Here is a 1,153,433-nt window from a genome sequence, read left to right on the forward strand (position 1 = left end):
ACAACCTTACTGACACTTGTTATTATCTGCTTGTGTAATTTTAATATAGCAATGGAATAGGTGTGAAGTGGAATAACACTGTGGTTTTGATATGCATTTCCATCCGTATATGTGCTTTTTTACCACTCTTTAATCTTTTTTGGAGAGGTGTTTATTCAAATCCTTTGCCAAAATTTTAATTGGGTTATTTGCATTTTATTATTGTTACTGAGCTGTAAGAGTTCTTTATATAGTCTAGACACAAGTCCCTTACCATATTTACAAACATTTTCTCCCATTCTTTGTCATCTTTGTACTTTCTTGATGTTATACATTAAGCAAAAACAGTTTTGAATTTTCATGAAGTGCACCTTTACATTTTCTTTAGGCACTGGGGTTTTTGGTATTATATATGGGAAGACTTTAGCAAAATTGAGACTATGGAGATTAAATCTTAGTTTTTCTTCTAAGAGCTTTAGAGTTTTTGCTCTTACTACTAGGTCTGTGAATTTTAGGTATGTGGAGTTGATGTGTGTGTGTGTGTGTGTGTGTGTGTTGTGAAGTCAGGTCCAACTTCATTCTTTTGTATGTTGGTTTTCAGCTGTTTCAGCATTATTTGTTGAAAGCACTATTCTTTCCCTCATTGAATAGTCTTGACATTCTTGTTGAAAATCAATTGACCAGAAATGTAAGGGTTTATTTCTGGACTCTAAATTCTATCCTATTGAGCTCAATGTTTATCCTTACACCAGCACCATACTGCCATGATTATTGTAGTTTTGAAATTAGGAAGTATGAGTCCTTCAACTTTTTTCTTCTCATTTAAGATTTAAGATTGTTTTTACTATTCTTCGTCCCTGTGTCTCCCTACGATTTTAAGGGTCAGCTTTCTAATTCTGAAAAAAAAAAAAAAAAGTCAAGTTGGGACTTTGTTTTTTTCTTTTCTTTATATATATATATATATTTACATCATTGTTCATTTTTAAACAATGTTTGTTTTGCTTCTCCCTCCTCCCACCTCAGGTGTAGTCCCTATAGAATTTCCTTCACCAATGCACCCGTGCACCATCACCACAGTCCCCTGTGCTCCTCCCTCCCTCTGATTCCTCTCCCTCCTCCTCCCCTGAAGGATGTCTCTGGTTTATAATTGTCTGTTTGTTTTTGTTTTGTTTTGTATTGTTATTATTTTTTCCCTGATCTTTGCTTTGTTGCCCTATAATTCAGCCTATAATTGAAACCATCCAATATTTTTCTTTTTCCTTCTGACTTATTTCACTGAGCATAATTCCTTCTAGCTCCATCCATGTTGTCGTGAATGGCATTAGTTTGTCCGTTTTGATTGCTGAGTAGTATTCCATTGTGTCTATATACCACATCTTCTTGATCAAGTCATCTATTTTTGGGCATTTGGGTTGTTTCCATAGCTTACCTATTATAAATAGTGCTGCTATAAACATAAGGGTGCAGGTGCCCTTTTGAATTAATGTTTCTGTGTCCTTTGGGTAAATACCTAGGAGTGGAATTGCTGGATCAAATGGAAGCTCCATCTTTAGCAGGTTGAGGAATCTCCACACAGCTTTCCATAGTGGTTGGACCAGGATATTTGGGAGAATGAAATGAGATACTGTGGATGAAATGCTTAGTACTCAGCTTGGCACAGAGTCCGTGCTTAGCAAACGGTAGCCTCTGTTACTTATTTTGTGCCAGGTCCTCTTCTTGGCACTTTATCTATGTAACACCGTGATTATCCTCCACAGTGTCTTGCAAGAATATAATCAATTATAAGATTAAAAAAATATCTTTCACTTATGGCCAACCCAAACACGTTTGAAATCTAGTAAATTATATAAACCATCTATAAAATATTGGCAGCAAATTGTTCTTTAATCCATAGAGTATGTCTTAGGTGGGCCTCGAAGGTTGTCATTCCTGGGGCCCCCTACTTCTTTCCTCTGTTTGACCCTATTTCCACCCCTAGGGTCTTGGCTCTATCTTGTTGTCACTTCTTGGGGTCAAAGATGGCAAGATCCATTGGCCCCTTGTGACTAAAATCAGCAGGAAGGGTTCTTGACTGTGGGAGAAGAAGGGAATCTGCTATTCTTCAGTTGGTACCTTCCAGACCAATAAGCTTTTCTATTTGTTTCTATCCAGCCCTCTCGTGAAAAAAGTCACTGGACTTTTACCCATCTGAGATGAAGCTGGATGATTTATGATGCAAAAAAAGACCTGCTCCCTTATTACAAGGACTAAGAATGAGAAGGAACAAGCATCTTAGTGGAATCCTTTGTACCCTTGCACAGAAGTGTACAGCCACAATCCTTTCTCCATGAGTTTGAAGAGACTGGGCGATATCAGGGATCTCTGCACACAAAGCAGCAGCATGTTACACAAGACAGAGCTTCCCCGAGCATTATCAGATGAATCCAGTTTATTAATCATGTTGGACTTCCCAGCATGCTCAAGTCCTTGATCCACCAATTAGGCACTAAGAGCATCCTCTTCTCAGCATTCCTATCACAGAAACATCTTCCAGTTCCAAAGACTCAAACTCTGAGTTATCTGCACAATGTTTTGTGATAGAAACCTTGCTAATTCCTGTTGCTTTGGAAAGAAAGAGCTGCCCACTCCCATCAATGACAGAGGTAGTCAAAGTTTATCACACACACTCCACTATCTGTCCCCATGTTCTCTTTTCTTTAGCAGCTTTCAGAATAAACCACTAATCTGGTCAGCATCATTCTTTCTTTGAGTTAGAAATGTCCCCTAGCCCAAATACTTCCTTGATGGGTAAATGTTATTATGATGTATTATGCAGGGAGTCTCAAAGTGTGATCCCACGGCCAGTGGCAAAACATTAACCTGGGAACTTGTTGAGAATGCAAGTTCCTCACCTTACCCCAGACCTACTCAATCAGAAATTCTGGAGCAGTCCTCAGCCATCTGTGTTTTAACAATTACTCCAGGCGATGCTGATGCCCGCTTGAGTTTTGAAAATCATTACATTATGGGTCTAGCTTCTGTTCTCCTTCCCAGCTGCATTTTGTAAAGGGGCAAACATTCTAACCAGTTCACTACCAGATAAGAATTGCTTTCCAGCAGTACGGTAGCTTTCACGTGCTGTAGCCAAACCTGATCTCTGAACAGTCATTTGGGTGCCTTAAACAGGTGTCACAGTATTTTTCCTTTGTGTCTGGGATGTGGTGTTGCCTCCACCATCTGCCCATCAGCAGATGGGAACAGGCTCCTTAGCTTATCTGAAAACCGGATCCTTATCTACCCATTTCTTTTTTTTTTTTTTTTTTTTTTTTAAATATTTTTTTTTTTTTTTTTAATAGAGGCATGTTTTTCTTTATTTGTTTGCTTGTTTTTGTTTTTTGTTTATACATGCACTGGGTACAGTCAGAGGGGCGGGAGGGTGAGAGAATTCACCAGAGCCAGAGCGGGGAGCAGAGCAGGCAGAAGGACCGAAGTACACTGCTGAGGGGAGCAGCGGGCGGCAGGAGAGGTCTGCGCGCCATGTGGGACCCTCCTCCGGTGGCCGGGGAGCAGCCGGGGATTGAACCGGCGCCGCAGAGGCCGCGGGCAGCTTCGCAACCCAGCGCTCTACCGCTGCGCCACCGGGGAGGCCCCTTATCTACCCATTTCGACCCTTGCCACTGATCCCAAAGAGATGCCAACGGTCCGATAAAGCTCTCCTCCAAATATTAAGAAGATAGATGGGAAAACAGGGACATTCTTCTCATAGCATATATATGTGTGCACTCAAAAGCCCACATATCCATTCAATCTACTGTTATGGCCAAAGGACTCCTATTATGTTTATTAAAGTTTTTAAAATTTCAATTCAGGGTTTTTTTGGATAATGACAAAAGTTTTTCCGCTTTTTGATTACTGCCAGTTGAAACAGTTTCCATAACAACCAACTCTCAAACTCTCTTTGACTGAATACACCCAAGCAAAAAATATCTTCCAGCATACCTATGCCTTCATGGATGCTGGCTAATTCCAGGTAAAGCTCACTAGGCATGATACCAATATGTGGCCCAGGTGAGGACTATCTTAGAGAAAAATAATTAATTCTAGGGATTTGGTGTGTTGATTTATTTCTTTATAGGATACTTAGGTGGGCAATGATTTTACTGAATACTTGAAAGGCAGTTGTCACATTTTGCCTGAATGTCTATGGTTATTATGGGCCAAAGAATCTTAATGATCCCTATACCCATCCCTTCCACCAAATTATTCAATGTTGTAGCTGGCCCACGCACCTTAGGGTCATCTCTCTGTTACTCCACCCACTCCTACAGCATATTAAAGGGTATTGTATACTATATGTAATTCTCATTAGTGGGCCTTCCTGGAGCTTAATACTCATGCTTTGGGAGGCAGATCTCGTGGTTCCCATCAGCAGGGCTTACTCTTACACCACTTCTATGGCTGAAGTTCCAAATTATAGCATAGAAATTTCTCTTCCATTAAGGGAAGTGAAACTGGCTTAAACTGATGGAATTCATAACAACTCTGGACTACAGATGTTAACTTGAGCTTGGAGCCATGCCCTTCCTGTTCAGAGAACAGCCCCCTTTCTATCGCAGATTGCTGGTAACCTTTTGCTAGATGTGTTTAGTGCCCACCAGGCGGGCTTTATAGGGAAGAAACTCTCCATTTCTGTTACTTACTCAAATGATAATGAATTACTGCCAAAGGAGCCCTACTAGTTTTATTCAGTTTAGCACCATTAAGGACACATCTTAGAGAGTCAATACCCAAATTTAGAAGGGTAAGGATTTACCCAAGATATTTCACTCACCAGAAAAATTCAAGTTTTTCTAGTTTCTTCAGTTGTAAGCTCTGTTTATTCTTAAACTTCCTTGTTAAGTGTCTTTATAGCTATAGCTTTAATTGTCAGCATGCCTTTGGCTACTTCCCACAAATCTTGATATTTTCATTACCATTAATTTCCAAATGACTTGCAATTTTCCTTTTGATTTTCTCCATAACCCATGAATTATCTAGCATATGTTTCTTTTAAATCCTAACGTTTGTATATTTATCTTTTTATTTTTGATTTTTTATTGTATGGTAAATATGCTCTGTGTAACATGAAAAATTGCTTAATTTATCAAGATAGTCAATTTATATAAACATTCCATATGCATCTAAAATGTGAATTTTTTTAGCTGTTAGTTAAATAGATTTATATCTATACACAGAAGTGCATACACACTGTTTCTATCATCACATCGGTTAATATTGAGATTCCTCAACCTGCTTAAGATGGAGCTTCCATATGATCCAGCAATTCCACTCCTAGGTATTTACCCAAAGGACACAGAAACATTAATTCAAAGGGGCAACTGCACCCCTATGTTTATGGCAGCACTATTTACAATAGGTAAGCTATGGAAACAACCCAAATGCCCAAAAATAGATGACTTGATCAAGAAGATGTGGTATATATACAAAACTGGATATCACTCAGCTATCAAAAAAGATGAACTCATGCAATTTGCAGCGACATGGGTGGAGCTGGAAGGGATCATGCTCAGCGAAATAAGCCAGAAAGAAAAAGAAAAATACCAGATGGTCTCACTCATAGCAAGAGTTTAGAAAACCTAACTAAGGGACCACGAAAAAGACTAATTATAATAAAGTAAAAATCAAAATCAACAAGCAACTATAAACCAGAGCTACACTACGGGGGTAGGAGGGGGAGGTGGGATTAGGATCAAAATAAGGGGGAGTGGGAATTGTATGGGGAATATAACCAAGATGAAAATACATACATTGTGCAAAAATGAAAAATGATGTAAAAATATATATAAAATAAAAATATATAAAAATATTGTTATTCAATAGCTCTCTATTCTTGTTTTTTATCTAATGATATTTTAATTCCTTAAGTGTTATGTCAGAATCTCCTGCTTTAATTATGGAGCCATCTATTTCTTTTTGAAATTTTTGTTTTATATAACCCAAAACTGTCTCTTTAGGTGTATATTATTCTTTTCTGCCCCTATTATATCTTCTTAGTGAATGCTTCCTTGAATCAATCTGAAATTTCCCTTTTTGTCTTTTAATGTTATTTCATTTACTTTCATTTCATTATTTGTCTGGTATATGATTTTATATCCCTTTATATTTTAAACTTTCTGTTCCATTTTGTTTTAGATATAATTTTCCTTCTATATCTAAGCTAGAAACTTTTTGATTTAAAAGGTTAATTTTATCTTTTCACATATATTTTTATTACTGAAATGTTTGAACTTCAATGTGACTTGTTTTTTGTTTTCTACTTAACTTAATTCCTTTTTGTTTTTTTGAGCTGAAAAACATTTTATTATCTCATTATTTTTTCTACTGATTTGAAACCTATACATTTGGAAAAAAACAAATCAAGGCTCACAGACATGAAGTGTTTAGTTCAAGATTGCACCGTTAAACAACTATACTAATCAAAACAGTATAGTATCAGCATAAAAAAAGACACATAGCTCAATGGAACACAACTGAGAGCTCAGAAATAAGCCCATATATATGAATATATACATATGTTTTATATATACATAGATATAGTCAATTAATTTATGACAAGAGTCAAGAATATACAATGGGGATATCATAGTCACTTCAACAAATAGTATTGGGAAAATTGGGTATTTACATACAAAAGAATGAAATTGAACCACTATCTTATGCTTTGCATAAACATTAACTCAAAAATAATTAGATTTGAACATAAGACCTGAAACCATAAAACTCCTAGGAGAAAACATAGGTGGCAACTTCCTTGACATTGGTCTTGGCAATAATTAATTTTTTGGATCTAACTCCAAAACAAAGGCAACAAAACAAAAATAAACAATTGGAACTAAATCTTGGAATTTCTTCGCAGGGGAGAAATCATCAACAAAATGACAAGGCAGCCTATTGACTGGGAGATGATTTGTAAATCATATATCTGATAAAGGTCAATAGCATATACATGCGTGTATGCCTACACACATACATATATAATGGAATGCTATTCAACCACAAAAAGTAATGAAATCTTGCCATGTCCTGCAACATGTATGAACCTTGAGGGCATTACACTAAGTGACATAAGTCAGAGAAAGACAGGTGCCAATGATATCTCATACATATGGAATCTAAACAAAAAAACAAGCAAATTTAGAGACACAGAGAAGAGACTGTCATCGTCATCGTCAGAGGCAGAGGAGTGGGGGTAGACACAATAGGTGAAAGGGGTCAAAATGTACAAACTTCCAGCTGTAAAATAAGTCCTGGGGCTGTAATGTACAGCATGGTAACTATAGTTAATAATACTGTGCTGCATATTTGAACATTGTCAAGAGGGTAGACTTTGAAAGTCCTCATCACAAGAAAAAAAAAAAAACTTGTCACTATGTGACGTGATGGATGTTAACTAGGCTTACCATGGCGATCATTTTGCAATATATACAAATATCAAAACATTATGTTGTATACCTGTAACTAATATAACATGTCAGTTATAGTTCAAGTAAAGGTCATATACTTAAGTGTGTCTTTAGTGATGTTAAGTGGCTTTGCAAAGTTTTTTTTTATAATTCTTTTAAAATTTATTTATTATTATTATTTTCTAAATTTTATATATTTTTTACATGATTTTTCATTTTTGCACAATGTATACATTTTCATCTTGGTTATAGTCCCCACACCATTCCCACCCTCCCTTGTTTTGATCCTACTCCTGCTTCCTCCACCCCCCCCCCGTAGTGTGTCTCTGGTTTATAGTTGCTTGTTGATTTTGATTTTGATTTTTACTTTATTATAATTAGTCTTTTTCTTGGTCCCTTATTTAGGTTTTCTAAATTCCTGCTATGAGTGAGACCATCTGGTATTTTTCTTGTTCTTTCAGGCATATTTCGCTGAGCATGATCCCTTCTTGCTCCATCCATGTTTGTTGCAAAAATTCTTAATAAAATTTAAGCTAACAGAATCCAACAATGCATCCATAAGATAATTCACCACGACCAAGTAGGATTTACTTCAGGAACACAAGGATGGTTCAACATCCAAAAATCAAACAATGTAATCCAACACATCAACAAAAAGAAATATAAGAACCATATAATAATATCAATAGATGCTGAGAAAACTTTCGACAAAGTATAACACCCATTTATGATAAAGTCCCTTGAAATTCTCAGGATACAGGGAACATACCTTAACATCATAAAGGCCATGTATGACAAGCCCATAGCTAATATTATTCTCAATGGTGAAAAGTTAAAAGCATTTCCATTAAGACGGGGAACAAGAGATCGATGTCCACTCTCACCACTGCTTTTCAGTATAATACTGGAAGTCCTAGCCAGAGCAATAAGACAAGAGAAAGTTATACAAGGAATCCAAATAGGGAAGGAAGAAGTCAAACTATCACTAAAATTCCATAGAAAAACTAATCAAACTAATCAATAAGTTTAGTGAAGTAGCAGGATACAACATCAACACAAAAAAAATCAGTAGCCTTCCTATGCACAAACAATAAATCTGAAGAAGAAAAAATCAAGAAAACCATTCCTTTTATTATTGAAACAAAAAAAAAATCAAATACTTATCCCCTGCTCATGGATTGGAAGAATTAACATTATCAAAATGGCCATTCTACCCAAAGCAATTTACGGATTCAATGCTATTCCAATAAAAATTTCAATGTCATTCTTCAAAGAAATAGATCAAATATTGATGAAATTCATATGGAGCCACCAAAAACCCCAAATAGCCAAAGCTCTCCTGAAAAAAAGGGGGGAATAGAAGTATCACACTCCCAGACTTCAAACTATACTAAAAAGCCATAATAATCAAAACTTCATGGTGTTGGAACAAGAACAGACACACAGACCAATGGAACAGAATAGAAAATCCAGAAATAAACCCACAGATTTACAGTCAACTAATCTTTTACAAAGGAGCAAAGAATATGCACTGGAATATGCACTTGTGCTGGGAAAACTGGGTCACTACATGCAAAAAAATAAAGCTTGAATATTACTGCACATCATGCACAAATACCAACTCGAAATGGATTAAAGAACTAGACATAAGACATGAAACTATAAAATATATAGAAGGAAATATAGGTGAAATACTACAGGACATACACCTCAGAAACATCTTTAAAGACACATTACCCAAAACCAGTGATAGTGAAGGCAAAGATAAACAGCTGGGACTACATCAAATTAAAGAGCTTCTGTACAGCAAAAGAGACAGTAACCAAAAGAAAGAGACACTCCACTGACTGGGAGAAATTTTTTGATAAAGGACTGATCAAAATTAATGATAAAGGACTGATCACAAAAATCTACAAAGAGCTGATAAGACTCAACAAATACAAAGTAAATAATTCAGTCAAAAATGGGCAGAAGATTTTCTAAATTCTTGCTATGATTGAGACCATCTGGTATTTTTCTTTTTCTTTCTGGCTTATTTTGCTGAGCTTGACCCCTTCCAACTCCATCCATGTTGCTGCAAATGGCATGAATTTATCTTTTTTGATTGCTGAGTAATATTCCATTTTGTAAGGGACCAAGAATAATTTTGTCAGTTTCTTTTGTTCTATTTCTCTATGTAATACATATGAGTGAAATTGTCTGATATTTTTCCTTCTGACTTACTTCGCTTAGTATAATGCCCTTCAGTTCCATCCAGTTTATTGCAAATGGAAAGGGTTCATCTTTATCACAGTTGAATAATACTCCATCATCTGTAGGTTACACAACCTCTTAATATACTTATCTGTCATTGGGCACTTAATTTGTTTCCATAACTTGGCTACTGTAAATAGTGCTGTCATGAACATAGGAGTGCAGATATCTCTTCAAATTAGTGTTTTTGCATTTTTTTTTTTTGGCAGATACTTAAGAGGGGAATTGCTGGATCATATGGCAGATCTATTGTTAATGTTTTGAGGCACCTCCATACTGTTTTCCACAGGGGATGGATAGTCCATATTCCCAACTGTGTATGAGTGCTGTTTTTTCTCTGCACCCTCACCAGCATTTGTTGTTGCTTGTTTTTGTGATATGGGCTATTCTCAAGAGTGAACTGGTATCTCATTGTGGTTTTGATTTGCACTGCGTGGGGACTACTTTAGATAGGATAGTTAGATAGGATTATCTGTAGAAGAGACTCTGTCTGTATTGACAGATGGTAGACCTATGTATCTCACTATCTGCGTGCTTCTCTATGGTAAGGTATTCAGATAAGACTTCTCTAAGGAAAGAATTTTAGATCTAAGGAACTGGATAATGAAAAGAAGCAAACCATGTGATTTTAGAAGTAGGCATGCCAGTCAGAGAAAACAGGCCTTAGAGTATATTTTGGTGTGCTTAAGGTACAGCCAGAGACCAATGAGGCTAAAGGAAAATAGATAGGCAGGGAAAGTGATGGGAGATAGAGAAGTTGTTAATGGCAAGATTAAACAGGGACTTGTAGGTCATGGTTATGAGTTGATTTTCTTCTAAATATGAAAAGAGGCCATTGGAGAGTTTTGTTGCTGCTGCTTTTTTATTGTTATTGTTTTGTTGTGTTTTTAATAATGCAAATTTTCACAGATATAATAAATTAGAGAGAATCATATAATGAACCTTCTATGTACTTGTCACCCAACTTCTAGAATTCACATATGGTCAATCTTATTTCATCTGTACTCTCTGCTCCTCCAATACACACTGAATTATTGAGCAAGGTCCAGACATATCTTTTCATCCATAATTTATATATAGATCCAGAAGATGAGGACTCTTCATTTTTTAACATAACCATAGATATTAGAAGGATTTATGCATGAAAGTGGTAGATATGTATTTAAAGATCACTTTGGCTACTTAGGGAGAATAAATTATAGGTATTCCAGGGTAGCAATAAAAACATGTTTGGCTAGTGCAGTGGTCCAGGAGGCAGGTGATGGTTTGGACTGAGGGCAGCACTGGGGATATAGTTAAGTCAGGTTACTGTATTTAGAAGGTAATAGTAGGGCCTCCCTGGTGGTGCAGCAGGTTGAGTGCAGAGCTGTGAAGCTGTCTGCAGCCTCTGTAGCACAGGTTCGATTCCCAGATGGCCAGGGAGCTACCCACATGGCGCGGCAGAACTCTCCTGTCTCACCCGCTGCTCTCCTCAGCAGTGCTTTCGGCCCATCTGCCTGTTCTTCTCCCTGCTCTGTCTCTGGTGAATCCTCTCACTCCCCATGCTTCTGGCCTGTACCCCAGTTCTTGTATAAATAAATAAATCTTTAAAAAAAAAAAAGGTAATAGTAGCCCACAAAGCTAAGAAATCTTGCAAAAACAAGGTTCTAAGGGAGCTCCTGCTCCAAAACCACAGTCATCTTTCTCAGCATTATCAAAGTACTTTGAGAGAGAGATGATGGTCCCAAGGAAATCTGGCATGACCAGCGATGGCTGCTCTGCAGGTCACCTAAAACACATGGGTTGAGGTGTAAATAAGCATGCTCCCCAGATATATCTCAGCTTTATAGTTTCAAAGTACATGTAAGATGCTGACCATGAAATGGTAGAATCTACCTGTGAGGCTGCTGCAAATTTGCTGAGATCACTCCTTCTACAGGCCTGAGTCAGGGTGGAGTCCCCAGGATCACTGTTTGCCAGACCGGTCTGCAGTTCCATAGCCACAGAAAGACTTAGCTGTGGTCAGAGGGATAGGCCAGGTCCATGCTAGAGAAGTGGGGTTGAATTTAAGAGTTTGTCTGGGGATTAAACTAGGCCATAAAATAACGTGGGTGCTGGGAGGGGAAGGAGGATGTGAACAAATAAATAAATAAATACATCATGAATTTGAGGTAAAAAAAATCAGTAACAAGTTGAAAAGCAGGGCCTCCCTGGTGACACAGGCAATTGAGTGCCGCACTGTGAACCTATCTGCAGCCTCTGCAGCGCAGGTTCCATCCTGGCTGGCCAGGAAGAATCCCACACGGCACGGCAGACCTCTCCTGTCTTGCCCGCTGCTCCCCTCAGCAGTGTATTTCGGCAGTCTGCCTGTTCTGTTCCCCGCTCTGTCTCTGGTGAGTTCTCTCACCCTCCCACACATCTGGCCTGTACCCCAGTTCTTGAATAAAAAGTAAATAAATCTTTAAAAAAAAAAAACAAATTGAAAAGCAGTACACATGTTGGGTCAATGAAGGTGGTTCAGAGTATAGGATGCAAATCATTCGGGGGTGTCAGAGTCTGACTCTAGCTACATGGTCTTAGGTTTGAGGAGATAGGAGTGGTTGATAAAGGAGTCCCATAAGGCAGGATGAGACACTGGCAGATGATCCTCCACTTCTCTGCTCTTGGGGGGTTACAGACAAAGGTCCATGCCATTTGAGACCTTTAGCTTCCTGAATACCCAGGCCCCTATGAGTTTACCCAACAGAAAAAGAATGAGTGCTTGTGGGATCAGTCTTGTGTGGTCATAATTTCTAGGCCTTGGTTGTCCTAGAGGAGTCCAAGCTTGCTATTTTGAAGGGTGGGTAAAGCCTCCTCCCTTTCCCCCAGAGATTTCTGTCAATAGCATTTCTGAGCATATACATCTCTGAACCTGGCACAGAGCAGAACCTATTTCATACAGAACAAGGGCCTGAAAATGACTGTCCTTCCAATCCTAGAAGACAGAACTTCCTCAGCTTAGAGATAATTCCTTTAAGAATATCTCCCCAGAAGTCATAATTGACTGCTGGCAGGGGGTGCTGGACAGCTGCCTGAGAATCCCACGTCAAGTGCTGACAACCATAATCAAGGTGAAAGTCTCTGCTCCACAGTAGGGAAATGAGCAATGAGTGACCAGAAAAGTCAGCAACTTATCCCAGTCTCGCTGAGAACCATGGGGAAGAATTTCACATGTTAACAGGCCTCTTAGCAGTGCTCATGATGGTGATGATGGTGGTGTGATGGTTATCACTTATTTTGTGTCAAACATTACAGTGTTTTATATTCATTATCTCACTTAATAATCACAGCAATCCTAAGAGGCTCTAATTAATATCCTACTTTTACGGCCAAAAATATCAAATCTTAGAAGAGTTCAGTATTTGTCCAGGCTTTCTAGCTAGTATGTGACTGAGCCCAAATTCAAATACATGCAATCTGACCTGAGAGCCTGAACTTATAAGGTCTTTGCTATAGAAGGTGCTCATTCAGAATACAGTAATTTTGGGGTGGGGAATAAATAAGGCCTGCTGGGCTAGATCCATGTGGATATTCTGAATGAAATTCTGGAATATACTGTGGCCTGGATTGTCAAACATGCCCTGATTATGAAAATGGGGCATGAAGGTAACGATGAAGGAAAGAGCAGTGCCAGGAATTCAATTCCCTCATGGTGCTGATTTAATGATGCCTCTCCAACACCTATGCGTGGCCACATGTGCTTACCCAAATGCATGTACTGTCTTTGGCTATAGGAAAGGACCCATGCAACAGTCCTAACCATGCTGGAAGACATATGGAGTCTCCACTTAACATTCTATCCATATCCAAAGGGCAGCCATTTGATGAGCTTTCCCACTCCAAACACCAGAGACAGTGCATTATGTCTGTCAAAACCTTCTAAAAATATGCACCAAGTAATCAGCATCATTCTAGATATCATTTAGATAAGACTGGAATTCAAAGCATAGAGGTCAGCTGGTCCTACCTTCGCTCTTAATGGCAGGTCAATTTCAATAAGGACTGGTACATCAACCCCAGCTTAACAAGCATGCAGGGGAAATTTCCTGATCATGCACATGGAAAAACCAAAGCTTTGTCCCCTCTTATCAGACTAGAAATCCTTCAGCTTTGCTCCTGCACTGTAAAATTCAAGATAATTTATAACTATCTCAAATTCAATCACCCACAAGACTATTCTCTTGGAATGGCTATAGATTTAGGAATATTCATTCTAGGTGACTGAAAGTATTCACTCTGCATTTCCTGTAGATTCTCAAACTAACCTGATTGGATGTTCACAATTCAATTTCTACTAGTTAATCCCAAGATATTGATACATGCTGTTGTGGTAAGCTTGGAAGACACACAAACCAATTTTTCTGACTCTAAACTACCTGGGATACACAGCCTTTGAAATAGTAGAAAAGAAAAAGGCAGACAGAAAAATTGTGTCTACACTAAGATTTAGTCTATCCCCCAAATTGATTATTAGGGCCCATATGATGATAAGCTAAAATGTTTGTTATAAGTGCTGTTTACCAGTTATTTCTGGCTTTTTATCCTTCAGAAACAGGGTAGAAATGCACTTTCCTAAACCCTTCAAGGTTAAACATATCCATGTGACTTGTTTTGACCAATGTAAAATGAGTAGACTTGATACAGGTTACTTCTGGATGGAATTTTTTTAAAGATTTATTTATTTATACAAGAACCGGGGTACAGGCCAGATGTGCGGGAGGGTGAGAGGATTCACCAGAGACAGAGTGGGGAACAGAACAGGCAGACTGCCGAAATACACTGCTGAGGGGAGCAGCAGGAGAGACAGGAGAGGTCTGCTGCGCCATGTGGGATTCTCCCTGGCTGGCCAGGATCGAACCCACGCTGCAGAAGCTGCGGACAGCTTCACAGTGCGGCCCTCCACCGCCTGCACCACGAGGGAGGCCCTGGATGGAAATTTTAAGGGTCAATGAGTATGTTAGTTTTTTCCTCTCCCTTGATGCAACAATCAGGGAAATGGGCTGAGATGGAGGCTCCGCCAGCTTGGATTTTTGATGACTAGCATGAACAGAGCCCTCAGCTCACCTGCAAAGGACATGCAGCACGAGCAAGAAATAAACCTTATTGTTTTAAGCTCTAATATTATTTGGGAGGGGTGGGTGGGAGGTGTTTGTTACAGCTTTGTACCTATCTTGACTGAAACAAAATATTCCCTCCCACAGAGTTGAGAAAGATGTTTTAGAATTCCAGAATGGAGATTAATACCTAGGATTTCAGTTTCTCTGGTCCTCCCCACTACTCACTGAGACCTCAGATCTTTGAGTAAAGGAAAGGAATGGGAAAACATATTTTTGGTAGAATTACTTAGCCTCAACATGGTGACTCTAAGCAACCTCTCCCTGTTTTGATTAGCCTTAGCTTTTTGGGCCAACTCAGATGGTTTCTCACAAAGCGGAGTCTTTGAGATGTTTGTGACTATAGGAAGATGGTGAATGGAAAATAACCTTCCAATTTTCTCTGAGGACCTTGCTCTTCAAGTCAGCTTGAATTACCCATGGGGCATGTGGACAATAGCCAATAATAGTGGTCTTCAGCACTCCAGCTCCTATTTTTTTTCCTTCCTCCTCTCCCCAATTTTCTATTCTGAGTTTGTCTCCAAATTCCAGTCTTGCTTTTAGTTTTTGGACTTACTTTCCTGAGTATTTTTGCCCTTGGCATTTATTCACTGGCTCTTGCCAGTCCTGAGCACCATGAAATAATAGCAGCCACAACAATATCTTTCATTATTGAGACTCTATTATGTGCTGGGCACTGTGATAGGCATTGCCTCATTTAATTTAATTCTGACAAAGACCCAAGAAGTAGGTATTACTAGAATTTCCATTTTATAGAGGAAAAAAACCATGAGGTTCAGAGAGAATGTCAGCTAGTGAATGAGAGTTCCAGGATTTCAGTCAGTTGTATCCCATGCTTATCTTAACACAAAAGCCATGTTTTATCACCTCTGCAACCAACCGGCGGTAGCCCTTGGAATGTAAACTATAGCAGCTATCCAACTCCTGCCTGGTTTTCCAAAGGGGCCCATATGGGCACCCACTAAAGAATCAGACACTACAGGCACTTTGGAAAGTTTAAAAAGTCAAGGTTACCCTTCGCAACGTTTTTTAGATTGACACCCCCGGCCCCCTGATCCAAGAGGCAATGAAGGAGCTGGAGCACCTGCTCATTTTCTCTCCAACATCGCCCCCAGTTGTCTCCGTTTGGGGAAATCCCAAGTCATCTCTGGCAGCATCACCTTAAATCAACTCAGTTATATACCTGAAAGGCCCCAAATCACTTTCCTGGGCTCGGACTTGTCAAAGCTCCGCAAGCCACCCAGAGAACATTTAGGTTTTAGGGTATGGTTAGATTGTAGAGGCTTATAATCCATCTCTCTGTTTCTGTGATCTACACAACAGATGGGTTTCCCAGTAGAGGGCTTCCCAGTAGAGGCTCGGAAACTATCTTTTAATAAAAGGCCCCTGTACACTGGTACAAGGTGCTTTCACTCTTAGACCTGTTTTCTAGAAAGCTGATTGCAGCCAAGATAAACTTCACAGGATGGGAGCAAGAAATGCTTACCTGCAAAGCCACTTCAGATATTGCAAGCTTTACCTCAATAGAGCTCTGGACAACTCCTGATCACAAGGTTGAAACATCACACCCCTGAGTAGCTTCCTCTCAGCCCACATCAGTGCGGTTGGTCAGCCTCCTTGGATATTTCAGTTGTAGATCACAACCTGGTTGTGTTTCTCCTTCATGAGATATTGTGCTTCCCACAAAACAGGAGGAGCTATGTAATAAGATAAATAATCATCATTAAGCAGATGCCTACACCATCAGGATAAGGTTCATAGCTTCCCAGAATATCTTCCAGAGACTAGAGTAGAAGAATGAGAGGAGAAATGTACTTCTATAACAGAAAACTGAAGCTGATGCTATCATTAGAGGATTTCAGATGTACATTTCAACCACTATGCAGCCCCATCTGGCCACTGAGGTCCACCCCAGGCACTAGCTATGCTTCCCAGGACTTCTGGTGGCCACAGATGAGATTTGCATCTTACAAGACATTGAATTCCACAGGATTTTAGAAATTCAGGAGATCAGGCCTCCCTGGTGGTGCAGGAGGTTATGCACCGCACTACGAAGCAATCTGCAGCCTCTGCAGCAAGAATTCGATCCCCGGCCGGCCAGGGAGATACCCACATGGCACAGCAGACCTCTCCTGTCTCTCCCGCTGTGCCCCTCAGCAGTGTACTTTGGCCAATCTGCCTGTTCTGTTCCCCATCCTGTCTCTGGAAAATCCTCTCAACCCCCACATCTCTGACCTGTACCCCAGTTCTTGTAAGCATAATAAATAAATCTTAAAAAAAAAAAGAAATTCAGGAGATCATTTGGGCTATTGAAGTTATGGTAAGAACTTTTGGTCACTTCCTGACAAGAGATGATCACACCATGATCTGTGTGGAAGCTCACCTCCCTTCCAGGGCAATGGGGCTTTGTGTTGGTGGGTGCCCTCTCCGTGGTGGCATTTCTTGTTCCAAATTTTCATCTAGCCACTGTTGCCTTGTGAACATGCAACTTAAATTCCATCTCTACATATGTAGGAGTGACAGTCTGCAACCTCTTCTCTGTCCACAATAGATTATCTATCACCAGTCACCCATAAGCCAGAGAACATGCTGAACCCAACAGCAGAACCATGGAAGGGTAATTCCTGGTCTAGACACTACAACGTCCACAGAGTCTCCTCTAACTCTGGATCAAAAATCCAGTCTTTCTTTCTCCTTCTCCACCCAGAACATGTCCTTGCCCTCTAATTACAGGCTTCACTCTCTGCTTCCTCAAGCCACATTGTACCATCCGAGCCACAGACCACCCAAGAAAACCTAATAGAAACTTTATGTAACACAGCAGGAAAATATGCCAGGGCTATAGCAACAGACATCAAACACCATCCAATGCTCAGCTTGTAGGAAGAAAACTCATTCAAAAGACCGAAGTAATGGTCCTCTATGGCACTGGATCAGTAAGGACTTATTAAAAAAAAACCAAAAAAAACATTTGCTGTGCAAATTCTTTCTGGGTATATCTTCTGGCACTAGCTTGCATTTACAACATTTTTGGAGATTGTCCTTTTAATGATGCATGAGGAGTCAGATTTTGTTAGTCCACAAAGATGGCCAGGGCAAACCATCTCAAGTCCCCTGAGAGACTTGCACTTTTATAGAACCCCTAACAGAGGCTTTGATCATCTTTGGAAACCTCAACAAAGAAAGTAAGTTTGATTGGAAAGCGGTAGCTATAAATATGTATGTATGCTATGCAAACCCCTGATAGTCTCCATGGGTCATAGGCTGGGCATTCTAGAAATTAGGACAATGTGATTGGCATTTTCCTACCATCCCTCTTCTATCCTGAAAGCCTTTCACCAGATTGTTCTACAGTAGTCAAGGACCACACGGACCATTAAAAATTGGAATTTGTTCATGTATAGTCCTCCTATTTACAGAATAACAGTTCACAATGCTCATGTGGGAGGCAGGTCTGGGGTTGTGTTAACATATAATGGAATTAGTTCATCTCATTCGGTCTAGAGGGCATGGGGGATATACTCTGCTTTGAAGTGTTTACATCCTTCATATTTAATGTTAACATTGAAAAAATAGAGCCTCCCTTGTGGCGCAGGTGGTTGAGCACAGCACTGTGAAGCTATCCGCACCCTCTGCAACACTGGTTTGATCTTGGCCGGACGGCGAGCATCCCATATGGTGCGGCAGACCTCTACTGTCTCGCCCACTGCTCCCCTCAGCAGTGTATTTCGTCAGTCTGCCTGTTCTGTTCCCCGCTCTATCTCTGGTGAATCCTCTCATCCTCCCATGCATCTGGCCTGTACCCCAGTTCTTGTATAAATAAATAAATAAATAAATAAATCTTTAACATTGAAAAAATAATGTTATAAATGATTTGATAGGATTCATATCATATGTTTCATTTTGCTATTTGTTTTCTGTATGTTTTATTGTAGGATGAAACTAGGTAATGGGTGCAGGTAGTCAGTTTGGAACAGGGTTCCTCAAGCCCCTGAGTTCATTTATCAACCTGATTGAGAAATACCTGGGAGGAACCAGGAGGCCCCCCTTCCTCTGCCCTCCCCACACCCCACTCTAAGTCTTTGGTCCATTTATTAGTCTGATTGGAGAGTTCAGAACACCAACACAATAACACAATGCTAAAACAATGAACCAAGGCTAGTTTGAGGAAGGTAGGCCAGGTAACGTGGGCGATCTCAGTTGGCCTGGGTAGCCTAGGAGAACCCCACAAACTCAGTAGCCTAGGAGAACTCTGCAAACTTAGTGGACCTTGGTAGCCTAGGAAGCCCATACAGGCCAAGCCAATCATCAAGAGACACAATGCAGAACCACCCTATGGCCATTCCCCCCAGTCCTTGCTCACTGTACCCATATAAGCACCTGCTTCTTGCCACCATAATCAGCTACCCAGTTGGGACCCCTCTCCACTTGGAGAGCTTTCTTGTTCTTGTTCTTCTTCCTTCCTACCTATCAAAACATCTCTTGCTTTTCTCTGACTTTGGTCTCAGCATTGAATTCTTTCCTTGTTGAAGACAAAAACCGAGAAAGAGCCTGCCTGGGGTCTTCAGACTCCAGGCCTTCTCCCTAAAACCCCAATTCATTCTGTTTTTTTTGTTTGTTTGTTTGTTTGTTTCAGTGTTCTTCCACTTCTTCCTTCTTTTTTTTCATTAAATACAAATTTCTGAGTCTAAAATTGAAGTTCCTTTGTTATTATTGTTTTACTATATTGTTGAGTCATTTTCTTAATGATTGCTCTGGGGATTTCAATATGCATCTTAAATGAAAACATACTAGTTTATATTAATAACAACTTAATTCCAATAGCATATTGATAGGAAATACTCCAATATAACTCCCTTCAACCCCTCCTTTTGTGTTATTATTTCCATTCCTCTTTATACATTATAGTCCCATTAACACAGTTTTGTATTTGTTTTATGTGTTTACCTTTCAAATTAATTAGAAGAAAAAAGAAAAATGATATATTTTATACTGTCTTTATATTTATCTATGTAACTGGTGCTCTTTGTTTCTCCAAAAGAATCCAAGTTACCATCTAATATCTTTTCTTTACAGCTTTAGGGTCTACCTTTAATATCCTTATAGTGCATACTTACTGCTGATTAATTTTCTCAGTCTTTGTTCATCTGAGGATATATCCATCTTTCATTTTAGAAGGATAATTCTGCTGGATAGAGAATTCTTGATTGACAGTATTTTTCTTTCAACACTTTAAAGCATGCCATCACACTGTTTTTGACTTCTTTTGTTTCTAATAAAAAGTCAAGGGTCCCTTACATGTGATAAGTCAATTTGCTTTTGAAGTTTTCAAGATTTTCTCTTTGTCATTGGCTTTCATCAGTGTGACTGTGATGTGCCTAAGCCAGAATCTCTTTGTGCTTCCTTTATTTGGAGGTGATGACTTTTTCCTGGAAATATAGATGTGTTTATTATCAAATTTGTGAAGTTTTCACCTATTATTTTTTTTTCAAATATCTTCCTGCCGTTTACTCTTTTATCCCCTCCTTTAGACTTTCCTATTATGCATGTGTTGATATATTTTATGGTGTCCCCCAGGATCCTTAGGCTTTGTTCTTCTTTCTTCATTCAATTTCTGTTGTGTTTCTGGACTAATTAATCTCAATTGACCTATGCTCAAGGTCATTAATTCTCTCTCTGACAGATCAAAACTGTTATTTTCCCCTTCTGATGATTTTTCATTTCCATTAGCACATGTCTTTTTGAATTAATATTTTATTTTATATAATTCTTACATCATTTTTCATTTTTGCACAATGTATGCATTTTCATTTTGGTTATATTCCCCATACAATTGCACCCCCCTTTATTTTGACCCTAGTCCTTCCTCTCCCTTCCCTCTCCCAGCCCCCCGTAGTGTGTCTCTGGTTTATAGTTGCTTGTTGATTTTGATTTTTACTTTGTATTAATTAGTCTTTTTCCCAGTCCATTATTTAGGTTTTCAAAATTCCTGCTATGAGTGAGACCATCTGATATTTTTCTTTTTCTTTCTAATTTATTTCGCTGAGCATGATCACTTTTAGCTCCATCCATGTTGCTATAAACTAAACTGCATGGTATTGGTACAAGAACAGACACACAGACCAATGGAACCAAATAGAAAATCCAGAATTAAACCCACAGATTTATGGTCAACTAATCTTTGACAAAGGAGCAAAGAATATGCACTGGAGCAAAGAAAGTTTGTTTAATAAATGGTACTGGGAAAACTGGGCCGCTACATGCAAAAGAATGAAGCTCAACTAGTACCTCACACCATGCACAAAAACCAACTCAAAATGGATTAAAGAACTAGACATAAGACCTGAAGCCATAAAATACATAGAAGAAAATATAGGTGAAACACTACATGATATGCACCTCAAAGATCTCTTTACAGACACATCATCCAAAGCAGTGACAGTGAAGTCAAAGATAAACAGCTGGGACTACATCAAATTAAAGACCTTCAGCACAGCAAAAGAGACAATAACAAAAACAAAGAGAAACCCCACCAACTGGGAGAACATTTTTGCACACAACACTAATGATAAATGACTGATCACAAAAATCTGCAAAGAGCTGATGAGATTCAGCAACAACAAAGAAAATAATCCAGTGAAAAAATGGGCAGAAGAGCTAAAAAGAAACTTCTCTGAAGAGGAAATGCAAATGGCCAACAGGCTTATGAAAAAATGTTCAACATCACTTGTAATCAGGGAAATGCAAATCAAAACTACCAAGAGATACCATCTTACACCAGTGAGAATGGCACATATTAAAAAAACTAGCAACAACAAATGTTGTCAAGGGTGTGGAAAAAAAGGAACTCTACTGTGCTGTTGGTGGGAGTGCAAACTGGTCCAACCACTATGGAGAGCTGTGTGGAGATTTCTTGACCTACTAAACATAGAGCTTCCATATGATCCAGCAATTCCACTCCTAGGTATTTACCCTAAGGACACAGAAACATCAATTCCAAAGAGCACCTGCACCCCTATGTTTATAGCAGCACTATTTACAATAGCTAAGCTTTGGAAACAGCCCAAATGCCCAAAAACAGATTACTGGATCAAGAAGATGTGGTACATATACACCATAGAATATTACCCAGCATTCAAAAAAGATAAACACATGCAATTTGCAGCAACATGGATGGCGCTGGAAGGGATCACGCTCAGTGAAATAAGCCAGAAAGAAAAAGAATAATACTGGATGGTCTCACTCATAGCAGAAATCTAGAAAACTTAAACAAGGGACCAGGAAAAAGAATAACTATAAGAAAGTAAAAATCAAAATCAACAACTATGAACCAGAGACACTCTATGGGGGGTAGGGTGTGGGGAAGGGGGGATGGGGTCAAAATAAGGGGGTCGCAATTTTATGGGGAATATAAAAACAAAATTTATAATAAAAAATTTAAAAAAATAAGAGAAACACCTGCATAGATACAGGTAAGCAGGAGAGCTGCCTCTTGCCAGGGCAGAAATTGCACTGATACAGTGTTCTCCTCTTGGTTAGGGTTCTTATGAAATTTGTTATCTGTTATTAAATCAGTTACTTCTGGGATGTGACTAGGTTGATTTGTAAGGACCTGTGACTCTACAATGGCCCCCAATCTCCATATCCCCACCTCTGGTATGTGCCTCCAAATACTTTCTACAGCAGTCTGATACTTGCTACAGTATTTTGGACCCAAGGATTTTAATTTCTATAGCTAGTTTAACAACTACGTTCATCATGTCCCCCATTTTCTGGTCTAGTGAGACCCCCATCCTAAATGTTCTCCTCTTAGACCCCATCACTATCACTGGTTCGTGAGGTTTCTGCACATGACTTTGCTCTGGTAAGTCATTGTAAGGACAGGAATGGACACAGTGCAGGTTTTCTATGATCCAGCAGACCGGGTAAAGGAGGAGTCAGGGTCCTCAGCGGATTTTGCAGGTCTTTTATTGGGATTTACCCGGTACACAACAGGCAGGGGTGCTGAGGGGCCGGGAGGCTGGCAGGCCTCCCAGCCCCCAGCAAGTCTTCACTCTATCTGGGCTCTCTGGCGTTCTCGGCTTTTCTCTCAGCTTCTCTTTAAGCTCCTGCTGGAGTCCCTGTGAAACCGCCCTTAAAAGCCCTGTCTTAGCCCAGGTGAATCCCACTTACCTATGCCCACACCCTACTCCAGGTGCCCACCATCAGGCATGCATTCAGGATCGCAAGGATCCATCATCCATCCTGATGGCGGGAGGGCAGAAAAGCGTGACATTTTTTCCTTGCCCTACAGTCGTGATGTTCTGTTTCCACCTCTCTGTCCAATTTCCGGGCCAACAGTTTGCCATATGACCTCACTTCTCTGACGGCTCTAAGAAGAGATGTTGTTTGTCACTTTGTGCAACCCCCCCATTCTGACCCCGATCCCTCCCCTCCCATCCCCCATCCCCCAAAAAGTGTCTCTGGTTCATAGTTTTTTGTTGATTTTGATTTTCACTTTCTTATAGTTATTCATTTTCCTGGTCCCTTATTTAAGTTTTCTAGATTCCTGCTATGAGTGAGACCACCCGGTATTTTTCTTTTTCTTTCTGGCTTATTTCGCTGAGCATGAGCCCTTCCAGCGCCATCCATGTTGCTGCAAATTGCATGTGTTTATCTTTTTTGAATGCTGAGTAATATTCCATGGTATATATGTACCACATCTTCTTGATCCAGTCATCTATTTGGGGGCATTTGGGCTGTTTCCAAAGCTTAGCTATTGTAAATAGTGCTGCTATAAATATAGGGGTGCAGGTGCATTTTGGAATTGATGTTTCTGTGTCCTCTAGGTAAATACCTAGGAGTGGAATTGCTGGATCATATGGAAGCTCTATGTTTAGTAGGTCAAGAAGTCTCCACACAGCTCTCTATAGTGGTTGGAGCAGTTTGCACTCCCACCAACAGTGCAGGAGAGTTCCTTTTTCTCCACACCCTTGACAACATTTGTTGTTGCTAGTTTTATTAATATGTGCCATTCTCACTGGTGTAAGATGGTATCTCATGGTAGTTTTGATTTGCATTTCCCTGATTACAAGTGATGTTGAACATTTTTTCATATGCCTATTGGCCATTTGTATTTCCTCTTCAGAGAAGTTTCTTTTTAGCTCTACTGCCCATTTTTTCACTGGATTATTTTCTTTGTTGTTTGCTGAATCTCATCAGCTCTTTGCAGATTTTTGTGATCAGTCATTTATCATTAGTGTTGTGTGCAAAAATGTTCTCCCAGTTGGTGGGGTTTCTCTTTGTTTTTGTTATTGTCTCTTTTGCTGTGCTGAAGGTCTTTAATTTGATGTAGTCCCAGCTGTTTATCTTTGCCTTCACTAGCACTGCTTTGGGTGATATGTCTGTAAAGATGTCTTTGATATGCAAATCACATAGTGTTTCGCCTATATTTCCTCTATGTATTTTATGGTTTCAGGTCTTATGTCTAGTTCTTTAATCCATTTTGAGTTGATTTTTGTGTATGGTGTGAGGTAGTAGTTGAGCTTCATTCTTTTGCATGTAGCGACCCAGTTTTCCCAGTACCATTTATTGAACAAACTTTCTTTGCTCCAGTGCATATTCTTTGCTCCTTTGTCATAGATCAGTTGACCATAAATCTGTGGGTTTATTTCTGGGATTTCTATTCGATTCCATTGGTCTATATGTCTGTTCTTGTTCCAATACCATGCATTTTTTATGATTATGGCTTTGTAGTATAGTTTGAAGTCTGGGAGTGTGATGCCTCCATTCCCTTCTTTTTTTTCAGGAGAGCTTTCGCTATTCGGGGTTTTTTGTGATTCCATATGAATTTCAGCAATAATTGTTCTATTTCTTTGAAGAATGACATTGAAATTTTGATTGGAATAGCATTGAATCTGTATATTGCTTTTGGTAGGATGGCCGTTTTAATAATGTTTATTCTTCCAATCCATGAGCAGGGGATGTCTTTCCATTTCTTTGTGTCTTCTTCTATTTCTTTTAACAGTGTTTTATAGTTTTCTTTGTATAGGTCCTTTACCACTTTTGTTAGATTTATTCCCAAATATTTGATTTTTTGTTTCGATAATAAAAGGGATGTTTTGTTCTTTTATTTCTTCTTCTACAGATTTATTGTTTGTGTATAGGAAGACTACTGACTTTTGCGTGTTGATTTTGTATCCTGCCACTTTACTGAATTGATTGATGAGTTGAATTAGTTTTTCTGTGGAGTTTTTGGGGTTCTCTATGTATATTATCATATCCTCTGCAAATAGTGATAGTTTGATTTCTTCTTTTCCTATTTGGATTCCTTGGATGTCTTTCTCTTGTCTTATTGCTCTGGCTAGGACTTCCAGTATTATATTGAAAAGCAGTGGTAAGAGTGGACATCCTTGTCTTGTTCCAGATCTTAATGGAATTGCTTTCAGCTTTTCACCATTGAGAATTATACTGGCTGTTGGCTTGTCGTATATGGCCTTTATGATGTTGAGGTATGTTCCTTGTATCCCAAGAATTTCAAGGGCTTTCATCATGAATGGGTGTTGCACTTTGTCAAAAGCTTTCTGAGCATCTATTGATATTATCATATGGTTCTTATATTTCTTTTTGTTGATGTGTTGGATAACGTTGATTGATTTTTGGATGTTAAACCATCCTTGTGTCCCTGGAATGAATCCTACTTGGTCGTGGTGAATTATCTTATGGATACATTGTTGGATTCTGATAGCTAAAATTTTAGTGAGGATTTTTGCATCAGTGTTCATTAGGGAGATTGGCCTGTAGTTTTCCTTTTTTTGTGTTGTCCTTGTTCGGTTTTGGTATTAGTGTAATGCTGGCTTCATAGAACGTGTTTGGTATTGTCCCTTCCTTCTCAATTTTTTGGAAGAGTTTGTGAAGGATAGGCACTAATTCGTCTCTGAATGTTTGGTAGAATTCATTTGTAAATCCATCAGGTCCTGGGCTTTTGTTTTTGGGTAGGTTTTTGATTACCATTTCAATTTCGCTGCTTGTAATTGGTCTGCTTAGGTGTTCTATTTCTTCTTTATCTAGCTTTGGGTGATTGTAGAGTTGTAGGAATTTGTCCATCCCCTCCAGATTGTTGAACTTGTTTCCATATAACTGTTCATAGTAGTTACTGATTATTCTTTTGATTTCTGCTGTGTCTGTTGGGATTTCTCCTCTTTCATGTATGATCCTGTTTATTTGTGCTTTCTCCCTTTTTTTCTTTGTGACCCTGGCTAGGGGTTTGTCTATTTTTTTGATTTTTTCAAAGAACCAGCTCTTGGTTTCATTGATCTTTTGAATTTTTTTTTTTAGTTTCAATTTCATTTATTTCTGCTTTGGTTTTTATTATTTCTTTTCTTCTAGTGGTTTTGGGTTTTTTCTGTTGTTCTTTTTCTAGATCTTTGAGCTTCGAGATTAGGTTGTTTCTTTGAGTTCTTTCTTGTTTCTTGATGTGAGCTTCTATTGCTATATATTTTCTTCTTATTACTGCTTTTGCTGCATCCCATACATTTAGGATATTGGTGTCCTCCTTGTCATTCAATTCAAAGAATTTTTTTTTTTTTTTTTTTTTTTTTATAAATTTTATTGTTATATTCCCCATACAATTGCAGCCCCCCATTCTGACCCCAATCCCTCCCCTCCCGCCCCCGCCCCACTAAAAGTGTCTCTGGTTCATAGTTTTTTGTTGATTTTGATTTTCACTTTCTTATAGTTATTCATTTTCCTGGTCCCTTATTTAAGTTTTCTAGATTCCTGCTATGAGTGAGACCATCCGGTATTTTTCTTTTTCTTTTTGGCTTATTTCGCTGAGCATGATCCCTTCCAGCGCCATCCATGTTGCAGCAAATTGCATGTGTTTATCTTTTTTGAATGCTGAGTAATATTCCATGGTATATATGTACCACATCTTCTTGATCCAGTCATCTATTTTTGGGCATTTGGGTTGTTTCCAAAGCTTAGCTATTGTAAACAGTGCTGCTATAAACATAGGGGTGCAGGTGTTCTTTGGAATTGATGTTTCTGTGTCCTTTGGGTAAATACCTAGGAGTGGAATTGCTGGATCATATGGAAGCTCTATGTTTAGTAGGTCCAGAAATCTCCACACAGCTTTCCACAGTGGTTGGACCAGTTTGCACTCCCACCAACAGTGCAGAAGAGTTCCTTTTTCTCCACACCCTCGCCAACATTTGTTGTTGCTAGTTTTTTTAATATGTGCCATTCTCACTGGTGTAAGATGGTATCTCATGGTAGTTTTGATTTGCATTTCCCTGATGACAAGTGATGTTGAACATTTTTTCATGTGCCTGTTGGCCATTTGCATTTCCTCTTCAGAGAAGTTTCTTTTAAGCTCTTCTGCCCATTTTTTGACTGGATTATTTTCTTTGTTGTTGTTGAGTCTCATCAGCTCTTTGCAGATTTTTGTGATCAGTCCTTTATCATTAGTGTTGGGTGCAAAAATGTTCTCCCAGTTGGTGGGGTTTCTCTTTGTTTTTGTTATTGTCTCTTTTGCTGTGCAAAAGCTCTTTAATTTGATGTAGTCCCAGCTGTTTATCTTTGCCTTCACTATCACTGCTTTGGGTGATGTGTCTGTAAAGATGTCTTTGATGTGCAAATCACGTAGTGTTTCGCCTATATTTCCTTCTATATATTTTATGGTTTCAGGTCTTATGTCTAGTTCTTTAATCCATTTTGAGTTGATTTTTGTGTATGGTGTGAGGTGGTGGTCAAGCTTCATTCTTTTGCATGTAGCGACCCAGTTTTCCCAGCACCATTTATTGAACAAACTTTCTTTGCTCCAATGCATATTCTTTTCTCCTTTGTCAAAGATTAGTTGACCATAAATCTGTGGGTTTATTTCTGGATTTTCTATTCGATTCCATTGGTCTGTGTGTCTGTTCTTGTTCCAATACCATGCAGTTTTGATGATTATGGCTTTGTAGTATAGTTTGAAGTCTGGGAGTGTGATGCCTCCATTCCCTTCTTTTTTTTTCAGGAGAGCTTTGGCTATTCGGGGTTTTTTGTGATTCCATATGAATTTCATCAATAATTGTTCTATTTCTTTGAAGAATGACATTGAAATTTTGATTGGAATAGCATTGAATCTGTATATTGCTTTTGGAAGGATGGCCATTTTAATAATGTTTATTCTTCCAATCCATGAGCAGGGGATGTCTCTCCATTTCTTTGTGTCTTCTTCTATTTCTTTTAACAGTGTTTTATAGTTTTCTTTGTATAGGTCCTTTACCTCTTTTGTTAGATTTATTCCCAAATATTTGATTTTTTTTGTTTCAATAACAAAAGGGATGGTCTTTTTGATTTCTTCTTCTTCAGATTTATTGTTTGTGTATAGGAAGGCTACTGACTTTTGCGTGTTGATTTTGTATCCTGCCACTTTACTGAACTGATTGATGAGTTGAATTAGCTTTTCCGTGGAGTTTTTGGGGTTCTCTATGTATAATATCATATCGTCTGCAAATAGTGATAGTTTGACTTCTTCTTTTCCTATTTGGATTCCTTGGATGTCTTTCTCTTGTCTTATTGCCCTGGCTAGGACTTCCAGTATTATATTGAAAAGCAATGGTGAGAGTGGACATCCTTGTCTTGTTCCAGATCTTAATGGAATTGCTTTCAGCTTTTCACCATTGAGAATGATACTGGCTGTTGGCTTGTCATAGATGGCCTTTATGATGTTGAGGTATGTTCCTTGTATCCCAAGAATTTCAAGGGCTTTTATCATGAATGGGTGTTGCACTTTGTCGAAAGCTTTCTCAGCATCTATTGATATTATCATATGGTTTTTATATTTCTTTTTGTTGATGTGTTGGATAACGTTGATTGATTTTCGGATGTTAAACCATCCTTGTGCCCCTGGAATGAATCCAACTTGGTCGTGGTGAATTATCTTATGGATACATTGTTGGATTCTGATAGCTAAAATTTTATTGAGGATTTTTGCATCAGTGTTCATTAGGGAGATTGGCCTGTAGTTTTCCTTTTTTGTGTTGTCCTTGTTCGGTTTTGGTATTAGTGTAATGTTGGCTTCATAGAACGTGTTTGGTATTGTCCCTTCCTTCTCAATTTTTTGGAAGAGTTTGTGAAGGATAGGCACTAATTCGTCTCTGAATGTTTGGTAGAATTCATTTGTAAATCCATCAGGTCCTGGGCTTTTGTTTTTGGGGAGGTTTTTGATTACCATTTCAATTTCGCTGCTTGTAATTGGTCTGTTTAGGTGTTCTATTTCTTCTTTATCTAGCTTTGGGTGATTGTAGAGTTGTAGGAATTTGTCCATCTCCTCTAGATTGTTAAACTTGTTTCCATATAACTGTTCATAGTAGTTACTGATTATTCTTTTGATTTCTGCTGTGTCCGTTGTGATTTCTCCTCTTTCATTGATGATCCTGTTTATTTGTGCTTTCTCCCTTTTTTCCTTTGTGAGCCTGGCTAGGGGTTTGTCTATTTTATTGATTTTTTCAAAGAACCAGCTCTTGGTTTCATTGATCTTTTGGATTGTTTTTTTAGTTTCAATTTCATTTATTTCTGCTTTGGTTTTTATTATTTCTTTTCTTCTACTGGTTTTGGGGTTTTTTTGTTGTTCTTTTTCTAGATCTTTGAGCTTCGAGATTAGGTTGTTTCTTTGCGTTCTTTCTTGTTTCTTGATGTGAGCTTCTATTGCTATATATTTTCCTCTTATTACTGCTTTTGCTGCATCCCATACATTTAGGATATTGGTGTCCTCCTTGTCGTTCAATTCAAAAAATTTTTTAATTTCTTCTTTGATCTCCTCATTAGTCCAATGGTCTTCCAGTAGTGTGGTTTTTAATCTCCATGAGGTAGGAAAGTTCCTTGCCTTCTTTTTATGGTTTATTTCTAGTTTGATGCCTTCATGGTCAGAAAAGATGGTTGATATGATTTCAATCTTGGTGTATCTGTTGATGTTTGTCTTGTGCCCCAGTATGTGATCGATCCTGGAGAATGATCCGTGTGCGCTTGAGAAAAATGTGTACTCCGTTTTTTTGGGGTTTAGTGTTCTATAGATGTCTGTTAAGCCCAATTGCTCTAGGTCTTTATTTAGAGCTTTGGTTTCTTTACTTATTTTTTGTCTTGTTGATCTATCCATTGTTGATAGTGGTGTGTTGAAGTCTCCCACTACGTATGTGTTTTCTCTGATGTCTGTTTTCAGAGAGGACAACAGTTGTCTGATATATTTTGGTGCTCCTTCGTTTGGTGAGTATATGTTAATGAGTGTTATTTCTTCTTGAAGTATTGTCCCCTTGATCAGAATGTAGTGACCATTGGGGTCTCTTTTTATCTTTTTGAGTTTGAAATCTGTTTTATCTGATATAAGTATAGCTGTTCCTGCTTTCTTTTTTGGTCCATTTGCTTGTAGGATTGTTTTCCATCCTTTAACTTTGAGCCTATTTTTATCTTTTGTAGCTAAATGTGTTTCCTGGAGACAGCAAAAGGTTGGGTTTTGTTTTTTAATCCAGGCTGCAACTCTGTGTCTTTTTATTGAAGAGTTTAGTCCATTTACATTTAGAGTTAATATTGATATGTTAACATCTGTATTTGCCATTGTGTTTGTCTTTCCTCAATTCAAAGAATTTTTTAATTTCTTCTTTGACCTCCTTATTAGTCCAGTGGTCTTCCAGTAGTGTGGTTTTTAGTCTCCATGAGGTAGGAAAGATCCTTGCCTTCTTTTTATGGTTTATTTCTAGTTTAATGCCTCCTGGTCAGAAAAGATGGTTGGTATGATTTCAATCTTGGTGTATCTGTTGATGTTTGTCTTGTGCCCCAGTATGTGATCGATCCTGGAGAATGATCCGTGTGCGCTTGAGAAAAATGTGTACTCCCTTTTTTGGGGGTTTAGTGTTCTATACATGTCTGTTCAGCCCAAATGCTCTAGGTCCTTATTTAGAGCTTTAGTTTCTTTACTTATTTTTTTGTCTTGTTGATCTATCCATTGTTGATAGTGGTGTGTTGAAGTCTCTCACTACATATGTGTTTTCTCTGATGTCTGTTTTCGGAGATGACAACAGTTGTCTGATACATTTTGGTGTGCCTTCGTTTGGTGAGTATATGTTAATGAGTGTTATTTCTTCTTGAAGTATTGTCCCCTTGGTCATAATGTAGTGACCATTGGGGTCTCTTTTTATCTTTTTGAGTTTGAAATCTGTTTTATCTGATATAAGTATATCTGTTCTTGCTTTCTTTTTTGGTCCATTTGCTTGTAGGATTGTTTTCCATCCTTTAACTTTGAGTCTATGTTTATCTTTTGTAGCTAAATGTGTTTCCTGGAGTCAGCAAAAGGTTGGGTTTTGTTTCTTAGTCCAGCCTGCGACTCTGTGTCTTTTTATTGAAGAGTTTAGTCCATTGACATTTAGAGTTAATATTGATATGTTAGCATCTGAACTTGCCATTTTGTTTGTCTTTCCTTTGATTTTATTTATTTATTCTTTTAATAACTTTTTTTTTTGGCCTTCTTTCGTTGTTATTCGTCCCTCTGAGTTTCTGGCTTTAGGATTCCTTGTAGTATTTTTTGGAGTGGGGGTTTTTCGTCATGAAATTCCAGAGTTTCTGTTTGTCTGGGAAGGTCCTTATTCTTTCTTCATAGAGGAAGGAGAGCTTTGCGGGATAGAGTATTCTTGGTTGGCATCTGTTTTCTTGGAGTCTGTTGACTATGTCCCTCCACTCTCTCCTTGCCCATAGTGTTTCTTCAGAGAAGTCTGATGTCAGCCTGATTGGTTTTCCTTTGAATGTTATCTGTTTCTTCCCTCTTGTTAGCTTCATTATTTTTTCCTTGTCCTGGATTCTTGGGAGCTTTACTATTATGTGTCTTGCTGTATTTTTCTTTTCGTCGTGGATGTTTGGTGTTCTTCTTGCTTCTTGTATATCAATTTTCAGCTCCTTCTTCACATTTGGGAAGTTCTCTTCAATTATCTCTTTGAATATTTTCTCTGTTCCTACATCTCTCTCCTCTCTTTCTGGAATTCCTATAACTCTTATATTTCCTTTCCTCATGGAGTCAGATAGTTCCTGAAGTCTTTCTTCGTTCTTTTTCCTTCGTACCTTTCTTTCCTTTTCTGTTTTGGTTCTTTTTATTTCTGTGTCTTCAAGAGTACTTATTCGTTCTTCCATTTCATCTATTCTGCTTTCATTGCTTTTACCAGAGTTCTTTAGTTCCTCCATTAATTCTTTGATCTCCTGCGTTTCTTTTGCTTCCCTCTTTAGGGACTCAATTTCCTTCTTCTGATCATTGTTTTCCTTTATGACTTCTGTCAGTTTTTTAATCAGGGCAATTTTAAATTCTCTTTCTGGAAGGCTCGGAAATTCTTCCAAGTTACTGTCGTTGTAATCTGGGGGGTGGTTTTCTTTTTGTGGTGTGCTTTTTTCCTGAGGATTTGTTAGGTTGCCTGTGGTTCTTCTACTCCCCACTGTCTGTTTTCTAATTTTTCGTATGCATTGGGACACTGTGTTGCTGGGACTGGCCGGCATCTTGGGTGAGCTTCTCTGCTCCCCTCTGGCTCCTCCAGGGGTCATCTGTTGGTTTCAAGCAGTCTTTACTGAAGAAAGGTCCCTGTTCTAAAATGCCAATGTGGGGACACACTCCCCTGTGTGCTTGGTCTGCCCCGGTGGTGGGTTCCCGCTCCCCCTCTGGGTTTGGACTGCAGGCCAGAAGGGGCCTGGCATGGGCGAGCTTCCCCGCTCACCTCTCGCTCCTGAGGGAGCCCTCTGCAGGCAGTAAGACTGCGCTTTTAAGGGCGGCATCACAGGGTCGCCAGTAGAAGCCAACAACGAACAAAGCCTAAAGAGAAGCCAAGAATGAGCAGAAGCCAAGAGAGAGAGAGAGAGAGAGAGAACACTGGAGAGCCCAGATAGAGTGAAGACTTGCTGGGGGCTGGGAGGCCTGCCAGCCTCCCAGCCCCCTCAGCACCTTTGCCTGCTGTGTACCGGGTAAATCCCAATAAAAGACCTGCAAAAACCACTGAGGACTCTCTGAATCCTCCTTTTCCCAGTCTGCTGGATCAGAAAACCTGCTCAGTGTCCATTCCTGCCCTTACAATTGGCTTAAGTAGGCAAGATAATCATGCGGATGGGTATGGAGCCCCCCGAAGACCTGGAGGGACTAAGGAGTAGCAGACTGAGCCTGTGACAGCGCTGGAGGTGCCACGGTTGCACAGAGAGTGGAAAAGGTCCTGGAGCTACAGGGTAAGACCACAACTAGAGGAGGAGATGCCCGAGAGGACCAGCCAATGACTCCTGAGGCAGCAAGAATCATTGGGGAAGAGAGGACCACGATTCGGAGCTCGCCAGTTCTGATGGCAGGGAGAGGCCTAATGGACTTGGACTAATGGACTTGGACTGTCAATCCTGCTTGAAGGTGGAGGAATCTTGGCAAGTTAAGTTTTTGGGACCCTGGGGGGATGCTATTGTTTGTACACCCCGGGAGATGGGAATCTCGGGGTGGCCAGTGGGCCTTGATGGCCAAAAGCAGCCTGTGTATGCCCAGCAGCTAGCTAGAGGAGAAAAGCCCACTGAGAAGGGAAAAGCTGGTGCTGATGCTACGTTTGGGAAGCCCTGAGTGGATGCTAAGCACTAAGTAAACTGATGAAGGACAGTAAGTCTCGTAAAATCACTTGTGGGTGATGCCCTGCTCATGGTCAAGTGAGGATGAGGAGCTGAGCAACTCATCCTTGGGGGACGGGTGGGGAACGTAGCTTGGGGTGGAGCCCAAGCCGAGTGTAGAGTTTGTATCCAAGGATCCCCAACCCATGTGCTTGTGTAGTGGGTTGGCCTGAGTGCAGGGGTCTGTGAGTCGCATTGGTGGCTGTGAAAGCCGAGTGTTGGAGCTACTGCAGACAGAAACCCTGAGGGTTGGCGATTACCCCCAACAGAATAGAATCGCCAATCCCAAAGTGAGTGCATCCTGGGGGTGGATGCGGTGTGTGGCTTGTAGCAGAGACCACAGCCAGAGAAGGCTAGGAAGCCTGACAGCTCCTGGTGTGTTACAGTAGATGTCGTGAGTGGTTCCCCTCCCTCGTATGAGCAGTGCCTTCGGCAGCAGATTTGGTGGCTTGTCTGCTGGTACCAATAATTGTCTTTTGCCACTAGGTTGGGGCCCTGCCTGGACTTATTTGTGTTCTGTTTTATTTTGTTATATTGTGATGTATTTGCTTTTGTGGGCCATGGCTGCATTGTTTGTTTGCTAAGAAAATTGTATATATGAAGACTATATGGCAGAAAATCCTGAGGGGATGGACTGTAGGGTAAGGAAAAATGTCAGACTTTTCTGCCCTCCCACCATCAGTATAGATGATGGATCCTTGCGGTCCTGAATGCATGCCTGATGTCGGGCACCTGGAGTAGGGTGTGGGTATAGATAGATGGGATTCACCTGGGCTGAGACTGGGCTTTTAAGGGCGGCATCACAGGGACACTAGTAGAAGCCAAGAACGAACAGAAGCCGAGAGCGAGAGAGAAGGCCGGAGAGCCCAGATAGAGTGAAGACTTGTTGGGGGCTGGGAGGCCTGCCAGCCCCCTGGCCCCCAGCACCCCTGCCTGCTGTGTAACGGGTAAATCCCAATAAAAGACCTGCAAAAACCACTGAGGACTCTCTCACGCCTCCTTTTTCTAGTCTGCTGGATTAGAAAACCTGCTCAGTCGTCCATTCCTGACCTTACAGTACTTATTAGGACAATGTGGCAACTTCTAAGTTCTTTACATACTGGACTAGAATCCAGAAGTCCTAAGGGCTAAAATTTTTCAAAGAAAAAGATATTAGCTATATTGCTATATATATATAGTCCACACAATATTTCACTGCCTCGTGCAAATGATTGTGAAAGGCATGATTAATTAGGCTTGAGACCAGGGTTATAAACTTGCCGTGATGGCCTGTAAGACCCAAGCTTGTCTGTATGTCCTTGGCCATTTAGAGGTTTGCTGCCCAAGAACTGTAGGCTCTGTTTACTATCAAGTAAACCAGTGGTTCCCAAAAGTCAGTGGGATTTGAAAAAAATCAATCCCCCATTCCCAGAATTTCTGATTTAAGAGGTCTGAATGGGGACTGAGTATTTGTTTGTTTGTTTTGCTCTGCTCTTTGTTTTTTGTTTCTTAGCCATTCTGATGTATAGCAAGGTTTAGGAAGGACTTAGTCTAGATCTCTTAATCAGAAATCTAAGATTGGAATACTCTAAGCTATCATGTGCATTTCTTTGATGTGACCTGCAGGTGGTGCTGCTGTAGTATGCCAACATAACTCAGACCAAGAACTAAACAGAAATGGGTTTAGGAAGAAAATTAATAAAAATTTAGGGCACTCGAGCCAACAAGAATAGATGATCTCATTATTTAGGGTACAGAACGGCAAAGGTGGTATTATTAATATAATAGCTTATATTACCCCAGAATGAATCCAAAATGACATTTTTCTCCCTTGTAACTCAAATGAGGCTGTGTGTAGGCACCTAGTAGGTCCAGGTTCACAAATACCTGAGCCACTTTCATAACACCCGTTGCTTTCAACTACAGGATACATGCTATCACCTGAAATTTCCTTTAACCTTTTACGAAATTTCCTTTAACCTTTTACGAAGAAAACCAGTTTTGCCCAAGAGGCAAAACTTGAAGATTTAATAAGCCTCTATCATAGATTTTACATAAGGAGTTCTTGAACCTTGTCTCAAATGAGTATTCACTTTTCAAGGATAGGTTTCCTGACCATAAGACACAAAAAAACAGTTGAAGTTATGATACAGGACTAGAATGTCCATCTCCTGTTCTGAAAACACCTCTTGGTAGGTGACAATTTACTTGGCAAAGTGGGTTATCTGGCCATAAACTTAACTGAAAGATTATTTTGCCAGCACTTACAGGGAAGCTTAAGGTCTCAGTTGCTCCAGGAAATGATAAATTTGTAGGTGTTCAGATAGGTATGTCTAAGGTCAAGCAGGTATAAGGCCAGGGAATGACAGTTTATATTACTTATTTCTGAGCTTAAAAAGTATAGCCATTAGAAGCAAATGTCCTTCAATGAAACAGAGGTTCCTAACTTGTTTTCTGCAGCACAGTTGTTAGTCACATAATAAGCCACAGGTGGCTGGGCAGAGCCTGATATAGCTGGCACCTGCAGCAGTCACCTCTTCCTATGGGCAGTCTCTTCTATTTATTGCACTATACAGATGTTACCACCTTCTATGTGTGCTATGGCATGAGAAAGACTGGAAAGATCTATAATAAATTCTGCCAGGACTAGGGCAGTCTGGGTCAGGTATCTAGCTGGGTCTACTAAACCCAATTCCCCAATAGCCCCAAAGACTACTAAGACATTAGTTTTTAATTGGATGCTACCACATTCTATATTTTTTTTTTGATAGGCAAGACATGTCCTGACTCAGCGCAAATCACAGATAAAATGCCTGAGTTATGCCTGAGCCTGCCCCCATTTTTCCTATCAGTAACAGCAATAGTGCTTTCCAGTTATGGGTGCAAGCCATGCACCACAGCCCCCCTTTGAGGCCTGCTAGCTAAACTACTATGAATTTATAAATCTCTCCAAACCATATTCTCACCCACTGGCTTTTCCTCATCTGCCTCAAATGTGGTTTCCACTAAACTCTGCATCAGTGGGACCAAGAGATAAAGTCAGGCCTACCTAGTGGTCTAGGGATTAAGTCTCAGTGCTTTCACCACTATGGCCTGAGTTAGAGCCCTGGCCAGAGGGCTAACCCACATATGGCATGGCAGACCTCTCCTGTCTCGCCTGCTGCTCCCCTCAGCAGTGTATTTCAGTAGATCCACTGCTTCAGATAGATCTATTCTTCAGTAGATCTATTCTGCTTCCCACTCTGTCTCTGATGAATCCTCTCACCCCCTGCACCTTTGACCTAAACCCAGTTCTTGTATGCATCAAAAAATAGAAATAAATCTTTTTTTTTAATAGAGACATGCTTTATTTATTTATTTATTTATTTATTTATTTATTTATTTGTTTGTTTGTTTTGTTTATACATGCACTGGGTACAGTCCGAAGCACGGGAGGGTGAGAGAATTCACCAGAGCCAGATAGGGGAGCAGAGCAGGCAAAAAGGACCGAAGTACACTGCTGAGGGGAGCAGCGGGCGGCAGGAGAGGTCTGCGCGCCATGTGGGACCCTCCTCCGGTGGCCGGGGAGCAGCCGGGGATCGAACTGGCGCCACGGAGGCCGCGGGCAGCTTCTCAACCCAGCGCTCAACCGCTGCGCCACCGGGGAGGCCCTAGAAATAAATCTTAACAAAAGAGATAAAGTCAATTGATCAACAAGCTCTTAAGTCTAGGGTGTGTAGAACTTCTGTTGGTTTCAATGATTTAGGCTATTTAGTCTCAAATTAGATTCCCTCTTGGAAACGTGGTCTCTGGATGAGATTGTTCCTGATGGAGATGGATCTTCAGGATGTGATATAATCATGGACTAGTGAGGTCATAGTAGAAGCAGAAAATGGTTGTGTTGACCTTTTCTGTCAGGGCATGGATGTGATGTGACTAGAAATCTCATGGACTCTTTCCTGAAGGGACTACCAGGCTATATGTAAGGAACAAATTATCTTTCAATTACTTATATGCCTCCCAAATCTATCTCCACCCAGGGTAGGAGATGTGTGAGAAAAGTAGCTCAGAATTTCAATGAGGGCCTACAGCAACACAGAAAAAAGCAATAGTCTGAAGGTTGGGATGAACAGCACCACACGGGACACTGGACCAGACAGCAATGGAGGCAGCACCAGGAAGTGGTCGATCCGATCAACAGCTATTTGAGACACCAGGCCTGGGGCCTTTGATGCTCTTTTTGGGCAGTGACAGTGGCGGGACCAGAGGCAGATTCAGCTGCTTGGTCACTGCAAAACTCTCCAGCTTCTCTCTTCAGAGGTCAGCTGCTGGATGCTGCTTTTTTCAGAGGCCAGAAACAGAGTCCAGGGAGTTTCAGCATCTTGAAGTCTGGGAGTCTGGGGATCTGGGCATTCCCAAGATGGTTCCTGCACTGTTTTATATCTTCTTTTAGGGTCCCCCACCCTGATTGATATCTCCTGATTGGGCCATTTAACCTGACTGGCACCCAAGGGAGAGGCTGCCCAGAGGTAGCAACTTTTGGAGCTGGTGGGGAAAACTAACACGTTTTTCCAAGGTCTCCCACTGCTTACGTGGCAGTGGGAAAAAGCCAGTCTTTCCTGGCTGTCCTCACTGCAGGGCTCTGTTTTTGTGTTGAATAATGTGGACAGGGTTTCAAAGGAGGTGTCTTGTGCCCTGTTCTCCCACACACTGAGGTCCATGCAGAGGTATCAAATCAGGAGGGACTTTCGTTCAATTCTTGTAGGTTGTGACAGGGTAAAGAAAAGGGAGACAGTAGCAAAGTGGGGATAAATAGGTGGAACAGAGATGCAGTACCCAGTGTACCACTCAGTGGTAGACACAGTGCAAATGTCCTTTCCCCCCAGAAAATATACCGGAGGGTATGGCTCTTGAGGAGAGAATTTTGACACTGGAGAAACAAGCACCCATGACAATATTTTTTTGAAAATATTTAATGATTTATAAACTGTCACCATGTAAAATGAAACAAAATTTCATATACATTATTTACCATTTTGAAGTTGCATATCTATATCAACAGCTATCTACCAACAGATATGAGACACAAACTTTGCCAAAATGCAGCATCTATTACTTTGAGGTACTAGAATATTGAGTGATTTTTATTTAAATTTTATATATTTCTTACTTTAAAGTAATAGCTTTATTAATATGTAATGTGTATACCATGAAATTCACCCTTTTAAAGTATACAAATCAGTGCTTTTTTAGTATGTTGTGCAACTATTACCACTATAAAATTTAGAATAGTTATCACCTCAAAAAGAAACCCAGTGCTTACTAGCAATTACTTAAAATTGGTATCTTATACACTAAGTATTGATGGCCGAAACTTTCTGACCCACTTCATCATTCTGCTCCTGTTTATTGGTGAGTTCAGGCCATTCACATTTAGGTTGATTATTGATATATACAAAGTCGTGTGTAAGAGATCCATCTTATTTCTATGAATATGCATCTTCTTAACATCTTGTGTACATGGGGTCATAAAATATGTGGCTTTTTGTGACTTGCTTCTTTCATTTAGTGTGATGTTTGCAAGGTTTATCCATTTTGTAGCATGTGCCAGTACTTCATTCTTTTTTATGGTCAAATAATATTCCACTTTGTGGATATACCACATTTGCTTATCTAAGTCATCTGTTGATAGACATTTGGATTGTTTCTACAATATGGCTATTATGAAATATTATAAATGTAAATAGTTATTACTATAAATATTAGTGTACAAGTCTTGGTTTGGATATATGTTTTTATCTCCTTTGAGCAGATGCTTACAAGTGGAACTGTTGGGTTATATGGTAACTCTATATATAACTTTTCAAGGAATTGACAGACTGTCACATTTCTTATTATCCAAACTTTTTTTAATTAATCTCTATTGCTTTTATGATCAAAAATAAAAAAAATTCACAATGAAAAAGGAAATCATAAAAGCTTCTATAGTGTATCATATTCTAATTAGATAATCACTTCAGGCTTAGCCTGCCACCATTTTCTTCACATCTTTCTTTTCAACTGTCTCCCCTCCCCAACTCCCTCAGTTTCTGTCCCACTGGTATTGTACTTAAATGAAGGCCATTATGCCTTTGCCTGGAGCAAAGAAGGTAGTGTTAAAGGCCCTCAGGTGAGAGTACACTTGGTGGACTCAAGGGACATTAGCAAGTAGGCCAATGTTTTGCTGCAGTAGAGCAAGCAAAGTGAGAATGCTAGGTGAGGACAAGAAGAAATTGTGTCTGTTGGTCATGGAGGACCTAGAGAACAAGACACTATTTGAGCAGATACCTGGAGGAAAGCATTTTAGACAATGGGAAAAGTCAGAACAAAGGCCCTGTGGTGTGAGCATGCTTGGCTTATTTGAGGAATAGTCAAGGAAGCTGGTATGGCTGAAGAAGAGTAAGGGTGAGAGTGATAACTGAGGAGGGCAGAGAGGCATGAGAGGGGCAGATACTGTAGGGCCTGATGACCATCAAGTAAATATTTACTTTTCAAGAAATAAAGAGCAATGGGAGGTGAAAGATAGGAGGGACATGATCTGACATATTTTGGAAGAATCCCTCTGGATGCTCTGTGAGGGGAGTCAGTAGAAGTGAGCTGGGGCTCTCGAACGACCCTGACTTTCTAGACACACTCCAAGGAAACCTGGGCTGCTAATTTTCAGATCCAGGGTACATCAGAAAGAGGATTTTTTTTGACTGTGCAAAAATTAACTATGATGTAAGAAAATAAAATAAATCAGATTATAGTATCCCTGTTTAGCACCTGCCTCTATTTTCCCCTCAAACACAACAAACTCCAATGTCCCTGCTTAGTGACTTCTTTATCCTCATCATGTACCACTCTTCCCCTTCTTTCCTCTGCTCCAGCAACTTTAGGGTGCTTTCCTCGTTGCCCAAATTCTTCACTCATCTGGTTCATTCCTGCCTCAAGGTCTTTGCACTTGTTCCTTGTGCTGGAACACTTTCCAAGCTTTTTGATGCCTTGATGCCTTGTTCCTTCTCATGATTCAGATCTCAGCCAGAATGTCACCTTTTCAGATTTGCTTTCCCTGATCACTCACTCCCCTAGCAGCCAAGTTTCTTTCCTGTCAGAACTTATCTCTCCTTGTAATTACCTCTCGACTATTTACTTATGGCTTATGTTCATTACTAGAATGTGAGCTCCATACAGATAGGAATTTCATTTTATTCAGTGTTGTAGCCCCAAGAATGTAGGGCAGCATTGGCACATAGTAAGTATTTAATAAATGCTCTCTAAACAGATGAATGAAAGAAAGCCTTTTTCCAGTGTTTTACCACTATAGAGGCAGGTTAGATTTTTTTTCAAGTAATGGAAACTAAAAATAAAACAGAAAGAAATGCAAAACATTGAGCAGAGCTTTAAAATAAAACGTGGGTCACTGTCAGAAGCAGTGAGACTGCATCTACATGAAATCCACAGCTAACATATTTAATAGTGAAAGGATGAAAGTCATGCTAAGATCAAGAACAATACATAGATGTCCACTCTTGCCAATTCTATTCAACACTGTACAGAGAGTTCTAGGGCAACTTGGCAAGAAAACAGAATTAAATACACGCAGATTGGAAAGGAGAAGTAAAACCAACTCTATTTGCAAATAACAGGATTTTGTATGTAGAAAATCCTAAATGATTCACTAAAAAACTATCAGAACAAATAAACAAGTTTACAAGTTTGCAGGGAGCTTCCATTGGCAATATGGATTGGCAGATGGGCTTTCCTACCCTTTCTAGAGACCAGGGCAGGGAGTAGCCTTAACACTTCCTGTGGTACCATTTCCATGGAACGAAACAATCCAGACACACAGACTCTTTCAGTGTTCCTGCAAGGCCCTCCCCCGCCCCATCCCCATCACCCCTTGCGGAAAGGTTAAAGGACAATATTCTCATATCCTGAGTGCCCTGTTAGCTGTGCCAGCCAAGCCAATATGCAGTCAGACTATAGTTATCTCTCAGGATAAGGAATCAAGGCTCTGTTAGGGATCTTTTCCTAAGCTTTTCTATTCTTTTTCCCTCTCTCCCTCCCTCTCTCCAGTTTTGTATTTCACTTGGTTTCCTAGCAAATTTCCTTTTGAGAAATTCCAATACTGTCTCATCTGAACCAAGGGAAATAGAATTTGTCTACATCTCAGCTGCTGCAGGGCTAGCTTGAGAGGTCAGAGGCCCCTTGAGGCTAGGTGTGGGGGTGGCTGCAGTCAGCACAGCTGGAGGAGTAGGGAAGGGTTGGAGCTGTGCAGATTGTTTCTTTTTTCTGGATGATGGCTTAAGATACTGGAATGATAGGCTTTTGGCTAAGGATCGAGTGCATCTCACTAGGGAAGAATGTGGTTGCCTGGAGACTTGCCGATCTGATCAAAATGACTTTAACTGGAAATGGTGGGGGGTGCAAAACATGCCTTATCAGGTTGTAAGGCTAGATACTATAGTCAACAACCAGTGTGCCAGCAACAAAAGAATAGCACTGGGAGACACCCAGTGATTTGCAGGGAAAGTGACCAAGAAGGAAATTGGGAATGGCGCTTCCACTCTCAACTGTCAATATGCCAGTGCGAAGAATGCAAACAGAAAACAAAGCAAATTGGGATTTTTAACACAAAGAAATTTAAAAAATCAAACCTATGACTAAAGCATAGATGAAAGGGATTCACAACTGAAATATACTTGCAGGCTTTTCTAAAGATACCAATCTCATAGAAGAATTTCTGGAGAAAGGTGTCATTACAGTGACTTAGTGGCATCCTGAGAGTCAGCTTAAGAATAGAGATCAAATAGGGAGTACCGTGGAATGAATTTCCCAGAAGAGTGGAAATTCATCATTTGCTTATTTATTGAGTGTCCTCTGCACCCTCGTTAGACAGTGAACAAGTCAGCTGAGATCATTGTTCTCGTGGAGCTAATACTGAGGGTAGATGGACAATAAACATGTGAACAAGCAAATGTTAACTTCAAGATAACTTCAGATAGTGAACAGGTCTCAGAGAAAATAAAACTAATAATAAAAGGGAAGGACTATTATAGTTTGGCTCCTCTTGGGCAGCCTATTTCTAGAATTGACTTTTGAACTGAGATGAGAACAAAGGAAGATGAACCCTGCAAACTGAGGTGACAGTAAAGGAAAAGGTCTTGCCGCGAAACAAGCTTGACCTGTTGGAGAAAATGGAAGAAGGCTATTTTCTTAATTTTAGTTCTCCCAGACACAGACCACGAGACAAGGATTTGAGTGCAGCGAGTTTATTAGAAGAGGTAGGTAATACTAGTAGGTCAGTGGGAAAATGATCCAGGAAAAGAAAGGCAGCCAATAGAGTATGTTAACAAGCTAACTATAAACTACACATTGGGCAGCACTCCCAAGGGAAACTCTTAGAACTGGGCAAAATACATGTCTCAAAATTACCCCATTCAAGCAGCAAAGGAGTTAAAATACTTATGCTCCAGTCTCTGGAGTCATTGGTTGATAATTGTTCTCCATGAGCAGAGTGACCTTCTGGGACTCCAGAAAAAGCAGCCAAGCACACAGATGCAGACGCTATTGGAAAGAGAGAGTGCACTGAAATAACAACTTTGGGTGATGTGAGATGGAATTGATCATGTCTGCTATAGCTTGGAAGCTGGGCAAGAGTCAAAGAGAGGGCCAATTGGAGAGTCAAGCAGGGGCCAGATCACCTAAGGTCAAGGCTGCTTGCAAACTAGTAGCTGGCAGTGCTTGAATTGTCCTACACAGCACTTTCTCTTGTTTCTGTTTGATTTATTTTGTTTTCACCCTTAATTGCCAATAATACAAATCAGAAGATCTCACATTCAGACTTAGATTTCTATTGGGAGAAAAATCAAAAGATGTTTTGATTAGCAGATCCTCATTTGGCAAGGAGACAAGCTGTTGGAACTGAGTGGTGGATGCACCATTTATAGAAGGCCCATGTGCTTTCCAGTTAACCAATCCTCTGAGTTTTGGGTCAGTGGTTGAGGGTATTGTAAGCCAGGATAAGAAGTTAGGCTTTCATTCTAGAAGAATAGGTAGGTTTTAAGCAAGGGATTGATACAATCAATCCACTCCATGCACTCTGAGTCGTGAGTGGAAGCAGGTTAGGAAGGAAACAAGTCAGGAAGCTATGGGGGTGGGACAAGGGGATTCTTAAATGGGCCTGCTTCATCCTCTTTGCAGCTTGTCCTGCAAACAAAAGCTCTAACAATTGTGCTTATAAATCTTTGCTAAATGATTAACTGCAAATCATTACTTCATACTCTGTCCCTAATAACTTCTTTGTTTTAGCCAACAGTCCAGTGACTACAAGGCAGAACAGTTGCTGACCCTCTCCCAGACCAGTCACACCCAGTTAATGGCTCATGTGTCTTGAGAAGAACCCTGAACCTCCTCTGACCTTATCTTACTAGCATACTAAATTCTCCACCTCTGGGTGGGACTTTTCCTCCATTTTCTGACATGCAATGCATTAACAAGCATGTTCTCCTACTGTGGCTGCACCAGTTGGCCTCAAAGTTCCTCCCTTCCCCTGCATGTAGAATAACATCATCCTTCGCATTCGGTTCCTGGTGGCCTGTATAAGGAGAGGTAGTTGCCCTTCAGAGAGACACCCAGCCTGGAGGTGTCCTTGGCGCTTTCTATTGCTTTGTGGCTTCAATAAATCTCAGCTTAAGAATCAACTGTTAGGGGCCTCCCCGGTGGCGCAGCGGTTGAGCACTGGGTTGTGAAGCTGCCCACGGCCTCTGCAGTGCCAGTTCGATCCCCGGCTGCTCCCCGGCCACCGGAGGGGGGTCTCACATGGCGCGCAGACCTCTCCTGCCGCCCGCTGCTCCCCTCAGCAGTGTACTTCGGTCCTTCTGCCTGCTCTGCTCCCCGCTCTGGCTCTGGTGAATTCTCTCACCCTCCTGCGCTTCTGACTGTACCCAGTGCTTGTATAAATAAATAAATAAATCTTAAAAAAAAAAAAGAATCAAATGTTAGGGGACCTCCCCGGTGGCGCAGCGGTTGAGCACTGGGCTGCGAGGCTGCCCACAGCCTCTGCAGCACCAGTTCAATCCCTGGCCACCAGTGAGGGTCCCAAATGGCATGTAGACCTCTCCTGCCATGCCCGCTGCTCCCCTCAGCAGTGTATTTCGTCAGTCTGCCTGTTCTGCTCCCTGCTCTGGCTCTGGTGAATCCTCTCACCCTCCCGCGCTTCTGACTGTACCCAGTGCTTGAATAAATAAATTAATTAATTAAACTGTTAGGGCCTCCCCGGTGGTACAAGAGGTTAAGCACCGCACTATGAAGCTGTCTGCAGCCTCTGCAGCACGAGTTTGATCCCTGGCCAGCCAGGGAGCTACCCACATGGTGCGCAGACTTCTACTGACTTGCCCGCTGCTCCCCTCAGCAGTGTATTTCAGTCAGTCTGCCTGTTCTGTTCCTCACTTTGTCTCTGATGAAACCTCTCACCCCCTACATCTCTGGCCTGTACCCCAGCTCTTGTATACATAAATAAATATATTAAAAAAAAAAAACCAAGAATCAACTGTTAGAGTCCTTATTTCAATCTTGAGTGAGCAACTCCAGAACCCACTACCACTGGTCATAAACAGGGTACCCTGGGTAAGAGATGATGGCTCTTAGAAAATGGGTTACACTGATAGATAAAAAATAGTGAAGAAATTAAGCATATAACTGGGAATGCACTTGATAGGGTGCTGATGTAGGGCGTGAAGCAAAACAAGACAGCTAGGATTTCACTCAGGTTTCTGGCTTTAGTATTTATTTCTATAGTGCTACAATTCACTGAGGTGGGGAAGACAGGGGAGTACCTGGTTTGAAGGGGAAATCAAAAGTTCTATTTTGAATGCTGTAAGCTTGAGATGGCTATTAGACATCCAAGTAAAAATGTGAAACAGAACATATGATATATCTCTTAGATATGAGTCAGGAGCTCAGAGGTGATGTCAGGGGAGAAGACAGGAATTTGGGAGTTATCAGACTATAGAAATGGGAGTGCACTTTTCATTTCTGGCACTTTTGTATGTAAGATATCCTGTCAATAACTTTCTCCTACAAAACACCTAGAACTACTGGATAAAAGATATCAAATAACTTTTTAAATACATTGCTAAGCGCAAAAAGAAGGGAGTGAAATCCCCAAGAGCCCAAACCAAGAACAGAGCTTAAAAAAAGAGCCCTGGGCTGATACTGCTTTATAAATGCCCCGCAGGCAACTGTGGATTACTAACCAAGTAGAGGTTGAAGGGTTTTGAATTTGCTTATTTTGAATCTTCTTTTGGGGGATTGGAAGAGAACTACTCCACCAAACACGTTTATAATAAAAAAGCCCATATGTAGTTTTGTCTTTTGGTTTTACTTTTACTTTTTTATTCATTAATCAAATTTTTTCTCCCATCATTGTAGTACCCATAGTCCTCCTGCCACCATATCACCTGTGAACCATCACCACATTCCCTTGCATTCATCCCTCTCCTGTTTTGCTTCCCTTCCTGCCCCCTCCTTTGTTGTGTGCCTCAGTTCTATGGTCAGTTTGCTAGTTTTGACTTTTTCTTGACCTTTTGTTCGGTTTTTCTATATGCTACATATAAGTGAGACCATCCGGTATTTTTCTTTTTCCTTCTGACTAATTAGCTAGCATACTCCCTTCCAGCTCCATTCATGTTGCTACTAATAGCATGCATATGTCTCTTTTGATCAATGAGTAGTATTCCGTTGTGTAAATAAACCACAACTTTTTGGTCTATTCATCTATTTGGGGGCATTTGGATTGTTTCCATATCTTGGCTGTTGTAAATAGTGCTGGAATAAGCATAGGGATGCAAGCTTCCTTTTGAATTAGTGTTTTTGTGTCCATTGGATAGAATCCTAGGAGTGTAATCACAAATCATATGGCAGATCTATTTATAGTGTTCTGAGGAACCTCCACACAGTTTTCCATAGTGGCTGGACCAATTTACATTCCCACCAGCAGTGGAAGAGGGTTCCTTTATCTCCACATCCTTGCCAGGTTTTGTTGTTTCCTTTTTTTTTTTTTTTTTAATGTGGGCCATTCTTACTGGTGTAAGGTGGTATCTCATTGTGGTTTTGATTTGCATTTATCTGATGATAAGTGATGATAAACATTTTTTTGTATGCCTGTTGGCCATTTGCCTTTCTTCTTTGGAGATGTCTCTTTTTAGTTCTTCTGCCCATTTTTTGACTGGGTTGTTTGCTTTGTTTTTATTGAGTTGTGTAAGCTCTTTGTAAGATCTTTTATATCAGTCCCTTAGCTGTTGTGTGGTGTGCAAAAATTTTCTCCCATTCAATAGGTTGTCTTTTTGTTTTGATTATTGTTTTTGTTTTTGTTTTTGTTTTTTTTGCAGAACAGAAGATTTTCCAGCTGTTTATTTTCTCCTTTGTTTTCCTTGCTTCTGGAGAAGAATCCCCAAAGATATTTCTGAGGTTTATGTCATGGAGTGTTTTGTCTATGTTTCCTTCTATGTATTTTATGGTGTCAGGTCCTGCATTCAAATCTTTTATTCATTTTGAGTTGGGTATTTTTATATGATGTGAGACAGTAGTCTAGCATCATTATTTGCATGTTTCATTCCAGTTTTCCCAACACCATTTATTGAAGAGGCTTTCCTTGGTCCAGTGCACATTCTTTGCTCCTTTGTTGTAGATTAGTTGACTCTATATATGTGCTTTTATTTCTGGGCTTTCAATTTGATTCCATTGATCTTTGCTTCTGTTTTTGTTCCAATGCCATGCTGTTTTTATTATAATGGCTTTCTAGTATTGTTTGAAGCTTGGGAGTGTAATGCCTCCATTCTTCCCCCTCTTAGTCAGGAAAGCTTTTGCTATTCAGGGTTGTTTTTTTTTTTTTTTTTGTGGTTCCATATAAATTTCTATATTTGTTCTATTTCTTTGAAGAATGCTGTTGAGACTTTTATTGGAATTGTATTGAATCTGTAAATTGCTTTTTGTAGGATGGCCATTTTGATAAGTAAATTCTTCTGATAAATGCGCAAAGATTATCTTTCCAATTCTTTGTGCCTTCTATTTCTTTTAACAGTGTTTTGTAGTTTTCCTTGTATAGGTCTTTCACCTCCTTTGTTAAATTAATTACCAGGTATTTGATATTTTGGGTACAATTGTAAAAGGGATAGTTTTCTTAATTTCTTCCTCTTGAGACTGATTGCATAAGAAGGCTACTGATTTTTGTGTATTGGTTTTGTAACCTGATATTTTACAAAACTGGTTTATTGCTTTAATTAGTTTTTCTGTGGATTTTTTAGGATTCTTTCTGTATATAATGATAGTTTCACTTCTTTTTTCCCTATTTGGATTCTTTTTATGTCTTTCTCTTCCCTAATTGCTCTAGCAAGGACCTCTGGTACTTATATTGAAAGCAGTGGTAAGAATGGTCATCTTTGTCTTGTTCCAGATCTTAATGTTATTGCTTTCAGTCCTTCACCATTAAGAATGATGTTAGCTGTGGGTTTGTCATGACTTTTATCCTGAGTTTTTTGAGGGCCTTCATCATAAATGGATGTTGGACTTTATCAAATGGTTTCTCAGCATCTATTGATACGATCATATTTTTTTTCTTTTTTTTCATATGGTGAATTACACTAATGATTTTTGGATGTTGAACCATCCTGGTGTCCCTGGAATAAATCCTTTTGATGCATTTATGGATTTGGTTTGCTGAGATTTTATTGAAGATGTTTGTATCTGTATTCATTAGGGAGATTGGTCTGTAGTTTTTTTTTTTTTGTGTGTGTGTGTGTTGTTTTTGTTTGATTTTGGTATTAGTATATTGTTGGCCTCATAAATGCATTTGGTAGTTTTACTTCTTTCTCAATTTTTTGGAAGAGTTTCTGTAGGATAGCCATTAGTTCAACTTTCAATGTTTGGTGGAACTCATTTGTGAAACCAACTGGTCCTGGGCTTTTATTTTGGGGAGGGTTTTGATTACTGTTTCAATTTCACTGCTTGTAACTGGTTTGTTTAAGTTTCTTATTTCCTTTTTGCTCAGTTATAGGTGGTTGTACAGTTCTAAGAAATTGTCAATCTCATCTAGATTGTTGAACTTGTTTGCACATAGTAATCATAGTAATCTCTAATTATCTTCTGGATGTCTACTGTGTCTTGTTGTAATTGGATTTTCTTTTACTATCATCTATATTTTAAGTTATTATTAATAATATTATTATTACAATGAACCAGTTTAAAATTAAAATATCAACAAAGTCAGACATGACAAATAATTTAATGGTAAAATATATCCTGTATGCTAGAATGTCTCATGGTTTTTGTCCATTTTCTAATTGGATTGCTTGCTTTTGTTTTTACTGTTGAGTATTAAAAGTTCTTTATATATTCTAGATATATATTTTATTAGATATGGTTTGCAAATATTTTCTCCAAATCTATAGCCTTTATTTCTTTATTTTTTTTAAATAATAAATTTTATTTCTATATTCCCCCATACAATTGCAAACCCCCAATTCTGACCCCAATCCCTACCCTCCAGCCCCCCATGCCCCAAAAAGTGTCTCTGGTTCATAGTTTTTTGTTGATTTTGATTTTCACTTTCTTATAGTTATTCATTTTCCTGGTCCCTTATTTAAGTTTTCTAGATTCCTGCTATGAGTGAGACCATCCGGTATTTTTCTTTTTCTTTTTGGCTTATTTCGCTGAGCATGATCCCTTCCAGCGCCATCCATGTTGCTGAAAATTGCATGTGTTTATCTTTTTTGAATGCTGAGTAATATTCCATGGTATATATGTACCACATCTTCTTGTACCAGTCATCTATTTTTGGGCATTTGAGTTGTTTCCAAAGCTAAGCTATTGTAAACAGTGCTGCTATAAACATAGGGGTGCAGGTGTTCTTTGGAATGGATGTTTCTGTGTCCTTTGGGTAAATACCTAGGAGTGGAATTGCTGGATTATATGGAAGTTCTATGTTTAGTAGGTCCAGAAATCTCCACACAGCTCTCCATAGTGGTTGGACCAGTTTGCACTCCCACCAACAGTGCAGGAGAGTTCCTTTTTCTCCACAACCTCGCCAACATTTGCTGTTGCAAGTTTTTTTAATATGTGCCATTCTCACTGTGTAAGATGGTATCTCATGGTAGTTTTGATTTGCATTACCCTGATTACAAGTGATGTCGAACATTTTTTCATATGTCTGTTGGCCATTTGCGTTTCCTCTTCAGAGAAGTTTCTTTTTAGCTCTTCTGCCCATTTTTTGACTGGATTATTTTCTTTGTTGTTGCTGAGTCTCATCAGCTCTTTGCAGATTTTTGTGATCAGTCCTTTATCATTAGTGTTGTGTGCAAAAATGTTCTCCCAGTTGGTGCGGTTTCTCTTTGTTTTTGTTATTGTCTCTTTTGCTGTGCAGAAGCTCTTTAATTTGATGTAGTCCCAGCTGTTTATCTTTGCCTTCACTATCACTGCTTTGGGTGATGTGTCTGTAAAGATGTCTTTGATATGCAAATCACGTAGTGTTTCGCCTATATTTCCTTCTATGTATTTTATGGTTTCAGGTCTTATGTCTAGTTCTTTAATCCATTTTGAGTTGATTTTTGTGTATGGTGTGAGGTAGTGGTCAAGCTTCATTCTTTTGCATGTAGCAACCCAGTTTTCCCAGCACCATTTATTGAACAAACTTTCTTTGCTCCATTGCATAGTCTTTGCTCCTCTGTCAAAGATTAGTTGACAATAAATCTGTGGGTTAATTTCTGGATTTTCTATTCAATTCCATTGGTCTGTATGTCTGTTCTTGTTCTAATACCATGCAGTTTTGATGATTATGGCTTTGTAGTATAGTTTGAAGTCTGAGCGTGTGATGCCTCCATTCCCTTCTTTTTTTTCAGGAGAGCTTTGGCTATTCGGGGTTTTTTGTGATTCCATATGAATTTCAGCAATAATTGTTCTATTTCTTTGAAGAATGGCATTGAAATTTTGATTGGAATAGCATTGAATCTGTATATTGCTTTTGGTAGGATGGCCATTTTAATAATGTTTATTCTTCCAATCCATGAGCAGGGGATGTCTTTCCATTTCTTTGTGTCTTCTTCTATTTCTTTTAACAGTGTTTTATAGTTTTCTTTGTATAGGTCCTTTACCTCTTTTGTTAGATTTATTCCCAAATATTTGATTTTTTTTGTTTCGATAATAAAAGGGATGTTTATTTTTTGATTTCTTCTTCTTCAGATTTAGTGTTTGTGTATAGGAATGCTACTGACTTTTGCGTGTTGATTTTGTATCCTGCCACTTTACTGAATTGATTGATGAGTTGAATTAGTTTTTCTGTGGAGTTTTTGGGGTTCTCTATGTATATTATCATATCATCTGCAAATAGTGATAGTTTGACTTCTTCTTTTCCTATTTGGATTCCTTGGATGTCTTTCTCTTGTCTTATTGCTCTGGCTAGGACTTCCAGTATTATATTGAAAAGCAGTGGTGAGAGTGGACATCCTTGTCTTGTTCCAGATCTTAATGGAATTGCTTTCAGCTTTTCACCATTGAGAATGATACTGGCTGTTGGCTTGTCATAGATGGCCTTTATGATGTTGAGGTATGTTCCTTGTATCCCAAGAATTTCAAGGGCTTTTATCATGAATGGGTGTTGCACTTTGTTGAAAGCTTTCTCAGCATCTATTGATATTATCATATGATTTTTATATTTTTTGTTGATGTGTTGGATAACGTTGATTGATTTTTGGATGTTAAAACATCCTTGTGTCCCTGGAATGAATCCAACTTGGTCGTGGTGAATTATCTTATGGATACATTGTTGGATTCTGATAGCTAAAATTTTAGTGAGGATTTTTGCATCAGTGTTCATTAGGGAGATTGGCCTGTAGTTTTCCTTTTTTGTGTTGTCCTTGTTTGGTTTTGGTATTAGTGTAATGTTGGCTTCATAGAACGTGTTTGGTATTGTCCCTTCCTTCTCAATTTTTTGGAAGAGTTTGTGAAGGATAGGCACTAATTCGTCTCTGAATCTTTGGCAGAATTCATTTGTAAATCCATCAGGTCCTGGGCTTTTGTTTTTGGGGAGGTTTTTGATTACCATTTCAATTTCGCTGCTTGTAATTGGTCTGTTTAGGTGTTCTATTTCTTCTTTATCTAGCTTTGGGTGATTGTAGAGTTGTAGGAATTTGTCCATCCCCTCCAGATTGTTGAACTTGTTTCCATATAACTGTTCATAGTAGTTACTTATTATTTTTTGATTTCTGCTGTGTCCGTTGTGATTTCTCCTCTTTCATGTATGATCCTATTTATTTGTGCTTTCTCCCTTTTTTCCTTTGTGAGCCTGGCTAGGGGTTTGTCTATTTTATTCATTTTTTCAAAGAACCAGCTCTTGGTTTCATTGATCTTTTGGATTTTTTTTTTTGTTTCAATTTCATTTATTTCTGCTTTGGTTTTTATTATTTCTTTTCTTCTTTTGGTTTTGGGGTTTTTTTGTTGTTCTTTTTCTAGATCTTTGAGCTTCGAGATTAGGTTGTTTCTTTGAGTTCTTTCTTGTTTTTTGATGTGAGCTTTTATTGCTCTATAGCCTTTATTTTAATCATCTTAACATCTGTTGCAGAGCAAAGGGTCTTTAATTTTGATGAGGCACAATTTATCAATTTCTTTCTTTGGTGCAATTCTAAGAACTTTTGCTTTGCCCTACATATGGAATATTTTTCTCCTTTTTTCTAACAATTTTACAGATTTATAATTTCATTTAAGTTTTAAGTGTATGATTTATTCTGAGTTGATCTTTGTAATGTGAGGTTTAGCACCAGTTTCTTTTGTTTTGCCTAATTTTGCCTGATTTTACTTTTGCCCAATTATTCCATCATCATTTGTTGAAAAGTCCCCTTTCTCCAGTAATCTATGTATCTACTTTGTTGCCAGTGTCACACTGCCTTGACTAGTATACCTGAACAATAAGATTTAATATTGGATAGAGTGTTTTTACCACTTTATTCTTCTTTTTCAAGATTGTATTAACATTTCAACATTCTGTCCTTTCCACGTATGTTTTACAGTAAGCTTCTCTATATTTATAAAAAGCCCTAATGGCATTTGCATTCAAAATGCATTGAATCTATCAATTTGAGGAAAACTGACATCTTTACTCTGTTGAATGTCCTAACCCATACACATGGTTTGTGTCTCTACTTATTTAGGTCTTCTTTCATTGGCATTTTGTTGTTTTCAAGTATATATGTTCTACACATTTTATTAAGCGTAAAACTATTTTATTTCCTATGGAGTGATTATAAATGGTACCGTGTTTTAAATTTCAATTTCCACACATTCATTTTTGGTATACAGAAATTTGATTTTTGTGTATTGATCATGTATTCTGTGATCATGCTGAAGTTACTTATTAATTTTTAGAAATTCTTTTTGTAAATTCCCTAGGATATTCTATGTAGGCAATCATGTTATTCCTTCCCAATCTCTATGTGTTCTATTTCATTTCCTTGCTTCATCATGCTGACTATTATAGTATGGTGTATATGAGTGGTAAGAGTGCCTTGTTCCTGATTCAGTATTCCACCATAAAGTAGGCTGTTAGCTATAGAATTTTTGTATGCTCTTTACCAAGCCTAGGTAGTTTCCCTCTATTCTTAACTTAGTGTAAATTTTTATCATAAGCGGAGGTTGAAATATTTTTTCTTCTTCAATTTGTAAGATTATATATTTTTTAACCTGTTGATATATATATTTTTTCACTTATCTCAAATGCTGAACCAGGCATACATAATTAGAATAAACTGGTTTTGGTCCTGGTATATACTTTAAAAAATTGTTGGGTTCACAATACTGATATTTTGTTGAGGATTTTTGTATATAAGTTCATGACAACTAATGGTATGTAGTTTTCTTGTTCTGTCATTTTCTAGTTTTTGGTGTCAGGGTAATAATAGCCTCATAAAATAAGTTGGGAAGTGTTCCCACTTCTTTTATTTTTTTGGACTGCATTGGTTAAACATGGTGTTAATTTTCATTTAAATTCAGTAAAATTATCCAATGAAACCAACCGGGCCTGGAGATTTCTTTACTAGGAGTTTTTTATATCATTAATTGTTACAGGGCTATTCAAATAATTTCCTATTGGATTAGCAATGGCAGTTTGTATTTTTTAAGAGACCGGTCCATTTCTTCTAAGTGGTTGAATTTATGAATACAAAGTTGTTAATAGTATCCCCATGCTATCCTTTTAATAACTTCAATGTCTGAATTGACCTCATTTCTCATTCTTGATATTGGTAATTTATATATATATTTTTAAAAAAATCAGACTTACTAAAGGCTTATCACTTTTATTGACATTTTACAAAGAACCAGCCTTTTGTTTATTGATTTTTTGTATTGTTTTCCTGTATACAAACAATTGATTTATGTTCCTATCTTTTTGTTTCCCTCTCTGTTTGCTTTGGGTTTATTTTGCTCTTATTTTCCTACTTTCTTGAGGGAGGAACTAAATTATTGATTTGAGATATTTTTCTAATATAAGCACTTAATGCTAAATATTTCCCTGTCAGCACTACTTTACACTATATCCCATGTGTTTTTGACATGTTATGTTTTTTTTAATAATAAATTTTATTTTTATATTCCCCATACAATTGCAACCCCCTTATTTTGACCCCAATCCCTCCCCTCCCGCCTCCTAGCCCTCATAGAGTGTCTCTGGGTCATAGTTTTTTGTTGATTTTGATTTTCACTTTCTTATAGTTATTCATTTTACTGGTCCCTTATTTAAGTTTTCTAGATTCCTGCTATGAGTGAGACCATCCGGTATTTTTCTTTTTCTTTCTGGCTTATTTCGCTGAGCATGATCCCTTCCAGCGCCATCCATGTTGCTGAAAATTGCATGTGTTTATCTTTTTTGAATGCTGAGTAATATTCCATGGTATATATGTACCACATCTTCTTGTACCAGTCATCTATTTTTGGGCATTTGAGTTATTTCCAAAGCTTAGCTATTGTAAATAGTGCTGCTATAAACATAGGGGTGCAGGTGCTCTTTGGAATTGATGTTTCTGTGTCCTTAGGGTAAATACCTAGGAGTGGAATTGCTGGATCATATGGAAGCTCTATGTTTAGTAGGTCCAGAAATCTCCACACAGCTCTCCATAGTGGTTGGATCAGTTTGCACTCCCACCAACAGTGCAGAAGAGTTCCTTTTTCTCCACACCCTCGCCAACATTTGTTGTTGCTAGTTTTTTTAATATGTGCCATTCTCACTGGTGTAAGATGGTATCTCATGGTAGTTTTGATTTGCATTTCCCTGATTAAAAGTGATGTCGAACATTTTTTCATATGCCTGTTGGCCATTTGCATTTCCTCTTCAGAGAAGTTTCTTTTTAGCTCTTCTGTCCATTTTTTCACTGGATTATTTTCTTTGTTGTTATTGAGTATCATCAGCTCTTTGCAGATTTTTGTGATCAGTCCTTTATCATTAGAGTTGTGAGCAAAAATATTCTCCCAGTTGGTGGGGTTTCTCTTTGTTTTTGTTATTGTCTCTTTTGCTGTGCAGAAGCTCTTTAATTTGATATAGTCCCAGCTGTTTATCTTTGCCTTCACTATCACTGCTTTGGGTGATGTGTCTGTAAAGATGTCTTTGATATGCAAATCACGTAGTTTTTTGCCTATATTTCCTTCTATGTATTTTATGGTTTCAGGTCTTATGTCTAGTTCTTTAATCCATTTTGAGTTGATTTTTGTGTATGGTGTGAGGTAGTGGTCAAGCTTCATTCTTTTGCATATAGCGACCCAGTTTTCCCAGCACCATTTATTGAACAAACTTTCTTTGTTCCAATGCATAGTCTTTGCTCCCTTGTCAAAGATTAGTTGACCATAAATCTGTGGGTTTATTTCTGGATGTTCTATTCGATTCCATTGGTCTGTATGTCTGTTCTTGTTCCAATATCATGCAGTTTTGATGATTATGGCTTTGTAGTATAGTTTGAAGTCTGGGAGTGTGATGCCTCCATTCCCTTTTTTTTTTTTCAGGAGAGCTTTGGCTATTCGGGGTTTTTTGTGATTCCATATGAATTTCAGCAATAATTGTTCTATTTCTTTGAAGAATGGCATTGAAATTTTGATTGGAATAGCATTGAATCTGTATATTGCTTTTGGTAGGATGGCCATTTTAATAATGTTTATTCTTCCAATCCATGAGCAGGGGATGTCTTTCCATTTCTTTGTGTCTTCTTCTATTTCTTTTAACAGTGTTTTATAGTTTTCTTTGTATAGGTCCTTTACTTTTTTTGTTAGATTTATTCCCAAATATTTTATTTTTTTTGTTTCAATAATAAAAGGGATTTTTTTAAAATTTCTTCTTCTTCAGATTTAGTGTTTGTGTATAGGAAGGCTACTGACTTTTGCGTGTTGATTTTGTATCCTGCCACTTTACTGAACTGATTGATGAGTTGAATTAGTTTTTCTGTGGAGTTTTTGGGGTTCTCTATGTATATTATCATATCATCTGCAAATAGTGATAGTTTGACTTCTTCCTTGCCTATTTGGATTCCTTGTATGTCTTTCTCTTGTCTTATTGCTCTGGCTAGGACTTCCAGTATTATATTGAAAAGCAGTGGTGAGAATGGACATCCTTGTCTTGTTCCAGATCTTAATGGAATTGCTTTCAGCTTTTCACCATTGAGAATGATACTGGCTGTTGGCTAGTCGTATAAGGCCTTTATGGTGTTGAGGTATGTTCCTTGTATCCCAAGAATTTCAAGGGCTTTTATCATGAATGGGTGTTGCACTTTGTTGAAAGCTTTCTCAGCATCTATTGATATTATCATATGGTTTTTATATTTCTTTTTGTTGATGTGTTGGTTAACGTTGATTGATTTTCGGATGTTAAAACATCCTTATGTCCCTGGAATGAATCCTACTTGGTCGTGGTGAATTATCTTATGGAAACATTGTTGGATTCTGATAGCTAAAATTTTATTGAGGATTTTTGCATCAGTGTTCATTAGGGAGATTGGCCTGTAGTTTTCCTTTTTTGCATTGTCTTTGTTTGGTTTTGGTATTAGTGTAATGTTGGCTTCATAGAATGTGTTTGGAATTGTCCCTTCCTTCTCAATTTTTTTGGAAGAGTTTGTGAAGGATAGGCACTAATTCGTCTCTGAATGTTTGGTAGAATTCATTTGTAAATCCATCAGGTCCTGGGCTTTTGTTTTTGGGGAGGTTTTTGATTACCATTTCAATTTTGCTGCTTGTAATTTGTCTGTTTAGGTGTTCTATTTCTTCTTTATCTAGCTTTGGGTGATTGTAGAGTTGTAGGAATTTGTCCATCCCCTCCAGATTGTTGAACTTGTTTCCACATAACTGTTCATAGTAGTTACTGATTATTCTTTTGATTTCTGCTGTGTCCGTTGTGATTTCTCCTCTTTCATGTATGATCCTGTTTATTTGTGCTTTCTTCCTTTTTTCCTTTGTGAGCCTGGCTAGGGGTTTGTCTATTTTTTTGATTTTTTCAAAGAACCAGCTCTTGGTTTCATTGATCTTTTGGATTGTTTTTTTTTTTTTTTAGTTTCAATTTCATTTATTTCTGACTTGGTTTTTATTATTTCTTTTCTTCTACTGCTTTTGGGTTTTTTCTGTTGTTATTTTTCTAGATCTTTGAGCTTCGAGATTAGGTTGTTTCTTTGAGTTCTTTCTTGTTTCTTGATGTGAGTTTCTATTGCTATATATTTTCCTCTTATTACTGCTTTTGCTACATCCCATACATTTAGGATATTGGTGTCCTCCTTGTCATTCAATTCAAAGAATTTTTTAATTTCTTCTTTGACCTCCTCATTAGTCCAGTGGTCTTCCAGTAGTGTGGTTTTTAGTCTACATGAGTTAGGAAAGTTCCTTGCCTTCTTTTTATGGTTTATTTCTAGTTTGATGCCTTCATGGTCAGATAAGATGGTTGGTATGATTTCAATCTTGGTGTATCTGTTGATGTTTGTCTTGTGCCCCAGTATGTGATCGATCCTGGAGAATGATCTGTGTGCGCTTGAGAAAAATGTGTACTCCGTTTTTTTTTTGGGTTTAGTGTTCTATACATGTCTGTTAAGCCCAAATACTCTAGGTCCTTATTTAGAGCTTTAGTTTCTTTACTTATTTTTTGTCTTGTTGATCTATCCATTGTTGATAGTGGTGTGTTGAAGTCTCCCACTCCATATGTGTTTTCTCTGATATCTGTTTTCAGAGATGACAAGAGTTGTCTGATATATTTTGGTGCTCCTTAGTTTGGCGAATATATGTTAATGAGTGTTATTTCTTCTTGAAGTATTGTCCCCTTGATCATAATGTAGTGACCATTGGGGTCTTTTTTTTATCTTTTTGAGTTTGAAATCTGTTTTATCTGATATAAGTATAGCTGTTCCTGCTTTCTTTTTTGGTCCATTTGCTTGTAGGATTGTTTTCCATTCTTTAACTTTGAGTCTATTTTTATCTTTTGTAGCTAAATGTGTTTCCTGGAGACAGCAAAAGGTTGGGTTTTGTTTCTTAATCCAGCCTGCAACTCTGTGTCTTTTTATTGAAGAGTTAAGTCCATTGACATTTAGAGTTAATATTGATATGTTAGCATCTGTATTTGCCATTGTGTTTGTATTTTCTCTGATTTTATTTATTTATTCTTTTAATAACTTTTTTTTTTTGCCATCTTTCATTGTTATTCGTCCCTCTGAGGTTCTGGCTTTAGGATTCCTTGTGGTATTTTTTGGAGTGGGGCTTTAGTCGTCATGAAATTCCAGAGTTTCTGTTTGTCTGGGAAGGTCCTTATTCTTTCTTCATAGAGGAAGGAGAGCTTTGCGGGATAGAGTATTCTTGGTTGGCATCTGTTTTCTTGGAGTCTGTTGACTATGTCCCTCCACTCTCTCCTTGCCCATAGTGTTTCTTCAGAGAAGTCTGATGTCAGCCTGATTGGTTTTCCTTTGAATGTTATCTGTTTCTTCCCTCTTGTCAGCTTCATTATTTTTTCCTTGTCCTGGATTCTTGGGAGCTTTACTATTATGTGTCTTGCTGTATTTTTCCTTTCATCGTGGAAGTTTGGTGTTCTTCTTGCTTCTTGTATATCAATTTTCAGCTCCTTCTTCACATTTGGGAAGTTCTCTTCAATTATCTCTTTGAATATTTTCTCTGTTCCTACATCTCTCTCCTCTCCTTCTGGTATTCCTATAACACTTATATTTCCTTTCCTCATGGAGTCAGATAGTTCCTGAAGTCTTTCTTCGTTCTTTTTCCTTCGTACCTCTCTTTCCTTTTCTGTTTTGGTTCTTTTTATTTCTGTGTCTTCAAGAGTACTTATTAGTTCTTCCATTTCATCTATTCTGCTTTCATTGCTTTTCCCAGAGTTCTTTAGTTCCTCCTTTTATTCTTTGATCTCCTGCGTTTCTTTTGCTTCCCTCTTTAGGGACTCAATTTCCTTCTTCTGATCATTGTTTTCCTTTATGACTTCTGTCAGTTTTTAATCACGGCAATTTTAAATTCTCTTTCTGGAAGGCTCGGAAATTCTTCCAAGTTACTGTCGTTGCAATCTGGGGGGTGGTTTTCTTTTTGTGGTGTGCTTTTTTCCTGAGGATTTGTTAGGTTGCCTGTGGTTCTTCTACTCCCCACTGTCTGTTTTCTAATTTGTCGTATGCATTGGGACACTGTGTTGCTGGGACTGGCCGGCATCTTGGGTGAGCTTCTCTGCTCCCCTCTGGCTCCTCCAGGGGTCATCTGTCAGTTTCAAGCAGTCTTTACTGAGGAAAGGTCCCTGTTCTAAAATGCCGATGTGGGGACACACTCCCCTGTGCACTTGGTCAGCCCCGGCTGTGAGTTCCCACTCCCCTTCTGGGTTTGGACTGCAGGCCAGAAGGGGCCTGAGGTGGGCGAGCTTCCCTGCTCACCTCTGGCTCCTGAGGGATCTTTCTGCAGGCAGTCTTTACTGAAGAAATGTCCCTGTTCTAAAATGGCGATGCGGGACGCACTCCCTGCGAGTCTGGTCTCAGGCACACTCTTCTGCGTGCCCGGTCTGCCCTGGCCGTGGGTGCCTACTCCCCCTGTGGGCTCAGACTGCTGGTCTGAAGGGGCCTGGGGTGGGCTAACTTCCCAGATGATCATGGGCTCCTGCTGGTTTCAAGCAGTCTTTTCTGTTCTATGGGGTGTTAGTGTCTTTTTTTCTGGTCGCTAGGTGGCGCCAGAGATCTCTCCTATTGTCCTTGGTGAGCTGCCTTTTTCACCCTGTGGGACAGGGAACAGAGCCGGAATGGTAGGGAAAACCTCAAGAGCTTTGGGGTGCTGTGTCTGCCCTGTGCCCCACCGACGTGGAGGACCCACGCCCCGAATTTCGTGCCTCGGGTCTCAGTTCCAAAGCCCTCAGGTCCAGGACAAGGGCTGTCGCCCAGTTCAGTGGCTGCAGGAATGGCGCCTTTTGCACCCCGCTCCCGTGCCTGGGCGCCTGGTTCCTGCTTACTCAGTGAGGGACTTTCACCTCAGTGAGGGCCTCTGCGTGTCTCCCCGCAAGCCTTCCTCGCAGGCGCGGAGACCTGGGCAGTCATGATCCGCGTTTGCTTTTCAAGAGAGCCATGCTGCTTTTCTGAGCAAGTTTACCGGCTGGCCGGGGGCGGTGTGCAGATCTCCAGAGTCTCTGCTGTTCTCTAATGGCGCCTGGAGCCGTTAGCTCACCTCTGCGGCGAATCCTGCAGGGTTCTCCACAGCTCCCGTTCACGGGGTGTGGTGGCTGCAATAGTTCCTTTCCACTCCCAGTCCCGCTTGATGTGTAGTTTGTTCTTGCTGGTCGTTTTAGTTTGTTGTTTTCCTCCTCTCTGTGGGTCGGAGAGTGCTGACTCTGTGGGTGGGGGAGGGGAGCAGGATTCTGTGCTTTCCTCCCTTCTAGTCCTCTTTTTATGGCCACTTTCTTCTTTGGGTAGTTTGCTGGAGTCGTCCGTTTATCTTCCGTGTCCCACTTCTCACTGGGACCTGCCGCTTTTCCTCCCTATTAACTTTTTTTAATGGGAGATCTCACTCGCAGCGTCTCCTCGCCGCCATGTTGCTCCACCCTCTGAGGCTTTTTTATTATGTTGGTGCACGGTGGAATCACTCTGTCTTTTTGATCCATTGATCCAATTATAATTATGTGATATACCTTCTTTGTATCTAGTAATTCTTTTGCTATGAAGTCTACTTTATAAAATAGTACTATAGCTAACTCCTTCCTTTTTCTGTTTGCTTGATATATCTTTTACATTCAACATACTTATATTAATGAATTTGAGTTTCTTGTAAAAGGCAAAGTCATGTTTATGTTTTATCTACTCTGCAATTTCTGCCTTTTAATTGATGTATTTAGGAGATTAACATTTAAGATAAGTATTGATATGTTCGATCTTAAGTGTGATTTTTATTTTTTTCAGTTTTCTATTCTTGTTTCTCATTTCTTGCTTTCTCTGTGTTACTGAAACATTTGTACTTACTTTATTAGTTCCTATCATTATATATATATATATATATATACACACAGACACACACACATACACACACACAAATAGGTAACTTACAGGATACTGTGATATCAACAAAAGTTATGGTATAAACTTTTTTCCTTTTCAAGTTGTTTTAAAATGTACCTGGGATTCTGCTTTATTCGGGGGTGGTGAGGCCAAGGTGAGGAGATGAATCCACTGAAAACCTAGTTTGTTATACTCAGTTCCCAAGAGGAGGGGCATGTTTTGTCACACAGAGCCATAAAGAGAAGTGCTAGAGTCAGTAAGGAGGCAGGAAAGCATGAGCAAAAGCCTATATTGTGGTTTGTTTGGAATACTGAGTGAGGCGAGTTAAGCCAATTAGCAGGCTTCAAATTGGATAGTTTGAACAATTTCAGTGGGTTCTGGGCTTAGAGGTGGTCTCTAGTTGTCCAATACCTGGTCCTGGTGTGAATAAGGCCGAGGACCATTGCTTCTTAAGGAGGCAGTTAGAGGACCTGGTTTGGAGTATGGGCTGTATATGGGTTGAATCATAATATGTACTGTTGGGGAAAAAAATGACCTGTTTAATTTTCCTCCAATGTTTTAAATTATTTTTCTCCATGTTTTAAAGATTTATTTATTTATACAAGCACTGGGGTACAGGCCAGAGGCACAGGAGGGTGAGAACATTCACCAGAGACAGAGCGGGGAGCAAAACAGGCAGAAGGACCAAAGTACACTGCTGAGGGGAGCAGCGGGCAAGACAGGAGAGGTCTGCTGCACCATGTGGGACTCTCCCTGGCCGGCCAGGAATCAAACCAGCGCTGCAGAGGCCGCAAACACCTTCACAGTGCTGTGCTTAACCCGCTGCGCCACCGGGGAGGCCCTATATTATGTAATTCCTTGAATAATTTTAGCTTTAATTTTACTACTCTCATCTTTTAAACATCTCTCTACTTTATAGGTGGCTGATCCATCTATTTCACAGTAAATATGTTATTTAAAGTAAGATTTTTTTTCTTTCATATGTTTTCTTTTGTTTATTTTGTGTCTTTACAGTTTAGAAAAATTCCTTTAGCATTTCTTGCAATGTCAGTTTAGTAGTGATGAACTACTTTAGCTTTGTTTTTCTGGAAAGATCTTGATCTCACCTTCAAATTTGAGTGAAAAACTGCCAGGTATAGAATTATTGGTTAACCTTAGAGGAGAAAGCATACATTGTACAAAAATGAACAATGATGTAAAATATATATAAATAAATTATTTTAAAATATAACAAATGTTTTTGGGCTCCCTGGTGGCGCAAGGGGTTAGGAACCACCCTATGAAGCAATCTGTAGCCTCTGCAGCACAAGTTCAATCCCCACTGGTGAGGGAGAAACTCACATTGTGCAGCAGACCTCTCCTGTCTCACCTGCTGCTCCCCTCAGCAGTATATTTCAGTCAGTCTCCTGTTCTGCTCCCCACACTGTCTCTGAAGGATCCTCTCACCCCCCACCCCGCATCTCTGGCCTGTACCCCAGCTCTTGTATGCATAACTAAATCTTAAAAAAATAATATGTTTTTTTTCTTTTTAGTACTTTGAGTATGTCATGCCACTCTCTTCTGGACTGCAAGGTTTCTGTTGAAAAATCTGCTGGTAGCTTTTTGTTTGTGACACACTGCTTTTTCCTTGCTGCTTTTAAGTACTTCTTTTGCCATTTTAATTGTAAAGTGTCTTGATATGGGTCTCTTATTTGTAACTCCCTGAACTTCCTATATTTGCTTGTATGCTCCCTCCCTCATAGTAGGGATATTTTCAGTGATTATTCCCTAAAATATCTTTTCTGGTCTTTTCTCTCTTCTTCTTTTGGGACCCATATAATGTGAATATTATCCCTCTTTTTGTTGTCCCAGAGGTCTCTTAATGGTATCTTTTTTTTTTTTAAATTTATTTTGCTGCTCTGTATTGGGTGAGTTCTGTTGTTTTGTCTTCCAACCCACTTATTCATTCATTCATTTCTTCCTCCCTCTGCTTTATCCAATCTACTGTTGGACCCCACTATTGTATTTTTTTTTTTTTTTAGTTTTTATGTTCTACATCTCTGTGACTTCTGTTTGGAAGTTACTTAATTTGTCTATTTCATCTATTCTCCTGAGATTGGTGGGATTCTTTATGGCCATTACTTTGACTTCTTCCTCAGGTTGTTTCTTTATCTCTATTTACTTAAGATCTTTCCCTGAAGTTTTGTTTTGTTCTTTTATTTGGATATGTTCTTCTTTTTCCCCATTTTGCCTAGTTCTCTGTGTGTACTTCTGTTTCAGGCAACACTTTTGCCTGTTTAAGCGCTGAGGGTCTTATATATCTTCCATAGTCTGATCTAGTTTGATTCAGGTGATGTGCATGGAATCTAGGAGCATCACCCCTCCCAGCTTCCAATGTTAGTTGCTCAAAGTGTGTCTCCTTTTGTGTGTTGCCACCTCAGGCCTTCTCTTTTGGGTAACACTGTGGGTGGGGATGTCAGTTATACCAGGCAGTGTCATGTTGGTTGGGTTTGGCCTTGTCATGGATTGGGGTGTATTCACTGAGTAATGCTGTTGGCCCAGCCTCGGTGTCTAGAATTTCTGCTGGGTGTGCATTGATGCTTCTTGGCTACCATTAGCATTCTGACCTGGAAACAGTACACAATGCTAGCAGCAGCCCAAGTTGTCAAGAGGGTGGATAGCTGCTAGTAGTAAGGCTTCCAAGTAGCTAGACAGACTGGGGAAGTTACGTTGGTGTGGCTAGGTTACTGCCTATAACCCCATGCTTGCACCAATGAGGCCTAGTGGCTGGGGATCTTGCAGGGAGTTGCTGGGGGATGCAGGAAAGGACATGCAAAGGGCATAGCCAGCAAGTTGGGTCATATGGAGGCAAAATGTGGCAAGCTGTGGGTTGGCAGGACAGCACAGCAGACAGCAGAGACCACTTGCTGACTATGTTTTGGGAGGTTCATGGGGGTGATTGTTGATTATAGAGGTATAGCTTCCTTGCTAACAGACCGATGGAGGTTAGCAGAGGAAGTGTCTGTTTGTCTGTCAGAGGTAGACCCTCTTAATTGTTGTCTCTCAGTCCCTAGCTAGTTTGGCTGCTTCCCAAGGTTGGGCAGAGATCTCAGCAGGGATTCTAGTCCTTAGGGTCTAGTAGGTCCGGTAGTATGGAGGCTCGGTTCCAGGTTGGCGTCCAGTTATGTTGTTATCAGCAAGGCTGTGAGAGGTTGCCAGTGACTGTGGTACCTGTCAGTAACTCTAACCATTAATCATTCCTTAAAGTTTTTGCTTCCCAGGCCAATATTATAAGGATGGTGTCTGGGATTCCTTCACCTATGAGTTTGTCACTGTTCAGACCCAGACTGGTGTTACTGCTTTGGCTGTCAGGGCAAGTGAGTCTGCTCACAAGTTCCTTAACAGTTGGTTCTTTTTTGTTTCTTTCTATATTTTTCTTTTTATTTTTTCAAGATATAATTTATTTATTTATTTTAATTAATTATTTTTTATTTTTTTACATCATTGTTCATTTTTAAACAATATTTGCTTCCCCCACCCCCTCAGGAGCAGTCCCCATAGTTTCCTTCCCCAATGCACCCGTGCACCATCACTTCAGTCCCCTGTGCTCCTCCCTCCCTCCCTCTGATCCCTCTCCTGCCTCCTCACCTGCAGTATGTCTCTGATTTATAACTGTCTGTTTTTGCTTTGTTGTGCTTTGTACTGTTATTATTTTTTACCCTGATGTCTTATTGGGTTCCCCTATGTTCCTACTACAAGTGAAACCATGTGTATTTTTCTTTTCCCTTCTGGCTTATTTCACTGAGCATAATTCCTTCTAGCTCCATCCATGTTGCTGTGAATGGCATGATTTTATCTTTTTGGATTGCTGAATAATATTCCATCGTGTATATATACCACAACTTCTGGATCCAGTCATCTATTTTTGGGCATTTGGGTTGTTTCCAGGTTTTGCCTATTGTAAATAGTCCTTCAATAAACATAGGGGTACAGGTGGTCTTTTGAATAAATATTTTTGTGTTCTCTGGGTATATCCTTAAGAGTGGGATTGCTGGGTCATATGGTAGCTCCATTTTTATTAGGCTGAGGAACCTCCAGACAGCTCTCCATAGTGGTTGGACCAGTTTGCACTCCCACCAGCAGTGCAGAAGAGTTCCTTTTTCACCACATCCTCACTAATATTTGTTGTTGCTTGTTTTTTTTTGATATGTGCCATTCTTACTGGTGTAAGGTGATATCTCAGTGTGGTTTTGATTTGCATTTTCCTGATTATCAGGGATGTTCATCATTTTTTCATATGCCTGTTGGCCATTTGCATTTCCTCTTTGTAGAAATGTCTTTTAATGTCCACGTTTTCTTCAGCTTTCCAAAGTTTACTCCACTTTGCCCCTTACTGCAGGGGTTCTAGGAGCTTATTGCCTCTATGCAGGACTGTATGGTTGAAATGCCAGGTATTAGGCACAACCCTACCCCCACTCCCCAAGCAGAAGTTTCATACCTTAGGATATCTTCCCAATGGCACCTTGATACCCCATGATGGGTTTCTTCCATGGCAAGAACATCTATCCATCTTTTCTCTCCATTTGGGTGTTGCCTATTTTTAAAATCTTTTGTTCTTCAAGCTCTATTCTTATGGATTTCAGAGTGTTTGTGTGTAGATTAATACCTTTTTAGGTGTACATTTGTTGTGATCATGGGAAGAAAGTAAAAGTACTCACTATTCAGCCATCTTGAACCACACTCTCACGGTTCTCATTTTACCAGACTTCCCTCTGCAATTTTCAGCTGCTCCAACAAGTCCACACTCTGTCCTCTGACAACTCAAGGCAAAAATAATGTGACTTTATGCTTAAATGCAAGCTATCCTGTCACACAAGAATTGGGGGTTGTTCTCAGGGGAAAGATATATATTCGTGTATCTCAACCAGTAGGGTTCCCCTTTTTTAAGATTTATTTATTTATACAAGCACGGGGTACAGTCAGAAGCACGGGAGGATGAGAGAATTCACCAGAGCCAGAGCGGGGAACAGAACAGGCAGACTGACGAAGTACACTGCTGAGGGGAGCAGCGGGCAAGACAGGAGAGGTCTGCACACCATGTGGGACCCTTGCTGGTGGCCAGAGATCGAACCAGTGCTGCAGAGGCTGCGGGCAGATTCGCAGCCCAGTGCTCAACCGCTGTGCCACCAGGGAGGCCCCAGGTTCCCTTCTTTTTAAGGATCAAATATCTTCCAGTTTCTTCTTGGTTTTGTCCTATCTCCAATATATTCAAGCAGTTGGTTGCTTTTCAAATAGTAGTTTAAAAATATTTTTTAAAGATTTATTTATATATGCATACAAGAACTGTGGTACAGGCCAGAGGTATGGCCAGGGACAGAGTAGGGAACAGAATAGTCAGACTGACCAAAGTACACTGCTGAGGGGAGCAGTGGGCAAGACAGGAGCGGCCTGCTGCACCATGTGGGTAGCTCCCTGGCCCACCAGGGATTCCACTCATGCTTCAGAGATGGTGGATAGCTTCACAGTGCTGTGCTTAACCCCTTGCACCACTAAGGAGGCCTGGTTTAAAAATATTTTGTCCCAAGTTTATAATTGCTATCTGTGGAAAGGTTGTTCTATACAACCTATTCTGCCATTACTAGAAACAGAACTCTCCCACACCCTCTCTTTTAACGCAATCTCATTATCTCTGATCTAGGTTATTGTAATAGACTCCATACTGATTTCCATGCCTTAAGTTGCTCTTGTAATCCATACTATGAACGACTGCCAGAATGATTATTTTGTACATACAAATCTGATCCTGGTATTCTCTTATTATCATTCTTCTGTGCCCTTCCCCCTCCAATATATACAGAATAAAATAAAATTTCTTTAACTTGATCAGACCCTTTATGATCACATCAGCTTTATACTTGAACAGTTGCTCAGCCCCCTTGATATCTACTCTCTAACCACACTGAATTACTTGCAGTCTTCTCTATTATGCTTGCTATCTTGTTTTGTAGCCTTGTACCCTGCCCCTCCCTGATATTAAAATGAAAAATTGAAGAAAATATACTGTGATAATAATGATAATAGACAGCATTTACTGAGTGCATTTTATGTGACATGCTAGGAGCTTTTGAAGTATTTAATCATTTATTTTTTAACACTTATTTATTTATGCATACAAGAGTTGGGGTATAGGCCAGAGGTGCCGGTGGGGGGGAATGAGAGGATTCACCAGAGACAGAGTGGGCAACAGAACAGGCAGATCTACTGAAATACATTGCTGAGGGGAGCAGCGGACGAGACAGGAGAGGTCTGCTTTGCCACATGGGTCAGCTCCCTGGCCGGGGATTGAACTGGTGCTGCAGTGGCTGCCAATAGCTTCATAGTGCTGCGACTTAACCCCTTGCACCACCAGGGAGGACCCCTTATCTTTTAGTTTTGCAACAACCTTATGAGGTAAATACCTTTGCAATCCTCATTTTACAAATGATAAAACTGATTCAGCAATAGTGAGTGGGAAGACAGGATTATCCTAGAATCAGATTATGCTCTCCTGTCTCCTGCTCAAAAAAAGTATACTTATAGTGCTTGAAAATGAAGAACTAAGATTGCTCTTGAGAGTTAAACTGTTTTAATATAAGATGAACATTAGCAGATTGCAATGACCTCTGAATGAGACAAAATGGCTCCCTTGTCAACAAGATTTGACTGTAACCTGATGGAAATCATTGGAATATCTAAGGAAATAATGTGTAAAACAGAAGAGCAATTGATCAACTATGAATGCACGCGTGCACACACACACAGAGACAAAAATAAGCATCTTCCTCCAGACACTTTCAAAAGACTTTATTCTCCTAGCCTAAGGACCTAACCTTGATAACCAGCACATTTATTGTGATGTTGAGACTTCTAGGTTTCTTGGTCAAATGTTTTTTTATATATAAATTATACAAATAGTTCCCTCTACTTTTATTTCATGTTTACTAAACAAGGTCCTCATTAGAATTTTGCCTTTTAATCCTTGATTATAGGTAAGAAAATGCACAGGTAAGATTTACATATATATTTACAACCAGGAAGGGCACCAGTGTAAGAGAACAAACAAACAAGGATGGTATTGTTTCAGATGGCAGAGAAAAAGACAGACACATCAAGATCGTACATGATATTATGGAGTCACTGAATTAAGTGACTCATCTCTAGATCTCCTGTTGTGGGTGAGAAAGTACATATTCTATATTGTTTATTGTTTACATCAACTGATTTTTGAATTTTGTTATATGCTGCCAAAAGCAACCCAACTTATAGAATGAAGCAGATGCTAAAGTCTTTAAGTATTGTGGGCAGAAGGGAATTACTGGCATATTCACAAATGATAACAGTGAGAAGGGGAAGGGTGATATTGATGATGAAGGCATGAGCCTCATGAACAGGGATTATAACCAATGATTGAGATTAATGGCTTGTAAGGGAAAACAAATAACAAGAAATACACCTAACTCACATTCTTGATGTTTGTAGTATGAAAGAAAAACCATCTATAAGGGAAGTGGCGTGCTAGGGAACTTCTAGGTTGTAGCTATTACAGTAAATTGATGGAATATCTCAATAAGAAGCTGAGGGGATTTGGCTGATCATAAGGTATGAGTTTCAGGGGTCACAGTGGGAGGATTTAGGCTGGATGAAAAGAGAGGAGGAGCTCAAGGTCTTGTTGGTTAAGAGGTATGCAGAGTAGCACAGGTTGAGCATCCTGGTGATAATGATGTACTGGGTATTACCTGTTTGCTCTCAGTTTCATTCCATGCACTTCTCTAAATATTACTCAGATGTCCTTACAAACTGACTTTGCTAGTGGGAAACGCTAGTCAGGGGTTGGAGTATGGAAGAAAGTGCAAGCTAGGGTATTTTTTTTTTTCTCTTTTCTGGCAGTGGCTGCATCTTGCTCCATGGTTTCAGCTCCATCACAATTCAGATCCCCTTCTCACTGTTATCATTTGTGAATATGTAAATTAGCTTAAATTTACCACCTCCCTGTGATCCTCTAGTGCTAGAGATGATAGAGTCTTTATGCTATGACTAATCTATGTTGTTTTGCTATCCTCTCTTTGGATTCAAAGTTAGTCTATAACATGTGTTACCAATCCCATATATTAAATTGCCTTTGTTTTAAATATATAATGTCCTTTGTTTTTTCCTCTGGCTTTTTTATTTTCAGTGTTTACAGTGGCTGACTCTGGTTGGTGCCACACCCTTTCCAAAAATCTTGTTAAACTTTTGAATGCAGTGCTTGGGCCAGGAACTCCACCAACATGGATTAGTCCTCAGATTTCTGGTTTATTTTTTTAAATGTTTAATTTTTTTTTACACCATTGTTAACTTTTGGACAAGTTATGATTTCTTCAGGTGTAGTCACCATAGTTGTCCCACCACCAAAGCACCCAAAGCCCATCACCATATTGACCCGTGCTAGTCCTATCCCCCTCGCTTCTTCACCACTTCCCCACCCTTCCTGTATGCCTCACATCTATGGTCAACTTTCAAGATTTGTCTTTTTCTGACCTTTTGTCTGTTTTTTCTATATTCACATATAAGCAATACCAGTTCTATCTATGTTGCCACAAATAGCATGAGTTCTTATTTAAATTTTTAATCTCAATTTTCTGTTCTTTGTGTTTCATAGTTTCCTTTTCCTTTTCTGAGTTTTCTGTATATCTTTTTTAAAAGATTTATTTGTTTATGCATACAAGAACTGGGGTATAAGCCAGAGGTGTGGAGGTTTGTGTGTGGGAGGATTCACCAGAGACAGAGTGGGGAGAAGAACAGGCATATCTACTGAAATGCACTGCTGAGGGGAGCAGCGGACAAGACAGGAGAGGTCTGCTGTACCATGTATGTATCTCCCTGGCCAGTTGGGGATCGAACTCATGTTACAGTGGCTGGTGATAGATTGATAGCACTGTCTTTAACTCCACCACCAGGGAGGCCCCCAGTTTTCTGTATATCTATGATTGTTTTTCTGAGTTTTCTTTGTATGGCTTTATTTGTTTTTATTTTCTTAATTATGGCAATTTTGAAATCTTTATCTGATATGAAGAAAAGCTCTTCTATGTCTGTGTTTTGGGTTCTAGAGATTGATTTTCTTTCTGTGGTATAGTGTTCCCCTGAGAACCTGGTTGGCCATGTGTATTTTTCTTTCTCCCCATTGTTTGCTTTTGTGTTTATTATAAATGAGGCTTCTATTGGATGTGGAATTTCCTCTTCTATTGTTCTGAGCATTTGCCATGTGGTAGGTATAGTAGCTGGGGCCCTCCTTGCACCAGATCTGGGTATGTGGTGTGGTCTTGGTTGGAAGACTGGGACCAGAATGTGGGACTTCCGATGGAACCAACCCCCTTCCTATACATGTCTGGGGTGGGTGCTGTGTCCATCCTAGCTTTCTGGGTGAGCAGCTGGCAGCCCAGAAGTCATGAGGCCTCTGGTCACTCTGTTTTGATCTCTGATGGTGATCTATATTCTCATAGTCAGTGTGGGTACTGGGGGAACTCTTGTGAAGTAACAAGGCCTCTGTAGGTCTGGGCAGGCACTGGCATGGTCCTGAAGAAGGTCATGAGGCCTCTGCTGGTCTTGGCTGGTGATGGCGGGATCTTGTAGGATGCTCAAGGTATTTGTGGATCTGGGAGGGTGCTGGCGGGCTATCTCAAATGGTCACAAGGCCTCTGCTGGTCCAGGCAATCACTGGTGGGATCTCATATAAGGTTGCAAGACCCCTGTCCTTTTTGGCACCCTCCCTGAGATAGGTTTGGCATCTCACTGATCTGGGAAGACCTTGGTGGGGTCTCCCTTAAGGTTGCAAGGCCCTGTCAATCCAGGAAGGCACTTGTGGGATCTTGCAGAAGGTTACAAGACCTCTGGCCACTCTGGCATCCTCCCAGACATGGTTCCATGGACTCATCAGTCTGGGTGGGCACTTGGCTTTCAGATTTCACTTTCAGAAAGAATATGTCTTATGGGCAATGCTTTCGTGGAATGTGTTAATACTGATTGTGCAATGTATGCTTGTATGCTTTCTCCTTTGAGGTGTATTCCCCACAAAATTGCCACCACTATTTCATCCATGAACCATCACCATAGTGCCTTATGCTCTTGTCTTCCCTGTTTTGGTCCCTCTTCCTCACCCTCCCCTGAAGAATTTTCTCTGATTTATTGTTGCCTGCTAATTTTTTTTTTTTTAAAGATTTACTCATTTATACAAGCACTGGGTACAGTCAGAAGCGTGGGAGGGTGAGAGAATTCACCAGAGCCAGAGTGGGAAGCAGAACAGGCAGAAGGACCGAAGCACACTGCTGAGGGGAGCAGCAGGCGGCAGGAGAGGTCTGCGCGCCATGTGGGACCCTCCTCCGTTGGCCGGGGAGCAGCTGGGGATCGAACCGGCGCCGCAGAGGCTGCGGGCAGCTTCGCAACCCAGCGCTCAACCGCTGCGCCACCGGGGAGGCCCCTGTTTTTTTGTTTTTAATTGTTATTATTTTTCCCCTGATCCCTAATTTGGTTGCCCTATATTCCTCTTATAAGTGAAACGATCTCATTTTTTTCTTTTTTCCTTCTGACTTATTTCAATGCATATAATTCCTTCTAGCTCCATCCATGTTGCTGCAAATGGCATGAGTTTATCTTTTTTTTTTGATCGCTGAATAGTATTCCATTGTGTATATGTACCACATCTTCTGGATCCCATCATCTATTTGGGGGCATTTGGGTTGTTTCCATATCTTACCTATTGTGAATAGTGCTACAAAAGACATAGGGGTGCAGGTATCCTTTTGAATTAATGTTTTTGTGTCCTTTGGGTAGATTCCTAGGAGTAGACTTGCTGGATCATAAGGAAGCTCAATTTTTAGCAGTTTGAGGAACCTCCACATAGCTTTCCATAGTGGTTGCATTCCCACCAGCAGTGTAGAATTCCTTTTTCTCCACATCCTCACCAACATTTGTTGTTGCCTGTTTTTTGTATTTTGTTTTTTGTTTTTAAATATGGGCCATTCTCACTGGTGTGAGGTGGTATTTCGCTGTGGTTTTCATTTGCATTTCCCTGATTATAAGGGATGTTGAACATTTTTTCATATACCTGTTCGCCATTTGCATTTCCTCTTTGAAGAAGTGTCTTTTTAGCTCTTCTGCCCATTTTTTGACTGGATTGTTTACTTTGTTTTTCTTGAGCCATGTGAGCTCTTTGTAGATTTTTGTGATTAGGCCCTTATCAGTTGTATTGTTTGCAAAAATTTTCTCCCAATCAGTGGGGTGTCTCTTTGTTTTAGTTAAGGTCTCTTTTGCTATACAAAAGCTCTTTAGTTTGATGTAATCTCAGCTGCTTATCTTTCCTTCACTTTCTTTGCTTTGGGGGCTGAGATGTATGCCATGTATTATTTTGTCTATATCTGCTATATATTTTATGGTTTCAGGTTTTTAAATCCATTTTAGTTGGTTTTGGTGCATGCTGTGAGGTAGTAGTCTAGTTTTATTCTTTTGCATGTGGTAATCCAGTTTTCCCAGCACTATTTATTGAAAAAACTGTCCTTGTTCACTGCATATTCTTTGCTCCTCTGTCAAAGAAGCATTGTCCATAAATATTTGGGTTTATTTCTGGGTTTTCTATTTGATTCCATTGGTCTGTGTGTCTGTTTTAGCATACCGTTTTAATTATTATGGCTTTGTAATATAGCTTGAAGTCTGGGAGTGTGATATCCCCATTCTCCTTCTTTTTAGTCAGGAGAGCTTTGGCTATTTGAGGGTTTTTTTGTGGTTCCATATGAATTTAATCAATATTTGCTCTATTTCTTTGAAGAAGGTCATTGAAACTTTTATCAGAATAGCAATGAATCTGTAAATTGTTTTCAGCAGGATGGCCATTTTGATAATGTTAATTCTTCCAGTCCAAGAGCAAGGGAGGTATTTCAATTTCTTTGTGCCTTCTTCTATTTCTTTTAACAATATTTTACAATTTTCTTTGTATAAACCCTTCCCCTCCTTTGTTAGGTTTATTTCCAAGTATTTGATTATGTTTTTTGTTTCAGTTATAAAAGGAATGGTTTTCTTAATTTCTTCTTCCTCAGATTGATTGTTTGCATATAGGAAAGCTACTTATTTTTGTGTGTTGATTTTGTACCCTGCTATTCTACTAAACTGGTGATTATTTTGATTAGTTTTTCTGTGGAGTTTTAGGATTATCTATATATGTTATCATATCATCTGCAAATAGTGATAGTTTTACTTCTTTCTCTATTTGGATTCCTTGTATATCTTTCTCTTGCCTATTGCTCTGGCTAGGACCTCCAGTACTATATTGGAAATCATTGGTGAGAGTGGATATCCTTGTCTTATTCCAGATCTTAAGAGAAAGGCTTTCAGCTTTTCACTGTTGAGGATAATGTTGGCTGTGGATTTGTTGTATATGGCTTTTATTATGTAAGGTATGTTCCCTCTATTCCAACAATTTTAAGGGCCTTCCTCATAAATGAATATTGAATTTTGTTAAATGCTTTCTCAGCATCTGTTGACATGATCATATGGTTTTTGTTTTTCTTTTTGTTGATGTGTTGAATTACATTAATTGATTTTTGGATAAATCCCACTTGGTCATAGTATATTATCTTTTGAATGTATTGTTAATTCTGCTGGTGAGGATTTTATTGAGTATTTTTGCATCACTGTTCATTAGGGAGACTGGCCTATAGCTTTCTTTATTTGTGTTGTTTTTGTTTGTTTGGTTTTGGTATTAGTGTAATGTTGGCTACATTAAACATATTTGGTAGTATTCCTTCCTTCTCAATTTTTTCAAAGAGTTTTTGTAAGACAGGCACTAGCTCACTTCTGAAGTTTGGTGGAATTCATTTGTGAAGCTATCTGGTCCTGGGCTTTAGTTTGGGGGGAAGGTTTGACTTCTGTTTAAATTAAACTGCTTGTAATTATTCTGTTTATGTGTTCTACTTCTTTTTAATCTAATTTTGGATGATTGTATAGTTCTAGGAATTTATCCATCTCTTCTAGATTGTTAAACTTGTTTGCATATAACTGTTCATAGTAATCTCTGATTATTCTTTTGATTTCTGCATGTCTGTGGTAATTTCTCCTCTGGCTAGAAATTTGTCTATTTTGTTTATTTTTTTGAAGAATCAACTTTGGTTTCATTTATTTTTTGATTTTTTTAAAATTTCTATTTCATTTATTTCTGCTTTGATTTTTATTATCTCATTTCTTCTACTAGATTTATTTTTTTTTTTACTGGCTTGATTTTTTAAATTCTTTTTCTACTTCTTTGAGATGGGAGATTAGGTTGTTTCTTTGAGTTATTTCTTGTTTCTTGATGTGAGCCTGTATTGTTATATACTTTTATTACTGTTTTTGCTGTGTCCCATACATTCTGGAAAGTTGTGTCCTCATTGTAATTCATATCATTTTTTTATTTCTTCTTTGATCTATTTATTAATTTAGTGGTATTCTGGTATGTGTTTCAATCCTCATGAAGTAAGAGAATTACTTGCTTTCTTTTCATGGTTTATTTCTAGTTTGATGTATTTATGATTAGGGAAGATTGTTGGTATGATTTTGAAATTAATGTATCTGCTGATGTTTGTCTTGTGTCCCAATATATGATCAATCCTGAGAATTATCCATGTGCACTTGAGAATAATGTATACTCAGATTTTTTTGGGTGCAGTGTCCTATCAATGTCTGTTAAGCCCATGAAATCTAGGTCCTTATTTAGAGCTCTAGTGTCCTTGCTTATTTTTTGTCTTGTTCATCGGTCCATTGGTGAGAGTGAGTGTTGAGATCTCCTACTACCTATGTATTTTCTCTAATGTCTGTTTTCAGAGCTGATAATAATTGTTTCATATATTTTGGGGCTCAAAGGTAGAGTTTTAGTTTAAAGAAAACACATCAGGCAGCTCTCATACCAAGACTGCCTAACTGTATCTATGTAATCATGTCTTTTTAACAACCTTGCCTTTTTAAAATGCAGCTCTTTCTACCCAGTCTGTGTGTGCAAGTGTCTTCTCCTTTCCTTTTTATTTCTTTCAGAAAAATAATCAGTTCATTAGTCACATATTGTGTACATGCAGCCTAGGCTAGTTTTGTATATGCAGATTCCTATACTAGGCTTGGTGCCCTTCCCTTCCCCTATAATGACCCATTAGGCTTTGTCTATGAGTTGGTTTGAGTTGTCTATGAGTTCTATGAGGTGGACCATTTATGAGTCCTATTTATGAGTTCTATGAGTTGGACCACACCTGTGCGGATGTGTTTAAGTTACCTGTGAAAAGAGGGAATTTAATATTGGATATAAAATGGTCATATGCTTTTTTTTTCTTCTGGTCCAGCATATCTTTGGAGTGTCATCCCCTGTTGATTCTCAATTTATGTGATTTGGATTGGGAAAACCATCTCATTTGTTACACACACAGGGCTGGGAAAATGATCTATGCTTGACTAATTAAGGCCACCTTTGGCCGCAGTAATTAGTCCAATGTGGGTTATTAAAATCTGGCCAATGAAAGTCCTCCTTGGTAATTTTGCTGGAACTATAGGGAAAGAGGCATCTTATTGGGCCTCCCCTGGTGGTGCAGGTGCTTGAGTGCCATGCTGTGAAGCTGTCCACAGCCTCTGCAGTGCCGGTTTGATGCCTGCCAGCCGATGAGGGTCCCACACGGCATGACAGACCTCTCCTGTCTTGCCCGCTGCTCCTCTCAGCAGTGTATTTCGTCAGTCAGCCTGTTCTGTTCCCCACTCTGTCTCTGGTGAATCCTCTCACCCTCCCGCACATCTGGCCTGTACCCTGGTTCTTGTATAAATAAATAAATCTTTTTTAAAAAAGAGCCACCTTACTTCTGGTTCTCGATGCTTCTCTGATTCCCGGGGTTTCCGCCGCTCGCCTACCCTTCCCCCAGCCCATGACCCGCCTCCGGCCCCCGCCCTCCCGGTCCAGCCTCCCGTTGGTGTAGCGAGAAGGCGCCTGTGTCTGGCGGAGCCAGTACAAGACGGAGAGACGACCCTGCCCGAGCCCGGAGAATCCAGAGCGGGCCAGATCTTCGGGAGCAGCCGCGAGTGAGGAGCCGGACGAGCAGCACAGACCATGGCACTCAAACGGATTAATAAGGAACTTAATGATTTGGCCCGTGATCCTCCAGCACAATGTTCTGCAGGTCCAGTGGGGGATGATATGTTTCATTGGAAAGCCACAATTATGGGACCTAATGACAGCCCATATCAAGGCGGTGTATTCTTTTTGACAATTCAATTTCCTACAGATTACCCCTTCAAGCCACCTAAGGTTGCATTTACAACAAGAATTTATCATCCAAATATTAACAGTAATGGCAGCATTTGTCTCGATATTCTAAGATCACAGTGGTCTCCTGCTTTAACTATTTCTAAAGTTCTTTTATCCATTTGTTCACTGCTATATGATCCAAACCCAGATGACCCCCTAGTGCCAGAGATTGCACGGATCTATAAGACAGACAGAGATAAGTACAACAGAATATCTCGAGAATGGACTCAGAAGTATGCCATGTGATGCTACCTTACAGTCAGAATAACCTGCATTAGAGCTGGAATAAACTTCAAATTACTGTTAAAAAAAATTTAAAAAAAATAAAAAAGAGCCACCTTACTCTCTGAGATCAAAGACACTAATAGACCATGTAAATCAGGAGCTAATAGACAGTCTTTAAGTCCACAAATCCAAGTACAAAACCCAGCAAAGTAAAAAGCAAATCCAAGAGATTGAGAGACACAGACACTTGGTGATATTTGAGGACTTCGTCAAGTCATACCTGTTGCCAGCTGTATTTCTGTACTTCCCCATTTGTCTTATACTACATTTGGTTGGACTTCTATCACTTGCAACCAAGAGATTCCTGAATGTGGCATTCAAACTCTTACTTTTCAAATTTAACATAAAGAACATATTGATGCAAATAGGTCAGAAATTTAAACATATTCACCTTAGGTGAATTGATGGAATTTATGAAGATGTGATTAAGGGAAATTATAACTTTCTAACCCTCTCCTCCTTCCCTATAATATTTAATAAATTTCTGGAAAACCAAAGGTAAATAGCAAAGATTAAATCAGTTTGGGCTGCATGTGTCTGATCTGGAACTCACTCATATTTCTCCTAGATCACTTGGCTATTTTTCTTGATGAAGATTTGGCCTTTGTGAAAGTAGTCCAAACTTTAAATCAGAAGCCACACGTCATTGTTAAGGGCCAGAAGTATAAATAGTGTACAAGGAGGTAATGTCACCAAGATGACAATAATGGAGATTCCTTGGTTCACTTTCAAGTGGGAAAACTAGCAAGTAAACAGAAAGAAGAGAGGACCCTGAGAGAATCAGATAGCTTGGGGTAAGACTAAAACAAAACTTGCACCTCATAGACTAAGACAGACTGTACTAGAGTGAATATTACAGAAGATTAACACAGCATTGGACAGAAGGAAGGTAGAAAGAAATGCCTGAAGTCCTTGGTGGAGGACAACATGGCAGCACCAATATGCATGAAACAAATATTAATACACCTAAAGAGAGACACCACAGCAACAATATAATAGGGACTTTAACACCCCACTTCCATCAATGGACATATTTAGATGGAAAATCAAAAAGGAAACAGTAGCTTTAAATGACTGATTAGAAGATATGGACTTAATAGAGCACCCACAAAAACACTATAATACATATTCTTTTCAAATGTGCACAGAACATTCTCAAGGATAGACCATATATTAGGAAACAAAACAAGTTTGATATGCCTGTTGGCCATTTGCATTTCCTCTTCAGAGAAGTTTCTTTTTAGCTCTTCTGCCCATTTTTTGACTGGATTATTTTCTTTGTTTTTGTTGAGTCTCATCAGCTCTTTGTAGATTTTTGTGATCAGTCCTTTATCATTAGTGTTGTGTGCAAAAATGTTCTCCCAGGTGGTGGGGTTTCTCTTTATGTTGATTATTGTCTCTTTTGCTGTGCAGAAGCTCTTTATTTATTTTTTTAATAATAAATTTTATTTTTATATTCCCCATACAATTGCAACCCCGCATTTTGACCCCAATCCCTCCCCTCCCGCCCCCCACCCCCCAAAAAGTGTCTCTGGTTCATAGTTTGTTGTTGATTTTGATTTTCACTTTCTTATACTTATTCATTTTCCTGGTCCCTTATTTAAGTTTTCTAGATTCCTGCTATGAGTGAGACCATCCAGTATTTTTCTTTTACTTTCTGGCTATTTCACTGAGCATGATCCCTTCCAGCGCCATCCATGTTGCTGCAAATTGCATGTGTTTATCTTTTTTGAATGCTGAGTAATATTCCATGGTATATATGTACCACATCTTCTTGTACCAGTCATCTATTTTTGGGCATTTGGGCTATTTCCAAAGCTTAGCTATTATAAACAGTGCTGCTATAAACATAGGGGTGCAGGTGTTGTTTGAAATTGATGTTTCTGTGTCCTTTGGGTAAATACCTAGGAGTGGAATTGCTGGATCATATGGAAGCTCTATGTTTAGTAGGTCCAGAAATCTCCACACAGCTCTCCATCGTGGTTGGACCAGTTTGCACTCCCACAACAGTGCAGAAGAGTTCCTTTTCTCCAGACCCTCGCCAACATTTGTTGTTGCTAGTTTTTTAATATGTGCCATTCTCACTGGTGTAAGATGGTATCTCATGGTAGTTTTGATTTGCATTTCCCTGATTACAAATGATGTTGAACATTTTTTCATATGCCTGTTGGCCATTTGCATTTCCTCTTCAGAGAAGTTTCTTTTTAGCTCTTCTGCCAATTTTTTGACTGGATTATGTTCTTTGTTGTTGTTGAGTCTCATCAGCTCTTTGCAGATTTTTGTGATCAGTCCTTTATCATTAGTGTTGTGTGCAAAAATGTTCTTCCAGTTGGTGGGGTTTCTCTTTGTTTTTGTTATTGTGGCTTTTGCTTTGCAGAAGCTTTTTAATTTGATGTAGTCCCAGCTGTTTATATTTGACTTCACTGTCACTGCTTTGGGTGATGTGTCTGTAAAGATATCTTTGAGGTGCATATCATGTAGTGTTTCGCCTACATTTCCTTCTATGTATTTTATGGTTTCAGGTCTTATGTCTAGTTTTTTAATCCATTTTGAGTTGATTTTTGTGCATGGTGTGAGGTAGTAGTCGAGCTTCATTCTTTTGCATGTAGCGACCCAGTTTTCCCAGAACCATTTATTGAGCAAATTTTCTTTGCTCCTTTGTCAAAGATTAGTAGACCACAAATCAGTGGGTTCATTTCTGTATTTTCTATTAAATTCCATTGGTCTGTGTGTCTGTTCTTGTTCAAATACCATGCAGTTTTGATCATTATGGCTTTGTAGTATAGTTTGAAGTCTGGGAGTGTGATGCCTCCAATCTCTTCTTTTTTTTTTTTTTCAGGAGAGCTTAGGCTATTCGGGGTTTTTGGTGATTCCATATGAATTTCATCACTAAATGGCCAACAGGCATATGAAATAATGTTCAACATCACTTGTAATCAGGGAAATGCAAATCAAAACTACAATAAGAGGGCCTCCCCAGTGGCACAGCAGTTGAACACTGGGTTGTGAGGCTGCCCACAGCCTCTGCAGCGTCAGTTCGATCCCCGGCTGCTCCCCGGCCACCCGAGGAGGGTCCCACATGGCGCGCAGACCTCTCCTGCCACCCGCTGCTCCCCTCAGCAGTGTACTTCGTCACTCTGCCTGTTCTGCTCCCCGCTCTGGCTCTGGCTCTGGTGAATTCTCTCACCCTCCCGCGCTTCTGACTATACCCAGTGCTTGTATAAATAAATAAATAAATAAATAAATAAATAAATAAATAAATCTTTAAAAATAAAAAACTACAATGAGATACCATCTTACACAGTGAGAATGGCACATATTAAAAAAACTAGCAACAACAAATGTTGGCAAGGTTGTGGAGAAAAGGGAACTCTCCTGCATTGCTGATGGGAGTGCAAACTGGTCCAACAACTATGGAGAGCTGTGTGGAGATTTCTTGACCTACTATACATAGAGCTTCCATATGATCCAGCAATTCTACTCCTAGTTATTTACTGAAATGTCACAGAAACAGTAATTCCAAAGGGCACCTGCACACCTATGTTTATAGCAGCACTATTTACAATAGCTAAGCTATGGAAACAACTCAAATGCCCAAAAATAGACGAATGGATCAAGAAGATGTGGTACATATACACAATGGAATATTACTCAGCAATCAAAAATGATAAACACATGCAGTTTGCTGCAACATGGATGGAGCTAGAAGGGATCATGCTCAGCAAAATAAGTCAGAAAGAAAAAGAAAAATACTGGATGGTCTCACTCATAGTAGGAATTTAAAAAAACCTAAATAAGAGACCAGGAAAAAGACTAATCAATGCAAAGTAATAATCAAAATCAAGAAGCAACTATAAACCAGAGACACACTATGGAGGGGGCGAGGGGGATTAGGGCAGGGCAGGGAAGGGAAGAACTAGATTCAAAATAAGTGGGGGGGGTGCAGTTGTGTTGGGAATATAACCAAAATGAAAATGCATACATTGTACAAAGATGAAAAATGATGTAAGAATTATATAAAATAAAATATTAAAAAAAGAAAACATTGTTTTGGATCATAATTGTATGAAACTAGAAATCAACCAAGGAAGAAATAGGGGAAAGCCATAAATTTGTGTGGAATAAACAATATGCTTTTGAAAAGCTACTAAGTCAATGAGAAAAATTAAGGTGAAATCAAGAAAATACCTGGAGATAAATGAAAATGAAGACTTGACTTACCAGAACTTATAGGATGAAACAGGAGAATTACGAAGAGGAAAATTTACAGCAGTATAAGGCTATCTCAGGAAATAAGAAGAATCACAAATACATTGTTATTTTCAATTGTGTTGTTTACTTCTGTGGGCCATGGCTGCAGTATGTATATTCGCTGAAAGAGAAAGAGAGAGGGAGGGAGAGAGAGAGAGAGAGAGAGAGAGAGAGAGAGAGAGAGAGAGAGAGAGAGAGAGAGAGACAAGAAAAGAGTGAAGATTTGCTGGGGACTGAGAGGCCTCGTCCTCCTGTCCCCCCAATACCCCTGCCTTCTGTGTGCCTGGTAAAATCCCAATAAAAGCCTGAGAAAGCCACTGAGGGCTCCAGGACTCTCCTTTACCCATCTGCTCGGATCATAGAGGAACAGCTCTGTGCCTTCCTGGCACTACAAAAAGGAAAACCCAAAGTCAGTAGATGGAAGGAAATAAGAAAATTTAGAGCAGAAATTATTGAAATAGGGAATAAAAAAGATCAGTGAAGCCAAGAGCTAAGTTTTGAAATTAACGAAATCCACAAACATTTAGCCAGACTCATAAAGAAAACATAAGTAAATAAATCAAAACTGAAAGGTGAGAAGTTACAACAAACACAACAGAAGTACAGAAGATCATAAGAGAATATCATGAGCAATTTTATGGCAACAAGTTGAACAACATAGAACACATAGGCAAAGTCTTAAAAATATACAACATTATTTTTAGCTCTTCTGCCCATTTTTTGACTGGATTGCTTACTTTGTTTTTGAGGTCTTTGTAGATCTTTGTGATCAGTCCCTTATAGTGCAAAAATTTTCTCCTAATCAGTAAGTTGTCTCTTTGTTTTGGCTAATGTCTCTTTTGCTGTACAGAAGCTTTTTAGTTTGATGTAATCTCTGCTGTTTATTTTTTCCTTCACTTTCTTTGCTTTGCAGGATTGAGTCTTTAAAGATGTTACTGAGATGTATGCCATGTACTGTTTTACCTATATTTTCTCCTATATATTTTATGATTTCAGGTCTTATGTTCAATTCATTTATTCATTTTGAGTTGATTTTTGTGCATGGTGTGAAGTAGTAGTTTAGTTTCATTCTTTTGCTTGTGGTGGTCCAGATTTCCCAGGACAGTTTATTGAACAAACTGTCCTTGTTCCATTGCATATTCTTTGCTCCTTTTTCAAAGATTAGTTGTCTGTATATGTGTGGCTTTACTTCTGAGTTAAAAAGACACTTCTCCAAAGAGGAAATGCAAATGGCCATAAGGCATATGAAAAAATGTTCAACATCACTTGTAATCAGGGAAATGCAAATCAAAACCACAATGAAATACCACCTCACACCACTGAGAATGGCACACATTAAAAAAACTAGCAACAACAAGTATCGGTGAGGATATGGAGAAAAAGGAACTCTCCTACATTACTGGTGGGGGTGCAAACTGGTCCAACCACTATGGAAAGCTATGTGGAGGTTCCTCAAACTACTGAAAATGGAGCTGCCATATGACCCAGCAATCCACTCCTAGAAACCTACACAAAGTACACAAAAATATTAATTCAAAAGGATACCTGCACTCCTATGTCTTCTGTAGCACTATTTTTTAATAGGTAAGATAAGGAACAATCCAAATGCCCAAAAATAGATGACTGGATCCATTGTGTATATATGTGGTATATATACACAATGCAATACTATTCATGGATCAAAAAAGATAAACTCATGCCATTTGCAGTAACATGGATGGAGCTGGAAGGAATTATGTGCATTGAATTAAGTCAGAAGGAAAAAGAAAAAATGATATTGTTTCACTTTAAGGGGAATACAGGGGAAACAAATAAGGGATCAAGGGGAAAATCGTAACAGTAAAAGAATTAACAGGCAACTATAAATCAGATTCAATCGCAGGGGAGGGAAAAGGAGAGGAATCAAAACAGGGGAGGGAAGAGCACAAGGGACTGTGGTGATGGTGCATGGGTGAATTGGTGGTGGGAATTCTATGGTGAGTACACCTGAGAGGAGAAAGCAAATATTGTACAAAACTGAACAAAGATGTAATATATATATATATATAGATAGATAGATAGATAGATAGATAGATAGATAGATACAGATAAATTATATTATAAAAATATGCAATATTCAACTGAATTAGGAAGAAATAGAAAACCTTAAGAGGCCCATCATGAGTAAGGAAATTGAAAGAGTAATCAAAAGTCTCCCACAACATTAAAGCCCAGAACCCAATGGCTTCACTCATGAATTCTACTAAACGTTCAAAGAAGAATTAATATATATCCTTTTCAGAATCTACCACAAAATTGAAAAGGTAGAAAAACTTCCAAACACATTCAATGAACCTAACATTACCCTGATTACGAAGCCAGACAAGGACATCACAAAAACGAAAAAATAGAGCAATGTCTCTGATGAGCATAGATGCAAAAATCTTCAATGAAATTCTAGCAAACCATATTCAATAATACATTACAAGAATCATATACCACAATAAATTGTAATTTATTCCCGGATGCAAATACGGTTCTCCTCTGGTCTTCTCTATGTTCAAGGAATCTATCAAACCCTTTACCACCTCTACACTTTTGCTGTTCTTCTTTTGTTTGTTTTTAACAACTTTATTCTTTTTTTTACACTTTTGCTGTTCTTTTCTGTGCTCCATCTTTACCCAATTATAATCACTTCACTGTCTTGTCAGTTTTCAGCTTAAATGCCACCCCATCAGATAAATCTTCCATGACCATCTATCAAAATTATCTCCCCTGATTACTCTTTCTTTCTACTCTGGTACTTTCTTTCACAATCTTTATCTTATTTAATTGCTTATACGAACTATTGTTCTCACTTAGTTGACTATAGTCTCCATAATATAGAGATCATAAACCTTTTGCTCCTCATTATAACCATGGTGATTATCACATAATAGGCTCTCAATAAATAATATTGAATTACTTAATGATGCATTAATATGCATAGAAGTGTGTGGTGCACATAATGTATATGCAACAAATATTTGTTTCCTATAAATCTGAGTAGTATCTACTATGGGCACTAACATGGCATCTTTCGCATGAAGGTACATACCAAGGCTAGAGGATTGGACCAAAAGATGAGGCTGGATAGACTAAATTTGGGACCAGATTATCTAGACTCATGGTATCCTGCTATTTTTCTTTTGTCATACTGTATCTCCAACCAAACATTGTTGAAATATTCTAATTCACTTCTGCCTTGTTTTTGTACTCAAAGGAGGGACTGGCAGGTACAGGAGTCTTTATAGATAGAGTAGCTGTACCATACTAGTCAAGTAGAGTGGAGTCTGTTATAATGAGTCCTCAATGAGGAGAGAAATAATATTTGGGGACAAGCCTCCTAAGTCATCTTGAAAGTTTCTTGATATTTGCTTTTGAATTTAAGGGAAAATGACTTTTGAAAAAAAATGGTTTCCTGCCCAAGCTCATAGCTCACCTTCCTTAACATAATAAAGGCTATAAATGAAAAACTAAAAGCTAACATTATAATTGAAAGACAAAAGAGTATTCCTCAAAATCAGAACAAGATAAGGATGTTTGTTTTCACCACTTCTACATAGTATTGAAATATGTAGCCAGAGAAATTAGACAAGAAAAATAAATAAAAGGCATCCAAATTGGAAAGACACACAGAGCTATTAGAGCTAATAAATGAATTCATCAAAATTGCAGGATACAAAATCAACACACAAACATCATTTTCATTTTATACGCTAGCAATGAACAATCCAAACTGGAAATTAAGAAACAATTACATTTATAATAGCATTAAAAAGAACAAAATATTTGGGGATAAGTCTAACCAAAAGACATATATTTTGAAAGCTACAAAACATTGTTGAATTAAATTCTTAAAAATAGAGGGGCGGAGGGCCTCCCCGGTGGCGCAGCGGTTGAGCGCTGGGTTGCGAAACTGCGCGCGGCCTCTGCGGCGCCGGTTCGATCCCCGGCTGCTCCCCGGTCACCGGAGGAGGGTCCCACATGGCGTGCAGACCTCTCCTGCCGCCCGCTGCTCCCCTCAGCAGTGTACTTCGGTCCTTCTGCCTGCTCTGCTCCCCGCTCTGGCTCTGGTGAATTCTCTCACCCTCCCGCGCTTCTGACTGTACCCAGTGCATGTATAAACAAAACAAACAAACAAACCAGCAAACAAATAAATAAAGCATGCCTCTATAAAAAAAAAAAAATAGAGGGGCGGAGCAACATGGTGGCGAGGAGACGCTGCGAGTAAGATCTCCCATTAAAAAAAAGTTAATAGGGAGGAAAAGCGGCAGGTCCCAGTGAGAACTGGGACACGGAAGATAAACGGGTGACTCCAGCAAACTACCCGAAGAAGAAAGTGGCCATAAAAGAGGACTAGAAGGGAGGGAAGCGCAGAACCCTGCTCCCCTCCCCTGCCCACAGAGGCGGCACTCTCCGACCGGCAGAGAGGAGGAAAACAACAAACCAAAACGGCCAACAAGAACAAACGACGCAGCAAGCGGGACTGTGAGTGGAAAGGAACTATTGCAGCCACCACACCCCGTGAATGGGAGCTGAGGCGAACCCTGCAGGATTCGCCGCGGCGGTGAGCGAACGGCTCCGGGCGCCATTAGAAAAGAACAAAGACCCCAGGAGACGCGCACACAGCCCGGGCTGCCGGTAAGCTTGCGTGCTTGAAAAGCAAGTGCAGACCAGGATTGTGGCTGCCCAGGTCCCCGCCCCTGCGACCTAGGCTTGCGGGGAGACGACCTAGGCTTGCAGGGAGACTCGCGGAGGTCCTCACTGAGGTGAAGGTCCCTCCCTGAGTAAGCAGGAACCAGGCGCCCAGGCACGGGAGCGGGGTGCAAAAGGTGCCATTCCCACGCCACTGAACTGGGCTACAGCCCGCGTCCTGGAACTGAGGGCTTTGAACTGAGACCCGGGGCACGAAAATTCGGGGCGTGGGTTCTCCACGACGGTGGGGCACAAGTCAGACACAGCACCCCAAAGCTGTTGAGGTGTACCCTACCATTCCCGCTCTGTTCCCTGTCCCACGGGGTGGGGGGAGGCGAAAAAAAGGCCCCCAAGGACAATAGGAGAAATCTCTGGCGCCACCTAGCGACCAGGAAAAAAAAGTCACTAACACCCCATAGAACAGGAAATTTCTTAAGACTGCTTGAAAAGGGCAGAAGGCTTCTGGAGGACCCAGTGGCCAGCTGGGAAGTTATTCCACACCAGGCCCCTTCCGACCAGCAGTCTGAGCCCACAGAGGGAGCAGGCACCCACATCCGGGGCAGACCGGATACGCAGAAGAGTGTGCCTGAAACCAGAGGCGCAGGGACTGCATCCCGCTTCGCCATTTGAGAACAGGGACATTTCTTCAGTAAAAACTGCCTAAAACCAGCAGAAAGCTCCCCCAGAAGACAGAGACGGCTCCTGGAAGAGCCAGAGGGGAGCGGAGAAGTTCACCCAAGATGCCAGTCAGTCCGAGCAACACAGTGTCCCAATGCATACGACAAATTAGAAAACAGACAGTAGGGAGTAGAAGAATCACACGCAACCTAACAACTCCTCAGGAAAGAAGCACACAACAAAAAGAAAACCACTCCCCAGATTGCAACGACAGCAACTTGGAAGAACTTCTGAGCCTTTCAGAAAGAGAATTTAAAATTGCCATGATTAAAAAAGTGATAGATCAGAAGAAGGAAATTGAGTCCCTAAAGAGGGAAAACAATGGTCAGAAGAATGAAATTGAGTCCCTAAAGAGGGAAGTAAAAGAAATGCAGGAGATCAAAGAATTAATGGAGGAACTAAAGAACTCCGGGAAAAGCAAGGAAAGCAGAATAGATGAAATGGAAGAACGAATAAGTTCTCTTGAAGACACAGAAATAAAAAGAACCAAAACAGAAAAGGAAAGAGAAGTACGAAGGAAAAAGAATGAAGAAAGACTTCGGGAACTATCTGACTCCATGAGGAAAGGAAATATAAGATTTATAGGAATTCCAGAAGGAGAGGAGAGAGATGTAGGAACAGAGAAAATATTCCAGGAGATAATTGAAGAGAACTTCCCAAATGCGAAGAAGGAGCTGAAAATTGATATACAAGAAGAAAGAAGAACACCAAACTTCCACGACGAAAGGAAAAACACAGCAAGACACATAATAGTAAAGCTCCCAAGAATCCAGGACAAGGAAAAAATAATGAAGCTGACAAGAGGTAAGAAACAGATAGCATTCAAAGGAAAACCAATCAGGCTGACACCAGACTTCTCCGAAGAAACACTACGGGCAAGGAGAGAGTGGAGGGACATAGTCAACAGACTCCAAGAAAACAGATGCCAACCAAGAATACTCTATCCCGCAAAGCTCTCTTTCCTCCATGAAGAAAGAATATGGACCTTCCCAGACAAAGAGAAACTCCGGAATTTCATTATGAATAAACCCCCACTCCAAAAAATACTACAAGGAATCCTAAAGCCAGAACCTCAGAGGGACGAATAACAACGAAAGAAGACCAAAAAAAAAAAAAGGTTATTAAAAGAATAAATAAAATCAAAGGAATGACAAACATAATGGCAAATACAGATGCTAACATATCAATATTAACTCTAAATGTAAATGGACTAAACTCTTCAATAAAAAGACACAGAGTTGCAGCCTGGATTAAGAAACAAAACCCAACCTTTTGCTGTCTCCAGGAAACACATTTAGCTACAAAAGATAAAAATAGGCTCAAAGTCAAAGGATGGAAAACAATCCTACAAGCAAATGGGCCAAAAAAGAAAGCAGGAACAGCTATACTTATATCAGATAAAACAGACTTCAAACTCAAAAAAATAAAAAGAGACCCCAATGGTCACTACATTATGATTAAGGGGACAATACTTCAAGAAGAAATAACACTCATTAACATATACTCACCAAACGAAAGAGCACCAAAATATATCAGACAACTGTTGTCCTCTCTGAAAACATATCAGAGAAAACACATACGTAGTGGGAGACTTCAACACACCACTATCAACAATGGATAGATCAACAAGACAAAAAATAAGTAAAGAAACTAAAGCTCTAAATAAGGACCTAGAGCATTTGGTCTTAACAGACATCTATAGAACACTAAACCCAAAAAAAATGGAGTACACATTTTTCTCAAGCGCACACGGATCATTCTCCAGGATCGATCACATACTGGGGCACAAGACAAACATCAACAGATACACCAAGATAGAAATCATACCAACCATCTTTTCTGACCACGAAGGCATCAAACTAGAAATAAATCATAAAAAGAAGGCCAGGAACTATCCTACCTCATGGAGATTAAAAGCCACACTACTGGAAGACCACTGGACTAACGAGGAGATCAAAGAAGAAATTAAAAAAATCTTTGAATTGAATGACAAGGAGGACACCAATATCCTAAATATATGGGATGCAGCAAAAGCAGTAATAAGAGGAAAATATATAGCAATAGAAGCTCACTTCAAAAAACAAGAAAGAACTCAAAGAAACAACCTAATCTCGAAGCTCAAAGATCTAGAAAAAGAACAACAAAAAAACCCCAAAACCAGTAGAAGAAATAATAAAAACCAAAGCAGAAATAAATGAAATTGAAACTAAAAAAACAATCCAAAAGATCAATGAAACCAAGAGCTGGTTCTTTGAAAAAATAAATAAAATAGACAAAACCCTAGCCAGGCTCACAAAGGAAAAAAGGGAGAAAGCACAAATACACAGGATCATAAATGAAAGAGGAGAAATCACAACGGACACAGCAGAAATCAAAAGAATAATCAGTAACTACTATGAACAGTTATATGGAAACAAGTTCAACAATCTAGAGGAGATGGACAAATTCCTACAACTCTACAATCACCCAAAGCTAGATAAAGAAGAAATAGAACACCTAAACAGACCAATTACAAGCAGCGAAATTGAAATGGTAATCAAAAACCTCCCCAAAAACAAAAGCCCAGGACCTGATGGATTTACAAATGAATTCTACCAAACATTCAGAGACGAATTAGTGCCTATCCTTCACAAACTCTTCCAAAAAATTGAGAAGGAAGGGACAATACCAAACACGTTCTATGAAGCCAATATTACACTAAAACCAAAACCGAATAAGGACAGCACAAAAAAGGATAACTATAGGCCAATCTCCCTAATGAACACTGATGCAAAAATCCTCAATAAAATTTTAGCTATCAGAATCCAACAATGTATCCATAAGATAATTCACCACGACCAAGTTGGATTCATTCCAGGGGCACAAGGATGGTTTAACATCCGAAAATCAATCAACATTATCCAACACATCAACAAAAAGAAATATACAAACCATATGATAATATCAATAGATGCTGAGAAAACGTTCGACAAAGTGCAACACCCATTCATGATAAAAGCCCTTGAAATTCTTGGGATACAAGGAACATACCTCAACATCATAAAGGCCATCTATGACAAGCCAACAGCCAGTATCATTCTCAATGGTGAAAAGCTGAAAGCAATTCCATTAAGATCTGGAACAAGACAAGGATGTCCACTCTCACCACTGCTTTTCAATATAATACTGGAAGTCCTAACCAGAGCAATAAGACAAGAGAAAGACATCCAAGGAATCCAAATAGGAAAAGAAGAAGTCAAACTATCACTATTTGCAGATGATATGATAATATACATAGAGAACCCCAAAATCTCCACAGAAAAACTAATTCAACTCATCAATCAATTCAGTAAAGTGGCAGGATACAAAATCAACATGCAAAAGTCAGTAGCCTTCCTATATACAAACAATAAATCTGAAGAAGAAGAAATCAAAAAAAACCATCCCTTTTATTATCAAAACAAAAAAAATCAAATATTTGTGAATAAATCTAACAAAAGAGGTAAAGGACCTATACAAAGAAAACTATAAAACACTGTTAAAAGAAATAGAAGAAGACACAAAGAAATGGAAAGACATCCCCTGCTCATGGATTGGAAGAATAAACATTATTAAAATGGCCATCCTACCAAAAGCAATATACAGATTCAATGCTATTCCAATCAAAATCTCAATGGCATTCTTCAAAGAAATAGAACAATTATTGATGAAATTCATATGGAATCACCAAAAACCCCGAATAGCCAAAGCTCTACTGAAAAAAAAAGAAGGAAATGGAGGCATCACACTCCCAGACTTCAAACTATACTACAAAACCATAATCATCAAAACTGCATGGTATTGGAACAAGAACAGACATACAGACCAATGGAATCGAATAGAAAATCCAGAAATAAACCCACAGATTTATGGTCAACTAATCTTTGACAAAGGAGCAAAGACTATGCATTGGAGCAAAGAAAGTTTGTTCAATAAATGGTGCTGGGAAAACTGGGTCGCTACATGCAAAAGAATGAAGCTTGACCACTACCTCACACCATACACAAAAATCAACTCAAAATGGATTAAAGAACTAGACATAAGACCTGAAACCATAAAATACATAGAAGGAAATGTAGGCGAAACACTACGGGATTTGCACATCAAAGACATCTTTACAGACACATCACCCAAAGCAGTGATAGTGAAGACAAAGATAAACAGCTGGGACTACATCAAATTAAAGAGCTTCTGCACAGCAAAAGAGACAATAACAAAAACAAAGAGAAACCCCACCAACTGGGAGAACATTTTTGCACACAACACTAATGATAAAGGACTGATTACAAAAATCTGCAAAGAGCTGATGAGACTCAGCAACAACAAAGAAAACAATCCAGTCAAAAAATGGGCAGAAGAGCTAAAAAGAAACTTCTCTGAAGAGGAAATGCAAATGGTCAACAGGCATATGAAAAAATGTTCAACATCACTTGTCATCAGGGAAATGCAAATCAAAACTACCATGAGATACCATCTCACACCAGTGAGAATGGCACATACTAAAAAAACTAGCAACAACAAATGTTGGCGAGGGTGTGGAGAAAAAGGAACTCTTCTGCACTGTTGGTGGGAGTGCAAACTGGTCCAACCACTATGGAGAGCTGTGTGGAGATTTCTGGACCTACTAAACATAGAGCTTCCATATGATCCAGCAATTCCACTCCTAGGTATTTACCCAAAGGACACAGAAACATCAATTCCAAAGAGCACCTGCACCCCTATGTTTATAGCAGCACTGTTTACAATAGCTAAGCTTTGGAAACAACCCAAATGCCCAAAAATAGATGACTGGATCAAGAAGATGTGGTACATATATACCATGGAATATTACTCAGCATTCAAAAAAGATAAACACATGCAATTTGCAGCAACATGGATGGCGCTGGAAGGGATCATGCTCAGCGAAATAAGCCAAAAAGAAAAAGAAAAATACCAGATGGTCTCACTCATAGCAGGAATCTAGAGAACTTAAATAAGGGACCAGGAAAATGAATATAAGAAAGTGAAAATCAAAATCAACAGAAAACTATGAACCAGAGACACTTTTTTGGGGGTGGGGGGCGGGAGGGGAAGGATTGGGGTCAGAATGGGGCGTTTGCAATTGTATGGGGGAATATAAAAATAAAATTTATTATTTAAAAAAAAATAAATAAATTCTTAAAAATATATAAAAATAGAAAGACATCCTGTATTCATGGCTTGGAAGACAATATTGAAATTATTGTATAATGGGTGTAAATTTTCTGCCTGAGTTGATGAAAATGTTTTGGAAATGTATTTGAAACAATGCAAAGTGTGTTCAAACAGTGCTGAGACAATTAGCAATAATGGGGACATGCCATTGTCAGTGGTTCTCACCCATGAGAACAATTGCAAGACCACTCAATATCGAAGATGATCTACAGATTCAATACAATCTCAAAATTCCAATGAGTCTTTTGCAAAAGTAAAACTTATCTTGAAATTCATATGGAATCGCAAGGGACCCTGAATAAGCAAAATACTCTTGAAAACAAAGGAAAAATTTGTCTGGGCCAGCCGGGCAGATCAACGCGGTACCCGGGGGAGGAAGCAGGGGCTTGGTATGGGACAGGGGTACGCGAGGAGTGGAGACAAAGCCAGGATCATCGCCAGTCTCATTTATTCAGGAACGTGTACAAGGTTATATAGGGTTCAGAGGGGGAGGTCTCTCGTTATCTCGAACAAGGAGAGACCACCAATGCAAACAAGCCACAAGGAGCAAGCAGGGGGAAGGGGTCAGTCGTCACAATAGGAAACTTGAAACCTTCCCTGGAGCTAACATTCAGTACCTGCTTCAGGCAAGAACCCGGATGTTCAAGTCTGGGCCCCAGGTCTGGGCCCTGACAGATCCTCCTTTTCTATTATTTCTAATGAGAGAGCGAAAAGACAAAACCCCTTGGGGACTGCGCCTGTCTTAGGTCGTCAGGAGTCACAGAAGTGTGGCGATTTAGCACCTCAAGCCATTTTGAGTCTGCCCCCGATCTTACCCGTCATTGGCTGACCAGTCCATCACACAGGGGAAGGGGGTCTTATTTCTTTAGACTGAGCATAAGTCTGAGTAAGAGCCTCCCTTATCTCGCATCTCCAACTTATATAGGGGACCCATGAGGGGAAGAAGGTAGGGTAAGAGTCCATTGAGACCAGTCCAGAGTGGATTTTCAGCTAGTTCCTGGCGTCTTCTTTCCAGGTCATCTTGTAACTGTAGGATTTTATTGCGGACGGTTCCTGATTTGTTGGCGTAGAAACAGCATTTCTCCTGCAGTGCTTCAGTCAAGGACATTAGTTGGCCTGTGTCTCCGAAGCCGGCGAAGGCCGAGTAGAAAAGTAGCACCTCAGCACAGAGGATGAGCCAGGAAGCGGTCACCATACGGTAACAAATCAAAAGTAAAAGATACCTCAGGGAGGTTGAGTGTCCCTGGGTTGGTGCTTGTGATCAATTTGTCTGACAAGCTGTTCAGGCAACCATCGGGCTGCATCATGAGTCTGTGAGAAGACACAAACAGATCCCCTTCCCCAGATCAGAACTGGGTCAGGGCCGTACCAAGTATTGTCCAAAGGGTCCTTCCATTTTACCATTGCTAATTGATTTTGCGTTTCCGTATGCCAGAAACGATCGGCCACACTTTTCGCCTGAGCGTCAAGCCTTAAGAAATTGAGGATGAACAGAGCATGGTTTAGCGTGTTGCGGGGGTTACCTTTAGAGGGGTACCAGGAACCATGTAAAATCTTTTGGATGGTGGTTTTTAACGAAAGATGGGCATGCTCAACTATGCCTTGTCCTTGAGGATTATAAGGGATGCCTGTGATGTGGTGAATGGACAGGGTAGAGCAAAAATTTTTGAAGGCCTTTGCAGTGTAGCATGGGCCATTATCTGTTTTAATACGTTTTGGGATCCCCAAAATGGAGAAACAGTGGAGCAGGTGTGCAATAACATGTCTAGAGGTTTCACCTGTTTGAAGGGTGGCAAGGAGAAACCCACTAAAGGTATCCACAGTAACGTGAATATACTTAAAATTACCGAATTGAGAATTATGGGTTACATCCATTTGCCAGAGGGCGTTGGGGACCAGGCCCCTGGGATTAACACCAAGATGGGGCACAGGAAGGCCTGTAGCGCAGGTGGAGCAGATTTTTACAATTTGTCTGGCTCGGTCACGAGTAATTTTAAATAAAAGCCGCAATGAGCGAGAGTTGAGATGATGAAGCTCATGAGCAGCCTGTGAGCATTTCAAAAGTCCATGGGTTTCCAGCCCATTTATTTTCTCGGGCCAGGTCCCTACAGAGATCCTGAAATTCAGTTCTCCAAAGTAAATGATCTCCGCCGTCAAGGGCAGCCTTTACTAAAGTTTGCCAATCTAGGGGAGTGAGCCACCCTTCTGCGATAGAATCAAGAATTGTGAGAGTGAAAGGGGCACTAGCACCACATTGGGTAACAGCGGTATTTAATTCCTTTAAATGTTGGAAATTATGTGGTTGGTGATAGCGGCGGAGGTGGCCTTGAACATCTGGAGCTTCGATAACAGGAAAGACAGAAGCTGCAGAAAAGGGCTTCTTGGGAGGCGGGAAAGCAGACAAAGCGGCGGGAGCCATGGGGGGAGGAGATAAAATGGCGTTGGCGCTAACTCCACCCCATAATGGCGGCTTTAAGGTGAGGTCGGCTTCAAGCCCGCCCCGTAATAGCGGCTTTGAAGTGGCCTCAGCATCACCCCTCCCCCGTAATGGCGGAGCGGGATCTGAGTTGGATGAAGAAGTTAATTGGATCTGTTGAAGCTGAAGGGAAAGTTTATGATAATGAGCCTGTAGGCGCATGCGCTCCTCAAGGTGGGCGATTTTGGTTTTAAGGTAGAGATTATGGTCAGCGAGTTGTGAGGGCGCAGAGGCAACAGTGGCCGTGTAATAAGGAGGAGAGTGGGGATCGTAACGTGCAGCCTCCTCCTCGAGGTTGCTCCAATCTACTTCGCCCGCCTCAGGATCCTCCCCTTTTGCAATAGTGGGGGGAGGTTGCGAAGCAACTTTGATTTCGCTGTTGGAGTTAAGCAGTGGAAAAACTCCGTCCTCTACTTCAGAGGATCAAGGAGGGTTTGTAGCTACAGAAGTAAACTTGCTCAAAGAAGGATAAATTCTGTTTTTCTTTTCTATTTTGGGCCCTTTCATTTTTCTCTAAGGGTTCTTTTTGTTCTTCTTTGGATGGATTGTCCTCCGCATCACTGTGAAACGGAATTAAGTCCTCACAGTGATCGTTGGGGGATGGGGTCCCTGCCGTGCTGGGGGAAGCACTTCTAAGCAGTTGTTCTGTTTGGCAAATGGTATCTTTAATATCAGGGTAGGCTTCCTTTTTTGAAATTAAATCATTAATTAGATTCCAGTATGAGAATGTCGTCACTGGAATTTTTTCGGGGCCAAAGTCTTCATAGAAGTCATTTAAAGCATCTCCTACCCGTTTCCACCTTTTTTGATCTATTGTGCCCTCTTGAGGGAACCAAGGACACAGGTCTTGAACAAAATAAAAAAAGTGGAGTAGATCCTTCTTTTTGACCCTGACTCCTCGCGTCCTGAGTGCCTCCTTTAATTGCTTCACATATATCTCATGCTGGCTTATTGCCTGTCCCATGATTCAGACGCTGTACCTGAGCTTACCTTATCCACGACCTAGCAGGGTCCCACGTCGGTAAGGCTTCCTCCTGAGCTAGCTAGCTTCCTTTTCAGGCGTCTTCTCCCTCTGTAGTTCTTCCTCATACCCGGGCCCCACGTTGGGCGCCAAATGTCCGGGCCAGCCGGGCAGATCAACGCGGTACCCGGGGGAGGAAGCAGGGGCTTGGTATGGGACAGGGGTACGCGAGGAGTGGAGACAAAGCCAGGATCATCGCCAGTCTCATTTATTCAGGAACGTGTACAAGGTTATATAGGGTTCAGAGGGGGAGGTCTCTCGTTATCTCGAACAAGGAGAGACCACCAATGCAAACAAGCCACAAGGAGCAAGCAGGGGGAAGGGGTCAGTCGTCACAATAGGAAACTTGAAACCTTCCCTGGAGCTAACATTCAGTACCTGCTTCAGGCAAGAACCCGGATGTTCAGGTCTGGGCCCCAGGTCTGGGCCCTGACAAAAATTGGAGGTACTGAACTTCCTGATCTCTAAGCTTACTACAAAGCTGCAGTAATCAAAACAGTGAGATATTGGCATCAGGGCAGACATATAGACCAATGAATAGACTAGCGATTCCAGAAATAAACCCTCACATATATAGTCATAATATCATTTTTTACTTGGATACCAAGAACATTCACAGTAGAAAGGACAGCTCCCCACCCCCCACCATGGATAATGTTGAGAAAACCAGATATCTACATGCAAAAGGATGAAGCTGAACCCTTACCTTACTCAGAATGAATCAAAGACCTAAAAGTAAGACCTAAAACTATAAAACTCTTAGAAGAGATATAGGGTAAAATCTTCATGATAAATCAGACTTCATCAAATTTTAAAACTTTTGTGCATCAAAGAATACTATGAAGAGATTTAAACTGCAAACCATTAGAAAATCATATATCTGACAAAAGGGGGAAGGGAGGGGATAATGGAAATAAAGGGGGCAAGTGGCCTTATGGCTAGGGTAAAGGACTATGGGTGATTTGATGGTGGTGTGGTAACATACATCTGAGGGGGTGTAGACCTAGTCCCCTAAATCATGTACAGCGTTGTAAACCAACACCTTGATAAAGAAAAAAAAAATATGTATTTTTGCTAGTGTTGGGGAAGAAAACAAAGAAATTAAAACCTTTATGTATTGCAAGTGGGGAAAAGTAAAATGTTGCCAGAGCTGTGGAAAGCAGAATTACCACATGATCCAGTAACACCAATCCTGGGTATGCTAGAAGGAATTAAAAGCAAAGGTACAAACATATTACACAAGTATATTGTACTCCAAAGTATATAGCAGCATTATTCACAATATTCAAAATGTACAAATAAGTCATCAACAGAAGAGTGGATAAACAAAGTGGTTAATACACACAATGGAATATTACTCAGCCTTAAAAAATAATGAAATTCTGATATATTTTACAACATGGATGAATCTTGAAAACATTATATTAACTAAAGCAAGCCACACTAAAATGGACAAATATTGTATTATTCCATTTATAGGAGATATTTAGAGAAATTTATAGAAACAGAAAATAGAATAGGGGCCAGGAAGATTGGCAAATTTGAAATTATTGTATAATGGGTGTAAATTTTCTGCCTGAGATGATGAAAATGTTTTGGAAATGGATATGAAACAATGCAGCAATGATGGGGACATGTCACTGTCAGTGGGTTCTCACCCATGAGAACAATTGCAAGACCACTTAAGCTCAGGGCCCAACAGCAACAGGGTTTATTTAATAAACAGGAGATTGGGAAAAGGAAAGCATCTCTAAGGCCACACGTGGCTGGCTGTCTCATCCCAGACAGTGTCTGTGGTGTCTAGAATTCCCAAACAAAGGCCACTCATGGTAAAATAAGGTGACCCTGCAGCAGTCTGAAGTCTGGACTAGATGCTGGGCCAGACAGTGACAGACTCAACAACACCAGGAGGTGGTGCCAGAGAAGCAGATGCTGTTGTCAGCTCTTTGAGACAATAAGCGGGCCAAACAGTGCTCCTTGCATGTGATGTCAGTGGCGGTGCCAGAGACAGGTGCAGTGGCTGAGTCTATGGAGGGTTGGACGTCTGAGAGTTCTACTGAATCCCGCAGATGTTGACTGCTCTATGCTTCTCTTGCTTCAGAGGCCACCTGTTGAATCCTTCTTCAAAGGTGGTCCAACCTATGCTTCCTCTTTTAAGGTCAGCAGCTGATTTCCTTCTTCAAAGGTAGACCAACAAATCTTTTTCTCTCCAGAGGCTGGATGAAGACTGACTCAATCTGGTTCTTGCTCCACCTTATATCTCCTTAGGGGACACCTACCCTACAAGTCTGATTGGATTGTTTTCTATCTTAAGCATCTGATTAGATTGTTTAGCACGAATCAGCTAATTTTCCATTTTCAATCCAAATAATTAACTAATAAACTGAGGTTGAACCTGATTGGTCCAATAACTCACAACTAATTGGTCTATTTAGAAACCTACAGCCAGAAATAAAATGGGGAAAAGCATAGTCCAGCCTGCATTCAGCTCAAGGCAGGCTTGTGGGCCTGTTGACTCCAGGGAGCCAAGGCCAGAGCAGGTTTTGCTGGGCTGGTGGAGGGGCTACTGGCAGTGGGCTGAGGATGGCATACCTCAACCTCAACAAAACCTCCTTACCCTGCAACCTCTGGGCCATGGTGATCTGGTTACAGATAGTAGTGATGGTTGCACAACATTGCAAATGTCCTTAATGCCACTAAATTGTACACTTAAATTTATGAACTTTATGTTATACACATTACAGACATTAGAAAACACACAAAAAAATAAATCTACGACTGCTAACTTTAGAAAAAAAAAATGATCAGGTGGGGATAAGATATGCCAGACTAACACTAGTCAAAGAAGCTGGAGCAGCTACCTTAATTTCCAATGAAAAAGACTGGAACAAGGAGAAGTATCAGCAATAGAGTTATTATATGATAAAGGAATCAATTCTCAAAGAAGATATAACAATCTTTAACACATATAAATCTAACAACAGTGTCAAAATACATGAGGCAAAAACTGATAGAGCTGCATGTGCAAATAGACAATTTCACTTATATTATAGTTGCAGACTTCAACAGACTTCTTTAAATAATTGATAGATCAAGCAGGCAGAAAATCAGTAAGGATATAGTTGAACTGAATAGCACCATCAATCAACTGGAACTAATTGACATTTATAGAATACTTCATCCAACAATAGCAGAACACATATTCTTTGCAAGATCACAAGGAACATTCACCAACACAGACAATATTATGGCCCATAAAGTACATCTGAATAAATTTTAAAAATAGAACTCATACAAAGTAAGTTCTCAGTCCCTAGTAGGATTAAACTAGCAATCAATACCAGAAAGATAACTGAAAAAAACTTAAAATATTTGGAGCTCAAACAACACATTTCTAAATAACTGATGGATGAAGGCAGTCTCAAGAGAAATTTTTTAAACATTTTGAACTAAATGAAAAAGAAAATATATCTTATTGAAATTTGTTGAATGCAGGGAAGCTTAGAGGGAATTTATAGCACTATATGCATACATTAGAGAAATATCTAAAATCAATTATCTAAAGTTCTACCTACAAAGCTAGAGAAATTTGAACAATTTAACCAGAAAGCAAACAGATAAAAGACACACTAAAATTAAGCATAAGTCAGTGAAGTTGAAAATAGTAAAACAATACAGAAAATCAAGATGAATAAGATATTAAACCTCTAAACAGACTGACCAAGGGAAAAAAGGAGGGAAGACACAAATTTCTAGTATGAGAAATGAAAGAGGAGTCATCACTATTGATCTATGCACAGTGAAAGGATAATAAAAGAAAAACATGTACATTACTATTCTCACAACTTGATAATTTAGATGAAATGGATCAATTCCTTGAAACATCAAAATAGAAAAATTACACAAGGAGAAACTGATAATTTGAATAGACCAATATCCATTAGAGAAATCAAATCAATAATTAACAGCATTACAAAAAGAAGTTCCAGAGAAACAGGGTTTCACTGCTTAATGCTACCAAACATTTAAGGAAGAAATTATAACAATTCTCTACAACCAATTTCAGAAAATAAAACAAAGGTAGCACTTCCTAACTCAAATGATGAGGCCAGCATTACTCCAACACCAAAAGCAGATAAAGACATTACAAGAAAAGAAAACAACAGATCGATATTTTTAGCAAAAAAGCAAAAATTCTCTATAAAATATTAGCATGTCAAATTCAACAATGAATTTGAAAAATCCTAAAAGAATTTTACACTATGACTAAGTAAGATTTATTCCAGGTATGTGAAGTTGTTTCAAAATTCAAAAATCAATTAATGTAATCCACCACATCAACAAGCTAAAGAAGAAACACGATCATAATAATAGATGCAGAAAAATCATTTCACAAATTGAAAACTCATTCATGATAAAAATTCTCAGCAAATTCTCAGAAATAAATAAGAATAAATAAATAAATAAGTATTTTCTGATTCTTGATAAAGAACAGTCTCATAAATTCAACAACAAACATGTTTAATTACTAGAAAATGGACGCTTTCTTCTTAAGACCAAGAACCAGGCAACAAAGTACTGCCTCATCATTCCTAGTCAATATTTTATTAGAAGCCCAAGCTAGTGCAATAAGAGAAGGAAAGGAAATTAAATTATATAAATTGGGGCAAAATGATTAAATTCTCTTGTTTGCAGATGACATTATTTTCCCTTTAGAAAATCCCAAAGAATAGGAGGAAAAAACGTCCTTGAACTAATACATACAAAAATTTAATAACTTCCCTATATAACAGAAATAAACCATTAGAATTTGGAAATAAAAACACAACACCACTTACAATAGTACCAAAGGGGGAAAAATACTTAGATATAAATCTAATGAAATGTGCATCAAATTTACATGGAGAAAACTAAAACTTGAATGAAAGAACTCAAAGATCTAAATAAGTTGAGAGATATTGTGTTCATAGATTGGAAGGCTTAATACTGTTAAGATGTCAGTTCTTTCCCATTGATTTGCAGATTCAGTGTAATCCAAACAAATTATTTTTTAAATATATATACACAAATATACATATATATGTGTATATATGTACATATATATATATATACACACACATGCTTTATATCATTGTTCATTTTTGTACAATATTTGCTTTCTCCTCTCAGGTGTAGTACCTGTAAAATTCCCATCATCCGTGAACCATCACTATATTCCCTGTGCTCTTCCCTCCCCTGTTTTGGTCCCTCTCTCTCTTCCTCCCCTGAAGAATGTCTCTGATTTATAGTTGCTTGCTAATTTTGTTTTTTCTAATTTATTATTATTATTTCCTGATCGCTTATTTGATGCCTCTATATTTCTCCTACAAGTGAAACCATCCAATATTTTTCTTTTTCCTTCTGGCTTATTTCACTGAGTACAATCCCTTCCAGCACCATTCTACTGGAATGGCATGAGTTTATCTTTTTTGATCACTGAATAGTATTCCAGTGTGTATATGTACCACATCTTCTGGAGCCAGTCATCTATTTTTGGGCATTTGGGTTGTTTCCAAATCTACCTATTATAAATAGTGCTGCAATAAATATAGGGGTGCAGGTATCCTTTTGAATTAATGTTTATGTGTCCTTTGGGTATATTCCTAGGAGTGGAATTGCCAGATTCAATGGTAGCTCCATTTTTAGTAGTATGAGGAACCTCCACACAACTTTCCATAGCGGTTGGACCAGTTTGCATTCTCACCAGTGATGGAAGATAATGCCTTTTTTCTTGACATCCTTGGCAACATTCCAACAAATTATTTCGTGAATATCAACAGTTTCTTAAGTTTATATGGAAAAACGACAAAAAAAAAAAGCAAAACAAAAGCAATATAGTGAACACAATACTGGGGAACAAAGTTGGAGGACTGACATTACTCAACTTCAAGACTAACTGTAAAGCTACAGTAACCATTCTTTACCAGTTTAGTACTGGTAAAGGATTAGACATATAGATGAATGAAACAAATAGAAAGATCAGAAATAAACCCACACAAATATAGTTAACTAATTTTTGACACAAGTGTAAAGATAATTTAATGGAGTAAGGATAGTTTTTTCAACAAATTGTGCCAAAAAATTGAACAAAAATAAAACTAGATACTTTCCCCTAAACCTTTCACAAAGATATAACTCAAAGTAGATAAAAAAGTGATTACATAAAGTGCAATACCGTAAAATTTCTTGAAGAAAACATGGAACAAATTCTACATGACCCTGGGTTTTATAGTGAGTTTTTAGAGAGAACACCAAGCATACCACTTATGAGAGAAAAAATATGGATAAATTATATTTTACTAAATTCAAAATTATCCTGTGACACTTTCTTTTTTATTGAAACACAATCATTTACAATAGTACATGAGTTTCAAGAGTACAACTTCACAGCTTAATAAATGTATACACCACACCACACCTACCAACTAAGTTCGAGCTCCATTCACTCTCAAAAGACCCTCTCTACCCATTCCTCCCACTACAATTGCCCACCAGTAACTGTTAAGAGCTGTCTTTATTGTGTTTTGTTTGTTTGTTGGAAAGACAGTATTTAGAGACTCAAAAACTAAGCCACAGACTGGTAGAAAACATATGCAAACCACATAGGTGATAAAGGACTTGAAAACAAAATATACAAAGAAAACCTAAAACCCAACAATAAAAAAATACAATTAAGAAATTGACACTGCTCCTCCTCATTACCTTTCACAGACTTTCCCACAACAACTCACTTAAAATATAAAAAGGGGGGGGAATGTAAATAGATATCCTGCCACGTAAGATATTTGGATGGAAAATAGGCATTTGAAAAGATTTTCAACATCATACATCATTAGGTAGTTGCAAATTAAAATGAGATACCACTACACACCAATTAGAATGGCTAAATTTGAAAAAAATTGAAAATACCCAATGCTGAGGAGGACGCAGAGCACTGTCATTTAAAATGGTAGAGATGACTGGATCAAGAAGATGTGGTACATATACGCAATGGAATATTATTCAGCAATCAAATTAAAGAGCTTCTGCACAGCAAAAGAGACAATAACAAAAACAAAGAGAAACCCCACCAACTGGAAGAACATTTTTGCACCCAACACTAATGGTAAAGGACTGATCACAAAAATCTGCAAAGAGCTGATGAGACTCAACAACAACAAAGAAAATAATCCAGTCAAAAAATGGGCAGAAGAGCTAAAAAGAAACTTCTCTGAAGAGGAAATGCAAATGGTCAACAGGCATATGAAAAAATGTTCAACATCACTTGTCATCAGGGAAATGCAAATCAAAACTACAATGAGATACCATCTTACACCAGTGAGAATGGCACATATTAAAAAAACTAGCAACAACAAATGTTGGCGAGGGTCTGGAGAAAAGGAACTCTTCTGCACTGTTGGTGGGAGTGCAAACTGGTCCAACCACTATGGAGAGCTGTGTGGAGATTTCTGGACCTACTAAACATAGAGCTTCCATATGATCCAGCAATTCCACCCCTAGGTATTTACTCAAAGGACACAGAAACATCAATTCCAAAGAACACCTGCACCCCTATGTTTATAGCAGCACTGTTTACAATAGCTAAGCTTTGGAAACAGCCCAAATGCCCAAAAATAGATGACTGGGTCAAGAAGATGTGGTACATATATACCATGGAATATTACTCAGCATTCAAAAAAGATAAACACATGCAATTTGCAGCAACATGGATGGCGCTGGAAGGGATCATGCTCAGCGAAATAAGCCAAAAAGAAAAAGAAAAATACCGGATGGTCTCACTCATAGCAGGAATCTAGAGAACTTAAATAAGGGACCAGGAAAATGAATAACTATAAGAATGTGAAAATCAAAATCAACAAAAAACTATGAACCAGAGACACTTTTAGGGGGGCGGGGGCGGGAGGGGAGGGATTGGGGTCAGAATGGGGGGATTGCAATTGTATGGGGAATATAAAAATAAAATTTATTAATTAAAAAAAAAAAAGAATTTCAAGAACAAAGACCATGACTGGGAGAATAGGAGAAGACAATGAAAAGAAGTACTTGATTTAAGCAATAAAAACGATGACTATGGGTGCTTTGGTGGTGGGGAAACTATGGTAACTACATCTGAGGAGAGAAATTCTATATTGTGAAAACCTAACAAAGATGTTAAAAAAATAAAAAGGAAATAAATAAAATTGATGAAGGACCCCACAGAGACCTACAAATAGCCCAAGCCCAGCCAGTAAGATTGTGCAGAAAAGTGCTCGCTCTCTGAAAAGCATATGCAGATCACAGCTGCCTAGGTCCTGGAGCCTGTGACCTAGGTTCTTGGGGAGACACGTGGGAACCGTCACTAAGGTAAATAACCCTCACTGAGTAATCAAAAACGAGATGCTTGGGCATGGGAGCAGGGTGCAAAAGGTGCCATTTCTGTGGACACTGAATTGGGCTACTGCCTGCGTTCAGGATCAGAGGGCTTTGGAACTGAGACTGGGGCATGAAATTCGGGGCGTGTGATTCCCAGGACTCTTGGCACAGGGCAGACACAGCACCCCCACACCATTGAGCCATTCCACTCCACCCCCACTTTGTTCCCTGGAGACACACAGGGTCTCTAGAAAGATACTAGGAAAGATCTCTGGCGCCACCTAGTGATCAGAACAAAATCACCAACTTCCTAATAGTTGGAAGCCAGGCTTTCCAAAACCACCCTCAGGCTCTTGTGAGGGGTTGGGCCACGCAAACGGGGATAAGAAGGGAAACAAGGCATGGAGCAAGACCCCATTCTGGAACTGAGAGCTAGTCACAGGATTCAGAGCGTGGGGTGCATTATAGCAGTGGGCACTGCACAGGGTGACAGCCATTGTTTTGGATCTGAGACCCTGAGATTGAGAACTAAAGCACAGAATTCAGGGCACGGGATCCACACAGCCGTGGGCACAGCACTGGGTGAACATGGGGCAGACACAGTACCCAGCATCAGTAATAGCCCCTGTGTGGAGGTGCTCCCCTGTCCCCCTTCATTTCTCAGAGAACTACAGGGGAAAAGCACAGGTCAGCAAGTACAGGTCTCTAGCGCCACCTAGTGACCAGAGAAAAATCACCAACTAACTGATTCCTTGCTGGAACTGAGTAAATATGGAGGAAGAGAACTGTAAGAGACAGTGCTCAGCAACACAGCCACAACATCAACAACCTCGCGGATTTTGGGCTTACCAGTGCTGGTCTCAGTCTGGTAAGCAGTTTTCAACACCCCTGAAGGAGCAATGCAAAGAGATGCCCGCCAACACCACAATGTCCCAACACATAGAACAAATTAGAAAGCAAACAGCAGGGAGAAGGAAAAATACAAATAACCAAGCAAGCCCACAGGAGGAGGACACACCACAAAAAGAAAACCAGTCACCAGAGTTCAACGAGATGGAAGAACTTCTCTGCCTGTCAGATAGAGAATTTTGAATCACCATGATTAAAAAGTATAATGAGATGAGACAATCAATGAACTGAAGAATGAAAATGAGACCTTAAGAAAAGAAATAAAAGAGAAGGAGGAAACAAAAAGATTGCTGGAGGAGACAAAGAGCTCTTGGAATAGCATTGAAAACAGGACTGAGGAAATGGAAGAATGGATCAGTACTCTTGAAGATACAGAAATAGAAAGAACCAAAAGAGAAAAAGAGAGAGAAGTGCAAAGGAAGAAGAATGAGAATACCCTTAGACAATTATCAGACTCCATGAAGAAAGGTAATATAAGAGTTACAGGCATTCCAGAAGGTGAAGAGAAAGACGAAGGATCTGAGAAATTATTCAAGGAGATAATTGAAGAAAACTTCCCAAGTATGAAAAAGGAGATGGATGTAGACATACAAGAAGTAAGAAGAACACCCAGTTACCCCAATGAAAAGAAAACTTCAGCAAGACACATAATAGTAAAGCTTACAAGAGTCCAAGATAAAGAAAAAAATAATGAAACTGGCAAGGGGGAAGAAACAGATAACCTATAAGGGAAAATGAATAAGGTTAACCTCAGACTTCTCTGAAGAAACACCATGGGTAAGAAGAGAATGGAGTAACATATTCAACAAACTTAAAGACAGCAAATGCCAACCAAGAATACTTTACCCTGCAAAGCTCTCCTTCCTCTATGAAGAAAAAATATGGACCTTCTCAGACAAACAGAACTCCAGAAATTCATTAAAACTAAACCCCCACTCCAAAAATTTCTACAAGAAGTCCTAAAGTGAAAACCAACAGAGGAATGATCAATAAGAACAGAATAAAGTGATGAATAAAATTACAAAAAAGAGAAAAAAATGGCAAATACAGATGCCAATGTATCAATATTAACTCTAAATGTAAATGGATTAAACTCATCAATAAAAAGACACAAAGAAGCATGCTGGATTAAAAAACAAAATGCATCCTTCTGCTGTCTCCAGGAAACACATTTAACCACAAAAGATAAACACAGACTGAAAGTAAAAGTTTAGAAAACAATCCTACAAGCAAATGGACCAAAAAAGAAGCAGGAATAGCCATACTTATATCAGATGAAATAGACTTTAAATTAATAAAAGTTAAAAGAGACATAGACAGATGCTATATTATGATCAAGGGGACAATACATCAGGAAGATATAACACTCATCAACATATACTCACCAAATGAAGGAGCACCAAAATATATTAGACAATTATTATCAGCTCTGAAAATGGACATTAAAGAAAATACATACATAGTGGGAGACTTCAACACTCCACTCTCACCAATGGACAGATCAACAAGACAAGAAATAAATTAAGACACTAGAGCTCTAAATAAAGACACAGAACTCATGTACTTAACAGACATCTATAGGACACTGCGCCCAAAAAAATATCTGAGTACACATTTTTCTCAAGCGCACATGGATCATTCTCCAGAATCAATCACATACTGGGCCACAAGACAAACATCAACAGATACATGGAGATCAAAATCATTCCAACTATCTTCTTGGATCATAAAGGTATCAAGCAAGAAATAAATCACGAAAAGAAAACAAAGAACCCTCCCACCTCATGGAGATTGAAATCCACACTACTGGAAGACCACTGGACTAATGAGGAGATCAAGAAGAAATTAAAAAAATACTTTGAGTTGAACAACATGGAGGACACCAATTTCCTAAATGTATGGGATGCAGCGTAAGCAGTAATAAGAGGAAAATATATAGCAATACAGGCTCACATCAAGAAACAAGAAAGAACTCAAAGAAACAACCTAATCTCACAACTCAAAGAACTAGAAAAAGAACAACAACAACAAAAACCATAAAGCCAGTAGAAGAAATGTGAAAAGCTTTCAATGGTGAAAAGCTGAAGGCCTTTCCTTTAAGATCAAAGCAGAAATAAATGAAATAGAAATTTAAAAAAAAACAATCCAAAAGAGCAATGAAACCAAAAGTTGGTACTTTGAAAAAATAAATGAAATAGACAAACCTCTAGCCAGGCTCACAAAGAAAAAAACGGGAGAAAACACATATAAATAGGATTGTAAATGAAAGAAGAGAAATCACAACAGACTCAGTAGAAATCAAAAGAATAATCAGAGATTACTATGAACACGTATATGCAAACAAATTCAACAACCTAGAAGAGATGGACAAATTCGTAGAACGATATAATCATCCAAAGCTGGACAAAGAAGAAATAGAACAACTGAACAGACCAATTACAAGCAGCAAAATTGAGGCAGTAATCAAAGCACTCCCCAAAAACAAAAGCCCAGGTCCAGAATTCAGAAATGAATTCTACCAAATGTTCGGCAGTGAATTAATGCCTATACTACACATATTCTTTCAGAAAATTGAAAAAGAAGGAATACTATGAAATACGTTCTATGAAGCCAACATTACACTAATACCAAAACCAAACAAAGACAGCACACGAAAAAGAAAATTACAGGCCAATCTCCCTAATGAACACTGATGCAAAAATCCTCAACAAATTCCTTGCCAAAAGAATCCAACAATGCATCGAAGGGAAAATACACCACGATCAAGTGGGATTCATCCCAGGGGCACATGGATGCTCCAACATACGAAAATCGATCAGTGTAATCCAACACATCAACAAAAAGAAAAATAAAAACCATATTATCATATCAAGAGATGCTGAGAAAGCATTCGACAAAGTCCAACATCCATTAATGATGAAGGCCCTTGAAATTCTTGGGATAGAAGAAACATATCTTAACATGATAAAAGCCATATATGTCAAACCCACCACCAATATTATTCTCAAAGGTGAAAAGCTGAAGTCCTTTCCTTTAAGATCAGGAACAAGACAAGGATGACCTCTCTCACCACTGCTCTTCCATATAATACTGGAGTCCTAGCCACTGCAATAAGACAAGAGAAAGACATACAAAGAATCCAGGTAGGGAAAGAAGAAATAAAACTATCACTGTTTGCAGATGATATGATAATATACATAGAGAACCCTAAAAACTCCACAGAAAAACTACTCAAAATAATCAACCAGTTCAGTAAATAGCAGCATACAAAATTAACATGCAAAAATCCCAGTAGCCTTCCTATACACAATCAATCTGAAGAAGGAGAAATCAAGAAAACCATCCCTTTTATAATTGAAACAAAAAAATCAAATACTTGGGAATAAACCTAACAAATGATGTGAAAGACCTATACAAAGAAAATTATAAAACACTGTTAAAAAAATAGAAGAAGACACCAAGAAATGGAAAGACATCCCCTGCTCATGGATTGGAAGAATTAACATTATTAAAATGATCATCCAACCAAAAGCAATATACAGATTCAATGCTATTCCAATAAAAATCCCAATGACATTCTTCAAAGAAATAGAACAAATAATGATGAAATTCATATGGAACCACAAAAAAACTATGAATAGCCAAAGCCCTACTGATGAAAACAAAGGAGAAAGGAGGTGTCACACTTCCAAACTTCAAGCTATACTAAAAAGCCATAAGAATTAAAACAGTTTGGTATCAGAACAAAAACAGACACACAAACTAATGGAATCAAACAGAGAGCCCAGAAATAAAACCACACTTATATGGACAACTAATCTTTGACAAAGAAGCAAAGACTGTGCAATGGAACACAGTTTGTTCAATATATGGTGCTGGGAAAACTGGACCACCACCTGCAAAAAAATGAAACTAGACCACTACCTTTCACCATGCACAAAAATCAACTCAAAATGGATAAAAGAACTGGACATAATACCTGAAACCATAAAATATATATAAGAAAATATAGGTAAAACAATACAAGACATACATCACAATAATATCTTTAAAGACTCATCACCCAAAGCAAAGAAAGTCAAGGAAAACATAAACAGTTGGGGATTACATAAAACTGAAAAGCTTCTGTACAGCACAAGAGACATTAACCAAAACAGAGAGACACCCCACTGATTGGGAAAAAAACCTTTGCACTCCTGTCAACTGATAAGGGACTGATCACAAAGATATACAAGTAACCCACAGGACTCAACAAAAACAAAACAAACAATCCAGTCACCAAATGGGCAGAAGAACTTAAAAGACATTTCTCCAAAGAGGAAATGCAAATGGACAACAGGCAGATGAAAAAATGTTCAAAATCCCTGATAATCAGGGAAATGTAAATTAAAACCACATTGAGATACCACCTTACAGCAGTAAGAATGGCACATATCAAAAAAAAAAAAAAACAACAAAAACAAGCAACAACAAATGTTGGCGAGGATGTGGAGAAAAAGGAACTCTCCTACATTGCTGGTGGGAGTGCAAACTGGTCCAACCACTATGGAGAGCTGTCTGGAGGTTCCCCAGTCTACTAAAAATGGAGCTACCATAGGACCCAGCAATTCCACTACCAGGGATCTACCCAAAGGACACAAAAACATTGATTCAAAAGAACACCTGTACCCCTATGTTTATTGCACCACTATTTACAATAGGCAAAACCTGAAAACAACCCAAATGCCCAAAACTAGATGACTGGATCAAGAAGATGTGGCATATATACACAATGGAATATTATTCAGCAATCAAAAAGATAAACTCATGCCATTCACTGCAACATGTATGGAACTAGAAGGAATTATGCTCAGTGAAATAATCCAGAAGGAAAAAGAAAAATATCAGATGGTTTCACTTATAGCAGGAATATAGTTGAACCCAATAAGACATCAATGTAAAACAATATTAACAATACAAAACACAACAAAGCAAAAACGGACAATTATAAATCAGAGACATACTGCAGGGGAGGAGGAGGGAGAAGGATCAGAGGGAGGGAGAGAAGGAGGGATCAGAGGGAGCAGCACAGGGGACTGAGGTGATGGTGCACAGGTGCACTGGTGAAGGAAACTCTATGGGGACTATACCTGAGGGGGTGGGGGAAGCAAATATTGTTTAAAAATGAACAATGATGTAAATTAAAATTTTAATTAAAAAAAGAAATTGATGAACATCTCTCAAAGAGAAGGAATATAACACATGAAGATATCTCTAAAGACTGATGTGAATTATAGAACGCAAAATACCTCACTAGAAGGTAGTGTTAAAAATACTTCAAGTGACGAGCAAAGAATTCAATCAAGGGCCTCCCCTGGTGGCGCAGTGATTGATCGCGGGGCTGCGAGGCTGTCCGAAGCCTCTGCAGCGCCGATTCATTCCCTGGCCACTGGCGAGGGTCCCACCAAAAAAAAAAAAAAAATTCAATCAAGTTCGGTTCAAACTGCTGGGAAGTTTTTATATGGTGACAGAAAGCCAACGATTGATGACTTAATAATATGTGGGCTATTGCCTATTTTAGTCCATCGTCTTCAGTGAGAACAGTCTTTCTTTGTAATTCAAAGTGCATGGGCTTGAGAAACATCACATCTGGAACCTCTAAACAGTCCAAACAGTAGTTCAATGCAATGCTGTGACACTTCTCTGGAGGCTTCTGCATTCATCCCCATCAAAATGTCTGGGAGCAAGCATTGTAGGTACTGGGAAATAGAGGCGATGGGCCATAGTATAGAAACTAGGTCACTGTAGTGCCAGCAAGGCACAGAGCAGGATTTCTATGATCCGAGCAGACAGGTAAAGGAGAGTCTTAAAGGAGAGTCCTGGAGCCCTCAGTGGCTTTTTCAGGCTTTTATTGAGCTTTTTACAAGGAGGGGGGTGATGGAGGGCAGTGTGTGTGTGTGTGTGTGTGTGTGCATGTGCGCGTGTGCGTGTGTGTGTTGGGGGGCAGGAGGCTGGCAGGCCTCTCAGCCCCAGGCGAGTCTTCACTCTTTCTGGGCTCTCTGGCATTCTCTTGTGGTGTCCCAGCTGTCTCTGCTTCTCTGCTGCTTCCACCACTACTACTCTCCTGCTGGTGTCCCCGTGCTGCGGCTCTTATAAGTCCAGTCTCTGCCCAGGTGTGCCTACCTATGTATGCCCACACCCTACTCCAGGTTCCCACCATCAGGCATGCATGTAGTACCTCAGGGATCCATCATTAATGATAATGGCAGGAGGGTGGAAAAGCCTGATAATTTTTCACTTACCCTACAATAATAAATCCTGAAGTCCTGAAACTCTAACTTTCTGTCATAAATCAGTTTATTCCAATGACATTTTAATAAAATGTCAAGTCATGATGGTCACCTTCTATCACCTCAAGACCCCACCACTCCCAACAGAAACCAGTCAGGAGATTTTTGCAGCACTTGATTCATCACACAGATGTAAATTATTAGTAAACAAAGTCTTGGCTCTCTTTCACCTTACTAATGCTGGAAATGAACGAATACAGATGGTAATAGACTCATTTGGTCTCTTTGCTCAGCCACCAGAAAGCTAAAGTTCAGACTGTGGCAGTTAGAGCTGTGTACAATGATGTTACTAGAACTGATGAGCAAACACATGTAGTTTTGAACTGTGATGCTCTTTCACACTTCCCAGCACTTGTAACACATCACAAAGAAAAAAGTAATAAAGAAGCAGTGTGGTTCCTCTCTAACATCCCCACAGGAAATCAGCAGGTTCAGGCAGTAATTGATGACAATCTTGTGCCAATGATAATACACTTTAAAAAAAATACACCTTTCAGATAAGGGGGAATTGGGCACTTAGAAGCTGCTTCAGCCATGTGTAACTTAACAATTAGAGAAAGGAAAATCAAGAGGCTTACCTATTCCAACAAAATGTTATTCCACCTTTTTGCAATTCACTGGCTGTAAAAGATGCACTCTTTGTGTAAGTATCCTTGCTGTAATGTATTAAAAATTGCTTAAGATGAGGCAGAAACTGTAACCAATCTTATAGAAGAATGTGAAGGACCTGAAAAAATTGAACAACTTCAAAATCATGAAAATGAAGACATCTACAAATTGGTCTATGAAGTAATTGATGGGTTAGTCTCTTCAGATGATACTGATTAAGACCATAGCCTGGTTTCAAAGGCATTGCAAGGTAGAACATTTAGTTTCAATTCATCTGTCAGTTTTATTAAGATATTGTGGAAGTTAGGTGTAATGCAGCATTGATAAGTACATATAATCATTTGACCCATCAAGTTTGGCTCAAGGGATCTGCTGCTGCATTAAACTGGGAAAGAAAATGTGAAGATGGTGAGCAGGTAGGAAGTGAGAATGAGTGACAAATTGCAACATATACTGTGCATGAATGATTATTTAGCTTATTCAACGTAAAGAGGGCTACAAGTCATAGATATTCAGTGCCTGCTGGGAAACAATTATTTACTCTATGTCAATTAGTGCAGTACTGTCATCTTCAAGCCTTATAAACACAAAGGGGAACAGGATGCCAGGTTCATCTTCCAAACCTAAGACTCTTCACTCCTGAAACAGAATCCTAGTCCTGGGGTGACTTTGATGCTGATTCTAATCATTTGAAAAAGGAAAACTATAAATAAAATGGTGAGTGGTTACCAGAGACTGGAAGGTGGAAGAATGAAGTACAGGTAAGTTTTAGGGCAGAAAATATCTATATGATAATACAGTGGTATATAGGAGGCAATATACCTTTGTCAAAACACTTAGAAATTGTCTAGAGCAGAAGGCTCCCGGAGGAGCCAGAGGTGAGCTGGGAAGTTCGCCCATGCCAGGTCCCTTCTGGCCTGCAGTCCCAGCCAAGAGGGGGAGCAGGAACCCACCCCCGGGCAGAACGGGCACACAGGGAGTGCATGCCGAATTGCCATTTTAGAACAGGGACATTTCTCCAGTAAAGACTGCTTGAAACTATCAGAAGGCTCCCTGAGGAGCCAGAGGTGAGCTGGGAAGTTCGCCCATGTCAGGCCCCTTCTGGCCTGCAGTCCTAGCCCAAGTGGGAGTGGGAACCCACCGCAGTCAGAGCCCAGAGTGGGAGTGGGAACCCACTGCCAGGGCAGACCAGGCGCTCAGGGGAGCATGTCCCCGCATCAGCATTTAAGAACAGGGACCTTTCTTCAGTAAAGACTGCTTGAAACCGACAGAAGGCTCCGGGAGGAGCCAGAGGGGAGCAGAGAAGTTCACCCAAGATGCCGGCCAGTCCCAGCAACACAGTGTCCCAATGCATACAGCAAATTAGAAAACAGACAGTAGGAAGCAGAAGAACCACAAGCAACCTAGCAACTCCTCAGGAAAAAAGCACACCACAAAAAGAAAACCACCCCCCAGATTGCAACGACAGTAACTTGGAAGAACTTCTGAGCCTTCCAGAAAGAGAATTTAAAATTGCCATGATTAAAAAACTGACAGAAGTCATAAAGGAAAACAATGATAACAATGAAACAATGATAACAATGAAAAATAATCAACAATCAGAAGAATGAAATTGAGTCTCTAAAGAGGGAAGTAAAAGAAATGCAGGAGATCAAAGAATTAATGGAGGAACTAAAGAACTCTGGGAAAAGCAATGAAAGCAGAATAGATGAAATGGAAGAACGAATAAGTACTCTTGAAGACACAGAAATAAAAAGAACCAAAACAGAAAAGAAAAGAGAAATATGAAGGAAAAAGACCAAAGAAAGACGTTGGGAACTATCTGACTCCATGAGGAAAGGAAATATAAGAGTTATAGGAATCCCAGAAGGAGAGGAGAGAAGTGTAGGAACAGAGAAAATATTCAAGGAGATAATTGAAGAGAACTTCCCAAACGTGAAGAAGGAGCTGAAATTGATATACAAGAAGCAAGAAGAACATCAAACTTCCACGACGAAAGGAAAAATACAGCAAGACACATGATAGTAAAGCTCCCAAGAATCCAGGACAAAGAAAAAATAATGAAGCTGACAAGAGGTAAGAAACAGATAACATTCAAAGGAAAACCAATCAGGCTGACATCAGATTTCTCTGAAGAAACACTACAGGCAAGGAGACAGTGGAGGCACATAGTCAATAGACTCCAAGAAAACAGATGCCAACCAAGAATACTCTATCCTGCAAAGCTCTCCTTCCTCTATGAAGAAAGAATAAGGACCTTCCCAGACAAACAGACACTCTGGAATTTCATTAAGACTAAACACCCACTCCAAAAAATACTACAAGGAGGCCTAAAGCCAGAACCTCAGAGGGACAAATAACAATGAAAGAAGGCCAAAAAAAATTATTAAAAGAATAAATAAATAAAATCAAAGGAAAGACAAACACAGTGGCAAATACAGATGCTAACATATCAATATTAACTCTAAATGTAAATGGACTAAACTCTTCAATAAAAAGACACAGAATCGCAGGCTGGATTATGAAACAAAACCCAACCTTTTGCTGTCTCCAGGAAACACATTTAGCTACAAAAGATAAAAATAGACTCAAAGGTAAAGGATGGAAAACAATCCTACAAGTGAATGGACCAAAAAAGAAAGCAGGAACAGCTACACTTATATCAGATAAAACAGATTTCAAACTCAAAAAGATAAAAAGAGACCCCAAGGATCACTACATTATGGTCAAAGGGACAATAATTCAAGAAGAAATAACACTCATTAACATATATTCACCAAACTAAGGAGCACCAAAATATATCAGACAACTATTTTCATCTCTAAAAACAGACATCAGAGAAAACACATATGTAGTGGGAGATTTCAACACACCACTAATAACAATGGATAGATCAACGAGATAAAAAATAAGTAAAGACACTAAAGCTCTAAATAAGGATCTAGAGCACTTGGGTTTAACAGACATCTATAGAACACTAAACCCAAAAAAAAATGGAATACACATTTTTCTCAAGCGCACATGGATCATTCTCCAGGATTGATCACATACTGGGACATAAGACAAACATCAACAGATACACTAAGATCAAAATCATACCAACCATCTTTTCTGACCATGAAGGCGTCAAACTAGAAATAAACCATAAAAAGAAGGCAAGGAACTCTCCTACCTCATGGAGATTGAAAACCACACTACTGGAAGACCACTGGACTAATGAGGAGATCAAAGAAGATATTAAAAAATTCTTTGAATTGAATGACGAGGACACCAATTTCCTAAATGTATGGGATGCAGCAAAAGCAGTAATAAGAGGAAAATATATAGCACTAGAGGCTCACATCAAGAAACAAGAAAGAACTCAAAGAAACAACCTAATCTCGAAGCTCAAAGATCTAGAAAAAGAACAACAAAAAAACCCCAAAACCAGTAGAAGAAAAGAAATAATAAAAACCAAAGCAGAAATAAATGAAATCGGAACTAAAAAAAGAATCCAAAAGATCAATGAAACCAAGAGCTGGTTCTTGGAAAAAATTAATAAAATAGAAAAACCCCTAGCCAGGCTCACAAAGGAAAAAAGGGAGAAAGCACAAATAAACAGGATCATAAATGAAAGAGGAGAAATCACAACGGACACAGCAGAAAACAAAAGAATAATCAGTAACTACTATGAATAGTTACATGGAAACAAGTTCAACAATCTAGAGGAGATGGAAAAATTCGTACAACTCTACAATCACCCAAAGCTAGATAAAGAAGAAATAGAACACCTAAACAGACCAATTACAAGCAGCAAAATTGAAATGGTAATCAAAAACCTCCCCAAAAACAAAAGCCCAGGACCTGATGGATTTACAAATGAATTCTACCAAACATTCAGAGACGAATTAGTGCCTATCCTTCACAAACTCTTCCAAAAAATTGAGAAGGAATGGACAATACCAAACACGTTCTATGAAGCCAACATTACACTAATACCAAAACCGAACAAGGACAACACAAAAAAGGAAAACTACAGGCCAATCTCCCTAATGAACACTGATGCAAAAATCCTCAATAAAATTTTAGCTACCAGAATCCAACCATGTATCCATTAGATAATTCACCATGACCAAGTAGGATTCATTCCAGGGACACAAGGATGGTTCAACATCCGAAAATCAATCAACATTATCCAACACATCAACAAAAAGAAATATAAAAACCATATGATAATATCAATAGATGCTGAGAAAACGTTCGACAAAGTGCAACACCCATTCATGATAAAAGCCCTTGAAATTCTTGGGATACAAGGAACATACCTCAACATCATAAAGGCCATATATGACAAGCCAACAGCCAGTATCATTCTCAATGGTGAAAAGCTGAAAGCAGTTCCATTAAGATCTGGAACAAGACAAGGATGTCCACTCTCACCACTGCTTTTCAATATAATACTAGAAGTCCTAGCCAGAGCAATAAGACAAGAGAAAGACATACAGGAATCCAATAGGAAAAGAAGAAGTCAAACTATCACTATTTGCAGATGATATGATAATATACATAGAGAACCCCAAAAACTCCACAGAAAAAATAATTCAACTCATCAATCAATTCAGTAAAGTGGCAGGATACAAAATCAACACGCAAAAGTCAGTAGCCTTCCTATACACAAACAATAAATCTGAAGAAGAAGAAATAAAAAAAAAATCCCTTTTATTATCGAAACAAAAAAAATCAAATACTTGGGAATAAATCTAACAAAAGAGGTAAAGGACCTATACAAAGAAAATTATAAAACACTGTTAAAAGAAATAGAACAAGCCACAAAGAAATGGAAAGACATCCCCTGCTCATGGATTGGAATAATAAACATTATTAAAATGGCCATTCTACCAAAAGTAATCTACAGATTCAATGCTATTCCAATAAAAATTTCAATGTCATTCTTCAAATAAATAGAACAATTATTGCTGAAATTCATATGGAATCACCAAAAACCCCGAATAGCCAAAGCTCTCCTGAAAAAAAAGAAGGGAATGGAGGCATCACACGCCCAGACTTCAAACTATACTACGAAGCCATAATCATCAAAACTGCATGGTATTGGAACAAGAACAGACACACAGACCAATGGAATTGGATAGAAAATCCAGAAATAAACCCACAGATTTATGGTCAACTAATCTTTGACAAAGGAGCAAAGAATATGCATTGGAGTAAAGAAAGTTTGTTCAATAAATGGTGCTGGGAAAACTGGGTCGCTACATGCAAAAGAATGAAGCTTGACCACTACCTCACACCATACACAAAAATCAACTCAAAATGGATTAAAGAACTAGACATAAGACCTGAAACCATAAAATACATAGAAGGAAATATAGGTGAAACACTACGTGATATGCACATCAAAGACATCTTTATAGAAACATCACCCAAAGCAGTGATAGTGAAGGCAAAGATAAACAGCTGGGACTACATCAAATTAAAGAGCTTCTGCACAGCAAAAGAGACAATAACAAAAACAAAGAGAAACCCCACCAACTGGGAGAACATTTTTGCACACAACACTAATGATAAAGGATTGATCACAAAAATCTGCAAAGAGCTATGAGACTCAACAACAAAGAAAATAACCCTGTCAAAAAATGGGCAGAAGAGCTAAGAAGAAACTTCTCTGAAGAGGAAATGCAAATGGCCAACAGGTATATGAAAAAATGTTCAACATCACTTGTAATCAGGGAAATGCAAATCAAAACTACCATGAGATACCATCTCACCCCAGTGAGAATGGCACATATTAAAAAAAAAAAAAAACTAGCAACAACAAATGTTTGCGAGGATGTGGAGAAAAAGGAACTCTCCTGCACTGTTGGTGGGAGTGCAAACTGGTCCAACCACTATGGAGAGCTGTGTGGAGATTTCTGGACCTACTAAACATAGAGCTTCCATATGATCCAGCAATTCCACTCCTAGGTATTTACCCAAAGGACACAGAAACATCAATTCCAAAGAGCACCTGCACCCCTATGTGTCCGAGCCCACGGACTGGTCAACGAGGTTCTCGGGGGGAGAGCAGCGACCTGAAAGAACAGGGATACACCACGGAGGGAGACACGTACACTCGGTTCAGCTAAAGCATGTCTCATTTATTTTTGGTTTCAGCGGGGCTTTATAGCTGGGGAAAAGCGGAAGAAGCAGGCCAACAGTGCCTAGCCAATGATTACACACATGACCTTATTTGGTGCACCGGAGGTCGTCATGCGCACTGGACCGGAAGGAGCACAGCTAATCCCGGAAGGGGGAAGTATCCTGATGCCATGAGGCAAGGCGCCAACAGATCCCCCTTTTCTCTTTATTAGTGAGGAAGAATGTGCCTGTCTTAGGTTGCGGATTGCAGGGATGAGCCTTACCCGTCATCACCTCGACAGTCCTAGATGAAAGGTGAGCGCGGGCTGTCTTAGGTTGGTCTCGTCTGGCATTCCATCTTACCCGTCATTGGCTATCCATTCCAGCATCCTCAAGGGGGCCCAGCCAGGAAGCTGGATAATGACTGACGTTTAAAGGCTACCAAGGGTCAGGACGGTGGGACTCCCATAGCATGTAGGCTGTTCTACCTACTGGCCAGGCGCAGACGGCCACCGGAGATCCGTATATGCGTCCCCACTTTCCAGCATTTCCAGGCGGTGATAGTGCACCTGGATAGGTCTCACCTGAAGGGACTGTGTTTAAAACACAAGGACCTATAGCAAGTAACAATAAAAGGGATAACAGGGGACCCAATAGGGGGAGCAGATACAGCAAAAGTCCGTTGAGGCCAGTCCATAAGGGGTTGGCTGCAAGATCCTGCCGGCGTCTGTCTAGGTCTTCTTGGAGCTGGCGGATTTTATTGCGTACGATGCCGGACTCATTGGCATAGAAGCAACAACGCTCCTGCAGGACCACACAGATGCCCCCTTTTTCAGCGGCGAGGAGGTCAAGACTGCGTCGGTTTTGGAGGGTAACTTCGGCCAGAGAGTCTAGTTGGTCCTGAAGATCTTGGATGGTGCTAGATAGTGCCTGTACATCATCAATGAGTTGTTGAGACAAGGTATGGTATTGAGAAACGGAGATGGCCAAACCAGAGGCACCCATGGCCAGGGCAGAGGTAATGCCTTGCAGTTGCAGGGCGAATCCAAGGAAGAAGACGCGGATGCGAGAGAGGCGGGTGGTCCGAGGCCGGCTAAGACACAGGCGACAGGGTACTGTTGAAGAACCAGGAGAATCCAGGTGGCCACAGGCATCCTGAAAAGGAAACAAAAAGAGACGCCTCAGAGGGACTCGGCCACCCTGGGCAGAAGGGGCGGACGGGGCGCCTCGGCGGCGTCCAGAGGTTTTGCAGTGGCGCTGGGTGGCGCAGGTACAGCGCGAACCAAGTGCTCTAGGAGCCAGCAAGGAGAGTCAGCGTCGTGGGGGTAGACACAAACTGCTCCACGAGCCCAAATCAAAACAGGGTCTGGACCATTCTAAGAGCCGGTAAGTGGGTCCTTCCATTTGACCAACGCAAACTGAGTGGAGGTGGAGGAGTGCCAAAAGCGGTCAGCTGCACTTTTACCAGCATCATCCAGGTGGAGGAAATTTAAAATAAACAAGGCATGACACAGGACATTGCGGGGCGCCAACCGGGAGGGGTACCAGGAAGATTGGCGGATTTTGTGAATAACGGTTTTGAGTGTCTGGTGGGCTCTTTCAACGATGCCCTGTCCCTGGGGATTATATGGTATGCCAGTAGTATGAGTAATGGAAAGGGTGGCACAGAATTCAGAAAATGCCTTGGAAGTGTAGCCTGGTCCATTATCAGTCTTAAGGGCCTTAGGCACGCCTAAAACAGAGAAGGCATAAAGGAGATGGGAGATAACATGTTTGGTGGCCTCCCCAGCATGGGGAGAAGCCACCAAAAATCCACTGAACGTATCAATGGAAACATGGACATACTTGAGATTACCAAACTCAGAAACATGGGTGACGTCCATTTGCCAGAGGTCTCGAGGGGCCAAACCACGAGGGTTGACACCCAAGTGAGGGACAGGAAGGGAAGTAGCACACGTTGGGCAGGAGCGAACAATGTGCCTGGCTTGGTCTCCGGTGAGACGGAACAACACACGCAGGGACCGGGCATCGAGATGATGGAGGTCATGGGCTTGTTGGGCCTGGGTGACCGAAAGAACGTGAATTGTCTGAGTGGCCGCATCGGCCAAGTTGTTTCCATGTGTCAAGGGTCCTGGAAGACCCGAATGGGCCCGAAGATGGCCGAGGAAGAAAGGAGCAGTACGGTTCTGGATGGCGGCCTGGCACCGCTGAAAAAGAGCAGCAGCCATGGAGGATGTCTTGATAAATGGGGCGGTTTCAAGTAGGGGGACCGACTGGGCGATGTAAGCACTATCCGTATATAAATTAAGAGGTTTATGGGCAAAGGAAGAAAGAACAGTGATCACCGCCTCAAGCTCTACAAGCTGGGCCGAGGAATGCCGGGGGAAAAGCTGGCTGGACGCGCGGCGCGGTGGGAGGGGCTGCGAGTGGGTCTGGTTTGGCTTCCGTTTCCCCTTTTTCCCGTTCTCCTTCCGCAAACCGGAAGGTTCAGGGACAGGAGAACTGGGGGAGCCACCTGCTCTGCTCCAAAACGTTTATGGCCTCGAGGGCACCCCTTCATTCCAGGGCCCCACGTTGGGCGCCACCTGTCCGAGCCCGCGGACTGGTCAACGAGGTTCTCGGGGGGAGAGCAGTGACCTGAAAGAGCAGGGGTACACCACGGAGGGAGACATGTACACTCGGTTCAGCTAAAGCATGTCTCATTTATTTTTGGTTTCAGCGGGGCTTTATAGCTGGGGAAAAGCGAAAGAAGCAGGCCAACAGTGCCTAGCCAATGATTACACACATGACCTTATTTGGTGCTCCGGAGGTCGTCATGCGCACTGGACCGGAAGGAGCACAGCTAATCCCGGAAGGGGGAAGTATCCTGATGCCATGAGGCAAGGCGCCAACACCTATGTTTATAGCAGCACTGTTTACAATAGCTAAGCTTTGGATACAACCCAAATGCCCAAAAATAGATGACTGGATCAAGAAGATGTGTTACATATACACAATGGAATATTACTCAGCATTCAAAAACGATAAACACATGCAATTTGCAGCAACATGGATGGAGCTGGAAGGATTCATGCTCAGCAAAATAAGCCAAAAAGAAAAAGAATAATACCGGATGGTCTCACTCATAGCAGGAATCTAGAAAACTTAAATAAGGGACCAGGAAAATGAATAACTATAAGAAAGTGAAAATCAAAATCAACAAAAAACTATGAACCAGAGACACTTTTTTGGGGGTGGGGCGTGGGGTGGGGAGGGATTGTCGTCAAAATAAGGGGGTTGCAATTGTATGGGGAATATAAAAAAAATTATTTAAATATAAAAATAATAATAATAATAATAATAAAAAGAAAAAGAAAACACTTAGAACTTGTCTTACAGTACAAAGAGTGAAACGTAAAGTGTGCAATTTTAGAAAATCACTTGGGAGGTCATAAATTCCATGAAGGAATGCAGACTATCACTAGAATCTAACTATATTACAATATGAGAACTTCACTGAAGCAAGTGGGGGGACTAGGTCTTGACCTAAGAAACTTTGGAAATGAATGGAGTAAGACTAAAAACACAAGGTACTGTCATAAGCATTGTAATCTGTTTATAAAGTCTGTTTCCCATGAAGTTATGACTTAACAATTCCTGATGGTGCTATACATGTATACTGGAATTGAAGAATTAAATAGATGACAGATGTTGGGAACCAAGTTTTTCACTTTTGGCATGGAAATTTATAAATAAACAAGGGTGGAAGGCTAAAATGATTCATGTGGTAATGGATTAGAGTTGGAGACATCAGTAAGAACTCATGTTTATTTTTTTGAAGATTTATTTATTTGTGCATACAAGGGCTGGGGTACAGGCCAGATATGCGGGGGGTGAGAGGATCCACCAGAGACAGATTGGGGAACAGAAACAATCTGTGAGGCAGATTGACTGAACCACACTGCTGAAGGGAGCAGCGGATGAGACAGGAGAGGTCTGCCTTGCCATTTGGGTTTCTCCTTGGCCGGCCGGGGATCGAACTCATGTTGCAGAGGCTGTGGATTGCGTCATAGCGTGGTGCTTACCTCCTTGCGCCACCAGGGAGGCCCAGAACTCAAGTTTAATTTAATGTAGATACAGGTGGTTACATATAGAAATGTTTGTAGATATGTTTATATACTTGGGTTAATCTATACACACTTATTTGCTCTGCCAGCTAAGAGGATCTAGCAGCAATGAAACCACAGGAACAAAGAGCACATCTAGCTTCCAAATAATGGTTTTTACAATAAAAGGAATGAGGGGTCCTTGGAGAAATGGCTGGTTCCAGAAATGGGGCAGGAAATATACAAGATGAGCCTAGCATCTGCTAGTGCTAAAAAGTAAAGAAATGCTTAAAAACACACACACATACATTTATGGAGGTCTGTCAAAGGAATACAGGAGCCAAATGAAAGAGTGCGTAATGGTCAAAATTAGGATAATTTGAACAGTAAAATAAATCAAGATGTACATACTTAATAACCCAAAGTAAAAAATGAATATCCATAAATGCATACTGATAGAAAGAAATCACTGAATTAATAGATGGGGAGAAGAAATAAATATCTCATGCACAAGAATTCCAGATAATGTAGATACTTTTTCCTCAAGGAAGGGGAATAAAGTAGTCCATGCCTTTTTGTTGACCTAACGTTGTTTTACAATACTGCGTATGCTTTAGGTGTATATTTCACAAAAGTATGTTGCCAAACCCACCAACCAAGCACCACAGACCTCCACTATAGTCCATTGGGCTCCCTCCACATTTAGTCCCACCCTTTCACACGCCCTTCTTAGTGGTTTCACGTCTGCACTCAGATTTCAGGTGTTTGTTTTTGTTTTGTTTTTGTCTGTTCCTTTACTTTGTTTTTATATTCCACATACATATGAAATCATGTATCCATGTATTCCATCATGTATACATAAGTCATATCTTTCTTAAAAATATGTATTTTTAAAAGATTTATTTATTTTTATATAAGAGCTGGGGTACAGGCCAGAGGTGCAGGAGGGTGAGAGGATTCACCAAAGAGTGGGGAACAGAATAGGCAGACTGACTGAAATGCACTGCTGAGGGGAGCAGCGGGCAAGACAGGAGAGGTCTGCCATGCCATGTGGGAATCTCCCTGGCTGTCTGGGAATTGAACCCGCTGCAGAGGCTGCAGACAGCTTCACAGCGCTGTGCTCAACCCACTGCACCACTGGGGAGGCCCAAAAATATGTATTTATTATTAATTGAGCTAATATTAGGATACCAATGTCAGGTATTCCTACTGTATTGCATTCACCAACAAGTCAGCCCAAATCCACTAACATAGTCCATTGTGCTTATTTCCCTCTTTGTTATTACCCTTCCCCTACCCATTACAAATCTGGATGCCTCCGTTCTGTAGTAAGATTTCAAAGGTTAGATTTTAAGCTAGTCTTTATCTGACTCTTAGTCTGTTTTTTATATATTCCACATATTAATGACACCATCCTGTATTTTTCTTTCTGACTTATTTTACTTAGCATTATCGCTTCCATCTCTATCCATGCTGCCACAAATCATGAGTTTATATTTTTGATTGATGAATAATATTCCATTGTGTATGTAGACCATGTGTTGATCCACTCATCTGTTTTGGGACACTTAGTTTGTTTCCATAATTTGACTATAGTAAATAGCACTGCAAAAACATGGGAGTGCAAGTTTCCTTTTGTTTTTATTCAATCTTTTAATATATGTATTTTTTTTACATCATTGTTCGTTTTTGTACAATATTTCCTTTCTCCTCTCTGGTGTGGTTCCTGTAAAGTTCCCACCACCAATTCACCTGTGAACCATGACCATAGTCTCTTATGCTCTCCCCTCCCATTTTGATCCCTCTTCCTCCCCCTAACCTAAAGAATGTCTCTGCTTTATAGTTGTCTATTATTATTTTCCCCTGACCCCTTATTTGGTTCACCTATATTCCTCCTGTAAGTGAAACCATCTGATATTTTTATGTTTTCTTCTGACTTATTTCATTGAGCATAATCCCATCTAGCTCCATCCATTTTGCTGCAAATGACATGAATTTATCTTTTCTGATTGCTGAATAGTATTCCACTGTGTATGTATACCACATCTTCTGGATCCAGTCATCTATTTTTTGGGTTGTTTCTATATCTTACCTATTATAAACAGTGCTACAAAAGACATAAGGGTCAGGTATCATTTTGAATTATTTTTTGTGTGTTCTTTGTGTAGATTCCTAGAGTGGAATTCCTGGGTCATATGGAAGCTCCATTTTCAGTAGTTTGAAGAACCTCCACACAGCTTTCCATGGTGGTTGGACCAGTTTGCATTCCTACCAGCAGTATAGGAGAGGTCCTTTTTCTCCACATCCTCGCCAACATTTGTTGTTGCCTATTTTTTTTAATATATGACGTTCTCACTTGTGTGAGGTGATATCTCATTGTGGTTTTGATTTTTTCATATACCTGTTGGCCATTTGTATTTCCTCTTTGGAGAAGTGTCTTTTTAGCTCTTCTCTCCATTTTTAAGTGGTTGGTTTGCTTTGTTTTTGTTAAGTCATGTGAGTTCCTTATAGATCTTTGTGATCAGTCCCTTATCAATTGTATGTAGTGCAAAAATTTTCTCCCAATCAGTAGGATATCTCTTTGTTTTGACTAATGTCTATTTTGCTGTATAGAAGATTTTTAGTTTGGTGTAGTCCCAGCTGTTTATCTTTTCCTTCTCTTTCTTGGCTTTGCGGGATGAGTCTTTAAAGATGTTACTGAAATGTATGTCATGTAGTGTTTTACCTATATTTTCTTCCACATATTTTTTTATGGTTTCAGGTCTTACATTCAATTCTTTTATCCATTTTGAGTTCATTTTTGTGCATGGTGTGAGGTAGTGGTCTAGTTTCATTCTTTTGCATATGGTGGTCCAGCTTTCCCAGCACCATTTATTGAACAAACTTTCCTTGTTCCATTGCATATTCTTTCTTCCTCTGTGAAAGAGTAGTTGTTCATATATGCGTGGCTTTAATTCTGGGCTTTCTAAAGGCTACATGTGTATCTTAACCTACAATGCTGGATGTGTTCTGTGCATGAGGTAGGGGTTCACACAGATTCTAACACTGTGTGGGGACCAAAAGGCACTCTCCCAAGTGGTTGCTGTTCCTCAATAGAGCTGGTCCCTCCCTGTACTTTACTGACTTTACTCACTGTTCCAGATGGGGTACACAGGTGCAAGTGAGTCACCAGCAGCCTACCACAGCCATGTGCTGATTGAAGGGCACTGTCCTGGACCTCGCTGCTCACCTTTCTTTGCTGGGACCTCTCTCTGCCTTTACTTGGTTCCAGGAGGGTTGCTTGGGAGTCACTGGCCTCCAACAATCCTGTGAGCCAGCAGGTGCTTCCCTGGGACTTGCTGCCCACCTTTGTTTGTGGGGCCCTCCCTCTGCCTTTATTCAGTTTCAGAAGGGGTGCTTGGGGGTCACCAGCCTGCAACAGCCTTGTAGGCCAGCCTGAGCTCTCCTGGGACTGGCCTCTCACCTTTGTTTGTGGAGCTCTCCCTCTGCTTTTACTCAATTCCAAAAGGTGGCGCGTGGTCACTGGCCTCCAACAGCCTTACAGGCCGGCCTGCAATTTCCTGGGACTGGTTGCTCACCTTTGTTTGTCCAGGTTTCCTTTTGAATTAGTGTTTTTGAATTTGGGGTAGATGCCTAGAATTGGAATCATTGGGTCATATGGCAGATCCATTTTTAATCTTTTGAGACACCACCATAATGTTTTCCATAAGGGCTGGACCAGTCTGCATTTCTTTTGATAGTGTGGGAGGGCTCCCTTTTCTCCATATCCTGACCAGCATTTGGTGTTTCTAGACTTTTTGATATGGGCCACTCTCACAAGTGTGAGATAGTATCTCCTCATGGCTTTCATTTATATTTCCCTGATGATAAGTGATAATGGACAGTTTTTCATGTGCCTGTTTGCAGTCTATATGTGTTCTTTGGAGAAGCGTCTGTTTAGTTTTGCCCATTTTTTGAGTAGGTTATTTGTTTTCTTTTTGTTGAGTTTATGAGTTTTTTGTAGATCTTCGATATCATTTCCTTGTCAGATGTATGATGTACAAATATTTTCTCCCATTCAGTACGGTGTCTTTTAATTTTTTTAAAGGTTTATTTATTTATTTTATTTATTTATACAAGCACTGGGTACAGTCAGAAGCACGGGAGGGTGAGAGAATTCACCAGAGCCAAAGCGGGGAGCAGGCAGAAGGACCGAAGCACACTGCTGAGGGGAGCAGTGGGTGGCAGAAGAGGTCTGCGCGCCATGTGGGACCCTCCAGTGGCCGGGAAGCAGCCGGTGATCGAACCGGCACTGCAGAGGCTGCTGGCAGCTTTGCAACCCAGCACTCAACTGCTGCACCACCGGAGAGGCCCGTCTTTTAATTTTAATTACAGATCCTTTTGCTATGCAGAATTTTTTAGTTTCATATAGGCCCAACTGTTTATATTTTATTTTGTTTTCCTTGCTGTTGGAGATGAATCCCTAAAAACATTACTGAAATTTATGTAATTAAGTGTTATGCCTATGTTTTCTTCTCTGTATTTTATGGTTTCAGATCTTACATACAAGTCTTTCATCCATTTTGAACTGATTTTTTGTGTAGTGTGAGAGAATTTCATTTTTTTTCCATATAACTGTTCAGTTTTGCCAACACCATTTTTTGAAGACACTATCCTTGTTCTAGTATTATTTCCTTTGTCATAGGTTAACTGTCCATATAGATTTATCTCTGGGCTCTCAATTTTATTCCATTGGTCTGTTTGTCTGGTTTTGTTCCAGTGCCAGGCTGTTTTAATTATTATGACTTTATAATACAGTTTGAAGACTTGAAGTGTGATACCAACATTCTCTCTTTTTTATTTTTATTAAAATTTTCTTTTTTTTTTAAAGATTTATTTATTTATTTATACAAGCACTGGGTACAGCCAGAAGCAGGAGGGTGAGAGAATTCACCAGAGCCAGAGCAGGGAGCAGAACAGGCAGAAGGACCGAAGTACACTGCTGAGGGGAGCAGCGGGCGGCAGGAGAGGTCTGAGCACCATGTGGGACCCTCCTCCCGTGTCTCTTTTTTTTTTTTTTCCAGGATTGCTTAGGCTTTTCTGAGTCTTTCATGATTCCAGATGAATTTCAGTATTGTCTGCTCCAGTTCTTTGTGGAATGTCATTGATATTTTTATTGGGATTTCATTAAATCTATATATTGCTTTCGGTAGGATGACCAATTTGACAATGTTGTTTCTTCCAATCCATGAGCAGGTACTATCTGTCCATTTCTTTGTATTTTCTTCTGTTTCTTTTTTTTTTTAAGATTTATTTATTTATTTATACAAGCACTGGGTACAGTCAGAAGCGCAGGAGGGTGAGAGAATTCACTAGAGCCACAGCGGAGAGGAGAACAGCCAGATTGCTGAGGGGAACAGCAGGCAGCAGGAGAGGTCTGCACAACATGTGGGACCCTCACCTGGCGGCCGGGGATCGAACCAGTGCTGCAGAGGCTTCAGGCAGCTTTGCAAACCAGCGCTCAACCGCTGTGCCACCGGGGAGGCCCTTCTTCTGTTTCTTTTAATAAAACCATATCTTCTTAATCCGCTCATCTGTTGTTGGCACTTGGTTTGTTCCCATAACTTGCCTATTTTAAATAATGCTGCAATGACATAGAAATACATATAAACCTTCAAATTAATGATTCTGTATTCTGTGGGAAGATACCTAGAACTGGAATTGCTGGGTTATATGGTAGATTTTTAATGCTTTGAGAAACCTCCCTACCATTTTCCACAGAGACTGAATTAATCCACATTCCCTCCAGTGGTGTATGAGGGTTTTTTTCCTCCATACCCTCATTAGCACTTGTTTCCAAAATTTTTGATATAAGCTGTTCTCCCAGGTATAAGGTTGTATTCTATTTCCTTGATAGTAAGAGATAATGAGCATTTTTTCATGTGCCTGTTGGCCATTACATGTCTTCTTTGGAAAATTGTCTATATTTAGTTTTTCTACATTTTTCAAGATTTTTTTTTAAATATTTTAGTCTTATTGATTTCCATGAGTTACTTGTAGATTTCAGATATTTGCCCTTGTCAGATGTATGATGTGCAAATATTTTCTCCTTTTTGATAGGGTGTCAATTTATTAATTTATTTTAATGGTAGTTTCATTTGTTGTGCAGACTTTTTTTAATTTAATGTAGTCCCATTTGTTTATTTTGTGCTTCAGTTTCTGTTGCCATTGTAATTGAGTCCTCAGAGACACTTCTGAAGTCAGTGTCTCACATAAATGGGAAAGCTCTGTAATATATTCTCAATTTTTTTCTGTAAATTAAAGCTGTCCTTTAAATTCTATTTTAAAATATTGTAAGAGCCAAAAGGTGACAAAGCCCATCTTGTTGTTGTTCTTATCTGAATTTGTTTGGTTAAAAATCATGTTGAACAGCTATTTGTAGGTTTATTTTCCTTTTTTTTTTCTTTTGTGACATTTCCTTTTCCTGTCCTTTGCCCATTTGCTACTGGAGTATTTATTTTGTCACTAATAGATGTTATATCAAGGAAATTATCCTCTGTCATATGTGCTCTTTTCCAATTTGTCATTTGTCTTTCAATCTTGTTTATGGCATTTTTTGTTGTATAGAAATTTTTCGTTTTTATGTTTTTATGACAGTCAAATCTGTCAAACTTCCTTTTATGGTTTGTAAATTTCATATAATGCTTGAAAATGCCTGTTCTACCATGAAATTATAAAAATGCTCACTCATATTTCCTTCTACTGTTTATATGGTTTCATTATGTTTCATATGTTATATTGTTATACCAAAAATTTTGTGGTATGAAGAGCTAGGCAAAATCCAGTCCTATTTATTTTTGAAATAATAGGTTATCCCAATGGTGCTTTATTAAACATTTCTTCTCCCCAATATATTGCAATTGATACGGGAACCAAATCACTTCAGTGATGGCGGCCACCTTAGTGGCACGAGCTGGCCGCAGCAGTGGTGGTCTCTCACCCATCTTCTCACCACAAGCCACTTCTGTCTGAGGCTCCTCAGAGCCCAGCAACTGTCCTTTTATGCATATTTCCTGGATTATGGAATGGATCGATCAGGTGCGAGCTATGAGCTGATATGTTCAATCAGCCAGAGGATTGAAAAACAGTCCAGTAAGATTTGTAGGCAGGGCACCCTGAAAGAGGATATAAACCAGGGCCAGAGGGAAATGAAGAGACTGTTTCTGCCTCCCAAGAAAGAAGCTGATCCCAAAAAAAGAAAGAAGAAAAGAAACATCCAGCAGCCAACCTCCAAGGAGGAAAGAGAAGCCGAAACCTGAAATGAGACTAAATGCTCCAGGCCTGGTGTCTCAAAGACTTGTTTGTTGTTGGTGTAGTTCAACAACTCACAAAGGGCTGTTAATACTTGGTGTATCTGACACTGCCTCTGAGGGATCAGTAGTGACTAACGCTACTGGCCAGTGCTGTCATTCCGGCATCCATTCATCTATCCTCCCGCTGTGTCACCCTGACTGAGTGCTCCTGTTTCACAATGACTTTTATAACAAGTTAATTGTATATTTGGTTAATTTCTGGATTCTCAATTTTGATTCTACTGATGTATCTCTCTGTTCCTAGGATGGTGCTACAACATTTCAAGTACTGTAACTTTGAAATAAATTTTAATATCTGGTAGAGCAAATTCTCTTATTTTTATTTTCAGAATTTCTTTGTTATTTCTTAATATTCTTCCAGATAAACTTTAGAATAATTTTGTAAAGTTTCAAAAACTTAAACAATCTCCAAAACTCTTGAATTTTCTTTAGGGGTGTATTTAACTTATAGGTTAACTGTGAGAAAACTGGCAGATTTTAAAGTGTTGAGTTTTGCTGTCTAAGACAGAAGTATTTTTCAAGGTCTTTTTTTTTTCTCATAGAAGTTTATGCTTTTCTTCATATGAGTCTTAAATTTTCTAAATTTGTTTTCTGAGGTATTCTATTACTATTGGCAATTAGATTGCCCCCCCCCCATATCTTACTAAGCTCGTATGAGAGATTGGTCTCTAGCTTTTTTAATCTTTTAAAATATTCTTGTCAGTTTTGTTATCAAGATTACAAAGCCTTGATTCGTAAATTCATAAAATAAATTGGAGGAAATTTATCTCATTTTGCTATTCCCTAGACAAGTTGTTGTGAGATTGGATTTACTGGCTTCTTGGATGTTAATAGAACTCGCCCGTGAAATCATCTGGGCTGTGGGGTTTGGAGTAAGGGGTGCAGTAGATTTTTACCTATTGATTCATTGCTTTGAAGTTTATAGGTCTATTCAGGTTTTCTATTTCTTCATCTTTGTTGTAAAATCATATTTTCCTAGGATATTGTTCATTTTGTTTTAGATTTCAGTTTATTGGCATAAAATAGTTTATGGTATAACATTTTTAATCTTTTCTATATTTCTAGTGAACTTTTTTCTACTTTTACTTATGTCTTTGATTAGTGTTTTTGAAGGTACATTTATTTTCAAAGAACCAGTCTTTTCAAAGAGCAATTTGATAACTACTCCCTACCATAGCTTAATTTTCTATTGCCTTAAATCTTGTTCTTATCTTTGTTATTTCCCTCCTCCCATTTTCTTTGGGTTTAGTTCATTACTCTTTTTTTAACTTCTTAAATTGTATGTAATGTATAAATGTTCATTCTTATTTATTTCCTAATAAAGGCATTTAAGAATATAAATTTGTCTCCAAGTAAAATAGTCCTTTGATGCATCACACAGATTTTGGTATGAGGTGTTTTTATTAACATTCAGTTTATGAATATTTTCTAATTTATCTTATGGCTCATTTGAACAATGAGTTAATAAAACAAGTGTTTTTAAATTTCTCTCTATGTTTTTTTTTAAGATTTATTTATTTATATGTACAAGAGCTGGGGTACAGGCCAGAGTTGTGGGGGGTGAGAGGACTCACCAGAGACAAAGTGGGGAATAGAACAGGCTGATCGATTGAAATACACTGCTGAGGGGAGCAGTGGGCGAGGCAGGAAAGGGATGCTGCACCATGTGGGTCACCTCCCTGGCCAGGGATGGAACTTGTGCTTGTGCTTCAATAGCTGCAGATAGCTTGATAGTGCTAACACTTACCCCCTTGCACCACCAGGGAGGCCTCTCTCTATATTTTTAAAGGTTTTTTTTTTGTTTTTTGTTTTTTGTTTTTTGTTTTTTTTGCTATTAAATTCTAAGTTAATTGTGCTGTAACCAGAGACTAGGGCTTTTATGTTAAAAAATGCGTCTTTTGTAACAACATAAAACTGAATTTTGAAAAAAAATAAATCAATGCGCAATTTCCGTATTTTAATAGGTGGATTACCCAACTATATATTTATTTTGATCACTGGTGTGTTTTTTATTTATTCGGACCATGTAATTTTCTGTTTTATATCTAATCTGATTTTATGATTCTTTTTTCAACATTTTGTACCTTCATCCCAAGTAGTTGAACTTTTACTATTCAATTTTTTCTTCTACTGGTTAACATGTAGTATATTTCTATTCTTTTTGTAGTTACCCTTAAATTTAGTATTATACTGAAAGGAACCAAGTCTAAATGTTGCCAATGTCTCTACCTTTCTCCTGAACGATACAAGAATTTTCTAGCACTTTAATATTTATCACATCTTCATCTTGCTTATTATTGTTGTCCAGTATTTTTTAATAATAAATTATATTTTTATATTCCCCATACAGTTGCAACCCCCCCTTTCTGATCCCAATCCCTCCCCTCCCGCCCCCCAACCCCCCAAAAGTGTCTCTGTTTCATAGTTTTTTGTTGATTCTGATTTTCACTTTGTTGTCCAATAATTTAATTCCACCTTTTTTTAAAGGAATTGGATTTCCCAAACTCAGTCATTATATTGTTTCACATATGTAATGGTTGTTTATATTTATTGAAACTTCTTTGCTCATTATTTTCTTTCATCTCATTCTCCTTTCAGGAAATTCATTTTAGATGTTTCTTTATTGAGGATCTGATTACTGATGTCTGAAAATTATTTACACTTATTTTTCAATATTAGCTTTTCAAGAATGAATATTCTAGATTAAGAGATATTCTCCCTCGGCACTATGAAAAAATTATTACTCTATCTTCTGATTTTGATTGTTGCTTTTCAGAAATCTGTTCTCAGTTTAATAACAGCATTTCCTTTGGAGGTAATCCATCATTTCTGTCTGGTTCTTTTTAATACTTTCTTTATCTTTTTTACCACAATATGTCTATGAGAGGTTTCCTTTGTATTTGTCCTGCCTGGGATTTGTTCTAATTTCCAAATCTAATGATTTATGTCTTTCAATACTAAGAGAAATTATCAGCCATTATTCTTTGTATGTTGCTTCTCTCTCATTTCCTGCATTCTTTCCATCTGGCAATGCAATTAGATTCATGTTAGCTTTTCTCTATCTTCCATATCTTTTAATTTCTCATTTATAATTCCTATACCTTTCTCTCTCTGATGCATTCTAAGCAAATTTTTAAGTTCTACTTTCAGATCATTGATATCTTTTTAATTCCTGTTTAATTTGCTATTTATTCACTATCCATTGAGTTTTTAAAATGAAGAAGTACATTTTTATTCTGGAAAAATTATTTAGTTCTTAAAAAATCCACCAGGTTTCCAGACCAGACATGATAGCATGGACTAATTTCATCTCTGCAATCCCTGCCATTATAAATCCTATAAATAATATAAAAGGCAAGTAAAAAGAACTCTAAGAGATAGGAACAGAACAATGAATATAGGCACATCAGCAAGGCATATAACAATCCATTACCCAATGGAAGTTGACTCGGTTGGGCCTATCAGATACTTATCCTCAACCTACCAACTCAAGGTGGCCCAGGTAGGTTCATTTCTCCCCTGGAGGGAAGGAGCATTCCATTGACAACCCCAGGTGAAGTTAGTAGCATTGTCAAAGAAGAGCAATGGGAATCAACTTTGACAGTATGTGACCAGAGCAAGCATCTCCATCCACACCACGTCCAAGTCTCTCTTTCTCCACAGAGAGATAATAAGTGGTCATGCAGCATCAGTGAGGGGTACCCAATATAACTAGTGACTTAGACAAGGAACTTTTTTGTTTCCATGGGCCTGAGACTTGTATGCTCTAACCAGAGATGTGGGGGATAGTAAATAAGAGATACCAACAAGGAAAATCCCATTGCAATAAGCTGAGCTATCTGGATCTGAAAGCATTCTCAGTCTTCCATAGATGCTTCTGCTACAAGAAGCATCTGATCAGAAATAATCACCTTCTACTAAAGAACCAGAGACTTCCATCCACAACTTGTGGAAGATAGTACCGGAGACAAGGGGGATTCCACCACAAGTACCTTGGATCAGAAAGCATTCATAAATTCCTGTGAACAGAGAATCCATTACACTACCTATTGTATTACAGATGTACCAGACTGCCAGGCCAAACAGCACCAGATAAACCAAGCAGAGGAAACAAGAATAGCAAAGGCTATGAAATTAAGTTATCATTGGAAGTAGAGCCTACAAAAGTAGGCCAGGATATGTGTATTATACTTAAATAGGAACAGTATCTGTTAAAGTAAAAGATTTAAATAGAACCCACAATCTTCTTAACATAATAGCAAAAATGTCTAAGAAGGAGCAATAAAAAAAAAAATCATCTGGCACCTTATAAGAAGAAACAGCCAATAAAACCACAACATGAAAGGGAAAAACCAATAAAACAACACTTTAGGCAAGAAGAGTCAGTGAATGCTAGAAGATATCTCAACACTCAAAAGGTGGCTCTTATAAAAATTTTTCAAAAAGCAGTTACAAATTCACTGGAAAGAAATGAAAACAGAAAATCCCAGAAAAGATATGGAAGTTATGGGAAAAGAAACAAATGGAAATTATAGAACGGAAAAATACAATGCAGAAATTAAAAAACTCACTGCATGGCTCAATAGTGCAGTGCTGATGATGGAGGACACAATGTGTGAACTTAATTTACTATATCTAAAAAACAGAAACAAAAAGGGTTGAAAAAATTGAAGAGAGTCTCAGTTATCTGAGGGATAATAACGGAAAATCTGGAGTCCCCAAATGAGAGGGAAATGAGTGTGGGACTGAAAGGGTATTTGAAAAAGTGATGTCTAAATACTTTCTAAAATTGGTGAAATGCATAGACCTACAGACACAGAGAGTTGAGCAGTCCCCATAAAGTATAAACCCAAAGAAATCCAAACGCAAACCATTGTATAAACACCAAAAGCATAGTTATTAAAAGGAATATTTGATACATTGAAGCTCTTCAAAATAAGAAAAACTTTTGCTGGGCATAAGATACTTTAAAGAGGATGGAAAAACATAGACTGGGAAAATTATTTGCAAATCACATAACTAACAGAGGATTCATATCTAGGGTATATAAACAACTCAAAACTCATTAATAAAACAAACAATCCAATTAGAACATCTGCAGAAAACATGAATATACATTTTCTAATGACTATCTTCTAAGGCATTTTACCAATCTATCTGTGTCTATGCCTTTAACTGTCTTCTTTCTTTTTTAGGTGAAAATGTATTTAGCATAACAGTTCTCTCTTTAGTATTTTTAAATGTACATTTCAATAGTATTAAGTACATTCACAATGTTGTGCAACCATCACCACTCTCTATTCCCAGGCCTTTTATTGTCTTTATTTTTTATTTTTTTTAAAGATTTATTTATTTATTTATACAAGCACTGGGTACAGCCAGAAGCGCGGGAGGGTGAGAGAATTCACCAGAGCCAGAGCGGGGAGCAGAGCAGGCAGAGGGACCGAAGTACACTGCTGAGGGGAGCAGCGGGGCATGGCAGGAGAGGTCTGCGCGCCATGTGGGACCCTCGCCGGCTGCCTGGGATTCAACCGGCGCTGCAGAGGCTGCGGGCAGCTTCGCAGCCCAGCGCTCAAATGCTGCGCCACCAGGGGAGGCCCCTTTCATTGTCTTTAAAATTACCAGAAAGTAAAGAAATAGAACTTGCAGTGTTTTATTTTATTTTTACCTCTGCAATTTTCCTTTGGCTTAGAAGAAGAGATATCAATTTATCCCTCATTCTAAATTCAGCCTTCCCTCCTAGTGATTACATTTAAAAATTCCTGCTTTTTGCCACTATACAGCAAAATTTATTGACTATCCACCAGGTGCCAGCCATTGTCCAAGGCTCCTGGAATACAGCAGACATCAAAACAGACATCAGTACTGCCTCTGTGAGTCTACATTCTTTCTTTTTTCTAGAATCTTTGAGATACTTTTTCCACACCATCATTCTTTGTATCCCATTGTCCATTTCCCACTCCCATCCCTCTTAGCCTCAGAGACTTCAGGATATTTATTGATGTCCACTGGTTTGTTTGTTTTTTAACGATTTATTTATTTATTTATTTATTTATTTATGCAAGAACGGGGTACAGGCCAGATCCTCGGGAGGGTGAAAGGATTCACCAGAGACAGTGGGGAGAAGAACAGGCAGAGCTACTGAAATACACTGCTGAGGGGTGCAGCAGGCGAGACAGGAGAGGTCTGCTTGCCATGTGGGACCCTCGCCGGCCAGCGGGGATCGAACTGGCACTGCAGAGGCTGCAGGCAGCTTCACAGCGCAGCGCTCAACCACCTGCACCACCAAGGGAGGCCCGATGTCCACTGGTTTTTTAAAATGTTTCATATTATCAATTTGCCTGCTATGTAAATGTCAAGTTTTGTTTGTTTATATTGATGCAACATTAGTTTACATCATTGTTTGTGTTTTAGAAGTATAGGATCTCCCTCTTCAGGTGTTGTTACCACACTGCGCACACCACTGAAACACCCATAGTCCACCACCATAGTCCACTGTGTTCCCACCCCCACTTCGTTGTCACCTCTTCACTCCCTTCTCATAGACTCAGTTTTATGTTCAGTTTTCTAGGGTTAGTCATTAGTTTGTATGTATCTGACCTTTTGTTTGGTTTCTCAATATTCCACATATAAGTGACACCACGGGTATTTATCTCTCAACTTCAGACGTATTTGCTTAGCATAATCCCCTCCAGCTCCATCCATGTTGTCACAAATGTCATGAATTTATCTTTTTTTGATCACTGAGTAATATTCCATTGTGTACATATACACCACATCTTCTTGATCCACTCACCTGTTTTGGGGGCACTTAGGTTGTTTACATAATTTAGCTAGAGTAAATAGCACTGCAGTAAGTTTACTCCTAGGAATTGTTTTTCTGGTGTAATTGTAAATGGGATTGTTTTAATTTCTTTCTGCTTCTAGTTCATTGTTTACTTATGGGAAGGCAGCTGATATTTGTGTATTGATTTTGTAACCTGCCACTTTGCTGAACTGATTTATTGTTTCAAGTAGTTTTTCACTGGAGGTTTTAGGATTTTTTTTCTATTTATTTCTATTTTTTTACATCATTATTCATTTTTGTACAGTTTGCTTTCTCTTGTCAGGTGTAGTTCCCATAAAATTCCCACCACCAGGTCCTCCCTGGTGGCACAAGGGGTGAAGACTCAGCACTATGAGGCTATACGCAGCTACTGGAGCACAAGTTTGATCCTGGCCAGGGGTGACCCACATGGCACTGCAGACCTCTCCTGTCTCTCCCACTGCTCCCCTCAGCAGTGTATTTTAGCCAGTCTGCCTGTTCTGCTCCCCACTCTGTCTCTGGTGAATCCTCTCACCCCCAGCACCTCTGGCCTATACCACAGTTCTTTTATGCATAAATAAATAAATCTTTAAAAAAATTTCCCACCACCAAGTTACCCATGAACCATCACCATAGTCTCTTGTGCTTTCCTGCCTCTGTTTTAATTGCCCTCCCTCCCCCTGCCATGGTTTCACTTATAGGAGGAATATAGGGGAAATAAATAAGGAATCGGGTAAAAAAATAAGATTCTTTATGAATATTATCATGTCACCTGCAAATAATGATAGCTTTGCTGCTTCTTTCCCAATTTGGAACCCTTTTATATCTTTCTCTTGCCTAATTGTTCTAGTTAAGCCTTCCAATACTATATAAATAGTAGTGGTGAAAATGAACATCCTTGTTTTGTACCAGGTAATAATGGGAAAGATTTCAATTTTTCAGCATTGAAAATGATGTTTCTTTGGGTAATACCATATATGGCCTGTATTATGTTGAGATATGTTCAATTTATCGCCAGTTTTTCTAGGTCTTTCATCACCAATGAATGTTGAATCTTTTATCAAATGCTTTTTCAGCATCAACTAATATGATCGTATGGCTTTTATCTTTCCTTCTATTGAAATGGTGAATTATGTTGATTGATTTTTGGAAGTTGAACCATCCTTTTGTCCTTGGTAAATCTCATATGGTGGTGGTGTATAAGCCTTTTAATGCATTATTGGATTCAATTTGCTAATATTTTGTTGAGGATTTTTGCATCCATGTTCATTAGGGAAATTAGTGTGTAGTTTTCTTTTTTTCTGTATTGTCTTTTTCTGGTTTTGGAAATAGAGCAATGTTGGCCTCATAAAATGTGTTTGGAAGTATTCCTTATTAATCATTTCCTGAAGGAGTGAATAGGATAGTATTAGCTCATCTTTGGAGGTTTGGTAGAACTCATTCATGATGCGGTCTGGTCTTGAACATTTTTGGGGGAAGTTTTGATCTCTTTCAATTTCCTTGCTTGTGATTGCTCTACTCAGGTTTTCTATTTCTTCCCAATTCAATCTAGGTGGTTCTATAATTCTAAAAATTTGTCCATCTCTTCTAGGTTATTGAACTTTTAACATATAATAATAATAATAATAACAATAATAATAATAATAATAGCAATCTCCTATTATCCTCTGAATTTGTGCAATGTCTGTGAAACTTCTCTTTCATTTCTGACCCTATTTACTTGAGTTTTTCCTTTTTTTTTACTTTGTGAGCCTAGCTAGATGTTTGTCTGTTTTATTTATTTTTCAAAGAACTCGGTCTTGGTTTCCTTGATTGTTTGGACTGACTTTTGAATTCCATTTCTTTTATTTCTGCTCTAACTTTTAAAAATTTTACTTTTTATTGAAGTATCATCATTTAGATACTTACTAGAGTTTTGACAGTTTAGGATTTGCCCCCTCAATGTAGTCATTGTAGCTTCTGCTCTAATTTTTATTTTTCCTTTCTTCTACTGACTTTTGATTTTATTTTTTTTTCTTTTTCTAGTTCCTTGAGGTAAGAGATAAGGTTGTTCATTTTAGAGCTTATTGTTTCTTGATATGGGTATGTATTGCTATATACTTCCCTCTTAGTGTTGCTTTTGCTGTGCCCCACAAGTTCTGGAAGGTTGTGTCCTCATTGTCATTTTTCATGGGATATTTCTTGAGTTCTTTAACTCAGTAGTCATTCAGTAGTGTATTGCTCAGTCTCTGTGTATTAGAGGTTTTTCCAGCTTTCTTTTTGTGGTTGATTTCTTGTTTGATACTCTTATGGTCCAAGAAGATGCATGTCATGATTTCTATCTTCATGAACTTGTTGATACTTGTCTTGTGACATAATATGTAGTCAATTCTAGCCAATGTCCCATGTGCACCTGAGTAAATTGTGTATTCAGCTTGTTTGTGGTGCAGTGCCCTATAAATGTCTGTTAAACCTCATGCAGTCTAATTCTTTGCTTAAGGTTATTGTATCTTTATTTATTTGCTGTCTAATTTATCTGTCCATTGGTGAAAGCAATGTGCTGATGTCTTCCTCCATGACTGTGTTTCTCCCAATGTCTGTTTTCAGATTTGATAGTAATTTCCTTATATATTTTGATGCTGCTTCATTTGGTAAGCATATATTGAGGACTGCTATGTCTTCCTGATATATTGTTCCCTTAATCATTATATATTATCCATTCCTATCTCTTGTTACCCTTTTTATCTGGAAGTCTATTTTATCTGATATAAGTATGAATGTTTCTGCCTTCCTCAGTTTCCTTCATTTGTAGGGATGTTTTCCAACCCTTTACTCTGAGTCTATACTTATCTTTGTAGCTCAGGTGTGTTTCCTGTAGACAGCAGAAAGTTGGATTCTGTTTCCCAATCCAACCAGACACTTTGTTCCTTTTAGTTGTTGAATTCGATCTGTTTACCTTTAGATTAATTACTGACATATGAGAGTCTGTGGCTTCCATCTTGTTCTTAATTTTTGGCTCTACATATTTCCTTATTTCATTCTTTGTGAATGTTCCCTTTGGTTTAGATATAAGAGCTGCTTACAACATTTTGTGGAGAGGGGCTCTCATGTTTGCAAACCCCTTCAGCTTCTGTATGTCTGAGAAGGCTTTTATTTCTCCCTCTTACTTGAAGGATTGCCTTACAGGATAGAGTATTCCTGGCTGACAGCTTTATCTTTTAATATTTTGATCACATCATTCCATTCTCTACTTGTTCATAATGTTTCCTCCTAGTCTGATTTTAGCCTAATCAGAATTCATTTATAGGTTGTCTGCTTCTTCCTCCTACCCATCTTCATATTGTTTGTCTTGAACTCTTGGAAGTTTCACTACTGTGTTTCTTGGTGAAAATCTTATTTTGTTTAGGTACCCCATTAATTTTTTTTAGCTTCATGGACTTGTATATTTAGTTCTTTCTGCAGGTTTGGGAAATTTTCCTCTACCATTTATTTAAGTAAGTTCTCTGTTCTCTTCTCTCTCTTTTCCTGCTTTGGGATAGCCATTATTTTTTTTATTCTCTTTCCTTATGGAGTCAGATAATTCTGAAAGTGTTTTATTTCCTTTCTTTCCTCATATCTCTCTTTCTCCTTCCACCTGTATCTTTGTGCATCATCATCTTCAAGGTCACTGATTCAATCTTCCATATGGTTCATTCTACTTCCATAACTTCCTCCAGAATTTTTTTTCTATTTATCTCTTTACATCTTTCATTTCTGTTATTTACTTATCGAAAGTTTTATTTTCAATCTTCTCTTCATTAATTTTATTTCTCAGAACATTATTTGTTTTTCTGAGTTTTCTTATATATCTTTGGTCACCTTGTCTGCGTTTTCTCTGTTTTCTTCCATTTCATTGAATTTCTCTATTATAGCAATTTTGAACTCCATATCTGATAGGGAAAAAAAAGATCTTCCATGTCTTTCTGATCTGGACATTTGTTCTCTCTCTGTGGTGTAGTACTCTCCTGAGGACTCAGGTATCGATTTGTTGTGTTTTGTCTTCACCCATTATTTGCTTTCTAAAAATTAAGAGCACAGAGCATCTACTTTTCCACTAGATGGCACTGCATGTCAGAAAGAACTAATCTGTAGCTGGGTCATCAGTGAGTAGTGGGAGGTATTGTCTGCAGGTGGTCTGCATTGTGGGATCACCTGCAGGCCCAATCCCAGAGTTGGACAAAGACACATTGATACCTACAGGGTGAGAAACCTCACGTTCATTCAGGGAGCTTGTGCGGCCAGTGCTGATGTCAACATTAGGGCTTCCACTGGACATTATTCAGCTCCCTCTGCCGCCCCCCCGCCATCATCCTGGGTGCTTACCAAGACCAGGACTGATGCCAGAAGCAGAGCTTCCACTGGGTCTCAATATTTGATATTATTCTGACAAATATTTGTTATTATCCTGACTTAATTTGCTACATATAATTCTCACAAATTCCCTCCATTTTCTGAAAAATGGTTGCATTTTACCATTTCGTATGATTATATAGTACTCCATGGTGTTGATAGAACACATCTTCTAGATCCAATAATCCCTCATCGGACATGTAGGCTGCTTCCATATCCTAACTATTATAAAATAATACTGCTATGAACATTGTTAAACACATTGGATTTTTTTGTTGATGATGTGGATTTATGTGGATTTATGCCCAATAATGGGATTGCTGGATCATATGGTATATCAATTTTCAGCTTTTTAAAATAAATATAGATTGCTTTCCATAATGGTTGTACCAGTTTACATTCCCACCAGCAGTGTAGTAAAGTTCCTTTTCCTCTGCATGCGCTCCAGCACTTGTACTTGGGAATCACTTTAATATGTGCTGTTTTCATGGATGTGAGATGGCATCTCATTGTGGTTTTAATCTCTATTGTAAGTGATGATGAACTTTTTTTTCATATTTCTTTTGACCTGGCTAGCCTCTTTGGTAAATTGTTTATTTATATCTGCTACCAATTTCATTATTTGGGTTATTTGTTTTCATATTGTTGAATTATATGAGCTTTTACATATATTTGGTATTAATCCCTTATCAGTTACACATTGTGTAAATATTTTCTCCCAGTCAGTAGGTTGTTTTTTAATTGTCTTGTATTTTCCTTCTCTGTATGAGGTATGAGGTAATCCCAATTGTTTACTTTTGTTTTTAATTCCCTTGCCATAGGGGTTGACTCACCAAAAAACATCTTTATTGTAGATATCATATACTGTACCACCAATGTTTTCTTCCAGGCATTTTATTGTTGTAGGTCTTACATCTAAATCTTTAATCCATATTTGCTTATTTTTGTTGATGGGGTAAGTGATATTCTCCAACTTAATTCTTTTATGTATAGCTTCACCAATTTTCCAGGCACCATTTATTTAAGAGACTGTCTTTCTCCCCTTTTATTATCATAAATGTTTTATCATAGAAAAGGTGTTAGTATGTACATGATTTTATTTGGGGGTTTTCATTTGGAGGTTTTCAATTCTATTTTATTGATCAATTTATCTATTTTTGTACCAGTACCATATTATTTTTAGTACTGTTGCTTTCTAGTACAGTTTGAGGTCAGGTAACATGATACCTCCATTTCTCTCTCTTTTTTTTTTTTCTCAAGTTTGCTTTTCCCATATTTGTCTGATAGCTCTGGTCAAAATCTCTAGTATTAAGTTAAACAGAAGTAGTGACTGGGCATCCTTGTCTTGTGCTGGATCTTATGGGAAAAACTTTCTGTTTTTACCATTGATTATTATATTGGTTATTGGTTTGTGAAAAAATACTTTATTATATTGAGATAGGTTCTTTCTGTCTTCTGTTCCCATCTGCTTAGAATTCTTTTTTTTTTTTTATAAAGTTTCATCCATCTATGCATGTAAGAGCTGGGGTACAGGCCAGAGATGCAGGGGGTGAAAGGATTCGCCAGAGACAGAGCAGGGAGCAGAACAGGCAGACCAACTGAACCACACTGTCGAGGGGAGCAGTGGGCAAGAAAGGAGAGGTCTGCCTCACCATGTGGGTTGCTCGCTGGCTGGCTTTCTGGGGATCTAACTCACACTGCAGAGGCCGTGACCACCCACAGTGCAGTGCTTAACCCCTTGCACCACCAGGGAGGCCCCATATGCTTAGAATTCTTATAAAATGGATGCTAAATCTTATTAAATGCTTCTCTGCATCTATTGATATCATTATATGAATTTTATCTTTACTTTCATGGATTTGTTGTATTACATTAATTGATTTACATATATGAAATCATTCTTACATCCTTGGGATAAATCCCAGTTAATCATGCCATATCATCCTTGTTGTATACTCTTAAATTTTATTTGCTAGTAATTTTTTTTAAAATTGCTTTCATTTCTGATTCTGTTTATCTTTTCTTTGTTAGTCTTGTTAGTTAGTCTAGCTAGTCCAGCCATTTGCTTGTATAACTGTCTTCTAGCCTGTAACTTTAAGTTCATGCTTGCTTTTTTTTGGCAAGATGAGTTTCTTGTAAATAACAGAAGGTTGGACTTTGTTTTAAAGTCCATTCAGTCACTCTACATCTATTGATTGGTAAGTTCAGTTTTAATTGGTGAGTTCAGTTTTTTTTTTTTTTGAGGGCTTCCTGTTATGTTTTGTTTAAGTGCTATTTCCAATGTCTTATGTGTTATTTCTGTTATTTTTTCTTTGAGGGTTCTACTGAGTTTAATATATGATGGTTATTTGTGTGGACTTCTGGACAGTCAGGTGTCTGACTTGTTCTCAGGGGCTACATTGTTACTTCTCCATATTAAGTGATTTAGATGTTTATTGCTTTGATATTCATTTTTTGTTTCTTTGTAATAACCTCTTCAGAATTTCTTCCACCTGAGGTTGGGTGTTGATAAATTCCTTTAGTTTTTTCATTTCAGTGAAACTTCTTACTCTTCTCCTGTCTTGAGTGTTTATATTGCTGGGTAAGGCAGTCTCGGCTGGTAGTCTTTTTATTTAAGTTCTTTAAATATGTCTTTCCAGTCCCTCCACACTTTTGATGTTTCTTCTGAAAAGTGTACAGGTAGTCTGATTGGTACCCCCTTATATGTTACCTTTTTCTCTTAATGATTTTAATATTCTACCCTTGTAGTTGGTTTTCAACAGCTTTATTGCAGTGTGTCTTGGTATATTAGTCTGGTGCTATTTTGTTTAGAACTCTTTGGGCCTCTTAGATCACATTGTCTTATTCATTATCCAGATTTAGATGATTTTCAGTGACTATTTATTTAAATATATATTTTTCTATGCTGTTCTCTTTCTCTTCTCCTTCTGGGACCACCATGGTAAGGATGTTATTTCTCTTTGAATTGTCTCAGAGAGTTCTTATACTATTTTCATTATTTGCATTCTTTTTTCTACATTGTTCTATTCATATGTTCGCCAACACTGTGTTTTCAAGTTCATTAATTCTCTTCAATGCTTCTATATGTCTGCTATTGAGGCCCTCAATTGTATTTTTTAAATTAGCTATAGTGTCTTTTAGCTCCATTATTTCTAATTGTAGTTGTTTCATATTTTACTTATCTTGATTCTGTTGTTTTATAGTCTCCGGTTTGTTTGTTTTTTTTTTTTTTTGAGTGTTCCATGACCATTGCCAGGACCATTGCCTTGAATTATCCTTTGCCATGCTTCCCAGCTCCTCTGGGTCAGGGCTCCTTTCATGTTTTCTGTTTTGTTTTTTGCCCCCCTGACACTGATTACTTGTTCTTTTGTCTCTCATTTTTAATTTTGTATGAGTTGTAAAAGGGATGGTTTTTCACACTATTGTCTTTGCACCTGTTGAGATAATCTGAGGACTAGCACTGGTGGGTGAGTGGTAGTAGGTGCAAAATAGGACTGGGGCAGTAGGGCACCAAAGAAGCACCTGTAATAGACTCAGGAACTTCAACTTCCTCCTGTGCAGTGGGTGCCAGAGTTGTGTGTCCCTTCCTCTAGGTAGCTCCTTTGACTTAGTGTCTCTTATCGTCTTGTGTCCATACCTATTCTAAACTATTTTTAATAACTAAGTGTAGCAATGGGCATGGACTATAGTTGATATTGAGTCACTGGCCAGGAGTTGTTCTTTTTTCCAACAGAGAGTCTTATCCTGGGGTATCTCCTTCTACTATTGGTAGGCGCTTTAGTTCTAGTTAGTTCAAGCATTTCTTTGTTTTGTTTATATCTGTGAGGTGGGGGTAGGGGAGGCAGTTCAAAGAGACTGTGCACTTGCCTAAATCTGTTGCCCTGAGGAGTGACATAATAGGCCACATAATGTGGAGGAAACAGATATCACTGAAATAGTCCAGCCAAGTCACTAAGCCATAATAAAAAAACAAACAAGCAAACAACAACAAAAGAGCTCTGGGGAACAGAAGGATGAATATTTAGGGTTGTTACAATGTATTATCTAAAATATCCAGTTTTTAAAAAAGAGATGTGAAAATATCAGGGAAGTATTGACCCATAAACAGCGGGAAAAAGCAGGTAATAAAAACTGACTGTAGGGAGGTCAGGTGTTAGAATTAACACACATGGACCACCCAGGTGGCACAGCAGTTGAGTGCTGGCTTGCGAAGCTGCCCGCAGCCTCTGCAGCACCAGTTAGATCCCTGACCACCTGCGAGGGTCCCACATGGCACGACAGACCTCTCCTGCTGTGCCCCCTGCTCCCCTCAGCAGTGTATTTTGTCGGACTGGCTGTTCTGTTCCCCACTCAGGCTCTGGTGAGTTCTCTCACCCTCCCACACTTCTGACTGTACCCAGTGCTTGTATAAACAAATAAATAAATCTTTTTTTAAAAAAAGAATTAACACACAGGCCTCAAACTAGCTTTTATTACTATGTTTAAAGACCTAAAGGGAACAGGGATATGCTCAGTGAAATAAGTCAGAAGGAAAAAGAAAAATATCAGATGGTTTCACTTATAGGAGGAATATAGGGGAACCAAATAAGGCATTAGGGGAAAGAAATAATAACAATAACAAACAACAATAGGAAGCCAAAATAAACTGACAACTATAAATCAGAGACATTCTGAAGGGGAGGGGGAGGGAGAGGAATCAAAACAAGAGAGGGAAGAGCACAAGGGACTGCAGTGATGGTGCAAGGGTGAACTGGTAGTGGAAATACCATGAGGACTACACCTGAGAAAAGAAAGCAAGCATTGTAAAAAAATGAAAAATTATATAAAATATATATATATAAATTTAAAAAATAAATAAAAAGTAAAGTGAACTATAAAAACAATCAGTCATCAAATAGAAAATATCATTAAAGAGATAGGACTTATTCTTTTTAAGAAACAAATGGAAATTGTGGAGTTTAAAATTACAATAACCGGAATGAAAAATCTTACTAGAGGGGCTCCAGAGTAATTGGAATTGGTAGAAATGAAAATCTTTGAACTTGAATATAAATTATTAGAGATTATACCATCTGGGAAACAGAGAAAAAAATAAATTAGAAAAACTAGCAGAGCCTCAGGGAAATGTGTGATACCATTAAGTGCATCAACATGTAATGGGAGTACCAGAGAGGACAAAGTGAAAGGAGTCAAAAAAAAAATACTTAGAGATAATGACTGAATAATTCCCAAACTTGATGATAAATACTAACCTACACATTTCAAAAGATCAATGAATTCCAAGTAGGATAACAGCAAAGAGATTTACACCTAGACACATCATCAGCAAAATCTTAAATGACAAAGACAAAAAGAAAGTCTTGAAAGCAACAAGAGAAATATAAATCACCACATTTAAGGGGACCTAATAAGATTAACAACTGACTTCTAATAATAACAATGAAGACCAGAAGGCAGTGGGATGACATATTCAAAGCGGTGCCCCCAAAAATGGTCAAACAAGACGTTCATTACCCAGTCTGACAGTCACTCTAAATGTAAACTTGGAGCTACTGTATGAGACAACAATTCCACTCCTAGGCATATATCCAAAAGAAATGAAAACACATCCACACAAAGACTTGTAAGTGAATACCCATAGCAATATTATTCATATTAACCAAAAGGTGAAAACAATGCTATCAACTGATGAATGGATCAGCAAAATGCATGGCCATGCAATGGAACATTGAATGAGGTACTCCGACATGCTACAGCATGGATGAATCTTGAAAACATTAAGCTAAGACAAAGAAGTTGGTCACAGGAAAACCACATTTTATGATTCCATTTATATGAAATTTGTAATAGAAAATTCTATCGAGATATAAACTAGATAAATTTCAGGTTTAGAGATGGGGTAGAAACTAGGGATGGCTGGAAAATGATAGCTAAATGGTGTAGAGTTTCTTTTGGAGCTAAAGAAAACATCCTAAAATATATTGTGGTGATGGTTGCATGACACTGTGAGTATACAAAAGCAGTGAACTGTACACATTTATGGGTAACTTATATGACATGTGAGTTAAAATAGTTACCCAAGAGAAGGAAATAAAATATACACCACAACCTCAAACAATTAAGTAGCCATTTATTTCACCAGATGTGTTTATTTAGAAATAAGAAGAAAAAGCAGTTAGGAAGTGCAGTCTTAGGGCAAAACACATGCAAACTTTCCCAGAACAAAAGAAGAAACCTCTTGCATAGATCTTAGGGAGCTATTGTAAATGAAGAGTCCATTGAAGAAAGTGGATGTTCAGAGTGTGGTGGCTTCTCATTTGCTGGTTAGGGCATCTCTCATTGGCTGAGCTGTTGCTGGGCAGAAAGGAGCCTTTTCTTTCTTCCTGCTGGGGCAGCAAAGCAGCATCACTTCCAGTGAAAGATGCCCGGGCTGTCTTTTCTGACTATATTCTGTGGTGTGTGGGCAGAGATGGGTGGGGAGAGGGAGAGGGAGGGGAAGGGGAGTGGGATTTCTTAATCTCATTTGAGTTTCTATATATTATTTACCACAGCAGAACAGCATGTAGAATGTAAAAAACATGGACAAAAGAAGTAGAACCCAGAACTTGTATGTGAGATTCTAGGACAGGAAAACTAATCTTTAATGACAGGAAACATATACAGGGCTGCCTTTAGGGGCCAAGGATTGACTGCAAGCAAAAATGAGAGCAATTTCAAGTGTGATGGAAATGTTTTATATCTTGATTTAGGGTGATAGAAATATGGTGGATATGTTTGTGAAAACTCATCAAGTAGCACAGTTAGGGTGTGTGTATTTCACTGTATATATATTTTACTTTGATTAAAAGAGAGGATATAGGGCCTCCCCGGTGGCGCAGCGGTTGAGCGCTGGATTGCAAAGCTGCCCGCAGCCTCTGCAGCGCCAGTTTGATCCCCGGCTGTTGGGCCAGGGTCCCACATGGCGCGTAGACCTCTCCTGCCGCCCGCTGTTCCCCTCAGCAGTGTACTTTTTCAGTTTGCCTTTTCTACTCTCCGCTCTGGCTCTAGTGAATTCTCTCACCCTCCCACACCTCTGACTGTACCCAGTGCCTGTATAAATAAATAAATAAATCTTTAAAAAAAAAAAAAAAAGGAGGTATCCTATATTTTTTAAAAAAGAGAGGATATAGGAGAGAGGAGAAACAAAGAGAGAGGGAGAGGAGAGAGCAGATAGAGGAGCTTTTGCTAAAGTAGAATCTATCGATTTGGCATTTGGTAGGATATAAATGATCAGGAAGAGGAAGTGACCTAAAACAATACATGACAAGTGATATTCTCTAAGAATCTGACTGTAAAGCCAGATAGATGTGTGAGACTGAGACGCCTTCAAAACCTAGCTGTGGGAGCCCATAACACTCACCTTGCCTCTCAGAGCCTTCGTTTATTCATCTACAAAAGTAATAACAATCTGTCATTCACAAGGTTTTAATAAGGATCAATTAAATAACACATGTAAAGTACGCAGAGGACTTTATTGTGATGACTCCTGATTTTTACCTAGGCCCCTAGATAGTTCAAGCTCTGCCTCATGGGATGGGATAGAGGTCTCTGGTAAAGGAAAGAGTTTTACAGGGGATCCCGAAAGAAAGGAGCTAGTCGTGAAGCTGGGCATCTGTTTCCCAGCTTGTTGGTGATGAACGTGGCACCCAGGATGATAGTTGCAAAACCTACTCTGAGGTTCTCTCTCCTCACCCAGTTCTCTAATTGTGAATTGGGATGCTAGTGGGATCTTTGCTGTGCCAACTCATACTCAGAGGGCCATAAATCTTCTAAAACAGTCTTCTTATCTCAACCTGGGTCATCGGAATTAGCCATGGGTGCCATTTCCCTGACTCTGTAATCTCTCTTTGAGAACAATGAGACATTTCCCTGTTGTCTGTGGGGGATCCTACATGTTTTTCATCAGGTCAAAAACCTGCTTCCTCTCCTACCCATGCCCTTATACCTAAAGGTATGCAGAGCCCAGAGGGTTGAAGGTGGGCCAGCTGTGCCCTGGTTCACCTCTACCTTACAATGAACAGGAGAAGCTAAGCCATGGCCCCTAGGTTAATTTTGAGGTATAGATGGGGAGAATCATGCTCTTAAAGTTTGAGATGTGTACTTGAAGAGCTTAGGGGGTGTCAGGCCGGTACACACTCTGAGAGGAAATCTTGTGTTCCTAGAATCTTGAATACCCTTTTCTCCATTCATTTTCTATATTTCTAGAACTCTGAGGTGGGGAATCTGCATACAGGCCAATGTGGATGGAAGCACATCCCAATCATGGCCCAGAACTCCCCAGTCTCAGGACATGGACAAATTGTGTCCTGTCCTTATCACAAGAGAGATACATGTTTCTGGTAACATCTCAGAGAGAGTCAGGTGGCTCTAAGGGACTGGGGAAGGTGTCCAGTAATTGGGAAGTGTGACAACCTTTTTCCAGAAATCCTTCTGAGTTGAAGAAAAGTAACCTTAATTACCATGGGGAATGTGGGAGCAGCAGAGACCAATGCACAGATTCTTAGCCCAAACTCAGAACTCCTGTCTTAGAACAAGTTTGGGTCCAAACATGGAGTCATAGCCCATATCAGCTCAATCCCAGGCAGCCTCACCTCCCTGAAGGTCAGTCAGACCAAAAGAGAGGGTGGGGGCATTCCAAAGAGCAACCAGGAAAGCGGAGGAAAGGCAAAGCAACAGGGCAGCTTTGGGGACCCAAAATGGCCCAGCAGACAAGTCCAAAGCATGGCAAGGAAGGAAAGCAGTTTTTGCCTATACTTTAGTTTAGTCCTTACTGTGCATACAGAAATCCTTCCCTCCCTTACTGATTGTCACATAAAACATTCTTCCCCCATTTCTTATATTCTGGACTGAGCTCTACCAGACTAGAAGAACTCCTGCTCAGAGCAACTGGCTCAACTCCCCCCACCCCCATCACTGTAATGATGTCTTTTTTCTATGTCCATCTTGCTGGCCTCTCTGGAAGAGCCACCTTTGTACTTTTATGGTCCATAAATTTAAGATATTCAGACTTTGTAAGTACGCAATTCAGGGACTCTATGTAGGAAGAGTTTCACTTTCTCCTTGGATATAAAAAAGGGTGAGTCATCAGTGATTTCTTGGGGAAAAGGGTGAGTCTGGTGACCAGGGTTAGCTTGCCTAGTTACTAAATTCAGATGGCATTGGGCATCCACATTGCAAAAGAGCTGAAAGCTGGAAGCACTCCTGGAGGATGGGTCCTTACTGGGAAGTGTAGACGCATTCTCAGATAACAGAAAGAGAACATGTTAAGTGATATAACAGAGCCAAAGATGGCATCCCCTCTGGAGACCACACTGCTGGTAGAATAGACTGGCCCAGGTATGAGTTTAGACCAACCCGTGAAGGTTCAATGTGTCCCAGAGGGATGCCCTAGGGAACCCTCAAGAGTTTTTCCTCATAAGTTCCCAGACCCTGTGTCAGGTTCAGTTCCAAGTGATCTGGCTTCTGGAAGGCCTGGGTGTCCTTCCATTCCTCTCTGTAGGTGCTGTTGGCAGTCATCCCCTGTGGTGGTGCACACTTCCCTTTCAGCTTGGCCAAAGAGTGAGATAAAGTCATCCTGCCTCTCCCCCCAAAGATAAATCTAAAGACTACCCTAGGATAAAGTGGTCTACTGACCACCACTAAGCAAAAGAGTACAAAGGTGACAAAAGCAGTGCATTGTATGCTGGCTTGGCACATTATTACAGTGGACTTGGAAACCTCGGAGGCCCCCTCTTCCTGTATTGTATCTCCTGACTCCCTTCTCAGAGGGCCGCTGGCTTTGTGTGAGGTTATTTCACTCTACATTCCTTATCCTGAGGGTGGGGATCACTGCCTCCTAACACCCTGTACCCATGTTTCTCTCATTCATACCTGAAGCAAGGCATGCAGTCCCCCTTCTCTGCATGGGCAATCCGAATCTTTGAGGATGTTCACCCCAGGGGATGAGCATGAGCACCCAGCCCACAAGCTTCTGCTATGTACAGAAATCGTCCCCTCTGGGAATTTCCTCCCATTGGAGATGCAGACTTAATAATCTGCTGGTGAATGTGTCTCAAGCAGCAGAATAGAATAGAAAGACATCCTAAGAGAACAAAAAGGGAATGCTTACTTAGTCCTACAAAGAACAGTTCAGGGTGGACTAATATATACTAAGAGCCATGTAGGAGGCACTTCAGAGCATAATGACATTTTATCTACACAACAACCTTATGAAGTAGCTATTTTCCCCATTTTGCTGAAAGAAAAACAGACTCCAGTCACTTGTGCTTATAAGTGTTGGGCTGGGTTGCAAACCCAGGCTTGCCTACCTCCAGAGCCTGTGCTGTCTCCCCAGCTGATGTGCTGCTTCCCAAAGACTAGAATCTGCAAGGCCAGCTGAAGAGCTTCATACTGTGCCCCAAAACTCAGGAGGGGAAGCAAGAATCCTCCACAGTGCAAAATATGCCAAGGTGTGGGCCACTCACCCAGAAGCAGGGCGGGAGCAGGTTGTGGAGGGATTGTGGGAGAAACCCCAGAGTTCAGGCAAGTCAGGCATTCCTTGGGCGAAAGCCCCAGTTTGTGAACAGGTCAGCATCTACTATGGCTTGGACGCCCACATCCAGCCAATCTTTCGGCCCTCCCCTTTGTTTCCTTCTCTACCCAGCTCTGCCGGTTGCAGGGGATAAGGCCAGTTACAGGGGAGGAGATATGGAAGACATGGTTCTGTCCTTGCCTCCCGACCTATCTTTCTTGTTTCTTCTCTTTTCTAAAGATTTTATTTATTTATCTTTGCTTAGAAGACCTGGACCTATCTTTCCCCACCTTCCCTAGGTGGCCCCCTCTGGCAAGATAAAGCAAGAATCTTCAAAGAGAGGGTTTCTAGACTTTGCAAGCAACCTGAACCAGATGGCTGACCAAGAGCTTCTGGCTCTGGCCTTGTCTCACCTTGGGGGCTGGTTCCAGAGAAGATATAAGGAGCACAGAAAGGCCCCATCACCCACTGCTAGCTGAGAAATCGACCTCTGTCTCTACTGCTAGGTCCTGACCTATGTGTAAGAACCCAGTGAATAAGGAAATTGCTTCCCTTGTTAGGAGAAACCCATTGCACAGAAGAGAGGCCTCCACAGGGGAAGAAGCTGTGGTCACTTCCCACCTCTGGCCCATTGACTCTCAACTTTCCTGCTGAGGCCCTAGGTCTCACTCTGATTTTACCTCTGTCTGTCCTTTAGTGAAATAGAACATGGAGTGTCCCAAGTTGGAGTGAAGAAGACCTTGGCAAGAAGGGCAGGCAGGAGGGAAGCTCTCACTCTCAGTATCCCCCCATGTGATAGCTCCCATGGCAGGGCTCTGCCTCTTCCTCACTGCCCCTGCTACTACACACCCAGCTCTAGGTACATGCCACTCTCTTTTTAAAACTCTGGATTAGAGGGCTACAAAGCCCATCTTTGGTTTTCTCTGGGCACAGGAGAGGTATCGAGAAGCATCTACACAAATAACTTCCTGGAGCATGTGAGTGGAACACGCGGAAAGGCCAGAAGCACAAACAGCCCAGATCCGCAGCGCCAGTCTCGGAGCCAGCCAGGTCTTCTCTGGGACTCGGGCATTTTGTCTGTACCACACCCAAGCTCCAAAGTGACAGAGTCCCTGCTCCTTCCTTTCTCTCCTTTGCCTGTGTTCATGTGGCAGGCACCTCTTAGCCCCAAACTCAGTGAGCAAGTGTCTGAGGACTCGGTTCTCTCCCCAGTCAACACTACAGAAACCTGAGTCCTAGACTTCCTAGAGGCTCATCCTCAGCCACCATTTGAACTCTGAGGAATACATTTTTTTCTCAGGTGATCTGCTGGATTTTGCTGTTTATCAATACCATCTGTTATCCCAACAGTGCAGGTGAGAGCCCCCAACTACATAAAAAGGTATAGATTTTGATCTGTAAGGGTCGCATAGTCTGAGAACACTTAGGCCTTACAAGACTCTTGACATCTAGATACCATGAGTTGTCCACATATAGTATTATAAGGAACTGATTCTGTCACAGATGACACCTAAATTCTCTGTAATGTTAAATGTGGGGATTTGCACTTGACCCAAAACAATAACCTTTGTTAAAAACTCTTGATACAGCTGGGGCCCTATACTTCCATTCTTGCTTAAGAAGGAAGCAGGGGGCCTTCCCTGGTGGCGCAGCAGTTGAGCACTGGGCTGCGAAGCTGCCCGCAGCCTCTGCAGCACCTGTTCGATCCCCGCCACCGGCGAGGGTCCCACATGGCACGACAGACCTCTCCTGCCATGCCCGCTGCTCCCCTCAGCAGTGTATTTCATCTGTCTGCCTGTTCTGTTCCCTGCTCTGGCTCTGGTGGATTCTCTCACCCTCCCGTGCTTCTGACTGTACCCAGTGCTTGTATAAATAAATAAATAAATCTTTTTTTTTTTTTTTAAAGAAGCAAGCAGGAAAAGCTTTAAATTTAAGCAAGACTGCTAGTGAATGATTAAAAGAGCTTTGGAAGTTGAAGAGCCTCTACCCATAGGAATCTTCAATGTTAGAAAAACATTCAGTCCTCTCAAACATGGGCAAGAGAACTCCTTTTTTTTTTTTAAAGATTTATTTATTCATGCATACAAGAACTGGGGTACAGGCCAGATATGCACGGGGGAGGGGTGAAAGGATTCACCAGAGACAGAGCAGGGAACAGAACAGGCAGACTGATGAAATACACTGCCAAGGGAAGCAGCCGGCGAGGGGAGAGGTCTGCTGAGCCATGTGGGATTCTCACTGGAAGGCTGGGATCGAACCCGCACTGCAGAGGCTGTGGGCACCTTCACAGCGCTGCACTCAACTGCTTGCACCACCAGGGGAGGCCCTGGACAAGAGAACTTCTTTAGGAAAGGAAGGAAATGAGGTGATCTCGATAAGACTAGAATCCTAGTGATTTATTCTATGTCTTTTCTATTTTTCATACCAGAGGATGTCTGAATCCTCTTTGCTCAAACCATTTTGTCTATGTACCAAACCCTAGCATCACACAACTTCGGATGGTAAAAATTTTGGAAGTTATACAGTCTTCTTGTGGCTGTTTAACCATAAGAAGTCATTCATTCTATTTCTGCTTAAATACCTGCTTGAAGGTACTTGCATTGAAAGGAATTCACTAAGTCTCATGGCAAGTATGAGGGAAAGGCCCTTTCTCATGGTTCAAGTTTGCTATTAAAGCACAGTTGTACTAGCAGATCTGCAGGCTCTGCCCCTGTGATGGGGTGGGATGCTCTCACCTGAGTGTCTATTCATTCACTTACTCACTCACTCAACTACTCGGCCATTCATTCAATTAATACCAAGCATCTGTGTGCTAGGCACCATGCTTGCTGCTAAAGAAATAGAGGGAAACAAAAGCAGACATGAATCCTGCTGTAATGGAGTTTGGAGTACAGTGGTTGAGACAGTAATAAACGAAGAAATCACACAAACAAGTGTGAATTGCAACTGAGATAAGTGCTATGAAGAAAGGAACACAGTTCTGTGAGAGCTATAACAAAAGAAAGTGACCTAGCTTGGAAAGAAGAGTCCAGGAAACCTTCCCTGTGGGAGGGATGCTAGAACTGATATTTGAGTGTTAAGTAAGATTAGCCAAGTAAAGTTGGGGGAGCGGGGAAATAGAAAGTATTCCAGGAGGAAGAAATAACATGTACAAAGGCCCTGTGGGGAATAAAGATGGCATAATTGGAACTGAGAGAAGGACAGTGTGAATGGAGTATAGACCATAAGGGATAAAGTGATGTGAGCTGAGGCTAGAGATGTAAGTTTGGACAAGACCTCACAGAACCTTGTAGGCCATTTTAACCATCCATCTTTCTTGTGTGGGTCATAGGAAATTATTGGAGGGTTTTTATACAAGATAATAACACAATCAGATTTAACTTTTGAAAACATCATTCTTGTTGCTATGTAGAAAGTGGGTTGGAGGGAAGCCAGCATGCATGTGTAGAGGTCAGTCCATTATAATTGATAAGATGAGATGTGATGGTAATGTGGACTGGCGTGATGGCTGGCAAACTCATTGGAAAGATGTATGGTATCTAAGAGATTTTTAAGAAGTAAAATGGATAGAACCTAGTGGGGAGAGGCAATAGTAATGATACCTAGTTTTCTGAATTGTATAACTGTAAGGTTAGGGTGCCATTCACTGAAAAAAGGGACACTGGTAGAGAACCAGATCTGAGAGAATAGATTGAAGGTTTGGTCCTGGATGTACCAAACATAAGCAATGTTTCAGTCATCTAAGTAGAGCTATAAATACAGAATACACACCATAGACATGAATGAGGTTTCCTAGTAAGAGAGTAAAAGTGAGAAGATGAGGCAGTTTTGAGGAACCCCAATGTTTAAAAACCAGTTACAGAAAAAATGAGCCTCAAAAAGAAACTAATAAGGATTTCTCTGGAAGCTAAGAGAAAAACAAAGAAAAGAGGCTAATAGAAGAAAGGAACAATAATGTCAAATGCCACTAAGAAGACAAGAATTGAAGTTGGAATTAATGGCATGAAGGTCATTGGTAAACTTAGTGAAAGCACTTTTAGAGTAACGAGGGGGCAGGAGCATGATTGGAGCAGCTTGAGATGAATATAGAGCACTCTTTTGCGAAGTTGATTTGGAAGGAAAGAAGAGAGAGTGATAACTGGTGGGGAGGTGGAGTTGAAAAGGACATTACCTTAAGATGGCAGTGATTGTTTTACTGCCCAGTTGGGCAGTAAAAGGCCCAGTTGAGGGCATGAGCTTGAATAATAGGAGAGAAAAATGGTAGTTGATAGTATGAGAAGGTGGGAAACAGTAGGTTACAAAGCACTGATGCAAGTAGTGGTCCTCTGAGAAGAAAGGACACCTCCTCTACTGTTACAGGAGGAAAGCCCTGCAGAGAATGTGATGAGGGGATGTGGCCATCAGGTTCTGCCTGATGCTTCAGCATTCTCAATGAAGTAGATGAGGTTATCTGCTCTGAGTGACAGTGAGAGGGTGGACAGGGGTTGATGAGTCATGTAAAAGTGGAGATTTGAAACAATCACCCCAGAAAGTGAAAGGTACTAAGGAAATTTTGTACCTACTATGACTGTGAGGCAGTATTGATGGCTCAATTGAGATAGGTGATTTATAGTGGAGCAGGTTACTTTGTGACAACGGTGGTAGGTGGCAGCAGTAGAGTGGAAAAGATGAGAATGTTTAGGGACCAAGAGGTCAAAGTGAGGGCTGGGTCATCTGCATGGACACTAAAGTCTTCTAGGATGCTGGTAGGATGTGCAATGGAGGGTAGGGAAGCCAATGAGACATAAACCAAAGTCTTCAAAGGTCCAAATCAAGGTGTCAGCAGGGTTATTTCCTTCTAAGGGTTCTAAGGAAACATCTCTTCCATTTATCTCTCCTATTTTCTGCTAGTTGCCAACAATCCTTGGAGTTCTTTGACTTGGCTTGTAGACTATCACTCCTATCTCTGCCTCCATCATCATATGGCCATCTTTCCTCCACATGTCACTGTTTCCTCTGTGTCTGGGTGTGACAAAATCTCTCTCTTCTTATAAAGACACCATCTTAACTAGGTTACAGCTACAAAAACATTCAAATACAGGTACCAAGGGGGGGAGGACACAATTCAACCCACTACAGAGAATATCACCAGGAGGTCTATACATGATAGCAATTAGGAGGAGTGATATAGCTAAATGATGTGAGTCTCCAAAGAGTTGTGGTTTTTTGTAAGATGGAAGAAAACAAATGGTCTGGAAGTAGTAATAGGACACAAAGAAGAAGGCTACTCAATCTTCTGAGCCTGAGGTCTTGGAGAAGGCATCCAACAAGCCGCCTTCACATAAGAAAGAAGAGCAGATGGAGCCCTCTGGGTAGAACTAGATTTCCATTAAATAAAACAAGGTGAGAATGCTGGTTAGAGAGCAGCTGGACAAGCAGGCTCTGCCAGAAGACTCAAAGAGTTGCAGAAAAACTGGAGGGAAACATTGGGTAAAGAAGAAAGCAGAGCTGTATGAGAATCAGCATAAGGGTGAAGCCGTATGTAGTGATTATGAGACTCAATTCAGGATGAAACTTAACATTATGGGAATGGGTGGATGGCTTGAAGGTATGAGGGGCATTGTTCTAGTGTCTTTGAGGAGTTATCCTGCTCTGGGCCTGGTGGTCACAGCCCTGACTCTCTCCGCTTGAGTGGGTGATAGCGCCAGGAGCTGCAGACCAATAAGTTCTCATCACTGTTGGCCCACACACTACAAGCTTCAGAGTAGCAGGATCTCAGAAGTAGCCATCTCTACCTTTGTGGACCAGAATGGAAAGAACTCTAAGGTGAGGTCACTCTGTCAGTGACTCAAGGGGGAGGCTGGATTCCTCATACTAGAAGTCAGGAGTGGAAAGTAAAGCACCAGGTGGACTAAAATGTAAACATTGGTCTCTCTTGATTTTGGCTGCAAAGGTATGGAATCACTTGGGTTGTAGGTTTTAAATGAAGCGTTACTCCTCTCTGCCCTATGTGTGTCAGCTCAGCCATCACTGCCACAGGATCAAGCAAGTTTCAAATGCTACCTGGCGTTCAAATTAAGTCAATTACCTAAAATCAACAAGCCTCTTCTGAGAGGAGGTAAGGTAGGTGTGAACTCTTCAAATTCTGCCTCAGCCACTTGTAACTGTGTGACCTCAGATAAGTTACTGTGTGGCCCTCATTATCTTCATCTGGAAAACAGAGACAGTAACAGTTCCCACTTCACAGAGCTGTTGTCATAGTCACTTAATATATGCAATGGTTACAACAGTATGGTGCACACTAAGTACTATATGAGTATTTTGTTTGTGTTCATTGAGGTTTGTTTCATTTTATTTCATTAGTTTATAACACAGTAACACCATACAGTGTTTTTATTGTTGATTCTTTCTCCCATCCTTCCACCTAATTTCTTGAGACTGTTCTACTTGCTCTAATCTCCCTGGCTCTCTACCTTAGCATGAATAACTATTTCTGGTCCTTCCCCTATGGGGGAACGTCCCTGGGTCTGTTTACTCTAGACCAAATAAGCCCAGGACCTTCAACTATTGCTCAGATGTCATGGTTGCTGGTGCTGTACTTTGGCATTGTATCCCTGGTTGAATGGTTTGTCCGGAATGGAGCATGTTGCTGTGGTGGGATGGACAAGTGTAAAGAAGGGCAGAACCATCTTTTCCCTCGTTCTGGTTCTATACTTCTATTAATGCAGCCTAAAATCTAATTACCTCTTTTGGCAGCATCATCACTCTGTTGGCTCACATTGACTTTACAATCAAATCAAGGTCTTTTTCACATGACCTGTTGCTACCAGGCAGGTCTCTTCAATCGTGTGCTAGAGGAACAAGCCAACTGTATTTTCTGGGAGAAAGTTAAGTCCAGCAGTCAAAGCTCATTCTCTGGTGGGTTTAGTAATAAAGGAAAAGTGACCCAGGCAAGCGGTTAGTGATTGGAATTCATGGAGGATGCTATGTTTTGCCTGCCTGGTCAAGACTGCCCTCTTCTTCCTTATTTATAAAAACTCAACTTTGGTCAGAGCAGCCATGTGCCCAGCTAAATGAGTTGGATTTCTCAGCTTCCTTTGCATTTATCAGTGTCCATAGGTATATGGATATCAATGGAATGAGTGTTCCATCCATGCTGAATAAAAAGGCAGAGCCTCTAGAAGTTCCTTGGTCTCTAGCCTTCTTGTCTGTAGCTATTTTCCCTTCCACCAGTCTATAATACAGAGATGAGGCACAGACCTGTAGCAGCTGTCTGATAATCATGAGACAAAAGGCAGGTGGATGAAAGCCTCCCTTAGTAATGGTGGGGATAAAAAGCCAGGTGTCAAGAGCAGTGTAAAGCTGACATACTAACCCATTTAAGCCACTACTGTAGAGTTATCTATACCTCTGTCTACACCTAAATAACATAGAGTTACAATGTCAGAAAACTGGGGACCTAAATGAAGGGCAAATATGACTGGAGGAATTTAGACATTTAGAAACACAGGTGGGAGTTGGGATGGGAGGAGTCCATCGTGAGCCATCAGACCTCAGCCCCTGGATCAGGGCTTGGTTTCAGGACTCTCCCTAGATGGTGGACTAAAAACACGACTGAGCCTAGGCCTTCATAGGGGACAAGTGGTAGGTAGGGCCTTTGACTAGGGGATCAGGCACAGGACATGAGATGGAAAGCCAGGGGCAGAACAGGGCAATGAGTAGAGGCTTGGTGAAACGCGAGAGCAGACTCAGACTCGTGGCAGAAGGACTGCTTGATGCTGAGTTCCAGGGTGTAGGGTAGGGGTACTTTAGTCTTTCTTGTCTTAGGACAGTGGTAGGCTGCAGATGAGTGGAAAATCACTTCAACTACAGAGAGAGAAGGGGGCAGAGGTAGGACCTAGGCAGAGCCTGACAAGCTTCAGCTCAAGCTGTGCTTTAGCCATCCTGACACAATTCTTACCAGTTCTTAGATTCATCCCTAATTACATGCTCTTCTTTCCATCTTTTGCTTGTGACTGAGCATAACAGAAAGCTTCCTATGTAACCACGCTGGTCTCTTTAAATGGCTCCGGCTTTTTCTTCTTAACTGTCAGAATTTCACAGGAGAAAGACTCTTCCCATCTCCCTCCACTCCAAGTTGCCTTCCCTCTGCCTGGTTGAAGGGCATTCTATCACTCTTCCCAGGCAGTCTGGGTCCTCTCAGAAATGTCCCACCTTTGTTCCTTTATCCTCCTGCTTTTTAGCCTCCACTGGCCTGGGAGCAGATAGAGAGAAGAGGCTGGTCAGGGCCTGCCATCTCTGGGGAGCAGCAGCCCAGCTCTCCACCTTGGCTATTCTGCTCCAGGGGCCTGATTAGATGGCAATGGCTTCCCTTCCCCCACTCCATTTTCTTGTGCAATCTAGATTGAGAGAATGAGTGCTTCCTCTGACTGCTGATCTGCTACCATTTCTCCTTTGTGTACATTGAGTACTGTGTGAGTAAGTTTTTGCTAAATTGTGTTCCTGTAATAAATGGACCCTTGTGAGACACTTTTTGCCTTGTGTGTGCTGGGGGAGAGGGAGTGAGTCTTGCCTGAATGACTTCCTACAGAAAGCTCCAGAGGTTCTCAGAGCTGATAGCCTAGGTCTGGCAAGCTGCTCTTTCATTGGCACTCAAGGGTGTCAATCACGGTGGCCCTTCCAATCAGCTCTGAACTAGGTATCTGTGAGCGATTAGCCTTCTTTGTTAAAGAGAACACTGAACCCTCCAAGGACTAAACAAAGAATGGCTCTGGACAATTGCTAGGTGTGCAGGGGCAATCCCGCCCATGTCACTAATGTTAACTCTTTGGTTTCATCCTTCTTCAGGTGCTATGTCTACTTTATTCCCTTATTCCTACCTCGGGGCCAGTCCTAGGTCCCTTTCAATTTGACCTCTGTTATTTTCCTCCCATATGTATTTCTTCACTTCCCCCTACCGCTGCTCTCTTTGTTCAGCTTCCGAACACCTCTCACCTGGACTACTAACCAGTCTCCTAAATAGTTTCTCTGCCCTCAGGATCCCCCTCACCCCTAGCCCATTTTCCATCTTGCAGCCAAATCAATTTTGTAAAGATGCAAATCTGATTGTGTCACCTGCTGCAGAAAACCTTCAGCCTCTTCTGTGGCTTAGTACCCTTGGGATAAAGTCCAAACTACTTAGCATGGCGCTCAGGGCCCTTGATGATTTAGCTCCTGCCAAATCCCCAGCCTCCTATTTGGCAGTGCTCCCACTTCACACCTAGTTACAATGAACTACTTTGCAGGTTTCTGAACATGCCATTCCTGGCTTTACTTCTGGGCTTTTACATATGACATTCCTTCTGCCTGGGACATCCTTCACACACTCCTATCTGTCTAGCCAATTCTTACTCATCCCTTAAGACTTCAAATAATCTCCCTCAACCCAAGACACGTATTTTACTCTGATGCCAAGTACCGCGTCTGAGATATAATAGATCTTCAAATGATGTTAGCTGAATGAATGAATGCCCCCAACTCAAGTGACTATGTACAAAATCATTTCTGAGGAAGCTGTTGGAATTGATCAATCTGCCCCTCTGCAAGAGGGAAACCTCTCCTCAATATCATCATTATGACTCTGTGTTATAATTACTTCTTTAACATGTTTGCCTCCCTAATTCAGCTGTGCTCATCTCCAGGGCAGAGCCTTGTCTGACTCAGTCCCTGAGTCCCCAGCATAGATCTTGGAACGTAATGAATGATAAAGTTTCCCTTGTCTCATATCCCTGTACTCTCCTCCCCACGAGCTCTCACAGCCAGTGTAGCCAAATTGTCACAGTCTTGGTTTCACAACCATACAAGGTCCCTCCTACTCGCTGAGGAGGAACAATTCTACCACCCACCCACCCACCCACCCAAATCCCTATACTTTTTAGGAACCAGTTCAAATTTTCTCTGTTCAACAGACTGTGGTGGAGGAGCACAAGTCCTCCTTTGGTGGTGGGAGAGCTACAGGGACTATACGTGACAGAAGAAATCCTACATACTCAAAATATTTACAAGGATGTAAAACAACAGTACTTCATTAATTTTTTAAAGAGGATAAAATGTTTCCCTCTTCCTGAAACCTTTCATGCATCTCCCCTCCCCCAGCCTACCTCTGAGTAGTGCCCATGAATCCCACTTACCTCATTTAGCCTCGGGTGTCCCCTCATCTCACTGAGGGGGAAATCCAGATTCGGAGAGAGAAATGACTCTCTCAAGCGCACATGGTGCGTTCGGTGGTAGAACTATTCCTAAACTCATTTCCAGTCCATGAATCCCCCGACTAGCCAACATGTATGTGGACCATGATTTCCCCTTAAGGCATGATTAAGTCTTCTGCCCCTCCGTCTTTCCAGGGGTTTATGGAGAGTGTTGAGAGCTCTAGAGCCAGACTGCCTGGGTTTCTATCTCGGCCTGTGATCTTAGGCGTCTTAACCATGCTAAACCTCGGCTTCCTCCTATGTAGATGAAGATGACAGCAGTGTCTATCTCATAAGACAATTGTGACAAGTAAATGAAATAATGCCGGTAAAGTGTCTACAGCATTACCGAGCACCTAGTACACATTCATCAAACGTTATTATTTTATTGTGATTATTCTTCACGGGAACACATACCTGCTGGCAATGGTTAATCCAAAATTAGAATGTGGGAGTTACTGGGAGTGGGAGGGAGAGAGGAAAGGAAGTAGACAATCTGCTCTGCCTGAGATTTGGTGGAGTCCAAAGAAGGTTAGTGGCTCGGCAGGACGTTTTTACGTCTGAGTTCCTGGTGCCATGTGACTCGGTGAGGGTCTCAAGCACACGGTTCCGTCAGGGCGGCGCAGCTTCCTTAACTCTCGCACAGCTATTCTCAGCAGCCGGTAGGGGGAGCCAGGAAGCTAGGACAGGGGAGAGGCTGCTGGAAATCTTACTAAGGGCAGAAACGACAACCCATCACTACTACCCATTTTAGCCTCCTGTTTTGCCCTCTCCCGGACACTCTCCAAGCTATCTCCTCATCCACAGCTAAGGTGGGAGCTGTCCTTCAGCACCAGGGGCCGCTTTGGCCTCAGGCAGGACAGTGAGGGCACAGCTGAGTTAGGGACGCGGGACTGGTCCAATCCACAGCCGGCTCCCGCGTCGCCTAGTCACTGGGGCGAGGGAGGTGATCCAGGGAGGCAGCGAGACTCTAAGGAGCTGCCTCCGGCCTCCAAGAATCACCCCCAGAAGTCCCCTAGCCCTCGGGGGAGTGAACGACTGGAGAGGGTGAAGGGCGTCCGGGTGGGCGGGGGAGGGGGTGCGCCAGGGCCTGGGACTCAGCGTGTGCCGGCGTGTGCACGCGGGGAGCGGGCCGATGAACGGAGGCGCTGAAGTGAATGGAGTTGGGGGAGGACTGGAAACATCCCCAAACAGCACAGGCTGCAGCCGGCGGGGGCTGGGGGGGGGGGGGGGAGTACTGAGGCGCAGGCGCAGTCGGGGCCCCAGTCCCGCTCCCTCCTCCCCTCGGTGCCTCTTTCTCCGCCCAGCTCCCCCTAAACACACTCGCACACGGGCTCTCAAGGTGTTCTCCGCACAGCGGAAGATGGCGACAGACTGAGGGGGCATGGCCAGCGGGAGCCACGGGGCCGTGCCGCTCGGCGGCCGCCACAGTGGAGCGAAGGAGAGGCGGAAGCGAGAGGCGCACTAAGTAAACCCGGGCGTCCGCGTTCGGCGCCTGTGGCGCTGCCGAGGAGCCAGGTGGCCCGCCCGAGCCGGAACTCCGGGAGCAGCCGGCGCGGAGCCGGAGCGCAGCCTGCCCGGACTGGCCCCGGAGGACCATCGGAGCGCGAGCGAACCCCGAAGGGCCGGGCAACGGGCCGGCGGGCGGGCCTGGGAGGGCGTGATCGCGGCAGGGAGCGGCGCGGAGCGGGCGGCAGGCAGTGGGGCGGGCGGACGGGAGGGCGGGAGAGGAGCGGCACGGGGCGAGCGAGCGAGCGAGCGAGCGAGCAGAGCGGAGCACCGCGGCCGGGCCCGCACGGCGGCGCTGAGGGGCGCAGAGCTGCGCCAAGCCAAGACGGCCGGAGCAGAGTGCGAGCCGAGCGGCCGCCGGCACCGAGTGGAGTGGCGCGGAGCCCCGGGCAGCTGAGGGGCCCGACACTATGAGGAGCGCGGCGCCGCCGCCGCAGCCGCCACCGCCCCAGTGCCCCGCACCGCCCCCCGCCGGGACGCCGGGCAGCGCCTAGCGGGCCGGCGGCCGCGCCCGGGCAGCGAGCAAGGGAGCGCGGGAGGGGTGCGGGGACCGCACAAGAGCGCCCCGCGACTCCGGCCTGAGAGGAGCCCCGGGCCGGCCGGCTTCAGCATGCAGCCCCCAAGGTAGAGCCTGGACGGCGCCGAGGAGCTAGGAGCGGCGCGCAGCCTGCTCGCCCGCCCGAGACGGCCGACCGGCCTCGCGCCCACCTGCTCCCTCCAGCCCGGACCCCCCCCCCTGAAATATGTTCAGGGGCGCTTGGATGTGGCCCGGGAAAGACGCCGCCGCGCTGACTATCTGCTGCTGCTGCTGCTGCTGGGCTCCCAGGCCAAGCGACAAACCTTGCGCCGACTCCGAGCGGGCGCAGCGATGGCGACTGTCCCTGGCGTCCCTGCTCTTCTTCACCGTGCTGCTCGCTGACCATCTGTGGCTGTGCGCGGGGGCCCGGCCCCGGGCCAGGGAGCTGAGCAGCGCCATGCGGCCGCCCTGGGGGGCCGGCCGTGAGCGGCAGCCGGTGCCTCCCCGCGCGGTGCTGCCCCTGCCGCTGCCTGGCGAGCCCAGCGCGCCCCCGGGCACTTGCGGCCCCCGATACAGCAACCTGACCAAAGCCGCCCCCGCCGCCGGTCCCAGGCCGGACTGCGGCGGCGCCCCAGAGCCCACGGGGCTGGACGCAGCTTGCACCAAATTGCAATCTTTGCAGAGACTTTTCGAACCGACGACCCCAGCCCCCCCTCTGCGGCCCCCTGACTCCCCTTCCCGTACCCCGGCGCAGTTCCCCTCCGCCAAAAAAAACTTGCTCAAAGGCCACTTTCGGAACTTCACTCTCTCCTTTTGCGACACCTACACTGTCTGGGACTTGCTGTTGGGCATGGACCGCCCCGACAGCCTGGACTGTAGCCTGGACACCCTGCTGGGAGACCTGCTGGCCGTGGTGGCCAGCCCGGGCTCCGGGGCCTGGGAGGTGTGTAGCAACTGTATCGAAGCTTACCAGCGGCTCGACCGACATGCTCAGGAAAAATATGACGAGTTCGACCTCGTGCTGCATAAATACTTACAGGCAGAAGAGTACTCAATCCGGTCCTGCACGAAAGGCTGTAAGGTAGGGACTGGCGTCCGCGGCCACGACAAGCTGCCTTGGTGGCGGGAGCGGTGGCGATGGGACCTGGAATAAAAAGGTTTCCCCCACTCCCCCCACCCCACCTCCCCCCATGGTTTTCAGTTGGGCAGCACTACGAGTGCTACTTGGGACCCTCCCCTAAGACAGCATCTCAGGCATTCGGGTCAGGTAACCACCTGGCCAACTTCTATTAATAATGGGTTTGTGCACCATCGGACTGGGACGCCTGGAGCCCCGCCCCCGCACGAGGAGGGAGGGGTCACGGGGCTTTGGGCTGGCAAGGGGGTGGAAAGAAAGAGCGGGTCCCCCAGTCTCCATCCCCAGCCAGCGGTGCCCCCTTTCTTTCCTGGGCCGAAATTGAAAGCCCTGGTGCTGACTGAGAGTGAGAAGGAAGGCCAAAATGGGGAGCAGAGTATTTGGCCACCTAACCGTCACCCTTTGGGCCCTGCCAAAGGCTGAGAGGAGGGCCACTCCTGGTAGCTGGTTGACCTTACATGACCTAAGTTGGCTGGCCAGAGCCCAGGCAGGTGCAGCTCAGGAGTGTCTCTCTCCTCCCAAGGAAGCCCTGCCAACTCCTCTCCCCTGACAAAAGAAGGCGATGGGAATAGGGCACAGTGGCTCATGGGAGTGCCACTGATGGTTGGTGCATTACCAAACTCCAGTGCCTTCCCAGTGCCCTGGGGTAGCAGTGGAGGGAAAGCTGGCTTTCTGGCTGCTGGGGACAGACACCCAGAGGAGAGGGGAGGCTGCTGCAAAATAGGCCTGCCTAGGGCAAAGTTGAGTGCTAAGAAACTTCTTGACCCTCAGCAGGGTCGTTCTGGACAGTAGGTATGGGGGGTCTCTGAACATTTGGGATATGCTGCTATTGCCCTGTTCACCCAGCCTGGCCAGGTGGCCTGCCTTTGGGAGAAGAGAGAACAGCAAGGTCAAAGGGTCAAGTGACGAGGAGACCAGGTGGGGTGGTACCTCATCCATCCTCAAACCAGGAGCTGAGAGCTGGAGAGGGAGACAGTTGCCTCCTAGCCTAGCTCATCTCCCTCCAAAGCGTTGGGGAGGGTCAGAAAGCGTCCCTTCCCATATAGCATAACCCCTGTGGTCTTCTTCAGGTTTCTGTGCTCTTGGTGGGCTCCTTGCGGATTTGAACAGGAGGTTGGGGAAGAAAGGGATAGCTCCTTGCTCCTGACTTCACTTTCTCAGTCTCCTTTTTCCTGTTCTCGTAACCTAGCAGTCTCCCTCCCGCCTCCCTCAGCCTCAGCTGACTCACTGCCTCACTCACACTACCAGATGAGATATTCCACTTCTTAAAGGTGTACAGACACACACACACACACACACACACACACACCTTACCCCACCACCACCACGCAGGGCAAAGTCACACAGAGATTCAGAGAGGTCGTCACACCCACAAGCAGTGCCAGAGAAGCAGACACTGTGCCACACACATGCACATCTCCCTACGATGTCAGAGACATACCTGCAGAAGACATACCTGCAAAATGTGTCACATGAAGGACACATTTTGTCACATAGAGACACACACCATCGATGGCATTGGAAGCAGAGGAAGTGGTCCACTAACAGATGGAATAAATGATGTTCTGTCTTTTGTGGCCCTCCCTCCAACCCCACAGCTGGGACTGCTTCCCGCTCACTCACCAGGATGAATGAGAGACCACACCACAACTTCCCCATGGGGTTTTCTCCATGTTAGAGTTGGCTTTAAACAGTTTCCGATTTAGCACTAGTGATCCTTCGTGTTGATTGCATTTACCAAGCAGTTGGATGTAGGAGAAAGATAGCTGATGTCTCAGGTTCCAGAGGCCTCGTCACCTCTACCACTTGTTAGCAGTGTGACTTTGGGCATGTCACTTCACTTCTCTAGGATTCAATTTCTTAATTTTTTAAACAGGGATAATAATCCATGCTCTTCCCACATCCTGAGACTTTCGTGAGATTTAAGCAGGAAGGGGGAGTATTTTGCAATACAAGTTTCCCTGCCTTCTGAAAGTAGTTTGTTCCTGTTTGATATGATTTGGTAGGTGACTTTTTGGATCTGGGAATGCTATTACCACTAATTTATATGGAAAAAAATTTTTGAGTATTCTTAGACCCAAACAATAGCCTACCAACTCAAACCAAATGGGAAAACTCTACTTTTAGGTGAGGTGAGGGGAGCGTGTGTGATGTAATACCCAACGTCTATGTAATACTTCAGGTTTCCAACCTCTCTCACAAATATTATGAGATCACAGCTGCCAGGGAGGTTGGTAGTACCAGCCTCCCATTGTATAGATGAGGAAACTGAAGTGCAGAGAGATCAAGCAGTTCACCCTAAGGTCACTCAAAGAAAGAGCCAACGTGCCAGGTCTCCAACCTGCTAAGCCTGTGTTTTTTGCTAGGCCTCCTGTCAAGATCCCCATGGCCAGGGCCCTCCTGCCTCTCCTTTGTCTCCTAGCTGTGCTCTCAACTCTCCAACCAACTCTGCCTGCTGTCTTGCTGCCTGCTGTGCCTGGAGAAGGGCAGTGCCAGCGCCACAGCTTTCTTCCTATCATTCCCAGCCCTGTTCTACTGCTCTCACCCTCAACTGAGGCCCAATGGGGCCCTTCACTCCATGGCACTATGGGCATGCAGGGAAAGACAGCACTTCTCTCCTCCTTCCTGCAGTCCCTCTCTCCCCACCCTGTCACCCCACCTCTATCCTACTATTTTCTGACCCCTGAACCTGATCCCAGTGCTCCGAACCCTTCTGTCCAGCCCTCACCCAGAACAGGATCCCTTGGAGAAGATACCTGGTCCTCAGTGCTTCTCCTGGGTGGAGAACCAATAGTTCCAGGCCAGGATGAGGAAACTTCCTCTACTTCTAGAAACCAATGCTGGAGGCTCTGCTCCAGGGCCAGGTGACCCCTCTACCCTCCTCCCCCACCCCAGGCTCTTTCATGAGTGTCTCAGTCAGATCAAAATTCCTGTGTGGTCCCAGAGACCCTGTTCTCTCCCTTGGCAATGTCTGTCCCTGTTTCAGGCTACTCAGGGCCCCACGCATCATACCTGTCCTCACTGCTGCCTGTGACACCTCCCAATTTAGTACCAGCTGCGACGTTTCTTTAATGTGCGACTGACTTCCTCTTGCACAGCAGGGCAATGTTAACTTAGGCTGGCCCTGCCCACCCCCGCCCTGCCCTCTCCCAACCCCAGCAGCCATGCCCTACCCCTCCCTTATCTCTCTGGGCACACACCCCTAAAGCCCTTACCTCCATCTCCACTTGGCCTGCCGACAGTTTCTGGACAACCGCCTCACCCCCTCCACATCTCTCCTTTCCAACCCTGCCGTGCCCCTGCCTGGTTCTGATCGCTTCTTTCCCCACCCCTGCCCTTGCCCCTTCTACTCTCAATTCAGGGCATTTGCACTGGAGGTATTTGTGGAGAGGGAAGTCAAACCCTGGCTTCTTCTCTCATAGCTATGCTCCAAGAAGGGAGAGAAGCCCATGAGGACAGTTCCCAGCTCTTACCAGTCAAAGGGCCCAGTTAGTAGCTGTCAGTGCTGAGGAAGAATAGAAAAGTTCTGCTCTATTCTGGACTGGCCCAAACCCGCCTGGGTAGCCTGTGTGTTTGGTTCTGGTGCTCACACAGCAGGTTGGGAGGAGGCAGGAACTCATGTTTTCCTGGACTGAGTTGAAAGAGCTGTTTCACCTGGAGAAGAGGAGACCCCGGGGGATGTGGCTTCTTAGAATTATCCCAATGCAAGAGAAGATGCATGTCCCACTTAGCCCCAAAGGGATTTCATTGTTAAGAGAGTTCTGGGTTCAAACCCAGCTTTTTGAATTTGTTACATGTGTGATCTTGAACTATGGATTTCAACTCCTTAGCCTCACTTTTCTCATCCGTAAAATGGAGCTCATTCATCATAATAGCCCTGTGAAGTTGTTGTTAATGAGAAGTATACATAATACCTAGGAGCAGATGAGCTCTTGTTCCCAGAAAATATCTTGCCTGACACAGGTGGACCCCTGGAGGGAATTCTATGAAGGTGACTAACTCCAGATTTTGGGGGGTGTTGTATAGGGGACCTCTGAGGTTTATTTAAGCCCAGATAAGCCCAGAGTTTAGGCCTGTGAGCAGTGTCTGCTCCCTGAAAGGCAGCATTAGATGGGGAAGGATGCTTAACACCCACACACAGGGGAGTGGGGCTGCGAGAGCCAGCGCCTTGCCTTCTGCCCATACCCATTGGGGCCCTGCTCTTCCTCCACTCCGGCTGGCAGCTGTTTCTGCCTCACCGCCTTCCTCTCTCCTCCCACCTGCCACAGCTTTCCTGCCAAGCAGGACTCCTGGGCTAACACTTGTGCTGAGAGCATGACGCTCAGGGCACTGGGCAAAGGACAGGAGTTGGCTGGTGGTCCCCATTGTCACCCAGACTCACAGGCAGGGAGCAGCATCCCACAGTCCACCTCCCTGATTCTGCTTGGGGGTGGAGAAAGGGAGAAGCATTCAGAAGGCAGCCTCCTGAGAACCACTGCAAAGCCTCCCCTGGGAAGAAGCCTCCAGATCCACAGACCCTCCTTGCCCAGGAATGTGGGCTTTGGGAAGCGGCATGGAGCATGATTCCTGAAGCTGGGATGGAGAAGAAACAGTGCTTAGAGCTCCCATCAGGTTATAACATATTAAACATGAGACTGGAAAGGTGACTTCAGGCTACCCACATCTCTCCAGAATCCCTCACCCCCATACTGATCCACGCCTGCTCCCAATGTCCACATTTCTCCCAAATTGTAGTGCACACCCACACCTATACCCACACACCAGTGGTGACACAACCCTCCCAGACTTCTACTAGAAAATCACCTTGGACCCTTCCCAGACCACACCCCAGTCTACGCTTAACCCATCTCCAACCTCATTTTTCCCAACAGTTACTTCCACCCCTCCTAGGCCTCCCTTTTCCCCTACTCCATTCTCCTCACCTCCCACCTCTACCTCACACTCCTCTCACCCTTCACCCTCTGCCCTGTTTTCCTTCCCCCCAGCATTGCACCTCTTGCTTTTGACACCTCAGTGCCCCCTCACCCCTCACTTTCCTTACACCCCACTCACACTACACCTCCCTTAGCCCCATCCCTCTTCCGGGCTGCTCCCCTTGCATCTTCTAGTCCCCTTTCCTTCTGTCCTATTTCTTCCTCCCCACTCCTCTCTCTGCTTTCTCCCTCCCTTCTCTCCTCCCTGCCCAGGGTGGACTTGCACATGTGTACATGCTCACACAGACACACAGACGCACACTTGCATGGACACACACATCCCCCAGTCTTCTTTATGGCTACTTCCCATCCTTCCCACGGGCTGGTGCCTGACTACTATAGTCACCATAGCAACGGGAACCTCCAGGAAGGATACACTGGTATCTCCTGAAAGTGGGGGTTGGGGGAAGTTAGGTGGAGGAAGGGAGCCCAGCAACCTCCCACCCAATCTCATGGTCTGACTGGAAGAGTCTGCTGTATGGTGGACGTAGAGGTGAAGAAAGGGAAGGCAGTGGGTGGGACAGAGATTAAAGGAGGGTCACGGATCTCTGAAAACATCTCAAGCCTGAGAGGGTGCTTCTAAACCATGTGGGTGCAGATTGGTCTCTTCCCCGGGTGTCAATACCTCAGGGAAAGGGCACACCCACCCTTCTGTGTGTGGGTGGGTATGTAGGAAGACACATCAGACTCAAGGGTCTGATGTGCCCTAGAAAAACTTCTCCCTGGGGGCAGTTCTTTTGTGTACCCACCCTCTGAGGCTATTGGGCATCAGACTTGTTCCCACCCCCATCTCTCAGCCACCTAAGTATCCAGCTGCAGGTGCTGCAGGTGTTTGCTGGAAAGCCAGGGGCAACTTCTGGGGTGGGGCAGGGATTCTAGACAAACAGCCTGCTGAGAGCTCAGAGCTGATGCTAACCTGGGAAGGCCTGGGCAATCTTCCTGTGGTTACGAGCAGGCAGGCCAGAGAGGGTGCAGGTGACCAGGGATGGTGGACCAGCCTTTTCGCTCTAGACATAGGAAGGGCTTCAGAAAAACATGAATTTTTGACACCTGCAGTCATGTAGGTTACTTAGAGGGAAGAGCAGGGGCACAAGGTGAGTTGCAGCTGGCCCAAGGAGGGAAGGAGTTATTACAGAGTGGACAGGGGTCCCAGGGCCAAAGCTCCAGCTTGCATAGAATCTGGAGAAAGGAACTGAAAGCTGAGCTACAAGTCTCTGGGTTAGAAGACTGGGCAGGCTGACTCCAAGGAAAGCATAGAAGGGGAAAAGAAAACTGCAAGCTTTTGAGTATCTGAGAGATGCCGTGGGTTTTATAGGTGTCCATGAGCTCGTTTAATCCAGCAGTCATCCCAGCTGGCGGTACTGTCACTACCCGCATTTTATAAATGAGACAGTTGAGGCTCAGTGAGGGCTAGCACCTCCTCAGGGAAAATCACTGAAAGCTGGGAGGACTGGGATACAAACCAAACACTGATGTTCTCTCCCCAGATGTACAAAGAAAATGTTAATAATCCCCTCCAACTGTCAGAGACAACACCCCAACTGACTGCTGAGAGACTGGGGTGAGAAGCTGCACCAACTGGTAGGAAAGTCCAGCAGAGTCAATTGGTAGATTGTAGGAGTCCCTGGGATGACTCAGATTCGAAGTGGGGACCCACAACATCCTCTTTGCTCAGTGCCCCAATCTCTAGTAGTTGAGATGCAGTGACAACCACCAACCAATGTCCTCTTGGGATAGGGTCAGAGGATGGGCCTGAAGAAGGTTTGGGACAGGCTGTTTGGGACAGGCTCTGTAAAGAAGATATGAGGAGCTGGTCTCGTCTTGCCTGGAGGAAAGGTGCCTGCCATATTCTCAGCCTCCATCTGCTGGATCAGCCAGGGCAAGAGGGGGAAGGCCCCATAGGCAGGCCCCACCCAATACCTGCTAGGAGAGCAGGAAGGGGAAACAGTGAGATCCTGTCACCTGAGCATACTACTCAGGTGTGGCCTGTGCTTTGCACACCCAGTTCCCATGTCAGGGATTTGAGGAACCCCAGCCTAGGATGGTTAGGCTTCTCTTGAAGGTAAAAGGAAGTACCAAAACCACATTCTGCCTGGAGAGGGACTTGGGGTGGTGGGTGTTGCCAATGTTTCCTGCTTTTTTTTTTTTCCTTTTCCTGGTCTCTTATTTAGGTTTTCTAAATTCCTGCTATGAGTGAGACCATCTGGTATTTTTCTTTTTCTTTCTGTTCATGCTGAGCATGATCCCTGCATGTGTTTATCTTTTTTGATTGCTTGCAATCTGCATGTGTTTATCTTTTTTGATTGCTGAGTAATATTCCATTGTGTATATGTACCACATCTTCTTGATCCAGTCATCTATTTTTGGGCATTTGGGTTGTTTCCATAGCTTAGCTATTGTAAATAGTGCTGCTGTAAACATAGGGGTGCAAGTGCCCTTTGGAATTACAGTTTCTGTGTCCTTTGGGCAAATACCTAGGAGTGGAATTGCTGGATCATATGGAAGCTCTATGTTTAGTACGTCAAGAAATCTCCACACAGCTCTCCATAGTGGTTGGACCAGTTTGCACTCCCACCAGCAGTGCAGGAGAGTTCCTTTTTCTCCACAACCTCGCCAACATTTGTTGTTGCTAGTTTTTTTTAATATGTGCCATTCTCACTGGTGTGAGATGGTATCTCATGGTAGTTTTGATTTGCATTTCCCTGATTACAAGTGATGTTGAACATTTTTTCATATGCCTGTTGGCCATTTGCATTTCTTCTTCAGAGAAGTTTCTTTTTAGCTCTTCTGCCCATTTTTTGACTGGATTATTGCACTGGAACAAAAAAATTTTGTTCAATAAATGGTGCTGGAAAAACTGGGTCGCTACATGCAAAAGAATGAAGCTTGACCACTACCTCACACCCTACACAAAAATCAACTCAAAATGGATTAAAGAACTAGACATAAGACCTGAAACCATAAAATACACAGAAGAAAATATAGGTGAAACACTACATGACATGCACCTCAAAGACATCTTTACAGTCACATCACCCAAAGCAGTGATAGTGAAGGCAAAGATAAACAGCTGGGACTACATCAAATTAAAGAGCTTCTGCACAGCAAAAGAGACAATAACCAAAACAAAGAGAAACCCCACAGACTGGGAGAAAATTTTTGCACACAACACTAACTATAAAGGACTGATCACAAAAATCTACAAAGAGCTAATGAGACTCAACAAAAACAAAGAAAATAATCCAGTCAAAAAATGTTTTTTTTTTTTTTGAGATAATGTTAGGATACCCCCATCAGGTATTGCCACAATAGTGCACCCAAATGCTTGTCTTTTTGTTTGGTTTTCAGCAGATAGCAAGGCTACCTGATTGATCTGTAATAGGTGAGCATGTCTGTTGAATACTGAACTCGAGTAAAACTCACAGCCAAGTGAACTCTTCAGTATTATTATAGACTTAGAATCTTTTAAAAATACCTTTTCTTTAATCCATTACAAACAAATACGGTCTTTGAGAAATTTTGGGAAAAATTTCCAAGATAATCTTAATGTTATAGTGTATGTCTTTTTATGGAGATGGATGGATGGATGGCTTAATGTAGGTAGATATATGAGGATATACAGCTATCTTTTTAGATTTGTTATTGTAGTAAAATATGCATAATATAAAGCATATCCTTTTAACCACTAAAAGCATACAACTCAGCTGCATTAAGTACATTGGCAACCATCACCATTATTTCTAAAACGTTTTCATTCTCCTAAATGGAAACTATATCCATCAAACAGAAACTCTCCATTCCCCCGTCCACAGACCCTGGTAACCTCTACAGTCATGCATTGCTTAATGACATTTCTGTCAAAAATGGACTTCATATGGGGCGCTGGTCACAGCAGGCTATGCCATACAGCCTAGGTAGGCTAGATCTTGTAGGTTTGTGTGATAATACACCATGATGTTTGCCCAGTGATGGCATTACATGTGGTATACTTCTCAGACTGAATCCCCTTGGTTAATCTACACCTGACTGTATTTTACTTTTGATCTCTGTGAATTTGACTATTCTAGGTACCTCATTTAAGTGGAATCATCACAATTTGTCCTTTTGTGTCTGACTCAACTTCATTTAACAATGTTTTCAAGATTCATCCATATCGTAGCATATATCAGCACTTCATTCCTCCTTATGGTCAAATAATATTCCATTGTATGGATATGCCACATTTGTTTACCCATTCATCTCTTGATGGACACATGGGTTGTTTCCACCTTTGGGCAATTATGAATAAAGCTGCTATGAACATTCATATAAGCAAGCTTTCGTGCGGAGATACGTTTTCATTTCCTTCAACCTTTTGGCTATTGTGAATAATGTGGCTATAAAAATCATATATAAGTATCTGTTTGAGTCCCTACTTTCAATTCTTTGGGGTATATACCTAGATGTGGTTTTGCTAGATCATGTGGTAATTTTATATTTAAATTTGTGAGGAATGGCCATACTGTTGCCCATAGCATCTGCACCATTTTACATTCTCCCCAGCAATACACCAGGGTTCCAGTTTCTCCACATACTCATCAACACTTATTATTTTCCATTTTTTTGGTAATAGCTATTCTATAAATGTGACTACAGATTTTACACAGTGGAAATATTTTTTTTGCCCCGCTCTTTAACTTATTGTTAGTTACACTGAGTATCTTTCCATGTAATTAAATATTCATAAACATCATTTCTGATGAGTGTACAATGTTCCATTAATAGTAGTTAATTTATTTAACTACTTCCCTATTAGATGTTACTTTACTTCCAACTTTTATTATTATAAATAATGGTGTGATGAATATCTTCGTAAATCTTTGTCAGATCAGATCTATGACTTTTTTTAATAAATGCTATCTCAATAATTCTTTTCTTATTTCTCTACTTTGCTGAGTTTCTTAAATAACAAAATAATCCATGCTTATTGTACCAAATCTAATGATACAGAGCTTATAAAGAAAACATTAATAATATTCCCATTCCCTCCCTTCCTAGTCTCACCGCCCTAAGGTCACTGATATTAACAATTGGTGTCTATCCTTCCAACCCTCTTTCCAGGCTTATGTAAACATTTGCACACAAAATGACTTTTCTTTGTTTTGCATACAAATGGGAGCATAAACTTTAATTCCACAGGATGAACATTTGGGATTAGTCTTACAGAATCAAAGAGTGTTAACCTTTTTAAGGCTCTTGACATACATATTTCTTTCTTACCAAGTTTCTTTCCAAAAGGATTACTTGTTTATGCACTCACCAAAAGTTTGGGACTAATTAACCACCCCTTTCCTGTACTGAATATCATATTAAAGCTTTACTAATTTGGGGCCTCCCGGTGGCGCAGCGGTTGAGCGCTGGGTTGCAAAGCTGCCCGCGGCCTCTGCGGCGCCGGTTCGATCCCCGGCTGCTCCCCGGCCACCGGAGGAGGGTCCCACATGGCGCGCAGACCTCTCCTGCCGCCCGCTGCTCCCCTCAGCAGTGTCCTTCGGTCCTTCTGCCTGCTCTGCTCCCCGCTCTGGCTCTGGTGAATTCTCTCACCCTCCCGCGCTTCTGACTGTACCCAGTGCTTGTATAAATAAATAAATCTTTTTAAAAAAAAAAAAAAAGCTTTACTAATTTGGAGTTGAAAAGTGGCATAGCATTAGCTTTTGATTTGCATTCCTTAGGTCAAACATTTGTTTTTCTTGTGTATAAACTACTTGTTATTTCTTGTTTTATGGATTGTCTGTTCATGTTCATGTGTTCCTCTTATTGATTTGTATACTCTTTTATGTATATTAATGATTTTAACCTTTTTCTGATCACATTTATGGCAGTTTTTTTTTAATTTGTCATTGGCATCTTAGAGCTGAAAGGAAGGAATGGGAAAGAAGGAAACTACCTAGGCACTTTTGATGTATAGTATAGCTCACTCAGTTCTTACATCTGCCTTGTGAGGCAATTATATATATTTATGACCATTTTACATAGGAGAAGGCTCAGAGAGGTTAAATAACTAGTTCAGGGTCATCCAGCTCTAGTAAGAATTGGAGCTGTGATTTGGATCCAGGTCAAATCTAGACATTTGACTACCACAAGGCAACAGTACAATCCAATTTGTGTCCGTGTGATTATACTATAGGAAAAGCTCTGTGCTAATTGCTTCACAGACACTATTTACAGAAAGGAAAGGGTAAGTGCTTTTACTATCTCCATTTTACAGATGAGGAAAAATTAGATCAGGAAATTAAACATGCTTGAAGTATAACTGTTAAGAACAAACCTAAGATTTAACAGCGGGACTGTTAGAGTTTAAGAATATTTGGCCTTGTCTTCTTTCCATAGATGCTGTTTCCCTCAGGACATTTTCTTGGTTCCAAATTGAAGCCCAGAGAGGAAAGCACTTTGCAAACAGTCACATAGCATAGTAGTGGCTGAGTCCCTGCTTCCTTACAAATGACTTGTGCAAGCTCACACAGCTAGTTAGTGGCAGAGCCAGAATCTGAAGCTAGCTGTGGCTAACTCTCCAACTGACTGGAACAAAGACTTTACAGTGAAGAACATTTATGGAACAATCTGGGGGAAAGGAGCAACTAGAGTACGTTGCCATCCTGAGACTTTTCTGAAGGAATGAATTCTGGCATTAGAGTTTTCCAGAACAAAGCAGTTCCAGAACCCCTTAAATGATAAAATCTGGGACAGGAAAACTCCTATCAGAAGGCAAGACAACTTTCTACAAGGAGACAGCGTCCCATCATTCACAAGTTGTCAAAGATTAGAGCAGGATTAGTAAGACTTGGACTGTGGGTAGGAAGCTGGTCGGTATGGAAGAAACAAAGCAGTAGTTGCCTCTTTTCACACCTCCATCTCTAAGGCTAGTCTCTCTCTCTCTCTCTCTCTCTCTCTCTCTCTCTCTCTCTCTCTCTCTCTCTCTCTCTTTCTCTCTGTGTGTGTGAGAGAGAGAGAGAATGTGTGTGTGTGTGTGTGTGTGTGTGTGTGTTTGATTAAAGGTGGGAAGGAAGGGGTTCCGTTATGGGGTAATAGAAATAATCATTTGTAGCCTCTAGTGCCTAAAGATTCTTCCCCTCACATCACACCACTTACAATGAAAACCTTACTCATACTTACTCATGTAAGGAATGGAATGAATACATTGATTGTAGAAAATCACTCTCCCAGCTTGACCTGAAATTCCATTACAAATAATCTTTTCCGAGTAACAAGCTAATTACTTTGATGGTGACAGTGAAATGGAAAGACCATCTGAGGGGCAATATAGCATGTAAGAGCTTGGGCACTGATGTCCAAGCCAACTTGGCTTCAAATTCCAGTTTGAAATCTGTCTTTTCCATAAAATAGCTAATGAGTCTTTGAACATACTCTTTTGTCTCTCTTTGAATCTCACTTTCTCTGCATTTGAAACTAAAAAATAGGGTCATGAGGCTTAAATGACACAACATGCTAATCTCTTAAGTGCTGTGAGATAGAAAGTGCTCAAGAAATGTTAGCCATCATTATGACCTTGGATGTGTTATTTAAACTCTCTGGTCCTTCCTGTCCTCATCTGTACATATCTGTCTCCATTTTAGGGACTGGTTAGGAAGATTCAATGAGTTCGTAAGTGTCAGGGACTTAGAGCCATATATATATATATATATATATATGTATATAATATATACATATATTCCTATATATATGTGTGTGGTGGTTGTTATTATTCTTACCTTAATTAGATGCATTTAATCCAAATTACTATTTAACGCCCAATTGAGATTGACAATGCTGGGTTGGACAGCTTAAGAGAAGGGGAAGGTAATTTGGAGCTGGAGGTGAAGTCTGGCATGGGAATGGGTGTTAAGGAGCCAGAAGACAGCAGAAGTGATCCTAGCAAGAGAAGACGCAAAGGCATGCTTAGTGAGGGAAGGACTCCAAAGCCTTGATTTACTTCACCACCAGAGACCAAGCACAGCTGACAGTAACCTTTTATCAGTCCTCTGTTATCCCCAGATGCATCTGTCTAGTATGGCAGGTGTTTGCAGAAGGAGGTAAGGCAAGGGCAAAAAACTGGTTTCACAATGACCCCTGCAGAAGGCTGGGCTGGTGACTGCTTCCTGAACCTGGACCCAAGACTAGAGTATGGCAGACAGGTGTGCCTGGAAGTGGGAAAGTAAATTTTATGCCATGCATATCTGTGTGTAACTCCGAGAAAGCTATGATTGTCACTGGCATATTGGCACTATTCCTGTGGTGGCCTACACAATCATTGGGCACAGAAGGCCCCAGTGCTCCCCTCCTCTCACCTTAGTTCCTCTCTTTGGCTATGGGATCACTCATTTGTTCTGTTGGCCTATTAAACTTACCTGACGGAAGCCCATGACCTAGACTGTGGTGATGGAGTAGATAATCCAGGATGGAATAGTGCAGGGCCTGGGGCTTTGGAACTGAGAGTATGGTGAGGTTGGTCAGGTCAAATCTTGAGGGTTTTGTTCTGTTGTTTATAGGCTCATCGCTGCAGATCAGTTTATATTTATATTTCATTTTCATTTTATCAAAGTAATATATGTTCATAATTTAAAAAGATAGGCATAAGTTACATATTTATTGTTCTTCAGTTAAACACTTGAAACCCTCTTAGCTTTTTCTTCTGATATTTATCTCCATATTTCTCAGTGGTACACCAGTACTGCTATTTTTTTACTTTTCTGTTTTAAATGTCGTATGTGTATAGATATAAACACTTATTCAGATAGATAGACACATACATGTGTGTATTTATATATATATGTATATATCCCATCTATATATCTGTATACACACATATACACATACATACATACATACATACATACAGATAGATAGATAGATAGATAGATAGATAGATAGATAGATCTCCTTGTAGCTTATACTTGTCTTTTAAGTTATACAGATATATATAATTTATTGTTTTATAAATGATAGAGATTTCAATTCTTGTAATGAAAGCAACATCTCTCTGCTCCACCCCTGAGCCTCACTCTTCAGAGTTAAATATCTCCAAATCTTTTAGCTGTTTCTTCTGATATTTACGTCTGCATCTCTAAATGGCATGCCAATAGTGTTATTTCCTGATTTTTCTATTTTAAATATCTATTGACTTTTTATCTTATTAGAGGAGGATTTAACTCTGTTACTGCCAATAGCACCATATATGCACACATACTTCCACTTTCCTCATACATGCTTCATTGGCATATCACAGTTTCTGGTTTCAACAGTATTCCATGTTTACATTATTAGAATTATAAATATTGTTCATAGCTGAGTCATACATAATAATGTGATTACATTTCCTTCCTTGGTCAGTTTGTTTTCCCAGAGTTAATAATTGCCTACCCCCCCACCCCCGTTTGCTTAGTTTTCTGTGACATTTTGTTAATGCATGTCCAATTTCTCCATCAGAGTTGTAAAATTCATGCAAACACATTATATAACTCATTACTTCTACCTTTTTATTGGCGCTCTCTATCTCGTTCCAGTCTGGACTAGTTGCTAGATGCTAGGCTTTCTTTTTCTTTTATTTTTGAGGCTAGATTTTCAGGAGTTTGGATTTCAAGTATTTAGTAAGCACCTCTTGAAGACCCAGCTCCGTGTGAAACCCTAAGAGTAAGATACAAGCCTTGTTTTCAGGGAGCCTGTGATCTCATGGATGCTTAGTTTATACAGATGTCTCGCCAGCAGGATTGAGCTCCACATCTGGTCTTTGATCTAGACTGTGTCTTTGATTCCACACTCCAGGCAGGCATTCCCTTCTCCAGCTCCACTGAATAACCAGAATACAATACAGTCCCCCAGAAAGCAAATGTGGTCTTAGCTTTCATTATCATAGACGGGGCTTCTAGTACAGGAAGGCTGATACTTCTGGACTCTGTTGGTAAACCCTACCTAGGGATTGCATTTAGTTGCAAGTGACACAGATAAGCAGGAAATCTTCTGATAATGAACAACCAGGATAAAAGAGAGACCTGGAAACCCATGAAATAGTTGGAAAAAACTAAGAATTTTGGTTTCTTGGAAACAACTATCTCCATTTTCTTCCTTTATAGTCCCTTTTAAATTGGCTATGCTCTGGTTTCTGCCCCCACTGCACCACTAAAACTATTTTCACCATGCCAGCTGCCAGCACATTCCTGTCTAAGCTCTTTGCTCACCAATCCCTAATCTTTGAAAAGCTTTCCTTCACTAATTTTCAGAATAATACTGTCTTCTGTTTTTCCTCCTTTTAAACCACTTCATCTTCATCAGATCCCTTTCTTCCAACTGCACCTTAAATGTTAGTGTTGGGGCCTCCCTGGTGGCATAGGCAGTTGAGCGCAGCACTGTGAAGCTGTCCACAGCCTCTGCAGTGCGGGTTCGATCCCAGCCGGTGGCAAAGATTCCCACATGGCATGGAAGACCTCTCCTGTCTCACCCATTGTTCCCCTCAGCAGTGTATTTCAGTCAGTCTGCCTATTCTGTTCCCTGCTCTGTCTCTGGTGAATCCTCTCACCCTCCCACACATCTGGCCTGTACCCCGGTTCTTGTATAAATAAATAAATCTTTTAAAAAATGTTAGTGTTTTCCAGATATCCACTATTGATTCTTTTCTCTCTGTGTCCACTGTCCCTAGACAATATAATCTGCTTCCTTGGCTTCCACTATTGATTGCTGTATCAATCAGGATGAGCTATTGAGCTAGGTCATGCTGTGATAACAAACAACTCCCAAATATCAGAGGTTTAACGCACAAGTAGTTATTTCTTGCTCACAGTACATGCCCAAAAGAGGTCAGCAGAGAGAATCTGCTCATGATAGTCACCAAAAGACCCAGGAAAGTTAGATGCTCCATTTCAACACTGCTTCCACAGTCAGCAGCAGAGGTAAGAGAATATGGCATGGAGTATACCAACTCTTAAAGCTTCTCCCAAGAAGTAATCCATATCCCTTCAACTCACATTTCCTTGGCCAAAGTAAGTCATACAGCCAAGCTTAACTTCAAAGGGTATAGGAAAGTATAGTCTTGCTATGCTCCTAATGATTAACTCCTTAACATTTGATGACTCCAAACCTTTACCTCTAGCCCGGACACACCTTTTGAGCTCAGAGTATTATGTCCAACCACCTCCTTGACTTTTTCACCTAGCTGACCCACATATGCTTAAAAATCAATATGACCAAAAACTGAATTCATCTGCATGCCCCCAAATCTACCCCTCCTCCTGTTTTCCTCTCCTCAATGAATCAAACTACTATTGATTCTGCCACCCAAGCCCAAAACCTGGTAATCATTCTGGACTCCTCCCCTCTTCCTCATTCCCCACATCCATAAGGAATCCCTTTTTTTAAAAAAAAAAAAAGATTTATTTATTTATGCACACAAGAACTGGGGTACAGGCCAGAGGTGTGAAGGGTGAGAGGATTCACCAGAGACAGAATAGGGGACAGAACAGGCAGACTGACTGAAATACACTGCTGAGGGGAGCAGCAGGCGAGTCAGGAGAGGTCTGCTGCACCATGTGGGTAGCTCCCTGGCCAGCTGGGGATCAAACTCATGCTGCAGAGGCTGTGAACAGCTTCACAGTGCTGTGCTTAATTGATTCTACCTCCTTGACATCTCACATACAGTCTTTCTTCTTCATTTCTTAACTCTGTTTCTACTGCCTTAGTTGAAGGCCCCATCATCTCTGACTCAGATGGTTGCAATAGTCTACTAACCGGTCACCCTGCCTCCTGTAATGATGCCTATACTCCATCATCCACATTTTCAGACATAAGCCTGAAAAGTTAGTCACAGAAGCAATCAGCAGTATTTCAAAAAGTAATTATTTAAAACTTGTTAGTGGCTCTTCCCTGTCAGAGAATATCACCTTTGGGTATGTCCTTCCTGTGCAGCTTCATCTCTCATCATGCCTCCCTCTGTTCACTCTAACTGTGCTTAACCACCTCCAGTGTCTGAACCCAGCATTATTCGCACCTCCAGTCCTTTGCATATCTCCTGACTACATGGCTTGAAGTGCACTTACACTTGTCCTGTTCCATCTAGTCAACTTCTACTCATTCTTTCTAAACTCCAACTCAAGTCATTACCTTCAGGAGACGTTTTCCTGTCTTCTGCCCTCAAAATACAGTTCGGTCACTCTTCCCTTTATGCTACCATTGTACAAAGTACATATTACTTATCACGGTGACTTTTTTTTTTAATAATGAATTATAGTCATTTGTTGACCATTTTATTCTTTTTTTAAAGATTTATTTATTTATACAAGCACTGGGTACAGTCAGAAGCTTGGGAGGGCGAGAGAATTCACCAGAGCCAGAGCAGGGAGCAGAGCAGGCAGAAGGACCAAAGTACACTGCTGAGGGGAGCAGCGTGCAGCAGGAGAGGTCTGCACGCCATCCGGGACCCTCCTCCGGTGGCCAGGGAGCATCCGGGGATCGAACTGGTGCCACAGAGGCTGCAGGCAGCTTTGCAACCCAGTGCTCAACCGCTGCGCCACCGGGGAGACCCATATCACAGTGACTTATAATGACTGATTTACATGGTTGTCTTTCTTGCTCCTTGAAGGTAGCCATCTTGTCTCAGTCATCTCCATCAGCTAGCTCCCTGCATACCAGAAGATGTTCAAAAAGTAATCACTGTATGAACAAATGAATGGGGAAGTCTTGATTGGGAAAGTCTTCAAATTCCTGCAGGACTCGTGTGGGGGACAGGAAGCTGTCTGTTCTATTTGGTACTAGAGTTGCTCGTAGGAGTCATAAGTAAAGCCACAGACACACATTATCTCAGCTCAGAAGGAAGAGCCCCTTTAACTGCTGAGTTTGAAGATAGGGGTTGCCCTAGGAGAGAGTGACCTGTGACCAGAGGCTTATAATCAGTAACTGGATATCTCTTGGCAGTGATGCTGGAGGGGAGATTCCAACAGCAGTTCAGGAGGTGGAGTGGTGACTCTCATAATCCCTTCCATTCTGGAGTGCTCAGTTACTGGCCTTCTCCACTACAGGCCACCCCTGGTCAGTCCAGGCCCATCAAGGCACTGACCTGAGCAGATGATCTAAGAGGCTCGGAGGCATGAAGACCCACTGGGGCCACACTGGCTCTAGGTCTTTACCCACCTCTGCAGCCATCTCCCCCACCTTTCAGTCAGACCAGGCCAAGCCACTTTGACTGAGGATTGTTCATTCTCAGAAGCAGAAAAGCTGTTGCTTATTTTTACAACCACTTAAGTAAAGCCATATCATCCAAGTGGATTTGCCCTGTAATGCTTCTATTCCATCTTTGACTCTGCCAATTCCAGTGAACTGTTGTCCCCAGAGTTATGTCCACGATCTCCTTCCCCTGGGTTGGGGAGACTGCGTTTGACCTTCCCCTCTTCTGATCTAACTTTGAAAGTCCAGAATCAGGAATAGAAGCCATGGCCCTACTTTCAGACCCTGCCCAAGGAGGCCTCTCAGACAGTACCCCGTGTGTTCACGGGTGCAGTACAAAGAAGCATGGGATTAGCAATCAGTGTACCTCTGCTCTAATCCCAACTTTGTAGTCAGTGCCTTGCATGCCTCTGATCTGGCTGAAACAATCCCCTTTTCTGAACCTAAGTTTGCCCCTAGGTAAAATCTGGAGGTGGGATGACTACTTCTGGCTGTGGACAGTGGGTTTCATCCCCAAGCCCAACCCAAATTGCTATTATAACTCCACAGATACTGCAGTTGCAACTCCTGGCCAAGGGCCCAAGGTGTATATTAAGGAAACAAGCAGTGATGACGAGGACGTCTCTAGAGAGGATTTGGATGGTCAAACAGACCCTAGGGAAGGAAAAAAGTTTGTATCCAACCAGGAAACCACTGCTTTCCTGGTTGGCAAGAATTGAAGCTCGCCTCCCTGGGGGGATTTCCAGCCCCCAAACCAAGGAGCCCAGAGTAGCCTCCTCTTTTTGAACCCTCTGGCCCTGAGGCCTGACTTTGTTCTATGTGCATATGTGTCCACTTGTGTGCATTCACACAGCACTGGAGAACCCAGGTGCTGCCTCCCAGAGTGTGGGGATAAGAATGCTCGAACCAGTGCTGCAGGCTGGGCAGCAGGATGGTAAGCTCCTCTGTCCTCCCCACTCCTTCCTCAACTGGCAGCTGCAGAGCCTTAGAGGGATGGGGATATCCCCTTTATTTTGCCCGCTCCCATTTTAAGAGTGGCTTAGCAGCCCAGCTGGGGGGAGGGGTAGGACAGCCTTCCCAGCTTCCTTTTTGGGTTAATTGGTGTTCCCTCTAGTTACTCTCTGCTTCCTTCCCCTCCCAGTTCCCATAGCAACAGGACTGTAGCAGCAGGAACTTTACTGAGCCCAGCAGTGGCCTGACTGAGGTGGGGAAAGGGGTTCCAAAGAGAAAGGAAACACTTCCAGGTCAAGGTTTCCCACCTCACCCATGCCATCCTCTGCAGCTGCCTGGAGGGTCTAGGATGATTAAACTCAAAGGACAGGGCTTGATGGACAAGTCTCTTCTGCCAGGGCTGGAGTCTGAAGTTCCTGAAGACCCAGAGCAGGCCTGGATCTCCTCAGCTCTCCTTCCCAGCCACACTCATGTTGCCAGCCTGCTCTGACTTTGGAATATGAAGTATTGGTAGAATTGTCCAATAAGAAAAACCCTGGAGTTGGAGCCGAGAAGCCGGGTTTCCAGTTCCCCTCTGACATTATTTTATCACTACAGACAAGTCTTTTCCCCCTTCCTGGGCTTCCGCTTCCTCATCTATAAGCTGGATAGACCTCTGCATATTAAAATTATCTGAAGTGTTCTTCTACAGCTGTGTGGGCCCCACCCACAAGGATTCTGACTTACTGGGTCTGGAATATGATGCAGGCCGCACAGGAGCATTCTTAAAAGACTTACTGAATGACTGACATGCAGCCAGAGTTGAGAAGCTGCAAAGATCTCTAAGGGTCTCCAAACTGACTGTTGTCTGGTTCTCAGACTTTTCTTCCTTTTGCCTGCGTGCCCTGGTTCCTGCAGACTCCACAGCACTCCTAACCCTGGCTATCCTGGCTCTTCCCCATCCTTGTTTAGTGCCCACTGTGACTGCCTGTGACTCCCTGGCCCCCTCTGGCTCAGAACCAACACTGATGAGACAGGTCAAGGTACTTACACCGCCATAGGGAAGAGGACTCTAGAGTCTAAGGTGGGCCTGGCGCACAGAGTCAGACTTTTCACCTGAGGAGGACTTTAGGCCACCTCTGAAGCAAGTGAACCAGCAGTGGCCTCAGCTGGCCATCTGTGGGGCCAAGGAATTGGATTACCTCTCAGCCTCATGTGGCTCTGCTTCCTCCATTCCCCTCATTAGCTCCTTGCCTGTTCCTGCCTCGCCACCCACAGGCCTGGTGTCGTCCTCAGACAATCTGTTCACCCACTTGTTGCCATGGTGACTCTGGATGGGGGTGTGGGGCCTGAGGGAGGGTCTCTAATTCAGGAGAAAGGCCACCATCAAGCCACCCTTCTCTCCTCTCCTGCCTCCCTCCTCTCATCTCTCCTTCCAAGAACAGAGGTGGGGAGTGTCCGCCACCATAACCATTGTTAGCAGACTAATTGCTGTTGCCTGAAAGGAGGGCCAGAGCACCAACAGGGCCTTCTTACCTAAGAGCAGGAATGTTGACCTGAAAGAGCTCAGGGGGCACCCCCACAGGGGTCACCTCTGACCCCACTGAAGAGGGGGTTGATTCCACACAGTGTTGGGGGAGTTTGAGGTAGACTCTGGGTCCAGGCTGCAGAGATTGTGCACACAGCCTCATCTTGGTGCTGTGGAGGCCAGAAGATGGAGTGGGGGTTGTCTCTGAGGCACAGGGCCCTTGGCTCATGGGATTTCCTTTTCTTTCCAGTCTTGTTTGTATTTCATTCTCTGACCCTCCTTCTGCTTTCTTGTCCCTTATTCATACCCCTGCTTTCTTATACTCCTATATTCCTCATCCACCTTCATTACCCTGCTCATCCTTACCCTCATCTCTACTCCCTTCCCTATGACCTCCTCTTCACAGCTCTCTGAACCCTGCCTTACCTCTCTTCTGCCCCCCATGTTCTTAACCCCCTGATCTCTCCACCCATCTTCTCTCACCCTCATTAAAACCCTTCACCTCTCTGCCATTGTCCATATTCTACCCAACTTTTTTCCCCACTTCCACTATCACCAACATTCCTTGCTCTCCAATTCCTTATTCTTTCCTACTGTCTCTTTCCTACACACCTCTCCCCCACTGCCCTCCCTCACCCCTGTCTTACCCTTTAGCTCCTTCTTAACCTACTTTTTACCCGCACTGCTTTCTTACCCTCCTTTCAATCCCTTCTCATTCTTTTTATCCCAATCATTTCATTTGTAGTTTGTATAAGTGCAATTTAACACATGTGTGTAAGAGACATCTGTACTAAGATATTCACTGGTATATTATTTATAATAATGAAAACATGGAAATGACTTAAATGTCCCTCCACAGTAAATCAGTCCCCTTCTTACTCTATTTCAGACAACTTTTGTTTCTGTTCTTTCAGCACCAGCACATTCGCTTACCTCCATACCTTTGCTTAAGCTGTTGTTTCAGTTGGAATGTCCTTTTCTCTCATCTCTACCCATCCCATCTGAAATCTCAGCTCAACTGGAATCACCTCTGTGAGCTCTTCCCAGCTTCTCTTACTTCCCAGCTTCCCTCTAGTGATGTCAGTGGTTTAGCCTTTCTGTAATGTAGATTGAGATGCCATAGAGCCAAGTTTCTTATGTCCATGAAACTGGAATTTCCCTGACTGTAGGGACATGTCCTTATTCTCTCATCCCATTCATTCAATATTGTAAGTATATTGTGCTGAGTATCAGTGACCAAATCAAGAAGACATTGTGAGATGTCTTTACACATTTCACATTTTAGTGAGGTTGACAGAGATGAAACAAGGATGCAGACATGGTCATACTGATGGTGAGGAAATAATTAAGAAGAAAAGAGAATAATGAGGGTGTGTCTAAAGAGGTAATGTTTAAAGTGAGACCTGAAAGATGTGGAGGACCCTACCCATGCCAGAAGTAGGGCAGAAGCATTCCAGGCCAAGTGAACAGCTCTGTGCCCAGACCCTACAGGGGGCCGAAGTAGGGCATGCACAAGGAAAAGAAAGAACCTCTGCATGCGAAGAAAATGAGACTGGATTTAAAAATGAACAATGATGTAAAAAAATTTAAAAAAATAATATAAAAAAAAAAGAAAATGAGACTGGAGAGACAGACTGGCCACAATAAGTGGTGGCTTGCAGTGGGTGCTGGAAGTAAATATTTCATTCTAGGGCCATGGGACGGTTTGAAGCATGGGAGTACCGTGAGCGGAAAGTGTTTGGAGATGGCTCTTTTTCCTGAGCAGACAGCAGATTGGAAAGTGCACAGTGGAAGCGGGGAGGCCAGAAATGAAGCAGATAACGGCAGCCTGCACGAAGATGTGGAAATGAAGCGAGCACTGGCATGCCTTGCCGATAGAGTGAGTGTGGCATGTTGGCAAAAAGAGCAAGGAAGGCTGACTCCTGTTTCTGACTTGAATACCCAGAGGGCTGGACATGGCCCTAAACTGAAATGGTCAAGACTTGGTGTGGGCAGTGTGGGCAGATCTGGAGTAAAACAAATCAAGAATTCCATTTTCAGATATGAAGCCTCTTTAATTTGAGACTTCTGTGATGCACTTTCGTCCTCGGGGAGTTGATCTACAGTGTCATCACCACCCCCTGCTATGGGAAAGTCCATCGTGGTATTGCATTGCCAAAGTTCTTGTTCATGGTGGAGTTCTTGTATTTTAGTGTAGATGTTTAAAGTCGATGTAAGAAGCTGTGACCAGGTTGCTCGGAGTGCTGTTGAAAGGCCTCCAGCCTCAGAATGCCCTGGATCCTTGGCCAAAAAGCAAATTCCAGAGCCAATTTCAGTCCTCCTGAGGCCCAATTGGAGGTGACCATCAGAATATTTAACAGGTGCCAGGGGACTCGGACATACTGAAATCTGAGAACCATTGCTAGGAGGAGCAAGTATGACAAGATGTAGAGAGCAGAGGTGGACAGGGCCTTGATGCCATGTGTAAGAGTTGCTTGCACATTTTGTTTAAATTCAGGTGCTGACTTGGCCAGTCTGGGACATGGCCTGGAACTCTGCATTTCTAGTGAGCGCCTAGTGATGGTGTTGGCTGTTGGTCCAGGTCTGCACTTTCAGTAGCAGTGGTTCTCCATGGGAGATGATTTTCTTGCCCCACAGGGGGACATTTTGCAATGGCCAAAGGTATTTTTAGGTTGTGACAGTTGGGTGGGGAGTGGAGAAGGATGCTATTGGAAACTACTGGGTAGATGCCAGAGAGGATGTTCAATATATTACAAGGCACAAGAAAGCCCTACTATAAAGGATTACTCAGTCTGGAATGACAGCAGTAATACTGTTGAGAAAGCCTGGGTTCTCTGAGAGCTGAAGGGGATAGATCAGGAACGCTGTCTTAGCTAGGACTGAGCTAGCACTTGCTAGAGGTGTACTTGGTGGGGGCCAGGAAGTATACCCATGATGTGAAACTGCAAATCCAAGGTTTCAAATGGAATGTGCCTGCTCCACACCAGGGCTGAAGCCAGCAGGACATAGCATGGATTAAGCAGAGCTTGAAGGCACATGTAGTGCCTGGTAAGGCAGATTCTTGTTTTTATTAAAAATAACCCCTCACATTTGTATTGTACTTCAGAGTTTCAAAAACATTTTCTTATGTGTCATATTATTTGATCCACACAACACCCTAATGAGGTAGTGCAAAGATTATTCTCTCCATCTCTTTCCTGAATTTAGAAATTTAACACCATCAGCCCAAGAAATGTTTGCTGAACTGAACAGAATGGAAATTACTTCATTATAGGTGATATCAGACAAGTCAGGACACCTCATTGGGCCAACTGTAAAATCTAGGGTTGAATGGGATGATTGGTAAGCCTCCTCCAGCCCTGACAAAGAAGTCATTTTGTGATTTTGCCGACGCATGAATTCTAAGTCTTGAATGATGGCAGATGGAGGGACTTGGATGTCCTGACTATGAGATGGAAGATCTCAGGGTAGAATGTAGTAGCCTTTACCTTTCTTCTTCTTTACCCTCTGGATCCCAGGAATGGGTAGGTGCATCCCTCACCCAACAGGCTAAAGATACTCCCTCCTCATCCCATTCCTTTGAGGTGGGAAGGGGCTGGCTCCTAGTCTGACTCTCTTTCCTCTCCCCACAGGCTGTCTACAAGGCCTGGCTGTGCTCAGAATACTTCAGCGTGACCCAGCAAGAATGCCAACGCTGGGTGCCCTGCAAGCAATACTGCCTGGAGGTGCAGACCCGGTGCCCCTTTATACTCCCCGACAATGAGGAAATGGTGTATGGAGGGCTCCCTGGCTTTATCTGTACAGGTAAAGGCAGGGCACTGGGGAGGAGGGAGGAGGCCAAGGGCCCAGGACAGGCACTGAATTGGGGGTGTGGGAGCAGAGCGGACAACAGCGAAGTCAGGTTAGCAGGAGGTTGATTAGTGGCTGATAGAGCGGGCAATGAGGTCCCCGGGTTGGGATAGGGCCAGGTGGAGCAGGGGCCGAGAGAAGAGCAGCCACCTCTATTCAGAACATGCTTGGCTGGGGAGTCATCCCAGAGAAACCATCTGGGGTCCCTGGGAAAGAAGTGTCCAGAAAGGGAAGGTACTGAGTAACAGGGGGAAAGGAATCTCGGACAGGGCTACCCTAGCAGCCCAAGCTCTGAAAAGCTCCTGTCTAGCACAGGCATAGCTATCAGTCCCTGAGCACCCCACCACCCCTTCCTTATCCATTGGCAGGGTTGCTGGATACTTCGCCAAAGCGACCGGAAACCAAGTGCTGTGACGTGCAGTGGGTCTCCTGTGAGTCGGAGAAGAAGAAGTTCAAGGAGTCTGAGACCCCCAAAACCCACCACCAGCAATTCCACCACTCCTATTTCCACCACTACCACCAACAGTACCACCACTACCACCCCCACCATGACCCCCCAGGCCGCATCAGCCACAAGCCCTCCCTGCTGCCGGTCTCTGGGGGCTCTCGCCTCAGCCCCAGCAGGATCCGGCTCTATGTCCTTGTTCTCATGCTCCTCCATACCATGGTGTCCTTCTCTAGCAACCAGGGTGGTGGGGGCCTGGGGCTGGAGGCACTGCCTGCCCTAGACGAGGGCCTGACTCGGGAAGAGTGACAGCAGGGAGGGAGGACAGACCTCCACCACACACTGGCATCAGCTCCAGCCCCCCCAGGTGGAGGGGGAGGGGGCTCCTCCCACGGGAGGTATAGGTCCAGGTGGGGGGCGGGGGGATATGGGGGACCACACATCGCCCCCAACCTACCCCCACCCCAAGACCAGCTCCAACAGAACGGCCAGAAGGCCCAAGGAGCTGCCAAACTCATCTGGGAGGAAAAGGCAGGAGCAGCAGGTGCCCCCTCCCAGGCCCCCATCTATGGGGTTTAGCAAAAAAAAAGGGGGGGGGAAAGTGGGGCTGGAAATGCCCACCCCTGCTAAGAGCCCTGACCCCAGGGAAGGAGGCTGCTCACCCAGCCTTGTCCCTGCAGGGAATGTTGGGGGGCACAGAGGGGAGAATCTCTTCCCCTCTCCGCATTCCTTTTGTTGCCAAGATCCTTAATTCCCTCCTGCCCATACCCCTACAGGCAACGGCAGACGGTGCAATTGCCCTCCTCCCACTCCAGCACACCTTGCCTCATGTGGGGCCACCACAGGGAAGTGCCAGGTTGGGAGACAGGGTGCGCACAGTCACTACTAGGCCCCAGTTTAGCTGTGCCCCACCACCCTAGGCAACGAGGGGTGGGAACGGGGTACAGAATGAATGGTGAGAGAAGCATGGAGATAGGGAAGAGGGAGGGGAGAGGAGTGATGTAGGCAGAGGGCTTAGAGAGACCCCTGAGTGGGCTGCTGCCACCTGGCTTTGGGGAGGTGGGTGATCATTGTGGAGGCAGGCTGGAGGACAGCTCCCCAAGCCAAAGAGGGTCACACAAGGAGCCCTCTGAGGAAAGAACAGACACTGGGTTCTTGGGCCTTGAAACAGAAGGCTGAGGGCACACGGTGAGACTGCCGCTATCTGAAGGGCCATATCTTACAGAAGGTGCACATACTCCCAAGGGCCGCTCTTGCCCTGGAGAACTTGGCCTTGGGGCCAAAGACGTTTCCATTTCTGATTTCCATGGGGAGGAGGGACTTAAGCCCAAGTGGGTCAGGCCTGGCCTGGGTCCCCATACTCCCCCATCTTGTCCTAGCCCAGGCCTCCATGAAGGAGACCCTGGTGGCGTGGCCCCAGTGCTCTCCAGAGATGAGCCTCCCCCATCCTGACCCTGTCCCTATCCCCAGCCTACCAAAGAGTATCCACCCCTTCCCATCCCCAGCCCTGTGGGTTACTCTCCCATTTGTGGAACAACCAGACTTCTCACCCTGTAGTGGGTGCCCTGATCCAACCATCCCTGTCCCTTGCTGGAGAAAGTCCAGAGACCAACAAGAGGACTCGCTCAATAAAGATACTGTGCTGCCGTCCCTTGGCAGGGAGACCAGGGCTGTTTAGTCAGGTCTGGACCACAAAAGGGGCATTGTGAACCCCTTGGGGCCCATTAGACCTGCTGGGAGGGGGATGCCATGTTGCCTGGGACGTCTAAAAGCCAACAGGAGCAGATGAGAAAAGGACGCAGAACTGTGTTCCTGGGGCAGGCCCAGGGACTTCAGTGCCAGGGAGCCTGGGTCCAAGGATGCGATGCCAGTGAGTTAAAGGGAGCTGCATTAGAGTGAAGCCAAGAAGGGATGGGGTGGGGCCTACTGGCATGGCTGACTCCAGAATGCGTGGAAGACCGCCTCTGCTGGGTCCCAAATAGGCTCCGTGAGACTGAGGGGTCCTTCCTGCCGGTTGTCTCACTTCTCACAGCCTGCCCCCTGCCCCCATCCTTGTGCCCTGCCCACACACTCCTCTGTTTGGCCCTCAGCACTTCGGGCCTAGCCACATACCCCATCCCTAGAGTGCTCTTTTCAGCTGGGGAGGGGAAGAGGTGCTGGCTCCTTTCCAGAGATGCTTATGTAGACATGAGACCCTAGGTATTGCCTTCAAACTCCTGCATCCTCAGGAGGGGAAAAGGGACTGGCAAGTAAAGGGGGACCTTAGGGCCCCAGGGAATGGACCCTTGGAGACTCCCATCCTCTCTTCCCCCTCACCAAGTGCCCAGGAGACCCCTGGCTCAGACCAGCCCAGGGCCTTGCCCAGTGGCAGGGGAAAGGGGCACCTCACTCCACCTTGAAGTCATTTGACTGTCCCTGTCCACCCCACTGCCCAGACCTTCCACCACCCCTCTGGCTGCCGCTACGCCATCATAGGCAGCAGAGCGGGACAGCTTTCTTATGCCATTTTCTACACTGTGCTTCATGAGTAGGACTTTCTTGCACTAGTTCCTATGACTGAGTCTCCAAGCTGGATTCCTAGTAGTCCCCTGTCCCTTCCTCCCTCACCCCGCTATGATTCAGTTGTTTCTACCCTCCCCTTCCCTGCCTCTGTGTTTCAGTGAGAGTCTCTGTATGTGTACTGCTTTCTGTTTTGTTGCATTGTGGGGCAGAGGCCTCTCTGCTCTTGTTTAACCCCATAAAGAAATAAATGGTAAGACTTGATAACGCTTCCTTCATGTTTTTGTTCTGTGGAGTCCAGGGCTGCTCTGGCTGTCAGAGGAAGGACTGTGGCTTGGGGAAGGGGTGGGACCAGAGGCTGTTGCTAACCCTGTACCACACTTGTTGGCTCAAGTCACTGGAAAAAGGAACAACTCCACAGTAGGCCATTCTAGACAAGGAATCACAAACTCAACCTCCCACAGGGGTCAGACAGATGAGAGTGAGGGAGTGAGGGAGTGAGTGAAGTGCGCCAGGCTGGGGAGAAGTGCAAGCTCCAGTATCGTGAGTGGTGAGAATGGCAGGGTACCTGAGGGAGCAGCTCATGCCCAGTGTTGTCTCACAGGAATGGAGTCCCAGTGCTGCCATATCTCAGTCTCAAGGGAAGTTAGGATTCGGGATTTTTCCCTCCAATTTCCAAATGTTGGCTCAAGTCTAAACAAACAGGCTGATGCATGGGTAAATACGTGTGCAGACCCCATATGGCCTGGGGGTAACCAGTTGTCCACCTTGGTCACAGCTTTTGGCTCTAGTTTCCCTGTCTGATCTCTCCTTGAGGCTTCTCCAGCATTCCCCACACCTTCACAACACTGCCCCCCCCTGCCCCGGCCCCAACACCATGATGCACCCCCAGGAAGAGCTGGCAGGGACAACATGAAAAGGAAGAGCATGAATTAGTATCCTTACTGAGCAACCGAATTTCTTTGCCAAGAAAACACAAGTCCCCCAGGTCCCTCCAAAACAGTGTAGCATGGAGGTTAGAGCATGGCCTCTGCAGCCGGAGCATAGGAGTTCAAAGTCTAGCACTACCATCCACTCCCCATGTGACTTCGTGCAAATTTTGTGACTTCTTTGATGTCCTCCTCCATGAAGAGGGTTCTTGTGGGAAGTAGGTGATGCACATGAAGCACTCGGCTGGCACAACAGCTGGCACAAAGGGGCTGCTCAAATATTGATGATCATTTTCGTCATTAATCACTCGGTCTTTCCTTTCCTTCACCTCCACCTATTTGGACACTGAATTCTGTCAATTCTCCCTTTGTAATACAAGTCATATCCCTCCACTCTCTCCAACCCCACCCCCAGTCAGCTGATTCAGCCCTCAGGAGCTCCTGCCTGCCCTGCAATGGCCCACCAACCAATCTTTTGTTCAGTGACTCCAACTCCCATCCACCTTCCCGCTGGCACAGCGCCATGTACTTGGGAGACACTCCATAGAGGTTTTGTGAAAGAGCTACTGCTATAAAACCAACATGTTACGCCCGCAATTGAAAACATCAGATGGTTACACATCACCAGTAGAATCAAGTGTCAACTCTTTATATTCTGACCCTAGTCAATCCGCCTGACCTTGCACGGGAGGCTATCACATGCTCGTGTTCCAGCACATTTCTCTGCTGGCTGCTCACTTAGCTCTGCACCTTCTCAACCTTCTCCTTCCCTTTGCTCACATTGTTTCTTCTGCCTGGAATGCCCTCTCTCCATCTCTGCATACAACTGCATTGCCTAGTTTCGAAGTCCAGTTCAAATGCCCCCTCAGCTATGAAGAGTTCCACATTCCCCCTTTTCCAAAATGAAAGCAACCCCCCTGCTCCCGTACTTTCATAACACTACTTTGTACCTTAATGACAGTGCTTATTGCATCCTTTTCATGTTCAACTTAGTCATCCATTCATTTAAAACATACCTATTGAGCAATTACTATGTGTCAGGAACTGTGCAGGCTGCAGGGAATACAGCAATAGGAGATAAACCATGATAGTTCCATGAGATAACACGGCATTGTGTATTTGGCCACATAACCTAACATCAGAGTTTTTGTGTCATCGCATGTCCATGAGGGTAGAGCCAGGCTCTCTTGGCCTTGGGCTTAGGAAAGAGAGGTGAGGACAGGGCCACACAGCCCGAGTGCTAAGGGGGTAAATTGCACAATGTCTGCACCAAGAGGGCAGCCCAACTCACCACTTGTTGCACTTTGATGTCTGGGCCCTGCCATGCAACTTCCCTCAGAGCTACCCCTGCCTCCCAGATCCAGGCCCTGGTGCGCTGCCCTCCGGTCATTCAACTGTCTCTTCCAGCCTTAGCATGTGCAGGGAAAGGTGGAGGCAGTGGCTCATCACCTGGCCAGTGTTCTCTGTGGCCTCGCCAGCAAAGATGCGTATTTAATCAGTTTGGGGTAGGGTTCCAGATTCGGTAATGTTTAACAAACTCCACAAGTGATTCTAATGTGCAGCCGGGCCTAAGAGTCACAGGCTGAAGAGAAGGTGGGGGCTACACGAAGTCTTTATTATTTGAGGATAAGCGGTGCTTAGAAAAGGCTACTTACAATGAATCCACTTGAAATGGGAACTGACATTTCTCAGTAGAGTCAGGGGAAAGGGGAAAAAGGTTGATTGGGACTTTGTCTTGATAAATAAAATTGAAAAATGTGGGAAATATTTTTGTTTAAATTTCAAATGTGTAAGTAATTGCAAATATGCAGTAGGTCTTAGAATGAACAAAGAATGAATCAAGCATTGGGGGATAATATAATTTTCCTAGCCAAAGTGCAGAAGAACACAATATTGACTTTTGCAGCACAATCATAAACAGTTTTGTTTTTCCAAAATTAGAGAGCTTCTTCAATTATCCCAAGGACTTCTTGTATTCCTTTGAGAGTTGAATCATTCTCTTTGAAGTCTTGATCCTGTCATTATCCAGGTCAATTTTCTCTTCTGACAATAGTAACTGCTCTATCTCTGCCAAATCTCCATTTATCAAGGACTTCACATGACAAGAGAGATGGTCTTCAATGTCACTTTCATTGACTTCATGAAACCCTGAATCTGTTTCAAGACCTGCAGTTTTACTCTGAAATGCATTTGCTTTGTGTTCTACCTACTAACAACTAACAAGGGGTTGAAGAAGACCTTAGCATAATCAGTATGGATAAAGAGTATTAGGGTGTGAAATGGGGGGAGGGGTCATATAAGGACTCAAAACAGAGTATTTTGTGCTATGACAACTTTACCCCTTTAGCTAACTTCATAAAGTCCCTTTTCCTTTTGGGGTTTTAAATCTGCTTATCTCTAAAATGAAGGTGTAGGGTTATGTATTGTTGTACAGATTAAATAAATTAACTTCAATGAAGTAATATTTGTGAAAGTGTCGAGCACAGAAGAGCACAATATTGTTCCTGATTTTCCTTCTCTCCCAAACATTTTTAGATTCTTTTAGGATGCACTGAGGAACAAAGAAAGAAGACTGCAGAAGTACATCATTGTAACTAGAAAGAAGACCCTGAATTTCTGCCCCAGGCCAAAGTTTCTGTCTTCCTGCCAAACTTATGGCCACATTCTCTGTGGACAATCAGCAATCTATTCACTAAACTATGAACACCTATTAGAGTAACTGCTTAGGGGTGTGTAGGTTGGGAGTCCCAGATCACTCAAGGATTCTGCCCTCAAGAAGTTCCTAGTTTGATTGGGAAGAAAATACATGAATGGAAATTGCTCAAAATACTCCAAGAGTCTGACAATTTCTCACACCTCCATTGTCACCATTTGACCAGACCATCACTTCCTAACTAGTCTCCCTACTTCCAATCTTGTTCACTCACTGCCCCCCCAACCCTCTCCCACAGTCTTACTCAACCCAGAGTGATCTTTTAAGTATGCAAATCAGATCACATCTCTCCCCTGCTGCAACCCTTCATTTCAAATCCAAACTCCTTCCCATGGCCTCACGGCCCTGTCTACATGACCAGTCACTTGCCTGCTTTCACTGTCCTCCAGTCACTGTGACTCATTTCTTTTCCTCTGATCTACTGTTTGTTTCTATATCAAGATTTTTGAACCTGCTATGCCATTCCTCAGCTTGAAATGTCCTTCCCCTAGATTTTTGCAAGGCTGATTCTTTACCACTGTCAGATCTCAGTCCACATGTCACTTTCTTAGAAAGGCCTTTCCTAACTATTTGAGGTGTGACAGTGCTTTTCTTGCCCTGGAATCTCTATCACACCACCCTGCTTTTTTAAATATCGAGCACTGGTAACTTTGAAATGATATTGTTTACACAATGGTTTTCTGGTTCATTGCCTCTCCATCTCTGCTCTCAGCAGAAAAGGACCCCTGCCCTGTCTTCCCTGTCTCCCCGGTGCAGTAGTAAATGTTCACTGCGTAAATGAATGTAGTTACATTTGGGCAGGAAAGGTAGTAAGATATGAGAATGGGTAGCTGGATATAAAGCTCGAAAGTTAGTCTGAGGTGGAACCATGGGAAGCTTTGAAGTCCAATCAGTCAAGAAAATTTGGGTTTTATACAGAGACCCATTGGGAGTCACGGAATACTGTTGAGCTCGAGCAGAATGTTATTACCTAGAACCATGGGCCAACTGGTTTGGTGCGTGAAGTGGACGGAGGGTCTAGTTTAAGAGACCATCAACCATTTTGTGCCCCGCTTTCTCACTTCCAGCCCTCCAGGCCCTCCTCCGCTGTTCTGTTCCTCCCAGCTCCCCACCCCACCCCACCTGTCCCCTCTTTTCTGGGGTCAGGCAAGAGCCCTCACTGCCATTCCTGGCCACCGGCCGCTGGGTGGCGCTGTGGCTCCTCCTACCCGGTCTGGAGGCGCCAGGGAGGCGGAGGCAACAGCCACGGAACCCGGACTGGCGCGGGGTCGGTGGGCGCCTGCCGAGCTGGCTAGTCCTAGCACTTCTCTTTCTCCTACCTCTGCGCTTTCCCGCGTCCAGGCCAGTTCCTGCTCCCGCCCTCTCCTCCACTTCCAACCCCACTCCAGCCTGCCATTATCTGCTTTCCTCCACCTCTGGCCTTTCTTTGGCCAAAAGGAGCCACCAGGCCAAAGAGGAGCCAGAGGCAGAGGAGGTAGGGCAAGGGAGAGGCCAGGGCCTTTTAGCACCCTCCCTTTTCAGTCCATTCAGGCCTCCGGCCTCCCGCCACCCAGAACCTCAGGGACATAACAGCGCTCCCAGCCCAGAGCCTAGCCAGGCTCCAACTTAAGAGAGGCCAGGGCTGCAGGGGCAGCCTTTTGATGGAAAGGGCCTGGGACATTAAGGAACTAATTAGCTGGTTATGTTAATAGTCCTGCCTTTCTTCTAGGCCCCTGGAGCAGGAAACTCCACCTTTCCTCCCTACCATTTCCCTCCCATATGACCCAGATATCCCCACCACCTCTTCTATATCCTAAATTGATTCCTCCATCCTGACTGCTATTGTGGGCCCAGATCCTCCTCATTACCTCTCACCTGGCCTTCATGCCTCCAGCCTCCACTTTTGCAGCTGAGACTTCCTCAGGCAAGGCCACAAGGCCCCACGCTGGCCTGGCTTCTGCTGCTTGGGGAAAATAATCAATATCTGGTGTTCACCACCCTCCACACTCTGACCTCGCTCACCTCCACTCATATCCAGAGTAAAAGTCTTACCCCTGGGTGGGTTGCCCTTACTAGAAAAGGAGCTAGAACAGGAATGGAACACAGTAGGAGGCTCTGTGAGACCCTGTCTGGGGCTCTATAGGCTTCTGTGTGAATAACCCTAACTGATTATCACACTGTCACATGACTAGGGAGACTCTGAGGACAAATAAAGTGTCTTTCTCCCCTAGAGCACTGGAATGCATCCATGTTTATTCCTTTGCAGCCTCTCCTCCCCTCCCCTGTCCCCTGGATTTGTTTTTTTCTCCTGCCATCTCCCTGCCCCCCTTCCCTCCCACATTCCCTACTCTCTTATGCCCCTCCCGCTGGTACAAGAGGTATTTTTTCTCAACAAGTACACACCATCCTTTCACAAAGTGATTGATGACATGCATGACCAGGTTTCTCCATAATGTTGACTCACTTTCAGCGGTTTTTTTCTTGAGGAACCTAATAATCACAGATGCTAAGCTCTTCGTGAGGAGACTTTATATTGAATTCAATTTATATTGAATTTAGCCTTGGTGAACCCGGCACACAAAATTAACATGGCAAAGCATACAAGTGAACAGGGAACTTGCCAAAGGCAGATTTATTGGCAAACAAAGCACTGGTGGTTAATTCCAGACTGCCCTGTCCCTTTGGACTCCAGGGATCCATGCCCAGAGCCAGATTTGGCTCATTCGTGACTTAGATGAAAGAGCTCGGGAGAAAAGAGAGAGCCCTGAGAAGGGTGGGAGAAGAGGGGACAGCTGATCTTCCCTGGTTCCATCTCAGGATAGCTCCTCTAAGAAATGATAGTTTCCTGTCCCCCAAACAAGCTCTACTGCTAAGAATATCCTCTTCCATTTGCACTGCACATCTACACACATTGTCTTGCTGCTCCTTACGATAACCCTGTACAGTAGGGATTATTAGTTTGCATTTACAGATGAAGAAACTGAGGTTCAGAGGAGCCAAAGACCAAAACCCACCCTGAAAGAAAACCATTTTAAAAACAACACAAATCAGAAGGCCAGACTAGGAGTCAAGAATTCCAATTCCAGGAACAGGGCCAGTGTGCTTCATGCAGTTATGACCCATTGAACATCCCAATGCAGGGCAACTGGCCCAGGTCTCCAGGCAGTACAGCAGAAGGAGTGGGACTAGCTGTCCCCTGCTTCCAGGCTGTGCTAACACCCAGCCTGGGCAAGGGGACTGGGTCAATGTCGGGGTTTGCAGGACCAGCAGAGCCAAAGCCAGCCTCCTTCCAGAAACCCTGGAAAGCTTGGTTTCCTACCGGAAACTTTCAGAGACATTTTGTTTGGCTTGGCAGTGTTGCACTGTGCCGTGTTTAAATTTGACTTAGGTTTCCTCAGTAAGAGGGCATGAGTGCTTAAGAAAATTGAATGAGAGTATAGTCATGAAGAGCATGGCCTCCGTTTACATCGTGACTCTGACACTTGCTCTCTGTGAAAGCTAACTTAAACTCTGGGAAGCTAACTTAAATTCTATGCATCACTTTGCTCATCTTTAAAATAGAGGTGGAAAAGAGTCCCCTACTTCATAGAGTCATAATGAACATTGAGTGGATACTATCTAAGGCACTTAGTGTCCGACACACAGTAAGTGCTGTACAGATGTTTGTTATTTTTATCATAAACAACTTGGAGAGGGTTCAGGTAAAATCCAAATGTCTAGCTTCTTAAAAAATTTGGATATCTGACAGTAGTGGGTCCCCACTGCCAATTGGAATTGAATCTGCTCTATAGACGGAGCGTGCTCTCTCCCAGTTAGCCCCACCCCTGTGACTCCCCATTTGGTCCTTAACACTGAAACAAGGTGTCAGTTGCCATTTATTGTCCTATATGCAGCTGGTTTCATGGGTTTCTATTGTCTGCCTGCTTTCTAAAACTGGTGTGTCATCCAGCTACTGTTTAGATGATTCAAAGGGCAAAAAATGCCCCCAAGTAGGAATTGTTAGCCAATGGGGACATTGTTAGCCTATGGGGATTAGACCCTTACCAGGCCTTTTCTGACCTTAATGGATGAGAAAGGCACTGAGCTGCACCAACTGGAAGGTCAAAGAAAGCAGCAAAGTGACAAAAGGGGACAAGATTAGGCCATGACATTCCATGGCATTCCCTCCTGCAGCCTTACAGTTGGGTTTTAAATATGACTCAAGGACTCTGTAGTAAGATAAAACAACACCTCTGCCACATTATGCATGTACAAGAATAGTTATTGCAGCATTGTGAGTAATAGAAATGATTATAAGCAACTCAAATGTAATCAATGGAAGACTGGTTAAATATATTTTGGTGTACACATGCAATGGAATACAATGCAGTTGTTAAAAAGAGCATGAAAAGCAGTATGTGCAGAATACTTCCACTTCTGTGGGAGGGGGAATGGAAATAGAAATAGAAACATATATATATTATATACACATGCTTTTATTTGTATAGAATATCTCTGGACATATAGAATATGAAGAGTATAAAATATCTATGGTGACCATGGTTATCTCCAGGAAAAGGAATAATGTGACTGGGGGAGGAAGAAAAAGTACTTTTTTCACTCTATACTTCCATATTCCTTTTGAATTTTGGACCATGAGCTTAATAATATATGTGTGTGTGTCATTTAAAAAAAAAAAAACCTGCAGTAAATATAAAAGGGGAAAAAAAACAATGAACCAAAAAAAACACTAACTCTAGTGTCTCTCAAGAGACAACCTGAAATCACCTGCCAGTCAAGGACAGCTTCACAAGAAACAACCTGGTACCTGTGGTGCCCAAATCCTTGCTTGATAAGTAGCTTTGAGAAGTTGTTTCTATGCCATCATTCCATGTTCAAGTATACTTTAATCAGTTTCATTCTGTTCCTTGTTGCCCAGGCCATCTTTTCTACTCTGGTCAGCTGGTTTTACTCTAGAAAATCCATGTTCATGGCTACCTCATTGGTACCCAGAAGGGGCTTATCCTGGGCATGCCAGCTGAAGGGAAATGAGGTAGGAGCAATGTATCTGAAGACCAATCTTTAAATCCTGCTTCTTCAAAAGTGCTTCTCCCAGTCATGTGGGAGGAACTGTAAGTGAGCAGAACCCTGGCATCTGGATAGGGAACCCTCCCCACCAAGACCCATTTCCTTTACCTGCATAAAGTTTCCAATTCAATTTAAGACTCCTCTTACACTAACTTTAAAACAGGATAAAAAAAAAAAAAACCCTCTGTAGAAGCTCCAGGCCAGGTGTAAAATTGTAAAGATCCTAAGGTACTGGGGACTCAAGGTAAAGGAGACAGTACCTGTCCGTTAGGGATGCCCAGTCTAGATTCTGAAAAAGTCTGAGTTGGAGAGCCTTCCCGGTGGCGCAGGGGTTGAGCACTGGGCTGCAAAGCTGCCCGTAGCCTCTGCAGAGTCGGTTCCATCCCCAGCAGCTGGTGGAGGGTCCCACATGGTGCGCAGACCTCTCCTGCAGTGCCTGCTGTTCCCCTCATCAGTGTACTTCGTCAGTCTGCCTGTTCTGCTCCCCGCTCTGGCTCTGGTGAATTCTCTCACCCTCCGTCCTTATATAAATAAATAAATAAATAAATAAATAAATAAATAAATAAATAAATAAATCTTTTTTTAAAAAAAGGTCTCAGTTGGAATGAATCTGGGGATTGGATAACTGAGATAATGGCTCTACCCCAGAGTTCTGTAGCCCTCTGGCTTTATATCAATAGATGAGTTTCAGAAGCTCTGTAAACTTTGGATGTATTGGCAGATTTCCGACAGCAACCAAGAGCAGTGACCCTTTATTTCAAACCATTGATTTTACAAAAATTGCCCCATATTTCATTTACTTTATAATAAGGTGAATGATATAAATTTGAACTTGATAAACATTTCTATGAACAAAACAGTTTTCATCTGTTTTATATAGCAAGTTTTATGTAAGATTTCATTTAAAGGGAGGGCTTAGCAGAATTAAAAGTTTCTTCTTGTTTGACAGAGGAGAAACAGACCCAGAGAAAGGAAAGGACTTGCCCAAGGTCACATAGCCTGGCAGAAGCAATCCAGTTCAGAAACAGGGGGTCTTGCCAATCAGTGCTAGGCTATGCCACAATATCACCTAAGTATTGAATGCAAAATATGAATTGAGAATCTCATTGGCTTAAAGGCATCCTTCACTGTGGGATATTAGCCTGGCTGGAACAGGTATCCCAGGAAACTTTGGAGCCCCCCCAGGCCAGTAAACCACCATGTTTTCTAGCATATGATCTTCTTATGGGGCCTGAGCTTTCACCAGACCCTGGTCTAGGCTTCTTTCTGTCAGAGGCCATACCTCACTACTTCTTCAGTTCTGTATGTCTTCTTGGATTTCCCTCAAGCCAGGTCCTGGTTGAGGAAAACTGGAAATTATTACTTACTTACTCAACATGGCTTAGCTCCCAAAGACAGTCTCTGAGCTCTGAATCTCTTGCCTGCCCTTCTTAGGTGCTCACAGCCTTAGCCTAGTTCCTGCTCATTCTGCCCCCTCCCTCCCAGGTGCTCACCCCCTTCAATGCTCACTTGTTGGCAGACATTCTTGCAGGCCCTCCCCCTTAGTCACCACTCCCCCTGAAACCACTACTGCTGTCTCAGACCTCCTGCCTTTTATCTTGCCCCAGAAGCTGAGCCCTCCGGTCCCTTAATTGTTCAGGTTGCTCTTTTCTGAACTCACTCCAATTGAGCTTCATAAATTGAAGATAATTGGACTGTCTCGCTCAGGTTATGAGCCCCTGGGGCAGTGTCTTCTTAGTCTGGTACAGCCCTGCCCAGAAAGGGGGGAACAGGAGAGAGGCACAGACCCCTGGGGAGAAGGTACAGGGTCACAGTATAGACATTCCTCCACCACTAAATTTGGCAGTCTCAATCCCTGCTGCCTGCCCTAGGCCTCACAGGTCAACAGCCGTGTGCAGGAACAACCTTCTCCGCCATTGGTGTTGGGAGCAATTGTCTGATATTTAAAGTGGTTTTTCAAATGTCATCCAAGAATTTCTAGAATTCTAGATAAAAGACCCTCCTTTAGAGGCACCCAAGTGAGTCACAAGTGAAGAGCTTCGGGTTTATGGGGGTAAATTCAGACTGAGGAGAACCCATGCAACTTGTACTGCAGAGGACATGCTCCATTCCACACAATGACATCTTTCCAGGAAAGTGTATGGTGCCACACCTTTGGGACACTGCTAGGAAGGCTGGTGTGGCCACATCCAGGGTATCCAGGGAAATGTGGATAGGTGTTGCTCTAAGGAGTGGTTAGGGTAAGGAGTGGTTTAGAAAAGCTAAAGCAATGATGTTTTGCCCTGTATTCCCATTGGTCTGGTGCTGCAAGTTAACAGACACATCCTGGAGCAGCTGGCAATTCATCACAGACATGGGAGACGCTCTCTCCCCACTCCCACCAAGGTTATGCTCCACGGGCCCACCCCCTTCTACTTCCCACTATGTCAAGAGCTCTCATCACTGTCCATCAAATATTGTGAAAACATTGGAGTCCACTCTCATATCCTTGAGACCTGGAAAGTAAAGTGCCTGTTGAGTAAAGGAGTGAATTAATGAATGCAATAATTATGGTCTGACTTTTTCTATGTTTTAGACCACTACAGAATCTACCTCCTTCCTTCCTTTGTGTGTCTAACATCAATGCATTCCCTCATAGGAAATGACAAAGGAAGGTCATATTGTCAGTCCTCTTGCCTCCCATTGGGACTGCATCCAAATGCTTCAATGCAGGTTTTTAAGACTTCTATAAAATGAGACTGAAATGGAAGCAGCTGGGCTGATATTTGAAAAAGCTCTCAAACTTGGAATCAGAAGACCTATGATGAGATCTGTTCTTGCACTCATTAGCAAGAACCTAAATTGCAAGAGAGGAAATGAAGCTGGAAAATAGGAACAGACTTGTATATCAGTCCAGAAAGCATTTGTATGTCCATTAACTCAGCAAAATGTTACTGAATACCTACTATGTGCCGAGTACTCTGCTGGGTAAAGCAATCATTGAGGAGCAAAATGGAAGGCAGGAAGACAATGTAGAAGGCTAGATCACAAGTTGTGGTAAGAAAGACCTGATGAAAGGCAGTAACAATGGAGAGAAACACAGTTAACTCTTGAATGAAGTGGAGCTTATGGGAGCTTCTCCTGCACACAGTGGGAAATTCACTTATAACTTACAGTTGGCCCTCCATGACCATAGTTCCACATCTGTGGATTCAACCATCTGACAACCAAGGTTGATTAAATCTGTAAATGTGGAAACTCTGGGTAGAAAAAAAAAACAGTATGTAAGTGGGTGCAAGCAATTCAAACCCGTATTGTTCAAGGGTCAACTCTAGACACATTGGAGGGCTTTTAGGAAGTGCAATTGATAGGAGTTGATGATTAATTGGATATGGGAGTTGAGGCAGAGAGGAAAACTCTAGATAACTACACCCAGGATTCTATTGTGAGAGACTTTCTGTTGTGAGTGGAGAATGATGTCACCAATAAAGAGGACAAACACTGGGTACTGGTTGATGGAAGAGGGTTCAGAAAGATAATGAGCTTGGTTTGGGACACGTAAAATTTGAGGACTAGGAAGAGGAGAGTTCAAAAAGACATCTGGATATATAGATCTAAAATTCAGCAAAGAGACTTGACTGAGAGTTGTGGCAGTCCTCAGTCTAGGTTATGTAGAGAGTAAGTATTGAAGAGAAAAGATGAGGGTTAAGGACAGGAGCATCAAATCTGCCAACTTTAAAAATACATATAAAATTATAATATTGTATGTCAATTATACCTCAATAAAAATACATCTAAACGATAAAATGAAGACAATGAAGCAATGAAGACAGAAGCAGCAGTCAGAGAGCTAAGAGGTGGGCCATAGTAGAGAATATGAAGACCAACATAGGTTTCCAAAAGGCAGAAGTGTTTAGCACAGATGGTGTACAAATGAGTTCTAATAAAAGAAAGATCGGGAAGTGGCCATATGAGTTCTCCCTTAGCCATTGTCCACTGCAGTTAGAGGAGTGGTAGAGGCTTGGAAGCTGTGATTTGAAGAATAAGTGAGAGGTAAGGTAAGGAAATGGGAACATTCTTTCAAAAAGCTGGGCTAAGATCCAAAAATGAAGATAGGAAATGACAGATACCTGTCGTGTGTGTGTGTGTGTGTGTGTGTGTGTGTGTGAAAAAGAGAGAGAGAGAGAGAGAGAGAGGTCTTAAAGGAAGAAGCCAGCAGATACTGAAGATTCAATAATCATGGAGGCAGGATGATAGGATCCAAAACACAGAAAAAATAATCTTGTGCAAGACAGGGAACATCTCTCTCAGAGCAAAAGGACAAAAGGAGATCTGAATAAGCAGGTAGTTGTGGGAGGAGAGCTCATGTCCATGGCTTCTATTTAAAAAAGGGGCAAAGGATTAAAGTAGTAGTTACAGGAAATGGAAGAGAGGCTTGAACTGAAATGAAAGGATCACCAGTGTTCAGAAACTAATGAAAATTAGAAATCAGATATTTGTAGTGGTACCCAAATGACTGGCATTCAATTTTTCCCCAAAAGTTTTGGTAGAACAGAAGAGACATTTTCTGATTGATTTCAAGGTAAGTGCAATAGATAAGCAGGAGAGCTTTTATCAACCATTAGAGCCAAGATATGTTGATAGAGAAACAAGGATGGGGGAATTGTTAATAAATTAGGAAAAATTGTGAGGCCAAGGGTCTGAGTTGTAGTGATGTGGAAGCAGTACTAAAGTAGGAAAATGAGGACTGGAGGTGGTGAGATTCGAGGTAATGTCAAGATCAGGATATGACAATGAAGCTGGTTTTCTGAAGTGTAGTGGAGGTGAAAGTCATTACAATTGAAGATGTCAAGAATCCGTGAGGCCAGGGCAATAATCTTCAATTCTGGTTTGCAGTAGAAAACTTAAAAATTTTCATTGCAATCCTGGCACACTAGAATCACCTGGAGCGTTTTTAAAAATATCTATGCTAAAGCTGCATTCCCAGAAGTTCAGATTAGTTGGTTTGGGTTGGTCCCCTACATCGGCATTTTTAAAAAAGTTTTCCAAGTGATTCCAGGTTGAGAACCACTGAGCTACAGAAATGGGTGATTTCAACAAGAATGGTGAAATCAGTCAGTATGACAAGAATTCAACAGAGATGGATATGTATGCCAGAGGCATCCAAAATCCTCTGAAAATGTGGGAAAATGGCTGACAATGATAGTGGAGGGAGGAGGAACAGGGTGCATTCTGAGGAGAGGGGGAGAGCATAGGGGAGTCTGCTTAATTACCTAAGAGTAGCATTTCCAGGACACACATTGGAATCAGGGTTGCTGCTCAGTTCCAGAGATGCCATTCTCATCATGAATGATGGGCTGCTGAAAAAGAAAGTCCAGAACAGAATGGGGAGGGAGAGGATAAGAGAGTGGTTTTGACCAGATGAAACTTCAATGCTTCTCCTCAATCCTCCTGCTTCAGGTTTTTCTCTGGCTTCAGGAAGGACAAATAAACAACTTTTGGATCCCACTCATTTCAGGTGGGTCTCTTCTAATGGCCTTCCTCTGACATTTCTCAATTCATGTTTTCTCTTGAATCTTTCTCAGTGCTCTTGGCCACTCACTCCTGATAATTTCCTCATGGCCCTAGCTAGAAAGAATGACATTGTTTACTTGATTTACTCACATCACCTTCCATTAAACAGTCAGAGAGTCAACCCAGGCCCTCTGTGGTAGTGAATGATCTATAGATTCAGAGAGGCTGTCAGGTCTTTTACCACAGGGTCCAGTTAGGCATTCTCTTCTGCAAACCTGATTCTTTCAGGCAGAAGAGATGTGACAGAAGTCTCAAAGAGAAGTGCAGTGGGACAAGAGGAGTCCCATGGCCAATTAATGTCACAGCTAAAAGAAGTTTCACCTGTGGGCTCCAAATACTGCCTATTAGCTGAATATGAGTGTCAGAACACTGACAGTGGTGAAGGCTGGAAAACACATTGCAAGAAAATGGACATTTCCTACATTAATTGGGTCTAGGACAAGCTTCTGCTCTGAATTGCCTGATCCAAGCTCCATTTTTTTAAAAAAGGGCTCATGAAATAGTGCCCTTCCCCCACCCCATGTTTCACCTTCTCATCAGAGCTGTTTAGTCTAAAGAGCATCCAACCTTAACTCTGGGAAGGAACAATCAAGTCATATTTTGCTTGGACTTGGCATGTACACGTGTACCCATACCTAACCTCAGCTCCCCATAGAACTGCCCAAACCAGTCCATCCTCACTTAGATGAAACTAGGAAACTAGGAAGTCTTTCTCAAATTCAAGGCAGGAAAATGGGTGTGAATGGATGTTCTAATATGTGGTATACAGAATTCCAAGATGACTCCCCCAAAGGATCCACACCTTTATAAATCCCCTCTCCTTGAGTGTGGGTGGGACCCTTAAACATGATTGTTTCTTACCCCCCAGGATTATGCTACTATATGGAAAAAGAAATGTTGTGGATGTGTTTAATGTTCATAATCTGTTTACTTTGAGTTAATCATATTGTTTAAAAATGAACAATGGGGCCTCCCCTGGTGGCACAGGCAGTTGAGCACTGTGAAGCTGTCTGCAGCCTCTGCAGTGCGGGTTTGATCCCTGCCAGCCGGTGAAGGTCCCACACGGCACGATAGACCTCTCCTGTTGCACCAGCTGCTCTCCTCAGCAGTGTATTTCATCAGTCTGCCTGTTCTGTTCCCCGCTCTGTCTCTGGTGAATCCTCTCAACCTCCCGCACATCTGGCCTGTACCCCGGTTTTTGTGAAAATGAATAAATAAATCTTTAAAAAATTTAAAAAAAATAAACAACAATGTAAAAAATTTTTAAAAAAATGAAAAAAAAGGGAGATCATACTGTGTGGGCCTGACTTTGCCAGGTAATCCCTTACAGAAGTCAAGGAGTCTTTTAACAAATGCTGCTGCTATATCTGGATATCCATTGGCAACATTAAAAAAAAAAAAAAAAAGTTGACCTAAACTTTTTCCCTTTACAAAAACTAACTCAAAGTGGATTGTAGATTTAAATATAAAACTTTTTTAAAGATTTAAATATAAAACTTATTTAAATATAAAACTATAAAACTTTTAGAGGAAAACATAGGAGAAAATCTTTGGGACCTAGGGATTGGTCCTACCATACTTTCATGGTGACATAAAAAGTATGAACCATAAAAGAAAAAAATAATAAATATAACCATCAAAATTTAAAACTTTTGCTCTGTGAAAGACTTTGTTAAGAGGAAAAAAAGGCAAGCCACGGATTGGGAGAAAATATTTGCAGCTACATACATGATAAATGAAAGGTATCTAGAATATATAAAGAACTCTCAAAATGCAACAGCAAAAGGCAAACAATTCACTAAGAAAATAAACAAAAGGTATGAAGAGACACCTTAACGGAAGAGAATACACAGATGGTAAGTAAACACATGAAATAATGTTCAACATCATTAGCCAGTAGGGAATTATTAATTAAATCCACCTATGTGAAAGGCTAAAAATAAAAAAAAAAGTGACATCACCAAATTCTGATGAGAATGTCAGAAAGTAGATCTCACTTTGCTAGTAGGAATTTAAGCCACTCTGGAAAAGAGTATTACAGTTTCTTTTAAAACTATACATACACTTACCATATAACTCAGCAATTATACACTTGGTCATTTATCCCAGAGAAGTGAAAACCTATGTTGCCACAAAAATCTACATACAAGTATTCATAACAGCTTTATTTGTAATAGCCAGAACTTAAGACAACCAAAATGTCCCTCATAAAGTGAATGGTGAAACTGTGGGATACTACACACACAGCAAAAAGAAAGGATGACTTTTTGATACATGCAACAGCTTAGATGGGTCTCAAGATCATTATTCTGTGTGTGGTGGGGGTGAGGTTTCAAAAGACCACTTACTATATTTTATATAACATTATCAAAATGACACAATTGCAGAGTTAGGGAGCAGATTAGTAATCTCCTGGGGTTAGAGACTGTGAGAGGAAAAGAGGTGGTTGTGGCTTAAAGGACCAGCAGAATGGAAATCTCTGAAGTGAAGAAATAGTCCTGAATCTTGACTGCAGTGATGGTTCCATAAATCTATACATGTGACACTATGGCACAGCACTACATGCACACATGTGCAATGCAATTGGCCAGATTGGAAATTGTACTAGGATTATATGAAATGTGAGCACTGGATGTGAGTATTTACGAGCACTGGATATAATGACTAGGAGACATGGGACTTCTCTGTACTATCTTTGCAACTGGCTATGATTCTATGATTTTATTAAAAGAAAAAGTTAAAAATGAGAAAGAAAGAGAGGAGAGAGAATGAGAAAGAGAGAACAGACAATTTTTTTTTTTTTGCAGGTTGGGTAAATTTTTTAAAATAAATTTTATTTTTATGTTCCCCCATACAATTGCAACCCCCTTATTTTGACCCCAATCCCTCCCCTCCCTTCCCCCCTCCCCCCATAGTGTGTCTCTGGTTCATAGTTTGTTTGTTGATTTTGATTTTCACTTTCTTATAGTTATTCATTTTCCTGGTCACTTATTTAAGTTTCCTAGATTTCTGCTATGAGTGAGACCATCCGGTATTTTTCTTTTTCTTTCTGGCTTATTTCGCTGAGCATGATCCCTTCCAGCGTCATCCATGTTGCTGCAAATTGCATGCATTTATCTTTTTTGAATGCTGAGTAATATTCCATGGTGTATATGGACCACATCTTCTTGATCCAGTCATGTATTTTTGGGCATTTGGGCTGTTTCCAAAGCTTAGCTATTGTAAACAGTGCTGCTATAAACATAGGGGTGCAGGTGCTCTTTGGAATGGATGTTTCTGTGTCCTTTGGGTAAATACCTAGGAGTGGAATTGCTGGATCATATGGAAGCTCTATGTTTAGTAGGTCCAGAAATCTCCACACAGCTCTCCATAGTGGTTGGACCAGTTTGCACTCCCACCAACAGTGCAGGAGAGTTCCTTTTTCTCCACACCCTCGTCAACATTTGTTGTTGCTAGTTTTTTTTTTTAATATGTGCCATTCTCACTGGTGTAAGAGGTATCTCATGGTAGTTTTGATTTGCATTTCCCTGATTACAAGTGATGTTGAACATTTTTTCATATGCCTGTTGGCCATTTGCATTTCCTCTTCAGAGAAGTTTCTTTTTAGCTCTTCTGCCCATTTTTTTCACTGGATTATTTTCTTTGTTGTTGTTGAGTCTCATCAGCTCTTTGCAGATTTTTGTGATCAGTCCTTTATCATTAGTGTTGGGTGCAAAAATGTTCTCCGAGTTGGTGGGGTTTCTCTTTGTTTTGGTTATTGTCTCTTTTGCTGTGCAGAAGCTCTTTAATTTGATATAGTCCCAGCTGTTTATCTTTGCTTTCACTATCATCACTATCTTTGCTTTGGGTGATGTGTCTGTAAAGATGTCTTTGATGTGCATATCACATAGTGTTTCACCTATATTTCCTTCTATGTTTTTTATGATTTCAGGTCTTATGTCTCGTTCTTTAATCAATTTTGAGTTGATTTTTGTGTATGGTGTGAGGTAGTGGTCAAGGTTCATTCTTTTGCATGTAGCAACCCAGTTTTCCCAGCACCATTTATTGAACAAACTTTCTTTGCTCCTTTGTCAAAGAATAGTTGACCATAAATCTGTGGGTTTATTTCTGGATTTTCTATTCGATTCCATTGGTCTCTGTGTCTGAGAACAGACAATTTTTGTCCTTGAAAAAATAAAACAACCAGGTTGTGTGCAGCCTATTAAGGCTATGTGGCAAGGGTTGCCCTATAAGGGAAGCCTCTAGGAGCTAAGACAAATCCCCTTCCAACAACTAAGAAGAAAATAGGAATCTGAAGTTTTACAATTGCAAGGAACTGAATTCTGCCAACAACCAGTGAGCTTAGAAGAGGCCCCCGAATTTCAGATGCGATAGCAACCCTGTGGACACCTTAATATTAAGTGAGACCTTGAGCAGAATACCCAGCTAAACTGTGCCCACATTTTTGATGACTGGAAACCATGAGATAATACATTTGTGTTGTTTTAAGTCACTAAGTTTGTAGTGATTTGTTACATCAGAATAGATAACTTAGGAACAGCCCAAGGGTAAGATGCCTTTCAACAACTGAGAAATTTTCCTCCAAGGGCCACAGCTAAAACCTACACATGTTGAGAAAGAAAACACCAACATCGGTGAAGAGGAACCAGTTTTGGAGTTGAAATAGATGTTCATGGTCTTTCCCCAAAAATATAGTTTTTCAGTTCAAGTCTTGAACTGCCTCCAAGTCAACCCAGCTCTGATGGTTGCTTGATCCAAACATGGTGCTTACAATCACAAATGAATTGCACATTGATGGCACTATGCACTTGCCCTGCTTCCTGCAGCAGACTTTCAGCAGTAGCTAATGTCACCTGTTGCCTTCTTTGCCTGGCCTGGGGATGTCGCCTCACAATCAAGCCTACCCACACCTGCTCCTTGCACACATACCAGGTTTATGGACAGCCGCAATAAGGGGACCTAGGCCTCAGAAACTGACCATTTCACCCTTCCTTCTAGGCCCCTGAACCAGAGCCAGCAGGACATGCAGGCTGGCACTCAAATGCTAGAAAGGTCAAAGATATAGGGTAGGATTACACAAGTGGGTTGGGAGGGTCCATTCAATTTTGCCTTTTGCTGCTTTATATCATAGTCACTATCTTAGTCTACTCATGGGAAACTATCATAGACCATGTGTCCTAAATACAGAACTTCATTTTTCTGGAGGTTAGGAAGTCCAAGATAAAGGTGCCAGATGATTTGGTTCCTGGAGAGGGTTCTCTAGCTGCCTTCTCATTATGTCCTCATGGGGAGACAGAGATAGAGATAGAGACTGATAGAAAGATTAAAAGAGCGATGAGAGACTGAGATCTCCTTCTCTTCTTACAAGGGCACCAGTCTATGTGATTATGACCTCACTTAACCCTTATCACCTTCCACAGACTCTATCTCCAATTACAGTTTCATTGGTGGTGAGGGCTTCACGGTATTAATTTTGGGGAGACACAAACTTGCAGTCCATAACAATCCTTCTGCTGTGCTGCCAGCACTCACCGGTGCAGGTGGGAAGGTTTGGGGAGAGGAGGGAGCAACGATCATTAGTCGTACCCTCATAGACTTGAACACCCTCACTTCCAGTATTGGAAGGTGGTGTGGTACGGCAGAAAGAGCATGGTCCATGGTGTCATACACATTTACTCTTACTGGTTGTGAGAGCTTGGAAAAATCATTTACACTCTCCAAGCCTGTTTTCTCATTTGCTAAATGGAGGTTATAATCTATATGATCAGGGGGTATTGTAAGGATTAAATGAACTAGTGCATTAAAAATACTTATAGCATCTAGGACATAGTGGGTATTTAATAAACATCAGCCCCCTACCACACTGGATCTCTCAGCTCGTTCCCCATACCACTCACCCTCACCTTGTCCAAGGCATGCTCTGGCTACTACACACACTGTCCTCCTTTGTTCTGGGTAGAGGTCAGCAATGCTCAACAGCCCTGCCCTAAGGGATGTGGCAGGTAAAACTGCTAATGACCTCCAGGATTCCATGTTCTAATTCCCAGAACCTGAGTTAGCACTCCTGCAGTCGTATTGTGTTATAGGGCCCAGTCAATCTTGAAAAAGGGAAATTCCATGAAATATTATTCTGCCATTAAAAAGGAAAGAAATTTTGACACGACTATAGCACAGATGAACCTTGAGGACACTATGCTAAGAGAAATAACCAAAAACAAGTATGACTCCACTTACATGAGTTGCCTAGAGCAGTCAAATTTGGTGGTTTCCAGGGACAAGGGGAAGAAGGAATGGGGAGTTAATGTTTAGTGGATATAGAGTTTCAGTTTGGGATTAATGAAGAGGATTTGGGAATGGAGAGTAGTGGTGTTTGTATTGCAGGCAGAATGAGGAGGCCCTCAGGACTCCCAAATCTGCCTGGGCTAAATGCATTCTATCAGCTGCCACATAAAGACAAAACTTACTCTAGTGCATAAGACCTTCAATAGATAAAAACTTTAATAAATATTAGTGTGCAATGAAGAGAAGAGAAGGGAAGGGAAGGGAAGGGAAGGGAAGGGAAGGGAAGGGAAGGGAAGGGAAGGGAAGGGAAGGGAAGGGAAGGGAAGGGAAGGAAAGGGGAGGGGAGGGGAGGGGAGGGGAGGGGAGGGGAGGGGAGGGGAGGGGAGGGGAGGGGAGGGGAGGGGAGGGGAGGGAAGGGAAGGGAAGGGAAGGGAAGGGAAGGGAAGGGAAGGGAAGGGAAGGGAAGGGAAGGGAAGGGAAGGGAGGGGAAGGGAAGGGATAGAATATAGTTAAAATTTTCCCCATGAAATACCCAGTTACCCATCCCTCATGGGCAAATACCCAGCCAAACAGGACTGGCCCAAACCAGGGCCACTGAAGTCTGAAAGCCTGCCACAAGTCTAAGGCACCTTCTTGGCGGGGACCCAAAAGGAAGGGGCAGAGAGTCCAGACAAGTCTGGAAGGAAAAGAGCAAAATCAAATTCCAAGGCTGCCATTGTCAGCCTCCCCATGGGTCTCTCAGCCATGTCTCTGTCTCTTTCAAGTGTCTCCTTCCATGTTCCCCAAGTCCCTGGTACAAATCTAAGGCCAAGAAGTAAGAGCAACTTCTTCACATGTCTCTCTCTGCTCTATCTGCTTCTTCCAGGTCTTCTCCTAGTCTCATTCTTCTCTCTCCTTCCTTCACAAGCCTTTCTCCAAGTCTCTTCTAGCTTCTCCATCCTGCTCAGCTCCACCTTCCTTGGGTGAGGCAGGGGACCTGCAACCTCCTTTTCCACGTGGAAAGGGAATGTGCTCAGTGTGACTGAGTCATACCCATAAAATGGTTACTATGCTACATTTTATGATATGCATATTTTACCACAATGAACAAAAGATTTTCTTGATGGACTTATTCTAATCACATGAGCCTTTAAAAGCAAAGAACTTTCCCCAGCTGGTAGTAGAAGAGGAAGGCAGAGGGAAAGTCAAAGTTGACATGCTACTGCTAATTTGAAGGTGGAGGGGGACACATGAGAAGATAAGCAGGCCACCTCTCTCAGCAGTAAGCTGACTGCTAGCAAGGAAATAAGGCCTTAGACCTACAGCCACAAGCATGTGGATTCCGTCAATAACCTAAATGAACTCGGAAGTGCAATCTTAATTTCAGCCTCGAGATAAAAACCCTGGCCGATCAAACCCTTGCTCTTGGTCTTATGAGACATTGAGCAGAGAACCCAGTGGAGCCCACCTAAAATTCCAACCTACAGAACTATAAGCTAATAAATTGGTGTTTTAGACTGTGAAGTTGTGTTAATGTGCTATGGCAGCCGTAAAATAATACAGAAGCCTTGGGATCATAGTCACATGAGGAGGCCCCATTCACAGCCCTAAAACTTTGTTGCTAGAAGCTTTATTCTTGTAGATATTTATGCATGCGCTTCCCTACCTAGTTGTTGAGTACATCCTCTGTGCCAGTCACTCTGCTGGGCTTTAAGAATGCAGATGCAACCATGACAGAGCTATGGCCCAGAGCAAGTACACCCTCCCTCTGGCTGAGTCTGGAGGCATGAGTTCCCACCTCAATCAGGATCTCCTTGGGTCCTCTCAGTACCTGAATGCTTGCTTGGTGTTATCCCCAAGTGTTTTTCATGGGAGTGACAGAAAGGGGCCTTTGCAGACAGCTACAGTTCGGGAAGATGATCTCTCTGAGGCCCATAGCCTGGACACTGTCATTCCACCCCACAGGATGGAGATGCTCTTCAGCAGTGCTTGTGAGTGTTGGGCAGGGCTCTCAGCATCTTGGGACAGACTGCGGTCGAAACTACTTAAATAGAAGGCTCTGCTTGGGTTTCTGAAAGAGTAAGTTCATAGTAGGTGTTTAGAAAAGAAGCCCTGAGAGGGAGACATATGATGTTATAAATGTACTTGAAGGGTATTGGGAAAATGGCTGGGGCAGTGAAACACTGGTCAGAGATAGCAGAATTGCACAGGGGAGATGAACAAGAACCCAGGCTGGAGAAGCCAATGGATTTGGAGTGGAATTCTGGGTGAAGAAGCCAGGCATAAAGGTGCAACAATGAAGAGAGGCCCAAGCCTGTCCAAGCTCAGGACTTCCCTCAGCAATGGGAGGATGGGTGGGGCCTAGGCTTTAGAGACCCCATCCCTCTTCCAGGCCCTCCTGGGCAGAGCTGGGGCCTAAACTTTGGGGGAAGTACAAGGGGTGGGGCTGGGGACAAAAGCTTAGCTCTCCAGTCCCTTAGCAGCCTTTCCTAACTCACTGGTAATCTGTGTTTATTTGCAAGATTGGTTTCTGCTTCAGTGAAGGGGAGCTTGACTGGGGTCCTCTTGGCCCCCAGTCCTGAATTAAACTCCTTTACAGGGCAAGCTGACTGCTCCCTGCCTCACTTGGCTGACTTTTCCTTGCTCTCTTTTCTCCTTTGACCCTTGACTGATGGACAAGGAAGTTCTGGGGGACTGGTCCTCTGGGACTGGCCAGGGAAGCAAAGGCTCTGTTTCCCTACAGGCCCAGACATCTGGGGTGGGGGTGGGGTGGGCCTGGGCAGGAACTCAGACTCCATAGGAACCCTGAGAACATCACACTGAAATCCTGCCCAGGGAACTCTGCAGTTGTCCAACAAGAGCTTCAATTTAATACATGTAGTAATTTTTTTGTGTGTGCTTATTCAGACTGTAGCAGCTGCAGAGGGAGAGGCCCATCAGGGGGAAATGAGACTGGAGCAGGGTGGCAGGGTGGGAAGAAGGTAAAGTCTAGGCTGTCATTGAAGGCTAGAGCCTAGTACAGGGAGAAGGGAGAGCTGCCAGTAGTTAGGGTGTAAGAGAGGAAATCCTCAGGAATGCAGGATTGTGTCTAAAAGGAGAGAGGAAGGAAAGTCTCAGTGGCAGCCAAGGGGCAGGTTGAGAGTCTTATTGGGGTGGCATAAGGTGTGGATGACCTGTATGGGGTAGAGGAGGGAAGCCATGAGAGAACAAAACACCTTTTTACTCTAGATGAATATTGTCTATTATAATAACTCAGCATTTGAAATACTTTTCTGGTGCAAAACAGGAGACAGAAAATGCTGGAAGGTCATTCCCAAAGATAGGAGAGGGACACCTGAATGAATCATCACAGAAACCCTGGGAAATAGGTGGGGTTTGTAACCTGAATGGGAGAGGCCTAAGAATTCATTGGGATGAAGATCTGTTGATCCACTCCTCTGCCAATAGACTAAGACTTGAAGGCATTCCTCAGACAAAGCACAGAAACTGAGTGAGAGCTGTAATAGGGGAGGGGAAAAGCTTTGAAACCAGAAGAGATGGGGATTCTGCTACTTCAAAAGGGCTTGACCCTTTCTTAGAACTAAGAAAGGACCTCATGACTATTTGACCCACCCTCTTTATTTTACCCTTAGTAAACTGGAGTTCAAAGAAGGAAAGTGGCTTGTCCAGTGTCACAGTGAAGAGCACAGATGGACAGGCCTCAGAAAGAGGCCACATAGGTTACTAGAGAGAACAGTTGTGGATATTAGCCTATATAGGGTCTGCAAATCCTTGGTACCTCTTAGCCATTCTGTACCTAACTGGACATTGCTAAGTAATTATTGCACCCCAACCTTACTGCTGACTTTACCTCAAAGTTCTTCATAACTGGAGTGCTCTAGGCAGCCACAACAAATAGATCAGCATGGACATGGAAATGAAAGCAATTTGGAATTTCAGGCTTAGAATAGCAGCTGTCTGTCACAAATGGGTAGAAGTAGTCCTAACTTCTAAATCAGTTAGATGTCATTATCAAAGCTCTCTTGATTGCAAGCAATGGAAGGAAGGGTTGCTCTCAGGAAGGGCAGGAACCAGGACAGCTCTGTGGACCTAAATAGCACAAGTTTGTGACCCTTCCTCACTAGAGCACTGCCACTCATCAGGCTCTGCTCCAAAACCTGACTCCATATTTTATCTCTCTCACTACCAGTTTCAAATTCCCCAGAGAATGAAGTTGATTGGACCAACTTGAAACAGATTTTAAACCCTGGAGCAATAAGTGATGGAGGCAGGACAAAGTCATATAGTATAGGCAGACTTGACCATTGGGCCTATGAATTGGGGTATTACCAGAGATACTTTCAAATTTAATTAATAGAAACACATCAAAAAGTGACTAAAGTTACAAGGGAATTATGTTGTCTTGTCAATATGATGTCCAGAGAAGTGAGTTTCTGGGATAGGTTACTTCATCAGCAGGGACATAACATATTTCTATTTATTAGCAAAAGGAGTAGGGAAGTAGCTGTTGGATAGACCATCAGGATTGTCTGCCACAGGGCTGTTGTTGTGAGTCAAACCACCATTCCAAGAGGCATCTACCCCAGATATGCTTCAGGAAAACCAAGGGGAACAAAGAGAATCCAAGGCTGTGTTCAAGGTGAGCTTTTCAGAGACCAGAGACATGGAGACCTCTAAGAGGAGTTACATAAACACCTGTGAGGCCTCCTGAAGTGCAAGGAATGCCTTTTTAGGGCTGGAGATGGGCTTTCTCATTGATGGGACCAGGAACCAGAGTAGTTCTCACAGTGGCCAGGAAAGCTACACAGGACAAATGCAGAGTTTCCCAGGGCTGGGAGGTAATCTGGAAACATTTCCCACCTGCCCTACCCCCAGAGTTAAATTAATAAAGTAGGGTCTGGAAAGGACAGGGAATCCCACCAGCCCTAATGGTGGCACCAACCCAAACTTTCCAGGCAATGAGTCTGAGTAACATGGTTGAGCATCCAACTGTGACAGGATTGAGGCCAAGAATAGGGTTGGGGATTGAGTGCCCTATAAATTGTGCCAGCCAAGTCCATCAGTGGAAAGATCTGAGTTCTGTTAGAAAAAGGAATCAGCAGTCTCCTGTAAACTCACTTATTTCTAGAGTCTTGTAAGTGAAAAAATATTTTAACTGTTGTCTTCCCCTCAACCTCTGAGAAAAGTGCCTTTTTCAGAATCCCATCTTGTCTTATCATTTGAATGTAAAGACATCTGGTCACTGAAGGGTCAAGACTGGAACAAGCTCAAACTTCCAGAGGGGAGGATTAGAGGTGGCTGTGCTGGATTGCTTGAAGTCTTGGGATGAGGAAGTGGGAACTGAGGTAGATCAAGGGGTGACAGTTCTATGAAAATTATAGGTCTTTTCTGAATTGTTCTTTATGGAAAGGGGATATAGAGCACTGTGGTCTGTAGATAGGATTCTATTTGTTGGTTTTGGGTCTGAAGGCAAGATGAAGTTGGTGAGGATTCCAGCTGGGGCTATTTTGAGAAAAGACTAACCCTAAAGAGGTTCAATTATTTTCGCTGTTTGTCTCCATTGCCTCTGCCTTGACTTTATATGTGAAAATGTGCCTATTGCCTAAACTCAAAAAGCAAAGTTTCCTTATTTTTAAGATAGTAATACCAGCTAGGATGCTATGAGGATTAAGTGAGATAATATACAAAGTGTTTGACATTCTCAGCCCAGAACTGATGGTCAGGAGCCAATAAGTCAACAAAGCATGTTTTCTATTTTCCTTTCTTCAGTAGGTATGTGTGTATGTGTGTGTGTGTGTGTATATTTCTGTCAGACTCTGGAAATTTTGCTGGTGGCTGGACATTCAGAGATGGAGTTATACAGCCCCTTCAGTCAAGTGTCTTCCAGTCTAGAGAAGAAGATAGTTATGGATGCTTTGGTGGTGGGTGTGGTGTGATAATATACATCTGAAGAGGTGTGAACCTATACCTCTAAATCATATACAGTGTCATAAACCAAACGTTGCCTCATTAAAAAATAATGCAACTAAAAAAATTAAGTGGCAATTGAGGACCAAAAAACCCCAAATAAATAAAAGGATAGCTCTAGTAAAGATATATATATATATTTTATATATATATATTTATATATATTTTATATATATATATATATATATAAAATCAGTGGAAATATGGAAAAAGTGAGACCAGACCAAATTCCTCCTGAGGAATTCAAGGAAGTCTTCACAGAAGAGGTAGAATTTGCCCTGGACTCTCAAGGCAAGTAAGAATTTACTCAGTAGATAAGCATGAGGAGAGACTTCAAGGCAGAAGAAATAGGATGTGTAAGACACAGAGGTACAAGAGGGCACATCTAATTCAGTGTTGCTGGAACATGTGTTGCTATATCAGGAAAAGGAGGTACTTTTGATACTGTAGTCTGACGTGTGCTACTGAAAATTATTGAGCAGGAAAGTCAACTGAAGTGCTGATCGCAGTAGCAATAATATTAGGATGATTAAAAAGGGCAAATTAAAGGTTAAATAGAAGACTACTGTTTGGGGTGAAACCAGAGCTTAATTGGAGCAGTACCAAATGAAGATGAAGAAGAGATCATGGATTGGAGAGTTACTGAAAAGCCAGGACCTCATGACTTGGTGATGAGTTGGATGTGGTGAATGAGAGAGGAGTCCAGTACTTAGTGTTTGGGCAAGTGGGTAGATTATGGTAATAGAACTGGGATAGCAACATGGGGGTGAGAAGGAGCACAGTGCGCATTCCATTTTTAAAATGTTAGATTGAAGAACCTGTGGGATATCCAGATAGAGGTGTTCATAGGCAGTTCAAGAGAGAAACCTGAACTAAAAATGGAAATTTTTCAGATATCAGCAGTGGTTAAGAGGAGAAGAGAAATGCTAATATTAAAAGGTGGACAGAGGTCCATTAGAAGACAGATATATGCTCAAGAGAAATGATAACATATACACACGCCAAAGCTGGTACATATGTGTTCACAGCAGCACTATTGACAAAAACTAAAAGTTTGAAACAAATGTCCATCAGCTGGTTAGTGGATAAATGAATTGTGGTATATTCATAGAGTACAATATAATTCAGCTATAAAAAGGAAAGGAGTACTGACACATACTACAATATAGATGACCTTTGACAATTATGCTAAGTGAAAGGAGCCAAGTCCAAAAAGCCAAATATTGTATGATTTCATTTATATGAAATGTCTAGAATAGGCACACCCAGAGAGACACAGTAAACTTGAGGTTGTTTAGGGCTGGTGAGAACTGAGAAATTGGAGGTGATGGCTAAGGGAGAGGGGATTTCTTTTTGGGATAATAAAAATGTTCTAGAATTACACAGTGCTGAAAGTTGCACAACTCAGTGTACACACTAAAAACCACTGAACTGGGCATTTTAATTTGGTGAGTTGTATGAAATGTAAATTGTATTTCAATAAAACTGCTATTTTTTTTTAAGGAAAGGCAGAGAAAGAAAGGCCCTCAGAGGAAACTATAAAGGGAATGTCTCAGAGGTAGGAGAATCAAGAACAAGTCCAGGGCAGATCCAGAGAAAATAATAACAGGTCAAGTGAGTATTCCAGAGCAATGGAATGCCATGGACTGGCTGTGTAAGGTCACACCTGCCTTACTCATTTCCTCCTCTTAACCCCTCTCCCCCACTACTGTCTGGATAAAAAGATGTCACGGCTTTCTTGGCTCCAATGCATATTCTTTGCTCCTTAGTCAAAGAATAGTTGACCATAAATCTGTGGGTTTATTTCTGGATTTTCTATTCGATTCCATTGGTCTGTGTGTCTGTTCTTGTTCCAATATCATGCAGTTTTGATGATTATGGCTTTGTAGTATAGTTTGAAGTCTGGGAGTGTGATGCCTCCATTCACTTCTCTGTTTTTTAGGAGAGCTTTGGCTATTCAGTGTTTTAGGTGATTCCATGTGTATTTCATCAATAATTGTTCTATTTCTTTGAAGAATGACATTGAAATTTTTATTGGAATAGCATTGAATCTGTAAATTGCTTTTGGTAGGATGGCCATTTTAATAATGTTCATTCTTCCAATCCATGAGCAGGGGATGTCTTCCATTTCTTTGTGTCTTCTTCTATTTCTTTTAACAGTGTTTTATAGTTTTCTTTGTATAGTTCCTTTACCTCTTTCATTAGATTTATTCCCAAGTATTTGATTTTTTTTTGTTTCGATAATAAAAGGGATGGTTTTTTTGATTTCTTCTTCTTCAGATTTATTGTTTGTGTATAGGAAGGCTGCTGACTTTTGTGTGTTGATTTTGTATCCTGCCTCTTTACTGAACTGATTGAGAAAACTGGGTTGCTACATGCAAAAGAATGAAGCTTGACTACTACCTAACACCATGCACAAAAACCAACTCAAAATGGATTAAAGAACTAGACATAAGACCTGAAACTATAAAATACATAGAAGGAAATATAGGCGAAACACTACATGACATGCACCTCAAAGACATCTTTACAGACACGTCACCCAAAGCAGTGATAGTGAAGGCAAAGATAAACAGCTGGGACTACATCAAATTGAAGAGCTTCTGCACAGCAAAAGAGACAATAACAAAAACAAAGAGAAACCCCACCAACTGGGAGAACATTTTTGCACACAACACTAATGATAAAGGACTGATCACAAAAATCTGCAAAGAGCTGATGAGACTCAACAACAACAAAGAAAATAATCCAGTCAAAAAATGGGCAGAAGAGCTAAAAAGAAATTTCTCTGAAGAGGAAATGCAAATGGCCAACAGACATATGAAAAAATGTTCAACATCACTTGTAATCAGGGAAATGCAAATCAAAACTACAATGAGATACCATCTTACACCAGTGAGAATGGCACATAGTAAAAAAACCAGCAACAACAAATGTTGGCGAGGCTGTGGAGAAAAAGGAACTCTTCTGCACTGTTGGTGGGAGTGCAAACTGGTCCAACCACTATGGAGAGCTGTGTGGAGATTTCTGGACCTACTCAACATAGAGCTTCCATATGATCCAGCAATTCCACTCCTAGGTATTTACCCAAAGGACACAGAAACATCCATTCCAAAGAACACCTGCACCCCTATGTTTATAGCATCACTGTTTACAATAGCTAAGACTTGGAAACAACCCAAATGCCCCAAAATAGATGACTGGATCAAGAAGATGTGGTCCATATACACCATGGAATATTACTCAGCATTCAAAATAGATAAACATATGTAATTTGCAGCAACATGGATGGCGCTGGAAGGGATCATGCTCAGCGAAATAAGCCAGAAAGAAAAAGAAAAAATACTGGATGGTCTCACTCATAGCAGGAATGTAGAAAACTTAAATAAGGAACCAGGAAAAAGAATAACTATAAGAAAGAAAATATCAAAATCAACAAACAACTATGAGCCAGAGACACTCTGTGTGGGGTGGGGGGTGGGGAAAGGAGAGATTGCGGTCAAAATAAGGGGGTTGTAATTGTATGGGAAGTATAAAAATAAAATTTAAATAATAATAAAAAAAGAAAAAAAAAGATGTCACTGCTATTGATTTGCAGGAGGATCTGGGCCCTCTCATACTCAGGCCCTAGGACCTGTACTTATGCAAGAAACTGAGAGTGTCTGAACAAAACAGAAACTTATTTAAACAGAGGCCAGAACCAAATGGGAGGGAAGGACAAGACCTTTACCAATGAGAAATTTTGGGCCAATCATCCAGTCTCTTCCAGGTGAACGGTTTGCTCTTGGAAAGTATGTGAACCCTATTAAATGCTTGTCCCACAAAACTAAATGCCCGTGGGACATGGTATGGTGAAAGAATAGCCCTGAATACACTTCACTTTGGCAAAGTCATCATCAAAGAACACTTAATAACACATTCTGTGCAAGACTTGACATAAACTTTTTTCACCAACTGGGTCTTCGCCTTCAATTTTTCTTAGAAAGGAGCTTATGACTCAAATCCATGAAGGACATGTGTGCGCTACATGATGAGTTCCACCAGTGTCATTCATTTCTATATGTCCAGCACCCTACAGGGGACCTCACAAAATGTAGGTGCTCAGTGCGGGTTCTTTAACTGACTGACTAAATTTGTTGAGTGAAGCAAATGGACATAAACCAACAAAACAGTAGTGTGTGTAAGATTGGGATATAGGAGAAATCAAATTCCCATGGTAGAAGGTTAAAGTAGTGAGGAAGATAACGAAAGTTCTCGGTGTAATTGGGGGACCCTAGTATGCCTTGCTAGTTCAGATGAGGCAGGGACGATTCCTTTGTGGCACTTCCCTGATGAGACAGTAGGGAGTGATCGAGCTGGAGAGAAGCAGAGAACCCATCCAGGGCATAGGCATTACAATTCCAACCTTTGAAAACACTGTGCCTTACCAGAAACTTACATAATGTTATAATGCAATGTTACTGCAATCAAATTTAAAAAATAAGAAACATGGGCCTCCCCGGTGGCGCAGCGGTTGAGCGCTGGGTTGCGAAGCTGCCCGCAGCCTCTGCAGTGCCAGTTGGATCCCCGGCTGCTCCCCGGCCACCAGAGGAGGGTCCCACATGGTGCGCAGACCTCTCCTGCCGCCCGCTGCTCCCCTCAGCAGTGTACTTTGGTCCTTCTGCCTGCTCTGCTCCCCGCTCTGGCTCTGGTGAATTCTCTCACCCTCCCGCGCTTCTGACTGTACCCAGTGCTTGTATAAATAAATAAATAAATCTTAAAAAATAAAATAAAAAATGTAGAAAAAAAAAAGAAACAAAAGACGGTGTACAGCAAACAAAATTGAAGTCCAATGTGGCTTAAGAACCACATTTTATACGCTTTGAGAAAACATCTTAAGGGGGAATAGCTTTTGACATATGGGGAGTGTGTGTTCCAGGGCCCAGTTGAGGGCAGATTGCTCAGAGGAAGGGAACTTTGAGTTAGAAAGATGATGAGGCCTGCCAAGGGATAAAAAGGGACTGGAGAAATGACTTAGCTGATGTTGCTGGGTAGCAGAAAAATTTCAGCATGAGAATAATGAGAAACCTGCCTAGGGGAAAGAGACAGAATTTGTCACTCCCTCCACTAGCCACTGGTATCACATAATATCACAATTACTTCCTGAGGGGCTTGTTTTACCACTAGACTGGGCACAAGGTCAATGTCTAATTATTCTAAACATGTGCCCTGATGTCCTGGCAATGCTTGCAGACAGAATAATAGTTGGCTGAATTGATGACTGAATGAGAAGGAAAGGTGTATTTAACACGAAAGACAGTTTGGGGGACCATCCAAAAGAAGAAAAAAAGCTCTCTATATAGGAATGCTTATTACACTGTTATCTAAAATAGTAAAAAGTTGCAAATACTTAAGTAAATGATGGTGCATCCACCCAATGGAATATTATGTAGCCATTAAAATGATAATTATGAAGGTGTTGTAGCAACTCCGCAAATGATTATGATATAATGCTAATCACACAAGAAGAATATGAAATTGCATCTACGCTCTGATTACCAGCATGTAAAAGTGATATATGCATATGGTTAAATCCTGCAGATGGGTACATAAAAAATGAAAACAGATGACTCATTGGGATGGCAAGATTATCAGTGAATTATTTTCCTTTGATTTATGTTAATGTCACTTATGCCATTGCAAAGGAAAAAATAAAGTTGATAGGTGGTAGACAAATTGAATCATGATCTTGAAAATTGGAAAGACAAGGCTGGTGCCAGAGAGAGGGATCCCCACAAAACAATGTTGCTGAGGTGAAAGAAGTCTGAGGCTGTGACTGAGGCTGCTGGAGTGGAATTTGGGAGATATGTGTAGTTCTTATCTGCCTGCTCCAACATCTGCAGATCTATGACTTGTGCAGTCTATGCTGATGATGGAATTGAGAGAGTTCGGAACTTGAGATCAGAAGATCAGAAGCACTGTTGCTTACAATGGTGTGATCGTTTATTACTTTTAAAAAGTTAACATTACTGTGGGCCTCCCCTGGTGACACAGGCAGTTGAACGCAGAGCTGTGAAGCTGTCCACAGCCTCTGCAGCACTGGTTTGATCCCGGCTGGCCAGCAAGGGTCCCCCATGTCACGGCAGACCTCTCCTGTCTTGCCCGCTGCTCCCCTCAGAAGTGTATTTCATCAGTCTGCCTGTTCTGTTCCCCGCTCTGTCTCTGGAGAATCCTCTCACCCTCCTGCATATCTGGCCTGCACCCCAGTTCTTGTATAAATAAATAAATGAATCTTTAAAAAAATAAAAATAAATAAAATTTAACATAATTTTTTTTCTTTTTGATTTCTCCCCTCAAGTGTAGTCCCTGTTATTCTCCCACCACCATAGTACTTATGACCCATCACCATAGTCCCTTGTGCTCTTCCCTCCACTGTTTTGACTCCTTTTCCTCCCCTTACTCTATGCCTCGCATCTACAGTCAGCCTGCAAGTCTTTTTTCTGACCCTTTGTTCAGTTTCCCTATATTGCACATATAAGTGAAGCCATCCAATATTTTTATTTTTCCTTCTAACTTATTTCACTTAACGTAATCCTTTCCAACTCCATCCATCCATGCCACAAAAATATCACGAGTTTATCTTTTTTGGTTGCTGAGTAGTATTCCATTGTGTGTGTATATACATAAAGTCTTCTAGATCCATTCATCTGTTTTGGGGCATTTAGGTTGTTTCCATATATTGGCTATTTAAATAGTGCTGCAATAAACATAGGAGTGCAGATTTCCTTTTGAATTAGTGTTTTTGTGTCTTTTGGGTTGATTCTTAGGAGTGGTATCACTGGTCATGTGGTAGATCCATTTTTAGGACTTTGAGAAACCTCAGCACAGCTTTCCACAGTGACTGGACCACTTTGCATCCCCCCCAGCACTGTAGGAGAGTTCCTTTTTCTCCACATCCTTGCCAGCATTTGTTGTTGCCAGTTTTCTTAATATGGACCATTCTCACAGTTTTGAGGTGGTATCTCACTGTGGTTTTGATTTGCATTTTCCTGATGATAAGTGATGTTGAGCATTTTTTCATATACTTGTGAGCCATTTGCATTTCCTCTTTGGAGAGGTATATTTTTGGCTCTTCTACCAATTTTTTTTGACTGGGTTGTTTGCTTTGTTTTTACTGAGTTGTGTAAGCTTTTTTGGATCTTTGGTATCAGTCCCTTATCTGTCATATGGTGTGCAAATATATTCTCCCATTCAGTAGATTGTCTCTTCCTTTTGGTTACTATCTCTTTCGCTGTACAAAAGCTTTTTAGTTTGATGTAGTCCTAGATTTTCCTTCACAATCTTTGCTTGTGGAGATGAGTCCTCAAAGAAGTTTTTGGAGTATATGTCTTGGAGTGTTTTGCTTCTGTTTTTGTCTATATATTTTATGGTTTCAGGTCTTATATTAAAGACTTTTATCCATTTTGTGTTGGTTTTTGTGTATGGTGTGAGGTAGTGGTCTAGTTTCATTCTTTTGCATGTGACAGTCCAATTTCTCTAGCACCATTATTGAAGACACTTTTCTTGTTCCATTGCACATTCTTTATTCTTTTGTCATAGATTAGTTGACCCTATATGTGTGACTTTATTTCTGTGCTTTAAATTTGATTCCATTGGTCTGTGTGTCTGCTTTTGTTCTAGCATCTTGCTGTTTTATTTATAATGACTTTGTAGTATGTAGTTTCAAGTCTGGGAGTATAATACTTCCAACAGTGTGATCTTTTGAGCAAGCTTCTTAACCTCTCTGAGGTTCAGTTTGAAAATCTGTAAAATGGAGCTGACAATCACTAACTCATAGGATTGTTGTGAGGATTAAATGGAAGAGAATGCTCATGAAAGTCCATTGTAAGTGACAAAACCTGTATAGCTATAAAGAGTTATTATCATTATCATCATCCTTGTAGTTATTATTATGTCTCCCAAATTGGTCTGAAATTCCATACCTAAGAAGTTTGTTTTAATAACAAACATTTCCAGAAGAATTTAAAGGAGGAGTTATCAGTTATTCAAGAGTTAATGCAGCCTAGTTCAGTGGTTCTCAACTCTGAATAGAAGATATTCTTAAATTGATTCCCAGGCCTCACTGCTAAACAATTAAAGCAAACTCTGTCGACCTGGAACCCAGGCAGGATTTTTTTTGAAGCTCCCAATTTTCAGTGGGAATTGATAGCCACTTGCAAATGCCCCCTGAATCTACAATCCTGACCTCGAATTCCAGACTGAATTTGTCTCCTCCATTTAAGTAAGTGTTTGACTTTGGAGTAATATATAATCTCTTTAAGTCTCACTTCACTAATTTTTGAAGTGGAAGTACAAAAGATACTTACCTCTTATGGTTTTGCCAAGAATAAATCGACTTAATACATGTCAACCACTTGAGAACAGTGCCTGGCACACACTAAGTGCTATGAAGTGTTAACTAGTTACTTTGATATTTGTAGACTTCACTCCCACCCCTTCATTGGGGATCAATCCTGAATGTGCAGCATGGATTCAGCCTTATCAGCTTTGCTCTGATGTTCTAATGCCTGTGTTCTTCACCTAGCTGTTCTAACAATTTAGCTTTCAGTCCCTGACACATTAACACAGATTTTGGATCTGGCCCTTTTTGATTAAAATTGGCACCTATTTGAAGAGTTTCCTCTTCAACATCCAGGCCTTCTGTGTACTATGGACTATTTTTTTTTAAATAATAAATTTTATTTTTATATTCCCCATACAATTGCAGCCCCCCCATTCTGACCCCAATCCCTCCCCTCCCGCCCCTCACCCCCCAAAAAGTGTCTCTGGTTCATAGTTTTTTGTTGATTTTGATTTTCACTTTCTTATAGTTATTCATTTTCCTGGTCACTTATTTAAGTTTTCTAGATTCCTGCTATGAGTGAGACCATCCAGTATTTTTCTTTTTCTTTTTGGCTTATTCCGCTGAGCATGATCCCTTCCAGCGCCATCCATGTTGCTGCAAATTGCATGTGTTTATCTTTTTTGAATGCTGAGTAATATTCCATGGTATATATGTACCACATCTTCTTGATCCAGTCATCTATTTTTGGGCATTTGGGCTGTTTCCAAAGCTTAGCTATTGTAAATAGTGCTGCTATAAACACAGGGGTGCAGGTGTTCTTTGGAATGGGTATTTCTGTGTCCTTTGGGTAAAGACCTAGGAGTGGAATTGCTGGATCATATGGAAGCTCTATATTTAGTAGGTCCAGAAATCTCCACACAGCTCTCCATAGTGGTTGGGCCAGTTTGCACTCCCACCAGCAGTGCAGAAGAGTTCCTTTTTCTCCACACCCTCGCCAACATTTGTTGTTGCTAGTTTTTTTAATATGTGCCATTCTCACTGGTGTAAGATGGTATCTCATGGTAGTTTTGATTTGCATTTCCCTGATTACAAGTGATGTTGAACATTTTTTCATATGCCTCTTGGCCATTTGCATTTCCTCTTCAGAGAAGTTTCTTTTTAGCTCTTCTGCCCATGTTTTGACTGGGTCATTTTCTTTGTTGTTGCTGAGTCTCATCAGCTCTTTGCAGATTTTTGTGATCAGTCCTTTATCATTAGTGTTGTGTGCAAAAATGTTCTCCCAGATCAAAGAAGAAATTAAAAAATTCTTCGAATTGAATGGCAAGGAAGACACCAATATCCTAAATGTATGGGATGCAGCAAAAGCAGTAATAAGAGGAAAATATATAGCAATAGAAGCTCACATCAAGAAACAAGAAAGAACTCAAAGAAACAACCTAATCTCGAAGCTCAAAGATCTAGAAAAAGAACAACAAAAAAACCCCAAAACCAGTAGAAGAAAAGAAATAATAAAAACCAAAGCAGAAATAAATGAAATTGAAACTAAAAAAAAATCCAAAAGATCAATGAAACTATGGACTATTTTTTTTTAAAGTTTTATCTATCCATACAAACACTGGGTACAGTCAGAAGCACAGGAGGGTGAGAGAATCCACCAGAGCCAGAGAGGGGAACAGAACAGGCAGAACGATGAAACATACTGCTGAGGGGAGCAGCGGATGAGACAGGAGAGGTCTGTTGCGCCATATGGGACCCTTGCCAGTGGCCAGGGATTGAACCAGCGCTGCAGAGGCCGTAGACAGCCTCGCAGCCCAGCACCCAATCACTGCGCCACCAGGGGAGGCCCTATGGGCTATTCTTTGTTGCTAGAACAATAAACAACAGGGTCAGTTAGCTAGGGCAAATCACACCTGCCAACTTTCAACTATGCATTGGCCAGTCAAGTCTCTCACAACCTGAATCTTGCTCTTGAAGCTTTTCTGAAAAGAAATCCCACCAACTGTGTAGACTGTCTTTTTGAACAAAGGAGAGACATAAGTGACCCCAGATTTCTCATCTAATGAGAATATAAAAACATAGTAGAAAGAGGCTGGACATCTGTCTTCATGTATATAATCTATGTTGGTGAGAAAATATTTGCAGTAACTTAAAATGTCCTCACCAGGTTTCGTACTCTCTATTAGTTTCCTGTGGCTGTAACAAGTTACCACAAAATTGGTGCTTAAAACAACACACATTTTATCCCAGTTCTACAGGTCTGAAGTACAAAATTAGTTTCCCTGGGCCCAAATCAAGGAGTCAGTATGGCCATGCTCTCTCCAGAAGAAACTTTATTCTTCAGTTTCTGGGATGCCAGCATTCCTTGGTTTGTGGCTGCATCATTCCAATCTCCACCACTGTGATCATATTGCCTTCTCCTCTTCTCTATGTTTCAGTGTTCTTTCTGACACCCTCTGATAAGGATGGATGTGATATTTAGGGGGTACATCTAGATAATCCAGGATAATCTCCCCATCTCAACATCCTTCACTTAATCCCATCTGCAATATTCATTTGTTTGGATTTTTTTTGTTTTCTTTTTTTTTTTTTTTAGTTTTGTCATATAAGTAGCATTTACAGGTTCAGGGAATTCAGACATGGATATCTTCTGAGGAGCTATTATTCAGCGTACCACAAATTCCAAAGTATTTTCTCTGATAATTCCCCTCAAGGCTTCTGCCTTGTTTCCTCTTGCTTGAGAAATGAGGAGTTCAAGTTTCACAGATTTTCTTCATGTGTTTTCTGGATAATGTTTATGCTCAATTTGCTGTTGTTTATTTGTTGAATGCTCATTTCAGGCCTCTGTCCACCCAGTAGCCTAGGAATTCTATCATTTTTTGTGAAACATTTCCTTTCTATGGCTGTATGGATTTGGGCCTTGCTGGAGCAGGTCTTAAAGAGGCCAAGTGGTTTATTTATCTGGAAACAAATGGTTGGCCAGAAGTTTCTTGCCTTTTCCTGAGTCGCATGCTCTCTGTACCTTTTTGATTCAGCTCTTTCCTGTTAGACACAGTCCAAGAGCCCACACTTTGCATTGCACTGACTGCTGTGCTGGGAAGTTAGTAACCACCCTTATTCACAGGGCATATATTCCAGAACACCCAGCAGATGTCTGAAATTATGGGTAGTACTGAACCCTATTATACTGTTTTTTTTTCTATACACACATTCATAGAATGCAATTTAATTTATAAATTAGGCACAATAACTAATAATAAAGTGGAATGATGATACTGTAATAAAAGTTATGTGAATGTTCTTTATCTCTTATCTCTCTCTCTCTCTCTCTCTCTCTCTCTCAAAATATCTTGTTGTTCATAGTATTTTAAGAGCACAGTTGACCACTGATAACTGAAAGCACAGAAGCAAAACAGCAGATGAGGGAAATTATATATATATATATATATATGAAAGATAGAGCAGAGGGAAGAGAAAAGTAAGCATGATTCCAATGTAGCATGTTGGGTGTCATACTAGGGACCCTAAGATATTATGAGGCCACAAGGAAGCACCCCGTCCCAGATACGAAGGGGGTGTGTGTGTGTGTGTTTGTGTGTGTCAGAAATGCCTAAGCTGTCTCAGATAGAATGAATATCTCATTTCCTTAATTTTCCCTCTCCTAAGATACTCTAGGGCATAGTCCAGGTACAGGAGTTGGTGCATTTGAATAGGAAGTCCTGGGTTTCTCATTAGATTGTCTATGACTTTTTGCCAGGGCCCTCCAGCTGCTGAGTTTCAGTTTCCTCTTGTGCTAAAATGGGGAAGTGAACATTTAATCATAATAGTTATATTAGAGGGTCATTGTGGATTCTGTGAACAGTGTATATGATGGGCTTTATAAAATTTATAAAGCACCATAACCTGTTCTACTTGTTATTCTGAGCTCACCACTCTCTCAGTCTTTTTATTCTTTGCCCACTCTCTAACTAACTGCAGGCTATTTCATGCTAAACTTTTGTTTTAGCTAATTCAATCCTGATTCTTTCATTGTTTCCTGACTCATTTCTTGCTCTATACTCACCAATGAACAATGTTTCTCACCTATTGTTCTACATCCAGTCAATCTCTTGCCAGTCATAGATTAACATTTATAAACAACCACATTTACAGAGAAGGACTACTTTATGATATAATTTCTCGAATGAGCTCCAGGCACTTGTGCAGTCAACTGATACTTATTGAGCCCCAACTATATGGCAGGTACTGAGGTTAAACACTTGGGGTACAAGTGAAAATAAGACAATCTTGGTCATTAACCTCAGGGAATTCACAGGATAATGATCTCACAGGCTTGTGGAGGAGTCAGATAAGTAAATAAGTGATTCATGTTTAGTGTGAAACTAGAAGAAGCACATTTTGTGGGAGCAAATGAAGGGACAGCAGAACTCAGACTCAGTGGGTAGATGTAGCCATGAGAGGCCTCCAAAAGGGAATGGTAGTCCAGAGAAGAAACCTCAACTGAGGCCAAAGGATAGAGAGTTTTCCAAGAAGAGGAAACTGGAAGAACTGAAAGAAGTTTAGTGTGGCAGGAGTATGGCAAGAGCGGCTGTGTCTGGTGAGCCATGGAGCCTGAGGCAGGACAAAGAAGCAGCAGCCTGATTTTATTGGTCCATAATCAAAGTCATATTTTGACATTACTTCTAGGGAAAATGGGAAGTCAGTGAAGTATTTTCAAGAATTACATTACCTGCATTAAAAAAAAAATGCTTCTCACTACTGTTATGGGGAGCAGACTGTGGAGGAATAGGAACTGGATGCAAGGAAAACCATGAGGAGATCCAAATGAGATAGCTAGGGTGATAGAAGTGAAGATGGAGCAAATTGGAACAATGCTAGAAAGATTTAAGTGGTAGAATTGACAAGATTTGCTTGGTGATTGATCACATGCAGGGGCTTAAGTGGAAGGAGTGTGAGTTCCCAGATTTCTGACATAGTCCCTTGGATGGACGCCATGCCATGCACTGGCTGGGATGGGAGACATAGGAGGAGGGGCAGGTGCAGGGTGGAAGAAAATAGCTGATTGAGTTTTGGGGCATGTTGGTTTTAAAGTACCTGCAAAAGATCCAAATGAAAAATAAGGGAGAGGGTAAGCAAGAGGGGAAGGGGAAGGAAAGATGGAAGGAGGGAGTGGAAGAGAGCATGAGCAAGAGAAAGCATGAACACAACAGAATAGGGCTGATCATTGAAGCCACATGGGTGAAAGGGATGACCCAAGGAGAATGTACAGAGAGAGCAATGAAGAAAGGGTTTGAGGACCCCAATTTTTATGTATTACAGTGAGGAATAGGAATACAGCATCTGCTTGGTAATAAATGCACAACAAATGTTGCCAAATGAATAAAAGGAGACTGGGAAGACTAGCCTGTACATAGATAATTAACCCTCCTGGGTATGGGAAGAAGGAGAGACATGGCTTCAGTAAGGAGGTCAATCTTGAGCTAAATCATGAAGGATGACTAGGAGTTCACCAGGAAGACAAAGGAAGGAAATTTCACTTCAAGAAAAATAAAAAACATGTTTGAAGTTTTAAAAACATAAAAAGTCATGACCTTTGTACATATATTTCTCTAGTTTTCCCCTGTTTTTTCTCCCTTTGTGATGTCTATGCACTCTTAATAAATCTTAATATACTTAATATATTTCTTTAATAAATATTAGCTATGAGTATACAGAAAAGCAAAAGTCATGGTGCACTCAGAGAGTTTCTGACTTAATACACAGGTATCTTAGTTTTCTTTTAGACTTGTGTTCATGGCTCCCTCTAGAACCAAAGGGATAGGTTCAGGATGATAAGCACATTTGATGTTGCACACCAAGTTAAGTGATGGGGATAGCATGGAGTTGTATGCTTAACAGTCTGAGGCTGCAAGTGGACTCAGTGGTAGAGTGTGATGATTGATTAGCATTGTCTGTCATGGGTAAAAGTCAAAGAAGTTGTACTACGCGTGCCTTATGTTTGTCACACTGGCCTAGATTTTCCCTTTTGCTTTCACCGCTTCCTCACCATTTGAACTCTTGTGTATGAATACCCTTGGGACCTCCAAGAATGATGAACTGGTAACTTTCTACTCTTGAAGAATATGGTCTTCCTGAGAGAATATTTGCTCAGAAGTATCGACTGACCATGTACTACATACCCAGAACTAAAACTAGCCCCTGGGAGTCCCATACAGAGCACATGATTGTTCTGTTGTCAGAAAATGTTATCCCAAAACTCCAGCTCCCTTTATGGCAGCAGACTCCCAACAATTGTCCACTGAGCCACAGACTTCATTGTGTTGAACCGACGGAGTGAATCCTAGATTTGAGGATGTGTGTTGAAAGATAGCATGTCCATCTTTATTCTGAGAGCATGGACAATGTCCAGATTTAACTCTAAGGCACTGTCACACAGTAAGAGCTTGTCTATTACAATCTGATTCCACTTCTTAACCTTAGCTTATGTTGTGTTTACTGGCCCAGTGAACACAGATAAAGGAGCAGCTTGCTCTTATAGAAACTTGTAAAATATACAAGCACAGTCAGCTTAAGGTTGCACACTTGTCCTCACACAGCAACTGCTCAAAGCTTGTTTCATGTTCCCTTCTTATTTACACTGCCCCCCTCATCTCTCTGTTCTTTCACAAACCTGTGTACTGGTTCTAATACTCACTGCAGGACTATTCTGAATAGTGTGTGGTGAAGGTCTTGTTACATTGCACATCAGAAGTGGGTGATAAAGAGGCTTACCTGAACTGTTGTAGAAGGCTCCAGGGCCAGTTCTGGAAACTCAAGGATGGCAATCATTCCTCTCCAGCAAACTAGCTATAAAATAGGTAATTGCTACAGGCCAAACACCAGAATTGAACTGTGAACCCTTCAAAGCCTGGGAAATTTGAAGCAGCAGAGTGAGGTTTTCAGCAGCTGCTAGTTGGAAATGTGACGGCAGAAATGACAGAATTTGGGGGCTGAGACATCCAGAGGGCCTCAACACTAAATAACAGGCAGGGTGTGGAAAGAGAAAGGAACACCAATGAAACTGCCTGCCAAGTCACATCAACTCCTCATTACATCCCAGTTACCGTTTGTAAAGAGAGCTGTTATTGATTGGAGTGTGTAAACCATGACAAAGGCATGGAGACAGAGGAAAAAAACTGAGAACTACTGGCCTAAACAGTAAATCTATTCCAAGGGAAAGGATCTGAGGACTTTATAAGGAAAGCTTTTCACTACATTTACTGAGATTGTAGAACTAAGAACCTGTAGGAGAGAAACCTAACTCTGTCCTGTTACTCTTTTCTATAATTATTTTCTGTTTTCTCTTAGAATTTAGTAAAATTCCTCTGGAGAATGTAAGTTGTACTAAGGAAGACAAGAAAATGGGACTTTTTTTTTCAATGTGGGCCTGATTTCTAAAGGCACCATGGAAAACCCCAAGAGGTCGGGTATCTTGCATGTATTTATTAATTCATCAAATGGTCAAGTACTTAAATGTGTTAAGCACTGCATTAGATGCTGTAGACTCAAGGGAACTAAGACACACCAAGGAATTTAGATTGGAATAGAGGAGGGAAACATTCATATAAACAACTAGGTGCACAGAGTGATTTTGAATGGTGCCAAAATATAAATATTATCAAGGGTAGAGGATAGCTTAACAGTTAAGGAAAGAAAAAGTAGCTGTGGTAACTGATGAACTCCCAAATATAAGGGATGTAACACAACAAAAGTGTAATTATTGCTCACATTGAAGTTTATTGTGGACCAGCTTGAGGAGGGAAGCTCTGTTCCACACAGTCAATTAGAGATCCATTTTCCCTGTTCCATTTCCCCCTAAAGATCATTAAGCATAATCTAGCTGGCATAAGGGAAGAGAGAGCAAGAGTGGGAAAATACAACCTCTCATGATCTTTTTATCCCAGAAGTGACACAGCATGAGGTCGCATGGTCCCATGTAGATGCAAAAGTGTTGAGAGCTGTATCCCAGTGAAATGCCTAGGAGGATACTTGAAAACAGTCTTTGATGAGCATGTAACTAGAGGGCCTCCCCTGGTGGCACAGCGGTTGAGTGCTGGGCTGCGAAGCTGCCCGCAGCCTCTGCAGTGCTGGTTTGATCCCCGGGCGCCAGCGAGGGTCCCACATGGCGCGACAGACCTCTCCTGCCATGCCTGCTGCTCCCCTCAGCACTGTATTTCGTCAGTCTATCTGTTCTGTTCCCCGCTCTGGCTCTGGTGAATTCTCTCACCCTCCCGCACTTCTGACTGTATCCAGTGCTTGCATAAATAAATAAATAAATCTTTTAAAAAAAGTTTAAAAAAAAAAGAACATGTAACTAGACTGCCCCGTATGGAATGGGCAATCCTATCTGGAAGAGGCAGGAGAGACTTTAGATATTGAGTGCAATAGCTAAAGAGAAATAAGTGTTGGATATTAGAGTGAAATAATGTCATGGGAAACAATGAAGCCCCAGATAATGAAGTTGCTGTTGCTATTACAGTCATTGCTTCCCATCTGGAAAGGCTCTTTTCAGAACTTATTTAACTTAAATCATTTAATTCTCCCCCACTCCCTACTGATCTCTCCTAGTCATCCTTGAAAGTCTCCATCTAAATGTCACTTCCATACAATTGCAAACCCCCCATTCTGACCCCAATCCCTCCCCTCCCGCCCCCCACCCCCCAAAAAGTGTCTCTGGTTCATAGTTTTTTGTTGATTTTGATTTTTACTTTCTTATAGTTATTCATTTTCCTTGTCCCTTATTTAAGTTTTCTAGATTCCTGCTATGAGTGAGACCATCCGGTATTTTTCTGGAATATAAAAATAAAATTTATTATTTAAAAAAATAAATATATATACTTAAAAATAAAAAAATAAAATAAAATATATAATAATGAAAATATCGTAAATTGTAAATATAAATTCGCGTATATAGTTACTATTTCGTTTGACCTTCCTGAGTCAGTGTTTAAAAACCACTTTCACGTATATACAGACCTATGGGGATGAATTGAAACAAATTCATAGAGAAATAGCTTTTCTAAGCAACAATCACCACTTTAAAAATATAGTAGGGGAAAAGAGCACATTCAAAACCAGTAGAATCAAGTTTGTGTTTATAAGGAATCACAATCCCTATTAAAGAAATAAGAATTATAGATGGGGAAAGGGAGGATGGTGGGACTAACAAAGTTTATTGTGGCACTGGCTGCATGTATATCAAAGATCAAAAATAAATAAATAAATAAATGTCACTTCCTCCAGGAGAGTCTTACCTTATCAGTAGATGGGGGGAAGGCTCCATAGTATCCACGGTTTTTTGTTCTATTTAAATGTCTAACTTCCTTCTTATACTGTTAATAACAGAAGGGCAGAAACCATGTCTAGGTGTATTCATCATTGTATCCCTAGTGACTGGCACTATGCTTCTGACATAGTAGGCCCTTGATAAGCATTTGCTGGATAGTGAAACTGCCTTCCCAAAGCAGTCTCTCTTATAGCACTTTTCTCATTCATTCACGTGGTTGATTAGTCAATGGATAGTCATTATTAAGTGCTAGATATTCTTTTGTATAATGGAACTAATGACAAATGAAACACAGTCTTTTTTTGTTTGATCATAATTCCCTCTGTCCCCATCCCCTTGAGAGAAGGGTTTTAGCTTTCCTGGTTTTAGTATTCAAAGTGTCATAGTCCATATAAAAAATGAAAGAATTAACACACTTTTGTAAGATTGTGGTAAAAAAGGAACTCTCATCAACTGTTGGTGGGAATGCAAGCTGGTACATCCCTTATGGAAAACAGTATGGAGATTTCTCAAGAAAATAAAAATGGAGATTCCATATGACCCAGAAATACTGCTACATAAAAAATCTAATACAAGAAGGTTTACCTCCACTTATGTACATAGCAGCAAAGTTTACAATTGCTAAATCATGGAATCAACCCAAGTACCCTTCAACAGATGATTGGCTAGAGAAACTATGGAGCATATATTCAATGGAATATTACACAGCTGTGAGGAAAGATGAAATGGTGGCATTTGGCAGAAAACAGATGGACCTTGAGGTGATTATGTTGAGTGAAATCAGCAAAAAAGTGAAAGACAGATTTCAGATGGCTTCACTCATCTGTGGACTATAAATACTCAAAAAACAGTTATACACAAACAATGGAAGAAATAAAAATTTGAACTCAGCGAAAAAGATGTTTACCAGAGGGAGGGGCCTCGCTGGTGGTGCAGGGGATTAAAATGCAGCATTATGAAGGTATCTGCAGCCACTGCAGCACAAGTTCGATCCCTGGCCAGGGAAGTGACTCACATGGTGCAGCAGACCTCTCCTGTCTCACCTGCTGCTCCCCTCAGCAGCGTATTTCAGTCAGTCTGCCTGTTCTGCTCCCCACTCTGTCTCTGGTGAATCCCCTCCCCCCCCCCACATCTCTGGCCCACACCCCAGCTCTAATTTATGCATAAATAAATAAATCTTTGAAAAAAAAGTTTACCAAAGGGAACAGTGGAAAGGGTAGAAGGATGGGACATGGAGGCAGATGGGGTATGGGCATGGGTGATTTGGTGGAGGCAATAAAAATGTGCCATATCCCAGGACCCCACCTGCAACCAAAGTCATAGGCAATCCTTGTCACTCTTGGTAGGGTCTGTTTCTTATCTCTATCCCAGCTTTCTAGCATTATATTTGGAATATGGTAAGCTTTCAATGATTACTTTTTGAGTGTTGATGGGTGGGTTGGTGGATGGATATGAACACGAATTTGGATAAGTGAATTGATAGTTAAGTGGAAGATGGATATGATTTAATTGGGAACTTTTCAGAATCTGGAGGAAGGCAAAAAAAAACATTCAGGAAATGTCTATAGCAGAGGTCTGGGAGGGAAGACGGAGGCACACAGTATTCCAAGAGTTTAAAGTAGTAACACTCTCCTTGGACCACTTGTCTGAATGAAACTGACTTGGAGATTTCTATGACTTGAAGGTGGGGAATAATTGACTACAGAAAGAAACCCCTGACTAGAATGGCAGATGTCGAGGTGACCTAGCATACAAAGTCCTCATCCTGCTTTGCCTGTCACTGGGCTCAATATCCACTGGTTATATCCTCAGAAAAGGGTAAGGTATAAATTCATATTTTCAGGACCTTACTTTGGCAGAAAAAATGTGACAAGCTTTGAGACTATCTTATGAGAGAGAGATGTGAAGAGATGAGAAAACAGCCAGTACTTTATAATAGATGCAGCTAATTATGTTTTCCCAAATTATTTAATAGATATAAGATAGCTAATAAAATTATGTTTATTTTTTCCTGTTTGGATTTCAGGTAGAGAGGGATCAAAATTTTCAAAGCATTTTAAGGACATTATAGTAGTTGCGAATTCTAAGAAATCCATTCTCTTTTGTCTTCTAGAATGCCCCTCAGACTCAGCTCCACCCTTATTCCTCAAAGATGAGTCACTTTTGGGAGGTCCTCTTGGATTCTTCCAAGCACATACAGTACTCTGTTCAGATCCTTTTATGGCATGTATCCTTGAACATCTCTGTGAGTTATAAAGACCTGCTCTTCCCATTAAGTCAACAATGCCTTGAGTGTAGAGATAGATTCAGTTATCTACCCTGCCAACTATTATCTGTGTAACTTCCATCTAGTTACTTAACTTCTCTGAGCTTTAGTGTCTTCTTTTATAAAAGGATAACTTTATTTATCTCATAGGGTTGTTACAAGAATTAAGTAAGACATCTCCTAGCATGCTGCTTGGATCAAGTGAACCTTTGAGAAATGTTAGTTGCCTCTCTCTGCTCCTTCTCTGAGGAAAGAACTGTGCATTTTTAATATATTTTTTAATCTCTAGCACAGGGCTTGGCACATAGTGGGCCTAAAATATTTGCCAAATTGAACTGTCAAAGAACAGTGGTTATTTGAGGGAGGATTGATGTTAGGCAGAGACAGTGACATCGTAATTGGTGTAAAATGTGGTAAACAGAAGAGGAGGCTGGCCCAAAACCATTTTTTCCCCAAAAGATTTATTTTATTTATACAAGAGTTGGGGTACAGACCAGAGGCACGGAAGAAGGGTGAGAGGATTCACCAGAGAGAGCGGGGAGCAGTACAGACAGACGGACAGACCGAAAGCACTGCTGAGGGGAACAGCAGGCAAGACAGGAGAGTTCTGCCTTGCCATGTGGGTATCTCCCTAGCCAGCCAGGAACCAAACCCGCACTGCAAAGGCTGCAGAATGCTTCACAGCGCTGTGCTAAAACCGCTGCGCCAACAGGGAGGCCCCCCAAACCATTTAGAGTTAAAAATAAGACATGTCCAACTCCTTGATATCTGTCTTTGCCAACTCAGTATTAACTACATCTTTTATTTATGTTTTCATTCACATCACATGAGTGGCATACTTGGATCTTAGTAGTATTGTCACAATGAAATTATACATTTGTACTTTGTCTCCCTAACTGTATTATAAATTCCTTGAGTACAGAAAATGTCCCTTATGCATGTTAGTATCTCTTGTACCTAGAATAATTCTTGGCATTTAAGTACCCAGCTGATGTTTTAATTTTTTGAACAGTTGAGCTGTTTTCACCTACCTTGACATAACCACATTTGGTGAGAAATTTCTTCTGAATATGAATCTTATCTCTTTGACCAAATTGAAAGTGCTTTTGAGAGAGAAACCGTGTTTCTCCTGTAGAGTCTAGCACCACAGTGGATGCTGATAGCTTATTTAATTAACCAATGCATATTCTCCTATAGCAGTGTGATGTCATTCCACACCACAAAGAACATTCCCATATGAACTAAGATATACAAGGTTCTACTGTGGTCCATTAATGTCATGCCACATCAGATAAAGTTGGAATCCTGCACAACCAAAGAACAAATATGTCTTCTTTATTCTAAGTAAAGAAAAACGATGTTACTTATTTTATAAAAATAAAAATCAACAGATAACCCCAAATCCTTCCATCCAGATATAATCAGTGTTAAAATTTAGTGAACATCATTTCAGACATCTTTCTATTCACATATTCAGAAAAGAGATGGGTGGATAAGTAGATAAAATGATTTTATGAAAATGGGATCATAGTGTGCAGGCCAGTTTTATTAAAATATTCAAATCTAATTTTACTTGAATATAGCAGAAGGCCAAAATGAAACTGAAAGAATTGATAACCTTTGGATAATTTTTTTTTTTACCTCAAAAGATATTGACTCCACACTATGGAAGATACGATTATCACCATTAGAAATCTTCTCATCTCTTTCCCCCAGCCTCCAGATTTTTATTAGTTATAGCATTACTCTGCCAGTGTTATTAACTATTATTTGCCCTACTCCTGGTAACTACCACCAACATTACTCCAGTTATTTAGAGGGGTGTAAATGTAGTATAAATATTTGTTTACTTAAATTACTTCAATGTTCCACCAGTATTCCTCTGTCATGTCTTATATATTCCCACATTTTTAAATTGGATTTTTCTCTTGCTTGCCTGGATTTCTTAAACAGTTTTATGGTGCTATTTTCCTTGGGTTCTGCTTATTGTCTTTTTATTTGAAAAAGTGGTTGACTGGGTCTGGATCCTTTGAGATGCTCAAAAACTTTCTCTTAATATTTTATAGACCTGCTCTGTTGTCTTTTGGTATAAATATTGCTGTGAAGTCTGAAGACAGGCTGGACTTTCTTCTTCACATAAACATCTTGCTTTCTTCTCTCTATGCAAGAAGAATCATTTCTTTACTGCTGATGTTAAAAATCTTACTTATGATAAATCTCAATAACAGCCACACTAATTTTTTTCTGGAGCATAGTATGTTCTTTCTGTCTACAAATTCTGTTCCTCTTAAATTTCAGGGAAATTTTTCTCTTTTAGAACTGAGTGTTCTTTGATGGTCAGGTCATGTGAACCTATTCCCCTAAATCACCTACAGTGTTGTAAGTCAATGTTACCACAATGAAGAAAAAATAAGTAAATGACCTTTAAAAATTCTCTTTTATGAGCACCTGCACCCCTATGTTTATAGCAGCACTGTTTACAATAGCTAAGACTTGGAAACAACCCAAATGCCCAAAAATAGATGACTGGATCAAGAAGATGTGGTCCATATACACCATGGAATATTACTCAGCATTCAAAAAAGATAAACACATGCAATTTGCAGCAACATGGATGGTGCTGGAAGGGATCATGCTCAGCGAAATAAGCCAGAAAGAAAAAGAAAAATACCGGATGGTCTCTCTCATAGCAGGAATCTAGAAAACTTAAATAAGGGACCAGGAAAATGAATAACTATAAGAAAGTGAAAATCAAAATCAACAAAAAACTATGAACCAGAGACACTCTATGGGGGGTGGGGGAGCGGGGAGGGGAGGGATTGTGGTCAAAATAAGGGGGTTGCAATTGTATGGGGAATATAAAAATAAAATTTATTTAATTAAAAAAATAAAAAAATTCACTTTTATATTCCTAAATAACTTTTCTGCACCATGTGTTTAATTATCCATAAACTGTAGGGACTTTAGCCAGCCTGGTTAGATTGTCTTCATTTTCCATAACTATCATACTATCTATGATTGAATTAGTGTATCTGTCCTTTAGCTTTGATTCGCTACAATGATCACAATACTTCCTTTCATGTCTGTGTTTCTATTTGCAGACATGGCTATTTCATGCCACACAGTTCTGATTAGTTTATGAGTGCTGAAATGGCATTTTTGGTTCTTACTATGTTTCTTCAGCTCTGCCATCCCCTCATTCTATTGTTTACCTTGTCTTTGAGTTGTTTAATTCATTTTTTATTGAATTATAACATGTGAAACAGAATTTTCTTGTGTTTCATGGGTTATGTTTTATTCCATATGTTTTTCTTTTTGATTGAATTTTATATTAATATCATTGCAGCTTCACATGTAGTCATAAAAAATAATACAGGGAGGTCCAATTTCCCCCAAAGGTAACATACTGCAAAATTATGATACAAGTTTCAACCAAGATACTGATATCAATAAAATCCATCCATTTTATTCAGATTTCTGCAGTTTAACTTACACTGTGCGTGTTTGCCTCTATGTAATATATCACATGTGTTAGAAGGAAATACAGGCGAAACACTACATGATATGCACATCAAAGACATCTTTACAGACACATCACCCAAAGCAGTGATAGTGAAGGCAAAGATAAACAGCTGGGAATACATCAAATTAAAGAGCTTCTGCACAGCAAAAGAGACAATAAAAAAAAAAAAACAAAGAGAAACCCCACCAACTGGGAGAACATTTTTGCACACAACACTAATGATAAAGGACTGATCACAAAAAATCTGCAAAGAGCTGATGAGACTCAACAAAAACAAAGAAAATAATCCAATCAAAAAATGGGCAGAAGAGATAAAAAGAAACTTCTCTGAAGAGGAAATGCAAATGGCCAACAGGCACATGAAAAAATGTTCAACATCACTTGTAATCAGGGAAATGCAAATCAAAACTACCACGAGATACCATCTTACACCAGTGAGAATGGCACATAGTAAAAAAACTAGCAACAACAAATGTTGGTGAGGTTGTAGAGAAAAAGGAACTCTCCTGCACTGTTGGTGAGGGTGCAAACTGGTCCAACCACTATGGACAGCGGTGTGGAGATCTCTGGACCTACTAAACATAGAGCTTCCATATGATCCAGCAATTCCACTCCTAGGTATTTACCCAAAGGACACAGAAACATCAATTCCAAAGAGCACCTGCACCCCTATGTTTATAGCAGCACTGTTTACAATAGCTAAGACTTGGAAACAACCCAAATGCCCCAAAAGAGATGACTGGATCAAGAAGATGTGGTCCATATACACCATGGAATATTACTCAGCATTCAAAAAAGATAAACGCATGCAATTTGCAGCAACATGGATGGCGCTGGAAGGGATCATGCTCAGCGAAATAAGCCAGAAAGAAAAAGAAAAATACCGGATGGTCTCACTCATAGCAGGAATCTAGAAAATTTAAATAAGGGATAAGGAAAATGAATAACTATAAGAAAGTGAAAATCAAAATCAACAAAAAACTATGAACGAGAGACACACTATGTGGGGTGGGGGAGGGGAGGGGAGGGGGTGGGGTCAAAATGGGGGGGTTGCAATTGTATGGGGAATATAAAAATAAAATTTATTAAAAAAATATATCACATGTTTAAGTTTGTGTGCCTGCCACCACAGATAATTATTACACAGAACACTTCCAACATTACAAGCATCCCTTGCATTGAGCTTTTATGCCCATATCCTCCCACCAAGCCTTCACCATTCTTAACTCCTAGCAACCACTAATGTGTTCTCCATCTCTATAAGGTTGGCATTTTGAGAATATTATATAAATGGCATTCTATAGCATCTGGCTTTTTCTCATTCAGTATAACTTCCTAGATTTATAGTCATAATTTCCTGTACCACTATTTAACTTGTTGTTAGTTTTTCATAATATGGATGTACCATAGTTTGTTTAACCATTGACCTGTTGAAGTACATACATATGGGTTGTTTCTAGTTTGAGGTTATTGTGAGTAGAACTGCTAGGAACATTCACACATAGGGTTTTCTCTGAATGTTTTCTTTCCTGTGGGATAAATGCTCAAGACTGAAGTCATTGCTCCGTATGGATTCAGTCTCGTGTTTGCTTGGTATGCTTCTTCCCTTTTCTCCTTTGATTGTGGTGGTATGTTGGCATGGTAGCCATGCCATTTCCTTTCCCTTGCTTGTTCTTAACGTGGCTAGATCTGGCCAGTGTGTTGATGTAATGTGATTGAATATTCCACGGCACCCTTTCTAGCTTATCTAGAACCTTTCCATGCTCTCCTCTAAGATATTGTTGAAAGCAGAATAGTTCTGCTCAATCCATTATCCTACAGTCTTCAGGCAAATTGTGGGAAGGAGGAAAGTCCAGCTAAAGCTGGATCTTTCTGGGTAAGGCACTTAGATTTTGCTTTCTGTCTTCTGAGGTTTTGTTAAATGTCCATATATGACCCATTTCCACCCGCCAGAGGTATTTTCCACTCTCAGAGCTTTGACTCAATGTTCCGAATAAATAGGGAAGTAAGGAACTTCCACAAAATGGCAAGTCTTGACAGCACCCCCCTGTCTTCACTAGGTTCCTGCAAGCATGTAGGGCTTCTCCTCTTTAATGTATTTTATTAATCGCTCCCCAAATGCTCTTGTTCTTCAACTCCTCCTCCACCTATTAAAACTCTTGTGGACTAGTCTCTAATGTGGTGGATTTAAGTGATAATTTATAAGATTTTGTTGACGTTCCTTTATCCTAAAGTATTGCTTCTAAGGGTGGGAACACAATTAAGAAACTTACAGTGCTGTCCCAAGTTATTCATTTTCATTCTTTGCCTGCCATTTATGGAACTTTTCACTTTACAAAGCACAAGTTTTACTTTTTTCTCGTTTGTCTCTTACTATTGATAAGGCTAGGCTTTTATTATGATTTATTTTTGTTCATTTTGTTAGGTATTTGGCAGCAGTGGTAGGGTTTTGAGTAAGAGTCTCTAGATGGGCTTTTTTATCCACTTTCTCAGAAAACCTTAGATAGCATTTCATTTTAATTGAGGTAGCATTGGTTTATAACATTGCATCAGTTTCAGATGTACAGTTTTATCCTTTGAAATCTGTATGTACTACAGTATGGTCACCACCAAAAGACTATTTTTCATTCACCACCGTACCATTGACTATTTTTACCCATTCTACCCACCCCTCTCCCCCTTTCCCTCTGGTAACTACCAGTCTGTTGTCTGAATCTAAGTGTTTGTTTTCATTTTCTTGTGTTTGTTTTGTTCCTTTGTGTTTCATGGGTGAGTGAAGTCATATGGTATTTTTCTTTCTCCATCTGACTTAATTCACTTGGCAAAATCTCCTCCAAGCCCATCCATTTTGTTGCAAATGACAAGGCTCTATCATTTTTTATTAGCTAAATAGTATTCCATTGTGTGTATACACCACACCTTCATTCAGTCATGTGTCCTTGGGCATTCAGGTTGCTTCCATAGCTTGGCTATTGTAAATAGTGCTAAAATGAACATGGGGTACATATATCTTTTCAAATTAGTGTTCTCTTATTCTTCAGATGACTATGCAGAAGTGGAACAGCTGGATTATATGGTAATTTTTTAAAAGATTTATTTATTTACTTATACTAGCACTGGGTACAGTCAGAAGCGTGGGAGGTTTGAGGATTCACCAGACACAGAACAGGGAGCATAACAGGCAGAAGGACCGAAATACACTGCTGAGGGGAGTGGCGGGCACCGCAGGAGAGGTCTGCGCGCCATGTGGGACACTCGCCAGCGGCCAGGGATCGAACCGGCACTGCAGAGGCTGCAGGCAGCTTCGCAGCCCAGCACTCAACCGCTGTGCCACCAGGGGAGGCCCTTATATGGTAATTCTTTTCTAAACTTTTTGAGATATTCCCACACTCTTTTTCATAAGGGATACACCAGCTTTCATTTCCACCAGTGTATAAGGATTGCCTTTTCTTCATATCCATGCCAATACTTGCTTCTTCTTTTCTTTTTGGTAATAGCTATTCTAATGTGTGTGAGGTGATATCTCATTGTGATTTTGATGTACATTTCCCTAATCATAAATAATAATAAACATCTTTTTCTTGTACTGGTTGGCCTTCAGATGTTTTTTTTTTAACCTTTTTTCATGCTAATGGACCTGAGGTGGAGAAGGACAGCATTTTTATGAAGGAATTATAACAGAATTGTGTATTCATATTGTCCAGGATCAGGGCATATGTTAGGAGAGGAGAGGAAAAATTAGCATGACACACACCAACATGGAACCAAGGGACTTGTGACTGACCATGGATCTCCTTCCTTCACTCCTAATACCAACTCTTTCCAAGTTCTATCAATTTGCTTCCAAATTCTTTCTCATGTGTGTCCCTTGCTCTCTATCTTTTTATTTATTTGTTTATTTATTTATTTATTTATTTATTTATTTATTAGTATTCACCAGCCTTTTATTGGACTGAGAAGTAGAAATGGGTGAACAGGCAAATAGAGCAACAAATTATGATATATTCACAGGTCACAATAGATGTTTAGTGTAATATCTCAAAATACAAGATTCCATGATGTAAACTTGTGACCCACTTGTAAAATTTTATTTGCTTTCATAATTCAATGCTAGGGTTTAGCATGTACTTTTTTTAAAAAAATATTTTATTTTATATAATTCTTACATCATTTTTCATTTTTGCACAATGTATGCATTTTCATTTTGGTTATATTCCCCATACAATTGCACTCCCCCTTATTTTGACCCTAGCCCTTCCTCTCCCTGCTCCTCCCCACCCCATAGAGTGTCTCTGGTTTATAGTTGCTTGTTGATTTTGATTTTTACTTTGTATTAATTAGTCATTTTCCTGGTCCCTTATTTAGGTTTTCTAGATTCCTGCTATGAGTGAGACCATCCGGTATTTTTCTTTTTCTTTCTGGCTTATTTCGCTGAGCATGATCCCTTCTAGCTCCATCCATGTTGCTTCACCCTTGCTCTCTATCTTATTGTCACTGCCTTTAGTAAAGCCCCCATCTTTCTCCTTTCTGCAACAATCTCCTAATACGGTTTCCATATCTCTAGTTTCTTTCCCTTGCAGATCATCCTCCTTACATGCAACTGAGCCAATTTTCCTAAAATACCACTTTGTGTATGCTCTCTCTATTCAAAAGGCAGCCATACCAACCTACTGGAAGTTTCCCAAATACGCCGTTCTCTTCTACATCTTTATACTTTTGTCCATGTTCTTCTGATTGGAATTTCCAGACAACACACAAAACTCCTACATATACTTCAAAACTCAGTATAATCAGCTTCTCTGTGGTGAAACCTTACCTTCCTTCCCCTGCTATGCTTTGCCTGTCCTGCCCTCATTTATTCTTTTTAAGCAGAATTTGTTGTTCCTTTCTCGGTGTCAACCAAGTACCATGTACATTACTTCCATTATAGCATTTATCACACCATTGCACAATTATTATTTTTAGTTTTCACTTTTATTAAACTTTTTGAGTGGAATGATGATATTTTTATTTCCTTAAAGTTGACTCTAGCTTATACCTGGGAGTACATAACAGGCACTCCCCAAATATGAATGAAAGAGTCCTAATCGCACAGTGTCTAACACAATGTTAGGAGATGGTAGGCTCTCCATAAATAGTTCAGGTAATAAATAAATGCTTGCTCCATTTTCTTCCTATATGTACTCTCTTTCTAGGCACTTTCTTATTTCTTCAAAAAGATTGTTTAGTGAGAATCTTACATGCCTCTGAGTCAACTTGTGGGTCTGCCTTCAGAGCAAAGAAATACCTGGGAAGAAATAACATGGATTAAGGAAACAAGGCTAGAGGAGATAGGCTAGGTCAAACTGGGAGGAGCAAAGAAGGGTCGAATATTTGCCAGTACCAAACAGGTTTGTGTGTGTAAGGGTAGCTCTATAGATGACTAAGTCTTCTCAGAGTAATGATTCCCAAACTTGAAGGGACATTAAAATTGTTGGGAAATAATTTTCCATGGGTACCTTCTGCATGTCTTGTGAACAAAGGCACCAACTGCCTTTGCTACAGACAATCTTTTCAAGTGTGTTTGTACAGTGAACAGCCTTGGAGGCTATAGTGTTTCCCTCCAGAACGACACGTTTATTTCTATCCTGTAAAATAAAGATAATCTTTCCTTCTAGAGTAAAGGCCAGATATGATTACTGTCCATTATAAGAGATTCAGATTCCCTAGGTTGCTGTTCGTCTGTACCACACCCTACTCTATGTGCTTATATCACCTGGGCCTCTTCATGGCAACTTGTGAGAAATTGGGCACATGTGATGACACTTTGGCTATATTATTGCTGAGAAATAACAATAAATAATACTACGAATAGCAATAATAACTCCTGTCTCTAACTCAGGAATTTCCCCTTCTGCCAGCATCAATGAAGCCATGACAGATTAACTGGTTAATGTGAAAGTAGGACAAAATCTCAAATTCTTCACAATTCTTGACAAGAATAACCCAGAGAGCTTGTTTACAATATAGGTTCCTGGGTTCTTGCTCAGATTATGATTTGATAGTTCAAGAATGAGGCCCAGGAGTATGCATTTTTGCTAAGTGATTCTGATGTTGGAAGTCATTAGAGTTCTATTTCGGACACACTGTCTTCAATATTATGCTAATTTAGATCTGACTATGGAAAGAAGGCTATCCTTTCTTCTAGCATGGATAGAAGTAATTAGCATATGAGGCCCTTTGGGATATGCTAATCTATGATTTTCTGGTTTAAAGGAAACAAAATAGAAAATACATGCAATCTATAAAAGATACTTATGTACTGACTATAGTAAAATTGAAAGAAGTAAAAACAGAAGAATAAACCTTCGTTACTAAACTCAATTGCTTAATGACAGTAAAGTAAGTGAGCTTTTCTTTCCACTCTGAGAAAAAGTGGGATGTTGTCCTTACATTCTCTTTATTAGACTGGTTCCTCCAGCCTGAGTTCCAATAAACATTTACTGAATATCAATTATGTGCAGAGAACTGTTCTAGGTGCCAGAAATACAATGAGACAGTCTCTGTTCTATATTCTAATGGAAGGACACAAACATGAACCCATAGACAAATCATATATTGTCAGATGGTGAAAAAAATAATACAGGGTAATTAGATACAGAATGACTGTGGAGGGACACCTTGGCTATAATGATTAGAGAATGTCTTTCTGAGGAGGTAGCATTTGAGAAGATACATGATTACTGTCAGTCTCTGCCTGCTAAAGCCATGTCTATTTGTAGGAAATGGAACTTTTTAGCTTTCTTGTTCACACTCACTCAGTTCTTGCCAAGCCTGAAAATATCAAGAGCTCCTTCTCACCAATGGCTGAAGTTCAGAATTAAGCCTGCTTTTTAAGGACATGATCTGGTATATTGGAAGAAAACCCTTATGCAAATAAGTGAATATCATTCATCTGACACATATTTATGGACAATATACCTGTGTCAACAATTATTCTAGATGCTGGGAATAAAACAGTGAATAAGAGACCCTAGCTCTTATGGAGCTTGCATGGAAGGTGCTTGTTTGAACTCCACCTTCCCACAATCACCAGCTTACACCTTGCCTAGTCCCTCTTCTTAGGTTAAGAGGGGAACTGGACTAAGTCATGATTCTCCAAATGTAGGTGTGAATCCTCTTCAAACCAGATCAACCCCTAGAATCTATAAATTGCCACCCAAATTTCTTTGATCATTAACATTCTACAAATGCTACTCTTCTTGGCCCCCAGACTTCAAATTGGCTCTCAAAAGCAATGCAAATAAGACCTGCAATAACCCTGTTTCCTTGGACCCTACTACTTGGAGTTTCGGTCATCTCCCTTCTCCAGGTTGGACTCTATATCCCAGGAGTTACCTTATTCCTGTATCTGCCATTCTATTCTGTCATCTCTTCCCACAAAGGTCTCAGCATGCCTATTGCTGTAGTTATGACACTCCCAGAACTTATTCTAGCTTGCTTGCTCATTGCCTGATGATCAAATCTAATTGAAAACAAAGATGATGGTGGCAGCAGTGTCTGTATCAGCAGCCCCTCTTGAATGAAGTGTTCCTTCCAATAAGGAAGCAGTTATTCTGACAACCAGATTTTCCATTTCCAGCTTACTCTAACCCCTCTCTTGTCAATTTCTATTACAATTGAGTTGAGTTTTCTTTCCTGAGACAAGTTTCTCAACCATTTTTATAACCTGTTTTGTAGCATCAGTTAGCTTATTCTTAAAGGGAACAAATCTTCTCTCTTTCTGGATGTTTTCCAACAATTATTTCAGTGCTTATTTTACATAAGCTAGCATGCTGGACCTTTGTGGTAGAATACAACAATGGGCATACATTTATGGTGTATGAGAAAAAGCATTGCATTTACGGTCAGAATACTTGATGTTATTAAATATTTTTTTTAATAGAGGCATGTTTTTATTTATTTATTTGTTTGTTTGTTTGTTTGTTTTTATACATGCACTGGGTACAGTCAGAAGCGCGGGAGGGTGAGAGAATTCACCAGAGCCAGAGCGGGGAGCAGAGCAGGCAGAAGGACCAAAGTACACTGCTGAGGGGAGCAGCGGGCGGCAGGAGAGGTCTGCGCGCCATGTGGGACCCTCCTCCAGTGGCCGGGGGAGCAGCCGGGGATCGAACTGGCACCGCAGAGGCTGCAGGCAGCTTCGCAACCCAGCGCTCAACCGCTGCGCCACCGGGGAGGCCCTATTAAATATTTTTAAAAAATTTATAGATGTCATGTGTATTCATGGCCCAAAGCAAAAACATCACAGAGGAGCACAGAGTGAAAAATAAAAACATTCATCTCTCATTCCCATTTTTCACATATAATTAATATATTTCTTCTGTTCCAGTAATTTTCTGTATATATAAAGATATGTTTTCTTCTTTTTCCTCACAAGAAATGTTTCCTCCATACTATACATATTATCCTATTTGATATATCGAGAACTTTTTTATCAGCAAGTGGCTAGCATAGTCTTTTTAATGGTTGCATAGTATTCTGTCATATGGGTATACCGTAACCTGCTGAAGACTATTTATTTGCTTGAATTGCTTTTATTACAATGAATTTTAAATAGGTATCTTAGTAAACATGTTTTTGTAGAAGTCATAGTATTCATGTTGGATAGGATTCTAGATGTGAAACTGCTGGGTCTTGAGTGTGCACATTTTTAAATTTTAAACTATCGTGCTAAATTTCTCTCCAAAACAAGTGTTTCAATCAACTGTTTTGACAATGCTATATGAGAGTGACTATTTCCCAAGAAAATCTAGATTTGAATTATATTACTTTATGATAGTGCAACTTTGGAAAAAATACTTAGCCTAGTTGAACTTCTATGCCTCCTTTGTGGAATGGAGATTAAAATGTCTTCCTTACAGAATTTTGAGGGTTAAATTTAACTAAGATAGTCTCAAAGTGACAGAGATACCATATGACAAAAAATTCTACTTTAGGATATTTACCCAAGATAAATGAAAGAATATGATCACACAGAAAATTACATGTGAATATTCCTAATAGCATTATATATAAAAGCCAAGAAGTAGAGGGTCTCCCCGGTGGCGCAGCGGTTGAGCGCTGAGTTGCGAAGCTGCCCGCGGCCTCTGCGACACCGGTTCGATCCCCGGCTGCTCCCCTGCCACCGGAGGAGGGTCCCACATGGTGCGCAGACCTCTCCTGCCACCCGCTGCTCCCCTCAGCAGTGTACTTCGGTCCTTCTGCCTGCTCTGCTCCCCGCTCTGGCTCTGGTGAATTCTCTCACCCTCCCGCGCTTCTGACTGTACCCAGTGCATGTATAAACAAAACAAACAAACAAACAAATAAATAAATAAAACATGCCTCTATTAAAAAAAAAGCCAAGAAGTAGGTACAACAAAATGTCTATCAGCTGATGAATTGAGGAATAATATGGTGTAGCCACATAATGGAATATTATTTGATAATAAAAAATAATGATGTCTTACATGTTACAGCATAATCCTTGAAAACATTATACTGTTTAAAAAAGTCAATCACAAAAGACCACATATTGCAAAAACTCAGTTATGTGCAATGGTCAGGATAAACACATCTATAGAAACAAAAATCAGACTAATGTTTACCTAGTGCTGGTGAAGAGAGAGTGCGGAAAATGTAGAGTGACTGCTAACTGGTATGGGGTTTCTTTTGTGTGGTGAAAATATAAATTAATGATAGTAATTGTTGTTCAACTCTATGAATATACTAAATACCATTGATTTGTACACTTTAAATGGGTAAATTGTATGGTACCTATATTATATCTCAATAACATATATAAAATACTAAACATGATAAAATAGTGATTCATGAGAAATGAATGAAATTAGTCCTAATGAAACAAATGAAATGAGCCCTAAGATTGCCCATCTTACTATTATAATAGTCTTCAGGTCATGACACAATGAAAAGGAGTGCAGTCAGACCCCAACACACACTTAATTGAAGAGTTGGAGTGGAGAGTATGGGAAACTAAATAAGCTAGAGATTTGTAGAAGCTCCCCCTCAAGTATTCAACAGAGCTTTGATCAGTGAATGCATATGAGAAAACTACACCAAGACAGGAAAACACACACAAAAAGACTAAAGAGAATGCAACACTTACATGGAGTCATGAATAGTGCCTGTTCCCAACAGTCCGAATGGAATAGCTCTTAATTCAAAGGACATTCGGTAGAGTGCTCAGGGAGTTTTTACATCAGTAATGAGAAATAATTAACCCTAGTTTGAGTACTATTCCAAATTCACATAAGAAATCATAAAAGCAAAACTTGTAAGGGTCAAACTTTTTCCAAATAATGCAACTACATTCCAGGGCAAACTTCAAGATTTATAGGAATGTAAAAATATCCAGCATACAACGAGATGAAATTCACAATTCCTGGCATCCAAGCAAAGATTAGTGAACATGCAAATAAGCAGGAAAACACAATCCATAATGAGGAAAACAACCAATCAATTGAAAACCAACTAACACAGTTTTTGCAGATAACAGAGAAGTCACACAAAAAAATCACTATCTCCATATTACATGTGTTCAGAGTCAATTAGAGACATAGATGATATAAAAAGGAACCTAACTGAACATCTAGAGATAAAAAATACAATGTGTGATATGAAAGATACACTAAATGCGATCAACAACAAAGTAGACATTGCAAAAGAAAAATTAGTGACCTTGAAGGCATAACAACAGAAACTATCCAAAATTAAGCACATTAAATAGAGTATTTTTAACAATTTTAAAAATATATGTGAGCTATAGACAATTTCCAGCAATGTGATCAATATGTAATTGGAATCCATGAGAAGGAGGGAAGCAGAAAAATATTTGCAATAATAATGATCAAAATTTTGCAAATTTCATGAAAAATATAAGCCCATAGGTTCAAATAGTTCAAGGAATCTCTAGAAATATGAAGAAAATCAAGTCAAAATACATCACAATCAACTTGCTCAAGGCCAGTGATAAAGAGAAAATATTTAATTCAGCTAAAGCAGAGGAAAATGTTAACAGCAGTCAGAGGAAAAAAAGACGCATTGCATACAATAGTACAGAGAATGAAAATGGACTTTTCATCATCATCAAAAGACAAACAAAGAGACAATGGAGCAACATCTTCAAAGGACCAAAAGAAAGAAGACGTGCCAATTTAAAAACCTCTGCTCAATGAAAAAATCTTTCAAAACTGAGGATAATATAGGCTTTTCAGAAGTACAAAAGCCAAACAAACTCATCACCAGCATACCTGCACTACAAGAAAAAAATAAAGTTCTTCAGGAAGAAGGAAAACGAAACCAAATGGAAATATGAAATGAACCAAAGGTAATGAATAGCCCTGGAAATGGTAATTATGTGAATTAATGCATAAGTTCTTGTTGTATTATTCTATTTAAAAGGAGCCACGCAGAAATAATAAAGTATTGTGGAATTTTTAACATGCTTAATAGTAAAATGTATGGTAATAGCACAAAAGTCAAGAGGGGAGAAATAATAATATAAGATTTTAAGGTACTTACATTATTCTCATGAATGTGGTATATTATCACTTAAAAGTACTTATAACTTAAAGATGTATACCACAAACCCTAAAAGAGCCAGTAAAATAAAAAAACAGATTTATAGCTAATAGGAAATAAAAATTAATCATAAAAATTTAATCCAAAATGAGGCAAAGAGGGATAATGAAATAAAAAAAAAAAACTAATGGCAAGATATAAGCCTAAGTATATCAGCAATCATATTCTACGCAAATGACCTAAGCATCCCAATTACAGGGCAAAAAATATCAGATTGCAAAAAAATACGGAAGCAGGAGCCTCCCTGGTGGCACAAAGGGTTAAGAAGCAGCAGTATGAAGCTGTCCACAGCCACTGCAGCACGAATTCGATCCCTGGCCAGGAAGGTGACCCACATAGCGCAGCAGACCTCTCCTGTCTGTTCCACCGCTCCCCTCAGCAGTGTATTTCAGTCAATCTGCCAGTTCTGTTCCCCACTGTCTTTGGTGTATCCTCTCACCCCCTACACCTCTGGCCTGTACCCCAGTTCTTGTATGCATAAATAAATAAATCTTAAAAAAATGCACAAGCAAATTGTGATTACTATTTTAATGTTAATTTTTTTCTAAATAATGCCATATATTATTACAGTTTTTGGTATTTGAAAATATTAAGTACTGGTTACTAGTTATTCTTATTAGTTTTTTTTTAACTTTTAGAGTTCACATTTCTATTTAAAGATTTAATTGCAGTAAGAAGACACATGTGATCTACCCTCTTAACATATTTTTTGACAATTTAGAATTGTATATATTTAAGGTGTATAAAATCACTATTTGACATACATACACATTGTGAAATAATTACCTCAATCAAGCTAATTAACATAGCCATCACCTCACATAGTTACTATTTTTTGGTAGTAAGAATACTTAAGATTTACTATCTTAGCAAATTTCAAATATGCAATATATTATTATTGACTATAGTCACTCTGCTGTATTTTAGAAACCCAGAATTTATTCATTTTACAACTGAAAGTTATACCCTTTGACCAACATCTCCCCATTTTCCCGACACCCTGCCAAATACTATTCTACTCTCTGCTTCCATGAATTTGATTTTTTTAGATTCCACATGTACGTGAGATTATACAGTGTTTGTCTTTTGGTGTCTAGTTTATTTCACTCAGCATAATGTCTTCCAGGTTTATTCACTTTGTTGCAAATGGCAGGATTTCCTTCTTTTTTATGACTGAAAAACATTCCACTATATACCACATTTTATCCATTTATCCATTGACAGACATAATGTTGTTTCTATGTCTTTGCTATTACAAATGATGCCACAATGAACATGGGAGTGCAAATACCCCAACAGAGTGATTTTATTTCTTTTGGATATATACCCAGGATGGGATTTGCTGGATCGTATGGTAGTTCCATAGTTATATTTTTAATTACTTGAAGAACTTCATACTGTATTCCACAATGGTGGTGGCAGCTTACTATCCTACCAACAGTGTACAAGGTTCCATTTTCTCTACAACCTTACCAACACATTATCTTTTGTCTATCATCGGAGCCATTATTGTGGTTTTGATTTGCATTTCCTTGAAGGTTAGTGATGTAGAGCACTTCTTCATATAACTTTTAGCTAGTTGTATGTTTTCTTTGGAAAAATATTCAGGTTCTTTCCCCATTTTAAGATCATGTGTTTTGATATTGAATAGCAGAAGTTTCTCATACTTTGGGTGTTACCTGGTGTCAGACAAATAGTTTGCAAATCTCATCTCCTATCTCTAAGCTGACTTTTCACTTTGTTTCTTTTTGATATACTGAAGCTTTTTAGTTTGGTATAGTTATATTTGTTTATTTTTGCCTTTGTTGCCTGTGGTTTTTATATTATACAAAAATAATCATTGTTGATGCCAATGTCAAGAGTTACCTGCTTAAGTTTTTGTCCAGAGATTTTAAGGTTTTAGGTTTTACATTTAAGTTTTTACTCCATTTTGAGCTAATTTTTATGTATAGTGTAAGGAAAGGGTATAATTTCACTCTTTTTAATAAGAAAACAACCATTTATTATTTTTTTCATAAATCTATAGGACTACTGAAAGATTTTACAGATCTGGTCAGAGCTGAGCTAATCTTTCCAAGGTTTATGGACACATCTACAATCAGATATCAGGTTGGTTGGTGGTTGGCTGATCCTTGCATGGTCTTTTCTGAAACATCGAGCTCTCGTATATGTAATATGTTATCCTTCCAGCAGTATATTCAGGTTTCTTTTCATTGTATTGTCAGGATTAGGATTTGGAATCTGTGCATTGTAGGATTCACTGTCAAGTCCAGGGTTTCAAGATACTGTTTCCCAGCAGGAGATGAGCAGATCCTTCCTGGCCTTTCCTCCTCTCCCCCACCCTGCCTACCCACACATGCCCACACCCCTACTCACTCCTTCCTGTATCTCTCCCTCCTACTACCACCCACAGCAGCCCTGCCCCTGCCCCTCTAGCCACAATGTACATAGCCAGGCTCAGGTCAGATGGAGTTGGCAGGTGGAGGCCAACAGGCAGTTATACTCCACTTTGAGAACACAGGCAACTACACTCCATTTTCATTCTTATTTATTTTAGAGAGACGATTTTCAAAGATTAACTGATCATAATGTGTAGGTTTATTTGTGGGGGATCACTTTTGTTTCATTGTTCTGTGTATGTCTTTGCATGATAACACCATACTGTTTTTATTACTACAGCTTTGTTAGTATATGCTGAAATCAGACATGTGATCCTTTCAACTTTGGTTTTCTTTCTCAAGATTAATTTGGCTATCTATAGTATTTTGTGATTTCATGTGAATTTTTGGATTCTTTTTGGTTTCAATGAAAATGTCATTAGAATTTTGATTGGAACTGGAATTTTGATGAGGATCACACTTGATACAAATAGAAAATAAATAAAGTTAAATTGTCTCTATTTTCAGATGACATAATTTTATATATAGAAGACTCTAAAGACTCCATCAAAAAACTGTTAGAACCAACAAAAACAGTACAGTTGCAGGATACAAGATCAATTTACAAAAATCAATTATATTTCTATACACCACTAAAAAACTATCTGAAAAAGAAATTAAGACAATCCCATTTACAAGACCATCAAAAAGAATAAAATAGTTAGGAATAAATTTATCAAAGATGAAAGATTTGTGCATTGAAAACTGTAGGAAATGGAAAGAAATTAAAGAAGATACAAATAAATGGAAAGATATCATGTGTACATGGAACATTCAAGTTAGACCATATTGAAGACAATAAAAGAAACCTTAAGGAAATTAAAAGGATTGAAGCCATATAAAGTATGTATTTTTCACCACAATGGAATTAAATTAGAAATCAGAAACAAAAAGTTACTTTGTACACTTTTCAAAAAGCCCACGAGCCAAAGAACAAATCTAAAGGGTAATTAGAACATATTTAATTTTAACAAAAACTAAAGCACAGCAGAATTTGTGGGATGCTGCTAAAGCACTAAATGGGGGGAATTTATAGCACCAAAACAGCTACATTAGAAAAGAACAAAAGGTTTAAACTCAGTGGTTTTAGGGTGCTTAACCTTAAGAAACCAGGAAAAGGCTTTTGCTGGGGCGGGATCCTGGAGTTGTCTATTCCTCTCTGTGCATGTGGACCGGCATCTGGCAAAGGAGCAACTACACTTGGAGGAGAGCTTAAGACATGACTCTCAGCTCCTCCACAGGGAGGTGATATAGCTTCCATCAGAAAGGTAGATAAACCTGAGACATGGAAAAATCCTGGAGTACTGGGAGAAATATTTGACCCTCCCACACAGATTATGGAACTTCCAGCAACTCCTGGCTTGCTGTGGTAGGCCAGCACACACCTGCACAGAAGAAAACTAACTGCAGAACAGGTGCGGATCTGATACACTTGGGATAGCTCAAGTTTAATTTGATGGTTACAAAAGACACATGTCCCTTCCTTACGAAAACCCCTGGGAACCTAAACCACTGAAGTGAGCACATGCCAAGTGAGCACATGCATCCTTGAAAGAACACTGACTGCTGGCCTGACCTAGAATGAACCAGTCCCTACACCACCAGAACGTGACAGGCCTCAGAACAGCCTAATACTATATAGTCTGAAATTTCCTGCTGTGTCTACCTGCAAACTGACCTCCTAGTCCCCCTGTCATTCTGCTGTACCTGAGCCTCAGAGTACCCCTCTGCTACTCTGCTCATGCTTGAACCTCAGGGGAAAAACACCACCTACAAAAACTATTGAGATCAGAACCAGTCAGCAGTTGAAAGGTCAGTTGCAGTCTGGATGTCCAGAGAGAGCAACACAGTTGGAGCCTGTATTGATAGGATTGTGATTACAAATACCACCCTCAACTCAAATGACTGCAGCACCAAAGGAAGCTTATGTCCTTGGAACTCTACTACAGCAACTTCTACACCCCCACATTCCTGTCCTCCACCCAGTAGGCTGGGTTTTTGAAACTGCACTAAGTCCTAAACTCCAGTCATCATGATAGGTGATGAGGTCTCAACCAATACAACAATAGAAAGCACAGAATTCAAGGTCAGCACATTAGGTGATTATCATGTGACTGAAATTCTAAGACATAACTGTTAAAGCAGGTCTTGGATGGAAAGTAGTCTCTTTTTTTAAGATTTATTTATTCATTTATACAAGAACCAGGTACAGGCCAGATGTGCGGGAGGGTGAGAGGATTCATCAGAGATAGAACAAGGAACAGAACAGGCAGACTGATGAAATACACTGCTGAGGGGAGCAGTGGGCATGACAGGAATGGTCTGCTGTGCCATGTGGGACCCTCACCAGCTGGCCAGGATCAAACCAGCACTGCAGAGGCTTTGGACAGCTTTGTAGCACTGCTCTCACCCGCCTTCGCCACCAGGGGAGGCACAATGGAAAGTAGTCTTGCTTAACCCATAGAAAGAATTACAGAACACTAGACAAAGTAAGGAGGGAAAGGAATTCACCCAAATAGACTGGTTAAGACAAAAACCTAAGTGAAGCACCCTAATAAAACAGAATTAACCAAGCTACAGTAATACTTCAGAGCAACAGTCTTAATAATACTTTCTAAAATCAAAAGAACAATGGATGAACAAAATAAGGATAGAAAACTATAATAAGGCTCCAAACAGAAGTCACAAAGATAAATAATGCAATGATTGAACTTAAAAAAACAGCAGAGAGGCTCAGCAATAGACTCAATGAGACCAAGGAATGAATCAGTTAGGTGAAAGATAGAGAAGTGGAAAATATCCAAAAAGACAAGTAAAAAGAAAAAAGAATTTTAAAAAAGAAAATAACATAAAAGACTCCTGGGACAACATTAAGAAGAACAACGATCATACAGTAGGGGTTCCAGAATGAGAAGAGAGAAACAGGCATAAATTCTATTTAAAGAAATAATAGTTGTGAATTTCCCAAAATAGAGGAAGAAAACAGACATCCATATTGAGCAAGTTCAAAGAATTCCAAACAAAATAAACCCAAATAGTTTCACACCAACACATATTATAATTAAAATAGCAAAAAAATGAGGATAAAGAGAGGCTCCCAAACACAGCTTGAGAAAAGAGTGACAAAAAAAAGAACCCCCCATAGATTATGATTTCTCAGCAGAAACCTTACAGGCTAGAAGAAAATAGAATGAAATATTCAAGGTGCTGAAAGGAAAAGAACTCCAACCAAAAACATCCTACCTTGGTAGGCTAACATTCAGAATTAAAGGAAAAATAAGATGCTTTACAGAAAAACAGTAATCGAAGGCACTTATCACTTCCAAGCAGACCTTGAAAGAAATATCAAAGGGAGACAATCATCTCCTCATAACCTGCCTCACAAGAAATACTAATGAAAGGGACTTTATAATAAGAAAAGAAAGCTCACTGAAAATCAACAAGACTCTAAACACATAAAGTATGTAAGGAAGGAGAGTAAAAGTGGAGATTGGTTTAAGGAGCTTGAGACTAACTGGCTTTCGTTTTAAGATAGGTTATAAATATACAATCCTGGGCCTCCCTGATGGCACAGGGTGTTGAGACGTAGACTATGAAGCTGTCCAAAGCCACTGCAGCATGAGTTCAATCCCAAAAAACTGAGTACACATTCTTCTTAAGTGCAGCTGGAACATTATGCATGGTAGATGACAAGTTGGGTCACAAAACAAGTATTGATATATTCATGAAGATTGAAATCATATAGAGTATCTTCTTTGACAACAATGACATCAAACTAAAATCAAACAAGAAAAGAAAGAAGATAAAACTTCAAATATGTGGAGACTGGGCCTCCCCGGTGGCGCAGTGGATAAGCGCTGGGTTGCAAAGCTACCGACAGCCTCTGCAGTGGCAGTTTGATCCCCGGCTGCTCCCCGGCCACCAGAGGAGGGTCCCACATGGCGCGCAGACCTCTCCTGCTGCCCCCCTGCTCCCCTCAGCAGTGTACTTCGGTCCTTCTGCCTGCTCTGCTCCCTGCTCTGGCTCTGGTGAATTCTCTCACCCTCCCACACTTCTGACTATACCCAGTGCTTGCATAAACAAACAAACAAACAAATAAATAAATAAATAAATAAATGAAAATAAATAAATCTTTAAAAAAATGTGGAGACTAAACAACATGCTACTGAATAACTATTGAGCTAATAAGTAAATCAAAGGAAAGATTAAAGAAAATACTTGGAGACAAATGAAAAAAAGACCTGAGTTATCGGGATATAGCAACAACAATTTTAATAGGGAATACAGGCCTACATAAAAAAAAAAACAATAAAAATCTCAAATAAAAAAGTTTAACCTTTTAACTTAATGAAATAGAAAAAGAGCAAGTGAAACCAAAGTCCCTAAGAGGAACAAAATAAAACAAATTAGAAAATACAAAAGGTCAATAAAACCAAGATCTGTTTCTTGGAGAGATAAGCAAAATAGTAAAACTTACAGCAAGGTCCCCTAAGAAAAAGAAGGAGAAAATATTAGTAAGTCAATTCGGAAATGCAAGAGGATAAGTTATAATTGACATCTCAGAATTATAGAGTCAAAAATGAGTACTATGAGCATATTTACACCAATACAACCTTTCAAGAGTGAATTAGGAGTTCACCCATGCCAGGCCCCTTCTGGCCTACAGTCCCAGCCCAGAGGGGGAGCAGGAACCCACCATCAGCGCTGACCGGGTTCCCAGGGAGTGCGTCCTCTCATCGCCACTTTAGAACAGGGTATTTCTTCAGTAAAGACTGCTTGAAAGCGGCAGAAGTCTCCCGGAGGAGCCAGAGGTGAGCAGGGAAGTTCGCCCAAGATGCCGAGCAGTACCAGCAACAGTGTCCCAATGCATACGGCAAATTAGAAAACAGACAGTAGGGAGTAGAAAAAACACATGCAACCCAGCAACTCCTCAGGAAAAAAAGCACACCACAAAAAGAAAACCACCCCCCAGATTGCTACGACAGTAAATTGGAAGAACTTCTGAGCCTTCCAGAAAGAGAATTTAAAATTGCCATGATTAAAAAACTGACAGAAGTCATAAGGGATAACAATGATAAGGGAAAAATAATCAACGATCAGAAGAATGAAAGTGAGTCCCTAAAGAGGGAAGTAAAAGAAATACAGGAGATCAAAGAATTAATGGAGGAACTAAAGAACTCTGGGAAAAGCAATGAAAGCAGAAGAGATGAAATGGAAGAACGAATAAGTACTCTTGAAGACACAGAAATAAAAAGAACCAAAACAGAAAAGGAAAGAGAAGTACAAAGGAAAAAGACTGAAGAAAGACTTCGGGAACTATCTGACTCCATGAGGAAAGGAAATATAAGAGTTATAGGAATCCCAGAAGGAGAGGAGAGAGATGTAGGAACAGAGAAAATATTCAAGGAGATAATTGAAGAGAACTTCCCAAACATGAAGAAGGAGCTGAAAATTGATAGACAAGAAGCAAGAACACCAAACTTCCACGACGAAAGGAAAAATACAGCAAGACACATAATAGTAAAGCTCCCAAGAATCCAGGACAAGGAAAAAATAATGAAGCTGACAAGAGGGAAGAAACAGATAACATTCAAAGGAAAACCAATCAGGCTGACATCAGACTTCTCCGAAGAAACACAAGGGGCAAGGAGAGAGTGGAGGGACATAGTCAATAGACTCCAAGAAAACAGATGCCAACCAAGAATACTCTATCCTGCAAAGCTCTCCTTCCTCTACGAAGAAAGAATAAGGACCTTCCCAGAAAAACAGAAACTCTGGAATTTCATTACAACTAAACCCCCACTCCAAAAAATTCTACAAGGAGTCCTAAAGCCAGAACCTCAGAGGGACAAAAAACAACCAGTAAAAGAAATTAAATAATAAAAACCAAAGCAGAAATAAATGAAATCGAAACTAAAAACACAATCCAAAAGATGAATGAAACCAAAAGCTGGTTCTTCGAAAAAACAAATAAAATAGACAAAGCCCTAGCCAGGCTTACAAAGGAAAAAAGGGAAAAATCACAAATAAACAGGATCATAAATGAAAGAGGAGAAATCACAATGGACACAGCAGAAATCAAAAGAATAATCAGTAACTACAATGAACAGTAATATGGAAACAAGTTCAACAATCTAGAGGAGATGGACAAATTCATACAACTCTACAATCACCCAAAGCTAGATAAAGAAGAAATAGAACACCTAAACAGACCAATTACAAGCAGCAAAATTGAAATAGTAATCAAAAACCTCCCAAAATCAAAGCCCAGGACCTGATGGATTTACAAATGAATTCTACCAAACATTCAGAGACGAATTAGTGCCTATCCTTCACAAACTCTTCCAAAAAATTGAGAAGGAAGGGATAATACCAAACATGTTCTATGAAGCCAAAATTACACTAATACCAAAACCAAACAAGGACAACACAAAAAAGGAAAACTACAGGCCAATCTCCCAAATGAACACTGATGCAAAAATCCTCAATAAAATTTTAGCTATCTACACCAGTGAGAATGACACATATTAAAAAAACTAGCAACATCAAATGTTGGCGAGGATGTGGAGAAAAAGGAACTCTCCTGCACTCTTGGTGGAGTGCAAACTGGTCCAACCACTATGGAAAGCTGTGTGGAGATTTCTTGACCTACTAAACATAGAGCTTCCATATGATCCAGCAATTCCACTCCTAAGGATTTACCCAAAGGACACAGAAACATCAATTCCAAAGAGCACCTGCACCCCTATGTTTATAGCAGCACTGTTTACAATAGCTAAGCTTTGGAAACAGCCCAAATGCCCAAAAATAGATGACTGGATCAAGAAGTTGTGGTACATATATACCATGGAATATTACTCAGCATTCAAAAAAGATAAACACATGCAATTTGCAGCAACGTGCATGGCGCTGGAAGGGATCATGCTCAGCGAAATAAGCTAGAAAGAAAAAGAAAAATACCGGATGGTCTCACTCATAGAAGGAATCTAGAAAACTTAAATAAGGGACCAGGAAAAAGAATAAGTATAAGAAAGGAAAAAATCAAAATCAACAAACAACTATGAATCAGAGACACTCTGTGGGGGGTGGGGGAGGGGAGGGATTGGGGTCAAAATAAGGGGGTCACAATTGTATGGGGAATATAAAAAAATTATATATATATATATATATATATATATATATATATATAGTGAATCAGAAAGAAATGGGAAAACTGAATAGACCAGCTACAAACAAGAAACTTGAAAAAAATAATCAAAAGTAAAAAAAAAATAAAACCCCAGAACTAGATTGTCTCACTAATAAATTCTACAGACTCTTCTCAAACTCTTGCAAAAAAAATGAAGAAGAGGAAATACATCCAAACACATTTTATGAAGCTTATATTACTGATAGCATAAGCAGGCAAGAACATAACAAAAGAAATATGAAACCACAAACTGATATCCCTGATGAACACAGATATAAAAATCCTCAACAAAATCTAGCAAACTGAATTCAACAATACATGAAAAGAATTATATATCATGATAAAGTGTCATGTATTCCAGGGAAGTGAGGATGTTTTAACACAAACAAATCAATCAATGTAATTTACCACATCAACAAAAGAAAAGATAAAAATCATATGCTCATATCAATAGATGTATAGAAAGCATTTGACAAGATTCAACATCCATTTATGATTTAAAAATATCAATAAAATAATATAATAAATTCCATATGTGGCAAACATACTCAATGGTAAAAAACTGAAAACTTTTCCTCTAAAATCAAGTACAAGGCAAGGACGTTCACTGTCACCTTTACTATTGAACATAGTATTGGCAATACTAGCAACAGTAATTAGGCAGGAAAATAGTATAAAGAAAATCCAAATTGGAAAAGAAGAAGTATCACTATTTGAAGCTGACATGATAATACATAGAAAACCCTAAACACTCCACTAAAAAGCTTTAGAAATAATGTCAAAACAATAAGGTGACAGACTAAAAAATCAATATACAAAAGAAAGTTGGGTATAGAATACCCAAACAACAAGCTATAAGTGAAACATATCAAGAAAATAATCTCTTTTGCAATCGCAAAATAAAATTAATTATCCAGGAATAAACTTTACAAAACAGGTGAATGACCTATACAAGTAAAACAATGATACTGTTAAAAGACATAGAAGATACAACGAAATGGGAGGATTTTCCTTGCTCATGGATTGGAAGAATTAACATTGATGAAATGGTAATCTTACCCAAAGCAATATGTAAATTCAATGCAATCTATTTCCAAGATTAAGTGGCATTCTTCAAAGCAATATGGCAGAAGTCCCTGAATAGCTAATGCGATCCTGATAATAAAAGAAAAAGTGTGAATTCTCATGCTTCTAGACTTCAAGTTAAAATACCAAACTATGGTGTGAGGAAGTGGTCAAGCTTCATTCTTTTGCATGTAGCGACCCAGTATTCCCAGCACCATATACTGAACAAACTTTCTTTGCTCCAATGCATAGTCTTTGCTCCTTTGTCAAAGATTAGTTGACCATAAATCTGTGGGTTTATTTCTGGATTTTCTATTCGATTCCATTGGTCTGTGTATCTGTTCTTGTTCCAATACCATGCAGTTTTGATGATTATGGCTTTGTAGTAGAGCCTGATTGAAGTCTGGGTGTGTGATGCCTCCATTCCCTTCTTTTTTTTTTCAGGAGATGTTTGGCTATTCAGGGTTTTTTGTGATTCCATATGAATTTCATAAATAATTGTTCTATTTCTTTGAAGAATGACATTGAAATTTTGATTGGAATAGCATTGAATATGTATATTGCTTTTGGTAGGATGGCCATTTTAATAATGTTTATTCTTCCAATCCATGAGCAGGGGATGTCTTTCCATTTCTTTGTGTCTTCTTCTATTTCTTTTAACAGTGTTTTATAGTTTTCTTTGTATAGGTCCTTTACCTCTTTTGTTAGATTTATTCCCAAATATTTGATTTTTTTTGTTTCGATAATAAAAGGGATGTTTTTTTGGATTTCTTCTTCTTCAGATTTATTGTTTGTGTATAGGAAGGCTACTAAGCTTGACCACTACCTCACACCATACACAAAAATCAACGCAAAATGGATTAAAGAACTAGACATAAGACCTGAAACCATAAAATACATAGAAGGAAATATAGGCGAAACACTACATGATATGCACATCAAAGACATCTTTACAGACACATCACCCAAAGCAGTGATAGTGAAGGCAAAGATAAACAGCTGGGACTACATCAAATTAAAGAGCTTCTGCACAGCAAAAGAGACAATAACAAAAACAAAGAGAAACCCCACCAACTGGGAGAACATTTTTGCATACAACACTAATGATAAAGGACTGATCACAAAAATCTGCAAAGAGCTGATGAGACTCAACAACAACAAAGAAAATAATCCCGTCAAAAAATGGGCAGAAGAGCTAAAAAGAAACTTCTCTGAAGAGGAAATGCAAATGGCCAACAGGCATATGAAAAAATGTTCAACATCACTTGTAATCAGGCAAATGCAAATCAAACCTACCATGAGATACCATCTTACACCAGTGAGAATGGCACATATTAAAAAAAAACTAGCAACAACAAATGTTGGAGAAGGTGTGGAGAGAAAGGAACTCTTCTGCACTGCTGGTGGGAGTGCAAACTAGTCCAACCACTATGGAGAGCTGTGTGGAGATTTCTGGACCTACTAAACATAGAGCTTCCATATGATCCAGCAATTCCACTCCTAGGTATTTACCCAATGGACACAGAGACATCAATTCCAAAGAACACCTGCACCCCTATGTTTATAGCAGCACTGTTTTCAATAGCTAAGCTTTGGAAACAGCCCAAATGCCCAAAAATAGATGACTGGATCAAGAAGATGTGGTACATATATACCATGGAATATTTCTCAGCATTCAAAAAAGATAAACACATGCAATTTGCAGCAACATGGATGGCACTGGAAGGGATCATGCTCAGCGAAGTAAGCCAGAAAGAAAAAGAAAAATACCGGATGGTCTCACTCATAGCAGGAATCTAGAAAACTTAAATAAGGGACCAGGAAAATTAATAACTATAAGAAAGTGAAAATCAAAATCAACAAAAAACTATGAACCAGAGACACTTTTTGGGGTGTGGGGGGTGGGAGGGGAGGGATTGGGGTCAAAATGGGGGGGTTGCAATTGTATGGGGAATATAAAAATAAAATCTTTTATTTAAAAAAAAATAAAAAGACATAAAAAAATAAAATAAAATACCAAACTATAGTAATCAAAACAGTATGGTATTAGAATAAAAATGGGCATTCAAATCAATGGACTAGAATTGAGATCCAAGAAATAAACTCACAGTTATACAGACAGCAAAGTTACAACAAAGTGGGCATGGGTATTCAATGGAGAAAGGAAAGTCTCTTAAAAAATGGTGTTGGCAAAACTAGACAATCACAACAAAATAATGAAACTAGACCACTATCTCAGTTGCACACAAAAATCAACTCAAAATAGATTAAAGACTTATATAAAACCTGAAACTATAAAATACATAGAAGAACATATAGGCAAAACACTCTATGACATAAACACAATTATTTTTGTGAATTTGTTACCAACAACAAGGAAAACATAGGAGAATATAAACACAGACAAAATAATGAATATAAACATAATCAAAACCTCACACCAGGGCCTCCCCAGTGGCGCAGTGGTTCAGCGCTGGGCTGCGAAGCTGCCCGCAGCCTCTGCAGTGCTGGTTTGATCCCTGGCCTCAGGGGTGAGGGTCCCACATGGTGCGCAGACCTCTCCTGCCATGCCCACTGCTCCTTTCAGCAGTGTACTTAGGTCCTTCTGCCTGTTCTGCTCCCCGCTCTGGCTCTGCTGAGTTCTCTTACCTTCCCATGCTCTGACTGTACCCAGTGCTTGTATAAATAAAATAAATAAATAAATATTAAAAAAAAAACCCTCACACCTGTGAGAATGGCCCATGTTAAAAAAAAATAAAAAAAAAAACATAAACAAGTGCTGGTGAGGGTATGTTGATGTTGATAGGAATGTAGATTTGTTGAGCCCCTATGGAAGCAGTGTGGAAGTTTCACAAAAAACTAAAAATAGATATATATGTGCCATAGACCCCGCAATTCCACGCCTAGGTGTCTACCCAAAGAACACAAAAACACTAATTCTAAAGGAATTATTGCAAAAATTTTTCCAATAGTCAAGATGTGGAACTAACCTGTGTCCCAGAACAGATGAGTCAATCAAGATGTGGTATATATATATATATATATATATATATATATATATATATATATATACACACACACACACACACAGTGGAATACTATTGAGCAATCAGAAAAGATAAAATTCATGTCTTTTGCAGTAACATAGATGGAGCTAGAAGGGATTATGTTAAGTAAAGTAAGTCAGAAGGAGAAATATAAATACGAGATGGTTTTGCTTGTATGTGGAATATAGAGTAACCAAGCAAACTATAAAACCAATCCTTGAAAACCAGCCATCTATCTGAGTCATTCAAGAGGGGAGAGGGTGAGGGAAGGAGGGTGAGGGCTGAGAATATGGCCGGGGGAGGGTGCAATGGACTACAGAGGGCTATGGAGGCTTTGGTGGTGGGAGAGATATGATGACTACACTTAAGGGGAGAAATCTTATATTATGAAAATATTAACAAAGATGTAAAACAATAATTCCTCATTAAATTTTTTTAATTAAAATAACTTATAGCAAAGTCCCCATGAGTAAACAATGGTGAAATGAAAGTCTCTTCAACAAATGGTTTGGGAAAACTGGACAACCATAGCAAAAGAATGAAACTTAGAACATATTACACACAAAAAGTAACTCAACATCGATTGAAGACTTGAATGTAAGACATGAACCATAAAATATATAGAAGAAAACATAGGCCAAAACTCTGCAATATTGGCTTAGTGATGTCTTAACATCATTTGTCAGTGGGGACTTGACAACAATAGCAAGAGAAACAAAAAATGAACAAATAGGACAACATAAATGAAAAGCACCCTATTAAATTGGAGAAAATATCTGTCCATTTAACATCCAACAAAAGCCTTATATCCAAGATCTATAAAGAAATTATACAACTGATCAAGAAATTAAAATAGCAGTCAAAAACTGGACAAAATATGTAAATGCCATTTTTCCAAAGAAGACATATAGATGACCAACAGACACAGGAAAACATGCTCATCATCACTTTTCTAGGGAAAAAAATCAAAACCATAATGAGATACCACCTCACACCTGTGAGAATAGCCCATAACAAAAATACCAGAACCAAATAGTGTTGAAGATGTGAAGAAAAAGGAACCCTTCTATACTGTTGGGGGGGATGTAGAGTGGTCTATCTCCTATGGAAAATAGTATGGAGGTTTCTCAAAATATTAAAAGAAGAACTATCAAAAAATAAAAGTAGAACTAGCATATGATTAGCAATTTTACTATCAATAACTATCTTAAGATACAAAAACAGTAATTCAAATGGATATATGTACTCTTATGTTCCTTGCAGGACACTTTATAAGAGTCAAGTTATAGAACAACTGAAGGATCCAATGACAGATGAGTGGGTAAAGTAGATGTGGTACATATACACAAAGAAATATAACTCAGTTCCTAAAAAGTTGAATTGTTGCTATTTTTTGACAAAATGGATGTAACTAGAGGGTGTTGGTCTAAGTGAAACAAGTCAGAAGGAGAAAGACAAATGCCAGATGATTTCACTCGTATGTGCACTATAAAGAAACAAAATAAAGGAACAGACAAAACATAATCGATATGTACCTGAGAAATCTGATTGCAGAATTGAGGTTACAAGAGGGGAAGGGGAGAGTGGAGAGTAAAGTGAGGCGAGGAGACCCAATGCATTATGGTGGAGGACTGTTGGTGCTTAGGGAGTGGTGTGGTGTGGTGTGGTAATATACTTCTGAAGGGGTATGAGCCTATACCCATAAATCACATACAATGTTCTAAACCAACGACACATCAATAGAAATTATATGATAAAAAAGAAATCAGGAAAAAAAAAAAAAGCACCTGACACCAAAGCAGATTTCAATAAAAGATAACAATTACTTGTAAAAAAAAAAAAAAGAAATCAGGAAAAGAAGAGCAAATTAAACCCAATGGGTCATTAGAAAGGAAACTAATAAATAATAAAGATCAGAGTGGAAATCAATGAAAAGAAACAGGGAAACTGTAGGAGGAAACCAACGAACAAAGAAAAACTGGTTCTTTGAAAATATCAATAAAACTGATAAACCTCTAGCCAGACTAACCAACAAAACAGAGAGAAGACATGCATTATAAACACCAGAAACGAGATATCACTATGGATTCTACAAAATCTCAAAATGATAATGGAATATTATAGGGAATCATGCCCATTATTTTGACAATTTAAATTAAATAAACAAATTATTTGAAAGAAACAAACTGCTAAAGCTCGTATGAGGAAGATTCAATAACCTGAAATAGCCTTATATTGAAATTGAATTAGTAATTAAACAGCTTCTGACAGGAGATAGTTAATAAAAGGAGGAAGAACAAAAAGGAAAAGATTCTAAATATGAAAAAAAAAATGTTCTCATAAAGAAAATGCCTGCTTTCAGACCTCACTGGTTTATTCTGTCAAACAGTTCAGGAAGAAATAAAACCAGTTATATACTAACTCTTCCAGAAAATTGAAGATGAGGTAATATTTCCCAAATCATTACCCAATAATAAGATATTTTCTATAGGCCAGCACTAACTTGATAGAAATCTTTTCTTTAAAAATATATCAGCAGATTGAATCCAGCTTTATATATTTAGGAAAATAATGCAAGAATGTAGGCGTGGTTGAACATTTGAACATCAGTAAAGGTATTTCACCATATTTTCAAGCTAAAAAGTAAAAATCATAAGACCATCTTAATAAATGAAGGAAATGACTTGACAAAATCCAGTTGTACTTCTCCTATAAGTTCTCAGCAAGATAAAAGAGAAGGAAGCTGCTCTCAACTTTCTGAAAAGTATCCATCAAAAACCATACTACTAATATCATATATATTGATGAAGAACCAAGAATAGAAAAGGAAATGACAAGTTTTACCCTTCTATTAAACATTGTATTTGACATTTTAGCAAGTGCAATCAGGTACAACAAAGAAATAAAAGACATTCAGATTGGAATTAAGAAGTAAAATTGTTTTTATTCAGAAGCATAATCATTTATGTAGAATATCTGGTGTAACTGAATATTTTTTATTGAACCATTAAATATGTTAAGAAAGATAGCAGAATGCAACATCAGTATATAAAAACTGTGTTCTGGGGCCTCCCCGGTGGCGCGGCGGTTGAAGCACTGGGTTGCGAAGCTGCCTGCAACCTCTGTTGAGCCGGTTAGATACCCGGCTGCTCCCCAGCCACCGGAGGAGGGTCACATGGCGCGCAGACCTCTCCTGCCGCCCGCTACTTCCCTCAGCAGTGTACTTCGGTTCTTCAGCCTGCCCTGCTCCCCGCTCTGGCTCTGGTGAATTCTCTCACCCTCCCGCGCTTCTGACTGTACCCAGTGCTTGTATGTATGTATGTATAAATCAATCAATCAATAAGTAAATCTTTAAAAATAAATAAAAATAAATAAAATAAAAATTGTGTTCTGTATATTTGCTATGAAAAAACAATGATAACAAGTTAGAAAGCAATACCACAATGGCCTATGTTGAAGGTTGAAGGACTTTCAGGGTCTTTGTGGTAGGTATTGTGTGGTAACATACTCCTGAAATTTGTGATCCCATACCTTTAAACCATATACAATGTTGTAAATCAAGGTTACCGCAATAAATAAATAAATAAGTAAATTTAAAAAGAAAGCAATTCCATTTATAATAGCATTAAAATACAAACTAAGTACAAACGAATCCAATAATGAAGGACTTATGCATTAAAACCTAAAAAAAACCTTGCTGCGAGAAATTGAAGAAGACCTAAACAATTGGGGAGCTATATCATGTTCATGGATCAGAAGACATAGACATTCATGGAGAACTGATTTTTGACAAAGATGAAAAAACAGTTCAGTAGAGAAAAGACCATCTTTTCAATAAATGATGCTCGAAAAATTGGATGGATATATGTATGCAAAGGAAAAAAGAAAACTTCTATCTAAAATTTACAGCTATAAAACATTAATTCAAAATGTATCATAAAACTAAATTTAATATTTCTAGAGTAAAGACTACTAGCCTAAATACAAAACTTCTTGAATAAAAGATATATCTTTGTGAACTTGGGTTAGGCACCAAATAATAATCCATAAAAATGAATAAAAAGAAATCTTCTGTTCTTCAGAAGATATGATGAAATAAATGGCAAAATACCACATGGAATGAGAGAAAATATATGCAAAGTATATATCTGATAAAGGACTCATACTCAGAATATGTAAATAATTGTTGAAACTTACCACTAAGAAAAGAACCCAACCTAAAATGGTGCAAAATATATGAACAGGCATTTTACCAATGATGACATATGGATGGTAAATAAACACATTAAAAAGATATTCAACATTATTTGTTATTATGAAAATGTATATAATACGGCGAGATACACATTATTAGAATGGCTAAAATTAATTTTTTTTAACCATACCAGGAATTGGAAAGAATGTGGAGGAACTGGAGCTCTCACAGCTGCTATTGGCAATAGTCTATTTTAGAAAAACAATTTGACAGCTTCTTAAAAAGGTGAACGTACATTTGCCATGTGATTCAGCCATAATATTCAGGTTTTGACCCATGAAATGAAAATATGTCAAATTTCCCTCAGTTGAGAAATGGATACATTCATGATGATACTCCGTGACATACACCTCAGGAACATCTTTGAGGACTCAACTCCAGAGGCAAGGAAAATGAAGGAGAAGATAAACAGCTGGGGCTGCATCAAACTAAAAAGCTTCTGTCCAGTAAAAGAAAAAAAAATGGAAGAGATACCCTACTGAATGGGAGAAAATACTTGCACACCACACACCTGATAAGTGGCTGATATCAAAGAGCTACAAAAACTCACACAATTCAAAAAAAATCAAACAACCCAGTCAAAAAACGGGCAGAAGTGCTAAAAAGACACTTTTCCAAAGAGGAAATTCAAATGGCCAACAGGTATATGAAAAATGTTCAACATCACCAGTTATCAGGGAAATGCCACAATGAGATACCAACTCACACTTGTGAGAATGGTGCATATTAAGAAAACTGGCAACAACAAATACTAGTGAGGATGTGGAGAAAAAGAAAGTCTCTTCCACTGCTGGTAGGAATGCAACCTGGTCCAGTCACTATGGAAAGCCGTGTTGAGTTCCTCAAATCCTACAAATGGATTAACCATATGACCCGTGATACCACTCCTAGGAGTCTACCCAAAGGACACAAAAGCATTAACTCAAAACATACCTGCACTCACGCCTATGTTTATTGCAGCACTATTAAAATAGCTAATATATGGAAACAACCTAAATGCTCCAAAATAGTTGAATGGATCAAGTATATGTGGTATATATACACCATATTACTCAGCATTCAAAAAAGATAAACTCATGCCAGTTACAGCAACATGGATGGAGCTGTATGGGGTTATGCTAAGTGAAATAAGTCAGAAGGAAAAAGAAAAACATATGGTTCCACTTACAGGTGCAATACAGGAAAACCAAACAAAGGGTCAAGAAAAGCCAAACCTTAAGTTGACTATAAATCTAAGGCATACAACAGGGTAGTGGGAGGGAGAGGGGTCAAGCCAGGGGAGGGAATTGCACAAGGGAATGTGGTGATGGGTTCCAGGTGCTTTAGTGCTGGGAGAATTACAGGGACTACAGCTGAGGGGAGAAATCAAATATTAAACAAAAATGAACAGTAATGTAGGAAAATAAATAAATAAATTTAAGTAGAAAAAATATAAAAAACTAAATAAAACCAAAATAAATAAATACATAAATTCATTATGATATGTCTATACACTAGAATACTGCTCAGTATTAAAAAGGAATTTACTAGTCCATATGACTTCATTTTTTAAGATTTATTTATTTATGCATACAAGAACTGGGGTACAGGCCAGAGGTGTAAGTGTTGAGAGGATTCTCCAGAGACAGAGTGGGGAACAGAACAGGTGGATTGACAGAAATACACTGCTGAGGGGAACAGCAGTTTAGTCAGGAGAGGTCTGTTGCACCCTGTGGGTAGCTCCCTGGCCTGGTATCAAACTATTGTTGCAGTGGCCGCAGATAGCCCCATAAGTTGCATCTCAACCACCTGCACTATCAGGGAGGGCCCATATAACTACTTTTACATAAATTGCTAAGAAACGCAAGCTAATGTATAATGACAAAAATCGGATCATTCATCTATTACAAGGCTGAATGAGGAGGGATTACAATGGAGTATTAGGAAATTTTTCAGGGTGATGAATATGTTCAGCATCTTAATTTTAGTAGTGTATGTATGTCAAATCTTATTAGATTTTATATTTTAAATATGTTAAATTTTTGGTATGCCAATTATATTTCAGCAAAGATGTTAAATGATCCCAACAAGTTTTTTCATAGATAAGCTTATTCTAAAATGTATATGAAAAGCATAGGAACCAAATTAACTAAAGCAATAGGGAAAAAGAAGAATGAAGTGGGAGAAATCACTCTACCCAATATTAAGACTTGTAATATGGTCACAATAATGAAAGTAGTGTATTTGAGGATAGATATATAAATAAAAGAACATATTAGACAACCCAGAAATAGACCCACACAAATATGCCTCGTTTATTTTTGACAAATTTGCAAACTTAATTCAATTGAGAAATCATAGACTTTTCAACAAATGATGCTGGAGCAAAGGAACATCCATAGGCAGAAAAATGATCCACATTCGAACCTCATGCACCTTATACAACATTAAATCAAGATGAACCTCAGTCTTAAATGAAAAATATAAAAGTATAAAAAAGTTAGTGAAAAATAGAGAAAAACTTCAGGATATACAACTAGTAAGAGTTATTAGATTTTATACTAAAAGCATGCCCCATGTAGGAAAAAAATGATAAATTGGACAATTTTAAAGTTTAAAAAACTTTTGCTCTACAGGCCTCCCTGGTGGCGCAGCGGTTGAGCGCTGGGTTGCAAAGCTGCCCACAGCCTCTGCAGCGCCAGATCCATCCCCGGCCGCTGGGTGAGGGTCCCACATGGCGTGCAGACCTCTCCTGGCGCACAGATCTCTCCTGCCACCCACTGCTCCCCTCAGCAGTGTACTTGGTCACTCTGCCTGTTCTACTCTCGCTCTGGCTCTGGTGAATTCTCTCACCCTCCCGTGCCTCTGACTGTACCCAGTGCTTATATAAATAAATAAATAAATAAATAAATAAATAAATAAATAAATAAATCTTTTTTATAAAATTAAAAAAAAAAAAAACTTTTGCTCTGTTAAAGACTATGGTAAGAAGTTGAAAAGCAAGCTACTGAATGGGGAAAATATTTGCAAACCACATATTTGAGAAAGGGCCTTGTGTCTAGAATATAAGAAAGAATTCTCAAAAATTAACAGTAAAAATAAAATCCCACAACCTAATAAGAAAATGGGTAAAAGACAAGAAGAGATCAAGAAGACACTCAGATAGCAAATAAGCTCAGGAAAACGTCAGCATCATTTGCTATTAGAGAAATAGAAATTGCTCTAAGTTGTGGGCACAATGAGATATCACGACACACCTATCAGAATGAGTAAAATACAAATAATTATGATTACCAAGTGCTGATGCATATACAAAGAAATTAGATAAAATCATACATTGCTGGTGGGAATGTAAAATGGCCCAGCCAATCTGAAACAATTTGAGAGTGTCTTATAAAACTAATTATGCAACTACCACATGACCTAGTAACTGCAGTCCTAGGCAATTTATCTTCCAGAGAAATGAAAATAATGTGCTCACAAAAACCTGTATTTGGCATGGTGGCTATAGTTAACAATACTGTATTTTTTTTTTAATTTTTTTAAAAAAATATTTTATATATTTTTACATGATTTTTCATTTTTGCACAATGTATGAATTTTCATCTTAGTTATAGTCCCCATACAATTCCCACCCTCCTTATGTTGACCCTACTCCCTCCTCCCCCCCAACCCCATAGTGTGTCTCTGGTTTATAATTGCTTGTTGATTTTGATTTTTACTTTATTATAATTAGTCTTTTTCCTGGTCCCTTATTTAGGTTTTCTAAATTCCTGCTATGAGTGAGACCATATGGTATTTTTCTTTTTCTTTCTGGCTTATTTCGCTGAGCATGATCCCTTCTAGCTCCATCCATGTTGCTGCAAATTGCGTGAGTTTATCTTTTTGATTGCTGAGTAATATTCCATTGTGTATATATACCACATCTTCTTGATCCAGTCATCTATTTTTGGGCATTTAAGTTGTTTCCATAACTTATCTATGGTAAATAGTGCTGCTATAAACATAGGGGTGCAGGTGTCCTTTTGAATTAATGTTTCTGTGTCCTTTGGGTAAATACCTAGGATAGGAGTGGAATTACTGGATCATATGGAAGCTCCATCTTTAGCAGGTTGAGGAATCTCCACACAGCTGTCCATAGTGGTTGGACCAGTCCTGATCACAAAAACCTACAAGAGCTGAAGAGACCCAACAAAAACAAAGTAAATAATCCAGTCAAAATATGGGCAGAAGAACTAAAAAGGAACTTCTCCAAAGAGGAAGATGGCCAACAGGCATATGAAAAAAATGTTCATTATCACTTGTAATCAGGGAAATGCAAATCAAAACTACAAAGAGATCCCACCATACACCAGTGAGAATGGCACATACTAAAAAAACTAGCTACAACAAACGTTGGCGAGGATGTGGAGAAAGAGGAACTCTCCTACACTGCTGGTGGGAATACTGTACATTTTACAGTTGCTAAGGAAGTAGATCTTTTAAAAGTAGTTGTCATCAAAACAAAAAAATATTGTTAACTATGTGTAGTGATGCATGTCAAGTAAACTTATATGGTAATCATTTCATCATATATACATATAGGAACTCATTATGTTGTATCCCTAAAATTAATACAATGATATATGTCATTTGTATCTCTGTACACAAATCGTCATGGCCACTTTATTTATAATGATGAAAAACTAGGAAAATACAGACAGCCTTCAACAGATGAAAGATTAAACAAACTGTGATGATTCATACCATGGAATACTATTCAGCAATAAAACATTGTGAACTATTGTTATACAACTATTGATTCAATTTGGATTAATATCCAAATAATTATCTTGAATGAAAAGCTAATTCCACAAGGATTTGTACTGTCTGATTCAATTTATATAATATTGTTGAAGTGACAAATTATAGAAGCAAAGAACAGATTTGTGGTTACCCAGGGTTTGAGATGAGATGAGGAATAGGCTGTCTGAGAAGATGGTTATGTAGTTTCAAAGATGCAACATGAGAGATTTATGTGGTGATGGAACTCTTCTGCAGCATGACTTTGGTGGGAAATACATGGACCTACACAGATGATAAAATTGGACACAAGTAAATAAATACACATGCATGCAAATAACGGAGGTCAAGTAAAACTGAGATATCTGAATAAATTTGGTGGCTTATATCAACATCAATATCAAGGATGTGATAATGTAGTATAGTTTTGCATGATTTTATTATTGGGAGAAACTGGGAAAATTGGTATGTGAATTTATAATTGCGTCAAAATTGAAAGTCCAATTTTAAAAATCTCTCCTTAAAAAAACACCACCAAAGGGGGCGGAGCAACATGGTGGCGAGGAGACGCTGCGAGTGAGATCTCCCATTAAAAAAAGTTAATAGGGAGGGAAAGCGGCAGGTCCCGGTGAGAACTGGGACACGGAAGATAAACGGGTGACTCCAGCAAACTACCCGAAGAAGAAAGTTGCCATAAAAAAGGACTAGAATGGAGGAAAGCACAGAACCTTGCTACCCTGCACCCACAGAGGTGGCACTCTCCGACCAGCAGAGAGGAGGAAAACAACAAACTAAAACGACCAACAAGAACAAACTATGCAGCAAGCGGGACAGTGAGTAGAAAGGAACTATTGCAGCCACCACACCCCGTGAGCGGGAGCTGTGGAGAACCCTGCAGGATTTGCCGCGGCGGTGAGCGAACGACTCCGGGCGCCATTAGAGAAGAACAAAGAGACTCTGGAGACGCTCACACAGCCCCGGGCCAGATGGTAAGCTTGCGCGCGGGAAAGCAGCATACTTGGCGCGCTTGAAAAGCAAACACGGATCGGGATCACAGCTGCCCAGGTCCCCGCGCCTGCGACCTAGGCTTGCGGGGAGACACGCGGAGGCCCTCACTGAGGTGAAAGTCCCTCACTGAGTAAGCAGGAACCAGGCGCCCAGGCACGGGAGCTGTGCAAAAGGCACCATTCCCGCACCACTGATCTGAGCTACAGCCCACGTCCTCGACCTGAGCCCACGTCCTCGACCTCGACCTGAGGGCTTTGAACTGAGACCCGGGACAGGAAGTTCAGGGCGTGGGTTCTCCACAACGGTGGGGCACAAGGCAGACACAGCACCCCAAAGCCGTTGAGGTTTACCCTACCATTCCCGCTCTGTTCCCTGTCCCACGGGGTGGGGGTGGTGAAAAACAGCCCCCCAAGGACAATAGGAGAGATCTCTGGCGCCACCTAGCAACCAGAAAAAAAAAGTCACTAACACTCCATAGAACAGGGAAATTTCTTAAGTCAGCTTGAAAAGGGCAGAAGGCTCCCGGAGGAGACAGTGGCCAGCTGGGAAGTTAGCCCACGCCAGGCCCCTTCCGACCAGCAGTCTGAGCCCACAGAGGGAACCCACGGCCGGGGCAGACCGGGGGCGCAGAAGAGTGTGCCAGAGACTGGATGCTCAGGGACTGAGTCCCGCGTTGCCATTTTAGAACAGGGACATTTCTTCAGTAAAGTCTTCCTGAAACCAGCAGAAAGCTCCCTCAGAAGCCAGAGATGGCTCCTGGATGAGCCAGAGGGGAGCGGAGAAGTTCACCCAAGATGCTGGCCAGTCCGAGCAACACAGTGTCCCAATGCATACGACAAATTAGAAAACAGACAGTAGGGAGTAGAAGAACCACATGCAACCTAGCAACTCCTCAGGAAAAAAGCACAACACAAAAAGAAAACCACCCCCCAGATTGCAACGACAGTAACTTGGAAGAACTTCTGAGCCTTCCAGAAAGAGAATTTAAAATTGCCATGATTGAAAAAATGACAGAACTCATAAAGGAAAACAATGATCAGAAGAAGGAAATTGAGTCCCTAAAGAGGGAAGCAAAAGAAACGCAGGAGATCAAAGAATTAATGGAGGAACTAAAGAACTCTGGGAAAAGCAATGAAAGCAGAATAGATGAAATGGAAGAACGAATAAGTACTCTTGAAGACACAGAAATAAAAAGAACCAAATCAGAAAAGGAAAGAGAAGTACGAAGGAAAAAGAACGAAGAAAGACTTCGGGAACTATCTGACTCCATGAGGAAAGGAAATATAAGTGTTATAGGAATACCAGAAGGAGAGGAGAGAGATGTAGGAAAAGAGAAAATATTCCAGGAGATAATTGAAGAGAACTTCCCAAACGCGAAGAAGGAGCTGAAAATCAATATACAAGAAGCAAGAAGAACACCAAACTTCCACGACGAAAGGAAAAATACAGCAAGACACATAGTAGTAAAGCTCCCAAGAATCCAGGACAAGGAAAACATAATGAAGCTGACAAGAGGGAAGAAACAGATAACATTCAAAGGAAAACCAATCAGGCTGACATCAGACTTCTCTGAAGTAACACTACGGGCAAGGAGAGAGTGGAGGGACATAGTCAACAGACTCCAAGAAAATAGATGCCAACCAAGAATACTCTATCCCGCAAAGCTCTCCTTCCTCTATGAAGAAAGAATAAGGACCTTCACAGACAAACAAAAACTCTGGAATTTCATTACGACTAAACCCTCACTCCAAAAAATACTACAAGGAATCCTAAAGACAGAAACTCAGAAGGACGAATAACAACGAAAGAAGGCCAAAAAAAAAAAAAGTTATTAAAAGAATAAATAAAATCAAACGAAAGACAAACACAATGGCAAACACAAATGCTAACATATCAATATTAACTCTAAATGTAAATGGACTAAACTCTTCAATAAAAAGATACAGAGTTGCAGCCTGGATTAAGAAACAAAACCCAACCTTATACTGTCTCCAGGAAACACATTTAGCTACAAAAGATAAAAATAGGCTCAAAGGTAAAGGATGGTAAACAATACTACAAGCAAATGGACCAAAAAAGAAAGCAGGAACAGCTATACTTATATCAGATAAAACAGACTTCAAACTCAAAAAAATAAAAAAGAGACCCCGATGGTCACTACATCATGATCAAGGGGACAATACTTCAAGAAGAATTAACACTCATTAACATATACTCACCAAACGAAGGAGCACCAAAATATATCAGACAACTGTTGTCCTCTCTGAAAATAGACATCAGAGGAAACACATATGTAGTGGGAGACTTCAACACACCACTATCAACAATGGATAGATCAACAAGACAAAAAATAAGTAAAGAAACTAAAGCTCTAAATAAGGACCTAGAGTATTTGGGCTTAACAGACATCTATAGAACACTAAACCCCCAAAAAAATGGAGTACACATTTTTCTCAAGCGCACATGGATCATTCTCCACGATCGATCACATACTGGGGCACAAGACAAACATCAACAGATACACCAAGATTGAAATCATATCAACCTTCTTTTCTGACCATGAAGGCATCAAACTAGAAATAAACCATAAAAAGAAGGCAAAGAACTTTCCTACCTCATGGAGATTAAAAACCACACTACTGGAAGACCACAGGACTAAGGAGGAGATCAAAGAAGAAATTAAAAAATTCTTTGAATTGAATGACAAGGAGGACACCAATATCCTAAATGTATGGGATGCAGCAAAAGCAGTAATAAGTGGAAAATATATAGCAATAGAAGCTCACATCAAGAAACAAGAAAGAACTCAAAGAAACAACCTAATCTCAAAGCTCAGAGATCTAGAAAAAGAACAAAAAAAAACCCAAAACCAGTAGAAGAAAAGAAATAATAAAAACCAAAGCAGAAATAAATGAAATTGAAACTAAAAAAAAAAAAAAAAAACAATCCAAAAGATCAATGAAACCAAGAGCTGGTTCTTTGAAAAAATCAATAAAATAGACAAACCCCTAGCCAGGCTCACAAAGGAAAAAAGGGAGAAAGCACAAATAAACAGGATCACAAATGAAAGAGGAGAAATCACAACGAACACAGCAGAAATCAAAAGAATAATCAGTAACTACTATGAACAGTTATATGGAAACAAGTTCAACAATCTAGAGGAGATGGACAAATTCCTACAACTCTACAATCACCCAAAGCTAGATAAAGACGAAATAGAACACCTAAACAGACCAATTACAATTAGCGAAATTGAAATGGTAATCAAAAACCTCCCCAAAAACAAAAGTCCAGGACCTGATGGATTTACAAATGAAATCTACCAAACATTCAGAGACGAATTTGTGCCTATCCTTCACAAACTCTTTCAAAAAATTGAGAAGGAAGGGTCAATACCAAACACGTTCTATGAAGCCAACATTACACTAATACCAAAACCAAACAAGGACAACACAAAAAAGGAAAACTACAGGCCAATCTCCCTAATGAACACTGATGCAAAAATCCTCAATAAAATTTTAGCTATCAGAATCCAACAATGTGTCCATAAGATAATTCACCACGACCAAGTAGGATTCATTCCAGGGACACAAGGATGGTTCAACATCCGAAAATCAATCAACGTTATCCAACACATCAACAAAAAGAAATATAAAAACCATATGATTATATCAATAGATGCTGAGAAAGCTTTCGACAAAGTGCAACACCCATTCATGATAAAAGCCCTTGAAATTCGTGGGATACAAGGAACATACCTCAACATTATAAAGGCCATCTATGACAAGCCAACAGCCAGTATCATTCTCAATGGTGAAAAGCTGAAAGCAATTCCATTAAGATCTGGAACAAGACAAGGATATCCACTCTCACCACTGCTCTTCAATATAATACTGGAAGTCCTAGCCAGAGCAATAAGACAAGAGAAAGACATTGAAGGAATCCAAATAGGAAAAGAAGAAGTCAAACTATCACTATTTGCAGATGATATGATAATATACATAGAGAACCCCAAAAACTCCACAGAAAAACTAATTCAACTCATCAATCAATTCAGTAAAGTGGCAGGATACAAAATCAACACGCAAAAGTCAGTAGCCTTCCTATACACAAACAATAAATCTGAAGAAGAAGAAATCAAAAAAACCATCCCTTTTAATATCGAAACAAAAAAATCAAATATTTGGGAATAAATCTAACAAAAGAGGTAAAGGACCTATACAAAGAAAACTATAAAACACTGTTAAAAGAAATAGAAGAAGACACAAAGAAATGGAAAGACATCCCCTGCTCATGGATTGGAAGAATAAACATTATTAAAATGGCCATCCTACCAAAAGCAATATACAGATTCAATGCTATTCCAATCAAAATTTCAATGTCATTCTTCAAAGAAATAGAACAATTATTGATGAAATTCATATAGAATCACAAAAAACCCCCGAATATCCAAAGCTCTCCTGAAAAAAAAAGAAGGGAATGGAGGCATCACACTCCCAGACTTCAAACTCTACTACAAAGCCATAATCATCAAAACTGCATGGTATTGGAACAAGAATAGACACACAGACCAATGGAATCGAATAGAAAATCCAGAAATAAATCCACAGATTTTTGGTCAACTAATATTTGACAAAGGAGCAAAGACTATGCATTGGAGCAAAGAAAGTTTGTTCAATAAATGGTGCTGGGAAAATTGGGTTGCTACATGCAAAAGAATGAAGCTTGACCACTACCTCACACCCTACACAAAAATCAACTCAAAATGGATTAAAGAACTAGACATAAGACCTGAAACCATAAAATATATAGAAGGAAATATAGGCGAAACACTACGTGATTTGTACATCCAAGACATCTTTACAGACACATCACCCAAAGCAGTGATAGTGAAGGCAAAGATAAACAGCTGGGACTACATCAAATTAAAGAGCTTCTGCACAGCAAAAGAGACAATAACAAAAACAAAGAGAAACCCCACCAACTGGGAGAACATTTTTGCACACAACACTAATGATAAAGGACTGATCACAAAAATCTGCAAAGAGCTGATGAGACTCAACAACAACAAAGAAAATAATCCCGTCAAAAAATGGGCAGAAGAGCTAAAAAGAAACTTCTCTGAAGAGGAAATGCAAATGGCCAACAGGCATATGAAAAAATGTTCAACATCACTTGTAATCAGGGAAATGCAAATCAAAACTACCATGAGATACCATCTTATACCAGTGAGAATGGCACATATTAAAATAACTAGCAACAACAAGTGTTGGCGAGGGTGTGGAGAAAAAGGAACTCTTCTGCACTGTTGGTGGGAGTGCAAACTGGTCCAACCACTATGGAGAGCTGTGTGGAGATTTCTGGACCTACTGAACATAGAGCTTCCATATGATCCAGCAATTCCACTCCTAGGTATTTACCCAAAGGACACAGAAACATCAATTCCAAAGAACACCTGCACCCCTATGTTTATAGCAGCACTATTTACAATAGCTAAGCTTTGGAAACAGCCCAAATGCCCAAAAATAGATGACTGGATTAAGATGATGTGGTACATATATACCATGGAATATTACTCAGCATTCAAAAAAGATAAACACATGCAATTTGTAGCAACATGGATGGCGCTGGAAGGGATCATGCTCAGCGAAATAAGCCAAAAAGAAAAAGAAAAATACCGGATGGTCTCACTTATAGCAGGAATCTAGAAAACTTAAATAAGGGACCAGAAAAATGAATAACTATAAGAAAGCGAAAATCAAAATCAACAAAAAACTATGAACCAGAGACACTTTTTGGGGGGTGAGGGGCGGGAGGGGAGGGATTGGGGTCAGAATGGGGCATGTGCAGTTGTATGGGGGAATATAAAAATAAAATTTATTATTTAATAAAAAAAAAACCACCAAAAAATAAATTGACATAATTTATGTAAAAGTATCAGTCATGTTTTATATACTTAGCAAACATTCAGAAAAATAACTCCTGGGCCTCCCCTGGTGGTGCAGCGGTTGAGCGCTGGGCTGTGAAGCTGCCTGCAGCCTCTGCAGCACCGGTTTCATCCCCGGCCACCGGCGAGGGTCCCACATGGCGCTACAGACCTCTCCTGTCTCGCCCGCTGCTCCTCTCAGCAGTGTATTTCGTCAGTCTGCCTGTTCTGTTCCCCGCTCTGGCTCTGGTGAATTCTCTCACCCTCCTGCGCTTCTGACTGTACCCAGTGCTTGTATAAATAAATAAATAAATATTTACAAAAATAATCCTAATCATAATATGATAGTCAGTCCATTATTTGACATACATTTCATGAGGGTTTATTACATATCAAGTTCTGTCCTAGGCTCCAGGTTATATGGCTGTTGGCAAAATAAAAATGGACTCCATCCTCTTGGAACTTATAATGAAGAGGATACAGTAAACTAGCAAGCAAAGAAATAATTGAAAGTGCACATTTTGAGAGAATTGTGAAAGAAATGGACTGGTGCTATAATAGAAGACAACATGCATGGACCTCCTTTTGATAGGATGATTTGAGGAGACCTCTGTAAAGAAGTAATATTGAGACTGATAACTAAAGCATGGGAAAGAAGAAACTATATTTTCTCATGTAGAAATGTGGGACTGAAGGGGTAAAGTAGACTAAAGGGCAGTCAAGGCAGAGGGGACAGTACATGCAACAGACCTGAAGCAAGATGGAAGTTGCATGGGTTTTCATTGTGGGGTAAAGAAAGAAGACAGTTGAAGCAGACGCTATCACCAGGGCATGGAGATGAGTTCAGAGATATAGCTAAGATCAAAATGATGTAGTTCCTTACAGACAATGGTAAGGTCTTTGGATTTTATTCTGATTGAGAGGGCAATTATTAATGATTTTTATGGAGGGAAGTGCTATGATTGCTTCTTATTTTAAGCAGAACATACACACTGGTATACGAATAGAATAGGAAGAAAGTGGAAAGGTCAATCAAGTTATTGAAGTTATCTGACTAAGAGATGATGGTTTGACCTTGGGTGAAATGAGACTAACTTCAGCGTTGGGGCATGAAGAAATGGCCAATGTTATGGATATGTTAAGGTTACTTATTAATGTTGCAGGTAGAAAAGATGGTATTGAATGTGAAGCAGTAACAGGTGTCTCCAGATGGTACTTTCCAGCAGAAGTAGACATCAGTAGGTACCAAAGATATAGATATGAAAGTTATTGGCTTCAAGGTATGATTGAGTACATGGGAATAGATGACATCACCAAGACAGAAGCAAGAGAGAGAAGAGAGGACTAAATGTAGAATCGGGGATAGTATCCATATTTATTGAAATTTTCTGTTAAAAACTACTTTTCATACACAAGCAATATAATCACATTACAAGATTTGGAAGATAGAAAAAAGACAAAAATCTAACATCCTTAATGAACCATTTTATTATTTGGAAGAATATCTTCCTCTTAGGTTTCTCATATTCGTCTTTTAACTAGCATGCATGCAATCTTATATTTTACTTCATCTCATCACTTAACAGGATGTTTCAGAATAATTTACTATTAAAATGGAGAGAAAAGTTCCTACCAAATCCTCAGAAATAGTTAGCATAGGATAATAACTTAAGGTGAACCATGGCATTAGACTAATATTATTGAATTTTAGAGGAACTACAGATATGTGTACAGAAGACAATTTGGTGGCAAAAGGAACATGAAGGACAAAATCTTGAAGTACTAATTGGATCCTAGGAGGGTTTTTAGAATGAGGACTATCTGAGTATGTTTACAGACAGAGGAAGGAAGCAGAAGAGAGGGAGAACTCGAAAATGTCATTGACAAGATGTAATTAATGGAACATAGTCTCTATAGAAGCAGGAGGGGTTGGGATTCAAAACTGGAAGTGAGAGCAATTTCTTTCCCTACCATAGGAGAGAAGAAGAGGCTGGGTAAGGTAGGAATAAAATAGCTCATGCTGGAAAATCACTGGACTCTCGGTCATGTAGAAGGTGAAGTCAAGCTCATTTTCTGCGAGTAAGGGAGGTGCAAGTAGATTAGGGGCTTTGGGAAGTGAACAATGTTTGGATTGGTTAATCCAGGAAATCACCAAGATTGCAGAGCAGATCAATGGAGAACTGGAGTCTCATATTATGTAGTTCAGGTCTTCATTTACAGATGGGAGGCTCAGTTTAAGAGAGGTATGTCAAATACACAACTACTGAGGCTGGGATGTAGACCTAGGTCTACCTAAACCCCTATAGAGCCCAGGAAAACGAGTTCAATGCTTTTCCTTCTGGCCTACCCCAAGGTAGGACCTTTCCCTTATTTATCGAGAAATAGAATAAGGCAGAACCCAACAACCTTATTCCAATGGTCAGCACTCTCCCAAACCTGCAGATTGGCTGCCTTCTATCCCACATTCATCTTAATGGATATTCCCTGGTCTAGAATTCTGGAAAGCCATATATAAGTCTTGGGGAAAAAAAGATATATAAGGCTTTTTGCCTTAATAAGTTAGATAATATCCTTCAAAAGAGCTTCCTTGCTTTTCATCATAATATAATGTAGCCTAGCAAGAAATTGGAAACAATAAATTAGACAAATATTAGGGACCTGGCTTAATAAATGATACCCCATTAAAAGTAAGGAGCACTATGCAGTCATTAAAATGATAATTATGAAGATGCTTATGATAAATATTAAGAGAAAACAGAATTCATAATGGGTAATTGCAATTATGTAAAAGTCATTTATGCCTCTTGAACATGCCCAGTGTGAAAACTGTGCATGTGATGGAATTATTACATTATGATTTTTAAATGTTCTTTGTTATTGTTATAACATCTGTTCAAATAGACATTTTTAAAAACCTGTTACATCCTTGAAAAAGAAATACTTATTTTCACAGTTGTTAAAAATGAAAGCTTTGTATTGTTAAATGAACTTAAATGGAGGAATGGATGGGAACCTAGTCCATTGGAATGCTCAACTTCTTCAGCATGGTATGCGGAGGCATTCATCAGCAATATGTCTTCTGGCTGTCACACGCACATTTTCTTAGGTACCTCTCCTTTAGCAGCACCCCTTTTTCTCCCTTTCCCTCCATGGGGCTTAGAAGCAGATGGCAGGAGCTATTAGACCTGGATGGGTAGCCCAGGGAGAGAGGATTCTAATGTTAAGTTCCTAGGTGTTAGGCCAGCAATTGTATCATATATTTTATTTGCTTTAAATTTATTTTTAACTTAGTTTAAAATAAAAAAGAAATCATTTTTGATGTATTTCTTTTTTATGTTTTTTATTTATAACTATTTTACATCATTGTTCATTTTTTTTAATTTTATTTTTTAACATCATTGCTCATTTTTAAACAATATTTCCCTCCTCCCACCCCTCAGGTGTAGTTTCCATAGAATTTCCTTCACCAATGCACCCATGCACCATCACCTAAGTCCCCTGTGCTCGTCCCTCCCTCCCTCTGATCCCTCTCCCGCCTCCTCCCCTGCAGTATGTCTTTGATTTATAATTGTCTGTTTTTGCTTCACTGTGTTTTGTGCTACTATTATTTTTTTACACTGATGTCTTATTTGGTTCCCCTATCTTCCTGCTATAAGTGAAACCATCTGGTATTTTTCTTTTCCCTACTGGCTTACTTCACTGAGCATAATTCCTTCTAGCTCCATCCATGTTGCTGTGAATGGCATGAGTTTATCTTTTCTTGATTGCTGAGTAATATTCCATGGTGTATATGTACCACATCTTCTTGATCCAGTCATCTAGTTTTGGGCATTCGGGTTGTTTCCAAGGTTTTAACTATTGTAAATAGTGCTGCAGCAAACATAGGGGTACAAATGTTCTTTTGAATCAATGTTTTTGTGTCCTTTGGGTAGGCCCTTAGGAGTGGAATAACTAGATCGTATGGTAGCTCCATTTTTAGTAGACTGAGAAACCTCCAGACAGCTTTCCATAGTGGTTGGACCAGTTTGCCATCCCACCAGTAATGTTCCTTTTTCACCACATCCTCACCAACATTTGTTGTTGCTAGTTCTTATAATATGTGCCACACATCATTGTTCATTTTTAAACAATGTTTGATTACCCCACCCCAGGTACCCACGTATAGTCCCCATAGAATTGCCTTCACCAATTCACCCGTGCACCATCACCACAGTCCACTGTGCTCCTCCCTCTGTCCCTCCCTCCCTCCAATCCCTCTCCCTCCTCCTCCCCTGCAGGTTGTCTCTGAAATAAGTCAGAAGGAAAAAGAAAAATATCAGAAGATTTCACTTATAGGAGGAATATAATATCAGAAGATTTCACTTATAGGAGGAATATAGGGGAACCAAATAAGACATCAAGGGGAAAAAAATAGTAACAATACAAAACACAACACAACAAAACAAAAACAAACAGACACTTAAAAAGAAATCACATTTATCTGTAATCCCACCACCAGACACAATTCTTCCTGAAGATATGTTCTTATAGAGTTAAAATGAAAATGTCTATACATTTGTGTGTTTTATTTTTGCTTCTTAATATTTTTGCATTTAGGATTTTCAATGTCTATTGCAATCTTCAGAACTGTGATTTTTATTACCTACATAATATTCCATTCAATACGTGTCCTAATTCACTTAACTATTCTGGTTTTGTTGGACATTTGGTTGTTACCATTTTTTGATTATGTATAATGACACATAAAATATATTTGTATATAGTTTTTCCTACTTTTGAATGATTACCTTAATGACAAATTGCCAAGAGTGGAATTACTACTTGAAAGGGCTTGAAGATTTTTTAATGACTTCTGCTGTGTATTGCCAAATCTCCCTTCAAAAGAATTGTCTTAATTTATCCTGCCGCAAGAATAGCATGAGGATATCTTTCCATCCTCTCCCTCTGAGCCAAACCAACATTGTGTTTAATAATATTTGCTACACTTAGATCACATCATCTAAGAACCAGAAGGAATCTCAGGCCTGGGATTAGATTTGGGTAGTTCTGGAATCCTATTTGTGTGTGTGTGTGTGCGAGAGAGAGAGAGAGAGAGAGAGAGAGAGAGAGAATTGTCTGCTTCATGCCTTCTCTTGTTGCCCAATGCTATAAGTTGTTGCTGGAGAGCTTGGGGTGGGGGAAAGGGGCAACCACATAAACGTTCAGGCTATCCCATGCCATATGTTGCAATTCCATACTACATAGGGGATGCCAGGATGCCTGGTATCTACAAGCTAGTCATTGAAGGGATGAGGAAAAGAAACACAAGCTGGTAAGTACTGTGAGAAATGAAGAAAACCATCAAAGAGAGGACTCCAGCTTGTTTTTGATTTCTGGACCTCTACTGGTTTTCAGTCATACATAAAGCCCAAAGGTGTATAGGAACTTAATAGAAAATCAGTTACACAATACGTGAAGTGCTTGGAGAATTGGTAAAATTCTTCACAATCTTCCCTAATGTGTTCCTGAAGTTTCCCAGTGGGCCTGCTCATAGGGATTGTATTTACTTGTACTTTGTTGCCAAGCAAGCATCAAGGTGTTGTATTTCAACCAGATGTCCTGAGTTGGGTTCTGCAAGATAGAGTAGCAAAGGGAGACATGTGTTTTCTTTTACAGACCTTAAGCCATCACCAGCTGCTTTCAGTCTCATGGGTGGATCTCTCCACTTGTCAAATTTTTTTAGCTCCTGAGGCTTTGGAAAAGCCACCCTTGGTTTCTTTAATCCAACTTGGGCACTGCTAATTCTCTTCTAAGTGTCAAATTACACTTCCAGCAGTTTTCTTAGGCCATCTCATTCTGTCTCCTGACTTGGGCCCCAAGGGTTATAAGGCTGCTAACCTTAAAGCAGTCAGATGGCAACTGTTCTTTCTAGCGTCAAGAAAATTTGTGAAATATTTTGAATGGGCAAAAGAGATTACTAGATATCTTGACTTGCACACTTTTCTTGAGCTATTTAAAAACTACAAATTATAGAAAACATAGAGTAATGCAAAACATTCTTATCTAGAAATGTAAATGAATTTTGCCCAGCGTAGTGCAATAAGTTATTGTCAGGTGGATATTGACCAGCTTTGCAGTTATTTGAAAATTCACTCCAGCATTCCTAATTGTGTATGGGAACCTATGTTTTTTGAATTCTGTCTTGAACTAGTTATAACATCTTACTGTTTCCCTCATTAATTAATTAAGTAAAAATTTTTGACATGTGTTCCTTTTATATTTGCATGAGTCATGATTTCACCTTTAAAAAAGTATCCTTTAACACTAGTTTGCCTTTCCACAGGGGTTTGCAGGCTCAAATAGCCTGCTCCTTTTGCTTTTTTGTCTGAACTGGAATTAATTCAGTTCTGTTTACCATGATATTTTCAATTTAACTTTGTTTTAAGGAGGAGAATTCAAAGCAACAACTGTATTAGCTATATCTTCAACCAGTTCTTCCTCCAGCCAGCTGTTCTCAGAATTCTGTTCTCCAGCTTCCTCAAAAGACATTTTTGGAAGAAGCAATTTACTTTGACAGCAAGTTTTAGCCTCATCAGAATCTGCAGAAAGAAGCTCCCTGACTTGTCAGAATAGGTCTGGTCACCGGCTCCGTGGTTGGAGCTCCTTATAAGTCAAGTGGTAGTTTCACAGTGGGTTTTAATCTTTCCAAAAGGGTGGTTTTATGTAGAAACTATTCGCACTGGAAACTTTTCATTTCTCCCTCAAATTGCAAAAATTTAAGAGTGTTTTCAAGGCGCAGCGTGGCAGCTACTTCTTTAAAAATAAATGTTATTAAAAATCAAGATCAACTGATGTTACATAGACCATTTTGATGGTGCGTTCTGAAAAAGTCAAGGTAAGATAAGGACTTTCTCTCAGTGGGTTGAATAGAAGAATGAGACTGGCTAAACTGGAGGAACACCTGAAGGCAAAGTACAATCTAAGAAAATTATTGGGGTTTGATAGGGAATGGCACTAGGAGTCAAAAACAAAGCTAGGTATCTCTAGTCAATTTCCTCTTTCATGCTTTTGACTCAGCAGAAGTAAAATAAAAAAATAATTCATGAGATTTGAAAAATGCTTTAAGATGGCCAGGGATAGATATAAAGCCAGTGGCTTGGGAGAAAGGAGGGAGAAGCAACTTGTTCTAGTCTACCTCATTCATTAATTAACTTGAGACACGATCTTTAGCTTTTCTAGTCTTCAGTTTACTCTTCTGAAAAAATGAAAGGGCTGGCTAGGTCTCCAAAGGGCCCCCTAGTTATGATCTTGAGTCAACTGTAGAGGCTGAGAAGGAAAATGGTTGTGACTTTTGCATCTTTGAGAGTTAAACAAAATGGAGTTCTGCTAAACTAGGAGTATTGAACCTGGTCTTCATGGGTTTACATCTTTCAGCCCAAACGTCCAAGTTCTGGTGGGTAGTAGTGACACTTAAATAATGTAATTCCTCAGAGTTCCACCTCCTTCCTGCTCAACTGCCAATCTCCCTTTCCCAGACAATTTGATGCATTCTACTAAGGGCAGCTTCATTTCCTCAGGCATGGACTTAGTGTCTTTTTTCCTGCTTCTATGGATCCTACTTTCTGTTGCTAGGTAGTACTTAACTTCTAGCCTCAAAGCAGTTTGTGAAAGCTTATTTTCCAATGGCCATTGATATAAAGGACATTTCAACCAAGCAAAACCTGTATTCCTGTAGTTCATTGGCAATAGGTTCCCACAGGGAAAACAAAATTCCTAAATTGTCTGAGCTGAATTTTTATGAAAAGAAAGGTTAATATTGGGCTTCCCCGGTGGTGCAGCGGGTTAAGCGCAGCACTGTGAAGCTGTCCGCAGCCTCTGCAGCTCGAGTTTGATCCCTGGCCGGCCAGGGAGCAACCCACATGGCACAGCAGACCTCTCACGACTCACCCACTGCTCCCCTCAGCAGTGTATTTCAGTCTATCTGCCTGTTCTGTTCCCTATTCTGTCTCTGGTGACTCCTCTCACCTCCCACACCTCTGGCCTGTACTCCAGTTCTTGCATGCATAAATAAATAAATCTTTAAAAAAAAGGTTAATATTGTGGTCAGGATTGCCACAGGCCTATGACCTGGTGAATTCAGCCTCCTGAGTATTGCTTCATTATTTCATACAGTTCATGGAAGTTTTGTGAGTTGTGAATGCCCAAAGCCAGTGCTCAAAAACTCAGAAAAGGGGAGAGATGACTGAATGCAGTTACAAATGAAAGAATCTATACAAAACCTTGGAGGTTTTCACCAAGACTATACTTTTGAGCTAACACTTTATAGACCTTCTACCACCAGACACACCACTATTTCTCCTTGGCATTATCTTATCTGATCTCCTGGGCTCCTATTAGTTGCTGCTAGATTTTTCTTATTTACTTTTTTTTCTCTTCAAATTTAAAATTTTTGTTTTTCTAATGTATTGTTTTTATTTATATATTGTACATCATTGTGTAATCCCCATAAAATTCCCACCACCAATTTACTCATGAGCCATCACCATAGTCGCTTTTTAAAAAATTATTTTAAAAAATTTACCCATTTAAGCATACCAGAACTGGGACACAGGCCAGAGGTGTGGCAGGGGTGGTGGTGGTGAGAGGATTCACCAGAGACAGAGTGGGGAGCAGAACAGGCAGATTTACTGAAATACACTGCTGAGGGAAGCAGTTGGCTAGATAGGAGAGGTCTGCTGCGCCATGTGGGTTGCTCCCTTGCAGGCTAGGGATTGAACTCATGCTGCAGAGGCTGCGGATTGCTTCATAGTGCTGTGCTCAACACCTTGTGCCACCAGGGAGGCCCATCACCATAGTCTCTTTTGCTCTTCTCTTCCCTGTTTTGACCCCTTTTCCTCCTCCCTCGCAGAATGTCTCTGACTTATGGTCACCTCCTAATTTTGCTGTTGTTATTATTATTATTGTTTTTTCCTGATCCCTTATTTGGTTAACCTATAAATGAAACCATTCTATATTTTTCTTTTTCCTTCTAGCTTATTTCTCTGAGCACGATCACTTTAGTTCTATCCATGTTGCAGCAAATGTCATTAATTTACCTTTTTGATCACTGAGTAATATTCCATTATGTATGTATGTATGTATGTATGTATGTATGTATGTATGTATGTATGTATCACTTCTTGATCCAGTCATCTTTTTTTGGCCATTTGGGTTGTTTACATATCTTTCTTATTGTAAATAATGCTGCAATAAACATAGGGGTGCAGGTATCTTTTTGACTTAATGTTTTGTGTCCTTTGGGTAGATTCCTAGAAGTGGAATTGCTGGGTCTTATGGTAGCTCCATTTTTAGTAGTTTGAGAAACCTTCACACAGTTTTCCATAGTGGTTGGACCAGTTTGCATTCCCACCAGCAGTGCAGGAGAGTTCCTTTTTCTCCACATCCTCACCCACATTTGTTGTGCCTGCTTTTTTAATGTGTGCCATTCTCACTGGTGTAAAGTGGTATCTCAGTGTGGTTTTGATTTGTATTTCCCTGATTATGACGGATGTTGAACATTTTTTCATATACCTGTTGACAATTTGCATTTCCTCTCGGAAGAAGTATCTTTTTAGCTCTTCTCCCCATCTTTTGGCTGGATCCTTTACTTTTTCTCGAGTCATGTGAGCTTTCTGTAGATTTTTTGTGATCAGGCCCTTATCAGTTGTATTGTGTGCAAAAATTTTCTCCCAGTCAGTAGGGTGTCTCTTTGTTTTGGTTAGTATGTCTTTTGTTGTACAGAAGATTTTTAGTTTGATGTAATCCCAGTTGTTTATCTTTTCCTTCACTTTCTTTACTTTGGGGTCTATGTCTTTAAAGATGTTATTGAGATGTATGTTGTGTAGTATTTTGCCTAAATTTTCTTCTATATATTTTATGGTTTCAGATCTTACATTCAGGTCTTTTATCCATTTTGAGGTTTTTTTTTTTTTTTTTTTGTTCATGGTCTGAGTTGGGGTAACTGGTACCTTTTTGCAATGTTTGGACACCCTGAAACTATTAGGACATGGTACTTCCCAACCTTTACGAGTATGCCTTGAAATTTGCCCAGCTCAGAGGTGTGGTGGGAAGAGGGATGAAGACATTTTGCTATTGCATTGTTTGTGAAAAACAGTTATTTATTTTTTTTTTAAAAAGTGTACTAACTATAGATTGTATTCATTCTTTGTTTTGTCCATTGTTGTAACTCTAACACTTAGAATGGTGCCTGACATAGTAGGTTCTCTGTGAATATTTGCTGACAAATAATATTTACCCACATTAACAATATTCTCTCAATATAGTCTAGTGGGTGGATGGGGAAAGCTGAGGTGAATTTGGGAAAGTTAAAACTCTAAAGTATTGCAAGTCCTGTCACAGGTTGCTTATCACACAGTTAAGACTGCATCCCAAAATGCCTGACTCTCTAGGGTTCATATCCTTAAGATGTGTTCCCTAATTCTCTTGACCAGGAAATACAGATTATGGGAACAGTTAATAAACTATTTGGTTAGATCAGCTAGGCAAACATAAATATGATGGACAAATATGACATTTTACTAAGAAAAATAACCTTAAGCTAACAGTCATTTATCTTGGCTGTGTGACTTTGGATAAATCATTCTGTCTCTCTAAGGTTCAGTTTCCTCCCCTGTTAAATGAAGACCAGTGGCCACTCTACCCACTCCACCACTCAAGAGAATATGAGAACCTCTAAGGATACTGCCATAGATTCTCCTAAAGCCCTATTCTGCTGAAGCTGAATGCGGACTCTCACTGTAGTCCTGATGTGACATGTAACAATGATTATGTGCAATATTCAGTCTGTTTCTAAGTTACTTGCTGGCCTCAATGGTGGGACTGACACACATTGCAAGGGACATAGATGCAAATGACATTCTGCCAGTAACAAAGTTTTCTATCTTTGAATGAAAAATTCCTCTCATGATGTGAGATCCTCCCCATATGCTCAACCACCCATGAGTAGCCAAAGACTTCATTGCAAAAATGAATATTCTATGTTAATGTTGTGGCATCTTGCTCCCTTACAGAAAGAAGAATCATTATCACCTGATCATTGGTTCATGGATTTCTGCAAACATTTCTATGCTGGCCATGGCTATAATTATTTCTTCCAGCATGTTAGAGCTCTGCTGCTCTTCTCCTTCAGTGTGTACTTTACAATTTTTTTTTCTAAATACTAAATGTACTCAGCATTTTATTTTACTTTGTTTTCCATCTAGAACAAGATCCTTCTTTCCATCAAACCCAGACCCCTTCTGACTTCAAAATCTTACTTAAAATCCATCTCTTCATTCTTTAGTCCATTAGCAAAGGATTGGTAAGTGCTTTCCACAGGGGGACCTTATTGGGGCCAAGACAGGATCCTACCCCTCCATTGTAGGAGCATTGTCTATTAGGTGGGGGAAAAGAGAACCTTTCACAGAATGGGGAAAGAGCTAGCAAGGATGAAAGGCACACTCCAAGTACCACAGGAGTTGTATAGGCAATCTGTCCTGGTGGAGAGAGCTCTGAGCAGGCAAGTTCAGGAGGGGGAACTAGAGCTGGGCCTTGGAGAAGGTGCTAATTTTAAATAGGCAAAGGGATAGGATGTTGTAAAGAGGAAGGAGGTAATGTCAGCAAAAGGAAGGAATGTAGATGTTTGTTCCTGGATGTGGCTTCTGCCTTCCCTTGTAGGAGCATTGGCTATTAGCTGGGGGAAAGGAGACCCTCACACAGAATGGGGGAGGAGCTAGCAATGGTGAGAGGCATGTGCATGAGCTGGATGCATAGATCTGTACTTATGTAGAATTGCGTGGAGGCCTAACAAGAGCACAACTGCAATGTAGTTTAGGGCCAGATTGGAGGGCCTTGGATGTCAAGTTAAGGAGTTTGTTCTGCAGTTACTGGGAAGTTATTGAGGGCTTCCATACAGAGGAATGATTTGATGGACCCAGATTTAAGCACATTCATGTAACCATAACATGCACTGTGGTCTTGCAATTGAAGAAAAAAAAAGTGGTGGCACAAGAGGCCAAACAGGAAGGAGAAGAAACTGACTTCCAGCTCATTTATCACACTACCTTTCTGGAATCTCAGTCTCTGCCTGTCTAACTCCATGAAGTTGAATTTTGGATCTGTCTGCCTGTGTCTGGAATGAAATTTTGAGAACAGAGTAAATTTTTGTACTTGTCAGACTCCACTACTCAATACTAGTTGCTATGAATATTAGGGCCAGTCACTTAACTTTCAAGAGCCTCTCCTTCCTCATCTGTGAAATGTTCATAATACTAAGTTTACATACAAGTTAATAAGAAAGTCTGCTGCCTACAAAAGAAATGTTCAACCAATGTTCCTTCCTTTCCTTACCCTGTGTGGCCTTTGCATCTCTTTCTCTGGGTGAGATGTCTCATGAAAAAGGGGAGAAACATTTATTCCTGTTTTACCATCCAGGAAGAAAAGTACATGCCTATCCAGTAAGACATATGGCCAGATCTTTCCTCTTACTCCACCAGGGAAGGGGTTCAATTATTCCTTCAACAAACATTTACTGAGCATCTGTTATACGTGTCTGGCATCGTTCCTTGTCCTATAGATAAAAACAGTGAACAGACAAAAGTCTCTGTCCTCATGGAAGTGACATTCTAGTTGTGGCTATAGGGGAATGGTACAATAACGAAGCACATATATAACATGTCAAATGATGATAAGTGCTAAGAATGAAAACACAGCAAACGCAGAGAACAGAGAGTGATGGGAAATTGGTTCAGGAAAGTTTCTCTGATAAGATAAGGTGACATATTTGAAGACACCTTGAAGTAAAAGAGAAGTCATGTGACTATCTGGGTGACTAGCATTCCAGACAGAAGGAAATATACGGAAAAAGGCCCTTAAGTGAGAGCAGGCTTTGCAAGTTCAAAGAACAACAAAGAAGAGGTCCATGTATCTAGAAAGTATCTAGAGCAGAGTGCAAGCAGAATAGTAGTAGAGAGGAGCCCAGCAGGGTGGCCAGCAATCAGATCATTAGGGCTTGTAGGTCAAGGCAAGGGCTCAGAGAGACACGAATGAGTGATAGGATCTGACTTATATTTTAAAAGAAAGCCTCTGACCAGGGTAGACACTAGATTTTAGGGTGGCAAGGACAAAAGTAAAACACATGGACACCTGGTGGGAGGCCAAAGTAGTAATCCAGTGAGACCCCAGGGACTTGGAGTAGGGTTGTCACAGGGAGGTGGTGAGAAGTAATCAGGGTCTGGGTATATTTTAAAGGCAGAACTGATAGCATTCGCTGACAAATTGGATGTAGGGTATTCGAAAAAGAATTCAAGGATGACTTCAAAGCTTTTGGCCTGCACAATGGGTTGTGATGAAAACAAAGGGCACATTTGGTGGGGGGGGGGGTGCGGGGAGGAGAGTCATGTTGAGTTGAAGATGTCTTTTCAACATCCAAACGGAAAGGGGGAGGTGGATACAGGAATCAAGAGGCCAGGAAAGGTCAGGAAAGGGTGGTAGGTTCATAAGGGTACTATTTCAAACTCAATAATTCAAAAAAGGAGGGCAGACATTTGGCGAGTACAAAGTATGTAGATGTGCTTCTGCATTTCTGCCATCTTCATGAGCACTTTTATAAGTTTTCCTTTAATGACTTTTTAAAAAATGATTTATTTATTTATGCATACAAGAGCTGGGATGCAGGCCAGAGATGCAGGGGGATTCACCAGAGAGAGTTGGGAACAGAACAGGCAGATTGACTGAAATACACTGCTTAGGGGAGCAGCAGGCAAGACAGGAGAGGTCTGCTGGGCCATGTGGGTCACTTCCTTGGCTGAGGATCAAACTCAGTGCTGCAGTGGCTTTGGATAGCTTCATAGTGCTGCATCTTAACCCCTTGTGCCACCAGGGAGGGAGGCCCTTTAATCACTTTTTTTTTTCCAATGGAGGTTTACTCTTTTTTTATTTAATATATTTTATTTTATGTAATTCTTACATCATTTTTCATTTTTGCACAATGTATGCATTTTCATCTTGGTTATATTCCCCATACAATTCCCACCCTCCTTATTTTGACCCTACTCCCTCCTTTCTTCCCCCATAGTGTGTTTCTGGTTTATAGTTGCTCGTTGATTTTGATTTTTACTTTACTATAATTAGTCTTTCTCCTGGTCCTTTATTTAGGTTTTCTAAATTCCTGCTATGAGTGAGACCATCCGGTATTTTTCTTTTTCTTTCTGGCTTATTTCGCTGAGCATGATCCCTTCCAGCTCCATCCATGTTGCTGCAAATGGCATGAGTTTATATTTTTTGATTGCTGATAATATTCCATTGTGTATATGTACCACATCTTCTTGATCCAGTCATCTATTTTTGGGCATTTGAGTTGTTTCCATAGCTTAGCTATTGTAAATAATGCTGCTATAAACATAGGGGTGCAGGTGTCCTTTTGAATTGATGTTTCTGTGTCCTTTGGGTAAATACCTAGGAGTGGAATTGCTGGATTATATGGAAGCTCCATCTTCAGCAAGTTGAGGAATCTCCACATAGCTTTCCATAGTGATTGGACCATTCTGCACTCCCACCAACAGTGCAGGTGAGTTCCGTTTTCTCCACATCCTCGCCAACATTTGTTGTTGCTAGTTTTTTTTGATGGAAGTCTCCTAGACAGCAGGGACTAATATTTCTTGTGAATTTATTATGTGTCATACACTGTGACATGTAACATTCCATTTAAGCCTTGCATATCTTACAAAGCAGATGCGGTCACAGATGAGAAAACTGAGGTTCTGCAAGACAGGGAAAAACTACTGGTCTTCAGTCACGAAGCTGCTAAGAGATTCAGCTGGGATTCAAACCAGGATATAATTCCTAAGTGTGTTCCTCCTGATTTTTTATCTGCTTTTCACTAAATGATTTTAAATAACTCTGTGATCTTTGTGTCAATGATTTGTTGTTTAGATTAATGAGAGTAAAAAGTCATTTAAAACCAGTCCCTGCCCAACTCCTTATCATGTTCCTAACAATTCAGAAGTTGCCAACTTATATTGAATATTTATTATACAGGTGTTGCCAACTAATATTATCTTGATAGTACACCCAGACAAATAGAATTAGGAAGGGAAATTTGAATGGACAGAAAGTCAACGAGGTACTACAAAGCACCTATGTTTGAATTTCCAGATTATTTACAACTGCCACTGTAGCACAAACAGGAGAATAACTGCAAAATTGTCATTCACTCGTATTTCCTTTTATATTTCTATAATGTGTTAGCCAGTTCTGCACATAGTAGTGGCTTCATAAGTGCTATTAACAGACATCTCTTGGTCCAGTACATTTTGGGAATTACTGGTAGTCTAGGTTACTGTCTCTGATTTCATGCCCCAGTCATTGCATGGTACTGGTCTCTACAATGTGGTAGGTGTTGTCTAGGTACTGGGATACCAAAATGGAAATGGACACAGTTCTTACCATGAAGGAGCTCACTTGAGTGGTGAGAAAACATGTGAAAAATAAAAAATACAATGTAGTAAGTGATTTCATTGAGATATGCTCAGGGTGCAATAAAGGAAAATATGTTTGGTGTGAGTTGTAGGACTATACCAGAGTGAACATGTGATTTGATTCCCGAAGAATTGATCAGGTCTCCAAGGCAGGGGCATTCCTGCCAAAGAAAGCAGCTTGTACAAAGACATAGGAGCGTGAGCATTATTAATGAACTTAGTATTGTGGGTATATGGGCTCCTTGTAGGATGATGGAAGATAAAGTTGGAAAAGCTAAGGAGCGGATATCTTCCTCTGATAACACACAGGGCCAGACAGGTACAGTGAATGGACAGTGAGGACAGTATTGGAGACTAAAGGATGGAGGTGGGGATGACTGTGTGGAACATGATGGCTCTTACTTGTCTCGAGGGGGTGGTTCTAGCTGATGGCAGCCATATGAGAATGTGGATCCAGCATTAACAGGTTTCCTGATTTTATTTTTTATGGAGGAGCAGGAAGTCTGGACTTTTAATATGAAATCTTCTGATCTCTATATAAATGCTGGCGATTAATTTTTTAATTCAAGGTTTTAGCCAATAAACAAAACATGACACATCTGTTCACTGGATGTGGCCTGCAGGCTGTCATTTTGAAACCTGTTTAAGACCTGAATAGAAATGGTGAGCTGAGACCAGGAAGGTCCCTGAATACCACCACACCAGGGAACTGGCTATTATTCATTCCTTTTTCACTTTAGGAAAAGAAGGGACAACTTCCTTGAACTGTGTGAACAACCAAGTCAACTCAGGACTGGTGATAAAGCAGATAAAGAACAATGTTGCAGTCTTCATTTCATAGTTGGAGAAACTAAGGTCCCCAAAGCACCAGGACTTGCTCAGAGTGACCTAGCAAACCAGTGTCATGGTCAGGTGTACTGACTCTGAATCTTCCATTCTTTCTAGTAATCCTGGGCTGTGATAATTAAGGCAAATCAGTCTGGCAGTTCCCTTAGTATCTAGAATTCCTAAGCTGAACAAACAAGACTTGAGATCAACTGTTAAGCACACCCTTTTTCATCTTATCTGTATGATGGTGATTTCCTTGGCAAATTTCATTTTGTGTGGCAAGAATAAATGAAGGGGACACCAAGATTTTCCCAAAGCACTGAGACCATTCAAAGTGTCCAGAAGGAAAGTTGGCTTTGGCTAATATATTTAAGCTTTCTGAACTCTGTGCTCTCTGGACTGACTACTCTACCACATGCTTGGCTTTTGTTTTGTTGTTTCTCTTCTTTTTTGTTTCCCTTTACTTTTCCTTCTTTCCCACCAGCCTAGGTCTTAGGCCTTCTTTATACAAGTTAATAAAACTGCTAATTATTGTTAAAATGGGAATGAAAGTGCATCCTAACCTAGAAGCATACATATTTGCCCTGCTCTCCTTATTTCGTTCTCTATAATCTCAGTCTAGTAATTTGTCAATTGTGACTCTTAACTAATCCTTTTCATCTTTCATTTTGGGGTCTATAGTTCTGACATTTGCCACTTAAGTTTGTGTGTTTTCTTCTGAACCTTTTTCTGATTGGTGCAGTTGTTGAAGATGCTGCAGTTGCATCAGTGTACATCTGGCTGGAACCTTTGGCTGACTTGTTGAACTTCCCCCAGGAACACCTCCAGGAGAGGTTGGGAGAGGGGAAAGAGGCCAGAACAGTTACCTGCAAATAGAGATGCCAACAGTCTCTGGCCATTCTGTGGACCACCCTTGTAAAAATCCACCTATTCCTGCCCTAGACTTCCTTGTTTGCTCATTGAAGGCCCAGGTTCTCCACTCAAAACTTCTGCTGCAGCGGAAGATGTGAAAATATACTGGCTAGGGATACTCTCATGGCACTTTCTACATTGTAAAGGGATCGATACTTACCTGTTGAATGAACTGATCAATAAATCCTGGGAGACTGTTTTACCCTTCCTGGAGCAATATCACTCAGTTTTGTGTGGTACTGGTGGCTTGCTTCCTCACTAGGATTGAGGCCCAGACTCACTCCAGGAGAGGGGCTGCCTCAGTCCCAGCCCAGCCTCACTGCCTTTGGCTCCCAGGCTCCGGGTTTCCTTTACTTTTGGCGCGCCATTGGATTGCAAACACAGCAGGCATGGTTTCATTCCAAACCCAGAACTGTTTTAATTAGTTTAACGTCTGTTAAACGCTTTGAAGATTGAAAGCAACAGATAAGTACTGGATGATGTTATTAACAACTGCAGTTAATTGCAAACATTTCTATTAATACGAGTTTCCGCCTCCTTTTCTTTCCTCCACTTTCTTTCCAAGGTTCCCCAATTCGCCTCAGTCCCCCTCCCCTCCCCCATCCTCCCCTCCCCCATGCTCCCCTCCCCCTCCCCTCCCCCTCTCCCTCCCCTCCCCCTCTTGCTTTCGCCAAAGGGTTAAATTGAGGCGGAGTTGAGGGATGAACGACAGCTGAAGTCACCAACTGGAAGGGCCGAGCTGGAAGAGCTGGGTGGGGCCTCCAGGCCCGGGCGAACACACCCGCTCTCAGGCCCCGCCCCCCGGCCAAAGGCCCGGGTTGGAACGGCCGGGGGCGGGGCGCCGAGGCTTGGCGGGCCCGGTGGTAAGGCGGCCCGGCAGCTCTGGAGGGATGGGGCGGGGTCGGCCGGCGCCTCCTCCCTCCTTCCCTCCGCCGGCCCAGCCGCCCCTCTCGCCCGCCCCTCCGCCTCCCTTCCTCCCCCCCCCACAGTGGAGCTGCACATGCGGCTGCTCCCTGCTGCGTCCCGCCCAGCCTCGGTCGCGCAGGAACGGGTCCCTGCAGCCCCCGGCCGATGGCAGGACAGTAGCCGCCTGTCAGGGGTCGTGAAGGGCTGAGGCCGACGCTGCGGCTCTCAGGCCTCAGAGTGGGTGTCTCCGGAGGCCATGGGCTACCCGGAGGTGGAACACCGGGAACCCCTGGCCGCGGCAGCGCGGCGGGAGCGGGGGAGCCAGGGCTGCGGCTGTCGCGGGGCCCCTGCCCGGGCTGGCGAAGGGAACAGCTGCCGGCTCTTCCTGGGTTTCTTTGGCCTCTCGCTGGCCCTCCACCTGCTGACGTTGTGCTGCTACCTAGAGTTGCGCTCCGAGTTGCGGCGGGAACGCGGGACTGAGTCCCGCCAGAGCGGCCTCGGCACCCCGGGCACCTCTGCCACCCTGAGCAGCCCTGGTGGCCTCGACGCCGACCGTCCCCTCACCCGCCACTTCGGGCAGCCGTCACCTCAGTCGCCGCCACTGGAAGCGGGAGAAATCGCACTCCCCCGAGACTCCCAGGACGGGCACCAGGTGAGTCACCTCGCTGGGAAGGCGGTGGGGGCCCCCTTTAATGGTGGGCAGGGCGGGCGCCCTGGGGAGGGCTCGGCTGCCCCAGCCAAGTTCTAGGACAGGATCTGGAGTGGACGGGCGGAACGGGATAGATTGCCGCGGGGCGGCGGTCTTAGGTCCCTGGCCCTGCTCCCCCAAACCCTCTCGGGACCCCTGGACTGGGGAACGCTGGCCCGCACCCCCCGCCCCAGGCTCTGGGCGGCCTCGGGAAAAGTTGGCTGCGCTCCCGGCGGGCCCGGCGCGGAGGTGCCGGCGTGCCCTTCTGGCGGAGTAACGGCAGTGGCTTGGCCCCTGGGCTCCTGGTGAGATTCTCTGCCCGCGGTGCTTGTTTTTTCGTGTCCAGAGCCGGTGCCAGCACTAGCAGGCACTCCTTTGGAGTTGGAGCTGTAAACAGCTGTAATAACTGCTCCACGCCTCTTGAAACGACTTTTAACCGCACTTAAAGCTCAGGGTCCTTGTGCGCTGACCAGAACATGGGCTTGTTCACCCTTACCTGCAATTTGAGACTGATTGTCCTCGGTGTTCTAGTGAGGATCAGCGCCCCAGAGGAATTCTGGTAGAAATATGCCGTCTTGCTAGGCAACTTCTGAAGAGCAATTTAAATACTCCATGGAAATAAAACTCACCCTTTGCATGCCGGTCCTGAATTTTGTTGTTGGTTTTTTTTTTGGGGGGAGGGGGGTGAGTGTGAAGTTTTTTCCCTATTGGTAGCTTGAACACAGGGATCTACTGATGAAATACTTAGGATTAGCCTCTGGAGAGCAGTTTTTGTTTTGTTTTGTGTCTTTATGGAGTTTGTGCCCTTATTACCAATCGTTGACTTTAGTGTATGTCTAGGCTTTTTCCAGCTCTTTATGCAAGTAAATTTAGTGCACTTTAAAAATAAGTATCTCTTGACTGCCACATTTTGTCCGATGTGAAACTTAAGAGAAATATCCAAAGAATCCATTTGAAATGGTTAAAAAATCATAGTGAATTTTTTCCTCTTAGGTAAGAGAATGAGTTGTGCAACTAAGTTCGTTGAGGTGATGAAGGACCCAGACTTTTTATATTTACTACCTCGTGCAGAGTCATTGTCATAACTCTAAACAGTACTTGTGCTACTGTGACTACCCAGCCAAAGCCAGCAGCGTCATACTCATGATAACACCACAATGTTAGGACTGACGCATTTTCTACATGTGCATGGTAAAGTTGTCCTGAGCCTTAAAATACCTTGGTAGCACACTCCAACTGATATAACAGCTTATCAAAGAATTGAATCAGGATACATGCTTCTCATTCTTGGAACTTGAAACATCGTAGTTAAATGATAATTAGCTAGGATTCTGGCTCCCTTCATCTGTCCCCCTTCACCAGCACCACCAGTGTCCAGTAGAAATACTTAGCGGCTAAACATTGATATGCTGTGAAAAAATGAAGGAATTAGACTGCCTTAGTCAAATGATGGCCAAGGCTTTTTGGCATTCAAATTGGACAGACCCATGTTAATAGACTGAGGATTATCAGGGGAGCTGTACTGTAGAGCATAGAGATGGTGCGACACTCTGACAGGTCTATAGTAGTGTTTAGTTTTGCCTGACCTCTGCAATAGTTCTGTCTAGATTTAAATACAACTCCCCAACTCCTGTCCTTTATTCTTTCTGTTGCATTCTTTGCAACCAGTAGAAGCAAACATACAGGCTTTTTACATTTACTGACTCAGTCAGAATTATTTTTGTTTTTAGAGTTACAAGGGACCCCATGAGTCCATTTTGTTTGATTCTCCTTGGGGAACACATGGGCTCAGAGAGAGGGAGTGACTTGTCCAAGATCACACAGCTACAGTAAAAATCAGAATGAAAGTTAGTTCTCTTGACTTCGAGTTTGGCGCCCATTCCCCTATACAGACTATCCATGAAGTGTTTTGGGGGAAAGCAGGACGGAGCTCCATTATAAATTTTTTACAAAACAGAGGGCTCAGATCTGCATGATTTCTTCTAGTCCACCTATATTTTGGCCACAGAGAGTTTAACCATGTATTCCTTATTCTGCCCTAACTTCACTCTCAGCACAATTGGAGTAAACTTTGAAGGAATTTTAGTCCAGATTCAAATTAAATTTAACTTGAGGATATTAGTTTTATTATACGACACACATATGCCACAAAGGAAAAGTGAATTGGCTGTTAGAGTTAAACTGATATTGCTACATCTTGGGTAAAATTTCTAGTGCCCTGGTGCACCCTCTGCTGGCTTTGCAGGGATATTTAATTGCAGTATCTGCTGACAGTCAAGATTCTAAGTTGTGCTGACAGATCCTGATTCATAAATAAGGAAGTAAACAGCCTTGTGGGATTTGGCCACGTAGGTCATAGTTTTATATTTTAGTTTTTCAACACAAACAGCTGCTGTTACAGCAACTCTTAGATGGAGAGGGAGAAAGATAAAAATATACACCCTTCAATAGCCAGTAAGTACATTCAAGTTTCTTACCAGTTTATCTGAGAGCAGTGAAGGCAAACTGATGAGAACAAATTGTAGGAAGAGCTCATGAGATCAAGGGACCAGAACAGTCAGAGGCATTTCATTGTATAAGGTCATGTAAACCTACCCATGTTTATGAGATGCTCATTAAGACCTCACTGAAGATGTATGTATGTCATCTCTCAATTTAAAAACTTCAGAACACGATACAGAAATAAATCGGGGCAGTGAGGATACATAGCAGAGAGATCAGCAAAGTTCTCTAAGGGAAATAAAGGAAATGTTGGAAAAGCCTGGACAGTGGGGACACAGTTGCTGGTGATAAAAGGTAAGAGGGTAACTTTGGACCTTCTGGAATTATCACTGTCTCCTTCATCTGGAATAGCCAAATACCTGTAGATTTATCTGGATACTCATCAGAGATGACATAAGGAGCTAGGCACATATTATCAGCCTCTGACTTAGATATATACAATATGATTGTTAGAGAAAAAAAATAAATAAATAAAAATTGCTATTGATCATTCTGTGGAGAAGTTGGCCAAGTTGTGATTTTGGTTTTCAAAGCCAAAAATATAGTAGGCATCATCAGGAAGGGTGTGGAAAACAGACAAAACAAAACTCATAGTTTTCATGTAAAAGATCAAAAATAGATTTCTCTCCACAATAGAATAGGAAGTTCTAGTGACAGCGCCTCAAGAAAAAGCTGACAGCTGATGAAAGTCCCCAGAAACCCAATTCAATTAATAAAAAAAGGGGAAACTTTCTAGTTTTTTCAGTCCAAAGAGAGAGAAGTTGAGGGAGGGTTATGATCAAAGTTTACCAAGCCATGAGTAAGGTTAATACGTTGATGTAATTTAGCAATCTGATTCAATAAATAGAACACCTACTATAAGCCAGACACTATGTTAGGTATCGGATACCTTTCAATATACACTTGAAAGATTATTTGGCCCAGTGAGAGGGGGAGGGAATATAGGTAGTATCTTACTTAAATTATTGCCTTGAGATAGTCTAAACAAAAAATTGAAGGTTTAAGAAGTGTTCCAAAAATTAGTATGGGTAGAATAATAAGGGTTTATTCTAGACTGTAGGGGATATTTAGAGTTTCTTCTTAATTATTTGAGATGTTATCACAGAAATCAACCTTAACTTTCCACAAAATATTGCTTGGTTTAACTAGGTAGAATATTAGTGTATCCAAGTTTGGCATTCCTTCTTAAGACTAGTTGATCAAGAAAATGACTAGGACTCATTAAATCTAAGACTTATTTTTTAGGTGAGGAGTATCCAGATAAAATATTTTCTATAAGTTTAAATCCAGACATTCAGGTTTTTGATAAACTGGCTCCATAATACCTATCCCATTTTCTCTTTCACTAACTGCTCTTGCAACCCACTATCTATATTTCCTGTCTTAGAATAATTATCTACATATTAATGCCATTGTTGTATTTATAAATTTTCTTTATATTAGAGCTCCTTGGAAATCTGTCTACTTTTTTTTTTAGTTTTTTCTCATAATGCCTGACACAGTGCTGGTTACAGCTAGTTAAATACTAGTTGAGTTGAATGTTTTTTTTTTTGGGGGGGGCATTTGGAGATGTTTACGTAAAACAAGAACATTTTCTCTTTATGTAACAGGCCTGTTATCCTCAGGTCTTGCTAAGCCTGTGACTTGTCAGCTATGTTTAGGTGAGTAAATTGTTCCACCAGCAATGTTTCATTGGTTTCTAGAATGATTAGAAAGTGTACTGGAGAAGATCCCTGTCTACATTACTTCTAAGATAGGGCACAAATTTTCCTTAATGTATGGCTTGATGTTTGGTTTTATTTGCATTTGGGTCTTATCCCCCCCCCTCTCTCTTAGGTCTTGTGGAAAATAATCTGTATTTTATCTGTAACTGCCTTATAGAGAAGATCTCTTTATATTAGAAAACTAAAGCCATTTATTCCCTAAGAACATTACCAAGAGAAATCACTTGCCTTGTTTGCAGAGTTGCCCTTATAGAGCACCATCATTACCTGATTGTTCTATAAATATTCAGCACTTAGCTCTTTATCCCCCACCCCCCACTTTTCTATTGAAGTATAACATCATACAGAAAAGGTCACAAATCATAACTGTACAACTTGATGCATTATTACAAAGTGAAATACTAGTGTTACCAGAACCCAGGCCAAGAAAGCAAGCTAGCATCTCAACTGCCACTTATGTTCTCTTCTGAACACTACCATCCTCCTTCTCTGAAGTTAATAACTGTCTTAATTTCTAACATAACAGATTAGTTTTGCCCATTTTGAACTTGATATAAATCTCATCAAACAGTATGTTTGGGGAAGGGTCTGTGGTGTTTTTTTTTTTTTCTTAGTGCTATATTTGTGATATTTATCATGTTGTAGCATGCAACTGTAGGTTTTTTATTTGTATTTTGTGTATCATTCCCTTGTTTGAATACTGCTCTCTGATAATGAATATTTGGACTATTTCTTGTTTGGGATTATAATAAGTAACAATGCTTTGAATGATATCACACATGTCTTTTGGCTCTATGTACTTGAATTTCTGTTGAGCATATATCTAGGACTGAAATTTCTGGGTCATAGGAAATGATGCATATTTTCGCTTTATTGATAATGAAAGTATTTTCTGAGTGACTGTACTAATTTACTTTCCCACTAGCAGTGTATGAGAATTCTAGTTATTCTACATCTTTGCTAATAGTTGTTGTTATCACTCTTTTAAATCACAACCATGATGATGGGTGGATTTGAAGTAATGTCTCTTTGTGATTTTATTTGACATTTTTCAGAAGACTAGTGAAGTTGTATTCCTTTTTGAAGCTTATTACTTATTTACATAACTTCTGTGAAGTACCTTGAACAAGTCCTTTGCCATTGTTCTGTTTGGGTTGTTTGTTCTTTCCCTATAGATTTGTAGGAATTCTTTATATACCCTGGCTGTGAACCATTTAAAACTTTTTATGTTGTAAGCCCTTTCCAAATCTCCTTATAGTAGACTTTTATGAACAAAAGTTTTTAATTTTAATATGTCTAGTTTTTGAGTATTTTCCTTTATGGTTAGTGTTTTTGTTTTTTTTTTTTTTTTGTGTGTGTGTGTTCCATGTAAGGAGTATTTTCCTACCTTGAGACATGTTGATATTCTTTTATATTATCTTCTAGAAACTTTGTGTTTTTGACAGTCACATTTAGATCTAGAATCTACCTGGAATTGATTTGTGTGTGGTGAGATATAGGGGCCAGGCTTCATCTTCTCCACAGAGATGTTCAACTGACATGGTGCCACTTGTTATAATACATGTCTTTTTCTTCACTTCTCTACTGTGTTGCTTTTGTCATAAGTCAAGTGTCTGTATATGTGAGAGATTGTTTCTGAACTGTTATGTTCTGTTATTCCACTTTTCATTGCAGCAATGCCATAATTTTCTTAATTACTGCACTTTATAATTAATAAGCCCTTGAGATTTGGTAAAGCAAATCCTTCCACCTTGTTCCTCTTCTTTGAAAGTATATTGGATGTTCTTGGTCCTTTGCATTTCTCTCTGTATATTTTAGAATCAACTTATCACATTACATACACACACGAAAGATTCATTCTGAAGAGAATGACGTCAGGAAAATGGTGGATTATGTAGTCCAGGACCTTAATTCTTCCCACAAACATACCAATTCAGCAACAATTCATGGAAAATTCCCTTTGTGAGAAAACTAGAAACGAAATGAAAGACTCCTGGACAGCAGGCACAAGTGAAACCAGACTCATTGAAGTCTGTATAGAGATTTGAGACACCTTCTAACCTGCATGCCTGCCCTAGCACAGCATCATATGAGGAAGAGAATCCACAGCTTCTGGCTTCACTGAGGGGAGGAAAGGGATTGGTTCATGTGTCCAGAAACCCTAGTTTTCTCTTCCCCCTCCCCCACCACCATCTCTTGATATTTCTTTTGAGTATTTCTCCCTATCATATTCCCTTTTGATCTCAGAAACCTCACTTCATTCAATAGTGTCCACTTGTTTTTAAAAATATTTTGCTTAGTTAAATAATCACTATGTAAAAGCCCAATTGTTGTCTTTGTCATTTTGACTTGCTTTTTTACTACACACAATTGTGTTTTGCTATAAATGACACTATTTTGTCCTCTTTGTGATTGAATACTAGGCCATTGTGTAGATATCCCACATTACCACATCTTTTCTTATTCTATTATTTTTAATGGAAGTATCATTAGTTTACAGTGCTGCATATGATTTAGAGGTATAGATTCATACCTCTTCAGATGTGTTTTATCATATGACACCTACCACAAAAGCACTCAGAATCTTCCACCACAGTCCACTAGGCCCACTACCTTCTTTGTCCCCACCTTCAACTCTCTGGTAGTCTCAGTTCTACAGTCAGATTACGTGGGTTTGTTTTGGTTTAGTTTTCTCTGTTCCCTTTGTTTACTTTCTCTGTATTCCACATATGAGTGAATATTTGTTTCACATATTTGTTTTCTCCTTACTTATTTCACTTAGCATAATCTGCTTCAGTTTTGGGCCTTCCCTGGTGGCACAGCGGTTGAGCGCTGGGCTGCGAAGCTGCCCGCAGCCTCTGCAGCGCTGGTTCGATCCCCGGCCACTGGCGAGGGTCCCACATGGCGTGACAGACCTCTCCTGCCGCGCCTGCTGCTCCCCTCAGCAGTGTATTTCTTCGTCAGTCTGCCTGTTCTGTTCCCCGCTCTGGCTCTGGTGAATTCTCTCACCCTCCCATGCTTCTGACTGTACCCAGTGCTTGTATAAATAAATAAATAAACAAACAAACAAACAAACAAACAAACAAATAAATAAATAAAAACACTTAAAAAAATCTGCTTCAGTTTCAACCATGTTGTTACAAATGGCAAGATTCCATATTTTTATATAGTTGAATAGTATCCCTTTTTGTACACATACATTTTCTTTATTCACTCATCTGTTATTGGGGATATAGATTGTTTCCATAACTTGGCTGTTGTAAATATTGCTGCAATGAACATAGGATGGAATTGCTGAATCATGTGCTAGGTCTACATTTAATATTTTGAGGAACCTCCATCCTGTTTTCCATAGTTACTAGACCAATCTATATTCTCACCAGCAGTGTAGGAGGGTTCCTTTTTCTCCCCATCTTTGGCAATGCTTGATGTTTCTGGTCTTTTTGATATGGGCCATTCTTACTGATATGAGATGGTATCTTGTTGTGTACACCACATATTCTTAATCCAGTCCTCTATCAGTGGGCACTTTTTTCTATGTCTTAGCTATTGTAAATAATGCTGCAATAAACATTGTAGCGCATACAGTTATTTGAGTTGATGGTTTTGTTCTTTGGATAGATCCCCAAGAGTGGTATTGTCAGCCCACATGGTATTTCCATTTTAGTATTTTAAAGTAAATGCAGACTGTTTTCCAAAATGGCTGCACCAGTTTACATTCTCACCCAACAGTGTAATAAGATTCCTCTCTCTTTGCATCCTGTCTAGCATTGTTGTTAAGATCTTTTAATATGTGCCATTCTTACACATGTATTTTGGTTTTCAACTGCATCTCCCTTATTAAAATCAATGATGAATATATTTCCATATATCTACTGTTTTTCTGGATAGCCCCTTTGGTAAATTTTCTGTCCAGATCTACTGTCTATTTAGCAACTGGGTTGTTTATATTTTATTCTTAAACTTTGTAAGGCTAGCTAAACATTTACTGATACTGTTTGTCTTCTTAAAGATTCAGCTCTTAATTTCACTTCTCTTTTGTATGATCTTTTTTTAAGATTTATTTATTCACGCATACAAGAACTAGGGTACAGGCCAGAGGTGTGGGGGGTGAGGATTCATCAGAGACAGACTGGGGAACAGAACAGGCAGACTATCTGAAATACACTGCTGAGGGGAACAGTGGGCAAGTCAGGAAAGGTCTGCTGTGCCATATGGTTAGCTCCCCTGCCAGGGATCAAACTCATGCTGCAGTGGCTCTGGGTAGATTCATAGGTTGCGTCTTAACCCCTTGTGCCACCAGGGAGTCCCCTTGTATGATCTTTTTATTCATATTTCATTTATTTCTGGTTTTCCTTTTATCATTTCTTCTAACTTTGGGTCTTGTTTGATTACTCTTTTACCAGTTGTTAGGGTATAATATTGTTTTTTATTTGGGATTTCTCTTGATTCTTAATGAAAGCCTGTATTGCAGTCATCTTTCCTCTTAAGAGTGCTTTTCATGTATCCCATTAATTTTGACAGCTTGTATAATTGTTTTCATTAATCTTAGTGTACTTTTTTATTTCTGCTTTAATTTTCATTGCTTTAATTTTCATTCTGCTTTAATTTTCTCTGTAATGAAATCTCTGTTAAGCAGCGTGTTGCTTAGTCTCCATGTATTTAATGTTTTTCCAGATATTTAAAACAGTTAATTTCTAGTTTTCTGGCAGTATGATCAGAAAGAGTACTTGTTATGATTTGTCTTTGTAGTTTCATTGAAAATTGACTTGTGTCCCAACATATGGTCTATTCTTGACAATGTGCATTTGAAAAAAGTATATGCAACAGTTTTTGGGTAGAATGTTGTGTATATGCCTTAAGTTTGTTCCATCTAATGCCTCATTTGAAGCTTTTGTTTCCTTATTCTCTGTCTTGTTGAACTGTCCATAGTTGTACATGGAGTATTAAATTCCCTCATATTATTGAGTTGTTCCCAATATCTCTTTAGTTATACTAATCATCACTTTATATATCACAGTGTCCCATCATTTGGTGAATACATATTTTTATTTTATTTTATTTTTAAAGATTTATTTATTTATTTATACAAGCACTGGGTACAGTCAGAAGCGTGGGAGGGTGAGAGAATTCACCAGAGCCAGAGTGGGGAACAGAACAGGCAGACTGACGAAATACACTGCTGAGGGGAGCAGCGGGTGCGACAGGAGAGGTCTGTGCGCCATGTGGCACCCTTGCTCTGGCGGCTGGGGATCGAACCGGTGCTGCAGAGGCTGTGGGCAGCTTTGCAGCCCAGTGTTCAACCACTGCGCCACCATGGGAGGCCCTACATATTTTTAATTGTTATTTGTACTTATTGGTTTATGTCCTTAATCATGTTGTAATATTCATATCTGTCTTATATCACCTTTTCTAATTGGAAGTCTATTTCATTTGAGGTAAATATAGCTGTTCCTGATGTTTTTTCGTTGCCATTTGCTTGCAGAATTGTCTTCCAATCTTTAAGTCTGTGCTTGTCCTTTTAGTAAAATGAGTTTTCCTATAAATGGCAGAAGATTGGACTTTGTTTTGAAATCTACTCAGGCACTCTATAATTTAATTGGTGAATTCAGGCCATTTAAATTTAAGGTATGTATTCCTATATAAGTACTCAGTGTCATTTTGTTACTTTTTGGCTTCTCTTTGTCTTTTTATTTTTTGACATCTTTCTTTTGTATTTTGTGTAGGTTCCATTTCCATTGTTTCATGTGTTACTTCTGCTGATTTTGGTTTGAAGGTTCTGCTGAGGTTACTATATGATGGCGTATCTATGTGACCTGTTTGACTCTGATTTTCTGATCTAAGTCTGTTCTGATGGGCCATATTATTATTCTCCTCCCCCTCCAGGTTGTAAATTTAAGTGTTTGTTAACTCTATATTTGTTCTTCTGTTGCTTTATATAACCCTTTTAGCACTTGTTTCATTTCTGACTTGGTATTGATAAACTCATTTCTTGGTTTGTTTGTTTATTTATTTATTTATTTTTTGTGGGACCCTCGCCGGTGGCCGGGGATCAAACTGGTGCTGCAGAGGCTGCCGTCAGCCTCACAACCCACCACTTAACTGCTGAGCCACCAGGGGAGGCCCCATTTCTTGGTTTTATGTAAAATACCTTTCCTCTCTCTGTCTCTGTCTCTGTCTCTGTCTCTCTCTCTCTCTCTCTCTCTCTCTCTCTCTCTCTCATGATAAAGTGTTTTTAGCTGGATATCTTTTTCTTTGAGTACTTTAAATAACTCCTGCCATTCATTCTTGCCTGTAGGGTTTCTACTTAAATGTCTGCTGAGAGTCTAATTGGTATTTCCTTAGAGGTCTCTCTTCTTTCCCTCAATGCTTTTAATATTCTGTCCCTGTCATTGGCTTTCAATGGTTTTTTAATAACGTGTCTTAGAGTGTGTCTGTTTGGTATTACTTTGTTTGGCACTCTTTGGAACTCTTGATTAGGATGTCTGGCTCATTTCCTAGGCTGAGATGGTTCTCAGCAATTATTTCTTAAAATAAACTTTCTATGTCTTTCTCTTTCTCCCCTCCATCTGGGACCCCATAATGAGGGTGATATTTCTCTTTAGGTTATCCTGAAGACCTCTTAGACTGTTTACATTTTTAATTCCTTTTTCTCTCGTTCTATTTGTGTGTTCTCCAACATTGTGCTTTGAAACTTACTATTTCTCTTACTACTTTGTCTATTGTTGAGACCCTCTATTTAGTATTTTAAAATTCATTTATAGTATCTTTATATCCATTACTTCTAAATTGTACAGTCTCAAATTTTCTGTGTCTTTATTCTGTCCTGTTTTTGATCACATTTTTAATTCAACACACACACTTTTAACTCCTATTTTAAACATCTCATCAGGCATATTCTGCATTTCTGGTGGAGTGAGACTTTTGTCAGGTTTTTTTTTTTTTTGCTTCAGTATTTGGTATGTTCTTCTGTCTCTTCACTTTTAGTATTTTTGTGAGTTGTAATAAGGAATTTGCTTCTTTTATCTTGATAAATTGGCTTTGTATGTTAATTCTTCAGAAACTAACTATAGTATTTACCTGATAGAGAATTCCAAATAAATTTTATATGGATGTTCACCAAGATTAAGAGAATAATGAATGGAAAATGTGGTAATTTCAACAAACAGATAAAAATATTTAAAAGTACCAAGAAATTATCATGACAATAAAGAAAATAAAAGAACTGAAAAGTTAATGAGAGGGATTCAACAGCAAGCTAGATAAACATGAAAAAATGATCAATGAATTTAGGTAGACCATTGAAAATAAGCTTTTCATAGGCAGAAAAAGTAAAAAAAAAAAAAAAGAAACAGAGTGAAGAGGCTTAAGGGACTTATGGGATACCATCAAGGGGACAAGTATAGGGTATATAGGAATTTCAGAATGAGAGAGACAGTAAATACAAAAACCTCACTCAAAGAAATAATGGCTGAAAACTTTCCAAATCTGTGGAAGAAAATGGATATCAATATCTAAGAAGCCTAAAGGACACTATATAAAGAAACCAGAGACATCTACAAAGTCAAATTATAGTCAAAGTGTCAAATGTCAAAGACAAAGAGGGACTTTTCAATGCAGCAAGAGAAAAAAAACTTGCCATATACAAGGGAACCTCCATTAGATTATCAGTGAATTCTTTTTTAAAAAAAATATTTATTTATTTATACATACAAGAGCTGGGGTGCAGGCCAGAAGTGTGGTGGGTGAGAGGATTCACCAGGGACAGAGCAGGGAGCAGAACAGGCGGACTGACTGAAATACACTGCTGAGGGGAGCAACGGGCTGGGCAGGAGAGGTCTGTGCGCCATGTGGGAACCTCGCGGGCGGCAGGGGATTGAACCGGCGCTGCAGAGGCTGTGGGCAGCTTCGTAGCCCAGCGCTCAACCGCACCACCAGGGGAGGCCCGATCAGTGAATTCTTGAGCAGAAACCTTACAGGTGCTGAAAGAAAAAAAAAAAAACCAACAAAACTGTCAACCAAAAACACCCTCCTTATCAAAACTGTCCTTCAAAAAACATTCTAGACAAATAAAAGCTAAGGAAGTTCATCGCCAGTAGACCTGCCTTACCTGAAATACTAAAGAAAGTTTATCAGTAGAAAACAGCCGTGATAGCCTAAGACAGTATGAAACTAGTTGGTGAAGGTAAATATACAGTACATGCAGAATACTTTATGGTAATGCGTAAATCACTTTTATTTCTAGTATAAAGGGTAGGTAGCGAGGGTATTAAAAATAGCCGTAACTTGGGCCTCCCCTGGTGGTGCAGGCAGTTGAGTGCAATGCTGTGAAGCTCTCTGCTGCCTCTGCAGCGCTGGTTCGATCCCGGCCAGCCACGAGGGTCCCACATGGCACAGCAGACCTTTCCTGACTCGTCCGCTGCTCCCCTCAGCAGTGTATTTCGTCAGTCTGCCTGTTCTGTTCCCAACTCTGTCTCTGGTGAATCCTCTCGCCCTCCCACACATCTGGCCTGTACCCCGGTTCTAGTATAAAATAAATAAATCTTAAAAAAATAAATAAAAACCATAACTTAAAATTATGTTAAAAGATACATACTTTGAATAGGTGTGATATGTGATAAAGAATAACAAAGTATCTATTGGGGAGAAGTAGAGTTTTTGTATGTAATGGAACATATGTTATCAGCTTAAAATAGACTGTTATAAAATATTTTATAAGCCTTAAGGTAATCAAAAAATGCCTGTAGACATTATATTAAAGACAAAGAGAGGAGAATAAAGTATATCAATACAAAATATCAACAAAATGTAAAGGAAAACAGCAAGAAGAAAGACCAACAAAAGAAGTAAAAGACTAACAAAAAACTAACAAAATGCAAATAGTAAATCCTTCCCTATCAATTATTTTAAATGGAAATAGATCAAAACAACCCCAATCAAAGACAGAGTGGCCGAATGGATAAAAGCATGATCCACTGTTTTCTAAGAAACTTTTTCTGCATTTAAAGATACAGCCTGAAAATGAAAGAATGGAAAATGCAGTCCATTCAAATAATAATCAAAAGAGAGCAAGGCTGGCTATACTTGTATCATAAAAATAACTTTATGTAAAAAAAGGTCACAATAGGCCAAAATGAACATTACATAATAATAAGTGTCAATTCAACAGGAAAATATAAAAATTATAAATCTATATTGTTCCAATATCAGAGAAATTAAATACCTAAAGCAAACATTCACAGAACTGAAGGGAGAAATAAACAGCGATGCAACAGTAATAGTAAACTTCAACCCCCAACTTTCAATAATGAATAGAGCATCTGGACAAAAGAATAATGAAGAGGCAGAGGGCTTGAACACCATTATAGACCAAATGAACCTAACATAAACATATATGAGCATTCCATTCAGTAATAGCAGGACACATTCTTCTCAAATACACATGTTTTTCTCTAGGTAATATAACATGTTAGCTCACAAAACAAGTCTAAACAAATTTAAGGAGCTTTATATCATACCTAATATCTTTTTTTCTCAGCACAATGGAATGAAACAAAGTAACAGAAGGAAATCTGGAAAATCCAAAGGTATAGAGTAATTAAATGACATACTCTTTAGCAATCATTGGGTGAAAGAAAAAAATCAATGAAGAATTCACAATATACCTTGAGACAAACAAAAACAAAGGCACAATATGCCAAAGCTAATGGGACATACCAACAGCAGTGCTAAGCAAGAAGTTAATAGCAATGAATGCCAATGTTAAAAAAGAAGACCCATCTCAAATAAACAACCTAACTTTATACTTCAGGGAACTAAAATGAAGATCAAACTTAGTCAAAACTAAAGGAAGGAAGGAAATAGACTAGAACAGGGGAAAAAAGTAACATGGCAGATATAATAATCTACAAAATGAAGAGTTTTGTTTTAAAGGATAACTGTAACAAAACCTTGACTAAAGCTAAAAGAATAAAATAAAATAAGATGGGAAAGAAGAGATAATACAAATGATGGTGCAGAAATTGAAAGGATCATTAGAGACTATATTTACATGTCAACAAATCAGATAACCTATAAGAAATGGATACATTCTTAGATGCATACAACCTACCAAGACTAAATAATGAAGAATTAGAAAGTCTGAAACACACTTAAAACTAGCATAAAGATTGAATCAGCAATCCAAAACATTCCAATAAAGAAAAACCTGGGACCAGATGCCTTCACTGGTGAATTTTACCAAATATTAAAGAAGAAATACCACCATCTTTTCTCAATCTCCACCAAAAAATTGAAAAGGTGGAGCTCTTCTAGTTCATTTAATAAGCTAAGTATTACACTGAGACCAAAATAGTAAATTAAACGAAAAAAAATCACCGTTGCCCAATATCTCTGATGAATATAGATGCAAAATCCTCAAAAAAAAAATACTAACAAACTGAATCCAACAGCACATTAAAAGGGTCATATATCATAACCATTCAGGATTTATTCCTGGTATATGAAAATGGTTCAACATACAAATATCAATTAATGTGATATACTACATTAATAGAATAAAGGATAAAAATCACATGGTTATCTCAATAGGTACAGAAAAAATACTTTACAAAAATCAACAGTCTTTCATGATAAAAAGTCTCAACAAACTAGAAATAGACGGGGCATTACCTCAATATAATAAAGGCCATATATAAAAAGCCCACAACTAACATCATTCTCAGTGGTTTTTAAAAAAAATGAACACTTCTCCTTCAAGATCAGTAACAAGGCAAGGATGACCCCTCTTACTACTACTATTCAACATAGTAGTGGAAGCCCTAACTTGAGTAAATAGGCAAGAAAAAAATAAAAGAAATCCAAATCAGAAAGGAATAAGTAGTATTGTCCCTGTTTGCAGATGATATAAACAAGTAAACAAATTCAATAAACTTGCAGGTTACAAAATAAATATACAAAATCAGTTGCTTTTCTTTACATTAACAAAGAATTATCTGAAAAGGAAACAATTAGGAAAAAGTCCCATTTACAGTCCACTGAAAAAAATAACACTTAGAAATAAACTTAATTAAGACAAAAGATTTACAGCCTGAAAACTATAAAAATTTGATGATATAGATTTAAGAACACACCAATAAAACGGAAAGACTGTCCATATTCATGGATTGGGACACATAATATTGTTAAAATGTCCATACTACCCCCCAAAATATATAGATTCTATGCAAGCTCTATCAAAATCCCAGGGTCATTTTTTTTTTACAAAAGTAGAAAAGATAATCCTACAATCCATATGGAGTTACAAAAACCCACAAATAACAAAATCGATCCTGACAGAGAGTAAAACTTGAGGCAACACAGTTCTTGATTTTAAAATATATTACATGTACTGTAATCAAAACAGTATGGTGATAGCATGAAGACAGGCATACAGACCAATCAAACAGTAATGTATCCACTCATATAGTTAATCTTCAAAAAGTATATCAACAGTACACATGGGAAAAGGATAACTCTTCAACAAATAGTGTTGGAAAAATAGATATTCACATACAAAATAATGAAATTAGCCTTTATCTACAAAAATCAACTCAAAATGGATTAAAAATTTAAACCTAAGTCTTGAAATTCTAAAACTCCTAGAAGATAATATAGGGATAAAACATCATAACATTTACGTTGGCAATTATTTCATGGTTATGACACCAAAAGCACAGTCAACACCAAAAATATAAATAAGTGGGACCCTATCAAATTTCAGTTTCTGCACAGCAAAGGAACAATCAACAGAGTGAAAAGACCACCTGTAGAAAGGGGGAATTTTTTTTCAAACTGCATATCTGATAAGGGTTAATCTCCAAAAATACATAAAGAACTCCTATTACTCAATAGTAAAAACCAAATAGTTCAATTAAAAAAATGGGCTAAGGGCTTGAATAGACATTTCTCCAAATGAAACATTTGCATTACAAATGGCTAACACATATATGAAAAAAATGCTCAATATCACTAATCTCAAGGTAAAAGCAAATCAAAATCACAATGAAGTATAACTTCAGACCTGTCAGAATAGCCATTGTAAAAAAAAAGGCAGCAAGTGTTGGTGAGGATGTGGAAAAATCGAACCCTTGTACACTGTTGGTGAACACATAAAATGGTGCAGCCACTGTGGAACATGGCAAGGAGGTTCCTCAAAAAATTAAAAATAGAACCACCATGTGATTCAGCAATCCTGCTTCTGGGTATTTATCCAAAATAATTAAAATCATGATCTCAAAGAGATATATGCCCTTCCAATAGCAAAGATGTATAAACAATCTAAATATCCATCCACTCATACATGGATAAAGAAACTGATCTATAGAATAGATAATAGAATACTATTAAACTGTTAATAGAATACTATTCAGTTTTATAAAAATAAAGAAGTTCTACAATGTGTGAGAACATGAATGAACCCTGAGGACTTTATGCTAAGTAAAATAAAGCAGTCCCAGAAAGACAAATACTACACAATTCCTCTGATATGAGATAGCTAAGACAGTTAAATGCATATAATCAAAGAGTAGAATGGCGATTGCCGAGGACTTGGCAGAGGGGAAATGTAGAGTTACCAATCAAAAGGTATTAAGTTTTATTTAAGCAAGATGAGTAAGTTCTAGAGATCTGATATACAACATTGTGCCTTCAATCAACAATAATGCATTGTAGACTTAAAATTCTTGTTAAGAAGGTATATCATATGTTAAGTGTTCTTACTACAATAAAACTATATTAATTAAAACCCCTTGGGCTTTTTATTTTGATTGCATTTAATGTAAAGATCTATTAAGGTTAACTTTATAATAGTATCTTACAATTTATGAAAATGGTACATTAATTTATGTCTTCTTCAATTTTTACTGGTGATATTTTATAATGTTGTGTGCAGAATTCTTATACAACTTGTATAAGATTCATTCCAAGGCATTTGATAATTCCTGATGCCATTTTAAAATATATCTGCAGTTGATGCTATGATCCATCACCTAAGTCCCTCTGCAGGAATGGAAGACTCATTCCCTCAACTGCTGCATGTGCTGCCAGGAGACAGATGTCAACTGAAAGTCCTCTTTTGAATTTGTCTTACATGAAGAAAACTGTCCCAGTCAAGATGTTTCCTCCCAGGGAAGCCTACATTGAATGAATGATCAATGATCAATGAGGAGGTATAAACAGCTGCCACTTCTCCTCAAACCTAGAAACCTTTGAAGGGCCACACCAGTCCCAGAGCTCCCTGTGATTTGGCTAGGTCCTTTTGAGGATTGCTGTATTCCTTTCTCTTACACCCCTTGAAGCACTTTCTAATAAAAGTATTGAATGATTATCTGTCTCCCATTTGGCTTCACAAGAAAACTAACCTGGGATGATATAATGTTAAATATGCCCTTTTTTAATCGTTCTGGTTGAGTTTTAGAAACATAACTTATATACATGTATGTATCAATATATATCTATCAATACTTATATATTGATATATCTATCTCTCTCTCTATATATATATTGATTTTGTACCCAGCATCTTGCTGAACTCACTTTTTTTTAAGATTGATTTTATTTATGCACCCAAGAACTGGGGTATAGGCCAGAGGAGTGGGCGTGTGTGTGAGAGGATTCACCAGAGACAGAGTGGGGAGCAGAACAGGAGGATCTACTGAAATACGCTGCTGAGGGGAGCAGTGGGTGAGACGAGAGGTCTGCTGTGCCATGTGGCCAGGGATAGAACTAGTGCTGCAGTGGTTGGTGATAGCTTCATTGTGCTAAGTCTTAGCCCTTTGTGCCACCAGGTAGGCCCTGAACTCACTTATTAATCTTAATAATTTATCTGTTCTTTTGGATTTTCTTTTCTTTTTTATTTTTTGCATAGAAGAACTGGGAGTAGGCCAGAGGTACAGGGGGTGAGAGGATTCACCAGAGATAGAATGGGGAGCAGAACAGGCAGTTTTACTGAAATACATTGCTAAGGGGAGCAGTGGGTGACACAGGAGAGTTCCACTGCACAATTTTTGGGTTAGGTCCCTGGCCAAGGATCAAACTCAGGCCTTAGCAGTTATAGTGCTGAGACCCAACCCACAGGCCACCAGGGAGGCTCTCTTTTGTATTTTCCACATGCACTGTTTTTTTGTTTGTAAAAAATGACATTTCATTTTTTAATTTATTTTCTTTTCAATGTGCATTCTTATAAAAAAGTTTTTCTTACCTGTTGTACTGACTTGAACATTCAGAACATTGTTGAATAGAAGTAGTGATATCAAGCATCCTTGTCCTATACCACACCAAAGGGGAAATCTTTTAACATTTCATCGTCAGTTATGATATTTGTTGTAGGTTGTTTTTCCTCTTCTACAGTAACCTTTATCAATTTAAAATGTTCTTCACTAGTCCAAGTATACTGAGTTTTGTTTTAATTATGAATGCATATACCATTACATCACATGGTTTTCCTGCGTGTATTGATATTAATATATGATTTGTTTTCTCCTTTATTATGTTAATGGGTTGTTAAGTCAACCTTGCACTTATGGGGCAATCCATATTTAGACTTGATAATATTACTTCATTTTATATATTGCTAGATTTGGTTTGCTAACATTCATTTATAATCTTTGCATATGTATATATACTGAGATTAGCATGTAATTTTCTGTATCAGCTTTGGATTTCAATTATAATGTTCTTATAAACTTTGTTGATAGTGTTTCTTTTAATTTTTTTTCTCTAAGAGTTTATGTAGTATTAGTATATTTCATCCTTAAATGTTTAGTAGAATCAGTGAAACATCTGTGCCTGGAGATTTTTTGGGAAAAGTATAAGGACATTTTAAACTCTACATTTAGAATCAAAATAGTTAAGAGATTTTTTTACTTATGTTAGTTTCAGTCTGTTTTGTATTCTAGAAATTTACCTGAGTGAAATTTTAAATTTGTTCATGTAAAGAACACCAAGATATCCCACCTACCTTTATTTAATTGTGACAAAATATACCTCACATAAATTTTACCATTATAACCATTTTACAATATACTTAATTGACATGAAGAATATTTACAATGTTGTGTACCTATTACCACTATCTATTTTCAGAACTTTTTTTTTTCTCTAAAACAAAAAATCTGTGTTTTCTCAAACAGTATCTCCCCTTTTCCCATTTTCTCCAGCCCCTGGTAACCTGTACTTTAACTTGTTGAATTTGTCTATTATAGCTACTTCTTAGATGTGAAAACATATAATATTGTCCTTTTTTAAAAAAGATTTATTCATTTATTTATACAAGCACTGGGTACAGTCAAAAGTGCGGGAGGGTGAGGGAATTCACCAGAGCCAGAGTGGGGAGCAGAACAGGCAGACTGACAAAGTACACTGCTGAGGGGAGCAGCGGGCATGGCAGGAGAGGTCTGCGGGCCATGTGGGACCCTCACCAGCAGCTGGGGATCGAACCAGTGCTACAGAGGCTGCGGGCAGCCTCGCAGCCCAGCGCTCAACCGCTGCACCACCGGGGAGGCCCAATATTGTCCTTTTTTTAATCTCATTTCACTTAGCATAATGTTTTCATTCTTGATTTCTCAATGATGAAGCTCTTGTTATAATTTTATTCTATTTTATGGGTGAATAATATTCCTGTATATACAGATAGTCCCCAACTCATGATGGCTTGACTTACATTTTTTTTTTTTACAGTAGGATGGTGTGACAGTGATATGAATTCAGTAGAAACTGTATTTCAAATTTTGAAATAAGGAAATCTGTTTTCCATTTCCTGTGCAGTATTAAATATATTGCATGATATTAAACACTTTATTATGAAATAAACTGTTAGATGATTTTTCACAATGGCAGACTAATGTAAACATTCTGAGTGTGTTTAGGGGCTACAATATTCGGTAGGTTAAATGTATTAAGTGAATTTGTAACTTAATGATATTTTCAATTTACAATAAGTTTATTGTATCATAATCCCATCATAAGTCAAAGAACATCTGTATATAATATTTCTTTGATCCATTCATTTGTTGTTGGATACTTGAATTGTCTTTACTTTTTGGCTATTTTCTTATGTTACTATGAATATTGGTGTATAACTATCTGTTTGTCTCTGCTTTCAGTTATTTTAGGTGGAATTGCTAGATTATGGTAATTCTATATTTAATTTTTTAAAGATTTCTTTATTTATTTATACAAGCACTGCATACAGTCAGAAGTGCGGGAGGGTGAGAGAAATCACCAGAGCCAGAGCAGGGAACAGAACAGGCAGACTGATGAAATACACTGCTGAGGGGAGCAGTGGGAGCTGCAGGAGATGTCTGTTGCGCCATGTGGGACCCTCTCCGGGGCTGGGGATCAAACCGGCGCTGCAGAGGCTGCGGGCAGCTTCACAGCCCAGTGCTCAACTGCTGCGCCACCACGGGAGGCCCTATTTAATTTTTGAAAGAACTTCCAAGCTATTTTCCATAGTGATTATGCCGTTTTACATTTCCACCAGCACTGCAAAAGTGTTCCAATTTCTCCCAATCCTCACCAATACTTGTTATTTTATATCTTCTTGAAAATAGTTTTACTTTTTGGTGTGTGAAGTGATTTCTCATTGTGTTTATTAGTAATTGTTTAAAAAACTTTATTTTAGGATGATTATAATTTCAGAGGATTTTATAATGATGTTACAAAGAGGTAATATGGATCCTTCAGTTAGTGTCCCCTATTCATTACATGTTATATAATTATAGTACAATATAAAAACCAGAAAATTTATGTAGGGATAAAGTATGTATATAGGTTTATCATTTTATCATGTTCAGATTTTGTATCTAGTATTGCCATCAATATACAGAATATTTCATCAACACCAAGATATACCATGTACTACCCCTTATAGTCACATCACCTCCTAGTTCCCATCACGTCTTCTCCCTTTATCTCTATAATTTTATCATTTTCAGTATATTGTATAAGTGGAATCATTTTGAGATTGACATTTTTTTCACTCAGCATAATATCCTTGGTATTCATGAGAGTTGTTACACATATGCATAGTTTGTATACTACAGTGTGCTTAAAATTATTACCTTCTAATCTGTATGTTCTGATAAAATATGTAGGAATAAATTTAAACAAGATGTGAAAGATCTGTATGCTGAAAACAAGAAGGCATCGATAAAGATGTGTACATTGATAAGGATGTGTACATTGTACATTGTAAATTAAACACTTTAATTTTTCTAAAGTTTTTATTCTCTGCGAAACAATCTACAGATTTAATGCAATCCCTTTCCAAATTCCAATAACATTTTTCATAGAAATAGAAAAACGATTGTAAAATTTTTATGGCACATAAAAGACCCAAAATAGCCATAGCAATCTTGAGAAAGAACCAAGCTGGAGGCATCATGTACTCTGATTTCAAACTATGTTACAAAGCTATGGTAACCAAAACAATATGATATTGACGTAAGAACAAATATATAACTCGATGGAATTGAATAGGGAACCCAATAATATGCCCATGCACATATGGTCAGTTCATTTATGACAGAAGAGCCAAGAATATACAATGGGGGAAAGAACAATCTCTTCAACACATGATGCGTGGAAAACAGGACAGCCACTTAGCAAAGTAATGAAGCTGGACTGTCTTACACCATATACAAAAATAAACTAAAAATGGACTAAGAACTTGAATACAAGACCCAAAAGCATAAAATCCCTAGAAGAAAACATAGGGGAAAAACTTCCTAACATTGATTTTTATAATGATTTCATGGTTATGATACAGGCAACAAAAACAAGTGTGACTACATCAAACTAAAATACATATGTATATCAATGATCTAATTTTCTGATGTTCTAATAACAGGCTTTAAAATTCACTTTAGTGTGTGTCTGTGGTTGATCATTATTTTTTTCAGTTTTTCTTTGTTTCAAAATGTGTCTTTATTTCAACTTCATTTTTGAAAGACATTTTTACTGGGTATAGAATTCTAGATTAGAAGTTATTTTTCATTTTAATTTTTGTACATATCATTGCCTACTGGTTTTCATTATTTCTGCTGGGAAATCTGAAATATTTATATTTGCTTCTTTGAAGGTAGTTTACCCTTTTCTCTTGCTGCTTTTCTATTTTATCTTTGTCTTTTGGTCTTAGACATTTTGCCATGATGTGCGTAGTGTGATTTTCTTTCTATTTGTTTTCATTGAGGTTCATAGTACTTGAAACCGTGGCTTGACTTTTTTGGTCAGTTGAAACATTCCCAACTTTTAACTCTTTAGATATGGTTGCTGCCTTCTTCTCTCTCTCTACTCTTTAATATTTAGTTATAACCTCTTTTAGATCTTTTCTATGCAATCCTCTGTCTTTTATACAGTTTTCTCTATGTTCTACCTTTTTTCCTCTTTGTATTTCATGCCACGTATTTTCATACCCATCCTCCCATTCATTAATTCTCCTTAGTTTTGTCCAGGCTCCTGCTAAACCTACCCATTGAGTGAATGATTTCACTTCTCACGTATATTTTTCATTTCTAGGATTTCCATTTGGTCCTTTTTAAAAATAGTGTTCAGTTATTTGCCACTTTACAGTGTAGTCTTTCTGTTCTGTTTTGACCTTATCAAGTGCAATTATTTAAAGTTCTTCATCTGGAAACTCCAATATCTTGATTCTTTAATGTGTATTTATATCGTTGATTATTTTTTTGATTTTCTATCACCTTGCCTTGTTTTCTCATATGACTGGTTAGTTTTGGTTAAGTGGCAGACATTGTATATGAAAGACTTCATTAGATATGTTTTGTGGCCTCAGTTTTTTTTTTTTATCTCTATTCAGGAAGGATTTATATTCCCTTCTGTCAGGTAGTTAGGGGCAAAGCAATCCCATGTCACCTCAATCCCATATGAAATTGAGATAATTTGGAGCATTCCTTTAATCCATGGTAAGACTGATTTTACCTTCCTTTCAGTATCTATCCTTTCTGAATTAGAATACAAAGTCTGGAGGTTTTCTGGGATTCTCCCTCATTGATGGATCCTAAATTCCAATTTTAGTTGTTTTTACCTCCATGAGCCTGTCAAAAGTTTTGTTCTCTTTCAGCTGACTCTTCTGTGATCAACTAATAACTTGAAGAGTACAACAACTTCTCTGAGTTTTCCTTATTCCCTGCATCTTGACTACATCAGACATCATTGCCTTGTTAAATCTTATATTCTTCAAATATTTATTAGCTATATTTCATTCAATTTTTATTGTTTTCAGCAAGAATTTTGGTCTGAATTACTTAGTGTTCCATTATTAGAGGCAAATTCAGATCATTATTTCTTCAACAAATATTTATTAATCATCACTTATGTATCAGGTCCTGTAAAAAGCTCTGGAAATATAACTATTAAGCTGGTATCATCATGAAGTTTACAGTCAAGTGAATAGGCAAATATAGTTCAATGTGATAATGCAGTAATGAGGTTAAAAATAAGGAGGAGTACCTGAATCAGGTTTTTGAAATCAAGAAACATTTTTGGACAAAGCATCTTATGAATTTAGACCTGAAAAATAAGTGAGTTATTTAGGATAATACTATTTTAGGCAGAAGAAATAGCATGTGAAAAGACCTGGATTGTGAGAGAGAACAGGGCATATTTAAGGAACAGAACATTCAGTTTCTACAAAGCTACAATTATCAAGACAGTGTGGTGCTGCATAAGGATAGGAATATAAATCAATGGAACAGAACTGACTGTTTAGAAATAAATCTTAAATTTATGGTCAATTGATTTTTGACAAATGTATCCAGACAATTTATTGGGAGAAGATATTCTGTTCAGCAAAAGGTGCTAGAACATTTGGATATCTTCATGCAAAAGATCAACTTAGACTTTCACTATGTGTCATACATAAAAATTAACTCAAAATGTATATAAAACATAAGTGTAAGTGCTAAAACAATAAAGCTTCTAAAGAAAACAAGGGGGAAAAATCAAGCCTTTCAGCTAGACAATGATTTATTCAGTATGAAACTTAAAATACAGTCCAAAAAAAAAGAGAAAAAATATTGATAAACTGGCCCTCATCAAAAAAAGAAAACCTTTTATGTTTTCAAAAGAAGCACTGAAAATAAAACAAATGGAAAAGAATAGGAGAAAATATTTCCAAAACATATGGTCAATAAAGAATTTGTACCAGAATTTACAAAGGACTCTTAAAATGCAATAAGACAACCCAAACCAAAAATGGGCAGAATATATGAGCACGTATTTCAGTACAGCCTAGAAGATATTCAGATGTTTAAATAAATACATGAAAAGATGTTCAACATCATTATCTGTCAAGGAAATGTAAAGTAAAACCAAATGTGATACAATTTCACATGAAAGTCCTTATACTTTATTGGTGGTATTGTAAAATGATGCAGATGTTTTGGAAAGCAATTTGATAGTTCCTCAATAAGTTAACATAGAGTTACTATATAACTAGGCAACTTTCCTGATTTTATACCCACAATAAATTAAAACATATATTTACACAAAAATGTTAATAGCAGCATTATTTATGATAGCCTAAAGTGTAATCTACTCAAATGTCTTATGGGTAAACAAAATGTGGTATAATATAGATATGTTCTGAGAAATGCATCATTATGTGATTTCATCATCTTGCAAATTTCATGGAGTACAATTCCACAAACCTAGATGGTATAACCCGCTACATATGTAGGCTATATGATGTAGCTTGTTTGGATCACCATCATATATGCAATCTGTCATTGACTAAGAGTGTTCTATACAATAGAATATTATTTAGCCATAAAAAGAATGAAATAAACATAGGGGTGCAGGTGCTCTTTGGAATTGATGTTTCTGCGTCCTTTGGGTAAATACCTAGGAGTGGAATTGCTGGATCATATGGAAGCTCTATGTTTAGTAGGCCAAGAAATCTCCGCACCACTCTCCATAGTGGTTGGACCAGTTTGCACTCCCACCAACAGTGCAGGAGAGTTCCTTTTTCTCCACAACCTCGCCAACATTTGTTGTTGTTAGTTTTTTTAATATGTGCCATTCTCACTGGTGTAAGATGGTATCTCATGGTGGTTTTGATTTGCATTTCCCTGATTACAAGTGATGTTGAACATTTTTTCATATGCCATCACTGTTTACAATAGCTAAGCTTTGGAAACAACCCAAATGCCCAAAAATAGATGACTGGATTAAGAAGATGTGGTACATATACACCATGGAATATTACTCAGCATTCAAAAAAGATAAACACATGCAATTTGCAGCAACATGGATGAAGCTGGAAGGGATCATGCTCAGCGAAATAAGGCAGAAAAATAAAATAAAAATACCGGATAGTCTCACTTATAGCAGGAATCTAGAAAACTTAAATAAGGGACCAGGAAAAAGAATAACTATAAGAAAGTAAAAATCAAAATCAACAAACAACTATGAACCAGAGACACTCTATGGGGGGTGGGGGAAGGGTAGGGGAGGGATTGGGGTCAAAATAAGGGGGTTGCAATTGTATGGGGAATATAAAAATAAAAAAAAATATAAAAAATGAATGAAATATAAACACTTGTTACAACATGCAGGAACCTCAAAAATATGCTGAGTGAAAGAAGCCAGTCATAAAAACCCCAAACCCAGTATGATTCCATTTACATGAAATGTCCAGAATTGGTAAATGCTTTGAGACAAAAATTAGATTACTAGATGCCTGGAAAAGGTGGAGGGAAAGGGGATTAACTAAATATGGGCTTGGGAGGGCTTATTAAGGGAGCATACTAGAGGGATGAAAGTGTTCTAAAACTGATTTATCACAACCAGAATGGTAGCAGTAGAACTAGAAGGAAAGGAAATGATGTAATAGATATCATAAAATTATGCAATGCAAAATAAAGTTACTAAAAATCATTGATTTATACACCTTAAATGGGTGAATTCTGTTATATGAACCATATATAAAGCTTTTATTTTTTAAAATGCCTAGCATAATGAAGATGATCAATAAATCTATAAAACATGTTGCTTGTTTTTAAGTGATACCTAACTTGAGAGAGAGAATTTTCAAGGCTGTTCATATCAATTATTTATCTCCCCTAATCAATGTGGCCAGGACCCCAATCCAGAATCAACTCAAACATAAGCTGTAGGAGTGGAGGTCTAGTTATGTATAATTTGAAAAGGCCTTTCTGATGATGCTGGTGTGTACTCTAATGTAATTTATGGAATTGTGAATGAGTTGGTATGGTTAGAACCTAAAGTGCAAGTGGTGCTCAATGGCTATTTGCAATATGGTGGGCATGGAATAATCAGGAGTCATAGACCATAATGATCTCTATCTCTTTCTCTGTCTTTCTTGCTCTTACTCTCATTCTTTCTGACAGAAATAGCTAGCTATTCACAGATCCTACTTAGATTTTTTTTTTCAGAATTGTAGGGATAAAATATATCATGCAGAACATCTATTGCAGTAGTTCTTAACCAAGGGTACATAAAAAAAATCACATATGTCTGGTTACACTCAGATATATCATCCGTCTTTAGAGTGGGTCCATGAGCATGTATTTTTTTGAAAGACTTTTCAGGTGATATTGATAATATCCCATTTGAGAACTAATGCACTAAAAGCAGAAATAAAGGAAAGTGTATAAATGATATAACATTTGGCTTTCTGTATCTAACTTAAGCTACCCTGTTACAGATTATCATCTGTGAAAACTGGGGCTACCTTTGAAGACCACTGGGCCATGAGCCTGTATGACAGTGAATGCTTAATGAACAGCTCTGTACAGCAGCATTTGGGAAATCAATTCATAAACTGTCTTTTGGAGAGAGGATTTCTATTGCCAGTTCCTTAGCCAGATGATAGTTCTGTTTGCTTGGAATAGCCAAGAGGGGAGGGTAGTTCCCTCTCTCCTGTGACTCCCTGGGGACTTTTCTGATGCTAGCTGCTAAAACTACTTTAAAATAATAGGCTGCTGAGTAATCTTCTCCAGGCACATCTACCTGTCAATGGGCCTGCAGCACAGAGATGGAGTAATTTTTATTGGAGTGATGGCTTACAGCAGGGGTTGAAACTAAATAGCTACAATAAAATTGATTTTCAAAAGAAGATTACTACTGAATTTTATTTTGTGGTTTGTGGGTCGTTATTCTCATTTCATTTCATTCTGCCACACCAGTGGCCAAAAGGGCAAGAAAAGCTTGAACAGTGGTAAAGTTTTGGATCAATCAGCAAATCTATCTACCTAGAAGCATTGCTTGCTCTAAAAACACCTTTTCTATATCATCTAAATACATAGGCTAGGGTGCTGAGGGTTTACTATAGAAGAAATAATCTAAACACTTGTCACAGTCATACTGAGGGGTATGAAGAAGGAAGAGGGGCAGATTTCAGGAGTTACTTTTACTCAACCACTACTTTGTTGACTCCCTGTTTGTATGAGACATTACTGGGGGTGGGGAGAGTTTCTAGTCCTCAAAGCTGATTTAGCTTACAAAGAGTCGACCAAGGAGAACAAACCTACAGTTTTTCAGAAAAAATGACTTTAGATAATTTCTTTGGTGTGGCTTGTTTATGCTTGGATTCACAGCTGACATCTCAAATTCAGTATAAAGTAAACTCACCTCCATTCTTTCCCTCTCCTATCATATACATTGAATTTTATAAAAATTAAACCCTAGTTTGTTTCGTCCTTACAATCACTTAAGCATACAACTTTGGAGACTTTTTTTTTTAATTTCTCCCTTTCCCTTGCTAGTCATATTTAGCAATCAATTGCTAAGCTAATTCATGCTTTGTGATGTTTATTTATACTGTTCATCATTTCCCTTGCATCACTCCCTTTCTTTCTAGTGCCACTGCTATTACTTTGGTTATATTTGCTTTCTTTGACGAAACTTCTTCCTAAAGTACTCTATTTCTCTTTTCTCTCCATGATCAAGCTTCTGAAATGAATGGAATAAACTTGTCACTTACATTTTAACAGCTCATTCTTTCTTTATTTTCCTATGGTAAGGTTTATGTTCCCTCCTTGCCACTTAATATATTTTTGCTAAGGCTACTAGTGGCCGCCATCTTTAAGAATTTAATAGAACTCTTTCCTTGTAATCATATTTCATTTCTCTGCCATGTTTGATATTATCCCATTCTTTTCATTGTTTTTTAAATTTTTATTATAAGCAGATAAAGCTATTTGACATGAATTTACTATTGATGATAATTACTTCAATTAATAATGTTCCCAGTGGGCCTCCCTGGTGGTGCAGGTGGTTGAGCTCAGCACTGTGTAGCTGTCCTCAACCTCTACAGTGCCGGTTCGATCCCCGCCAGCTGTGGAGATACCCACATGGTGAGCAGACCTCTCCTGTCTCACCCGCTGCTCCCCTCAGCAGTGTATTTCAGTCAGTCTGCCTATTCTGTTTCCCCATCTGCCTTTGGTGAATTCTCTCACCCTCCTGCACATCTGGCCTGTATCCCGGTTCTTGTATAAAAAATTAATCTTTAAAAAAAATAATGTTCCCAATGTTCCTCAGTGAATATTTATTTATTGAAAAGTTTGTTTTAAAAATTTGTAGAGCTATAATTCACATACCATAAAATTGTACAATTTTTGTACAATTTGTACCCTTTTAAATTGTACAATTCATTTGTTTTTAGTGTATTCACAGAGTTGTGCAACCATCTAATTCCAGAATATTTTCATGACCTCAAAAATAAGCCTTATATTCATTAGCAGTTACGCCTCAATTCTCTCTTCACCCTGACCCATATTAACCACCAGTGTACTTTATGTGTCTATATATTTTTGTGTTCTGGATCTTTCATATAAGTGGAGTCATACAATGTGTAGACTTTTGTGTTTGTCCTATTTTGATTACCATAATATATTCAAGGTTAATCTTTATTGAGTATTATCAATACTTCATTCTTTTTATGGCTGAATAGTGTTCTACTGTATGAACATACAGCTTTTGTTTATCTATTATCCTTAGATGGAACGCTTGGATTTTTCCCATTCTTTTGGCTATTGTGAATAATGCTGCTCTGAACACTTGTGTACAAGTTTTGAACACCTGTTTTTAATTCTTTTAAATATAAACCTAGGAGTAGAATTACTGGGTAATTCTATGTTTGACTTCTTTCTTTCAAGTCAATGTTGTTGCATTCTGGTGGATGATTTTCTTTTTGTGGTGTGTCTCTTCCCTGAGGACTTGCTTGGTTGATTGTAGCTGGTGGGAGTGCAAAATGGTATGGTCCAATGGCTATGGAAAGCTATGTGGAGATTTCTCAACCTACTAAACATAGAGCTTCCATATGTTCCAGCAGTTCAACTCTTAGGTATTTACCCAAAGGACACAGAAACATTAATTCAAAAGGACACCTGCACCCCTATGTTTATGGCAGCACAATTTACAATAGCTAAGCTATGGAAACAAACCAAATGCCCAAAAAGAGATGACTGGATCAAGAAGATGTGGTACATATACACAATTGGATATTACTCAGCTATCAAAAAAAGATAAACTCATGCCATTTTCAGCAACATGGATGGAGCGGGAAGGGATCATGCTCAACGAAATAAGCCAGAAAGAAAAAAAAATACTGGATGGTCTCATTCATAGCAAGAATTTAGAAAACCTAAATAAGGGACCAGGAGAAAGACTAATTATAATAAAGGAAAAATCAAAATCAACAAGCAACTGTAGACCAGAGACACATTACTGGGGGCAGAGAGGAGGAATTAGGGTCAAAATAAGGGGGGGTGGGAATTGTATGGAGAATATAACCAAAATGAAAATGTGTACATTGTGTAAAAATGAAAAATGATGTAAGAATTATATAAAATAATAATAATAAAATATGTTTAACTTACTGAGGAAATGCCAAACTGCTTGCTACAGTTGCTGAGCTACTTTATATTCTCACTAGCAGTGAGATATACACCAACAGTGTATGAGAGTTTCATTTTTTCCACATCCTCACTAACACTTACTATATCTTTTTGATTATAGCCATCCTAATGGGTATGAAGTGGTATCTAACTGTTGTTTTGACTTTCATTTCCCTAAGGACTAAAGATATTGAGCGTCTATACCTTCTTTGGAGAAATGTTCTAATTCTTTGCCCTTTTTTAATTGCATTGTATTTTTTTTACAGTTGAATTATAGGTGTTCTAGTGTTTTCTGGGTAGTAAATGCACATCAAAGATGGGATTAGAAAATATTTTCTTCCATTCTCTGTGCTGCAGTCCTTTATTTTTTAAACTCTCCTTTCTTGGTTTCTCTTGCAGTGAGCTTTCTTATATGTTTTCCTACCTTAATTATTAATATGCTGTAGTTCTACGTCCTTGGCTTTTTTCTATTGTTATTCTATACATCCTCCCAAGTACAACCTCTTTTAAACTCATGGCTTTAATCACCATCTATGTGAGAATGACTTTGCAATCAAGACCTTTAGTTCAGACCTCTTTGCTCCATACCTGCTGAATGCCAGAACAATTTCTATTTGCAAATTTTTTTAGATGCCCCATAGGCAGCTTAAAATCAACTTCTCTAAACTTTTATCTCCTTTCCACCCTAATCTGTTCCTCTGCCCCTGTTCACTCTATCAGTGAAGAACACTACTGTCCAGAAATATGGGGGTTGTTCTAGATTCCTCCTTTTCTCTTCTTCCTCCCCAAATTCTAATACCAAGTCTTTAATATTTTTTCAATCTTCCCTCTCATTTCCTATTGCCTCAAATGCTATTCTCATCTCAGCTTAATATAACTATATTCCCCTGCACAAAGTTCAATTCAAGTGTAATCTACTCCAAAAAAACTTTACTTGACTAGTCTCTCCCAAGTCAAAAAATAGATGCTTTATTGTGTTCCCATAGAATTATAGGCATACTCTTGTCACTACACTTAACTGTGTAACACTGTACTCTGTGAGTCTCCTTTCTCTGATGTCCTTCTCTATTACATATCTTATATGACTATATCTTCAGTGCCTGGAATGATGTACATCTAATAGGTGCATAAACTGTTTTGTGTATATTTTTCTGTTGCTCAATCTTTTCAAGGAAAGAATGGGAGTGTGATTTATCATTATGACCTCCTAGGCAAAATAATGTTCACTCCTACACAGAAAAACATCCAGGGAAATGTTTCTTTCTTGTTACCAAAACAAGTATAAAGAACACATGTAAAAGTGCAAAAAAATGATGTATGACATGTAGTCTACAGGTGTACTTCAACATAAGATAAATTAGGGAATGACTAAGATGCAGCTCTCTATATAGAACCCCTTTTTCTCATTGCTTTCCATTAACACATGGGATTCCTCAGAGAGCTGGTGTGTTGTTAAAGAAATGAAAAAGAAAAGAAGGTATTAGAGAGCAAAGAAGGACTCTTGAGTTGCACCTAGTTTCTGGGCTAAGGGAGTAAACCAGCTGCCTTGGGTTACACTGCCAAATGAGTTACACTGCTTCAGACTGCTTAATTAATGAGCTTGAATTCTGTGACTGATATATGGATATAACATCTGAAAACTGAGGTTGTAACCCAGTGTGCAAAAAGATTTTGCATTCCCAAGTGGAGGATTGTGGAGAGGTAGTGAACATGGCAGTTAGGTATGTAGATTTGGGAACCTAAAGTCAGCCTTTGATTCCTCTTCTGCCATTTAGTACTAGTATCCTTATAATTGTCATTTCCTCATCCATAAAATAAGAATAACAAGATAGCTATTCTACAAAATTGTTATGAAAATCAAAGAGGCAACACATGTGAACTTTGTAGCATAGTCCTTGGCATATGGTAAGTACTCACTAAATATTAGCTGCTGCTGTTGGTGGTGATGGTTATTATTGTGCTGTACTAAAAAGACTGTAAAGGCATAAACAGGGGAAATCTTGGTCATTCTTAAGGAGATAAAAATAATAGTTATTTGTAGTGATGGTGGTGATTGTGGTAGCAAAAGAGAAAAAAAAAAGACTCCCAATAGTGTAAATGTCTAGGGAGTCTTCTCATGAGTACCTAGATTCTATTATATTTCTAATGTTAGATAACATTTGCCTGTTATGTGAGGGTTATCACTCTCATATGGTATTTAGCTTAAATTTTTTCATTATCTTAATACTTTAATACACCTTTCAATACTTTAATACACCTTTTAATACTTTATACACCTTTCAATAGAAACCACAAAGTTTAGCTAACATTTTTTTTTTTGCATTCTATATCTTAAGAAATGCTGTAATTAATACCCCCAAATGTTTACATTCTGGAAATGAATTAATTAAGCATGAGGGAGAAAATACAAAAGAAGTAATTGTTTTATACCAGAAATAGTATTTCCATGTGATGGGTCCATGACTTACAAGCCAGAGAAGTTCATGAATAGTTCAGTATTTGCTGTTTGCTAGATTAGGAAAACTCACATAATAGGTCTTAACCCCAGATTGGGGGATTTGTTTTAAAAACAACCTCTTGATAATCATTTTTTTGTTAAGTTAGCTGTTTTCCTATTTTAGCAAAGACTTTTTATTCATGTTGGCCCATTTAAAATTGGTTTTCACTAATGCATTTGTGGCTTGATAACTGCATAAATGATTTCCTCAATAGCATTGTGATGATGCCCAGTGCTCCATGTGTGCCTTTTATGGATTTGCCACAATTTTACATTTGAACCTGAATGTGCTGAACCAAACTTTCTCTGGGCTATTTTAAGCAGCAACTACTAGGTATTATACTATATAGTATGTAAGAGTGTAGAGTGAAGAGTTACAGACTTGCTTTTCTTTTTTACTGTAGTAAAATATGCTTATTTACCATTTTAACCATTTTTAGGTATACAATTCAGTGGCTTTAAGTACATTCACAATATTGTGCAGTCATCACCACTATATATTTCCACGTTTTTATCTTCCCCAATTGAAACTCTGTACCCATCAAACAATAATTACCCATTGTCCCCTCTCCCCTAGTAACCACCTTTCCACTTTCTGTTTTTATGAGCTTGACGATTTTAGATACTTTATATCAATGGAATCATACAGTTTTTGACCTTTTGTGACAGGCTTATTTCACTTAGCATATTCTCCTCAACGTTCATCCATGTAGTGGCAGCCATCAAAATTTCATTCCTGATTAAGACTGAATAATATTTCACTTTATGATAATTCCACATTTTTTATCCTTTAATCCATCCATGGGTGGATACTTGGATTTCTTCCGGCTGTTGGCTATTGTGAATAATGCTGCTGTGAGCATAAGTTTGCAGATATATATTGATATATTTGAGTCCCTGCTTTTAGTTTTTTGGATGTATACCCAGAAGCGGAGTTCTTGGAATATGATAAGTCTACTTTTCATTTTATTTTAGGAAGCGATGAACTATTTTCCATAACAACTCTGCTATCTCGCTTTTCTACCAACAGTGTGCAAGTGTTCCAATTTCTCCACATCCTCACGAACACTTGTTATTTTCTGCTTTTTGGATAATAGTCATCATAATGGATGAGAATGGTATCACCTTGCAGTTTTAATTTGTATTTCCTTAATGATTAGTGCTACACTGAACATTTTATTCTTTGGAGAAATGTTTATTCAAGATTTTTGACCATTTTTAGTTGGATCAGTCAGTGGTTTTGGTTGTTGAATTGTGGGAGTTCTTTGTATATCATGGATATAAACACATCTGATTATGATTTGCAAATATTTTTAATTTTGTTGTTAGTGGTTTTTTGACACAAAAATGCCTTAAATTTTGATGTAGCCCATTTTATTTATACTTTCTTTTGTTACCTATGTTCTTGGTATCATTCCTAAGAAATTGCCAAATTCGATGTCATGAAGTTTTTCTCTTACATTTTCTTTTAAGAGTTTTGTAGTTTAAGCTCTTATGTAAGCCTTTCCTCCCTTTTGAGTTAATTTTTCTATATGGGGTAAGGTAAGGGCCCAACTTTTACTTTTTTTCATACTCAGTATTCCCAGGACCATGTGTTGAAAAACTATCCTTCTGCACTCCTGCATTTATTGCAGCACTATTTATAATAGGTAAGATATGGAAACAACCCAAAGCCCAAAAATAGATGACTGAATCAAGAAGATGTGGTATAAATATACAATGGAATACTATTCAGCAGTCAAAAAGATAAACTCATGCAGCAACATGGATAGAGCTGGAGGGGATTATGCTCAGTGAAATAAGTCAGAAGGAAAAAGAAAAACATAGGATAATTTCACTTATAGGAGGGATATTGAGGAACCAAATAAGGGATCAGGAAAAAAATGAAACAAAAACAAAAACAAACCAAGCAGGCAAAAGACAAATCAGAGACATTTAGCAGGGGAGCAGGAGGGAAAAGGATCAGAACATGGGAGGGAAGAACACAAGAAACTATGGTGACAGTTCACGGATGACTTAGTGATGGGAATTCTATGGGAACTACACCTGAGAGGAACAATGATGTGAAAAAGTACATATATAAATTTAAAAAAAGGACAAACTTTCCTTTCCCCATTGTATGGTTTTGGTATCCTTATTAAGAACCAGCAGACATTAAATGTGAAGACTTATTTATGGGATATTTTATTCACAGATCTGCTTTTTTTTTAAATAATAAATTTTATTTTTATATTCCCCATACAATTGAAACCCCCCCATTCTGACCCCAATCCCTCCCCTCCCGCCCCTCACCCCCCAAAAAGTGTCTCTGGTTCATAGTTTTTTGTTGATTTTGATTTTCGCTTTCTTACAGTTATTCATTTTTCTGGTTCCTTATTTAAGTTTTCTAGATTGCTGCTATAAGTGAGACCATCCGGTATTTTTCTTTTTCTTTTTGGCTTATTTCGCTGAGCATGATCACTTCCAGCGCCATCCATGTTGCTGCAAATTGCATGTGTTTATCTTTTTTGAATGCTGAGTAATATTCCATGGTATATATGTACCACATCTTCTTAATCCAGTCATCTATTTTTGGGCATTTGGGCTGTTTCCAAAGCTTAGCTATTGTAAATAGTGCTGCTATAAACATAGGGGTGCAGGTGTTCTTTGGAATTGATGTTTCTGTGTCCTTTGGGTAAATACCTAGGAGTGGAATTGCTGGATCATATGGAAGCTCTATGTTTAGTAGGTCCAGAAATCTCCACACAGCTCTCCATAGTGGTTGGACCAGTTTGCACTCCCACCAACAGTGCAGAAGAGTTCCTTTTTCTCCACACCCTCGCCAACACTTGTTGTTGCTAGTTTTTTTAATATGTGCCATTCTCACTGGTGTAAGATGGTATCTCATGGTAGTTTTGATTTGCATTTCCCTGATTACAAGTGATGTTGAACATTTTTTCATATGCCTGTTGGCCATTTGCATTTCCTCTTCAGAGAAGTTTCTTTTTAGCTCTTCTGCCCATTTTTTGACGCGATTATTTTCTTTGTTGTTGTTGAGTCTCATCAGCTCTTTGCAGATTTTTGTGATCAGTCCTTTATCATTAGTGTTGGGTGCAAAAATGTTCTCCCAGTTGGTGGGGTTTCTCTTTGTTTTTGTTATTGTCTCTTTTGCTGTGCAGAAGCTCTTTAATTTGATGTAGTCCCAGCTGTTTATCTTTGCCTTCACTATCACTGCTTTGGGTGATGTGTCTGTAAAGATGTCTTGAATGTGCAAATCACGTAGTGTTTCGCCTATATTTCCTTCTATATATTTTATGGTTTCAGGTCTTATGTCTAGTTCTTTAATCCATTTTGAGTTGATTTTTGTGTAGGGTGTGAGGTAGTGGTCAAGCTTCATTCTTTTGCATGTAGCGACCCAATTTTCCCAGCACCATTTATTGAACAAACTTTCTTTGCTCCAATGCATAGTCTTTGCTCCTTTGTCAAATATTAGTTGACCATAAATCTGTGGATTTATTTCTGGATTTTCTATTCGATTCCATTGGTCTGTGTGTCTATTCTTGTTCCAATACCATGCAGTTTTGATGATTATGGCTTTGTAGTAGAGTTTGAAGTCTGGGAGTGTGATGCCTCCATTCCATTCTTTTTTTTTCAGGAGAGCTTTGGATATTCGGGGTTTTTTGTGATTCCATATGAATTTCATCAATAATTGTTCTATTTCTTTGAAGAATGACATTGAAATTTTGATTGGAATAGCATTGAATCTGTATATTGCTTTTGGTAGGATGGCCATTTTAATAATGTTTATTCTTCCAATCCATGAGCAGGGGATGTCTTTCCATTTCTTTGTGTCTTCTTCTATTTCTTTTAACAGTGTTTTATAGTTTTCTTTGTATAGGTCCTTTACCTCTTTTGTTAGATTTATTCCCAAATATTTGATTTTTTTTGTTTCGATATTAAAAGGGATGTTTTTTTTGATTTCTTCTTCTTCAGATTTATTGTTTGTGTATAGGAAGGCTACTGACTTTTGCGTGTTGATTTTGTAACCTGCCACTTTACTGAATTGATTGATGAGTTGAATTAGTTTTTCTGTGGAGTTTTTGGGGTTCTCTATGTATATTATCATATCATCTGCAAATAGTGATAGTTTGACTTCTTCTTTTCCTATTTGGATTCCTTCAATGTCTTTCTCTTGTCTTATTGCTCTGGCTAGGACTTCCAGTATTATATTGAAGAGCAGTGGTGAGAGTGGACATCCTTGTCTTGTTCCAGATCTTAATGGAATTGCTTTCAGCTTTTCACCATTGAGAATTATACTGGCTGTTGGCTTGTCATAGATGGCCTTTATGATGTTGAGGTATGTTCCTTGTATCCCACGAATTTCAAGGGCTTTTATCATGAATGGGTGTTGCACTTTGTCGAAAGCTTTCTCAGCATCTATTGATATTATCATATGGTTTTTATATTTCTTTTTGTTGATGTGTTGGATAATGTTGATTGATTTTCGGATGTTGAACCATCCTTGTGCCCCTGGAATGAATCCTACTTGGTCGTGGTGAATTATCTTATGGACACATTGTTGGATTCTGATAGCTAAAATTTTATTGAGGATTTTTGCATCAGTGTTCATTAGGGAGATTGGCCTGTAGTTTTCCTTTTTTGTGTTGTCCTTGTTTGGTTTTGGTATTAGTGTAATGTTGGCTTCATAGAACATGTTTGGTATTGACCCTTCCTTCTCAATTTTTTGAAAGAGTTTGTGAAGGATAGGCACTAATTCGCCTCTGAATGTTTGGTAGAATTTGTAAATCCATCAGGTCCTGGGCTTTTGTTTTTGGGGAGGTTTTTGATTACCATTTCAATTTCGCTAATTGTAATTGGTCTGTTTAGGTGTTCTATTTCTTCTTTATCTAGCTTAGGGTGATTGTAGAGTTGTAGGAATTTGTCCATCTCCTCTAGATTGTTGAACTTGTTTCCATATAACTGTTCATAGTAGTTACTGATTATTCTTTTGATTTCTGCTGTGTCCGTTGTGATTTCTCCTCTTTCATTTGTGATCCGGTTTATTTGTGCTTTCTCCCTTTTTTCCTTTGTGAGCCTGGCTAGGGGTTTGTCTATTTTATTGATTTTTTCAAAGAACCAGCTCTTGGTTTCATTGATCTTTTGGATTGTTTTTTTTTTTTTTTTAGTTTCAATTTCATTTATTTCTGCTTTGGTTTTTATTATTTCTTTTCTTCTACTGGTTTTGGGTTTTTTTTGTTCTTTTTCTAGATCTCTGAGCTTCGAGATTAGGTTGTTTCTTTGAGTTCTTTCTTGTTTCTTGATGTGAGCTTCTATTGCTATATATTTTCTTCTTATTACTGCTTTTGCTGCATCCCATACATTTAGGATATTGGTGTCCTCATTGTCATTCAATTCAAAGAATTTTTTAATTTCTTCTTTGATCTCCTCCTTAGTCCAGTGGTCTTCCAGTAGTGTGGTTTTTAATCTCCATGAGGTAGGAAAGTTCTTTGCCTTCTTTTTATGGTTTATTTCTAGTTTGATGCCTTCATGGTCAGAAAAGAAGGTTGATATGATTTCAATCTTGGTGTATCTGTTGATGTTTGTCTTGTGCCCCAGTATGTGATCGATCCTGGAGAATGATCCATGTGCGCTTGAGAAAAATGTGTACTCCGTTTTTTTGGGGGGTTTAGTGTTCTATAGATGTCTGTTAAGCCCAAATGCTCTAGGTCCTTATTTAGAGTTTTAGTTTCTTTACTTATTTTTTGTCTTGTTGATCTATCCATTGTTGATAGTGGTGTGTTGAAGTCTCCCACTACATGTGTGTTTTCTCTGATGTCTATTTTCAGAGAGGACAACAGTTGTCTGATATATTTTGGTGCTCCTTCGTTTGGTGAGTATATGTTAATGAGTGTTATTTCTTCTTGAAGTATTGTCCCCTTGATCATGATGTAGTGACCATTGGGGTCTCTTTTTTATTTTTTTGAGTTTGAAGTCTGTTTTATCCGATATAAGTATAGCTGTTCCTGCTTTATTTTTTGGTCCATTTGCTTGTAGTATTGTTTACCATCCTTTACCTTTGAGCCTATTTTTATCTTTTGTAGCTAAATGTGTTTCCTGGAGACAGCAAAAGGTTGGGTTTTGTTTCTTAATCTAGGCTGCAACTCTGTATCTTTTTATTGAAGAGTTTAGTCCATTTACATTTAGAGTTAATATTGATATGTTAGCATTTGTGTTTACCATTGTGTTTGTCTTTCGTTTGATTTTATTTATTCTTTTAATAACTTTTTTTTTTTTGGCCTTCTTTCGTTGTTATTCGTCCTTCTGAGGTTCTGGCTTTAGGATTCCTTGTAGTATTTTTTGGAGTGGGGGTTTAGTCGTTATGAAATTCCAGAGTTTCTGTTTTTCTGTGAAGGTCCTTATTCTTTCTTCATAGAGGAAGGAGAGCTTTGCGGGGTAGTGTATTCTTGGTTGGCATCTGTTTTCTTGGAGTCTGTTGACTATGTCCCTCCACTCTCTCCTTGCCCGTAGTGTTACTTCAGAAAAGTCTGATGTCAGCCTGATTGGTTTTCCTTTGAATGTTATCTGTTTCTTCCCTCTTGTCAGCTTCATTATGTTTTCCTTGTCCTGGATTCTTGGGAGCTTTACTATTATGTGTCTTGCTGTATTTTTCCTTTCTTCGTGGAAGTTTGGTGTTCTTCTTGCTTCTTGTATATCGATTTTCAGCTCCTTCTTCGCGTTTTGGAAGTTCTCTTCAATTATCTCCTGGAATATTTTCTCTTTTCCTACATCTCTCTCCTCTCCTACTGGAATTCCTATAACTCTTATATTTCCTTTCCTCATGGAGTCAGATAGTTCCCGAAGTCTTTCTTCGTTCTTTTTCCTTCGTACTTCTCTTTCCTTTTCTGTTTTGGTTCTTTTTATTTCTGTGTCTTCAAGAGTACTTATTCGTTCTTCCATTTCATCTATTCTGCTTTCATTGCTTTTACCAGAGTTCTTTAGTTCCTCCATTAATTCTTTGATCTCCTGCGTTTCTTTTGCTTCCCTCTTTAGGGACTCAATTTCCTTCTTCTGATCATTGTTTTCCTTTATGAGTTCTGTCATTTTTTCAATCATGGCAATTTTAAATTCTCTTTCTGGAAGGCTCAGAAGTTCTTCCAAGTTACTGTCGTTGCAATCTGGGGGGTGGTTTTCTTTTTGTGTTGTGCTTTTTTTCCTGAGGAGTTGCTAGGTTGCATTTGGTTCTTCTACTCCCTACTGTCTGTTTTCTAATTTGTCGTATGCATTGGGACACTGTGTTGCTCGGACTGGCCAGCATCTTGGGTGAACTTCTCCGCTCCCCTCTGGCTCATCCAGGAGCCATCTCTGGCTTCTGAGGGAGCTTTCTGCTGGTTTCAGGAAGACTTTACTGAAGAAATGTCCCTGTTCTAAAATGGCAACGCGGGACTCAGTCCCTGAGCATCCAGTCTCAGGCACACTCTTCTGCGCGCCCGGTCTGCCCCGGCCGTGGGTTCCCTCTGTGGGCTCAGACTGCTGGTCGGAAGGGGCCTGGCGTGGGCTAACTTCCCAGCTGGCCACTGTCTCCTCCGGGAGCCTTCTGCCCTTTTCAAGCTGACTTAAGAAATTTCCCTGTTCTATGGAGTGTTAGTGACTTTTTTTTTCTGGTTGCTAGGTGGCGCCAGAGATCTCTCCTATTGTCCTTGGGGGGCTGTTTTTCGCCACCCCCACCCCGTGGGACAGGGAACAGAGCGGGAATGGTAGGGTAAACCTCAACGGCTTTGGGGTGCTGTGTCTGCCTTGTGCCCCACCGTTGTGGAGAACCCACGCCCCGAACTTCCTGTCCCGGGTCTCAGTTCAAAGCCCTCAGGTCGAGGACGTGGGCTGTAGCTCAGATCAGTGGTGCGGGAATGGTGCCTTTTGCACTGCTCCCGTGCCTGGGCGCCTGGTTCCTGCTTACTCAGTGAGGGACTTTCACCTCAGTGAGGGCCTCCGCGTGTCTCCCCGCAAGCCTAGGTCGCAGGCGCGGGGACCTGGGCAGCTGTGATCCCGATCCGTGTTTGCTTTTCAAGCGCGCCAAGTGTGCTGCTTTCCCGCGCGCAAGCTTACCATCTGGCCCGGGGCTGTGTGAGCGTCTCCAGAGTCTCTTTGTTCTTCTCTAATGGCGCCCGGAGTCGTTCGCTCACCGCCGCGGCGAATCCTGCAGGGTTCTCCACAGCTCCTGTTCACGGGGTGTGGTGGCTGCAATAGTTCCTTTCCACTCACAGTCCCGCTTGCTGCATAGTTTGTTCTTGTTGGTCGTTTTAGTTTGTTGTTTTCCTCCTCTCTGCTGGTCGGAGAGTGCCACCCCTGTGGGTGCAGGGGAGCAAGGTTCTGTGCTTTCCTCCATTCTAGTCCTTTTTTATGGCAACTTTCTTCTTCGGGTAGTTTGCTGGAGTCACCCGTTTATCTTCCGTGTCCCAGTTCTCACCGGGACCTGCCGCTTTCCCTCCCTATTAACTTTTTTTAATGGGAGATCTCACTCGCAGCGTCTCCTCGCCGCCATGTTGCTCCGCCCCTGCTTTTTTTTTAATATTTTATTTTATATAATTCTTACATCATTTTTCATTTTTGCACAATGTATGCATTTTCATTTTGGTTACATTCCCTGTACAACTGCACCCCCCCTTATTTTGACCCTAGTCCTTCCTCTACCCACCCTTCCCATCCGTTGCCCTCCCCCCGAGTGTGTCTCTGGTTTAGAGTTGCTTTTTCCTGGTCCCTTATTTAGTGTAAGGTTGGTGTGAGTGCACAAGTTGGTGTGAGTGTGGAGTTACCTTGAACTGAGTGGTCCATAATTGGGGAGGACACAAGAAATCACAATCATCTACCCTCATCCATATTTCTGAGACTGGCTCCCTTATTTTTTTTAAGATTTATTTATATTTATACAAGAACGGGGGTACAGGCCAGAGGCGTGGGATGGTGAGAGGATTCCTTTATTTACCTTACACTCATAAACTTCCTGCTATGAGTGAGACCATCTGGCATTTTTCTTTTTCTTTCTGACTTATTTCTCTGAGCATGATCCCTTCTAGCTCCATCCATGTTGCTGCAAACTGCATGTGTTTATCTTTTTTGATTGCTGAGTAATATTCCATTGTGTATATGTACCACATCTTCTTGATCCAGTCATTTATTTTTGGGCATTTGCGTTGTTTCCATAGCTTAGCTATTGTAAATAGTGCTGCTATAAACATAGGGGTGCAGGTGCCCTTTGGAATTAATGTTTCTGTGTCCTTTGTGTAAATACCTAGGAGTTGAATTGCTGGATCATATGGAAGCTCTATCTTTAGCAGGTTGAGGAATCTCCACACAGCTCTCCATAGTGGTTTGACCAGTTTGCACTCCCATCTGTAATGCAGGAGAGTTCTTTTTTCTCCACAACCTCGCCAACATTTGTTGTTGCTAGTTTTTTTAATATGTGCCATTCTCACTGGGGTGAGATGGTATCTCATTGTAGTTTTGATTTACATTTCCCTGATTACAAGTGATGTTGAACATTTTTTCATATGCCTGTTCATTTGCATTTCCTCTTTGGAGAAGTTTCTTTTTAGTTCTTCTGCCCATTTTTTGACTGTATTATTTTCTGTTTTTGTTGAGTCTTTGCAGATTTTTGTGATCAGTCCTTTATCATTAGTGTTGTGTGCAAAAATTTTCTCCCAGTCAGTGGGGTTTCTCTTTGTTTTAGTTATTGTCTTTTTTGCTGTGCAGAAGCTCTTTAATTTGATGTAATCCTGGCTGATTATCTTTGCCTTCACTATCACTGCTTTGGGTGATGTGTCTGTAAAGATGTCTTTGAGGTGCATGTCATGTAGTGTTTTACCTATATTTCCTTCTATGTATTTTATGGTTTCAGGTCTTATGTCTAGTTCCTTAATCCATTTTGAGTTGGTTTTTGTGCATGTTGTGAAGTAGTCATCAAGCTTCATTCTTTTGCATGTACCGACCCAGTTTTCCCAGCACCAATTTATGGGTTTACAACAGGGTATGTGATTTACAGATACCGGACCACATCCTTTATATGTATATTACAACACCATACCCACACCACCAAGACACCCACAGTCCCTATTGTAGACCTTTATGTCTCCTGCCATTTTGCTCTCAGTTCTACAGTCTGATTTCTAGGGTTTGGTTTTAATAGATTTGCTTTTGAATCTTGGCTTTGTTACTTTCTAAGGGATAATCTGCTGATTACTCAAACTCTGATTTCTCCCCAAGGTAGAATGTCTCCTTCATGAGGACAGACATTTTTATCTCCTTTGTTTACTATTATATTTTTAGTATTTAGAACAATCAATAATTAATTGCAATCAATAATATTCTTTGTTGAATGAATGAGCAATAACCTCCTTCAGAAGGCTGTTGTGAAAATGAAATGAAATAATGTATATATAATATATAAAGCATTCACTTCATAGGTTGTTAGAAATGAGTTATTTAGAATTTTATATTAACTCTGTAACTCCTTAGAATAAATTAAATGATGAAATATAAACTGATATTTAATTGGATGGATCTATTTTCAGATAGAAAGCAAAAGTTGGTGTGAGTGTTGAGTTACCTTGAGTTGGGTGGTCCTTAATTGGGGAGCACAGAAGAACGCACAATTATCTCCCCTCATCCTAAATTTCTGAGACTGGCTCCCTTATTTTTTTTTTTTAAGATTTATTTTTATTTGTACAAGAACTGGGGTATAGGCCAGCGGCACAGGGGTGAGAGGATTCATCAAAAACAGAGTGGGGAGCAGAACAGGCAGATGGACCGAAGACACTGCTGAGGGGAGCAGTGGGCGAGGCAGGAGGGGTCTGCCACACCATGTGGGCATCTCTCTGGCCGGCCGGGAATCAAACCCATGCTGCAGAGGCTGCAGACAGCTTCACAGCGCTGTGCTCAACCTGCTGCACCACTGGGGAGGCCCAGGCTCCCTTATTTTATGTACCCCAGAGACAAGGCTAAATGAATAGTACTGCTGGAATGCCAAAGGAGAAATGAGGAGTTTAGGGTAAATTGGATGGAGGAAACCAGTTATGTGAAAAGTAGCTCTTTAGGTTTAAAAGGAACAAAATTGGTATCACCATGATTCTGTAACCATTAGGCCCTATTCCTATCACCAGACCTGGCAGGGGGTTTAGAGGGATTTGGATTGATGACAGTCTGCTATGTACTAAGTGCCATCCATGGGACTAAGATATTTACATATATTCTAATTCACTATTCACAAATTTCATGCAAAATAGATACTATTCCCATTTTACAGATGAGTAAACAAGTTCCAGGAGATTAAATAACAGCGAGTTAATTAGCAGAACTGGGACTTAAATCAGGTGTAGTTTTACTTGAAGGCCTGTGATCTGAAGCAACAAATATATTTTTTAGTTTCATTTTCAAATTCTAACCCTTCTGGTAAGTGTTAGAATAGCTTAATACAAATTTTTGGATACACATAATGTTTTATTTTGTTGCTTTCTGATAAGTAACTTCTATGCCTTTGCATTTTCATCATTTTCTGTTCTGTTGTTCTGTTGACATTCCAACATTGGTAGCAAACAGCCTTTATGATAAATAGAAAATTTTCTAAATTATAAGTTTATGCATTTTTATAGTTTTTCAATAACAGTTATAAAATGCAGAACTAATTATGCTATTTGTATTTGTTGCAGTTGGCAAGATCTGTGGTGGGAGAATGTATATGTATATGTGTATGAGTGTGTGCGAGTAAAATAGTAGACAATAGTAGAAATAGTAGACAACCGTAGAAATAGTAGACAGTAATAGAGTACATAAAATGGGCATTGAAGAAGATGGCTTTAAAATTTTCTAACAAAAATTATGTCATTCTGGTGCTAAGTCTTGGACTGGTTTGTTTCACCCTGTTTCCAAGGCAGACAAGTCATTTTTGTAAATTCATATTATTGTTTACAATGTAGGAAGGGCAGAACATGTAACTGGTTAATAGAAATTTCATTATCTTTGCCATAATTTCTCATGGAGGGGTATATTTCTAGGTCATTGTTGCCATTTTTATAGAGGGATCAGTTGTTCCTTGGATGTATGCATGTGATGTATATGATGAAACAGGAGTTATGCCAGGACTTACAGTGGTACATTTTGTATATTTTCTTTCTTTCTGATGTTAGTTGTGACCTTGAACATGTTAGGACCGAGGATCAGAGTTCATGTGAAAAGCAGGAATAATAACAGGCTACCTTCCTCGTAGGGTGGTTATAAAAATAAAATAATAAATACATATCACTTATTAAAGTCCTGGCTCACAGAAAGTGTTCAGTAAATGTTAGTTGTTGTGGATGTTACTGTTGATTACTAGTATTATTGTTACTAGCAGTAGTAGTCCTGCTAGGCCCTCAAATAAGGTCATTTTGTCGATGTTTTTTTTTTTTATAAGAAAAAAGAACAATCCTATTGTTGAGTGAAACAGTGTTGGGAACTTGTTTTCTTTATGAGTCATTTTGAGTATATTTGCAGTTTCCAAGAACCTATCAATGACATTGAGGACTTAACTGTGTGGGTCTTTCAGACTGGTAATGGGTGAGGAGGCAATACTGTTTAGCCACAAAATTTTAGATTTAAAAAAAATTATTGACAGAACATTGGATTGCAGAACATTGGATAGAACACTGTATATGATTTAAAAGTATAGGTCCAAACCTCTTCAAAATGTTAACTTTGAGACTGAAAGGTTTGATTACTGCTTTTACTGTTTATTAATTTTTTGACTTGGAAGTTACTTGGTTATTCCTTCATTTATAAAATAAATAAAATCGTATCACTAATGTTTACATTATAGTAGTATTGTAAAAGCCAAAGTGAAATTATATATGTAAAAGTACTTGGTATGAGAAATACTATATGTTGTATATGTATATTGCTATTTACCAGCTCTCTTAACAAAGGACGCAAGAGTGTTGAGAACTATTTATTAAAATGACGGTGCTGCCACAGTCAGTAAAGTGTAACAGATAAACCAGGAGTAGAAAGATTTGAATTATGTTGCACTATTTGTTGAGTATTTTCTTTGTGCTACGTATCGTGATATACAGTTTATAAATTTCACCTCATTTATTCCTGTTGCAGCTCTGTCAGCAGGAGGGTGAGGAAGAGCATCACAGAGTGAGAACATGTGTGAAAATCCTAATGTAGGAGGAAGATGGTCTGTTGAAGTAGAGTTGTAGATAAAATACGGAGTTTTCAGATAAATTTGAATTTCAGGTAAACAGTGAATAATTATTTTAGTGTATTTCTTATATAATATTTGGAACATACATCTAAAAATATTTCTTGTTTATCTAAGGTTCATATTTAACTGGGCGTTCTGTATTTTTATTTGATAAATATGGTAACATAGTTTAAAAGACTGAAAGAAGACCCAAGTATTTGGATCGGAGAAGTTATGAGGGAACATGGTATAAGAAGAGGTAATATTACAGATCTGGAAGGGTCTTTGGCTTTCACCAATTAATCCCACACAAATTTTAAAAGGCCAATAATTAGGTTCAAGAGAGGAATATTTATTTTGGATCACACAATAGGAGAAGGGTGGCGATTGCCTTGAGCAACACTCTCAATCTAAGAGTGGTAGGGGTCCTGGTTTTATGGGATTGACTACCAGATGGAGTTTTGGGGAGTAGCATGATAGCTTGTTTTGGAAAGGGACTATACTCGGGCAAGGTCAGAAGGACTGCATGCTTCTTCTGCCATCCTTGTCTATGCAGCCATAAGGTTTCAGCTGGATCTGGAGCCATTGCCAGAAAGCCTCATCTGGGTGGAAGATCTGTTTCTCACTGTTGATTGACTGACTGGTGCCTATTAGCTCGGGAGGCTCAATAACAGGTGTGTTATGTGGTCCAAGTGGTCATATAACAGTAAGAGAAGTAGGACAGAAGACCATCAAGGGCCCTTGGAAGCCTTGAGGAGGACTTGGTATTCATTTTAAAGGTAATAGGAATGTATTGAAGGGTTTTCATATAGGATAGGAACTTGATCAAATTTGAGTTCTGAAAGAGTACATAACTGCAAATCGAAGACCTCACAGAAGAAGAAACTGAAGTTCAGAGAGTTTAACTTGTTTATGGCCACAAAATCAGTAAGTGACATATAGTTCTGGAATCCTTGATTCCAAAGCCTCTCCTCTTAATTAAAATTGGGAGATGGTAGAGAAGGTGAAAAAATTTTAATAAAAATATTATGAGGTAAAGTAGAAGCTAAACATGCAGTTATTAAATGTACTGTGATATTGTGACTTATTATAATAAATATATATTTGGTCACTGCCCCAATTCCTAACACATAGTTCCTAAACTCTTTGGAATTTCCAATCAAGGTGTACCTCGGTGTGTCCTTTGAAAATCCTTTAGGTAATCTAAGGATGGGGATTGGTTGCCAGTGGAGCCAACCTTGTGATTAGAGGGTTGGAAATTTAATCACTCATGCTGATGGAATGAAGCCTCCATAAAACTCTCAAAAGCACAGAGTTCAGGGAGCTTCCAAGTTGATGAACACATGGAAATTCCCAGAGAGTGGTGAGCTCTAGAGCTAATGGAAGCTCTGTGCCCCTTGCTCATACCTTGCCCTGTGCATCTCTTCCTTCTTGCTGATTCTGATTTATATCCCTTTTTAAATATACTTGTGATCTAATAAGTAAAATGTATCTTTGAGTTCTGTGAGATGCTCTAGAAAATTAATTGAACCCAAGGAGTGAATCACTGGGCCTCTAATTTGTAGCTTGGTTGGTCAGAAGCACAGGTAACAACCTGGACTTGCAGTTGGCATCTGATGTGGGATGTGGGTACAGTCATGTAGGATTGGATCCTTAACCTGTGGGACCTGATGCTCTCTCCAGGTAGATCATGTCAGAATTGATTTAAATTATAGGACTCCTGGCTGGTGTTTGAAAGTTGCTTGTTGTGGGAAAAGAACCCACACACAGGAATTGGTGTCTAAATTGTAGATAACCTTAGTAAATGTATTTCTCCTTCTATTGTCAACCTTAATAAAAATGTTACTTTCGGAAAATCTATTGCCTGTTGAATAGCCCAAAGAATCCAAGGAATGCAAGCTTTAATATGAGCTAGGACTGGTTCTTTACTACTGTAATACCTGATACCTAGAACAATGTCTAGTACTGGTAGACTCACAACAAATAACAGGTGTTATTTTATGCATAAATTGGATCAAAACACATATAAAACAAACAAAAAACTAGTTGTATTTGAATTCTTATGAAATAGAATATTAGATAATGTACATGATAACACCTGAATCGGTTTCAGTGAATTCTGAGTGCTTATAAATGTGAGGCTTGGTAAATTAGTCTAGTTTATTTAGTCCAATTGCCAGAGTCAGTAGGAAATTGGTAGCTATTAACTTGTGTAAATAATGCATTCATAGTGTCTATCTTGGGAGTAGATACTGGGAATCTACTTAACTGACAGATTTATGAGGTAGGGCTATTAATTCTTTACATTTATTGCCTCATAGCAACTTCCTAGTACAATCACATAAGTAAAGTGAATATAAAAACCTCTTTCCTTTGTCTCTTTGTAGTATTTGAAATAGCTGACTGCTACCCCCAACCAAGGGTGAAGGAAGAGGTAGTAAGTACTATCTCGGATAAATTTGTCAAGCCAAAGAACTGAAGTAGAGGGTGCTACATTTTTTTTAAAGATTCATTTATTTATGCATACAAGAACTGGAGTACAGGCCAGAGGTGCGGGGGGTGAGAGGATTCACCATAGATAAAGTGAGGAACAGAACAGGCAGATTGACTGAAATACACTGCTGAGGGGAACAGCAGGGGAGACAGGAGAGGTTTGCTGTGCCATGTGTGTAGCTCCCTGCCAGGGGATCGAACTCCTCCTGCAGTGGCTGCTAATAGCTTCATAGCTTGTGTCTTAACCCCTTGTGCCACCAGGGAGGTCCAAGGGTGCTACATTTTTATGGGAAACATAAGTTAATGAGTTTTTTTAATATATTATTTGTGTTCATAGAACAAGGAATACTCCCTGTTGGGTCAGGTAGTATTATACAAGAACATTAAATTTGGAGTAAGATGACTAGTTCTTCTTCCCATGTGACTTTCTACCTATAATATGGGATAATAACATCTTCCTCATCTCTAGGATATTGTGAAGATCAAAAGGAAATGATGGATGATTGTTCATTCATTCATTCCACAGATATTATTGAATACAACTTTACTAGATGATAGCTATATGGCAGAGAACAAAACAGATAGTATCTGATCCTGATGTAACTTATAGTATAATGACAGAACCTGTCAATATCTAAGGAAATGTGTTTACAGAGTCCTGTGAGAGAATAACTATAGAGGACCTGCTTTTAATTAGAATCAACAGAGAAGGCCTTGCTAAGGGGGTAACATTGTTACTGAGCTATGGGATGAGAAGATTGGGGGTGGTTCATGCCACATGGTGGGAAAGCTTGTATGGAAGTCTTGGAGCAAGGAAGCTCTTGGAATATTAAGGGAACTGAGAAAAAAGAGCAGCATGTATAACTGGAAAGTAGTGAGGAAAAATACGAGGTTATAAAGGCAGGGGGATCCAAATTTTCCTGCCATTGTTGGCAGCAGAGTTTAGATTCTGTGCTAAGTGTGAAGTCCTAAGACCAGGAAAGAGTTTGGCATGTTCCAGGTACAAATGGATGCCAGTGTGATTAGACCCCAGGTGAGTGAAGGGGAGGTTGGAATTTTTATGTAAATGCCTGAGGATAATCTGTAGAGGAGATCAATGATGCAGGACAGCAAAAGAGGCAAAATCTTTGAAAGGTGGCACAGGGAGAGAAAATGGAATGTATCATACGAATGGAAGATTAGCCTTTGAGGAGGAGGGGATTTCCCTTATAATAGGAGAAATGAAGAAAAAAAAGTGCAGATGGAGATCAGCTGATAGATTTGGGGGTAGGAAGAGGGAGAGTACCCATCTCTGATGGTACTCTTCTTAAAGAAGTATTATGAGGAAAAATCATCAGGATAGAAGGCAGGGGAGAGTCATGTGAAATCTTGGGGAAAGAAGAAAAAGATATCAGATAATAGACCTGGAAAGTAAGTTTAATAGAGAAAAGTAGTACTAGATTTCAAACAGGAAGTATTTAGTACTTGTTTATGGTCTGTGATCATGAACTTAAGTGCAACCTGGCAGCAAGACTGTGTGATTTCCTCTAGGAACATTCAGCTGCTCAAGTATGAATTCAGACCAGGAAAATGTTTGAATTCACCCAGGATCAAAGATTTTCTGGACTAGTTTATTGACAAGGGAGAGAGAAGCAAGGATGTTGAGGAAGTAATTATAAGGATAGCCATTTGAATATGCTAGGTAAGGAGGGAGACGATTGGAGGAGGTTGAAGGAAAGTGAGTGCGTGGCAAGCTCTATATATTGGAGTCTTAATGAAGTTCATCCATTTATTCAACAAAGAATTTTAGGGGTTAATGCATATGGTATAAGTATAGAAATTTAGAAGCTATTAAAATTAAATATAAAATGTATAGCTATAAAAGACTGATGGACTAGAGAAGACAAATTATAATTCAGGGTATTTATTGGGGTAAGGGGCAAGTATAAAGTGTAAAGGGATAATTAAGAATGGCAGAGGCATTTTCTTTAGTATAGTCTGAAAGAAAGAGTTTATGAACTTCTCAATAGACTTCACAATAGACTACACAAGCCCATTTGAAAGGAGCTTCACTGTTCAAAAAGTTCATCATTTTTGTCTTTGACCTTTTGCCTCTGGCCTCCATGGAGTTGGTCCAGGAAATAATTTTAGAATTAACTGCCTGAACTCTTTAACTGTCCTGTTAACTACTGCCAATCTGTAATTATCTCATAGGAAAGAAATGAAATATGGTATTTAAAGATGTATATCAAAATGTTAGAGAATTTTATATGCTATTATCATAGAAACAGCTTTCTTTTTTTTTTAAAGATGTATTTATTTATGCATTCAAGAACTGGGAGGTACAGGCCAGAGGTGTGGGGGTGAGAAGATTCACCAGAGACAGAGTGGGGAGCAGAACAGGCAGAATTACTGAAATACACTGCTGAGGAGAGCAGCGGGGTGAGTCAGGAGAGGTCTGCTGCGCCATATGGGTAGCTCCCTGGCCAGGGATCAAACTCATGCTGTAGTGGATGTGGATAGTTTCATAGGTTGTGTCTCAGCCCCTTGCACCACCAGGGAGGCCCAGAAACAGCTTTCATTTTTTTTGGATTGTTATTACAAAGAAAAGTATACACTAGATATTTGTGTTGCACTCTTACATATATAAGAGTGTAAGCCCTTTCCCATACTCATTCACTTAACACATATTCACAAACTTCTCCTTATGTTCCAGGGATATGTTAGCAAACAAGATAGTAAAGGTCCTGCCTCAGGAATCTTACATTCCTACATACAGATCTATGATTGTGTAGGGAAGGTGTCTTCACCTTCTTTTACAGATGTGAAGCTATGTTAGTCAACTTGGAGGACATCTTAGGTCTTCAGACCCCATTTCCAAATTTGTCTTTCTCTTATTCTGTATTGTTTCCATATTAGCATGGCATTGCCTGCTTTAAGTGGTCACTTTACGAAAACTCTGAAGGATTTTGGACCACATATCTTCCCTATGTGTCTGAATTCTGTTGTACTTATGTGCATATGAGATAGCTTAAGAAGGTTCTTCACCATTATATATATCATTAGACTGTAAAAAAACTTTGTTTTTTCTCATTTTTAAACATATTGATATTTACATACATACTAAAAAGGTTAAACTTTTTATGTGATCATTATTTATTTTTATTTATATATATTTTACATCATTGTTCATTTTTAAACAATGTTTGCTTTTGTTTTTCCCTCTCAGGTGTAGTCCCCATAGAATTTCCTTCACCAATTCACCCGTGCAACATCACCATAGTCCCCAGTGCTCCTCCCTCCTTCCTGCTGATTCCTCTTTCTCCTCCTCCCCTGCAGGATGTCTCTGGTTTATAATTGTCTGTTTGTTTTTATTTTCTTTTGTTGTGTTTTGTATTGTTATGATTGTTCCCTCTAATGTCTTATTTGGTTCCCCTATATTCCTCCTATAAGTGAAACCATCCGATATTTTCCTTTTTCCTTCTGACTTATTTCACTGAGTGTAATTCCTTCTAGTTCCATCCATGTTGCTGTGAATGGCATGAGTTTATCGTTTTTTTGATTGCTGAATAGTATTCCATTGTGTATATATACCACATCTTCTTGATCCAGTCATCTATTTTTGGGCATTTGGGTTGTTTCCAGGTTTTACCTATTGTAAATAGTGCTGCAATAAACATAGGGGTACAGGTGTTCTCCCTAGGAGTGGAATTGCGAGGTCATATGGTAGCTCCATTTTTAGTAGACTGAGGAACCTCCAATCAGCTTTCCGTAGTGGTTGGAACAGTTTGCACTCCTACCAGCTATGTACTGTTCGTAACTTAAATGGGAGTACAGCTGACCTCATGAATCCCTGTGAGGTGCTCTGTGCACAGTAAATGTTCAGATGCTTTTGCCTGGCTAACACTTGTGTGGAGACATGTTTGAGCCTCTCGTGCACTTTAGCCAACTGAGCCCTTTCTGATGGTCAGGGAATCTCTAAGTCTTATCCATTTTTAGTTTCAGTGCCATCACTTGGGCATGCATATGCTTTCAAGTCTCACTTCTTTCAATTCACTTGCCTCTATCACAATCCTGATAACTTTTTGCCAACTTGGTGCTTGTACCTAAAAGACTACATTGACTCGTCTCATTAATCCTGTCCCCCTAGTTTACTTGCTCACTCCCTTTTCTGGATTTTTTTCATACTTTCTTCTCTTTCCTCGAACCTCCAACACTGCTGCCCTCCCCCTGGCCCCATTTTCACTTTCAACTGAGAACTTTGCTTGTATTTGCTTAAGAATTTATAAAGAGTAACTTAATATTTTACAAGGGAATTTTGCACACCTTTTTTGACTTAATATCTCTTCTGTACTGGCAAGTGGCTAATTTGAGAGCATTCTTCTTTGGAGTAAATAACTTGCTTACACATTTGGTCCTAGAATTTAGTTTACCTTCTGCTGTTCAGAAGTCATCACCACTTAGGCTGCACAGATCTAACTGTGTTACATTTTTTCATTCTGAAGAAGGAGGCTCCCCACACCTGCCATTTTCACTCACTCAAATGTGTGAGCATTTGTCTATACTCTGATCCTTTTAAATATTACAGTACAAAGAAACTGACTTCCATCACATTCTTTGCCAGATTAATGTACAGTACCACAAAAGATAACCTTTTTGGACTGGCACGTCAGTGATCACTTTTTTTGCTCCAACATGTATGATTTTCAGTTTGATATTCAAGAAAAATATCATTTGCACTGATATCTAAACTAGCTTCTATCTACTTAAATATTAGTGTGCCCTATTTTATCTTTATGTATTAATTGAAAATTCAGCACAAATAAAATTAGGATGAACTTTAATTTTCTAAAACTGTTCCTTTCTTTACTAACAGGTTCTTTTTAGATTAGTTGCTGGTAGACTTTAAATAACTTGACTGAAAAATTAAGCTTATGCCACTTTTCAGGAACATACATTTTGTGAAAAATGATCTACATTTGTACAGGAAGGCCCTGATGTTCACTACCTGAAAACCATGTCACTAAATGGTTCTTCTTTTTCCACCCACAAATTGTAGTGACATTAGAGTTTGTATTCTTGACCAAAAACTCGGATCAAATAAATCATAATAAATCATAGATATAGTCAACAATATGCCTTCAAAGCAAAGGTATAAGAACTGTAAATCTTTAATCATTTAAAGTAATTAAACATTATGCTCTAGATGTATAAAATGGACAAAAATGTAGTCTATGCATTATAAAGTATACATAAAGCACTTAAAATACAACCCAAATGTATAGTAACTTACCAAAAAGTAACCTGCTAGCCCCAAGAAATAGATTTTTACTAACACATCCATAATTTCTTTAGCTGTTCTAAAATACAGAAATTGTTGTTGGGCCAGAGAAAGTGAATGGTGTAGATGATCTAAACTTGGTTCTCAAACATGGCAGTGCATCAGTATCACCTAAGGGCTTTATTTTTATTATTTATTATTATTTTTAAATTTTATATATTTTTATATCTTTTTTAAATTTTTGCACAATGTATGCATTTTCATCCTGGTTATAGTCCCCATACAATTCCCAGCTCCCTCCTATTTTGATCCTACTCCCTCCTCCCCCACCATCTGTGTCTGGTTTATATTTCCTTGTTGATTTTGATTTTTCCTTTATTATAATTAGTCCTTTTCCTGGTCTCGTATTTAGGTTTTCTAAATTCCTGCTATGACTGAGACCATCTGGCATTTTTCTTTTTCTTTCTGACTTATTTCTCTGAGCATGATCCATGTTGCTGCAAATGGCATGAATTTATCTTTTTTGTTTGCAGAGAAGTATTCCATTGTGTACCACATCTTCTGGATCCAGTCATCTATTTTTGGGCATTTGGATTGTTCCCATAGCTTAGCTATTGTAAATAGTGCTGCTATAAACATAGGGGTGCAGGTGCCCTTTGGAATTAATGTTTCTGTGTCCTTTGTGTAAATACCTAGGAGTTTAATTGCTGGATCATATGGAAGCTCCAGCTTTAGCAGGTTGAGGATTCTCCACACAGCTTTCCATAGTGGTTGGACCAGTTTGCAGTCTCACCAGCAGTTCAGGAGAGTTCCTTTTTCTTCACATCCTTGCCAACATTTGTTGTAGCTATTTTTTTAAACATGTGCCACTGTCACTGGTGTAAGATGGTATCTCATTTTAGTTTTGATTTGCATTTCCCTGATTACAAGTGATGTTGAACATTTTTTCATATGCCTGTTGGCCATTTGCATTTCCTCTTTGGAGAAGTTTCTTTTTAGCTCTTCTGCCCATTTTTTGACTGGATTGTTTTCTTTGTTTTTGTTGAGTCTCATCAGCTCTTTGTAGATTTTTGTGATCAGTCCTTTATCATTAGTGTTGTGTGCAAAAATTTTCTCCCAATAGGTGGGGTATCTCTTTGTTTTGATTACTGTCTCTTTTGCTGTATAGAAGCTTTTAAATTTGATGTAGTCCCAGCTGTTGATCTTTGCCTTCACTATCACTGCTTTGGGTGATGTGTCTTTAAAGATGTTCCTGAGGTGTATGTCATGTAGTGTTTCGCCTATATTTCCTTCATATATTTTATGGTTTCAGGTCTTATGTCTAGTTCTTTAATCCATTTTGAGTTGGTTTTTGTGCATGGTGTGAGGTGATAGTAAAGCTTCATTCTTTTGCATGTAGCGACCCAGTTTTCCCAGCACCATTTATGCAGATTTCTGGGTCTGTACCCCAGAGACTCTGATTAGATAGGCCTAGGAAGTGTGACAGGAATATGATTTTTTTTAACTCCCTAAAGTGATTCTAATCCAAGGCCAAGTTTCACCCTAGGCACGGATATGTCAGTATGTAATTTTCTTTCTCCTCCCTTTTCTATTTTCTGCAAGTGGATACATTCTAAATCATTCCATTAACCATGAAATTTGCAGGTAATAGGTTTAATTAATTTTACATCGAAAAAATTTAGAAATCAAAGAGTATTGAAATTTGATTAATTTAATTAATCATAATTAACTTTACATTTCTTTATTCATCCACACATCTGTAACTTTGAAAGAAATGCATAGTGTTAGGTCATAACTTTGGAAGTGACAGTATTTTGAGGGCCATCAGATTTCTTCATAGTTGATTGGGAAGCAATAGGAATTGTCAGGCTATTCATTACTACTCTTTTTTAAAGGAACTCCACATGTCATCTATTTGAGATATTTATAGAAAATTTTCCTTTTCTTAGTAGATTGAAAGCTCTGTGAAGGTAGTGACCCAGTTTTATGTAGCCTCTGTTCTCCCCATAAGTCCCAACATTTGGAAGGAACTCAGTAAATATTTATTGAGCAATGCATTATAGTACCTCCCCAATTTGAAGGACAGGCATATGATATTTCCTGGCTGCTGTTGTGCACTATTGAGAAAATCTTTTTCTGGACTAGTTGTATTTATAGGTCCCAACATATGAACTTAAAGTTTAATACCATATCATTTAGAGCTGGGAGCCACTTAGATAATGTTACATACTTTATTTTTAGATAAGAAAACTCAAGAAAACTGAGGCCTAGAGAAGAGGGAATGCTTTGTTTAAGGTTACCATGCCAAGTTTTTATCCTTTTCATGTTTTTAATCTTCTTTTCCAATTCATGATATATTTGAATACCTGCTGTATACCAGCCCTAAGGATAATTCCTATTTCTTCTAGAAAGAGACAAGTTTGTTTTCTAAAAATGGGATGAAGTTGGAGGGTAGTGCGCTGTAGATTTTAGGAGAGTGGAGGAAATTTGAAAAAGTTGTGACAGAGTGAAAAAGACTATGTCAATTAGAGAAACACAAGCAAGGTTGGTGCATAGTATTTCAGGGTCCTGCTGTATGTACTGGTTTTGATTTTGTATATTGAAACCTATTTATATGTTCTGTGACGTTGTCTGATAATTGACTACTGAATACTGGTAGATAGTAGGAATGATCAATGATTGGGCTTGGTTATATGAGTACAAATATATCATCCTCATCAATAATAACATCTTAGTGAAAGAAAAAAATTGTGATTTTGGCAAAATTTTACTATGGTCGTATTTACTATGGAACCTAATCTGGGTAAGGAGGAAGTAAAGAAAATTCTGCTGAATAGGGAGAAAGTAGAAGAGGCATGGACAGTGAACTGAAAGAATAGTGATAGTAGGAGTAGTTGAACCAGCATCCTGGAAGGTTGTGGTCAGAAAATTCACATTAGTGATTTTGGAGATGGAGTGGTAAAGGGTAACGATAACTTCCAAGTTGTGGGAATGGGTGGTTGACATGGAATGGAAGGAGAAAATCACTGGACGTGGGAAGGGTAAGGAACTGAGAGGTCGTCGCAGCAGATATGCTCTAGCTCGCTTTTATTAAATTATCTTCCTTTTATGTGGTAATAAAATATACTGCACACCCGGCCAATTTTTATTCTATTAAAAAAATCATTTAGAAGCAAATTTATTGGAGTAAGGTACATGCATTCTATTGTCTGAGGCAATTCATGAGAACTAATAACATTTGGTAACTATTTCCTCCATATTCAGTAGTTTTACTATAAAATTGAATCAAGTTTTTTTTTTTTAAGGTGGAGGATGGGGGTCTTTTTTAGTGTTCACAAGAAATATGTTTAAATGTCAGCTCTAGGACATAGCTATTCTAGGCTATTCAAAGTCCATTCTCCATGGAATTTGAAGAGCTCTCAGAATGAATATGTTAAATTAGCTGTTGCAGCAAGAAAGATGCATGAATTTTCAATCTTTGCTTGTCTGCTATTTCCTTTTTCTTGGCTCCTGCTCAGGTTTCCTTTTCTAAAAAACTTTTTCTCAACCCCTGATACTTGTAAAGCTACCCTCTTAAATCTCTTCTTCCTTTCATTGCTTTTTATTTATTGGAAAGAGCTATTTTTGTTGAGCTATATTGGAGAGAAAAGAGCCATAATCCCACCAACATAACATGCATCTTTTGTCATATGAGTGTATACTTTATTTGCATATATGTGTGAACTCTACAATTTTAAACACACTATAAGTTTTATGAAGGCAGACAACTTGTCTGTTTTGTCTGCCAATGTGTATCTAGTATGTGTCTATCACATTAGGAGGGGCTCCATGATTAAATGTCAAAGAACGAATAGTGTATATTTTAAATTTATATTTTCTTTTTTTTCAGCTTAACTATTAAACACTTTCTTTTTTCTTCATATTCTTTGTTTAACAAGTGTCTTATTATTTTACCATATCATGAACTACTAAGCTGTTTTCCAATAGTATTTTATTATTACTGACCACATCTTCCTGGATTAATGTATTTGTTTACTATTATTCTTTTGTTGTTTCATTTTTGTTTATTGTTTTGTGTATGCTTGCATATGAGTTAAAGGTACAGAATCACTGTCTTGAAGTGTTACTACACCACCAGGACACCCACAATCCACCATAGTCCATTGTGCTCCATTCTCCTACTTCCCCCAACCTCAGTTTTACAGTCAGATTTCTAGGAGTTGTTATTGTTTTGGCATTATCTGATCCTTTATTTTGTTTCTGTATTCCACATATAAGTGACACTATCCAGTATTTGTATTACACCTTCTTACTTATTTTACTTAGCATAAATCCCTCCAGTTCCATCTGTGTTGTCACAAATAGCAAGGGTTTATCTTTTCTTTACAGCTGAATAGTATTTCATCGTGTACATATACTACATCTTCCTAATCCATGCATCTGTTATTGGGCTCTTAGAGTGTTTCCATTACTTGATTGTTGTAAATAGGGCTGCAGTGAACATAGGAGTGCATACATCCCTTCAAATTAGTGTTTTTGTATTATTGGGTAGATTTCTAGGAGTGGAATTCCTGGATCATGTGGTAGATTTTTTTTTTAATATTTTGAGAAACCTCCATTCTGTTTTCCATAGGGTCTGGAGCAGTCTACATTCCCACCAACAGTATACGAGGGTTCCTTTTTGTTCCATTTTTAAAGATAAATTCCAAGGAGTGGGATTACTAGACAAAAGGGTATGAACATTTTTATTCTGTTAAGCTTATTGAAAGAATTGCATTTCTCTTAAATGTCTTGCAACTCTCTCAAAGGTCACCGATGGTTTCCCTATTGCCAAAGCAACCCGCTTATTCTAACTTCTTGAAATATTTAATACCAATTTGTCATTACGTCCTTGAAAAACTCTGCTTGCTATGATGACATGGCATTATTTTGGTTCTTTTTCTACCTCCCTAACTGATTTTCTTCCTTGATTCCCCTAAATGTAGCCTTCCCCAAAGTTCTGTCCTACTTACTCCAATACTAGTATCTCTGCTTTAATAACCCCCAAACTGATGTTTCTTAAGATTCCAACTTACCTGGCTTGATCTCTCATTAGTGTCCCATACCATTTACTCATGTGCAAAAATGAATTACTTTTCCCTCTCCAAATCAGTTTCCCCTAAGTGTTCTATTTCTGCATAATGCTACTGCCCTTCTTGGAGTCTGGATACCATGGAGTCATTTTGATCATTTGTTCTTCCTTGTTTTAATCATTTTGTTATTTATCTTTTTATGTAAATTCTAATTCTTCGCTGTCCCATGTTTCTTTTTCTTTGTTTTTCCTCAGTTCATTCACTTATTCAGCAAATATTTATTGAGAACTGTTGTGTGCCAGGCAATATTTAAGGTACCAAGGTTACAGCAGTGAACACAACAGACAGCAGTGAACACAACTGACAAAAATCCTGGTTATCATGGAGCTGATCTCCTAGTGGAAGAAGACACACAGACATACAAGTAAAATATATACACTACCAGATGGTGAAAAAAATTATAAGGGAAAAAAACTGGGGAAGTTGGATTGGTAAGACTAACAAAGTGTGTATATGCACACAATTTTAAATGGTATAATGCAGGAAAGCTAACTGAGAAGGTGATATTGGAGCAAATATTTGAAAGCAGTCAGGAGAGAGCCAGTCAGATCTGAGAGGGGATAAGTAGAGCATTCTGGGCAGAACGACTCAAAAGTATAAAGGCCCTGAGATGAGGGAGAACATCAGTGTTCCACTAGTGGTAAAGTGGCAAGGTGATAGAAGCAAAGTGAGTGAGAAGATTTGTAGAAGTTCAGAGAGATGATGGGAGATAACAATATTATATAGGGCTTTGGAGGTTATTGTAAGGATTTGGACTTTTCAGTGTGAATGAAAGGGGAAACCATTGGAAGGTTTCAAGTAAAGGAACAACCCGACTTGACTCTTTTAGCAGAATAATTCTGTTGAGCTGAGACTAGAGTGTTGCAGGGCAAGGGCAGAAGCAGGGAGTAAGTAAGGAGAGTAAGGAGGCTTTTTTTTTATTTTTGCAGTAAACCAGGCCTAAGTTGGTTTGGAACTAGGGTAGTGGTGGTGGAAGTCATGAAAGATTATTGGATTCTGGATTTGCTGCTGATTAGACTCGAGAGGAAACAATCAAGAATGACCTGAAGGTTTGCTATGGATTAGAAGAATGAGTTTTTCATTTACTGTTGTTTGTTTCTTTTATGCCATTTCTTGAAACTCCCATAACTTGTTATATATTGTATTGTGTTACATTGTATTGTATTATATTCTTCCTTAGTTGTTTTTCACCTGGTTTATATCAACAGTTTTAACAAATGTTCAGTGGTAAATCTGATCTCCTCTCCTGACTTCTCTCCTCACTCCAGCTTACTCTATAAAGTGAGGCACTAATCATTTGTTCATTTTTGATGGCTTCCTATTACACTTAACTCAGCAGGCAGACTGAGTTCAAGACCCTTTATAGTATGAGCCAAACTTATTTTTTCAGGTTCTATCCTTCAGAGACATTGACTTACTGCTCCTTGAATATAGTGTTTATCAACATCTAATATGCTATAGATCATGCTTATTTGGTATAGCATAATGGTTGAGAACACAGAGTATAGCTTTGGATCATGGTTCCATTCCCCACTTTGTGCTTTTGTGCAGTTTACTTGCCACTGTGTCTTCATTTTCTATATGTAAGATAGGGATAGTAGTAATCTAGTAATCTACTTCAGAGAAATATTTTGAGGATGAGAGGAATTTATATGTAAATTAATTAAAGAATTCCTGGCACATGTTAAGTACTCTAGTGTGTTACCTGTTATTGCTATTACTGTTACTATCTTTGTTCACTCTACATATACACACATGTACACATACATACTCTCCTCCTCCTCCTCCTCTTCTTGTCTTATTCCACCTCCACAACCTCACTATAATATCAACTCCATGAGGGCAAGGATTTTTGTATTTTTTGTTCACTGCTCTATCCCAAGTAACTGCAACAGTGCCTGATGTGTAATTAATTCAGTAAATTTTTGTGGAATTTGCAGATTGTAGTTTACTCAGTCTAAGGTCCCTACTACTGCTGGGTCTTTTTCTCCTATTAAGAATCCCTTCAACCTACTCTGTTGTATAGAATACTTTATGATTTTCCGATTCTATTCTTCAGACTTAATTTAATATTTAATTTCTTTGAACTCCTGTGATATCTTGCCAGTGCTTTTGTTATCCTTTCTTTGGCTTTCAATTTACTCATTTCTCTCCAGTCTTGCTTACCAAATATTAAATTCTTAAGGTATGATTGTGTATTAATCATTTTTATAATCCTGTGATGTCTCATATAATGCCTTAACATGGTAGATGCCCAATAAACCTTTGTTGATTGAATTGAATGTCTCCTATTTGTATGCTTAGTTTTATATGAATTTTCAGATCTCTAAGTCATGTTTCCAAATTATTAAATCTCTGTGCAGTTTACTTTTTTATGTCCTAAGTGTTCAACCTTAGAAACACTGTACTTTTATCTGCAGTTGCAGAAGTAGATTTGTCTTAATCAAACTTGTTTTACTTGCCTAAGGACTTTGCACCAGATCATAAATTTTCCTGATGGTAAAGTGGAGGATTTATCAAATATGGTAACATATAGCTAGAATCCAGTGTTCTAGTAAATTCACCTAAGAACTAGCATGGAGCAAAAAGGCTTTGTGCAGATAAAGTATATGTCACAAAATCTATTCACTTAAGCTCATGTACTTTACAGGGTAAGCTCCTCAAATCCTCAATAATAATTTATTTACTTATTATGCTTAAATCATAATTATCAGATTTCCTAGCCAACGGCTGCAGAGAGACCATTTTGAAAGGTTAGGCTCATAGAAGATAGGAGGGAGGCATAGTAAACAAAGAGTCAGAAACCCAAAAAATAGGCCAAACACAGTGCTGTGGGACTAATAGTTCTATATTGCTTAATTAGACATTGTAGGCCTCAGTATAGTATAATACAGTGCAGTATATGATAGTAGAGTACAGATGTTTATAATATTGACCCAAATTCATCAAAAATGATCAAATTGTGATCACCATATACTACTTGTGAAGATAAACAGTGTGTATTGTATGTAGGTTTCTGTCCAGTATTTCAAATTAAGAACGATTTGTTTATAAAGTAATACATCCTTAACTAGCTGGACAACTTCGATAACTCTTGAGAAGTTATAGATGATCAAGGTTATTCTGCATCCAGTATATATTTTTCCTGTTAAGTTCACTCTAACTAGAATTGAAATACAATGGCGAGGAAGCATGAGGCAGTAAATCCATAAAAAAATGAATTGTTCATTCACACTACATTTATAACATAGGAAATATGATTATACAACAGATGTTGACTGATTGAAATGCTGTATGCTCAATCATGTTAGTGTTTATTTGATAAGGAATGCCATTTGTTTAACTTTGCTCATTTATTCAGTGACTGTGACCTGGAATTTTATTAGATGCTATATAACTGTACATGTCTACCTACCAGAATGCTGAAAAAATATTAGCTTGAATGAAATTGGATATGAACTTGGGGTATTTTAGTGTGGGGAGTGAAGATGGAAATAAGTCTTTAATTTGGAAGGTTTTCAATTTTAAATCTCTGTTTTATTTAATTTATATATGGGTGCAGCAACATAGAAACAACTAATAATCTGGCAATATTCATTACTTGTTTAACTTTTTTCTGAAAACTTGTGTCTTACTAAAAGCCTTTCCAGTGACTACCCAGGGAGAGAGAACCTAGAAAATTTCCTGAAATGGAACCATTACAACTGATATGTTTCTGAATAATGGAGAGAACTAAAAATTAATTTTAAAAATGCTGCAGTACTAAACAGCTCTTATATTTGAAATAAATTATTCAACTAATTTTTTATTGTCCCTTGGAGCCAGTTAGCAAATATCTTTAGTGTTGTAGCAAGATTACAGCAAACAATTTCGTGGGAACATTTATTCAAATGTTGTATTTTATTAACTGATAATATCTGGGCCTTTATGATATAGAAACAAGTATAATAAATTTTTGAGTTAATAGATTTAGGACCTAGATAATTTAGAAGAATCATTTCAAAACTTGTATTAGCTATGACATCTGTAACTGGCATTTTAGGTTATCTTGCACCCTATTGCATAATCCAAGATACAGTGAAACATATTTTAAAAATTAAGACCTAAACAGTGTAGTTAGAAAAACTTTATAGTTTTAAGAATAAGATAAATAGGTCTCTAACACCAACACCCCAATGTTTTCATGTATATTTGACACCCTGAGAAAGGCAGAATTGGATTTTTAATTTTCACCAATGCAGGTCAAGAGTTTTTAACCTCTACAAGCTATGAAACCAAAATGAATTAGTTCAGAAGGAAATGGTATGTTGTATTAGTGTAGTATGCTATAAAGTATTGCAAGTTTCTTATAATCTCTATAAATAGCCTTTAAACATGTATTTATTTAAAATAGCAATAATAAACCCAATTAATGTTACATAATAGCATTTTTAATGAATAATGACTATTTAGAGCTGTTTCATCAATAAAATTCTTAAGTGAAGTGGTATTTTTCCTACAAAAGGGCATGGTGTTAAAGAATAAAATGGTCACTACAATATTTTGGTGCCCTCTCTTAGTCCATGCCAAGATACCAATGATTTTACTCACCATTGCTCTTTTTGTTTTTCACTTGCTGTTGCTTTTATTGTAAATAACAGATTTATTGAGATATATATCACATATCATACACATTACCCATTTAAAGCATGCAATTCAATGGTACTTTCCCGAATTGGATTCCTTTTATATCCTTCTTTTACGTAGATTCCCTAGCTAGGACTTCCAATACTATGTTGAATAAGAGTGGGGAAAGTAGGCATCCTTGTCTGCTACTGAGTATTAGTGGGAAAGCTATCAGTTTTTCACCATTATGTATGTACCATGTAGCCCCAGTTTTTTGAGAATCTTAATCACAAATTGATGTTGAATTTTATCAAATGCTTGCTTGGCATGTACTGATATGATTATATGATTTTTATCTTGTCTGTTGTTGATATGGTGAATTACATTGATTTTTAGATATTGAACCACTCTTGTGTCACTCACTGGAAAAAATCCTACTTGGTCATAGAGTATAATCCTTTTGATGTGTCCTTGAATTTGGTCTACTAATTTTTTTGAGAATTTTTGCATCTGTGTCCATTAGGGAATTTCTTTTTCATGTGTTGCCTTTTTCTGGTTCTAGTACTAGGGTAATGTTGGCCTCCTAAAATGTATTTGGATGTATTTCCTCTTTCTCAATTTTTTTCAAGTGTTTGAGTGAGATAGGTATTAGCTCATCTTTGAAGGTTTGGTAGAACTTACTTGTGAAACTCTCTGGTCCTGGACTTTTGTTTTTTTGGGGGGAATTTTGATTACTGTTACAATTGCCTTGCTTTTAATTATTCTGTTCAAGTTTTCTATATTTTTCATATTCAGTCTCAGATGGTTGTATATTTCTAAGAATTTGTCCATCTCTTCTAGGTTATTCAATTTACTAGCATACAAATATTCCTAGTAATCTCATGATCTTCTGAAATTCTGAGGTATCTTTGTAACTTCTCTTTCATTTTTGATCCTATTTATTTGTTTTTCTCCTTTTTCTTTGTGAACCTAGCTAGAAGTTTGTCTATTTTGTAATTTTTTTCACAAACAGCTAGCTTTTGGAATGTCTTTTTTATTTTGATTTCATTTATTTCTGCTGTAATTTTTATTAATTTTTTCTTCTATTAAGTTTTGATTTTGCTTATTCGTCTTTTTCTAGTTCCTTGAGGTGGAAGATAAGGTTATTTATTTGAGATCCCTCTTGTTTCTTTTTAAAAAAATATTTATTTATTTATTTATTTATTTATTTATACAAGCACTGGGTACAATCAGAAGCACGGGAGGGTGAGAGAATTCACCAGAGCCAGATTGGGGAACAGAATAGGCAGACCGATGAAATACACTGCTGAGGGGAGCAGTGGGTGAGTCAGGAGAAGTCTGTCGCATCATGTGGGACCCTCACTGGCGGTCGGGTATCTAACTGGTGCTGCAGAGGCTGCAGGCAGCTTCACAGCCTGGTGCTCAAACACTGCACCAGCAGGGGAGGCCCCCCCCCCTTGTTTCTTGATGTGAATCTGCACTGCTATATACTTCCTGTTAGTATTCCTTTTACTGCATCCCATAAGTTCTGGAAGGTTTTGTCCTTATCATTATTTGTCTCAAGGTATTTTTTAATTTCTTCTCGATGTCCTCATTAGCCCAGTAGTCACTCAATAATGTATTGTTCAGTGTCCACGTAGAGGTTTTCCCTGCTTTTTGTAGTGGTTGATTTCCAGCTTGATACCATTATGGTCAAAAAAGATGCTTGGTATGATTCCAATCTTCACGAATTTGTTGATACTTGTCTTGTGACCTAGTATGTGGTCAGTTCTAGAGAATGTTCATGTGCACCTGAGAAAACTGTATTAAAAATTTTGGGGTGGGGCCTCCCCGGTGGCGCAGCGGTTGAGCGCTGGGTTGCGAAACTGCGCGCGGCCTCTGCGGCGCCGGTTCGATCCCCGGCTGCTCCCCGGCCACCAGAGGAGGGTCCCACATGGCGTGCAGACCTCTCCTGCCGCCCGCTGCTCCCCTCAGCAGTGTACTTCGGTCCTTCTGCCTGCTCTGCTCCCCGCTCTGGCTCTGGTGAATTCTCTCACCCTCCCGCGCTTCTGACTGTACCCAGTGCATGTATAAACAAAACAAACAAACAAACCAGCAAACAAATAAATAAAAGCATGCCTCTATAAAAAAAAAAAAAAAAAAAAAAAAAAAAAAAAAAAAATTTTGGGGTGCATTGCCCTGTAAATGTCTATTAAGCCATGTGGACTAATTCTTTGTTGAAGGCTATCATGCCCATATTTATTTTCTGTCTGGTTGAACTGTCCATTGGTGAAAGTAGGGTGTTGAAGTCTCCAGCCACAAATGTGTTTTTCCCAATGTCTGTCTTTAGATTTGACAGTAAAGGCCTTATATATTTTTGTTCCCCTTCATTTGATGAGCATATATTGATGAATATTATGTCCCTCATGTATTTTCCAATGCAATCTATGTCTCTTGTCACCTTTTTTTAGGCAGAAATCTATCTTACCTGATAACAGTATGCCTATCCCTGTTTTCCTTTGGGCCTCATTTACTTGTAGGATTGCTTTCCAACCCTTTATTCTAACCCTATGTTTATCTTTGGAACTTGGTCAGATGCATTTCCTGGATACAGCAGAAAGTTGGATTCTGTTTTCTAATCAAAGCAGACACTGTGCCTTTTAATTGGTGAGCTCAATTCATTTACATTTAGAGTGATTATTGACATGGGAAAGTCTGCCAGTGTCATCTTGTTCTTAATTTTGTGGTTCTTTCTATTTCCTTGTTCAGTTCTTTGTCGATGTCCTCTGTATACACCAGAGCCCCTGTCAACATTTATTGGAGGGGAAGGGGCTAGTGTTTGCAGAGCCCTTCAACTTCTGTTTGTATGAGATGGCCTTTATTTCTCCCTCATATCTGAAGGAGAGCCTTGCTGAATAGAGTATTCTTGACTGGCAGGACATTTGTTTTTCTGATTTTTCTTGTATATCTTTGATCAGCTTTTCTGTGTTTTCTCCTATTTTTTTTTATTATTTTTTCATGGTAATTTTGAACTCTGTATCTAATAGAAAAGAGCTTCCATGTCTTTGTGATTGGTTTCTAGAGAGTTACTTTCTCTATGTTGTGGTATTCCCCTGCGGTTGCCATTTGTTGTATTTTTTTTTAATCTCCCTATTATTTGCTTTCTAAATATTAAGAGTGCAGGGCTTCTACTTTACTGTAGATGATGCTCTATGTCAAGGAGAACTGGGTCTTCAGTGATTTGTGGGAGGGGTGCGTGGAGGATCCTGGATGGCCCATTTTGTTGAGAGTCATGTATGTAGGCTTGATTCATGCTTGTGTTACTGCTGTTAGCCTTTCTCTCTGGGTTTCAGATCCATGTCTCTGTAGTCCATGGGCTCATGCATTCCAATGTGGCTTCTGCATATGCACTTGGTCCCTGTATTTGCCTACTCCTGGGTCAAATAGTTGGGGCAATTGTGCTTTTCTGACCTTTTTCATCCTTCCTGGGAACCCTGTCTACCTGCCTCATCCTAGCATTCTCACCTGTATCTCTCACAGTTAGTTCCATTGCAGTCAGTTTTACCATCCCTTGGTGCAGGTATGGGCCAACATTTCCAGCCCTGGCAGCCACATCTTGCCCCACTTACCTTTTTGTTTTGCTTAGAGTTCAATTTCATCTATGTCTCTTTTGTCCCACGCAATTAGCATTGATCCCCAGTGATTATGAGGAACTCTGGTTATACCCCATGTTATGATATCCTCTGAATCCAGTGCCTATTTGCACTTTTTAGTTTATTTGATGTTGCTTGATTTAGTTTATTATTATGTTGTTCAGGATTTTTGTGATTCCATAAATATTGGTCTACAGTTTTGTTTTATTTTGTGATATCTTTATTTGGTTTTGGTATTAAGGTAATATTGACTTCACAGACTAAGATGGAAAATGTTCTTTTATCTACTATTTCTTGGAAGAGTTTGTGAATGGTGGGTGTTATTTGTCTTTTAATGTATATTAGAATCCACCAGTGAAGCCATCTAAGCCTAGGATTTTCTTTGTGACTAATTTTTTGATTACTAATTCAGTCTTTTATATGTTGTAGTTCTATTCATATTTTCAATTACTTTAGTCAACTTTTTTAGTTTTCTTCTTGCTACGGTATTGCCCATTTCATTTATCTAATTTGTATACATATAATTATTCATAGTACCTTTTTATAATCCCTCCTTCATTCCCAATTTTAATAATCTGAGTCTTATTTTTGCTTCATCAATTTAGCTAAAGGTTTTTCTTTTTTTTAAAGATTTATTTATTTATTGTACAATCACTGGGTACAGTCAGAGGCACGGGAGGGTGAGAGAATTCACCACAGTGAGAGCAGAGAGCAGAACAGGCAGACTGCTGAGGGGAGCAGCAGGCAGCAGGAGAGGTCTGCATGCCATGTGGGACCCTCACCCGGTGGCCGGGGATCGAACCGGCGCTGCAGAGGCTGTAGGCAGCTTCGCAACTCAGTTTTCAACTGCTGCACCACCGGGGAGGCCCAGGATTTTCAAATTTTTTTTAGAGTTTTTTTTTTTTTTTAAGATTTATTTATTTATACAAGCACTGGAGTACAGGCCAGAGGCACAGGAGGGTGAGAGAATTCACCAGAGACAAAGCAGGGAGCAGAACAGGCAGAAGGACTGAAGTACACTGCTGAGGGGAGCAGTGGGAGAGACAGGAGAGGTCTGCCTTGCCATGTAGGAATCTTCCTGGCCGGCCGGGAATCTAACTGGCACTGCAGAGGCTGCGGCTAGGTTAACAACACTGCACTCAACCCGCTCTGCCACCGGGGAGGCTCAAGATTTTTCATTTTTAAAATTATTTTTAAAGAGAGGGTGAGTTCTCAAGAATTCTCCCAGTAACCACTGCTCTTCCTCTTCTCATATGTCACCTTAAGAGATATCTGAAAATGTTCACTACTCACTTGACCCAGAAAATCCTACAAAGTCATGCAAGTTAAGAGATTCAAATCTTTATGTTCATTTTAAGAACGCTTGTTAAACTGCACAGGCCATCAAGTGTATGCATATCTGAAAAGCCACGAACTATCTGAAAGCTGTCAATCTACAGAAGTAGCATGTGACATTTGGTTGGTGTGTGCAGACCAAATTGTGGGCTAGACTATAGGGTTGGTAGCCCAAATAAAGTGCTGAATTTTTACTGCATATGCCTAAACATGCAGAGAGTAATACTAAACGTAAGGGTTTAGATGTAAATTCTCTCACCATTGTGCACATACAGGTGAACAAAGCACCCAAGATGTTTCTCAGAATTTACAGAGCTCATTATTGGATTAACACCCACATGAGCTCTCCTTGCTGAACTGAGATGATCCTTACTGAAAAAGAGCAGATTGTTCCTAAACCAGAAGGGAAGGTTGCAAAGAAGAAAAAGATATCCTACAATAACTGAAGATGATAAAAATTGGCCCATGAATAAGCTCAACATAAAATAAATGGAAGTAAAAGTGAAAAATAATCTTTTTAAAGAATGTAAATGGCTTTTCAAGAAGAGAAGAATCACACTAATAACTAGAAGGCAGTTAAATAATCCATGCAATACTCCCACTGGAAGTGTGTTCTTGGCTACATGTTTCTTAAAATCTTCCATATGATCCAGCAATTCCTCTCCTAGGTATTTACCCAAATGACACAGAAACAGTAATTCCAAAGGGTACCTGCACCCCTATGTTTATAGCAGCACTATTTACAATAGCTCAGCTATGGAAAAACCCAAATGCCCAAAAATAGATGACTGGATCAAGAAGATGTGGTACATATACACAATGGAATACTACTCAGCAATCAAAAAAGATAAACTCATGCATTTTGTAGCAACATGGATGGAGCTGGAAGGGATCATGCTCAGGGAAATAAGTCATAGAGAAAAAGAAAAATGGGGCCTCCCGGTGGCACAGCAGTTGAGCGCTGGGCTGCGAAGCTGCCCACAGCCTCTGTAGCACCTGTTCAATCCCCGGCCACCTGCGAGGGTCCCTCATGGCGCACCGACCACTCCTGCCGTGCCTGCTGCTCCCCTCAGCAGTGTACTTCCGTTGGTCTGCCTGTTCCATTCTCCGCTCTGGTGAATTCTCTCACCCTCCTGTGCTTCTGACTGTACCCAGCACTTGTATAAATAAATAAATCTTAAAAAAAAAAAGAAAGAAAAAAAAAAAGAAAAATACTGGATGGTCTCACTCATAGCAGGAATTTAGAAAACCTAAATAAGGGGCCAGGAAAAATACTAATTAATACAAAGTAAAAATCAAAATCAACAAGCAACTATGGGCCAGAGACGCACTACGCACTGTGGCGGTGGGGGGGGGAGGGCAGGGAGAGGAAGGATTAGGGTCAAAATAATGGGGGGGTGCAATTGTATGGGGAATGTAACCAAAATGAAAAATGATGCAAGAATTATATAAAATAAAATATTAAAAAAATCTTGGAGCCTCAGTTGTGCCATTTACAAATTGGGGTGATAAAGCTAGTTTTACAGACTTGTGTCTAAGATTAAATGAAATACATGTAAAATGATCAAGCACCCATACCTCTTCATAGCGGACTTTCAATAAATGTTCATATCCTTTTCTCTGTACCTTTACATTGACCTTAGTTTTACTGTATTATTCTTTGGTTGCCAGGTCTAATTTAATAAAGTAGGCATTTGAAATGTCTAGGGTAGATATAGACATATCTCTTAAAGTCTAAAAATATTTTTTCTGCACTTACTGCCTACCGTTGAACCAAGATGATATTTATTTTCATTAAGTTAGGAATAAACCAATTTCTGAATGGAATAATATGAAACAATCATAATTTAATATTAATCATAGATGAATCTAAAAGCACAAATGAGATTTTATATAGCATTATCATGTTCTTTATTATTTTAATCTTTTTCTTATCAGTAGTAATTTAATATTCTTATCAAATATCTATAGAAATAATTTCTCAATTCTTGGAGGATAACACCATATCTAAGATAACTTTCAACATTTCTGAGAGGTAGTATATATGACCTTTTAATGAACTTTTATAATAATTTCACACTATTACATATAGTGAATAAAAACTCTAAAAGTTATCAGAACTTTCAAATAATGGTATATAATTTATTTAGTTAAAGAGAGTTATCTGATCCAACTTTAATTCTTATGAAAATTTCTGCTTCCTGTTATTAGTATTTGCATTTTCTATTTCCTGAGTATCCTTTTGCTTAATTTCCATAGATGTACACATATAGCTTGCTAATAAATTGGGCAAATGAAAACATTGTTCATGTAAACTTTGAGTCAAGGTAGAATGACTCCTATTTGGAAATAGGAATTGAATGTTCTTGTCACATGTATGAACTTGGGTTTGGTCCAGATGTTTTCTATTCTTCTGAATGAGGAAGATTTGATGGTGGCTCACTTCACTTGTGTCTGACCGGCTGTTTACACTTATATCTCCATGAACCCCATTACTGGCTTTCCCCTGCATATATTTTGCATGCCTGGAATATTTGCATTTTAGAGTTGGATTATTGTTCAGATATGTATGGATCTCTACCTAACCTGACACATGTGGATCAGAAAATATGATTCTAACACTGATGATAAGTAACCCTCCATCCCCTGAGGGTACATGTCATTGAAGCCCCCAGGGGCAACCTTTCATCTCAGTAGTTCCCCAACTCCAAATACAAGGCATGTTTTTCCCATGCGACATAGACATGAGGACTCCTAAATGGATTTGAAACCATTCTTTAAAGACTTGCCTTAGCTAGTGCATGTACTTTAGTAGCAATGTGATCTTAGGGAAATTATTTCAACTTTTCCAAGTTTCAATTTCCATGTTATAAAATGAAGCTGGTGATAGTATGGTGGCTATGAAGTTTTAGTAATGTGTGTAAACCACTTAACACAGTGTCCATATTATTGTAAGGAAGCTTTGTCAAAATAACATTTTTTTTATGATTCACCTGGGTATCGCTATGACCCCAATAAAGCTTTCTTTAAAATCATTAAAAATTTTGGATTTGGACTATGTGTCTGATTTAATTTTTAAATTTAATTTGCATGAGCTAATTACTACTGGTAACAAGTCATGCTTTTTTATCCTGTCTTATTATTGGAATTAGTGCTGCCATTTCTCTTCTCCTATTTCAGTTTCTATCCAACCCATGCTTGTGTTTACTTCTATATTGGCACCAGCTCTTAACATGCTCTGATGTTCCAGCCAATGTTCCCTGCTTGCTAATATATAGGCAAATCAGCCAGGCCAAATGGTATATTACCAGGAAATTTTCCCTGTTGGCTGGCACATTGTTGTGACAGCAGGAAATAGATCCCGTTAGATGAAGACTTACATCTGCTTTAGTTATATTACCAAAGTATATTTATTGACCCATAGGCTGTTATAATTGGAAGGTACTTTAATGAGTATTTGGTCCCATTCAGTAATGATAGCAAAGATTTGAGTTTTCATTATATACCAGGTATAGTGATAAATGATTACCTGTATTATCTCACTTAATCCTCATAACAACTCCTAAAATTATTCCATTTTTAGCTGCATTTGTATTAATGAGGAAATAGAGGTTAACTTGCCCAGCTTTACGTATCTAAGAATAAATAGATTCAGGTCTATTCTCAATCTGAATCCAAGTCTGACTCTAGAACTAAGTTCCTCAATACACTAAACAGTGACCCTCCAGTGCTAAAAGTATCCCTTCTGGGGTATTCCTGAAATATTATACTGTATTATCCTTGAATATCTTTAGGGATAGTTAGTACTGTTATCTTGAGTCAGCTTTTTCTATTATTTGACAAATTTAATGGGTCGTGGGAAAGATGTTGAACTAAAATTTGATTTGATTCTTTATAACAACAACATCATGGACCATTAGAGTAGGGGGAACTGGAAGATTGTCTAATTCATTCCTTTCATTTTGCAGATGAGGTATTTCAGCCTAATGAAGGCAGGGGAACAAGATTACATAGCACTTTAAGAAAATTTGCTCTCTGGACACTGACAGAATAACTTCTATATTCTTCAGATCAGTACTTGTAATATCTAAGCTAGATTTAATGATTCCTTTTGAGCTTACTTATTTTTTATATAATAAATTTTATTTTTATATTCCCCATACAATTGCAGCCCCCCCCCATTCTGACCCCAATCCCTCCCCTCCTGCGCCCGCCCACCTAAAAGTGTCTCTGGTTCATAGTTTTTTGTTGATTTTGATTTTCATTTTCTTATAGTTATTCATTTTCCTGGTCCCTTATTTAAGTTTTCTAGATTCCTGCTATGAGTGAGACCATCCGGTATTTTTCTTTTTCTTTCTGGCTTATTTCTCTGCGCATGATCCCTTCCAGCGCCATCCATGTTGCTGCAAATTGCATGTGTTTATCTTTTTTGAATGCTGAGTAATATTCCATGGTATATATGTACCACATCTTCTTGATCCAGTCATCTATTTTTGGGCATTTGGGTTGTTTCCAAAGCTTAGCTATTGTAAACAGTGCTGCTATAAACATAGGGGTGCAGGTGCTCTTTGGAATTGATGTTTCTGTGTCCTTTGGGTAAATACCTAGGAGTGGAACTGCTGGATCATATGGAAGCTCTATGTTTAGTAGGTCCAGAAATCTCCACACAGCTCTCCATAGTGGTTAGACCAGTTTGCACTCCCACCAGCAGTGCAGAAGAGTTCCTTTTTCTCCACACCCTCGCCAACATTTGTTGTTGCTAGTTTTTTTAATATGTGCCATTCTCACTGGTGTAAGATGGTATCTCGTGGTAGTTTTGATTTGCATTTCCCTGATGACAAGTGATGTTGAACATTTTTTAATATGCCTGTTGGCCATTTGCATTTCCTCTTCAGAGAAGTTTCTTTTCAGCTCTTCTGCCCATTTTTTCACTGGATTATTTTCTTTGTTGTTGTTGAGTCTCATCAGCTCTTTGCAGATTTTTGTGATCAGTCCTTTATCATTAGTGTTGGGTGCAAAAATGTTCTCCCAGTTGGTGGGGTTTCTCTTTGTTTTTGTTATTGTCTCTTTTGCTGTGCAGAAGCTCTTTAATTTGATGTAGTCCCAGCTGTTTATCTTTGCCTTCACTATCACTGCTTTGGGTGATGTGTCTGTAAAGATGTCTTTGATGTGCAAATCACATAGTGTTCCGCCTATATTTCCTTCTATATATTTTATGGTTTCAGGTCTTATGTCTAGTTCTTTAATCCATTTTGAGTTGATTTTTGTGTATGGTGTGAGGTAGTGATCAAGCTTCATTCTTTTGCATGTAGCGACCCAGTTTTCCCAGCACCATTTATTGAACAAACTTTCTTTGCTCCAATGCATAGTCTTTGCTCCTTTGTCAAAGATTAGTTGACCATAAATCTGTGGATTTATTTCTGGATTTTCTATTCGATTCCATTGGTCTGTATGTCTGTTCTTGTTCCAATACCATGCAGTTTTCATGATTATGGCTTTGTAGTATAGTTTGAAGTCTGGGAGTGTGATGCCTCCATTCCCTTCTTTTTTTTTTCAGGAGAGCTTTGGCTATTCGGGGTTTTTTGTGATTCCATATGAATTTCATCAATAATTGTTCTATTTCTTTGAAGAATGACATTGAAATTTTGATTGGAATAGCATTAAATCTGTAGATTGCTTTTGGAAGGATGGCCATTTTAATAATGTTTATTATTCCAATCCATGAGCAGGGGATGTCTTTCCATTTCTTTGTGTCTTCTTCTATTTCTTTTAACAGTGTTTTATAGTTTTCTTTGTATAGGTCCTTTACCTCTTTTGTTAGATTTATTCCCAACTATTTGATTTTTTTTGTTTCAATAATAAAAGGGATGGTTTTTTTGATTTCTTCTTCTTCAGATTTATTGTTTGTGTATAGGAAGGCTACATACTTTTGCATGTTGATTTTGTATCCTGCCACTTTACTGAACTGATTGATGAGTTGAATTAGTTTTTCTGTGGAGTTTTTGGGGTTCTCTATGTATATTATCATATCATCTGCAAATAGTGATAGCTTGACTTCTTCTTTTCCTATTTGGATTCCTTGGATGTCTTTCTCTTGTCTTATTGCTCTGGTTAGGACTTCCAGTATTATATTGAAAAGCAGTGGTGAGAGTGGACATCCTTGTCTTGTTCCAGATCTTAATGGAATTGCTTTCAGCTTTTCACCATTGAGAATGATACTGGCTGTTGACTAGTCATAGATGGCCTTTATGATGTTGAGGTATGTTCCTTGTATCCCAAGAATTTCAAGGGCTTTTATCATGAATGGGTGTTGCACTTTGTCGAAAGCTTTCTCAGCATCTATTGATATTATCATATGGTTTTTATATTTCTTTTTGTTGATGTGTTGGATAACGTTGATTGATTTTCGGATGTTAAACCATCCTTGTGTCCCTGGAATGAATCCTACTTGGTCGTGGTGAATTATCTTATGGATACATTGTTGGATTCTGATAGCTAAAATTTTATTGAGGATTTTTGCATCAGTGTTCATTAGGGAGATTGGCCTGTAGTTTTCCTTTTTTGCGTTGTCCTTATTCGGTTTTGGTATTAGTGTAATGTTGGCTTCATAGAACGTGTTTGGTATTGTCCCTTCCTTCTTAATTTTTTGGAAGAGTTTGTGAAGGATAGGCACTAATTCGTCTCTGAATGTTTGGTAGAATTCATTTGTAAATCCATCAGGTCCTGGGCTTTTCTTTTTGGGGAGGCTTTTGATTACCATTTCATTTTCGCTGCTTGTAATTGGTCTGTTTAGGTGTTCTATTTCTTCTTTAGCTTTGGGTGATTGTAGAGTTGTAGGAATTTGTCCATCTCCTCTAGATTGTTAAACTTGTTTCCATATAACTGTTCATAGTAGTTACTCATTATTCTTTTGATTTCTGCTGTGTCCGTTGTGATTTCTCCACTTTCATTGATGATCCTGTTTATTTGTGCTTTCTCCCTTTTTTCCTTTGTGAGCCTGGCTAGGGGTTTGTCTATTTTATTGATTTTTTCAAAGAACCAGCTTTTGGTTTCATTGATCTTTTGGATTGTTTTTTTAGTTTCAATTTCATTTATTTCTGCTTTGGTTTTTATTATTTCTATTCTTCTACTGGTTTTGGGGTTTTTTTGTTTTTCTTTTTCTAGATCTTTGAGCTTCGAGATTAGGTTGTTTCTTTGAGTTCTTTCTTATTTCTTGATGTGAGCTTCTATTGCTATATATTTTCCTCTTATTACTGCTTTTGCTGCATCCCATACATTTAGGATATTGGTGTCCTCCTTGTCGTTCAATTCAAAGAATTTTTTACTTTCTTCTTTGATCTCCTCATTAGAGTTCAGTGGTCTTCCAGTAGTGTGGTTTTTAATCTCCATGAGGTAGGAAAGTTCCTTGCCTTCTTTTTATGGTTTATTTCTAGTTTGATGCCTTCATGGTCAGAAAAGATGGTTGATATGATTTCAATCTTGGTGTATCTGTTGATGTTTGTCTTGTGCCCCAGTATGTGATCGATCCTGGAGAATGATCCGTGTGCGCTTGAGAAAAATGTGTACTCCGTTTTTTTGGGGTTTAGTGTTCTATAGATGTCTGTTAAGCCCAATTGCTTTAGGTCCTTATTTAGAGCTTTGGTTTCTTTACTTATTTTTTGTCTTGTTGATCTATCCATTGTTGATAGTGGTGTGTTGAAGTCTCCTACTACGTATGTGTTTTCTCTGATGTCTGTTTTCAGAGAGACAACAGTTGTCTGATATATTTTGGTGCTCCTTCGTTTGGTGAGTATATGTTAATGAGTGTTATTTCTTCTTGAAGTATTGTCCCCTTGATCATAATGTAGTGACCATTGGGGTCTCTTTTTATCTTTTTGAGTTTGAAATCTGTTTTTTCTGATATAAGTATAGCTGTTCCTGCTTTCTTTTTTGGTCCATTTGCTTGTAGGATTCTTTTCCATCCTTTAACTTTGAGCCTATTTTTATCTTTTGTAGCTAAATGTTTTTCCCGGAGACAGCAAAAGGTTGGGTTTTGTTTCTTAATACAGGCTGCAACTCTGTGTCTTTTTATTGAAGAGTTTAGTCCATTTACATTTAGAGTTAATATTGATATGTTAGCATCTGTATTTGCCATTGTGATTGTCTTTCCTTTGATTTTTTTTGGCCTTCTTTCATTGTTATTCGTCCCTGTGAGGTTCTGGCTTTAGGACTCCTTGTAGTATTTTTTGGAGTGGGGGTTTAGTTGTAATGAAATTCCAGAGTTTCTGTTTGTCTGGGAAGGTCCATATTCTTTCTTTAAAGAGGAAGGAGAGCTTTGCGGATAGAGTATTTTTGGTTGGCATCTGTTTTCTTGGAGTCTGTTGACTGTGTCCCTCCACTCTCTCCTTGCCCGTAGTGTTTCTTCGGAGAAGTCTGATGTCAGCCTGATTGGCTTTCCTTTGAATGTTATCTGTTTCTTCCCTCTTGCCAGCTTCATTATTTTTTCCTTGTCCTGGATTCTTGGGAGCTTTACTATTATGTGTCTTGCTGTATTTTTCCTTTCATCGTGGAAGTTTGGTGTTCTTCTTGCTTCTTGTATATCAATTTTCAGCTCCTTCTTCACATTTGGGAAGTTCTCTTTAATTATCTCTTTGAATATTTTCTCTGTTCCTACATCTCTCTCCTCTCCTTCTGGTATTCCTATAACTCTTATATTTCCTTTCCTCATGGAGTCAGATAGTTCCCGAAGTCTTTCTTCGTTCTTTTTCCTTCGTACTTCTCTTTCCTTTTCTGTTTTGGTTCTTTTTATTTCTGTGTCTTCAAGAGTACTTATTCGTTCTTCCATTTCATCTATTCTGCTTTCATTGCTTTTCCCAGAATTCTTTAGTTCTTCCATTAATTCTTTGATCTCCTGCATTTCTTTTACTTCCCTCTTTAGGGACTCAATTTCATTCTTCTGACCATTGTTTTCCCTCTCTAGGGACTCAATTTCATTCTTCTGATCGTTGATTATTTTTCCCTTATCATTGTTTTCCTTTATGACTTCTGTCAGTTTTTTAATCACGGCAATTTTAAATTCTCTTTCTGGAAGGCTTAGAAGTTCTTCCAAGTTACTGTCGTTGCAATCTGGGAGCTGGTTTTCTTTTTGTGGTGTGCTTTTTCCCTGGGGAGTTGCTAGGTTGCCTGTGGTTCTTCTACTCCCTACTGTCTGTTTTCTAATTTGCCGTATGCGTTGGGACACTGTGTTGTTGGGCTGGCCGGCATCTTGGGTGAGCTTCTCTGCTCCCCTCTGGTTCCTCCAGGAGCCATATGTCAGTTTCAAGCAGTCTTTTTGGAGAAAGGTCCCTGTTCTAAAATGCCGATGTGGGGACACACTCCCCTGTGTGCCTGGTCTGCCCCGGCGATGGGTTCCTGCTCCCCCTCTGGGCTTGGACTGCAGGCCAGAGGGGGTCTGGCGTGGGCGAACTTACCCCGCTCACCTCTGGCTCCTGAGGAAGCCTTCTTTACTGAAGAAATGTAGTCTTTACTGAAGAAATGTCCCTGTTCTAAAATGGTGATGTGGGACACACTCCCTGCGGGTCCGGTCTCAGGCACACTCTTCTGCGCACCTGGTCTGCCCTGGCTGTGGGTGCTCGCTCCCCCTGTGGGCTCAGACTACTGGTCGGAAGGGGCCCGGCGTTGGCTAACTCCCCCGCTGGCCACTGGCTCCTCCAGGAGCCTCTGCTGGCTTCAAGTCGCTAGGTGGTGCCAGAGATCTCTCCTAGAGCCCTTGGGGAGCTGATTTTCCACCCCGTGGGACAGGGAGGAGAGCGAGTTTGGTAGGGTAAACCTCAATGGCTTTGGGGTGCTGTGTCTGCCTCGTGCCCCACCGTCGTGGGGAACCCACGCCCCTAATTTCGTGCCTGGGTCTCAATTCCAAAGCCCTCAGTTCCAGGACTTGGGCTGTAGCCCAGTTCAGTGGCACGGGAATGGCGCCTTTTGAATCCCGCTCCCGTGCCTGGGCGCCTGGTTCCTGCTCACTCAGTGAGGGCCTCCGCACGTCTCCCCGCAAGCCTAGGTCGCAGGCGCGGGGACCTGTGCTTGCTTTTCAACCACACTGCTTTTCCGCGCAATCCCGATCCGGATCCGCATCTGCTTTTCCAGCGCGCCGCTTTTCCGCCCTAGCTTACTGGGCGGCCCCGGGGCTGTGTGCTGGTGCTGGCCTCCTCCCCGGGGGCGGGGCTCTCTTTAATGGCGCCTGGAGTTTTCCTCTGTGGCCGATCCTGCAGGATTCTCCACAGCTCCCATTCACGGGGTGTGGTGGCTGAAATAGTTCCTTTTCACTCACAGTCCCACTTGCTGCGTAGTTTGTTCTTGTTGGTCGTTTTAGTTTTTTTTTTTTTTTTTCCTCCTCTCTGCGGTTCGGAGAGTGCTGACTCTGTGGGTGGGGGAGGGGCGCAGGGTTCTGAGCTTTCCTCCCTTCTGGTCCTCTTTTATGGCAACTTTCTTCTTCGGGTAGTTTGCTGGAGTCGTCCGTTTATCTTTCGTGCCCCAGTTCTCACTGGGACCTGCCGCTTTTCCTCCCTATTAACTTTTTTTAATGGGAGATCTTACTCGCAGAGTCTCCTCGCCGCCATGTTGCTCCGCCCCCCCCCCAGCTTACTTTTATGCCAAACATTCCACTTTTTTTTATTCCTTCCTTGGATGAGTGTTTTTTAGCCTTTCACAATTGAGTAATCCTATTTTGTTCTTACTCTCAGTTGTGTATTCCCTCCTTTAAAATGGCTCACATAGAACTGTACTGTCTCATACTTTACAGTTTATTCGTCCAGCCCAGGGTACAATGGAATTATGCCTTTCTTTAATCCAGTCATTGGACTTCTATTAGTAGTAGTCTACAGTAATAAACTTATATTAGTCTATTAGTATAGACCAAGAATGCTATAGATTTTCTTTTTTGGCAGCTGTATCGTCAACTTGTGGCCATATCAGAAGAACTGTTTTGAAACAAGGGGCATTTATGAATTCATAGTTCTGAAAACTGACTCAAGAATTATTTCCCCCAGCTCTGAATCTCTGCATCCTGGTTTCATCAGTGATCTGTTTGCTTAGAGACTGATTTACTAGAAAAATGAAATGACATTGTTTGTTATATATTTTATTTGTATACCTATATGCCTACATTTGATTGGTTAAATTATAAACATCAACATTGTACACATTCACTGTTCAGATCTTATTTAGATGGTCTAGCTTATAGAACATTGACTTCTAATGGAATTGTGGAGCTAATCCTTATCTGAAGCCTAGGTGATAAAAGGCTGTCTTTCCCAACAAAACTAATGATACCCCTGAGTTAAATGAAAATGGCCTTACTGGAAACTAAGTGTGTGTTATCTTTCTCTCCCCTCAAGGAGGAAGGGAGCCAACAGTGTTACCTATGTAAGGTTGCAGGAATCAGGGCCTCCCTGGTGGCTCAAGGGGTTCAGATGCAACCTATGAAGCTATTCACAGCCACTGCAGCATGAGTTCAATCCCCAGCCAGGGAGATACCCACATGGTGCAGCAGACCTCTCCTGACTCGCCCGCTGCTCCCCTCTGCAGTGTATTTCAATCAATCTGCCTGTTCTGTTCCCCACTCTGTGTTCTGTTCCCCACTCTGTCTCTGGTGAATCCTTTCATCTTCCAGACCTCTGGCCTGTACCCCAGTTCTTGTATGCATAAATAAATAAATAAAATAAGGCTGGGCCTTCCCGGTGGCGCAGCGGTTGAGCGCTGGACTGCGAAGCTGCCTGCAGCCTCTGCAGTGCTGGTTCGATCCCCAGCAGCCGGGTGAGGGTCCCACATGGCGCGCAGACCTCTCCTGCAGCCAGCTACTCCCCTCAGCAGTGTACTTCGGTCCTTCTATCTGCTCTGCTCCCCACTCTGGCTCTGGTGAATTCTCTCACCCTCCTGCACTTCTGACTGTACCCAGTGCTTGTACAAATAAATAAATAAATCTTTAAAATATATATATATATATATATATATATATATATATATATGCCAATGTTACCTCATTAAAAAAAATAAGGCTTGCAGGAGTCAGAGTAGCTGACCTATAACTAACCTGAATGATATAGTCAAAGAAAGAGGAGATTGCAGAATGAAGAGAGGGTCTGTTTTGATTGGAATTTAGATACCTTTACTAGTTAGCCCTTAAATGATTCAGGACAGGCTTTTAAATGAAAAATCATAAAGTATAGGAGGGAGTAAGGATTGAGCTTCTTGTTACCACAGTTTGGATACCAGAATATTTTGTTACATTAATGTTTTAAGAAATAAATGCCTAATGTGTATTATAGTATAGAGAAGAACTGGCATTTGTAAATATTTATGGGGGTTTTGTTTGCATTTTGAAAACCTCATCTCCCTACCTAGATTACAACCTCTGCACCATGATTTTCTTGTCTATGAAGAGTGAGGATAAACCATTTAGGTTGCTACCTAGCTTCCCCATCACCCTATGCAAAAGGTCCTCCATCTCTCCATTTAATTTTTCTAATATTTTAAACTACTCCTAGGACATCACATATAAACTGTAGTTATATGTAGATGTGTTTTATGTTTCCTATTAAATTATAACCATGATGTCAGGGGCTAATAGCATTTTCATCTTTTTGTCCTTTGTAATTCCTAGTCTAGTGCTTATGTATTTAATATATGTAAGTATTTATTGTAATAATTTTAGTGGCCTTCTCTAAATCATAATTTTTTTCTCATCTTTTCATGGGTCCTTTGCCCTCTATGGGAAAAATTCAACAGCAAGTGCTCTATGTAGTTGAACCAGGCAAAGTCTTATGAGAGACTCATTCATGAGGGAACAGTGTTGGAAAGGAGAACTTAGTCTGGCTCCTCAAAGGGAGTTAGGAGGAGATGGAGAGCAGCATAACTTGTTCTGGGATGGGTTATACTATGCCCAAACATGTGCAGATGGGTTATACTCCAACTGTGTATGTGGGCTCTCAGCTTTCTCCGTCCAGGAAATTATGAGATAATCATTAGTTTGGATCTAACACTAGCTAGTTTGTCTAGCTGGGTGCCTTATGGTCAGTGTGGTGGGGAGTAAGGAGGAGTATAAGGAAAACGTGTGCTTTGAAGTCAAACAGCCTGGCTCTGTCACTTACTAGCTGTATGAAGTTGGTCAAATTAATGTCTTTGAGGTTTAGTTTCTCTTTCTGTATGAGTTTTAGAGTATGTACTGAGAGGATTGTTGTAAAGATCAGAGTGTCTGTCAGTGTAATGGTGTAAGCATTCAACAATCATAAGATGTTGTTAGGTTGTACTCTTCATGGTGTTTATTTTTAGTGGAGAAGCAAAAAGTTGTGATAGAGTAGGTGGGTATGATCTGATGTACTATGAAGTTTAACTGGATGTGGAATTGTTAATAATAATATTATTAATAGTAGTAATGCATCTTTGACACTTAATTTATTGAGTATTTAACTAAACTATCCTCTGGAGAGCTGATTGATTTTGTAATGTTTATTGGAAGAGTAAGTCAAAGCTATCACCTCCTTTACCCCAAACCCCATCTCTATTTTCCTAATCCTTTTGGTTGGAAGGGTGGTTTACTTTAGTCAACTTGTTTACCAGAGGATGTAACAAACACACTCATGTGTTCTCTTGCTCCCTTTTATTTCACCCATATACAACTTCTACTCTACTGAGCAACACTTAACAGGAACAATGTTTCAGAGCTTATATGTGTAGAATAGTCTTTGAGGTTTGGATTAAAAACTTCAATGAAACCACAAGAAATTAATCAGGAACATAATTGAGCAGGTGAAGCAAATTTGTTAAATCTGTTTTGGGAAAACAATGACTGGTTTTAAAGCAGTAAGTCAGCCTCAAGTTCATTGTTATTTAATCAAGGTAGGAACAAAGGAGGAGGGAATGGGTAGATTTTCTGAAGACATCTGAGAATATAAGTGCTGCCTATAACATGGCTGACTCCAATGATGAATGGAGAAACCACTTCTTAGTAACATCCAGAAAACTTGGGAAGCTTATCATTAGCTCTACTATAATGCAGATATGACTTCAAAGAAACTATTCACATCATCTTGTCTATGTTGTCATAAATTGCAATTTTCAAACTGTCACAAAGCAAGGATTTGGGGGGATGAGTCTCACAAGAACTGTAAGAAGAGATATAATTTATATTAAATATTGATATTTTACTTAAGATAGAACTGGACAGATGTATTTAGAATAGGATTCTTATTTGAAAAGATTGTTTTCCCCCCTCTCGCTGTCTAAAGCAGAGACCGCAAGTATCAGATTATCTCTGGGTTAGAATTGACATAAAGAGGTCATCGAGTTCAAGTCCTATCTCCTCTGTGAATCACCTCTAAAATATCTCTACCAAGTGATATTGGGAATGAAGGAAATCATTCATACCCCTCTGGGTTCTTCTAGACTGGCAAATAAACAAGCATCAAATTGATAAGAGAAAAAGCCAGAGAGAAATTTAGTAATAATTTTTGTATCTCCTTTATACATAGAGGAGACCAAGCATGACTAAGTAACTGGTTCACTTGGCTTTAGCTGTCATCTTAAATAGCTTAGCTAGGACAAGGGAGGTTGGAGGAATGCAGGAGGAATGAGTTAGGGCATTTACTGGGGAAAGCAGAGGTACTTCTGGTCTCTCCAGGGAAAGAGATAAGGGGATTAAGTCTTCTTGGAATAGGCACTTATAGAGAGAAATGTAGATGTAAACATCAAAAGCAAGTTCTGTCCAACCTTCAGAATCCCTCCCATGAAATAAACTTCTTGCCAAAGACATGTTGTGGAGTGGCAGGTTTTTGTTCCCTTAGAGTAGTCATTATCCTAGATTTGAAATGTATCAGTAATGGAAAATTTGACCTCACCAGAGATAACTCATGCCATTTACAGGACAATGTAGTTGTTAATAAATCTTTATTTAATACTACAGTCAGCTACCCTGTGCCTGCCTTCCATCTACAAAGACAAACTCTCTTCTATCTGGTAGTCAGTCAGATGGAAGATGAAAATCACCATGTCACCTTGAATTATCTCAACCTACTCTAGGCTAAATATCTTTCAGCTGTCCATTTGCTACTTTGTTGTGCATTCCACACTGTATTGTGTTCATAAGTTTGAAGCTGTATTTTCACACATATTATGAGTTTTGACCTCATTGAGGGCACTGACCATATCTTATATTTGAAAATATACAATATATAACAAGTATTTGAATGAGAGAAACTTGGTATTGTTGTAGAGCAACCCCGATACAAAACGGGGTGCCTGACTGTGGGTCCTCACCCGCGCGCTTAAAAGGACTTATCAATGCTCTACTGCAGGCACACGTGAAAGGTTAATAAAAGGTTTATTTACAAGGGAAGGGGAAATGAGGAAATGTACAGCTCTGGGAGAAAAGTGGGAGACAAAGTTTTAAATGAGTCCTACCCGATCCGCCAATCAGGAATCCCAAAATGGCGCTCCCAGAGTTGGCTGCCAGCCAGGAGCGGTGAAGCCAGGAAGCGAGCGATCGCGAGCCAGAGAGAGAGCAAGGCCCACGTGTTTGGTTTTTATATCCAACCTGGCTGCCCAACTCCACCCTCAGGTCCCAGCCACCCTCCCCTTGGTGGTGATGGGATTTGTCTTTCCCAATGTCCTGATGGCTTTAGTCTGGAGTGGGGGTGGAGTCCACAAAGCCTGTATGAGATTATCTCAGGACATCCTTTCCCCCTAACAATTCCCCCCTTTCACTTTTTGTCACCATTTCCATGGTGATGAAGATCAAACATATGGATGCTGGGATACAGTCTCAGATGAAAATTTTCCAGGGTTTCAGTCTGAAAGAAAACGAATCCCTCCAGGTAGTGTCCATTGTGGAAAGCAAAAGTCCTCCATTACTGGAAAAACAGTTCATCAGTCCCAGCCGAAAGAAAACATCTGGAGGCATTAGCCAGAACAAGACAGCAGATATATCAAAAATCACAGGAAAAAAAAATCTTAAAATGGTTAAACTTATGTAAAAACAAATTTATCAACCTTGATCCCAAATTTTTTTAAACAGCATAGCAAAAGTTTGCAAACCAAATCTACTTTTAAACCATATTGCCTATTTTTGCATAAAATCACAGGGCAGAATAACTAAGCAGCAATTTTTAGCTGGCTTCGTTGGAATACTCCATATAGGATTCAGAGCGAACTGTTGACATCCGGTCCGTGTAGGCTTCTGGAAGAAGTTGGTCTCATCAGACTCCACCTGGGCTTTCCTCTTCTCGAGGGTACCAGGGACTTTTCGTTGGCCGGGTTGTCCAGTCCTGCCAATGGAGGCAAGCTTCCTCACCTTCTTTGGAGGTGTCTGGGACCCTACAAACAAGGCAAACAGGTTTTCTCTTCTTGGTTCAGCTCTGTTTCAACTTTCTGGAAGAGCTCCACACAAAGCCACACAATGAAACTTATGTCCAATTTTTTCAGTTTAAACAAAATCCCTATGGAAGTTATGCAAAAACAGACTCTGAGATAAGTAGTAAAAGATTACTACCACTATTTTATGCTGTGTTGGTATCAAGGGGAGAGAAAATGCAAACACAAGTTAGCTTTGTTGGAAAAAAAATTACAACCTTGCTGTAGATCCTGGTCACCAAAACAAGAAAACTTTGTGGATTTAGAGCAAAATGCAAAAAAATCATCAGTATTATTATGTCAAGGAAAACTTAGTAAATATGAGGTGTATTTCCAAGTTTATTCAGTCCTTAGTAGAAAAGTTTTACTCTCAACAGTTCCATCAATAGGAATCTGTTGAGACCTTTTTTCCCTATATTTTAAGAAACAATTCCTGTAGATATGAAACAATTGAATTATACAATATTACAAGGTGACAATAATAATTGACAATTTACATACATACCAGATACTGAGAGGTTTTTTTTTTATACACATTATAGAGAACCACTGTTAACATTTTGTACATACCAAAGTTTTACCATTTTACCAAGTGACAATGCTTCCCTTCTAGTTTTACTCTACTAGGTGAGCCAAATAGAACAAATTCATTTAATGCCTTTCCCAGGAGGAAAGGGAGAAACTTTGTGGAGTGTCTCAGGAGCTCTACTGAGGTTCCACAAAATTTACATGCATCAGCCAAATGACAGGCTACCAAATTTGTACTTGAATTTAGATTTCTGGGAAGGTTTGCCATAAATATCAGAAAAATAACAGAAACATCAATGTTCAATCTCTATGAAGGCACCGGCTTAGTTCAGTAGAACAATGTTGACAATCAAACCATAACCTTTAGTTTTTATCATAACTGGAGACTGTTTTTTTTTTTTTTTTCAACGTCTATGGGCACCATGTATACCAATTTGTCAATCACTTGAGGTCAAGACAAGGACACAAGGAAAGGACATACAGACATACAACATATAGACACAAAGAGCTCTTTAGTTACCATTTATGACGCGTGGGATATCTCATGCAACTGCAGTTTCACTCATTGGCCAAAGTAACAAAAAGAAAGCAGAGAAAAAAATGGCACTCCCAGAGTTGGCCGCCAGCCAGGAGCGGTGAAGCCAGGAGGCGAGCGATCGTGAGCTAGAGAGAGAGCAAGGCCCACGTGTTTGGTTTTTATATCCAACCTGGCTGCCCAACTCCACCCTCAGGTCCCAGCCACCCTCCCCTTGGTGGTGATGGGATTTGTCTTTCCCAATGTCCTGATGGCTTTAGTCTGGAGTGGGGGTGGAGTCCACAAAACCTGTATGAGATTATCTCAGGACATCCTTTCCCCCTAACAGTATTATTATTTTTTTTTACTTCCTAGGCTACTCTTGTTTGAATATTTTCTAGTTTATCTTTAATTAGACAAACACTTATGGAATGAATTCTGTGTGGTAGACACTGTGCCAGCATTTACAAATATAACAGTAGAAAGGACAGATACAGTCCCTGATTTCATGGAACTTAAATTCTAGTGTGAGATAACACAAGGGAGTGAGCAGTGCAGAATAGGTGATGAGGTTGCAATACAAGAAGGACATGTGTAGCTCATGGTTTTATTACTGGGCAAAGGGTCCAAAAGCTGCATCAGAACCTTTCTCATCAGTTCTGGGCCTGGCCACGTGCTTCCACAAATGCCAACAAAAGGGTATTTGGTGCAGCAAAAGTGGGGGGGGGTATTTTTTCTAACCAACAGGGCAGAGGGAGAGGGAGAATTGGCAGTGCAGAGGGAGGAGAAGGCCATTTACCAAACTGTAGCACAAGTTGGAATTGCAGCTATAGGAGCCTATAGGGTGGAATAAGGCCTGTTGTATCTGGAGCCAATGCCTGTGGCCCTCTGGGGCAAAGTCTTAACCAAGTCCTGCTGCCTCCCGGGCAGCAAGGGTGCATCAGAGGTCTGAAGCTGCTGAGGTTGTAGCTCTTCCTCCCCAGGTGTGCAGGGAGGGCAAAAGTCTACTGCTTATCTGATTGCAGGGGCCACTGCCTTCTGCAAAAAAAGAGAACAAGCCCATGGGCATGGTTATCTATTAAAGGCTTTCAAAAATGACTGTTCAGGCCTGCCTTCTTCCCAGCAACCTTCTTGGTCAGGATATCAGGGAGTGGAATTCATCCTTTATCTTACCCTGGGTATACTTCATGCCCAGCCTAGGAGGCCTGGTGGGCCACTCCAAGGGTCTGAGGTTGCAAAGCTCAACTGTCCCGGGCCGGTTTTTGGTGTCAGAGAAGGTTGTTTCCTATGGTTGAAACAGCAAAAATAGTCAAGATGTCTTCTTACCAGACCTTATAATCACATTATTCCTATGAATATATGTCTGTTATTGTAGCTTACATTGATATTTTCCTTTTTAACTCCACTGTGTTGTTGTTCATTTATTTATTCAATACATTTTTATTGAAGACCCACCAAGCATGGGGCTCTGTGCTAGGAACTGTGGCTACAACAGTGTCTAGAGGAGATATTCTATGAATTGAATGAAGCTTAATTTCCATGGCACTCCTCACTTTGCAGGAGCACTTTCTGAAATCCTATAGTTAATTTTATATTTGTATTTGTATTCTTTTTTTTTAAGAGGATCTTGCAATTTGTATGTTCAGGTTCAACAAAACCTGCATCTCTCTTGCTAGAAAGAAAACGAAGCTCCTATTCCTTGCTCCCGTTCTAATGGGAATAAAAGGGGGAGAACAGATAACCCATTAATAAACAGTAGGTCTAGAATGTGTCAGGTGGGAGTAAATACAGAAGAAAATTCAGGGAAGTAAGAGGACAGAAAGAGTAACTATGGTAGAGATGGGAGTTCCTGGCTCATTTATATAGTCAAGGAAATTCTCTGTGGTAAAGTGAGACCTGGGAGAAATGAGGAAGAGAGACAGCCATGCAGATAGATTGGAGAATAACCATGTATAGAAAACAACCATCTGTAAAGGTACTGAGTCTTGAAACATTCTTGTATTTGAGAAATCACAGAGATCCTAGTGTAGGAGAAGCAGTGGTAAGAAATAATGAAATCATAATCATTCATTGAGCTTTTTGTCAACTCAAAACTCCTGCTCTATTTAATTGTAATTTTTGGACCTTTGTGAATTTCTTTTTTCAGTATTTTGTAATTTTCAGCATATACATCCTGTACATATTTTGTTAGCTATTCACCAAAGTTTTCCATTTTCTTCAGAGCAATTGTAAGTGGCATTTGTGTTTTAAGTTTTCTTTTCTGTAATTTATTGTCAGTATATAGAAAAGCAATTTAGTATTTTTTTTATCCTGTGACCTCAGTGAACTCACTAGTATTCTAGGAATATTTATGTAGTTTTACTGGGATAATCTACATACATTTAGTATCTGCAAATAGAGATATTTTTATTTCTTTCTTCTAATCTATATATCATCTCCCTATCGCCCCCATCTCCCTATCATCCCCAAAGCAAGGAAAGCAGATATCCTTGTCTTGTTTCTATCTTAGTGGTGAAATATTCATTTTCCATCACTAAGTATGATGGTAGCTGTAGGATTTCTTTAGATGCTTTTTATGAAGTTAAATTCCTACTATTTCAAATTGTTGAGAGTTTTTATATCATACATGATTATTGGATTCGTGAAATACTTTTTCTGCATCAGTTGCCATCATCATAAAATTTTTCTTCTATAACTTGTTGATTAGGGTGTTTTACATTGATTTATTTTGGAATAAATACCACTTGCTCATGATTCTTTTTATATGCTGTTGGATTCAATTTGCTAATTTTTTTTTGTGATTTTATTTATTTATTTGTTTGTTTGTTTATTTATTTTTTTATTATTTTTTTTAAATAGAGGCATGCTTTATTTATTTGTTTGCTGGTTTGTTTGTTTGTTTTGTTTATACATGCACTGGGTACAGTCAGAAGCGCGGGAGGGCGAGAGAATCCACCAGAGCCAGAGCGGGGAGCAGAGCAGGCAGAAGGACCGAAGTACACTGCTGAGGGGAGCAGCGGGCGGCAGGAGAGGTCTGCGCGCCATGTGGGACCCTCCTCCGGTGGCCGGGGAGCAGCCGGGGATCGAACCGGCGCCGCAGGGGCCGCGGGCAGCTTCGCAACCCAGCGCTCAACTGCTGCGCCACCGGGGAGGCCCTATTTATTTTTTTTAAATAATAAATTTTATTTTTATATTCCCCATACAATTGCAACCCCCCATTCTGACCCTAATCCCTCCCCTCCTGCCCCCCACCCCCTAAAAAGTGTCTCTGGTTCATAGGTTTTTTTTTTTTTTTATTTTTATTTTCACTTTCTTATAGTTATTCATTTTCCTGGTCCCTTATTCAAATTTGCTAATATTTTGATGGACTTTGCCTCTAAGTTCATAAGTAATATTGTTCCTTAGTTTTCTTTTTCATATTGACCTTTGTCTGTTTTTTTATCAAAGTAATATTATAAGTGTTTTATATATATATATATATATATATATAATTGGAGTATCATTGTATTACATCCTTATTAGTGCTTTGACAATGTAGGATTTCTCCCTTCAGGTATAGTCACTGTAGCACTCCAACCACTAAAGCACCCATAGTCCTCCACCATAGTCCCACATGTGCTCTCTCACTTCCCCTGTTCTCATGCCTCCCACTCCCCCTCCTGGATGCCTCAGATCTATTGTCAGGTTTCAGAGGTTGGTTTTAAAGTTTGTATTTGTCTGACCCTTTGTTTGGTTCCTTTATATTCCACATATAAGTGTTACCATCTGGTATATAACTTTATTCTTCTGGTTTATTTGGCAAAGCAAAATCCCTTATAGCTCTTTTCACGTTGCTGCAAATGGCATTAGTTTATCATTTTTGATCACCAAGTAGTATTCTGTTGTGTATCTGCACCGCACCTTGATCCACTCATCTTCTTTTGGGCAATTTTGTTGTTTCCATAGCTTGGCTATTGTAAATTGTGGTGCAATAAGCATAGGAGTGCAAGCTTCCTTTAAAATTAGAGTTTTGTGAAAGTTTGTTCAATAAATGGTGCTGGGAAAACTGGGTTGCTACATGCAAAAGAATGAAACTTGACTACGACCTCACACCATGCACAAAAACCAACTCAAAATGGATTAAAGAACTAGACATAAGACCTGAAACCATAAAATATATAGAAGGAAATATAGGCAAAACAATGCATGACATACACCTCAGTAACATCTTTAAAGACACATCACCCAAAGCAGTGATAGTGAAGGCAAAGATAATCAGCTGGGACTACATCAAATTAAAGAGCACAGCAAAAGAGACAATAACCAAAACAAAGAGAAACCACACCGACTGGGAGAAAACTTTTGCACACAACACTAATGATAATGGACTGATCACAAAAATCTACAAAAAGCTGATGAGACTCAACAAAAACAAAGAAAATAATCCAGTGAAAAAATGGGCAGAAGAGCTAAAAAGAAACTTCTCTGAAGAGGAAATGCAAATGGCCAACAGGCATATGAAAAAATGTTCAAAATCACTTGTAATCAGGGAAATGCAAACCAAAACTAGAATGAGATACCATCTTACACCAATGAGATTGGCACATATAAAAAAAAAAAACTAGCAACAACAAGTGTTGGCGAGGATGTGGAGAAGAAGGAACTCTCCTGCACTGCTCGTGGGAGTGCAAACTGCACCAACCACTATGGAAAGCTGTGTGGAGATTCCTCAACCTACTAAAGGTAGAGCTTCCATATGATCCAGCAATTCCACTCCTAGGTATTTACCCAGAGGACACAGAAATATTAATTCCAAAGAGCACCTGCACCCCTATGTTTATAGCAGCACAATTTACAATAGCTAAGCTTTGGAAACAACCCAAATGCCCCAAAATAGGTGACTGGATCAAGAAGATGTGGTACATATACACCATGGAATATTACTCAGCATTCAAAAAAGATAAACACATGCAGTTTGCAGCAACATGGATGAAGCTAGAAGGGATCATGCTCAGCGAAATAAGCCAGAAAGACAAAGAAAAATACTGGATGGTCTCACTCATAGCAGGAATCTAGAAAACCTAAATAAGGGACCAGGAAAAAGAATAACTATAGGAAAGAAAAAATCAAAACCAACAAACAACTATAAACCACAGACACACTATGGGGAGGCGGGGAAAGGAGGGATTTGGGGTCAAAATAAGGGGAGTGCAAATGTATGGGGAATATAAAAATAAAAAAAAATTAAAATTAAATAAAAATAAATGAATACTTAAAAAATAAAATTAGAGTTTTGTATTCTTAGGATAGATTCCTAGGAGTAGAATTGCTAGGTCACATGGCAAATCCATTCTTACTCTTTGGAGAAACCTCCACACTGCTTTCCATAGTGGTTGGACCAGTCTATATACCCACTGCAGTGTATAGTGTCCTTTTTCTCCATATCCTGACCAAAACTTGTTTATGGTCTTTTTGATGAGGGCCCTTCTCACTGGTGTGAGGTGGTATCTTGTGATTTTGAATTGCATTTCCCTGATAAGTGATGACGAACGTTTCTCATGTGCCTGTTCACCATCTGTGTGTCTTCTTTAGAGAAATGTCTATTTAGCTGCTCTGCCCAATTTTGATCGAGTTATTTGTTTTCTTTTTATTGAGTTGTATGAGTTCTTTGTAGATATATATATCAGCCCCTTGTCCAATGTAGAGTGTGCAAATATTCTCTCCCATTCAGTAGGGTGTGTCTTTGTTTCAGTTATGGTCTCTTGCTGTGCAGAACCTTTTACTTTGAGATAGTCCTGATTGTTTATGTTCTCTTTTGTTTTACTTGTTGCTGGGGACAAATCTGCCAAGTTATTTCTGAAGCTTATGTCATGGAGTGTATAGCCTATTATTTCTTCTGTGTATTTTATGGTTTCAGGTCTTACATCCAAGTCTTCTATCCATTTGGAGTTAATTTTTGTGTGTTGTGAGGTAGTGGTCTAGTTTTAATTGTTTTGCATGTGACTGTCCAGTTTTCCCAACATGACTTATTGAAGAGGCTTTCTCAAGGTAATATTGACCCATAAAATATATTGGGTAGTATCACTGCCTCTTTTATCATATGAAATATATTTTGTAAAGTTGACATTAATTATTCTTTAAATGTTTGCTAGAATTCTCCAGATAATTCTGTTGAATATAGAGATTCTTTTCAGGAACTTTAAATTGCAGTTTAAATTTTTGTTTGTTATAGGTTATCCGGATTACCTATTTTATCTTGGTTGAGGCTTACCAGTTATTGTTTTTTCAGCAATTGGACCTTTTTTTCCTCAGGTGTCAAATTCATGACCATAAAATTTTCATGATATTCCCTTATTATCTTTTTAATACTGTAGAATTTGTTGTACTAATTTCATTCATATGATTTGTATCTTGTCTCTATATTTTTGACAGTTTAGTTTCTAGAGTTTTGTCAGTTTTATTACTTTTTTCTAAAGAACCAGTTTTTTGTTACATCGCTTTTATCCTTTGTCTATTTTCAATTTTGTTGATTCCTGCTCTTGTTTCTATCTCCTTCCTTCTGCTTGCACTGGGTTTGTTTTGCTCTTTCCCCCCTCCCCCAGTTTCTTTTTTTTAACTTTCTTTTTTTTTAAATTTTAACATTTATCATTTTTTTAATTTTTTTGGACAATATTTGCTTCCCCCCACCCCCTCAGATTGAGTCCCCATAGAATTTCCTTCCCCAAGGCACCCATGCACCATCACCAAAGTCCCCTGTGCTCCTCCCTCCCTCTGATCCCTCTCCCTCCTCCTCCCCTGCAATATGTCTCTGGTTTATGATTGTCTGTTTTTGCTTCGTTGTGTTTTGTACAGTTATTATTATTTTTTTATACTGATGTCTTATTTGTTTCCCCTATATTCCCAGTATAAGTGAAACCATCCTATGTTTTTCTTTTTCCTTCTGGCTTATTTCACTGAGCATAATTCCTTTTAGCTCCATCCATGTTGCTGGGAATGGCATGAGTTTATCTTTTTTGATGGTTGAATAATATTCCATTGTGTATATATACCACATCTTCCTTGATTCAGTCATCTATTTTTGGGCATTTGGGTTGTTTACCAGGTTTTACCTATTGTAAATAGTGCTGCAATAAACACAGGTGCACAGGTGCTCTTTTGAATCACTGTTTTTGTGTCCTTTGGGTAGATACCTACTAGTGGAATTGCCGGGTTGTATGGTAGCTCCATTTTTAGTAGACTGAGGAACCTCCGGACGGCTTTCAACAGTGGTTGGACCAGTTTGCATTCCCACCAGCAATGTAGGAGAGTTCCTTTTTCACCGCATCCTCGCCAACATTTGTTATTGCTTGTTTTTTTGAAGAACTATAAGACCTGAAACCATAAAATATATAGAAGAAAATATAGGTAAAACACTAGAAGACATACAGCTCAGAAACATCTTTAAAGACTCATCACCCAAAGCAGTGATAGTGAAGGCAAAGATAAACACACCTGGGATTACATCAAACTGAAAAGCTTTTGTACAGCCAAAGAGACATTAACCAAAACAGAGAGACACCCCACTTATTGGGAAAAAATCTTTGCACTCCATTCAACTGATTAGGGGCCGATCACAAAGGTGTACAAAGAACTCACACAGCTCAACAAAAACAAAATAAACAATCTAGTCAAGAAATGGGCAGAACTCAAAAGACATTTCTCCACAGGGGAAATGCAAATGACCAACAGGCATATGAAAAAATGTTCAACATCCCTTATAATCAGGGAAATGCAAATCAAAACCACACTGAGATACCCCTTCCACCAGTAGGAATGGCACATATCCCCCTAGTTTCTTGAGGTATAATTTGGTTATTGATTTTATCACATTTTGTATTTCTAATGAGATCATTTAGTGCTATAAATTTGTTTCTCAATACTATTTTATCTACATCCCAGGTATTATGCTATGTTTTATTTTTATTTTTCACTCAGTTTCTTGTATTTAGTTTCTTTGAAACTTCCTCCTTTAGTCATGGATTATTTATAAGTGTGTTTTCTAATTTATAGTAATCAGTTTTCCTGTTGTCTTTCTATTATTGATTTCTCATTTTGTTCTCTGTGATCAGATAGCACACTATATGATTTTAATTTCTTGAAATTTGTTGAGGTTTCTTTTATGTGCCAGAATATGATTGTTTCTGAGAAAACTTACAAAAATATGTGTGTGTTGCTGTTGTCCATTAGAGAATTCTATATATGGAAATTAAGTTCCTTGGGTTGTATTTTTTCTGATATTCTTCACACTTGTTAACTTTCTGTATTGTAGTTCTATCAGTTGCTGAGGGTTGCATGTCTATGTCCCTAAATATAATTCCTGATTTTTCTTTCTACATTTGGTTCTATCAGTTTTCGCTTTATGTGTTTTGAGATTCTGTTGTTTGCATTATATACATTTGGAATTCCTACATCTTCCTGATGGATTGATCCTTTATCATTATGTAATATTTCTGTCTAATTATAATAATTTTCTTTGTGCGGAAGTCTACTTTATTTGATAAAGTCACTGTTTTTTTTCAAAACTGTATTTGTTGTTTATGTCATTTTCAATCTTTTTACTTCACTCACCTATGTTGCTTAATCCAAATTGTGTTTCTTGTAAAGAATACATAGTTGGGTCTTGAAGTTTTATTCACTCTATAAATCTCTTGAGCTTCATATTTATATTATTTACATTCTATTTTTCCTTAATATATATTAATATATACCAAGAATATATGGTAATATATATTAAAATATATTAAGAATACATATTTAGAAAGAGAGATGGGTAATGGGAGGACAATTAAGCCCACCATTTCATTACTTTTATTATGTATTATTCATTTTGTCTGTCTATTTTGTCTGGCTCTCATTTTTCTGTTCCTCTTTTCTTACCTTCCTGTGGATTGATTGAACATTTTTTAAAAAAAGATTTATTTATGTATACAAGAACTAGGGTACAGGCCAGAGGTGCGGGGTGGGAGTGTGAGAGGATTCACCAGAGACAGAGCGGGGAACAGAACAGGCAGGTCCACTGAAATACACTGCTGAGGGGAGCACTGGACGGGTCAGGAGAGGTCTGCTGTGCCATGTGGGTCCCTGGCTGGGATCAAACTCATGTTGCAGTGGCTGTGGACAGCTTCATAGGTTGCGTCTTAACCCCTTGTGACATCATGGAGGCCCTGCTTGAACATTAACTCTATTTATCATGGCTTTGAGTGTATCTCTTTAAATATTTTTTGTGCTGGATGCTTTGGGTATTACAATACACATACTGTGACTATTAACATTATATTGGTAACATTCATCACTTCAAGTGAATTTTGGAAACCTGACTTACATTTAGGTCTCTATCTTCCCTACATTTAAATATCATTGTCTGGAGTATCAGGTGGTGTTATAATCTTCATTTCAATCATCAAATAAGATTAGTAAATCTTATGAGAAAATGAATAGCCTATTATGTTACCTATATTTCTGCTCTTTCCATTGTTCCTTTTTACTTTCTCATGTTCCTGAAACTTATGATTGCCTCTGTGTTTGAAGAACTTTCTTTGGTCAGTTTTTCAGGATAGGTCTACTGACCATAAGCATTTTTAGTTTTCCTTGATCTGGAAATGTGTTTATTTCCCTTTCACTTTTGAAGGCTAGTTTCACCATGTATAGATAATCTGTGGTTGGCAGCTATTTTCTTCCTTCCTTCCTTCCTTCCTTCCTTCCTTCCTTCCTTCCTTCCTTCCTTCCTTCCTTCCTTCCTTCCTTCCTTCCTTCCTTCCTTCCTTCCTTCTTCCTTCCTTCCTTCCTTCCCTTCCTTCCTTCCTTCCTTCCTTCCTTCCCTCCATCCCTCCCTCCCCCCTCCCTTCCTCCCTCCCTTCCCTCCCTTCCCTCCTTCCTTCCTTCCTTCCCTCCCTCCCTCCCCCCTCCCTTCCTCCCTCCCTCCCTCCCTCCCTCCCTCCCTTCCCTCCTTCCTCCCTTCCTTCCTTCCTTCCTTCCTTCCTTCCTTGTTTCCTCCCTTCCTCCCTTCCCTCCCTCCCCTCCCTCCCCTCCCTCCCTCCCTCCCTCCCTCCCTCCCTCCCTCCCTCCCTCCCTCCCTCCCTCCCTTCCTTCCTTCCTTCCTTCCTTCCTTCCTTCCTTCCTTCCTTCCTTCCTTCCTTCCTTCCTTCCTTCCTTCCTTCCTTCCTTCCTTCCTTCCTCCCTTCCCTCCCTTCCCTCCCTTCCCTCCCTTCCCTCCCTTCCCTCCCTCCCTCCCTCCCTCCCTCCCTCCCTCCCTCCCTCCCTCCCTCCCTTCCTTCCTTCCTTCCTTCCTTCCTTCCTTCCTTCCTTCCTTCCTTCCTATTTATTTATGCATACAAGAGCTGGGGTGCAGGCCAGAGACACGGAGGGTGAGAGGATTCAAAAGAGAGACCGAGTAGGGAACAGAACAGGCAGACTGACTAAAACACACTGCTAAGGGGAGCAGCAGGAGAGTCAGGAGAGGTCTGCTGCACCATATGGGTTGCTCCCTGGCCAGCTGGGGTTTGAACTTGAGCTGCAAAGGTTGTGGATGGCTTTATAGTGCAGTGCACAACTCCTTGTGCCACCAGTGAGGCCCAGCTATTTTCTTTTTGCTTCTTTTTTTATTATTATTATTTTTATTTAAATATTTTTTAAACTTTTTATTTATTTTTTTTATAGAGGCATGCTTTATTTACTTGTTTGCTGGTTTGTTTGTTTTGTTTATACATGCACTGGGTACAGTCAGAAGCGCGGGAGGGTGAGAGAATTCACCAGATCCAGAGCGGGGAGCAGAGCAGGCAGAAGGACCGAAGTACACTGCTGAGGGGAGCAGCGGGCGGCAGGAGAGGTCTGCGCGCCATGTGGGACCCTCCTCCAGTGGCCGGGGAGCAGCCGGGGATCGAACCGGTGCCGCAGAGGCCGCGGGAAGCTTCGCAACCCAGCGCTCAACCACTGTGCCACCGGGGAGGCCCCTATTTAAATATTTTTTATATAATTCTTACATCTTTTTTCATCTTTGCACAATGTATGAATTTTCATTTTGGTTGTATTCCCATACAATTGCACCTCCCCCCTTATTTTGACTCTAGTCCTTCCTTTCCCCACCCCTCCTCCCCCAGTGTGTCTCTGGATTATAGTTGCTTGTTGATTTTGAGTTTTACTTTGTATTGATTAGTCTTTTTCCTGGTCTCTTATTTAGGTTTTCTAAATTCCTGCTATGAGTGAGACCATCCAGTATTTTCCATTTTCTTTCTGACTTATTTTGCTGAGCATGATCCCGTCTAACTCCATCCATGTTGCTGCAAACTGCATGTGTTTATCTTTTTGATGGCTGAGTAATATTCCATTGTGTATATGTACCACATCTTCTTGATCCAGTCGTCTATTTTTGGGCATTTGGGTTGTTTCCATAGCTTAGCTATTGTAAATAGTACTGCTATAAACATAGGGGTGCAAGTGTCCTTTGGAATTACTGTTTCTGTGTCATTTGGGTAAATACCTAGGAGTGGAATTGCTGGATCATATGGAAGCTCTATGTTTAGTAGTTCAAGAAGTCTCCACACAGCTCTCCATACTGGTTGGACCAGTTTGCACTCCTACCAGCAGTGCAGTAGAGTTCCTTTTTCTCCACAACCTTGCCAACATTTGTTGTTGCTAGTTTTTTTAATATGTGCCATTCTCACTGGTGTGAGATGGTATCTCATTGTAGTTTTGATCTGCATTTCCCTGATTACAAGTGATGTTGAACATTTTTTCATATGCCTGTTGGCCATTTGCATTTCTATCATTCTCAATGGTGAAAAGCTTGTTCCATTAAGATCCGGAACAAGACAAGGATGTCCACTCTCACCACTGCTTTTCAATATAATACTGGAAGTCCTAGCCAGAGCAATAAGACAAGAGGAAGACATACAAGGAATCCAAATAGGAAAATAAGAAGTTAAACTATCACTATCTGTAGATGATATGATAATATACATAGAAAACCCCAAAAACTCTACAGAAAAACTAATTCAACTCATCAATCAGTTCAGTAAAGTGGCAGGATACAAAATCAACATGCAAAAATCATTAGCCTTCCTGAACACAAACAATCAATCTGAAGAAGAAGAAATCAAGAAAACCATTTCTTTTATTATTGAAACAGAAAAATCAAATACTTGGGAATAAACCTAACAAAAGAGGAGGAAGACCTATACAAAGAAAATTATAAAACACTGTTAAAAGAAATAGAAGAAGACACAAAGAAATGGAAAGACATCCCCTGCTCATGGACTGGAAGTATTAACATCATCAAAATGGCCATCCTACCCAAAGCAATATAGATTCAATGCTATTCCAATCAAAATTTCAATGTCATTCTTCAAAGAAATAGAACAATTATTGATGAAATTCATATGGAAGCACCAAAAACCCCGAATAGCCAAAGCTCTTCTGAAAAAAAAAAAAAAAAGAAGGGAATGGAGGCATCACATGCCCAGACTTCAAACTATAATACAAAGCCATAATCATCAAAACTGCATGGTACTGGGACAAGAACAGACACACATACCAATGGACTCGAATATAAAATCCAGAAATAAACCCACAGATTTATGGTCAACTAATATTTGACAAAGGAGCAAAGGATATGCACTGGAGCAAAGAAAGTTTGTTCAATAAATGGTGCTGGGAAAACTGGGTCGCTACATGCAAAAGAATGAAGATTGACCACTACCTCACACCATGCACAAAAAGCAACTCAAAATGGATTAAAGAACTAGACATAAGACCTGAAACCATAAAATACGTAGAAGAAAATATAAGTGAAACACTACATGAACATGCACCTCAAAGACATCTTTACAGACACTATCACCCAGTGATAGTGAAGGCAAAGATAAACAGCTGGGACTACATCAAATTAAAGAGCTTCTGCACAGCAAAAGAGACAATAACCAAAACAAAGAGAAACCTCACCGACTGGGAGGAAATTTTTGCACACAACACTAATGATAATGGACTGATCACAAAAATCTACAAAGAGCTGATAAGACTCAACAAAAACAAAGAAAATAATCCAGTCAAAAAAATGGGCAGAAGAGCTAAAAAGAAACTTCTCTGAAGAAGAAATGCAAATGGCCAGCTATTTTCTTTTAAATCTTGAAAAAAATTATGACACATTATCTTAGCTTCCATTGTTTCATAATAGAAATCCTTGACCTTTTGAATTGGCATTCCCTTGTAGAAAATGTATTATTTATTTCTGTCTGCTTTCATTATTTGTTTTGTCTTTATTTATCAAAATTTTATTTAATTTTGTTTTTTAAATTTATTTCTCTATCACGTTCATTTTTAAACTATATTTACTTCCCCCCCCCTCAGGTGTAGTCCCCATAGAATTTCCTTCACCAGTAATACACTCATGCACCATCACCACAGTCCCCTGTGCTCCTCCCACCTTCCCTCTGATCCCTCTCGCTCCTCCTCCCCTGCAGGACGTCTCTGATTTGTAATTGTCTGTTTTTGTTTTGTTGTGTTTTGTATTGTTACTATTTTTTTGCACTGATGTCTTATTTGGTTCCTCTATATTCCTGCTGTAAGTGAAACCATCTGATAATTTTCTTTTTCCTTCTGACTATTTCACTGAGCATAATTCCTTCTAGCTCCATCCACATTGCTGTGAATGGCATGAGTTAATCTTTTTTTTTTGATTGCTGAATAATATTCCATTGTTTATATATACCACATCTTCTTGATCCAGTCTATGCAAATCAAAACCACATTGAAATACCACCTTATACCAGTAAGAATGGCATATATCAAAAAAACTAGCAACAGGGCCTCCCTGGTGGCGCAGCGGTTGAGCGCTGGGTTGCAAAGCTGCCCGCAGCCTCTGCAGCGCCGGTTCGATTCCCGGCTGCTCCCCGGCCACCAGAGGAGGGTCCCACATGGTGCGCAGACCTCTCCTGCCGCCCGCTGCTCCCCTCAGCAGTGTACTTCAGTCCTTCTGCCTGCTCTGCTCCCTGCTCTGGCTCTGGTGAATTCTCTCACCCTCCCGCGCTTCTGACTGTACCCAGTGCTTGTATAAACGAAACAAACGAACAAACAAATAAATAAATAAAACATGCCTCTGTAAAAGAAAAAAAAAATTAAAAAAAAAAAACTAGCAACAACAAATGTTGGCGAGGATGTCGTGAAAAAGGAACTCTCCTATATTGCTTGTTGGAGTACAAACTGGTCCAACCAGTATGGAAAGCTCTATGGAGGGTCTTCAGTCTACTAAAAATGGAGCTACCATATGACCCAGCAATTCCACTCCTAGGGATCTACTCAAAGGACACAAAAACATTGATTCAAAAGACCACCTGTATCCCTATGTTTATTGCAGCGATATTTATAATAGGTAAAACCTGGAAACAACCCAAATGCCCAAAAATAGATGACTGGATTATTTATCAATATTTTATTTTATTTTTATTTTTTAAAAGATTTTTATTTATTTATACAAGAACTGGGGTACAGGTCAGAGGTGTGGGAGGGTGAGAGAATTCACCAGAGACAGAGCAGGGAGCAGAACAGGCAGACGGACCAAAAACACTGCTGCGGGGAGCTGCGGGCGAGGCAGGAGAGTTTTCCCACACCATGTGGGTTTCTCCCTGGCTGGTGGGAATTGAACCTGCGCTGCAGAGGCTGCGGACAGCTTCACAGCGCACGCTCAAATAGCTGACATCAGGGAGGCACTATCAATATTTTAATTATGCATCCTGGCATTTTTTTTTTTTTGCTTTTATTCTGTTTGGAGTTCACTCAGCTTCCTGGAGGTAAGTGTGTGTGTGTGTGTGTGTGTGTGTGTGTTTACTAAGTTTTGAAAATTATTACTTCAAGTATTCTTTCAGTCCAACATCCTTTTACCAGTCTTTCAGGAACACCAATGATACACTAGTATTGGATCTTTTGTTATTGTCCCTTGGTACCTGCTGTGTTTGCTCTGTTGTTCAGATTGAGTTAAATCTATTGTTCTGTCCTCAATTCACTAATTTTATCTTTTGTCATCTCTATTATACCGTTGACTCCTCCTACAATTTTTTAAAGATTTATTTATTTATACATACATGAATTGGGGTACAGGCCAGAGTTGTGGAGGGTGAGAGGATTCACCAGAGACAGAGTGGGGAACAGAACAGGCAGATTTACCAAAATACACTGTTGAGGGTCGCAGCAGGCTAGTCAGGAGAGTTCTGCTGTGCCATTTGGGTAGTTCCCTGGCTGGGGATCGAACTCATGTTACAGTGGCTGCGGATAGCTTCATAGGTTGCATCTTAACACCTTGCGCCACCAGGAAGCCCCCCTCCTTCTGCAATTTTCATAAAATTTTCTGTCATTGTTTTTACTTCTACAGTTTCTATTTGGTTCTTTTTATAGTTTATATTTCTCTGCTGTTGTCTTCTATATTTTTTTATTTATTTCAAGGGAATTTATATTTGATTTTAGTAATTATTTTTATGCTTTAAAATCTTGTCAGATAATTCTGACATTTGTTTAATCCCAGTGTTGGTGTCAGGTAATTGTATTTTCTCCTTCGTTTTATTATTTTCTTATTTCATGTTAAGATGGTTGATTTTTACTGTTTTCACAGTATATTAATGTATCATGAATATGTTTTTATTAGTTCATGACCAAAGGGCACCCAGGGACCCCATACCATTAGGGCTGCATGCTCTGAAAGGGATTTGGCCATCTGCATACACAAAGACAAAAGAGGCATACTCTTTTTTTATTTAAATTTTATTTTTATATTCCCCATACAATTGCAACCCCCTTATTTTGACCCCAATCCTCCTTTCCCCGCCCCCCACCCCCATAGAGTGTCTCTGGTTCATAGTTGTTTGTTGATTTTGATATTTTCTTTCTTATAGTTTTTCTTTTTCCTTGTCCCTTATTTAAGTTTTCTAGATTTTTGCTACGAGTGAGACCATCCGGTATTTTTCTTTTTCTTTCTGGCTTATTTTGCTGAGCATGATCCCTTCCAGCTCCATCCATGTTGCTGCAAATTGCATGTGTTTATCTTTTTTGAACAGTGAGTAATATTCCATGGTGTATATGTACCACATCCTCTTGATCCAATCGTCTATTTTTGGGCATTTGGGTTGTTTCCAAAGCTTAGCTATTGTAAATAGTGCTGCTATAAACATATGGGTGCAGGTGCTCTTTGGAATTGATGTTTCTGTGTGCTTTGGGTAAATACCTAGGAGTGGAATTGCTGGATCCTATGGAAGCTCTATGTTTAGTAGTTCAAGAAATCTCCACACAGCTCTCCATAGTGGTTGGACCAGTTTGCACTCCCACCAACAGTGCAGGAGAGTTCCTTATTCTCCACAACCTCGCCAACATTTGTTGTTGCTAGTTTTTTAAATATGTGCCATTCTCATTGTTGTAAGATGGTATCTCAATGTAGTTTTGATTTGCATTTCCCTGATTACAAGTGATGTTGAACATTTTTTCATATGCCTGTTGGCCATTTGCATTTCCTTTTCAGAAAAGTTTCTTTTTAGCTCTTCTACCCATTTTTTCACTGGATTATTTTCTTTGTTTTTGTTGAGTCTTATCAGCTCTTTGTAGATTTTTGTGATCAGTCCTTTATCATTAGTGTTGTGTGCAAAAATGTTCTCCCAGTCGGTGGGGTTTCTCTTTGTTTTTGTTGTTGTCTCTTTTGCTGTGCAGAACCTAAAAGAGGCATACTCTTAATGTGAAAGATTTTTAATGAAATTGGTGGTCAGAAAGAGAAGAAACTATTTCAAATAATAGTTTCCTAGCAAAACTCCATCCCCTCATGAGCAAATGCACAGCCAAACTGGGTCAGATTTAAGTGGGGACATTGAGCCTGGAAGCTTGCTTGCCACAAGTCCAAAGTACTTCATGGCAAGGAACCACAATAAGGGGATTAGGCAGGTCCTAGAGAGCTGGGACAGAAGGAGATACTCAAAATTCAAAATGCACCACATAATAATCTACCATGAAGTCAGGATAATGGTTGCCATTATCTCTTCCAACGACTAGGAGCAGCCTCCCTGTGTGTCTCTCATCCACGTGTTTCTCCCCAATATCTCTTTTGAGTGTCTCCACATGTCTCTCTTCCATATATATCCTCCCATGTGTGTCTCCAAGTCCTTGTTTCACCTCCCTGTATATATCCACCTTGTTCCTTCTCAGCTGCCCCCCTATCCAATCCAGAAAGACCAGTTTTGGTCACCTAGTAGTCCAAGGTGACTGCATGTAAGTGGAGATGAGGAAAATAGCAACCCCCATCAGATGTGTATCTGTAATATTTCTATCATGTTGTGATACTCTAGGTCCTATTTAAATCTTTTATTTTAATAGACAACCACCTTGTTTAGCATGTGAGTCTTAGTCAAGCATTATGGGTTGTGGTTACAATGGTAGTTTGATTTTCTTAGACTTTGTAGCATGTGAAACAAAGATGTTTCATGGAACGGGGATGTTTCTTGTGACTTGAGTCCCATTTCTGGTTCCATTTTCCTTCCCAGTGTCTTTGGGTGGGGGTGGACTTTTTTGGACCCATAGAGACAAAGAGGTTTCCCAGATCAGGCTGCTGTTGTAGCCGGGTCTCTCTGGTATTCTTTTCCTGCTCTACGCAATATCTCTAGGTGAATAAAGAGAAAATCTCAAACATGGTGATAAAGGAGAGTACCTCCCCTGGCTGCTTATTTCTAGCTGGGCTCCTGTGATTTTGTGAACATTTATTTGGTCATTCAAATGACTAAAATATATTTCTCATGTATCTTTGATCTTCAATGGTTTCTGACTTATAGCTCCCTAAACTCTTGGAATTTCTTGGGTGGTAAGAGAAATTGTTGCATCTTTTGTTACAATATTTCATCTCTTGTCCTCAGATCCTAAAATAGTTTCAGATGCTTAAGTGAATGTGAAATAAATGTCTTATTATTCAAACAAGTCCTTAGCACCACAACTGTGTCTATGTTAATGAGGTGACTTTTGGAAAGCAAATAAGGAATTGTGGCAGGTTGCTGGGGCAACCAACCATTATTCAAAAGTTGGAAATTTCAGTCCCACCCCCTGATTTTCAAAAAGGGTAAAAGGACTGAAGATTGAATTCAGCCATTAATAGCCAATGACTTAATCACTGATGACTGTGATGAAGCCTCCATAAAAACCCAAATTATAGTATTTGGGGAGCTTCTGGGTTGGTGAACACGAGGAGATGCCTGGACAGAGTATGGAAGCCTCATGCTCTTTGCCCATACATACCTTGTCCTTTGCATCTCTTCCATCTGACTCTTCCTGAGTTATAAGGTTTTCTAATATACTGATAATCTAGTATGTAAAATGTTTCTCTGATTTCTGTGGCAGCTCTAGGGAATTAACTGAACCAAAGAAGAAGGTTGTTGGAATCTTCAATCTATAGATTTTCTATCAGAAGCACAGGTAACAACATGGACTTGAGACTGGCATCTGAAGTGGGTTGGGAGTGCAGTCTTATAAGACTGAATCCTTAATCTGTGGAATGTGATGCTATCTCTGGGTATGTAGTGTCAGAAATGTTATCTAGACACTGACAACCAATTGGTGTCAGAATTGTTGGTATAGAAACAACCCTTTTCTGCACACATTGTAATTGAATCCAGAATCCTTTTTGCTCCCAGTTGACCCTCTGTACTGGTGATATTGGGCTTACCTAATGTCAGAGGGACTCCTGTTTAATCCTGTAGAGAAATGAGCCTACCTGTGCTTACATCTCTTGTGAGGATGGAAGATGTGGAAATAACTAGTCTGGGTCGCCTTTTTCTGTTGGATTTATGGATGCAAGCCTTGCCATTTTTGTAGTATTTCTCCAGTTTGGGGATTCTAAAATAGCTTGGCTTCTTATTATTCCAGGGTTCTTTGTCATTTGTGCCATTTCTAGGTTTTATAATTATGCTTAGCTGAGAAGTACAGGAAGAAATACCATTCTGCTTTGACTATAACTCATCCTTTCTGTTTAATAATGTGTTCTAAATAAGTTGATTAGAATTGAGATTAAATTCACCAGCTTGCAAACATGACTTTCTTCAAGACCACATTTGCCTCTATTTAGGCATCTGTCCCTCTGTCATTACTTATAATTCTGTCTACACAGCAGTTTGGAAATTTTAGCCCAAGTTCTATCTAGTATTCAGGAGTGTAAATGCTTTAGGACTAGTGCCACTTAATTTACTCTTTAGTCTCTTCTTTCAGTTTCATTCTACCGTGTTTGTTGTACCTTTATTTACTAATTATTCTTTTTTTAAAGATTTATTTATTTATTTATTTATTTATTTATTTATTTATGCAAGCACTGGGTACAGTCAGAAGTGTAGTATGATGAGAGAATTCACCAGGGCCAGAGCGGGAACAGAACAGGCAGACTGAGGAAGGACACTGCTGAGGGGAGCAGCTGGTGCGGCAGGCAAGGTCTGCGTGCCATGTGGGACCCTTGCGAGTGGCCAGGGTTGAAACCGCGCTGCAGAGGCTGTGGGCAGCTTCACAGCCCAGCGCTCAATCGCTGCACCATCGGGGAGGCCCACTTACTAATTATTTTTAACGGGATACATAGAAATGAAGTTGGAATTGGGTTGATTTTCTTTCTTTTTGTCACCTAACATTACATTTTTCATTGCTTACGGCAACTTGAAATTCCCCTTTGTTTTCCTCAGACTATATCTGTTTCTAACTCTCAAGTCATTCTGAACATTGAACTTCTTGGTGTTTTGCAAGTACATGTCACTCTTGTAGCTATCATTGGTTATTTCCTGTGTTACATCTGTGTACCAACTTGAGAAGTCAGGCAGACTTGCATTTGAATCTTACTTCTCTCTCTTTCTAGTTGTGATTGGGACTGGTTATTTAACCTCAGAGCTTCAGTTTCCTCATCTATGAAATGGAAACAATGCTATTGCTACTATTTATAAAACCAATTTCATAGAGTTGTTATAAGAATTAAATGAGATAATGCAAATTAAGCATGTAGCATAGTTCCTGACACAGAGTGCACTCTCAATAAATGTTACTGCTGTTATTAATCATTTTTAAAGTTTGAGGTTATAGAAAAAAATTACAGCTAACTCTTTTTGATACCTGCCCTTTTCTTCTTTGTAATTTTATAGTCAGAATTTCATTTTGAGAGTCTTCGAGTCAGCTTATGTAAATTAAAGTTCTCAGGGAAGAAGATTGCATATCTTTAAATTGTGAAATTTCGTCTAATTTAATTGCAACTGGCATTCTTAAGCCTGTGCTGGTGATGGTCTTCTTACTGGATAGTAAATGCAAATATTTCACAGCTCTGTCTCCATGCAATTGATGTGTAGGTGTTAAATTAGCCTTTCTGGTTAACCATCCATAAATATTTCAAAATACATACCTCAAGTGGGTATCCAGCTTGCTTCTACATGCTACAAAAATTCTTGCTTGTTAGACATTTCACATTATCATATATCCTACCTGCATGTCTTGCTATATTTTAAAATAAGCTCCTGGTTATAGTAAATCATATACTTATTTGGTGGAAAATAAAGTTTACCAGATACTTGGTTTGAACTCTCTGAACAGGAATCATATCTAATTTTATATTTTGTACAGTGCACAACCCATCGTCATTCTGTTTATCATTAATGATTATATCTAAAATGATGTAGCATTTGTATGAAGGACAGCAATTTGGCATCATTATGAGTGTATTCTAACCCATTCCTTCCAGTGTGTTTTTTTCTGTGAGTTAAAGTTGGTAATCTTTTTAATCTTGGTAAATTCTTTAGGTTTCATGTTTGATAGCTATAATTCTGCAACCTCCCAAAACTATCTTAATTAGAGGCATGTTGGAATGTGTTTGAAATGTTTCTGCTATAGTTCAGTTACTTCTGGGCAGTATTAAGTAATCTTAAGGATGTGAATTTTCTTTAGGAATTCAACCTTTCCTGCTGTACTCCACCTACTTTTTAGCTCTCCACCTTCTCCCCTGGGTAAAACACAAATCCAAATTGTTAGGCTTTTGGAGATATTTGGAACTGGGGTCTTGCTAACTCTAACCCTTACAGCCAAATTCTAATTATTCTAATTGGATAATTGAGATTCTGATATCAGAAATCTAACTGACACATGGTCTAGTGTTTTCCTTCTTGGATCATGTATTGGTGGTGTGCTGTGGTTAGGTCCTGTGCTTTCTCCATGATGTGTCAATGGTGAATTAATTCCTAGATGTGGTTTGTTTATATGTTTATAGAGTATTCTGGAATCTTTTGATGGAATAAAGGATTGATTAGTGGTAGTTAGAAATATTATATGCTGTTATATGTTTCATTACAGAATTGTACCTTGCCAGCAGAAATATAGATGTCAGGGAATAAGATTTTGGGCCTTGTAGATGACCCCTCTCTAGGCTTTCATGGCCCACTGCTCTTTCCTCATCTCTTCCATTAGCCCAATCCATGACTTTTCTTTTATTATAGAAACATATTTTGACTTCTTTCTTATGCAGAATCTTCTTGCTTAAACTGCTTCCACATTGTACCATTTCTCTAGAATAATGCCTCTTCTTTTTCTGCCAAACCCTTTCTCTTCTGTAGGCTTGGGAGAGCTAGAAATCTCATCTCCTTCATTAAACTCTGCTGACCTGAGTGTCATAGTAGTGACAGCTCCCTGAGGCATAGATCATGTAAACACTCCTTCTTGTCAGTTTATGTAGATGTTCAGTGTTTTCATACTGCTGTCTTGGTATCTTTGTGGCTAGGTATCTGACATCTTCAATTTATTAATCTACAAAAAGGATAAATCCTAGGAGACTTACTGGATATTCAGTCTCACAAGTAGGCATTTGATAGATTGTTCTTTGATGGCAATGTCATTAAGGCAAAAGGGGATAAATAACCTCTCTGAAAAATTGCAACTCTATTGGTGCTTGTTGAACTTTCTATAGGTAACTGAGTTTATAAACATAGGAAGTGAGACTCAGGTATTTAGCATTTTATTTCGTGGCCACACAGTATCTACTGTAAGGCTTTAGAATTTTATTTATCTTCTCTGTAAATTGGTCAGGTGACTCAAGAATTGAACTCATTGCTTAGTTAGCATAATAATGCTTCCTTAATTTTTACTAGCCATTGATTAGAGAAGTCTGAATTTTGTATTGTTTTTCCTCTGGGAATTCCATTATAACTTTTAAGACAGAGACAAAGCCCTTATCAATCAGAACTCTGCCTGCATTATTCCTTTATGTTCTACCACACCCTGTCACTTATTTAGTTTCAACAAAGGTAATTTCCCATGCTTACTGCTATACCCTTACTCACATAATATTATCTACTCTTAAGTGTCCATCCTCTGTCCCAATTCCTTACGTGTCTGGCTTGAATTACCTCAGGTATTTTTTATTCTATAATCATTTTTTGACTCCTGCCCCAGATAAAGATAGTTACTTCCATTTCTCACATATAGCATCTTCTATACACCTCTAATGTTAAGCACTTGTGCATTATTTTTTCACTATTTGAGCTTGTAGTCCTACCCCCATCAATTCTACCATGAGTTTCTTAAAAACAGTAGCTTTTTGTTTTATTGCTGAGTTTGACACATAATTTGAGCTCAATGCATGTTGGAATGACTGAGTGACTGAATGGATAAATGAACCAAGGGTGGGCATGTCAATGGAAATAGAAACCATGGTTGTGGAGCTTTCTGCATATGACTGAATAACTTGTATCAGACCAACTATTCTTCAAGAACTAGAAAGGCTAGATAAAATTGCAAAATACCTGCTTGAAAGCATCAGAAAACTATTAAAGCAACTAGGGGTCAAAATCCAGGAGAGAAAAGAGATATACTGAGTTGAGCCCAACATTTTATGCTACATTTCCTTGAAGACATTTCCCAATGTAGTAAGTAGTATGGGAAGAGAGTCTGAGAAGCCAAACTGAAAGTATTAACTAAGACAGAGAAGGTGAACAGAGGTTTCTGCAGTCTACAAGTACTGTAGACACAAAAATTAGAGTTTAGGGCTACCATGATAATGAGAACTTGAGGGTTTAAGACACCAGAGAAAAAGAAAGTACATTGAATTTATTCCAGTATTTTATACTAATTCTCCCCTCTTGTCATTTGATGATTTATAGATGGTACAAGGCAAAGAAGTGGAAAAGTTAAGCACGAAGTGGCAGATACAAATCTGAGTAGCTAGGCAAAGCTTTGAGAATTTCATAATGCTCGAGAGACAGAAATTGCAGTTCAGAGCTTGCCAAAGAGGAGGTGTCCTGGTAATTATTCCAGGTTTTCAGTTGGGATCCCCAAAGGGCTAAATTCTAGGAGTAAGGATGGACTAGTGCAGCTTTAAATCAGCTCAATCTTTGGCAGGATTATGGTGATCTGTCCTTTATCACCTGCCAATAGCAAAAGCAAACCTTTTCTGGAGGAAGATTATACCGTCCAGAGCTCCTCCAACTTTTAATAAAAAGTTACTAGACATGTCAGGTGTATTAGTTTGCAAGGACTGCTGTAAAAAAATACCATAGACTAGAAGTCTTAAACAACATAGATTTATTGTCTCATGATTTGGATGCTATAAATCGGAAAATAATATATTGGTAGGGTTGGTTCTCTTTGAAGGCTGTGAGGAAAGGCTCTGGTCCAGGCCTATCTCTTTGGCTTATAGAAGGCCATCTTTTCCCTGTGTCTCTTCATACTGTCTCTCCTCTATGCATATCTCTGTGCAAATTTCTTCCCTTTTATAATCATTCCAGTAGTATTGGATTAGAACCCATTCTGATGTAACTCAATTACTTTTTAAAAATCTTATCTCCAAATAAAGTCATATTTGAGATAATAAGGGATTAATATATCTGCATATGAATTTGGGGGAGGGGCATAGTTCAATCTGAAACACCAGGTCATAGGACTATGAGAAAGAAAGACAATAGAAAGTTGTTTGTCTAGTTGAGGCATTAGAATTAGGAAACTTCAAGATTTCAGCTGTGATTAATATGTCAATAAGGCTTGACAAGATGGAGAATTTCAGCAGAGAATTGGATTCTATATGATAAGAAGGAAATTCTGGAACAGAATATTATAACAGCTAAAATTAAGAATTTGGTAGATGAGCTTAATGGCAGTTTAGAAACAGCTCAAGAGAAGACTGGACAATAGAAAGGTAGGTCAGTAAAAAATATTCAGTCTGAAGAACCAAGAGAAAAGAAACAGTAAAGACTCCCCAAAATTTTAACAGTTTAGTGCACTTGTTGGTAAACCTAGAAAAAACAATTTTAGTCAGTCTCAGGTTAGAATCCTAGCTAAGCCTCTTACTCTCTTGCTATATGATCTCAAAGTCTCAGTTTCCCCACCTGTAAAAGGAGAACAATGATACTACCTTAAAGAGTTGATGAGTGACTTAAATGAGATAATGCATGTAAAAATGTTTCACAAATTATAAAGTTACACACTTGGTAGTATTTATTCTTTATTATATATAATATATACTAACTTAGTACATATCCTCTATTCTGCATAAAAACTATATCTATTTGTCTTCAAGAGTCAACAATTACCTTAAAAACACGTTAGAGTAAAACCTATTCCATCTGTTGTGTATGTGTGGTAAAAAGAGAAGGATGTTTGTTGTGGTGTGCATTATCCTGTCAGGTCTCAGTTTACCGATTTTTTCGTGGGTGTGTGTGTGGATTCTGCTTTATTTTCATTCAAATTATACCACCAATATTTATGCATTTCATATAAGAACTATAGAAACCATGTTACAACAATTGTGCTATAGAGATATAGCATTATTTACTGTATATATATATATATATATATATAGCTAGAAAGCTAGAAAGGTGGACTGCTTTCACTTTATATTTTTAAAGAAATCATCCTTTTTAATTTTATTTAAATATTTTATTTTATATAATTCTTACATCTTTTTTCATCTTTGCTGCACCCCTATGTTTATAGCAGCACTATTTACAATAGCTAAGCTATGGAAGCAACCCAAATGCCCAAAAATAGATGACTGGATCAAGAAGATGTGGTACATATACACAATGAAATATTACTCAGCAATCAAAAAAGATAAACACATGCAGTTTGCAGCAACATGGATGGAGCTAGAAGGGATCATGCTCAGCTAAATAAGTCAGAAAGAAAAAGAAAAATACCAGATGGTCTCACTCATAGCAAGAATTTAGAAAACCTAAATAAGAGACCAGGAATCAATACAAAGTAACTGGTCCAACCACTATGGAGAGCTGTGTGGAGATTTCTGGACCTACTAAACATAGAGCTTCCATATGATCCAGCAATTCCACTCCTAGGTATTTACCCAAAGGACACAGAAACATCAATTCCAAAGAACACCTGCACCCCTATGTTTATAGCAGCACTATTTACAATAGCTAAGCTTTGGAAACAGCCCAAATGCCCAAAAATAGATGACTGGATCAAGAAGATGTGGTACATATATACCATGGAATATTACTCAGCATTCAAAAAAGATAAACACATGCAATTTGCAGCAACATGGATGGCGCTGGAAGGGATCATGCTCAGCGAAATAAGCCAAAAAGAAAAAGAAAAATACCGGATGGTCTCACTCATAGCAGGAATCTAGAAAACTTAAATAAGGGACCAGGAAAATGAATAACTATAAAAAAGTGAAAATCAAAATCAACAAAAACTATGAACCAGAGACACTTTTTGGGGGGTGGGGGGCGGGAGGGGAGGGATTTGGGTCAGAATGGGGGGTTTGCAATTGTATGGGGGAATATAAAAATAAAATTTATTATTAAAAAAAAAAACAAAAAAAATCAAAATCAACAAGCAACTATAAACCAGAGACACACTGAGGGGGGGGGGTTAAGGAGGGGTAGGGAAAGGAAGGACTAGAGTCAAATAAAGGGGGAGGTGCCATTGTATGAGGAATATAACCAAAATGAAAATGCATACATCAGTTTACCAATTTTGTCTAAATTTAAACCCAGGCCTCCCCTGGTGGCACAGGCAGTTGAGCGCAGTGCTGTGAGGCTGTCTGCAGCCTCTGCAGTGCCAGTTCTATCCCGGCTGGCCACAGAGGGTCCCACGTGGCGCGGCAGACCTCTCTTCTCTCTCCCGCTGCTCCCCTCAGCAGTGTACTTCGTCAGTCTGCCTGTTCTTTTTCCTGCTCTGTCTCTGGTGAATCCTCTCACACTCCCGCTCATCTTGCCTGTACCCTGGCTCTTGTATAAATAAATAAATAAATCTTTAAAAAATTTAAAAAATAAAGTTAAACCCACTTCTTTAAGATTTCTGAGATTTTCTGAGGCTTTTCCTACTCCTTAAATATTTTATAGAAATATATGTTATTAGGGTATGTTAAAAAATTTCTATTTGCTACACACTTCTCTGAAAAAGACATACAATTGGCCAACAGGCACATGAAAAAAAAATGCTTATCATCACTTATCAGGGAAATGCAAATTAATATGAGACATCATCTCCTTTTGTAAGAATGGCCCATATTAAAAAAAAAATCAGAAACTAGTGTTGTCAAGGGTGTGGAGAAAAATGAACTATCATACATTATTGGTGGGAATGTAGACTTGTCCACCTCTATGAAAAACAATATGGAAGGTCCTCAAAATAAATATACCATGTGACTTAGAAATTCCTCTAGTTTGTATTAACCAAGGAGTTTGATATCCAAGTTTTTGGTATTAACCAAAAACTCTAATTCAAACAGATATATGATTGTGTTCATTGCAGCACTATTTACAATAGCCAACTTATAAAAACAACCTAAGTGTACAACAGTTTATTCTAGCTGGATAAAGAAGATGTGATATATATACACAACAGAATACTATTGAGCTGTAAAAAGAGCTGAAATCCTGCCATTTGTGACAACATGGATGGAACTGGAGGGGATTATGCTAAGTAAAATAATTCAGCTGGAGAAAGACAAACATTGGATGATTTCACTATGTAGAGTACAGTGGAACAAAACAAAGGGACAGACAAAACTAAACCAAAACAGGCCCTAGAATTATGTCTGCAGAATTAAGGCTACTAGAGGGGGAGGATGGAGGTGGGAACAATGGGTGTGAGGACCCAAAAAGTCTATGGTGGAGGACTATTGGTATTTTGGTGGTAAGCATGGTTTGATAATATAGATCTGAAAAGGTGTGAACCTGTTCCACTAAATCATGTACAGTATTATAATCTACTGATATTGCAATAGAAAATAAATATAATAAATAAAATTAAAACAAGGAATCATCAGAAAATTAAAAAAGTGACATTGTTAAGGCATGTGGGAGACCTGCCTGCAATTGTTTCAGAAATACAGGTTTCTCAACATGTGTACCATTGACATTTTAAACCACGGGATTCTTTGTTGTGGAGATTGTAGGAGCATCCCTAATGTGGAAGGTATCCATGAGCTAATTTCAGAATCTGTGAATTTGTTACCTTACATGGCAAAAAATAAAACAAAACTGAACCTTTGCAGATGTGAATTAAATTAAGGATCTTGACATGGGAAGATTACCCTCGATATTTAGATGGCCCTGAGTGTTATTATAAGAGGGAAGGTGATATGACAATGCAAGCTGACAAGACGCTATGGTTGCTGGCTTTGAAAATGGAGGAAGAGGACCATGAGCTAAGGAACGTGCATGGCCTCAAAAAGCTGGAGAATGTAGGAAACAAATTCTTTCAAAAGGAAAGCTGCTCTGCAGAGCCATGTTAGTCTTCTGACCTTTGGAAATAAAAAAATTTGTAATGTTTTAAACCAAGAAAAAAAAAGAATTTCTGTTTGTGTTTTACCTGTCAATTTGTGTTTTCATTTTGTTGCTATTTCTAATCCCTTCACTTCCACAATCAACACATTCAATAACATTTGTTGGTATATTATGCTCTAGGCACTGTGCTAAGTGCTTGTGATAAAAGATAAGTAATTGAGCTAGTAGGGAATTTAAATACCTAAATACTTTTTTACCTAAGTTAGATATCTACATACAGTACAATGAGTGCTTTATGGGGGCTTGTGAGCACAGAAGAGAGGTTGCTTCTGTTTGTGCTGACAGAGAAGGTGAAATTTGAGCGAAGTTTCTAATGAATAGTAAAATGATCTGTTTTGGGGGAAAAGGGTAGATGTGCATTTCATTTAGAGTGAAAAGTATGTACAAGGGCACAGGTATTTGAAGGACTTGTACTCAGGCCTCAAATGTAATTTGGCATGGCTTGAGTGTAGGAAGCAAGGCAAGAGAAGGAATGGAGTGACAGATTAAGCTGGAAAAGTTGGCAGGTACTTAACCTGAAGAGAAAAGAAAGAGGGGTAGTAAAATATTTAAGTAGGGTAGTCACATAAATTGTCTACATTGGCAGTGGTATGGAAAATGGACTGGAGAGAGGTGAAATGAAAAGTAGAGAGAAATTTAGTAGGCTGGTGAAATAACCCAAATGAGAAATGATGAATGTATGAACTAGGGTAGTGAACATGGGTAGTTCTCTTCCTAGTGAACTGTACATGCAGAGTGTTCCCATTAGGTGAAGTGGAGGTTTAATGGAGAAGCGAGAACACATATACAGCATAGCTGAATATATACCAATTACATAAAATAAATTCAGCTAAATGGAAATTGCTCTGGTGGTGCTTAGAATTTGGTGAAGTAACTGGATCTGGGTGAGTTTGGTCAGAGTGTATATCCTTGGATGATAATTTCCTGGCCTGTCTTCTCTCCTTAAATATCTCTCCTATCTCCCCTCTTCACTCTCAGATCCGTGTTTCTTCTCTCACTGAAAAGAGAGAAACCAATCAACTGTGAACATCCGGAAGTTCTTACTCCCACACCTACTCACCTACTTGTATCTGCACATTTTCTCTCCTCTTAAATTTTTGAACTGTCCATGATTTTTCTAAAGTCAATCCTTCCACCTCTGCACTAGATTCCATCTGCTCTTACAAAAGGATATTACTTCAGTAGTTATATCCTAGTTTTCTTCTTTCTTTCACACCCCAATGCCAATGCCAATGCCTTAGCAGTTCTATCATTCTAAATAGCCAAATTCCTTCTTGTCCTCTCCTTTGCTACCACCCTGTATATACCATTATTATCTTTGAACTAGATAATTTTCAATTTCTATTTTCAGTTATAGTCTTCTAACTGGTCTCTGATTGCACTCTTGCCTCCTGTTTTGGTCTAATCTCTATGCAGCAATCATAAAGGACTTTAAAAAATATTAGTCAGGGCCTCCCCGGTGGCGCAGTGGTTGAGCGCTGGGTTGCAAAGCTGCCCGCAGCTCTGCAGCACCGGTTCGATCCCTGGCTGCTCCCCGGCCACCAGAGGAGGGTCCCACATGGTGTGCAGACCTCTCCTGCCGCCCGCTGCTCCCCTTAGCAGTGTACTTTGGTCCTTCTGCCTGCTCTGCTCCCCGCTCTGGCTCTGGTGAATTCTCTCACCCTCCCGTGCTTCTGACTGTACCCAGTGCTTGTATAAATAAATAAATAAATAAATAAATAAATAAATAAATAAATAAATCTTTAAAATAATATATATTAGTCAGATCATGTTGTTCTTCTGCTCCCATTGGTTTCTTATCTCAACAGCTCTTAACATAGTCTAGACAAAACTACCTCTTTGATCACAGTTTCTACCATTCTACCCCTTGCTTTTAGTACCAGTCAAATATGTCAGCCATGACTTTGGGTTTTTGCACTTTCCTATCTCTCTGTCTGGAATGTTTCCCTCCCCCTCCACAGATAATACATCACGTGGTTTGCTTCCTTATTTCCGTTGGTTTTTTTTCTAAAGCACAAATATCCTTCCCAGACCATCCTTTATAATATCCAGAACTCTCCTGCCCACCATCTCTGTCTGACAACTTCCTCTTTATTTTTTATGTATAATTTATCACTACTTTACATATTTTTCATTTATTAATGTGTTTGTGTGTGTGTTTGTATTCTCTCCTTAGAATGACAGTGTTCTTTGAAGGTGGAAATTTTGTTTTGTTCACTGTTATATCCACAGTGCCTAGATGTATACAGTTCTTAGTAAATATTTCTAAATGAACATATGAATTAATCAGTGAAACCATCCTAAAAGGGATGAATCTTGAGAAGGGTTTTCAAAGCATGAAGTAATATGACCTGGTGGAAAAGAAGTGGAAGGATATTCTAGAGAGAGGCCTTTTTAGTCACCAAGACAAGGATGTAAGAATAAGCTACTGAGGTTTGGGGGGACAGCAAGCATATTGTCTTACTACTATGAAATAGAAGCTAAGATGTGAATGAAAGTGGTAGGATTATCTTCTTGTTTCTCAAATCCTATTCTTTCTCCAAACCCTTAAATTCTACTTCTCTGAGTCATCATTTGACACTACAAATTTTAATTTCACAATTAGACTGTTAGTTACTTGTAGGCAAGGACCTTAGTTCAGTTTTGTGTGCCCAACAGATACTCAAAAGGTGTGTGCATGTGTGTGTGTGTGTGTGTGTGTGTGTGTGTGTGAGAGAGAGAGAGAGAGAGAGAGAGAAAGAGAGAGTGGAAGGGTAATTGTCCAGTGCCTTGCTTTGATATATAAAAAAGGTATACCTGTTGTAACTTTTTATCAGTGGATCACTATGAAAGATATATATGACATTTAACTCCCCCTTTCATTGCTACTAAATATGTGTGCACCCCCAGAAGTCACATTTCTGCTTTCATCCTAGCAAGATAGTCATATATGTCAAACTTCATCAAATTGTTCACTTTAAATTGGTATGTATTGTTATACTTTGTCCTTTAAATATTTAGTAGGGCTCTATCCCATTTTGCAAGATGACTGGTGACAAAACTGAGAAGCTGGCAACTACACAGAGGAAACCCAAAGTCAAGATGGCTGACACAGGTGGAAAGGTCAAGAAGGGTAATCCCAAGGCCAATATACCTGAAGGGAAGCCCCACTGCAGCTGAAAGCCTGTCCTACTAAGAGAAATTGACAGATAGTCATATTCTGCTATGTATAGAGGCCATGTACAAGAGGAAGTATTCAGAAGTTAAATCCAGGATTGAAAAGAAAAGAAAAAAAGGTTCTTGCTACTGTCACAAAACCTGTGGGTGGTGACATTTATATTTATGGCAGTGCCCGAATGTTTTAAACTTTGTAAAATGCCTAGATCCTGTCTTACTGATAATGTGAAGCAGCTGAGCAGTGACTTGCTATTTGTGCCCGGACTTCAGTGCCTCAGTTGAGTTTCCCTTTGTAGAACATATCAGAAATAAGTCATCGCCATCTCCACCAAAATTGTATTAGGTAGTGTGAAAATCCCACAACATCTTATTGATTCTTACTTCAAGAAGAGGCTTTGTAAGCCCAGACACCAGGAAGGTGATGTCTTCAACAGAGAAGGAAAAATATGAGACTACAGAGCAGCACAAAGTGGACTAGTATTCCTCAAACACAGGGCTACCTCTATTCCATTTGCTTTCACAAATGGAATTTATCCTCAAAAATTTGTGTTCTAAATTTCTTACAAAGAACCTAGTTAACTCTTCCATTTCCTAAATAAATAGATATATGAATATTTGCTAAAATTTTCCAATGTGAAGCTATGTAAACCTCGAGATTTTTTTCTTTGTTGGCCAGTATGTAACTATAAATAAATCAATTGAATATTTTGAGAAATCTCCATACTGTTTTCCATAGGGGCTGGACATGTCTACATTCCCACCAACAAGGAATAACTCTTGCCATTTGCAACAATTGGCAAGTTGGAAGTGTTATTATTATGCTAACAGAAAACCCTAAAAATATCACTGTAAAATTGAGGCTACCAGAGAAAGGGGGGGGGGTAGGAAGAGGCAAAGTAGTGAGGGGACTATGGACTATGGACTATGGACTATGGACCACTGGACTATGGTGGAGGATTATGGAGGCCCAGGTGGTGGGTGTAGTATGTTAACATTTTCCTGGAGGTGTGATTCTATACCTCTAAACTGTATTTTTTTAAATAAATTAATTCATTTATTTAGTAGCTATAGAATGGTTCATGTTTTCTATTTCTTGAATGGATTTTGTTGTTTAATATCTTTCAAGGAATTGGTATACTTCAGCTAAGCCAATTTGTGGGCATAAAGGTGTCTATAGTGCCAATATTTTTTATTTTGTTACGTTTGCATTAAAAACACTGGTAGCACTGCTTTCATTCCTGACATTGGCAATTTGTGTCTTCTTTCTATTTTTTCTTGGCTTATATAGCTAGGTTCATCAATTTTATTGTTCTTTTAAAAAGCGAACTTTTAATTTCATTAGTTTTTCACAATAAAATCTTTTTTTATTTATAAATGGTGCTGGGAAAACTGGGTCGCTACTTGCAAAAGAATGAAGCTTGACCACTACCTCACACCATACACAAAAATCAACACAAAATGGATTAAAGAACTAGACATAAGACCTGAAACCATAAAATACATAGAAGGAAATATAGGCGAAACACTACGTGATATTCACATCAAAGACATCTTTACAGACACATCACCCAAAGCAGTGATAGTGAAGGCAAAGATAAACAGCTGGGACTACATCAAATTAAAGAGCTTCTGCACAGCAAAAGAGACAATAAAAAAAAAAAGAGACACCCCACCAACTGGAAGAACATTTTTGCACACAACACTAATGATAAAGGACTGATCACAAAAATCTGCAAAGAGCTGATGAGACTCAACAACAACAAAGAAAATAATCCAGTCAAAAAATGGGCAGAAGAGCTAAAAAGAAACTTACCTGAAGAGGAAATGCAAATGGCCAACAGGCATATGAAAAAATGTTCAACATCACTTGTAATCAGGGAAATGCAAATCAAAACTACCATGAGGGCCTCCCCGGTGGCGCAGTGGTTGAGCGCTGGGTTGCGAAGCTGCCCGTGGCCTCTGCGGCGCCGGTTCAATCCCCAGCTGCTGCCCGGCCACCGGAGGAGGGTCCCACATGGCGCGCAGACCTCTCCTGCCGCCCGCTGCTCCCCTCAGCAGTGTCCTTCGGTCCTTCTGCCTGCTCTGCTCCCCGCTCTGGCTCTGGTGAATTCTCTCACCCTCCCGCGCTTCTGACTACCCAGTGCTTGTATAGACAAAACAAACAAACAAATAAATAAATCTTCTGGTTTTTTAAAAAAAAAAAAAAAAAAAAAAAAGCTACCATGAGATACCATCTTACACCAGTGAGAATGGCACCTATTAAAAAAGCTAGCAACAACAAATATTGGCGAGGGTGTGGAGAAAAAGGAACTCTTCTGCACTGTTGGTGGGAGTGCAAACTGGTCCAACCACTATGGAGAGCTGTGTGGAGATTTCTGGATCTACTAAACATAGAGCTTCCATATGATCCAGCAATTCCACTCCTAGGTATTTACCCAAAGGACACAGAAACATCAATTCGAAAGAGCACCTGCACCCCTATGTTTATAGCAGCACTATTTACAATAGCTAAGCTTTGGAAACAACCTAAATGCCCAAAATAGATGACTGGATTAAGAAGATGTGGTACATATATACCATGGAATATTACTCAGCATTCAAAAAAGATAAACACATGCAATTTGCAGCAACATGGATGGAGCTGAAAAGGATCATGCTCAGTGAAATAAGCCAGAAAGAAAAAGAAAAATACCGGATGGTCTCACTCATAGCAGGGATCTAGAAAACTTAAATAAGGGACCAGGAAAATGAATAAGTATAAGAAAGTGAAAATCAAAATCAACAAAATCTATGAACCAGAGACACTCTATGGGGGTAAGGGGCGGGAGGGGAGGGATTGGGGTCAAAATAAGGGGGTTGCAATTGTATGGGGAATATAAAAATAAAATTTATTATAAAAAATCTTTTATTTATATATATTTTACATCATTGTTCATTTTTCATTTTTTTAGTGTTTGCTTTCTTTTCTCAAGTGTAGTCCTGATAGAATTTCCACCACCAATTCACCCATGCACCATCACCATAATCCCTTCTGCTTCTCCTGCCCCTGTCATGATCCTTCTCCCTCCCCTTCCCCTGCAGAATGTCACTGATTATAGTTTTCTGTTTATTTTTGTCTGTTTTTTTAATTATTATTTTTTTCCTGACACTTTGTTTGGTTCGCCTATATGCCTCCTGTAATTGAAACCATCTGATATTTTTCTTTTTCATTCTGACTTATTTAACTGAGCATAATCCATTCTAGCTCCATCCATGTTTCTGTGAATGACATTATTTTTTGATCGCTGAATAGTATTCCATTGTGTATGTGGACCACATATTTTTGATCCAGTCATCTATTTTGTTGTTTCCCAGCCTTATGTATTATAAATAGTGCTGCAGTTAAACATAGGGGTACAGGTGTTCTTCTGAATCAATGTTTTTGTGTCCTTTGGGCAGATCCCTAGGAGTGGAATTGCTGGGTCATATGTTAGCACCATTTTTAGTAGACTGAGGAACCTCCAGACAGCTTTCCACAGTGGTTAGACCAGTTTGCATTCCCACCAGCAGTGTAGGAGAGTTCCCTTTTCACAACATCCTTGCCAACATTTTTTGTTGCTAGTTTTTTTAATATGTGCCATTCTCACTGGTGTGAGGTGGTATCTCATTGTGGTTTTGATTTGCATTTCCCTGATTATGAGGGATGTTGAACATTTTTTCATATGTCTGTTGGCCATTTGCATTTCCTCTTTAGATAAGTGTCTTTTAAGTTCTTCTGCCCATTTTTTGACTGGATTGGTTACTTTGTTTTTGTTCAGTCCTGTGAGTTCTTTGTATATTTTTGAGATCAATACCTTATCAGTTCTGTGGAGTGCAAAAATCTTCTCCCAATCAGTAGGGTAGGGTGTCTCTTTACTTTGGTTAATGTCTCTCTAGCTGCACAGAAGCTTTTCAGTTTGGTGTAATTCCAGCTGTTTATCTTTTCCTTCACTTTCTTTGCTTTGAGAGGTGAGTCTTTAAAGATGTTACTGAGATGTGTTGTTTTACCTATGTTTTCTTGTACATATTTTATAGTTTCAGCTCTTATGTCTAGATCTTTTATCCATTTTAAGTTGATTTTTGGGCATGGTGAGAGGGTAGTAGTCTTGTTTCATTCTTTTGTGTGTGCTGGTCCAGTTTTCCCAGCACCAATGATTGAACAGAGTGTCCTTGTCCCATTGCATATTCTTTGCTTCTTTTTCAAACCACACATATATGTGTGGTTTTATTACTGGGCTTTCTATTCAGTTCCATTGGTCTGCGTGTCTGTTTTTGTTCCAGCACTATACTGTTTTATTTATTATGGCTTGTCGTATAGTTTGAAGTCTGGAAGTATGATACCTCCATTCTCCTTTGTTTTAGTCAGGAGAATTGGCTATTTGAGGTTTTTTTGTGACTCCATATGAATTTCATCAATATTTGTTCCTCTTCTCTGAAAATGTCATTGAGATAAAATATATCTTTTTTGAGGTAACATTGGTATATAATATTCTATATGATTTACACTTATAGCATCAACTGCTTCCAGGTATATGTGACCACATCACATCCACCAGCAAGGCATTACAATCAGTTTTCTAGGGTTTCTTTTTGGTTGGATTTTATCTTTGTTTGGTTTCTTTGTTTGACTGGTTTCTCTATAATCCACTTGTCAGTTATACCATTCAGTATTTGTGTTTCTCCTTCTGACTTCTTTGCTTAAATTAACATAATCCCATCCAGCTCCATCCATTTTGTCACAAATGGCAAAAATTTATCTTGTTTATAGGTGGGTAGTATTCCATTGTGTGTGTGCCTCATCTTCCTAAGCCACACATTTGTTTTTTGTGCACCTAGGTTATTTCCATATCTTGTCTATTGTACATAGTGGTGAAGTAAACAAAGGAGTGCATCTGTCCCTTTGTATTTTTTTTTTGCACTCTTCAGGTAGAGACCTAGGAGTGGAATCTCTGGATCATATTGTAGACCTATTTTTAATATTTTGAGAAATCTTCAAACTATTTTCAATAAGGACTGGACCAGTCTATATTTCTACCATGAGTGTCCTGGGGTTCCTTCTCCATATCTCCACCAAAATTTGTTTCTGGGCTTTTTGATGTGGGCCATTCTCACTGATGTGAGGTGGTATCTCACTGTGGTTCAGAGGTGCATTTCACTATAAGTGATGTTGAACATTTTTTCATGTGTCCGTTCACCATCTGTGTGTCTTCTTTGGAGAAGTGCCTATTTAGCTTTTCTGCCCATTTTTTTTTTTTTTTGATTAGGTTATTTGGTTTCTTTTGTTGAGTTGTATGAGCTCTTTTTAGATTTTTTTATATCAGTCCCTTGTCAGATAAGGTGTGCAAATATTTTTTCCTATTCAGTAGGGTATATATGCATTTTAGTTATGGTCTTTTGTTATGCAGAATATTTTTAGTTTGAGATAGTAGTTATTGTTGATATTCTCTTTTGTTTTCCTTATTGCTGGGGACAAAGCTACAAAGATATCTCTGAAGCTTATGTCATGGAGTGTTTTGCCTATGTTTTCTTCTATGTATTTTATGGTTTCAGGTCTGACATCCATGTCCTTAATCCATTTTGTAATAATTTTTATGTGTGGTGTAAGACAGTAGTCTATTTTCATTCTTTGCATATGGCATTTCAGTTTTCCCAACACTATTTATTGAAGAGATGTTCCTTTTTTCAATGTATACTCTTGGCTCTTTTGTCCATAGATGTGTAGATTTATTTTGGGACTCTCAATACTATTCCATTGGTCTGTGTGTCTCTTTTTAGTTTTTGTACCACACAGGTTTCATTATTATTATTTGATGGTATCATTTGAAGTCTGGGTGGGTGACAGGCATCATTTTTCCTTTTTGGGGGGTGGTCAGGATTGGTTTGGCTATTTGAGGACTTTTTTGGTTCCAGAGACACCCAATATAATCAAGAGATGATTATATAAAACTTCCTTCACTAAAACTACTGTTTAGGCCAAATACATCCATCTCTTAATAAAGAAGTTGTGGTGGGTAAATCTATCTTATTGCTTTTTTTTAATAATTTGCCTATATTTTTGTGAGTTTCATAAAATATATTTCTGCATATTGCTAACATATTCATTTTATTATTAAGGAGCTCCTCCTGAGATAATGAGTGCTTATAGTTTCATTCTGGCAGTGATTTAAGACTTCTTTTATTCCTAATGTCAATTCTCTTCCTAATCAAATTTTATTGATTTATCGTTCATTTATATAACTAGTTTTGAGAACAGAACTTCATCCATCCATATAAGTATCTTCTTTATTCACCCACCACTAAAATTGTAGTGCTATTGCACTCTCAATTTGACCTCCTTTACTCATTGCTCTTACCCCCTTCTCTTTCCCCTCTGGCAACCACCATGTTTTTCACAGATTCTGAGTTGCATTTGTTTTATTTTTTTCAGTTTATTTGCTTTGATTATTCATAGTCCACATATGAGTGAAGCCATAACTAATTGTCCTTTAGTTACTGACTTACTTAACTTATAATAAGCTCTTCCAGTTCCATCTAATTGTTGAAAAGATGAGATTTTATCTTTATGTAGATGAGTAGTATTCTATGGAGGATATATCACATATCTTCTTTATCCTGTCATCACTAATAAATTGCAATGTCCCCTGAGAGGGGACATCCGAGTGATATGCTAGAATTCCGATGTTCCCTGAGAGGGGACAGCGGAGTGCAAAGGGTTAAAAAGAGTTTGTAGGTAAATACCTAGGAGTAGAATTGCTGGATCATATGGAAGCTCTATGTTTAGTAGGTCAAGAAATCTCCATACAGCTCTCCATAGCGGTAGGATCAATAGTGATGTCTCCTTTGTTATTCTAATATTGGTGACTTGTGTCTGCTCTTCTATTTTATTTTTTTCTCTTTTTTTTTTAAAGATATATTTATTTATCCATACAAGTACTGGGTACAGTCAGAAGCACAGGAGGGTGAGAGAATTCATCAGAGCCAGAGCAGGGAGCAGAACAGACAGACCTATGAAACGCACTGCTGAGGGGAGCAGTGGGCGCGGGCAGGAGAGGTCTGCGCTCCATGTGGAACCCTCACAGGCGGCTGGGGATCGAACCAGTGCTGCAGAGGCTGCAGGCAACTTCGCAGCCCAGCGCTCAACCGCTGGGCCATTGGGGAGCCCCCTCTTCTATTTTCTTGATCAGTCTAGTTATAGGTTTATCAATTTAATTTTTTCAAAGCACCACATTATGGTTTGGTTAAAAATAGAGAACAGAGACAAACAAATTCATTTCTTTTTGTCCTTAAATCTTTTTTCCCCTTCTTGTTTTAGATTTAATTTTCTTTCTTTATTTGGTGTTTTAATTGGGAACTTAGAAGGCTAATTTTAATTCTCTTTTCTCTTCCAGTATAAGCATTTAATAATATAATTTTCATTGACCACACTGCTTTAACTGCATACCAGAAATTTTGATATGTTGACTTTTCACTAAGTTCAAATATTTTGAACTTCCTTTGAGACTTCTTCCTTGACTCATACATTACTTAGTTGTGTGTTACATGCGTTCCAGATATTTGGGGTAATTTTTAGCATATTTTTATGTTATTAATTTCTAGTCTGATTTCATCAAGTTAGAAACATACTTGGTATTATTTCAATTATTAAGAAACTTTGTCACACCTCTTATGGATGGCTAATATCAAAACACAGAAAATAATAAATATTGGTGTATATAGATAAATTCTACTTCTTATGCACTGTTGGTATTTGCAATATACTGTAACAACTATTGAAAATAGTATGGACATGGACTTTCCTCAAAAAGTGAAAATGGAGCTTCTGTATGATCTAGTAATCCTATTTATTGCTACGTAGCCAAAAGAATTGAATGAAGAATCTCAGAGAGATATTTGCACACCATTTTTTTTTCTATTCTCATATCATTTTATTTTATTTTATTTTATTTAAATAATAAATTTTATTTTTATATTCCCCATACAATTGCAACCCCCCCATTCTGACGCTGATCCCTCCCCTCCCGCCCCCCCACCCCCCAAAAAGTGTCTCTGGTTCATAGTTTTTTGTTGATATTGATTTTCACTTTCTTATAGTTATTCATTTTCCTGGTCCCTTATTTAAGTTTTCTAGATTCCTGCTATGAGTGAGACCATCCGGTATTTTTCTTTTTTCTTTCTGGCTTATTTTGCTGAGCATGATCCCTTCCAGCGCCATCCATGTTGCTGCAAATTGCATGTGTTTATCTTTTTTGAATGCTGAGTAATATTCCATGGTATATATGTACCACATCTTCTTGATCCAGTCATCTATTTTTGGGCATTTGGGCTGTTTCCAAAGCTTAGCTATTGTAAACAGTGCTGCTATAAACATAGGGGTGCAGGTGCTCTTTCGAATTGATGTTTCTGTGTCCTTTGGGTAAATACCTAGGAGTGGAATTGCTGGATCATATGGAAGCTCTATGTTTAGTAGGTCCAGAAATCTCCACACAGCTCTCCATAGTGGTTGGACCAGTTTGCACTCCCACCAACAGTGCAGAAGAGTTCCTTTTTCTCCACACCCTCGCCAACACATGTTGTTGCTAGTTTTTTTCATATGTGCCATTCTCACTGGTGTAAGATGGTATCTCATGGTAGTTTTGATTTGCATTTCCCTGATTACAAGTGATGTTGAACATTTTTTCATGTGCCTGTTGGCCATTTGCATTTCCTCTTCAGAGAAGTTTCTTTTTAGCTCTTCTTGTGCAGAATTTTCTTTGTATTTATTGTGTTTGGAGTTAGATGAACGCCTTGATTATTTTTACACATGCCTTTCACCAAATTTGAAGAGTTTTAAATTGTTTCTTCAAATGTATTTTCATACATATTTCTTTCTTTTCTTCTGGGATTCCAATGACAGGAATTTTAGAACTTTTGATGTTGTTTCACAGGTCTCTGAGCATTTGTGATTTCCCCCCATACTATTTTTTCTTTCTTTTTTTTTTTTCTTACTGGATTTCTGTTGATACATCTTAATTATCACCGACTATGCTTTGTCATTTGCATTGTACTGTTGAGCCCATCCAGTCAATTATTTTTATCTTATATCTAAAATTTACATTCTTTCAGTTGTTCTTTTTTGCTGAAGCTACTATCTTTCATTTAAAATATGTTTATCTTTATTGCATGAAGCATAATTTTAAAGCTGTATAACAAATTGCTATACACTTAGAAACTTAAATTAACACACATATACTACCTCCAAGTTTCTGTGGATTAGGTGTCTGCATAAGGTGTAGTTGTAATCAAGGTGTAACCTAAACTGCATATTCATCTGGAACTTGGAATCTTCTTCCAAGCATATATGGTTGCTGGCAGAATTCAGTTCCTTGCAGCCTGCAGATCCCTACCGTGTGACTTTCTCCATAGATCACATCATAGCAGCTTGCATATTGATGTCCAACAAAGAATCTATCTCTGTAGTCTACTGAGAGAGTCTTTTATAATACAACATAATCACTAAAGTGGCATCTCAGTGCTTTTGGTATCCTGTTGCTTAGAAGAAAGTCATAGATCCTGCCTGTACTCAAGGGGAGTCTACTACACAAAGCCATGAATACCAGGAGGCCCAAAATCTTTTGGAAGTCATCTTAGGATCTGTTTGTCATAAGCTGCTTTTAAGTCTTTGATAATTCCAGTAGCTGAGTCATATAGGGTATGATATCTGTTAATTAGCTTTTTCCTTGGTTCTTTGTATTTTGAATAATTTTGGATTATATTATGGGCTTGTGAATGTTACATTGTATAAACTATGGATCACATTTTAATGTAGAGAAAAAGACTGTCAGCCTAATTAAGTTCAGACCACAAGTTCCATTTTGCCTTTTGTAAGTGGGGTTTCTAATTTCAGTTCAGTTTTCCAAGTCATTTGTTTGCTGTTTTATTTCTATTCTGTACATATGCCACTTAGATGTTAATCTCAATGTTGAACAATAGTTTGAGACTAGTTTTGTTTCTCAAAGCTTTTGCTAGATCTTCTGGTCTTTCCTGCACATGCATAGTTTAAAGCTGAGCACAAAAATGGTGTAGGTTCCTTCACAGAATTAGGGGATCTTTTCTCCCACTCTCACCTATCCAGAATTTTCTTCCCAAGTCCACTCTTTGAGGTCATAGGTATCCACTTTCCTTGTTCCTCTGGCCAGAAAGATAGAATATCTCTTGGATTTTTAGTTGCTTACAGAGTCATCACTACTAAAAATCTCCATGGTTGGATAAAGTTGCTAGAGAAAACAAAACTGAACAGAATTGTCCCTCTGACACTTTTAGACTTAAGTCTTTTTATTGCTCTGTTGTGCAGATCTGCAAATGGAACCCATCTTCAGGGAAAATCTACAAGAGAAAAAAAAATAGGGGGCATCCAGCTTGATGATGATTCCTCTAAGTTTAAACTCACTTTCACAATCTACCTGCTTTTGATTATTTTTCAGTCTTCAAGTTGTATTTTTTTTTTATATTTGGTCCAGTATTTTCAGTTGTATCAGCAGGAGAAATAGGCCATGTGGATGTACTCTTCATTGACCAGAACTGTGACTATTTTCACTTGTAAACTATTTTTATATTCATGTTAAAAATAAGTTTCTTATAGACAGCAAGTACTTTGCTTGTGCTTTTAAAATCCAACCTGACAATATATAGCTTTTAAATGGAATGTGTAGATAACTTTCATTTAATGTAATTGTGATTATGTTTGGGTTTGAATCTACCATTTTGCTATTTGTACATCATTTGTTCCATTTGTTCTCTAGTTCTTTCCCCCCTAATGTTGCCTCCTTTTGGCATAACTGATTTTTTTAAGGTTTATTTATTTTTTATTTATTTATACAAGCACTGGGTACAGTCAGAAGCACGGGAGGGTGAGAGAATTCACCAGAGCCAGAGCGGGGAGCAGAGCAGGCAGAAGGAATGAAGTACACTGCTGAGGGGAGCGGCGGGCGGCAGGAGAGGTCTGCGCACCATGTGGGACCCTCCTCCGGTGGATGGGGAGCAGCCAGGGATCAAACCAGCGCAGCAGAGACTGCGGGCAGCTTTGCAACCCAGCGCTCAACCACTGCGCCACCGGGGCGGCCCACTGATTTTTCTATGATTTCATTTTATCTCCACTATTAGATTATAAGTAATATGTCTTTCTTTTCCCCAGGGTTTGCTGGGAAAGGTAGAACTTAGTATAGTTTTCTTCAAAATAATATTATACTACTTCACACATAGTATGAGAACCCATCTTTTGTGCTGCTGTAGTCATACATTTTACATCTGTGCACACTGTAAACCATATAATGCATTGTTAATATTTTGCTTTAAACAATCATTTATATTCTATAGATTTTTAAAAAGATTTATTTATTTATTTATTTATTTATTTATTTATTTATTTATACAAGCACTCAGTACATTCAGAGGTGCGAGAGGGTGAGAGAATTCACCAGAGCCAGAGCGGGGAGCAGAACAGTCAGATGGACGAAATACACTGCTGAGGGGAGCAGCGGGTGGCAGGAGAGGTCTGCGCACGATGCGGGTCCCTCCTCCCGTGGCCGGGGAGTAGCCGGGGATTGAACCGGTGCTGCGCCACCGGGGAGGCCCTATTTTATAGATATTTTAAAAAGAATGTAAGGTCTTTTATATTTACAATTTGAGGTACTCTTTATTCCTTTGTATAAATCAAAGTTTGCTACTAATATTTTTCTTCTGCCTAAAGAACTCCATATAAAATTTCTTATAGTGTAGGTCTGCTTGTGATGAATTCTCTTAGATTTTGTTTGTCTGAAAAAGGCTTCGTGTATTACTCAAATTTGAAAGGCAGTTTCACTGGGCAAAGAATTCTAGGTTGACAAATTTTTCTTTCACCGCTTAAAGATGTCACGCCTCTGTCATCTAAATAGCTTAGCTTCTGAAGTGATCACTCTTAACATTTCTTTATGTAATATGTTGGTCTTTAAGACAAGAGAAAGATATACAAGGAATCCAAATAGGAAAAGAAGAAGTCAAACTATCACTATTTGCAGATGATATGATAATATACATAGAGAACCCCAAAAACTCCACAGAAAAACTAATTAAACTCATCAATCAGTTCAGCAAAGTGGCAGGATACAAAATCAACACGCAAAATTCAGTAGCCTTCCTATACACAAACAATAAATCTGAAGAAGAAGAAGAAATCAAAAAACCATCCCTTTTATTATCGAAACAAAAAAATCAAATACTTGGGAATAAGTCTAACAAAAGAGGTAAAGGACATATACAAAGAAAACTATAAAACACTGTTAAAAGAAATAGAAGACACAAAGAAATGGAAAGTCATCCCCTGCTCATGGATTGGAAGAATAAACATTATTAAAATGGCCATCCTACCAAAAGCAATATACAGATTCAATGCTATTCCAATAAAAATCTCAATGTCATTCTTCAAAGAAATAGAACAATTATTGATGAAATTCATATGGAATCACCCAAAACCCCGAATAGCCAAAGATCTCCTGAAAAAAAAAAAAAAAGAAGGGAATGGAGGCATCACACTCCCAGACTTCAAACTCTACTACAAAGCCATAATCATCAAAACTGCATGGTATTGGAACAAGAACAGACACACAGACCAATGAAATCGAATAGAAAGTCCAGAAATAAACCCACAGATTTATGGTCAACTAATCTTTGACAAAATGCATTGGAGCAAAGAAAGTTTGTTCAATAAATGGTGCTGGGAAAACTGGGTCACTACATTGACCACTACCTCACACCATACACAAAAATCAACTCAAAATGGATTAAAGAACTAGACATAACACCTGAAACCATAAAATACATAGAAGGAAATATAGGCAAAACACTACGTGATATGCACCTCAAAGACATCTTTACAGACACATCACCCAAAGCAGTGATAGTGAAGGCAAAAATCAACAGCTGGGACTACATCAAATTGAAGAGCTTCTGCACAGCAAAAGAGACAATAACAAAAACAAAGAGAAACCCCACCTACTGGGAGAACATTTTTGCACACAACACTAATGATAAAGGACTGATCACAAAAATCTGCAAAGAGCTGATGAGACTCAGCAACAACAAAGAAAATAATCCAGTCAAAAAATGGGCAGAAGAGCTAAAAAGAAACTTCTCTGAAGAGGAAATGCAAATGGCCAATAGGCATATGAAAAAATGTTCAACATCACTTGTAATCTGGGAAATGCAAATCAAAACTACCATGAGATACCATCTTACACCAGTGAGAATGGCACATATTAAAAAAACTAGCAACAACAAATGTTGGTGAGGATGTGGAGAAAAACGAACTCTTCTGCACTGTTGGTGGGAGTGCAAAATGGTCCAACCACTATGGAGAGCTGTGTGGAGATTTCTGGACCTACTAAACATAGAGCTTCCATATGATCCAGCAATTCCACTCCTAGGTATTTACCCAAAGGACACAGAAACATCAATTCCAAAGAGCACCTTCACCCCTATGTTTATAGCAGCACTATTTACAATAGCTAAGCTTTGGAAACAACCTAAATGCCCAAAATAGATGACTGGATTAAGAAGATGTGGTACATATATACCATGGAATATTACTCAGCATTCAAAAAAGATAAACACATGCAATTTGTAGCATCATGGATGGTGCTGGAAGGGATCATGCTCAGCAAAATAAGCCAGAAAGAAAAAGAAAAATACCGGTGGTCTCACTCATAGCAGAAATCTGGAAATCTTAAATAAGGGACCAGGAAAATGAATAAGTATAAGAAAGTGAAAATCAAAATCAACAAACAACTATGAACCAGAGACACTCTATGTGGGGTAGGGGGCGGGAGGGGAAGGATTGGGTTCAAAATAAGGGGATTGCAATTGTATGGGGAATATAAAAATAAAATTCATTTAAAAAATATGTTGGTCTTTGATTTGGAGGCTTCTAGCATTTTCTCTTTATCACTGGTATAAATGAATTTAGTTAAACTATGAGTGCCTTAGTGTAGTTCTCTTTGTGTTTATCTTGACTGAAATTTGGTGACCTTGAATTTTCAGTTTTATCATATTTACTAAATATTTACTCATATTTACTAAATAGGTAAGTCTTAGCCTTTGCATTTCTTGTCTATCTCCTTCTGGGGGTCCAATGATATGCCCATTTCTTTTATTTTCAGTAATATATCTTATTGGGCTTCATTTGGGATGCTTTCTATTGCTTGTCTTCAAATTAACCAATCTTTTTCTGCAATGTCTAATCATTGTTAAACCCATCCAATATTATATTCATTTTAGATATCATATTTTCAATTTCTAAAAGTTTTATTTTTATTTTTTGTACAGTTAGTAGTGATGCCCCCATTTCTTTCATGCTTCTGCTAAAAATTATTCTCACTGTTTTGCTTCATCGGTGTAGCTAAAGGTTTCTGTATTTTGGAGATCTTTTCAAATAACAAACTTTGGTTTTATAGATTATTTTCTATTTTTCTCTATTCTTTCATTAATTTCTGTTCTAATATTTGTTACTTTCTGTCTTCTGCTTGCTTTGGATTTAGTTCTCTCTTTTTCTGGTAACTTAAGGTAGGACATTATTTTTTATTTTAGTTTTTTTAATTGAGGTAACATTAGTTTATAACACTGCATAGGTTTCAGGAGTACATTTTTATCATCTCAGCATCTGTTTATAATATATCTAACTATGCCCACCACCAAGTATCCAGCTAACATTATTTATTTGATATCTTTTTCATGTAGATACTTACATATTTAAATTTACCGCAAAACATTGTTTTGCATGAATTGTATAAGTCTTGGTATGCCATATCATTTTTATACATTTCAAAATATATTTTTTTAATTTTCAGTATGATTTCTTCATTGACCCATGTGTTAATAAGAAGTATGATGCTTAATTCTACATATTTATGAACTGGCAAAATTTGTTTCTGTTGTTGATTTTTAATTTCATTCAATTGAATAAGAGAAGACACTTGCGCCTCCCTGGTGGCGCAAGGGGTTAAGTCTCAGCACTGTGAAGCTATGGGCAGCCACTGCAGCACGAGTTCAATCCTCAGCCAGGAAGGTGACCCATATGGCACAGCAGCCCTCTCCTATTTTGCCTGCTGCTCCCCTCAGCAGTGTATTTTGGTCAGTCTGCCTGTTCTGTTCCCCACTCTGTCTCTGGTGAATCCTCTCACCCCCCTGCCACACCTCACCATCACTACCACTATTACCACCATTATTACTGGCTTTTTTCTGTCATTGTCTTTGATGGGACTTAAGCTGTTAAACTTTTTCCCTTTTATATGTTCTTTTATCACTTTCCATGTTATAATTTTTTCTTTGTTTTTCAGTATTTTTGCTATGATTTTTCTGAGTGTGGATCTCTTTACCATTATGTTTCTTGGAATTTTATGGAACTTCTTATATGTGCAGGTTAATTTTTTCACCAAATCTGGGAAGTTTTTGATTGCTATTTCTTCTAGTATTTTTTGTACCCCTTTTGATCGCCTCTCCCACTAGTACTCTGTTTATATGTGTGCTGGTATATTTAATGGATTCCTACATTTTTCAGAGATTCTTTTTTCATTTTCTCTGGTTTGCATAATTTGCTGATCTGTAAGTTCACTGATTCTTCTTCTGTCTATTGGTTCTACTACTGTGATTCTCCCATGATTTTTTTACTTCAATTATTATTCTTTTTAAAAAATCTCTAGAGTTTCCTTTAGGTTCTTTTAGTTTTTTAATATTTATTTTTTATTTATTTATGTATATAAGTACTAGGGTATAGGCCAAGGTTTTGTATGTATGTAGTCACCTTGGAATGGCAATGGTTTTAGTAGTACCCTATTTAAATTTCTTTCTCTGATTTCACTAAGTTGTCACTATTGGTATCATAGTCAACTATTACTGTCATTATTGCCATCTGTTCATTGTATTATTTTTGATAGTGTCCTGGGGGTATAAATCAATCAATCTGATCCAAGTAAACCTAGACCTTTTTCAGGGGTAGTTTTGAGACCACTCTGATATTTATTCTGATCCTGGGATGTCTCTTGACTATATTTCCCACTGATTCTCTGTTTAGCTTCTAACGGGATGTATGGTTTTGCTGTTGTGGAGCAACCAAACCCTCCTTAAGTTTTCATCACCAAAATTTCCATTGTTTTTCATAGTTCCTTGAGGTTTGAACTTTCTTATGCTCTGTTCCAAATAAAGTCATCTCCCTAGCGGAGAGTTATGGCCCTCCTGTGTAAAAAAATATGCACCACTCCCCTGTAGGTGGAAGTTGAGACAGTGTCCTGTTTCTCTGTCTTCTTTATTCATGGTATGTGAGGTGGAGATTTTAGTTTCTGGACTTCTTGATTTTCCTGCTGTAGAACCTCACAAGTGATCTGAGGTGATAACATTTAAGACCCAGTATTCTTGGCCTGCCATGCCTGGAGTAGAGCTTCTGCTCTATGAGTAGTAGGTGAGTAGATGAAGGGAATCTCAGATCTTTCAGTCAAGCCCATCCAGAGTAGAGCTCTGTAACACATGGTGGGAGTGATTAAAGTGGGCATCCTGTCACACGCTATGTGACACTGTAATCTTTGGGAACTGGGGACTTTAAAGCCCTGTGTTAGTGTCTACAACTGCCCGAAGTGCAGCTTCTGTCATACTGGACCTGGGGAACTCAGGGGTTGTGTCAAATGCCACAGGCTATCATTACACTTACCAAATTTAGTAGATTTTCTAGAAAAAAAGTGATTTGTCATTTGCTATATATGTTTAGAGCAATTTCCAGAGATTTTTGTGATTGTTACATTTTTTTGAATTTCAGCAATTACAGTTCTTTAGCTGGGTTGAGAATCTGTTGAGCTACTCTTTTCACTATCCTTGGAGTCATTTCCCCATTTCTTTATAATGGTTCTTTATCTTAGCTCTGTGTTATTGCCTCTCATGCTTGTTTAGATTCAGTAATCATCCAAATAACCAAGGGTACCTCTTTATAGATCTCTGGAGCTCACACTCTCTATGCAGCTCTCTTGTGCATTTACTTTCATCAATTTCAAACAACATTGACCCCTCTGAACTGGATTCAGTGTCTACTTCTTTAACTCGATGAGAACAGTGGGCTCTGAATTTTATCTCCTTGTATTGTGGCTTGGAAACTGCTTCCACATAGTACTGGGGTAATAATTTAACTTAACTTTTTCCTTTGTGGGGGTGGGGAGGAATACAATTCCATGCTACTTTTTGTCCAATTTTTGAAAAAAAAATGTTGTTTTTCATCTCTTTCTGGTTTTGTAGATGTTTAAGGAATGAGGATAAATCTATTAACTTTTAGTTTGTCTTTACTGGCAGTGAAAATCCTGGCCCAGTACTCTTTATGCCACTTTATTTTTGCATAGTGATTAAGAATGGTGAATTTAGGTTTGAATTCTGGCTTTTTAGTGGTTAAGGTAATTCACTTCACTTTTCTTTGCCTGATCTTCCTCTTCTACAAACTTTAGATAGAGTTACCTACGTTTTGGTGGTGTTGTCAGCCTTGAGTCAATATTTCAGTGTTTATAATAAGATGTGACCTATAGGAAGTTGAAATGAGTTTCACCTACTATGATCATCACCATCACTACCACTATTACTACCATTATTACTGCTGTCTTCACTTCCCATATATCATTGGGAAAATTGACTAAGGCATTATTTGTGGTAGGGATATAGAAGAGGAGTATCTGGTAGTTACTTCTAAATATCAGATATTATATAACAACTGAACTTTTGTATATTTGAACTCTCATTTATTTGTATTAATATGAAAACTTAAGATGGTAGACTTTTATAGCTTGAAGAGATAGCTTATGTCTTTTTACTTAATTTGCATAGGAGTAAACTTAGCCCTATAGAGCTGTCTTTGTCTCTGACTTCCATTAAGTATTCTTGAAATCACACCATAATATTTTTTGGCTTTTATGTACCTAATACCATCTTCTACCACCATCCAAGTGAGAATTATGCTAGTAAATCCCTAAAATTGTGTCATTTTTTAAAATTGAGGAAAATCAAAGGCAATGTTAACAGCCCACATGGGTCTTAGGGCAATTCACCCTATGTAGGTGGATATATTCAATACCCAGGCATTAGCAGAATATCTATGGTCTGCTTCTATTTTATAAATATCTGAAAATAGCTAAAATGGCTAATTTTGGAAATGTGTTGAATTTCCATCTGGCCTGAATCAATGAACTTAAACTTCAAGCTACGTGAGTTAGAGACATTTTATGAGACTCCAGATTTAGCTATATATGTTATGTTATAAAGTTTTCAGAATCTTCTTATGTTGTTATAAGAGATATTTAATTATTTATCTGGGCACAGGTCATGTGTTATCCATAATACCTAATGAAGAAAATGAGTGATGCCTTCTGTTGACTTGGCTACCCTACTTTGAGTCCTCAAGCATTCTTCTATGAATGATGTTCCTTCTCAGGAGAACAGTAATTTGGTGCTTTACTGTATTTCTCTGTGGCATATCATAGTGATATTATAATAAAACTGACAATATATTATTATACATCTGTGTTCCAGACATTTTGCTAAGCCCTTTATGTGCATTTTATCTTTTAATCCTTACAGCAACTTTTTAAATTAAATAATATATTCCAATTCTACAGAGGAAGAAACTGAGGCTCAAAATGATATAGTATCTTTTCCAAGATTACATAACATACCATGGACAAATGATGGGATTCTGACTCAGATATCTGATTCTGGAACACTATTCTTCCCATAAGGTTTATCAGGGGAATTAGTCCTGTGATCTTTTGTCATAGGACTGCAACTTAATACATGATTCTACTGCATGACCTCTCAAAGATAACATTATAAAAATACTCGAGTGTATTTTTGTTTGGATCCATATTAACCAGGGAAACAAAGGTGTAGTTATCTAATTAAAGGTGTAGCTACCTAAGACCTAGATGAAAGATTGCAAGAATCTAGAAAACTGCTAAGAACTGGACCTTGAATTGTATCCACTCAAAGCCAGCAGGTGATCTTTGAGAAATGAGGATGTTATAGACTAAGCAATAAGATATTGTGGTTTAGAGTAATAAGGTTGTGGGAGTGTAAGTAGTGTTGCTTGGTACTTTATATACTTCTCATCTGATCCTTATAATGGTGCTTTAAAGTAGATGATATCATCCCCATTTTCAGATAAAGAACTTGAAACTTAATAACTTGCCTAAGGGCACAAGCTGGTATATTCTTGTAAATTTTGGCAGCTGCCCCGACCTTCCCGGTCTACCTGCACTAGAGCTCATGGTCTTTCTATCATTCTGTCTAAAGAGACATCCAGGTAGCACGAACAGTACAACTAGCTCCTCTTCCTCTCTGGTTTGGACTTCTGGATTATTTTCAATGAATAGAAATATGTATTTCTCTATCACTTATTTTACTGGATCACTATGTAGGATGCTTTATTTTTTTTTTTCTTTTGGATCACACTTAATTCATCTGGAGTCTGTGAGGAGCAGGAATGGGATTCTTTGAGCAGTTTTCAAATGCCATTTGTCTAGGAGATTAAACTTGTTAAAATTTCTCCGCTACTCCTTGGAATTCTATCAACTTGTGATAATACTCACTATCTCATAGTAATCACAAGTTCTAATGATTAGCTATGTTTGAGGTCCTGAACACAATTAGCAATGTGAGTGTGGTTGCTGAGGTGTCCCTACATCAACAAGAAATTATTGGATACTAGCAGGTTGTCAGAGAATTCAACTCAATTCTGAAATTATTTACCTGGAGATTATATCAGATTCCACAGGTGAAGGGCTCAATTTTCCAAGGCCGTTTACTTCAGATGCCAGCTGCAAGCCCAGGTTGCCACTTGAACTTCTGACCAATTGGATACAAATCATAGTTTTTCAGGACCCCTTCCCTAGGCTTCAGATGCTCTTAGCAAACCCAAATTATTTATTATCTGTGCTTCTGACTGTATAAATCAGAGTTTCTCAGGACACCCTGCTCAGGTTTGATTAATTTGCTCGAAGGACACAGCAACTCAAGAAACCCATTTATTCACTAGATCACCAGTTTATTACAAAGGCTCATAAAGGATATGAATCAAAAGCCAGATGGAAAAGATGCATATGGCAAGGTATGGGTAAAAGATGAAGCACTTTCATGCCCTCTCTCAGCATGTTATTCTCTCTAAATCTCCATGTCTTCACCAAACCAGATGCTCTCCAAGCCACCTCCTCTTGGTTTTTTGTTTGTTTGTTTTGTGTTTATTATTATTTTATTATTTTTATAGCATTGTTCATTTTTTTAAAAGATTTATTTATTTATTTATACAAGCACTGGGTAGTCAGAAGCACGGGAGGGTGAGAGAATTCACCAGAGCCAGAGCAGGGAACAGAACAGACAGACCGATGAAGTACACTGCCGAGGGGCGCAGCGGTGGCAGGAGAGGTCTGCACGCCATGTGGGAACCTCGCCCAGCGGCTGGGGATCGAACAGGCGCTGCAGAGGCTGCGGGCAGCTTTGCAACCCAGCACTTAACCACTGTGCCACCGGGGAGGCCCAGCATTGTTCATTTTTTTATATTTTATTTTATATATTTCTTACATCATTTTTGCACAATGTATGCATTTTCATCTTGGTTATTTTCCCCATACAATTGGATCCCAATCCCTCCACTCCCTGCGCCCCCCCCCCGCCCCATAGTGTGTCTCTAGTTTAGAGTTGCTTGTTGATTTTGATTTTTTTCTTTATTATAGTTATTCTTTTTCCTGGTCACTTATTTAGGTTTTCTACATTCCTGTTATGAGTGAGACCATCTGGTATTTTTCTTTTTCTCCTCTTGGGTTTTAATGAAGGCTTCATTACATAGGCATGATTGACTAATTGGCCATTGGCAAATGATTCAATTTTATGCCCCTCTCCCTGGAGGTTTGTGTGTGTTTGGGGGCGGGGTGGGGAGGATACTGGATGGAAGTTCCAACCATCTATTCTTGGTTTCTCTGGCAATCAGCCCCCCTCCTCAGTGTTTTCCAAAAGTTACCTCATTGACATAGCAAAAGACACACCTTTAACCCTCTTGACACTTAGGAAATTCCAAGACTTTTGCAGGAGCTGTGAAACAGGAATGATGAATGAAGACCATATATGCATGAGAAATATATTTGGTCATTAAGATGACCAAATATATATATATATATATAGATAGATAGATAGATAGATAGATAGATAGATAGAGATATAGATATATGTATACATACATATACACACACATATATTTTCTATAAATCACAATATTGCAGTATCTATATGTTCTCAATTGATAAAATTTAAGGAATGATTAACAAGTGCCATTTGTCTAGGAGATTAAACTTACCAGAAATGGGATTCTTTGGGGGAAAACAGAATAAAACAACCTTTAGTGAAAAGATTGGAAGACTGTGCACTAATACATCAGAGCAGCAGTTCTTATAGTAAATAGTATTTGAGATTGGCAATCTTTCCAGCTAATGATTCTGCCTCTTGTCTTCCATTAACTAAACTTTAATCAAAGCTATCACAAAGAACAAAACAAATACGTGGCTTTGAGCTCCAAATTCTTTTTACTTTGGCTCTTCTGTGCTCAGGAGCATCAAAGCAGTCTTTTCTTTGCTCATTAAGAATGAAGAGATCCCACAAATAAAATACTAAAAGCCTCACTAATGGACTTGACTTATCTCATCAATGTTCTAAAATATCCAGTGTCCAGAAACTTTCCATCATAAAAGCTAAATATGAAAACCAAGATTCTCTACTCTACTCTCCCCTCCTCTCTCTCCCCCGCCCCATTCCTCTTTTTCCCTCTCATCCACTTGCTCCCATTCTATATCTTTTGTTTTCTCATTCTCTATTTCTATTTCTGTTTTTCTCTCCCTCCCATTGTTTTCATTGTAGCTGCCTCTATTCAGACAGTAAGCAACAAGTCGTGTTTTCTCCAAGTGATCTTACAAGTGATCTTTCAAGTGGAAATCTTACAAGTGATCTTTCAAGGAAAGTGGCCTGCTCCATTTGTGAAATCACACCCAGATCTTCTAAGAATGGAAATTTAGGGGAAGTTTCTATATAGAGATAGGGCAGAACTCTAAAGTTTAGCCACCCCTCACAACCTCAAGTTCTATTCCTGTATGTGTAGTTTTCTTCCATTGTATCTTTGTGGAAATAATAATTTTATTAAGTAAAAGGTGGATTTCTTCAGAATTCTATTATGATTTGATTTTTTTAGTCTACAAAACTCCAGTGATTTCCAACATGCTCTTTCTCAGGGTATATAAAGAGGGTACAAACTAGAGTCTTGGACATACCAGACCTGAATTGGAGTGAAAGCCAAAGTGTTTTGGAGAGAAGTCTTTGTCTCCTGCAAGGAAATTCAGATAGAAAGAGATGCAGGCTTTCTCTGAAAAATGAGGGAGGGGGGAGGATTTCCACTCCTCTATCTCAGCACCAAAAGAAAGAAGATGATGCGAGGCACCACCTTTTGGATTGTGGGTAACCTCTAGAAATGAAATGGGGGAAATACTTAGTATATCTGTGGTCCCAGTGGGCAGAGAAGGGATTTGCTGTCCAGTACAGCAGTAGAGAGGGACAAACTCAGGAAGGCCCAAGCTTCACTACGAGTCCTACCATGAGTTTAGGCTGCCTCCATGCACTACAGTTCACAGCTAATTCCTCCCTCCATTGCTTCCAAATATGTTTTGAGGATCTAGACACTGAAGATATAATTATGAATATACATAGTCTATTGCACTTGGGGGAGGGGAGCAGGCAACAAATTTCAAAAACAGCATAAGATGGTAATAAATATGAAGAATGAATTAGACAGGGTAGTGAGGTAGAGATAATAATGATGTAAAGAATACTCGTTAGAGTGGTTAGAAGGTCCCTTTGAAGAAATAAAATTTAAACTGAGTTACAAATGAGTTGAAGTAAGCCACACAAAAAGCCAGGAGAGAGTGTTCCAAGTAAAGGAAAAGGCAAGTTCAAAAGCCCTGATTTTAGGAAAAGTTTGACCTTTTGTAGGACCCAAGGGAAAACATGAGTAGTGTCAAATGTTAGCAGACCAGATCATTCAGTGTGGGATATTTAGAACATGGTAAAAATTTGAATTTTATTCTGAGTATAGTGGAAAAGCAGTGGAAGATTTTAAGAGGCGTGCAATTGATTAGATTGTGCTATAATAAGACTACTGTCTACTAAGTGGACAGTGGATTGTCAGGAGGTCAAGAGTGGAAATGGGAGACTAATTGGGAAGCTACTGTTTTTGTCTAAGGAGGAGATAATGGGGTCTAGCAATAGAATGGTAACAATGGAGAATCAGAGAAGTGCAAGATTTTTGCTTATAATTTTGAGATAGAGACAACAGGGATTGCTGATGGGATGTGGAGGTAGAGGAAAAGGAAGAATTAAGACTATCTTCTTTTTCCTTTTTCTAATTTTAGTAACTGGATAGCTCAAGATAGAGTGTTAGAAATGTGGCAGTTAGGATTATCAGGTAAGACAGTGATTTGGGAAAGGAGGTACCTTAATGAAAATGGCAGAGTCATTGGAATTGACAGACTACTGCTGTCAATTCAACTGCTGCCATGCTGGTAAATAGGGCAAGTGCAGGAGAAAGAAGTAGCATCTTGGAGAAGATAGAAGTTGGGGAGCTATTTAGCTTACTTCCTGGGTGGGAAGAGCAGTTAGCAGATACAGAAACAAGAGATCCTGCTGGGTCCAGTAGGGAATGGGAATAACTGGAGTTCCTGAATTTGAGGGGAGGGGGTTGATGTTTCTTAGAGCCTTCATTGTGATCCAGATACCTTGATTTTTAACCCTCAGGTTAATAGGATCCAGAGAAACACTTGCTAAACTGGTAATAGAAAAATTGTTGGAAATGAAAACCACATTGTTCTACAGAGAATTTACAAAATTCTGTGTCTACTCACCACCGGGAGTATGCAAACCTTTCTTACTAAGGATTGTGCTAACAAGGTCCATCATGTGCTATAAATATGCATCATGTAAACAAAGGATCCATGATGATGGTTGCCTATAAAGTTTATTACATTTAAAAAAAAAGAAAAAGAAAAACAGGACATCTTTAATATAATCAATACATCAAAAATCAGTAAACCAGTAACCATAAATTGACTGTCTCCTCTATGAAGACAGCATAGTATAGGGGATAAAAACAAGGAAGGACTCTTGTGTTTCCTGGGTTCTATTCTCTGTTCCACCTCTTACTTTCCATGTAGTCTCTGGGTCAGTTAATTTGCCTTTTTTAAGTCAGTTTTTTCATCTATAAAATTAAGATAATAGTGACCACATTATAAGGACGAAGAAAACAATTATCCGTGAGTTGAGTCACAAGTTTAGAGTGGCCAGAACTGTCTCTGAATTAGGGGTGTATGATATGACTTGATTAGTCTTTTCCTGGTTGCAGGACAGGGGCAGATAAAGACATTTTACGGCCCAAACACAGGTGAAGAATCCCTAGATTCTCTAAGAACACTATATGATATACAGGTAATATAGGTAACTCCTTGTCGTGATGTGGTCTAATAGGATATTAGTCCCTGAAAACCACTGTTTTACCAAAGCTTAAAATGACTCCCAATGCGCCCTTTTTGAAAATACTCTTCTCACTGAAGTTTCCTTGCCTTTTTCTTTCTTTGTTTATTTGGGGAGGGGTAGTTGCTGTCACTTCTGTCAGAAAAATGAAATAAAGAAAGCCTTTCTTTTATAGTTTCTCTCTATCCTGAGGAAGTAACTAAGTTAATGCATACATAATGTGTATGTTTTCCTATTATCCAGGATTTCTTCCTCCCTCCCATTTGTCCCAATTATTCCCGTACAAAAGACTTATCGTTCTTTATTAAAGGAATTGTCATGGTGCTTGTAATCATCAAATGGCAAAAATCAGCATCTATGGATTAATCAGGTTAGTAATTCTAAGCAGCAGATTTATCTCATTCCATCTGTGGCATTGAGTGCTGCATGGGTTTGGAGAAGTTTCATCCATCTTCCTCCCTCTAGGCTCAACTCTACCTAAACCTTTCTAGGAAGTTGAATATCTTATTTTTAAAGGGTCCTTGGCAATGAAATTTTGTAACCTCCTTCTAAGTCATCTGCTTTTAGGACTTTCACTGTCAGGACAGTTTCTCTTTTATTCAAGTAAAATCCCATTACAAAGACAAGATGTTTCCACCCTCTCTTGGATGCTCTATCACATTGGTGCTATGTTGTACTGAGTACAGTAGAACTCAGTACAATAACTCAGGAGTAGTTATTACAAATGAACCTGACAAGTAAATGTTTTTTTTTTTTCTGATTCTGATTCACTAAAAACTAGCTTATAATGCAAATATCTGTACATTGTGGGAGAAAGAAGAGGACAAAACTGGGTAAGAGGAGTGAGAATTTATCTCACTTTTCTATCCTTTTCTCATTACTACTAGGTGGTGATCACTTGCTAATTTACCATTAACAGCAATGAGATATATTTTCTTATACTATCTTCCTATGGATTAGAAATGTGATTTTTAACAACACACTAGTTATTTTTAAAAATCTACTCAAAATAAAGAAATGGGAGGGTTGGTTGAGGGGAGATCAATTAGTGATGAATTCTTAAACTACATTTAACATGAGCCCCTGTTCATTTTGTCAATAATTGTCAGTCTCTTGGTATATTTAATTTTTCATTTTTTTTTCTGAATGTAGCACATGAAAAACTCCTGGTAGATCCTGTTGGACTAAGAAGAAACTAGTTATGTTCTCTTCAGTAATTAATGAGTATGTTGCAAATAACTTAGTAATTAAAGGGAGTGTGATAGCACACCATTAATATTTGTCTAGTCAATTTGATTCCAAGACTGAACATTAGTTGAAATTTATTTTTTGAAAAGTATTGATTGTATGGTCCTGAATATTCAATGTTAAATAATTTTAAACTAATGCATCTCTTTTAGGAGGTAAAAGGTTATCTAGTATATAGCAAGGATTTATTGTAGTCTGTACCTCTTCATTATAATTGAAAAGATATTTTGACTTCACCCCAGCAGATGTGTTAACTGCTTTACAGTACCACATTTATAAGGAAGAAAATCTTGCACAGTTAATTCTGCCTGGAGAGATATTATAAAGCATTGTGAACAGAAAGCTGAACTTTCATAATAAAAGCATTGTAGGTATGCGTCAAGATGTCATTTTAATAATCCAAACTTTAATCATCTTGACTTCACCTGTCACATCATATTTTATCTTCTATTAGCCACACAGGGTTGAAAATCTCACTAAAGGATGGTGGTGATATAATCTATACCTGTCCTGTAATGTTGGCATGTTCAGGTATTGATGGGAGAATAAGTTTATTATATGTGGTTCAAAGCCCTGCATATGGGCTCAGTCTCACTATGAGGCATATATTCTCTATAAGTCTGTAGACGTGAACTCAGTAGCATATTTTGCTTATGGAGTCATCATTCTCAATCACTTTTTCTGCGTTTTTGCTTTGTGTCACTCAGAAGCAGGGTTTATACTGAAATATACTTGGAAGCTAAAATAATTCATCTTTGTATCCCTTTAATTCCACAACAATATTATGCTCTTCTTTGGAACTTTCCTTTAAGACTACTTACACATATGTACAGGGTTTAGAAAGTGTCCATATCTGTCCATATATACAAAGAACAAAAGTTATGCACTGTGATTCTTCCAGGTAATTGTGCAGAAGCCAAAAGTCCCAGTGGGGAAGAGAGTAAGATACTGCTTATGAGTTGGAGGAAGTAAAAATCTGGAATGATCCCAGGTCTCATGACATGGACTAGATTTTCATAGAGATAAAGGACATTCAGTGTCAAGGTGTTACCTCTATGACTTTAGAACAAGCTAATTTAACAATCACATTTTGCATTATAGTAATGTGCTTGCTGACATTTATTTTTCACTGTAGCTTAGACCTAGGAAGTGTATTTACATTTACCAATTTTTTTAAGCAAATGCTTATATATAAACTGGACAAATGCCAGGAGAGAGAGATAGACACACACACACACACACACACAGAGAGAGAGAGAGAGAGAGAGAGAGAGAGAGAGAGAGAGAGTGAGAGAGAGAGAGAGAGCACATCTTTGAGAAACCACATCTGCTTCTTTCCATATTGATACTTATGAAAACAATTACTGAGATTGGGGATTTTGGATTATTTCTGACTTCTGGTTCTACACGAGAATTTATAGACTGTCTGATATGTTTATACTCTAATGCAGTTTGACTTTTTAAAGTTAATTTCAAGTCATTCCTGAACATTTGCATTGATTGAAGAAATGGATTTGTTATTCAGTAACTGTGTGTATCTTAAGGTTTCTTTCCCCTCATGGGAAATCAATAACTCTATTTTTTCTAACCAGCATTGTTCCCCTGATGCAGCATTGTAACCAATGATAGCTGGGAGATATTCAGTTCTAAGTGGACCAGTGTGGTTTTTCTCTATGGCAGGAGTGAATAAGATTATCTGTAGATTAGCCAAAAAGAAAATGGCTTTGTGTTTTACCTTTGTAACAGCCTCTTAGAGAGTGTTTAATCTGATACTGTTATCTGTAAGAAATAGAATAAAGCAGGATGAAGCATGCACATTCAAATGTGTAGCTGACAGTACTCTTGAAAGCATAATGTGCTAATTTTTTACTTTTGAAAAAAACCTGGGAGAGCCCCAAATAATTCAAGGGAAGAAAAATGATGCCCAAGTGAAGTTACATGAGTCAGTGATAATTCCAGTGAAACCCAGGAAGAACCGCATTAGTGATAGTCTGCAAGTATACACAGTGCTTTACAATAGGTTGATTGCACTAAACAAAGAAGTAAATCCTTTCTCTGAGGAGCTCACAATCTAAAGATAAAAGTTGGTCTGTACAATATAGAATGAGAACAAGAAGTGAGCCACATGGTGGGTGGTCTTCATAGCTGAAATGCTTCAAAAACAAGTGCCTTCCTGGAAAGGTAGAAGTTGGAGAGGGTGTGGCCCAGGTGTACAAAGAAGTGGAAGACTGTTCTTTTGGGCTGGAGGGTAGGGAAAAGGAAGGGAGGGTTGAATCCTGTGTCTGAAATAAGGCTCAACATAAGAAAAGTTAAGGAGATCAGACTGACATTGGCATGGTAGAGCTTGGTGATTTAGAAAATAGGGCAGAGTGCCAACAGAGGAGGATTTAGAGAGAGAGGCAAACAACATATCATAAGGCTCTATTATGGCAAATACCACATCTATAAAGACCCAGATGTGGAAAATGATGCTTGCAACAGCTTCTCGTCAGTGTGAATGGCTTCCACAACAAAGAAATGAATAGTCCAGTATGGTTCCAATGAAATATTGTATGTGAAAATTCTCTGTATGCAGCAAAGCAGTATAAATGTAAGTCATTATTATATTTTGCTTAGCACTGATTTTTATTATATTTTTATTTGTTAAAATATTTTTAAAAGATTCATTTATTTATTCATACAGCCCAGAGGAGCGGGGGGTGAGAGGAGCCACCAGAGACAGAGTAGGGAACAGAACAGGCAGACTGACCAAAGTATACTGTTGAGGGGAGCAGTAGGCGAGCCAGGAGGTGTCTGCTGCGCCATGTGGGTTGCTCCCTGGCTGGCCGGGAATCGAACTCTGCTGCAGTGGCTGCAGACAGCCTCATAGATTGCATCTCAACCCTTGCGCCACCAGGGAGGCCCTATTTGGTAAAATACTTCAAGAAAAACATTAGCAATAGAACTCTCTATTCTCAAGTATGTTGTCTGGAATGTATTTGTTATTATAAATGCTTCATTTGTGTCCATGTTAGCTCATTATAGATTGTCATAGTAAATGTTCCCCAAATGACTCTGTCTGGTTTTCTTACAATTGTACTAATAGTGATCTTCACATCAGTGAGGATCCTCCTTCTCGTCCTCATTCATTCCTACTTTCTCTTGCTATGTGGCCTCTTTTATACTTCTGTTCATTTTCTTCAGTCTCATGATATCATTTCATAGTCTTCTCTCTCTAAAAAGAATTCAAGTTGTTTTACTGAGAAATATACAGTAACAGAATTAACAAACTGGCAGAGAAATGGGTATGAAGAGAAAACCAATAGAAGAAACTAAAGTGAGACCAGGGTGATGTTTACACCAAGTATACAGTATTGGGTATTTTTGCTTAAGTTTTGAGCTTAGCTGTGTGCTAATTCTCCCTGAATACCATAGTGGATAGATCAAGGAGGGAAATATTCGTTATAAGATTTGCAGATGTCCATAAGATAAAAAAGTAACCAATTTCTCAGAAGAAGCACAACATCTCTTGAAATCTGTAAGAGTTTCCTTCCATGGATTTTTAAATAAATGCCAGTATGGTGAGGTTGGATTTTATCCGGATGGCACTGGGAAGCCAGTGAAAACTTTTGATCCAGGGCATGACATACACAAAAATGTATTTAGAGCATGTATAGGAAAGCTTGAATGAGTGGGTGGATATAGGATAACTAGTTAGAGATGAACTCTGGACAAGATATATCAATGGGAATGGAGTGGAAAGGAAAGTTACAAGAGGGATTAGCAAGTTGGCCAGGGTCACTCTTCAGATGTTAATGGAAGGGGAGGAATCAAGGGTGCTATAGGTTCATGTCTGTCAAGAGTGGATGGTACTACAATCCCTTGCAAATATAAGAAGAGGAGGTATGTGCTAAACTAGAAATTACAAAAAGTTATGGAAAAAGTAAGATAAGTTATCACTATAGATTCTTAGTCATTTTTTAGAGCAAGGAGAAAAAGAAAATGGAAAGCTACCAATTATTTAGTACTTTTTTATGAAGTACTGTCACATACAGTATCTTATTTTGTTGTCAGAATAATCCTGTAAGTGAAGTAATATCCACATTTTACAAATAAACAATAGAAAATTTGATTAACTCATGCATCTAAAGCCATAATATTAGAGTTCCCTTATGTTCCCACCATTGAAACATACCTTCTCAAGAAAACCTGTGCGGACCTATTGGTATAATATTCACTACTGATAAAATCAGCACAAGGTTACAGTTCTGCCATCATTATGAACCTTAGTTCTTTCCCTTTGCTTTCCTGTAACTGTTTCACAGGGGACATTTGATCTGAATAGGACTGTTTGCCCCACACTAAATGTCCCTAGACTGCTATGCTTTTCATATTTTTTTTTATAGTTCTTTTATCTCTTCTACTGCTGTCAGTGCTTACTAATTGTTATATTTGACAGCTCCCCTATGCCTAATCAGTTGTGCTCCTGAAAATCAGAGAAATATGCTTTAAGAGTTACTATACATTGAAGGAAGATATAGAGACTCATGAGAACTTAACTATAATGTTTTGCTATGCTATGTTTTCTGAGTAAAGGACATAAATTTTAATGTTTCATCATTCTTAGAAGATATATGATTGACTGTTTTCTAGGTTGTTGGCTAATTCTGAGTAATTGAAGGTGTTAGGTAAGTTACCTGGAAAGATAAGGTGTCAGTATATGATACTTAGTATATAGTCCCTGGCGCTCACTTTTTAAAAACATATGCTATTTGTGGTAACATGGAAGTGTAACAGTGCTTTACAAACAGAAGGTTGTGAGGCTTTGGTGAATAACAATATAGGTGTCAAAGGTTTGAAATATCTACCCAATACCCTTTATTCCAAAACAACTTGTAACTACTGCATTCGGTCCCCAATACCCTCTGCTGAAAGGTTGCAAACATTCCCTTTTGTCTCCAATAAGCCTTCCTTCTCAAAACAGTCACAGAAGCTACCAAGCCCTCCCCAGTTCCACTCTTTTTTCTTCTTTATCCTCTGTGAAATGAATAAAGATTTATTGAGGACCCACAGGGGCATTGTTGCTATAGAAAGTTCTGTGTTCCTCACTGTGGAATCTGTATCCAGCTGGCTGAAAGAAGCATTTTGTGACACTCGGTATAATGTGTGCATAGTTGAGATGTGTGCTGTGGATAGCTGGGGCTTCTGAAGCACCCAGTATACCTTCAAGCGAAATAATGTTTTTTTTTTTTCCCAAATTTACTTTTTTTTTATAGAGGCATGTTTTATTTATTTATTTGTTTGTTTGCTTGTTTATACAAGCACTGGGTACAGTCAGAAGCGCAGGAGGGTGAGAGGATTCACCAGAGCCAGAGCAGGGAGCAGAGCAGGCAGAAGGACCGAAGTACACTGCTGAGGGGAGCAGCGGGCGGCAGGAGAGGTCTGCACGCCATGTGGGACCCTCCTCTGGTGGCCGGGGAGGAGCCGGGGATTGAGCCGGCGCCGCAGAGGCCGCCGGCAGCTTTGCAACCCAGCGCTCAACCGCTGCGCCACCAGGGAGGTCCTCCAAATTTACTTTTCAAATTAATTGTTAAGGTGATGGACAATTGGGAACTAATCCGTACATTCATTAAGCACCCTCAACTGGGTAGAAATGATAGAGAAGGAAGAGGAAAGGTGATTTCCCTTTACACTCTGCTGAAGTATGAAATTAATAAAAGTTGATGTAATTAAAACACAGCACGGTCAATAACTAAAACCCTTGGCCTTTCAAATGTTTGTAGGTAAGACTACTTTTTCATAGTGTTTGACAAGGAAAGATGCTTATTCCATTGCATAGTTTGGGTCAGAGTTACTTTTGTTAGCTAGAAATACCCATATTCATGAAAAAAAAATTAGAATGATTTTTGTATAAGCTGTGCCCTATTGAAAATATACTTGTGTGTTAACATCTTAGTACTCTGAACTGGCCTTGGTCAAGTTTCTGGTTTGATACTCTTTTGGAACCTATGACAGGAGATAAGATTTACAAAGATAATTGGTAGGATACCTATTCCTGATGCCTTTTGTGAATGCACTTAAGACATGAAAATATTTTCTAGAAATAAGCAGTATTCAAAAACTGTTGTAAGTGAGGGAGATTTCTCAGAAGCCCTTGGGTTTTATAAAGTCCTGCTTTGTATGTGACCGTGCCAATATATCCATTTTAGTCCTTTCAGGATAGAAATTTGCTTTCCTTTCCTGTGTGTGTGTGAGTATGTGTGTCTAATTATCTCTTGTGGGAACATACATTGGTGGATATTCAGTTATCTTTGTTGAGATGTTTATTTGTGAGTAAAAATGTTTTCTGAAAGGAACAAATGGTATGGTCTCTAAAAACAATCAGACCTATCAGTTTGAAAATACAACAATGCAGTTGGAGTGTGTCCATTGAATGTAAAACCATGAATTATACCTACAGAATGCTGCAACTTCTGTGAGCTCAATTTTGACAATATAATGAAGGTAAATCATAAACATTTCAGTAACCTCACTGAATAAAAATTATCAGAGGCATGATGTGTTATGTTTCGACCTAGCACTGGAAAGGCTCCATTCTCTATAGTGCCTGTGAACAGAGTGCATAGCCCTGGTATGCAAATTTCACCTAAGTACCATGGTTTGCAGTTCTCTGTCTGATTTGTCAGTTAGCTTTAGTGTCGTCTGGTAACAAAAGGGATATGGTGATGGATAGGTATGGACTTTAGACTTAAAATAAACCAATGAGACTTGATACTTTAGACTTTAATTGTATTTCATCTGTCAACTGCATTGAACTTTCCTTTGGAAAATCAGACTAACCTTCCTTCACCTGCCAGAGTCTATGGGGATACTCTGCTATAATAAATCTTGATTAGGTATCCATAGATATAAAAGGAAGGAGTGATAAACTAACCAGAAGAAGAGAGATGGACAGAAGGGACATTTTTTGAGCTGACACATGTGAGATCAGACCAAAAGAAAGTTTATATCCTTTATTACAAGTAGTCTTTTTTCCTGGTCCCTTATTTAGGCTTTCTAAATTCCTGCTATGAGTGAGACCATCCGGTATTTTTCTTTTTCTTTATGGCTTATTTCACTGAGCATGATCCCTTCCAACTCCATCCATTCATTCTTGTCTTTCCATTTTGCCATTACATTGTTCTAGCACTGAACCGTCCACCTAGATCTCTTGCCCTTCCTTTTTTTAGCTTTCTTCCACCACTACCACTTTCCCCCTATTTGTTCCTTATGCTTGAGGCCCTCTGTCCTAAGGGACATGTTCTATTGAGGTGGTACATAATAAGAGACAGGCACCAAGGAAAACTGTTACTTCTTTTTTGTTTTGGTTGTATTTCTTTATTAATGTTATTCAAATAAAACCTTTAGAGGGCATAATCTCCTCTCACATTTTTATAAAGGGGCTTTATTATAAATAACTAGAGCTGAGATCATTTTGCTTAGGAACAAAATGCTCTGAATGGCATCTCAATCACTCGGGCATCTTGTCATCTAGGGTAGCATCCCAGGGTATTTATAATCTTATCAATGGTTAGCATGAAATTCTCAAACCAAAATTAATTTGAAGTCACTTTAACTTAAAATGTTTTAGATAAGATCTGTAAATCAAATTGTCATAGGCATGGCACCACCTAGCAGTCCAAATTGCTTTGGAACATTGTTTTAAAAACTATTTTCTTTCTGAGATATCAAAATTATATTAACACTCTCTGCTGTGGGCAGGAATAATTACTTATCACCAAATGTCAAAATTCTGGTCTCCTATAACCCCCCACCCCTTAAGAATTTTTTAGACTTAACAGCAGTGATATAGATGATAAGAGAACTGGTTTACTCATTTATTCAACAAAAATTGATATCCTACTATATGCCAGCATTATTTTATCTACCTTGTTATCCAAAAGATAATATTCCCTACTTTGAAAATGCCCATTCTCTCGTGGTTGTTGAAGAAGAGTAATCCTCAGAATTTCTCTTTGGTAGTCAATGATTCAGTACTCTGTTTTTGGGATGCCTATGAAATGTATAATGCTTTTGTTCTCCTATTCTAGGATATCACTCCAGCCTTCAGAATCTTACCCGTCATTCATAATCATTGTGCATGTTTGTTGAATTGTGCTTCTGAAAACATGCTGTGGGAATATCACAGTTCATGGGTACTCACCATGTGCTTGCAATTGTAAAACACAGTTCAAACACGAAGTGTAACAACTGAGATGATTTACAAAGGGGTGCAAGATATAGGGAATTTGGGAGGAAGGAAAGAGATTCTAAGGCCACAAATGGCCATCTGTCATACCCCAAATTGTGACTTCAGTGCCCACTAGTCCAAACTAACCATGCTCATTGTCCTTTTGATGAGAGATGGGAGCTAGTGACACAACTACAAGTAGTAGACCAGAACCAAACTCATGGTGGCAGCTGGATGTAATCACAGGTGGCACTGCTGAGGTGGCACTGTGGCAGCCAACAGCACCTATCCGGGGCCCAGACTGGACAATGCCAGAGGCAACAAGGTGGTGCCAGACATTCTGGAGGCAGAAGCAGTGGTCAGGAGGAGGTGCTGGAGGATTGGAAATGGTGGACAACTCAGAGGCAGTGCCAGAGTATCAGGCACTGGTATACAGCTCAAGGTAGCACCATTCAGCAACAGTCATTAGGCAATATCAGCAGCAGACAGTTCTTGGAGATGCTGGGCACAGGCCAGAGGCATACAGCTCTTTAGAGGCACCAGACACATACCAAAGGTACTTGTCAGTAGATGATTTTGAAGGCAGGAATAATGGTTAGGCAGCAGTGCCAGTGGATAAGGCACCAGTGGTCAGGAGGTTGTGCTGGCCTTGCCAAAGGCAGAAGTGGCTGTTCTCAATCAGAAGTGAAGAAGCAAAATCCTGAAGCCTGTAACTGAAGGTCTTGGAGATGCGATGGCAGGAACTGAAGGTCTCAGAGATCAGATGCAAAGGTCTACCAGGAAATCTGAAGGCTGGAACCTAAGGTCTTGTAGATGAGTCAGTCTCAGGCAAGTTGATTGACAAGTCTCAGAGGTCTGATTGAATTTGTCTGCTGCCCTGCTTATGTCCCTTCAGGGTACTGTGTTTCAAACCTAATTGGCCTGTTTTCAAAACTGGCACTGTTTTCAAAACTTCATTGGGGCTGGTACAAATGTAAACCTGGTTGGTGCATTTTTCAAAACCACGAGGATTTTAAAAACTGCTCCCACCAGTGTGTCAAAACCTGCTCTGCACCAGGATGGGCTGTCAAACCCTGCTCATGCTGGGTGTGCTGATGAGCACAGGGTGCCCCGTAGCAGAGCTCCTGTTATATTTCTAGTTATTCTCGATGTATTGATTTTATTTTTTCTTTTACAATATTTTATGTTACATGATTTTATCATTATAAAGACTTATTATAATGGTTTTGATATAAATTATAAAAATTAAAATGAAATATACTTAAAATTAATATAAAGTTCTATATAAAGTATTAAGGTCATTTATAAAATAAAAATTTCAATGTCATTCTTCAAAGAAATAGAACAATTATTGATGAAATTCATATGGAATCACAAAAAACCCCGAATAGCCAAAGCTCTCCTGAAAAAAAAAAAGAAAGGAATGGAGGCATCACACTACCAGACTTCAAACTATACTATGAAGCCATAATCATCAAAACTGCATGGTATTGGAACAAGAACAGACACACAGACCAATGGACTCGAATATAAAATCCAGAAATAAACCCACAGATTTATGGTCAACTAATCTTTGACAAAGGAGCAAAGACTATGCATTGGAGCAAAGAAAGTTTGTTCAATAAATGATGCTGGGAAAACTGGGTCGCTACATGCAAAAGAATGAAGCTTGACCACTACCTCACACCATACACAAAAATCAACTCAAAATGGATTAAAGAACTAGACATAAGACCTGAAACCATAAAATACATAGAAGGAAATAAAGGCAAAAAACTATGTGATATGCACTCAAAGACATCTTTAGAGACACATCACCCAAAGGAGTGATAGTGAAGGCAAAGATAAACAGCTGGGACTACATCAAATTAAAGAGCTTCTGCACAGCAAAAGAGACAATAACAAAAACAAAGAGAAACCCCACCAACTGGGAGAACATTTTTGCACACAACACTAATGATAAAGGACTGATCACAAAAATCTGCAAAGAGCTGATGAGACTCAACAACAACAAAGAAAATAATCCCATCAAAAAATGGGCAGAAGAGCTAAACAGAAACTTCTCTGAAGAGGAAATGCAAATGGCCAACAGACATATGAAAAAATGTTCAACATCACTTGTAATCAGGGAAATGCAAATCAAAACTACCATGAGATACCATCTTACACCAGTGAGAATGGCACGTATTAAAAAAAAACTAGCAACAACAAATGTTGGCGAGGGTGTGGAGAAAAAGGAACTCTCCTGCACTGCTGGTGGGAGTGCAAACTGGTCCAACCACTATGGAGAGCTGTGTGGAGATTTCTGGACCTACTCAACATAGAGCTTCCATATGATCCAGCAATTCCACTCCTAGGTATTTACCCAAAGGACACAGAAACATCAATTCCAAAGAGCACCTGCACCCCTATGTTTATAGCAGCACTGTTTACAATAGCTAATCTTTGGAAACAGCCCAAATGCCCATAAATAGATGACTGGATCAAGAAGATGTGGTACATATATACCATGGAATATTACTCAGCATTCAAAAAAGATAAACACATGCAATTTGCAGCAACGTGGATGGCGTTGGAAGGGATCATGCTCAGCGGAATAAGCCAGAAAGAAAAAGGAAAATACTGGATGGTCTCACTCATAGCAGGAATCTAGAAAACTTAAATAAGGGACCAGGAAAAAGAATAACTATAAGAAAGTGAAAATCAAAATCAACAAAAAACTATGAACCAGAGACACTCTGAAGGGTAGGGAGCGGGGAGGGGAGGGATTGGGTTCAAAATCAGGGGGTTGCAATTGTATGGGGAATATAAAAATAAAATTTATTATAAAAAAATTAAAATGAAATATACTTAAAATTAATATAAAGTTCTATGTAAAATATTAAGGTCATTTATATAATGACTTATAATGGTTTTGATATAAATTATAAAAATTAAAATGAAATATAATTAAAATTAATTTAAAGATCTATATAAAGTATTAAGGTATTTAAAATCCATTGTATTTTGCCTATATTTTATTAACTTTATCATCTTATTGAGTTGTAGAAGTTCATAAACATTTTAGGTGCATGTCCTTTATCAAATGCATGTTTTGCAAATATTTTTTCCCAGTCTGTGGCTTGCCTTTACAGTGGCACAATGGTGCCTTATGAAAGGTAAACTATGAACCAGAGACACTCTATGAGGGGTAGGGGGCGGGGAGGGGAGGGATTGGGGTCAAAATAAGGGGGTTGCAATTGTATGGGGAATATAAAAATAAAATTTATTATAAAAAAATAAAAAAAATAAAAATAAATTAAAAAAAACAAGAAAACATCACATGCACCCACATTCCTCATTAAATGTAATGCTTCTTTGAAAAAAAAAATCACCGTAATGATTTTTTCCCTTTTAGAATTTGTGGGTTTGTGTCATATTTAAGAAATCTTTGGCAAATTCAAGGAAGTTGAGATTGGCCTCTTTTTGTCTTGAAGTTTTATAGTTTTAGTTCTTACATTTAGGTCAGTGTCTCCTATTGTCTTAATTTTGAATACAATATGTTGTAAGAGCCAAGCTATATTTCTTTCTTTTTTTTTTTTTTTTGCATGACGGTATCTATTTGTTTCTGTACTGATTGTTGAATAAACAGCTCTGTCCATCGTATTGTCTTGGCACCTATGTTGAAAAATCTAGTGACAATAGAAGAGTAGATCTTTTTCTACACACTGCTATGTTTCATTGGTCAGTTTGTCTATGTCTACTCAGTAAGACACTGTCTTAATTACTGTAGCTTTATATTAGCTCCCAAACAAAATAGTTTAAGTCCTTCAGCAATGTTCTTTTTTCAAAATTGTTTTGACTGTTCAAGGCGCATTACCTTACCTGACAGATTGTGAACTACAAATATTTCTTATGTGGCTTCAATATGTTCTTCTTTTACTACTTATTTAATATAAAAATATAAGAACTTTGATTTGAGAATTTTCTTTTTTCAGTTCTAAGATAGACATTTGGTGTTACAGATTTCCATCAAGTAATTGATTCTGATGTACTGTATATCATTCCATTCAAAATCTTTTCTTTTAAATAATAAATTTTATTTTTCTATTCCCCATACAATTGCAACCCCCCCATTCTGACCCCAATCCCTCCCCTCCTGCCCCCCACCCCCTAAAAAGTGTCTCTGGATCATAGTTTTTTGTTGGTTTTGATTTTCACTTTCTTGTAGTTATTCATTTTCCTGGTCCCTTATTTAAGTTTTCTAGATTCCTGCTATGAGTGAGACCATCCGGTATTTTTCTTTTTCTTTCTGGCTTATTTCGCTGAGCATGATCCCTTCCAGCGCCATGTTGCTGCAAATTGCATGTGTTTATCTTTTTTGAATCCTGAGTAATATTCCATGGTATATATGTACCACATCTTCTTGATCCAGTCGTCTATTTTTGGGCATTTGGGCTGTTTCCAAAGCTTAGCTATTGTAAATAGTGCTGCTATAAACATAGGGGTGCAGGTGCTCTTTGGAATTGATGTTTCCGTGAGCTTTGGGTAAATACCTAGGAGTGGAATTGCTGGATCATATGGAAGCTCTTTGTTTAGTAGGTCCAGAAATCTCTACACAGCTCTCCATAGTGGTTGGACCAGTTTGCACTCCCACCAACAGTGCAGAAGAGTTCCTTTTTCTCCACACCCTCGCCAACATTTGTTGTTGCTAGTTTTTTTAATATGTGCCATTCTCACTGGTGTAAGATGGTTATCTCGTGGTAGTTTTGATTTGCATTTCCCTAATTACAAGTGATGTTGAACATTTTTTCATATGCCTGTTGGCCATTTGCATTTCCTCTTCAGAGAAGTTTCTTTTTAGCTCTTCTGCCCATTTTTTGACGGGATTATTTTCTTTGTTGTTGTTGAGTCTCATCAGCTCTTTGCAGATTTTTGTGATCAGTCCTTTATCATTAGTGTTTTTGTTATTGTCTCTTTTGCTGTGCAGAAGCTCTTTAATTTGATGTAGTCCCAGCTGTTTATCTTTGCCTTCACTATCACTGCTTTGGGTGATGTGTCTCTAAAGATATCTTTGATGTGAATATCACGTAGTGTTTCGCCTATATTTCCTTCTATGTATTTTATGGTTTCAGGTCTTATGTCTAGTTCTTTCATCCATTTTGAGTTGATTTTTGTGTATGGTGTGAGGTAGTGGTCAAGCTTCATTCTTTATCTTCTTCTAATATCCCTTTTGCTTTCTTCCTTGAACCATGGCTTTGATAGAAGTACATTGTTTCATTTCCAAATATTTGGTGGTTTTCCACATATATTTCTGTTCTTGATTTCTATTTTAATTCCACTGTGTTGAAATAATACTTTTTGTTACTTGAATTTATTGATAGTTGTTTTATGACCGAGAATATGGTCTGTCTTGGTCTCTGCAGGTGAAAAAAGTGTGTATTCTCCAAATGTTTAGTGCAGTTTTCTAAAAATATTAATTAATTCACTTTCATTACTAGTGTTGCAAAGTCTTCTATTCTCTTACTGAATTTTTGTAAATTATTAAGAGTAAGGAAATCTCTAAGTATAATTGTACATTCATCTATTTCTTCTTGCTATTCTATCAATGTTTATGTTCTGTGAAATTTGGTCATTAAGTGAATAAACATTTAGGATTGTCCCCTATTTGAATTGCCTGTTTTATCACTATGAAATGACCTTTGTCCCTAATTATATTATTTGCTCCAAATTCTATGATTAATATAAATACTCCAGGTTTCTTTTGATTGGTGTTACCTTGGTATGTCTTTTTCTTCTTTTTAACCTACTTGTGTCTTTATGTTAGGAACATATTTCTTGTAGACAGCATATACTTGACTCATTTTTTTTTACCTAGTTTGTTATTTAATGTTACAATTAATATGATTTAGGTGTATATCTGTCATCTTGTCATTTGTTTTCTGTTTCTCCCATCTAATTTTTGTCCTCTTTTCCCCTTTTTTCTGTTTTCTCTTGGGTTGAATGAGTATTGCTACAATACTTTTGCATGACCTTTATTGTACTATTGCCTGTAATAGTTTTATTGTTGTATTGGTTGCTTTAGGGCTTATAGTGTACACAGTATAAAAAAAGTTTTGTGTTTACCCATGCATTTATCATTTCTGGTGCCCTTCATTCCCTTGTATAGATCCATATTTCTGTCTGCTCTAATTTTACTCTTTCCTGAAGATATGTTGTAACAGTTCTCCTACTGTGGATATGCTGATAAGGAGTTAGTTGTTTCGGCTTTTGTATCTCTGAGAAAGTCTTTATTTTGTCTTCTTTTTTAAGATAAAAATAAGTGTTTTAATTTTGATAATAGATTGATGTACACATATAAGAAATAATACAGAGGACCTCCCCCGTGGCGCAGCGGTTGAGCGCTGGGTTGCGAAGCTGCCCACGCCCTCTGCGGCGCCAGCTCAATCCCCGGCTGCTCCCCGGCCACCAGAGGCGGGTCCCACATGGTGCGCAGACCTCTCCTGCCGCCCGCTGCTCCCCTCAGCAGTGTACTTCGGTCCTTCTGCCTGCTCTGCTCCCCGCTCTAGCTCTGGTGAATTCTCTCACCCTCTTGTGCTTCTGACTGTACCCGTTGTTTGTATAAACAAACAAACAAATAAATAAATAAATAAATAGTTCTTAAAAAAAAGAATATTAAAAAAAAGGAAAGAAATAATACAGAGAGATCCTGTGTAGCTTTTATCCAGTTTCCCTCAATGTTAACATTTTGCAAAACTACAATATGATGTAATAACCAGGATGTTGTCATTGATATGGAGATATACCATGTTAACATGAAGATCCCTCCTTTTGTCAGATACACCTACCACCCCTCCCTTATATCTGACTCACAACAACCATTTCATTTCTACACATAAATTTCTCATTTCTAGAATGTTGTATAAAAGATATTATACAGTAAATGTCCTTTTCAGGCTGGCTTTTTTCACTCAACACAGTTATAAATTGTTGTGTGTCTCCATAGGTTACTTCTTTTATTGCGACAGTTTAACCATTCACATGTTGAAGAACATCTGGTCTTTTTCCAGGTTTTAGTTATAATGAATTCAGCTGCTAAGAACATTTGAATACAGGTTTTTATGTAAACATTATTTCTATATCTTTCTATATTAGGATTGTTATTCAAGAGTGCAAGTGCTGGGTTATCTGAAGCATGCAGTTTCAGTTTTATATAAAACTGCCAAATTCTTATCCAAACTACCTGTAATAATTTCCCTCCCCACCAGCAATTTATTAGTGATTGTTTTTCTACATCCTTGCTAGTATTTGGTGGTATCACTAATTTTTGTTTTATTCATTCAAATAGGTGTGTGGTGAAGTTCTGGTTTGAAGTTGCACTTTCCTAATTGCTAATGAGGTAGAACATCTTATTTGTCATTATCCTGTTTGGTGAACTGTCTCTGTGTATCTTTTTCCATTTTCTAATTGAATTTTTTAAACCATTGCATTTTGAGAGTGCTTTACTAAGATACTAGTCACTTCTTGGATATGTGTTTTACAAATATTTTCTCCAATCTGTGGCCTATTTTTTCATTTTCTTAAAGAGATCTTTTCAAGAACAAAAGATTTAATTTGCAGAGGTGCTATTTACCACTTTTTAAAAGTGTGCCATGCCATGTAATAGTGCCAATTTTAAGTTTTTTATTTATAAAATTTTTGTAGTTTTACATGTTGCTCTTAGACTCAGTCCACATTGATTTAATTTAGTATGAGGGTAAAGTTTAGTTTAAGATTTTTTTTAAATGTATGGATGTTCACTTACTTCATCATCTTATGTTGAAAAGACTATACTTGTTCCATTGAACTACTTTTGCTTCTTTGCCAAAAGTCAATACTGCCATAAAAAGTAATGAAATATTTATACATGCTATAGTTATTCATAACTTCTTTTTTTAAGATTTATTTATTTATATAAGAACTGAGGTACAGCCCAAACATGTGGTAGGGTGAGAGGATTCACCAGAGACAGAGCAGGGAACAGAACAGGAAGACTGACTGAAATATACTACTGAGGGGAGCAGTGGGCAAAATAGGAGAGGTTTGTCACGCCATGTGGGTTGCTCTGCGGCCAGCGGGGAATGAACTAGCACTGCAGAGGCTGTGGACAGCTTCACAGCGCTGAGCTCAACTGCCTGTGCCACCAGGGAGGCCCCAGTTATTCATAACTTCTATGAACCTTGAAAACATGCTAACTAAGAAGCTAGATGTAAATGGTCACATATATTATTCAATTTATGTCAAATATTCAGAATAGGGACATCCATAAAGACAGAAAATAGATTAGTGGTTGCAATAGACAATGTGAAAAGAGAGCTGGAAGTGACTATATTAAGGCATGAGACTTCTTTTTGGAGTGATAAAAAGTATTCCAAAATTAGACACTGGTGAAGAATGCACAACTCTATAATATAATGCATGGACATTTGTGACTTGCTTCTTTCACACTTATGATAATGTTTTCAAATTTCATTCATGTTGTAGCATGTATAAAAATTTCATTCCTTCTTTTTAATATATTATTTTAATTAAGGTAACATAGGTTTACAACACTGTATATGATTCATAAATATAAGATCCCACCTCTTTAGGTGTATGCTACCACACCCAGCACAAGGCACCCATAGTCCATTGGGCCCTCTCCCCACTTGCCTTCCACCTGCCTCCTTCTCCTCTGGTAGCCTCAGTTTTACAGTCAGATTTATAGGGTTTTCAGTTTGGTGTTGTCTGACCTTTTGTTTTGTTTCTCAATATTCCACATATGAATGAAACCATCTGGTATTTGTCTTTCTCTCTTTTTGGCTCATTTAACTTAACATAGTCCTTTCCAGTTCCATTCATGATGTTGCAAGTGGCTGGCATTCATCTTTTTTTATACCTGAGTATGTATGTATGTATGTATGTATGTATGTATGTTTGTATGTGTATGTTTGTATACGTATGTGTATATGTATGTATGTATGTATCTTATCTTCTTAATCTACTCATTGTCATTAAGCACTTATCCTGTCTTGTATCCTGCCTTGGCTGTTGTAAATAGTACTGCACAGTTCACGTAACAGTGAATATATCCCTTCAAATGAGTGTTTTTGCATTCTTTGGGTAGAAGCCTAGAAGTTGAATTACTGGTTCCTATGGTAGCTCTCTTTTTAATATTTTGAGAAACCTCCATGATTTTTTCAGTAGGAGCGGAACCAGTCTACTTTCCCACCAACGGTGTATGAGGGTTCCTTTTTCTTCATGCCCTCACCAGGATTTGTTGTTGCTGCATTTTTTGAAATGGGCCATTCTCACTGGTATGAGCTAATATCTCATTGTGGTTTTGATTTACATTTCCCTGATGATTAGTGATAATGAGCATTGTTTTCATGTTCTTATTGGCCATGTTTGTCGTCTTTGGAGAAGTGTCTACTTAGTTCTTCTGCCATTTAAAAAAAAAATATTGACGTAATGTTGGTTTACACTGTTGTTTGTATTTAGGAAATATAATATACCCCATACCTTCCAGTGTATGGGGTATATTATATTACCCAACAGCAAAGCACCCATCGTCCACCCATTGTGCTCTCCCCTCTTTGTGGTTGCTTCTTCCCTTTCCCCTCCCCATTGAATGTCTCATTTCTATAGTCTGATTTCAAGGGCTAGTTTTTGAGTTTGGCTTTATTTAATCTTTTATCTGGTTTCCCCGTATTCCACATATAATTGACAGTCTCTGGTGTTTGTGTTTCTCCTTCTGACTTATTTTGCTTTTTGACCATTTTTGACTGGGTTTTTACATATTTGTTGAGTTGTATGAGTTCTTTGTAGATCTTGGATATTAGCTCCTTGTTAGATGCATGATGTACAAATATTTTCTCCCAGTCAGTACAGTGTCTTTTGTTTTAGTAATAGTTTCTTTTGCTTTGCAGAAGCTTTATAGGTTAATGTTTGCCCCATTTGTTTACTTTTGCTTTTGTTTCCCTACTCACAGGTGTAGAGCCCCCAAATACATCACTCTGGTCGATGACTGTTTTGCCTACATTTTCTTCTATGTATTTATGGCTTCAGGTCTTACATCCAAGTCTTTAATTCATTTTGAGGTAATTTTTGGTGTGTGATGTGAAATAGTGGCATGTAGCTGCCCTGTATTCCCAACACCATTTGTTGAAGAGACTTTTTGTTCTCCAATGTATATTCTTAGTTCCTTTGTCCACTTAATTGTGGATTTATTTCTGGCTTCTCAATTCTATTCCATTAATCTGTGTGTCCATTTTTATTCCACTACCATAGTGTTTTCATTACTAAACTTGGTAGTATAGGTTGAAGTCTAGGAGTATGATCCCTCTGTTCTTTGTCTTCTTTTAATATTATATAAACTTTATATTTTATTTTATTTATTTTAATTTATTTTTATTTGAGGTAATATTGGATAGCCTCATCAGGTCGTACCACCATAGTGTACCCACCAGTAACTCACCCATATCTCACCACCATAGTCCATTGTGCTTTCTTCCCTCTTCACTCTGACCCCTCCCTCACCCTCTCCACTCCATGGTGCTTTGTTTCTGTTAGTTTTTAAGTTTATCTTTCTCTGACTCTTAATTTAGTTACTCTATATTCCACATATTAGTGACATTATCTGGTATTTATCTTTCCCCATTTGACTTATTTCTGTTAACATCATCCCCTCCAGCTCCATCCATGATACCACAAATGACATGAGTTTATCTCTTTTGATCACTGAGTAATATTCCATTGTGTATATACACCACATCTTCTTGATCCATTCATCTGTTGGGGGACACTTAGATCATTTCCATAATTTAGCTATAGTACATAGCACTGCAGTCAACATGGGGAGTGCAAGTTTGCTTTCAAATTAATGGTTTTGAATTTTGGGGGTAGATGCCTAGGAGTGAAATACTGGGTTGAATGGCAAATCAATTTTTAATGCTTTGAGACACCTCCATACTGCTTTCCATAAGTGCTAGACCAGTTTGAGTTACCACACCAGCATTGTAGAATGTTTCCCTTTTCTGCACATCCTCACCAAAACTTGATGTATCTGGTCTTTTCGATATGGACCATTTTCACATGTGTGAAGTGGTATCTCATTAGTTTTGATTTACATTTCTCTGATAATTAGAGATGGCAAACATTTTTTTTTCATGTGCCTGTTTTCAGTCTGACTGTCTTCTTTGCAGAAATGTCTTTATTTCTTCTGATCATCTTCTGCTTGGGTTATTTGTTTTGTTTTTGCAGAGTTTTATGAGTTCTTTCTGTATTTTTGATATCAGTACCTTATCAGATGTATGGTGTGCAAATATTTTATCTCATTCAGTAGGGTTCTTTTTGTTCTAGTTATGGTCTCTTTTGTTGTGCAGAAGGTTTTTATTTTGAAGTGGTGCTATTTGAATTAAGTTTATGTTCTCTTTGTTTTCCTTGCTGTTGGGGATGAACCCATAACAGCATTACTAAAGCTGATGCTGTAAAATGTTTTACTTATGTTTTCTTCTATGTATTTTACTTCCAAATATTTGATTCATTTTGTTTTTTTTTAAGATTTATTTATTTATACAAGAACTGGGGTACAGTCAGAGGCTCGGGAGGGTGAGAGAATTCGCCAGAGCCAGAGTGGGCAGCATAACAGGTAGATGGACCGAAGACATTGCTAAGGGGAGCAGCAGGCGAGGCAGGAGAGGTCTGCCGCACCATGTGGGTTTCTCCGTGGCTGGCCGGGAATCGAACCCGCAGTGCAGAGGCTGTGGACAGCTTCACAGCATGATGCTCAACCTGCTGCACCACCGGGAGGCCCATTTGATTCATTGAATTGAGTTTTGTGAATGATGTGGGATAATGGACGTGTTTCATTCTTTTGCATGCAGCTATCCAGTTTTGCCAACAGCATTTCTTGAAGAGGCTATCCTTGTTTCAGTGTATGTTTTAGAATCCTTTGTCATAGGTTAACTGTCCATATAGGTGTGGGTTTATATCTGGGCTCTTAATTATATTCTATTGGTCTGTGTGTCTTTTTTTTTGTTATAGTACCAGACTGTTTTAATCATTATGACTTTATAATATAATTTGAGGTCTGGAAGTGTGATACCTCAATTCTCTTTACTGTTCTTCTTCTTTTTTTTGTCAGGATAGCTTTGGCTATTTGGGGTCTTTTGTGGTTCCATAAAACTTTTAGTAATGTTTGTTCTATTTCTTTGAAGAATCCCAATTGAAACTTTCATAGGAATTGCATTGACTCTGTAAATTTCTTTGTGTAACATGACTATTTCAACAAAGTTAATATTCCAAAATATGACCAGGAACTACCTTTCCATTTCTTTGTGTCTTCTATTTCCTTTAAAAATCTCTTATTATTTTCCTTGTACAGGGCTTTCACCTCCTCTGTTAGGTATAGTCCTAGGAACTTAATTCTTTATATGATTAAAAACGATAGATTTTCCTGGACTTCTTTCTCTTCTGGTTTGTTGTTTTAATATAGGAATGCAACAGACTTATATACTGATTTTGTAGACTCCCAATTCAATTTATTAATTTATTGTTTCTAACAATTTTAATGGCATTTTGATGTATATTGTCATGTCACCTGCAAAGAGTGATACTTTTTTTTAAAAAGATTTATTTATTTATTTATTTATTTAAAATAATAAATTTTATTTTTCTATTCCCCATATAATTGCAACCACCCCATTCTGAACACAATGCCTCCCCTCACGCCCCCAACCACCAAAAAAGTGTCTCTGGATCATAGTTTTTTGTTGATTTTGATTTTCACTTTCCTGTAGTTATTCACTTTCCTGGTCCCTTATTTAAGTTTTCTAGATCCCTGCTATGAGTGAGAACATCCAGTATTTTTCTTTTTCTTTCTGGCTTATTTCGCTGAGCATGATCCCTTCCAGCGCCGTCCATGTTGCTGCAAATTGCATGTGTTTATCTTTTTTGAATGCTGAGTAATATTCCATGGTATATATGTACCACATCTGCTTGATCCAGTCATCTATTTTTGGTCATTTGGGCTGTTTCCAAAGCTTAGCTATTGTAAATAGTGCTGCTATAAACATAAGGGTGCAGGTGTTCTTTGGAATTGATGTTTCTGTGTCCTTTGGGTTAATACCTAGGAGGGAATTGCTGGATCATATGGAAGCTCTATGTTGAGTAGGTCCAGAAATCTCCACACAGCTCTCCATAATGGTTGGACCAGTTTGCACTCCCACCAACAGTGCAGAAGAGTTCCTTTTTCTCCACACCCTAGCCAACATTTGTTGTTGCTAGTTTTTTTTTTTTTTTAAGAATTCATTATTTACTTTATTTTTATTTTAAATAATAAATTTTATTTTTATATTCCCCATACAATTGCAACACCCCCATTCAGACCCCAATCCCTCCCCTCCCGCACCCCACCCCACAAAAAGTGTCTCTGGTTCATAGTTTTTTGTTGATTTTGATTTTCACTTTCTTATAGTTATTCATTTTCCTGGTCCCTTATTTAAGTTTTCTAGATTCCTGCTATGAGTGAGACCATCTGGTATTTTTCTTTTTCTTTTTGGCTTATTTCGCTGAGCATGATCCCTTCCAGCGCCATCCATGTTGCTGCAAATTGCATGTGTTTATCTTTTTTGAATGCTGAGTAATATTCCATGGTATATATGTACCACATCTTCTTGATCCAGTCATCTATTTTTGGGCATTTGGGCTGTTTCCAAAGCTTACCTATTGTAAATAGTGCTGCTATAAACATAGGGGTGCAGGTGTTCTTTGGAATTGATGTTTCTGCGTCCTTTCGGTAAATACCTAGGAGTGGAATTGCTGGATCATATTGAAGCTCTATGTTGAGTAGGTCCAGAAATCTCCACACAGCTCTCCATAGTGGTTGGACCAGTTTGCACTCCCACCAGCAGTGCAGGAGAGTTCCTTTTTCTCCACATCCTCGCCAACATTTGTTGTTGCTAGTTTTTTTAATAGGTGCCATTCTCACTGGTGTAAGATGGTATCTCATGGTAGTTTTGATTTGCATTTCCCTCATTGCAAGTGATGTTGAACATTTTTTCATATGCCTGTTGGCCATTTGCATTTCCTCTTCAGAGAAGTTTCTTTTTAGCTCTTCTGCCCATTTTTTCACAGGATTATTTTCTTTGTTGTTGTTGTGTCTCATCAGTTTTTTGCAGATTTTTGTTATCAGTCCTTTATCATTAGTGTTGTGTGCAAAAATGTTCTCCCAGTTGGTGGGGTTTCTCTTTGTTTTTGTTATTGTCCGTTTTGCTGTGCAGAACCTCTTTAATTTGATGTAGTCCCAGCTGTTTAACTTTGCCTTCACTATCACTGCTTTGGGTGATGTGTCTGTAAAGATGTCTTTGATATACAAATCACATAGTGTTTCGCCTATGTTTCCTTCTATGTATTTTATGGTTTCAGGTCTTATGTCTAGTTCTTTAATCCATTTTGAGTTGATTTTTGTGTATGGTCTGAGGTAGTGGTCAAGCTTCATTCTTTTGCATGTAGCGACCCAGTTTTCTCAGCACCATTTTTTGAACAAACTTTCTTTGCTCCAATGCATAGTCTTTGCTCCTTTGTCAAATATTAGTTGACCATAAATCTGTGGGTTTATTTCTGGATTTTCTATTCGATTTCATTGGTCTGTGTGTCTGTTCTTGTTCCAATACCATGCAGTTTTGATGATTATGGCTTTGTAGTAGAGTTTGAAGTCTGGGAGTGTGATGCCTCCATTCCCTTCTTTTTTTTCAGGAGAGATTTGGCTATTCGTTTTTTTTTTTTTTTTGTGATTCCATATGAATTTCATCAATAATTGTTCTATTTCTTTGAAGAATGACATTGAAATTTTGATTGGAATAGCATTGAATCTGTATATTGCTTTTGGTAGGATGGCCATTTTAATAATGTTTATTCTCCCAAACCATGAGCAGGGGATGTCTTTCCATTTCTTTGTGTCTTCTTCTATTTATTTTAACAGTGTTTTATAGTTTTCTTTGTATAGGCCCTTTACCTCTTTTGTTAGATTTATTCCAAAATATTTGATTTTTTTTGTTTCAATAATAAAAGGGATGGTTTTTATGATTTCTTCTTCTTCTGATTTATATTTGTGTATAGGAAGGCTACTGACTTTTGCGTGTTGATTTTGTATCCTGCCACTTTACTGAACTGATTGATGAGTTGAATTAGTTTTTCTGTGGATTTTTTGGGGTTCTCTATGTATATTATCATATCATCTGCAAATAGTGATAGTTTGACTTCATCATTTCCTATTTGGATTCCTTGTATGTCTTTCTCTTGTCTTATTGCTCTGGCTAGGACTGCCAGTATTATATTGAAAAGCAGTGGTGAAAGTGGCATCCTTGTCTTGTTCCAGATCTTAATGGAATTGCTTTCAGCTTTTCACCACTGAGAATGATACTGGATGTTGGCTTTTTGTATATGGCCTTTATGATGTTGAGGTATGTTCCTTGTATCCCAAGGATTTCAAGGGCTTTTATCATGAATGGGTGTTGCACTTTGTCGAAAGCTTTCTTAGCATGTTTTGATATTATCATGTGGTTTTTATATTTCTTTTTGTTGATTTGTTGGATAATGTTGATTGATTTTTGGATGTTAAACCATCCTTGTGTGTCCCTGGAATTAATCCTACTTGGTCGTGGTGAATTATCTTATGGATACATTGTTGGATTCTGATAGCTAAAATTTTATTGAGGATTTTTGCATCAGTGTTCATTAGGGAGATTGGCCTGTAGTTTTCCTTTTTTGTGTTGTCCTTGTTCGAAATTGGTATTAGTGTAATGTTGGCTTCATTGAACGTGTTTGGTTTTGTCCCTTCTTTCTCAATTTTTTGGAAGAGTTTGTGTAGGATAGGCACTAATTCTTCTCTGAATGTTTGGTAGAATTCATTTGTAAATCCATCAGGTCCTGGGCTTTTGTATTTGGGGAGGTTTTTGGTTACCATTTCAATTTCGCTGCTTGTAATTTGTCTGTTTAGTGTTCTATTTCTTCTTTATCTAGCTTTGGGTGATTGTAGAGTTGTAGGAATTTGTCCATCTCCTCTACATTGTTAAACTTGTTTCCATATAACTGTTCATAGTAGTTACTGATTATTCTTTTGATTTCTGCTGTATCTGTTGTGATTTTTTCCTCTTTCATTTTTCTCTTTCATTTTTTCCTTTGTGAGCCTCGCCTAGGGTTTGTCTATTTTATTGATTTTTTCGAAGATCCAGCTCTTGGTTTAATTGATCTTTTGGATTTTTTTTTTTTTAGTTTCAATTTCATTTATTCCTGCTTTGGTTTTTGTTATTTCTTTTCTTCTACTGGTTTTGGGGTTTTTTTGTTGTTCTTTCTAGATCTTTGAGCTTCGAGATTAGGTTGTTTCTTTGAGTTCTTTCTTGTTTCTTGATGTGAGCTTCTATTGCTATATATTTTCCTCTTATTACTGCTTTTGCTGCATCCCATACATTTAGCATATTTGTGTCCTCCTTGTCATTCAATTCAAAGAATTTTTTAATTTCTTCTTTGATCTCCTCATTAGTCCAGTGGTCTTCCATTAGTGTGGTTTTTAATCTCCATGAGGTAGGAAAGTTCCTTGCCTTCTTTTTATGGTTTATTTCTAGTTTGATGCCTTCATGGTCAGAAAAGATGGTTGGTATGATTTCAATCTTGTTGTATCTGTTGATGTTTGTCTTGTGCCCCAGTATGTGATCAATACTGGAGAATGATCCGTGTGTGCTTTAGAAAAATGTGCACCCCGGTTTTTTGGGGTTTAGTGTTCTATAGATGTCTGTTAAGCCCAAATGCTCTAGGTCCTTATTTAGAGCTTTAGTTTCTTATTTTTTGTCTTGTTGATCTATCCATTGTGATAGTGGTGTGTTGAAGTCTCCCACTACGTATGTGTTTTCTCTGATATCTGTTTTCAGAGATGACAGCAGTTGTCTGATATATTTTGTTGCTCCTTCGTTTGGTGAGTATATGTTAATGAGTTATTTCTTCTTCAAGTATTGTCCCCTTGATCATAATGTAGTGACCATTGGGGTCTCTTTTTATTTTTTTGAGTTTGAAATCTGTTTTATCTGATATAAGTATAGCTGTTCCTGCTTTCTTTTTTGGTCCATTTGCTTGTAGGATTGTTTTCCATCCTTTAACTTTGAGTCTATTTTTATCTTTTGTAGCTAAATGTGTTTCCTGGAGACAGCAAAAGGTTGGGTTTTGTTTCTTAATCCAGGCTTCAACTCTGTGTCTTTTTATTGAGGAGTTTAGTCCATTGACATTTAGAGATAATATTGATATGTTAGCATCTGTATTTGCCATTGTGTTTGTCTTTCCTTTATTTATTCTTTTAATAACTTTGTTTTTTGCCTTCTTTCGTTGTTATTCGTCCCTCTGAGGTTCTGGCTTTAGGACTCCTTGTAGTATTTTTTGGAGTGGGGGTTTAGTCGTCATGAAATTCCAGAGTTTTTGTTTTCTGGGAAGGTCCTTATTATTTCTTCATAGAGGAAGGAGAGCTTTGCAGGAAAGAGTATTCTTGGTTGGCATCTGTTTTCTTGGAGTCTGTTGACTATGTCCCTACACTCTCTCCTTGCCCGTAGTGTTTCTTCAGAGCAGTCTGATGTCAGCCTGATTGGTTTTCCTTTGAATGCTATCTGTTTCTTTCCTCTTGTCAGCTTCATTATTTTTTCCTTGTCCTGGATTCTTGGGAGCTTTACTATTATGTGTCTTGCTGTATTTCTCCTTTCGTCGTGGAAGTTTGGTGTTCTTCTTGCTTCTTGTATATCAATTTTCTGCTCCTTCTTCACATTTGGGAAGTTCTCTTTAATTATCTCTTTGAATATTTTCTCTGTTCCTACATCTCTCTCCTCTCCTTCTAGTATTCCTATAACTCTTATATTTCCTTTCCTTATGGAGTCAGGTAGTTCCTGAAGTCTTTCTTCGTTCTTTTTCCTTCGTACTTCTCATTCCTTTTCTGATTTGGTTCTTTTTATTTCTGTGTTTTCAAGAGTACTTATTCGTTCTATTCTGCTTTCATTGCTTTTCCCAGAGTTCTTTAGTTCCTCCATAAATTCTTTGATCTCCTGCGTTTTTTTTTGTTTCCCTCTTTAGGGACTCAATTTCATTCTTCTGACCATTGTATTCCCTCTTTAAGGACTCAATTTCCTTCTTCTGATCATTGTTTTCCTTTATGAGTTCTGTCTTTTTTTTAATCATGGCAATTGTAAATTCTCTTTCTGGAAAGCTCAGAAGTTCTTCCAAGTTACTGTCGTTGCAATCTGGGGGGTGGTTTTCTTTTTGTGTTGTGCTTTTTTCCTGAGGAGTTGTTAGGTTGCGTGTGGTTCTTCTACTCCCTACTGTCTGTTTTCTAATTTTCGTATTCATTGGGACACTGTGTTGCTGGGACTGGCCGGCATCTTGGGTGAGCTTCTCCATTCCTCTCTGGCTCCTCCAGGGGCCATCTGTCTGTTTCAAGCAGTCTTTACTGAAGAAAGGTCCCTGTTCTAAAATGCCGATGTGGGGACACACTCCCCTGTGTGCTTGGTCTGTTCTGGCGGTGGGTTCCCGCTCCCCCTCTGGGTTTGGACTGCAGGCCAGAAGGGGACTGGCGTGGGCGAGCTTCCCCGCTCACCTCTAGCTCCTGAGGGAGCCTTCTGCAGGCAGTCTTTACGAAGAAATGTCCCTATTCTAAAATGGCAATGCGGGACGCACTCCCTGTGCGTCTGGTCTCAGGCACACTCTTCTGCGTGCCCGGTCTGCCCCGGCTGTGGGTGCCCGCTCCCCCTGTGGGCTCAGACTGCTGGTCTGAACGGGCCTGGGGTGTGCTAACTTCACAGCTGGCCCTGGTCTCCTCCAGGAGCCTTCTGCTGCTTTCAAGCTAGGTGGCGCCAGAGATCTCTCCTATTGTTCTTGGGGAGCTCTTTTTTTCACCCCGTGGGACAGGGAACAGAGTGGGAATGGTAGGGAAAATCTCAACGGCTTTGGGGTGCTGTGTCTGCCTTGTGCCCTACCGACGTGGATAATCCACACCCCGAAATTCATGCCCCGGGTCTCAGTTCCAAAGCCCTCAGGTCCAGGATGCGGGCTGTAGCCCAGTTCAGTGGCTGCAGGGATGGCGCCTTTTGCACCCCGCTCCTGTTTCCGGGGGCCTGGTTTCTGATTACTCAGTGAGGGACTTTCACCTCAGTGAGGGCCCACACGCATCTCCCCGCAAGCCTAGGTTGCTGGCTCGGGGACCTGGGCAGTCGCAATCCGCGTTTGCTTTTCAAGCGAGCCGTGCTGCTTTTCCGTGCAAGCTTACCGGCTGGCCCGGGGCTGTGTGCAGGTCTCCAGAGTCTCTTTGTTCTCTAATGGTGCCTGGAGCCGTTTGTTCACCGCCTCAGCGAATCCTGCAGGGTTCTCCACAGCTCCAGTTCACGGGGTGTGGTGGCTGCAATAGTTCCTTTCCACTCACAGTCCCGCTTGATGGGTAGTTTGTTCTTGTTGGTCATTTTGGTTTGTTTTTTTCCTCCTTTCTGTTGGTCAGAGAGTGCCGACTTTGTGGGTGGGGGAGGGTAGCAGAGTTTTGCGCTTTCCTCCCTTCTAGTCCTCTTTTATGGCAACTTTCTTCTTCGGGTAGTTTGCTGGAGTCGTCCGTTTATCTTCCGTGTCCCAGTTCTCACTGGGACCTGCCGCTTTTCCTCCCTATTAAATTTTTTTTAATGGGAGATCTTACTCGCAGTGTCTCCTCACCTCCATGTTGCTCTGCCTCCTTCTGCAAATAGTGATAATTTTATGTCTTCTCTTTCAGTTTAGATTCCTTTAATACCTTTCTCATACCTGAATGATCTATCTAAAATTTCTTTCAATTTTTTAAAGATTTATTTATTATGCATACAAGAGCTGCGGTATAGGCCAGAGGTGTGTAGGGGACGGGGTCAGGGGTGAGAGGATTCACCAGAGACAGAGTAGGGAACAGAACAGGCAGATTGACTGAAATACACTGCTGAGGGGAGCAGTGGGAGAAACAGGAGATGTCTGCTGTGCCATGTGGGTCACCTTCCTGGCTTGGGATCAAATTTGTGTTGCAGAGGCTGTGGACATCTTCACAGGCTTTGTCTTAACCCTTGTGCCACCAGGGAGGCCCCTAGAATTTCTTTTTTTTTTTTTTTGTGGGACCATCGCCCATGGCTGGGGATCGAATTGGCGCTGCAGAGGCTGCAGGCAGCCTTGCAACCCAGCACTCAACTGCTGCGCAAACAGGGGAGGCCCTAGGCCCCTAGAATTTCTAATGCTATACTGAATAGTAGTGGTAAAAGTGGACATCCTTGTCTTGTATGATATCTCAGTGGAAAGGCTTTTAGGATTTCACCATTGAGAATCATGATAGTTGTCAGATTGTCATATATGAATTTTATTATGTTTAGATATGTTACTTCTGTCCTTATTTTTGACAGATGTTATCTTAAATGAAGATTGAATCTTTTGAAATGCTTTCTCTTCACATATTGATGTAATCATGATTTTTATCTTTCCTTTTGTTGATTTTATGAATTATATTTATGTAACTGCAGATGTTGAACCATCCTTGAGTCCCTGGAAAATATTCCACTTGGCGACGATGTATGGTCCATTTGATACACTGTTGAATTTTGTTTGCCAAGATTTTATTTAGGATTTTTGTGTCTGTATTCTTTACTTTTTTAAGGCTCAGTTGTATTCCATTGTATCAAAACATTTTGTTTTTTTTCATCTTTTCTTGATGGACATTGGGGTTGTTTCTACCTTTTTACTATCATGAATAATGTTGTTATGAACATTGGTACACACGTGTTTATTTAAGTCCTTGCTTTCATTTCCTTTGGTAATATACCTTGGAGTAAGATTACTAAATTCTACAATGATTCTACATTAAGATTGTGAAGAGCTGCCAAATTGTTTCCCACAGTTTAGAACATGTAACAACATTCCCTTCAACAGTGCACAAGTGTTCCAATTTCTCTACATCTTTGCCAGTACTTATTATTTTCCTTTTTTGAAAAAAGTAGCCTGGGCCTCCCCTGGTGGTGCAAGCAGTTGAGCGCCGTGCTGTGTAGCTGTCCACAGCCTCTGCAGCATGGGTTCGATCCCAGCCGTCCGTCTTGCGAGCGTCCCACATGGTGCAGCAGACCTCTCCTGTCGTGCCCGCTGCTCCCCTCAGCAGTGTATTTCGTCAGTCTGCCTGTTCTGTTCCCTGCTTTGTCTCTGGTGAATCTTCTCACCCTCCTGCGCATCTGGCCTGTTCCCCAGTTCTTGTGTAAATGAATAAATAAATCTTAAAAAAATAATAAAAAAGTAGCCATTTTGCTGTTCGTGTGATGGTATCTCATTGTGTTTTGATTTATATTTTGCTAATGATTAGTTGTGTGGGGCATCTTCATTATACTGATTTTTGCAGAAATATTTATTCAAGACCTTTGACCATTTTTTGAATTGTGTTTTTGTTTTTATGTTGATTTGTAGGAATTATTTATGTTTACATATTAATCTCTTATTAGATTTATGATTTGCAAATATTTTCCCATCCTTTGCATGTCATTTCACTCTCTTGATTGTTTCATAAAAAAATTTTAGTCTTGTCTGTGCTGTATATTTTTGTTTTCCATTAAATATTCTTTAACTCTATTCCTGGATGTAGTTAAGTTTCTAGTAAACAGTTTAATCCTTTCAGGTATTGCTTTTACTATTAGTTATATGAATACAGAGCAGAGCGCAGTCAGGTGCTAATTGTGCCTCACTTTTTAGGCAACAGCATGTTGATTACTCTGTTCATTGCCTCATGAATTATGTGTTTTTCCATTCTAGCTTGCACAAGCAGATATTTTTCTTGCATTGTGTATAATCACTCAGTGCTTTCCTGCTAATCATTTTGGGTGTTTTCCTTTTTGGTCTTGGGTAGTTTCCTCACATTCATGCACTGGCACTGAATAGTATTCTGCTAACTACTCAAGTGTAAACATTTACAGTTCTCCAGGATATTCATTCTGTGCTGTTCTTTCACCTCTGTTACTCTGTCCTGTAAATAAGATCAAGATACCTTGGTCTTCTCCAATTCTCAGCTCTATCTCTTCAACTCAGAGTCTGCCAGCCTTTACTTGGGTAGCTCCTATACCGAAGGCTGGAAACTCTCACAGCACTACACTGGGACAGTCATTTGGTTTACTTCATTTGTGTCCAGTCTCTCAGGGGTCATTCTTATTTGTTGTCTGATGACCAGTGTCTTAAATTATTTTATTTTATACATTTTGTCATAAATTTAGTTTGCTTTGTTTTGACAGTCTCAGGTTTTTACTCATCTTGAACAGAACTGAAGCCATCATATTGTTTTACATTATACATTTCCACTGGTAGCAAAGAGAATTCTCTGACTCCACAGTCAGACAATTAAATTCTTTAGATGTATCATTATTTGAAATATTTAAATAAATAAATGTAAAATGGTAATCAATCTAGTCACCTTGGTTATTCTCTTTATTCATTTTTAAACCCTGCCTGCTCATCTAACTGGCAATCTTTGTTGTTATGCAAGGCTCCCCTTAGATTATTATTCTATATTGAACAGAGGCATTAAGGAGTTTGTTATAGAATGGCATGATTACTCCTGCTGTCCCAACTTCCCACATTAACATAAGCTCTAACCCTCCTAATTCTCCCAATAAAACGTTATACCTTTTGTATCCATGAACCTGGATTTTTGTGTCTATATTCATTCCTTTTTAAATGCTCAGTAGTAGTCCACTGTATCAAGACATTTTGTTTTTCCATTTGCTCTTTATGGACATTTGGGCTATTTACACATTTTGACTATTGTGAATATCACTGTTATGAGCATTGGGTGTCATCTTTCAAAATGAAAGAAACCTCTCTCATCCTTTAATCTATTACTGTTTAATACTATATGGTAACCTTTCCTTTTTTAGCCATATGAATCCCTTCAAAGCATAGCCCCCAAGATTATATATTATATTCCATATCATATCTAAAGTATTTATATAAAGTATGACAGAAAAATAATATTCTTCCTTTTGTCACTCTTAATAATTTCGAATATTTTAGAAAAAATGTTAAAGTTTTAAAGACAACATAGATTTGATGTCATCTGGAAATATTCTCACATTTCTTTTTTTTGCTTACACAATTAATTCATGGCACATCACATTATAAATTTTTGTATCATTATGCACCAAATTCATCCAATATCTATATAAAAGCTCACCTATTTGGTATGATCTACTTTATAAATCCATTTTTATCATTTATTGTAAGTACAAAATTAGTATAGCATTGCTTTTATGAACACCAAATTTTGAAATACAATGATAGTTATTGTTTGTATCTGTCATAATATCTGTTATGTTTTATTTAATTTTTAACACATATTATAGATAAATAACTAAATGGCAACAAATTTTAGTAGCTCATCTTGCAATCATAGATTACTATTTGATAAACTGATCCTAGTCAAATGAAGTGAAGTCTAAAAGAAGAAACTTTTATTTTGAAGTTTAATCATTATCTGACAAATGCTCATTTTTTTAGCAAAAATAGAAAAGAAACCTCTTACACTCACAAATACATATATTAATTATAATGCAATATATTAATTTCTTTGTTATTGTACAACCAATTCTTACAACATGACAAAGACATTCATTGAATAAATGTACACAGGCTTAATTTAATGTCAGACAAATCTTAGTATTGTACTTGCTGTAAAAATTTGTATGAGTGGAAATGCATAGTCCTGAATAAGAGGCGAGCTATGAATTGTCCACAGGAATTTAAATAAATACACAGAAATGACAGGACAAGATTTATTCTGTGGTTGAACAAAAACTAGTTGATTTGTTAAAACAAGTTAATGAATAGGTGGTCTTCAGCATTATGTATTTGGTATGTAATATAACCACATGATTATATTTATAATTTATAATTTATAAATATAGTTTTTGACTTAAGATTAATTTATAATACATATAATTTTCAGGATAAGCCTCATACCTCAATATGTATGTCTCACCTCACCCACCACCAAAGTTGTAGCACCATTCCTACAGTCAGATTGTCATCTCTGCCCTTTCTTCTTACCTTCCTTTCCCTCCTCCTTTGGTAACCACTATATTTTTCAGAATCTTAAGTTATTTTGTTGTGATGCGTTAGTTCATTTGCCTTGGTTATTTCTTTTCCATATATAAGAGAAATCACTTGGCAATTATCTTTCACTTTCTGACTTACTTCACTTAGCACAATCACCTCAAATTCCACTCATGCTGTGGCAAATGACAATAATTCATCTTTCTTTTTTAAAAAAAAGTTTTTTCTAAAGATTTATTTATTTATTTATACAAACACTGGGTATAGTCAGAAGCGCGGGAGGGTGAGAGAATTCACTAGAGCCAGAGTGGGGAACAGAACAGGCGGACTGACGAAATACATTGCTGAGGGGAGCAGTGGGTGTGGCAGGAGAGGTCTGTCGCGCCATGTGGGACCCTCCCCAGCGGCCGGGGATCGAAACAGCGCTGCAGAGGCTGCGGGCAGTTTCACAGCCCAGCGCTCAACCACTGCGCCATCAGGGGAGGCCCTAATTCATCTTTTTTAATAGTTGGAATAGTATTCCATTCTGTATACATACCACATCTTATTTATCCTGTCATCTGTTGATGGAGATTTAAGGTTGTTTCCTTGTCTTGCCTGTTGTGAGTAATGCTGCTATCAACATATTTGATAGGAGTGTGTATATCTTTCACTATTAAAGCTATCATATTTTCTGGATAAATACCTAGGAGTGGTTTTGCTGGATCCTGCTGTATATGTCTATATTTCATTGTTTAAGGACTCTCCATACTGTGTTCCATACAGGCTATATCAATTTACATTCCCACCAAGAATGTACAAAGTTCATTTTTCTGCACGTCCTCGCCAGCACTTGTTATTTCTGGATTTTTTAATATAAGCCATTCTCATAAGTGTGAGATAGTGTCTCATTGTAGTTTTGATTTGCATTTCACTAATAATAAGTGAAGTTAAACATTTTGTGTGCCTATTGGCCATCTGCATGTCTTCTTTGGAGAAGTATCTATTTAGATCTTCTGCCCATTTTTTGTTAGTTTTTTTGTTGTTGAGTTATATGAATTCTTTATATATTTTGGGTATTAACCCCTTGTCAGACATATGATAAGCAGATATCTTCTCCCATTCAGTAGGTATTTATTTTAGCGGGATAGTTTGTAATTTTATTTTAAATTAAATTTAAATTTAAAAAAAGGTTAAAATATTTTAAAATGATTTTCAGATTAAGAATTGGCAGAAGAGCCTCCCCTAGTGGCACAGGCAGTTGAGAGCCATGCTGTGAAGCTGTCTGCACCCTCTGCAGCACCAGTTCCATCCCAGCCAGCTGGCGAGGGTCCCACATGGCACGGCAGACCTCTCCTGTCGTGCACGCTGCTCCCCTCAGCAGTGTGTTTCGTCAGTCTGCCTGTTCTGTTCCCTGTTCTGTCTCTGGTAAATCCTCTCTTCCTCCCACACATCTGGCCTGTACCCCGGTTCTTGTCAAAATAAATAAATGAATAAATCTTAAAAAAAAAAACCACAAAGAATTGGCAGAGACCCTGAAGCATCACTGTGTCTTAGAGCTCTGGAGAATAAATTTTTTTAAAAAAATCAAAATAAATATTTATTATTATTCCCTTGCTAACTTATTTTCCATATATATTTCCTCAAAAAAAAATCCCTATGCTTTTAGTCAGGAAATATTTTCCTTTACAAAAAAATAGGAGATTTTCTCCAATACTTTATGGCAATTTATTTTGCTACTGTGTTTTTCAAGGACAAGTTTTATAAAGAGGCCCAGTATGAAGTTGTTGGCTTGTGATTCTATGGATATCTCTAACGAATGTTGGGGTGGATGGGTAGTATTTTGTTGACAATTTCTACCACTTTGTATGATAGCCATAATTGGTAGCAAGTTGCACCTATTTTGATTTCTCATCTGTGTTTCTTTAAGAATTTTGGGTGAATGAGAGCCCAGGGAATGCAATTTTATTTAGTTTGTCATTTGGGGGTTAGCAGTTGCCCTCAATGAACTTCAGTGAATTTAGTACATCTGTGTGTTTCACAAACCCATTTGGGGATAAATGATTACTAATATTCTCTAAGTACCAACTCACAGATTTATTTGTTTAATCTCTTCGACATTCCTTTTTTTTCTGTCTGATTTTATCCTTTTCACTATGACTTGCAAGTGGTCCTGCCACTTTCTTGTATGTCATGTGATATATCCTGAGCTATGAACTGAATGTGACTATTTTATTTTACTTGTAATGCTGTATGAGTTTCACAGAGAAGTGTAAGTTTTGTGAAAATGCCCCCAAATTAAGCATAAGGCATTTCTAAACAACAGTTTTATGATATTGAAGTTAGCATTTCAGAAAACGTTTTGCTAAAAATGCATGTGAATACTGAATATGAAGCATACAAAAAAAACTTATATCTTCTCTTGTTTAGTGTTTGAGTTTTACATGGACCTTCAGTAAAAAAGTACTTCTGTAGATTGATTGCTTTTTGTGTGATTTACAACTGTTACCATCAGTCACACTGCTGTTCTTTTGTTAACAATGTGTAGCTTTCCATTCTTGTTGAATGTATAAAATGATCATATTTGGGTGAGTTTCTGAGGTTTACCTTTTAGTTCAAACCTTTTGTATAATTTTGGATGTACAAGTTTTTCCCAGTAGTATTTATATTTGATATAGCAGTGTAATGCAAAAGTCAAAGACAATATGCTGGGATTTAGAAAAGCAGACAAGTAGAGGCTCCCTTTTCTTTGTCTTAGTGGTGGGTGTGGTGTAGTAATATACACCTAAAGTGTGTGACCCTATAGCTCTATGTCATTTGCAGTGTTGTGAACTAACATTACCTCAATAAAAAAAAAATATTGCTGAGACTTTCATGAAACATTTGAATTCAAGTTGATGAGGCAAAGCAAGAATCTTTATACCTACAGATAAAAGAAAGGAAGTATGATTTTACTGCTGGTTCCTAATATTAGTAATTGAGCAAAAGAAATAATTAGAGGCAGATGAGCCAGACTCCTAAACAATAATAGTGATCTGAAAAAGTCATTCTAGTAAAGATTTATGGGTATAAATGCCATAAATTACTTGTTAAATGTCTCTGGCATCATCTTAGACAGTTCAGGTGTTTGAATGACCCTTCATTTCCCTTTCTTCAAATACTTGCTAAATAAACTTTCTAGGGGCCTTCCTGGTGGCGCAAGGGGTTAAGTGTCAGCACTATGAAGCTATCCACAACTACTGTAGCATGAGTTCAGTCCCCGGCAAAGGAGGTGACACACATGGCATGGCAGACCTCTCCTGTCTCGCCCGCTGCTCTCCTCAGCAGTGTATCTAAGTAGATTCACCGGTTCTGCTCCCCACTCTGTCTCTGGTGAATCTTCTCACCCCCTGCACCTCTGGCCTACACTAACCCAGCTCTTGTATGCATAAATCAATAAATATTTAAAAAAATAAACCTTCTAAAACTGCTTGTGGTAAACCATGGTCACATTCTATGGTTCTGACAATTGAAGGGTTCATTGTGTTTTTATGCTGGCTATTAAATATGACGATATCTAGTTTATACAATATATAAGATTTTTTTAAAGATTTATTCATTTATTTATTACAAGAACTGGGTACAGTCCAGAGGCACGGGAGGGTGAGAGGATTCACCAGAGACAGAGCAGGGAACAGAACAGGCAGACTGACGAAACACACTACTGAGGGGAGCAGCGGGCGAGACAGGAGAGGTCTGCCACGTCATGTGGGATTCTCGCTGGCCGGCCAGGATCGAACCGGCGCTGCAGAGGCTGTGGACAGCTTCACAGCGCTGCGCTCAACCACCTACGCCACCAGGGGAGGCCCGTACGATATATAAGATGTCTAGATATTTGTCTCCCTTTACTTTTTAACCGCAGTTTAGACAACCTCTTTTAGACAACCTCTACTCCAAGTTTTCTTAGTGATGGAATTGAACAAATCAGTGAATGACCTATTAACCTTTACAACTGTGCAATAAAAATGCTTTCTACAATCTTCTGGCCCAACCTTCTATCTTAGGGGTCAGGAAACATTTTCTATTAAGGACCAGATAGTATTTTGGACTTTGTGATCCATAAAGTCTCTATTACAACTACTCAACTCTGTTATTCTAATGCATAAGTAGGCATAGACAGTAGTAAGTAAATGAGCATGGATGTGTTCCCAAAAAATTATATTTATAAATAAAACTTACAAAATGCAAATGCAAGTTATCAAACTGATATTTCTCCAAAGAATATATGCAAATGGTCAACAAGTACATGAAAAGTTCAACATTATTAACAATTAAGGAAATGCGGGTCAAAGTCATTTTGTACCCCACTAGGATGGCTGTAATAGAAGACAATGGAAAATAATAAGTGTTAGTGAGAATTTGGTGATATTAGAACCACCATATCTTGCTGGTTGGGATATAAAATGGTACAGCCACTGAAAATATCTTAGTGGTTTCTCAAAAAGTAAAACATATAGTTAACCATATAATTTAGACACTGTACTCCTAGATATATGCCCAAAAGAATTGAAAACAAATATTGAAAACAAATTATAAGGCTATTCAAAGAAGTACTGTGCACAACAGTCAAAAGATGGACAACCCAAATGCTCATCAATGGATGAATGGTTAGTGGTATATCCACTCAAAGAAATATTATTCAGCTATTAAAAAGAATGAAATTTGAAAGCATTATGCGAAAATAAAGAAGATACAAAAGGTTATATTTGCTATGATTCTTTTTATAATTAATATCCAGAAGAGAGAACTATATTAAGGTAGGAAGCAAATTAGTAGTTGCTAGGAGCTGTGGGGAAACATGAATGCTTAATGGTTGTGGTGTATACTTTGGAGGGAATAAAGATGTTTGGAACTACTTGGATAGTAGTGGTTGTAAAACATTGTGAGTGTGCTATATCACACTGAATTGTAAACTTTAACTGGTTAACTTTATGTTGTGTGAATTCCACCTCAATAAAAATTAGCAGACAGCGACCCTGATTGGCAATAATTTGTTGACCCCTGCTTTACCTAATGCAGGATGCCTTCCATTTTTTTCTCTGTGAATTCTCTTCTTCTCTGAGGTCATTTTGTTTACTTCTGAATACGTTGTGAAGTAACAAAAAAGGCTTTATGGATTATTACCTAGAACTGACAGCATGTAACACCAAAATTTTCTGATAAACTTGTCACTTCAGTATTAATGATTAAAGTCAGAAACAAACTTATTCGTGAAAGTCTTAATCAAAATAATTTCTTAAACTATTCAACTATGAATAAGTGTGTGTTTGTGTGTATGTGTAAATGCATTGCTCAAAAATTCTGTACCCAATCTTAGCCTTTATAACATTTACAGTGGAAAACAAACATTAATACAGCATATATAGGCTAAGTGCTGTATGTGTGCATAAATGCTGTGTGTGTGTGTGTGTGTGTGTGTATATATATATATATATATATATATATAATACATAATATATAAATGTCCCCAAGACTTTTCTTTATCCTATAGAGCAAGGGTTGTCAAACTATGGCTCACACACCAAATTCAACTCACAGCCTGTTTTTGTAAATATTTTTTGATAGCAGCTTTGAGATAATGTTAACATAATACGCAGGTTAAAATTATACAATTCAATGATTTTTAGTGTAGTCAAAGAATTATGCATCCATTGACACAATTAGTGGTGAAATATTTTCATCACCCCAACAGGAAATGTGTTATATCCATTATCACTCTCCCCTACCCCTTAATTCTCCTAGCCCCCTGACTACCACTATTTTACTTTTTATCTCTTTGAATTTGTCAATTATGGACATTTCATGTAAATGAAATCAAACAATGTGTGTTACTTTGTGACTAACATTTTCACTAAGCAAAATATTTACAAGTTCACCTGTTTCGTTCCATATCTTGGTACTTAATTTATTTTTATGCCTGAATAATAGTCCATTGTATGAAAATACTACATTATTTATCCATTCATCAGTTAAGGAACATTTGGGTTGTTTTTACCGCTTGGCTATTGTTAATGATTCTTTGAAGATATGTGTGTTAGTTCTTGTGTTATTCATTTCTTTTGTGTATATATCTATGTGTAGAATTCCTATATCATTTTTTAGCTGTGTTTAAACTTTTGAACAACTGCCAGATTATTTTTCCAAGATAGCTGTACCATTTTACAGCAGTTTATGAAGTTTTCATTTTCCCCAACCCTCACCAACACTTGCTATTACTCACTGTAAGTAAAATTTTATTGCAATACCATTATACATTCATTTACATATTGTTTATGACTACTTTCCCAGTGCAAATACAGAGTTGACTAGTTGTGAAAAGCACTGTATGACTCTCAAACCCCCAAATATTTACTCTCTGACCCTTCCCAAAATAAATCTTTTAGCAGCTGCTTTAGGAATAGTCTTATGAAGTTGAAGTTAACCATTTTTTTAGTAGTTTAGCAAATTTTGCTAATTAGAGGAATTCTCTAGTACTTTCTTTTGTATGACTCTTTAGCAGTCTCTACAGAAACCTGTAGTTGCTTAAAACAACCTGTATAACAATCTATATAAGTAAACCTGTATAACCAATATCCAAAATACCCAATCATATGTTAGAAATTTGATGACTAAAAAGAGAAGGTAATATATTATCATAGGTTATCATTAATAAACTTCAAAGATAAAAAGCTGGGACTACATCAAATTAAAGAGCTTCTGCACAGCAAAAGAGACAATAACAAAAACAAAGAGAAACCCCACCAACTGGGAGAACATTTTTGCACCCAACACTAATGATAAAGGACTGATCACAAAAATCTGCAAAGAGCTGATGAGATTCAGCAACAACAAAGAAAATAATCCAGTCAAAAAATGGGCAGAAGAGCTAAAAAGAAACTTCTCTGAAGAGGAAATGCAAATGGCCAACAGACATATGAAAAAATGTTCAACATCACTTGTAATCAGGGAAATGCAAATCAAAACTACCATGAGATACCATCTCACACGAGTGAGAATGGCACATATTAAAAAAACTAGCAACAACAAATGTTGGCGAGGGTGTGGAGAAAAAGGAACTCTTCTGCACTGTTGGTGGGAGTGCAAACTGGTCCAACCACTATGGAGAGCTGTGTGGAGATTTCTTGACCTACTAAACATAGAGCTTCCATATGATCCAGCAATTCCACTCCTAGGTATTTACCCAAAGGACACAGAAACATCAATTCCAAAGAGCACCTTCACCCCTATGTTTATAGCAGCACTGTTTACAATAGCTAAGCTTTGGAAACAACCCAAATGCCCAAAAATAGATGACTGGATCAAGAAGATGTGGTACATATATACCATGGAATATTACTCAGCATTCAAAAAAGATAAACACATGCAATTTGCAGCAACATGGATGGCGCTGGAAGGGATCATGCTCAGCGAAATAAGCCAGAAAGAAAAAGAAAAATACCGGATGGTCTCACTCATAGCAGGAATCTAGAAAACTTAAATAAGGGACCAGGAAAATGAATATAAGAAAGTGAAAATCAAAATCAACAAAAAACTATGAACCAGAGACACTTTTTCGGGGGTGGGGGGCGGGAGGGGAAGGAGTGGGGTCAGAATGGGGCGTTTGCAATTGTATGGGGAAATATAAAAATAAAATTTATTATTTAAAAAAAATATATTATCATAGGTTATCATTAATAAACTTCATATTAATAAATATTAATAAGCTTTGTAATAATTTTTAAAAGTACTAAAAATATAAGAATTACATAAAACATAAACATATAAATACAATATTATGTATTTTTTTATATTTGATTATATTAAAATGTTACTTTCAAATATTAAGTAGGGCCTCCCCTGGTGGCGCAGGTGGTTGAGTGCCACGCTGTGAAGCTGTCTGCAGCCTCTGCAGCGTCTGTTGGATCCTGGCTGGCTGGCAAGGGTCCCAAATTGCCTGGTAGACCTCTCCTGTCGTGCCCACTGCTCCCCTCAGCAGTGCCCTGGCCCGTCTGCCTGTTCTGTTCCCCGCTCGGTCTCTGGTGAATCCTCTCACCCTTCTGCACTGTACCCCGGTTCTTGTATGCATGAATAAATAAATCTTAAAAAAATAAAATAAAATAAAATATTAAGTAACAAGTAAACATGATGTCCCCAAACTTGTAAAATATGTATCTTGTAGAATCATAGACCCAATGGTGAAAGATTAAGTTTTAAGGCATAAATGGTGTGGGAAAAGAATTGTCAGAGAAATGACATATTGGACAACTTTTGAGGATGAGGAAGATACTAAATCTTACAGGAATTTTCAGTTCTCACTTTGTTCCCAAAATAACTTTAGACAAGTTCCCCTGGCTTGTTTCCCACAGATGGAGTTGAATGTAGGTTTAGGTAGCTAGAGATAATGAAAAGCTGGTACAAGATCTGTTTTTGATAAGAGAAAAAAAAATCTTATGAATGAGGAGTGCCTTCAAAATGGATGGAGGGAAGAGTAGAAAAGTGAGTCACTGAAACAAAAAATTAGATTTCTGCTTTTTTGTTTACTTTCAATTGTGTGTAGACAAGTAACATTAGATGTACTAGAAAACATTAAATGTATATTAAGGTGTTGTGGACCCAAGGCAAGGGAAGGGAATAAGGAGCTATGCCCAGAAGTTATTTTGGTCTTGTATGGCCACACAAATTTGTAGCTTAGCAACTGTATTGAACTCTGAGACATACTAGTGCTGCTTTGTGTGATTATGAAGTGGCACTTGTTATAAACAGAGCCAATTTCACTGTAGAAGAGCTTTATACCTAGAGGACCTGTTAATTCAGGTATCCAAGCAATATAGCTGTTTTAAATGTATAAGAAATAACAGACCTATGCTAGGAACAAGGCAATATAATGCACAATGCTTACTGTGAATTAGCAAGTGAAAAAATCCTTGACGCCTATCCAAGCCTAGGAGACTTGGCAAAACATCTGAAATATAACCTCTCTGAATTCAAACTATTACTGGAGTTAAACAATATGTACATACACATTTGAAATGAAATAAATTTTGAGTGAATGATATGACATGTTTTCTTCTTCTCTTGTACTGCAAAATTACTTCTTGTGTAGAATGAATTGAGGTTATATCAACTAATTCTTTTCTACAGATCATTAATGAGCTAACAGAAATAGTCATAATCTTCAGAATCTGAGTCTTGCTTTGAAAGGCATGAAAGTATAAATGTATCTGTAGATCAATAAGGCATTATAGAAGGAATTAACATTAGTCAGAAATAAGTCAAGAAAATTAAAAATAGTGGACCTGGGGATAAGTACACTACCATCATTGGAGTTAAAGTTTAAGCAAAACAGTGAAATAGTTTTAACTGGATGAAATAAGTATTATTTCCTAGAGTTGCTGAAAATTTTGGAACAGTCTAAATGACAGGAGAGATGTTTGGTGAGTCACAGTCAAGAACCCAACATGATCTTGTATTTTAGAACCACAGGCAGAGTGACTAAATATAAAAGGATTTGTGAAATTAGCAAACATATTGGGTGTTGAAGTCATTCACATTCCTTGAGGTGCATTTTTCAAATGAATGCTCTAAACTAGCTATCCTTTATTTCCTTCTACCCTACTTCTTTAACACCTTGTATTATAGCATCTAGCCACTGCTACCATTCTAATAATACTAGGGTCAATGTAATTTCAAGGTGGATTCCCAAATCCATTGGTCTTTACTCAGTTCTTACATTTCACGAGCTTTTTGCCATATTTGATGTACCTTCTCAAAAATATTTATTGGTCTTGAAGATACTTTGCAGTCCTCACTTTCCTTCTGCTTAAAATAAATATTATTTCTGTATCCCCCATGTCATGTCTCTTTTTGTACTCCTTTTCTGTATACATTCTCTTGCAAGACCATCAATTTTCCAGGTTGCAATTATACAGTCTCTTGTAATAGTTTCAGAAAGTAGATAGGTGATCTGTTAATGTAGTTTAACATCCCAAGTAACTGATGGCAAGGTTTCCTAAATGAAGAAGGAGAAATTGAGGCAAAGAGAAGCTTTGTAATTTGCTAAGTGTTAAATAATGTATTGATGTGGGTTCTAAGTTGAACTTGAGAATCCTGATTTCCAGATCTGTTTTAGAGTCCTTTAGATGATGGTTTTGCAGGATTATACTATCTGCTGATAGGATAATCTGGTGCCATGGGTGCCAGCTTATCAGCATAGTGGATACACAGATTAATGATTTAATATTTAACAAATCCTATAGCTATGACTCTTGAGTATTTACATAAATTTGGTGCATGAAAATATATAGAAAATCTAGTAGCTCAACAATACCAGTGTCATGAGAAGTGATTTTAAGTCCTTTCTTGTCAAGATGTGTGCGTGTGTATGTGTGAGTGAGAGAGAGAGAGAGAGAGAGAGAGAGAGAGAGAGAGAGAGAACAAATCCTACTTTTTGCCTGTTCATTTTTTTTGTTAGCTATACAATGTTTTATTTTTTGTATATTTATTATTATTTTTTTAATTTTATATATTTTTACATCACTTTTCATTTTTGCACAATGTATACATTTTCATCTTGGTTATAGTCCCCATACAATTCCCACCCCCCTTGTTTTGATCCTACTCCCTTCTGCCCCCCCTATAGTGTGTCTCTGGTTTACAGTTGCTTGTTGATTTTGATTTTTTCTTTATTATAATTAGTCTTTTTCCTGGTTCCTTGTTTAGGTTTTCTAAATTCCTGCTTTGAGTGAGAACATCTGGTATTTTTCTTTTTCTTTCTGGCTTATTTCACTGAGCATGATCCCTTCCAGCTCCATCCATGTTGCTGCAAATTGCATGAGTTTATCTTTTTTGATTGCTGAGTAATATTCCATTGTGTGTATGTACCACATCTTCTTGATCCAGTCATCTATTTTTGGGCATTTGGGTTGTTTCCATAGAGAAAATTTTTGCATACAACACTAATGATAAAGGACTGATCACAAAAATCTACAAAGAGCTGATGAGACTCAACAAAATCAAAGGAAATAATCCAGTCAAAAAATGGGCAGAAGAGCTAAAAAGAAACTTCTCTGAAAAGGAAATGCAAATGACCAACAGGCATATGAAAAAATGTTCAACATCACTTGTAATCAGGGAAATGCAAATCAAAACTACAATGAGATACCTTATTACACCAGTGAGAAAGGCACATATTAAAAAAAAAAAAAAAACTAGCAACAACAAATGTTGGCGAGGATGTGGAGAAAAAGGAACTCTCTTGCACTGCTGGTGGGTGTACAAACTGGTTCAACCACTATGGAAAGCTGTGTGGAGATTCCTCAACCTGCTAAAGATGGAGCTTCCATATGATCCAGCAATTCCACTCCTAGGTATTTACATAAAGGACTCAGAAACATTAATTCCAAAGGGCACCTGCACCCCTATGTTTATAGCAGCACTATTTACAATTGCCTGTTGAATTTTTAAGCTAAATAGCTGATTTAATTTTAGTAGACTGTTTGGGTCAGAAAGAATAACAGAACACAGGATGAATCAGCTGGCAACCAACTTTTGATGTTCTTCTTGTTCTCAACTTTGTGATATTGCAGAATAATATGTTTAACATCAAACCGTGTCTGACTTTCTTACAGTAAATGGAGAAAATCTTCTAGATTATCTGTTTCACACTACAATATTTAAACATACCACTGGTGCCAGCTGTTCAGCTGTGGTACAGGGTGCCAAACAGAATTTCTTGTATAATTGTAACTTTTGGCAGCCAGTAATTTTCTTGTTGCTTAATTTTGGTATATTTATCAAATGTTCTAAATGTATGTAGCTTTTCATACTTACAACCCCAAGATAATCAAATGACATAGTGTGATATGTGAAATACAATGTTTTGCCTTTCAAAATATGAATAAAATATTGCCTTTGAAGGACGTACATGCTTGCACTTAAGTAATGACAGGAAAGATGTGCCTGCTTTAGCTTTTTTATCTTCTATTGTAGAAAATTCAAATATATACATAGATGAAAGATATACACACCTCACCCAGCTGCAACAGCTCTCAACCCATGGTCACTTTTTTAAAACCAAAATATGAACTTACAAAATTGGAAGATTACTGATGGATTTTCTATTTTTATCTAAGAACTTGATAGAATGTAGAGGTTATTTGGAGAGTTTTGTATATAAAACTAAAAATAATAAATATTTATATATCAATGCCAAGCCCTAAGTGCTTGTATTAAATGCTTCATTCTTATAAAATCCCATTTTGTGAGAACTATCTTATTATAATTTTATGGGTAAAAGAATCATGTAAAGCACAGGAACTTAAAGTAATATGGCTAGAGTACCCAACTTATGTATGACAGAACTGGGATTTGATAACAGGAATCCTGGCTTCACAAATCTTTGTCTTTAACCATCACAAGTGGGGTAACATGGAGAAAATACAAGTGATATTCATTGAAGGTCAATCAAAAATGAAAGCTATATCACATCAAATGATAATGTATGCTAATAGGCAAACTCTAATTTTACAAAAATTTGATTAACTCAATTTTCAGGTTGCATTTCTTTCACAAAGTAAAGGCATATCTGTAGATTAATAGGGAACTCAATTAACATAGCAAAAACTCTTTGATAGATGTTTCATTTTGTAGTCTGCATTCTATCATACTGTCTTTATTAATTAAGATCCCTCTGGCTACAAATAACAAAAAACCCAACTCCAGGTGGTTTTCATAGAACATCTTTACATATATCTTGGTGAGGGGATTATTACTTGTACCTGTCCTCTACTTTTTAAACTCAAAAATATTTATTGAATTTTTTATATTAGGAATGATTGAATTGATATCTGAACGATGATTAGGGCCAAATCAGGAAAAAAATGGAGTAACTAGAAGAGATTCCAGAAACAGAAAACCCCTTGCAAAGACTCAGTAGCATAAAAAGGCATTGTGTACTCAAGGAACTAATATAAGACTTGTATGGCAAGCATTGAGAACAAAGGGATATAATTCAGACTGATTATATAGGAAGGCTACTGATTTATGTGTGCTGATTTTGTATCCTGCTACTTTCCTAAACTGGTTGATTATTATTATTTTTTAAAGATTTATTTATTTATTTATACAAGCACTGGGTACAGTCAGAAGTGCGGGAGGGTGAGAGAATTCACAGAGCCAGAGCAGGGAACAGAGCAGGCAGACTGACAAAATACACTGCTGAGGGGAGCAGCGGATTGCAGGAGAGGTCTGCGTGCCATGTGGGACCCTCGTGGGGCGGCCTGGGGATGAAACTGGCACTGCAGAGGCTGCGGGCAGCTTTGCAACCCAGCACTCAACCGCTGTGCCAACAGGGAGCCCTAAACTGGTTGATTATTCTAATTAGTTTTTCTGTAGAGATTTTGGAGTTCTCTATGTATATTATATCATCTGCAAATAGTGATAGTTTACTTCTGTTTTTTAAAGATTTATTTATTTATTTGTACAAGCACTGGGTACAGTCAGAAGCATGGGAGGGTGAGAGAATTCACCAGAGCCAGAGTGGGGAGCAGAACAGGCAGAACGACAAAGTACACTGCTGAGGGGAACAGCAGGTGGCAGGAGAGGTCTGCGCGCCATGTGGGACCCTTGCTGGTGGCCGGGGATCGAAATGGCGGTGCAGAGGCTGCGGGCAGCTTCTAAGCCCAGCGCTCAACCACTGCGCCACCGGGGAGGCCCTAGTTTTACTTCTTCTTTCCCTATTTGGATTCCTTGTATGCCTTTTTCTTTTCTCATTGCTCTGACTAGGACTCCAGTATTGTATTGAGAAGTACTGGTGAGAATAGACAGCTTTGTCTCATTCCAAACATTAAGGGAAAGGCTTTCAGCTTTCATCTCCTAGGTATCTACCCAAATGACACAAAAACATTAATTCAAAAGTACACCTGTATCCCTATGTTTTTTGAAGCACATTTTTACAATAGGTAAGCTGTGGAAACAACCCAAATGCCCAAAAATAGATGACTGGATCAAGAAGATGTGGTATATACACACAATGGAATATTACTCAGCAATCAAAAAAGATAAACTCATGCAATTTGCAGCAACATGGATGGAGCCAGAAAGGATCATGCTCAGAGAAATAAGCCAGAAAGTAAAAAAAAAAAATTCAGATGGTCTCACTCATAGCAGGAATTTAGAAAACCTAAATAAAGGACCAGGAAAAAGACTAATTATAATAAAGAAAAAATCAAAATCAACAAGCAACTATAAACCAGAGATACACTATGGGTGTGGGGGAGCAGAAGAGGGATTAGGGCCAAAATAAGGGGGTGGGAATTGTATGGGGAATATAACTGAAATGAAAATTCATACATTGTGCAAAAATGAAAAATGATGTAAGAATTATATAAAATAAAATAAAATTAAAAAAACAAAAATGCGTCATTACTTCTCTGACAGACCAATAGTAGCCATTTTTTAAAGATGTATTTATGCATACAAGAGCTGGGGTACAGGTCAGAGATGCGGGGGGTAAGAGGATTTTCCAGAGACAGAGGGGTAACAGAACAGTCACACTGACTGAACTGTTGAGGGGAGCAGCTAGTGAGTTAGGAGAGGTCTGCTGTTCCATGTAGGGTGCTCCCTGGCCAGCCGGGGATCAAACTCATGCTGCAAAGGCTGTGGATTGCTTCATAGTGCAGTGCTTAACCCCTTGAGCCACCAGGGAGGCCCAGTAGCAATTTTTAAATAAAAGATTTATGTATTTATACAAGAGCTGGGGTACAGGCCAGAGGTGCAGGAGGGTGAGAGAATTCACCAGAGACAAAGTGGGTAGCAGAACAGGCAGACAGACTGAAAGCACTGCTGAGGGGAGCAGTGGGAGAGACAGGAGAGGTCTACCACACCATGTGGGTATCTCCCTGGCTGGCCAGGAATCAAACCCTCACTGCAGAGGCTGCAGACAGCTTCACAGTGCTGCGTTCAACCCACTGTGCTACCAGGGAGTCCCCCAATAGTAGCCATTTTAATCTGTTCCTCACTACATTTTTAAAATTTAAAATATTGGAGAATCTACCTAGGAAAGCAAATTTTGTTTCTGTAGAATTTATTCTATTTAAACTTTTGCTATTTCTTGAAGCAGAGTATATTTGAGAAGTTACACTGCCAGTCAAGTCTCATATTTTCTATGACCTCTGCATACTTACCAATATAAGAACCATGTTGCACCTGACAGTTTTGTGTAGAATCTAATACTTGGAAGGTCATGCACAGTTCCAAGTTAGATTCAAAGTGTGTTATTCAGCCACATGTCTCACAGTGTCAGTACCCTGTTGGCCAGAGCAGAACCTAACATGTAAGTGGAATGAAGAACATTTACTGTGTGTAGTATATTCTTTGGCTTTTATTTATTTATTTATTTTTATTTTTAAATATCCTCACTTATTGTTTCACAATATAGGATTTCTCCACTCATGTGCACATACCATAGTTTTCCCACAACCATAGTGCCCACAGTCCTCCACCACACTCCACCTGCTCTCCTCCCCCGTTTTTCCTCTAATCTCTCCCTCTCCTCCCATTTCTGCTCCCCTAAATGTTTCATATCTACAGTCCACTTTCAAGAGTCAGTCTTACCGTTTGTCTTTGTCTGATCTTATGCTTGATTTCTCTAAACGCCACAGATAAGTGAAACCGTCTTGTACTTATCTTTCTCTTTTTGGCGCACTTCACTCAGAATAATCCCTTCTAGTTCCATCCATGTTGCTGCAAATAACATGAGTTTATCATTTTTGATCACGGAGTAGTATTCCATTGTGCATATATATACATCACATCTTCTTGATCCACCCATGTGTTCTGTGGCATTCATGTTGTTTCCATATATTGGCTATTGTAAATAGTGTTGCTGTGAAAAATAGGAATGCAGGTTTCTTTTCAAATTAGTGTTTTTGTGCTCTTTGGATAGAACACTAGGGGTGGAATTGCTGGGTCATGTGGTAAATCTATTCTTAGTCTTTTGAGGAATTTCCACTCTTATTTCCATAGGGGCTGGACCAGTATACATTCCCACCAACAGTGTAATAGGGTTCTTTTTCCTCCATACCCTCACCAGCTCTTGTTTTTTTTTTTTTTTTAATTTTTTAATATGAGTCATTCTTACAGGTGTGAGGTGGTATTTCATTGTAGTTTTGATTTGTATGTCCCAGATGATAAGTGATGATGAGTGTTTTTTCATATGTTTGTTGACCATCTGTGTGTCTTATTTGGAGAAGTGCCTATTTAGTCTTCTGCATTTTTTTTTTTTTTGATTGGGTTGTTTTGCTCTTTTTGTTGCGTTGTGTAAGCACTTTATAGCTCTTTGAGGGCCTCCCCGGTGGCGCAGCGAGCGGTTGAGTGCTGGGTTGTGAAGCTGCCCACGGTCTCTGAGGCGCCGGTTCGATCCCCGGCTGCTCCCTGGCCACCAGAGGAGGGTCCCACATGGCGCGCAGACCTCTCCTGCCGCCCGCTGCTCCCCTCAGCAGTGTACTTCGGTCCTTCTGCCTGCTCTGTTCCCCACTCTGGCTCTGGTGAATTCTCTCACCCTCCCGCGCTTCTGACTGTACTCAGTGCATGTATAAACAAACAAATAAATAAATAAATAAATAAAACATGCCTCTATAAAAAAATAAAAAATATATAACTCTTTGATATCAATCCCTTATTTTCTTCCATTCAGTAGGGTACCTCTGTGTTTTGGTCACTGACTTTTTTGTGTACATTCTTTGAAACAAATAACTGTAGTATAATGGAAAGAACATTCAAATGATACTTTCAAAATTTTAAGTAAAAATGTAGGAAAATATATTATGACCTTGAAGTAGGGAAATTCTTGAGATAAACCAAGGGTCAACCATAACATTAAAAGTTGATAAATTTAACATTAAAAGTTTAAAGTTCTGTTCATCAAAATATACCACTAAAATATGAAAAGACAATGCACATATTTGCAATACATATAATAGTCAAAGAATTGCTACGCAGAATAAAGAACTTCTCACATCAGTTAAAAAGGAAACACCCCTAAGAAAAATGATTTGAATAGGCAGTTCATTGAAGAGAAAACATGTATGATCAGTAAACATGAAAAGGTTCATTCTCACATCAGGAAGTGCTAGTTAACACCAAGTTGACATTTCATGCCTATCAAATTTGTAAAAACTACCATGTCTGACAGTTTAAATTTTTGCAGAATGTAGAACATTGAGACATTTTCTACACTTCTGATGGAAGTGAAAATAAGCATAACCACTTTGGAGAAGAATATGGCAATGTTTATTAATGTGGAAGATGTATATAATCTACGACCCTTTACTTTTACTTCTGATGAACCTACATTCTCTCATGATATATTGAAAGACAAAAACATGGATATATTAAAGACACAGTATTTATAATAGCAAGAAATTGAAAACATTATTTCTCCATGAACAAATGAATAGATAAATTATTGTATATTGTACAGTAGAATATTGTATATTGTACAGTATATTTTACAGTAGAATACTGTACAATATAGGAAAATTAATGAACTAGAGCGCGTGAATATAAATGAATATCACAGACAGTGGTAAGAAAAAGCAAGTTGAAAAATTTTATTTTTACATATATTTTATATTAGTGCTCACTTTGGCAGTACATATACTAAAATTGCAGTGATAACAGAGATTAGCATGACATCTATATAAAGATGACATGCAAATTCATGAAGCATTACATTTTTTTTAAATTAAGCTATGGGGATGGATATTAACTGGATTTATTGTGGTGATCATTTCACTCAGTATAAAAATATTATATCATTATGTTGTATAACTGAAACTAATATCCTATATGTCAATTACACCCTAATAAAAAGTTTAAAATTATCCCAAATAATTCTATATATTTATTACAAATATATATTTTACTTAGACGTATATATAGAAAGGCTTAGAAATGATAAACACAACATTCAAGATGATATTTAACTTTATATTTGTCAGTAGTTTACACACTTATTTAGCTCTATGGGTACATTTTCATGCCTCCATATGTGCACTTGCTTCACTTACCCTCACCAAATTAACTGTTGGGCAAAAAAGGGCAAAGTCATCACAGATGAGGTATACAATAGGAATTCAACTATACTGGCAATTTTTTATCTAAGTTGAGTAGTACAGACATGTGTACTCATTGTATTATTTTTTGTATCTCATACATTGTAAATATTAAAATGATTTTGGAAGAGTATTAGATTGGATTTAGGAGGAAACCCTCTTTATCTTGCCACTAACCAACCAATTCTAAGACCATAAGCAACTGACTTTCCCAGAAAGAACTGAAACTTTTGGGACTGCAAAAGTTGGACCTATTTAAAATCATTCTAAGACTATAACAAGCACTTGCCAATAACTGTTCACAATATGTATACTGTTATTCTAAATTTCCACTAAATTCAGTGAAACTAAAAGAAATTGTGAATAAAGGTTACAGAGTGCTAAAATAAAAATTTCACCAAGTCAGAAATCATGTTTTTGGTCTAACACATAGTTGATCATAATCTGTTTAAATTGTTTTAAGTTCTTTATTCTATCCCTGGCCATTATGATATTTCATAGACAAGTGATAGGCCTACAAATAGAAGGTTCTACATGACAGACGACTAGCCACTGTATTTAAAGACCTACAGCAAATAAACCTAAGTGATCAAAGCAAAAACACAGTAGTTACTGTTTTTTTTTTCCCCTTTGGTATGTTAACATTTTTATGTGTGTCTGAAATAAGTGTAGCTAATATGGATACTAAGATTTCTGAGAAACATCCATAATGACCCTTCTGTGAACATACTCTAGATTAAAATTCATTTTGTCTTTTTAGCATTTGAAGGAAATGATTATAAGAATGACTTTTTCAAAACTTGTTTTAGGAAAATAATTCACATATCATGTGTGATTATTAATATCACTGAATTCTACAGCCATTGATCATCACTGTCCTGTTATATTTGTGAACAGATATGTTTTACTAATATTTCTTTGGATAAAGTAGATAGATTTCAGATTATTTCTTTTTTTGTTTTTAAATTATGTTTATTGAGGTAGCAATTTTCAGCACTATATATTTCAGGGATATAGATCCACAGCTCTACAAATGTTTGTTCTCACACTGCACACAGCATTAAAGCATCAATAATTCTCTACTGTAGTGCATTTAGCCTGCTCCCTCCTTGTACACACTTCACCTGCCCTTCTGTTAGCCTCAGTTCTGCTGTAAGATTTCAAGGGCTTATTTTTGTCCATTCCCTTGCTCTGTTTTTTTATATTAAACCTATGAGTGAAATAATTTTGTATTTGTCATTCTCATTCTGACTCATTTTAATATAATACCTCCAGAGGCATCCATATTGTTGCAAGTACAGGGTTTAATCTTTTTTAAATGGGTGGTGGGAATTTCACGGGGACTATAACCAAGATGAAAATGCACACATTTACAAAGGAGAAAAAATGATGTAAAAATATATATAAAATGGAGAAGGGGATGGGGCCACCTCTGGAGCAGTCCACGTGCGCAGGGAAGTGCTCTTCCCACTCACTCGCTATTTTAGAATAGGGATCTCTGCTTCAACAGAGACTGCTTGGAATTGGGAGAGGGCTGCCCCCGCAGCCAGAGGTGAACTGGGAAGTCCCCACATGCCAGGACCCTTCTGGCCACCAGTTGTTGGAGACCAGAGGGGGATTGGGCCAGCTGCCAGGGCAGACTGTGGGCGCAGGGAAGTGCCCTTCCAACTTCCCATTTTAGAATAGGGATCTTTTCTTCTATGGAGACTGCTTGGAACTGGCAGAGGGCTGCTCCCACTGCCAGAGGTGAGCTGGTAAGCCCCACATGCCAGGTCCCATCTGGCCACCAGTTGAAGCCCAGAAGGGGATCAGGCTGCCTCCTGGGCAGTTTTCAGGCCCAGGGAAGTGCTCTTCCAACTCGCCATTTTAGAATAGAGATCTTTGCTCCAACCAAGACTACTTGGAACTGGGAGAGGGCTTCCCCCAAAGCCAGAGGTGAGCTGGGTATTCCCCACATGCCAGGACCCTTCTGGCCACCAGTCTGAGCCCAGAGAGGGATCAGACCACAGCTGGGCAGACCACAGGCACAGGGAAGTCCTCTTCTGACTCCCCATTTTAGAATAGGGACCTTTGCTTCAACCAAGAGTGCTTGGAACTGCCCCTGCAGCCAGAGGTGAGCTGGGAAGCCCCAACATGCCAAGTACCATCTAGCCATGAGTCAGAGCCCAGAAGGGGATCAGGTCAACTCCAGGGCAGTTCCCAGGCGCAGGGAAGTGTTATTCCAACTCGCCATTTAGAATAGGGATCTTTCCTTCAACTGCTTGGAACTGGGTGAGGGCTACCCCCACAGCCAGACATGAACTGGGAAGCCCCCAAATGCCAGGCCCCCTCTGGCCACCAGTCAGATCCCAGAAGGTGATCAGGCAGGCCAACAGGGCAGACTGCAGGCACAGGGAAGTGCCTTTCCACTCGCTATTTTAGAATAGGGATCTTTGCTTCAACTGAGACTGATTGGAACTGGGAGAGGGCTGCCCCCACCACCAGAGGTGAACTGAAGGACCCCACAAGCCAGGCCCCACATGCAGGGAGTTGGAACCCAGAGGGGGATCTAGCGATTTGGAGCCCAGCAAGCAATCCAGCCACCCCACCTCTAGGGCAGTCTGTGGGATGTCAAGACACACCTTGGGAATCAAACAAATAGAAAAGGAGAAGATATCCTGTTACAGCAACCATTAACATATTCATAGTACCACTGCCCTACTGGACTTCTGGCCTAACAGTATTTGACGTGATGGGAACACCAGTTTCCAACATCCCAGAAAGAAAACACCAAAAAGTTGCCGGCCAGTACCAGTGACACAGTCCCAACACATAGGACAAATTAGAAAACAAGCAGCAGGGAGAAGAAAAACTACAAGCAACCAAGCAAGTCCTCAAGGAAAAGACACACCCCGAAAAGAAAATCACCCACCAGATTGCAACATCATTGACTTGGAAGAACTTCTGAGCCTTCCACAAAGAGAATTTAAAATTGCCATGATCAAATAACTGACAGATGTCATAAAGGAAAACAACGATAAGGGAAAAATAATCAATGATCAGAAGAATGAAATTTAGTCCCTACAGAGGGAAGTGAAAGCAATGCAGGAGATCAAAGGATTAATGGAGGAGCTACAGAACTCTGGGAAAAGCAGTGAAAGCTGAATAGATGAAATGGAAGAACAAATACATACTCTCAAAAACATAGAAATAAAAAGAACCCAAACAGAAAAGGAAAGAGAATTACCAATGAAAAAATGAAGAAAGACTTCGGGAAGTATCTGACTCCATGATGAAAGGAAATATAAGAATTATAGGAATACCAGGAGCAGAGGAGAGAGACATAGGAACAGAGAAAATATTCAAGGAAATAATTGAAGAGAACTTCCCAAACATGAAGAAGGAGCTGAAAATAGACATACAAGAAGCAAGAAGAGCACCAAAACTCCATGACAAAAGGAAAAATACAGGAAGATACATAATAGTAAAGCTCCCAATAATCAAGGAAAAAATAATAAAGTGGACAAGACGGAAGAAACAAATAACATACAAAGGAAAACCAATCGGGCTGACATCAGACTTCTCCAAAGAAACACTATGGGTAAGGAGGTAGTGGAGGGACATAGTCAACAGACTCCATGACAACAAATGCCAACCAAGAATACTCTATCCCGCAAAGCTTTCCTTCCTCTATGAAGAAAGAATAAGGACCTTCCCAGACAAACAGGAACTTGAGAATTTCATCATGACTAAACCCACACTCCAAAAAAATACTGCAAGGAGTCCTAAAGCCAAAACCAACAGAGGGATGAATAAGAATGAAACAAGACCAAAAAAAAAATATTTAAAAATAAATAAATAAAACAGGAGAAAAGACAAACAAAATGGCAAATATAGATGCTAACATATCAATATTAACTCTAAATGTAAACGGACTAAACTCTTCATTAAAAAGACACAGAGTTGCAGGCTGTGTTAAGAAACAAAACCCAACCTTTTGCTGTCTCCAGGAAACTCACTTAAGTACAAAAGATAAAAATAGACTGAAAGTAATAGGATGAAAAATATCCTGCAAGGAAATGGACTGAAAAAGAAGGCAGGAACAGCTATACTTATATTAGATAAAACAGATTTCAAACTCAAAAAGTTAAAAAGAAACTCAGAAGGTGCCTCCCCTGGTTGTGCAGGCAGTTGAGCACAGCACTGTGAAGCTGTCTGCAGCCTCTGCAGCACTGGTTAGAAACTGGCCAGCCAGCAAGGGTCCAACATGGCATAGCAGACCTCTCCTGTCACGCCCGCTGCTCCCCTCAGCAGTGTATTTCGTCAGTCTTCCTGCTCTGTTTCCTGCTGTCTGCTGAATCCTCTCACCCTCCCGCACATCTGGCCTATACCGCAGTTCTTGTATAAACCAATCAATCAATCAATAAATCTTGAGAAAAAAAAAGGGACCCAGAAGATCACTACATTATGATCAGGGGAAAATACTTCAAGAAGAAATAACACTCATTAACATATACTCACCAAATGAGGGCGCACCAAAATATATCATACAACTGTTACCCATCTCTGAAAACAGACATCAGAGAAAACACATATGAAATAGGAGACTTCAACACACCACTATCAACAATGGATAGATGAACCAGACAAAAAATAAGTAAGGACACTAAAGCTCTAAATAAGGATCTAGACCTCATGGGCTTAACAGATATCTATAGAACACTAAACCCCCAAAAATCTGAGTACACATTTTTCTCAAGTGCACACATATCATTATCCAGGATCGATCACATACTGGGACAAAAGACAAACATCAACAGATACACCAAGATTGAAATCATACCAACCATCTTCTCTGACAATAAGGCATCAAACTAGAAATAAATCATAAAAAGAAGGCAAGAAACTCTCCTACAACATGGAGATTGAAACCCACACTACTGGAAGACCACTGGACTAATGAGGAGATCAGAGGAGAAATTAAAAAATACTTTGAGTTGAATGACAAGGAGGACACCAATATCCTAAATGTATGGGATGCAGCAAAAGCAGTAATAAGAGGAAAATATATAGCAATGCAGGCTCACATCAAGAAACAAGAAAGAACTCAAAGAAACAACCTAATCTCACAGCTCAAAGACCTAGAAAAAGAACAACAAAACCCTAAAACCAGTAGAAGAAAAGAAGTAATAAAAATCAAAGCAGAAATAAATGAAATCAAAAGTAAAAAAAAATGCAAAAGATCAATGAAACCAAAAGTTGGTTCTTTGAAAAAATAAACAAAATAGACAAACTCCTAGCCAGGCTCACAAGGGAAAAACGGGAGAAAGCACAAATATATAGGATCACAAAAGAAAGAGGAGAAATCACAACAGACATAGCAGAAATCAGAAAAGTAATCAGAAACTATTATGAAAAGTTATGTGCAAACAAGCTCAACAATTAGAAGAGATGGACAAATTCCTACAACTCTACAATCTCCCAAAGCTAGATAAAGAAGAAATAGAACACCTAAACAGACCAATTATAAGCAGTGAATTTGAAATGGAAATCAAAAATTTCCCCAAAAACAAAAGCCCAGGACCAAATGGATTTACAAATGAATTCTACCAAATATTCAGAAACAAATTGGTGCATATCCTTCACAAACTCTTTCAAAAAATTGAGAAGTAAGTGGGCCTCCCTGGTGGCACAGCGGTTGAGCACTGGGCTGTGAAGCTGCGAAGCTGCCCTGGGCTGCGAAGCTGCAAAGCTGCCCGCAGTTTCTGCAGCGCCGGTTCGATCCCTGGCTGCAGGGGACCTGCTGCTCCCCTCAGCAGTGTGCTTCCTCAGTCTGCCTGTTCTGCTCCCCGCTCTGGCTCTGGTGAATTCTCTCCTTCTCCCGTGCTTTTGACTCTACCCAGTGTTTGTTTAAATGAATAAATAAATCTTAAAAAAATAAATAAATAAAAGATATAATTTAAATAAAAGAAATTGAGAAGGAAGGGATATACCAAACACATTCAATGAAGTCAACATTACACTAATACCAAAACCGAACAAGGACAACACAAAAAAAGAAAACTACAGGTTTATCTCTAATGAACATGGATATAAAAATCCTCAATAAAATTTTACCTATCAGAATCCAACAATGTATCCATAAGATAATTCACCATGACCAAGTAGGATTTATTCCAGAGACACAAGGAAGGTTCAACTTCTGAAAATCAATCAATGAAATCCAACACATAAACAAAAAGAAATAAAAAAACCATATGATAATATCAATAGATGCTGAGAAAGCTTTACACAAAGTACAACACCCATTTATGATAAAGGCCCTTGAAATTCTCTGGATACAAGGAACATACATCAATGTCACAAAGGCCATATATGACAAGCCCATAGCCAGTATCATTCTCAATGGTGAAAAGCTGAAAACATTTCCATTAAGTTTGGAACAAGACAAGGATGTCCACTCTCACCACTGCTTTTCCATATAATGCTGGAAGTCCTAGCCAGAGCAATAAGACAAGAGAAAGACATACAAGGGATCCAAATAGGCAAGTAAGAATTTAAACTATCACTATTTGCAGATGATATGATAATATACATAGGGAACCGCAAAAACTCCACAGAAAAACTAATTCAACTAATCAATCAGTTTAGTAAAGTGGCAGGATACAAAATCGACACACAAAAATCAGGAGCCTTCTTATACACAAACAATAAATCTGAAGAAGAAATCAAGAAAACCATCACTTTTATCATTGAAATAAAAAAAATCAAATATTTGGGAATAAATCTAACAAAAGAGGTAAATGACCTATACAAAGAAAACTATGAAACACTGTTAAAAGAAATAGAAGAAGACACAAAGAAATGGAAAGACATTCCCGGCTCATGGCTTGGAAGAATTAACATTATCAAAATGGCCATCCTACAAAAAGCAATTTACAGATTCAATACTATTCCAATAAAATTTTCAATGACACTTCTTCAAAGAAATAGAACAAATATTGATGAAATTCATATGGAGCCAACAAAAACCCCGAATAGCCAAATCTCTCCTAAAAAAAAAAAAGAAGGGAATGGTGGCATCACACTCCCAGACTTCAAACTATACTACAAAGCCATATTCATCAAAACTGCATGGTATTGGAACAAGAACAGACACAGGGACCAATGGAACTGAATAGAAAACCCAGAAATAAACCCACAGACTTACAGTCAACTAATCTTTGACAAAGGAGCAAAGAATATGCAATGGAGCAAACAAAGTTTGTTCAATAAATGGTGCTGGGAAAACTGTGTCATTACATGCAAAAAAGTGAAGCTTGACTAGTACCTCACACCATGCACAAAAACCAATTCAAAATGGATTAAAGAACTAGACATAAGACCTGAAACCTTAAAATACATAGAAGGAAATATAAGTGAAACACTACATGACATGTACCTCAAAGACATTTTTACAAACACATCACGCAAAGCAGTGATAGTGAAGGCAAATATAAACAGCTGGAACTACATCAATTAAAGAGCTTCTGCACAGCAAAAGAGACAATAACCAAAACAAATAGAAAACCCACCGACTGGGAGTAAATTTTTGCACACAACACTAATGATAAAAGGACTGATTACAAAAATCTACAAAGAGCTGATGAGACTCAACAAAAACAAAGAAAATAATCCAGTCAAAAAAATGGGCAATAGAACTAAAACGAAATTTCTCCAAAGAGGAAATGCAAATGGCCAACAGGCATATGAAAAAATGTTCAACATCATTTGTAATCAGGGAAATGCAAATCAAAACTACAATGAGACACATCTTACACCAGTGACAATGGCAAAAAAAACTTAATAGTATTCCATTTTGTGTGTGTGTGTGTGTGTGTATCATCTTAATCTACTCATGTTTGGTTGTTTCCATAGATAAGCTGCTTTAAATAGTGCTGAAGTGAACATAGACAGGCATATATCATGCATATATTCTTTCAAATTAGTGTTTTTGCATTATTTGGGTAAATATCTGTAATTGCTGGATCATACAGTAGATCTATTTTTAATGTTTTGAGAAACCTCCATACTGTTTTTCATAGAAGCTGAGCTAGTCTACTTCCCCAACAACAGTGTACTAGAGTTCCTTTTTCTCTACAACTTTGCCAGCACTTTTTTCTGTTTTGTTTTGTTTTCTTTTGTTTTTAATACCACCATATTAAAATACATAAGTGATCAAAGTGATGATGAATACTTTTTCATGTACCTGGTGGACATCTGTGTGTCTTTTTTGATGATGCATATATTTAGCTCTTTTGCGCATTTTATCATTGGATTGTTTGCTTACTTCTTCACTTGTATGAGTTCTTTGTAGGTTTTGGATATTGGCCACTTTTTGGATCTAGATGTACAAATATTTTCTCCCATTCGGTAGGGTGTCTTCATTTTAATGATAGTAGTTTAGTTTGCTGTGCAGGAGCTTTTTAGCTTGCTGTAGTCCCATTTCTTTACTTTTCTTTTGTTTCTCTTGCTACTGTAGGTAAAACACTAATGACATCCCAGAAGCCAAGGTCTCAGAATGTTTTACCCATTTTTTTTAAAGATTTATTTATTTATTTATACAAGCACTGGGTACAGTCAGAAACGCGGGAGGGTGCGAGAATTCTCCAGAGCCAGAGCAGGGAGCAGAGCAGGCAGAAGGACCGAAGTACACTGCTGAGGGAAGCAGCGGGCGGCAGGAGAGGTCTGTGCGCGATGTGGGACCCTCGCCGGTGGCCGGGTATCCAACTGACGCTGCAGAGGCCGCGGGCAGCTTCGCAACCCAGTGCTCAACCACTGCGCCACCGGGGAGGCCCCTAACCATGTGTTTTTAATATGTATTTTATGATTTCAGATCTTACATTCAAGTCTTTCATCCATTTCATTTTTGTGTATGATGTGAAATACTGGTCTAGTTTTATTCCTTTGCCTGTGACTGTCCAGGTTTCCAAATGTCAGCCATTTGTTGACTAGCCTTTCCTTTCTCCACTGTAAGTTCTTGACTCCTTTGTCGTGAATTAACTGTTGATATAAGTGTGGGTTTATTTCTGGGTTCTCAATTTTATTCTGTTGATCTGTTTGTCTTTTTTTATTCTACTTAAATACTGTTTTGAATTTTATTACTTTGTAATATGATTTGAAATCTGGGAGTGTTTATCTCCCTTCTTTGCTTTTCTCAGAATTATCTTGACTCTTTCAGTCTTTGGTTCTATACAAATTTCTGTAATGTTTTCTCTGTTTCCTTGAAGAAAACTTTTGGGATTTTGATAGGAATTGGATTGAATTTGTACATTGCATTGGGTAAAATGGCTATTTTAGCAATATCAGTTCTTTCAAACCATGAGCAAGGAATGTCTTTTCATTTCTTTGTGTCTCCTATTTTAATAATGTCTTATAGTTTTACTTGTATAGGTCTTTCAGCTCCTGTTACGTTTATTCCCAGGGTCTTAATTCTTCTTGGTGTGATTGTCAGTGGTATTGTTTTCTTTCTCTTGTAATCTGTTGCTTGTACATTGGAGTACAACAGATTTTGTATATTGGTTTTGTAGCCTCCCACTTCACTTGTATTAGCTTAGTTTCTGATAGATGCTAATGGAGTCTTTAGGGTTTTCTATAATATTATCATGTCATCTGCAAGTAGTGATAGTTTTTCTTGTTCTCTCCAATTTGGATTCATTTTATTCCTTTCTTTTGCTTAATTGCTCTAATTAGGACTACCAAAATTATGTTGAATACCCGTGTTGATAGTATACATCCTTGTCATGTACCTGATGTAAGAAGGAAAACTTTTATTGTTTTTACCATTGTAAATGATATTAACCATGTATTTGGCATGTATGACCTTAATCATGTTGAAATATGTTCCTTCTAAGCACATTTTACTCAGCGTTTTCATCCTAAATGGATTTTGCATCGTGTCAAATGCTTTCTCTGCATTTGTAGTTACCATCATGTAGTTTTTATCTTTCTTTTTGTTGATGTGGTAAATTACATTAATCAAATTTTAGATGTCAAACCTTTCTTGTATCTATAGAATAAATACCACTTGGTCCTTTTAATGTATTCTTGAATTTGGTTTGCTAAGATTTTGTTGAAGATTTTTGCATCTATGTTTCTGAGAGGTATTTTTCTATACTTTTCTTTTTTGTGTCATGATTTTGTCTGCTTTTGGTATCAGGATATTGTTGGCCTCATAAAATATGTTTGGAAACATTACCCTTCTTCAGTCTTTGGATGAATTTTTTTAAGTTTTTTTTTTTAAGATTTATTTTATTTATACAAGAACCAGGGTACAGTCCAGATGCCAGGAGGGTGGGAGGATTCACCAGAGACAGAGCAGGGAACAGAACAGGCAGACTGACGAAATACACTGCTGAGGGATGCAGCGGACAAGACAGGAGAGGTCTGCTCACCATGTGGGTTGCTCCGAGGCCAGCGGGGATCGAACCAGCACTGCACAGGCTGCGAAGAGCTTCACAATGCTGTGCTCAACTGCCTGCGCCACCAGGGAGGCCTCTGGATGATTTTTTTTACAGATTTTTTTAAAGATTTATTTATTTATGCTTACAGGAACTGGGGTACAAGCCAGAGGTGTGGGGGTGTGCAAGGATTCACCAGAAACAGAGTGGGGCACAGAACAGGCAGAATGACTGAAATGCACTGCTGAGAGGAGAAGCAGATGAGTGAGGAGAGGTCTGCTGCACCATGTGGGTTGCTCCCTTGCCACCGGGGGATCGAACTCGTGCTGCAGTGGCTGCAGACAGCTTCATAGTTTGGTTTTACCCCCTTGCGCCACCATGGAGGCCCAGTTTTTGGATGAATTTGAGAAGGACCTGTATTATTTTATCTTTGAAGGTTTGTATTATTTACTTGGGAAACCATCTTGCCCTGAGATTTTATTTTTTTAGGGGGTCTTTTGTTTACTATTTCAATTTACCTTACTTACAATTGGTCTGTTTAAATTTTCTGTTTCTATCTGATTTGGTCTTTGGAAGTTGTAGGATTCTAATTTTTTTTTTTCATTTCTTCTGGATTTTCCAATTTGTTTACATAAAGGTGTTCATAGTAGTCTCTTATGTTCCTCTGTATTTCTGTGAATTTAGTCATCTGTTTTAACTTCTCTTTCATTTCTGAATCTATTTTTTAGAGTTTTCTCTCTTTTTGTCTTTATGAACCTGGGTAGAGTTTGTACATTTTATCTTTCCAAAGAACCAGCTTTTGGGTTTATTGATCTTTTTGAACTGTTGCTGATGTCTGTTCCACTTAGTCCTACTCTAATTTTTATTATTGCCTTCCTTCTACTGGGTTTTGGTTTTGTTTGTTCTTTTCCTTCTAATTCTTTAAGGTATAAGGTTATATTATTTATTTAAGATCTGGTCAATTTATATGGGCCTGTGTTATTATAAACTTCCCTCTTTTGCATTATCTCATAGGTTCTGGTAGCTTCTACATTCATTTTCATTCATTTTACAATACTTTTTAATTTCTTGTTTGTTTCCTCATTAGTCCAGTAGCCTCTCAGTAGCATGTTGTTCCATGTATTTATGGTTTTCCTTGCTTTTTTATGGTAGATTTCTAGCTTGATATAATTATGATAAGAGAAGTTACTTAGTTACTTAGTCTGATTTCAATCTTCTTGAATTTATTTATACTTTTTTCTGTCCCATTATGTAGAATATCTTTGAGAAAATACCACATGCCCTCAAGAATGTGCACCCAGATTTATTGGAGTGTAATTCCCTACAGTTGTCTATTAAACTCATCTACTTGCTCTAATTCCTCTTAAAGCAGTTGTTTCCTTGTTGGTTTTCTGTCTGTTTGATCTATCCATTGATGTAAGTGGGATGTTAATCCCCTACTACTATTGTGTTGCTTTCAATGTCTGTTTTTAGTTTTGTTAATAGTTGCTCTACATATTTTGTGCTCCTTCATGTAGTTTGTATATACTGATGAGTATTAGTCTTTTGTTGCCTTTTTTATCTGGAACTCTTATTGATACAAGTATCACCTCCCTGCCTTTCTTAGGGTTCTATTTCCTCAGAGGATTGTTTACCTGTCTTTTACTTTGAGCCTAGGGCTATCTTTGAACCTCAGAAGGGTGTTCTGTAGGTAAAAGAATGTTGATTTTGTGTTTCTGGGTTTTTTTTCCTGATACATTCAGCTGCTCTACTCCTTTTGATTGGTGAGTTCAGATCATTGGCATTTAGGGAAACTATTGATATGTATTTATTACCATTTTTTCCTATTTTCTGGATGTTTTGCAGTTTGTCTTTGTTCTTTTGTTCTCTTTTTTTCTCTTATCTTGTATTTTGAAAACTACCTTATGTACAGTATTTGGATTCCATTTTTATCTTCTTTTTCAAAACCCACCTTCAGCAATTCAGGTACATTAGTGAACAGATGCCATCTGGTGATAAACTGATAGAGAGATACTTTATGGACATGACTTACCAATATTTTCAGGGCATGACCTTGATTATTTCCTTTGAAATAAAAATCAAGGGATCATGGAAATCAAAAGTCATCTGAGAAGACTGATGTTGCAATTTAATTATCGTCTGCACTTTCAAAGTACTATTACAAGAGGATGAGACTCTCAATTCTTCTCTCCTGAGGACAAAGCTAAAAGAAACAACCTTAAACTATATTGGGAGTTACACATAAATCAAAAATGCTTAGTAATGAGGTTTATTAAATAGTTGAAAAGTCGAGCAAGGGACATAACTATCTCACTCCCAAGAAAAGTATTTTGAAATTGAATAGAGAGTCATCTAACATGATTGGGGCACTGATCTTCATGTAATGAATGGTCTCTTATGACTCCTTCCACACTTTGGATTATATAAAAAATTAATTGTGTTGCCAAAATATATAGTTTATAATATTAGGTACTACTGTTAAATAAATTTATAGTAACTATCTGCCTAATGGGCATAGAAATCTGGAATTCCCTGGAATTTCATTATAGTGGTATTATAGCATCTTTGTTATTAATATTATTGTTATTATTTAAGCTGGAATATTAATCTAATAAATGAGGAAACTGAGGATCAGAGTAACTTTCTTTAAGGGTCACCTTCAGGCCTGGAACCTAGCTCCATATTTCCACTCCTATTGCAGAGTTTTCTATCTTACCACCCTATTGACCTTAGGTTTTCTGTTCTGGGACTGCGTGGAAGTGAGACTTTCTTTTAACAAGGACTCTTTGAAACATCTAACTAGTTCCCTTGAGTTGTGTCCTGGACCAACTTACTTAATGTCAAATTCTGTTCTGTATCAGAGCTACAAGAAAGTAAGAGAATTATTGTACTGGGCCACTGAATGTTTTTAAAGCTAGGTACAGCCTCTCTTGTTTCACAAACTGCCTCTCCAAGACAATTTTTTTTAATTTGTTATCTCCTCTGTTTAGAAAAGAGATAAAACTAGACATAACTAAAAATAAACCCCTTTACTATTCCCAGGTTTTAACTTCCATGTTGGTTTGCCATTGTGATAAATTCAAACTCCAGCAATTAACAACACTTTGCACTATTAAGCTGAGCACCAACAGAAAATACTTTACTCAACCACATGCACAAGATGCTGCTTGAAATTAAGCAGCTGTAGTTCCTGCTTGTAGTCTAACTCAGACAGTAATGGTCAGTACATGCTGTATGTGTAAAAAGACTCAAAGTTTCACCAATGGCAAATAGGTATCCTCAGTTTTGTTTTACTTTTATATTTGTATGTCTTCTTTGGAGAAGTGTCTATTCTGATCCTGTCAATTTTTTGCTCAGGTTGGTTATTTTTTATAGTTGAGTTTTATGAAACTTTTTATCATTTGCTTCCCTCTGCATGTCAATTTTACGTGAGTAGAAAATTATTTATCTTGTGCACTATGATCCCCAATGCTTATCAGTGATTGGTATATGTCACATACTCAAGCAATAATTGTTGAATATATGGTCACTGTAGCTTTGCCTCTGCCACATCCCAAAACACATATGACATGCATACTTACTCTTCCATATCATTACCCTTCTATATAAAAAGGCAAACTCTACATTTACGCTGTATCTCCCAGTACCCATGACTATGTAACTTTCACATCTGTGACATTTTGTATTATTCTCTAATGCCCAGAGACCAACAGTACACCTTAATGGTTTTTTTTTTTTCTGTCAACACGTTCTGTAATATATTCTTTTTTTCCCCCACCAACGTCCCTTTTACCCTGTTTACTTTTTCTCTCTGCCCCATCTCTCTTAACCTCAGGAACTTTACTTTGTTCATTAGAGAGTGCTTATAATATTACACTTGTAAATATTTTGCTTTGTCAAATTGCCTGCTATGCAAATGTCCAATATTTGTCTTTGTCATTCTGAGTTGTTTTATTACATATAATTTCCTCGAAATTCTTCCATTTTGCTATAAATGGCAGAATTCCATCTTTCCTCATAGCTGAATAGTATTCCATAGTTCAGCTATACCACATCTTCCTGATACAGTGCTCTATTTGTGGACACTTTGGTTGTTTCCATGTCCAAGGTGTTGTAAGTAGTGATGCAATAAACTTGGCAGAGCATATAGTTTTTGGAGTGATGGTTTCAAATTCTTTGGAGTGAGACATATGAGTGGGATTACTGGGTCTTATGGTTCTTTTATATATATATTTTTTATATTTATTTTCTCATTTTATTTTTTATTCATTTGTTACATCATTGTCCATTTTTAAACAATATTTGCTTCCCCCTGCTCACATGTATTCCCCATAGAATTTCCTTCACTAATGCACCCATGCACCATCACCTCAGTCCACTGTGCTCCTTCCTCCTTCCCTCTGATCCCTTTATCTCCTCTTCCCCTGCAGTATGTCTCTGGTTTATAATGTCTGTTTTTGTTTTGTTGTGTTTTGTATTGTCATTATTTTTTACACTGATGTCTTATTTAGATCCTCTGTATTCCTCCTATAAGTGAAACCATCTGATATTTTTCTTTTTCCTTCTGACTTATTTCACTGAGCATAATTTCTTCTAGCTCTATCCACGCTGCTGTGAATGGCATGAGTTTATCCTTTTGAATTGCTGAATAATATTACATTGTTTATATATACCACATCTTCTTGATCCAGTCATCTATTTTTGGGCATTTGGGTTGTTTCCAGGTTTTACCTATTGTAAATAGTGCTGCAACAAACATAGGGGTATAGGTGTTCTTTTGAATCAATATTTTTGTGTCCTTTGGGTAGATCCCTAGGAGTGGAATTGCCGGGTCATGTGGTAGCTTCATTTTTAGTAGTCTGAGGAACCTCAAGACAGCTTTCCATAGTGGTTGGACCAGTTTGTACTCCCACTAACAATGTAGGAGAGTTCCTTTTTCACTACATCCTCGACAACATTTGTTGCTGCTAGTTTTTCTGATGTGTGCCATACTTATTGGTGTAAGGTGATATCTCAATATGGTTTTGATTTTCATTTCCCTGGTTATAAGGGATGTTGAACATTTTTTCATATTCATGTTGGCCATTTTCATTTCCTTTTTGGAGAAATGTATTTTAAGTTCTTCTGCCCATTTCTTGTCTGGATAGTTCACTTTGTTTTTGTTGAGTCATATGAGTTCTTTGTATATCTTTGTGATCAGTCCCTTATCAGTTGTATGGTGCACATTTTTTTCCCTATCATTGGGGTGTCTCTTTGTTTTGGTTAATGTCCCTTTTGCTAGACAAAAGCTTTTCAGTTTGATGTAACCCCAGGTATTTCTCTTTTCCTTGACTTTCTTTGTTTTGGGGGATGAATCTTTAAAGATGTTACTGAGATGTATGTCTTATAATGTTTTCCCTATATTTTCTTCTATATATTTTATGGTTTCAGGTCTTATGTGAAGTTCTTTTATCCATTTTGAGTTGATTTTTGTGCATAGTGAGATGTAGTAGTCTAGTTTCATTCTTTTGCATATGGTGGTCTAGTTTACCCAGCACCATTTATTGAACAAACTTTCCATGTTCCACTGCATATTCTTTGCTCCTTTGTTAGAAATTTGTTGTCCATGTAAGTGTGGCTTTATTTCTGGGCTCACTATTCATTTCCTCTGTGTGTCTGTTTTTGTTCCAATACCATGCTGTTTTAATTATTATGGCTTTGTACTATAGTTTGAAGTTTGGACGTGTGAAACCTCCATTCTCCTTTTTTTTTTCATCAGTAGGGCTTTGGCTATTCACCATTTTTTGTGTTCCATATGAATTTCATCAGTATTTGTTTTATTTCTTTGAAGAATGTCATTGAGATTATGTCGTTGAATGTCATTGGATTAGTGTTGAATCTATAAATTGTTTTTGGTAGGATGGCCATTTTGATAATGTTAATTCTTCCAATACACGAGCAGGGGATGTCTTTCCATTTTTTTGTTTCTTCTTCTATTTCTTTTAACAGTGTTTTATAATTTTATTTGTATATGTCCTTCACCTCTTTTTTAGGTTTATTCCCAATTATTTGATTTTTTTGTTTCAATTATAAAAGGAATTTATTATAATTTATTATAATTTATTCAATTATAAAAGGGATGATTTTCTTGATTTCTTCATCTTCAGATTTATTGGTTGTGTATAGGAAGGCTACTGATTTTTGCATGTTGATTTTGTATCCTGCTACTTTACTGAACTGGTGGATTACTTTGAGTAGTTTTTCTGTGGAGTTTCTAGTGTTCTCTGTGTGTATTATCTTATCATCTGCGAATAGTGATAATTTTACCTCTTCTTTCCCTATTTGGATCCCTTGTATGCCTTTCTCTTGTCTTATTGCTCTGACTATGACTTCCAGTGTTATATTGAAGAGCAGTGGTGAGAGAGGACATCCTTGTCTTGTTCCTGTTCTTAAAGGAAAGGCCTTCAGCTTTTCACCATTGAGAATTATATTGGCCATGGGTTTGTTTTATATGGCTTTCATCACATTAAGGTATGTTCCTTCTATCCCAAGAATTTCAAGGGCATTCATCATAAATGAATGTTGGACTTGTTGAATGCTTTCTTAGCATCTATTGATATGATCATATGGTCTTTCTTTTTCTTTTTTTTTTGATGTGTTGGATTACACAGATCAATTTTCATATGTTGAACAATCCTTGTTCCCCTGAATACTTATATGCAAACAAATTCAACAATATAAAGGAGATGAACAAATTCCTAGAATGATATAATCATCCAAAGCTAGATAAAAAAGAAATATAACACCTAAAACAGACCAATTACAAGCAGCAAAATTGAAGCAGTAATCCAAACACTCCCCCCAAAAAATAACCCAGGCCCAGACGGCTTCACGAATGAATTCTACCAAATATTTAGCAATGAATTAGTGCCTATCCTACATAAACTCTTTCAAAAAATTGAAAAAGAAGGAATACTACCAAATACGTTCTACAAACCCAACATTACACTAATACCAAAACCAAACAAAGACAACACACAAAAAAGAAAACTACAGGCCAATCTCCCTAATGAACACTGTTGCAAAAATCCTCAACAAAATTCTTGCGAACAGAATCCAACAATGCATCAGAGGGATAATACACCATTTTTAATACACACATTTTTACCAACATTGTAATAGGGCTCCTCTTTCTCTATGTCCTCTACAACACTTGTTGATGGGGGTCTTTTTAATACATGCCCTTCTCCCAAGTATGAAATGGTATCTCATTGTGATTTTAACTACATCTCTCTTATTGGAAGTAATGATAAACTTTTTTTTTCCTATATGCTCTTCGGTGAATTGTCTGTTCATATCTAAAATCCGTTTATTAATTGGATTGTTTGAATTCTGTAAGTTTTTACATTTCTTGGATTTTAATCACTTGTCAGATATATTGTGTGAATATTTCCTCCCATTAAGTGAGACATATTTTTAGTCTACTTATATTTTATTTCATTGTGTGAAAGCTTTTTAATATGAGGATTTACTTCTGCACTTTCCATCCTGTTCCATTGATCCATGTGTCAATTTTTATGCTAATAACATATTGTCTTAATTACTATTGTGTTATAGTTTAAAGTAAGGTAATGTGATGCCTCCATTTCTCTCCTTTTATTCTCAGGATTGCTTTTTTTTTAAATAATAAATTTTATTTTTATATTCCCCCATACAATTGCAAACCCCCCATTCTGACCCCAATCCCTCCCCTCCCGCCCCCCACCCCCCAAAAAGTGTCTCTGATTCATAGTTTTTTGTTGATTTTGATTTTCACTTCCTTATAGTTATTCATTTTCCTGGTCCCTTATTTAAGTTTTCTAGATTCCTGCTATGAGTGAGATCATCCGGTATTTTTCTTTTTCTTTTTGGCTTATTTCACTGAGCATGATCCCTTCCAGTGCCATCCATGTTGCTGCAAATTACAATTGTTTATCTTTTTTGAATGCTGAGTAATATTCCATGGTATATATGTACCACATCTTCTTGATCCAGTCATCTATTTTTGGGCATTTGGGCTGTTTCCAAAGCTTAGCTATTGTAAACAGTGCTGCTATAAACATAGGGGTGCAGGTGCTCTTTGGAATTGATGTTTCTGTGTCCTTTGGGTAAATACCTAGGAGTAGAATTGCTGGATCATATGGAAGCTCTATGTTTAGTAGGTCAAGAAATCTCCACACAGCTTTTCATAGTGGTTGGACCAGTTTGCACTCCCATCAGGATTGCTTTTGCTATTTTAAAATTCTGTATAAACATAAATGTTTTTTGTTCAATTTCTTAAAGAATATTGGTATTTTGATGAGGATTGCATTAAATTTATGTATCACTTTTGGTAGAATAGTCACGTTGACTCTGTTGATTCTCCCCACCTATAAGCATGGAATGTCTTTCTATCTCCCTGTGTCATGATCTAAATCCTATAATAATGTCTTGTAGTTTTCATTATTTAAGTCCTTGATTTCCTTGGTAAGTTAATTCTAGGGTTTTTATTCTTTTGGATGAAATTGCAAATGGAATTATTTTCTCATTCATTATTTACACATACATACACACACACACATATGCAACAGATTTTTGTAAGCTGATCTTGTAACCTGCCATTTTGCTGTAGTCATTTATTGTTTCCAGTAGCTTTTTGGTGGAGTCTTAAGATTTTCTATATATAGTATCATAATGTGCACAAATAGTGATAGTTTTGCTTCCACTTTTTCACCATGGATTCCTTTTTTCCCCCTTGCTATTGTCTGATTGCTCTAGCTAAAACCTCTGATAATAAACTGAAAAGAAATGGAGTCAGTGTGCATCCCCTTACTAGGCATGGGGAGATTTTGTGAAGATTTTTTTTTATTTCTTAGAGTGTTTTTTTATTTCTGTGAGAATTTCCATGCTTGTGATTGGTTTATTCAACTCTTCTGTTTCTTCCTGGTTTAGTCTTGGTAAACTATATTGTTCTAGAAAGTTGTTCCTTTCAAGTATATCAAATTCCATGGGGTATATTTGTTCAAGGTGTCCCAAGTTATTTACATGCACACTTTTGACTTGGTATATAATATGCTCTGATACAGGAAAACCCAATATACAAAAATTTGAGTTTACGATGAACAAACTTAAGTTTAGGTTATAGTATATTTACCATTTACTGACTAGGTACTGCATTATGCTGGAGGCTCACTCTATTTTTTAGAATTCTCAAAAAAAGTTTATAAAGTAGACATTGTCCTCAATATGCAACCAGAGAAACAGGCTTGCAGAAGTTAAATATTTTGCCCATTGTCACATTATAAATAAGATAGAATTCTATGCCAGTTTATATCAGTTGATAATGTGTGATTTTTTTTTCTATTCTATCTTCTATCTTTTGTGATGTAGTAGAAGGAACATTGGATAAGCTATCATGATATCTGTATTTTAAACTTTGTTCTTCCATGGGGTATCATCTTAAATCACTCCAGACTTCAATTTTTCTATTTGTGTAATAAAGAAGGATCATTTTTTTTGTCAATATTAGGCCATGCCTGTAGTGACAGTGTTTCCTAACTAGATAGTCTTGACTTATTCTATGAACAAGACAGAGTATTTAATATTGAGATTATAAACATAGCTAAGACCATTTGGTATTTTGTTGGAAGTACATGTTTATTCATACAACAAATATTTGTTGAGTGCTTAAAATATGCTGGAGATACAATGTGTAAGGAGAGAAATAGACAATGATCTCTGCCTTCATATATTCTGCAATAATTTTGTGAGGTAGATATCAGAAAAGAAAGAAATAGGATTCCATGAAAACATATGATATGGTGCCTTGACTCAGTTATGGTATTGAGGGAGACTTTCCTGAAGAAATGATGACTAGGTTGTGATCTGAAGGAAGAGTAAGTGTGAACTAGACAGAGAGGGGAATAGTTAAAGAGAGTTCTAAGTAGAGGAAATGACGTGTAAAATTCTTTGGTAAGAGGGAGCATGGCATATTGAATGAGTGAAAAGAGTCAAATATGGCTAGAGCAGAGAGAGGTCAAGTGGAACAAGAGGAGTTTTGAAGGGTACATAGTCCGTGTTAAGAACATGATTCAATTGTGGTTAAATTCCACTTGCTTTGGACCTTATAAAAAGATATGACTCAATTTTATATTGTATACTTACGTTTACCTAGTGTTTTTATGAGAAATTATATGGTTATATCCTGTCCACACCTCAACCGATTATGAAGAGTAAACAATACTTAGAAATGCAACAGAGTAATGAATGACATAGTTGTGGATGGAAGCTAAGAAGAAAATTCTGTAGATAAGGAGAATTGAATTTTCTGACACATAGAATTGTAAGCAGATTCAATCTATGAAGTAGACAAGATTTAAAATGTAACCTGTATTTTTATTGACTATTTATGTGATACTGATGAATAAGGAAAATAATGTTGTAGATGAGTAAGGACTAAAGTGGGTGGAGCAAATAATCACTGATGCAAGTGGGAGAAATAAATAGTTGTGGGCTATCATGGTGTGGGAAAACATGAAGATTATTGGAGTTGAGTACTGGGTACTGGGTAAGTTATGAATTACTATAGGAGGGCACCCTAATTACTTCTGTGTCTCAAAAACACAAATACTAAGGGGCCTCCCCTGGTGGTGCAGCGGTTGAGCGCTGGGCTGCGAAGCTGCCCACAGACTCTGCAGCGCAGGTTCTATCCTGGGCCACTGAGCAAGGGTCCCACATGGCGCACAGACCTCTCCTGCCGCCCGTTGCTCCCCTCAGCAGTGTATTTCGTCACTCTGTTCTGTTCCCCGCTCTGGCTCTGGTGAATTCTCTCACCCTTTGGTGCTTCTGACTGTACCCAGTGCTTGGTTGCTTAAATAAATAAATAAATAAATAAATAAATAAATAAATAAATAAATACATAAATCTTAAAAAAACACACAAATAATAATTTCAGATATTTTCTAAACACCCTTGTTTATTTTTCTCATTATAGGATTTCTCCCTTCAGGTGCAGTTACCATAGTTTTCTCACCACCAAATTGCTCATGGCACTCCACCACACCCACCTGTGCTCTGGTTCACTACTATCCCCTCTTCTTTCTCCGCCCCCCACCCCTCCTGGGTGTCTCAGATCTACGGTCTCCTTTCAAGGGTCAATCTTACAGTTTGTCTTTGACCCTTTGTTTGGTTTCTCTCCATTCCACATATATGTGAAACCATCCAGTATTTATCTTTCTCCTTTTGGCTCACTCCGCTTTGAATAATCCCTTCCAGTTCCACCCATGTTGCCACAAATGGCTTGAGTTTTTCATTTTTGAACACTATGCATTGTGTGTGTGTACGAGATTTTGATTCACTCATCTACTCATCTGTTCTGTGGCATTCATGTTCTTTCCATATCTTGGCTATTGGAAATACTGCTGCTATAAACATAAGAGTGCAGATTTCCTTTCAAATTATTATGTGTGCTCTTTGGATAGAACAATATTGGTGGAACTGCTGGGTCATATGGTAAATCTATTTTTAGTCTTTTGAGGAATCTCCACATTTCTTTCCATAGGGGCTCAGTCAGTACACATTGCTATCAATTGAGTAAAAGGGTTACTTTTCCTCCAAATCCTAACAAGCACTTGTTTGTGTTTTTTTTTCTTTTTTTTAATATTGGCCATTCACACAGGTGTGAGTTGGTATCTCATTTTGTCTTTGATTTGCATTTCCCTGATGATAATGATGATGAGTGTTTTTTTTTTATGTCTATTGGCCATCTGTATGTCTTCTTTGGAGAAGTGCCTGGTTAGCCTTTTTTGATTGGGTTGTTTTCTTTTTTGATGAGTTGTGCAAGCACTTTATAGATCTTTGATACCAATCCTTTATTTTTTTATTTTTTTTTTTTCAACTTTGAGAACCTTCTTTTTTTTTTTTTTTTTTTTTTTTATAAATTTTATTGTTATATTCCCCATACAATTGCAGCCCCCCATTCTGACCCCAATCCCTCCCCTCCCGCCCCCGCCCCCCTAAAAGTGTCTCTGGTTCATAGTTTTTTGTTGATTTTGATTTTCACTTTCTTATAGTTATTCATTTTCCTGGTCCCTTATTTAAGTTTTCTAGATTCCTGCTATGAGTGAGACCATCCGGTATTTTTCTTTTTCTTTTTGGCTTATTTCGCTGAGCATGATCCCTTCCAGCGCCATCCATGTTGCAGCAAATTGCATGTGTTTATCTTTTTTGAATGCTGAGTAATATTCCATGGTATATATGTACCACATCTTCTTGATCCAGTCATCTATTTTTGGGCATTTGGGTTGTTTCCAAAGCTTAGCTATTGTAAACAGTGCTGCTATAAACATAGGGGTGCAGGTGCTCTTTGGAATTGATGTTTCTGTGTCCTTTGGGTAAATACCTAGGAGTGGAATTGCTGGGTCATATGGAAGCTCTATGTTTAGTAGGTCCAGAAATCTCCACACAGCTTTCCACAGTGGTTGGACCAGTTTGCACTCCCACCAACAGTGCAGAAGAGTTCCTTTTTCTCCACACCCTCGCCAACATTTGTTATTGCTAGTTTTTTTAATATGTGCCATTCTCACTGGTGTAAGATGGTATCTCATGGTAGTTTTGATTTGCATTTCCCTGATGACAAGTGATGTTGAACATTTTTTCATATGCCTGTTGGCCATTTGCATTTCCTCTTCAGAGAAGTTTCTTTTAAGCTCTTCTGCCCATTTTTTGACTGGATTATTTTCTTTGTTGTTGTTGAGACTCATCAGCTCTTTGCAGATTTTTGTGATCAGTCCTTTATCATTAGTGTTGGGTGCAAAAATGTTCTCCCAGTTGGTGGGGTTTCTCTTTGTTTTTGTTATTGTCTCTTTTGCTGTGCAAAAGCTCTTTAATTTGATATAGTCCCAGCTGTTTATCTTTGCCTTCACTATCACTGTTTTGGGTGATGTGTCTGTAAAGATGTCTTTGATGTGCAAATCACGTAGTGTTTTGCCTATATTTCCTTCTATATATTTTATGGTTTCAGGTCTTATGTCTAGTTCTTTAATCCATTTTGAGTTGATTTTTGTGTATGGTGTGAGGTGGTGGTCAAGCTTCATTCTTTTGCATGTAGCGACCCAGTTTTCCCAGCACCATTTATTGAACAAACTTTCTTTGCTCCAATGCATAGTCTTTGCTCCTTTGTCAAAGATTAGTTGACCATAAACCTGTGGGTTTATTTCTGGATTTTCTATTCGATTCCATTGGTCTGTATGTCTGTTCTTGTTCCAATACCATGCGGTTTTGATGATTATGGCTTTGTAGTATAGTTTGAAGTCTGGGAGTCTGATGCCTCCATTCCCTTCTTTTTTTTTCAGGAGAGCTTTGGCTATTCGGGGTTTTTTGTGATTCCATATGAATTTCATCAATAATTGTTCTATTTCTTTGAAGAATGACATTGAAATTTTGATTGGAATAGCATTGAATCTGTATATTGCTTTTGGAAGGATGGCCATTTTAATAATGTTTATTCTTCCAATCCATGAGCAGGGGATGTCTCTCCATTTCTTTGTGTCTTCTTCTATTTCTTTTAACAGTGTTTTATAGTTTTCTTTGTATAGGTCCTTTACCTCTTTTGTTAGATTTATTCCCAAATATTTGATTTTTTTTGTTTCAATAACAAAAGGGATGGTCTTTTTGATTTCTTCTTCTTCAGATTTATTGTTTGTGTATAGGAAGGCTACTGACTTTTGCGTGTTGATTTTGTATCCTGCCACTTTACTGAACTGATTGATGAGTTGAATTAGCTTTTCTGTGGAGTTTTTGGGGTTCTCTATGTATAATATCATATCGTCTGCAAATAGTGATAGTTTGACTTCTTCTTTTCCTATTTGGATTCCTTGGATGTCTTTCTCTTGTCTTATTGCCCTGGCTAGGACTTCCAGTATTATATTGAAAAGCAATGGTGAGAGTGGACATCCTTGTCTTGTTCCAGATCTTAATGGAATTGCTTTCAGCTTTTCACCATTGAGAATGATACTGGCTGTTGGCTTGTCATAGATGGCCTTTATGATGTTGAGGTATGTTCCTTGTATCCCAAGAATTTCAAGGGCTTTTATCATGAATGGGTGTTGCACTTTGTCGAAAGCTTTCTCAGCATCTATTGATATTATCATATGGTTTTTATATTTCTTTTTGTTGATGTGTTGGATAACGTTGATTGATTTTCGGATGTTAAACCATCCTTGTGCCCCTGGAATGAACCCAACTTGGTCGTGGTGAATTATCTTATGGATACATTGTTGGATTCTGATAGCTAAAATTTTATTGAGGATTTTTGCATCAGTGTTCATTAGGGAGATTGGCCTGTAGTTTTCCTTTTTTGTGTTGTCCTTGTTCGGTTTTGGTATTAGTGTAATGTTGGCTTCATAGAACGTGTTTGGTATTGTCCCTTCCTTCTCAATTTTTTGGAAGAGTTTGTGAAGGATAGGCACTAATTCATCTCTGAATGTTTGGTAGAATTCATTTGTAAATCCATCAGGTCCTGGGCTTTTGTTTTTGGGGAGGTTTTTGATTACCATTTCAATTTCGCTAATTGTAATTGGTCTGTTTAGGTGTTCTATTTCTTCTTTATCTAGCTTTGGGTGATGGTAGAGTTGTAGGAATTTGTCCATCTCCTCTAGATTGTTAAACTTGTTTCCATATAACTGTTCATAGTAGTTACTGATTATTCTTTTGATTTCTGCTGTGTCCGTTGTGATTTCTCCTCTTTCATTGATGATCCTGTTTATTTGTGCTTTCTCCCTTTTTTCCTTTGTGAGCCTGGCTAGGGGTTTGTCTATTTTATTGATTTTTTCAAAGAACCAGCTCTTGGTTTCATTGATCTTTTGATACCAATCCTTTATCAGGTGTAAGGTGTGCATATATTTTCTCTCATTCAGTAGGATATCTCCTTGTTTTGGTTACTGTCTTTTCACTGTACAGAAGACTTTTAGTTTGATATGGTCACAGTTGTGTATTTTCTCCATTATTTTCCTGGCTGCTGGGGATGAGTCTGCAAACATATTTCTGTGGTTTATGTCAGAGTGTTTTTCCTATATTTTCTTTTATGTATTTTATGGTTTCATGGCTTACATCTAAGTTGTTTTTCTGGTATGTTGTGAGATAATGGTCTAGTTTCATTCTTTTTCATGTGGCAGTCCCATTTTCCCAGCACCATTTATTGAAGAGGTCTTCCTTGTTCCAATATATATACTTTGCTCCTTTATAATATGTTAGTTGTCTGCAAATGTGTTTTATTTTTCTGCTCTCAATTCCATTCCATTGGTCAGTTTGTTTGTTTTTGTTCTTGTACTATGCTATTTTAATTATCATGTCTTTATAGTATAGTTTGAAGTCCGGATGTGTAATACCTCCATTTTCCCCCTTTTTTTTGTCAGGGCAAGCTTGGCTATTTGGGCCTTTCTGTGATTCCATATGAGTTTCAGTAATCTTTGTTCTAATTCTTTGTGAATGCCATTGGAATTTTTATTTGGCTTGCATTGAATCTATCAATTGCTTTGGGTAGGATAGCCATTCTAACAATGCTGATTCTTCCAATCCATGAGCAGGGTTTGTCTTTTCATTTCATTGTGTATGTCTTCTGTTTCTTTTAACAATATTTTATGGTTTTCCTTGTAAAAGTCCTTCACCTCCTTTGTTAGGTTTATTCCCCAAGTATTTGTTTATTTATTTAGGTGCAATTGTAAATGGGGTGACTTCCTTAATTTCTTCTTCTGCTATTTCATTATTTGTATATAGGATGGCAATTGATTTTTGTGTGTTAACTTTGTATCCTGCCACTTTGATTAACTGGTTTATAATTTCCATTAGTTCTCAGTGGATTCCTTGGGGTTCTCTATGTATATTATCATATCATCTGCAAATAATCATAATTTTACTTCTTCTTTTGCAATTTGAATTCCTTGTATTGCTTTCTGTTGCCTAATTGTCCTAACTAGGACTTCTAATACTATGCTGAATAGTAGTGGTAAGAGTGGACATTGTTGTCTCATATCACATCTTAGTAGAAAGACTTTCAGTTTTTCACCATTGAGAAATATAGTGGCTGTGGGTTTGTCGTATATGGTTTTTTATTGTAAGATATGTTCCATTTATGCCCAGTTTTCCAAGGGTTTTCATCATGAATGTATACTGAATCATATCAAATGTATTATCAGCATCTGTGATTGATTTTCAGATGTTAAACCTTGTTTGTGTTTCTGGTATAAATCCCATTTGGTTATATCACTTAATCTTTTTGGATTATATCACTTAATGCATTGTTGGATTTGATTTGCTAGGGATTTTTGCATCTGTGCTCACTAGGGAGATGGGTCTGTAGTTTTCTTGGTGTTGTCTTTGTTTGGTTTTGGTATTAGTATAATGTTGGCCTCATAAAATATGTTTGGAAGTGTTCATTTTTTTCTCAGTTTTTTGAAAGACTCTCTGCAGGATAGCTATTAGTTTCTCTTTGAAGGTTTGGTAGAACTCAGTTGTAAAGCCTTCTGGTCCTGGACATTTGATTTTGGGGACAGTTTTGATGGCTTTTTCAGTTTCTTTGCTTGTGATTGGATTGTTGAGGTTTTCTATTTCTTCCCTACTCAGTCATGGATGATTGTATAATGCTGAGACTGTCCATTTCATCTAGGTTGTTGAATTAGCTTGCAAATAAATGCTTATATTAATATCTGTTATTCTCTAAATTTCTGCAATGTCTGTTGTTAACTTCTCTTTCATTTTTTAAAATTTTCTAACACCATTTTTCATTTTTGTGTAGTAATTGGTTTCTCCCTTCAGGTATATACCCCATAGTTTTCCCACCACATATCATCCGTGATGGTCTCTTTCATTTTTAATCCTATTTATTTGAATTTTCTCCCACTTTTTCTTAGTGAGTCTAGCTAAAGGTTTGTTGTTTTGTTTATTTTTTCAAGGAACCATATTTGATTTTATTGATCTTTTGAACTGTCTTTTATTTCTGTTTCATTCATTTCTTCCCTAACTATAATTATTTCCTTCCTTGTTCCTTTTCTCCCTTGTATTTTTATGATCATTTCCTTCTTCAAGTTTAGGAAGTTCTCCTCCACTATTTCTATAAAGATTCTCAGTTCCTTCTGGGAGTCCTGTGACTTATATTTCCTGTCCTCATGGTGTCAGATAATTCTTGAAGTGTTTCTTCACTTTTATCCTTTTTTTTTCTATCATCTTACCTCTTTTTCATCTTCAGGATCACTGATTTGTTATTCTATTTGATTTGTTCTACTTCCACGGCTTTCTTCTGAAATTTTTTGCTTAATATTGCAATTTCATTTTCTTGTTTGAAGTTTCAGTTGTCTTTGTGTCTCTCATGATATTAATTTCCTTTTCTAAGTTTTCTCTGTGTAGTTCCCATTCTTTAACTTTCTTAATCATGGCCATTTTGAATTCTATGGCTGATAGGTAACAAAGCTCTTCCATGTCTTTTTGGTTTGGTTCTGGAGTTTGGTTTTCTGTCTGTGGTATATTTTTCCCCTGAGGGCTTGCTTGGACATTTTTATTTTTCCCCATTGTTTGCTTTGGGTTTGCTCTGAGGTATTTGGGGATTTTGTTGTGAAAACATCCTCCCACTCTTCTGGGCATTTATTTGATGTTGGGCACATCTACTGTGGTCTTTTAGGATCTGGGGAAGTGCTTTAGCCTCCCCCAAAATACTTCTGGGCCTTGTTCTTGTGGCAGGGAGGGCTGAGGGTATGCTGGGGTCAAGAGACTGAGTTGCTGGGACCTTACCTCACCCAGTAGCTATAATTCAGGGACTGTTTCCGTGGCCAGAATGGCAGAGAATTGCTAAAGATTCCTGATAAAGAAGGAGGCATTATGCAGCCCATACTGGGGCTTGAGACTGCTCCCAAGGCACTGGTGGCTGAGCACTGAAAAACATGTACTTCCTAGGTGCAGCTAAGGGCCCATGGTGAAAAGCTAGGCTCTGCAAAGTCTAGACTGGGGCTTGCTCTCTTCCCAAGGATCTGATGCCTGGGCCTGGATTCAGGGGTGCTTACCTGGGGAGTTGCCATATAAGCATGGCCCAGGCTGTGAGACCCAGACTGGGGCACAGGTCTTCTAGGAGGCGCTAGTAGCCAAGCAATAAATGGGATGCACTTCCCAGAAGCAGCTGGTGGCCCATAGTGAAAATCTAGGCAATGCAAGACCCAGACTGAGGCTTGTGTTCTAATTTTAGATTTTAGAGGGCAGAAGGGAGAAAACCGATATTTAGCCCTTACCACAATCCCCCTATCCAGAGTGGATGATCTAAAGATACTTTAGGGAGTTATTCCTAGATCAGACCCTGTGTGTGTCTACCTAACAAACACTCTATTGGCATACTTTCATAGTACAACAGTACCTTAGAGACCATCTGCCTACGTCCATTATTTAGAAAGATTGGGAAAAACACTCCAGTCATGTATTAAGTCAGAGCTATCACTAACAGGAGATACTGAGAGAGATGAAATTTAAAGAGAGAACTTGTAGGGGTAAGACCCTGAGTGTATAAATATAAAACGTGAATTCTGGAATCAGAAGACCTGTCTTCATAGTCCTTGTACTGCCAAGGACCTTGAATAAATCATTTAGTGTCTTTGAACTTAAGTTTCCTTAAGTATAAAGTGGAGCTGAGGAAAATATTTCCTCTACAAGTGGGTGTAAGAAGTATACAAGATCATAAATACGTGTTTGTTATAATAAAAAATATTTTTTAAATTATGCAGCCTTATACAAATGTGTAAATTGATGTATTGACAGGATATACTGAACCAAATTATATAACCAATGGCAGTAGCTATACTGACTAACGAGTTGTATTTGGCTTCCTCTGTTTTCTCAGGTCTACTTTGGTAATTTTATTATTTTTGTTATTTGTATATCATATTTCTATTGCATGTAATTTACTACATTGAAGGACTCAAATTATAACTAACCAAAACAAGAGACCCATAGAGCAGAGTCAGAAGGGCTCCAAACATGATATTTTCATTGTCCTCGTGACAAACTACCTTGCCAGAATCAGTATGTGTAAATATATACAGATTGTCAAACCCAGAAGGCTCCCCTGAACTTTGATGTCCAGAATTTTTATTGAGGTTTCATTATTTGCATATGACTGATTGATTGTCCATGTGGTTGAGCTCATTCTTTAGGTCTACTGATACTGCATGCCTCAAACATCCCATATGTTTGACTTTTCTGATATGTCTAGCCCTCATCCTAGCATTCTCAGGTGTTTAATATCACACCTGTGCTCCTGTAAAAACTTGTATGCTTTTAAGATATTGATGACAAATAATGTATTTGATAACATGGCTGTTGAAGTGTAACCCATGAATTTCCAGATAAATGTGCACTGTATACCTCTGAAGTGAATGCAAAATACAACTGAGAGGATATTGAAACAGGCACTGAATGTTAACCAAATCTATAAAAGGAAAATAGTTCTCAGTTGTTAGATGATATTGGACATAGAGAAGTACCATGGCATTACAGTTGCAGTAACACACATAATGTCATTCATTTTTTAATTATTTCTTTTATTTTTTTACATCATTGTTCACTTTTAAACAATATTTCCTTCCACCACACCCTCAGGTATAGTCCCCATAGAGTTTCCTTCACCAATGTCCCTGTGTACCTTCACCTCAGTCCTCTGTGCTCCTCCCTCCCTCCCTCTGATCCCTCTCCCTCCTCCTCTCCTGCAGGATGTCTCTGATTTATAATTGTCTGTTTTTGCTTTGTTGTGTTTTGTACTGTTATTGTTTATTTTCACTGATGTCTTATTTGGTTCCCCTATAGTCCTGTTATAAGTGAAACCATCCAATATTTTTCTTTTTCCTTCTGGCTTATTTCGCTGACCATAATTCCTTCTAGTTCCAACCATGTTGCTGTGAGTAGCATGAGTTTATCTTTTTTGATTGCTGAATAATGTTCCACTGTGTATGTATACCACATCTTCTTGACCCAGTCATCTATTTTTGGGCATTTGGGTTGTTTCCAGGTTTTACCTGTTGTAAATAGGGCTGCAATAAACATAGGGTTATAGGTGTTCTTTTGAATCAATGTTTTTATGTCCTTTGGGTAGATCCCTAGGAGTGGAATTGCAAGGTCATATGGTAGCTCCATTTTTAGTAGACTGAAGAACCTCCAGACAGCTTTCCATAGTGGTTGGACCAGTTTGCACTCCCCCCAGCAATATAGGAGAGTACCTTTTTCACCATATGCTCGCCAACATTTGTTGTTGCTTGTTTTTTTGATATGTGCCCTTCTTACTGGTGTAAGGTGGTATATCAGTGTGGTTTTGATTTGCATTTCCCTGATGCTAAGGGATATTGAACATTTTTTCATATGTCTGTTGGCCATTTAAATTTCCTCTTGGGAGAAATGTCTTTGAAGTTCTGCCCATTTCTTTTTTTTTCTTTTTTTTAAAGATTTATTTATTTATTTATTTGTTTATTTATCTATTTATTTATTTATTTATATAAGCACTGAGTACAGTCAGAAGCGTGGAAGGGTGAGAGAATTCACCATAGCCTGAGCGGGGAACAGAACAGGCAGACTGACAAAATACACTGCTGAGGGGAGCAGCGGGTGGCAGGAGAGGTCTGCGAGCCATGTGGGATCCTTGCCAGGGATTGAACTGGCATTGCAGAGGCTGCAGGCAGCTTCGCAGACCAGCGCTCAACCACTGCGCCACCAGAGGAGATCATGCCCATTTCTTGACTGGATTGTTTGTTTTTGTTGAGTTGTGTGTGTTCTTTGTATATCTCTGTGATCAGTCCCTTATCTGTTGAATGGAGTGCAAAGATTTTTTCCCCAATCAGTGGGGTGTCTCTCTGTCTTGGTTAATGACTCTTTTGATATACAGAAGCTTTTCAGTTTGATTTTTATCTTTTCCTGGACTATCTTTGCTTTGGGTGATGAGTCTTGAAAGATGTTATTGTGGGCCTCCCCGGTGGCACAGCAGTGAGCGCTGGGCTGCAAAGCTGCCCGCAGCCTCTGCAGCACCAGTTCGATCCCGGCTACCAGGCGAGAGTCCCACATGGCGCACAGACCTTTCCTGCCGCCCGCTGCTCCCCTCAGTAGTGTACTTCATCACTCTGCCTGTTCTACTCTACGCTCTGGCTCTGGTGAATTCTCTCACCCTCCCATGCTTCTGACTGTACCCAGTGCTTGTATAAATAAATAAATAAAATATTTTTTTTAAAAAAAGAAAGATGTTATTGTGATATATGTCTTCTAGTGTTTTATCTATATTTTCTTCTATATATTTTATGGTTTCAGGTGTTTTGTCCAGTTCTTTTACCCATTTTGAGTTGATTTTTGTGCACAGTGAGAGGTAGTGATCTAGTTTCATTTTCTTGCATGTGGTGGTCCAGTTTTCCCAGCACCATTTATTGAACAAACTGTCCCTGTTCCATTGCGTATTCTTTGCTCCTTTGTCAAAGATCATTTGTCCAGGGCCTCCCCTCGTGGTGCACGCGGTTGAGTGCCACACTGTGAGGCTGTTCTCAGCCTCAGAAGTGCTGGTTTTATCCTGACCGGCCGACTGGCCGGCCAGCAAGGGTCCCACATGGTGCAGCAGACCTCTCCTGTCGGGCCCTTCTGCTCCCCTCAGCAGTGTATTTCGTCAGTCTGCCTGTTCTGTTCCCCACTCTGTCTCTAGAAACACTCTCACCCTCCCACGCATCTGGCCCGCACCCCAGTTCTTGTATAAATAAATAAATAAATCTTTGAAAAAAAAATTTGTCCATATAAGTGTGGTTTTATTTCTGGGCTCTCTATTTGGTTCCATTGGTCTGTGTGTCTGTTTTTGTTCCAATACCAAACTGTGTTAATTATTATGACTTTGTTGTATACCTTGAAGTTTGGATGAGTGAACCTCCATTCTCCTTTGTTTTAATCAGTAGGGCTTCAGCTATTTGTGTTTTGGGGGGTACCATATGAATTTCATCACTATTTGTTCTATTCCTTTGAAGAATGTCATTGAGAATTTTATTTGAATAATGTTGAATCTATATATAACTTTTGGTAGGATGGATATTTTAATAATGTTAATTCTTCCAATCCATGAGCAGTGGATGTCTTCCCATTTCTTTGTGGCTTCTTCTATTTCATTTTTTATTGATATATTTTATTTTATATAATTCTTACCCCATTTTTCATTTTTGCACAATGTATGCATTTTCATTTTAGTTATATTCCCCATACAATTCCCAACCCCATTATTTTGACCCTAATCCCTCCTCTCCTCCCCCCCACCCCCGTAGTGTGTATCTGGTTTATAGTTGCTTCTTGATTTTGATTTTTTTAATTATAATTAGTGTTTTTCCTGGTCCCTTATTTAGGTTTTCTAAATTCCTGCTATGAGTGAAACCATCCGGTATTTTTCTTTTTCTTTCTGGCTTAAATCACTGAGCATGATCCCTTCCAGCTCTATCCATGTTGCTGCAAATTGCATGAGTTTATCTTTTTTTGATTGCTGAGTAATAATCCATTGTGTATATACACCACATCTTCTTGATCCAGCCATCTATTTTTGGGCATTTGGGTTGTTTCCGTAGCTGAGCTATTGTAAAAAGTGCTGCTATAAACAGAGGGGTGCAGGTGCCCTTTGGAATTAATATTTCTGTGTCCTTTGGAGTGGAATAGCTGGATCATATGGAAGCTCTATCTTTAGTACTTTGAGGAATCTCCATACAGCTTTCCATAGATTTTGGACCATTTTGCATTCCCACCAGCAGTGCAGGAGAGTTCCTTTTTCTCCACATCCTCGCCAACATTTGTTGTTGCTAGTTTTTTTAATATGTGCCATTCTCACTGTTGTAAGTTGATATCTCATTGTAGTTTTGATTTGCATTTCCCTGATTACAAGTGATGTTAAACATTTTCATATGCCTATTGGCCATTTGCATTTCCTCTTTAGAGAAGTTTCGTTTTAGCTCCTCTGCCCATTTTATTTGTAAATTTATTTCTTTTATAAATTATTTAAGTTCATATAATCCTTACATCATTTTTCATTTTTGCATAATGTATGCATTTTCATTTTGTTTATATTCCCCATACAATTCCTACCCCCTTTTTCTGACCTTAGTCCCTCTTCTCCTCCCGGTCTATAGTTGCTTGTTGACCTTGATTTTTACTTTATTGCAATTAGTCTTTTTCCTGGTCCCTTATTTAGGTTTTCCAAATTCCTGCTGTGAGTGAGACCATCTGGTATTTTTCTTTTTTTCTGGCTTATTTCGCTGAGCATGATCCCTTCCAGCTCCATCCATGTTGCTGCAAATTGCATGTGTTTATCTTTTTTGAATGCTGAGTAATATTCCATGGTGTATATGTACCACATCTTCTTGATCCAGTCATCTATTTTTGGGCATTTGGGTTGTTTCCAAAGCTTAGCTATTGTAAACAGTGCTGCTATAAACATAGGGGTGCAGGTACCCTTTGGAATTAATGTTTCTGTGTCCTTTGGGTAAATACCTAGGAGTGGAATTGCTGGATCATATGGAAGCTCCATCTTTAGCAGGTTTCTTTGAAGGGGTGTCATTGAAATTTTTATTAAATAGCATTGACTATGTAATTGCTTTTGGTAGGATGGCCATTTTGATAATGTTAATTCTTCCAATCTATGAGCCAGGGATGTCTTTCCATTTCTTTGTGTCTTCTTCTATTTCTTTTAACAAGGTTTTATAGTTTTCTTTGTATAGGTCCTTTACCTCTTTGTTAGGTTTATTCCCAAGTATTTGATTTTTTTCTGTTTCAATAATAAAAGGGATGGTTTTCTTGATTTCTTCTTCTTCTCCAGATTGATTTTTGGGTGTTGTTTTTGTATCCTGCCAGTTTACTAAACAGATTGATTAGTTTAATTAGTTTTTCTGTGGCATTTTTGAGATTCCCTATGTATATTATCATATCATCTGCAAATAGTAATAGTTTGACTTCTCCCTTGCCTATTTGGATTCCTTGTATGTCTTTCTCTTGTCATTTTGCTCTGGCTAGGACTTCCAGTATTATATTGAAAAACAGTGGTGAGAGTGGACATCCTTGTCTTGTTCCAGATCTTATTGGAAATGCTGTCAGCTTTTCACCATTGAGAATGATACTGGCTATGGGCTTGTCATATATGGCCTTCATGATGTTGAGGTATGTTCCTTGCATCCAGAGAATTTCAAGGGCCTTTATCATTAATGGGTGTTGTACTTTGTTGAAAGCTTTGTCAGCATCTACTGATATTATCATATGGTTTTTATGTTTCTTTTTATTGATGTGTTGAATTATATTGATTGATTTTCAGATGTTGAACTATCCTTGTGTCCCTGGAATAAATCCTACTTGGTTGTGGTGAATTATCTTATGGATACATTGTTGGATTCTGATAGCTAAAATTTTATTGAGGAATTTTGCATCCGTGTTCATTAGAGATTGGCCTGTAGTTTTCTTTTTTTGTGTTGTCCTTGTTCGGTTTTTGTATTAGTGTAATGTTGGCTTCATTGAATGTGTTTGGTATTATCCCTTCCTTCCCAATTTTTTGAAAGAGTTTGTGAAAGATAGGCACCTATTTATTTCTGTATATTTGGTAGAATTCATTTGTAAATCCATCTGGTCCTGGGCTTTTATTTTGGGGGAAGTTTTTGATTACCATTTCAATTTCACTGCTTGTAATTGGTCTGTTTAGGTGTTCTATTTCTTCTTTATCTAGCTTTGGGTGATTGTAGAGTTGTAGGAATTTGTCCATCTGTTCTAATTGTTGAGTTTGTTTGCATGTAACTGTTCATAGTAGTTTCTGATTATTCTTTTGATTTCTGCTGTGTCTGTTGTGATTTCTCCTCTTTCTTTTGTGATCCTATTTAGTTGTGCTTTCTTCCCTTTTTCCTTTGTGAGCCTGGCTAGACGTTTGTCTATTTTGTTTATTTTTTTAAAGAACCAACTTTTGGTTTCATTGATCTTTTGGATTTTTTTTTTTTTTTACTTTTGATTTCATTTATTTCTGCAAGATTTTTATTTATTTTCTTCTACTGGTTTTAGGGTTTTCTTGTTTTTCTTTTTCTAGTTCTTTGAGCTGTGAGATTAGGTTATTTCTTTGAGTTCTTTCTTGTTTCTTGATGTGAGCCTGTATTGCTATATATTTTCCTCTTGTTAGTGCTTTTGCTGCATCCTGTACATTTAGGAAATGGGTTTCCTTCTTGTCATTCATCTCAAAGAATTTTTTTAATTTCTTCTTTGATCTCCTCATTAGTCCAGTGGTCTTCCAGTAGTGTGGGTTTCAATCTCCATGATGTAAGAGAGTTTCTTGCCTTCTTTTTATGATTTATTTCTAGTTTGATGCCTTCATGGTCAGAAAAGATGGTTGGTATGATTTCAATCTTGGTGTATCTGTTGATGTTTGTTTTTGTCCCAGTATGTGATCGATCCTGGGGAATGATCTGTGTGTGCTTGAGAAAAACGTGTACTCAGATTTTTTTTGGGTTTAGTGTTCTATAGATGTTTGTTAAGCCCATGTGGTCTAGATCCTTATTTAGAGCTTTGGTGTCCTTACATATTTTTTGTCTGGTTCATCTATCCATTGTTGATAGTGGTGTGTTGAAGTCTTCTACTTCATATGTGTTTTCTCTGATGTCTGTTTTCAGAGATGATAATAGTTGTCTGATATATTTTGGTGTCCTTCATTTGGTGAGTATATGTTAATGAATGTTACATCTTCTTGAAGTATTGTCCCCTTGATCATAATGTAGTGACCGTCTGGGTCTCTTTTTACCTTTCTGAGTTTGAAATCTGTTTTATTTGATATAAGTATAGCTGTTCCTGCCTTCTTTTCAGTCCATTTTCTTGTAGGATTGTGTTCCATCCTTTTTCATTCAGTCTATTTTTATCTTTTGTAGTTAAGTGAGTACACTGGGGACACCAAAAGGTTGAGTTTTGTTTCTTAACCCAATCTGCATCTCTGTGTCTTTTAAATGAATAGTTTAGTCCATTTACATTTAGAGTTAATATTGATATGTTAGCATCTGTATTTGCCATTTTGTTTGTCTTTTTTCTGGATTTGTTTATTTTTTTATTTTTTAATATTTTATTTTATATAATTCTTACCCCATTTTTCATTTTTGCACAATGTATGCATTGTCATTTTGGTTATATTCCACATACAATTCCTAACCCCCTTATTTTGACACTAATCCTTCCTCTCCCCCCCACCTGGTAGTGTGTCTCTGGTTTATAGTTTCTTGTTGATTTTGATTTTTACGTTATTATAATTAGTCTTTTTCCTGGTCGCTTATTTAGGTTATCTAAATTCCTGCTATCAGTGAGAACATCTGGTGTGTTTGTTTTTCTTTCTGGCTTATTTCTCTGAGCATGATCCCTTCTAGCTCCATGCACGTTGCTGCAAAATGCACGATTTTATCTTTTTTAATTGCTGAGTAATATTCCATTGTGTATATGTACCACATTTCCTTGATCCAGTCATCTATTTTTGGGCATTTGGGTTGTTTCTATAGCTTAGCTATTGTAAATAGTGCTGCTATAAACATAGGGGTGCAGGTGCCCTTTGGGATTAATGTTTCTGTGTCATTTGGGTAAATATATATGAGTGGAATTGCTGGGTCATATGGAAGCTCTATCTTTAGTAGGTTGAGGAATCTCCACACAGCTCTCCATAGTGGTTGGACTAGTTTGCACTCCCACCAGCAGTGCAGGAAAATTCCTTTTTCTCCACATCCTCGCTTTATTTACTTATTCTTTAATTTTTTTTTGTCTCATTTCATTCTTATTCATCCCTCTGTTGCTTCTGACCTTAGGACTCTTTATAGTATGTTTTGGAGTGGGGTTTTAGTCGTAATGAAATTCCGAAGTTTCTGTTTGTCTGGAAAGGTCCTTATTCTTTATTCATAGAGGAAGAAAAGCTTTTGGTTTCCTTTAATTGGGTTTTTTCCTTTTCTTGGATTCTTGGGAGCTTTAATATTATGTGTCTTGCTGTATTTTTCCTTTCATCATGGAAGTTTGGTGTTCTTGCTTCTTGTATGTCTATTTTTAGCTCCTTCCTTATGTTTGGGAAGTTCTCTTCAATTATTTCCTTGAATATTTTCTCTGTTCCTATGTCTCTCTCTTACCCTTCTGGGATTCATTTAACTCTTATATTTTCTTTCCTTATGAAGTCAGATTGTTCCCGAAGTCTTTCTTCATTCTTTTTCATTGGTACTTCTCTTTCCTTTTCTGTTTGGGTTCTTTTTATTTCTATGTCTTTGAGAGTATGTATTTGTTCTTCCATTTCATCTATTCAGCTTTCACTGCTTTTCCCAGAGTTCTGTAGCTCCTCCATTAATCCTTTGATCTCCTGCATTTCTTTCACTTCCCTCTGTAGGGACTAAATTTCAGTCTTCTGATCATTGATTATTTTTCCCTTATCGTTGTTTTCCTTTATGACTTCTGTCAGTTATTTGATCATGGCAATTTTAAATTCTCTTTGTGGAAGGCTCAGAAGTTCTTCCAAGTCACTGATGTTGCAATCTGGTGGGTGATTTTCTTTTCCTGGTGTGTCTTTTCCCGGAGGACTTGCTTGGTTGCTTGTAGTTTTTCTTCTTCCTGCTGCTTGTTTTCTTATTTGTCTATGTGTTGGGACACTGTCTTGCTGGTACTGGCTGGCATCTTTTTGATGTGCTCTTTCTGGGATGTCAGAATCTGGTGGTCCAATCCAGTCAAATACTGTTAGGCTGGAAGTCCAGTAGGGCAGTTGTACTATATGTTAATGGTTGCTGTCACAGGATATCTCCTCCTCTATTTGTTTGATTCCCAAGGTGTGTCTTGAGGTCCCACAGACTAACCCTGGAGGTCGGGTGGCTGGATTGCTCGCTGGGCTCCAAATCGCTGGATCCCCCTCTGGGCTCCAACTCCCTGCAGGTAGGGCCTAGCTTGGGCTGGCCTTCAGCTCACCTCTGGTTGCAGAGGCAGCCCTCTCCCAGTTCCAAGCAGTTGGGGTTGAAGCAAAGATCCCTATTCTACAATGGTGAGTCTAAAGCGTGCTTTGCTGCGCCCGCAGTCTACCCCGGCATCTGGCCCAATACCCCTCTGGGCTCTGACAACTGGTGGCCAGACAGGGTCTGGCATGTGAGGGCTTCCCAGCTCACCTCTGGCTGTGGGGGCAGCCCTCTCCCAGTTCCAAGCAGTCTCGGTTGAATGAAAGATCCCTATTCTAAAATGGTGAGCCCTAAGTGCACTTCTCTGCACCACGATCTCTCTTCTTTTTTTTTTTCTTTTAACAGTTTTTATAATTTTCTTTGTATAGTCTTTCACCTTTTTTCTTAGATTTATTCCCAAGTATTTGATTTTGTTTTCAAGTATAAAAGGGATTGTTTTCTTGATTTCTTCTTCTTTAGATTGATTGTGTATAGGAAGGCTATTAATTTTTGTGTGTTGATTTTTTATCCTGCTACTTTACTGAACTGGTTGATTATTTCAAGTAGTTTTTCTGTGGAGTGTTTAGGGTTCTCTACGTACTTTATTGTTTTGTCTGCAAATAGTGATAGTTTTCCTTCTTCTGACCCTATTAAGGACCCTGGTCTTAAGTTGAATTTTAACTGCTTGACATGTTTGAGAAGCTGTGGCACTCAGTTTAACCCAGTGTCTCTGTTTGTCCCTTTTATAGTTGTCCAACAAGGCTATGGTATTCTCTGGAGCATTCGTGGCTGCTTTCCATAAAGACTTATGCATTGGGTATCATGGGTGTCTCTCAATAACCCTGCATATCAAGATGTTTTTGGTGACATAGGCAGAAACCTCCGTAGCATGGTTTTCATAGGGCCCTAGAGAGTCATCTGATTTTTATAGTATGGATCTTAATACTCCAGATGGTAACTACTCTTTATCACCAACCACCCAGTGGGCCTCCATATTTTACAGGTTATAGACTTTTCCATCAACAGTTAATAAAATGGACGTGAAGGCTTCATTAAGACCTACAACCAATGTTCATAGAATAAGAGTGAATTCCCTCAACCAAGAATCAACCATGCCTTATGCTAGAATCAAAACACATGATTCAATATGAAGCATACAGATAGACATGGCTGATATACACAACCCAGGGCTGTTTTAAGTAAAGTCCCAATCCCATACTCTTGTCCTTAAATGTGAATTACAGAAACTTCTGAAGTGGATTGGTCAAATCTATAACAGAGGCTCACTGGGACTTAGCAAATATCACATAGCAACACAACTTAAAGACAAGCTGGCCAGCAGGAAGCAGCACATCTCAAAGTGCACCCTGACCATCAGACAAGCAGCCAAACATAAAGAAAAACCCCTAGGTGGTGATTGTCATTGCCTCAATATCCTATTCACAGTGCTTATTGTCTTGTAATTGCCTTGCAAATGGTGGGATTGATCCCTCAACCCAAAATGTGTTTTGGATGTTGAGAGTGATGATGCTGTATGTGCTATAAGGCTATGAAAACTTTTATTACTGACATAATGAGGTTTTCTGGGAGAGTGAATGTGGCTCCCAAACCCGTTTGAAATGGCTTGGCTGAAGGGTTAGGTGGTTAGGTGGTGGAGGTCAAGGTAGGTTTGCTATGCTGGCTGTGACTCATTTGAACTTCCCTGCCAGCACCATGGCCAGTGCTTTATTACCACCTTGCCACATGTGAGGAAAAAACAGGAAAGAAATAGGCATGAGACTTGAAAACCATTATCTGTTACACATCAAAAACAGAGCCTTAACATGTATTATAATTTTCATCTCTTAAAATTAAATTCTTGTTCCACCAGTAGAAGGCAGGGCAGAAGCTTACCAGCTAAATAAGAAGGGTAGAAAGAAATGGAAAACATATTCAATTTAAAAATTGTGGTTTCAGCCTAATCTCACATCTCAAAGAGCTAGAAAAAGAACAAAAAAGGCCAGTAGAAGAAAGGAAATAATACAAATCAAAGCTAAAATAAATGAAATGAAAATTAAAAAAACAATCCAAAAGATCAATGAAACCAAAAGTTGGTTCTTAGAAAAAATAAACAAAATAGACAAACCTCTAGCCAGGCTCACAAAGAAAAAAATGGGAGAAAACATTTATAAATAGGATTATAAATGAAAGAGGAGAAATCACAACAGACTCAGTAGAAATCAAAGGAATAATCAGAGATTACTATGAATACTTATATGCAAACAAATTCAACAACCTAGAAGAGATAGACAAATTCCTAGAACGATATAATTATCCAAAACTGGACAAAGAAGAAATAGAATACCTAAACAGACCAATTACAAGCAGCGAAATTGAGGCAGTAATCAAAGCACTCCCCAAAAACAAAAGCCCAGGTCCAGATGGCTTCACAAATGAATTCTACCAAGTATCCAGCAGTGAATTAGTATCTGTCCTACACAAATGCTTCCAAAAAAATGAAAAAGAAGGAATACTACCAAATACATTCTACGAAGCCAACATTACACTAATACCAAAACCTAACAAAGACAGCACAAAAAAAGAAAATTACAGGCCAATCTCCCTAATGAACACTAATGCAAAAATCCTCAACAAAATCCTTGCCAATAGAATCCAACAAATACATCAAAGGGATAATACACCACGATTAAGTGGGATGCATCCCAGAGGCACAAGGATCATTCAGCCTCGAAAACTGATCAGTGTAATCCAATACATCAAAAAAAAAAAAAAACGAAAAGCCATATGATCATATCAATAGATGTTGAGAAAGCATTCAACAAAGTCAAACATCCATTTATGATGAAGGCCCATGAAATTCATGGGATAGAAGAAACGTACCTTACCATGATAAAAGCCATATATGACAAACTCACTGCCAATATTATTTTCAATGGCGAAAACCTGAAGGCCTTTCCTTTAAGATCAGGAACAAGATAAGGATGTCCTCTCTCACCACTGCTCTTCTGTATAAAACCGGAGGTCCTAGCCAGGGCAATATGACAAGAGAAAGACATACAAGTAATCCAGATAGCGACAGAAGAAGTAAAACTATCACTATTTGCAGGCGATATGATAATATACATAGACAACCCTAAAAACTCCACAGAAAAATTACTCGGAATAATCAACCAATTCAGTAAAGTAGCAGGATACAAAATCAACACAAAAAAATCAGTAGCCTTCCTAAACACAAACAATCAATCTGAAGAAGAAGAAATCAAGAAAACCATTCCTTTTATTATTGAAACAGAAAAATCAAATACTTGGGAATAAACCTAACAAAAGAGGAGAAAGATCTATACAAAGAAAATTATAAAACACTGTTAAAAGAAATAAGAGAAGACACAAAGAAATGGAAAGACATCCCCTACTCATGGATTGGAAGAATTAACATTATCAAAATGGCCATCCAACCAAAAGCAATACACAGATTCAATGCTATTCCAATAAAAATCTCAATGACATTCTTCAAAGAAATAGAACAAATACTGATGAAATTCATATGGAGCCACAAAACACACACACACACACACACACACACATAGAGAACCCTAAAAACTCCACAGAAAAACTACTTGGAATAGCCAAAGCCCTACTATTTAAAACAAAGGAGAAAGAAGGTATCACACATCCAAACTTCAAGCTATACTACAAAGCCATAATAATTAAAACAGTTTGGTTTTGGAATAAAAACAGACACACGGACCAATGGAACCAAATAGAGAGCCCAGAAAAAAGAAAAAAAACACTTATATGGACAGCTGATCTTTGACAAAGGAGCAAAGAACATGCAATGGAACATGGACAGTTTGCTCAATAAATGGTGCTGGGAAAACTGGACCACCACATGCAAAAAAATTAAATAAAACTAGACCACTACCTTTCACTGTACACAAAAATCAATTCAAAATGGATAAGAGAACTGGACATAAGACCTGAACCATAAAATATATAGAAGAAAATATAGGTAAAACACTACAAGACATACATCGCAATAACATCTTTTAAGACTCATCACCCAAAGCAAAGATAGTCCAGGAAAAGATAAACACCAAACTGAAAAGCTTCTGTACAGCAAAAGAGACATTAACCAAGACAGAGAGACACCCCACTGATTGGGAAAAAATCTTTGTACTCCATTCAACTGATAAGGGATTGATCACAAAGATATACAAAGAACTTACAGGACTCAACAAAAACAAAATAAACAATCCAGTCAAGAAATGGGCAGAAGAACTTCAAAGACATTTCCCCACAGAGGAAATGCAAATGGACAATAGACATATGAAAAAAATTCAATATCCCTTATAACTAGGGAACTTCAAATCAAAACCACACTGAGATACCACCTTACACCAGTAAGAAGGGCACATATCAAAAAAACAAGCAACAACAAATGTTGTCGAGCATATGGTGAAAAAGGAACTCTCCTACATTGCTGGTGGGAGTGCAAACTGGTCCAACCACTATGGAAAGCTGTCTGGATGTTCTTCAGTCTACTAAAAATGGAGCTACCATATGACCTGGCAATTCTACTCTAGGGATCTACAAAGGACACAAAAACATTGATTCAAAAGAATGAGGGGAGGGATTGGGGTCAGAATGGGGCATGTGCAGTTGTATGGGGGAATATAAAAATAAAATTTATTATTTAAAAAAAAAGAATACCTGTACCCCTTTGTTTTTTGCAGCCCTATTTACAACAGGTAAACCTGGAAACAACCCAAATGCCCAAAAATAGACGACTGGATCAAGAAGATGTGGTATACACACACACACACACACACACACACACACACACACACACACACACACAGTGGAATATTATTCAGCAGTCAAAAAGATATACTCATGCTGTGAAGGAATTATGCTCAGTGAAATAAGCCAGAAGGAAAAAGAAAAATATCTGATGGTTTCACTTATAGCAGGAATATAGGGGAACCATGTAACACATCAGTGTAAAAAATATTAACAGTATAGAACACAACAAAGCAAAAATGGACAATTATAAATCAGAGACATACTGCAGGGGAAAGAGATGGAGAGGGATTAGAGGGAGGGCAGGAGGAGGACAGGGGACTGAGGTGATGGTGCACGGGTGCATTGGTGAAGGAAACTCTATGGGGAATACACCTGAGGGGGGTGGGGGACGCACATATTGTTTAAAAATGAAAAATGGGGCCTCCCCGGTGGCGCAGTGGTTGAGCGCTGGTCTACAAAGCTGCCTGCAGCCTCTGAAGCGCCACTTGGATCCCCGGCCTTTGCGAGGGTCCCACAAGGCATGCAGACCTCTCCTGCCATGCCCGCTGCTCCCCTCTGCAGTGTATTTCGTCAGTCTGCCTGTTCTGTTCCCTGCTCTGTCTCTGGTGAATTCTCTCACCCTCCTGTGCTTCTTGACTGTACCCAGTGCCTATATAAAAAAATAAATAAATCTTAAAAAAAAAGAAAAATGATGTAAAAAATAAAAAAATATATATAAAAAATAAATTAAAAAGTGATGCTATTCACTCTAAAAATAAAATAAAAATTGTGGTTTCAAAGTATTGATATTAACAATTTCAGAGGTTGTCTCATTAAATTCATCAGTGTTCTTTTTGCCATAATACTGAAAATTAAATTGGGGTAATGCTTCCCTTCCACTATGCAGTTTCTTTTTAGAAGTCCTCTATAGCACTAATGCTATGCTTTATTTTCAAAATGTATGGATTTATTTCTAAAAATAAAGATTTCTTATCTTTAGAAATAAAGCCAAATATTGCTTCACGGAAGATGAGAAATGTCTGGTCTGTGTTCGTAGACGTGCATTCTGTACCACAAGCCAGTTGTGCTATTTTGAGCAAACCATTCATTCTCTGCCGTCATCTTCATCTGTAAAGTATCCATCTAACAAAAGACTTTTAGTGTCTTCAATGAGATAGATATTGCATGAGCTGCTGAGGATATAAAACTAAGTAAGGTGTGGTTTCTGATCTCAAAGAGCTCATAGTCGGGGGGGGGGTGGCACATATATTTCTGCACTTGCAATATTGTATGGTAATTGCCACGTTAGAAGTCTGCACATGGTGATAAGAACAATAATTATATGTTTAATGCCCTTACTATCTTCCTCACTAAGAGAAGACTGAATTGAGAACAACCATATTAAAGTACTTTAGATGTAAAAAGCAAAAAAAAAAAAAAAACCACAAATAGATATCTTGCCTCCTTTCATCTAATTTATTCATTTTGAACTTAAGTTCTTAGAGCTTTTAAAGAGCTTTAGTACTCTTAAAATTTATTTTTGGAATTTGAATTACTTTGGCATAGTACTTGATATATTTCTAATTAAGATTCAATTTTACTTTCCAGTGGTCTTATTCACTACATTATGGAACTTGTGTATTCCTCTTCCCATCATGACTGAATGCTGCTGGAGTAAATGACACAAGTGTGAAAATTGCTAATACTACGAAATTCTAGTTTTTAAAAACCTTGTGCCCTTAGCACACAATTTAGTAATCCTTGTATGTGTTCTTAATTATTTTCCTCTCCTGATGGCAGTGTGTAGCTGCGGGAAGGGCACAACGTTCTCTATGATGAGGCAGACGGGGTAAAGGAGTGAGTGCTAGAGCCCTCTGTGGATTTTTCAGGCTTTTATTGAGTTTACCAGGTACATGGCTGGCAGGGGTGTGGGGGGGTGCGGCTGGGAGACTGGCAGGCCTCCTAGTCCCTGGCAAACTTCACTCTTTCTGGGCTCTCCGGTGTTCTCTCTTGGTCTCTGCTTCTCTGTTGCTTCTCTTTCTCGTGGTTCTTTCACTCTGCTGGCATCCCTGTGATGCCGCCCTTATAACCCCAGTCTTAGCCCAGGTGTACCCACCTAGAGGTATGCTCACACCCTACTCTAGGTGTCCGCCATCAGGCATGCATTCAGGACCGCAGGCTTCATCATTAATCCTAATGGCGGGAGGGCAGAAAAGCTTGACACTTTACTTATCCTACACAGGGGCTTCCATTGCAATCTTTTACCCCCTTTCTCATGACCGCTGCTCCATGCATTCTCTGTGATATAACCTTTGCTAACCTCATCAATCTTACCTCCTGGCATTCTGTAAGACACCATTGTGCTTCACACTCATCTAGCTATTGATTAGGCATGTTGCTTTAGGTATCTACCTTTGCACATGCTAGTCTTTTGCCTGGAATCCACCTTCTGACACCTAACTTGACTTCCACTTTTTTGAAGGCTCAGCTCAGGTACCTCTACTCTCTGAGGTCTTTTTTGACTGCACAGCTGGTCACTCCTTCCTTTGCACAACCACTAGACATTGTATTTTCTGCTACTACAAAATACTGTGTTGCACTTGTTTATATTTATAACTATCTTCTCTCATAGATTGTGAGGCCCTAGAAAGGCGGGACTATCTTGTTTATCTTTGACTTCCAGGCACAAACAAATATTTTTTGAGGGACAAAGGGCAGGAAGCAACATAAATATGTTTATAGCTTCATTGAGAACACAAAACCACTTTTTTATTACTCTCAAACCTCTAAGTTAATTTTCAATGGCATATCCCTGCTTCCTTTTTCTCTCAATCTTTCTTTTCAGATGTATTTATTTATGCATACAAGAGCTGGGGTGCAGGCCAGAGGTGTGGTGGGGGGTGAAAGGATTCACTAGAGACAGAGTGGGGAGCAGAACGGACCGATTGATATACACTGCTGAGGAGAGCAGCAGTGGGCAAGACAGGAGAGGTCTGCTGTTTCATGTTGGTAGCTCCCTGGCCGGTGATTGAACTCATGCTGCAGTGGCTGCCAGTAGCTTCATGGTGCTGAGACTTAACCCCTTGCACCACCAGGGAAGCCCCTTCTCTAAATCTTTAGGAAAATTTCTTTCCATTTAATACATGCTGAAATTTTTTTTAGAAGAACTTCAACAAAGACAGCTGTCTTACAGCTGTACACCATCTGTGCTTTCAGGCCTGGATAAAAACATCTGGCTGCTTGAGCATGAAGGTCTGTACTGGAGAAGTTCCCCAGACTGATAGTAATTGATATTCTACAAATATGCCTTGCATTGTCCCATTTTGACATGATAATGTATACAACTTGTCCCTCCAGATTATGAAGTTTATTTTGCTTGTGCACCTTGATGAAGGTTAAAAAAAAAAATAAGTCTTTTCATGTCGCTACATTTTCCCCATAAAAAAATGCTTTCATAGTAAAAAGACATCATTGTAGGTAAATGATTAATCTACTAGATTGTGTGCACATGTACCCACACATCTACACTCTCAGGCAACAAACTATACTATATGTAAATTCTTTTCCAAAGAGCATAATCAAACTAAATTCCAAGCACCCTTTTATTTCCCTGATTTGGAATATCTAGAGACTATTTACTTTAAAAAAAAGACTTGGGCCTTCCCGGTGGCACAGAGGTTGAGTGCCATGCTGTGAAGCTGTTTGCGGCCTCTGCAGCACTGGTTCGATCCCCCGCCGGCCAGGGAGAACCCCACATGGCACAGCAGACCTCTCCTACCTCCCCTGCTGCTCCCCTCAGCAGTATATTTCGGACGTCTGCCTGTTCTGTTCCCCACTCTGTCTCTGGTGAATCTTCTCACCCTCCCGCACCTCTGGCCTGTACCCCAGTTGTTGTATAAAATTAATAAATAAATGTTTAAAAAAAAAAAAGACTTGCTTTAATTAGTATGAAAGACCTGGTTACCTGTATTAAAATACTTGCAATGCTATCCAACTATTTATTTTTAATTTTTTATTATCTTTTAAAATTTTTACATCATTGTTAATTTTTAATCAATATTTGCTTTCTCCCAACCCCTCAGGTGTAAGGCACAACATTTGAAATATTGTGTTTGTGTGTGCACATATGTGCATGATGCTACTCATGGTAATTAATATAATATTTTCCAGAATTGGTCTATACAAGTATGAGGATTAACAAGGGTTAAGAATAGTTGGTGCTGGGCCTCCCCTGGTGGCGCAGGCAGTTGAGCACCACGCTGTGAAGCTGTCCACAGTCTCTGCAGCTCCGGTTCAATCCCGGCTGGCCAGCAAGGGTCCCACCGGCGCAGCAGACCTCTCCTGTCGTGCCCGCTGCTCCCCTCAGCAGTATATCTCGTCAGTCTGCCTGTTCTGTCCCCTGCTCTGTCTCTGGTGAATTCTTTCCCCCTCCCGCACATCTGGCCTGTATCCCGGTTCTTGTATTAAAAAAAAAAAAAAGACTAGTTGGTGCTTTCCAAGAGGCTTGCTTTTTGGTGTAGGGGGAAAATGTATTGCAAATTGCCCAGGCACCATTGTCATGCTACCTCATTTTATTAACTACTTGCTGGCATGTCAGACTGCCATCTACATGCTTACTTCTCTCTCTCTCCCTCTCTCCCCCTTTCTTACACACACACACACACACACACACACACACACACACACAGGTCAGGATCTTAGCTGACCTGTGCTGTCCAACTATTCTTAACCCTTGTTGATCCTCATACTTACTTGTATAGACCAATTCTGGAAAATATTTTATTAATTACCATGAGTAGTATAATGCACATATGTACACACATAGACACACTATTTCAAATGTTGTGCCTTTAATAAAGCTGTGAGTGTCAACAATGATACTGTTTGCATTTCCAAAATTGTGTTCAAATACCACATATTTCAGTTTTTGCAACTCTGACCCAGATTCACCCAATATAGCTTATATTTTATTCTGTAATCAAGGAATAAAATATATATTAAATGGTGAGCCTCACTAATAATTTAATAGGGACCTAACTTTATGAATTTGGTATTTATTATCCATTAGATTAACTTTAATATTAGCACAAAATTGACAGCAGTTCAAATTTCAGTGCTAAGATCCTGACGTGTGTGTGTGTGTGTGTGTGTGTGTGTGTGTAAGAAAGAGAGAGAGAAGTGAGCATATAGATGGAAGTCTGGCATGCCAGCAAGTAGTTAATAAAATGAGGTAGCATGACAATGGTGCCTAGCCAATTTGCAATACATTTCCCTCCTACACCGAAAGCAAGCTTCTTGAGAGAAGTTCCACTTTTAATTCAATTTTAAATCTCTATAGCCCCTAAAATCATGCTTTGCATATATTAAGTGATCAGCAGATGATTGCTGTACAGAATTGGTGAGTATACCACAGCTCAATTACTGAGAATTCTCTTCCCACGCTTGGCAGGTATGTTCAGAGGTAGTATAGTTTCAAAGTACCTTACTAAGAACCTAGGGTATGTCTGGAGGAAGCATTGCCTCTACATAATCTGGAATCCCTAAAAGGAACAGAAGGACCTGGGTCCCAGAGCAAAGCACTGAAAAGCAATAATAATATTTGCCTTCAAATATATTTGAAAGAGCATAATTAGAATAAGAGGAAGGTTGCTGAAAAACCAATTCCAGCTCAGATTAAGAAAAAAATTACTAGTATCTGAGATTCCTCACAATGTAATGGATGCTTTAAGCACTGATGTGTTTAAGCACCAGAGCAGTGACTATCTGTGAGGGAGATTAGACTAAATGAGTTCTAACATTTGTCTGTCATTCTATTAAAAATGGAAAAGGCATTGATGATAATCTGTTTGCTATTTTATTTTTCATTAGCCCATCGATGAAACATTTTTAGATTATTAAACCATCTTATTCAATAAAAGCTGGTATACGCTTTAGCTCTTTCTGTTTGCTCTACTGTAGGGTAAGGAAAAAATGTCAGGCTTTTCTGCCCTCCTGCCATGAGGATAGATGACGGATCCTTGCGGTCCTGAATACATGCCTGATGGCGGGCACCTGGAATAGAGTGTGGGCATAGGTAGATGGGATTCACCTGGGCTGAGACTGTGCTTTTTAAGGGCGGCGTCACAGGGACACCAGAAGAAGCCAAAAGAGAAGCCATGAAGCAGCAGAATGAACGGAAGAGCAGAGAAGCAGAGAGAACACCAGAGAGCCCAGATAGAGTGAGGATTTGCTGGGGGCTGGGAGTACTGCGAGCCTCCCGGCCCCCCAGAACCCCTGCCTGCCATATGCCTGGTGAACCCCAATAAAAACCTGAAAACCCGCTGAGGACTCCGACTCCTCCTTTACCCTGTCTGCATGGGATGATAGAAAACCTGCTAAGTGGTCCATTCCTGCCCCTACAATTGGCGTAAGTCGGCAAGATGGTCCATGCAGACGAGTATGGAGCCCTCCGAAGACCTGGAGGGACTGGTGGACAAGGTCCAGGAACTACAGGATGAGACCTGGCGTGAAGGAGATGCCCGACAGGACCAGCCAATGACCCCCAAGGCAGCAAGAATCGTCAGGGAAGAGAGGACTGCGATTTGGAGCTCGCCAGTGCTGATGGAAAGGCCTAATGGACTTGGACTGATGAACTTGGACTGACAATCCCGCCAGAAGGTGGAGGACCTTGGCAGGTTATGTTTTTTTGGGAATCTGGGGGTGGCCAGTGGGCCTTGATGGCCCAAAGCAGCCTGTGTATGCCCAGCAGCTAGGCGGAGGAGAAAAGCCAACTGAGAAGGCAAAAAGCTGGTACTGATGCTAAGTTTGGGAAGCCTTGAGTGGCTGTTAAGCAGCCTGAGTATGCTGAAGAACTGTGAGTCTCGTAAAATCACCTGTGGGTGATGCCCTGCTCATTGTCAAGTGAGGGTGAGGGGCTGAGGAACCCGTCCTTGGGGGACGGGTGGGGAACGTGGCTTGGGGTGGAGCCCAAGCCGAATAGGGGACCTGAGAGAGGCTGCATGTAGAGTTTGGATTCCCGACCCATGTGCTTGTGCAGTGGGTTGGCCTGAGCGCAGAGGTCTGCGAGTCGCATTGGTGGCTATGAAAGCCGAATGTTGGAGCGACAGCAGACAGAAACCCTGAGGGTTGGCGATTACCCCCAACAGAATAGAATCGCCAATCCCAGAGTGAGTGCATCCTGGGGGTGGATGCTGTGTGTGGCTTGTAGCCGAGACTACAGCCAGAGAAGGCCAGGAAGCCTGACGGCTCCTGGTGTGTTACAGTAGATACCGTGAGTGGTTCCCCTCCCTCGTATGAGCAGTGCCTTCAGCAGCAGATTTGGTGGCTCATCTGCTGGTACCAATAATTGTCTTTTGCCACTAGGTTGGGGCCCTGCCTGGACTTATTTGTGTTCTGTCGTATTTTGTTGTTATATTGTGATGTATTTGCTTTTGTGGGCCATGGCTGCATTGTTTATGTTTGCTAAGAAAATTGTATATATGTAGATTATATGGCAGAAAACCCTGGGGGGGTGGACTGTAGGGTAAGGGAAAAATGTCAGGCTTTTCTGCCCTCCTGCCATCAGGATAGATGACAGATCCTTGCGGTCCTGAATGCATGCCTGATGGCGGGCACCTGGAATAGGGTGTGGGCATAGATAGATGGGATTCACCTGGGCTGAGACTGGGCTTTTTTAAGGGCCGCATCACAGGGACGCCAGAAGAAGCCAAAAGAGAAGCCAAGAAGCAGCACAACGAACGGAAGAGCAGAGAAGCAGAGAGAACGCCAGAGAGCCCAGATAGAGTGAGGCTTTGCTGGGGGCTGGGAGTACTGCCAGCCTCCCAGCCCCCCAGCACCCCTGCCTGCCATATGCCTGGTGAACCCCAATAAAAGCCTGAAAACCCGCTGAGGACTCTGACTCCTTTACCCCATCTACATGGGATCATAGAAAACCTGCTCAGTGGTCCAGTCCTGCCTTACATCTACCTACAGTAGTCTTCCCCTAGAGAGAGCTACAAATAATAATGCCATTTTTATCACTCATATCTCAACTCAAATGTCATCACTTCAGAAAGACCTTCCCAATCCTGTTTAAAATAACCCACCCCTACACCTCATCATCACCCCCCATTATTATCTATATTTCATTTCCTTCAGAGAAATAATGATATTCTGTAATTTTCTTGTTTGCTTTTTTTTGCCTTACCCCACTCAAATATAAGCCTCATGAGGGCATGAACTTTGTCTTATTAACTGTGTAGGGTAAATAATTGTCAGGATTTTCTGCCCTCCCGCCATTAGGATTGATGACGGTCCTGAATGCATGCCTGATGGCGGGCACCTGGAGTAGGGTGTGGGCATGCATAAATGGGTACACCTGGGCTGAGAGACTGGGCTTATAAAGGCGCTGTCACGGGGACACCAGCAGAGCGAAACGAAATGACCAGAAGGAGAACAAGTGAGAGAGCAATAGACGCGAGCAGCACCAGCAGAGAAGCTGAGGCCACAAGAGAACACCTGAGAGCCCAGAAAGATTTGCTGGGGGCTGGGAGGTCTGCCAGCTTCCTGGCCCTCCAGCGCCCCTGCCTGCCGTGTACCTGGTAAACTCAATAAAACCCTGAAAAAGCCACCGTGAACACCAGGACTCCTCTTTCACCAGTCTGCTAGGATCATAGAGATCCTACACTGTGGCCTTCCTGCCATTACAACTGGTAATTCCCTGGTAGTCACCATATTGCCTTGGAAAATATTTGTTGCATGGATAGATGAAAACCATTCTGACAGGTTGGGGTTTGTATTATGTTAATCTCATTTCCAGGCTGGAATGTCCTTGCTCAGAGATATTTGACTCCACAGCCCATATCAGGGTATTTGGAAAACCAAAGTTGTTTTTTTTTATGTTTACTGTGTTAAAATGTGGCCCATTTTCTGATACTGCTTTCAATGGTGATAGGTTTTCTCAAATATAAAGAAAATTGGAGTATTTGTGGGAATGTAATTGCAATTAAACTTCTGTGTGCTGGGCCTCCCTGATGGTGCAAGGGGTTGAGCACAGGGCTGTGAAGCTGTCTACAGTCTCTGCAACACAAATTCGATCCCCAGTCGGCCAGGGAGCTACCCACATGGCGCAGCAGACCACTCCTGTCTTGCCCGCTGCTCCCCTCAGCAGTGTATTTGAGTCAGTCTGCCTGTTCTGTTCCCCACTCTGGCACTGGTGAATCCTCTCACCCCCCACACCTCTGGCCTGTACCCCAGTTCTTGTATGCATACATAAATAAATCTTTAAAAAAATGTGTGTTATATTTAAGAAAAAATGATGACCATAACAGATGGTTGTTTACAAAGATGTATATATGAGTGCTTGGTTACTTGGGCTTCATCCAGTGATTTGTTGTAACTTATTTCACTGATGGAATCAGAAATAAAAACACCAGACACATTATAGTAGCACCTATTTCTGAAACCACTATCAAAGTGAAAGTGATCTTTTTCCCCAGGATCTAGAGAAGCTACCCATCTGCTTACCTTGGCCGGTCCTTACATCATTCCTCACTAGTCTTATTTCTTTTGTGATTTCTTTCCTAATTTTAACAATCTTTTGAAGATAATTTCATCAGTTACATGCTACTAACACCAAGTCACATTTCTCTTCTCACAAATTCTCTAAAAGCATGTTTATCAAACATTTTATTTCTGGGCCTCCCCTGATGGTGCAGCAGTTGAGTGCTGGGTTGGGAAGCTGCCTGCAGCCTCTGCAGCACCGGTTCTATCCCCGGCCACCAGCGAGGGTCCCACATGGCGCAATAGACCCTTCTCTTGCTGCACCCGCTGCTCCCTCATCAGTGTATTTGGTCAGTCTGCCTGTTCTGTTCCCCGCTCTGCCTCTGGTGAATTCTCTCACCCTCCCGTGCTTCTCACTGTACCCAGTGCTTGTATAAATAAATAAATAAATCTTATTTTATTTTTTTTTTTTAGTTTGCAATGGCCCTGAGTTATTGTTTTTCATTACTACATTCCATATTTGGCAGTATTACCTAATATATATGTAGAGTAAATGATTGCCAGGCTTTTCTGCTCTCTCGCCATTAGGATTGATGATGGATCCCTGTGGTCCTGAATGCATGCCTGATGGCGGGCACCCGGAGTGGGGTGTGGGCATACGTAGGTGGGACACACGTGAGCTGAGATGGGGCTTATAATTCATAGTGTTAAAAGCCCATGCTACCTCAGTAAAAATAAATTTAAAAAAAGAAGAGAGGATCAGTCAGATGGTAAACTGGTTAAAAAATTACATTATTGGCGAGGGTTGGCTAGCAACATGTGATCAAATTTGTTATGAGCCCATAACTATTTCAGAGTTAGGATGTACCAACTCTATACCAGTGTTTCCCAAAACCAAGTATGAAACAAAAGAAGGAAAATATGATATCTAATGTGCCATGTTTACTTATCACTCCCCTGCTGAAAACTCTTCAATAGCTACTCTCTGCAGTTTAAATTTCCAACCTCTCTAGCATCAACAATAGCATCCTACTTACCTCTGAAATCTCATCTGAGCCTGAGCCTTCTGAATTCAACTGGGCTCCAGCTACACTGGCCTTTTCTTTTATTCCAGCAGACACAACAAGCTTGTTCCTGATTCAGGCTATTCCCATGCTCCTCCTTGTGCCTAGAACCTTCTTTGTCAAGCTTTTACATAGCTCCTGAAAGAAGTACTCCTTTTTCAGGTTCTGCTCATATTCTACCTCCTCAGAGAGGTCTCTAAACCCATTGTTCTCCTGCTAGTTTCCTTCAGAGAAATTATCATGTTTATTTCTTTTGTTATTGGTTTTCAATCTTCCCCTACTAGAATGAAAGCAGGGTCTCTGCTTATCTTGTTTGTGTCTCCAGAAACTTGAGCAATGCCTGGCGTATGATTGGAACCAAATAAGTGTTTGTTAATTACATGAGTGAATAAATAAATGAGTAAAATGCTGTCAAAAATAATATGACAAATAACATAATATTCAACACAAGAAAATAACAAATTATTTTTATCAATTCAATGTGATTCTTTTCATTTATTGTAAATAGTGGGAATATTATGCAGAAACAAATATTTTTGTTTGGATAAGTTAAAAATGAAGAACACAATATTGTCTGTATGCTATGGTAAGATACATATATGTACACAAAAATAGGAATTTCATGTGGGGATGGTGGGCACAGCTATTTCATCTTGAATTTTGATGTGTTTGTATTATTTTTGTAATAGAAAGAATCAAATAATGTAGCTAGGAGTCTAGTTGACTAAAAAAAGGTCAGTGGATGGCAGTGAAATAACCAAGTCCTGAAAATGGAGTTTACATTGTAGTTGAAGAGATCGATACAGAGCAAAGGGGTAAAAATATAGCAGGGGATGGGAATAGAGAGGGAGCAGAGGATACTATTTCAGACGGGATGGTCAGTTACCCAGTGACATTTGAGCAGGACTGAGAAGTAAGGGGCAGTCCTAGCCTCGTGAATGAATGTGGAAAGGTCACTCCAGGCAGATGGAACTACAGGTGCAAAGGCTGAGGTGAGAGTGTGCTTGCCATAATCAGGGAACAAGTGAGTGGACTATGGGTGATTCAGTGGTGGGTACACTATAGTGGTGATACCTGATGGGAGGGATCCTGATGTTACCTCAATTTAAAAAGATAATAAATTTATTTAAAAAAATAAAAAAGTTGCCCAAATATCATTTTTTTAAGAAGGAACGTGGGAATGAGGAAGGACTAGACCAGCAAGAGTAGTTAGCGGGATGGAGTTAGTAGATGGGGTCTGTGAGGCGAGGAGGGCCCTTCCTTTCCATGGCAAGGAATGGAGATGGCCGTCTGAATGGAGACCGGGAGTATTAAGAAGATATGTTGATGTGTGACAGGAAACTGATGGGGTAGAATGGTACAAAGGTTTTCACCCTCCTCCTCCCCAAAATAAAGGTCAATGGATTAGCCTCATTAGTGACAGTGCTGGAAAACAGCAACAGGAATTTCACAGACCCTGCTAGAATGCCAAGATATGTGCTCCAAATTTTGCCTTATGTTATATGGAGACTATGGAAAGGTTAGGAGAGGTTTGGGGACATAGAATTATTGGAGAAACACTAAGGAAATTAATTTTCTTCCAGTCAAGCAATTCTATTGATAGTCTCCATCAAAGTTGAATAAGCAGTAATTGACCTAAATTAAAATAGTAAATTACAGAATTATAGTAATGAATTTTTGGAGTTGAATGTCTTTAAAGCATTGAATTTGTGACAAACGGGGCTTGTGGCATCTCCTGAGAATTCTTTCTTTTTTTTCAAATTATGTTTATTGAGAAAAAGTTGGTTTACATCCTTGTTTCTTAATTGGGGGTTGTAGGCTTAAACCTCTATAAATGTATATTTTCACACCATGCCCACTACCCCAGTGATCTACCACTGTGTTCCACTGAACCCCATATCCCCCACTCCCATCCCACCACCATCTGCTTTTGGTTGTTAATAACAGAGGATCTGGATGATTGTTTTTTAGTCTGAACTGGGCAGAATGCAGTCCCATGTTAAAGGTAAAGAAAAGGTTTTCCATGGGAATATTCCATTCTTGTCATTATGCTTTTCTGACTTTGAGAAGAAAGAAAAATATTTTTACCGTGTACTGTATAAACTGAATTCAAGGCTGTCTTGTTCAAGGCTAGTGATTTTAAGTTGAGGGATACAGAGATATATATGATGAGGAAAGTACCTTAAAGGAGCACATGAATGAATAAACAACATTTGATTAGAATAAATGTTCGAAGGAATATAATTTCTTTTAAAAATAAAGATGGAATTTCCCCCAAACCACCAGCAATCCAACTCTCCAAATTTACTAAATTTTCTTTCACAGAGCATTGCACTTGAAGTGATTATCTTTATTCCTTTTGATAATATTTGATCAGTTACCTCATTAGAGATATTCACTATGCCTTTTATTTCATTATATGGAATACATAAAATATTTGCACTGCAGTGGAAATAACTATTGTTAAAGTTGAGAGATCTGTTTTTTCCATCCAGACTTTGCTTCTTATTATCTGGGTAAGTCTGTTGCCTTATGTATAAAATGGAGGTGATAAGACTTGCCCTACTTACTTCATATGAGTATGTTTAAACAATATAGTATATATATATGGAATGGGATTATTATAAAGTCTTCATTAAAGTAAAGCAGAGTATATTACACTCCAGATATGCTGACCCCTGCAATTTCCCCAAATGTGACAAACTCCACTGCATAATTTGTGGTAATGGGGGGCTGCATTCTTGCTCTTCCCTAAACAAGAAAAAAAAAGTAGAGTATAAATAAGACAACACACTTAAAGGGGAAGGGGAGATGGGAGAAATAAAATAGAATGAGAAGTGTAGGTTATAGTGAATTTTTAACCTAGCCCTATATGGTTTTTAGCCATCAATAATAGATCTCTGAACAAATTTTGACCCAACTGAGATGAAAATTTGTAAAGGATAGTAGAAAACCTCAAAATTCTGGGGCATCCGTGATGGTGCAGGGGTTAAAGACACAGCGCTATCAAGCTGTCTCCAGCCACTGCGGCATGAGTTCAACCCCCTACCATCCATGGAGTTAACCCACATGCTGCAGCAACCTCTCCAGTCTCACCCGCTGCTCCCCTCAGCAGTGTATTTCAGTCGATCTGTCTGTTATGCTCCCCTCTCTCTCTGATGAATCCTCTCACCCTCCACACCTCTGGCTTACACCCCAGTTCTTGTATGCATAAATAAATAAATCTTTCAAAAAAAAAAGAAAACCTCAAAATTCTCATGTCTTTAAATGATAGACTCAAAAGTGAGATCATAAGTATTTCCCTTTCTCTGACTTACTTCATTTAGCATAATGCCAAGTTTCATCCCTGTTGTTGCAAAGATTTCATTTTTTTAATGACTGGATAATTTCTTTGTTCATCCATAAATGTATACTTAGGTTCTTTCAGTACCTTAACTATTATAAATAATGTTATGAGCTTGGGGATGAATATATCCTTTTGAATGAGTCTTTTCGTTTTCTTCAGATATATAACCAAAGTAAAATTGCTGTATCATATGGTAGATCTATTATTTTTTTGAGCAACCTTCAAGGTGTTTTCCATTGTATATGCACCAATTTAAATTCCCCTCAGCGGCTTTGAAAGATTCACTTTTCATCACATCCTCACCAACACTTGTTACTTCTTGTCTTTTTGATAATAGCCATTCTCACAAATATGAAGTGATATATCATGATTTTATATTTCCCTAATGATTAGTGATGTGTAACAACTTTCATGTGCTTGATGGCAATCTGTATGTCTTCTATGCAAAAGTGGTTTTAATTGTTTGCTTGCTATTGTGTGGTATGAATTCTTTTTTTTTTTAAAGATTTATCTATCTATGTATATAGGAGCTGGGGTACTGGCCAGAGGTGTGGGAGGTGAGAGGATTCACCAGAGACAGAGTGGGGAACAGAACAGGCAGATTGACTGAAGTACATTGCTGACGGGAGCAGCAGACCAGTCAGAAGAGGTCTGCTGCGCCATGTGGGTTGCTCCCTGGCCTGCTCGGGATCGAACTGGTGCTACAGTGGCTGCGGACAGCTCCATTAGTTGCGTCTCAACCCCTTGCGCTTCCAGGGAGGCCCTGCGTGGTATGAATTCTTTAAACATTTTTGATATTAACTAATCAGTTGTATTATTTGAAAATCTTTTATCCCTGTCAATAGGTTTTGTTGATGATTTATTTTGCTGTACAGAAGCTTTTTAGATTTAGGTAGTCCCACTTATTTCTTTTTGCCTTTATTGCTTTTGTTTTTGTGGTCAGATTCAAAATATCACAAGACTGATATTAAGTAACTTATCACCTATGTTTTTCTGGGAGTTTTATGATTCCAGCCAGGTCTTACATTCAAAGATTTTAATTCCTCTTGAGTTAATTTTTGTGTGTGGTGTGATGTAGTGGTCCAGTTTCATTCTTCTGCATGTGGCTCTCTAATTTTTCCAACATAATTTATTAAAGAGACTGTCCTTTCCCCGTCTTTGTACATGCTCAGCTCTTTTGTATTATATTAATGATAATATATGCATGAGTTTATTTCTGTGCTCACTATCCTGGTCCATTGATGTTTGTGTCTGTTTTTTTGACAATGCTATAATGTTTTGATTATTATAGCTTGATAATATTGTTTGAAATCTGAAGACTGCTGTGGCTATTAGTGTCTTTTTTGGTTCCAGATAGTTTTTTTGGGGGGATTGTTTCTGTTACAGGGCAGCCCCGATACAAAACGGGTTGCCTGACTGTGGGTCCTCACCTGAGCGCTTAAAGGGACTTATTAATACTCTACTGCAGGCACACACAAAAGGTTAATAAAAGGTTTATTTACAAGGGAAGGGCAAATGAGGAAATGTACAACTCAGGGAGAAAAGTGGGAGACAAAGTTTTAAATGGGTCCTACCCAATCCGCCAATCTGGAATCCCAAATGGCACTCTGAGAGCTGGCCGCAAGCCACAAGCTGTGAAGCCAGGAGGTGAGTGAGAGTCCCCAGGTTTATACCAAACCTGGCTGCTTAACTCCACCCTCAGGTCCCAGCAACCTTCCCTTTGGTGGTGATGGGATTTGTCTTTCCCAGTGTCTTGATGGCTTTGGTTTGGAGTGGGGGTGGAGTCCACAAAACCTGTTTGGAATTAGCTCAGGACTTCCTTTCCCCCTAACATTTCTTTTATTTATGTGGAAAAATTCCTTTGACATTTTGGTGGAAATTGAATAGAATTTGTGGATTGCTTTATTTAATATGGACCTTTTAGCAATATTATGGATTCTTCCAATCCATGAACATGAAAAATATCTCCATTGATTTTTGTCTTCAGTTTCTTCCATCATTGTCCTATTGTTTTTACTATATGGAGATTTCACCACTTTAGTTAAATGTATTGCTAGGGCATTTTATTCTTTGATATAATTTAAAATGTTTTCTTAATTTCTCTTCCTGATAGTTTGTTTTTAATGTATAGAAGTGCAGTTGATTTTTGTATGTTGATTTTGTATCCTGCAACTTTACTGAGATTATCAGTGCTAACAGATTTTTTTGGTGGAGTATTTGGAGTTTTTATAGATAATATGTCATCTGAAAATAGCAAGTTACTCTTCTTCCTCTTCAATTTCGATTCCTTTTATTTCTTTTTCTTCCTTAGTTGCTCTAGCTAGGACTTCAAACACTGTGTTGATTGAAGTAGCTATAGTGGATATCCTTATCTTGTTCCTGATCTTTGAGAAAATGCTTTTACTTTTTCATCATTGGGTATGTGATATTTTTTTTAAAGATTTATTTATTTATAAAAGACCTGGGGTACAGGCCAGAGATGTGGGAGGGTGATAGAATTCACCAGAGACAGAGCGGGTAACAGAACGGGCAGATGGACTGAAGACACTACTGAGGGGAGCAGCAGGCGAGACAGGAGAGGTCTGCTTCGCCATGTGGGTTGCTCCCTGGCCAGCCGGGAATCGATCCAGCACTGCAGAGGCTGTGGACAGCTTCACAGCACTGCCCTCAAACCGCTGTGCCACCGGGGAGGCCCCAGGGTATATTTTATTATCTTGATGTACATTCGCATATGGACTTTTGATTAGCCCATGTGTATATAATGTATAACATGGGCTAATGGGCTAATGAAAAATAAAGGCATTTCTTGCTAAGCTATTGTTTTGTTGATGTACTAATAGAAATCAAACTGTTTGAATTCCTGGTGCAGAGTAATGCTCCCAAGCATAGTGAGTTTTTCAGAGCCACCCAGAAATCTTAGATGTGGTGTGCCTATCCCTTATGCCTCAACTTTGAGGCACTTTGGTAAAAAATGATCAGTCTATGCAATTGTCATAAGACCAGTTCTGCTAGACCTAGCAGAACAAGTTCTGTAATGCGGGGCCTCATTTATCAATAGTTTTAGCTTGGATATCTTTAGACTTTGGCCCCAATTTTCATGTTTTCCCTCTGCAGACATTTGTTTACAACACTCCAAATCAGAATTTGTCTGCAAAGTCCCAGAAGTACTATTCATTCAATCCTATGTAAAAATGGCATGAAATGAGGATGATGAAACTTGCTATAATGATGACCAATGAGTTCTTTCTCTCTGCCACCTGACATAATTGGCATCAGCTACAGCCTAGTTCCACTCATTGTTTCCCAGGAGTGACCTCAGCATATGTACATTTCCCCTCTTCAGGCTTAAATTTGATTCTTGTGGAATGTGTAATTAAAGTTTTGATGAGTTGAGAAGAAAGAAATGAGGGAAAGGAAAATAAGTAATTATCACCAGTTGGTAACCTCATAAACTTGGCTCTTCATGGGAGTCATAAAGTAACAAGCAGAGCATATTCAACTATAGTTATATCCTTAGAAACTCCAGATATATTCAAGTATGTTCATATATTAGTTCTAGTTCAAACACAGTTGAACAGGAAAAAACATTTTCAGTTTATGTCTTTAATTTGAAACAGACTTTTCTTATATGGTAGTTTTAATTATGGATAACCTTTCACATCTAGTTTTGTTACAGTTGGTTTTGTGGTGGTTTTTTAAATACGGAGATCTGATTCTTGGATACATTTTTCATACATTTCACTAATTAGAAAAATCAGTGAAATTAGTCTTTTCATTTGCAGATTTTCAGATACTTATTCATTCTTCTTGTTGACATGCTTTTGTCTACCAGTGCCTAATAATAGTCTCAGCCTTACTTGTTACAAAGTTTTGTCTGTCAAATACTTGATATCCTAATGAGGAAAAATAATTAGCAGCCTTAGATACCATATTTTTATGTTAGCCTTCTTTTGCCAGGGTTAGCCTTTTGCCTGTTTGCTTGCAAAGTTATGAAACTCTTTCTTTGGTGTGCAGTGATAAGCCAGTCTCCAAGATGGTTCTATTTAATTCCCATGTCCTGCTATTTTAATGTCATTTTTGATACCTTCCCACAATGTAGAGGACTGATTTGTGTAGGAAATTGTGGAAATGGCAGAGTGTTACTTTCAAAGCTAGGTCATGAAAACATTAAGACTTCCACCTTGCTCCCTCTTGGGTACTTATTCTGCTGTTATCAGCTGCCATTTCATGAGAGTACTAAAACATTCTATGGAAAGCATAGAATTGAGACCTCCTGTGGAACAGCCAGCAAATAGCCAAGGTCTCTGCAAATAGTGATAGAAGAATCCCTCCAGTCCCACTTAAGTTTTTGAATGACTGCAGACCCAGCTGACATCTTGGTTACAATCTTATGAGATCCTAATGCAAGAACTTAGGTAAACTGCAACTGAATTCCTGACCTCAGAAATTGTGTGATAATAAACGTTTGTTACTTTAGTACACAAGTTTTGGGGTCATTGGTTAAGCAATAGTAGCTAATTCAAACATGAACTGGTAAAATAAAGGCAAGCTCAAGAAAAATTTTAATGTAAACTGTCTTTAACTATTTAGTTATACTTGAAAAGAGAATGCTACATGGAAATATAATTCACGAGAGGTCCACTTTTTCTTCGTGTTATTTATGTTATTCCATCACTTGTCAAAAGGGAAAAAAATGTTGACAAGGGACTGCCTATGCTAAAAAACAACAACAACCTATGGTGCCACCTCCCACCCTTGACTTGTTAGTGTTGAAAAGAATGAATATAGGTTTGCTCTCAGGTTTTCCCTTCTAATCTTCTTCTAAGCAACTTCACTTAATTTAGTGTTTCTCATGGAATCTGAGTTTTGTCTTTCATCTGGAATACCATCAAGTCTACTCAACCCCTTTATTCTTACAACACTGAAGTGTTTAACAAAGTGTGTTCTGAAGAACATCTGCATGGAATAATCTGGAATTGTTACATATGCAGCCTTCTGGGTCCTTCTCTGACTTACTGAATTAGATTTTTCTGGGCATGGACACCAGGGATCTGTATTTAAATAACATTGCATATGTGATTTTAGGCATAAGTCAGTATGAGAGCCCCTGAATCTAGATTTGGAATCTGAACGCTGAAAACTCCTATCTTGGTTAAAGCTATTTTTTTGTGATTCCGAGTCCACAGTGATTTTACCTTCCTCTGAGGGATTGTTCAACTCTCTTCCTCGTTCAATATGTTAGCAACACTCATTATGGCATTTCAGCTGTTACGTTATATTGTGATTTGAATGTTAAATATATTTTGTTTATAATCCACTGAAGGGTAGGGGTTATTTTGTTTTCATACCCTCTTTACAATGTAGCATATATACCATGATATAATGTACACAGTCTTCATACACACACACACACACACACACACGTTGAATTATTGAATTGACCTCAATAAAGTAAATTTGAGAAGAATGTCCGAGAAAGATAAAAGGGAGTGAGAAAGTAAGCAAAGTGCACACCTACACACACAAATTTCCTGTTTCTATAATGGACTCCTACTTTACTTTTTCCTCTTCCGTTCTTTATTCCTTCAATTTGTCAGCTTTTTTTCCCTTTCTTCATTCTTGGTATTTTGGGAAAATAATGACAGGTCACATGTACATACACAGTGTGTGGAAAAAGTCATTTTATATGTAGTAAATGAAAGCTGTACATACTTGTAGGAAAGGGCCCAGACACCTCCTTTTAAATCTAGGTGATTTTTAAAATTTTTATCATTTTTATTGACATAAAATTGTTTCAGAACACTGTATATGATTTATGGCAATTGGTTCACACCTTCTACAGGTGTATGATCCCACACCACAGCACCCATAATCTGCCACCATACTCTGTTGGGCGCTTTCACAGGTTTTCTCACCAGCTTCAATTCTGCAGTCAAATATCTAAGATATGTTTGGGTTTAGTTTTGTCTTTTCACTTGCTTTGTTTATTTTTCACACTAGTGAAATCACTTGGTGCCTGTCTTTTTCCTTCCATTTTACTTAGACTAACCCCCTCCAGTTCAATCCATGTTGTTGCAAATGGCAAGTGGTATTATACTGCATATGCATACAACAGTCTTAATCCACTAATCTGTTGTTGGGTACTTAGGTTATTTCCATAACTTAACTGTTACAAATAGTACTACAATGAACATAGGTTCATTCACATTAGTGTTTTATATTCTTTGGGTATATACATAGGAGTGAAATTGCTAGATCATACCATGGATGTAATTTTAATATTTTGAGGAACCCCCATATTGTTTTCCATAGGGGTTTAACCATTAACCAATCTACATTCCCATCAGCAGTACACCAGAATTCCTTTTTCCCCTGTTCCCTAGTCAACACTTTTTGTTTCTGGTCTTTTTGATATGGGCCATTCTCACATGTGTGAAGTGGTACCTCACTGTGGTTTTGACTTGCATTTCCCTAATGATAAGTGATGATGAATAATTTTTTTATATGTCTCTTGGCTATCTGTTTTTCTTCTTTGGAGAAGCATCTATTTACCTCTTCGACCCATTTTTTAATTGGGTTATTTTCTTATCATTGACTGCATGAGTTCTTTGTAATTCTTAAATATTAACCTCTTCTTAGATATATGATGTGCAAATATTGTCCCCACCTTGGAATAATGTCTTTGCGCTTTCATTCAGTGATAGTTTCACTATGCAGAAAGATTTTAGTTTGATATAGTCCCATTCATTAACTTTTGCTTTTTTAAATTTGTATATTGATTTAATTTCTTTATGGTCTTTTCTCACTTTTTTATTTTATATACATATATATATATATTTCACATAATTCTTCCTTTTTCTGCAATGTATGCTTTCTCCTCTCTGGTATAGTCCCCATAAAATCCCCACTACCAGTTCACCCATGCACCATCACCATAGTCCCTTCATCCCTCTCCCTCCACATTCCCTGCAGAGTGTCTCTGATTTATAGGAGTCCGTTAATTTTGATTTTTTAATGTATTATATTTTTTTTCCTGATACCTTATTAGGTTCCTCTTCACTCCTACAAGTGAAGCCATCCTATATTTTTCTTTTTCTTTCTGGCTTATTTCACTGGACATAATCCCTTCCAGCTCCATCCATGTTGCTGTGGATGGCATGTATTTATCTTTTTGGATTGCTGAGTAATACGCCATCATGTATAAATACCACATCTTCTTTTTTTACTATTTTTTATTTTATTTTTATATTCCCCATACAATTGCACCTCCTTATTTTGAGCGCAACCCCTCCTTCCCCCTGTCCCCATAGTGTTTGCTCATAGTTGTTTGCTGATTTTGACTTTTTGCTTTCTTATAGTTATTCTTTTTCATGGTCCCTTATTTAGGTTTTCTAGATTCCTGCTATGAGTGAAACCATCCGGTATTTTTCTTTTTCTTTCTGGCTTATTTCGTTGAGCATGATCCCTTCCAGCTCCATCCATGTTGCTACAAACTGCATGTGTTTATCTTTTTTGATTGATGAGTAATATTCCATGGTGTATATATACCACATCTTCTTGATCCAGTCATCTATTTTTGGGCATTTGGGTTGTTTCCAAAGCTTAGCTATTGTAAATAGTGCTGCTATAAACATAGGGGTGCAGGTGCTCTTTGGAATTGATGTTTCTGTGTCCTTTGGGTAAATACCTAGGAGTGGAATTGCTGGATTATATGGAAGCTCTATCTTTAGTAGGTTGAGGAATCTCCACACAGCTTTCCATAGTGGTTGGACCAGTTTGCACTCCCACCAGCAGTGCAGGAGAGTTCTTTTTTCTCCACATCCTTGCCAACATTTGTTGTTGCTAGCTTTTTTAATATGTGCCATACTCACAGGTGTGAGATGGTATCTCATTGTAGATTTGATTTGCATTTCCCTGATTGCAAGTGATGTTGAACATTTTTTCATATGCCTGTTGGCCATTTGCATTTCCTCTTCAGAGAAGTTTCTTTTTAGCTCTTCTGCCCATTTTTTGACTGGATTATTTTCTTTGTTGTTGTTGAGTCTCATCAGCTCTTTGTAGATTTTTGTGATCAGTCCTTTATCATTTGTGTTGTGTGCAAAAATTTTCTCCCAGATTCCTCAACCTACTAAAGATAGCACTTCCATATGATCCAGCAATTCCACTCCTAGGTATTTACCGAAAGGACACAGAAACATTAATTCCAAAGAACACTTGCACCCTTATGTTTATACCAGCACTATTTACAATAGCTAAGCTTTGGAAACAACCCAAATGCCCAAAAATAGACGACTGGATCAAGAAGATGTGGTACATATACACAATGGAATATTACTCAGACTTCAAAAAAGATAAACACATGCAGTTTGCAGTAACATGGATGGCGCTGGAAGGGATCATGCTCAGCGAAATAAGCCAGAAAGAAAAAGAAAAATACCAGATGGTTTCACTCATAGGAGGAATCTAGAAAACCTAAATAAGGGACCAGGAAAAGAATAACTATAAGAAAGAAAAAATAAAAATCAACAAACAACTATGAACCAGAGACACACTATGGGAGGGGCGGGGAAAGGAAGGGTTGGGGTTCAAAATAAGGAGGTTGCAGTTGTATGGGGAATATAAAAATAAATTTTAAAAAATAAATAAATAAATAAAAATTGTCTCCCAGTCAGTGGGGTTTCTCTTTGTTTTGGATACTGTCTATTTTGCTGTGCAGAAGCTCTTTAATTTGATGTCGTCCCAGCTGTTTATCTTTGCCTTCACTATCACTGCTTTGCGTGATGTGTCTGTAAAGATGTCTTTGAGGTGCATGTCATGTAGTGTTTCTCCTATATTTCCTTCTATGTATTTTATGGTTTCAGGTCTTATATCTAGTTCTTTAATCCATTTTGAGTTGGTTTTGTGCATGGTGTGTGGTAGTAGTCAAGCTTCATTCTTTTGCATGTAGCGACCCAGTTTTCCCAGCAACATTTATTGAAGAAACTTTCTTTGCTCCATTGCATATTCTTTGCTCCTTTGTCAAAGATTAGTTGACTGTAAATCTGTGTTTTTATTTCTGGATTTTTCTATTTGGTTCTATTGGTCAGTGTGTCTTTTCCTGTTCCAATACCATGCAGTTTTGATTACTATGGCTTTGTATTATAGTTTGAAATCTGAGCATGTGATGCCTCCATCCCCCCCCCTTTTTTTTCAGGAGAGCTTTGGTTATTTGGGGGGTTTTTTTGGCTCCATATGAATTTCATCAATATTTGATCTATTTCTTTGAAGAATGTCATTGAAATATTTATTGGAGTAGCATTGAATCTGTAGATTGCTTTTGTTAGGATGGCCATTTTGATAATGTTAATTCTTCCAATCCATGAGTAGGGGATGTCTTTCCATTTCTTTATGTCTACTTCTATTTCTTTTAACAGTGTTTCACAGTTTTCTTTGTATAGGTCCTTTGCTTCTTTTCTTAGATTTATTCCCAAGTATTTGATTTTTTTTGTTTCAATAATAAAAGGAATGGTTTTCTTGATTTCTTCTTCAGATTTATCATTTGTATATAAGAAGGCTACTGATTTTTGTGCATTGATTTTGTATCCTGCCACTTTACTAAACTGATTGATTAGTTTAATTAGATTTTCTGTGGAGTTTTTGGGCTTCTCTATGTATATTATCATAGCATCCACAAATAGTGATAATTTGACTTCTTCCTTGCCTGTTTGGATTCCTTGTATGTCTTTCTCTTGTATTATTGCTCTGGCTAGGACTTCCAGTATTATGTTGAAAAGCAGTGCATACCACATCTTCTTGATCCAGTCATCTATTTTGGGGCATTTGGGTTGTTTCCACATCTTACTTATTGTAAATAGTGCTACAATAAACTTAGGGGGTTCAGGTATCCATGTGTCCAGGTAATTGTTCTATTTCTATGCAGAATGTCATTGAAATTTTAATTGGAATAGCATTGAATCTGTAAATTGCTTTTGGTAGGATGGCCATTTTGATGGTGTTAATTCTTTCAAGCCTTGAGCAGGGTATGTCTTTCCATTTCATTGTGTCTTCTATTTCTTTTAACAATCCTTTATAATTTTCTTTGTATAGGACCTTTACCTCTTTTTTTAGGTTTATTCTGAAGTATTTGATTTTTTTTTTTTGTTTCTATTATAAAAGGGATGGTGTCCTTGTTCAGTTTTGATATTAGTGTCATGTTGGCATCATAAAACATATTTGGTAGTATTCCTTCCTTCTCAAAATTTTGAAAGAGTTTGTGTAGGACAGGCACTAGTAGTTTCTGAATGCTTGGTAGAATTCATTTTTGAAGCCCTCTGATCCTGGGCTTTTTTTTTTTTTTTTTTTGTGAAGGATTTTGAATACAGTTTTAATTTCACTGCTTGTAATTGGTCTGTTTTGGTGTTTTATTTCTTCCTTACTAGCTTTGGATGATTGGATCAGTCTAGGAATTTGTCCATCTCTTCTAGATTGTTGAACTTGTTTGCATATAACTGTTCATAATAATCTCTGATTGTTCTTTTGATTTCTGCTGTGTCTGTTGTAATTTCTCCTCTTTTGTTTATGATACTTTTTATGTGTGCTTTCTCCCATTTTTCCTTTGTGACCCTGGCTAGAGGTTTTTCTATTTTGTTTATTTTTTCAAAGAACCAATTTTTTGTTTCATTGATCTTTTGGATTTTTTGTTCACTTCCTTTTCCTCTATTTCTGTCTTGATTTTTATAATTACCTTTCTTCTACAGCTTTTGGTTTTGTTGTTGTTGTTGTTATTGTTCTTATTCCAGTTCTTCAAGGTGAGAGATCGGGTTGTTTCTTTGAGTTCTTTCTTGTTTCTTGATGTAAGCCTGTATTGCTATATATTTTCCTCTTATAAATGTTGTTGCTGTGTCCCATACATTCTGGAATGTTGTATCCTCATTACCATTTATCTCAAGGTATTTTTTAAAATTTCTTCTTTGATTTCCTCATTGATCCAATGATCTTCCAGTAGTGTGGATTTCAATCTCCATTAATAAGGAGGGTTCCTTGCTTTCTTTTCATGGTTTATTTTAGTTTGATGCCTTTATTTTCAGAGAAGACACTTGATATGATTTTGATCTTATTGAATCTGTTGATGTTTGTCTTATGTCCCAGTATGTGATTGATCCTAGGGAATGATCCATGTGCACTTGAGAAAAACATGTACTCAGAATTTTTTGGGTGCAGTGCCCTATAGATGTCTACTAAGCCCATGCGGTTTAGGTCCTTATTTAGAGCTCTAGTGTCCTTGCTTATTGTTTGCCTCACTGATCTTTCCATTGGTGAGCATGTTGTGTTGTAGTCTCCCATTTCAAATGTATTTTCCCTAATGACTATTTTCAGAGAGGGTAATGATTATCTGATATATTAATTTGGTGAGTATATGTTGATGAGTGTTATGTCTTCTTGATGTATGTTGATGAGTGTTATGTCTTTTTGATGTCTTCTCGTCCCCTTAACCATAATGTAGTGACCATTTATGTCTCTTTTTTTAACTTTTTGGTTTGAATTCTATTTTATCTGATAGAAGTATAACTGCCCCTGCCTTCATTTTTGGTCCATTTGCTTGTAGGGTTGTTTTCCATCTTTTTACTTTCAATCTATGTTTATCTTTTGTGGTTAAATGTGTTTCCTATTGACTGCAATATGTTAGGTTCTGTTTTTTAATCCATCCTGCCACTCCGTCTTTTTATTGATTTTAGTCCATTTATTATTAGAGTTAATATTGATGCACTGGCATCCATATTTCCCATTTTGTTTCCCTTTTTGTTATTTTATTCCTTACCTTATTCTGTTATTCCTATTCATTCATCTGTTAATTTTGGCTTCAGGGTTTCTTGTAATATTTTTTTGGAGTGGGCTTTTAGTAATAATGAATTTATGTAGATTTTGTTTGTCTGAGAAGATTTTTATTTTCCTTTCATAGAGGAAGGAGAGCTTTGTGAGATAGAGTATTCTTGGTTGGCACTTGTTGGCCTGGAGTTTGTTAAAAATGTCACCCCATTCTCTTCTTTTCTATAGTGTTTCTTTTGAGAAATCTGATGTCAGCCTTATTGGTTTTCCTTTGTAGGTTATCTGTTTCTTTGCCCTCATCTGTTTCATTATTTTTCCCTTGTCTTGTACCTTTGGAAACTTTACTATTATGTGTCTTGCTATAGTTTTCCTTTCATTGTGGTAATTTGGTTTTCTTCTAGCTTTCTGTATTTCTATTTTCATCTCCTTCTTCATACTTGGAAAGTTCTCCTCAGTTTTTGCCTTAAATAGTTCTTCATTTCCTTTGTCTCTCTCCTCACCTTCTGGGACTCCTATGACTCTAATATTTCCTTTCCTCATGATGTCAGATAGTTCTTAAAGTGTTTCTTCATTCTTTTTCCTTTGTACTGCTCTTTCTTTTTCTTTTTTGGTTCTTTTTATGTCTGTATCTTCAAGAGTACTGACTCTTCCATTTCTTCTACTCTATTTTCATGGCTTTCCCCAGAATTCTTGAGCTTCTCCATTAATCTCTGGATATCTTCCAGTTCCTTCACTTTCTTCCTCAGTTCATTGATTATGTTCTTATCTTTTTCTGTATTTTCTCTTAACTCTTACTGTTTTCATTATGGCCTCTTTGAATTCTTTGTCTGTTAGGTGGAGCTATTCTTTATGTCCATATTATTGGGTTCTGCAGATTGACTTTCTCTCTGTGGTGTATTGTTCCCAGAAGTCCCTGCTTGACCATTCGTATGTTCCTTTCTTCCAATTGTTAACCTTAGGCTTTGCTCTGTTAGCGGTGCCCCTTTACTGCTGGTGTTGGTGGACATGACTTCTGATTTCTCTTTCTGGGATACAGATGTGTCTTCCTAGTGTCTGAGCCACTGTGGCTGGTGGGTAGAGGTGTAGGTGAGGATTCTTGTAGTTTTCCCTCCTGTTTCTTTAGCTGTATTCCTGCTCTGGGCAGATGGTAGTTCCCATCACGCTCCCCAGGGCATTGGGAGCTACTAGACTTGGGAGTTGGGGGGTTCCTACAGTCCCCACATGTGTACACATCAGACACTCTTCTAGTATGGTAGTTATTGTTCTGAGCTGTGCTTTGCTCCAGGAGCCCCTGATTTTCCAGCATCCACTGCGTAGGATGAGATCCGATGTCTCAGCTTGTGGTAGTCAAGAATCTCTTGTGGAGCACTACAATTCCAGACACATACCGAGGCCAAGTCTACTGGGAGGTGCCTGCAGCCTGAGTAGGATGTATTTCTCTGTTGAACAGCTAGGTCCCTGTAGGCGTGTCTCAGAAGAATACCAGGATCAAAAGAGAATAAGGAGTGACAGAAGGGACAAGAGGAAAGAGTTGGATGATACAGAAATGCAAAAGGAATGAAGGTGAGAGAAGAAAGATAGGGCTAGATGGGGGAAAGAGGAAAGAGGAGGAGGAAGAAGGGGAAATGTGACAAAAATAAGAGAAAGCAGGGGTGGTAATGTTAAAGGGGAAAAAGAAGAAAAATAGAAAAATCAGAATATAGAAATAGGAAACATGGAAAGGAACAACAAACAACCAACTGATCAATAAATAAACACACAAACACATGGGGGGAGAATTACTTCTCAAGACTCTGATGGCTCCCTGTGAGCTAGCCATTGCTATTTTAGTGTGGTCCACTGGGGAGTACTGTAAGGCTGAATAGGAGAGTCTTCCCAGGGAAGATTAAAAAAACAAGCATAAAAGGGCTCCGAATGTACTGCAGCTGGGGGTGTGGGAGCATTGGCACTCTTTCTGGGCCCATGAGGTAGTTGGTTGGGTAATGGGGCTCTTGTGGCCTCCTTCACTCGAGGGCTTGGGGTACCTAGAGACCCCCAATGTAGGTGCCAACCCTATAAATCTCCCCCTGATGTCCTTCCCGCTGGTATGTGCAACTGTTCAAATGGCCCCACTGGTCTCCAAGAGGTGGGAGGGGAAGGAAGTGCCACAACAAAGGGGCTCACATCCCACACTGTGCCTGTTTCATGTGCTTGTGCTAAGGTCCCATTTGCCCAACTGTCACTGTCTGGACTTCTTAGATGTCTCAGGATTCCCTGGGCATTGTTGTCTCCAAGCGTTTCCTCCCTTTCTTCTAGATGAAGTGGGCCAGCTAAGTGGGCCGGCTTTGTGGGCGGGGATGGGAGAAGGGTTCTGATGAATTTCTCTTTTCCCTTCCCCTGTCTTTTCAAATTTCTCTGTGTCTGGGTGAATCACTGGTGTTGCCAAGTTTGTCTACTGCATCCAGGTCCCACCAGGAACTCGCCCTTATTTCTCCCTGTCAGATGTCTTTATGGGAGAACTTGATCCTACAGATATTTTAATGGGAGAACTTGATCCTAGCATCCCTTTGCCACCATGTTGCTCTATTTTTGCTTTTGTTTCCACTGCCATTGTAGTTAAGTCCCTAAAACATCTTTGAAACCAGTGTCTCAGAATGTTCTACCTATATTTTCTAATATGTATTTCATGGTGTCAGTTCTTACATCAACATCTTTAATCCATTCTCTGTAAGTTTTTTGTGTATGGTGTGAGATACTGGTCTAGTTTCATTATTTTTTATGTGACTGTCCAGGTTTCTCAAAACCACATGTTGAAGAAACTTTCCATCCTCCATTTTCTGCTCTGGGCTCTTTGTCATAAATTAACTGTCCATGTAGATATGGTTTTATTTCTGGGTTCTCAATTCTGTGCCATTGATTTCTGTGTCTATTTTTATTCCAATACCATACTGTTTTGATTAATATAGCTTGATATTATAACATGAAATATGAAAGTCTGGTACTTCTGCTTTTCCTCTTTTTTTGTCAGAATTGCTTTGGCTATTCAGTGTATTTTGTGGCTCAATATAAGTGTCAGTAATGTTTGTTCTATTTTTTTGAAGAATGTCATTGAAACTTTGAAGCTTTTGCCATTAACTTTGGAGTTAATCTATATATTGCTTTGAGTAAGATGGACACAGTTCAGGAAAAGGGAATATCTCTACATAGTTACTGTATATTTCCCACATTAGTCACTCTATCCTGTATTTGTCTTTCTCCTACTTACTTATTTCACTTAGCATTAACCTTTCAAATTCCATCCATGCTGCTGCAAATGGCATGCATTTATCTTGTATGGGTCTTTCACCTAATCTGTTAGGTTTATTCCCAGAAATTTAATTGTTTATGATGTGATTATAAATGTCATTGTTTTCTTGATTTCATTCTCTTATAATTTTTTGTTTGCAAATAGGAAAATAACAGATGTTTGCATGTTGATTCTTTAGCTCACCACTTCATTTATACTGATATATTGTTTCTTGTACTTTTTTTTTTCTAATTCTAAATTCAGGGAATTTATTTATTTTTTTAATATAATAATATAATAAATTTTATTTTTATATTCCCCATACAATTGCAACCCCCCAATTTTGACCCCATTCCCTCCCCTCCCGCCCCCTACCCCCCACCCCCCCAAAAGTATCTCTGGTTCAAAGTTTTTTGTTGATTTTGATTTTCACTTTCTTATAGTTATTCATTTTCCTGGTCCCTTATTTAAGTTTTCTATATTCCTGCTATGAGTGAGACCATCCGGTGTTTTTCTTTTTCTTTCTGGCTTATTTTGCTGAGCATGATCCCTTCCAACGCCATCAATGTTGCTGCAAATTGCCTGTGTTTATCTTTTTTGAATGCTGAGTAATATTCCATGGTGTATATGTACCACATCTTCTAGATCCAGTCATCTATTTTTGGGCATTTGGGTTGTTTCCAAAGCTTAGCTATTGTAAACAGTGCTGCTATAAACATAGGGGTGCAGGTGTTCTTTGGAATTGATGTTTCTGTGTCCTTTGGGTAAATACCTAGGAGTGGAATTGCTGGATCATATGGAAGCTCTATGTTGAGTAGGTCCAGAAATCTCCACACAGCTCTCCATAGTGGTTGGACCAGTTTGCACTCCCACCAGCAGTGCAGGAGAGTTCCTTTTTCTCCACACCGTCGCCAACATTTGTTGTTGCTAGTTTTTTTTAATACGTGCCATTCTCACTGGTGTAAGATGGTATCTCATGGTAGTTTTGATTTGCATTTCCCTGATGACAAGTGATGTTGAACATTTTTTCATATGCCTGTTGGCCATTTGCATTTCCTCTTCAGAGAAGTTTCTTTTTAGGTCTTCTGCCCATTTTTGATGGGATTATTTTCTTTGTTGTTGTTGAGTCTCATCAGCTCTTTGCAGATTTTTGTTATCAGTCCTTTATCATTAGTGTTGTGTGGAAAAATGTTCTCCCAGTTGGTGGGGTTTCTCTTTGTTTTTGTTATTGTTTCTTTTGCTGTGCAGAAGCTCTTTAATTTGATGTAGTCCCAGCTGTTTATCTTTGCCTTCAATATCAATGCTTTGGGTGATGTGTCTGTAAAGATATCTTTGATGTGAATATCACATAGTGTTTCGCCTATGTTTCCTTCTATGTATTTTATGGTTTCAGGTCTTATGTCTAGTTCTTTAATCCATTTTGAGTTGATTTTGTGTATGGTGTGAGGTAGTGGTCAAGCTTCATTCTTTTGCATGTAGCGACCCAGTTTTCCCAGCACCATTTATTGAACAAACTTTCTTTGCTCCAATGCATAGCCTTTGCTCCTTTGTCAAAGATTAGTTGGGCATAAATCTGGGGGTTTCTTTCTGGATTTTCTATTCGATTCCATTGGTCTGTGTGTCTGTTCTTGTTCCAATACCATGCAGTTTTGATGATTATGCCTTTGTAGTAGAGTTTGAAGTCTAGGAGTGTGATGCCTCCATTCCCTTCTTTTTTTTTTTTCAGGAGAGCTTTGGCTATTTGGGGTTTTTTGTGATTCCAAATGAATTTCATCAATAATTGTTCTATTTCTTTGAAGAATGCCATTGAAATTTTGATTGGAATAGCATTGAATCTGTATATTGCTTTTGGTAGGATGGCCACTTTAATAATGTTTATTCTTCCAGTCCATGAGCAGGGGATAACTTTCCATTTCTTTGTGTATTCTATTTCTTTTAACAGTGTTGTATAGTTTTCTTTGTATAGGTCCTTTACCTCTTTTGTTAGATTTATTCCCAAATATTTGATTTTTTTTTGTTTCAATAATAAAAGGGATTTTTTTTTTATTTCTTCTTCTTCAGATAGTTTGTTTGTGTATAGGAAGGCTACTGACTTTTGCGTGTTGATTTTGTATCCTGCCACTTTGCTGAATTGATTGATGAGTTTAATTAGTTGTTCTGTGGAGTTTTTGGGGTTCTCTATGTATGTTATCATATCATCTGCAAATAGTGATAGTTTGACTTCTTCTTTTCCTATTTGGATTCCTTGTATGTCTTTCTCTTGTCTTATTGCTCTGGCTAGGACTTCCAATATTATATTGAAAAGCAGTGGTGAGAATGGACATCCTTGTCTTGTTCCAGATCTTAATGGAATTCCTTTCATCTTTTCACCATTGAGAATGATACTGTCTGTTGGCTTCTCATACATGGCCTTTATGATGTTGAGGTATGTTCCTTGTATCCCAAGAATTTCAAGGGCTTTTATCATGAATGGGTGTTGCACTTTGTCGAAAGCTTTCTCAGCATCTATTGATATTATCATATGGTTTTTATATTTCTTTTTGTTGATGTGTTGGATAACGTTGATTGATTTTCGGATGTTGAACCATCCTTGTGTCCCCTGGTATGAATCCTACTTGGTCATGGTGAATTATCTTATGGATACATTTTGGATTGTGATAGCTAAAATTTTATTGAGGACTTTTGCATCATTGTTCATTAGGGAGATTGGCCTGTAGTTTTCCTTTTTTGTGTTGTCCTTGTTCAGTTTTGGTATTAGTGTAATGTTGGCTTCATAGAACGTGTTTGGTATCCCTTCCTTCTCAATATTTTGGAAGAGTTTGTGAAGAATAGGCACTAATCGTCTCTGAATGTTTGGTAGAATTCATTTGTAAACCCATCAGGTCCGGGGCTTTTGATTTTGGGGAGGTTTTTGATTACCATTTCAATTTCACTGCTTGTAATTGGTCTGTTTAGGTGTTCTATTTCCTCTTTATCTAGCTTTGGGTGATTGTAGAGTTGTAGGAACTTGTCCATCTCCTCTAGATTGTTGAACTTGTTTCCATATAACTGTTCATAGTAGTTACTGATTATTCTTTTGATTTCCGCTGTGTCCGTTGTGATTTCTCCTCTTTCATTGATGATCCTGTTTATTTGTTCTTTCTCCCTTTATTCCTTTGTGAGCCTGGCTAGGGGTTTGTCTATTTTATTGATTTTTTCGAAGAACCAGCTCTTGGTTTCACTGATCTTTTGGATTGTTTTTTAGTTTCAATTTCATTTATTTCTGCTTTGGTTTTTATTATTTCTTTATTTCTACTTGTTTTGGGGTTTTTTGTTGTTCTCTTTCTAGATCTTTGAGCTTCCCGATTAGGTTGTTTCTTTGAGTTCTTTCTTGTTTCTTGATGTGAGCTTCTATTGCTATATATTTTCCTCTTATTACTGCTTTTGCTGCATCCCATACATTTCGGATATTGGTGTCCTCCTTGTCATTCAATTCAAGGAATTTTTTAATTTCTTCTTTGATCTCCTCATTAGTCCAGTGGTCTTCCAGTAGTGTGGTTTTTAATCTCCATGAGTTAGGAAAGTTCCTTGCCTTCTTTTTATGGTTTATTTCTAGTTTGATGCCTTCATGGTCAGAAAAGAAGGTTGATATGATTTCAATCTTGGTGTATCTGTTGATGTTTGTCTTGTGCCCCAGTATGTGATCGATCCTGGAGAAAGATCCGTGTGCGTTTGAGAAAAATGTGTACTCCGTTTCTTGGGGTTTTAGTGTTCTATAGATGTCTGTTAAGCCCAAATGCTCTAGGTCCTTATTTAGAGCTTTAGTTTCTTTGCTTATTTTTTGTCTTGTTGATCTATCCATTGTTGATAGTGGTGTGTTGAAGTCTCCCACTACGTATGTGTTTTCTCTGATGTCTGTTTTCAGAGAGGACAACAGTTGTCTGATATATTTTGGTGCTCCTTCGTTTGGTGAGTATATGTTAATGAGTGTTATTTCTTCTTGAGGTATTGTCCCCTTGATCATAATGTAGTGACTGTTGGAGTCTCTTTTCATTTTTTTGAGTTTGAAATCTGTTTTATCTGATATAATATAGCTGTTCCTGCTTTCTTTTTTGGTCCATTTGCTTGTAGGATTGTTTTCCAACCTTTAACTTTGAGTCTATTTTTATCTTTTGTACCTAAATGTGTTTCGCGGAGACAGCAAAAGGTTGGGTTTTGTTTCTTAATCCAGGCTGCAACTCTGTGTCTTTTTACTGAAGAGTTTAGTCCATTTACATTTAGAGTTAATATTGATATGTTAGCATCTGTATTTGCCATTGTGTTTGTCTTTCCTTTGATTTTATTTATTTATTCTTTTAATAACTTTTTTTTTTTGCCTTCTTTCGTTGTTATTCGTCCCTCTGAGGTTCTGGCTTTAGGATTCCTTGTAGTATTTTTTGGAGTGGGGGTTTAGTCGTCATGAAATTCCAGAGTTTCTGTTTGTCTGTGAAGGTCCTTATTCTTTCTTCATAGAGGAAGGAGAGCTTTACGGGATAGAGTATTCTTGGTTGGCATCTGTTTTCTTGGAGTCTGTTGACTATGTCCCTCCACTCTCTCCTTGCCCATAGTGTTCCTTCAGAGAAGTCTGATGTCAGCCTGATTGGCTTTCCTTTGAATGTTATCTGTTTCTTCCCTCTTGTCAGCTTCATTATTTTTTCCTTGTCCTGGATTCTTGGGAGCTTTACTATTATGTGTCTTGCTGTATTTTTCCTTTCATCGTGGAAGTTTGGTGTTCTTCTTGCTTCTTGTATATCAATTTTCAGCTCCTTCTTCACATTTGGGAAGTTCTCTTCAATTATCTCTTTGAATATTTTCTCTGTTCCTACATCACTCTCCTCTCCTTCTGGTATTCCTATAACACTTATATTTCATTTCCTCCTGGAGTCAGATAGTTCCCGAAGTCTTTCTTCGTTATTTTTCCTTCATACCTCTCTTTCCTTTTCTGTTTTGGTTCTTTTTATTTCTGTGTCTTCAAGAGTACTTATTCGTTCTTCCATTTCATCTATTCTGCTTTCATTGCTTTTACCAGAGTTCTTTAGTTCCTCCATTAATTCTTTGATCTCCTGCGTTTCTTTTGCTTCCCTCTTTAGGGACTCAATTTCCTTCTTCTGATCATTGTTTTCCTTTATGACTTCTGTCATTTTTTTAATCAGAGCAATTTTAAATTCTCTTTCTGGAAGGCTCAGAAGTTCTTCCAAGTTACTGTTGTTGCAATCTGCGGGGTGGTTTTCTTTTTTTGGTGTGCTTTTTTCCTGAGGAGTTGTTATGTTGCGTGTGGTTCTTCTACTCCCTACTGTCTGTTTTCTAATTTGTCATATGCATTGAGACACTGTGTTGCTGGGACTGTCCAGCATCTTGGGTGAGCTTCTCTACTCCCCTCTGGCTCCTCCAGGGGCCATCTGTCTATTTCAAGGAGTCTTTACTGAAGAAATGTCCCTGTTCTAAAATGCCGATGTGGGGACACACTCGCCTGTGAGCTTGGTCTGTCCCGGCAGTGGGTTCCCACGCCCCCTCTGGGTTTGGACTGCAGGCCAGAAGGGGCCTGGCGTGGGCGAGCTTCCCCGCTCACCTCTGGCTCCTGAGGGAGCCTTCTGCAGGCAGTTACTGCAGAAATGTCCCTGTTCTAAAATGACAATGCGGGGCGCACTCCCTGCGTGTCCAGTCTCGGGCACACTCTTCTGCGTGCCCGGTCTGCCCCGGCCGTGGGTGCCCGCTCCCCCTGTGGGCTCAGATGACTGATCAGAAGGGGCCTGGTGTGCTAACTTCCCCGCTGGCCACTGGGTCCTCCCGGAGCCTTCTGCTGCTTTCAAGTCGCTAGGTGCCGCCAGAGATCTCTCCTAGAGCCCTTGTGGAGCTGATTTTTCCACCCCGTGGGACAGGGAACAGAGCGGGAATGGTAGGGTAAACTTCAATGGCTTTGGGATGCTGTGTCTGCCTTGTGCTCCCCCGTCGTGAAGAACCCACACCCTGAATTTCTTGCCCCGGGTCTCAGTTCCAAAGCCCTCAGGTCCAGGACACGGGTTGTAGCCCAGTTCAGTGTCCGCAAAGATGGAGTCTTTTGCACCCAGCTCCCGTGCCTGGGTGCCTGGTTCCTGGTTACTCAGTGAGGGGCTTTCACCTCAGTGAGGGTCCCCGCACATCTCCCCGCAAGCCTAGGTCACAGACACGGGGACCTGGGCAGCTGCGATCCCAATCCGCGTTTGCTTTTCAAGTGCGCCAAGCGAGCTGCTTTTCCGCGCAAGCTTACTGGCCGGCCCTGGGCTGTGTGCAGATCTCCAGAGTCTCTTTATTCTCTAATGGCGCCGTCTCTTATACTTTTTTAGAGGAATCTTTAGGGTTTTCTATGGATACTTTTTAAGTTTTATTTGTTTATTTATACAAGCACTGGGATACAATCAGAAGCGCGGGAGGGTGAGAGAATTCACCAGAGCCAGAGCGGAGAGCAGAACAGGCAGAATGACAAAGTACACTCCTGAGGGGAGCAGCGGGTGGCAAGCGAAGTCTGCATGCCATGTGGGACCCTCACCCGGTGGCCGGGGATCAAACCAGTACTGCAGAGGCTGTGGGCAGCTTCGCAACCCAGAGCTCAACCGCTGCGCCATCGGGCAACTGCTGCTATGGATATTATTATGTCATCTGCAGATAGTGGTATTTTTACTTTCCTTCCAATTTGGATTACCTTTATTCCTTTCTCTTGCCTGATAGCTATAACTCGGAACTATAACTAGGACTTCCAATCTCTGTTGAATAGTAGTGGTAAATGTATACATCTTATCTACTACCTGATCTTAAAAGAAATTATTTCTTTTTTTTCTCACCACCGGCTATGATATTAATTGTTGGCTTGGCATATATGCCCTTTATTATCTTGAAGTATGTTCCTTTTATCACTTTTATTGAAAATTTCTATTATAAATAAATGTTGAATCTTGTGCAATGCTTTCTCTGCTTCTATTGATATAATCACATGATTATTTTCTTTTCTTTAGTTGATGTGGGAAATTACAGTGATTCATTTGTGTATGTTAAACCATCCTTGTGTTCCTGGAATGAATCCCACTTGGTTATGAGTTATAGTTTTTTTTTGTGTTTTTGAATTTAATTTGCTATGACTTCATTGAAAATTTTTACATTTATGTTCTTCAGAAATATTGGTCTGTAGTTGTTTGTGATATCCTTGTCTGTTTTTGGTATCAGCCTCTTAAAATGTATTTGAAAGCATTCCCTCTTTTTAATTTTTGTAAGAGTTTGACAAGGATACATTTTAGTTCATCTTTGAAGTCCAAGGCTTTTATTGTGGGGGATACTTTGATTACTATTTCAATTACCTTGCTTGTGATTGGTTTGTTTAGGCTTTCTATTTCTTCCTGATTCAGTCTTAGAATTTTGTTGCATCTAAGTACTTTAAAAAAGGTAGTAACCTAGTGAAAAATGAAGATATATTGATTTTCATTATGGACATCTACTTTTGGACATAATATTTTCCATCCTACTTAGTGGTGGAGATCTCAGATTCAAGAGCAACAATTATTTCTAATCTTTTTTTTTTCAAAGGCATAGTTACTCTGTGAACAATGATGATGTAAAGATTGACTTGAGCTATTTTCTACTCACAGTGCTAAATTGATTTAAGCCTTTGAACATCCTATTGATACTTTAAAATCTCTTAAAATTTTGTTTTGAGAAGGGGTGGCAGTGTCTCATTGTTTTTGTAGTATATTGACTAGGCAACTGTGGTTGTCATTGAAACATACCATGTTTATTCCATTTGCTCCCCAGAGCTTCACTTATACCATCAAAATTTTGTAGATAATATTCAGTCCCTGCACAGATATTTCCCATCATTTAAATGACACAACAATTTTTACTTCTTTTGTGAAACTCACTGTTACCACTAGCCCATAAGGTTTTCTCCCTTCTGTGAATTACTTGTACTTCTGTCTATAGTTATTTGATCTCAAATATATTGATTATGTGGTAGCTTACTATTTTTGTTAACTCTTGCACTATTTAGCATTCCACAGGCAAGCCTCTTATTTTGTGAACTAGCCAAGTTCTTTGACTTTAGGGACTTTATTTCAATATTTTTGAAGCACCAATGAATTAAATGAATGAAAAATTTGGTAATTGTAGCAATATATTGACCTTTGTAGCACAACTGTTCCTTAGAACTGGTAGAGAATGCTACAAAGCTAAATTATTGAAAAGGCAACCAGGGTGAAAAATCATAATTATATGAAGTTAAATCTGTGACATGACATACAACTTTATATAGTGTACATTTCCATTCCTTGCTTGTAAATGTTTTCAAAATTTATAGTTGATAATGACTAATGATGTGAGTATGTAATTGAAGTCATATCTACATGTGACTTGCATATTGATCCATGACAGTTATTGCCAAACTGTTCATTTTTGCCATCTTTGTAATCAATATTAATCATAGTGGCTAAATCCATCATGTGATTAGTCCCATTTGTTGGTAACTTAACCCTAGAAAACAGATGTGTTGATTCTGCACCTCCAGATGTGGACTTATATTCTAAAGGACAGTATAACAGAATATACCACTGCTGTGGCTTGTTAGTACATTTGATCTGCTCATAAATATACCTCAGAAACAGGTCTATTTGCCCTTTAACAAGGTCCAAAGGAGTAAGAATGGGTTGATCCCATCATGTTCTAAAATTAATTTCTTTTGGTTCAGGGGCTACTTAATGTAACCCAGGAACCTAGGAGTCACCCTGGCTTCTTCCCTTTCTGACTCTTTTAATTCATTCAGGATCTATGTCCTATGAAGTCTAACCCTATAACATCTTGAGTCCAAGCTCTCTTCTCATCTTTAGTTCTACTGCCTTATTTCAGGATTCCCTTTTTTCATCAAGATTAATTTTTTCTCTGCCTACAGCCTCATCTGCTTCTCTAGTACCTCTTCACACTCTCATTGTGGGATATTATGTTATAGTGGAAATGCTTCCACTATTGCCATTGCTTAAATGATCAAATCTAGTCTTTAGGATGCATCCAAAGGCTTCAGTTATCTGGTCTCTGTCTAAATATCAAAGATTTCATTTGTAATCTCTAGCCACATTAAATTAGTGTTTCCTGGATGATCTATGCTGTTTAAGGTATCCATGCCTTTGAAGACACTGCTCTTTATAATTGAATGCCTTTCCCTACCCTGTCATCCCACCGCATAAAGGTTCTGAAGAAGTACTTTTTTCAAGTTGAATCTTTTCCTCACCACTACACCCTATACACAGTTCTATCCTTAGTACCTATAATTTTCTATTGAATTGTTAATATATCTGATATTCTAAATCAGACTAAATGTTTTTGGTACAGAAGTGAATATTTAAGGCTTCCTCGGTGGCACAGCGGGTTGAGCTCAGCACTGTGAAGCTGTCCGCAGCCTCTGCAGCACGAGTTCGATTCCCGGCCAGCCAGGGAGAAACCCACATGGCATGGCAGACCTCTCCTGTCTTGCCCGCTGTTCCCCTTAGCAGTGTATTTAGGTCAGTCTGCCTGTTCTGCTCCCAGATCTGTCTCTGGTGAATTCTCTCACCATCTCCTGCCTCTGGTCTGTTCCCCAGTTCTTGTATAAATAAAAATAAATTTAAAAAAATAGTAATATTTATTAAAAGTGAATATTTATTTAGAATGAGAAAAGAAATTATTAAAAATTGGAAATTTAAAAAGCTTATACCAAACATCACAAAATCTGGAGCACCTACATATATACACACATACATATATATATATATATATATAGGCATACATAACATTTATTATATATAATAAATTAACAGGTCATGTACATATGTAATACTATTTTTACTACTATGCATTTTGTCTGCCTGTTTTTTCTAATTGCATGAGAAACCATGAATAATCAAATTGAACGAAGACACCTGATCTCTACTTCCTTCCATCTGAGAATGTCAAGCATTCAAAAGAATTCTTAAAGTTTTCTAAAAATTATAAACTACTTACTATAGGGAAATACCAAGAATTCATTCATTCATTCATTCAAAAGAGTTAATGGGTACCTACTATGGCCATAGTATTATGTTAGAATCTGAGCAGAAAAGAGTAATACAATATAGTTTGAGTCTTTTAGAATTTCATAATGTCACTCTAGAGTAAAATATGCTATAAAATTATTGACATATGAAAAGTTATCAAAAATAATCATCCAAGAGACAAATTAAAGCTATCCCATGTTCATTTATTATAAGTCTTTATGTTGTTTTATTCTTTTTTGTGCTTACGTATATACAATTTTCCATATTTTATTGTTATGTTCAAACTTAATAAATTAGCCAGGTTATATTGAAAGAGCAATAAAATATAAGCTGATTTCATCATCTACATTTAACTTTTACCAGGAATGATTGAATATGTTCAATCTGTGTTTGGATCTCCTGTTTTTCAGCTCTGATTTATTGATTACATTTGAAACCGCTATGCCTTGTACACATCTCATCCCACCTGGAAAAGAAAATCCTCAGAGGATACTGATTTAAATCTTGTTATTTTATCAAATGAAAATGTTTCTCTTACTTCTCCACTTGTTTGGCTAATTCTGGAAACTTTTATTTTTCCCTTTTATACATCTTAAAACCGAGACAAGGAGTGATGAATGAGCTAGTTTCTTTCAGTACAATAAAGTGATTCTCACACTGTTGTCCTTGGTTCAACAGTAGCTACATCATTTGGAAATTGGTTAGGTGTGTAGATACTCAGCCATACCTCATATCCACTGAATCCACTGAATCAAAAACTCTGGAGTAGGGAAGAGTAGGTAGCAATATGCATTTCAACAAGCATTCCAGATGTTTCTGATACATGCTAAATTTTGAGAAAAAAATATACTAGCAGAACTGGAGTTTAAAGGTCCAATGTATACCATTGACTGCCCTGCCTACATTTCATTCTGGAATTAATTGTATGGGACATGTTATAATATATAGGAAAAGTTCTTAGTGGTTATTTTCTCATGCAGAACTTAAGATCAATGGAGATCTTTGTATGCCTGCCTTCATGAAGAGCATGAAGTCTTGTATTATAGCAGATGACAATCCACAGAAACTCTCCCAATACAGATAAAATATTAAAAATGCAACTATTGGGCCTCCCTGGTGGTGCAGTGGTTGAGTGTTGGGCTGCAAAGCTGCCCACAGCCTCTGCAGTGCCTGTTCAATCGATCCCCGACCCGCGAGGGCCCCACATGGCGCGCAGACCTCTCCTGCCATGCCCGCTGCTCCTCTCAGCAGTGTATTTCGATCCTTCTGCCTGTTCTGCTCCCTGCTCTGGCTCTGGTGAGTTCTCTCACCCTCCCACGCTTCTGACTGTACCCAGTGCTTGTATAAATAAATAAATAAATCTTTTTAAAAAATGCAACTATTAAAAGAAATGGTTGAACTGGCCTAGAAGTAAGGAACATCTTTGAGGGTCACAAATAATACGACACCACAAATACAAAATAGTAACCTTCTGGGGCCTCCCCTGGTGGCGCAGGCGGTTGAGCGCAGCGCTGTGAAGCTGGCCGCAGCCTCTGTAGCGCCAGTTCGATCCCGGCCGGCCCACGAGGGTCCCACATCGTGTTCCCCTCAGCAGTATATTTCATCTGCCTGTTCTGTTCCCCGCTCTGTCTCTGGTGAATCCTCTCATCCTCCCACGCATCTGGCCTGTACCCCGTTCTTGTATAAATAAATAAATCTTAAAAAAAAAGCAACCTTCTGTGTTGGCATTTCCCCATGGTTATCATCTGATTCCTGGTGGCCTTGAGCCCAGGTTTAGTGGGCCATTCAAATTTGGGATCAAAAGATAAATCTTGTGAACTGAAAGACTTGAAGATGAGGTTGGAGATCCCTAAATGAAGCCAAGATGTCCAAAGGGTACCAACTTATCGAAGAGAAAAAAATATCTTGCAAGTAGACAATTAGAGATATTTGCCTATCTCGGGCTCTGATCAGAGTTGGGAAAGAATTCACTACTGAGATTTTCTAATGACAAGCTCACACTCAAAAAGATTTGACCTTAGATTTCATATTGATTGTGTGGATAGAGAAAAACCACGCCAGAACTTCAAAGATGCCCCACATTCCTAGTGCTTTCTGAACACCCAGCACATGAAATGCAAATCTTTTTTGGAGGAACGTAAGTAAACACAAACTTCAAAGAATTACCACAGTTAAATTTCCCAGGTATATGAATTCAAAATTTTAAAAAAAATCACAAAATATATGAGAAAATAAGTGACTACACAGAAATAGCAAAGTACAAGAGCAGCCCTGCAAAGACAGAAGAAATTATCATATATCGAGTACAAAGTAAGTTGACTTAATGAAAGAAGATTTTAAGGTCTGATGAAGATATAGACTATCAAATGTGACTAGACACAGTTGAAAAAGAAGTAAATAGACTGTCCAGAAATGAAAAATGTATAATGCTTGAAATTAGAAAGTCTTAAAATTAAATAGACATAGATGAAGAATTAGGAAACTGAAATAAATTATGCAAAATTTAGCAATAAATAAAGAGCTAGACTGTTTAATAGGTTAAGAAACAGAATGAGAAGGGATATTATATATTTAGCTGGAGTTCCAAAAGGAAGAATGGAGGAGAGGCAATATTTAAAGAGAATTTCCAATTTCCAATTTAGGAATTTTGATATAGGCAAGTTAAATTTTAAAAAACAATCCAGACTTACTATAGTAAAAGTGTGAATCCCTAAAAAACTCTTAAAATCAGCCAGATTCAAAAGACAGATTATACATAGACAAATGAAAATTAAACTCAGTAAGATAACAGCTGATATAGGTACAAGAATGACAGTTAAACTTAATAATATGACAGCTGACTTACACCAACAGTAGAAGCCAAAAGACATTGGAATAGTATCATCAATAGTCTATGACAAGGGTCAGCAAATGTTTCCTGTAAAGGGCCAGATAATAGTTTAATGATCCCTGATCTATAAGACAACTGTCAAATGAAGATTTATATCCATGGTAACCATTTATTGTAATAAAGATGTTTTCATGCAAAGAAGTAAAAGAGATTATGACCTACAAATCCTCACTAAAAAAAAAATAAATTTTGAAAAGATGTAATTCACAAAAGAGGAAAATGGATCCCTGAAGGAAAATTCAAGCTATAAGCTGGGATAGTGAACAGAGAATGTTGAGACATAGGTTTATCTAAACATTGACTTTACAAATCAATAATAATGTCTAATTTGTGAATTGGGTTGTTCTCCCCAGTACACCTTCTGCCTCCCATTATGGTGTATTCACAGGACGTACCATCATTAGGCGTCTTGGTTTCTCACTCACTGCTTGGAAGTCATGTGGAGTTACTCTTACTCGTGCTTGATTTTCATTTGAATGTAATGGCTTGTTCAAGCAATGACTTCTCATTTCAGCTCTGACAGACAGGAAAGGATAATTTACATTAGAGAAAGAAATCTTGTATCTTCTCGAAGAGAAAAGGACTGACCATTTCCATATTTCAGTGAATCTATAGAATGCTAACAATGGCTAGTGACTTAGTCTAGTGGTTTTTGGAGCACAGAAATCTTTGCCTCTGACTTAAAGTGTATGCCTGTCTTTTGGCTTGGAGGGTGTGGGAATACTGTGGGTAGTTAACATTTCCTGACAGAATTCCTTTATGTACCTTACATGGATCAGAAATAGCAACATTAGCATGGATCAGAACTATTGGGCTTTATCTATTCCACCGGATCTTTGCTAGGAATTATCACTTCACTGGCTTCAAATGTGCTTAGCTTATGCAAAGATTTTTAATTTTTATTTTATTTAAAGAAATTTTCTTCTATTCAAAATCTGGGATGTTAGGGAGACCTTTCCCACAAGGACTTTGAATAATGGGGTTTGCTTCCTTGCCCTTACTTGATGGTTAGGGCCATATCATTAAATCTATGTATTTTTCTCTTTTGCTATTTGGGCAAACTTCCTGTATAAATACTTTAACTTCTTCAAACCTATACAGAAAAAGCCTTACCTCTTAAAAGAGTGCTGGCCTATGTTATGGCAAAGTCAGCAGCACCCTGGCATCTCATGCCACACGATGTGCCACCTTTTTCTGAAGCCATCTTTGCTATATGGCAAACCTCCTTGCATCTGAATTTGTGCTGTTTTGGTCTTTTTTAAAGATTTATTTATGCATAAAATAACTAGTGATACAGGCCAGAGGTGTGGGGGTGGGGGTGAGAGGATTCACCAAAGACAGAGTGGGGAACAGAACAGGTGGATTGACTGAGATACACTGCTGAGGGTAGCAGCGTACAAGACAGGAGAGGTCTGCTGAGCCATGTGGGTATCTCCCTGGCCAGGAATTGAACTCGTGCTGCAGTGGCTGCGGGTAGCTTCATAGGTTGCATCTTAACCCCTTGCGCCACTAGGGAGACCCTGTTTTTGGTATTAAATTTTCTTTTTTTTTTTTAAAGATTTATTTATTTATTTATACAAGCACTAGGTACAGTCAGAAGCGCAGAAGGGTGAGAGGATTCACCAGAGCCAGAGCGGGGAACAGAACAGGCAGAGTGACGAGGTGCACTGCTGAGGGGAGCAGCGGGCAGCAGGAGAAGTCTGCGCGCCATGTGGGGCCCTCCTCCTATGGTCGGGGAGCAGCCGGGGGTCGAACCGGCGCTGCAGAGGCTGCTGGCAGCTTCGCAACCCAGCGCTCAACTGCTGTGCCACGGGGGAGGCCCTAAATTTTCTTAAAGGCTAGCTCTTAGGTAGTTGAAGCTGAGCTGTTTGGGTGTCCTTCCTCATGCACTGTTCTCACTCTCTACCACCAACTAAGCTTATTGGATATTTGGTTTTTATAACAGAGATTAAGAGTTCCAAGTCCATTTAACACACAGTGTAATGGAGATATTTCCAGGGCAAATGGCACCCCAAGGTATACCCAAAACCAAGGGAGATTCTGTTGTGATCTTCCTCCAAATTATTTAAAATGCACACAACTAAGTACTCTGGAAGTGATTTGGCCATCAGTTCCATACCCACCAAGACAACAAGGTTTCCTCTCAGCTGTGTTGATACAGTTGCTTAGCTATAAGCCTCAGCCAGATACTTGGAGTGGACACTTCCTGTACCCCTACCTACTAAAATATTGCTGTGTAGTTTTTCAACTTTCTCCATTGCACAGCCATGATGCCTAAGAATCTTCATTTGGGAATGTATGGTTTTTTTCTCCTTAAAGCTAACTCAGCATCTGTTCATAAATTAATATTGTGCCATTAGGAATTCTCCCAAGTCCTATAGTCCCTCAGGTATTACATCCTGAGCAGATTGGGGTAAAAAGCCCAGGAATCCAATAAGGCATAAAGGCCTCATGGCCAGAGCATGACTTGTATCTGTGCAGTCTAAATATGTAAGATTTGATTACTTGCTCTATACACCTGGCACTTCCCAGAGATCTTTCTCCAGACTGTTCCACAAAGTTGTGCAGAGCATCCCAGCAGACAGTATACATCTCCACTGCCTTAATTTACATTCTCCTGCTACTTTGGTTATGCCTACAAGTAAAGAGATCAAGTAAGCTATGAATTGGGTGACTAGGTTGCCCTCCAGTTAAAGTTCCTTTTTTACTTTGGAGTAGAAGGGCTACAGGAAATAATAGCCATCCTGAGGTTTCCAGTGGGAGTGTTGACTGTCTGTTTATTCTCGGCAAATGCCAAGTGCATAGAAGCAGCCCCTGTCCATTTGCCAGAAGAGTTGGCATTGCCTTTAAGTAACTTCCAATTCAATTCAGTGGAAATGTACATGATAGTATATATTCAATGTTTATTCTCAGTGTTAGTAGGCATTTTTATTTATTTTTATTTTTTTAAAGATTTATTTATTTATTTATGCATACAAGTACTGGAGTACAGGCCAAAGTTGTGGGGGGTGAGAGGATTCACCAGAGACAGATTGGGGAACAGAACAGGCAGACTGACTGAGATACACTGTTGAGGGGAGCAGTAAGCCATGTGGGTTAGCTCCCTGGCCAGGGATCGGACTCGTGCTACAGTGGCTGTGGATTGCTTCATAGGTTGTGTCTTAACCCCTTGTGGCACCAGGGAGGTCATAGTAGGCATTTTTAATGATAGAAATATGCAGTGATGGTAAGGTCATGAGAAATACGCAGTGATGGTAAGGTCATGTCAACGTAGTTATTAAAGATTATAGCCTTATCAAATGTTTTATGTAAAAAATGTCATCTGTTTCGCTTCCCATTTTGCAGCATGGCCAGCATTTCACAAAACAAAACAAAACAAAACAAAACAAAAAAAAAACCCAAGTTTTTCCATGGCAGCCTAGATAGAAACTACTCAAAGGAACTTTGTATTAATTTGATTAATTTGGATATACCTCTCCCAATCCCATATAACCTCTATGTTCCAGCCACCTATTCCATTTTTGTATTTAACCAGTTGCCCATCCCAAGTGAGATACCTTGACAATGTTGTCTCTTCTGTCAGAAACAGGTTGGGCCTGAGTTTCTCTAACCAGGAGCTTGCAGAGTCATATAGCCAGCATTGCTTCACCAGGTCACTGCCACCATCCATATCATTGCTTCTAGTCAAGCAGATGAAATCCAGAAACCTTTAAATAGACAAGATAATTGGAAGCCCCATCTGAATTGGTCATGGGGGCAACAGGTTCTTGTCTCAGGTACTTTCTTTTGCAGACCCTACAGGGAAAGTCCCATTAACAGGTTGACAGCCAGTGACTTTCCAGTCAGTAGAAATCAAATTGCAATTCTTTTGGTTTAATTTCCTTGTTTTTGCTTTTTTGTTTGTTTGTTTGGAGGCTGGGGGGAATAAGAATTTCTGAATTTGAAAATAAGACAAAAGCAGAACCATGGTCCTTCTGAGGGTTTAGAGTTTTTAATAGTATTTTAGCTAAAAGTGAATAACTTTGGAAGACTTTGATCAATGAAAAAGTCTTAAAAATGTTTTTCCTGTAAAGATGTCTTTGATGTGCATATCACGTAGTGTTTTGCCTGTATTTCCTTCTATGTATTTTATGGTTTCAGGTCTTATGTCTAGTTCTTTAATCCATTTTGAGTTGATTTTTGTGTATGGTGTGAGGTAGAGGTCAAGCTTCATTCTTTTGCATGTAGCGACCCAGTTTTCCCAGCACCATTTATTGAACAAACTTTCTTTGCTCCAATGCATAGTCTTTGCTCCATTGTCAAAGATTAGTTGACCATAAATCTGTGGGTTTATTTCTGGATTTTCTATTCAATTCCATTGGTCTGTGTGTCTATTCTTGTTCCAATACCATGCAGTTTTGATGATTATGGCTTTGTAGTATAGTTTGATTGTGAAGGCAAAGATAACGAGCTGGGACTACATCAAATTAAAGAGCTTCTGCACAGCAAAGGAGACAATAACCAAAACAAAGAGAAACCCCACCAACTGGGAGAACATTTTTGCACACAACACTAATGATAAAGGACTGATCACAAAAATCTGCAAAGAGCTGATGAGACTCAACAACAACAAAGAAAATAATCCTGTCAAAAAAATGGGCAGAAGACCTAAAAGGAAACTTCTCTGAAGAGGAAATGCAAATGGCCAACAGGCATATGAAAAAATGTTCAACATCACTTGTAATCAGGGAAATGCAAATCAAAACTACAATGAGATACCATCTTACACCAATAAGAATGGCACATATTAAAAAATGTTGGCGAGGGCCTCCCTGGTGGCGCAGCGGTTGAGCGCTGGGTTGCGAAGCTGCCCGCAGCCTCTGAGGTGCCCGTTCGATCCCCAGCTGCTCCCCGGCCACCGGAGGAGGGTCCCACGTGGCGCGCAGACCTCTCCTGCCGCCCGCTGCTCCCCTCAGCAGTGGACTTCTGTCCTTGTGCCTGCTCTGCTCCCCGCTCTGGCTCTGGTGAGTTCTCTCACCCTCCCGTGCTTCTGACTGTACCCAGTGCTTGTATGTATAAATAAATAAATAAATCTTTTAAAAAAAAAAAATGTTGGCGAGGGTGTGGAGAAAAAGGAACTCTCCTGTACTGTTGGTGGGAGTGCAAACTGGTCCAACCACTATGGAGAGCTGTGTGGAGTTTTCTGGACCTACAAAACATAGAGCTTCCATATGATCCAGCAATTCCACTCCTAGGTATTTACCCAAAGGACACAAAAACATCAATTCCAAAGAGCACCTGCACCCCTATGTTTATAGCAGCACTATTTACAATAGCTAAGCTTTGGAAACAACCCAAATGCCCCAAAATAGATGACTGGATCAAGAAGATGTGGTACATATACACCATGGAATATTACTCAGCATTCAAAAAAGATAAACACATGCAATTTGCAGCAACATGGATGGCGCTGGAAGGGATCATGCTCAGCAAAATAAGCCAGAAAGAAAAAGAAAAATACCGGATGGTCTCACTCATAGCAGGAATCTAGAAAACTTAAATAAGGGACCAGGAAAATGAACAACTATAAAAAAGTGAAAATCAAAATCAACAAAAAACAATGAACCAGAGACACTCTATGGGGGGTCGGGTGCGGGGAGGTGAGTGATTGGGGTCAAAATAAGGGGATTGCAATTGTATGGGGAATATAAAAATAAAATTTATTTTAAAAAATAAATAAATAACTATTAAGAAAATGTTTTTCCTACCTCCTTTTGCAAGTCACTGAGTACAAAAGAACAGATTACTCCATTGTATTCAATATAGTAATAATTAACATATTTTCCCAAAAAAACAACCAGGATACCTACTCCTATATTTATTTGTTAATCAGCTTATGAAAAAAAAGGGTATTTGTGCCCCATATATTTCTAGCTTAGTTGCCAATCTTGTTATTAGGAAACCTCAGTTCTGTGTACAAAATTTACTGTTTTTCTTACTCTTCATGATCACTTATCTAGTGTCATACCACCTTCAATGTCTTTGAAAAGAGAAATTATCCATGGTAATAAATGGGACTGCAACAAACGCATTCCAGTAGCATGCGCAAGTGGATAACTATCTTGACTGGCTCTGCAACCCACTTTTTCAGGGCAAGTGAGAAAAACATTTTTAGTGTTTCTTGTCCAGATCTCCAGACCAAACCTTAAGCCAACCCTTGCACCAAAAGCATTTTATAGGAAGCTTATCAATCTCTAAGGAGTTTCTCAGGAAAAATGGGCCATTTCTTTGGGAGGAAATACATTTACAGAGTGTATGACTCTGTGTGTATGTGTGTGTGAAATATATTTACAGTGTTTGTCTTTCTATGTGTATGTAATGTGTGCATGCATGTGTGCGTGTGTGCGTGTGTGTGTGTGTGTTGCATTTTACTTCCTTAAAGACTAGCAGCCCAGGTTGCTGGGAACCTTGTGTTCCTGAGTATTCTTGGAAGTAAAAGAGAAACGAGTAAGCTTCTCAAATGAATGTCACAGCAAGCAGGCTCTGAAAATGAGCCCCATTTATCAAGCAGAGAGAAGATTAACAATAGAAAAGATAGGTCAAACCAAAAATATTAAACCCCCCCCCCCGCAATGGAAAATAATGCTTCTTTGGCAATTCCCACTGAATAGCTTACATGTTTTTGTTAATTATATTAATATTTTTACCTATTTCTTTTGTCTTTGTTCATTATTGTTTTAAGAAGATCCTGGAATCTTTTGCAACAACATAGATGGAACTTGAGGTCATTATAGTAAGCAAAATAAGGTAGAAGGAAAAGACAATTACTGGATGGTTTCATTCATTTGTGAAATATAAAGAAACAAAGCAAATGAGCTAACAAAAATGAGTAAAAGTAACTCATAGACTGACAAGAAAATATTGGTTTCCAGAGGAGAGAGGAAGGGGGTATGTGAGGAACTGGTAAAAGAGGTCAATTTGACTATGGTGAATGGCACTAGAACTTTGGTTGTATTTGTAGTGTGGTTTATGTTTATCAAGGAATAAAACTCATATAAATAAAGGTAAGTAATTAAATAAACTCATGTAAATAAAGGTAAGTAATTAAAAAAAGATGTTGGGCTGCTGATTGCAATTTTTTAAAACTAGATAATATACCAATCAAATCTAGAAATCAATTTTTACTTGATGTGTAGATGTGTGTGATTCCTATGAAATGCAATTTTCTAGCCTTTTGTTTTAAATATGTACTGTTTCATAATCCAGGCATTGGTTGCAAAACTGAGCTATGAAAATAAAACTTATAGTATTTTTCAGCATGAATGTCAGTTTCAAATGTTGTTGATTCCTCTAGGAATCACAAAATGATTCCTCCAGGAGATTTATATGCACCATTGTGAAAACCTCCTCTTTAGAGGAAGTAACCTTCTTTGGAGAAAATGGAAAATGGATAATGAGGTATTATCACACCAGAGTTCATTTCCCAGGGCACCATGGAAAACACAAAGTGATCTTTAACTCTTCCCTGATTTGGGGAAGAAAGAAAGTGGTTGACACTCATTTTTTATGCTCTTTTTATATGTAAAATAAAATGTCTTAGCTTTCAAAATAAAGCAGTAGAAGGCTTCTACTAGCGCTTTTTCTTTATGTACCTTGGACACGCATTTGAGTTCTGGACTACCTTGAGTTCAGGCTGGTGTATATCAGAAGAAAACCAGGAAACTCACCTCTAGTTTGGTACTTCAATTCTGGTCATGCTCTCAAAATTCCTTTTCACAATTTTCAAATATCTGCTCCATACATTCTGTGTTGGTTTTATAGTGGTACTTAGCAGGAAAGACAAAGTGATGTCTAGTTATTCCACTGCATCTGAAACCAGAACCCATTTAGTTTTTGCGTTAACACTTGAATCATTTATATTTTATAGTATTTTATTTTATTTTTTTTCCTTTCTGCATGTGCCTGTAGTTGAGTCTCATTATAAGTCCCTTTTAAGCCCACAGGTGAGGACCCACAGTCAGGCAACCCATTTCATGTGGGGTTGCCCTGTAACAATACTGGCCTCTACCCTCCTTTAAAAGTTAACATAAAGTATTTTAAAATAGGGGAAAATGTCTTTTATATTTACCTACCTTTTAACAATTTCATAAATCTTTATTTTTCTCTGTAAACCCAAGTTTCTGTCTGAGCATATACCGTCTGCCCCCCAAAATTCCTTTAACAGTGTAATATAACTTTTTGTAGTGACTTCGCTCAGCTTTTTTTAATCTCAAAAAGTTATTATTTCACCCTAATTTTGAAAGGTCGGTTTTGCAAGCCTAGAATTCTGTATGACTGTATGACAGTTTCTTCTTTTTCTTTCAGTACTTTATCTTCTGACTTACATCCTTTCAAATGAAAATGCTGATGTAATTATGTTCTTTGCTTTCTTCTTCTGGTTAACTTAAAGAATTTAACTTTATGTGAGATTTTAAAGTTTGAGTATGATGTACTTATTTATTTCTTTAATGATATTGATCCCAGTTGGCATTTTTAAATCTTGGATGTGTGTGGTTTACTGTCTTTTCTTATTTTTCTAAAAATCTGAGCCATTATTTTAAAATATATATATATATATATACTCTTTCCTCCTCTGTCTTTTATGTGTCTTCTGTGACTCCAGTGACATATGTATTAGATCACTCCAGTGACCCTAAGTTATTGGATGCTCTATCACATGTTTTTTTTCTTTTTTGTGTCAGTTTGTGCAATTTCTATTGATTTGTTTTCAAGTTCACTGGTTAGTCAGTTAAAGACATTCTTTTTTTTTACTGTGTTTTTTTATCTGAGATTTTTTAATTTATATAAAATTTTAGTATTATAAGATCACTTGATTTACAAAGTAGATTTTCAATGGTGCAAATATATTTGTTATTTTCTAAATTGTGGTAAGACACTTAACATGATACCTATACTCTTAACAAAATTTACATGCACAACACAGTATTATTATTAATGTAGGTTTCAGATTGCACAGATCTCTAGAACTTTTTACCTTTACCTGTACAATTTATACCTGTTACAAAACAACTCCTTACTTTCCCCTCCTACCAGCCTCTGGAAAATAATATGCTTCTTTCACTAATTTAGATACCTTATATAAACAGAATTGTGCAATGTTTGTCCTTCTGTAACTGACAGATTTCACTTAACATCATGTACTCCATATGTCAGGATTTCTTTCTTTTTAAAGGCTGAATAATAATAATAATAATAATAATAATAATAATTGTATATACCACACATTCTTTATCCATTCATCCATCAATAGATGGATTTAGGTTGTTTCCACACCTTGACTTTTGTGAATAATGCCGCAGTAAACATGGGGGTACAGATATCTCTTTGATGCCCTAATTTCAAATATTGTAGATTTATATCTAAAAGTAAGATTGCAGGTTCAGGTGGTAATTCCATTTTTATTTTTTTTTTCTTTTTACAAGGCAAGTTCCATAAATATTTTGTTTTTGACATTTGAGAAGTAGGAACAGATACAACCAGTCTCTGGCCACTTCCCATTCCAGCTTCTTGGGTCATTTCCCGAACTCTCATAGAAATGACACAAAAATAACAGTGATGTTATTACCTCTGTCCATGGCTAATTGACTCCATAAAAATAAAATGGATCTGAAATGGAATCCGTTACCCAAAAATCTCAAAAAGCTCTCCTGAGCCCGGGAGAGGGCCAAGGTTCATTTTTTTTTATTTTTTTTTAAATAATAAATTTTATTTTCATATTCCCCATACAATTGAAAACCCCTCATTCTGACCCCAATCCCTCCCCTCCCGCCAACCACCCCCCCAAAAGTGTCTCTGGTTTTTTGTTGATTCTGATTTTCACTTTCTTATAGTTATTCATTTTCCTGGTCCCTTATTTAAGTTTTCTAGATTCCTGCTATGAGTGAGACCATCCGGTATTTGTCTTTTTCTTTCTGGCTTATTTTGCTGAGCATGATCCCTTCCAGCGCCATCCATGTTGCTGCAAATTGCATGTGTTTATCTTTTTTGAATGCTGAGTAATATTGCATGGTATATATGTACCACATCTTCTTGATCCAGTCATCTATTTTTGGGCATTTGGGCTGTTTCCAAAGCTTAGCTATTGTAAATAGTGCTGCTATAAACATAGGGGTGCAGGTGTTCTTTGGAATTGATGTTTGTGTGTCCTTTGGGTAAATACCTAGGAGTGGAATTGCTGGATCATATGGCAGTTTTATGTTTAGTAGGTCCAGAAACCTCCACACAGCTCTCCATAGTGGTTGGACCAGTTTGCACTCCCACCAACAGTGCAGGAGAGTTCCTTTTTCTCCACACCCTCGCCAACATTTGTTGTTGCTAGTTTTTTTTTAATATGTGCCATTCTCACTGGTGTAAGATGGTATCTCATGGTAGTTTTGCTTTGCATTTCCCTGATTACAAGTGATGTTGAACATTTTTTCATATGCCTATTGGCCATTCGCATTTCCTCTTCAGAGAAGTTTCTTTTTAGGTCTTCTGCCCATTTTTTCACTGGATTATTTTCTTTGTTGTTGTTGAGTCTCATCAGCTCTTTGCAGATTTTTGTGATCAGTACTTTATCATTAGTGTTATGTGCAAAAATGTTCTCCCAGTTTGTGGGGTTTCTCTTTGTTTTTGTTATTGTCTCTTTTGCTGTGCAGAAGCTCTTTAATTTGATGTAGTCCCAGCTGTTTATCTTTGCCTTCACTATCACTGCTTTGGGTGATGTGTCTATAAAGATGTCTTTGATGTGAATATCACGTAGTGTTTTGCCTATATTTCCTTCTATGTATTTTATGGTTTCAGGTGTTATGTCTAGTTCTTTAATCCATTTTGAGTTGATTTTTGTGTATGGTGTGAGGTAGTGGTCAAGCTTCATTCTTTTGCATGTAGCGACCCAGTTTTCCCAGCACCATTTATTGAACAAACTTTCTTTGCTCCAATGCATAGCCTTTGCTCCTTTGTCAAAGATTAGTTGACCATAAATCTGTTTTTAATTTTCATGGGTACATATCTGGGAGCAGAATGGCTGGGCTATAGGGTTACGCTATGTTTAACTTTTTGAAGAACTGTCAAATTATTTTCCAAACTGGCTGCAACATTTTGCTTTCCCACTAGAAATGTCTGAGGATTCTAATTTTTCCACATCATCACCAAGATTTATTAATATCTCTTTTGATATAAGTATCCTAGTGGGTATGACATGTTCTCTGCTTGTGCTTTTGACTCACATTTTCCTAATGACTAATGATGTTAAACTTCTATGCTTGTGTTTATTGGCTACTTGTTTATCTTCTTTGGAGAAACATCTATTTATATCTTTTGCCTAATTTTTAATTGGTTTACTTGTCTTTTTGTGGTAAAACATATATTACCAAAAATTTACCATTTTAACAATTGTAAAGTATACTATTCTATGGCATTAATAGCATTAGGAACATTATATTATTGTACAATCATTACCACAAACCACACTTATGCTGTGACCAGCTACTATCACCCCAGCAATTCTGGGGATCAAAAAAATCTTCCAGCTCTAATATATTTCAATGCTAAAATGAGCCAACTAGAGACATAGAAGACTAAAGTCATAAAGGTGATTAGAAATCATCTAATATTTAGACCTCAAATTTAGCTTGTTTGACACATAGTGTTTTAAATACTAAAATAAGCTCCTTCCTTTTTTTACATAAAAGAGTGATCTTCAAACTTTTCTTAAAAAGCAAACCCACCTGGTAATGATGAGTTAGAACTGAGGAATGTTATTCAGGTCATCACTCTTTACTCTGGCACCATGATGCTTGTTTTTCATTGCCATTAATCCTTATACTTACCCTTGCATTTTATGTAGCAGCTCGTTTCATTCATTTATGTTACCTGCCTGAGCCCTCACATCTAATATCCAACCCCTATATTAGTTTCCAAAGGCTGTCATAATAAATTGTGCCATTCTCACTGGTGTAAGATGGTATCTCATTGTAGTTTTGATTTGCGTTTCCCTGATTACAAGTAATATTGAACATTTCTTCATATGCCTGTTGGCCATTTGCATTTCCTCTTCAGAGAAGCTTCTTTTTAGCTCTTCTGCCCATTTTTTGACGGGATTATTTTCTTTGTTTTTGTTGAGTCTCATCACCTCTTTGTAGATTTTTGCGATCAGTCCTTTATCATTAGTGTTGTGTGCAGAAATTTTCTCCCATTCGGTGGGGTGTCTCTTTGTTTTGGTTATTGTCTCTTTTGCTGTGCAGAAGCTCTTTAATTTGATGTAGTCCCAGCTGTTTATCTTTGCCTTCACTATCACTGCTTTGGATGATGTATCTGTAAAGATGTCTTTGAGGTGCATGTCATGTAGTGTTTTACCTATATTTCCTACTATATATTTTATGGTTTCAGGTCTTATGTCTAGTTCATTAATCCATTTTGAGTTGTTTTTTGAACATGGTGTTAGGTAGTAGTCAAGTTTCATTATTTTGCATGTAGCAACCCAGTTTTCCCAGCACCATTTATTGAACAAACTTTCTTTGCTCCATTGCATATTCTTTTCTCTTTTGTCAAAGATTAGTGGACCAGAAATCTGTGGGTTTATATCTGTGTTTTCTACTTGGTTCCATTGGTCCATGTGTCTGTTTTTGTTCCAATATCATCTGGTATTTATCTTTATCCTCACTTAGGCAGATCCATTTTTTTTGTTTTGAGACACCTCCCTCCATACTGCTTTCCATAAGTTCTGAACCATTCTGCTTCCCACCAGCAGTGTAGGAGGGTTTCCTTTTCTCCCTTTACTTACCAGTACTTGTTTCTGGTTTTTTCCTTATGTGTCATTCTCATAAGGGTGAGGTGGTATCTCATTGTTGTCTTGATTTGCATTTCTCTGATGATAAGTGATGATGGACAGTTTTTTCATGTGCCTGTTGACAGTATTTATGTGTTCTTTGAAGACGTGTCTGTTTAATTCTTCTGTCCATTTTTGATTTTTTGTCCATTTTCTCCCACTCAGTAAGTTGTCTTCTCATTTTAGTTATGGTTTCTTTCACTATACAGAAGCTTTTTAGTTTGATGTAACACCAGTTGTTTATGTCCTCTTTTGTTTTCCTTTCTGCTGGGGATGAATCCCTTAGGATATCATTGAAGCTTAAGTCATGAACTGTTTTTCCTGTTTTCTTCTATGTATCTTATGGTTCCAGGTCTTACATCCAAGTCTTATATCCATTTTGATTTTTGTGTATACTGGGAAATAGTGGTGTACTTTCATTCTTTTGCATGCAGTTGTCTAATATTTTCAATACCACTTACTGAAGAGGCTATCCTTGTTCCAGTTCATTTTCTGACCCCTTTGCCATAGATTAACTGTCCTTATAGATGTGTTTTTTCCCCCTGGTGTCTTAATTCTATGTCATTGGTCTGTGTGTCTGTTTTTGTTCCAGTACCAGGCTGTTTTAATTATTATCATTTTATAAGATAGTTTGAAGTCTAGAAGTAGGAGACCTCCATTTTCTTTCTTCTTTGCCAGGATTTCTCTGGCTATTTGAGGTCTTTAGTTATTCCATATGACTTTCTGTAGTGTACATTCCAGCTCCTTGAAAAATGCCATTGATATTTTTATTGGGGTTGCATTGAATCTGTATATTGCTTTGGGTAGGACGACCATTTTGACAATGTTGACTTTTTTGAGTCCATTAGCAAGGAATATTTTCCATTTCTTTGTATCTTCTTCTATATCTTTTAACAATGTCTTATAGTTTTCTTTGTATATAGATCTTTTACCTCCTTTGTTAGGTTTAGTCCTAGGCATTTAAAGTGTTTAATGTGATTGTAAAGAGGATTGCTTTCTTAATTTCTTAATTTGTTTAAAATTAGCTATTTTAAAATCATACTTTTATTTTTCTGTACTTACTCTCCCTCTACGACCTGTTTAAAATAAAATTCAAGGGATTTTCTGCTTAATGTCTTACCACTTTTCTATTTTATACAAATATTTTCCCACTCTTGCTCTGAAATAGCAGGATACATTGTAAGGTAAATGAACATTTCCTTTTCTGGATAGCCAAAGGATTAAAATCAAATGGACTTCAACTTTGCCACCCTCTTGGGATCTGAATTGTTGAAAGAATGTTAACAGAAACCTATATTCCTTCCTTTCTTTTTACCCGTCTTTCTCTTTCCCTACAGTAGGAAGTCAAGGCTTCTAGAAAATTTGTTATACACCCTTCCACTCCACCCACTCCCACCAAGACAAAAAATACCGGGATTGAACTGGTTTTGTAAAAAAAATGCCTGATTGTTGTTTCTTTAGCCAGGGGTATTTAAACTCAAACCTTGGAACCTGAAAGGAAGAAAATTTTGAATGTAAATGTATGCTTTCTTCACTTGTAAATCTTTTCCACTCTGCTTTCTAATAGTGAAATATCACAAAAGAAATAGAAATTTTGAGTTATAATGTGCAGGGTGTGAATGTTGAAAAGATTTATTAAAATTAGGTTGTACTGTTCTATTTAATTCTTGAGGGTTTTACTTAAATTACTGGCAGAAGCTATTTGTTCTCAATAAGCAGTTAGATACCTCAATAGACCAGGGAACACTTTTTCTCTCTTCTCTAAATCCGCAGTTGTTTGCTTCCTAACAGATAGGTTGTTGATAAAATGTCCTTCTTCAAATGAATCCCTTGTATAACGTAGCCTCAATACTTCCCCCCATGCTGATCTCTGTTGATTACTACAGGACCCATCTGCCATGTAAGACAGTTAGAGATGTTGACATTGTCAGACAATGACCAAACCTGGACCTACATATCATATAAAAACCTACATGTCATATAAAAAGATGCATGAATGGTTGGGGATGAAGATACAGCATTTAGTTCCTTAGTCGTGAGAATAGTTCAGTTCAATTAAACAAGTGTGTCCAATTCCTTGGGGCATTTCTTAAGTAGATGTAAATAAAAACAATAGAAAAGCAAAAATTACAAATTGGTGCAAACCACAAGTTCATTCAAGACTCCTAACAGAAACCAGTGGAAAAGATTTCTAGATTTGAGGTCAGATTTGTGGTTGAAGCATCCTCTGATGGGGTGAGGGGAGACAGTTGTTTCAGGTATTTAGGAAAAGCAGCAACAGCCATGTTAGTCACAGCCATCTCGGTGGTCACTCTGAAGCTGACATTCCACATTTCCAATTTTCATGGCTTCAGAAAAAGACAGTTTTAGTTTTCAATCAATTGAAGCCAATGATTTTGACTGTCCAGGAGATAGGACCATAGATTGACTGGCAATCTCAGACAGAATGTGAATGTGAGGGTGAAAATAAGTACAGGATCATATTATTTAATAAATAATTTGTACAACATAAGATAGTAAGGTAGTGATTTCTTCAAACTATGTTCTAGTAACTGTTGATTTGTGGCTTTGAGTTTGGCTACAGGACTCTTGTTCTCCCCCTACCCAACTCGTTTCAACCAGAAATTCTAATATATACCAGGTATGCTTAAAAATATATACAGCATAAAGTTCCACGTTTAGTTTCTGTTTAATAATTCATTCTAACACACAGTTCCTCACCTTCTAAAAATATTCTAATGTACTATGAAACAGAATGTCTTCCTTATCTGTGAGTGTTTATATTTAAAATATTAGACATAAAATAAAAATAAGTATTGATATATCTTTAAATAATTTCTATTAAAAAGGACAGAAATGACAATGTCCTGGTTGCTGTACCTATTGTACAAGTTTCCTTCATATAGTGACAGTTTACTTGAATCATCTGCTTTTCCCCATCTTTGTTTTCAGCAGTCAGAATAACAAGTGCCACTATGTTACTTGATACAGTTGGAGCCAGGCTTTTATATAGAAACAGACTTCTCTTGCTTTGTTCTCCTTTCTGCAGTTACTAAGGCTTCAGGAGACATTTGCACCCCTGTAATTTGGTGGCTGCCACTCTTACTGTGATTTTTAAGTGTTTCCCTCTATTATGAAGCACAGTCCTGAAGAGGAGCTATTGTGTAGTGGGGAATAGAACTGTTGAATTTTAGTGGATGGTTCTTTTGTAAGAATATACCATCCAGTAATCCATAGAGAAATGTATTGAAGGGAGATATTTGGGAACCACTTCTATTCTTTTCCAGCATGGCTGCTCATCACAGGGGTAGAACTACTGTGAGAGACACACAATGTAGGTACATCTGGTGGGCAAGATTTGCTGTTATACCCTCTTCTGAATGGCCCATGTTAACCATAGCAACCAGTGATTGCTTTACGGTTCCCACTCCCATGCTGCCACTTGCAGCAGTTTTTGAATGGGAATGAACTGCCTAACTGCAGACTTAAGGTCTGTACCCCAAACCCAAGACATCAGAAATACATTATTATTAATACCATGACCCTAAATTCTAAAAGACCATGCTAAAATAGGAGAGAAGTCATAATTAATGTCTGAGTATTGGATGTTCCAGTTATTTATAGGTTACTTATAGACACATACAGATTTTAACTATTCCTGCCCACTCTGTTCATTAATTCTATGCAATTAAATAGCACTTTGCATTCTGCAAAGTACTTTCACATGCATTCTTGTTTCATCTTTACACTATCTCATGAGTTTAAAATTTTTCTCTATTTTATAGATAAAGAAAGTGAGACTAAGAAAGGTAATACATCTTGCAAGAATTCAGAGCTAAGGAATGGGCTTGAATTGTTGTTCTAAATTACTAACCTACTACTTTTGCCTATTATTCCCAGCTATCTTTGTTACAGAGGCAGTATGTTATAATGAAGCCAGAATGCCTGGATTTGAATCACAGATCTTTCACTTGATAGTAATGTGATCTTAAACAAGTTATTGAATCTTTCTGTACTAGACTTTTACCATTTGAAAAAAATGTAGATAATAATAGTATTTAGCTCATAGGGTTGTTGCGAGGATTAAATGAGTTGACATATGGAAAGTACTTGGAACTGTGCCAGTCAGTGTTATTTTAGTGTTTGTTGTCATTGTTTTATTGTCATTACCTTTGTCATAATCAACGGCAGGATTACTGAATAGTATGGTGCTTACAATTTCAGTCATTGAATGCAGGCTGCCTGTATTCAAATCCAGACTCCACCACCAACTATGACCTTGGACAAGTTACTTCTGTGGCTATTGCCTCAGTTACACAAGGGTACTGGGACTATGGAGTTAATCTGTGTAAACATTTAAGCCCAGGTGGCGCAAAGGGTTGAGCGCAGCACTGTGAAGCTGCCTGCAGCCTTTGCAGCACTGGTTCGATTCCCGGCCGGCCAGGGAGATTCCCACATGATGTGGCAGACCTCTCCGGTCTTGCCCGCTGCTCCCCTCAGCAGTGTATTTCAGTCATCTGCCTGTTCTTCTCCCCGCTCTGTCGCTGGTGAATCCTCTCACCCTCCCGCCTCTCTGGCCTATACTCCAGCTCTTGTATAAAAATAAATAAATCTTTAAAAAATATTTAAGCCCAATGTTCAATCCATGGAAGCCCCATTTGCCTTATTCCTAACATCTTGGCTGCAAACTCAGACCCACAAAGTATCTGTATGGCAGTTGTGTATTGCATATGGCATGTGTAATTCATTTGTCCTCTATAGTCTAATCACATAAGCCAGTGGTTTGGTTGTCATGGCAGTTCTTCAGTAGGAATGTATTTGTCGTATAAAAGTTATTTTCAGTCAATCAGTGCGGTGTAGTGAAATGAGCATTCAATGGAGATCCAGTTCTGTTGCTGAGTGGCCTTCCAAGTGAAATTCTGGAGCCTGGAGAAATTATTTTAGCAAGAATAAGCAATAATAACTTTCCAGTCACTGTCCTTTCTCTCTGCCGCTTATGCTGTGATGCAGTAGTTTCCATTCTATAGTGAAGTAGGACCATACTGTAAAACAGTGTGGTACTATATTTAGGGACACAAAAAGGTTTCTAGTTTGAATTTTTCCTCAGGACTATATTAGAGTCAATTGGAAAAAGAGTTAAGAGTTACTTTAGAAGTGACTTTGCTGGACCTGTTCATTAAGCACAGAAGGAGATTAAATGCATAGCTTCCTATGCAAACCCTCAGTTTATGGGATTTATTCCAAAAAATCGTTTTTGAACTGATTGTTTACAAATTGCTTGTTTTCTTGTAGAAACAATGGTATCATAGTGGGGAAGATCCCCAGGTTAGCCCACAAAAGTGAGTTTAACCCTTGATAGGGCTGAAATACTGCATATGCCTTTCATAAATCACAAGAAAGAATGCTATCTCAGTACTATTAATTAAAGTAAAAATGTAATTGAATAAGAAGAAGCACCTTAAATGTAAAGCATGAGAATGACAGTTAATTACAGGTTGAGAAGAAAGATGGAGGCTTTGTAAGATTCTTTCTGACAAGAACTTCTGGGTATTTTCAATGGACATTAGAAGTTGATGGCACCATTTTTATGTCTAATTTCACTTTAGAAAGGGTGGCTTTCTTTTCCCTTGATGCAGGTATCATACTAACAATGCTGTTACACCTATCAACCATGATTACCATCATTTGGGGTTTCCTAATAGAATAAAGAAACCAAAAGAAGGGGAGAGGTTATCATTAAGTAACTGGGCAAGAGAAAGGGGGAAGAACAATTTAAATGGGTGATCTGGACCCACATGAAAATATGTGATTGCTTAAGGTAGTGTTAACCACAGTGAATTATGAAGAAAGAAAAATGGGAGCCTATCTTTTTCACCAGAATCTGGTGGAAAGAGAGGATCTATACATGACACCCCAGTGCATTTTTAACTTGTATTCACATCATTCCTATAACGCAGTTCTTCGTATGTGTTCTCTCTCCCCTACAGACTAGCTCTTAGAGGGCAGAAATGGTTTCTTATTCATCCCTCTCCTTCCAACAATACCTACTACATTGTAAATGTAGACTTGTTGAAAGGATATCAGATATGACCTCATACCTGATTTTGCCTTTTTTTTTTTTTTTGACCAGGGCATTAAAGAGCTGTAAAAATGTGTCCTCAATTAGCATATGGTACATAATGCTAGTATTTTCTAAAGTTGAATTTAAAATGGTGAGATCACAAACAGAATTGAGGTTATATGCTTGAACTTTCTTTTTGGGTATAAACATATTCTTTCTCTCAGTTTCATGTGCAACACCTTTTATTCAGCCCTTCTTTTTCTTTTTCTCTCTGCCTTGGTGCTGGGTCTAGTCAAACAGAATTTGTAAACCTATACACGGAGTTTTGGGAGGTTCCCTAAATGACAGAGATCTCTGGGGATACATATTTCATAGCTTCCCCTAAGAACACATAGGAACATGCTGGTTCTACAGAGGTGATATAGAGTTTGACTATTGATTCTTTGTCTTCTTCATTGTTTTTATTCTCTTTGACCCCTTCCCTGAATCATTCCTTCCAGAGACAAAGCCACATGCTGAACCACAGGGAACAGTCTGTAATGAAACAACAAGCTGCTCCCAATTTTAAATATTGCATGTTGGGGCAAAGGCAGAGTTCCTTTTCCTCTAAAGCTATAACATTAAAAAAAAATACTGTTTGATATTCAGAGTTATTTGATCTGGCAGTTTAACAACTGTTGATGTTTTAATTGCTTCTTTAAAGGATTTCATCTACATTTCTAGGTTTATTTTTATTTTACTCTAAAGGAATGTCAATATTAGCCATTTCTTTGCCCAGTTAGTTACCACTGCAGGATCTTGGAGTAAAATCCAGTAATTACTGAAGCTGGTAACTTAAGACCCTGCTGAGAAACTTGGCAGTTTCCCTTTTCCTGAAAAGACATCTCTCCCAGAGGAGCTAGCAGTCATTTATTGTTCTGAATCATATTTAAGTGGGTGTTGTACCTTCAAGATCAGCTTTCCATGTGCCTTTGGAAGAGATTGAGGTCATTCTATTCTAGGTAAAAGAGGAATTTTAAGTCACTTTTAACTCAGGCAAATGAACAATTGTAAAATGTGCTTGCAGAAAAAGACTGAGTAAATTTATGATCTCTTGGGGTCTTAGTTCACTTTTATTTGTCTATTTGTTTTCTCCCAGGACCAAACTGGATGCTTTGTTGGCATGCTACTTATATGTATAAAGCTAGCCATTTGAATTCTCTGAACAAACTAGTTACAAAATACTTTAATAATTAATAAAAGGAAGGCTGGTTGAGCTAACATCTTTGCAGTTGTGTTACATATCCTCTGAATTATTCACATCAAGAAATATTTATTAAATGCTTACATGCCGAACTCTGTCTGAAGCTTTAGAAGCCATGGTTCTTGAAGTTTTAGAACTTACCATGCTAAAACCAACAGCACTGTCATACTACACATTGATTTTTACAATCTGTCTTTTGAAGTTTCTTTACACTCCCTCACCACCTCCACCACCATCCACACGCACACATTTTGAGGAGATGACACAAAAACAACAATAACAAAAACATTTATTTTTCTGCTTTGTAGCAGCACTGCCAGAAGAGGTTTCCTTTTACAGGACATGTTTTATCCTTGTCATGAATAATCAAAGTTTAAATGATAGGACCATTAAACTGATTGACTAGTAAAGCACTGGCTAGCATCATTGGGAAGTGGACTCAAACACCAAGTGCATTATTCAGCTGCTCATTACCTTTTCCTGCCTTTACCTCTCTCTCTAACACTCAGAATAAAAGATTTTATACTCAAGACAAGACTTTATACTTATATACTTATACAGTACTATCAACAACCATTTTTGAGAAATGGAATCAGTTACTAGTCCAGCTGTCTGGATCCTCCTCTGAATTTTTTGTAAAGCTGCTTAATTCTAAAGGGTAGCATGGAGAAAGAATTAATTCTATAATTTAGAATTAAGCACTTACTGATGAACTTAATATAGTATATACACAAGCTGACTATTATGATGCACACCTGAAACTTATGTAATGTTATAAAGTAATGTTACTTCAATAAAATATAAGTAATTTTTAAATTAAAAAGTGCTTAAAACCCAGAAACTTACAAATGAAACTCCTGACTTTCATACTGGCAATTTCTTGTGCAACTTCACTAGACTTCAGGTCAGCCTCTTCTTTGGGTTGTGACATTATGATTGTAACTATAGGCTTTTCTTCTTGGCTTTCCTTTTTAATAGATAGCACTTGGTCATTTAAAATTTAAGACTGCTACACTGTGAGGAATTTCAAAATATAAACTATGATAGTTAGAATATTATATGGGGCCTCCCCTGGTGGCGCAGAGATTGAGTGCTGGGCTGCAAAGCTGCCCGCAGCCTCTGCAGCGCCGGTTCCATCCCTGGCCACCGGCAAGGGTCCCACATGGCACAACAGACCTCTCCTGCTGCCTGCTGCTCCCCTCAGCAGTGTATTTCGTCAGTCTGCCTGTTATGTTCCCCGCTCTGGCTCTGGTGAATCCTCTCACCCTCCCACGCTTCTAAGTGTACCCAGTGCTTGTATAAATAAATAATTAAATCTTTAAAAAAAAAAAAAGAAAATTATATGTACACAGTATAATGTCAGAACCTGTTCTTTTCTGGATCAGCTTTACTGAGTCAGTCTCTTTTTGTCAATGTTGACCCAAGTATTGTTATGTTTTCCCTTGACTTCACCACACTGCAAGCTCCATGATACAGGAGACTACACTGTCTGTCTTATTCGCTGTTATAAATCTGTATATCTCATATGCTTTGTGCAATACTTGGTGCATACAAGTAACTCAATTTTTATTGATTGAATTAAGCAATCAATAATCTTATCCTGGTTCTGTATTTGCCTCCACCAGCAGCTTGAGTAGAGTCCTCTGGCAGAACTCTGCCTGGTTATTGATGAGAAAAGGTCCTATTGGCACTCTGTTCATCTTTGAGTATAGACCACTTCAGCAACGTACAGCCACATTATTTCCAATGGCAATGTTCCTCTGGTCACCAGCTTGAAATTCCTCAGGTGCCCTCTTCTCACACCACATGTCTCTTCTAACCAACCATCCTTCTTTATTTCTTTAATTTTTGTTCACTTTTTTCCCCCAAGATTACCTGAATTCAAAACATTTCTTGCAGTGTACTGTCTTTTGCAGCTAGTCTCCTGCTTGATCGCCTATAGAGCAAAATTTACATTTATACTGTTATTTGCATAATGAGTGCCAACTTCTTCCTACCTCCCAAATAGGGTACCCAAACAGTGGGGAGGATCTTTTGAGCACGAGGACACAAAGAAGCAGAGTAAATCCGTTTTTTTTAAAGCAATTTTTAAGATATCACATTTAGGTGATGGTGTGAAAGTACATTCCTGAAGTTAAATTTACTCGTGTCTGCCTTTCTCTTTTCTCCTCTGGATATCACACTGACACATCTGCCATTAGAATTGGATTTTGTGAACCTTTTGAATTGGGAATGGTAACATGGAATGCTGTGGCTTTCAGAATGTCTTTGTATTGTTCCCTCCTGAGTCTCACAATGATGGGATATATTACAGTAGTGCTGTGTATTCCTGATCATCAGTGCAAATTGACAGCAATGCCTTAAAGTCAGGTTTATTGGCAAAAAAAATCCCACAGATTGTTAGAGTATTAGTTCCACAGTATTTATATGGAAGAAAAAATACTTTCAGCTAAAAGTAATGTCTTTCTCTGTATTTCCACACATAGCTGTGAACACAGAAGTTATTTAGTGAGTATATGGCAAAGTTAAAATTGTTGCCTTGATGACAGTTTCATTTCTCAGGATGTAGACTAATGTAAGCAAGGAATTACCGTTGTAGTCATAATTCTGAACAGGAAGGAAGGTAGAGTTTGTAAGATAGTGACAATAAGAACCTTGGGATAAAGGTGACTGTGTCTAAAGTTTGCAGTAATGAAAGAAAGAAATGCTGTTTATAGTTTCATGACTATTAAAGGCTTTAGAAAAGTATATTTCAGGGCCTCCCCGGTGGCGCAGCGGTTGAGTGCTGGGTTGCGAAGCTGCCCGCAGCCTCTGCAGCGCCGGTTCGATCCCCGGCTGCTCCCCGGCCACCGGAGGAGGGTCCCGCATGGCGCGCAGACCTCTCCTGCCGCCCGCTGCTCCCCTCAGCAGTGTACTTCGGTCCTTCTGCCTGCTCTGCTGCCCGCTCTGGCTCTGGTGAATTCTTTCACCCTCCCGCGCTTCTGACTGTACCCAGTGCATGTATAAACAAAACAAACAAACAAACAAATAAATAAATAAAATAAAACATGCCTCTATTAAAAAAAAAAAAGAAAAGTATATTTCAAAAGTAAGGGAATGAAAAATAAGAATATCCCCCTTGTCCTGACATACTACATTTTTTAAATGAAGAGAGATTCTCAAAATCAAATGCGCTTTATTTCTGGGCAGTAGAGAAAGGAAGGGTGTATCTACAGCAGTTGTACTCAACCATTTTTATGCCAAATACACCAGAAGGGATGCACCAAAAGGTATATGACACATTCTCATTAATAGTGCTCACATCAGAAACCAAAAGAACAGATATCAGAATTTATAAAGAAGAATGCATACTCTGAAACCCCACCGAAATAGACCTTCTCTCTTCCCTAGCTGCTAACAGTGTCATTGATCTGTGTTACTGTATTGGAAGTTCTTTGAGAAGTTCAGATGTTATATGATAATTGGCAGGGCATAGAACCAAGAATGCATTACAGTGAGGAACATAATTCTAGGATGACTACGAAGAAGGCCAGTGCTGGGCCTCTCTGGTGGCGCAAGGGGTTAAGACGCAACCTATAAAGCTGTCGCAGACTCTGCGGCACTAATTCGAGTTCGATCCCTGGCTGGCCAGGGAGCAACCCACATGGCACAGCAGACCTCTCTTGACTTGCCCACTGCTCCCCTCAGCAGTGTACTTCGATCAATCTGCCTGTTCTGTTTCCTACTCTGTCTCTGGTGAATCCTCTCACTTCCTATACCTCTGGCCTGTACCCCAGCTCATGTATGCATAAATAAATAAATCTTAAGGAAAAAAAGCTTTACTATTAAAAATAAAGAAGGCCAATGTTAAGGACCACTAAATGTGTGCATATAACTAATTACTTTTAGAACAAGAGCAAGGAAGAACTAAACATGCTTGGCGAGTTATTAAAAGTGACAACTGACAGAACTATTCATGCAGTCTTCTCTATCAATTGGAATGTCATTCAAAAAGAAAAGGGGGATAGAGAATGGTTAAGAAAGAATTTAAAGCTCAGGGCCTCCCGGGTGGTGCAGCGGTTGAGCGCTGGGTTGCGAAGCTGCCCGCAGCCTCTGCAGCGCTGGTTCCATCCCCAGCTGCTCCCCAACCACTGGAGAAGGGTCCCACATGGCGCGCAGACCTCTCCTGCCGCCCGCTGCTCCCTTCAGCAGTGTACTTCAGTCCTTCTGCCTGTTCTGCTCCCCGTTCTGGCTCTGGTGAATTCTCTCACCCTCCCGCACTTATGACTGTACCCAGTGGTTTTATAAATAAATCTTAAAAAAAAAAAAAAGAATTTAAAGCTCGAAGTAGATGAAAAATATATATAATTCATCAAATCAACAAAATGAAAGAAAAATTATATGATCGTCTCAATAGATACAGAAAAAAATTGATAAAACCCAGCATCCATTTATAATAAAAACTCTCAATAAAACGGGTATACAAGGAACATACCTAAAGATAATAAAGACCATATATGATAAGCCCATAAGTAACATCATCCTTAATGATGAAAAAATGAAGTCTTTTCCTAAGACCAGGAACAAGACAAGAATATCCACTCTCACACTATTATTTAACATAGTATTGAATGTCCTGCTTAATTAAGCAAGAGAAAGAAAGGTATCCAGATTGGAAAAGAAGAAAAACTGACATATGTTTATGACATATAGAAAACCCCAAAGCATCCACCAAAAAATCGGATAGAAACTGTAAATGAATATTGTAAAGCTGTGCTACAAAGTTAGTATACAAAAGATCTATACTGTTTCTACTATGCAATGAACTAGCAAAAAGATAAATGATGAAAACAATACCATTTTCAATCACAGCAAAAATAAATACTTATGAATAAATTTAACCAAGAAATTGAAAGAAATGTACACTTACAACTGTAAGACACTGCTGAAAGAAACTGAAGAAGACACAAAGAAATGGAAAGAAATCATATGCTCATGGATCAGAAGAATCAATAATGTCAAAATGCCCATACCTAAAGCAGTATACAGATTCAGTGCAATCCCTATCAGGACCCCCAATGGCATTCTTCATAGAAATAGAATTTAAAAATTCTAAAATTTGTATGAAACCACAAAAGAACTTGAATAGCTCAAACAATCCTGAGAAATAAAGAACAAAACTGGGGGCATCATGCTCCCAATTCTAATCATATTACAAAGCTATAGTAATCAAGACAGTATGATACTGGGAGAAAAACAGGCACACAGATCAAAGGAATAAAATCAATTGGTGGGAAATTATGTAAAACATATTTTAAGGTAAACTGTATTTACTATTAAGTAAAACACAAAAACTTACGTGAATTTCTAAGATAAGCTGATAAAATTTTCTATTTTATTACGTGCTTTCAGACATTTGCAGCAGTATACTTCTGCTCTCGTTGCTACCCTCATTGAAAAATTTGAGAAACACCATGCAAAAGTAACTAATATGGTAGCTTGTGTACAATAAGAACCCAAAAATCTATATCCTAAGTATAAACAGAGATCCGCGGACTGCTCATCATTTCTATGTTTTCATTTAGAGCATCTCCTTTGTTTACTATCCTTGAAATTGTTCTCTTGTTCCCACAACTTGTTTATTCGTTTTTTAAAGATTTATTTATTTATTTATACAAGCATTGGGTACAGTCAGAAGCGCAGGAGGGTGAGAGAATTCACCAGAGCCAGAGCGGGGAGCAGAACAGGCAGAGTGATGAAATACACTGCTGAGGGGAGCAACGGGCGTGGCACGAGAGGTCTGCACGCCATGTGGGACCCTCACCTGCCTGCCGCAGGGGATCAAACCAGCGCTGCAGACGTTGGGGGCAGCTTCACAGCCCTGTGCTCAAACGCTGCACCACTGGGGGAGGCCCTACTCATTTTTATTTTTAAGCAATCTTTGGTCTGTCATCTTTAAAAAAAAAAAAGATAGTAAAAACCAAATACATTTGCATCCATTTATTCACCATGTTAATGAATAAGTGAATATGATTTCTACTTACCAAAAATGTATTACCTTTTCCCCACTGACTAATGTTGCCATTTACATATTTCATCGCATACATTAAAGTATTTGAACTCAAAATGAAGAAATTATTATAGAACCACAGTAAAGCTTAATGAAAGGTCCATGCAGGAGGCTGGAATGCAAAAGCCTACCCGGAAGCCCACCTGGGGGGCAGGAATGTGGATACCTGCCTGGGAGGACTCAGACAATGAGCCTCCCCCCTTATTCTCTATAGGTATTTTTGCAGTGATCTAATGTTTGATGGTAAAGAAACAAAACAAGGTGTTTATAGGGTTATTAATCATTGAAAGAGTTAGGGTGAGAGTGATAGAAGAAACAAGAGGAGGTGTTAGTCCCGAAAGAGTCATTTAGGAAGGTTATAGTGTTTTGGATTATATGAATCCAGGTTGAGGGTGTCTGGGACTTTTCTGACGATGTTAGCTAATTTTATAGGATTTGTTCTGAATGGGGGATGTCCTGGGAGACTTGGACTGTGGCAGTTTGTGTCGGGACATATTCCCTTGAGATGGACAGTGTTGCTGTTATAGGACAGGGAGAGGGGCAGCCCAAACCCCGCAAACCTGCCTATTTTAAATGGGTTCTGCCATCCGCCGCATCAACACAAAACATATGAGACTTTTTAATGGAAAGGAACTTTAATACAACTAGGAAAACAATACAGGAAAGGCAAAGAGTCTAGTTTCTAAATGAAGCACCCAAAGTTACCCGTTCCCTCATGGGTAAAACTCCATCCATATGGGATCGGCCCAGAACAAGGCCCCAAAGCCTGCCACAAGTCTAAAGCATCTTCCAGTGGGGACCCACAGCAAAGAGTCAGAAACAACCAGACAAGCCCGGAAGGAAAAGAGCAAAATCAACATCAAGATAAAAGCTGCCATTGTCACCTCCCCATGGGTCTCACCCACATCTGTGTCACCCAGTCCACAACCAAAAAGACAAGCTGTTTCTTCACGTGTCTCTAGGCTCCATGCGCCTCCTCCAGGTCTCCTGGCTCCATCCTGCTCCTTCCTTCCTCAGTCTCTTTTGCAGCTTCTCCTCTCCCTGCTCAGCTCCACCCTCCCTTGGGAGGGGCAGGGAACCTCTCCCTTTCCTGGGACCACCCTGTTACATTGCCACTGGATAGGAATGCCAGCCAGTGCACACTGCAGCTTGGACTCCCTGTACCCAACGTTGGTCCCAAGGATCTGAAATAGCATAGCTAACTTGATATATATTGAAGCCCGTATTATGACGGACCTGAGAGAACATTTGGCCTTTGTCTGGAGGGTGCACTGTACATGACTGATAAGGGCACCCCCTATATTCACTTATGAAGCCCAATTCCTAGTGTTTGTGCTAATAAGCAAATGTATGTGTATCATGGATAAATATGATCATCCTCAAACCTTTCTGTAGCTATTGTCTGAACATATGTCCTCATTATAAAGTGCATGCCAGAGGAGGGAAATAGACTACTTTCATTTTCTCTATAAAGTCATTCTAGATAACTTTTTTATGCTAATCATCCCTTTACTTCTAATTCCCCTGCCACTTAGGTTTTCTGTTTTCCAATAATAGCATTTTTAATGCAATATGTTTTAAGTCAATCTCAGGTTTTTAGATGTCTTGTGTTTCATTACCTCTAAAAAATCGCCAACCCTATGTAGGTATGAAATATATATTGAGGTTTTCTTTTTATATATAGTCTAGTCTGTACCTTCTGGTAATTTACAAATTTTGCACAGTGTAGATGCTCAGTAACCATCTGTTAACTGGGAACTTCCTGTGGGTGTAAATACACTGAAAAAAGCAAAAGCATATTAGCAAGAAGGAAATGAAAGGCAATTAATGATGGTAAGTAGTCATGGGAATACATTGCCTCAAACTGAATTATTTCCCCAAATCAAGAGTAAACTAACCCATAATTTCTGCCAAAGAAAACCATAACAAGTCCTAGAAATCTGACTGTAGAACTGAAGCTACCAAATGGGGAGGATGTGTTCGGGAGAAAATGAGGTTGAAGAACCATTGGTCTATGGTGAAGGACTATGGATGCCTAGGTGGTAGGTGTGGTGTGGTAACCTACATCTGAAGAGGTGTGAACCTGTACCTCTGAATCATACAGTGTTGTAAACCAATATTACTTCAATAAAACATAGTACAATTTTCAAAAAGGGAAACTGAATACCTATCAAAAGTGAAAGGTAAATTGAATTCTCTGGGAAGAAATCATTATTCTGAAATAATCTGCCTCACCTTCCACTAACAGTTCTCTAAAAATGTATTGCCTTTTTACTACAAAGAGAATCTTCACTTGCTTAGCAGTCACATTGTTATAGAGCAACCCCGATATTAAACGGGTTCCTGGCTGTGGGTCCTCACCCGCGCGCTTTAAAGGGACTTATGAATACTCTACTACAGACACACACAAAAGGGTTAATAAAAGGTTTATTTTCAAGAGAAAAGGAAATAAGGAAAATGTACAACTCGAAGAAAATAGGGAAATAAAGTCTTTAATGCGTCCTACCCGATCCGACGACCTGGAAACCCAAAGTCACTCTCAGAGCTGGCCGGACGCTGCGAGCTGGTGGAGAGCCAAAATGGGGGATCCCCAAAGCCCACGTGTCTGCCTTTTGTATCCACCTGGCTGCTTAACCCCACCCTCAGGTCCCAGCCACCTTCCCTTTTGTGGTGATGGGATTTGGAGTTCCCAGTGTCTTTGGCTTTGACCTGGGGTGGGGGTGGAGTCCACAAAGCCTATATGGAATTTGCTTTGGGACATCCTTTTCCCCCTAACAATGTGAGTTAACTTTCTTTGTTATTCAAAACTATTTCTAAACTTCATCTTAGTTTCTACTGTAAAGGCAGCCAATTCTGGTAGTATCTGTACACACAGACTGGTTTGAAATAAAATTCTCTGGAAGAATTAAACATTGGGTTCTTTTTGAAGGTAACTGGTTGGTTTCAATCTAAATAGTTTTATTTTGGACAGATACTTTAAGTATTTGTGATTGGCTAACAGAGGGAGCTACAATAGATTTTGTAGTCTAGCAGGAACTGAAATTTGAGAAATGGCTATTCATTAGTGGTCAATAGCTGGAAGATAATTAACCATTTAGTGTACTATAAAATGGGGCAGAAAAACCACCATTAAATTACTACATTTTTTGTCCCCATTATGAAAGACTCTAGAGTACATTTACATGCACATAGTCACCAAACATAACTAGGAATATTCTAGATGTGAACCTAGAATAACTAGGATCACACCTGGGCTATTCAGCTTCTCCAAACTAATTAACTGAAAAGATATAGATTAACTGGAGGGAGTTCAGAAAAGAGTAACAAAAAAAAAAAATGATTAAGGGGCCAGAGGGATTGATTTATGAGCAAAGATTAAAAGAATTTTGTCTATACAATTTAGCTAAATGATGACTAAGGGGAAGGGGGTGGGGACACAACTGTCTGAAAGGTGTAAACACCAAGGAGAGAGGAGAATAATTTACTCTGCAACATGAGAATATAACTAGGGCTAATAAGCTATAATTACCCAAAGGAATAACAGAATAAATATGTCAGGAAACTTAGAAACATAGGACTGCCAACTTGTTTCTCAAGGAGACAGTCACAGACACTTATAACCCTAGTCTCATCCAGACTAACAAGAATGTGGTGTGAAATAATCACCTTATGCCACTGAGCTCCCTCTTCCCCCCTCCCCACCCTCTCCAAAGGTCTTGCCTTCTATATTATTGTGGCATATTTCAAGTCCAGCCTAGTACACAGATCTATATAATTTTATCTTTATTGGTGCTGGTGAGTCTTTCAAAGTTTAATTACAATAAGAGAGTCCGTAGATTTGAATTTATTGTAAATTCAATTGTAAAACACCAAAAGAAGGGGTCACATCTATAAGTGAGAAAATCTTGGTTTCTGCCTGGGATTGTAAAAAAATTGGAAGTCATAGTGTTTGTGTTTGGAATCTCCAGTAATGAAATTTTGGATTGCATTTTGTGTCAAAAAACATTGTATTTTAGTATTATCTGAAGTAAAGAAATGACACTAAAGTCTTTGTAGACTTCATGATTTGTGTAAACTCTGGAATGTGGTTCTTCAGAAAACAAATTATTCTGTGGGTAACTGCAGGCTAAGTTATTTGGCTAATTCCTATTGTGCTATCCTGACATTCCAAAGCATTGCTATTTAACCTCACCAGATGAGATTTTGCATGTCACTGCAGTACAAGCGGCTTCTTTTGTATGCATACTTTTCTCCTTCTCTTCCTTTGTGTTGGGAATCTTCATAGTGATCCTATTCTGGAAATACTTTTTTTCTTCTCCTTCAGCACATTTTACAAGTTATTCTGCTTTTTTCTTAGATTATATACTTTGTCCAGTTTTTTTCTAGGCAAACTATATCTTCATCTAAGCTATAAATAAACTTTAGAGTAGTTTTTAAAAATTATACATTTTTTAAAAAGTTGCAAAGATAATGGTATGAAACATTAGTGACATCGAATGAATGTATACTGATACATTGTTATTAACTAAAATTCACACTTTATTCACATTTCCTTAGTTTTTACCTAATGGCCTTTTTCTCCTTCAAGGTTCCATTCAGGCTGTCTTAATACATTTAGTCATCGTGTCTCCTTAGTCTCCTCTTGATTCTGGTAGTTTCTCAGACTTTTTTTTTCAGTGACTTTAACAATTTTGAGGAGTACCGGTACTGGCTTTGTACCAAAGCCCTTCAACTGGGGTTTGCCTGATGTTTTTTTCGTAACTATACTGGGGTTTTATGTTTTGGGGAGGAAAACCACAAAGATTAAAATACCATTTTCAACAAATCATATCAAAGGTAAATATTTTTTATTTTATTTTTTAAAGTGTATTTATTTATATATATTTTACATCATTGTTCATTTTTAAACAATGTTTGCTTCCCCCCTTAAGGTGTAGTCACCATAGAATTTCCTCCACCAATTCACTCATGCACCATAACCACAGTCCCCTGTGGTCCTCTCTCCCTGCCCCTCCCCTGCAGGATGTCTCTGGTTTACAATTTGTTTGTTTTTGTTGTGTTGTATTGTGTATTGTTATTATTTTCCCCCCAATGTCTTATTTGGTTCCCCTGTATTCCTCCTATAAATGAAACCATCCAATATTTTTTCTTTTTCCTTCTGGCTTATTTCACTGAGCATAATTCCTTCTAGCTCCATCCATGTTGCTGCAAATGGCATGAGTTTATCTTTTTTGATTGCTGAACAGTATTCCATTGTGTATATATACCACATCTTCTTGATCCAGTCATCTATTTTGGTGCATTTGGGTTGTTTCCAGGTTTTACCTATTATAAAAAGTGCTGCAATAAACATCGGGGTACAGATGTTCTTTTCAGTCAATGTTTTTATGTCCTTTGGGTAGATCCCTAGGAGTGGAAGTGCTGAGTCATATGGTATCTCCATTTTTAGTAGTTTTAGAAACCTCCAGACAGCTTTCCATAATGGTTGGACCAGTTTGCACTCCCATCAGCAGTGTAGGAGAGTTCTCAAAGGTAAATATTAATGACACAACTTATGACTCTTGATGTTAACCTTGGTCAGCTGGCAGAAGTAGTGTTTGTCAAGTTTCTCTGCTATAAACTTGTTAATTTCTCCCTTTTCATAAAGTACTCTTTGAAAGTTATGATGCCCAGTCCTCACTTAAAGGAGTGGTTAGTTATAGTCTACCTTCTTGAGGGTAAAGCATCTATGTAAGTTATGAGGGATTCTTATGCCCAGTTGAGTTGTTTATTCTCACGCACTTTTTTTGTTTGACCATTTATTTATATAACTAAGGACACTAAGATATTTATTTTTACTTTGGGTCATAATCCAATACTATTTCCTTTAATTCAAATTTTTCCAGCTTTGGCCACTGGGAGCACTTTCAGTTGGCTCCTGTGTTCCTTTGACATCTCATTGTCATGAGATTTTATTAAATGATTCTTTACTTTATGGCACTATGAGATGCTAGAGGGTCATATATGTATATATATTTCCTACCCCAGTCAGTCCTGTCATCGACCAGTTTTCTAAGGATCACTGGTTCTTTTTATTGAAGAATGGCTTTTAAAAGCAAGATCTGAGTGTTAGGTGTGCTTGTTGCCATTGGCAACTTTTAGACCTTCTCACCTGACAAAGGAAGGAAATATATGTGTGAATACTAGCCTGTATTTATACACATATTTCTAAGCATTCCTATATGTAACCATATGTCTCTATATTAAGCTTGACATAAGTTCACACTCATGTCTCCAACTCTAATCCATTACCATTTGGATGATTCCAGGTTTCTCCTCTGTTTTCCACTACATTCATGCTATCCACCACCCATTTATATAATCACCCAATTTCAGTACTCATGTATAGTTTTCAGAATTGTTAATCCATAGCTCCATGGGGACTTTATTGAATAGAGTACCTATCTACCTATAATTTCTTTTGTCTATAGTCTGACAAACTCCACTCATTTCCATTGTTACTTAAGTCATTAAGTAAATATTTTCCCCTACTTGCGTCACTGAAATTGTTTCATATAGATATACTATGACTAGATTCTTCTGTCACATTTTGCGTTGCATCCTGAGATCAATCCCCTGATGACTTAACTGATTTTTTGAAATGTGTATACTTTAGGAGTCACATTTGTGCAGTAAGGTTCTATGGGTTTTGAAAAATGCATATTGTGTGTATATGCCATTAAAATATTATATAGACTAGTTCCATCACCCTAGAAAAAAAATCCCCTACTTTTGTCTTTTCCAAATTTTATATAAATTCAGTCATGCAGTATCTCACCTTTCCAACTGGCTTCTTTCTTTTAGCGCAATATATATTTTAGACTCATCCATGTATTTGTGTGATTTGATCACTCATTCCTTTTTATACTGAATGGTATTCCTGCATATGTAGTCTATCCATTTACCTTTTGAAAGACATCTTGGTTGCTTGTAGTGATTGATGATTATGAATATAGCTGTTATAAACATTTACATGCTAGTTTTTATGTAGAACTAAGTTTCAAATTAGTTGAATAATAATGTAGGAGTGCAGTTGTTGGGCTGTGTGGTAAGATTATGTTTAGCTTTATAAGAAACTACTAAACTGTCTTCCAAAGTGACTATACCATTTTATACCGGCAATGCGTGGGGGTCCCTGTTGCTTTGCATCCTTGCCAGCAGTTAGTACTGCCATCATTTTGGACTTTAGTCTTTCTAGTGAATGTGTATTGGTATATCATTTTAATTTGTATTTCACTACTGACAACCTTGCTAACTTTTGATTGTTACAATCTATGCGTGTTTTAAGCAATTGTTTTTGTATCACTGACCAATTCTCCCTGTAATGGAATTGAGGGAGCAAATACTTATAATGTGTTAGGCATTATTTATATTGGAAAAAATCTTTAAGATTCAAGCTAGTACCTTTTTATAAATGTATAGATCTTGTGCTTCTGTATTAATTAACTACAGCATAGGTAAAGGAAGTATCTTCTAAAGTGAATGCTAAATCACTGGTGGCAGAGAATCAGTCAGAATTGTGCAGAAGCGGAGGGGGTGTTATTAGTAAGAAAGATGCCTATAAGATAATAGTTTTTCTAGATGTATCCAGAGCTTCACTTTATTTTCCCCTCCCTCACTACCATCACCACACTCCACGTTCTGCCCTCACCACCTGAACATGGAAATAACAGAGAGACTAAAATGTACTCTGAATATGTATGCAGCATGATTTCTTCTTGCTTTAGTACCGAGTAACCAGAGTGACTGTCATTTCTTTTCCCTTCACAATGTGACTAGAAGATATATAATTTCTTCCAAGACTATTAGTTGTATCTGATTTTGGTTGACCTGTAACTCTGACTTAAGTCCTCTCTCTCTCTGAATATACCCAGTGCTGCCGTGTTGCCTCTTTCTCTTCCAAGCTGCAAACTTGTCTTTCCCCCTTCAATCCCCATTGTGTTTTATCCATCCTATGTTATATTCCTTCAGGGTCATGCTAGGTGAAAGGAGTTAATTGGTTAAATCAATTTTATTTTAAATATTAGGAGGAAGAATATACCCCAATGTTGATGGGACATCTACAGTATACCAGGCTTTTTCAAATATGTTCTTATTTAATTCTTACAAACCCTCCCTGAGGTAATTATTATCCCCATTTTGTATATAAGAAAATTTAGAGATAAGTGGCATGTTTTAATACTTTTATACATACATCCCTCTGGCTAGGATGCTTCTTCAGCTCTACATCTGTCTATCATACTACCAAACCTTCATAAGCCACTTAAGATGTTCCATCTCTATGTGGTGTTCTCAGCACTGCCCATGTCAATGTTGAACAGACTCTCCAAGTAATTCTGATACTTGCCACTGGCTAAGAAGTATCATGCTAAAAAGTGACTATGTCAAGGACAAGGGCTGTATCTTACACATACTTGCATCTTATTACATTTCATAATATCTTTTGCATTCCACAGCATTTTATCTGTAAGTGTTTATTGAATGAGTAATTTGGGGTTTTATGGGAATGCAGATATATTTTGTGTGTTGCTGTGGGTGGGTAGATGTAGCACCATTTGAGTAAATTTATTCAAATAATTGCTAAATCTTTGGAGAGCAACAGAAGTGAAAGATGATAACTATGAGTGGATCACATATACACAATGAGACAATGATTTTTGGAATGAGGAAGAGGCTTATCATATTTTCCTTCTTTTTTGGAAACAAAAAAACCTACTTATCTCATAATGCAAACTACAAAAAGTAAACTCTGATAAACTCTATTTGGCTGGTATAGATACAGGATGTAATTGTATACCAGGGGTAATTCCTTGGGAAATGGATTGACATCTGAAAGAGGAAGCATGAAATGTTTACCGTTTATTAAAGCAGACATAGATTAAATTTTTAAATCATTGAAAAACACTACAGTAGGAACTCAGAAAAGCTTTAGTTGCCTAGTGCCCTTTATAAAAAAAAAAAAAAACTCATTTGTCATTCAAATTCTCTGGTTGCCTTGAGCTCTATTGTATTGAATGTTGCTAGAATTAAATGTGTCAGTAACTTATACTGGGAAGTTTTCTTAAATTTTCATTGTATACTAAAGGTATTTCTCTTAATAGGATTTGACCTTTATTGGTAAGAAACAATGTAAGACATTTCTAATCAATTCTCAAGCAGGATATGGCAGCACTTCCTGCACAACTGGGTATCAGCTGATAAGAGATGAGGTCTTTGATTACTATTTCAACAGTTATCATTTGTACAAGCCTAAATGAAAACTGCAACTGGCAGGTGCTCAAAGATTTCAGTACTAACATAACTCCTTGTGTTATGTATTGTTTAGAACTGGGCCATACACTGTCCCAATTCAATGTCAATTCAAAACCCCAGCAAGATACTGTAGGTCTGATTTGATTTGCCAAAGAAATTTTAAAACATGTTTAAAGCTATTAAAAGCATTCTTGCTGCTTTTTGGCAGTGCTAGGTAGAACTTGGCTCATCATGGAGCTGGGGTAATCAGAGAGTGAGCAAATGATAATTTAGGTCCTTAGGCAAACATACAAGCTTTGAAGCCAAAGTATTTCTAATTGCATGCCTAATGCCTGATTGACATTATTCTGAGGTTAGACAACTACCTCAAGAAGCTGCTCCTAGTTTCTGATTGTTTACCAGTGACCTTTAGTTCCTTCACACAAAGTTGTGTTTCACACAATTCAGTGGTCTGTCAGGGTCTAGGAGACTTCCTTCTGGAGCATAGGTTCTACTGCAGGTTATAGAAAATCACTTTGTTATCTTTTCAAACTAATATGTGTTGAAATAAAATGTAAAATACCTCTAAAATAGGTGAGGACATTGCTTTTGTAAAAACTTCAAAAGCACTATTCTAAGTTATGGCCACTTTTCTGGAATGCCATTCTCTTGCACTGTTGACTAGAAGTACACTACTTACTTTTCAAAAGCCATCTTCCCCAATTGCCTTACCCCAAGCAGTTCCTCCTCTATGATTCCACTGATTTTCCTCTATGAACTTAGTATAGCATTCATCTCATTAAAGTGATTATCTGTTTATCTCTTCCCTAGATAAAGAACAGGGTCTACAGTGTTATTTGTATCCCCAGTGCCTTGTACATTATTTGACTATTGTAAGTATCCTACAAACAGTGACTGCATGGATGAACCGATGGATGGATGGATGGGTGATATGATGGACAGACAGTAAAATGTCTGTATCTGAACAAGATTCTGAACTTCTGTCATAATGTTCTAGTTGAGTACTCCAAATACAGAACTAGAGGTTGAACCAGTTTGTTTTCAACCTGTATGTCAAATATGTCTTTATTTAATGGGTTAAATATCAATGCAATTTACCCTACTAAAAGGCTCAAGAAGAAAAAAATCATGGTCATATCAATTGATGCAGGCAAAATGTTTAGCAAAATTCAGCACCATTTAGAAAATTAGTAGTAGAGGGCAATTTCTTAGATCTGATAAATGACACCTATAAAAAATAAAACCTACTGCTAACATACTTTATGTAAGGGATTTTATGCTTTCCTTCTAAGATTAGGAGCAAGGTAAGGATTCTGCTCTCATCATTTCTTGACAATAAGGTGCTGGGGGTTCTAGTTTATAAGGAAAGAAAAAAATAAGAAGGGAATAGCTTTAAGAGGATATAAACCTGGGCTTCCCTGGTGGCACAGTGGGTTGTGCGCAGCACTGTGAAGCTGTCCGCAACCTCTGCAGCACCTGTTCACCACCCACATGGCACAGCAGACCTCTCCTGTCTTACCCGCTGCTCCCATCAGCAGTGTCTTCTGTCAGTCTGCCTGTTCTGTTCCTTGCTCTGTCTCTGGTGAATTCTCTCACCCTCCTGCGTCTCTGGCCTGTACTCCAGTTCTTGTATAAATAAATAAATCTGTAAAAAAAAAAAAAAGAAGATATAAACCTGTCTTTATATGTAGACAATATGTTCATCTTTGTAGGAAGTTATTAAATCTACAAAGCAATTATTAGAACTACTAAGTGAATATAGCAAAATCATAGAAGACAGAATCACTATTAAAAATATCAATTCCATTTCCATATAATAGCAATAAACAATCAGTTATTGACATTTGAAAATATCTTTCATAGTAGCATGAAGAATATGAGATAACATTAAGATACCAGTTTTCCCTGACTTTGGTCTATCTATTTCTTATAGAAATTCATAATCCGATTCTAAAATTTATCTGGAAAGGTAGAAGACCTAGATTATCCAAAGCAGTTTGGAATTTGGGGGAGCATATGTTACCTGATTTGAAGGTTTACTAGGTAGCTATAATAGTCAAGACATAGTGCTCTTAATATAAAGATAGTAGATCAAGGAGAAGACTATTGAGCTCAAATAGAAAAACATATATATGTAGTCAGTTGAGCTTTGACAAAAATATAAAGCAATTCAGTGGCTAATGCATAGTATTTCTAATAAAAACCATGATGGAACATTTGGAGATCATTATTTTTTAAAGAACTTGAATAAATCCTCACACTTTATAGAACAATTTTAACTCAAGTGGCTCATAGACCTAATTGCAAATTCTAAAGCTATCAGGCAAATATTTTTATTTTTTAATTTTAATTTTATTTTTATATTCCCCATACAATTGCTACCCCCTTATTTTGAACCCCAATCCCTCCTTTCCCCGCCCCCCACACCCCATAGAGTGTCTCTGGTTCATAGTTGTTTGTTGATTTTGATTTTTACTTTCTTATATTTATTCTTTTTCCTGGTCTCTTATTTAAGTTTTCTAGATTCCTGCTATGAGTGAGACCATCCGGTATTTTTCTTTTTCTTTCCGGCTTATTTCGCTGAGCATGATCCCTTCCAGCTTCATCCATGTTGCTGCAAATTGCATGTGTTTATCTTTTTTGAATGCTGAGTAATAGTCCATGGTGTATATGTACCACATCTTCTTGATCCAGTCATCTATTTTTGGGCATTTGGGTTGTTTCCAAAGCTTAGCTGTTGTAAATAGTACTGCTATAAACATAGGGGTGCAGGTGCTCTTTGGAATTGATGTTTCTGTGTCCTTTGGGTAAATACCTAGGAGTGGAATTGCTGGATCATATGGCAGCTCTTTGTTTAGTAGGTCCAGAAATCTCCACACAGCTCTCCATAGTGGTTGGACCAGTTTGCAATCCCACCAACAGTGCAGGAGAGTTCCTTTCTCTCCACAACCTCACCAACATTTGTTGTTGCTAGTTTTTTTAATATGTGCCATTTTCACTGGTATCATTGTAGTTTTGATCTGCATTTCCCTGATTACAAGTGATGTTGAATGTTTTTCATATACCTGTTGGCCATTTGCATTTCCTCTTCAGAGAAGTTTCTTTTTAGCTCTTCTGCCCATTTTTTGACTGGATTATTTTCTTTGTTTTTGTTGAGTTTCATCAGCTCTTTGCAGATTTTTGTGATCAGTCCTTTACCATTAGTGTTGTGTGCAAAAATGTTCTCCCAGTTGGTGGGGTTTCTCTTTGTTTTGGTTATTGTCTCTTTTGCTGTGCAGAAGCTCTTTAATTTGATGTAGTCCCAGCTGTTTAACTTTGCCTTCACTATCACTGCTTTGGGTGATGTGTCTGTAAAGATGTCTTTGATGTGCATATCATGTAGTGTTTCGCCTATATTTCCTTCTATGTATTTTATGGTTTCAGGTCTTATGTCTAGTTCTTTAATCCATTTTAAGTTGGTTTTTGTGTATGGTGTGAGGTAGTAGTCAAGCTTCATTCTTTTATATGTAGCGACCCAGTTTTCCCAGCACCATTTATTGAACAAACTTTCTTTGCTCCAATGCATATTCTTTGCTCCTTTGTCAAAGATTAGTTGACCATAAATCTGTGGATTTATTTCTGGATATTCTGTTTGATTCCATTGGTATGTGTGTCTGTTCTTGTTCCAATACCATGCAGTTTTGATGATTATGGCTTTGTAGTACAGTTTGAAGTCTGGGAGTGTGATGTCAGGCAAATATTTTTAAATACAACACCAAAATGATGATCTATAAAAGAAATATTTGATAAATCGAACTTCATCAAATTTAAGAACTCTGTTCTTGGGCCTCCCTGGTGGCTCAGCGGTTGAGCGCTGGGTTACAAAGCTGCCCGCAGCCTCTGCAGCGCCAGTTCCATCCCTGGCCACCTGCGAAGGTCCCACATGGTGCACAGACCTCTCCTGCCGCCCGCTGCTCCCCTCAGCAGTGTGCTTTGGTCCTTCTGCCTGTTCTGCTCCCTGCTCTGGCTCTGGTGAATTCTCTCACCTTCCCTTGCTTCTGACTATACCCAGTACTTGTATAAATAAATAAATCTTTAAAAAAAAAAAGAACTCTGTTCTTTATAAGACATTTAAAAGACAAGACACAGATTAGAAGAAAAGATAATGCAAATTACCTATCTGATAAAGAACTTTTATCCATAATATGTAATGAACTCTTAAAACTCAGTAACACAAGACAAACAACTCAATTTTTTTAAATGGGTGAAAGATTTAAATGGACACTTAAACAAAGAATAAATATTAAAGGATGTTCAGCATCAGTCATTAGGGAAAAGCAAATTAAAACCACAATGAGATACCCCTGAGGCTAAATTTAAAAAGGCTGACAACACCAATTTGTGATAAGGATGTGATAAACTGCAACCCTCACACAGTTAGTGGGGATATAAAATACTACATCCACTTTAGAAAACAGTTTGGCAGTTTGTCCTATCATGTTACTTACCTTATAACTCTTTGGCATTTCCTAGGAGAAAAGCATATGTCCACACAAGGACTTGTACATCAAGGCCTATAAAAGTTTTATTTGTAGTAACTAAAAACTAGAGACAATTATGTCCATCACCAGTGAATGGCTAAACAGACTCTTCCATTCATACAACAGAATATTACTTATCAATAAAAAGCAATAAACTACTGATACATGTTAAAACATGGATAAATCCCAAAATAATTATACTGAATGAAAGAAGCCATACAAAAAACAAGAGCACCTATTGTGCTGATTCTACTTACATAAAAATCTAGAAAATGAAAGCAAATCTATAGTGACAGAATGAAGGATCAGTGGTTGTCTGGGAAGGCAGAGGGCATCAGAGTCAGTACTGAATGGTAAGATATTACAAAGTGGCATGAGATCATGGATGGAGCTGGAAGGGATTATACTAAGTGAAATAAGCCAGAAGGAAAAAGACAAATACTGGATGGTATCACTTATACGTGGAATATAGAGGAAACCGAACAAAGGGTCAGACAGAGACAAACATTACAACCAACCCTGGAAAGCTGACTGTTGGTCTGAGGGGGAAGCAGAGGGGAAGGGATGAAAAGGGGGCCAGAGAGCACAATGGACCATATTGTGGGGACTATGTGAGCTTTGGTGGTGGGAGTGGTATGGTGACTACACCTGAAGGAAGGAATCCTATATTGTCAATATATTAGCAAGGATGTAAACCAATGGTACTTCAGCTAAAATATGTGTGTGTGTGTATTTCTTAAAAAAATAAAGTGGCAAAAGGAAACTTTCGTGGGCAGTGGATCTTTGTTATTGTGAATGTGAAGATGGTTTCACAGTCACAGTTATCTGTACATACATGTCAACACTTAAAAAATTGTACACTTAAATAGGTACCGTTAAGGGCCTCCCTTGGTGGTGCAGTGGTTGAGTGCTGGGTTGCGAGGCTGCCCGCAGCCTCTGCAGGGCCAGTTCGATCCCCGGCCACCAGCGAGGGTCCCACAAATATATATATATATAGTTAATTATATCCTGTAAAGTGAGAAAATCTAATCTCTATGTCTGAGAACAAAGCTTGTTGTAACTTAATACATAGTTTATGTTAAGTTTCCATGATTGTAAGAGAAAGGGTAGTATAGGCTTTGGGGCAGGAGTTGGGAGAAAGAGGCAAGTTGTTTAATAGAGGAGCTGTGCTTGGATGGCCCCCTTGTATCTCTTTTTCAGGTGTGAGTTCACAGAAGCTAACTTGAATTTAGTGGTGACCAAAGAAGGTTTCTGTTTTAAGATTACTAGTTGGTTTTTAAATAGGCAACTAATACATGCACATGGTTTTGCTTCAGCATATGAATCATATACCAAAGGTTTATAATGTGAGCAACATTTCACTGTTTTAACCCTCTCTGCCCCCAGTCCTAATACTCTGAGATTATCTTTAATTCTGTTAACTGTTTCTTTTAGTTCTTATGGTGTTTATTTTTATAAATATGGCTATTATTTGATTTAGCTATTTTAGACTTTGTCTGTTAACTTTCTGCTGTGATTAATCTCACTTATCCCACTTCTCATTCCAATGTAGTTGTCATGCTTTTTGGCCCCTCTGTTTGAGGAATATACTTAACACCTTTATTTCTTGTTCTATACACTACAGACTGTACCTCTTTATTTTAAGATGAGGCCATTAGTTCCCTGCTCTTTCCTATCTCTCATCTCTTCTACATACTAACTCTTGTCATTTGTACTTTCACTTTTCACGCTGCCAAGAGCATTTTCCTCTTTGTTATGTTTTCTTCTTTATCTATAATTAATTGTCCCATGCTTTTATATGTTAGATATTTCTGAAGTTGAAAATCAGTATGCAGTGTTTATATTGTTATGACTATTTAAAAATGTTCACTCTTTGTTAAGCATTATGAGGGTATTAAAATTCTTATTTTGTATAATGTTTTGTTTTTTCAAGATTTTCTAATTGCTTTTATTTTTTCTTGCCTTATCTGCAACATCTAAAATTTCCTGTAATTCCTTAAAGATGAAGAAAATCTTGAGCTTCCCTCCCCCATTCCTGGCTTTTTTGGATACCTACCTCCTAGAACCCTCATTGCTTCCACTCAGGCTGAATGATTCTTAGGCCTGCTATGTGGCTGTCATTCTTGGATTACTTCTAGGATTATCTGTCTTTAGTTTCACTCTTTCCAGAATCCAGTGTGTGTCTTTCTTTACTTCTTCATTTTGCTGGAGTAACTTCCTAGGTAACTTCCTAGGAAATGGGTTGACAGGTGAACTTTGAGTCTTTGCAATCCGAAAATGTCTTTCTTTTACTATCAAGTTCATTGACAGCTAGAAACAAAATCATAGGTTCCAAAAACAGTATTCCTTAGAACATAAAGACTTTTCTTCATTTTTCTTTTTAACAGCCAGTGGTGCTGATGAGATGGTCAATTTATTCGAATTCTTATTTCTTTAACTATTACTTTGTTTCTCTCTCAGAGCTTTCAGCACCTTTTTTATTTTTGATGCTATAAAATTTCATAGTAAGTCTAGGGGTTGAGCAAATGGCTTGCTACCCACATATGAGGGCTGCAAGCTCATGTTTCATAGAACCACTGTGCTGGGTACTCTAAATCCCAAATTGTAGATAACTTTGCTCAGCCCGCGCTAACATGGAGATGGCTTTCAATGAATTTCTCATATTTCATTCTTACCCTCTCTCCTTATTTGGTATTTCCAAGTTTCAAACTTTTGTCTTTTAGAAACATGTTAAAATGGCTTTCATCTGATTCCTTCTATTATTCTCTTCATTGTACCTTTCATATGTTTAATGGCATTTTAAAATTCTTTGGTTACTTACCTTGATCTAGATATCTGTTTGTCAATTGTTAAAGTTTATTAGGTTTTTGTGGGTTTTTTTTTTTTTGGAAATTATTTGTAACTAGGATCAATTAGATACAAACTGGACAAATCTACATTATTTACCCATTAATAGAAATTAGAAGATTCATTAGGGTTAAGGTTCCATGAAAGAAGTTAGTTGATAACAATGAAATCTATCAACTGATTGCTCTATGGAAAGATGGCTTTAGTCACTAAACTAAACATCAGACAATGGATATGCATAAAATCGACTCTATTGAATAGAGCATTTTGTTTACTTCATTTCATTTGTTTATATTTTATCCTAATTTCTTTTTGAGTGGGTATCTCTGTTGAAATGCTGTGGAACAGATTTATAAGACATACTCAGCATGAGGCTTTCTTCACTCACTGTCATGGTCATAAGCAAGAGTCAGAAATTTTCCTCTGATTATGCTGGATTCTAATCAACAGTCATACTGATTTTTTTTTTCTTTCAGTTTTACAGCCATTGAAACACTACTGGGCTGCCATTATGTCAGATAACCAGTTTTATATTTACCTGAAGGGAGGCCCCAGCCACACTTGGATACAAGAGGCACTAAAATGCCCAGTTATCTAAGGACAACATTGCAATGTTAGATTTTTCTAATCTCACTGTGAAGTGGCCTTCCTGGTCTCGCAGTTTTCTTACCAGTCCTTTTCTGCTCTTGGTGATTCTAGTTTTATAGTGTTTAAATTTCTTAACTTGTATCCCGGGGCCTTAGATGATTTTCCCAATCCTCAGATATGTGTTTCACAGGTGTTTACTGTGGGCCAAATCTCTGATGATTCTACTGATTAACCAACCTCTCTGTCCCTGAGAGATCTATGTCTTAGACTTGCCTTTGAATTCACCCTACCATTCTTACATCATATCCTGCCTAACCTTTTGCTATGAACTAATCTCTAGAATTTACCTTCATATACTCATATTTCTGTGAGCCATTCCATTAGTTCAACTCACCTTGTACCTATGTTCATATCCTTGTTATCCACCCAACCCCATGGGTGTGTTTCCATCATTGTTTATAACCTTTTTTCATCATCTGAGCCCTGAACTTTTTGTCTACCATATATTTCAACATCAACTTAAACTGAATGACTCCTCTTTCCCTAAAATCCTGCCTACTGCTTAGTTTTTCTAGAATATTTAGAATATTTTTCCCTCTTAGAAGTAATAGCCACCTCTTTCTTCTCTGGGGATTTTATTTATTCATTTATTTATTTATTTATTCATTCATTCATTCATTTAATAGCTATATATTTATATATTTATTATATCATCCTTCATTTTTGTACAATATATGATTTCCCCATGAAATTACCACCACCAATTCACCCATGCACCATCACCATATTCCCTTGTGCTCTTCCCATCCCTGTCCTGATCTCCCTCCTCCTCCCTTAAAGAATGTTTCTGGTCTACGGTTGCCTGTTGATTTTGATTTTTACTTTATTATAGTTTTTTTCCTGATCCCTTATTTGGTTCCTCTACATTCCTCCTATAAGTAAAACCATCAGATAGTTTTCTTTTTCTTTCTGGCTTATTTAGCTGAGCATAATTCTTTCCAGCTCCATCCATGTTGCTACGAATGGCATGCATTTATCCTTTTTTGATTGCTGAATAATAATCCATTGTGTAAATATACCACATCTTCTTGATCCAGTCATCTATTTGGGGGCATTTCATTTGTTTCCATAGCTTACCTATTGTAAATAGTGCTGCAATAAACATAGGCATGCAGGTGTCCTTTTGAATTAATGTTTTTGTGTCCTTTGTATAGATTTCTAGCAATGGAATTGCTGGGTCATATGGAAGCTTGATTTTTAGTAATTTGAGGAACCTCCACACAGCTTTCCATAGTGGTTGGACCAGTTTGCATCCCACCAGCAGTGAAGGAGAGTTCCTTTTTCTCCACATCCTTGCCAACATTTATTATTGCTAGTTTTGGTTTTTGTTTTTTTTTTTTTTTTTTGATATGTGCCATTCTCACTGGTGTAAGATGGTATTTCATTGTGATTTTGATTTGCATTTCCCTGATTACAAGTGATGTTGGACACTTTTTCCTATGCCTGTTGGCCATTTAATAGCCACCTCTTTCTTAATTTTCTTCTTAACTATATCCTCGCCCCCTCCCTGTCAAGTTCTGCCTACTCTTTTCACTCTCTATCTCACCTTCACATTTTTTTTCTGATCTTGAATGTTTTGGTCAAATATGGCTTACAGATAGTTTTTGTGATTTGAGTCTCCATTGGGAATCAGGATGGTTATCATGGAATGCTAATGGTAGTGAAATTTAGGACAAAAGGAAAGTTCTAGTTAAAACTAAATGCATTCCACAGGCAACTTTATTTTGGCCATAATGCTACTCTAACTTGTATTAGTCCCTTATAAAGATAAGCTGTAACATTGTTATAAAATTTTCAAGAGCCATTTAAGGATTCAAATTGAAGAGAATATATTTGACCTTTTTTTTTTTTTCTGAACCCTGAATTCAGGATTTACTGGCATGGCTTTATCACAACTAGGCTGTAAGCTATATAGGCATATTCTAATTTATAAGCTGGTTCTAATCACAAATTATAGCTTTAGTGACTTCTAGGTATTATAAGTTGAAATATGTTTTTCTCCATAAGTGTCAAATTGCCTTTCACTTTAGATGTATGGGGAATTAAAAATTAAATAAGCAAATGTTCCCAAGGGAAGGCAGTGACATCCACTATAAATTGCTACTCTTCTTTTTATTCAAAGATGTCACTGCTGCTCTAACCCACCCTCATGGGGGCAAAGACTAAATCTTCGACCAGAGGTCCTTTCTATATGACATACATGCAAACTGCTTTTTGATTTGTGGCTGCAGCTGCTATTTGTAGAGCCTGTCACTGCCTGTGTCTGTGTTTGACGTGTGGTCAACTGAAAGCCTTTGCTCTAAAAGAGCTTCCAAATTCCATACTATTACATTCCACATTGGTCTCTGTTGCTACTTCTCCCAAGCAGCCCACAATTATGTTATTGGAAACTATGTGTTAGTGTATCCTATAGAGCATCTCATATGCTATCCCTGCTTATGGTTATGCCATAAAACTCTCCATTCCAGAGATGCTTGGGTATCCTGTCCTTGCAACTGCACATGTCAGCAGTGAACATTGTTTTAATATCACAAACCACCTGACCTCTAGAATCTCAGTGGTAATGGTCCTCTGTTGCCATTTCACATTAAGCACAACTCCAACTCTGACAATAAAATAGTTCAACAAGGTAGATGTGATATCTGTGTCAGGTGTGAATATCAGAGTCATGCTAAAGCTGGACATAACTTGTCTATTGATGATAATCAATTCAGTAAGCTTCTATTTTTCCAGCTCTGTTCTGGATGTTTGGGAATGAGCTGAACATAAGAAACAGATTATCAGACAGGTGTACTTTTTCCCCTTTGTGTTAGTAGCTGTGTGTTCAAATAACTCATATTTCCCCTTGATGGACACCTTAAGCAAATTTCACCATTTCCAGAGGACAACTCCATACAAGTTCAGAACCCATAAATATATCTATTTCTTATTACATGGTGGGGGAGAAAAGGTAATATTAAAGGTATACAAAGCATAATTTGAAATATGTTAGGTGGTGCACATACCCCCCCCAAAAATAGAGATTGATCTAGTCTGTAGTATAATTTCTTGCTGTTGCTACACTCTGTAATCATTACTTCAAACAAAGATCTTGTTCTCTTTTTATTTTGCTTTCTACTTGGCAGTCACTTGCATTGTTGGGCAGTAATTTTTAACTTAAGCTGTCTAGTGAGCAGGATTCAGTCACTGCTTTTAGCTCTATGTGATGAAAAATGTTGGTTGTGTTTATCTTCTGTGTTTAGTTTAACAATATAATGTCAGTCATCATCGGACATATCTACATCAAGGGACAGCAACTCCTGGCACTGACCCTGGAGATGTCCAAAGTGCCAATTTCCTTTGGCATTTGGGCTGATTGCTGCCACCTCCACCACACTTGTGGCAGCTCCCATGGGATGCTATGATCAATGTTAAGTGTTCTTGTTTTCTCGTTCTCAGAAACTGGCACGCCATCCCGCCATTTAGCAACCAGCACACACCATGCTTCCCTTCTTGTCATACTGCTTTTAAAAACTTCCTCCCTCCTGTGATATAATGTTATTGCTGCACTACAAAGAAATTCAGGATTATTTGCATGTTGTTTGTCTGTATAAAAGATAGTGAGTGTCTAGTTCGGTACCTTCCATGTGGTAAGTACTCAGTATTTTTTCAGCAGACAACACCACCCTGAGGGACCCTCTCCAGACCTTTTGTTGATAATAAGAATATGTTAAGAATTCTTAAAAGAATTCAATATTCAGTTTGTCTGTGACATATCTATCAAAGTAGTTTGGACAACCCTACTCCAACTCTTCAGTACTGGATGGATGCTGACACCTTGTCATGGTGCAATCACTTGGATATTTTGTTAAGTATCTCAGGGTATAAATGCACTTATTTGATTAGATTTGAAGTTCCCTGTTGATTGTTGATGGGTAGTTGGTATAAATGATCATGGATACAATAATAAAAATACACTTTAGTCAAGAACATTGAAAGAGAAATCGAAGGAAGGAAGGAGGGAGGGAGGGAAGGAGGGAGGGAGGGAGGGAGGGAGGGAGGAGGGAAGGACGGAAGGAAGGAAGGAAGGAAGGAAGGAAGGAAGGAAGGAAGGAAGGAAGGAAGGAAGGAAGGAAGGAAGGAAGGAAGGAAGGAAGGGAGGTTTGCCAATTTTAGAAAGCCTATAGATGCCTGCCTCCTCTTGAGTGAGCTGAAATACCAATTTCTGTATACAGATTAACTGTAGGAAGGACAGAGTAAAAGGAGAAAAATACTCTCCATATGAGTTTTACCAGTGGCAAAAGAGGACTTAGCCACTGTAACCCCCAGATAATGCATTGGTTAAGTAGTGAATAACACATCAGTTTCTCAAAATGCGGCTCCAGGACTATACTACCTGCATCAAAATTCTGAAGTAAGCAATTTAAGATTCTAAGGTCCCACCTCTGCCCATATAATCTAAATTGGGGGATGGGGAAATCTGGGATTCTATGTTTTAACCCTCAGATCTAGTGATGCTGTTGCACATCAAACTTTGAGAGCCACTGACCTACAGAATCACTTTTTTAAAAAGATTTATTTATTTATGAATACAAGAGCTGGGGCATAGGCCAGAGATGCAGGGGGTGAGAGGATTCACCAGAGACAGAGTGGGGAACAGAACAGCAGACTGACTGAAATACACTACTGAGCGGAGCAGCGGGCTAGACAGGAAAGGTCTGCTGCACCCTGTGGGTTGCTCCCTGGCAGGCTGGGGATCGAACTTGTGCTGCAGAGGCTGCGGATTGCTTCATAGTGCTGTGCTTAACCCCTTGCGCCACCAGGGAGGCCCCAAAATCACTTTTTTTATTCAATTACTCCCAGTAGTGCAGTAATTCCTTCATGTACCATGCTTGATCTCAAGAAATGAGGCCCATTTAGAGTGAAATTCTGGCTTTAAGGAATGGATTCCTGATAGTCCTTTTATTCTTTCAAGAAAGAGATATTTATTAGGTGCTTACTATGTGTAGACCCAAAGCTAGGCAATAGGTATACAAAAATGGATAAGCTGTGGCCTCTACCCTCAAAAGACTTATGAGTAATTGCCTATGAATCATCTAATACAATTAAGCACATTAACTGTGAAATATAAAATGAATTAATAATTCTATGTCATGGTAAAAAAGAAAAAAGTACTCAATGCTTTTGTGGATCTAGATATTAGAAAAATGTGTTTGTAGCAATATCTGGAGAATCACTAGCAAACATGGATGTATCCCTCCTGTCTCACTGTTAACAAATTGTTTCCAGCTGAGATCCCAGGAATCTGCAGGTGATGTTTACCATGTGATTTTAACATAGGAAACAAGGGTGTAATCGGTCAATAAAGTGTAAAGAATTAAATTTTTCCCTTGAGCAACATCCATGATACCTCCTCCCTTGTGCAATAGGAAAGCAATAATCAAAGAGAGAAGGCTATAATGTTCGTATTCTGCAACTTGCCTCTGGAGGCCATGATAATGAATGTAAACATCAAACTAGAATTCCAGACTTTTTTGTATGAATAGCCACTCATTTTTTTGTCTTTACCATTACACTACACAGGATAATTCTCCCTCTAACTGAGATTCAAATAAGGGCACTGTGAATAGGGATCCTCTTTCCATTTAAGCAGTGTATTGTTTGATGCCATTTTTAATTGAGAAGATAGAAACTCTGTTCAAGGCGTTTTCATATACAGACAGTCTCTTTCAAAGGGAGACTTGACTTATGCCTGTCCTGTATTTATCAGTAGCCTCTCTTGTGGTACTTTAAGATACTCCTACTACTCAAGGGAGCTAGAATAGTTTCTGCTATTAGCAGGGATTTCTTTCTTCCTCAGTCCTTCTCGTCTGGGAGCTTGAGTTCTCGTAGGTTTCCATCTGTACCTTTGGAATAGTTAATATGTGAGCACGTTCTTCCTACTGCTATCACCAGGACAAGAAGGTGCTGGAACCCCTGCCAGACACCCATAGGAGCTGAACCCATGAGACAGCGCAAGGAATTCTGTAATTGTAGGGAGGTTCTCCATTTGGTCTTCAAAATCCCTTTTCCCTAGAAATGCCATTATGCTGTAATAACATACCCATGGAAATTTCAGTTATCTGACAAATTCACGTATCATACAGCATACAGCCAGAAAGCCAGACTCTAAACCACCAACGAATATGCATCTTACTTATTGGGAAAGTCATTCAAAAATATACTTAATGGCTGTTTATTCTGTTTGTGCATGATTCTAATTATTTTTAACTAGAGTGAAGCCCATATCAGATTGTAAGTACCAAATTTGAAGGAAATGGAAAAGATGATACATGTTGATTATGTGAAGTTTGATAGCAGAAGCAAGGTAAGAGACAAAAAAATTGAAAAGAAGTTTAAGAACTCAAAAACTAACCATAATGAAGCACTACTGTACATCCACCAGAATGGCTCAAATTAAAACTGTTGACAATACTAAATGTAATGAAGATGCAGAGCACTGGAATTTTCACACATTACTGGTGGGACTAAAAATGGTAGAGTCTCGCCTGAAAACAGTATGGCAGGTTTTTATCTAACTCAGAGGTTCTCCCTCTAGACATTTACCCAAGACGAATGAAAACATGTCCGCACAAATACTCGTGCACGAATGCTCATATCATCTTTGTTCATAATAGTCCCAAACTGGAACTAATACAAATATCATCAACAGCTGAATACATTAAAAAATGTGGTAAATCCATACAATAAAACACTACTCAGCAATGAAAAGAAGTGAGCTACTGATTGAATCATATTAAATGATACAACACTTGATAGTCATGTATTTATATAGCAATTTATATAGTATTTATATAGTGATTCCATTTAAGTGAAGTACTAGAACTGGAAAAACTAAGCTATGGTGATAGAAAACAGAACAGTGGTTGTCTGGGGTGGGATATAGTGCCAAAATATAACTGGAAAGGGTACAAGTAAAGATTCTGGGATGATAGAAATAGTCTATATCATGATCTGGGTGGTATTTACAAAGGTGTGCACGTTTGTCAAAAGTCTTCTGACTGCATGCTTAAAGTTTGTGCATTTTATTGTATCTAAATTATAGCTCAAATTTTCATAAGGCATAACAATTTATAAAGGGAAAACATCGTTCAGTACAATTCCTGGTGCAGGATAAAATCTAAATATTTTAGTATCTTAATATAATAAATATCTTAAATATCTTTAAAATTTCTTATCTCACTCATTACCATTCCTTCCCACCTCCTACCACCTCTTCTAAACTACTTATATTTCAAAAACTGCTCTTCTCTCTTTCCTCTGAATGTTTAAGTACAATTACTTCTTTGCCTGGAATTTTTTTTTTTTTCTGGTTTCCCATTCATCACAAAATCCTTGACAACCTTCAGGACTCACAGATGTAGCACCTACTCCAAGAAGTCTTACTCACTCCTGATCTGTATTAGGGTGTTTTTACTCTTGCTTCCAAAGAAATTCACACTTCTCTCTAACAAAGCATGCATTACTCTACAATGTAACTAGTTTTTCAAAGAAAAAAAATCTCAGAACCATAGTGGATCAGGATCATATAATATGACATATTATATGACATATGATGTGTGGAAGACATATGATATGTCTTTCACACATCACATGTCTTCCACATATTCAATAAATCACATATTGTAAACTAATTTCCATCCAAAATAACTGAAATAAGGTTTCAGCACTCAACATTACCAAGAAAACTTTCATCCAGAATGACTTTTCTACAATTGAAATTGATTGAGATTTTACTGTAAATAACAGTTTAGCTTTATATCATTAGTAGTAAATAGCTTACTTACATTGTAGATTAAATGACTGTCTATGAGCTTTATCTGGAAACTTAGCCAGACTTTATCACACTGATTCTATGGGGGGAAAAATCATTTTATATTCCAATCAAGTGATTCAAGAATACAGCCTTGTTCTTTTGAAATTGCTGATATTCAACCATTTTAATATAAAATATGTCAGTTTTTCATGCCATTTGTGGCAACATGGATGAATCTGGAAGGTATTATGTAAAGTGAAATGAACCTGAAGGAGAAAGATAAATAGTGGATGGTCTCACATGTGGAATATAGAGAAAACAAACAAAGGTCAGACAGAGACAAATATTAAAACCAACCCTTGAAAACTGACCATAGATCTGAGGGGATGGGGAGGACACAGTGGACTGTGGTGGAGGACTAAGGGTGCTTTGGTGGTGGGCACATTATGGTGACTGCACCTGAGAGGGAGATCCTACTTTTCCAAAATCAAACAGCAATGTAAACCAATGATAGTTCAATAAAAAATTGTTTTTAAACATGTCAGTTTCATATGATTCAATCTAAATATTTTAAAGTATAAACTCTACAGCAAGTTGGAGATAACCTATGTCTTCATTTCTTAATTTTATATTTAATACAAAAATATATATGCAAAATGCTAATCTTTTACATTAAGGCTATTGGGTATAACTTTTCTGTTTAAACAGTAAATCAAAAGTTTTGGGGTATTTTTAGTTGAATAGATATTTATTCCTTTAGTCAAACAATCTCTATACACAATCAAAATATATGGTTTATTTATTTATTTATTTATTTTTGGAGTGGAGAGGAATTTAGGTATCAGGAAGCTTTGAACCTATTGCATGTTTTCCGGAAAACATTTAACTGAGACTTTTACGACCCCTGAACAAAATAGAAAAGTTGATTAAAGGACACTAGCAATTAGATTGTGAAATTAACTATTCCTAAATCAGTAAATCCAGAATTGAAAGGGTTGGGCCAATTCCTTTCTATATTTCCAACACAGTCAAATTCACCCTGGAAACAGAAGCCTAATCTACTGGATGATATGAAGCAAACAGAATAAACTCAACAGACTGTGATAGAATGTCAAGGCTGGCAAAATTAGTGGCCTGGCAAGTTTGTGGAATGGTGAGGATATGAGGGTAGTTTGATCAGGAATGAGAAAAATAACTGCACACATACTTAGGGTTAGATTGGAAATAATGAACTTGTGTTGACACCTACATCTATTACATGACCTTTCTCAGTAGCCTTTTGGGAGTGGATAATGTGGGATGACCCAAGATGACTTGTAAGACTGATTGGAGTGAACAGGGATCAACTTTTAAATAAAGTCAACTGGGGCCTCCCTGGTCGTGCAGGGGTTAAAGCCAGCGCTACCAAGCTATTGGCAGCCACTGCAGTGCGAGTTCAATACCTGGCCAGGGAGCAACCCACATGGCACAGCAGACCTTTCCTGTCTCAACCCCTGCTCCCCTCAGCAGTGTATTTCAGTAGATCCACCTGTTCTGCTCCCTACTCTGTCTCTGGTGAATCTTCTCACCCCCCCACATCTCTGGCCTGTACCCCATTTCTTGTATGCATAAATAAATAACTTTTAAAAATAAATAGTCAACTGTATTTTCTCCAGGTCTTAATGGTCACGAATTATTATAATAGATAATATATTTAAATTTTGTATCAAAGCAAATGTAAATTTTCTAGCCTCACACTTAAAAGTTCTTTATGTAACTAATGGTTACCAGTTTCCCAACCTCTAGCACTGACTACTGGATTATAATCCTTCACTTAATAATTTCATTCCTATTTTAATAATTTCCTTCTCTTTTACCTGATGTTCAGTTTCCATCATTTTCAGTATACACCAGTGTAAATACCATTACTGGCTACTTTGAACAAAATTCAGGATTCTACATACCCCATGAAGCAGGAACCTTTACCATTTGTGATTTCATAGCTACCATGGAGACAATTTTGTTTTGGTTAGTCTGGATGTTTCATTTATAAGAGAACACTCTTGCAACAAATTTTCTCAATTTTCCTAAAAATGGTGGCTTTTTAACTTTTTTAAAATTGTGGCTTTTTCTCTTTTCAGATGCAACAGTTATATAAATGGAGTATTGGACTAAATCTAAAAATGTGGGCCCTCATTAACATTCATATTTCCTGCATATGATCACAAAAAAGATTTAAGATATCCTTCACTTTTTAAGTAAAAGCCAACTTAAATTTGTTCTCACCAACTCCACAAAAGAGCCACTCGAGAGTAAACCAGCAGAGCATGGCATCACCCCAATAAAACTGTAGATTTTATCATATGCATCAACAAATCTACAGGGCTAGTTTCTGCACTCCTCTTTTACAGACTTTATTTTACCCCCATTATACTAAACAGCATTTTAAACACTGACATATAACTCCCCAATAAGATAAAACATTTATCTTAGAAACAAGAGACACCCTTCATTTATAGTCTTCCAACATTACTACACTTTAACTTTCATAATTTGACAATGCATTCATGAAACAATCTGCAGACACTAGCTTTAACAAATTAAGGAACACTGTTAAGTAGACATGACTGTTCTAAATTGTTTATTAGGCAAGAATTTTATAAATATTACTCATTATTGGCAGTAATGGTGGAGCAGAAGAGAATCACTCCTTCTCCAAGCTGCCTGGTGAGAACCCAGTGAGAATCTTTCCAAGGCCAGGCCTCTCGCAGCCTGCAGGCATCAGTCCTTGCATCTCTGTGTGCTTATGAGCTGGTTTGGTGATCCACTGGGTATCAGCATTTCTTTGGATAGCTTTATGGAATGGATCAATGAGGATAACATCAAAAAATGTATATATGGAATCTTCACCAACCCAGTAAAAGGTCAGGACTCTCAGAATCCCACAATGGCATCGAACTCACTCCTTAGCAAGAGACTAAAGGCTTCAAGCAAACTTTAGCTGGTCGACACCATGATAGACAGGCTTCCTATAGGTTACACGCCTAGGAATTAAACATTTGCAGCCACCATGGTGCACACAAATCCTATATATAACATAAGCTTGTTGGGCCTAGTATCTCTGTGCATTTTATCAATCAGGTGTTTGGGGGGGGGTTTCCCTAAGGAGCACTGAGAATTGCAGGCACTGCTAGCAGTGCACCCTGACTGCAAGAAATCACATCACAGCATATCAGACAGCTTCTCCCTGATAGCTGCTGAATGTACTTATATGCACCCCTCTTGGCTTGCCTGATGGCTGCCACCAGATAGAATGGAAAGAGCCTTTTACCCCTAAAACATAAGATTTTGAAGAAAGTTTGTATAGAATGTGAACATTTTTTGACCCTACCTATTTTTTTGCTGATTAATATTAGATGCAGCAGATAGGAAGATTCTGAAATTGTTTGGTTCTTGAATAATATGAGGATGAAAATGCTGATTCATTTGTTCTTTTTTAACCCCCAAACTAACCGGTCTATTTGAAGATTAATTTTAATAATAGTAATAAGCTAACACTTATTACATGCTGGGTACAGTGCTAATCTTACAACTGCTTTACAAACAAAGTGTGTTATTATACATATTTACTAAAGAGTAGATTAAAGCTTAAGTAACTTGCCCAAGGTTAAACAACTAAGGGGCAGTCATGATTAGAATCACTCTCAGTCCTACTACTCCATCCACTGTTTACTTCAAAAACATTTTTTAAACCACAAAGGATGGGCTTCCCTGGTGGCACAAGGGGTTAAGATGCAACCAATGAAGCTATCCACAGCCACTGAAGCACGAGTTCGATCCCTGGCCAGGGAACAACCCACATGGCACAGCAGACCTCTCCCAACTCTCCTGCTGCTCCCCTCAGCAGTCTGCCTATGTCAGTCAGTCTGCCTATTCTGTTCCCCACTCTGTCTCTGGTGAACTCTCTCACCCCCCACACGTCTGGCCTTTACCCCAGTTCTTGTATGCATAAATAAATAAATCTTTAAAACAAAATAAACCACAAGAAGCATTCATGCTGAAGGATTATGATTCAGTCCAGCAAATATATGTCTGATATGTGGTTATCATTAGTGAAACCAGGCCCATGAAACATTGTATGTTATTATGGAAAGCATCATAAGACAGTAGACGACCAAGTACTAAAATGAGTCTTATAGATTGCAAGTGCTGTTGGAATCTAGGAAAGGGAGACGATAACTGTGCTCTTTGTCATAACTAGCTCCCATAAATATGTTGACATAAATAGAACCATCCAATCATAATTGTACATAAAGCATTATTGGAACAAACCAAAAGTTCAACACAAATAAAAATATGGGAAATCATAGATAATGAAGTCCATGAGAGTGTAGCAGACTTAAGTCTACCCCTGGCAGATACCAGCAATACTGTAAGGGAAGTTAGAAATCCATGTCTAGGCTCTCTGAACCCTAGTACTATGTGAGGAAATTGGACTTACAGGATTACTCATTACATATTTGGGGCAGAAGAGCAGGGATTCAGAGATTAACCAAAATCTCATGCCCACATGACTGGAATAATGGTATTGAAAATGACAATATTTATACAGTAGAAGAAAAGATGGGTTCAAGCTTTAGACACATTGAACTTAAGGTGAAGGTAACATGTCTACGGAAAGCTAGTTTTTCATATTGGCCATGATTTACTAGCCTTTGACTCATCCATTTGTTGTTTTTACAGATGGCCCTTCTGAATTTCTTCTTCCCTGAAGAGAAGTCATACTCCGAAGAGGAAAGTAGGCATGTCCGCCGCAATAAAAGAAGCAAAAGCAGTGAAGGAACAGATGGTAAGTCTACTGGGTGATCCTTTATCACATTTCAGTGAATGAGAGTTCCCCTCTGAGAACTACCTTCTCAAGTGTGCCTCACCACTGCATATGCTGTCCACAGAGCCAAGGTCACAGAAGAAGACCTAATACACCTATGAATCCTTAACATAGAACTGACAATGCAAGGATCTTCTCTCCTCCAACCTCAGATACGTTTAGTACTTTCACAGTATGTGTGAGGATGGTGGTAACATGTGCTTCTTTTAAGATCACACTCCATAAGGACCTTATCTCTCCTGGGAACATCCCACATCTACTAAGGCCACCAAGAGGATTCATTCCTATTCTTAGAATTGACAGAGCACTGTGCCATGCTAGCCTTTACATAGGGTGCTAATTCCAATGATAATTGTGTCAATGTTGGTATCAGCTATCATGCTCAGATATGAACTAGGGCTGCTAGAACTTGTTTGTGAATTCCTTGAGGGCAGGAATTAATTTCTCTTTTTATAACCCCAGAATCTAGCCTAGTATTTGGCAAATTGTTGGTATTTGTAATGTAAAGATGATTGTGTTGATTGCCCCTTCAGCTAGATTATGATGTGCTAGGAAAATCATTCCTACTGAGGATGAAACAAATTTGAGTTAAATGGCAATGTATTCTGGGGGACATAACAAAATGTTGAGCTAGCTCCTGGGCAAGATCTTTGAGTCACTCCATTTCAAGATCACTCTGTCCATTGATAGACTGCTACTTCTTTGCCACAGGGGTTTATACAATGCATAGCTCCGAGCTGCTGCAAAGCCACCTGGATTCAAAGACAATATGTGTCTGGCTATATCTGCCAAAGATATATGTTTGGTGGGTTACAAAGCAGTATGACTTTATAAAGATGAAAATGAGATTTTTAAACTGACATTTATCAATGTAAGGGCCAATGATGGAAGCAGTTCCAGAAGGCATGAACAACTAAAGAAATGGGGCCAGGACATTTTCAGTAGGGTCAAGAAGAAACAGAACTAGGGCCTCCCCTGGTGGCGCAGCGGTTGAGCACTGGGTTGCGGAGCTGCCCACAGCCTCTGCAGTGCCAGTTACATCCCCGGCCATGGGCGAGGGTCCCACATAGCGCCACAGACCTCTCCTGCCGCGCCCACTGCTCCCCTCAGCAGTGTATTTCTTCGTCAGTCTGCCTGTTCTGTTCCCCATTCTGGCTCTGGTGAATTCTCTCACCCTCCTGCACTTCTGACTGTACCCAGTGCTTGTATAAATAAATAAATAAATCTTTTTAAAAAAAGAAGAAACAGAACTAGATAAAGTCAGAAAAAGATCACAGAACAAGCACTCTGTAGCAAAAACAGAAAGTAAGAAAAAAGATAGGTCAGGTTTTCTAGTCAATGCAGGTGGCAGTAGCATTGAGGCCTTGAATGGATAACTGAGCCTGTGGGGTCCTTTTCTAGAGAAGACACTGCATACAATTGATCACCAAGTTCAAACTGAGGGAATGTGGTCCATGAGTTAAAGGTGACCCATTATTCACAAACTGCTGGCCATCAATTTCCTAGAAGTCTTCAGAAGGCTATGTGACATCAGAATTGAGTCATAGTCCCTTTCCACCTCTGATGCCTCACTCCCTGGTACATGTAGGTCTTTCCACCTTTCACTCCTCTGTTGAGGCTACTCCCATTCCACCGAGTCTTTCCTTTTCCCTGGTTACTGAGAAGAGAAAGGTGATAAAAGCAATATCACTTTCTGTATTGGTCATGGTTTTTTCTTCCTCTCCAAGTAAGAAGTCTACTAGCTTCTAATTTGTTTTCTTTATCTGTCCTCCACAATTTTCTCTGAAACGACTTTATCTATATCAACCACCACCATCTCTGATACTTGATCTTCCTCATAGTATTTTGTTTTCATTCAAAACAGATTTTCTGTCTGGTCAAGGTGAAAGCATCTCTTATAAACTTTCAGTATTTATCGGATTTCCTTCTAGTCTTATAGTCTAGTCAATCACTAGATTCTAGTCACTTTGTACCAATAGCAAATTTATCTTGCAATCCCAGGTATTGTTCTTTAACCAGTATAGCTGGGAGGAATCCAAGGAATCAAATCCTGGAATTTGATTATATTTTCAGTCTCACCTGAGAGGCTGGAGAACTATTTAGATGTTTAACCATTGAGTTAAGGGATGATGAGCCAATTCAAGTCTCCTTTACTTTTGAACAATTACTGTTCTCTGCTGAGTGAATGCTGTATTTATTCACTAGTCATTAAATATTTACTGATCAAAGATACTTTATATAATACAAGAATGGAAATGCCATATGGATATTGTTTCTCTTTTGTGTTTACTTTTGTATCTTCATTGCCTTGAAAAGGACCTGGCCAGACCATTGACGGATATTTCTTGTTGCCCTTGAGAAGCTTAATTTCCTGTGCAAAGAGACAAACAAACAAACAAAAAACAAAGTTAGTGATGATAAACATTGTGAAAGAGATATAGAATAGAAGAGCAAAGAGAGGAAGTGATGGGGTATGCTATACGTGATCAGGAAAGGTCTCCCTAATAAGAGAACATCTGAAAAGAGACCCAAATGAAATGAAGGTAGGAGCCATACAAATATTGGGGCTGGGGGGAAATAACTACAAATGCTTTGAAACAGAAGAATCCTGGATATGTTCCAGAAAGACAAGTGTGGGTGGGAGTAGAGTGAACAAGAAGGAAAAGGAAAGAGATGAGATCCAAGAGCAAAATCCAATCTACAGCCTTTAGGCCAGCTCAAAGACTCTGGCTTTTACTTTAGGTGAGATGGGGAACCACTGGAGAATTTTAAGCAGTGGAGTGACAATACCTGACTTATGTTTTTACAGAATCCCTCTGGCTGTGTTATTGAAATAGCTGTTGGGATAAAAGTTGGAAGCAGGGAGATCTATTAGAAGACTAACAATAATCCAGGCAAGACATGGTGGTGGTATAGACCAAAATGGAGGCAGTGTGGGTGGTAAGTAGTGGCCCAATTTTATCAATAGATAGATTTTGAAGGAATAGCTGATAGGATTTTGAGGTTGACTAGCTAAGGAATATGAGAATCAGAGAACAACCAAGGATGACCACACATTTTCAGACTTAAGGAACCAGAGTAGTAGAATTGCCATTTCTGAAACGGGGGAAAAAAAGGGGGGGGGAGGCAAAGGAAAGGGAGATGGGAAAGAAATTACAAATTCAGTTAATCATATTGAGTTTGGGGTAGCTATTAAAATAACCAAATGTGTTTGTTAAAGAAACAGCTGGAGGGCCTCCCTGGTGGCCCAGCAGTTGAGCGCTGGGTTGCGAAGCTGCCTGCGGCCTCTGCAGCACTGGTTCGATCCCCCCCCCCCGGCTGCTCCCCGGCCACCAGAGGAGGGTCCCACATGGCGTGCAGACCTCTCCTGCTGCCCGCTGCTCCCCTCAGCAGTGTACTTTGGTCCTTCTGCCTGCTCTGCTCCCTGCTCTGGCTCTGGTGAATTCTCTCACCCTCCCGCGCTTCTGACTGTACCCAGTGCACGTATAAACAAAACAAACAAACAAATAAATAAATAAATAAAATATGCCTCTATTAAAAAAAAACAGCTGGATACATAAATCTACACTGTCTCAAGACAATGAACTGGCTGACTCATAAAAATAAAGAACTTCTCATTTAAGTAGTGAGTCACTCTAGAAACTATCTGAACAGAGTAAGAAGTAGAATGAAATAGGTAAATCAGAGTAGGGTGAGCTAAGGCCAAAAGGAAAAGAACTGTGCCAAGAGAGAAAAAAAAAAATCTGTCGGCTGTTGATTCTAAATCTACATGCCGATACTTTGTAATAAAAATTTAGCTATACAAAGAGGGCGGAGCAACATGGCGGAGAGGAGACACTGCGAGTAAGATCTCCCATTAAAAAAAGTTAATAGGGAGGAAAAGCGGCAGGTCCCAGTGAGAACTGGGACACGGAAGATAAACAGAGGACTCCAGCAAACTACCCGAAGAAGAAAGTTGCCATAAAAGAGGACTAGAAGGGAGGAAAGCGCAGAACCCTGCTCCCCTCCCCCACCCACAGAGGCGGCACTCTCCGACCAGCAGAGAGCAGGGAAAAAACAAACTAAAACGACCAACAAGAACAAAAGATGCAGCAAGCGGGACTGTGAGTGGAAAGGAACTATTGCAGCCACCACACCCCGTGAACGGGAGCTGCGGAGAAACCTGCAGGATTCGCCGTGGAGGTGAGCTCCAGGCGCCATTAAACAGAGACCCCGCCCCCCAGGAGGAGGCCAGGACCAGCACACAGCGCCAGGCCTGCCAGTAAGCTTGTGCTGAAAAGCTGCGCACTGGAAAAGCAAACGCGGATCGGGATCGGGATCCCGAGGAAAAGCGGCAGGCTGGAAAAGCAAACGCGGATCGGGGATCGGGATAGCGCGGAAAAGCAGCGCGGTTGAAAAGCAAACGCGGATTGGGATCGCGGCTGCCCAGGTCCCCGAGCCTGCGACCTAGGCGTGCGGGGAGACGCGCGCAAAGACCCTCACTGAGGTGAAAGTCCCTCACTGAGTATCCAGGAACCAGGCACCCAAGCACGGGAGCGGGGTGCAAAAGACGCCATTCTGTGGACACTGAACTGGGCTACAGCCCGCGTCCTGGACCTGAGGGCTTTGGAACTGAGATCCGGGGCACAAAATTCGGGGCATGTGTTCTCCACGACGGTGGGGCACAAGGCAGACACAGCACCCCAAAGCCGTTGAGGTTTACCCTACCATTCCCGCTCTGTTTCCTGTCCCACGGGGTTAAAAAAAAAAAAAAAAAAAAAAAAACAGCTCCCCAAGGGCGCTAGGAGAGATCTCTGGCGACACCTAGCGACTTGAAACCAGCAGAGGCTCCTGGAGGAGCCAGTGGCCAGCTGGGAAGTTATCCCACGCCAGGCCCCTGCCGACCAGTAGTCTGAGCCCACAGGGGGAGCGAGTACCCAAAGCCGGGGCAGACCAGGCACGCAGAAGAGTGTGCCTGAGACTGGACACACAGGGAGTGTGTCCCGCATCGCCATTTTAGAACAGGGACATATCTTCAGTAAAGGCTGCCTGCAGAAGGCTCCCTCAGGAGCCAGAGGTGAGCCGGGGAAGTTCGCCCACACCAGAACACCTCTGGCCTGCAGTCCAAGCCCAGAGGGGGAGGGGGAACCCACCGCCGGGGCAGACCAGGGGCACAGGGGAGTGTGTCCCCACATCGGCATTTTAGAACAAGGACCTTTATTCAGTAAAGACTGCTTGAAACTGACAGATGGCTCCCGGAGGAGCCAGAGAGGAGCAGAGAAGTTCACCCAAGATGCCGGCCAGTCCCAGCAACACAGTGTCCCAACGCATACCGCAAATTAGAAAACAGACAGTAGGGAGTAGAAGAACCACACGCAACATAGCAACTCCTCAGGGAAGAAGCACACCACAAAAAGAAAATGAGCCTCCAGATTGCAATGACAGTAACTTGGAAGAACTTCTGAGCCTTCCAGAAAGAGAATTTAAAATTGCCATGATTAAAAAAATGACAGAACTCATAAAGGAAAACAATGATAAGGGGAAAATAATCAACGATCAGAAGAATGAAATTGAGTCCCTAAAGAGGGAAGTAAAAGAAATGCAGGAGATCAAAGAATTAATGGAAGAACTAAAGAATTCCGGGAAAAGCAATGAAAGCAGAATAGATGAAATGGAAGAACGAATAAGTTCTCTTGAAGACACAGAAATAAAAAGAACCAAAACAGAAAAGGAAAGAGAAGTACGAAGGAAAAAGAACGAAGAAAGACTTCGGGAGCTATATGACACCATGAGGAAAGGAAATATAAGAGTTATAGGAATACCAGAAGGAGAGGAGAGAGATGTAGGAACAGAGAAAATATTCCAGGAGATAATGAAGAGAACTTCCCAAATGTGAAGAAGGAGCTGAAAATTGATATACAAGAAGCAAGAAGAACACCAAACTTCCACAACAAAAGGAAAAATACAGCAAGACACATAATAGCAAAGTTCCCAAGAATCCAAGACAAGGAAAAAATAATGAAGCTGACAAGAGGGAAAAAACAAATAACATTCAAAGGAAAACCAATCAGGCTGACATCAGCCTTCTCTGAAGAAACACTACGGGCAAGGAGAGAGTGGAAGGACATAGTCAACAGACTCCAAGAAAACAGATGCCAACCAAGAATACTCTATCCCGCAAAGCTTTCCTTCCCCTATGAAGAAAGAATAAGGACCTTCCCAGACAAACAGAAACTATGGAACTTCATTATCAATAAAGCCCCACTCCAAAAAATACTACAAGGAATCCAAAAGCCAGAACCTCAGAGGGACGAATAACAGCGAAAGAAGGCAAGGAAAAAAAAAGATATTAAAGGAATAAATAAAATCAAAGGAAAGACAAACACAATGGCAAATACAGATGCTAACATATCAATATTAACCCTAAATGTAAATGGACTAAACTCTTCAATAAAAAGACACAAAGTTGCAGCCTGGATTAAGAATCAAAACCCAACCTTTTGCTGTCTCCAGGAAACACATTTAGACACAAAAGATAAAAATAGACTCAAAGTTAAAGGTTGGAAAACAATCCTACAAGCAAATGGACCAAAAAAGAAAGCAGGAACAGCTATACTTATATCAGATAAAACAGATTTCAAACTCAAAAAAATAAAAAGGGATCCCAACGGTCACTAACTTATGATCAAAGGGACAATACTTCAAGAAGAAATAACACTCATTAACATATACTCACCAAACGAAGGAGCACCAAAATATATCAGACAACTGTTGTCATCTCTGAAAACAGACATCAGAGAAAACACATATGTAGTGGGAGACTTCAACACACCACTATCAACAATGGATAGGTCAACAAGACAAAAAATAAGTAAAGAAACTAAAGCTTTAAATAAGTACCTAGAGCATTTGGGCTTAACAGACATCTATAGAACACTAAACACCCAAGAAACGGAGTACACATTTTTCTCAAGCGCACACGGATCATTCTCCAGGATCGATCACATACTGGGGCACAAGACAAACATCAACAGATACACCAAGATTGAAATCATACCAACCATCTTTCCTGACCATGAAGGCATCAAGCTTGAAATAAACCATAAAAAGAAGGCAAGGAACTTTCCTACCTCATGGAGACTAAAAACCACACTACTGGAAGACCACTGGACTAATGAGGAGATCAAAGAGGAAATTAAAAAATTCTTTGAATTGAATGACAAGGAGGACACCAATATCCTAAATGTATGGGACGCAGCAAAAGCAGTAATGAGAGGAAAATATATAGCAATAGAAGCTCACATCAATAAACAAGAAAGAACTCAAAGAAACAACCTAATATCGAAGCTCAAAGATCTAGAAAAAGAACAACAAAAAAACCCCAAAACCAGTAGAAGAAAAGAAATAATAAAAAACCAAAGCAGAAATAAATGAAATTGAAACTAAAAAAACAATCCAAAAGATTAATGAAAGCAAGAGCTGGTTCTTCGAAAAGATCAATAAAATAGACAAACCCCTAGCCAGGCTCACAAAGGAAAAAAGGGAGAAAGCACAAATAAACAGGATCAGGAATGAAAGAGGAGAAATCACAACGGACACAGCAGAAATAAAAAGAATAATCAGTAACTACTATGAAGAGTAGTATGGAAACATGTTCAACAATCTAGAGGAGATGGACAAATTCTTACAACTCTACAATCACCCAAAGCTAGATAAAGAAGAAATAGAACACCTAAACAGACCAATTACAAGCAGCGAAATTGAAATGGTAATCAAAAACCTCCCCAAAATCAAAAGCCCAGGACCTGATGGATTTGCAAACGAATTCTACCAAACATTCAGAGATGAATTGGTGCCTATCCTTCACAAACTCTTCCAAAAAATTGAGAAGGAAGAGACAATACCAAACACGTTCTATGAAGCCAACATTACACTAATACCAAAACCGAATAGGACAACACAAAAAAGGAAAACTACAGGCCAATCTCCCTAATGAACACTTATGCAAAAATCCTCAATAAAATTTTAGCTATCAGAATCCAACAATGTATCCATAATATAATTCACCATGACCAAGTAGGATTCATTCCAGGGGCACAAGGATGGTTTAACATCCGAAAATCAATCAACGTTATCCAACACATCAACAAAAAGAAATATAAAAACCATATGATAATATCAATAGATGCTGAGAAAGCTTTCGACAAAGTGCAACACCCATTCATGATAAAAGCCCTTGAAATTCTTGGGATACAAGGAACATACCTCAACATCATAAAGGCCATCTATGACAAGCCAACAGCCAGTATCATTCTCAATGGTGAAAAGCTGAAAGCAATTCCATTAAGATCTGGAACAAGACAAGGATGCCCACTCTCACCACTGCTTTTCAATATAATACTGGAAGTCCTAGCCAGAGCAATAGACAAGAGAAAGACATACAAGGAATCCAAATAGGAAAAGAAGAAGTCAAATTATCACTATTTGCAGATGATATGATAATATACATAGAGAACCCCAAAAACTCCACAGAAAAACTAATTCAACTCATCAATCAGTTCAGTAAAGTGGCAGGATACAAAATCAACACACACAAGTCAGTAGCCTTCCTATACACAAACAATAAATCTGAAGAAGAAGAAATCAAAAAAACCATCCCTTTTATTATCGAAACAAAAAAAAAATCAAATATTTGGGAATAAATCTAACAAAAGAGGTAAAGGACCTATACAAAGAAAACTGTAAAACACTGTTAAAAGAAATAGAAGAAGACACAAAGAAATGGAAAGACATCCCCTGCTCATAGATTGGAAGAATAAACATTATTAAAATGGCCATCCTACCAAAAGCAATATACAGATTCAATGCTATTCCAATCAAAATTTCAATGTCATTCTTCAAAGAAATAGAGCAATTATTGCTGAAATTCATATGGAATCACAAAAAACCCCGAATTGCCAAAGCTCTCCTGAAAAAGAAAGAAGGGAATGGAGGCATCACACTCCCAGACTTCAAACTCTACTACAAAGCCATAATCATCAAAACTGCATGGCATTGGAACAAGAACAGACATACAGACCAATGGAATCGAATAGAAAATCCAGAAATAAACCCACAGATTTATGGTCAACTAATCTTTGACAAAGGAGCAAAGACTATGCATTGGAGCAAAGAAAGTTTGTTCAATAAATGGTGCTGGGAAAACTGGGTTGCTACATGCAAAAGAATGAAGCTTGACCACTACCTCACACCATACACAAAAATCAACTCAAAATGGATTAAAGAACTAGACATAAGACCTGAAACCATAAAATATATAGAAGGAAATATAGGCGAAACACTATGCTATTTGCACATCAAAGACATCTTTACAGACACATCACTCAAAGCAGTGATAGAGAAGGCAAAGATAAACAGCTGGGACTACATCAAATTAAAGAGCTTCTGCACAGCAAAAGAGACAATAACCAAAACAAAGAGAAACCCCACCAACTGGGAGAACATTTTTGCACCCAACACTAATGATAAAGGACTGATCACAAAAATCTGCAAAGAGCTGATGAGACTCAACAATAACAAAGAAAATAACCCAGTCAAAAAATGGGCAGAAGAGCTAAAAAGAAACTTCTCTGAAGAGGAAATGCAAATGGCCAACAGGCATATGAAAAAATGTTCAACATCACTTGTAATCAGGGAAATGCAAAGCAAAACTACCATGAGATACCATCTTACACCAGTGAGAATGGCACATATTAAGAAAACTAGCAACAGCAAATGTTGGCAAGGTTGTGGAGAAAAAGGAAATCTCCTGCACTGTTGGTGGGAGTGCAAACTGGTCCAACCACTATGGAGAGCTGTGTGGAGATTTCTTGACCTACTAAACATAGAGCTTCCATATGATCCAGCAATTCCACTCCTAGGTATTTACCCAAAGGACACAGAAACATCAATTCCAAAGAGCACCTGCACCCCTATGTTTATAGCAGCACTGTTTACAATAGCTAAGCTTTGGAAACAACCCAAATGCCCAAAAATAGATGACTGGATCAAGAAGATGTGGTACATATATACCATGGAATATTACTCAGCATTCAAAAAAGATAAACACATGCAATTTGCAGCAACATGGATGGCACTGGAAGGGATCATGCTCAGTGAAATAAGCCTAAAAGAAAAAGAAAAATACCGGATGGTCTCACTCATAGCAGGAATCTGTACAACTTAAATAAGGGACCAGGAACATGAATAACTATAAGAAAGTGAAAATCAAAATCAACAAAAAACTATGAACCAGAGACACTTTTGGGGGGGTGGGGGGCGGGAGGGGAGGGATTGGGGTCAGAATGGGGGGGTTGCAATTGTATGGGTAATATAAAAATAAAATTTAGTATAAAAAAAAAATTAGCTATCCAGCTCAGGTTTGCATCACAATTGTCCAAGAAAAAGTCATTCACCTTGTACATTTTACAACATAAGATTTCAGGAAGAAAACATTTTTCAAAGGTCAAATAATAGATACTTTTTTTTTAAAAAAAGGCAGGAAGATAAGTTCTAGCTCCTTGCATATTTTTATGAACTGTTATTATCCTTTAATTTCACTTCAGTTCCCACAAATTTATTTTATATTTAACAAACCTTCTAGACACTACCAGAAGAAAGATGTAAAGATGAATAACACCTTCAGAGAAGCTTACAGTTTAGTGATAGAGCCAATACATTTACAACAACAGGTAAAAATGCAGCAAAGTTAAGGTGGTGAAAGTGAGTCCTAGAGTACTTCCTACAGAGCACCACCACATACATTACCAGGCCAAGTATCTAAAAATTACCACTGGGTCAAAACCTCTTACTAGTTCTAGGTCCAGACACCTGCCACCACAAACACAAACAAAAGGGTCTTTGGTGCAGCTACAAAGAAAAATATATATATTCTAACCAAGAGAGTAGAGGGGAAGGAGAAGGTTCTGTTACTGACTTCTGGTGCCAGGTGGAGTTGCAGTTACAGGAGCCAGCAGAGTGCAGTAGAGGTCTGCTGATGATGATTTGGGGTTTGGGGGGGCTTCCCCTGCCTGGCTGGTAGGGTGGCTGCCTTCTGCAGCAGCTCTGATGACAAAGTAAGTCCACATGTCTTGCTTCCTTTTAAAAGCTCCCCCAGGGCCTCCCTGGTGGCGCAGTGGTTGAGTGCTGGGTTGCGAAGCTGCCCGCAGCCTCTGCAGCGCCGGTTCTATCCCTGGCTGCTCCCCGGCCACCAGAGGAGGGTCCCACATGGCGCGCAGACCTCTCCTGCCGCCCGCTGCTCCCCTCAGCAGTGTACTTCGGTCCTTTTGCTCCCTGCTCTGGCTCTGGTGAATTCTCTCACCCTCCCACGCTTCTGACTGTACCCAGTGCTTGTATAAATAAATTAATTAATAAAAAAGTAAAAGCTCCCCCAAAACTGTCTACTCAGCTCTAACCCCCCTCTCAGCAGGCACCTCACTCGGGAGATTAGGGGGCAGTGCTTGGTCCTGCATCATGCTTCTTGTCCCTGTGTCCTAGGAGAAAGAAGCTGTCTCCACCCTCCTGGGTGGGGGGAAGCAGTGATTTGCACCCAGCCTGGAAGGCTGGGCAGGGTGCCCTGAGGTTCCAGGGGTGCAGAGCCACTCCAAAAATTTCCCCACTTTAAATTTTTGTCACCATTTCCATGGTGATAAAAGTCAGATGTCCAGATACTGGGGTGTGTCTAGGAAAACCATTTCCTCTGGTCTCAAAGCAATGTCAAGGTCTCTCTCCACAGTTTGGCAAGAAGGGGAAAGAAGTGCATCGGGGCTGGAATTTATCTGTACATCACGGGAAGACAATCTGAGAGAAGGGTTGGTACAAAGCTGTGATCACAGAATTCAAATGTGTTGTTAAGACTGCTGGGTTGACTATACCTCCCAGACCTGATGGAGGCCAGAGCTCAGCTTGGCAGTGCATCACACCCCTTGCTGTAGGTACCCCACGTTTGTGGCAGGCAGCATGGGGAGCTCAACCCCAGAGAATCCCTCACCCAGTGGGTACACGTATTGTTTGGGATTATATCCGAGTCATCTGAAACACCAATGAGTACTCAGAGTGCCCACTATGGTCCCAAGACCTGGGCTCAAGCCCACTCCTTATTCCTTCACTCAGCACAAACATGAGGCTTCACAGTCTGCCAAGCAGCAGCCAGCCTCCCACCTCCCATCTCCCATCTCACAGTTCATTCCACTTCAAGGTCCCTCCATCCATTCCATCAGCACCACTTGTGTAGGGTCTCAGAGGAATTCAAGGTCTCTTCTCTGCTCATTTTTCTTGGAACAATCTTGGTAAATGCCAGAGCTTTGAACATTTCAGAACAATAACAACCCAAATTTACAAGCAAGCCTTTCTGAACACCAATATTAATAACATTCCCCTACATGACCCTGCTTCCCATTAAGTTACCAAATAGATATCAGATAGGTCAAATTCATCTAATGTAAAGGGAGAAATTATATGGGATGGCTCAGGAATTCTTCTCACCAAGCTAATTTTAATCAATCAAACAAAGTAAAAGACTACCAACTTTTTCTAAATCAGATTTCTGGGAAGTTTTATCATGAGCAATGGAAAAAACAACAGTTACCATGTTTTTGACTAGACTCAGCCATCACAATGGTGACAATAATAGATTTTTCTCATTTTCTTATATTATCCTATTCTTTAAAAAGAAAAACATTCAATTCCATGACTGGAATTTTCATAATTCCTGTTTCACTTAATGCTAAATCTTCAGCAAGCTGCCAATTTTAGGACCATATATGTTTCAAACAAAATCACTTTTCACAAAGCATCTAGACCAATTTCCATTACATTCCTGAGCTTTGGATACCATTATCATCTTTGGATGCCAAAATAATTAGACAGAAAGGGAAGACTCACTGACATAAAACATATAGACACAGACAAATCTAATTTTTGCTGCCATAAAAATAAAAAAAATCATAATCAAGAGGACAAAAACAAAATCAAAATCAAGTTCCCAAAACTAAGAAAGAACCACAGCAGAAGTCTGGCTGTGCACACTAGGGCCATGTGTGTCCTTGACCCCAACAGCTCTTAATCAAGGATGGTTATCAAAGTTGGTAACTTACCATGTGGTTTCAGATGCTATCCTACATATCTTTGAAAACAATTTAATTACCACAATTACCAAGGGAGGGGGACAATATTCATTATCCAAGGCTTTCCAGTATTCATGAGGAAGTCAATGCTGGGGTAACCTGCAAAACAAGCTGAGAGATATTAAGTAGGCCCTGACCTTTTTCTTTGTTTGTTTCAATGATATCCTCATGTAAAGTGTCAAAGTGGCCATAGACATGTTTCTATAATAATAGCTAATAATAGCTCTAGGTGACTTGCTTGGTCATCTCTTGCAGAGTACTCAGGAAACGTGTAAAACTTTGTTTTCTACTTAAAATGAAATGTAGAATACATTCAGGTGATCATAAAGTCTTAGAATCAGATAATTTGAGTACAGAATTTCCATGGAGGTAGTTTCCATATTATATAAATATTATTGAAAAATCATCTGCTGGCTTCCTGTAGAAGCATTGTCGAAATCAGTCAAAATATTAATCTCTCTCTACACCTACCATCCCCTGATGTTTCTGCCCTAGTAAGAGAATAAAAATGGAAGTATAGTTTGGTCTAATAGAAAAGATACTATCAATAGATTGAGTCCAATTTCTGGATATCGGTGCCCATGTCACTGCCACCTTATCGGGCATGTGAACTTGAGGGAGTAACATTCCTCTTGAATCTCAGACTCCTTATCTGTAAAATGTGATAATTAGTCCTGCTTACCTCATTCGATTGTTGTAATGATTGAACATGTTAACATATGAAAAATGCTTCATAAATTACTGTTATTATTATGTTTTCTCTGGAAAACGATCATTTATCTTCATGATGTTCCAGGTATTTTAAGCACTCATTCATTAATTTACGGACAACCATTCTAATTTTTGCAAAGATACTGTCAGTCAGATTTTCCCTTTTTGTGCTCACAGATGCTATCGAAGCCCGTAGGAAAGAAAACTCCATGCTTCAAACTGTGGTCTATCTCATCACAATAAATTATGACACCTGCACAGTTCTGTGTCACTGTCTAGCTGGATGTATCTGTGTGTTCCTTTTTGTCAGTATCTACTCTTTGTAGTTTCCTTTACTTTTGGACAGATCAAAAATGTTAATATTCCTTTTTACTATTATAACAGAATAAAGGGGAAAAGAAAATAAGTTTGAAATATATCTTATGCCCTTTGTTTCTTACAAATAATAATGGAATAGGGCATAGGTGTCATTAAATTGATACACATAAACATGAAAGGCTATGGCTCAAAGAAACAGACTTTCTGCTTTACAAATGTTAGATAGAATTAAGAAGTGCTCTCATTCTAGTATTGCTCTTGTATTTATTGCTTTTTGGTGAGTCATCACTGTGCTATTACCAAATGACAGAGACTAAAATCATTTTGAGAGTTGCTAGAATCTTAATATTTTTGAGGATTTACCATACATGTACGGATTGAAGGGGATTGTTGATTTCAGATGTAGAGTCCCCTAGGTTGCTGGCTGGCCATGGAAGCCAACTATAGAAGAGGACTTTAGGAAGTGGCTATATATATATATATATATATATATATATATAGAGAGAGAGAGAGAGAGAGAGAGAGAGAGAGACTTTGGTTTGGTGGAAAACCTAAATAAGGGCCAGGACTAATTATAATAAAGACTAATTATAATAAAGTAAAAATCAAAATCAACAAGCAACTATAAACCAGAGACACACTGGGGGGGGAGGAGAAGGGAGTAGGGTAAAACAAGGGGAGTGGGAATTGTATGGGGACTATAACCAAGATGAACATGCATACATTGTGCAAAAGTGAAAAATGACGTAAAAATATATAAAATAAAAAAAATAATGGGAAAAAAACAGAAAAAATACTATATTAGGTTGCTCATACCCTTTAAAGCTATACTTTCATTAATGGATCGAGCCCTGCAATCAATGATCTCACCAGGCGTTCACAATTGACACTCAGTTAACAAGCATTTTTAGAATGTCAACTATTTATAAGACATTTTACCAAGTTCTATAGTTGGTATAGCTACCAAACTTCTGTACCTAAGTCCTAAAGTGAACTGAGTTAGAGATTAAGCTGCTTAAAATATTTATTTAAATTTAAAAATAAATAACACATTATAACAAGCAAACATTACAGAACTGCATAAACTAAAATGGGAGTACTCAAGAAACCTGTAAAACTCCCTCGTCCTCCCACCAGAAAAATGCTGTACTGGTAAGATGTCTTTGAGGTATATGTTACTGTAGGGGCAGGATGGTCACAGGGCAGTTTTTATGATCCAAGCAGACTGGGTAAAGGAGAGTCCTGGAGCACTTGGTGGGGTTCTCAGGCTTTTATTGAGCTTTACATGTAGTGTGGCAACCAGGTACAGGGCAGGCAGGGGCCTCCAAGCCCCCAGCAAGTCTTCACTCTGGGCTTCTGTTCTCCCCTTCTCTTCCCTGCCTCTCTTCCTGCTGCTTCTGCTTCTCTTAGTGACTATCTCAATATTCTTCCCATGGCTCACAGAAGTAAACAAGATAGCTTGCAACAATATAACAACTGTAGGTGCCCCCATCAGGCAGAGAAATCCTAATGGTGGGAAGGCAGAAAAGCCTGAAAACCATTTACCAAACCATTTACCCTACACTTACCTAAAGGATGTGACAGACCCAGCTGACTTGGTCTGTCTCATTCTCTCTTAAATTCCATCTAATTTCATGTTCATCAAAATTATGAAAAGCAATGAACTCAAAGTCAGGAGACCAGGCGCGCAGACCTCTCCTGTCGCCCGCTGCTCCCCTCAGCAGTGTACTTCGGTCCTTCTGCTTGCTCTGCTCCCCGCTCTGGCTCTGGTGAATTCTCTCACCCTCCTGCGCTTCTGACTGTACCCAGTGCTTGTATAAATAAATAAAAATAAATCTTAAAAAAAAAAAAAAACAAAGTCAGGAGACCAGGAATCTAGTCCCAGCTCTGATTGTAATAGTCATATTAGCAGTATGCCCTTGGGCTAATCTTAACTTCGTTTCTCTCTTCTTAGCATTTCTAAGGGTTAGAGTAAAGACAGTGATTTCTCCATTCAGGTGTAAGAGACTCCTTAGGTGTAACAAACTCTATAGGAATTTGTTCAAGGTATACACACCACTGGAAATTTTTTTTTAAAGATTTATTTATTTATTCATACAAACACTGGGCACAGTCAGAAGCGAGGGAGGGTGAGAGAATTGACCAGAGCCAGAGCAGGGAGCAGAGCAGGCAGAAGGACCGAAGTATACTGCTGAGGGGAGCAGCGGGCGGCAGGAGAGGTCTGCGCGCCATGTGGGACCCTCCTCTGGTGGCCGGGAACAGCCGGGGATCGAACCGGCGCCGCGGAGGCTGCGGGCAGCTTTGCAACCCAGCGCTCAACCCCTGCGCCACAGGGGAGGCCCACCCCTGGAAATTCTAACCACTCTGTACCACATTAAGAAAGGTAACTATGTGACCCTGGTAACTAACTATGAGGGAACTATGCTGTGGACAATATTGTATCAAATCCCTCTGTAGGAGAAAAGATGTTGAATGACTAGAATAGATAGTCTAATTGCTTCCTTCCAATTCTGTTACAATTTATACCTAACTATTCCTGATTTATACAATAGTCAGGCTAGTTTTAGCCAAGAGAATGATGTCTGTGTGGTCAAATGAACCTCTTTATTAGCATTCGTGGAGAGGCGCTGTAAAGATTAAGAGCACGGCATAAGGTTTCAGGAAGTGAAAGCTAAAGGTTAGTCTGTTGTCTAGGTGGTGAACTGTCAGCTCCCTTTTGTACAACTCCTCAAAATATCACAGGCAAATGAAGATGTGTGGGCAGAAGGCTTCTGTTGGTTCTGTAATGTATTTCTTACACAACCACACCTTACTCTAGATTCTGCTGCTCGACCTGCAGGATCTTTTCTGTCTTACAGGTACAGAACTACTATTGCCTTTTTTTCCCTTTTCATTCACTCCATAAATGTGTATTAAGCACCAACCACTTGTTGAATCACATTTGCTCATTGAGCATTGTTCAGAATGTTAAGGACAGTGGTGAACAAGATAAGACCTACCCTTATCAAACTCACAGCTGGATGATTTTGTACAAAAGTGTAAGCATAAAGTGCTATGGGACACATAAGCACCTGATCTATACCTGGTCAGGGAAGGTATCCTAATGGGGTAACATCTGAGCGGCTTCCTAAAGGCAATGGGGACACACAAGATCAATGTCAATTCTATGGCAATTATCTTCAAATGCCAGATGCACATACTCTCATCCAGCAATTCCACTTTTTGATATACTCACACATGGGAAATTGTTTATCAACAAAGGTATTCTTTGTTGTATTCTTTATAACAGCAGAGGATTGGAAATAGCCTAAATGTCCATTATTTAGGAACTGATTAAATTGTGATAAATCTGGAACTGGTAATCATGGTTACTATGAGAAGAACACTGTTTTGTGGTTAATATTAACTTAATCTCCATGTTTTTTATTTCCTGAATGTTTTTAACATCTACATGTACTACTAGTTTAAGATAAAGCAAAATTGTTATATAAATAAAATGTGTATGATAAATAATTTTTCTACTTATCACCCAAATATAACTTTGTAATGGCATCCCATGCTCAGTAGGAGGTGTATAAACCCATAAATTTCTGGAATAAATATATCCATTTTCCAGCTTTAATATAGAGTAAATAACATAAATATTATATGTATTTAATGTATACAACATGATATTTTGATACACATATACTTTGTGAAATCAATCAAGCTAGTAACGTTTTCATCACCTCATTTAGTTACCTTTTATTTGTGTTGTAAGAACACTTTTAAGACTTACTCTCATATAAAATAAAATATTAATTTAAAAAAAAAGACTCTCTTTGCAAATTTCATGTATAGAATACAGTATTATTAATATTATCAACTGTAGTTACATGGTGTGTGTTAGATCTCCAGAATGTATTTGTGTTGCATAAATAAAACTTCATAAACTTCAACCAGCACCTCACCATTTACTTTACCTTCTTGCTCCTGGCAGCCATCATTCTACTCTTTCCTCCAATGAGTATAACTCTTTTAGATTCCACAGATGAGTGAGATCATGCAGTATTTGTCTTGTTATGTCTGGCTTATTTCACTTAGAGCATTGTCTTCCAGGTTCATTCATGTTGTCATAAGTGGCAGGTTTTCATTCTTTTTTAAGACTGAATAATATTTCAGTATGTATAAGGTGTGCATGTGTATCACATTTCCATTTTCCATATATCCAGCAATGGATACTTACATTATTGATATTTCCATATCTTGGCTATTGTGAATAATGCTGCAGTAGAAAAAAAAAAAAGAGAGAGTACGGATATCTCTTCAAGATACTAATTTCATTTCCTTTGTATATATACTGAGAAGTAGGATAGTTGGTTCATATGATATTTCTATTTTTAATTTCTGAGGAAACTCCATTCTGATTTTCCATAATAGTAGTACCAGTTTACATTCTTACCAAAAGTAGAAGGGTTCCCTTTTCTCTGCTTGCTAAAACAAATACCAATGCTTCCTCTTTCTTTTCTTTTTTATGATAGCTATCCTATTATGTCTGAAATTGTGGTTTGATTTGCAATTCCCTGATTGTGGTATTCAGCAATTTTTCATGTAACTATTGGTCATTTTTATGTCTTTTATTTTTTTGTTGAAAAATGACCTCAGTTCCTCTGGCCATTTTTTAATTGGGTTACTATTTTTTATTTAAATTTTATATTTTATATTCCCCATACAATTACAACCCCCTTATTTTGACCCCAAGCCCTCCTTTCCCCGCCTCCCACCTGCTGTAGAGTGTCTCTGGTTCATAGTTGTTTGTCTATTTTGATGGTTACTTTTTTTTTAATTGGGTTTTTGTTTTTGCTCTTGAGTTGTAGGAGTTTGTTGTATATTTTATTATTAACCCCTCATCAGAAGTGTTTGTAAATATTTCTCCCATTCTGTGGGTTGCCTTATAATTTTGTTGATCATTTCTATTGTGCATAAGCTTTTTAATTTGAAGTAGCCTGCTTGTTTATTTTTTATTTACTTGTGCTTATAGTGTTTATGCAAGAAATCATTGCCCAGATCAATGTTAAGAAGTTTTTTCTCTGTAATTTCCTCATTAATTATATAATTTCAGATATGTGTTTAATTATTTAATCCATTTTTTTATTTTTGCACATGGTGTGAGTTAAGGGTCCAATCTCATATTTGTGCATATGAATATCCAGCTTTCACAGCACCATTTATTGAAAATACTTCCTTTCCTCATTGTGTGTTCTTGGACCTTGTAAAAGATAATAAATGCATGAATTTATTTCTGGGTTCTCTAATCGACTCCATTCTTCAGTGTGTCTGCATTATGTTAGTAACCATTCTGTTTTGATGACTTTACCTTTGTGATATGTTTTGAAATAAGGAACTGTAATGTCTCCCAGTCTTGTTCTTCTTGCTTAAGATTGCTTGGCTATCTATTCCTGGTCTTTTGTGATTCCATATGGATTTTAGAACTTTGTCTCCATTTTTGTGAGAAATGTAATTGAAATATTAAATAAATTGCATTGAATTCATAGATGACTTAAATAGTATGTATATTTTTACATCATTCTTTTAATCCAAGAATATAGGATATCTTTTTACTTTTATGCTTTCTTCAATTTCTTTCTTTAGTATTTTGTAGTTTTCAGGATATAGATTTTTTTACTCCCTTGGTTAAATTTATTTCTATTTTTTTTTGATGCTATTGTAACTGAGGGTTTTTTTTCCTTAATATTTTTTTTGGGGATAGTTCATTGTGTATAGAAACACAATTTATTTTTGTATGCTGATTTTGTATCCTGCAACTTAGCTGAATTAATTTATAAGTTCTGAGAGTTTTTGATGTAGTCATTAAGTGTTTTATATATAGGGCCACGTCATCTACAAACAAAGACAATTTAACGTTTTCCTTTATGACTTGGATGCCTTTTATTTCTTTTTCTTCCCTAATTGCTCTGGATATAAATGTTCCAGTACTATGTTAATAGGAGTGGCAAGAGTGGGCATCCTTGTCTTCTTCCTGATCTTAAAGGAAAAGATCTCAGCGTTTCACTATTGACCATGTGGTTAGCTGTGGACTTGTCATATATGTCCTTTGTTATCTTGAGATACATTCCCTCTATACCTAATTTATAAAGACTTTTTATTATGAAAGGATGCTGAATTTTGTCAAATGATTTTTCTGCATCTACTGTGATCATCATTTGACTTTCATCCTTCTTTCTGTTAGTGTGATATATCACATCTGAAAATATAAATTGTTAGAATTGTTTTCGATATTAATCCAAATCTCTAATAAAAATAAGTACTTGCTTATGCAGCTTTAACTCTCTCTCTTACAGAAATAACAATGCTAATATGTAGGTCTTAAATATAAGGATATTTATTATAGCACTGGTTTAGTAGAAAAAAGGGGGATAACCCTAATATCTATGAAAAGAAGAAATGGTTGAATAAATAGTAATTATGATATATGAAATATTTGAACTATTCAATATTACACATCCATTTAAAAAATGAGTTAGAGTGTTATGTATAACTTGAAATAATAGACATGTTCCTTTGCTAGTTAACAAGAAGAAAGTTTCAAAGTAATGTGTATAATATGATCTCACTTTCATAAAAAAGAAAAATTCTTAAAATCCTAAAAATGATTGTATACAACTATCTGTATAAAATATACTTAATAAGTATGTTAATATACATATAATATTATATATATATGTACACATAGGAACATATGTGGAAAGCAGAGGCATCAAACTGTGAATACTGAAATAATTCAGGTGAAAGAGGTTTGAATGAGAAAGGCATAACTGTTAAGTACTTCTTTATATAGTTATGTATCGTTTGACTCATTAAAACAAGCATGTGTAACTATAACTTATAAAAATTTAGCAAGGAAAAAAGTGAAAAATAAATGGACTGGATGGGATGTAAGAGAGACAAGAAGACAGGAGGTTGTCACAATAATATACATAAGGAATAATAAGTGACTGACTTAGAGTAGCAGCACTGGATATGTAAATACACCAATTTCGTTAGTAGGTTAAAAAGATAAGAATTGTAATTTGATTGAAGGGAGAAAAAAATAATTAAGGAAGCCACCCACATTTCTGGAAAGATGCTGCACTGTTCACTGAGATAATGATCAAGGGAGGAAGATGTGTGCTTTTAGAGAGATAGAATTTTAGTACCTGCAGGGAATTCAAGAGGAAAAACAAAAAACTGGAAACATTTGAAAATACAGATCTGAAGATCTGTAAAATATCTGGGCTTCAAATACAGATATGGAGACCATTGCCTATATTAGGCCTTTTTTGGTTACAGGTGACCAATAGCTGGCCTAAGCTGTCATAAGATTTTTAAAAAGAAGAGAGTATGGTATTTTACCTAAAGCAATATACAGATTTAATGCAATACCTATCCATATCCCAATGGCATTCTGCATAGAAATAGAACCAGAAATTCTTGAAGTTTGTATGGAACCACAAAAAACCTCAAATAGTAACAACAATCCTGAGAAAAAAGAAAAAAAGATTGAGGTATCATGCTCCCTGGTTTCAAACAATACTACAAAGTTTCAGTAATCAAAACAGTATAGTGTTGTAATAAAGCCAGCCACCTAGGTCAACAGACTAGAATTGAGAGCCAAGAAATAAAAGCACACATATATGGGCAACTAATTTATGACAAAGGAGCCAAGAGCATGCAATAAGAAAGGAAAATCTTACCAGCAAATGGTGCTGGTAAAACTGAACAGCCATATGCAAAATACATAGATAGATAGATAGATAGATAGATAGATAGATAGATAGATAGATAGATAGATAGAATAAACCACTATCTTAGACCGTATATTAAAATCAATTCAAAAATGGATTAAAGATTTTAATATAAGACCTGAAACCATAAAGTAATAGAAAAAACATAGGTGGTAAGTTGTTTGACATTGGTTTTAGGGATGTATTTGTGTGTTCATCTCCAGCCACAAGAAAGACAAAAGAGAATATAAACAGATGGTACTACATCAAACTAAAAGGCTTTTGTACAGCAAAATAAATCATTAAAATGAAAAGGCAACCTACTAAACTGGAGAAGGTATTTGCTTGCAAATCATTTATCAGACAAAATGTTATATCCAAAATATATAAAAAGCTTGTACAACTCAACAATAAAAAACATACAACCCAATTAAAAAGTGTACAGAGGATATAAATATGCATTTTACTAAAGAGGACACACAGATGGCCAATAGACAAAGATGTTCTGCATCATTTATCATTATAAAACTACAAATCAAAATCAGTGAGATTTCACCTCATGCCAGTTAGAATAGCTTTCATCAAAAAATGAAGAAATAGTAAGTCTTGGCAAGAATGTGTAGAAAAAGTAAACCTCAAACACTTTGGTGGGAATGGAAATTTGTGCAGCAACTATGAAAAATAGTATGAAGGTTCCTCAAATTCAAAGTGAAACTTTTTTAAAGATTTATTTATTCATTTATACAAGAGCTGTGGTGCAGTTCAGAAGCACAGGAGGATAAGAGAATTCATCAGAGACAGAGCGGGGAGCAGAACAGGCAAACAGACCGAAGAAACTTCTCAGGGAGCAGTGGGTGACACAGGAGAGGTCTGCCCCACCATGTGGGTTTCTCCCTGGACTGCGGGGAATCAAACCGGCGCTGCAGATTCTGCGGATAGCTTTGCAGTGTGGCACTCAACCGCTGCACCACGGGGGAGGCCCCAAAATGGAACTATTAAATGATATGGTAATCTCACATCTGGGTATTTGTCAAAAGAATATGAAAACACTAATTCAAAAAGAGATGTGCATCCCTATGTTCATTGCAGCACTATTCACAATAGCCAAGATAGGTAAACAACCCAAGTGCCTGACAGGAAATGAATGGATAAAAATGTGGCATATATACAAAATGGAGTACTACACAACCATTAAAAAGATAGAATATTGCCATTTTGAATGATTTGCGTGGAAACTAGGGGATTATGCTAACTGAAATAAGTGAGAAGCAGAAAAATACATACCATATGATTTTACTCATTTGTAGGATATAAGGGTTGGGAAGGAAATGAACAAGCAAAACAAAACAAGAACCTTTAGACTCAGAAAACAGAGTGGTGGCAACTAAGGGGAAAGAGTGGGGAGGGAATGAGTAGAGGGGACTGGTTGTTTGGTGGTGGATTATGGACCCTTGGTGGTGGGCATGGTGAGCTAAATACAGTTGCTGAGGTAAAAATATGTACTTTTGGATGCTATACTGTATTGAAAACCAATATTATATCAATAACCAATGAAAGAGGGCATTTAACATAAAGTTCCTGATGAAGTTGACTTAAAATATGGCTAAGCCCCTTGGGGTTGCAATTGTATGGGGAATATAAAAATAAAATTTATAAAAAAAAAAAAACCTAATATAGTGAAATGAACCACTTACTTAACAGTAGCAGGTGAGCTAATATTTCCATGGCAACCAAAGGGTAACAATATCTTTTTATTATTATTATCTGTACTTTGCCAGTCACCTTCTTTGAAGATGAATTTCCTTTCTGCATGTGTCTACTTGATAGCTCCCTGAATAATTCCAATCCATAGCTTTTGCATCTCTGTTCACATGCTGGAAACACAATGGCTTATTCTAATTACCTTCTGAAACCCAACTCTTAAATAAAACTTGAAATAAAACCATAAAAAAATATGGCTAAGCCTTAGAATGAAAATGCTGTCATCAGGACTTTCTCACCTCTGCTTTCCTTCATATTTGGCTTTCAGGAAGGTCCTTCTTAAAAGGTAGCAAAATATCCACTAGTAGCTCCAGGCTTACATCTAACCAACTTAGCAAGTCTATGGGAAAGAGTGTGTCTCATCTATCCATTGAATTCAGATAGGAGGGACAGAAGGGTTGAGAGTCAAGTCAGATAAGTAAGTAGAATATAGCAAATATAAATGAAAACAAGGGGAGAACAGAGGAATAGGTATTATTAACCCCCCATATTGTGCAAAGCACTGTGTTATATTACACCCAGGAATACAATAATGAGTAAGGTACCATTCCTTAATTCTGGAAACTCATAATCTTCATATAAGAATCTTGTGAAAAATTGCCAGAGGTGATAAGTACTTATGTAAGTACTTATTTAAAGTTACAGTGGAAGCATAGAGGAGGAAACCACAGAATGGCTAATAGAATACATTAAATACATGTTTAAAAGAAGTGCACAATGCTGGCACATAGTAGGCATGCATACATGAATGGATGCAAAGACATCGGAACTGGATTTTGGAGGATGAATGGGGACTTTGATGAAGAAAAGTAGAAAGTATATTTCTAACAAAGGGGACATTAAGTGCATAGGCTAACCAATTCCCTAGGTTTTTGTTGGCTCTCTTGCCTTAGGAAACCTTATACATAACATAAGGGGTTTCAAGGAAGGATGACTAAAGTCAGAACTGTTGAGCAGAGAAGATGTTACAAGAGGCCATAATCACTTGAGGGGTTCTCAAATGCCCTCTCAGGCACTTGACAGATGGCATTTTAATCCCAAATTATCTTGGCATCTTCCCCACCTCATTACATCTCTCCTCTACCCTCTATACACTTGAGAAATATCAGCAAAGCAAAGATAATTACTCCTTTTTTACTAGATATCAGATAAAAGCTATTCATAATGGCTCTTAACATTGCTAGCAGTTTTGATTTTTCTGATCTACTTATTAATCTCTGGTACAAGGTAGCAAAAAGGCATTTAGGTTCTGAGTAAAACTTAGAAGCAAGGATTGATACTACATATTTTTCTTGTTTAGGACTCCTAACTGATTTAGAATTTACAGACCCTATGATACTAACATGTTCAGAAATGTAAAGAGAGCTACTTTTGAAGTGATCAGTTTCCAAGGATGCTTTGCTGTAGGCTTATGACTCTTGGTGGCATTCTACCTCTGCTTCGAGTATACAGCCTTTAGTGAACCTAAAACTGTGGTAGATTACTTGTTTAGGACCTAGCCTCACTGGGGTTCCTATTTACCCCAAGCCAAGGGCTTACCAAACTTTATTCCATTTGTTGCATGATGTACTACGAAGAAGGTGGCTTTGTATACATCCCATCTCTCTCTATCAAAACAACTTATAGCCTTGGCCTGCTTCCAGAAAGTTAGTATGTGTCATCTTTATAGATGAAATTCAACGCATCATTATCTTACATTGTGCCAGAAATTCAGGGAGAAGATTGACTTGGTAATTCACTATGTTTTGATCCTGTTCTCTTTAGAAATATGATTTCCTAAAAAGGAAATGAATAATTAATGTGTTTCTCAGTATAGCTTCATAGTATCTCCAGACAGGATGTTGTTATTGTAAATTCAGCAACCTGATTCCTCAAATTTCAGATATATTCCATCTTTTTAAAAGAATAAACTACACTGAAGTGATAAAATTTTAAAGGATGAATTGCATGCTTCCAAAAATGCAATTTTGTATTTCAGGTCACACATTTAAATCTCTTTCATTCAAAAGAAAAAACAAACTACTTACATGAGTCATAAAGTTACTGGTTTGTAGAGTGTATTATCTGTACAAGTCATCTACAAAGCTCTTTGAAAACATAGGTTTACATTGTAACCTATTTAAAGCAGGAGGGTATATTTGTGGTACAAATATTTTATCTCAGAGGTTGTTTCAAGTTTCAGTTCAGAATCTTGAATCTAATCTGTTCTCCCCATGCCTAATATAGTACATACAAAATCCAGAAACTGCCAGAAACAAGTCCCAAATTTAGCACAGTAAACTTCCCATTGCACGAATGAAATAAACATACAAGAAAGAAAAATTCAGCCAGTATCAAGGAAAGAACCTTTCTGGCCATTAGCTTCTCTCTCAATAGCTTAGACTAAGTTTAGCTCATAATTTAAATCCACATAGACCTGATTTCATATCCTGCCTATACTACTCTGAGTTTTGTGGCCTTACACAAGTCATGTGATCTCCTTAGCATATTTTCTCATTGTATGAAGACGACAGAGACACATCATTTGATAAGATATAAGGATCAGAGATATGTGAAATGCCTAGTTCAAAGCTGGCACATAACAGGTACTCAATGAAGTATCAACTATAAATGAACATAAAACTATACTATAAACTATAAAAACTATATAAACTATATAATAAGACTAATAATAATCCTTCTACTTTTCAGGTTATGGAGAGAATGAATAAGATTATTTTCTCAAATATCACTATGTCTTAGCTACTTTTATAATTAAGAAAAGAAGCTATCCTGTTTATCTCACAAGATTGTGATGATCAAAAGAGATAATAAATGCTGAAGTACTTAGAAATAAAGTGCTATTAAGGATTAAGGTAGAGTATTTTTTTGAAAACATAAAATTGTCTTATTTTTTATTTATTTTTTATTTTATTTTATATATTTTTACATCATTTTTCATTTTTGCAAAATGTATGCATTTTCATCTTGGTTATATTCCCCATACAATTCCCACCACTCTTATTTTGACTCTAATCCCTCCACCCCTCCCCCCACCCCATAGTGTGTCTCTGGTTTATAGTTGCTTGTTGATTTTGATTTTTACTTCATTATAATTAGTCTTTTTGTTGGTCCCTTATTTAGGTTTTCTAAATTCCTGCTATGAGTGAGACCATCCGGTATTTTTCTTTTTCTTTCTGGCTTATTTCGCTGAGCATGATCCCTTCCAGCTCCATCCATGTTGCTGCAAATTGCATGAGTTTATCTTTTTTGATTACTGAGTAATAGTCCATTGTGTATATGTACCACATCTTCTTGATCTAGTCATCTATTTTTGGGTATTGGGTTGTTTCTATAGCACTATTGTAAATAGTGCTGCTATAAACATAGGGGTGCAGGTGCCCTTTTGAATTAATGATTCTGTGTCCTCTGGATAAATACCTAGGAGTGGAATTGCTGGATCATATGGAAGCTCTATCTTCAGTAGGTTGAGGAATCGCCACACAGCTTTCCGTAGTGGTTGGACTAGTTTTCACTCCCACCAGCAGTGCAGGAGAGTTCCTGTTTCTCCACATCCTCGCCAACATTTGTTGTAGCTAGTTTTTTTTTTTTTTTTTTAATATGTGCCTGGAGTCTTTACTTTAAATAAGGCTTAAGATATCTCTTTTTCTTCTCCCACCAATGAATTAAAAATTAAAGAAAAAAATTGGATGTCACAAACTGCCATTACCATTGATAGTTTGTTACATCTGATATTCTACATCTTGAAGTACACAGAATGTGAATTTTTATTTATTTATTTTTGTGGGACCCTCGCCGGCGGCCGGGGAACGAACCAGCACTGCAGAGGCTGCAGGCAGCCTCGAAGCCCAGCGCTCAACCACTGCACCACCAGGGGAGGCCCCAGAACGTGAATTTTTAAAACAAAATATAACTATTCTTGGTGTACCCCAATTATTCAGAATTCTTTTGTTTGGCAAACTCAAATATCCAGAACACAACCTAGAATTACAAAATTAGGGAGGATAGAAACAAAAATCTCAACCCACTGAGTCCTCTGACACTATACCAGTAAGAGAAGATTGGCACCCACCTTGCTTAGGCCTCTTGGTTTAGTGTTCTATATAAAATAAAATTATTTACTAACCTAATGAACTTAGTTGTCTGACAACCAAATACAATCAGAGAAGGAGTCTGCTAGATGTGAGAAAACTAATACCCTAAGAAGATATAATTAATATTGTCAATAACAGAAGAATTCTAAAAACAGAATAGCTAGAAAAGTGAGGTCACTTAGGACCATTCATGAAGGGGTTCAAACTTCCTTATGTTACCTTGGTACACAGTGATCACAGTATGGCCCAGTAGAGGATTCTCTTAGTAATTCTTACTCCTCAAAAGACAACTGTATCTGATGTGAAAGGACAAAAAAAATACTCAAAATATTGTAGAAAGATATGTCAGAGTTCAAAGCTAGCTGTTATCAATAGTAGAATAGCTTCAATTACAAAAAAGCAAACACCAAAAAACAACTTCTTTCTGTAGAACCTCTTCTATGGTGCCAAATAAATGAGGTATTAACTGTGCATAGCTGCTAGGAGAAGACTACATAGCATTACCCTTGGAAAGAAATCTGAAGTATAGCATTCGGCTATGAGAAACCACCATAAGAATTATGTTGTAAATTGTAAAATATTTCATATGGATTTTAAAAAATATGAATAACAGAGCCTCCCCTGGTGGCACACGGGGTTAAGCACAGCACTATGAAGCAATCCGCAGCCTCTGCAGCACGAGTTCGATCCCTGGCCAGCCAGGGAGCTACCCACATGGCACAGCAGACCTCTCCTGTCTCACCCACTGCTCCCCTTAGCAGTGTATTTGAGTCAGTCTGCCTGTTCTGTTCCCCATCTGTCTCTGGTGAATCTTCTCACCCCTATACCTCTGGCCTGTACCCCAACTCTTGTATGCATAAATAAATAAATCTTTCAAAAAATATGAATCACAAACAAATATGCCAAACATAAAAAATGTTAATTCCTGATGCAACTATGTGTACCAGAATCTTACAGAGGACCTTAAGAATATCATTAACATTAATTCCAAAGAACACCTGCACCCCTATGTTTATAGCAGCACTGTTTACAATAGCTAAGCTTTGGAAAGAGCCCAAATGCCCAAAAATAGATAACTGGATCAAGAAGATGTGGTACATATACACCATGGACTATTACTCAGCATTCAAAAAAGATAAACACATGCAATTTGCAGCAACATGGATGGCGCTGGAAGGGATCATGCTCAGCGAAATAAGCCAGAAAGAAAAAGAAAAATACCGGATGGTCTCACTCATAGCAGGAATCTAGAAAACTTAAATAAGGGACCAGGAAAATGAATAACTATAAGAAAGTGAAAATCAAAATCAACAAAAAACTATGAACCAGAGACACTTTTTGGGGGGTGGGGGCTGGGAGGGGAGGGATTGTGGTCAAAATGGGGTTGTTACAATTGTATGGGGAATATAAAAATAAAATTTATTATTAAAAAAAAGAATATCATTAACAAATATATTGGTCAGAATCATGCATGCAAATGTTTTACATTGAGCTAAATCTGATAGGGATTGAAGTCCCTAGTTCCCCCACTTACTGGTCCTCTGATTTGAAGTTGGCCTCCAGGTCATTTTGCAACTTGCTGTAAGGGTCAAACAAAATAATGTATGTACACATGCTGTAGAGTGATGTACAAATGTGAATTATTATTTCTCGTGAAAGTTGAATGCAAAAAATGACATGGTTGTAAGAGGTTATTGGTTTGGGGGTTTGAAATAAATAAGGGATTGCAAGGAAACCGAAGGCCTAGTAGTATATCATAAACATTGCCAAGGGATAGGAACCATAGTATCAGAGTAGGTAGTCTTAGCTTCCTTGTTAGTCCTTGCTCTTACTAAACCAACCATTCTCCTGAACTGCTTTCTTACTTCCTCACTTCTAATCTTTATTCATCTTTCCAGGATCCAGCTGTAAGTTTCATGACCTTTTAGAAGCCTTTATAAACCTCCATCCAGATAGCTCATCTTCTTAGTTACATTCTTCCATGTATGCTTAACACAGTTAGGTTTTGTAGATCTCTTTCATGTATTTCTCTCATCTTCCCAACTAGATAAGCTACCTCAGCGTGGCAACTAGTACTGGGTGAGCAAATAATGGTAGTTAATAAATGCTTGTAGATTGAAAGTAACCATACTGCCGGCCTATTTCTCTTTTAATAGAGAAAGTCGTATTTGAGAGATCTTAAGAGATAGGCAATAGATAACACAGATACCTATGAAACCATTAGAGCTTTATATAATGGAAAATACTTTTGTTAATAGTAACCATAAAGTTTATAGAGATTGAGGGAAAGAATTGTTGTAAATATATTTGTTCATAAGGGAGCAATCTGGGGGTCCACAAATGGAGCAATCTGCTGTCCACAAATGGCTTTTTCAAAGGGCAGTTCTACATAATATACATAATGTTCACAGTCATTTCTAAGCCAGATAAAGAAGTAAAAATTACATTGTAATGTTTCATCACATATTTATAATCTCACCGTTCAGTCCCTGAATTTTATTACTTCTCCCACTGCTATGGTATAGTGTGGGAGATCTTGACCTCGTGTCCTCATAATTCACAGCTTGGATAGCATTCACATGCAGGACTCCTTTGCTGGGATCCCTGAGATTCTGTTCATTTTTCTAGCACTCTGTTTTAACTAGGCCCCTTTCTTTCATGCTCAAGAAAACCTATCAATGCAAATGAGAGTTAGGCTATTGTAGATATACCATAAAATCTGCTCTAGTTTTTATTTTGTAAATCATTAGTGACCTTCAGTGCATTTGTTAGCAACAAATTATTTGCAACTTATTTCAATACCTCAGTTGTAAATCTCCAGGACAGACTTGGGTTTTGTATTTAGGGACCTGGATTCAAGTTGCATGTCTGCTACTTACTTGCTATGAAACTTTGAACATGCTTATTAGTCTCTTAGCCTCAGTTCCTATAAAATGATGATAAGGATAATGCCTACTTTACTGGGTTACTGTGGGGATTAAATATAGTGATTTGAAAATCATTTTTCAAAATATAAAGTCCTGGGTAAATCTGAGTTGTATATCCCCTCATGACCTCCATTATTTTCCTTTTATTCATTGCCAGGCCCTTGCATAGGGACTGAACTACCTATTGCTTTGTCTCGTTCCTAACCTTACATACATGTCTCAGTCCTTCTTACTTCAGGATTATTCCCTTGTGGTTGATCTAGCTAACAATACCAAATTCATGTTTTTCCATTAGAACCAACTATGCTAAGCCCTAACTCCTAGAGATTATTCTTATCATGGTCATAGTGATGAACTTTAATGTACTCCAGGACAGATAAAACTCCTTAGAATTTTCCTTCTTCCACTCTCACAGAATGCTTTCTTAGACAGAAAAGTCAAGCTCTTTTCTTGCCCTGCCAGAATCTCTAGCATATACCTGCACATAGACCAATGCAGAAAAATAGCTTAGGAGATGCAGAAGAAAGGTATTGACCACCAAGAACATGATAAGGGTGAAGGGTTTAGGGAAGACAGGACCCAAGTTCTCTAGAGGAATGATTTTAACCTATGATGTATTGATGTTCTCAAAATTTGTATGGGAATCTTCTGTAGTAGGCTCTTAGGTAAGCCTACTGCTACTCTTCCGAGTTTAATTTTACATACTACAGCCCATAGAGTAAAACAAGATCAGAAAACTGGAACCAACTGACACAGTATTTCCTGGGTCTCCACAGGCAGCCCCATCCTTGTCAGTTGCCCTTTCTACTGGTTCTGACCCATAATGGAACTTCCTCTGACTGATCTCCATTGCCTTCTCCCTCATCTACTATATAGTTGTTTCAGTTGGGTGAGAATTGTCAATTTATAGATCTCTCCCCTAAAGAAACTTGAAAATATCTTTTGTACTCTTTTCCCTTTCTCTCCCCCTCCCTCTTAATTGCAAGTCTTCAGGATGTTTATTGATAGCCACTGGGCTTTTATTTTCAGTGTTTTATGTTATCAATTTGTCTGCTATCTAAATCTCCATTATTTGCTTTTATCATTCTGACTTATTTTGCTACACAAAAGTCTCTCAAAATTCCGTTCATTTTTGTTGAAAATGGCTGCATTTCATCCTTTCTTATGACTATATAATACAGTGTGGATAAACCACATCTTCTTAATATAATGGTCCACACATGGACATTTATGCTGCTTCCATGCCCTAGCTATTATAAACGATGCTGCTATGAACATTGTGGGACTTAAGGGGTTTTATGTTGAGAGTTTCATATTTCTTGGATATATGCCCAAGAGTTGTATGTTATTTCCATTTTTAGGTTTTTTTTTTTTTTTTAAAGATTTATTTATTTATTTATGGAAGCACTGGGTACAGTCAGAAGTGCGGGAGCGTGAGAGAATTCACCAGAGCCAGAGCAGGGAACAGAGCAGGCAGAAGGACCAAAGCACACTGCTGAGGGGAGCAGCGGGCGGCAGGAGAGGTCTGCGCACCATGTGGGACCCTCCTCCGGTGGCCAGGGAGCAGCCAGGGATTGAACCGGCGCTGCAGAGGCTGCGGGCAGCTTCGCAACCCAGCGCTCAACTGCTGCGCCATCGGGAAAGCCCTCCATTTTTAGTTTTTTAAGATAAATCCAGATTGCTTTCCATAAAGGTTACTCCATTTACATTCCCACCAACAGTGTAATAATGCTCCTTTTTCTCTATATAGTTTCCAACACTTACTGTTGGGCATTTTGTTTTTTAGTATATGCCATATTCATGGGTGTGAGATGGTATCCCACTGTGGCTTTAACCTGCATCTTTCTTTTTTTTATTTTTTTAATTAATGTAACGTTGATTTACATCATTGTTTGTATTTTGGAAGTATAAGATTCCCCCCTTTCAGGCATTCTCCCCATAGAGTGCCCACCACTGAAGTACCCATAGTCCACCACCATAGCTCATTGTGACCCCTCCCTACTTTGTTCTCATCCTTTCCCATGACTCTCCCCTCTCCTCCAGATGCCTCAGCTCTGTAGTCAGCTTTCAAGGGTTAATTTTTCAGATTGACTTTATCTGACCTTTTGTTTGGTTTCTCTATATTCCACATATATATAAGTGATACCATCTGGTATTTGTCTTTCTCCTTCTGACTGAGTTTGCATAGCATAATCCCTTCCATCTTCATCTGAATTGCCACAAATGACATGAGGTTATCTTTTTTGATTGCTGAGTAGTATTCCATTATATCACATCTTCTTGATCCACCCATCTGTTTTGAGGCATAGTTTCCATAATTTGGCTTTTATAAATAGTGTTTCAGTGAACAAAGAAGTGCAAATTTCCCTTTGAATCAGTGCTTTTTGTGTTCTTTGGGTAGATACATAGGAATGGAATTGCTGGGTTGTATGGCAGATCCATTTTTAATCTTTTGAGAAACCTCCATACTGTTTTCCCATAGGTGCTTTACTGGTCTGCATTCCCACCCACAGTGTGAAAGAGTTCCTTTTTCTCTACGTACTCACCAACAATTCTTGGTTTTGGTCTTCTTGGTATGGGCCATTCTCACAGGACTGAGGTGGTATCTCACTGTGATTTTGATTTGCATTTCACTGATGATGAGTAATGATAAATGTTTTTTCATGTACTTATTGACTGCCTGTATGTCTTCTTTGAAGAATTGCGTATTTAGCTGCTCTGCCCATTTTTTGATTGGGTTATTTTTTTTCTTGTTGTTGACTTGTATGATTTCGTATAGATCTTTGATGTCAGCCCCTTGTCAGACAGATGTATAAGTTCTGTACATCTTAAAAATTCTCATTACAAGAAAAAAATCATTGTCAGTATGTGTGGTGATGTATGTTAACCAAACTTACTGTGGTAATCATTTTGTAAGATATATATCTCTCAAAAAGTTATGTTGTACACCTTAAAATGATACAACATCATTTCAATTATATCTCAATAAAACTGGGGGGAAATCTATGTATTAAATGTATTTATGATACAAGTCACCTTGGACCTATAATAAAGTCAAACCTAATTGAATACTGAAAAAATGCCAAAATATGAAATACAGCATAATAACTTTTATATAGTTATAAATACATTTTTAAATCTTTTTAGGAATGCAAGTAAATGTGATGCAATTATGTGAAAAGGAAATTGAAGGAAAGAACCATTTACAAGATTAAGTTTACCTTGAGTGGGGGAGAGATAGGGAGAGAAGAATAAGGAACTGTATTATTGATTGGATGTTTTTCTCAGCGTTCTACCTTTTATTTTGTGTAGTTGCTTTCTAGGTGCTTGTTACATTGCTTTTTAAAGCTAAATAAATAAAGTGAGCTACACATAGACTAACATTAATTAAGATATCTGGTAAACTACATAGCAGATTTCAATGACTTAGTACCCATAAAACAATATAAAATATCTCCTGTTGAAATTTAGTATCTTGGATATTTTGAATTAAACAAAATATAATATTAGTTAATTTCACCTGAATTTTTAATATTGCTAATAGAAAAATTTTAAATTACATATGTGACTCACATTATATTCTTACTGGTCTGTGGTAGTGTAAGAGTTGTACAGCACTAGTCATTATGTTTATAACCAACTGTTTTCAGACTTAAAGCTATTTAGTTTGTCTTTTTAGGTTTAATAATTCTTATTTATTTTACTGTTGCTATTTCAGCTGAACTTTTTAATTGATTCCCCCCAAAAAACACATGTTCCTTCTAAAACAAAGTTAAGCATTTAGAGAAATGTGTGTTCTAACCCAAGGAAAGTAACACCAACACCTCAGTTCCTATACATAGCCATTATTAACAATTTAGTGTGTATATGAGTTTTTAAAGTTTTACAACCTGAGCATCAAAGTTATCCCTATTCTTTCCCACTTTTCTCTTAAAATAATACAAGGCCAGAAAAATAATACAAGGCCATGACTAATGTTTGTGTCAAACAGAGAACTAAAGCAGCAGTGATTCCCACCTCTGGAGTTACAATACCCTATTGTTAGCTGGATTTTGGATTTCTTTCTCTGGCCAAGACTCCATCTCCTCCCCATAAAGAAGTTCCATATGGCATATATTTATACTAATAGCAAAAGAGAACTGAAATTAATGTTTCAAGAATTTCTTAATACCCTTGGGGAAAAAAATCATAGACTCAATGGGATATTGTAAAACTAAAAATCACTGTTGCAGTGTATTGATCTCCAACAAAGTACCTGATCATTTCTCCCAGTGGGTATAAACAGGCTGAGATGGGAGTGTTAAAGATCTGAAGAAAACAAGATGCATCTACTTCACTTCAGTCATAGGTTTCTCTCTGTTCTTGGGAAGCAGTTTAATGGAGGCATCTGTAAGGGTGGAAAAGAATCCAAAGGTCATATTTGGATTATGTGCTAGATATTGAAAATGTTCTTTCCAAATTGCCTGAGACCCTATATAGAAATCGTTAGTAAAGGAATGTTATGTTTATTTTTTTTTTCAAGTTTTGGACTCAGTCCCATGAAGATTACAGAGGCTATTTTCTTTATTCACATTACTGATAAGTTCAATTATTTTGGATACCTCACTTACAACAAAATAATATATTTCTTGTCCATTCAATGAAATGAATTAAACATCATATTCTTAATAAACATACCAATCAATTTTTAAATCATATTCTATATGAATGCTTGAATTTGTTGAGACTTTTGTGGGAAAAATAAATACAAATTGCTCTCTTCCTGCTATTCTGATTAGAGTCTCATTCTTCTCCCTTTTACAGTAAATGACAGGCTTGAACAAAGCATTCCAACCAAAATTTTTCTGACTCTCTCTTTAAGTCATATTCAAAGTCATCCCACCTACTCTCAAGTCCATTTATTTCTAACCCTCTTTATTCCTCAATTCCAATCTATGTGTTTCTTTATTGGCTTCATGTTTTGTTTTTATCTTGCCTCCTCTTCCTACAAGATTGGCAGTTCATTGAAGTAAGAGAGCATGTCTAGATCTAATTCCAAAGTAATATAAATCTAGATCTAATTCCAAAGTAATATAATGCACATGTACAGAAAATACTTATTAACAAATTTGTAGAACCCATTTCCACCAAGCCCTTCCTGAGTTTATATTAATGGCATACTTATATATTTCTCACATTTTTTACTTTGTCAAGAAATGTGTCCTGTTTATGGAACACTTTGTGATCTAATTTGTTGAACAGAATAGTAGATTACACAGAGCAGGCAGTTGAAAATAGATTTAGAATTCAGACCTAGTTCAGTCACTGACTAACTGGGGAATTTAGGTAGATCAAACCTCTGTTTAATGTCTTGGGCAAAGGAAGGGGATCTCCTAACACCTATCCTGATCACCTCACCAGGATATTAACAGAATCAGCACATCAGAAATATATCAGAAGGTATTTTATAAATATGATAATAGTTCTTCATATTTGTAGTTCAGTTCCAGCATTCAGAAGAACATTTATTTCCTGTTAGCTTTCCAAGTAGCTTGCAAATGTAGCTACAGGTACTTTTGGACAGTATAGTCAAAAATGCAATCTTTTAGACACAGACGTAATTTGAGAAAATTATATTATGTCACTTTTATCTTTTTTAAAAATTAATATAGAATGCTTTATTAAAATAGCTAAACCTAGTAATATCAGTATTATATTAAGTATGATGCAGAGCAAAATTCCAAAGCACCTAGCTCTCTATTAACTGTTAAAATTCTTATTATTATTTTGCAGTATTCATGTATACTTTTTTGAGGTAGAAAAGATTATTATTTTTAAATTTTATTTTATTGAGGTATAATTGTTATATAGTGTTGTATGTGATTCAGATGTATGTCACCAGCCATACCAGCAAGGCACCCATAGTCCTCCACCATTGTCCATTGGGTTCCCTCAACACATTGCTGTCCTACCCAAAGCAAACATACAGATACAACATAGTTCCTATCAATATTTCACTCCTCCACAAAAACACTTATTCAAAGAACACCTGTACACCTATGTTTTTGCAGTGCTATTTACAATAGGTAAAACCTGGAAACAACCCAAATGCACAAAAATTGATGACTGGATCAAGAAGATGTGGCATATATACACAATGGAATATTACTCAGCAATCAAAAAGATAAACTCATGCCATTCACAGCAGCATGGATGGAACGAGAAGGAATTATGCTCAGTGAAATAAGCCAGAAGGAAAAAGGAAAATATAGGATGGTTTCACTTATAGCAGGAATATAGGGTAACCCAATAAGACATCGGTGTAAAAAAATAATAACAGTACAAAACACAACAAAGCAAAAACAGACAATTATAAATCAGACATACTGCAGGGGAGGAGGAGGGAGAGGGATCAGCGGGAGGGAGGGAGGAGCACGGGAGACTGAGGTGATGGTGCACGGGTGCATTGGTGAAGGAAACTCTGTGGGGACTACACTTGAGGTGGTGGAGGGAAGCAAACATTGTTTAAAAATGAATGATGATGGGGCCTCCCCGGTGGCGCAGCGGTTGAGCGCTGGTTTGCGAAGCTGCCCGCAGCCTCTGCAGCGCATGTTCGATCCCCGGCTGCTCCCCGGCCACTGGAGGAGGGTCCCACATGGCGCACAGACCTCTCCTGCCACAGGCTGCTCCCTCAGCAGTGTATTCATCTGTCTGTCTGTTCTGCTCCCTGCTCTGGCTCTGGCTCTGCTGAATTCTCTCTCACCCTCCCGAGCTTCTGACTGTACCCAGTGCTTGTATAAATAAATAAATAAATCTGGGCCTCCCCTGGTGGCGCAGTGGTTGAGCACTGGGCTGCGAGGCTGCTCTCAGCCTCTGCAGTGCCGGTTCTATCCCCGGCCGCTGGCAAGGGTCCCACATGGTGCGACAGACCTCTCCTGCCACGCCCACTGCTCCCCTCAGCAGTGTATTTCATCAGTCTGCCTGCTCTGTTCCCCGCTCTTGCTCTGGTGAATTCTCTCATCCTCCCGTGCTTCTGACTGTACCCAGTGCTTGTATAAATAAATAAATAAATAAATATTTTAAAATTAAATAAATAAATAAATCTTAACCAAAAAATAATATAAAAAAGACAAAAAAATTCAGCCCTCTGTTTATTTTAAACAGCTTTATTGATACATAATTCACATTTAACATATACTGTGACTAATTTTTCAAATGGTCACAAAGTTGTACAATGCTCAACAAAATCAATTTTAGAACATTTTCATCAGTACAAAAAGACACCATTTAGCTATCACCCCCTAACTCCTTCCATTCCCTCCCCCAGCTCTAGCCAGCCATTAACCTGAAATGTTCCAATAGATTTGCCTATTCTGGACATTTCATATCAATACCCTCATATGATATGTGATCTTTTATGTCTGACTTTCTTGTCTTGGCATAATGTTTTCAGCTTTCATCCATGTTGTAGCATGCATCAATACACCATTCTGTTTTTTATTGTGGTAATATAACATGTTTTATGACATTTACCATTTTTACCACTTTAAGGATACAATTCAGTGGCATGAAGTACATTCACAATGTTGTATAACCATCACAACTCTCCGTTTCCAAAACTTTCATATTCCCAAAGAGAAGCTCCATACCATTAAACTGTATCTCTCCATTCTTCATTCCCACCAACCTCTGGTAACTACAGTATTTTTCTACTTTGTATCTCTATGATTTTGCCTATTTTGGTATTCCTTCATAAGTGGAATCATACATTATTTGTACTTTTGTGTCACGCTTCTTTCAGTTAGCATAATGCCTTCTAGGTTCATTCATAAAGCATGTGTTCATACTTTTTTTTCCTTTTTTGAATAATATACATAATATTCCATTTTATAGATATATCATAGCTTAGCCACTTATCAATCAATAGATGTTTAAGTTGTTTCCTCTTTGGTCTATTATAAATAATGCTACTATGAACATCCATGTACATATATATATATTTTATATATATATATAATATATATATTATTCTTTTTTTAAGATTTATTTCTTTATTTATACAAGCACTGGGTACAGTCAGAAGCACAGGAGGGTGAGAGAATTCACCAGAGAAAGAGTGCGGAACAGAGCAGGCAAATTGATGAAATACACTGCTGAGGGGAGCAGCGGGTGCAGGAGAGGTCTGCGTGCCATGTGGGACCCTCGCCTGGCGGGCCAGGGATCGAACTGGTGCTGCAGAGGCTGAGGGCAGCTTTGCAACCCAGTGCTCAACCGCTACGCCACTGGGGAGGCCCCATGTATATATTTTTAATGGAAATTTTTTATCACTCTTAGATATATATTTAGGAGTAGAACTTCAAGGTCAAATAATATGTTCCAACTTTTACAGGAACTGCTGGACTTTTTTCTAAAGCAGCTGCACCAGTTTACAATTCCACTAGTGGTAGTTGAGAGCTCCATTTTCTCCACATCCTCACCAACATTTGTTATGTCTTTTTTTTACCATAGCCATGTGCTGGGTGTAAAATAGTCTCTAATTGTGGTTTTGAGTATATTTCTCTGATGACTAATGATGTTGCGCATCCTGTCATGTGCTTATTGATTATCTGTATATCATACTTAGAGAAATGTCTATTCAGATCCTTTGACCATTTTTCAAATGATTATTTGTCTTTTTATTAGTGAGTTCTTTACATGTTCTGGATTAAATTCTCTTATAAAGATAAATGATTTTTAAAATTTTTCTCCCATTCCGTGAGCAGTCTTTTTACTTTCTTCTTGGTACCATTCATAGCAAAGGAGTTACTAATTTTAATGAAGTCGAATTTATCTATTGCTGTCACTTGTGTTTGTTTGTTTGCTTTATTACTTCTCTTTAACTTGGGAAAGAAAAATCCAGGGTATATTTTATACTCCCTGTGTAATTGGATGTTTATTCACAACTCAGGTAACTCTGATTTTACTATGATTTCAGGTCTCCATAGCTTCTTTGCTCTCTTAGTTTCCTTGCAAACCTGAGTGATCTAAACTAGAAGAAAAGATATCAGTATTTCCTCTGCCTCACCCTTCTATCGGGACTGTTCCTTCATATCTTGCAATTGGAAAAATGGAGCAAAATTATAGTCATATAGATACATCTGTGCCTTAATATCTTTTTTTTTTTTTTTTTTTTTTTTTTTTTTTTTTTATAAATTTTATTGTTATATTCCCCATACAATTGCAGCCCCCCATTCTGACCCCAATCCCTCCCCTCCCGCCCCCGCCCCCCTAAAAGTGTCTCTGGTTCATAGTTTTTTGTTGATTTTGATTTTCACTTTCTTATAGTTATTCATTTTCCTGGTCCCTTATTTAAGTTTTCTAGATTCCTGCTATGAGTGAGACCATCCGGTATTTTTCTTTTTCTTTTTGGCTTATTTCGCTGAGCATGATCCCTTCCAGCGCCATCCATGTTGCAGCAAATTGCATGTGTTTATCTTTTTTGAATGCTGAGTAATATTCCATGGTATATATGTACCACATCTTCTTGATCCAGTCATCTATTTTTGGGCATTTGGGTTGTTTCCAAAGCTTAGCTATTGTAAACAGTGCTGCTATAAACATAGGGGTGCAGGTGTTCTTTGGAATTGATGTTTCTGTGTCCTTTGGGTAAATACCTAGGAGTGGAATTGCTGGGTCATATGGAAGCTCTATGTTTAGTAGGTCCAGAAATCTCCACACAGCTTTCCACAGTGGTTGGACCAGTTTGCACTCCCACCAACAGTGCAGAAGAGTTCCTTTTTCTCCACACCCTCGCCAACATTTGTTGTTGCTAGTTTTTTTAATATGTGCCATTCTCACTGGTGTAAGATGGTATCTCATGGTAGTTTTGATTTGCATTTCCCTGATGACAAGTGATGTTGAACATTTTTTCATATGCCTGTTGGCCATTTGCATTTCCTCTTCAGAGAAGTTTCTTTTAAGCTCTTCTGCCCATTTTTTGGCTGGATTATTTTCTTTGTTGTTGTTGAGACTCATCAGCTCTTTGCAGATTTTTGTGATCAGTCCTTTATCATTAGTGTTGGGTGCAAAAATGTTCTCCCAGTTGGTGGGGTTTCTCTTTGTTTTTGTTATTGTCTCTTTTGCTGTGCAAAAGCTCTTTAATTTGATATAGTCCCAGCTGATTATCTTTGCCTTCACTATCACTGCTTTGGGTGATGTGTCTGTAAAGATGTCTTTGATGTGCAAATCACGTAGTGTTTCGCCTATATTTCCTTCTATATATTTTATGGTTTCAGGTCTTATGTCTAGTTCTTTAATCCATTTTGAGTTGATTTTTGTGTATGGTGTGAGGTGGTGGTCAAGCTTCATTCTTTTGCATGTAGCGACCCAGTTTTCCCAGCACCATTTATTGAACAAACTTTCTTTGCTCCAATGCATAGACTTTGCTCCTTTGTCAAAGATTAGTTGACCATAAACCTGTGGGTTTATTTCTGGATTTTCTATTCGATTCCATTGGTCTGTATGTCTATTCTTGTTCCAATACCATGCGGTTTTGATGATTATGGCTTTGTAGTATAGTTTGAAGTCTGGGAGTCTGATGCCTCCATTCCCTTCTTTTTTTTTCAGGAGAGCTTTGGCTATTCGGGGTTTTTTGTGATTCCATATGAATTTCATCAATAATTGTTCTATTTCTTTGAAGAATGACATTGAAATTTTGATTGGAATAGCATTGAATCTGTATATTGCTTTTGGAAGGATGGCCATTTTAATAATGTTTATTCTTCCAATCCATGAGCAGGGGATGTCTCTCCATTTCTTTGTGTCTTCTTCTATTTCTTTTAACAGTGTTTTATAGTTTTCTTTGTATAGGTCCTTTACCTCTTTTGTTAGATTTATTCCCAAATATTTGATTTTTTTTGTTTCAATAACAAAAGGGATGGTCTTTTTGATTTCTTCTTCTTCAGATTTATTGTTTGTGTATAGGAAGGCTACTGACTTTTGCGTGTTGATTTTGTATCCTGCCACTTTACTGAACTGATTGATGAGTTGAATTAGCTTTTCTGTGGAGTTTTTGGGGTTCTCTATGTATAATATCATATCGTCTGCAAATAGTGATAGTTTGACTTCTTCTTTTCCTATTTGGATTCCTTGGATGTCTTTCTCTTGTCTTATTGCCCTGGCTAGGACTTCCAGTATTATATTGAAAAGCAATGGTGAGAGTGGACATCCTTGTCTTGTTCCAGATCTTAATGGAATTGCTTTCAGCTTTTCACCATTGAGAATGATACTGGCTGTTGACCTGTCATAGATGGCCTTTATGATGTTGAGGTATGTTCCTTGTATCCCAAGAATTTCAAGGGCTTTTATCATGAATGGGTGTTGCACTTTGTCAAAAGCTTTCTCAGCATCTATTGATATTATCATATGGTTTTTATATTTCTTTTTGTTGATGTGTTGGATAACGTTGATTGATTTTCGGATGTTAAACCATCCTTGTGCCCCTGGAATGAATCCAACTTGGTCGTGGTGAATTATCTTATGGATACATTGTTGGATTCTGATAGCTAAAATTTTATTGAGGATTTTTGCATCAGTGTTCATTAGGGAGATTGGCCTGTAGTTTTCCTTTTTTGTGTTGTCCTTGTTCGGTTTTGGTATTAGTGTAATGTTGGCTTCATAGAACGTGTTTGGTATTGTCCCTTCCTTCTCAATTTTTTGGAAGAGTTTGTGAAGGATAGGCACTAATTCGTCTCTGAATGTTTGGTAGAATTCATTTGTAAATCCATCAGGTCCTGGGCTTTTGTTTTTGGGGAGGTTTTTGATTACCATTTCAATTTCGCTAATTGTAATTGGTCTGTTTAGGTGTTCTATTTCTTCTTTATCTAGCTTTGGGTGATTGTAGAGTTGTAGGAATTTGTCCATCTCCTCTAGATTGTTAAACTTGTTTCCATATAACTGTTCATAGTAGTTACTGATTATTCTTTTGATTTCTGCTGTGTCCGTTGTGATTTCTCCTCTTTCATTGATGATCCTGTTTATTTGTGCTTTCTCCCTTTTTTCCTTTGTGAGCCTGGCTAGGGGTTTGTCTATTTTATTGATTTTTTCAAAGAACCAGCTCTTGGTTTCATTGATCTTTTGGATTGTTTTTTTAGTTTCAATTTCATTTATTTCTGCTTTGGTTTTTATTATTTCTTTTCTTCTACTGGTTTTGGGGTTTTCTTGTTGTTCTTTTTCTAGATCTTTGAGCTTCGAGATTAGGTTGAAAAAAAAAAGTTATTAAAAGAATAAATAAATAAAATCAAAGGAAAGACAAACACAATGGCAAATACAGATGTTAACATATCAATATTAACTCTAAATGTAAATGGACTAAACTCTTCAATAAAAAGACACAGAGTTGCAGCCTGGATTAAGAAACAAAACCCAACCTTTTGCTGTCTCCAGGAAACACATTTAGCTACAAAAGATAAAAATAGGCTCAAAGTTAAAGGATGGAAAACAATCCTACAAGCAAATGGACCAAAAAAGAAAGCAGGAACAGCTATACTTATATCAGATAAAACAGATTTCAAACTCAAAAAGATAAAAAGAGACCCCAATGGTCACTACATTATGATCAAGGGGACAATACTTCAAGAAGAAATAACACTCATTAACATATACTCACCAAACGAAGGAGCACCAAAATATATCAGACAACTGTTGTCCTCTCTGAAAACAGACATCAGAGAAAACACATACGTAGTGGGAGACTTCAACACACCACTATCAACAATCGATAGATCAACAAGACAAAAAATAAGTAAAGAAACCAAAGCTCTAAATAAAGACCTAGAGCAATTGGGCTTAACAGACATCTATAGAACACTAAACCCCAAAAAAATGGAGTACACATTTTTCTCAAGCGCACACGGATCATTCTCCAGGATCGATCACATACTGGGGCACAAGACAAACATCAACAGATATACCAAGATTGAAATCATATCAACCATCTTTTCTGACCATGAAGGCATCAAACTAGAAATAAACCATAAAAAGAAGGCAAGGAACTTTCCTACCTCATGGAGATTAAAAACCACACTACTGGAAGACCATTGGACTAATGAGGAGATCAAAGAAGAAATTAAAAAAATTTTTGAATTGAACGACAAGGAGGACACCAATATCCTAAATGTATGGGATGCAGCAAAAGCAGTAATAAGAGGCAAATATATAGCAATAGAAGCTCACATCAAGAAACAAGAAAGTGTGCCTTAATATCTTATCAATCTATACATCGATTGTCCCTTTAGTAACTGAATTTTGCCTACAGAGACCTACTAAAGTATTTTGTAACACTTAGCTATCATGTTAACTGTTAGACTCTAGCAACCTGTACTTTTTCTGAATAGCTTAATTATAGAAAAGCTCAGCAAAATAATTTATTTGAATTTATTATTATATGAGATCAAATTTCTGCCAAAACAAAAATCGTATATTTAAATCACAAACACTAGATGACCTGTGAAATTATATTAATTTTAGTCAGAGTTGAAATTATTCCATAAAAACTATTTAAGATATCTAATTTATTCTGTACTAAATCATCCAAGTGCTATGATAAAAGCCTCAAGCTCTATTCTAAAAACAACTACCATCCATTGCAGTCTTCTATGTTCCAGGCACTGTGCTAGGCTGTTGTTTTATATATAGTCATGGACACCAGAGACATTAAGTAATTTGAGAAGAGCTGGTAACATGACAAGGAAGACTTTATTTTTGTTCTTCTTTTGCCTCTGCGAGCAGGTGTTCATTTTAACTTTTTGATACTTCCAGACATGATCTTCACCTTAAAGTGTTCATGTTGACCTTCTTTTGCCTGAGCCTTGGGTAGACTAGGCTTTCTTTAGAGTTACTTGGCTAGAAACATTTTCTAGTCATAACATTCCACTGGGATTATAGGGTATCAGCTCTCTGTCTCTGAGTGAAAAAAAATCTAAAAGTGAATTTTTTGAATGAAAGTTTAGAATCTTACTAAAGCCACAAGGCATAAACCCATCACTAAACTGTTGGTAATGGTCATCTCTCTTTACCACTAGATCCTTTTAAGACAGTTGGTTAAGACTTTGTATATTATTGCTGGTGTTGTACAGTGTCATTAATACACAATTGAGACTCAAAATTTGGGTTGAATTTTTCCATCCCTACACTAGAAAAGCAATCTTGTACTACACAAACAAACCTGTACTATAAAATAGAAAAGAATTAATCTAGAAATATTTAGGTTGCACTACCAATTCTTTTAAAGATTTGTTTGTTTTCCTTGCTTTGAGTATCTTCTACTCTGGAAACTAGAGATAAAATTAATTATAATTATCAGGATGAAATGAACATATCACTTTTTTCCTGTTCTGAGTGAATGTCAATTCTTTGTCCCATAAGCTGTAACATACGTAAGTATAGAAATTGTATTTAAGTCATGAGAGAAACAGGAAACAGCCATTTCATGGTCCAGTGGGAGAAACATCAGTTGAATGCAAACAATTGTCAGAGCTTAGTCATATTCTCTAAAAGCCTTTTCAGAGTTGTTGACCACCAACTTTGGGCCCTCACTTTATATACTCTATGTTATCAAATACTTATACCAATCCTGTAAAGTTAGTAATGTTATTTTCATTCTACAGATTAGCAAACTATGAAAGATTAAGTAATTTCCCTAAAGCCACACAACTAGTTAATGGGATATCCAGGAATTGATCCAGTGTTTTTTTGATCCCAAAGTTCCTTCAACTACACTACCTCCAAATGACTTATGGTCAGACACACTTGGTCTTTCCTTGTAACATTCACTGCTATAATCAGTCTGGTGCTTGTAATGTAGCAGCAACGGAAGCATATTCGTTTCAAGGGAGGCAGGATTTAAGAATCATAAAATAGCTTCTAAGATAGGGATTGTGAAGTAGAAATATGGGCTTCTTCTGAAACCATAAATTTGAAATTGTATTCTTTATGCCAAAAATTCCAATAAGTAAAAGTCACTAGAATTTAGAGTTGAGAATGTGAGTATGGATAAGTGTTGGTGCTCTTGCTTTTGAGACTTAAAGCAACTGCTGTTGCAACTCCCCAGGGCACCACACTTCTACCAGTCTTACTTTTACTTAATATTAACTATGAATGTATAACCTTGTTTTACTCACAAGAAGACAGTTTCCCTGCCACTTACATCTCCTTCCACCCCAAGAAACACAAATCACTTTACAAACCCACAAAGGAGCTTTGTATAGAAAAAGAACTTAGGGCCTCCCCTGGTGGCGCAGCGGTTGAGCGCTGGGCTGCGAGGCTGTCCGCAGCCTTTGCAGCGCCTGTTGGTTCCCCGGCCTCCGGCCAGGGTCCCACAAAAAAAAAAAAAAAAGAAAAGAAAAAGAATTTAAGCCACACCAAGATGATCAGTTTAATACTCCACAAAATTCCAGTGAAATTGGGAAAGATGTCCTGCACAGCCGTCCATAAACCTAATAAATCTCCCTCTCTTTAAGGTTTCCTAGACATTTTTTACTGTGGTTTACTCCTTATGTTGTTACTACTATCAGAAATCACCTTAGATATTTAAAAATATTCATTTGGATGCTGTGTGCTTGCCTAAAATTTTTGTTTCTTACTATACTATTTTCTATTGACATAACATTGATTTACAACACGGTATATGAATCAGAGGCACAGGTTCACACCTCTGCAGATGTATGTTACCCCACTACACTCACAACCTAGGCACCCGTAATCCTCTACCACAGTCCATTGGGCCCCCTTCCCCTTTGCTTCTCATCCCTCTACTCCCTCTCCTGTAGCCTTAGTTCTGCAGTCAGATTTCTGTGCACTCAGTTGTTTCCATATATTCACTATTGTAAATAGGGCTGCAATGAACATCAGGGTGCATGCATCCCTTCAAATTAGTGTTTTGCATTCCCTGGGTGCATACCATGGATTGAAATTCCTGGATCATATGGTAGACCAATTTTTAATATTTTGACTAACGTCCATTGAGGCTGAACTAATCTGCATTCCCACCAACAGTGTACAAGGGTTCCTTTTTCTCCACACCCTTGCCAACACTTGTTTCTGGTTTTCATTTTTATGGCCCGTACTCACAGGTGTGTGGTGGTTTCAATTTGTATCTGCCTGATGATAGGTAATTATGACCATTTTTTTCGTGTGACTGTTGGTCATCTGTATGTCTTATTTGGAGAAGCATCTATTTAGCTCTTCAGTACTTTTTTTTTTTTTTTTTGGTTTGGGTTATTTGTTTTCTTGTTGTTGACTGTATGAGTTATTTGTTCATCTTAGATATGAACCCCTTTTGGATGTAATAGGTGCAGATATTTTATCCCATTCTGTAGGGTTTCTTTTCATTTTACTGAGTTTCTTGCCCTGTGCAGAAGATTTTTAGCTTTATGTAATCATATTTGCTTATTTTTGCGTTTCCTTCCCTTGCCATAATAGTGGAGTCCCCAAAGATATCATTGATGCCAAAGTCATTATCATCTAGTGTTTTTTTTAATTTTATATATTTTTTAAATCATTTTTCATTTTTGTACAATGTATGCATTTTCATCTTGGTTATAGTCCCCACACAATTCCCGCCACCCTTGTTTTCAATCTACTCTATCCTCCCCCCGCCCCCGCCTACAGTGTGTCTCTGGCTTATAGTTGCTCATAGATTTTCATTTTCTCTTTATTATAATTAGTCTTTTTCCTGGTCCCTTATTTAGGTTTTCTAAATTCCTGCTATAAGTGAGACCATCCGGTATTTTTCTTTTTTTTTTTTCTGGTTTATTTTGCTGAGCATGATCCCTTCCAGCTCCATCCATGTTGCTGCAAATGGCATGAGTTTATCTTTTTTGATTGCTGAGTAATATTCCATTGTGTATATATACCACATCTTCTTGATCCAGTCATCTATTTTTGGGCATTGCGGTTGTTTCCATAGCTTAGCTATTGTAAATAGTGCTGCTATAAACATAAGGGTGCAGGTGCCCTTTTGAATTAATGATTCTGGGTCCTCTGGGTAAATACCTAGGAGTAGAATTGCTGGATCATATGGAAGCTCCATCGTTAGCAGGTTGAGGAATCTCCACAGTTTTCCATAGTGGTTGGACCATTTTGCACTCCCACCAGCAGTGCAGGAGAGATCCTTTTTTTCCACATCCTCACAAACATTTGTTGTTACAAGTTTTTTTAATATGTGCCATTCTCACTGTTGTAAGATGGTAACTCATTGTGGTTTTGATTTGCATTTCCCTGGTTACAAGTGATGTTGAACATTTTTTCATATGCCTGTTGGCCATTTGCATTTCTTCTTTAGATAAGTTTCTTTTTAGCTCTTCCATTTTTTCAATATTTTATTTTATATAATTCTTACATCTTGTTTCATTTTTGCACAATGTGTGCATTTCATTTTGGTTATATTCCCCATACAATTGCACCCCCCTTACTTTTTTAATATTTTATTTTATATAATTCTTAAATCATTTCTCATTTTTGCACAATGTATGCTTTTTCATTTTGGTTATATGCCCATAAAATTGCACCCCCCCCTTATTTTGACCCTAATCATTCCTCTACCTGCCCTCCCCCGTAGTGTCTCTGGTTTGTAGTTGCTTGTTGATTTTGACTTTTACTTTGTATTAGTTAAATTCCTGCTATAAGTGAGACCATCCGGTATTTTTCTTTTTCTTTCTGGCTTATTTTGCTGAGCATGATCCCTTCTAGCTCCATCCATGTTGCTGCAAAGTGCATGTGTTTATCTTTTTGATTGCTGAGTAATATTCCATTGTGTATGTATGCGACATCTTCTTGATCCACCCATCTATTTTTGGGCATTGGGGTTGTTTCCATAGCTTAGCTATTGTAAATAGTGCTGCTATAAACATAGGGGTGCAGGTGCTCTTTGGAATTGATGTTTCTGTGTGATTGGGTAAATACCTAGGAGTGGAATTGCAAGATCATATGGAAGCTCTATCGTTATTAGGTCAAGAAATCTCCACACAGCTCTCCATAGTGGTTGGAGCAGTGTGCACTCCCACCAGCAATGCAGGAGAGTTCCTTATTCAACACAACCTCGCCAATACTTGTTGTTGCTATTTTTTTTTAAGATTTTATTTATTTCTTTATTTATACAAGCACTGGGTACAGTCAGAAGCAGAGCCAGAGCGGGAACAGAACAGGCAGACTGATGAAATACACTGCTGAGGGAAGCAGCAGTTGCGACAGGAGAGGTCTGTCGTGCCATGTGAAACCCTTGCTGGTGGCTGGGGATCGAACCAGCGCTGCAGAGGCTGTGGGCAGCTTCACAGCCCAGCACTCAACCACTGCACCACCAAGGGAGGCCCTGCTAGTTTTTTTAATATGTGCCATTCTCACTGGTATAGGATAGTATCTCATTGTAGTTTTGATTTCCATTTCCCTAATTACAAGTGATGTTGAACATTTTTTCATATGCCTGTTGGCCATTTGCATTTCCTCTTTGGAAAAATTTATTTTTAGCTCTTCTACCCATTTTTTGACTGGATTATTTTCTTTGTTTTTGTTGAGTCTCATCAGCTCTTTGTAGATTTTTGTGATCAGTCCTTTATCATTAGTGTTGTGTGCAAAAATTTTCTCCCAGTCAGTGGGGTTTCTCTTTGTTTTGGTTATTGTCTCTTTTGCTGTGCAGAAGCTCTTTAATTTGATGTAGTCCCAGCTGTTTATCTTTGCCTTCACTATCACTGCTTTGGGTGATGTGTCTGTAAAGTTTTCTTTGAGGTGCATGTCGTGTAGTGTTTCACCTATATTTCCTTCTATATATTTTATGGTTTCAGGTCTTATGTCTAGTTCTTTAATCCATTTTGATTAAATGGATTTTTTTGTGCATGGTGTGAGGTAGTAGTCAAGCTTCATTCTTTTACATGTAGCGACCCAGTTTTCCCAGCACCATTTATTGAAGAAACTTTATTTGTTCCAGTGCATATTCTTTTCTCCTTTGTCAAAGATTAGTTGACTGTAAGTCTGTGGGTTTATTTCTGGATTTTCTATTCAGTTCCATTAGCCGTGTGTCTGTTCTTGTTCCAATACCATGCAGTTTTGATTATTATGGCCTTGTAGTATTGTTTGAAATCTGGGAGTGTGATGCCTCCATTCCCTTCTTTTTTTTTTTTTTTCAGGAGAGCTTTGGCTATTTGGAGTTTTTGGTGTCTCCATATGACTTTCATCAGTATTTGTTCTATTTCTTTGAAGAATGTCATTAAAATTTTTTTTTTATTTTTTTTATAGAGGCATGTGTTATTTATTTTTTTATTTATTTGTTTTGTTTATACAAGCACTGGGTACAGTTAGAAGCACGGGAGGGTGAGAGAATTCACCAGAGCCAGAGCGGGGAGCAGAGCAGGCAGAAGGACCGAAGTACACTGCTGAGGGGAGCAGCGGGCGGCAGGAGAGGTCTGCGCGCCATGTGGGACCCTCCTCCGGTGGCTGGGGAGCAACTGGGGATCGAACCGGCGCTGCAGAGGCCGCGGGCAGCTTCGCAACCCAGCGCTCAACCGCTGCGCCACGGGGGAGGCCCGTCATTAAAATTTTTATTGGAATAGCATTTTAACTGAAAATTGCTTTTGGTAGGTTGGCCACTTTGATAATTTTCATTCTTCCAATCCATGAGCAGGGGATATCTTTCCATTTCTTTGTGTCTTCTTCTATTTCTTTTAACAGGGTTTTATAGTTTTCTTTGTATAGGTTGTTTACCTCTTTTGTTAGGTTTATTCCCAAGTATTTGATTTTTTTCTGATTCAATCATAAAAGGGATGGTTTCTTGATTTCTTCTTCTTCAGATTTATTGTTTGTTTATAGGAAGACTACTGATTTTTCCATGTTGAGTTTGTGTCCTGCCACTTTACTAAATTGATTGATTATTTTAATTAGTTTTTCTGTAGAGGTTTTTGGGTTCCCTATGTATATTATCATATCATCTGCAAATAGTGATAGTTTGACTTCTTCCTTGCCTATTTGGATTCCATGTATGTCTTTCTCTTGTCTTATTGCTCTGGCTAGGACTTTCAGTATTATATTGAAAAGCAGGGGTGAGAGGGGACATCCTTGTCTTGTTCCAGATCTTAATGGGAATGATTTCAGCTTTTCACCATTGAGAATGATACTGGCTATGGGCTTGTCATATATGGCCTTCATGATGTTGAGGTATGTTCCTTTTATCCTGAGAATTTCAAGGGCCTTTATCATAAATAGGTGTTGTATTTTGTCGAAAGCTTTCTCGGCATCTATTGATATTATTGTATGGTTTTTATATTTCTTTTTGTTGAAGTATTGGATTACTTCAATTTTGGATGTAGAGTCATCCTTTTGTTCCTGGAATAAATCCAACTTGGTGGTGGTGAATTATCTTATGGATACATTGTTGGATTCTGTTAGTTAAATTTTATTGAGGATTTTTGCATCTATGTTCATTAGAGAGATTGGCCTGTAGTTTTCTTTTTTGTGTTGTCCTTGTTAGGTTTTGGTATTAGTGTAATGTTGGCTTCATAGAATGTGTTCGGTATTGTCCCTTCCTTCTCAATTTTTTTGAAAGAGTTTATGAAGGATAGGTACTAGTTCGTTTCTGAATGTTTGGTAGAATTCATTTGTAAATCCGCCTGATCCTGGGTTTTTGTTTTTGAAGAGAATTTTGATTACCATTTAAATTTCACTGGTTGTAATTATTCTGGTTAGGTGTTCTATTTCTTCCTTGTATAATTTTGGGTCATTATAAAGTTGTAGGTATTTGTCCATCTCTTCTAGATTGTTGAATTTGTTTGCATATAACTGTTCATAATAGTTTCTGATTATTCTTCTGATTTCTGCCGTGTCTGTTGTGATTTCTCCTCTTTCATTTGTGGTCCTATTTATTTCTGTTTTCTCCTGTTTTTCCTTTGTGAGCCTGGCTAGGGGTTTCTCTATTTTATTTATTTTTTTTGAAGAACCAGCTTTTGATTTCATTGATCTTTTGGATGTTTTTTAGTTTCCATTTCATTTATTTCTAATTTGATTTTTATTATTTCCTTCTACTGGTTTTAGGGATATTTTTGAGACAATTTTACTTTCATTTCTTTCTTATTTTTATACAATTCCTACAACATTTTTCATTTTTGCACAATGTATGCATTTTCATTTTGGTTATATTCCCCACACAATTCACACCCCTCTTATTTTGACCCTTATCCCTCCTAACCTCCCCCCACCCCATAGTGTGTCTCTGATTCATAGTTGCTTGTTGATTTTGATTATTTTCTTTATTGTAGTTAGTTTTTTTCCTGGTCCCTTATTTAGTTTTTCTAAATTCCTGCTATGAGTGAGACCATCCAGTATTTTTCTTTTTCTTTCTAGCTTATTTCGCTGAGTATGTTCCCTTCCAGCTCCATCCATGTTGCTGCAAATTGCATGAGTTTATCTTTTTTTGATTGCTGAGTAATATTCCATTGTGTATATGTATCACATCTTCTTGATCCAGTCATCTATTTTTGGGCATTTGAATTGTTTCCATAGCTTAGCTATTGTAAATACTGCTTCTATAAACATAGGGGTGCAGGGGCCCTTTTGAATTAATGTTTTAGGGGTTTTTGTTGTTATTTTTCCAGTTCTTTGAGATGCAAGATTAGGTTGTTTCTTTGAGTTCCTTCTTGTTTCTTGAGGTGAGCCTGTATTGCTATATATTTTCCTCTTATTACTGCTTTTGCTTTATCCCATACATTTAGGAAATTGGTGTACTCCTTGTCATTCAACTCAAAGTATTTTTTAATTTCTTCTTTGATCTCCTCATTAGTCCAGTGGTCTTCTAGTAGTGTGGGTTTCAATCTTCATTATGTAGGATGGTTCTTTGCCTTCTTTTTATGGTTTATTTCTAGTTTGATGCCTTCATGGTCAGAAAAGATGGTTGGTATGATTTCAATGTTGGTGTATCTGTTGATGTTTGTCTTGTGTCCCAGTATGTGATCGATCCTGGAGAATGATCTATGTGCACTTGAGAAAAATGTGTACTCAGATTTTTGGGGGTTTAGTGTTCCATAGATGTCTGTTAAGCCCATGAGGTCTAGATCCTTATTTAAAGCTTTATTGTCCTGACTTATTTTTTGTCTGGTTGATCTATCCATTGTTGATAGTGGTGTGTTGAAGTTTCCTACTATATATGTATTTTCTCTGTCTGTTTTCAAAAATAATAATAGTTATCTGATATATTTTGGTGTCCTTCATTTTGTGAGTATATATTAATGAATGTTATTTCTTCTTGAAGTATTGTCCCCTTGATCATAATGTAGTGACCGTCTGGGTCTCTTTTTACCTTTTTGAATTTGAAATCTGTTTTATCTGATATCAGTATAGCTGTTCCTGCTTTCTTTTTTGGTCCATTTGATTGTAGAATTGTTTTCTATCCTTTTACTTTCAGTCGATTTTTATCTTTTGTAGTTAAACGTGTTTCCTGGAGACAACAAAAGGGTGGGTTTTGTTTCTTGATCCAGCCTGCAACTCTGTGTCTTTTTATTGAAGTTTATTCTGTTTACATTTAGAGTTAATATTGATATATTAGCATTTATATTTACCATTTTGTTTTTGTTTTCTCTGGTTTTATTTCTTTTTTAATATTTTTTTTGGTCTTCTTTCGTTCTTATTCATCCCTTTGTTAGTTCTAGCTTTAGGACTCCTTGTAGTATTTTTTGGAGTGGGGGTTTAGTTGTAATGAAATTCCAGAGTTTCTGTTTGTCTGGGAAGGTCCTATTCTTTCTTCATAGAGGAAGGAATGCTTTGCGGGATAGAGTATTCTTGGTTGGCATTTGTTGTCTTGGAGTTTGTTGACTATGTCCCTCCACTCTCTCCTTGCCCATAGAGTTTCTTCAGAGAAGTCTGATGTCAGCCTGATTGGTTTTCCTTTGTGTGTTATCTGTTTCTTTCCTCTTGTCAGCTTCATTATTTTTTCCTTGTCCTGGATCCTTGGGAGCTTTGCTATTATGTGTCCTGCTCTATTATTCCTTTCATCATGGAAGTTTGGTGTTCTTCTTGCTTCTTGTATGTCTATTTTCAGCTCCTTATTCATATCATGAAGTGTTTTTCAGTGTTTTCTTCTACATATTGCATGGTTTCAGGTCCTACAACTAAGTCTTTAATCCATCCTGAATGAATGCTTATATGATGTGAGATAGTGATTTAGTTTCATTTTTTTTGCATGTGGCTATCCAGTTTTCCCATCATTTGCTAGCAAGACTTTGCTTTTTCTATTATATAGTCTTGGCTCTATTATCATAGATTATCTGCCCTATATGTGTGGGTTTATTTTGTGACTCTCAGTTCTAATTCCATTTATCTGCATGTCTAGTTTTATTACAATACCATATGTTTTGTTTACTATAAGTTTGTATTATTGTTTGAAGTCTGAGAGTGTGATGCCTCCACTCTTCTATTCTGTTATATCTTTGGCTTTTGGGGTCTTTTGTAGTCCCATTCAAATTTCAATAATGTTTTTTCTACGCCTTTGAATAATGCCATTGAAAACTTTTATAGGGATTGCATTGAATCTGTATATTGCTTTGTATAACATGGCCATTTTAATAATATTATTCTTCTAATCCATGAACAAGGAATATCTTCCCATTTATTTGTGTCTTCTATTTCTGTTAACAATATTTTATATTCTTCTTTGCACAGATCTTTCCACTCATTTGTTATATTTATTCCTAAGTATTTAATTCTTCTTCATGCAATGGTTAATGGTGTTTTCTTGATTTCTTCCTCATCTCATTTGTTGTTTGTTTGTAAATACTCAACCTATTTTTTTATATTGATTTTGTGTCCTTACACATTACTGTAATGATTTATTGTTTCTAGTATTCTTTTAAGTGGAGTCTTTAGGGCTTTCTTTGTATGTTATCATACCATCAGCAAATAGTGATGGTTTTAACTCTTCTTTCCCAGTTTGGACTCTTTTTACAGCTTTCTCTTGCCTAATTTCTCCAGCTAGGACTTCCAATTCTATGTTGAATAGTGATAAAAGTGGACATCCTTGTCTTGTATCTGATCTTAGAATAAAAGCTTTCAATTTTTCACTGTTGAATATGTTTTTAACTGTGGCTTTGTCATTTATGGCCTTTATTATATTGATGCATGTTGCTTGTGTCCTTGTTTTTAAAGAGTTTTATCATAAATGGATGTTGAATCTTATCAAATGTTTTCTCTTTATCTTGATACAATCATATGATTTTGTGTTTTGTTGATGTGGTGAATTACATTAATCAATTTGCAGATGTTGAAACATACTAGCATCCCTGGAATAAACCCCACTTGACCATAATGTACAATCGTTTTAATATATTGTTGAATTTAGTTTGCAAAAATTTTATTGAGGATATTTACTTCTGTGTTTATTAGAGATATTGGTCTATAGTTTCCTTTTCATGTGATATCATTGTCTGCTTTTATTATCAGGGTAAATCCATTATTTCTAGATCCTCCATCTTACTAAAATCCCCTGTACACAACTCACTTAACAAGATTCTGAAGGTGGAAATAATAAGGCAGACTGCCTCAGAACTTGAGAGACAATATATCATTAGGCTCCCTGGGTTTCATTTTTTGTGTCCGATATACCCCAGACTGCTCACTAGAGAAGCCTCTAGTGCATAACTGCCAACAGACATTGACAAAAACAAGTTCTAAATAAGCCTGAGTCTCAGATAAAGAGGGAAAGTGTCACCTAACAACAGAAAACCTTTTTTAATCAATACCTGCCTACTTTAGCCAAATGCCAACAGAAAAAATCTATACCCTCCCTCCTCACTGCCCCACAGTTTTGAGTGGGACCCAATAGAAAATTAGCCTTCCACTCCACCCTTTCCCACAAAGAGCCAGAGGCGTGCTTCTGTTCCACTTCTGGCATAGTGTTGACAGAACTGAGTAGATTGCCCTAATCCTCTACCCGACAGAGGCAGATCGTGCTCCTATTCTCCTTCCCAAGTAGTGTAAGTCCCGTCAAGTAGCAAGTTTAGCTTCACTCTCACCCAGAAGCAAGAAAAGTTTATGACTTGATACAAAGCACAGTTAGTTGCCACTTCACTTCATCCCCATCTCCATGTCAGTGGGGTGTAATAGGGAAATTGAACTTCCACCTCTTTCACATCAAAAAGACTGAATAGTGGTGTGCATGTCAGGACTATTAAACACTTCCACTTTTCTCCCACTCCTGGTTTCAGTAGGAACCAGTGGGAAGCTGAACCTCCATACCTACCTAGCCACATGTCTGAAACCTAGTATGAGTCAGACTAGTCAGCACTTCTATCCCCCTTATCTTGAAGTCAGTGGGAACCGGGGTTGGGGGGTTGTCTGAGCCCCTCCCCTATCAGCATCAGTGATGCTTAACAAAGTGATAAAAGGTAGCGAACCTTTTACTACTTTGCTTCTTCCCTTCCATCCTCTGGTATCAACAGGACCTACCAGGGAGCTGAGTTACATCTTCAGTCAAAGACAACAAAGGCAAGAAGCCCTGTGAGACAGTGGCACAATTTGACTGGCGTAGTATCAGCATGGCACAGGGGGGTAGTTTAACTTCTGCCCTACCCACTCACAACAAGGAAGTGTGGATCATGGTCCCACTTTTGCCAGGGTCATGTCAGTGGGATGCAGCAGGAACATAAACATATACCCTGCCTTCACGTTATACATCAACACAGGAATTACCTGCTTCAAATAGAAGAATAAATAATATCCAGAGCCTCATAACATAGAATCCCCAAATTTCCTATTTACAGTGAAAAATCACTCATGAATGAGAAGAAACACAAATACCAAGATAACTCGTGTTTTATCTGATAAATGTTGTAAAGAATTCATAAGAAAAGTGATCCAACAAGTAATTACAAATTCTCTTGAAACAGAGACATAAAATGTCAACAAATAAATTTGTAAAAGTTATAAAAATCAAGCAAATAGAATTTATGGAACTAAAAAATACAGTAACTGATGTAAATTCAGTGAATGGGTTCAGCAGAAAGTGGAGATAACAGAAAATAGAATCATTAACTTGAGGTCCGAGCAGTAAAATTTACCCAATCTGAATAAGAGAGAAAATAGACTGGAATAAAATGAGCACAGACTTGGGGAACCCACAGGACAATAACGAAAGATCCAACATTCATTTCATCTGTGTCTAAAAGAAGAGGAGAAGTTCCTGAAAGAGGACTTGAAGAAATAATGGCTAACTTTAAAAGGAAGGAAATTCATCTACAGCATAGATGAACTTTGAGGACATTATATTAAATGAAATAAACAAGTTATTTAAAAAAGACAAAAACTGTATGATTCCATTTGCATGAAGAACCTAGAGTAGTAATAGTCGTAGAGAAAAAAATTAGAATGATGATTGATTAACTAGGAATAAAGAGGGATGGAGGGCTTTGGTTTTGCAAGATGAAAAGAATTTTGAAGACTGAGCACTCAACAATGTAATGGTACCTAATACTCTACTGGAGAAGGTTATGCTAATCAAAGTAAGTCAGAAGGAGAAAGAGAAATTTCACATAGTTCCACATATATGTGGTTTGTAGAGAAACAAAACAGAGGTTCAGACAGTACTAAATCAGTGACAGACCCTAAAAATCTTACTATTAGAATTGAGGCTACCAGAGGGGAAAGGGAGAGTGGGAGAGCAAAGTGTGGAGGGGGCCTAATGGCTATGGTGGAGGACTATGGGTGCCTTGGTGGTGGGTGTGGCATAATGACATGTGTTTGAAGAGATATGATCCTATACCTCTGAATTGCAAACAGTGTTGTAAACCAATGTTACCTCAATAAAACAAATGTACTAGATGCTACTGAACTGTACACTTAAAATGGCTAAGATGGTAATTTTTTTGTTCTGTGCATAATGCATCACAATTAAATGTTTTAATTTAAAAAAGGAAATAATGGCTGCAAATTCCCCAAATTTGGCAAATTACATAAAGCTATAAATACATGCTAAGTGAAGCCCAAATATAATAAACCCAAATAATGTTATGCTATGATACATCATATTTAAACTTCTGAAAATAAAGACAATGAGAGCAGTCATTAAAAATAATCTGAATGCAGTCAAAAAAAGTGATGCTTTATAGGGAAACACCAGTTTGACTATGAACAGATTTCTTATGTGAAATCATAGAGGTCAGAAGGAAATGGTAAATTTTTCAAATGCTGGAGAAACAAAAAAAAACATCAACCACAGATCAAGAGAATCCCTTCAGGAATTAAGGGGAAATAGAGGTATTTTCAGATAAAGATCATGAAGAGTATTTGTTGCTAGCAAATTTACACTTAAAGATCAACTAAAAGTAGTTCTCTAAACAGAAGTGACAACAGAAAGAAGATTTAGAACTTCATAAAGAAGGATACCACAGGTGGAGGATCAACATGGCAGCAGGGAAACACTGTGAGTAAGTCCTCCCACAAAAAAAAGAAAGTTAATAGGGAGGAAAAGCAGCAGGTCCCTGCGAGAACTGGGACACAGAAGATAAACGGGCAACTCTGGCAAACTGCCCAAAGAGGAAAGTTGCCATAAAAGAGGATGAAAAAGAGAGGAAAGCTCAGAACCCCCGCTACCCTCCCCCACCCACAAAGTCGGCAATCTCCGACCAACAGAAAGGAGGAAAAAAGAAAAAAACAACAACAACAAGAACAAACTACAGATCAAGTGGGACACTGAGTAGAAAGAAACTATTTCAGGCACTGTACTCCGCGAACGGGAACTGTGGAGAACCATGCAGGAATCACCACGGAGGTGAGCGAACGGCACCTGGCACCATTAGAGGAAAACAAGGACTCCACAGAGACACCTGCAAACAGCCCAAGGCCAGCCATAAGCTTGTGTAGAAAATCGGAGTGTGCTCCAAAAGTATACATGGATTGCGGCTTCCCAGGTCCCCGTGCCTGTGACCTAGGTTTGTGGGGAGACACATGGGAGCCATCACTGAGGTGAATGTCCCTCACTGAGTAATCAGAAACCAGGCACCTAGACATGGGAGTGGGGTGTAAAAGGCTCCATTTCTGCAGACACTGAACGGGGCTACAGCCTGCGTCCTGTATCTGAGAGCTTCAGAACTGAGAACCAGAGCACAGAATTTGGGGCGTGGGATACCCACAACGGCGGGGCACAGGGCAGACACAGAACCCCCATGCCATTGAGGTGCTCCACGACACCCCCACTCTGTTCCCTGAACCCATGGGGGAAAAACAGTTCTGGAAGGACACTAGGAAAGATCTCTGGCACCACCTAGCGAGCAGAACAAGTTGGAAACCAGGCATCCCCCAAACACCCTCAGGCTCTGAGAGAGGGTGAGCCATGCAAACGGGGGGGGGGGGGGGGGGGGGGGGTAAGAAGGGAAATAAGGCATGGAGCAAGACCCCATTCCAGAACTGAAAGCCAGGGGCAGGCTCCAGGGTGTGGAATGCACCATAGCAGTGGGCACTGCACAGGGTGACAGCCAGTATTTTGGATCTGATAGCCCTGAAACTGAGACCTAGAGCACAGAATTCAGGGTATGGGAGCCATAGAGCTGTGGGCACAGCACCGGGTGAACACAGAGCAGACACAGCACGGAGCAGACACAGCACCCAACTTGAATAAGAGTGCCTGTGTTGAGGTGCTCCCCTCCGCCCCACCTCCATTTCTCAGAGAACCACTGGGAGAAAGCACAGGTCTCTGGCACCACCTGTGACCAGAACAAAATCACCAACTAGCTGATTCCCTGTTGGCACTCAGTAAATTCAGAGGGAGGGAACTGTAAGGGACAGTGCCCAGCAACACAGCATCAACACCCTGGTGGAGTTTTGGCCTACCAGTGCTGGTCTCAGTCTGGTAAACAGTTTCCAACACCCCTAAAGGAGCACTCCAAAGAAATGCCCACCAACGCCAGTGGCACAATGTCCCAACGCATGGAACTAATTAGAAAGCAAGCAACAGGGAGAAGAAAAAATATAAATAACCAAGAAAGCCCACGGGAGGACACACCACAAAAAGAAATACAGTCACCAGAGCACAACAATGACATGGAAGAACTTCTCAGCCTATCAGATAGAGAATTAATGATCATCATGATTAAAAAGCAGAAAGAAAACAAAAAGGAAAAAAATGATTTGAGACAAATAATCACTGAACTGAAGAATGAAAGTGAGACCTTAAGAAAGGAAAGAAGGGCCTCCCCTGGTGGCGAAGTGGTTCAGTGCTGGGCTGTGAAGCTGCTTGCAGCCTCTGCAGTCGCAGCCTCTGCAAGGCTGTTCAATCCCTGGCCGCCAGCAAGGGTCTCACATGGCACAACAGACCTCTCCTGCTGTGTCCACTGCTCCCCTCAGCAGTGTATTTCTTCAGTCTGCCTGTTCTGCTCCCCGCTCTGACTCTGGTGAATTCTCTCACCCTCCCGCACTTCTGACTGTACCCAGTGCTTGTATAAATAAATAAATAAATCTTAAAAAAAAAAAAAGAAAGGAAAGAAAAGAAATGCAGGAGATTAAAAGATTACTAGGGGAGATCAAGAACTCTGGGAAAAGCAATGAAAACAGAATGGATGAAATGGAAGAACGGATCAGTACTATCGAAAGTACAAAAATTAAAAGAGCCAAAAGAGAAAAGGAGAGAGAAGTGCAAATGAAAAAGTATGAGGATACTCTTAGACAAATATCAGACTCCATGACGAGAAGAAATATAAGAGTTAGAGGTAGGCATTGGGCCTCTCACCCTCCCGTGCATCTGTACTATACCCCGGTTCTTGTATAAATAAATAAATAAAGCTTTGGGGGGGAAAGAGTTATAGGCATTCCAGAAAGTGAGGAGAGAGACAAAGGAACTGAGAAATTATTCAAGGAGATAATTGAAGAAAACTTCCCAAGCATGAAAAAGGAGAAAAATAGAGACATGCAAGAAGCGAGAAGAACCCCCAATTATCACAATGAAAAGAAAACTACAGCAAGACACATAATCATAAAGTTCGCAAGAGTCCAAGACAAGGGAAAAATAATGAAACTGGCAAGGGGGAAGAAACAGATAACTTATAAGGGAAAACCAATCAGATTAACTTCAGACTTCTCCAAAGAAACATTACAGGCAAGAAGAGAATGGAGTAATATATTCAGCAAACTTCAACTCAGCAAATGCCAACCAAGAATACTTTACCCTGCAAAGCTCTCCTTCCTCTACAAAGAAAAAATATGGACCTTCTCTGACAAACGGAAACTCCAGAAATTCATTACAACTACACCCCCACTCCAAAAAATTCTACAAGAAGTCCTTAAGCCAAAATCAACAGAGGAATGAACAAGAAGAACAGAATAAATCAAGGAATAAAATTACAAAAAAAGAAAAACAAAATGGCAAATATAGATGCCAACATATCAATACTAGCTCTAAATGTAAACGGATTAAACTCATCAATAAAAAGACACAGAGTAGCAGGCTGGAATAAAAAACAAAATCCAACCTTTTGCTGTCTCCAGGAAACACATTTAACCACAAAAGATAAACATAGACTGAAAGTAAAAGGTTGGAAAACAATCCTACAAGCAAATGGACCAAAAAAGAAGGCAGGAACAGCCATACTTACATCAGATGAAATAGACTTCAAATTAAAAAAGGTAAAAAGAGCCATAGACGGACACTACATTATGATCAAGGGGACAGTAGGGCCCCTCTGGTGGTGCAGGCGATTGAGCGCAGCCATGTGAAGCTGTCCGCAACTTCTGCAGTGCCGATTTGATCCCCGCTGGTCTCAGAGCAACCCACATGGTGAGCAGACCTCTCCTACCTTGCCCACTGCTCCCATCAGCAGTGTATTTCGTCAGTCTGCCTGCTCTGTTCCCCACTTATCTTTGGTGAGTCCTCTCACCTTCCTGCGCATGTGGCCTGTACCCAGGTTCTTGTGTAAATAAAATAAATCTTAAACAAAGGGGGGGCAATACATCAGGAAGATATAACACTCATCAACATATATTCACCAAGTGAAGGGGCACCAAAATATGTTAGACAGTTATTATCAGCTCTGAAAACAGACATTAAATAAAATACATATATAGTGGGAGACCTCAACACCCCACTCTTACCACTGAACAGATCAATGAGACAAAATATAAACAGAGACACTAGAGCTCTAAATAAAGACATAAAACTCATGGACTTAACAGACATCTATAGGACACTGCACCCAAAAATATCCAAGTATACATTTTTCTCAAATGTGCATGGATCATTCTCCAGAATCAATAGCATACTAGGCACAAGATAAACATCAACAGATACCTGAAGACCAAAATCATTCCAAATATCTTCTCTCATCATAAAGGAATCAGAGTAGAAATAAACCATGATAAGAAAACAAGGAACCCTCCAACTTCATGGAGATTGAAATCCACACGACTGGAAGACCACTGGACTAATGAGGAGATCAAAGAAGAAATTTAAAAATACTTTGAGTAGAACAACAAGGAGGACACTACTTTCCAGAATGTGTGGGACACAGCAAAAGCAACAGTAAGGGAAAATATATAGCAATACAGGCTCACATCAAGAAACAAGAAAGAACTCAAAGAAACAACCTAATCTCACATCTCAAAGAGCTAGAAAAGGAACAATAAACCAACCCCTAAAGCCAGTAGAAGAAAGGAAATAATAAAAATCAAAGCAGAAATAAACAAAATAAAAATTGAAAAACAACCCAGGGCCTCCCCAGTGGCGCAGTGGTTGAGCACTTGGCTTGGAAGCTGCCTGCAGCTTCTGCAGTGCCGGTTCGATCCCCAGCCGCCAGGCGAGGGTCCCACATGGTGTGCAGACCTCTCCTGCCACGCCTACTGCTCCCCTCAGCAGTGTACTTCGTCAGTCTGCCTGTTCTGCTCCCCACTCTGGCTCTGGTGAATTCTCACACCCTCCTGCACTTCTGACTGTACCCAGTGCTTAAATAAATAAACAAACAAACAAACAAATAAATAAATCTTAAAAAAAAACCCAAAAGAAAGATCAATGAAACCAAAAGTTGGTTCTCTGAAAAAATAAACAATATAGACAAACCTCTAGCCAAGCTAACAAAGAAAAAAATAGGAGAAAACACATATAAATAGTATTATAAATGAAAGAGGAGAAACCACAACAGGCTCAGTAGAAATCAAAAGAATAATCAGAGATTACTATGAACACTTATATGCAAACAAATTCAACAACCGAGAAAAGATGGACAAATTCCTAGAACGATATAATCATCCAAAGCTGAATAAAGAAAAAATAGATCAACTAAACAGACCAATTACAAGCAGCAAAATTGAGGCAGTATTCAAAGCACTCCCCAAAAACAAAAGCCCAGGCCCACACAGCTTCACAAATGAATTCTACCAAATATTCAGCAGTGAATTAGTGCCTATCCTAAACAACTCATTCAAAAAATTGAAAAAGAGGGAATACTACCAAATACGTTCTACGAAGCCAACATTACACTAATACCAAAACCAAACAAAGACAGCACAAAAGAAAATTACAGGCCAATCTTCCTAATGAACACTGATGCAAAAATCCTCAACAAAATCCTTGCCAACAGAATCCAGAAATGCATCAAAGGGATAATATACCATGATCAAGTGGGATTCATCCCAGGGGCACAAGGATGGTTCAACATAGGAAAATCGGTAAGTATAATCCAATACATCAACAAAAGGAAAAATAAAAACCACATGATCATATTAATAGATGCTGAGAAACCATTTGACAAAGTCCAACATCCATTTATGATGAAGGCCCTTGAAATTCTCGGGATACAAGGAACATACCTTAACATGATAAAGGCCATATATGACAAACCCACTGCCAATATTATTCTTAATGGCGAAAAGCTGAAGGCCTTTCCTTTAAGATCAGGAACAAGATAAGGATGTCCTCTCTCACCACTGCTCTTCCATATAATACTAGAGGTCCCAACCAGGGCAATAAGACAAGAGAAAGACATACAAGGAATCCAAATAGGGAAAGAAGGAGTAAAACTATCACTGTTTGCAGATGATATGATAATATACATAGAGAACCCTAAAAACTCCACAGAAAAACTACTCAGAACAATCAACCAGTTCAGTAAAGTAGCAGGATACAATGTCAACACACAAAATCAGTAGCCTTCCTATACACAATCTGAAGAAGAAGAAATCAAAAAAATCATCCCTTTTATAATTGAAACAAAAAAAATCAAATACTTGGGAATAAACCTAACAAAAGAGGTAAAAGATCTATACAAAGAAAATTATAAAACACTGTTAAAAGAAATAGAAGAAGACTCAAAGAAATGGAAAAAAATCCCCTGCTCATAGATTGGAGGAATTAACATTATTAAAATGGCCATCCTACCAAAAGCAATATACAGATTCAATGCTATTCCAATAAAAATCTCAATGACATTCTTCAAAGAAATAGAACAAATACTGATGAAATTCATATGGAACCTCAAAAAACCACGAATAGAAAAGCCCTACTGATGAAAACAAAGGAAAAAGGAGGTATCACACCTCCAAACTTCAAGCTGTACTACAAAGGCATAATAATTAAAACAGCTTGGTACTGGAACAAAAACAGACACACAGACCAGTGGAACTGAATAGAGAGCCCAGAAATAAAGCCACACTTATATGAACAACTTATCTTTGACAAACAAGCAAATAATATGCAATGGAACAGAGACAGTTTGTTCAATAAATGGTGCTGGGAAAACTGGACCTCCACATGCAAAAAAAAAGTCAACTCAAAATGGATTAAAGAACTGGACATAAGAGCTGAAACCATAAAATATATAGAAGAAAAATATAGGTAAAACACTACAGATACATCTTTATTTTTTTTTATTCTTTTTTTATTTTTTTTAAATAATAAATTTTATTTTTATATTCCCCCATACAATTGCAAACGCCCCATTCTGACCCCAATCCTTCCCCTCCCACCCCCCACCCCCCAAAAAGTGTCTCTGGTTCATAGTTCTTTGTTGATTTTGATTTTCACTTTCTTATATTCATTTTCCTGGTCCCTTATTTAAGTTTTCTAGATTCCTGCTATGAGTGAGACCATCCGGTATTTTTCTTTTTCTTTTTGGCTTATTTCGCTGAGCATGATCCCTTCCAGCGCCATCCATGTTGCTGCAAATTGCATGTGTTTATCTTTTTTGAAGGCTGAGTAATATTCCATGGTATATATGTATCACATCTTCTTGATCCAGTCATCTATTTTTGGGCATTTGGGTTGTTTCCAAAGCTTAGCTATTGTAAACAGTGCTGCTATAAACATAGGGGTGCAGGTGTTCTTTGGAATTGATGTTTCTTTGTCTTTTGGGTAAATACCTAGGAGTGGAATTGCTGGATCATATGGAAGCTCTATGTTTAGTAGGTCCAGAAATCTCCACACAGCTCTCCATAGTGGTTGGACCAGTTTGCACTCCCACCAACAGTGCAGAAGAGTTCCTTTTTCTCCACACCCTCGCCAACATTTGTTGTTGCTAGTTTTTTTAATATGTGCCATTCTCACTGGTGTGAGATGGTATCTCATGGTAGATTTGATTTGCATTTCCCTGATGACAAGTGATGTTTAACATTTTTTCATATGTCTGTTGGCCATTTGCATTTCCTCTTCAGAGAAGTTTCTTTTTGGCTCTTCTGCCCATTTTTTGACTGGATTATTTTCTTTGTTGTTGCTGAGTCTCATCAGCTCTTTGCAGATTTTTGTGATCAGTCCTTTATCATTAGTGTTGGGTGCAAAAATGTTCTCCCAGTTGGTGGGATTTCTCTTTGTTTTTGTTATTGTCTCTTTTGCTGTGCAGAAGCTCTTTAATTTGATGTAGTCCCAGCTGTTTATCTTTGCCTTCACTATCACTGCTTTGGGTGATGTGTCTGTAAAGATGTCTTTGATGTGCAAATCCCATAGTGTTTCGCCTATATTTCCTTCTAGGTATTTTATGGTTTCAGGTCTTATGTCTAGTTCTTTAATCCATTTTGAGTTGATTTTTGTGTATGGTGTGAGGTAGTGGTCAAGCTTCATTCTTTTGCATGTAGCGACCCAGTTTTCCCAGCACCATTTATTGAACAAACTTTCTTTGCTCCAATGCATAGTCTTTGCTCCTTTGTCAAAGATTAGTTGACCATAAATCTGTGGGTTTATTTCTGGATTTTCTATTCGATTCCATTGGTCTGTATGTCTGTTCTTGTTCCAATACCATGCAGTTTTGATGATTATGGCTTTGTAGTATAGTTTGAAGTCTGGGAGTGTGATGCCTCCATTTCCTTCTTTTTTTTTTTCAGTAGAGCTTTGGCTATTCGGGGTTTTTTGTGATTCCATATGAATTTCATCAATAATTGTTCTATTTCTTTGAAGAATGTCATTGAAATTTTGATTGGAATAGCATTGACTCTGTATATTGCTTTTGGTAGGATGACCATTTTAATAATGTTTATTCTTCCAATCCATGAGCAGGGGATGTCTTTGTGTCTTCTTCTATTTCTTTTAACAGTGTTTTATAGTTTTCTTTGTATAGGTCCTTTACCTCTTTTGTTAGATTTATTCCCAAATATTTGATTTTTTTTGTTTCGATAATAAAAGGGATGTTTTTTTTTATTTCTTCTTCTTCAGATTTATTGTTTGTGTATAGGAAGGCTACTGACTTTTGCGTGTTGATTTTGTATCCTGCCACTTTACTGAACTGATTGATGAGTTGAATTAGTTTTTCTGTGGAGTTTTTGGGGTTCTCTATGTATACTATCATATCATCTACAAATAGTGATAGCTTGACTTCTTCTTTTCCTATTTGGATTCCTTGGATGTCTTTCTCTTGTCTTATTGCTCTGGCTAGGACTTCCAGTATTATATTGAAAAGCAGTGGTGAGAGTGGACATCCTTGTCTTGTTCCAGATCTTAATGGAATTGCTTTCAGCTTTTCACCATTGAGAATGATACTGGCTGTTGGCTTGTCATAGATGGCCTTTATGATGTTGAGGTATGTTCCTTGTATCCCAAGAATTTCAAGGGCTTTTATCATGAATGGGTGTTGCACTTTGTCAAAAGCTTTCTCAGCATCTATTGATATTATCATATGGTTTTTATATTTCTTTTTGTTGATGTGTTGGATAACGTTGATTGATTTTCGGATGTTAAACCATCCTTGTGTCCCTGGAATGAATCCAACTTGGTCGTGGTGAATTATCTTATGGATACATTGTTGGATTCTGATAGCTAAAATTTTATTGAGGATTTTTGCATCAGTGTTCATTAGGGAGATTGGCCTGTAGTTTTCCTTTTTTGTGTTGTCCTTATTCGGTTTTGGTTAAAGACTCATCACCCAAAGTGAAGTGACAGTGAAGACAAAGATAAACACCTGGGATTACATCAAACTGAAAGGCTTCTGTACAGCCAAAGATACATTAAACAAAACAGAGAGACACCCCACTGATTGGGAAAAAATCTTTGTACTCCATTCAACTGGTAAGGGACTGATTACAAATGTATACAAAGGACTCACAGGGTTCAACAAAAACAAAATAAACAATCCAGTCAAGAAATGGGCAGAAGAACTTCAAAGACATTTTCCAAAGAGGAAATGCAAATGGCCAACAGGCATATGATAAAATTTTCAACATCCCTTATCATCAGGGAAATGCAAATCAAAACCACAATGAGATACCACCTTATAGCAGTAAGAATGGCACATATCAAAAAACAAGCAACAACAAATATTGGGGAGGATGTGGTGAAAAAGGAACTCTCCTACATTGCTTGTGGGAGTGCAAACTGGTCCAACCACTATGGAAAGCTATCTGGAGGCTCCTCAGTCTACTAAAAATGGAGCTCCCATTCAACCTGACAATTCCCCTCCTAGGGATCTACCCAAAGGACACAAAAACATTGATTCAAAAGATCAACTGTACACCTATATTTATTGCAGCACTATTTACAATAGGTAAAACCTGGAAACAACCCAAATGCACAAAAATAGATGACTGGATCAAGAAGATGTGGTATATATACACAATGGAATATTATTCAGCAATCAAAAAAGATAAACTCATGTCATTTGCAGCAACGTGGATGGAGCTAGAAGGAACTATGCTCAGTGAAATAAGCCAGAAGGAAATAGAAAAATATTGGATTATTTCACTTATAACATAAATGTTGGGGAACCAAATAAGACATCAGTGTAAAAAGTAATAATAACAGTACAAAACACAACAAAGAGAAAACAAACAATTATAAATCAGATATACGCAGGGGAGGAGAAAGGAGAGGGATCAGAAAGGGAGGGAGGAACACAGGGGACTATGGTGATGGTGCATGGTGCCTTGGGGAAGGAAATTCTATGGACTCAACCTGAGGGGATGGGGTGAAGCAAATATTGTTTAAATTTTTTTTAATTATGTATTGTAAAAAATAAATAAATAAAATAGGGGGGAAAAGTATAACACAATGGTGAAAATGGGGTAAATATAATAGATGATGCTAGTTCTCATGAGTTTCATTTATTTGTATATTTTTACATTGCTTATATTTTTAATGGTCATTGAGAAAATTATAACACCCTCTGATATAGTGTTCAATGTATGTGCAGGAAACACTTAAGACAATTAAGATATGTTCTATTGAAAAAATGGGGAGGGTATGCAACAAATTGCCCATTAGGGAAATACAATTCAAAATCACAATGAGATACAACTTCATACTCACTAGGTTGGAAATTATCAAAACAATAGATAAAAACAAAAGTTAACAAGGACCTGCAGAAAGTTGAACGATCATACATTGCTGGTGGTGATGTGTCCTCATCTTTGTTTTATTGCACTTTAGAGATACTGCTTTTTTTATGAACCAAAGATCTGTGACAACCCTGTGTCAAGCAATTATCTCTGCACCTTTACCAACAGCTTGTACTTACTTCATGTCTGTGTCACATTTTTGTAATTCTTACATTATTTAAAATGTTTATTATTACATCAGTTATAGTGATTTTGTGATCAGTGATTTTGTATTTTTTATTTTATTTTATATATTTTACATCATTTTTTATTTTTGCACAATGTATTAAAAAAGATAAACTCATGCAATTTGCAGCCACATGGATGGAGCTGGAAGAGATCATGCTCTGCAAAATAAGCCAGAAAAAAAAAAAAAAGAAAAATACCAGATGGTCTCACTCATAGTAGGAATTTAGAAAACCTAAATAAGGGACCAGGAAAAAGACTAATTAGAATAAAGTAAAAATCAAAATCAACAAGCAACTATAAACCAGTGATCAGTGATTTTTGATGTTATTACTGTCATTTGTTTGGGGGCACCCCAAGCCATATCCATGTAAGATGACAAACTTAGTAAATATTTTGTGTGTTCTGATTGCTTCACTGGCAATTCATTCCCAATTTCTCTCCTTCTACTCAGGCCCCCCTTTTCCCTGAGCTATAATGATATTGCAATTAGGTCAATTAATAACCCTAAAATGTCCTCTGTATTGAATTGAAAGGAAGATCTGCATATCCCTTACTTTAAATCAAAAACTAGACATGATTGAGCTGAGTGAGGCATGTCAACTCATAGACGTGCCAAAAACTAGGCCTTTTGCACCAAATAGTCACATTTTGAATGCAAAAGAAAAGTTCCTGAAGGAAATTAAAAGTGCTATCCAGTGAGCATATGACTAATAGGAAAGTGCTGATGTAAGAAAGTTTCAGTGGTATGGATAGATCAAACCAGATGCAAGATTCCCTTAAGTTAAAGCCTAATCCTGAGCAAGGACCGAATTCTTCAATTCTTTGAAGGCTGAGAAAACTACAGGAAAACGGTTTGAAGCTAGCTGTCTTCATAATATTATATGTAAAGTAAAAGCAGCAAGTGCTGATGTACAAGCTGCAAAAAGTTAATCAGAAAATCTAGCTAAAATCACTGATGAAGGTGGATATGCCAAAAAACAGATTTTCAATAGCTGAAACAACCTTCTATTGGAAGAAGATGTCATCTAGGCTTTTCATAGCTAGAGAAGAGAAGTCAATGCCTAACTTCAAAGCTTCAAAGGAGAGGCTGATTCACTTGTTAGGAGGTACAGTAGCCAGTGACTTTAAATTGAAATCAATACCTATTTACCATTCTAAAAATTCTAGGACCCTTATAATTTATTCTAAATCAACTCTGCCTGTGCTTTATAAATAGAACAAGAAATCCTGGATGACAGCACATCTGTTTACAACATGGTTTACTGAATATTTTAAGCCCACTGTTGATACCTACTGCTAAGGAAAAAAAGATTCATTTCAAGTTATTACAGGTCATAGGCAATGCACCTGGTCACTCAAGAGCTCTGATGGAGATGCCCAAGGAGATTAATGTTTTCATGCCTGCTAACACAATACCCATTCTGCAACCTGTGGATCAACTTTCAAGTCTTATTATTTAATAAATACATTCTGGAAGGCAATAGCTGTCTTAAATAGTAACCCTCTGATGGAATCTGGACAAAGTGAGTGGAAAATCTTCTGGAAAGGACTCACCATTCTACATGCCTTGAAGGACATTTGTAATTCGTGGGAGAAGGTAAAAATATGAATACTAACCTAATTTTGGAAAGTGTTGATTCCAACCCTCAAAGATAACTTTGAGGGGTTCAAGGCTTCAACATGGTAAAAATAGCAAGAGAACTAGAATTAGAAGTGGAACCTGAAGGTGTTACTGAATTGCTGCAATCTTGAACAAAGGAGAAGCTGCTTCTTGTGAATGAGCAAAGTGGTTTCTTGAGATGGAATCCACACCTGATAAAGATGCTATGAACATTGTTGAAATGACAGCAAAAGATTTAGAATATTACATAAACTTAGTTGCTTAAACAGCAGCAGTATTTGAGAGAATTGACTCCAATTTTGAAAGTTCTGCTCTGGGTACAATGCTATCAAATAGCATCACATACTACAGAGAAATCTTTCATGAAAAGAAGAATCAATTGATATGGGAAACTTCATTGTTGCCTTATCTTAAGATATTGCCCCAGCCACCCCTACCTTCAGAAACCACCACCCTGATCAGTCAGTAGCCAACAACATTGAGGCAAGACACTCCACCAGCTGGAGGTTAACATTTTTTAGAAATAAAGTATTTTTAATTAAGCTATGTACATTGTTTTCTTAGACACAATACTGTTGCAGACTTAAGAGACTACAGTGTAGTGTAAACATAACTTTTATATGCACTAGAAAACCAAATAACTCATCTGACTCACTTGATTGCAATATTTGCTTTATTGTGATGGTCTGGAACCAAACCCACAATATCTCCAACATGTGCCTGTAAAATTATGCAGCCCTTTTGGAGAAAATAGTCTGGCATCTCCTCAAAATGCAAACATACTTACCATATGACCGAACACTTCTACTCCAAAAAAAATTTAAACAGATACTCAAGTGCTTGTACATGAATGTTCATAGCAACATTATTTATAATAGACCTAACCTGGAAACAGCCCAAAGTTCTATCAACTGATAGATAGATAAATAAAATACAGTGTATCCATCAAAGGGAATATAATTTGGCAATAATACTATTGTGATACAACACAGATGAATCTTGAAAACATTATGCAAAGTGTAAGAAGCCAGTTGCCTATTCTATGATTCCATTATATGAACTGTCCAGAATAGGCAAATTCATAAGAAGCACAAAGTAGGTTAGTGGTTCCTGGGGGAGGGGGGATTTGGAGGAAAATTAGAAGTGACTGCAAATGAGTACAGGGGTTTTGAGGAGATGGTAAAAATGTTCTAAAATTGTTATGGTGATGTCATAGGTCCACAAGTCATTCTACATATTAAGTGGATAAATTGTATGGTATGTTATTAACATCTCTATACAGGTTTTATTTTTTAAATTGAACCTAGCTGGAAATTACATTTCTGTTCTTCACTTGAAGAGCTAAATCACTGATACCAGTAGACTGTTAAAATTTGTGCATGTATTGTATTACCTACAGCAGCCACTAAGAACCACCAATAGAACAATATTTGAGTGAAATACCCAGTAATAATATAAATCACTAAAGACAGAATTCCTTAAAAATGTTCAAATGCCAACAAAGAAGGCAGAAACTAGAAAACAAGAATTATAAAATAAACAAACAGAAAGCAAAATATAAATTGGCAGACTGAAGTTCTAATGCATCAATAATTCCTTAAATGTAAATGGTCTATACATACTAATTGAAAGACAGAGATTAGCAGAATGGCTCATACAATATTGCCCAATTATATGCTGTATAATAGAAACTCATTTCAAATATAACAGAGTAGGTAGATTGAAATAATGGAAAAAGATGCACCATGCAAAAATTAACAAAAAGAAGCAGGAATGGTTATATGAATATAAAATTAAGTAGAATCCCAAGTAAAGAAAATTACTATAAACAAAGAAGGGGACATCAATATGATAAAAGGATCAATCCAGCAGGATGATGTAACATCTCAAAATGTGTGTACACTAAACAATAAAATTTCAAAATACATAAAAATAAGAAATAGAAAAATTCACAAATACAATTAGGGACTTCAAGAGCTAGCAACAATTAATACAACTACTAGACAGAAAATCAATAAGGATATAGAAGAACTGAATCACAACACAATGAACCCACAAAATCTATTTTACATATATACAACACTACTCACACAACCACCAGACTATCCAGTTGTTTGAACATATCCTGAGCCATAATACAAACCTTCATAATACAAAATTTAAGAGAATTAAAATAATAGAGTATATTTTCTGATCATAATGGAATCAAATTAGAACTCATTAACAGCAAAACATCATGAAACTCTCCAAACACGTAGAAATTAAATACCATGTCTCAAAATAATCCATAGGTTTAAGAAAAAAAAAGTCTCTGTCACAGCAGGAAGGCATAGAGCAGGATCTCTTTGAACCTATGCAGACGGGTGAACGAGAGTCCTGGAGCCCTCGGTGGCTTTTCAGGCTTTTATTGCCATTTTACTAGGTACACGACAGGCAAGGGTACTGGGAGGCAAGGAGGCTGGTGGGCCTCCCGGCCCTCGGCGAATCTTCACCCCTTCTGGGCTCTCCGATGTTCTCCTCGCTCTCTTCTGCTACTCTTTCTTTCTGCTGCTTTTTCTGTTCCACTCTCTAGCTTGTTCTACTGGTCATTCCTTTATAAGCCCAATCTCAGCCCAGGTGTACCCACCAAGTTTGCCCACACCCCACTCTGCCATCAGGTGTCCGCCATCAGGCATGCATTCAGGACCACAGGTGGGAAGGCAGAAAAGCCTGACAATCATTTACCCTAAGGTCTCAAAGAAAGTTTTAAAACTACATAGAGTGCAATGTAATTAATATCTCCCCCAAAAGGGTGGTTTCACTGGATAACTCTACCAACTATTAACAATTTAACTCTACCAAATGTTAGACATTAACACTAACTTTACATAATTTTTTTCCTGAAAAATAAGGGAGGAGTGAACATTTCTCAACTTATTTTTTTTGTATTTTTTAAAGATTTATTTATTTATTCATATAAGAACCGGGGTACAGGCCAGATGTGCATGAGGGTGAGAGGATTCACCAGAGACAGAGGGGGAACAGAACAGGCAGACTGACGAAATACACTGCTGAGGGGAGCAGCAGGCGAGACAAGAGAGGTCTCCTGCGCCATGTGGGACCCTCGCCAGCCAGCCAGGATTGAACTGGCGCTGCAGAGGCTGCAGACATCTTCACAGTGCAGTGCTCTACCGCCTGCGCCACCAGGGGAGGCCCACTCAACTTATTTTGTAAGACTAGCATTACCCTGATACCAAAACCAAATAAAACTAAAAAGGAAAACTAGGGGAAAATATCTCTCATCAAATTAAATGCAAACATCCTTAATAAAATAGTAGCAAATAGAATTCCATAATATATAAAGCAATTATCCACCATGACTGAGTGGTATGTATTCCAGCCTGCAAGATTGGTTCCACATTTGCAAATCAATCAATTTAGTCTTGCATATCAAGGCCAAAAAAGAAAATTTATATGATCATTATCAGTTGATCCTGAAAAAGTTGACAAGTCAACACCCACTCATGATTCAAACTCTCAGCAAACTGAGAATTGAGGCGAACTTCCTCAAATTGATCAAAAACATCTACCAAAAATAAGAACTACAGCTAACATCTTACTTTGTAATAAATGAATATTTTCCTTCTAAGATTGTAACAAGACAAACATATATGTATTCGACATTCTTACTCAACGTACTAAAAGTACATAGCCTTAGCAAAAAAAAAAAAGAAACAAAAGATATTAGAATATATATATATATATATATATATATATATATATATATAAAACTATTTCTATTTGCAGGTATGATTTTCTATCTAAAAAAAATCTCAAGAAATCTAGCCCCAGAATCCTAGAACTGATATATATGAGTTTAGCAGAGTCTCGGGATACAAGATCAAAATGCAAAATTCAATTATCTGTATGTACTTCTCATATTTTAAGTGAGTTTCTTATAGACAGCTGTAAATGAGTCATATGTTTTAATCCATTATGTCAGTCTCTGTGTTTTAAATGGCAATCTCTGTCTTTTCATTGTATTTACCTCAATTACATTTCAGATAGTTATTGATATTTTAGGCCTTAAATCTGCCAATCTTTCATTTTTCTCTTTGTTTTACTTTTTTGTTTTCTTTTTCTGATTTATCATAGTTTTTAGAATTCTATTTTAATAGTGCTTTAGATTGTACCTCAGTGTATATTATTTACTGGTTGCTCTTGATATTACCTTGTGTGTTTATAAGTTATGAGTCTACTGGTATTGACATTTTACCAATTTGAATACCTTGTAGAAACCTTAACTATTTTTATATCCCTTTTCTTACTCCCCCATTGTTGATATAATTATCTTTTCTGGATGTTCTAAATAAATTGTTATTCAAAAAAAACCTGGAACTTTGAAACAATATATCTTTAGCATAGGAGTTATACTTCCAGAAATATATCCTAAAACATAATCTTAAATCACTGCATTAAAAGCTTTAAACACAAAGATGTCAGTGTAGTACTTTTTATGGTTAAAGAATGAGAGCAATAAAAATTCTTAAAATAGGGCAAATAAATAAATGTTGACATACCATAAAAACGAAGGGGTCATACTTTTCAAACATTTTATTAAATGGACATCATATGGTATCTCCATTTTTAGTAGTTTGAGGAACCTCTACACAGCTTTCCATAGTGGTTGGACCAGTTTGCATTTCCACCAGCAGTGTAGGAGAGTTCCTTTTTCTCCATATCCTTGCCAACAATTGTTGTTGCCTGTTTTTTAATATGTGCCATTCCCATTGATGTAAGGTGGCATCTCATTGTGGCTTAGATCTGCATTTCCCTGATAAGTGATGTTGAACATTATTTCATACCTGTTGGCCATTTCCATTTCCTCTTTGGAGAAGTGTCTTTTTAGCTCTTCTGACTATTTTTTTTTATTTTGTTTTTGTTCCATCATGTGAGCTCTTGTAGATCTTTGTGATCAGTCCCTTATCAGTTGCATTGAGTGCAAAAATTTTCTCCCAATTGTTAGGGTATCTATTTTTTTTTGGTTACTGTCTCTTGCTATAAAGAAGCTTTTTAGTTCAATGTAATCCCAGCTTTTATCTTTTATTTCACTTTCTTTGCTTTTGGGGATGTGTCTTTAAAGCTGTTACTGTGACATATGTCATGTAGTGTTTTGCCTATATTTTCTTCTATATAATTTATGTTCTTCTATATATTTTTTCTATGTAGGTTTTCTTCTATATATTGTATGTTCAATTCTTTCATCCATTTTCAATTGTTTTTTTGTGCATGGTGTGAGGTAACAGTCTAGTTTCATTCTTTTGCATATGGTGGTCCAGTTTTACTAGCACCATTTGTTGAACAAACTGTCCATGTTCCATTGCATATTCTTTGCTCTTTTGTCAAAGATTAGTTGTCCATATATGTGTGTGGGTGTATTTCTGGGTTTTCTATCTGATTCCATTGGTCTGTGTGTCTATTTTGGTTCAAGTACCATACTGTTTTAATTATTATGGCTCTGTGGAATGGTTTGAGAGCTTTGGCTATTCAAGGTTTTTTTTGTGGTCCCTTATGAATTTTATCAATATATGTCCTATTTATTTGAAGAATGTCATTGAAATTTTTATTGGAATAGTATTGAATCTATAAATTACTTTTGTTAGATGGCCATTTTGATAATGTTAATTCTTCCAATCCATGAGCAGGGGATTCTAGGAATCTACCCAAAGAACACAAAAACATTAAATCAAAAGGATACCTGTACCCCTATGTTTATTGCACCACTATTTACAACAGGTAAGATATGGCGACAACCCAAATGCCCAAAAAATAGATGACTGTATCAAGAAGATGTGGTATATATACACAATGGAATACTATTCAACAATCAAAAATATAAACTGATGCTATTTGCAGCAATATGGATGGCACCAGAAGGGATTATGCTCCGTGAAATAAGCCAGAAGGAAAAAGAAAATATCAGACGGTTTCACTTATAGGAGAAATATAGGAGGACCAAGTAAGGGATCAGAAAAAATATATAAGAAAAATAATAAATAAACAAAATTAGCAGGCAGTTATAAATCAGAGATATTCTGCAAGGGAGGGAGAGGAGAAGGATCAAAACAGGGGAGAGAAGAACACAAGGGATTATGGTGACGGTGTACAGGTGAATTGGTGGTGGGAATCTTATGGGACTACCCCTGTGAGGAGAAAGCATATATTGTGCAAAAATGAACAATGATGTAAATATATATATATATATATATTATTTCAAATGTGCATCATAATATATTGAGTGAAAAATATGAAAACTGCACCAGATTACTATTCTACATGATATAATTATATTAAATAATTATTTGCATATATTGTGAACCACATAAGTAATGTTATAACTTTTGATTTGTCAAACATAATTCAGAAATTCCAGAACAGAAATATTATTGTATTTACCTTATTTTTATTCTTTTCTTTTGTCCGTCCTTCCTTCTTGATGTTACAAGATTCCTTCTTTCATCTTTTCCACTTTATTATATCTCCATAAGGGTAAAATTCTAGGTCTCCTACTTGACCTGTGTTAAAACAAGTTTTTCTGTAGTATTTTGCTGGATTAGAGAAGTTATTGTTTAAAAGTGTTCTCTTGTGTCAGGTTGTTCTTTTCCTGTTTCATTAGCAAAAGAGTGGAGGACTTTATTTGGGCTTTTTCTTTGTCTACTCCTGTTGATATTTCTGGGCTGCTGGCTTCCTCAGTTCCAAGTCTGGGACATATGTGTCAGAAAAAAAAAAACTGGGAAATTTATCACTCTGTTGTTTCTCAGGTACAAAGTTACCTAAGCAGTTTGTCTTCTTCCCTTCTCCATTCAGAGTCAACTTCTGTTTGTTTTATTATATAATGTCCAGTAATTTTTGGTTCTACTTAATTGGAAGAATAAGGAAAAATGTCTACTCTAGGAATTTTTTTAATCATATAATGGTTATAGGATCTAGAGTGATCGCATTTCATTCCTCATATTTGTTGTTTCTTCTCTACTTTTTACTTTATTTTTATTATATTTATTTTTATTGAGGTAAAGTTGACTTGCAATTTTATATATGTTTTAAGGATGTAGGTTCTCACCTCTTCAAATATATGTTAACATTCTATGCCCACCACCAAAGCACAAACGTTCTCCACCAAAGTCCATTGTATTTTTTTTAACATGGTAAAGTCATTATTTAATCCACAGTCTCTAATTCACAGGACTCTAAGTCACAGTCTCTAATTCACATTATCTATATTTCACAATGATGTCTTTTAAAGCTGTTGACAACACCTTCCTCACACCATGTGCAAAATCAAACCCAGAATTATATATTACCTTGACTTGTCATATCGCTTCAGTTTCCTTAATCTGGAACAATTCATCACAATTTAAAAAATTTCCATGCCATTTATATTTTTGAAGAGAAATAAATAACAATAGTAATAGATCATAGATAATTTATGACACAAATTTATAATAATTGCTTACATGTGATTATAATAAATCATCTATAACAAATATCTATCATATATATATAACATCTACTACTATCATACATACGTGAATATATTAATGAATTCTTATATACTTACTGGTCTTTGAAAGGCAGATGTGTTCATCACTATACCACCAGAAACTCAGGAAGAGGTCTTTTTTTTTTTAATTTTATTTTTATATTCCCCATACCGCCACCCTTTCCTCTTACCACTCATACACCCCCCAGTAGGCTATTATGCAGTCATATTTCAAAGTTTGTTTTGATTTGATATATGTGTTCCTTTGGTTTTTCCTTCAGACTTCAAATATGAATGAACTCATCTGGTATTTTTCATTGACTTATTTTACTTAGCATAATACTCTCCAGTTCCATCCATATTGTTGAAAATGACACCATCTTTTTTATCGCTGAGTAGTAGTATTGCACTCTGTCTATATATCACATCTTGCTTATCCACTCATCAGTCATTGGGCACTTAGGTTGTTTTCATAACTTGACTATTATAAATAGTGCTAATGACCATTTCACTGCTTATATCCCTTCAAATTGGTTCTTCATATCAGTACCTTGGAGTGGAATACTGGATCATATGGTAGATCTAATTTTCATATTTTCATAAACCTCCATACTTTTTCCCTATAGGGATGAAACCAGTGAAAATAATGTAGTGTGAACCCAATAATATTTTTACAATGTCTAATTCATTCCAAGATAACATAGTTTGAAAATTTTGACCCATAACTCCTTATTTAAGACTGTGGTTTATATAATAAAGCAACAAAAATACTGAGAGAATTTCATTTTGACATTAAAAGGATGAAATTAAAAATAAGTAACTTAAATTGGAAAATGTCATTTCAAAATCTGAGTTTACTAATGGAGTAGGTGAGAAAAACCAAATTCTCATACCACTCACTAGCTTTTATACTTTTCTCACTGGTGAAGCCATTATCCTTTTTTATAATTTCTTGTTTCAATTTGATTGAAAATTTCTATTTTTGGTAAAGTTTTATTTATTGAGGTAGTGTTGATTTACATCACAAATATATTTCTCAGGGGTGTAGGTTTACACCTCTACAAATGTATCTTATTTCACCACACCTACCACCAAAGCACAATAATCCTTCATTGGACCACCCCTGCCCTTTGCTCCCCCCACCACATCCCCATTCTGGTAGCCTTACCTGTAGTCCAATGTGCTCCTCCCCACTCCTGTTTCCATCCCCTGCTTCCTCTTATTCCCCTCCTGGATGCCTCAGATCTATGGTCAACGTTAAAGGTTTGTCTTTGTCTGACCCTTGGTTTGCTTTCTCTATATTCCACGTATAGGTGAAACCATCCAGTATTTTTCTTTCTCCTCCTGACTTATTTCACTTATCATTATCCTTTCCATCTCCATCCATATTGCTGCAAATAGCATGAACTTTAACTTTTTTGATTGCTGAGTAGTATTCCATTGTGTGTGTGTGTGTGTGTGTGTGTGTATACACAACTTCTTAGTGCATTCATTTGTTTTGGAGCATTCGAGTTGTTTCCAAATCTTGGCTATTGTAAATGGTACTGCAATAAACATAAGAGTGCAGATTTCTTTTTGAATTAGTGATATTGTGTTCTTTGAGAAGATACCTAGGAGTTGAATTGCTGTGTCATATGGTGGATCCATTTTTAGTGTTTTGAAGAACTTCCACACAACTTTAAATAGGAGCTGGACAAGTCTATATTTCCCACCAACAGTTTAAGAGGGTTTCCTTTTCTCTACACCCTCACCCGAGCTTGTTTTTGTTTTCAATATGGGCCATTCTCACAGATGTGAGGTAGTTTGTATCTGCATTTCCCTGATGATAAGTGATGATGAACATTTTTTTCATGTGACAGTTGGCCATCTACATCTCTTCTTTAGAGAAGTGACTATTTAGCTAGACTGCCTATTTTTTGATTGGGTTGTTTGTTTTGTTTTTGTTAAGTTATATAAGCTCTTTGTAGATCTTCCGTATCAGTCCCTAATCAGATGTATGATGTGCAAATATTTTCTCCCATTCAGTAGGGTGTCTCTTCATTTTGGTTACTGTCTCTTTCTCTGTGCAGAAGCTTTTTAGTTTCATGTAGTCCCAGCTGTATATATTCTCCTTTGTTCTCCTTGCTACTTGAGATGAGTCCTCAACGATGTTCCTGAAGTTTATGTCATTGAGTGCTTTTTCTGTTTTCTTCTATGCATTTTATGGCTTCAGGTCTTAAATACAGATATTTCATCCATTTTGAGTTGACTTTCATGTATAGTGTGACATAGTGGTCGAGTTTCATTCTTTTGCATGTAGCAGTCCAGTTTCACAGCACCATTTGTTGAAGAGGCTTTCCTTATTCCTTTATCATGCATTAGTTTTCTGTAAATTTGTGGTTTTCTTTGTGGGGGCTCTCAATTCTATTCTATTGCTCTGAGTGTTTATTTTTGTTCCAGTACCATGCTATTTTAATTATTATGGCTTTATAGTGTAAAGTATGAAAACCCCATTCTAGTCTCTTTGACAGGAGAGCTTTGGCTTTTTGGGATTTTTTTGTCTCCCTATGAATTTCATTAATATTTATTACTTTTTTTAAAAGAAAAATGCCATTGGTATTTTTATTGGGATTGCATTGAATCTGTAAATTACTTAGGGTAGGATGATCATTTTGACAATGTTGTTTCTTCCTATCCACGAGCAATGAATACCTTTCCATCCCTTTGTGTCTTCTTTATTTATTTTAACAATGTCTTATAGATTTTCTCTCATAGGACCTTCACCTCCTTTGTTAATTTTATTCCCAGGTGTCTATTTTTTTTGTGAGATTGTAAATTGGAAGGTTTTATTAATTTCTTCTTCCAGTTCATTATTTGAATGTAAAAAGACAACTAATTTTTGAATGTTGATTTTGCATCCTGCCACTTTGCTGAATTGGTTTTATTGTTTTGGTTATTGTGTCCATGGAGTCTTTTGAGTTCTCGGTGTATATTATATATTTTATGCAAATAATGATAACTTTACTTCTTTCCCAATTTGGTTATCCTATAGCTTTCTCTTGCCTAGTCACACTAGCTAGGATTTGTGACACTGTTGAATAGTAGTGGTGGGAGTGGACATTGTTGTCTTGGACCAGATCTTGGTGTGAAGGCTTTCAGTTTTTCACCACTGAGAATGATACTAGCTGTGGGTTTGTCATATATGGTTTTTATTATATTAATATATGTTCCATTTTTCCCATTTTTCAAGGGTTTTCATCATAAATTGATGCTTAATCTTATCAAATGCTTTCTCAGAATCTTTTGATATAATCATATGGTTTTTACTTTCCTTTTTGTTGATACAGTGAATTACACTGATTGATTTTCAGATGTTGAAACTTCCTTGTGTTCCAGATATAACCCTTTTAATGCATTGTTGAATTCAGTTTGCTATGATTTTATTGAGGATTTTTACATCTCTGTTCATTAGGGGATTGGTCTATAGTTTCCTTTGTGTTGTCTTTAGTTTCAGTATTAATGTAATGTTGGCCTCATCAGATGTATTTGAAAGTATGCCTTCCTTCTCAATTTTTTAAAAGTTTATGTCCATGATAGGAGTTAGTTCTTCTTTGAAAGGTTGGTAGAACTCACTTGTGAAGTCCTCTAGTCTTGGACTTTTGTTTTTTGGGAAAGTTTTTATTATTGTTTCAATTTCTTTGCTTGTGATTGGTTTGTTTAGGGTATCTGTTTCTTCCCTGCTCAGTCATGGATGACAGTAATCTCTGATTATCATCTGAGCTACTGCACCATCTGTTATAATTTCTCCTCTTTCATTTTTGATCCTGTTTGAGTTTTTTCCCTCTTTTTCTTAGTGAGCCTAACTAAAGGGTTGTCTATTTTGTTTATTTTTCCAAAAATAAAAACAGCTTTTGGTTTCATTGGTTTTTTGATTTGTCTTTGATTTCTATTTTATTTCTGCTATGATCTTTTATTATTTCCTTCTACTGACTTGGATTTTTTTGGTTCTTAGTCTTCAAGTTCCTTGAGATAAGAGACAAAGTTGTTAAATTGGGTTTTTTCTTATTTCTTGATATAGGCCTATATTGCTATATACTTCCCTCTTAGTACTCCTTTCGTTGTGTCCCATATGTTTTGGAAGGCTGTGTCATTATCATTTGTCTCATGGTATTTTTTAATTTTTTTCTTTGATTTCCTTTTTAACCCAGTGGTCTTTTAATAGTGTGTTGTTCATCCTCCACATATTAGAGGGTTTCCTTTGCTTCCTTTTTTTAAAGATTTATTTATTTATGTATACAAGAGCTGGGGTACAGGCCAGAGATATGGGGGGTGAGAGGATTCAGGGAACAGAACAGGAAGACTGACTGAAATACACTGCTGAGGGGAGCAGCAGGCGAAACAGGCTGAGCCATGTGGGTTGCTCCCTGGCTCACTGGGGATCAAACTCGTGCTGCAGAGGCTGCGGATTGCTTCATAGTGAGTTGCTTAACCCCTTACGCCACCAAGGAGGCCCTCCTTTGCTTCCTTTTGTAGTTGATTTCTAGTTTGATACCTTATGATCAGAGAAGATACTTGGTATTATTTCTATATTTTGTTGCTACTTCTCTTATGACACAACAGGTCATTAATACTGAAAAATGACTCCTGAGCCCTTGAGAAAAATGTGTATTCAACTTTTGGGGGATACAGTGCCCTAAATATGTCTATTAAATCCCTGCAATCTAATTCTTTGTTTAGGGCAAATGTGTCCTTTTTTAAGTATTCTGACTCATTCTGTTCATTTGTGAATGTGGGGTAATATATTTTCTCCAGTATCTGTTTTCATATTTAATAGTAATTGTCTGATGTATTTTGGTGTTCCTTCATTTGGTGAGTACATATTGATGAATGTTATGTCTCCCTGTTGTGTTGTTCCTTTAATCATTATTTAGTGTCCATCCCATTTTTTAATTTGGAAGTCTGTTTTATATAAGTATGGCTTCCCCTGTCTTCCTTTGAATGCCATTTGCTTGTAAAATTATTTTCCATCCCCTTACTTTCAGTCTATGTTTATCCTTGACACTTAGGTGTCTTTCCTGGAGACAGCAGAAGGTTAGATTCTGTTTCCTGATCCAACTTGATACTCTGTGTCTTTTTATTGGTGAGTTCAGTCCTGTTACATTTAGAGTGGTTATTAGTATATGGAAGTTTGCTACTGACATTTTGTCCTTAATTTCATGATTCCATTTGTTTGTTCAGTTATTTATGTTTATTCCTCTCTTTGGTGTAAATACTAAAGTTCTTTTTAATATTTGCTGGAGGGAGGCTTAGTAGTTACAAACTCCCTAAGACTGCTTGTCTGAAAATGTATGTATTTTACCCCCATATCCAAAGGAGAGCTTTGCAGGATAGAGTATTTCTGGTTGACAAATTTTATCTTGGAGTATTTTGAATATGTTACTCCATTCTCTTCTTGCCTATAGTGTTTCTTCAGAGAAGTCTAATATTAATCTAATTTGGGTTCCTTTATAGGTTATCTGTTTCTCCTACCATATCAGCCTCATTATTTGCCCTTTGTGTTGGACTCTTGGGAGGTTTACTACTACACGTCTTGGTGTAGTTTTCTTTCTGTTTATGTAACTTGGTGTTTTTTTGGCTTCCTGAATTTGTATGTTCATGTACCTCTTCAAGTTTGGGAAGTTTTCTTCTATTATTTCTTTAAATACTTTTTCAGTACCCCCTCTTCTTCTTCTTCTCCTTCTTCTCCTCCTCCTCTTCCTCCACCACCTCCTTCTCCTCCTCTTCCCCCTCCTCCTCCCCCCCTCCTCTTCCATTTGTGCAATGAGCTAAATAACAGTCAATGAGTTTTAAAAGTAGCAAGAGCAATGTATATTATATACCAGGAATAATTTCTTTACTCTGGATGGGTTTCAGGGATAAATCAGGTTCTAGTAAGAAGTTGCAAACAAGATTGCCCTAATGTTCCAAACTCCTATCCCTCCTAAGTCAAACGAGATCTAGTCACATGAACCCTCTTCCATTTCTATAATTCCAGCTGCATCATGAGTACCTAGTAGCAAAGGCTGGTAAATAAAAACAGCAATTATTACTTTTTTAAATGCTAGTAATTTTAAGGATTTCCTTTAAAAAGTCTTAGTCAATAGCAATATAGGACTATGAATAACACCAGAATATTTAACTGTCTATTGAAACTTCTTTACAGTATCAAATAAAATGAGAACAGATGCAACTAGACCAGAGTTCAGTTAGTAGGTAACAGATTTATAGTATTTGCTCATTTTAAAAATTAAGGTTATAAACAACATATGTTAAAAATCCTATAAAACTGCTCTGGAAATTGTCTTCCTGAAAAGCCAAAATCCCTGCTAATATTCTGAATTTGCTTTTAGAACTGAAGGATGACATCTTATTCATCTGCAGCACTGTTTGAAACAATGCTTCTTTTAAACAGGGCTTACTCTGCATGGGTATGCTTTCAGTAGCAACCCCAAAGTTTTAAACACCTGGTCTCTTCTGAGAATGTAATCCATCCAATCCCTGGAGAGTAGACACCATCTCTATTTACAAATACAAGTGCTGTTGCTATGAGATACAGTTTTCTAGAAGTTTTCATACATAGTTCATGATTTTTTTTTTCATGTAATCATTTTTATTAACAAAAGGAACCCATGGAGTCCAAACAAGAGTATAAAATACAATTTTTTTTTTCCTGTGGGTTAAACTGTTACATTTTTAAATAAAAATTAAAAAACTTTCATAGTTAACTTATTAAAAACATAACCCCTGCCTTTTGAGTTTAGTTCATGATTTTAAAGGAAAAGGAAGTCATATGTGAGTGAAATCACCAGGTCTTCAGTCTATCCTGAAGGCTAGAGACTTGAGGAAAATTTCGACTGGCTGTTTTTTGTTTTTACTGTTACATATTCAAGTCTCCTGTTGAATCTCTCTGGTCCTCTGTTCCCTCTAATGAAGTCATGTTCTGTGCTCAGGGCAGTAATATCCTCAGAAGCAGATGTCTCCCATAAAGCATGACCTCATTCCTTGGAATGGGAAGAGCCAGCACTAGACTCTTGGGGTAATGTGGAGGGAAAGGCTTTGTTTAAAAATAGTTTTCTCAAATAATGTATTCAACTTTTTAATACATTTCTATAAAAAGACAAATCTCATTTGTTGCTGTTTTTTGTTAACTTCCAGAAGGGACAACCACTAAGCCAGAAGAAACAGAGTCCTTAACAGAGAACAGACACTTCCATCCAGTTGTTTGTTGAAGAGAATGAGACAGATTTTGGTATAGAAAGGTGAAACTTTTTCAGATACTGAGAACTTTTTCCAGATACTAAATCTAGGCTCTGTATCTGACCCCACTGAATCACAGCCTAGATTTCAACAGCCTTGGAACTTAGAGGAAACAGCCTCAAGTGCCCAAGAAAAGCTACTGACCCAGATGTTCTCAGCAAATGATACAAGGGGGAACATTGCTACAGAAGGAAAGGGTAGAGGAAGAATGGACCAATTACAGATATGTAGTTTGAAGTCAATCTGAAATTGCTCAGGAGGATGGGCTTGCAGGCTATTCCTATTCCAGATATAGGACAATTCCTTAGCACTGACTTCTGAAACTATTAGGAATAACTGAAATTCATGGCATCTTGCATTCTCTGACCATATATATATATATATATATATATATATATATATATATATATATATCTCCAGGCCCTTCAGTCCACACCCCACATGTTCTGTTGTGTTCATCACTTTTATTTGTGTAGACACAGAAAGTGAACACCCTCATTTAAAAAAAAAAAAGTCTGAAAAGTTAATTTCTTAAGACAAAAGGCAAAGACCTTTCCACAAACAGTATCACAGTGAAGCATATTAAGGTACTTACTATCTGAGCTCAGTATCTGCAATTTGTAAACTTAAGCACCGCATTACCACATGAGGTCTGTTTAAGTTACAGATGTACGGTAAGAAATGAAAACATACCAACAATTATGTAAATTATTAATTGATCATGCTAAAATACTAAAATTTTATTTCCTTTTCCAACACCTACATTAGTCAACTCAGCAAGCAACCCTACTTCAAAGAGTTCTTTAAGCTTCATCTTTACCATAATGCAAATCTTTCCAAAACAAACCTCCTAAGTTTCATTTCTCGTGCTCCTTGATCCTGTCCATCCTCTTCCTTTCTTTCACACTTCAGCTTTCATCCATCCTGTATCTGATTCCTCAGAAGGTAATGACATTAGTATCTGAAATTAAACTACATAGATAAGAGATTATGGACTATTTTTTTAAGTTAGCATGACTGAGTAAACTATTCATATATTAGTTATCCCTCAGTAGAATGCAGTAGTTCCTTAAAATGATGGCAGTATACATTTTTTTCTACCAGTGACATTCTAGATTTAAAAAAGGAGCTAGGGCCAAAACTATATTATAAAACATGTACTCCCCATGTTCTATAAACTGTTGTAAAGCATGAAAAGAGAAGTACTGATTCCCAGTTCATTTTGCAAAATTGTTATAACTTTGATAACAAACCCTTCCAAAGACAGCATCAAAATGTAAACTAAAGATATTTCATGAAAATCCCAAATAAAAGAAAATCCCAAGTAAACTACTAGTATATCAACCCCTACAACATAATTAAAGTATACTATTTCATGTCCAAGGCAGGGGTAAGAGGGGTGGGGCCCTGTCCTAGGAATGCAAAGCTGTTTAAATAATAGGATATCTTTTAATATTACATTAGTACATCAGCTAAAAAACATGTCATTTGATCAGCTCAGATACCACAAAGGCATTTGATAAAAGTTTAACAACTGTTTCTGATCATTTTTAGTGAACTGGAGATTAAAAGGATATTGTCTAATATGATAAAGAATATCTTGGCCTAATAAATTCCATAGTACTTAATGGTAAGTATACACTAGAGACATCCCCACCAAAATCAGTAATAATACAAAGATGCGCATTATAACTGCTGATGTTCAATATTATTTTTGAAGTTATAGTCAATACAAGAAACTGAAATAAGGGCATAACTATTCAAGAATTATATAAACTATCATTATTTACTGATATAATTCTGTGACTAGAAAACCCAAGGTAAGTAATTGAAACAGTATAAAGAAGAAACATCATCAAAATAGTTAGGTCTTAAATTGTCTGCTCCATGTAGTACAAATATAGTAATCTTCTGTTCAAACATTTATGAATTGAATATAGTTTAAAGAATTCATTGGGGAGAGCCTCCCTTGTGTCCTAGGGATTAAGTCCCAGCGCTATCACCTCTATGACCTGAGTTCAATCCCCAGTCTGGGAGTTAACCCACATATGGTGTAGCAGATCTCTCCTGTCTCACCCGCTGCTCCCCTCAGCAGTGTATTTCAGTGGATCTGCCTGTTTTGCTCCCCACTGTCTCTGGTGAATCCTCTAACCTCCTCCCTCCCACACCTCTAACCTACACCCCAGATTTTCTATGCAAAAATAAATAAAGAATTCATTAGGGAAAACACTACAAGAAGTGAAATCCTTCAAGGTCATTTAAGAATCTTACTGTGCTTTTGGATCATTGTTTTGAATAGTAATTCATATTAAATTAAAAGGCTTGATTATTTGGGTGTTCTGATTACTTGGGTTTTAGATGAATGAAATTTATATAGTTATGAAGTTCTCAAAGAAATGAACTCGCACTTATCAAGTGCCTAGAAAATGGTTTTTTTTATTAATTTTTTATTATTTTTATATTCCCCATAAAATTGCAATCCCCTTATTTTGACCCCAATTCCTCCCCTCTCCGCCCCCCACCACCCATAGAGTGTCACTGGTTCATAGTTGTTTGTTGATTTTGATTTTCACTTTCTTATAGTTATTCATTTTCCCGGTCCCTTATTTAAGTTTTCTAGATTCCTGCTATGAGTGACAAAATCCGGTATTTTTCTTTTTCTTTCTGGCTTACTTTGCTGAGCATGATCCCTTCCAGCGCCATCCATGTTGCTGCAAATTGCATGTGTTTATCTTTTTTGAATGCTGAGTAATATTCCATGGTGTATATGTACCACATCTTCTTGATCCAGACATCTATTTTTGGGCATTTGGGTTGTTTCCAAAGCTTAGCTATTGTAAATAGTGCTGCTATAAACATAGGGGTGCAAGTGCTCTTTGGAATTGATGTTTCTGTGTCCTTTGGGTAAATACCTAGGAGTGGAATTGCTGGATCATATGGAAGCTCTTTGTTTAGTAGGTCCAGAAATCTCCACACAGCTCTCCATAGTGGTTGGACCAGTTTGCACTCCCACCAACAGTACAAGAGAGTTCCTTTTTCTCCACATCCTCACCAACATTTGTTGTTGCTAGTTTTTTTAATATGTGACATTCTTACTGGTGTAAGATGGTATCTCATGGTCGTTTTGATTTCCATTTCCCAGATTACAAGTATGTTGAACATTTTTTCATATGCCTGTTGGCCATTTGCATTTCCTCTTCAGAGAAGTTTCTTTTTAGCTCTTCTGCCCATTTTTTGACTGGGTTATTTTCTTTGTTGTTGTTGAGTCTCATCAGCTCTTTGCAGATTTTTGTGATCAGTCCTTTATCATTAGTGTTGTGTGCAAAAATGTTCTCCCAGTGGGCGGGTTTTCTCTTTGTTTTGGTTATTGTCTCTTTTGCTGTGCAGAAGCTCTTTAATTTGATGTAGTCCCAGCTGTTTATCTTTGCCTTCACTATCACTGCTTTGGGTAATGTGTCTGTAAAGATATCTTTGATGTGAATATCACGTAGTGTTTCGCCTGTATTTCCTTCTAGGTATTTTATGGTTTCTGGTCTTATGTCTAGTTCTTTAATCCATTTTGAGTTGATTTTTGTGTATGGTGTGAGGTAGTGGTCAAGCTTCATTCTTTTGCATGTAGCGACCCAGTTTTCCCAGCACCATTTATTGCAAAAACTTTCTTTGCTCCAATGCATAGTCTTTGCTCCTTTGTCAAAGATAAGTTGACCATAAATCTGGGGGTTTATTTCTGGATTTTCTATTCGATTCCATTGGTCTGTGTGTCTTTGTTCTAATACCATGCAGTTTTGATGATTATGGCTTTGTAGTATACTTTGAAGTCTGGGAGTATGATGCCTCCATTTCCTTCTTTTTTATTTCAGGAAAGCTTTGGCTATTCGGGGTTTTCGGTGATTCCATATGAATTTCATCAATAATTGCTCTGTTTCTTTGAAGAATGACATTGAAATTTTTATTGGAAAAGCATTGAATCTGTATATTGCATTTGGTAGGATCACCATTTTAATAATGTTTATTCTTCCAATCCATGAGCAGGGGATGTCTTTCCAATTCTTTGTGTCTTCTTCTATTTCTTTTAAAAGTGTTTTATAGTTTTCTTTGTATAGGTCCTATACCTCTTTTGTCAGATTTATTCCCAAGTATTTGATTTTTTTTTTGTTTCGATAATAAAAGGGATTTTTTTAAATTTCTTCTTCTTCAGATTTATTGTTTGTGTATAGGAAGGCTACTGACTTTTGCATGTTGATTTTGTATCCTGCCACTTTACTGAACTGATTGATGAGTTGAATTAGTTTTTCTGTGGAGTTTTTGGGGTTCTCTATGTGTATTATCATATCATCTGCAAATAGTGATAGTTTGATCTTCTTTTCCTATTTGGATTCCTTGGATGTCTTTCTCTTGTCTTATTGCTCTGGCTAGGACTTCCAGTATTATATTGAAAAGCAGTGGTGAGAGTGGACATCCTTGTCTTGTTCCAGATCTTAATGGAAATGCTTTCAGCTTTTCACCATTGAGAATGATACTGGCTGTTGCCTTGTCATATATGGCCTTTATGATGTTGAGGTATGTTCCTTGTATCCCAAGAATTTTAAGGGTTTTTATCGTGAATGGGTGTTGCACTTTGCCGAAAGCTTTCTCAGCATCTATTGATATTATCATATGGTTTTTATATTTCTTTTTGTTGATGTGTTGGATAACGTTGATTGATTTTCAGATGTTGAACCATCCTTTTGTCCCTGGCATGAATCCTACTTGGTCGTGGTGAGTTATCTTATGGATACATTGTTGGATTCTGATAGCTAAAATTTTATTGAGGATTTTTGCATCAGTGTTCATTAGGGAGATTGGCCTGTAGTTTTCCTTTTTTGAGTTGCCTTTGTTCGATTTTGGTATTAGTGTAATGTTGGCTTCATAGAACGTGTTTGGTATTGTCCCTTCCTTCTCAATTTTTTGGAAGAATTTGTGAAGGATAAACACTAATTCGTCTTGGAATGTTTGGTAGAATTCATTTATAAATACATCAGGTCCTGGGCTTTCGTTTTTGGGGAGGTTTTTGATTACCATTTCAATTTTGCTGCTTGTAATTGGTCTGTTTAGGTGTTCTATTTCTTCTTTATCTAGCTTTGGGTGATTATAGAGTTGTAGGAATTTGTCCTACTCCTCTAGATTGTTGAACTTGTTTCCATATAACTGTTCATATTAGTTACTGATTATTCTTTTGATTTCTGCTATGTCCGTTGTGATTTCTCCTCTTTCACTGATGATCGTGTTTATTTGTGCTTTCTCCCTTTTTTCCTTTGTGAGCCTGGCTAGGGGTTTGTCTATTTTATTGATTTTTTCAAAGAACCAGCTCTTGGTTTCATTGATCTTTTGGATTGTTTTTTTTAGTTTCGATTTCATTTATTTCTGCTTTGGTTTTTATTATTTCTTTTCTTCTACTGATTTTGGGTTTTTTGTTGTTGTTGTTGTTCTTTTTCTAGATCTTTGAGCTAGAGATTAGGTTGTTTCCTTGAGTTCTTTCTTGTTTCTTGATGTGAGCCTCTATTGCTATATAGTTTCCTCTTATTACTGCTTTTGCTGTGTCCCATACATTTAGGAAATTGGTGTCCTCCTTTTCATTCAATTCAAAGAATTTTTTAATTTCTTCTTTGATCTCCTCATTGGTCCAGTGGTCTTCCAGTAGTGTGGGTTTCAATCTCCATGGTGTAGGAGTGTTCCTTGCCTTCTTTTTATGGTTTATTTCTAGTTTGATGCCTTCATGGTCAGAAAAGATGGTTGGTATGATTTTAATCTTGGTGTATCTGTTGATTTTTGTCTTCTGTCCCAGTATGTGATCGATCCTGGAGAATGATCTATGTGCACTTGAGAAAAATGTGTACACTGATTTTTTTGGGTTTAGTGTTCTATAGATGTTTGTTAAGCCCAAGCACTATAGGTTCTTATTTAGAGCTTTAGTGTCTTTACTTATTTTTCGTTTCGTTGATCTATCCATTGCTGTTAGTGGTGTGTTGAAGTCTCCCACTACGTGTATGTTTTCTCTGATGTCTGTTTTCAGAGAGGTCAATAGTTGTCTGATACATTTTGGTGCTCCTTCGTTGGGTGAATATATGTTAATGAGTGTTATTTCTTCTTGAAGTGTTGTCCCCTTGATCATAATATAGTGACCATTGGGGTCTCTTTTTACATTTTTGAGTTTGAAATCTGTTTTATCTCATATATAGCTGTTCCTGCTTTCTTTTTTGGTCCATTTGCTTGTAGGATTGTTTTCCATCCTTTAACTTTGAGTCTATTTTTATCTTTTGTAGCTAAATGTGTTTCCTGGAGACAGCAAAAGGTTGGGTTTTGTTTCTTAATCCAGGCTGCAACTCTGTGTCTTTTTATTGAAGAGTTTAGTCCTTTTACATTTAGGGTTAATATTGATATGTTAGCATCTGTATTTGCCATTGTGTTTGTCTTTCCTTTGATTTTATTTATTTATTCTTTTAATAACCTTTTTATTTTGGCCTTCTTTCGTTGTTATTCGTCCCTCTGAGGTTCTGGCTTTAGGACACCTTGTAGTATTTTTTGGAGTGGGGGTTTAGTCATCATGAAATTGCGGAGTTTCTCTTTGTCTGGGAAGGTCCTTATTCTTTCTTCATAGAGGAAGGAGAGATTTGTGGGATAGAGTATTTTTGGTTGGCATCTGTTTTCTTGGAGTATGTTGACTATGTCCCTCCAATGTCTACTTGCCCGTAGTGTTTCTTTGGGGAAGTCTGATGTCAGCCTGATTGGTTTTCCTTTGTGTATTATCTGTGTCTTCCCACTTGTCAGATTCATTATATTTTCCTTGTACTGGATTCTTGGGAGCTTTACTATTATGTGTCTTGCTGTTTTTTTCATTTCATCGTGGAAGTTTGGTGTTCTTCTTGCTTCTTGTGTATCAATTTTCATCTCCTTCTTCACGTTTGGGAAGTTCTCTTCAATTATCTCCGTGAATATTTTCTTTGTTCCTACATCTCTCGCTTCTCCTAATGGTATTCCTATAACTCTTATATTTCCTTTCCTCATGGAGACAGATAATTCCTGAAGTCGTTCTTCGGTCTTTTTCCTTCGTACTTCTCTTTCCTTTTCTGTTTTGGTTCTTTTCATTTCTGTGTCTTCAAGAGTGCTTATTTGTTCTTCCATTTCATCTATTCTGCGTTCGTTGCTTTTCCCAGAGTTCTTTAGTTCCTCCATTAATTCTTTGATCTCCTGCATTTCTTTAACTTACCTCTTTAGGGACTCAATTTCATTCTTCTGATCGTTGATTATTTTTCTGTTATCATTGATTTCCTTTATCAGTTCTGTAACTTTTTTAATCATGGCAATTTTAAATTCTCCTTCTGGAAGGCTCAGAAGTTCTTCCGAGTTACTGTCGTTGCAATCTGGGGTATGGCTTTCTTTTTGTGGTGTGCTTTTTTCCTGAGGAGTTGCTAGGGTGCATGTGATTCTTCTACTCCCTACTGTCTGTATTCTAATTTGCAGTATGCATTGGGACTCTGTGTTGCTGTGACTGCCCAGCAACTTGGGTGAACTTCCCGCTCCCCTCTACCTCTTCTGAGAGCCATCTGTCGGTTTCAAGCAGTCTTTTTTTTTAATAATAATAAATTTTATTTTTATATTCCCCCATACAATTGCAAAACCCCCATTCTGACCCCAATCCCTCCCCTCCCGCCCCCCACACCCCAAAAAGTGTCTCTGGTTCATAGTTTTCTGTTGATTTTGATTTTCACTTTCTTATAGTTATTCATTTTCCTGGTCCCTTATTTAAGTTTTCTAGATTCCTGCTATGAGTGAGACCATCCGGTATTTTTCTTTTTCTTTTTTTTTAATAATAAATTTTATTTTTATAATCCCCCATACAATTGCAAATGCCCCATTCTGACCCCAATACCTCCCCTCCCGGCTCCCACCCCTCAAAAAGTGTCTCTGGTTCATAGTTTTTTGTTGATTTTGATTTTCACTTTCTTATAGTTATTCATTTTCCTGGTACCTTATTTAAGTTTTCTAGATTCCTGCTATGAGTGAGACCATCCGGTATTTGTCTTTTTCTTTCTGGCTTATTTTGCTGAGCATGATCCCTTCCAGTGCCATCCATGTTGCTGCAAATTGCATGAGTTTATCTTCTTTGAATGCTGAGTAATATTCCATGGTATATATGTACCACATCTTCTTGATCCAGTCATCTATTTTTGGGCATTTGGGCTGTTTCCAAAGCTTAGCTATTGTAAATAGTGCTGCTATAAACATAGGGGTGCAGGTGTTCTTTGGAATTGATCTTTCTGTGAGCTTTGGGTAAATACCTAGGAGTGGAATTGCTGGATCATATGGAAGCTCTATTTTTAGTAGGTCCGGAAATCTCCACACAGCTCTCCATAGTGGTTGGACCAGTTTGCACTCCCACCAACAGTGTAGAAGAGTTCCTTTTTCTCCACAACCTCGCCAACATTTGCTGTTGCTAGTTTTTTTAATATGTGCCATTCTCCCTGGTGTAAGATGGTATCTCATGGTCGTTTTGATTTGCATTTCCCTGATTACAAGTGATGTTGAACATTTTTTCATATGTCTGTTGGCCATTTGCATTTCCTCTTCAGAGAAGTTTCTTTTTAGCTCTTCTGCCCATTTTTTGACTGGATTATTTTCTTTGTTGTTGTTGAGTCTCATCAGCTCTTTGCAGATTTTTGTGATCAGTCCTTTATCATTAGTGTTGTGTGCAAAAATGTTCTCCCAGTTGGTGGGGTTTCTCTTTGTTTTTGTTATTGTCTCTTTTTTTTTAAATAATAAATTTTATTTTTATATTCCCCATACAATTGCAGCCCCCCCATTCTGAACTCAATCACTCCCCTCCCGCCCCAGGCCCCTAAAAGTGTCTCTGGTTCATAGTTTTTGGTTGATTTTGATTTTCATTTTCTTATAGTTATTCATTTTCCTGTGCTGTGCAGAAGCTCTTTAATTTGATGTAGTCCCAGCTGTTTATCTTTGCCTTCACTATCACTGCTTTGGGTGATGTGTCCGTAAAGATGTCTTTGATGTGAATATCACGTAGTGTTTCGCCTGTATTTCCTTCTATGTATTTTATGGTTTCAGGTCTCATGTCTAGTTCTTTAATCCATTTTGAGTTGATTTTTGTGTATGGTGTGAGGTAGTGGTCAAGCTTCATTCTTTTGCATGTAGCGACCCAGTTTTCCCAGCACCATTTATTGAACAAACTTTCTTTGCTCCATTGCATAGTCTTTACTCCTTTGTCAAAGATTAGTTGACCATAAATCTGTGGGTTTGTTTCTGGATTTTCTATTCGATTCCATTGGTCTGTATGTCTGTTCTTGTTCCAATACCATTCAGTTTTGATGATTATGGCTTGGTACTATAGTTTGATGTCTGGGAGTGTGATGCCTCCATTTCCTTCTTGTTTTTTCAGTAGAGCTTTGGCTATTCGGGTTTTTTCTGATTCCATATGAATTTCATCAATAATTGTTCTATTTCTTTGAAGAATGACATTGAAATTTTTATTGGAATAGGGGCCTCCCCGGTGGCCCAGCGGTTGAGCGCTGGGTTGCGAAGCTGCCCACGGCCTCTGCGGCGCCGGTTCAATCCCCGGGTGCTCCCTGGACACCGGAGGAGGGTCCCACATGGCGAGCAGACCTCTCCTGCCGCCCGCCCGCTGCTCCCCCCAGCGGTGTACTTCGTCACTCTGCCTGCTCTGCTCCCAGCTCTGGCTCTGGTGAATTCTCTCACCCTCCCGCGCTTCTGACTGTACCCAGTGCTTGTATAAATAAATAAAATTAATCTTTAAAAAAATTTTATTGGAATAGCATTGAATCTGTATATTGCTTTTGGTAGGATGGCCATTTTAATAATGTTTATTCTTCCAATCCATGAGCAGGGGATGTCTTTCCATTTCTTTGTGTCTTCTATTTATTTTAACAGTGTTTTATAGTTTTCTTTGTATAGGTCCTTTACCTCTTTTGTTAGATTTATTCCCAAATATTTGATTTTTTTTGTTTCAATAATAAAAGGGATTTTTTTTTATTTCGTCTTCTTCAGATTTATTGTTTGTGTATAGGAAGGCTACTGACTTTTGCGTGTTGATTTTGTATCCTGCCACTTTACTGAACTGATTGATGAGTTGAATTAGTTTTTCTGTGGAGTTTTTGGGGTTCTCTATGTGTATTATCATATCATCTGCAAATAGTGATAGTTTGACTTCTTCTTTTCCTATTTGGATTCCTTGGATGTCTTTCTCTTGTCTTATTGCTCTGGCTAGGACTTCCAGTATTATATTGAAAAGCAGTGGTGAGAGTGGGCATCCTTGTCTTGTTCCAGATCTTAATGGAATTGCTTTCAGCTTTTCACCATTGAGAATGATACTGGCTGTTGGCTTGTCATAGATGGCCTTTATGATGTTGAGGTTTGTTCCTTGTATCCCAAGAATTTCAAGGGCTTTTATCATGAATGGGTGTTGCACTTTGTCTAAAGCTTTCTCAGCATCTATTGATATTATCATATGGGATTTATATTTCTTTTTGTTGATGTGTTGGATAACGTTGATTGATTTTCGGATGTTAAACCATCCTTGTGTCCCTGGAATGAATCCTACTTGGTCGTGGTGAATTATCTTATGGATACATTGTTGGATTCTGATAGCTAAAATTTTATTGAGGATTTTGCATCAGTGTTCATTAGGGAGATTGGCCTGTAGTTTTCCTTTTTTGTGTTGTCCTTGTTCGGTTTTGGTATTAGTGTAATGTTGGCTTCATAGAACGTGTTTGGTATTGTCCCTTCTTTATCAATTTTTTTGAAGAGTTTATGAAGGATAGGCACTAATTCGTCTCTGAATGTTCGCTAGAATTCATTTGTAAATCTATCAGGTCCTGGGCTTTTGTTTTTGGGGAGGTTTTTGATTACCATTTCAATTTCGCTGCTTGTAATTGGTCTGTTTAGGTGTTCTATTTCTTGTTTATCTAGCTTTGATGATTGTAGAGTTGTAGGAATTTGTCCATCTCCTCTAGATTGTCGAACTTGTTTCCACATAACTGTTCATAGTAGTTGCTGATTATTCTTTTGATTTCTGCTATGTCCGTTGTGATTTCTCCTCTTTCATTTATGATCCTATTTATTTGTGCTTTCTTCCTTTTTTCCTTTGTGAGCCTGGCTAGGGGTTTGTCTATTTTATTGATTTTTTCAAAGAACCAGCTCTTGGTTTCATTGATCTTTTGGATTGTTTTTTTTTAGTTTCAATTTCATTTATTTCTGATTTGGTTTTTATTATTTCTTTTCTTCTATTGGTTTTGGGGTTTTTTTGTTGTTCTTTTTCTAGATCTCTGAGCTTCGAGATTATGTTGTTTCTTTGAGTTCTTTCTTGTTTCTTGATGTGAGCTTCTATTGCTGTATAATTTCCTCTTATTACTGCTTTTGCTGCATCCCATACATTTAGGATATTGGTGTCCTCCTTGTCATTCAATTCAAAGAATTTTTTAATTTCTTCTTTGATCTCCTCGTTAGTCCAGTGGTCTTCAGTAGTGTGGTTTTTAATCTCCATGAGGTAGGATAGTTCCATGCCTTGTTTTTATGGTTTCTAGTTTGATGCCTTCATGGTCAGAAAAGATGGTTGGTATGATTTCAATCTTGGTGTATCTGTTGATGTTTGTCTTGTGCCCCAGTATGTGATCGATCCTGGACAATGATCCATGTGAGCTTGAGAAAAATGTGTACTCCGTTTTTTTTTTTAGTTTAGTGTTCTATAGATGTCTGTTAAGCCCAAATGCTCTAGGTCCTTATTTAGAGCTTTAGTTTCTTTACTTATTTTTTGTCTTGTTGATCTATCCATTGTTGATAGTGGTGTGTTGAAGTCTACCACTACGTATGTGTTTTCTCTGATGTATGTTTTCAGAGAGGACAACAGTTGTCTGATATATTTTGGTGCTCCTTCGTTTGGTGAGTACATGTTAATGAGTGTTATTTCTTCTTTAATTATTGTCCCCTTGATCATAATTTAGTGACCATTGGGGTATCTTTTTATTTTTTTGAGTTTGAAGTCTGTTTTATCTGATATAAGTATAGCTGTTCCTGCTTTCTTTTTTGGTCCATTCACTTGTAGGATTGTTTTCCATCCTTTAACTTTGAGACTATTTTTATCTTTTGTAGTTAAATGTGTTTCCTGGAGACAGCAAAAGGTTGGGTTTTGTTTCTTAATCCAGGCTGCAACTCTGTGTCTTTTTATTGAAGAGTTTAGTCCATTTACATTTAGAGTTAATATTGATATGTTAGCATCTGTATTTGCCATTGTGTTTGTCTTTCCTTTGATTTTATTTATTTATTCTTTTAATAACTTTTTTTTGTCTTCTTTCGTTGTTATTCGTCCCTCTGAGGTTCTGGCTTTAGGATTCCTTGTAGTATTTTTTGGATTGGGGGTTTAGTCGTAATGAAATTCCAGAGTTTCTGTTTGTCTGGGAAGGTCCTTATTCTTTCTTCATAGAGGAAGGAGAGCTTTGTGGGATAGAGTGTTCTTGGTTGACATCTGTTTTCTTGGAGCCTATTGACTATGACCCTCCACTCTCTCCTTGCCCATAGTGTTTCTTCAGAGAAGTCTGATGTCAGCCTGATTGGTTTTCCATTGAATGTTATCTGTTTCTTCCCTCTTGTCAGCTTCATTATTTTTTCCTTGTCCTGGATTCTTGGGAGCTTTACTATTATGTGTCTTGCTGTATTTTTCCTTTCGTTGTGGAAGTTTGGTGTTCTTCTTGCTTCTTGTATATCAGTTTTCAGCTCCTTCTTCACATTTGGGAAGTTCTCTTCAATTATCTCCTGGAATATATTCTCTGTTCCTATATCTCTCTCCTCTCCTTCTGGAATTTCTATAACTCTTATATTTCCTTTCCTCATGGAGTCAGATAGTTCCCTAAGTTTTTCTTCGTTCTTTTTCCTTTGTACTTCTCTTTCCTTTTCTGTTTTGGTTCTTTTTATTTCTGTGTCTTCAAGAGTACTTATTCGTTCTTCCATTTCATCTATTCTGCTTTCATTGCTTTTCCCAGAGTTCTTTAGCTCCTCCATTAATTCTTTGATCTCCTGCATTTCTTTACCTTCCCTCTTTAGGGACTCAATTTCATTCTTCTGACCATTGTTTTCTCTCTTTAGGGACTCAGTTTCCTTCTCCTGATCATTGTTTTCCTTTATGACTTCTGTCACTTTTTTAATCATGGCAATTTTAAATTCTCTTTCTGGAAGGCTCAAAAGTTCTTCCAAGTTAATGTCGTTGCAATCTGAGGGTTGGTTTACTTTTTGTGGTGTGCTTCTTTCCTGAGGAGTTGTTAGGTTGTGTGTGGTTCTTCTACTCCCTACTGTCTGTTTTCTAATTTGTCATATGCATTGGGACACTGTGTTGCTCGGACTGGCCGGCATCTTGGGTGAACTTCTCCGCTCCACTCTGGCTCCTCCAGGAGCCATCTCTGGCTTCTGTGGGAGCTTTCTGCTGGTTTTAGGCAGTCTTTACTGAATAAATGTCCCTGATCTAAAATGGCAAAGCGGGACACAGTCCCTGTGCATCCTGTCTCAGGCCCACTCTTCTGCATACCTGGTCTGCCCCGGACGTGGGTGCCTCCTCCCTCTGTGGGTTCAGACTGCTGGTTGGAAGGGGCCTGGCATGTGCTAACTCCCCAGCTGGCCACTGTGTCCTCCAGAAGCCTTCTGCCCTTTTCAAGAAGTCTTTTCTTAAGAAATTTCCCTGTTCAATGGTGTGTTAGTTACTTTTTTTTCTGTTCGCTAGGTGGCTCAGAGATCTCTCCTATTGTCCTTGGGGGGCTGCTTTTTGGTGCCCCCGTGGGACAGGGAACAGAGCGAGAATGGTAGGGTAAACTTCAACGGCTTTGGGGTGCTGTGTCTGCCTTGTGCCCCACCGTCGTGGAGAACCCACGCCCCGAATTTCGTGCCCCGGGTCTCAGTTCCAAAGCCCTCAGGTCCAGGACGCGGGCTGTAGCCCAGTTCAGTGGCACAGGAATGGCGCCTTTTGCACCCAGCTCCCGTGCCTGGGCACCTGGTTCCTGCTTACTCAGTGAGGGACTTTCACCTCAGTGAGGGCCTCCGCTTGTCTCCCCGCAAGCCTAGGTCGCAGGCATGGGGACCTGGGCAGCCGTGATCCTGATCCACGTATGCTTTTCAAGTGCGCCAAGCAGGCTGCTTTTCCGCGCAAGCTTACCCAGGCCGGCCCGGGGCTGTGTGCAGGTCTCCTCCAGAGTCTCTTTGTTCTCTAATGGCGACCGGAGCTGTTAGCTCACCACTGCGGCGAATCCTGCAGGGTTCTCCACAGCTCCCGTTCACGGGGTGTGGTGGCTGCAATAGTTCCTTTCCACTCACAGTCCCGCTTGCTGCGTAGTTTGTTCTTGTTGGTCGTTTTAGTTTGTTTTTTTCCTCCTCTCGGCTGGTGGGAAAGTGCCGACTTTGTGGGCCGGGAGGAGAGCAGGGTTCTGCACTTTCCTCCCTTCTAGTCTTCTTTTATGGCAACTTTCTTCTTCGGGCAGTTTGCTGGACTCACCCGTTTATCTTCCGTGTCCCAGTTCTCACTGGGACCTGCCGCTTTTCCTCCCTATTAACTTTTTTTAATGGGGATCTTACTCGCACTGTCTCCTCGCCGCCATGTTGCTCCGCCCCTCTCCGGTTTCAAGCAGTCTTTACTGAAGAAAGGTCCCTGTTCTAAAATGGCGATGCGGGGACACACTCCCCTGAGTGCCTGGTCTGCCCTGACGGTGCGTTCCCGCTCCCCCTCTGGGCTCGGACTACAGGCCAGAAGGGGCCTGGCGTGGGCGACATATCCTGCTCCCCTCTGTCTCCTCCAGGAGCATTCTGCTGTTTTCAGGCAGTCTTTACTGGTGAAATGTCCCTGTTCTAAAATGGCGATGCGGGACGCAATCCCTGCGTGCCCGGTCACGGGCACACTCTTCTGCGCACCCAGTCTGCCCCGTCCATGGCGGCCCGCTCCCCCTCTGGGCTTGCACTGCTGGTCAAAAGAGGCCTGGCGTGGGTGAACTTTTCAACTCACCACTGGCTCCTCCTGGAGACTTCTGCTGTTTTCAAGCAGTCTTTTCTGAAGAAAGGTCCCTGTTCTATGGGGTGTTGGTGATTTTTTTTCTGGTCTCTAGGTGGCGCCAGAGATATCTCCTAGTGTCCTTGGGAGCTGTTTTTTTCACCCTGTGGAACAGGGAACAGAGTGGGAGTGGTGGGAAAAGCCTCAACGGCTTTGGGGTGCTGTGTCTGCCTTGTGCCCTACCGTTGTGGGGAATCCACGCCCTGAATTTCGTGCCCCGGGTCTCAGTTCCAAAGCCCTCAGATCCAGGACGTGGGCTGTAGCCCAGTTCAGTGTCTGCAGAAATGGCGCCTTTTGCACCCCGCTCCCGTGCCCAGGCGCCTGGTTTCTGATTACTCAGGGAGGGACATTCACCTCAGTGAGGACCCCTGTGCGTCTCCCCGCAAGCCTAGGTCGCAGGCGCAGGGACCTGGGCAGCCGTGATCTGCATTTGCTTTTCAAGCATGCCCCTTTCCCGCACAAGCTTACCGGCTGGCCTGGGGCTGTGTGTAGGTCCATGGGAGTCTTTGTTTTACTCTAATGGCTCCTGGAGCCATTCGCTCACCTCCACAGAGAATCCTGCAGGGTTCTCCACAGCTCCAGTTCACGGGGTGTGGTGGCTGAAATAATTCCTTCCCATTCACAGTCCTGCTTGATGCGTAGTTTGTTCTTGTTGGTTGTTTTAGTTTTTTTTTGTTTTTTCCTCCTTTCTGTTGGTCGGAGAGTGCCGACTTTGTGGGTGGGGGAGGGTAGCAAGGTTCTGAGCTTTCCTCCCTTCTAGTCCTCTTTGATGGTAACTTTCTTCTTCGGGTAGTTTGCTGGAGTTGTCCGTTTATCTTCCGTGTCCCAGTTCTCACTGGGACCTGCCGCTTTTCCCCCCATTAACTTTTTTATTAATGGGAGATCTTACTCGCAGCATTTCCTCACTGCCATGTTGATCCGCCTCCCAATAAATCTAGAAAATGTTTTATACATACTTTTTATTTTACTTTATATAATCCTTACAACAACTCTGTCAGATAACTAATAGTATCCCCATTATATGAATGAGGATGCACTTACACAGAGAAATGAAGCAATTTGCTCAATGACACATAACATTTCATAAGTGCTGGAACTTGAATGCAGTTCTATGACTTCAAAGATCAATCTTTTATAGGACAGGGAGAGGGGCAGCCCAAACCCCGCAAACCTGCCTATTCTAAATGGGTTCTGCCATCCGCCACATCAACACAGAACATATGAGACTTTAATGGGAAGGAACTTTAATAAAACTAGGAAACAATACAGGAAAGGCCAAGAGTCTAGTTTCTAAATGAAGCACCCAAAGTTACCCGTCCCCTCGTGGGTAAAAGTCCATCCATATGGGAATGGCCCAGAACAAGGCCCCAAAGCCTGCCTCAAGTCTAAAGCATCTTCCAGTGGGGACCCACAGAAAAGGGTCAGAAACAACCAGACAGGCCCGGAAGGAAAAGAGCAAAATCAACATCAAGATAAAAGCTGCCATTGTCACCTCCCCATGGGTCTCACCCACATCTGTGTCACCCATTCCACGACCAAAAGACAAGCGCAGTTTTTTCATGTTTCTCTAAGCTCCATGCGCCTCCTCCAGGTCTCTTTCTGGCTCCATCCTGCTTCCTTCCTCAGTCTCTTCTGCAGCTTCTCCTCTCCCTGCTCAGCTTCACCCTCCCTTGGGTGGGGCAGGGAACCTCCCCCTTTCCTGGGGACCACCCTGTTACAATACCTTTTCCATTGGTGACTTAAAATTATGCATTCAATCTACCTACAAGGGGAAAGGTATTTTCTGGAACACAGTACTTATGAGATCAGTACATATATAGAAGGCAATCAGGAAGCCACCAAAGCAAATATTGCATGGAGATCAGGAGTGGCAATACTGAAAATAGAAAAGACAAGTTAGCACTTAAACCATGTTGATGGGATATGGTAGATATATCCTTCTTGTGGGAAAAAAAATGGATTGACTCTTCCTAAATCAAAGTATTGAGTAACACTTCCAGCCTAGGGCAGGCTCTAATGTAAATTACAAAGGTACACACAATCTGAGTATCAGAAATCCCCAGTTTGTCCCATCATGAGAAAAATCCATTGTAACTCAGGATTAGCCCCACCACTGATTAAAGAGACACCATATGCACAGCAGCACAACAGCTAGCCATCTTGAAGTATTCTGGAACACAGTCTAGAGCCTTATTGCCTATATGTGATTCTCAGTATTTGTAGGAACCACTATTTGTAGTTTGGTTGGGTAGCTACCATGGCTGCACTCCTCTACCAATGAAGGGGAACCAGAAAACACAACCACCCACTCTATCAGCAAGGCTGACAGAATTACTTCTGGGGATAGCATAGGGTACCCGCCACATGGGCCCATTGATGGAATTGCCCTATCCACAAAAAGATTAGATAGTTCTGATGATTTATGTCTTGTCCCAAAATTAGATTCTCTTTGACTCCTCTGCTATGCATGACAAAAAGTTTAGGATGAGAAATTGTTAGTGTAACTTTTCACACATTTGATGAGTTAACATATCTCAACTACTAAAGCAATCCACTTGATTTGAGTGCATTCAGCATAAAATAATTCCTTGAATTTTTTAGCACTTCACATTTTCTAAAATTGGTTTTGTTTCTATTATCTCATTGATCTCCAGAACTGAAGATTTAATACCCAATATTTTGAGCCCAAGTGAAGAGGAGAATGGTGCTATCATTAACAGAAATGAAGGAACTGGCACTCAGGGCTTGACCCAGAACAATGGTTCTCAACTTTGACCACATATTCTACGTATTAGAATTGTGGAAAAGCCAAAAAGCCGAGTAGCTTTAAAAATTCTCCCACGCATACCCAGCTCTAATTGCATAAGAATACCAATTGCATAAGAATCTCTAGGGATGGGGCCCAGGCATTTGGAGTTTTTGAAACTCTCCAGGTGATGTCAATGTATTGCTAGATATGAGAACCAATAAAGATGTGTTCAATATGAAGTACTTGAGTTCTAGGTAACAGGAATGCATTCAAATGGCAATGGCACAGTCGTAGTTGCAGACATATATGGGCTGTGATTTAAGGAGAATGATTCTCCATAGGGTTGAAGCCCTGGAAAGAAATATACTCATGAATAAGTGTGAAGATAGAAAACTGCAGGGGCCTGAAACATAACCTTTGATATTCATAATGTTAGGATTTCAATCTCTGTTAACCTACTTCTTTTAAAGGCCACATGGTTTCATAATGAATAAAAACATACATGACTAATAGAGGACTTTGTGGAAGAAATTGTGCTAAAGGGATTATATTAAGGGATCTGCAGGTGTAATTTCAGTAGACATTCAGAAAAACCATTAACTGATGTTCAGCAACAGAAATTATTATGTTTTACATTGTGTCACCATGTGGCATGGAATTATAAAGGGGCCAGCCTATGGAGAGGCAGGGATAAAGGGTGGTAACAAATGCACATCTTACTAGATTAGGAAGCATAAGCAGTAAAGTTTCTATATTAGTTGTTTCTGGTTTTGTTTAAGATTTTTATATATGGCCTCAGTGAGAGTTTGCAATGAAATTTCTAAGTTCACCGATGATAAATCATTTAGTCTGAACAATCATTCAAAGCTTTGCCACTTACTGGCTGTGTGACCTGACAAGTAACTTAACCATTCCTGTCCTGTTTCCTCAACTGTAAAGTAATGGAATTGGACATAAATATCTCAGCTAGAAATTTTATGGCTTAGCTTAAGCCAGCTTTCCTCTCTGTGTCTACAATGAAAATAGACATGATCAAGTTCTTTAGTTGATTAGAGCAATGTTAAAGAGTGTCAATTATGGGGTCAAGGACCACAGAAAGCAACTGTTATAGAGAATCATTCACCATACAGAGTTCATTCTAACCAGATTGGCAAAACCCTGTTTCTGCCAGCCATCTGCTGGGTCATAAAAATAGCTTTGTTGTACAGGACCAGCCTTTATAATTGAATTTAACCTATACCACATATTTCTTCAACAATACATTTATAAATCTCTTATGTAGCATTTTGGAGATGAAGTTCACAAAATTTTATAGTAACAGGTCACCTAGTCCACACTTATATTTGACAGAAGGAGAGAGAAATGCAGGTGAAGTTCATTGCCCAAGGTCAGACAGCAAATAAGTCATATTGCTATAGCTCTGGACATCTAGTCCAGTTCTGTTCTCCTTAAGCTCAGTTCTCAGAGCAGTTGGGAAAGATAGTTATTTGAATCCTAAGGTCAGACCTTTTTTATATTTTATTTTATTTTCTATAATTCTTACATCACTTTTTTTTTTTGTACAATGTATGCATTTTCATTTTGGTTATATTCCCCATATAATTCCCACCCTCCCTATTTTGGCCCTAATTCCCTCTCCTGCCCCCCCATAGTGTGTCTCTGGTTTATAGTTACTTGTTGATTTTGATTTTTCTTTATTATAATTAGTCTTTTTCCTGGACCCTTAGTTAGGAGTTCTAAATTCCTGCTATGAGTGAGACCATCTGGTATTTTTCTTTTTCTTTCTGGCTTATTTCGCTGAGCATGATCCCTTCCAGCTCCATCCATGTTGCTGCAAATTGCATGAGTTTATCTTTTTTGATTGCTGAGTATTATTCCATTGTGTATTTATACCACACCTTCTTGATCCAGTCATCTATTTTTGGGCATTGGGGTTGTTTCCATAGCTTAGCTATTGTAAATAGTGCTGCAATAAACATAAGGGTGCAGGTGCCCTTTGGAATTAATGTTTCTGTGTCCTTTGGGTAAATACCTAGGAGTGGAATTGCTGGATCATATGGAAGCTTTGTCTTTAGTAGGCTGAGGAATCTCCACACAGCTTTCCATAGTGGTTGGACCATTTTGCACTGCCACTATCAGTGCAGGAGAGATCCTTTTTCTCCACATCCTTGCTAACATTTGTTGTTGCTAGTTTTTTTTTTTATATGTGCCATACTCACTGCTGTAAGATTGTAAGATGGTATCTCATTGTAGTTTTGATTTGCATTTCCCTGATTACAAGTAATGTTGAACATTTTTTCATATGCCTGTTGGCCATTTGCATTTCCTCTTCGGAGAAATTTCTTTTTAGCTCTTCTGCCCATTTTTTTAAATTTATTTATCTATTTATACAAACACTGGGTACAGTCAGAAGTGCGGGAGGCTGAGAGAATTCACCAGAGACAGAGAGGGGAGCAGAACAGGCAGACTGATGAAGTACAATGCCCAGGAGAGCAGCAGGCACAGCAGGAGAGGTCTGCGCACCATGTGGGACCCTCACCAGCGGCCAGGGTTCGAACTGGCACTGCAGAGGCTGCAGGCAGCTTCGCAGCCCAGTACTCAACTGCTGTACCACTGGGGAGGCCCTTCTGCCCATTTTTTGACTGGATTATTTACTTTGTTTTGTTGAGTCTCATCACCTCTTTATTGATTTTTTTCCTATACACAAATAATTAATCTGAAGAAGAAATAAAAAATCCCTTTTATTATTAAAACAAAAAAAATCAAATACTTGGGAATAAACCTAACAAAAGAGGTAAAGGACCTATACAAAGAAAACTATAAAACACTGTTAAAAGAAATAGAAGACACGAAGAAATGGAAAGACATCCCCTGCTCATGGATTGGAAGAATTAACATTATCAAAATGGCCATCCTACCAAAAGCAATCTACAGATTCAATGCTACTCCAATAAAAATTTCAATGACATTCTTCAAAGAAATAGATCAAATATTGATGAAATTCATATGAAGCCAACAAAAAACCCAAATACCCAAAGCTCTCCTGAAAAAAAAAAAAAAGAAGGGAATGGAGGCATCACACGCCCAGATTTCAAACTATACTACAAAGCCATAATAATCAAAACTGCATGGTATTGGAACAAGAGCAGACACACAGACCAATAGAACCAAATAGAAAAATCCAGAAATAAACCCATAGATTTACAGTCAACTAATCTTTGGCAAAGGAGCAAAGAATATGCAATGGAGAAAAGAAAGTTTCTTCAATAAATGGTGCTGGGAAAACTGGGACACTACATGCAAAAGGATGAAGCTTGAGTACTACCTCACACCATGCACAAAAAATAACTCAAGATGAATTAAAGAACTAGACATAAGACCCGAAACCATAAAATATATAGATGGAAATATAGGCGAAACACTATATGACATGCACCTCAAAGACATCTTTACAGACACATCATGCAAAGCAGTGATAGTGAAGGCAAAGATAAACAGCTGTGACTACATCAAATTAAAGAGCTTTTGTACAACAAAAGAGACAATAACCGAAACAAAGAGAAACCCCAACAACTGGGAGAAAATTTTTGCACACAACTCTAATGATAAAGGACTGATCACAAAAATCTACAGACCTGTTTTGAAACAGTTTTAGCAGCATTGTCAGATAAATATGTGAGTTGATAATAATGGTGATGAAAAATGAATATCACAATTATAGCTGCTGTTCATTGTCTGTTTGTGCCAGGCATCATGCACAGTACTATGCATTATCTCATTTAATCTCTCTGACATTCTTATTGTCCCAATTTTCGTAAATAAGAAACAGATTCAGAGAAGTAATTTGTCCAAGGTCACACAGCAGTTGAATATTAGAACTAAAATTCAAACCTAGTTCTGAAAAAAAAAATAACAAAGCTCGTGCTTTTACTGTAACCTTAGTATTTTCCAAACTATATAATCCAAAACATCAATTCAACTATAGATAGGTATTTCTTGAAAATGTTCCGTGGCCAAGTAAGTTTGGGAAATGCTACATTTCATATTCCACTTTGGAAAGTCACATTTCCCATTTGTATATTAAAATGTCTGAGAAGACTTCAGTGAAGGATTTTATTTCTCCCCTGTCCCCATGTATCTCAAATACTTTTTGACTAAGGAGCCCTTTTACTAAGAACATGCGGTAACATTATTGTACAGGACCCTGGTGCTCCCTGGAGTATACAGTATGAGGAGAACTGAATTAGACCCCATGGCCTTGGATAGTTCCATTCATCTCTCTAATCCTCTTTAGACTGTTGCTCTTAGGCCTAGCTTTTTCATCCTAAACACTAAAAGTAACTGAAGACGTGTTTTTCCAAAATGTTTTCTTAGTAAGAACATACTTTGGGAACATCCTTGGTAACATAAAGAGACCTGTACCTCACGGAACCTTGAGAGGCCATTAAGCTTCTGAAATGTCAGCAGTTAGTGGCACTGTTTTCATGTTGCCTGAACCACTGTAATATTTGTGACATTTTTTAGTCTTTACCAAACCAAACCAGAACTATGCCAGAAAAGTTTCACAGCTGATCATAACTTAAGTCATGTTTGTAGATCCTGAAGCCCCAGCCAAGAACTTTTGCTGTAAGGGCAAGAGGAAATCCTTGCATGAAGAACACAAACCCCACATCAAAATTACTTTGGCAATTGTGTTTGTATGGGGTTGGTTTGGAATCAGCTTGCACAACTCTACCTTTTCTTGCCTTTTCCATGCTTAGAGCAGATGTTGGAACTGTAATCTGGGCTGCAAGCATGGGTATTCCATGTGGTTCTCATTCAGAATTCTCACTCTTCTTTGAAGCTAATGGCTTCCATCTTCTTCAAATGTGTTGAACTTTCAAATGTATTTGGGCATTTGATCTGTTTATGATTCTAATGGTGTAAGATAGAACTGAAGTAAATTCTTAAGATTTTGAAGATACCAACTATGTTGGAGGTTGTTTTTATTTTTATTTTTTAAATAAAAATTCCAAGTTCTCTACCTCCTCATCTTCCAGTCTTAATTTTCTCTTTATTGCTTCACTATTGTACTGAAGAACTATTGGCCATGTCCATAGTTGTCTGTATAAAGGTAGGAAAGCATGAAAACTGGGAGACAACTACATGTATAACTAAAAACAAATGAGCATTGTTTAGTTATCACTTATTTAGGCCTCAGAACAACTCTGTAACTTGATAAAATTATGCCAGTTTTTCAAAGGGGTGATTTTTGATGCTATTGTTATTGGTATTTTTGACGCTATCATTTTTGGTTTCAAACACTATGATTCAATGAAAAATAAAAGTCAGAAGAATCTTTATTCACTTATTCATACAATTAAAATTTTAGTAAGCACCTACTACAAAAGAAATGCTTTAGGTGCCGGAGATACAGAGATAAATAAGGCACAGTCCTTACCTTCAAGGAGTTACCAATCTACTAATATCAGAAGTCAGAATACTGTAATATGTTAAGTACAATCTATTATCAGAGCATGAATGAATTGTTTCCTGAGTTGAATTTTTTTTTTTTGCTATTTTAAAGTTTATTTGTCTTTAAGTGTAACCTTACCTCTTTGTTAAACAAGAGAACATTATTTTCCATACAATGTAGATATTTGGAACACGACCATATCAGTTTTAAAGGATGAATTAGCATTGATGGAAAGATGGCCTGGAGAAGGACACTTTAAGGAAAGAGAATGGCATAAAGAAAGTCACAGAAGCAAGAGCTGTGTGAAAGGGGGGGGGGTTTCAGTGAATACAGAGCCAGTGCAGTCCATGTTGAATTACATTCAGTTCAGCGCTGCTTTAAGCTAGTGGATATTTTATACATTTATTTTCATAAGTAATAGATTGTTTTAGAGCAGTTTTAGTTTTACAGGTAAATTGAGCAGAAACAGAGAATTCCCATATACTTTCCCGCACACCCACCGTTGACAGCCACTGATCTTTTTATTGTCTCCATAGTTTTAACTTTTTCTGGAATGTCATATGATTGAAATCATACACTATGTAGTCTTTCAGACTGGCTTCTTTCATTTAGCAACATGTCTTTTCATGACTTTATAGCTCATTTCTTTTTGTCATGAATAATATTCCATTTTATGGAAGAAACACAATTTGTTTAGCTGGTTACCTATTGAATGACATCTTAGTATCTTCCAATTGTTTGCAGTTATGAATAAAGCTCTTGTGAACATTAATGTGTAGATTTTTGTTTGAACATAAGTTTTAAATAAATTTTGGTAAATGCCTATGAGTGTATTTGTTTGGTTGTGTGGTAAGACTGTTTTGCTTTTTAAGAAACTGACAAACTCTTCGAAAGTGGCTATACTATTTTCAGTCCCCCCATCCTTGTTAACAGTTAGTATTGTGATTGTTTTGGATTTTAGCTATTGTAATAAATGTGTAGTGATCTTATTGCCTTAATTTGCACTTTCCTAATGACATATGATGTTGAGAATCATCTGTTTTACAATCTGTATAATCTTTGACAAAGTGTCTGTTGAGGTCTTTTGCCTATTTCTTAATTGAGTTATTTGTTATTATTTGTTGAGTTTTAAGAGTTCTTTTAATATTTTGTATATAAGTCCTTTATCGGATATATGTTTGTAAATATTTTCTCCAAGTCTGTGATTTACCTCTTGGTTAACGTAACAGTGTCTTTCTTTGAGCAGAAATTCTTAATTTTAGTGAAGTACAACTTATCGTTTCCCCCCCTCATGGGTTGTACTTTTGGTGGGTTAGGGTTGTGCAAGGGGATTCCAAACCAACACCATACCAACCCAATCTCTCCAAAGTAATTTTGATGTGGGATTTGTGTTCTTCTTGCCAAACCCAAGGTCAGCTAGATTTTCTCCTATGTTGTCTTCTAAGAGCTTAGAGTTTTGTGTCTTACATTAAGGTCTATGATCCATGAATGGTGTAATATCAGTAACTAGATTCATTTCTTTTTGTATGTAGATGTTCAGTTGTTGAAAACGCTACCCTTTCTTCACTGGATTTCTTTCCTCCTTTGTGAAAAGCAGTTGATTATCTTGGTGTGGGTCTTTTTCTGGGTTCTCTATTCTGGCCCATTTACTTATGTGTTCATTATTCCATCAGTACCTCACTGTCTAAATTACTATTAGCTATATGCTAAGTCTGGAATCAGGTAGTATCAGTCCTCCAACTTTGATCTTATTCTTCAGTACTGTGTTGGATAATCTGAGTCTTTTTCCTTTCCATATAAACGTTTGAATCAGTTTGTTGATATCCATAAAGTAACTTGCTGGGATTGTAAATGAGATTACATTGAATCTATACATCAAGCTGGGTAAAAATAACTTCTTAACAATATTGTGCCTTTCTTTTCAGGAACATGGACTATCCTTCCATTTATTTAGAACTTTGATTTCTTTCACCAGAGTTTTGTAGTTTTCCATACACAGATCTTATACATATTTTTAACTTATACTTAAATTTTCTTCCATTTTTTGCTGCTAATGTAAAAGTAATTTTTTCTTCCTTTTTGCTGCTAATGTAAAAAAGTATTTCTTTGTTATGTCAAGTTTCAGTTACTCATTGCTGGTATATATGAAAGCAACTAACTTTTATACATTAGGCTTTTTTCCCACAACCTCATTATATTTGCTTTTTATTTCCAGGAGCATTTTTGGACAATACCCTGTTTTGTTTTGGTTTTTTTACATAGAAAATCATGTCATCTATAAATACAGTTTTATTTCTCCTTTCTAAACATGTGTACCTTTTATTTCCTTTTCTTACCTTATTATATCAGCTAGGACTTGCAATGATATGTTGAATAGGAATAGTGAAATTGGCCATCCTTTCTTGTTCCCAGTCTTAGGGGGAAAGCATCCAGTTTCTTACCATTAAGCATAATAGTCTTGTAGACTTTTTAAAAAATCAAATTGATAAAGTTCCCCTCTGTTGCTAGTTTGCTAAGAGTTCTCATTTTATCAAATAATTATTCTGCACCACATGGATGTAGGATTTTATCAAATAATTATTCTGCATCACATGGTTATTCTTCATTAACTCGTTGATATTTGCTGAATTAAATTAACTGATTTTTGAATGCTGTAACTATATTGCATACCAGGAATAAATCTCACTTGGTGGTGGTGTATAATTATTTTAATTCATCATAGAATTTGACTTCCTAATATTTTGTTGAGGATTTTTGCAACAATTTTCTTTTTTTTAATATTTATTTATTTATTTATACAAGCATTGGGTACAGTGAGAAGCACGGGAGGGTAAGAGAATTCACCAGCGCCAGAGCGGGGAGCAGAACAGGCAGAACGATGAAATACACTGGTGAGGGGAGCAGCGGGCGTCAGGAGAGGTCTGCGCACCATGTGGGACCCTCGCCAGCGGCTGGGGATCAAACCTGCGCTGCAGAGGCTGTGGGCAGCTTCGCAGCCCAGCGCTCAACCGCTGCGCCACCAGGGGAGGCCCTTTGCAACAATTTTCCAGAGAGATTTTGATCTTGGTATTAGAGTAAATCTAATCTTATGGAATGAGTGAAGAAGTGTTTCATTTGCTTCTATTTTCTGGAACAAGTTGTAGAAAATTGGTATGATTTTCTCCTTAAACATTTGTAAAATTCACCAGTGAAATCATCTGGCCCTGATACTTTAAAAAAAAATTATTAACTGGTGAGTCAATTTCTTTGATGTATATAAGCCTTTATAGATTATATATTCAATGTGTTATATGTATGTATATACAAATATATATTTTCACAAATATACATATATGTATATAAGCCTATTCAATTCAGATTACATATTTCTCTTTATCTGAGTTTTTGATAGATTTTTTCTGTTAGAGAATTAGCCAATTTCACTTAAGATACCAAATTTGTGGGCATAGTGTTGGTCATAATATTACTTTATGATCCTTTTCATGTCCATGGGATCAGTAGTAATGGCCCTTATTTTACCCCCAATTTCAGTAATTTATGTCTTCTCTCTCACTTTCTTGTTTAGCCTGGGTAGGGGTTTATGAATTTTATTGATATTTTTAAAGAAACAGATTTTGGTTTCTATTTATTTATTTATTTGCTTTTTATTTGCTTATTTATTTATTTGCTTATTTATGTGATTTCCTGTTTGAAATTTCATTTTTTTAAGATTTATTTATTTATTCTGGGTACAGACCAGAGGTGCAGGCGGTGAGAAGATTCAGCAGAGACAGAATGGGGAGCAGAACAGGGGGGTCTACTGAAATACACTGCTGAGGGGAGCAGCAGGCAAGACAGGAGGAGTGTGCTGCGCCATGTTGGGTAGCTCCCTAGCCAGGAATTAAACTTGTGCTGCAGTAGTTGCAAATAGCTTCACAGTGCTGATGCTTAATAACCTTGCGCCACCATGGAGACCCAATTTCATTTATTTTTGCTTGAATTTTTGTTCTTTCTCCTGCTTACTTTGGACTTTTGCTCCAAAAGTCTACTTTTGCTCTTCTTTGTCTACTTTCCTAAAGTGAGTGCTTAGATAAAGTATTTTCCAAAATAATTTAGATATTTCTCGTGGTTTGTTTGGTTTGGTTTTGGCTTACCACAAATTTTTTTTCAGATTGATGGGACTATAATTGATATAACACTTTAAATTTAAGTTATATGGCATGCTTATATATTGCAAAATGATGACCATTATAACATTAGCTGACACCTGTGCATCAGACAGATTGAGAAGAGAAAAAGTTATAGAAAAATTTTTTGTTTTTTTTAAAATTATATATATATTTTACATCATTCTTCCTTTTTTGTACAATGCATGGTTTCTTCTCTCAGGTGTAGTCCCTGTAAAATTCCCAACACCAATTCACCTATGCACCATCACCACAGTCCTTTGAGCTCTTCCCTCCCCTGTTTTGATCACTCTCCCTATCCCCTCCCCTGTAGAATGTGTCTGATTAAAAGTTGCCTGTTAATTTTGTTGTTCAATTTATTATACTTATTTTTTTCCTGATCCCTTATTTGGCTCCCCTACATTCCTCCTATAAGTGAAACCTTCTTATATTTTTCTTTTTCTTTCTGCCTTATTTCATTGAGCATAATACTTTCCAGCTCCATACATGTTGCTACAAATGGCATGACTTTATCTTTTTTGATTGCTGAGTAATAGTCCATTGTGTATATATACCATATCTTCTTGATCCAGTCATCTATTTTAGGATATTTGGGTTGTTTCCATATCTTACTTACTATAAACAGTATGGCAATAAACATAGGGGTGCAGGTATCCTTTTGAATTAATGTTTTTGTGTCCTTTGGGTACATTCCTAGGAGTGAAATTGCTGGGTCATAAGGTAGCTCCATTTTTTAGTAGGTTGAGGAAACTTCACACAGCTTTCCATAGTAGTTGGACCAGTTTGCATTTCCCCTGGCATTGTAAGAGAGTTCCTTTTTCACTACATCCTTGCCAAAATTTGTTGTTTCCTGTTTTTTTTTAATATGAAACATTCTCACTGGTGTAAGGTGGTATCCCATTGTGGTTTTGATTTGCATTTTCCTGATTACAAGTGACATTGACCATTTCTATTTCCTCTTTGCAGAGGTGTCTTTTTAAATATTCTGCCTATTTTTTGACTGGGTTGTGTATTTCGTTTTTCTTCAGTCATGTCGGCTCTTTGTAGATCTTTCTTATCAGTCCCTTATCAGTAGTATTGTGTACAAATTTTTTTTTCCCAGTCAGTACAGTGTCACTTTGTTTTGGTTAATGTCTGTACAGAAGTGTCTCTAGTTTTTTGTTGATTTTGATTTTCACTTTCTTAGAGTTATTCATTTTCCTGGTCCCTTATTTAAGTTTTCTAGATTCCTGCTATAAGTGAGACCATCTGGTATTTTTCTTTTTCTTTCTGGCTTATTTCGCTGAGCATGATCCCTTCCAGCACCATCCATGTTGCTGCAAATTGCATGTGTTTATCTTTTTTGAATGCTGAGTAATATTCCATCTTCTTGATCCAGTCATCTATTTTTGGGCATTTGGTTGTTTCCAAAGCTTAGCTATTGTAAATAGTGCTGCTATAAACATAGGGGTGCAGGTGTTCTTTGGAATTGATGTTTCTGTGTCCTTTGGGTAAATACGTAGGAGTGGAATTGCTGGATCATATGGAAGCTCTATCTTTAGTAGGTCCAGAAATCTCCACAGAGCTCTCCATAGTGGTTGGACCAGTTTGCATTCCCACCAACAGTGTAGAAGTGTTCCTTTTTCTCCAAAACCTCGCCATCATTTGTTGTTGCTAGTTTTTTTAATATGTGCCATTCTCACTGGTGTAAAATGGAATCTCATGGTAGTTTTGATTTGCATTTCCCTGATTACAAGTGATGTTGAACATTTTTTCAAATGCCTGTTGGCCATTTGCATTTCCTCTTCAGAGAAGTTTCTTTTTAGCTCTTCTGCCCATTTTTTGACTGGATTATTTTCTTTGTTGTTGCTGAGTCTCATCAGCTCTTTGCAGATTTTTGTGATCAGTCCTTTATCATTAGAGTTGTGTGCAAAAATGTTCTCCCAGTTGGTGGGGTTTCTCCTTGTATTTGTTACTGTCTCTTTTGCTGTGCAGAAGCTCTTTAATTTGATGTAGTCCCAGCTGTTGATCTTTGCCTTCACTATCACTGCTTTGGGTGATGTGTCTGTAAAGATGTCTTTGATGTGGAAATCACGTAGTGTTTCGTCTATATTTCCTTCTATGTAATTTATGGTTTCAAGTCTTATTTCTAGTTCTTTAATCCATTTTGAGTTGATTTTTGTGTATGGTGTGAGGTAGTGCTCAAGCTTCATTGTTTCGCATGTAGCGACCCAGTTTTCCCAGCACCATTTATTGAACAAACTTTCTTTGCTCCAATGCATAGTCTTTGCTCCTTTGTCAAAGATTAGTTGATCATAAATCTGTGGGTTTATTTCTGGATTTTCTATTCGATTCCATTGGTCTGTATGTCTGTTCTTGTTCCAATACCATGCAGTTTTGATTTTTATGGCTTTGTAGTATAGTTTGAAGTCTGAGAGTGTGATGCCTCCATTTCCTTCTTTTTTTTTTCAGGAGAGCTTTGGCTATTCGGGCTTTTTTGTGATTCCATTTGAATTTCATCAATAATTGTTCTATTTCTTTGAAGAATAACATTGAAATTTTGATTGGAATAGCATTGAATCTGTAGATTGCTTTTGGTAGGATGGCCATTTTAATAATGTTTATTCTTCCAATCCATGAGCAGGAGATGTCTTTCCATTTCTTTGTGTCATCTTCTATTTCTTTTAACAGTGTTTTATAGTTTTTTTGTATAGGTCCTATACCTCTTTTGTCAGATTTATTCCCAAGTATTTGATTTTTTTTTGTTTCGATAATAAAAGGGATGGCGTTTTTTTAATTTCTTCTTCTTCAGATTTATTGTTTGTGTATAGAAGGCTACTGACTTTTGTTTGTTGATTTTGTATCCTGCCACTTTACTGAACTGATTGATGAGTTAAATCAGTTTTTCTGTGGAGTTTTTGGAGTTCTCTATGTATACTATCATATCATCTGCAAATAGTGATAGTTTGACTTCTTTTCCTATTTGGATTCCTTGTATGTATTTCTCTTGTCTTATTGCTATGGCTAGGACTTCCAGTATTATATTGAAAAGCAGTGGTAAGAGTGGACATCCTTGTCTTATTCCAGATCTTAATGGAATTGCTTTCAGCTTTTCACCATTGAGAATGATACTGGTTGTTGGCTTGTCATAGATGGCCTTTATGATGTTGAGGTATGTTCCTTGTATCCCAAGAATTTCAAGGGCTTTTATCATGGATGGGTGTTGCACTTTGTCGAAAGCTTTCTCAGCATCTATTGATGTTATCATATGGGATTTATATTTCTTTTTGTTGATGTGTTGGATAACGTTGATTGATTTTCAGATGTTGAACCATACTTGTGTCCCTGGAATGAATCCTACTTAGTCGTGGTGTATTATCTTATGGATACATTGTTTGATTCTGATAGCTAAATTTTTTTTTAAAGTTTATTTCCTTTATTTTGTTACATTCCACCCTACCTCAAATTCTTTTTTTTTTAATATAGAGGCATGTTTTATTTATTTATTTATTTGTTTGTTTGTTTATACATGCACTGGGTACAGTCAGAAGTGCGGGAGGGTGAGAGAATTCACCAGAGCCAGAGCGGGGAACAGAGCAGGCAGAGGGACCAAAGTACACTGCTGAGGGGAGCAGCGGGCGGCAGGAGAGGTCTGCGCGCCATGTGGGACCCTCCTCCCATGGCCAGGGAGCAGCCGGGGATTGAACCAGCGCTGCAGAGGCTGCGGGCAGCTTCACAACCCAGCGCTCAACCGCTGCGCCACCGGGGAGGCCCCTGATAGCTAAAATTTTATTGAGGATTTTTGCATCAATGTTCATTAGGGACATTGGCTAGTAGTCTTCCTTTTTTGTGTTGTCCTTGTTCGGTTTTGGTATTAGTGTAATGTTGGCTTCATAGAACGTGTTTGGTATTGTCCCTTCCTTCTCAATTTTTTGAAGAGTTTGTGAAGGATAGGCACTAATTCGTCTCTGAATGTTTGCTAGAATTCATTTGTAAATCCATGAGGTCCTGGGCTTTTGTTTTGGGGGACGTTTTTGATTACCATTTCAATTTTGCTGCTTGTAATTGGTCTGTTTAGGTGTTCTATTTCTTCTTTATCTAGCTTTGGGTGATTGTAGAGTTGTAGGAATTTGTCCATCTCCTATAGATTGTTGAACTTGTTTCCATATAACTGTTCATAGTAGTTACTGATTATTCTGATTTCTGCTGTGTCCGTTGTGATTTCTCCTCTTTCATTGATGATCCTGCTTATTTGTGCGTTCTCGCTTTTTTCCTTTGTGCGCCTGGCTAGGGGTTTGTATATTTTATTGATTTTTTCAAAGAACCAGCTCTTGGTTTCATTGATCTTTTGGATTGTTTTTTTAGTTTCAATTTCATTTATTTCTGCTTTGGTTTTTATTAGTTCTTTTCTCTACTGGTTTTGGGGTTTTATGTTGTTCTTTTTCTAGATCTTTGAGCTTCGAGATTAGGTTGTTTCTTTGAGTTCTTTCTTGTTTCTTGATGTGAGCTTCTATTGCTATATATTTTCCTCTTATTACTGCTTTTGCTGCATCCCATACATTCAGGATATTGGTGTCCTCCTTGTCATTCAATTGAAAGAATTTTTTAATTTCTTCTTTAATCTCCTCATTAGTCCAGTGGTCTTCCAGTAGTGTGGTTTTTAATCTCCATGTGGTAGGAGAGTTCCTTGCCTTCTGTTTATGGTTTATTTCTAGTTTGATGCCTTCATGGTCAGAAAAGATGGTTGGTATGATTTCAATCTTGGTGTATCTGTTGATGTTTGTCTTGTGCCCCAGTATGTGATCAATCCTGGAGAATGATCCGTGTGTGCTTGAGAAAAATGTGTACTCTGTTTTTTGGGGGTTTAGTGTTCTATAGATGTCTGTTAAGCCCAAATGCTCTAGGTCCTTATTTATAGCTTTAGTTTCTTTACTTATTTTTTGTCTTGTTGATCTATCCATTGTTGATAGTGGTGTGTTGAAGTCTCCTACTACGTATGTATTTTCTCTGATGTCTGTTTTCAGAGATGACAACAGTTGTCTGATATATTTTGGTGCTCCTTCGTTTGGTGAGTATATGTTAATGAGTGTTATTTCTTCTTGAAGTATTGTCCCCTTGATCATAATGTAGTGACCATTGGGGTCTCTTTTTATCTTTTTGAGTTTGAAATCTGTTTTATCTCATATAAGTATAGCTGTTCCTGATTTCTTTTCTGGTCCATTTGCTTGTAGGATTGTTTTCCATCCTTTAACTTTGATTCTATTTTTTCTTTTGTAGCTAAATGTGTTTCCTGGAGACAGCAAAAGGTTGGGTTTTGTTTCTTAATCCAGGCTGCAACTCTTTGTCTTTTTATTGAAGTGTTTAGTCCATTTACATTTAGAGTTAATATTGATATGTTAGCATCTGTATTTGCCATTGTGTTTGTCTTTCCTTTGATTTTATTTATTTATTCTTTTAATAACTTTTTTTTTTTTGGCCTTCTTTCGTCCCTCTGAGTTTCTGGCATTAGGATTTCTTGTAGTATTTTTTGGAGTGGGGATTTAGTCGTAATGAAATTCCAGAGTTTCTGTTCGTCTGTTAAGGTCCTTATTCTTTCTTCTTAGAGGAAGGAGAGCTTTGAGGGATAGAGTATTCTTAGTTGGCATCTGTTTTCTTGGAGTCTGTTTACTATGTTCCTCCACTCTCTCCTTGCCCGTAGTGTTTCTTCAGAGAAGTCTGATGTCAGCCTGATTGGTTTTCCTTTTAATGTTATCTTTTTCTTCCCTCTCTTCAGCTTCATTATTTTTTCCTTGTCCTGGATTCTTGGGAGCTTTACTTTTATGTGTCTTGCTGTATTTTTCCTTTCGTCGTGGAAGTTTGGTGTTCTTCTTGCTTCTTGTCTATCAATTTCAGCTCCTTCACATTTGAGAAGTTCTCTTCAATTATCTCTTTGAATATATTCTTTGTTCCTACATCTCTCTCCTCTCCTTCCTGTATTCCTATCACTCTTATATTTCCTTTCCTCATGGAGTCAGATAGTTCCCGAAGTCTTTCTTCGGTCTTTTTCCTTTGTACTTCTCTTTCCTTTTCTGTTTTGGTTCTTTTTATTTCTTTGTCTTCAAGAGTACTTATTCGTTCTTCCATTTCATCTATTCTGCTTTCATTGCTTTTCCCAGAGTTCTTTGGTTCCTCCATTAATTCTTTGATCTCCTGTGTTTCTTTTGCTTCCCCCTTTAGGGACTCAAATTCATTCTTCTGATCGTTGATTATTTGTCTCATATCATTGTTTTCCTTTATGAGTTCTGTCACTTTTTTAATCATGGCAATTTTAAATTCTCTTTCTGGAAGGCTCAGAAGTTCTTCCAAGTTACTGTCGTTGCAATCTGGGGGGTGGTTTTCTTTTTGTGGTGTGCTTTTTTCCTGAGGAGTTGCTAGGGTGTGTGTGGTTCTTCTACTCTCTAATGTCTGTTTTCTAATTTGCCATATGCATTGGGACCCTGTGTTGCTGGTTTGGCCGGCATCTTGGGTGAACTTCTCCGCTCCCCTCTACCTCCTCCAGGAGCCCTCTGTCGGTTTCTAGCAGACTTTACTGAAGAAAGGTCCCTGTTCTAAAATGCCGATGCGGGGACATACACCCCTGCATGATTGGTCTGCCCCTGACAGTGGTTTCCCGCTCCCTCTCTGGGCTTGTACTGCAGGCCAGAAGGGGCCTGGCATGGGCGAACTTCGTAGCTCACCTCTGGCTCCTCTGGGAGCCTTCTGCTGGTTTCAGGCAGTCTTTACTGAAGAAATGTCCCTGTTCTAAAATGGCGATGCGGGACGCACTCCCTGAGTGCCTGGTCTGCCCCGGCGGTGGGTTCCCGCTTCCCCTCTGGGCTCAGACTGCAGGCCAGAAAGGGCCTGGCCTGGGCAAACTTACCAGCTCACCTCTGGCTCCTGAGGGAGCCTTCTGCTGGTTTCAGGCAGTCTTTACTGAAGAAATGTCCCTGTTCTAAAATGGCCATTCAGGACGCACTCCCTGAGTGCCCGGTCCGCCCCGGTGGTGGGTGCCTGCTCCCCCTCTGGGCTTGGACTGCTGGTCAGAAGAGGCCTGGTGTGGGCGAACTTCCCAGCTCACCACTGGCTCCTCCAGGAACCTTCTGCTGGTTTCAAGCAGTCTTTTCTGAAGAAAAGTCCCTGTTCTATGGGGTTTTGGTGATTTTTTTCTGGTCACTAGGTGGCGCCAGAGATATCTCCTCGTGTCCTTGGGGAGCTGTTTTTTTCACCCTGTGGAATGGGGAACAGAGTGGGTGTGGTGGTGAAAGCCTCATCGGCTTTGGGGTGTTGTGTCTGCCTTGTGCCCCACTGTCGTGGGGAACCCACGCCCCGAATTTTGTACCCTGGGTCTCAGTTCCAAAGCCCTCAGGTGCAGGATGCAGTCTGTAGCCCTGTTCAGTGTCCGCATAAAAGGCGCCTTTTGCACCCCGCTCCCGTGTCCGGGCACCTGGTTTTTGATTACTCAGTGAGGGACATTCACCTCAGTGAGGGCCCCTGCGTGTCTCCCCGCAAGCTTAGGTCGCAGGCATGGGGACCTGGGCAGCCGCAATCCACGTTTGCTTTTCAAGCACGCCGCTTTTCTGCACAAGCTTACCGGCTGGCCTGGGGCTGTGTGTAGGTCTCTGGGAGTCTTTGTTTTTCTCTAATGGTGCCTGGAGCAGTTCGCTCACCTCCGCAGAGAATCCTGCAGGGTTCTCCACAGCTCCAGTTCACGGGGTGTGGTGGCTGCGCTCACAGTCCTGCTTGATGAGTAGTTTGTACTTGTTGGTTGTTTTAGTTTTTTTTTTTGTTTTTTTCCTCTTTTCTGTTGGTCAGAGAGTGCCGACTTTGTGTGTGGGGGAGGGTAGCTGGGTTCTGAGCTTTCCTCCCTTCTAGTCCTCTTTGATGGCAACTTTCTTCTTCGGGTAGTTTGCTGGAGTCGTCCGTTTATCTTCCATGTCCCAGTTCTCACTGGGACCTGCCGATTTTCCTCCCTATTAACTTTTTTTAATGGGAGATCTTACTAGCAGTGTTTCCTCACCACCATGTTGATCCACCTCCTCTGTAGTCTTCAATTATCTTCTTGAATAATTTCTCTGTTCCTTTGTCTTTCTTCTCAAAATCTGGGATTCCTATGACTTTTATATTTTCTTTCCTCATGGTGTCAGATAGTTCTCAAATGTGTTTTTTCTTCATTCTTTTTTCTTGGTACTTCGCTATCCTTTTCTTTTTTTGATTCTTTTTATATCTGTATCTTCAAGAGTACTGATTTGTTTCTTCATTTCTTCCATTCTATTTTCATGGCTTTTCCCAGAATTCTTGAGCTCTTTTGCTAATCTCTGGATATCCTCCATTTCCTTTACTTTCTTCCTCATTTCATTGATCATATTCTTATCTCTTTCTACATTTTCTCTTAAATCTTTAATTGTTTTCATTATGGCCTTTTTGAGTTCTTTGTCTGTTAGGTGGAGATATTCTTCCATGTCCATATTATCAGGTTCTGGAAGCTGCCCTTCTTTCTGTGGTTTATTCTTCCCTGAAGGGCCTGCTTGATCATTTGTATTTTTCCTTCTTCCCATTGTTAACCTTTGGCTTTGCTCTGTTAATAGTGTCCCTGTACCACTGGTGTTTGTGGGCATGACTTCTGATTTCTCTTGCTGAGGCGAGGATGTGTCGGCCTTGTGTCTGAGTCACTGTGGCTGGGTACATGTCTGGACATTCTTCTATTATGGGAAGTGTTGTTCTGAGCTGTGTTTTGCACCAGGAGCCCCTGCTTTTCCAGTCCCTACTGCATAGGATGGATCTGACATCTCAGCTTATGGTAGTCAAGAGTCTTGTGTGGAGTACAGCACCTCCAGACACACACTAAAGCCAAGTCCACTGGGAGGAGCCTGCAGACTGGGAGGGATGTATTTCTCTGTTGACCTGCTCAGTCCCTCTACATATGTTTCAGAAGACTACCAGGATCAAGAGAATAAAGAAAAAAGAAAAAAAGAATAATAAGTGAGAGAAGGGATGAGAGGAAAGAGGAGGATGATACGGAAATGTAAAAGTAATGAATGTGAGAAAAGAAAGAAAGGGCTAGATAGGGGGCTAGAGGAAAAAGGAGGAGGAGGGAATGTAGCAGAAAGTGGAGAGAAAGACGTGATGGTAAAGTTGAAGGGGAATAAGAAGAAAATAGAAGAATCAGAAAGTACAAATAGTGTAGAGGGAAACAAATAGCAGACTACCAACTGATCAATAAACAAACCGACACACAAACAGATGGGGGGAAAATTGCTTCTCAGGACTCTGATGGCTCACAGTGAGCTAGTCATTGCTGTTTTAGTCTGGTCCACTGGGGAGTGCTGTAGGGCTGAGTAGGATAGTCTCCCAGGGAGGATAAAAAGAAAAGAAAAGATAGGCACAAAAGTGTGTGGAATGTACTGCAGCTGTGGCTGTGGGGGGATCGGCACTCTTTCTGAGCCTGTGAGGTATTTGGGTGGGTGATGGGGCTCCTACAGCCTCCTTCACCTGAGGGCTTGGGCTGCCAAGAGGTCTCTGATGTAGGTACCAGCCCTATGAGGCTCCCCATGATGTCATTCCAGCTGGTAAGTGCAACCAACTGGTTTAATGGTCCTGCTGGTCTCCAGGAGAGGGAAAGGAGAGAAGTGCCACAACAAAGGGGCTTGCACCCAGCATTGTATGTTTGTGGGGAAGCCCTGTTTACCCACCTTTCATTGTTGGGACTCCTCTGATGTCTCAGGATTCTCCTGGCCTCCTGTCTTCAAGCTTTTCCTCCCTTCTAGATGTGGTGGGCTGACATTGTGGAAGAGGGAAGGGAGAAGAGTTCCGATGATTTTCTCTCTTCCCTTCCCAATCTTCACAAATTCCCTTGGCATCTGGCCAACTCACCAAGTTGCCAAGTTTGTCTAATGTACCCAGGTCCCACCAGGAACTCGATGTTATTTCTCCCTATCAGATGCTTTTTATGAGAGAACTTGAACCTAGCATCCCTTCACCACCTTGTTGATGATGTCTTCTCAAGTCATAGAAAAGTTTAATAATAACATATATACCTCCTCTATACATAGAAAAGAAGCAAGATCTTAAATAGCTTGAATAGCTTCCCTAGGACAAGGGAGGTTGAAGGAAGAAAGGGAAAGTCAATTTGGGCATTTACTGGGAAAAGTGGTTCTTCTGCCTTCTCCTGGGAAAAGACGTAAGGGAGTTAGGTCTTCCTGGAATAAACCCTTACTGACTGAAAAGAGAAGAAGTTTAGATGTAAACATCAAAAGTAACTTCCACCAAGCCTTTTGAAAAGCCCTTCTATGAAACAAACCTCTTGCCAAAGACATGTTTGGGAATGGCAGATTTTATTCCCTTGTGGTTCTGCCTTTGGAACTTCTCAAGAAGTTCTACAATTCAGAAGTTGAGTTGATCAGTTATTTTATAGAACCAATCTCTTAGTTCAAAGAATAAGTAAGTCCAATTAAAAGAGTTGTGTCCAATTTTTGGAGGCCTTCTTGTAGGTGGATCCAAAATTAAGTCTATATTTTGCATGCCATAAGAGATGTTTCCATTGGACCTCCCCGGTGGCACAGCAGTTGAGCGCTGGGCTGTGAAGCTGCCTGCAGCCACTGCAGTGTTGTTTCGATCCCCGGCCACCGGGTGAGGGTCCCACATGGCGTGCAGACCCCCCCTGCCGCCCGCTGCTCCCCTCAGCAGTGTACTTGGTCTCTCTGCCTGTTCTGCTCTCCACTCTGGCTCTGGTGAATTCTCTCACCACCACCACCCCCCCCCCCCGACCCCCGTGCTTGTGACTGTACCCAGTGCTTGTATAAATAAATAAATAAATCTTTTTTTTTTTTTTAAAAAAAGATGTTTCTATTAAAATGGGGAGGAAAATGGTTAAAGATTGAGACAAACCACAAGTTCAGTTGGGAATCCTAAGGGAAGCCAGTTGACATTTCTAGATATTGGAGATTAAAGCATGTTCAGATGGGGTGAAGGCAGGCAGTGGGTTCCTCGTTTGCAGTTTGCTAATATTGCATATTTAGGAAAACGGCAAAGTTCATGTATAGGCATAGCCATCTTGATGGTTTCTCCAAAGTTGACAAAGTTCTCCATTTCCAACTTCTGTCGTTTCAGAAAAATACAATTTTAGTTTTCAATAAATCCAAACCAAAAATTTAACTGGGAATGTTAGCTTGGAAATTAATAGTCAATTATTAGAAAAATTTAATAGCCATTTCAGTTCACAGGTAAAAATCAAAAACCTGAGAATGACTAAGAAGACCAGAATCTGGTATTTTAAAAAAAAAATATATCTTTCTCCACCTTCACTCCAGTTCTACCAATAATTACAGTAAAACTCATTTACGAAATCTAGTTCTAATAAATTTGTCCAATTTGTTTTTGATAAGCACAATAAAAGCAAAATGTAACCTTAAGGATTTTTTATCTGCTTCACTGGAACTTTTCATGAGTGATATTGAGCTCTCAACAGTAAGCCTCTCAGGACACAGGACTGTGCCAAGGTCTCATTGTATTTTTGGGTAAACTCCTCTTTTTCTCAATGTCCTAAAATGTTGAGGTTTATAGGTCTGCCAAGAGATTACCATCCTTAGCCTATCCCTGATAGACCTGGAACCCTGAAAGCAATTCATTCAGTCATTCAGACTTTCAAGGCTCTAAGTTCAATCTGAATTCCTGAAAGAAGTCTGGTCTCAATTATGACATTCCAATCAAATATTTAACAATACAACCATGTTTCCAGTAGTCTAATGTACAGAAAAAGAAGAGTATCATTGGATTTATGCAAATAGACACATTGCCATATAAAATACCAGTACTAAAAGTTCACATTTTGAGCAGTCAGAGAAGGTGAAAACAAATGTTCCTGTTCTGCTCACAAAAAGACTTAACTTACCATTGTTTCAGATCTCCAAAATCAGAATTTTCTGGAAAAAGAAAAACAAAAATATTTCAAACAAAAATCATTAAAAATGATATCTGTCTTCCATAGTTCAGTCCATGTACAAAATCTTAAATCTCTTGTTAGCAATTATGAGTCCAGTTTTTTTCCCCATAAGCTCTCCAATTTTTTTTATTTATAATTCCATGACAAACCTATAGTTCTAGAGTATTTGTCAGAGTCTTTCCCCTGTGAATTTCTCTGAATACAAATCAGAGTAAATAGCATTTGTATATGGCAAAAGATTTTTTTATAATTAATATTGGGTTACATTACTTGTGTTTCAGAGGTATAGGATCTCCCCCCTCAGCACCCACGACCAATCCCAGAGTCCCTTGTGCTCCCTCCCCACTTGGTTCTCAGCCCTCCCTTTTCCTCTGCCTCTCTGGTAGCTTCAGTTCTATAATAAGCTTTCTAGGGTCTGTGGTTAGCTTGGCTTTTGCTGACCCTTTGTTTGGTATTTCTATATTCCAAATAGAAGTGACACCATCTAGTATTTGTCTTTCTCCTTCTGACTTATTTTGCTTATCATTATCCTCTCCATTTCCTTCCACATTGCCATAAGTGACAGGAGTTTATCTTTTTTGATCACTGAGTAGTATTCCATCATGTATATACCCACACCTTCCTGATCCGTTCATCTATATTTGGACATTAAAGTTATTTCCATAGTTTGGCTATTGTAAATAGTGCTGCCATAAACATAGGAGTGCATGTTTCCCTTCAATGAGTAATTTTGTGTTCTCTGGGTAGATACCTAGGAGGGAAATTGCTGGGTCATATGGTAGATCCATTTTTAATATTTTGAGTAACCTCCATACTGTTTTCCATAACGGCTGAACCAGTCTATGTTCCTGCCAACAGTGTAAGAGAATTTCTTTTTCTCCGCATCCTAACCAACACCTGCTCTTTCTGGTCTTTTTGATACGGGCCATTCTCAGAGTTGTGAAGTATTATCTCATTATGGTTTTGATTTGCATTTCCCTGACAATAAGTGATGATGTGCTTTAAAAAAAAAAAGAGATTCATTTGTTTATTCATACAAGCACTGGGTACAGTCAGAAGCGCGGGAGGGTGAGAGAATTCACCAGAGCCAGAGCAGGGAGCAGAAGAGGCAAAAGGACCGAAGTACACGGCTGAGGGGAGCAGTGGGAGGCAGGAAAGGTCTGCGCACCATGTGGGACCCTCGCTCTGCGGCTGGGGATCGAACCGGCGCTGCAGAGGCTGCAGGCAGCTTCGCAGCCCAGCGCTCAACCGTTGTGCCACTTGGGGAGGCCCGTGATGATGTGCTTTTTTTCATGTGCCTGTTATGTACATGTATATCATCTTTGGCAAAATACCCGTTTAGTTCTTCTTCCCCCCCTTTTTTTGATTGAATTATTTATTTTCTTCTTATTGAGTTTTATAAGTTCTTCATAGGTGTTGGATATTAGACCCTTGTCAGGTATACAGTGAACAAATATTTTCTCCCATTCTGTAGGGTATCTTTTTGTTTTGTTAGCAACATCATTTGATGTACAAAAGCTTTTTAGTTTAATGTAGTCACAATACTTTATATTCTCTTTTGTTTTCCTTGCTGCTGGAGATTAATCCATAGATATCTGAAGCTTATGTCATGAAGGCTTTGCCAGTTTTCTTCTATGCATGTCATGGTTACAGGTCTTATATCCAAGTCTTTTACCCACATTGGCTTAATTTTTTGTGTATGATATAAGATAGTCTACTTTCATACTTTGCACACAACTGTCCAGTTTTCCCAGTACCACATACTGGAAAGGCTTTTCTTGCTACAGTAAATATTCTTGGTTCCTTTGTCATGGGCTAGCTGTCCATATAGATGTGGGTTTATTTCTGGACTCTTTATTCTATTCCATTTTTCTGTGTGTCTGTTTTTGTTCCAGGATGATACTGTTTTGATTATTACAGCTTTGTAGTATGTTTTGAAATCTGAGAGTGTGATACCATCACTTTTTCTTTTTTGTCATAATTGCTTTTGGTTATTTGGGATCTTTTATAACTCCATATGAATTTCAGAAATTTTTTTCTATTTCTTTGAAAAATGCCATTGAAAATTCGATAGTGATTGCATTGATTCTGTATATTGGTTTGGGTAGGATGTCCACTTAGACAGTGTTTATTCTTCTAATCTATGAGCAGGGAATGTGTTTCCATTTCTTTGTGTCCTCTTCTCTTTGTTTTAACAATCTTTTATTGTTTTGTTTTGGTTTTGTACATATCTTTCACATACTTTAAGTTTATTCCTAGGCATTTAATTCTGTTTGGTATTGTTGTAAATGGGATTGCTTTCTTAATTTCTTCCTCTTCTAGTTCATTGTCTGCATATAGGAAGGCAACTGATTTTTGTGCATAGATTTTGGAGCATGCCACTTTGATGAACTGATTTATTGTTTCTATAGATTTTTAGTGGTATCTTTAAGGTTCTCTGTGTATATTAGCATGTTGTTGACAACTAATGATAACCTTACTTTTTCTATCACAATTTGGGTTCTTTTTATATATTTTCCTTGTCTAATTGCTCTAGCTAGGATTTCCAATGTTATGTTAAATAGTAGTGGTGAAATTGGACATTCTTGTCTTAAACTAAACCTTAGTGTAAAAGCTTTTTATTTTCCACCATTGAGAATGATGTTAGCTTTGTGTTTATCTAATGTGGCCTTTATTATGTTGAAGTATGTTCCATTAATCCCCACTTGTTCTAGGACTTTCATCATAAATGGATGTTGAGTCTTATGAGATGCTTTCTCAGCATATATTGATATGATCACATGGTTTTTATCTTTCTGTTTATTGATGTGATAAATCATGTTGGTTGACTTTTGGACATTGAGTCACCCTTGTGTCCCTGGTATAAAATCCCACTTGGATGTGGTGTATTATCCTTTTACTGCATTGTTGAATTTTAGTTTGCTAAGATTTTGTTGAGGATTTTGGGATCTATGTTCATTAGGGGAATTGGTCTGTAGTTTTCTTTTGTTATGATGTCTTTTGTCTGGTTTTGGTATCAGCGTGATGTCCTTACAAAATATGTTTTGAAGCAGTCGCTCTTCCTCAATTTTTTCAGAGTTTGAGCAAGATACATATTAGCCCATTTTTGAGGGTTTGGTGGAACTCACTGGTGAAACCATCTGGACCTGGACTGTTTGTTTTTTGTTTTGTTTTGTTTTGTTTTTTTGGTGGAGGGGAGATTTTAATTACTGTTTCAGTTTACTTGCTTGTAATTGATCTGTTCAAATTTTTTATTTCTTCCATGTTTAGTCTTGGATGATTGTATATTTCTAAGAATGTGTCCCTCTCTTCTAGGTTATTGAACTTACTAGCATATAAATATTCATAGTAAACTCATAATCCTCTGAAATTTTCTGAGATGTCTGTTGTTACTTATCTTCATTCATTTCTGATCCTATTGGAGATTTTTCTCCTTTTCTTTGTGAGCTGAGCTAGAAGTTTGTCTATTTTGTTTTTGTTGTTTTTTTTTCCTAAAACCATCTTTTTAGTTTGATTAACCTTTTAGACTATCTTTTTTATTTCTATTTTATTTCTGCTCCAATTTTTATTATTTGCTTCCTTCTACTGGACTTACGTTTTGTTTGTTCTTCTTTTTCTAGTTCCTTAAGGTAGAAGATAAAATTGTTTATTTGCATTCTTTCTTACTTCTTGATGTGGACCTGTGTTGCTATATACTTCCCTCTTAGTACTGCTTTTGCTGTGTCCCATGAGTTCTGGGAGGTTGTTTCCTCATTGTCATCAGTCTCAAGGTATTATTTCATTTCTTTTTTTATTTCCTTATTAACCTAATAGTCTCAAAATATTAGAGTTTTTTTCCTCTTTTCTTTTTGTGGTTTATTTCTTTCTTGATACCTTTGTGGTTAGAGAAGATAGATAGTATGATTTCAGTCTTCTTGAATTTGTTGATGCTGTCTTGTTACCCAATATGTGATCAGTCCTGGAGAATAGCCTATGTGCACTTGGGAAGAATGTTTGTCTACCTCTTTTAGTGTGCAATGCTCTATAAATGTCTATTGAGCCCATGAGCTCTAATTCTTTGTTTAAGGGTATTATATCCTTATTTATTCTCTGTCTGGTTGATCTGTCAATTTTTGAAAGTGAAGTGTTGAAGTCCTTTGACACAAATGTGTCTCATTTGGTATATATATAGAGATAGTGATAGAGATATATATAGATGAGTGTATTTCTTCTGGTATTGTTGATGTATTGTTCCAGTATTATATAGTGTCCATCCCTGTCTCTTCTTACCTTTTTTTACTGGAAATCTATATTATCTAAGTATAGCTGTCTCTGCCTTCCTTTGGGTCCCATTCACTTGTAGAATATTTTTCCAACCCTTTACCCTTAACCTATATTTATCTTTGGAGCTCAGGTGTGTTTTCTATAGACAGCAGAAAATTGGATTTTGTTTTTTGGTTTATTTATTTATTTGTTTGTTTGTTTGTTTATATAAGCACTGGGTACAGTCAGAAGCGCGGGAGGGTGAGAGAATTCACCAGAGCCAGAGCGGAGAGCAAAACAGGCAGACTGACGAAGTACACTGCTAAGGGGAGCAGCGGGCTGCAGGAGAGGTCTGCGCACCATGTGGAACCCTCGACGGCCAGCCGGTGATCGAACCAGCACTGCAGAGGCTGCGGGGAGCTTCCCAGCCCAGCGCTCAACCTCTGCGCCACCAGGGAGGCCCTGTATTTTGTTTTTTAATCCAACCAGATACACTGTGTTTTTAATTGTGTAATTCAGTCCATTTACATTAGAGTGATTGTTGATTTATGAAGAGCTGCTATTCCCATTTTGACTTTACTTCTGTGGTTATATTTCCTTCTTCTCTTCTTTGTGCATATTCTCATCTTCTAGGTAGATACTAGAATTCCTTTCAAAATTTCTTAGAGGCAGGGGTCTAGTGTTTGCATATCCCTTCAGCATTTGTTTGCCTGAGAAAGCCTTTATTACCCCCTCATATTTGAAGGAGAACCTTTTGACATAGAGTATTCTTGACTGGCAATTTTATCTTTAAGTATTTTGACTACATCATTCCACTCTTTCCTTGTCCACAGTGGTTCTTCAGAGAAATCCAATGTAAGCCTGATCTGGGTTCCCTTATATGTTATCTGCTTCTCCCCTCTAGCCAGCTTCAATATTCTTTCTTTGTATTGCATTCTTGATAGTTTCACTAGTATGTGTCTTGTGTTGGTCTCATTTTGTTATGGCACCCTGATGTACTTTTAGTACATGGATTTGGTACATGTATTTTTTAAAAATATATATATTTATTTATTTATTTATTTATTTATATATGCAAGTACTGGAGTACAGGCCAGAGGTGTGGGTGGGGGGGGTGAAAGGATTCACCAGAGACAGAGTGGGGAACAGAATGGGCAGATTGACTGAATTACACTGCTGAGGGGAGCAGTGGGCGAGTCAGGAGAGGTCTACTGCACCATGTGGGTCACCTCCCTGGTCGGGGATCAAATTTGTGCTGCAGTGGCTACAGTTAGCTTCATAGTGCTGTGTCTTAACCCCTTGGATATATATATTTAGTACATGGATTTGCATATTTTATTTCTTCTCCATGATTGGAAAGTTTTCCTCTATTATGTCTTTTTTTTTAAGATTTGTTTATTTGTTTGTTTATTTGTTTGTTTGTTTGTTTGTTTATACCAGTTTATTTATTTATTTATACCAGTGCAGTCAGAAGCGCAGGAGGGTGAGAGAATTCACCAGAGCCAGAGCAGGGAGCAGAGCAGGCAGAAGGACCGAAGTACACTGCTGAGGGCAGCAGAAGAGGTCTGCGTGCCATGTGGGACCCTCCTCTGGTGGCCGGGGAGCAGCCGGGGATCGAACCGGCACAGAGGCCACGGGCAGCTTCGCAACCCAGCGCTCAACCACTGCGCCACCGGCGAGGCCCTCTATTATGTCTTTTAATGAGTTATCACTTCCCTGTCTCCTCTTTCTTATATTGCCTTTACTCATGGATTTTGATAACTCCTGAAATATTTACTTTTTTCTACTTATCTATCATTCTTCTTCCAACTGAATTCTTTTTGTATTTTCATCCTTAAGGTTGCTGATTCAATCTTCCATTTGATCTATTATACTTCAATAGCTCTCTCCAGAATTTTTTAAATTTCCTCTATTAATCTTTTTACATCCTGCAACTCTGTTTATTCTTGTTTAAAACTTCAATTTCTTTCTTCTGCTCATTAAATTCATTCCTCAGGGCATTCTTTTTTTTCTGAGCTTTCTTTAATTTCTGTGAATTTCTTTATCATGGATATCTTGGATTCTTTGTATATTATTGGAAGAAAATGTCTTCCATGCCCATGTGATTTTGTTATAGAGATTTATAGAATTCCCCCTCAGGGCTCCTATTGCCATTTGTGGTCCTGTTACCCATTACTTTCTGAAAATTAAGGATGGAGAGCTTCCACTTTTCCAGTAGATGGTGATGCATGACAGGGCGAGCTAATGTATAATTGGGTCTTCTGTGAATGGAGGGAATCCTATGGGGGCCTATCATTTTGGGGATTGCTGCTCAGTGGTGCTGGTTTGTCCATGTTGTTGTTCCTTTTCTTTGTGACTCAGACCAGAGTCCATTGTTTACAAGTTGGGCTTCTTATACAACCCTGGTGTGTGCCAACATGGACTCAGTTTATCTATTTGGTACCATTTCCACCCATATGTACCAGTTCCAGGGAGAACTGGGTGGATTTATTGCACCTTTCTGAGCTTTTTTTCACATCTCTGGGGTTCCCTGTCTACCTGGCTCCCTACAGTCTTCATACCCATCTTCCCCTTCAACGTTCAGCTTTCCCATCCCTGGTGCATATATGAACCTGTTTCTTTCCTGACGTACAGTTCTCCCTCCACTCACCCTTTGTCCTTTTTAAGATGAAATTTGTCCATGTCCCTTCTGTTGTGCTCTGTAACAATTGTGAGGTACTCCAGTTTCAGCCCCCATCATGCTGTCTTCTGGCTATCTGAACTTCTTGGTTTATTTTCCCCCATAGGTAAACAAGGACTTCACTCTGACACCATCTTTACCAGAACTGGCAAGAAGACTTTAATATGACCATAATTAGATCTGATCATAACGCAAATTGATAAGGAAGTTTGCTCTATTTTGTGACATAGAGTATTTTGGAGTAATAATCAGAATTGACCAGTAATATTACACCAGTACATGTTAGACTTAAAGTTTAACATGATTTCTAGAATACTCCTATTAATTCACATACATGCTAAATGGGTTTAACATTTCTCGTTATATGACAACGCTTCTTATGAAATTCCAATATTCCAAATTAGCCCATTGCTGAATCATATGGTAAAAGTATGTTTATTTTTGTTAAGAAACCGCCAAGCTGTATTTTTCTGAGTTTTCTTTTATTTCTGTTTATATAACATTTCTGTTTATATGACATGTGATTAGCGTTAGGTCTGTGTCTAGATTAATTTTATTTGTATGTAAAAAGGTAACTTTACCATTTTACATCCCCACCAGCAATGAATGAAGTTCCACATCTTCACAAGCACTTGGGGTTGTCAGTGTTCCAGATTTGTCCGTTAGATGTGTTATAGTATCTCATTTGTGTTTCCCTAATGACATGTGATGTGGAGTATCTTTCTTATATGCTTGCAACCCGTATATATTCTTTGGTGAAATGTCTGTTAAGGTCTTTACCCATTTTTCAATTGTTTTTTTTTTTCTATTGTTAGAGTTCTTTGTATATTTTTGGATAATAATTCTATATGAGTTATGTCTTTGCAAATATTTTCTCTCAGTCTGTACCTTTTCTTTTCATTCTCTTGACATTGTTTTTCACAGAACAGAATTTTTCAATCTTAATGAAGTCCAGCTTATCACATTTCTGTGGTGCTGTATCTAAAAAGTCATTGTCACACCCAAGGTCATCTAAGATTTTTTTATGTTACCTTCTAGGATCTTTTAGTTTTGCACTTTGCATTTAGGTCTGTGATCCATTTTAAGTTAACTTTTTTTTTAAACGTTTTTTTAAAAGATTTATTTATTTATTTATACAAGATTTATTTTATTTATTTAGACAAGAACCGGGGTACAGGCCAGATGCGTGGGAGGGTGAAAGGATTCACCAGAGATAGAGCGGGGAACAAGAAAGGCAGATGACTGAAATACACTGCTGAGGGGAGCAGCGGGCACAGCAGGAGAGGTCTGTGGACAGCTTCACAGTGCAACCACCTGCGCCACCGCCACCGGGGGAGGCCCATTTTAAGTTAACTTTTGTGATTAGCATAAGGTCTGTGTCTAGATTAATTTTATTTGCATGTGGATGTTCAGTTGTTCTAGCACTATTTGTTGAAACAACTCTTTTTGTTCCATTGGATTACTTTTGCTCCTTGTCAAAGATCAGTTGACTATATTTGTGTGGGTTAACATTTCCTTTTTATTCTTTTTTAGAGTTTTCTTCTTTTTGCCTATATTACCCATCTTTTCTTCTATGCTGTCCAATTTTTCTATTAGGACCCTTAGCATATTAATCATTAGTTACTTTAAATTACAGCTCTGAAAATTCCAAAATCTCTGTCACAAGTCTGCTTCTGATGCTTGGATTGTCTCTTCAGACTATATTTTTAACCTTTTAGTATGCCTTGCAATTTTTGGCTGAAAATTGGACATGCTGTAATGGGTTTAACTAACTGAGGCAGATGGGCCTCTAGTTGGAAGGTTTTCTGTTTATCTGATGAAGAGTTAATCTGTGTTTACTGTTTGCTTAGCTGTGGTGTCAGAGGCTACAATTTCCTCTGTTGTTCTTGATTTAGTCTCCTTTTGTTGTTTTTGGGTGGCCCTGGAGATTCCTTTTGTAGGCTCTGAAATTTCCAGCTCTCTTAGCTGTAATCCCATCATTATTAAACAGGAAAGACCTGTTGATATGGAAATAAAGTATGAGGAAAGGGGACAAGTTCTATAGTCCTACGATTAGATCTTGATCTTTAGGTGTCCCTGAGTTGGTTATTTCCTCTCCTCCAGGTCAGTTAGGCTCTGGAAAAACCCCAGTTAGGATCTGATAAAATTGTTTTCCTTGTTAAGGACAATAGAAAGGTCTGAGTATATTTCAGAGTGGATATTTTCTGCTTACCGCAGGGGAATTTTTCTCCAGTCTTCACAGTGAGAATCTAATAGGGCTCATGAAGATGAAATTCATTAAAGGGGTAAGACTGGATGCCTTAAATATTTTAGCTTGTACACTAGTCCATACTAAACCTCTGGCAATCTGTCAATTATAAATTTTAAGTGCTCTTACTGATACTGGCTTTAGCTACAGGCCTCTACTTCTGGTAAGCTGTGATTCTCTGTATCCACCTGTCTGTCTCTTCCTCTTTTAAAACAGCAAGTTTGCCTTGTGACCCTAATTCTATGGATAGACTTAAGAACTGTTAATTTTAAGTTGTTAGCCTCTTCCTTGCTGTGAGTATGGGAGTGATGATTTCCAGGCTTTTGACATGTCAAACCAGAAACTAGAAGTACATTTATTTCTAAATTTTAAAAATACCTCTAATAAAACATGTATTTATCTTTTTGAAGTTTCAGCCTAATCCGAAACACCTATGGGCTACATGACCTTGTGCAATATATTGAACCTATATTTATAAAATAAACACACTAATATCTACTTTGTAAGATCTAAATGGCACATCTATATTCAACTTATATGTCTGTGTATACACACACTCATATCAGTTATCTTTAGTTACTATGTCATTTATCCTCATCAGAACCCAAGACTTTAAATAGAGACGAGTATATAGTGTTCCCTAATTTAGCAGATAAAGTATGTAGTATTCCCTAATTTAGCAGATAAAGAATCATTAAAAAACTATCACTTGCTTTGTGGTCAGTTTGTGGTTGAGTCAGCACTAGAATCTGGCTAGACCCTTTTTTTTAAAGACCCCCTTTTTGTAGTGTCAGACAGTGAATTGCCTGCCCATATTGATTAAAATCTATCAGATATCAAGTTTACTCCTGTTGAAACAGTCCCAGGGACTGCCCAGCTGTCTGGCCCAATCCGATGCATTTGTAGGGTTTTCCTGCAGAAAGCATAACCATTACAAATAAAGAGAATTGGAATGATAGAGAAATGCAGCTTGTTACCATAGAAATAGACATGTGACAGTGGAAGTGTTCTGAATAGGTATGAAAAAGTTTCAGGAACAAATAGAGAAAAATAAGTTAATATATCTAAAAGGTTCTAGAACTCAAGAGAGGTTACTTTTCTCTCTCTAAGTCAACATGCTCAGATCTAGTACAGAACAGCTCTATTTCCTTGGCATTTTCTCTCTGGAAGCTGGAAAACTACAAAGGCCTCTAGAAAGAAATAGATATGCCAGATACAGAGTCAATGCTTAGAGCTTCATGTTGAAACTCATAAGAATTATTCACTAGCCAAAGTGAGGCATATCAGAACAAGAAGGAACTCTTATACTGCTGAGATGATGCACTGATTAGCATTTGTGGGTAATGTAATACAATCTAATCACAATCTTAGATATACTTTTTACAGCCTTATTTTTTCTCAAGGGATGATACTATGTAGAACTTCTCTGAGAGCTTTTCTGTGACACAAAATGAAGTGGAAGAAAGGACTTACGTTGAGCGCTTCTTGCTCTCAGCACTCTTCACATTCATGGTCATTTAGGATTTTTTTTTTTAAATTTAATTAGCTGCATACTTAGTAGTGTATACCCAAATCTAATTAATCTATTTAGATTAATTAAAGATCTAAATCTAAAAAACAGAATCCTAAAAAGAACTAGAAAAAATATAAGCAGTTATCTATATAATTCTGGTATATCCATATTTTAAAATGACAATATAGAAATATAGTTATTGACATAGAAAAAAAGTTGTCATACATTTTTATTTGATCTTATTAAAATACATATTTAGATATGAAAATTCTAGATAGGAATAAAATGTTAATGGTTATTTGTACATTGTTATTATAAGCTATTGTCTCCTTTCTGCTCCCCCTTTTTATGTATATATGTATACCCATATATATTTATGTCTGTGTAATGAGTATTTCTGGTATAAAAATAATAGAAGTTAAAACACATTTGAACTTCTCTTTCCCTCTTTTTACTTATGGATTTAGGTCATATTTCCTCCAGGAATTTTGGTGTGTGCATTTATTTTTTAGTTATAATTTCTTACCTTTCCCCTCTTTAGTATATTCCTATCCAAATATTCTTTGAGAATAGATTGTATTTCATTATTTGTTATGCATACCTTCCACAGGCATGCTCAGTAAGGACCAGTAGTTTGTTGGTAGTCTGATTTCCTCAAAGACTACGTTGAAGTTTGATGTAGCAGTGCTAAACCTTTAACCAGTGGAAATGATCAGAAACTTAGGGTTATTTGTCTAAAAAGCCAATTTGTCGAAAGAGCAATATGGCTTCAATAGCCATTATCCTGATGCTTTCCCAGGCTGAAGTAGCTGACGGGCTGAGGTAGCTGACTGGTAGCTGGGCTTTTTTGTATAAATCCTTCCCCGAAACTCATGTTGAAGGAGGTGACCCTTCTCAAGTTGAGTTGCTGCCACTTAGTCAGTAGTTTCTGTGCTTCCTGGTTGTACTTTTCTGCCAGAACCTCCATGTTTTTAAAAAACATAATGGATAGGTAGGAAGGAAAGTAGACAGAAGACTAGGAGGAGAGGAAAGGGAGGAAAAAAAGAGGCTAAGCAAATGGAGAGTCATGACCTTAAAGGGTAGTAGGTTGCTGAAGCCAACCTAAAGACATCCCCTGCCTATAATAATACCTACTGTTGCACATGAAACTACTTTGCCCGGGAAGTCTATACAGGCATTGGTTTTTCCAGGGACGTTTTGAGCTTCGACGGCCACACTGGCAACCCTCCAGATTAAAGACTTGATTAACTTTGATTGTGCCAGCTGAGATAGAGCCTCTGATAGAGCCTGCTCTTTTAGATATCATTGTTGCAAGGATGAAGTCAAATGATAGATAGCGGTAGGTTTTTTTATAAAATAAAATAATATGCAAACACTTGATGTTCCTTTTGTAAGCTCCTGAGGGCACTGACAGTGGTTTAATGTTGTCCAATGGTATCTGCATGGGATTTTGGAACAAATTTTAAATACCTGTATTTAAATAAAGTCAAGTCCGCCTATAGAATAAAGAAAGCGGAGTCCCCAGGAAGAAGACACCTAAACTGTGTGTGTCTGGGGAGTGGTTATCACCTAACTATATGAGAGAAACTTGGATTTTCTAAGTGCCCCAATAGATTAACAATATTTCCATTGGAAGTAATTCACAAGAAAATTCTCATAATTTCGCTATTGAAACTGTCTACATTTCTTTCAAAGTATCGTTAACACAGAAAATTACAATGGGAGTGCATGTGCCCTCCACACAGATGAATTAGAGTTGCACTGTTTTAATAAGTAACAGTTTAATTCATGATAAGGAAAGTGACTAAAAACTGAACTGCCACTGCTCTGCTTCTTCCATGACAATGACCCTTTTTTCCTTCCAGCTTCAACGCATGATGCCTCACATCAGTTCCTCACCTGAACTCATGACTCTTCAATCTCAGGACACGCAGAATTAATGGGATGCCGTCCTAAGGTTGTTGAGTTCTGCGTTTGGGAGCATTTCATCTTTATACAGAAGTACCCATTCCCTCACTCCAAAGAACTGAGCCTGAAAGATTTTTCTCCTTAGGGAAGACTCTTCCTTATATCTTTTTTACAACAGTTAGAAAACAGAAACAAACTGGGGAGGTTTGATAATGGGGAGATACCTTGCCAATAACCTGACCCTTGGTGTGGTGCACCCTCAACTGTGCAGTGTCTTGGGGGTCCTTCCTGTGACTGTCTCGGAAAATAAATACTTTCCATCAATTTCCAGTGACTTAATTTTCTCTTTTGTTTTTTTCAACAGGTCCAGTTAAAAATAAGAAAAAGGGTAAGTTAAGCTCCTGATTTTATAAAGTCACTGTCATGTCTTTTCTAAAATTAAAAGAAAAACGAATCAAGGGCAAGGGATTTTTATATTGTTCAATACTGGTTATCCAGTTATTATTTTATTCAATCACACGTTATATTCTTGAGCATTGTAGCTTCCATAGGAAAAGAAATAGAAATTGTTCTTTGGTGATGATCCATGAAAGATAAAATTGTTTCTCTAGCAACATATGAAAGTTTTTTTGTTTTTCTCTCTTGCTCCCTCTTCCATACAATTCAATTTATGTTTCTTTCCTTCATCCTTTCTCGCTCTTTCCCCTATTCTCTCTTCTCCTTTTTAAAATCTCCTTTATCAAATTAGTGCTCAAGTATGACTGAAGTCCTGAGACTATTTGCAGGGGCTCGTTTGGTATACTACCACCTGAGAAATGTCAGTACCCTATTTATTGGTATAAGAGCTGTTCCTGTCCTAGTTCTCACATAGGGAACATATTTCTTGCCTTGGAGTTTCAATACCATTTTCTCTGTGGTGAAAAAACTCGGCTGGAGTATTACTCTTTTCTTTTAGTCTTTTCAAAGAAAATTCTAGTTGAGTGGTTCCATTGTACCTTTGTTGGGTCAGAAAGTCCCCAGTGTACTTGTCATGACCCAAGGGCTTGTACAAGTGCTTGCTTACTTGAAGAGGAGAACACAAAGACAGAATAGGTTCTGAAAAATAGGATCAGGAAATATGTTCTCAAAGAACAAACTACAGAACCAGTTTAAGTGACTATGTTCTGTTTCTGTGTTCTGACCTGGGAGGGGAATAAAGTGAAATTAATGATTTTTTAATGTAAATGCTTTAAGTTAAATTAATCTACCTATTAAGATTTCTAGAGCCTTGTGGAGTAGATTATTAACCCCACACTAGGCCAAAGACTGGCTCTCGCCACTGCCTATCATTTCTCTGAGCACTAGGATACTCTGCCTTGAGCTACCATGATCCATTTGGGAAACCTGTGTCCCTGACACATTCTCTGAGGGATAGCCTGACCTCCTGAAGACCTGAGCTGAGAAAAGTTAGAAAATAGCCAGAGCTGGAGTCAGTAAGGAAAGCTTTCTCCTCGGGGCCTGGGCATTCACCAAGATACCCTGTCTACTAAGAAAGTGAATTTGACTTCAAGCATGTAGTTTTTAACTCTTGGCACATCCCTTTAGAAGAAATCATGACAAGCCTGGGACACTCACCTGACTTAGATGAGGATACCGCCGTCTGCCTCTGACACAAGTCCAGGGATGACCTCTGGTTACAGCTACTCGTTTCTTTCCCCATTCACTCATTCACCAGGCAGTGAATTACCGTCTCATAGCTGTCAAGAGCAGAGATCCAGATATGGAGAAAAATGGTTCCTGTCCTCAACAATCTCCCAGCAGAGCTGAAATTGTGGAAGTGCACCAAGTAATTACAGGGCACCATAAAACAATACTATGGCAGAAGCATGAACAGGGCACTGTGTGAGCCCAAAGAAGGAACAAGTATTTCTCTCTAGAGAAGTGAGGGAGCACATCACAGAGACAGAAGTATTTGACCTGGAATTTGAAGGATGAGAAAAGAGAGGGTGAAGGACAATCTGGCAAAGGGAGTAGCACACTCCTATCTCACAAAGGCATGAAAGAACATGGCATGTTAGGGGCAACAGGGAGTGACTTACCAGATATGGGCATGTGTGTGGTAGGGAGCAACACCCAGTTGCAGTGTTATCCAGTGGATAAGCACTGAGAGAACATTCTCCTAGGGGCAGTGGAAGGCAATTGTCTAGGCTAGAAGTGCTAGAATTACAACTCAGAGAATCCAGCACCTCTAGCAGGGACTCAGATCACTTCCCTTGCACGACTACCTTATATGCAGTCCATTATTGGGAAGAGAATGCACATAGGCCTTAAATACCTACTTTAGCTGAAAGTGGTTTTGAAGCCATTTAATATAGATTTTCTTGGACACAGTGAATAGGCATATTCTTGTAGAGGTAAAATGAGTTGTTCATTAAATTTCCATCCTTTAATGGAATTTTCCCCTTCCTATAACTCACCCACCCAAATAAGCATTTGCCCATTCTCTCTTTCACTTTCTATTTTTCTATTTCTCTCTCACACACATACACACACACACACACACACACACACACATATATATATATATATATATATATATATCTTTCTCTATTGTAGTTGTTCCCTCAAAAATATGGCTTTAGCTAAAATATTCTGGAAATGCCCCTTTTGTGAGTTTTGGCTTCAAACAAAAATGCATATATTCTTTCATCCAAGACCTATACATGATAACTTTCTAAGCCCAAATGTCTCTGGGCTTCCATATTATGAAGCGCTCTGTTAAAGTGAGGAAATCTGGAGACGGAATTCAGTCCCATAAAGTCATTCTCTTGGTTCATGGTTCATCCTGTACAGCATCTCTCTGGGCCAACTTTCTGTAAGCAGGCAAGTATAAGGAGCACATAGGACTAAACCTAGTTGCAGAGGAGTAAAAGGGCCAGCTGCCCTTTTACATAGCTAAATCACAGCAGGAGCTTTTTCCCAAATGCCTTCTAATATTTTCACAAGTGAACATTCTCTGTTTTTATACTACAACAATTATTCTCTTTGACTGGGGAAGTTTCTGGCTCTAATTCTTCCAAAATTGCTTTAGCAATCACAGGAGACTCACAGTCTTGACACTGAAGTTTGTGTTAGCCACAGAACACCTTCTGGCTCAAAAACCACTATTTGGCCTGCAAATGTTGGGTATAGGACAGTACGTACCATCCTCTGTCTGTGGCACCCAGAGAACAATAACAGAAAGGCAAGCCTTACAACTAGACTAGAGAAGTTCCTGGACAACCAGAGCTAAGTCGTTCCCTTATGGAACATTAGTCTGGACAGGAAATTTAAAGAAATCATCGAGGCCAACCTCCTCATTTCACTGATGGAGAAACTAAGGCTCAGGGAGAGGAAGGGATTTGCCCAAAGTGCATCCATGTCAGAGCTGGGGCTTACAGCCTTATCTCCTGATTACATATTCTGTGTTCTTTCCACTACACTAGCTAGAATGGAAACTTGAGCACTGAATAAGCCTGACTTGGAAGCTGCCCAAATCTGAAGGGAGATGACTTTCCTGTTCAGTATCTTGAAATTGGCTAACTCTAGAAACAACAGATCAAATCTTTTGCTGCTAAGTACAGGGAAAATGCCAAAGCTTTTGCCTCCAGGTCTTTAAGGCCACAGGGACTCTGCCTTGGAGGGTGGCTCTCTGGACCTTTCTTCCTTCCTTTTCCTCCCTGTGCAAGGGGCCCCACAAAGACCCCGTTGTTTCATTCCAAATGCAGATGTGTTTAGACTTGCACTCCTGACCTCTTGAGTAGTGTTACCATGGCAATTGTGTTTCTTGAACATGTGGTGTTGCTCTTAATGAAGGACCTAACAAATCAGAACAGGATTCCCCCACCTAAGAATCTAGAAAACAGAGGATCAGAATCAGTAAAATGTTTAAAGTAAGACTTGAGAGGGTTGTATTTAAAACTAAGGAATTATCCCACATAAAGACAGCCTGATGGAGTCAGGCGGAAGGCTCCCACTCCTGGGACTTCCACAGCATTGTAAGGAAATGGTAAAGGGAGGAGAAGAACAGTCAGCTGTGACCACCTGCAGGGCTGGAATTGAACTACAGAGAACAGAGGATGTGAACAGGAGGAGCCAGAGGTGTTGGTTGAAGGCCACAAGTGTGACACAATCAACATAACTACATCCTGGTGGGACTATTGGAAGGGCTGGAATATGGACTAGGAGTGAAGAGACTGCCCTGGAGAGATAGTGAGAAGGAGACAGGGAGGAGTCGGTGGACTTCATTAATAATGTGTTCAAGAACAGGGCTTCTGAGGAAAGATTCTGGGAAGCTGGAATGTTTAAATAAAAATGGAAGTTGCTGTACTCTATTTCCTGCTTGCTTGGGACATGGGACAGAAGACTGCCCTGCCCCTGTTCATTGCACACATACTATCTCTGAGACCGGTAAGTGATGAATTATGTGATCCATAAACAAACAGTAAAGTTTGATAGGTGGCAGTGTCTTCCAGTATATGAGGGTTATTATGTATATAATGGAGACTATTCTCTATCTACAAAGAGAATAGAGTAAGGGTTTAAAGCACCACAGGACGAATTTCAGTCAAATATAGGGAAGAACTTCCTAACAATGAGGGGGTGATAAACATTGGAACATGTCACCAAGGGAGTGTGCAGAATTTCCTTTCCCAGAGATCTTTTAAAATAGGGTTGAGAGAGGTCATCTAAGAAAGCACAATCTGACTCCTACCTCCTCTTCAACTATCTCTGCTTTTACCTTCCCCCCTCTCTCTTCTCTTTCTGTGTCTCTCTCCCTCCCTTCCTCTACCTTTATTTCCCCCTCCTCTTTTTGCCTCACCTACCTCCACATCCCACCCCTCCTCCTCTCCCAAACACCTTCCCATTCCTTATTCCCCACTAGCACCACCTTCTTCCCACCTCTATTTCCTGTATATCCTGGCTCCTTTAGGAAGCCTTCCCTGAGCAGGTGGTGTTCCTAAGGTCAGGCTGTCCTCTGAGCTCCTTTGCATTCACAGCAAGTCCACCAATTTGGGAAGTAAACATGAAAGTTGCATTCTTCAACAATAGCCCATTCTGAAAAGAACCACAAAATGACCCATAGGTCTGGCCACTTGGTGATTTTGATGCTTTGCACTCAGTTCAAATGCAACCTCCCTTTTGAAGGCTTCCCTGAACTCTTCAGCATTGTATCCTTTACTGCTAATATAGAATAACTATCCTGTGACTCTGTCTGGTTCCCCACTAGACTGAGCTCCTTGAGGGCCATTTATTTCTAGACCTTCAAACCCAGTTCTGTAAATGATTATTCATGAAAGGGACTAGGGAGTGTGTGTGTATGCTCACGTGTGTGTGTGTGTGTGTGTGTGTGTGCAAGAGAGAAAGAGAGAGAGAGAAAGAGAGAGACAGATGACCAAAGTTCTTTTTTGAGATAATTTGATCTTCTTTGATGCCCAGCATCTAGCGCCATATTGCCTACCTCTTTAACAGCAGGAACTCCCAAAGGGCTGACTGGAAGTGTGAAAGTGTGTCACTATAAGTCTGTGAAATCGTGACAGTACACTCTCTATCAATAACTACAAATATAACACTGAATCTTATTTTTCAGGAAAGAAAGCAGGACCTCCTGGGCCCAATGGTCCCCCAGGACCTCCAGGACCTCCAGGACCCCAAGGGCCCCCAGGGATTCCTGGGATTCCTGGAATTCCAGGAACAACTGTTATGGGACCACCTGGTCCTCCAGGACCTCCGGGTCCTCAAGGACCTCCTGGCCTCCAGGGACCTTCTGGTGAGTTCCTCTGTCTCTCCACTCTCAGGTGTCCTACAAGTACTTTAATAGAGCAGGATTGGGTGATCCTGAGAGCAATTTCCAATAGGGGGGATGGCAGTGGTGTGCCATCATTTGGTTTGGTGGCAGGACAGGGCTCGTAAATGAGTGCAGAGTTAGGGATTAAAAAGCCAGTAGAGCCTGATCTACTCTAACGTCTTGTTTTAACTAACCTGTCAAGAATAGGCCACCTGTCCTTGCCCTGTTCTTAACCCATCCATCAGAAGTCTTTCTCCCTGACTCAAGGCCTCCCTGTAGTGGCCATTCAACTCTAACAAGCCAGAAACAGAGCCCTGAGGTTTGACCAAAGTTCTTTTGTGAGATGTATTTGATTTTCTCTGATGCCCAGCATCTAGCCCCACATTGCTGTTGTTGCATTAGAAATAGGCTATGGGGAAGAATAATGGGGGCTAGTCAAAATGACATTCCCTAGAAGAGTCTTATCCTGTAAACACTGAAGTACCTTTCCCTTAGACAAATAGTCGCTGATCATCAAGAGTCAGAAACTTACAAGTGACTCACACTTTAGAAGTAAACCCAGGCACCAAGGTCATCCTGTCAAGAAACCAAGTGCTTCTTGCACTTGAACCCACCACATTGCCCATTCAAATGGTTTTTAATCCCTTTGCATCTTCCCTCTTGGGCCCTGAAGGATTTCCAAAAAGTAGGGCTACAGATACACGTCTGCCCTAAATTTTGGAGTTGACACAAGTCAGACTGCCTAGTCTTAAGTCAGTTATTCCTGCTCCTGCCACTTTCTTGTATCTCAGGGCTTTAGAGTAATGGACTCTTTCTAGCTGATTTCTCTAGGTCCTAGAAATCTGCTGCAGGACTCAGATTCTTTGACTTAAAACAGTGCAAAGTCTTAGGGGACAGCTCCCTGTTTGTGGGTTCTCACCCATGCACTCACAATTGCAAGATGCCACTCTGGCTCAGGATGCAATAATAATGTTTATTTAGAAAGGGGAGAGAGAGAGAAAGAAATTGGGAGTTTCTAAGGCCATAAAAGGCAAAGAGTCCTGATCCAGATTGTGCCCACAGCATCCAGTAGTCCAAAGGCTGCTCATATAAGATGGCACTGTCCCTTTGACAAGAGCCTGGAGCTGGTGGCATGCTGTAAAGCAGCAGGACAAGATCCAACTCACGGTGAGAGCTGGAGGTGATCACAGGTGGCGTGAGTGAGATGGCACCACAGCAGCCAGCAGCAGCAATATGAAGGCCAGACTGGACAGCGCTGGCGGCAAGAGCACCAGGAGGTGCCAGAGGATCAGAGACGGTGAACAGCTCTTAGAAATGGCTCAGCACAGGTCAGCAGTGCTCCTCAGCTGGTGGTGGTGCCAGAGGCACCAGTTGCCGGTGTTATAGCTCTCAGAGATGCTGTTGGAATAAGTCAACAGCACACAGCTCTTTCAGAGACACTGGACACAGGAGCAGAGGTCAAGCTTCAGTTTGAAGCAGAGATCAGAGTCCCAACAAATCTCCCCAATGAGTCTGTCTGCAAAGGTTTGAATCCTGATGAATCTGTGGGAAGCTATCTGATGAGTCCTCCAAAACCTTGGCTTATGTCCCCTTCAAGGTCCCTACCTTTCTAACCTGATTGGTCCATTTACAATTCCAGCTGTTAGTGCCGGTCAAGCTCAATTCGGATTGGTCTGTTACAGTCCTGAATGATCTCCAAAACCTCGAATGGCACCTACAGGAGCTCGAAGCTGTTTAGTCCATTTACAATTCAAGCATGATATTTTTTTTTCTTTTGTTTTCTATGTATTTTTTTACATCGTTGTTCATTTTTAAACAATATTTGCTTCCCCCGCCCCCTCAGGTGTAGCCCCCATAGAATTTCCTTCACCAATGCGCACCCGTGCACCATCACATTAGTCCCCTGTGCTCCTCCCTTCATCCCTCTGATCCTTTCCCTCCCCCTCCGCTATAGGATGTCTCTGATTTATAATTGTCTGTTTTTGTTTTGTGGTGTTTTGTATTGTTACTATTTTTTTTCTATTTTTTTTAATTTGGTTCCCCTATATTCCTGTTATAAATGAAACCATCCAATATTTTTCTTTTTCCTTCTGGCTTATTTCACTGATCATAATTCCTTCTAACTCCATCCACATTGCTGCAATGGCATGAGTTTATCTTTTTGGAATGCTGAGTAATATTCCATGGTGTATATGTACCACCTCTTCTTGATCCAGTCATCTATTTATGGGCATTTGGGTTGTTTCCAGGTTTTACCTATTGTAAACAATGCTGCAGTAAACATAGGGTACATGTGTTCTTTTGAATCAATGTTTTTGTGTCCTTTGGGTAGATCCTTAGGAGTGGAATTCCAACATGATATTTAAAAGTGAAACCCTGGCCAGCTGTCCAGACCCAACCTAAGCTGAGGTTCGACAGGCAATTGCTGCAGCCGCAGCTCTTGGAGCCCCCAGGCTGACCAGGAGGCTGCCACAGCACAGCCCAGGCTGCCACCACTGCAGCTTGGAGCTGGCCCTCAGGCTGCACATACCAAGGGGTGGCTCTCTCCAGGGCCTGCCCTCAAACCTGGCCATGATCCGTGGCAGCAGCAGTCACAGGACTCCTGTTTCCAACTCATAGTTCCAATGGGGCCAATCAATGTTACTATGGCCACAAGACAGATTTTTTTTTCCCCACAATCATTCCCCATATATTAACTGAGCTCTTTGTATGTGCAAGAGATATTGATATTGATAAGTTGTCCCTGTTCTCATGGAATTTAGGTTCTAGTAGAGGGGAGAAGTCATTAAAGAAGCAAGATATTTACAAAGGACAATGGCTCTATGAAGAAAAATTAATAGCAAAGGGAGCAAAGGTAACCACCATTGTCTCGGGGTGATAAGAAGCTCTCTCATCTGTCTCTGTGGGTGCTCGGTTGGACTTGACTGGGACAAACATTGACTGGAGCCCACTTTCCCCAGTGAGTGTTGGTCCCACTGAAGGTGCAGGTCAGGGAAAGAGGTGAAGGCAGTAGGGGTGTCCTTTGCCATGCCAGAACCCTTCATTGACTCTCAGTGGGGCTCTGAGCCATGGAGACTAAAAATCAGACAGAGCATGGCTGCAGGGAGTAAGACTTGCTGCCACTGGCTGCCTGGGTGAGGAGAAAAGGAAGTAGAAATGATATGACCTCTGATTGTCCTGTCCTATTTTGCAGGTGCTGCTGATAAAGCTGGAACACGAGAAAACCAGGTTGGCTGGGAATTGCTGTTCCTGGGGAAAAGGGAAGGCTACAGGCTAGAGCCACCTTTGAGTTTGCTCCCTATCACATTTGTTGAGGCTCTGTTTTTGAGAGGATAACCTGGAGGTTCTGAGGTTTCTGCACTCACAAACCCCCTTCCCTCTCCGCGAACAGAAAAGCTTTGCCCCAGGGCCTGCCTTTAGTTAACAGAACTGAGCCTTACCGTGGCCATCTTTCCTCACGCCACAGGAGACAGAGGGTTACTATATCCAAACTGAGTAGTCAGCTGAAGTGAGCTGCCAGTCAGGCCCATTCACCTGGGGCCTCCGACTCCCCAGCCACTCTAGACCCCTTGTCGGCACTCAGACTGCCTAGGCTCAGCAGCTTCAAAGTATAAGAGAATGTCCTTGAAAATCAGCCAGCCAGCTCCAGGCCAAGCCCAGCCCGGGCTTCTGCCATAATGGCCTAAAAGACTCCTCTCTAGTCTCAGAGCTTCCTAATGTGTCTCTATTGGCAAATTCTGCTGCCTTGCTTTGTCTCATGTCAGCCTCCCTCGCTACAGCTGTTTGGCTACGGTGATAAATCTACACAGCTGTACAGTGCTTGATGACTTGTAGGGCAGTTTTATATCCATCACCTCATTTGATCCTCAAGTATCCCTGTGAGAGAGACCAGACAGAGATTCTTCTAATCCCCATGCTTATAGTTCCCCAATTAGGGAACTGAGGCTGAGAAGCATTGCATTGGACTGAGGTCACAGAGCTAGAAAGTGGCAGAGCTACAAAATAATATTACCCTCTGGTAGAAGTCTTGTCACTAGCATCCCAAGACAGGGGAGAGTGACCAGAATTGGGATATGAAAGGAGACTAGAAGTCAGAGGTAGAAACATGGAAAATGAGAAGAAGTAAACATGGGAACAAGAAACCATTTCTCACCGTGACTCCTCTGTCTTTCGTCCTCCCAGCCAGCTGTGGTGCATCTACAGGGCCAAGGGTCAGCGATTCAAGTCAAGAATGGTAAGAGTCAAAGCAGGCTATCTTCTTACCCCCAGCCATCAAGTAATTACCCAGCCTCTTTCTTCCCAGGCCCCTGAGGTAACCTTGGCACTAGGGAGCCATTCTTGACTCCATTTTGCCCTCTGCTGGCTGTCCTGAGTAAATGTTTGCACCAAGACCCATTGCTATTACACCCAGTTGTGTTTGGAATCACTAACAAGGAAACCGAAAATGACTTGAAACATCATATAGACCAGGGATTCTTGGGAGATGGAGGTTATATCAGAGTCACCACAGGGTTATGTGTGATTTGATAAACATTTTCACAATACAAAAAAAGAGAAGGTAAAACTTCATAAAATTCTTGCCTAATGAGTGGGAAATGGATGGGGGAGGGGGGTTTCTCTCAGGGAAGGGGGAAGCATGTTAGACTGTCCAGGGAGTGTGAGATGCCAGTGTCTGTAAAAGGAGGAAGCAAGTTAATGAGGTTAAGCAAACTGATTGGATGTAACCCCTGCATTTAAAAGATGGGGCAACAGAGGCCCAGAGAGATTGGATAATCCCCTAAGAAATCATATTGCCCAATATTTGTATGGTGCTTTAGAGTTTTCAACATGCTTTCTTTGTCTTTTATTGTATTTGATCCTCATCACAACCCTATGAGGTAGGTATTGGCTCCTTTTCACAAAGACAGAAACTAAAGCTCAGAGAGAGGTTAGTTGAACTGCCCAAGATGGCAGTTGCATGTAGGAGCTGGAATCCAAAACTGCATTTGTCTGACTCTTGCCACTGCATTATGCTACTTCAGTAATGTGTGTGTACACTCCGCTGAATGATTAGGTTCATTTTCTTCCCCAAAGAGACATGAATATTCATTAAAGAACAGCACTTTGAAATAATGTCCAGTCCACAGGGTGTGCAAAGCCTAAAATGTATGTACCCCCAGGAGCCTGGGAAGCACCAAACTAGCCAAGATACCAGATTCTTACAGAGCTCTGAGTGGAAGGGAAGGGCCATGAGTGCAGAAACAGTAAGTGAAGGTTAAAGAAACCTGCTACATGGAAACAGCTTCTAAGCGCCCAGTCAGTCCTGAACTGATTGTACTAAAGCTTCCTTAATGATTAGGCTTCATTACATCCTGAACTGCCACCTGGACACTTGACTTCATAGTCTCAAAAATAATAAGTAGCAACAGAATGACCCCAAAACCCAAGTGGCCTACTGGGACCAGGTTGCCTTGGGCCCCAGGGCTCTGGGTGAGCCTTGATCACCATCTGTCCAGGGAGGAGTGAGACAGGCAGGAAATATTTATTTGGGTGTCGATATGGGTGACCTCAGTCTTCATTCCATGCCAGAAGCTTCAAATACTTCTCCTACTACCACAAAACTATACTGGTTCCAACCCTTCTGGGCCCATCCCCAGTAGTTCTTTAGTTCTACCAGAACTGCGTTGTTCTTTAGTTCTACCAGACACACAATGGAGGGGCTCAGGGGTGAAAGGGCATCATGAAGAGCATACTATTGAAGGAACAGAGCCTAGGCCTTTCTGTCCCAAATTCTGTCCCATCTATGCCTATGTAACCCCCTCAAGGAAAGATGGCTACCTTTCCCAGAAGGCCAGTTTCTTTAATCCTCAGAGAAGCAGTCTTCTCAGACTAATCAAGGATGGCTGCTTAAAATATAATTTCTTAGGTTAAGAATGTCTGGTTTACAGGAAAAGCCCCATAGGCTTGGAAGTCTTCCTCTTGTAGCAGGAAGGAACAGCTTTCTTGCTGAAAGATAGAAAAGGAAGCTCCTGACCCCTCCATGCTGACCCCCACTGTCCAACCAAGGTTGTGTGACGGCCCCTCGCCCCCCAGCAAGGGTGGAGCCGAGAGACAGGTGCTTTTCCAGTGGTGCCTGGGCTCCCAGACACCCTCACCCAACCCCCTGGCCGGTTCTGGTGCAGCTTGGTGGTCTATCCCTTAGTTTAATAAAGCTCCCTCTTCCCTGTGGGGCCATATTACTGGTGGTCACTAGCTCCGCTGACTCCCCCCAATCCCTAAGGTTCTCCAAACGGACTGTTGTTTGACTTGTTTTCTGAGGACCAGGGAGACTTTCCAGAAAGGAATGAATGTGGAGGAAGTATAAAAAGAAATTTCTTAAGGAGAAGAGAGAAAAAGCCATGAACCTAGGAAATAAGAGCTCTGGCTGGAGAAGTGAAGCAGAATAATAAGGACTAGCCTGCCACTCAGTGTCTGAATTTTGCCTGTGCAGGCCCCCGACAACAAAAAAAAATAGGACAGTGTGCCCACTCTCCTCAAATTCCCCCACCTCCAGTTCCAGCAAGAAGGTGTTGGTTAAAAACCCTTACAGATAAAAAGGTCAAGAAAGGAAGGAGGAAGACAGCCAGGCACCCAGGGACCTGAGGCAGGCCCCCGACAGCCACTTTACAAACAGAACACTTTCTCTTCTTCCAAAGGCTGTTCTTTAAAGCTCGGCCTTTGAGGCTCTCCAGGTTGCATTGGGCTGGGTTGGGGGTTGTTTACTGTTTGATGTTTCTTATTTCTATTGCCCAGATTATTCTGACATGTACTGAGTGACTGCCCTTCTCTCATACTGAGATCTTTCAGGTGGAGTGCTCAATGACTGGTCTCGCATCACCATGAATCCCAAGGTGTTTAAGCTACATCCCCGAAGCGGGGAGCTGGAGGTACTGGTGGACGGCACCTACTTCATCTATAGTCAGGTAGAAGTGAGTACGGTCTTAGGCCTAACTCTTCTTATATTCAGGATGCAGATCCGGTGCAGGCCACACAAGGGCACTGTGGAGCCAGCCAAGACCAGCCAATGGCTAAAGTCCAGCTTTGGAGAGTGAGGGGAGTGGGGGCACCACCCTGGGAGCGAGTAGAAAGGAAGAGAGGGAAGGAGGTGCTGCTTTGTTTTTGTTTTTGTTTTTGTTTTTCCCAGCCAGCTGTGGTAGAAAAATTGAAAAGAGAGACACCCTGCTATCTGATCCCATCCTGCAGGGCCTCAGGCCCCTGTTTCCCTGCTGAGCTGTTTGACTTAACTGCCAAACCCTTACTGCCTGAGTATATTCTTTGAGAGTCAGTTCCAGGGCTGCTGAGAACCCCTTCCTCCAACTTCACTAACTTGGACATTATAATCAGAATTGCTCCAGGGACTTCCTTGCCACCTCAGAGAGATTTCTGGCTGTCTTTACTTCCTCTTTCCCCTACTGTGTCTCTACCACTCTGTTTCTCTGGCTTTCTTGCCTCCTGCCTGCTGGCATTCTCCCACTCCTTTTTTCCCTCTGTGTTTACTCTGCCCTGGGCCCACTCCCAGTGCCCATCTGCCAGTGCCCATCTCAGTCCACCCATTGTTTACCTTATTTGGGGAGACTCCCCAGAGCTTGAGGGAGATGAAACCTGAGATTGGTGCTTCTGTGGAGCAGGCAGCCAGCAAGCAGATGGACAGAAAAAGCACCAAGCCCACACACAGGTCTCACAGGAAAGTGGTCAGAGAAGATGGGTTAACAAGCATTGACTAATCCCAACAAGCACCCTGGCCCCACTGGGGCCCTACAGGACCCAAGAAACTATGTGGCATTTGATATAACTGCTCCCTCCTGAAGAGTCTGTGGAAGGAGCAACATCTCATAAAGTGATTTGCGGGGGGGGGGGGGGGGGAGGGCAGATGAAGGTCCCAGTCCCCAAGGGCTGGGTGTAATCCCATTGTCCTATGGGCCATTTCTTCTAAAACTCCTGTTGGTGTGTAGAATATGATGGATAAGGACAGTGAAAAATAGAAAAAGTAATTTTCTGGGCCTAGGAGAGAACCAAGCATGATCTCAGGCCTTGCACAACAACACACTGTCCAAGTCCCCTTGCCACCTGGCCATTGAACATGTTAGCACTCCCTCCTGGCCACAAAGTAAAGGTAGGGGCCTGGGTCTCCCCCATCCAGATTCTTTATCTCATTTATGGTAGACAACTCCCCATGTTCCTGGATCTGTTTTCTCACTCATGAGACAAGAGGGCCCAGGAACAGTGTGAGCATCTGAGAGACAAATTCAGCTGTGAGGGTGGGGAGCCATGGGTTGACTGAGCAGCCCTTAAAGAGCTGAAGATTACTGCACCCTCTCTGGGGAATCAGGGACTTCTACATTTATCCACCTATAGTCCTTGGGGCTTGAAATCGGAAGTTAGTTTCTATTTGTTGGTACCTAATGGGTGGAGAGCGTGCCAGGGCCCAGGAGGGTAGCAGGGGAGAAGTAGAGGGAAGCAAAGAGGTAAATAAGGCCTGGTCTTGCCTCAAAGTTTATAAGGGGGCCACTGGAGCCAGGAGGCCTGTAGGGCAGGGCAGTCTGCCCTCACCTGGCCTTTCCCATTGGCTGAGGACCAAGACCTTCAGATGGCACTGTCCCCTTCATGAGGTGCTTGCACAGCTTATCTGAGAAGGGCCCTTCTTTTCGGCAGGGGAGGGCCCCACTCTCTCTTTCCTCTCTTCCCCAATCCCTTCTTGTTGCCTCCACCCAGGTATACTACATCAACTTCACTGACTTTGCCAGCTATGAGGTGGTCGTGGATGAGAAGCCCTTCCTACAGTGTACCCGCAGTATCGAGACAGGCAAAACCAACTATAACACTTGTTACACCGCGGGTGTCTGCCTTCTGAAAGCCCGGCAGAAGATCGCTGTGAAGATGGTGCACGCCGACATCTCCATCAACATGAGCAAACACACCACCTTCTTTGGGGCCATCAGGCTGGGCGAGGCCCCTGCCTCCTAGATTCCCCCCATTTTGCCCCTGCCCATGCCCCTGCCCCAGGTTTGGGAGCCAGGACTCCCAGAGCCTCTCAGTACATCCTCAGAGAGAAGCGTCCCAGTGCTATTTATTCCCCAGTGACTCTGGGATGACAAGGCCTGTTTGACTTTCCAGAATGACCTTGAGTTAACAGGACATTTGATGGAGCCCCAGGGTTCACATGAAGCAGAACCTTCCTCCTTAGCTCCATGTTGACTGGCTGCTGTGTGACTCTTAGACCCCAGGGTCACTGTAGTCAGACTTGTCATTTGTTGCACTAAAATGAGGGTTCAGGGCAGCAGGCAAGAGAAAGCCAAGGTGTCCTTCAGACTCTGGGGGCGAACATCTGACCCAAGAGGGATGCTGCTCCTCTCTTGGGTGATAGGGAGAGAGGGGGCAGGGATGTGGCAGCCTAAGGAGAGGGTGAGGGTGGGGAGAGTCAGGTGCTGATGACAGAAACCCAGGACAAACCTTTCGAGCCCATAGAGCCCATGTCCTTGGCAGTGGAAGCATCCTCGTTGCCCTGTACTGCCACCTACTAGCAGGTTCATGCAGGTCAGAAGGCCCATCCGCTCAGGCTGAGACCTAGATGGCAGCACCTTACCTGGCTTCAGACAGGTTGCTCTTCCCTGGGACCCCTGCGGGGAAGAACCACAGACCTGCTTGCTGCAGAACCTGAAGCCATAGTTTGAAGCAAAAGTCTTTCACTTTGTTTACAGCTGTGCTCCACACTCAGAAAATTCCCTGGGTCACCTCCCCATCGTCAGCCCTCCACCCTGACGACCTCCTGTCTTCTCTCTCCACAGAGCCTACCTCTGTCTGAGACAGGTGCCTAACCCAGAACCTGGACTTACATGAGTCTGGGATACTCTTTAGATTGCCTGGGCACGAAGAGAATTTTCCATTTATGGAGCCACACAAATATTCTGGTGGAGTTGCATCTGCGGGCAAAGGGTTCAACCAGATGCACCTCCAGAATCCCCTTCCTGTTCGAATGTTAGACAGCTGCCATGACAGCCTGCTAACATCCCCAAACCCTAGCACATGCCTGGGCATCAGCACCGTGGAGCTTTGCTGCCTGACCCAGAAAGGGTGAGAGGTGCAGAAAGGGCAGATGGGGTTTCTTATCGTTTGTCTTTCAAATTTACTGTAGTCCGAGTGCTCACGAGCCCAGTCCTTATCCAAAAGGACGGCAGCGACACCCTGCTGACCCACCTTTTCTTCAGAAAGCCACAGTAAATTCCACTACAGGTTCAGGGTTCAGGAGATGCTGGCATCTAAGGTGAGGTCTCTGCCCTCTAGTCAGTTCCAAGGACACCTTGCCCCTATCCTAAACTTCCCACTGGGTCAGTGGTGGGACCTTTCAAGGGCCTAATAACTGTCCAGGCCCTACTTGGCTTCTGGGCATGAGGTCTAACCCAAGACTATGAGGGACAGTCTGGCTGCTTTTGCTTCTGAAAGGAGTTTCCTTTTGAAGAGATGGGGAGTAAGTTCTTTCAGGCAGCTGAAATCCACCAAAAAGAGCAGGTGCTCATTTCTCAGCTGTGACTTCCCTTCCTGAGTGGCTACCCTGCTTAGCCCTCCAAGGTCAGGCCAAGCGTCAGGGGGTGACCCCACAACTGTCTGATCACAAATGATGGTCTTGTAACCCCTTGTGAGAGAAACTAGGCATGAGTGAGGCCACAATTCCTATAAAGTACCTTAGAAAGTCCTCGGTTACAACAGGAACTGATGGGGACCTCTCCTGAAGGTTTGGAAAGTACTTTCTTTCTAATTATCTCTTTCATAATATTGCAAATCCCACTGTTTAGATGAGGTTCAGAGTTACTAAGTGCTTTGACCAAGATCTCACCCCACCGAAATCATGGTCAGGGCTTCTGCCAGGTCTGACTCCAAAGCTATTCTGTCATGCTGTAGAATTGGGTTGAATCGGGGGTCCAGAGAGAGCCATTTAAGGTAGTAATAAGGGCCCACAATCCACGAGGGTCCTAAGGAGAAATCCAAAGATGCTCATTTTCGTTCCTTGTTGGCTGCATGTGTTCTTTCGGCTGCAGGGGGCTCTGCGGCCAAAAGGGTAGGCTGGTTTTTGTGAAACAGCCATCAGCCTTAGAGCTCTTGTGTTCAAAAGAATCCTCTTGGTACTACATCCAAGCAGCAGACCTCCAGTGTCCACAGAATCCAGAGCCTTTTTGTTCTCTCACCCACCTTGTTAACAAGCTAGTCCTCACCTTAGCCCCCACACCAGAGGAGCTGGCTGCTTCCCACAGCTACCGAGTGACTCCTCATCTCTTCCTACCATTCCACAGGGAGCGCTCTGCCAAGATCTCTCAGGGATGGAGGAAGACCCAAAAGAGGCCTGATTCTAAAGCCAAAAGGGTAAAGGCGGGGGTAGGAAACGGCTTCCTAAATGTGCCCCTACAGGACATCCGGACATCTGTCCTGTTCTGTAGATGTGGAGGGGATTACAGAGAAACAGGATTCTCGTGGGACCCTTTATTTATCATGCACCCTCATGAAGAATCCTCCAGGGATGTGGGAGGTGAGGGAAGCAACAGGTAGCGGGGGTCCCTGCCACAGCAGTTACTGGCAAGGTGGTGAAGCAATTTACTTCGCAAAGAATGTGGAAATAGATTTGCAGCATGGACTGGTGCCAATGTAAGCTCATCAGTGGGCTGACACTAGCATGGAGAAGGGGATGGGGACATTTGCAAGCAAGCAGGCAACAAGTTTGAAGAATTGCCTGGCAGAGGCCTTTGCCACTAGGGCTTCAGCTGACAAAGCTGATCCAAAAGGCAGCTGTTGGGGCATGCTCAGCTACTGGTGCCTTGGGAAAACGTAGTCTTTCTCTTATTTACCCCTTCAACCTCCCGGAGCCCAATTTCTTTTGCTGAGCAGGAAAGTGGTTGGAATCTGGAGGTGAACAATGACTGGCCCACACGTGAGCCCATATGAATATGTAACTTCTGGTGGATGGAAGTGATGCAGGGAAATGGAGAGCTAGAAAGGCAGCAGCAGGAATCAGCCTCCATCCTGCCCCAGGCTACTCATGTGGAAACAGAGGCCCAGAGGGGGAGGGTGACCTGCCCAGGGTGGTGAACTAGCCCTAACCTCCAGATTCCAAGAGATGAGGGGGCAGGGTAGACCCAGTCCCACAAGACCCCTTCTTCCTTCCACCCACAGACTCTAGGCTGGAAGTGTTTGGCCCCTCTCAGGAGCCTGGTGGGGCAGGGAGAAAGTAGCTGCAGCCTTCCTCTGAACCCTTCCTCCCCCCAAGTATTCTCCCAACTCCTGCCTTGACTGGCCCCTTACCAAGGATGTCCTGAGGCCACCCTCATGCTGATGGGCCCCAACCCTGCCTGGAGGCTTCCCTAGGCCATGGGAGCACAAAGAAAATTGATTTTTCCTTTAATCCATTTCAGGGCTCTCTCTCTAAGAGGAGTTGGGGTGTGTCAGTCCTTTATTCCAAAAGCTTCTGGCTGGGATGGGGGGTGAACTTTGTTGTGAGAATGGCCTGGAGCAGGCCCAGTGCTGCTTTGGGGGTCAGCATCCAGTGTGAGATACTGTGTATATAAACTATACATAATGTATATAAACTGGGATGTAAGTTTGTATAAATTAACGGTTTATTCTTTGCAAATAAAGCTTTCCCTCCACCCCCTATTCTGGAACTTGGCTGGAGCACTTCCTACATGCTAGGTGTTTTTTTGCCGGCAATGTCACATGTGTGCCAGGGAAAGGAGCAAGGCACCATGACAGAGGGGGCAATGAAGGAAGGTAGTCTGAATTTCCTGTCAGAGCATCTCACATCCTCTCTTTGCCCCAGCCCATGCATCCCCATCCCCACCCCCTTAGAGCTTTACCTGCCACCACGTGTCCAGTATACTCTCAGGGAACTGCAGAAAGGAACATTATCCTGAGGTAGAGGCACAAGCTTGGGCTCACCATCAGCCTGAGACTGTGGCATCTATGACAGGTATTTTAGGCCTGGGTAGAAAACAGCTTGGGTGGATCCAGCCTCTAGTTCCCCAGTGAGGGACCATTACATTCTGCAGACAAGGAGACTAATGCTCAGAGTTTAAGTTTGGCCAGCTAGGAGGTGCCAGTCCGGTCTGACTCCCAAAGTGGGGCACTTTTTCTGCTCTACCTTGCTGCCTCACTGCTGGGCCCCAAGCTCTTTGCATGCAGGCATTCTGTGAAGGCCAAAATATAGCAGTCCAGGGTCACCTAGTCCCAGAGAATTCGAGACACTTCTCACTGCCCCAGCAGCCTTTGTACCCACTGCATAAGTGAAGAAAGTGGGCGCACTTGCCTTTGACAAAGCAATGTCTAGTGTGCACAGGCAGGGTGTTGGAGCCCAGCTCGGTCATCTGGATACCCTAGTTAGGTGATAGGTACATATTTTAAAGAAAACCAAAGGAAAGTCAGGAGATGTTTTAAAATACCTTTTGGGAGTTCAGGGGGAAATGTCAGCTGTGGTAAAAGGATGTAATGGACACAGCAGAAAAGTGAAGCATCTCTGCCCCACTGTGCACAGATCATCACATGAGGCAGGCACCCAGGGCAGAGGCAGCCTATCATACTGTGATGAAGACACCAGATGTTCTAGACCAAAGTGACAAAAGTTGATGCAGGTAAAACATTGAGATCAAATGGCATCCACCCAAGAGCTATGGAACAAGGGAGCTGTGAGCCAAGATGTAAACTTGGTGTAACCATTGCCTACAACCATGGGCCCAGTCTGAGAGACTCACTGTCCACAGGGAGAGTTCTCTATGGCTGCCAGAAGCCAGGCCACTCGCTTCCCTTCAGAGGCTGGAAGGGCAAGCTAGAGAGCCAGACAAGGAAAGGTATTTTGGTGGGGGAGAGACAGAGCCTGGCCCATCCTATTAGAGCATCTTGAGGCAGAAACAGTGTGGACCAGTGGGTAGAAGGGGGTATCAATTACTTAAAGTTTCAAAGGACAAGCTCCTACAATGTAAACTTTCTTTTAAACATTGAGCTGCCATGAAAATAATAGCACTGTTTGCCCAGGGACAGGAAATACACAACATGGAGGAGAATAATTTTGTGGACTCCACTTTACAAAGTTCAAGTGCATTTGATCTTCCCAACAGTCTTTGAAGTAAGCAGGGGGAGGGACTACTGGTCCCATGGTATGGATGAGGAAACAAGCTCAGAGGTGACCACAAGTCACATGGCTTGTAGGTCGTAGTCTGAACTTAAAGCCCACCAGATCACAAGGCACCCAGTTCTGCGGGAGTCTCCATGCCAAAAGATGATTCTGCTTGAAAGCTAGAGAAAGACATGTACAGGCATCCTAGGCCCTCAAAACAAACTAGCTAGGACATAAGCAGTATCAGAAGATAGCTTTTTATTCTGTCCATCGTTTTCCTCAATGCTGGCTCTAAGTGGGCACATGTTAGGAGTCTTCAGGGTACCTCTCCTCTAGGGCCTTCCCTGCCTCTTGGGGCTATCTCTGTCATAACCCCAGGGAAGAAGCAGAGAAGAGCTGGGAGGAGAGAGATGAAAGGGAAGTGGGGTCCAGAAAACAACCAAATGGACAGTCCCTCCCCACACTGATGATTGACCAAATCAAGAGCAGGACGCCCCCATAGGTGACTTTTGTTTCACTGGCTCCACAATTTCCAGCCAGACGGAGAGGCTAGTGATGTCTTTCAATGTATCACAAGTTCCTTGGTCTCTGGGATGCCAAACTTGGTCTTATGTTGGTCGAACAGTTTGCATAAGGCATCAATATACACTGCGTGGTATTTAGCCACTATCTCCTGGCTTGGGTTCTCAATCTTGGGCATTGATAGCGGCTTCCCGACTGCCAGAGACAGAGAAGGAAAAGGAGAAATTATCATAACAGCTCATACTTCAAAATGGACCTTAGCCTTCAAACCTGGGCTCTCCGCACCCTGACACCACCTCCCACTCATCCTGGCCAGACTACCTGCTTTTGGACATGACCAGAGCTGAGGTTCAGCCTCAGGACTGAATCACACATCCTTGGATGATGCGGCCAGCAGAGGGACTACTCACCAACGGTGGTGACGGGCTTTGCATAGGGCAGAAAGCCCCAGGAGTTCTCAGTGAAGCCATGCCCATAGAAAGCACAAGGGTAGACGTGTGTCCAACTCTGGAACCACTTCTGGAACCAGTTGAAGCTCCCAGGAGTGAAAATGTGCTGATCATAGAGGTCTGTCTCCCCAAAGGAATAGGTGGGGATCAGAGACATCCTGCAGAGGAGAGACATGTTTTTGGATGGCCAGAAGGGCAGGGACCCTGCTGAAAGCCAAGCATGCTGACCATCAGTGACCCCTGGGTCCGCTTAGACTCTTCAGCCCCTCACTTAGCTGGGCCTAGGTCCAGGCCGAGTATGAAGACCTCATGGTCTACCCCCACATCTACTTTGCCTGGGGCAAAGTAGCAGCCAGCTACAATAGAAGAGGGAAATTCAGGGCCTTCCTGTGAACCCATGGGTCTGACACTGGAAAATGAAGAGCGAGGGGTCACTTCATTGAGTCGTCTTCCCTTGAATTCACATTGTAACTTGGGCTCTTTCTGAGATAGAGTGGCAGTCAAGTCATCTTTTCTAGAGGGATGGGCCCACATGAGAGGCTCTCTGCAGGGAACCAGGCTCAGGGCTGGCCCTCTAGTCTTTCCTCACAACCAGAAAAGCCTCCAGGACTTGGACCAGGTTCTACTATGACACAGAAGTAGCTTTCCTCCCCCTTTTAGGTAGTATTTCCACCCCTTCCCCCTCCTCTTCTGGGTTTTTGGAACCTCTCTCCCTAGTCTAGACCAGAACTGCCCTTACCCATGCTGAAGGGCCTTCCGTATAAAGCCTTTCCGGTTCTTCAAGAACAGGGTGGTGGACTCTGGGAGGCTGTACTTGCACTCATCAAGGCCACCAGCCACCACCACCAGCATGTTGCCCGTGCCTCTGCTGGTGAGCAGGAAGTCGATGGAGGAATTGCTCACGGAGCAGATGCCTGGGGGGCACAAAAAGCGAAAAGGTCATGGCCACTCCCCAAACCTCCTTTGAACTTTCCTCCTTGCCTCCTCAAAATAAGGTGAGCCTAAGGTAGCTTCATCAGAGCAGAGAGGATCATGGAGTTAGACTTACTTTCACCCGTTCCCCCAAAACTTCTCCCTCGGAACACCATTTTTAATTTGGCTTTATAGCCTAGGAACCAACTTACCTACAGACAGAATATAGTCTCTCAGCAAAGGCACCCAGAAAAAGGCTCCCAGTGTGAGCACATAAGGGGTAATGCCAGGAAAGAGCTTGGCAAATCCTGTGGACTCTGTGGAAAAGTTGCTAAAGCATCCATGGGACATGAGCCCATGAGGGTGGCAGACAAGGATGTAGTTGTGGTTGGGAGAGATGTCATGAGTCTTCAAAAGCTGTGGAGGAATGTGGAGTTAGGATGAGTGTGACCAGCTGAGGGAATGCCTCTTCAGCCAGAGGCCTTGGAGGGAAAAGCCATCATGTCTGACCCTGTGCGGTGGGTGACGCAGAGTTTTGGGGAGCCTCCATCACGCAGGCCTCCAGGAGAATAGCACCTTCAGCCCCGCCTTGACACAAGTAGTGGCCCTGGAGTTGGGGTTGGTCCTGGGGCCATGGAGAATCTAAAGCTACTCACCTTGATAGGGAAGTAGTAGCTGAGCTGTTTCCACAGGCACCACCGCCTCATACAGGGAAGATGATGACCGCCTGAAAACAGTGCCAATGTAGCCAAACTGCCCACCCGTGTTGTCTTCTTTAGAGTCCTCTTGGCCTCTCACAGGGTAGTCTCACCCCCTGCTTTTTCCTAGCCTCTTAAGTAATAATCAGGATAGACCACAGAATGATAGAGCCAATTTACAACAAGCCTAGATTTCTGCCTCACTGTCTCTCCCCTAACCCACTCCAGCTCTGATCTGGGTCTTTCTAGCACTTTGAAAAGACACCCCTCTTCTCAGCTTGTCTAGCCCAGGGAGGGACAGACTAAAGGGCTACCTTGGAATTCCTGAACCAGAGCCCCTTGGGATTATAAGAAAAGGAAAAGGCATGTAGCATGTGGTAACCCACTCCCAGCAGGACATTTACCTTGCTCAGGGGTCTTCCAGTCAAAAGCCAGCCAGTTGAGAAGGAGCACAGTGACAGGCAAGTATGATGTGAACACCAACAGGTAGAGGTTGACGATGATCACTAGAGCTGCTGGAGGAAGCACAGCCTGGAGTTCATGAATTGGGAACAGTCCCCACACCAACCCTCCTCCAGACTTCTGCCCACCCAAGATCACACGTGCATGCACACACACTCTCTCTCTCAATCTCTCTCTCTCTCTCTCTCTCTCTCTCTCTCTCTCACACACACATACACACACACACACATACGCTCACCCAAACTCACTCAACAATCTCTCTGCCTTAGCACATAGCCCTCGTGCCCATGTCCCCAGCCCCTCCCCTCCACTCTGGCCTTGAGAACCTATTTCAGGCAAGGTGTTTGGCTCCCCAGCCAACTCCACACAGGAAGCCAGGCCCTGCTCTGGGCTGAGTTCAATGGCAGAGTCAGTGATGGGAAACACCAGGGGTGGGGGACCAGGAAGACAACCAAAAGCAGTTTTCCTCCAACTCACATTTCCCCCTACATGTCTTTGTGGTGATTCATCAAAGGCAAGAAGTGTAGGACCAGGAGGTGGGGAAGATGATCAAACTGCAGGACACAAAATTTAAGGGGACATCTGTGGAAGGAACATCAGAGAAAGAGAAGACATCTTTGGCCTCGTGGGAAACACACAAGGTGACAGGCAAGAAATAAAGGAAAATGTAGGCTGAGAAAGAACAAGGTAGGGGCTGTTAAGCCCCCACAGTATAGGAGCTGTAGGTTAGAGTAGTTAGAACAGACTTAATGGAGATGAGTCACAGGGAGCCACACACACTTAAAATTATTACTGGACTGTTTTTAAAACAATTGTGAATAAGTCTGTGATTGAAAGTGGGTCAAAATAAAGGTTAGAAAAGACAGAAACACTTCTAATTGAACATAGCAGATTGAGCACAAATTTTTACCTTAACATCTTGCTGACACCTCATGAAAATTACCATAAGAATGTTTGCAAAGAGAATTAAGGAGAGGGAACAGAAAGAGACAAGAAGGAAGAGAATTAGACACCAATGGTGGATGAGAGACAGCAGAAAGTGGATGGAGGAGGGAGTGACTGAATTGAAACAAAGAAAGATGAAACCTAGTTGCTCGAAAAGGGAATGCCTGCAGGATGCATGCCTGTTTGCAGCGGAGAAGCTAGGGAAGACTCGGAATGTGGAATTGCCAGGTATCACATAAAGCAAGGGTGAGGCACAGGACTTGATGGAAAGTTTATCAAAGAAGTAGTTTCCCTTCCCGACCTAGATAATGGGGAAATTACTACCTGAAAAACTGAACCAGACTCTAGACACAGCTAAGACACTTTATATGGAGCCAAATGATTAATCAAGTGTGGAAGTGGAATAAAGACAATCTCAGATATGCGTTCTCAGATAGTTCATCTTCCATGCACCCTTCTCAGGAAAGTACTGGAGGAATGTGTTCCACCAGCAAGAGGGAGTAAACCATGACAGAGAAAGGCAAGGCAAAAAAAAAGGGGGGGGGATTCACTGAAGGCAGGAAGTGACTGGGGCCAGTGGGAGGGTAAGGCAAGCAAGGCACAGGGCACAAAATTTCAAGAGACCCTCTCAGGGGTTGGGCAAGTACTGACCCAATGCATACGCAACCCTGAGAGCTGGCAGCTTCTTAAATTATGCACTCGAGGCTCCACTAGGGCCTGGAAGCAACAGCTGAGCTGGAGACCAGATTAGAACATGAGGATTCTGGGGTCCAGTGGTGATGTCAAGGAAATAAAAAATGTTTTTTTGGGGGGGCAGGGGTAAGGAGATTTACCAATTTCTGATGTGTTTCTGATACTCTCATGAGAGAGTATCACACATCTGTGCAGTGTTTGGGGATGAATTAGTGATCATTAATAGATACATAATAGATAACTAAAGAAATTTGAAATGCAAGACATACATCTCAGTAACATCTTTAAAGGCTCATCACCCAAAGCAAAGAAAGTCCAGGAAAAGATAAACACCTGGGATTACATCAAACTGAAAATCTTCTGTACAGCAAAAGAGACACTAACCAAAACAAAGAGACACCCCACTAATTGGGAGAAAATTTTTGCACTGCAGTCAACTGATAAGAGACTGATCACAAAGATAATCAAATAACTCACATGACTCAACAAAAACAAAGTAAACAATCTAGTGAAGAAATGGGCAGAGGAACTTAAAAGACATTTCTCCAAAGAGGAAATGCAAATGGCCAACAGGCATATGAAAAAATGTTCAACATCCCTGACAATCAGGGAAATGCATATCGAAACCACATTGAGATACCACCTTACACCATTAAGAATGAATGGCAAATATCAAAAAAAACTAGCAACAACAAATGGTGAGGATGTGGTGAAAAAGGAACTCTCCTACATTGCTGCTGGGAGCGCGAACTGGTCCAGTCACTATAAAAAGCTGTCTGGAGGTTCCTCAGTCTACTAAAAATGGAGCTACCATGTGACCCAGCAATTCTACTCCTAGGGATCTACCCAAAGGACACAAAAACATTGATTCAAAAGAACACCTGTACCCCTATATTTATTGCAGCACTATTTACAATAGGTAAAACCTGGAAACAACCCAAATGCCCAAAAATTGATGACTGGATCCAGAAGATGTGGCCTATATACACAAAGGAATATTATTCAGCAATCAAAAAAGATAAACTCATGCCAGTCACAGCAACGTGGATGGAGCTAGAAGGAATTATGCTCAGTGAAATAAGCCAGAAGGAAAAAGAAAAATATTGGATGGTTTCACTTATAGCAAGAATATAGGAGGACCAAATAAGACATCAGTGTAAAAAAATAATAACAGTACAAAACACAGCAAAGCAAAAACAGACAATTATAAATCAGAGACATACTGCAGGGGAGGAGGAGGAAGAGGGATCAGAGGGAGGGAGGGTGGAGCACAGGGGACTGAGGTGATGGTGCACAGGTGCATTGGTGAAGGAAACTATGGGGACTACACCTGAGAGGATGGGGGGAAGCAAATACTGTTTAAAAATGAACAATGACGTAAAAATTAAAAATAAAAAAAATTTAAAAATTTAAAATTTGACATGAGGCAATTATGAATTTCAGGGAAAACCAGAAGTTGCACAAGAAAGGAAATATAATCTTAATACACTAAATAGCTCAATTGTGGATAATATTTCCTAGTCACAGTCGGGCATTTAACCAAAACCTGCCAGTTGGGGGCAGCTCTAACGACAGTTTTTAGAGCCAAATTCTCATCTTCCATATTAAGAAGTCAGTGACAATATCTAAAGTTATTAGATCAGAAAATAGCAATATTTCAAAAATGAAATAGTAAAATTTAAACATACAGAGGTAAACACCAGAAGCGTGAGCTAACTGAAGTTGAAAATGGCTGCCTCTGTGGAACAGGTGTAAGGGTCAAATGAAGGTGAGCAGTTTTAGGCTTTTGATAAACTCTTTATAAAACGGTCTGACTTTTTCAAGAAATAAAGGAAGCATGGGCTTAATCCCAAAGAGACCTCCCTGTTTCCCTTACGCTAAGTTTGAACCCAGACAATGTTGGAGATACCTTGTGAGGCAGTGTGGCCTCAGGTGCAGCAGCCTGCTGTGAAATGCTGTGCCACTTACTAAAAGCATAGTCAGTGAGCTTCAGTATCTCATCTGCCAGATGAGAATTAAAATACCAGTATCTGCCCTGTCTTCTTCGTAGACTTACTGTGAGTGTTTTCCCTCAAGGCCTTTCAGATCCAAATATACACTATCCTACTCTTAGATTCTTCTGGTCAAGAGTGGGAAGATGCCGAGGTGTCATTTGTCCCACCTCACCCCATGAGAGCTCATGAAGGAAGGATGAGCACTGGAACCCATATCTTCTGGGCTCCAGGCCTAGAGCACTGCTGCTGCCCTCTACCCCCTGCTTCGTTCCCCTCATCCTACCCCACAGCTCACACTGGGGACCTGAGCTTCACTCTTGCCTCCTCTCTCTCCCATGGCACCTAGGCCATCCCACTTAATATATTGTTTGTGCCCATTTTACAGATGAAGAAAACAAGACTCAAAAAGAATAAAAAACTTGCCAAACATGTACAGAGAGTAAGTGGTAGAGCTGGCATTTGAATACAGGCCATCTGACTCAAGAGATTATATTTTTAACACCCGTATTTTACCACCTCTTGGCTCTGTGTGTGTGTGTGTGTGTTTGCACCTGTATGTATGAATGCCTGCATGTGGCTAGGTACATATTTATATATCCATAACTATCATTTATGGCTATAGATGCACAAAAAAGTGTTAGTAGTTGCCAGTGTCCAGCTCCAAAGAGGAATCTGACTGGGTTGTAGAAATTACCAAGAAATGATAGACACAAAACAGAGTTTAAGAGGGAGCCAGGGGACGCAAGTCCTCTCTTTTGTGCTGAAGCATCCTGAGTGCCCGGTGCAACTTGTTTTTATTGATACAAGCAGCAACCCCCCTCCCCCAATGTTAGTGACTAGACAACAAAGTATTCTCTTAGCATTTGGCCTTCTCTGGGCACACACTCACCACCACGGTTCTGAGCCATCAGGTCATTCTGGTTTTTTTCTAATCTAGTTTTTCCCCTAGACATATCTTCTCAGACACAGGAAAGAACACCCCAATCTGCATACAGGCCAGTCCTCCCACCTGGCCTCATCAGTTTTTTAGCCATGACCTTGATGTTTTCCTTGTCTCAGCACTACAGGCCCTAGGGGTCTCCAACAAGTGGTCACGTCTAAGGAGATTAAGCCCTTGACTGGACTGAGGAAGGAAAGGTACCTCTATGGAGGTTGCAACCCTTACCTGAGCCTGGCCTAGGGTGGCCTTCAATAAATGCTCACACTATGCTCTCAGTGCAGTGTCAGCTCCTGGGCATGGGTGACTCTGTGTGCTCTCTCTCTCTTGCTCTCTCTCTCGCTGTGTCTCCCCCACCCTCTCTCTCACATATACACACAGACACACACAGTACAATGAGGAGAGGAAGGAGGAAGAGAGTGGTAATAAGCCAAGTCTTTCAGGATAGAACAAGGACTCAAGAAAGACAATAGAAGAGAACCCACATTTGGATTGACTCTTCAAGGATGGTAAGAAATAAGGGAAGAAGAAAGAGTTTTTAGAGCAGAGTGAACAATCCCTGACAAGGCCAGGATGAGGGGAAGGCCTGAAGCTTCTAGGCCAGAGCAGAATCTACAAGAAGGAAATGCAGATGCCTTGAGACCACTGACTGACTCTGGGTTCCAAGAACATTGGCACCAAGGCCCTAGGAGAAATCCTCTTACCTGGTCTCTTCCAGCTGTGAATGCCTGTCATTCCTAAGCTAATGATTTTCCTTTCAACATGGGGGATTCTGGCACCCACTCCAAGCAACACTCTCATCACCACCCCAACCCCCATACTCCCTGCCCTCTATGCCACTCTCTCTACTCACTTGCAAGTCCTAAGCTCCCAGGGAATAGCTGAATCCTTCCTTCCCAGAGATACCATAAGCTCTTGCCAGGACTGACCCAAATCACTTGACAGATGAGACTTTTTTGCCAGGCCCACTTCCCATATGGTGGAGAACCAGATGAATTCCTCTGGACATGAGATTTTCATCCCTCCCTCTGCCACCAGGAAAACTGTCTCCCAAGGATGATTTGCTCAAAAGCCCAAGGTTGCAACTAAGTTCTTTTCATTGGTTAATGTCCATGGAATTGTGCCCCTTCTTCCCAAAACATGCCCCAACCCCCCAGTGTAGATGCTCACACACATGCCCACCCACACAGGTGCACATACCTCTAAGTGTGTACACATCCCAACATGTACACTCCAAGGGCCCACATGCTCCATGAGCAGGAGTGTCAGGTTAGCAACCAACAATCCTGATTTGCCTGGTACAACCAGTTTTAACATCAAAAGTCCTGCTGAACTGTAATATGCCCAAGTCCCAAGCAAACCAGAGCACTGGTCAACCTCCAAGAGGCTGAAGACTCACCAATAGAGAAGATACTGAGGACCCATTGAAAAATAGTGAAGACCTCCAGGAAGGTCTTGAAGTCCTTCTTAGAGGGCAAAAGCATCATGCCCAGGGTACTGGTCACTCCAGCTAAGTGCTGTGTGGCTGTTCAGCCATGATTGCTCAGGGCCTGCAATCATTCCCCTCTTCATGTTTCTTCTCAGGCCCTGCCTACTCTCCACCCTGCAACTCCTACTCTCCCCACTCTCCCACAAGATCGCAAGGAGATGCTCCACCTCACCTTGTCTAGTTTCTTCTACCCACGTGAAATTTTACCTACTTGGGCATGGCCTGGGCTAAGATTGTGACACCCCATTGCACACTTGCAGAGAAGTAGGATGAAGCTCTATTGTGGGAAGTGAGTGGGAGTAGGGATGAGGCTGATGAGAAGCCTCTATAGTCGGTGTGGATAAGGAGGGGATGGAGGGGAACCCAAGAGCACACAAAACACACAGAGCCTGAATTTCTGTTTCTGAAGTCCAGCTGTCTTGGTCTCTCAGGGACAAAGTTATTGAAGAAGAGGAGAGAGTAGATCACAGGCCAAGACTGAAAATACCTTTGGCCTTTCTGTCAGTCCAGAGAACTTACTACTCTCCATGAAGACATCACATGTGCATCTGTGTGTGTATAGAAAGCATTGGATAGACAAACATGTGTATTGTACATATTGAAACAATCTATGTATTCTAGAAAACTAATCTATAGTGAAACTAATCTATAGTGAAAAAATCAGAGCCAAGCCATGGTTGCCTCTGCTAGGAGATTGACTAAGAAATGACATGACAGAAATTTGGGGGCTGAAAGTAATGTTCTCTCTCTTGCTAGGGCTTTGAATTACACAGTCCAAAAGCTCATTTGTCAAAGCTCAACAAATATACACTTAAGATCTGTGCATTTCTCTGTTTGTAAATTTTATTGGAAAAGTAGACATTTTGAACTTTCATTAATGCTGAAGTGTTTCTGGGTGAGGTGCACCAATGGCCGCACTTTACCTTGAAATGCATAGATGTATTGAGGGCTATGTAAACAGCTATATTGATGGACAGATGTGCAGTCAATCAAATAAAGCAAAATACTTCCTGTACAGTTTAGGTGGTGGATGTTCCTTGTATGATGCCTACAAATATTCCGTAGGTGTAAAATTTTTTGTAACAGAATTCCAGGGGAAAAATGGTCCCTTGAGGTCATGATAAAAAAATAAGCATTTAAAATATGATTTCTGCATGCACGTTCATGTGCACATATGGCCTCTGTGTGTGCGTATGTGTGTGCAAATGTGAGTGAGCCTGTTTGTCAATCCTTATTCCTGTGTCCACAGGAGCATCACCAGGGGCTCCCCGTGCTGTGGGGATGTCTGAGGGTGAAAGCATCCACGTCCTCAGGTGTGTTCTGTGCTCCACGAACATGGAAGCTCATGGGCTGCAAGGCTTTCTTAACTGCATACATCACAACTGAGACCATACTACGTGCTGGTTATTTTCCTAGGCAGCCGGATTATCACCAGTGAAAAAACCATGCAAAAAAGAAAGAAAGAAAGAGAGAGAGAGAGAGAGAGAGAGAGAGAGAGAGAGAGAGAGAGAGAGAGAGAGAGAGAGAGAAAGAGAGAGAGAGAGAGAGAGAAGAGAGAAAGAGAGAAAGAGAGAAAGAGAGAAAGAGAGAAAGAGAGAAAGAGAGAAAGAGAGAAAGAGAGAAAGAGAGAAAGAGAGAAAGAGAGAAAGAGAGAAAGAGAGAAAGAGAGAAAGAAAGAAAGAAAGAAAGAAAGAAAGAAAGAAAGAAAGAAAGAAAGAAAGAAAGAAAGAAAGAAAGAAAGAAAGAAAGAAAGAAAGAAAGAAAGAAAGAAAGAAAGAAAGAAAGAAAGAAAGAAAAAAAAAAGCATGCTTTGATGAAGTTTGCATTCTGGTAGGGGAGACAGATGATAGCAACGAATTCACTACTAATGAGGATAGTGTGTTATAAGTGCCATGGAAAAAGCAAAAGTTTGGACAGACAGTGTAAAAAGGATCTAGAATGCTGGGAGTAGAGAGGGGTTGGGAAGGGAGAGCAGCTTTACAATTTTAAAACTAGTAGTCAGGGAAGACCTTGCCTCCAAAGCAGCTTTTGAGGAAAGACTTGAAGATAATCCAGGTGGCTGGCTGCCTGGACAGAGAAAGTGCACACGCTCTAATGTGGGGTGTATCTGGCAGGTTTTGAGGAGCAGGAGACTGGAGCCAAGTAAGTGAGAAAAATGGAGATGAGGTCAGAGAGCTTAATGGGGCCTGCTGGTGGAGAGCCTTTTACTTTGACTGAAATGGGGAGTCTTTGTGGGGTTTGCAGCAGATAAGAGACAGGATTACCTCATACTTTTAAAGGGTCAGGAGAGGAGAGCCTTTTGGAGGGTGCTGGAGATCCGCTCCAGCTAGAAGTCGTGTCGGGGATCTCAGAAAGGAGAGGACGGAGTCGGTGAAAGTTTTCTCTCAAATGGCTGAGGGGAAGTGGAGCGAGGTAGGAGTGAGGAAGACTCAGACACCTTAGTTCGTGCAAGTATCTCCTGCTGAGGGTCTCAGCAGGATCTGCTGACTAGAAAGGCTGCTTTCTCAGTGCAGGAGGCGATTAATGATCATGCCCTCCACCATCAGAATGCCGCTTCACTGCGGAAACAGTTCCAACTAACCCGAGAAGCAGCACGACAGATTGTTCATAATTTCTGTTTGCCCCACTACTCACCATACTCTTCCAATGGGGGTAAACCCACAAGGTCTTAGGCCAAATGACCTCTGGCAGATGGATGTTACGCATGTTACTACTTTTGGTAGATTCAGTTTTGTTCATGTCTGCATGGACACATTTTCCCATGTTATTATGGCCACTGCCCAGACGGGAGAGGCTTTTAAGGATGTCCCTCAGCATTTCTGCTTTGCCTGTGCAGGCAAGCCCCGTGCAATTAAAACTGACAATGCTCCAGTGTATACATCTTCTGCCTTCAAGAAATTTTGTGCTTCATTTCAAATTGCTCATTCCACAGGAATCCCCTATAATCCACAGGGGCATGCAATTGTGGAAAGAGCCCACCAGACTTTAAAGTCTCAAATAACTAAGCTGCAACAGTCTGAATTTAAACACAGTTCAGCTCATCATATTCTGACCCATGCTATGTTTGTAATTAATTATCTGAATTGTGATTCTCATGATGTGTCACCAATTAATAAACATTGGGAGCCAGAACATCCGACTCCTAAACCACATGTCATGTGGAAGGATCTCCTCACAGGTACCTGGAAGGGGCCTGATGTGCTTCTAACCCGTGGGAGCGGGTATGCTTGTGTTTTTCCACAGGACTCAAACACTCTTATTTGGCTCCCTGACAGACTGATTTGCCATCATGTCCAGAAAAACTCGACCGATGGCCTCCCCGCCTCTGCAGAATAAACCAGGAAACAGAAGGTCTAGACTCCCACCTCATCTCCGTAATTCTCCTTCTGGACGACGTCCTCACTCTCCTACCCACAATTTGACATCATCTCTGTATCATCTGCATCTGCATGACCGCAAGCCTTGGTCATCTGCTACTCAGCACTGCAGCTACCCGTCTTGGGGCCAACTCAAAAGGCTCACGCACCAAGCTCGTCATCTCATCAACAGTCAGAATACTGCTGTTACTCCGGAAACCATGTTTTAGCTATGTTGGCTCTTATTTCCTGCCAAGTAATGCCTATTCATTCCTCACCTGTTCCCCTGCTGCCGCCCCCTACCCCCAGCCTCTAGCTCTGCACCTGCAACTTCTTATTGGGCCTACATCCCTGACCCTCCTCTGTTGCACCCCACTCCTTGGGGATTTCTCTCACCTCGTGTTTTTACTAATTTTTCTGAATTGTTAGGTGGTGATTCTGACTCCTTTATTTTGTTTAAAAGAACTAATAACTTTTCCTTTCACGGACGTGTAGGGACCTCCCCCATGTGCTTTACATCGAATCCTGAATATATGAAGACTCATTTGCGTGGATGTCTACCTATTCATTATAAGTTTTTGTTAACAGATTCCCCAAAGCTTTCTTCCCCCACGCCAAGATGTGACCTCTGGGTGTTGTCCCTGAATCTCCTGGGTCCTCAGACCGCTGATGAACAGTTAACACGTATTCCCCTCTCTTCCACTCTCCCTGCTTGTACATTTCGCACTCCAAATGACCACTGGAAGTCTGTTGACCACAGTCGTGGATTTCCCCTCTGGCATAATTGCATGCTTCCTTCTGCAGGTATTCGATATCAGCCCTATCAAACTAATGTTTCTGTTTATGACCATTCTGTACCCGGTGCGGTCGCCTCCCACTCCAATGTCTCCACATATTACAGATCGTTTCTGCAAGGCTCCTCCATCTACAACTGGTCGGACAGTCTGATTCCTCCCCCAGAGCCCATCACCCGATGGTTTTCTGCCGGATGGATCACTCCCACCTACTTCTTCAATACTTCCAATGGGACTCGTGCTTACTCGGACTTGTTTCGTCTTCTTGTTGCCACTTCAATTGTCCATTTCCGACGACCTGGACGCCCTATTAATGACTATCATACGGGCCTGTGTGGGCCCCCCCACACGGCCCTCCTTGTTGAAGGCTCTGGACATTTATCAATCACTTATCATCAAAATGCTTTTCATATTAATTGTTCCGGCTGTATACTCACTAATTGTATCACCTCTGTCAATTCATGGTCTACTATGACATTTGTTATTGTGCATCAACCTCCTTATGTTGTTCTTCCCATGCACTTGGACCAACCATGGTATGATGACACCGGGGTCTATGCTCTTCAGCTTGTTGAAACAGGTCTCCATCGCTCAAAAAGGTTTGTTGCTGCTCTTATCTTAGGCATTACTGCACTCATTGCTATTATTGGCTCTGTGGCTGCCTCCACTACTGCTCTCATACAACAAGTTCACACAGCCTCACATGTTAATGAATTGTCTCACAATGTTACCCAGGCCTTAATTATTCAAGACCATATTGATAAAAAATTTGAGGCTTGTTTAAATGTCCTAGAGGAGACTTTACTGTATGTTGGTAATCAGATTCAACATATTAAGACTCATCTTACCACTAGATGTCACTCTGATTTTAAATGGATTTGTGTTACTCCTCATGTTTATAATTCTTCCTCTATTTCTTGGAATAATGTTAAAAACCACTTGTTGGGAGTTTGGGAAAATACCAATATTTCCCTGGATCTTGCTAATCTTCAGGATGATATTAAGGCAATTAGTTTAGCTTATGTTTCTTCCTCCACTCCTGCCGGGGTTGCTGATTCCTTCCTTTCTGGCCTCCTTACAGCATTACACCACAAAAACTGCTTGGTTCCCCTCCTTCTTAACTTTGACATTTCCTTGCTTATAGTGCTGGTTCTCCTGTTTTTGTTCCCAATTCTCGCTAAATTGTTTTTTCGTGCTATCAAGCAAACTAATATTGAATTAAAAACAATGCAAATGTTGGCCAAAACGAATAAGGGGGAATTGCGGCAGGCTGCGCCTCCCATGCTGTCTCTTGACAAGGTCCGGGCATTGGGGGAGACTCCCAAGAAGCAGGGAGTTCCTGTGCTCCCCGGAAGAGGGAAAGTTGTGCTTCCCAGAAGAAGGAAGTTCTTGCACTTCCCAAAGAAGATCTGAACTAGGGAGTCTCCATGGCAACACCTGCTAATGCTCTCCTCTTTGTTCTTGGTTAATGTTGAAGTAAGTTACTTATTAATTGGCATGTGAAAACCTAATTTGGAGCCAGGTGACAATTGGCTTACTGTTCTTACACATGAACTATCACAAAAGAAGTGAAAAATTGCTTAAGGTATAGTTAGGAAAGAAGTGTTTTGGCCCTGAGAACTTTGGCCCTGAACCAGCTGTGCTTGGAAACCATAGCCTAACCTGGGGGGTACCTGTTTGCAGCAACAATACATTTCCTGATGTATGAGGTCAATAATTTGCAGGCCGTGTGGAGGTTAGGAATTTCTAGTTAAGAGTTAGACTTCAGTAGAACTTACGTAGATTTGATGAATTGTTTTAAACCACTCTGAAGTAATTAATATGTTAACCAAGTTAATTGAGTGCTAGGAAATAGATTGATTTTAGTAATTGAATATTGAATAGGAATTTTACACCCACGTTTGTAATTGGGAAAGTTTAAATGTTGCCAAATGTTGTGCTGTTGATCATGCTAGTAAATGAGCTATACCTAGGAAACTAATTGTTGTTAGGTTACCAAAAAAATGTCCTACAGGTGTAAGGCCAAGGGAGTCTTTACATGACCATGAGAAAATATGTATTGATTGTCTTTGCTCTGCTTCAATGCTTACGCTGATGTAATCCCACCGCTGGCCTTAAGGTATAAATAAAGACCCCCTGAGACCCTCAGCAGGAGATACTTGCACGAACTAAGGTGTCTGTGTCTTCCTCACTCCTACCTCACTCCACTTCCCCTCAGCCCTTTGAGAGAAAACTTTCACCTACTCCGTCCTCTCCTTTCTGAGATCCCTGACACGACTTCTAGCTGGAGCGGGTCTCCATCAGGAGGGGGCTATGGCAATAATCCATGCAGAAGATGACAAGGGCTCAGACTGAACTGGCGCATGTGGGATGGTAGGAAGTGGTCAGATTCCTGATGTACTGTTTGAAATCTCCCCTGTCACAGGGACCCTCTCCTCCCAAGGGAGTCCCATTGGCAATTACCCCCATGCACCCCAACTTTGCCTGACCACCTTCCTTGCCTCCATCTTTGTTGCACCCACCTCTATGTGAACTGTGTATGGAGAGTGTCAGGGGAAGCGCACCATCTGAATCAGAACGGTGCTTCTGGGCCTCCCTTGTGGCACAAGGGGTTAAGTCACATTACTATGCAGCTATCCATAGCCACTGCAGCACTAGTTCAATCCCCGAGCAGGGAGCTACCCACATGGCACAGCAGACCTCTCCTGTCTCACCCACTGCTCCCCTCAGCAGTGTGCACAGTGTGAAGTGGGAGCTGGGAAGTCCAGAATCCTCTGTTTGGCTGTCCCTGCAGTTGCCCCTGTATCACATATCTGTAAGCCCAGGATCAGCAGAACACATTTTAGAGACCAGCAACTAGCTTTACTAGCTGTGACAGGAACTGCTGGTCCTGCAGGCCCCTCTCACAATGGTAGCCAACGTAAGTTTATCCTTTGCTTAACCCACCCTGCGAAAAGTATTCCCTTTCTCCCATAACTCTCACCCCCACCTCTAACTTCATGCCACTGGTAACACTAATCAGTCTCAAAGGCTCCTGTGTGTCCTCAGGTTATCCTTTACCAAGTGTGAAAGGGGACAGGAGAAGCTGGTCAGAGCATACAGCCTGTTGATGAGGTGGAACACAGGGAGAAATAAGTCAAAAGTGTGACTGTGTACCTCTGTTGCAAAGCTCAGCTTTAAGTTTGCACATCATTCTGTAGTTACTTAGTTTTTGTCTGTCTTCCCCTAGTTTTCTGTAAGCATACTGAGATTAGGATATTTGTCTATTTTGTTCACTGTTGAATCCACAGAGCCTAAAGTTGTGCCTGTTGTAGAGTAGGATTGATCAACGGTAGCTGAATGAATGAATGAGCAAAGCAGGTGAGGGGTTGGAGTGGGGTCAGGAATAAGGTAAGGATCTGCACAGTAACCAGACATGAACAGAGCAAGAAATTTTATGACCTTAGGAGACAGGTGGGTAGATGAAAGAAGAAATCCTTGGTGCTCTCAAGAACCTTCAGTAAGGTTGGGTCCTTGTTGCCCAATACTACCCTCACTTGAATTTCAACATCTACAACCCAGTGATATCTCTCATAAGAAAGCACTGGGGAGAGAGTGATTCTCCAGATGCCGAGGAACTGAAAGCCCTGTACAGGAGAGGATTTCCTCACCCAAATGGTACTGTGTGCAATTGTGTCTAATTAGAACAACTTCAATCTAATGGCTTGTGTTTGACAATTTCTCAGTAGCCCTTGAGCCACTAGAAAGCTTCCTCTTTATGTTGGCTAGGAACCCAGTCCTGATAAACACCTAGGGACCATTAAATATTAGGTAACTAGGATGCTAATTACCATAGAAACCCCTATGTCTGGTAGCCCCTGAAGGGTAGGAGGAATGGAAGTGGTGAAGAGGAAAGGAAAGGTATGAGAGTACTGAATGGATCACAGGAGCTAAAAGGTAAGGAATGGGGAATGGTAGAGGGAAGGGACTGCCATTTATTGTTGCCCTCCTTGGTGCCAAGCACTGAGTTGAGTGCTTGACATACATTTAATCATCACAGCCCCTGTAAGATAGACATTGATTCCCTGGCCCCTTCTACCTCACTAACTGGCAAAGGCTATGCAGTTAATCATCAAGACAACTTTTCACCTTTGCCATTGCTTCTTATTGGAAAAGGTAACCTTGAACTCTCTGCAATTTTATCAAAAGTTAAGTTGTGAGAAATGATAGTCACAGACCATCCATTGCTAAAGATGTGTGGCTCCACAAGGCAGTGCATGTGCCCTGGCAATCGTATCATAATCTCCAGATGGGAGAATGTGTATTGAGGGAAGGTGGGGGATGGAGTGGGGAGAAGGTTCAGAGGGTGGTAGGCTTCAGTGCAGAGCTGGAAAAGCACATTCATTTTGAATTAACTATGGTTTCCTTAACACAAACTAAAATAGTAAAGCTCAACATTTGCAAAGTTGATTTTTCTGCAATTCAGGCCACAAAAACAAACCCACACAATGGAGCCTGACATTCAAAAGGACCTGTCATCCCTTCTGCAGTATCTGTAAATCAATCTTTTTTTTTTTAAATATATATTTTTTTATAGAGGCATGTTTATTTATTTATTTATTTGTTTGTTTGTTTGTTTGTTTTGTTTATACATGCACTGGGTACAGTCAGAAGCGCGGGAGGGTGAGAGAATTCACCAGAGCCAGAGCGGGGAGCAGAGCAGGCAGAAGGACCGAAGTACACTGCTGAGGGGAGCAGCGGGCGGCAGGAGAGGTGTGCGCGCCATGTGGGACCCTCCTCTGGTGGCCGGGGAGCAGCCGGGGATCGAACCGGCGTCGCAGAGGCTGCGGGCAGCTGCTTCGCAACCCAGCGCTCAACCGCTGCGCCACCGGGGAGGCCCTAAATCAATCTTGATTATAGCAAACAAGCAGACTGTATGTGGCCATTGCTATCATGCTATCAAAGTCCAAAAGATGTTTCTTTCAGGATCAGAATGATGACTTCCTAAAATTTTCAGTCACAGTATCTAATTTCTTTGAAACATGAATTTGACATTAAGGGAGAGTATGAGGTATTTCTGTTTACCAAAAATAAGATAGGGAAAGATAGAGGTGGTGTATTTTGCCATATTCCTTTTGCTATTACAACTTAAAAACCCTGTAAATCACATATAAAACAAACAAAAGACTGAAAGGCATACAGAAGGCAAACCACCTATGGGTCTCAGGATGGAATGAATAAAATGAATTTTCTTTTTGTCTCACAAACTTCCAGACTTGGGGTTGGAGAAGGCCACACACAGAAATACCAACAGGGACAAATCTGTTTTGAGTCCCAACCAAAACCTGTTCTTTCTAGCAAAAGGACTAGGAAAATATCAACCTCACAAGACAGAAAGGTTTTAGACAATAATCACTCTATTCTAGTCAAACCCAGAGAACAGACTATGGCCCCAACCCGACCCACACTAGCAAAGGCTAAGGTGGGGGTGGGGGAGGAACTTAGACTTCCAACCTCATGAGGCTGTAATGACATGCCCCCAACATCTCCAGTCCCCTCCCTTCTGGCATGGTGTCATGAAGGACAAGTACAGAAAAGGGAATTTCATCCCCTGTGTCAGGTAACAAGACATACACACACACATACACACACACACACACACATGCACATATTATATCAACAGAGACTATGTGGAAAGCCTAGAATTCCACTCTCACTCGGGAAAATAATAAGGTGATGTCAGGGAAGATATAGTGGAAAGTCAGGAATTTGACCACCACTCAGTGGTTAAAAGGTCAACCCCCATCCCAAGAGTCAGAGGAGGTAATAACAAAGGAAGCATTAACTAGGCACTCTGACCTCTCCCAGGCAAGAAGTTGTCAGTGACAGCCTAAAGTGGAGCAGAAACTCAAAATGTCCAGTGGTGATGAAGAACTCCGCAGTCAGGACAGTGGAGGCCATGTGGGGAACCTGCACTTCTACCTCCACCTGATAGTATGATGTGACACCCCTCTTCCCCTCTGGTAGTAATGTCAGAGGCCAGCTAAAAGATAAAGCTTATACAAGATACAGATTCTCATGACATAACACACAAAATGCCCAGGTTTTAATCAAGTATTGTCCACTATTTCAAAAACCAGGAAAGTCTTAAAATGAATGAAAAAAGACAATAGATAGATATCCAAACCAAGATGTGAGAGATCTGAGAATTGTCTGACAAAGATTTTTACAGGGACCATCAGAAAAATGCTTCAATGAGGTGTACCAGACCTCTCCTGTCTCGCCCGCTGTTCCCCTCAGCAGTGTAGTTCAGTAGATCTGCCTGTTCTGGTCCCCACTCTGTCTCTGGTGAATCCCCTCACCCCTGGCCCCCACAGCTCTGGCCTGTACTTCAGCTCTTGTATGCATAAATAAATAAATATTTTTTTAAATGTGTAAAAAATGCTTCAATGAAGTCCCCACAAGTGGACAGAGCCACAGCCAGAGCCTTATAGTGCTGGGCCCTACATCAGGGCCCTCTGGTTACCCCCAAGCAGTCTGGTTGAAGGAAAACACACCTGCCCAGCTGCCATAGTGACCCAGACAGTGTGCAGATGTCCCCATGTGAAGATGAAAGTGCTGGAACATCTTGCCCACCAGCAGAAGCAGTCTGGTCAAGTGGTGCCACAAGAAACCCCCCTTCAAACCTCCCCAGTCACAACAGCAACCAAGGTAGCACACAGATCCATCCATGCCAAGGTAAGAGTGTTAGGACATTTTTCCTGGCAGCAGCAGTGATCATGTCACAGGTGCTAAAGGAAATCCACCTCCAAATTCACCAAATTGCAACAGTAGCCCAGGCAGAGTGCAGATCCATCCACTGGTTATCAGAAGAAGTCTGGTAGGTGGGAGCTGAGGGAGAGCAAGAGGACTATTCACCCCCCACCTCCACCCACCACCCAAGCTCCATGCAAATCCATACACACCCTGGTAAAAGCACATAAAAGTCATGCCAGTGGGCACCAGTGGCTACATGGCCTTACACCAAGAACAAATGTGAAATCAAACAATGAGGAGAAAGAAATATACAAGAGGTCAAGTCAGCCCTCCTGGGAACAATACACTATGGAAGGAAAATCAGCTTCCAGACCCCAATGGCACTGACATGGAAGAATTTTTCTGCCTGACAGATAAAAAATTCAAATCATCTTAATTTAAAAACTAAAAGAAGGGCCTCCCTGGTGGTTAAGCAGGTTGAGCACAGCACTGTGAAGCTGTCTGCAGGCTCTGCAGTGCAGGTTCGATTCCTGGCCGGCCAGGAAGATACCCACATGGTGTGGCAGACATCTCCTGTCTTGACTGCTGCTCCCCTCAGCTGTGTTCTTGGTCCGTCTACCTGTTCTTCTCCCTGCTCTGTCTCTGGTGAATTCTCTCACCCTCCTGTGTCTCTAGCCTGTACCCCAGTTCTTGCATAAATAAATAAGTATTTTAAAAAATTACAAAAAAAACCTAAAAGAAGAGAAAAGGACAAGAATGCTATGAAAAACATAATAAACAAACAGAAGAATAAGATTGAGTATTTAAATAAGAAAGTGAAGGAACAGGAGGAGATTAAAAAATCAAAGGATGAATTTAAAAATTCTGGAAAATCCTGAGGAGGGCAGAGCAACATGGCGGCGAGGAGACGCTGCCAGTAAGATCTCCCATTAAAAAAAGTTAATAGGGAGGAAAAGCGGCAGGTCCCAGTGAGAACTGGGACACAGAAGATAAACGGACGACTCCAGCAAACTACCCGAAGAAGAAAGTTGCCATAAAAGAGGACCAGAAGGGAGGAAAGCGCAGAACCCTGCTCCCCTCCCCCGCCCACAGAGTCAGCACTCTCCGACCCGCAGAGAGGAGGAAAACAACAAACTAAAACGACCAACAAGAACAAACTACACATCAAGCGGGAGTGTGAGTGGAAAGGAACTATTGCAGCCACCACACCCTGTGAACGGGAGCTGTGGAGAACCCTGCAGAATTCCCCACGACTGTGAGCAAACAGCTCCAGGCGCCATTAGAGAATAACAAAGACTCTGGAGACGCACACACAGCCCCGGGCCGGCCAGTAAGCTTGCGAGGAAAGGGTTTCTCTTTGTTTTTGTTATTGTCTCTTTTGCTGTGCAGAAGCTCTTTAATTTGATGTAGTCCCAGCTGTTTATCTTTGCCTTCACTATCACTGCTTTGGGTGATGTGTCTGTAAAGATGTCTTTGATGTGCAAATCACGTAGATCAAGAAGATGTGGTACATATATACCATGGAATATTACTCAGCATTCAAAAAAGATAAACACATGCAATTTGCAGCAACATGGATGGGGCTGGAAGGGATCATGCTCAGCGAAATAACCCAAAAAGAAAAAGAAAAATACCGGATGGTCTCACTCATAGCAGGAATCTAGAAAACTTAAATAAGGGACCAGGAAAATGAATAACTATAAGAAAGTGAAAATCAAAATCAACAAAAAACTATGAACCAGAGACACTTTTAGGGGGGCGGGGGTGGAGGGGAGAGATTGGGGTCAGAATGGGGGGGCTGCAATTGTATGGGAAATATAAAAATAAAATTTATTATTTAAAAAAAAAAAAGTAATGAGCCCTTTTCATCACTTGACCACTGCTCTATGAACTTGTCCCCCATTGGCAGGCAATCGATCAAATGGGAAGATTTTGTGACATGAATTGTGACCTTCCTGACTTTTAAGATTGTTACCTAAATATCTTTATTAATATTTTTAATATCAAATAGAAACAGTGCTTCCTGTTAAAAAAAAAAAAAAAAGAAAAGCAGTGCGCTTGGCACGCTTGAAAAGCAAATGCGGATTGGGATCTCGGCTGCCCAGGTCCCCGCGCCTGCGATCTAGGCTTGCGGGGAGACTCGCAGAGGCCCTCACTGGGGTGAAAGTCCCTCACTGAGTAAGCATGAACCAGGCGCCCAGGCACGGGAGCTGGGTGCAAAAGGCACCATTCCCGCGCCACTGAAGTGGGCTACAGCCCGCGTCCTGGACCTGAGGGCTTTGGAACTGAGACCCGGGGCACGAAATTCAGGGCGTGGATTCTCCACGATGGTGGGGCACAAGGCAGACACAGCACCCCAAAGCCGTTGAGGTTTACCCTACCATTCCCACTCTGTTCTCTGTCCCACGGGGTGGGGGGGGCGAAAAACAGCCCCCCCAAGGACAATAGGAGATATCTCTGGCGCCACCTTGTGACCAGGAAAAAAAAAGTCACGAACACCTCATAGAAAAGGGAAATATCTTTAGACTGCTTGAAAAGGGAAGAAGGCTCCCGGAGGAGACAATGGCCAGGTGGGAAGTTAGCCCAAGCCAGGCCCCTTCCGACCAGCAGTCTGAGCCCACAGAGGGAACAGGCACCCACGGCCGGGGCAGACCGGGCGCGCAGAAGAGTGTGCCTGAGACCGGAAGCGCAGGCACTGAGTCCCGCGTCGCCATTTTAGAACAGGGACATTTCTTCAGTAAAGACTGCCTGAAACCAGCAAAAAGCTCCCTCAGAAGACAGAGATGGCTCCTGGAGGAGCCAGAGGGGAGCGTAGAAGTTCACCCAAGATGCAGGCCAGTCCGAGGAACACAGTGTCCCAATGCATACGACAAATTAGAAAACAGACAGTAGGGAGTAGAAGAACCACACGCAACCTAACAACTCCTCAGGAAAAAAGCACACCACAAAAAGAAAACCACCCTCCATATTACAACGACAGTAACTTGGAAGAATTTCTGAGACTTCCAGAAAGAGAATTTAAAATTGCTGTGATTAAAAAACTGACAGAAGTCATAAAGGAAAACAATGATATGAGAAAAATAATCAACGATCAGAACAATGAAATTGAGTCCGTAAAGAGGGAAGCAAAAGAAACGCAGGAGAACAAAGAATTAATGGAGGAACTAAAGAACTCTGGGAAAAGCAATGAAAGCAGAATAGATGAAATGGAAGAACGAATAAGTACTCTTGAAGACACAGAAATAAAAAGAACCAAAACAGAAAAGGAAAGAGAAGTACGAAGGAAAAAGAACAAAGAAAGACTTCGGGAACTATCTGACTCCATGAGGAAAGGAAATATAAGAGTTATAGGAATTCCAGAAGGAGAGGAGAGAGATGTAGGAACAGAGAAAATATTCCAGGAGATAATTGACGAGAACTTCCCAAATGTGAAGAAGGAGCTGAAAATTGATAAACAAGAAGAAAGAAGAACACCAAACTTCCACGACGAAAGGAAAAATACAGCAAGACACATAATAGTAAAGCTCCCAAGAATCCAGGACAAGGAAAAATAATGAAGCTGACAAGAGGGAAGAAACAGATAACATTCAAAGGAAAACCAATCAGGCTGACATCAGACTTCTCTGAAGAAACACTACGGGCAAGGAGAGAGTGGAGGGACATAGTCAACAGACTCCAAGAAAACAGATGCCAACCAAGAATACTCTATCCCGCAAAGCTCTCCTTCCTCTATGAAGAAAGAATAAGGACCTTCTCAGACAAACAGAAACGCTGGAATTTCATTACGACTAAACCCCCACTCCAAAAAATACTACAAGGAATCCTAAAGCCAGAACCTCAGAGGGACGAATAACAATGAAAGTAGGCCAAAAAAAAATCAAAGGAAAGACAATCACAATGGCAAATACAGATGCTAACATATCAATATTAACTCTAAATGTAAATGGACTAAACTCTTCAATAAAAAGACACCGAGTTGCAGCCTGGATTAAGAAACAAAACCCAACCTTTTGCTGTCTCCGGGAAACACATTTAGCTACAAAAGATAAAAATAGGCTCAAAGTTAAAGGATGGAAAAGAATCCTACAAGCAAATGGACCAAAAAAGAAAGCAGGAACAGCTATACTTATATCAGATAAAACAGGCTTCAAACTCAAAAAAATAAAAAGAGACCCCAATGGTCACTACATTATGATCAAGGGGACAATACTTCAAGAAGAAATAACACTCATTAACATATACTCACCAAACAGAGACAACTGTTGTCCTCTCTGAAAACAGACATCAGAGTAAACACATACGTAGTGGGAAACTTCAACACACCATTATCAACAATGGATAGATCAACAGACAAAAAATAAGTAAAGAAACTAAAGCTCTAACTAAGGACCTAGAGCATTTGGGCTTAACAGACATCTATAGAACACTAAACCCCCAAAAAAAGGAGTACATATTTTTCTCAAGCGCACATGGATCATTCTCCAGGATCGATCACATACTAGGGCACAAGACAAAGATCAACAGATACACCAAGACTGAAATCATACCAACCATCTTTTCTGACCATGAAGGCATCAAACTAGAAATAAACCATAAAAAGAAAGCAAGGAACATTCCTACCTCATGGAGATTAAAAACCACACTACTGGAAGACCACTGGACTAATGAGGAGATCAAAGAAGAAATTAAAAAATTCTTTGAATTGAATGACAAGGAGGACACCAATATCCTAAATGTATGGGATGCAGCAAAAGCAGTAATAAGAGGAAAATATATAGCAATAGAAGCTCACATCAAGAAACAAGAAAGAACTCAAAGAAACAACCTAATCTCGAAGCTCAAAGATCTAGAAAAAGAACAACAAAAAAACCCCAAAACCAGTAGAAGAAAAGAAATAATAAAAACCAAAGCAGAAATAAATGAAATTGAAACTAAAAAAACAATCCAAAAGATCAATGAAACCAAGAGCTGGTTCTTTGAAAAAATCAATAAAATAGACAAACCCCTAGCCAGGCTCACAAAGGAAAAAAGGGAGAAAGCACAAATAAACAGGATCACAAATGAAAGAAGAGAAATCACAACGGACACAGCAGAAATCAAAAGAATAATCAGTAACTACTATGAACAGATAAATGGAAACAAGTTCAACAATCTAGAGGAGATGGACAAATTCCTACAACTCTACAATCACCCAAAGCTAGATAAAGAGGAAATAGAACACCTAAACAGACAAATTACAAGCAGCAAAATTGAAATGGTAATCAAAAACCTCCCCAAAAACAAAAGCCCAGGTCCTGATGGATTTACAAATGAATTCTAGCGAACATTCAGAGACAAATTAGTGCCTATCCTTCCCAAACTCTTCCAAAAAATTGAGTAGGAAGGGACAATACCAAACACGTTCTATGAAGCCAACATTACACTAATACCAAAACCGAACAAGGACAACACAAAAAAGGAAAACTACAGGCCAATCTCCCTAATGAACATTGATGCAAATATCCTCAATAAAATTTTAGCTATCAGAATCCAACAATGTATCCATAAGATAATTCACCACGACCAAGTAGGATTCATTCCAGGGGCACAAGGATGGTTTAACATCCGAAAATCAATCAACGTTATCCAACACATCAACAAAAGGAAATATAAAAACCATATGATAATATCAATAAATGCTGAGAAAGCTTTTGACAAAGTGTAACACCCATTCATGATAAAAGCCCTTGAAATTCTTGGGATACAAGGAACATACCTCAACATCATAAAGGCCATCTATGACAAGCCAACAGCTAGTATCATTCTCAATGGTGAAAAGCTGAAAGCAATTCCATTAAGATCTGGAGCAAGACAAGGATGTCCACTCTCACCACTGCTTTTCAATATAACACTGGAAGTCCTAGCCAGAGCAATAAGACAAGAGGAAGACATCCAAGGGATCCAAATAGGAAAAGAAGAAGTCAAACTATCACTATTTGCAGATGTTATGATAATATATGTAGAGAACCCCAAAAACTCCACAGTAAAACTAATTCAATTCATCAATCAGTTCAGAAAGTGGCAGGATACAAAATCAACATGCAAAAGACAGTAGCCTTCCTATACACAAACAATAAATCTGAAGAAGAATAAAAAAAAATCCCTTTTATTATCGAAACAAAAAAAATCAAATATTTGGGAATAAATCTAACAAAAGAGGTAAAGGACCTATACAAAGAAAACTATAAAACACTGTTAAAAGAAATAGAAGAAGACACAAAGAAATGGAAAGACATCCCCTGCTCATGGATTGGAAGAATAAACATTATTAAAATGGCCATCCTACCAAAGGCAATATACAGATTCAATGCTATTCCAATAAAAATTTCAATGTCATTCTTCAAAGATATAGAACAATTATTGATGAAATTCATATGGAATCACAAAAACCCCGAATAGCCAAAGCTCTCCTGAAAAAAAAAGAAGGGAATGGAGGCATCACACTCCCAGATTTCAGGCTATACTACAAAGCCATAATCATCAAAACTGCATGGTATTGGAACAAGAACAGACACACAGACCAATGGAATCAAATAGAAAATCCAGAAATAAACACACAGATTTATGGTCAACTAATCTTTGACAAAGGAGCCAAGACTATGCATTGGAGCAAAGAAAGTTTGTTCAATAAATGGTGCTGGGAAAACTGGGTCGCTACATACAAAAGAATGAAGCTTGACCACTATCTCACACCATACACAAAAATCAACTCAAAATGGATGAAAGAACTAGACATAAGACCTGAAACCATAAAATATATAGAAGGAAATATAGGCGAAAAAATACGTGATATTCACATCAAAGACATCTTTGCAGGCACATCACCCAAAGCAGTGATAGTGAAGGCAAAGATAAACAGCTGGGACTACATCAAATTAAAGAGCTTCTGCACAGCAAAAGAGACAATAACAAAAACAAAGAGAAACCCCACCAACTGGGAGAACATTTTTGCACACAACACTCATGATAAATGACTGATCACAAAAATCTGCAAAGAGCTGATGAGACTCAACAACAACAAAGAAAATAATCCAGTGAAAAAATGGGCAGAAGACCTAAAAAGAAACTTCTCTGAAGAGGAAATGCAAATGGCCAACAGGCATATGAAAAAATGTTCAACATCACTTGTAATCAGGGAAATGCAAATCAAAACTACCATGAGATACCATCTTACACCAGTGAGAATGGCACATATTAAAAAATCTAGCAACAACAAATGTTGGCGAGGATGTGGAGAAAAAGGAACTCTTCTGCATTGTTGCTTGGAGTGCAAACTGTTCCAACCACTATGGAGAGCTGTGTGGAGATTTCTGGACCTACTAAACATAGAGCTTCCATATGATCCAGCAGTTCCACTCCTAGGTATTTACCCAAAGGACACAGAAACATCAATTTCAAAGAGCACCTGCACCCCTATGTTTATAGCAGCACTATTTACAATAGCTAAGCTTTGGAAACAACCCAAATGCCCAAAAATAGATGACTGGATCAAGAAGATGTGGTACATATACACCATGGAATATTATTCAGCATTCAAAAAAGATAAACACATGCAATTTGCAGCAACATGGATGGCGCTGGAAGGGATCATGCTCAGCGAAATAACCCAAAAAGAAAAAGAAAAATACCGGATGGTCTCACTCATAGCAGGAATCTAGAAAATTTAAATAAGGGACCAGGAAAATGAATAACTATAAGAAAGTGAAAATCAGAATCAACAAAAAACTATGAAACAGAGACACTTTTGGGGGGGTGGGGGGCGGAAGGGGTGGGATTGGGATCAGAATGGGGGTGTTGCAATTGTATGGGGAATATAAAAATAATATTTATTATTTAAAAAAACATTCTAGACAATCCACAAAAGTAGAAGAGGTGAAATGGAAGAACAAGTCAGTACCCTTGAAGATACAAATATAAAAATAGCAAAAAAAAAAAAAAAGAAAGAAAGGAACATAGGGAAAAGAATGAAGAAACACTCCCAGAATTATCTGACACCATGAGAAAAAGAAATAAAAGAGTTATAGGAATCCTAGTAGGAGAAAAGACAGATGAGGGACTTGAGAAACTATTCCAGGAAATAATTGAGAACTTCCCAAACTTGGAGAAGGAAATGAAAGTAGACATACATGAAGCTAGAAGAACACCAAACTACCACAATGAAGATAAAACTTCAGCAAGACACATACTAGTAAATCTTCCAAGAGTTCAAGACAAATAAAAACTAATGAAGCTGACAAAGGGGAAAAAACAGATAATATATAAAGGAAAACTGATAAGGCTGACACCAGACTTCTCTGAAGAAGCAATATAGGCAAGAAGAGAATGGAACAACATATTTAAAAAAAAACTCCAAGACAAAAAAAATGCCAGCCAAGAATATTTTATCAAACAAAGCTCTCCTTCTTTTATGAGGGAAAAATAAGTACCTCCTCAGACAAACAAATTCTTTAGAAATTTTTTACTACTAAACCCCCACTCCAAGAAATATTATAAGAAGCCTTAAAATATACACTAACAGAGAAATGAACAGGAAGAATGGAACAAGGTAGGGAATAGAACCATCAAATGATCACCAAAATGGCAATAACAGACTTCCATGTATCAATAATCACCCTAAATATTAATGGACTAAACTCACCAATAAAATGGCACAGCAGCATACTCGGTTGAAAAACAGAATCCAATCTTCTGCTGCCTCCAGGAAACATGCTTAAGCTCTAAAGAAAAGTGTAGATTGATAGTAAAGGGTTGGAAAACAATTCTACAAAAAAATGGCCCCCAAAAGAGGGAAGGGGTAACCATATTCATGGCAGATAACACAGACTTCAAACTAAAAAAGGTGACAAGAGACACTGAAGAGAGACTATATAATGATCAAGTGGAAAATACACCAGAAAGACATGACGCTCATCAATACATATTCACCAAATGAGAGAGCATCAAATTATATTAGACAATTACTATCAGCTCTGAACACAGACATTAAAGAAAATACATATGTGGTAGGAGACTTCAACACCCACTCACACCAAGGGGCAGATCAACAAGACAGAAATTAAACAAGGACACAATAGCCCTAAATGAAGATCTAGACCACTTAGACCTAATAGACATCTATAGGACACTGCACCATCAAAAATCTGAATACACATTTTCTCCAGGATCATTCCCCAGGATCAGCTACATATTAGGTCACAAGACAAACATCAGCAAATACATGAAGACTGAAATCATTCCAAGTATCTTCTCAGACCATAAAGGCATCAAACTAGAAATCAACTATGAAAAGAAAGCAAGGAGACTACCCATTACATGGAGACTACATAACATGTTACTGAAAGACCATTGTGTTAATGATAAAATTAAAGAAGAAATAAAAAAATACCTTGAGACAAATGACAAAGATGACACAACTTTCCATAATATATAGGACTCAGCAAAAGCAGTATTAAGAGGAAACTATATGACAATACAGGCAAATATCAAGAAACAAGAAACAACCTAATCTCCCATCTTGAGGAACTAGAAAGAGAACAACAAAAAAAAAAAATCCAAAAGCCAGTAAAAGAAAGGAAATAATGTTAATTAAAGCAGAAATAAATGAAATAGAAATAAAAAAGAAAACCCAAAAGATCAATGAAACCAAAAGATGGTTCTTTGAAAAAATGAATAAAATAGACAAGACCCTAGTAAGGCTCACAAAGGAAAAAGGGGAGAAAACCAAAATAAGTAGAATTATAAATGAAAGAGGAGAAATTACAATAGACACAATAGAAATCCAGAGGATAATTAGTGATTACTATGAATATTTTATATGCAAACAAGTTCAACAATTTCGATGAGATGGGCAAATTCTTGGAACTATACGATCACTCAAAGCTGAACAAAGAAGTAATAGAAAACTTAAACAAACCAAACACAAGCAGTGAAATTGAACGGTAGTCAAAACCCTCCCAAAAAACAAAAACACAGGACCAGATGATTTCACGAACTAATTCTACCAAACATTCAAACCTACCCTACAAAAACTCTTTCAAAAAACTGAGAAAGAATAAAACTACCAAATTCATTTTACAAGGCCAACATTATACTAATACCAAAACCAAACAAAAACCACATCAGAAAAAGAGAAAAATATAGACCAATCTCCCTAATGAACACAGATGCAAAAATCCTCAATAAAATCTTAGTAAACCAACCCCAACAATACATCAAAAGGATTAGATATCGCAACCAAGTAGGAATTATCCCAGGGACACAAGGATGATTCAACATCCTAAACTCAATAAATATAATTCACCACATCAACAAAAAGAAAATTAAAAACCATATGATCATATCAATAGATGCAATGATAAAGTTTGACATCCATTTATGCTGAAGACCTTGAAAAACTCATGATAGAAGTGACATATCTTAACATAATGAAATCTATATATCAAAAATGCACAGCTAACATTCTTAGTGGCAAAAAACTGAAAGCCTTTCCTTTAAGATCTGAAATAAGACAAGGATGTTCACTCTCACCACTGCTCTTCAATATAAAATTAGGAGTCCTAGCTAAGACAATTAGGCAAGAGAAAGATATACAATGAATCTAGATAGGGAAAGAAGAAGTGAAACTGTCATTATATGCAGATGATAAGATAATATACATAGAGAATACTAAAACAGTCACAGAAAAACTAATTGAAGAAATGAACCAATTTAGTAAAGTAGCATATTACAAAATCAATAAGCAAAAATCAGTAGCCTTCCTATATGCAAACAATCTCAAGGGAAAGAAATTAAGAAAACCATCTCATTTACAATTGTACCCCAGAAAATTAAATATCTGGGAATAAGCTTAACAAAGGAGGTGGAAGACTATACAAGGAAAACTACAAAACACTGTTAAAAGAAATAAAAGAAGACACAAAGAAATGGAAAAATATTCCCTGTTCATGGATTGGAAGAATTAACATCATAAAAATGGCCAACCTACCAAAAGCAATTTACATATCCAATGCAATTCCTATAAAAATCTCAATGACATTCTTCAAAGAAATAGAACACATTTTGTTGAAATTCATATGGAACCAGAATAAAAACCCGAACAACAAAAGCTCTCCTGACTAAATGTGGGAAGAAGGGGAACATTATACTTTCAGACTTCAAACAATACTACAAAGACATTATATTAAAAACAGCATGGTATTGGAACAAAGACAGACACGCAGACCAATGGAATCTAATTGAAAGTCCAGAAGTAAAAACCACACATATGTGGTCAACTAATCTATGACAAAGGAGCAAAGAATATGCACTGGAACAAGAAAAGCCTCTTAATAAATGATGTTGGTAAAACTGGACTGCAACATGCAAATAAAAAATTAAACTAGACTGCTGTGTCACACCACATGTAAAAACCAATACAAAATGGATAAAAGACTTAAATGTAAGACCTGACACCATAAAATATATAGAAGAAAACATAGAAAAAACACTCTATGACATAACCCTCAGAAACATTTTTGAGGAATCTTTTCCAGAGGCAAGAAAAGCAAAGGAGAAGATAAACAGCTGGGACTACATCAAACTAAGAAGTTTCTGTACAACAAAAGAGACAATAATTAAAACAAAGAGGCATCATACTGAATGGGAGAAAATATTTGCACACCATACTACAAATAAAGGACTGATATCACAGATCTACAAAGAACTTACACAACACAACAAAAGCAAAGCAAACAACCAAGTCAAAATAAATGGGCAAAAGAACTAAAAAGACACTTCTCCAAAGAAGAAAGGCAAATGGCCAATAGGCATATGAAAAAAATATTCAATATCATTTATCAGGGAGATGCAAATCAAAACCACAATGAAATATTACCTCACTCCAGTAAAAATGGCCCACATTAAAAAAAACTGAAAACAACAAATACTGGAAAAGATATGGAGATAAAGGAACACTCTCACACTGATGGTGGGTATGTAAACTGGTCTAGCCAAGTGGAGATTCCTTGGGACACTAAATATATGGCTCTACCATATGATCCCACGATTCCACACCTGGAAATCTACCCAAAGGGACAAAAACACTAATTAGAAGGAAAAACTACACTCCTGTATTTACTGCAGCACTAACCAAACTATGGAAACAACCCAAATCCCCACATATAGATGAATGGATCAAAAAAGTTGTGTTAGGAGCTGGAAAAGGGCTGCCCCCACAGCCAGAGGTGAGCTGAAAAGCCCCACAAGCCGGGCCCCATCTGGCCACCAGTCATATCCCAGAGGGGAATACAGCCACTATCAGGGCAGACCATGGGCACAGGGAAGTGCCCTCCTGACTCACCATTTTAGACCAGGGATCTTGCATCCAGAACCTGCCTAGACTGCTTGGAGCTGGAAAAGGGCTGCCCCCACAGCCAGAGGTGAGCTGAAAAGCCCCCACAAGCCAGGCCCCTTCTGGCCTCCAGTTGGAACCCAGAGGGTGACCAACGATTTGGAGCCCAGCGGGAGATCCAGCCACCGCCAGGGCAGTCTGTGGGTCCACAAGACCCACCTCTGGAATTAAACAAATAAGAAGGAGGAGATTTTATGGGACAGTGACCACTAACATTCATAGTACACTGCCCTATTGGACTTCTGGCATAACAGTTTTTGACTCGATTGGACCACTGGTTTCTGACATCCCAGAAACAGCACACCAAAAATATGCCAGCCAGTACCAGCAACACAGTGTCCCAATGCATAGGACAAATTAGAAAACAAGCAGCAGGGAGAAGAAAAACTACAGGCAACCAAACAAGTCCTCAAGGAAAAGACATACCACACAAGGAAAATCACCCACCAGAATGCAACAACATTGACTTGGAAGAACTTCTGAGCCTTCCAGATAGAGAATTTAAAATTGCCATGATTAAAAAACTGAAAGAAGTGATAGGGGAAAACAATGATGAGGGAAAAATAATCAACGATCAGAAGAATGAAATAGAGTCCTTAAAGAGGGAAGTGAAAGAAATGCAGGAGATCAAGGGATTAATGGAGGGGCTTATAAAAAAAAACTTGGAAAAGCAGTGAAAGCAGAATAGATGAAATGGAAGAATGAATAAGTACTCTCAAAGACACAGAAATAAAAATAAACAAAAAAGAAAAGGAAAAGAAGTACAAAGGAAAAAGAATGAAGAAAGGCCTCGGGAACTATCTGACTCCATGAGGAAAGGAAACATAAGAGCTATAGGAATCCCAGAAGGAGAGGAGAGAGACATAGTAACAGAGAAAATATTCAAGGAAATAATTGAAGAGAACTTCCCAAACATGAAGAAGGGGGTAAAAATAGACATATAAGAAGCAAGAAGACCACCACACTTCCATGATGAAAGGAAAAATACAGCAAGATACATAATAGAAAATCTCCCAAGAATCCAAGACAAGGAAAAAATAATGACGTTAACAAGAGGGAAGAAACAGATAACATACAAAGGAAAACCAATTAGCTGACTTCAGACTTCTGCAAAGAAACACTATGGGCAAGGAGAGAATGGAGGGACATAGTTGACAAACTCGAAGACAACAAATGCCAACCAAGAATACTCTATCCCGCAAAGCTTTACTTCCTCTATGAAGAAAGAATAAGGACCTTCCCAGACAAACAGAAATTCTGGAATTTCATTATGACTAAAGCCCCACTCCAAAAAATACTACAAGGAGTCCTGAAGCCAGAACCAACAGAGGGATGAATAAGAATGAAACAAAACAAAAAATAATTAAAAATAAATAAATAAGTAAAACCAGAGAAAAGACAAACAAAATGGCAAATACAGGTGCGAACATATCAATATTAACCCTAAATGTAAATGGACTAAACTCTTCAATAAAAAGACACAGAGTTGCAGCCTGGATTAAGAAACAAAACCCAACCTTTGGCTGTCTCCAGGATACACATACACTACAAAAGATAAAAATAGACTGAAAGTAAAAGGATGGAAAACAATCCAACAAGCAAATGGGCCGAAACAGAAGGCAAGAACAGCTATATTTATATCAGATAAAACAGATTTCACACTCAAAATGGTAAAAAGAGACCCAGACGGTCACTACATTATGATCAAGGGGACAATACTTCAAGAAGAAATAACACTCATTAACATATACTCACCAAATGAAGGAGCACCAAAATAAATCAGACAAATATTATCATCTCTGAAAACAGACATCAGAGAAAACACATATGTAGCAGGAGACTTCAACATACCACTATCAACAATGGATAGATCAATGAGACAAAAAATAAGTAAAGACACTAAAGCTCTAAATAAGAATCTAGATCTCATGGGGTTAATAGACATCTACAGAACACTAAACCTAAAATAATTCGAGTACACATTTTTCTCAAGTGCACATGGATCATTCTCCAGGATCGAACACATACTGGGACACAAGACAAACATCAACAGATACACCAACATTGAAATCATACCAACAATCTTCTCTGACCATGAAGGCATCAAACTAGAAATAAACCATAAAAAGAAGGCAAGGAACCCTCCTACCAAATGAAGATTGAAACCCACACTACTGGAAGACCATTGGACTAATGAGGAGATCAAACAAGAAATTAAAAATACTTTGAGTTGAATGACAAGAAGGACGCCAATTTCCTAAATGTATGGGATGTATCAAAAGCAGTAATAAGAGGAAAACATATAGCAATACAGGCTCACATCAAGAAACAAGAAAGAACTCAAACAACCTAATCTCACATCTCAAAGAACTAGAAAATAAACAACAACAACAACAACAACAAAAAAAAAACCCTAAAGCCAGTAGAAGAAAGGAAATAATAAAAATCAAAGCAGAAATAAATGAAATAGAAACTAAAAAAAAAAAATCCAAAAGATCAATGAAACCAAATGCTGGTTCTTCAAAACAATAAATAAATAGACAAACCCTAGCCAGGCTCACAAAGAAAACAGAAGAAAGCACAAATAAATAGGATCACAAAAGAAAGAGAAGAAATCACAACAGACACAGCAGAAATCAAAAGGATAATCAGAAAGTACTATGAATAGTTATATGCAAACAAGCTTAAAAATCTAGAAGAGATGGACAATATCCTACAATTATACAATCACACAAAGCTAGATAAAGAAGAAATAGAATACCTAAACAGACCAATTACAAGCAGTGAAATTGAACAGGTAATCAAAACCTTCCCCAAAATCAAAAGCCCAGGACCAGATGGATATACAAATGAATTCGACCAAACATTCAGAAACGAAGTAGTGCCTATCCTTCATAAACTCTTTCAAAAAATTGAGAAGAAAGGGATAATACCAAACAAGTTCTATGAAGCCAACATCACACTAATACCAAAATTGAACAAAGACAACACAAAAAAAGAAAACTACAGGCCAATCTTTCTAATGAACACTGATGCAAAAATCCTCAATAAAAATTTAGCTATCAAAATCCAACAATGTATCCATAAGAAAATTCACCACCACCAAGTAGGATTTATTACAGGGACACAGGGAATGTTCAACATCTGAAAATCAATCAATGTAATCCAACACATCACAAAGAAATATAAAAACTGTATGAAAATATCAATAGATGCTGAGAAAGTTTTTGACAAAGTACAACACCCATTTATGATAAAGGCCCTTGAAATTCTGGGGACACAAGGAACATAACTCATCATCATAAAGGCCATATATGACAAGCCCATAGCCAATGTCATTCTCAGTGGTGAAAAGTTGAAAGCATTTCCATTAAGATCTGTCCTCTCTCACCATTGCTTTTCAATATAATACTGGAAGTCCTAGCCAGAGCAATAAGACAAGAGAAAGACATAAAAGGAATCCAAATATAGAAGGAAGAAGTAAAACTATCACTATTTGCAGATGATATGATAATATACATGGAAAACCCTTAAAACTCCTCAGAAAAACTAATTAAACTAATCAATCAGTTTAATAAAGTAACAGGATACAAAATCAACACACTAATTCAGTAGCCTTCCGATACACAAACAATCAATCTAAAGAAGAAGAAATAAAGAAAACCATCCTTTTTATTATTAAAACAAAAAAAATCAAATTCTTTGGAATAAACCTAACAAAACAGGTGAAGGACCTATACAAAGAAAACTATAAAACACTGTTAAAAGAAATAGAAGAAGACACAAAGAAATGGAAAGACATCCCCAGCTCATGGATTGGAAGAATTAACATTATCAAAATGACCTTCCTACTGAAAACAATTTAAAGATTCAATGCAATTCCAATAAAAATTTCAATGACATTATTCAAAGAAATATAACAAATATTGATGAAATTCATATGTAGCCAACAAAAACCGCAAATTGCCAAAGCTCTCCTGAAAAAATAAAAGAAGGGAATGGAGACATACTCCCAGACTTCAAATTATACTACAAAGCCACAATAATCAAAACTGCATAGTACTGGAAAAAGAACAGACACACAGACTAATGGAACCAAATAGAAAATCCAGAAATAAACCCACAGATTTACGGTCAACTAATTTCTGACAAAGGAGCAAAGAATACGCAGTGGAGCACAGAAAGTGGGAAAACTGGGAAAGCTGGGTCGCTACATGCAAAAGAATGAAGCTTGATCACTACCTCACACCATACACAAAAATCAACTCAAAATGGATTAAAGAACTAGACATAAGACCTGAAACCATAAAATACATAGAAGGAAATATAGGCGAAACACTACGGAATTTGCACATCAAAGACATCTTTACAGACACATCACCCAAAGCAGTGATAGTGAAGACAAAGATAAACAGCTGGGACTACATCAAATTAAAGAGCTTCTGCACAGCAAAAGAGACAATAACAAAAACAAAGAGAAACCCCACCAACTGGGAGAACATTTTTGCACCCAACACTAATGATAAAGGACTGATCACAAAAATCTGCAAAGAGCTGATGAGACTCAGCAACAACAAAGAAAATAATCCAGTCAAAAAATGGGCAGAAAAGCTAAAAAGAAACTTCTCTGAAGAGGAAATGCAAATGGCCAACAGGCATATGAAAAAATGTTCAACATCACTTGTAATCAGGGAAATGCAAATCAAAACTACCATGAGATACCATCTCACACCAGTGAGAATGGCACATATTAAAAAAACTAGCAACAACAAATGTTGGCGAGGGTGTGGAGAAAAAGGAACTCTCCTGCACTGTTGGTGGGAGTGCAAACTGGTCCAACCACTATGGAGAGCTGTGTGGAGATTTCTGGACCTACTAAACATAGAGCTTCCATATGATCCAGCAATTCCACTCCTAGGTATTTACCCAAAGGACACAGAAACATCAATTCCAAAGAGCACCTGCACCCCTATGTTTATAGCAGCACTGTTTACAATAGCTAAGCTTTGGAAACAACCCAAATGCCCAAAAATAGATGACTGGATCAAGAAGATGTGGTACATATATACCATGGAATATTACTCAGCATTCAAAAACGATAAACACATGCAATTTGCAGCAACATGGATGGCGCTGGAAGGGATCATGCTCAGCGAAATAAGCCAAAAAGAAAAAGAAAAATACCGGATGATCTCACTCATAGCAGGAATCTAGAAAACTTAAATAAGGGACCAGGAAAATGAATATAAGAAAGTGAAAATCAAAATCAACAAAGAACTATGAACCAGAGACACTTTTTTGGGGGTGGGGGGCGGGAGGGGAAGGATTGGGGTCAGAATGGGGCATTTGCAATTGTATGGGGGAATATAAAAATAAAATTTATTATTTAAAAAAAATATTACATCTGTTTGAAATAATTGCAAAAAAAAAGGAAAAGCTTCAACAAGCAACATTCTTAAAACAAATGAAAATATAGAGCAAAGAAAGAAGAAGAGAAAGAAAACATTGAAAAGGGTAAAATAATAAGACATGGAAGGACTGATCACAAAAATCTGCAAAGAGCTGATGAGACTCAACAACAACAAAGAAAATAATCCAGTCAAAAAATGAGCAGAAGAGCTAAAAAGAAACTTCTCTGAAGAGGAAATGCGAATGGCCAACAGGCATATGAAAAAATGTTCAACATCACTTGCAATCAGGGAAATGCAAATCAAAACTACCATGAGACACCATCTTACACCATTGAGAATGGCACATATTAAAAAAACTAGCAACAACAAATGTTGGCGAGGGTGTGGAGAAAAAGGAACTCTTCTGCACTGCTGGTGGGAGTACAAACTGGTCCAACCACTATGGAGAGCTGTGTGGAGATTTCTGGACCTACTAAACATAGAGCTTCCATATGATCCAGCAATTCCACTCCTAGGTATTTACCCAAAGGACACAGAAACATCAATTCCAAAGAGTACCTGCACCCCTATGTTTATAGCAGTACTATTTACAATAGCTAAGCTTTGGAAACAGCCCAAATGCCCAAAAATAGATGACTGGATCAAGAAGATGTGGTACATATATACCATGGAATATTACTCAGCATTCAAAAAAGATAAACACATGCAATTTGCAGCAACATGGATGGGGCTGGAAGGGATCATGCTCAGAAAATAAGCCAAAAAGAAAAAGAAAAATACCAGATGGTCTCACTCATAGCAGGAATCTAGAAAACTTAAATAAGGGACCAGGAAAATGAATAACTTTAAGAAAGTGAAAATCAAAATCAACAAAAAACTATGAACCAGAGACACTTTTTTGGGGGTGGGGGGCGGGAGGGGAGGGATTGGGGTCAGAATGAGGGGGTTGCAATTGTATGGGGAATATAAAAATAAAATTTATTATTAAAAAAAAAAAGACATGGAAAGTGTCACCGTAACAATGAAAGTTTTAAATAATGAAATGGAAATTTTAAAAATAAAAAATAAAATAACCAACATTTAAAAACCCAATAGGCCATCAGCAGACTGGAAGGGACATGGGAAAGGATTAATGAACTAGAAGTCAGAACAATAAAAATTACCCTATTTAAACAGAGAACTGAGAGAAAACCGACTGCAAAAAAAATAAATCAAGAGAATAAGATGAACCGCAAACTGGCATAAAATATTTGCAAAATGTATATGCCAGATATTTTTTTGCCCCAAATACTAAAAGAACTCTTAAATCTGAACAATAAGAAAATGAAGGACCCAATTAAAAAAAAAGGCAAAAGATCTAAACAGAGTCCTCACCAATGAAGATCTACAGAAAACAAGTAACTATATAAAACAGATGCTCACCATCATATATCGCTAAAGAATCACAAATTAAAACAATTGGATAGCACTTCATATCTGTAAGGATGGTCAAAATCCCAGACTCTGACAACACCCAAATGCTGGCATGGATATTGCTCAACAGGAACAGGAACTCTCATCCACTGCTGGTGAGAATGCAAAACATTGGAAGACAGTTTCGAAGTTAAATATACTCAGCATATGATCCATCTTCTTGGTATTTACTCCAAGGGGTTGAAAACATGTCCACATAAGAACGTGCACAGGGATTTTTATAGCAGCTTTGTTCATAATTGCCAAAACTTGGAAGCAACCAGGATGTCCTTCTGTAGGTGCATGGATAAATAAACTGTCGTGCATCAAAACAATGGAATATTATTCAGTACTAAAAGGAGAAACCTAAATGTATATTGTTCAGTGAAAGGAACCAGTCTGGGGCCTCCCCGGTGGCGCAGCGGTTGAGCGCTGGGTTGCGAAGCTGCCCGCGACCTCTGCGACGCCGGTTCGATCCCCGGCTTCTCCCCTGCCACTGGAGGAGGGTCCCACATGGCGCGCAGACCTCTCCTGCCGCCCGCTGCTCCCCTCAGCAGTGTAGTTCGGTCCTTCTGCCTGCTCTGCTCCCCACTCTGGCTCTGGTGAATTCTCTCACCCTCCCATGCTTCTGACTGTACCCAGTGCTTGTATAAATAAATAAAAATAAATCTTTAAAAAAAAAAAAAAAAAAAGAAAGGAACCAGTCTGAAAAGGCTACATACTGTATATTTCTAATTGAATATGGCATTCAGAAAATGGCAAAACTATAGCAACAGTAAAAGAATCAGTGTTTGTCAGGGATTAGAGTAAAAGGAAGAATGAACAGGCAGAGCAAAGAGAAGTTTTAGGTCAGTGAAACTACCCTGGATGATACTATCATGGCAGGCATATGTCATTACACATTTGTCCAAACCCACATAATGTATAGCATTGAGTAAAACCTAATGTAAACTGTAGACTGTGGGTGTGAAGGTCAGTTCTCTGAGTGCAACAAATGTACTTACTCTGGTAGCGGAGTTGACAGCTATGGAAGCTGACGTTGTACCTGTGTGGGGACAGAAAGTACATGGGAACATGATGTATTTTTTCAGTTTTGCTGTGAACAAAGCCTATTTTAAAATACATTAATTGAACAAAACTTCAGGTACCTGTAGGACAACGAACACTTAAAAGTGGAAGAAAAAGAGAATGTGGGACTGAAACAGTATCCTATGATGAAATTACAGCTGAAAACCTGCAGATTCAAGAAGCTGAGCAAAACCCAAGATACATCATAGTAAAATATCTGAAAATTAAGACAAAGAAATTATCTTAAAGCAGAGAAACAGCTCCTTATCAATAAAGGTAAACAATTCAAATGATAGCAGATTTCTCATCAGAAACCATGTAGGCAAAAAAAAAGTGGCAGAACATTTTTCAAGTGCTAAAATAAAAAGAACCATGAACCCAGAGTCTTACCTCCAGTGAAAATATCCATTAGGAATGAAGGAGAAATAAGACTTTCTCAGATAAAGGAAAAGTAAGAATCTGTCACAAGGAGACCTATCTGAAAGAATGATGAAATTAAAATTTCTAAACAGTAAAACTAAAAGAAGAACTCTTGGAAAAACTGGAGGGAAGAAAAAATATGATAAATAAAATTATGAGTAATTACAATGGACTTTCCCTGTCCCCTTGAGTTGTCTAAATTATGTTTGAATGTTGATGCAAAAATTAGAAAACTAGTGTAGGTCTGAACTTTTGTGGAGGATATTTAATACAACTCTATGACAAATGAGTGTGGATAAAGGTATGTAAAAGAGGATAAAGTTTCTACACTTCACTTTAACTGGTAAAATGACAGCATCATAGGCAGTAACAATACACACACACACACGCACGCGCGCGCACACACACACACACATGAATATACTTAGCACAAATAGCAAAAAAGCTATACAATGAGGGCCTCCCCTGATGGAGCAGTGGTTGAGTGCTGGGGTGCGAAGCTGCCCGCAGCCTCTGCAGCGCCAGGTTGATCTTCAGACACGGGTGCGGGTCCCACATGGAGTGACAGACCTCTCCTGCTGAGCCCACTGCTCCCCTCAGCAGTGTATTTCGTCAGTCTGCCTGTTCTGCTCCCCGCTCTGGCTCTGGTGAATTCCCTCACCCTCCCGTGCTTCTTTTTTTTTTTTTTTTTTAATAGAGGCATGTTTTATTTATTTATTTTTTTGTTTGTTTGTTTTTGTTTATACATGCACTGGGTACAGTCAGAAGCGCGGGAGGGTGAGAGAATTCACCAGAGCCAGAGTGGGGAGCAGAGCAGGCAGAAGGACCGAAGTACACTGCTGAGGGGAGCAGCGGGCGGCAGGAGAGGTCTGCGCGCCATGTGGGACCCTCCTCTGGTGGCCGGGGAGCAGCCGGGGATCGAACCGGCGCTGCAGAGGCTGCGGGCAGCTTCGCAACCCAGCGCTCAACCGCTGCGCCACCGGGGAGGCCCCTTCCGTGCTTCTGAGTGTACCCAAGTGCTTGTATAAATAAATAAATAAATCTTTTAAAAAAAAAGCTATACAATGATATATATTCAAAAACACTATAGATAAATGAAAACTGAATCATAAAAATTGTCCAAGTAACCCAAAGGCAGCAGGAAAAAGAAAACAGGGAAATAAACACATAGGGGACAAATAAAAAAGAAAAAAAAATTAATGACAAACTTAAAACTAAACCATGATAATTCAATAAATCCAGGGATTCTAACCCCTTCCCCCAAACCGCTTTGGAATAGTAAGTCAGCTGAAAAAGGTCATAACATACAAGACAAATGTAAATGATCTACATATACCAATTAAAAGACAGAAGTTGGCAAGTAGATTAAAAAAACGTGCCCCAACTCTGCTGCCTACAAAATCTCACTTCAAATATATTAGGGTGTTGAAAGTAAAAAGGCTAGAAAAGTACTTATGTAAATATTAGCAAAGAAAAGGGATTGGTTATATTAATATCAAATCAAGAAGGTGTCAGAGCAAAGAAAATTACTGGAGACAGAGAGGGGTATTATACAATGATAAAAGTGATTCTAAATGTGTAGGATTTGCAACAGAGGTGCAAAATGTGAAGAAAAACCTGATGGAACTGAAAGGGGAAATAGAAAGCCACAATTGCAATTGGAGGTTTCAAGCTCCCCTCGCAAGAAAATAATACAAAAATTAGACAGAAAATCAGGAAGATTATAGGATTTAACACCATCAACCAATGGGTTCTAAACATTATTAGAACATATCACCCAACAATAGCAGAATACACATTTTTCATAGACTTTGACAATGGACACATGCACACACATGTGCAAGTAAATCTACCTATAGTGTGTATAACACCGGGAGTGAACCCTAATATAAATTATGGACATTTTCATGTGTCAAGATAGAAGATATTCTGGGCCATAAAAAAAACCACTAAGGTTAAACAATTAAAATCATACTGAGTGTGTCCTCCAACCACAAAAGAATCAAAATAAAAGTCAACAACAGAAAGATAAACCAAAAAAAAAAAACTGCAAACATTTGGAAATTAATGACTCACTTGCAAATAATCCATGGACCAAAGATTCTCAAGGGAAACCAAAAATACATGGAACTGAATGAAAATACAGTATATCAAACCTCATGAGATACAGAGAGTAGTGAGATGGAAATTTAGGGCACTAAATGCATACATTACAAAAGAGAAAAGGCCAGAAATCAATCATCTAAGCTTCTACTTCAAGAACCTAGAAAAAGAAGACTAGCATATAGTCAAAACAAGTAGAAGGAAAAGAGACAACAGAAATCAATGAAACTGAAAACAGAAAAGCAGTAGGGAAAAATCAATAAAACAACAAGCTTGTTCTTTTAAAAGATCACTATAACTGATCTCTAACAAGATTGACAATGAACAAATAATAAAAGAGGGCAGACACAAGTTACCAGCATCAGGAATGAGTTGAGGAATATCACTACAGATCCTGTAAACAACAAATGATAATAAACATTACAATCAACTCTACATACAAATTTTGCCACTTCCATGAAATGAACTCATCTCTCAAAAAATACCAATAACCAAAAATATTCACCCAATATGAAATAAATCATTTGACTAGACCTGTAATTAAGGAAAATTAGTTTGTAATTTTGAATCTCCCCCAAAAATAATCTCTTGGCTCAAGTGTTTTCCCTGAAGACTCCTACCAAACATTGAAAGAAGAATCCATTCTGATTTCACACAATCTCCTCTTTAAAAAATGGGAGGGAAGACTTTCAACTTTATTTTACGAAGTTAATATTACCCAGATCCCAAAACTAATCAAAATAATACAAGAAAAGAAAACTAGGGCCTCCCCGGTGGCGCAGCGGGTGAGCACTGGTCTGCAAAGCTGCCCGCAGACTCTGCAGCGCCGGTTCGGTCCCAGGCCACCAGGTGAGGGTCCCACAAGGCTCGACAGACCTCTCCTGTCTGGCCCGCCGCTCCTCTCAGAAGTGTACCTCGGTCCTTCTGCCTGTTCTGCTTCCTGCTCTGGCTCTGGTGAATTCTCTCATCCTCCTGAGCTTCTGACTGTACCCAGTGCTTGTATAAATAAATAAATAAATCTTAAAAAAATAAAAAATAAATAAAAATTAACATCTTAAAAAAAAAGAGAAAACTATAGATCAGTATGCTTCCTAAATGTAGATTTAAAAACCCTTAACAAAGTTTTAGCAAATAGTATTCAATCAATGTAATCCATCACATTAACAGGCTACAGAAGAAAAAGCATGAACATATCAACTGATGTAGAAAAAAATATTGACAAAATTCAATCCCTGCCCATTCATGTTAAAAACTCTCAGAAAAATAGGAACACAGGGGAACTTTCTCAACTTGATAAAAGCCATCTATAAAAACCTACAGCTAATATGAAACTTACACGTAAAGGACAAATGCTTTCCCCCCAAGACTGAGAACATAGCATGAGGTCTGCCCTTGCCACTCTTATTCAACACAGTGCTGGAAGTTATAATTTGTGAAATAAGGCAAGAAGGGGAAATAAAGGGATACAGCTTGGAAAGGGTGAAACAAAACTGCCCCCATTCACAGATGACATAAATCGCTACATAGAAAATTCCAGGGAATCGAACGCCTCCCCCCAAACCTCCTAGGAATAGTAAGTCAGCTGAACAAGGTCATAACATAGAAGACAAGTATACAAAATTTGATTGTAATTTCCATATGCCAGCAACAAACATGTGGACACAGAAATTAAAAATACAAAAATGTCATTTACAGTCACTCAAAAAAAATGCTTAAATATAAACCTAACAAAATACGTACGGGGCTTATATGCTGGAAACTATAAAACACTCATGAAAGAAATCAGTGAACGCACCATACACAAAAATCAACTCAAAATGGATTAAAGAACTAGACATAAGACCTGAAACCATAAAATACATAGAAGGAAATACAGGTGAAACACTACATGATATGCACATCAAAGACATCTTTACAGACACATCACCCAAAGCAGTGATAGTGAAGGCAAAGATAAACAGCCGGGACTACATCAAATTAAAGAGCTTCTGCACAGCAAAAGAGACAGTAACCAAAACAAAGAGAAACCCCACCGACTGGGAGAACATTTTTGCACACAACACTAATGATAAAGGACTGATCACAAAAATCTGCAAAGAGCTAATGAGACTCAACAAAAACAAAGAAAATAATCCAGTCAAAAAATGGGCAGAAGAGCTAAAAAGAAACTTCTCTGAAGAGGAAATGCGAATGGCCAACAGGCATATGAAAAATGTTCAACATCACTTGTAATCAGGGAAATGGAAATCAAAACGACCATGAGATACCATCTTACACCAGTGAGAATGGCACATATTAAAAAATCTAGCAACAACAAATGTTGGCGAGGATGTGGAGAAAAAGGAACTCTTCTGCATTGTTGCTTGGAGTGCAAACTGTTCCAACCACTATGGAGAGCTGTGTGGAGATTTCTGGACCTACTAAACATAGAGCTTCCATATGATCCAGCAATTCCACTCCTAGGTATTTACCCAAAGGACACAGAAACATCAATTCCAAAGAGCACCTGCACCCCTATGTTTATAGCAGCACTGTTTACAATAGCTAAGCTTTGGAAACAACCCAAATGTCCAAAAATAGATGACTGGATCAAGAAGATGTGGTACATATACACCATGGAATATTACTCAGCGTTCAAAAAAGATAAACACATGCAATTTGCAGCAAATGGATGGCGCTGGAAGGGATCATGCTCAGCGAAATAAGCCAGAAAGAAAAAGAAAAATACCGGATGGTCTCACTCATAGCAGGAATCTGGAAAACTTAAATAAGGGACCAGGAAAGTGAATAACTATAAGAAAGTGAAAATCAAAATCAACAAACAACTATGAACCAGAGACACTCTATGGGGGTTGGGGGGCAGGGAGGGGAGGGATTGGGGTCAAAATAAGGGGGTTGCAATTGTATGGGGAATATAAAAATAAAATTTGTTTAAAAAAAGAAAAAGAAATCAGTGAACGGGCCTCCCCAGTGGCGCAGCGGTTGAGCGCTGGGTTGTAGTGCTACCCACAGCCTCTGCAGCTCCGGTTCGATCCCTGGCCGCCGGGCGAGGGTCCCACATGGCACGAAGACCTTTCCTGCCCCCTGCTTCTCCCCTCAGCAGTGTATTTCCTCAGTCTGCCTGTTCTGCTCCCCGCTCTGGCTCTGGTGAATTCTCTCACCCTCCCACGCTTCTGACTGTACCCAGTGCTTGTATAAATAAATAAATATATCTTTAAAAAAAAATAAATCAGTGAAAATTTAAACAAATGGATATGCATACCCAGGTGTTCATTAATTACAAGACTCAACGTAGTAAAGATGCCAATTCTCCCCCAAGTTGATACATGGATTTAACATAATTCCTATAAAAATCCCATCAAGACTCTTTGTAGATCTCGATAAGATTATAGAAACACAGGGGAATTTGAATAGCTAAAACAATCTTAAAAAAGAAGTTGAAGGCAAGGGTCTACTACTTTCAAGACTTATTATGTTACGTAACTATAGTCATCAAGACTGCTTTTTGTTGGTAGAGGGATAAACAAATAGATTAATGGAAGAAAATGGAAAGCCCAAAAATAGACCCACACAAATGTACTCAACTGGTTTCTGATGAAGGTGTAAAACCAATTCAATGGAGGAATGAAGATCCATAAGAAAAGAATGAACCCAACCTATTTCTTAATTCTTACACAGAAATAAACTAAAAATGAACCACAGATTTAAATTTAAACCCAAAAGCGATAAATCTTTAAGTCAAAAGAACAGGACAAAGTCTTTGGGATCTAGGTTTAGACAAAGTGCTCTTGACAAGAAAGTCATGATTCACAGAAGGAAAAAGTGATAAATTGGACTTCATCAAAATAAAAAAGTTTTGCTCTGAGAAGTATCAGATAAAGTGATGAAAAAAAAGAAATCACAGTGTGTGAGAAAAGATTTGCAAGTCACATATCCAATAGAGAACAAGTAGAATATATAAAGAACTCTTATAACTCAACAGTAAATAAAAGCTCAATTATAAAATGGGCAAATGACAAACATTTTACCCGAGAGGATGTGGCACAGATGGCAGATGAACGCATGAAATGATGAGTGTGAGGAACCATTAGGGAAGTACAAATTAAAACCATATTGAGGTGTCACTATACATGTATCACAATGACCAAAATAAGAAATTATGACAACACCAGATGCTGATGAGAATGCAGAAAAACTGGATGGCTCATCTTCTGCTGGTGGGAATGTACAATGATACAGCCACTCTGGAAGATGTTTTAAAAAAAAAAAAAAACACAATATCATTCAGTAATTGCAATCCTGGGCATCTTCCCAGTGAACCCAGTGACTTGAGTTCACTCCAAAACCTGTGTAGAGCTGTTTGTAGCAAGTTTATTTGTGATAAATCCCAACTGGAACAAGTCAGATGTCCTTCAACAAGTGAATGTTAAAACAAACAACAGTACATCTACTTCGCAGAATACTCTTTCAATGAAGGGGAGTGAAAATTTGGCATATGCAACATTTTAGACAAATGTCCAGTTTCCTCTTTTGTAACAAGGGAAAGGTTGTCTTCAGTCTTCCTGTTTAGGAATCAAGATACAGATGAGCAGGGTGAGGCAGGAAAAGAATATATTTGAAAAAGCTTAATATTTCTCTTTTCGGTTTTAGAACTTTTAGAGCTTCAAAATAATCAGAAAGAGATGGCTTCATGGGGCCTCCCTCGTGGTGCAAGAGGTTAAGTGTCAGCACTATGAAGCTATCAGCAGCCACTGCAGCACAAGTTTGATCCCTGGCCAGGGAACTGACCCACATGGCGCAGCAGACCTCTCCTGAATCGCCCGCTGCTCCCCTCAGCAGTGTGTTTTACTAGATCTGCCTGTTCTGCTCCTCACTCTGTCTCTGGTGAATCCTCTCAACCCCCACCTGGCGTACACCTCAGTTCTTGTATGCATAAATAAACAAAATAAATCTTAAAAAAAAAAAGAAATGCCTTCATGATTGCCAGCTGTCACGCTTCCTGGGCACCTGAGAGTACCCATTTCCAAAGCCAGGAGAAGAGTCATTTAGGGTACCAGCGATTGGGTGAGGGCAAGCTGAGAGGTCTGCTAGTTATGGTGAATGACTTTAAGGGGGGTGGCGATTACATTCTTACACTGAGGTAAGACAAGGTGGAACTGAGACCTAAACAGAGAGGATTCTGTATTCCCAAGCCATAAGGACGTCTTTGTTCTGATACACAAAATTAAGGATTCACAGCTCAAAGGACCCGAAAAGCTGGAGAAAGCCACGTTGCATCCTGAACACTAGGCATAATGGTCAGTCCACTGTGAGAGCACATGGAGCTAGCGGTGTAATATTTGTGCTGTCGTTCTCTAGCATGGCTTGGAAAGGAAGCCAATTTTACTTGGAAAGTAAGAGTCCATGAAAAAAAAAATTACTATTACAAAAATTTATTCAACACAGAAGTTCAATGAGAAAATGTACATGGCCCAGTTTTTAGCATCACAGTAAAAAGATGCTATGGAGAGGGGACATGTGGAAACAGTTGATTTCTCCGGTGAACACAGCCACTGTTTATACTCATTCCAAGGCTTCTAATATGATAATACGATTTCCTGGCATTACTACCATTCCAAAGTTGTTGGCATTGCCACACACTCATCTATCCAGATTCATAAAGGGATTGAATCCCCGCTGTATTCCCTGGACACATCTGCCACCATTTAATTTCTACGATAACTTTTTATCCATCAATTTTTTCCAATTAGGAGGGGGTGAGGTGAGCTTTGCTCATGGTGTCTATTTGCAAGCTCGAAACCACCTCCAAAGGAAATCCGCGTCTTCTCTCCTCACTGAAAAATTCTACCAGCCCAACTGTCACACGTAAGGTGCCATGCAGCATCTCACCCAGGCTCTGGAACCTCTCCCCCCCACCCCTGCCTGAACACCGGTTGCTACGGGGCCTCAGGGGGCGTGGCTAGAGTCTCCCAGCAACCAATCATATTGCCAGACGCATTGGGGGCGTGGCCACGGAGAGACAGTGGCCAATGGTAGAGAGGACCATGGACAGAGCCAGAGCAAGGGCCAGGGAGGTTGAGCGGTGAAGACCTTAGCCGCTGGTGGCGGTTGAGGACCTCTGACCACCGTAGTGGTCTTAACGGTTACTCTGAATCATAACCGGTACGTGAGCCGCTACCAAAGTTCAATTTCGACATGATGATGGAAGATCCACAGAGCGAGCATCAGCGAATGGTGCGCCGCCACCACCGTGAGAAGAAAGAGCTGAAGGCCCAGATCCAGGCCATGAAGAACTCGGTGCCCAAGAATGACAAGATGAGGAGAAAGCAGTTACTCCTCGACGTGGCCCGCCTTGAGGCCGAGCTGGAGCAGAAGCACCAGCAGGAGCTGGAGAAGTTCCAAGAGAACTTCCCTGACAACAGCAGCCAAGTTGACTCCGTCGCCGAAGACCTGGCCAAGATGGATCTGGAGAACCAGCCCCCCCACCTGACCCGGGCACAGAGAAGGCGTGAGCGGAGGGCGGCCCTCGAGAGGGAGCGGCTGGAGAGGATCGCTGAGGCCGAGACAGAGGACCTGGCCAGCTTCCGCCACGAGGAGGAACAGAAGCTGGCCGCCATCCTGGGGGCCAAGAACCTGCAGATGAAGGACATCCCTGCCGACGGCCACTGCATGTACCGCGCCATCCAAGACCAGCTGGTGTTTGCTGTGACCCTGGAGTGCCTGCGGGGCCGCACTGCAGAATACCTGCGAAAGCACGTCGACGAGTTCCTGCCCTTCTTCAGTGACCCCAAGACTGGCGACGGCTACAGCCTTGAAGCCTTCATGGGCTACTGTGACGACATCGTGCGCAGCGCGTCGTGGGGCGGCCAGCTAGAGCTCAGGGCCCTGTCGCACGTCCTGCAGACCCCCATCGAGGTGATCCAGGCCGACTCGCCAGTCGTCGTCATCGGGGAGGAGTACACCAAGAAGCCTCTCGTGCTCGTCTACCTGCGCTATGCCTGCAGCCTCGGAGAGCACTACAACTCGGTGAAGCCGCTCGACGCCTGTGCCATCGGGGGTGCACCGCGGCTCTTCTAGGCCCACCCGGCCTTGCTGCTCAGGTCCCAGGGATGGAAGCTGCCACCACATCTCCCCAGTAGGCTCCATGTGTCCCCTGTTTTCTACTTCCTTGTACTCCAATTTCACCTACCCTGCTACTCCAAGCCCACCCACCCCCAATCCCACTTCCCTACCTCGCCATTCTAATCCCCTGGCTCTCCATTCTGGCTCTGGCTTCTGCCCAGGTGCGCTGTGAGGTGGGGTAGAGTGAGCGACACATCCACCCTCCGGGAAATCTCCGCCCAGTTCTCCCCCATGGGAGTAAGTCTGATAAGTGCTAACCAACCACTTCTGCTCTCCCTGCCCAGATAAGCACTAGTCCCGTTGCTAATTAATAAATTGGGGGTGAAAAATGTAAATAAGGCCGGATGCATTCACCTGGGGGAACATCAGTTTAGTTTGGAGTCTTCCGATTGTCCCATGAATATATTGGATTTCTTAGCTATAAGTTGGAGTTTCTGTGATCAGAAGTGTCTAGTGAATGCCTTTTGCTTAGTTCTTTGAAAAAATGTTGTCATGGGCTGGGTGGGGATTTGCTATTTGCTGTTCTACTCTTGGAAGCGTCTCAAATTACAGCGAAAGCTCCCAGAGTAATTTTGGTTTCTTCTTCATAAAGATGTGTGATTCCAAATTAACTTGTATTGCTTAGATGTTTGCTATATTCTAAATAATAGATTTTTAAGAAGTTTGTTCAGTTTGGAAGTTAAATGTGTTCAGTATAGAAAGGAAATTTACAGAAATTGATAGGCTACATAAGGTCTACTCTGACATTTGAATGATCTCAACAGTTTCCTTTATTAAAGATGGGGCAGGATATGTCTTGATTCTAGTAGTAGTGGATCCATTTCATTATTTCTACAATTGTAAAGCAAAAAGAAACAAACTGATATAGTTTCAAAGGTGAAGATATGAACTAGCAACTTTCCTATATTTTCAGAGACATGAAAGAGTATGACTTTATTCAAGTAGTTGGTCCACTTTGTTATAATTACCACTGGTATGAAATGTGATAGATCTGGACTTACTAACTTTCTTGAATTATTACAATTAGAAATGTCTTTGAAAAAAGCTTTTAGAAAGTTCAAGCATTTTGTTATATCTACAACTGACATGAAGCAAAAAGCATGAGCAATGTACTTTTGTTGATATATGAGACTTATTGATACTTTGAATTTACCAATATAATGGTAAAAGTAAAATGATTTTTAGTATATAGTTGGAAAATGTCTTAATCTTCAAAACCTGTATTTCAGTGGTTACTTAAATTCATTACAAATGTTTTTGTGCACACCAAATGTTCTAAGACAAATTATATAAATTTAAAAAATTAAATATATATTGTCATTTGTTTAAAAAATAAAGTTTTTTAAAACCTGGTTCTCTATTTTTCTGTAGCTGCTTTAGTTCACAGAAAGTTTGTATCCCAAGATCTACTTCAGCAAAGGAATCCTTCCTTGTTGAGGGAACAGTTTTGGGTAGACAGATGAGGCTTTGGGGAGGAGGGATCAGGGCCTGAGATCTTGGTAGTGGTCTGAAGTGCAATGTTATGGAGGAACTTTATCTTGAGGTTGTCCTGAGTTGATGTTTCCCTCCATTAAAAAAATCACCCTACATATGGATGTCGTATTGCTATAGGCCTTGGTTTTGTTTTTTGGCCTTTTGGGGCTTTTTGGCAGCTGTTAGAGCCTGGGCAGGTGGGATCCCACTCCATTCCAGCCTATCCTGGTACCCTAGCCTCCTGCCCTGAATGCCCCTGTTGCACTGGAAGAGGGATCCCACTTGGGAATAAGAGCATGCACCCTGACAGAGAGATGGGCTGAGGAAGGGCATTCACAGTTGAGAAAGGAGACCTAGCTAAGGAGGGGCACAGAGGATAGGGGTGGGGAGTCTGGCTAAGGAAAGGGTACTGAAAGGTTCGGCACAGTAAAGAAAAGGAGAGCCAGGCTAAATTTCTCAAAGGGAGGGCAAGTTTATTGAGCCCTGGGAGGACCTCAGGCACCCAAGTTGGGGGTCAGTGAGGCCGGGCAGGTATCCTCATTCCTGCCCCCCAGGTGGGCTTCCAGGTAGGCTTTTGCATTGTGGCCTGCTGCATGGACCTTTCATACCAGCCTTTTGTTGATAGGAAAAGGGGCAACGGTTCTTTCTTTGGCTACTTCCTGCTGAAAAGGGGCGAAGACCAAGGGGGTGGCTCAGGCCTGGTTATGAGGGTCTTCTGCAGGGATGTGAGAATATGGGTGGAGAAGAAGTTGGTTCAAGGTGGTAGGAGACATTTCCCGAATGCGAGCCTGTATGAATTTTAGGAGGCAAGGAGCAAAAAGAAAACATAAGGTTATAAGGTTATTGTTAGTATTGGCCCCAAGAGTGGGAGGAGCCATGACACTATAGGATTTTGAAACCATGTCAGTGGAGAGTTGGAGTCCCCGGTTTTACTAGTAATAACATTCTTCCCTGAGGAACAGGCAGGTACCCCCTTTATTAGCTGTTAACAAGTCCAGAGCCCGCCGGTTTTGGAGAGTGACCTGTGCCAGGGAGGTGAGCTGTCTTTGTAATGATGCTAAAGACACATAGGTTTTTTCTAAGGAGGTATCCTTTCATAAAATTCCTGGGCAGAAATCAGGCTGTGTTCCAGGGCCCCACCTGCCATACTTGCAGCTGCTATCAATGATGCCAGGCTGATTCCAACCATGATTGGAAGAAAGGTTGCCCGCTTAGTCTGATGTGGTGAGAATAACCAACCTAGCTCAGACCGTCTGTACAGAGCTAACTGTGGGACCACGAGGACTTGGATACGTGGGCCTGGAGTAGCAGAATTAATACACTGAGAGAGACAGCCATTGCACCAGAAAAAGTTTCCCTTTGCTGTTGTTCGGAGCATAGAAGTAACCGAAATGTTAGAAGCACAGGAATGAAAGCTGACAAGGGCATCAGTTTGATAGCAGGGGTAGCTGTGATTGGAGTCCCATAGGGTGAAAGAGAGTTGGGGAGTCTGGCAAGCAGCGTCCGTTTTCTTGGTATTGAGATTCATTGGAACTGCCGCCAGTAGAGGCCTCTGAAGGGAAGCACAGAGGAAACAAGAGGAGGTGTTAGTCCCAAAAGAGTCATTTAGGAAGGGTATAGCGTTTTGGATTATATGAATCCAGGTTGAGGGTGTCTCGGTCTTTTCTGATGATGTTAGCTGATTTTATAGGATTTGTTCTGAATGGAGGATATCCTGGGAGACTTGGACTGTGGCATTTTGTGTCAGGACATATTCCCTTGAGATGGACAGTGTTGCCACTGGATAGGAATGCCAGCCAGTGTACCCTGCGGCTTGGACTCCCTGTACCCAACGTTGGTCCCAAGGATCTGAAATAGCATAGCTAACTTGATTCATATCGAAGCCCGTATTATGACGGACCAGAGAGAACATTTGGCCTTTGTCTGGAAGGTGCACTGTGCATGACTGGTAAGGGCACCCCCCACATTCTCTATAGGTATTTTTGCAGTGATCTAAGGTTTGATGGTAAAGAAACAAAACAAGGTGTTCATAGGGTTAGTAATTGATGAAAGAGTTAGGATGAGAGTGATAGGTGCTGTGCATCTGGCCTGTGGGCACTCTCCTCAGTACCCACCTAGTGGGTGGTCTCAGTGGATCCTGAGACAAAGGTCTCCCTAACTTTGAATTTCCATACACAGGACACTGAGCTAGGGGAGATTTTGACAAGAAATGCACATCCTAGTAGGACCCAGGTTATGACATACATACTGTTTGTCTTCAGGGGCACATTTGACCTGTGATAGATGGTGCCAGGAGGGGTGTCCCAGAAGTTTTACCACTGTAGGCGTGGTGAGAATGACCGTGTGTGGGCCGGTCCACCAAGGCTGCAGTGTCTTTGGCTGAAGCGATTTGAGCAGGCCTTGGTCTCCTGGATGCAGTGGTGGGGAAGGTTGGTTGAGGAGGTCGAGATCCGAGGCAGGACTGGGTAAGTACTGGTCTGCGTGTTCCTGGAGCAGTTGCCTGATTGATGGTAACAGTGGCCTAGGCAGCCCTCCGCTGACCGCGCGCACCTTCTCAAGAGCTGTCAGTCTACAAACACAGGAGGCATCTGACAAAGGAGAGTCAGTCTGGAGGTTTGCATTTCTTCCAGGATTTTAGGACACGAATGAATGGCAGAAGGTGGCCAGAGACAGGCAGGAGAGTGGCTGGGTTGAGAGAATTAGACTGAGTGAGACTCACCAGAGGGTTTTCAATAAAGAGCATATAGAAATACTGTAAACGAGAAGGAGTAAGAGTGGAGAGCAAGCGGGGAGACAGGATGTCCTGAAGGCAGTGCGAGGAATGTACTTGGACAGGTCTTCCCAGGGTAAGTTTGAGGGGTTCCCGGGTGAGTTGGGCTGCCGCTGCCAGGGCTCTAAGGCAGGGTTGCCAGCCCCTGACAGTGGAATCCATCTGCTTGGAGAGATAAGTGACAGGACGCAGAACTAGGCCCAGAGGCTGGGAAAGGACACCTGCCACCATACCCCGACGTTCGGCTGTGAACAGGAGCAAAGGCTTTTCTGGATCAGGAAGGGTAAGGACAGGTGCCTTCAGAAGGATATGTGTGAGTAAAAGGAAGGCCCTGAGGACTCCCCAGAGGATTGGAGACGTCCTTCAGGGAGACTCTTGCTGCATCATATAGTGGCTTGGCTAAGGAAGCAAAATTAGGGATCCAGTATCAGAAGAATTCAACCAAACCTAGGAAAGAAAGGATTTGTTCTGCTGATTCAGGGGAGGGAAGGTCCCGGATTGTCTGCTTGTGGTCCACCGTTAGCTGTTTGGAGGAAGGAGTTAGTGAAAGACCCAGATAGATGACTGTGGGAACTGAAAGTTGAGCTTTGGATGGGGAGGCAGTATCCTTTGGAGCACAGGAAGCTGAGGAGTTGTGCAGTGTGTTGCTGAGACAGCGGCAGAGAAGGACGGCAGAGGAGATCAGCAACACACTGGAGGAGAGTGCTGGGTGGAGTATGACATGTCGAGAGATCACTGGCTAATGCCTGACCAAACAGATGAGAGCTGTCCCGGGAACCCTAAGGCAGGACTGTCCAGGCCAGTTGTTGGGAGGCATGTGTCCGGATTTTCCCAAGGACAAGCGAATAGTAAGTAACATTGAGGATTTAGAGGGATGGTGAAAAAGGCATCTTTGAGGTTAAGCACAGAGAAGTGTGTAGTAGAAGAAGGTATATGAGACAGAAGGGTGTAAGGGTTTGGCACTATGGGATGGATAGGCACCACCACTTCGTTAATGAGGCGAAGGTCTTGAACTAGGCAATAAGAACCATCATGTTTTTTTTTTAATGGAGAGAATGGGAGTATTACAGGGCGAGTTGATACGAGTAAGGAGTTTCTTTCCCAGGAGTCGTTGGCTGATGGGTTTGAGACCCTGACGGTGAATGAGTGAAATTGGAAACTGGGGGTGAGAGGGAAAAGAAGAGGGATCCTTAAGGCGAATGAGGACTGTGGTATGATGGGTGGCAACAATCAGGATAGAGATATTCCAGAATATGGGGTTGACAGTGGAACGAGACAGGGTAGTCCTGAGAAGGATTAGGAGATGTTTGGAGTCATGGGAGGATGAGAGCAGCGCTAGGGTGTTGGAACCATGAGAGAGTAGCCCTGAGTTTGGTCAGAAGATTGTGACCCAGGAGTGGTGTGGGGCAAGAAGGCATGACTAGGAAAGAGTGGACCAGTGGTCCTGAGCCAAGAAGGAAGGCCGTCAACACCCGTAACCGAGGCCTGAGAAGAATAAACTTGACCGGAATAAGAGGGGAGGACAGAGAAGGTAGCCCCGTGTCAACCAGAAAGGAGATGGACTTACCTGCTACCTTGACCGTTACCCTGGGCTCCTCAAAGGTTATCGGAGTTGATGAGTCCGGGCCTCTTCAGTCCTCAGCCGCCAAACCCAAGACCGCCGGTGGCAAGAGTTGCAGGGGCTGGAAGGACTGGCCCACCACAGCCAGGCATGGAGGGACAGTCACTTTTCCAGTGACCCTGGACTTTTCAGATGAGGCACGTTCCTGGCGGAGGGCGGGGGTGGGGCATTGTCTGGACCAGTGGCCTTCTCGGCCACATTTGAAGCAGGCTCCCGGTGGCAGTTGGTTGGGGCCCATGGGGCCCATTGTCGTCCTCTGTCGGTCTGCGGTCGTTGGAGGAGCAGGGCCTGGCGGTCTCAAAGCAGCTACTGGGGCCTGAGCTTGAAGCTTAGCCTTCTGGCGACTACGGAGTTCCCTCTCTGCCCTGTCCTGTTCCTCCTGGTTGTTAAATACTTTAAAGGCCATTTTCAGCAGATCCTGGATAGGGGTTTGAGGACCATCCTCAGCCTTTGGAAGTCAGGAGGGTTTTTTGAGGAAGACTGGGTAATCTCTCTGAGCTTATGAAAATTTATAGGTTTAGGCGCTGCCGGTTGGAGACCAGCTAGGGGACAGGTCAGAGGTCAGGGTGGAAGAGAAGATAACATGTAATTATGACATGTCTGGTCATAGGCTTGGATAAGATAATGAATTTTTTTTTTTAGGTGTAGGTAGTGGGATAGTTTGTGAAAGAGCCAAGACGTTTTTCAAGTTGGGAGAGATCAGACAGAGAAATGAACATAGGGACAGGGGCAGAGGATGCAGGTGGGTGAAGAAAGCCCAATTGGAGACAGGAGTCTAGGCAGGGAAAAATTCTTAGCTGGGGCAGGGGACTTAGCTCAACGTAGGGACACATGTGGGTGCAGAGGTCCTGCTGCAGAAAAAGCCCATGTGTCTGGGCAGATGACTGAAAGGGCCATCGATGTAGAACCAAGAATGTAGGATGCAGGGCTGGAGAAGGAGGCACTGGCTATAAAAGGCCAGTGAAGGGCAACTCCTCCAGAAAGTGTTCTTGTTGAAAAGGGAAAAGGCTGGGGAGAGGCACCAGGTTTCGGGAAGGAAGCAATATCTGAAAGGGGGCTCTCACAAGCAAGGGGACATAGGGTGGAAGAGGGCCTTGCCTAGTATCCTGGCCAAAGAAGGTCTTGGGTTGGGGACTTGAACCTGGCCAGGTGAGAGGCCTGGGAGAGGAAGACAGGCCATGGTTGAGCCTGCTTGCAGAGAGGAGACTGGGGGTGTAGGATGGTAAGGAGGGCAGGCTAAGGTAGTTACCAGGGGAGGAAATTACCAGTTCAGTGGTTAGAAACCAGAGAGGTGGGCATAGCCCTATAAGATGGTTGATTCAGAAAGAAGGCTGATCTAAAGAAGAGAGCATAGGCAGAGAAAGAATCCTGCTAGGTGAGGGATTATAGGCTGCGAAGAGAAAATTAAATTGTTCTGTCAGACAGTAAGGGCACCCATTGGAGAGGAGTCACAAGCTGGAGTAGGAGGCCTGGGCCAAGTTGCTGCAGAAGGGGATAATGGCTGGAAAGGTGACCTGGCTTAGGAGGGGAATAGAGGTGGATAGAGGGGAAGCTTGCCTAGCAAGGGAAGGGAACCTGACTGGGAAGGTGACGTTGTCTGGGCCAGGGGGCCTAGCTGGGAAGGAAGGCATGGATGGATGAAGAGAATCTGGCTAATTGAGGGGGCCTGGCTGAGAAAGAAGGCAAGGCTAGGTTCCCAGGCACTAGCAGGTTAAGGGTTTCATGTAAGAAAGGGTAACTTGCTGGGGTGGACTAGATAATGTGGGAAAGAGAGACAGCCTGGAAAAGGGGGCTTGGCTTTAAGGAAGGAAGTATAGACTGAGGAGCAGGGTTAGAGACGTGGACCTAACGAAGGCAGGGAGAATAAGCTGGTGATAAGGACCAGGGGCCTGACTGGTACAGGGTCTAAATTGGTCTAGGATGGAAAACAGATCCCTGGCTTTTGAAGGGGGAATGATGCAATTACAAATGACCAGTCTCTCAGATAAGCATTAACAAGTTTGTCTTCCCCCATCTCTTGCAATTTCCCCACTTGTTTAACAGGTTTGTCTTCCAAGGAAAGGGGAGTTTAACAGCAGTTGTTGAGAAAGCAAGCTGGCTCCCACCGTCTCTGTGCTCCCCCCTTCCCCCCTCCCCTTTGCAGACCCTTTCCCACCTCTCCTTTTTTGTCCCTTTGTATAAATAACCCCAGACCCTGCCAAAGAGCAGGACAATGGTCTTTCAGACACGAGTCTGCTGCTCTCCTCTTTGGTCGACAAATTAAACCATTTTCCTTTTCCTCAAACTCTGTTTCCGTTTATTCCTTGAGGGAAACTGAGCCAGCGTTGGATATTAGGAAGGCCAAGGAGAAGTGCCTGGCTAGGGAAAGTGAAAGGATTGGTGCAGTAAAGAGGAGAGCCAGGCTAAGTTTCTAAGAGGCAGAAACTTTATTGCGGGGGGGGGGGGGGGGGCGGGCGGGAGCCCCGTGAGGTTCCCCCCCCCCCCGTGGGGGGTCGGAGAAGTTGAGCCCCATTGTGGGGGGAGATGTCCTTTTATAGGGTGAGGAAAGGTTAGGAGGGAAACTGGGTATGCGGAACCAAAGTTTTTATTTTTTTTTTTTGGTGGTTTCTGGTTGATTGCTATCAGGTCCTGTTTGTGTCTGGTGGAGGCCTCTGGTTCCAGGAGCTGAAGCAAAGGTGGAATTCCCTCTGTAGTTTCAAGGCCCTTCCCTGTTCTAGTGGCCTGGGGCCCTCACCAGGCCCCCTGCACTGACCTTTCAGAAAGGATTTGGGGAAGTGTGGGGAGACCTGACTGAGTCAGGACACTTCCAGGATAATATGGGCTTGGCTGGAGATGAAGGGAGGAGCTGATGCTTCCCAAGGAATTCTTTGGCAGAAAGGACCCCAAGAAAAAGTAATTCAATTCCATTTAACAGTCTCATCCCTGAAAACAAGAGAAATCACTATTCATGTACTGGGAACCCTTAAGATCTCAGTGGACCTGTCCCAACTGCCTCCAAGGCTCTTAGCTGGAAGGAGAGAGAAGAGTTAAGCCAGGCCAGATCCTAATCAGGCCCAGAGTGCAAAGCAAGAAGGGGCCCCTCCTCTGTGGGATCTGAGGGATTAGCAGCCTGTTCCATTTTTGACCACAGAAGGCAGTGACTGGGGCAACTTCACATGCAAAAACCATGGGCACTGTTCCCAAAAGAATCCAATTCTAGAAGCAACATTTTTTTTAATTATGGTAAGATTGGTTTACTATGTTGTTTTCATTTTAAAAGTATAAGATTCCCCTCTTTCGGGTATTGTTACCACATCTCATACAGCACCAAACCACCCATAGTCCATAGTGCTCCCCCTCCTCTTTTTGCTCACCCCTCTCCCTGCCACTCCTACTCCAGTAGCCTCTGTTCTATAGTCTTATTTATCTGTTCATTGTCTTGGCCTCACCTCTTTGGCCATAGCAGCCAAAAAATAAGGTCTAGTTATATGGGTTTGAAGCCCAATTCATCCACCTACTTTGTAACTTGATAACTCAGCAAATCACTTAATTTTCTGGGCCTTGGCTTCCTCATCAAGAACCTGAAATGATTCACATGTTTTCAAGATAACTCTTAGGATGTTAAGTGTGTTCAATGAAAATACGCATGAAGTGGCCCATAATATTAGCTTCTGCCCGTATCCTTATCTAAGTACCCAGGAACATAGTAACATCAGCTATGGCAACAACCACCCCCTAATTTTGTCAACAGTGACTTTTGGGGCCACTTTGCCTCTTCCTATGGGTGTTGAGGTAGAAGCGAGCCTCTCCAGGGACTGTCTGGCATGGCTGTTACCACCAGAGCTTCCTGAAAGTAGTCCATTGAAGTTCACCCCAAGTGCCCTCCTGGGGACAGGGTGGTCAGCACAGGGGGATCTTCAAACTATTCATTACCTTCCTTCCAGGCTTTTCCTACCTAGACACATAGAAACACGCATTTCAACAAAATTACCATCATTCTAAGGCCTCCCTGGTGGCGCAGCAGTTTGAGTGCCACGTGCTATAAAGCCCTCCACAGCTTCTGTCAGTGCGGGTTCCATTCCCAGCCAGCCAGGGAGATACCTGCATGGCGCAGCAGAGCTCTCCTGTCTCGCCCGCTGCTCTCCTCAGCAGTGTCTTTGGTTCGTCTGCCTGTTCTGCTCCCCGCTCTGTCTCTGGTGAATTCTCTCACCCTCCCGCTCCTCTGGCTATACCCCAGTTCTTGTATAAATAAATAAATCTTTTTAAAAATTTGCCATCATTCTAGTCAAGCTACTCTTATTTTATTTTTACTTCCCAATACATTATAAGCATCTCCCTGTGTTCCTAAGCAGTCTTCAATACAATGATTTTAATGCCTGCTTTCTAGCCTGTGAATGCACCACAGTTTATTTATCCTATTCAGTCGTTGGACATTCAGATTCCTTCAATTTCTCACTAAAATAAATATGTCACCATAATATCCTTGTAGCTGAATCTCTGTCCATATTTCTGATTCTTTCTTTTAGAAAAGATTGCTAATGTGATCTAGGTCAAAGAGAGAGGTTTTTAATGCATACTGGACGGCCCTCCAAAGAGATTGCACTAATTTACATTTCCAGGCTATGAGACTGTTATTTTCCCATATAGTTCCCAGCACTGGAAATTATCATTGTTGCTAATTTGTTAGGTGGAAAATGTATCACAACCATTTGTTGATGACTAGCGAGGTTGGACATTCCACTGTGTATTAGCCTGACTATTTCGTGAAAGAATAAATAATCATTCAGTAGCTGTCCCAGAATTTTGCTTAATTTTATCATTAGTCTTTCAGTTTGATTCTGGAGTTTTGTAAATGCTAAAGTTTATGATTGCAATGGAATCTATCACTCTTTTTCTTTATGGTTTCTGTTTTGGTGTCATGTTTAGAAAGGGCTTCCCCGTGCCAAGGTTGGACCTATATTACGGCATATTTTCAGGTTCTAAAATGCTTTCTCTATATTTAACTATATTTAACATTCCCACCTGGAAATTACTTGGGTGTAAGATGAGGACATAAATTGATATTCCCAAATTACAGTAGTTAACTAGCTAAGCTAAAACCATTTATTGAATAATCCACTGTTTTGAAGTGCCACCTTCTACATAGAGTACATTCTTATAAGAGGGCACATCTCTTTTCAATCAGTCACACAAAAGAGCTGCATTCCAGTGACCTCAATCTCAATCTGCCAGCTATCCATTCATCCATTCCACATTCACTGAAGAGAATGGTGACAAACAATAGAGGCAGAGAGGATAAAAGATCCAGTCACAACCCTCGCTGTCTAGTGAAGGTGACAAAGAGCAAAATAGACACAAATAAACAAAAAGCATAATGACCAGTGTGGTAATAGAAGGAAGCAGAGAGGAAGGACATTGTATCAACCTGGAGTGCCAGGAAGGCTTAGGAGCAGCTGGCAGAGAACTCAGTAGGAAGAGAGGCAGGCGTGACAGACAGAGCAGTGTCTTCCCGTTGAGTGGCACTGGGTGATGAATGGGAGAGGAGGGAGGCAGGCATGGTTCCCCAGCTTAAGTAAACACCACTTTTACTCACAATAACACTACAAAGTAAAGAAATGCAACTGAACGATATACCATTCTTCATTAGTCAGATTAGAAAAGACATACAATTTGATAATGTGCAGTATTGGTGGGAGAATGCGGAAACAGGCTTTCACAAACATTGTTGATGTTGTGTAAACAGGTACAATCTCTCCTTGAAGGGCAATTTGGCAATAGCCGTCAAATTAAAAGTGTTATCATTTATATCATTTGTATTTTATAGACATAAATATTAGTTTTGTGTGTGTATGACTAAAGTGTATGTTAAAGATGATTATCCTGGTTACTTTTGAAGGGGGAACCAGGTTGTTTGTGGGGGGGAGAACAGAGTAGGAGTGGTTGAGGGTTTAATTGTGTAATCTCTTAAGTTAATAAATAGTCAAATAAATACCTGCTAGATAAAATTCAAATACTTTTTTTTTTTTACCTAGCAGTCTATATTCAGGGATTTATACTACAGATATACCTATCACATAGTAGCAATACATTTCAAGAATGTTCATTACAGTTTGGTTTGTCAAAGCAAAAATCTAACTCTACTCTAGATGGGTGTGGCATGGTAGCAACACCGGAAGAGGGAAATTCTACCTCCAAATCACAAACAACATTGTAAATCAATGGTACATCAATAAATAAATGTAGATAAATGGATATCATCTAAATCTCCTCAATAAAGACTAATGGAATAAATTTTGAATCATCCATATGAATTGTTTCCTCTAGGGAGAGGGTGCGGATGGGTAGAAGGAAAAAGATGGTGAGCTTTCACTATTATAATATACTTATTTATATATAGTTGAATTTTTGTTGTAAAGTAACTATAATTTTTCATTTTAACTATTTCTGAGTGTACAGTTCAGTGGCAGTCAGTACATTTGCATTGCTGTGTAACCATCAGCATCAATCAGTTTCAGAATTTTCTCATCTTTCCAAATTCACATTCTTTACACACTGAACAATAAGTGCCCGCTCTTCTCTTGGCCCATGGCAACCAACATTCCACTTTCTGTCTCTCAATTGGACCACTCTGGATACCCAATATAAGTGGAATCATATATTTGTCCTTCTTTGTCTTACTTATTTCAGAGTGTAGCATCTTCCAGGTCCAACTATGTTGCAGCAGGTGTCAGAATTTCCTTCTTTTTTAAGGTTAAGTAATATTCCAAAGGCTGAGTAAAATTCACATCATATTTTCCATTATGTTGTTGAATTTATTTTATAAAATTTTATCTATGTATCAACTGAAATTAGAAAGATTAATTTTAAAACTGGGATGGTTTTCTTTCTGCTTTTCTCTGGAATAATTTAAATAGCATGGGGGTGGTCTGTTCCTTGAAAATCTAAAATAATTCATTTGCTTGTGAAACTGGATCTGGGTCTTTTTTGAAGTGAGACTCTGACAGTCAGTGCAGTCTTTGAATGTAAAGCTTGCAATGTAAAAAAATCTTAATTTATCTAAAACAGATAGGGACAAAATGAGAGCAAAAAATCAGGAGCTAAAGAGCAAACATGAAAATTTTCATCTCTCTCAGAAGGTGAATCAAAGATATTTTACTTTTGGGGTTGAAAAATTGAGAAGTACAGACTCAAGCATGGTTTTCAACACCATAAAAATAACCACCAAAGAAGCTAAAAGCAGATTGTCTATGCTTCATTTAGAAGACTAAAGACTAAAAAAAAAAAAAAAAAAACAGAATGAAAGAAAATAAAAGAAACAAGAAAACCTAGCCTTCCTTCCCAGTAACACGCTGAAAACAAAGGAAATGAAAACAGTAAAAGGGCCTTTTATCATGGGGGGAGGGGAAGATTTGGATAGCTGGTGCATTTTTTCTGTGTTTTTTATTTTCTTTGGTTTATTTTTCATATGGAGGTACTGAGCTTGTGCTGTGGCCTGTACCTGGTTTCAGGAAGAAGAAATCTTATTTTCTCTTTGGTTCCTTTTTATTTCCATTCCATGGGTCTTTCTTGGGTTAATTATGCAATGCACATTTGCCCAACTATCAAAAGCCACCTTCACTTTAAAAGGGAAAACTATGGTCTAAATACATTTATTGTACCTGAATTAATATGACCCAAAAGATTCATTATCCACTAACCCCCAAATGATCTCTGAGGTCTTCCAGCCCTCTCTCCGAGTTTCTTTTGCGCTCTCTCTCTCTCTCTCTCTCTCTCTCTCTCTCTCTCTCACAAAAACAATATACACACACACTTAGGACCTGCCTCTGAATGTCATGCCATGTGAACCCACAACACCACAAGGCAGAAGCAATAGAAAAGCAGTTTTAGTTTGGCACCAGAATCAATGCTTTGATAATAAGAAGTATTAAAATATAAAAAGGACCATCTCACAAGACTGCGGACTCTCAGTTATTACTGGGGATGTGTAGACCCAGGCTGGATAACCACCACCTCACATGTCAGACCATTAAAGCATCTGATGGGAATTTAAGAGCTTTCCAGCTTACCCAAGAAATCAGAAAACAGAAGGGAAACACAGGAAGCCCCAGAACATGGGGACAGCTGGCCTGGGTGCTGGGGGAGCCCTAAAGAATGTTTACTAGGCCTTTTACCCAGCTGAGTATCTTTCTAGAGCCACAATATGTTAATCCTTCCCCCAGGCCCTTGAGCTAACAAAGGCCCTTCCAACAGGGCCCTTGAGCTAACAAAGCTGCCTGAGGAGCAGAGATACCTGAAATGTGACTTCTGCCCTGGTTCCTTAGTGCAATACTGCTGCTTCAGTCAGCATGGAGTGTTGCCCAAGGGACCTGTTCTAATAAATATCCTAGAATGACTGGAGTACATTCTCAATTGTGTAAATAGTGCTTTTGAAATACTTAAGTGGACTCGGAAACAGCTTGGTAAGAATCTCATTCAATTCAACCAAGTATTTGGAGTATCTCCAATAGCAAGCACAGCTGGCTGGGTGGGGGCCTATACTGGCCTAACAGCCTTGGAGGTGAGACCCACACAAATCCGAGTGACCCCCCTCCCCAACCCAAGACCTACCACTAGTAGGAATTAAGATGAAGACATGAAATGAGCATGCTCTGGGCCAGCTAGGGGCTGATTGGAGTAAGGCAAAGGAGAGAACGGGAACCTTGAAAGGTCAATCTCGATTAAGGTGGTCAGTGCTGAAGGGAAGGGTGTTCCAGGCTCAGAGGTGGCAAGGTACGAGACACTCACAGAGAACAGTTCATATTGATGGCATCCCTTTGCCTTCATTTCCACAAACCCTCTGCATTATTTTGTAGTTCCATCCCTCTGTCACTCTCTTGGAATGAAGGGCCCTTCAGGCCTGACAAAGTACCATGTCTCCCTGGCCACAGCAATGGACTCAAGAAATCTGTGGCCTGAGCCATCCAGTCAGATGAAACCCAAGATTTGACAAATGCATGTGCTTGTTCTTACGATTTTGAACGAGTGAGTCCCCCTATCTTGCAATCGGTTTGGGTGGGAGTGGGAATGGGGACTGCAGCCCATTGGAAGCCACCATGAGACATTAGCAAATTGAATTGGCCCCTAAAAGGCCTTCCTGGAATCAGTGAGTTCAAAGTTCTTGAAAAATCCCAACCAATCCGAATTTTGTCTGAAAGAAAGGAGGAAAGAAATGGCTAGTAACAACACGGTTCCCCATGCTCTGACACCATGGTCATCTGGGCTTTTCAAACACTTGACAGCAAAAAGAGGACACTCAGGGTATCCTAACCCCCGGAGAGAGTAGTCTCTCTAAGGAGTAGTAAGGGGGGAATTCTGGGACTAATAGTAGTCAGATGTAAATCAATTGAGTATTTGTCCATTCCCAGGAATGCCAGCATCACTGAAGGGCATGGGATGACTGCCTTCTGCTCCCAAGGACCAGCCCTGCAGCAGTCACATGAGCTGCCTTCCGGTGGGGCCTAGATTCAGCGTCCAGGCATATCAGAGGAGACATCATCCTGTAACTTGCTCACTCTTTGAAGAAGAAATCTTCTGCACTGATGAGTCAGAATATTACTCTACAGCCAGGGTCTGTTTTTCAGGAGCAAGACATCAGAGCTGTTTTAGGGATAAGAAAGTTGATGGCATTTTGGGGTAGAATTGATTGCCAGGCAGGAGATTGAAGGCAAAAAGATCTGTTGAGAGCCTGTATTTAATTCCTGAAAGATGATGCAGACATCCGTCATGGACTGGAGCAGTGGCAGCAGGGAGGGGGAATGGACCAAAGGGGTGGACACTGGGAGTAGAACTAACATTTGTTTTATGTGGAAAGTAAAGGCCAGGCGGGAGCAGAGGTGAGTCCCTGGTTTCTGGCTGCAGTTGATCAGAAAGAGGTTCACTGATATGTGCCCTTAAAAATCTCTTCAGTTTCAGACAACAACCAAAATGAGGAGAAACCCCACCGACTGGGAGAAAATTTTTGCACCCAACACTAATGATAAAGGACTGATCACAAAAATCTACAAAGCGCTGATGAGACTCAACAACAACAAAGAAAATAATCCTGTCAAAAAATGGGCAGAAGAGCTAAAAAGAAACTTCTCCAAGGAGGAAATGCAAATGGCCAACAGGCATATGAAAAAAAGTTCAACATCACTTGTCATCAGGGAAATGCAAATCAAAACTACCATGAGATACCATCTTACACCAGTGAGAATGGCACATATTAAAAAAACTAGCAACAACAAATGTTGGTGAGGATGTGTAGAAAAAGGAACTCTTCTGCACTGTTGGTGGGAGTACAAGCTGGTCCAACCACTATGGAGAGCTGTGTGGAGATTTCTGGACCTACTAAACATAGAGCTTCCATAGGATCCAGCAATTCCACTCCTAGGTATTTACCCAAAGGACACAGAAACATCCATTCCAAAGAACACCTGCACCCCTATGTTTATAGCAGCACTGTTTACAATAGCTAAGCTTTGGAAACAACCCAAATGCCCCAAAATAGATGACTGGATCAAGAAGATGTGATATATATACACAATAGAATATTACTCAGCAATCAAAAAAGATAAACTCATGCCATTTGCAGCAACATGGATGGAGCTGGAAGGGATCATGCCCAGCGAAATAAGCCAGAAAGAAAAAGAAAAATACCGAATGGTTTCACTCATAGCAGGAGTTTAGAAAGCCTAAATAAGGGACCAAGAAAAAGAATAACTATAATAAAGAAAAAATCAAAATCAACAAGCAACTATAAACCAGAGACACAGTATGGGGGTGTGGGGGCGGGGAGAGGAGGGACTGGGGTCAAAATAACGGGGGTGCAATTGTATGGGGAATATAACCAAGATGAAAATGCATACACTGTGCAAAAATGAAAAATGATGTAAGAAATATATAAAAAAATAAAATTAATAAAATTAAAAAACACACTATAAACCCTCTATGATTAAAACCGTAAGACTGAAGTATGAATAGACAAGACTGATGTAATAAGAGTATCTCTAGAAGTAAATAAAAATACATGTAAAACTTCAGTATGTTAAAAAAGAGTCTCTTCAGTTTCTCATCAAGTATCCCCAGTCATCTGTTTGGTTTTTGTACCTCAGAGCCAAACTAAAAGAAGGGGTGTGTGTGCATTGACATGAATAAGCACACTACCTTAGAAAGGATACACCAAATCAAAGGAGACAAACTCAGTGGCTGAGAACACAATGTGAATGCACTGCTTATAGTCAAAGTAGAAATATAGTTTAAAATTTTTAAGATAAAATTAATGGGAAAAAATAAAGGCAGTATTTCAGACATAAGTGACATCATCCAATATTTACCTTTTTCCTTCTGACTTATTTCCTTTAGCATAATGCCTTTAGCATAGCTCCATCCATGTTGCCACAAAGGGCATGTATATTTTTTTGATCACTGAGTAGTAAGGGTCAGGAAAAAGACAAAACTTGCAAGCTGACCACAGATCTGAGGCATGCAGCAGGGAAGGGGAAGGAGAAGGAGTCAAAACAGGAGAGGGAAAAGCCCAAGGGAATATGGTGATTGGTCATGGGTGCTGCGGTGGTTGGAGAACTGTGGGGACTACATCTGAGGGGAGAAATGAAATACTGTCCAAAAATAAATAACGAAGTAAGAAAATAAATAAATTTAATAAAATAAAAATATAAATAAATGAAGGCGGTAGCAAGCCAAGTGTGTGTCCACAGTCACCCAGCTGTAACTCAGCAGCGCTATCACAAACTTGGAGCTCCTCACTAGATAATAAGCCAGGGCTTCGGAGGGTCAATGCAGGGGAAGCTCTCTGAGTCCTTCTTGCTCGCGATTCTCCAGGAGACACGGACTTGACCAGAGTTGACAGCCTCTCTCACTGTCACGCACATCCCATCTCTGGAGGAAAACTATGATTGCCAGAGACAACAAAGTCTAAATCACCATTTTAAAAGTGATACCATCTTTTCCTGAATTCAGACCCACAGCAGATTTTGAGTTTTCCATCATTTGCAAAGCAGTTTCTGTTTCTTCTGCCTCTACCAGTGCAGAGGCCACAGGTTTCTCAGTGTTTTCTCTAAAAGCAGAATCACTAAAACCTGGTGACACAAAGACACTACACAGCAGGAGTTTCCAGTTCACACATTTTTTTTTGTTTGTTTTGCTTTATTGTTTTGTTTTTGTTTTTTGCTTTGAGCCAGGTGGAGTTTGTAGCCTTGGAGTTTCCTCTCACTTATCTTTGAAGAGAGAAGGAAAGTCTTCAGTGGCCAAGGCCAGGAGGATGATGGGCAGATGGAATAGCAGGGAGCTAAGGTGCTGTTTGCATAGAGTTAGCACTGCAACAATAGACACCACTTATTAACAGAGGTGCTTTTTCTCCCAGTGAAATTGTAGGTGAATGTAATTTTCCCAGGTTAATGACAGTGAGCAGATACTATGTTTTATTTTACATTGTATTTCAATAAAAACAATCAGTGTAGGGCCTCCCCGGTGGCGCAGCGGTTGAGCGCTGGGTTGCGAAGCTGCCCACGGCCTCTGTAGTGCCGGTTCGATCCCTGGCTGCTCCCCGGCCACCGGAGGAGGGTCCCACAGGGTGCGCAGACCTCTCCTGCCTCGCTCGCTGCTCTCCTCAGCAGTGTCTTTGGTTTGTCTGCCTGCTCTGCTCCCCGCTCTGGCTCTGGTGAATTCTCTCACCCTCCCGTGCTTCTGACTGTACCTAGTGCTTATATAAATAAATAAAAATAAATAAATCTTTAAAAAAAAACAATCAGTGTAAAGATTCCTTGCTACTAAGAGACTCATTAAAATGATTTTGCAGTATTTTTTCTGCAAACAATACCTTTCTTTACATCAGAAAACCATTTAAATTGCAAATACTTTCCTTTTTTCATGGAAAAACAATTAGCAGTGATTTTTTTTTCCCAATGAGTGAAAATTTGCCCAAACTTACTCTAAATGTTAACATTTTAAACATCTCAGTGATGTTTTGTGCTAACTTTGGACACAATAGCTAACATGATTAAAAGTTAAAAATAGGCAGCAGTCCCTCTGCCCACCTGTGCCTATGCAGGTGCTTCTTTTCACCAACTCTCTCCCTCTGCAGGGCAGCAGCTTCTTGCCTGCCCATCACCTGTACATGCCGGGGCTTCTTCTCACTGACCTTTCTCAGCAGAGGCAGCTCTCCTCAAGGCCACCCAGCCCGCAACCATGCAGGCCTCTCTCAGCAAAACTGTCCCTTCTGGGGCAGCTCTTCCTGCCTGCTTGTGTCTATGCAAGTGTCTTTTACTCTTTTATCCCCTTTCCCTAATAAACCTGTTCTTTAAATATTAAAAAAAGTTAAAAATCTTCCATAAAACACTGAAAATCATTATAATGAACTATTCAAATTAAAAAATTCAATGTTTTACTAAAAATAGGCTCCTATTTTAAAGACTTGTTAGAAAAGTGAAGCCACAAAATAATTTGTGAAACAATACCATGCAAGCCAATAAGCAGTTTAGGATAGACTCATCATCCTTCTAAATTTTGAGATATTGCATAATACATTTTGATAAAGGGGGCAGTGACTGGGGAGGGCAGGGAAGGAGTTTTCGGAGGTAATTGTTACACTCTATTTCTTGAAACTGATGTAAAAGTAGCTACATAACTTGTCCAAGGAGGTTATAACTCACTCTTTCAAGATTTATGGTTAATGAAAAGTGAGAACTGTACCTTTTGAGATCTGAAGAAATGAGAGGTCTGTGGTGGAGAGCTGAGAGACCCCGCACCAGACAAAGGAGCTAGGAATCCTTGCTGAGCCACAAGGGGACCAGAAGCAGGTAAAGAAAGCTAGAGAAAATCTGCAATGAGGATTATTCAGTGTTTATGACAGTTAAAATAACGGCAATTGCTTATTTATGGAACTCACCCCAAGCCCGCTGAATCACTCTCTGGAGGAGGAATCCCACTGCCTATGTTTTTACAAACTTGGGAGGCAGTTCTGATGATTCTTGAGTTTGAAAAACATACTGGCATATGCGACCCACATGCCTCCTAATATGAAGGGCAGATGGGTCCACCCTGTAAGGCAGAGCCTAGGGGGGTAATTTTTCCTAGGAACTGGAACTTTAAAAAATATATATTTATATATATATTTATATCATTGTTCACTTTTGTACAATGTTTGATTTCTCCTCTCAGCATAGTCCCCATAAAATTCCCACTACCAAGTCACCTGTGAACCATCACCATAGTCCCTTGTGCACTTCCCACTCCCTATTTTAATCTCTCTCCCACGCCCCCCCCACCGCCCCACAGAATGTCCCTGTTTTATAGTTGCCTGCTAGTTTTGTCTTTTTATTTGTTTTTTTTCTTTTTTTTTTAAGATTCATTTATTTATTTATACAAACACTGGGTACAGTCAGAAGCGCGGGAGGGTGAGAGAATTCACCAGAGCCAGAGCGGGGAGCAGAGCAGGCAGAAGGGCCGAAGCACACTGCTGAGGGGAGCAGAGGGTGGCAAGAGAGGTCTGCGCCCATGTGGGACCCTCCTCCGGTGGCCGGGGAGCAGCCGGGGATCGAACCGGTGCTGCAGAAGCTGCGGGCAGCTTTGCAACCCAGCGCTCAACCACTGCGCCACTGGGGAGGCCTCCTTTTTTTTTCTTGATCCCTTATTTTGTTCCCCTATATTCCTCCTATAAGTGAAACCATCCGATATTTTTCTTTTTCCTTGTGGTTTATTTCACTGAGCGTAATCCTTGGGAACTGGAACTTTTTAATAAACTCTCCTTGTGATTCTGATATAAATGGTCTGTGGGCCACACTGGGGAAATTTTGCCTCTAGGCTTTGGAACAAGATTCTTAATATTACAATTTATTACCCATGCCACCTTTGGTAATTTAGTTCATTTGTCTGGACCTCAATTTCCTCATCTGGAAAATGGTACTGATAAGAGATAGCACCCATTTCATAAGGTTGTTGTAAGGATTAAATCAGCTAATATGTGTAAAGTGCTTGAAACATAATGCACACTCAACTCAGGAAATACTAGCTGTTAACGTTGTTGTTTTTATTATTCACCATAATTGGGGGGGCCAGAGCCACTGGACATATGACCTGTGAGAAACAGGTTAACCAATGGAATGTTCACACAGATTCATGGAAATTTCCCAGAGAGAAGGAAAGAGTCCTGTGGTCAGAGAACACCTTATAAAGAAAAAGGGGAGGTGGAAAGTGAGGGTTGAACCGGTTCCTGGCTGGACTAACTTGGGTCCCTGGCTGGCAAGACAGTCACGGAGACTTCAAAGCTCATGAATGAAGGGGAAATAGGAGCCATAGGATTGGTGGGGAGGGAAAGCTAAAACTGCTCGCCCCCTCCCCCCTTGGAGAGGAACCTGTACTGCACCGAGGGCTGAGTAGTTAAACTTGCTTTGTTTTGCCTTTGGTGTGAAACACTAGGTTCTAAAAATGACCTCAAATGAACAAGAATCCTTTATTTTTCATCTGACTAAAGATAGCCATGACATTCTAAGCTGATGTTCTTGGGCAGGCTCCTGGGAGTCCAGTCTCCAGCCATGGGTTCAAGTCGCTGCTTCTTCTTAGTCTCTTTTGTACTTTTGCACATAATCCTGCTTGCGGTCCAGTTGTGGGGGTGGGGGGGACACACTGGCGGGCAAGGGAGCAGAGGTCTTGTCAGAAACAGTGAAGGAGTTGGAGCCATTGAGCTTGGGAAAGAAAAGACTCAAGGCAGTGTGGTTTCTGTATCTCTGAAGAGTACATTTCTGGAATGAACCATTTCCTGAGTTACATTATGTGATGAGATAGCAAGAGCAGATGAGATAGGATGAGGTGTGTTGAAGGGGTGAACTAGGATTCATAAATGCATAGAAACCAGAGGAGACATAGTTCATGTCAACACAAGGAATTTTCTAACAAAACTGATCAACCATGAATCAGACTCGATAACCTTGTGAGGTAATGAGCTCCCTGTCACTGGAGGAGTGCAAGCTAAGGTTAGATAACAACATTATAGCAGAGAACATTTAAGTGTCTGGGTAAACTGAAAACACTTGATCTGCATGTGTGTTCAGTGGCCTGGTTTCATTTTCCATAATCTTTGACTTTCCTGGCCCTGGGCTTTGATATCTAGTAACAGCTCACATCTAAATATACCAGGTAATGACTGTTGGGAAGCCCTCTGAGCTTCCCATCAGCCCCGGGAATTGGGCCCAGGCATGTGTCTCCCTTCTAGCTACCATCACATTCCCTTAAGATTGACCTATGCCCAAGAACAGAGCCTATGCCCCAGACTGCCTGCAGAGTCCGACTGACCAAGTTCCATAACCATTGTCCATGCTTTAATAAATTAGTGCTTCTTAAACTTGAATGTTCATCAAATCACCAGGGATCGTGTTAAAATGCAGATTTTGATTCAGGAGCCTGAGGGTCTGCATTTCTAACCAGCTTCCAGGTTCTGCTGCTGCTGCTGGCCCCAGAAACTTTCATCATACACAGAGCAGGGTTGTGTTTGTGGTTACCATTGTGTTTTATCATTCATTGCTGCAAGGCCGCACTGCAATAAAGGTGCTGAAAATGCTCCTTGAGATCGATATAAATGGATCAGGGTAGCCAGATGTAAGGCAATGAATTTGAAGCCGGTTGGAGTGAGACCAACATAACACCAAATGCCGAGGAACATCCTTCCTGGCCGTGAATCTGGGAGCTCTGCAAGTTCACATCCTTTGTGTGTGTACCTGTGTGCGTGCACGTGTGATCCTTTGTGAGAAGCCCTGGTCATGGGTGGAGGTCCCAGAAGAACAAAAGAATTAACCAGTTGCTCTTCAGTCACCTCTGGACTCCCTAGCACCTAGACCTCCCCCTTCCTTTGCCCAAGTGAAGGTTTCTTTAGCACGTGCCTCCGATGTCTGCCTTTGAAACACTGTTCATTTTTCTTCATTCAATGCAATCCACTATGAGTGTCTCTAGTTCAAGCCCTTCCTACTCACACACAACTTTAAACAGAAGGTTTACTGCATTCTTCAGTGAGTAGGTTAAAGAGGTAAGAGATGGACAGGGCAAATGCCAGAGTCAGGCTGTGGGCTGGAGGAGAGTCCCCTACATGTCAGTGGCCCCTGAGGCAGAGGGGGAAGTTGGAGAGAAGAGTGGTCATGGCAATAATGTGGAGACTCGGTGATACTCTGCCACGGACAAAATGTTCTAATTCTTGAAATCCAGTGCCAAGTCCTGTACTCTGTTGCTGGGTTCAGGGAGAGAAAGTGCTTTGGAAAAGTAAAGGACGATTTCTCAAGCTGTCACAACCAGGTCAAAGGAGCCCTGTGCCCATTCGCCTTCGCTCTCATTCCCTGGCAACCTCAACTCTGCCAGATGGAAGAACACACCATTCAGTCAAGCTTGCACTCCCACCCAGCAAGGTGTTAGTGTTCTCTCCATTTCCCACGCAGATTTTGGACTTGACATGTCTTTTCTGAGTGAAACATTGCTGAGCTCTGTTCTTGGGCGTAGGTCAGTCTTAAGGGAACGTGAGCCCTTCGTTTCAGGGTCTGATATCTACCGTCAAGGTCAGGGTTAGAAGTCACATGCTCACTAAAGATGTGTTCCTTCCACAAGAAGCCCTTCAGGTAAGAAGAAAATGGCATAGGGGAAAGGACTCGAGGCCGGGTTTCTAATCATTGATAGGAAATCCCACTTTGGTACGCTGGGAAAGTAGCACTGAAAGATAAAATTACACAGGAGATGGGACATTGTGCTTTATTTGCTGCCCCAGCCCCAGCAATCTTTCACAATGGAAGCACAAAGTGCCTCTGCAGAAGAATTTGTGCTGTCAAGAGTGGGCAGGCCATCCCATCACAGCCTGAGCACAGAACCAGTGAGCTGGTGAACAACAGAGAGCACAAGTCAGCCAGGGATCGCAGATCTGACAGCATCCCATAGGGGGAAGCGGGGACTGCTGCCAAAGCTGCAGGGCATTATTCCATACACTGTGGTCTGGACACCTGGAAGGGGTTCTCACCCCTGCCCCAGGGGCCTCAAAAGAGATCTCCAGAAGTCTATATTTTAGTATACTCCCCCCCCCAAAAAAATTGCCCCTCTGGCTGGAGCAAGCTTTGGACAGAGGGAGAACTTAGAGGAACAGAGGTCTCTGTCAGCTGGCCCTTCACAGGTGCAACTGAGCATGAAGGGGGGGGTGGGTGGCGGGGCAGGGAAGAGCACCTGTAGACCCAGCCAGGGCTGTTCCCATATAGACTGCTACTTAATCAGGACATCCAGCTGTTGCCGAAAGATATTGAACTACAGGGAAAGCTTGCTTTGCGAACCAATCCCATTACATTGGAAGTCCATTTCCCCCCATTTCTAGCTCCATGACCTAGAGCAAGTTGCTTCACTGATCTGTGCCTCAGTTTCCCCATCTGCAAAAACAAAGAGGTAACTTACTCTTAAGTATCCTATTTACAGTATTTTTAAAAACACTGGACATGGAGCGTATACTGCACAAGTGTCCCTTTCCTCCCCTTGGCTGGGCACAATATGTTTACTAAGGAAAGTCAAGTACACAGAGGCCAGCCCTTGAAATGATGTCAAATTGGAAGCCGCTAGATACTATGCTCAAGAAACAAAACTAAGACGAGAAGGTTAAGTATAGTTGCTCTCTGCCCGCCTGCCAGCATGACAGTGCATCCTCCACCTTTTGGTCTTTGGGTATGTTTTGGGGACGTGGAGCGGTCATATCTCTCCACAGTCTGGCCTTCTTGCAACCAAAAGCAATCATTTGCAAGACAGCAGGCCTGAGGGAGTTTTTCTGTGTGAAGCTAATCAGTCCGTGAAGAACGTTGCTTCCTTCTATCTAGATCCCTCACAAATACTTCCCCATGCCACATCCTTGCCTGACTAACTGCTCCTCCCACAGGTCTCAACCCTACATATTCATTCTGCAGGGAAGCCTTCCTGATTATTAATAACCTGAGCACTTTGTCTGAGCACTTTTCACACCTACAAGTAATGAAACTGCATATTTCTTTGTAAAGACTGTTCCCCCACTGGACTGGAAGTTTCTGAGGGATGGACAAGGCCTGTTTTGTTCACTTCTATAATCCCAGCCCTGAGCACAGTGGTATGTGCTCATAATATCTGTTGACTGACTAGATATCTCTGCAGTCCCTCTCAGCCTTACATTCTAGGGTCACAGTGCCTGATTGTTCCTCTATTACTCTTTTTTTTGTTTTGTTTTGTTTTGTTTTGTTTTATAAATTTTATTGTTATATTCCCCATACAATTGCAGCCCCCCCATTCTGACCCCAATCCCTCCCCTCCCGCCCCCGCCCCCCTAAAAGTGTCTCTGGTTCATAGTTTTTTGTTGATTTTGATTTTCACTTTCTTATAGTTATTCATTTTCCTGGTCCCTTATTTAAGTTTTCTAGATTCCTGCTATGAGTGAGACCATCCGGTATTTTTCTTTTTCTCTCTGGCTTATTTCGCTGAGCATGATCCCTTCCAGCGCCATCCATGTTGCTGCAAATTGCATGTGTTTATCTTTTTTGAATGCTGAGTAATATTCCATGGTATATATGTACCACATCTTCTTGATCCAGTCATCTATTTTTGGGCATTTGGGTTGTTTCCTCTATTACTCTTAACGGCCAGGCCATGGTTGCCGGGGACCAGCCTCTGGCAAAATGTCGTGTCAGGGGTTCCTGAAAGGATGAGACGGCGTCGGCGAAAACGAAAGGACTGAGGGGAAGGGGATGAGGTAGAATGAGGAGACACTGACACTTGGTGAGGTGCTAGTATCTTCTGCCAAGAGACTCAGCAGGTCTTTTTTTTTTTTATTCATTATTAGTAATAATAATAAGGAAATACATTATCAAGTGTAAAGCATAAACAATTAGTATATTATGTTTCCCATAGACTACTGGCCCCTACAGGTCTTAGCTAGACGGCAGCTTTTAAGGTTAACAGATAATAAACCAAACCTAACATTAAAGTTACTTATTTTTTTCATTTAGGCAATTATTTAAAACAGTGAATAACCGCCAGTGCATCCCTATCAGCTAAAGCCTAAGCATCAAAGGACTATTCTATTCACATGACCTTCAGCCGGAGACCAGCTGCAGTTCAGCTATCAGAACTTTTTCTACCTAGAAATTCCTTAACTCAAACAGCTTCATATTAAAAACTTTCCCAAGAAACTTCAAGAGAAAACAAAATAAAAGGACCTACTACAATTGTTGTGCTGAATTGCTTGTCAGGCATGCACAACAAACCATCTTCCATTGTCAAGTGGGCCAAACTGCCCAACAACTAATTTCTAAACAGACAATTTTCCATGCTATTTATTTACAGTATGCTGATACATATAATTTATTGCCTAATATACTTTTTGATAAATTTTTTTCTCTCTCTATGACCAAGAACAAAAAGCAAAGGAATGCCAGATCTTCAGCCCCACGGTGTGAGGCCCTTTCTCTTAGCTGCTTGTCAGTATCCTATCTGGCTGGAGCCACTAGGCCTCCTGCAGCATCTCCCCCTTTTTTGTTTTTGACCGTTATTTCCATGGTGATGAAGATTGAATATATGGATGTTGGAATGCAGTCTTAGATGAAAATTGAACGGGTTTCAGTGTGAAAGAAAATCAGTCCCTCCAAGTATTGTCCATTGTGGAAAGCAAAAGTCCTTTATTTCTGGAAAAACAGTTCATCAGTCCAAGCCAAAAAAAATTCAGAGACATTAGCCAAAACAAGACAGCAAATATGTCAAAATTTCAGAAAAAGAAATCTTGAAATGGTTCAATTTATGTAAAACACAAATTCTCCCAACCTTGATCCCAAACTTTAACAGCATAGCAAAAGTTTGTAAACTAAATCTACTTTTAAACCATATTACCTATTTTTGCATACAATCACAGGGCAGGATAACTAAACAGCAATTTCAGCTGGCTTTGTTGGAACACTCCATATACGATCAGAGCAAACTATTGGCATCCGGTCCATGTAGGCTTTAGGAACAAAGTTGGTCTCATCAGACTCCACCTGGGCTTTTCTCTCCATGAGGGAACCAGGGACCTTTTGTTGGCTGGGTTATCCAGTCCTGCCAATGGAGGCAAGCTTCCTCACCTTCTTTGGAGGTTTTTGTAACCCTACAAACAAAGCAAACAGGTTCTTCTCTTCTTGGTTCAGCTCTGTTTCAACTTTCTGGAAGAACTCCACTCAAAGCCACACAATGAAACTTATGTCCAATTTTTTAGTTTAAGCAGACAAAATTCCTATGGAAATTATGCAAAAACAGACTCTGAGATAAGTAGTAAAAGATTACTACCACTATTTTTATGCTGTGTTGGTATCAAGGGGAGAGAAAATGTGAACACAAGTTAGTTTGCTGGAAAGAAAATTGCAACCTTGCTGCAGATCCTGATCACCAAAACAAGAAAACTTTGTGGATTCAGAACAAAATGCAAAAAAATTACCAGTATTATGTCAAAAAAAAAAAAAAAACTTAGAAAATATCAGGTACATTCAGTCCTGTGTAGGAAATTTGTACTCTTAACAGTTTTATTAATAGGAATCCATTGAGGTCTTGGAATCATTAATAGGAATCCATTGATGCTGCAGGAGGCCTTGTTGCTCCAGCCAGATGGGATACTGACAAGCAGCTAAGAGAAAGGGCCTCACACCGTGGGGCTGAAGATCTGGCATTCCTTTGCTTTTTGTTCTTGGTCATAGAGAGAGAAAAAAAATTATCAAAAAGTATATTAGGCAATAAATTATATGTATCAGCATACTGTAAATAAATAGCATGGAAAATTGTCTGTTTAGAAATTAGTTGTTGGGCAGTTTGGCCCACTTGACAATGGAAGATGGTTTGTTGTGCATGCCTGACAAGCAATTCAGCACAACAATTGTAGTAGGTCCTTTTATTTTGTTTTCTCTTGAAGTTTCTTGGGAAAGTTTTTAATATGAAGCTGTTTGAGTTAAGGAATTTCTAGGTAGAAAAAGTTCTGATAGCTGAACTGCAGCTGGTCTCCGGCTGAAGGTCATGTGAATAGAATAGTCCTTTGATGCTTAGGCTTTAGCTGATAGGGATGCACTGGCGGTTATTCACTGTTTTAAATAATTGCCTAAATGAAAAAAATAAGTAACTTTAATGTTAGGTTTGGTTTATTATCTGTTAACCTTAAAAGCTGCCGTCTAGCTAAGACCTGTAGGGGCCAGTAGTCTATGGGAAACATAATATACTAATTGTTTATGCTTTACACTTGATAATGTATTTCCTTATTATTATTACTAATAATGAATAAAAAAAAAAAGACCTGCTGAGTCTCTTGGCAGAAGATACTAGCACCTCACCAAGTGTCAGTGTCTCCTCATTCTACCTCATCCCCTTCCCCTCAGTCCTTTCGTTTTCGCCGACGCCGTCTCATCCTTTCAGGAACCCCTGACACGACATTTTGCCAGAGGCTGGTCCCCGGCACATGGTAAACCAGCTGAAGTCCAGTCTGGGAAGAATTTAGGACTCACTAAAATGTGACATCTTTTTTTGTCCTTTCTTTTTCTCTCTCATCACCATCACCCTTGAGGCAGTGACAGAATTTTGAACAGCCATTCAGCCTCCACCACAGTGGAGAGGGAGAACTAGCCAGCAATTCTAACAGCTACTCTTGGTTTGGACAAAGTGTGAACATAACACCAGCTGTGGGTGTTTCTGATCCCACAGCAAGGTCCTGAGTCGTGGGCCACAAAGACAAATGCCCTAACCACCCTGGCCTGGCACGTCATCTGAGGCTCAGATTGGAAGTAATGATAGTGCAAACTGACTGCCAGAAGAAATGTGGTTTCTAGAAGCGTCCCTCCTGCTGAGTGTCGGAGAAAATTCCACAATGAAAAAGAAGTGCAAAAAAGAGAGCCAGCCAAAGGCAGGCCTGAAGGAACCATCCATCAGAGGCTTAGATTGCAACTGCTCTTCTGTGCGTTGGCTTCAAAATCAAATTCCATTCTGGACAAATTTCCTTATTGTATGCAAGCTGCTCTAATTTCAAGAATGTAAAATATGCAGCCAAATGCAATTACATTTTAAGCACAGCACTCACTTGAAATATAGCATAAATTTCTAAACCAATTTTAATTACGTTACCAAGAGAGCAGACATGGTCAGCAATCTAAAATTCCACCTTATCCGGAGATCCATTCCTGATTAGTTAGGAGAGTGGCCAATTTGCCCTGCTTATTCTTTGGCTTTGTCCTGCTTGTTCTACTCACTCTCTGCTATCAGATATGTATGATGTTTGTCCTTATTCTTGTAGATGATGTAGATGCACTTGTCAATTACTCCTTCTGCCCTGGTTAGATGTTTAGCTTATTTTATGACAGACCCTTCATGACTGAGCAATCTTTCAGCTGTCTCATGGATTTGGTCTTGCTTTCCTTTCATGTGAGGCTTGCTCCAGCCCCACCTCTGCCCAGGTGCCTTAGTAAAGGTTTCCTTGAAAATAAAAGTGCAGGATACCACAGGCCCGACTAGGTTGTTGCTAGGTTGCAGGGGCACTTGATCCAAGCTCCCCCAGAATTTAGGCATAAGTCATTTCTGTTTGGGTGAGGTCAGTGACCTAGCATCTCTCTGGTCTGGAAGACTAGCACTGTCCTCGGTTTGCTGATCTCTGGATTGCCCCAAAAGGTTTTGGGACCATTGTTCGCACTAGAACTTTCCAACCTCTGCAGACACAGCCAATCTGAGTCTCATAATCTCACGTTCATTTGTTTTTGCTCACTTGGGCCTCACTCTCACTCTCTTTCCCTGTCCCCCCACCCCCCACACTGGCTCTTTGTGTTTCTGTCTTTCTCCTTTCCTGCTCTGTTTCTTTTTCTTTATTTTATATATTTTTACAACATTTTTCACTTTTGTACAATCTATGCATATTCATCTCAGTTATAGTCCCCGTGAAAATCCCACCACCCATTCACCTGTGAACCATCACCATGGTCCCTTGTGCTCTTCCCACCCCTGTTTTGTGCTCTCTGTTTCTGTGTGTACATGCATCTCTTGCTTTCTCTGTGTCATCGTTTCTCTCTGCCTGTTTGTCTTCTCTCTCCCTCTCTCCTCCATCCCCATTCACTCCTCTCCCTACTTCTTATTCTCACACTCTGAGTATCTTTCCCCATCTCTCACCCTTTGCACCTCTGCTCCCTCCACCTGTCAAGATCCACAAACATTCTTTATTCCCGTTGACAAACCTGCACATTGAAAAGGTAATTTCACTTAGAAATGACAGGAAAGGAAACAACTCAGCGCACAGGTGGCTGCCTTGGCCACTAAACCAAGCTCCTTCCCTCTCCTTTTGCTGTATGTCGAGGTCAAGGGGCTCCAGTCCCCACAGGAACCGCTGTCCTGCCAGAAACTGGTTCATAGGATAGACATGAATTGGAGCACAACTTTCTGGGGGTCTCCAGCATCAGATGAAGGGATTGGGAGATGAAGGTGGACTCGATGGAGTGGAGAAAGGACTTTTAAGGTCCATCCCTGATGTGAATTTGGGGATTTGGAGATTTTATACTTGTGACTTATTTGAACCTGGAAATGGCTGGACAGTATTCACTTCTGGGGCTCATACATTAAGGGGAACAAACTATCAATAGAATGTCTCCAGGGGAGAGTAAGTAAAATAGAACAGGGACTGGAGGACCATGTCACTAGCTCACAGCCAACATGAATGAAGTGCCTCCCGTGTTACTCATTAGTCAGGCCCAGGAGCCCTCTGACCACCGAGACACATATCACGGCCTTCCTCTCAGTCTGACACACTCACACTGGCACTAAGCAAAACATCCAGCAGTGGAGAAGACTGCTAAAAATGGCAAGCTTGTGAGGTGACTAGGCATGGCCCTCAGAGTCGCCCCTTTCAGGGCCTGTTGGCTATTATAGTGAAGATCCAGACAGACCAAGGGGAGAGACCAAGATCCCTGAGAAGGTTGCTCAGCTGGTCAGAGAAGTCAAGGCACTGAACTCTTGTAGGCAGGGAGGCTGCACCTGAGAGACTTTTAGGCTGGTGCCTTATAGAGAGAACTTCCACAAGGAGAAGTGGAGACCTCTGCTATTTGAAGACCTCTGCTATTCAAGTCAGTCCCATGTTGCCCAAGAGATCCAGGGAGTGATCGATGACAGGGGTAGACTCCTGAATGTGAGACCCTGAGTTTATTCCTTAGAAGGCCCAGATGCTTTCTTAGGAAAGCTTCCCTAAAGGGCTGGGCTGGGGCTGAGATTTGGAGTTGCTGCTCTTCCCCCTTGGCACCTTGCTTGTGACACTGGTACAACCCCTTGTCCCCCAAGTCCATAGCTTCCAAACTGAACACAACCTCAAAATGCCAACTGAGAAAAAAGACCAAATAATATTCTCCTAGAGACCCAGAGATGTCAAGGGCAGAAAGATAGTGGAGAAGTAATGATTAGTTTCAGAACTGAAGATGCCTTGGGGTAGTAGGTTGGCATATTCTGGAGACAATTTCAGACCATGCTGAGGTACTGAAGGATAAGAAGCTGACCAAAGAAATATCTTGGGAATGCAGCCTACTTTGGTCAAGTAGGATATGCCAAGATAATGCCATTCAGGTTGGATGATGTCACAGCAACTCCCAGTCAGGTGCTCCTAAGCATTACATGGTACCAAGTGTCAACCCTCTAAACTGGGAAGGAGGGGAATTGATTCTAAGAAGTTGAGGGAATTGTCAGAAAGGTTAAGTAGAGGGGATGTTTTGGGGCAGGGTGAGGTAGGAAGGTAGTCAGCCAGTTATGACTCAGGTCTGCTACCTGAAACTGCCATGCCTCATCCCCTTCCTCAACTGCAGGCACGTGTGGCCTAAGTGCAGCTGTCACAGGTTGAGAGGCTAAAGGCAGAGATGCCATCAAGAGAATGCCTGGCCAAGGTGAGCTCCTAGAGCATGGCAAGCCAGCAAATTTCCAGAATGTAGTTGCTGCTCAGGTCAATGTCCTGTAGAAAAGGGGACACAAGATGTCACCCTGGGTCAGGTGAATCATCGGGCCATGATTTAGGCTCCTTCATGAACTTAGTTTGTATACCAAATAAGCAGTCAAGTCACTGTCTAGGGAGTTGGCTGAGAGGTCTAGAATCTGAAGGTAACACAAAAAGTGGAGCACTCTGTCCCATCCATGGCTTCCTTCTCTAGCCCTAACTCATCTTCCTATTTCAGGCAAGCTCTTGGAAAACTTTGGCTGCTTGTTTCTGCCTCTAAAGAATATCCATGGACTTCATCCCTTCATCTCCATTGCACTACAATTTCTCCAATGTAAGCCCAATTCACTCCAGTCTCTGTCCTCCCTTCAAGCAATAGAACCCCATGCCACCCAATGTAACCAACCCATTTCTTGCTTAGATGGCTCCCTGCTGCTCACTAGATGAAGCCCAGACTCCTTCACCTAGAATATGAGATCTGGCCCCTGCTAATCTGCCTTTATTTCTTGTTACTCTTCCAACAAGAAACTTGATTTTCAGTCATACTGACTGCCCATTGTTACTGAAGTAGGCCCGTGCTATTTCCGACCTCTCTTTATTTGCACATACCATTCTTTCTTCCTGGAATGTTCTTTTCAGATTGACTGTCTGGCAGAATTTGACTTGTCCTGCAAGTTGTAGCTAAAACGTGATCTCGTTTGGGAAGCATTCCTTGACCTCCCAACTTTTCTTGACTTCAGCTTTCTAGTCACCAAGGCAGCACCCTCTTTTGTACTACCTAGCCAGTTCCTGTGCTGTCTGGTCTTGTTTATTCTCACCCCTGTCCCTGATTTGTTCTTTCCATTTGAGCCTTATTTTATACAGGCACTCTGCTGAGGTACATACATGATCCTGTTGAAACTTCACACCACCTTGTGACTTTGGCACTGTTATTATCCTCATTTTACTGGTGAGAAAACAAGGACTTGGAGACTCTAGATCAGTTACCCAACATCACCCAGGACACAGGGTTAACAGGTGGGGATCCACCCCAGGCTGACTCAGAAGGCTTAACCCTGGAGCTAGTTTCACCCATTGGAAACGTGTAGGAACTCTGTGAGAGACTTACTGAAGCTGGGAAGAAAGAGAAATGAAATCTCTCTAAGTCTCTGTGCCTGATGTCCTAGAGGCTGTGGACCTTGACCTTGGGACAGCCCAGTATCTATGGTTTCTTCCATCTGAGACAGAAAGTAGAGTGGAACAGGAAAAAAAATCCAGTACCTTTTAAAGGAGAAAAGACGCAAAACTTCAGGTGCTTACTAATGATGTCTACTTTAACAGCTCCCATGAAATCCACTAGCCACTCCTAGGCAGAGAAGGACAAAAAGTTCTGGGCAAGACTGACAAGCACCGCGGGGAGGGCGGGGGATGGGAGCAAACAAATGGGCTGGAGCTCAGCCTTCAACTGCCATCTGGTGGTCAGCCTTAGAGAAGCACATGATGGGGCTAGGGTCCCGTCTTGACGCAAGCCAAGGGGCAGAGAGATTGCTCGAATGAGCTGGACATTTGTTCATTCACTCATTCACCCATCTATTTGTTCATTTCTTCATTCATTCAACAAAGGTGTATTGTAGCAGGCACAGTCCAGGCATTGAGAATGTGGCAGTGAACAAAGCAAAAATGCATGCTGTCATTGAGCTTATATTCTAGTAGTGGGAGACAGACAAAAAATAAATAGATGACATTGGGTGTTAGATGGTGATGAATGGTATGGAGAAAAATAAGGGAAAGGGGCGGGGCAGAGGCTTTGCTATGTTAAATAAAGCCGCACTGAGAAGATGAGATTTGAGAAAAGATTTGAAGGGGATGTCTGTGGGAAGAGGGTTCCAGTATAATGAAATAGTTCAGGAAAGACACTAGGTAGGATCATATGGGATGTAATGTGATTGAGGAACAGTGAGGGGGGCAACATAGCTGGAGCAGAGTGAATAAGGGGAGGAGTAATAGGAGATAAGCGCAGAGAGGTAGGCAGGCGGTAGATTATGTGGGGCTTTGAAGGGCTTGTTTTATATACTGAGTGAATGGGAAGCCATGGGAGAGTAACTTGCTAGTGTCACTAGGCATTCTGTCTCAAAAGCCTGTGTTCTACAGTACTGACAGGATTAGACATATAGACCAGTGCAACAGAAAGGAAAACCCGGAAATAGATTTACATAAATCTGCCCAACTGAGTTTTCACAAAGGTACAATTCAACAGAAGGACAGTCTTTCCAATAAATGATGCTGGAGCAATTGGATAACAATAGGCAAAAAAGAAGAAGAAATCTAAACTTCACACTTTATGCCAAAATAAACTCAAAATAGAATGCAAGGGTTTTTTTCTTAGGAAAAAAGAGGAGAATATCTTTGGGACCCAGCTCCTGGCAGAGCTTTTACTCTTGACACAAAAAGCACAATCCAGAAAAGGAAAACTTGATAATTTGGACTTAATTATCCAAATTAAATTAAATTGTAATCCAAATTGCTCTGTGAAAAACATGTTTGGTACACACACACACACACACACACACACACACACACACACAAATCTTCGTTGCAGATATATTCACGTAGCCAAAAACTGGGAACACTGGATGTCCTTCATCAGGTGCTTCCATATCATATAATACTAACTCAGCAATAAAAAATGAAAGGTCCATGCAGGGGGCCGGAATGCAGGAGCCAACCAGGAAGCCCACCTGGGGGGCAGGAATTCCGGTACCTGCCTGGAGGACTCAGACAATGAGCCTCCCCCCTTCCCCTACGAGTCTCATCTCAGACAAAGAACCTCTACCTGCCCTACAAACTTTTCCCGCCCTAGGAGCCCAACTACCCACCTGACCTCTCCTCACCCTATAAAACCCTGCTTCCCCCTGACAACGTGCGCGACTCCACTGACACCCCCCCCCACCCCCCCCCGCCTTGGGTCTGTGAGGTCCGCCCGGGAGCAATAAACTTTCCCTTCGCCCCCCCCCCCCCAAGGAAACTTGGCCTGGCTCTTCTTTACCTCGCCGTACCTTTCAAAAAAAGAAATAAATTGTTGGCATACTGAACAACTTGTGTGAACTCCAAGAAATTATTTTAAATGAAAAAAATTCCAAAAGAGATTATATATATATGTATATGTCTCATATATTTATATTTCATATATACGAGAGAATTCCAGTTGTATATGTGTGCAAACTTATTCTTACTTAAGTAATATTGGTTTATAATCTTATGTAGGTTTTAGTATACAGATTTAAATATCAACATCTACATTATCCTTATCACCAAAAGTTCAGTTTCCATCCACCATCCTATGCTGATCCCATTTACCCAATTAATCCACTCCACTTCCCTCTTCCCTTCTAGTAACCACTATTTTGCTCTTGAACTCTAAATGTTTGTTTTTGTTTTGTTTTGTTCATTTATTTTGTTTATCTACCACAGATGAATGAAATTATATGGTGTTTGTCTTTTGCCATATAACTGAATTCGCTAAGCATAAATGATCATCCACGTTGCTGCAAATGATAGGATTTCGTCTTTTTTATAGCTGAATAGTATTCCATTGTGTTTATATACCACATCTTCTTTATCCACTAATCTATCAGTAGGCACATAGGTTGTTCCCAACTCTTGGCTATAGTGAATAATAGTGTGATGAACACGGAAGTACATATATTTTTTAATTATTGTTTTTGTATTCTTCAGATAAATACACAGCAGTAGAATTGCTGGATCATATATTTCTATTCTTAATTTCTGTGGACACTCCATACTATATTTCATATTGACTGCACCAATTTACATTCTCACTAACAGTATACAAGTGTTGGGGGTTCCATTTTCTCTACATCCTCACCAACACTTGCTGTTTCTTTTCTTTTTGATAACAGCCATTCTCACAGGTGTTAGGTAATATCTCACTGTGGTTTTGATTTGCATTTCCCTGATTTTAAGAGATGATGAGCATCTTATCATGTACCAGTTGGCCACCTGTCTGTCTTCTTTGGAGAAATATCTATTCACATCCTCTCCCCATTGTTTAATTAGATTGCTTTATTTGTTGTTGAGCTTTATGAGTTCATATATTTTGGATATAAACCCCTTCTCTGACATGATTTGCAATTATCTTTCTCCAATCAGTAAGTTGCCATTACATTTTAATGATGGTTACCGCACTGTACAGAAGCCTTTTAATTTGATGTAATCTTTGTTTTTTAAAGATTTATTTATTTATTTTATACAAGCACTGGGTATAGTCAGAAGTGCAGGAGGGTGAGAGAATTCACCAGAGCGGGGAGCAGAACAGGCAGAAGGACCAAAGTACACTGCTGAGGGGAGCAGCGGGTGGCAGGAGAGGTCTGCACACCATGTGGGACCTTTGCCAGTGGCCGGGGATCGAACCGGCACTGCAGAAGCTGTGGGCAGCTTTGCAGCCCAGCGCTCAACCACTGCACCACCAGGGGAGGCCCTAATTTGATGTAATCTTATTTCTTTACTTTTGCTTTTGTTTTCCTAGCCACTGGAGATGTATTCATGAAGACAACACTAGGTTTAAGGTTGAAGAGCTTGTCACCTATGTTTTCTTCTATGTATTTATGGTTTCAGCTACTACATTCAGTCTTTAGTCTACTTAGAGTTGTTATGTACTGTGTTAGATGATGGTCCAGTTTCATTCTTTTGCATACTGTCTAGTTTTCCTGATGCCATTTATTGAAGAGACTTTACTCATTCTATTTCATGTTCTTAGCTCTTTTGTCATAAATTAGTTGTCAATATATGTGAGGATGTATTTCTGGGCACTCAGTTATGTTCCATTGATCTGTGTGTCTGCATTTATTGCAATGCCATACTGTTTTGATTACTATAGCTTTGAAATTACTATAGTATATAGTAATTGTATAGCAGTTGCAATGACTATGTATATATAGTTTGAAGTCAGGGAACATGAGACCTCCATTTTTTTCCTCAGGATTTTTTTGGGTCTGGTAGGGTTTTTTTTAGTTCCATGTAAATATTATAATTCCATTTTTATAGCATTCTTGATATAACAAAATTATAGTGATGGAGAACAGATTTACTGTTTCCAAGGATTAAGGATGGGGGAAGGAAGTGAGCATGGTTTTTAAAGGACAACACAAGGACTCCTTGTGGTGATTGAACAGCTCTGTATCTTGAGTGGGGCTGTGGACGCATGATTCTCCACATGACAGAATTGCATTAGGACATACATGCTGTGAAGGCAGGAGTTTTATCTGCCCCATTCACTCCATTATCTCCGTGTCTTGTACATAGCAGACATTCAATAAATACATGTTGAATGGATTACTCAATCACTTACCTCTTGCTGCCTCCAACTGTAAGCTCTATAATTTCAAATGTGTCCAGTTCCCTATGCATGTTATTGAGACACAGGGCAAGCTAGGAATTAGGCAGTTTTAGGGACATTGCAGAAGGGGACCTCGGAGAATTGAGGAAGGCTTCAGAGATAAGGGCAGCAAGAGGAGTGTAACCAATTCCACCTGGAAAAACAAACATCCCAGGACCAAGGACACCATTGTTAATGCTGGCCTTGGTTTCCTTCAAGTGATAAAGGGAGGTAAAGATTGGGGAAATGAAGAGTGGTTTAATTTATGGACAACTTAGAAGGGCAGCTGTTTAACTTCAATGCAGGGATGCCCATCCAGAAGACTGTTCCATAAAGATAAAGATGCAACAAATGGGGAAAGAGAAAGCTGTTAGATAAGGAATGTGAAGATCCCCCACTCAGTAGCAAATTAAGTGAGACAGCCGAGAACTAACCAATCACAAAGAGACTGGTGGAGTTTTAGAATAATGAGGGAAAAAAGGTATATATTCCCTGAGACACAACTCCACTTTGGCTTCCTTGCCCCTCTCAGGCCAGGAAACCAGGCCTGGGAGTCCCACTTTATTTCTGTTCCTTTTCTCCTCAATGAACTTTTTCTTTCTCAAAACAAACCTGCCTCTTCTCGCTTGCTTGCCTGAGAGTCTGCAAAGTTCCTGCTGTGGCTTTGTGAGACACCAACCCGTGGGGGCCTAGTGGCTGGGGCTCAGCGCTGCCCCTGCAGCCTGGGCTCCGTTCCTGGCTGGGAGACTAGGCCTGACAATTCCGGTATCGTTATCACCATTCAAGACTCAGTTTTGACATCATCCCCTTTGAGAGGCTTTGATGAAACATAGGTAACCTCACCTCTCCTGGGTGTTGCCCTTGGTATTGAAAGGGAACTGCTAAGAAAAAGAAATCTTTCCCTGTTAAAGAGTCATAGACCTGGAAATGTAAAGTAAATAATAAGTTTGCTTCATTAGTAAGCATATCTAAACAAGGTCTGGCAGCCTGCTAGGCTGATTAATCTCCCAGGCCATCCTGGAAGATCTGTATACTTCCCCTTTTCCTGTGTCAAGAATTTGTATGCTAACTAACCAACTTTATCAATGTAAAGTGGTTGTGCTCAGACCTTATGGGACTACCCATGTCTGAGACCTCATGCATGAGCAATAAAGCTTTCCTGACCTCACCATTCCTAAAGTACGACTTGTTCTTCCTCTGCCTGGGTAAAAGGCTAGAATTTATTTCAGCAACAGTATCACTATAAAAACATTAACCACACTACACTGAAATCATTTGTTGTCTCTCTACCTCACCTAACTGTTGGAGCTTCCAAAGCAAAGACTATGCTTAGATATATCCTAACAGCTAGCACAGTATCTGGCACACAATAGGTTCTTAATAAATACATAATTGAACCAAAATGCCTCCCTATTCCTTATAGCATATAAAGTCTTCATATTTCTGGCCAACTGTATATCCTTCATAACTTGGGTCAGCCTACTGATTCATTCATACTTCCTTTCACTTTTTAGCACAAATCTATTACATGTTCATTTCCTCCTATGCTTTTCCCTTGGTCTCTAATTTTCCCCTCTTCTGTGGTGTAGTATAGTGGTTAAAAGCTCTTGATCTTGTTTCCCCCCCTGCAAAGCCCCTAGTACCTAACTCAGTGCCTGGCACATACTTAGAGAAACCATAGTTTCTCTATAAGCCCATGCTCCAGAATTGTATTCAATGGAGTTGGGTCCAAGTTGTGGTGTAAGGGAAAACTATTGGGCCGGTTACTTTACCCTCTCTGAGTCACAATTCCCTCACCCATAATTCAAGGCTATAACAACACTTATTTCTTATGGCAGATGTGAGGATTAACTCAGAAAATGCATGTAAAGTACTTAGCATATTCACCTGGCAGGAAGTGAAAGCTCAGAGAAGTTTAGGTGTCATTATAATGCAGCAGTACTCACTTGAGTCCCTCCCTAATGACTACCAGGTGCTGTGCTAAACTGAGACTTAAAAAAAGAGGAGTAAGACACCCTCCCTGGCCTCCAGGAGTTCTCAGTCTAGTGAAAGACATATGTAGATAAAGAAACCCATAGTCCAGTGTTCTCACAGGGAGGCAAATAAAATGCTGGTGAGAACTAAAAAGAGGACACCTTCCTTGCAAATGAAAGATCAGGACATGCTTCCCAGGGGAATTGATCCTTGAGTTAAGTCATGATAATGAATAGAAGTTTGCCAGGCAGACAAGGGAGAGAAGGACATTCCAAGCAGAACACATAACACATATAAATGCCTGAAGGCCTAAGGGCAACACAAAACTCTAGAGAATTAGGAGAGTTTACCAAAGGTAAAGCTTAAGATCAATGGAGCAACAGAATAAAACAAGATATCAGTATCAGATCACATCAGATTTGTCTTATAAGACAAAAATGGGGTTACACATTTTACAGCATGCCCCTTCAGGGCCAAAGTTATTCTCTCCATTCTTACCAAATTACACTTTAATTCTTTGTTTACCAATCTCTTTCACTGAATTACTGTGTCTTGTTCTAAGAATACTTGGTGGCTAGCATTCATGTTGCACACAACAAAATTGGAAAGAGGGCAGAAGGGACTTCTGCAAAGTCATCAACCTGCTCTGTAGCAGAGGCAGGACTCAAATCTAGGTCTCCAGAATATTTTTAAGTGTTGTTCCACATTCCTCAGAGGTGGTTAAAGAAGCAGGATTTGAAATTTTTCATTTAATGCAATACTCATTGCATTGAAGGTTTTTTTTTTTCATGGTTTCATGAATTTATTGTCACCAGTGCGGCAAGTTCAAATTTCAAAAATATTTGGTGAAACTAGTTTGAACACAAAAGATTAAGAAATTAGTTTGCAAATAATTTTTGGCAAGTGACAGACTGCTTTTGACTTTACACTGCACACAATTTCATCTCGGCTAATGCCATTGAGGGCATTACAGTTATAAACATCAGCAGAATATCACTCACTCAAGACAAAACAGTAATAAACACTCTAAAGCAAGCCAGAGAAGGTCTAAACTGTCAAGCGATTCTGACAGACAGGAGAAAATCAAACATCTCCTTAATTCTTTTTTTTTTTTTTTTTTTTTGTGGGACCCTCGCCGGTGGCCGGGGATCGAACTGGCACTGAAGAGGCTGCGGGCAGCCTCACAACCAAGCACTCAACAGCTGCGCCACCAGGGGAGGCTCTCTCCTTAATTCTTTATTGTCCAAGATAACTAATCTGTGTGAGCATCTGATTGTGACAAATCGATATCCATCATCTCTATCAGGGAGTCACAAATGAAAATACTTAAAAGGTCATCCCATTTCTTCAGTCATGCATAGATTACTTAACATGCTTCCTACTATTCTCCTGGACTCTTCATTTCTTCCTATCTCAACTCACTCAAAATACTGTTGTCCTGTTAAGCTTAGATGTGTGACCTTGGGCAAGTCACTTAACTACTCAGGGTCTCAGTTTCATCATCTGCTAAATGAGAAAGCTATGCTAATTAGTGATTTTTGTACTGTGCAACTTAGAGCACCTCAGAGGTGCTTTGGGTGCCACTGAGAAGACTGGGAGAAAGATGGGCCCAAGGCTGAGTTGGTAGGCTTCTGTGTATCCACTTCAAACACAGCATCTCTTTTAGATACTATATATCTGTCCAAAATTTGGTTTGGAAAGATTGTTCTGCCACAACAAAAGAAGTACTGCAGGTCCTCTATAACATTGTTTAGTTAGAATGTTGATGAGAGGGCCTCCCCTGGTGGTGCAGCAGTTGAGCGCTGGGCTGCCAGACTGCCCGCAGCGTCTGCAGCGCCTGTTCGATCCCCGGTCGCTGGCGAGCGTTCCACATGGCGCGACAGACCTCTCCTGCCGCCCCCGCTGCTCCCCTCAGCAGTGTATTTCTTCTTCAGTCTGCCTGTTCTGTTCCCCACTCTGGCTCTGGTGAATTCTCTCACCCTCCCGTGCTTCTGACTGTACCCAGTGCTTGTATAAATAAATAAATAAATCTTAAAAAAAAATGTTGATGAGAACAAAATCAATGCCCATTCGGGGCCACCATCTGTGCAGAGTGTGCACATTCTCCCCATGCCTGAGGTTTTTCTCCAGGTACTCCAGTTTCCTCCCACAGCCCACACATGTGCACACTAGGTTCGTTGGCATGTCTATGCTGTCTCAATCTGAGTGAGTTTGTGTGTGTGTGTGTGTGTGTGTGTACATGTGCGGGCGCATGTGTGTGAGCCCTGTGATAGTAGGGCACCCTGTGATAGAAGGGCGCCCTGCTCCCGGTTGGGTCACAACTTATGCCCTGAACTGCCAAGAGAGAGACTCTAGCTCCCTCCACCCTGAACTAGAATGGGGGCTGGGAAATGAGTGAGTGAGCGAATGAATTAATTAATTAATAGAAATGATTGTTTCCTATTAAAAGTCTTTTGGGACTTTACTTAGAAGTTTGGTGGTGTTTTTGTGACCAAAACATGCCTTAGGATGTGAACTCTTCTTTATATTAATTAGTTTATGGTGAAATTTGTTTCATTATACACGGTTTTGCTTAAGGTTAGTTTCCAAGAACCTCTTGATGATGATGACATTGAGGACTTACTGTACCATCATACTTCCAGGATTTCTAAGGACCCTTCTAGTTCTCCTTAACAAAGACTTTTAAAAAGCTTTCCCATATATATTAGGGATATAATTTGATAAAGTTTTACACAGAGATACAGAATAATCAACTCATTTTTACTATTACTACTTTCCTAATCATTTTTAATCTTGGTATCATCTTAAAATAAGATGAATGCAATACTTAAAATGACAATACTAATATATAATATGTACTCTGAAAGTAGTTGACAACTCCTATAAAGACGGTCATTTTGAAAGTCATAGAACATATCTTACAAAGTTCAGGACCAAATTAAAATTCTGCATATTTTTTCTTTTAGGCAACAATAAAGCAATGTAGTTTTTTTTTTTTTTTTGTAATGCTGGTTTACAACATTACCTAAAGTCCAGGTGTACAGCATTATAATTCAACATTTGTGTACAGTGCCTCATGATCACTACCAAAAGTGTAGTTCCCATCCATCACCATACACTTAACTCCCTTTACCCATTTCACCTATCCCCAAACTCCCTTCTCCTCCTGTAACCATGAATGTGTTCTTTGTATCTAAAAGCTTGTTTTGTTTTTTTATTCACCAAGCTATGTCTTAAGCCAAGCAAGTTCGAGGAATAAATTATGTTTAATTTCACAATTACTGAGTTTCCAAGTCTCTTCACAAACACTATCTTTCTTCTTTGTCGACCAAAGGAAGGCTCACCCTGAAAGTTCAGTTTACCAACATGTCAGTATGAAACCAGAGCCCCACAGTACAAGCGCTGGGCAAGACAGGTTCTTTCCCTCCACTGCCTGAGCGATGGAGCTGGTGGCTGAGTGGTGGTGGCTTCCTGCTCATCACCAGAGTTGCTGCCTGTGGGCAGCCCCTCCCCAGGTGCCAGCTGGCTTGAGTGCTAAGCCCCCAAGTCTCCCACAGTGGCAGAGTGGGAGTTTCCTTCTGCCTCTGGGCAGTACCCAGGCTGCCCTGCAGCTTCCAGGATGGCTACAAAGGGGCCAGGCACTGATGAGGCTTAAGGGACTTTGAGCACCTGAGCACCCCAGCTCCCTGGGCTCCAGTGCACACCTCCAGACGCTGGCAGGAGTGCCAATTGCATCAGGTGGCAGGTATTTTGCCACCCACCACCAGTGGCCCCACTGGGTCTCAGGCTGCTGGCAGAGGTCGGCAGTGATGGCAGATGGCATGGGTTCCCCTATCATACTGCAAGGCTGCCCTGTGCCTATGCAAACCCTGACACAGGAGGCAAGAGCTAGGCCTGCAGTCCCTGGTTTAGGGCTGCATGGAGGAGCATGGGGCTCATTGGACCAGCCATAAGCAGAAGCAAGGCCTGTGGAGTCCCAGGCCAACAAGGCAGGTTCCCAATGGAGTCCATCCTGCAGCAGCTCTGGGATCCATGCTGCTGCAGGACACCCCCTTCTATATGATTACATCTGGCCCCATTGAAGGAGTACTGGGTGCAGAGAGCCTCTGGCTCCACTGAGGCCCGCTCTGGCTCTGGCTCCTCAGAACCCACAGGCCCAAGTTCAGGGCATGCGGGGTTTGTGCAGTCACCAAGTTCTCCTTTCTATATTTGGTGCCTGGATCGTAGAATGAACCAATCAGCTTCAATCAGTTATTAGTTCATTATTTGGATCGAAAACCAAGAAAAGGGCCGATTGACCTTAAATGGTCTAATCAGTCACTTGGGATTGAAAATGGTCCAATCAGGCTTATAGGGTGGGGGACCCTGAAAGAGAATGTAAGGCAGGGCAGGAGCCAGCTTAAACCCTCTGTTCGTGGCCTCCAAAGAAAGAAGAATCCAGCTGCCAACCTCTGAAGGAAGAAGAGAAATTGAAGAGCTTCGCAGAGACCTGGCCACTGAACCTGCCTCTGGCCCTTTCTCTGACACTTCCTACTGGTGACAAGTGAGACTGGCCAGCACTATCCAGCACTGTTGACTAGTGACAGCATTCTGTGTCTGTGTCACCTTTGAGAGCTATCCACTACTGATCATCTGCACCACCTCCTAGTGTTGTTGCCCATTTCTGTCCAGTCCAGTGTCGTCCAGTGCTGTCCAGCCCAGCTTCAGACTCTTGCTGTGGGCTGCTGCAGTGTCATCTTGATATAGGGCTGCAAGGGGCATTAAAACCGGTCAAAAACACTGCCCAAATAGTTTACCGGTCACTGCCTGAGTTCTTCACCCACGCGCACAACTGCAACACTACTCAGATTCAGAGAACAACAATGGGATTTATTTAACAAACCAGGGAAAAACAAAGAGTTACTGCGGCCAAAAATAGCCGTTTACCTTGCCTGCAGCAGTGTCCAGTGTTTCCAAGTCCTAAACAAAAAAGCATCTAAGATTGTGCCTTCCGGCCACTGAGGCCTGGAGCACACGGCAGCCAGACTATAGGCCAGGTTCCAACTCACAAAGACAACAGAAGACATAACGGGAGTTGCTCCCAGAGCAGCTGAGATGCCCCTGCACAGCACCGCATGAGCGATGCTCAAAATGTAACAGGGTGGTCCCCAGGAAAGGGGGAGGTTCCCTGCCCCACCCAAGGGAGGGTGGAGCTGAGCAGGAGGAGGAGAAGCTGCAGAAGAGACTGAGGAAGGAAGCAGGATGGAGCCAGGAGACCTGGAGGAGGCGCATGGAGCCTAGAGACACGTGAAGAAACTGCGCTTGTCTTTTGGTCGTGGACTGGGTGACACAGCTGTGGGTGAGACCCGTGGGGAGGTGACAATGGCAGCTTTTATCTTGATGTTGATTTTGCTCTTTTCCTTCCGGGCTTGTCCGGTTGTTTGTGACCCTTTTCTGTGGGTCCCCACTGGAAGATGCTTTAGACTTGTGGCAGGCCTTGGGGCCTTGCTCTGGGCCAATCCCATTTGGATGGACTTTTACCCACGAGGGGATGGGTAACTTTGGGTGCTTGATTTAGAAACTAGATTCTTTGCCTTACCTGTATTGTTTCCTAGTTTTATTAAAGTTCCTTTTCATTAAAGTCTCCTATGTTTTGTGTTGATGCGGCGGATGGCAGAACCCATTTAGAATAGGCAGGTTTGCGGGGTTTTGGGCTGCCCCTCTCCCTGTCCTATAACAAAAACAGCAGCTGCAGAGGCTGAACAACCCAACAAATGGCCACCCTCACACAGCTCAGCGAAGTGCCTACTCTGGGTCTTCGCCTTCCCTGCCAGGCTGTAACAGCAGCAAAACCGGGAACAGTTTTAGTCGCTTGGCTACTTGCAAAGCCTCTGAACTTTTTCTCTCTGAGTTTGGTTGCTGGAGGCCTCTTCATGTCCTTCAGAGGCCTGCACCAGCCTTCTGGAAGATTGGCATGATGGGGGCTGAAGTCAGAGACCCCAGAATCACTGAAGATCCAAAAACGCTGAATCCCAAACACTGAATGTTCTAATGCTGCCTCTGCAGTCCCTTATATTTCTTATCAGAGTCTCCGCTCCCAAATGCCATACTTTTTTAGCATTTTCCCTGGGGCTATCTATCCTCACCAGCAACACCCTCCAGCGGCCACTACCTGTAACAGTCCTTGGCTTCAGCCACTGGTTACAATCTCGGTGACCCCAACTATGAGCACCTCCAGCTGCCACCATGAGTTGGATCTTGACCTGCTGCTTACTGGTTTGCCATAAGTTCCAGACTCTCATCTATAGGACAGCACCATCTTGAATGAGTAGCCTTTTGTTTGGAACTTTTGGACACTGTGGACACTATCTGGGGTGTGATAGCGAGCCACTTGCAGCCTTAGAAACTCTTTGCTTCCCCTGTTTGTTAAATAAACCCCATTGCTGTTGTTCCCTGGACCCGTGTGGTCTTACAATTGTGCATGCAGGTGAGGACCCACAGTGACCTGTCCTCTAACTCAGCGTTGTCCTTTGCCCTTCTATAGCACTGCTGTAGCTCTGTTTCAGGTACACAGCCTCCATGAGATGTTCACCTTGGAGATGATCATGAGCCCTATACCACCCCCAAACAGCTGATTGGTACCCACAACTAACATCAATAATGGACTTCAGCCAAGTCCACTCTCTTGGCTTTCTCAGACAACAAAGTTTAATTCCTTTGTTCTCAAGCCCCAGTCCTAAAACTAGTATAGACCCCCACCCCCTTCCAGAGTCTCGCTCATGCCCAAAGAGGTCTCCCTGGAGTACTCTTTTCTTGCTCTTCGGATAATCATGAAATGCTGACTCCTCGCCCACCCTGACCAGTGCCTGTGGAGTCTTCTTTTCAACCTGGACCGGAAGGTCTCAAGAGCCCTTTATTGGCTTGGGAGGGGGACCCTGCAGTCCATCCCTCTGACTCCTGGCTGGTGGAGCAGAGAACAGCAGTTAGTGGGCTGATACCTTATCACCTTTTTTTGTGGGGGAGGTTGGGATCAGACTGAGGAGCCCCAGGCATGTTCCTTTGTTGAGTGACTGAATGATTTGTCATTTCTTGGTTTTCCAACAGCCTGTACCATATTACCTAGTTACTACATATTGCCCTATCATAACAGGTTTTTTCCCTCTCAACTATAGTTTAAAATGTATTTTGTTTAGAAGCTTAATTTCCAAGGCAGGATGTATGTGTTCTACTTAAGTCTCCCAGGACGACTTGGGGTATGTCCTAAGATAATCAGTATGTATTTATATTGATGTGTTCAAAGCAATGAGGTCACTTCTTTCAAAGTCCTGGAGTTGTATTTTACACTAGTGCTGTCTAGTAGAAATATCATGTGAGCTACAAATAAGTGCCTGATATGTTATTTTAAGTTTTCTAGTAGACACATTTAAAAAGTGAAAAGACACAAGAGAAATTTATTGTAATAATATTGTTAATCCAAATATATACAAAATATTCACATCTCAACATCCAGTCAGCATAAAAATTGAGATATTTTACATTCCTTTTTTAGTAATGATTTTTTAACCCGATATTACATTTTTATATGTATTTTACATTTACAACGCAGTTCATTTCAAAATAGTCACATTCAAGTGCTCAACGGCTACATGTGGCTAGTGGCTACCATTGAATAGAGCAGTTCTGCGTAACTGGGCTGTTTTCAGGACATCACCTATTTTTCGGTTTATATGGCACTTAGCACTTAATAAGTACCAGGCATTTGTCTAGCTATAAAAGCGCAAAACTTAATCAGACTTATTCTGGTGAGAAAAAGCGATAAATGACTGGCTAGAACACTGCGTGTTGGGTGGTAGGTTTCAAGGATGACGTAATTAATGTTTGAACTGGTGGCACAAAAGGAAGAAGGCTGTGAGATGACTGGAGTTGCAGGTTACCAAATTATCTGGACTAAGAAGAGGTGTGTGCATGTGTAAGTACGAGTAAGGGAACGAGAAGGCGGAGAGGATTAGTTGGCAGGAACGTAGGATTCCAGCTGGTGGACGGAAGCTGAAGGGGCAACGGGCTGCTACGGGCACTTTGCGCTTGCTCATTCAGATCGGCGAGCACCCCTGCCGCGCTACGCCCACACAGGTACTCCGGCGGCTACGATCCGTCAACACTGGGGGCGCTTGGCGAGGTGGGGCGCATGCCCGCCCTCGCCCACTCAGGCGCAGAATTTCGCCTCGCCACCTCCAGGTCTCTGAGTCCACGGAATTTGCCGGCCCAGTGTTGGCGACTAGGAGCACCTAGTAAAACAGCGCCTGGCGTTCTGCTTGCTTGTTTGATTTTAAGAGCTACCCAACCACTTCTAACAGGCAGCCCGGTCGAACGAGTCCATGGAAACGGTTGCCAGGGCCTGTAAACAGCGACTTCCGGAAGTCGCTTGACGCTTTGGTAATCATGCGGCGACTGAACCAATGGGGTGCTTCTTCCGGTTTCGTTTGCCCTCGCCCGTTCTTTTCTACCCAGGTTGCCTTTGATCCCGGAAGTGAAGCCCCCAGGTTCCTCCTCCCTCAAAGATGGCATCCTCTGAGCAAGACTTGGAGCCGCCGCGGCTCCCCGATCTCTTCGAAACCAGCAAGCAGCTTCTGGACGAGGTGGAAGTAGCGTCTGAACCCGCTGGCTCCCGCATAGTCCAGGAGAAGGTCTTCAAGGGATTAGAGCTCCTTAAGAAGGCCACCGAAATGTTATCACAGCTCGATTTGTTCAGGTATGGGGGAGAGGGTGATAACGATTGAGAACGAAGGTAATAATGGTAACCCAAGGATGGAGACAATGAACCTAGGTTCATTAGATCAGGGAACCTTTCTTTCCCGCCACCCGCTGTGACCTTGTATGCGTTGTTTACATTTCTCTGCCTCTCCTCCGAGGTGGTCGGTAGCCCGCGACTTTTCTCCTTAAGCTGCTCACATAGATAATGAATGTGAGCGCCCAGCCACTTTAACCGAAGAAAACCGGCCACTGTTCCCCATGGTTCCTCCCTTTGCCCCAGTGTCACCCCAATCATTCCCTCCCCCAGGGAGCGAGGGCCACAATTTGAATACCCAACCAGGCTTCACAGCCTCCTCTTTGCTCTTTTTAGCCAAAATGAAGAATTAGAAGAGATAGCTTCCACCGACCTGAAGTACCTGTTGGTGCCGGCATTTCAAGGAGCGCTCACCATGAAACAAGTCAACCCCAGCAAGCGCCTAGAACATTTGCAGTGGGCTCGAGAACATTTTTTAAACTACTTGACTCAGTGCCAGTGCTATCACATAGCAGAATTTGCGCTGCCCAAAACCAAGGACGACTCAGAGGAAAATAACACAGCTCATTCCTCCGTGGCCTATCCTAACCTCGTTGAAATGGCATCTCAAAGACAGGCTAAAATAGAGAGGTAGGTCAGTGACTTGATATAAATTGAGGCCCGCCCAAAAGCAGTGCTACTGGGTGGGTGTGAGGTGTGCATGTGTATGGAAAAGGGGACGAATGGTATATGTTGTCTTTTGGTGAGAGCAAAACGTCCTCAGGGTTTCAAGCCCATGCCTTTGTTGAGAGGGTCATACCTGGACTTCAGACTACCACACTACCTTATGGTTGCCAACAGCTGCAATAGTGTTTAGCAGAGTACCTCCCACATCTCAGCATAGCAGTATTCAGATGTTACAGTGGAGTAAATATCTTTGAAGGGCACAGTATCTTGTAGCTGTAGTGCACTTACAGATTGAGAAGCTCTGTTCTCAGAGTATTGGATCAGGTGTGACATCCATTCTGAACTAATCTTAGTCTTGAAATAGCTTCATTGTGACACCTTGAACAAGTTGCTTACTCTCTGAGTTTAGTTTTTTTTAAAGACTGATTTATTTATGCATACAAGAGCTGAAGTACAGGCCAGAGATGGGGGGGAGGAGTGACAGGATTCACCAGAGACAGAGTAGGAAACAGAACAGGCAGATTGACTGAAATACACTGCTGAGGGGAGCAGCGGGTGAGACATGGGAGGTCTGCTGCGCCATGTGGGTTGCTGCCTGGCTGGCCAGGGATCAAACTCGTGCTGCAGAGGCTGCGGATAGCTTCATAGTAGGGTGCTTAACCCCTTGCACCACCAGGGAGGCCCCTCTGCAATCCCATGCAGCAGATACTACGGCTGTTTTAGAGCGAATGATTTTCAGAATTGATTTACCTGAAGTTACATAGCTGGTAGCCAGGTTGGAAGTCTTCAAATTCATTTCTAGTGCTCGTTCCACCATAGCATAGAAAAGATAAGATTGGACATTCGAAAAGTTAGAACATGGGTTAAGGGAAGATGTTTCTAGGATAGGGGAAAGGCACTAGTAGGGTGAAACGTCAGGGAGGATGATTGATAGAATGATGCCTGGACAAATGTGGGTAGAGACTGATAACAAAAGTGGGACAGTAAACAGGTTGCCTTGGTAATGACAACATTATCTGCTTACAGATAAGAGGAATGGAGGCAGAGTGAAGCTACAGAGATTTAAGATGAAGAGGGACATTGAATTTTACTTTGGCCATCTGGGGAAAGTTACAGTTGCATGGAATCCACAAAAGATGACTGCAGGGTTAGCTGAGCAAGAATGACCACTCAGCTGGTGTTTGATAATGTGAATTTGTATTCCACCCACTTGACACGAATTTGTAACTCACTCACTCTCTTCAGCAGTTTAGGAACAGGAAAAGGAGTGCTGAAAGTTGCCCAGAGTCAGAGGGATGACAGGGATTGGGAATTCATGGGTGATAGTGTTTCAGTGTCAGACTCACCATGGGGGCTAAAACAGAGATGACAATCTATACAGTGGTTTTCAGTCTGTTCATTTGGAGCTCTGAGATCCCACTGTAGTACCGGGGGAGGGGGGATTGGGAGCCCTCTTGAATTAACCAAGATGGATTTTATCTATTTATTACTCATTGGGGTTCCATATAAGTTCTCATTAGAAGAAAGGGTTCTTCTGCTCAGACAAGTTTTTAAAAATTCTGGCCTGAAAGAATAGGTGTTGAGGAGCTAGAATTCCCAAAGACGACAGGAAGAAGGTGTAGGACCAAGGATATAGAGAAGGAAAGGCCAGAAAGAGAGCCATTCGGCTGTCGGCATGCAGAGAAGGGGAAAGGAAGCACAAATACTTCAAAGGACTGGTAGACCTGGAATTTACCCTGGATTTTATATATATTCTGAGGCCCTGGAATGTCTTCTCTTTCCTGACTTAGGTACATCCAGGAAAGGGTGGGGGGAGGAGTGGGACTCAAGTGAAATGTTCTCAAATACTAGCTCTAAGAGTATTCACGAACTAGGAATTGACCTTTGCAGTGTTTTACTCAGAAGTAAACCTCTGATGACTCCATGACAGTCATTTATAATAGTATATAAAGCGCCCCCTTGTTGGGTTAAAGGAGCAAAAAGCGCCTACCGGTTTTTATAATAAAAAATTGTTTCCAGAGCACTGGAAACACTATTTTAATGGGCTATAGCTTTGTTGATAATTTGATAAAAATCTCAATGTCTCTCCCTGCCAAAATAAAACAAAAAACTCCTACATGTAGAATTCTGTAGGAAATTTCAGAGTCCAAGGGCTGGCACCCTTCCTGCTCACCCACCCTTCCAAAAAGAAACAAACAAACAAACAAACAAAAAAACCTCCGTCCTTGGTCCTCAGGTTAAGAATCTCAGGTTTGGGTGAATACCTACAGAGGAACATACAATTTTGGAGCTCTAGAGTGGGGTTCCAGATGTAAAAGATTTCAAGATACTTCTTAGAAAGCGTGGAGGTTTTTCCTTCACTCCTCAGTTACCCTCAAACCCTTACATCCAGTCAATCAGCAGTCCCTTGTGTTTTATATTTTGAATATATCCACATCCTAGCACCTCCCTATTTCAAGTTCCTGTCTCTTACCTGAATTGTGGCAGTGTCATTTTAATTGATTTCCTTGCTTCAGTCCTTGCCTACACTCCCTTCCACAGCCAGGGTGGCCCACATAAAAAAAACCTTTTCATGTCACTCTAGTCATGTCACATATTCTCTTCAAAAGCCTCCAGTTGCTTTCTCATCTCACTCCAAATATGGCATTTGGTATTTTGGGTTTACAGCCTACAGGGTTCTACAAATTATGGCTCTGGCTATCTCTCTGACCTCATTTGCTATCATTCATCACTCCATGCAAGCCACATGAGCCTCCTTGCTCCTCTCAATCAGGTCAAGCCAAACACTTTCCCATCCCAGAACCTTTGTATTTGCTTTTTCCCCTTTGAACATTCTTTTGGATATCATCATGGCTTGTTTCCTGATTTCCTTCAAGTCTTTGTTCAAATGTCACCTCTTCAGAGAGGTCGCTCCTGAATATAACAACACCCTTCCTTTCACACCATCACTCTGTCTACTTTACCTTGCTCTTTGCTTCTTCATAGCACTTAACCACCACCCGACTCTTCATCTCTTCCTTTTTAATCTGTCTTCTCCCACTAGAATGAAAAGTTTGTGAGAGCAAGAACTTTCTTCTGTACACTGCTGTGTCTCCAGCTCTCAGAATAGAGCCTGTCACACATTAGGCACTCAGTAAATACTTGGCATATGACTGGTAGAGGACATACTACAATGCCTCCTGTGAAAGGCAGGCAGGGTGCTTAGGGGTCTTTAAATTGGGATGAGTCAGAAGAGCTGGGAAGATTTTGCTCATAAGAAAAGAAAAATCATTCTTTAAGTTTCTTTCACTAGGAATTCCTGCATCAGTGGCAGGCAAGTGACCCCTAAGATTCTATGAGTCCCAAGTAGATATTCTGTGATACTAAACACCTGGCCTACTTAGAGTTGATGTAACAAAATTACTAAGGCACTCCCTAAAGCTGATGGGAGGATTTGCTTGGGTCCTGCTACTTGTATATTTTTTTGGCTTCAGAAAGTGTTTCTCAGACTTTGCTGATTCCCATCCCTGCCTTGTAGCCTTGAAAAAACTACCTTAATGGCAAGCTCTGTATTTGTGTAAAGGTGGAAGTTGGCATACTTAACTGCCTGGACATTTACAGAGGTAAAATCTAAATGTGACCTTCTCTTGAAGGACTGCTTATTTTTATATTCATGGGTAATGCTTTTCTGTGCAACAGATACAAGCAGAAAAAGGAGTTGGAACATAGGTTGTCTGCACTGAAATCTGCTGTGGAAAGTGGTGAAGCAGATGAGGAGTTTGTCCGTGAATATTACCTCCTTCACATTCGAAGATGGATTGGCATCAGCTTGGAAGAGATCGAGAGCATTGACCAGGAGATAAAGATCCTGAAAGGAAGAAACTCTGCAGAGGTAATCCTGGTCACTACCTATGTAGTTCAAAAAGCTACTGTCAGAGACTTGAATATTCTACAAGAAAGTAATTAAATTAAAATCCTTTTAAGTGTCTATAAAATCCTTGATCTTAGTAAGATGGAAGATGGCTGAAGGTTCACTGGAGTATTTTCTCTCCCAGTGCTTTCTAATCTTTAGCAGTCTTCTAATCATTTGTAATTTTTGTGACATGTCACAGGGGCTGGGGAGAAGTCGCTGAAGTAAAAATTGGTTTTGGCTATGGGAAGTCATGATTGCTTAAGAAGACATGGGGAATAGACCATTAACATTTGTACTTGACTATAAGAAAGGGAAAGAGGAGTAGGATGGGGATGGAAAAGAAAGGTGGCACCGGCAGGGAGAGAGGAATTAAAAAAAAAAAGGTATAATGAATATATTTAGGGTGGGAGAAAGAGTCAGAATTGACCCTCTCACACCTTTAGATCATGAAGGTTTGAGCACAGCAAGGGCATCTCCGTGCCCCAAGTGCCAGGCAAACTGGTAAAGAAAACCTGGTGTAGCACGGCTTTGGCTATCTTTGAAGATCATAACCCTGTTTTAGAGCTGCTGCTTCAGAAGATTAGACTCTGCTGCCACTTTTTGGTACAGGATGCAACTTGAGTTGAATTTGTCTGCTAGTCACAGACATTTATTTAAATCCTCCCCAGCTGCTCCCCGGCCACTGGAGGAGGGTCCCACATGGCGCGCAGACGTCTCCTGCCGCCCGCTGCTCCCCTCAGCAGTGTACTTCGCCCTTCTGCCTGCTCTGGCTCTGGTGAATTCTCTCACCCTCCCACGCTTCTGACTGTACCCAGTGCTTGAATGAATGACAGACTGAATGAATGAATAAATAAATAAATCTTTTTTCCCCCTTTTTTAGAAAAATAAATAAATAAAAATAAATCCTCTGTGAAACCTCTTCCTAATTTGATTTGTACTAATTAGCCCAAGAGCTTTTGCCTTAGGGTAACATCAACCTAGTTCTTCATGTTAAAGGATCAAAGAATGAGTTAGTATTCTAAGGACACAAGGCCCCTTGAGCATTTGTAGATGCGTGGTTTTCAAGCATTTGAGGCTGGATTCTTCTGGGTCCTCCCCTTTCTTTGTTGGTGGTGTTTTTGTTGTTGTTTTTTAATGCTCTCCCATTTTGTATTGGATTGGTTCTGGAAGTGATAAAGCTAGAGACAAGTGACCATCTCTTCATGGGCCATTGTTCTTTTATGCCCTGGACAACCAGACTTCCTCAAAACATTTCTGTACGTGGGCCTTCCTAGTGGCGCATGGGTTAAAGACAGCACTTTCAAGCTATTGCCAGCCACTGCAGCATGAATTTGATCCCCGGCTGGCCAGGGAGGTGACCCACATGGTACAGCAGTCCTCTCCTGCCTCACCCGCTGCCCCTCTCAGCAGTGTATTTCAGTAGATTTACCTGTTCTGCGCCCCACTCTCTGTGCTGAATCCTCTCACCCTCACACCTCTGGCTTACACCCCAGTTCTCGTATGCATAAATAAATAAATCTTTTTTTAAAAAAAAATATGTGAAAGCTACTAACCTATTCATCCCCCCTGCATTTAGAAACATGCACTTTTAAAACACCCTAGAGGCTATTCCCCATAGATAGCATAATTCCATTGAAGAGGTTTTAGAGGAAGACTTAATAATTGTACTTCAGCTCTGAAAGCTGAGGAAAGGGGCTTCAAATTCAGTTCAGGGGATTTAAGACAGAACATGGAAGATAGCTTTGGGTCTCCTTTGAAAACCAAGTAATTTTTTACATGTGATGAGAGGATTCGTAGGAGAGCTTTTTCTTCCGCCCTTTCAGCAATGTACTAGGGAGAGCTAAGTGACCCCACCATGAGTAACCTGCATCTACATCTTAGAGATTGTTAAATAGGGAGTAAGTGCATTTTGAATATAGGGCCTTTCAGGCACCTGAAAACTTAAAAGTCTGCTTCGTGGGGTGGACACAATGGCAAATGCACTTCTGATAATTAATTTCCTTTTCAGGCATCAACTTCTCATTCATCTCAACAAGACAAGCCTCCAGTGAAACCCTTTATTCTCACTCGGAACGTAGCCCAAGCCAAGTAGGTAGTACTGAAAAGTGGGTTACTTTGTCATTCCCCCCCTTTGTTGATGATTCACTTGCAGTGCATGAGTAACAGAAATGGAATTGTTAAAAGGTCATGGCTTCACCTGCAAGGGCTGTTCTTTCATCAAAGGAATATTAGCTCTTCTAATTCATTCTCTGTGTCTTCATCAGACATTTCCCTCACCAACTTGTGCTTAAAAATAGGCTCACAAGGAAGCAGATGAAAATAGAGGAAAGGAATCTAAGGGGGAGATGTATGCTTCAGATTGTTTCCCATTATTGCCTTCAGCTGTGGTTCTCAAAAGGACATATTTGCCTATATAGGATTTAAGTCTGTGTCCTTGAGATGTTTTTCCATAGGGTGGCAGACGAGTCTCCTCCTTTTGTATACTGTCTAGGCCCACCAGCTATAAATACCCCTTCCGCAATGTCAGTACTGCTCTGTGAGGCATCAGCTTCTCATATTGCTTATTGAAAGACGATCCTGAACTATTTATCTTCTCATGAAAGCTCTTGACTTTAATGCCCCTGCCTGGGTGCCTCTTTTTAGGTGTCCTCCCAGGAGTTTGCGCAACTCCTCAAAAGAGCTAAGTAGGGGGGCAAGGATGAAACAGTCACAGATTTTGCCACTGAAGAAGAGACTTTTATAAGTACTTTCTAAATGCAGTGTGATTCTTACAGAGTATTTGGAGCTGGTTATCCAAGTCTGGCGACTATGACGGTGAATGACTGGTACGAACAGCATCGGAAATATGGAGCATTACCAGATCAGGGGATAGCCAAGCCCACACCAGGTATGAGTGGCAGAAAGAAATACTGCTATGGCCCCCTTACTCGCTCACATTTAAATTCACACCAATTATTATTGCTTTTTAGTAGCGGAGTAGTTTGGACAAAGATTCTGAGTAATAGAAAGATTCTAGGGAATATTTTATTATTAAATTAAAAAGCAGATGATACTGGGAGGATGGGAGCAGTGGAAGCATAGCTTTTGACTCCATATATCCTGGCATAAAAAATTGGACTAAGCAACTAGATTGCAAAACCAAAATCCATGGACAGCAGTTCCACTTTTGGTAATGGCAGGCTCGGTTGTATCAGGCCAGAGATCACAACAGTTACAAACTGAGCTAAACAGAATATTAAAAAACTGCTCCCTGAAGACATTGCAGTGTAACCAAAAGCAGACGTAGACTGGGGACAGTCACCACTTAGGAAAAGGGAATAATACTTGGAATTTCTAGGAAGCAGGAACTTTGACTTACTGTGTTCTTGGTGCCCAGCTTGGAAATTAGGTCATAGTAGGTGCTTTAAAAGGGAAAGGTGAGAGGGTGGTCACTAGATAACTGGAAGCAGTCTGGTGTTGCAGAAGAAATACCAAGTCTCCCCCCTACCCTCGGTGGCACAGCAGGTTGAGTGCAGCGCTGTGACGCTGTCCACAGCCTCTGCAGTGCGGGTTCAATTCCCGGCCGACCAGGGAGATACCTACATGGCGCAACAGACCTCTCCTATCTCGTCTGCTGCTCCCCTCAGCAGTGTCTTTCAGTCAGTCTGCCTGTTCTGTTCCCCACTCTGTCTCTGGTAAATCCTTTCACCCTCCCGCACCTCTGGCCTATACCCCACCTCTGGCCTATACCAAGCCTGGGATAATCAATTACTCTTACCATTTACTAGATAGGACATCATCTAGCCCTGCCCCCCGAGCCTCAGTATCCTTGTGTAGTATCTCACTTGATCTTCTTAACGCTGCAAAGCAGCCATTCCTGTGAAGATTTTAGGATGAGGAAATGCTGAGAACTGACTTACCCACAGTTAACATAGCTAGAAAGTGGCTGAGCTAGAATTTAACTCAGGCCTTAAGATTCCCAGTGTCAATGTTGTGTCTACAATAGCACAGAAAAAGAGAAGAATGGTTATTTGAAAGGGCTTTCTGTCCATAGCTTTTCATCTGTGGGTAGACTACTACAATTGCTGTGATGTGGGGGTAAGTAAAGCTTGACTAGAAAGTCAACCAAAAGACTATTTTGGTCAAAGAATGAGAAAACTGACTTCAGAGTGACTGTAGCAACTGAAATGTGAGGAAAGGGAGCCTCTAATGGAGAGAAACATAGTGGAGTAACCCTAATTCTCTCTGTAAACCCTGCCCAAATCTCTGCCTGACTTCCTAGAGTGTGCACGCTCAGGATAGACTCCACATATCCAAGTTAGGGCTAAAATTACTGAATGGTGAAGTCAACTGCTGCCCAATGCACAGGAGATAGAATTTGATATTTTGGTTCTAGGGAAGTTTACTGCCTGCTAAAATGAAAAATCAGTACACTTCAGAGGACCATGTACCATTCACAAGGTCCGAGATTCAATCCTAAGCTACTATATATGTGGAAAAAAGAAAAAAAAGATGGGGTAAATATGACTTAACCTTAATAGAAAAAGCAATCAGTGAAGGCTACTACAAAATGACTCAGATGTTGGAGTTAGCACACAGGAACTTTAAAGCAGCTTATTTCTCTGCTCAAGGGTGAAGAGGAAAATATTCTTATAAAGAATGAAAAGATAAGAATTCTCAGTAGAAAAAGAAACTATACCCCAAAAGTTCTGGAACTGAAAAATCTATGCGGAGTTCAAGAATCATTGATTGAGATTAATAAATTGCAGTAATAATAGAAGCATCTGTTAATTCGAAGGTAGAGCAGTACAAGTCAACCTATCTGAAAAATTGAGATTGGAAATAATTGAACTGAGCTTCCGTGACCTGTGGAACAGTATAAAAAGGACTATCACATATATAATAAAAATACCAATAAAATAGGAATAGGAGAGAGAAAAAGAGTAAAGGGGTCAGAGAATAATATTTGCAGAAATGATGACTGAAATTTTCCCCAAATCTGTGAAACACAAATATATAGATTCAGAAATCTCAGTAACCCCCAAGCATGTTAAATACAAAGAAAACCACATATAGACACATCACTGTCAGACTGCTGAAAACCAAAGAAAAAGAAAATATTTGACAGCCGCCAGAGGTAAAGTACATGTCAAATACATTAGAATAATGTTATGAATTACTGCTCACTTCCTCTCGGAAATAGTGAGGACCAGAGACAGGGAAGTAACATCTTTAAAGTGCTGTGGGGGAGAATCTGTCATCCCAGAATTTTATGTCCATGAAAACTGAAAATACCCATAAAATTGAAAGCAGAATTAAGATATTTTCAGACAAGTGGAAACTCAAAGAATTCTTCACCAGCAAATTGGCACTAATTCTTCAGGGTGAAGAGAATGATATCAGGTAGAAACATAGATATTCAAGAAGGAATGAAGAAAAGCAGATGTGGTAATTACATGTGTAAATACAAACGACTTATCTCCATCCCTCCCCGCAGCCTAATTTTTTAAAACTACATATGGCTTCTTAAGGCAAAAACTATAACATTGTCCTGTGGGATTATATGAGTGTAAATATATATGACAGCTACAGCAAAAAGGACAAGGAGTAAATGGAACCATTTGTAAGATTATTCTATTTTATGTAAAGTGGTAGATACAATCTACTTCTAAGTAACAGATTATTCCAAAATTGAGCAACTTAAAATAATAAGCATTTATTATCACATAGTTTCCGAGGATACGGAATCCAGGAACAACTTAACTCAGTGGTTCTGGCTTAGAATCTCATGAGGTAATAGTCCAGCTATCAACTGGGGCTGCAGTTTTACTGAAAGCTTGACTGGGTCTGGATGATCTGTTTCCAGCTCATTCATTCATTCATTCATGTGACTGTTATCAGGAAGCTTGCCCATATGGGCCTCTCCATAGGGCTTCTCACAGCTCAAGAGCTTCCTTTCCCTCGTGTGAATGATCTGAAAGAGAACAAACAAGATTGCAACCTCATTGTCTTTTACAGCTTAATGTTGGAAATGACATTCCGTGACTTCAGCCGTATTCTGCTGGTCTTGCAGAGCAAACCTGACAGAGCGTGGGAGGGGCTGCATCAGAGCACAAGTACCACAAGCCTGTGGTCATTAGGTTCTCTCTTCAGGACTTCAAGATTGCCTACCACGTGGTACAGTGTAAACTCAAAGTAGACTAGGAAGTTAGGGGTATATATTGTGTTCCCTAGAGCCACCATGAAAAGAAGTTAAGCACCAAGAGAATGAGAAAACAATCCACAGACTGGCAGAAAGCATTTGCAAAAGACATCTGATAAAAGACTAGTAATCCAAAATATACAAAGGATTTTTAAAACTCAACAATAGTGAAACAACCCAAATGGGCAAAAGGCCTAAACAGACACCACACCAAGGAAAGATATACCAAGGGTAAAAAAGCACATGGAGAGATGCTCAACATCCTGTCATTGCGAATTTGAAATTAAAACAAGATACCAGGCCTCCCCTGTGGCGCAGCAGTTGAGCGCTGGGTTGCAAAGCTGCCCGCGGCCTCTGCAGCACCAGTTCGATCCCCGGCCACTGGGTGAGGGTCCCACATGGCACGCAGACCTCTGCTGCCGCCCGCTGCTCCCCTCAACAGTGTACTTCCTCAGTCTGCCTGTTCTGCTCTCCGCTCTGGCTCTGGTGAATTCTCTTACCCACCCACGCTTCTGACTGTACCCAGTGCTTGTATAAATAAATAAATAAATCTTTAAAAAAAAAAAAAAAAAGATACCACTAAACCCTTGGAGAATGACCAAAATCCAAAGCACCGACAACACCAAATGCCAGCATGGACACTAAACAGCAGGAGCTCTCATTCGCTGTTAGTGGGGATGCAGAATGGTACAATATTGGGGAAGATAGTTCATCATTTTCTCATTAAATTAAACACTCTTACCATACAGTCTAGCCCGTGAGTTGAAACTTAGGTCCACACAAAAAACTGCACACAAAGATTATAGCAGCTTTATTCATAATTACCCACTCTGTCTCTGGTGAATTCTCTCACCCTCCCGCGCCTCTGACTGTACATCGTAGAATTTACAGAGGAAGAAGCCTTTCTTCTTCTAATGCATTTAGCAATATGCATTTAAGGTTTCTCCGTATCTTTTCATGGCTTGATAGTATTTTTTTAAAAGATCTATTTATCCATTTATTTATTTATTTATTTATTAAAAAATATATATTTATTTAAAATTTATATATTTTATAAATTTATATATATTTATATTTATATATATTTATATATTAATATAGATTTATATAGATTTTATAAATTTATATATATTTATAAATATATATTTATTTAAATATCTATTTATTTATTTATCTATTTATCTATTTATTTCTCTTGTATAAACAAGAGAAACCTTAAATGCATATTGCTAAATGCATTAGAAGAAGAAAGGCTTCTTTCTCTGTAAATTCTAGCTATCACATCCTGGAAAAGGCAAAACTTATGAAGACATTTAAAGAATCAGGGGTTGCCAGGGTTGGTGGAGAAGTGATATACAGGCAGGGCACTGGAATTTTGGGGCAGTGAAAAGATTCTGTTTGATGCTATGGTAGTGGATACATGTCATTATTTATACATTTGACCAAACCCATAGAATGCACAACACCAAGGAAAAACTCTGACGTGAACTATGAACTTTGGTGATAAGGATATGACACTCTAGGCTCTTTAATTTTAACAAATATACCACTCTGGTGCGTGATGTTGATAGCAAGGGAGGCTATTCCTGTGTGGGAAGAGAGGGTATATGGGAACACTTCTTTCATTCAGTGTGTGAATTTAAAACTGCTCTAAAAAATAGTCTTTAAAAAAGTAATGGAAAGAGTCAACGTTAAAATGTCAATCAAGAAGTTAAGAGGGAAGAAGGCAAGAAAGAATGAACAGAGAGAGACAAAATGCATATGAGATAAAGCAGAATGGTAGATCCCAGTCCAGCCATATAAGTAAAATTACCTTCAGTGTAAGTGGAATCAACCTTTAAATCAGAGAAAAACAAATCAAACCTTAGAAATCAGAGATTGATGATCAAACTCTACTGCATGCTGTCTATCGAGATGCATTTTAAATATAAAGGCACAGATTGATTGAAAGATCAAAAAAAAGATATGCTGTGCTAACAGCATTAGAAAGCTACAGTAGCTATAGTAATATCAGATAGATGTCAAGACAAAAGGTGTTACTGGGTATAAATAGGACATAGTGATGAAAGGAGCAGTTTATTAGGAAGAGAGAGCAGTCATAAACATGTTTATACCTAATAACACTTCTGATTACATGAAGAAAAAATTAAATGGAAAAATAGACAATAATCATAGTTGGAGATTTAAATACTTCCGATAATTGATACAATTACTACTAGATAGAAAATCTGTAAGGACATAGAGAATCTGGACAATGCTAGCACCCACTAAAACCTATTAACATTTATAGATCAGTATATTAGATTATTATAGATCAGTATATCCAGCAACTGCAAAATACATCTTTTTAAAAATGTACATGGTACATTCATCAAGATAGGCCACATCTTGGGCCATTAATATTGAAATCACTCTGAATATGTTCTCTGACCACAATGGAAATAAGTTAGCAGTCAACAACATAAATCCCCAAGTATCTTAAAATTAAACAACACACTTCTAACTATTGATAGGTCAAAGAAGAAATCACAAGGAAAATTGGAAAATATTTTTAACTGAATGATAGTGAAAATGCAACATGAAATTTTGGGATGCAACAAAAGCAGTGCTGACATGTAACTCTAAATGCTTATATTGAGAAAAAAATCAGGGCCTCCCTTGGTGGCGCAGCGGTTGAGCACTAGGCTGCAAAGCTGCCCACAGCCTCTGCAGCGCTGGTTCGATCCTGGTGACTGGCGAGGGTCCCACATGGCGCACAGACCTCTCCTGCCGCACCCGCTGCTCCCCTCAGCAGTGTCTTCGGTCCGTCTGCCTGTTCTGTTCCCTGTTCTGGCTCTGGTGAATTCTCTCACCCTCCCATGCTTCTGACTGTACCCAGTGCTTATATAAATAAATTAATTAATTAAAAAAAAATCAGTTGCCTGTGGTTTTCCCTTAAGTTGGAAGACGCAAGAACAAAGCCCAAAGAAAATAGATAAAACAACAAAGATAAAACAACAGAGACTCCAGGGCTAGTGGTGGCAGTGAGGCACAAAACTTGGACATATTAATTACCTCCCACTCCCCACCCCTGACATGGCAGTTTCACTCCTGGGTATATATCTAGAGGAAATTGACCCTATGGCCACAAAAGACTTGTACAAGAATGTTCATAGTGGCATTATTTGTAATACCCCAAAGTGGACACTACTCTAATGCCCAGATAGAATAGAAAGATTAAATAAATCTGATATATTCACACAGTGAAGAAATATTTAGCAATAAATATTTAACTATAGTTCTTCAGCTCTAAATGGCAGGTGTAGCAGAATTTTGCAAATATAATTAGGAGTAAAAAAAAAGCCAGAAACAAAAAAGTATATACCTTATGACTCCATTCATATAAAGTTCAAAAGCAGGTGAAACTTTTATAAGCTGACTAAAAAGCCAGTGTGGTGTTCATCCTCCTTAGGAACTGATGAATGGAATCGGATTTGCTGGGACTTCTTGGGAGCTAGTAGATGTTTTGTATCTTCGTCTATGTACTGATTACGTGGATGTATTCAAAGGTGAAAATTCATTGAGCAATGCTGTTTCTGTCATTTTCTGCATGTCTGGTATACTTCAATGAAAACAAAAAAAATAAAACCCCACAGACAGTATTTACAACAAAACTGGTCACAGTGTATCTCACCATGAACCTCAAAATAAAACAAAATGGTGGTTACTCAAGGGGGAGAAGTAGGGGGTGGAACAGGTAGAGGTGGGTCGATTGGTTAGTGGTGGATGGTGACTGGACATTTGGTAGTGAGCAAGGTGAGAAGCTACACCTGAAACCTATATAGTCTTGTAAACCAGTATTACCTCAATCAAAACTAAAGAAAAAGCTTATCATTCATAGTCACATGATCAATGCATGTTGACATCTGTGTAGGAGAAAGCAGAATTCTGATAGACAGGAGAATTCCAAAACAGCAAACAGATATTCACTAATGTATGGTGGTCCAATTTAAGAACAGCAGTTCTTACCCTCAATAAAAACTGGGTGAGTACCAGGGTCTTTCATTTCATTAAAGTCTGTCAAATATGTACAAAACTACAGAAGGTGTGAAAGTGATGGAGTAGTCTATCTAGTCCTTAATGAATTCTTCATACTGACCTGCCAGGTCTCCCTTCCAGGACAAATTCCCACACTGCAAAGAAATTGATGAGAATAGAATTGAAATTGAACAGGGACTAAGAATGAGCAACAGATTGTAGTGATAAGCATACAGCTCTGAATATATTGAAAACCACTACAACTGTACACTAAGTGGGTGAATTTTATGGTATGTGAAAGAAGCTTCCCAATGAAGCTGTAAAGGTAAGAACAAAAAATTGTCAAACCCCACACACAATTATAAAGGTAAATGGGGAGAACCAGATGCACTCCAGAAAGATATGCCAAAAAACAAGATGTAGAATATACTGTTTAAAAATTAGTTGGAAGACATTAACAAAATTATATGAGACATGGAAGAGAATTATAAAGCAGGATTAGGAAAACTCAGACATGTGATAACAACTAGGGTAAATTAAGAAGAATCATTTCAGAAGTGAAGACTAAACCAGAAAACAAGGATGAACTAAAACAACAGAAAATGCTTTACTAAGATAAAATGGTTTTTAGAAAAAGTATTAAACAGAAGCCAAGGTAAATGGGATTTGGAAAAAAGCGACAAATTATTAAAGACAGCAAAAAGGCCTGGCATCTGGGTAATAAGGGTGTCTGCAAAAGGAAACCACAGCAACAAAAAAGAATAAATACTATCACACCTAATGGGAGAACCACACCTAAGGGGAGAAACCTTACATTGTCAGAATATTAACAAAGGTGTAAAACAATGATACTTCATTAATCTGAAAAAAAGAATAAATGCTGAAAACTAATATTAAAGAAACTTTACTGAACTAAAAAAGTTTGATTTGAAATAGCATTGTGTACCTGAGAATTCTGACCCTAAATGACCAAGAACAAGATGCAATCTGATAAAACTACTAGACTTTTATAAAAGGGAAAAATACCTTGACATTTCAGCAAAATCAGCAGGTGATTTATAAAAAAGGAAAGAGATCACCCTCAAACTTTTTGACACGAACACATTTTATGCCGAAGAAAAATGGAGTGACAAATATTAAAACACTAAAGGGAAGAAATAACAAGCCAAGGACAGTGTCCCTGGTAAAAATGAATTTTAAATCAAACCATCAAAATGAGGAGACATTGACTTAAGGACTGGGGATGAGCATTAAATATATAGTTACTTCTGGAACTGAAACTAAGTGAGGGTTCATAAGGAGAGAGTTGAGTATGTGATGCCTATGCTCAGTGCTCAGGTAACAGGTAGATACGGTCACCGGACAAGGAAACAACTGGGCCTTACACCCCTCAGTCCAGTTGTACTCTCCCCACAGAACAAGCGGATAAGCTAGCTGCCCAGCAGTTCCTGCCAGGATTCAGGGATGGAGCGTGGGGGTCCCTCTCCCAAATCCAGAGAAGGGCTCTTGAGACCCTCTGGTCAGGATTGAAAAGAGACACAGACCAGGGCAGGTGAGGAGTCAGTGTTTATTGATTAGCAAAAGATCCAGGAAAGAGTGCTCCAGAGAGACCTCTCTGGGCATGAGAGAGACCGGGGAGGTGCTGGGGCCTATGTAGGTTTTAGGACTGGGGTTTGAGAGCAAAGGAGTTAAGCTTTATGGGCTTTCTGAGCCCATAAAGAGTGGATTTGGCTAAAGTCCACTATTGTTGCTGACTGTGGGCACCGATCAGCTGCAGCTCGGGCCTGCGGGACTCGTGACCATCTCCAAGTGAACATTTCATGGAGGCCGAGTGCCTGCAGCTCCAGGTCCAGCCAGTCCTGGAGAAACCAGCTGTTTCTCTGGTGATAACTATTCCTAGTCTGGGGCAGGAAATGTACAGGTCTGTGACTCTTCTGGGTCTGCAACTCCCTTTTTCCCAAAGCAGCCAACTTGATAAGCTATAGAAAGATATCTTAGATATGTCTAAAAAAAATGACCCAAGGAAATTTATGGCAGCAGGTGTCTGGGCCTAAAGTCGTCAGGTTTTTAACCTCTGTTTACCAGCCCTTGGGAACAGCAAAATTATTGCAAAAATTTTGTCCTTGATTCCTATCCCAGGACCCTTCCTGTCTCAATACAACTGTTGTTGAAAATAGAGAAATAGGAAAAGCATATGTGAAAATTGAATTGTGTTCAGCAATATTAATGACAATATTAGTGTTATTTCAAGACTGTGTAATATAAATGAGTAATTATGAAGTATTCTAATTCTGTCAGCCTGTCTTTGAGAACTAAGACATGGTGTGGAAAAATATAGATGTAATTCAAGAATTAGAAATAAAATAATCCTGTAGTCGTGAACATGAATCCCTGAGAAATTGCATTTAGAAATACACACTTACCCACCCATACCCCTTTGCTTTAATCCACTGAAAAGACTTAACAACAACCAGCTCAGTAGCAATGAGCACACTTAGTAACCCAGACAGTGGTCTCTAAAGACCATTCCCTTTAAAAGAAACCAATTGTTTCTCTGGCGATAGCTATTCCTAGTCTGGGACAGGAAATGTACAAGGTGAGCTTGGAACATCTTGTCATAAAAGATAGGGGAGATTTCAGATATTATTAGAGTCATAGCAAAAATGACATAGAAGCCAATTTGACCATGTCTTCCCTGGTCAAAGTCAAGATAATTTGACTTCAAGAAGGATAATTGCCAGTAGCAACAAGCACACATCCAGCACCCAAATCTTGGTTCCTGACATAATTTTCAGATAAAAGGACCAGGGCTCCTTAAAAAATGGCTGATTCTAGCGCTGGGGCGGGGAATATTCAGAATAAGCCTGGAGCATTCTTGTAGTCCTAGAAAATAAACACTAAAAAAACAACAAACTGAGATATTATATTAACGGGGTGGTGGGGCACACTGGCCCAAACTGAAAGATTTAAGCAGGACAATAACAGTACTGAATTATAGCACAAGAAATAAAATGGTCGAAATGTTTAAATTAATAATAAGGATAAAGAGACAGCTCCCCCAGAGAAAAAGTCTAAATAATTTCTTCCTAGGTAACTAAATAGTAGGCAGTAAAGGGAAGCCTCTCATTATAAAAGTATTGTAGTTAATTAAAAAATAAAAGTTAAGAATATCACCTTTTTGAAACCCACAGAAAATATAAGGATCTAGATATGAGTATTAACAACTGCTAGCATCACAACATTTCAGGTAAAGGTATCATGTGCTCCATGATGAAGGGATATGTACCACCTGTAGTGCAGAAGGGATCAGCCCTGAGTCAGATCAAGCCTCGGCCCAGTAGTCAATCTGCAGAAACACAGAAGACAAGCATGTTGGCCTGCATCATTACTCTAACCAGCAAAATCCAGACATGGGGAATTTCTACTGGCCAAATGCCCTACCTTCTTCAGTAGATAACTTGTAAGGAAAGAAAGGAATGGAAGAAGAACTTGTAGATTAAAAAGATAAAAAGATATTTTTAATGTACAAAACTATCCTCAAAAACATTATACTAAGTGAGAAATGAGACACCAAACACCACATACCCCTTGCTTCCTATTATATGAACTCTTCATAATAGACAAATCTGTCAAGACACAATGTTAGATTGGGGGTTGGTTGCCAGGGGTTTGGGATGGGGTGGGGGAGGAGTGGGAATTCATTGTGAATGGGCACAAGGGATCTTTGGAGGTGATTTAGAAAAAATTCTAATTGCATTGGTTGTACAACACTTTGCTAAAGATCATTGAATGGAGAATGTACAGATAGACAGCTAGGATGCTTAGGGGTACACAATTGGAAATAAAACTAATAAAGTCTAGGTAAGAGAGCACTGTTACCTAGCACAGTTACTATTATAAAAAGCAGTATAGCAGTTACCTTTGGCAGAAGGGGATTGTGACTTGGAAGATGCTCACGGAGAGACTTTGGGGATGGGTACAGATTTGTTTATTGACCATAGTGGAGATTGTAAAGGTACAGCCTTCCTATTTCTTTTGTTTTATAATAGGATTCAAAAAAATCACAAGAGTCCTCTCTTAAGCTGTTGGAAGAGATCAGATCTTCACATATTTCATTCTTTATACAGTAGTGAGAATTTTTTGGCAAACTCAGGGTAGCCAGGAAATGCTCCATTAAAAATCTTTAATGCAAAAGAGAGATGGCTTATTTTGGGTGTACACCGCATGACTTTTAATCTGTTACAAATGCATGCAAAACATTCTTTTCTATTAGGTCCAATTGCCCCTTGATTTCCAGTTTTACACACACACACACACACACACACACAATTGTATAACTGAAAGAAAGGAAAACAGATGGGGAAAGAAAATTCATCTACAGCCCACCTCCCTGGCATATCACATATCAACAGTCATAAATATTTTTTTACTTCAGTGATTTTGGTTTCCTGGGTTTTTGTTGATTAGTTGATCTGTTTATTTTTGTATGGGATCAGGAGTGTTGGCCATTTTAGCAACAATTCTATCCCATATATGAGAGGTAACTTTGTTTTTAGCTGTCTTGTGAAAATCACTCGGCATACTTTCCTGCTACATGTCATCTGTTAAGTAATATAAGTGCTCTTCCCACTTCCCTGGGCCCAGGGTAGGCAGCTAGCTCATCCTTATTCTCATTTTATGTAGTGGTGTTCACAGTAGAGCTGAAATCCTGACATTTCCTCCATTTTTCACACCCTCTAACCCTCCACTTTCTCATTTTTACACTTTGGCAGAGTTTGAGCTCGCCAGAGCATCTCAGCAACAGGAAGGTCAGGAACAAAAGGAGGAAGAGGATGACGAGGAAACACTCCACCGAGCACGGGAGTGGGATGACTGGAAGGACACCCATCCTAGGGGCTATGGCAACCGACAGAACATGGGTTAATCTTCACACAAGAAGACAGGACTACAGGGGTCAACACCTCCCTGCCAAGGAAAGCTGTGCAGTCTTACACTCCCTGGGCTCCTGCTTTAATTGTGTGCAACCAAGGCAAAGATGCTTAATCCTACTTTGTGTTCAATAAAGTGTTGAATGATTAAGTGTGTATTCGTACCCTGGATGATGAGGCAGCAGTGTTATTTTGGCATTATCCTCATTATGCTATGTTCCAGTTTCGTAAGTAAAAAGAAAAGAGCACTGAGAAATGGCTCTGTATAGTCCGTGTATGCATTCTCTTTAAAAAAATAATAAAAGGCCCTTCTGTTACATAAACCTGTGTAGAAATAATGGGTATCAACTGCTTTTGGGGGTGAGTAGGGACTCAACTGTGGGTCCCAGGGCTTACGAAGATCCTGGTCTACTCCCTTTGATCTGCAGCATTGAATTTCCCAGCATCACGTTGAATAGACTAGCTGAAGCTTGCTTTCTCCTTCCAGACCCAGCACCGTAAAATAACCCAACACTCTGCTTTACAAAGTCCTAGCAAAGGGCTTCCCTGGTGGTGCAAGGGGTTAAGCACCGCACTATGAGGCGATCCAAAGCCTCTCCAGCACGAGTTCGATCCCCAGCCAGCCAGGGAGCAACACACATGGCGCAGCAGACCTCTCCTGTCTCACCCGCTGCTCCCCTCAGCAGTGTTTTCGGTCATTCTGCCTGTTCTGTTTCCCACTCTGTCTCTGGTGAATCCTCTCACCTCCCAGACCTCTGGCCTGTACCCCAGCTCTTGTATGCATAAATAAATAAATCTTTCAAAAAAAAAAAAGTCCTAGCACAAAAGCCAGGTCTCGCCTTGCACACGGCACTGTCTTTAGGAATCAGAGCTGTGACTGAACCACAATCCCTTCTGCCTAGTCTTCCTTGTTTTGGGCAGGAGAAATGAGAATGACAACGAGGGGTTATAAGAACCATCTTTGTGTGCACATGAGGCCAAGGCCTTTGCTCTCATGGAAACACTGTGACCCTTGGGTGAAGAGTAGCTGTGTGATTCCTGCTACCACCTGAAGCTGTGCCCTGGGTAAACGCCATGGTGGTCATTTTTTGCTGGCTGGTAAGGTGCCCACAGTCATGCTAATAATGGTGTGGAGGTATAGAGGAAGGGGTACGGCACAGATGACACTGGTTAAGTATCTACTTTCTGTAGTGGAGAGAAGGCATGGCCTTAGTTCAGGTGGAGACCCTAAAACAGCCAAGTCTGTATAGAAAACAAACCTGGTGTTAGAACACTTAGCTTTTTTTTTTTTTCCCAAGAGAAAGATGACTCAGCCCTCCCCCCCTCCCCCCAGCTTCTGCAAGCTAGCTTAGGAGATGGATTTGAAAAGGAGACTCGGTTCCCTCTTGGTTATAATAGGGTGGTAAGTGGAGGGCTGTCAGGCGATGAGTAGGAGGTTGTGTTTAGTGGGAGATGACAGAAGACTACCCATAATATATTTGTATACTGCTTAATAAAGGACTTTTTGCACCCTCACAACATTAGCTCCTGAAGCTGGTAGAGGGCAGATAAACTCCCCCAGGATTTGAGAAACTGCTTTTAGCTCCCAGTTGTTGCCAGGTTACCTCTAGCACAGTCTATAGACTGCCCTTGAAGCTGCGCAAGTTAATTCTCATAATGGGCCAAGTTGGCATTACCCCCTCAGGCCAGGTCTATTTAAAGACGGGTCTTCCAGAAGATCCAGCTTGGTTAAGCCCATCACACCTTGATGTCTAAGAGGCAAACTAACCAAGGTGGGTTAGAATCCTGGCTCTCAAAGTTGCAAGTTGTGTGACCTTGGGCAATAACACTTCTTTGAGTTCTTTCTCCATTTTGCCCATGTATGCGGTTGTGAGAATGAAATGAACAGACTCAAGCACCTGAGGAGCGAGTGCTTTCTGTCCAGCTGAGCTCCATGACTGCAGGCTGTCCACTCAGAGAGGAAAGGAAATGGACAGGGATCCGGCCTCAATCTCTGCCAGGCACTGGCCCCAGCATTTCAACGTATTCACAATGACCCTGCAAAACAGGTAGCATCACCCCATTTTACAGATGAGAAAACAGACACATATAACCTGAGTGATTCCCTTAAGTGCACACCAGTCAGAAGCTGTGCTCCTCTCGTTTGCCATGTGCTTCCCAGTTGCTTGTACTTTCTGTTATGTGCCTTAAAGCTGCTGAAAAAGAGGGAGCTGCTGGGAAAATCCAAACCAAAACCATCACTTATACATCGTTGGAACTCTAGAAATTCCTGCTTTGCTGGCTCACCAAAGCAAAGTGTCGGCCAGCTCCCCCACCATTTGCCCCTCAGCTGGAGAATAAGACAGAGGTGGGGAGCAAGCCCATCTTTCTCCATTTTCCTCTCCACTTCTGCCAGCCTGCCTGCCTGACTGCTGGAGAAAACAAAAAAGAACCACCTTCTCTACTCCTATCCGAGTCAAGTCTTCCAGGGTCCTAGAGTGAGCTGGGCTTGGTGGGTTCCAGGAAGTGAGGATTCAAAGCTTTCATAGATGATGATAATACTGTGTGGTTTACAAAAATCCTGTCACATCCACTGTTTATTTCATTCTTACAACCTGGCAGGCGGGAGATGGTGGCTTCATTCCACAGAGGACACAGACTAAGGAAGGTGGAGTGACTTCAGTCACATAGCTAACAAGTAGACCAGAGGGACAAGTGGGAGTCGCCCTTCCCTTTTCCCCCCACATCAAGTGGAGGCCAATTAGATTTGTAAAGGGAGTGAGCACAATTTCTTTTCATACCAGTGATTTGTCCTTTCTGTTCTTGTTTCTCTCAAAGGCAGAGTGAGAAAAACAGGGCAGGGGAATGACTAAGCTCATTTCAAGCCCTAGAGGTTGGAGTTAAGAATCCTGAGTCTCAATCCTCAGGACTCTGCCACCCCCCAGTTGGGTGGCCCTGTGCCCCCTAAGTCCCCCAGACCACTTCTCTCATTCAAACAACTTGGAAAGGAGGTGGACATTTGGCTGTTGTTGTTTTTAATTTTCTTTTTATTTATATATTTTTTACATCATTGTTCACTTTTAAACAATATTTGCTTCCCCCCCCACCCCCTCAGGTGTAGTCCCCACAGAATTTCCTTCACCAATGCACCTGTGCACCATCACCACAGTCCCCTGTGCTCCTCCCTCCCTCCCCGTGATCCCTCTCCCTCCTCCTTCCCTGCAGGATGTCGCTGGTTTATAACTGTTTGTTTTGTTGTGTTGTGTTTAGTATTGTTATTATTTTCCCCTGATGTTTTATTTGGTTCCCCTATATTCCTCCTATAAGTAAAACTATCTGGTATTTTTCCTTTTCCTTCTGACTTATTTCACTGAGCATAATTTCTTCTAGCTCCATCTACATTGCTGCAAATGGCATGAGTTTGCTGAATAGTATTCCATTGTGTATATATGCCACATCTTCTTGATCCGGTCATATATTTTTGGGTATTTGGGTTGTTTCCAGGTTTTACCTATTGTAAATAATGCTGCAATAAACATAGGAGTACAGGTGTTCTTTTGAATCAATGTTTCTGTGTCCTTTGGGTAGATCCCTGAGAATGGAATTGCTGAGTCATATGGTAGCTCCATTCGCAATAGACTGAGGAACCTCCAGACAGCTCTCCATAGTGGTTGGACCAAGTTTGCACTCCCACCAGCAATGGTGGAGAGTTCCTCTTTCACCACATCCTTGCCAACATTTGTTGTTGCTGGACCTTTTGAAACAAAATCCTTCTGTCTGCCATCTGAACTCCAAAGTCCTTTTCTGCATACTCTGGGCCACCAGTTTGCTCAATAGCACAATGGGCACGGGGCCACCTGTCTCTGCTGGATAACCCTACAGCATTACCTACAGTTCGTTACATTGTCTCCTTGCAAAAACAGCTCTCTCCACCTGCACACCATTTCCTCACAAATTTCTTTTAACCCATTCATCCAAGGTAGTTTTAATCTGGTCCTGGGCCTCCCTGGTGGTGCAAGGGATTAAGAAGCAACTGATGAAGCTGTCCGCAGCCACTGCAGCACAAATTCAATCCCTGCCCAGGGAGCTGCCCACATGGCGCAGCAGACTTCTCCTGACTCGCCCACTGCTCCCCTCAGCAGTATATTCAGTCAATCGCTTGTTCTGTTCCCCACTCTGTCTCTGGTGAATCCTCTCACCCCCCAAACCTCTAGCCTGTCCCCTGGTTCTTGTATGCATAAATAAATAAATTTTTTTTAAAAAAATCTTGTTCTGCTAGTCCATATTACGTAAGGAGATTAGGTTCTAGTCCCAGCCCTGTAGTTACTTAGCCCCTCCCAGATGCAGGCAACATCTGCCCTACTTACCTCACAGGCCAGAGTAAGGCAATGAAATCCAGTATGTGAAAGCGCTTTCAACAGTTACTGACACCTCATGAGAGTGTGGAGTAAAATATGGCAGGGGAACAGAGGGCAAGGTGCTGGGTTTTCAGCAGTATTCCGCAACTGTGTTGAAGTCCTGCTCCTTGGTGCCTTCTGGAGCTCCTTGTCTATGTATCATCACCACCAGCAAAGAGGTTTGTGAAATGCTTTTCTTTGTGTTATGAGGTGATTGACAAAGGAGAGCACTGTCACCTAGATGGACACAGCTCTTACCTATCTGCCCACCAGGCCACCTTAGACAAAGCATTTGGAAAGATGGTGACCAAAGCCTTAGATTTCAGTTTCTTGTCTCAACTGGCAATAAAGTCATCAGAGATTGACTGCAACCCAGCAGTGACCTAGGGCAATCTATTCTGGAGTGGCAGAAGGAAAAGAAGAGTTGCCATACAGTGAGCATTGACTGTATACCTGGGGCTGTCCATTATTTCTAATCCTTCCAACAACAGCACAAAGCCTATGTTATTTCAGTCTCAATTTGTAAATGAGGACATTGCTGGGCCTGGACTCCACATCAGCCAGGCTACAAAGGCCGTTCCCTTTATTTGGTTCCCCTATAATCCTCCTACATGTAAAACCATCCGATATTTTTCTTTTTCCTTCTGACTTATTTCACTGAGCATAATTCCTTCTAGTTCCATCCACGTTGCTGCGAATGGCATGAGTTTATCTTTTTTGATTGCTGAGTAATATTCCATTGTGTATATATACCACATCTTCTTGAGCCAGTCATCTATTTTTGGGCATTTGGGTTGTTTCCAAGTTTTACCTATTGTAAATAGTGCTGCAATAAACATAGGGTACAGGTGTTTTTTTGAATCAATGCTTTTGTGTCCTCCTCTAGAAAGCACAAAGAACACTGCTCTTGGGAAAACCACTCTCCTTTTGGTCCAATGTTTGAGCAACAGTTTCATGAGCCTTGCCGGCCAGGCCCTTCAGGAGCACATGCGTCTGAGACCTGCTCTCGCCTTCCAGTCCTTGCCGCTCTTTGTTGAAGTTAATCTTTTAAACCCTCCACCCCAGCGTCTCACACGGGGCTTCCCATATGCTTTCTAAGCCAGTCCACCAGAACTGTTTGGACAGCAAAGAGCAGTCCCAGGCCATTGGTCTTGAGACTCGGCGGTCAGACTGGGAGGGAGGGTTTCTGTCTAAACTCAGGTCCTTCAATACTCAGCAACAGATGCCACCTCTGCTACCCTGACACCCTTGGCCCTGGCTCAGAGACACTGAGATGAACTCAGCAGAAAGATTTCTCACCAGCTTTATGTAAACTGTCTTTTCCTTTCCTTCTCAACTTTCCCTGGGTGAGCTTCCCCATCCCCAGATTCCCTGACCACTTGTGTACCCATGGTAATCCCTCACCTTGACCTTTCTCTCTGGATCGACATCCTACCATCCACTACAGTTTCTCTTGATTAACAGATGTAAGTCAAAGTCCACAGTCTTGAAATTAACTCATCACATTCCCCACCCCTCTCGCTCCATCAGACCCCATGTTCTGCTCAGTGCTCACCCTGAGAAGTTTGGCATTGTTTCTGGCTTTTTCCTCCTGACAAAGCAAGCATTCAGTGTTTGCGGAATGAATTACTGAATGAATGAGTCCCATCATTAATCACACTTCTTCATCAGCCTCTTTCTTTTCATATTCAAACAACTTTACATAAAAGAAACTCAGAATCCCTTCACCTTAAAGCAGCAGCAATCATTTCTCTGAAACCTCCTTTCATCTTACCACAAAGAGACTACATTTTTACAAAGTGTATTCAATGTAGAAGGCTTCTTTATACTCTGCTTTTAAATTTTAACATGTCATATATTACAGTCTGCCTGATAATAATTTTCATAACTTTTAATGACTGAAGATTAGTCTATAACATTGCTATATTAAGCTTATTTAGCCAGCTCTGATACAGTTAACAAGTTTGTCTTTCCCCATTTCTTGCAATTCCCCTTATCTAGCATTGGCAGGATTGATGGCTTGTCTTTCCCATTTGTTGCAGCTTCCCCTCCCCTTGGGAAGAAAAACAAGCTGGCGCCCACCGGTTTCCCTGCAGACCCTTCCCCCTCGCCCTAAGAAAAACAAGTTGGCGATCACCCGTTTCTGTGCCTTGACACCTTCCCCTTCCCTTAAGATGAATGAGCTGACACCCATCCATCTCCCTGTTGAGCTGGCGCCCACTTGTCTCTGTGCGGACCCCTTCCCCCTCCCCTTCGCGGACCCCTACCCATCTCCCCCTGTATAAATATCCCTGCCCACTGCAAAGAGGAGGACGGTGGTTTTTCGGACATGAGTCTGCCGCCCTTCTCATTTGTCGACAAATAAAACCGCTTTCCTTTTCCTCGAACTCAGTTTCCTTTTATTGGCTGAGGGAAACTGAGGCCGGCGTTCGGTAACAGTGACAAGGCCTATCCTGGTTTGCCTAAGACTGTCCCGGTTTTAGCAATGAAAAACTTGTGTCTGGCAACTCCTTAGCCCCAAGCAAACACCCATGCTGTTCACACTAGCCTGAACCAAGACTCCAGATGCTGCTGATCCCCAGGGGGCTACCTGCCCCGAGAAGTGATCCAGTGACCTCCAGGGGATTTTGAAAGACCCTCCCCTCCATTCTGTCCTACCTGCCACAGCCCCTCCTCGACTCATCCATCCTGGATCTACTTTTACTTGATTCTAGACCCGCTGACCTCTAGACAAATGGAGAGATCTCTCTGTAAGAAAAACATCCCTACTTATCAGTTTCCAGCCTTCTCCACTTCCCTCCATGAACCTGGGTTCTTGTCAAACTAAGCTAGTCCCTGTGCCAAAGCAGACCTCCAGACTTCTGTGCCTTCTGGGCCATCATAGCAAAAGTCAAGTCCCGTGCTTCCCTAAAGGTTGGAGCCCACTACAAATGGGTGATGGAGGTGGGAGGGGGAAAGAGAAGGAGGGGCCCAAGTGGAACATGGTAGAGGATTGTTGGGGCACTGGTAGTGGGCAAGATGTGGAAATACACATTTGTAGAAGTTTAAACCTATAACCCAAGAGCAGATACAATGACATAAACCTATTTTTCCTCAATAAACATAATTTGGGGGAAAAATATACCACCTCCCCACCTCAACTCCGCTACCACTACCCCCCTACACATACACACACACACACACACACACACACTCACACACACACTTACACAAAAACACACTTACACATGGGCATGTGCATCAACCTAGAGAAATACCAGACTTACAGCAGGTCTCAGTAAAAATTTAGGGAATGAAGGGACTATGTGTGTACCTTACTTCTATGGCACCTAGAATTAAATGGTTTCCCCATAAGTGTTTTTAATTGAGCTGAAAACCCAATGCCTATCCAAATAAGGGTATATAAGAAAGAGAAAGATCAGAAGCAGACACATTATGGCAAAACCTCAGTTATCCCAAGATTTCTAGAAAAGGAGTCATTCTGAAGACTGAGGGTGAACCTTTGACTACAAGAAGAGTCCTGAGGCTGCTTCCACCATTCCTTCTCAGCAACCCACTTCACTTTTCCTTCCTCTTCTCCTTCTTGTTTTTCTGTTACTCCTTCAAAGCTTCTTAACATCTTCTGCTTTGGCCAATTAATTGCAGTATTTCCTGGACTGCCCATCCATGCCTAGCCCATTTCTCCTCACCGCAGCACCCCCTCTTCTGTGAAGCCTTCCATGATCTCCCCAGGGGTGGGTGCTTCTCTCCCTACTCACCCTCCCCATACCCCACACAGGTGTCTGTGATTATGTCTACTTCACACTCTAGACTGTGAGTTTCTTGAGGTTGAGACTCATGTCAGCCTTAAATGTGAATGAAATTGGCAGGCCTGTGGTGCTCCTTGGCCCCCTTTCCTTGGGCACTGCTTACTCTGAAGCGGCTAGACTTATGCTTGTTGATGTTGCATTGCAGTTGGGAAGTCATGAGTGCTGGCTGTTCAGAGTTTGTCTCTGGCCTACTTCTCTTCTACTTGCTCTTTCTACATTCCCCAGTGTTTGTGTTACACTTGTCCATTCAGCTCAAGAGAGCTCCAGCTCAGACAGCAGGCACTGTTTTGGGGAGGAGGGGGTGACCAATCAAGATCTTTGCCCAGTTCATCCTGCTACAGGAGCAGGGGAGTAGCCCTCCTTTATCTGCATTTATTTGAGTGGCCTGAGTCAGATGTGTGGGAGACAGAAGCGGATATCTCTTTGTCCTTACCTTACCCCTGGCACCCTGTGTGACCTCAAGTCCTTTCTAAACAGCTTCTATTTATCTACTGAAAGTGAAGGAGGGCCTACTTACCAGCCTTGGGGCTCTCAGTTCTGTAAAACTGGTCTGTCCTCAGAGCTCCAGCCTTCTCCACATCTGTGGTCCCCTAAATGAGCCAGACCTGCCTCTCCTGCTTCTCTCCCTCCTCCCCTGAAAATTCTGAGTATTTCACCCTGAATGTGGCCAAGTAATGCCAAGGAGCTTGACAGCCTTGGCCAGCCAGGGGAAGAAAAGGAAAGGAAAGGGGAGAGAGGAAGTAGCCTATCAGGCGGCCAGCGAGGGTACATCAGGAGCAAAAGCACGTCTCTGCAACATACCAAGGAAGTTCAACTCTGAAGTTGAACTCTAAGTTCAACTCTGAAGAGTTATTTTGGTCTTCTCATCAAGAGGCCCAATCCCAAGTGGGGGGCAGGGAAGAAAACCAAGTTCTGCTAATCTCCCCAGAAAAGGCCAAGGAATCAATATTTCCTAGTTCTTGTAGGACACTTGGTACCATTTTATATTGGATTTTCCTAGCAGCCCTCTGTATAACATCCAGAACATTTTTGAGCACCTTCTATATTCAGGAACTTATGCTGAGCATACTGGCCTTTTTCTTTAGAACACATCACAAATTCAAGTATTTAGAAATCTTTGGTGACATTTTCCTCCTTGTTTAATGTTTGTCTCCTCCATGAGACTCTAAGTTCCAGGCAGAAACCATGTCTCTCTTCTTCCCCACTGAATCCTCAGCACCTACAACAGTGTTTGGCAAATAGTAAATGCTAAATGCACAGTTACAGAAGACATGGATCCAAAAGTCTGGAACCTGCAGACAATCTTTAATTTTGCGAAGTTTGGTGTGAACATATTAGTAGACATTCAGTAGACATTCAATGAATTAAACAAATAATATTAACAAGAAATACTTATACAGGGCCAGCTGTATAAGCACTGGCCCTGTGCTAAGCACTTTACACTCATTCACTCATTTAATCCTCAGACCAACCCTATGAATTAAGTACTATTATCATCCCATTTTGTAGATAGGGAAACCCATGGGGTTCAGCAATTTGTGGCAGGACTGAGATCTGAACTCCAGCTATCTGACTCTAAAAGTCCCATCCCTAACCACTATAATGCCTTCCAACAATGAATGCCCAAGTTGAGATCTAGAGAGATGAAGAAATTGCCAAAGGTGTCATGGGAAGAACATGGTGGAACTGGGACTGGAATCTGGGTCTGCTCTCTGTGCAATGCCTCTCCCACTCTGCTACACAGTATCTGGCCACTGATACAGAGACCCCGGCAATAGAGGGAAAAGGAGGGATATGCAGGAAAAAGCTCTAGTATATGAGGTGGTTCTCAGCAAAAAACAGGAGGAGCCAAAGAGCAACCACTAGAACAGAAACAACCATGGGGGCCATGCTTGCAGGGGAAGGTAGCTTTTCAGAGTTCTAAGCCATTCTCTTTGCCTGCACTAATTCATCAGGGATTTCCACACACACAACTAGAGTCACCCCAAGGCCATTTATGCCTCATTGCAGTAAGGCATCCATGGAGAAAGGATGCATACTAAGGAGACTGGATGGTCTGATCTGAAACCTGATGTGTGTGTAGGAAGTTGGGGCGGGGCAAAGAGCAGGAAAGATTAGAGGAAAGGTTAGCTGAAGTGAAAAAACTCCAGCAGTGAAGAGTCAGTGATAAGTGATTAAAGCAAAGCACCTATAATCAGCTCAGCTTTAGAGGTGCTGGCCTTCTGTTTGGGCTTCTTGCCACTTAGGAACAGCACCATGGCCATGGCCTTCTTCTCCCGATTGGATCTTCATGAGGGCCTCCGCACCTTCTCTGTTATGCATTGGATCCCATTCTATATAATTTTAGGTGAGTGAAACCTAGGGGCTGGAAAGCACAGGGGAATAGTCCAAGAAAGAGGCCAATATAGAGGGCTCAGAAGAGATGGTTGGTCCCCTCCCTCTGGGAGGGTACTGTGCTTCCCCCCTGGAAGAGATGGCTACACTTGATTTCTTCCCTCCCAACTGAGAGGTACTCTCAGAGTAAGACCATGAGTGAGCCTGTGACTCTTCTGGTTTAAAGATCACCTCGGCCTTCTCAGGAATCCCGCTCTGAACTAACTGAAGGGTCATATTCAGGGAGGGGGGCAGAGGTGGTGGTGGCTTGCAGAGTTGGTATTACTAGGTAGGTGGGAGGTGATTTTCCAGGGTTGACTATAGTGAGAAAATTCTGGAAAATCTGAGGAATGCCTAAGTGACTCAATAGACAGAATTTTGAGAAAGGTCCAGCTGTTCAGTGGACTTGATGAGATAATCATCATTGCTGGGTAAATGGGCTTAGCCCTTTCTTTTTACTCACCTGAAATTGAAATGACAATGGTAGGCAACAAACCACAGACATGTTTGCAGCACCTCTGGATTTGTCAGTGATGGATATCACAGAGATCTTCACTTCCTGTGCTAATAGTTGCAGGCACCTCAAAATTTCATTTACACTTTTAACTATTCAAAATTCTAGTAGTTATTGGAACTGAACTTAGATTTGGTAATTTGCTGCATAAATCAAGAAGCATGTTACTATATCACATTTTAATAATATTCTGTTTTAATACGAGTTTTCTTTGTAAGTCTGTGTATTTTATTTTGTGCACTTAAATAAAGTGAATAAATTTTTCAAAAATATTATTCAGAGCAGGGATCCATTAGTCTTCCTCAGACTGCAAAAGAGATCAGTGACACCAAAAAATCAGAACTTATTGAGTCTTACTGAAATCAAGTTGTGCCAAGCTCAGTCACTCAATGGCTTGACTCTAACTTTATCAAGAGAAGGAAGCGAGGGCCTCCCCAGGTGGCGCAGCGGTTGAGCGCTGGGTTGCGAAGCTGCCCGCAGCCTCTGCAGCGCCGGTTCGATCCCCGGCTGCTCCCCGGCCACCGGAGGAGGGTCCCACATGGCGCGCAGACCTCTCCTGCCGCCCGCTGCTCCCCTCAGCAGTGTACTTTGGTCCTTCTGCCTGCTCTGCTCCCCGCTCTGGCTTTGGTGAATTCTCTCACCCTCCCGCGCTTCTGACTGTACCCAGTGCATGTATAAACAAAACAAACAAACAAATAAATAAATAAAATAAAATAAAACATGCCTCTATTAAAAAAAAAAAAAAAAAAGATCTTTAACAAAAAAAAAAAAAAAAAAAAAAAAAAGAGAAGGAAGCGATTTTTTGGTATCCTTATTTCTTTCTAAGCTTTCACTTTTTTTTTTTTGCTTTCCTTATGTGTATCTTAACCTCCTCACAAGTACCTCTGCAACAAGTTTCAGTGGTTAGCTGGGAAAATAAGGGGCATGTGAATGTCCCAGGAGACTTGGCATCATTGTATAGCCACCATTTCAAGTCTGGATCCCAGAAAGAGTAGGACAATGTGATGTAGAGAGAGCAGATGGTCAAGACAGGAAGAGCTGGGACCTCCCTGGTGGCCTAAGCACCTCCCTGGTGGTTAAGTCTCAGTGATATTACCACGATGGCCTGGGCCTCCCTGGGGGTGCAAGGGGTTAAGATGCAACCGATGAAGCTGTCTGCAGCCACTGCAGCACGAGTTCAATTCCTGCCCAGGATGCTGCCCACATGGCGTAGCAGACCTTTCCTGACTCGCCCGCTTCTCCCCTCAGCAGTGTATTCATTCAATCGCCTGCTCTGTTCCCCACTCTGTCTCTGGTGAATCCTCTCACCCCCTGCACCTCGGGCCTACACCCCAGTTCTTGTATGCATAAATAAAAAAAAAAAAATTTCCCAAAAAAAGAGAGCTGTGTGACTTGATGTTTTCAGGAGTGGGGTCTGCCCCACCCCAGAAAGCCTGTGTATAGTATTGGAACACAGTTACCCAGATTGTGCTGACTCTCCTGAAACATTTTCTCAATAAAATTTTCTCATTTTTCTCCCAGAAAATGAATTTTTTCTCACATTTTTTCTTCCTTTTTTTCCTTTCACCAAGGACACTGCCTCAGACAGGGATAGTGTAGAGGGAATATCCAACACTGACTTGTAAGGGTCCAGGAAGGCAATGATTTACCTCCTAGTAATGCACCTCCCACCAATCTTAACGGTTTCCAGTGGAGAGGGATATTAGGGATGAGTGGCATTTATGTGCCTTAACTGAAAATACATGTGAATAAACATAAATGTTTTCTTTTGCTTGCATTTTTTCAAGTTTTTAGAAATTTTGGTAAAATGCATATAATGTGAAATCTAACATGGTAACCATTTTTAAGTGTACAGTTCAGTGGCAGTAATTACATTCATGTTGCTGTGCAACCATCAGCATCATCATCCAACTCCAGAAATTTCTCATTTTCCCAAACTGAAACCCTGCACCCATTAAACAGTAACTCCCCAATTTCCCTCTGCCTCCATCTCTGGCATCCACCTTTCTACTTCTATCTCTGTGAATTTGACTCCTCCGGCTACTTCATATAAGTGGAATTATATACAATTGGTCCTTTTGTAACTAGTTTATTTCACTTAACAGAGTGTCTTTAAGAGTCATTTCTATCATATGGGACAGGATTAACTTATTTTAAGGATAAACAAAATTCCATTATATAAATATACCACATTTTGTTCCTCCATTCACCTGCTGATGGACAGGGGTTCCACCTCTTGGTCATTGTGAATTTTACTGCTATGAATGTGGGTATTTAAATAGCTCTTTGAAGCCCTGCTTTTAATCCTTTTGGATATATAGCCAGAACGATTACTGAATCATATGGTAATTCCTTGTGTTTTTTTTTTTTGAGGAATTTTCATGATCTTTTCCATAGTGGCTGGACCATTTTACATTTCCACCAAATGTGCACAAAAATTTCAATTTCTCCACATCTTCACCAACACTTCCTTATTTTCTGTTTTTCTTTTTATAGAAGTTATCCTAATGGGTGTGAGATGACATGTCACTGTGGCTTTGACTTTCATTTCTCTAGTGATTAGTGGTATTGAGTATCTTTCAATAAGCTTCTGGCCTTTTCAGGCTTCTTGACTTTTCAGATTATCTTCAGCATTCCCTTTGTTGTCCTCTACTAGTTTAGCTATTATACTCACTGTTTCCTTTTTTATGTGATTATGCTAGAAACTGTGATATAAATCCTCAATCTTGAAGGTCATTGAGGTAGATATAGCATCTAATGGCGAGGGTTGTCCACAGAGGTGCTTAAGACATTCAAACCTGTTCAGCAGTTAAAAAGCAAATACTATGTATAACACATTGGCTGTCCTTGGTGAGACTACAACAGTGAGTCAACTAGAAGCCAATTACTATGTAGTTACAGAGATGAACTAATCATTCATTCCATCATTGTACCCATTTTATGTCTGAGTGCTGGACGTACACTCAAGTCACTATAATGAAAGACTGACTGTGGTAAGTGAAAGTGCCACAGGGAAGTGATGTTAAGGTGTCAGAGAAAGTAAATATTACATCAAGTTGAGGGGATCAGGGAAGGTGTAAAAGGGAAGTATTATTAAGCAATGGGTTCACTGCCCAATGTGTGCAGAAACCAGTACTATGACATTAACTTTTGAGAAAAGAAAGCTTTATTGCAAAATCGATAAGAAAAAAGGCAGGAGAGACACATCAAATATTTGCTACCCCTGCCTCAAGTGGGCAGGTACTTTTATAGAAGAGGAAAAAAGAAGGAATAAAAGCAGGAATGAGGAAGTTGCAAGACTTGTCTCATCATAAAGTGGAGAATTGTGGACAGGATTTTTCAGATAACTGGATTTTTGGGATTTTTGCTGATGTCCACCTTACCTCTAAATGTAGTCTGAGTAGCCCCCCCTTTTTCTGTTTTGTTTGGTTCCATCAGAGGTTTCTTCATTCTGGCTGGTTTGGGGATCAGCTTAAGGTTAATTGCATTTGTGCATACTCAGGTTGTGTCATTTGTAGAAAAGTGTCAAGATCTGCTGCATCTGTGAAAACAAGCCTTAAAGGAGAACTTAGTTAAGGTTTTTGTTTTTGTTTTTGTTTTGCCTAGGGATCTGAGAACAAATTGATGTTGGTTTCAGTCCACCCTTGAGTGTGTACAATCTTCAATCTTGATTAGGTGGTGGCAATGGCCACCTTGATTATTTCTTGATGATTAAGGGTGAAGGTCTGGGTTTGAGGAGTAGAATTTTTCTACATTTAATTATAAATACTCATGGCTTCTGGGTAGACCACATACATGTTGAGTGATTATGTAACTAGGGGGCCATAACTAAAGGCATCATTTCAAACAAGCTAGGATAACCTTAAATATTAAACAGATTCCTAACCTCAGGACTAAAAGAAGCATTAAGAGCTATAACCTGGACCTGAATAAGGTACCTATCTCCACAGGGAGACAGCTAAAGAGATCATCATAGCTCTCTCTCCACTGAGGCTGCAGTTGATCCTCAAAATGTTGTTTTTTTCCAAATCTTATGGCGTATCCAGTCCTCAGGACTTACACAGTAAGGAGGAACATCTTTAGGAAACATAAGATGACTAAAAGCATATTAATTGATAATAGACACGGTGGTACTCAAAGATTGTATACCTCTTAAGTTACAGTACCAATATCTCCTTGCTGTCTTTCTCACTTGTATTGTAAAATAAGGGTTTTTCTCATTGGCAAATGAGCTTTTCCTTAATTTATGAAATACATACTAATAAAGTTCTTTAAAAAGAAAAAAAAACAAAGTTTATGTATCTCTTGCAGTATCCAATTTCTTTACAATGTGATCAGTTTTAAGGTTATCATAAAATTTAGTCTTAAGGAAGGGACCTGCTTTTAGGGGCAACCCATACCTACAACAGAGCAACTGAAATTTTTATTCCCGGCTAGATTGGTCTTCTAGCAGATTTTTGCTCTCCTATAGTACTACCTTTGAAAATGTGAGCAGTCGCACAATTTAGAAATTAAGTTGTTCGATTATTTTGGATTATCATTCTCTCTGTCGTGAGAATAGATAAGACCAATTAAATAGTTGTCTCCAACTTCTGGAAGCAGTCCTGTGGATGGGTCCCAAAGTTAAGTTATTGTGCAAACAGTAACAAAATACATTTTGGTAGAAACAAAAGAAAAACAAAGGTTAAATACTGAAGTAGGGCCTCCCAGGTGGCGCAGCAGGTTGAGCACAGCACTGTGAAGCTGTCCGCGGCCTCTGCAGTGCGGGTTCGATTCACGGCCCACCAGGGAGAAACCCACATGGCGAGGCAGACCTTTTCTGTCTGGCCCACTGCTCCCCTCAGCAGTGCATTCGTTTCATCTGCCTGTTTTTCTCCCTGCTCTGTCTCTGGTGAATCCTCTCACCCTCCAGCCCCTCTGGCCTGTACCTCAGATCTTATATAAATAAATAAATCTTACAAAAAAAAAAAGATTGAAGCAAACCAAAAGTTCATTGGGGGAATAGCAAAGGATTTTTAGATGCCAGATTCAAAGCATCTTCAGATGACAGGCTTTTCTGGCTTGCAGTGTCTCCAATGTCATCAGCTATTCAGAAAATAGCAATTATGCATGAAGATTGTATCTCATGATGTCAAATTTGATATCAAATATTTTCATTTTAGTTTGTGTGGTTTTAGAAAGAGTTTTATATATTTCCTTACAATGTTTGCTTTCTTTTCTCAGGTGTATTGCCCATAGAATTTCCACCACCAATTCACCCATGCACCATCACCATATTCCCTTGTGCTCTTCCTGCCCTCATTTTGATCCTTCTCCTTCTCCCTCCCCTGCAGAATGTCTCTGATTTATAGTTATCTAGGTATTTTTGTTTTATGTTGTGTGGTTTTGTTGTTATTATTTTTCCTTAATCCCCTATAATCCTTCTATAAGTGAAACCATCCAGTATTTTTCATTTTCCTTCTGACTCATTTCACTGAGCATAGTCCCTTCAAGTTCCATTCATGTTGCTGTGATTTATCTTTTTTGATTGCTGAATAGTATTCCATTGTGCATAGATACCACATCTTCTCAATCCAGTCATCTATTTTTGGGCATTTGGGGTTGATTCCAAGTCTTACCTATTGTAAATAGTGCTGCAATAAACAGTGGGGTGCATGTATTCTTTTGAATTAATGTTTTTGTGTCCTTTGGGTAGATTCCTAGGAGTGGAATTGCCGGGTCATATGGTAGCTCCATTTTTAGTAGACAGAGGAACCTCCATACAGCTTTCCATAGCTGTTCAAACGGTTTGCACTCCCACCAGCAATATAGGAGAGTTCCTTTTTCACCACATCCTCGCCAACATTTGTAGTTAGTAGTTTTTTTTAAATATGTGCCATTCTTACTGGTGTAAGGTGGTATCTCAGTGTGGTTTTAATTTGCATTTCCCAGATTATGAGGGATGTTGAACATTTTTTCATGTACCTATTGGCCATTTGCATTTCTTCGGAGAAGTGTCTTTTAAGGTCGTCTGCCCATTTTTTGACTGGATTGTTTACTTTGTTTTTGTTGAGTTGTGTGAGTTCTTTGTGGATGAAAAAGAACAGTATTTTAAATTAAGTCAAAAGATTAAGAGGAAATCTGAAATGTTAATTTGGAAAGCCATATTCAGATATTAGAGAAATTTTAGATCCAATCCAATTTTCAGGAAAAAACCAATAACCTTAACAATGATTAAGAGGATTAGAATTTGATGTCCACAAAAATAGGTTACTAAAATATATATTTTTCTCTCCATCTTCACCCCAATTTTACCAAATAATCATAATAACTTAAATTTGTTAGTAAATTAAGTCTAATTCCAATAAACCCATCCTGGTTTTTGGTTTTAGTTTTGGTTTTTTGGCATTAAGTATAGTAAGAACAATGTTTTCATAAATCTGGGGAGAATAAAACCAAAATATAAATGAACCATTAATATTTTAAACAAAAAAGGTCCTCAGTGGTCTATTTAGTCCTATGTAGAAAATCTAGATCTTTTGTCAGCAATATTTATGAGCCCCTTTCTCCACAAATTGCAATATTTTATCCTTTGTTCCATGATAAACCTCTTTTCCAGAGTAGTTGTTAAAGTTTTCTTCCTTTAAATTTCTTGGAATACAAAACATTACAATAAGTAATAGTTTCTGTAAATAGCAAAAGATTTTAAAATTACTATAAAGATGTGCTTATAACATATTTGATGAGAAAGACTGCTCAATTAATTTGTGGCATGTAATATTTTAGAATAATAACTGGAACTGGCAAGTTATAATATTCCAGAACATATTAGACTTTTAGGAAGTTGTACATAATTTTTAGAACATCCATTTTAATTTTTATATACATTTTTTATATTGACAGTGCTTCTTCCCATGATGTTTTAATACCCCAAATAGACCTAATTTAATATTTTCCCTCTCACAAAGGAGAGAGACTATTTTTATAGGGTGCCTTAGGAGTTCTTTTAAGACTTGCCATATTTATTTTTATTTTAGAGTTTGATTCTGGGGATAGTTCGTCATAGATATTAGAAAATTTAAAACACACAAATTATTTGAAATAAAATTTAGTTACCCACAGTAACAATTAAAGATTCTAAGAGCAAATATATGTTTTTGACAACTCATTGCAATGTTCACAGGATTGACTATTGTTTGTTTAGTTAACCAGAGAACTTGAAACTCTAGGTCTTTAGATTACTAACAGTTTATAATCTGTTTAATAGTGACCATATTTAAGAATTCTTGTATTATTTTAGTAGATGAAAGAAATTAAAATATGTTTTTATAGAAGTTCAATACTGATATCAAACACTTAATTTAAAAAACCCTTATAACAATTGATTTGACTTTATCCAACTTGACCACATATATATAAAGTTTGTTTCTTAAGATTTCTCTACATAAATCTCTGCCACTTTTTAAAAATATTTTTTGAGGTAACATTGATTTACAACACTTTATATGATTTAGGGGAACAGGTTCATACCTCCTCAATGTGTCAAACATCCCACCCACCACCCACAGCCCTTCACCATAGTGTGTTGGGCCCCCTCCTCATTTTGCTTCCATCCCAATCCTCCCTCCCCCTTTAGGTAGCTTCATTTCTAATTACTGTCACTTTGACAGACCTTCTACAGCATACTACATTCATTTAGTTTTGAGTAAAAAATTATTTTTCTTTTTTCTTTTTTTACTTAAAAGAAATACAATATTCCCAGGGCTATCATTGCTACAGCATGAGTTTGATCCCTGGCCAGGGAGCTAACCCACGTGGCACAGCAAATCTCTCCTGTCTTATCTGCTGCTGCCCTTAGCTGTGTATCTCAGTAGATCTGCCTGTTCTGCTTCCCACTCTGTCTCTGGTGAATCCTCTCACCCCCCACACCCCTGACCTACACCCCAGTTCTTGTATGCATAAGTAAGTAAATAAATATATACATCTTTTTTTAAAAAAAGAAAATACATTTTTTCTGTTTTCTGTATTTTCCATAAATGTAATCTTAAAATTCCTAATTCTTAATGAAAATTTAAAAAATCAAGGAATATTATCTATTAATCTGTATTTTTAAGACTAATTTTTTTCCAGTTCTACAGGTTGTGGCGTGGTCAACTCCCAGGGTGGTTACATTATAAAGAATGACTAGGTTTAAAACTTTAAGTGACAGAGGAAAAGGTACAAGGAGTTTTCCTAGGAGTTTCAGGATATCTTTTTACTTTCTTCAGTCTAAGATAATTGCTATTTAAATTTTTCTTTTTTTCCCAGAGATCTTCTTTCTTTTCTCAGGTTCATTTTTTCGGTCTACTGACTGAATATCAACTGTTGAGTTATAACCTAGAAATTTCCCAGGTGTAATTCAAAAGTGACCCTATATAAAAAAGGTAGAATGGGACCAAAGAAAGAGGTAGATTACTTCAGAATTGTAGGTAGTAGTTTAAATGAACAAGGGAACTTGTTGGAGGGGCGGAGCAACATGGCGGCAAGGAGACGCTGCCAGTAAGATCTCCCATTAAAAAAAGTTAATAGGGAGGAAAAGCGGCAGGTCCCAGTGAGAACTGGGACACAGAAGATAAACGGACGACTCCAGCAAACTACCCGAAGAAGAAAGTTGCCATAAAAGAGGACCAGAAGGGAGGAAAGCGCAGAACCCCGCTCCCCTCCCCCGCCCACAGAGTCAGCACTCTCCGACCCGCAGAGAGGAGGAAAACAACAAACCAAAACGGCCAAGAACAAACTACGCATCAAGCGGGACTGTGAGTGGAAAGGAACTATTGCAGCCACCACACCCCGTGAATGGGAGCTGTGGAGAACCCTGCAGGATTCGCCGCGGAGGGGAGCGAACAGCTCCGGGCGCCATTAGAGAAGAACAAAGACCCCGGGAGACCCGCACACAGCCCGGGCTGCCGGTAAGCTTGTGCAGAAAAGCAGCGCACTTGGCGTGCTTGAAAAGCAAATGCAGACCTGGATCGCGGCTGCCCAGGTCCCCGCGCCTGCGACCTAGGCTTGCGGGGAGATGCGCGGAGGCCCTCCTCACTGAGGTGAAAGTCCCTCAATGAGTGAGCAGGAACCAGGCGCCCAGGCACGGGAGCGGTGCAAAAGGCGCCATTCCCGCGCCACTGAACTGGGCTACAGCCCGCGTCCTGGAACTGAGGGCTTTGAACTGAGACCCGGGGCACGAAAATTCGGGGCGTGGGTTCTCCATGACGGTGGGGCACAAGGCAGACACAGCACCCCAAAGCTGTTGAGGTGTACCCTACCATTCCCGCTCTATTCCCTGTCCCACGGGGTGGGGGGAGGCGAAAAACAGCCCCCCAAGGACAATAGGAGAGATCTCTGGCGCCACCTAGCGACCAGAAAAAAAGTCACTAACACCCCATAGAACAGGAAATTACTTAAGACTGCTTGAAAAGGGCAGAAGGCTTCTGGAGGACCCAGTGGCCAGCCAGGAAGTTAGCCCACGCCAGGCCCCTTCCGACCAGTAGTCTGAGCCCACAGAGGGAGCAGACACCCACGTCCGGGGCAGACCGGGTGCGCAGAAGAGTGTGCCTGAAACCGGAGGCGCAGGGACTGCATCCAGCTTCGCCATTTTAGAACAGGGACATTTCTTCAGTAAAAACTGCCTAAAACCAGCAGAAAGCTCCCCCAGAAGCCAGAGATGGCTCCTGGAGGAGCCAGAGGGGAGCGGAGAAGTTCACCCAAGATGCCAGCCAGTCCGAGCAACACAGTGTCCCAATGCATACGACAAATTAGAAAACAGACAGTAGGGAGTAAAAGAACCACACGCAACCTAACAACTCCTCAGGAAAGAAGCACACCACAAAAAGAAAACCACTCCCCAGATTGCAACGACAGCAACTTGGAAGAACTTCTGAGCCTTTCAGAAAGAGAATTTAAAATTGCCATGATTAAAAAAGTGATAGATCAGAAGGAAATTGAGTCCCTAAAGAGGGAAAACAATGGTCAGAAGAATGAAATTGAGTCCCTAAAGAGGGAAGTAAAAGAAATACAGGAGATCAAAGAATTAATGGAGGAACTAAAGAACTCTGGGAAAAGCAATGAAAGCAGAATAGATGAAATGGAAGAACGAATAAGTACTCTTGAAGACACAGAAATAAAAAGAACCAAAACAGAAAAGGAAAGAGAAGTACGAAGGAAAAAGAATGAAGAAAGACTTCGGGAACTATCTGACTCCATGAGGAAAGGAAATATAAGAGTTATAGGAATTCCAGAAGGAGAGAAGAGAGATGTAGGAACAGAGAAAATATTCCAGGAGATAATTGAAGAGAGATTCCCAAATGCGAAGAAGGAGCTGAAAATTGATATACAAGAAGCAAGAAGAACACCAAACTTCCACGACGAAAGGAAAAACACAGCAAGACACATAATAGTAAAGCTCCCAAGAATCCAGGACAAGGAAAAAATAATGAAGCTGACAAGAGGGAAGAAACAGATAACATTCAAAGGAAAACCAATCAGGCTGACATCAGACTTCTCTGAAGAAACACTACGGGCAAGGGGAGAGTGGAGGGACATAGTCAACAGACTCCAAGAAAACAGATGCCAACCAAGAATAGTCTATCCCGCAAAGCTCTCTTTCCTCCATGAAGAAAGAATATGGACCTTCCCAGACAAAGAGAAACTCCGGAAATTCATTACAACTAAACCCCCACTCCAAAAAATACTACAAGGAATCCTAAAGCCAGAACCTCAGAGGGACGAATAACAAAGAAAGAAGACCAAAAAAAAAAAAGTTATTAAAAGAATAAATAAATAAAATCAAAGGAAAGACAAACACAATGGCAAATACAGATGCTAACATATCAATATTAACTCTAAATGTAAATGGACTAAACTCTTCAATAAAAAGACACAGAGTTGCAGCCTGGATTAAGAAACAAAACCCAACCTTTTGCTGTCTCCAGGAAATATATTTAGCTGCAAAAGATAAAAATAGGCTCAAAGTCAAAGGATCGAAAACAATCCTACAAGCAAATGGACCAAAAAAGAAAGCAGGAACAGCTATACTTATATCAGATAAAACAGACTTCAAACTCAAAAAAATAAAAAGAGACCCCAATGGTCACTACATTATGATCAAGGGGACAATACTTCAAGAAGAAATAACACTCATTAACATATACTCACCAAATGAAAGAGCACCAAAATATATCAGACAACTGTTGTCCTCTCTGAAAACAGACATCAGATAAAACACATACGTAGTGGGAGACTTCAACACACCATTATCAACAATGGATAGATCAACAAGACAAAAAATAAGTAAAGAAACTAAAGCTCTAAATAAGGATCTAGAGCATTTGGGCTTAAAAGACATCTATAGAACACTAAACCAAAAAAAAACGGAGTACACATTTTTCTCAAGCGCACACGGATCATTCTCCAGGATCGATCACACACTGGGGCACAAGACAAACATCAACAGATACACCAAGATTGAAATCATACCAACCATTTTTTCTGACCACGAAGGCATCAACTAGAAATAAACCATAAAAAGAAGGCAAGGAACTTTCCTACCTCATGGAGACTAAAAACCACACTACTGGAAGACCACTGGACTAACGAGGAGATCAAAGAAGAAATTAAAAAATTCTTTCAATTGAATGACAAGGAGGACACCAATATCCTAAATGTATGGGATGCAGCAAAAGCAGTAATAAGAGGAAAATATATAGCAATAGAAGCTCACATCAAAAAACAAGAAAGAACTCAAAGAAACAACCTAATCTCGAAGCTCAAAGATCTAGAAAAAGAACAACAAAAAAAAACCCAAAACCAGTAGAAGAAAAGAAATAATAAAAACCAAAGCAGAAATAAATGAAATTGAAACTAAAAAAACAATCCAAAAGATCAATGAAACCAAGAGCTGGTTCTTTGAAAAAATAAATAAAATAGACAAACCCCTAGCCAGGCTCACAAAGGAAAAAAGGGAGAAGGCACAAATACACAGGATCATAAATGAAAGAGGAGAAATCACAACAGACACAGCAGAAATCAAAAGAATAATCAGTAACTACTATGAACAGTTATATGGAAACAAGTTCAACAATCTAGAGGAGATGGACAAATTCCTACAACTCTACAATCACCCAAAGCTAGATAAAGAAGAAATAGAACACCTAAACAGACCAATTACCATTAGCGAAATTGAAATGGTAATCAAAAACCTCCCCAAAAACAAAAGCCCAGGACCTGATGGATTTCCAAATGAATTCTACCAAAGATTCAGAGACAAATTAGTGCCTATCCTTCACAAACTCTTCCAAAAAATTGAGAAGGAAGGGACAATACCAAACACGTTCTATGAAGCCAATATTACACTAATACCAAAACCGAATAAGGACAACACAAAAAAGGAAAACTACAGGCCAATCTCCCTAATGAACACTGATGCAAAAATCCTCAATAAAATTTTAGCTATCAGAATCCAACAATGTATCCATAAGATAATTCACCACGACCAAGTTGGATTCATTCCAGAGACACAAGGATGGTTTAACATCCGAAAATCAATCAACGTTATCCAACACATCAACAAAAAGAAATATAAAAACCATATGATAATATCAATAGATGCTGAGAAAGCTTTCGACAAAGTGCAACACCCATTCATGATAAAAGCCCTTGAAATTCTTGGGATACAAGGAACATACCTCAACATCATAAAGGCCATCTATGACAAGCCAACAGCCAGTATCATTCTCAATGGTGAAAAGCTGAAAGCAATTCCATTAAGATCTGGAACAAGACAAGGATGTCCACTCTCACCACTGCTTTTCAATATAATACTGGAAGTCCTAGCCAGAGCAATAAGACAAGAGAAAGACATCCAAGGAATCCAAATAGGAAAAGAAGAAGTCAAACTATCACTATTTGCAGATGATATGATAATATACATAGAGAACCCCAAAATCTCCACAGAAAAACTAATTCAACTCATCAATCAATTCAGTAAAGTGGCAGGATACAAAATCAACACGCAAAAGTCAGTAGCCTTCCCATACACAAACAACAAATCTGAAGAAGAAGAAATCAAAAAAACCATCCCTTTTATTATCGAAACAAAAAAAATCAAATATTTGGGAATAAATCTAACAAAAGAGGTAAAGGACCTATACAAAGAAAACTATAAAACACTGTTAAAAGAAATAGAAGAAGACACAAAGAAATGGAAAGACATCCCCTGCTCATGGATTGGAAGAATAAACATTATTAAAATGGCCATCCTACCAAAAGCAATATACAGATTCAATGCTATTCCAATCAAAATTTCAATGTCATTCTTCAAAGAAATAGAACCATTATTGATGAAATTCATATGGAATCACCAAAAACCCCGAATAGCCAAAGCTCTACTGAAAAAAAAAAGAAGGAATTGGAGGCATCACACTCCCAGACTTCAAACTATACTACAAAGCTATAATCATCAAAACCGCATGGTATTGGAACAAGAACAGACATACAGACCAATGGAATCGAATAGAAAATCCAGAAATAAACCCACAGATTTATGGTCAACTCATCTTTGACAAAGGAGCAAAGACTATGCATTGGAGCAAAGAAAGTTTGTTCAATAAATGGTGCTGGGAAAACTGGGTCGCTACATGCAAAAGAATGAAGCTTGACCACTACCTCACACCATACACAAAAATCAACTCAAAATGGATTAAAGAACTAGACATAAGACCTGAAACCATAAAATACATAGAAGGAAATATAGGCGAAACACTACGTGATATGTGATATGCACATCAAAGACATCTTTACAGACACATCACCCAAAGCAGTGATAGTGAAGGCAAAGATAAACAGCTGGGACTACATCAAATTAAAGAGCTTCTGCACAGCAAAAGAGACAATAACAAAAAACAAAGAGAAACCCCACCAACTGGGAGAACATTTTTGCACCCAACACTAATGATAAAGGACTGATCACAAAAATCTGCAAAGAGCTGATGAGACTCAGCAACAACAAAGAAAATAATCCAGTCAAAAAATGGGCAGAAGAGCTAAAAAGAATCTTCTCTGAAGAGGAAATGCAAATGGCCAACAATCATATGAAAAAATGTTCAACATCACTTGTAATCAGGGAAATGCAAATCAAAACTACCATGAGATACCATCTCACACCAGTGAGAATGGCACATATTAAAAAAACTAGCAACAACAAATGTTGGTGAGGGTGTGGAGAAAAAGGAACTCTCCTGCACTGTTGGTGGGAGTGCAAACTGGTCCAACCACTATGGAGAGCTGTGTGGAGATTTCTGGACCTAGTAAACATAGAACTTCCATATGATCCAGCAATTCCACTCCTAGGTATTTACCCAAAGGACACAGAAACATCAATTTCAAAGAGCACCTGCACCCCTATGTTTATAGCAGCACTATTTACAATAGCTAAGCTTTGGAAACAACCCAAATGCCCAAAAATAGATGACTGGATCAAGAAGATGTGGTACATATATACCATGGAATATTACTCAGCATTCAAAAAAGATAAACACATGCAATTTGCAGCAACATGGATGGCGCTGGAAGGGATCATGCTCAGCGAAATAAGGCAGAAAGAAAAAGAAAAATACCGGATGGTCTCACTCATAGCAGGAATCTAGAAAACTTAAATAAGGGACCAGGAAAATGAATAACTATAAGAAAGTGAAAATCAAAATCAACAAAAAACTATGAACCAGAGACACTTTTTGGGGGGTGGGGGGCGGGAGGGGAAGGAGTGGGGTCAGAATGGGGCGTTTGCAATTGTATGGGGGAATATAAAAATAAAATTTATTATTTAAAAAAAATAAAAAAAAGGGAACTTGTTATAAGACTTTATATTGGGTGGCCAAAAGATGACAATTTTTTCATATCATTCCCCACACAATCTTATTGCTATTAAGAGGCTTTTGCTATATTTAGTCATGTGTATAGTCTAACTAGTCAAAAGCAGTACATAATATATTTTATTTTTTAGAGGTTGTATCCTTGAAGCAATTTCTGAGACACACGTATTAGTTTTAAAATTGTTTCATTAGTATTAATTTTACATTTTAAGAGTTAGTTAAGTAATTGTAAAAAAGATTTCATCATTATTCCTTAATATTGGAAAGCTTACAAACAAGTATTTATAATTTTTACATGTGCTTTAATTTTTCTAGATGACACAGACACATTTTATTTACAGACATTAAATCTTTTTAGTGTGCAAGAAGCCAAAAGTAAACCCAAAATTTTAGTAATTAATATCTCAGCAGAATGGTTTAGATAATCAATAAATTTCTGTAACTAAAATTAATAGATCTTAATTTTTCAAAAGGTATTTGGGAAACTCCTTAAGTAGTGTTAAGAGAAACAAATTTAAAGTTGAGTTATCTCTGTTAAATTTTCATTAAGATTTAATACACAAGATATTGCAGGTTTAGCTTTTCACAGGGATGGAATACCTAATCCAATTTATTTGGAATTAAACTAGTAAGGTCATCTTGCCTGAAATAATTCTTTTAAAATTTTTGTCCCATTATTTAATTTAATTTCACTCCTAAGTTACTAAAAATATTTCAGAGACCAATAAAACTATTATTAGATATTCTCATTCCATGTGTTTAAAGATTTTATCTTCAAAACAAGTTTATATTCACTAAAATTAGTTATCATGGGCTCTTGAAAAACATATTGGGTTAGTTGCTATTATATTTCTGAGTATAGAAATAATTTATATAGATATCTTTTATAAGCTATATAGATGAATTTATTTTAGCAATATCACTGGAGATAAACAACAAAACATATAGGTAGACACACAAACATACAGACAGACAAAGATTTTTTAGTGTGTGTGTTTTTTTTTTTTTTGCATAGAAGGATGTAGGCCAGAGGTGTGGGGTGTGAGAGATACACCAGAGACAGAGTGGGGAGCAGAACAGGTGGATTTGTTGAAATATACTGCTAAGGGGAGCAGCAGGGCAGACGGGAGAGGTCTGTTGCACCACATGTGGGTTAGCTCCCTGACTGGGGCTTGAACTCAGGCTGTAGTGGTGACAGCACTGAGATTTAACCCCTAGGACACCAGGGAAGCCCAAAATTTTTTTTTAGTTTTAAAAAATTTTTGAATAAATCCTGATGGATGGTAGTCAGGTATGCATTTGCTCTTCCATAATTATTACTCACTATAGAAATAGCTCAATCCAATTTATTTTCAAATTTCAAAGTTCTCATTCCCAGGACTTTAACCCAAGGATTCTGAATGTGAATGCCTTCTGCAGCTATTTCCTTGTCACACTGTCTTTCTTCCTGGAACTCTAACCCAGGGACCTGGGGACTCTAAATCAAGAAAGATTTTTTTTCTACCTTGTCTAGGGTGCGACTCTAACCCACAGTTCTAGTGGACTAATAGATGATTTAGCAGATAGATACTCAAAGCAGGTTACTTATCCAAAAGACATCTTTTCCAAGAACTGTTTTGTCTCACATAATGAAAGCAATATTGAGGGTCCAGGAGCATCAAAATGGAGTGAAAGGAATCCAGTTGTTGAGCATCTAGATGAATTAGTTTGAGTGGCCACTCAGGATCAGTGATGGGGATTCCCGCCTCCCCATGGCTGCAGTCTTGTGCAGGTAGTCTGGGACCTTTGTTCCTGGGACCCTTCTGGGTCACCAAATTTGTTTTCAAGCAATAAGTTTGCTGCACAGAACATTTATTGCCAGATTGACCAGCTAGGAGGCAGGAGGCACACCCCAAATTGGATTCCCTGGTGTGAAGGGGGCAGGGACTTTTATAGGGTTTGTACCCCATCCACCTAATGATTTCAATCTCCTCTTTCCTGGCCCTCTACCCTCTACTCTCTCCTGTCTATTCCACTTCCTACTCCTAGAAGAGTCTTTCAAAAGTGTCTCTGATCAGCCTTCTCCTGCTCAAAAAATGGTGGTTACCCGTTGTTTACTCAATGAGGTGCGCATGTGTTGTCGTGGGCATTCAAGGCCCTCCTTTTTTCTCTGTCTCTAACTCTTTACCAGCTCACCCTTCTACTCTCCCCCCATATGAAGCTTGTATTCCAGGTAATCTATTCACAGAAAATATGGGAAGGATGCTCTATCACTCCTGCATCTCTGCTCCAACTACTCCTTCTACTGGAAAGGTGCCCTGATCATTTCTCCTGGAATACCCACAGGATATTTTTAGATATTCTTTACATTTTGAGATATTGCTCTCTACAACATGAGACTACCTCTCCTCTGAAAGCACAGAGCACCTTGTAAAAGTAAACTAACTAGCAGTCCTTATAACCTTCGTCCCTTCTACGTTCCATGAGAACTGGAGCCATGTCTTACATTTCTTGCAAGTCCAGGTTTGACACTAAATCAATGGTTCGTCCAGATTTCTTCTTTTTCAGTAGAGACCCTTAAGTCTACCTTGTTCTTGTTCTTTTGTCCCTCTTCTGGACTTCCTTTGTGTGTGAGAGAGCCTCCCTTCATTCTCTAACTTCTGAATACTACAAAACAAAAAAGAACATAATCTTGGCAATGTCAGACAGACCCGTTCTGCCACTTCTATGATGTGTTCTTGCGCAAGTGAATCACTATTGTTTTCTATGTGACCTTAAGCAAGGAGGTCATTTATCCTCCACCATTGTAGTAACAGAGCAGAGCACTTTCCTCTTAAGACCATTCCAAAGATCAAAGAGGTAGTAAAATCCTCAATAGATATTCAGGTTTTTTCCTTCTCTTATATAAATTGACATTGTTTGAACCCTAACCATCCCACTCTACCCCATAAAACAATTCCAATTTTGCCCCTTGATCAATAGCAGCGTGACAACCACTTCCAAGACTGTCACTTTAGACTCTGATTTCATTGCACCTTCAGGAAAAAATAGGCAAATGGAGAATTTGATACATTCCCATGGGTCCCTTTAAGGAATCTTTCACTACTCCCTCTCCTTCATACCCTTGCATTCAGTCAGCTGCCAATCCCAGAAAATTCTAACTCCATAGTGTCTTTCAAATTTACAACTCTTAGCTGATCTCCCTGCTTAAAGCTTACCCCGTTCTCACAGTTATCCCAAATTATCTTCCCAATATATGCATACATTCTTGCTGCTCCTCTACTTAATTACCTTTACTGGCTTCACTCCCATTCAGCATCAGGCCTAATCTCCCCAGGGTCCTTCCCAGCTTCATCTCCTAGCCCATGATTTTTCATGCTCTCTGGACTTTTGCAGATTATGATGTTACTCACAGGTCTTTGACTCTTCCGGCTCCAGGCTTTTGTTCAAGCTCTTCCTTGTGCATGGAAGGTTCTTACTCCACCAATCACTCTATCAAAAAACTTCCTCTGAAATTCAACTCACATCTTACTTTCTTTTTTATCATTCTTACAACTTTTTATTTTTATTTATTTTTTTTTATATAATTTTTTAATTTTTATATTCCCCATACAATTGTTACCCCCTTATTTTGACCCCAATCCCTCCCCTTCCCGCCCCCCACCCCCCATAGAGTGTCTCTGGTTCATAATTGTTTGTTGATTTTGATTTTTACTTTCTTATAGTTATTCTTTTTCCTGGTCCCTTATTTAAGTTTTCTAGATTCCTGCTATGAGTGAGACCATCCGGTATTTTTCTTTTTCTTTCTGGATTATTTCGCTGAGCATGATCCCTTCCAGCGCCATCCATGTTGCTGCAAATTGCATGTGTTTATCTTTCTTGAATGCTGAGTAATACATCTTACTTTCTATAAGAAACCTTTCTAGGTTCCCCAGTAAGAAATGATCCTTTCCTTGGGTTCCTGTAGAACATTTGAACCCTGACTATATAGTTTCCTCCTCTGGGACATTTAAGTACCAGTTTTCCCCACTATGCTCGCTATGAGTTCCTGGGAGGGAAGAACTTTAAATTCCATTTGCATTAATGTTAGTTAACACAAAGTGCTTAAAACAGTTCTTGGCACATAATAAAGACAAAACAAATACTAGCTACTTTCCCCCCAAAGCTTAAAGTAACGATATTTCCTGACCTTTCTGAGACTCAGTTTCTTCCTATGTAAAATGAGGATAATAAAATTATCTACTTCTCAGGGTAGTGAAAGTATTGAGATACATAAAGTGCTGAACAGGAGGCCTCCCTGGTGGTGCAGGGGTTAAGTCTCCGCTCTATCAAGCTATCACCAGCCACTACCACATGAGTTGGAGCCCCATCCAAGGAGCTAACCCACATGGCATTGCACACCTCTCCTGTCTCACCACCAAGGAGCAGCAGACTTCTTCTGCTCCCCTCAGAAGTGTATTTCAGTAGATGCACCTTTTCTGTTCCCCACTCTGTCTCCGATAAATCCTCTCATGCCCCATACCTCTGGCCTACACCCCAGTTCTTGTATGCATAAATAAATAAAAATAAACCTTTTTTTTAAAATGCTGAACAGGGTACTTGTTTATAGTAAATGTGTCTTGTCTGGCATCAGTGACCATACTTACATTATTTTTTATATTTACTCTCCTCACCCTCTTCCTTCCAATCCCCAACCGTGCTTCCATGACTTCTACCATAAAGATGTCACACGAGGAGTGCTCAGTGAATATTTGCCAATTAAATTACCTTTATTCCCAGATATTCCTATATTTATAGCTAATTTAGGTACAATAAATAATTACAAAGTAATAGAAATGCCTCTTTTATAAACCAGCCATATTCTTGGATTTCTTAAGGCTTTCAGCCAACTCAGTAGAATTCTGGGATTTGCCTTACATTGGAAATAACTGATTACCTGTAGCCTTGCAAACAGACACACACACACAGCCTGGAATGTCAAAGGGGCTTTACCTGTTTGGAATAAGGATGTTGGAGTTTTCCCTCCTGTTAGCTTTCAGCTACCACTTGGAGAATTTTGAAATCAAACTTCTCCTTGTGCTACAATTTAATATGACAAATATTTATCATGAGCCATCTCCCTGTGCTCAGCACCCTGCTAAAGGTTTTTCAAGAAGTTTACTGGCTTACTAGGGAGGTGGCCAGACATGTGGAGTACTACAGGAGCAAGCAAAATGAAACGTGGTCAGATAAGTAATGTGCTGTGGGTTTGTAGAGGAGGGAACCCTTAATTCTGATCAAAGGATTAACAAAGATACCAAGGAGGTATCATGTCTGATACATGATAATACATGATAAGTAATTTCTATTACTTTGTAATTATTTATTGCACCTGATACATACCTCTCAGCCTAATTCATGAAGGCTGAGAGAATCTGAACAGGCAGAAAGTTGGAGAGAGGGCAATTTGAGTAAGGGAACAGCATCGCCAAAGGCACAGAGATGTGAAATTGTGTGGTGGGTTGAGGGAATGGGGAGTAGACAGAGTTGGTTGGGTGCCTGTTTTAGCTATTTGCATCCACCTTTTGGTTCTTCCCATAGGTGTGTACCACTTTAACATTTTCCCCAAATCAACTCATTTCTGTAATTAAATGAATGTATTATAACAAAACTTTATATCACTACCATAAATTCACCTTTATTTACTACACATTAAAGGAGCTTTTTATCCATATACCACCTCAGATCACCTGGTGTCCCCATAGAGGTATGAGGACCACGCTTTGAGAAATACTGGGTCAGAGCATAAGGGGTACAAATGTATGCCCTGAGAGAGATACGTTTGGAAAGGAGTGTGGGGCCAGACCATAGAGGGCCTTGAACACTAGGATAATGTATCAGACATTTTTTTGTCAGCAGTGGAATGTACTGGGGTTTCAGAGGAGGCAAACATTATGATTATGCTTTTAAAAATTATGGGGGGCCTCCCCGGTGGTGCAGCAGTTGAGCGCTGGGTTGCAAAGCTGCCCGCAGCCTCTGCAGTGATGGTTCGATCCCGGCTGCTCCCCGGCCACCAGGCGAGGGTCCCACATGGCGCGCAGACCTCTCCTGCCGCCCGCTGCTCCCCTCAGCAGTGTACCTTGGTCCTTCTGCCTGCTCTGCTCCCCGCTCTGGCTCAGTGAATTCTCTCACCCTCCCGCACTTCTGACTGTACCCAGTGCTTGTATAAATAAATAAATAAATTTTTAAAAATAAATAAATAAATAAAATTAAAATTATGGGGTGGGAGCATAAAACATGGACTGGCAGGAAGAGCCCAGCCAGCCGCCAAATAGCACAAAGTCTGGCATCCAGGCCAGAAGATACCAAGTTCTGGATTATACAGTAGCAATAGAGACAACGAGAGGACCATCAGTGGAGAGGTTTTCTCTCTCTCTCTCTCTCTCTCTCTCTCTCTCTCTCTCTCGTGTTTTTTTGAAATGGAGAAAAGTCCAAGAGGATTCCAAAATACTGAACTGTGATATTTGTCCTGAAGCCTGAGAGATGATTAGGAAGTAACCAGGCAAGGCGTTAAGGAAACTGTGTTCCAGGTAAAGAGGACTTGCACAGATGTTCTGAGGCTTGAAAGCAGAATGATTTGAGGGAACTGAAGGAAAAACCATATGGTGGAATGCAAGAAAGTGAGGGAGCTCCATCACAGAGGGCCTTCGATACTAGGGTTGCAAGATTGGACTTTGGGAAGCTATGTTCGTTATTTAATTGTCAAATTATCATTTACTTTCACAGATTTTTATATTTATAGTTAGCTTAGATCCAATAAAAAATGACAGGGCCACAGAAGTGCTTCTTTGACAAACCAGCCACATTCATGCTTATCTGTTGTAGAGGGACAAAGTCAGATTTGCCTTTAGCATGCTGCTCTGAGACACTGGCAGTCATCTCAGAGAGAGTGGTGGCTTGGACTGGATGGTAGCATGCAGATGGGGAGCAGGATCATTTGAAAGATGTTTTTCTTTTTTAAAGATTTATTTATTTATACAAGCACTGGGTACAGTCAGAAGCGTGGGAGGGTGAGAGAATTCACCAGAGCCAGAGCGGGGAGCAGAACAGGCAGACTGACGAAGTACACTGCTGAGGGGAGCAGAGGGTGGCAGGAGAGGTCTGCGCACCATGTGGGACCCTCGCCCAGTGGCTGGGGACCGAACCGACACTGCAGAGGCTGCGGGCAGCTTTGCAACCCAGCGCTCAACCACTGTGCCACCGGAGAGGCCCATTTGAAAGATGTCTAGAAGATAGAACTGACAGGAATTGGTAACTAACCAAAGAGAGGAATAATTAGAGCTTAGTGGTTAAGGGTATAGTCTCTAGAGTAAGACATTTTGAATTCTCAACCTGGACTCACCCACCAACTAGCTGTGTGGTTATTTAACTTCTCTGAACCTTGGTTCCTCACCCACAAAATGAGAATGATTAATGTCCTAATAAGATCTTTATGGGAAAGAAATGAAACATGCATATAAAAACTTAATTTTAGGGCCTCCCCAGTGGCGCAGAGGATTGAGCATAGCACTGTGAAGCTGACCGCAGCCTCCAAAGCGCCGGTTCGATTCCGGGCCAGCCAGGGAGGAATCCTCTCCTATCTCTCCCGCTGCTCCCCTCAGCAGTTCTTTCATTCCGTCTGCCTGTTCTGCTCCCTGCTCTGTCTCTGGTGAATCCTCGCACCCTCCTGCAACTCTGGTCCATACCCCAACTCTTGTATAAATAAAAAAAAATGAATCTTAAAAAAAAAAAAACAAAACTTAGTTTTACACAATGAATGTACAATGAATATTGGCCACTATTAGATGGGAAAACGTGAGTGGGATGAATCAGAGATGACTGGATTAAAGAAAGGACTCACTTAGATTCATATTGGTACCATCTTTAACTTAAGCTAGCTATCAGTATTAATTCAAGACTGTACAGGTTTAAATTTTTTCTTTAAGTCAGAACCAGGTCAGTTCACCAAGAAGATATAACTACCTGATATGTATGCACCAAACAACAGAGTTTCAAAATATATTAAACAAAACTCACAAAACTGAAAAGAAAAATAGGCAGTGTAGTAAGATATTTGGAGACATCCTTGAAAACCACAAATAACAAAAACTCACCCAAAATCACATAGCTTAAAACTATTAGTTTAAATAGTTGAATTAAATCTTAAATTTGGAAGGTTAAGAATCTTCCAAAACAGGAATCTGCAAGCCCAGATGGTTTCAAATGCAATTCTACCAAACATTTTAAAGAAGACATATCACAGATTCTACATAATCTATTCCAGAAATTAGAAGAGGAAGGAACACTTGCCAAGTCATATACGAAGCCAGACCCTGATACCAAAATAAAAGACAGTACAAAAAAGAAAACTACCAACCAATATCTTTCATGAATATAAATGCAATAATCCTCAAGAAAATACTAGCAAATCCAGGCAAGGGATACATTATAAGAATAATATACCATGACCAAATGGGCTTTACCCCAGGGATACCAGTATGAATATTGAAATTAATCAACACAAACTACCTTATTAACTAAGTAAGGAAGAAAAAAACACACAATCATATCGATTGATATAGGAAGGTCACAGGACAAACTTCATCTTCAATCATGATAAAACCCTTCAGAAACTTCCTCAGCTTAATAAAGAGCATCAAAAAGCTGAAAGTTTTCTCCCTAAGATTGAGAGCAAAGAAATCTACTCTCACCATTTGTATTCAAGTTCACACTAAAAGTCCCAGAAAGTACAGTAAGACAAGAAGAAAAAAAAGAGAAAGAAAGGCATACATATTGAAAAGTAAGAAAACTATCTTTATTCACTAATGACATGACTTTCCTTATGAGAATCCCAAGGAATGTATTCTAAAGACTCCAAGAAGTAACAAATGAGGCTAGCAAAGTTACAGGACACAAGATCACACCTAAAAATCAACTACATTCCTATATATTAGCAGAGAACAGTTGAAAATAGAAATTTAGAAAGCAATACGACTTAAATGCCTTTAAAAATGAACTAGTTATCAATAGGTTTAACAAAATCTTTACAGCATTTGGAAGCTGAAAATTATAGAATGCTAATGAATAAAATTAAACATCTAAATACTTAGAGACATACTGTGTACATAGATTGGAAGACTCTTGATTGGAAGATGGCAATTCCTCCCTAATCTATACATGTAAATGCAATTTAAATAAAAATCCCAGCAGAGAGTATTACATAACAGTTTTACATAAACATTAAATTTCCCAAATTTGGTAATAAGACTGTGGCTGCTAGAAGAGAAAGAGAATGTCTTTGTTTTAGAAAATATACACTTAAATATTTAGTGAAAAGGGATTATGATCTCTGCACTGTTCTTTCAAATCTATACACACTTATATTCAAAGGTAAATCAAATGTAGAATGTTAACAATGGTTACAAATTTAGGGAACGGTTATAAGGGATTTTGTTAAAATATCCTTGCAAATATTCCTTCAGTCTAAAGCAGTTTGAAAATTAAAGAATTAAGTTACAGGGACTCCCTGGTGGCCCAAGGGGTTAAGATGCAACCTATGAAGCTATCCACAGCCACAGCAGCACATGTTCGATCCCAGGCCAGGGAGCTACACACATGGTGCAGCAGACCTCTCCTGACTCGCCCACTGCTCCCCTCAGCAGTGTATTTCAGTCAGTCTGCCTGTTCTGCTCCCCACTCTGTCTCTGGTGAATTCTCTCACCCCCCCCCCCGCACCTCTGACCTGTACCCCAGTTTTTGTATCCATAAATAAATAAATCTTTTTTAAAAATTTAAGCTACAGAATTCCTATCTGGAGTTTTGTAGACAGGCAAGAGGATTCTAAAATTTATATAGAAGAGCAAAGTAACAACAATAACTAAAAACTGGGCCTCCCTAGTGGCGCAAGGGGCTAAGACACAACCTATGAAGCTATCCAAAGCCTCTGCAGCATGAGTTTGCTCCCTGGCCAGACAGGGAGCTACCCACATGGCGTAGCAGACCTCTCCTGCTGCTCCCCTCAGCAGTGTACTTCAGTCAATTTGCCTGTTCTGTTCCCCACTCTGTCTCTGGTGAATCCTCTCATTCCCCCACACCTCTGGCCTGTACCCCAGCTCTTGTATGCATCAATAAATAAATCTTTAAAAAAAATAACTAAAACTATTTGGAAAAAGAATAAAGTTGGAGGAATCTCACTACCTGATTTTAAATCTTAGTTTAAAATGACAGCAATCAAGATAATGAGGTACTGACAAAGGAATATACACATTGATTACTGGAACAGAACAAAAAGTTCAGAAATAGACTCACATAGAGATGACAGAATGATTTTTGACCAAGATGCCAAAACCATTTAATGAAAGGACAGCCTATTCAACAAATGGTGTTGGAACAATTGGATAGCCATAGGTAGTAAATTACCCTTGACCAATACTTCATGTCTTATTAAAAATGAATACAAAATGGATCATAGATCTAAATGTAAAACACAAAACTGTAATATTTTCATTGAAAAAGATAGGAGAAAGTCTTCATGACCTGAAGTTAAAGAGTTCTTGGATTTTCCATCAAAAGCACAATCTACGAAAGAAAAAAATTGAAAGACAAAATTTCATCAAAATCAAGCTTTTGTTCTAAGAAATGCTCAGTTAAGAGAATAAAAAGATAAAATGTTTGTATATCACATATCTGACAAAACATTTGTATCCAGAAAGTATAAAGAACCATTGTATAAAGAAAGTATTGTATAAAGAACCATTGTATAAAGAAAGTATAAAGAACCATTGTATAAAGAAAGTATAAAGAAACTCAACAGTAAGAAATAACCCAACTGAAAAATAGGCCAAATATCTGAACAAACACCACACCAAAGAAAATACACAGGAGATAAACTCATGAAACTGTTAACATTGTTAGATATTGGAAAAATGAAAATCATGGTGAGAATCCTCACCACACCTGTTTGGCAATGGTTTGGCCATCTCTAGTACAAACTAAATTAGGAGAATACCATATGTGAACTTCCTCTTCATAATTCATTCCAGGACTCCTCACTTGAATATGGACAAGATGTTAGCACCACCTTCTGGTGTTAAGGCCATATTGCCTAAGGGAGAGTCACACACATATACACACAAGTGATTGTTCTTCATCATTCCTTCCTCAGATATCCTTGCTTTAGGTCATAAAACTCCTCCTCCTCCTATGAGCTTTAGCTGTTGCATCTTTAGCCTCTTTTTCTGCCATCTCTTCAAATCTCACTTCCATCACTGTGAGTGACACCAATGATAGTCAAAGAGACTGGTTCTAACAGGCTTTCCCTCAACATTTAGGGTCCCCTGGGCTGCCAAGCCTGCAGTTCAAATAGAGTCCACAAGGGGGTGGTGTTTCTCAAAGTATTGGCACTTAGACTACTTTTAAGGACTTAAGGCACACAAGACCTCCACCTATTCTTTGTAAATACTATTGCATGTAAAGAACATATGCTGGCCGAGCCTCCCCGGTGGCGCAGCGGTTGAGCGCTGGGTTGCGAAGCTGCCCGCGGCCTCTGCAGCGCCGGTTCGATCCCCGGCTGCTCCCCGGCCACCGGAGGAGGGTCCCACATCCCCTCAGCAGTGTACTTCGGTCTCTGGTGAATTCTCTCGCCCTCCCGTGCTTCTGACTGTACCCAGTGCATGTATAAACAAAACAAACAAACAAACAAATAAATAAAACATGCCTCTATAAAAAAAAAAAAAAAGAACATATGCTGGCCAAACACTAATCACTTAAGTTTTACCTATTATTGAAAAGAGATATTTACCTTTCAGTAAGTCTACAGATATTTGTTAAACACCTACTATAGTCCCAGGCACTGTTTTCCATACTGGTGAAGAAAACTAAATTTATTGGAGATATGAAAGAACTGATATACCTAGACTACCTCTAATTAGTAATGATTCTTATTCAATTTCATCTGAGTTTTCTTCTGAAGCTTATCCACAAATTTACTCTCATCTTTTATGAGGGTCAGAGGTAGCAAGATTTTTAATTGTGGCAAGATTCCACCAATAGCTCTTACTTAGTTAGCATGCTTACAACAAACATCTCAGCTGGCTCTTATAAGCAAAATTCAGCTTATCACTAAGCTTTCTTCTATTCCATACCATGAACTTTTGAAGAAATGTCCACTCTATCTTTTTTTCCTGTTATTTTCACCTATGTCCAAAACGCAAGAGATAAACCAGCAAGTAAGCAACTTTTGAGTTTCACCCCCTTTTCTTAAACTTTTATCTTCTGTGATGTGATATAGAGAAGTTAAAGAAGGCATTCTCCTAGCTGGGTCTTTTTTAATTCACATTATGTATACTTAGCCCTGCTTTCTCATGAAAGTACATTTTTAAAGAAAAAAAATACCCCACTCGTAAGGTGTATCACATTTGTATTTCAGAACCTACTGTAACCAGTTGCTAGCAGAGATCAATTTTTACCCCTTCTGAACCTTAGGGACATTTTGAATAGGACAAAATGGAACACAGGAATGCAGTTTCTAATGTGTTCTCTCAACACCTAATGGCTTGTACACTCTGCAGGCAGCCTCCCCTTTGTTGGTATGTGCTGACTTAGCACTTTCACAAAACAAAATGAGTCAATCTTTTAGAAAGGACTTCCTGAGGTCCCAGTATGAAGATGCCAGCCTCCCACCCAAGGTGCTATTCTTTCTCCTTGCCACGTAGAGCTGTCCCTGGACTTCAGCTGAGGGCCTGCTCTGAGAATGTCACAGCTCTGCTGTTTCCTCTGTGAATTTCTCAGGCAACAAGGGGACACAGATCACAACATAGCTAGGCAGGGGATGGGAAAAAGGGATAGAAAGGTCTCGAACCAGTCTTGACCTTCAGTATGGAGCAGAAATTGAGGGTATGAGAGGTGTACTAAAACTTGAAGGGCACCGAATAACATGAACACTTCGTGTCCCCCTCAGGAACTATTCCTATTGCCTTGTTTCCCTGGGTTCTGGCATGCACTAAGTTCTGGATGGTGCCTGTGATCACCTTTGCTTGGCTCACCTATGATTGGGACACCCACAGATTAGGTAAGAGCCAGAGTGGCAGTCCCTGTCTAAGCCAAAGATAGAACCACAAGGAGGGGGAGGTGGAAGGAAAGAGTGGGAGATGCAGATGGAGAGAGAGTGGGGGGGGAGAAGAAAGCAGGGGGTGGAAAGAACATAAGGGACTGGGGAGGAGGAGAGAGGGAGCGAGGAGAGAGAAGCTAAGGGGACAGAGAGAAGGGAAATGAAAAGCGAGAGCAAAGTTCAACAAGGAGCAGAAGCATCTGCCAGGCTGCCCGAGAGAACTTAAGAGGTTGAGAACTTAAGAGAACTTAAGAGGCAGGTGCCTCCAGTCTTAGACTGTTTTCTGATCACCTTTCTAGCTGGCTCCAGAGGAGCAGGGGCTTTGGAGTCTAGGACAACACCCACAGGCGTGTGCTCTAGAAATATCGAAGTGTAAGGAGGCTTCTTTTGTGACCAGAGGTTTGTAGGAACAACCTCCCACCACTAGGAGCAGTAAAGGGATTGACCACGTCCCACCTCCTCTTCCCTTGCCTTCTGTACCCACAGGTGGTAGGCGTTTGCCATGGGTACGAAACTGGACCCTCTGGAAGTATTTCCAAACTTACTTCCCAGTGAAGGTAAGCACCCTTCGCCTAGATGCCCTTGGGCCCAGGTGCCCGGGCTCCCCTTCCCCACTCAGGTCAGGGCCCAGAGACATAAAGCAGAGTAGGTCCCCAAGATGAGTGGGAAGGTGGGCAGGTGGGTGGAAGGCAGTGTTTTCTAGGAGTGGCCAACCCAGTTCAGCCTCTCTGAGCATCAGAGCCGTTGGCAATCTTATGACAATAATGACATCTCAATGAACAGGGATTTGCGGGTCCCTAAGGGAAACACAGGCTACCTGTTGGCTTGGATTTGAGTCCATACGCCCTCTCTTCCCTATTATCCACCCACTGCTCTGACTCCATCTCCCTTCAACAGCTGGTGAAGACTCATGACCTCTCTCCCAAACACAACTATGTCATTGTCAACCACCCCCACGGTATTGTCTCCTACGGTGTCTTCATCAACTTTGCCACTGAGGCCTCTGGCTTTGCTCGGATTTTCCCAGACATCACTCCCTCTTTAGGGACCTTGGAAGGGATCTTCTGGATCCCATTTGTGCGAGAATATGTGATGTCAATGGGTGAGTATACAATATAATTCAATTCTCTGACCTACCTTCGGGTCCCACCTGACAATCTGTCCAACTGTCACTTGATGTTAGAAGAGGACTTAGCAGAAAATGAGTTTAGAAATCACTGGACCAGTAAATAAGAGCGCTTGGCCAAACATGAGATTTGTGCAAGATTCATGACACAGGGTTTGTTAAGACAGCACAGTAAGTTCTAAGTATTCACAAAAGTTGCAGGAATCCTTTCGGAAGAGGAACCAGAAGGCCAGAGTTGAGAGTCAAAGCCAAAGTAGAAAAAAGAAGGCAAACGCCAAATATCAAACCCAAATGTAAGGAAATCAGGCATGAATGAGGCAACTCAAAAGAATGTTTCTGGATTCTTTCCAGGATATCAGCCAGCTTCTTTAAGCCTGTCGTTTATAGAGAAGCTCTCATCTCAGGACATCGAAAAGACAGGTTAATTTCTCTCATACTAGCTGGTACCCCTCCTGCCCCATGACCTTAATGTCCCTCCTTGGAACCCCTTCAAATTTTCAAAAGACCTCAAGGGGTAAAGAGCAGGTATCCAGCAGAACCCAAGACAATTTTCCCATGCCAGACTTCAAGCCATGGTACTGTAAGGAAGTCCTTCTCCCTGGGTTGAATATTTATCCTCCTGGATACCAGAAAACTGAAGCCAAACATTAAATGGTAAGATAGCATTTATCTGGAGGGACCAGGTAAATCACTAGTGTCCGAGAGGAAGCTCTCTGAGGTTGTCATGAATCTGGAACAGCAGTCTCTCTCAATGGCTGAGGGTTGGAGGAAATTTCTGCCATCCCAGGGAGAATAGAAGGTAAGCACAGGGCAAAGGCGGGAAGCAGCAGTGAGGAAAGACTCTATTGTCAAGCAACAGGGTGTCATCCTCATTCCAGAGTTCATATACAATTCAGTTTGGTTTGGACAGGCTCCTGGATCTGCCTGCTCTACAGAAACCCCAAGCAGTGGCTCACATCTGGCAGGTTAGGGAGATAGTAGGTTGGTTCCCCCAACCCTGGGGGAAGGAACTCTGGAGAGTCACCAGAGCTGTCAGTCTGGGGCGACTGGAAGATGACTGTGGTTCATGGGATGTGCTGAAAAGGGAAGGTATGTGCTTAAATACTAAGATAAGAGGAAGTAGGCAGGGGCACTCAGTGTAGTCCCAACTGTAGTAATACAGACCTGTAAGGCAAGCAGTTTACCCTAAGGGCCAACCACAGGCTAGGGCTAACCCAGGATATGAAGGCCAAAGACAGAAGGCTGGAAGCAACAACCAGTCAGGAAACAGAAGAACTATCTCCAGCAGGAAGAGCCTGGAGGAACCCCTCAGCCCTTGTTCAGGAGCCAAGTTTGTTATGCTATTTGACTCTTGGTTTCACAGGTATATGCCCAGTGAGTGAGGTGGCCTTGAAGTATTTGCTGACCCAGAACAACTCAGGCAATGCCGTGATTGTTGTGGTGGGTGGAGCTGCTGAAGCCCTCTTGTGCCGACCAGGAGCCTCTACCATCATCCTTACACGGCGTAAAGGTTTTGTGAAGCTGGCACTGAAGACAGGGTGGGTCCCTAAGTTTTGATTCCTTATTATCAAGGTTGCCTTGACACTTCTGTGGCACATCTCCAGAATGGTGACCTCCTTTGGAAACATGTTATAGGGGGCTCCCTCTTCACTCTGCTTCTCTCTACTCCCTCACATTGGGCCTTTAGGGTATTTGGGCCTCCAGACACATTTCAGTAGGAACTTTTCTTACTTTAATTTGGAAAAAGAACAAAAGAAATCTTTTCACTTCTGCCCTTTAGCTTGGTAGCTTAGGGGCTTGGGGAAATGGAGCTTCATTCTGTATCAACCCATTAAATGAGAGACCCAGAAAACCTACCAAGGGCAAGGAAGACACTAGACCTAATGCTGTGGTGACTGCAAAGTTAAATAAGCATGATTTTTGTCCCCCACCCCAAAGATTATATAATTTGCTTTGAGAAACTAGAAAGAATTCATTCAGTGGCTACTGAACACCCATTGTGTGTTTGGCATACTAGTAAACATTGAGAATATAAAAAATAAATAAGAAAATAAGATTTGCACATTGCCTTTAAGAAACTCAGAGTCCAATGGGGAAGATAGACATGTACATACAATTACAAGATATGTGCAGAAGCCAGCCACTTACCATCTTGACTACCATTTCTTGATTTAAACTACCAACATCTCTCTCCTGGATTATTGCACTAGTCTCCTAACTGCTTTCACTGCTTCAATTCCTACACCCCCCACATTCAAGAGTCTATTCTCAACTGTAGGCAGAATGTTCATATTAAGTGTCAGATCCACACCTAAAGACAATTAAGCCAAAAGAGACAAACTAGACTGCTAGTTTACATATATTCAAAATTAATTCAAAATGAATTAAATATTTAAATATAAGAACTGAAACTATAAATATATCAACAAAAACATAAATGATGAGCCCTTTGATATCACCCTTAAGGATGTCTTTATGGATTCATCTCCAACATCAAGAGAAACAAAAGAGAATATAAACAAGTGGGAATACATCAAGAACTAAAAAGCTTTTTCATAATTAACTCAGCTAACATCATACTCAATGGGGACTCTGAAGGCTTTTCCTCTAAGATCAGGAACAAAACAAGAATACCCTCTCTCATCACTATTATTTAACATAGTATTGAAAGTCCTGGATAGAGCAATTAGAAAAGAAAAACAAATAAAAGGTAACCAAATAAGGAAGAAATAAGTAAAACTGCCACTGTACACAAATGACATGATATATAGAAAACCCTAAAGACTCCAATAAAGAAACTGTTAGAAATAATAAATGTCTACAGTAAGGGTGCAGGTTACAAAATAAATAAACAAAAATCTGCTGCATTTACATATGAAGCCAATTGGTTAACAAAGAGTGAAATAAAGAAAACAATGCCATTTATGATCATATAAAAGACAAAAATAACTACAAATAAATAGGACCAAGGAAATAAAGATCTGTACATTGAAAACTATGACACTTTTGAAAGAAATTGAAGAAGATACCAAAAATAATGGAAGGACATTTAGTGCTCATGAAACATAAAAATCAAATATTGGCAAAATGGCCATTCTACCTAAAACAATATATACATTCAGTGCAATCCCTTTTAAGATCCCAAAGGCATTCTTCAAAGAAATAGAAAAAAATCCAAAAATTTGTATGGAACCACAAAAACACTTCATATAACTGAAACAACCCTGAGAATAAAATAACAAAAATGTAAGCATCATGCTCCCCAACTTTAAACTATACTTCAAAGCAACAGACATCCAAAATGTATGGTATTGGAACAACAGGTACACAGCTCAATGGAACAGAATTGAGAGTCCACAAATAAAACCATACAGATATGGACAATTGATTTATGGTAAAATACCCAAGATGATACAATAGAGAATAGAAAATCACTTCAATAAATGGTGTTGGGAAGGGTGGAAAATCACCTGCAAAAGAAACAAATATTCTTTTCAGTCTAGTGTAAACTAGACTGCTAGTTTACACATATACAAAATTAATTCAAAATGAAATAAATATTTGAATATAAGAACTGAAACTATAAATATATCAAGAAAAACATAAATAATAAGCCCTTTGATATCACCCTTAAAGATGTCTTTATGGATTCATCTCCAACATCAACAGATACAAGAGAATATAAACAAGTGGGACTACATCAAGAACTAGTTTCTTTCTGCACAGTAAAATAAACCATAATTAAGATAACAAAAATACCTACTGAATGGGAGAAGATATCTGCAAATCATATATCAAACAAAGGGTTTATATCCAAAATATATAAATAACTCTTACAACTCAACAACAAAACATATAACCTGATTAAAAAATAGGAAGAGGGTATCAGCAAAGAAGACATACAGATGACCAACAAACACATAAAACGATGTTCTACATCACTTATTATTAGGGAAATACAAATGAAAACATTAATGAGATTTTAACTCATGCCAGTTAAAATAGCTATTTTTTTATTTATTTTATATATTTTTATATCATTTTTCATTTTTGCAAAATGTATGCATTTTCATCTTGGTTATAGTCCCCATACAATTCCCACCCCCCCTTGTTATGATCCTACTCCCTCCTGCCCACCTCCCCCTGTAGTATGTCTCTGTTTAGAGTTGCTTGTTGATTTTGATTTTTACTTTATTATAATTATTCTTTTTCCTGGTACCTTATTTAGGTTTTCTAAATTCCTGCTATGAGTGAGACCATCTGGTGTTTTTCTTTTTCTTTCTGGCTTATTTCGCTGAGCATGATCCCTTCCAGCTCCATCCATGTTGCTGCAAATGGCATGAGTTTATTTTTTTTTGATTGCTGAGTAATATTCCATTGTGTAATATACCACATCTTCTTGATCCAGTCATCTATTTTTGGGCATTGAGGTTGTTTCCAAAGCTTAGCTATTGCAAAGAGTACTGATATAAACATAGGGGTGCAGGTGCCCTTTCGAATTAATGTTTGTGTGTCCTTTGGGTAAATACCTAGGAATGGAATTCCTGGATCATATGGAAGCTCCATCTTTAGCAGGTTGAGTAATCTCCACAAAGCTTTCCATAGTGGTTGGACCAGTTTGCACTCCCACCAGCAGTGCAGGAGAGTTCCTTTTTCTCCACATCCTCGCCAACATTTGTTGTAGCTAGTACTTTTTTTTTTTTTTATATAGAGGCATGTTTTTATTTATTTATTTATTATATTTGTTTGTTTGTTTTGTTTATACATGCACTGGGTACAGTCAGAAGCGCGGGAGGGTGAGAGAATTCACCAGAGCCAGAGCGGGGAGCAGAGCAGGCAGAAGGACTGAAGTACACTGCTGAGGGGAGCAGCGGGTGGCAGGAGAGGTCTGCGCACCATGTGAGATCCTCCTCCAGTGGCCGGGGAGCAGCCGGGGATCGAACCGGCGCCGCAGAGGCCGCGGGCAGCTTCGCAACCCAGCGCTCAACCGCTGCGCCACCGGGGAGGCCCTGTAGCTAGTTCTTTTAATATGTGCCATTCTCACTGGTGTAAGATGGTATCTCATTGTAGTTTTGATTTGCATTTCCCTGATTACAAGTGATGTTGAACATTCTTTCATATGCCTATTTGGCCATTTGCATTTCCTCTCTGTGAAAGTTTTTTAGCTCTTATGCACATTTTTTTAAAGATATATTTATTTATACAAGAACTGGGGTACAGGCCAGATGCACCAAAGGGTGAGAGGATTCACCAGAGACAGAGTGGGAAACAGAAGAGGCAAACTGATGAAATACACTGCTGAGGGGAGCAGTGGGCAAGACAGGAGATTTCTGCCGGGCCATGTGGGATTCTCGCCAGCCGGCCGGGTTTGAATCCTTGCTGCAGAGGCTGCAACAGCTTCACAATGTGAGGCTCAACCACCTGAGCCACCAAGGACGCCCCCCTGCCCATTTTTTTGACTGAATTATTTCTTTGTTTTTATTGAGTCTCATCAGCTCTTTGTAGATTTTTTGTGATCAGTCCTTTATCATTACTGTTGTGTGCAAAAAGTTTCTCCCAATTCGTGGGGTATCTCTTTGTTTTGGTTACTGTCTCTTTTGCTGTGCAGAAGCTCTTTAATTTGATGTAGTCCCAGCTGTATATCTTTGCCTTCACTATCACTGCTTTGGGTGATGATTCTTTAAAGATGATGCTAAGGTGTATGTCATGTAGTGTTTCACCTATATGTCCTTCTATATATTTTATGGTTTCAGGTCTTATGTCTAGTTCTTTAATCCATTTTGAGTTGGTTTTTGTGCATGGTGTGAGGTAGTAGTCAAGCTTCATTCTTTTGCATGTAGTGACCCAGTTTTCCCAGCACCATTTACTGAACAAACTTTCTTTGCTCCAGTGCATATTCCTTGCTCCTTTGTCAAAGATTAGTTGACCATAGATCTGTGGGTTTATTTCTGGGTTTTCTATTCAGTTCCATTGGTCCGTGTGTCTGTTCTTGTTCCAATATCATGCAGTTTTGATTATTATGGCTTTGTAGTGTAGTCTGAAGTCTGGGAGTGTGATACCTCCATTCCCTGTTTTTTTCTTCTCAGGAGAGCTTTGGCTATTCGCGGTTTTTGGTGGCTTCATATGAATTTCATCAATATTTGTTCTGTTTCTTTGAAGAATATCATTGAATTTTTTATTGGAATAGCATTAAGTCTGCAAATTGCTTTTGGTAGGATGGCCATTTTGATAATGTTAATTCTTCCAATCTATGAGCCAGGGATGTCTTTCCATTTCATTGTGTCTTCTATTTCTTTTAACAGTGTTTTATAGTTTTCTTTGTATAGGTCCTTTACCTCTTTGTTAGGTTTATTCCCAAGTATTTGATTTGTTTTGTTTCAATAATAAAAGGGATGGTTTCTTGATTTCTTCTTCTTCAGATTGATTGATTGTGTATAGGAAGGCTACTGATTTCCGTGTGTTGAGTTTGCATCCTGCTACCTTACTAAACAGGTTGATTAGTTTGATTAGTTTTTCTCTGAAGTTTTTTGGGTTCTCTATATATTATCATATCATCTGTGAATAGTGATAGTTTAACTCTTCCTTCCCTTTTTTGATCCCTTGTATGTGTTTTTCTTGTCTTATTGCTCTAGCTAGGACTGCCAATATTATATTGAAAAGCAGTGGTGAGAGTGGACATCCTTGTCTTGTTCCAGATCTTAATGGAAATGCTTTCAACTTTTCACCATTGAGAATGATATTGGCTATGGTCTTTCATAAACGGACTTTGTGATGTTGAGGTATGTTCCTTGCATCACGAGAATTCCAAGGGCCTTTATCATAAATGGGTGTTGCACTTTGTTGAAAGCTTTCTCAGCATCCATTGAGATCATCATATGTTTTTTATATTTCTTTTTGTTGATGTGTTGGATTACACTGATTGATTTTCAGTTGTTGAACCATCCTTGTGTCCCTGGAATAAATCCTACTTGGTCGTGGTGAATTATCTTATGGATACATTGTTGGATTCTATTAGCTAAAATTTTATTGAGGATTTTTGCGTCTGTGTTTATTAGATAGATTGGCCTGTAGTTTTCTTTTTTTGGTGTTGTCCTTGTACAGTTTTGGTATTAGTGTTAATGTTGGCTTCATAGAACGTGTTTGGTATTATCCTTTCCTTCTAAATTTTTTGAAAGAGTGTATGAAGAATGGGCAGTGGTTCGTTTCTGAATGTTTTGTAGAATTCATTTGTAAATCCATCTGGTTCTGGGCTTTTTGGGGGGAGATGGTTTTGATTAACATTTCAATTTCACTGCTTGCAATTGGTCTTCAGAGATGATAATAGTTGTCTGATATATTTTGTTGCTCCTTCGTTTGCTAAGTATATGTTAATGAGTGTTATTTCTTCTTGAACTATTGTCACCTTGATCATAATGCAGTCACCGTCTGGGTCTCTTTTTACCCTTTTGAGTTTGAAATCTGTTTTATCTCATATAAGTATAGCTGTTCCTACCTTCTTTTTTTGGTCTATTTGCTTGTAGGATCGTTTTCCATCCTTTTACTTTCAGTCTATTTTTATCTTTTGTAGTTAAATGTGTTTCCTGGAGACAGCAGAAGGTTGGGTTTTATTTCTTAATCCAGCCTGTGACCCTGTGTCTTTTTATTGAAGAGTTTAGTCTGTTTACATTTAGAGTTAATATTGATATGTTAGAGTCTGTATTTGCCATTTTGTTTATCTTTTTTCTGGTTTTATTTATTTTTTAATTTTTTTTTAAGTCTTGTTTTGTTGTTATTCATCCCTCTGTTGAGTCTGGATTTAGGACTTCTTGTAGTATTTTTTGGAGTGGGGGTTTAGTCATAATGAAATTCTGGAGATCTCTTTTTTTCTGGGAAGGCCCTTATACTTTCTTCATAGAGGAAGGAAAGTTTTGCAGGATAGAGTATTCTTGGTTGGCATTTGTGTCTTGGAGTTTGTTGACTATGTCCTTCCACTTTCTCCTTGCCCGCAATGTTTCTTTGGAGAAGTCTGATGTCAGCCGGATTGGTTTTCCGTTGTATGCTATCTGTTTCTTCCCTCTTGTCAGCTTCAGTATTTTTTTCCTTTTCTTGGATTCTTGGGAGCTTTACTATTATGTGTCTTGCTGTATTTTTCCTTTCATCATGGAAGTTTGGTGTTCTTGCTTCTTGTATGTCTATATTCAGCTCCTTCATGTTTGGGAAGTTCTCTTCAATTATTTCCACAAATAATTTCTCTGTTCTTAGGTCTCTCTCCTCTCCTTCTGGGATTCCTATAACTCTTATGTTTCCAATCCTCATGGAGTCAGATAGTTCCCAAAGTCTTGCTTCATTCTTTTACCTTCGTACTTCTCTTTCCTTTTCTGTTTTGGTTCTTTAATTTCTGCATCTTCGAGAGTACTTATTTGTTTTTCCATTTCATCTATTCTGCTTTCACTGCTTTTTGCAGAATTCTTTTTTTATTATTATTAAATAATAAAATTTATTTTTATATTCCCCATACAATTGCAACCCCCCATTCTGACCCCAATCCCTCCCCTCCCACCGCCCACCCCCCAAAAAGTGTCTCTGGTTCATAGTTTTCCGTTGATTTTGATTTTCACTTTCTTATAGTTATTCATTTTCCTGGTCCCTTATTTAAGTTTTCTAGATTCCTGCTATGAGTGAGACCATCCGGTATTTTTCTTTTTCTTTCTGGCTTATTTTGCTGAGCATGATCCCTTCCAGCGCCATCCATGTTGCTGCAAATTGCATGTGTCTATCTTTTTGAACGCTGAGTAATATTCCATGGTATATATGTACCACATCTTCTTGATCCAGTCATCTATTTTTGGGCATTTGGGCTCTTTCCAAAGCTTAGCTATTGTAAATTGTGCTGCTATAAACATAGGGGTGCAGGTGTTCTTTGGAATTGATGTTTCTTTGTCTTTTGGGTAAATACCTAGGAGTGGAATTGCTGGATCATATGGAAGCTCTATGTTTAGTAGGTCCAGAAATCTCCACACAGCTCTCCATAGTGGTTGGACCAGTTTGCACTCCCACCAGCAGTGCAGGAGAGTTCCTTTTTCTCCACACCCTCACCAACATTTGTTGTTGCTAGTTTTTTTTTTTTTTTAATATGTGCCATTCTCACTGGTGTAAGATGGTATCTCATGGTAGTTTTGATTTGCATTTCCCTGATTACAAGTGATGTTGAACATTTTTTCATATGCCTGTTGGCCATTTGCATTTCCTCTTCAGAGAAGTTTCTTTTTAGCTCTTCTGACCATTTTTTGACTGGGTTATTTTCTTTGTTGTTGTTGAGTCTCATCAGCTCTTTGAAGATTTTTGTGATCAGTCCTTTATCATTAGTGTAGTGTGCAAAAATGTTCTCCGAGTTGGTGGGGTTTCTCTTTGCTTTTGTTATTGTCTCTTTTTCTGTGCAGAAGCTCTTTAATTTGATGTAGTCCCACCTGTTTATCTTTGCCTTCACTATCACTGCTTTGGGTGATGTGTCTGTAAAGATGTCTTTGATGTGAATATCACGTAGTGTTTCGCCTATATTTCCTTCTATGTATTTTATGGTTTCAGGTTTTATGTCTAGTTCTTTAATCCATTTAGAGTTGATTTTTGTGTATGGTGTGAGGTAGTGGTCAAGCATTGGGACACTGTGTTGCTGGGACTGGCCTGCATCTTGGGTGAGCTTCTCCACTCCCCTCTGGCTCCTCCAGGAGCCATCTGTCGGTTTCAAGCAGTATTTACTGAAGAAAGGTCCCTGTTCTAAAATGCCGATGTAGGAACCCACTCCCCTGTGCGCTTGGTCTGCCCCAGCGGTGGGTTCCCGCTCCCCATCTGGGTTTGGACTGCAGGCCAGAAGGTGCCTGGCGTGGGCAAGATTCCCCACTCACCTATGGCTCCTGAGGGAGCCTTCTGCAGGCAGTCTTTACTGAAGAAATGTCCCTGTTCTAAAATGGCGATGTGGGGCACACTCCCTGCGCGTCCGGTCTCAGGCACCCTCTTCTGCGCGCCCGGTCTTCCCCGGCCGTGGGTGCCTGTTCCCCCTGTGGTATCAGACTGCTGGTCTGAAGGGGCCTGGGGTGGGCTAACTTCCCCACTGGCCACGGGATCCTCCCGGAGCCTTCTGCCGGTTTTAAGCAGTCTTTTCTGATGAAAGGTCCCTGTTCTATGGGGTTCTAGTGACTTTTTTTCTGGTCGCTAGGTGGCGCCAGAGATCTCCCCTATTGTTCTTGGGGAGCTATTTTTTTCACCCTGTGGGACAGAGAACAGAGTGGGAATGTTAGGGAAAACCTAAAAAGCTTTGGGGTGCTGTGTCTGCCTTGTGCCCCACCATCGTGGAGGACCCACGCCCCAAATTTCGTGCCCCGGGTCTCAGTTCCAAAGCCCTCAGGTCCAGGATGCGGGCTGTAGCCCAGTTCAGTGGCCACAGGAATGGCGCCTTTTGCACCCCACTCCCGTGTCCGGGCGCCTGGTTTCTGATTACTCAGTGAGGGACTTTCACCTCAGTGAGGGCCTCCACGCATCTCCCCGCAAGCCTAGGTCACAGGCACGGTTACCTGGGCAGCCGCGATCCGCATTTGCTTTTCAAGCACGCTGCTTTTCCGCGCAAGCTTACAGGCCGGCCCGGGGCTGTGTGCAGGTCTCCAGAGTCTTTGTTGTTCTCTAATGGCACCCGGAGCCGCTCACTCAACTCCGCAGCGAATCCTGCAGGGTTCTCCACAGCTCCAGTTCACGGGGTGTGGTGGCTGAAATAGTTCCTTTCCACTCACAGTCCCGCTTGATGCGTAGTTTGTTCTTGTTGGTCGTTTTAGTTTGTTTTTTTCCTCCTTTCTGTTGGTCAGAAAGTGCCGACTTTGTGGGTGGGGAGGGTAGCAGGGTTCTGCACTTTCCTCCCTTCTAGTCCTCTTTTATGGCAACTTTCTTCTTCGGGTAGTTTGCTGGAGTTGTCCGTTTATCTTCTGTGTCCCAGTTCTCACTGGGACCTGCCACTTTTCCTCCCTATTAACTTTTTTTTAATAGGAGATCTTACTCAAAGCGTCTCCTCGCCACCACGTTGCTCCGCCCCTCCTTTTTGCAGAATTGTTTAGCTCCTCCATTAATATTTTGATCTCATGCATTTCTTTCACTTCCCTCTTTAGGGACCCAATTTCATTCTTCTGGTCGTTGATTATTTTTCCCATATCGTTGATTATGTTTCCCAAATCATTTTCGACTTCTTTCAGTTTTTTAATCTTCGTGACTTTAAATTCTATATCAGGAAGACTCATAAGTTCCTCTAAGTCTCTTTTGTTGCATTTGATTGTCTTTTTGTGGTGTGTCTTTTCCTGGGGACGTACTTGGTTGCTTGTAATTTTCCTTCTCCCTGCTGCTTGTTTTCTAATTTGTCCTGTGTTGGGACACTGTGTCGCTGGTACTGGCCGGCATCTCTTTAGTGTGCTCTTTCTGGGATGTCAGAAACTTTTGGCCCAATCAAGTCCAATACTCTTATTCCAGAAGTCCAGTAGGGCAGTGGTACCATGATATATTAATGGTCATTGTCCTATAAAATCTCCTCCTTCTGTATTTGTTTAATTCCAGAGGTGGATCTTGAGGTCCCACAGACTGCTCTGACAGTGGCTGGATTGCCTGCTGGGCTCCAAATCACTAGATCCCCCTCTGGGCTCTGACTGTCTGCCAGGCAGGGCCTGGCTTGTGGGGGCTTTTCAGCTCACCTCTGCCTGTGGAGACAGCCCTTTCCCAGCTCCGCCCAGTCTAGGCAGGTTCCAGACACAGAGATGACTGTTCTAAAATGACAAGTCAGAAGGGCATTTCTCTGCATCCACGGTCTGCCCTGGTGGTGGCTGGATCCCCCTCTGGGCTCCTACTGGCGGCCAGACAGGGCCTGGCTTTGGGGGCTTTTCAGTTCACCTCTGCTGTTGGGACAGCCCTTTCCCAGTTCCAAAAAGACTAGATGGGTTCCAGACGCAGAGATCCCTGTTCTAAAATCTAAAATAGCTATTATCAAAAACTCCAGAAGTAATAAGTGTTAGTGAGGATGTGAAGAAAAGGAAACTTTGAGCACTCTTGGTAGGAATGCAAATTGGTGCAGCCATTATGGAAAACATTATGGAGGTTCCTCAAAAAATTAAACCTAGAGCTACCATATGATCCACTAGTCCCACTTCTAGGTACTTACTCAAAAGCTATAAACGCACTAATTTGAAAAGATATGTGCACCCCTGTGTACATTGCAGCACTATTTACAATATTTACAATAGCCAAGATATGAAAACACGTGCCCAATGAGGAATGACTGCATAAAGAAGATGTGGTTTACATACATAATGGAATACTAGTTAGCCAAAAACGATGAACTCTTGCCATTTGCAACAACATGGATGGACTTTGAAGGGCCTATACTAAGTGTAATAAGTCATAAGGAGAAAGGCAAATAGTGAGCCTCATGTCTCATTCCTGCTATGCCTCACCTCCCCAACTGACCCTTCAGGGAAAGCTGCTGGGCCTTGTTATGTGATGGAAACAGACTAATCTCAGGTGATCTGCTTTCATTGTACCCAGCATCCAGAGTGGTGGGAGGAACTGGAAGTGGTCAAAGTTTCTTCGAGGGGATGCAATTGGAGTCCAGTATTGGAGGACAAAATACAATTAGTCCCATGAAGATGGAAGGAAGGCAGTTCTGGTGGAGGGAGCAGAATGCACAAAGGTGCATAGACAAGAGAGAACATGGCACACGTACTATGGCTATGCAGATTGCAAGGAAAAGGAGGGAAGAGGGGAAACTAGCTAGTATACAGGACTAGAGCACAAAGGCCATGCTAAGCAGTGTGGTACAAACTGAGAAGTTCTGGTTTTCTTTTTTTTTTTTAATTTAAATTTTATTTTTATATTCCCCATACAATTACAACCCCCTTATTTTGACCCCAAACCCTCCTTTCCCCGCCCCCCACACCCCAAAAAGTGTCTCTGGTTCATAGTTTTCCATTGATTTTGATTTTCACTTTCTTATAGTCATTCATTTATCTGGTCCCTTATTTAAGTTTTCTAGATTCCTGCTATGAGTGAGACCATCCGGTATTTTTCTTTTTCTTTCTGGCTTATTTCACTGAGCATGATCCCTTCCAGCGCCATCCATGTTGTCGCAAATTGTATGTGTTTATCTTTTTTGAATGCTGAGTAATATTCCATGGTATATATGTACCACATCTTCTTGATCCAGTCATCTATTTTTGGGCATTTGGGCTCTTTCCAAAGCTTAGCTATTGTGAATAGTGCTGCTATCAACATAGGGGTGCAGGTGTTCTTTGGAATTGATGTTTCTGTGTCCTTTGGGTAAATACCTAGGAGTGGAATTGCTGGATCATGTAGAAGCTCTATGTTTAGTAGGTCCAGAAATCTCCACACAGCTCTCCATAGTGGTTGGACCAGTTTTCACTCCCACCAGCAGTGCAGAAGAGTTCCTTTTTCTCCACAACCTCGCCAACATTTGTTGTTGCTAGTTTTTTTAATATGTGCCATTCTTACTGGTGTAAGATGGTATCTCATGGTAGTTTTGATTTGCATTTCCCTGATTACAAGTGATGTTGAACATTTTTTCATATGCCTGTTGGCCATTTGCATTTCCTCTTCAGAGAAGTTTCTTTTTAGCTCTTCTGCCCATTTTTTGACTGGATTATTTTCTTTGTTTTTGTTGAGTCTCATCAGCTCTTCGTAGATTTTTGTGATCAGTCCTTTAAGTTCTGGTTTTCTTTAACTGAAACAATACTGCATTACAACATTATGTTTCGGGTATTCAGGAGTGACGTGAGTCATACGCAGTTTAGGAAGGTCACTCTGGATGCTGAGTATGTAAAAGCAGATCACCTGAGATTAGTCTCTTTCCATTACAGAACAAGGCACTACAGCTTCCCCCAAAAGGGTCAGTTGGGGAGGTGGCACCTGGCAGGAATGAGACATGAGGCTGGAGATGTTTGAGTGCTTGTGTTCTTGTCCTGTATGTGGCAATCAGACAGGTTTCCCTCTATGAAGAAGGTTTCACTGAGGGAGCTTCCATTTTAAGCTTCTAACTTACAATTTTCCCCTTTCTTTGCAGAGCATATCTTGTCCCTTCCTATTCCTTTGGAGAGAATGAGGTTCACAATCAAGAGACCTTCCCTGAGGGCACATGGAAAAGATTCTTCCAAAAATACTTCCAGGCTACAATGAAAAAAATTCTGGGACTAAATTTCTGTACCTTCCACGGACGGGGCCTCACTCGGGAATCCTGGGGCTTCCTGCCTTTCAACCGGCCCATTACCACTGTTGGTGAGTTTTCTAGTATCTCTGGATCACCCTAGTCCTTATCCCCCCCACTTCAGGTCATCATGTCCCAGGGGACCCACTACACAGCTGGCATGGGCTGTGCAAATTCCAGTGGGTATGGCTGATAGCAGGGTGGGGAGGACAACTAAGTAAGAGTTGTAGTCATTCCTGGGTGGGACAGAGTCCAACAGCTGCCACAAGAGCGTCACTGTTCACATGCATCCCTCCAACACTCTCCTGAGCTTGCTCTAGTTCTCACTTGCATGTGTGAGTTTAGTGTTTGGAGAATGTGGGACCCATATGGGGCTGGAGCAGAGGAAAAGAACAAGGGAAGTTTGCATGGTTCCCTCTCAGATATAGTAGTTTGAGTTCCTTGCTGGGAATGGGGTTCTAATGCTTGGCTCTTCTCCTTCCCCATAGTTGGGAAGCCCCTGCCAATCCCCAAGATTGAGAAACCAGACAAGAAGACAGTGGACAAGTACCATGCGCTCTATACCAGTTCCTTGCGCAAGCTATTTGATGAGCACAAAGTTCAGTATGGCCTCCCTGAGACCCAGGAACTGACAATTCTATAATAGAAGCTGGATTTTCCCCCATTACTAAACCCCCAAAGGGATCCAAGATCCCTTCCAGAGAAAGAAGAATTTGGGGAAAAACTAGGATCTCAGGGGTGAGAGGAGAAGCCAGCAATGAGAGAAAGTAATCAAATTTTACTGGGAAGGAACCAGAAGGACAGCGGAAGACCAGGTAATGACACAATTTGACATTCTTGTAAGTGCACAAGTCTTTGCCCCTTGACTCCAGCTAACTCTGTGATCAGAAGAATAAGAAGTCGAAGAACATGGTACTACTTCCTCCTGCCCTTAGTGACAGAATCACTACTTAGGTTTAGGATTGAAAGCCTTGGTGAGAACAGAGCTACTTTATTTTCACCTAGGTCCTTTCCATAGAATTTGAGGGACCTCCACAAAGTAAATCAGGGACCTGCACTGTGGTTTCCTGATCCAAACGAACACGATTCCTTCAATTGTCACAGAGTTCTAGACTGTCAAAAAAAAAAAAAAAACTTTGTGTGCAGTTATACTGTTTCCTCATAAAAATAAAGCTCTGGATTTATAAAATAAATATGACTATTTCCTGATTACTCTGGTTCACTACTGGACTTTCCTCAAACCAGACCAGAAGGCTTCTCAGTGGAGAGTCATTTTCCTCTTCTTCTCACATGCATTATACTTCTCTCACAGAAAATGTGAGGGGGTAGAAGCAAACTCCTGCACTGTGTGGGATACAGGAGCACATCAATGGAGTTGGCACAGGCACCCACTAAGTAGCCCATCTCTCCTGATCTCATATAACCACCCTGGTTAAGAAGAGTGACTCATAAGAAGTTACAAAAGTAGAGTCTGTAGAACCCTTTCCCCAGCTTCCCACAAAAAAATGACATTTTATGTAACTATAGTACAATATAAAAAAAGGAAATTGACACTGGCATAATAATGTTCATTAGACTACAAGCCTTACTCAGTTTTTATCGTTTGTATAAGAATTCATTTGTTGATGAGTGCATGTGTGTCTGTCTATATGATTTCACCCCATGCATAGATTTGTGTGACCTCCACGGCCATTGTGATACACAGAACTGCTTCATCACCATAGAAGAGCTCTCTCACACTACCTCCAGAGTCACACCACTCCACCTTCAAGGTCCTTGTGCCCTGGCAATCACTGATCTCTGCTTCATTGCTATATCTCTATCATTTCGAAGATGGTGTATATGGAATCAGACAGTAGGTATCTTTTTTAGATTGACTTTTTTTCACTATGCATAATGTCCTCAAGATGCATCCAAGATGGCATGTAACAATAGTTTGTTCCTTTTTATTACTGAGCATATTTCATGGCCTAGCTGTACTAGGGTTTACTTAACATTTTATCCATTGAAGAACATCAATTATTTCCAGGTTTTTTTGGCTATTAAAAGCAAAATTGCTCTAAATATTCATTTACACGTTTTTGTGTGAATATGTTTTGATTTCTTTGAGAAAAATGCCTAAGAATGCAATTGCCAGGCTATATGTTAATTGCGTGTCTGTTCTTATTAGAAGAGATCACACTATTTTCTACAATGGCTGTACAATTTTAGTCTCATCTGCAATGTCTGAGGGATTCAGTTTCTCTTATTTTAGTCATTCTGATACATGTGTAGTGATATCTTTTTGTTGTTTCAGTTTGCATTTTTGTTTAGAATCAGTCTCAGCATACCAATAGCAAAAGTATGGGCTAGAAATGCCAGGGGGGCCTCAGCTGGGCCCCTACTACTTCTGGTGAGCCCTCACAGTTACCTCCCTGGCTGAAGCCAAAGTTGTGGCTGGACCAGCCCTGATGGTTCTTATCATGATTACAAGAGGCACCACAGCAATAGCCATCAGGAAATGAAATATAAGGTTTCTTACTCACAGGTGCCTGGAGGACGCATGGCACACCCAGAGCCACACAGTGAGGTGTAAAGAGAATGAGAGCACACAGAGCTGGGGTTCTTTCTTTATTTGGACAAAAGGTGGGGTAGCTAGGGTTTTATGGGGTCAGTCTTTTCTGATGAATTTAAAACATGATAACAGAAATTTAATTAAATTGAAGCATGGGAAGGGTCACTAAATGTGTTTATTCCAGATGGATGTCTTTGAAATGGATGCCTCAGGAATCAAAAGTTAAACCTCAGTCACTTACATTATAATCAAACAAGCTAATCCTCAGGCCCTTACATTATAATTTTCCTAATAGCTAATGATATTGAAAATCTTTTCATGTGCTTATTTGCTGTCACACACATCCTCTTAAGTGAAATGTCTCTTATGTTTTTGTCCCTTTTCTAATTGGATTGATTGCCTTTTGCTGTTGAGAGCTCTTTATATATTCTAAATACTAGTCCTTTGTTGGTCCTGTGGTTTACACATACCTTCTCTCAGTCTGTAGCTTATCTTCTCAGTGTCTTTTGCAGGGGAAATGTTTTTAGTTTTGGTGAAGTTCAATTTATCAAATTTTTCTTTTATATATTCTCAGTTTACTATTGCAGCTGTAATAAATTACCACAAATGGTGGCTTAAAACAATTAATTCATTATTCTACAATTCTGGGGGTAAGAAGCCTGCAAGGAGTCTCACTGGACTAAAATCAAGGTGTTGGCAAGGATGTGTTCTTTATGGATGATTCAAGGGAAATCCATTCTTTTCCTTTTCCTGTTTAGAAAGACAGTCTATATCCCTTGGTTCATGACCTTCTTACAGCAAGGCCATCACTACAACCTCTGCTTCGGTTATCACATCTCTTTCTCTGACTCTTACCTTCCTGTCTCCCTTTGTAAGGACCCTTGTGGTTTTCACTGGTCCCACAAAATGATACAGGATAATCTCATGATCTTTTAACTTAATCACACATGCAAAGTCCCTTTATCCATGTAAAGGGGACACAAATGCACAAGTTCTGGGGATTAGAGCATGGATATTTGAAGGAGAGCGTAATTCAGTCTGTTATATAGATCTTGAGTTTAATGCTGCATCTAAGAACTGTTCACCAACCCTTAGGTTCCCAAGACTGTCTCCCATGAATTTGTCTAAAATTTTTCTAGTTTTACATTTTATATTTAAGATCATTTTGAATAAATTTCTATATAAAGTATGAAGATTTTTTATTATATACAAAGTACTATCCAGAGCAAATGGAACTATATAACTACCAAGCCACGGAGATGACTTATTTCCTCTAAGTGTTTTCACAAATAGTACTTGATCCAAAACAGAGACAGCACACATACTGTGGTGTATAGTAATATCACAAAGATATAGACCTCTTAAATAAAAGAAGAAATTAAGAATCCTCTTTACAAAAAGCTTTCCCACTTTGTAGTATAGCTTGGTGTATTACACCACGATCAAGTGGGATTCATCCCAGGGGCACAAGGATGGTTCAAAATATGAAAATCCATAAGTATAATCCAACACATCAACAAAAAGAAAAATAAAAACCATATTTTCATATCAAAAGATGCTGAGAAAGAATTCGACAAAGTCCAAAATACATTTATGATGAAGGCCCTTGAAATTTTCAGGATAGAAAGAACATACCTTAAATGATAAAAGCCATATACGACAAACCCACCACCAATATTTTCTCAATGGCAAAAAGCTGAAGGCCTTTCATTTAAGATCAGGAAAAAGACAAGGATGTCCTCTCTCACCACTGTTCTTCAATATAATACTGGAGGTCCTAGCCAGGGCAATAAGACAAGAGAAACACATACAAGGAATCCAGATAAGGAATGAAGAAGTAAAACTAACACCCTTTGCAGATGATATGATGATATACATAGAGGACCCTAAAAACTCCACAGAAAAACTACTTAAAATAATCAACCAGTTCAGTAAAGTAGCAAGATACAAACTCAACACACAAAAATCAGTAGCCTTCCTATACACAATCAGTCTGAAGAAGAAGAAATCAAGAAAACCATCCCTTTTATAAAAGAAATAAAAAAATCAAATACTTGGGAATAAACCTAACAAAAGAGGTGAAAGACCTATACAAAGAAAACTATAAAACACTGTTAAAAGAAATAGAAGAAGATACAAAGAAATGGAAATGCATCCCCTGCTCATGGATTGGAAGAATTATTATTAAAAGGTCCATCCTACCAAAAACAATATATAGATTCAATGCCATTCCAATAAAAATCTCAATGACATTCTTCAAAGAAATCGAATAAATACTGATGAAATTCACATGGAACCACAAAAAAACACTCTGCCTGTTCTGTTCCCCGCTCTGACTCTGATGAATTCTCTCACCCTCCCGCACTTCTGACTGTACCCAGTGCTTGTATAAATAAATAAACAAACAAACATAAATAAATAAATCTTTTTTAAAATGTTTAAAAAAATACATAACATGTTTTGGTTACTGTCTCTTTTGCTGTGCAGAAGCTCTTTAATTTGATGTAGTCCCAGCTGTTTATCTTTGCGTTCACTGTCACTGCTTTGAGTGATGAGTCTTTAAAGATGTTGCTGAGGTGTATGTCATATAGTGTTTTGTCTATATGTCCTTCCATATATTTTATGGTTTCAAGTGTTATGTCTAGTTCTTTAATCCATTTTGAGTTGGTTTTTATGCATGGTGTGAGGTAGTAGTCAAGCTTCATTCTATTGCATGTAGCAACCCAGTTTTCCCAGCACCATTTATTGAATGAACTTTCTTTGCTCCATTGCATATTATTTGCTCCTTTGTCAGAGATTAGTGGACTGTAAATCTGTGGGTTTATTTCTGGATTTTCTATTCAGTTCCATTGGCCCATGTGTCTGTTCTGGTTCCAATAGCATGCTGTTTTGATTATTATGGCTTTGTAGTATAGTTTGAAATCTGGAAGAGTGATGCCTCCATTCCCTTCTTTTTTTTTCAGGAGAGCTTTGGCTATTTGGGGTTTTTGGTGGCTCCATATGAATTTCATCAATATTTGTTCTATTTCTTTGAAGAATATCATTGAAATTTTTATTGGAATAGCATTGAATCTGTAAAATGTTTTTGGTAGGATGGCCATTTTAATAATGTTAATTCTTCCAATCCATGAGCAGGGGATGTCTTTCCATTTCTTTGTGTCTTCTTCTATTTCTTTTTTTTTTTTTAAAGATTTATTTATTTATTTATATAAGCACAGAGGGTGAGAGAAATCACCAGAGCCAGAGCAGGAAGCAGAACAGGCAGACTGATAAAGTACACTGCTGAGGGAGCAGCGGGCACCGCAGGAGAGGTCTACGCACCATGTGGGACCCTTGCCGGCAGCCGGGAATCGAACTGGTGCTGCAGAGGCTGCGGGCAGCTTCACATCCCAGCTCTCAACCACTGCACCACCAGGGGAAGCCCTTCTTCTATTTCTTTTAACAGTGTTTTATAGTTTTCTTTGTATAGGTCCTTTACCTCTTTGTTAGGTTTATTCCCAAGTATTTGATTTTTTTTGTTTCAATAATAAAAGGGATGGTTTTCTTGATTTCTTCTTCTTCAGATTGATTGTCTGTGTATAGGAAGGCTACTGATTTTTGTGTGTTGAGTTTGTATCCTGCTACTTTACTAAACGTATTGATTAATTAGTTTTTCTCTGGATTTTTTGGTGTTCTTTATGTATATTATCATATCATCTGCAAATAGTGATAGTTTGACTTCTTCCTTCCCTATTTGGATTCCTTGTATGTCTTTATCTTGTTTTATTTTTGGCTAGGACTTCCAGCATTACATTGAAAAGCAGTGGTGAGATAGTAACCAAAACAAAGAGACTCCCCACTGTCTGGGAGAAAATTTTTGCACACAACACTAATGATAAAGGACTGATCACAAAAATCTACAAAGAACTGAAGAGGCTCAACAAAAATAAAGTAAATAATCCAGTCAAAAAATGGGCAGAAGCGCTAAAAGGAACCTCTCCAAAGAGGAAATGAGAATGGCCAACAGGCATATGAAAATATATTCAGCATCAATTGCAATCAGGGAAATGCAAATCAAAACTACAATGAGATACCATCTTACACCAGTGAGAATGGCACATATTAAAAAAAAACTAGCAACAAAAAATATTGGCAAGGATGTGGAGAAAAAGGAACTCTCCTGCACTGCTGATGGGAATGCAAACTGTTCCAACCACCTTGGAAAGCTGTGTGGAGTTTCTCAATCTGCTAAAGATGGAGATTCCATATGATCCAACATTTGCACTCCTAGGTATTTACCCAAAGGGCATGGAATCATTAATTCAAAAGGGCACCTGCATCTCTATGTTTATTGCAGCACTATTTGCAATGCGTAAGCTATGGAAACAACCCAATTGCCCCAAAATAGATGACTGGATCAAGAAGATGTGGTATATACATACAATGGAATATTACTCAGCAATCAAAAAAGATAAATTCATGCAATTTGCAGCAACATGGGTGGAGCTGGAAGGGATCATGCTCAGTGAAATAAGCCAGAAAGAAAAAGAAAAATACCAGATGGTCTCACTCATAGCAGGAATTTAGAAAACCTAAATAAGGGACCAGTATTATCAAAAATCAAAATCAAGAAGCAACTATAAACCAGAGACACACTACAGGGAGAGAAGGGATTAGGGTCAAAATAAGGGGGGTGGGAATTTTATGGGGAATATAACCAAAATGAAAATGCATACATTGTGCAAAAATGAAAAAGTAGATGCAAAAATATATAAAATAAAATTTTAGAATAACAAAAAAATTAATATAAAAATAATAATTGGGACCAGTATTTGTGAGCCTGTGTAGCCCATCTCACTGTTGAGAGGGACAAGTTAATAAACAAGTTAATAAATCAAAAAAAATACATAACATGGAAACAATCCAAATGCCTAAAAACAGATGACTGGATCAAGAAGATGTGGTATATATAATATTATTCAGCAATCAAAAAAGATAACCTGGGGCCTCCCCAGTGGTGCAGCAGGTTGAGCACAGTGCTGTGAAGCTGTCTGCAGCTTCTGCAGCATGGGTTCGATTCCCCGCCGGCCAGGGAGAAGCCCACATGGCGTGGCAGGCCTCTCCTTTCTCGCCCACTGCTTCCCCCAGCAGTGTATTTCAATCCTTCTGCCTGTTCTGCTCCCCGCTCTGTCTCTGGTGAATCCTCTCACCCTCCCACGCCTCTGCCCTTCTCTTGTATAAAAATAAATAAATCTTTAACACAAAAAAGATAAACTCATGCCATTCGCAGCAATGCAGATGGAACTAGAAGGAATTATGCTCAGTGAAGTAAGTCAGAAGGAAAAAGAAAAATATCAGATGGTTTCACTTATAGTAGGAATATAGGGGAACCAAATAAGACATCAGTGTAAAAAATAGTAACAGTACAAAACACAGCAAAGCAAAAACAATTATAAATCAGAAACAATACTGCAGGGGAGGAGGAGGGAGAGGGATCAGAGGGAGGGACGGAGGAGCACAAGGGACTGAGGTGATTGTGCACGGGTGCATTGGTGAAGGAAATTCTATGGGGACTAGACTTGACTACACTGGGAAGCAAATATTGTTTAAAAATGAACAATGGGGCCTCCCTGGTGGCGCAGCGGTTGAGCGCTGGGTTGTGAGGCTGCCCGCGGCCTCTGCGGCGCCGGTTTGATTCCCGGCTGCTCCCCGGCCACCAGAGGAGGGTCCCACATGGCGCGCAGACCTCTCCTGCCTCCCATTGCTCCCCTCAGCAGTGTACTTAGGTCCTTCTGCCTGCTATGCTCCCCGCTCTGGCTCTGGTGAATTCTCTCACCCTCCCGCGCTTCTGACTGTATCCAGTGCATGTATAAACAAACAAACAAACAAACAAACAAATAAATGAATGAATGAATGAATGAATAAAATACATGCCTCTTTAAAAATATTAAAAAAAATAAAAATGAACAATGATGTGAAAAATAAAAAATAAATTATCAGGGAGGCAGGGAAAAAAAAAAGAAATATCCAATAAAGGACAGTTACCTAAAAACACACACACAAAAAAAGAATACATAACATACCTCAAAATAATCAGAAAAATATAAAAGAACACATAGCAACAGGCAGAGTGAGATATCAAAGGAAAGCATTTCATTCTGAACAAAGTATAGTTCTGGTTTATCAACTACAGAAACTGATGTTTACATGAGAATTTGGTTTGGGGAGAGTATCTTCAGGTCCAGCACAGAAACAGTGAAGAAGTTTCCAGCAAAACTAATGGAAATCTTTGAACAGGAAAGTCACTATTTCCAGAGAGGTATTTAATATCAACAAATCAAGACTTATTTGTAATCACAAATCTACAATGCTAAGAAACAGAAATCAAGGCCTGGGTATAAAGCAGAATTGCTAGATTGAATTGCTACGTTGAATTGCTGGATTCTCAAAGGAACTTGGTTATAAAGATTTGATTGAAGTAGTAAAGCAATGGGTCACTGTTAGTTGCCATAGAAATTATCCTGCTTCCAATAGTTACCATGTGTCACTATGCATCTCATGGGACAACAATACTTTCCTGTTTTTAATGCACTTGGAAGGTCCCAAGAGTAGTAAAAATGTCTTGCTTCCTCAAGAAATATTTAGCAGAAAAGTATGACATCTTCATTCCAAACTAAAGAACTTGTATTTTTTACTTTTCTTTAAATTGAGATCAATTCACATACCTTATAATTTGCCCCATTAAAGTATATAATTCAGTTTTTTTTAATATATTCACAATGGATATCTTAGGTCAACCCATGAGGGAAAACACCCATCCCAAAAACGAAGCATTTATGATGCCTTTCTATTTTATGTTTTGTTTTACATAGTTAATAAGGTTGATATGTTTTAAAAAAGAAAAAGCACTGGATTTTCTTTTCATACACTTTCATTATCAATTTTTGTTATTTTTTGCAGAGTGAGATGAGTTTTCAAGAATAAATTATAATGTATTATATTGCAACACTAAGATGGGTTTACCTTATAACAGTTGAATGTCTGAACTTGGTCCAGAAACCAGTAAGTTATGAGTTATTTGAAAAAAAAGTTTACATCTGAAACTCAAGAGAATAAACTGAGAAATTGTTAGAATTAATAACAGTTCAGTCAAGTGGCTGAATACAATATAATATATGCCAAAATCAATTTTTCTTGCACACCAACAATAAACAATCAGAAAACATAGTAGGAAAAAGTACCTACAAAAAGATATTGATATGTAAAAGAATGGGTAAATAAATGGAGAGTTATATCATGTTTCTGGATGAGAAAAGTCAACATTGTGAAGATATTATATCCAAATTACATTGTATGGTTAATGCACTTCAAATTAAAATCTTAGTAAGGTTTTGTTTAGCACTTGAGAAAGTTATTCAAAAATTCATCCCAAAGAATGAACAATCAATAATTTTTGCAAACTAAGCATAATGAGTAGGAATTAGCACACCTAATGTTAAAACACATTACAAATATTCAAATACTAAAATAGAATAGATGTTGGTGATATTGGAACTCTCATGTAATGCAGGAGATAATAAAAATGATGCTACTAAAAAAATAAGTAAAATAGAATAGAACCAGTACAAAAATAGATACATAGTTCAATGGATCAGAACAGAAAACCTAGAAACATGTGTGATAGATACTGAGCATAGGATAATGAAGGACTCATAAATGAATAGATGTGGAAAACTGTCCAATCAATGAAATGATAGCAGAAATAAACATTTGAGGGGAAGAGCTTAATGTCACCTTATATTGTATACCTAAATATCTCTAATGATAGAGTTTCACTTAAAATCTCAAACCATAAGAAATAATAGAAGAAAATGTAGGGAACTTCAGAAAATGGGCTTAGAATTTAGAATCTCTACTTGCAGTTCCTACCTGGTCTCTTCCCTCAGGGTAAAATGGAGGGGTCTCCTAAGGGTCTGTAAAGAATTTTCATTGGCTTTGTACTTTCTATGTCAAAGTAAGACTCCAACTCAATGGCACAACTCTATTGTCTGAGTGTGCAACAAAATCAGTGGCTGAGGTTCCTCAGAATCTGTTGAGCTGAAAAGAATTGACTGGGATGTCTGTGCAGGCATCCCTGAACAGGCTTCCCTTGAGTGCCATACACTCAAGCTCACTTCTACCCCACAGCTGTATAGCAAGACTATCAAGAGAGACAATGGAGAGAGGCTGGAAGGAAAAGAGACGTGGAGAATTTCTTGTTAGGGGTGGGGTGGGGAGGGGGAAGAGAACTTCAGACTCACTGCTGCCCCCAGGTTCAGTAATCATTGGGAACCCACCTTCTCTAGGCCTCCACAGCAGAAACCACCACAGTGTCAAGACATAATGTCTGAAGAGAAACTGAAACTTTTTTTTTTTAATATCCAGTTCTCAGGATCTGGTGGAGCTTTTTCTCATTAACCTATTTGCCTCTTTTTCCCAGTAACTGGAGGAAAACTAAGCATAGAGATGGCCTAAAACAGGCAAGTGGTGAGTCAGAAAGCAGAGCAGTTACACTGATAGCTGGAGGGGAATTCCACCCTTTGACAAACCCAACTGTCTAGAGGTAAGCCAAGTAACACAGCCCAAAAGCATCTGTGTAAACAAGCCCGCCCAGAAGACAAACAGAGTCTGGGAGATGCCTCACTCTTTATCCCCAAGATTTTTCACATGATATTACAGAGAGGTCATCAAAGTACATACTGTTCCTAGAGGATTAACAGTTCAGAATATGTATCAGCCTGAATTTCTATGTGCCCCATGTTCCAGCTAATACAACATTATTCTTTCATGTGACAGAGGTTGCTTTAAATGCTAGGATAGTAACATTGAATAAAGCAAAGACCCTGCATTCACAGAGCTTTCATTCTAGTTGGAGGAGGCAGATAAGCAAACAAACAAACAAGCAAGCAACCATGAAGAAAAATAAAGCCATTGAAAGATCAGAGTGTGATGGAGAGTCTTATTTCAATGGGGGGGGGGTGAAGGAGGCCTTCCCTGGAAGGTGTTTTTTTCTATATATTTTTTTATTTTATATATATTTTTACATCATTTTCCATTTTTTCCACAATGTATGCATTTTCATCTTGTTTCTAGTCCCCATACAATACCCACCCCCCTTGTTTTGATCCTACTCCCTCCTGCCCCCACTCTGTACTGTGTCTCTGGTTTATAGTTGCTTGTTGCTTTTGATTTTATTATAATTAGTCTTTTTCCTGGTCCCTTATTTAGGTTTTCTAAATTCCTGCTATGAGTGAGACCATCTGGTATTTTTCTTTTTCTTTCGTGTTTTTTAAGAGAAATCTGAATGAATTGAGATAGCCAGACATGTTAACATAGGGGAAGGACAGCTCTAGCACAGGAATCATTGAGGACAAAAAGCCTGAGAGGGAATCTCCTTGGTAAATTCAGGCAAAGGTAAGATGCCATAGCAACTGGTTGAAATGGGATGAAGAGGAGGAGAAGGGAAATATGAAATGAGAGAAGTAGAGAGAACCTAGATCAAGTAGGCCCTCATCGGCCAAGGTTGTGGCTTGGGATTTTCTACTAAGTAAGATAAGGAATTGTCAAAAGGATTCAATTTTTTTTTCAAAATTTTTTTAATTAGGAAATTTTTCAAACATATATAAAACTAGAGAAAACAGTATAATGAACCTTCATAGAATTACTTAGATTCAACAGTTATCACAACAGTATCACTTGCTTCATCCATTCCAATTTTCTTTTTTTAAAAGCTGAAGTATTTTATTATTTTTTTGTGTTTTTTTGTCTTTTTTTGTTTTTATTTTTTATTTTAAAATTTATCATTTTTTTACATATTTTAGACAATATTTGCTTCCCCCACCCCCTCAGATTGAGTCCCCCTAGAATTTCCTTCCCCAAGGCACCCATGCACCATCACCACAGTCCCCTGTGCTCCTCCCTCCCTCCCTCTCACGCCTCTCCCTCCTCCTCCCCTGCAGTATATCTCTGATTTATAATTGTCTTTGCTTTGTTGTGGTTTGTACTACTATTATTATTATTTTTTTACACTGATGTCTTATTTGGTTCCCCTATATTCCTGTTATAAGTGAAACCATCCGATATTTTTCTTTTTCCTTCTGGCTTATATCACTGAGCATAATTCCTTCTAGCTCCATCCACGTTGCTGCGAATGGCATGAGTGTATCTTTTTTGATGGCTGAATAATATTCCATTGTGTATATATACAACATCTTCTGGATCTAGTCATCTATTTTTGGGCATTTGTGTTGTTTCCAGGTTTTACCAATTGTAAATAGTGCTGCAACAAACATAGGTGTGCAGGTGCTCTTTTGAATCAATGTTTTTGTGTCCTTTGGGTAGATCCCTAGGAGTGGAATTTCTGGGTCGTATAGTAGCTCCATTTTTAGTAGATTGAGGAACCTCCAGACAGCTTTCCACAGTGGTTGGACCAGTTTGCACTTCCACCAGCAATGCAGGAGAGTTCCTTTTTCACTGCATCCTCGCCAACATTTGTTGTTGTTTGCTTTTTTGATGTGTGCCATTCTTACTGGTGTAAGGTGGTATCTCAGTGTGGTTTTGATTTGCATTTTCCTGATGATAAGGGATATTGAACATTTTTCATATGCCTGTTCTTCTTTGGAGAAATGTCCTTGGAGTTCTTTTGCCCATTTCTTGACTGGGTTGTTTATTTTGTTTTTGTTGAACCCTGTGAGTTCTTCGTATATCTTTGTGATCAGCCCCTTATGAGTTGAATGGATTGCAAAGATTTTTTCCCAATCAGTGGGGTGTCTCTCAGTTTTGGTTAATGTCTCTTTGGCTTTACGGAAGCTTTTCAGTTTGATGTAATCCTAGGTGTTTATCTTTGCCTTCTCTATCACTGCTTTGGGTGATGAGTCTTTAAAGATGTTTCTGAGATGTATGTCTTGTAGTGTTTTACCTATATTTTCTTTTATATTTTTTATGGTTTCAGGTCTTATGTCCAGTTCTTTTATCCATTTTGAGTTGATTTTTGTGCACAGTGAAAGATAGTGGTCTAGTTTCATTTTTTTTTTGCATGTGGAGGCCCAGTTTTCCCAGCACAATTTATTGAACAAACTGTCCGTGATCCATTGCATATTCTTTGCTCCTTTGTCAAAGATTAGTTGTTCAGGGCCTCCCCAGTGGCACAGCAGTTGAGCACAGGACTGCGAAGCTGTCTGCAGCCTCTACAGCACCCGTTCAATTCTCCGCCGGCCAGGGAGAACCCCACATGGCTGGGCAGATCTCTCCTGTCTTGCCCGCTGCTCCCCTCAGCAGTGTCTTCGGTCCGTCTGCCTGTTCTGCTCCCCGCTTTGGCTCTGGTGAATTCTCACTCTCCCACACTTCTGACCTGTACCCCAGTTCTTGTATAAAATAAATAAATAAATCTTTAAAAAAAAAGAAAAAGATTAGTTGTTCATATAAGTGTAGCTTTATTTCTGGGCTTTCTATTCAATTCCATTAGTCTGTGTGTCGGTTTTAGTTCCAATACCAAGCTGTTTTAATTATTATGGCTTTGTAGTGTAGCTTGAAGTTTAGAAGTGTTTCAGTTTGATGTAATCTCATGTGTTTTTCTTTGCCTTCTCTATCACTACTTTGTGTGATGAGTCTTCAATGATGTTTTCAAGATGTATGTCTCGTAGTGTTTTACCTATATTTTCTTCTATGTATTTTATGGTTTCAGGTCTTATGTCCAGTTCTTTTATCCATTTTGAGTTGATTTTTCTGCATGGTGAGAGGTAGTGGTCTGGTTTCATTTTTTTGCATGTGGAGGTCCAGTTTTCCCAGCACCATTTATTGAACAAACTGTCCGTGTTCCATTGCATATTCTTTCTTCCTGTGTCAAAGATTAGTTGTTCATATAATTGTGGCTTTATTTTTGAGCTCTCTATTCATTTCCATTGGTCTGTGTGTCTGTTTTAGTTCCAATACCAAGCTGTTTTAATTATTATGGCTTTGTAGTGTAGCTTGAAGTTTAGAAGTGTGATACCTCCTTTCTCCTTTGTTTTCATCAGTAGGGCTTTGGCTATTCGTGATTTTTTGTGGTTCCAGATGAATTTCATCAGTATTTGTTCTATTTATTTGAAGAATGTCATTGGGATTTTTATTGGAATAGCATTGAATCTGTATACTGCTTTTGGGAGGATGTCCTTTTTAATAATGTTGATTCTTCCAATCCATGAGCAGGGGATGCATTTCCATTTCTTTGTGTCTTCTACAATTTTTTTTAACAGTGTTTTATAGTTTTCTTTGTATAGGTCTTTCACCTCTTTTGTTAGATTTATTCCCAAGTATTTGATTTTTTTGGTTTCAATTACAAAAGGCATGGTTTTCTTGATTTCTTCTTCTTCCAATTGATTGTTTGTGTATAGGAAAGCTATTGATTTTTTGTATGTTGAGTTTGTATCCTGCTACTTTACTGAACTGGTTGATTACTTTGAGAAGTTTTTCTGTGGAGTTTTTAGGGTCCTCTATGTATATTATCATATTGTCTGCAAATAGTGATAGTGTTACTTCTTCTTTCCCTATCTGGATTCCTTGTATGTGTTTCTCTTGTCTTATTGCCCTGGCTAGCACCTCCAGTATTATACTGAAGAGCGGTGGTGAGAGAGGACATCCTAGTCTTTTTCCTGATCTTAAATGAAAGGCCTTCAGCTTTTCGCCATTGAGAATAATGTTGGCAGTGGGTTTGTCATATATGGCTTTTATCATGTTAAGGTATTTTCCTTCTATCCTGAAAATTTCAAGGGCCTTCATCATAAATGGATGTTGGACTTTGTCAAATGCTTTCTCAGCATCTATTGATATGATCATATGGTTTTTATTTTTCTTTTTGTTGATGTGTTGGATTACAATGATCTATTTTCATATGTTGAACCATCCTTGTGCCCCTGGGATGAATCCCACTTGAATGTGGTGTACTATCCCTTTGACGCATTGTTGGATTCTGTTGGCAAGGATTTTGTTGAGGATTTTTGCATCAGTGTTCATTAGGGAGATTGGCTTGTAATTTTCTTTTTTTGTGCTGTTTTTGTTTGGTTTTGGTATTAGTGTAATGTTGGCTTCAGAGAACGTATTTGGTAGTATTCCTTCTTTTTCAATTTTTTGAAAGAGTTTGTCTCCCACTCTATATGTAAGATAGACACTAATTCACTGCTGAATGTTTGGTAGAATTAATTTGTGAAGCTGTCTGGGCCTAGGCTTTTGTTTTTGGGGAGTGCTTTGATTACTGCGTCAATTTTGCTGCTTGTACTAGGTCTGTTTAGTTGTTCTATTCCTTCTTTGTCCAGCTTTGGATAATTATATCATTCTAGGAATTTGTCCGTCTCTTCTAGGTTGTTGAATTTGTTTGCATATTAGTGTTCATAGTAATCTCTGACTATTCTTTTGATATCCACTGAGTCTGTTGTGATTTCTCCTCTCTCATTTGTAATCCTATTTATGTGTTTTCTCCTGTTTTTTCCTTGTGAGACTGGCTAAGGTTTGTCTATTTTGTTTATTTTTTCAAAGAACCAACTTTTGGTTTCATTGATCTTTTGGATTGTTTAATTTCCAATCCGTTTATTTCTGCTTTGATTTTTATTATTTCCTTTCTTCTACTGGCTTTAGGGTTTTTGTTGTTCTTGTTCTAGCTCTTTGAGATGTGAGATTAGGTTGTTTCTTTGGATTCTTTCTTGTTTGTTGATGTGAGCCTATATTGCTGTATATTTTCCTCTTATTACTGCTTTTGCTGCAGTCCATACATTCTGGAAAGTGGTGTCCTTCTTGTCATTCAACTCAAAGTATTTTTTAATTTCTTCTTTGATACCCTCAGTAGTCCAGTGGTCTTCCAGTAGTGTGGATTTCAATCTCCATAAAGTGGGAAGGTTCCTTGTTTTCTTTTCATGATTTATTTCTATCTTGATGCCTTTATGATTGGAGAAGATAGTTGGAATGATTTTGATCTTCATGTATCTGTTGATGTTTGTCTTGTGGCCCAGTATGTGATCGATTCTGGAGAATGATCCATCACCCTTGAGAAAAATGTGTACTCGGATTTTTTTGGGTGCAGTGTCCTATAGATGTCTGTTAAGTCCATGAGTTCTATGTCTTTATTTAGGGCTCTAGTGTCTTTGTTTATTTGTTGTCTCATTGACCTGTCCATTGGTGAGAATGGGGTGTTGAAGTCTCCCACTCTATATGTATTTTCTTTAATATGTTTTCAGAGCTGATAATAGTTGTCTAATATATTTTGGTGCCCCTTCATTTGGTGAGTATATGTTGATGAGTGTTATATCTTCCTGACGTATTGTCCCCTTGATCATAATGTAGCGTCCATCTATGTTTCTTTTAATTTTTTTTTAATTTGAAGTCTATTTCATCTGATATAAGTATGGCTGTTCTTGCCTGCTTTTTTGGTCCATTTGCTTGTAGGATTGTTTTCCAACCTTTTGCTTTCAATATATGTTTATCTTTTGTGGTTAAATGTGTTTCCTGGAGACAGCAGAAAGTTGGATTTTGTTTTTTAATCAAGCCTGCTACTCTGTGTCTTTTTATTTATGAGTTTAATCCATTTACATTTAGAGTTAATATTGATATGTTGGCATCTGTGTTTGCTATTTTGTTTGTCTTTTTTGTGATTTTATTCCTTGAAAAGCTGAAGTATTTTAAAACAAATTTCACCCTGATGTGCATTACATCCAAAAGTATGACCATTTTTGAATTGACAAAATAAAACAATTATCACAACTAAAAGTATTGCCTATAACTCCTTAGTATCACCTAATTCTCGGTCTATACTCAAATTTCCCTCACATCTTCAAAATGGTTCTTTTACAATTGGTTTATGAATTCACAGTTTTACATTTGGTTCATAAGTTATCTTGATCTAGAGCAGTTTTCTCTCTCCCATTCCCCCTTTTTTCCCCTTAACATTGACATCTTGAAGAAACTAGAGCTTATCTTATAAGAAATCCCATATTCTGGATTTGTCTATTGGCCTCCTCAGATCATCTAACTTGTTCCTTTATTCTTCCCATATCCTTTAACTGGCAGATAGATAGAGGTTTCTTTAAATTCAGGTTCAACTTTAGCATTAAGACTACTTTATATGACAGGTAGGCATATCTATCTTCCTTTATATATTTACAGGTAGGTATTTCACATTGGGGTTATCCCCCATTAATGCTTATAAGATTGATCAGAAGAGTGGGTGGTGATAGCCTGATCTTTTCATTGTAACATTTTACATTAACCTTACACCTCATGGTCTTAGCAGCCAACTTTGATCTTACATGACACAATTATTTCATCAGAGGTTGTATAACAATGTTTTTCTATTTCTATTTCCTCCACACTTAATAGCTCATATAGTACAATATATGGCTAAATCTTAATTCCAACTCCATCCCCTGAAACCTGTTCCTTCCTTCTTCTGCAAGTAGCTCTTTATTTCAGTTACAGTATTTTCCTTCTAGAGTTCTTATTGCAATTAGAATAATTTGCATGTATAAATTTATATGTATGTATTTGTATTTCCTCTTTCTTGCACAAAAGGTAGCACTATTGTACATGCATTCTGTTTCTTGCTTGTTTGTACTTAAATATAGTCTGAAACACACTTCATATCAGTGTCTGGAGAGCTTAAGCATTGGAGAAAGAGCTTCCTCATCAATGGTTTTAAGTAGGGGAATAGCAAAATCTGACTTACAGCTTAGAGGCCTTCTTCGATCTGTCTGGTGAAAAACGGAACTTAAAAGGGAAAATTCCAAAGCAGGAAGATCATTAAGAAAGCAACAACCTAAGAATGAAAGGGCCTGGGCCACTAACAACTTCAATGAGTATAGATGCACAGCAGCTCAGATACCTCCTGTGTCACAGAGAGAAATAAATCTTTAGCTTATTTAAGTGACACTTTCTTTTGGATCTCTGTCACAGCCAATGAACCTACACTCTAACTAATACAAATAATTCTACTTCTTCTAAGTATGATCTGATTATTGTGATTGGGAGTCAAGACCACTGACTTCTTGTGTGGATGGCATTGGTCATGTGACCTTGAAAAAAGAAGAGATGAGAAGGTGTTCCAAATAAAGGGAATGGCATGAGTGAGGTTTCAGAGGCTGTATGATGTGATCTTTATCTTATAATCTTAGAATGTGCCAGAAAGTGACAAATGCAAAGGAGTTTTCAAAAGATGAAATGACTGTATTATAGGAGGGAAGAGAAACCAGAGACCAGGAAACCAGAATAAGAATGCAGACCTAGGCTTTGTTTCTACTAGGTGTTACAGTCCTTGATGACCCAAGATAACTTACTTCCTCAAAGACTTTCCATGGCAAACATTATCACCAACTCTCTGATTCTGCTTCCTACTCTTTTCTCTACTTGTTGCTAAGTCATCTTCGACCACACCGGACTGCTTGCTGTTCCCTGAATAAATTTCTTGAACAAGTATGATTCTGTCTTAAGACCTTTGTACCTGTTAATTCTGTCTAGAATGTTTCATCCCTTAAATAGCTACATGCCTTCCCCTATTTCTAAGGCTCCTTATTCTGATTTATTTCACTTCACAGAATGTATTACCACTTGGCAGTGTATTATATATTTCTTTGTTGTTGTTTTCCTTCCCTAGAATATAAACATCATAAGAACAGTAATTTTATTTAGTTCAGTTATATAACCCCAGCACTTAAAACACTGCATGAAACAGAGTCAACACACAAATGTTGTTGAATGAAGCAATGAGATATAAAATATACTTCACTTAAGTCTTTCTACCAGTACTTTACTTCCAGGAGTCTTAACTAGAAAAATGTGAGATAGCAGAGGTAAGAAGAGGAGGGCTAGTTTAGGGACTGAAAACTTGGAGGAAGGAACTTGAAGAGGAGCTAAAAGACTTAGTCCAGCCCCATATACAGGCTGAAAATCACTCATATCAACTTTTGTGGAACATTAAGTTTCTTATAATTTTGCATCCTTATCTTTCCCCAAAAGTTATTAATAATTTTTAAGAACAAAAAAGAATTTAACTTTTGAAGGAAAATATAAAAAAGTCTTCACAACCACAGAGTAGGGAAAAGTTTATTAAACAACATACCAAAAACACAGACCTTAAAGGAATGATTGATCTGTTCAACCACATTAAAATTACGCACTTTCAAAATATCTCTAAAGAAAATGAAAAATCAGGGCCTCCCCTGGTGGTGCAGGCAGTTGAGCTCATCACTGTAATGCTGTGCGCAGCCTCTGCAGCGCTGGTTCGTTCCCGGCCAGCCCACAAGGGTCCCACATGGCGCAACAGACCTCTCCTGTCATGCCCGCTGCTCCCCTCAGCAGTGTATTTCTTCAGTCTGCCTGTTCTGTTCCCCGCTCTGTCTCTGGTGAATCCTCTCACCCTCCTATGCATCTGGCCTGTACCCCGGTCCTGTATGCATGAATAAATAAATCTTTAAAAAAAAAAAAAGAAAGAAAATGAAAAAGCAATCTACAATCTGGGAGAAAGACAATTCATTCAACAAATACTATTAAGCACCTGTTATGTGCCAGGCACTGTTAATGGCTCTTAGGATACATCAGGAAACGTAGTTCTTCTATGGTAGTCATTTATTCATTCATACAATCTCTTAGGCAAGTGTCAAATACATTTCTAAACACTAAAAATTGTCAGGAGCAGATGCAGACCCAGTTCAGGACACACAGGGACCTACCAATTGCTGGTGGCCTCCAGCCACCCTCGAGTTCTCTTAACCCCCATCAGAGCCACCAGCAACTCCGGAGCAGACATGGGCCAAAATCTGGGCAATGCAGATATCTTCTCTTCACTCTTATCTCCCAGCCACCCTCAGGAATTTCCCTCAACCCCTGGCTAAATCACCAGCAGCTTGGGAGCAGACACAAGCCCCAGTCTGGGCCATGCACAGACCCGCCTTTCAATGGCAGCCTCCATCAATGCTTCACACCTGAAGAACCAGCACACACTCAAGTCTGGGCCACACAGGATCTTGACCAACATCAACAACCCTCAGTCATCCTTTGGGAAGCACCTCCAACCTAGGGATAACACATCAGATCTACAGGAACCAGCACAAGCCCCAATATGGGCCACACAGGACCTTACCCAACAAAAGTAACCCCCAAATTTTCTTTGTTGAGTGTCCCAGCCCAGTGTGGGAGGGGTGGAGACACCTCAGCAGAGACAAAATGTACAGCAGTGACTTCCTGAAAGAAATGTGGAGAAGGAATAACAATGAACAGCAGCAGCAGTCTGAAGGGGAATATACCACCATATACGGAAACATATCTCCAGAATCCAACCACAAAGACATGGAAGATCTGTTCTTCCTATCAGATATAGAAGTCAAGCTTCCCATCATAAAGAAATTTGAAGAAATCAAGAACTCAAAGTAGATGCAGAAAAGAGGATCAAGAACATGCAAGAAAATTCAGAAAAGCAATTGTCCTCAGAAACAAAATCAACAAACACAGGATTGAAAATGATACTCTAAAGAAAGAAATAAAGGAATTAGAGATGAAAAAAGATGGAAAGAGGAGATGAAAAATATCATAGGAAGCTATAAAAGTAGAGTGAACCAAAAGAGTGGATCAGTAAAGTTGAATATACGAATTTATAAAGAAACAAGTTGGAAGAAGAAAAAGAGAAATTAAGTAAAATAAATGAATAAATAATTCATGCATTATCTAACACCATGAGGAAAGGCAATATAAGAAAAATGGGTATCCCAGAGGGGAAAAAAACAAAAAGGAACAGAGGACATATTTGAAGAAATAACAGAAGAAAACTCCCCAGATATGGAAAAAGAAACTAAGGTAAAATTCCAGGAAGCTAAAACAACACTGGGGTACCTAAACAAAATGTAACCAACATTAGTGATAAAACTCCCAAGACTTCAAGACAAAGAAAGAATATTGAAGTTGGTGAGTGGGAAGAAGCAGATAACCTACAAAAGAACACAGATTAGGATAACATCAGACTTCTCAGAAAAAACAATGTGAGCAAGGAGAAAATGGAAAGACATGATTGAAATATTTAAAGATAACAATTTGCTGAGAACTGGGACACGGAAGATAAACGGCCGACTCTGGCAAACTGCCCGAAGAAGAAAGATGCCATGAAAGAGGACTAGAAGGGAGGAAAGTTCAGAACCCTGCTACCCTCCCCCACGCACAAAGTCAGCACTCTACAACCAACAGAAAGGAAGGAAAAAAAAAAACTAAAACAACCAACAAGAACAAACTACGCATCAAGCGGGACTGTGAGTGGAAAAGAACTATTTCAGCCACCGCACCCTGTGAACTGGAACTGTGGAGTGCAGGATTCACTCCGGGCGCCATTGGAGAAAAATAAAGACTTCCAGGAGACCTACTAACAGCCCAAGGTCAGCCAGTAAGCTTGTGTGGAAAAGCAGCGCGCTTGAAAAGCATACGTGAATCAGGGCTGCCCAGGTCCCACGCCTGCAACTTAGGCTTGCAGGGAGATGCGCAGGGGCCCTCACTGAGGTGAATGTCCCTCACTGAGTAATCAGAAACCAGGAGCGTGGACACAGGAGTGGGGTGCAAAAGGCTCCATTTCTGCGGACACTAAACGGCTACAACCCGCGTCCTGGACCTTAGGGCTTTGGGAACTGAGACCCAGGGCCTGAAATTCGGAGCGGGGGATCCCCAAGACCATGGGGTACAAGGCAGACACAGCATCCCCACGCCGTTGAGGCTCTCCACTCCACTCCCACTCTGTTCCCCCAGACCCATGGGCTTAAAAACACGTCCCGAAGGACGCTAGGAAAGATCTCTGGCGCCACCTAGCGACCAGAAAAAAAATCACCAACACCCTATAGTTGGAAACCAGGGATCACAAAAACACCCTCAGGCGCTGAAAGAGGGTGGGCCATGCAAAAGGGGGTAAGGAGGGAAATAAGGCGTGGAGCAAGACCCCATCCTGGAACTGAGAGCTAGGGACAGGATCTGGGGAGTGGGACGCGCCATAGCAGTGGGCACTGTATAGGGTGACAGCCAGAGTTTTGGATTTATAGCCCTGGAACTGAGACCTAGAGTGCAGACTTCAGGGCATGGGATCCATACAGCTGCGGGCACAACACCTGGTTGTGTTGAATAAGAGCCCCTGTGTTGAGGTGCTCCCCTGTGCCCCACCTCCGCTACTCAGAGAACCACTGGGAAAAAGCACAGGTCAGCAAGTGCGGGTCTCTGGCGCCACCTAGTGACCAGAACTAAATCACCAACTAGCTGATTCCCTGTTGAAACTGAGTAAATACAGAGGGAGGGAACTGTAAGGGACAGAGCCCAGCAACACAGCATCAATACCCTGGTGGAGTTTTGGCCTACCAGTGCTGGTAATAGTCTGGTAAACAGTTTCCAACACCCCTAAAGGAACACTCCAAAGGGATGCCCGCCAACACCAGTGGCACAACGTCCCAACGCATAGAACTAATTAGAAAGCAAACAACAGGGAGAAGAAAAAATATAAATAACCAAGCAAGCCAGCAGGAGGACCCACCACAAAAAGAAACACAGTCACCAGAGCTCAACGATGACATGGAAGAACTTCTCGGCCTATCAGATAGAGAATTAATAATCATCCTGACTAAAAAGCAGAAAGAAAATGAAAAGGAAAAAATGAGTTGAGACAAATAATCACTGAACTGAAGAATGAGACCTTAAGAAAGGAAAGAAAAGAAACACAGGAGATAAAAAGATTACTAGAAGAGAAAAAGAACTCTGGGAAAAGCAATGAAAACAGGATCGATGAAATGGAAGAACGGATCAGTACTATAGAAGATACAGAAATAAAAAGAGCCAAAAGAGAAAAAGAGAGAGAAGTGCAAATGAAGCAGTATGAGGAGACTCTTAAACAATTATCAGACTCCATGAAAAGAGGAAATGCAAGAGTTACAGGCATTCCAAGGTCAGGAGAGAGACAAAGGAACTGAGAAATTATTTAAGGAGATAATTGAAGAAAACTTCCCAAGCATGAAAAAGGAGACAAATATAGACATATAAGAAGCAAGACAAACACCCAATTACCACAATGAAAAGAAAACTACAGCAACACACCTAACAGTAAAGCTTGCAAGAGTCCAAGACAAGGAAAAAATAATGAAACCGCAAGGGGGAAGAAACAGATAACTTATAAGGGAAAACCAATCAGGTTAACTTCTGACTTCTCCGAAGAAACATTATGGGCAAGAAGAGAATGGAGTGACATATTCAGCAAACTTCAAGACAGCAAATGCCAACCAATAATGCTTTACCCTGCAAAGCTCTCCTTGCTCTACGAAGAAAATATATGGACCTTCTCAGACAGATATTAAAGAAAATACATATAGAGTGGGAGACTTCAACACCCCACTCTCACCAATGGACAGGTCAATGAGACAACAAATAAACAAAGACACTAGAGCCCTAAATAAAGACATAGAATTCATGGACTTAACAGACATCTATAGGACACTGCACCCAAAAAAATCCGAGTACACATTTTTCTCAAGGGTGATGGATCATTCTCCAGAATCGATCACATACTGGGCCACAAGACAAACATCAACAGATACATGAAGATCAAAATCATTCCAACTATCTTCTCCAATCATAAAGGCATCAAGATAGAAATAAATCATGAAAAGAAAACAAGGAACCTTCCCACTTTATGGAGATTGAAATCCACACTACTGGAAGACCACTGGACTACTGAGGGTATCAAAGAAGAAATTAAAAAATACTTTGAGTTGAATGACAAAGAGGACACCACTTTCCAGAATGCATGGGATGCAGCAAAAGCAGTAATAAGAGGAAAATATACAGCAATATAGGCTCACATCAACAAACAAGAGAGAATCCAAAGAAACAACCTAACCTCACATCTCAAAGAACTAGATAAAGAACAACAACAACAACAACAACAAAAAACCCTAAAGCCAGTAGAAGAAAGGAAAATAAAAATCAAAGCAGAAATAAATGAATTAGAAATTTTTAAAAAGTCCAAAAGATCAATGAAACCAAAAGTTGGTTCTTTGAAAAAATAAACAAAATAGACAAACCTCTAGCAAGCCTCACAAAGAAAAAATGGGAGAAAACACATAAATAGGATTATAAATGAAAAAGGAGAAATCACAACAGACTCAGAAGAAATCAAAAGAATAGTAAGAGATTACTATGAACACTTATATGCAAACAAATTTAACAACCTAGAAAAGATGGACAAATTCCTAGAACGATATAATCATCCAAAGCTGGACAAAGAAGAATAGAACAACTAAACAGACCAATTACAAGCAGCAAAATTGAAGCAGTAATGAAAGCACTCCACAAAAACAAAAGCCCAGGACCAGATGGCTTCACAAATGAATTCTACCAAACATTCAGCAGTGAATTAGTGCCTATCCTACACAAACTCTTTCAAAAAATTGCAAAAGAAGGAATACTACCAAATATGTTCTATGAAGCCAACATTACATTAATACCAAAACCCAAAAAAGACAGCACAAAAAAAGAAAATTACAGGCCAATCTCCCTAATGAACACTGATTCAAATATCCTCAACAAAATTCTTGCCAACAAAATCCAACAATGCATCCATAAGATAATTCACCACGACAAAGTAGGATTTATTCCAGGGACACAAGGATGGTTCAACATCCGAAAATCAATCTACATAATCCAACACATCAAAAAAAAGAAATATAAAAACCATATGAAAATATCCATAGATGCTGAGAAAGCATTCAAAAAAGTACAAAACCCATTTATGATAAAGGTCCTTGAAATTCTCGGGATACAAGGAACATACCTCAACATCATAAAGGCCATTTATGACAAGCCCACAGCCAATATCATTCTCAATGGTGAAAAGCTGAAAGCTTTCCCATTAAGATCTGGAACAAGACAAGGATGTCCACTTCACCACTGCTTTTCAACATAATACTAGAAGTCCTAGCCAGAGCAATAAGACAAGAGAAAGACATATAAGGAATCTAAATAGGGAAGAAAGAAGTCAAACTATCACGATTTGCAGAAGATGTAATAATATACATAGAGAACTCCCAGAAGTCCACAGAAAAACTAATTAAACTAATCAATCAGTTTAGTAAGGTGGCAGGATACAAAAATCAACGAAAAAAATCAGCTGCCTTCCTATACACAAACAAAAAATCTGAAGAAGAAGAAATCAAGAAAACCATTCCTTTTATTATTGAAACAAAAAATATCAAATACTTGGAAATAAACCTAACAAAAGAAATAAAGGACCTATACCGAGAAAACTATAAAACACTGTTAAAAGAAATAGAAGTAGACACAAAGAAATGGAATGACATTCCCTGCTCATGGATTGGAAGAATTAACGTTATCAAAATGGCCATCCTACCAAAAGCAATCTACAGATTCAATGCTATTCCAATTAAAATTTCAATGTCAGGGGGCGGAGCAACATGGCAGCGAGGAGACCCTGCGAGTTAGATCTCCCATTAAAAAAAAAGTTAATAGGGAAGAAAAGCAGCAGGTCCCAGTGAGAACTGGGACAAGGAAGATAAACAGACCACTCCAGCAAACTACCCGAAGAAGAAAATGGCCATAAAAGAGGACTAGAAGGGAGAAAAGCACATAACCCTGCTCCCCTCCCCCAGCCACAGAGTCCGCACTCTCCAACCAGCAGAGAGGAGGAAAACAACAAACTAAAACGACCAACAAGAACAAACTATGCATCAAGCGGAACTGTGAGTGGAAAGGAACTATTGCAGCCACCACACCCCGTGAACGGGAGCTGTGGAGAACCCTGCAGGATTCGCCGCGGCAGTGAGCGAACGGCTCTGGGCGCCATTAGAGAAGAACAAAGACCCCGGGAGACGCGCACACAGCCCGGGCTGCCAGTAAGCTTGCGCGGAAAAGCAGCGCGCTGGGCACTCGTGAAAAGCAAGTGCAGACCGGGATCGCGGCTGCCCAGGTCCCCGCGCCTGCGACCTAGGCTTGCGGGGAGACGCGCGGAGGTCCTCACTGAGGTGAAGGTCCCTCCCTGAGTAAGCAGGAACCAGGCAGCCAGGCACTGGAGCGGTGCAAAAGGCGCCATTCCCGCGCCACTGAACTGGGCTACAGCCCGCGTCCTGGAACTGAGGGCTTTGAACTGAGACCCGGGGCACGAAAATTCGGGGCGTGGGTTCTCCACGACGGTGGGGCACAAGGCAGACACAGCACCCCAAAGCTGTTGAGGTGTACCCTACCATTCCCGCTCTGTTCCCTGTCCCACGGGGTGGGGGGAGGCGAAAAACAGCCCCCCAAGGACAATAGGAGAGATCTCTGGCGCCACCTAGCGACCAGAAAAAAAGTCACTAACACCCCATAGAACAGGAAATTACTTAAGACTGCTTGAAAAGGGCAGAAGGCTCCCAGAGGAGACAGTGGCCAGCCGGGAAGTTAGCCCACGCCAGGCCCCTTCCGACCAGTAGTCTGAGCCCACAGAGGGAGCAGACACCCACGTCCGGGGCAGACCAGGCGCGCAGAAGAGTGTGCCTGAAACCGGAGGCGCAGGGACTGCATCCCGCTTCGCCATTTTAGAACAGGGACATTTCTTCAGTAAAAACTGCCTAAAACCAGCAGAAAGATCCCCCAGAAGCCAGAGATGGCTCCTGGAGGAGCCAGAGAGGAGCGGAGAAGTTCACCCAAGATGCCAGCCAGTCCGAGCAACACAGTGTCCCAATGCATACGACAAATTAGAAAACAGACAGTAGGGAGTAAAAGAACCACACGCAACCTAACAACTCCTCAGGAAAGAAGCACACCACAAAAAGAAAACCACTCCCCAGATTGCAACGACAGCAACTTGGAAGAACTTCTGAGCCTTCCAGAAAGAGAATTTAAAATTGCCGTGATTAAAAAAATGACAGAACTCATAAAGGAAAAAAATGATCAGAAGAATGAAATTGAGTCCGTAAAGAGGGAAGCAAAAGAAATGCAGGAGATCAAAGAATTAATGGAGGAACTAAAGAACTCTGAGAAAAGCAATGAAAGCAGAATAGATGAAATGGAAGAACGAATAAGTACTCTTGAAGACACAGAAATAAAAAGAACCAAAACAGAAAAGGAAAGAGAAGTACGAAGGAAAAAGAATGAAGAAAGACTTCGGGAACTATCTGACTCCATGAGGAAAGGAAATATAAGAGTTATAGGAATTCCAGAAGGAGAGGAGAGAGATGTAGGAACAGAGAAAATATTCCAGGAGATAATTGAAGAGAACTTCCCAAACGCAAAGAAGGAGCTGAAAATTGATATACAAGAGGAAAAGAACACCAAAATTCCACGACGAAAGGAAAAATACAGCAAGACACATAATAGTAAAGCTCCCAAGAATCCAGGAAAGGAAAAAATAATGAAGCTGACAAGAGGGAAGAAACAGATAACATTCAAAGGAAAATCAATCAGGCTGACATCAGACTTCTCTGAAGAAACAATATGGGCAAGGAGAGAGTGGAGGGACATAGTCAACAGACTCCAAGAAAACAGATGCCAACCAAGAATACTCTATCCCGCAAAGCTCTCCTTCCTCTATGAAGAAAGAATAAGGACCTTCCCAGACAAAGAGAAACTCTGGAATTTCATTATGACTAAACCCCCACTCCAAAAAATACTACAAGGAATCCTAAAGCCAGAACCTCAGAGGGATGAATAACAACGAAAGAAGGCCAAAAAAAAAAGTTATTAAAAGAATAAATAAATAAAATCAAAGGAAAGACAAACACAATGGCAAACACAGATGATAACAAATCAATATTAACTCTAAATGTAAATGGACTAAACTCTTCAATAAAAAGACACAGAGTTGCACCTGGATTAAGAAACAAAACCCAACCTTTTGCTGTCTCCAGGAAACACATTTAGCTACAAAAGATAAAAATAGGCTCAAAGTTAAAGGATGGAAAACAATCCTACAAGCAAATGGACCAAAAAAGAAAGCAGGAACAGCTATACTTATATCAGATAAAACAGACTTCAAACTCAAAAAAATAAAAAGAGACCCCAATGGTCACTACATTATGATCAGGGGACAATACTTCAAGAAGAAATAACACTCATTAACATATACTCACCAAACGAAGGAGCACCAAAATATATCAGACAACTGTTGTCATCTCTGAAAACAGACATCAGACAAAACACATACGTAGTGGGAGACTTCAATACACCACTATCAACAATGGATAGATCAACAAGACAAAAAATAAGTAAATAAACTAAAGCTCTAAATAAGGACCTACAGCATTTGGGCTTAACAGACATCTATAGAACACTAAACCCCAAAAAAACGGAGTACACATTTTTCTCAAGAGCACACAGATTCATTCTCCAGGATCGATCACATACTGGGGCACAAGACAAACATCAACAGATACACCAAGATTGAAATCATATCAACCATCTTTTCTGACCATGAAGGCATCAAACTAGAAATAAACCATAAAAAGAAGTCAAGGAACTTTCCTACCTCATGGAGATTAAAAACCACACTACTGGAAGACCACTGGACTAATGAGGAGATCAAAGAAGAAATTAAAAAATTCTTTGAATTGAATGACAAGGAGGACACCAATATCCTAAATGTATGGGATGCAGCAAAAGCAGTAATAAGAGGAAAATATATAGCAATAGAAGCTCACATCAAGAAACAAGAAAGAACTCAAAGAAACAACCTAATCTCGAAGCTCAAAGATCTAGAAAAAGAACAACAACAACAACAAAAAAAAAACCAAAACCAGTAGAAGAAAAGAAATAATAAAAACCAAAGCAGAAATGAATGAAATTGAAACAAAAAAACAATCCAAAAGATCAATGAAACCAAGAGCTGGTTCTTTGAAAAAAATCAATAAAATAGACAACCCCCTAGCCAGGCTCACAAAGGAAAAAAGGGAGAAAGCACAAATAAACAGGATCACAAATGAAAGAGGAGAAATCATAAGGGACACAGCAGAAATCAAAAGAATAATCAGTAACTACTATGAACAGTTATATGGAATCAAGTTCAACAATCTAGAGGAGATGGACAAATTCCTACAACTCTACAATCACCCAAAGCTAGATAAAGAAGAAATAGAACACCTAAACTGACCAATTACAATTAGCAAAATTGAAATGGTAATCAAAAACCTCCCCAAAAACAAAAGCCCAGGACCTGATGGATTTCCAAATGAATTCTACCAAACATTCAGAGATGAATTAGTGCCTATCCTTCACAAAATCTTTCAAAAAATTGAGAAAGAAGGGACAATACCAAACACGTTCTATGAAGCCAACATTACACTAAAACCAAAACAGAACAAGGACAACGCAAAAAAGGAAAACTACAGGCCAATCTCCCTAATGAACACTGATGCAAAAATCCTCAATAAAATTTTAGCTATCAGAATCCAACAAACTATCCATAAGATAATCACCACGACCAAGTAGGATTCATTCCAGGGACAGAAGGATGGTTCAACATCCGAAAATCAATCAACGTTATCCAACACATCAACAAAAAGAAATATAAAAACCATATGATAATATCAATAGATGCTGAGAAAGCTTTTGACAAAGTGCAACACACATTCATGATAAAAGCCCTTGAAATTCTTGGGATACAAGGAACATACCTCAACATCATAAAGACCATCTATGACAAGCCAACAGGCAGTATCATTCTCAATGGTGAAAAGCTGAAAGCAATTCCATTAAGATCTGGAACAAGACAAGGATGTCCACTCTCACCACTGCTCTTCAATATAATACTGGAAGTCCTAGCCAGAGCAATAAGACATGAGAAAGACATCCAAGGAATCCAAATAGGAAAAGAAGAAGTCAAACTATCACTATTTGCAGATGATATGATAATATACATAGAGAACCCCAAAGACTCCACAGAAAAACTAATTCAACTCATCAATCAGTTCATCAAAGTGGCAGGATACAAAATCAACACGCAAAAGTCAGTAGCCTTCCTATATACAAACAATAAATCTGAAGAAGAAGAAATTTAAAAAAAAATCCCTTTTATTATCGAAACAAAAAAAAATCAAATATTTGGGAATAAATCTAACAAAAGAGGTAAAGGACCTATACAAAGAAAACTATAAAACACTGCTAAAAGAAATAGAAGAAGACACAAAGAAATGGAAAGACATCTCCTGCTCATGGATTGGAAGAATAAACATTATTAAAATGGCCATCCTACCAAAAGCAATATACAGATTCAATGCTATTCCAATCTAAATTTCAATGTCATTCTTCAAAGAAATAGAACAATTATTGATGAAATTCATATGGAATCACAAAAAAACCCGAATAGCCAAAGCTCTCCTGAAAAAAAAAAAGAAGGGAATGGAGGCATCACACTCCCAGACTTCAGACTCTACTACAAAGCCATAATCATCAAAACTGCATGGTATTGGAACAAGAACAGACATACAGACCAATGGAATCAAATAGAAAATCCAGAAATAAACCCACAGATTTATGGTCAACTAATCTTTGACAAAGGAGCAAAGACTATGCATTGGAGCAAAGAAAGTTTGTTCAATAAATGGTGCTGGGAAAACTGGGTTGCTACATGCAAAAGAATGAAGCTTGACCACTACCTCACACCATACGCAAAAATCAACTCAAAATGATTTAAAGAACTAGACATAAGACCTGAAACCATAAAATATATAGAAGGAAATATAGGCGAAACACTACGTGATATTCACATCAAAGACATCTTACAGACACATCACCCAAAGCAGTGATAGTGAAAGCAAAGATAAACAGCTGAGACTACATCAAATTAAAGAGCTTCTGTACAGCAAAAGAGACAATAACAAAAACAAAGAGAAACCCCACCAACTGGGAGAACATTTTTGCACACAACACTAATGATAAAGGACTGATCACAAAAATCTGCAAAGAGCTGATAAGACTCAACAACAACAAAGAAAATAATCCCGTCAAAAAAATGGGCAGAAGAGCTAAAAAGAAACTTCTCTGAAGAGGAAATACAAATGGCCAACAGGCATATGAAAAAATGTTCAACATCACTTGTAATCAGGGAAATGCAAATCAAAACTACAATGAGATAACATCTTACACCAGTGAGAATGGCACATATTAAAAAAACTAGCAACAACAAATGCTAGCGAGGGTGTGGAGAAAAAGGAACTCTCCTGCACTGCTGGTGGGAGTGCAAACTGGTCCAACCACTATGGAGAGCTGTGTGGAGATTTCTGGACCTACTAAACATAGAGCTTCCATATGATCCAGCAATTCCACTCCTAGGTATTTACCCAAAGGACACAGAAACATCCATTCCAAAGAACACCTGTACCCCTATGTTTATAGCAGCACTATTTACAATAGCTAAGCTTTGGAAACAGCCCAAATGCCCAAAAATAGATGACTGGATCAAGAATATGTGGTACATATATACCATAGAATATTACTCAGCATTCAAAAAAGATAAACACATGCAATTTGCAGCAACATGGATGGCGTTGGAAGGGATCATGCTCAGTGAAATAAGCCAGAAAGAAAAGGAAAAATACTGGATGTTCTCACTCATAGCAGGAATCTAGAAAACTTAAATAAGGGACCAGAAAAATGAATAACTATAAGAAAGTGAAAATCAAAATCAACAAAAAACTATGAACCAGAGACACTTTTTGAGGGGTGAGGGGCGGGAGGGGAGGGATTGGGGTCAGAATGGGGGGGTGCAATTGTATGGGGAATATAAAAATAAAATTTATTATTTAAAAAAATGAAAAAAAAAGAAAGATGAGAAAAAAAATTTTCAATGTCATTCTTCAAAGAAATAGAAAAAATATTGATGAAATTCATATGGAGCCACCAAAAACCTTGAATAGCCAAAACCCTCCTGAAAAAAAAGAAGGGAATGGAGGCATCACTCTCCCAGATTTCAAACTATACTACAAAATAATAATAATCAAAACTGCATGGTATTGGAACCAGAGCAGACACGTGGACCAATGGAACCGAATAGAAAACCAGAAATAAACCCACAGATCTATGGTCAACTAATCTTTGACAAAGGAGCAAGGAATATGCACTGGAGCAAAGAAAGTTTGTTCAATAAATGGTGCTGGGAAAACTGGGTCGCTACATGCAAAAGAATGAAACTTGACTACTACCTCACACCATGCACAAAAACCAACTCAAAATGGATTAAAGAAATAGTCATAAGACCTGAAACCATAAAATATATAGAAGGAAATATAGGCGAAACACTACATGACATGCACCTCAAAGACATCTTTACAGATGCATCACCCAAAGCAGTGATAGTGAAGGCAAAGATCAACAGCTGGGACTAAATCAAATTAAAGACCTTCTGCACAGAAAAAAAGACAATAACCAAAACAAAGAGAAATCCCACCGACTGGGAGAAAATTTTTGCACCCAACACTAATGATAAAGGACTGATCACAAAAATCTACAAAGAGCTGATGAGACTCAACAAAAACAAAGAAAATAATCCAGTCAAAAAATGGGCAGAAGAGCTAAAAAGAAACTTCTCCAAAGAGGAAATACAAGTGGCCAACAGCCATATGAAAAAATGTTCAACATCACTTGCAATCAGGGAAATGCAAATCAAAACTACAATGAGATACCATCTCACACCAGTGAGAATGGCACATATAAAAAAACTAGCAACAACAAATGTTGGGGAGGATGTGGAGAGAAAGGATCTCTCCTGCACTACTGGTGGCAGTGCAAACTGGTCCAACCACTATGCAAAGCTGTGTGGAGATATTAAAGATAGAGCTTCCATATGATCCATCAATTCCACTCCTAGGTTTTTACCCAAGGGACACAGAAACATTAATTCCAAAGAGCACCTGCACCCCTATGTTTATAGCAGCACAATTTACAATAGCTAAGCTTTGGAAACAACCCAAATGCCCAAAAATAGATGACTGGATCAAGAAGATGTGGTACATATATGCACAATGGAATATTACTCAGCATTCAAAAAAGATAAGCACATGCAATTTGCAGCAACATGGATGGAGCTCGAAGGGATCATGCTCAGTGAAATAAGCCAGAAAGAAAAAGAAAAATACCGGATGGTCTCACTCATAACAGGAATCTAGAAAACCTAAATATGGACCAGGAAAGAGAATAACTATAAGAAAGAAAAAAATCAAAATCAACAAACAACTATGAACCAGAGACATTCTTTGGGGGTGGGGGGCAGGAGGTATTGGGGTCAAAATCAGGGTTGCAATTGTATGGGGAATATAAAAATAAAAAAAATTTTAAAAAAGATAACAATTTGCCAACCAAGAATACTGCATCTTGCAAGGTCTCCCTTTAGATATGAAGAAAAAATAAAGGTCTTATCAAACCATGAAAAAACTGAAGGAGATTACAAAAACTAGACCTTCCTTCCAAGAATTATTAAAAGGAATGCCAGTATCTAAGCCAAATAGAGAAACACACAGAAGGAACTGAAACAAGAAATAGATACAACTACAAAACTAAAGACAAAATATCAGCAACAGATGTTCATATATCAATAATCACTCTAAATGTTAATGGACTAAACTCACCAAACAAAAGATACTTTTTGGATTAGAAAATAGAATATTTTAGTTGTGTCCCTTGTGCTCAAGTTCCTTGTGCTCTTTCCTGTCCTGTTTTGACCCATCTCCTTCCCCCACCCCTGCTATATGCCTCAGATTTATGGTCAGCTTACATGTATAGTCTTTTTACTGACCCTTTGTTTGGTTCCTCTGTATTCTGCATATAAGTGATACCATTTGATATTTATCTTTTCTCCTCCTGACTTGTTTCACTTAGCATAATCCCTTCCAGCTCCATCCATGTTGATGCAAATGGCATGAGTTTATCCTTTTTTTATTGCTGTATAGTAGTATTTCATTGAATATATATACTACATCTTCTTGACCCACGCATCTGTTTTGGGGCATTTAGGTTGTTTGTATACCTTGACTATTGTAAATAGTGCTGCAAACATAGGAGTGCAGGTTTCCTTTTGAATTAGTGTTTTTGTGTGCTTTGGGTAGATACCTAGGAGTGGAATCACTGGGTTAGATGGCAGACCCATTTTTAGACACTTGAGGAACCTTCACACTGGCTTCCATGGGGGCTGAACCAGTTTACATTCCCAACAGTGTAAGAAGGTTTCTTTATCTCCACATGCTAGCCAGCATTTGTTGTTTGTGGGTTGTTGTCTTTAATATGGGCCATTCTCACAAGTATGAGGTGGTATCTCATTGTGGTTTTTATGCATTTCCGTGTTGATAAGAGATAATGAACATTTTTCATGTTCCTGTAGGTCATCTGCATGTCTTCTTTGGATAAGAAGACATTTAGCTTCTTATCCAAAGAAGCCTATTCTGCCTTTTTTTTCTAAATTGGGTTGTCTGTTTGCTTTTTGCTGAGTTGTATGATCCTTTTGTAGATCTTCCATATCAGTCCTTTATCAGGTGTATAGTGTGGAAATATTTTCTCCCATTCTGTTCAGTGTCCCTTCTTTTTGGTTACTATCTCTTTCACTGTATGTCCCAGTTGTTGATATTCTCCTTTGTTTTTCTTGTTGCTGGGTACAGATCTACAAAGACATTTCTGAAATTTATGTCATGGAATGTTTTCCCTGTGCTTTACTCTATATATTTTATGGTTCTAGGTCTTACATTCAAGTCTTTTCTACATTTTTAGTTGATATTTATGTATCACGGTTCAGTTTTCTTTTACATGTGGCAGTCCAATTTTCCCAGCAGCATATACTGAAGAGGTTTTTCCTTGGTCCAGTGTATATACTTTGTTCCTTTGTCATAGATAAGTTGTCCATATATGTGTGATTTTATTTCTGGGTTCTCTATTCTATTCCATCATTCTGTGTGTGTGCCTGTTTTTGCTCCAGCGCCATGCTATTTTAATTATTATTGATTTAGTGTAGTTTGGAGTCTGGAATACCACCATTTTTACCTTTTCTAGTCAGGAGAGTTTTGGCTATTCAGGGTCTTTGTGTTTCAATATGAATTTCAGTAATATTTGTCCCATTTCTTTGAAGAATGGCACTGAGATTTTTATTGGGATTGTATTGGATCTATATATTGCTTTGGGTAGGATAGCAATTTTGATAAGGTTCATTCTTCCAGTCTCTCTGAGCAGGGGATGTCTTTCCATTTCTTTGTGTCTTCTATTTATTTTAACAATGTCTTATAGTTTTCCTTGTATAGGCCCTTCGCCTCCTTTGTTAGGTTTATTCCCAGCTATCTAATTGATTTTTGGTGAGATTGTAAATGGGATGGCTTTCTTAATTTCTTCTTCTAGCTCATTGTTTGCATATAAGAAGGCAACTGAGTCCTTTGGGTAAATACCTAGGAGTGGAATTGCTGGATCATATGGAAGCTCTATGTTTAGTAGGTCCAGAAATCTCCACACAGCTCTCCATAGTGGTTGGACCAGTTTGCACTCCCACCAGCAGTGCAGGAGAGTTCCTTTTTCTCCACACCCTCACCAGCATTTGTTGTTGCTAGTTTTTTTTTAATATGTGCCATTCTCACTGGTGTAAGATGTTATCTCATGGTAGTTTTGATTTGCATTTCCCTGATTACAAGTGATGTTGAACATTTTTTCATATGCCTGTTGGCCATTCGCATTTCCTCTTCAGAGAAGTTTCTTTTTAGCTCTTCTGCCCATTTTTTGACTGGATTATTTTCTTTGTTGTTGTTGAGTCTCATCAGCTCTTTGCAGATTTTTGTGATCAGTCCTTTATCATTAGTGTTGTGTACAAAAATGTTCTCCCAGTTGGTGGGGTTTCTATTTGTTTTTGTTATTGTCTCTTTTGCTGTGCAGAAGCTCTTTAATTTGGTATTTACCCAAAGGACACAGAAACATCAATTCCAAAGAGCAACTGCACCCCTATGTTTATAGCAGCACTATTTACAATAGCTAAGCTTTGGAAACAGCCCAGATGCCCAAAAAGAGATGACTGGATCAAGAAGATGTGGTACATATACACCATGGAATATTACTCAGCATTCAAAAAAGATAAACACATGCAATTTGCAGCAACATGGATGGCGCTGGAAGGGATCATGCTCAGCGAAATAAGCCAAAAAGAAAAAGAAAAATACCGGATGGTCTCACTCATAGCAGGAATCTAGAAAACTTAAATAAGGGACCAGGAAAATGAATAACTGTAAGAAAGTGAAAATCAAAATCAACAAAAAACTATGAACCAGAGACACTTTTTAGGGGGTGGGGGGCAGGAGGGGAGGGACTGGGGTCAGAATGGGGGGGTTGAAATTGTATGGGGAATATAAATATAAAATTTATTATTAATTTAAAAAAATATTTTAAAAATAAAAAAAATTTTTTTGCATAGCTTCAATCATTCTTCATAATCATTTTTACCATCCCATACCACAGTTCAAAGTTTGCATTTGGTTTTTAAAAATGATATGCTGTCTTCTTCTGCTAAGAATTAAATTCACAAAGAAATGATAATTAAAATAGTTGAATAATAAAGGCGGAAGTTTGATTAGGAAACAGTTTTAGGAATCAAAGTGTGGTCTGATATGTCTTAAAGTAGGATAGTTAGTCATAGAGTCGGTAACAGTCTCAATGAATGCTAGAGATAGTTAGGAGTATAATCAGTAATTGATTAGGTAAAGGCAATGAGGAAGACGCAACAAAATATCCCATATTCCTCATTTGGTCAGTTGAGTAAGTGGTGGTGCTATTTACTAAGCTAAAAAATATGGAAGAAAATGCTAATTCTGGGGAGAAATTAATAATTTCAATTTGAGGCATGCTGAGGTTAAGGAGTTGATGACACATCTGAAGTGCAGATATCCAGTAGCAAGTTGAACTAATGGATTGAGATCACAGGGAGGGTGGTCTGAGCATGTGCATAGAAAAACAAAGCTTTATAAAAATAAATACTTTAAACACTAAAAAAAAACGGCAACTGAGTTTTGTGCATTGATTCTATATGCTATCACTTTACTGTTTTTTTCTAATTTATTGATTTATATTTTACATCTTTGGTAATTTTTGTACAATGTTCACTTTTTCCTCTCAGGTGTAGACCCCATAAAATTTCCATCATCAATTTATTGTTTTTGTTAGTTTTCCTGCGGAATCTTTAGGGTTCTTTATGTATATAATCATATCATCTATAAACATGATACCTTTACTTCTCTCCAAATTTGGGTTCTTTTTATAGTTTTCTCTTGCTTAATTGCTTTAGCTAGAATTTATGTTGAACAGAAGTGGTGAGAGTGGATGTTCTTTTCTTGAACCAGATCTTAGTGGAAAGGCTTTCAGTTTTTCACCATTGAGGATAATACTAGTTATGGGTTTGCCAAATGTGGCTTTTGCTATCTGAAGATATATTCCATTTATCCCCAGTTTTTCTTTCTTTTTTTTTTATTTTTTTATAGAGGCATGTTTTATTTATTTATTTGTTTGTTTGTTTGTTTTGTTTATACATGCACTGGGTACAGTCAGAAGCACGGGAGGGTGAGAGAATTCACCAGAGCCAGAGCAGGGAGCAGAGCAGGCAGAAGGACCGAAGTACACTGCTGAGGGGAGCAGCGGGCGGCAGGAGAGGTCTACGCGCCATGTGGGACCCTCCTCCGGTGGCCGGGGAGCAGCCGGGGATCGAACCGGCGCTGCAGAGGCCGCGGGCAGCTTCGCAACCCAGCGCTCAACCGCTGCGCCACCGGGGAGGCCCTATCCCCAGTTTTTCAAGGGTTTTCATCATAAATGGATGCTGAATGTGCTGAATCTTATCAAATGCTCTCACACACAGCATCAATTGATATGGCCATATGGGTTTTACTTTCTTTTTTTAATGTGATGAATTATAGATTGATTTTCAGATGTTGAACCATTCTTGTAACACCAGTATAAATCCCACTTGATCATGATGTATAATCCTTTTAATATATTGTTGGATTCAGTTTGCTAAGATTTCATAGAGGATTTTAATATCTGTGTTCATTAAGGAGATTGGTATGTAGTTTTTCATGTTGTCTTTGTTTGGTTTTAGTATTAAAATACTGCTGACCTCGGAAAATGTGTTTGGGTGTATTCCTTCTTTCTCAGTTTTTTGAAAAAGTTTAAGCTGAATAGGTATTAGTTTGTCTTTGAAAGTTTGGTAGAACTCACTTGTGAAGTCATCTGGGCCTGGACTTTTTTGGGGGGGAAGGGGAGAATTTTAGTTACTATTTCAATTCTCTTCACTATGATTGTTTTGTTCAGGTTTTCTATTTCTTCCCAATTCAACCTTGGACAATTGTATAATTTTAAGAATCTGTCCATCTTATGTCGGTTGTTGAATTTGTTTACATATAACATTTGTACTAATCTTTATCTTTTGAATTTCTGCCATGTCTGTTGTAACTTCTTTTATGTTTCTGATTCTATTTAAGTTTTCTTTTTCCTTTTTTTCTTAGTGATACCAGTTAGAGGTATGTCAATTTTGTGTATTCTTTTCAAAGAACTAGCTTTTGGTTTCATTGATCTTTTAGCCTTTTGGATTTCTATTTCCTTTATTTGTGCTCTAATATTTATTAGTTCATTCCTCCTATTGGATTTTGGATTTGTTTTCTCTCTCTAGTTCCTTGAAATAAGAGACAAGGTTGTTATTTTTGGCTCTTTCTTGTTTGTTGATTTGACCCTGTATTGCTATATACTTCCCTCTTAATACTGCTTTTGCTGTGCTGTGTATGTTCTGGAAGGCTGAGTCCTCATTGTCATTTGTAAGAAGATATTTTTAAATTTTTTCTTTGATCCAATGGTCTTTTAGTAATGTGTGGTTCAATTTCCATGTAATAGAGGTTTTCCCTACTTTCTTTTCATAGTTGATTTCTAATTTGATGGTTTTGTGTTCTGAGCAAATAGTTGGTATCATTTCAATCTTCATGAATTTATTGATAATTTTTTTGTGGCCCAATATGTGGCCAATCCTGGAGAATGCACAAGCACACTTGGAAAAAATGCATATTCAATTTTTGTGGGGTACAGTTTCTTATATATGTCGATGCATTTGGTCTAATTCTTTGTTTAATGTTCTTACATACTTACTCATTTTTTTTCATTGATTTTTCCATTGGTGAGCGTGGGGTGTTGCATTCTCCTACCACAAATGTGTTTTTCCCTCCATTGTTTGTTTTCTGAGTTGATGGTAGATGTCTAATTTATTTTGGTGCTCTTTCATTCGGTGATTATATATTGATGATTGTTATGGCTTCCTAATGTATTGTTCCCTTAATCATTATGTAGTGTTCATCCTTGTCTCTAGTTACCTTATTTTAATTGTAAATCTATTTCATCTGATATTAGTATGCTGTACAAATCTTTCCTTAGATCCCATTGGCTTGTAGAATTGTTTTACAACCCTTTACCTTGTGGAAATAGATCACAAGTGCTATGGAGGTGGAAGAACTACAGGGACTATACTTGAGGGGAGAAATCAAATACTGTCCAAAAGTTAACAAAGATGTAAGAAAATAAATATAAAAAAGAAAATAATAACTGGAATAATAACTATGCATTAGGTGTTTCACCTAGCAGAAAAATGAAGCTCAAAAATATTAAGGAAACTGAGGCACAGAGAGGTTAACAGCCTGTGACTGATCACACAGTAAAGGGAGCTTGGGTTTGTATCCAGGCAGTCTGACTCCAGAGGCCATGTACTTACTCCAAATTTATATATTGACATCTGAGGCACCTAACCAACAAAGGATTAATATATGGAATATATCAGAGGTTACTACAGATCAATTAAAGAAAACCAACAATAGAAAAACGAGAAAAGACATAATTGGGTATTTTCCAAATGAAATGTCCAGGGCCTCCCCAGTGGCTCAGTGGTTGAGCGCTGGGTTGCAAAGCTGCCTGCAGCCTCTGCAGTGCCGGTTCCATCCCCAGCTGCCGGGCGAGGGTCCCACATGGCACGCAGAACTCTCCTGCCGCCCTCTGCTCCCCTCAGCAGTGCACTTCGTCAGTCTGCCTGTTCTGCTGTCCACTCTGGCTCTGGTGAATTCTCTCACCCTCTGCACTTCTGACTGTACCCCAGTGCTTGTATAAATAAATAAATAAATCTTTAAAAAATTTGAAAAAAGAAAAAAGAAATGTTGTCCATACACATGTGAACTGACTGATGCTAAACTTCACTGGTAATTGAGAAAATACAAATTAAAACCATAATAATTTTTTTCCAATTAAACTGGCAAACATTTAAATAAGTTAAAGCCAAGTGTTAGGATATAAAACAATGTGAACTCACCCTCCAGTGCAAGCATATATTGATACATCTTGGAAAACAATTTAGCATTATCCAGTAAAACTGAATATGCACAGATACTTTGATTCAGCAATTCCACTCTTAAGCATATATCCTAGGGGAACTTTGCTTATGAACACCAGAAGATATGTATAAGAATATCCTAGAAACATGGCAAATAACAGTAAAAAGTAAAAACAAGCTGGAAGTAACTCAAATGTCCATCAATGAGAGCACGGATGAATGAATTGTCATATATCCACTGAGACACACATAATGGAACATTAAAAATAGAGTTATATGTGTCAGCAAAAAAGAATCTCAAAATTTTAGTTTTCAATAAAAACAATCAAGTCAGAGAAGAATATTATATATAGATACACAATTGCTCCTTAGTGTTCTCAGGGGACTGGTTTCAAGATCCCCACAGAAGCCAAAATCCATGATGATCAAAGTCCCTTATACAAAATGGCATAGTATTTGCTTATAACCCATTCACATCTTCCCTTACAGTTTAAATCATCTCTAGATTATTTATAATATGTAATACAATATAAAAGATTGTAAATAGTTGGTATTTACTGCTATTTATAGTTTAGGGAATAACAACAAGGAAATAAAGGTATGTACACATTCAGTTCAGACACAACCATTGTAGGCCTAGTGATCCAAGGTTGGCTGAATTCATGGATGCAGAAACCAAAGATACAGAGGGTCCATTATATATGTCAAAGGTAGGCAAAATGAAACAATATGATTGTTTAGGGAGGCAAATATGCATATGTGGTGGAACTAAGAATAAAAGCAAGGCAATGATAAACAAGCACATTAGTACAGTGATTATATGTGATGGGGAAGGAAATAAGGGAATGAGATCAGGGAAAGGCATGCAGGGATCTTCAAAGCACCAGTAGCATACTGTTTCTTTAGCTGGATGGAAGATATACTGATGTTCTCATTGTTGTTCTTTCAACTCATATGCATGATATATTTCACAACAATGGAAAGAAGGAGAAAAACCTGGGACTCTACTGATAATATAGTGGAATAGAGAGAATGTAATTACCCTCTCTCTTGAAAACAACTATAAGAAAGTTGTTTTGTGCTCGTAGGAAAACCCATACACTTCAAACCAGCTACATAGCCCCAGAACATCCTCCGAGAGTTCAAGAACTGTTGGTGGCCACTGAGGGGAAAGAATAAGGCAGTGAGGGGAAACACGTCTGGGTTGGGGATCGATTTCCCAAGCCACATGGAGGAAAAGCCCGGACAGTATGAAATTCCTTGGAGAAATTTTGTGCCAGAAGAGTGGGAGCTCGGCAGACTCTAACCCAGGAAATTGGGAAGCCTGCAATGGGGACTGTATGGCCACTGAAAGTTCATTCCCCTCCCCTTCCTGGAAGAGATCAAAGAAAAGCCAGGCCAAGGCAGGCTGGACTCCTTAAAAAAGCCCAACAACAGAAAGAAGGACTTTAGAGCTAACTCACTAGTCCTCTGGAGAGGAAAACCAAGGATGCATATACTTCCCAGTCCTGCAGAAGCAACAGGGGAGGCAAGGTTGGAGCAGCAGTGGCCACTGTGGGTGACCATCATGGTAAATAGGCACACATGTGCCCACTACACACATTGTGCTGCCATTGACACTTTGAAGTGCAAATTATTCCTGAACTGTGAATTTGCTGGTCCTGACATTTCCTTTCCCACTGAAAAGCCCAAGCTTCATAGATTGAGACCCTCTGAAGAAAGGAAAAATAGAGAAGTGAAGAGAACCTAAGGATAGAACACAGCTTTCTGTGGAACAAAGCAAGGGGTAGAGGTGACTAATGTCACTCCTCAAACCAGGATCTAGTATTAAAGCCCTAAATCCTCCTCCCACCTCCACCTCACACCAAGGTAAACTAAGAAAAGGACAAAGATAAATCCCCAGCACCCTGACCAGATACACATGCAGCCAGAAGGTATAAATAAGGTATTATATATGCCTTGGAAGCAAAGGACATCTCAACACAAGATGGAAAAGTAAAATGAGAGGGACAGAATTCCTGAGACAAATACAAAGGAGACGGAAAGAGAGCAACTATCTGAAAATGACTTCAAAACAATATTTAAAAATGTTAAATAAGATACTGAAAGGTCAGTTAAAGGCAGACAGGCAGGCACAAGACCTCAGAAAGGAGATCCAGGAGCAAAGAGAGTTCTTCACTAAAGACATTGAATATAGAAAAAGCCCACCAAAAAAAAGGATTCTGAATTAAATGCAGACAAACTTGATGTTTCAAATAGCATCAGAAAGGCAGAAGAACTTCAGTGGCAGAAGACTCAAGTAAACAAATTACACATTTATAAGAGTGTCAAGACAAAGGCAAAATGAAGAAACTATTTGAAATATCAAATTCAGTACACCTGGAAGGAGAAGCATACAAGCATGCATTGCACAGCAGATCTGAAAAAGGCCATGCTTATTTCTGTTAGTTCATTATTTCTTCCATGTCACATCTTTCAATGTTAACTAGACAACTAGGATGTCCTCCTGGGACGCCACACTTGGTCTGTGCCATTCATACCAGTCCCGTTCCCAGTGGTCACAAATTAGCAACCCTTGGGCCACATCGGTTTGCAGTTGTGTTTTTTGTTTAGACAATAGTTGTATTTTCTCTCAATTTGAAATGGATCAGAAAAGGAAAAACATTTATATGTGTGTATGTATGTATATATGTATATATGCAGAAAGAGCAGATACATGTGCAAAATATTGACAATTGTTGAAGAGGTAGGTGATATGCCGACTTTAATGGTATAATATATATAGTAAATATATAGTAAATACTCCAATATAGTAAATACTACAATATAGTATACAATATACAAGTTTAGTAAAAGAGTATATCATATTATTCTTCCAAATTTCTTGAAATTTTTTCCAAGAAAAAGTTGGGAAAACTAACTTTGAAGCCCTTTAGAATGAGCACACCCCATCTGGCTCACCACCATGCCCATCATTCCCTATTATAATTCTCAACCTGTTCCCACATTTCTAATGTGGGACATTTGAGTTTTCAACCTGCAGCTCCACTTCTAAGTCTTGGTCCCTCTTAGAGCTTCCGGTATCCTGCATTTAAACAAGGTATGGTGTAGTGACATGACAGGTCTTTTTCTCATCCCCATAGGCTGAATAAACCATACATGGTTTTGTTTCTCTAGAACAGGTTAAAAACAACATGAGCTGTTTGCGACAGCATGGATGGAACTGGAGAGGATTATGCGAAGGGAAATAGGCCAGAGGGAGAAAGACAAATAACAGATGATTTCACTCATATGTGGACTATAGAGAAACAAAACAAAGGTATTGATAAAACAAAACCAGGACAAAACCTGAAAATAAGACTAATGGAGGTGACTGGGGCAGGGGATGGTGAGGACAAAGGGTGAGGGGACCGAGTGGTCTATGGTAAAGAGAGATGGGTGTTCTGGTGGTGGGTGTGGTGTGGTGATGTCCATCTGAAGAGGTGTGAACCTAGTCCTCTAAATAATATACAGTGCTATGAACCAAAGTTATGTCAATAATAAAAATTTTAAAAAGAACAATATGAGAACAATATTACCACTTCCCAATCTAAAGGGAAGCCCTTTCCACCCAGCAACCAGCAGCTACAGTAACTCTGGCAAGTGAACTATACCTTATAAGACAAAGATGAGACCTTGAAAATGTCCAGCTATTTACTAGCTAGCTTCTCCCAGAAGATAAGATGAAGAATTTTATGATTCCTTATGACTCTTGTGGTCTCTTTGACACCAAGAGTGAAGAAGGAGAGAAAAATCTTCCAGCAACATCAAGGGGCCAGTAGGGTAAACAGTATGTCAGGGGTATAATGTACAAGACAAATGGCTATTACCTGTGTCTAGTTTGTGAGGTAGAAAGAAACCATTGGATGGTACATAAGCACTAGACAGTTTGCAGACAATACACTGTTCCTCTTCAGGCTGATCAGTTCTTTGTCCCTTAGAGTCCAACGACTAATAGGAAACTGAAGCAGCTTCCCAGTTAGCATTTGCCTGGCCACATTCAGTGATATGACAGGTTATCTCTTTGCAAACTCTGAATTTTTCTCCCAAAGCTATCACATTGCACTAAACAAATCCTAAATTCCTGCCACCCCCAACTTGGCTATTTCTGCACACACCATACAGCATGAATTCACCTCATTGTGTAGTATGCAAAATAAGCTTAGAAGGAATAGGCAGATAGCCAGAGGCAAGGAGAGTCACTGAGTGAATAAGCTCAAGTTGGCCAGTGACACTGCATGACAGGTCACATTCCAAAGAGGATGGGAAAATGGCAAGACTCCTTCCTGTCTAATTGTTCCAGTCACCTGGACAGGGACATCAACATCACTTGCCTTTCTGTCTCCACTCACCTTTGAGCTAGAGCTAGACCTGAGTAGTTTCTACAGGCTGTGTCACCTTTTGGAATGGCTCTGCTTTGTTTTTTCTTGCCTAGATCTTCATGTGACTAGGCATTGGTGGCAAAAGGGGAACATTAACACCTGTCTATTCTTCTCTGTGACCTATTTTGACTATCTGCTATCCTCATCCTATTGTGGCAGAACTCAAAGATTTGGTGATGCTCTGATGAATCCTAACCAGGTCAGAAACTGAAGATAAGGAAAAGAACTCCATTACCAAAATTGTAGCAACAAGAAAGTAATTTTAGCCCTTGGAGAAGGAAGTAAAGGCCAAGGTCAGACAATTAGCTGCTAGATTGTGAGCCAGGGGAAAGCAGTAAAGTGCTCAAGAGGGGAAAACCTACTGGAAAAAAATGAATTGAGATGAGATGAGATGAGATGAGATGAGATGAGATGAGATGAGATAGATAGATAGATAGATAGATAGATAGATAGATAGATAGATAGATAGATAAGCAGACAGACAGACAGATAGAAGCATCCATAAAATGAGAAGAGAATATCATCAAGCAAGAATTATTATTAATAAAATCTGTGAGGTTACATTAAAAAGAAAGTAAAGAAAGGATAATTGTACTTACTAACAACCAATTCCCCACATTTTCAGTTTTTCTAATTTCTTTTGGGCATCGCTCCATTTTCTTTGGTAGAATTCAGGATGATCAAAGCTATCACACTGCACTAAACAAATCCTCAATTCCTGCCACCCCCAACTTGGCAATTTCTGCACACACCATACAGCATTAATTCATCTAGGATGCCCAAGAAAGTCTCTGGCTGAGGAAATTGCAAATCACTCACACCCTTAGTTCAGCTGAGACTGGATTGATCTTTTTCTCAAAAATAAAAGAAAGCAATCTGAAAGCATAGACGCCAACATGTTGATAAAACAGATTACTTACTCCAGATTTTCCTGGGTATAGGCTGATCTCAGGAATCCACAGCTTATCAGTCATATTTTTCTCACAACACACATTAGTCCTGGACTTGGCTTGCATTTAAACATTCCCTCAGCATGAGCCAAGGTGAATTTTAGCAGCAGCCCTGCCAGGTGTAATGAAGTTTGGGGCACCTTCATGATACCTGGTTCCCAAGCTCTTTGGAGAAGAGAAACAGCCCTCTCTCAGAGCCAGTCATCTCCTTGGAGAGAGAGACTGACAGCCACCTGGGCTACCTGGTCCCTGGGCCTTGTCCAGGTTAATGGAGGTTTGAGAAAGTATCCCACCTGCTGCAACTGTAAGTCCTAAGAAGTGCTGGGAGAGAGGAAACTGAGCAGAGCCACTTCAAAGACTAGGTATGGATGAGGTTTCTGCTCAGTGACCTTTTACTTACCATTAAAAACCTGAAGTCTGGCTAGATAGTGGAAGAGGCATGTCTAAAATTAGTGCTGGGCCTCCCCGGTGGCGCAGCGGTTGAGCGCTGGGCTGCAAGGCTGCCCACAGACTCCGCAGCACCAGTTCGATCCCCAGCCACCGGCGAGGGTCCCACATGGTGCATACACCTCTCCTGCCGCGCCCCGCTGCTCCCCTCAGCAGTGTACTTCGGTCCTTCGGCCTGTTCTGCTCCCCACTCTGGCTCTGTGAATTCTCCCACCCTCCCGCGCTTCTGACTGTACCCAGTGCTTATATAAATAAATAAATAAAAATCTTTAAAAATATAAAATAAAATAAAATTAGTGCTTCCCCACAAGATATCGGTTAGATAAATTACAGGATATCCATACAAGAAAATGCAATTTATAATGTTACAGTAGAAATGGACATGAAAAATGTCCACGATATACCATTAGGTGAAAAAATAGTATGTAGAATATGAATCCATATTGACTAACAAGTTATATGTAATAACTAATATTTATTGAGCTTTAAATATTAGCATAAACATGAGGAAGGCACTGAGCAAAATGTTTTATTCATGACAACCTTATGATGCAGGTAGGTATTATAATCCTATTTTCACAGATGAGATTGCGACACTAACAGGTTAAGAAATTTGCCATAATTCTTTTACATGGCAGCACTTACACACCTAGTGTTAAACACATGAACCTAACTCGATAGTGACACTATATCAATGTCTATGTCTGTACAGAAAAAAAAGGCCAAGAAAGAGAGATACTAGGATGTTATCACTTAACTGTGGTTATTTCTGAGCAGTAAGATTATAAGTAACTTTTGTTTCCTTTATGCTTTCCCAAGTAATCTGAAACCAGTAAGTTACAGAGATTACTATAATAATAAAAAAGAACAATAAATCAATTTCATTTGGAGGAAAACACAATCAAGCCACTCTTTCCAACCTGTGGGCAGAAAAACACTGGGGAATGGGGAGGGGAATAACTAAATTGTTACAAGGTTCTGGAAATTTCTTCATGGCCCAAGCATTGTCAACAACGAATAAATAATATGCTTGCACATATTTTCCCCAAATACTGTCATCATGTGTACTCAAAGTACTTTAGTTTATTATATAGTTCTCAATCAATAGATTTTAACACTACAACTACTATCATGTGTAAGTTCATGACACTAAAGCAAAGGATAGGATCTGCTACTAGAAGGAAATATATATGTCCAGTTCAACTCTCTGTAGGCTTCTTAAGAACAAATCTTTTTTTCAAAGGTGCAGGAGGAAATGGGAACAACTGAAAATGCACACATTATTAAAAGTTAACCCAGCAGAAGTCCTGCAAGGTTGTGAGAACATGGAGAGGGAGTTGATATAGGCTCAGAGAATTCTGTCAAGGAGAGACAGAATGCTTATATCCTTTGCATTACCAGGAGCTAAGCCCACCCTCAACCACAGGGATGTCCACACTACATCGGTGGGGATGCTGCAATACCCGAGTGCTCACATTTGCTCAAGGGCCATACTGGCATCCAATCATCAGGAAGACCTGGAGTGGGGGGAGCCCTCCAGGTACCCGAGAGGGGAAGTGTGCTGGACTTTATCTTTCGTCAAACTAACTCAAAAGTCAACACTTGCCTTCCTTTCCCTCATTCTTCCTTCTCCCCTTTTATAATATGCCCCATTGTCCTCTATTGATGTACAACCTTTTGTCCCCCACTCCTGTCCCAAGAACACACACTCCTATAGTATTCCCGTGCATTTATTACCTATCAGAAACCATCCTGATCACAGACCTCAAACTGGAACACTCACTCATTGATTGTCCACTCAATATTGGGTGCCTATGGTTTTCAAGATATTAAGGGCAGATGCATTGGCAAATAAAATATGCTCCCTACCCCTCTAGAAGCTTACACCATACTACCCAGTGATCAAAAAAGACAAACTCATGCCATTTGCGACAACATGGATGGAGCAGGAAAGGATTATGCTCAGTGAAATAAGTTAGAAGGAGAAAGATATATACCCTCCCCTTCCCTTGACTTATATGTGGAATATAGAAAAACCAACAAAAGGTCAGACAGAGACAAACCTTAAAACCAACGCTTGAGAACTGACCATTGATCTTCAGCTTTCAGAGGGGAAGGGGAGGAAAGGGCCAGAAATGGGGCATGTGGGACTACACAATGGACTATGGTAGAGAACTATGGGTGCTGCTGCAGGGGTAGGATTATCCTATACTGTCAAAATACTAGCAAGGACGTAAAATAATGAAGGCCTCCCTGGTGATTCAGGGGTTAAAGACAGTGCTATCAAGCTACTGCCAGCCACTGCAACATGAGTTCAATCCTGGCCAGCCAGGGAGCAACCCATATGGTATGCAGCAGACCCCTGCTGTCTTGCCCACTGCTCCTCTCAGCAGTGTATTTCAGTAGATCTGCCTGTTCTGCTCCCCACTCTGTCTCTGGTGAATCCTCTCACCATCCCCACCCCACCCTGCACCTCTGGCTTACACCCAGTTCTTGTATGCATAAATAAATAAATCTTTTTAAAACGGGATGTAAAAATAATGATACTTCAATAATAATTTAAAAATAATTATATATAAAAATGAAATTAGACTATAAACCTTAAATAAAACATTAGAGAGATTTAAGAGATATAATATTCAAGTATAATCAGTGGCTCTTTGGATACTGATTCAAATGAACCAACTCTAAAATGACATTTAAAGTGGACTAGATAGTACATATTATTAAAGAATTATTAAATGTGTTCAGGATAATAGTGACATTCTTATTATAAAAGAAAATATCCATACTTTGTAGATGTATATTGAAGTAATTAGGGATAAAATGACATAGCTTAGAATTGTTTTAAAATCCTCCAAGAGAAAAATGAGTGGCATGACAGATGAAACAAGCATAGCAGAATGTTAAAAACAAGCATGGCAAAATGTTGAAGATAAACACAAAGATGAAAATTTGTCATATTGCCTAGTTTGGTGTGCATTTGGAAATTCCTGTAATAGAAAGTTAAAAAGAAGGGGACAGCCCCATGCCAGGCTGCCTCAGGACAACCATCAGTCTCAATTGACTTAAGCCCTGGTATCTGTGACCCCAAGCCCACAGAGCTCCCTTCCCAGCAGCCATCTATCTCACTGGGGTCACAACCCCTGAGTGGCCTGTGTATAGTATGTCTCCTCTCTAGACCTCTGGGTCACTAGGACTGGATGGCAGTCCTTGTCACCTTTCTCCACACTGATGTCCTAATAATTCCAGGAAAGAAGGTCAGAGATCAAATGGGCAGGGCCCAGGGCTCAGACCTGATGGGGCAGTCCTTGGTGGTTGAAAGCCTACCCTCTGCAGTGGGTGGTAGGTGTGGAACAGAACAAGGAGTGGAGAGGGCAGGTGAAAAATCCTCATAGTTATGTGTTCAGTATCGAGCTCTCCTCCAGAGGCTGGTGGCATCTTTGGCTAAAACACTGCTCTGAGATCTTCATTTTCCTCAGATTCTTGGGCATCATGCATTGTTCCAAGCAGCCTAAATACTTCCAGAGTCTGGTGCTTCTGCATTGGCCCTTGAGCTACCTTGCCATATGTGAGTACCAATCTAAGAGTGCATGGCAAGATGCCAGAGTCAGAGACCAGAGTCAGATCTGGGGTGATTTTTATGTTCATGGGAGGTATCACCTCTGACCTTAATCATCTAAGATGGTACTATAGAGTAAGTCAAGGAGTCTTGAGTTCTCTGAGTGTGCTGGAGAAGGAGAAGGGATAGTTCCAAGAGAAAGAGAAGATGGGCAGGGGAGTGGAATGGGGTTGTGATGGATGTGAAGTAAATCCAGTTAATTTCAGACACTTCCTAACCTTCACTATCTGAAGATGGAGAAAGAGGCTCAGAATAAGCATGATATGTTCATGACTACAAAGAAGCATGGGAATTGGGACAAGGGATGCATTAGCGTTATAGACTTAGAGAAGTATCGCCTGTGTTCAAACCATACAGTTTTCTATTCTGGAACAGGAGTGGTGCTAGTATGGGTTGGGGGGAGACAGACATAATGCAAAGAATGGTAAATGGGCAAAAGGACAGGAATGGTGGATGGGAAACAGTGGAGGGACGCAGATGCCCTGTGGGTAGGGGATGGAGAGATATGGATAGTATATGGGCAAGGAAGAGTGGACTAGTGGTTTAACAAGGGAGACAGGAGACAAGAGAGAAAAAATGGTGGACAAATTGCAAAAACTGGTAACAGGCAGGTAGTAGGAGTAGAGGGATGGTGAGTTCACAAGGGGGCAAGTGGATAAGGATGGCTTGTGGTAAGCAGATAAATAAGGGTGGTATATGGTAGATGACAAAGGAAATGTTTGAGGGACACATAGACAAAAATAATGGATGGGCAGTAGCTGGATTGTGCAGGCCAGGACCAGAAGCTTGAGTTGTTTGGAGGATTCTTAGTGGGTATGGACATGGTCCCTTGTGCTGACACTACAAATTAGGTCCAATTTGACTTACTCCTTTATCAGTTTGCATCTTGGTGCCATTGTTCCTTTACCTGCTGTTTACATCATTTTGGCTGCTACCGGTTCTTTACTTTGTCTGGCTGTTCCTGGACTGGAAGACCCCAGATCAAGGTAAGACTTATGGACCTAGAAAGAACAGGGCTTTAACATGTTCCATCTTAACCTGTAACTTGGGAGTCCCACTCACCATGCCACAGGCCCTTCATCTACATTCCCAGAACCACAGGAGCTGAGTCAGTCAGGACTACCCTGGGCTTTCCTCCTGTTCCACCAGCAGAGGCATGCCCCCCCACCCCCCCACCCCCGCCACACCAAGCTGCAAGGGAAAACCAGGGTGAGCAGGAGGGGTAGGGTTGGGAAACAGACACAGTCCCCCATTGGTATTTCTGTCTCAGGTGGCAGACGTTCAGCCTGGGTACGGAATTGGTGTGTCTGGACCCACATCAGGGACTATTTTCCCATCACAGTAAGTGTCACTTCCCCAGGGTTTTTTTTTTTTTAAATAAATTTTATTTTTATATTCCCCATACAATTGCAACCCCCTTATTTTGACCCCAATTCCTCCCCTCCCCGCCCCCCACCCTCCATAGAGTGTCTCTGGTTCATAGTTTTTTGTTGATTTTGATTTTCACTTTCTGATAGTTATTCATTTTCCTGGTCCCTTATTTAAGTTTTCTAGATTCCTGCTATGAGTGAGACCATCTGGTATTTTTCTTTTTCTTTCTGGCTTATTTTGCTGAGCATGATCCCTTCCAGCACCATCCATGTTGCTGCAAATTGCATGTGTTTATCTTTTTTTGAATGCTGAGTAACATTCCATGGTGTATATGTACCCCCAGGGTTTTTTAAATTTCCCCAACTGTTAGGTATTTGTGCCAAATGTCTAGGATTGTCCCTGAGGAAAACTAACATCCTAGAGACCTCTCAGTGCAAGCTAGACATACTTCAGGATCCAACTTTTCCACTGGACCTCACTACTCTAACGGGACACTTTAGATGCCCTAGCATGATTCACCACTTGACATGGGCAGAAAAACAAATACAGTTCTGCTTAGTTTAACAAATATGGGTTGAACGCATACTCTGCACTATGTTTGGGGTATAGAGAAGCGACCAGGATGTGACCCTTTGCCATCAAGGAGTTCACATCTACTGGAGAGCATGGATGAGTACACAAGGCACACAGGTAGTTCAGATGGGAGGTTAGGAAAGTCTTTGCCGATGTGTTGATATCTAAGCAGCGTTTTCAAAGTTGAATAAAAATGACTTAGGCAGACACTTGTAAGGAAGTTCAGGGGAGAAAATACCAGGAAGAGGTAGAAATGGACTGCGACATGATCCTCTGGGCACTCTTCAGAGAAGACAACTCTGCCTTGATTTTTACAGTGAGATATCCAAACTTTTTTTGTATAAAGCATCCATAGAAAGTGATAACGTACATAAGTGTGCTGACACGAATGGGCGAGACTACTCCCAGCCATAGACAAAGGGCCCAGCACTTCTAACTACCTGGTTTCTCAGGACCTAAGGAAACCTATTGACAGCCCCCAGGAGCCCCTCAGGACTTGGCTATTACCAAGCTCTGGTTTAGAGAGTTCCCTGATCCCTGAAGGGTCTTCACCCTTGCTCCCCCATGTGATCTCACTCCAACACCTCTGGCATTTCTCTCCATGACTGCAGATAGTGAAGACTAAAGACCTGCCACCTGAGCACAACTACCTCATGGGGATTCACCCCCATGGCCTTTTGACCTATGGCGCCTTCTGCAACTTCTGCACTGAGGCCACAGGCTTCTCGAAGATCTTCCCAGGCATCACTCCATACTTGGCCACGCTGTCCTGGTTCTTCAAGGTCCCCCTTATTAGAGACTACCTGATGGCCAAAGGTGCTCGTGACCACACTTGCTGGAGTTCTTGGCTCATTTCTCTCTCTGGAGATGCACCTTTTTAAGTCCCATCCCCGACCTCTCATCCCCACCCCCCAGAATATCCCCCATTGCCATAATATTGTACGTAGAAGCATATGTTCTGGAGTTAAACTGCCTGGACTTGAATCCTGGCTCTGCCTCTTACCATGAGGTCTTGGGCAAACCACTGAGACTGTTGGTTTCAGTTTCCCCATCTGTAAGGCGATGCTGAGGATAACAGTCCGACCTCAGATGTGGTATGACTAAATGAGAAAACACAAGTCAAGTGGTCGCTATAGTGCTTGTGACAGAGTATATGCTCGATAAATAACAGTTCTTGCTAGTAATAGCAATTACTTGCTGGTAATAGTAAGAGTTACAGCTGAGATTCCAAAAGTCCTTCTGGTTATCCCACTGAAAAGCTTCCTACTATAGTTTCAACCCAGTGCCTCCTGCAAAGTGGAGATATTACCTCAGAGTGAAATTGTTGTTTGCCTACAACCTTCCCCTTGTCTCATTTCATTGACTTTTCTCCTGAGACCCATGGAAACAGAGGGCACATGAGCAAGCTAAGGAGGCATAGAGTAGAGGGGTTCCCTCTCAGCCATTTTCCCCACTTCTCATCACTTTGTGCCTCTCTCTGATTCATTCTCTTTAGGCGTGTGCCCTGTGAGTCAGTCAGCTATTGACTATATGCTGAGCCACGGTACTGGTAACCTCGTGGGCATTGTAGTGGGAGGGGTAGGAGAGGCCCTGAAAAGTGTGCCCAACACCACTACCCTCATCCTCCAGAAGCGCAGGGGGTTTGTACGCACAGCCCTCCAGCACGGGTAAGTGTGCTTCCCAGGGAAAAGGTGGTGGGCCTTATCTGAACAACATGACCTAATAGCATGTGTCAACATGTGTCAAACTTGAGTCTTGCCTTCAAGGAACTTACTAGTGAGTGGGGGAGCTAGCCATAGAATTTCAAAAAGGTTAAGGGCATCCACTCTAGAGTTAACTGAACCACTTCTCAAGAAGCCAAACCAGAAACACAGATTCAACATCAATTGGCTAGGGCTCCTCTAGAACAGAGAGGCACCCACATCACACCTGCACCTATTTCATAGGGTTATTGCGGGCTGCAAGAGCTAAGCACATAACAGAAAACACCCACCATGTGTGTGGCAGAGAGGAAGCAACTGACAAACATTAGCCACTCTGAATTAGAGATAAACAGAGGAAGTAAAGAACAGGGGCCCAAAATTAGAGCTGAGAGGTGCCCCATTCTGTGAGCAGGCCTGCTCACTGGACACAGGGACAATTGCCCCTGTGGTTTTGTAGTGGGAGGGGTAGGAGAGGCCCTGAAAAGTGTGCCCAACACCACTACCCTCATCCTTCAGAAGCGCGGGGGGTTTGTATGCACAGCAGAGAAGGAGGTGTTTCTTCTATGGACCTAGCTGAGTGGCCTGCTCATCAGTTTCAAGTATAATGTGGAGGAGAGAGTTCTGAGCAGGGAGAAAGGAGTCCTGGGTTCCACTTCAGGTGCTGCTACTTGAGTGATCTTTCCCTCCTGAACCTGATTTCTGGATCTGTAAGATAAAAGAAACCCCCTCCCCATATCCTCCAATATCTCTGCTATGAGGAACCAGTAAGGTAACATAAGCCAGAGTGCTGAGAGATTTGTATAAGAGAGACTGTGTATAAGAGAGACTGTATTTGTATAAGAGAGACTATGTTCTCTTTTCTCTGGAAGGAAACTTACAGAGCTTGACACCATACCTAAGGCACTGTCAGGGTGGAGTCCCCTGGCCTCTCTTTTCTGATCTAATCCCAAGACAGAATACCTTACACATAACCCCTGTGGGTGAGGGACAAATCATATAATTGTCACTGCAAAATTATCATTTTCTCTGTACTTCCTTCCTAGAAGAAACAGAGTCAGGTTGTCGCCTCTCCGACACCTGGAAGCTTTCCTTTGCAGGATGTAGGTCTCTGGGGATCTCTACCCAAGCTCCTCTTCCCTCCACCCCCATGCCTTGCCCTTGTCCTCCTGGCCCAGGGATAGCGCTCTCACTAGCCTTGAAATTTTCAGGACAAAAGACACTAAATATGGGAGCTGTTTAGTGCAAGAACAAATGTTCTTCCTGAGTGATTTCTACCGTAACCCGTGTTTCAGAAATAAATTGGGGTTTTCCTACAGGGTTCATCTGGTTCCTACCTTTATTTTTGGAGAAACTGAGGTGTACGAGCAGGTGCAGTTCCATCCAGACAGCTGGATGTACAAGGTCCAGAGCTGCTTCCGCTGTATCTTTGGCTTCTACTGGTGTATCTTCTATGGGCAAGGTTTCCACCAAGGCTCCATTGGGCTCCTGCCATACCGGCTGCCTATCATCACTGTGGGTGAGTGGTGCTCTCAGCCCCCAGGTCACCTCAGCTCTTTCTCAGCCTCAATATCGGTCCTCCCCACCCTGCCCCCACCAAAGAATGGCAGCAGAAATGGGGTTGGGGACTAGCAATGCAATAGGATAAGATCAGGCTCAGAGGAGGTTCAAGGAAGAGAAGATTAACGTTTGCCCTGCTATTTACCCATCTCTCTTGACAGTCGGGGAACCTCTGCCACTGCCGCAAATCGAAAATCCAAGCCAGGAGATGGTGAATAAATACCACACACTCTATTTGGATGCCCTGCAGAAATTGTTTGACCAGCATAAGACCCAGTATGGCTTCTCAGAGACTGCGAAGCTGCTTTTCCTGTAACTGGAGGGGCTGCGTGCCCAAGTGCGTGTGCCTTGGAGGGGAGAATCGTTTGCTGCTAACCAAAATGGGGAGGAGATGAGGGAAACATTAGGCAGTTCTCCCTTGCCACAGACCCTTGCCCTTGTTGTCCCTGAGGAGTTTTACTCAGTCATTCCTCAGACAAGCATCTCTGCCTGCCCTGCCCCCCACAGGCTTTCCTCTCTGAACCCCAACCCCTAGGTCCGATAGGAATCCAGCGATAACTGGATTCCACTCTTGTTGTCACTGTTGATTTGTCTTAATGCATTTTTAAAAATGAGATGAATTCCTTACCCACAAATTTAACCTATTTAAAGTATAAAATTTAGTAGTATTCATTATATTCCCAGAGTTGAGCAACCATGATCACTCTCCAATTTTAAAACACTTTTCAGCACCCCCCAAAAGAAATCCAGTACACATTAGCAGTCACTCCCCATTCCCCCATTTCCCACCCCCTGTCAACTGCTAGTCTACTTTCTGTCTCTATGGGTATGCCAATTTTGGATAGTTCATATAAATGGAATTGTAAAATATGTGGTCTTTTGTGATTGTTTTCTTTCTTTTAGCATAATGTTTTCAAGATCCATCCACATGGTAGCACATATCAGTACATCACTCATTTTGTGGCTGAATAACATTTCATTGCACGTGTATACCACATTTTTTATCCATTCAGCAGCTGATGGACTTGTGGGTAGTTTCCACTCTGACTATTATGAATAATGCTGCTATAAACTTCTTCTACAAGTTTCTGTGTGGTAATCTCCTGTCTTCTAAAGGTTTCATTGTGTCCTCACTTCTCCATTAAAAAACACACCTTTCAGATAAATTGAAGGCATCTTACGGTTGTTTTTCAGTTGGCAGAGGCAATTGACATAGGCCACTTGTCCTCATGATGGTTTCCTAACACCATAATTCCAAAGTATTTGCAGCCATCCTGAGAGTCTACTATGGAAGATCTACTTTATATCTATATTTTAAATATTTACTAAGTCCTACTTAAAAGTTTTTCTTAAAGCTGTCGTCTGAAAATTTAAGAAGGGTAAATAAAAACACCTATGTTTCTTCCTTCACAAGGCAACTGACGAAAGACACACTTAAGAACCCAGCAAAGCAGTTCCAGAGCCCTCAGGAGGAACCCTGCTGCACTATGGCAATCATATATAAGAAACACTCCCTCAATCTTCCCCCCAAGAGTCATATCTATATGCTGGGGACATGGATTATACACATCTTTCAAGAACAATTAGACATAGGGACTTAGACGACATACCCTAAGGCTATAAAACACAGTCACAGCCTTCTAGTTAGAAAGGGGCCATATCAGAGCCAGGCAAAACAAACCACAGCAAAAGATAGAATGTTAACAGACCACTTAGAAACTCCAAAAATTCAATAGCAAAAACACACAAAGAACAGTTAATCTGATTTGACAATAAGCAGAGGACTTGAATAGACATTTTTCCAAAGACAACCAAATGACCAACATGTACATGAAAAGATGCTCGATATCACTAATCATTAAAGAAATGCAAATCAAAACCACAATGAGATATCAACTTACACCAGTTAGAATGGCTGTTATCAAAAAGAAAAGTGATAACAAGTGTTGGTGAGGATATGAAGAAATAAGAACCCTTGTGCACTGTTGGTGGGAATGTAAATTGTTGGTCACTATGGAAAACAGTATGAAGTTTCCTCAAGAAATTAAACACAGAACTGCCATATGACCCTGCATCCCATTTCTGGGTACATAGCCAAAAGAAATGAAATCACTATCTTGAAAAAAATCTGCATCTTCATATTCATTGCAGCATTATTTATAATAGACAAGACATGGAAACAACCTAAGTGTCCATCAACAGATGAACAGGTAAAGATGTGAGACAACACACACACGCAGAGGAATATTTTTTCCAACCCCTTTCCATTTCACACAATAGAACATTATTCAGATATAAAAAAGAAGGAAATTTCGCCATTTACGACAACATGGATGAACCATGAGGGGACTATACTAAGTGAATTAAGTCAGATAGAAAACATGAACTATACGATCTCACTTATACATGAAACCTAAGAAAAAAAAAAGCCAAACTCACAGAAACAGAATGAATGGTGGTCACCAGGGGCTAGGTAGTGGGAGAAATGAGGTGATATTGTCCCCAACTGAGTAGGAATTAGAAATATTCTCCTTAGAACAAGCTCAGAAAAGAAATTTAGAGACAATAATAGAATGTGTTAGGAAAATGAACAAAATATAAAGAGAGCATATAAAGAGATGGGAATATAAAATCACCCTGGAGCATTTAAAGTGTCAGAATGAAAGGGAGTACTTAAAAAAAAAAAGCCAAGATGGGAGCATGTCAAAAAGACACAGCAACCTCGGAAAAGCTCTCAATAGGCAAAGTTGGAACAAATTGAATAAGAAAGATAACATAGTGGTTGCACCAGTTTGTACTCCCACCAACAGTGCAGGAGAGTTCCTTTTTTTCCACAACCTCGCCAACATTTGTTGTTGCTAGTTTTGTTAATATGTGCCATTCTCACTGGTGTAAGATGGTATCTCATGGTAGTTTTGATTTGCATTTCCCTGATTACAAGTGATGTTGAACATTTTTTCATATGCCTTTTGGCCATTTGTATTTCCTCTTCAGAGAAGTTTCTTTTTAGCTCTTCTGCCCATTTTTTGACTGGATTATTTTCTTTGTTTTTGTTGAGTCTCATCAGATTTTTGTAGATTTTTGTAATCAGGCACCCCTATGTTTATAGCAGCACTGTTTGCAATAGCTAAGCTTTGGAAACAACCCAAATGCCCAAAAATAGATGACTGGATCAAGAAGATGTGGTACATACACACAATGGAATATTACTCAGCATTCAAAAAAGATAAACACATGCAATTTGCAGCAACATGGATGGAGCTGGAAGGGATCATGCCCAGCAAAATAAGCCAGAAAAAAAAGAAAAATACCGGATGGTCTCACTCATAGCAGGAATCTAGAAAACTTAAATAAGGGACCAGGAAAAAGAATAACTATAAGAAAGTAAAAATCAAAATCAACAACCAACTATGAACCAGAGACACTCTATGGGGTGTGGGAGGCGGGGAGGGGATGGATTGGGGTCAAAATAAGGGGGTCACAATTGTATGGGAAATATAAAAATAAAATTTATAATAAAAAATAAAATAAAAAGATAACATAATATTGATTATTATCCAAAGTATAAAATAAATATACTTGAGTGCAACTGATGTAAATTAATGATTGAATAAACAAGTAAATGGTGAGAAAGGGATAATTCTTCCTTACAGAAAATTTACAAATAATTTATGTAGACACTCTTCTACTCCAGATGTAACATAATCCCCTCTCCACCTCCCAAACACCATAGTGTGGGCTAGACTTAACAACTCAATTCTAAAGACTAGAATAAGGAAAGAGAAAATTAGTAAACTTCAGTGGAGAAATCAGGAAGACACAACCTTAACCAAAGAATTAGGATTAATTAACCTCATAAGCAATAAGTCATGTTGATATCAATATCACGTGATGACAAGGGCACTTCATCTCTCTCTGGTATTCTTCTTCAAACACATAGACCCAGTCTAATTATGAGAAAAATCAGAAGAACATTTTACTAGATACCTAACCAAGTCTCCTCAAATGACAGTGAGGACATGAAAACAAGGAAAGACTAAGAATCTGTCACAGACTAAAGGAGAACTAAGAAGACATGATGATTAAATGCAATGTGGTATACTGGGTGGGATCCTGGACCACAAAGAGGATGTTAGAGGAAAAACCGGTAAAATCAAAATAAAATGTGAATTTTAGTTAATAGTAATGTACCAATGTCAATTTCCTAGATTTTACAAGTGTGTATGGTTATATAAAATATTAACATTAGGGAAAATTGTGAGTGGTATAACTTGGTATCGTCTTTGCAGTTTTTCTATAAATGTAAAACTATCCCAATAAGCAGCTTATTTTTTAAAATTTATGGGCTGCTGCCACACCAATACTATGGGAACAATTCATCACTTTTAAATGTTTTTATTAGAAATGGTAAGATGGCCACAGAGTGACGACACCAGGCTTGACTCCTCCGTATATACTAGATTACAGCAGAATAAAACCAATTAACACCTGAAAGAAAAATGGATTACTCCAATAAACACTAGGAACAGTGTCTGATGGTAAAGGACTCCGCAAACAGTAGAACATACCAGACAACCAACACAGATGCAATAGGGCCCAGCAGACACTGGCAAGCAGCAGATAAGTACTCAACAACAGCACAGATTTAGTAGACCCCAGCAATCCCTAGAAGGCTCTAGTAAGCAGCAGATGCCAGGAAGAAGCTTGGATCTGCAGACACAGAAGATCATAGCAAGCAGTGGAGCAGGCCCTGGCAAGTGCCATGTATGCAAATGGGCCCCAGCAGCAGCAGCAGCAGCATCACTTAGCCTTCTACTAGCTGCTCTTCTTGGAACAGTGAACCAGAACGACACAGCATGGAAAGATAGCACTGAGGAGAGGATAGGAGTGGGACTTGAGCATACCATGAACACCATAACCAGTGCAGACTTCAACAGGGGTGATGCTAAGGAGATTTATGAATATCAGAAAAGAGGTGGTAGAGAGAGGAGTCTGGGAGCTGTGATCTGGAGGAGGGGACACAGGTGGCAGGGCTATCAGATAAGCCAAAGACCAGAGGAAGAGGATTATAGAAATTCTGTGGAGGCATATGTCCTTAAAGGAGAGAAAAGACATGCAGAGGGACTTGGGTACTTCCACAAGCTGAGTCCCCAATAAAGATAAAAGCAGAGCAGTACTCTGGTCAGCACTATCCCTTCACCACTCTTAGGACTGGTGCTTACCTTGTGAGTCACATTGAGAGCACAGTGACTGCTGAGACTGTCATCCTAAACACCAGAGTGGAGTAACATCAACAGTGCCACAAACATGAGTCAACCCCACCCCAACTCATACATATTGACATCTGGACCCCTCCTGGCCATCTCGCAACTTGCTGACTCAGCAACTGCAAAAACATCTGAGTACAAAACATATCTAAACAAACCACAGTACCACCCGTAGGAAAAGTAAAAGAGTTCAACCCCTTAAGTTACTGGTAGAGATATTTGGAAAAAAAAAAAACAATAAAATATGGAGATACCAAGTAGAAAAATGGGCAGACAAAAAAAAATTCAACACATAGCAATTCAACATCTTGAGAGAGTGTGCCATCACAAGACAAAGAAAGAATATTGAAGGTGGTGAGGAGGGAAAAGCAGGTAACTTATAAAGATAGTTCCATCAGGCTTACATCAGACTTCTCAAGAGAAACTCTGTAGTCAAAGAGAAAATGGAACGATGTATTCAAAAATCCTGAAAGATAAAAACGATCAGACAAGAAAATTACCCATCAAAACTCTCTTTCAGATGCACAGGAGAACTAAAGGCCATTCCAGACAAACAAAACCTGAAGGAGTTTGCAAACACTAGACCCCCTTAAAAAAATGTTGAATAATCACTCCTATCAAAACCAAGGTGAACAAAATCTGCAAAAAATAAGAAAATCAATAGAGAAAACAAGTAAACAAAATAGCAGCAACAGATCCCCATATACAAATAATCATCCTAAATGTAAATGAACTGAGTTGACCAATCAAAAATCACAGAGTAGCTGGTTGTATCAAAAAATAAAACCAAAGTTTCTGTCTCCAGGAAATCCAACTGAGCTCCAAAGATAAACATACACTTAAACTAAATGCTTAGAAAACAATCCTACATCAAATGTGAACTTGCCCTCCAAAGAAAAGTACAGGGACGTCATACTTACATTGGATAAAATACAATTCTAGCTGAAAATGGTAACAAGAGACAGTGATGAACATTATGTAATAATTAAGAGATCAACACATCAGGAAGATATAACACTCATCAATATATATGCACCAAATGAAGGAACACCAATATTTATATATGTACACACACATATGTATTTTAGATCATTGTTCATTTTGTACAATGTATGTTTGTATGCTTTCTCCCTTCAGGTGTATTCTTCAAAAAATTCCCACTACTGAGACTTCAACACACCACTTTCAACAATGGATAGATTAACGAGACAAAAAATAAGTAAAGACACTAAAGCTCTAAATAAGGATCTAGAGCGCTTGGGCTTAACAGACATCTATAGAACACTAAACCCAAAAAAAACCAGAATACAGATTTTTCTCAAGCACACACGGATCATTCTCCAGGATTGATCACATGCTGGGACCCAAGACAAACATCAACAGATTCACCAAGATTGAAATCATACCAACCATCTTTTCTGACCATGAAGGCATCAAACTAGAAAAAAAAAACATATAAAGAAGGCAAGGACCTCTCCTACCTCACTGAGATTGAAAACCACACTACTGGATGACCACTGGAGTAATGAGGATATCAAAGAAGAAATTAAAAAAATTCTTTGAATTGACTGACAATGAGGACACCAATTCCCTAAATGTATGGGATGCAGCAAAAGCAGTAATAAGAGGAAAATATATAGCAATAGAAGCTCACATCAAGAAACAAGAAAGAACTCAAAGAAACAACCTAATCTCAAAGCTCAAAGATCTAGAAAAAGAACAACAAAAAAAAACCCAAAACCAGAGAAGAAAAGAAATAATAAAAACTAAAGCAGAAATAAATGAAATTGAAACTAAAAAAAAACAATCCAAAAGATCAATGATCCAAGAGCTGGTTTTTTGAAAAAAATCAATAAAATAGACAACGCCCTAGCCAGGCTCACAAAGGAAAAAAGGGAGAAAGCACAAATAAGCAGGATCATAAATGAAAGAGGAGAAATCACAACGGACACAGCAGAAATCAAAACAATAATCAGTAACTACTATGAACAGTTATATGGAAACAAGTTCAACAATCTAGAGGAGATGGACAAATTCCTACAACTCTACAATCACCCAAAGCTAGATAAAGAAGAAATAGAACACCTAAACAGACCAATTACAAGCAGCAAAATTGAAATGGTAATCAAAAACCTTCCCAAAAACAAAAGCCCAGGACCTGATGGATTTAAAATGAATTCAACCAAACATTCAGAGACGAATTAGTGCCTATCCTTCACAAACTCTTCAAAAAGTTGAGAAGGAAGGGACAATACCAAGCATGTTCTATGAAGCCAACATTACACTAATACCAAAACCGAACAAGGACAACACAAAAAAGGAAAACTACAGGCCAATCTCCCTAATGAACACTGATGCAAAAATCCTCAATAAAATTTTAGCTATCAGAATCCAACAATGTATCCATAAGATAATTCACCACGACCAAGTAGGATTCATGCCAGGGACACAAGGATGGTTCAACATCTAAAAATCAATCAACGTTAAAAAAACACATCAACACATCAACAAAAAGAAATATAAAAACCATATGATAATATCAATAGATGCTGAGAAAGCTTTTGACAAAGTGCAACACCCATTCATGATAAAAGCCCTTGAAATTCTTGGGATACAAGGAACATACCTCAACATCATAAAGGCCATCTATGACAAGCCAACAACCAGTATCATTCTCAATGGTGAAAAGCTGAAAGCAATTCCATTAAGATCTGGAACAAGACAAGGATGCCCACTCTCACCATTGCTTTTCAGTATAATACTGGAAGTCCTACCCAGAGCAATAAAACAAGAGAAAGACATACAAGGAATTCAAATAGGAAAAGAAGAGGTCAAATTATCACTATTTGCAGATGATATGATAATATACATAGAGAACTCCAAAAACTCCACAGAAAAATTAATTCAACTCATCAATCAGTTCAGTAAAGTGGCAGGATACAAAATCAACATGCAAAAGTCAGTAGCCTTCCTATACACAAACAATAAATCTGAAGAAGAAGAAATCAAAAAAACCATCCCTTTTATTATCGAAACAAAAAAAATCAAATACTTGGGAATAAATCTAACAAAAGAGGTAAAGGACCTATACAAAGAAAATCATAAAACACTGTTAAAAGAAATAGAAGAAGACACAAAAAAATGGAAAGACATCCCCTGCTCATGCATTGGAAGAATAAACATTATTAAAATGGCCATCCTACCAAAAGCAATATACAGATTCAATGCTATTCCAATCAAAATTTCAATGTCATTCTTCAAAGAAATAGAACAATTATTGCTGAAATTCATATGGAATCACCAAAAACCCTGAATAGCCAAAGCTCTCCTGAAAAAAAAAAAAGAAGGGAATGGAGGCATCACACCCCCAGACTTCAAAATATACTACAAAGCCATAAACATCAAAACTGCATGGTATTGGAACAAGAACAGACACACAGACCAATGGAATCGAATAGAAAATCCAGAAATAAACCCACAGATTTATGGTCAACTAATCTTTGACAAAGGAGCAAAGACTATTCATTGGAGCAAGGAAAGTTTGTTCAATAAATGGTGCTGGGAAAACTGGGTTGCTACATGCAAAAGAATGAAGCTTGACCACTACCTCACACCATACACAAAAATCAACTCAAAATGGATTAAAGAACTAGACATAAGACCTGAAACCATAAAATACATAGAAGGAAATATAGGCAAAACACTATGTGATATGCACATCAAAGACATCTTTACAGACACATCACCCAAAGCAGTGATAGTGAAGGCTGGGACTACATCAAATTAAAGAGCTTCTGCACAGAAAAAGAGACAATAACCAAAACAAAGAGAAACCCCACCAACTGGGAGAACATTTTTGCACCCAACACTAATGATAAAGGACTGATCACAAAAATCTGCAAAGAGCTGATGAGACTCAACAACAACAAAGAAAATAATCCAGTCAAAATATGGGCAGAAGAGCTAAAAAGAAAGTTCCCCAAAGTGGAAATGCAAATGGCCAACAGGCATATGAAAAAATGTTCAACATCACTTGTCATCAGGGAAATGCAAATCAAAACTACCATGAGATACCATCTTACACCAGTGAGAATGGCACATATTAACAAAACTAGCAACAACAAATGTTGGCGAGGATGTGGAGAAAAAGGAACTCTCCTGCACTGTTGGTGGGAGTGCAAACTGGTCCATCCACTATGGAGAGCTGTGTGGAGATTTCTGAACCTACTAAACATAGAGATTCCATATGATCCAGCAATTCTACTCCTAGAAATTTACCCAAAGGACGCAGAAACATCAATTCCAAAGAGCACCTGCACCCCTATGTTTATAGCAGCACTGTTTACAATAGCTAAGCTTTGGAAAGAGCCCAAATGCCCAAAAATAGATGACTGGATCAAGAAGATGTGGTACATATACACCATGGAATATTACTCAGCATTCAAAAAAGATAAACACATGCAATTTGCAGCAACATGGATGGAGCTAGAAGGGATCATGCTCAGCGAAATAAGCCAGAAAGAAAAAGAAAAATATTGGATGGTGTCACTCATAGCAGGAATCTAGAAAACTTAAATAAGGGACCAGGAAAATGAGTAACTATAAGAAAGTGAAAATCAAAATCAACAAAAAACTATGAACCAGAGACTCTCTATGGAAGGTGGGGGGCGGGGAGGGGAGGCATTGGGGTCATTTATTTCTGCTTTGGTTTTTATTATTTCTTTTCTTCTACTGGTTTGGGGGTTTTTTGTTGTTCTTTTTCTAGATATTTGAGCTTCGAGATTAGGTTGTTTCTTTGAGTTCTTTCTTGTTTCTTGATGTGAGCCTCTATTGCTATATATTTTCCTCTTCTTACTGCTTTTGCTGCATCCCATCATTTAGGAAATTGGTGTCCTCCTTGTCATTCAATTCAAAGAATTTTTTAATTTCTTCTTTGATCTCCTCATTAGTCCAGTGGTCTTCCAGAAGTGTGGGTTTCAATCTCCATGAGGTAGGAGAGTTCCTTGCCCTCTTTTTATGGTTTATTTCTAGTTTGATGCCTTCATGGTCATAAAAGACGTTTTATATGATTTCAATCTTGGTGAATCTGTTGATGTTTGTCTTGGGTCCCAGCATGTGATCGATCCTGGAGAATGATCCGTGTGCGCTTGAGAAAAATGTGTACTCCGTTTTTTTTTTTTTTGGGTTTAGTGTTCTATAGATGTCTGTTAAGCCCAAGCGCTCTAGATCCTTATTTAGAGCTTTAGTGTCTTTACTTATTTTTTGTCTCATTGATCTATCCATTGTTGATAGTGGTGTGTTGAAGTCTCCCACTATGTATGTGTTTTATCTGATGTCTGTTTTCAGAGATGACAATAGTTGTCTAATATATTTTGGTGCTCCTTCGTTTGGTGAGTATATGTTAATGAGTGTTATTTCTTCTTGAAGTATTGTCCCCTTGATCATAATGTAGTGATCCTTGGGGTCTCTTTTTATCTTTTTCAGTTTGTAATCTGTTTTATCTGATATAAGTATAGCTGTTCCTGCTTTCTTTTTTGGTCCATTTGCTTGTAAGATTTTTTTCCATCCTTTAACTTTGAGTCTATTTTTATCTTTTGTAGTTAAATGTGTTTCCTGGAGACAGCAAAAGGTTGGGTTTTGTTTCTTAATCCAGCCTGTAACTCTGTGTCTTTTTATTGAAGAGTTTAGTCCATTTACATTTAGAGTTAATATTGATATGTTAGCATCAGTGTTTGCCATTGTGTTTGTCTTTCCTTTGATTTTATTTATTTATTCTTTTAATAACTTTTTTTTGGCCTTCTTTCATTGTTATTCATCCCTCTGAGGTTCTGGCTTTAGGATTCCTTGTAGTATTTTTTGGAGTGGGGGTTTAGTCGTAATGAAATTCCAGAGTTTCTCTTTGTCTGGGAAGGTCCTTATTCTTTCTTAATAGAGGAAGGAGAGCTTTGCGGGATAGAGTATTCTTGGTTGCCATCTGTTTTCTTGGAGTCTGTTGACTATGTCCCTCCACTCTCTCCTTGCCCGTAGTGTTTCTTTGGAGAAGTCTGATGTCAGCCTGATTGGTTTTCCTTTGAATGTTTCTTCTGTTTCTTCCCTCTTGTAGCTTCATTATTTTTTCCTTGTCTTGGATTCTTGGGAGCTTTAATATTATGTGTCTTTCTGTACTTTTTCTTTCGTCGTGGAAGTTTGGTGCTCTTCTTGCTTCTTGTATATCAATTTTCAGCTCCTTCTTCACATTTGGGAAGTTCTCTTCAATTATCTCCTGGAATATTTTCTCTGTTCCTACATCTCTCTCCTCTCCTTCTGGGATTCCTATAACTCTTATATTTCCTTTCCTCATGGAGTCAGATAGTTCCCAAAGCCTTTCTTTGGTCTTTTTCCTTCGTACTTCTCTTTCCTTTTCTGTTTTGGTTCTTTTTATTTCTGTGTCTTCAAGAGTACTTATTCGTTCTTCCATTTCATCTATTCTGCTTTCATTGCTTTTCCCAGAGTTCTTTAGTGCCTCCATTAATTCTTTGATCTCCTGCATTTCTTTTACTTTCCTCTTTAGGGACTCAATTTCATTCTTCTGATCGCTGATTATTTTTACTTTATCATTGTTTTCCTTTATGATTTCTGTCAGTTTTTTAATCATGGCAATTTTAAATTCTTTCTGGAAGGCTCAGAAGTTCTTCCAAGTTACTGTCGTTGCAATTTGGGGGGTGGTTTTCTTTTTGTGGTGTGCTTTTTTCCTGAGGAGTTGCTAGGTTGTGTGTGGTTCTTCTACTCCCTACTGTCTGTTTTCTAATTTGCCATATGCATTGGGACACTGTGTTTCTGGGACTGGCCAGCATCTAGGGTGAACTTCTATGCTCCCCTCTGGCTCCTCTGGGAGCCATCTGTCGGTTTCAAGCAGTCTTTACTGAAGAGAGGTCCCTGTTCTAAAATGCCGATGTGGGGACCAGCTCCCATGCGCACCTGGTCTGCCCCGGCAGTGGGTTCCTTATACCCCTCTGGTCTCGGACTACAGGCTGAAGGGGCCTGGCATGGGCGAACTTCCCAGCTCACCTCTGGCTCCTCCGGGAGCCTTCTGCTGGTTTCAGGCAGTCTTTACTGGAGAAATGTCCCTGTTCTAAATTGGCAGTGCAGGAAGCACACCCTGCATGCTCTGTCTGCCCCAGAAGTGGTTTCCTAATCCCCCTCTGGGCTCAGACTGCAGGACAGAAGGTGCCTGGCATGGGTGAATTTCCCAGCTCACCTCTCTCAAGCAGTCTTAACTGATGAAAGCTCCCTATTCTAAAATGCTATTCGGAGACAGGCAGACTCTTCCACACGCCCAGTCTGCCCTGGCCGTGGGTGCCAGCTCCTTCTCTGGGCTCAGACTGCTGGTCAGAAGGGGCCTGGCGTGGGCGAACTTCCCAGCTCACCACTGGCTCCTCTGGGAGCCTTCTGCTGGTTTCAAGCAGTCTTTACTGAAGAAAGGTCCCTATTCTATGGGGCGTTGGTGATTTTTTTCTGGTCGGTAGATGGCGCCAGAGATCTCTCCTAGTGTCCTTGGAGAGCTGTTTTTTTCACCCCGTGGGACGGGGAATAGAGTGGGAGTGGTGGGGAAAACCTCAACGGCTTTGGGGTGCTGTGTCTGCCTTGTGCCCCACCGTCGTGGGGAACCCACGCCGTGAATTTCGTGCCCCGGGTCTCAGTTCCAAAGCCCTCAGATCCAGGACGCGAGCTGTAGCCTAGTTCAGTGTCCGCAGAAATGGCGCCTTTTGCACCCCGCTCCCGTGTCCGGGCGCCTGGTTTCTGATTACTCAGTGAGGGACATTTACCTCATTGATGGTCCCCGCACATCTCCCCGCAAGCCTAGGTCGCAGGAGCGGGGACCTGGGCAGCCTTGATCCGCGTTTGCTTTTCAAGCATGCCGCTTTTCTGCACAAGCTTACCGGCTGGCCTGGGGCTGTTTGTAGGTCTCCAGGAGTCTTTGTTTTTCTCTAATGGCACCTGGAGCCGTTCCCTCACCTCTGTGGCGAATCCTGCAGGGTACTCCACATCTCCAGTTCATGGGGTGTGGTGGCTGAAATAGTTCCTTTCCGCTCACAGTCCCGCTTGATGCATAGTTTGTTCTTGTTGATTGTTTTAGATTTTTTTTGTTTTTTCTTCCTTTCTGTTGGTCGGAGAGTGCCAACTTTGTGGGTGGGGGAGGGTAGCAGGGTTCTGAGCTTTCCTCCCTTCTAGTCCACTTTTATGGCAAATTTCTTCTTCGGGTAGTTTGCTGAAGTCACCCATTTACCTTCCATGTCCCAGTTCTCACTGGGACCTGCCACTTTTCCTCCCTATTAACTTTTTTTAATGGGAGATATTACTCGCAGTGTTTCCTCACCGCCATGTTGATCCGCCCTCTAAACTGTATTATTATTCTCTCATTGTGGTTTTGATCTTCATTTCCCTGATTATGAGTGATGTTGAACATTTTGCATACACTGTTGGCCATTTGTATTTCCTTTTTAAAGATGTGTCTTTGTAGCTCTTCTGCCCATTTCTTTTTAAGGATTTTAATTTTTTTTATTTACACAATAGCTGGTGTATAGGCCAGAGGTGCAGAGGGTGAAATGATTCACCAGAGACAGAGTGGGAAGCAGAACAGACAGATGGACCAAAAGCAATGCTGAGGGAAGCAGCGGGTACAACAAGAAAGGTCTGCCGTGCCATGTGGGAATCTCCCTGGCTGGCCAGGAACAGAACCCATGATGCAGAGGCTGGGGCTATCTTCACAGTGCTGCGCTCAATCCATGGTGCCACGAGGAGGCCTCTTCTGCTCATATTTTGACTGGATCGTTTACTTTGTTTTTGTCAAGTCATGTGAGCTCTTTTCACATCTTTGTGATCAGTCCCTTATCAGTTGTATGGAGTGCCAAAATTTTCTCCCAATCAGTAAGGTCTCTCTTTGCTTTGATTAGTGTCCCTTCCGCTATACAGAAGCTTTTTAGTTTGATGCAGTCCCAACTGTTTATCTTTTCTTTCACTTTCTTTGCTTTGGGGTATGTGTCTTTAAAGATGTTACTGAGATGTATGTCATGTAGTGTTTTGTCTATATTTTCTTCTACATATTTTATGGTTTCAGGTCTTATGTTTAATTCTTTTATCCATTTTGAGTTGGTTTTTGTGTATGGTGTGAGGTAGTAGTCTAGCACCATTCTTTTGCATGTAGCAGTTCAGTTTTCCCAGCACCATTTATTAAATAAACTGTCCTTGTTCCATTGCATAGTCTTTGCTCCTTTGTCAAAGATTAGTTGTCCAGAAGTATGTGGGTTTGTTTCTGGATTTTTGACTCAATTCCATTGGTCTGTGTGTCTGTTTTTGTTTCAATACATTGCTGTTTTAATTATTATGGCTTTGTAGCATAGTTAGAAGTCTGGGAGTGTGATACTTCCATTCTCCTTTTTAGTTGGGAGACCTTTGGCTATTCGAGGTTTTATCTGGTTCCATATGAATTTCATCAATATTCGTTCTTTTTCTTTGAAGAATGTCATTGAAATTTTTATCAGATTAGTGTTGAATCTGTATGTTGCTTTTGGTAGCATGGACATTTTGATAATGTTAATTCTTCCAATCCAGGAGCAGAGGATGTCTCCCCACTTCTTTGTGTCTTCTATTTCTTTTTTCTTTTTTTTTTTTATTTATACAAGCACCGGGTACAGTCAGAAGCGCGAGAGGGTGAGAGAATTAACCAGAGACAGAGTGGGGAACAGAACAGACAGACTGATGAAATACAGTGCTGTGGGGAGCTGCGGGCACAACAGGAGAGGTCTGTCGCACCATGTGGGACCTTTGCCAGTGGCTGGGGATTGAACCGATGCTGCAGAGGCTGCAGGCAGCTTCGCAGCCCAGCACTCATCTGCTGCACCACCAGGGGAGGCCCTCTTCTATTTCTTTTAACAATATTTTATAGTTTTCTTCATATAGGTCCTTCACCTCTTTTGTTAGGTTTATTCCCAAGTATTTGATTTTTTTTGTTTCATTTATAAAAGAGATTGTTTTCTTGATTCCTTCTTCAGATTGATTGTTTGCATATAGGAAGTCTACTGTTTTCCGTGGGTTGATTTTGTATCCTGCTACTTTATTAAACTGATTTATTATTTCGATTAGTTTTTCTGTGGAGTTTTTAGGGTTCTCTATGTATATTATGTGTAAATAGTGATAGTTTTACTTCTTCTTTCCCTATTTGGATTCCTTGTATGTCTTTTTCCTGTCTTATTGCTGTCGCTAGAACTTGCAGTATTATGTTGAAGAACAGTGTCGAGAGTGGACATTTTTGTCTTATTCCTGATCTTAAAGGAAAGGCTTTCTTGCATCTTTTCACAATTGCCCTGGCTAGGATTTCCAGTATTATATTGAAAAGCAGTGGTAAGAGTGGACATCCTTGTCTTGAGGAACACCAACACTTGTAAGACTACTTTAACAAACCTTAAAACAAACATTAGCCAAACACAATAGTAGTGACTATTCAACACCCCACCTATATCAGCAGGCAGTTTAGCCGGACATAAAATCAACAAGGAAACAATAGCTTAAAATAAGAATTTAGACCAATAGACATTTATAGGGTACTATATACCCAAAAGCTGAGTACACATGGAATGCAAGGATATACTATATGTTGGGTCACAAAACAAGTATCAATAAATTCATGAAGATTAATATCAGGGCCTCCCTGGGGGTGCGAGGGGTTAAGGCGCAACCTATGAAGCTATCCACAGCCACTGCAGCACGAGTTCGATCCCAGGCCAGCCAGGGAGCATCCCATATGGTGCAGCAGACCTTTTCTGACTCACCCACTCCCCCCCTCTGCAGTGTATTTCAGTTGATCTGCCTATTCTGTCCCCCACTTTGTCTCTGGTGCATCCTCTCACCCCCCACACCTGTGGCCTGTACCCCAGTTCTTGTATGCATCAATGAATAAATCTTTTAAAAAAGATTGAAATATCAGCTATCTTCTCTGATCACAATAGTATCAAACTGGAAATCAACCACAGAAAAGAAAGCAGAAAAATAATCTCTTTTATGTAAAGACTGAACAACATACTACTGAATAACAATTCATTTAATGAGAAAATCAAAGGAGAAATTAAATACCTGGAGACAGGCAAAAATGAGAACATGACTTACCAGAACACATGTGATGCAGGAAAAGTAGTACTAAGAGGGAAGTATATAGCAATCCAACCCTTTATCAAGACACAAGAAAGAGCTCAAGTAAGTAATCTAACCTTATACCTTAAGGAACTAGAAAAAAAAGAACAAGTGAAACCAAAGCCAGCAGAGGAAAGCAAATAAACCTTTGAACAAAAATAAATGAAACGGAAATAAAAAAGAGTTCAAAATGTCAAAGAAACCAAAAGCTGCTTCTTAGTTACTGTAGTGGCAGGAATGGTATGGAGCAGTATCTCTGACCTGAGGAGAGTCCTGGAGCCCTCGGTGGCTTTCTCAGGCTTTTAATGAGCTTTTACATGTAGTGCAGCAACCGGGTGCCAGCAGGCAGGGGGTGCTGCACGGAGGGCCAGGAGGCCAATAGGCCTCTAAGCCCCTGGCAAATCTTCACACTGGGTTCTCTGGCATTCTTTCTCTCTTTCTTTATCCTGCCTCTCTTCTCTTGGCCATTATCTCTATACTGCTGCCATGGCCCACAGAAGTGAACAATGCAACTTATAGCAATGTAACAAAATACAGTTAGTTGCCCCATCAGGCAGGGCAATCCTAATAGTGGGAGGGCAGAAAAGATAGAAAACCATTTATCCTACAATCCACCCCCTCAGGATTTTCTGCTATACAGTCTACATATAAGTTACATACAATTTTCCCTTAACAAACATAAACACTGCAGTCATGGCCCACAAAAGAAAATAGCAATGACACAATACAACTGAATATATAATGATAAAACAATACAACAGAACATAAATAAGTCCAGGCGGGGAACCAACCTAGTGGCAAAAGATGATTATTGGCACCAGCGGTTGATCCACCATGTCTGCTGCTGAAGGCACTGCTCATACGAGGGGGGAACCATTCAGGCATCTGCCATCACATGCCAGGAGCCGTCAGGCTTCCTGGCCTTCTCTGGCTGTGGTCTCGGCCACAAGCTGCACACCACATCCACCCCCAGGATGCACTCACTCTTGTATTGGTGATTCTGTACCTTGTGGTTAATCTCCCAACCCTCAGGGTTTTTTGTCTGCAGTCACTCCAACACTCGGCTTCCATAGCCACCAATGTGACACGCAGACTCCTGCATTCAGGCCAACCCACTGCACATGCACATGGGCCGGGGATCCGTGGATACAAGCTTCACATGTGGCCTCTCTTGGGTCTCCTCTTTGGCTGTGGGCTACACCACAAGCCACGTTTCTCCTCCGTCCCCCAAGGACAGGTTCCTCAGCTCCTCACCCTTACTCAACAGTGAGCAGGGCATCACCCACAGGTGATTTTAAGAGACTCACTGGCCTTCTTCAACATATTTAGGCTGCTTAACAGCCACTCAGGGCTCCCCAATCTCAGCATCAGCTTTTGCCTTTCTCAGTTGGCTTTTCTCCTCTGCCTAGCTGCTGGGCAGTACACAGGCTGCTTTTGGCCATCAAGGCCCACTGGCCACCCCAAGATTCCCATCTCCTGGGGTATAAAAACAATACCATCCTCCGCCAGGGTCCCTGAAACATAACATTACCCTGCCAAAGTTTCTCTGCCTTCTGGCGGGATTGTCAGTCCCAGTTCATCCGTTGTTCCTTGTGTAAACACTGGAAAGCTCCGAATCATGGTCCTTTCTTCCCCGACAGTTCTGCTGCCTCAGGGGTCCTGGGCTGGTCCTCGCAGGCTGTCTCCTCCTCCACTTGAAGTCTCATCCTGCAGCTCCTGGACCTTGTCCACCTCCTGCGCTCCTGCATCACCCTTAGCTCTTCCCGCAGCTCCTGGACTCTGGTCATCTCCTGTGCTGCCATAGCATATCCAGCATTGTCACAGGCAAACACAGGCTGATGTACTGTCAATCCCTCCTGAGGCCTTTGGAGGGTTCCATACCAGTCAGCTTCAAATTATCTTGCCGACTCATGCCAATTGTAGTGGCAGGAATGGTAGGGAGCAGTATCTCTAACCCGAGCAGACCAGAAGGGTAAAGGAGAGTCCTCGAGCCCTCGGTGGCTTTCTCAGACTTTTAATTTTATTTATTTTTTTTACTGTGAGTTAGGTTTTATTTTAATTTTATCAGATAACAGAAACAAAGACCAATACAATTTTACCAAGTTCACATTACGTGTAAGTCATCAGACATCAGACATTTTAAAGATAAATTATGTATCCAATTGCACTGCTATTAGAAGAATCATGTATAATGATTAGACCTAAATGTGATGGCATCAAATCTAAGTATCATTTTTTTAAAAGTTTAAATATATTTAAATGGATGAATTAGACATTAGTCTCATTTAGTCCTTTAGTGTTTGGTGATAATTAATGTTTTAAAAATATTCAAACACCCTATGAACCCTAATTTTCACTTGCAATTTCCTTAGGGTATAAAATCAATGAGTGGAAATTTTCTTTTTTTAATTTAAATTTTATTTTTATATTCCCCATACAATTACAATCCCCTTATTTAGACCCCAATCTCTCCTTTCCCCGCCCCCATGAGATACCATCTTACACCAGTGAGAATGGCACATATTAAAAATACTAGCAACAACAAATGTTGGCGAGGATGTGGAGAAAAAGGAACTCTCCTGCGCTGTTGGTGGGAGTGCAAACTGGTCCAACCACTATGGAGAGCTGTGTGGAGATTTCTGGACCTACTAAACATAGAGCTTCCATATGATCCAGCAATTCCACTCCTAGGTATTTACCCAAAGGACACAGAAACATCAATTCCAAAGAACACCTGCACCCCTATGTTTATAGCAGCACTGTTTACAATAGCTAAGCTTTGGAAAGAGCCCAAATGCCCAAAAATAGATGACTGGATCAAGAAGATGTGGTACATATACACCATGGAATATTACTCAGCATTCAAAAAGGATAAACACATGCAATTGGCAGCAACATGGTTGGAGCTGGAAGGGATCATGCTCAGCGAAATAAGCCAGAAAGAAAAAAGAAAAATACCAGATGGTCTCAATCATAGCAGGAATCTAGAAAACTTAAATAAGGGACCAGGAAAAAGAATAACTATAAGAAAGAAAATTTCTCAGACTTTTATTGAGCTTTCACGGGTAGTACAGCAACCAGGTATATGGCAGGCAGGGATGCTGGGGTGGGGGCCCCCCTGCAAGTCTTCACCCTGCCTTCTCTGGACTTCTTTCTCCCCTTCTCTCTCCTGTTCTCTTTCCTGTCTCTCTTCTCTTGGCAATTATCTCTATACTGCTGCCCACAGAAGAAAACAATGCAACTTATAACAATGTAACAAAATACAGGTGTCCCATCAGGCAGGGCAATCCTAATGGTGGGAGGGCAGAAAAGCCTGGAAACTATTTACCCTACAGATACCCAACATAAAATTGACCTTACTGCTTTGGGGGATTTTAAGCATGAGATTTATTTTTATTTTTTTATTAGTAAAATTGTCAATTGGTTATTACTGTCAAATTGGTATGACAGTATCCCACATGGTATACCACCACTTGCCAGAACCAGAGTCAGAAGGCAGAGAGAGCAAATACCTAAGAATACCATCCATAAAAATTTCCTCTAATCATGCCTCCACCTTGACCTTCATGTAAGTTTTCCTCCTGGGGAAAGTATCAGAACAGTGCATAGTCTAGTAGTCATCCTGGCCTCTTAACCTTTCTTAATAACAAGCAAATTACAGAGGTGAATGAATTCAACTTCTATATCCCTTGGTCTTTATTGGTGTGTACTTATTTTAGGTTAATTTAGTATTTTAATTTCCTGCATCTGTACAGAAGAGACTATAATGACCAAAGAGAACAGTGAACCAGAGTCAACCAAATATATATTTGAACCAAAGTACTGTTTTAATTGGCCCTAAAGAAATGTGCCACCGAGGCAGTTTGAGACATAGGTAAACAACATTTTTGGGAAAGTAAGGAAAAAGTTATAGAACAATCAAATGTACTTAACATTGTTAAAACTATTTTTCACTCCTGAATAATGCATTTTTTGCTACACTATATGTACTATATGCACAGAAATGCTAACAGAATCTTTTTTTAAATAATAAATTTTATTTTTATATTCCCCATACAATTGCAACCCCCCCATTCTGAAACCAATCCCTCCCCTCCCGCCACCCACCCCACAAAAAGTGTCTCTGGTTCATAGTTTTTTGTGGATTTTAATTTTCACTTTCTTATAGTTATTCATTTTCCTGTTCCCTTATTCAAGTTTTCTAGATTCCTGCTATGAGTGACACCATCCGGTATTTTTCTTTTTCTATCTGGCTTATTTCTCTGAGCATGATACCTTCCAGCGCCATCCATGTTGCTGCAAATTGCATGTGTTTATTTTTTTTTGAATACTGAGTAATATTCCATGGTATATATGTACCACATCTTCTTGATCCAGTCATCTATTTTTGGGCATTTGGGCTCTTTCCAAAGCCTAGCTATTGTAAATAGTGCTGCTATAAACATAGGGGTGCAGGTGTTCTTTGGAATTGATGTTTCTGTGTCCTTTGGGTAAATACCTAGGAGTGGAATTGCTGGATCATATGGAAGCTCTATGTTTAGTAGGTCCAGAAATCTCACACAGCTCTCCATAGTGGTTGGACCAGTTTGCACTCCCACCAACAGTGCAAAAGAGTTCCTTTTTCTCCACACCCTCTCCAACATTTGTTGTTGCTAGTTTTCTTAATATGTGCCATTCTCACTGGTGTAAGATGGTATCTCATGGTAGTTTTGATTTGCATTTCCCTGATTACAAGTGATGTTGAACATTTTTTCATATGCCTGTTGGCCATTTGCATTTCCTCTTCAGAGAAGTTTCTTTTTAGCTCTTCTGCCCATTTTTTGACTGGATTATTTTCTTTGTTGTTGTTGAGTCTCATCAGCTCTTTGCAGATTTTTGTGATCAGTCCTTTATCATTAGTGTTGTGTGCAAAAATGTTCTCCCAGTTGGTGGGGTTTCTCTTTGTTTTGGTTATTGTCTCTTTTTCTGTGCAGAAGCTCTTTAATTTGATGTAGTCCCAGCTGTTTATCTTTGCCTTCACTATCACTGCTTTGGGTGATGTATCTGTAAAGATGTCTTTGATGTGCATATCACGTAGTGTTTCGCCTATATTTCCTTCTATGTATTTTATGGTTTCAGGTCTTATGTCTAGTTCTTTAATCCATTTTGAGTTGATTTTTGTGTATGGTGTGAGGTAGTGGTCAAGCTTCATTCTTTTGCATGTAGCAACCCAGTTTTCCCAGCACCATTTATTGAACAAACTTTCTTTGCTCCAATGCATAGTCTTTGCTCCTTTGTCAAAGATTAGTTGACCATAAATCTGTGGGTTTATTTCTGGATTTTCTATTCGATTCCATTGGTCTGTATGTCTGTTCTTGTTCCAATACCATGCAGTTTTGATATTTATGGCTTTGTAGTATATTTTGAAGACTGGGAGTATGATGCCTCCATTCCCTTCTTTTTTTTTTCAGGAGAGCTTTGGCTATTTGGGGTTTTTGGTGATTCCATATGAATTTCATCAATAATTGTTCTATTTCTTTGAAGAATGGCATTGAAATTTTGATTGGAATAGCATTGAATCTGTATATTGCCTTTGGAAGGATGGCCATTTTAATAATGTTTATTCTTCCAATCCATGAGCAGGGATTTCTTTCTATTTCTTTTAGCAGTGTTTTATAGTTTTCCTTGTATAGGTCCTTTACCTCTTTTGTTAGATTTATTCCCAAATATTTGATTTTTTTGTTTCAATAATAAAAGGAATGGGTTTTTTTTTATTTCTTCTTCTTCAGATTTATTGTTTGTCTATAGGAAGGTTACTGACTTTTGCGTGTTGATTTTGTATCCTGCCACTTTACTGAACTGATTGATGAGTTGAATTAGTTTTTCTGTGGATTTTTTGGGGTTCTCTATGTATATTATCATATCATCTGCAAATAGTGATAGTTTGACTTCTTTTCCTATTTGGATTCCTTGGATGTCTTTCTCTTGTCTTATTGCTCTGGCTAGGACTTCCAGTATTATATTGAAAAGCAGTGATGAGAGTGGACATCCTTGTCTTGTTCCAGATCTTAATGGAATTGCTTTCAGCTTTTCACCATTGAGAATGATACTGGCTGTTGGCTTGCCATAGATGGCCTTTATGATGTTGAGGTATGTTTCTTGTATCCCAAGAATTTCAAGGGCTTTTATCATGAATGGGTGTTGCACTTTGTCGAAAGCTTTCTCAGCATCTATTGATATTATCATATGTTTTTTTTTTTCATATGGTTTATATATTTCTTTCTGTTGATGTGTTGAATAACATTGATTGATTTTCAGATGTTGAAACATCCTTGTGTCCCTGGCATGAATCCTACTTGGTCGTGGTGAATTATCTTATGGATACATTGTTGGATTCTGATAGCTAAAATTTTATTGAGGAATTTTGCATCAGTGTTCATTAGGGAGATTGGACTGTAGTTTTCCTTTTTGTGTTGTCCTTGTTCGGTTTTGGTATTAGTGTAATGTTGGCTTCATAGAATGTGTTTGGTATTGTCCCTTCCTTCTCAATTTTTTGGGAGAGTTTGTGAAGGATAGGCACTAATTCGTCTCTGAATGTTTGGTAGAATTCATTTGTAAATCCATCAGGTCCTGGGCTTTTGTTTTTGGGGAGGTTTTTGATTACCATTTCAATTTTGCTGCTTGTAATTGGTCTGTTTAGGTGTTCTATTTCTTCTTTATCTAGCTTTGGGTGATTGTAGAGTTGTAGGAATTTGTCCATCTCCTCTAGATTGTTGAACCTGTTTCCATATAACTGTTCATAGTAGTTACTGATTATTCTTTTGATTTCTGCTGTGTCCGTTGTGATTTCTCCTCTTTCATTTATGATCCTGTTTATTTGTGCTTTCTCCCTTTTTTCCTTTGTGAGCCTGGCTAGGGGGATGTCTATTTTATTGATTTTTTCAAAGAACAAGCTCTTGGTTTCATTGATCTTTTGGATTGCTTTTTAGTTTCAATTTCATTTATTTCTGCTTTAGTTTTTATTATTTCTTTTCTTCTACTGCTTTTGGGGTTTTTTTGTTGTTCTTTTTCTAGATCTTTGAGCTTTGAGATTAGGTTGTTTCTTTGAGTTCTTTCTTGTTTCTTGATGTGAGCTTCGATTGCTATATATTTTCCTCTTATTACGGCTTTTGCTGCATCCCATACATTTAGGATATTGGTGTCCTCCTTGTCATTCAATTCAAAGAATTTTTTAATTTCTTCTTTGATCTCCTCATTAGTCCAGTGGTCTTCCAGTAGTGTGGTTTTTAATCTCCATGAGGTAGGAAAGTTCCTTGCCTTCTTTTTATGGTTTATTTCTAGTTTGATGCCTTCATGGTCAGAAAAGATGGTTGGTATGATTTCAATCTTGGTGTATCTGTTGATGTTTACGTTGTGCCCCAGTATGTGATCGATCCTGGAGAATGATCCGTGTGCACTTGGAAAAAAGTGTACTCCGTTTTTTTGGGGTTTAGTGTTCTATAGATGTCTGTCAAGCCCAAATGCTCTAGATCCTTATTTAGAGCTTTAGTTTCTTTACTGATTTTTTGTCTTGTTGATTTATCCATTGTTGATAGTGGTGTGTTGAAGTCTCCCACTACGTAAGTGTTTTCTCTGATGTCTGTTTTCAGAGATGACAACAGTTGTCTGATATATTTTGGTGCTCCTTCGTTGGGTAGTATATGTTAATGAGTGTTATTTCTTCTTGAAGTATTGTCCCCTTGATCATAATGTAGTGACCATTGGGGTCTCTATTTATTTTTTTGAGTTTGAAATCTGTTTTATCTGATATAAGTATAGCTGTTCCTGCTTTATTTTTTGGTCCATTTGCTTGTAGGATTGTTTTCCATCCTTTAACTTTGAGTCTATTTTTATCTTTTGTAGCTAAATGTGTTTCCTGGAGACAGCAAAAGGTTGGGTATTGTTTCTTAATCCAGGCTGCAACTCTGTGTCTTTTTATTAAAGAGTTTATTCCATTTACATTTAGAGTTAATAAATATATGTTAGTTCTGTATTTGCCATTGTGTTTGTCTTTCCTTTGATTTTATTTATTTATTCTTTTAATAACTTTTTTTTTGACTTCTTTCGTTATTATTCGTCCCTCTGAGATTCTGGCTTTAGGATTCCTTGTAGTATTTTTTGGAGTGGGGGTTTAGTCGTAATGAAATTCCAGAGTTTTGTTTGTCTGGGAAGGTCCTTATTCTCTCTTCATAGAGGAAGGAGAGCTTTGTGGGATAGAGTATTCTTGGTTGGCATCTGTTTTCTTGGAGTCTGTTGACTATGTCCCTCCACTCTCTCCTTGCCCATAGTGTTTCTTCAGAGAAGTCTGATGTCAGCCTGATTAATTTTCCTTTGAACCTTATTTGTTTCTTCCCTCTTGTCAGCTTCATTATTTTTCCTTGTCCTGGATTCTTGGGAGCTTTACTATTACATGTCTTGCTGTATTTTTCCTTTCATCATGGAAGTTTGGTGTTCTTCTTGCTTCTTGTATATCAATTTTCAGGTCCTTCTTCACATTTGGGAAGTTCTCTTCAATTATCTCCTGGAATATTTTCTCTGTTCCTACATCTCTCTCCTCTCCTTCTGGTATTCTATAACTCTTATATTTCCTTTCCTCATGGAGTCAGATAGTTTCCGAAGTCTTTCTTCGGTCTTTTTCCTTCGTACTTCTCTTTCCTTTTCTGTTTTGGTTCTTTTTATTTCTGTGTCTTCAAGAGTACTTATTCATTCTTCCATTTCATCTATTCTGCTTTCATTGCTTTTCCCAGAGTTCTTTAGTTCCTCCATTAATTCTTTGATCTCTTGCATTTCTTTTGCATCCCTCTTTAGGGACTCAATTTCATTCTTCTGACCATTGTTTTCCCTCTTTAGGGACTCAATTTCCTTCTTCTGATCATTGTTTTCCTTTTTGACTTCTGTCATTTTTTTAATCATGGCAATTTTAAATTCTCTTTCTGGAAAGCTCAGTTCTTCCAAGTTACTGTCGTTGCGATCTGGAGGGTGGTTTTCTTTTTGTGGTGTGTTTTTTTCCTGAGGAGTTGTTAGGTTGCGTGTGGTTCTTCTACTCCCTACTGTCTGTTTTCTAATTTGTCTTATGCATTGGGACACTGTGTTGCTGGGACTGGCCGGCATCTTGTGTGAACTTCTCTGCTCCCTTCTGGCTCCTCCAGGAGCCATCGCTGGCTTCTGAGGGAGCTTTCTGCTGGTTTCAGGCAGTCTTTACTGAAGAAATGTCCCTGTTCTAAAATGGCAATGCAGGACGCAGTCCCTGCACATCTGGTCTCAGGCACACTATTCTGTGCGCCCGGTCTGCCCTGGCCGTGGGTGCCCGCTCCACATGTGGGCTCAGACTGCTGGTCAGAAGGGGCCTGGCATGGGCTAACTTCCCAGCTGGCCACTGGCGCCTCTGGGAGCCTTCTGCCCTTTTCAAGCAGTCTTTTCTGAAGAAATTTCCCTGTTCTATGGGGTGTTAGTGACCTTTTTTTCTGATCGCTAGGTGGCACCATAGATCTCTCCTATTGTCCTTGGGGGGCTGTTTTTTCACCCCGTGGGACAGGGAACAGAGCGGGAATGGTAGGGTAAACCTCAATGGCTTTGGGGTGCTGTGTCTGCCTTTTGCCCCGCCGTCGTGGACAACCCACGCCCCGAATTTCGTGCCCCGGGTCTCAGTTCCAAAGCCCTCAGGCCCAGTTCAGTGTCCGCAGGAATGGCGCCTTTTGCACCCTGCTCCCGTCCCTGGGCGCCTGGTTCCTGATTACTCAGTGAGGGACTTTCTCCTCAGTGAGGGGCTCTGCGCGTCTCCCCGCAAGCCTAGGTCACAGGCTCAGGGACCTGGGCAACCACGATCCGTGTTTGCTTTTCAAGCACGCTGCTTTTCCACGCAAGCTTACAGGCCGGCCCGGGGCTGTGTGCAGGTCTCTGGGGGTCTCTGTTGTTCTCTAATGGCGCCTGGAGTTGTTCGCTCACCGTCGCGGCGAATCCTGCAGGGTTTTCCACAGCTCCAGTTCACGGGGTGTGGTGGCTGAAATAGTTCCTTTCCACTCACAGTCCCACTTGATGCGTAGTTTGTTCTTGTTGGTCATTTTAGTTTGTTTTTTTCCCCTCCTCTTTGCTGGTCGGAGAGTGCCGACTTTGTGGGTGGGGGAGGATAGCAGGGTTCTGCGCTTTCCTCCCTTCTAGTCCTCTTTTATGGCAACTTTCTTCTTCGGGTAGTTTGCTGGAGTCGTCCGTTTATCTTCCGTGTCCCAGTTCTCACTGGGACCTGCCGCTTTTCCTCCCTATTAACTTTTTTTTAATGGGAGATCTTACTCGCAGTGTCTCCTCGCCGCCATGTTGCTCTGCCTCCTCCCCTAACAGAATCTTGATTGCCATATTTATTTAGGTTGGTCCAACCCAGTATAGATTCCTGTCTGCCCCCCATTCCACTTCTCTGAGGCTCTGAAAAGCACAGTATTTAACTGTTTCCTAATAGAACTACCAAAACCCTTCAAAAACAAGAGGTTCACAAATCATTTTAAATTCATGTATTTCTTATGCATGAGAAAACTGGTAAATGCAAAAGATAGTTCAATTTTTATATAGCAGTTAAAAATAACATACTTTCAGTGAAAACAACATAAGCAACATTTCAATTACAAAGTAATTCCTGTGACAATTCCTAGGCAAATGCACTTTGGGGCGAGGGGGGGGTGGTGGTGGGCGGGGGGGGGGGGGCGGTAGGGTTGGAGGGAGATATTGTCCATACAATTAAATGTCCTTAAACAGATAACCAGGATCAGCTTTTCTACTGTATTTTCAACAAACTTGACTAACTGGCACTTTTGCTAAGAGATGTTTATCAAAGATGCTGTAAGATGGTATACCATTAGGAAATACTCACCTTTAAAGTATTTCCTGGGCCTCCCCGGTGGCGCAGCGGTTGAGCGCTGGGTTGCGAAGCTGCCCGCGGCCTCTGCGGCGCCGGTTCGATCCCCGCCTGCTCCCCTGCCACCGGAGGAGGGTCCCACATGGTGCGCAGACCTCTCCTGCCGCCCGCTGCTCCCCTCAGCAGTGTACTTCGGTCCTTCTGCCTGCTCTGCTCCCCGCTCTGGCTCTGGTGAATTCTCTCACCCTCCCGTGCTTCTGACTGTACCCAGTGCATGTATAAACAAAACAAACAAACAAACAAACAAATAAATAAAACATGCCTCTATAAATAAAAAAAATTTAAAAAAATTAAAAAAAAAAATAAAAAAAATAAAGTATTTCCTCATTTTTTGTTTGTTTGGTTTCTATGTGTTTTGCTCAGATAATCTACTGCGGTGCTTCTAAAAATGCAGCCCCAAAGTGCATGCTATATTGTGCACAAAGAAAGAAAACTGTCAATACTATAAATTGTATAGCATTTTGTTTGTAAAACTGCATGCAAATGTCCCAATAAGCAATACTGTGCCACAAATTATAGAATGCACATGATTTGCTTCCAAAAATGCTTTTATTCTACACAAAATACTACCATAGGTCAATGTTTACAAAGCAAATAAACTGGAGAGATGCAGACAAAAATCTGTTCACCCAACTATAAAAGGAGACAGTTTTTTTTTTTAATTACAATAAATGCCAATGTGTTTGATGCGTTCAGTAGTTTTAAACAAAAAAACAATGGTTCCCACTATTAAAAAAAAAAAAAACAGAAACCCACACATCTCACTGCACTCCACCTTAAAAGGCATCATCCTGGGTTGTTTCTAATAGCACAGAATTCAGAGTCAAAATGAAATGAAGTGGGTGTTTTAAAGATTTAAGAGCTGTTATCAAAAATAGATGATATTTTTTCAAGATACAGAAATGCTGTTATGGTAGCTGAGAGCCAGTAAGCTTTTTGAATAGCTGCATTGATATCCCCTCCTGTTGCTGTTAGCGCTTGTAAACCTTGCTTTATGGTTCAAAAAACCCCATTGCACTGAGCTGTTCCAGCTGTTACTGAAATCTGACTTTTGGATTCTGTAACAGAGGATTTACTCCAGCAAAGCCTGCAACATTTGTCAGATAAAGTGCTGGTGACTGGTTTGGTGGTTCAGGCTGTGCGACTTGTGTTTTCACTAGGTGCAAAACTTGACCCATTGGATCTTGAAAAGCCTCCAGTGCTTCCTAACACCCCCAAGTCAGGAGTAAACCCTGGGAGAGGGGGTTTTCTATTGCTTGTGTCTGTAAACCCTGCTGAATCTGTAATAAGGCCCGCATTGCTTTAGGGTTTGGCATTGCTGATAATACATAGGAATTCTGCATTTGTGCAGCAAGGTCAGGGTTTTGGCTTAGTGATTGCATCATGCTTCTCATGCAGGGGGCAAACAACATCTTTTTGTGCAAGTTGTGATTTTTCAATTAATTATTGCAACAAGCTCTGTATTCCTGGTGTGTCAAGCATACTAACTCCTACTCCAGGTCCCAAATTTGGTACTGTTGAACTCTACCCAGCAGTGCCACCAGTGCCTCCTCATACTGCTGGTGGTGCCACTAGAAGCTGATGTACTCAGGGAAGACTGTGGGGTCCATGGCTTGGATAAAGGATCTCTATTTTCTGTACGGAAACGTTGGCTAGCTTCACCTAGAGATGGAAGTAAATGGATTGCCACCAAACTGTTCTTGTACAAAACTCAGCATTGGTTCCTGAGTACCTGTGTACATGCCGGTAATGCATTACATGCCCTCTAGGATGCTTTCTAGGTAGCTCAAGGCTGGGCCCTGGTTTCTCATCATTTCCCGCATCATTGCTAGATTTCTAGCAAGTTCCAATGTTTGTCTCATAATACCTGGATTATTTAGCATATGGTAAACATTTGGGTTTCTCTGTATTAACTGCTGCATTTATGGACCATAATTTTGTGCCTTATCAGGTCAGGATTTGAGAGCATGCTCTGGACAAAGGGATTCTCTATTATCTGGACCAGTCATCTCGGGATTGGACATTAGTTGCCACTGCATCTGGCTTTGTAGTTCAGAGAAGTTGGCAGTATTCAAACCCAAGCTATTCAGACTTGCAAGTTCTCCACTAGCAGGGGTGTTAGTGGTAGAACCCACTGAGATACACAGGTTTGGCTGGTATTTATTAGCTAACTGAATGATCCTGAGGTCTGTTTTGTGTTTTGATGATAAGGTGAGAAGCAAGTGATGAATTCCATCCAAGACTCAATGTATCTTGAGCTTTTAAATTTTATACTGGTGTGGCATGCAATTGAACATCAGTTTTTAAAAGATATGTTACCTGGGCCTCCCCGGTGGCGCAGCGGTTGAGTGCTGGGTTGCAAAGCTGCCCGCAGCCTCTGCAGTGCAGGTTCGATACCCGGCTGCTCCCCGGCCACCTGAGGAGGGTCCCACATGGCGCACAGACCTCTCCTGCCACCCGCTGCTCCCCTCAGCAGCGTACTTCGGTCCTTCTGCCAGCTCTGCTCCCTGCTCTGGCTCTGGTGAATTCTCTCACCCTCCCGCACTTCTGACTGTACCCAGTGCTTGTATAAATAAATAAATCTTTAAAAAAAAAAAAGATATGTTACCTGTGCCACTTGTTCATGCATTGCTTTCTAAATGTGTTTCATTGCTTCATTGACCATTCCTATCCTAACTATCCAAATCGTTTATAATTAGTGAGATGATTTCTAAGTAGCAAAGTTGAATTGGCCTGCCTACTGGGAAGAGTCATTCCACTCTTAGTGTTTTATTTTCAGGGGATTAGAAAGCTTTTCAGCATCAAGTGTCCATAAATATGATTATTACCATGGAAGTAGACACATTTTAATTAATTATCTGATTAGTGATTAACTGCTCTCTTGTTGAGAGAAAGAGAATGAAAGGGGAATAGACAGGTATGGATTCAAGAGAAAGCACTGAGAAACTCTTGATGAACAAAAGTTGAAAGGAAACAATTATTTATATTTTAATTAGAGCTGGCTCTGCAAATAAATGGACAGTGTTCATTTATTTGTATTCACCCACCATGCTGTACAAGGTATGTGTTCTTTAATGTTCAAAGAGACAAGTAACTTACTACTTGCAACCTGAAAAAAAAATAATAAAATAAAATTTTTTCCAACAAATATCAACACAAGTTGTTCAGTATGTAATTTGAAATGTTTAGGGATTCTACCTTGAACTGCTGGATGGAGCTTTTCACTCTCCTCCTGATGCTGACTTGCATGATCTTGAGCTCCATGGAGGCAGGGGCCACAGGAGCTTAGAGGGCAACAGCTTTCACCACTCTTGGCTTTAGTGGTGTTGGGTAGTGACTCAGGCACACAGGAGGGATCAAAGAACCAAAGGGAGCCAGGAGAAGTCAGAGCCAATGCACCAGAGCACAGAGAAAGTGGGCAAGGCCGCCTCAATGGGAACTGGTGTCCTGCTTCCCTGGCAGGCTAGGGGCAGTCAAGATCCCCTTGGGCTTGTAGCATGCTGGCCATCACTTGGGCTTGTAGCATGCTGGCCATCGTGTTCCTCTAGTTGCTGCTCATTTGCAACGATGTCCACAGGTACTCCCTGCCCCCTGTGCTTTTTAACAGTATCCAGTCTAAAGCAAATCCCTGCCTCCCCAAACCACCCAATCCAACCCCAAATCCTATAATCATTTCTTTCTAATACCCTCTAAGTGAAACACCCTATGGTTCCTCATGGCATGTGTTCTCCCTCACAGTAATGAATAATAAATTTGTTCAAGTACAGATATTTTTGGTGCTCTTTTGCTGGAGTGTATTTATTATAGATACATACGCACATATATACACGTATGTATATACATATTTGTGTATGCACTTATTCACAATTTAATTGTCATTTTTGTAGCCCCTGAATTTGTGTATAATCAGTGATCATGTGATTTCCTGGTTAAAGTTAATCAGCATAATGTCATAGTATTAGGAACAGGGAATTTTATTGGATTAGTTAATAATATCCAAATGTATACGTCCAAATATAAATATTCCAAATACAATTTGGAGTTAAAACTTACATGGTTATATGTTGAAATTCTGTCAAAGTACAAATGCATATTTTAGATATATATTATGTTACATTAAACACTACAATAATTAATGTAATTGTGAAAGCTGTTAATTTTGTTTACAAAAATAATTACAGCCTTTCAAGTAGGTAACTAAAAATAGAAATAGATTGACAGTTAACATCAATACTGAGCAAGAATGTGCTATCTAGATAACATTAGAAAGAATGTTATATCCTATTTGAAACAACACACATCTATGAAAATTTTAAACACAATGATGAAATTATATCTCCATTCTAACTTTTTGTATTGCCTTGGACCATTTTTAATATCCACTCAGTTTCAGCATTGACTTTACTCTTGTCCAGCTAAAGCCTCCTGTTTTCTTCTCATCCATAAGACTTCCAGCCCTGGTTTGGGAGTGTGTGAGTGTGTGTTGGGGAAGAAGGGAAGAAGGGCAGCCAAGCTGTCTAATTCCTCAGCAAATCCACCTTCAGGCAAAGTACACCAAAGGTCAGAGGAAAGGAGAAGGCCTGGCTCTGGTGGCTGCTCTCCCATCCCTAGTGCCTCAAGGCCAAGGTGGGCAGGCAAGAGCCAGTGCTAGAAGCTGGTTCATGTGCTGGGAAAGAAAAAAATCTCAAACCCCCAAAACCAAAGACCTTTTTCTGACAAAAGTCCCCTTTGAGTCTCCAAGGAGATCTTCCTGCCCAAGTTTTATTCTTTTTATTGAATGGGCTCAGGGGCCTGGGGACCTCTGGGGGCTGTCTCGGTTCTTATACCTGGAAGGAAAGACTTCAACATTGAGACCAAAGTTGGGCTGCAAAGCAAGAGGTTTATTGATAGTTAGGAGAAATGACAGGATAGCTATTTGAACAGAGAGGGGTCCCGAGTGGGTAGCCACGGATGGGCCCAAAAGCAGGAGTTTATATAGGTTTAGTGGGCAGAGAATGGGGATGTTGGGCCTTAGGGTGTCTCTGACTTATTTCTTGCTGATTGGTTGGGGCCCACTGATTTTCCCACAGTACCTGGCCTACCTCCTGGAAACCAGCTTTGGTCCATTGCTGTAGCATTGTGTTATTGTGTTGCTGTTCTGAGCATTCCATTTTTGACTGGGTTGGGGGACACCCTGATTCCAACCCATTGTTCCTTATTTACATTGATAAATTGTTATGGGACACTGAGCATGAGGCTTGGGGCACCCTGTTCCTGACTACCCATACCCATTTCTAGCTTCCTCATTCATAGCATCCTCCCTTGTCTTCATCCACAGTGGCATAACAGTGGAGGCAATCGTGTGGTGGAGTCCTTTCTGAAGGCCCTCACCCAACTGCCCGTCATCTGTCTTTGTCTTCCGCCTCTGAGTCTTCTGCCGACTAAACTTGTTCTCTGGTAAGTCTTCTCCCATCTGTGGAAGCTTCTGGACCCTGCATCCTACATGTATTTGATGATCCCCTTGAATCCAGCCATCTCACACCTGAAAAGCTTCAAGACACGGTGTAGGGACAGGAATGGCCACTGAGCAGGTTTCCTATGATTTGAGCAGACTGGCGGGTAAAGGAGGAGTCCTGGAGCCCTCAGTGGCTTTCACTGAGCTTTTACAAGTAGTGCAGCAACCAAGTACACAGCAGGCAGGGGTGCTGGGGTGCCTGGAGGCTGGAGGCAAGTCTTCACTCTGGACTTCTCTGGCCTTCTTTTTTCCCTTCTCTCTCCTGTTCTTTCCTGCCTCTCTTCTCTTGGTGACTATCTCAATACTCCTGCCATGCCCACAGAAGTAAACAAATGTAACAATGTAATAACAATGTAACAAATGCAGGTGCCCCATCAGGCAGCACAATCATAATGGCAGAAGGGCAGAAAAACCTGAAAATCATTTACCATACGCAGGCCTGCTCTGTGATCAGCACGTTGCCCTCCTTGCACATCTCCTAGTCTGACAGCAAGGGTACCACAGCTCTCAAGAGGGCTGTGAACAGACCCAGATGCCTGAACTGTGCTTCCAAAGATGTTCCAGATGTCCTTCAGCTCACTGTTCCTCATGTTGGCCACAGAGAAGACAAAAAAGTATTTGCAAGTGTCCACACATTTCCAATGCTCTTCTGTCAGGTTCTATTTCAGTTCCAAGAGGTTGGATTGTGCATTGCTCTGCAGCAACATGTGGCATAATATGGTGCAGACTCCTTCTAATTTTTATAGAACTGTTTAATGTACTAGCATGAGCTACTCTGAAATAACTTTTGGCAGCTATATTTGGAATTTAGCTACCTAATTCCATTTAGGCAATACTATGGGTTATACTCTTTCACTGACCTCAGCTGAAAGTGATCTTTTATTTCACAACACATTCATTCCACAAATGTGGAAAATAGCGAGCTCAGGAACAATGGAATAGCTACAGGGCTGAGATGTAGATCCTGCACTGTAATGTCAAGGTGCTTTAAAAATGATACTGGAGGGGGCGGAGCAACATGGCAGCGAGGAGACACTGCCAGTAAGATCTCCCATTAAAAAAAGTTAATAGGGAGGAAAAGCGGCAGGTCCCAATGAGAACTGGGACACGGAAAATAAACGGACGACTCCAGCAAACTATCCGAAGAAGAAAGTTGCCAAAAAAGAGGACTAGAAGGGAGGAAAGCGCAGAACCCTGCTCTCCTCTCCCACCCACAGAGTCGGCACTCTCCGACCAGCAAAGAGGAGGGGAAAAAAAAAAAAACTAAAACGACCAACAAGAACAAACTATGCAGCAAGCGGGACTGTGAGTGGAAAGGAACTGTTTCAGCCACCACACCCCGTGAACTGGAGCTGTGGAGAACCCTGCAGGATTCGCCATGGCGGTGAGCGAACGGCTCCGGGCGCCATTAGAGAGCAAAGAGACTCTGGAGGAGAACTGCACTCAGCCCAGGGCGGGCCTGTAAGCTTGTGCAGAAAAGCAGCGCAGCATGCTTGAAAAGCAAACACGGATCTCGGCAGCCCAGGTCCCCGCGCCTGTGACCTAGGCTTGCGGGGAGACGCGCGGGGACCCTCACTGAGGTGAAAACCCCTCACTGAGTAATCAGGAACCAGGCACCCAGGCACAGGAGCTGGGTTCAAAAGGCTCCATTTTTGCGGACACTGAACTAGGCTACAGCCCGCGTCCTGGACCTGAGGGCTTTGGAACTGAGACCCTGAGCACAAAATTCGTGGCGTGGGTTCTCCACGACAGTGGGGCACAAGGCAGACACAGCACCCCAAAGCTATTGAGGTTTACCCTACGATTCCGCTCTGTTCCCTGTACCACTGGGTGGAAAAATCAGCTCCCCAAGGGCTCTAGGAGAGATCTCTGGCGCCACCTAGCGACTTGAAAAGAGCAGAAGGCTCCTGGAGGTGCCAGTGGCCAGTTGGGAAGTTAGCCCACACCAGGCCCCTTCCGACCAGTAGTCTGAGCCCATAGGGGGAGCAGACACCCACAGCCTGGGCAGACTGGGCACGCAGAAGAGTGTGTCCGAGACCGGAGCGCAGGGAGTGCGCCCCGCATTGCCATTTTAGAACAGGGACATTTCTTCAGTAAAGACTGCCTGCAGAAGGCTCCCTCAGGAGCCAGAGGTGAGCGGGGAAGCTCGCCCACTCCAGGCCCCTTCTGGCCTGCAGTCCAAACCCAAAGGGGGAGAGGGAACCCACCGCCGGGGCAGACCAGGCACACAGGGGAGTGTGTCCCCACATCGGCATTTTAGAACAGGGACCTTTCTTCAGTAAAGTCTGCTTGAAACAGACAGATGGCCCCTGGAGAAGCCAGAGGGGAGCAGAGAAGTTCACCCAAGATGCCGGCCAGTCCCAGCAACACAGTGTCCCAATGCATAAGACAAATTAGAAAACAGACAGTAGGGAGTAGAAGAACCACACGCAACCTAACAACTCCTCAGGAAAAAAGCACACCACAAAAAGAAAATCACCCCCGAAATTGCAACGACAGTAACTTGGAAGAACTTCTGAGCCTTCCAGAAAGAGAATTTAAAATTGCCGTGATAAAAAAACTGACAGAAGTCATAAAGGAAAACAATGATCAGAAGAAGGAAATTGAGTCCCTAAAGAGGGAAAACAATGGTCAGAAGAATGAAATTGAGTCCCTAAAGAGGGAAGCAAAAGAAATGCAAGAGATCAAAGAATTAATGGAGGAACTAAAGAACTCTGGGAAAAGCAATGAAAGCAGAATAGATGAAATGAAAGAATGAATAAGTACTCTTGAAGACACAGAAATAAAAAGAACCAAAACAGAAAAGGAAAGAGAAGTACGAAGGAAAAACAACGAAGAAAGACTTCAGGAACTATCTGACTCCATGAGGAAAGGAAATATAAGAGTTATAGGAATACCAGAAGGAGAGGAGAGAGATGTAGGAACAGAGAAAATATTCCAGGAGATAATTGAAGAGAACTTCCCAAATGTGAAGAAGGACCTGAAAATTGATATACAAGAAGCAAGAAGAACACCAAACATCCACGATAAAAGGAAAAATACAGCAAGAAACATAATAGTAAAGCTCCCAAGAATTCACGACAAGGAAAAAATAATGAAGCTGACAAGAGGGAAGAAACAGATAACATTCAAAGGAAAACCAATCAGACTGACATCAGACTTCTCTGAAGAAACACTATGGGCAAGGAGAGAGTGGAAGGACATAGTCAACAGACTCCAAGAAAACAGATGCCAACCAAGAATACTTTATCCCACAAAGCTCTCCTTCCTATATGAAGAAAGAATAAGGACCTTCCCAGACAAACAGAAACTCTGGAATTTCATTACGACTAAACCCCCACTCCAAAAAATACTACAAGGAATCCTAAAGCCAGAACCTCAGAGGGACAAATAACAATGAAAGAAGGCCAAAAAAAAAGATATTAAAAGAATAAATAAATAAAATCAAAGGAAAGACAAACACAATGGCAAATACAGATGCTAACATATCAATATTAACTCTAAATGTAAATGGACTAAACTCTTCAATAAAAAGACACAGAGTTACAGCCTGGATTAAGTAACAAAACCCAACCTTTTGCTGTCTCCAGGAAACACATTTAGCTACAAAAGATAAAAATAGACTCAAAGTTAAAGGATGGAAAACAATCCTACAAGCAAATGGACCAAAAAAGAAAGCAGGAACAGCTATACTTATATCAGATAAAACAAATTTCAAACTCAAAAAAATAAAAAGAGACCCCAACGGTCCTACATTATGATCAAGGGGACAATACTTCAAGAAGAAATAATACTCATTAACATATACTCACCAAACGAAGGAGCACCAAAATATATCAAACAACTGTTGTCATCTCTGAAAACAGACATCAGATAAAACACATACGTAGTGGGAGACTTCAACACACCACTATCAACAATGGATAGATCAACAAGACAAAAAATAAGCAAAGAAACTAAAGCTCTAAATAAGGACCTAGAGCACTTGGGCCAACAGACATCTATAGAACACTAAACCCAAAAAAAACGGAGTACACATTTTTCTCAAGCGCACACGGATCATTATCCAGGATCGATCACATACTGGGGCACAAGACAAAGATCAACAGATACACCAAGACTGAAATCATACCAACCATCTTTTCAGACCATGAAGGCATCAAACTAGAAATAAACCATAAAAAGAAGGCAAGGAACTTTCCTACCTCATGGAGATTAAAAACCACACTACTGGAAGACCACTGGACTAATGAGGAGATCAAAGAAGAAATTAAAAAATTCTTTGAATTGAATGACAAGGAGGACACCAATATCCTAAATGTATGGGATGCAACAAAAGCAGTAATAAGAGGAAAATATATAGCAATAGAAGCTCACATCAAGAAACAAGAAAGAACTCAAAGAAACAACTTAATCTCGAAGCTCAAAGATCTAGAAAAAGAACAACAAAAAAAACTCAAAACCAGTAGAAGAAAAGAAATAATAAAAACCAAAGCAGAAATAAATGAAATTGAAACTAAAAAAACAATCCAAAAGATCAATGAAACCAAGAGCTGGTTCTTTGAAAAAATCAATAAAATAGACAAACCCCTAGCCAGGCTCACAAAGGAAAAAAGGGAGAAAGCACAAATAAACAGGATCATAAATGAAAGAGGAGAAATCACAACGGACACAGCAGAAATCAAAAGAATAATCAGTAACCACTATGAACAGTTATATGGAAACAAGTTCAACAATCTAGAGGAGATGGACAAATTCCTACAACTCTACAATCACCCAAAGCTAGATAAAGAAGAAATAGAACACCTAAACAGACCAATTACAAGCAGCAAAATTGAAATGGTAATCAAAAACCTCCCCAAAAACAAAAGCCCAGGACCTGATGGATTTACAAATGAATTCTACCAAACATTCAGAGACGAATTAGTGCCTATCCTTCACAAATCTTCCAAAAAATTGAGAAGGAAGGGACAATACCAAACACGTTCTATGAAGCCAACATTACACTAATACCAAAACCGAACAAGGACAACACAAAAAAGGAAAACTACAGGCCAATCTCCCTAATGAACACTGATGCAAAAATCCTCAATAAAATTTTAGCTATCAGAATCCAACAATGTATCCCTAATATAATTCACCACGACCAAGTAGGATTCATTCCAGGGGCACAAGGATGGTTTAACATCCGAAAATCAATCAACGTTATCCAACACATCAACAAAAAGAAATATAAAAACCATATGATAATATCAATAGATGCTGAGAAAGCTTTCGACAAAGTGCAACACCCATTCATGATAAAAGCCCTTGAAATTCTTGGGATACAAGGAACATACCTCAACATCATAAAGGCCATCTATGACAAGCCAACAGCCAGTATCATTCTCAATGGTGAAAAGCTGAAAGCAATTCCATTAAGATCTGGAACAAGACAAGGTTTTCCACTCTCACCACTGCTTTTCAATATAATACTGGAAGTTCTAGCCAGAGCAATAAGACAAGAGAAAGACATACAAGGAATCCAAATAGGAAAAGAAGAAGTCAAACTATCACTACTTGCAGATGATATGATAATATACATAGAGAACCCCAAAAAATCCACAGAAAAATTAATTCAACTCATCAATCAGTTCAGAAAGTGGCAGGATACAAAATCAACACGCAAAAGTCAGTAGCCTTCCTATACCCATTCAATAAATCTGAAGAATAAAAAAAAACATCCCTTTTATTATCGAAAAAAAAATCAAATATTTGGGAAAAAAATCTAACAAAAGAGGTAAAGGACCTATACAAAGAAAACTATAAAACACTGTTAAAAGAAATAGAAGAAGACACAAAGAAATGGAAAGACATCCCCTGCTCATGGATTGGAAGAATAAACATTATTAAAATGGCCATCCTACCAAAAGCAATATACAGATTCAATGCTATTCCAATCAAAATTTCAATGTCATTCTTCAAAGAAATAGAACAATTATTGATGAAATTCATATGGAATCACAAAAAACCCCAAATAGCCAAAGCTCTCCTGAAAAAAAAAAAAGAAGGGAATGGAGGCATCACACTCCCAGACTTCAAACTATACTACAAAGCCATAATCATCAAAACTGCATGGTATTGGAAGAAGAACAGACACACAGACCAATGGAATCGAATAGAAAATGCAGAAATAAACCCACAGATTTATGCTCAACTAATCTTTGACAAAGGAGCAAAGACTATGCATTGGAGCAAAGAAAGTTTGTTCAATAAATGGTGCTGGGAAAACTGGGTCGCTACATGCAAAAGAATGCAGCTTGACCACTACTTCACACCATACGCAAAAATCAACTCAAAATGGATTAAAGAACTAGACATAAGACCTGAAACCATAAAATACATAGAAGGAAATATAGGCGAAACACTATGTGATATGCACATCAAAGACATCTTTACAGACACATCACCCAAAGCAGTGATAGTGAAGGCAAAGATCAACAGCTGGGACTACATCAAATTAAAGAGCTTCTGCACAGAAAAAGAGACAATAACCAAAACAAAGAGAAACCCCCACCAACTGGGAGAACATTTTTGCATACAACTCTAATGATAAAGGACTGATCAAAAAAATCTTCAAAGAGCTGATGAGACTCAACAAAAACAAAGAAAATAATCCAGTCAAAAAATGGGCAGAAGAGCTAAAAAGAAACTTCTCTGAAGAGGAAATGCAAATGGCCAACAGGCATATGAAAAAATGTTCAACATCACTTGTCATCAGGGAAATGTAAATCAAAACTACCATGAGATACCATCTTACACCAGTGAGAATGGCACATATTAAAAAAACTAGCAACAACAAATGTTGGCGAGGGTGTGGAGAAAAAGGAACTCTTCTGCACTGTTGGTGGGAGTGCAAACTGGTCCAACCACTGTGGAAAGCTGTGTGGAGATTTCTGGACCTACTAAACATAGAGCTTCCATATGATCCAGCAATTCCACTCCTAGGTATTTACCCAAAGGACACAGAAACATCAATTCCAAAGAACACCTGCACCCCTATGTTTATAGCAGCACTGTTTACAATAGCTAAGCTTTGGAAACAACCCAAATGCCCAAAAATAGATGACTGGATCAAGAAGATGTGGTACATATATACCATGGAATATTACTCAGCATTCAAAAAAGATAAACACATGCAATTTGCAGCAACATGGATGGCGCTGGAAGGGATCATGCTCAGCGAAATAAGCCAAAAAGAAAAAGAAAAATACCGGATGGTCTCACTCATAGCAGGAATCTAGAAAACTTAAATAAGGGACCAGGAAAATGAATATAAGAAAGTGAAAATCAAAATCAACAAAAAACTATGAACCAGAGACACTTTTAGGGGGGCGGGGGCGGGAGGGGAGGGATTGGGGTCAGAATGGGGGGGCTGCAATTGTATGGGGAATATAACAATAAAATTTATAAAAAAAAATAAAATAAAAGTAAATTATTTTATTGTGAAAAAAATAAATAAGTAAATAAAATCTTTAAAAAAAATAGTCTCATTTTAGGGACACCTTAGGTAAACCTAAATGAATAATTTATATATTTTTTAAAAATCTAATAAAACCACTTAAAGGATGGGTAAAAAAAAAAAAAAAGAAAACTAGCAACAACAAATGTTGGCGAGGATGTGGAGAAAAAGGAACTCTCCTGCACTGCTGGTGGGAGTGCAAACTGGTCCAACCACTATGGAGAGCTGTGTGGAGATTTCTGGACCTACTAAACATAGAGCTTCCATATGATCCAGCAATTCCACTCCTAGGTATTAACCCAAAGGACACAGAAACATCAATTCCAAAGAGCACCTGCACCCCTATGTTTATAGCAGCACTGTTTACAATAGCTAAGCTTTGGAAAGAGCCCAAATGCCAAAAATAGATGACTGGATCAACAAGATGTGGTACATATACACCATGGAATATTACTCAGCATTCAAAAAAGATAAACACATGCAATTTGCAGCAACATGGATGGCGCTGGAAGGGATCATGCTCAGCAAAATAAGCCAGAAAGAAAAAGAAAAATACCAGATTGTCTCACTCATAGCAGGAATCTAGAAAACTTAAATAAGGGACCAGGGAAATGAATAACTATAAGAAAGTGAAAATCAAAATCAACAAACAACTATGAACCAGAGACACTTTTGGGGGGGTAAGGGGTGGGAGGGAGGGATTGGGGTCAAAATGGGGGGTTGCAATTGTATGGGGAATATAAAAATAAAATTTATTATTTAAAAAAATATATATAGTGTCTTAAAGAAAAAAAATAAAAGAAAAAGAAAAAAATAAAAATGATACTGAAAATGTGTAGTTGTGATGCTATTTTAATAAAATTTCAGCTTTATTCTTGTATCCCAGGAATTCATGCTAGAATGGATCATAGTCAGCTTTGTCTTGCGCTTCAGTTGAATACTGACTTTATTTTTTTTTTCAGGAGGTGTAAGTGAATTTTTATTGGGAAGGGAAGTTGTCGACTTCAACAGAAGCAATGAAGAGTGAATAAGGAAACTCCCTGTTGTCACAGACACACAAGCCTCCATCACACAGGACACAGAAGGCACTTGAAATTGTGACCCCTGGCCCAGAAATGTCAATGCTTTCCCATTCAATCTGATACTTCTGGATTCCTATGAACAAGGAATACATGAAGGGCATGGAGAAGTTGCTTGCTGTAAGGAAACCCAAAGAAGAGACAGAGAGGGAATGCAGAAATGAGGAAGTGACGCAGAACACGCTTTAATGTAATGAGCTATATCTTCATGTCTTCACAGTAATACAAAACACAGTCACTTGCAGAACTGGTTCAGATTAATTAAATACCAGGTGCACTTTTAGTCCTCTACATAAGTGTCTGGAAGTTACTGTTTCTATGAAATGAAGCTATTAATACTTTTCTACAGCAGTAACTGCACACCAGGAAGGCCAGCACAAACACAAATCAAGGAATGGAGTTTTCCCAAAGCTGCAGTGTAAAAAGACTATAAACAGTTGATTCCATACACATGAATGGGTTTCTTTGCTATAGGAAATCCAAATGAAATAAGGAATGGAGATGTGTAAAAAGGTTTCTCTTGAGGGGAAGAAGGATGACACCCTGTATGCCCTTAGTTTTCTGCCCCTTCTGCCGCATCACATTCTTCTCCTGCACTGTCTGATGTCCATAATGTTAGGTTGTCTCTAAGCAACTGCATGATGAGGGTGCTGTCTTTGTACGAATCTTCATTCAGTGTATCAAGTTCTGCAATGGCCTCATCGAAAGCTGTTTTAGCCAGTGTGCAGGCAAGCTCTGGGTTATTAAGGATCTCATAGTAAAATACAGAAAAGTTAAGAGCCAGCCCCAGGCAGATGGGATGTGTGGGTTGCATCTCTTTCTTGCTTATATCAAAAGCCTCTTGGTAAGCTCCCTGGGAATTATCTATCGTTTGTTTCCGATCATCACCACATGCAACTTCGGCGAGGTACCGGAAGTAATCTCCCTTCATTTTCAGATAGAAGACCTTACTCTCTGGATTGGTGGCATTGGCTATCAAATACTTATCCAACAATTCCAGGACGGTGGTGCAAAGGGACCTCAGCTCAGACTCCACTTTCTCCCGATAGTCCTTAATCAGCTGCAACTTCTTGTCCGAGGGTCAGTCTTCTGCTTGATGCTCGAGATGACGCACCAGGCGGAGTGGCGGCCGCCCACCACGTTCTTGTAGGCCACGGACAGCAGGTGGCGCTCCTCGTTGGACAGCATGGCGCCCTGCTCCGTCACGGCCTTCATGCAGGTGGCCATGTCGTCGTAGCGCTCAGCCTGCTCGGCCAGCTTGGCCTTCTGGATCAGCTCCGTCTTCTCCATGGGCGGGCGCAGGCGTGGCGGGCTCCAAGCCAGGCGAGGCTTGTCTTCTCCGCGGCCACGGCGCAGACCCACCACTTTGATCTGCTGGGGCTTTAGCCGAGGACCCTCCCGTCGCAACCTACCCCGCCGCCTAGACTGAATACTGACTTTAATGCTTAGCCATTCAACATTTGACCAAAATGGGTTTACAATGTCCCTTGTATCTGTGCATAGAGTATCTGGAAGGATATATACCAAGGTATGAATAGTGATTATGTTAAGGGGAAAGGATGTCCTGAGCTAATTCCATACAGGCTTTGTGAGTGCCACCCCCACTCCATAAAGACACTGGGAACTACAAATCCCATGATCCCCAAAGAGAAGTTGCAAGGACCTAAGGGCGGAGTTAAGCAGCCATTTTCTCTGTTTGTAAATAAAACCAGCCATCTTAGTGGGGGGTCAGAGCTCACTTGGCTTGTGCTCTCAGCCAGGCGGGTTGGGTCTGGGCAGATCACTTGGGATTCTAAGTTAGCGGATCAGGTAGGATGCATTTAAGACTTTATCTCCCTCTTTTCTCCTTGAGTTGTACATGTCCTCATTCCCCTTCCCTTGTAAATAAACCTATTGTTAATCTTTTGTGTGTGCCTGCAGTGAAGTCCCTTTTAAGTGTGCAGGTGAGGACCCACAGTCAGGCAACCCATTTTATATCAGGGTTGGTCTGTAACTATTAGAGCCACTAATTTTATTTATGGTGCTCTTTATTTTTTTAATCAATTTTAATTGTGGGGGTTACATTTTTGTTTTTCCATTTGTACACATGTTCCACTCATCTTTAGGTAGTTTTTATTTATCTAACATTCCATTATGAGAGTTTTCAACCATGTAGACAAAGTAAAAAAATGTATACAGGGCCTCCCTGGTGGTGCAGGGGGTTGGGCACAGCGCAATGGGGCAGTTTGTAGGCTTGTGCAGCAGGAGTTCCATCCTGGCCAGCCAGGTTGCAGCCTGGGTGGCAGGGCGGGCCTCTCCTGTCTTGCCCACTGCTCTCCTCAGCAGTGTATTTCAGTCAGTCTGCCTGTTCTGTTCCCTGCTCTGTCTCTGGTGGGTCCTCTTGCCCCCCACGCCTCTGGTCTGTACCCCAGCTCTTGTGTGTATGGATAAATAAATCTTAAAAAAAAATGTATACAGTGGCATTTTACTATATTTTCTCTATTATATATTATTCATCAATCCATCTTGTTTTAAAATTTCAAGTATAAGCATTTCACCCAAAAATACTTTATTGTTAACTAAATTTCGATATTTACCATTTTTAGGTTAAAAATGTTTACATACAATTAAATGCACAAATATAACTACCATTTGATGAGTTTTGAAAAATACATATACCTGTGTAGTGACAGGAAGGCTGCAGTGCAGGTTTTCTATGATTGGAGCAGGCGAGAGGGTAAAGCACAGTCCTGGAGCCCTTGGCTTTTTTTGAGCTTTTACATGTAGTGTGGCAAACAGGTACACAGCAGAGAGGGGTGCTGGGGGGCTAGCAGGCCTCCAAGCCCCCAGCAAGTCTTCACTCTGGGCTTCTCTGGCCTCCTTTCTCCCCTTCCCTCTCTCCTGCCTCTTCTCCTGCTTCTTCTCTTGGCAGATAACTCAATACTGAGCCATGGCCCACAGAAGTGAACAACACAGCTTATAACAATGTAACAACTGCAGGTGCCCCATCAGGCAGGGCAATCCTAATGGTGGGAGGGCAGAAAAACCTGAAAACCATTTACCCTACAATTTGTATCACTTAAACCCCTGTCAAATATAGAACATTATGGCCATCCAAAAGTTCCCTCACCTCTTCTCTTGTCAATCACCCCAACCCTCCCAGATGCAGTTTTTCCCACTATATGCTATTTTTGCCTGTCCTACATTTTCATATACATTCCATTCTGTATAAACTCTTGTGTCTGGCTTCTTTCACACAGCATAATGCTTTTGGAGTTCATCCAGAATGTGTTCTGGCAGTGCTTGGTTATTGCTGTCTGGTGTAGATGGACCACAGTCTGTTTATCCATTGTCCTGTTGGTGGGTACCTGAGCTGTTTTCCAGTTTGGGGTAATTGTAAATAAAGCTGCTATGAATATCTTTATGTGGACATATGTGCCTCTTAGGTAAATACCAAGGAATGCAATTTCCAGGTTGTAAGATAGGTATACATTTATAAGAAACTAACAGACTTGGGGCCTCCCTGGTGGTGCAGGCAGTTGAGCGCAGCACTGTGAAGCTGTTTGCAGCCTCTGCAGTGCCGGTTTGATCCCCACAGGCCTTGGAGCAACACACATGGTGAGCAAACCTCTCCTGCTCTCCTGTCTCGCCCACTGCTCCCCTCAGCAGTGTATTTCAGCCTGTCTGCCTGTTCTGTTCCCTGGTCTGTCTCTGGTGAATCCTCTCACCCTCCTGCACATCTGGACTGTACCCTGGCTCTTGTATAAATAAGATAAATCTGAAGTACATAAATAAAAATGAAAGACAAAAAAAGAGAAACTAACTGACTTGTAGTAGCAGGACAGGCACAGAGTAGGTTTTCTAAGATTCGAGCAGACGGGGTAAAGGAGGAGTCCTGGATCCCTCAGCAAGTGGCTTTCTCGGGCTTTTATTGAGCATTTACATGTACTGCAGAAACCAGGAACATAGCAGGCAGGGGTGCTGGGGGGCCAGGTGGCCTCCAAGACCCCAGCAAGTCTTCACTCTGGGTTTCTCTGGCTTTCTTTCTCCCCTTCTCTCTCTCCTGCCCCTGCTTCTCTTCCCAATTACCTCATACTGGCCCACAGAAGTAAACAACACAGCTTATAACAGTGTAACAAATGCAGGTGTCCACCATCAGGTATGCAATCTTTATACGTGGGAGGGCAGAAAAGCCTGAAAATGGTTACCCTACAAGACTCTTTTCAAAAGTGATTGTATCATTTTTCTCTCCCATCAACCTTGTCTGAAATTTGTGACTGCTTTATACTCTTACCAAGATTTGACATTATCAATCTTTTCCATTTTAGCCATTTGAAAGGATTATGTTTTAATTTTCTGTTCCTTAATGTTGCAAAATTTTCATTGTTTACTTGTCATTCATATATCTGCTTTTCCTATCTGTTTACATTCTGTTGCCTACTTTGTGGGGGTTGTTTATGTTTTTATTATTGTTTTGATAGAAGTTCTTTATAGATCATAGATACCAGTCCTTGGCCAAATAGATGGTTTCTGAGTATTTTGCCCAGTCGGTGCCTTATCTAGTTATGTTCTTAATGGTTTCTTAATGGGTAAATTTTTTGTTTGTGCTTTAAAGGATTTTACTGTTTAAAAGTCTTAAATTTACTAAAAATTGAGGAGATAGTGCAAAGGGTTTCCATATACTCTGCACCTGGTTTCCCCTATTATTAAATCTCACATTCATGTGCTATATTTGTAACAATTAGTGAACCAGTAACAATAACTCATTATTAACTAATGTGCATACTTTATTCAGGTTTCCTTGGTTTTTAACCTAATGTCCTTTCCCTGCCCCAGGGCCCTGTCCAGAACACCACATTATATGTAGTCATCGTGTCTCCTTTAGGTTCCTCTTGGCTGTGACAATTTCTCAGACTGTTTTTAATGATCTTGACACTTTTGAGGAGCGTTGGTCAATTATGTTGTAGGATGCCTCTATATTGGAAATTGTCTGATGCTTTTCCCATAATTAGACTGGGATTGTGGGCTTTAGGGAGGAAACCCACAGAAGGAAAGTGAGATTCTCATCACATCCTATCAAGAATACCTACTATCCAAAGGGTCAGGAAGAATATAGAACTTGAAAGCTGACCATAGATCTGAGGCATCCAGCAGGGGAGGAGAGAAAAGGAATCAAAACAGGGGAGGCCAGGGCACAAGGGATTATGGTGATGGATCATCAGTGCTAGGGTGGTGGGAGAACGACAGGGACTACACCTGAGGGGAGAAATCAAATACTGTCCAAAAATGAACAAAAATGCAAGAAAGTAAGCAAATAAAAAAAATACACATTATGAACATGACTTAGCACTGTTGATGTTAACCTTGTTCACCAGGCTGAGATCATGTTCTTTAGGTTTCTCCACTCTAAAGTTAACTCTCCCCTACCCCCTTTCCAATCTACACTCTTGAAAGAAGTCTATTCATAGCCCACACTTAAGGAACGAAGAGTGATACTTCCACTCTGTGAGGGTGGAGTACCCAAGTTACTATGAATTCTTCATCAAATATTTTCATATGGCCATTGCTTTCTGGATTCTAAGGAAACGTTGCCTCTCCTTTGGGGTTCTTCTTGTTTATATTTTCTGATCCTTGTGTAGTGAAAATGAAAAATAATTTTTTTGTAATAATGAAAAATGATTTTCACAACTTAAACAATAAAAGTAATCCAGACTTTTTCAGATGTGAGTTTTTTCTCTCCTACTTTATTGCATTATATTTTGCACATTTGAACAGGCATGACAGTTGTGCTGGTTACATAAAGTCTTCATAAATGGAAAATGATGAAAGCAAACAGATTTTTTTAAGAAAGATGTCTAAAGATAATGAAAGTTTGCCAAAACCATTTCTGAGGCACCAAAATTACAAGATGTGAAGAACCATTTGTAACAGAGTGGTCCCCAGGAAAGGGGGAGGTTCCAGGTTTCCTGCTGCACCCAAGGGAGGGTAGAGCTGAGCAGGGAGAAGAAGCTGGAGAGGAGACTGAGGAAGGGAGGAAGCAGGATGGAGAGCCAGAGGGGACCTGGAGGAGGCACATGGAGCCAAGAGACATGTGAAGACACTACACTCGCCTTTTGGGTGTGGACTGGGTCAAACAGATGTGGGTGAGAGACCCATGGGGAGGATAACAATGGTGGTTTTTGTCTTGATTTTGATTTTGCTCTTTTCCTTCCAGACTTGTCTGGTTGTTTCTGATCCTTTTCTGTGGGTCCCTCTGTAAGATGGTTTAGACTTGGGGCAGGCTTGGGGCCTTGTTCTGGGCCAATCCTGTTTGGGTGGACTTTTACCTGTGAGAGATCGGGTAACTTTGGGTGCTTGATTTAGAAACTATATTCTTTGCCTTTCCTGTGTTGTTTACTAATTGTATTAAAGTTCCTTTTCATTATAGTATCATGTTTTGTGTTGATGCAGCGGATGGCAGAACCTATTTAGAGGAGGCAGGTTTGTGCGGTCTGGGGTGCCCCTCTCCCTGCCCTGTGACACAGTTACAAATTGCTTTTGAACAATTGTTGACTGGTCCATTTTCTGCTATCTTCTTACCTGGCAGGCTGGTCTTTGCTTACCCTAGGGTTGATAACTGAGGGCCCTGTAGGACTTACTGGATACATCAGACATTATTCATTCACTCGTTCACTTTGTGCAGTAATATTTATTGATTACCTATTAACTGCTAGGCTCTGTGAGAAGCACAAAGATAAGTCAGACACCTCAGTCTACTGAATGTATATTCAAATGCCGTTGACAGGTACTAAGATTGACTTACTCCGTAGCCAACATTCTCACATGTACACTCTACAGAGCTTTGCATGAAAGAGAAATGATGACGTCGGGCTACAGTAGTATGTGCACAGTGATATATGACAATTGGAGGAATTAAAATTCTTGAGTTTAAGATTCACTGGATTCTTGGTTTGCCAAAAAGCTGCTTAATTTCATAGTACATGTGACAAAAGATTGTATACTGCTAATCTTGGCTTTGTAACTGTGCTCTTTAGGAAAGTTTAATGTGTTACAAAAGGCTTTCGTGGGAAAACCAGTTTTTAAATCAGAAGTAAACCAACCACAGTATAACATTGTGCTAGTCCTACCATATCCTACCATAATACCCATTATCCCAGTCTTACTTAAAGAACCCCAACTTAGTTTGAGGCAGCAATATGCCCCACTTCCCTTAGGATGGCCATAAAGATGCATACCTCAATACACACATACCTTGGGATGGCTACGTGACCTATCTCTGGCCAGTGAAGTATAAGCAGAAGTCTACTGGACAGGGTTTCTGGAAAGGCAGTTGTTTTCCTAATAAAAACAATTTCCCGCTTCCTTTAGCCTTTTGCCATAATATGCTCTTACCCCTTTCTTCCTGCATAGAACACAGCAAGGTGCTTGGAAGTTGAGCAGCCATTTTACAACCATAATGATGAAAAACACACACTAAAAAGATGGTGAAGCAGGAAAGTTTAAAGATTATCTTGAGCTGCTGTACCCACCCTTGGGCTGCCTGTCTCATTATTTTTTTTTGTTAAAAAAACTATCTTGTGGAGCCACCAAAATAGGGTTTCTGTTTCACGCAAGCCTATCTAGTACACCAAGAGGGAAAGGTTTGCAGGAAAGATATTTTACTTTTCAGTAGGCGTAAGAGAAAAGGTCTTTTTCTGATTTGAAAATCATTGGAAACTCCTGCAAAAAGAAAAGTACTTTTCTTGGTCTGTATCTGCCCATAATGGAGAGTAAGGAATCTAGGAGAACAAGAGAGATAAGCTAACTTCTGCCCTCTGATCAAGTAGGATTGACATCTTAGGTTCCCCTTTCTAGATTAGTGTCTCTTAAAATGTGTCTTGGTTTAGTTGGGTCTTGGGATGCACTTCAGGTGTTTTCATGTTTGGGGTTTCTCAGTCCTTAATTGTGGCATGAGAGAATTCAGAGCAGAAGCAAAAGCAAAGTTCACTTAGAGAGAATGTACCCAGGGAGAGCTCCTGGAGGGGCAGTGTGCAGGGAAGAACAACTGGGAGGAAAGGCTGGGGGCTCCTGGCTTAAATGGGAGGCAGGAGGCTATACACTAAGTCCCTTCCTGGGGTGTACGATGCAGATGTTCCAGCGGTGTTGGTTTATCCATCCAGGCAGCATTTTCTAAGACACTCCCCTTCTACTGTGCCCTGTGGGACATAGGTTTTTTTTATCAGCCCCCATACCAGGTTGTAGCAGAGGTCTTCCCTCTCCTTTTTTGCCCTTTCTTCTTCTCCTCAGGCTTTACTAACCTGCTTGTAAGTTGGGATAGGGGACTGGATGCCTTTCTCTCCTCTAGGAGTTACTTAGCTCTCCCTGGGCTTTATCAGCTCTGGCAAATGTTTCCTGGGATTCTGGGTATAGCTGGCCATTTAATTTGCTTTAAGTATCACCCCCCCTACTCTAAACTGATCAGCGGAGGAAAATGACAAAATGTTTCCTTGGTCAACAGGTTTGGTAGATATGGCATATAGAATCCCTTCCTTTTAGAAATTCATAGAGGGCATTAAGATCCTAAGTTAAAGGCTCTAGTGAAGAAACTTCCTTAGCATTGTTTAACACATCCTTAAAAACCTAATAGCACCTATTGTCATCCTGAAAGGTGCTTGGGAAATTGCATTACAATAAAGATGAAAACGTGTAAAATCAAGCTATCATAAATCTTCAAAGAGTCAGAGCAATTGGTTACCTTGAGAGAATTTAGAAAGATTCAGTGGGTAAAATTAAATGTTTTATTCACACTGAAAGTAAAGGGCTATTGGAGTAAAGGAACGAGGCTTACAATGAGCAGTAAGCTAAAAATCAGTGAGAAGTGTAATGCAAATGGAGGTGCCAACAGCATGATGCCTTAAGAGGGTATTAGGTGATTTTTCTCTTTGGTTTTCCAAAAACATCTGGTTTCTCCTTCCCAACAGCAGATCTAAGAGCAGGAGTAGAGCCTCAAGCAGTGGCACAACATTTACAATAATAATCCTCATCCTCTTTCTCTTGGAGAGTTCCCACGTTTTTAAAGTTTACGCTTTGACTCAAGCAGGGATAATTTGTCTTTTTTCCACTCTGTGCTCTAAACACATAAGCTCCGAAAATCAGACATACACCAAGCTGCCATTCTTTGGTTGTCCTCAAATATTTTTGTACTTCCTCTTGGCATGGGTAACAGTAAGTAACCTGTTCCATGGGTTATCCAATAATCTTTGGAAAGAGATAGAGGCACCTAGGAACTCAAAAGGAGGGAGGAGTATACATCCATGTCAAAGGATCTTGATTACGAAAGCTATTTGAGACAGACTTCTTTAGTTAATGTCGTTGGCTAATATTTTTTACGTGCATTAACCCCTGTTGGCAGGGAATCAAGTATTTTTGTATTATGTTTCTGAACCTTTTATCCTCCTTGAATCCCTTAGGCGTTGACACTGTTCTTACTTTCATAATCATTCTTTTTTTTTTTTTCATTGAAAAGTCTTTTTAAGAAACCAACTTTCTTAACCTTTTTAAAACTCTTTTCTTTGATTCAATGCCAGTTTGTTTCTTCCCAATTCATCCTTATGACCATCTCCCAGTGATCAGTTCTTAGCCTGTGCTTCTCACACTTAAGGTTTCATGCTTTATCATGATTTTAACCATCACTCTTAAGTAAAACCACATGCAAATCTGGAGTTCTGACCCCATGTCTTGTTACACCAAAGGTGAGAACTGCTGAAAAGAGGTTCCCACCTATGGGAAATGTAAGTCATGTCTCTTCATCCATTGTTCCATTGGCTCTTCACAAGAACCTTGAAAAATAGGTATTCCTATCACCAATTTACTGACAATGATACCAAATCTTGGGGAAATTAAGTAACTTGTCCAAGATCAAGCAACTAGTCAGCGTAAATCAAGGATTCAAAACCAAGTCTACCTGACTAGAATTTTTTTCTCTACTCTGCCTCATTATACCCATTACCAAAATTCTGCCTTTCATCACATCAGTGAAAGAGAACAGAGTCCTAGGTGAAATATATAGCCTAAATAGTTGGGAAATGTGAACTAAAGAATACAAAATGTGGGAAAAATGAAATCTCAGATATTCTGCTTTCCCCTCTCTGTTAGCCTGACAGGCGAGCTAGGTAGTGAATAGGCAGGGTAGGAGAATGTGAGAGGTGTTGGGAGAACTACTTTCCTTCACAATAGCTATCCAGTGCCCTCCCTACTGCCACTCCTCCTACAATGGCCTCCTAACATGAAAAGATACCCAAGGGAAAAACCATTAAATTGAATTAGCAACATGTAATCATTTGACAAATATTTATTAAGCAGACTGTATGATAGAATAATAACTATATTTTCAGAGTTTCACAACAGTCTGAAGTACTGAAAGGTGAGATTGGTCCTCATTTTACAGATGATGAAATTGTGGCTCAGAACATCTAAGTGACTCACCCAAGTAACACACCTGAGCTCCACTTTCATAACTAGGACTCAAACTTGGGTCTGTTGTGTTTTTGTTTGTTTTTTTTTTTCCCTGTCACAGTAACTCGAGGGGTTTACAGGCAGGAACTCAAAACAAACATATGCTAAATAACACATTAAATAACAAAGCTAAAAAACAATTCAAGATAATAGTAACCATGTAATAATAGAGATATATGTGCCCAATGACTGCTATGGCCAATCCTTACTGTAAGAGTGACCAGGAAGCTCATGAGTAAGTGGTGAGAGGGCGAGCATCAGCAGAGAAGGCCTGAAGGAGGAAGTGGGACTTAAGCCTGTTCTTGGAAACTGGGTAGGAAAAGGACAGTTGGAGAATAAAGAAAAGACTTCTAGATGGGGTAAGGGGGTACAACAAAGATGCAGTGATGATAAAGTGCAAGTGTAGTTTCAAGAGAGAATGAGGACAGCAGTCCAGCTAGAGAAGAGAGGTTTGCATTGGGGAGGAATAGAAAATAAGACAGAAAAGGCCTTATTGAATGTATGACTAAAGGATTTCAATTTGTCTTGTAGACAAAGGGAAGCACAAAAGAGTTTTGAGTAAGAGAGTGAAACAGCAAAAGCGGCATTTGGGCCAATTAATCTGACAATATGCATCATATAGGTTGCGTTCCTTTAAGGAGAGACTGGAGGTCAGGATGTTGATTTAAGAAGCTATGACAGTCAGGGATAAAGAGACAAAGCCAGTGTTAGAATTGTAACACTAAGATCATAAAGGAAGGCCCATTTTAATTGACACAACGAAAAAAGAAGTGTTGGAACCTGGTAAAATTGGGAGGTGGCCTGAGTATTTCAAGCCTAAGTCATTTGAAGAAAGAAGAGGACATGGCCTTCCTGGTGGCGCAAGGGGTTAAGCACTGCATTATGAAGCAATCCACAGCCTCTGCAGCACAAGTTTGATCCCTGGCCTGCCAGGGAGCGGCCCATGTGGTGCAGTGGACCTCTCCCATCTCTCCCGCTGCTCCCCTCAGTAGTGTATCTTGGTCAGTCTGCCTGTTCTGTTCCCCACTCTGTCTCAGGTGAGTCCTCTCACCCTCTGCATCTCTGGCCTGTGCCCCAGCACTTGTATGCATGAATAAATAAATGTTTGTAAAAAAAGAAAAAAGAAAAAGAAGAAGATACCATAAGCAGAAATGAGCAAAACAGGCAGGGAAACTGGTTCAGGGAGTTCAGTTTTTGACCACTTAAGCTGGAAGTAACAATGGAAGATGCAAGTGAAACTCTCCAGTGAGCAATTAAAGGCTGATAAAAAGGTCAGGCTTCAAACAGCATAGCATAACAGGAGCTCTGAGAGTCAGCAGACCTGAGACATAGTCTCTGCTCTGCCACTGACTTACTACATCGTGGGCAAGTCATCTCTTTAGGACTGTTTCCTTCTGTGTAAAGTGAGGGGTGCCCAAGCACTATATGACCCCTAACAGGGACTGAATCCACTGAATTGTATGCACATGCATATATATTCTTTCCAAAAGAAAATCAAGGGTCAGATGGGGGGAGGGAGATTAAATAATCCCCAAAAACTATAACTGTGACAATCTCAGGAACTCTATACACTTATGGAGTAAAAGAGAAAGAGAAGCCAGCAAAGGAGACAGAGAGGAAGAAATAAGAGATAAAAGCAAGGGGAAAGAAATTCTAAAGCAAGGGAATAAAATAAGGAACTAAAATGAAAAGTATTATAATAAATGGAAGAAATATTTATTTAAAATATGACAAAGGGTTAAAATGTATGTCAAATAAGGAATACATTTAGATATATAGAAATAGCAGTAAGATGCCAGCTGGAGAAGGATATGGACAGCTGACACAAGAGGAAATGCAAATAATAAACACATGAGAAAGTGTTCAGTCCCATGAATAATCAAAGAAAGGAAATCAGCAAATTAATGTTAATGCAATGCAAAAAGATTTGTTTAAAAGTTCAAAGCTTCAAGGGAACTGGAACACTCATGCATCTTTGTGGTGCTGGAAATTTGTGCAGTCCTTTTGGGAAATCAAGGTCCATAAAAATGTTCACACACTTTGATCTGGTAATCTCACTCTTGGGAACTTGTCCTAGGAACAGAATTACAGAAAAGAAAAAAGACATATGCATTAAAATGTTCAAAGCACAGAAATGTTTGGAGTCACCTAGATGTCCAATAATAGGGGAAGAGTCAAACAAAAATATAATCTATTGATGAATGTAATTCTATGCCACTGTATGAAAGACTATAGCAACAGGGAGAATAGTTACAATAGAAAGTTTCTTAATGTCAGGATTTTAAAAGATACATACACTTGATTAGACTTATATATGAGTATGCAAACTGAAAAAGCATGAGACATAGAAAATGAAATAATTCTCTAGGGTTTGGAAGTATAGATGAATTTTTTCTTTCAAATTTTCCTTTAATGTCACAGTTTAATTTTTGAATGCTGTTCTTATAAAAAATAGTTAAAGAGGATATGCAACAGTGTCATGGAAAATAGAGAAGCCAATGAAGGTAGAGAAAAGATCATTAAAGATGATGCTTATGAGATAGTTTGTGTTCTTATAGATACAGAAACGTGTTGGAAAGAAACAAGATTCAGAGAGTCAAGGGGTGACTCTGTGGTGAAGAACTGGGGTTTATGATACTCTTCCTGGAAATTTGGCAGTGAAATGAGTAAGAAGAATAGAATAGTAGCTAAGAGACAGCAAGATCAAAGTATCAGTGATAATGCTTTCTTTTTGCTTGGTTGGTTTTTATTGTGTTTTTAAAGACAGGATAAATTCAGTTATGGAAAAGATTGAAAATGATGAAGAGGGAAGCAAAGGAACATGAACAAAGGCTACTTATTCTAGGGCTGCAGAGGAAAAAAGAATAAGATAAAATGGATATAGAACTAGAATTATCTTGAGTTAAGCAGAGAGAATTTGAGGTATTTCCTCTTCTCAGCTTTCTGGGATACAAGGTAACTCTTAAGAAGTCATAGAGTAGAATGGACTTGGAACCTAGAGAAGGTGGGAAAAGAAACAGTTGCTTTGGAATGTTCAGAAGGAGTTCAGCAGGCAAAAGTAAAGGAAGGCTGGAGACTCAGGAAACCAATGGACTGAAAGGCAGTTTCAGGGGGAGGGGCCTAGAAGTGTTAGCCACATTTCTCATGAAATTCTTACATACCAGAAACTCTTACTTCCCAAGGGTTGGGAGTTAACTCTCCAAATTCCATATCCCCTCCACTCCTGTAAACCCACTGGCACTACAATAGTGCTGGGAGGTGACAGGGTAGGAGATGTGGGGCGCTGTCCTAATCCCAGTGCCCTGTGCTGGCCTCAAAATCCTAAAGCTTGACCTCCACGACCTGGCAACATAGTTATCATTTATCTAAGGCAGGAGCTAGAGAAAAAGGAGAGGCTAGTGAAGAGCCTGCTTTGAGTATCAATCCCTGTTACCACCCTAACCTCTGAACAAACCTGCTCTACCCCTCCATGCTGGAACATAGTCTTAGGCACAAGCACTCCTCCCTCTCAGTCTGAGCCATCCACTTTTTCTTTAAGTGTAGAACTGTCAAATATGCTCTCAGCAATCATCATGATGACAGTCCCATTCCTGTTCCAAAGGCTATCATCTATCATTGGCATGGGCCCCGCCCCTGGAATCTCTTCAGTGTTCCCATCCCACAATAAAACTCAGGGCTCCCTCTCTTCCTCATGGCTACACATCAGTTCAACAGTGTCATGCCTCTAGCTGTATGTGGGAGCCTGGCATCCAGGACCTCTGGAATTATGCTCTATTTCAGCACCTCGGTAGGCAAAACTATCGTGTCCTTGCGAAGAAATCAGGAAATGGGTGTGGTCCTTGGCATCTGTGATATGCTGGTGTCCCCACTTCCTGGCTCTGTCACCATCAAATAAATTAGGCCAATCCTGAGATTACTCCAGTTTCCCCACCCCTCCAGTTCAATGCTCTGGTCTGGCTGGAGAAACACATGTTATCCAAGGGTGTAGGAGGGTAAGGAAGGGGTAAGAGGTCTGGGGAAGATTTCCAAGAAGGCATATATGAGCAAGAAGCAGGACCAATGGCCCTAGAAATGGGACAGAAGGGAGGAGAAAGAAGTAGAGGAGGAGGAGCGGGGGCTACTGCCTTTGGCTCAGAAGGAGATACAAGTTTATGAGAAATGAGGGCTCACATGATTTCTCTGGCTCCCCCATCCCTCAAGATGAGGGTCTGTCTCCAGAGACTGGAAAAGAGGAGGAAACTGCCAAATCAGGTGTCGCTATTAGGTTCTCTCACCTCTACCCTGCACTCAACCTCCCCCCTCCCCCGTTTCTCACTTCCAGACTTCCAGCATTATAACTTACTACCCTAGGGATAAGGCTGCTGCCCTGGTGGGTGGCTCTCTGCCTGCCACTTCTATCATCAGACACAGGGACACCAGTGCCAGAGAGGAGGCAGCGGTTGTAGGTTGGGGCCTTGCACTCCCGCAGAGATGCTGGAGCTGACATCGATATGTATCCGCCGTGAGCAAGTAGAGCACAGGATCCAGACAGCTGTTGGCACTGGCCAGGGGCCAGGTCACCTTGTAGACCACATTGATGATGATCAGCACCCAGCAGTCAGCTTCCAACAACCTTACCATGTAACAAATGGTGCGGCTGATGTGGAAAGGCACAAAGCAGGCAGCAAAGACAGTCAACACCACAGTGATGGTCTGAAGAGAACGTAGATGAGAAGGTGACTGGGCAGCTCCTGGCAAGGGCTGATACAGGCGCCGGGCCATGAGTCCATAGCAGACCAGAATAACCAGGCAGGATATCACAAAGAACAGTCCCACGGCTGCTGAACAGAAGTGCACGTAGTGGTAAAAGTCTTCCAGCCAATTGGTGTTGTTGCACAGAATGGTGGTCTCCGTGGTGCAGGTTGTAACAAACAACAGGTTGGGAATGAAGCAGCTGGCTACCACCAACCAAACTGCTAGGCAGAGAAGGTTTACCAGGTATGGCAGCTCCAGTGTAGTGCCTGAACTGGGTGACAGATGCCTAGTAGCGATGAACACTGATGCAGGTGAGGAAAAGGACACTGCAGTACAGATTCCAATAGAAGAGAAAGTGGATGAACTTGCAGAGCCTGGTGCCAAAGGGCCAGTGTTTGTGGGCCGCATAATAATAGATGAGGGTGGGTAGCGACAGTGCGTGCAAAGTGTCTGACAATGCCATGCAGGCAGCTGTTGCATCCCAGGGTTGGAGGCGAAAGAGAAAGAGCCAGAGGGCTGGGGCATTGAGGCCTAGGCCCAGCACAAACACAAGCACATAGTTCACAGCCAGCAGAATGAACTTGAACTCCTCGTCAAACCAGCAGTCCAGTTCAACCTCACTGTCACTGGGATATAAGCCAGGGCCCAGGGTTGTGGACAGCAAGGATTTTGCACTGGCCATGGTCCCCCTAGAAGTGGAAAATACAGAAGTAAGTGTGACTGAATTTTCCTGGTCTCTCTGACTGGATGCAAAAAAGCAAGAGAACGGGAAGGCAATGACAATGGTTGAAGCATTACAGAAAGCTAAGAAGAGTACATCTGGATACAACCCAGGTAAGCCTGGCCTCTGACTAGCTCCTTTGGTCTAGTCTGGTGAGTGGTAGGCAACAGGCAGTGCTAGGGTTTAGGAAGACTGTCAGTGGATTTGGGTTTGGGTTTTTTTTTTGTTTTGTTTTGTTTTTTTGCAACTGACTCTCTTTCAAAGCCTGCCTAGCTGAAGGAGATGGAGGCCTAACAGGACTATTCAATGTAGGAAGTTCCCCAGGCCCAAACTGTCTCCTAGCTTGTCATGACAGTTTTGTCCCTGTGAAGAAAACATCTCTTTGTATGGTACTTTCACCTCTCCTCTCACCATAGTCCTGGTGTCTCCATGCTACAGACCTCTGATGCCTGCCCCCAGCCTGGTACAACCCAGGAACCCCATCACCACCTTTACCCAAGAAACTTGGCCCATCTCCTACCTGGTTCCCTTGAAGCTGAGCATGGCTGACTCTGTCACTCTTCTCCTTGGCAGCAAGAGGGCATATCCAGAAAGGTAGGGTTGGGGGCAGGGACTGTCCCTCCTCCCTACCTGTCCAGTCCCAGGAGATTGTCAGAACTAGATAACCCAGTCCCACCCATTCACTACATAAATTGGGAAACTGGGACCCACAGAGATTACCATTTAACAGCTTCTAAATGATAGTAGGAGAGAGTACACAAAGAAAGGTTCAAGTTTATAGATGGGGAGCCAGGCCACTACAGATAACTAAAACTACAAGCAGATCATGCAAAACTGTATAAATGAACAAAAACATGGGAAATTAATTTAATACAGATGGGCAAATGCAAAATAAAACATTAAAAGAATTTCAAAAACCTAAACTACTTATATGAATCTTAAGCTCATATATGATATAATTACAACAAATTCTTATTCACACTTTCCATGTGCAAGGAACTATTCTAAGTGCTTTATATTCATTAATGACCTCCCAGATTCTCTATGAAGTAGGTATTATTATTATTGTTCCTATTTTGCTGATGAGAAAAAAAAAAGGCAACAGAGAGTTTAGGTATTTTTTTAAATAATAGTAGAGTCAAGATTTGGGTCCAGAGCCTCCCTGCTGGCACAGGGGTTAAGTCTCCGTGCTATTAAGATATCACCAGCCAGTGCCACCTGAGTTCAATCCCCAGCCAGGGAGCTACCCACATGGCACAGCAGACCTCTCCTGTCTCTTCCACTAATCCCCTCCACAGTGTATTTCAGTAGACCTGCCTGTTCTGCTCCCCACTCTGTCTCTGATGAATCCTTCACCCCCAACATCTTTGGCTTGTACCCCAGCACTTGTATGCATAAATGAAGAAAAAGAAAATTTGGGTGTAGACAGGCCTGCCTTTGAAACAAGGTCTAGCATCCGTGTTCTTAGTTGCTATGCACAGTTGCATCTGTAAGTCACTGACCATGATCCAGAATTTACAAAGAGCCTACTATATGCTTGGTCCAGTTATAGGCACTGGTAGACAAAATAGACAAAAACTCTAATGGAGTTTACATACTCATGAGAGGGAAAAGAATGAAATTAACAAGTAAAATATGTAGATTATAGACATTACTATGGGGAAAAATAAAGGAGGGAAGGGGAATAGAAGAAGAAGAACAAGGGAACTAGAAAGGGTCGCTGTTTTAAATATTGGGATGACTTGAAAAAAGACTGTGATTATAAGGAAGGGGAAAATGTAGAGATGAGATCAGATAGTTTGGGAGGAACTGATCATGAAGATCCTTGGATGCCGTTGTGAGGACTCCTTGACTTTTACTTTCAGTGAGTGGGAAGCCATGTAGGGTTTAGAGGAAACAGGTGTCATGATCTGAATTACACTATAGAAGGATCACTGGTTAACCATGTCGAGAATATACAAAAGGGTTGGGGGCACAAGAGAAAGACCAGTTTAGAGTCTATTGCCAGTGGAGATACTGGAAGCTTGGACCAGGATAGTGGAGACGGCTAGAAGTGTTCAGACTCTGGCTAAGTTTTGAAAGTAAAGCCAATATTTATTCATGTGGGAGGTGAGAAAATGAAAAGATTCAAGACTGACTTTAAGATTTCTAGCTTATCAACTGAAGGAATGGAGCAACTATTGGCAGCAAAAGGGAAAGGTGCAAGAAGAGCAGGTTTGGGGAAAGATCAGTAGTTCATTTATCAGCTCATCAATTCCAAAGTACCTATTACTGACCTTAGAAGAGCATCATAGTTCATGACTGAGAAGCACATCACAACTCTTTGTCAAGCCATGAGCTGCTCTGTGCCAAGCAGCAAGCCATACAAATGGCCCAGACAGGATGGCAGCTCCATTCAGCTTCTCAGCAGTAGTGGTATGCCAAGTCTGGGTGAGGCTTATAGCACCACCTACTCTGAACTCCACATTCTCAGACCTCAAACAAGCCTGACCATTGTGACATAACTGAGGCAGGCCAACAGACCTTCATACTGTTCTGCCCCAATACAGAAGGCAAGGGTTGGGGCAGCACACATAGGGAGTGCCTAGCTCCGTACCAAGGGAACTCCTGAACTCCATGGGACATCACCTGTACACAGACCAATCCTTCAAAACCAGGAGATGTAGGAGAGTTGCTGTTGGGCCACAGCATGAAGTGTGCCCTGGTTCATGATGCCGGCAGACAAGAAAAAAGTTAGGAAGCCCTGGGCAGGGAGAACAACAAGTCTTTATTGAAGCAGCAGGAGACAAGATACATACAGCAGCAACATTTGCAGCATTTATATTCCCAGGTGAATAGCAAGCATGGTACACAGGTGGCAGTAGCAGTGGCTACCAGGTAACCCTCGGGCAGGCTCGGGCCAAGCAGGTCCCTCGGGCCCCTCGGCCATGGGAGAAGCAGCAGCAGCAGCAACAGAAAGGGCATCAGTTAGTGGCAGTAGCCCCTCTGGGCTCTGGCAGCAGCAGTGGCCCCCAGAAGAGCCCTATTAACTTTTATATGATTTACAGACAAAGCCAGCACAGGGCCCAATTTATGCCTAGGTTATAGAGGATGTTTTCACACGTGTGAACTATACATCAAGGTATATGTTATTTACTGCTTTCTGCACATGCTACATCTCAGGGCTATATGTTATCTACTAGACCACCTGTGCTGGAAGGTTACAGTGAAAAACAGCCTGAGAAACTGAGAAAACTTTGTTTTTTCACTTGCCTTAAAGTTGTTTAATACATAGAGGCAAATGCAGATAATAAGGCAGAATGGAAAGATAAATGAACAAGTTCCAAGCAAAGAAAGCAAGTCCCAAGCAAAGAAAGCAAGACAAAACAATAAAAAAATAGAGATAAGCAAATTACCTGATGAAGAGTTCAAGGTGATGATTATAAAGGTGTTCACCAAACAAGGGAGAAGATTCAATGAAATTTGAGAAAGGACCGAAAAGAAGTTACAGAGTTGAATACAGTAATAGAACTGAAAAATACAATAAAGGGGACCAACAGCAAACTGAGTGAAACAAAGGAGCAGATAAGTAAGCTGGAAGACAAGCCAGGCAGGGCAACAAAATGGGAAAAAAAAAAAATTAAGTGATGATAACTTAAATACCCTATGAGACAACATCAAGAGGAGTAATATTCACATATTGGGGGTTGCAGAAGGAAAAGAAAGAGCCGGGCCTCCCTGGTGGCGCAAGGGGTTAAGATGTAACCTATGAAGCTGTCCACAGCCACTACATCATGAATTCGATCCCCAGCCGGCCAGGGAGCTACCCACATGGCATAGCAGACGTCTGACTTGCCTGCTGCTCCCCTCAGCAATGTATTTCAGTCAATCTGCCTGTTCTGTTCCCCGCTCTCTCTGGGGAATCATCTCACCGCGCAAACCTTTGGCCTGTACCCCAGTTCTTGTATGCATGAATAAATACATCTTTAAAAAAAAAAGGGGCCAAAAAATTACTTGAGGAAATAATGGCCAAAAACTTCCCCAATAGTGAGATATCATCTCGTGCCCATATTAAAAAGATGACCAACAATAATTATTGGAGAGGTTGTGGAGGAAAAGGAACCCCATTACACTGTTGGTGGGAATGTAAACTAGTGCAACTATTATGGAAAGCAATCTGGATTTACATTCAAAAACTAACAATGGAAATACTGCATTATCCAGCAATCCCACTCTTGAGCATATATTCAAAGAATACAAACCATCAATACAAAAACCCACATGTTCCACAATTTCCATAGCAGTGTTATTTATAGTAGCTAGGATTTGGAAACAGCCTACATGTCCATCAATGGACAATTGGATCAAGAAGATGTAGCATACACACACAATGGAGTCTTGTGTGGCCACAAGGATAGAATGTAGCCATTTTCAACAAAATGGAGGGAATTTGAGAGAATTAAATGTAGCAAAGGAAGTCAGAATGGTAAAAACAAATACTGAACATTTACACAGCAACAATTTGATAATATAACACTTAAAAGAAACAGTAGACATCAATAAATACCCTGAGAGCTCTGAGGTTAAGAAAGGGAAAGGAAGGGGACAAAAGTCTATAAGGGTACCTCCCCGGTGGCACAGCGGTTGAGCGCTGGGTTGCAATGCTGCCCGCAGCCTCTGCAGTGCTGTTTCAATCCCCGGCTGCTCCCCGGCAACCGGAGGAGGGTCCCACATGGCTCGTAGACCTCTCCTGCCGCCCGCTGCTCCCCTCAGCAGTGTACTTCGGTCCTTCTGCCTGCTCTGCTCCCCGCTCTGGCTCTGGTGAATTCTCTCACCCTCCCACGCTTCTGACTGTACCCAGTACTTGTATAAATAAATAAAAAAATAAATAAATATATTTTTAAAAAAGCCTATAAGGGATAATGGTGGAGAAAGAACTAGTTGTAGAACTCTGTGGACAAACTAAAACCCAGTGAATAGTACACTAAACAAGTACATTTTATGGTATGTGAATTATATCTTAATAAAATTGTTATGAGTAAATAAAAACAGAAATTGCCCAAAAAAAAGTAAATAGTTTCTGAAGAGAATCAAGTTAAGTTGAGGTTAGTAGGGTGAGCCTTATCCAACAAGAGTTTGTCCTTATGAAAAGGGGAAAGATGGCCATAAACAGACATACACAGAGGAAAGACTATGTGAAGAGATAGAGGGAGAACACTGTGATGTATCAGTAAGTCAAAGAGTGCCAGAGATTGCTGGAAAACCACCAGAAAGTAGGAGAGAGGCCTGGAGCAGATTGTCCCTCACAGTCCTCAGGGAGCCAACACTGCAGACACTTTGATTTCAGACATATAGCCTCCAAAATTGTGAAACAGAAAATTTCCATTGTTTAAGCTTAAAAAAAAAAAAAAGGACAATTTCCCCACTCTGGGAAGGAAACAGACATCAAGCGCAGGAATCTCAGAGAGCTCCAAATAAGAGGAACCCAAGAGCAGCAACTCTTTTCCCGCCTGTGACTATGCAGGTGTGTCTCTTCTCCAACCTTTTCCTTTTGCAGAGCAGCAGAGGCAGCTTTCCCCCCAAGGCTGTGCACTTGTTACTATATAAGCCTCTCTCTTAGCAAACCTGTTCCTTTCAGTGGCAGCTTTTTCTGCCCACTTGTGTCTATTGAAATGCCCTTTTTTATTCTCCCCCCCCCTTTTTATAATAAAACTTCCCTCTTGGGAAATGCAAATGGCCAACAGGTATATGAAAAAAGGTTCAACATCACTTATAATCAAGGAAATGCAAATCATAATCACAATGAGATACCACCTCACACCAGTGAGAATGGCACAGATTATAAAAACAGGCAACAACAAATGTTGGCCAGGATGTGGAGAAAAAGGAACTCTCCTACACTGCTGGTGGGGATGCAAACTGGTCCAATCACTATGGAAAGTTGTGTGGAGGTTCCTCAGACTACTAAAAATGGAGCTACCATATAACCCAGAATGTCCTAATAATCTACCCAAAGGACACAAAAACATTACTTCAAAAAGACACCTGGGGCATCCCTGGTGGTGCAGCAGTTGAGCACTGGGTTGCGAAGCTGCCTGTAGCCTCTGCAGTGCTGGTTTGATCCCCGGCTGCTGGGCAAGGGTCCCACATGGAGCCCAGACCTCTCTTGCCACGCTCACTGCTCCCTTCAGCAGTGTACTTCGTCAGTCTGCCTGTTCTGCTCTCCGCTCTGGCTCTGGTGAATTCTCTCACCCTCCCGTGCTTCTGACTGTACCCCAGTGCTTGTATAAATAAATAAATAAGTCTTTAAAAACATTTAAAAAAGATACCGGCACCCCTATGTTTATTACAGCACTATTTACAATAAGTAAGATATGGAAACAACCCAAATATCCAAAAATAGATGACTGGATCAAGAAGAAGTAGAATGTATGCACAATGGAATACTATTCAGCAATCAAAAAAGATAAACGTATGCCATCCGCAGCACCATTGGTGAAGCTCTAAGGGATCATGCTCAGTGAAATAAGCCAGAAGGAAAAAGAAAAATATCAAATGATTTCACTTATAGGAGGAATAAAGGTGAACCAAATAAGGGATCAAGGGAAAATAATAATAATGATAAAAATTAGCAGGCAACTATAACTCAGAGACATTCTGTGAGGGAGGGGGAGGAAAAGATATCAAAGCAGGGGAGAGAAGAGCACAAGGGACTATGGTGATGGTTCACGGGTATATTGGTGGTGGGAATTATACAGGGAATACACAAGGATGTAAAAGATACAAATAAAAAATAAGCAATTAAAAAATAAAAGAAAAGAAAACCTTCCCTCTTGGATATAATAAAAGAGGAACCCAAGAGATCCACACCAGGACATATTTTAATTAAAGTAAAAAAAATTAAAGAGTGGATCATTTTTTTTTTTAAGTGAACATCTCTCTCTTTTTTTTTTTAAGATTTATTTATTTATTTATACAAGCACTGGGTACAGTCAGAAGCGCGGGAGGGTGAGAGAATTCACCAGAGCCAGAGCAGGGAGCAGAATAGGCAGAAGGACTGAAGTACACTGCTGAGGGGAGCAGCGGGCGGCAGGAGAGGTCTGTGCACCATGTGGGACCCTCGCCGGGCAGCCGGGGATCGAACTGGCGCTGCAGAGGCTTCAGGCAGCTTCGCAACCCAGCGCTCAACCGCTGCGCAACTGGGGAGGCCCCTAAAGAGAGGATCTTAAAAGTGGCATGACAAAAACAGCTTGTGACATAAAAGGGAAAACTCGAAAGGCTATCAGCAGGCTTTTTTTTTTTTTTATAAAGGCATGTTTTATTTATTTATTTGTTTGTTTGTCTATACATGCACCTGGGCACAGTCAGAAGCGCGGCAGGGTGAAAGAATTCACCAGAGCCAGAGCAGGGAGCAGAGCAGGCAGAAGGACCGAAGCACACTGCTGAGGGGAGCAGCGGGCGGCAGGAGAGGTCCCCGCAACATGTGGGACCCTCCTCCAGTGGCCGGGGAGCAGAGGCCGCCAGCAGCCCCACAACCCAGCGCTCAACCGCTGCGCCACCAGGGAGGCCCTATCAGCAGGCTTTTCAAGGGAGGCTTTAGAGAGTACTGAAGAGAAATAACTTCCAACCAAGAATTCTATACCAAGCAATGTTAACTTTCAGAATTGGAGGTGAAATTAAGGTCTTCCCAGACAGGTAAAATCTACAGGAATTCAATAGTATTAAACTGACCTTGCAAGAAATAACTGAAAAGAAATAGTGGTAACTAATGTCAAGAAAACATACATAAGAAAACTCACCAGAAAAGGTAAATATATAGTAAAATTGATGGATCAAGCAGTTATAAATGAAGTGCAATGATTAAAAGAAAAAAGTAGTAATATTAACTAAAACTGCAAGAATTAGTTTAAAGGTACATACAGATGAAGATGTAAAGTGAGACATCAAAATTATATAATGGAAGAGTGGGCAAAAAATGTATACTTTGGGAGGGTGTTCAAAGGTAAGTAGCTATCAACTCAAATAGAACATTATACTCATTGTTATAGCTGAACCTCATAGTAACCACAAAGCAAAAACTTACAGTAAAGAATCAAAAAAAAAAAAGAGCAAAACAAACACTTAGATTCCTAAAATAGAATGATGGTTATCAGAGGGGCAAGTGAATTGGGTAAAATGGTTCAATGGTATGGTGGTAGATGGAAACTAGACTTTTGGTGGGGATCATAACATAGTATATACAGATGTTAAATTTTAAGGCTGTCCACTTGTAGTCAACAAGTCCATAGTAGTAAACAAGCTTCCTTTATAGATTTTACCCCTTCCTCCACACTACGCATCATCTCTCTCTCTCTCACTTTAGGAGACACTGGTCTGAATATGGTGGAGAAAATACTGAGAGCACACCTAGATGCTTGATAGCCATTGCCAAGTAATATGAAATTGTTAGGAGCTCTAGACCTGGTGCTCCTTGCTGGAGCTGAAGTCCTGTGGCTATGAAGGCCTTCGGCATAGGGATCAGTTTCTGGGACAGGAGGACTCAGGATGAGGTGGATAGTGCTCTTGGGAAGGGGGAACAGGCTGGAGCAGAATCCCTTTTAAAGGGATCCAGGAAGAAATGGGGCTCTGAATCTGACTCAGGTACTGAGAATGTTGTCTAGAAACATCCTGGGAGGGAGAGGAGCAGATAGGACTGCAAGGAAGGCTTTCAAATTTAGAATCCAAATAAAAGAATGTTTAAAAATAGAATTTAGAATCTACGTCTCCTGGAATGTCCAGAAACCTAGATGGGGGAAAACTGAAGATCCTTCCTGTGGCAGGGGAAGGAAGGACAGATAAAATGTAAGATGTGGTACATATGTTAGGGGGAAAGGATGTCCTGAGAAAACACCATACAGGCTTTGTGGATGCCACCCCCACTCCATCAAGACACTAGAAACTACAAATCCCATGACCCCCAAAGGAAAGTTGCAAGGAGATAAGGGTGGAGTTAAGCAGCCATTTTCTGTTTGTAAATAAAACCAGCCATTTTAGTGGGGTCGGGGCTCACTTGGCTAGTGCTCTCAGCCAGGCAGGTTTGGTCTCAGCGGGTCACTTGGAATTCTAGCTTGGTGGAACGGGTAGGACACATTTAAGCCTTTATCTCCCTCTTTTCTCCCTGAGTTGTACATTTCCTCATTTCCCTTTCCCTTGTAAATAAACCTTTGTTAATCTTGTGTGTGTGCCTGCAGTGTAAGTCCCTTTTAAGCGTGCGGGTGAGGACCCACAGTCAGGCAACCTGTTTTAGAGTGGGGTTGCCCTGTAACACATATACACAAGGGAATATTACTCAGCAATCAAAAAAGATAAACCCATGCAATTTGCATCAACATGGATGGAGCTGGAAGGGATCATGCTCAGCGAAAAAAGCTAGAAAGAAAAAGAAAAATAGCAGATGGTCTCACTCATAGCAGTAATTTAGAAAACCTAAATAAGGGACCAGGAAAAAGACAAATTATAATAAAGTAAAATTCAAAATCAACAAGCAACTATAAACCAGAGACACACTACGGGGGTGGGGGGGAGGGAGTGGGATCAAAACAAGTGCTGTGGGAATTGTATGGGGACTATTACCAAGATGAAAATGCATACATTGTGCAAAAATGAAAAATGATGTAAAAAATGATGTGAAATTCAAAAAAAAAGTCCTGATTCTATCTTGCTGATATGCACCCCTCAGCATGTTGTTCAGCAACTCCCGATGTCACAGGTAGCTATTGCAGTTAAGGCACTGCATCACTACATGGCAATATTTAATCGGATGAAGAGAAAGCTTCTCTTCCTGTGTGTTTATTTTTATCACTCAGGAAAAGTTTCTCATAATTTCCCTAACATACATCCTTCCCATCACAGCTCAGTGGTCTGGCTTTCATCGTGCCTGTAACTAATGATGTCAAGGCTGAAATGACATCATTTCATCAATGAGTACCTAAAAAATGGTGATTCTGCCCTCAAGAAGCAAAAGAGAAATGGCTATTGCATTGATAAACAATTATGTTTGCTACAATCCCTTATGAGTAACTCACCCCTTCCCTTCTCGGAGACCTTGTCACCAATTCCTAACTGGAAGGCCTACTAGGGAATCCCATTTAGTGCACAGCATGAAGGTGGGTAAAGACCTGAAAATACCTCTCCCAACAGCCTGTCATAGGGGCCAGAAACTCTAATTAGAGATGTGTTCCCTCGCCTTCTTATTCTTGCCTCCTTGTAAATCGCAAATATTCCTGGTTAAAATGAAACTGGTGGTGGCTCTCTTTGGGAGACAGCTAACTGGAAAGGGGCACAGGGGAAATTTCTGGGGAGATGGAAATGTTCTATATCTTGATCTAGGTGGTGGTGACTTTTGTGTCTCGATAAATATATTCATTTCCTATTGCTGCTATAACAATTATCACAGACTTGATGGCTTAAAAGAACACATTTATTCTCTCACAGTTCTGGAGGTCAGAAGTTGGAAATCAGTTTCACTGGACCAAAATCAAGATGTTAGCAGGGCTGCTTCTGAACACAAGGTGACTTTGTGACCATGAAAAACTATAGGGGAGAACCCATTTTTCCTTGTCCTTTCCAGCTTCTAGAGCTGCATTCCTTTACTGTGGCCCCTTCCTCCCTCTTCAAAGCCAACAGCATAGCATCTTGCTTCAGACCTCAAATTGCCTTCTGTCTTTGTAGTCAAATCTCCCTTTATCTTCTCTTAAAAAGAGACTAGTGATCATATTTAGATTATATTTAGACTAGTGATTATTTATATGATCCAGAATATTCTCCCCATGTCAAGATCCTTAATTTAACCACATTTACAAAGTTCATTTTGCCACATAAGGTAACATTCGTAGGGATTGGAACCTAATATCTTCAGGGGGTATAACTCATCCAACCACAGTAGGTAAAAATTCATCAAGCTATAGAGTTATAATTTGTGCATTTTACTGTTTGAAAAGTATATCTCAAGCAAGAAATAAACACACTCCTGGAAAAGAGATAATCAGTTAAGTTCAATTATAATAGTGAATTAAAGACCTATCAGTTCTACTTTTTCCTGCTCAGAAGACCATGGACCTGCATTGAAAGAGAGGATAAGTACATAGAAGGGGGGACCTCCTCTGGTGGCGCAGCGGTTGAGCGCTGGGCTGTGAGGCTGCCCGCAGCCTCTGCAGTGCTGGTTCAATCCCTGGCTGCCAGCGAGGGTCCAACATGGCGCACAGACCTCTCCTGCCGCACCCACTGCTCCCCTCAGCAGTGAGTTTCGTCAGTCTGCTGGTTCTGTTCCCCGCTCTGTCTCTGATGAATTCTCTCATCCTCCCGCACTTCTGACTGTACCCAGTGCTTGTATAAATAAATAAATATTTTTTTAAAAAAAAAGTATGTAGAAGGGAAGCAGGGGCCTCAAGCGTGGGTCTGAAGACAAAAGTGGACTAGTCCTAAAGTGTATTCACTCTGACTTTTTAATTTGCCCACAGACACCAACCTTGACAAGCATATGATTCTTTCACATATGCCCAGCATTGTGTGGTCCCTGTGGTCCCGGCACAGTCTGTGCTTTGTCTGAAAATCCCTGAAAAGGAATTGCGGCAACAAAAAGACAAGGCTCCGGGTGTGTAATGGCAAGGATGGCAAGGGATGTCTGGGAGGTAAAGCAATCCCTTCCCAGCACTCTGAGCTAGTCACAGTCATACTCTAAGGAATGGGCACCCTATTGCAGAAAATTGTGGGGTGGCATCTATGAGTAGATACTAAAGTCCATCCAAGTCTAAGGGGAGGTGAGGAGGGCAGGGGCCTAGCTCTCTACCTTCACCATGTCCACACCTGGTGGACTTGGGCCCAATGGGAGGAACGGTCAAGAAAAAAGTTTGCTTTGTTGCTGCGATCGTGGGATTCCTGGCAGCTGCAGGACAAAAATATCTCTATTACCATGACAGGTCATTCAAGGCGAGGAAAGCTGCCTTTTCCCTCCACATGCAACATCCTGCCAGGAGAACCTTCCCCTAGACCACGAAGACTCTGTTACCATCCTCTCCAACAAGAAAAGTTCAAGGCTCACAGGTGCACACACTGCTCCATACAAGAGTGCTAAGACCCAAGTGGTAGGGGACTGGAGAAGGGGTACTCTTTTCCATGCTCTTGGCTTTTGTTTGTCTGCAATAGTGATCAAGAGATATAGAAAGTATATACAAGGCTCTCAGTTCAGTATTTGAGAGTCTTAAATACACTGGTTAATTTACTGGCGAGACCCAAAATTCCTCTGATATTTAAACCTGGCTGGACTGCTTATCCACACTACTTAATCTGAGAGATTTATTCCACAGCATCAAAGGGTAACATGTAAACCAGTCTTCATCAATGTGTCCTGAACCTTTTTAAGCCAAACTCAATGTTCAATCCAGTTGAATCATCGAGTAAGAATTAAAGGGGGAAAAACAGTGAAAAAATATTTCAGTTCTGTATAGCATTGTGTCCGCTGCTATCACTTGCTGTGATTATTGTTTGGTTGGTTTCTTTTTTTAATGGATCAGATAGGAACTTTGCCTATTCAAATAGAGATGGAATGACATTAACCAGAGGTTGCAAGATGGCAGCCTGAGGGTCGCACTAAGCTGATGGAAAAAGTTTTTTTTTTTTTTTTATCTATGCAGGCTTTTAAAAATCTTTTCATTAGTTGCTAACACTTGAAAATCAGGAAAATTATGTAAAAAATGTGGATATTTGGCTTACTGGATCTTTCCATAGGCATTCTATACCCATGTTTAGATCAGCAGCAAAGCAGGGCCACCACCTGTAGTTAACTGGGAAAATCAGAAATTTCAGAAGGAAACTAATTTCAGCATGATGTGAGCTTTGAAAAAATAAAATTGTATGCATGGACAGTTTTATATTGGAATATTTTCATTTTTATTTTTTATGGGTGTTCTTTACATACTACAAATGCTAAACTTATTTATCTTTATTACCTTTGTCTTTATCAACTGTAGCTTACATATTTTTAAAAAAATTACTGAGTTAATATTGGTTTACATCATTTTTTTAAAGATTTATTTATTGATGTATACAAGAGCTGGGGTACAGGCCAGATATGCAGGGGGTGAGAGGACTCACCAGAGACAGAGTGGGGAGCAGAACAGGCAGACTGACTGAAACACACTGCTGAGGGAAGCAGCGGGTGAGAAAGGAGAGGTCTGCTGCGCCATGTGGGTAGCTCCCTGGCCGGCTGGGGATCAAACTCATGCTGCAGAGGCTGCAATTGCTTCATAGTGTGGTGCTTAACCCCTTGCACTACCAGGGAGGCCCTACGTCATTGTTTTGATTGTAGAAGTGTAGGATCCCCCCACCCCACTCTTTCAGGCATTGTTGCCATAGTGACCACCACCAAGGCACCCATACTTCACCACCATAGACCCTAGTGCTCCCTCCCTTCCTTCTGCTCCTCTCTCCCTTTCTTCCTCCCCTCCCCCTCTAGCTGCCCCATCCCACTGTCAGCTTCCCAGCTTTTCTTTATGGCCATGCTGCTTTGATCATATTACATCATCTCTTTGTGTCTCCCCATTAAAAACCTTCCTGCCTCAGGCCTGAAGGTCTTGTCCTTTCTCTCTTTTACCTGCAGTGTCTGTCATGTTGACATGTGCTTTTTGCTATGGCCATGATGACTTGGGTGTGATTGGTCTGACATTCCACAAAGATATGTAAGTACAGTTCCAACAAGTGGTCTGAGTTGAGCCCATCAGTCCCCAGGGGTCCTGCACCATCCTTCAAAAGTGACTGCTACACAAGCTGGGAACAATGTCTACCCCTTTACCCTGCAGGTAGTGACCCTACATCCTGAGCAAAATTTCCAGAAAGGATTAGGAGAGGAAGCTGGAGAAGAAGAGATCTTTTTATTTCTTTTTTTGTTGTTGACTTCCTTGTGGTCCCCTAGATGGTTGTCAACCTGCCCTGTTTGGTGACACTGCAGCCAGGTCCTGAAGATATAGGAAAGGGGAGGTCTGCATTTTGAGAGAAAGGAATAGATGAACAGTGCTGGATTGAAGAACAGAGGGACAAATGGACAAGACCGGAGACATGGACAGCTAAGGGATGAGGTCAGGCATTTCCTTATAGACCCACAAGGAAGGAAGGGGTGGTGTTGGAAATGTCTTCTCTTTGCCCCTGTCCTTTTATAGGCCGGTGAGGTTGACTTTGAAGTGAAGAGTTTCTGTGCTGAAAACCCAGAAGAGAAAATTCCCAAGAGGTATTCTTTGGTCTTCTCCAAAATCTCTGCCTCCAGGCTGCACCATGAAACAGATCTCCCTCTCAGGATAGAAACAGCCTACTTCTTTCTAACCTCCACAGTACCATCACCACCAACTCAGAGGCCCAGTTCCTGATTCCCCTCTTTCTCTTCTTTGCTCAAGGGCAAGGGTCAGCAAACTTTTAGGTGAAGGGATAAAAAAAATAGGCTGTGTGAGCCATGTAGTTCCTGTTGCAGTGGCTCAACTCTGCTAGTATAGTGTGAAACCAGCCACAGATAACATGTAAGTGAGTGAGCACAACTGTGTTCCAATAAAACTTTATTTATGAACACTGAAATTTGAATTTTATATCATTTTCACATATTGTGAAATATTGTTCTTTGATGTTTTTCAAACATTTAAAACTATAATAAGCATTCTTAACTGAGAATCATACAAAAACAGGCAGCCAGTCAGGTTTGGCCAGAGAGCTATAATTTGCTGATCCTTAGTCCCAATACCTACATGGAGGATCTAGAGGAGTTCTCTGAGGGAGAGCTACTGCCGCCCCTCGCCAAGCAAAGACAGGGCTATAGGGTTGGTATGGGAAAGGTCTGGAAATCCCAGTGGAGAGGTACTGGCTAACCCCATGGCCTCTAGAGGGTCTCTGCAGCTGGTGTTCCAGAAAGTACAGTTTGCACCCTTGGAGCCAGGTGCTGGGCCCTCAGCTTAGACCATCCACCACTTCCTTCTTTCAGCTCAGCCCCTTCAACTCCAGGCCTGGATGGACTAGGAGGTTTGTGATTCCCACTTCCTGTACCCTAGCCCCCCACCTCAATCCCTTGGAAATCCTTTCTTCACTGATTTTCTGCTTGATTAGACAGGAATGGAGACCAGGGCAGCAATGGTGCTGAGGAGACAGGAATTCTAGTTCCAAACTATTTCAGGTTCACAACCATGGCAACCCCATCTCTGTCAATGTTTCCATCAACAACTGCACCAACAAGGTCATCAAAACAATTAAGATTTCAGGTGAGCTTCTTTTCCTATTCCCTTGCACCTGGACCCAATACTACAAGTCTTTTCCAAAACTCTACCCAGCTTACCCAGTTTATATTCACCTAGTCTTCGCTCCCCCACATAGGATTAGCAAAATATATCTTTGCTTGCCCACAAGCACATCTTAGTGCACCTTGCATAGTGTTCTCATGTATAAGATCACATCTGAGGGCAGCAAGCTGGAGTCTCAAGGAAGACAGATTCTAGTCATGTGCCTCCCTGGCTGTTAGTGGACCAGAATACAGATGTTGTCCTGTATTCACTAGACAAGTACACCAAACCGTGTTCATTCAGGACTTCACATGAGCTGCAATGGTGCCTGGGATAGACTGCCAAGGGGTGAGGTGATAGGGAGTGGGTGAGGGGACAGAGGCAGGAGGAGGAGGTTGGGGCGAGAAGGAAGCCTGGCAAGCCCAGGAGGGAGGAAGGTCAAGGTGAGGGCCGAAGTGAAGAAAGGGAGGGATTCCAAGGAGTACTACAGGACAGGTACCTGACTGATTCACAAAAGGATCATCAAAATGTTGAGAGAGGGCAGGGTCATGATTTCCCACCTAATTGCTCACACTCTGTACAGTTGGACATGCTAGCTCTTTTGAATACTCCAGAAATTGTGTAATATATTCTTGAGAGTGAAAGTACTCTTAGTACTTAGTACTCTTACTCTTTTTTTCTCCTTTCAAAGGGAGACTACAGCTGCTCACTCTAGCTTCTCCAAGAGCTTTGGAGTAACCCCACTCCTGGCACTGGATGGCAAACTCAAACATGGTGATACCAATCTGGCCTCTAGCACAGTGTAGGCCAGCCTCCATTTTCCATCCCTAACCCATTCTGCATAGTTCTAAGGTTTTCACATTCAATGAAACCTACCTATTTCTTAAAAATATCCCTAGCCCAGTGTCCAGAGATCCCTTCAGGCTTGAAGGCTAATGATAAGCTAAATAATGCCCAGGGACCAATGATAGGCTTAGGTTATTGGCAGTAAGAAAGGAATAAGGGAAAATTCCTTACATTGTATAATACTTTGCAGTTCACAAAGGTCTTACATATGTACTATGCTATTTTCATAAAGATTCCAGTAAAGGTAGGCTGGATAGGTGTTCTTATTCCATTTTACAATTAAAGACACTGAGATGCAGAGAGATGAAGGAACTTGTCCAAGTTTGCATAGCTACTAAGTAGCAGAGGGGGAAAGGATTTTATCACATGTTATGTGGCTTTAACTGCTGATCTATATAGTAACTAATCGCTAGGAAAAACAGAACTAGAGTGGGAGACTAGGAGATGAGAAATGGAGGGAAAGGAGAATAAAAAAGGAGAATTAAAATTATATAAAATTGATGGAATTTTATCAAGTCATTCACTTGATCCTATGCCTTCAGAGGCCCTAGTGTCAAATGTGTCTCACACCAAAAGCCAATAGCCACCATCTGACAAACATTAAATCTCTCTGCCTCTCCCTATGCCTTATCCATCATGTAGCTATACACTTTTGTTGTTAGGAAGACTCTTAGAAATCATTGAAGCAGCATTGTTTTATATAGACTCAGCATCCTAGAGCAATGAAGAGATCTTCCCAAGATTTTTCAACCAGTGGGTTTTATTGAGCACCTGTTATGTGCTCATATCTGTGCTAAGCAATGTGGATGGATACAAAGAAGTTTAAGAGAGTCTCTGCCTTCAGTCAATTTATGACTAGATAGGGAGCAAAGAGGAATGCAAATGCAATCTAAGGATTAAATGTTGTACGTACTATTCAAATTATAAATCCAATAGAAGTTAAAATAAGCAGGCATAGCTTGAGAGGGCTCCCTGCAGGAGACAAAATGGGCTAGGTCTTAAAGGATATGTAGGATCTAGAGAGCAACAGAGGAAGAAAAGATCATTCCATAGCATGGGAGAGAGCCAGAACATGCACACGGCATGTTCTGAGCATAGAAAGGATGGGTCTGCTTAGGTTGTAACCCTGGGATACAATTTAGCCTAACCTAGGGAGTTAGGGCAGAAAAGATGAGATGAGCTGGGTGGCCAGGGTGTTAAGGGCCTTGAATAGTTATATTCAAGCAGAATAGTTCTATTCTGTGAGGTAAGTAAGCTCTTGAGCAGAGGGCGACATAGCAAAACTGTATTTTAGGAAGATATATGTGGTCCCCATGAGTTAGAGAGCTTAGAGCCTGGAAGACCTGTTAAAAGACAAAAGGTCTTAACATTTGGCAGAGACCACTTTAAACATCAAGTATGTCATCACGTTTTATTAGAATATGAACAGAACTTTGAAAATGTCATGTCTATTGTTATGAAGAGCCAACTTTTTAAAAAGAGAGCTGTCACCAGGCCTGTCTTTGGTCGCTGCAATAGTCTTTCAAGTCCTTCTAGATGCAACATTCTAGTCCTACTCATACATTATATTTATGGGAAAATTGATGTCCAAATAGGGGAAGTAATTTGCCCAAGGCTCCCAAGCAAAACCAAAAGCATATTATATGAGGAAATCACAGGCCACAGAAGAGAATGGACTATATGGGTCTGTTTGAATTCTCAAAAAATCTCTGATTTCATATTCATTAATTCTCTCTCTCTCTCTTTCTCTCCTTTCCTCTCTCCCACACTCTCTCATGCAAACTAAAAGCTCCCAAATATAATAAAAACAGATATTTGATTTTGATAGTCTATAACAAATTTCACCCCAACAGTTTTTCTATAAGTGAAAAGAGGAATACCTCATAAAATCTGTGAAAATTAAATGATAATGTTGACTGTCAAATCTTTAGCACTAATCATGACACACAACAAGCTCTCAATATATACCATTGTTTTTCCTGTTGTAATTCCTATTTCAGTGTCACCTAGAAAGAGGAAAGGAATGAAGGAAAGGTATTCCCACCTTTAACTGACCTTGAGAATAACTCTTTAGGTGACCAGGATTAAAAAGATGACTCATAGAGAATGTTTCAGTACTCTAAATGTTCGGGGAGTAAACCCTAACTCACAGCTGCATCCTACATTTATCACACTGTCCCTTCTGGATTAGACATGCTTATTCAAACAGGTTCTGAACTCACTTCAAAGCTAACAAAGGGCCTCCCCTGGTGGCACAGTGGTTGAACGCTGGGCTGCAGAAGAGCTAAAAAGAAACTTCTCTGAAGAGGAAATGCAAATGGCCAACAGACATATGAAAAAATGTTCAACATCACTTGTAATCAGGGAAATGCAAATCAAAACCACCATGAGATACCATCTCACACCAGTGAGAATGGCACATATTAAAAAAACTAGCAACAACAAATGTTGGCGAGGGTGTGGAGAAAAATGAACTCTCCTGCACTGTTGGTGGGAGTGCAAACTGGTCCAACCACTGTGGAGAGCTGTGTGGAGATTTCTGGACCTACTAAACATAGAGCTTCCATATGATCCAGCAATTCCACTCCTAGGTATTTACCCAAAGGACACAGAAACATCAATTCCAAAGAACACCTGCACCCCTATGTTTATAGCAGCACTATTTACAATAGCTAAGCTTTGGAAACAGCCCAAATGCCCAAAAATAGATGACTGGATCAAGAAGATGTGGTACATATACACCATGGACTATTACTCAGCATTCAAAAAAGATAAACACATGCAATTTGCAGCAACATGGATGGCGTTGGAAGGGATCATGCTCAGCGAAATAAGCCAGAAATAAAAAGAAAAATACCGGATGGTCTCACTCATAGCAGGAATCTAGAAAACTTAAATAAGGGACCAGGAAAATGAATATAAGAAAGTGAAAATCAAAATCAACAAAAAACTATGAACCAGAGACACTTTTTGGGGGGTGGGGGGCAGGAGGGGAGGGATTGGGGTCAGAATGGGGCGTTTGCAATTGTATGGGGGAATATAAAAATAAAATTTATTATTTAAAAAAAAAAAAAAAGACAAAAGGTGCTGGGCCTCCCCTGGTGGCGCAACGGTTGAGCGCTTGGCTGTGAGGCTGCCTGCACGCAGCCTCCGCAGCCTGGGCAGCACAGGTCCCACAAAAAAAAAAAAAAAAAGACAAAAGGTGCACATCAAGGGACTAGGGGGGTTTAATAAATTCCCTTTTCCCCTCCCTCCCCCTCCCCACAACAACAACAACAAAATCAGCCCCTCGAGTGTTGGACCTGGAATGAACAAGGACTTGCCAGGGAACTTGGTGTCCTACAAAGTCAAAATCAATTTGATGGTATCCTGTGGAAGATGAGTGACGATTCAGCATCTGTCTGGGCAGGACTAGTTTCCCAAACCTGTGAGGTGAGCGAACCCCATTTTGTAGAGTTGCTTAATGATTTTGTTATAGGGCAGCCCTGATATTGAACGGGTTGCCTGGCTGTGGGTCCTCACCCGCGTGCTTAAAAGGGACTTATGAATACTCCACTACAGGCACACACAAAAGGTTAATAAAAGGTTTATTTACAAGGGAAAAGGAAAGAAGGAAAATGTACAACTCAGGGAGAAAATAGGGAAATAAAGTCTTTAATGCGTCCTACCCAATCCGCCGACCCGGAAACCCAAAGGCACTCTCAGAGCTGGCTGGACGCTGCGAGCTGGCGGAGAGCCAAAATGGGGAACCCCTCCAAAGCCCACGTGTCTGGCTTTATACCAACCTGGCTGCTTATCCCCACCCTCAGGTCCCAGCCACCTTCCCTTTGGTGGGGATGGGATTTGGAGTTCCCAGTGTCTTTGGCTTTGGCCTGGGGTGGGGGTGGAGTCCACAAAGCCTGTATGGAATTAGCTTTAGGACATCCTTTTCCCCCTAAAAATTCCCCCCTTTCACTTTTTGCCACCATTTCCATGGTGATGAAGATCGAATATATGGATGTTGGGATGTAGTCATAGATGAACATTTTTTTACCAGGTTTCAGTGTGAAAGAAAACCAGTCCCTCCAGGTATTTGTCCATTGTGGAAAGCAAAAGTCCTTTATTTCTGGAAAAACAGTTTATTAGTTTAAGCCAAAAAAAAAAAAAAAACATTTGGAGGCATTAGTCAAAACAAGACAGTAGATATGTCAAAATTACAGGGAAAAAAATTTTAAAATTGTTCAACTGATGGAAAACACAAATTTTCTTTACCTTGATTCCAAACTTTTAACAGTATAGCAAAAGTTTGCAAACTAAATTTACTTTTAAACCATTTTTTTATTTTTGCATAAAATTACAGGGCAGAAATAACTAACAGCAATTTTTAGTTGGTTTTGTTGAAATACTTCATATAGGATCAGAGCGAACCGTTGGCATCCGGTCAATGTAGGCTTTAGGAACAAAGTTGGTCTCATTAGACTCCACTGGGCTTTCCTCTTTTTGAGGGTACCAGGGCTTTTTCGTTGGCGGGGTTGTCTAGTCCTGTCAATGGAGGCAAGCTTTCTTACCTTTTTTGGAGGTCTTTGGAACCCTACAAACAAAGCAAACAGGGTTTTTTTTTTGTTTGTTTTTTGTTTTTTTTTTTTGGTTTGGCTCTTTTTTAACTTTTTGGAAGAACTCCACACAAAGCCACACAATTAAACTTATGTCCATTTTTTTTTGTTTAAGCAGACAAAATTCCTATGGAAGTTATGCAAAAACAAACTCTGAGATAAGTAGCAAAAAATTACTACCACTATTTGTATACTGTGTTGGTATTATGGGGAGAGAAAATGTGACAAGTTAGCTTTGCTGGAAAAAAAATTGCAACCTTGTTGCAGAGTCTGGTTACTTAAAACAAAACAAAACAAAACAAAACAAAACAAAACAAAACTTTGTGGATTCAGGACAAAACGTATAAAAAATTACCAGTATTTTGTCAAAGAAAACTTAGTAAATGTCAGGTGTATTTCCAGGTCCATTTAGTCCTTTGTAGGAAAGTTTTTACTCTCAACAGTTCCATCAATAGGAATCTGGTGAGATCTTTTTTCCCTATATTTTTAGAAACAATTTTTATAGATATTAAACAATTGAATTATATAATATTACAAGGTGACAATCACCATTGATAATTTACATACATACCAGGTACTGAGAGGTTTTTATACATATTTTAGAAAACCACTGTTAACATTTCTGTACATGCCAAAGTTTTACCATTTTTTCAAGTGACAATGCTTTCCTTTTAGTTATACTTTATTAGGTAAAAGTCAAATAGAACAAATTTATTTAATGCCTTCCCAGTGAGACACAGGGCAAGCTAGAAATTAGGCAGTTTCAGGGACAGTGCAGGAGGGGACCTCTGAAGAATTTAGGGAGGCTTCAGAGATAAGGACAACCCAGGGAATGTAACCAATTCCACTAGGAAAAAAAAACATCTCAGGACCAAGGACAACATTGTTAAAGCTGGTCCTGGTTTCCTTCAGGTCGTAAAGGGAGGCGGAGATTGGAGAAATGGAGAGTGGTGTAATTTATGGACAACTTAGAAGGTCAGCTGTTTAACTTCAATGCAGAGATGCCCATCCAGAGGACTGGGCCATAAAGATAAAGATGCAACAAATGGGGAAAGAGAAAGCTGTTAGATAAGGAATGTGAAGATCCCCCACTCAGTAGCAAATTAAGTGAGACAGCTGAGAACTAACCAATCACAGAGAGACTGGTAGAGCTTTAGAATAATGAGGGAAAAAAGGTATATATTCCCTGAGACATGACTCCACTTTGGCTTCCTTGCCCACTTTATTTCTGTTCTTTTTCTCCTCAATAAACTTTTCTTTCTCTAAACAAACCTGCCTCTTGTCGCTTGCTTGCCTGAGCATCTGCGAAGTTCCTGTTGCGGCTTCGTGAGACACCAACCCGTGGGGGTCTAGTGGCTGGGGCTCAGCGCTGCCCCTGCAGCCTGGGATCCGTTCCTGGCTGGGAGACTAGGCCTGACAATTCCGGTATCACCAGGAGGAAAGGGAGAAACTTTGTGGAGTGTTTTAGGAATTCTACTGAGGTTTCACAAAAATTTTTTGCATCAGCCAAATGACAGGCTACCAAATTTGTACTTGAATTTAGATTTTTGGGAAGCTTTGCCATAAATATTAGAAAAATAATAGAAACAACAATATTTAATTTTTATGAAGGCACCAGTTTAGTTTAGTAGCACAATGTTGACAATCAAACAATAACCTTTAGTTTTTTTCATAACTGGAGACTTTTTTTTTAATGTCTATGGGCACCATGTATACCAATTTGTCAATCACTGGAGGCCAAGACAGTTGGACACAAGGACATACAGACAGACAACATATAGACACAAAGAGCTCTTTAGTTACCATTTATCGCGCGTGGGATATCTCATACAACTGTAGTTTTACTGATAGGCCAAAGTAACAAAAAAAAAAAAAAAAAAACCAAGTAGAGGAAAAAAAAAAACCTTAAAGTAAAAAAAAACAAAAAGTTAAAAGGAGTTCCCAGTGTCTTTGGCTTTGGCCTGGGGTGGGGTGGGGGTGGGGCCCACAAAGCCTGTATGAAATTAGTTTTAGGACATCCTTTTCCCCCTAACAATTTCTCATGCCTGGGTAAAATTAGGTTGCCACTTGCCATTTCCAGTTGCTAATTTTAGGGTGTCACTCTATCCTCAGCATTCTAGGTGACCTGACAGCCAGGTAAGAAGATGGGGGATTCTGAGGACATAGTCATCGAGGCATTTACACAGCTGGAACACGATGGGGAGCAGAGCCAGGAGGATCTGGCTGTGCACGGTGCTGGGTGTGGGCGCCCCACTGCAACGCTCTAATAAAACCTGCTGGTCCAGACAAGCCTGATGATCTCTTTGGTGTTACCGCCTCCTCCTGAAAAGTACTGCAATAACCGAAAAAGAGTACCCCTCCTTTTCTCCGTGGATGGCATATGCTTCTCCCTAAACAACCCCCACAGTCCCTCAGCACAACCACTGCCCTTGGGTCCTTTAACTTTCCTTCTTGGCCCTGATCACTCCCGCCCCCCCCCACCCACCACTTCAGGCCTCAAAGGAGCTGCAGGCACGTCCCAAGGGGGCAGGCGAAGCTAATTGTGGGCAGCTGGAGCTGCAGAGGGACAGAGTCCTGTGTGACCTCAGGCCTCAACCATCGAGTGACACCAGGCATCCAGCACCGCCAACAGGTCGCAACCTATGCCTTGGCGCCCCGTGAGGGAGGCCTACAGCCTGGCAAACTTCCACCTGGAAACCGTGGAAAGACTCAATTATCAGTCTCTGTGCAAATCCAAACTCGTGTTTGGGAAGCAGAGCTGTGAGGGAGTGTAGGTTAGGCTTTGAGGTTAGGGAGGTGTGAAGGGAATCAATCTCCTCTGTGTGTGGAGGGGGGTAGAGTTAATAGACTTTGAGGAGAGAAAGGGTACCCAAAGTGACAGTTGGCCTGCATTTGTCTCACAGTGGGGAAGACATCTATCGCCACCCTCTTACTATACCTCAGCTTTGACAGCACCTGCCAAGAGTCACCAACCAGGAGTCACACTGTACATTTTTGCCCTTCCTTGACAAACTCACCCGCGGATTCTCCTCCAAAATTTATCTACCGTAAGCTTGGGAAGCTGAGCCAGAACAACCTTCTCAAGGGTCATCTTCCACTTCCGGTTCTAAGACTGCTGCTGCAGCAAGGCAGGGGCAGGACAGGTATCTGACTGGCATTTGCAGGCAACCACTGGAATTGACTTCCTGTCTAAGGTCACCAATTATGAGAGTTCTCTCATATCACTAACCTATACCCCAACCCTTTAAGGCCTATTCATTACAGTAGGGTGGCACCATCCCAGATTCTCTGTGGATAAAAACAGAAAGGTAAACCTGAACCCAAATTACTAAACCCTGTGTGTTTCTTGTTCTCCTTGACCTCATCTAATCCCCAACTGTAACACAAAGTCCAAGCAGCCTTGAATCCTTATAGTTGATGCTCTATGGGGGTCTTCCTGAATCAAGTTTGAAATTGGACCTGCCCTAGGATGGTAAGCCACTAGTGGTTTGTTGCCACAGCAGCCACTTTTCAGAGGCCCAGTTTCCTTGACTCTTGATTTTGCTTTTATTAAATTATAGCATTTAAAAGGCTAGTTTTTCTACCTGTCTCCATCTTCTATCTAAACATTTGTGTTATGAAGGTCCAGCTGCAGTTATAGGAGACAGCTGGCCAGGAGCACTTTTGCCACTTAATTCCTAGCTATTGATACATTCATGATTCAACTGTTTTGGTGCTTGTTTATGACATTACAAGTGGGTGTCCTACTATGTTTTATTTGAAAAAAAGAGGTTGAGGGAAACAATAGGGAAGTTGGTAAGATTAAAATAAAGAGGAAGGAGAGGTACATCATTCTCTCCAAACCTCTACTAAATATTTCATCACTATGCAAGATATACCCCTTGTAGACGTCAGTTCTTTCAAGATAGACCAGTGTGTAGACTATGTATGGGCACAAAGAGGTAATAATATTGTCATCATATTGGTGGGTAACAATTCTGATCTGAACAGCAAAAGGTAATGTAGAACTGTAACTTTTCCTGGTATACCTAGATTCAGTCTCTACAAGGAGGGTCTACTGGACTCTGTTTACTTGGGGAGGAGTTACCAGTATTAGGAATCAGATTCAGTCATGGGCTCCAGGATTTCTGGCTGTAGGGAGGCATCACTATAGTTCAGAATGATCTATCCTTAGCCACTAACTCTGGGTCAGAAGGGGGTTTACCTCTATCTGGTCCCCTACCTCATTTCTCATTTGTGCAGATAGGTTTCTGCCTAAGAGGAGGAAGAAAAATCCAGAGAACTCAACATGGTTATTGACACCAGTACCAAAACCAGTTACATGAGAAATGTAATACCAACTACTCTTTGTGATAGCTCCCTTATACCCTTCCTTGCCTTTAGCTATCCACCACTGCTTACTCCAATAAAACATCCTAGGCTTGTTTTATTGAAAGGTTTTGAGGGTAACGTTCATCTGCCCACCACAGTGAAAAGATCCAGCATTGTATCTCTAAACATTGCCTTTTTTTCTTTTACCCATCACTACCCACACATACCCAAATTACAGCTGTTCAGGCACGTGTTTTCTGCCTTTCCTTCCAGAAGTTATTGGTCTCCACTGAAGACAGGCATGAACTTTGTCCCAGCTTTGCTGGGGAAGGGAAGGTACAAGCAAAGAAGGCAAACTTTCTCTGCTGAATTGATAGCCAGGCCAGTTTTTCTGCCTGACATTTGAAGGAAAAGGGGACCAACATCAGCACAAAGTAGCTCACTGGTTTGCCTTTAGGTGAAAGGGATCTTCAGATCATAATTCCTCATCTAGAAGTTGAGATTTGACTTCAGTCACCTCATTCTACTACCTTAACATATTCAGTGGTTGAAATCTAATTGGAGTTCTCCAATGAGCCAGGCACCAAAAGTTATTGCTCCTGTTGATAGCTTAGGCAGTTGCTCTAATTTGAATTTACTGTATCTGGGCTTCCCAAACACCAATACTTCTTCCCCATCCTTGGGTTAATGGGTCACATTACTAAATTCTCTTCTAATTCCTGGGTATAGGAGTAAAACAGAACCCCTGAAAGTGCAATCATTTTTTTAAAAAAAAGATTTATTTATTTATTTATTTATACAAGCACTGGATATAGTCAGAAGTGCAGGAGAGTGAGAGAATTCACCAGAGCCAGAGTGGGGAACAGAACAGGCAGACCGACGAAGTACACTGCTGAGGGGAGCAGCGGGTGGCAGGAGAGGTCTGCACGCCATGTGGGACTCTCACCCAGTGGCTGGGGAATCAAACCAGCGCTGCAGAGGCTGTGGGCAGCTTCGCAACCCAGCGCTCAACCACTGAGCCACTGGGGAGGCCCAAGTGCTATCATTTTTTGACATCTCACAGATACTGGGTGGAAAGTTCCTATAGGGTCCAGAAATTCTACCTTACCTTCTCTAAGGAATGCAGTTTTACACCAGTTGGGATACATCAAAAACCAATCAATTCATTCTCCATTGTGTTATCTACAGCCTCAATGAATGGCAGGTCCTTCTCCACATTGTACGTAGATCTCCACAATGCAATTGAATCACGCTGGTGCCCCAAGATGGAACCATTCCAAGTATCTCAAAGTAACATCCACTTTAGAGGCAGGATTTTCCTTGGGCCCGTGGTACCTGGCTGAGACTTTTTCATCATGCTTATCACTTCTCAGATGAGTTGTTTTAAAACCTGTTAACTATAGGGAGTCTTGGACTGCAACATTCAGTAGACTCAGTCAATATACCTTTGTGGAAATATCTAGTCCACTCCTGGAAGCCTCTAGTTTTTTCAGGTTTTTCATGGGGTGGGGGGTGGGGCGGCAAACAGGAGCATAGAATAGGAAGGGATTTTCCAGTTAGCATTTAGACAGCTAAACTTTACTCCCAGCTCTGCTCACAAGGGATATTGCTACCTAACAATGGCACTGAGCATAAAGAGATAGCTTAGCATATATGGTTGGGGGTGGGGGTGGGGGAACAGGGGTTACAGGGAAAGCCAGAACTTCTTCATAGAAAAATGACTATTCAGAACTGTTTCCTATAGTTGAAGACTTTAGAAATTCAGGTTTCCAGGTGCTCAGACCAACAGAATCACTCTCTAGTGGAAGGGCCTGAAAATATATATTTAAGCATCCCAGGATTCTTGCAAGACAAATTTATGACCTCCATTAAGGGTGGGAGGGGGTATTTCATGCCATACTTCATTATACTTCATACTTCATTCTGAGTAGTATATATTTTGAATATGCCAATGGAAATGGCTTAAGGTGTCCCCTGAAATCTCTAACAATGGATTGGTAACTAAGGTATTAAGATGGCAGGTTATTTGGGGACTAGGGTAAAGAGAAGGAGAAAGTAGTCAGCACTACTCAACATACAAAATGGAAATTTGAAACCAATTTCTTACAGCCACTCCTGAAAAGAACTGCATCTAGGTTTCTCCCTTAGTTTATATTCCAGATCAAAGAATCTTGGATAGAAGACAGAACTATATTAATACTGTCCCCTGCAGAGAAATGTCCAAAGCTCCTGGGAGGCAGAGCTGTGATTCCTCCAGTACTCCTCTCCCTGTGCCATTCTCCCATTATATAGTGGCTATGGCTCCTGGGCGTCCCTAATGTTCTGACCAGATAAAAAGTTGTGATGTAGGTATAATGCTGCTTTGTTCCTTTTAGTGACTCCTCTCTTTGAGCTGCTGTGTTCTTCCAGGTTGTTGAGGAGCAACCTGTTCTGACCCAGGGACAGAATTATAACAGGCGAGCTTTTATTTTGGTCTCAATACCATTTCATACCCAATTACTATCATCCAAAGTCACACCGATATTTCCTCAGAATTGTGTTTTACTTTTAGAGGAAAGGATAGGAAAAGGAAGGGGTGAAAAAAGAGGGTCCCACTGGAGTCTCCCAAGCATATGAGACTGGTAGTATAATAGGATGAGATGGCCCCCAAGATGCTTTTTACTGTTGATTTCTATACTCTAATGAAATTGATGTGACATGTATGTAATTATCTGGCACATGGTATACAGTAAGTGTCAGCTGCATTTTCCAGCCGGTTCTCCACAGGTTAGACTATACCAAGACATCATCATCCTTCTCCTGTCAGGGAATGAAACTCACCTAGAAAACTAGGGAACCGAAAAGTACAGTATAGTTTGGGTAACGCAGTTGGTTAGCTAGCTCGTCTCCCCATCCTCCCCACTCCACTGTGTCAGGGAGGGGATGTCAGTAGTTTCTCAAGTGGTTTCCCTGGGGACCAGCCAGCTTATTCTAGAAGATTCCAAGTGGAGGGCTATGGGTTGCAACTCTTTAGTGCACAGTCCTCTCTTTCTGGCGATGATAATCTGGGAAAAAGAAAAGGGAGGAAAAAGCAGGTTATTTTCATGCCTGAGCTCCCAATTGTCCACTCCCAACTCACGAAGCCTCTAGTAATAAATATTTAATGGATTCCTACCCAGGATCATGCCAGGTAAGTAAAAAAGAGTAGCACTTACTGTAGGGAAAGAAGCGGACACGCATACTTATTTCACGAGCTGTCTTCAGGATATCAACAGCCTGTAAGGAAAACAGCAGCTTGTATAAACAAAGAGGACAGAATTATAACAGGAGAAAAGTAATTTCTCACTCTAACCTTCTGGGTCACAAGCAGCAGCTTACTTCTGCTGTACTTCCTCAGGAGAGATTTTTTATCAAGTTACAGATTAAACTAAACCTGCCCAACCTTTTCTACTTGGGATTGCTTCTTGCCATCACCACAGTCCAAGTGCTGTGCTCACCTTGCTGTGCTCAATATCTTGGAAATCCACATCATTTACAGCTAGGACTTGATCACCTTCCTGAAGTCCTGCTCGGTGTGCATCAGAGTCAGGAATCACCTATTGGTAAGGAAAGAACATGTGGTCAAGGTGGGATAATCTCAAAGACTATAAGTAAAATTAAGTGCTATTCAAATATAAAGTGCTTTGTGAGAGAGAGAGAGAGAGAGAGAGAGAGAGAGAGAGAGAGAGAGAGAGAGAGAGAGACAATGTAGGGAGACACATGGCTTGCCAGGCGGAACGTTCTAAGTGAGAAAGGGTGTCACCATTGTGATCCTTCTATGAGTCTACTGAATCATCCTCTCAGGCCTAAAGACATCAGAGTTCTACAATTTAATAATTTACAAGGGACAGTAGCTATCTACCAGGCATACACACCTTGGAGATGAAGATGCCCAGCTGGGAGGCCTTTCCTCCTCGGATATTAAACCCCAGCTACAAGACAAGAACACAGAACGGGGGCTCAATATAGACCACAAACACAAGAACATCTATTAGCATCACTATACGAGTTCAGCTTATGTGTCTCGCAGAGAGATCAGAAGGTATAGAAGTGGTATCTTTCACAACTTCCACAACAGCTTTTGTGTCCATAAAATGAAAAGTTACCTTACCTCCCTACCTGCTTTCCAATCTGACCCCCCAACCATGGTCAACTTCTGGGCTTGGTATGGATAAATCTAGTCTGGAATAATACGCAACTGTTCCATAAGCGCACCTGAGCTCCAGGGGGTTTCTTCAGTGTGATGATTCGGGGCAGAAACTGGGTCAACTCATTGTTGTAGTCTGGGTGGTATACCCTCTGCAAGACACAGAAACCCCCCCCCCCAAAAAAAATCTTACTACCAGTCTTAGCTTTTATACCCACCGTCATCTGGAACACAAATATATCACCCTGAGATGAGGAAAAGATGCAAGGACTCAGTTTAAGTAAAAAAGATAACACTGTCCACAAGGATAGGTGGAGAGCATGGGTAAGTGCTAGCAGTTCAGTTGTGCCCCAGTTCTTTATCACAAAGGAATGGAAAGTAGGGCTCTGAATTTCCAGAATTCTCTGGTGTGAATGGACACTGGCAGGAAGATTCCATAAGGAGCTCCTAATGGTTCCAGTAGCTGAGAATCTAAGTTCTGGGCCCCCTGGCTACACACAGGACTAAGACTCAATCTCCACTGAGTTTTCTAAACCTACCATCCTACCTTTCATATTATCATCTCACACCCACGGGAAAAAATTCCGTACTCAAGGGTACAGCTGGTTCCCACCTCATGAGGAGGAATCCATGCTGGGGGATTCTCATAGGCAGGCAGGAAAACCACCGGGTAGTCGTCATAAGGTATGCGGCTGTCCATTTCCCACACGGTTCTGGAATGGAAGGGTGAATCAAAGCAGACAATAACAGTTTAAAAGGGACAGCAGCTGAGGAAGTTTCAAAAGAGTCCCAACTTATTTAAAGACTGGCAGTCTATAAGACCAGTCCACTCCACTCACAGTAACAATTTGAAGAGAGAAAATAGAAAAAAAAAAAGATGTAAGGAAACTATTAACTTCGCTCAATATCAGAATGCCAATCAACCTGCTAACTACTCTACAGAAATTTTTCTCACAATCCTGAAAAATAATTTTACTGTCTTCCTCCTAGAGAAGAGAAAATCAGGATCGCATCTAAAAAGATCTGACCACCCTCAAAGTTCAAGGGAGAGTTGACTCCAACCAGCTACACAGGTCCTGGGCAAGGCACCGCTCTCGCCCAGATGTGATCAGTAATGCTGGGGGCCCCATAGCCCTTTACCACCAGCCCCCTACCAATCCCCACCCCGCATCCTGCCTGAGTCCAACGCAGGCGACGCGGTGAAAATTGGGGCGCCTCACCCGCCCACAGGCCTCGGCCGCCACCGGATCCACTCTCCGCCCAAAAGGTGTTGGAAACGGAAGCGGATGTTAGGCTGAGGCAGGAAGGGGCGGGGCAGGCCGGCCCTTTCCCAGCGCGTCTGCCGGCGCGCGCCTCTGTAGACGAACGTGCTCCGCCCTGCGGTTTTCTGCGCTCTGATTGGCTGGCGCCTCTAGTAACGGTTTGAAACTTGGCGGTTAAGTCTTCGGTTGGGAGAGGGCGGCTGGAGACCTGGGAAGGGACGTTTAGTTTGGTGAGTTAAGGGGGCTCAGAATCTGCCTTTCCTGGTACCCTGGGGCTTTGGTTCTTTGTCGTCTTCTCCGCTGGGGGGAAGGGAGGTTTCCTTTTCCACTTCAGACTCCACTTTTCTGTCTTAAGTGTCGGGCTGACGGGCAGTCCTGTGGTGGCCAAGTGAGGGAGAGAGACTCAGCGATCCTGCGTGGAAGGAGGAGGCTGCCACCGCTACCGTTGAGTTTTGTAACCCACCCCACCCTCAGGAGTGTCGGAAGTGAGGGAGGACATCCTCCCTCCCCGAAGGACCTACCACGACTCTTCATCGAGCCTCTTTTCTCCCTCTTCCTCCTCCGCAGAGACGGTGCTGAGATAGCATCATGAAGGAAGAGGTGAAGGGAATTCCCGTCAGAGTGGCGCTGCGGTGTCGCCCTCTTGTCCCTAAAGAGATTAGCGAGGGCTGCCAGATGTGCCTTTCCTTCGTGCCGGGGGAACCTCAGGTGCGTAGCAGAGTCCTGGGGCTGCTTCTGAAGAGCAGGGGCCAAATGGCAGAGGGACGTGTCTGCCCTTCCTTTCCCTTCACCTCTTGTCCCTTGCCTTCCCAGGTTGTGGTTGGTACTGACAAATCCTTCACCTATGATTTCGTGTTTGACCCCTCAACTGAACAAGAGGAAGTCTTCAATACAGCAGTAGCACCACTTATTAAAGGAATATTTAAAGGTGAGTGGCTTTAATTTCTCTAACGGTTTTTGACCATATAGTATGTGTCAGCTACTGTACCTGGGCGCCACACGTGCAGGAATGGATGAGACATGAATCTTGCCTTCAAAAAGCTCATAGGCTAGGAACTAACCCAATGGTATTGTGGAAGTCTCTGTACCCCTAAAACTTGTTTTAGACTTTAGGTTTGCTTTCTGTGGTTCTACTCATCTGTGACTTGTGTATATTTTTGTTTTTCCTGGAACTTCATTAGCCTCTAAGTTCTTTGATGGGTGCTGATGCTGATTGTTGTACCAGCATACTTGAGGCTCTAGCACGGCAAAGTCTGTTGAAGGATTCAAAAATAAATAGTATAGCTTCCGGCCCTGGAGGAGTTCAGAGTCCAGAGGCAGGACTGGAAGTACATGACTAGTTACATAATTTTAAATACATAAAATATTTTAAACTTTTTGTACCTACTTTTAAGAAAAAGATATTTTAAAAGTTAAAAACATGCAACAGAACCAGTCCAGCTATAGAAGTAGCACTGCTTTCATACAAAGTGGTATGAAAACCAAAAGGATTACTGACACTCAGGGGGATTTGGGGTGAATTTCATACCATAAGCTTTCTTTGAGATAGGTCTTGAATAACATAGAATTCTTTTGGGCGAAGGAAAATTCCTGAAGCCCCAGAATACTACAGCCAATTAATAATAATTGTTATTGCAGAAGCTAGGGCTTTTAATAAAGACTGTAGCAGGATTCTGAAAAAGGAGCATTGCTTAAGAGGCATCTAATTGTTATTCTAGTATAGTTGGTTATTAGAGATTCAAAACTACTGTTCATTTAAAAGAAAGGGACGTTTGTACATTATCTTTCCATTGAAAGAACAATGCTTTATTGCAATATCTCTGTTAAGTGAACCTGTTTAAAATTTCATCTTTGATAGGGAACTCACTGACTCACTGGTCACTTTGGTTCATTGCCTTTAGGAAACTGTGTGAAGTTTTATTGAGATGAAATTTGGTTCCTGGTAATATCTACCTAGTGATGTTAATTCATCTCTCTAAATAACCAGAAGTCTTCCAGGCAATAGCATTTCACGTATTTTTTCCCCAGTTTTTAAAATTGATGTCATGGCTCAGGGTACATTGAGTACTTTGTTTCCAAATTTTTAAATGTTAAAGCAATAATCTCAAATTTATAGAAATGTTGCAAGAACAGCATAAAGAACGTTTTTTTCCCTAAATCATCTGACATGAGTTGTTGACCTCATGTCCCTGAATACTTTAGTGTATATTTACTACAAACAAGGACTTTCTCCCTTATAAGCACACCACAACCATCATAATTATGGGATTAGCATTACTGTATTACTACCATCTGGTCCCTAGACCCCATTCAAATTTCACCAATTGCCCCTATAATGTCTTACACAGCAAAAGGATCAAGTTCAAAATCATATGTATTTAGTTTTACTGCATCTGTAGTCTCCTTCATTCTAAAATTTCTTGCCTTTTTTTTTTTTTAACTTTTATGGACATGACACTTTTAAGGATAACAAGCAAGTTATTTTGTAAACTTTCTCAATTTGGTTTGTCTGGTGTTTATTTATGATTAGATCCAGGTTGTATATCTTTAACAGAAATGACACAGAAGTGGTGCTATATTTTCAATGAATCTAATTAAGCAGACCACTCTTTTGAGTTGTTCTATTACTCAATTTGATCATTTGATTAAGGTGTTATCTGCCAGGCTTCTGCACTATGAAGCTAATATTGTTTGCTATTCACATGTTTAGAATATATGATTCTGAGTCCCTTCTAATTAACCATCCCTCACTTCATTTAGATATTCTTGAAACAATATGGTTTCTAGACGCATCATTTTCTGGTCATCTTCCTCAGAATGTATGTTGAGAACATCGTAACCACTATCGTACTACTTTCATGTTCTTAACTTTAGTCTTTAGAGGAGATAGAAAGTAGAAGGTGATTCCAATCTATTTGTGTTTGGTTAATGTTACTCACAGTTGCAAAGACAAAGCCAGTATTCTTCACAGCTCTACAGCACCCTCATGTACTTTGAATTCCTAGTTATAGAACCCTGAGTATTTTGTAAAAAGTACTGAAATTTGTTTCCCCAGTTATTGCTGTGTACACATATGTGTGGTAATTGAAGATCATGGAATATTACTCTCTTGCCCATAGTCATGCCAGATGATACAAGCAGTCTATTACAGTGAAAATCTCAACCTAACATTTTTTTTAAGTATAAGCCTTTTATTTTTTTAAAGATTTATTTATTTATGCATTCAAGAACTGGGGTACAGGCCAGAGGTGTGGGGGGTGAGAGGATTCACCAGAGATAGTGGGAAACAGAACAGGCAGAATGACTGAAATACACTGCTGAGGGGAGCAGTGGTCCAGACAGGAGAGGTCTGCCACGCCATGTGGATTGCTCCAAGGCCAGCGGGGATTGAACTGGCACTGCAGAGGCTGCAGACATCTTCACAGTGCTGCGCTCAACCGCTTGCACCATCAGGGAGGCCCTCAACCTAACATTTTCTTATGATCTTTCAGGACATCCAAGTCTTCATTTGGACAGTTTCTTTCAAAAATTTAAGGTTTTCGTTTAGATTAATAAACTTTCAAATAATTTTTTCCTTCAGACTCCAAAATTATCTTGGTAAATAGTAAGTAATAGGTCTGTTGTAAATGATGATCAGTTAACAGAGAAAACTTGCTTTGTGTTTCATTAGAACATGCCTACCACTTATAAGGGGTAGATTTCCCTAAGATCATATTTTTCCACCTTGAAATACACTTGGATTTATAATTCCTCCTAGGTGCCATGTTTGCAGTTTAGTAGCTGCTACCCTATAATTAGTGAGTGATATCAATTGAAGCTTAGATGATAATAACCCATTCATTCATTACCTCTTTCAATCTTGCTCCAGCTATGGCTTGGTTTATTTATCTCTTATTTCAACCAAAAGTTTAACTTTATTAGATAAGAGGAAAATCTCCAATTTGGATTCTCTGACAAGAGGAAATATACAAATTGATATCTAAAAGAGACATTTTTGCTAAAACTGAACTCAAGCAGAAATGTACTTTGTGGGTCTTTCTGCAGATAGTACTGATAACATAGGCAACAGCTAAAGATATATCTACTGTTCAACTACTGTTCTATTTAATAATTTAGAAAATATAAAAAAGCAACAAAAAATACAATAAAAATATCATTTTATTACCCAGATAAATATCAGGATATTAATAATCGCTGTCCTTTTAAGCTTGTCACATATCTACATATGTACACACACTTACCAATTATTTTTAACGTTTTTCTTTTCCATGGAAAGAACAATATTTTTTATAACTGTATCATGACATTTTTGTATAGAAGATTATCAATTCTCTCTAAAAGCAAGGGAATATTTCATATTAAATCATGCTTAAATGATGATGTTTCTATGAAGAGCCTAAAAATATGGTCCAGATACAGTCTGAGAATTCAGATAGGGAGTGGATCCTTTCACTGAAGCTTCTATTAATCAAAGAAATATATGCTGCAATCTCTTCTATTTATGGAGCTTCTAAGGCTCATTTAATTCTTGTAATTTGTAACTCAAAGAAGAGAAAAATTAGAATTATAAAGTTATGAAAGACTTTTGACATGACTTTGGCACCTTCATTATCTCAGTCATATGTTTGAGGGGCCTGTGTTTTGGGGTTAGTATTTTTCTTCTTTACTTATTTGGAGCTGTGCAAAGTCAAGGTACCCATATAAACTATGCTCTGTGTATACTAGTCCTAAGAGATCAATTTTAATTTTGTTACAAATAATTGGTGAAGGAAATGGAGTATGTTAATTGGATGAAAATGTTTAAGCATGACTATGCATGTGACTTCTATTTTGCCAGGATACAATGCTACTGTCCTGGCCTATGGGCAGACTGGCTCTGGAAAAACCTATTCAATGGGAGGTACATACACTGCAGAGCAAGAGAATGAACCAACAGTTGGGGTCATTCCTAGGGTAATACAGTTTCTCTTCAAAGAAATTGATAAAAAGAATGACTTCGAATTTACTCTGAAAGTGTCATACTTAGAGGTAAATTATTTATCCTTAATTATTCTGTTATCATATTTATCTTTGGGTAGAAAAATAAATCCAATCAGGTTTATCATGGCATGACTGAAATTAGTAAATTGCATTTTTAGTAAATTGCATATTAAATTGATTGCGAAAGCTTAACTAGCTCAGTTGGATCTGGCTCCCACCCAATTCTTTCCTTGTCAGAATAGTATGTTTAATCTGATCATCAGAGGAGTTGGCATTGTTGTATAAAAACAATGATAGAAATTCTTTAATTACAATTTGGCCTCTGTTACTGATTCCCTGAGGAACCTGCAGAACAGTATTTGATTTTTCTTAACTGTTTTGAGGCTTAAGTGGTAACTGCTGCTTCATGAAGACTTATAAAAATTGGGTGAGGTATTGTGTGATATAACTGATAATAGAGTGTATTAATTCAACAGGTATTTATTGAACACCTATTATGGTATATAGGTTCTTGGGATATATAAATGAACAAAACATAATAATTCCTGCACTTGTGGAAATTTTTATGCTAGTATATATTGGTATACAAGTAGATTAACCAGTTATATCTAACCTCATGACACCAAAACCACATATTTGGGGAAATCATGGCTTCTGGGAAACTAGTTGGTTGGTTCCATAATTCCACCCTTCATTAAGGACCTATTGTTTACATTTTAACAAAATTGATGAAAATGATGCTGCTATGACACCATCAAAAGAACTGAATTTGGACACCCATGTAATTTTTGTTGTGTTTGCTATTCCTAAGTGACTCTTGAAAGAGCAGGCTCAATTTTTGTTATACAACAAATGTGAATTCATTTTTAAGTATCAAATGATTACATGTAAATTTAAAGTTATTAATTTTTAAAAAAAAATTTCCAAAAATTTTAAATACAGAGAGTTGTAGAGAATTTTAAAAATATATGATCCCACCACCCTGAAATTACTCCCATTAACATCTTGGTTTTATCACTTTATTTTCAACAATACCAGATTTACAATGAAGAAATCTTGGATCTTCTATGTCCATCTCGTGACAAAGCCTCTCAAATAAATATACGGGAGGATCCTAAGGAAGGCATAAAGGTGTGTTTGTCTCTCATATGATGTTATAAAAATATGTTGACCACTGTTAAAAGTTCACATCCCTTTTATTTTCTGATGTAATTTTAAATGACTACTAGCATCTTAGTCTTTCAGATTTTGTGTGGTCTTAATTCCCTTTGTTAAGCTAGTATCCCAGATGTGAGCCCTTGTGGGGAATAAAGTTCTTTAGTCTGGGCTGTTCTAGTACAGTAGCCATTAGCACCAAATAGCTGTATAAACTGAAATGACCTAAAGTTGAATAAAATTTAAAATTTAGTCCTTCAGTAACTCTAGTCATATGTGAAGTGCTTAATAGGTACATGTAGCTAGTGGCTACTGTATTAAACATTTCAGATATAGAATATATCCATTGTCATAGAAAATTCTATTGGGCAACCCTATAATAGACATTGTACTATGCTCTGGGATAATATTTAAAAAGCAAAAAGTTAAATAATGTAAGAATTTGAAAATTAATAAGTACTGTAGAAAGAGATTATTTGAGAGGCTTCTGTTACAGTGACAGGGTGAGGAGCTGGAGCTGAACACAAAATTTGAGGTAATCTTAGGAGTTTCATATATGGGAATGGGCCAAATCAGAAGATAGTACACAATGGGCAGAGCTTGGGTCTAGAACCACCTTGAGTACTCTGGAGTGACAAAATCTAAGGCTGGAAGTGAAAGAACAGATAGAGAAAATTGAAGATTTAGGGTGTAGGAGCCTGAGGAGCAGGTGCATGTGCTTCTGGGTCTTTAAGTCATTCGCCAGCTACTAAAGTAAGGGTTTAAAGATTATTTTGAAAGCCTAAAAGCTTGGAGTGCAGGAAGACAATTTCGATAGTAAGAATAAAGAACATGGGCAAAGTGCAAGCTATCCCTAGAAAGAATGTTGATACTGAGCCAACATTCACCCAGCTTTAAGATCTTTTATATGCCTCATGGTAAGACAGGAATTAAATTCCAAGCGTTATTTGAAATTAAAATTTCAATACAAAGATATTTGAATTCCTGACTCATATTATCATGGGTAAGGTCAAGTTCGTAAGTATTTCATATGGGATGGATGAAATGTAAGTAAAGGTGTTCTTGTAGTAAGGAATAACTTAAGAAGTAAAGCAAGAAACATTCTCCTGGGTATAATAAGTAGAGCATTTTGTCTGGATTAGAGGATATGGGTTGGGAAGTACTAGGAAATATGTTTGGACCAGATTATGCAGCCAGGCTGATGAGCTTGGTTTCTATTCCTGTGAACCATATATAAGTTTTTTAATACTTTCAAATGAATGATTGCTATGGACACATTTATCCAATTTTTATCTTATGTGTATATCTCTATAAAGTTAGCTCCTGGATGTAAGGGGAATATCTTTAATCTCTTCATATCTTCATATCTAGCAAAGGGCTTAGTAGTTTGGTGACAGCTTAGGAGGCAGGACTTTATGAAACCCGAAAAGAAATAGATTGGAAAGGAGATTAAGATGAGGAAGGTCAATTGTGGAAACTGCTGCCTTATTTTTCAGGCATGGAGTAATTTGAATCTAGACCAGTCAAGTCGATGTGAAAAGGAAAATGAAGCAATGGATACAAAAGAAGAATAACTAGGAGTTGTTGATAGATGAGATATGGAGGAGTGGGAGGAGTTGGAGGCACATCTTGAGGTTTTGGAAATGGAAATAGAAATGGAGAAGTTGTAGAGAGTCGTTGTGGAAGGAAGATGATTTTGATATATAATTTAATGATTTCAATCAGTAAATTAATTAGTGTGCATAGTAGGTAATGAGAAATAAAGGACTAGATATTAGGGTTACTGATGTAGGTTTATAGGAACTACGGAGTGATAAACTAACAGCATATTTGGGCAAGGAGGGACTTCACAATCAGTTAGTTCAATCTCCAGAGGATCCAAGAGATTTTAACTTATTCTCCCTGGTAGATCCAGTACCAAGCCTACCACCCTGTTTTCCTGGCTGCCTTATTCAGCCAAAACTATACCTTGCTATTTGACCCTAGTGAAGTGAGGTACAAATCAGAGGTACAGGAAGGAGGAGGAAGAGGAAGTAATGAAGAGAAATACATAGCTGTTTGTGTTGTTCTTCCTGTCCTTGGGCCAAAGTTCACTTCCACATGGGGCTCCCTACAATCTGGAGATCTTTTCCAGTACTAGTATTGACTGGCACCCTTATTTTGGAGGTTCCCTAGGTGAGACTGGAGACCTTGATTTGCAGTGATCACAGAGTTGCTAATTAAAACAGTCTTCATCACCATGACTGTTCTATTTATTGAGCTTCGTCAAAGCATATTTTAACCGCCAATTCCTGTATTTCTGATCAAGTAAATGAAGTATGAGTCATAAGGAATTTTTTTCTTTCTCTGAATTAGATTGTAGGACTCACGGAGAAGACTGTTTTGGTTGCTCTGGATACTGTTTCCTGTTTAGAGCAGGGCAACAACTGTAGGACCGTGGGCTCCACAGCTATGAACTCTAAGTCATCTCGATCTCATGCCATCTTTACAATCTCCATAGAGCAAAGAAAGAAAAATGACAAGTAAGTTACATTTTAAAGATTGAAGGTTTATTAACAGTTCTACTAAAGTTGACTATTAGGCTGCTTTTTTCAATTGATTTGAAAAATCATCAAACAAGTATATTCAGAGCACTAGTAACCAATGGAACCATTTTGACTTGAAAGAAAACAAGAAACAGCAGGTCCGTTTTGATACTCAACTTCCCTTAAACTACACTTAAATTCTCACTGTGACAGGGGACTGTGGTGATGGTGCATGGGTGCCTTGGGGAAGGAAATTCAATGGGGACTCAACCTGAGGGGGTTGGGGGAAGCAAATATTGTCTAAAAAATGTAAAAAAATTGATAAATGTTAAAATAAAAATAAATAAAAATTCTCACTTTGTCTTCCTGTCATCATAGAAATAGCAGCTTTCACTCCAAGCTGCATCTTGTAGACCTTGCTGGATCAGAAAGACAGAAGAAAACCAAGGCTGAAGGGGACCGTCTGAAAGAGGGTAAGAGTAATTAAGGCCACAGTTGTTGATAAAAACTTCTTGTACTCATATTGGTTTTGTTGGTGTTTTGACTGGGATATCTCAGATCACATTCTAACTAGCTACAATTCCAGTTGGAGGCTGAATTCAGAATTGAAAAATTGTTTCCTTTACTTGCACTAATTTCAAATTTAAGTTTGAGATTTGGATCTGTTTCATTATTTGATTTCACCTGATCCAGGCAAGTTTTGTTTTGTTTTACAGCCAACTGCTTCTAATTAAAATTAATATCCTGTCATCTCAATTATTCACTGTCTTTCCAGGTGTTGTCACATGTACATTCCTTTTTTTTTTAAGATTTATTTTATTTATACAATAGCTGGGGTACAGGCCAGAGGCTTGGGAGGGTAAGAGGATTCACTGGAGACAGAGCGGGGAACAGAACAGGCAGACTGAAATACACTGCTGAGGGGAGCAGCGGGCGCGACAGGAGAGGTCTTCTGCACCATGTGGGAATCTCCCTGGCTGGCCAGGAATCGAACCGGCACCGCAGAGGCTGTGGACAGCTTCACAGCGCTGCGCTCAACTGGCTGCACCACTAGGGAGGCCCACATGTACATTTCATCGGTACAGTTTGCATATCTCCATTTAAGTTGTTGGATATAAATGATGAAGCTCCTAAAGCTAGAAGAACCCTATAGTGTATGCTATTAGAAATCTTTATCAAGCATGATAATGACCTACATGTTTTGAGAATGATCCTTCAAGCAATTATTAATCTAACAAATATTAACAACCAGCTCTTATTTCTCAATTTTGTACTTAAGGATCTCATAAAAGATTTTGTCAGATGCCTTGTTAAGATTTAATAGGATATGCCCACCATGTTTCTCATAGCTACCCACTTAGTAACAACACAAAAAACAAAATAAAGATTAACTAGATTGACTTTTCTGAGTGAATTCAAGCTGGTTTCTGGTGCTTATTTTTCCATTTCTAGGTTTTTATAAGCCATCCCTGTAATAATCTATCCCTATAGTAATCTACAACATATATCAAACTTGTCTGTCATTTATAGAATTAACTTTTGCCCCCCTCTTTTTCCCAAAAATTGAAATTACATCTGCCCAGTCTTCCTAAAACATCTTTCTCCATAATTCCCCAAAGATCAGTGACATAACTTCAGCAGTCTCATTTGAAATTACTCTCAGATCCCTCAGCTGTAATTCACCTAGTCCAAGACATTTGAACTCTTGTTAAAGTAGTTGAGTTCTCACTTCTCTCTTGGGAACGGAGAAGGCAGAAGCAAAAGTAGTAAATGAAGACTTTTACCTATCATTTATCATTATTGTACTGCTGGCACAGAGCACAGCAATATTTCTTCCACATTCAGCTTTTTGTTCTAAATGTATTTAAAACTATCCTTTTGTTTGTTTGCACTTGGAGATCTAACCTTAATACTGTTTTTAAAGGTTTTTTTTTTTGCCTTTATCTCTTTTAGGTGTACAGTTCTGAGGTTTTTTTTTTTTTTGAGATATTGAGTTTATTGAGATATAATTCACATACTTTAAAATTAACCCATTTAAACTGTACATGTCAGTGAATTTTAGTATAGTCACAGTTGTGTACCATCACTGCTATCTAATTTTAGAACATTTACATCACCCCCCAAAAGAAACACCACACCCTTTAGCAGTTACTCCCCATTCTCACCTTCTTTCCTAGCCTTAGCTAACCACTAACCTGTAATTCATATAAATGTAATCATATAACATGTGGTCTCTTGTGACTGGCTTCTTTCATTTAACATAGGTTTTTAAGAATCCATGTTATATATCACTACTTCATTTCCTTTAATTACTGAATAATATTCCATTATATACATATACATTTTGTTTGTCCACTCATCAGTTGGATATATCCTGACCATTTTGAATATTACTCTTTGAACATCTATGTATACATGTTCATGTGGACAAATGTTTTCACTTTCTCTTGGGTATGTACTTAGTGTAATAGCTGGTAACTAAATATCTTTATTAATGTACTATAAACTTCACTCTTTTGAAGTATACAATTCCATTGTTTTTAACATATTCACAAAGTTCTGTAACTATCACCACAGTAAATTTTAGCATATTTTTGTCACAGATGAAAGAAACTCATATCCATTAGCAGTCACTCCCTGCCATTGCCTAATCCAAGGTCACAAAGATTTACACATCTGTTTTCTTAAAGTTTTATAGTGTCAGATGTCATATTTAGGTCCTTGATCCATTTTGTGTTAATTTTTGTACATGTGTGATCCTCCACACTTTAATCTTTTAGGTAGATAGATAGATAGATACAGAGATATGTAGATCTATATCAATAGCTATCCCAGCATTATTTGTTGAAGACTTCTTTCTGCATTGAATTATCTTGGTATCCTTGTCAAGAAGCAATTAGGCTCTCCATTCTATTCCATTGTTCTGTATGTTTATCCTTATGGCAGTACTACACTATCTTGATTACTGTAGCTTTGTAGTAAGTTTTGAAATCTAGAAGTGTGAGTGTTCCAAGTTTGTTTTCAAGATTGTTTAGGCTCTTGAATTTTCATATGAAGATTAGGATCATCTTGTCATTTTCTGCAAAGAAGGCAGCTGGGATTTTCATAGGGATTGTGTTGAATCTGTAGATCAATATAGGAAGTATTGCCATCTTAACAATATTAACTCTTTTAATTCATGAACATCAGATGTCTTTCTGCTTATTTTGGTTTTTTTTTTTTTTTTTTTTTTTTTTTTTTGTGGAACCCTTGCCAGCGGCCAGGGAATGAACTGGCACTGCAGAGGCTGCGGGCAGCCTCGCAGCCCAGCGCTCAAACCCTGTGCCACCAGGGGAGGCCCTTATTTTGGTCTTTAATATCTTTCAAACATAGTTTTTGTTTTTAGGGTATATGCTTTATACTTCTTTTGTTATATTTATCCCTAAGCATATTATTTTTCAATGCTGTTGTAAATAGAATTGCTTTCTCAATTTCATATTCAGATTGTTTATTGAGCTTTGTCTGTTGATCTGTGTCTTCAACCTTACGTGAACTTGTTAGTTCTAATATCTTTTAAATGGATTCTTCAGGATTTCTATGTACAATATCATGTCATTTGTGAATAGAGATACTATTGTGTCTTCCTTTCTGGCCTGGTTTCCTTTATATCCTTTTCTTAATTGTATGGCTGGAATTTTTGGTACAATGTTGAATGGAAATGGTGAGAGTAGATATGGTTTTCTTGTTCCTAATTTAGGGAGAAAGCATTCAATTTTTTACTATTAGATATGATATCAACTGTGAGTTTCTCATAGATGCCCCTTCAAGGTTGAAGAAATTTCCTCTGTATCTCCTTTGCTGAGTATTTTTATCATGAATCTATCAAATTCTTTTTTTTTGCAGTTTATTTAAATTTTTTTTTCCTTTTTGTTTTTTTTTTTTAAGGTTAACAAAAGGTTTATTTACAAGGGAAGGGGGATGAGGAAATGCACAACTCAGGGAGAAAAGAGGGAGATAAATTCTTAAATGTGTCCTACCTGTTCCACCAACCTGGAATCCCAAATGACCCGCTGAGACCAGACCTGCCAGGCCAAGAGCACAAGCCAAGTGTGCCTGATCCCACTAATATGGCTAGTTTTTATTTACAAACAGAAAATGGCTACTTAACTCCACCCTTAGGTCCTCGCAACTTCCTTTTGGGGATCCTGGGATTTGTAGCGCCCGGTGTCTTGTTGGAGTGGGGGTGGCATCCACAAAGCCTGTATGGAATTAGCTTAGAACATCCTTTCCCCCTAACAATTTCCGCCTTTCACTTTTTGCCACCATTTCCATGGTGTTGAAGATGAAATGTATGGATGCTGGGGTACAGTCTCAGATGAAAATTTTTCTCAAGGTTCCCACTGGAAAGCAAACCAGTCTCTCCAGGTGTTGTCCATTGTGGAAGCAAAAGCCCTCCATTCCTGGGAAATAGTTACTCAGTCCAAGCCAAAAAAAAAGAAAAAAAAAGAAAAAAGAAAAAAATCTGGAGGCATTAGCCAAAACAAAACAGCAAAGATATCAAATCACAGGAAAAATGTTAAAATTGATTCAACTTATGCAAAAACAGGTTCTCTCAACCTTGATCCCAAATTGTTTCAACAGCGTAGCAAAAGTTTGCAAACCAAATCTGCTTTTAAACTATATTACCTATTTTTTTTAAAGATTTATTTATTTATTTATACAAGCACTGGGTACATTCAGAAGTGCGGGAGGGTGAGAGAATTCACCAGAGCCAGAGGGGAGAGCAGAGCAGGCAGACTGACGAAGTACACTGCTGAGGGGAGCAGTGGGTGGCAGGAGAGGTCTACACACCATGTGGGACCCTCACCATGCTGCTGGGGAGCGAACCGTCACTGCAGAGGCTGTGGGCAGCTTTTCAACCCAGCGCTCAACCGCTGCACCACCGGGGAGGCCCCATATTACCTATTTTTTCATAAAATCACAGGGCAGAGCAACTAAACAGCAATTTTAGCTGGCTTTGTTGGAATACTCCATAAAGGATCAGAGCGAACTCTTGACATCCGGTCCATGTAGGCTTCAGGAACAAAGTTGGTCTCATCAGACTCCACCTGGGCTTCCTCTTCGCAAGGGTACCGGGGCTTTTTCTTTTTCCCGGTTGTCCAGTCCTGCCCATGGAGGCAGCTTCCTCACCTCGCTTGGAGGTCTCTGGAACTTAGGGACAAAGCTACAGGTTCTCCTCTTCTTGGTTCAGCTCTGTTTCAACTTCCTGGAAGATTTCATTCAAAGCCACACAATGACACTCATGTCCAAATGTTTTAGTTTAAGCAGAGAAAATCCCTATGGAAGTTATGCAAAAATAGACTCTGAGATAAGTAGTAGAAAATACTACCACTATTTTCATGCTGTGTTGGTATCAAGGGGAGAGAAGATGTGAACACAAGTTATCCTTGCTGAAAAAAATACAACTTTACTGCAGATCCTGGTCACTCAAAACAAGAAAACTTTATGAATTCGGAACAAAATGCAAAAAAAAAAAAATTACCAGTATTATGTCAAAGCAAACTTAGTAAAAATCAGGTGTATTTCCAAGTATATTCCGTTCTTTGTAGGAAATTTTTACTCTCAAAAGTTCCATCAATAGGAATCTGTTGAGGCTTTTTCTCCCTATTTTCTCCAGAAATAATTTCTGTACTATACAATATTGCAAGGCAATATTCACCATTGACAATTTATATACGTATCAGGTATTGAGAGTTTGTATACATGTTTTAGAACATCACTGTGAACATTTCTGTACATGTCAAAGTGTTACCCTTTTCCCAAGTGACAATGCTTCCCTTATAGTTTTACTTTACTAGGTAAGCCAAATAGGGCAAATTCATCTAGTGCCTTTCCCAAGAGGAAAGGGAGAAATCTTGTGGAGTGTCTCAGGAGCTCTACTGAGGTTCCACAAAATTTCCTTCTATCAACCAAATGACGGACTACCAAATTTTTACTTGAATTTAGATTTTTGGGAAGCTTTGCCATAAATATCAGGAAACAGCAGAAACAACAACATTCAATCTCTATGAAGATACTGGCTTAGTTCAATATTACAATGTTGACAATCAAAACATAACCTTTATTTTTTTTTCTTTTTTTCCTTTCTAGCTTGACTTTATTTTTTCATGTTTTTTATTTTAAATTTTTTTTTAAAGAAAACTTTTTTTTTTAAAAGCTACACTCTGCATTTTTTTTTTAAGATTTATTTATTTATACAAGCACTGGGTACTGTCAGAAGCGCGGGAGGGTGAGAGAATTCACCAGAGCCAGAGCAAGGAGCAGAGCAGGCAGACAGATGAAGTACACTGCTGAGGGGAGCAGTGGGTGACAGGAGAGGTCTGTGCGCCATGTGGGACCTCGCCATGCGGCTGGGGATCGAACTGGCGCTGCAGAGGATGCGGGCAGTTTCGCAACCCAGTGCTCAACCACTGCGCCACCGGGGAGGCCCCATTGTTCATTTTTAAACAATATTTGCTTTCCCCCACCCCCTCAGGTGTAGTCCCCATAGAGTTTCCTTCACCAATGCACCTGTGCACCATCACCTCAGTCCCCTGTGTTCTTCCCTCCATCCCTCCCTGTGATCCCTCTCCCTCCTCCTCCCCTGTAGTATGTTTCTGATTTATAATTGTCTGTTTTTGCTTTGTTGTGTTTTGTACTATTATTTTTTTTTTACACTGATGTCTTACTGGGTTCCCCTATATTCCTGCTATAAGTGAAACCATCAGATATTTTTCTTTTTCATTCTGCCTTATTTCACTGAGCATCATTCCTTCTAGTTCCATCCACATTGTGGTAAATGGCATGAGTTTATCTTTTTTGATTGCTGAATAATATTCCATTGTGTATATATGCCCCATCTTCTTGACCCAGTCATCTATTTTTGGGCATTTGGGTTGTTTCCAGGTTTACCTATTATAAATAGTACTGCAATAAACATATGTGTACAGGTGTTCTTTTGAATCAATGTTTTTGTGTCCTTTGGGTATCCCTAGTAGTGGAATTGCTGGGTCATATGGTAGCTCCATTTTTAGTAGGTTGAGGAACCTCCAGACAGCTTTCCATAGTAGTTGGACAAGTTTGCACTCCCACCAGCAATACAGGAGAGTTCCTTTTTCACCACATCCTCACCAACATTTGTTGTTACTTGTTTTGTTTTTTTTTTTGTTTGTTTGTTTTTTGTTTTTTTTTGGATAGGTGCCATTCTTACTGGTGTAAGGTGGTATCTCAGTGTAGTTTTAATTTGCATTTACCTGATTATCAGGGATGTTGAACATTTTTTCATATGACTGTTGGCCATTTGATTTCCTCTTTGGAGAAATGTCTTTAAAGTTCTGCCCATTTCTTGACTAGATTGTTTATATTGTTTTTGTTGAGTCCTGTGAGTTCCCTGTGTATCTTTGTGATCAGTCCCTTATCAGTTGACTGGAGTGCAAAATTTTTTTTCCCAATCAGTGGGGTGTCTCTCTTTTGGTTAATGTCTCTTGTGCTGTGCAGAAGCTTTTCAGTTGGATGTAATCCCAGCTGTTTATGTTTTCCTTGACTTTCTTTGGTTTGGGTGATGAGTCTTTAAAGATGTTATTGCAATGTATGTCTTGTAGTGTTTTGCCTATATTTCCTTCTATATATTTTATGGTTTCAGGTCTTAGTCCAGTTCTTTTACCATTTGAGTTCATTTTTGTGCACGGTGAAAGGTAGTGGTCTACTTTCATTTTTTTGCTTGTAGAGGTCCAGTTTTCCCAGCACCATTTATTGAACAAACCGTCTGTGTTCCATTGCATAGTCTTTGCTCCTTTGTCAAAGATTAGTTGTCCATATAAGTGTGGTTTTATTTCTGGGGTGTCTATTTGGTTCTGTTGGTCTGTGTGTCTGTTTTTGTTCCAATACCAAGCTGTTTTAACTATTATGGCCTTGTAGTATAGCTTGAAGATTGGAAATATGATACCTCCTTTCTCCTTTATTTCCATCAGTAGGGCTTTGGCTGTTCGTGGTTTTTGTGGTTCCATATGAATTTCATCAGTATTTGTTCTATTTCTTTGAAGAATGTCATTGAGATTTTTATTGGAATAAATCTGTATATTTGAATCTGTATATTTCTTTTGGTAGGATGGATATCTTAATAATGTTAATTCTTCCAATCCATGAGCAGGGGATGTCTTTCCATTTCTTTGTGTCTTCTATTTCTTTTAACAGTGTTTTATAATTTTCTTTGTATAGGTCTTTCACCTGTTTTGTTAGGTTTATTCCCAAGTATTTGATTTTTTTTTGTTTCAATTATAAAAGGGATGGTTTTCTTGATTTCTTCTTCTTCAGATTGATTGTTTGTGTATCGGAAGGCTACAGATTTTTGTGTTTTGATTTGGTATCCTGCTACTTTACTGAACTAGTTGATTATTTTGAGAAGTTTTCCTTTGGAGCTTTTAGGGTTCTCTATGTATATTATATCATCTGCAAAAAGTGATAGTTTTACTTCTTCTTTCCTTATCTGGATTCCTTGTATGTTTTTCTCTTGTCTTATTGCCCTGGCTAAGACCTCCAGTATTATATTGAAGAGCAGTGGTGAGAGAGGACATCCTTGTCTTTTTCCTGATCTTAAATGAAAGGCCTTCAGCTTTTCGCCATTGAGAATAATGTTGGCAGTGGGTTTGTCATATATGGCTTTTATCATGTTAAGGTATGTTCCTTCTATCCCGAGAATTTCAAGGGCCTTCATCATAAATGGATGTTGGACTTTGTCAAATGCTTTCTCAGCATCTATTGATATGATCATATGGTTTTTATTTTTCTTTTTGTTGATGTGTTGGATTACACTGATCAATTTTCATATGTTGAACCATCTTTGTACCCCTAGTGTGAATCCCACTTGATCGTGGTGTATTATCCCTTTAATGCAATGTTGGATTCTGTTGGCAAGGATTTTGTTGAGGATTTTTGCATTAGTGTTCATTAGGGAGTTTGGCTTGTAATTTTCTTCGTTTGTGCTGTCTTTGTTGGGTTTTGGTATTAGGGTAATGTTGGCTTTGTAGAATGTATTTGTTAGTATTCCTTCTTTTTCTATTTTTTGAAAGAGTTTCTGTAGGATAGGCACTAATTCACTGCTGAACATTTGGTAGAATTCATTTGTGAAGCCATCTGGACCTGGACTTTTGTTTTTGGGGAGTGCTTTGATTACTGCCTCAATTTTGCTGCTTGTAATTGGTCTGTTTAGGTGTTCTGTTTCTTATTTGTCCAACTTTGGATGATTATATCGTTCTAGGAATTCCTCCATCTCTTCTAGGTTATTGAATTTGTTTGCATATAAGTGTTCATAGTAATCTCTGATTATTCTTTTGATTTCTACTGAGTTTGTTGTGATTTCTCCTCTTTCATTTATAATCCTATTTATATGTGTTTTCTCCCATTCTTTCTTTGTGAGCCTGGCTAGAGGTTTGTCTATTTTGTTTATTTTTTCAAAGAACCAACTTTTGGTTTCATTGATCTTTTGGATTGTTTTTTAATGTCTATTTCATTTATTTCTGCTTTGATTTTCATTATTTCCTTTCTTCTACTGGCTTTACGGGTTTTTTTTGTTGTTGTTGTTCTTTTTCTAGCTCTTTGAGATGTGAGATTAGGTTGTTTCTTTGAGTTCTTTCTTGTTTCTTGATGTGAGCCTGTATTGCTACATATTTTCCTCTTATTATTGCTTTTGCTGTGTCCCATACATTCTGGAAAGTGGTGTCCTCTTTGTCGTTCAACTCAAAGTATTTTTTAATTTCTTCTTGATCCCCTCATTAGTCCAGTGGTCCTCCAGTAGTGTGGATTTCAATCTCCATGAAGTGAGAGGGTTCCTTGTATTCTTGTCATGATTTATTTCTAGCTTGAAGCTTTATGATCGGAGAAGATAGTTGGAATGATTTCAGTCTTGGTGTATCTGTTGAAGTTTGTCTTGTGTCCCAGCGTATGGTCGATCCGGGAGAATGATCTGTGTGTGCTTGAGAAAAATGTGTACTCAAATTTTTTTGGAAGCAGTGTCGTATAGATGTCTGTTAAGTCCATGAGTTCTATGTCTTTATTTAGGGCTCTAGTGTCTTTATTTATTTTTTGTCTTGTTGATCTGTCCATTGGTGAGAGTGGAGTGTTGAAGTCTCCCACTATATATGTATTTTCCTTAATGTCCATTTTCAGAGCTGATAATAACTGTCTAATATATTTTGGTGCTCCTCATTTGGTGAGTATATGTTGATGAGTGTTATATCTACCTGATGTATTGTTCCCTTGACCATAATGTGCATCTGTCTGTGTCTCTTTTAACTTTTTTTTAATTTGAAGTCTATTTCATCTGATATAAGTATAGCTGTTCCTGCCCGCTTTTTTGGTCCATTTGCTTGTAGGATTGTTTTCCAACCTTTTACTTTCAGTCTGTGTTTATTTTTTGTGATTAAATGTGTTTCCTGGAGACAGCAGAAGGATTGATTTTGTTTTTTAATCCAGCGTACTACTGTGTCTTTTTATTGATGAGTTTAATCCATTTACATTTTGAGTTAATATTGATATGTTGGCCTATTCTTTTGTCTCTTTTGTGCTTTTATTCCTTGCTTTATTCTGTTCTTCTTGTTCCTTTCTCTGTTGGTTTTGGCTTTAGGACTTCCTGTAGAATTTTTTGGAGTGGGGGTTTAGTTGTAATGAATTTCTGGATTTTCCATTTGTCTGAGAAGGTCCATATTTTTTCTTCGTAGAGGAAGGAGAGCTTTGCAGGGTAAAGTATTCTTGGTTGGTATTTGCTGTCTTAAAGTTTTGTTGAATATGTTACTCCATTCTCTTCTTGCCTGTAGTGTTTCTTTGGAGAAGTTTGAAGTTAACCTGATTGATTTTGCCCTATAGGTTATCTGTTTGTTCCCTCTTGCCAGTTTCATTCTTTTTTCTTTGTCTTGGACTCTTGCAAGCTTTATTATTATGTTTATTTTATTTTTTTTATATAATTTTTTTAATAGAGGCATGTTTTATTCATTTATTTATTTATTTATTTGTTTGTTTGTTCGTTTTGTTTATACATGCACTGGGTACAGTCAGAAGCGCGGGAGGGCGAGAGAATTCACTAGAGCCAGAGCAGGGAGCAGAGCAGGCAGAAGGACCGAAGTACACTGCTGAGGGGAGCAGCGGGCGGCAGGAGAGGTCTGCGCGCCATGTGGGACCCTCCTCCGGTGGCCGGGGAACAGCCGGGGATCGAACCGGCGCCGCAGAGGCCGCGGGCAGCTTCGCAACCCAGCGCTCAACCGCTGCGCCACCGGGGAGGCCCTGTTTATTTTTTTTTTTTTTAAGGAAACTCCTGCACTGTTGGTGGGAGTGCAAACTGGTTTATTTTTTATTTTTTAAAGATTTATTTATTTGTTTATGCAAGCACTGGGTACAGTCAGAAGCACGGGAGGGTGAAAGGATTCACCAGAGCGAGAGCGGGGAGCAGAACAGGTAGACCGAAGTACATTGCTGAGGAGAGCAGCGGGCGGCAGGAGAGGTCTGCGCGTCATGTGGGACCCTTGCCTGTGGCTGGGGATCGAACCGGTGCTGCAGAGGCTGTGGGCAGCTTCGCAGCCCAGCGCTTAACCGCTGCGCCACCGGGGAGGCCCACTATTATGTTTCTTGATGTAATTTTCTTTTCATTGTGGTAATTGGGTGGTGTCTCTCTTCTTGTATGTCTATATTCATCTCCTTTTTCATGCTTGGAAAGTTTTCTTCAATTATCTCCTTGAATAATTTCTCAGATCCTTTGTCTTTCTCCTCACCTCCTGGAATGCCTATAACTTTTATATTACCTCTCTTCATGGAATCTGATAATTGTCTGAGGGTATTCTCATTCTTCTTCCTTGCCCTTCTCTCTCTTTTTCTCTTTTGGTTGTTTCTCTTTCTGTATCTTCAATAGTACTGATCCATTCTTCTACTTCCTCAGTCCTGTTTTCAGTGCTTTTCCAAGAGCTCTTTGTCTCCTCCAATAAGCTCTTTTTCTCCTCCTCTTCCTTTTAGTCTCCTTTTCTTTTAGTTCCTTTCTAAGGTCTCATTTTTGTTTTTCAGTTCATTGATTGTTTGTCTCATCTCATACTTTTTAATCATAAATTCTCTATCTGAGAGGGGCAGAGAAGTTCTTCCATCTAATTGAGTTCTGGTGACTGATTTTCTTTGTGTGGTGTGTCCTCCTCCTGCAGGCTTGCTTGGTTATTTGTATTTTTCCTTCTCCCTGCTGTTTGCTTTCTAATCTGTTCTGTGCATTGGGTTGTTGTGGTGTTGGTGGGTATCTCTTTGGATTGCTCCTTCAGGGGTGTTGAAAACTGTTTACCAGACTGAGACCAGCACTGGTATGCCAAAACTCCACCAGGGTGTTGCTGTGGCGGTGTTGCTGGGCACTGTCTCTTACAGTTCCCTCCCTTGGTGTTTACTCAGTTCCAGCAGGGAATCAGTTAGTTGGTGATTTTGCTCTGGTCACTAGGTGGCGCTAGAGACCTGTACTTGCTGACCTGTGCTTTTCCCCTGTATTTCTCTGAGAAACGGAACGGGGGAGGGGAGCACCTTGACACAGGGGCTTTTGCTCACGCTGGGTGCTATGTCTGCCCGATGTTCATCCGGTGTTGTGCTTGCGGCTGTGTGGATCCCGAGCCCTGAATTCTGTGCTTTAGTTCTTAATCTCAGGGTCTCAGATCCAAAATGACTGCTATCACCCTGTGCAGTGCCCACTGTTATGGCGCATCCCATGCCCCGAATCCTGTGCCTAGCTCTAAGTTCCAAAATGAGGTCTCGCTCCACGCTTTGTTTCCCTTCTTACCCCCGTTTGCGTGACCCACCCCCTCTCAGATCCTGAGGGTGGTTTTGGAAAGCCTGGCTTCCAACTATTAGGAAGTTGGTGGTTTTGTTATGATCACTAGGAGGCGCCAGAGATCTTTCCTAGTATCCTTCCAGAGCTGTGCTTTTTCCCTGTGGGTCTCCAGGGAACTGAGTGGGGGTGGTGTGGAATGGCTCAATGGTGTGGGGGCTCTGTGTCTGCCCTGTGCTGCACGTGGGATTCCCACGCCCGAATTTCATGCACGTGTTTCAGTTCTGAAGCCCTCAGATCCGAGACACGGGCAGTAGCCCAGTTCAGTGTCCATAGAAGTGGCGCCTTTTGCACCCCACTCCTGTGCCTGAGCGCCTGGTGTTTCATTACTCAGTGAGGGTCATTCACCTCAGCGACGGTTCCCACATGTCTCCCTGCGAACTCTGTCGCAGGCAGGCGCGGGGACCTGGGCAGCCCCGATCTGCTATCTGCATCTGCTATCTGCATATGCTTTTCAAGCAGGGGGCTGTTTTCCGCACAAGCTTACCAGCTGGCCTTGGGCTATTTGTAGGTCTCCAGGGAGTCCTTGTTTTCCTCTAATGGCGCTGGGAGCCTTTTGCTCACCTCCACTGTGATTCCCACACGGTTCTCCACAGTTCCCCTTTGTGGGGTGCCGTGCCTGCAGTAGTTCCTTTCCACTCACAGTCCTGCTTGATTTGTAGTTTGTTCTCGTTTTTTTTCTTTTTTTCCCCCTTTCTGTTGGTTGGAGTGTGCCAGCTTTGTGGGTGGGGGAAGGTAGCAGAGTTCTGATATCAAATTATTTTTCCTTGTGTGTTGACATGATCACATTGGTTTGGTTCTTTATTCTTTTGACATGCTATATTGCATTGATTGATTTTTTATATGTTAAGCCAACCTTATATTCCTAGAATAAACCTCACTTGTTTTTGTATGTTTAGTGACTACCCTGGACTAATTCTATAAACGTGAATGGTCATTCCATGTAGTTTGTGGTCACAGAAGTATCTGCTCAGTTATTTTTTAATTTATTTTTATTAATTAATTTATTGGTGTTTCACTGTTGTTATTTTATTTTATATATTTTTACATCATTTTTCATTTTTGCACAATGTATGCCTTTTCAACTTGGTTATAGTCCCCATGCAATTCCCACCCCCCTTATTTTGACCATAATCCCTCCTACCCCCCCATAGTGTGTCTCTGGCTTATAGTTGCTTGTTGATTTTGATTTTGATTTGATTGTAATTAGTCTTTTGCCTGGTCCCTTATTTAGGTTTTCTAAATTCCTGCTGAGTGAGACCATCCGGTATTTTTCTTTTTCTTTCTGTCTTATTTTGCTGAGCATGATCCCTTCCAGCTCCATCCATGTTGCTGCAAATTGCATGAGTTTATCTTTTTTGATTGCTGAATTATATTCCATTATGTGTATGTACCACATCTTCTTGATCCAGTCATTTGTTTTTGGGTATTTCGGTTGTTTCTATAGTTCAGCTATTGTAAATAGTACTCCTATAAACATAGGGGTACAGATGCCCTTTTGAATTAATGTTTCTATGTCCTTTGAGTAAATACCTAGGAGTGGAATTGCTGGATCATATGGAAGCTCCATCTTTAGCAGGTTCAGGAATCTCCACACAGCTTTCCATAGTGGTTGGACCAGTTTGCCCACTCACCAGCAGTACTGGAGAGCTCCTATTTCTCCACATCCTTGCCAACATTTACATTTGTTGTAGCTAGTTTTTTAAATATGTGTCATTCTCACTGGCATAAGATGATCACATTGTGGTTTTGATTTGCATTTCCTTAATTACAAGTGATGCTGAACATTTTTACATATGCCTGTTGGCCATTCACATTTCCACTTTGGAGAAGTTCCTTTTTAGCTCTCTGCCCATTTTTTGACTGGATTATTTACTTTGTTTTTGTTGAGACTCTTCAACTTTTTGTATATTTTTGTGATCAGTCCTTTATCATTAGTGTGGTGTGCAAAAATTTTCTCCCAGTAGGTGGGGTGTCTCTTTGTTTCGGTTACTGTCTCTTTTGCTGTGCAGAAACTCTTTAATTTGATGTAATCCCAGCTGTTTATCTTTGCCTTCACTATCACTGCTTTGGGTGATGAGTCTTTGAAGATGTTACTGAGGTGTATGTTATGTAGTATTTCACCTATCTTTCCCTGTTGTTTTTTTAAAGTAAAATAGTATTATATTACATGTAACTGTCTTTCTGCTTGTTTTTTATATCTTAGTAATATGTCTTTGAGATTATTTTTAAACATTTATTTATTTATGCATACAAGAGCTGGAGTATAGGCCAGAGGTGTGGGGGGGTGAGAGGATTCACCAGAGACAGAGTGGGGAACAGAACAGGCAAATTGACTGAAGTACACTGCTGAGGGGAGCAACAGGAGAAGTCTGCTGAGCCTTGTGGGTTGTTCCCTGGCTGGCCTGAACTGGTCTTGCAGTGGCTGCAGATTGCTTCATAGGTTGCATCTTAACCCTTGCACCACCAGGGAGGCCCTCTTTGAGATGTTTTTGTATCAGTTTTTTTAACTGCTTTATGGGATTCCACAGTATACAGAGTCTGCTGTGATTATTTCAGTATTCTTATTTTGTTTTTGTTTTTTTTGAAGAGTTATTTATGCATACAAGAACAGGGGTACAGGCCAGAGGTACGGGGGTGAGAGGATTCACCAGAGATGGGGGAACAGAACAGGCAGATATACTGATGCACAAATATATTGATGCACACTGCTGAGGGGGTGCAGCTGTGTGTCAGGAGAGGTCTTCTGCGCAATGTGGGTTGCTCCCTGGCCCCGGATCAAATTGGTGCTGAAGTGGTTGCAGTTAGCTTCATAGGTTGCATCTTAACCCTTTGCACCACCATGGAGACCCAGTATTTTATTTTGATTGACATTTAGGTCGTCATTTTTTGGCTTTTGCAAAGTGATACCTCAGTCAATACGTACTTTGAATTACTTGTTCATATCCCATATCCTTTGCTTATTATTTTCTCAGGTTGCAGTTTTCTTGTTGACTTTAGGAGTTGTTTATATATTCTAGGTATTAATCACTTGTTATATATATTGCATGTTTTTTTCAGTCTCCTTTTTTAATTTTGTTAATCTTTTTATATTTTGTGTGTCTTTCTTCCTATACATTTTTCCTTGGGTAACATTTATACCCAATAAAATGCATATTTTAAATACTCAGTTTATTGATTTTTGATAGTTGTATATACTCATAATGTAAAACACTTGTCTCCTCCAATCTGTGCCTCTTTCCAGTCAATCCACCTTTCCCACATTCCACTTTAACCACTTTCTGACTTCCATCACCATCACCATAGATTAATTAATGTTCCTAGACTTCATATAAATGGAATCATAAAATGCTTTTTTAAATGAGTCTGGCTTTTTTTTTTGTTCAATGTATTTTTTTTTTTGAGATTTGTCCATCTTCTTGCTTTGATTAATAATGTATTCCTTTGTACTGAAGAGTAGTATTTCATTATATCACTATACCTCTATTCATTCTCCTATTGATGGAAATCTGGGTTATTTCCAGGTTTTAACTATGAGTAAGGCTACCCTGATCAGACTTCTATGTACACATCTTTTTGTTAATACACATTTTTATTTCTCCTGAGTAAATATCTAGGAGTAGAAGTAGATGTAGCTTAACTTTATAAGAAAATGCCTACTGTCAGTAGTTCTCTAACATGATTTGTCCTATTTTTATGTCAGCAATTTATGAGTCCCAGTTTCATGTCTTCATTAAAAAAGATGTCTTAGAAATTCCAATCGTGTCAAATGGCATCTCATCATCTGTATTAATTTGCATTTCCAAAATGACAACATTGAGACCCTTTTCATGTACTTACTGTATCATGTATATCTTATTTTTTAAAGTGTTCAAAACTTTTGCGTATGTTTAAAAGTTGAGTTATCTTTTCATTGATGATTTATTGGAGTTCCTTATATATTATGGATTCAAGTGTCAGTTATGTATTTTGCAATATTTTTTCTAGTCTGTATCTTTTTAATGATGTCTTTGATAAGCAAATATTTTAATTTTGATGAAATCTTATCAAGTTTTTTCTTTAATGTTTGGAGCTCTTGGTGTCTTGTCCAAGAAATCTTTGCCTACCCAAAGTTGTGAAGATAATCTCCTATAATTGAAGTTTTATTGTTTTAATTTGTACATTTAATTTGTACATTTATTGAATTGGCTTTTTATTACAAAGTAAGATAGGGGTTGAGACTCTTTCCCCCACCTACGAACACAAATAACCAGTCGTTCTTGTACTATTAAGAAGTTAAGAAGAAGTTGCTTGAGGGAGGAGCACAGGGGACTGTGGTGATGGTGCACGGGTGAATTGGTGAAGGAAATCTTATGGGGACTACACCTGAGGGAAGGAAAGAAAAAGCAAACATTGTTTAAAAATGAACAGTGATATAAAGTAGATATAAATAAATTGAAAAAAGAAGTTCCTTTACCCATTAAATCAACTTAGTATCTTGGTTTATGTATTTGGCCATATGTATATATATATATATATATATATATATATATATATATATATATACATATATATATGTGAGTCATTCCGAATTCTCTTCTCTTTTGCCTTATTTCAGTGTGCTTGCTTTTTCTTAAACCTTTTCATCTATCTAGTTTATAGTATGTTTTAATCCCTGGAAGGGCATGTTTCCCCTTACTTTTATCAGAACTGTTTTGATTATTTTCTCTTTCAAATGAAATTTATAATCTGGTTATCAAGTTCTATCAAAATCTTTGGAATTTTTATTGAGAACTAGATTCAGTTCATAGATAATTTAAGGGGAATTAAGCTTACCTATCTAGGAGCATGATCTATCTGCATTTTTTCAAGTCTTCTATCTTTCAGAGAGCTTTTCTAGCTTTCTAAATACAATTCTTATACCGTATATCTTGATGGACTTATTTAGAATATTGCAGTTTTGTTGCTAGTTTTTTTAAAGATTTACTTATGCACACAAGAGCTGGGGTACAGTCCAGAGGTGTGGGGGGTGAGAGGATTTACCAGAGACAGAGTGGGGGACAGAACAGGCAGATTGACCAAAATACACTGCTGAGGGGAGCAGCAGGTGAGTCAGGAGAGGTCTGCTGCGCCATATATGTTGCTCCCTGGCTGGCCGGGAATCCAAATCATGCTGCAGTGGCTGCAGATTTCTTCAAAGGTTGCGTCTTAACCCTTGCACCACTAGGGAGGCCCTTTGTTGCTATTTTGAATGTGTCTGTATTTTATTTTATGTTTTGTCTAGAATTTTCAATTTTGATCTTGTATCAAACCACATTGTTATATTGCTTTCTTAGTTTATCATCATTTGTCAGTTGCACTTTTTGGATTTTCTAGGTGGGTGTTGACATTATATTCAAGTAGATACTATGGTTTCTTCCTTTCCAACATTTATACCTTGTTTCTTTTTTTCAGATTAAATTTTAATAGTACCAGTGATAGCCATTCTCATCTTTTTTTCCTCATTTTTCACTCCAACCGGAAAGTTATTAGTGTTTCATCATTGTTGTTTTTTAAGATTTATTTTTATTTATTTAGGCATACAGGAAGTGGGGTCTAGGCCAGAGGTGCGGGGGTGAGAGGATTCACCAGAGACAGAGTGGGGAACAAAACAGGCAGACTGACTGAAATACACTGCCGAGGAGAGCAGCGAGTGAGGCTGGAGAGATCCGCTCGCCATGTGGGTATCTCCACAGCTGGTGGGGATCGAACTGGCACTGCAGAGGTTGTGGACAGGCTCACAATGCTGCACTCAACCACCTGCGCCACCAGGGAGGCCCCTCAGGTTTATTTTTTAATCTCTTTGTGGCCATGTCTACTTTCACTTCATTTGTTTACATATCTTCACTTTTTTCTATCATATTTGTTATCTTAGTTGATTAACTACCTTTTTTCCTATTTTTTAAACTCTATTAATGATTTTTTAGGTTGTTTTACTTTGCCTTGTTTTATAATCTTTTTTTTTTGTTAGTATATAGTTATATGTGTGTTTATTCTTTTTTTTTTATTGTTATATTCCCCATACAATTGCAGCCCCCCCATTCTGACCCCAATCCCTCCCCTCCCGCCCCCGCCCCCCTAAAAGTGTCTCTGGTTCATAGTTTTTTGTTGATTTTGATTTTCACTTTCTTATAGTTATTCATTTTCCTGGTCCCTTATTTAAGTTTTCTAGATTCCTGCTATGAGTGAGACCATCCGGTATTTTTCTTTTTCTTTTTGGCTTATTTCGCTGAGCATGATCCCTTCCAGCGCCATCCATGTTGCTGCAAATTGCATGTGTTTATCTTTTTTGAATGCTGAGTAATATTCCATGGTGTATATGTACGACATCTTCTTGATTCAGTCATCTATTTTTGGGCATTTGGGTTGTTTCCAAAGCTTAGCTATTGTAAACAGTGCTGCTATAAACATAGGGGTGCAGGTGTTCTTTGGAATTGATGTTTCTGTGTCCTTTGGGTAAATACCTAGGAGTGGAATTGCTGGATCATATGGAAGCTCTATGTTTAGTAGGTCCAGAAATCTCCACACAGCTTTCCACAGTGGTTGGACCAGTTTGCACTCCCACCAACAGTGCAGAAGAGTTCCTTTTTCTCCTCACCCTCGCCAACATTTGTTGTTGCTAGTTTTTTTAATATGTGTCATTCTCACTGGTGTAAGATGGTATCTCATGGTAGTTTTGATTTGCATTTCCCTGATGACAAGTGATGTTGAACATTTTTTCATATACCTGTTGGTCATTTTCATTTCCTCTTCAGAGAAGTTTCTTTTTAGCTCTTCTGCCCATTTTTTGACGGGATTATTTTCTTTGTTGTTGTTGAGTCTCATCAGCTCTTTGCAGATTTTTATGATCAGTCCTTTATCATTAGTGTTGGGTGCAAAAATGTTCTCCCAGTTGGTGGGGTTTCTCTTTGTTTTTGTTATTGTCTCTTTTGCTGTGCAGAAGCTCTTTAATTTGATGTAGTCCCAGCTGTTTATCTTTGCCTTCACTATCACTGCTTTGGGTGATGTGTCTGTAAAGATGTCTTTGATGTGCAAATCACGTAGTGTTTTGCCTATATTTCCTTCTATATATTTTATGGTTTCAGGTCTTATGTCTAGTTCTTTAATCCATTTTGAGTTGATTTTTGTGTATGGTGTGAGGTAGTGCTCAAGCTTCATTCTTTTGCATGTAGCGACCCAGTTTTCCCAGCACCATTTATCGAACAAACTTTCATTGCTCCAATGCATATTCTTTGCTCCTTTGTCAAAGATTAGTTGACCATAAATCTGTGGGTTTATTTCCGGATTTTCTATTCGATTCCATTGGTCTGTATGTCTGTTCTTGTTCCAATACCATGCAGTTTTGATGATTATGGCTTTGTAGTATAGTTTGAAGTCTGGGCGTGTGATGCCTCCATTCCCTTCTTTTTTTTTCAGGAGAGCTTTGGCTATTCGGGGTTTTTTGTGATTCCATATGAATTTCATCAATAATTGTTCTATTTCTTTGAAGAATGACATTGAAATTTTGATTGGAATAGCATTGAATCTGTATATTGCTTTTGGAAGGATGGCCATTTTAATAATGTTTATTCTTCCAATCCATGAGCAGGGGATGTCTCTCCATTTCTTTGTGTCTTCTTCTATTTCTTTTAATACTGTTTTATAGTTTTCTTTGTATAGGTCCTTTACCTCTTTTGTTAGATTTATTCCCAAATATTTGATTTTTTTTGTTTCAATAACAAAAGGGATGTTTTTTTTTATTTCTTCTTCTTCAGATTTATTCTTTGTGTATAGGAAGGCTACTGACTTTTGCGTGTTGATTTTGTATCCTGCCACTTTACTGAACTGATTGATGAGTTGAATTAGCTTTTCTGTGGAGTTTTTGGGGTTCTCTATGTATAATATCATATCGTCTGCAAATAGTGATAGTTTGACTTCTTCTTTTCCTATTTGGATTCCTTGGATGTCTTTCTCTTGTCTTATTGCCCTGGCTAGGACTTCCAGTATTATATTGAAAAGCAGTGGTGAGAGTGGACATCCTTGTCTTGTTCCAGATCTTAATGGAATTGCTTTCAGCTTTTCACCATTGAGAATGATACTGGCTGTTGGCTTGTCATAGATGGCCTTTATGATGTTGAGGTATGTTCCTTGTATCCCAAGAATTTCAAGGGCTTTTATCATGAATGGGTGTTGCACTTTGTCGAAAGCTTTCTCGGCATCTATTGATATTATCATATGGTTTTTATATTTCTTTTTGTTGATGTGTTGGATAACGTTGATTGATTTTCGGATGTTAAACCATCCTTGTGCCCCTGGAATGAATCCAACTTGGTCGTGGTGAATTATCTTATGGATACATTGTTGGATTCTGATAGCTAAAATTTTATTGAGGATTTTTGCATCAGTGTTCATTAGGGAGATTGGCCTGTAGTTTTCCTTTTTTGTGTTGTCCTTGTTCGGTTTTGGTATTAGTGTAATGTTGGCTTCATAAAACGTGTTTGGTATTGTCCCTTCCTTCTCAATTTTTTGGAGGAGTTTGTGAAGGATAGGCACGAATTCGTCTCTGAATGTTTGGTAGAATTCATTTGTAAATCCATCAGGTCCTGGGCTTTTGTTTTTGGGGAGGTTTTTGATTACCATTTCAATTTCGCTAATTGTAATTGGTCTGTTTAGGTGTTCTATTTCTTCTTTATCTAGCTTTGGGTGATTGTAGAGTTGTAGGAATTTGTCCATGTCCTCTAGATTGTTAAACTTGTTTCCATATAACTGTTCATAGTAGTTACTGATTATTCTTTTGATTTCTGCTGTGTCCGTTGTGATTTCTCCTCTTTCATTGATGATCCTGTTTATTTGTGCTTTCTCCCTTTTTTCCTTTGTGAGCCTGGCTAGGGGTTTGTCTATTTTATTGATTTGTTTCAAAGAACCAGCTCTTGGTTTCATTGATCTTTTGGATTGTTTTTTTAGTTTCAATTTCATTTATTTCTGCTTTGGTTTTTATTATTTCTTTTCTTCTACTGGTTTTGGGGTTTTTTGTTTTTCTTTTTCTAGATCTTTGAGCTTCGAGATTAGGTTGTTTCTTTGCGTTCTTTCTTGTTTCTTGATGTGAGCTTCTATTGCTATATATTTTCCTCTTATTACTGCTTTTGCTGCATCCCATACATTTAGGATATTGGTGTCCTCCTTGTCGTTCAATTCAAAAAATTTTTTAATTTCTTCTTTGATCTCCTCATTAGTCCAATGGTCTTCCAGTAGTGTGGTTTTTAATCTCCATGAGGTAGGAAAGTTCCTTGCCTTCTTTTTATGGTTTATTTCTAGTTTGATGCCTTCATGGTCAGAAAAGATGGTTGATATGATTTCAATCTTGGTGTATCTGTTGATGTTTGTCTTGTGCCCCAGTATGTGATCGATCCTGGAGAATGATCCGTGTGCGCTTGAGAAAAATGTGTACTCCGTTTTTTTGGGGTTTAGTGTTCTATAGATGTCTGTTAAGCCCAATTGCTCTAGGTCCTTATTTAGAGCTTTGGTTTCTTTACTTATTTTTTGTCTTGTTGATCTATCCATTGTTGATAGTGGTGTGTTGAAGTCTCCCACTACGTATGTGTTTTCTCTGATGTCTGTTTTCAGAGAGGACAACAGTTGTCTGATATATTTTGGTGCTCCTTCGTTTCGTGAGTATATGTTAATGAGTGTTATTTCTTCTTGAAGTATTGTCCCCTTGATCATAATGTAGTGACCATTGGGGTCTCTTTTTATCTTTTTGAGTTTGAAATCTGTTTTATCTGATATAAGTATAGCTGTTCCTGCTTTCTTTTTTGGCCCATTTGCTTGTAGGATTGTTTTCCATCCTTTAACTTTGAGCCTATTTTTGTCTTTTGTAGCTAAATGTGTTTCCTGGAGACAGCAAAAGGTTGGGTTTTGTTTCTTAATCCAGGCTGCAACTCTGTGTCTTTTTATTGAAGAGTTTAGTCCATTTACATTTAGAGTTAATATTGATATGTTAACATCTGTATTTGCCATTGTGTTTGTCTTTCCTTTGATTTTATTTATTTATTCTTTTAATAACTTTTTTTTTTTTTGGCCTTCTTTCATTGTTATTCGTCCCTCTGAGGTTCTGGCTTTAGGACTCCTTGTAGTATTTTTTGGAGTGGGGGTTTAGTTGCAATGAAATTCCGGAGTTTCTGTTTGTTTGGGAAGGTCCATATTCTTTCTTCAAAGAGGAAGGAGAGCTTTGCGGGATAGAGTATTCTTGGTTGGCATCTGTTTTCTTGGAGTCTGTTGACTATGTCCCTCCACTCTCTCCTTGCCCGTAGTGTTTCTTTGGAGAAGTCTGATGTCAGCCTGATTGGTTTTCCTTTGAATGTTATCTGTTTCTTCCCTCTTGCCAGCTTCATTATTTTTTCCTTGTCCTGGATTCTTGGGAGCTTTACTATTATGTGTCTTGCTGTATTTTTCCTTTCGTCGTGGAAGTTTGGTGTTCTTCTTGCTTCTTGTATATCAATTTTCAGCTCCTTCTTCACATTTGGGAAGTTCTCTTCAATTATCTCTTTGAATATTTTCTCTGTTCCTACATCTCTCTCCTCTCCTTCTGGTATTCCTATAACTCTTATATTTCCTTTCCTCATGGAGTCAGATAGTTCCCGAAGTCTTTCCTCGTTCTTTTTCCTTCGTACTTCTCTTTCCTTTTCTGTTTTGGTTCTTTTTATTTCTGTGTCTTCAAGATTACTTATTCGTTCTTCCATTTCATCTATTCTGCTTTCATTGCTTTTCCCAGAATTCTTTAGTTCTTCCATTAATTCTTTGATCTCCTGCATTTCTTTTACTTCCCTCTTTAGGGACTCAATTTCTTTCTTCTGACCATTGTTTTCCCTCTCTAGGGACTCAATTGCATTCTTCTGATCGTTGATTATTTTTCCCTTATCATTGTTTTCCTTTATGACTTCTGTCAGTTTTTTAATCACGGCAATTTTAAATTCTCTTTCTGGAAGGCTCAGAAATTCTTCCAAGTTATTGTCGTTGCAATCTGGGGGCTGGTTTTCTTTTTGTGGTGTGCTTTTTCTCTGGAGAGTTGCTAGGTTGCGTGTGGTTCTTCTCCTCCCTACTGTCTGTTTTCTAATTTGCCGTATGCGTTGGGACACTGTGTTGTTGGGACTGGCCGGCATCTTGGGTGGGCTTCTCTGCTCCCCTCTGGTTCCTCCAGGAGTCATCTGTCAGTTTCAAGCAGTCTTTACTGGGGAAAGGTCCCTGTTCTAAAATGCCGATGTGGGGACACACTCCCCTGTGCGCCTGGTCTGCCCCGGCGGTGGGTTCCTGCTCCCCCTCTGGGCTTGGACTGCAGGCCAGAGGGGGTGTGGCGTGGGCGAACTTCCCCCGCTCACCTCTGGCTCCTGAGGAAGCCTTCTGCAGGTAGTCTTTACTGAAGAAATGTCCCTGTTCTAAAATGGTGATGTGGGACACACTCCCTGCGCGTCTGGTCTCAGGCACACTCTTCTGCGCACCTGGTCTGCCCCGGCTGTGGGTGCTCGCTCTCCCTGTGGGCTCAGACTACTTGTTCGGAAGGGGCCTGGTGTGGGCTAACTCCCCAGCTGGCCACTAGCTCCTTCAGGAGCCTGTGCTGGCTTCAAGTCGCTAGGTGGCGCCAGAGATCTCTACTAGAGCCCTTGGGGAGCTGATTTTCCACCCCGTGGGACAGGGAGCAGAGCGGGGATGGTAGGGTACACCTCAACGGCTTTGGGGTGCTGTGTCTGCCTTGTGCCCCACCGTCGTGGGGAACCCACGCCCCTAATTTCGTGCCCCCGGTCTCAGTTCCAAAGCCCTCAGTTCCAGGACGCGGGCTGTAGCCCAGATCAGTGGCGCGGGATTGGCGCCTTTTGAATCCCGCTCCCCTGCCTGGGCGCCTTGTTCCTGCTCACTCAGTGAGGGCCTCCGTGCGTCTCCCCGCAAGCCTAGGTCGCAGGCGCGGGGACCTGGGCAGCTGTGATCCGATCCGGATCCGCGCCTGCTTTTTCAGCGCGCCGCTTTCGGTGCTAGCTTACCGGGCGGCCGGGGCTGTGTGCTGGTGTTGGTCTCCTTCTGGGGGGCGGGGCTCTCTTTAATGGCGCCTGGAGCTCACCTCCGCGGCGGATCCTGCAGGGTTCTCCACAGCTCCCGTTCACGGGGTGTGGTGGCTGAAATAGTTCCTTTCCACTCACAGTCCCACTTGCTGCGTCCGTTTTTTCTTGTTGGCCGTTTTGGTTTGTTGTTTTCCTCCTCTCTGTGGGTCGGAGAGTGCCGACTTTGTGGGCGGGGGAGGGGAGCAGGGTTCTGCGCTTCCCTCCCTTCTGGTCCTCTTTTATGGCAACTTTCTTCTTTGGGCAGTTTGCTGGAGTCGTCCGTTTATCTTCCGTGTCCCAGTTCTCACTGGGACCTGCCGCTTTTCCTCCCTATTAACTTTTTTTAATGGGAGATCTTACTCGCAGTGTCTCCTCTCCGCCATGTTGCTCCGCCCCTGTTTTATAATCTTTTTACTGCTTCCTGAATTGAAAACATCTTCTTTTCCTTTTTTTATAAAAAGATTTATTTATTTATACATACAAGAACTGGGGTACAGGCCAGATGCGCAGGAGGGTGAGAGGATTCACCAGATACAGAGCGGGGAACAGAACAGGCAGCCTGATGAAGTACACTGCTGAGGGGAGTAGCAGGCGCGACAGGAGAGGTCTGCTGCTCCATGTGGGATTCTCCTCAGCCCGCCGGGATTGAACTGGCGCTGTGGAGGCTGCGGACAGCTTCACAGCGCGGCGCTAAACCTCCTGTGCCACCAGGGGAGCATACTAAGATGGTGTAATAAACCCTCCATATAACTATCACAGAGTTTCAACAATGACTAATTTATGACCAGACTTGCTTCATCTATATCCTAATCACTTTCTTCCTCTGGTTAAATTTTGAAACAGATTCCAGACATTTTTTTTTTTAATTTTTTTTCAGTTAGCATCTGAAAAAGATTAGAACTCTTTAAAAAAATGTGATCACCTGGGCCTCCCTGGTGGCGCAAAGGGTTAAGACGCAACCTATGAAGCTATCCGCAGCCGCTGCAGCACAAGTTCGATCCCCAGTAGGCCAGGGAGCTACCCACATGGCACAGCAGACCTCTGCTGACTCACCCACTCCTCCCCTCAGCAGTGTACTTCAGTCAGTCTGCCTATTCTGTTCCCAGCTCTGTCTCTGGTGAATCCTCTCACCCCCTGCATCTCTGGCCTATACCCCAGCTCTTGTATGCATAAATAAATGAATATTAAAAAAACGTAATCACCTAAAATTAATAAGAATGCTTTAATATCTAATCAGTGTTTATTTCCAATAGTTTCATCCAAATTACTTATTTGCATCAGGACCCAAACAATATCCACAAAATTATCACTACGTAGATCTTTTTAAGTTTCTTAATTTATAGATACCTCCTTTATCTCTCTTTACCCTTCAACTTCCTGGAATTTATTTATTGAAGAAATCAGGTTGTCTTATAGAATTTCTCCTGAATATTGCTAATTGCTTTCCCATTTAGGTATTTTTTTAAATTATGAGGTAACATAAGTTTCAAGTGTACAGCTTCAAATGTTAACTGTGAACCACACTACATTTATCACCTCAGGTATAGTTACTGTTCACCACCATTCAATCAGTCCCCTCTATATGTTCACCTAACCTCAGCCTTCTTCCCTTCTGGTAACCACTGTCTGTTGTCAAATCTAATGGTTTGTTTTGTTTGTTTGCTTTGGTTCTTTATCTTTTACATATGAGTGAAGTCATAGTGTATTTGTCTTTTTCCTTCTGACTTATTTTACTTAGTATAATCCCCTCAAGGTCCATCTCTTTTTGTTGAAAATCGCCGGATAGCTTTTTCTATAGCTGAGTAGTATTTCATTATATATATATATACATATATATATATATGCCATAGCTTCTTATCCACTCATCCATCCATGGCCACACAGGTTGTTTTATATCTTGGCTATTGTAAATATTGCTACAGTGAGCATGCGGGTGCATATATCTTTTCAAATTAGCGTTTTCATATTCTTTGGATAAATACCCAGAAGTGGAACTGCTGGATCATATAGTTATTTCTATTCTTAATTTTTTGAGAAATCTCAAGGCTGTTTTCCATAGTGACTCCATGGATTTACATTCCTATCAACAATGTGCAAGAATTCCTTTCTTTCAACATCCTTGCCAATACTTGTTTCTTGCTTTTTGATAATAACCAATAACCAATATCCCTAATGATAAATGACAATTAACATCTTTTCATGTATCTTTTGGTCATTTGTATGTCTTTTTGATGAAAAGTCTATTCAAATTCTCTGACATTTTAATCAGGTTGTATTTTTGTTGTTGAGTTGTACATGTTGCTTATATATTTAGATATTAATCCCTTTTCAAATATATGATTTGCAATACCTTCTCCCATTTGGTAGGTTGCCTTTTTATTTTAATTTTTTTATAATCAGTAAATTTTTACTGATTTTTTTTGCATATTTTTTACTTTTATGTATTTCTTACATCATTTTTACACAATATTTGCATATTATCTTGGTTATAGTCCTATACAGTTCCCACCACCCTTGTTTTGATCCAGATCCCTTCTCTCCCCTCTGTAGTGTATCCCTGGTTTATAGTTGCTTGTTGATTTTGATTTTTACTTTATTATAATCAGTCTCTTTCCTGGTCCCTTATTTAGGTTTTCTAAATTCCTGCTATGAGTGAGACCATCTGGTATTTTTCTTTTTCTTTCTGGCTTATTTTGCTGAGCATGATCCCTTCCAGCTCCATCCATGTTGCTGCAAATTGCATGAGTTTATCTTTTTTGATTGCTGAGTAATATTCCATGGTGTAAATGTACCTCATCTTCTTGATCCAGTCATCTATTTTTGGACATTTGTGTTGTATCCATAACTTACCTATTGTAAATAGTGCTGCAATAAACATAGGGGACAAAAATCTACAAAGAGCTGACTAGATTCAACAAAAACAAAGTAAATAACCCGGTCAAAAAATGGGCAAAAGAGCTAAAAAGAAACTTCTCCAAAGGGGAAATGCAAATGGCCAACATGCATATGAAAAAATGTTCAACATCACTTGTAATCAGGGAAATGCAAATCAAAACTACAATGAGATACCATCTTACACCAGTGAGAATGTCACATATTACAAAAACTAGCAACAACTAATGTTGGTGAGGATGTGGAGAAAAAGGAATTCTCCTGGTGGGAGTGCAAACTGGTCCAACTACTATGGAGAGCTGTGTGGAGATTCCTCAATCTGCTAAAGATGGAGCTTCCATATGATCCAGCAATTCCACTCCTTGATATTTACCCAAAGGACACAGAAACATTAATTCAAAACGTCACCTGCCTTTTTATTTTGACAATGGTTTCTTTCATGTTGCAGAAACATTTAGTTTCATGTTTTTGTTCTTGTTTCCCTCCCACAAATGTAGATCAAAGACTCTAAAGGTTTGTGTTGAAGAGCTTATCACCTGTGATTTCTTCTGTGTATTTTATGGTTTCTGATCTTACCTTTAAGTCTTTAATCCATTTTGAGTTAATTTTTGTGTATATTTTAAGATAGTGGTCTAGTTTAATTCTTTTGCAAATGGCTGTCCAGTTTTCCTAGCACTGTGTCTTGAAGGAACTTTCCTTTTTCTATTGTATGCTCTTGGCTCCTTTATCACAAATTAGTTATCCATATATGTGTGGGAACATTTTTGGGTTCCCAATTCTATTCCATTGATCTGTGTGTCTATTTTTGTTCCGCTACCATGGTATTTTAATTGGTGTAGTAGCTTTGTAGTATAAATTGAAACTAGGGAGTGTTATATCTCCACTTCTGTTCTTGTTTCTCAGGGATTGTTTTGGCTGTTTGAGGTCTTTTGTGATTCCATACAAATTTTAAGACTTTTTTTTTATTTCTGTGAATTATATAATTGGGATTTTGATTGGGCTTGAATTAAAACTACATACTGTTTTAGATAAAATGGCCATTTCAATAATATTCATTCTTCCAATCCATGAGAAATTTCTATCTGTGTACTTTACTTTTTTCTACATTCCTTGGCCCCCAGTGGCTCTAGGTTTCTAGGAAAAGTCACAGACTATTTAAATGAATACACTTTTTTAATTAAACTTTTTTTTATTTTCTTAAATCATTGTATATCAGATACCATACAGTATTTGATGCTTCCTCAGGTGTAGTCCCCATAAATCTCCCACTGCCACATCACCCATGAACCATCACCATAGTCCCTGTGCTCTTCTCTCCTTTTTTGACCCCTCTTCTTCCCCTGCTCTATGCCTCAGATCTATAGTTAACCTGCAGGTTTTGTGTTTTTTCTGACACTTTGTTCAGTTTCCCTATATTCCTCCTATAAGTGAAACCATCTGATATTTTTCTTTTTCCTTCTGACTTATTTCACTGAGCATAATCCCTTCCAGCTCCATCCATGTTGCTGCAAATGGCATGATTTTATCTTTTTTGCTTGCTGGTAGTATTCCATTGTATATATACACCACATCTTCTTGATCCAGTCACCTCGTTTGGGGCATTTAGGTTGTTTCCATATTTTAGCTGCTGTAAATAATGCTGTAATAAACACAGGAGTTCAGGTTTTCTTTGGAATTAATGTTATTGTGTCCTTTGGGTAGATTCCTATGAGTGGAATCACTGGGTCATATGGTAGATTCATTTTTAGTAATTTGAGGGTCCTCCACGCAGCTTTCCATAGTGGTTGGACAAGTTTGCATTCCCACCAACAGTGTAAGAGGGTTCTTTTTTCTCCACATACTTGCAATCATATGTTGTTGCCAGGTTGTTTTTTTAATATGGGCCATTTTCACCAGTGTGAGGTGGTATCTCATTGTGGTTTTGATTTGCATTTCCCGGATTATAAGTGACATTGAGCATTTTTTCATATACCTGTTAGCCATTTGCATTTTTTCTTTGGCGAAGCATCTTTTTAGCTCTTCTGCCCATTTTTTTGACTGGGATGTTCGCTTTGTCTGTTTCTTTTTCAATTTCTTTCAACGGTGTCATAGTTTTCAGTGCTGGTCCTTCCCTTTCTTGGTTAAATTCATTCTTAGTTGTTTTATTCTTCTTGATTCAACTGTAAATGGTACTGTTTTCTTGATTTCTTTTTCTGTTAGCTCACAGTTTGCATCTAGAAATGCCACTGATTTTTGTCTTGATTTTGATCCTACAACTTACCGTATTAATTTATTATTTCTAATAGTTTTTAAGGTTTTTATATATAATGTCATCTGCAAATATTAACACTTACTTCTTCCTTTCCAATTTAGATGACATTTATTTCTTTTTTCTTGCTTAATTGCTCTGCCAGGACTTCCAATATTATGTTGAATAATAGTGGTGAGAGTGGGCATCCTTGTTTTCTTCCTGATCATAGATGAATAACTTTCATTTTTTTCACCACTGAGTATAACATTAGCTGTGGGTATGTTATATATGGTGTCTGTTATGTTTAAGTATTTTTATATCTGTTTTATTGAGTTTTTATTATAAATGGGTGCTGAATCTTATCAAATGCTTTTCTGCATCTATTGAGATAATCATGATTTTTATCCTTTATTTTGTTGATATGATGTGTCACATTTATTGATTTATGTTAATCTTTGCATCCCTGGAATAAATTCCACTTGCTCCTGGAGTATGTGATCTTTTTAATATATTGTGAAATTCAGTTTGCTAGTATTTTGTCAATTTTTCAACAGTGTTCTTCAGTGATACTGCCTGTAATTCTCTTTGATTGTGATGTACTTGTCTGATTTTGGTATCAGGATAATGCTTGCCTCATAAAAGGAGATGGGAAATGTTACCCTCTCCAATTTTTTTGGAAGAGTTTAAGGAGGATAGATATTAAATCTTTGAATGTTCGGTACTTTTTGACATGTTTTCCTTTTCTCTTGTATTTCCTCCAAATTGGTAGTTTGGTCTAGAAACTAAACCATGTTGAGGATCATTTTTTCATCTTTTATTTGAAATTGTACTTGATTCTAGTTTGAGCTTTCAAAATATTACATATGTATTTCAAAAGTATATGAACTTTGTTGGATATATAGACCTATATATAGACCTAATTAGCTAAACTAATTAACTGTGTTATTTAGGTCCTCCATGTCCTTTCTTGTTCTTTATTTAATGTTATTTTCTCTCAGTATGACTCTTGATTTGTCCATTCCTCCTTGTTTTTCTTTGTTTATGCTTTATATATTTTGAACTCATGTTGCTAGCTGCATTATGGCATATGGGTATATGTTTCTTTAGATGATCATATCTTTTTTGTCTGGTTAGTATTTATCTACTTTATTTTTTTTTTAAATAATAAATTTTAATTTTATATTCCCCCATACATTTGCAAACGCCCCATTCTGACCCCAAACCTTCTCCTCCCGCCCCCCACCCCCCAAAAAGTGTCTCTGGTTCATAGTTTTTTGTTGATTTTGATTTTCACCTTCTTATATTCATTTTCCTGGTCCCTTATATAAGTTTTCTAGATTCCTGCTATGAGTGAGACCATCCGGTATTTTTCTTTTTCTTTTTGGCTTATTTCGCTGAGCATGATCCCTTCCAGCGCCATCCATGTTGCTGCAAATTGCATGTGTTTGTCTTTTTTGAATGCTGAGTAATATTCCATGGTATATATGTACCACATCTTCTTGATCCAGTCATCTATTTTTGGGCATTTGGGTTGTTTCCAAAGCTTAGCTATTGTAAACAGTGCTGCTATAAACATAGGGGTGCAGGTGCTCTTTGGAATTGATGTTTCTATGTCCTTTGGGTAAATACCTAGGAGTGGAATTGCTGGATCATATGGAAGCTCTATGTTTAGTAGGTCCAGAAATCTCCACACAGCTCTCCATAGTGGTTGGACCAGTTTGCACTCCTACCAACAGTGCAGAAGAGTTCCTTTTTCTCCACAACCTCGCCAACATTTGTTGTTGCTAGTTTTTTTAATATGTGCCATTCTCACTGGAGTGAGATGGTATCTCATGGTAGTTTTGATTTGCATTTCCCTGATTACAAGTGATGTTGAACATTTTTTCATATGTCTGTTGGCCATTTGCATTTCCTCTTCAGAGAAGTTTCTTTTTAGCTCTTCTGCCCATTTTTTGACTGGATTATTTTCTTTGTTGTTGCTGAGTCTCATCAGCTCTTTGCAGATTTTTGTGATCAGTCCTTTATCATTAGTGCTGGGTGCAAAAATGTTCTCCCAGTTGGTGGGGTTTCTCTTTGTTTTTGTTATTGTCTCTTTTGCTGTGCAGAAGCTCTTTAATTTGATGTAGTCCCAGCTGTTTATCTTTGTCTTCACTATCACTGCTTTGGGTGATGTGTCTGTAAAGATGTCTTTGATGTGCCAATCCCGTAGTGTTTTGCCTATATTTCCTTCTATGTATTTTATGGTTTCAGGTCTTATGTCTAGTTCTTTAATCCATTTTGAGTTGATTTTTGTGTATGGTGTGAGGTAGTGGTCAAGCTTCATTCTTTTGCATGTAGCGACCCAGTTTTCCCAGCACCATTTATTGAACAAACTTTCTTTGCTCCAATGCATAGTCTTTGCTCCTTTGTCAAAGATTAGTTGACCATAAATCTGTGGGTTTATTTCTGGATTTTCTATTCTATTCCATTGGTCTGTATGTCTGTTCTTGTTCCAATACCATGCAGTTTTGATGATTATGGCTTTGTAGTATAGTTTGAAGTCTGGGAGTGTGATGCCTCCATTCCCTTCTTTTTTTTTCAGGAGAGCTTTGGCTATTCGGGGTTTTTTGTGATTCCATATGAATTTCATCAATAATTGTTCTATTTCTTTGAAGAATGACATTGAAATTTTGATTGGAATAGCATTGAATCTGTATATTGCTTTTGGTAGGATGGCCATTTTAATAATGTTTATTCTTCCAATCCATGAGCAGGGGATGTCTTTCCATTTCTTTGTGTCTTCTTCTATTTCTTTTAACAGTGTTTTATTGTTTTCTTTGTATAGGTCCTTTACCTCTTTTGTTAGATTTATTCCCAAATATTTGATTTTTTTTTGTTTCGATAATAAAAGGGATGGTTTTTTTGATTTCTTCTTCAGATTTATTGTTTGTGTATAGGAAGGCTACTGACTTTTGCGTGTTGATTTTGTATCCTGCCACTTTACTGAATTGATTGATGAGTTGAATTAGTTTTTCTGTGGAGTTTTTGGGGTTCTCTATGTATATTATCATATCATCTGCAAATAGTGATAGTTTGACTTCTTCTTTTCCTATTTGGATTCCTTGGATGTCTTTCTCTTGTCTTATTGCTCTGGCTAGGACTTCCAGTATTATATTGAAAAGCAGTGGTGAGAGTGGAAAACCTTGTCTTGTTCCAGATCTTAATGGAATTGCTTTCAGCTTTTCACCATTGAGAATGATACTGGCTGTTGGCTTGTCATAGATGGCCTTTATGATGTTGAGGTATGTTCCTTGTATCCCAAGAATTTCAAGGGCTTTTATCATGAATGGGTGTTGCACTTTGTCGAAAGCTTTCTCGGCATCTATTGATATTATCATATGGTTTTTATATTTCTTTTTGTTGATGTGTTGGATAACGTTGATTGATTTTCGGATGTTAAACCATCCTTGTGCCCCTGGAATGAATCCAACTTGGTCGTGGTGAATTATCTTATGGATACATTGTTGGATTCTGATAACTAAAATTTTATTGAGGATTTTTGCATCCGTGTTCATTAGGGAGATTGGCCTATAGTTTTCCTTTTTTGTGTTGTCCTTATTCGGTTTTGGTATTAGTGTAATGTTGGCTTCATAAAACGTGTTTGGTATTGTCCCTTCCTTCTCAATTTTTTGGAAGAGTTTGTGAAGGATAGGCACGAATTCGTCTCTGAATGTTTGGTAGAATTCATTTGTAAATCCATCAGGTCCTGGGCTTTTGTTTTTGGGGAGGTTTTTGATTACCATTTCAATTTTGCTGCTTGTAATTGGTCTGTTTAGGTGTTCTATTTCTTCTTTATCTAGCTTTGGGTGATTGTAGAGTTGTAGGAATTTGTCCATCTCCTCTAGATTGTTGAACTTCTTTCCACATAACTGTTCATAGTAGTTACTGATTATTCTTTTGATTTCTGCTGTGTCCGTTGTGATTTCTCCTCTTTCATTTATGATCCTGTGTATTTGTGCTTTCTCCCTTTTTTCCTTTGTGAGCCTGGCTAGGGGTTTGTCTATTTTATTTATTTTTTCAAAGAACCAGCTCTTGGTTTCATTGATCTTTTGGATTGTTTTTTTAGTTTCAATTTCATTTATTTCTGCTTTGGTTTTTATTATTTCTTTTCTTCTACTGGTTTTGGGGTTTTTTTGTTGTTCTTTTTCTAGATCTTTGAGCTTCGAGATTAGGTTGTTTCTTTGCGTTCTTTCTTGTTTCTTGATGTGAGCTTCTATTGCTATATATTTTCCTCTTATTACTGCTTTTGCTGCATCCCATACATTTAGGATATTGGTGTCTTCCTTGTCATTCAATTCAAATAATTTTTTAATTTCTTCTTTGATCTCCTCGTTAGTCCAGTGGTCTTCCAGTAGTGTGGCTTTTAATCTCCATGAGGTAGGATAGTTCCTTGCCTTCTTTTTATGATTTATTTTTAGTTTGATGCCTTCGTGGTCAGAAAAGATGGTTGGTATGATTTCAATCTTGGTGTATCTGTTGATGTTTGTCTTGTGCCCCAGTATGTGATCGATCCTGGAGAATGATCCGTGTGCGCTTGAGAAAAATGTGTACTCCGTTTTTTTTGGGTTTAGTGTTCTATAGATGTCTGTTAAGCCCAAATGCTCTAGGTCCTTATTTAGAGCTTTATTTTCTTTACTTATTTTTTGTCTTGTTGATCTATCCATTGTTGATAGTGGTGTGTTGAAGTCTCCCACTACGTGTGTGTTTTCTCTGATGTTTGTTTTCAGAGAGGACAACAGTTGTCTGATATATTTTGGTGCTCTTTCGTTTGGTGAGTATATGTTAATGAGTGTTATTTCTTCTTGAAGTATTGTCCCCTTAATCATAATGTAGTGACCATTGGGGTCTCTTTTTATTTTTTGAGTTTGAAGTCTGTTTTATCTGATATAAGTATAGCTGTTCCTGCTTTCTTTTTTGGCCCATTTGCTTGTAGGATTGTTTTCCATCCTTTGACCTTGCGCCTATTTTTATCTTTTATAGCTAAATGTGTTTTCTGGAGACAGCAAAAGGTTGGGTTTTGTTTGTTAATCCAGGCTTCGACTCTGTGTCTTTTTATTGAAGAGTTTAGTCCATTTACATTTAGAGTTAATATTGATATGTTAGCATCTGTATTTGCCATTATGTTTGTCTTTCCTTTGTTTTTATTTATTTATTCTTTTAATAACTTTTTTTTTGTCTTCTTTCGTTGTTATTCGTCCCTCTGAGGTTCTGGCTTTAGGATTCCTTGTAGTATTTTTTGGAGTGGGGGTTTAGTCGTAATGAAATTCCGGAGTTTCTGTTTGTTTGGGGAAGGTCCATATTCTTTCTTCATGGAGGAAAGAGAGCTTTGCGGGATAGAGTATTCTTGGTTGGCATCTGTTTTCTTGGAGTCTGTTGACTATGTCCCTCCACTCTCTCCTTGCCCGTAGTGTTTCGTCAGAGAAGTCTGATGTCAGCCTGATTGATTTTCCTTTGAATGTTATCTGTTTCTTCCCTCTTGTCAGCTTCATTATTTTTTCCTTGTCCTGGATTCTTGGGAGCTTTACTATTATGTGTCTTGCTGTGTTTTTCCTTTCGTCGTGGAAGTTTGGTGTTCTTCTTGCTTCTTGTATATCAATTTTCAGCTCCTTCTTCGCATTTGGGACGTTCTCTTCAATTATATCCATGAATATTTTCTCTGTTCCTACATCTCTCTCCTCTCCTTCTGGAATTCCTATAACTCTTATATTTCCTTTCCTCATGGAGTCAGATAGTTCCCGAAGTCTTTCTTCATTCTTTTTCCTTCGTACTTCTCTTTCCTTTTCTGTTTTGGTTCTTTTTATTTCTGTGTCTTCAAGAGTACTTATTCGCTCTTCCATTTCACCTATTCTGCTTTCATTGCTTTTCCCAGAGTTCTTTAGTTCCTCCATTAATTCTTTGATCTCCTGCATTTCTTTTACTTCCCTCTTTAGGGACTCAATTTCCTTCTTCTGATCTATCACTTTTTTAATCATGGCAATTTTAAATTCTCTTTCAGGAAGGCTCAGAGGTTCTTCCAAGTTGCTGTCATTGCAATCTCGGGAGTGGTTTTCTTTTTGTGGTGTGCTTCTTTCCTGAGGAGTTGTTAGGTTGCATGTGGTTCTTCTACTCCCTACTGTCTGTTTTCTAATTTGCCGTATGCGTTGGGACACTGTGTTGCTCGGACTGACTGGCATCTTGGGTGAACTTCTCCGCTCCCCTCTGGCTCTTCCAGGAGCCATCTCTGTCTTCTTGGGGAGCTTTCTGCTGGTTTTAGGCAGTTTTTACTGAAGAAATGTCCCTGTTCTAAAATGGCGAAGCGGGATGCAGTCCCTGCCTCCGGTTTCAGGCACACTCTTCTGCGCATCCGGTCTGCCCCGGACGTGGGTGCCTGCTCCCTCTGTGGGCTCAGACTGCTGGTCGGAAGGGGCCTGGCGTGGGCTAACTTCCCGGCTGGCCACTGGGTCCTCCAGAAGCCTTCTGCCCTTTTCAAGCAGTCTTAAGAAATTTCCTGTTCTATGGGGTGTTAGTGACTTTTTTTTCTGGTCGCTAGGTGGCGCCAGAGATCTCTCCTATTGTCCTTGGGGGGCTGTTTTTTGCCTCCCCACACCCCGTGGGACAGGGAACAGAGCGGGAATGGTAGGGTACACCTCAACAGCTTTGGGGTGCTGTGTCTGCCTTGTGCCCCACCGTCGTGGAGAACCCACGCCCCGAATTTTCGTGCCCCGGGTCTCAGTTCAAGCCCTCAGTTCCAGGACACGGGCTGTAGCCCAGTTCAGTGGCGCGGGAATGGCGCCTTTTGCACCGCTCCAGTGCCTGGCTGCCTGGTTCCTGCTTACTCAGGGAGGGACCTTCACCTCAGTGAGGACCTCCGCGCGTCTCCCCGCAAGCCTAGGTCGCAGGCGCGGGGACCTGGGCAGCCGCGATCCCGGTCTGCACTTGCTTTTCACGAGTGCCCAGCGCGCTGCTTTTCCGCGCAAGCTTACTGGCAGCCCGGGCTGTGTGCGCGTCTCCCGGGGTCTTTGTTCTTCTCTAATGGCGCCCAGAGCCGTTCGCTCACTGCCGCGGCGAATCCTGCAGGGTTCTC

General features: G+C 39.6%; 12 protein-coding genes and 2 pseudogenes across 23 annotated transcripts in view; 9 read left to right on the forward strand and 5 right to left on the reverse strand.

The window, feature by feature from the left end:
* Positions 1-75,963: 75,963 nt before the first annotated feature.
* Positions 75,964-76,477, forward strand: LOC311187189 (ubiquitin-conjugating enzyme E2 D3-like; the record flags this gene model as incomplete). Its single annotated transcript, XM_084258484.1, has 1 exon — positions 75,964-76,477. The coding sequence occupies exon 1, from the start codon at positions 76,034-76,036 to the stop codon at positions 76,475-76,477; it is 444 nt and encodes a 147-aa protein (XP_084114610.1). The 5' UTR covers positions 75,964-76,033.
* Positions 76,478-162,834: 86,357 nt separating this feature from the next.
* NALF2 (NALCN channel auxiliary factor 2) lies at positions 162,835-188,959 on the forward strand (the record flags this gene model as incomplete). Its single annotated transcript, XM_084258765.1, has 3 exons — positions 162,835-163,689; positions 187,989-188,160; positions 188,574-188,959. The coding sequence occupies 3 exons, from the start codon at positions 162,835-162,837 to the stop codon at positions 188,957-188,959; spliced, it is 1,413 nt and encodes a 470-aa protein (XP_084114891.1).
* Positions 188,960-300,683: 111,724 nt separating this feature from the next.
* On the forward strand, positions 300,684-787,151 carry EDA (ectodysplasin A; the record flags this gene model as incomplete). 9 transcript variants are annotated; one of them, XM_084258458.1, is made up of 8 exons in its annotated part: positions 300,684-301,176; positions 635,154-635,259; positions 772,728-772,751; positions 777,972-778,151; positions 781,363-781,397; positions 782,352-782,403; positions 784,986-785,116; positions 786,900-787,151. In XM_084258458.1, exons 1-8 carry the CDS (start codon positions 300,757-300,759, stop codon positions 787,149-787,151), a joined length of 1,200 nt encoding a protein of 399 aa, XP_084114584.1. In that variant the 5' UTR covers positions 300,684-300,756. The 9 variants fall into 9 exon arrangements, with proteins under 9 accessions (XP_084114584.1, XP_084114585.1, XP_084114587.1 ...); XM_084258459.1 differs by having other exon boundaries at positions 300,684-301,152; XM_084258461.1 differs by having other exon boundaries at positions 300,684-301,152; positions 784,986-785,110.
* On the forward strand, positions 317,985-369,922 carry LOC311186938 (large ribosomal subunit protein uL22-like; annotated as a pseudogene). The gene is made up of 2 exons: positions 317,985-318,038; positions 369,410-369,922. The product of its transcript is annotated as a large ribosomal subunit protein uL22-like (transcript).
* A 5,690-nt stretch (positions 787,152-792,841) lies between the features above and the next one.
* AWAT2 (acyl-CoA wax alcohol acyltransferase 2) lies at positions 792,842-801,378 on the reverse strand (the record flags this gene model as incomplete). Its single annotated transcript, XM_084258923.1, has 7 exons — positions 792,842-792,996; positions 793,212-793,408; positions 793,990-794,164; positions 794,375-794,579; positions 794,819-794,889; positions 795,265-795,375; positions 801,291-801,378. 7 exons carry the CDS (start codon positions 801,376-801,378, stop codon positions 792,842-792,844), a joined length of 1,002 nt encoding a protein of 333 aa, XP_084115049.1.
* A 39,969-nt stretch (positions 801,379-841,347) lies between these two features.
* On the forward strand, positions 841,348-842,223 carry OTUD6A (OTU deubiquitinase 6A; the record flags this gene model as incomplete). Its single annotated transcript, XM_084258572.1, has 1 exon — positions 841,348-842,223. The coding sequence occupies one exon, from the start codon at positions 841,348-841,350 to the stop codon at positions 842,221-842,223; it is 876 nt and encodes a 291-aa protein (XP_084114698.1).
* Positions 842,224-889,947: 47,724 nt separating this feature from the next.
* On the forward strand, positions 889,948-909,869 carry IGBP1 (immunoglobulin binding protein 1; the record flags this gene model as incomplete). Its single annotated transcript, XM_084258766.1, has 6 exons — positions 889,948-890,153; positions 890,526-890,819; positions 894,534-894,726; positions 896,756-896,835; positions 897,522-897,634; positions 909,718-909,869. Exons 1-6 carry the CDS (start codon positions 889,963-889,965, stop codon positions 909,867-909,869), a joined length of 1,023 nt encoding a protein of 340 aa, XP_084114892.1. The 5' UTR covers positions 889,948-889,962.
* Positions 909,870-920,314: 10,445 nt separating this feature from the next.
* Positions 920,315-964,919, forward strand: DGAT2L6 (diacylglycerol O-acyltransferase 2 like 6; the record flags this gene model as incomplete). Its single annotated transcript, XM_084258110.1, has 7 exons — positions 920,315-920,405; positions 948,780-948,890; positions 949,416-949,486; positions 949,827-950,031; positions 951,419-951,593; positions 964,136-964,347; positions 964,765-964,919. 7 exons carry the CDS (start codon positions 920,315-920,317, stop codon positions 964,917-964,919), a joined length of 1,020 nt encoding a protein of 339 aa, XP_084114236.1.
* Positions 964,920-1,014,475: 49,556 nt separating this feature from the next.
* On the forward strand, positions 1,014,476-1,020,122 carry AWAT1 (acyl-CoA wax alcohol acyltransferase 1; the record flags this gene model as incomplete). Its single annotated transcript, XM_084258704.1, has 7 exons — positions 1,014,476-1,014,551; positions 1,015,481-1,015,588; positions 1,015,873-1,015,943; positions 1,017,158-1,017,362; positions 1,018,042-1,018,213; positions 1,019,566-1,019,765; positions 1,019,968-1,020,122. The coding sequence occupies 7 exons, from the start codon at positions 1,014,476-1,014,478 to the stop codon at positions 1,020,120-1,020,122; spliced, it is 987 nt and encodes a 328-aa protein (XP_084114830.1).
* Positions 1,020,123-1,047,780: 27,658 nt separating this feature from the next.
* LOC311187550 (ubiquilin-1-like) lies at positions 1,047,781-1,052,612 on the reverse strand (annotated as a pseudogene). The gene is made up of 2 exons: positions 1,052,428-1,052,612; positions 1,047,781-1,049,266 (listed from the first exon to the last, which is right to left on the reverse strand). The product of its transcript is annotated as a ubiquilin-1-like (transcript).
* Positions 1,052,613-1,061,787: 9,175 nt separating this feature from the next.
* Positions 1,061,788-1,062,524, reverse strand: LOC311187351 (14-3-3 protein theta-like; the record flags this gene model as incomplete). Its single annotated transcript, XM_084258705.1, is given in 2 exon segments — positions 1,061,788-1,062,314; positions 1,062,317-1,062,524. Coding segments are annotated over 2 exon segments (735 nt in total).
* Positions 1,062,525-1,076,048: 13,524 nt separating this feature from the next.
* P2RY4 (pyrimidinergic receptor P2Y4) lies at positions 1,076,049-1,077,123 on the reverse strand (the record flags this gene model as incomplete). Its single annotated transcript, XM_084258926.1, is given in 3 exon segments — positions 1,076,049-1,076,692; positions 1,076,695-1,076,730; positions 1,076,733-1,077,123. Coding segments are annotated over 3 exon segments (1,071 nt in total).
* Positions 1,077,124-1,105,189: 28,066 nt separating this feature from the next.
* PDZD11 (PDZ domain containing 11) lies at positions 1,105,190-1,107,214 on the reverse strand (the record flags this gene model as incomplete). 2 transcript variants are annotated; one of them, XM_084259280.1, is made up of 6 exons in its annotated part: positions 1,106,959-1,107,214; positions 1,106,414-1,106,497; positions 1,106,074-1,106,130; positions 1,105,657-1,105,755; positions 1,105,375-1,105,435; positions 1,105,190-1,105,224 (listed from the first exon to the last, which is right to left on the reverse strand). In XM_084259280.1, exons 1-6 carry the CDS (start codon positions 1,107,043-1,107,045, stop codon positions 1,105,190-1,105,192), a joined length of 423 nt encoding a protein of 140 aa, XP_084115406.1. In that variant the 5' UTR covers positions 1,107,046-1,107,214. The 2 variants fall into 2 exon arrangements, with proteins under 2 accessions (XP_084115406.1, XP_084115407.1); XM_084259281.1 differs by lacking the exon at positions 1,106,074-1,106,130.
* A 981-nt stretch (positions 1,107,215-1,108,195) lies between these two features.
* Positions 1,108,196-1,153,433, forward strand: part of KIF4A (kinesin family member 4A) — a gene marked incomplete at both ends in the record, with an annotated part of 164,926 nt that continues 119,688 nt past the window's right edge. Inside the window, 6 exons of the mRNA XM_084259211.1 lie at positions 1,108,196-1,108,315; positions 1,108,421-1,108,535; positions 1,112,445-1,112,635; positions 1,113,626-1,113,718; positions 1,116,098-1,116,264; positions 1,116,646-1,116,740. Of these exons, the coding sequence (XP_084115337.1) occupies positions 1,108,196-1,108,315; positions 1,108,421-1,108,535; positions 1,112,445-1,112,635; positions 1,113,626-1,113,718; positions 1,116,098-1,116,264; positions 1,116,646-1,116,740 (781 nt within the window). The remainder of the gene's footprint in view (positions 1,108,316-1,108,420; positions 1,108,536-1,112,444; positions 1,112,636-1,113,625; positions 1,113,719-1,116,097; positions 1,116,265-1,116,645; positions 1,116,741-1,153,433) is intronic.

This window comes from Talpa europaea (genome assembly GCF_964194135.1).
Source record: "Talpa europaea genome assembly, chromosome: X".
In the NCBI taxonomy this organism is placed as follows: domain Eukaryota; kingdom Metazoa; phylum Chordata; class Mammalia; order Eulipotyphla; family Talpidae; genus Talpa; species Talpa europaea.